Genomic DNA, 1012039 nt, shown 5'->3' on the forward strand with positions numbered 1-1012039 from the left:
GGGAAGGTAATGAATGTTGTAGACATAGTTTAGGGAGCCCTGCAGATACCACCAGACAATTCATTTTGGACCCATCTTGTTGATGCAATGGCTGTTGTTCTCACCCCTTCCAACAGAAAAGGGCAATTTCACTTGCACACTTCATATGTAGTGATAGGATTTTCTATTTATTCCCCATGACACTTCAGCATGTAATTTAGTTATCAGATATATGCAGCCAGTGACCAGAAGCGCAAACTAAATTTTATCCAAATGAGAGTGAGAGATAATGATAATACTGGACTGACATCTTTTGTGTGTGTCTGTGTGTGTGTGTGTGTGCATGTGTGGGCTTGCATGTGTGTACACACACATATGTATCTGCAATTGTTAGCATAATTCAGGAAAAATGAATATTTTTGAGTTGCTTGTATAATAATGCAAAATATAAAAGAATGTAAAACAAAGGCTCTTTTTGAAGTATGCAAATCTGCTCCTGTCACCAGGTCCTACTGAAATGGTCTAGTGACTTCCCATTGCTCCTAGACCAGAATCCTTGGCTGTCCAAGAGGCCTGCCTCGTTTGGCCTGTGTTCACCGTGCCAGCCTCACTCACCCCACACTCCTCCTCATTCTGGGCAAGCCAGCTCCCCTGGCCTTCTATCAGGACTTCAAAGGCGTCCTGTTTTTCTTGCCACTGGGCCTTTGCACATGCTGTCCCACCTTTTATTTACTTATTCATTCTTTAGCTTTCTACTCAAATCCCACTTTGTGGAAGAAACTTTCTTTAATCTTCCAGGCCATATGATTTGCATTATATTTTGCTCTGACAAAATCACATTTCTTTTTTAGAAGTGTTTATTTCAGAATGTAATTTGCTACTCATTCCAAATAATTAATATAGTCCTCCCCTAGTAGACAGTGAGCTCCACAACAGGAGGGACTGAGTATGAGTTTTTCCAAGATGATATCCCCAAGACTTAGCATAGGACAGAGCACAATAAATATTTGTGATCTGACACACACAAAAAAAAAAAAAAAAAAAAGGAAAATACACATAGATGGGCTCCTTTCGTAAAGGGTTAACTGGAAAGAACACCTCTCTCTCCTGGATATTATAATAATCTCTTCTGTTTTCTGTTCGAGTAGAATAATAGGGGAAAGTCTTTAACAAGGGTCTTGTTGACAGAGGTGTAAAAACATGAGGCAGCTAAAACTCGAATTGTTGAATTCTACATTTGCACATTATACTTACCTCTGATGTGTCCCAAAATTTCATTTCATGGTGATAATGAATCTGTGGGAAATTAGCATTCTATCTCTCCTCACATGAGCGCGTTAGAGAAAGTTTTCAAGCTACATATTGTGCGGAAAAGAAAACATTTTTTGATTAACCAACTTTGTAACACGCCCTTACTGCTTCACAGTGGGACCTTTATACTTCAGATGGACTAAACCTAGAATTAGAGAGAGCCATGAAGTTAGAGAACCAGGTTTTATTCTAAGGTCAGTCACTGACGGGGAATTTTTTCCTTTTACAATAATGCTTGGACGTTCAGATTTATTCTTTAATACAAATTTGTAATTTCATAAGTAACCAGATCGCTGTATGCGAGGTTTCAATATAGTCAAGGTCACACAGAAATTAGGGACTCAGTGGTGACTGGAACTCGGGTTTCTGGTTTCAGTCCGTTGTTCCTTCATTAGTTCCCTCATTCACTCAGCAAAACTGAAGGACAGCTGTGAGTCTGGCACGGAGCTAAGCATTGGGGAAACAAAGATGAGGAAGCTGTCCTTGACCTTGTGGAAGAAACCAAGCAAGAAGGAATGATGATAGCACAACTGTGATGAATGCTATTTGCAGCAGCTGTTGGTGGTGCCCCAGACCTTCTCTGACTTCAGCCGCAGCTGTGGGGGACAGTTCCCATGCCTCTTGACAGTTTCCCCTGGCAGCCCAGATTTCCTGTTGTGGAGCTTGCTCAGTCAAGGGTAGGGCAGGCCAGAGGGAGGGGTGTGACTGCCCCTAAGAGTAACCCTCATCCAGAGGGGGATGGGAGTTGGTGGATAAATGTCCCACCCTTCCATTCTTCAGAAGGACAATTCTGAGCAGTATTCTACACAGTTCCTCAGAGTCCCCTTGAGGTTGAACCCCAGGTGCCCACCGCAATAACCAGTTCAATAATGAATCTTTACAGGATTTTTCTCCTTCCCGGACTCACTTTCCTCACCCCTGCTTCCTAAGATCACCTCCCAAATAAACTACCTGTACCCAAGCCCTTGTTTCAGACTCTGCTTTTAGGGGAACTGATACCACTGCACAATATCAGTGGATGAATGAATAAATGAATGAATGCATGAATAAATGAATGAATGAATGCATGCAGAGGACACCTACGGCCAAGGCTGCTGCACTGGAGCATCTGTTGTGGGTGATCCATAGGGCCACTTTCTATAGTGCAATAGTTTGTGTTTTTTGTTGTTTTAACCTACTTGAAGATCATGTTGTTAAATGGTGGGTGTGGGGATGCAAGACTGGAGCATCCAGGTCAGAGCTGAATTGCTTTCCTAAAGAAACAGAGATATATGTGAGAGGAAGGGAAAGATCCAGGCGCAGAGAAGGCTGGGCCGGCAGAAAATAAAAGAATGGAGAGGGAAAATAGTGAGCAGAGGAGAAGGTGGAAAAGATCTCTGTATTGAGAACAGCTTTGGGAAAAAGGAATGTTGGGTTGTGTGATATAAAATCCCCTGAGCTTTTCCCAGGCATAGACTGGGCTACGTGTACCCCCTAAACTCCTGGGACCACGCACACAGAACCATGGTTTTAGAGTCACTTCTGTGACTCCAATCTGAGCTCCTACTCCTGGAAACTGCTGTCATTCACAAAGATCCCTATGAAACCAAGGACATGGAAAGAGAAGTCAAACAGCAAAGGTGGAATAGCATGTCTGGCTAGGGCTAGCATTGCTTAGGCTTTTCTATAAAAACCATTACTTATTAATATTTACAACTGGCACCTTACAATCCAGGAAGAAAGATTTGGAGTAAGGGGAATATTTCCAATCCATACAAATTGGATCTGGTCACTTCCTTTTGATGCTTCTCGTCTTATTGGGTTGATATCTGCATTGGAGCCTCAGCACCCAGCATAGTTAATGCCTGGCACACAATGGTACTTGATACATATTTATGAAAGAAAATTGGGAAAAAAAGGAAGAAGGGAGTGAATGAGGTAGTTAGATAATTGATCAATGTATCATTGATCAAAAGACTTTTAACAAAGGTGTAAAATAAGGACCAATGCACAGAACCCAGTAAATTAAATCTTTATGAGAATGAAGACATAAACAGAATTCAGGATCTCCTTGGATCCTTTGGTTGGGGATGGCAAGGGAGACTGGAGAGTGGGTGGAGAGAACATTATATTCCCATCAAAAAAGTTATTTTTTTGAGAAACAGAAACTCATAGACACAGACAATAGTTTAGTGGTTGCCAGAGGGTAAGGGGGGTGGGAGGTGGGGGGTGGGAAATGAGGGTAAGGGGGATCGAATATATGGTGATGGAAGGAGAACTGACTCTGAATGATGATCACACAATGGGATTTATAGATGATGTAATGCAGAATTGTACACCTGAAATCTATGTAATTTTACTAACAATGGTCACCCCAATAAATTTAATAAAATAAAATTTAAAAAAAAAAAAGTTATTTTTTTCCCTGAGAAAACATCAGTGGGTAAGATGATGCTGTCTTATTGGTAATGAGATATGGGCTTCCTTCCAGAGTGACAAAGATGCTTCTAGCAAATCTTGTGGCCTTTGATGTGAGCACTGCTGAGAAAATACCTTCAACTGAGCAAGTATGGAAGAGAAATTTTAAGAAGGTATTTGATGTGTTCCTCTGTCTTTGATGTACACAAAAGACTTAGTCCTAGAAAATGAAGACTTTACCTATTTTCCTTCTCCCTGAGGAGAGCTTTGTTCCACATTTCCCTGCTAGGACATGATCCTGGTGAGCAGGTGACAGATAATTATAAGCTTTTCTTATTATCCAAGTATTCGTTACCCAAGTCCCCATAGGCAACAAGTTGCATGGAAAAGTAAAAGTCATTATGACAAAAATTTACTAATAAACATGCCATTTATAACATTACTCTTGACTTAAATGTTACTTGCCAATTACAAATATCCATATTAAAGTATGAATTCTAAACAAATCAACTGCTAAGACAAATTGAAAATGTTCTAGAGGATACAGAGTTTCATGAAATCAGTAAAAGTGATCTGGGAGAAGTGCTCCAAGTACAGACAAAGTCTTTATGACAAATCAGCCTAGTTAAACAAGTTAACAGCTTTAAAAAAAAAACGAGGAAGTGGATGAAGGGGGTCAAAAACAAACTTCTAGTTATAAAATAGACAAGTCATGGGGATGTAATGTATAACATGCTGACTATAGTTGCATATTTGAAAAGTTGCTAAAAGAATAGATCTTAAAAGTTCTTATAACAAGAAAAAATTTTTGTAACTATGTAAGGTGACAAATATTAACTAGACAGATGTTAACTAGACTTATTGTGATGATCGTTTTGCAATATATACAAATATCAAATGATTGTTTTGTCCACCTGAGACTAATATAATGTGATATGTCAATTATACCCATAAGGTGGACAACATAATAGTACCTCTAAAAGAAAAATTATCTAAATATCAAAAGAAGTTACCCTTGGGAAAATTGACAAAGACCAAATACTTCCCTCAGAGTGATTTTTATTATGACCTTGCTGCAAAACTTAAACATGAAGTGAAAGGTGTCATTATCACACTACCATAAAATTTGTGTTGAAAAATTATGCCTCCCAAACTCCTGATTCATTCTTCATCCTGAACATTAGTTCATAATTGTGATTATAATTTAAGTAATTGTTTATAATATTAAAATAGGGATTTGAAAACTAATTTCAGTTTAATTTTTCAAGTTAGAATTTCAGTCGTCTTTTTGCCCTCACTATTTACTTTAAAAATTGATCCCTGCACTCAATGGCTTCATTTCAATGACTCTTTCTAGGCATCAATTGTCCTTGAATAGAGAAGACCTCCATTCTTGAATCTATCTCCTTCTCCCACTCCCACTATCACGTCCTTAATCCAGACTGCCATTATTCCTCACGTGGGTTATTACAACCATTTCCTATTGCCCTGCCTGCTGGCTCACCCCTCTCATAATTCCTCCACTTTGTGGACAGATGGAGACTTCCAACACACAAACATGTTGCTCCCTTCAGTGTTCATATGTCTTAGCATATCCTGCAAAGCCCTTCATGATTTAACCCGTTTCTTCTTCTTTCCAGCCTCATCCATCTCTCTCAGACATCTCCAGCCCTTGCTGCTATACAGCTGTGCTTTTCATTCCAGATTCTTATCATCCTCCATTGTGCTGTGTCCCACAGCTCTGGCCATTGTACCAGCCTAATGTCTATTCAGCTTTCAGTTCTCAACTAAAAAATCACTTCCTCCAGGATGTCTTCCCAGATCAGCTGGTTTGGTGTCCCTCCCTTACAGTCCCACAGCATCCTGCACTAACTGACTATAAGGAAGCAGTTATGACACAATATTATAATTATCTGCAAGGGATGAGGACACTGGACCTGACATTTCAAGAGTCTCCAGCACCTTGCTTCGTATCTGGCCCAGAGAAGGTACCTAGTATATGCTTAATAAAGGAATAACTAGATGAATTAATGCAGCACCAAGCAAACCAAAGCAAAATTAATACTGTTATGGGAAGAGTGAAAGCATGCAATTAAGCTGAGACATTTTCGAGTCTGGTAGGTAAAGAATATGAAAGTTAAGACATCAAACTTGTTCCAAGTAGTTATTTCTGGGGAGTTGGATTGAGGAAGTGTGAAAGGGAATTTCATTTTTCACTTTATGCACCGGATTGTTTGACATTTCCGTAAGAATGCATTACCATTATAACAAATTTTTTTTAAAAAAACAATAAATACCCATAAACCAATTATTCACTGTTGGTTTTAAAATAGCCTCTAATCACCTTCATGATTTCAATATTTCTACTTGTTTATTTTTTCCTAAATTGTTTGAAAATAGAAAAACTTTAAAATAAAAGCTAACTTAAAGAAATGAAACGTTCTGGATTTTTTTAGCTTACCTGTTATGTGATGTTTATACAGGATCTCAAGGATTTTTGCCTGTCATGAAAGCTTAGAATGTTCTTAATAATAATATGTCCTGAGAATTTAATGTTGTTTCTTCAGGTGAGTAAGATCGATTGGGGGAGGAGGGAGGAAGAACAGGATACATTTGGAGGGAAGGGACTTCTGTTTTTCACTGCATACCCTTCTGTACTGTTCAAAAACTTTATAAGAAGCTCAGATTACTTTTATAATAAAATCAGAATTGATTACTATTTAAGAAACAAGTACTGGCAAACATTTACGAGGCTTTTAAATAAATATATCGATACTCCTGGCAACTGTGCAAGATAGATATTAACATCATTTTAAAAATTAAGAAACTGAGACTCCAAGAAGTTCTGTGACTTATCCCAAGGCCAAAGGTGACAAGTGGCAGACTGAGGACTCAAACACAAATCTGGTTTTAAGGCCACCGGTATATTAGCTCTTCAAAAATGTAACACAGCATGTTTTCTTGTTTTGTTAAACAAACGAACAGTGGTTTGCTTGGAGAATAACTGTGTCACTTTAGGGATGGAGAAAGATTTATATTTTATAGTTTAGGGCAATAATAAAGCTTAGGGATTCAAAATAAATTCTTTCCTGAACTAAGGTACCCAAAGAGGAATCATATTAGCTGCCAAATTGGAAACAAATTTCCTTCTAACATTATTATTAGTACCTTAAACATTACCATATTTCCTAAATATCCTCTTAGCTTTAGCAACAATAAAGTTTTAGACATAGAGCCTTGACTATAGGAAGCAATCAATATTTATTTTTAAATTTGTTCAAGTGTGAATGGTGTATATTTATGTACATATAAATGTATTTTCATATGAGTGTGTATTATACATTGTAGAAAAATATACACCAAATGTTAACTGTTGTACTTAAATGATGAAATTATAAATAACTTTTAATTTCTCTGGAATTTCCTATACTTTTTCAATTGTCTAAAATGGATATTTATTAATTTTATAAGAAGTGAAAGAGTGGGAAATGTTCCACAAGATAATGAGGTACATTATAAAAGCCTAGTAGTAATGTATATTGGTTCAGGAACAGGCAAACTGACCAATGGAATAGAATAGAGAGCCCAGAAATACATATGGAAATTTGATATATGAAAGCGGGAATATGGCAGCAGTAGGGGATGGAGGAAGAAGGAGATAATTCAATAAATTGAGCTGGAAAAAAACAGTTGCCCATAATAGAAAAATATAATTTGGCTTAAAAGTCGATTACCAATAGAGCAAGAACTTAAATGCCAGGAAGAAATAAAGAACATTGAGAGAAATTCTTAAACAAGATGCAAAGAGCGCTAATCATTAAAGAAAAGATTGATAAATTCAACTCCATTAAGACTAAGAGCTTATGCTAAGAACACCTTAAAGAAAATGAAAAGGCAAGTCATAAGCAGGGAGAAAATATTAGCAATGGAACAGCCATTGTATTAGTCCGGGTTCTCCAATAGGAAGGATTTGTTTGTTTGTGTGTTTGTTTGTTTGTTTGTTTATTATTGGAATTGGCTCACATGGTTATGAAGGCTAAGAAGTCCCACACCCTGCTCTCTGCAAGCTGGACACTTCAGAAAGCTGCTGACGTGATTCAATCTGAGCCTGAAGGCCTGAGAACCAGGAGCACGGGCGTCTGAGGACAGGAAAAGATGGAGGTCTTCGGGATTCCAGTTCAAGATGGTAACCTAGAAAGATTCTAAACCCACTTCCTCCCACAGACACACCCACAGAATCTATAGCTATATGGAACAATTTCTTCTGTAACAAAATTAAAACCTGAAGAAGAGACCCCTTCACACCGCGCAAAGGAGAGGGAAACCACGCAGAAGCTGGTAGGAAATGAATCTGTCATATCACTGCCCCCACCACTACCACCCCCACCTCGTTCGCTCAGTGACCCACAATGGGCAGGGGGGGACTCAAAACCAGAACATCTCCCTCAGGAGTGTTCATATCAACATTGGCACCCCAACGACTGAGACCAGCAGGGCATTGCCTGAAGACCAGAACCTGAGAGACAAGCCACCAAAACATCTGGCTTTGAAGACAACCGGGGCTCACACCCGTGAGACGGGCAAGGCTGTGGTGAACAGAGAAACTGCTTTTCAAAGGGCCTAGGCACACAGCTGCCTACCCCAGGGCCCAGTGCAGACTCAGCCTTTGAAAAGCTCCCAGACTTTATGTGAATGAGACTCATTTCCTAATTTTAAAGCATTGGTTTGAGGGGCCAGGGCCTGCTGGGGCACTCACCGGGGTTGGAGGCTGGTGGGTGCCATCTTCCCTCAGACTCGCTATAACCAGCTGGCAACATCTTTTTTCTTCCTTTCCCGAGAGTGCCATCTTTATGATCCAGCTGACGGATGCCATCTTTCACTCTGCCTTGCTAAAGCTGGCAGGCACCATCCTTTTATTTTTTTTCTTGCCCCCACCCCTTTTCAGTAGGTGCCATTTTTGCATTTCCCCTCTGCTATGCTCCTGAGTCAGTATTTCCCAGAGGGGAGCTTCTCCACATGTTTGATGCCTCGATTTTTTACATCTGGTAATTCAGTTTTTGCAGTTACACCCAGGAGACACCCCTTGATTGCCTGGCTCTGGAGGCCAGGGGTGCTTATGTTCCTGGATCCCATGGGATTGCAACAATCAGAGAGACAATTCTTGGCGGAGTACCCCTCCCAGGTCACTGTAAGAGCCAGTGAAAGACATGAACAGACAATTCACAAAAAAGAAGGCATCTATGGACAATTAATACAAAAAGAGATTATCAACCTCATTAGTAATCAGAGCAATGCAAATCAAGGCCAAAATACCATTTTATACCCATTAGCTTAGGAAAACTAAGAATGCCAAGTTTAAGGGAGAGTGTGGCTCAACAGGAAGGCTTACACATTCTGGTGAGAGTATGCATTATTACACTTTGGAAAATAATTTTGTATTGGCTGGTAAATTTAAACATTCACATATCTGTAACCCAGGAGTTCTAGTTCTGGACATGTAGTCTCAAGAGAAAATCCCATTCATTTGCACACAAAGACATGTTCAAGAAGGTCCATGGGAGCACCCTTCAGAATAGCAAAACAAAAATGGAAATGACTGAATTACCCATTGACAGGAAAATAGATAAAAATGTCTAAGATAGTGCCTGGCACATACCCTGTTTCCCCGAAAATAAGACCTAGCCAGACAATCAGCTCTGATGCGTCTTTTAGAGCAAAAATTAATATAAGACCCAGTTTCATATTATATTATATTATATTATATTATATTATATTATATTATATTATATTATATTATATTATATTAGACCCGGTTTTATATTACAGTAAAATAAGACTGGGTCTTATATTAATATTTACTCCAAAAGTCGCATTAGAGCTGATTGTCCAGCTAGGGCTTATTTTCAGGGAAATACGGTAGTGAACACTCAATAAATGGTAGCCATTATCATTAGCCCTGATTATCAGTGTCTTCATGCATAATATGGCAATAAGAATACCTATTTTATAGGTATGTATAAATAATTAAATGAGAAGCATATGTAAGCCATTGGCAAATAGAAGACATCTGATAAATGTTACTGCCTCCTTACAGATCTGACTGAAGGCTGGAAGTGAGCCATCAGGTGGATAATAGAAGTTTGTATATATATGTACAATGCTGTCAATCAAGGTCAACTCTTAGCAGGCTTCCAAGGCTAGCTGTTTTGTGTGTGTGTGTGTGTGTTTGTTTTGAGTTAACATTTAATGCTTATTCTAAGCCAGGAAAGCACCATATGAGGTGATACTACTATCATCCCCATTTTACACATTTGGAAATCGAGCTTTGAGAGCTGAGCTGACTTGCCCCAGGTTACTCTGCTCAGAAGGAGTAGATTTGGATTTGAGCTTGGGTTGTCTGATCCACGCTGAAAACCAGCACCCTCTACTGCTTTCAAATGCCAACAGAGCTAAACATCAACTCTAAGAGAAAATCAAACAAAATCTCAACTGGCAGAGATTTCAGGATCCTCCTTCTATTCCTTATCCCTAACTGAGGATGTGTGTGTGTGTGTGTGTGTGTGTGTGTGTGTGTGTGTGTGTGTGAGTTGGAGGAGAGAGGGAACCCAGTCTTGACAACCAATGGGAAACCTTAGAACAAATGTCAGCTTGGAGGGGCAGAAGCAACAAATGGTTAATGGCATTATTCCCTGAAGGGCACCAGAAAGTCAAGTAAGAAATTCTTGACCTTTCAAAAGCTATTATGAGAAAAACATAAAGAAACAATTCTGCAGGCTTAATGAAGGAATGCTGTGAAAAGTGTAATGGGCTATTTGTGCACATCTCAAAAGCGTCATATAATTTGGCACAATTGGCAGTCCGTTCTCCAGCATGACCAAGCAGGGTGTTGCTACTTAGGCTCGAAGTGCCTTGGCAAAGCCAGGTCCCCACCGACATCCTTTCTCTAAAACCCAGCGTGTCTATGATTTCATTTCTGAAGCTTAAACATCAGCTACTGAATTGAAATGTGGCACAGGCTCATCCATTTTCACCAAGTGCAAAAATATGTTTTATGCTTCAAACTACGAGCCCATTTTGGTTTTGTTTTTTTCCTGCTACACATACAGTTTTCCTTTAATTACATTTTCAGGCAATTAGTTCATTCCATTGACTCGGCTCTTCATGATTTTGGCGGGGGCTGGTAGAAGAGTGAGGTGGTAGTGTACTTCATTATTTTTAAAAATGGTTATTGGCTATGTTCCGTCCCCATATTTCATTCCCAATTTCACAAGGGCATTTAGTACGCAGAGACTCTGCATAAGATCATCAGCTGCTACATTAGCACGATGGCTCTTTTGGAGCCATAACGGTCTGCCACAGAAATGATCCGTGGGTTTTATAAGTTTATAAGGTCTGATACACTTACAAACAAAGATTTTTTTTCCACTCTTTTCCATTATTTATATCTTATTGGGCTTCCCCTCCTTTTTTCTGCTCTTTAATACAAATGCAAAAATAGTACCCAAAGCCAGGAAGAGACACTCTCAAGTACGGCAGGTCCTTGAATAATGTTATAATGTTGATGGGAAAAAAAAAATGATTCCCGGCTGGGACCACTGTCTGAGTGGAGTTTGCACATTCTCTCCACACTGTGATGGAAGGGCGTCCTCTCCAGGATGGGTCCCACCTTTGCCCTGAGCTGCCAGGATAGGCTCCAGCCATCCACAACCCTGAACTGAAACAAGCAGGTGGGAAAATAATTATCTTCGTTGTTTTAATTCGTCTTTCTTAAATGTATATATAGCTCACATTTATTTCAATAGTTAATATTAGAAGTGTTTGGGGTCTTTATTTAGAAGTTTGGTGACATTTCTGTGACCAGAAAGAAATATGCCGTGAGAACCTAACTCTTGTTTATATCAATTAGCCTATAGTGAATTTGGTTTCATTATATGTCATTTCGCTTGAAGTCAAAGTTTCCAAGAACCTATTGACATGCTAAGTGAGAACTTACTGTATGTGTAACTGAAGCTAAATGAAGGCTGAGGAAATGATTCCACAAAAGCAATGAATTTCAGTAACACTGGGCTTCAGCATACATTGCATTCCTACAGAGTTTCTGTTCACAGTTCATATTCCTCTCAAGTAAAGGAATGAGTGTGTGACTTTGGGGCCAGGGTGTCCTAGCTTTTTGCTGTAGTTCCCAGAGTCTGGAGGTCTGTCGTGCTACTTCCATGCACTGTTGCTATGTGGGCCATGAATCACTGGAGTCTATTTCAGGTTCTTGATTGTTTTAAAACTGAGTGATAAAAGTCAGAAGCAAAACTGGTAACCATGTATTTGGAAAATGGGGGCATTTTTAATCAACTTACTTTAAAGATAGGAACCTTTGTCTTAGGCTGGCAGAAATCAGTAGGCAGAGAGCAAACTAGTAAGTTCAATGGCCTATGTGAGGATTAGAGCCCGTATTTGCTAAAGCCATAAACAAAAGCAGCAACAAAGAAATTTAATGATAACAGAAATATGCCCTGGACAACTGTCACTGCTCTCATATTTGATTTAGATAATTCTTTACCAGCCCTGCCCTTCACTTCTGACACCAGAGAATAGATTGTTTTCTTAGAAATGGAATATTCAAGTGAGAGGTATTTTTAGACATCTGTAGAAATGCATCCACTAAAAACAGAGGGTTGACTATAAGCATTTATCCTCTCTCCCTGTCAAGACCAAATAATTGATAGTAAAAGAATCAACCCATAACCAAGACAAGCACTGAAAGGGGGTCATCAGTGAATAAGGCACCTCGACAAATTTCTGATGGGTGGGTAGAGGGTGGAAGTCTATTGTGGGTGAAGAAGCAGGAGTGAGACAGTAACTGAAGAGTATGTAGGAGGAGACACCATAGGAGGAAAGAGACAAATGGCTTAGGGGAACCCTAAAGAAACTCTGGGCAGAGTTGGCAGAGGCTAGGAATGAAAAAGAGGTTAATTGAAATTATCTTTGAAAGGACTATTTCCATTAGCTCCCCCTCTCACCTTCTCTTTCCCAGTTGTGCTGCAAACAGTGCAGTGCTTGGTTGATGGAATAACCGCTGCTCCCACACTTCCTTCCCAGTTCCCCCATCCCCAAGCAAGCAAAGATAGGTCTTGCTTTACTGCCACCACCATCCAACCCCAGTTGTACCCCTAGGCTGAAAAACCAGATAACTCTGTCTAGAGACACTGGATGACTGCCTGGAGAGAAAGGAATGCTAGAGTGGATGCAGGCTCTGCTACAGTACACACCTCTACCTTCTGGCATTTGGGAGCCCCTGGCTTAGAATCCAACTCTTGTCTGAATCCATTCCCTCCATGAACTGAAATCAATGAAGCAGTAATCCTCACCCTCATATTCAGGCTCCCAGGCAGTCTGCCCTTTCTAAGGCTAAGAGTAAAGAAACCTCCCCAGGACAGAGCCAATTCAATAGTCATCACTGTAATCGTCATTGACATTGTTGCCTTCCTCATCTTATCATCATCATCGCCAAACACTTGCTGAGCACTAGCTGACATCACTTCTCAGATCTCTCAAAGGCATTGCAAACTCTTGCCCCAAACTGGGCTGATTACATTCTCCCCCAACTTCCACCCTCAAACTCCTCCTCTTCCGATGTTTCCTCTTTCAGAGAAAGGACTTACCAACTATCATAATTAACATTTATAGAGCACTTACTCTATGCCAGGCACTGCTCTAAGCACATAACGTATTATAACTCATTTAGACCTCACACAACCCTAAGTGAGAGGGGAAGCCAGGTGGAAACCAACAAGAGCTCCTGTTAGCATTTGCAGATCAACTGGCTAAAGTGGTCTCAGAAGAAAGACGCTTGAATCTCAGGGACTCTGGTTGTTTGCTGTCTTTTTCTCTCTGATTCTAAATACATTTCATATCAGATTTTGTGCGTGTGTGTGTGTGTGTGTGTGTGTGTGTGTGTGTATGTGTGTAGTTTTGTGGTCTATTTATGTTTATATTTAGGCTCCAAATCTTGGATTCATCCCTTAGCCACCTACCTAGAACAAGGATCAGACTTACATGAGCATTTCTCATGGGCAGCACCGATCCTCCAAGTGTACAGCAACACAAACATGTAGAATCATAGTTATAATGGACAGACACTACCTACAGTGCTTCACGTATATTAACTCGTTTAACCTATTTCCCCCATTTTACCGATGAGGGAACCGAGGCACAGGCTCTTTCAGGGACCTGCCCAAGGTCTCAGGTAGCCAGGTTTGATGACTCACCTGTTAACTACTACTGTACAGTCTCTTATAAAGCCTCTGCCATTAAGGAATTATTGTTAAATTTTTAGGTGTAAATTAGCACTGCGGCTGTGTTTTTTAAGATAATATGCTCACCCCCCCAAAAAAATTAGACATAGAATTACCATATGATCCAGCAATTCCATTTATAGGTATATACCCAAAAGAATTGAATGCAGAGACTCAAACAGATACTTGTATGCCCATATTCATTACTCACAATAGTCAAAAGGTAGAAGCAACCCAAGTGTTCATCGAAGGATGAATGGGTAAATAAAATGTGGGATGTACACACAAATACAATATTATTCAGGCTTAAGAAGGAAGGAAATTTTGACACAAGCTATAACTGGATGAAAGTCAAAGACATTGTGCTAAGAAAAACAAGCCAGTCACAATCAGACAAATATTGTATGATTCCACTTATATGAGGTACCTAGAGTATTCAAATTCATACAAAAAGTAGAATGGTGTTTGCCAGGAACTGGGCATTTGGGGGAATCGGAGAGTTATTGTTTAATGGGTACAGGCTTTCAGTTTGGGAAGTTAATGAAGTTCTGGTGATAGATGGTGGTGATGGTGGCACAACAATGTGAATGTACTTAATGCCACTGCATTATTATATACTTAAAATGGTTAGAATGGTAAATTTTGTTATTTTATCACAATATAAACAAATAAACAGGAAACCAACAAAACCATCAAAAATAAATAAATACAGTAATAATTGTTTAAATGGTGCTCATCTGTTAGAAATAAGATCTGAAGGGGTGGCCGGTTAGCTCAGCTGGTTAGAGCATAGTGCTGGTAACACTAAGGTTGCCTGTCGATCTCCACATGGGCCACTGTGAGCTGTGCCCTCCTTAAAAACAATAACAACAACAACAACAACAACAACAAAAACAAAAAACGTAATGTCTAAAGAAAAAAAAAGAAAGGCGATCTGAAGTAATAATAGATGAAAGAATATGCCATCTGAGAGTTACTTTAAAATAATCTGGTGAAGGGAGACTTTGAGGAATGTAAGGGAAAGGGGAGAAGGGGGTTGGAGATGAAACAAGATTACCCGAATGTAAATAGCTGTTAAAGTTGGGTGATGGTATATATGGGTGCATGCTATAAACCTTGCTACTTTGTGTATGCTTGAAGTTTTCCATGAAAGAAAAATTTTTTTTAAATGTCATCCGTGTAGATAATGAGACAGCAACTGCCTCATAATTATTAACGCTTCAGACAGAGACAAGGCCATGGGGAGAATCTGCCTCCTTAGTTCATTCCACAAAGCTCCTGAGAAGACCTCCCCTTTCCACATACCCAACTGCCCACCAACAAGGATTTCACCCTCCTTGTCCCTTAGAGAACTCCCAGAGCCTTTACTCTCAGCAGCTGCCCACCCATGTTGATCTCAAGGGTTAAGAGAAATGAAGAGTAGCTCTCTCTGGACTAGTATATTCAAAACACTGTTCCATCCTGTAATACAAAAAGAAAAAGGCTCCTATCATCAAGAATCTTACCTACAAGCTACATCTTCATTGTGTCATAGGATTTACCGACTCTCCAAAAAAGAAATATGTATTTGAAATTATAAAGTTAACGAATCCATTTTCTCCAGGGCATTGTGAATATTCTTTTTTTCTGAGCTTTTACATAAACGACAACACATACGCGCGGACACACACACACACACACACACACACACACACACACTTCTACCTGGGTCAAGCAACCATAATGAATTACTGGTCACCAGGAGCAAATGGTGAGCACTCTACTCACCACTTCATTTATTCATATTTCAACAAGTATTTACTGAGTACCTACTGTGTATAAGGCATAGTAGTGGATGCTAGTGATGTGGGGACCCATTTGGACCCTCAGAGTCGATATGAAGATTATTTTGAACTGAAAACATTTGAGATTCACCAGATCCAGAATAAAAACTTTTTTGGAGCTTCCATTTTCTGACTAAAGGCAGAAACTTCTGGGAATGAGGCTGACCTTGGGGGCAGCTTCCTCCCAGGAAGGAAACTGAGAGTAAAATTTCCATAACTCTCTTCTCAGGGCATAAAGAAGAAGGAGCAGAGTACTCACACCTGCATAAACAAACATTATCACAAACTTTCTTATCTCCCATTTTGTTCTCCAAAAAACCCATTTGTATTTTCTAAAGAAACCCATTTATTCTTCCCATAAAAGCCTTTTCTTCTCCTTCCCTTTCCCCTTTTTAAGTGAACGTATAAGCCCCTATCTTTGGCTGTTTGTGAGTCACATTTTTCTGTTAACTCTCATGTCCATAAGTGAATAAAAATCTGTCTTTTTTCATGTTAATCTTTGTTAGTTTAATTCACAGGCCCTCAATCACTGAATTTGAGTGTAGAGGAAAAGTTTTTCTTCTTTGACAGTGATAAAGATAGAAAACTTCCTGCTTTCATGGAAACTGCATTCTACCAGGGAATATACACACAAAGAGAAAACGCAAAAACAAATAAATATTTACAGATTGTAATTATTGCTGTGAATCAAGTAATCAGGTGGGTCAGCAAGAGCTGGTACTCACCTGGTTAGCCCCAGTACAAAGATACTATTTGTGAATAGTGGAGCCTGTTCTGATTTGTTGGTACCTATGCCTAAGAATTGTTAAATATGTACAACATCACCTTGGTGGTCTAGGAAGGCCTTTCCAAGGAGAAGACACTTAGACTGAGTCCAAAAGCATGAGAAAGAACCAGTACTGGAAGAAGTTGGGAATAACATTCCAGAAAGAGAGAGGAGTATACACAAATGACCCCTGTCCCTTAGAGCTTAAAATGCTCTAAGTGTGAGTAGAGCAAAAGGAAGAAGGGCAGAAGAGTAGGCAAGGCCACACCACGCAAGATATGGTAATGCTTCTGTTTGTACAGGATTTCAGAATTTGTAAGAATCACCACCAGAATCATCATTCTCCATGGTGGCAGTGGGGCAAGGAACCAGTGCTTACAGAGAAGTAAAGAGAGATTTCAAGATTAAAAAATGACCACGGTTATCTGTGTCAGGAGATCAAATAAGCATTAGACAGCCAATTCTAGAGCCAAGAGCTGGTGGTAGCTTCAGACATCAGTTAGAGAGTAGAGGCTATCTGACCCGTTAGAAACTAGAAGAGGGCGGGCAACTGGGAGAGGGTGAGAAAGAATCCTAATAATTATTTTGGCCACTTCATCTCCCAGGGCTTACCATTTCATCATGCTTGAATACTGGGGAGGCAGTGAAACAGAATCCAGAGGCAGAAAGACAAAGACCAGGTGTATTTATTTATCAACCCATGTTATATGGCTCCCAAACATCTGACCCATTGGGTTTGGGTTTTCTTTTACAGGAAGGGTATACAAAGGCAGGGTCACACATTAATTCTGGACTCAAGAGAAACAATATTAAGAAGGTCTCTTTAGTAAGTAGCTTCATCAAGTAAACAAAGTCCGGAGCTTCCCTGGAGACAGGCCCTAACACCCAGAGACTCCTAGAATGTGGGCAAGGCTGCTCTACGCGGTATTTATATGCAGCGATGAAGAGAAGAGGGCCCAAAATTACTTCAATATCCTTAGAATTCTGTCTGGAGTCTTTTATTGAAGCCCTGGAGTATTTTGTCTCTAAAGGAGAGTGAACGTTATGCCATACTTGGTGAAATGCAATATTTAAAGTTAACCTTATTATAGGAGGAATTCCTGGAAAGATATAATAAAATCCAATAGTTGGTGGATTTAAGCTGGAGGTCATTCTAATTAAGACACTAAAGAATAAATAGAATGCAAATAATCCTATTTCACACTAAACAATTCCAGGAGGGGAATCATTTTAACACAATGACTGAAGGGCAGATTCCGTTCTCCCAGTCCAGGCACAATTCCCACTGACCACCACCAGAGAGGCTGAAGCATGGCTGCAAACAGTTTGGGGTCTAGTGGCTGGTGAAACAAATTGTGTGAATCAATTTAAAATGCAGCCAGATGTTTTTGACTCAGAAAGATGGGGTGGGTGTGGAGGATCCACAGAAGCCCATGTGACAGAAAACTGAAGCGTAGGCAGTTTCTAAAAGTCAGCCATAAATTGGCTAACTTGACCCCTTTACCTATTTTGCTATCTTTTTATTTTATTTAAGGAAGACTGCATACAAATAAATTATTCCATTTGATAAGCATTTCAGAAGTCCGCCTCCTTTTAAAGTGCTCTGAGGAAAATAGAGATGGATTGACCTGCATGCTGATTTCAAGAAGTTCAAACTTTGGTTAATAGGAGAAACGATTTGTGCATGTACAAGATTAAACAAGAGAGACATTCAGGAAATAATCGCAGATGTGTGAAAAAAAGTTGCCTATGGGGATTTCACGGATGCGTTACTGTAGTAAAAATATGTCTTAAATAGAGTGTACTTAAGAATGATAGTTTTTTTTTTTTTTAAGTACCTATTAATACTGATGGAATAGTTTGCAACAATTATAAAGGATGTTGGAAGAAATATTTAAGAACTTGGAAAACTATTGAAATATGAAGTTAAAAAAAATAGCTAACCAAATATTATGTATAATGTGACTCCATGTTTGAAAGTGTAGGAGAGTAAAAATAATTTTCCTCCCACCTTTCTGAACTCTTCTGGCTGAACTAATAATCAAATTAACATGGAAGAGATTAACAGGAGAAAGTACCCAAATGTATTACATGTGTATACACAAGGGTTTCATAAGAAATTATGAAACCCAAGGACAGATCAGGCAGTTAAGGCTAATATGCCTACTTGAGCTAAGGAGACGGGGGCAGAAGTTGTGGTTTGGGATTTCCAAGGGAAAGAAGACAATTCACATGGAGATAGAAAAGCTAGGAAAGCAAATGTTTGGTAAATAAATCTTTGCTGGGCCACCTTTAACAATGGGACACAGAGGATTTTGAGCAAATGGGCCTTCCTAGGTTCCTCCACGTCTGTTGGGCACTCGTTCATGTTAAACTATAGTTATGATGATATTTCCCTTCCTGGAGCAGGTCCTCTATCTAAGTTCCTTTTAGGCAGTTAGGGGGAAGGTCAAAGCTTTCTGAGTCTTTGTTTCCTAAAAATAACCAACTTAAAATAATCAAAAAACAGTTTTTTAAGAGGCAAAAACAGTTTAAAAGAGAACAGAAATGCAACTCAGAGAAATTTAAAAGAGGGAGAGAACAGCCAACTGAGATGCAAAGGGAAATCTGGGGGAAGGGATGTAATTGGAGGTGGTGTCATGGGAGCTGGTCAATGGAGGAGGAAGAGAACTCAACACTCTCACCGTCTTTCCAACAATTCCCTTTTTGTGGCCGTCCTGGAAAGTACAGAGGCCACTGTGCTGCACAAGCTTTAGGGGGTGACGTTTGTGTTGCAGTCCATGTAAAGGATGCCCCTGGGATTGTGCAACCTACTGCCCTGTAGAAAAGTTCTTTTCCTTATAGAACTTACAGCGCTTGCTGAGAGAGAGAGACAGAGAGAGAACGAGAGAGAGCCAAGGAAAATCCAACACCTTTATTGGTCTAGATCACCAGAGGCCTGGGATTTCACCAAGATGCCTCATGGGCATCTGATAGACAGGCTTAATACATGGGATTTTGCGCTCCTCTAGCCTCCTCTCACCCCACTTCTCGGCTAGCTACATAGTTTGCAGGGTTCAGTGCAAAATGAAAATGTGAGGGCCATTGTTCAAAAAGCAGGAAAAACATGCAAGTTATTTGTAGGAACTGAGAATATAGTGTTGTAGCATAAAAATTACTTTGAGCTGAATACATATAAGAATCAACAGATACAGGAAGAAGTTTCGTTTGTGCTCCCCCTTTCTGCCAAAAACAGAGCTTCCAAAAGAACTCAACTGCCATAAATCCCCCACCAAGGGAGGCTTCCCATACCAGGGAAAAGACTGACTCCTGTCACCAGACATGAGAAGTTGGTACAGTGGTGAGAAATTGCATAAACAGGCCTTTACTAAAACAAACCTTACCTTCCATTAGTGTCCCTTATATATTTCTCTGTCCTGCCCACCATTGACTGTCCCTTGCAATCCTTAACCCCTTCCCTTTTAAGGAGGTATATGGCCCCAAGTTCTAGCTACTTCTTAGGTCACAGTATTCTGTGAACTCTCGAATACCCATGTGAATAAAAACCTGTTTTTCTCTTGCTAACCTGACTTTTGTCGGTTTAATCTGCAGGCCTCCAAGCACAGAACCTAACAGCATAGAGGTAAATTTTTCTCCCTAACAGTATTAAAATATAAAAACTCATGTCTTTCTTCCGTGGTTTATCTTTTGACTTCTCATAGTGTTTTTTATTTGATTTTTAGTGTTGTTCTATGTAAAGAAAAAATAAAAATTTAAATTATTAGCATGACTTGTATCATTTGCTTTTATAATGTGCAATTTTTAAGTGCAAATAATAAGAGCACTTGTGCAAAATCATTGAAATTACACAATTTATATTTTGTAGCTCATACATGCATATGTATTTTATTCTTACAAGAACAAAGGAATACCTGCACAAAACGAATTAAACTGGTTTTTATTTTACTTCTTAATTTGCACATGTTCTGCCAATACTATGGGTTGCTTTATTTTTTCCTTTCCTTTTTATCATTATTTTCAGCATAAATGTTTGGCTGATACAGAGAAGTAACAGGAGGCAGAAAGGATATGACAGGGTCCCTTGGTCATTTGTGGTTTTGAGAATTATCTTCTTTCTGTGTTAGAAGCAAGTTCTGGTTTGAACGAAAAATGTGACCTCAGCGCCTATGTACTCAGTCATATATATAACCCATTTACCCTGTAATGGCCTTGAATGTTGCTGAACTCCCACACATCCTGGATCAACTAGAATTTAGTGCTCATGGAGAATCATATGATGTTATATGCAAATGAATGGCAAGAAACTATGTATCTGCCCATCTCATCTGTTCATGTGTATGCTCCACTGTCCCCTCAGACTTCACTTAAAAAACATAAGTTCAAAAATAAAATTATTAAGAATTCTAGGATGGTGACAACAGACTTTTTACCTATGGGGCCCTTCTGAATGCAGTGGCCCTTGTACAACTGCACAGTTCACACACCCAGGAAAATGGCCCTGTTCATTTCCACCAGAGCAGTTCCACGTGGGATTCCACTTAAAATTTCATTTGAAATGGATTTTTATATCGTTTTTAAAATATTAGTCTAGATTAATGGGTAAATTCAAATACCTATGGAGCTAGGAAGGTAATGTAAAGGAGTCATGCAGACTTTCTCAGTCTCTCTTTTCCCCACTATTGAGAGATGGCAGGGGCACAATGTGAGTTCTATTTCCTCTTAACTCTACCTTAAGAAAAACAGCAAAACAAGCACCATGAAAAATAAACCCACAGCTTCAGTGTGAGGAGACACTGGGGATTGTAGGAAAATGATCGACTCCTCTCTCTCTGAAGGAACAGCCATTGCTGGGGGCCAGCTGTAGGTTATCATGGAGCAAAGCAAGCCCAGTGCTGCCAGGCCTTCCAATTTTTCAAGAGAAGCTGGAAATCTAAACTCATATGTGAAACCTCCCAATTTTTCCATATTGTCAACTAATTAAATTGAATTGTGCATAGGGGAACTTAACATACAATAACATCCAACAATGGCAGACACCACAAATCAATGGCAGAAAGATGGACTGCTTAGTGGATGGTGTTGGGAAAACTGGCTTATCACACAGAGAAAAAGAAAACCAAATCCTGGTGTGACACCATATATAAAGGATGTGAAAGGTAACATGTTATAAGTAATAGGAGAAATCATAGGAAAATATTTTTGTGACCTAGACATGGAAGCCTCGTTTAACAAAACTTCAAAATCACCAACCATAGGGCAAAATTGCTGATGAATGTGATTACCACAGAATTAGAAAAGTAATACAAATAGATAATATTAGCTATAATAATGTATTTTGTGTATATCAATCTTTTCTGACACAAATTGTTGTTGAAATAGTATACATTTTTAAACTAAGTCTACAAAATCCCATGTGTATTTTATATTGACAGCATATTTCAATTCAGACTAGCTACATTTCAAGTGCTCAAAAGCCACACGTGACTAGTTGCCATGTTGGACAGCAGGGGTCTAAAATACACAAAGAATTCCTTTAAATCAATAATAACAACTCTTAATGTCAATTCCCATAGGATAATAGGCAAAGGATATGAATACACAATTTACAGTAGAGGAAATACTTCTAAGATACAAAGAGATGCTCAAAATCATTACTAATTATGAAAAAAATCAAATTAAGTCTATGAGCCTGGAAGAAATCATGAAGTTAGATGATGCTAGAGTTGGTGGGGATATAGAGGTAAGGCATCTTCATTTGCCGGAGTCGGGGTGGGGGGGAGGCAGGTGCAGACGTTATGAAGAGTGATTTAGTCAAGTTAAGTAGATGACAGCTATTAATTCTATTCCTAGATATATACAGAGGGAGCCAAAAAAAAATGTATACACACTTTAAGAAAGGAAAAATCTTTATTAAATACTCAATACATACCAATAACAAAAGATGAATACAAGTCCTGTGTATACATTTTTTTGGCACCCCGGTATTGTAAAGAAATCCTTACACAGCATAGACATTTATTTTTTCTGTTGGGTGTCTGTCTTCCCCATTGGACTATAAACAGGGATTTTATTTTGGCCATCTCTGTATCTCCAATGTTGGGATTAAGGCTGGCACATAGTAGGTGCTCAATAAATATTTGTAGAATGAATGAAGGAATGCCACAGTCATCACAGAAACCCCATGAGGTGTGTGTTTTATAGATGAGGAAAATGGAATTCCGAGTGGCCATCCCTCCAACATCACACATCCAGTCACCAGCAGAGATGGTGTTAGCACAAAGTCCAGCTGCCTATGCTGACTCTCAGGAACCAACCATTTGTTCTTTCAACATTTCTTATTGAGCATCTCACAGGGAAAGTCAGCCTATCAGTTACCATTAAGAGCTGCTACATAACCACATTTTCAGGGTTTAAGTTAGAGCATGTCTAAACACAGAGAATGTCTGCTATACAAGGATTCCCTCCAAATGCCTTCATGGGTTCTGGAGTCATGCCTTTTCCAAGAGATGTTACTGTTTTTAAAAAGAAGCAACAAGGAAGAAAGGGAAGTGGAAGGGAAGGAGACTGTCTAATAGATTTAAGGCTTTGGATTTCCTACACACTTTCAACCATTCTGGAACAAAACAGGCAGTCTCAGAGAACCAATTCACAGCTTCATTTTACAGCTTTGACATTAAAAGGGGTTAACATTTACCCACCAGCTTGTATGCTTTTTGGTTTTGCCATTCCCTTTTTCTCTGTAGCTCTGATGAGTTATCTCCAGAAAATAATTTGAGTACTTCCTTCAGCTTTGTCAGTTCTTTTTGGCCATCCATGCCGTGGCAGGTCTCACCTTCTGTGGGTATAAGTACCCACCCGACATCTCCTCACCACCCACTATGTCATAAATCAAGTGTTAACTAATTTTGTAGCAAACAAATCCATCTGGAAATTGGCATTTCTACAATGTGTTCTTAAACCTGCTGTTTATCATTCCCAGCATGTGCGCATGTGTGAAAAACTCAGAATACATTTAAAGGTTGGGCGCACATTGAGAAGCCGAATGCGCGCTACAAGGGATGGCATACTCTGAGAGCTCTGAAGGTTGACTCTCTGAAGGTTGATACCAGCTCTTGCTGGTATCAGGCATGCTAAATATTTGATCATTTTGATTAAACGCTATTATTCTGAACATGTTCCACTTTCTCTGTTTACCAAAAGATTATTTCCCAATTGCAAAAACAGATCACAGTTATACCAAGTCAAAACATATAGCCTTTTTCCTTCATTAGTTAATTTATTTGTACCCAGCCCTGCTTGCGGCAAGAGCATTTAAGGTAACTCAAACACGACTTGACAGACTGCAGCTTTCCTTTCCTATGCTGATTCCTACTTCCAAATGGGTGAGAGTAGTAAAATTAATAACCAAGTAATGATTCGGAGTCACCAACATCCCTCCATGGCCTACCATGGGCCAGACTCTGCCAAGTACTTTATGCACGTTTTTTTCTCATTTAATGCTCACAGCAACCCATGAGTAGATGCTATTTTTGTCCCCATTTCATTGATAAGTAAAATGAGGTTTAGAGAAATGCAGTATACAACAGCATTTAATTAGGAAGGAGTAAAGCTGGGATTGGAATGCAAACCTTTTCCAGAAACTTCCCTCCCTACCAACCTGTATCCACTACATTTCTTGTGGGAGGTGTCTGGGCTGGAGGAAAAGTTCCTAATCAGTCACTTGAGTCCAGGGGACCCTTAATGACTAGTTGGAGGAGACAAATGAGTAAGGCTGGAGGTACAGAGACAAAATGTGTGATTATCTTAAGTTGTTCACATCCAGGGGGAAATATAATATAATGAGTTCCCATAAACTGTTGTGCCCAAGGCACCCCCTGGACTTTAGGGCGCTGACCATGTCTACTATACTAACCAGTCGATCTCCAGTCCCTGGTACCTGGCACTTTTGTGTTCTGTGAATGTTTGTTTAGAATGAATGTACCATTGGATTTACCAACTTAGAAAAGAAAACTTCTTAGGACGTGAGGACAACTGAAGAGCTATTAGCTCAGGAATTAAAGAATGGAGCACGAAGACAAGCGAATTTCCCTGTAGTAGGCAACCTCTAAGATGGCCCCAAAGTTCTCATCGCCTGGTAATCATGCCCTGTGTACTCCCTCCCCAGGATGGTAAGCCACACTTATTGGTTTGCTTTTACTAAAGAATATGGCAGAAGTAATGGGATGTCACTTCCAAGATTAGATTATAAAGACTGTCTTCTGAATTCATCTCTTTCTGCCTTGCTCTCTCTCTCTCACTCTCTCTCACTCTCTCTCATCACCACATTCATGTCACGTGAATACTCAGGCAGCCTATGGAGAGGCCACATGGATAAAAATGGAGGCCTGCCAACAACTGAAAAACGGAACTTAGAAATGGATCTTCAGAGGCCTGCCAACAGCCATAAAAGTGAGCTTGGAAAAGGATTCTCCAGACCCCATTTGAGCCTTGGAATGACTGCAGCCCCAGCAAACAGGTTGATTGCAATCTCTGGAGAGACCTGGGCCAGAAGCACCCAGCTAACATGTGCCTGTATTCCCGATCCACAGAATCTGAAATAATAAACATTTAGTGTTTTCAGTCACTAGGTTTTAGGGTAGTTTGTTATGCAGCAATAAATACCTAATACATTCCCTGATAATTTCCAGTGAAAGCAGAACTATAAAGAAGAATTACAGCTATGTATGAAAATGGTATAAGACCACTGATAACTACCCTGTTTATTACTTCCTGATGGATTTCCCCCTGGTGATTATCTATAAACACCCTTACAGTAGAAAGGGACCATATGCTTATTTTCAGGGGCAGCAAAGGAATGGGGAGGGCTGGAGACCCTTGGTCCCATTCCAGAGCCAGTCATAGGAAGAGAAAACCCTAAGAAACCAAATGTGTAATCATGGCTTTGTAAGGGGAAGGCTGCCAGGCCATGGTAGCGTGTCCAGGAGTGACAGTTAACTCTGTGGAAAATTCATCTTGCTTCCCCAACACTCCTAACACTAAAGTTGGGTGATGTATCAGTTAGGATCAGATTCAGCTACATAAAACAAGAAACCACCAAGTAACACTGGCATAAAGGAAAACAAGCTTATTGCTCATGTGGGAGAATTCTCAGGTAGGAGAAGTCATTTGAGGACTGGTCTGGCAGCCCCATGATGTCATTCAGGACCAGACTTCTCCTATCCATCTTTGCGCAGATGCCTAGAGGCAGCCCCACCTCCCTGCCTGACTTGGCCGTTTGATCTCTGCCAGATATTCTCATTCCAGTAGCAGGATGGCGGAAAGGTCAAGGAGGAGCACACTCATCTTTATAAATAGATTTCCTGGAGTCCCAGGTGACTCTTCTGTGTACATCTCATTGACCAGAACTCCCTCACATGGGCTTGCTTAGCTGCAGAGGACGCTGTGAAACATGCCCAGCTAAACGTCAAGGTTCTGTTACTAAAAGGAGGGGTGAACACATACTGGAAAGGCAAGTAGTAATCTCTGCTACAGGTAACAAGACCGATAGAGGACAAATGGTTTGTTATCCTAAGAGTTCCATGATCTGACTCATCTCCCATTTTTGGCTTTCTCACTCTTCTTTAGTTTCATCAAACAGGACTAGACACCACTCTTCATGCCTTTCCATCCTCATACCTTTGCCTATGCTGATGATGCTGGGGGAGTCCTGGGCCCCACCATCCATACTCATCAGCTCTAATGCCACTTCCTCTGTGATTCTTTTCTCAACCCTCTCCTTCCTCTGAAAACACACAGCACTGATTATTACCTTTCTTTAATTTAATAGAGGAAAAAAATATTATCATGTACTTTTCAACTGCCAGATGTGGCATTAGGAATGCAAATGTGAATAACGACCCAGCCCTCAAAAAACTGTATAATAGTCAATTGATAAATGTTTGTTAAATAATGAATGACTAATCTGCTTCAAAGTCTCATATCAAGCTTTGATTACATATGGTTTGTATAATCACATGCATAACAAAGGGTGGAATGTGGCCCATGTACATCTAATTCAATAAGATTTCTTTAATACCACCTATGTGTCTGGCATCATGTTTTCCACATGGTCCTTCCATCCTTCATTCACACATTTATTTACTATCGACTAAGTATCTGACATTGTGCAAGGCACTGGGTATAAAAAGACCTGATCCTTTCCCTTGGGGTCTTGAGGAAGAGACAGACAAATAAACAGATTATTTGTACTGTGAGATAATAGAAAATACATTTATTGGTCTCTGCCCCTTGTTCCTGGCACAGAGGTTCTGAGACCCTTATAAATTCCTAAGTGATAAGAGCATTAGGAGCATTTTTTGTTTTGATGTTTGTTCTTTGACTCCAGTTCGTGACATAGGGCTCCTTAGAAACCCTTGTGATTTCCTGAGTAATAGGATTGTCATTTGTTCAAATGACGCAACTCTGGGTGGGCTCCTGGGTGGCTCCTGGATAAAGTCTGGTCACCAGAAAGAATAAGCCAGAATTAGGAACTTGGAATTTTAGCTGCATCCCCCATTCCCTTGAGAAGAGAGAAGGGCTGAAAATGGAGTCTGATCCTATCTATGTGAACAAGCCTCCATATAAATCCCAATAACACAAGGTTGGGAGAGCTTCTAGACAGGAGAACATATCCATGCACCAGGAGGGTGACACACACCAACTCCACAGGGACAGAAGCTTCTACACGCAGGACCCTCCTTAACTCTCTCTCTATATCCCTTCACCTGGTAGTTTACCTGTATCCTTTATCACATCCTTTAATAAATAATAAACATAAGTAAGTGTTTCCCTGAGTTCTATGAGCCACTCTAACAAATTAATTAAACCCAAGGAGGAGGTTGTGGAGACCTTTGGTTTGTAGCTAAGTCAGACAGAAGTTGGGGGTAGCCTGGGGCCCTGCTACTTGTGGTTGGCATGGAAGAAGTCTTGTGGGACTGAGCCCTTAACACGTGGGGTTTGATGCTATGTGCAGGTAGATAGTGTCAGAATTGAGTCAAATTGTTTGATACCCAGCTGGTGTCATGGATAATTGCTTGGTGGGGGGATAGTCCCACACATTTGGTGACGAGAAGGGTCAGAGGTGAAGTGTTCTATGTGAAAGTAAAGGAGACACACAAGAGGGAAAAACTGGGTTTTTCCAATACAAGTACATTAAGAACTAGGTTGGAGACACCTATGGAATGACAAAAATACTAAGCCTCACCGAAGGGTTAGAAACCTTCCATGAGCAAGTGTAGTCTGAAAGATAAATAGAAGTTGACCAGGCCCAAGAGAGAATAAATAACATTGCAAGGTTGAGGGGGCATTATCTACAAAGGTTCAGTGGTGAAAAAGAGAATGCTGTGCTTTTACAATACAAGAAATCATACAGCAGGGCCAGAATTTAGGATACAAACTTGAACAGGGTAAGGGATGACATTGGAGGTGCAGCAGGTAAACAGCTGTATCAAACATCAGTAAGGAACTGAATCTGACAGTGAGTAACAGACCCCCAAAAGAATACCTTAAATGAATAATGAGTACCTTAAATGAAGTGTCTGTTTTTCTTTTTGTTTCCTCTATTTTATTTTTATTTATTTTTCAGCTTTATTGAGGTGTAATCGACAAATAAAAATAATTTATATTTAAGGTGTAAAATGTGATGCTTTGACATGTGTATACAAGGTCTGACAAATAAGTTCGTGAACGTGTTGCCACGATGTTGCTAACCTTTTTGATATCAACGGATTATTCATTACGCATTTGTACCAGGTGGACATAACAGTTAACCAAGTTTACCAGTTGGAAGTGCTGAAAAGGCTGCATGAAAAAGTTAGACAACCTGAACTTTTCACCAAAAATTCATGGCTCTTGCATCACGACAATGCACCAGCTCACACAGCACTGTCTGTGAGGGAGTTTTTAGCCAGTAAACAAATAACTGTATTGGAACATCCTCCTCACTCACCTGATCTGGACCCCAATGACTTCTTTCTTTACCTGAAGATAAAGGAAATATTGAAAGGAAGAAAATTTGATGACATTCAGGACATCAAGGGTAATACAACAGCAACTCTGATGGCCATTCCAGAAAAAGTATTCCAAAATTGCTTTGAAGTGTGGGCTAGGTGCTGGCATCGGTGCATAGCTTCCCAAGGGGAGGACTTCAAAAGTGACTGGTGATATTTAGCAATGAGGTATGTAGCACTTATTCTAGGATGAGTTCGCAAACTTAATTATCCGACCTCATGTGTACAAATTGTGAAACGTTTACCACAATCAACTTAATTAACATATCCAGCACCTCACATCGTTACCTTTCTAAAATTGTTTTGGTGAGAACAATTAAGATTGTTTTCTTAATCAATTTCAAATATTCAACACAGTATTATTATCTAGAGTCACGCGGTAGTACATTAGATCCCCAGAACTTATTTATTCTGCATATCTGAAAGGTCATACTCTTTGACCAACATTTAAAAGCTTCTATTTTTCTAATACAACCTCTGCAAATAAAACTGCCCAGGGTAGGCAGTTTCGGGCAGTGCCATGAGGGACTCAGGTCCTCCTATCACTGAGCTCAGCACCCTTAGAGTGTACTTGACTGTGGTCACAGGATAGCTACTTTACCTTCAGCATCTTGTCTGCATTCCAAGAGGGGAAGAAAATGAAGGCAGAAAGCAAACGTTATGTACTAGCCAAATCTACCTATCATTTCCAGAGGTCCCATTTTCTTATTTATTTCTTATTGAGCAGAGCTATGCCACGTCCCAAATACAAGCAACAACTGCTGGGGAGGTTGGTAAAATAGAGTTGGGCTCATTGCTGCCCCAAACCACAGGGCTCTGTTCCTAGGAAGAAGGGGGGAAGGGATGCTGCATAGATAACCATCCATGTGCCCTCCAGCGGGTCATGGAGAGCCTAGATGGCCCCTGTGGTAGCTTAAGGACCATTTCTCTGGCACTGGGGAGGGTGGGTCCAGAAAGAGTTTAAACAGAGGAGCAAGGAACTGAAGAGGTATGCATTTTAGAAAATCCTGAAAATTAAGTAAAGGGTGGGTTGGGGGTAAGGAGAAAACAAAGCTGGGGTCAGGAGGCTGTTGGAGGAAAAGCCAGAACTTAGAACATGATAATGGAATGAAAAGGTTTGATGTAGGTTGAATAGTATTCTCCCCCAGCACCACCCCTCCCCCACACACACACACATACTGCCCCAACTCATCTCCACCCAGAATCTCAAAAAGTGACCTTATTTGTAAATAGGACCTTTGCAGATGCAATCCAGGTAGGGGTCAAGATAAGATCATACTGGCTAAGAGTGGGTCCTGAGTCCAATAAGTGTCCTTATGAGGCAGGAAAGGACACACAGAGACACAGAGAGTAAGGTGATGTGAAGTTGGAAGCCTATGTTGGAGCGATGCACCTGGAAGCCGAAGAATACCAAGGATTTCTGGCAACCTCCAGGCACTAGGAGAGAAGCATGGAGTCTGCTCCATCAGAGCTCCCAGAGGAACCAGCTTTGCTGACACCTTCATTCTGGGTTTCTGTACTCCTGAAATGTGGGAGAATACATGTCTGCTGTTTAAGCCATACAGTTTGTGATCATTTGTCTTGGGGACTCCAGAAAACTAATACAAGTTTCAAAGAAACATTAAAGGAGACCAAATCAACAACACTGAGTGGGCATGAGGGAAGATTCCTTGGTTTCTGGTTTGGCCAACAAGGCAAATAGCGGTGCTTTCACTGAGATGAGGAACACACAAGGAAGGACAGAACGGGGAGAGAAAAAATAAGTTCAGCTGTAGACAAGTTGCTTTGGAGGTGCCTAAGGGACATGGAGGTGACAGGTCCGGGATGGAAACCATACTTGAAATCAGTAGAGGGGATCTTGCTTGCAAGTTGCCTAATATTTATCCAGGGGGATGAGACATTTACATGTGAGACAATTCAGGAACACGCCAAGGAAGTGTGTACTAAACTGCCAAACTGTGCAGCATAATTATTTGAGGAAGCTTGAATTAGGGGAAATTAATGTAAGGTGGAAAAAATGGTCCATGTTTCTGTGATAATGAGAAGGGTTGTTTCATTTTTATTAATTGGCACAAACCTGCATTAGCCTCTGACCAAACAGGCTGTACTAACTCAAAGATTGGTTTTCTTCACACAAGCAGAAGCTCACAGAATATTAGAACCAGGAAAGACAGATCCTGTCCAACCTCCCCCACTTACAGACGGAAGAGCAGAGGCTTTGAGGGAGAAGGATTTGCCCACAGTGAGTAAGAAGACCCCGTGAGATCTCAGCACAGGCTTGGCCTCCACGCTGAAACTCACATACTAAAGGAAATCATGGAAAATCTCATGTGAAGGAAAATGAGGTGTGGTTTGACCAATGAAAGTCGAATGGATGCAAAACATGAGCAGATGAAAATATTGTCAGGCTCCATAGCCAGGAAGACTTGGTTTCAAATCCAAATGTCATCCAGGCATATCACTAAAGATGCTTTTTGTTGAAAGAAAGTAAGAAAGAAAGAAAGAAAGAAAGAAAGAAAGAAAGAAAGAAAGAAAGAAAGGAGGGAGGGAGGGAGGGAAGGAGGGAGGGAGGGAGGGAGGGAGGGAGGGAGGGAGGGAGGGAGGGAGGGAGGGAGGGAGGAAGAAAGGAAATCTCAACATTAAGAAAATTATTGATTGGCATAATTGAAAAAGTCCAGTGGTAGGGAAGGCCTGCATATCCCCTCTCCAAGAAAACGAGGTGTGCTTTGAGCCAGGCTCCAGTTTTGTTTCTGCTGCTGTCTAGATTCTTCTCTGCCTAGCTTCACCCTCAAATTGCTTTCCATAGCAGCTTTAGGTGAGTCCGTCCCACCACCCTAGCACATGGCATCTGTGCAGTGGTGTCCAAGGGTGGGGAGAAGGGAGAAGTCTATCCTGGGCATAAACAATAAGAGGTGCGTAATCTACAGAGAATTTTAAAACAATAATAAGACCGACAAAAGTGGGTCAATTGCTTTCCTCACCATGCCGTGGCAATCGGAAACAAGGTCAGTGATGAAATGCTCCTTCCAGCTAGGCCGACAGCAGCTACATCCAATGCTTGGCACTGAGTGCATCTGTACTCCAGAATTTCCAACAAAAGTTCCGAGAGCCACACTGAGTGGACTAGATTAAGTCAAGTGCCTGCACTTGAACCAATCACGGCCAGCGGCCAGCAGGAGCATGGAATGCGTTGTCTTAGTTTAAGTCAGAGGCTCATTCCAGAGGTGGAATCAACTTTCCCAAACTCTTACAAAGTCTCAATTGAAACCTGAAATGGATGAGATGGGGAAAGACGAGCCGATGCTGATGGAACAATCACTAGATGTTCACCACGCTTGAGACCTTCTGCAAGTTATTTGACCGAAGTCTCAGATACTGTCCTATCCATATTTACATATATGTAAACTCCAACCTCAGTAGGTATCTACTCTGATTATCCCCAGGTATCAATCAGAATCCTAACAGAAAACAAATAGCTACTTACATTAAAGAACTTTGAGCAGGGCTCATTTGCAAAGAGGCTATTTACAAAGATGCAGGTTGGCTGTAGGGAACTATGAGGGAGAGTGCAGGGACCTGAGGTGGGGAGCAGCAGAGCTGTCACCCCCTCTAGGCCTGCAGGGGAAAAGAGAGGGTAGAATTACAGGAAACTGAAAGGGAGAGTGAGTTGTAGAGAGATGGTGATGTTTGGCTAAGGGCAGGGTTAACCCAAGGCAACTTCACAGAAGGAGAACTGGGGAAATAAATACCCCAACCTCACTCTTCTCCCTTCCAGCTGTGGCACGAGCTCCCTACTGGCCAAACTGAACAGGAAGCACAGGGTGCCACAGCCGACTGATGGCATCCAGGCAGCTAGCCTCTAGGAGCAGAAATCAGGGTAGAAAGTGTGGAGAGTAGATTTGGAGAGACAGAAGATTTCCACCACGCTCCATTTTACAGATGAGGAACCTGAAATCTGGAGAGGTTAAGTCACTTGTCTGGTCCAGGGTGAAAACTTTTTCTTCCCCAGCTTTATTGAGGTCCAATTGCCAAATCAGAGCATATACTTTTAATCACTACACCATGCAATCTCTCAGAGCCCGTCAAACACCAGACACAGTGCTGTATGCTATGTAATACATGCCGCTCACATGTTATTTTTCCAGTTCATTGTCGCCTCCTCTGCAGAGAGAAACCACTGATAAAATCAGTGTCCAGGTCTTCCACAGGCAGGGCACTCCCCTCAGCAAATGAACTGCTGCTGCCTCCCAGGGAGTCAGCCAGCATCTCTCAGTACACACAGTTCCCAACACCTGGGAGACCACAATATAAATGTAAAAGACATGCTGCTTTTCCTCTCTGCATTTCTAAACTAACTTGACTCACCAGCTGCACAATGAAAATAAATCAAAATGTGAGAGTCTGTGAACAGTTTCCATTCAAGGTGCAATTGATTTGTTACCCAATGCACGGGGTAACCAGAACCACACAGACTAAGTAAACAGCGAGTGTGACAATAGGCACGTACTAGAGCAAGCAGTGCCTGCACAGCCCCTCGCCAAGAAAATCAAAGCGTTCAACTGGCTTCCTCTTAATCCAATTCATGCTCGCCTCACGCTCGTCAGAAAGGTGGGTGGCAGATATTATTTATCATTCTAGTGTCACTGGTGGGCTCAGAAGGGTGACACGATTTACCTATTGTAAAATGAGTTTTCATAGCAGCCCAAGTCCCTTTGACACATTCCTTTCAGCAAGTCAAATATGCTGTCGGTCCACACCTTAAATGTGTGTCAATAGTTTGTACACAAAACCCATATCCCCATCCTACTGGGTAGCGTTGCTTAGTCACTCGGAATTGGTGCTAGGGAGGCTACTCAGAAAGGAGGAACGCCAGAGAATTAGAGCTCCAGGGGCTTCGCCTCGCATGGACCAGGCTGATCATTAATTACAGTGCTGACGTGCAGGGCAGAGCACTGCTGCTAAGCCCGGTGCTTCCATGATCTCGTTTAATGCTCACCAGCTCCTGATGAGGGAGCATTGCTGTCCTTACCATTTCACAGAGGAGGAACTTGAGTCTGGAGAGATTAAGCCTCTTGAAATGTAGTAACTTTGCCCTGCAAGCCTCTTGATTTGCATTGTGTGCTGGGCTGTGCAAATAATGTAGAACAGGCCCTGCCTAGAGGCATCTAGCCTGCAAATACAGGCATAGTGTGTAGCAGGCACAGGCATAGACAAAGGATGCAACAGTACAAGACAGGCAGGGCATCGCTGCCATGGGGATGGTGTTTTATTAGGGGGAATGAGAGAACACAAGGGGGTAATTAGATTATGATGAAAATGCTATGAAGAAAGTAAATGGGGATGAGGATGAAGTATGAATGATGGGGTGGGAGTGTGGTTTAGGGCGTGGTGCCAGGTCCAAAGTGGTGGTGGAAAGACTCTGCACAGGGTTTGGACTGGAGAGAGGGGCTGAGAGAAGAAGAGTCAAAAGGAGGACAAAGGAGAGGGGGAGCTGAGAGACTGAAACAAAGGAAACTGCTGTGGGGGGAGCTGGAGCTGTGCTGGGAGAAGGAGGGTGCAAGGTGAAGTTGAGTGTCAGTTGAGAACCAGACAGGCACCAGTGGTGAGAGGTGGGTGAGGAGCTTGCATTTGGGGTGCCTGCACTGGGAGGCCGAGGAGCATATTCAGAGGGGGGAGAGAGGATTTGGTGCCCCTGCACTGGTCACTCTGGCTTTCGTGCAGAGCATAGATTAGAGAGGAGCAGGAGCAGTCAAAGCAAATCACAAGGCTTTCGTGCAGAGAACAGATTAGAGGCAGGCACACACCAAAACAGCTCATCACACGCACACCATCAAGCCACGAAGACCAACATTCCATCAAGGCCTCCAATGCATCAAATGCATCTGTGTGTGTGTGTGTGTGTGTGTGTGTGTGTGTGTGTGTGTGTGTGTGTGTACAAGTGTGTATGTGGTGTGTGGTACACCTGATTATAACTTCATATGATTGTATATGTGTGTATAAATATTAAAATGTTGTGTAATAAAATAATAAATATAAATAAATATACAACATAAAATAATATGCATAAATGTATTAATCACATAATTCATTTTAATCTATTTAATTATTTTGTGCAGCCAGATTAATTTTTTTTCATTTCCGCTTATTTGAAGTTAATTGAGATTGCATGATGAGATGATTATCTACCTGATCTTGCATGATGACCATTATAAGGTGCTTCCCACTATTTGTACAAATTATACAAAATTACTGGGATGCTGGGAACAACAGAAAACTATTATCCAACGTCTGCAATTTCATATTTGGTGTATCCCAGTTTGTCACTATCTTTAAACAAAGTTAAATGCTATATATTTAAAGGCATTTGTCTGTTTTGTACTCTTAAGACTGATTTGTCTATTTAATGTTGATTAAGCTGATGGTAATAACAATAAATACTCACACACAAGGCATATCTTTGTCCTAACATCACACACACTCATAATCTTTGTAAAAAAAAGACACACACTCAAAAAACCTTTTCACAAAAGACACAATTAAGCCCCAGATTTTCACAGGTGAAGAAACTAAGCCACAGATAACTTAACTCCGAGGTAATAACTTAGTAACGAGGTCACAATCATCAGTTTATCAAGATAGCTTAGACTAATATCATAAGATGTATATATTTAATATATTATATATAATATTTTATATTATTATTATTTTATATTATAAAATGGGGTCTTAGACACATTTTACATTATAAACTGACTAGGTCTTATTTTCGATTGACGAACACTTAGGTAAAGGGCCAGAATACACCCCAACAGTCCAGATGTAGATCATGCTCCAAACTAGAGCTTGGCAGATTAAAGAGGTAAACTAAAGCTTATGGGACAAATCTGATCCTTGGGTTGGTTAAATAAAAATTAAAATTTTTTTCTACGCCCATTTATTTACATGTTGTGTATGCCTGCTCTCTCTCGCTTGTAGAGCAGTTGAGTAGTTGTGACAGAGATCAGATGGCCAGAAAAGTTGAAAATACCAGGGGTGCCAATAAAAAAATATAACTACCTTGTACTTGTATACATGTATTAGTAGTATATATATTTATATATTTATATTTTAATTTTTCCTTTATTAAAATTTTTTTACTTTTTTAAAATGTGTATACATTTTTTACCTGGTCCTTTTTTTACTACTTGGCTGACCCCAGAACTAAACCACCATCCTATACTGACTCCATCTACTAGTACATACTGTGTGCCAGCCACCACTCTAGGCACTAGCCAGGAGAGTGTGCCAAGGAGCTCGAGCTCTCTGTGCAAAACGTGCTAACGCTAATTATGCTGCTTTGTGTGTGTGTGTGTGTGTGTGTGTGTGTGTGTGTGTGTGTGTGTGTGTGTGTGTGTGTGTGTGTGTGTGTGAAAATGCACTGACACAAAAACTTCCAACCATCCAAATATGACCATCCCTTACATCGATTCCTTTGTTTAAAAAATCCAGCAGCAAAAAGCAGAGTAGCAGCAAGCAGAAATTTGGGTCTAAAAAAATTTTGATTGAAGGAATTCTAGGCTCTTCTGTCACAGTTCAGTTACAACAGTCCAGTTACAAAGGCGTGGCTCTGACCCAGCAGGGTAATTCTCCTGTATAAAATACACCTGCCTATTAGAATAGTACAGCTGGCTTGTTCTTAAAATGCCAGTAAAAAGATAATTAATAGAAACAAACATTGCTACAAATGACAAGCAATTATAATTGCTAAATCTGAGCTTGCTACTGAAAAGGAAACCTGCTTAATTAAAAAGCAATTGAAAAAAAACTCTACCTGTAATATTTATTTTTCTTTTATTCTCAGTAGTCTCTATTAAGAATTTTTGATTGTTAACATTACCATGGCAACCTGTTTGAGAGGGGCTGCAAAAGATGCACGTTGGGGATAGTTGATGGGCACCAATAATGCTCAATTTTGAAAATGCTCAAAAAGCACAAACTCTTGATGTAACAAACTCATTCTATAAAAAATCTGCTTTTTTTTTTTTTTTTTTTTTTATCAGATAATTAATAAGTTCAATGAATTTCTAAATTGAGCTGAATTCTGGAAGGATTTCACATTTGTAATCAAAACAAAAAAAAATCCATCAACAGAGAACAGTTTACTTATCATATTGTCATAATTGAATGATAAGTGACATTAACAATCTAGACACAGATTTTCTCTTCTTTTAAAAATTCAAAAATAATTTCTACTTGTGGCCTTGTGGCCTGATTTTGAAATTTTGAATTTGGAAATTTGGAATCAAATTCAATCATTCAAATTTGAGTTGCTGAGTTGTGCCCAGGTGCCTTCATTTCATTCTTTTCTTTTATTCTCACAACCATCCTTAAAGTAAATATTATCACCCTGTTTTGTAGATGAGTAAACAGAAGCTCAGAGAGGTTAAGCAACTAACCCAAGGTCACTCAATGAGAAAAAGACAAAAGCAAAGTCAAAAACTCAACTGCTTACCGATGGCTAAAGCTAATGTCTACCAGCTAATGTCAATAACTCTATTTCTAAATAGAATGTTGATTAGTTTGGGTTTGGGGAGGGACAGGTATAAAAATAAAGGAGGAAATTATTTTCAAGTTTTCAAGTAGTTTTAAACATCTACAATCAAATTCAAACCCCTAACATGATGACAATTACAAATAGTATTCTAGTAGTAGTAGTCTAGAGATTTAGAGATTTTGGCTTATACTACTTGTCTTATACTTGTTGAAAGAAACTGTGCTGAATAAACTGTATTTGTTATTTCAGACCCAACCTCCATCATCCATCATCCATCATTAATCATATTCAATGCTCTGAACATGCTTTCTTTTCCCTTTGGCTTTGTTGTTGTTGTTGTTGTTTTTGTTTGTTGTTGTTGTAATTGGCAACACCATAGATCAGAGGACAGAGAGAGAAGAGAGAGAAGTTTCCCCTGACTCCCTTCCCACAAGTTCCCAGTGGCTGCATTGGCAGTGGCTATATGAGCTCTTTCCAGGCCACCTCTTTCCAGAGCTGCAGTTCTCACTAGGTTTCAGCTCAATAGGTTCTTTCTTGATCTTCCAGAGCTTGGCCTTTCAGAGGCCTTCAGGGTAGTACTTTCTACCCTACTCCACTTGAGGGACCATCCCATCCTAGTTTCCTTTATGTTAGTTTCCTTTAACACTGCTCTTCACTTCATTTTCAGTCACTCTCCGGAGTAAGAGCTTAGATTACTGATTTGAGACCTTTGAGACCTTTCCTCTTTTCTATTTTCCTCTTTTCTAATATTCTCATTCACACTATCATTTTTCCTCATAAACTTGCTTTCACTGTGTTTAATAAACTTGTTTTGAAGCTTTTGTTTTTCTTTTTTTTGTTTTTTATTTTTCTTAATTTTTTTGGTTTATTTTTTATTATTAAGTATAAGTAAAGTTTCCAAGTATTTTTTTCTGTTAGCTTTCTGATACTCATTTTTTTTTTTTTTTTTTTTTTTTTTTTTTTTTTATTAAATTTATTGGTGTGACAGTTGCTAGTAAAATTACATAGATTTCAGGTGTACAATTCTGTATTACATCATCTATAAATCGTTGTGTGTTCATCACCCCCAGAGTCAGTTCTCCTTCCATCCATATATATTCCCCCCCCCTTACCCACATCCCCCCCCCCACCCCCCCCCCTTACCCTCTGGCAACCACCAAACCATTGTCTGTGTCTATGAGTTTCTGTTTCTCATTTGTTTGTCTTGTTCTTTTGTTGTTTTGGTTTATATACCACATATCAGTGAAATCACATGGTTCTCTGCTTTTTCTGTCTGACTTATTTAGCTCAGCATTACACTCTCAAGATCCATCCATGTTGTCACAAATGTTCCTATATCATCTTTTCTTACTGCGAATAGTATTCCATTGTGTATATATACCACAACTTCTTCATCCATTCATCTATCGAAGGACATTTTGGTTGTTTCCATGTCTTGGCCACTGTAAACAAAGCTGCAATGAACATTGGAGCACACGTGTCTTTATCTCTAAATGTTTTCAGATTTTTTGGGTAGATACCCAGGAGAGGGATTGCTGGGTCATATGGCAATTCTATTCGTAATTTTTTGAGGAACCTCCACACCGCCTTCCATAACGGCTGCACCAGTCTGCATTCCCACCAACAGTGTATGAGGGTTCCTTTTTCTCCACAGCCTCTCCAACATTTGTTACTATTTGTCTTGTTGATGATGGCCATTCTGACTGGGGTGAGGTGATATCTCATTGTGGTTTTGATTTGCATTTCTCTGATGATTAGTGATGTTGAGCATTTTTCATATGTCTATTTGCCATTTGTATGTCCTCTTTGGAGAAATGTCTCTTCAAGTCCTCTGCCCATTTTTCAATTGGGTTGTTTGTTTTTTTGTTGTTCAGTTGCATGAGTTCCTTGTATATTCTGGATACTAGCCCCTTATCGGAGGCACTGTTTGCAAAAATCTTCTCCCATTCAGTTGGTGGCCTCTTTATTTTGTCAATGGTTTCTTTTGCTGTGCAGAAGCTTTTAAGTTTCATATAGTCCCATTTGTTTATTTTAGCTTTTACTTCCATTGCCTTTGGAGTCAAATTCATAAAATGCTCTTTGAACCCAAGGTCCATAAGTTTAGTACCTATGTTTTCTTCTATGCAGTTTATTGTGTCAGGTCTTATGCTTAAGTCTTTGATCCATTTTGAATTAATTTTGGTACATGGTGACAAATAGCAGTCCAGTTTCATTCTTTTGCACGTGGCTATCCAATTCTCCCAGCTCCATTTATTGAAGAGGCTGTCTTTGCTCCATTGTATGTTTTAGCTTCTTTGTCAAAAATTATCTGTCCATATTTATGTGGTTTTATTTCTGGGTTCTCAATTCTATTCCATTGGTCTATATGTCTGTTTTTCTGCCAATACCATGCTGTTTTGATTATTGTGGCCCTGTAGTACAGGCCAAAGTCAGGAAGTGTGATACCTCCATTATAGTTCTTTTTTCTTAAGATTGCTTTGGCTATTCGGGGTCTTTTGTGGTTCCAAACAAATCTGATGATTTTTGTTCTATTTCTTTAAAATATGCCATTGGGATTTTGATGGGGATTGCATTGAATCTGTATATTGCTTTGGGTAATATGGCCATTTTAACTATGTTGATTCTTCCAATCCATGAGCACGGAATGTCTTTCCATTTCTTTGTGTCTTCTTCAATTTCTTTCAGAAAAGTCTTATAGTTTTCAGCATATAGGTCTTTCACATCCTTGGTTAAGTTTATTCCTAGGTATTTTATTCTTTTTGATGCAATTGTAAAAGGAATTGTTTTTGTATTTCTTTTCTGAGATTTCATTGTTGGTATATAGGAAGGCAATGGACTTTTGTGCGTTGATTTTGTAGCCAGCAACTTTACTGTATTCGTTGATTGTTTCTAATAGCTTTTTGGTGGAGTCTTTAGGGTTTTCTATATATAGCATCATGTCATCTGCAAAGAGTGATAATTTAACTTCTTCATTCCCAATTTGGATGCCTTTGATTTCTTTCTCTTGCCTGATTGCTCTGGCAAGGACTTCCAACACGATGTTGAAAAGCAGAGGTGATAGGGGACATCCCTGTCGTGTTCCTGAACGTAGAGCAAAGGGCTTCAGTCTTTCTCCATTAATTATGAGATTAGCAGAGGGCTTGTCATATATGGCTTTTATTATGTTAAGGTATTTTCCTTCTATACCTATTTTATTAAGTGTTTTAATCATAAATGGATGTTGTATCTTGTCAAATGCTTTTCTGCATCAATTGATATAATCATATGATTTTTGTCCTTTATTTTGTTTATATGATGTATCACATTGATGGATTTGCGTATGTTGAACCATCCTTGTGCCCCGGGGATGAACCCCACTTGGTCGTGATGAATAATCTTTTTAATGCATTGTTGTATTCGATTTGCTAGAATTTTATTTAGGATTTTTGCATCGGTATTCATCAGAGATATTGGTCTGTAGTTTTCTTTTTTTGTGCTGTCTTTACCAGGTTTTGGTATCAGGGTAATGTTGGCCTCATAAAATGTGTTGGGGAGTACTGTTTCTTCTTCAATTTTTTGGAAGAGTTTGTGCAGAATTGGTATTAGATCCTCTTTGAAGGTTTGGTAGAATTCACTAGTGAAGCCATCTGGTCCCGGACTTTTGCTTTTGGGAAGGTTTTGGATGACTGATTCAATTTTGTTACTGGTGATCGGTCTGTTTAGATTTTCCAGTTCTTCATGGTTCAGCCTTGGAAGGCTATATGTTTCTAAGAACTTATCCATTTCTTCTAGGTTGTTGAATTTGGTGGCATATAGTCCTTCATAGTATTCTTGGATGATCCTTTGTATTTCTGTGGTGTCCGTGATAACTTCCCCTTTTACGTTTCTGATTTTGTTAATCAGTGTCTTCTCTCTTTTTATCTTAGTAAGTCTAGCCAAGGGTTTGTCAATTTTGTTAATCTTCTCAAAGAACCAGCTCTTTGTCACATTAATTTTTTCTATTGTCTTTCTGTTCTCTATTTCATTTATTTCTGCTCTAATTTTTGTTATTTCCTTTCTTCTGCTGACCTTGGGTTTTACCTGTTCTTCTTTTTCTAGTTCTTTAAGGTGTAACATGAGGTTATTTATTTGGGAATTTTCCTGTTTCTTGAGATAGGCCTGTAATGAGATAAATTTCCCTCTTAAAACTGCTTTCGCTGCATCCCAAAAATTTTGGTAGGATGTATTTTCATTGTCATTTGTTTCTATGTATCTTTTGATCTCTCCTCTAATTTCTTCTTTGACCCAGTCCTTCTTTAAAAGTATGTTGTTTAGTCTCCATGTATTTGTGTTTTTCCGCTTTCTTTTTACAGTTGATATCCAATTTCAAAGCCTTGTGATCAGAGAATATGCATGGTATGATTTCAATCTTTTAAATTTGTTGAGACTGATTTTATGTCCCAATATATGGTCTATCCTTGAGAATGTTCCATGTACACTAGAAAAGAATGTGTAGTCTGATGTTTTAGGATGAAGTGCTCTATAAATGTCAATTATGTCCATTTCATCTAATGTGTCATTTAGGGCTACTATGTCGTTATTTATTTTCTGTTTGGATGATCTATCCATAGCTGTCAATGATGTATTTAAGTCCCCTAGTATAATTGTGTTTTGGTCAATTTCTCCCTTTAGTTCTGTTAGTAGTTGCTTGGTGTATTTCGGTGCTCCCTGACTGGGGGCATAAATATTGATGACTGTTATGTCTTCTTGTTTTACAGTCCCTTTCACCATTATGAAATGTCCATCTTTGTCTCTTGTTATCTTTTTCACCTTGAAGTCTGTTTCATCTGATATCATTATGGCTACACCTGATTTTCTCTGGGCACCATTTGCTTGGAGTGTCAATTTCCACCCTTTCACTTTGAGTCTATGCTTGTCCTTGTAGCTGAGATGTGTCTCTTGGAGACAGCATATGGTTGGGTTTAGTTTTTTGATCCAATCTGCTACTCTGTGCCTTTTTATTGGTGAGTTCAGTCCATTTACATTTAGGGTGATTATTGATATGTGAGAATTTCCTGTCATTCTATCTTTAGTTTTCTGGTAAGGCTGTGTCTCCATTGTTTCTTTGCCTTTTTGTTGTTGTCTATTATTTCTGTGTGGTGGTATTCTATGATGTTTCCCTCTGTTTCTTCTTTTATTACAGTGTATATTTCAGTTTTGGATTTTTTTGAGTGGTTACCCTTAAGTTTATGTAAAAGTAAGTTTGATATTTAGAGTATTCCATTTTCTTCAGCACGCTTACTTTCTCCATTCCCATATTCGGTTCAGGCCTTTATTCTCCCCTTTTTGAGTTTTGGTTGCCACAAATTGTCCCTGTTGATGGTGGTCGAATAGCCTCCTTTAGTATTTCTTGTAGTGCAGGTCGTGTATTAGAAAATTCCTCAGCTTCTGTATGTCTGGAAAGGTCTTTATTCCTCCTTCATATCTAAAGGATATCTTTGCTGGATATATTATTCTTGGCTCATGATTTCTCTCTTTCAATAGTTTGAATATTTGGTTCCACTCCCTCCTGGCTTGTAGAGTTTCTGCTGAAAAATCTGATGATAATCTAATGGGCTTTCCTTTGTAAGTTACCGTCTTCTTTTCCCTGGCTGCCTTGAGGATTCTTTCTTTGTCGTTGATTTTAGACAGCTTCAGTACAATGTGCCTTGGAGAAGGCCTGTTGGGATTGAGGTAACTAGGTGTTCTATTTGCTTCTTGGATTCGAGGGTCCAGTTCTGTCCACAAATTTGGGAAGTTCTCATCGACGATTTGTTTGAATATATTCTCGGATACCTTCTCTCTTTCTTCTCCTTCTGGTATGCCCATTATTCTTATATTGCTCTTTCTGATGGAGTCAGAAAGTTCTTGTAGAGTTCTTTCATTTCTTTTAAGTCTCAAGTCTCTTTCTTCTTCTATCTGTGTCATTTCCAGGTTTCTATCTTCGATGTCACTGATTCTTTCCTCCATCTGGTCAACTCTACTACCTAAGCTGGTTATTTCATTCTTAATTTCTTCTATTGAGTTCTTAATCTCCAGAAATTCTATTTGGTTCTTTTATAAAATTTCAATCTCTTTCGTAAAATGCTCATACTGTTCTTTAATTGAGTTTCTGAGTTCATTTAACTGCCTATCTGTGTTTTCTTGTATCTCGTTGAGTTTTTACAGAACTGCAGCCTTGAATTCTCTGTCATTTAAGTCACATATTTCTGTATATTTAAGTGCCTTTTCTGGAGATTTTTCACTTTCTTTCTGAGCTATCTTGTTGCCTTGGTTACTCATGGCGATTACTGGTTTACTATTTCTCTTCCTAGACATCTACAGGAGTGACTTCTGCAACAAGTTGATAGGAAGAGGTCTTTCTTTGTTCAGCAGTTCTGTTTACTCCTGCAGGGAACCGCCCAGATAGGTGGGGCCAGGGGCGGGGTGAGCTGTGAGAGGTGGCCCAGAGCAATGGCAGCGACCACCACCACAGCCTGTCCTGCTTCCACAGCTCTCTTCCCTTTCCGGAACTAGTTGGGCTGTGGATTTGTGTTTGTGGGCCACAGTTCTCAAATATAGCAAATTTTCTGTTGTTTTGATCTGACACTGCTACTGTTTCGCTTCTAGCACCGGGCAGGTGGGGGCGGGGCGAGCTCTGAGAGGGGGGGGAGGGAGGCGGCTAGTCTCAGTGCCTAAGGCTCCGTTCTCTGCTCGGCAGTGCGGGCTTAAACCACCGTTTTCAGCCTTTTTCCCTCAGTCTTTTCTCCGAGGTCTCTGCCGTGAGCGTTGGGTTCAGCCGTGTTATATGCTGTCCCCTCAGCCCTGTGGAGCCCTGGCGGAGCCCTAGCAGTCCGATCTCCCGCAGCTGCGGTAGTTCCGGGAAGCAGCGAGCTCGGCGCACTGAGCTGGGTCTGAGTCCTGCGCCCGCGCGGCTCCGTCTCCGCGCGCTTCTCCCTTTCCTCCTCCCCCGGCTCGCGCGAATCTCCCACCTGTAGGTGATTTCAGTCGGTAGTGGGCCTCTTCGTCTTGCCTGTCTGCTGTGCAGGGAGTCCTTTGTGGAGTTTTTGTTGTTCGATTCTTTGTAAATTCCAGGGGAGCTTTACAGAGGCTCACCTCACTCCGCCATTTTTCCGGAACCTCCTGATACTCATTTCTAATCTGATTCCTTTGTGATCAAAGAACACATTCTGTATGGTTTCAGTTCTTTTAAATTTTTTAATTTTTTGAAGTTTGTTTTATGTCCCAGTATGTAGTTTATCTTGGTAAATGTACTGTGGGCACTCAAAAAGAATGTGTATTCTGCTCTTATTGGGTGGAGTGTTCTATAAATGTCTAGTAGAGTCTGTTGATTGATAATGTTGAGTTCCTCCATATCCTTGCTGATTTTCTATCTAGCTATTCTATCAATTATGTTTTCAACTATAATTGTGGATTTGTCCATTTCATCTTTTTGCTCTATCATTTTTGTTTCATGTATTTTGTAGCTCTGTTGTTTGGCACCTCAGGTATAGCCTGGCAAGGATGGGGATTGGCTTCCTAATCCATTTTTGCAGGTGGGGATAAGGGTGAGGCAACAATTTATTTCTGTACAACAGTTATTTTCTAAAACTTTTCTGTCTTGCTAGGATGCCACTTTCCTATTCCTTTGATTAAAGATAGCAGGCTTTTGCTTTATCTGCACCCCTTGGTAGGTTAGGGTTGCCAGTTTCATCAGGAGCCAGTCTGAGATATATGAGACAAAAATGAAACCCAGGGGACTCACTGCCATGTAGTTGTTTGGGTCTCAGAGTCCCTAACGAGCCTGCCTTCTCTCCACCTTTCTTATATTTGTTTGATGTATATACTATACTATAATGCTAATTATATATATATATATATAATATAATAATTATAGAATTTGTATTTATTATGTATAATTATTATATTGTATATTATACATACTTATATATTATATTATAATTTATTATATTATTTCCAGGGCTTTTAGTTATACTTAGTGGTAGGAATAGGATGAAGTATGTCTATTGCATCTGTCCAGAAGCAGAAGTCTTCATGTCAGGTAGTTTGAAAAAGAAAACTTAATACAGGGAACTAATTACAAAAGGTTGATGAGCTGAAAAACTAAACAAGGAACAGTAAGGCCACCCCAAAATTTGCAATAGCAGAAAGTGGCTACTACCCTAGTACTGGTAGCATACAGAGAGTAGGGGATGTTACTACAGCACAAAAGCTGGAGCTGCCCGATGAGGGACTGGACCAAAGAGGGAGGGACTGTCCCACAGAGAGGATGCACTGTGAAGGAAAAACAGTCAATGATGGACTGTCACCCTCGGGAAGAAAAAGAGAGAAAAAAAGACATTGGCCTCTCCCCTCTTCTCACTCTACATTCCCCTTCCAGTGCCTCCCAATGGCAAAACCCAGGGAGAAGTCACTTTTCAAGGGAGCCAGGGAAATGTCATTTGCAGGGATCAGCAATCTGGACACTGAAATGAACAAGGGGAGGCAGGGAGCAGGTATAAAGGGAAACAGGCAGATGACTGGCACATGGATGAAAATTATTTTAGAGCTGCCTTGGATTTGGAGTTGAGAATCCCCAATAGAAGTAGGCAATAGTAGCAAGAACATAGTAAATATGTCAGAGGCCACAAGAAAATATCATTATTGGGTGGCCCAGTATGTGCTTGGAGTAGAAAGAAGACCAGCCTGTCACATTGTAAGACACACAGATAATTTTCTTAAACTCCATCCACTTTCCTCTGGCTGTAACCACCCAGCTTGAAAGATAATAAATCACAAATATTTCTTCTTGTGACTGCACTATCTTTAGATTCCAGTGTTCTGATAATTGGGGGGAAAAGAATCGTAAAGTTATCAGGTGTGACTCCCCCTGATTCTTCTTCACTGGGCTAAAGTCCTTGTAATGTGTTTTCTTGTCATTTATCAGTGAAAGTCACTGCCTGTATAGTAGTGTCCATGCACCTAGGCTATCTGAGTAGAAGTTGGCTATGCTTCCCCTTTCAGATGGATCCATGACCTTAAAAAGAGCATCAGCAAACATTCTGTTTGAACAGGGGAAAAGTCAACACGACTACAAACAGGTGTGCCATGCCCAGAAGTCCTGTGAGCACATCGATCCACAGAAAGATCATGAGGCTTCAGATGGCCAGCTGCTACTACATCGATGATGTTAATTTGGTGGCAATCCGTGTAACGTTTCTTGGAAAGGGTCTGGGAGAAAGTTTACGTAGGCAAAAACTATGACGTTAACAATGAAGAATGATGAATGGAAGAACTTATGCCAGGTATTTTAAAGGACACTTTCAAAATACCCATTTTAATGAACAGGTACTGTATTCATAAAAATTCTTATCCTTTGCCATATTTTTGAAACGTATTTCTAAGCCTTGGAGACTAAATCAACAATTCTGTAGAAATATTTTATAACTCAGATTTGTTAGTATAATTCTCTCAATGGTGTGGGGGTTTGTTCTATACTATATGAAGGAATTTATGTACAAGACAAATAAGCTATGTCTATTCTCAAAAGTGAGCAACTGCCTTGATTGACAGTTTTGTCCTAATTAGTATAGCAAACAATAGCAGACTATACTAGTGGTAGAAGCCCAGTACAATAAGTTATTCTTCAGTTGTCATTCAAAACGAAGTTCAAGAAAGAACTAAACATCAGGCAGCAGGTGAGAGAAGCACAGTGTGCATGGTTTATTAATAATATGCAAGGATGGCCAGCACAGAACTTGAATGAGATCGGGGGGTGATAAAAGTCAATTAAAATCTTGAGACAGTTTTTGAGATTTGGAATATTAATTAGAGAAAGCAACTACAGAATAATGGCATACCTGGGCACATATTTGAAATCTTGTGTATAGTTCAAAAAGGCATTTTTAGAGAACACTTGAGAGACTGAAAAGATGCATCCAGAAAAGAAAGCAATTAAAATAATTCAGAGCTGGAAGATATTAGGTCAACTTGGTGTGTATAATAAAAAGGATATGCTGGTCAGAAGGGCACTCTAGGAAAACTACCAGGACAGTTACTTTCATGGGACATTTTAGTGTTTTCATATTTTTCTGGCAAAAGCTAATTTAAAAACATAAATGTGAGAAAGTCTGTTACAAGTACGTAGTGTTGCAAACTATTACAAATTGCCTCATTTAAGCGTAAGTGAAAGAAAGTCCATTTCTGCTCTGGCTAAGCAAATCATGTTTGTCTACAATAGGATTAGAGATGCCTGGGGTAGCTTGGCTCTCTTTCTGTGGCAGGATGTCTACTCTGCAAACATAAAAATAACTAACGTCTTTTGAGAGCCTTCTTGTGTCTGAGCACTGCAGTACGCTTCTAAATGCTTTGTTGCTCCAGAATGTAAGCGACAGGAAGGCAGGGAACATTATTGCATCCCTCATGCCCGGCACATGGTACGTACTCAGTACACATTTTATCAGTGAGTGGTGTTTCTCAATAGTTGAATTTTTATGTACGTATTACATTTGTAATAAGAAAAAATTAAACTGTGGTTTACTGTCTCTTGATAGTCATGACCTTGTGTAAGTGCCTCTCCTTAAATGTGGGCTGGATCTCGTGGCCCACTTCTAATAAATAAGACTACAGTGAAAGTAATGGAATGTCACTTCTGAGATAGGTTACAAAATAACTCAGATGTCGGCCTTGCCCTCTATTGCTCTCTCATTTGCTCGTTGTGATGGAAGCTGGCTGCTATGTTGTGAGCTACCCCCGAAGGGATCCATGTGGCCAGGAACTGAGGGAAGCCTCTGGCCAATAGGCAGTAAAGAACTGAGGCTCTCAGTTCAATAGCCCATGAGGAATTGGATCCTGCCACCAATTTAAGATTAAGCTTGGAAGTAGATTCTCCAACCTGTTGAGTCTAGAGATGAGTGCAGTCCTGGCCATGTAATCTTGTGAAGTCCTGAGCCCGAGTTATCCAGCCAATCCATGCCTGGATTCTTGACACATAGAAACCAAGAGGTAAAAAGTATATGCTGTTTTGAGCTGATGAGTTTGTATAATTTATTACACAGCCATAGATAACTAATGTATCTACAGAAAGTGTTTTTTTTAAGCTGTCAGTTTTTTGTTTGTTTGTTTTTTCCTGATGGCATTGTCATTTTCATCTTTCTGCTTTTCATGGAATGTACTAGTGTCTCTCAAAAATTGAGCTTGCTTTGGCAGTGTGATAACAGCTGTTCCTTCCATGACCAAAGGATAGAGGTAATTTTATAACTGAAAATTTATTTTCCATTCTACTATGGTACCCTAGCATATTGACAAAGGGAGCTAAAAAAAGTTCCTAGAAAATTATAATTAAGTCAAGTTTTGAAAAATACTGTAAAATCTATTAGGTTTATTCAACAAATATCATAATGATACTAAGTGCCAAAAGTGAACTTTAGACTCCTTCCTATTAAAGTTAAAATGGGCTCTCTGTATCTGGTTCCATCTATGGTATAATGACATCCATCTGTGTTCTTTCTAATAGCCAGACCACAGCTGTACAAATGAGTCCTAAGGATCACACCAATTCTCCATTCCATTCCAAGCATAGTTAAGACCCTGTCCTCTGGCTACCAAATCCCAATGATACCTGCCTATTATAGCTTACTTTTGTATTACCAATGTACAAAACCTTAAGTTCTATAAGATACATCTAATACTACAATAGGACCAAAATAATTTAATCTTTGAAATTGGAAGGGTCCTATGACTTGCCATTATGAACAGCAAGTATTATTCTATTTAATTAATATACACCTCTTACCATGTAGCTTTATCACAACCCTTTTACTTCTCTCCCCAGACTGTGGATATTCTGTTTTATCACTGAGGACTAACTAGAATATAGGAAAAATTCAGAAATATATGTCTAATATAATGCATAAATGCCATCCTCATTTATTCATTCAGAGATACTTTAACAAGGTCCTAACTCTCAAGCATTGATGGGGGAGGGGAAGAAATACATAAATAATCATGATGTAAGAGTAATGATAATTTCTTTGAGAAGTATTCAAACTAATATTGAGAATTTATTAAAAATACACAAATCCCTGGGCCCCAGCCTCCTGTTGAATATTTAATTTAGTATGTGAGGAGTGTTGCAGGCAAATTTGTTCTATTAAGGAACAGAGAGTAAATATTTTGGTGTTTGCCAGCCATATATAATTTCTGTTGAAACTATTCAACTCTGTAGTATAAACGCAGCCATAGATAATACATAAATGAAGGGATGTGGCCATGTTCCAATAAAACATTACATATGGACACTGAAATTTGAATTTCATATAATTTTCACGTCATGAAATATTGTTCTTCTTTTTATTTTTTTCAACCATTTAAAATATAATAATGATTCTTAGCTCTTGGACTGTGCTAAAAACAGACAGCTGGCCAAATTTGGCCTGCAGGCTATAGTTTGCTAACCCTTAGCATAGATGAAAGAGCACAAGTTCTGGAATCTTCTTGACCTAAGTTTGTATTCCAGTTCTGCCCTTTACTAGCTGGTGACTTGGGCAGGCTACTTACACCCTTTGAACCTGTTTCTTCACCTGAGAAATGAGCAGCTTTAGTATTACCTACTTTATCCTTGAGATGGCAAGAAATTTGAAGACAACAACAACAAAAAAGAGGCTAAAAGGCCTGTTTGTTAAAACAACAATTGTGCTACTTGAGCTATCATAGTAAACATGTTTTCTTTTAACATGCCAATCAGGGAACTAATTTGGACATGGGATTTAATTAAATTCAGTTGGCTGCATCACTAATCTACTCCTCTCTCTTCATCATGTTCTATTACACAGTAGTCACTTCTTTCTGGCATTTGTTATTGTAATGTGATAAGACCTCACCATAATATGTCATAGAGTGCACGAGGCAGCATCTTTTATTTTTATATGACTAGGTTTTAATGGGATTTTACAATTTAGTTCTAGGACGTCTAGCCTGCCAAATCATTCAGCAAATGCTAAGGAAATTGTCTTAACTAGCTCACTGCAAGTAAATGGTTCAATTTAATACATCGTAAAAATAATAAAAAGAGGAAAATAAAATGGATAGAAAAAATCATTTTGGAGAAAAGCCTAGCTTTCTCCTGAATTAAGATGTTAAGAAACACAGTTTACCTTTTACTTCTTCCTTTTAAAGATGGACAGGCATTATAGCTACTGTGGTCATGATTCCTCAACCCACACCCAAAGGATACATTCTTAGTTTAATCACATTTATTTTACACTGTGTCTGACAAGTGGTCAGTCATCTAGCCTCATTTTAACAATCTGTCCCGGGTAAAGGAGAGTGTTAAAGGATTAATGCTTTAACCCAAGAGAATGAATATCTAAATAATAGAATATTATGCATTAGAATAGAAGCAAGTGGATAGTTGTGGAGTATTGAGGCAGTAGAGTCGCAGATAGAAAACAAGCTCAGCCATGTTATTTGTGGGACCCAGGGAAAGAGTACAAATGGAGACCGCATAGCATGTTGAAATATCTAGAAGTTACAAATCAACCTAACCCCAGTCAGCATCTCACCCAAGCCCTGCAGCCCAGTGCTGAGCAGGACAAGATGGAAACTAGACCTTGGCTCCAACTCAGGACCTATGGGTGGAAACTGGACTTAAAAAACTATTAGAACTCATGATCAGGTTCTGGAAGGTTGCAGGATACAATATTAATATACAATAATCAACTGTATTTCTAGACACTAGCAATGAACAATTCAAAATCAAAATTTTAAAAAATAATTCAATTCACAGTAGCATCAAAACGTACAAAATATTTAGGCATAAACTTAACAAAAGAATTATAAAATGTATACTCCGAAAACTATAAAACATTTTTTAAAGAAATTAAAGAAGACCTAAATAATGGAAAGACATTTCATATTCACGGTTTAGAAGACTTAATGTTGTTAAGATGGCAGTACTTCCTAAATACTTCCAACAGTTTCAATGCAATCCATATCAAAATCTGAGCTGTCTTTTTTGCAGAAATTGACAAGCTGGAAATGCAAGGGATCCAAAGTCAAAATGACTTTGAATAAAGAAGAGCAAAGTTGGAAGACTTATACTTCCCAATTTCAAAACTAACTACAAAGTTACAGTAATCAAGACAGTGTGGTATATGTCTATAAGGATAGACAAAGAAATCAATGAAATAGACTTCAAAATCCAGAAATATAACCTCACATTTATGGTCAATTCATCTTCTACATAGAGTTCCAAGACAATTCAATGGGGGAAGTACAGATCATTTCAACAAATGGTGTGGGGATATTCACAAACAAAAGAATGAGGCGTAATTCCTGCCATATAGAAAATTTGACTAAAAATGGATCATAGGCCTAAATTTAAGAGGCATAACTATAAAAGTCTTAGAAGAAAACATAGGAGTAAATCTTCATCACCTTGGGTTAAACAAAGCCTTCTTAGATTCAACACCATAAGCACAAATGACAAAAGAAAAATAGATAAATTAGATCATCAAAAATTCAGACTTTTGTACTTCAAGAAAGAGAAATTCCATGGAATGGGAGAAAATATTTGCAAACCTTATACCTGATAAGGGACTTGTATCCAGAATATATAAAGACTTACCACTCAATTATAAAAAGACAACCTAATTTTAGTAGACAACTCTACTCCTAGGTAGCCAAGAGACATGGAAATGCATGCTCACACAAAAACTTGTGTGAGGTGCGATCACAAATTATGGTGAATGTTTTTTAAAAAAATGTATTATAGTAAAGGCACATTGCCATTAATCCCCCTCAAAATACTCCCCCTCGCTTCGAACACACTTATCCCATCATTCTTGCTACTTTCTGAAGTGGTTCTGGAAGTCCTCTTCTGCGAGTGTCTTTAGTTGCACTGTCGTGGCTGCCTCGATGTCCTGAATCGATTCAAAACGTTTAGCTTTCATGGTCATTTGACTTTGGGGAAGAGCCAGAAGTGGCACAGTATGAGATACAGTGAATAAGGTGAATGAAGACACATGATAATGTTTTTATTTGACAGAAATTGCCATACCAAAAGTGATGTGTGACATGGAGCATTGTCATGATGGAGGAGGAAGTAAAGACACTCATGAAAAAGGACTTCCAGAACTGCTTCAGAAAGTGGCAAGGTTAATGGGATAAGTGTGTTCAGAGTGAGGAGGAGTACTTTAAGGTCGGTTACTGTAAGAAAAATTTTTAATGTAAACATTCACTGTATTTTTCCATCACACCTCGTACATGAATGTTCATATAGCAACATTATTCTTACTAGCCAAAAAAGTGGAAACATCCCAAATGTTCAATGGGCAATGGAATATTTGACAACAAAAAGGAGTGAAGTACTAATACATGCTATGACACAGATGAGCCTTGAAAACATTACGCTAAGTAAAAGAAGTCAGTCACAAAATACCGCATACTGTATGATTCCATTTGTATGAAATGCCTAGAATAGGCAAAGCTCTAGGAACAGAAATTAGATTAGTGATTGCCTAGGGCTGAGAGGGTTAGGAGGAAATGGGGAGTAACTCCTAATAGTTATGGTTTCTTTTCAGTGTAAAGAAAATATTCTAAAAGTGATTGTGGTGATGGCTGCATAACTGTGAATATACTACAAACCATTGGAATGTACACTTGAAATGAGTGAATTGTATGGTATGTGAATATTTCTCAAAAAAGCTGTTTTTACCAAAAACTATACCATCCAGTTACCTGAGAAACCCCATCTGCTTATGATTACTCAAGGCTGCCAACCTGAAACAAAAGCACAGAGGCTGTGGTTTTTCGCTCCCCATTCCCCACCTCCCACACTTACAAGCCTTCAGTCCTGTATCCTCAGGCTGTGGGGGCCCACATAGGTTCAAATGTCATTCTTCCTTTGTTACTATACAGTCAATTTTTTACTCAACTTTCTTACAAGAGGGAAAAGAAAAACCATCTTAGTGCTTGGATATTTGTCATATGTGGGGTCCTTTAAAATTTGGGTTCTTCCCTGACCTGTGTCTAAGGGAAGAACCAGAAGAAGATTCTGGAAGGCCCACTAACCATATGGGCAAGGCAGAGGGGGCAGCTCCCAGACACTCAGTCATTTCCCTTTGGCACTCAGAGAACGTGAGGGACCTGTCAACGTCCTTCTCCCATTTGAAGGCTAAGCCTCACCAAGAAGATCAGAGCCTGTGACTCCCACGCTATTCACCATTGCACCAGGGTAAAGATTTCAATGTTCTTTAACTTAAACCAAAGACAAACTAAATGGTCTGGGGTAGGAACTGGCAAACTTTTTCTTAAAGAGACAAATGTTACACATTTTAGGCTCGTGGGCCATAGATTTATTATAGTCTATGGTTGCTATGAAGCTACAACACAACTTAGACAAATGCGTGTTGTTGTATTCTAATAAAACTCATTTACAAAACCAAGCGAGGGGCCTGCCAGCCTAATCTGCCAATTCCTGGTTTAAGGGAATCCTGTACTATCTTAAAACCAAGGCTTCTAATGTGACAGGATACACGGGTGAAGAAATAATCTGTCTCTAATTTTCATGGTATTTCTCTCCTCTCTTCCTTAGGGTAAAATCAAGGCTTTGTATCCTGAAGAGCTCAGCTTCTCTTATGCCAGGGTAGAGTTGAAGCCTTTAAAAAAACAAACAAACAAACAAACAAACAAACAAAGAAAACCGCAGCCATTATGGAAGGCAGTATGGAGGTTCCTCAAAAAATTACGAATAGAATTACCATATGACCCAGCTATCCTCACCTGGGTATCTACCCAAAAAATATGAAAACATTTACACATAAAGACACGTGTGCTCCAATGTTCATTGCAGCTTTGTTTACAGTGGCCAAGACATGGAAACAACCAAAATGTCCTTCGATAGATGAATGTATAAAGAAGTTATGGTATCTATACACAACAGAATAATATTCTGCCATAATTAAAGATGAAACAGTACCATTTGCGACAACATGGACGGATCTTGAGATTTTAATGCTAAGTGAAATAAGTCAGACAGAAAAAGCAACGAACCATATGATTTCACTGACATCTGCTATATAAAACTGAAAACAGCAAAAGAACAAGACAAACAAATGAAGAAACAAAAACCCATAGACACAGACTATAGTGTTTACCAGAGGGTAAGGAGGGAGGGGGTCATAGAAGAGAGTAAAAAGGATCCAATATATGGTGATGGAAAGAGAACTGCCCCTGGATGGTGAACACACAATGTGATATATAGATGATGTATTACAGAATTGTACACCTGAAATCTATGTAACTTTACTAACAGTTGTCACCCCAATAAACTTTAATTTAAAAAATAATAATAATAATAGCTAACATTAAGTGAAAGTTTGCTAAGTACCAGGCACAGTGCAAAGCATGCTTTATGACAATTAAGTTATCTCATCCTCACCACACCATATGCAGTAGGGTTTATTATCATTCCCATTAGCTAGGAAACTGAGGCTTAGAGAGCTCCAAGGCATGCATAACTCTGGAAAGCGTAATAATTTTAAGCTGGGCAGAGCCTGCGGTTTCAACTCCTGCATGTATTAGAATGCTAGAACCTGGTTGTAGCACAGATAGAGGTTTTCAAAAATTGAAGGGAAAGAAAATAAGTAGCCTTACACCTTAGAAAGCTGGATTCCCCTAAAACCAAGGAATGGAGGGGCTCGTTGAAGATGAAGACTCATGCCCCACACCCGCACAGAACCCCTGGTTTGGCAAAAGATTGATGAGGTGAGTATGTGGGTTCTGGAAGGACTAGGCACAAGCTTAATGATGTTGAAAGATGGTATGAAGTCCCAGTAGCCAAGTCTGCCATGTAAAAGAGAAAAGAGGGGTGCCCTCAGAACTACCTTCCCTCAAATGAACGCAGGTTAGGGAGCAAGAGAAGAGCCACAGTAACTGGTTTTTCTGGACACTCGTCAGTCCCTGGGACCATTTTCCAGCATTGGGAGGAGTGGTGCCACAAATAACACTGATTATACTCACGCCAACTAGATTGTTGAGGTCTGAGTTGCCTGCAATTAATTTTAGCAAACTAAAGAAATATGTTTCCTTGTGACCAAGAATCACAGGACAAATTCATACTAGAAAATTGGGGGGGTGTGGAAAGGGATGCAAAGAGATGCTATTTAGTGATGGAAATAATTGGAAGTTTATGTTTCTCATGTAAATGAGTAGAGTTGGTCATTGGAGGAACTAGTTTAGAAGAATGAGGCAAGGAGATCATGTAAATAATCTACTTCAATCTTCCTGTATCATAAGCAGGAAGTTACTCAGCACTGTCCTAAGAACCCAGATCCATCTTTCTGTTTCTGTGCTAAACTATACCAGGACCAAACTATAAATAACTCAGGTGCTAGCTCCAGGAAGATAAGACTGTGAACTAACTACACAGCTTTCTTGCCAAGACTAATAGCTTGCTTGCTCATCAACATTTGTTGCAAAATATCATCCTGTGCCCACCAATCCAAAATTAATACCCCAGAAACTCAGTCCAATTCCAATCAGTTTCTGCTTTGCAAGACTTGCCTTAAAATCACCTAAAACTATAAATATCCTGACCTTCCATTTTTGAGACACTGAGATTCTGTCAAGGTGTTCTCCCTATTGCAGTAAATATAATAAACTTAGCTTTGCTTGATCAACAGGTTTTTCTGGTGGTCTATTTGGGGAGTCTGCAGTCAACAATCCAAAGTGGATAAATTGAAAAACCATAGGAAAGGAATATCATTGAGAGATACTGAAGAGATCACCTGAATAAAGAAATAGTTAAAAGAGTCTCCCTCTGGTGGTGGGGAGGGATACAGCAAGGGAGATCACGTTTGATGCTAAGTCAGTAAGAATAGCTCTTTAAACCATGGATATGTTTTACTCTAATAAATAATATATTAAAACACTTTTTAAATATTGGTAACAGTAACACAGTGGCTATCAGACCATTTCCCCAGCTTATGTGTATACCAGGAGATCTGGCCTTCTTTTTCTGTGTTTAGCTCTGAAAACATAACATAATACTGAGCTAACAAAGAAACATTACAAGTTATGTCCATCCCCATTGCACAAACGTAAAAGTCACAGCATAATGGGTATAATTTATGGGCACATAGAGAGGCCAAGAGAATCAAAAATATTGCCAGGGGCCATAAGATCCCCTTCTTTTGAAGCTGTAGGACTTCCTAGGCATTGGTTATATATATGAATTGATCTAAATAAGCTTGGGAATGGGTCCCCTTCCCCTGCCTGCTCCCACTACACACATTCCCAGACAACCTCTACTGTTAATCTTCAATAAGAAAATATCACAAAGGAAAATGTCATTTTTCTTATAGGACAGATCTTTACCTGAGGCTCAATTATTTTTTTAATCTTAAACCTTAGAGAGGAAATTACCTTTTCAGATTAGAAACCGCCATGTCTGCCTAGCTCCAGCTTGAGTTTCCATATGCAGTACTTTACTATGAGAGCATTGTGTTCTGAATAAGTACTGGGAAGGCTAATGGGAGAACTCAGGGGTGTGTATGGAGTCGGTTGAGAGATCTCAGTAGAGCAAATGCAAATACACTGTAGTTCAAAGAATAAATACGTATGTGAAGAACTTTTTTGAAGTACTTTTCTAGTATACACACACACACACACACACACACACACACACTTCATGTGCGAAGAGTCTCTATCCATAATCAAAGACCATAAAACAGGTGGAGTTTGGATTTCACTATGCCTCCTTCCCTTTCTTGGAACAAGAAAAGCTATCCACTGAGTCAAGCCCCCGCACTTCAGAATCCAATCCCAGAACTGACTGAGACATATTCATGGCAGTGAAGTGGCTTATTTTTAAAAAAAACTTTAACCCCTGGTTGGGGTGGGACTAGTAGAAACACTAAGTGTTCGTTCCATAACCATTCATCCAATAATATCTACTGAGCATCTCCACATACCAGGCATAGTTCTAGGCACTAGGGACATGAGTGAACAAGATCATAGTCTCTGCCCACAAAAATTCCTATCTAGTACTTTGCACATAGAGGGCAGATCGTAAATATTTCATGATTAAATGAATCAATCAATCAATAATTAAATCAAAAGATAATAAAATCACACTTGAGTGTCAGACGTTTCTAATTCTCTTCAAATACATTTTTAAATGCCAGTGAAAGGTAACTAAGGTGGGAAAATATTCAATGATAAGAAATATCTATGTTACTACCTTAGAGAGAAAAGACAACACAAACTCTATATATGGTTTTGTTTGTTAACAAGAAAACAATATATATGTGTACATATACATAGGTAGAGAAAAAATCTATATACAATAATTTATAATGTTAACTAGTTTTCTTTAGAGTTAGAATGTATTTGTTTTCATACTTTTACTTTTCCATTTTTTCAATTTTTCTGTACTAAATATACATTCTTTGTATAAAGAGGGAAAACTATTTTTAAAAGAGAAAAAACATTTTCAGTGCAAATTCTGCACTTAACAATGGAAATAAGAGATCTTCAGAAAACATCCTACATTGACAAGCTAACAAGTTCCTATCTTCAATACCACAAGACAACTTTATTTTTCTTGCTCACATCTTACCTGCATGGTGAGGAAAAAGAAGCAGCAACTCTCTTTTTCCAGGAAGAAAGCAGAGACGATATCTCCACTACAGAGAATCGAGGAAACAATGTGGAGCTTGTCCGGGGCAGCATACACCTGACACGGGGGATGCTTTGTCCTTTCACTCTGACATTGTCACATGACTTCTTGTTATTTTTATTTCAGCAGCTCCCTAACTCATGAAATATCTACTTGATATTTTGTTTCTATAATGTGTGTATTTTGCATTTGTTGGATGCAGTATCACACAACACACACACGTATGAAAGTTCATTAATTATATTGCTCCAATATTCTATATCTCTACTAAATTTCTTGTCTGAGAGAGATGCGCTAAAAGTCTCAATATGATGACTATGGATTTGTCTATTTCCCCTTTTATTTATATCTGGTTTTGTTTTTATGCATTTGAGTCCATGTCAGTAGGTGCATAAAATTTAATACATGTCTTCCTGCTGAATTGTCCCTTTGTCCTTCTAAAATGACCCTTTTATCTCTAGTAATAGTTCTTGCATCAAAGTTTATTTAGTCTACTACTGGTATAGATAAACCACCTTTCTATTGGTTAGTGTTTGTATGCCATATCATTTTTCATCTTTCTGATTTCAACTTTTCTGTTACCTTATGTTGAAGGCATGTCTTTTGTAAGCAGCATATATTTGGTTGATTTTTGAATTCAGTGTAATTGAAATGTTTCACCCATTTACATTCAATATAATTACTAATATATTTGAGCTTAAATTGCCACTTTACTATTTGCTCCCTTTTTCTCCTTTCTTGCATTCTTTTCCATTAATCAAGTAATTATTTTTTCATTCCAGTTTCTCCTTTTTATTAGATTATTATTTATACACTTTTGTTTATTTAGTGTTTACTCTAGATATTGAAATGTACCTCCAGGACTTATTAATCTACCTTAAATTAGAAATTGTACCACTTCTCAGATAGTGCGATTATCTCACAATACTAAGTCCAATTACTCCTCTCCTGCCTTTTGTGCAATTGTTGCTGTGTATTTTAATTCTCTATATAGTTTAAACACACTAGAACTTATTATTATTGTTGGAAAGAGTCAACATTTATTTAGGCTTACCCACATATTCATCTTTTCTGCTGCTTTCATTCCTTTCTGCATTTCCACACTTCCATCTAAGGTCATTAACTTTCTGCTAAAGAATTCCTTTTACCGCTTATTTTAGTGTGAGTTTTCTAGCAACAATTTGTCTCCATTTTTATTTGAATTAAAATGTCTTTATTTTACCTTCATTTTTAAAGGATGTTTTCACTGAGCATAGAATTCTTTGGCAGTTATTTTCTTTGAGCAATATATATATATATATATTTCATATATATCAGGGATGCCAAAAAATGTACACACATAAATTGTATTAATCTTTCATTATTGGTATATATTATTAGAATTTTAATACAGTTTTTTTCCTTTCTTAAAATGTGTATACATTTTTTGGCACTATATATACATATCCTAGTACACAAAGATAAAAAGATCTGGGAATCCTTCCATACTGAGATATAAAGGGTAAGATTTGAATATTTGGACATATATATATATCATTTCATTATCTACTAGCTTTTGTTATTTCTTTTGAAAGGTCAACTGTTAGTTTATTGTTGCTTTTTAAAAAGCAACTTGTCCTTTCTCTCTGAATATGATTTAGATTTTCTCATTATGTGTCAACACTCTTAGCTATGATAGTTTGTATTTATTCTGTTGCGGGGTTATAGGGCTTCCTGAACTTGCAGTTTGATATCTTTCATTCGTTTGGAAAATTATTTGGCCAGTGTACCTTCAAACATTTATTCTACTCCATTTCCCCCTTCTTTCCTTCTGGAACTCCAATTAGACATTTTTACCAAGTCTTATATGTGTCCTACCAAGTCTTATATGTGTTCTTTATTTTCATTTAGTTTTCCCTCTCTGCACCTCACACTTAAGATTTTCTACGTACCTACTTTCAGCTCACTAATTCTCTATTTTGCTGTGTCTAATCTGCAAGTAAACTCTTCTTTTGACTTCTTAATTCTTTCTGCTCTAGAATTTCCATTTAGTTATACTTTCATAGATTCTAATTTTGTGGTGACATTCTCTATTGTTTTAATCTGCTTTCTTTAACATATTAATCATATTTATTTTAAAATTACATTTCTGTTAATCCCACTATCTGTATGACCTATAGGCCTAGTTTACTGTCAATTTTTTTTCTTAGCTTTGTCATTTGGTCCTGTTTCCTGGCATAGCTGGTAATTTTGGATTGACTGCTGATATTATATATGATGATTATAGAAACTATGGATGATGTTATGTTTCTCCAGAGAATATTTTCTTTTCCTCTGCCCAACAGGCAAGAAACCTTGATCCAATTAGAGACTGAAATAACTGGAGGCTATTTTTAAGACTTTGTGAGGGCTGATCTATTACTGATTTATCCCTATCATCAGTCGTAACATTTCAGAGGTCTATTTTTAAAAGCCTGGGGAATTTACTGGTATTTCTTCTCCTTTGCAGGTTCTAAATTATAATTTTTGTCTCTGCTTAGTGTGTGAGACTGCCAAAAGCTCTGAGTAGCATTTTAGCCCCTTGGCAACTACTTTTCTCTGGGTTTCTTAGACTCTCACTTCATTCATGCCCAGCTTTGGAATTTGCTAATGCCTTGAAGGACAATTGTAAAGAGAATTCTGGAATCACTTCTCTGAAGTTCCCATTTCTTCAGGATCTTGGTCCTTAAACCTTGTCTATATCAATAGTGCTGAAGTTAAATTTGGGGTTCTCTAGCCTAGTGATATTGGTGCAAGCCCTAGACTTCTGCTTTCTGTTTGCTCTCCGTGACTTGCAAGGCAAATTAGCAAATGTTATATAAGTAAAAGCACCAGTAAATGCAGTTATCACATTATGTTTTTCTCTGCTCTTTGAGATGCTGCCCCTTCAAGTTTTGGGCACTTTGGTTATTGTCTGATGGCTTCAAACAGCTGTTATTTTGTATTTTACTAAGATTTTGTAGTTGTTCTCAGTGGGGAAAGTTAGTCTAATATTAGAAAATTGGGTTTCAATTCTCATTACTACTTGCTCAACCACTAAAGAAATTGAAATCAACCTTTAATTAAAATGATACTGTATCCCAGTTTCCCTGGGATGGTTCTATTTCTTTTATCCTGGAAAAATTATTACTAATGTCCCCTTTAACTGTCAAAAGTGTCCAGTATGTCCAATAAATTATATGATTACCCTCCCTCTAAAGGTGATCTTATCCTTCTTCCTACCTTCATTAAAATAATTATTAATTACTTAGTTTTTAATAAAAATGTCATATGGCTAAACAATAAAAAAGAACCTCTGTTCATATGTATTATTTGTACACATCTTACTTAGAATTAGTATTACTTCTATTTGCTTGCATATCTGACACCATTCTGAATCAAAAAAATGGAGTTTCTATTTTTAAAGATCAAGATTTCCACATTTTCAAGTGGATAATCAATTCCAATGTCTAAAAACTCATAATATTATCATGTAAACATATATATACATATGACTACAACGTGCTCATTTGCAAAAGTCAACTGTTTTTCTACATAATTTTCATAATATCTTAGGACTAAAAGAAACCTTAAGATGATTGAACTCAGCCATACATTCCTTTTACAGTAAAGACACTGAGGTCCTAAAAGTTAGTTTAGGGGGACCTAAATTATTTATCCAACATTACAGGTAGATTCTGAACTCTCTTGACTCTGTCTAATACAGTTCTCTCTACATACTACTACCCAAGCCATTATTTTTCCCGTTAGCAAACTCTTCTGATTCCTACAACAACAAACAACTCTTGCTCCTATATCCTAGTACAGAAGGGTAAAAAGATCTGGGAATCCTTCCATATTGAGATATAAAGGGCAAGATTTGGACATTTCATACTAGGACATAAAGGGTAACATATCTCCTTCCTGTGAATTTCATAAAGTAACCATTTATATTTTTATTCACTAAGCATTTACCAGAATACCTATTGGGTAATCCCTAAGGATATGGAGTTGCAGATGGCACATTAGGATTCTTTTTTGTTTCAAATAGGAGAATTTACAGAGAACATGATTTATTAGGTAGATGCAGCAGACACATCTGGTACCCTGGGTCACATCCATTTAGCCTTATATCTGATTTTAGCTAGGTTGGAATAGATAATTCAATGCAAGCTTAGATTTGCTACCCCTGATAACCCACGCCATAGCCCACACTGAGTATATTTACTTTCTGCCCCATTGCTGTCTTGAATATCAGAAGTTTTCTTGGCCCTTACATATGTTCAGGGAAACATTCCAGGACAATCTTGACCAATGGACAGGAGCTAATGGATAATCACTCCTGCCTCCTAACCATTATGTGGACAATTCTAGAAGGCATTCCATGACCTTCTTAGGACATTTCAGGAGTGTCATGCAGGGTGTCATGCGGGGTCCTGCTCCCCACATAAGAATGCAGGATATGGTGAGGCCAAAAAGGAACACCAATGAAGCCCTAGATAGGGGAATCACACCACTATAATCTCGCTGGCGGCTGGGTTGGAGACATAGGAAGCAGGAGCCACACGATCCGCAATCCGCTGTCCACAACTCTGCCTGCCAACCAACTAACCAACCAACGCAGTCACAGCAGTTATGTCAGTGGCTAATTGGCTAACTGGTTACAGCTGATGGCCAACAGTCACAGCTGATGGCCATCTACTTTCCACATGAGGACAACAGCCGGGAAACTGTTCTCCTAGACTCTGTCCCCACAAGGAGAATTAAGCCCTGTTGTCCATAGCAACAGCCTTGAACCATCACCCTTATGTATATATTTTCTCTCCAACCTCTATCTTCCTTCTCCCTCATTCCTAACCTCAACATCGCATCTCAAATAAACATGTGTATAGTCTTTTTCTCAGGATTTGATTTTGGAGGAACCTGAACCACATAATACTCAAACACTAAGTTCTCCCACTTACAAAAATGTCCTTATTTCTAACCCTGTCAACTTCAGTTTCGCAGAGGAAGGCTACTTTTTAGCTCCTATTTCTATGGCTTGTTTTCCTAGATAGGGAAGAATAACTATAATAAATGTGTTCAATTATAGTGCCATCTAGTGGCAAGGATGAATCAAGGCTTATGGCATCTCAATCACCATACTGTATATATTAAACTTAAATACTGGTAATTTCATATTACATGAGATAGATGTATTCAGGAGCAGGCAATCTTTTCATCACTCCATTGAAGGTCAAAAAGATAAATGTTTGTGACAGGATATTAAAAGGTTGGAATAATTCTATGATATGTAGGTAACACAAGCTAAGACAATGATAAAGATAATCAAATCTCACGCTTGAAAAGGCAAAAGCTAATCACTGACAAGGTCAGGTAGAGCTTTACCCCTGTGTTTTGATTTAGCTGAGCATAAAGCCACATTAAACACACAAAGCTTGTTCACACAGTACAGAAATCTGCCCGAACAGCTAGCAGATTGGAATGCGATAGGAATGAGAAGCAACATGAAATAATAATAATAATAATAATAATAATAATAATAATAATAGCAGTTACAATTTAATGAGTACTTATTATGTCCAGGCTCTGTGCTAAACATTTTATCCATGTGATCTCATTAAATTTTTACAACAACCCTATAAGGTAGGTACTACTGATATCATTATTTTTCAGATAAAGAAGAGGAGGCTTAGAAAAATTACTGAAGTTTTTAAGGTCACATACCCAATAAAGAGTAGAGGAAGGTTCAAATCCTGGTCTGTCTGGCTATAAAGTCTGTTCTATTACCCATTTCACATTTCATGTTGCAGCAGAAATCATGACTAATTTTATGCCAAGTACATTGTTAGTGATCATTATCAATAATGACATCCCCCCTCCATTTTGCAGATAGAATGCTGAAACAGTCATTGTTAAATAGACTGCCTCATGTCACCTAGAAATCAGTGTCCTGCCTGAATTAAGACTCCTTAGTCACTGGACTCTAGTCAAAACATATATACTTTTTCTTGACTGACTTCTGCCAGCAATTAATTTATATCCTTAAGCAAAAGATTTCATTGTCTTATCATAAATTGTGTAACTGAAAATGCTATTATTAGATAAGATATTCTACAGAACTATGAACAAAATCTATTCTACAGAATTTAACTCTGTGCCATCTTATCACAGTGAGTTTCATTGTTTAACCAAGTTTGGGGTGAATCAGAACTCAATGGTCAGGATATATGGTCCTAGCAGTTCATCCCAACACAAGAATCAGGCATGAGATGGATTTACCATCAAAGGGCATATGGAGTTTGATTGTGATTTTAAAAAAAAGAAAGAAAGAAAAGAAAAAAGAATCTTCCAAGTTATAGACATGTCCCTCTAAAGAGAGAGAAAAAAATCTTCTGGATTCTGTTGAACAACCATTAGCACAACCTTGGGTGGAATATTTAACCCTCTGGGCCTTAGTTTTTCATCTTTGATAAAAAGGAAACCAACTTAAGAGTGGTGGTAAGGCTACATATACATGAATAACCAAGAATAAGAGATGATAGCTACAATCTTAAATAAATTTTCTTTTCTTTCATATCCTCTCTTCGTTTTATAAAGAATTTTAAGCTGCATATGAAATAGTATCCAAAAAATATTATTTCTCTTCTTCCTTTCTCTGGTACAAAGAAGAAAAGTTCTTGCAGCAAGTAGAACTCTGTATACGACTTGAGAAATGAACACTTTTGAAATAAGATTTTGAATAAAGATTTTGAAATATCTGGACTTGTCAATGAAGGACAGTTTTAGCAATATCTAACAACTTACAAATGCAAATACTGTTTCATATATCAATTCCACCTGTGGGAGTTAACCCTAGAGATAAATGATGTAGGTACAAGGCTATTCATTGCAGCATTAATTTTAACAGCAAAATATTTTTACAAAGCTTTATTAACAGAAGCTTTGTAAAGCTATCTATTAACAGAATATTGGTCACAAGTTCCGGTCAAAATGGCAGAGTAGGGAAACGCTGAGCTTGCCTTTTGTCATGACAATCTCAAAATTACAACTAAACTACAAAACAACTATCACTAAGAATTGCCTGAAATCTTGGTGAATCAAAGCCCTACAACTAAGGACTTACAGAGGAACCCACCTCGAGACTGGTAGGAGGGGCAGAGACACACAACAGGCTGGTCTCATACTCACATGACCATTAAAAATCAAGAAGAATATCTTGGCTGTGGAGGTTCCCCCCAAAGGAGCAAGAAGTCCCAGTGCTACACCAGGCTCCCCAGCACAGGATTCCAATGCCCAGGAGAGAAGTCTCCACAATTTTCGATTGTGAAAACCAGCGGAGATTGTGGCTAAGTGAGACAAAGGGCAGCTGGAATCCCAGGCTCTTCGTTAAAGGGGCCGCACAAAGACTTACTCACTGATGGAAAACTGACTCTGAGCTCCAGCAATGGGGCAGCAGCTGGAGAGGCGACAAGGACATATGGTGGGAAAATGAGTTTTCTGGCTCCAGGATGAGGGCTGGAGGGGCAGCTTTCTTCAGGACAGAGGAGCTGGTGGAAGCCACTGTTTCTTTGTTGAGCCCTCACCCCTACCGACATGCAGATGCAGGCAGCCACCATATCTGAGTCTCCACCAACCCTGTGAACACCATTTGTTAGCCTTGATTCCCTGAGACTCTGCCCCACCCAACTTTTGAGCACAATCAAGCTGCTTCCAGTGGCTTTTTTCATATAGACTGCCTGCCTTGGCTCATGCTTTACACTTTCCTAAAGACTCTCAAAGGTTCACAAAACCCAAACAAGCAGTATCTGGTTTGAGCATGTCCTGTACCTCTGGCTGAGCAGCACTAAGCTCAGCACTAGTGGTGGCTGGCCTTTGTTTGTGGCTTGGACTCTTGAGGCATTTCCAAGCACAGCATGGATGACAGCCATCTGCAAATTGCTTTGTGGCTCCTGCTGGATGGCCCTGGGTAGGGCATGGGCTGCAGCTGAACTTGACCTACAGTAGATTGCCTTTCAGGTGGACCTGGGGCTGGCATGCCCAGTGGCCAGCTTCAAAATGAGCTGAAGCATCACCCAGCCACCTCCAGGGATGAGATACCCAAGGGGTAGATTGGGCAGGCACCAGAGCCCTGCTGAGGCAGATCCTGCTTTATAGAATCATCTCCTGCTCAACAGCCACCCCCCGCCCCTAGTCACAGCTAGTCCTCACAACCTATAAGCCTGAGAGTCAATCCCTGTCACTGATGTACAAAGAGTAACCAAAGCTCAACTACAACAAAAGAACACACACCACTCACACAAGGGACATGCCTGAAGTGTGCGGCTCAGGTGACAAGGAAAACAGTACCACTGAGCCCAATAGGACACCTACTACATAAGGCCACCCTGCCAAGGTCAGAGACATAGCAGCCCTACCTAATACATAGAAACAAACACAGGGAGGTGGCCAAAATGGGGGGAGAAGAAACATGTCCCAAATAAAAGAACAGAACAAAGATCCAGAAAAAGAACAAAGCTCCAGAAAAAGAACAAAATGGAGACAAGCGATTTACCAAATACTTCAGTTCCAAACACTGGTTATAAGGATGCTCAAGGACCTCAGGGAGAATTTCAGCAAAGAGATGGGAAACATAAAAATGAAAATAGAAAGCATAAAAAAAAACCAGTCAGAAATAAAGAATACAATAATGAAAATGAAGAATACATTATAGGGAATCAACAGTACTGTGTTTCCCCGAAAATAAGACCTAGCCGGACAATTAGCCTTAATGTGTCTTTTGGAGCAAAAATTAATATAAGGTCCGGTATTATATTACATTACATTACATTACATTACATTACATTACATTACATTACATTACATTACATTATAGAACCGGTCTTATATTATAGTAAAATAAGACTGGGTCTTATATTAATTTTTTGCTCGAAAAGATGCATTAGAGCTGATTGTCTGGCTAGATCTTATTTTCGGGGAAACACGGTAGGTTAGATGAAGCAGAGGAGTGAATCAGTGATTTAGAGGATAAGGTAGCAGAAAAACCCCCAATCAGAACAGCAAAAAGAAAAAACAGAAATAAAAGATGTGAGAAGAGTTTAAGGGGTTTCTGGGACAACATCAAGTGTAACAACATTTGCATTATAGGGGTACCAGAAGAGGACAGAAAACAAGGAAGTGAAAACTTATTTGAAGAAATAGTGATGGAAAACTTCCCTAACCTGGTAAAAGAAATAGATATACAAGCCCAGAAAGTGCAGAGTCCAAAACAAGATGAACCCAAAGAGGCCGACACCAAGACACATCGTAATTAAAATGCCAAAGATTAAAGGCAAAGAGAGAATCGTAAAGGCAGCAAGAGAAAAGCAGTTAGTTACCTATAAGGGAGCTCCCATAAGACTCTCAATTGATTTCTCAACAAAAAATTTGCACCAGTACGGATTGGCCTGAAATACTCAACTGATGAAAAGCAAGCACCTACAACAAGATTATTCTACCAGCAAAGCTATCATTTAGAATCGAAGGACAGTTTCCCAGACAAGAAAAAGCTAAAAGACTTCATCACCACCAAACCAGTATTACAAGGAATCCTTAAGATAAAAAAATAAATAAAAATAAAAATAAAAAATATGAATAATAAAATGGCAATAACTATATGCTTATTAAAAATTACTTTCAATGTAAATGGATTCAATGTTCCAATCAAACACTTGGGGGTAGGGCTGAATGAATAAGAAAGCAAGACCCTTACATATGCTGTCTACAAGAGACTCAATTCAGATGGAAAGACATACACAGACTGAAAGTAAAGGGATGGAAAAAGATATTTCATGAAAATGGAAACAAACAAACAAAAAGCTAGAGTAGCAATACTTATACCAGACAAAATAGATTTTAAAACAAAAACTATAACAAGAGACAAACAAGGACCTAGTAAATCCAATTCTGGGTATTTACCGAAGAAACCCAAAATGCTACTTCAAGGTAATATGCTCATCCATATGTTCATTGCAGCATTATTTATAATAGCCAAGATATGAAGTCGACCTAGGTGTCCCTCAATTGATAAAGAGGAGGTGGTACATATATACAATGAAATATTACTCAGCCATAAAAAAGAATGAAATCTTGCCATCTGTGACAACACAGATGGACCTAGAGGGTATTTCTCTGAGTGGAGTAAGTCAGACATCAAAAGACAAATGTCATATGATTTCATTTATAAATGGAATCTAAAGAACAAAATAAACAAATGAAACAGAAACAAACTCATAGATAGAGAACATTTTAATGATTGCCAGATGGGAGGAGGTTGGGGGTGGGTAAAAAAGGGAAAGTGATTAAACAATACAAATTGGTTGCTACACAGCAGTCATGGAGAGGTAGGGTATAACATAAGGAATATAGTCAATAATATTGTAATACCTATGTATGGTATAGGATGGGTACTAGATTTATTGGGGTGATAGATGGGAGGTGTTGGGGGCAGGGTGGAAAGGCGAAGGGATTAAGAAGTACAAATTGGTAGTTGTTAAATACTCATGGGGATGTAAAGTAAAGCATAGGGAATATAATTGATAATATGGTATAACTATGTGTAGTGCCAGGTAGGTACCAGTCAGGGGGGTCACTTCATAAATTATATGACTGTCTAATCACTAGGCTATACACCTGAAATTAATATAAAATAATATTGAATGTCAAAAAAATAGAAACAAATTAATTGTATTCATTCAATATATTATTTTGTAGGTGTAAAATCAATCACTTAGAGAAAGTTAAACAATATTTTCAATATACAAGGGAAACACACTAAATTAGAATAAATGTGCTACACAGCAAAGACCACTTTTTTACAATGCTGGTAATCACTTCCTAAATTGTCTATTTTATCATGTATAAAAAAAGAGATTGGTTGGTTACATAAATTATGGTACATGATACAACTGTACAAGAAACTAATATGCAGCTAGGAAACTAATTCAGTATATATTTCTAAGTGAGAAAGCAAGGTATAAAAGAGTATGCATAATATACTACTGTTGTATACAAAGGTAAGAAAATATATATTAATATTTGCTTTTATGTGCATAAAGAAGCTCTAGAAAGATACAAAAAAATTGTGGTTTCTATTGAACGGGGTAGAGGAAAACCAGATCTATGAATGAAATGGGTGGAAAGGAGATTTTTACTATATTTCACTTTTTTAAAAACCAGTGGCAAAACCTTAAGAAATTAATTGAATTTTTAAAATATATTAACTGGGCTTGTACCCACTTTCAAAAGATAAGATCATGAAGTCTATCATCTTGTCTCACATAGCTTCTAACAGACAAGAAGATGAACTGAGCCATAAACTACTAGATTTTTCCATGTAAACCTCATCACATCCTGGAATATAGAACTACTCAATCTATGACTATTTCCACTATTTCTATTTTGGTGACTATTTTGTTTTTCTTGTGCTCTTCCAATAACAGAACCACATGGTAGCCATTCATAGGTGGAGCACAGTTTTACTACTGTCCTTTCACATAACTGATAGCAAGTGCCACAGACCCTTTATTTCTTTTTCAAGCGAACTTATGACACTTAAGTGGACTGTGAATTACATTGCTAATTTTTGAAACTCTCAAAATTTTGCACTCATAATCAAACATAAGTCAGAGAACCACATGATGAATTCTTTTCTGATGAGGTTATATTTATTGAGCACTCCCTTATTCGAATTCTTATTTTTCTACTTCATATGTGTACTCCAGCACACAGAAAATTAGAATAATAAATTTCTTTTAGGATGTCAGAGGGTCATTCCCTGACTTTCATAATACACATTCAACAAAATGATTGAAGTGTCCAAAACCAACTCTGTGATTTCTCATACTAAACATGCTACTATGCAAGAATTCCCCATCACAGTACCATTCACCTTGGTGATGAGGCCAAAGCCCTTAGAGTGAACCTCAATTACCACTTTCTTTCATATTCAATATCCAATTTATCAGTAAATCTTGCTAACTCTACAATAAAGTATACAGAAAAGAGCAAAGATTTGTAAACGAAACAATATACCTTTAAGTAACCCATGGATCAAAGAAGATGCCTCAAGGGAAATCAGAAAATATTTCAAATCAAGACACAATTAAAACATATGAAAAGTTGTTGGATGCAACTAAAGTTTCTGAGAGGCAAATTTATAGTAGCTTTAAATGATGTTATTAGTAAAGAAAAAAGGTCTAAAATCAAAGATTTAAATTCTCATCTTCAGCATGTGAAGAGCAAATTAAATCAAAGTCAACAGAAGAAACAAAGCAATGAGAAGAAATTAGTGACATAGTAAACACAAAAATAATAGAAAAAAAAGTTAACCAAAAAAAGTTGGTTCTTTGGAGAGATTGACCAAATTTATGCACCCCTCACAAGACTGACCAAAAAAAAAGAATAAAGCCCAGAAGTTGTCAACATCAGGAATGAAAGAAAGGATATCACTACAAATTCTAAAGATATTAAGAGGATTATAAGAATATATTACTGGGGTGGATGAGTGGCTCAGTTGGTTAGAGCACGGGCTCTGGGCAACGGGGCTGCTGGTTCGATTCCCACATGTGCCAGCGAGCTGTGCCCTCCACAACTAGATTGAAGACAACGAGCTGCTGCTGAGCTCCTGGGTGGCCAGATGGCTCAACTGGTTGGAGCGCGGGCTCTCAACCACAAGGTTACCGGTTCAACTCCTCAACTCCCGCAAGGGATTGTGGGCTCTGCCCTCCACAACTAAGACTGAACACAGTACCTTGAGCTGAGCTGCCACTGAGCTCCCGGATGGCTCAGTTGGTTGGAGCACCTCCTCTCAACTACAAGGTTGCCGGTTTAACTCCCCCAAGGGATGGTGGCCTGCGCCCCCTGCAACTAACAGTGCAACTGGATCTGGAGCTGAGCTGCGTCCTCCACAGCTAAGACTGAAAGGACAACAACTTGACTTGGAAAAAGTCCCAGAAGTACACACTGTTCCCCAATAAAGTCCTGTTCCCCTTCCTCAATAAAATCTTAAAAAAAAAAAAAAAAAAGAATATGTTACTAACAATTTTATGTCATTAAAATTGATGTTATATTAAGTGAACAATTTTCGTTAAGAATAGTTCTTATAAAAATTGATAGAGAAAAAATATAAATATTGGAATAGCACAATAAGTAAGCACCAAAGTAAAGCACACAAGGAAAACAGTATTTATTTACAGATAACTTGATTGTCTACATAGAAAATAAAAAACAATATATTTTTTAAAAACTATTAGAACTAATAAGTGAAATTAGCAAGATTATAGGATATAAGGTCAATACACAAAATGAATTGCATTTCTCTATATTAGCAATAATCAGAGAATTTAATTTTAAAATACCATTTATAATAACATAAAAACATAAATACTTAGAAATGATTTTAAGTATTTAAGAAATATATATTGTAAAATAAAAAAAATGAAACTCAACCTCTACCTTACACTATACACAAAAATTTAGAAATGAAACATAGACCTAAACATAAAACTAAATTATGATACTTCTAGAAGAAAATGTAGGATACCTTCAGAAGGTTTTTGAGGCAGGCAGAGATTTCTTAGACAATATCAAAATCAAAAAAGCACTAATCATAAGGAAAAAATTAGTAAACGGGGCTACGACAAAATTGTTTTGTATTAACTACACTGCTATCTGTCACCATGTACCAAATTAATTAAAAATGGATCAAAGACCTAAATATAAGACCTGAAACAATAAACTGCATAGAACAAAACATACGTACTAAACTTACGGACCTTGGGTTCAAAGAGCATTTTATGAATTTGACCTCAAAGGCAAGGGAAGTAAACGCTAAAATAAATGAATGGGACTATATCAGACTAAAAAGCTTCTGCACAGCAAAAGAAACCATCAACAAAACAAAGAGGCAACCAACTGAATGGGAGAAGATATTTGCAAACCACGCCTCTGATAAGGGGATAATATACAAAATATATAAAGAACTTGTACAATTCAACACCAAAAAAACAAACAATCCAATTAAAAAAGGGGTAGAGGACCTGAACAGACACTTCTCCCAAGAAGACAAACGTCCAACAGATATATGAAAAAATGCTCAACTTCACTAGCTACTAGGGAAATGCAAATCAAAACCACAATGAGATACCACCTCACATGTGTTAGAATGGCTATCATCAACAAAACAAATAATAACAAGTGTTGGAGAGACTGTGGAGAAAAACGAACCCTCATCCATTGTTGGTGAGAATGTAAATTAGTACAGCCATTGTGGAAAACAGTATGGAGAGTCCTCAAAAAAAATTAAGAATAGAATTACCATATGACCCAGCAATCCTTCAATTCGGTATCTACCCAAAAAATCTGAAAACATGTATCCATAAAGATATATGTACTCTGATGTTCATTGCAGCATTATTCACGATGGCGAAGACATGGAAACAACCAAAGTATCCTTCGATAGATGATTGGATAAGAAGATGTGGTATATATACACAATGAAATACTACTCTGCAATAAGAAAAGATGAAATACTGCCATTTGTAACAACATGGATGGGTCTTGAGATTATTATGCTAAGTGAAATGGGTCAGACAGAAAATGTCAAGAACCGTATGACTTTACTCAAATGTGGGATATAAAACTGAAAGCAACCACAGATACAAATAAAGAAACAAAAACTCATAGACACAGACAATCGTTTCATGGTTACCAGAGGGTAAGGGGGTAGGAGGGATGGTAGAAGAGGGTAAAGGGAGTCAAATATGTGGTGATGGAAGAACTGACTCCGGGTGTTGCGCACACAATGTGGTATGTAGGTGATATATTACAGAATTGTATGCTTAAAACCTATGTAATTTTACTAACCATTGTCACCCCAATAAATTTATTTTTTTAATTGTTTTCTATTAAGCATAGACATTAAAGATATTTGTCAAAATAAAAAATAATATAACTCTTTGTCAGTTTTATTGTTTTGGAAAATGTAATTATTTTCACCAAAATGTTATTTATTTAACAGGTGATGGGTTTAGTATTTTATTTTTAAATGTTTTAATTTCTCAATCTTAATTTTTAAATCAGTAAATATAGATAAATATAATTCACATAAACAAAAGCTCTTTGGGGTCCTAACAACTTTTTCTTAATTGTGGTAAAATATACATAACATAAAATTTACCTTTTTAATCACTTTTCGGTGTACAATTCAGTGGCAATGAGTGTGTTCACAAAGTTGTACCATCAGCACCACTATTCATTTCAAGAATGTTTTCATCAACCTAAACATCTCTGTACTCATTAAACAATAATTCTGTATTCCTCCCTGCTCTCTAACCCCTGGTCACCTCTATTTGCTGTCTCTATGAATTGGCCTATTCTAGGTACCCAATATAAGTAAAATCATATAACATTTGTCCTTTTGTGTCTGGCTTATTTCACTTAGCATAACATTTTCAAGGTTCAGCCATGTTGTTGCATGTATAGAATTTCATTCCTTTTTAAGGCTGAATAATAGTCTATCGTGGGGCCGACCCGGTGGCTCAGGCGGTTAGAGCTCCATGCTCCTAACTCCGAAGGCTGCCGGTTCGATTCCCACCTGGGCCAGTGGGCTCTCAACCACAAGGTTGCCAGTTCAACTCCTGCAAGGGATGGTGGGCTCCGCCCCGCCCCTGCAACTAAGATTGAACATGGCACCTTGAGTTGAGCTGCCGCTGAGCTCCTGAATAGCTCAGTTGGTTGGAGTGCGTCCTCTCAACCACAAGGTTGCCAGTTCAACTCCTGCAAGGGATGGTGGGCTGCACCCCCTGCAACTAGAAAACAGCAACTGGACCTGGAGCAAGCTGTGCCCTCCACAACTAAGACTGAAAGGACAACAAGTTGAAGCTGAACCAGCATCCTCCACAGCTAAGATTGAAAGGACAACACTTGACTTGGAAAAAAGGCCTGGAAGTACACACTGTTCCCCAATAAAGTCCTGTTCCCTTTCCCCAATAAAATCTTCAAAAAAAAAACATAGTCTATCGTATGCACATACATACCATGTTTCCCAGAAAATAAGACCTAACTGGACCATCAGCTCTAATGCATCTTTTGGAGCAAAAATTAATACAAGACCCAGTCTTATTTTCTTATAATGTAAGACCAGGTATAATATGATATAATATAATATAATATAATATAATGTAATGTAATGTAATGTAATGTAATGTAATGTAATGTAATATAATATAATATTGGGTCTTGTATTAATTTTTGCTCCAAAAGACTCTTTAGAGCTGACCATCTGGCTAGGTCTTATTTTTGGGGAAGCACGGTACCACATTTTGCTTATCCATTCATTTGCTGATGGACATTTTCATGAATAATGTTGCTATGAACATTGGTATACAAGTATCTGTTTGAGACTGTATTCTCAATTCTTTTGAGTATATATCTGGAAGTAGAATTGCTACATCATATAGTAATTCTAAATTTCACTTTTTGAGGAATCCTTAACAACTTTCAAGAGTGTAAAGGGATCTGAGACAAAAAGGGTTGAGGAGTACTGTCCAGAATATCCCAGCTTTGCCTGGATAACTCCTGTTTGTTCATGAAGACAAAGGCAGGCATCATCTCCTAAGAAAAATGTCAAGTACTAAGCATAAGACCTGACAAAATAAACTGCATAGAAGAAAACATAGGTACTAAACTTATGGACCTTGGGTTCAAAGAGCATTTTATGAATTTGACTCCAAAGGCAATGGAAGTAAAAGCTAAAATAAACAAATGGGACTATATGAAACTTAAAAGCTTCTGCACAGCAAAAGAAACCATTGACAAAATAAAGAGGCCACCAACTGAATGGGAGAAGATTTTTGCAAACAGTGCCTCCGATAAGGGGCTAGTATCCAGAATATACAAGGAACTCATGCAACTCAGCAATAAAAAAAAAAAACAACCCAATTGAAAAATGGGCAGAGGACTTGAAGAGACATTTCTCCAAAGAGGACATACCAATGGCAAATAGACATATGAAAAAATGCTCAACATCACTAATCATCAGAGAAATGCAAATCAAAACCACAATGAGATATCACCTCACCCCAGTCAGAATGGCTATCATCAACAAGACAAATAGTAACAAATGTTGGAGAGGCTGTGGAGAAAAAGGAACCCTCATACACTGTTGGTGGGAATGCAGACTGGTGCAGCCGTTATGGAAGGCAGTGTGGAGGTTCCTCAAAAAATTACGAATAGAATTGCCATATGACCCAGCAATCCCTCTCCTGGGTATCTACCCAAAAAATCTAAAAACATTTAGAGATAAAGACACGTGTGCTCCAATGTTCATTGCAGCTTTGTTTACGGTGGCCAAGACATGGAAACAACCAAAATGTCCTTCGATAGATGAATGGATAAAGAAGTTGTGGTATATATACACAATGGAATACTATTCGGCGGTAAGAAAAGATGATATAGAAACATTTGTGACAACATGGATGGATCTTGAGAGTGTAATGCTGAGCGAAATAAGTCAGACAGAAAAAGCAGAGAACCATGTGATTTCACTGATATGTGGTATATAAACCAAAAGCAACAAAAGAACAAGACAAACAAATGAGAAACAGAAACTCATAGACACAGATAATAGTTTAGTGGTTACCCCCAACAAATTTAATAAAATAAAATTTAAAAAAAAAAAATGTCAAGTCCAACCCCAGGTTATGTTATGAGGCCATCCTATATGTCACCTCTGTGTACCTCCATTTTGGCTCTTACTCCACAGCATTTTAATCACCTGCTAACTTCACTTCCCCCTCTCTAAACTACGAGTATAAGCTCTTTTAGGGCAAGACTGAGAGCTCTTTATTTGTGTATATGCCCAATGTCTGGATATAATTGTGTACAAGAAATATTTGTGACATATTTTTTAAGGAAATTAAAGATGATTATTTGAAATGCTCTGTAGGGGATTGATAAAGTTTTCACTCATATGTCACCTCCAGTTATCTAGTAATGATTGCCTGGAGGTCTGTGTTGAGACGATTCTGAGGCCATCCAAAGGTTTGGCAGAAAGGAATGCAGGGACTAATAAGTAATGTAAGTGGGATATAGAAAGATCTATACCTAAAGTAGATGCTAAGTCTCTTTTAGTTTTAACATTCCATGCAGGGAAATGCAATTATTTTTGTCTTCAAATCTGATCCTTATTTTAGTCTAAAAATCTAATACCTTTTTATCAGCAAATGAAATGTGATTACTTATGTTGCAAAATCCACTGGATAAAAAAACACAAATATTCCCCTTCAGTCTGTATTTCTACCCCTGGATCCTGCCAGGATCAAAAGTTCCTTATAGAATTCTTCGTGGATTTTTACAAATGCATCAATGCAATTTTTTGATAATACGAGGTTGTTAGATTTGAAATGACTCACATTGCTTTCATCTGGAGACTCATTCCTTACTTGAGTAGCATTCAGAGACAAATGTATACAGCTCACATGTTCATTTTATTTCCAGTTTCATGTCTTTGGTTTTATTTATAAAAAGCTACACATTGTTAGAAAATAAAAACCATTCAAATATGTATTATTACATTATTTCTCCAATTTCTCCTTTTATGAATGGACAGCTATTTGAGTTAAAGCAATTACTGGCAAGGCTAAAGAAAAAAAAATAGTAATGATGCCTTAGAAGAAAGACTAACACGATATATTTGAATAGGGAGCCTGAAATGGTTATGGCCTCCATTTCAGAAAAAAAAAAGAGACATCTATAAATTAACTGTGGGTATGTTATTATCCATGTGGGTGACATAATATGTTGGTATATCACAGTATTAATTTATCAACAGATTGATCCATAAATGTTCAAATTGGACTGGAGATGTTACTCCCAGAGAGATCCTTTCATTTGTGCTGTTTAGATTTGGTCAAAAATTACTAGGCCTCAGAGAATGAACTATATACTTATCTTAAACTCACCCTGGGCAATATAAAAACAATAAATGAGGAACTGAGAATTTCATGAAAATCTGAGTGATACTATCTTCATAAAGGAACAGAAAAAATTTTTCTAATATTTTTGAGGCTAGAGAAAGAGTATGAATGCATTTTTCATAGGTATATACATGGAGAAGAGCTGATAAACAATGCATATGATAGAAAACAATTTTACACACAAGGCACAAAAGAATACTTCCTTGAATTTTGTAACACTTTTTGCTGTTTAAAAACACAGTCACATCCATTATTTCATTTTATCCTTCCAAGAAACCTGAGGTAGGTAAGTCAGGATTCATTATCTCCAATATTTATCTAACACTCTTGCCACTACTATTTTATGATAAGGTTCATGGATCTAGAGAGAAGTGTACCTTGTATTATGGCCATATATGGTGACTCCCAAGAATTGGAAAAATGAATTAACAAGTATGTATTACAAACGACAGGGACACTCTTTCTTAACTTGGGAACTGGCTTTACCTTATAACTATTCTACCAGCAAAAGTAGCAATAAACACATTTGCCCTGCTGTACTGAAGTGGAGCTTTCCAGACAAACTACTTTTGACTTGTCAGCACAGGGAATTACTATAAAGGGCAGATCCCAACATGTATGTGCAACAAAAGCACAGGCTTATCATTTCTTACCCTGTCCTTAACTCTTTCTCTCATTTACCGTATTTCTGGCCTTTAGAAGATCAAAAATCAAGAGGAAGCGTTAGGAACATTTTGGGTGAGACAATACAATAAATAGAAATTGCCCTGTGTAGACAGAGCCCTTGTTTCTATTTACTTTACAACTAATATATCTATTGTTTATTCCACGTTTTATCAGAAACATAAATGAATAATGTTTATTGAATGCTAACAATAGACCAGACAGAGTAGAAACATTTTATAAAAATTTCTTTTAAAAAATTTATTATAAAAATGTTGTTTATAAAAACACTACCTCAATCTCAAAGTATGCTTCTACTACAGTGAACAGAAGCATTTCTTTAGGAGTGGAGGTGAAAGAGCTGCCGCTCAGCTGTATTGACCAGTGTTGCCCTTCACTTGTCATTCCTAACATTCTTCTGACTGTCTGATGACTAATACCTGTTAAACATCTCATATACCATCTCTGACATAAATGTTTGCTATTTTATTCTCTTTACTTTTGTGTATGCTTGAAATCACACAAATACATATTATATGTATGTATGTATACAGATATACATACTTTTTTGTATTATTATCTATATTTTTCTTTCCAAAATAAACAAACTTTAATACAAAGTAGATGGGAACTGATATTCTAGTACTCTGTAAATTCTTTCCTAGAAATAGTAAAAGATACTAAGTAACATACCCTTCATTATTTGACTTTGTAAAAGAACTTAATACAGGTAGACATAAATTTACAAAATCCCCTAATGATTAATAGAAAAAAGAAAATACTCATATTCTTAATTAATTTAGAATTTACATCTTTGCATATTTTTATATTTTTTTAAATTAAACCTTATTGGGGTGACAATGGTTAGTAAAATTACATAGGTTTCAAGTGTACAATTCTGTATTACATCATTTATATCTCACACTGTGTGTTCACCACCCAGAGTCAGTTCTTCTTTCATCACCATATATTTGATTCCATTTACCCTCATCTACCACCTCCCTCCCCACTTACCCTCTGGTAACCACTAAACTGTTGTCTGTGTCTATGAGTTTTTGTTTCCTTATTTGTATGTCTTGTTCCTTTGCTGCTTTCAGTTTTATATTCCACATATCTACGGTTCTCGACTTTTACTGTCTGACTTATTTCACTTAGCATAATAATCTCAAGATCCATGCATGTTATGGCAAATGGCACTATTTCATCATTTTTATGGCAGAATAGAATTCCATTGAGTATATATTTATGTATATTATACATATTTTTAAAAGAAAAACAGCCAACTAGAAAGCATCTCACCTTGGATTGTAAAGTGGAGGGGACCACTGCATCAGGGAGCCACTGCTCCAGGGCCCACTAGGTTCTGACCTCCATAACCCCTTTCACCAAGTTCACATCTTAGACTAACGGGGCTAAAGGTCTGTCCTCTATACTGAGTCTTAGAACCAAGCTCAGTTCTTCTGCCAATGGGTTACATTTTTCAGAGGCAATGAAAATAGTATTATATAGTAAGATAGAAATTTAAATTTGACACTATTCCAGAAGGCTCTACTAACTGTTGTTTCACCTGCAGCTGAACAAACCTGGCTCAAATGTGTTGCTCCCACATAATCCCTGTCTGTTCAGTCTGGTTGGACAATGCTGCTCGGGGGACACAGTGCAGCTAGAACTTGCTTATAGTTATCAAAAATTCACCATTAAATGATGAGAGGGGAGCGCCCTTTCCTCTCCCTTCTCCATCCATTATGTTTTATTGACTAGTGGCTAAAGTATGGGTTCTGGAGTCACATGAGCCCGGAATTTGTATTCCAGCACCTCTCCTTTCTAACTGAGTGACCTGAGAAACAATAATTTATTGACCTTAGTTTTCTGATTTGCAAAGCGACGATACTGAAAGGACCTACCTCATAGGGAGTTGTAAGAATTAGATGAGGTAATGCTTTGGACACAGTGCCCAGAATGTAATCCGTGCTCAATGTTAGGAGGATCTATTTATATAATTATAAAGCACGATTCTTGACCGTGACAGCAGGCAATTTTTGAGAGGTGAAATACACAAGTCTAAAAGTCTTATTGTCTAACACCTTTTCAGACAGAGCCCAAGGTGAGTGCATACCTGTATTGACTTCTGAAGCCATGCTAAAATATAACATTGCCTTTTATACCTTTTATAATTAATTATTTCCGATCTCAATTCTATTGTACCTCACACTCACCTACATATCATTTTGTATGATTATTTGTCCCGCCCATTATTTTGTCCTGTCTCAGAGAATGGGCACCTGGACAACAGGGATCTTTGGCTTAACATTAGCCTCTGTTACTCTAACGGCCCTTAAATGTTCCTACACCAATTGCCTCAGACTTCCACAGTACCGATCACCAGAATATTTTTTCAGTTCTGATTCTCTATCGGATCCAGTTGATGACTGAGGTCTTCTTGGAACTTTCCCTTCCCAAGATGCTAAGTCTCCTCCTAACTACCTCTCCTTTCTCCTTCTCCTTCTTTTTCCTTCTCTTTCTTTGCCCCACCACCAACATTGGTATTTTCACTAGGCAGTGGCTTAAAAGAAAGAGGCAGTTCTATACGTATTGATGTTGACAGATTTCCAAAATATCCATTGAAATGAAAAATATAAAGTGTTTCATTTGTAAATTGCTGTTTCACTATCTTTATTTTTAAATATTCTAACCATGGATATATGCCTAAATTTCCTAGGGCTACTGTAACAAATGATCATAAACTGGGTGGCTTAAACAATAAAAATGTATTTCCTCACAATTCTGCAGGCTATTAGTCCAAAACCAAGGTGTCAGCAGGGTTGTTTCTTTTTTGGACACTCTGAGAGAGAATCTGTTCCTTGCCCTCTTCCTAGCTCCCGGCCTTTGCTGGCTATGCTTGGCATTCTTTGACTTGTTAACTCATCACTCCAATCTCTGTCTCTGTTGTCACATGGCACTCTCCTTGTGTGTCTCTGTCTTCACATGGCCTTCCCCTGTCTGTATCTGTGTCCAAATTTCCCCTATTTTATAAAGACACCAGTCATTGGATTAGCACCCATCCTCCCTAAGCTTGTGTAACCTTGTTAACATTTAAAAATAATTAAAAGTACAGCATGTTGTTATGGGTTGAATTGTGTCCCTCAGAGAAATATGTTGAAGTCCTAACCCCCAGAACCCATGAACTTATTTAGAGATAGGGTCTTTGCAGATGTCAAGTTAAGAAGAGGTTACACACTCCGGAGACACCCAGGCTGGAAACCTGGGACTCCTCTCTGAGTGCCCCTTCTCCCTCAGCCCTCCCATCCAATCAATCACCACTCTGCTGATTCTGTCTCATTAATATATCTCCATTCAAGTCCTGCTCTCCAGCCTATTGTCACTGCTTAAGTCCAAGTACCCGTTATACTTTTTCTGGATGATTGCAACAGCTTACTCATTGGTCTTCCTGGATCTAATCTTGACCCCTTAAAATCATCACTTCCAGGATAGCTAGAAGTACGCATATAAAATTTAAATTAGATTACATTGTTCTGATACGTAAATCTCAGCCCTGCTTTCCGTTCCCTCTAGTTCCTCAAGCTGCACACAAGAACCTCCATCCCCCACCTCACGCACCCTTTCAGCCATATCTCTGGTCTCCCTTTACTTTCAGTGCTACACAGCTGACGTCAAACAGCTTGCAGATCTGCTTCACCCTTCCCCTCCTCTGCTGTGCTAGCCCCTCTGCCGGGAATGTCCTTTCTTCCTCTTCCTAACTTGGATCACCCTCAGGATACACTCAGCTGTATCATGTCTTCACTGAAGATTCTTCGCATCCCAGGTGAGGCATCTGATTCTCTGACTATAAGCACTTGAATGATGACCACCGTGTATTGTAAACCATGTGATGCAGTGCCCAGGCCAGGCCCTGGCATGGAGTAGGAGGTAAAGACATGCTCTAGCTGAGCGAACAAAGGAAGACATGTTTTATTATTCAAGAATTTCCACAAGCTGGTCATTAACAAAGGAATAAAGCACCATTTTGTTTTATTTTAATAACACCTCAAAACACTAATTTTACATAGACCAGATTTTCTCAACCTTGGCATTACTGCCATTTGGGCTTGATAATCCTTTGTTGCAGGAGCTGACCTGACCTGAGCATCTCAGGCCATTTAGCAGCGTCATTGGCCTCTACCCACTAGATACCACTAGCTCCCCAAACCTCAGTTGTGACAACCAAAACAGTTTCCAAACATTGCCAAATACCCCTGGCGGCGAAGGGGGGACAAAATCACTGCCAGTTTAGAAGAACTGGTGTAGACCGATGTTCAATATAGATTTTGAATTTCATAACACCTATGAAGGCAGGAATTTCCATAACATTTCATTTGGTCCCTCAGGATATCAATTAGTCTTTGTTAAAGGAAATCTGCCATAGTTTATCATCTGTTTTTAAAGGCATTTAAATCAACTGTATATAAAACTTTTAAGAGATTTTCTAATATAATTACCTTGTAAAAAGATGAGATCATGTCATTTATTATTCTATAAAACTGTAGTGTTGGTATTTTTTTTAAATATATATATATATATATATATATACACACACACACACACACACACACACACACACACACATCTGCTAATTCTCATTTGGAAAGGAACGAGGTCTATAATTTAACATGAAAGATGTTTTCCTCTGGTTATGAGAGAAGCAGAGAGGGAAAGAGGGGGAAAGGGAGAGAATTGTTTTAATATAAACCTGGGGGGGTGCTTTTTATGTTAATTCCTCATTTCCTTTGCTCTCTGCATGATTCTAACTCACCGTTATTGACCAGTGTGGTCAACATTAAACAAAGAACAGTGAACTCGATTACACAGCCTGGTCAGACAAAGGTCAATCCAATATTGCAGTTGACAGAGTTTCCAATATTCAAAGAATTCTACTATTCATAAACATACCAAACATGAAAAATATACTAAAATCTTTTAGAAATTCTTTGAGGCAAACGGAGCACCTCCTATGGGCCAGGAATCATGAATTTTTTTTTTAAATGAGCCACACAGAAATGATCCCTGTTCTCTGAAAGTTTATGATCCAGTCGGTGCATATAAAAATTAATGAGATAGTCACATTGACGAGGGTATAATTAGAAATTGAATAAATGCTACAAAGGAAAGTAATTAAGGAACATGATCTAAACTTGAGCTAGTGATACTTGAGTTGAGATCTGAAGAAGGAATCTCAGGAATTTATTTAAGACAGAAGAAGAGCAGCCGAAGGTGGAGGGAACAGCATGAGGATATGCCATCGGCTGGAGGGAGCATGTCAGGGACTTAATAAAGAGAGAAGAGCCTGATGGAGCTGGGAAGGTAGGCCAGGGCAGCCAGGCAGTGCCTTGGGGCTTGCTGAGGGCAGATAGAAGGAATATCAGCTGATGTAGTTGTGAGAAAACATTCTGGCTGTAGCGTGGAGACTGGATTGGTGAATCAGAACGTCGGGGGTGCAGGGAGACTAGCATCTTACCTATATCAAGATCCTCACTGTTCTTTGAAAGCTCAGGCAAAAGATTTCCTGTTCTACAACATGGATGAAACTTGGAAACACTATGCTAAGTGAAAGAAGCCAGTAATAAAAGGCCACATGTTGTATGATTCAATTTATATGAAATGTCCAGAATAGGTAAATCCATAGAGATAGAAAGTAGATTAGTGATTGCCAGAGGCTGGGGTGAGAGGAAAATGGGGGTGACTGATAATGAGTACTGGATTTCTTTATGGGGAGATGAAAATGTTTTAGAATTAGATAGTGGTTATTATCGTACAACTTTGCTAATATACTGAAAAATCAATGAATTTAATACTTTATAAGGGTGACATTTATGGCATGGGAATTCTATTTTAATAAAGCAGTTACAAAAAAAAAAAAAACCTCTTGTCATGTGAGAAAACAAGTTCTAAATTCCTAAGTAAAAACAACTTTAAGAGCTGACTTTTTAAATTCTTAATTTGAAGTCACGTTCTTTAAACTGCTCCTTCCATTCTAACATTCAATTAGCTGAAATTTAAGAATTATATTGAAATGGAGGCATTTGAACCAGAACAGCTGATCAATGATTTAAAGAGAGTCTCCTAATTCCCAAATCATAGTTTTTGTTAAGAAAAATTATAAAAGCACCAGACACTGGGAATGAAATCAACTGGAATTTTACTATTTTGTCAATTCAGTCAAATAGTGGATTTTAACTTTCAGCACGATTTTCATTTTCTACCCAGACAGCCACTTAGCAAATATGTGATATCAATCTTGATTTCCAACCTCAGCTTTCTGTATGAATTTAATAGGGGGAGTAATTGTGCAAGAATGTGTTTTAAAACACAAATCTCTACTACCCTATTATTACATTTACAGCTGATTACCATTTTATGCTATGCTGGCACATCACTAACACTGCTGTTTGAAGGAATATAGTATAAAGCACAGGATATATAGAACAGCCTCTAATGATGATACTGGCTAATGTTTATATTCAAGTCCAGGTTTACATTAAAGTTATTATATAGAAAAAAGGAACTAAAGTGTGGGGTCATTTTCTACATCAGGACTCTTTGGTGAAAATCCAATCTATAACAACGTAAGTGAAAATATCATTTTCTGGCTTTTTTAACTGCAAAGTTGAATGATGGTACTACCTTCAGGCACATCTGGATTCAGGGTTCTCAGGCTAGTTTTCTGCCAGATTGGTTTCATTTTCAAATTCAAAGTTGTCTCCTGATGGCAAGATGGGAGTAACCGCTCCTCCCATCTCTCTCTTGAAATTCTTAGCAAAAGACTCATTGTGGTTCTCACATTCTAACTGAGTCATGTTCTCAGTCCTGGACCAACCAAAACAGCCAGCAGGACCAGGCATGTTGATTAATTTGGGCCTCGGTCACATACTCACCCTTGCAGGACAGAATCCCACTCCAATCATATAAGACCAACAGAAAAAGGAAGGATGAATCTTTAAAAGAAAAAGCTGATATCGTTGCTAGAAAAAAAGACAATGGAGGCTGGCAGGGGAAATAACATGTCTACTGAAATTTCCAGTTAAAAGATGGGCCAAGAGATAGGGCAGTGAGTGGGCAAACTGATAGTGAGCTGGGAATAGAGTGGACCCTTTGGGGGTATCTTCCCAGCTGATTACCCATCTCTCAGAATTCCTCCTTTGCCTTGTGTGTTGAGCCAGATAACTTCCACTTGCCCCTCTAGAGCCACTCTGCACCCTTCTAATCCTGCTTTCTGTCCAAGAAGGCTGAATTGAACGGACAAGACTCATAGACACTAACTTTCGCATGGGTTTGGTGGGTGGGGAACACCAGCAGGAGAGCTAAGGGAGGGAGGAAGGGGTCCTTTCGGTCTAGTTATATCCCTCAGCCAACCATCACAACCTCCTTCACACCCCCCACCCAGTTTTGTGGAGATATAATTGACAGGTAATACTGTGTAAGTTTAATGTGTACAAAATGATGATTTGACATACGTATATATTGTGAAATTTATTAGTATGATAAGGTTAGTTAACACATCTTTTGCCTCACACAATTACTATTGGTGTGGTGATGATGGTGAGAACATTTAAGATCTGCTCACTTAGCAACTTCCAAGTATACAATACAGTATTGCTAACTACTGCTACCATGCTGTATATTACATCCCCTTTTATGACTGTCCTCTCTACTCAAACTTTCCTCCTGGCTCTGGTAACCACCCTCCTGCTCATCCTGTTAGGTGCAGAGATGATATGGACTTCTGGGGTACGACATTACTTTTTGTGAGTTTCCATAAACCTTGCTAATAACTTTAAAAATTGTCCCATAATTAAACTCTTCTTGAATTATCATGATTTGAATGTATAATCTGTTCCCTGCTGGGACCCTGACAGATGTATGTAATGAACATGGCAGCTATGTATTTACAGCATGATCTCACTTTATCGATAATTCCCAATCCTCACATTTATTCTATGAAATAGGTATGCTTCATCCCTATTTGATAGATGACAGAGAGGTTAAGTAACTTGACCAAGATCCCACAGCTAGTAATGGACCCAGCTGACACTGGTCTAATTTCCCATTCTGTATACCCAAGTTGCAACATCTCTGGCCATAACTTGCATTCTTGCCTTCTAATAGTTTTTCTTTACACAGCAGCCAAATATCATGTTCTATAGATATGCCAATGTTGTTATGAGGAATTGATGGAATAACAACTTAGTCAAATGCCTTACAAACATAACTTAGCTCAGTGAATATACAAGATGAGATCGAAAAATATGGTGAATATATTAAAACAAATTTATTACAGTAAAAGACATAGTGCCATTAATCCCCCTCAAAATACTCTCCCTCACTTCGTACATACTTATCCCATCATTCTTGCCACTTTCTGAAGCAGTTCAGGAAGTTCTCTTTCATGAGTGTCTTTAGCTGCATTGCCGTGGCTGTCTCAATGTCCTGAACCGATTCAAAACGTTTACCTTTCATGGTCACTTTTACTTTGGGGAAGAGCCAGAAGTCGCACAGTGTCAGATCCAGTGAATAAGGTAGATGAGGACACACCATATTTTCATTTGACAGAAATTGCCGTACCAGAAGCGATGTGTGACACAGAGCGTTGTCATGATGGAAGATGAAGTAAAGACACGAAAGAGGACTTCCGGAACTGCTTCAGAAAGTGGCAAGAATGATGGGATAAGTGTGTTCAAATTGAGGAGGGAGTATTATGAGGGGGATTAATGGCAATGTGTCTTTTACTGTAATACATTTTTTAAAATGTAAACATTCACTGTATTTTTCAATCACACCTCATATATGTAGATCCTCTGGTCGCTTTCAGAATGAGATTCCTCGAAGTTGGAAGATACAGACAAGAAATTGGTGAAACTAAATCTAGGGGAAACTGAATCTAGGGATCCAATTTCTCTGGACTCAGCTCACCCATCATCTTCTCCAGGAAGTCTTTCTGATACTCAACAATAGGCGAGATGCCCACTCTATGCTCGCATAGTACGGAGGGTGCCAAAAAAATGTGTACAGATCTGAAGAAAGGAAGATTGTATTAAAATGATAATACTTAATATACACCCATAAAAAATATAAATACAAGTCACATTTGACTTCTGCAATTACAAGAGGTGTCCAAAGTAGTTACCATCAGTATCCAGACACTTCTGATTATAGCAAACTACTGCTTGAGCAACGTTGACCAAAGAGTCCACTTGTATACATGTTTTGGGCACTCCCGGTATTTATCCTACCATGGTGCCCATCCCATGTATTGTAATTATCATTTACTTTCTTTTTTCTATTCATACTCGACTCCATTATAATTGTCTATGTAGTTCTCTGTCTCTTTCTAGACAAGTTTCTAGAAGGCAAGAGTCATATCTACTATTTGTGTATCTCTTGTGTCTACACGCAGTTTTAGATAGGTACTAAATACATATCTGTTGAATGAACAACAACATAGTTCTGAATGAAAAACCATGCCAAGACCTCCCCAAGAATGGCTGTCAGAGACGATATTGAGGGGATTCCCTCAAGAGGAGGAAGATAAACTATGACGGCTAAGGTTAAAATCAAACTCTAAAAATCTGTGATTCTGGGTAATAGAGCTATAATTTAGTCAGGAAATGTGTTAATAATTTTAAAACCACCTTATGTAGTTTCTAACATTGGTCAAATAATTAAATATCTTGTAAACAATAAGACCCAGGTTTTTCACTGTTGGAGAAAAGGCTTTAGCGGAAGCCCTAATGGAATTCAAACAAGGTCTTCAATGTAGTGAATAGTGTCATATCAATGTTAATTTCCTGTTCTGATCATTGCATATGGTTGTGTAAGACATAAACATTAGGAATAGCTGGGAGAGGAAAAATGAAATTTTTTGGACTGGTTTTAAAACTTTTCTGTAAGTCTAAAATTAGTTCAAACTGTCCTATGGCACATTCTTTGAAAGCCATACTCTCAGAAACTAATAAGGTGATAACATTTCACCAAGAAGTTCACTGGGGATGTAACATATTAATAGCTTGCTGTGTTACCCAGAATCACAGAATTTTACAGTTTGGATGTAATCTTGACAGTGACAGTCCATTCTTCTACCCTTGAGGGAATCCCCTTAGTTTTGTCCCTGACAGCCTGAAGCCTTTGCTGGGATGTCTCCAGGGACAACACTGCCCTAAAAATGAATTGCTGGAAGAGCTTGAATTGCTAGAAACATATACTCCTGCTCTCCATCAAGCTGAAACCAGCCTCTTGCTGCTTCTCTGGACCCACATGGTGACCTTTCAGATACATGAAAAGTCAGCATCATCCCTCCTGTGATGTTTGTCTTCAAGCAGTGCATCTTCAATCCCTGTCCGGATGATAGAGTGATGTCTTTGTATGGAGCTCTGATGCTTTGATGCATCATTTTTGAACTGATTCTTTAGTCACAGAACCCCTCATCAAAAAAGTTCTTATGTGGACGTGAGTATGTAAATAGATATAACTAAACCTCCTCAGCTGGAGGTGGTGGGTGAGGGGCCCATAGACCATCTGATCCCCAACCACCCTTTCCTTCCTTAGTGGTTGAAATACATCCTTGGAACCCTTAAAACTTCCAGAAAATGTAGCAAAATCTTCCTGAAACCAAAGGTTTGAAGGGAGAAAAAGAGGGAAGAGAAAGGAAGAAAGAAGAGAGGGAGAGAAGAAAGGGAGAAAAGAAAGGAAGTCAAGTGAAGCAGAGACCAAGAATGGCTGTGCATGCTGACAGTAGAGCTCTAGGGAATGGCCTCTGTGGGCGCCCATGGAGGAGGCCTCAAGGTAACCAGATCCCAAGGCAGGTTTGTGGGGGAGATGTTTTGAGTACATGCTTTCTACTGCCCCCAAATTATATCACGTGGCGAGGAGGGGAGAAATGAAAACTAAAACAAACACCAAAAAGAAACTAAAAAAACTAAACTCAAGTTTATGGGGCTGTTGTGAGGCAAACCAAATACCTGGCATTCCTTTCGGTTGTTTGGAAGCTGTTTTTACTAACTTGAGAATATTGTAGGGATACATGCGGCAGTGAGGGAGAGAGGAATCTCAGAAAGAACAGTAGATTGATTGCTGGTCCTCATGGGAACTGAACTGTGGCTTCTTCAGGATCCGAGGCACTTAGCCATCTGGTTACCTTGTGGCCTCCTCCATGGGAGCCCGCAGAGGCCATTCCCTGGAGCTCTACTCTCAGCATGCCACAGCCATTCTTGGTCTCTGCTTCTCTTGACTTCTTTCCTTCCTTCTCTTCTTCCTCCCTTCCTTCCTTCTTCCTTTCCTTCCTTCCTTCCACCCTCCCTCCCTTCCTCCCTTCCTTCTTTCTTTCCCTCTCTTCTTTCTCTCCCCTTTCTTCCTTTCTCTTCCCTCTCTTTTTCCCTCCGTCCCTCCTTTTCTTTCTTCTTTCTTTTCAGAGGTATATTGACACATTTATAATTCAGTTTGGTAAGTTTTACATATGTACACACCTGTGAATCCGTCACCACAATCAAGAGGAAACTTATCTGTCACCCCAAAGTTTCCTACACCCCTTTTTAATCCTCTCCTCTGCCCCTCCCCACTCCCACTTCCTATCCCTAGGCAATTGCTCATATACTTTCTGTCACTATAGATGAGGTTGTATTTCCAAACATTTTTGTGAATGGAATCACATCATACTCATATATATCCCTGTTGTCTGGTTTATTTTACTTAGCATACTTATTTCAAGATTCATTCATGACACTCTGTGTATCAACAGTCCATTCCTTTTTTTACTGCTAAGCAGTATTCCACTGTAGCTATATACCATAATTTGTTTATCTATTTACCTGTTGATGGTTATTTGGATTGTTTACAGTTTTTGACTATTATGAATAAAGCTGATATGAACATCTGTGGACAAGTTTCTGTACAGATGTGTGCTTTCATTACAGTTGGGTAAATACCCAGGAGTGGAATGGCTGTGTCTCCTAGTAAGTGGATATTTAAATTTGTAAGAAACCACCAAACTGTTTTCCAAAGTGGTTGCACTATTATACATTCCCACCAGCAGTGCAGGAGAATTCCAGTTGTTCTACATCCCCACTGATACTTAGTGTGTCCATCTTTTTAACGTCAGCCATTCTAATAGGAGTGATTGTATTTACTTGTGGTTTTAATGTGCATTTCTCTGATGAATAACAATGTGTAATGAATAATAAGCATCTTTTCATCTGCTTCTTGGCCATCCATACATTTTCTTTTGTGAAGTTTTCTGTTCAAATCTTCTGCCCATTTTTTTATCCGGTTGTTTTTCTCATGATACTTCAAGAATTCTTTATGTATGTGATATAAAAATTCTTTCTCATATATGTGATTTGCAAATATCTTCTCCTAGTCTGTGGTTTATCTTACCCTTCTCTTAACTGTTTGCTTTAAATAGAAGGAATTTTTAATTTTTATAAAGTGCCATTTATTTGTTGAAAAAATATTCTTTCTCCATTTAATTGTCTTTTGAATGGCCTTTGTCAAAATATATTGATTAGATTATGTGTGGATCAATTTCTACACTCTCTATTCTGTCCCACTGACATATTTGTCTATCTTGACACTAATACCATGTCTTGATTACTATAACTTTATAGTAAGTCTTGAAATCAGGTAGTGGTAGTTATCCAACTCTCTTCCTTTTTTTTCAAAGTTTTGTTTTGATTTGCCTCTTAAGCAAACAGTCTGTTGGAATTTTGATTGGGATTACATGCACTCTACAGTTTAATTTGGGGAGACTCTAATGAGTTTTTTAATCCATGAATATCTTCCTATTTATTTATAACATCTTTAGTTTCTCCCAGGAATGTTATATAGTTTTCAGTGTATAGGTCTTGAACATCTTTCATGAATTTTACCCCTAAGTATTTCATTTTTCTGATACTGTTGTAAATAGCACTATTTTTATCAGTTTAATTCCTTATTGCTTGTTGCTAGTGGAGTTTATTTTTGCTTCTTTTGTTTCATTTCTACTTAGGACAAATCTTATAAAGCCAGGCTATCTCCTAAGGTATTGGTCTGAGTGGTTGTCCTAGGTGAGGAGTCAGCCCAGTGTATCAGCTGTAGCTAAGAGTCTAGTCATATAGTAGAGATCATGCCCCTTGCCCGCATTAAGGCTTAGCCAAGGTCACTGACTCTCAGCAGGAATAGCCCTTGATGAACCAATTCCATACACAAGATGAACTTATCACTAACAAATCAGTAAACTGATTTGAACCAAATGCTTATTTTATGCTTTTACATTTTGCTCAAGAAACTTCTCTATGGCTCTGGGGGAGGAGCAGCAAAAAAGAATCTTGCACTGAAGTCAAGTATTTCTTTTTGCTGGCACTTCTAAATATAACCATATGGTCCTAGAGGCCAGAGGGTTACAAATTCCACCTACTACAGAAAGATCTCAATTCCTAGGAGACCATATGTCTAATGATGTATCCCAGCCCTTTAATTTAAACTTTGGCTGTCAACAACTCTGCTTTTAACTAGTTTGTTGAGCGTAGAAGGCAGTATTGTCCAGAGGATGCTCAGAGTAAATAATAGGTATCTGTGGTGAACTCCTATCTTCCAGAGAACTTAGAAATCTGTACTAGGCCACTGCCCACCAACAAAAGATACCTGGAGCCCAAAGCAATTTTAAAGGAAGGCACTTTTAAATCCAGTTTACTTCCAATTATAATGTTTTTCAGCACAACTCCTTGTGCCTTGGTTTTATATTTTATTTTCATTCGTTCACTCATTCATTCATTCATTCATTCATTTATCCATTCAGCAGATATCCATGAGACACTATTTTGAGTCTCAATGCTAGAGTGGTAGAAGTTATGACAAAACCCACCACGATTCATAATACAAAATTCCTGTGTATACGTAGGGGAAATACACACACTAATACAATACGATGACTATAGAAAGTGGAATATTTGGCACCATGATTTGTAAAATATAAGACACTATTTCAACTTTTGTTATTTTATAGCTCAGGAGCAGTGACAACGCTATGGAGAGTTGAAGAAGGCCTCACAGAGGATGGACGAGGATTTGATCTGCTTGTACAGCAAACAGGCATTCCTTCACTAGGTGAAAGGACGCATGCAGAAAGGAGTCTCTTTTTGTCTATCCACTTCTCCAAAGAGTTTAGTGTATTATGTTGGAGGGAAACTAAAGGAAAAGATCTGATGGAACGACATGGTAGATCGCATTTTCCAAAGATGGTCACATCTCTCATCAAGAGATGGAGTTTAATTCTCTCCTCTTGAAGCTGAACTGGCTTTTGTGACTGTTTCAACCAATAGAGTATAGCAGACACAATGCTACCTGCAAGATTAGGTCATACATTTTCATTTCTGCCCTTTTCACCTGAACACTCCTGCTAGAGCCCTGAGCTGTGACATTAGCCATCCCATTGCCCTGAGGGTGCCATGCAGTGACGAAGGCCAACCTAGCCAGGGCAAAGACTGCTTAGAGAAGCCCTGAGACTACATCAAGAGAGAGAAATGCCTGGCTGGCCCCCAGCTGCTCCAGCTCCAGCCACTTTCTGACTTCAACTGCATGAGACACCAAAACCAGGACTGCCCCTCTGAGCCCTTCCCAAATTACTGACCCACAGAAACCATGGAAGATAAGGAAATATTATTGTTGTTTTAAGTCACTAAGTTTCAGGGTGATTGGTTACACAGCAATAGATAACCAGAACAAGGAGATAAGAAGTGACTTGGCTATTTTCTTTTTTCTCATTTCATGTCCGGTTTGGGTTTGGTGCAACCAGCCAGACAGGAGCTGACTGGGACCTGGGGAGGAGGCTGACCTCAGAGTGCAAAAGAGATAGTCAGGTTAAACCAGAGAGTAGGAGTAGAATCTAGAAAACTGGTCAAGGAGATAGCAGAGGACCAAGCTCTACAAAGCCTGGGGACAAGACAGAAACACCATTGACCCAGCGCTGCTAAACTGAGAACAAAAGCAGGGGTGAAAGGCAGGGGCCTGCTATTCCAATCGTTGACAAGATCACATGAAAATAAGAAGTGAAGCTTGAAGATGAATGACAAGTGTGACTCACATTGAGCTGTGAAGCTTTGGCTATGTATGGTGTTTCTTCCAACTAGGGAATCTAGAATGTTCTCAGAACCTGGAATGAGGTGGAGCCTATGATCCCACCTGTGCAAATTAGATGGAGGCAGGATCAGGGGATGGGTGCCAGTCAGGTTATTTTGTTCCCAGCCAGCCCTGATAACTGCCTTCCCCCTCCACCTACCCTCCAGCAAAAGGAAAACAAAAAAGGAGGACGAGGGAGGGAGAGGGGGAGAATGGGGGGAGAGAAGGAGGAGGGAAACTAAAGAAATCTAAAAGAAAAGAAATTCAAAGGGAGAAATGGAAGGAATTATGTAGTGTTCTGGAATAGTTGGCATCCACTGAAAAATCAAATTAGGTACCCGCCCCGAACATGCATCAAAACATTCCTGAAAATAGTTTTTAAAGACAGAGCAGCAGGCAAACAATGAATAACATAGAAGAATGATTGCTCTGACAATGTTACACTAGCTATATCCACACCTAAAAGGGGAGCATCCAGCAATCTAATTGTCCAACAGATTAGCCGAATTTCAGGATACTACAGAGCATGTTTTTAAAAATGATATTTGATAACATGAAGAAATAGTCCCAAGATACTGTTTAGTTTTTTTTTTAAAGGTACTGCAAAGCAGGTTCTAGGACTCTGTGTCTTTAAACTTTGTAACGATTCCTTGTACCAGCAGGTCCTCGAGAAATGTAGGTTCAATAAATGAATTCTATAGCTAATTTTCAGTGAGCACCTACTCTGTGTGTCCAAGCACGGTTTGAAATTCCTTCCCCATATAAAACTATTTTGCCTCCACATAGCCCTACGAGGTAGATACTATTACCATCCCTACTCTGAACAGGTGAAAACATAGGCAGAGAGGTTAAGAAATTTGCCCAGAACGTGCTAGCACCGGGACAGGCAGGGACAGGTAGTCTGGCTCCGTGATACTGGATTGTCTCTTGAGCCAGACTCCTAAAACAAGTGATCTGAAAAAAATGTCAAAAAACTGAAATTTAATTTTGTCCTTACCCCCAAATCATCAGGAGAAAATATTTATTAGGCCTCATGATCATTGGTAACAAATCTTCCAGAACGAAGGGCAAGGAGAATGGTAGCAGAGACCCAGAATTAAGGGGGAGGAGGGGAGATCCTAGGAATATTCTTTATTTACATTATTCATTGTTTTCACTGGCCAGGAAAAATAGAGAAAGCGGGGAGGAGGGGCACACATTTGTTGTTAGGTAATTTGGAATTATTACACAGGAAAGAAAGATGCCAGTAAAAATACTTTAAATGCATTATTCTGGGGTCTTCTACTTCCGGATCCATTTTCTCTCCCTACTTATCTGTATGCCTTTGTTTCAGCGCCTATTACAGGCATAATCTGTCATAAATTAATTTAGTTCTGCTCATAAAATTTGAAGACTCTTACCATCAAGAATTAAGAGAAATGAGAAGGGAGAAACAGCTGAGCACCCCCTCCTCAAGAGACTCTGTCCCATGCTGTTTCGCAGTTGTTTCTAGCATCCGGTTAAGACCCCCAGCTCAGAAACAGGATTAATGCTACATGTACATTTGCCACTTGAAATGGGGACTGCGCCAGCAAGTCGTTATTTGCCTCCCACACCTCCCCGTTTCAGCAATAGGGATTCGGACTGATCCAAAGTGTGGGTGGTGGAAGAGTGGGAGGTGTTAACCAAAATTCCCACCCCCATCTCCTGCATCGCGTGGGCGCATATGCTCAGCCACCCTGCTGTTCTCCATACTGTCCAGGAGAGTGAGAGCATATGGAGCTTTGTGATGTGTTTTAATTCATCTCTCCCTTTATTCTCACACTCAGAAGGAAACGGGAAAGGTTAGATAAAATTGCTACTTAATAAGGGGTTACTGAGTGTGTAATTGCTCCCAGAGTGTTTTTAGAGTGATAGTCCGCTGGTGGGAGCCAAGCTTGCTATAAAGAATCTCGCTAAACGGCCCAAAGACTGCAGTTCCATTCATTTGTAGTTATTTGAGTAACACGCCAAAGATTAAGGAGCATCATTTACTAAAAGCCATTTCGTGCCGCCTCATCTCAAACACTTGAGCAAATTCAGAAGTTCAAGGTTTCAATCCTTGAATTGTAGAGTGAACAGGTCCTGAGGTGACTCCAGAAACTTCTTTCCCACAGCTGACTTTACTAGCAGGTAGATGGGTTGAAGGCAGATTGACTGCATGATACAATTTTTAGAGCTTCAGAGACCGTAGGGATTATGACTGCACCCACGTGCCCTATTTCCCACAGCAGGTCATTAGCTGGTAGTGGAGGTTAGTTCTGCTGGGTGCTAACCTGCTGCTCTACCTGTTTCCTCCCCGGACACAGGCGTGGCATAACCAGAACAAAGAGGGTGGTGGCCCAAGAGGGATGGGCACAGTCTGCTTGGCAGGTGAGCTTCTGCCCAAATTGACACTTGGTATTAGTGTTGCTCCTGATGAAAACTATGCCAGTTTTCCATTGTCCCAGAACTGGTGAGGTTCCCCCACACAAACTTGCAGCTTTCAAGGCTTTCCCTTCAAGGCTATGGCCTGAGGATACCAGGTAGAGACCGTCCGAACCTCCCCATTTTCCATGGGTGCCCATGGAGGTGGTGTAGGGCTGCCATAAGAATCCCTGAGCTGTACGCTCCTCACTGATGTGGTTAAATTACCTGAACCCACTTCACAGTATCCACTGGAGGAGCGTCACCCACCTAGGAAGTGGGTGCACTCAGACTTCCGGGTGTTTCCTCATATCCAGCCATGGGACTTTCACTTCTTTTTTTTGTTTTTTCCCCCTTCTTCCACCTCCCCTGCCCCCATTCCAGTTCAAGCCGTTTTTTCTCAGTCTAGTTGTGTAGGACACAGCTGCCTGGCCCATACTGGTATTATGAGACTTGTGCCCCCCCCACCCCCCTGCTGAGGCAGTTGGTCACCAGTCGTTGTTTAGCCACTCACAGCAGCTCACTGGCAGTTCACACCCACCTCTGGCTGCTCACTGCAGCCCAGCTCCAGAGAGAGCTGTTGTTCACAATCTCAGCTGTAGAGGGCACAGATCACTGGCCCATGTAGGAATTGAACTGGCTACTCAACGGCATTAGGAACACCGCCCTCCAACCACCTGAGCCACCAGGCCATCCCGACTTTCACTTCTTAAGGGAGGCAATCCAGTCAGTCACATCCAATTCACCTGTTTTCCCAGGGCCATCTCCAAAGCGCATTAGTCAGGAGAGCAACAAAAAGACCTCTTGGGGTGCCTCTGTCACCAGGGTCGGGTGTCCGTGAGAATTCTCAGATTTTGAGGTATCTCTAGTCAATTTCTGTGGAGTCAGGCAGGATCTTTCCTGTCCTCCATCTTTCCAATCACTCTGGAATCTTGGAGGGTTTCGGTTTTTTTGCTTGTTTGGGATTTTTTTGTTTTTGTTTTTCTTTTGCATTTGGGTTTTGTTTTTTTCTCTCTCCTCTGAGGCCACCATTCTGGGGTTGTTATTACCTTCACTTAAGCTCCTCTGTTTCTTTGCTTGCTATAGGTGAATTACTTTTGTTAATTTTTATCATAATTTATTCCTCAGGCCTCATGGAAGGGATTGGGGGCAGGTTAGCTCTCAGGCAGCCATTTAACTGTGGCACCATTCCCAAGGGAAATAATGCCATCATGTACCTGATAAGCACAATAATATCATCCCCTTTCTTGTATCCATTTTGTGAACTATCCACATACATTTTTAATCCCTTTGTGTTACTGGATGTGACTCTAGTCTGCCATCCAAGGGAAAGATCACTGAGGGCCAGGACCTCCTATTCATCTCAGCTTTCCAGTTATAGACAGTGCCTGGGCTAGATAGGCAGTCACCAATGTTTCCTGAATAAATAATGATGTATTCAGTGACTACCACTAATTATTTTTTAATCATTACAAAGTACAGTCTGAAATTTGAGAGGAGGAGGAAATCTGGTGATTTGGCTTATACATTTCACTGTTTACCTTTACTAATATGGATAATTAAACATTACCTGTATATCCATAATCAGAAAGAAAAAAGTGATACATAATGATCAGTTGGAAGGGCCTGTTTACAAGGACCTGCGAATAAGGATGCCCACAAAATGATCATGAGTTAGCATTATAGCTGTTCTCAAAGAAGAGAATATAATTGATTATATAATCAGGAGAAACCTACTCAGTAGCTCAAGTGAAAATGGGAGGTGGGGGTTAATTGTACTGCGACCTCATAGAGTCCAAGAGGAAATGAAATCTAGCTGGATATTATGCAAACCAGAGCATGGAGAAGACAACCAAGATTTCGCTATTTTGTTTTTCTCATGTGTGCAGCTCAGAATCAACTCTTTCCTCTTCCTCTTGTGTGGCTTCCTCTGCCTACTCATCTTAAGCACACTCAAGCAGTGATATCCTCAGACCCCAGATGACATGACTTGCCTATATGATTGCCCACCTTCTATGACAACCTCTCTGAGAGAGTAGCTGGGCAGCCAAAATCATCTGACTTTTGGCCGTGTCTTCGAAGTCACAGATACGTGGCCAACAGAGTGGCCACCTTTGAGTCGAGTGTTTATCTCTAGTCCAACCCATAGTGTCTGAGGGCAAGGAAGGAAGAGGGTATATTACCTAGAAAGCTTCAAGGGTGGGGCAGACAATTAAATATTTCTAGTACTTTTGTACTTCTAGTCTATGAACTTCTTATTGTTAGAGATGTTTCTCTATTCTTTGCACACTTGGCACCTAGGATAGGGGCTGGTACATAGTTGATATTCCTCAATTATGAATGATTGAATAATGCATGGATGAGAATGAATGCCCATTAAACTCTATGACATACCACATCACACACAAGGTTATCTATAATCAAAAAGACACACCAAATTCTGTACCACCTGGAATTAAACCAACTCATTTGAAACATGCACACATACACACACACACACACACACACACACACACACACACAATAACAAGTGTTGACAAGGATGTAGAGAAACTGGAACTCTCATACACTGCTAGTGAGAAGATAAAATAGTGCATCTTCTCTCAAACACAGTTTAGAAGGTTTTTCTTTTTAATATTAAATATAAATTTACCATACAACACAGCAAAATGACTTCTAGGTATCTAACCAGAAGAACTGAAAGCATATAATGGCTTGTACTCAAATATTCACAATAGCATCATTCATGACAGCAAAAATATGGGAAGAATCCATATGTCTATCAACTGGCGAGGGAATAAACAAAATGTGGTGGTATATTCAAAAAAAATGTGATATATTCATACAATAGAATACTATAAAATGAACTAAATATTGATAAATGCTACAATGTGGATGAACCCACAAAATATTATGCTGAGTGAAAAAAGCCAAATACAAAAGACCACATATTGTATGATTTTATTTATGTGAAATATTCAGAAATAGCAAACCTACGGAAACAGAAAGTGGATTATTGGTTGCCTGAGGATAGTGTAGGAAATAGGAAATGACTGTAAGTGGACATATATTTTGGGAGTGATTAAAATCTTCAAAAATTAGATTGTCGTGATGGTCACACACCTGTAAATTTACTATAGAATCATTGAATTATATACTTGCAATAAATGAATTTCATGGTTTATAAATTATACCTCACTATTGCTGTTTTTAAAAAACTGTGAGACTGAAAATGGTCATATAGATTATCTTCAGTAACCAAAATCCTTTGTCTAATCTTTAATTTTATCTTCCTCTGTTTTCTGAACAGATTTGCCTGCAATCCACTTTTAGTTTCACATCCTCCTTGCAATTTAGCTAGTGCAAAAATGATCCTAGCAAAATCAGAGTGGTCAACCCAGTCATTTGGGGCTGTAAAGAGTAACAGAATGTGTCCAGATAACATCACCAGCCAAAGCTAAGGTAGCGTTGATTGTGATAGCCTCTTCCTCATCTTCACAACCTGCAAGACCACTAAAACCATTCCCCACAATATTGATAATTTACTCATCTGGTGAGGCATTACACACTGTCATTATGTTGAGTGTTTGCTCCAGAAAATAGAGCCAGCTGGTCATTTCAGGTATCCATAAAAAGTGTCATGCAATTGCTTAATATAGAATGCAACATCACTGTGTGGAGAGTGCTTGATGTTACATTCTCCACCAGTACACTGTGTGATGCTTCTATAATCTCTTTCACATAAATAATCTTTCCATGTGGAAAGGATTAAGGCTGGAAATGACAAAAAGATACAGAAATACTTCCAATATTTCTCAGCCACCAGTATCCTCCTCTCTCCTGAGTAGTAAGGGGAGGATGATGTTGAGTAAATAATTTTTAAAATAACAATATCACAGCTACATACTTTATACTTTTCTAACTCAATAAAAAAAATTATGCATTTAAGTGACCATAATTCCATCCTTGCCATTCACATGATACTTGAATATATGATTTGAAATAAGGAATCACCCAACTGGTCTACCCTTTCTACCCTTTTTCAAAAAAACTTGTACTCTTAAAAAAAAAAATGTTATGCCTTTGCCCAGTCTCTTCGATGGCTCATGAATTATACCAGGTATGGTTTAAAGAAAACTGACTTTGTTTTTTTAAATACACTGTAGATTCCCTAGACAAGCTGATCAGTTAGTGAATACATATATAGATATAGATATAGATATAGATATAGATATAGATATAGATATAGATATAGATATAGATATAGATATCGATATATATATATATATATGCATTAAATATATATGTGAATTTTTACATTTTCTTTATACAACTGCTCCAGATGGTGTGATATGGGTTCCTCTAAGATTTTTTTCTCTGATGATCATATTGAGCCAATAAATATTTGATTAATCCCTCTAGTGGACCCTAGCACCAAAAAGTGCAGTCATAGACAGGAAACATAGTGATAGGAGCCACTAGTTAAGGGGAATTTTTTTAAAGACAATAGAACAGGGCCTAGAGTCCTGCTCTAGGCAGAAAAGATTTAGCACCAAAAGAGGATGTAAACCCAAAAGTACTGGCCATAGTCTCTAGAAATGCACAGCAAAAAGAAAAAATGAATTAATGATTCATAAATGCAAAGTCAATGATAAAATGCTTCCTAATTAATCAGAGTACCATATAGGTATTGATTATAACTTAGGAAAATAATAAACTTGTGCATCATAAATCAAGCAGAATATGTTCTTTAAGGCATGATGGATGGAAAACAGTGGATTGAACTTATTAAAGTTCATTGCAAACCTAAAAGGATTCGATGGTAAACTGTTTATACTTCCTGTTTATCATATGATCTTCCTAAATGAAATAGATCTTGAAACACATTTTTCAGAAACTGAGATACTGATCTTCCTGCAATAATAGAAAGAAAGAAAAAAAGGAAACAAAGGAGAAAAAAAACATCAATCAGGCCAAAACATTACATGACTCAATGTCTTAGGGACATAATGGGATTATAAATAATGAGAATTTGATACCAATTTTTTTCCTTTGGCTGTAAATAGAATAAAGTTTGAAATTGAGGTGTCTGTCTTTAAGCATTTATATGCAAGATATTTATCTTTATTTTGGTCCATTTAAAAGATACCTGAGCTTAAAACAGAAGAACTGAAAATAGTCACATTTTTGAAAAATTGAAATAAGAAAACAGCTTTTAAATAGTGTGGGAACGGAAGAATAATTATTCAAGAGTGTGTATATTGTAAAATGGCACTAATTTGGATTAATGAGGATAAGGCCAATCTAAATTAGTAAAATATAAACAGGAAAATATTTGAAAAATAAAATAAATGTTGTTTTTCTAGTACTTGCCCCTGAAATGAAAAAGAATAGCTAACAAGGTACTGGACCTGATGTTAGGGCTAGTTTTAATTGGTATATGACTCATTTGCAAATGTGCATTAATTGTGTCTTTTCACCTGTATTAATCAGCAAGTATTTACTGAGCTCCTTATTTCATGCCACCTATGTGCAAAATGCGGGGGAGGACACCAAAGAAATACAGGAGGATTTCATAAATCTGGCTTTCTTAGAAGATCAATTAATTTATCGAGCAGCCTATCCAATTAATAGAGGGCCAAATACTTCTAAAATACTCAGAGACCCCTCCAACATTATAAAATAACATAGTTTATAAGGAGTCATTATTTAGGGCATTTATTGTTGGCCTGTACTACCACTCAATGATACTCTCAGGAACTGCCAAGGAACAGGCAATCCTTGAAGTATTCTCAGTCACTCTTACTCCAAGTCTCCTACAGTGGCTGCTGGTAGGCCTTCTGTAGCAACCCTGGCCCCTTCTGTTTTCCTGTTTATCCTCTCTATTGTAAGAGGAAATTGGATCATTTCCCTCTTTTCATTTTCATTTTAATCATTTTCGTGATTTTAACCAAATCATGATTCCATTTTAATTTATTTTCATTTTAATAATTTCCCAAGAAATAATTATAACAATAACAAACATTCCTATATGTCAGCCTCTGTGTTAACCCGCTCTTGTAGACCCCTGATATTTGCCTACTGGCACCCATTCCTCTTTCTTTTGGAAACAGCATTCAGATTTTACTTGGAGGCATTCCTTCCATTGACCCTACCTACCTACCTACCTACACACACACACACACAAACACACATACACACACACACACACATTTGTAGTCCATTTGGTTTAGGTGAGTAGACATGTGACCCAGACTAACCTTCTCAAAATATTTCATCTCCTTGACTATGGTCATTGGTCAGGGATGACCCAAATTGATCCAATGAGAATTGGTCCCAGTTTTGTTGGAGCTATTGGGAGGCAGATGATCTCTCTCTGCTGTGGTGATTAGCTATAAAAATAATAACAGAAAACTGGAGAGGCCTCTTGGGAATGAAACCAACACACCAGAAAGCAAAATCCAGAGATGGAAAAGGAGGCTAAATCTTGACAACATTAAGTCCCCTGGATTCAACTATACCTGAAATCCACTCCTAGACTTTCCAGTTACATGAGCCATTATAGCCTTTTTTTTCTTATGAGATTTGGGGTTCTGTTTCTGACCCTTGCAACTAGAAATATCTGCTTAATAGACATATTCTATTTCATTTGATTTCTATAACAGTCCTCTGGGGGAAGATATTGCAGTTCTCTATATTTTATGCATTAGGAACCTGAGGCTCATGGAGATTAAGAACAGTGACACAGCCACTCAGTGATACAGATAGACTCAAATCCAAGTTCATCTAACATTGGTGTCCATGCTCTTACTCTTGCAGTCATCTGCCTCCATGCTTCATTTTTCTCTGTCTCCAACATTTAACATAGGCTCTCACACTAAGTGGGTGCTCTGTCAATAGTCTGAATTAGTTTTCATTAGAGGAGAGAGGAACAGGCTTTCCTACTTAATAGACAAAAGTATATAATAAAATAGCGTGGAAGAAAATTAATTGGGGAGTCAGGGGGTTGTGGGGATGGGGGAGAGGAATGAGACAGATTTGACCAGAAAAAAGCATTTGGGAGAATTCTTAGGACTTGGTTCAGTTAATTTCTTAAAAAAACAACTGATTCTCAATAATGAGTTAAACATTTACCTGAACTATCTTATTATGTTATTCATTTACTTTATAACCTCATACTTCATAGCTAGTGCAAAGGTAAGCTTCGGAATAGTTAAATTTGCCCAAATTCCTAATGAGTAAAGGCAAATCAATGTATTCTTCTTCATATTTAACTCATGTTCCAAAGTCTGTGATGCTTATCTAAGGACCCACCTCTTGCAGAGTTCAAAGAGAACTCTGCCCTCAGATATGCTGTGTGAAATTGTGTAACAAGACAAGAAATAGCCTCTTAAATGGCATGGAGACACATCTGTCCTAATTAAATAATATCCCACATAGCCTCTTGCTCAACCATATCACAAAGCACACCCCAAATATCATTAGCCCTACAATGTACACATAGACATGAGGACCAGCACCGCAGTGGGAGGCAAAAACGTGCAGTATGAAAATGGCTGCTAAATTATACCTATGTCATGGATCTCTGCCAAGGATGGCTGACAAGCCTCACCTGTCTGAGTCATTCATCCTTGGCAGGTCTGAGTTCATTAGGCAGATGATGGGGAAGTGAGGCTAAAACAAACTGAATATATTAAGGCTCCTAACGTCCATGCAAATGGATTACTGCACAGAGATACCACCCCCAAGTGATAGCCCAGGAAGCAAAGAACTCATTGAAAAACTCCATAAATTGTCCTTATTATTCAGCATATGTAAAATAGCTTTAACTCACTAAAGGCTTGCTGTAGTCCAGGCACTTCGCTAAGCATCCTCCATTCTGTATCTCATCCTCAAACCCATCCATGCAGTTGCTGCTGTTCTCAATCATGCCGACTTCTGAGCTAGGGAAAGTGAGACACAGTGAATTAAGTAACCTGTCCCAAGTCACACCACTTGTAAGTGATGAGGCTGAGGCTCACTCTTACGGCAGCTGGCTGGCTGTCTCTGGAATGAAGGTACTTATTCACCATGTTATGCCACTACTATGATGGACTACACTGAACATTAAAGACTCCTCTGGAATGCAGTTTGGTTCAACTGCATTCTTTTAATTTTTTTATTGTGGTAAAATATACCTAACACAAAATTTACCATTATAATCATTTTAAGTGTATAATTCAGTGGCATTAAGTACATTCATATTTGCAATTTTGTGCAAACATCATCACTCTCCATCGCTGGAAATTTCTCATCCTCCCATCCCTGAAACTCCAGACCCATTTAGCAATGGCTCCCTATCCCTCCTCCCATTAGGTCCTAATAGCCTCTATTCAACTTTCTGTCTCTACGAATTTGATTACCCTATGTACCTCATATAAGTGGAAACATACAATAGTTATCCTTTTGTGTTTGTATTATTTATTTAGCATAATATCTTTGAGGTTCATTCATTTTGCACCATGTATCAGAATTTCATTCCCTTTTTAAGGCTGAATGATATTTGACAGTATGTATACAAGTATACCACATTTTGTTTATCCATGCATCTGTTGATGGACATTTAGGTTGTTTCTACGATTTGACTATTGTAAATTATGCTGCTATGAACATCCAGGTGTAAATATTTGTCCAAATCCCTGCTTTCAATTCTTCTGGGTATACACCCAGAACTGAACTTGCTGGATCATATGGTAGTATTGTTTAATTTTTTGAGGAACCACCATACTGTTTGCTATTTTACATTCTCACCAGCAGTTCATAAGGGTTCCAATTTTTCACATCCTCATCAACACTTGTTATTTTCTTAGGTGGGGGTGGGGGGCGGTTGGTGGCTATTTTTTTGTTTTTTGTTTAGCCATCCTAATGAGTGTGAAGTGGTAGCTTATTGTGGTTTTAATTTGCATTCCCTTAATGGTTAGTGATGTAGAGCATCTTTTCATTGCTTATTCACTCTCTATATATAGCATCTATATATCTATTCAATGTCTATTCAAGTTTATTGTTCAATTTTGAGTTGGGTTTTTCATTTTGTTGTTGTTCAGTTGCAGGAGTTTGTTATATATTCTGGATATTAATCCCTTATCAGATATATGATTTGCAAATATTTTCTCCTTCTGTGGGTTGCCTTTTTAAACTGTTGATAGCAAAACAGTTGTATCTGTGAGAGTGTTTCTGGAAAAGATTAGCATTCGAATCAATAAACTGAGTAAAGAAGGTATGGATGCAGGTGACCACCATATCTGAGTCGCCATCAACCTGGCTAACACCTTGTATTTGCCCCACCCTGGTGATTCCTTGAGACTCTGCTCCAACCAACTTTGGGGACACCCAAGCACATTCCAGTGGGTTTTCCATATCAGTGGTTTGTCTTGGCTCATGTTGCACACTATCCTGAAATATCTCAAAGGTTTTCAAAACCCAAAAAAGTAGCATCAGGCTTCAGCATCTCTGTTACTTCTGGCTGAGCAGCCCTAAGTCTGGCACTTGCAACACCTGGCCTCAGTTCATGGCTTGGCCTCTGAAGGCACCTCAAGCCTAGCACAAGTAGTGGGAATCTGTGGATTGCTCTGTGGCTTATGCCAGGTACCCCCAGGCAGGGCACAGGCTGCAGCTGAGCTTGGCCAGTGGTGAAGGCCCTCCCGGGAGGCCCCAAGGCTGGCACACCTGGTGGCCAGCTTCAAACTCAGCTGGAGTATAACCAAGACACCTCCAAGCATGACACATGCAAAGGGCAGACTGGGCAGGCACTTGAGTCCTGCTAAAGCAAATTGTGTTCCATAGGATCAGCCTTTGCCCAACAATTCCTCCACTATAGTCATTTTTAGAAGTAGAAGAAGAATTCAAAAAAATAAGAATAGTTTAAGGGGCCTCGGGGACAATATCAAGTGTACCAACATTCATATCATAGAGGTACCAGAAGGAGAAAACAGAAAACAAGGAATTGAAAACCTTTTTGAAGAAATAATGATGCAGAACTTCCCTAACCTGGCAAAGGAAATAAACATACAAGCCCAAGAAGCACAGAGTGGCTCAAACAATATGAACCCAGAGACACACACCATAAATATCATAATTAAAATAGCAAAGGTTAAAGACAATGAAAGAACCTTAAAAGCAGCAAAAGAAAAGCAGTTAGTTACCTACAAGTTACCTACCATAAGACTATCAGCTGATTTCTTAACTGAAACTTTGCAGGCTAGAAGGGATTGGCACGAAACATATGAAATGATGAAAACCAAGGACCTACAACCAAGATTACTCTACCCAGCAAAGCTATCATTTAGAATTGAAGGACAGATAAAGAGCTTCCCAGAAAAGGAAAGCCTAAAGGAGTTCATCACCACCAAACCAGTATTACAAGAAATCTTAGAGGGACTTCTTTAAGATGAAAAAAATTAAAAGATCAAAAACATGAATAATAAAATGGCAATAGTTACATATCTATCAATAACTACTTTCAATGTAAATCAATTAAATGCTCTAATCAAAAGACATAGGGTGGCTGAATAGATAAGAAAACAAGACCTTTACATATGCTGCCTACAAGAGACTCACTTCAGATTGAAAGACATGCACAGACTGAAATAAAGGGAAGGAGAAAGACATTTCATGAGAATGGAAACAAACAAACAAAAAAGCTCTGGTAGCAATTCTTATACCAATACCAAATGAAACAGACTTTTAAACAAAGTCTTTAACAAGAGACAAATAAGGACTCAGTAATCTCACTTCTGGGAACTCACTACTTCAAAGGGACAGGTGCATCCATATGTTCATTGCAGCATTGTTTACAATGGCCAAGATGTGGAGACAGCCTGGGTGTCCGTCGATGGAAGAATGGATATAGAAGAGGTGGTACATATAGTATACAATGGAATATTGCTTGGCCATGAAAGGGAATGGGTCTTGCCATCTGTGGCAACATGGATGGACCTAAAGGGTATTGTGCTGAGTGAAGTATGTCAGACAGAGAAAGACAGTGCCAGATGAGGGGGGTTTGGGAGTGAGTGAGAAAGCAGAAGGGATTAAGAAGTACAAATTAGTTGTTACAAAGTAGTTATGGGGATGTAAAGTAAAGCACAGAGAATATAGTCAATGATATGGTAATAACTATGGATAGTGCCAGGTGGGTACTAGGCTAGTCAGGGGGATCACTTCTTAAATATATAAATGTCTAGCCACTATGCTATACATCTGAAATTAACATAAAATAATATTGAATGCCAAGTGTAATAGAAAAAAAAATAAACATTATTTTACAAATAAATTGAGTAAAGAAGATCCACTCTCACCAATGTAGATGGGCAACATCCAATCAGTTGATGACCCAAATAGAACAAAGAGCAAATTCTCTCTCTTTCTCTTCTTAAACTTTCTCACCTTCCCCTGCTCTTGGATATCAGAGCTCCTGGTTTGTGGGCCTCCGTCAGGGGTTGCACCATCAGTTCCCCTGCTTGTCAGACCTCTGCCTTGGACTAAATTATACCACCAGCTTTCCTGGTTCTCCACCCTGTAAATGACATATTACGGGCCTCCTTATCCTCCATAATCACGTGAGCCAATTCCCATAACAAATCTGTTCTTACGTATTTATACAGATCCTGTTGGTTCTGTTTCTATGGAGAACCCTGACTAATACAATTATTTGTTTAACAAATTCTCTATTGTTGGACATTGCGGTTGTTTCGGATTTTAGCTGTTCAAAACAGCCCTGCAATGAACATCCTTATGTCTATATTGATGAGTACACCTGTGTTTCTTTCTTTTTTTAATTGCATATTAAAGGCAAAAAAGAAATGATCCTTAATCGCTATGATTGTACAGCTTTTCGTTTCCATAACACTATTGACAAGGGAGTTTGGGTGAAAGTATACATATAATTTCAGACAGTTGCACAGCACAGTGCATACACATAGTATTGCTCAACAAATGATGGCTATTAATAGCTCCAAGAGAGTGTAGCCTCCATGACCTCAAATTCAAAAAGCAGTGTTCCTGAGCTGCCATTTCTAAACTTTGATATAGCCTCTTTAAACAATTTAAATATTTGTGTTATACCATCCCTCAGAAAATGGGTTCCGCTAGTTTAGTACTCATGTAAAAAAAAAATACATATGTTTTTGTCCCACTTATAGTTCAGTGAACCCCCATTCTAATATTTTATGATTAGACAAATCCATTCTTAAATAACTCAAACTACACAAAAAACTTAACAAACTTAGAGGGACATCCTCTATGCAAAACAGATTTCACTATTTTTTTAAATAGATTATGATACTTTTGGAGGCAAAGATCCAATCACATCAATAGAAATTAATAAATGGGACAAAGGATTTTCACTGCTTATGAAAATACATCTAAAATATTTTTTTATAACTGGCAAGTCATTTTAATTTTTAAAAATAGGTTAAATAGTATTAGTAACAGAGCAAATTTCCTTCCATACTTGGTTCAATATCCTACAAGGAAATGTGTCTTTTGGGCTTTCCTGTCAGCAAGCTTCCAACATGGCAAATCTTCATTTAGACATCAGCTGAGAATTCCTGTATATTACAGATTTTCAATACATGCCTAAAATAATCATCACTTTAGGCACATTAAGGATTACCTGGGAGACTTGTATAGCTTAGCACTCAGGCCCTGGTATATAGGTAACAATTAAAATTTTATTAATAAAAAGCATGAATGAATCAATGTCACTAGATATTGCCTTTGACCATCAACAACTAGGACAACTTTTATTTCTTTATTTATAATCACCATTGATTAATAACTTCTCTTGGCTCCATCATCTGCAAAATGGGAAGAGCAACAGTGCTTCGTACAATTGTTGTGAGGAACATTATATATGTAAAGAACCTGGCATCAAGCATGGCACTTTATAAGCCCTCAACAAATATTAGCTGTTCCCATTAACAGCAATATAATCACTACCATTGTCATCACCATCATCATCATCATCATCATCATTATCATTCTGGGATGCAAATGCCATCTGTCCTGCTCTCTTTGTAAGCTGGCATGAGCCTTATTTTCTCCTTGAGAAAAAGGTTGTTCTACAATTGAGTTTCCAATACATTCACCACCTGAGGGTACAATGTAGAAGGGACTTAGAGAGTGAGAGTTGGAAGAGAAAGGGAGCCCGTTAATATGGGGAAAGCAACATGTTCCAGAAAACCTTGGCCTAGTGTATGAGAAAAATGGACTTGGCAATTACAACTGTTATGAAACAGTGTTTTCTGAAGCCAGAGGCTGGAACTGTACAACAAAACAACTCCGAAATATCAAAAGCCCACTTTGGGTGGCCTGCCAGTGGATTATAGACATGACTTTTGTATTGAGAGAAGTTATCTGGCATTGAATCAGTGGAACTACATGGTTTGAGCAGCAGGATATCAGTAGCTAGTTTGGGTTTCAAAAAAAAAAAAATCAAAAGTGGCAGATCAGTACAGCATAAGCAAAACCTAAGAGATTTGTTATGTGCAGCATAAAAGAAGAGGGAGTTCTGTAAACATCCAACTATGGAGGAATATGCTGCAGATTTTTCTTTAAACCATTTCTCTCAATGCACTGAAACTTTTCAAGGACTTAATTGATTTTTAGGAAGACATTTAACATTGCAATCTGTATGGGAACATTCTTTGAGTTAATTTAAGAGCAAATTTATCATAGCTCATTTTTCTAATTATTGAGGGTAGAGTAAAAATGATTACAGGTTGGAAAGAGACATGGCAGAGCCTGGGAGTGGGGATGGGCAAAATCTCTCCAATTTCCTAACACAAAAAAAGAAGTGCATTTATTCTATTCTTTAGATTCCACATATAAGTGAGAAACAGTCTCAGAGACATAAAGGAAAAACTAAGGGTTGCTAGATGGGAGTGGGGTGAGGATGAGGGGGAAGGTGAAGGGATTAGAAAGCACAATCGGTAACCACAAGATTGCCATGGGGATACGAAAGACAATTTGGGGAATATAGTCAATAATGTTGTAAAGATTTTATAGGGTATCCGATGGACACTCGTCTTATTAGGGAGACCACTTCAGGGACGGTGCAGATGCCTGATCACTGCACTGTACACCTGAAGCTGAAGCTGAATAATAATGAATGTCAACTATAATTTTATATATATATATATATAGTCAGGATGTGGAGTACAGCATAAGGAATAGAGTAAGTAGAACTGTAACAGCTATATATGATGTCAGAGGGGTAGTAGATTGAGGGAGGGAAGTTATCACTTTGTGAGGGGTGTAAATGTCTAACTATTACATTGTTTTATACCCCTGAAACTAATAATTTTTTTAAAAAGTGCATAAATTGCCTTTTGTTGAAAACCACACCTGCAAAGCTAATGAGAGCGTGGCATGGCTATGTCTGTCAACTACTGATGGTAGATAAGCAGCTAGTCTTATAAATGGTACTAGTTCAAAATGGAAACACCAGCATGCACAAGTTTTAGCCCATAATTAGTCAGAAACACTACTGTTTGCTTCCAGAACTTGGCAGCTTGCTGCTCCCCCTCTTTAAGACAGATTACTGATCCACGTAACATTCAAGTTCTAAATTCATGTTTGCAGCACCCATGGCCATTTCTCATCTACTAGAATGCAACATATACAAAATGTACAAGGTGGCAAAATGGAGTTATGTCCTAGGATGCTTAGGAGCCAAGTGTTCTGTGAAAGCAGGTAAATTATGAAATAGAAGAGGGTACCAGTGCCAAAACTGAACACAAACAATCCATCACTTCTCCCTAGAAACTTCCAAAAGAATATTGCCAATGAGTTACTCCATTCTAACAAAGAGGAGACTTCTGGGCATTGTAAATGATGTTGCCATACCTGCAGAAAGCCATCTTCAAGAAATGGATTTTTATAATGTTAACACGTTTGAAATGTTTATGATTGGAGTCTGGTGCACCTAGGAGGTGAAAAATAAAAGGCTTCTTTACATTACAATCTTCTACGGTGCAATATCTTACAACAAAACCTGTTTGACAGGAGATCTGGCCGTTGGCCTCCCAGTCTTTCTAGAGAGAACGTCTGAATGGCTCCCTGATTTCAGCTAATTATCTGAGTTCCAGTGTGTGTGTGTGTGTGTGTGTGTGTGTGTGTGTGTGTGTGTGTGTGTGTACACTTTTGTATTGGTGTTGGGGAAAATTAGAATTTTCTTTCTGAACTCTGACTAATCTTGCTGTCATCAACCTTACCTCCTTGGATCAATCCTCCACAGTGCCATCAGAAATACATTTGTAAAATCTGATATTGTCAAGAACCTGTTTTAAAAATTTTCAATGGCAAATTGCTTTCCTACTGGACTAAGTCCAAAATCCTCAAAATAACCATTAAGAAAACCTAAATGGGTGGGAGATGAGGGTAAGGGGGATCAAATATATGGTGATGGAAGGAGAACTGACTCTGGGTGGTGAACACACAATGGGATTTATAGATGATGTAATACAGAATTGTACACCTGAAATTTATGTAATGTTACTAACAATTGTCACCCCAATAAATTTAAAATAAATAAATAAATAAATAAATAAATAAATAAATAAATAAATAAATAAAATTTAGAAAAAAGAAAACCTAAATGCTGGGCATTTTGTAAACATTTCATTTAAAAACATAATAATTATGATGTTTTACAAATTATTAAACAAATGTTTTTAAAAATTTCTCTTAAATGATGTACCCTTTGGCTTTTACCTATTGAGTAAATGGCTTCCATTTTTCTTGAATAGAGCAGATACACAGTAGAGCAACGGTTTCCACCCAGGGACAATTTGTCCCCCAGGGGACATTTGGCAATGTCCAGAGACACTTTTGATGGTCACAACTGGGAAGGGATGACTGGTATCTAGAGGATAGAGGCCAAGGATGCTGCTCAACATCGTATAGGGCATAGGAAGATCTCCCACGTCAAAGAATTATCCATCCCAAAATGTGAATAGTGCTGAGGTTGAGAAAACTTGTGCTAAAACAATAAAAAATATTGCTCAGTTATGACCATTAAATCTGCGTTTGGAGTCCATGCCACAGGAGTGGACCTCAGAAGCTGATGGATAGGTCCCTCAGGGAATTGATCTTTACTTCACACAGGGTTACAGTGAACACTAAGGAAGGAGTTGGGACTCTATTGCACAAAACAAGGTGTGATTAAAAAAAATACAGTGAATGTTTAAAGAAAATAATTATTACAGTAAAAGACACATTGCCATTAATCATCCTCAAAATATGCCCCCTTCACTTCGAACACACTTCTCCCATCGTTCTTGCCACTTTCTGAAGTGGTTCTGAAAGTCCTCTTTCAAGAGTATCTTTAGTTGCACTGTCGTAGCTGCCTTGATGTCCTGAAGCAACTCAAAATATTTTCCTTTCACAGTCATTTTGACTTTGGGGAAGAGCCAGAAGTCACATGGTACCAGATCTGGTGAATAAGGTGGATGAGGACACACCATAATGTTTTTATTTGACAGAAAAAGACACCACCAGTGTAACATGGAGCATTGTCATGATGGAGGATGATTTACAGTACACTTTAAAACACACCTTCTGTCAACCATAGCTCACACCCGACTGACTGCACCAAACAAGTTGAAACTTGTCACACATTGTTACTAAGGTTTGATGCTCTGCTTCCCATATTGTAGATCCCTGCCTTTCCATTGGATGGCACTTGGCAGCAGCATTCACCATATTTTGCAATCACATTGGAAAGGCTCCGTGTCACACATCGCTTCTGGTACAGCAGTTTCTGTCAAATGAAAACATTACAGTGTGTCCTCATTCACCTTATTCACCGGATCTGGCATCGTGTGACTCCTAGCTCTTCCCCAAAGTCAAAATGACCATGAGACGTAAACATTTTGAATCAGTTCAGGACATCGAGGCAGCCATGACAGGACAACTAAAGACACTCACGGAAGAGGACTTCCAGAACTGCTTCAGAAAGTGGCAAGAATGATGGGATAAGTGTGTTTGAAGCAAAGAGGTATATTTTGAGGGGGATTAATGGCCATGTGTCTTTAACTGTAATACTTTCTTTTTATGTATTTAAACATTCACCGTATGGTTTGATCTCACCTCATATGTAGGGCACACTGGGAAGGCCAGAGTCTCCAGAAAAGTCAGACAGGAAAAATGTTCAGAGGTGTTTGAAAAAAAAAAAAAGAATGGCAAAGGAGCATCTCATAACTGGCAGACTCCTCACTCAGCACAGGTAATATCATTCATAGCTATAGGTCCTTATGAAGACTTTGAGGGACCTGAGAAGCCATGCCTCTGAGAGTGTGCGGGAACAAATTCTGCTCTAACAGTCTATTTCTGTAACACTTGCCATTTAAGATTCAAATATCCCCCAACTTCATCTGTTGGTGTTTCCATTAATCACCATCTCTTTAGGACAATGACAACACCAGTGAAACAGTGATTTTGGAAGTTAGACTGAGTTAAGAAAGAAAAAGCAATTCTAAAATCACCCTTGAACAATCCAAAAGTAAAGCTGTAAAAGATCTGAATGTACCTTTTTTACCACAAGCTAAAGGAGCCTAGAAATCAGGATATGACATAAGGAAATTTCCCAGCTGCCCAGACAGAAAGTGAAGAGTATTTCCATGGCAAGGGAGTCTGGGGGCAAAGTGGAGGAAAAGAAAGCCAGGAGTCAGGCACAAGGGTACTAATTTCCCTTCAGAGTCAAGGGCTTGGGTGGAGCTGAGTGAAAGGCACTAAAATTACCAGATAGCATCAGGGGCGACCTGAAAACCTCAGGGATTTGGGACCTACTTTCCACTTGAATTCTGGAAGGAGACTAATTTTAGGGCCCCTCCGACAAATCTGTAACAGTGGAGGAAAAGGAAGCATGGCATGTTTTGGGCAGAGACGGCATGGAAGGAACCCAGGTGTTTCCCATACACCCGGTGAGGAATACAAAACTATTAGGGTGAGAGTCAGCAGTCCATGGAGAGGTGACTATATAGCAGAGGCTAGGGGCGAACAACCAGAGTGTGGGCTCAGACGCAGGATATTACTGAGATGCAGGGAATCTGCAGCAGCAAGCCCCACATCAGCACGCGAAGGAAGGAAAACACACCAAAGAAAATTAACCAAGAAAATAAGACAAAAGTTTTACCATCTCTAAATTTCAGGGGGCAATTACCAAGTAGGACCAAGGACATCTTCCTGAGGCCAGCAGAGACCTGGAGGGACCAGCCTGTGGAGCAGCAGTCAGGCTCTAGTCCATAACAATATGTGTAATTTGTGTACACAGGCACCAGTTTAGGAGGAAGAAGAGGAAAGGCGAGCCTTTGAGAGAACTGAACTGAAGATCTGTCCAAATGTTTAAGCAAGGTTAAGGGAATGGGCACACAAGACGTTTAGATAAGTTACAGGAAATAAACGAGCTATAATTTTTGGCATATCTAAATTGCAGTATTTAAAATGTTGATACTCATTTCAGTAGGAAATTCCTACTTACAGGGTTTAATTATGAGGAAACTGAAGCTCAAAAAAAGTAGCTTAAGTCACCCAAGTTCACAGAGCCAGTACATCAGAGACCTCTAGCTCCAAATACCAGGGTCTCTCCACTGTGCCTTGGTGTCACAGCATTCCAGTGAACCCTTGGCACTCGGGCCCATCCTAAATTATCAACCTCATTTACCACTACGTTCCTCAAATTCTTTTTGTTTCAGTCACAGAATTATTTCCATGCATGCCATGGATTTCCCTCCTTCATTCTTTTGAACAAGGTTTTCCTGCTGCTTCGATGCACATCCAAGCCACCTTTTTCTCTTCCACCCAACATAACATCGTTAGGTAGCCTGGAACGCTCTTTGTTGAGAGCAAAAGGTGGGAAGTACTGAGAAACAAGCTGACAAAACTTGGTTACCCAAGCCAATTCCCAGTGAAAGAGTGCTACTGTCTCACCCAGCCCAGTGTCCAGGCCAAGAGGCAGGATCGGATGGGTTTACAACTGCCTACTTGGATTTTGCTGGCTGCAACCATGTCAGCAGACTCACAGTGGGTCTGCAATGCCCAGTAAGCTCTCAAGCTCAGAAGCTGTGTTCAACGATTCTATTTACAGCCTCACTGTCCCTTTGACATTTCATCCTTGTTCCTCTGGCACACAGCCCTACCCAATTTCAACTCAACTTTCCACCACAATGAAACCAGCCAGACCACCCACAATTCCCAGTCTTTGAAATGTGGCTGGTGTTCCTGAAGAATTGATGTTTTTAAATTTTGTTTAATTTTAATTAATTTAAATGCAAATAGCTATATGTGACTGGTGACTACCATACTGGACACAGGATTAGAACATTCTACTTTGACTAGAATATTCCCCAGCATATATTCAAAGCATACATGATATAGTTATATACCCACAAACCAAATACATACTGGTTTACATACTTAATTTAAAATATTCCTCCAATATGGTTGACTTCCCATTTCTTCAATAATAGCTACCAGCCATTATAATCAAGCCAAAAATTATCCCCTTGGCAAAGCTTTACCTGTCACCTCTATAGATGCAATCACCACTCCTTTTCCTAAACTCATACATCATTTTATACATAGGTCAGACCATTGAGTTCGAGAACTTTCCATCATGAGCTAACACAATGAAAAGTTCACTAACTTAATTGTCCTACCTGCATATATGCGTATATCTATCATAGAACGCATCACAATGTATTAGTTCATTGTTGACATTTTGATCTTCCCTCCTGTTAGAATGTGCTCTCTGTGAAGGAGGAAAGAGACTCTTTGATTCATATTTGGTTCACCAACACCCAGAGCCAGAGTGGACATAGTAAGCATAAAATCTGTTGGATGAGTAAATGAGTGAAAAATAACTGAATGGAAGACTGGTAGAAATATTACAGCTACTTTTATAAAAAGGAATGTGGAAAGGATAAAATCTTGCAGGGGCAGAGATAATTAAAGTATCATCTGTTTTAGGTCTTTTTCTTTCACATTTCTTTTTATGGAAGTTACTGAGATCTATTTGAGAGATGATGTAGAATTCTAATTGCTAATGAGGACTCTGTGGAAGCCAACATTAAACAGTATTTGAGTTGTCAGTTATCAGATGTTGGTAATAGATGGGAGACAACATGCCTGGTGGAATAGTTCTCACCACAGTTGTCATCTGCTACACACACCAATCCAAGATATGTCTCTGTAGACTTGAGTCACAGTTAATACACTGGAGTGCTGCCATCACTCCATCCCCCGCCAGTCCCTGTTCCAAACCACCACTTCAGTAGTCTTTTTTTAATTTTTAGTTTTTAATTACAGTTAACATTCAATATCATATTAGTTTCAGGTGTACAGTACAGGAGTTAGACACTTCTACAACTTATAAAGTGATCCCCCCATAAGTCTAATACCCACCTGGCACCATACATAGTTATTACAATATTATTGACTATATTCCCTATGCTGTACTTTACATCCCCATGACTATTTTGTAACTGCCAATTTGTACTCCTTAATCCCTTCACCTTTTTCACCCAGCCCCCCATTCTCTTCCCAGCTGGCAATCCTCAGTTTGTTCTCTGTAACTATGAGTCTGTTTCTATTTTGTTTGTTCATTTATTTTGTTTTTTACATACCAGTGATAGATATAAGTGAGATCATATAGTATTTGTCTTTTTCTGTCTGACTTATTTTATTTAGCATAACAGCCTCTAGGTCCATCCAGGTTGTTGCAGGTGGAAAGATTTCATTCTTTTTCATGGCAGAGTAATATTTTATTGTATATATATACAAGATCTTCTTTACCCAATCGTCTGTTGATGGACAGACACTTAGGTTGCTTCCATATCTTGGCTATGGTAAATAATGCTGCAATGAACATAGGGGTGCATATACATTTTCGAATTAGTGTTTTGAATTTAAGTAGTCTTGTTAAAATACAAATATTATGGGGCCATGTCCATGATTAAAATCTATTGCTGACCAAACTTTTTTTGATACGCTATATTTTTATTATCTTTTAATTCAAAATATTTTCTAATTTTTTTAAATTAAATTTATTGGGGTGGCATTGGTTAATAAAATTGTATGTGTTTCAAGTATACATTCCTATAATACATCATCTACATATTGCATTGTGTTCACCACCCAGTCAGTTCTTCTCCTATCACCATATATTTGACCCCCTTTACCTTCGTCTACCTCCTCCCCTCTGGTAACCACTAAACTGTTGTCTGTGTCTATGAGTCTTTGTTTGTTTGTCTTATTCCTTTGTTGCTTTCAGTTTTCTATCCCACATATGACTGAAATCACATGGTTCTCCACATTTTCTGTCTGACTCATTTTGCTTAGCATGATAATCTCAAGACCCACCTATGCTGTCACAATTGGCAGTATTTCATCTTTTCTTATGGCTGAGTAGTATTCCATTGTATATATACCACATCTTCTTTAAGCAATTATCTATCAAAGGACACTTCGGTTGTTTCCATGTCTTGACCACTGTGAAAAATGCCGCAATGAACATAGGGGTACATATATCTTTACAGATAAATGTTTTCAGATTTTGGGGGCTAGATACCCAGAAAAGGGATTGTTGGGTAATACTATTCTTAATTTTTTGAGGAATCTTGATACTGTTTTCCATAGTGGCTTAGTGGCTGTACCCATTTACATTCTCATGAGCAGTGTATGAGGGTTCCTTTTTTCTCCACAACCTCTCCAACACTTGTTATTACTTGTCTTATTGATAATAGCCATTCTAACAGATGGTATGTCATTGTGGCTTTGATTTCCATTTCCCTAATAGCTAGTGAAGTTGAGCATCTTTTCATATAACTGTTGGCCATTTGTATGTCTTCTTAGGAGAAGTGTCTGTTCAGGTCCTCTGTCCATTTTTGAATTGGATTGTTGTTGTTGTTGAGTTGTATGAGTTCTTTACATATTTTAAATATTAGCCCCTTCTCAGAGGTGTTGTTTGCAAATATCTTTTCCCATTTGGTTGGTTGCCTCTTTGTTTTGTTGATGGTATCTTTGGCTGTGCAGATGCTTTTAAGTTTGATATAGTCCCATTCATTTATTTTTGCTGTTACTTCCTTTGCCTTTGAGGTCAAATTCATGAAAACTAAGGCCAAAGTCCATAAGTTTAGTACCTATGTTCTTGTCAATGTAATTTATTATTTTACGTCTTATATTTAGGTGTTTGATCCATTCTGAGTTAATTTTGATGTATGGCGACAGATAAGAGCCTAGTTTCACTCTTTTGCAGATGGCTTTCAAATTTTTCCAGCACCATTTATTGAAGAGGCTTTCTTTTTACCATTGTATGTTTTTGGCTCATCTGTCAAAAATTATTTGCTCAGATATATGTGGGTGTATTGATTTCTGTGTTCTCAATTCTGATTCATTGGTCTGTGTGTCTGTTTTTCTGTCAATATGATTCTGTTTTGATTATTGTCACTTTGTAGTATAATTTGAAGTCAGGAAGTGTAATACCAAAACCTGGTAAGGATAACACAAAAAAAGAAAACTACAGACTAATATCTCTGATGAATACAGATACAAAAATCCTAAACAAATTACTAGCAAATCGAATACAATATCATATTAAAAATATTATACATCATGATCAAGTGGGGTTCCTTCCAGGGGCACAAGGCTTGTTCAACATATACCTTGTTCTTTTTTCCCAGGATTGCTTTGACTATTGGGGTCTTTTGTGATTCCATACAAATCTGATGATTTTTTTGTTTTATTTCTTTTAAAAATGCCATTGGGATTTTGATACAGATTGCATTAAATCTGTATGTTGCTTTGGATAACATGGCCATTTTAACTATGTTGATTCCTTGCTGTTGGTTGTTCTGTGTAGATTTGCCATTTTTTCATGATTCAGTCTGGAATGGTTATATATCTCCAAGAACTTGTCCATTTCTTCCAGGTTATTGAATTTGGTGACATATAGTCTTTCATAGTATTCTTCTTTGATCCTTGTATTTCTGTTGACCAAACTCTTTAACATGACCTGCAAGAACCTATGCAAATTGACACCCAATCCAATTCTCCAGCCACAATCTAAAATGTGCTCCCCAATTCCCCTGCTCCAGCCACACTGGCTTTTCCTAGCCAGTCTCCACCAAGTCCCTTCTAGCCTCAGAGCGTGTGCACTTTCAGCTCGTGCTCCCTGGAACTCTCTTTCCTCTCTTTTTTGCTTAGTTAATGCAAACTCATCCATCAACTCTCAGCTCAGGCATCACTTAGTAGGGGAAGATTTTCCTGATGTCCATACAAGGCTGGATCCTTTTTATAGACAACACATATCTCTCATTGTTACACTTATCACAGATGGTTTTACATGTATGTGTGAGTATTTGATACATGCCAGTCTCTTTCCCTAAATGCTTAGTTCCACGTGAAACTGAATACGTTGACTTTTGTTCATCATGTAACTCTCTGGCCCCTAGCACTGTCCATAGCACAAAGTGGACACTCAATAAAATCTGTTGGATGAGTGAAGAATGAATAAGTGATTGGTATAAAAAAAACTCTCCCTGAAGAGTGTAAAGCCAACGATTGAATATTAAGCATCAAAACTGAAGAAACTAAAGATCACAAGGATTAAGTCCGTGATAAAGAATAAACACGTCAGCGATGTCCTGACTTCTTTGTAGTGAAAACAATCATAGTAATGACTCTCAAATAAAGGCTAAGGCACTAAGATCTCTTAACATATTCCATCTCGTTCTAGGATGTAACCCACTCAGAGGTCACCAAATCAGCACAGCACATCACATGTGAACAACAGATGCTTCCAGGAAAAATTAGAAGCATTGACGTTAAAATATCCAGAGATTATCATTGTGGAATTTACTTCAAGGGTCAAAGATACAGACCTTTTAGCTTAAATGTTTTCTGATCTTAAACCAAACCAGGAGAAATGGTAAGTTTCACTTTTCACATTTTGTGTCTGGTTTTGGATATACTACATAATTTATAAAAATACAATCAGACACATTAATTACATAGTGATATTCATTTATTTATTCATTCAGCAACTATCTAGTGACTCACTAGTATTGCCCGGCAGTGGTAGACAAACATAGACATAATATCTGGCCTCATGGAGACTCCACTCCAGTGGATGGTAACAACCAGTTTATACTGAGTATCTGTCTACTCTTATTCCAAGCACTGTGCTAAGAGCTTGACATCCAGTATCTCATTTTAATACTAATAAAAATCATGTATGTTAGTACAATGGGCATTTTTTGTTTGGGGACTCCCCAGAATCCACAATTCTTAACAGTCACTCTTTCCCTAGAGAAACTGTTTTTCCCAAGAGATACTCTCTATTTGGGACTGATAGATACAGGCCCCACCCTCCCACCAAGTGTCAAGGTGTAACCCAGGCTTCCAGGCCTCGCAAGTGCTCCCTCCCTAAAATCTGAGCATTGGGCAGAGAGAATGAGACTGGAAGGCACTGCATTCAGAGCAGTCTCCTCTGACCAGGAGACCATTTGGGGCTTCCTTCTTCCTAACATCCCATGCATGCTGTCTTCAAATCCACAAGTCCCTGACATCCTACTAATAAATGACTTTTTGCTTAAGTTAGAGTCAGTTTCTGGTGCTTACAACTTAAGAATACTAATTAGCATTGAAAAGATGACAAAGTGGGTTGAGAAATGTATCCAAGGTCACATAGCTAAAAAATGGTAGAGTTAGTATTAGAACCCATGCAGTCTGATTCTAGAGTTGTCCTTACTACTGAAAGAGAAGATGATGTGTCCAGGGGTGCCGTGGCTCACAGGGTAAATTCCGGCAGGTTCTATGGCTGTCCCAGCTTGATCAAGGCTTTCCCAATGTACCCACCACCACCAACCCATACTGGGTCTAAGTCTCACACTCCTTATTTGAAGTGCTTGAAGGGCCTCGTAGAGCAGAAACATGGAAGTTGCCTCAAAGCAGTAGTTGGTGATATGTGAGTATAACCAGTCAGAGTCACCAGAACACCCACCACTATCACTTTAAGCTGGACACAGTGTCAGATGGGCCGGCGCCTGGCAGTTAGCGGTTTCTCCTGGATGGCCTCCAAACTGACCTTGGAACAGAGTCAGCTTCCAGTCTGAATGGGGCCCCAACTCCTCTCCCCTATTCCCTAGCCAGAGACTTATCAAGTTCAGGGAAATAGAAAAACTCACCCCCAAAACATGCATCGAAAATCTTTGGGCCGGAAGCCTCTTTCTCTGAGTATGAAAGTCTTTGTTTCAGCTTCCAAAGTGAATGAGTCAAATCTGGGGGAAGCAAACAGCCTTCAGAGAACAAGAAAGAAAGCACAGGGGGGGGGACACCACCAAACTGGGGTTCTAATTCTGCCCCACGACCTTTCCCTAAAGGAGTATAGTGATAAATGATCCTTGTAAAGTCATGAGATAATGAAATGTATGTAAATGCATTGTTGGAGTCCAGTGAAGAGTCCATGTGCATTTGACTGTGTTGGTTGTGGATTTCTCACACATACAATAACAAGTTTCTGGCTTCCCTGGCACATATGCTTGAGCAATGTGTTGCTATATTTCTGACAGTTGGTGACATTTCCTTTGCAGTCAGCAAGATTCATACAGAGGCTGTGTGTCCAATGAAGAAATTAACATCCTGAGTCCCTATGTTTGCTATTAGTCATCATTTGTGCCTTCATCCAAAAGCACTCATTGAATACCCACTGTGTGCTCGGCCCTAGGGGCCACAAACCAAGTCTGAAGCAGTTACTGTTCCCTTAAGGAGAAGACACGAAGACACATGTACTTAGAAAACTGTATTGCCCAGTGATGTTATTAACTAGAACAATTGCAATTAACATTTGTTTGAGGACTTACAGTGTGCTAGGAACTGTTATAAAATATTTTGCCTGTAATATCTCCTCTAACCCTCATAGTAGCTCTGTTATTATGCCCATATTATAGACGATAAGAATGGGGGCAAACTACTTCTGGATTCCAGGAAAGGGATGTTAGTACACAGAAGAGTACCAGGAAGGTTTCATAGTGGAGAATGTGCGAGCTGGTCCAGCTACTTCATAGTCTATTAAGGTGATGTTAAGGAAATGTGACCATATTTCTCTTATGTTTGTCACCCTCAAGGGATATGTCATTATTAACACATAACCCTCATCTGAGAGTTGCTTATGAAGCTGCAGGTACTGATAACAGACTTAACATGAAGACTTTAGGCTTATAGCGATCTCTTTTCAAACTTGAAAAAAATTCATTCTATTGGCCCGCTGTGTTTTAAAATCTGAGAATTCAGTAAATTGATTAAAAAATTAACACAGAGTTAGAAGATCAATTGAAGAAACTGATACCTATTGGCCAAAAGGCCGTTTAACAACCACAATTTTCAAGAGGGTGAGACCTTAGACATAAACTGATCTATTATTTTCAATTTTTAAATGAAAGGATGAAGACACACAGGAGTAAAAAATAAACTTGTCCTAGGGCTTTGTATAGGAGCCAGGACTGACACCCTTGCCTCCCGATTTCTAATCCAATGTCATTTTTTAATTAAAACAACAACTTTATTGAGGTATAATTGAAATACGCTAAATCACATCTTTAAACTGTACTATTTGATCCATTTTGACAAATGCATTCACCTGTGAAACCATCACTGCAATAAACCTAAATATTTCCATTGCCCTCAAAGTTTCCTTATGCTTCTTTATCCCTCCTTATACCTTCATTCTTAGACAACCACTGATCTAGCTTTCTATCACTACAAGTTTGTATGTTCACAATTTTATATAAATGGAATTATACAGTATGTACTCTTTTGGGCTGACTTCTTTCACTCACAGAATTATTTTGAGACTGATCCGTATTGTGTGTATCCACAGTTCACTCTTTTTTACTGCTTAATAGTATTTTATTGTGTGGGTATAACATATTTTGTTTAGCCATTCATCTGTTAATGGACACTTGGGTTGTTTCCATGTTTCCAGTTTTGAGCTATTATAAATAAATCCACAATAAACATTCCTGCATGGGGTGTCCAGTTAGCCCAGTTGGTTAGAGCGTGATGCTGCTAGCACCAAGCTTGTCGGTTCGATCCCCGCATGGGCCATTGTGAGCTATGCCCTCCTTAAAAAGAAAAAAAAAAATCCTGCACAAGTGTTTGTGTGGACATATACTTTTATTCTCTAAACTAAATACCTAGGTGAAGACTGGCTGGGTCTTATGGTAGGTCTAAGTTTATCATTTAAAGAAACTACCAAACTATTTTCCAAAATAGTTGTACCATCTTATATTCCTCACCAGCAGTGCTTCTGAGTTCTAGTTATTCCACGTCCTGTCCAACATTTATTATCAATTGTCTCTTCAGTCTTATTTTTATCAGCTACTAACGATTTTCATCACAACTAACTAGTAAATACCTTAATGCTGCCCTGGTAGAGAAAGGCCTTTCAAGTGTCCGAGGCCGGATGTGATGTTCTTACCCTCACCCCCATCATTTTCTTTTCTCTCTTTGTCAGTTTTGTGGGATAGAGTCTTGGAGAAACTGTAGACATTTTTAGAGGTAATGTCAATATGAAAAACAGAAAGGTTTCAGTTTCTCATAGGTGCTCCCCTTGTGACTATGAAGGAAGAGAAAGCGCCCTCACTCAGAGCACTGAAAGGACATGTCATTACCACTAGGCTAAGGAGGGGCAGCGTGGAGAAACTCAAGAACTTGATGCCGGGACCCTGAAGGGTCCAGTGAAGAGCAAGGAGAAGGAGGGATACCTTTCTGGTGGGCTCTTTACAGACCACAAAATGACTATTTTTCCTTCCCTTGAGAGTAAACACCTTCTCTTGATCACCCCTGTAAGAAATCCATAAATACCTGGTATTAGTTATTAATTATAATAGCTACTACTAAATTAGCAGAGACCTTGTATCTGGAACTATGCTAAAAATTTCACATCTGTTTTTTTTCATTTTAATTCTCAGAACAACCATGTGAGGTTGGTATTACTAATCTTATCTTATATTTGAGGAAAATGAAACACTGAGATGTAAGGTAACTTGTCCATGACCACTGAACCAGTAAGTGGCAGAGCAGAATTTGAACCCAGTTCTGTCTGATTTCAATCCCAAGCTCTTAACCACCGAACTCTACTGCCAATTAAATGACTGAATATGGATATTGCAAATGTAAGTGAATAGTAAATGAGTATGAAACTCCTTCTAAGGCTAACCCTCAATGAATCTATTCTGTAATATCATGGATTGATTGCAGGCATTGCATGCCAAATACTCAAGGAATTCTTGCAATTCTTAAATGTTTGCCAAGAGTAGGTCCTTCGTGCTCCCTAGTAAATTTGGAAGAAAAAGGGACTCAATATTTAGAACTTTGATTACTAACTGCACTAGTCTTTTTTTTCTGCCCACCCATTCAAGCTGATGTTTCAGCAACCACTAATGTTTTTTTCAGATGTGTGTACACGTACATATCCCTCCCCACCATGTCCAGTGGTTTCCACATTTTGTGTATGTAATTCTCACCTGGGGAGCGTGTTAAAAATAGAAATACCAGGGCTTCACATTATGAGATTCTGATTCAATAAGATTGGTTTTAAACCCAGCATCTGTATTTTCAACAAGCTTCCTAGGTAGAGAGAAAATTGTTATTTTGCAACTGTCTATCATTCATTCCCTGACCTAAAATCAACCTAATTTCATTTGGGGGGATTGCCTGTCCCCTGCTGAGTTTGGTCCTGCTGGGAGGGCAATTACAGGCAATCACCTGCATAGAAGACAAACCCCCTTTCCCATCGATTGGTTTAGCAAAGGAATTGGCATGTATGATATCCATGATATTACATAACTGAGCGTATGCCCTCTCCCAACACTTTGAAATACGAGTGAAGGAAGAAATGGACATGATGAAGTTGAACAACGATGCCCCATTCCAGCCATCGGGCAATTGTTTATTTATTGCTTCTTGGCCGCAGAGTTTCCTTGGTTCCTACCTTGTCTCTCAATTCTATGAATCCCAATTCTATTTGTTCAAATATCTTTTCAACAAATACCTTTTGACTCAAATTAGCTGGTTAGATTCCCAAGTTTGCAACAAAAGAGATATTCCATGAATACCTCAGGCAATTCTGATGAAAGAGATCTAAGTGCCAACCTTTGAAAAACACTGCCCTTAATTTTCAGTACTTCCCTACTTGACCATTTGGGGAAAGGACATGTTACCTCTATTAGCTACCTCCAGCCGTCATTCCTGCATGAGGAAACTTGTCAAATCTTTTCAGAAGCATAAGGAGACCCTGTTTTCACAATACTTAATTATTCTTCTTTTGCATCCGATGCTTGTAGTCTCTGCAAATAATAAGGATCTTTTTTGTCACTATTAAAATAGAGCTCAAAAATGCTGTTCTTATGCTGGAAAACTCAGAATTATCCTCACTAGCTTTTCTTCGTTTGTGTACCTCAGGAGCCTCTGTTAGCCTAAAAGCAGAGGAAGAGTTGGTAGAACCAAGTGAACATCTGACAAGCCACTAATTAGCTGCCTGATAGTGTGTTGATGTGGGCCATGACCTCAGGGAACTGATGGGATGTGAAAAATCCATAGGAAAGCATGGAAAACCAAAAGAGCGCCTTTATTAGCAACTCCTGATGAAATGATGACATTCCAATGACAAATAGATGCTAATTGTTCCCTTATTTCTATAGTAATAAGCCTTTGGTCACAGATTTCTGGCTGAAGAGTTCGTCATTGCAGAACAAATTACAGCAGAACAGAATAAGGGCTGTGACCCTTTTCCCCAGCTAAGACAATCTTATGTACTTTGGTGTTATGCAATATTGTTAACGAACTAGTTTTAGATGCTACAAATATCTTGATCTTCAGAAGAAGGGACTTCCAGTGGGGAGTGGAGCTCTGAGACTTTTGATTGGCCAGTGTCATTATTGTTCCCCTTTTCTGAGGATGGCATTCCAGTATGTCTCTGGGAGACCTCGGTTTCCCAATTGTATTCTGTGCAGTTTCAGCAGGGTTGACACCACCTCCTTAGCTCCAGGAGTAGTCAGGGAACCCAGGCCTGGCTAGTCAAGGCATTCAATCTTCCTGGCTACCGTGATGAACTCGAGATGGACATGTGCCACAAGCCAGACCAGTGAGACTCAGACCTAGGCTTCTGCAGGAGCCCTGGGGAAGAAGGTGCTTCCTGCTGAGTTTGTTAAGCTAGCAGATCCAGGCCATTATTGGCACCATTAGGAGAGAGCCGATTTAAGAATTAAGGCAACTAGGAGGAAAGCAGAGTCAAGAGACTACAGAAGACAGATTTCTGATGTCCCTCTGCAAGCCTTTAAATCCAGCCATGACTGAAGTGGCACTACTCACTGGGGTTTTCAATCACACCAGTCAATAAAGCTCTTTTGGTTTTGCTTAAGTTATTTTTGAATTGGGTTTCTGTCACTTGCAACCACAAAAATGTTGAGCAATACACATGGGAAGCAATAGATTGACCTCCACAAAGATTATCTGATGAGGTTGTAAATCCATCCATCTGGAACTACTCTTTGTGTTCTAGGAGGGAAAGGGATACAGCGTTAAAGACAGACAGGAAGCTCTTAAAATTGGTCCTCCTGTTACAAACACTTTCCCACACATTTCCTAAGCTATGCAGCAAAATCTTATTTCTTTGCCTTCCTTCTGCACAATGTTTTCAAATTCAGAACATATGCTGAAACATTCCAAATGAACTTGACTTCTGCTGTTCCTCAGTCTTCAGGAAACCATTTCATTTTGTGTGGCCTCCCTTATTACCTTGCTGCCTTTCCTTCAGTCGTGATTTCTTTAAGAAGCAAGAACACCTTCCTACCAGGCCAAGGTCATAGCCCTAGCACCACCGTCCAATACTTCAAGCAAATTCTCCCTCAGAATGAATCACTGAGAGACGACAGGTCAGAGTTGCCTCCTTGAACTTATCCTGGTGTGCACACTCTGCTTCTTAATGCCTCCCACCCCAGTGAGGGACTCTGGTCCACTAATATTTCCTTCCTTTCTGATGTGACGGGATAGAACCGTGAGTATCCCAACATGTCTCACTAGTATGAAGTTACAAAGTCAATTTGCAGCTTATCACCATCCTTGGCTCCTCACAAGTAATTTATTGCCAAACCCTGTGATCTCTGTCCTCACAGAGCTTAAAAATAAAACTCAGATTGCTTCAAAGGTAACACACAGGAGTTTTCAACACTGCTAGACCAGGGTGTGGGTAACCCAAAGAGCCTCTGCTTTAGATACAAGACAAAAATCAAGTCTAAAACCTTGCAGGGATTGAGGAAATGTGAAGGGGGAAAAAATGGTAAAATCTAGCAAAAACTGGACTTGTGAATACAAAGAAAAAGACAAGTTTTAAATTGTGCTAGAGTTTCTTGCTTAGGAAGTTAGACATAAATGAGAAAATAGCCATGGATTAGAGCTGGTAAATTTAAAACTATTACCTTTTTTTTTTTTTTTTTTACAAAAATTATACTGGTTTATTGTAAAATTAGAAATCACCTGTAATCACACTTCACAAGGATAAATACAATTAAAAGTTTGAAGTGTTACTTTTATGCTTATACATACACACTGATGTAGAAAGTTGGGATTCTATTGGTATTATTTATTAAAATCTGTTTGTTTAAATGTAATATTTTATTATTCTTCCACATCTTTAAACATTCTAAACATAATTTTTAATTTATTTTTTCAGTTAATTATTCAATATTTCAGAGGTATAAGGAATACATAAAGAGGGATAAGGAATAATATCATGAATACCCTGTACCCACCACCCAGCCTAAGAAATAAATCATCACAAACACAACTGACACTTTTTGATATACCTCTGGAGTAACATTCTTCCCTTCTCCCTACTTGCCTGTTAAGTGTAATTTTTTTTCCCAGCTGCATAATGTTCCCTCATAGAAATGTATTATAATCTATTTAATTCTTTGCTGTTAGGCATTTAGACTATTGCCAGTTTTTCATTATTATAAATAACACTGCAATTAATATCATTATATGCAAATTGTTGCACACACATCTATGATTATTTCCTTAAGACAAATTCCTAGAAGTAAAATTGCTGTTGCCCAAAGGTAAAAATATTTTGCTATATATTGCCAAGTTTCCTTCCAAAAAGTTCTAATCAAGTACGCCCATCCCACTCCCCAGCATTGTATGAAAGCGTTTACAAAACAGCTGTGCATGGAGCATCATAAAGTTTATTTCGAGCCCATCATGTCAGCTAGTTAACAGGTGTCTGCTCCTGCGCGCAGGCTCTGTGCTGGGCCCTGAGGATACACAGGTGAGCAAAGCCCAGTCCATCTAGCAGAGAAGAATAATGCTGAGATGGGAGACGGAAGATGGCAGTGCTGGAGCAGCAGCCCAGCAGAGTGCTTAGAGCACTGCTGTGGGAGACAGACTTCTCCCTTGGGCAAGTTATTTCACTTCTCTGTGTCCCGGTTTCCTTATCTATAAAACAGAGGTAATCAAACTTGCTCAGCATAATGCATAAGTCTACGGCAAAAAAAGACAAGATGCACTGTGCCCCTCAGTTGGAATGCGGTGTTACTATAATAACTTGCCCACATGTACTGCATTTCAGGAAAAAGCAAGGGAGAGAAAGGGAGGGCAGAGTAGCAAGTCAGAAAATAGAAATGAGAAGAGAAGCTGAGCAGGATGGAGAGCAACGAGGTGTGTACTTCTAGCAAAAAAACACAGCTAGCCTCCTAATATGGCCCAGGAAATGCTCCATGCTGGTTTTCCCGTCTCCCTGCCCGTGTGTCACCCCTAAATCAGATTAATGAAAGACTTCGTGACTGTGATCCACTGTGTTAGCCTGAAGTTACGTTTGAGTCATGCAAGGCAAGTTACTACAAGGGCCTTGGCTCCCGCGCAAAGGGGTGTGTTTTCTGTTGCCAGGAAAGAAGGAAAACGCGCTTTCTCATTGCATGTATAATACAATCCAGTATATTGATGTACCTCATATATCACTATGTAGAAAAAAGCACACGCAGACAGTATGTTGCATAAGACCCCACTTTATATATACATATAACTATAATTCATTCAGTCATATAGTAGTTCATTAAAAAGTATTTACTGAGGGCTTACTATGTGCCTGCCTTGTATTATTACATGCTGAGGATATAAGGAGGATATGGTCACTATTTTCTGGAGTTTCCATTCCAGTAGCAGAGACTGACAGTTGTACCTTACACACTTATATATTGTTTGATTTTTTTAAAAAATAATCATTAAGTATTACCGGACTAATACAAAAAACTAACTTTTTTATTTTTAGAATAACAAATGATCTGCAACAACTCTAAGACAGAAACAGATAACTAAATGAAAACACAAAACAAAGTGAGTAAAAATAAACCAGGTCAAAGAAAGCTGAGAAAGAACCAGGATAAAAAGGGAAGTGCAGACACATCAGGAAGGGCAGGAGACTAAAATGAATCTGCAGGTCTTAAGAATCTCCTTTAATAATCTATTCGGGAACAGGGGATAGTAAACTTTCTGTAGAGGACCTGACAGTAAATATTTCAGGCTTTTCGGTTCACACGGTCCCTGCCACAAATACACTGCAGTGTAAAAGCAAAAGGAAACAATACATTGATGAATTGGCATGGCTGTATTAAAAATGTATTTTTATTTATGGACATGGGAATTTGAATTTCATGGTTTTCACGTGTCGTAGAGTGTTATTCTTCTTTTAACTTGTTTAATCATTTAAAACTATAAAAATCATTCCTAACTCGTGGGGCTGTTTGGGCTCGTGAGTCATAGATTGCCAACCCCTGATTTAAACAACTGCATAATAGTCTATTCCATGGATATTCCAAAATATTTTTAATGAATCCCCAATTGGTGACATTTACATCATTTCCGGTGTTTCCCTGTTACACACGTTGCTGTGATGAACATCCTTGTACGTGTGACTTTGAATGTGTAAATGACTGCCTCCCACCTATTTCTGAATCCACACTCATGTCGCCAGCAGGAGCCCATTTGCAAAAATTATATGGGAGGGATTCTTGAGACAGTCCTGCTGAGCTCCCAATGCAGAGGCTCACAATGCGTCTTTTATTCGCCGACCTATTAATTCTATTTTTTAAAGGACTGTCAAATTACACGACATGAGTAATTCTGGACAAACCCTACTGCTTGTTTCCAGCAATTCATAGTCCTCAGAAGAATTCTCAAGATGGTCTTCACAGTTTCCTCCAGGAGGCTGTCAGAAACATTTGACAGCCATTTGCCAGGCCACCCCACCTCTCTGAGAGACCCCTACGACCAGTGCCTCTCTCCAGGATTCTCACCCTGTCTCTGTGTTTTAAACATTTGGTCAAGTTGATATAAAAGTTCCTTCCTACCTCCCCTGGAACTCAAATACTTGGTATATTTGTAGACTTTTTTTCCCTAAGAATAATAATTCCTCTTACCTCAGCTAGAAAACATCTCAGCATGTTTTCTTCACACCGTACCTGACCATAATAAGTGCTCAAGAAACAATAGCTGTGTTAGTATTACTAACAGCTTTGCACGATCACTCCTCCCTACAAATTTTTAACTCCTCTCAATAATTTTTTAACATATATAATTTTTAACATAAATGGCATCAGTCTATGCATAAGCTTTAGTCATTTTTAAGTCACTTAATTTATCTGGAACATGTATCTTATTATTTCTAATGACTTTATAGAATTATAATGCATCAGTATGCCATTATTTGTTTAATCATTCTACTATCGATGGTCATTTAGATTTTCAAAGCTGGAAAGAAAATCCTTGAACATACAGGTTTGGGTATTTATGGGAGTATCTTCTTAAAATGAATTCCCAAAAATGGAATTGCTGTGTCAATAGGTGTAGACATTTTTTATTTTAATAGTTATGGGCCAAAGCAGTCATCTGTTCAGCTCCCAAAATATTTTCAGCTTTCTGTCTCATAGGGCTGCATCTACTGGTCACCTTGCCTGTATTGGGCCATGTGACTTGGCCAATAAATTGTGAGTACAAGAGACATATGTCATCGCCATTTTATTGCCAATTTGAAGCCTTCCAGAGCGTTCTTTATCTTCTGCCACAGGTACCAGCAATATTCCAGGTAGTGGCTGTTCCACCAGCCTGATTCTTGTAGGGAGGTCCATGTGGAACAGCGCTCACTGACCCACCACAAACACACAGCGTGAATGAGAAATAAACATGTATTGTTTTACGTTGCCATCATTTGGGGGTCATTAGTTACTGTAGTACAACCTGACTGATAAACTGCCAAATTTCTCTACAAATAAGTTTTTGCCAATTTACACTCCTACAAAAAGTAAGAGAAAGAGCCTGCTTTACTACATACCCCTTTTGCAATTTTTCTTAATTTTACAGATTTCTCCTTGCCATTAGTCTAATTAGACATGAACAGAAAGAAAGGTGGGTAATGGTTCCACCACTTACCAAAGCTTTATTTATTTCATGCTCCTCCTCATTTATTGGCAAATCCCATTTTCTCAAAAATACCCCCATGCTAATACGCAACTAAAATACCTTCTCATTCCTTTTCTCCTCAACATTAGCTAATTCCGTTTTTGCTGGCCTCATCTTATGTTCACGAGCCTTAACAAGTGCATTGTAATCTCATCCATATTTCTCCCCACCATCTTGATTTTCACAATTTTTTCCTTGATAGAGTAATGAGCAGCCATTTATTTTGTATGTGACTGTACCAAATGGTCCTTTTGGAAAAAAATCACATTAATAACTTCACATATTTTACCTTTATATTTTTATAAAGGGGAAGAATTTGTAGGTGTGTATCCAAGCTCTATGCACCCTTTAAGAACCAGCTCAAAATTAACTTACATCATGAAGCAGTTTCGCATCATCCTCAGCTCAAGGTAATGACCTCTCCTCCACGTATTTTTCTATATCTTTTTTCACAACACTTTTTGTTGAATGCAATCAGAAGAGACTGTTTTATGAACTGAACCTTCCTGTGTGCCTTTTGCAATCACATCATTCATTTATTTGCAACATATTTTGCTATCACGGCATTACAAAGTTATATCACTGGGTGGCTGCTCTCATTGGGAGAGAGGAAAGGCATGTGATCAGAACACCAGTGTGAAAGCAAGACATTCCCAAGAAGTGTTTGAAACAGCCTAGACACCTTAAAAATCTGAATGCTTAAATTCTCGAACTTCGGAGCAGCTGGATGGCTCAGTTCGTTACAGCAAAAGCTCTCAACAACAAGGTTGCCAGTTCAATTCCCGCATGGGGTGGTGGACTGTGCCCCCTGCAATTAAAAATTGAAAATTGTGACTGGACTTTGAGCTGAGCTGCACCCTCCACAACTAGATTGAAGGACAATGACTTGGAGCAGATGGGCCCTGGAGAAACACACTATTCCCCAATATTCTCCAATAAAATTTTTAAAAAATATTCTCAAACCTCAAGTGCATTGTTGTATTTTTTTTCTACAAGATAAATGATTCTTCTGATAAAATCCGTGAAGAATGGAAACAGAGTCTGTATTTTAAGATCACTGTTGGCATCTGCACAAACTCTCTGCTAAGATGTAGCTATCTCTGTCTTGGAAGGATGCTGTAGGACAGTGTGAACTGGCTTAGCCCAGTTTGGTTAAGTATAAACTAGTGCTTTTTGCTTGTTTGTTTTTGTTGAATATAAGTTCCAAGATACATCATTATTGTTCAGTAATCAATTGTTCAATATGGAGTTAGAGATAAGTCAATGTAAACTACCTCCCCTAAACCATGCTGCAATAAAAGTGAATCTAATACCAAATTATATCACACAAACATTTATTAGATAAACATTTATCAGCAAGCAGAACCCAAACTCCTCAACCACCAAGCTTGATTACATCCCAGCTCTCTGTCATTCTGTGTGTTCCAGCCATTCTTCGCATGACAAATTCCCTTGAGATCCATACAGCAATATTGCTGAGACAGGATTCCATTCGCTCCTAGAAGCATCAGGTGAGCAGAATCACCTAACTCAGAGGAGGGAGGCGGGGCCATATTAGAAACAAACTATAGACACCATTCTGACAGTTGAAGAATAACAGGCTCACTTGAACGTAACGTCCTATTCACGTGAGATTTGGAAGTTCTCTAAAATATTTTAGCCAATCTACATATCTTGAACACCAGTCATTCCACTAATGAAAACCCACTTCTAATATTTATTATGCTAATTAACAAGACCTTTGGTATCTGCCAAGGATAAATTTAGAAAGCACTTGCGGTTAAATTCATCTGCAGTGTGGTCTTATGAATAAATGCAAAATGGCCATCTCTGGAGCATATTTCCAATCAGAGAGACTAACTGCCCCTAGAATGTAGCATAAAACTAATCAACCACATATTTAGATCATACTATCTCTGCTGGCATAATTTAAAATCAATTACAGACATCAAAACACAAGAAGTCACTCATAAGATTCTAAAGCACAAAAATTATGGCATTTAAACCAGTGCTTGAAATCTGGGGTGGAGGCGAATGATAGCCTCAGTAGGCACCTTTCCATGTCATATTATTCTTACGTAAGAAAAAGGAGAATTTTATTCACCAGGATGACATTTCTCTTGGTAGATTGCCTGTTTATAATGGGAAGAACTGTGAGGCTTAGCTCTTCAAATTTGTCAGGAAGACTCTACTCTCCCCTACCCCCATCTCATCACAAGCTTTAGAAGACTTCAAACACACAACTCTAAAATTGGGCATTAAGAAAAGTAGATGCCAATAAGGGGATCCAGTCAAGGTGGCAGGGGAGATAAATGCTGTGCTCACCTCCTCCCATGATCACATCAATTACAACAAAATTATAGAACAATCAACATGGAGAACCATCTGAAAACTAGCTGAACAGAATTCCTGTAACTAAGGATATAAACAAGAAGCCACATCAAGACTGATAGGAGAGGCAGAGATGCTAAACGGGCTGGCCCCACACCTGTGTGTGGCAGTTGAGAATCAGGAGGGATATGTCAGCTGTAGAAGACCCCACTGAGGAGTGAGGGGAACAAACCCCACACCAAGCTCCCCAGCCCAGAGCATCAGTATCAGGAAGAAGAATCCCCACAATATCTGACTGTGAAAATCAGTCCATCTGGATGAGATGGAGGGCTGCAAGAAACCCAGATCCCACTTAAAGGGCTTGCACACAGACTAACTCTCTCATAGGTACTCACTGTGGGCTCCAGGGAAGAGAGAGCAGCTTGGGAGGCACCAGAAACATACAAGGAGAAACTGAATTGTGTGACGTCACAGTGAGGGCTAGGTGGACAACTGCCATTGTCCCTGTGTTGAGCCTTCCCCACACATAGCCAAATCTAAATCTCCATTAGCCTGGTGAACATCACTTGCCCCACTTGGTAACTCCATGAGACCCTACCTCACCCAAATCATGTACCACCTGAGGTCCTTTCAGCAGCTAAGCCTTACAAGAAAAGGGCAGGTGGCAGCAGGCCTTGGGGTGCCCTGGGCTTTTGCCAAGAATGGTACCAGTGGCAGTCAGCATCAATTTTTATCATGGCCTCTCCCACTCATCTCCAGGTCAATCACAGGCAATGACCCATCACAGATCATTGTATGGCTCTTACCAGGTAGCTCTGAGCTAGTCACAAGCAGCAGATGACTTTGGCTTGCCCTGGAGCCCCTCGAAAGAGGCCCCAGAATCAACATACCTGGTGGCCATCTTCAGACCACAACAGAGCACCACCCAATTAGCTCCAGAAGTGGCACACCCAAAGAGTGATCTCAGCAGACATCAGACCCTTCTGGGGAAAATCCCACTCCAAGGGGTCACTTATTCCACATATGTTGTGTTTGTGGCCAATCCTCACAGCTAGTCAATCCCACCCACTGACATGTCAACAGCAATCAAGGTTCAATTACAATAGGAGGGTACACACAACCCACACAAGGGACACACCTGGAGCACCCAGCTGAAGAGATCAGGGAGACCATGCCACTGGTCCCACAGGACACTTATTATATAAAGCCACTCTGCCAAGCCTGGGAGACCTAGAAACTCTACCTAATAATAGAAAGAAACACAGACAGGCAGCCAAAATGAAGAAACAAAGAAAAATGTCCCAAATTAATGAACAGGAGAAAACTCCAAAAAAAGAACTAAATGAAATGGAGGCAAGGAGACAACTAGATGCAGAGTTCAAAGCACTGGTGATAAGGATACTCATGAAACTTAGTGAGAACTTCAACAAAGAGACAGTAAGCAAAAAAAAGGACATAGAAACCATAAAAACGAACTGGTCAGAAATGAAGAATACAATAACTAAAATAAAGAATACACTAAAAGGAATAACCAGCAGATTAGATGAGGCAGAAAATCAAGTTAGCAATTTGGAATAAAAGGTAGCAAAAAACACCCAATCAGAACAGCAGAAAGAAAAAAAATAAGGATCGTTTAAGGTACCTCTGGGACAACATCAAGCATCGTAAGTGAACCAGATGAGAAGAGAAAGGGATGGAAAACCTATTGAAGAAATAATGACTGAAAACTTCCCTAACCTGGTGAAGGAAATAGACATACAAGTCCAGAAAGCGGAGAGGCTCAAACAACATGAACCTAAACAGGCCCACACCAAGACATATCATAACTAAAATGCCAAAGTTTACAGACAATGAGAGAATCCTAAAAGAAGCAAGAGAAAAGCTGTTACCTACAAGGGAGCTCTCATAAGACTGTCAGCTCATTTCTCAACAGAAACTTCGCAGACCAGAAGGGATTGGCATAAAATATTCAAAGTGATGACAAGCAAGGACCTACAATCAAGACTACTCTACCCAGCAAGGCTATCATTTAAAACTGAAGGAGGGATAAAGAGTTTCCCAGACAAGAAAAAAGCTAAAGGAGTTCATAACCACAAAAACACAATTACAAGAAATATTAAAGGGACTTCCTTAAGAAGAAAAAGGGGAGGGGGAGAGAACATAAAATAAATTATAAAATGGCAATAACTACATATTTGTCAACAATTACTTTAAATGTAAATCAATTAAATGCTACAATAAAAAAACATAGGGTGGTTGAATGGATAAGAAAACAAGACCCTTACATATACTGCCTACAAAAACTCACTTCAGATTGAAAGACATATGCAGACTGAAAGTAAAGGGATGGAAAAAGATTTTCATACAAATGGAAATGAAAATAAAAACTGGGGTAGCAATACTTATATCAGACAAAACGGACTTCAAAACAAAGCCTATAATAAGAAACAAAGAAGGACATTTCATAGTGTTAAAGGGATCAATCCAACAAGAGGATATAACCCTTATAAACTTTTATGCACCCAATATGGGAGCATCTAAATATATAAAGCAAATATTGATGGACATAGGGCCAGCCCAGTGGCTCAGGCATTTAGAGCTCCATGCTCCTAACTCCGAAGGCTGCTGGTTCGATTTCCAAATGGGCCAGGGGGCTCTCAACCACAAGCTTGCTGGTTCAACTCCTCAAGTCCCACAAGGGATGGTGGGCAGCGCCCCCTGCAACTAAGATTGAACACAGCACCTTGAGCTGAGCTGCCACTGAACTCCCAGATGGCTCAATTGGTTGGAGCACATCCTCTCAACCACAAGGTTGCCAGTTCAATTCCTCGAGTCCCGCAAGGGATGGTGGACTGTGCCCCCAGCAACTAGAAACAGCAACTGGATCTGGAGCTGAGCTGCGCCCTCCACAACTAAGACTGAAAGGACAACAACTTGAAGCTGAACGGCACCCTCCACAACTAAGATTGAAAGGACAACAACTTGACTTGGAAAAAAGGCCTGAAAGTACACACTGTTCCCCAACAAAGTTCTGTTCCCCTTCCCCAATAAAATCTTTAAAAAAAAAAAAAATTGATGGACATAAAGGGAGAGATAGACAGTAATAGTCAAAGTAGGGGACTTTTCACCCCATTGACATCAAAGGATAGATCTTCCAGACAGAAAATCAACAGGGAAACAGCAGCCTTAAATAACACATTAAACCAGGTGGATTTAATTGATATTTTTAGAGCATGTCATCCCAAAGCAGCAGAATATATGTTCTTTTCAAGTGCACATGGTATATTTTCCAGGATAGACCACATGTTAGGCCACGAAGCAAGTCTCGATAAATTTAACTAGATTGCAACCATATCGAGCATCTTCTCTGACCACAACTTAACACACAAAAAAAACAAAACAAAAAAAATCCAATTAAAAGATGAGAATATGATCTGAATAGACATTTCTCTAAAGAGGACATACACATGGCCAAAAGACTTATGAAAAGATGCCCAGCATCACTAATCATCAAAGAAATGCAAGTTAAAACCACAATGAGATATCACCTCACACCTGCCAGAATGGCCATCACCAATAAATCAACAACAAGTGTTGCCAAGGATGTGGAGAAATGGGAACCCTCGTGCACTGTTGATGGGATTGCAAATTGGTGCAATCACCAAGGAAAACAGTACGGATGTTCCTCAAAAAATTAAAGATAGAACTACCTTATGACCCAGCAATTCCACTTCTGGGTATTTATCCAAAGAAATCAAAAACACTAATTCAAAAAGATATATGAATCCCTATGTTCACTGCCACCTTATTTACAACAGCCAAGATATGGAAGTAACCTAAGTGTCCACTGATATATAAATGGATAAAGAAATTGTGGTAATATATACAATGGAATATTACTCAGCCACAAAAAAAGAATGAACTCTTACCATTTGAACAACATGGTTGCACCTACAGAATATGATGCTAAGTGAAATAAGTTAGACAGAAAAGGACAAATACCATATGATCTCACTTATGGTGGAATCTAAAGGACAAAATAAACAAACAAACAAAACAGAATCAAAATCATAGATACAGAGAACAAACTGAGGGTTGATAGATGGGAGAAGGGTTGGGGGACAGGGTGCAAAAGATGAAGGGATTAAGAAGTACAAATAGGTAGTTACAAAATAGTCATGGGGATGTAAAGCACAGCATAGGGAATATAGTCAATAATATTGTAATAACTATGTATGGTGTCAGGTGGGTATTAGACTTATGGGGGGAGCACTTCATAAGTTGTAGAAATGTCTAACCACTGTCCTATACACCTGAAACAAATATGACATTGAATGTTAACTGTAATTGAAAAATTAGAATTAAAAAAAGACTACTGAAGTGGTGTTTTAGAACAGGGACTGGCAAGGGATGGAGTGATTGGCACAACAACATTCACATAACAGGGGTACCAGAAAGAGAAGAGAGAAAGGAATTGAAAACCTATTTGAAGAAATAATGACTGAAAACTTCTGTAACCTAGTGAAGGAAATAGACATACAAGTCCAGGAAGCACAGAGATTCCAGAACAGGATGAACCCAAACAGGCCCATTCCAAGACACATCATAATTAAAATGCCAAAGGTTAAAGACAAAGAAAGAATCTTAAAAGCAGCAAGAGAAAAGCAGTTAGTTACCTACAAGGGAGTTCCCATAAGACTATCAGCTGATTTCTCAACAGAAACTTTTCAGGCCAGAAGGGATTGGCACAAAATGTTCAAAGTGATGAAAAGCAAGGACGTACAACCAAGATTACTCTACCCAGCAAGGATATCATTTAGAATCGAAGGACAAATAAAGAGCTTCCCAGACAAAAAAAGCTAAGGGAATTCATCACCACCAAACCAGTATTACAAGGAATCTAAGAGGGACTTCTTCAAGATGGAAATAAAAAAATGAAAAACTCACAATTATGAAGAATGAAATGGCAATAGCTACATATCTATCAATAATTACTTTAAATCTAAATGGATTAAATGTTCCAATCAAAAAACATAGGGTGGCTGAATGGGTAAGAAAACAAGATCTATACATATGTTGCATATAACAGACCCACTTCAGATGGAATGACACACACAGACAGAAAGTAAAGGGATGGAAAAAGATATTTCATGAAAATTGAAGCAACAACAAAAAAAGCTGGGGTAACAATACTTATACCAGACAATATGGACTTTAAAACAAAGGCTATAAGTTCCACTTCAGGATATTTATCCAAAGAAACTCAAAACACTACTTCAAGGGGACGTGTGCATCCGTATGTTCATTCCAGTGTTGTTTACAATGGCCAGATGTGGAGGCAGCTTAAGTGTCCATTGATGGAAGAATGGATAAAGAGGAGGTGGTACATATATACAATGGATTATTGCTTGACCAGGGAAGGGATGGGTTCTTGCCATCTGCAGCAGCATGGATGGACCCAGAGGGTATTTGCTGAATGGAGTATGTCAGACAGAGAAAGACAGATGCAATGTGATTTCCCTTATACGTGGAATCTAAAGAACAAAATGAATAAATAAAACAGAAACAAACTCAGAAATACAGAAAACATTTTGATGATTGCCAGATGAGAGAGGGTTGGGGGTGTGGTTGAAAAAAGGGGAAGGGATTAAGAAATACAAATTGGTAGTTAGTCATGGGGATGTAAAGTAAAGCACAGAGAATATAGTCAATGACATGGTAATTATGTGTAGTGTTAGGTGGGTACTAGACTAGTCAGGGGGATCACTTCTTAAATTATAGAGAAATGTCTAACCATTACGCTGTATACCTGAAATATAAAATAATATTGAATGTCAAGTATAATTGAAAATTTTTAAAAAACGGAGGAAAGATGAAGTGGAATAACAAGTCCAATTTCCAGGTATAAAACATGTAAGTCACGGGATGTAATGTACAGTGTAGGGAATATAGTCAATAATATTGTGATAGCGTGGTAAAGTGTCAGATGGTTGCTGGACTTATTACGGTGATCACTTCTTTAGGTATATAAATGTTGAATAACTACAGTGTACCCCTAAAACTAATACAATCTTGTACGTTAGCTATATTTTTAATAAAAATCTTTTTTAAAAAAATAAGTTATGATTTTAATCAGATTTATCCATCTTGCAATTATTTAACATCTGCCTTTCAAAATAGAAAATAAGATCCATAAGGGTAGGAGCTTTGTTCCTTTTGTTTTCCATGGCATTGTCAACAACGTTTGTTGTAGAATTGGTGCTCAATACGTATTTTTGGACTTGTGAAGAACAGAAATAAGTCTTTTATGAATTGTGTCACTCTGATTAAAATTTTTGTTGCATATTCTCTCTCTTAAAAGTTCACTTGACATATTTATTTCTACTATCTTTCTATTCTCCTTAATACCCAACTTTAATCACCCATCTGTGTCTTCGTGGGCAAAAACTGTACAAGATATATGGCAGTAGGATAAGGGAGCTCACTGAAAACTTAGAATTTGACTTAAGTAAGGAAATGTATGGTCCTCTCCCAATCTGAGGTTTTAGGACTCTAATAAATATTCAGTCCTTGTTTTAATGTAATCTAGTGTAATAAAGGCCCAGCTCTGGGGAGTCAGGCAGATCTAGATATATATCCTGGCTTCACCACTTGGACGTGTTCCTTAACCCCCCTAAGCCACAATTTCTTCATCTAAAGAATGGGAAGATTAACAGTATCCAGCTTATAGAGCTGCTGAGCTGATTAAATCCAATAATGTATGACATGGTAAACATGGAGATGGGCCACCCACAGACCCTTCAAGGAAGAACTAAGTGTCCAACTGCAGGAAGTGCAGGCAGCGGGCACGCCAGCTGTCAGTTGTCTCGGAGTCGGCGTCAGCTGTAGAGAGCGCCTCAGTCAAGGACATACGCTTCCTGGGGCGGCCTGCACCCTGTCGCTGAGTGAGACATGAGTATAAAGGCTTGGCTATTCCAGCCTTACTAAGGATACCATGATGGTCTTCTTCCTCTGCCCCATCCTGCTTCCTCCTCCTTCCTTTCACAGTGTTGAACCCTAATAAGCATCTTGTACCCCAACTCCATTTTAGCATCTGCTTCTGGAGAACCCAACCTGAGACATATGTCAAGTGCTCACCGCAGTTCCTAGCACATGGATCATAAGCATTCAAAAAGATTATTATTAATGGTCTTAATGAAGACAAGAGAAAAACTGCTTTCTTGAACTCAATATGACCTTCTGCAATGGTACGGCGATTAAACATTTTGGTGGAGTTGCCAGGACTTTTAAACCTAATTCTCTCTTTCTTTCTTCTCTCTTTCTTCTCTCTCTCTCTCTCTCTCTCTCTCTCTCTCTCTCTCTCTCTCTCCTCCCCCACCCCTTTCCTCTCCCTCTCTCCCCACATGTGGACTCATTCATTTATTCTAAATTGTGAGGGACTTCTGTGGGCCAGGCTCTGAGCTATATACTGGGAATGAGAATAATACAGCCAGCTGAGGATGGGACGTACAGCCTGCAGTAATGTATGTGTAAATGTGTAACTGTTTATGCCCGATGCAGGAGCCCAGATAAGAAGTGGGATGGAGGAGACAGTAAATTACTCTGCCTGTGTTGGCAGAAAGGGAAAAGTTATAGTCAGCCAAGACAGGTGCATCTTTACACCATGTCCATCAGTTTCCTCTCAAGCTAATGCATTGATAATAGGGGAAACACATAGCTCCCTTAGTAGATGGGAATTCTGGCTCCAACTGAGGCCAAAATTAATGAAGAGTAAATTGGAAATAGTCGAGAATATATAAAACATGATGGAGCAACAGAAACACTTCTAAGGCAACCAGTGATTTAATTCCATCATTTTCTGAGCAAGCTGGATGCTGGGAGTAAGGGACACAGAATAAGTACGCCAGTTTCCAGCCTCGAGACACTAAAGGCCTTGAGGGGAGACTAAGACTCTACAGACTAACTGTACAGAAAGTAGAGAAGTCTAATAGGTGTCTGTGTAAGAACACCACAAATGCATGAATATAAGGTCAGTTTTTATTTTCTCAAACATTTATCCAACAGAAAGAAGAGATGTGCCTTGTATTTGAGTCCTTACCAAATCTCTCATTACGGGATATGGGCTCAATTATTTTAATTTGAAGAATGAATTACTGAACCAGAACCGACTTCAACAAGGCTGGTGTGGAATGGTTGTGGAGGTCACCTGAAATTGTTTTAAAAAAATAAATAAAAAGACAGAGAGATTTAAGACAGATTAGTAAGTGTTCCTAAATGTATAATCTCACAAATCCAAGTCATGTTATTTGTCAACAAATCTTTGAAAGACCATTTTAGAAAGCAATTTGGCACTTTCACATAGCAGGGCAGACACTAGATAAACAACATTGCTGAATGAAAGAAGTGAAAGCTGGATTAAAAATATAAAAATGTCTGTTTAAGTCCTTTTCTGGTCTGAGACGAAAAGGATTCTCCACAGGACAGGAACCAAAGAGCAGGGATCCTGGGAGACATTATTCTGAGACTAGAGACCTTGAATTTTGGCATTGACAGCTGCTTAGAGTGGATGACTGAGGGGTGGGTTTGGGGGTACAGGGGTACCTATTTGGTATTCCCACGTAAAGTAGAGACCCAAACAGGCTGCTAGGAGCAAGGAGAAATAAACCTCGTGTTCTGAAAGGAACCAAAAGAAAGCAGCTCTGAGAGAAGAAAAATGGACTCCCCTGAGAATCTGTAACTATAAGCCAGGCTTCACCCAGGTTTGCAGTCTGAATTCTACCTGTGTGATCCCACAACACTTCCAGAATAAAATAGGACAGGGTAATTTAAAGATTGTGTCTTGCCATCCATAGAATTACAAAAATATTTTAAAACGGTCATTTCTTTGTTACACAGGGATACTTAAGTATTAGATATGAAAAAAACAGAAAAGAAAAAAACAAAAAGAAAAAATATACGAACAATTTTCAACAAACTCTATGTATGCATGTGAATGAATAAAAATATCAGCGATTTTTAAGGACAACAACCAAAGATACCTATAGTAACAAAAATACTAGTAAGTAGCTTATTGGAAAGAATGACTTGTTTTAACTATTTGCTTATCTCCTTTTTTTCACTTTTTTTTTTTTTTTTTTTTTTTTTGGTTTTCTTCATGTGAGAAAAATGAGATAAAGCTTTTGGAGATATTTTGGAACAAAGTGATATGATGTTCCTTGCTAATTTACTAAATTAATGACAGCCAATAGTTTTATTCAATTCTATCAATACTCAAGTTCACCAGGAAAGGTATTAGACTTCCGCTGGACTCCATGGGAAGTCAAGCATTTAATACTGAGAAGATTTCAAAAGCCTTTAAAAGACAAATGGGGAAGAGGAAACGATGTTAGATCCTAGTAAGTATTCAGATCACCAGGGAAAAGTCGTGTAAAGGGAACAATTACCTTGATATATTAATGTTTTTCTCTGGTAATCACTCTTCCCAGATGTTCAAATTTGCTTTATTTGTTCAAAGAGAACCAATGAAGGCCATAAAGTACACCATTTAAATAGTCAGCCTCCAAATTTCATCTAACTTGGTTTTTTCCCCTCTGTTACACAATTTGCCCACCCTTCAACATTCCTTTTTACAGACATCCCTACTATATGTAATTTCAAGTAATTCAGGCATTACCATAAATTTAGCTGTTGACAGACAATGAGAAGAGGCTAAAGCTCACCAATGCCTAAATAATTAGTAGCTCTATTGTGGGAACAGGGCTCAGTAGTCAGTCTGGAACTATTTTAAATCCAAAATCAAGATGTCTCAGCATGATTCCCTTCAAACTATGAAAACAGGTCTGCAGAGTAAGTCATTAAACATAAAGGTGCTTCTTTAACACCGTGTTTCCCGAAAATAAGACCTAGCTGGACAATCATCTCTAATGTGTCATTTGGAGCAAAAATTAATATAAGACCAGGTCTCATTTTACTATAAGACCCGGTCTATATAATATAATATAATATAATATAATATAATATAATATAATATAATATAATATAATATAATACAATACAATACAATACAATACAATACAATACAATACAATACAATACAATATAATATAATACAATATAATATAATACTGGGTCTTATATTAATTTTTGCTCCAAAAGACGCATTACAGCTGATTGTCCGGCTAGGTCTTGTTTTCAGGGAAACACGGTAAATCAAAACTAATCTCATCTTTCTGATAGATGTCTTCAATAGGAAAAACTAGAGCCCACCCTCTTAATTTATTTCTTAGGCAGTCTATAATAAGTAGGCGAATGATTGTTCTCTAATTAGAGTCAGTCATCTAACCACACTCACCAAATATTGGCAAAAAGATTACATTGCATTGTAATTTTCGGAAAAACATAAAATGAGTGTACCTTGAAATAAAAAACATTCTGGAGTGAGCATTTGTTGGTTGCCTCCCCCCACATACCTGCTAGACTTCTCCCTTTTTAATAGGACTTCAGACTTCTGTCGTAAGCTTTAGCTAGCATTGAGCTCTCCCCAGAAGCCAAGGAGAGGCCCTGACTGGCTTGTGTCCTTCCAGTCAGAGTGAATGACTTTTTGGAAGAATTTTAAGATAGAAGGGTCCTCTCTTTTCTGTGGAAGCCACCAAAAGAAACTTTCTCCTCTCTGCTAAAACAGGTAAGTGTGGCTTCTATTCCTGCTGCCAGGCTTTCGTGGCCATAAAAAAAAAAAAAAAAAATGTCCATCTTTAGATGAAACTGATAGTGGAGAAGACAATATGGAAAAACAAACAGAAACTGGGGCCCTAGTGATAGGATTGAGCCATTGAATCAATCTATACCTTGAAGCCTGCCCACCACTGGTCTGTTCAGTAAAATAAGCTGATAAATTCCCCTTCCTGTAAGGGTCTTTAGGTTGGGTTTTCTGTTACTTATAACCAAATGATTGTAAATAAAAGATACTTGCAACCTAGGTGATTATTAATAGAGGCTGAAATTAGATTAGAAAACCAGACTTGAATAAAATTACCCAAATATCTTAGCGTGTCACAGCTTAGACAGTATAGGGCATCTTACTCGACAAGAAAATGTAGCCTGGTGTTTAGTAAAGTCGATCCATTACAATGAAAAGATTTTAACGTTAACATGTGGAGAAGTCTATTATTGCTGATAGAGTGACAGATTTTGTTAAAACACACCAGTTTACTATGGAAAAAAGAGCTGAGGCTATTACCTAAGTCCATCCCTGTGCATATTCTGTGAACGAGATAAGAACAAGTGTATCATTTTCTCCATGATCTCCCTGGCAATTTGCGAAGTCTCCATCATGACATGTTTTGTCCAAGAACATTATTGTTTTGATTTTGTTTTTGAGAAGAAAGATGAGAATTCACAGAGATATTCTTTGTATATCCAAAATAAAGCAAAAACTGGTTCTTATTTTTTCCCTTTTTAATTTTTTCCTTTTCTTGTTGAACACCACCTAGAAGTTGCACATTTAGAGGTTTCCTTGGTATACTGTACACTTCTCAGTTTATCTGGGCAGTGTCCATGACCTGTCCCCCTTCCTTCTGTCCACATGGATACAACATTGGGTTCTTGGCTGCCATGATTAGTCAATAGGTCGCTGCCTACTGGATTCAGTTTATTGGATCAAAGATGGATGTCTCTTTCACAAAGCGAAGCAATCTCTTCTCTAGAAATTTGGATTTGGAACCAAGAGAATGTCAGGTTAATTTGTTCACTGTGGCTGGACCAAGGACATAAAATCAGTAGGACTGAGTGGTCATACTTCACCATGTGGACTGGAAAGTTAAAAAAATCAAGTGTGGTGACGTGTAGTAATAATAATAAGAATTCAAAGAACTAGCAGTTATTGAATGCTTACTAAATAGCAGGCCCTGGGATCAGTTTCTTACACGCCTTGCTCCTTAATGCTCAGAATCATCTGTGAGGAGGCTACTGCTATTATACCCATTTAATAGATGAGCACACCAAGTAGTTAAGTGAATTGCCCAAGATCAGAGGGCTCATGTCAGAGCAAAGAGTCAAACTCGGACAATGTGTCTTCAGAGCATTTCCAATAAACCATCAAATCCCATCCCTGGTGCCATTTTGTGCCTAAAGTTAAGACAGATCATCATGCTCTTTGAATCCTATAAAATCGCCCAGTATTTTTGTTGTAAAGTTTCCCTTTCTCCTTAGTTTAAGTTGGTTTCCGTCTCTTGCGAGCAAAAAAGTGTTAAGGAGCATATTAGTGACAATCAGGGATCAACACATTATATAATCCCAGGAACTCAATAAACAGTGACTAAATGAATAGATGAACAAATGAATGTCTTGTTATCACAAAGCCTCCTCTGCATTGGGCTACTGGGAGTCTTAATTCGTGACAACTTCAGACTCAGATTCTCTGAACAACGCCTCTGATTTGTGCCCTGTACACAGCAGATGCTCCATCTCTGGGCATTTTTGTAGTAGGTGGATAATTTCCTGGAAATGGAGTGAGTTATTCATGTTCCTAAGATGTAGCACAGACAATCTCCTCCTCTGCAGTCTTGGCATTTTGGAAGATAGATGTAGGACTCAGTCACTAATAGAATCCAGAGGAGAAATGGATTTAGGTTGAATTTTTGAAAAATAAAACCATCCTACTTATGGCAAGATTAACTCAAGGCTGAGAATTGAGCTTTGGAGTCAAGCAAATCTGAATTTTAACCCCCGCCAGCTCCACCCCTAGCAGCCTTGTGACATTGGGCAACGTTTTAATGTGCCTCAAAATTTTACGAATTTTCAAAATATTTCTTTTTGGAATTCAAAAAGTACCCCAAATAAGTACCAGGAAAGAAGTAACAATTAACCAGATTTACCCCAGAATTAATTGCCATTACATCGTGGCTTGCCTCTATATACTATGTTTGCTTGTTTAAGAAAAATCACACGACGATGTTCATAGACGTGATATGCATTCAATATAAAGAATCCAAACAATATAGAAAAGTAATAGGAAGTTTATTTAAATCACCTCAAATTCTACCATCCAGAAATTACTATTATTTATATCTGGTGAACATTATTATGGAAAAATTTCCATGTTTGTACAGATAGAAGGTTGACTACATAGATAAACAAATTGTTTGATAAATAGATTAGATAGAAATATTTTATTAAAACTAAACAATTTATATGGCTTTTAACTAAAATATTAAATTTAATTTTATTTGACTTTAATAGAAAAAATAAATTGAAGGGACAATAAGAGCATTATTCCTGAAATTTTTAACTTCTCATATTCTTAGCTTAAGACCCAAGTTCTACCTGATGCTTATGCAAATATTCCCATACTGCCTCATATCCATGTGTCCTACATTTCAGAAGAAAGATCTTCTGAGCAGCTATGGTTCTTTTTTTTTTATTGTGGTAAAATAAAGGTCACCATTTTAAAGTATACAATTCAGTGGCATTTAGTATATTCCCAATGGTGTACAACCACCATTTCTGTCTGGATCCAGAATATTTTCATCACCTCCAAAAGAAATTCTATACCCACTAAGCATTTACTCCTCCCACACTCACCGCTCCAGCCTTTGGCAACCACTAATCTGCTTTCTGCCTCTATGGATTAGCCTGTTATGGACATTTCATATAAATGGAATCACATAATATGTGGCAATTGGTATCTAGCTTCATTCATTTAGCATAATGTTTATGAGGTCCATCCATGTTGTAGCGTGTATCAGTACTTCATTCTTTTTTATGGCTGAATAATATCCACTGCATGAATATACCACACTTTGTTTATCTATTCATCAGTTGATGGGCATTGTTTATCTGTTCATCACCTTTTGGCTATTGAGAATAGTGCTGCTATGTATGTTCATACACACATTTTTGTTGGGAGATCTGTTTTTAGTTCTTTTGGGTAAATACCTAGGAGTGGAATTGCTGGGTTACATGGTAATGTGATGTTTAACTTATTGAGAAACCACCAAACTATTTTCTACATCAGCTGCACCATTTTACATCCCCTGTTTTTACTTTCATCACTAACTCCACATCTTCAAAGGCTTCCTTTTGAGAGGTTAAAAAAGCATAAGGCCAGTTTCAATACCTTTTTAATCATATTCAGCCTATTGTTCGCTTTTACTTCAATGATTCAGTCAGTCATTTAGACAGTTCTTAAGCAAAGGAATAACTCTTTATCTCAGAATTCCCAACTTAGTACCAGTCAATCAAAGAGGAAACATAGAAATTAAACCTTTTGTCCCCTTGCCTTAAGCCTCTTTTCATCCCTTTTTTGCTGAGAGGTTCTTGAGAGCTTGGAAAATCCTACCCATTTCCTTGGAGTCTCTGAGGGCTACTTGTTTTTAAGACCCAGATCAGACCTCATTTTCCATGGGGTACTCTGAGTCCCCTACCATAAACTCCCAGAGCTGCCGTATTGTCTCTGCCACATAGTTTGTGCCAATTTTGTGTCACTTAATAATATAGCTTTTGTTTATATGCGTACTCTGTCCACAACTTGTGTGCCCCTTGAGGATAGTGAGTGGGAAGCAAACACACGGAGTGGACAGAAAGTAGGTCATATAAGTCAGACAAAGCAGGCCTGAGTTCACACTTCATTTAGCTGTGAGCGCCCAGAACTTCTTCCATTTCCTCTCCTATGTAAAGGGGGGAAATGCTGACACTGCAGGTCATTATCATGATTAGAGATAATGCCTATAAAGCACCTAGGGGGTGACTAGTAAATTGCAAAGATACAGAGCAAAAGGGTCTACATTTTCTCATGTATCTTGTATCTCCCAAGTGTCCCTGACAAGCACTGCACAAAATAAGAGCTCAGAAAATATTAGGGATTGTTCTATTCATTCCACCTTTACCCATCAGCCTTGGGTTAAGTGTGAGAAGAGGACAGAGTATCTTCCTATGTTGTATTTGTTAGTATTTTGTGCATATTCATTTTATCTATTTGCACTTAACCAGTTTCCCACAAGTTGAGGAGACACAAATATTATCCTGAATAAATAGGCTCTTCCCTCAAAAAAAATCTCCTAAAAACACAGTGGTACCTTGGTTTTCAAACTTCTCCGTTGATGAACATTTCAGTTTATGAATGCCATAAACCCAGAAGTAAATGCTTCAGTTTTCGAACACACCTCAGAAGTCAAACATGTCACGTGGCTTCCACTGAGTTCAAGATTCTGAGGCCTAGTTGTCGGCTGTTTTCAAACATTTCAGAACTCAAACGGTCTTCCGGAATGGATTACGTTCGAAAACCGAGGTACCACTATACTCATGGGCACAGGAAATACCAGAAGGCCTGTTTGACCACCCTATTGGCTAATAGGTGTTCATTCAATCGGACTAATATTAGCTCCCAAGTACTGAGTGGTCACTGTGTGCCAGGTACTGACTCAGCATTTCACATGGTTCTCTTTGAATCCGCACAATAAACCTATGATTCAAAAGCACTGTTATCATTCCTTGCAGGTAAGGAAACTGAGGCTCAAGGCAGGCCCACTTTTCAGCGCATGGCAGAGGTGGAATTTGAAACCCCATCTGTCTGGCTGCCGAGTCCATGCTCTTAACTCATATGCTTTACTACCCCTCCAGCCCATGACAGAACTTCTAGAAGGAGCAAGTACTGAAGCACATGGGATTCCACTTTTTCAAGCACAACACAAAAGTGATTAAAGAAAAGACACCTCAGAGAAACTGGTTTGAGCATATTAACAAGGAAGAGGCATCAACACAAACACATCTAACTCATGAACTTCACTGATAGTTAGGTGGTGCAGGTCAAACCCCAGTGCCCCCTAATATACAACTGACGGAACGGCTTTCAGTCCCATCTGCTGCCAACATATTTCAACATTAATAAAACCTGATATGACTCTGTGGTCTTTTGATCATTGAAACACCATTCATGGAGCACTGATATGTGCTGAGAGCTATGCTGGGCATGCGACACTTTTGAATCTGTTGCAAGAGGATTTATGCCACATATTTAATCATTAGATGTGTGATATGTTTTAGGAAGACCATTGGATATGTTGTAACCATTGCTTTGTTCTTGTGGATGACCTGGTCCACAAGCTAACTGCTACTAGAAATGAGGTTAAAGAGGAACTTGAGCTTGTATTTGAAACTTTGTGGTATCTCCATCAACATTGCTATAATTCAATTAATCTCCATCGCTTTTCTAATGTGAAAATTAGATGTCAGCTAAGCCTGAGAATCTCACATTTTAAAAAAATCATGTCAAAATTGAATAATTCAAGCATGTTATCAGAATAAGATCTCACATACTGCATGTTCTTATACCCTTGCTGTGGGAGGCAGAATAATGGCTCCCCAAATTCCACATCCGAATCTCCAGAACCTGTGAACATGTTACCTTACCTGGCAAAGGGAACTTTGCAGATGTGCTTAAGTATCTTGCAATGGAGAGATTGTCCTGGATTAAACAGGTGGGCACAAAGTAATCACAAGCGTCCTTAGTACGAGGGAGAGAGGCAGGCAGGTCAAAGACAGAAGTAGACAGGATGAAAGAAACAGATTCAAGTGAGGCAGAGCCATGAGTCAAGGATGTACGCAGCCTCTAATAGCTGGAAAAGGCATGGAAATAGTCCCCAGAAGGAATGAATCCCTGCTGACGCCCTGATTTTTATCCACGGAGACTGATTTCGGATGTCCTGAACTATAGGATAATAATTTTCTATTATTTTAAGCCAGTAAATTTGTGGTAATTTGTTACAAAAGCAATAAGAAACTTACACACAGACTTTTCTGAATCACAATAGTCAGATATTAAATTACTCTGATTGAAAGCTATGATATCACTTCAAAAGAAAAAAAGGAAGTGTCTTTTCATACTAGTCTTTTTTAAAGCTTGAGAAAACTAAACATGGTCCCTTTAGTGAAGGCAAAAGGAAGAGGTAGAATGGTACAATGTGCAATCTGACCTCTTGGAGAGGTCAGGGCATCATCTATAAAAATAGGGATAATGTGAATTTGAAAGACTGTTATGAATGGAATCCATATAAGGTCTATGCAAACTACTACCATGTTCCAGTTGCAACACAGAATCACATTCAAAGAAACAAAACCAGATAGAAAACCACAATTCAGAGCAACTCAAAATTTTATTCAAACTTTCAAGAAAATGATAAAGGGAGAAATTCACTTTTAATAGATAACTTCTTAAAAATCCTTTGGGGGCTTCACTCATTCTCTATCTGTAGGAGTAACTCAAACAAATTCTCCTTTCTCTCTCCCCCCCCACCCCAAATTTGTCCTTTACAACCGGTTCTGTCACCTCTCTAGTCTAGCTTGCCTCCCCCCTCCAAGCCTCAATCTTTTAAACATGTATATCTGTGATTCTCAAGTGGGGGGCCAGGGATGCTATAAACATCCTACAATGCACAGGCCAGGCCCCCAAATAAAGGATTATTTGGCACACAATAGTAAGATGCCAAGGATGTAGATAAACTGAGTCACTTCATCGCTTGATTTTCTTTTCATTTATGAACACCTGGATCCTACCAACAAAGGTAGCTCCTTAACGAATGCAACAGCAAGACTCCTTCCCCTTAGAAATGAAGGGAGGAAAATGCTTGCAGTCTCTTAAATTCAATATATTTTCTTTCATCTTTGTCCCATACGAATTAAATGCAATAACACATACAAAGTGCCTAGCATGGTTGCTCAAACCATGGATGCTAATGGATGCTCAAAAAAGTATTAGTCCCTATTTCTTTTTCCAGAGGGGAATGAAGAATTCAATTTACTTTTAATATGGTGTCCCTAAGATAACAGCAGCTCTCCCTACTATATCCTCCCTCCCCAAAGCGGCCTCAAATTTTTAAATATTTAAATTATAAAAACTGTTCACCTGCTATAAGGGAGTAATACATTCCCCAGGAGAATTAGGTTTTAGAAATAAGAACATTAGAAAAACAGCAGAGAAGAGGAGTATTGAAACCCAGCATTCCACTACTGAATTCTGAAAGTTCCAATTAATGTTTCAATATTTAAAATAAACAAAAATTTTATTAAGTAGTATTCACAGTGTGTAACAAAGGAAACGACTTCTGTTTTCAAAAATACCTCATTTTTACTGTGATGACCGGGACACCCTTTGCATTTGGTTGAGTACACAAATTCCTATTTCTCTCTATATATGCATTTTAATTGTGATAAAATATACATATCATAAAATTTATCTTTTTAAATGTACAATTCAGTGGCACTAAGTACATTCACATTTTTGTGCAGCCATTACTGTCATCCATCTCCAGAACTTTTTTCATCTTGCAGAACTGAAAGTCTGTAACCAGGAAACAGTACTCATCCCCTCACCCTCCAGCCCCGGGCAACCGCCATTCTACTTACTGTCTCTGAAATTGTCTACTCTAGGCACCTCATGTAAATTGAATAATACAGTGTTTGTCCGGTTATAACTGGCTTATTTCACGTAGCATGATATCCTCAAGGTTCATCCTTGTTGTAGCATGTGACAGGATTTTCTTTCTTTTTTAGACTGAATAATATTCCGTTGTTTTGTACCTCATTTTGCTTATCCATTCATTTGTCAATGTACACTTGGGTTCCTCATTTTGGTTATTGTGAATAATGCTGCTATGAACATGAGTATAGCATATATGTTTTTTAAATGTTCAAGTCATGGTGATTGAAGAGCTCATCCATGTTTACTTTAGATTTATGCATATTTAACATGGAATTCAAATTTTATTTTTACTGGCCTATGAAATACTGCAACAGGTTAAGTTTTTCAAAACAAAATTAAGCAACAACAAATGATGACATACTAAAGTCAAGATTATCAATACAGTATTATATGGGTTAAAATCATGGTGCTCTTTAATCAGCTTGGCAACTCGGCGCAAGTAACTTCATCTTTCAATAATAGTTTTTATCATTTATTGGGTACTAACTAAACATCAGATATTGAGGTGGGCATTTCACATGTATTAACTCATGAAAAGATCATAATAACACATTGAGAGATATGCCATTATTATTCCCCCTGTACTTAGCCTTGCAGTAGATAGTATGTACTGGAGCCACATTCCCGAGGTTCAAATCCTAGCTCCTCCACCTACTATCTATGGGACCTTGGTCATATTAATTAACTGTGCATTAATTTCCTCACATGTAAAATTGAAATAATAGTATCTACTTCAGAGTGTTGTTATAAGGATTGAGATGATATATGTGAACTCTTATCGCAGGACCTTGCATATAGTTAGTAGTCAATAAATATTACATGTTAATATTTGCATCTACTTTTCATTCAATAAATCTTGGTACCTTTCTTCCCCATCTTTAATGCACATATCCAAAGAGTGAGTACAGAATTTACAAAGTAATATTAATATTAGCATAAGCCAAACATAATTTAAAAAGTCACCGTACTGGGGCCGGCCTGGTGGCTCAGTCAGTTAGAGCTCCGTGCTCCTAACGCCAAAGGCTGCCGGTTCAATTCCCACATGGGCCAGTGGGCTCTCCACCACAAGGTTGCCAGTTCGACTCCTTGACTCCCGCAAGGGATGGTAGGCTCTGCCCCCTGCAACTAAAACTGAACACGGCACCTTGAGTTGAGTTGCCACTGAGCTCCTGGATGGCTCAGTAGGTTGGAGCACGTCTTCTCAAACACAAGGTTGCCGGTTTGACTCTGTGCAAGGGATGGTGGGCTGTGCCCCCTGCAACTAGCAACGGGCAACTGGACCTGGAGCTGAGCTGCACCCTCCACAACTAAGACTGAAAGGACAACTTGACTCGGGAAAAAAAAAATCCTGGAAGTACACACTGTTCCCCAATAAAGTCCTGTTCCCCTTCCCCAGTAAAATCTTTAAAAAATAAAATAAAATAAATGGAAATGATTCCAAAACCCATACACATTAAATCACAAAAGCATTAAACAAAAAAAATCTTTAAAAAAAAAGTCACCTTACTTTCTAAATTATATAAAAATAATATAAAGGTGATATAAAAATTATGTATCACATTCTAAGTTCAAGTAAAATGACTTGAGGCTACCCATGGCATTCTTCTCTTTCCTACTATGGATAATGACTAAATTGAAATTTGAGATATTTCTATTTGAAATTATGCCCCAACCTTGTGGAGCATTCTTGGACAAATCACTTGAGCACACTAGGCTTATTTTCTCCAGAACAGAGTGCAGATACATGACTCAACAGTGACTAAGATTTCCTCCAATTCTAGAATGTTGTGATTCTCAAGGTTGATATTTGTATCAAACACCAATCATCAAAGTTGTATCAACCTCATTTCTTGGAAAGCTCTTTACCTTTGGGTCCAACCTAACTAGACCCTGCTTAAATCAGAGCAGGATCATGCTCTAATTCCCTCAATCCTCTTCAACAGAGAGAAAATGTATGCCCAGTATTTGTGTGCAAGGCAAAATCTTTACATATGGATTGGATTCTACTCAGCAAGTAAGCTATTCTTTGAAAAACAATATATATTCCTTAAAACTAGAAATCCCTAGATGGCTTTTGTACAGAGGTGACTCTTGGTCAAACCAATCAGCTGCTTCCTATCTCTGCATTATGAATAAAACAGCTGGCATGTTGAAGTTTTGATGACAAGAAGACCATTCACATAATCCACGACAGATGGATTTGACCCCTTTCTGACTTCCAAGACTTTTAATACGTTCTTTCTAGGCCAGTGCATGTGCTATTTCATCCAACTGGCACACCCTTCCTTCCCTATGTAACTATTATTCATCCTTCAAGACTCAGTTCAAATACCATGTTCCTGCATGAAACCTTCTACAGTCTAGCCAGTTGTTAGGTTCTTTCCCTCTTCAGATCTAAGAGCATTAATTCAGACCCCTCTTTTGATCTTTATCATATATTTCTTTGTTTGATTGGCATATATACATCCAGGAACCTTATCTTTTTCATCTCTGAAGTCTTCATAGCACTTAACGTGGCATGTTACAAATGCTCAACAAACATTGACGAGTTGGATGCTGCCTATAGACCACAGCATCTACCTATAGATGTTATCTGTGAGATTGAATCTGATCATTTAATGCATGTACCTTGTTTGTGTCCCCCACAACTACCCTCAGAGTAGACAGTGTTGGATTGATTTATCTGAACAGATTATATGTTTTGCATTTCCTTGACGCTGTTTAAATCTCCTTGGTCAAGACATGGGAGAGTGAGAAATCCAGAAAATCAAATAGGAGCATCTTTGTTTATTATAGATAGAAAAAGCTTCTTATATTTGATTTGGTGCAGTCCCTAATGTCCTAATGGAAGGAACAATAGGCTTTGACTGGGATGACTTTAGTACTGTGCTATGAAGTTTCCTGAACATAAGCAATAAAAAAAACAGATGATTTCAAAAGCCATTGTCGATCATCTCAATGGACACTAAACTGGACCAAATCTCATTGCAAATAAACAACTTTGGGTAGGCAGAATGGTTGGAAATACTCAAACATTGACTCATGCCAATTTGCAACTTCTGTGAAGAGACAGTGAATGGCCTTTTGAATTTATCAAAGCTATTAATAAAAGTCCCCAGGGCAGTGGATTACAATAAAGTATTTGAGAATTGGCAAGATATAAAATCCATTGGCTGATGTCACCTAGAACGAAGGAGTTCACCTTAAATGTTGAAAGGAGTCTGTCGCTTTCACCTTGAAGAATTGAGTGATGATAATGTTAAAGAAAGAGAAGCCACATGCAATCAAATATCAGAATCGTTGGATTCAATATATACAAAGATGTCAATACTTGCAATGAATAATTAAACCTAGAATTGACTGAAGCCAGACTCCAAATAATTCTTTGATGTAAAACCAAACTCACTGAGTAACCTCCAGGGAAGTTCCCCATGTGTTAAATGGAAATTAGAGTCCCAAGATTCTGGATCATGCTCTTGGAAAGAGAGAAGGCTGGCTACATTTCTGATATTATCACCACAGAGTTTTGCTCACATATTCAATGACTTAGATACCCAATCTTTCTTTTTTCTCAAATTAAAATCATATAAATAAAAAAAGTTCATTATCTTTTAACCAGTTCAGCACATTTTACTAAAAACATTTGTGCATGTGTTAAGATAAGAGATGATTAAGACAAATGATTACGACATGGTCCCTGTCCTCAAGGAGCACACATTATAGTAACAATAATTACAGTAAAGCCTGATGAATACAATAATCAAAATAGCATAGAATCTCTCTTATCCAATGAAGAGTGAGGCTTCCAACCTTGTTGTTCTTTTAGTGTTTTGGCAATTCTAGGTTATTTGCATCTACATTTCACTTTAAAAGATGTTTTCTCAATTTCTATAAAAAAGAGATGACTGAAATTTAGATTGGGATTGTGTTAAATCTGTGGATCAGCTTGGAATGAACTAACTTCTTAATATTTAGATCCATTCTGGTCAAGATGGCAGAGTAGGTAAACACTGCGCTTACCTCCTCTCAGGACCACATCAAAATCACAATTAAACTACAGAACAACCATTTGAGAATCACCTGAAGTCTAGCTGAACCGAAGCCCTACAACAAATGACATACAGAAGAAGCCACCTCAAGACTGGTAGGAGGGGCAGAGATGTGGAGCAGGCTGGCCTCACATCATGTGTGACTATTAAAAACTGGGAGTGATAGCTCAGCTGAAGAGGTCTCCCTGGCAGGAGTGATGGGTCTTAGCTCTGCAACAGGGTCCCCAGCCCAGAGTTCCAGTGCCAGGGAGAGAAGTGCCCATAATTTATGGTTGTGAAAACCAGCAGAGATTGTGGCTGAGTGAGATGGAGTGTGGTTGGAACGCCAGGTACTCCTCTTAAAAGGACAACACATGGACTTACTTACTGATGGACTCAGTCACTCTGAGCTCCAGAGCTGCGGCATCAGCTTGAAGGGCAAAAGGGACATATGGGGAGGAATTGAGTGGACTGGCTTCAGGATGAGGGCTGGAGGGATAGCTTTTTCCCAGATAAAGGAGCTGGCAGAAACCATTGTTTCTTTGTTGAGCCCTCCCATTCTCAACATGCAGACACAGGCAGCTGCCATCTCTGAGTCTCCAATAACCTGGCTAACATCATTGGCTCCACCCTGATGATTCTGAGACCAGGCCCCACCCAATTTTCAGGCAGACCCAAGCCACTTCCAGTGGCTTTATCATACAAACCGCCTACCTTGGCTCATGCTGCAGACTTTCCTAAAGTCTCTCAAAAGTTCACAAAACTCAAACAAGCAGCATCTGGCTTCAGCTTATCCCATACTTCTGGCTGAGCAGCCCTAAGCCTATGCCTGGTACTTGGAGCAATTAGCCTTGGTTTGCAGCTTGGCCTCTCAAGTCACCTCCAAGCACAGTGCTGTGGTAGCCAACTGCAGATTGGTTTGTGGCTCATGCCAGGTGGATCCAGGCAGGGCACAGGCTGTAGTTGAACTTGGCCTGCAGTGAGCTCCCTCCCAGGTGGTCAGCTTCAAAACAAGCTTCACCTGGCTGCCTCCAATGACAACACACTTAAAGGGCACTCTGGGCAGGTACCAGAGCCCTGCTAAGGCAAATCCTGTCCCATAGGGTTAGCCACTCCACAACTTTTCCTTCACTGTATTCACAGCCAGTACTCACAACAAATCAGCACAAGAGTCAATCCCTCCCATTGATGTGCAAATAGCAACCAAGGCTCAACTACAACAGGAGCATACACACAACCCACACAAGGGACACACCTGGAGCATCTGGCTCTAGTGCCCAGGAAGTCTGTACCACTGGGCCATACAGGACAGCTATTACATAAAGCCACTCTACTAAGAATGAGAGACATTGCAGCCCTACTTAATACACAGAAACAAACACAGGAAGGCAGCTAAAATGAGGAGACAAAGAAACATGTCCCAAATAAAAGAACAGAAAAAGTTCCAAAATATGAACTAAACAAAATAGATACAAACAAACTATCAGATGTAGAGTTCAAAATACTAGTTATAAGGATTCTCAGTGATCTCAGGGAAAACTTCAACAAAGAGATAGGAAATATAAAAATGGAAATAGAAAACATAAAAAAGAACTAGACAGGAATAAAGACTACAATAACTGAAAGGAAGAATACATTAGAGGGAATCAACGCTAGCTTAGATGAAGCAGACGACTGAATCAGCAATTTGGAAGATAAGGTAGGAGAAAGCATCCAATCAGAACAGCAAAAAGAAAACAAAATTCAAATCTATCAATTCTTGTGATGGGGTATTAAAATCTAGCACTACAATTGCAGAATTGTCCTTCTCCTTTGAATTCTGTCATTTTTCCCTCATGTATTTTATTTTGAAACTGAGAAGTGGAAAGCAGCAGGATATAGTTAGGAAACTCACACTCAAAGCTGTGTAAGGCTGGGCATGAAGTACTATTGGAGCTATTAATTTTCATCTATATTAAGTAATGATTGCATGGGTAGTAATAACATTATCATGCTGTTCCCAGCTCACGCTCTAAGACTTTATTACAATAAAAATAGTTTTATCAGGAAAATCTGCAGGCATTTCCAGAACAAAATATCATTAGAGTTTAAATGAGATCCTTTATAGAAAATTATCTTAAAATGTATAAACACAAGTAGGAGTTATCATAATCATCATCATTATAAAATCATAGAATCCTCTTCTACCCAATTCCATGCTAGAGAAGATTGTATTCTATGAAGATGTTAGTATTCATAAGTTTATTAGAGCTGTTTTAAAAACTCTTTAAAGAATCATTATAGTGTTAGTTAAGGGGAGCTTTTTACCATGAAAAAAGGAGCAGCATGAGATAAAAATGGTCTGACAACTGCAAAAGGTACATTATACGAAATATAATATGATAAAAATACCAAATAAATATATATAAGCATAAGAAAAGTTGACTGGGGTGTGTGTACATGACTCACCTTGTCTGCACATATAAGATTACAGTCCTTTCTTATTCCCAAATAAATTTTTTCTGATGAAAAAAAAAAGTTGACTAGGATATACTGTTAAATGAAAAAGGACAGTTGTACAACAATATGCAATGTGGTTTTTTAAAAAGCGCACAAGTCTATAGATGCATATTTGTATAGGCCTAGACCAAGAACAAAATTAACTATGGACAATTGTGGGGAGGGGTGTTTCAGGGTAGGGAATTGGCTGAGGGCAGGAGGGGTCAAGAGAGAGGCACTTTCTCTTTTTACTTTCTGTAGTTTTATATGATTTGTATCTTCTTTTACAACAGCATGCATTGTTAAACAATAACTATTTTTTAAAAGCTCAAGCAAAGAAACAACAGATCAAGAAAGTGGGAAATATGCAAACAGGAAAAAAGCTAAACTTTCTAATATTGGGTCAGAGCAGAACCATGAAATATGACAAAGAGGAACTTCTCAGTGAATTTACCTCTAAATGCAAGGCTAGATAAAAATATTGGAGTATTTCTTTTCATAAGTGCATGAAAATAACTGCTCTGATATTAGTGATAATTATACACTGTAACCTGTTTGTTTTATTGGATTTTTAATCAAACTTAAAAAAACAATAAGCAAACACAAAGCTACCTCCTGAGCATTGAGGGACAATAGCAGTCTTCTCCTATGTTGTCCTTTATCAGATGAATTGAATTAAATTGGCTCTTAGGGGATAACAAACTCTATAGAAGCCTAAAGGCAGAAGACATACAGGGCTCCCTAGCCACAGCGACATTCAATCAGGACTCCATTTTTTGGGGGGTCAATGAGAGGCACAAGAACTTGTTTCAAGACAGTAGCATCTGGGGGCCAGGACCAGCCCTGTGGCTCAGGCGGTTAGAGCTCCATGCTCCTAACTCCGAAGGCTGCCGGTTCGATTCTCACATGGGCCAGTGGACTCTCAACCACAAGGTTGCCAGTTCAATTCCTCAAGTCCCGCAAGGGATGGTGGACTCCACCCCCTGCAACTAAGATTGAACACGGCACCTTGAGCTGAGCTGCCGCTAAGCTCCTGGATGGCTCAGTTGGTTGGAGCGCATCCTCTCAACCACAAGGTTGCCGGTTTGACATCCCCAAGGGATGGTGGGCTGCGCCCCCTGCAACTAGCAACTAGCAACTAACAATGGCAACTGGACCTGGAGCTGAGCTGCACCCTCCTCAACTAAGACTGAAAGGACAAAAACTTGACTCGGAAAAAAGTCCTGGAAGTACACACTGTTCCCCAATAAAGTCCTGTTCCCCTTCCCCAATAAAATCTTTAAAAAAAGAGAAAAAAGACAAAAAAAGACAGTAGCGTCTTTAAACAAATCCATTTTGTACCAACAAGATATGCCAGGCGGCTCAGATGTGGTGATGCAGAATGTAAAGCAATCATATAATAGAAAGTGGTATTGTGTAGCAGACACTCTTAGTTGCCAACCTAACAGTCATTTCCTATCCTTCTTTCTTGTCAGCAGAGCCTTCCTCGTGTTCCAAGGGAAGCTGAAAATCCAAATACTCCATTTCTGAGCTTCCTTGAAGTTAGGACGTAGACCCAGTCCAATGGGATTTGAGGGGGAAATTTCCTGTGATAAAGAGAGAAATGAACAAGAGAAATCTCGTTCTCTCTCCATGCCTGCTTTTGGACATTGTTGCTTTCTGCTGCTGTGGCAGCCATCTTGCAACCTTGAAGGAACACATGTTGCTGACACGCTGTGGGTGGCAGAACAGAAAAAAGAAAGATTCTGAGCCCACCAATCAGCTGGGATCCCCACCTTAAAATCACGTACTTCTGTCCTTCTATCTTCTTTGCCTCAGTACATGGAAGGGTTGAACAGAAGTCGTGGGCAAAGAGAAGGGGTCAGGTGTTAACCACGTCTTTGGCATAGTTAAGAGGAGGACCACAGTGTTGCAGTAGAGGAATTAGGCATGGAAACAAGAGAAGCTTGTGAGTCAACCATTGTGGTCTGGGAGGATATTGGAGCCATGGCAGCTGGAAATGGAGGAAGAAATTCCCCTGGGAGTCCTGTTGCCCCTCCCCCACACAAAGCCACATTTGTAGGAAGAATTGCATCTGCCAGGCCAATCAGCAGTGAGCTAGAGCCTACCTATCTGATTGTTTAAAGCAGATGCCCAATCCATCCAATCTACCTCCTGTGCAAGTTATCACTTGTGCAAAATTTCTCACTATTGGCATCAAGACCACATATTCTCTGTGGTTCCTCCAACAACCCTTCTTCAGAGACTTCCTCCTCTAGGGCCCTGAAGACTTCTGTGACTCCCTGTTACTGCAACTGAGGGCTCAAGCTCCTGGGCAATAATAATAATATAATAATGAAATACCTAACATTTAAGGAGCACTCATTCTATGCAAGGAACCATTTTAAGTGCTGTCATGTTAACTCACATGAATTAACTCACAATAATTCTACAAAGAAGATAATATAATTTCCCCCACTTTACAGGTAAGCAAATTGAGGTGCTAAGTAATTTTCCCAGAATCTCTTATCTAGTAGGTAGTGGAGCTGGACTACAATCCCCGGAAATTTGATTCCAAAGTCTGTGTGCCCCATCCCTACACAAAACTGCCTCTTAGAAATAAGCTTCCTTCAGGGTGGTGGGATGGCTCAGTTGGTTACAGCGTGAGCTGTGAGCATCAGGGTTGCCGGTTTGATTACCACATGGCCAGTGAGCTGCACCCTCCACAACTAGATTGAAGGACAACAACTTCACTTGGAGCTGATGGGTCCTGAGAAAAACACACTGTTCTCCTCCCCCAATAAAATCTAAGATAGAAAGAAAGAGAGAAAGAAAGAAAGAGAGGAAGAGAGGAAGAGAGGAAGAGAGGAAGAGAGGAAGAGAGGAAGGAAGGGAGGAAGGAAGGAAGGAAGGAAGGAAGGAAGGAAGGAAGGAAGGAAGGAAGGAAAATAGGCTTCCTTCAAAGTCTAAGGGATGATTCAGAAAAGAGGAATTAACCTGAACAATAGATACGTAGGAAGAGAGAAGCCGCAAAAAGAAGAAGGAACACTGGAAAAATGATTAACAATGTGAGACACTTCCCTGTGTTGCCATATCACTCCAAGACCAATACACCTGTATTTCCATCTTTTTTTCAGCAAAAGCACAGAAGCATCACCACCGTAGTACAAATATTTCCCTTGCTAGTCTGCCCAAGTTATCAACCTCTTCTCCCAAAGCTCCTACTTGTACTGTATCCATTCCTTCATTACTTTTTGTTTAATGACATACGATGTTTGACAATTAAGTTCACGAACTTGTTGCAATGCTGTTGCTAACCTTTTTTATATCAGAGGGATTATTCATTATGAATTTGTACCAACTGGACAGTTAACCAAATTTACTATTTGCAAGTGCTGAAAAGGCTGCATGAAAAAGTTACACAACCTGAACTTTTCACCAACAATTCATGGCTCTTGCATCACGACAATGCACCAGCTCACATGGCACTGTCTGTGAGGGAGTTTTTAGCCAGGAAACAAATAATTGTATTGGAACACCCTCCCTACTCACTGCATCTGGCCCCCAGTGACTTCTTTCTTTACCCGAAGATAAAGGAAATATTGAAAGGAAGATATTTGGATGACATTCAGGACATCAAGGGTAATACAACAGCTCTGATGGCCACTCCAGAAAAAGAGTTCCAAAATTGCTTTGAAGGGTGGACTAGGTGCTGGCATCAATGCATAGCTTCCCAAGGGGAGTACTTCGAAGGTGACATAATGATATTCAGCAATGAGGTGTGTAGCACTTTTTCTAGGATGAGTTCACGACCCTAACTGTCAGAACTCTTTATCTGATAGAGGTTTATTTAATATACGAAATATATTTAAAAATTCATACAACTCCATATCAAAAAGACAAACAACTCAATTCAAAAATGGGCAAAGATGTGCTGGCCAGTGAGCTCAGTTGGGTAGAGTGTGGTGCTAATAACACCAAGGTTGCCGGTTCGATCCTCTATGAGCTCTGCCCTCCTTAAAAAAAAAAAAAAAAAAAAAAAAAAGGGCAAAAGACTTAAGATATTTCTCCAAAGAAGATATACAAATGGTCAACAAGCACATAAAAAGATGTTCAATGTCATTAGGGAAATGTAAATCAAAACCACAATGAGATCATACCCACCAGGTTGGCCATAACCCTAAAAAATGGGAAATAAGTGTTAACGAGAATTAAAGAAATTGAAACACTTGTCTGTCGTTGTTGGGAATTTAAAAGGTGTAGCTGTTGTAGAAACCAGTTTGGCACTTCCTCAAAAAGTTAAACATAAAATTACTACATAACCCAGCAATTTCACTGCTAGGTATATACCCAAAGGAGTGGAAAATTGTTATTCAAACAAATACTTATATGAGAATGGTCATGGTATCAACTGTTCACAGTAGCTAAAAGGTGGAAACAATCCAAATGTCTGTCAACAAATAAATGGACAAACAAAAGTGGTATATGCATACAGTGGAATATTACTCAGCCATAAAAAGGAATGAAGTATTGACACATGTTACAACATCGATGAACATTATGCTAAATGAAAGAAGCCAGATATAAAAGGCCTCATATTGTATAATTCCATTTACATGAAACATCCAGAATAAGCAATTTTATAAAGACTGAGAGCAGATTAGTGGTTGCCAGGAGCTAGGAATACAGTGGAATGGAGAGTAACTGCTTAATGGGTACAAAGTTTCCTTTTTGGTTGATTAATGTTTTAGAAATACAGGTGATGGTTGCACAACATCCTGAAGATACTAAATGCCACTAAATTGAACACTTTAAAATAGTGAATGGTTAATTTTATGTTATGTGAACTTTACCTCAATTTTTTTAAAGAATTGATTAATTTCCAATATGATCATAAATTGCAACCTTTATGGTTATCTGCTCTACCTGATAGAATTGAATTTCATCTATCTAAACCCTATCAGACAAAAATTCATAAGTTAGCCTCTGCATTTTAATAGTTATAAAATGGCTCTGACAATATAAAGGCAACTCAGCACTGCACTGAAGAACACCAGCAAGCTCTTCCCTATTTCTGAATTTTTGATATTTCTTCTGACATCATCTAGAATCCAAGTTACCGATTCAAACTTCACCTTTACTGAGAGTTACTTTCACCTTTGAAGAGGGCTGCCATTTTTTTTTCAGTCAGCTGACCTCACTAAGTGTCTCCCCACTCCATTAGAAAAGGAAAATATACGGGCCTAGATTTCTTTTCTCCCTTTCTATTTCTTAACTCCTATGTAAATTTACGCACCTCTTCTCAGCAATCAACAAGCCATCAGTATGCGGGTCTGTCTATGTATTTATCTGTAGGGTGTAATTATCTGTGTCACCAATGGGTAAGATGTAAGACTAGTATCCTTTCCTCTGCCTACAGAGCTGGATTTTCAGCCCTTTGCAAGTAAAGCAAACAGAAAGCCCTATCAAATCCTTTTGCCAAAAGATTAGAGAGACAGAGACAGAGAACTTTTGTATAGCTCTTCAATTTTTACTAAACATTCTGGGGGTGACAGAACCCTTTGAAAATTTTAAACAAAGCTGAAGACTTCTTCAGGAAAACACACATGGATACAAACACAAAATTTTGCTGATGATTTCTAAATTCCTGACGGTTTTGTTTCCCAGAAAGTTTTCCAGGTGAGGAATTTTTACTCTGGGTACCCCAAACCATCTGAAATAGCCAAAGTAAGCCATTTTAAAATGTGATGTGTGATCTGACTAACCCTTCTGTGGACAAAGCCTCCAGTCAGTATCTTTCACCTTTTTAAAAAGAACAACAGAATATATGAAATTGCTTCCTTTACTTGTCGGTTCTACAAGTAAGTGAGGAACTAAAATGGTGAGTAGGGGGGAAAGCATCAAAGAGGAAAACTTCTTCATAGGCTTGCTTTTTAGAGTTGTTCAGTTATTCTAACTAATTAGCCTACTGCTGTTAAAAGACACTTATTTTGAAAAACTTATTTATTTTGCTCCTCCACATTTATTTGCTCAGTGTCACTCTTATGTACATAGATTACTGGTTAATGAAGTCTGGAATGGCCTTATTCAGCATGCATTTCAGTTTTAGCCTGAAAATGCAATGAGCTCTCTGTATCAACTTCTAAGTGAATTAATCTCCTTCACTTTTTCCTCAGCTTGAGTACTTTTTATAGGTCTTTCTGCCCCTCTTACTCACAAACTTATTATTTTAATCAGCTAATTTACTTATTAATTACTTATTTCTACCATACTATACAATTATATTCAATGGTTCTTGACTTAGTAAGTCTTGGACTATCTCAGAGGGGAATAAAGTCAGAATGGTATATTCTTTTTGGGTCTCAAGTAAAAAATAAGATTTGCTTTGCATGCACCATTAAAGGTGATAAATCTTCCAGCTTCAGTTAAGAACATAACAGCATCAAATGTCATAGAAATTCCTTTTTTATTTCATTTATTTCATTATGAAATTTAAAACAGAATTTAAAGTATTTTTTTAAAATGTCATAAAGTTGATGAACACTGCTTCTGGAAAGATGAGGAAGGAGCTATAGAACCAGAGCTGCTAATCAGTGGCCTTTGGGCCAGTACCTCGCGCGATACCATCCAGCATCCCTTTTCTTGGAGCGAGTGCTCATTCTAAATGATCAGACATCCCTGTTTGCATGGACACCCCTAGGTTTAGCACTGAAGTCCAGCATCCTGGAAGGAAACCTTTTCAGTTCTGGGAAAACTGGGACAGCCAGTCACTCTAATGACCCCTTTCAGCAAAACCCAATATTATCCATTTAAAAGCACCTCAAGTCCACAATGTATAAACAATTGACCCTCTTCAGGTTTGTAATACACCCCAGAGATTTAAAAAAAAAAAAAAAAAAAAAAAAACCACTCAACTTAAAATATATTTAAGACCAGAATGAAAATTTTGTGAGTATCATGTTAGAGAGGCCTGGTACCAGAAAGTCTAATTTGCATTGGCATTTATAATGAAGAGAATTTACATATTACTTGTGAAATTAAAGATAAAGATTTTTTTAAAAGAGACAGATTTCGGAATATGCCTAAAAGATGTTAATCTAAGAAGAGTATAAAATTTCTTCTGCAGCTGAGATTTGTTATTGTTTTAAAATTTGAATTGTATTGATTGGAATAGTACAAAAAGGAACAAAAAGTGTACATACAATGACGCATGTCCCTCCCACTCCTGTCTCCCAGCTATTCAACTGCCCAAACAAGTGTTATTAATGTCTAGTATATAGTCCAGAGATATTTTGTGCAAATATAAATGAATAGAATTTTTAGAGAGTAAAATGATAATTTCTGAAGATCAGATCAGAGAGGTGCAGAGACATACAAGTGTGCTCCAAGGGGACATATCCTGGTGCAGGGGTCAGAAAAAGCCTCCCTGCAGGCTGACTTTGGAGTTGAAGTGTAGGAGTTAATCAAACCCAAAAGGCAAAGCAAAGGAACAGCTTGGGTAAAGGCACTGAGTGTGGAGTAACTTAGAGCATTCAGGGAACTGCAAGCAGATCAGGTCAGAGCTAAGGGTACAAAAACAGTGGTGGCAGTGAGAGATAAATCTGGAGAGACAGGCAGGCCCGAACAAGTTTTGTTTTAAATGCGTGTGAGCCACAGAAAAGCAGATTAATTTCCATGGAGGATCGGGGGCGGGGGGTACAATCAAAGGTCTTGATAGGCAGTTCCCTTAATGCCAAGCACAGTTGGGACCAATCTGTGGGTAATGTTTTAGATGACATAGTATTTAGGGGGTGGAAGGAGGAAGATATCTATATTCAAGACCAAAGTGAGTTTTTTCCAAGACTGATGTCCATCTCTGTTAAGTGAACCATAAGCAAGGCTTTGACAAAGGTAGACATTAGGGGAAATTATTTCAGCAGTGGCTCCTACTTCCACCTAGACTGCCTTGACAAGCTCTATGTGTCTTTAGATTGTTGGAAAGTACTGCTTTAAACAGCTCTCACCAGGCCTGCCTCCTACAATTTTAGTTCAACAGATGCCATACCTGTGATCTCTTAGAAGGCATTCTCTGTAGCTGAAACTCTCTCTTGGACAAGCTTAAGGAACACTGTCCTCCCCTGAGCATTCCCTCTGCATGTCAATAGACTTCTGGCAACTGTAAACCTCTTCCTAATTGCTGAGCCAATAAATAGGGACACTCCTGTTCCAGAGAGAATTACTTGCACCACTGCATAGTAATTTCTAAGAAACAAAAGAGAGAATTTTCCAAACAGTGCAAGACAAGACTGGAGGAGTTCCCTACCTAACCTAGCTCTTGAGAATTAAAAAAAAAAAAAAAAAAAAAAAGATTAGGGCACCAACCTTATTAGGTCAGAATGGGGAGGAGTAATATAAGACTATCTTTTTTAAAAAAGCTCCCCAGAGCTTATAATGAACAACCAGATTTGGGAGATTCCATCTGCTAATCCAGAATGGGACAGATTCCTCAACAATCTTTTGTAATTAGACTCATTTCAAATGAGCCTGATTGCACTGAGGGTGTTGAAAGATTTCTAATCACTTAGGTTAAGAGACTCTAACTCCCTGGCAATTTTAGTCTCCGTAGCAGAGGAAATGGCCAGTGGAGAAGAAAAGTCTTTATAGAAACCCATTGGTGATGGGTCATTTAACTGTATTGGTATACCTTAACGCAGTAGATGTGTTCCAGAAAAAAGAGTGAATAAATCAAATTTTTATAAATGGAATTTTTGTAAGTGTACTAAGAGACCTAGAAATTTAAAGAAATATTGTGGGGCATTTTTCAAATCAGTATTTTATTTTAAATGCTATAAGTAATACATGCTCATGGTTTTCTTTAAAAAAAAACACACACACATAGTAAAGAGGAAAATATGAAAGGTAAAGGTCACTCCTCTCCTTTCCTACTACTCCCAAATAATCAATTTTAATCTTCTCTCGTCTCCCAGCCAATTTTACTGCATATTCCAGTGTGATTTTATAAAATGTGCCTTTCTTTTTGCACTCATCAATACATGATGGTCTCCACTTCATGTTAGGAGATATCGAGTCCCTCTCTTTCTTGTAATTGCTGAATGGATATACCAATATCTATGATCTATGTAACTATTCCACTACTCATGGAAATTCAGATGATTTCCTCTCTCTCTCTCTGTCTCTCTCTCTGTCTCTCTCTCTCTCTCTCTCTCTCTCTCTCACACACACACACACACACACACACACACACACACACCACACAACAATGCTCCAATGAACAACTTTGCACATAAATGCAAGTGTATCTACAGGGTAAATTCCAAGTGAAATGGCTGGGTGTGAGAGTATGTGCATCTTAAATTTGGTAAATATTCTCAAAATGTATTCCCAAAAAAGTACACAAACTTCCACTCCCAACAGCAGTACATGACAGTCCCTATGTTCCCACCTCCTCACCTCCTCTCCATATCATCAAACTGCTTCATCTAGGTCACTCTCATTGGTGAAAAATGGTATCTCAGTCTTTCTTCAGTATTTGTTTTATTATAAAGGAGGCTGAGTATATTTACCTGTGTTGACTGACCACTTCGATTTTTTTCCCAGTCTATTAAGAATTCTTTTGCAAAGCAGAGGATCATTTTTCAAAGTGATTCTTCAGCTGCCATGATTTATCCCTTTCTAAATCAGCCTGAAGAAGGCATTTCCAGTGGATAACCATACACAGGTCACCCTTATTTTGAAAAAGCCATTACTTGATCCTGCTTGCATCTCATTTCTCTCCTTTGCTGCCAAGAGGTTGATTCTTGTTTCCTCTCTATCCATACCTTCCTCAGTTCCCAAGGTCTGATGTCTTTCCCCACCACTCTAATGAATGTGCTTGCTGTAAGGTCACCAAGGACCTCCTTATTGCTAAACCCACAACCTCTGCTCTGTAATCATTCTCCTCAATTTGTGGAGGCGTTTAAGTTGTCCTCTGTTCTCTAACCTCTCTGGGCCTCCGATTCCTCAGAAGATACTAATAAGAATACCCTTTCTGAGAGACAGATCCAAGAAGGTGGAGTAGATAAACACTGTGCCTGTGTCCTTCCTTCAGCACTTTAAAATTACAACTAAATTAAAGAACAATCAACATGGAGGACCATCTGAAGTCTAGCCAAACAAAAGTCCTATGACTGGGGCCGGCCCGGTGGCTTAGGCAGTTAGAGCTCCGTGCTCCTAACTCCAAAGGCCGCCAGTTCGATTCCCACATGGGCCAGCAGGCTCTCAACCACACAGTTGCCAGTTCAACTCCTCGAGTCCCGCAAGGGATGGTGGGCTCCACCCCCTGCAACTAGCAATGGCAACTGAACCTGGAGCTGAACTGCACCTGAAAGGACAACAAATTGACTTGGAAAAAAGTCCTGGAAGTACACACTGTTCCCCAATAAAATACTGCTCCCCTTCCCCAATAAAATCTTTAAGAAAAAAGAAAAAAAGTCCCCCGGATGGCTCAGTTGGTTGGAGTGCGGGCTCTCAACCACAAGGTTGCTGGTTCAACTCCTCGACTCCCGCAAGGGATGGTGGGCTGTGCCCCCTGCAACTAGCAATGGCAACTGAACCTGGAGCTGAACTGCACCTGAAAGGACAACAAATTGACTTGGAAAAAAGTCCTGGAAGTACACACTGTTCCCCAATAAAATACTGCTCCCCTTCCCCAATAAAATCTTTAAGAAAAAAGAAAAAAAGTCCTATGACTGAAAATATAAAGAAGCCACGTCACTGAAACCGGTAGGAGGGGTACAGATGCGGAATGGGCCCCAAATCTGCATGTGGAGGTTGAGAATCAGGAAGGATATCTTGGCTGCCTTGGTTCCTCCTGGAGGAGCAAGGGACCCCAGTCCCACACACTAGTCTCCCAACCCAGAGTACTGGTGCCAGGAAGAGGAGCCCCCACAACATATGGCTGTGAAAAACAGTGGGAATTCCAGCTATTCGGGTGGGATGGAAGGCTGCAGGAAACCCACACGTCCACTTAAAGGGCCCATGTACAGACTAGCTTGCAGTCACTCACCTTGGGCTCAGATGGAGGGACGGTGACTCGGGGAGTGACGGAGGCATATGGGGAGGAGAAGACTGAGGTATGTGGCCTCAGACGGAGGACTGGAGGACAGTCGGCATTTTCCTTGTGTGAAATCTTTCTCCCACACCGGCAGCAAGCGGGCGCCATCTTTTCTGTGTTGAGCCTGCCCCCACCACTGCCAAATCTGAATCTGATTGGCCTGGTGAACTCCACTGCTCCAACCTGCTGACTCACTGGGACTCTGCCCCAACCAAGGCACTTTCTCTGGGAGGAGCCAGGCCCACCTGCATTATACTCCTCCTTGGAAAACTATAGGAGTCTGGCAGTCCCCCGGCAGCAACCGGCCTCTGTGTGCTCTGAGACTTTTGCTGAGTAGCTCCAGGCTCAGTAGTGGCACCAAACCAGAATTTACATTAACCTGGTGACCACAATTCTTCCCACTCTAGTGACTCCCTGAGACCCTGCTGCACCCAATCTGCATGCCACACGAGGCTCTATCAGTGGCTAAACCTTAGGGAGCCGGCAGGTGGCAGCAGGCCTTGGGGTGTCCTGGCATTTTGCAGAGCCACCAGACCCAGTACTGGTGGCAGACATCCTCAGTTTGCAATGTAGCCTCTCCCAAGTGCCTCCAGGTTTAGCACAGGCAGTGAACAACCATGGATCACTTTGCAGTTCCTATCAGGTAATCCACGAACAGTCACAGGCAGTGGCGGACCTGGGCCGGCACTAGAATCATTCCCAAGAAGCCCCAGAACCAACATACTTGGAGTTTGGCTTCAGACCACAGCAGAACACTTCCCAATTAGCCCCATAGGTGGTACGCCCAAAGGGTAGTCCCAGCAGGCACAAGAGCCCACTGGGTCAAATCCCACTCAGTGGGTAAGCACCCACACACAGCAGCCCATAAGCTGTGGACGTGGCCAAACCCCACAGCCAGTCAGCCTGAGGGTCGATAACACCCACTGACGTACCAAGAGCAATCAAGGCTCAGCTATAACAGGAAGGCACATACAACCAACAAGTGACACTCCTGGAGCACCTGAAGCAGGTGACCAGGGAGACTGTGACAGGGGGTTCTGGGTGTGGGTAAAAAAATGGGAAGGGATTAGAAGTACAAATTTGTTGTTACAAAGTTGTAATGGGGATGTAGGGTATAGCCTAAGGAATACAGTGAATAATATTGTCATAACTATTTATGGTGTCAGATGGGTACTAGAATTGTTGGGATGATAGTTGGGAGGGGGTTGGGAGGTGGGTGAAAAAGGTGAAGGGATTAAGAAGTACAAATTGGTAGTTACAAACTAGTCATGGAGATGTAAAGTGAAGCATAGGGAATATAGTCAATGATATGATAATAACTATGTATAATATCAAGTGGGTACTAAACTAGTCAGGGGGATCACTTCTTAAGTTATATAAATGTCTGACCACTATGCTGTACACCTGAAATTAATATAAAATAATATTGAATGTCAACTGTAATTGAAAAATTTTAAAGGGTGATGTAAAGGTGAAGGGGAATGAGAGGACTAAATTTCCAGGTATAAAACAAATAAGTCATGGGGCTATAATGTACAGCATAGGGAACATAGTCAATAATATTATGATAGTGTGGTATGGTGTCAGATGGTTGCTGGATTTATTATGGTGATCACCTCATTCGGTATAAAAATGTTGAATAACTATAGTGTATCCCTAAAACTAATATAATATTGTATGCTAGCTATATTTTTAATAAATATCTTTAAAAAATAAACCAAAAATAAATAAATAAAGAGAATGTGGTAGATCTATATGTGCCGAAAAGAAGACATTTTCTAAGGCATGGTGAAAAGTTTGTTACAAAGAATATTCACAGTATATGTCAATGTATGCAAAATATAACTATGTATGTAATCCTATGTTATATAAATATACAAAAGTAAGGGAAATGTTTGGAAGGCTTCATTAAAAAAAAAGAAAGAACGCTAAAAAAAAATCCCTATTTAAAAAGAAAAAGAATATCCTTTTTACCTTGGGTTTGTTGGGAGGTATAAAGGAAAATATATGAATGTGCTTTGTAAGCTATAAAATACTATATAAATACAAAGTGTTATTATTGTTCACCTGGGCCTCTGCAGTTCCCAGCACAGGCTTAAAGCTTAGGAGGAGATACTTCATTCTTACCAATCAACTGATGTGTTGCCTGCCTTCGTGTTCTCTCTCTCTCTCTCTCTCTCTCTCTCTCTCTCTCTCTCTCTCTCTCTCAGAAATTGACTTTTATTAAGCACCTATGTGCCAAGGAGCATTCGGGGTGCTGAAGAAACCGTGGTAACAACCACTTTTGGGGAACTTGCATTGAGGGCCGACAATGTGCCAGCATGGTGCTTAGAAGACCACAGGAATAATGACGCTTAATCCTCATATCAATTCTCAGAGACAAGTATTATTTTTACCTCTGTTTTAAAGATAGGAATCTGAGACCCAGAGAGGTTAAGAATTTTACCCAAAGCTGCACAGCTAGTAAGTGGGAAAGCTGGGATTTGGACCCAGATTTCTACAATTGCTCCATATAATGCTCATTACAATGCATCCTGTCATATGGCTATTGAGAGAGTTACGTGAGATTATATAGTTGCTCAATGAGATGATATAGATTAGGATGAGATAGGTAGGTACTTAGTAAAGGTAAACTCTTACTAACTGCAGGACCAAGAATATCAACATGGTTAACTCGAGGAAGAGCAGAATCCAGACAGGATTTACAGAAACTAGCACACGGGCCTACGGGCACTTTGATTTTCCAGGTGAGTACAACAGAGGTACTGCAGGACAATCAGTCTGTGCCACCACCAATTACCTATTTCCTCTTTCACCACAGGGGTCCATAACAACTGGGTCTTATTCACTGGTTTACTGGCCTCTCGCTGGAGGGAACAATATGGGATCAGATGTTGTGCTACCTTCCTGAGTTCCAGGAAAGACTTTTGAATCAGGTCTCTGAAGGCAGAGAGTGCAGTCTGCTTTCTTGGGAAAGTAACTTAAGCATGTCAGTGCGTGGATAGTGTTCTCTTGAAGCAGGCATCCAGAATTAGGGCTTCTGGGTCATTTTGCAGACTTCTTCGATAGGTCAAAGACAGACAAAGGTAATTAGCCAGGCATCATCCAAAAACTGAAAAAAATACCTACACATTTCTTAGTTGTTCCATCAGAGAATACATATGGCTCCTGGTACAATAACGCAAGCACGATTCTGACAATGATGGCTGCTGTGATTTGTCACCCAACCTAAAACATCAGTTGTAGAATATGCCACTTTTTAATGTGCCACCACGAAAAAGTGCTGCCATTTAAACCATGACGTGCCACAAATTGTAAGATAGCCTCATTTCTGAAGAGGTTAAAAATGTGAAAAACTATGTGCATCTAAGAATTGCTAAAATTGGTAATAGCAAGAACAACTAAAATTTTATTATTTTCCACCAGCAGGGCAGTCTCCTAGGTGCTCTGCGTACCTTACCTTATTCAGTCTTCAGAACCCTGTAAGGGAAGCCCTCCCCTCCTTCTTTCACAGGTAAGGACAGTGTGAAGTTTGGAAACATCCAAGCCACACACAAAAGATCACGGAAGTGCCTCTGGAACCTGGATCAATCCACGTCCAAGTGCTCTTTCTGTCGCCACCCTCCGTCAGTTTGGAAAAGGTCAGCGTGTCCTTCTTAATGCCCAGCATGCAATGTGGAGTCTCTGAGACCAAGTTCAAGAATGAGTGACAGTGGGAACGGTGCCCAGAGCTTCTACTTGCCAAATGAGCCTGGGACATGCCGCAGAAGACATGTGTGGCTCCCTAAATAGTTTCACCAAGGTCATCTAACATCAAAGAACACAAGAAAAATTCAAGACAAGTTCTGGAATGTAGTTTGCCAACAGGCCATTATTAATCTCAAGCAGTGAGCTGACATAGTAAGAGTGGCAGCAAACACAGTGGGTGGAAAGGTCTCACTCAGCCCATCCTAACTTCACTTACTGTAGGTTAATTCTGGAATACTAGGAGCATCTGCAGACAAGCCTGGCTGGCCAAATCAGAAATGGAAGGCAGCGCTCCTTTTGAACATATTCTCTGAGAAACCAGCAATGAACACTCGAAAAACACTTATTATAATCCTATACGCTTCTGTTATTAAATGCCCAGTCTTAGCTGGACCTCCTCACCTATTGCATGAGGTCATTTTACCCTCATTTCACAGCTGAGGAAATGACAAGAAGGAGGTCACCCCAGCAGGGGGTCACAGTCAAATAAAAGTCAGCCCCCTTGGCTGCCCATTCCCATTCAAACCAGTTTGTCTTGGGAGAAGAAGACAGCAGATATTTTTACCAGGGAAATCAGTTCTGAGATTAGTAAAGACAGTGAAGCCCTCAGGCCACACTAGCAACCTGACCTCATCTTAGGGCTCCCGTGGGGAATCGCGTCTAAAATTCTGATGCCTGCACCCTCTCCTCCCAGACAGACTAAATTGGATTGTCTAAAAATAGATCTAAAATTTGTATTTTTTTAAAAAAGTGCCCTAGGTGATTCTTCTGAGCCCCATACTTTGGAAAATCCTGCCCTGAGGGCAGTTCTTGTTCTAAAGGTTGGAGAGCCATTAAAATAGGTGTTACCTGGGTGGGCAAATTGCTGGAATGCATATGATCCCTCGAGACAAATGGATAATTGAAAGGTATTGGTTCTTAGCTGTTATTTTTTTCTGTATTAAAAAAAAAATTGAATCTTCCAGCCAATTGCCTAGACATTGATGAGGATGAGTTGCACCCTTAGTGGCTACAGCATAAGAAGGAAATTCAAGACTGTGGACCAGGGACTATATTTTAGTTGTTATTGTTAATCTTCATAAAAACAGTGGTTGGTATGCTCTGCTATTATTCCCGTTTTACAGATGAGGATTTCAACGCCCAAATAGGTGAGTAACTTGGTGAAGAGTCAAGTATGAATGAAGCAAATGGGAGCTGAAGAGATAGGAAGGAATCTAAGCTTGAAATTGGCATTTAAGTAAACCCAAACTCAATTTGAAAACGTTATCTCAGGCCTTTAAAAAATCATTAGGTTTTGTGCTAAGAGGAGAAAATCCTATTCTAAATGAAATTAGCTTCCAAGTTTTTCTTTCATTTAAACTCAACCAAAAAGAGTTACCAAAGCTCAAATATACCCAAACATCCTAAATATTCCACAGGTGTCACCTGATGAGTTGTTTTTTTTTTTTAATTCATCCAGTGTCTTATCAACCTTATTAACAAGGATGGAAAAATATTCATTGCACTTCAGCTATACCCACTGTGGTTCTAATTGCAAGTTTATAAGAAAGGGCTTTACCTTCTACACAAATCCAAACAAGACTACTCTGTCCTTGTGAGTATTGTTAAAATAATTCCATAATTCTGTTGATCATAATTCAGTGCACATATCCTTTTGTACGCTTATTAAAAATGCAGATTCCTTGACCCCCAGCCCCTGAGATTTTAATTCAATAGGTTAGGTCTGGGGCGAAGCCAGAAAAGTGCAGAATAAAGTGCTCAGTTGCATATCATAATGAGAACCCATTTATGAAATTCCGTATTAATAAAACTTCTTTGTAACTGCTTTCCACTTTTACTGTTCTCTTTCACTCCAAGGGAGCCTGTTTTTATATTCATTTCAGAATTGTCAGAGGTGGTTGAAACAGCTCCAGGTTTCAAGAAAAACAGGTGAATTACCAGCAGAGTGATTTATGGAGTGAAATAATTCACTCAGTTGGGCAAATCGGCTCCCCCTTGTGGAATGTCTTCTATGGCAGGTATGGTCTCATAAGCGAACTGTAGGTCTTGGTGCTGAACTGATTGACACAACTCAACCAAGAATGTTCTTGCCAGAGCTGGAATTCTGGGAAAGCCATTTGGTTTCCTGCATCCTGCTTCACTTGATTCTTGAATCTGATCAAATGCTTGGCGTTCCTGTTGCACTGATGACATGAATAGAAATTAATTGAATTAGCCAATCTCCCATTTTCATTTGCACAAACCCACTTAGAATTTAATTCTGCAATCTCTGCTTTTCTCAGAACCCTCTCTTTTTAGAGGGAAAATCTCTAGATAAACAAACCACCAACATAAAGGTTTTCCCCTTGGCTATCTCCAAAGATAGATAAGCTAAGTGAATTTTGTATAATAGGTTTTATCATCATTTCTAAAAACAGTATTTTTTTTTTGAAATCTCTTAATTTTGTGTGATAGTCTCTTGCACTGTGTGTTAGCTATGCTATTTAAGATTATTCAGTTCTGCAAGGAAAATAAGAGAAGCAAATAGATGAGACTAAACATAGAAACAAGTAACTTATGAGATACATTAGACATAGATAAACTAAGTAGAGGAATACATGTGCCAAACATAGATAGGAAGGATTGAAAACCAAGAGGCACAGATAATCCAGTTATACATCTTAAGAACAAGATTTTTTTTTTAAAGGATGTTGTGTAGGAAATTACACTAATACAATGGTTGCTTCCGAGTACATGAACAATGCAATATTCAATCTCTGGAGTCTTAAATTGGCTCCTATTGGTGACATTCATCCCGGTTCCAGGGTTTCTGCCCAAGGAACACCAATGGCTATTCATCTGGCTTTTTGGCAAGCTACAGATGTTGGCCAGCAGTACCTGCAGGTGTCTCAGATAGAGCGTGTGTTTTCACACATACCTTTCATCTTTGTATACCTTACTCAAATCTCATTTCTGGTCCTCATAAACACATCATCAACAAGAAGACTGATGGGGGAATGTGGGGGTGAGAGAGAGAGAGAGAAGATCCCCAGAATTCAGATAGTGTGGGCCTTTCATCCATTGGTACCCTATGTTAGGTGTGTTAACGAATCCCACCTCTTCCCCCTGGCTTTGCAATGTGTACTTTAAGTTGCTACAATAAACCATATGATTTGAATATCCTATTTGGTTTGTGAACTTTTCAGTTTAGTAACCTCTGAGTTAGTTTGCCTGGTAGTTTATTTGGAGGCTATCATTGCATCAAAGTAATTTCCCTCACGTCTCTGTTTTTCTATTGCTTATAACTTGTTTCAAAATACATCGGTAGAGACATTAAGATACACGTGTTATCTACACGCACCACACTCGGTGTGGTGAACTCACTAAGAATCCACATTCAGCCAGCATCTGAAGGATCTTTATCAGGAATCAACACACCAGAGAAGCCCTTTCCCCAAGAGCTTTAAATATCCCTATCTGAATCCACACCAGAAGTTTTATTAATTAGCATAAGAGATGTTAAAATAATTTTTCATGTGTGAAATGATGTGAAGTTGGCAGGAAATTGTGTATAGGCATCTTCATTCTGGCATGGATGAGGTATAATTATCTGGTGAGCCCAGAAGCCTAACATCTCCTGAGTGACACCTAAGGTTTACAACTCAGTTCTGTGTCATCCTGACTTACTTACTGGAGGATTCTTTCATCTGATTCAACCATTGCAACATGGTCACATGTGTCCTCAAATAAACCTTTCATGCAAAATGCTATCAAGGGGCCTAAAATGACAAAGAATAGGGACTTTACTGAGCTCACAAAACTGGATGTGTGATCGTTTTATGTTTGCATGGCAGAATTAGATCTGAGGCTTGCCTTTGTTTCTTCATTTAGTTATATTGGCAGGAAGAACCAGAGTCCTCACCTACCCTCATCATCCGAGATAATCAATATCCATCAAAAAGAACACACGAATTATCATCAACCAAATTTACTTTGGTTAATTTGAGAAACGTGTTAGTTACCTATTGCTGCCTAACCAAGTGGCTTAAGAAAATAAGCAATTATTATCTTACTGTTTCTGTGGGTCAGGAATTTACAAGAGGCTTAGCTGGGTGGCAGCTCTGGCCCAGGGCCTCTTATAAGGTCACTATCAAGCTGTCAGTCCAAGCTGCAGTCACCCAAAGGCTTGACTGGGGCTGGTGGGCCCACTTCCAAGGTGGCCCACTCACATACCTGGCAGGATGGTGCTGGCTGGTGACAGGCGGCCTCGGTTCATTACCATGTGACTCTCTCCGTAGGACTGCTTGAGCATCCTCAGAATATTGAGGCTGGCTTCCCATAAGAATGAGTGATCCAAAAGCCAGCAAGGTGAACGTGGCAATACCTTTTACAACGCAGGCTCATGAATCACACATACGATCACAGCCACATCCTGTTCATTAGCAATGAGTGATTAAGTCTGTCCCACATGCAAGGGAAGGGGAATTTGTCTCTACCTTTTATAGGGAGAAGTACCAAACAATTTGTGGACATATTTTAACACTTTCACAAGGCAATTCCTTGATCCTCATGTTTGCAAGTCAAACGGAATTTATTCTATCCTCTCCATATTCTCACAATAAGTATTTATCAGGCACTACTACGTGTCAGGCATTGCTATAGATGTTATAAATAAAACTCTGAACTAAACAAATGAGGTGATGGGTGACACAGGCTGGAGGAGACAACCAGTCAACAAACCCAAGTGCAACTGAGGGAATAGCCAGATGTGAGACACGGGATAGTGGGGACTCCCCACTTACTCTGTCAAAAGGAGCCATTCACCACCAAGTTATGTGGGGGAATATGGGCTCAGTATATCCAGATCTTCTGATTTTTCAAGAGAAGGTGGAAATATGTATACGTGTGTGAAACTTCCAGAATTTTAATGTTATTAACTAGTTCAAATGGTAACAAAACACTACAAGGAAAAAAAGTCAGTGGGCCTAATTCAACCAAAGTAGACCATTTTACAATATTTAAGCTTTTAATAAAAAACAAAACCTGATGATTTCAGGATGATGTGAGCAAAAGTAAGGAAGAGATAAGCAAGATCTAAATGATAAAGTAACTCTTTAGCTAAGGGTTGAAAGATGAGACCTTCATATATAAATATCAAATACACAAAAACATTCAAAGAAAGTTCTGCTATTATCTTAGTGTTGCTACTAAAAGCATGCATACTAATAGATATGTATATTTTTAAATGATGTTAGTAATTTTTTAAGGCGTAAAAAGAAATCTCTGAGAAATCGAGTAGAAAAAAATTGTACAATGGAAGAAATTGGGATTGTCTGAATTTAAATGTGTTTAAAATCAAGTACACAATATCCTGGATAACATTTTGCTCTTTCATCTTACTGAAAATGAAGCAATTATGGTATTTAAAAAAATAGATAGATGGACAGAGAGATAGAAATAGAAATATGGAGATATGGATATGCACTAAACTCAGCTTGTTGCTTTCGGTGATTTAAAAATAAGAGCCATCAATCCTCTTAATTAATCAATGCCCTTGTCATTCATTTTATCTCCAAACTGTTTATTCTGTTCTAAGATGCAGTTTACAACTGAGAAATAGAAAGAATGATATAGCATGTCCTGTTTTAATAAACTTTTAAAATCAGTAAGATTTAGTCTACCAGGCTTTCAAACTTAAATCAGAAATCATTGACTGACATTCTGTAAATGAAGCAGAGTGTGTGTGGATATTTAGTTTAAGAAGGTGAATGACTTCTGCACATTTAATTACAGGGTTAACATCAGAGAGGTATTGGTTAGAACTTGAGTTTTTAGCTTCAGATTCTTGGTTTACATTTTAACCTTTGACCTTAGACAAGTTATTATCTCTCTCTAAGGTTTTTATTTTTTCATTTGTAAAATGGAAATAATAAGATACACATCTCAACATATTGGAGAGATAATAAAATTATGCAAGTAAACTCCTGTGCATATTTCAGTGTTCAAGAAACGTCAGCTATTGTTATCATTGGGCCACTTGCCTTCCATATGGCTGCCTCCAGGGAGAGAAGCCACTCACCTCGTATAGATGTTCCTTACCCTTAAAATCCACGGTGCTCTAAATGTAAATGGACTGAACTCACCAATAAAAAGGCACAGAGTAGCAGATTGGATAAAAAACTAAACCCAACCATATGCCATCTCCAATAGACACATCTCAGCTACAAGAACAAGCATAGACTCAAAATGAAAGGGTGGAAACTGACACTCCAAGCAAATGGTATCCAGAGAAAATAGGGTGTAGCCATACTGATATCAGATCAAACAGACTTCAGGGTGAAAAAGGTAACAAGAGACAAAGATGGACATTTCATAATGGTAAAGGGGACTATACAACAAGAAGACATAACAGTCATCAATATTTATGCCCCCAATCAGGGAGCACCAAAAATATACCAAGCAACTACTAACAGAACTAAAGGGAGAAATTGACCAAAACACAATTATACTAGGGGACTTAAATACATCATTGACAGCTATGGATAGATCATCCAAACAGAAAATAAATAACGAAATAGCAGCCCTAAATGACACATTAGATGAAATGGACATAATTGACATATATAGAGCACTTCATCCTAAAACATCAGACTATACATTCTTTTCTAGTGTACATGGAACATTCTCAAGGATAGACCATATATTGGGACATAAAATCAGCCTCAGCAAATTTAAGAAGATTGAAATCATACCAAGCATATTCTCTGATCACAAGGCTTTGAAATTGGATATCAACTGCAAAAAGAAAGCAGGAAAAAACACAAATACATGGAGATTAAACAACATACTTTTAAAGAAAGACTGGGTCAAAGAAGAACTTAGAGGAGAGATACAAAGATACACAGAAACAAAAGAGAATGAAAATATATCCTACCACATTTTTGGGATGCAGTAAAAGCAGTTTTAAGAGGGAAATTTATATAATTACAGGCCTATCTCAAGAAACAAGAAAATCCCAAATAAATAACCTCATGTTACACCTTAAAGAACTAGAAATGAAGAACAAATGAAACCCAAGGTCAGCAGAAGAAAGGAAATAACAAAAATCAGAGCAGAACTAAATGAAATAGAGAACAAAAAGACAATAGAAAAAAATTAATGTGACAAAGAGCTGGTTCTTTGAAAAGATTAACAAAATTGACAAACCCTTGGCTAGACTCACTAAGATAAAAAGAGAGAAGACACTAATTAACAAAATCAGAAACGAAAAAGGGGAAGTTATCACGGACACCACAGAAATACAAAGGATCATCCAAGAATACTATGAAGGACTATGTGCCACCAAATTCAATAACCTAGAAGAAATGGACAAGTTCTTAGAAACATATAGCCTGCCAAGGCTGAACCATGAAGAACTGGAAAATCTAAACAGACCCATCACCAGTAATGAAATTGAATCAGTCGTCCAAAACCTTCCCAAAAGCAAAAGTCCGGGACCAGATGGCTTCACTAGTGAATTCTACCAAACCTTCAAAGAGGATCTAATACCAATCCTGCTCAAACTCTTCCAAAAAATTGAAGAAGAGACAGTACTCCCTAACTCATTTTATGAGGCCAACATTACCCTGATACCAAAACCTGGTAAGGACAGCACAAAAAAAGAAAACTACAGACTAATATCTCTGATGAATACAGATGCAAAAATCCTAAACAAAATTCTAGCAAATCAAATACAACAATGCATTAAAAAGATTATTCATCACGACCAAGTGGTGTTCATCCCCGGGGCACAAGGATGGTTCAACATCTGCAAATCCATCAATGTTATACATCACATAAACAAAATAAAGGACAAAAATCATATGATTATATCAATTGATGCAGAAAAAGCATTTGACAAGATACAACATCCATTAATGATTAAAACACTTAATAAAATAAAAGGAAAATACCTTAATATAAAAAAGGCCATATATGACAAGCCCTCAGCTAATCTCATAATTAATGGTGAAAAACTGAAGCCCTTTGCTCTACGTTCAGGAACACGACAGGGCTGTCCCCTATCACCTCTGCTTTTCAACATAGTGTTGGAAGTCCTTGCCAGAGCAATCAGGCAAGAGAAAGAAATAAAAGGCATCCAAATTGGGAATGAAGAAGTTAAATTATCACTCTTTGCAGATGACATGATGCTATATATAGAAAACCCTAAAGACACCACCAAAAAGCTATTAGAAACAATCAATGAATACAGTAAAGTTGCTGGCTACAAAATCAACGTACAAAAGTCCATTGCATTCCTATATACTAACAATGAAATCTCAGAAAAGAAATAAAAACAATTCCTTTTGCAATTGCAGCAAAAAGAATAAAATACCTAGGAATAAACTTAACCAAGGATGTGAAAGACCTATATGCTGAAAACTATAAGACATTTTTGAAAGAAATTGAAGAAGACACAAAGAAATGGAAAGACATTCCGTGCTCATGGATTGGAAGAATCAACATAGTTAAAATGGCCATATTACCCAAAGCAATATACAGATTTAATGCAATCCCCATCAAAATCCCAATGGCATTTTTAAAGAAATAGAACAAAAAATCATCAGATTTGTTTGGAACCACAAAAGACCCCGAATAGCCAAAGCAATCTTAAGAAAAAAAGAACAATACTGGAGGTATCACACTCCCTGACTTTAGCTTGTACTACAGGGCTACAATAATCAAAACAGCATGGTACTGGCAGGAAAACAGACACATAGACCAATGGAATAGAATTGAGAACCCAGAAATAAAGCCACATAACTATGGACAGATAATTTTTGACAAAAAAGCAAAAAACATACAATGGAGAAAAGACAGACTCTTCAATAAATGGTGCTGGGAGAATTGGATAGCCACGTGCAAAAGAATGAAACTGGACTGCTATCTGTCACCATGTACCAAAATTAATTCAAAATGGATCAAAGACTTAAGCATAAGACCTGACACAATAAACTGCATAGAAGAAAACATAGGTACTAAACTTATGGACCTTGAGTTCAAAGAGCATTTTATGAATTTGACTCCAAAGGCAATGGAAGTAAAAGCTAAAATAAACTAATGGGACTATATGAAACTTAAAAGCTTCTGCACAGCGAAAGAAACCGTCGACAAAATAAAGAGGCAACCAACTGAATGGGAGAAGATTTTTGCAAACAGTGCCTCCGATAAGGGACTACTATCCAAAATATACAAAGAACCTGTGAAACTCAACAACAAATAAACAAACCCAATTGAAAAATTGGCAGAGGACCTGAAGAGACATTTCTCCAAAGAGGACATACAAATGGCAAATAGACATATGAAAAAATGCTCAACATCACTAATCATCAGAGAAATGCAAATCAAAACCACAATGAGATATCACCTCACCCCAGTCAGAATGGCTATCATCAACAAGACAAATAGTAACAAATGTTGGAGAGGCTGTGGAGAAAAAGGAACCCTCATACACTGCTGGTGGGAATGCAGACTGGTGCAGCCGCTATGGAAGGCAGTGTGGAGGTTCCTCAAAAAATTACGAATAGAATTACCATATGACCCAGCAATCCCTCTCCTGGGTATCTACCCAAAAAATCTGAAAACATTTATACATAAAGACACGTGTGCTCCAATGTTCATTGCAGCTTTGTTTATGGGGGCCAAGACATGGAAACAACCAAAATGTCCTTCGATAGATGAATGGATAAAGAAGTTGTGGTATATATACGCCATGGAATACTATTCGGCGGTAAGAAAAGATGATATAGGAACATTTGTGACAACATGGATGGATCTTGAGAGTATGATGCTAAGTGAAATAAGTCAGACAGAAAAGTAGAGAACCATATGATTTCACTGATATGTGGTATATAAACCAAAAACAACAAAAGAATAAGACAAACAAATGAGAAACAAAAACTCATAGACACCGACAATAGTTTAGTGGTTACCAGAGGGTAAGGGGGGTGGAGGGGTGGGAGATGAGGGTAAGGGGATCAAGTCTATGGTGATGGAAGGAGAACTGACTCTGGGTGGTGAACACACAATGGGATTTATAGATGATGTAATACAGAATTGTACACCTGAAATCTATGTAATTTTACTAACGATTGTCACCCCAATAAATAAATTTTAAAAACATCCACGGTGCTCCTTGTAGACCTCAATTTTGGCCAATAACTGCTTTCTTCACAGTAGTTTAACATCACCAGGTGGTTATTTGTTAAGTCTTTGAAAAATTGCCTTAATGGTCTTTGTACAGGTTCAAATCCTGGAATTCTGTCTGTGACCTCCTCTCTCCGAAAGGGTAAATCACTTAAACTCTCAGTTTGTTTGTCTGGAGAAAAGAATAAAAGTCACTTTCCCAACTGTGATATTAATTAGTAAAAGTAAAGTGTCTTAGAAATGCAAAATATGGTTAATTTTTAAAGGGTAAAATATAAATGTTAAGTGCAATAGAATCATCACACTGTGGAGGGAATGTAACTGATTTAGCATGTTTTTTACAGGATAATGTTAGATGGTGGTGATAAGCTTAGCTTTCAGAGGCCTGGGTTCATTTTGAGCAGAACTAAGAAGAGCCTTGGGAGAAAAGGCAAGTTTTTAAAAACTGGAGGGGAAAAAAGGCACTAGGAATTTTATAGGATTGCTTTCTCCGTGAGATCCCTTTAGTAAAAATGAATTTGTTTCCAGTTTTCAGAGATTTGCACTACCGAATATCTGTAGCTTTAATATGGGCATAATAACACTTAAATTTCCTCTTTGTCATGAAGGGTCTCTCTGTTGAGTATTAAATTGCTCATTTTACTTATGGAAGTGAGGGTCCCCGAGTCACCAAATCAATATAAATGGATTTTATGAGCTCGTTTATATCAGTGAGGTGTTCTAGAATAACGACTTGCTTAAAGAACTATTTAGCTTTTCAAAATGAAGGTACTATCTTACCAATAAAATACACATAGAAATTCCAAAATGGGGGATAATTGTCATGACCCACGTTGAAATAAATGTTGCTCCTGAACAAAGAAACTCGTTTGTTTTCAGTTTTTTTACAGTGCCCATTTTATTTTATTTATTTATTTATTTATGTATTTATTTATTTATTTATTTATTTATTTTTAAGTCCCCTGTGGGGTAGAAGGGTAACATCGTCCCCATTGACTGGAGGAAATTGGGGCAGTTAGATTTGGTGACTTTTCCTGAGTTTGCGATGAAAGCTAATCAAAGAGCCAAAATTAGAATCACTAAGTTCCTGCATACTCTCTTTGCTCCACTGAACCTGCTCCATTACAGGCAAAAGCACTTACTTCACTTTACTCTTTCCTGTTTGGTCTCAGAGGAGTTCAGCCCCTCCCTATTCTTTTTTTCTTTTGTCTGACCTTCCAAAGACGGGAACATTTATCAAAGCCTTCTCTCCAAATGATCTACCTGGCACTAGCCATTTTCAGATTTACCATAAAGAACAGGTTGGTGACACTTCAGCATTTAGTGAATTTGTTGGAGGGGGACAGTGTGCCCCTGAAAAGGGGCTGGCCACGATCGGAAGGGCTGAGAAATGGGTCCTAAGAGACAAAGATGGAATTAGCTGAGGAAAGGAAATAAAATCTAAAGGTCTGGGAGAGGAAGTATTAAGGAAAAGGGGGGTGGGGAATAAAGTAACTGGCATTCTACAGTAATTGAGAACAGAGCTGGATATTAAAAGATTTAAATTGCAGGAAAGAGGTTAAAAGAGGAGGAAATTTTCTGTTTCCTGGCTCTGCACAAAAAGGTGGATAAGTTGATGATGATGATGGTGACGACGGTGCACATACTTAAGAGAATCTGAATGCAATGCTTCCTGGGGCAGGGGAATGGACTAAAGGAATCTGCGGAGCCTCTTTGAGACACAGGGTTTCAGACAGTGCAAAAATTAAAGGACGAAAGCCTAAGAGGCAGGCAGAGGCACAGGATCTTGGTCAAAAGCAGAGTCTGACTCAGTCCTCCTGGGGGGGCTCAACTCTACATTTCTAACGAATTCCCAGAGGACATTGTTACTGCTGGTCAGTGGACTACATTCTGAAGAGCAAAGCTCTAGAGTTATGCTGTTAAATAGAAATATAATGAGCCAGATATGTAATTTAAATGTTTTAAATTTTCCAGCAGCTATCTTACATAAAAGAAACAGGAACTCAATTTTAATAGGTATTATTTAACCCAATATATCTAAAATATTATATTTTACCATGTAATCAGTGTAAAAATTATTGATGAGATATTTTACCTTTTTCCCCCCTGTACTAAGTCTTTGAAATCTGGTGTATATTTTACACCTACAGAACATTTCAATTTGGACCAACCACATATGGCTGGTGGCTTCTGTAATGGGTAGTGCAGATCTAGACAATCCCAGAAAAAATGTAGCAGTCCCAGAGCTAATGGCAAACTGAAAAGAATTGTGCTTTTAGTCCCGGAACACAATTGAGTGGAAACTGAGAAAGCCCAGGGGCATAAAGAATTTCCTGCTCCAGAACAGGAGTCCTCAAAGTTTAATTATGCACCAGGATCTCCTGAAGACAGGGTTAAAATGCAGATTCCTGGGCTTCACCCCCAAAGATTTTTTTAAAACTTATTATTAAAAAGAATGTGGACATCTGTACCCAAAAGAGAGAAAGTACAATATTGGATGTCTTCCCCCTTTTTTAATACCACTGATGTTTTTGTTAGAGAAATTGGGTTGTCACTCCTTCTTGATTTGGCTGATTGCTTCCCCATGGTGTTATTTCACTTGTTCTTCTATTCCTCATATTTCCTGCAACTGGCATTTATTGCTGGAGATTTGGTGAGATTCAGGTCCCAGAGATTCTAATTGGAGCAGGAGTTTTCAACCCTGGCTGCACATGGAAACACCTGGGAGCATTAAAATTTAGCTCATCCCCAGAGCTTTTGATTTAGTTAGTATGGAGCCTGGTCTGCACATCAGAATTTTTTTAAAGCTTCTGCGTGGTGTTTGTATGTAGCAAAGGTGGAAAACCACTGGATTAGACAATCTCTGGTTTGAAAAAAGGCAAATCGTCCACAAAAGCTAAACAGCCTAGTAACGGAGCCTCAGAGGCTAAGAAGTAGAGTTATCTCAGTGCTGAAAATACTACCAATGTCTGGACTCCACCCCCAGAGAATCTGATATCATTGTTCTCCTGTGAGCCCTGATATTTTTGCTTTTAAAATGTCCCTGCTGGTGATCCAAATGTATAGCAAGGATTAAGATTGCTATAGCAATAGACTGAGGTAGCAAGGATTCGCAGTGCTTGTCAACTTTCCGTGAGCATATAAATCATCTGAGGATCTTTTTAAAATGATTCTGATTTTGCAGGTCTGGGTTGAATTCCAGGTTCTTCACTCCTACAGAACCCGCAAGTAACAGTGCTGCTGTGGGTTTGAGTAGCAAGAGTGTAGACCGACAATATGCAATATAAAGCTAGAAAGAACTGCTTTTGGATTCTGCTTTTGCAAATTACTTCCTAGCTTGTGTGGCTTTCAGCAAGTCACTTCACCTCTCTGAAACTTTTCCTCACCCACAAAATAGGAATAATAATGTCCACCTTTAGCCCATCAGTACCAACTGCTTAGTAAGTGGGGCCCTATTATTAGCTGCTATGAACAGTACAGGAAACGTAGTTGGATAATGAGTCTGTCTGAGATTTTTCCCCGCTGATGCCAGATCATTTCCAGGGATGTGTGTTTGGCCTTCTCGCCGATCCTTTGTTAAAAACGGACAGATCGGAGCATTAAAATAAGAATTCTGAGGCCAGCATTCATACTCCTCTGCTCCGTGCCAGACGTTCTGCTTGACAAAGCAGAATTTGAGGTTGTCCATGACCTGTCCTCCTCCCTTCTTGTCCTCGTTACCTCTCATGGTTTCCCTCCCACTCTGCTTCTCCAGCTACTGGATTAATTGTCTTTAGGTTGTTGTAAATCACAGCACCACGTGTTTCTATGACTGTTGAAATAAAAACCCTTTTTTCTCAGCATCTGCCTGGCTTGCCCCCTCGTCTGAGTCTCAGCGGGTTCTCCATGCCCTGCCTTTCAGCGCTCAGAACACACGCCACGAGGAATGCATCTACCCCGAGGCTGAGAAAAGAAACTCTCCTGTTAACATAACTTATGAACTTCAAGTTCAAATCCTCTATTTTTAGCTACATGGAACAATTTGGAAGTCTATAAATCACATAACTGTGTAAGCTAAACCCAAACCACCTCTTTTACACTTTTTTTTTAAAAAGCTTATATTTATTCTGTTTTCTGAAGTTGACAGACAAGAAACAAAACAAAACAAAAAACCACACAATGTTTGCTGTGGCTTCCTGACTTCACAAATGTGCCTTCCAGGTGCTTTCAGCATTGTTCTGAGTGTTAACAGTTCACAGTGGAAACTGATTAACACCATGACTAGTTTTCCAGTTCAACAGCCCTCTTCTATTTGAATTACTTTTAATATTTGTCTGTTTCTTCCCATATGCTCCTCATTCAGGCACCTGACTTCTCAATTTCAAGCACCCCATATGTCTTTTGAGGGATAGAATAAATTTAAAGACTTTTTGTTTCCCAGTAGAGATGTCCTTATGCTAACTAAAGAGACTGAAAATGTGTTTTCTGTTCAGGTTAGGGCGTAGGGGGAAGATACTATCCTTATCAGTAGTATTTTAAAAGCAAACTATTCACTGATTCAAAAAGTAATTATTGGGTGTTTGCTATGTTAAAAACACCACCCGAATGCTGGGGAGGGCACCTACAGAGATGAAAATAACGAAAATAAAAAGCCTCTGTCCATGGGGTGGCCAGATGGCTCAGTTGGTTAGAGCACGAGCTCTTAACAACAGGGTTGCCGGTTCAATTCCCACATGGGATGGTGGGCTGTGTCCCCTGCAATTAAGATGTAAACAGTGACTGGACTTGGAGCTGAGCTGCACCCTCCACAACTAGATTGAAGGACAATGACTTGGAGCTGATGGGTCCTGGAAAGACACACTGTTCCCCAATATTCCCCAATTAAAAAAAAAAAAAAGTCTCTGTCTTGAAGGACCTGAAAATCTGAAAATCTAGAAATGTACATCTATGAGCACCTATAATATGATATAATGTGAAAGATGTTTCACAAAGCTTTTTCCGGTCCACTGAGATTTTCCTTGTACACTTCATTCACAATGCAAATATTATGCACTGTGTTATAATCTGTCTCCTCGGGAGGGCCATAAGGCCTCTGAGATCAGATAGAGGGGTCTGGTACACAAAAGGCCCAGATGAATGGATGAAAGGGAAGAGGAGGAAGAGAGAAAGAGAATGAGAGAGAGACAAAGAGAGCTAACTTGGAAGTGAGTAGACCTTAAGGACAGGAAATGGTGCCTGTGCTACAGACATTCAGCGCCTATAGCTAGAGGTGAAATTTAAGTCAGGTCTTCAAACCTGGTAAGAACGGCATCAGGTAAAAATGAGGCAAAAGACATTCAGACTTGAGAAATGACATGAGGAGGGGAGTGGAGGCAAGAAAGGCAGGGCCAGTCTGAGGAATAATTCCTATTTGCTGTTCCTACAAAGTCCAAGATAGAGACGACTAAGAAATTTTAAGAGAGAAAGATGTAGAGAGCCTCTGTAGTGGAAAATGCCAATGACCGAGCTGGAGAAAGTCCTGGTTGCAAACCATGCCTCTTTTGTTCATGAACCCAACATATTTAACTATGTATTGAGCCCTAAATATGTGCATATTCTATTCGAAGTTTGGGGACCCTAGTGAGCAACGCAGATATGTGCCCTTCCTGTCTGTGTGAGACTCATACTCCACTGGAGGAGAAAGCAAAGTGTAAGTAAACCAAAAGGACCATATACATTCTTTGTGTGATCGCGTACTGTGATGGAGAGTGTGTGCCTTGCTAGAAAGTGACCAGTCGGATAGGGTGATCAGGGAGAGCCTCTCAGAAGCTGAGCTTGGAATGAGGAAAATGGAACAGCTATGCCAAGACTTGAAGGAAATAACTCCAGCAAGGTCTGTGATCTCAACTGGGGGTGGTTTTCCCCTCCTCCAGTGGGACATTTGACAAAGTCTTAAGACATTTTTGGTGGTTGCATCTCATCTGGGGGGCTGAGGGAATGTTATTGGTATCTAGTGGATAGAGGCCTGGGAAATAACTAAACATCCTACAATGCACAGGACAGCCCCCCTCACAATAAGGGATGCTCCAGCCCAAAATGTCAATAGTGCCCAGGTTAAGAAACCCTGAGCCAGAGGATGGGCAATTACAAAGACCCCAAAATGGGAATTAAGTGTTAAGCCTGAGAAATAGACAAAAAGCAGGTGTGGATGGAATAATGTGAGGACTGGGGGAATGGAGAGTAATAAGGGAAATGGAGACATGAGGGCCAAATGATGTGGGGCCTGTGGCTGTGGCACTGAGTACACCTAAATTGTGGTATGTTAGAGCAATTAACCTGGACCCCATAGCTGCTACAAGTTATGATTTTAGGTGGATAAAATATTTCCTTTAATAACTTCAAAATAAAGAAGTCATTGTTTTGGGTTGCTTTTCCCAGCTCTCTGCTATTCCAATAACACAGCAAAAAAATGATTTCAGTACAATTTTCTTCTGAGAGCTTGAAGAAAAAACCTCCAAACAATTGGCCCCTTCATTCTGAGGATCAACAAAATTCCTGCAGCAAAAAGGGACCCAGAAAATGGAATCTTGTTTAACCTTGTTTAATCCAATTCTTCAGTCTTCTGTCATACATCTTTATGGCTCTTTTGCCCACCCAAATTGCTAATGTGGAAAAAAAGACACCTTCATTACTGAGAACTCAGACATGATGGATGATGATGTAATGATTGATTTGCCGTTGTTGGAAAACTGAGCTACACAAGTTAAAACCTCAGTGAAGAGAAGCAAAATTGAATAGGAACGTGGCTATTAATGTGGTTTCAGAGAAACATGAAATAATGTGCCTTTAGAGGTTTTGATGTATACACAAATGTATAGTTTTATAGACATACTCATAAATGCTTAGTTATCATTTATTCTATCATTTGTGCACAGTGCTAATACTCTTCTCTCCTACTATGTGGAAGAAAATATGTGGTGTTGGAAGCTAAAAAGCAAAATAAGGTAGAATCCTTAGTTTCAAGGAATTTATTGTTTATAGGTAAGATAGCACATAGTCAACAGAGTATAATATAATCCAGAATTTCAAAAATGCCACGTGGAAGCCACAGACATCTATAGTCTCTGCCTGTCTAGCACATATTGTCTTTATTCTAGTAACAGCAACTTTATTTTTCTTCAGGGAACAACATCTCCCAGATTTTGAGTTTGATCATCAGGCTACCAGGGCTGGGCACATAACCCAGGCCCAGCCCATCAGCATATTCCCCTCCTCTGGCCACAGGAGGGCACTGTCCATTATTCCAGAATGGACACATGACCCACGTTGGTCCAACGCGAGTCAGTCTCATCAAAGAGAAGGCCAGGGTTAGAATAAACACAGCGTAGAGTAAGAGAGACAGGAATTAGAGAAAGACTAACTCTTTTTTATATATATAGATAATAATGCCTACGGAGAGGAGGATTTTTTTGGTTTGTTTTGTTTTTAAAGATTTTATTGAGGAAAGGGGAACAGGACTTTATTGGGGAACAATGTGTACTTCCAGGACTTTTTCCAAGTCAAGTTGTTGTCCTTTCAATCTTAGTTGTGGAGGGCACAGCTCAGCTCCAGGTCCAGTTGCCATTGTTAGTTGCAGGGGGCACAACACAGCCCACCATCCCTTGCGGAGTCGGGAGTCAAGGAGACAAACTGGCAACCTTGTGGTTGAGAGGATGCGCTCCAACCAACTGAGCCATCCGGGAGCTCAGTGGCAGCTCAGCTCAAGGTGCCGTGTTCAATCTTAGTTGCAGGGGTGGAGCCCACCATCCCTTGTGGGACTCAAGGAATTGAACTGGCAACCTTGTGGTTGAGAGCCCACTGGCCAAGGTGGGAATCCAACCAGCAGCCTTCGGTGTTAGGAGCATGGAGCTCCAACCGCCTGAGCCACTGGGTTGGCCCCGAGAAAGACTAACTATTGTTAACATTGTTTAGGCCACTGATTCCTGAAGCCTGTGTTCCCTGAACCACAATTTTTAAAAATTATTTTTTAAAAGTATATATAATAAAATGGACTTATTTTTGGTGCATAGCTCTATAAGTTTTAAAACATGTATATGAATATGTATACCTACAGTCTCAATCATGATACAAATAATTTCATCACCCAAAAAAAACTCCCTCCCTCATGCTGCCCCTTTAGAGTCAAGCCCTCTCTATACCCCTAAAACCTGTCAAATACTGATCTGTTCTCTATCGTTATAGTTTTATCCTTTCCAGAATGTTACTTAAATGGAACCATACAAATGTAACTTTTTGAGATTGGTTTCTTTCACTCAGGATAATTCTTTGAAATTCATCCAAATTGTAGCATGTATTAATAGTTCTTACCTTTATATTGTAGCATTCCATTGCTTAGATGTACCATAATTTGTTTATACATTCCCCCATTAAAGAGCATTTGGATTGTTTCCAGTTTTTGGTGATTATGAATACAACTGTTATAACATTCACATATAAAGTTTTGTGCAAAGATAAGTTTCATTTCACTTAGGTAAATACCTGAAGTGAAATTGTTGGGTCATATGAGAAGTATGTGTTTAACTTTATAACATTTTCCATAGTAGCTATACTATTTTATATACCAACCAGCAATGAGTTTCATTTGCCAGGCCTCCCACTCAGCACTTGGTATTGTCAGCCTTTTTTAAAAAGCCATTCTAATAGGTGTGTAGTGATATCTTATTGTGATTTAATTTGTATTTCCATAATGAATTACAATGTTGCACAACTTTTCAGGTATTAATTTGTCATTCATATATACTCTTTGGTGAAGTATCTGTTCATATTTTTTTGCCTATTTTTGCTTGTTTTCTTATCATTGAGTTTTGAGTTCTTTAAATATTCTAGATACAAATCCTTTTTTGGATATGTGATTTGCAAATATTTTATCAGAAACTGTAGTTTGCCTTGTCATTCTCTTAACAGTATCTTTTGCAGAGCAAAAGTTTTTATTTTGATGAAGTCGTATTTATCAATATTCTTTTATGGATTGTGCTTTTGGTGTCTTATTGAAGAATTTTGTCTCACTCAAGATCAGAAAGATTTTCTTCTATGCCTTATTCTAAATTTTTAAATTGTTTTATGTTTTACATTTATATTTATGATCTGTATGGTGTTAATTTTTGGAAAAGATGTGAGGGATAGGCTGAGCATTCTTCTTTTATTTATTTATTTTTTTTTTGCATATGGATGTCTAATTGTTCCAATGCCATTTGTTGAAAAGAATCTTATCCTTATTATATTAAATTGCCTTTGCAACTTTATAAAAATTGGCCATATTTATGTGGATCAATTTCTGGGATTTCTATTATATTTCATTGTTCTTTGTGTCTATATCTTCACTAATAAAATATTGACTTGATTAATGTAGCTTTATAGCATGTCTTACAATCAAGCAATGTGGGAGACTTCCAAATTTATGCTTGTTTTTCCTAATTACTTGGCTATTTAGTTCCTTTTCTTTTCCATAAATTTAGAATCAGTTTGTCAGTATCTAGAAAAATTACTGTTGAGATTTTGATCAGAAATTCATTAGGCCTATTGATTTATAGAAAATTGACATCTTAACCATCATGAGTCTTCCAATCCATGAACATGGTCTAGCTTTCATCTACAGTGGTACCTGGGTTTTCGAACCTCTCCATTGACGAACATTTTGGTTTATGAATGCCGTAAATGCTATGGATCAATGGTATCATTAGATAGTAAAATTCATGCTAAATATGCAGTTTTAGGGGTTGATTTTAAAGGTCTGGAACGGGTTAATCCGTTTTGCATTACTTTCTATGGGGAAACCGTGCCTGTTTTTGAACGTTTCAGAACTCGACAGTCTTCTAGAACGAATTATGTTCGAAAACCGAGGTACCACTGTATTTAGCTCTACTTTGATTTCTTTCATCAGCATATCATAATTCTCAGTATGCTGATCAGCATGTGTTTTATTAGATTTATAACAAAGTATTTCATTTTTTGGAAATATTGTAAATTAGTTTTTGAATTTGGTTTTTCCACTATTCACTATTATATGTAGACATACAAGTTACTTTTGTAGGTTGAACTTATGTCCTAGAACCTTGCTAAAATCACTTATTAGAACTAGGAATATTTTGGAGACTCGTTGGGATTCTCTATACAGACAATCACGTCCCCTGGACAGTTTGATTTCTTGCTTACTAGTATATATACCTTTTTTGGTTGCTTTTAATTCACTGACTAGGACTTCCAGAATCATGTTGAATAAGAGTGATAAGAGTGGATATTCTTTTTTCTGTTGCCAGTCTTGGGGACAAAGAATTCAGTCTTCTACAAGTAAGTATGAGATCAACGGTGGATTTTTGGTAGATACCCTTTATCATGATAAGGAACTTCTATTCCTAGTTGGGTGAGAGTTTTTATCATGAATGGATGTTAAATTTTGTCAAATGGTTTTTCCGCTTTAATTGTTATGTTCATGTAGTTTTCTTTAGTTTGTTAATATGATGGAATATACTGAGTAATTTTTAATTTTTAATGATGGAATATACTGAGCCAGCCTTGTATTTCATGGATAAACCATACTTGCTTATAGTGTATTACTCTTGTTATATATTGTTGGGTTCAACTTGCCAGTATTTTGTTGAAGATTTAAAAGTTCCATTTTTTGCTTAAGCCAGTTTGAGCTGGATTTTTGTCATAACTACAAGAGTCCTAACTAGATTTATAGGTGAGTTACACAAAAAGATTTACAATAAAAATGAAATATATAAATTAAATATAAAAATAAATATTATGTATATATTGTACAAAATAAGTATGTGAAACCTCATTTGTTCAAAATTAAAAAATAGAAGTTATATAATAAAATTTAATTACTACATAGGTTCCTGTATTTGTTTTAGTAAATACTCCCAGACTTACATTAAAACAGTAGATTGTTTTTAAAGTTGAAATAGCTTTATTTTTTGAGATTGTACATGTAATATGTACAAGTTGTAAGAAATTTAAATAACTACAAAATGTAAAAAATTTATAAATATAAATTACTGGTAATATCATTAGAAATAATGACATTACACTATCATACAACCATATTAATAAAATTGTATATGTATCATTTATCAAACTTTGCTACAAATTAGAATCACCTAGGAAGCTTTGAAAATATTGATATCTGTGTTCTACCTAGAAATATCATGCTTAATCAAAGGCGAAGAATCAACCTGATTTAAAAGTGAGGAGAGGATATAAGTAGATATTTTCCCAAAGAAGAAATACCTTTCCCAAAGGTACATGAAAAGATGTCCAACGTCACTAATCATCAGAGAAATGCAAATAAAAGGTCCTATGAAATATCACCTCACACCTGTTAGGATGGCTATTATCAAAAGACAAGAAATAAGAAGTGTTGGTAAGGATGGGGAGAAAAGGGAACTCTGGTGCACTGTTGGTAGGAACATCAATTGGTAGAGCCACTATAGAAAACAATATGGAGATTCTTCAAAAAATCAAAAGTAGAACTGCTATATGCTCCAGCTATTCCACTTCTGGGTGTTTATCCAAAGGAAACAAAACACTAACTAGAAAAGATATATGTAACCCCATGCTCATTACAGCATTATTTTCAATGGTCAAGGACATGGAAGCAATCTAGGTGTCCATCAATGGTTGAATGAATAAAGAAGATGTGAGATATATATATATATATACATACATATATATATATATATATATATATATATATATATATATATATACAATGAAATATTCTTTATCCATGAAAAAAGGCAATCTTGCCATTTGGACAACATGGATGGTGCTTGAGGTTATTTTGCTAAGTGTGATAAGTCTGACAAAAAAAGACAAATATTGTATAAACTCGCTTATATGTGCAAACAGACAAAAAAAAAAGAGAGAAGAAAACGAAACAAAGCAAAAAACTGAAGTGACATACAGAGAACAGACTGGTGGTTGCCAGAGGCAGGAGGTGGGGTTGGGCTAAGTGGGTGGAAGGGGTTAAAAGGTACATCTTGCCAGCTATAAAATAAATAAATCCTGGGATTATAATTTACAGCATGGTGATTATAGTTAATAATACTATGCTGTATATTTGAAAGTTCCTAAGAGTAAATCTTAAAAGTTCTCATCACAAGAAAAAAAAATTATAACTATGAGTATGTGTGGTGGTAGTTGTTAACTAGACTTACTGTGGTCATTTTGCAATATATACATATCATGAATCTAATGTGTTAGAAACTAATATGTTATATGTCTGTTATATCTCCACTTTTTAGACAGATCATGTTTAATCAACATGAGCCGTGGCTTTTCAGTGATTCTAATATGCAGCCAACTTTGACCAACACTGTTCTAGAGCTTAGTTTCCATGTACCCAGGAACATATACATTTGCTTGTTATTTTATTAAAATCAAATAAATTAGATAGTGATGATAAGCAAAATGTGGTACATCCATTCAATGGAATGTTATTCAGCCATGAAAAGAAATGAAGTACTGATACATGCCACAATGCAGATGAACCTTAACATTATGCTAAGTAAAAGAAGCCAGACGCAAATGTCACATATTGTATGATTCCATTTATATAAAATATTCAGAATAGGCAAATCTGTAGAACAGAAAGCAGATTGGGGGTTGCCAGGGATAGGATGATAGGGAATGGGGAGTGAGTGCTTAATAGCTCCAGGATTTCTTTTGGGGGTGACAAAAATCTGGAATTAGATCATGGTGATTGTAAAACTTTGTGAATATACTGAAAGCCACTGAAAGTGATTTGTACATTTTTAATTTTTAATTTTATGATTTGTGAATTATATCTCAATAAAACTGTTGTTAAAGAAAAGAAAAGAAATAATACAGAGACATCCCAGAAACGCTTTACCCCATTTCTTCCAAAGATAACATCTCAAAAAACGTATAATACAATCTCACAACTAGTATATTGACAGTGATATAGTCAAGATAGAGAAAAATTTCATTTGTTATCTATACATTCTCTTGAGCAAAATGTCTTTTTATTTCTTTGGCTCATTTTCTAATTTATTTATTACTGTTAAGTTTTGAGAAGTCTTTACATATTTTAAATACTAGTCCTTTGTTGGATATGTGGTATGCAAATATTTTATCCCACTCTGTATCTTATCTTTTCAACTTCTTCATATGAGTTTTCACAGATTAAAAATTTTAGATTTTTTTATAGGGTCAATTTTTTTCCTTTTCTTGAATTTTGTTTATTGGGTTAATTATAAAAACTCTTTGCCTAGCCCTAGATTCTGATGATTTTCTCATTTTCGCCAAAAATATTTATACTTTTATATTTTACATTTAAGTCTATGATCCATTTCAGTTAACTTTGTATGTAAAGTTTAAGTGTAGGTTCATTCTTTTATTTTTTAATAATATCAAAGTATCAATATTTGTTATGGAACAAAATATAGAATTTTAATACATTTTTAAAATAAAAAGAAAACTTCAACCAATTTCAATTTTGATGTAGACTTATTCTAATTGTGCCTCACATATCTCAGATAATAATTTTCTTTTGCAAAACTATAAGGATGTTTTAGTAACAATAATTGGAGGAAAATGAGATGGACTGGATCCATGGTTCCTAAACCTGGCTAATCAGGAAGCCTTTCCAACATAAATGTCTTGGACTTTACACCTGAAAATTCTTAATCTCCAGGAGCTCAGGAATCTGTATTTTATAAAACATTTTCATCTGGGTTTGGTGATTCACAAAATGTGGGACTCAATGAATGAGGATTCATTTGTTTTTCTAATGGTGTAGTCAGGGTAGTCAGTACTAGCTGCTGCAACATATAACCCCACAATCAAGGAGCTTAACACGCTAAGGGTTTATGTCTTACTCTCAATCGAGTGTGAGTCAACAGAGTCAGGAGAGATGGGAATCTCTGCTCCATGTGGCCAATCAGGGATCCAAGTTCCCTCAAATGATTCTGTGGAATCCCAAACTTTAACCGAATCCTATGCATTTGATCCTGGAAACAGGAAAGAATGAGAGTAGGGAGTTTCACATGGAAGACGATAGCAGTGATGTGCCAGAGGTGGTCATCCTGACTTGTGAGAGCTAATTGTTAAATTTTAAGGAATTTTGTAAGTTGTTTTTTAAATACAACCATTATGAAAAATTAATTATATAAACTTACAATTAAGTCAATTAAATTAAAAATAAAATGTGATTTCCTAATTATATTACTATACTTTACTATTATCTATGCTATTTTAAAATTTTTTTGATTTGCATTTCTCTGATGATTAGTGATGTTGAGCATTTTTTCATATGTCTATTTGCCATTTGTATGTCCTCTTTGGAGAAATGTCTCTTCAAGTCCTCTGCCCATTTTTCAATTGGGTTGTTTGTTTTTTTGTTGTTGAGTTGCATGAGTTTCTTGTATATTCTGGATACTAGCCCCTTATCGGAGGCACTGTTTGCAAAAATCTTCTCCCATTCAGTTGGTGGCCTCTTTATTTTGTCAATGGTTTCTTTTGCTGTGCAGAAGCTTTTAAGTTTCATACAGTCCCATTCGTTTATTTTAGCTTTTACTTCCATTGCCTTTGGAGTCAAATTCATAAAATGCTCTTTGAACCCAAGGTCCATAAGTTTAGTACCTATGTTTTCTTCTATGCAGTTTATTGTGTCAGGTCTTATGCTTAAGTCTTTGATCCATTTTGAATTAACTTTGGTACATGGTGACAAATAGCAGTCCAGTTTCATTCTTTTGCACGTGGCTATCCAATTCTCCCAGCACCATTTATTGAAGAGGCTGTCTTTTCTCCATTGTATGTTTTTAGCTTGTCAAAAATTATCTGTCCATATTTATGTGGTTTTATTTCTGGGTTCTCAATTCTATTCCATTGGTCTATGTGTCTGTTTTTCTGCCAATACCATGCTGTTTTGATTATTGTGGCCCTGTAGTACAAGCTAAAGTCAGGAAGTGTGATACCTCCATTATTGTTCTTTTTTCTTAAGGTATATATACACAATGGAATACTATTCGGCGGTAAGAAAAGATGATATAGGAACATTTGTGACAACATGGATGGATCTTGAGAGTGTAATGCTGAGTGAAATAAGTCAGACAGAAAAAGCAGAGAACCATGTGATTTCACTGATATGTGGTATATAAACCAAAAGCAACAAAAGAACAAGACAAACAAATGAGAAACAGAAACTCATAGACACAGACAATGGTTTGGTGGTTGCCAGAGGGTAAGGGGGGTGGGGGGTGGGGGGTGGGAGATGAGGGTAAGGGGGATCGAATATATGATGATGGAAGGAGAACTGACTCTGGGTGATGAACACACAATGGGATTTATAGATGATGTAATACAGAATTGTACACCTGAAATCTATGTAATTTTACTAACAATTGTCACCCCAATAAATTTAATAAAATAAAATTAAAAAAAATTTTTTTACTTGTTTTTAAATAATCTTTTTCAATTAGAGTTGACATACAATATTATATTAGTTTTAGGTGTACAACATAGTGAGTAGACATTTATATAACTGACAAAGTGATCACCCCAATAAATCTAGTACCCATCAGTCACCATATATAGTTATTACAATATTACTGACTATACTTCTTATGCTATACTTAACATCCTCATGACAATTTTGCAACTACCAATTTGTAAGACTTAATCCGTTCCCCTTTTTCCCCCTTCCCCCCACCCCTCTCCCATCTGGCAACCATCAAAATGTTCTCTGATTCTATGAATTTGTTTCTGTTTTATTTGTTCGTATATTTTGTTCTTTAGAGTCTACATATAAATGAAAGAATATGACATTTGTCTTTCTCTGACTTACTCCACTCAGCACAAGAAACTCTAGGACCATCCATGATCTTGCAGATGTCTAGATGCCATTCCTTTTTATGGCTGAGTAATATTTCATTGCATATATGTACCACCTCTTCTTTATCCATTCATCCATTCATGGCTATTGTAAATAATGCTGCAATGAACATAAGGATGTACATCTCCCTTTAATGTAGTGTTTTGGATTTCTTTGGATAAATACCCTGAAGTGGGATTATTGGGTCTTTCTTTGTCTCTTGTCATAGACATTGTTTTAAAGTCTATTTTGTCTAGTGTAAGTATTGCTACCCCAGCTTTTTTGTTTGTTTGTTTCCATTCGCAAAAAATATCTTTTCCTATCCCTTTACTTTCAGTCTGTGTGTGTCTTTCAATCTGAAATGAGTCTCTTGTGGGCAGCATAGGTAAGGGTCTTGTTTTCTTATCCATTCACCCTCCCTATGTCCTTTGATTGAAGTGTTTCATCCATTTACATTTAAAGAAATTATTGATAGGTATGTAGTTATTGACATTTTATTATCCATATTTTTTATCCCTTTTTTGTTGTTGTTGTTGTTCTTCTTCTTCTTAAAGGAGTCTCTTTAACATTTCTTATAATACTGGTTTGGTGGTGATGAACTCCTTTAGCTTTTTCTTTGCTGGGAAGCTCTTTATCTGCCCTTCGATTCTCAATGATAACTTTCCTGGGTAGAGTAATCGTGGTTGTAGGTCCTTGCTTTTCATCACTTTCAATATTTGCTGCCAATCCCTTCTGGCCTACAAAGTTTCCATTGAGAAATCAATTGACAGTCTTATGGGAGCTCCCATGTAAGTAACTAACTGCTTTTCTCTTGCTGCTTTTAAGATTCTCTGTCTTTAAATTTTGGCATTTTAATTATGATGTATCTTGGTGTGGGCCTGTTCGGTTCATCTCATCTAGGACTCTATGTGCTTCCTAGGCTTGTATGTTTATTTGTCAGGGTAGGGAAGTTTTCTGTCACTATTTCTTTGAATAGGTTTTCAATTCCTTGCTCTCTTTCTTTTCCTTCTGGTACTCTTATGATGAGAATATTGGTATGCTTAATGTTGTCCTAGAGGCCCCTTAAACTATCCTAATTTTTGTGGATTCTTTTTTCTTTTCGCTGTTTTGTTTGGGTGTTTTCTGTCAGTTTAGCCTCTAAATCACTGATTTGATCCTCTGCTTCATCTAATCTACTGTTGTTTCCCTCCAATATATTCTTTATTTCAGTTATTGTATTCTTCATTTCTGACTGGTTCTCTTTTTAACTTTTCTATCTCTATTTTTATGTTTCCTATCTCTGTGTTAAAAGTTCTCCCTGTAACCAGTGTTTTGAACTCTGCATCAGCAGGTTGTTGTCTACATTTTGTTTAGTTCTTTTCTGGAGCTTTGTTCTGTTCTTTTATTCGGGGCACATTTCTTTATCTCCCCATTTTGGCTGCCTCCTTGTATTTGTTTCTATGTAATAGGTAGGGCTGCTATGTCTTCCGGTCTTAGTAGAGTGGCCTTACGTAGTTGGTGTGCTGCAGGGCTCAGTGACACAGTCTACCTTGTCACGGATCTGGGTGTTCCATGTGTGTGCCTTGTGTGGGTTGTTTGTGTGCCCTCCTGTTGCATTTGAGCCTTGGTTGCTGTTTGCATGTCAATGGGAAGGATTGAACCTTGGGCTTATTATTTAAGAGGTCTGGCTGTGACTACAGTGGAGGAGCTGTGGTGCAGGGGCTGACCCTTCAGAGCAGGATTCACTTTAGCAGGGCTCTGATGCTTGTCCCATCTGCCCTTTGGTTGTGTTGGCCTTGAAGGTGGCCAGGTGATACTTTGGTTGGGTCCAAAGCTGGCCACTGAGTATGCTGGCCCCAGACCCTCCTGGGAGGAGACTTACCGAAGGACAAGTTCAGCTACCACCTGTGCCCTACCTGGGGCCACCTAGCCTGAGCCACAAAGCAATCCACAGATGGTCACCACTCCTGCTGGGCTTGGAGGTGCCTCAAGAAGTCAAGCCATGAACTGAGGCCAGCTGTCATTAGTGCAGGGGCTTACAGCTGCTTAGCTAGAAGTACAGGATATGATAAAGCCAGATGCTGCTTTTTAGGGTGTGTGAGCCTTTGAGGGATTTTAGGAAAGTTTGCAGCATGAGCCAAGATAGGCTGCTTATATGGAAAAGCCACTTGAAGTCACTTGTGTATTCCCGAAAGTTGGGTGGAGCAGAGTCTCAGGGAATCAGAGCAAACAAATGGTGTTAGCAAGGTTGATGAAGACTCAGATATGGTGACTGCCTGTGTCTGCATGCCAGGAGGGGTGAGAGTTCAACAAAGAAACAATGGATTCCGCCAGCTCCTCCACCCAGGAGAAAGCTGCCCCTCCAGCTCTTGCCTTGAAGCCAGACAACTCAGTTCCTCCCCTTATGTCCCTGGCACCTTTTGATCTGCTGCCCCAGTACTGGAGCTCAGAGCAAGTGAGTCCATCAGCAAGTAAATTCACGCATGAGCCCTTAAAGAGGAGAGCCTGGGACTGCAGCTGCCCTTGTCTCACTCAGCCACAATCTTTTCTGGTTTTCACAGCCAGAAGTTATGGAGACTTCTCTCCCTGGCACTGTAACCCTGGGCTTGGAAGCCTGGTGTGAGCTGGACCCCTCGCTCCTCTGAGGAGAGACCTCTGCAGCCATGACATGATAATTAAACAGCCACTGATGTTTAATTATCACAATGCAGATTTGGGACCAACGCTGTGTCTCTGCCACTCCTTGAGGTGGGTGCTTCTGTATGTCCTTAGTTGTAGGGCTTTGGTTCAGCTAGACTTCAGGTGATTCTCAATGATGGTTGCTCTGTAGTTTAGGTGTAATTTTGATTTTGTCGTGAGAGGAGGGAAGCACAGCGTTTACATACTCTGCCATCATGACCTGATCTCTGTTGTGGAAAATTTCAGACATACATCAAAGTAGATAATATGTGTTATGAGCTCCATATACCTATAAAATAGCTTCAGCAATGATTAACTAATAGCCAAACCTGTTTCATCTATATCCCTGCCTACTTCTCCCACTCAAAGATATTTTGAAGCAAGTCAGTTATAATTATTATTTCATTTACAGACATTTTAGCATCTATAACTAAAAGAAAGATTACTTTATTTAGACATAAATACAATACTGTTTATGCCTAAAATTTTTAATATCATCAAATATCTGATATTTTCATAAATGTCACTCTTTTCAGATAATTTATTTGAATCAGTATTCCTTGCAAATGATTGCTATGGCTCTTAAATCTTTTTTTAAATCTATAGATTATGCCCTTTTTTTATTTGCAATGCATTTGTTCAAGAAATAAGCCTGTTTGTCCTGTGGTTTCTCATGGTCTGCGTTTTCGCTGACTTCATTCCTGTGATGTCTTTTAACATATTCCCTTTTCTTCTGCATTTGCTATAAATTGATAGTTGGATCTGGAAGCTTGATAAAATTCACAGATTTCACATTCAACTTTATTGGCAAGATTACTTTAAAGGTGGTGATGTAGTCTCATCAGGCGGCAGATATCTGGTATCCCCTTTAAAAGTAAGCTTTCCCAGAGCATTTAGTCTCCCCCTTCCCTGCCAAGCAGTCTTCTGCTTCAGTCTTCTTGTCAGAACTGGAATATATGACTATCTGTAGTTGCAAAGGAGGATGGGAAATCAAATATCTGACAAAGTGAGCAGCAACATTGGGGCTGGGTCTATTACCATTTCAAACTAAATCTGGGTTCTCTTGGCAAGGAAAAAGGAGCAACAGGTATGGTATAGGCAGGAACACACTGAGCATGAGGTTTAATAAAAATCCATGATTAATGCATGTGATGAGTGTTCTTTATAAAGCATTGTGATATAAATAACATTTATAGATGAGTATTTATTAAATATGAACAAGGAAAGAATGATTAAGGTTAATGATCAATTGTCATACTACTCTTTGTATTTGTTGTTTCACATACAAATACAATGTGTGATCTGTAGTAAGGAAAATACAAAATGGCACATTTCAGATAATTTTTTTTAAAATAACATGATCTTCTAAAATGATCCCTTGGCTTCGTAGTATGCTCCTATTTGATATTGCTGAAAGGAGTATGTTTCCAGGGTTTTTGAGAATCCTTTAACGAGTACAGACTGAGCAACACAGCCCATATTTTCACATAAAAATAAAAATTAAACGGATTTATTGTTAAGTTGAAGACGCTGTAGATTGAAATTCTGACTAAATCTCCTCTTCTAATTAATTTAATGGCATTTTATTAAGACAAGAAGCCTTTTTTACTTTTTCAAAACATAAATATTTCCTTCCCCCCATCTTTATTGAGATATAATTGACATACAACATGTGTAAGTTTAAGGTGTAAAATGTAGTGATTTGATTCACTTATATATTGCAAAATTACCACATAACACCTCCATCACATCACATAATTACCTTTGTGTGTGTGTGGTTAGAATATTTAAGATTTACTTTCTTAGCAACTTTCAAGGTGCAATACAATATTATTAACTATAATCACATTGCTATACATTAGATCCTTGTAACTTATTGATCTTAGAAGTGGAGATCAACCTTTGACCAACATCTGCCCCATTTCTCTTACCACCACCCCAGCACATGGTAATCACCATTCTATTCTCTGTTTCTATGAGTTCGGTTTTTCTAGATTCCAAATGTAAGTTAAATCATACAGTATTTCTTTCTCTGTCTGACTTATCTCACTTAACACAATGCCCTCAAGGGCCATCCATGTTTTCACAAAAGGTAGGTTTTCTTTCTTTCTTGTGGCTGAATAATATTCCAGTCTCTCTCTCTCTCTCTCTCTCTCTCTCTCTCTCTCTCTCTGTCTGTCTCTCTCATCTCCTTTATCCATTCATCCATCGATGGACACTTATGTTGTTTCTATATCTTGGTTATTATTAATGATGCTTCAATGAATATGGGAGTACAGATATGTCTTTGAGATCATATTTTCAATTCCTTTGGACATATACCCAGAAGTGGGATTGATGATAATATGACAGCTCTATTTTTATTCTTTTCTGGTACTTCCATACTGTTTTCTACAGTAGCTGTACCAACTTACATTCCCACCAACAGTGCACAAGGGTTCCATTTTCTCCACATGCCGGCCAACACTTGCTACTGCTTGTATTTTAATGATAGGCATTCCAACAGGTGTGAGGTGATATTTCATTTTGATTTTGACTTGCATTTTCCAAACATTTTTTTTCATGTACCTGTTGGTCATTTGTATGTCTTCTTTGGAAAATGTCTATTTAGTTCCTCTGCCCATTTTCAATTTGATTATTTTGTTGTTGTTATTGAGTTGTAGGAGTTCTTTATATGTTTGGATATTAATCCCTTATCCAATATATGGTTCGCAAATATTTTCTCCCATTTCTTAGGTAGCCTTTTCATTTTGTTTCTTTTACTGTGCAGAAGCTTTTTATTTTGATGTAGTACCACATAAATTTTTGCTTTTGTTGCTTTTGCTTTTCGTGACATATCCAAAAAATATTGCCAAGACTAATATATCAAGAAGCTAATTTCTCTATGTTTTCTTCTAGGAGTTTTATGATTTCAGATCTTATATTTAAGTATTTAATCCGTTTTGCGTTAAGTTTATGAGTAGTGTAAAATAGGGGTCCAATTTTATTCTTCTGCATGTAGTTATCCAGTTTTCTTAACACAATTTATTGAAGAGACTGTCCTTTCCTATTGAGTATTCTTGGGTCTATAGTCAAATATTAGCTGACCAAATAATAGACATATTAGTCTATGTGTCTATTTTTATGGTAGTACCATAATATTTGACTACTATAGTTTTGTAATTAAGTTTGAAATCAGGTAGGTTGATGCCTCTATCTTTGTTCTCCTTTCTTAGATTGCAGTGGCTTTCAGGGTCTTTTGTGTTTCCATACGAATTTTAGGATTTGTTTTCTATTTCTGTGAAAATGTCACTGGAATTTTGATAGAGATTGCATTAAATCTCTAGATGGCTTTGGGTAACACGGACATTTTAACAATATTAATCCTTCCAATCCATGAACATGGGATATCATTACATTTGTTTGTATCTTCTTTAATTTCTTTCATCAAAGTCTTGTAGTTTTCATGTACAGATCTTTCACCTACTTGGTTGAATTTATCTGTAAGTATTTTATTGTTTTTGATGCTATTTTACATGGGATTTTTTCTTTATTTCTTTTTCGGATATTTCATTGTTAGTGTATAGAAACACAACTGACTACTGTATGTTGAATTTGAAACCTGCAACTTAACTGAATTAGTTGATCAGTTCTCAGTTTTTGGGTGTAGTCTTTAAGATTTTCTCTATATAAGATCATATCCTCTGCAAACAAAGACAATTTTACTTTTTACTTTTTAATTTGGATGCCTTTTATTTCTTTTTCTTGCCAGATTGTGCTGGCTAGGACTTCCAGTACCATGTTGAATAGGAGTGGTGAGGATGGGCACTTTTGTCGTGCTCCTGACCTTAGGAGAAAAGCTTTCAACCTTCCACAGTTGAGTATAATGTTGTCCTTATCTGGCTTTGGTATCACAGTAATGTTGCCCTCACAAAATGAGTTAGGTTTGTGCTCAATTTGGCGGCACATATACCAAGAATGAGTTAGGGAGTTTTCCAACCTCTTCTTTTTTTTTTTTGGAAGTGTTTGGAAGGATTTGTGTTAATGCTTCTTTAAATGTTTGATACAATTCATCAAAGAAAGCATCTGGTCTTGGGTTTTTCTTTGTTGGGAAGTTTTTAACTACTGATATCACTCTCCTTACTCATTATTAGTCTGTTAATATTTTCTAATTTTTTCATGATTCAGTCTTAGTAGGTTGTGTGTTTATAAACTGTATCCATTTCTTCTACATTATTTGTCAGCATGCTATTATACATAGTAATTTCTTATGTAGTTTATATATTTGTAGTATCAGCCCTAATGTCTCCTGTTTCATGACTGATATTATTTGTTTGAGTCTTGCCTCTTTTTTCTTAGTCTAGGTAAAAGTCTGACAATTTTGTTTATCTTTCCAAAATAAATATCTCTTATTTTTGTTGATCTTTTTAATTTTTTTTCTGCTCTTTATTTCATTTATTTCTACTTTGATATTTGTTATTTCCTCTCTTCTGCTAACTTTGGGTTTAGTTTGGGCCTCTTTTTCTAGTTTCTTGACATGTAAGTTTGTTTATTTCAGATCTTTCTTTTTTCTTAATGTATTTATTATGGTAAACTTCCCTCTTAAAATGTTTTTGCAGCATCCTGCAGGTTTTGATATGTTGTGTTTCCATTTTTGTTTTTCTCAAGATTTTTTTTATTTCCCTTTTGTATTTGTTTTATTAATTTCCACATATTTGTGAATATTCCAGCTTTCCTCCTGTTACTGATTTCTTGTTTTATACCATTGTGATCAGAAAAGATACTTGGTATGATTTCAGTCTTCCAAAATTTGCCAAAACTTATTTTTTGGCTTATCACGTGTCTATCTTGGAGATGTGCAATTTGCACTTGAGAAAAATGTGTATTCTACAGATGTTTGATCGTATGTTCTATATGTGTTTCTTAGGTTTAAAGTATCATTCAATTCCAATATTTCTTTGTTGATTTTCTGTCTGGATGTTCTATCCATTGTTGAAATTGGGTTATTGAAGTCCCCTATTATTATTGTATAGTTGTCTATTTCTTCCTTCAGAACTATTATTAATTGATTAAATATTTAGGTGCTCTGATGTTGGGTGCATATATATTTATGATTGCTATATCTTCTTAATGAGTTGATCCTTTTATCATTATATAATGATCTTCTTTGTTCTTTGCCACCATTTTTGGCTTAATGTCTACTTTGTTTGATATATGTATAGCTATCCCTCATCTCTTTTGGTTTCCACTTAGGGAATATTTCTACCCATTCACTTGGAACCTACATGTGTCCTTAAAACTGAAGTGACTCTTTTGTAGGCAGCATGTAGTTGTGTCTTTTTCTTTTTTTTTTTAAATCCATCCAGCCACCCTATGTCTTTTGATTGAAGAATTCAATCCACTTACATTTAGGATAATTATTGATTGGTAAGGATTTACTAAGGCCATCTTATTGTTTTCTGCCTGTTTTATACTTCTCTTGTTCCTTTCTTCCTGTCTTGATGCTTTCTTTTGAGATTTGATGATTTTCTGTGATTATATGATTTGATTCCCATCTTGTTGTCTTTTGTGACTCTACTGTATGTTTTTGCTTTGTATTTACCATGCAGCTTATATAAAACATCTTATAGCTATAATATTGATTTCATTCTGATAACAACTTAAATTCAATCACATACTAAAATTCTACCCTTTCATGTTTTTTATTTAAATTATGAAGTTATCTCTTTTACGTCTGCAAATGATTGTAACTATGGTTATTTTTAGTATTCTTGTCCTTTAACCTTTATACTGGACTTAAATGGTTAATACTCCACAAAATTACAGTGTTATAGTATTCTGAATTTGACTATAAACTTACTTTTACCAGTGTCTTATGTATTTTCATATATTTTCATGTTACTAATTAGCATCCTTTCATGTCAGCTTGACGAACTCCTTTCAACATTTCTTGTAAGGCAATTCTAGTGGTGGTAAATTTCCTCAGCTTTTGTTTGTCAGGGAAAGTCTTAATCTCTTATTTGTGAAGAACAGCTTTTCCATATAAAGCGCTCTTGGTTGGCAGTTTTTTCTTTCATCAGTTCAAATACATCATCCTACTCTGTCCTGGCCTGTAAGGTTTCTACTGAGAAATCTGCTGATAACCTTTTGGTAGTTCCCTTGTAAGTTATGAACTTTATTTCTCTTGCTGCTTTTTAAAATTCTCTATTTGTCTTTGATCCTTAACATTCTTACTATACTTCATCTTTAAGAATACCTCTTAAAGTTGATTTTGTTTGGTGACTTATGAACTTCATGAACTTGGATAGCTAAACCCATCTCCAGATTTGGAAAGTTCTCTGACATTATTTCTTTAAATAATCTTTCTTGCTGTTTTCCCTCTCTTTTCCTTCTGAAACTTCAATAATTTGCAGTTTTGTTCTTTTGTTGGCATCTCATAGATCATGTAAACATTCTTCACTCTTTTTCATTCTTTTTCCTTTGTACTCCTATGACTGGATAATGCCAAAGTTTCTGTCTTCTATCTCACAGATTATCTCTTCTGCTTGATCCATTCTGATATTGACATTCTCTATCACATTATTATTTTTTTTTTTTGGTCATTCATTGTTTTCTTTAGCTCCAGAAATTCTTTTTGGTTCACTGTCACGATTTCTATCTTTTTCTTAAAGTTCTCACTTTATTAGTTATTGTTTTCCTGATTTTGTTGAATTGTCTTTCTGTGTTTTCTTGTAGCTCATAGTTTCAATAAAATAGCTATTTTGTATTCTTTATCTGATAAATTGCAGATCTCTATGTGTATGGGTTTGATTACGAGAAGATTATGATGATCCTTTGGTGGTATCATGTCACATTGATTATTCCTGTTCCTTGAAGTTTTGTTACTATCTTTACATTTAAAGTAGGAATCACCACCTCCAGTCTTTAGTTTCTCCCCATTCTAATGTGTCCAAACTAATTTTTCCCCCAGTGGTGTGCTGGAACTTCTCCTCTGGAAACCTGGACTTCCACAAAGGCTATCTCACCTATGAGTGATTGTCTAAGACAGTATTTGACAGGGGCTCTCAGACCGATCCTAAGAGGGCCTGGAACCAGTTCACAGGCCACTATAGTCTCCATAGCCAGGAATGAGGTTTGTCTGCGTTTATCTGATACCTGGGTGGGAAGATTCCTTCCAGGTTACTTGGTGTATAGCGTTGGATCCCAAACTTCCTCAAACACATTTTTGTGGATGGATGCCAAATTTTTGTTGTTAGGACGGTGGTAAAAAACAAGGGACCTCTTATGCTACCATGATGCTGATGTCTCCATAAGTGTTTTTTCTTTTTAATTTATTTTAAATGTATTTTCTTTTTAAAACTTCTTTCTACAATTAACTTATTTTTAAAAACAAATGCTTATGGGGCGGCTGGATGGCTCAGTGGGTTGGAGCATGTGCTCTGAACGTCAGGGTTGCCGGCTCGATTCCCAGATGGGCCAGTGAGCTGCACCCTCCACAACTAGATTGAAGACAACGAGCTGCCGCCTAGCTGCTGCTGAGCTTCTGGGGGGCGGCCGGATGGCTCAGTTGGTTGGCAATGCAAGCTCTTAACAACAAGGTTACCCAGTTCAATTCCCACATGAGATGGTGGACTGCGCACCCTGCAACTAAGATTGAAAATGGTGACTGGGCTTGGAGCTGAGCGGTGCCCTCCACAACTAGATTGAAGGATGACTTGAGTTGGAGCTGATGGGCCCTGGAAAAACACACTGTTCCCCAACATTCCCCAATAAAAAAACAAACAAACAAACAAACAAACAAACAAAAACTTATGGAGACATCAGCATCATGGTAGCATAAGAGGTCCCTTGTTTTTTTACCACCATCCTAACAACAAAAATTTGGCTACTAAACATAAAACCTAAATTCATTGCTTTCACACATTTCATATTTATTTGAAGTCCTCTTGTTTTCTGCAAATGTGGAAAACCTTATGGCTGCATAAAAATGGTTTTAAGTTTTAACAAGTCCAATTTTAAAAAGATCATTGTGAATAGCATAATATTCCACTGAATGGCTATATAATTACTTAGTTGATCCCCTATAGTTGAACATTTAATTCTCTCCCACTTTTTATTTGGAAATACTGTGATGAAGATTCTTGTTCATAAATTATTGTCACCATCTGATTACCATGGACTCACAATATGTGTGTTATGTTATTGTGATGATCTGACTTTAGCATGTACGTCTTGTAACTAGACTTCAAGACTTACTTCTGAGCCTCGTTACTTCATCAACTGAACTCCCGCCTTATTCCCAAGTCTTTGGTAGCTTCATTCAAATTACCTAAACTCACAAAGCCTTAGTTTTCACTTCTTTAAAATGGGTAATAATAATTATCTCTGAAGACTATTGTCAAAGATTAAATGAGATTCTCGCTACTTTTTACCTGCCTATCCTTCTCCTTTTCCATGTTCTTCTAATTTGCTGAAAATCAGGAGTGAGCCCTGCCTCCATCACCAGGTAGGTCAAGTCCAGTACCCTGGTCCAGGCACAGAAATAGGACCCAAGCAAGGGCAATCAAAATCCATTTTGGGGAATCAAATATGGACACTGGGAAACGTATCCTTTTGAGAACAGGAGTCACCAAGAGCCAGACAAGGAAGTCAAAGGGGAGAAAAGAAAAGCCATGGGATCTCGAGAGTGAATTTGGAGTCCCTGGATCCAGTCTTACTCAAAGACTTAAACTTCCAGCAGGGAAGTGAATCATTGACTTCCTCTCTTTGTCCCAGTTGGTTTGTTCTGAGCTTCTGTTACTTGTAACCAAAAGAGCCTCACCAGGTATATTTGCTATTAGTAGTTAATCCTACTTTTTAAAAAGTATATTCAACTAGCACCACTTCTTGTTCATTTAGGCCACTGGACATAGGGCTTCATGTCATGGCAAATGCCATTATATTTAGAGGACTTGGAGGTTTTTTTTTGTTACTTTTTCTTCAGAATGAACATGTTTTGCTAAGTCTTACTTTCTTTTATCCTAACATAAACATTGCCCCTAAATTTAAAGTCAGAATGACCAGAATAGCCTTTCTGTTATTATTGTTTTGCAAGCATTCACTTGTGAGGTTGAAAACAGTCACAAGTGTGGTTTGTCTACACATGAAAACCATCTAGGGGAAAAGGTTAATGAGCTCTGTCTTAAGTTTCCTAGAACTGCTATAACAACGTATCACAAAGTGCATGGCTTAAAACAATAGAAATTTATTGTCTCAGAGTTCTGGAGGCTAGAAGTAAAAATTCAAAGTGTCGGCAGGGTCAGACTCCCTCTGAAACTTGGAGGGAACGACTTCTTTGCCTCTTCCTAACTTCTGGCGTGTGCCATCAATCTCTGGGCTTCCTTGGCTTGTAGATGCATCACTCCGGTCACATGGGCTTGCACAACATCTTCCCTTTGTGCTTGTCTGTATCCATGTCCAAATTTCCCCTTTATAAGGACACCAATCGTATTGGATTACGGCCCACCCTAATAAACTCATTTTAATGTGGTTATATCTGTAAAGACCCTACTTCCAAGTAAGGTCACTTTCTGAGGTACCACGGATTAGAACTTCAACATATCTTTTCTGGGGGACACAATTCAACCCATCAGGCACCATGTAATTTTAATAGTAGATGAAGTAAATTGTTTGCAAAGGTAACAATTTCTCCCACCCTTGTTTTCATGCCCCTGTGCAATGCTATTTTGCTGCTCCTCTCCTCAAGAACTAGAGACTATTTCACCCTTCCATTGAATCTGGGCTTTTAGACTTGCTTTGACCCATCAAATGCAGTGGAAGTGATGTTTTACCACTTAGTTTTAGATCTCAAGATGCCTCACAGCTTGCACTCTCACTCTCCTGTTGGCCTGAGACCTCTTGGTGAATAAGTCTGAGATGGGCCGCTGGAGAGGCAGTGGATGAGAACTGAGGTGCCCCAGCCAACAGCTAGCACTAATTACCGGGCATGTGGGTAAGACCACCTAGGACTGTGCAATCCCAGTTGAGCCTTGGGAAGCTGTTACTGCAGCTGCGTGAATGACATCATGCCAGACTAGCAAAGGAACTGCCTAGCTGAGCTCAGTCCAGATTGCTGGCCTACAGAATCAAGAACAAATGAAATGGTTCTTGTTTCAAGGTACTAAGTTTTGGAATGATTCGTAACATCACAATAAATGATTGATAACAGTGGATCTGGTGTCAGAAGTTTGAAACTTCTGTTGCTTACTATGTCAGCCACCTCAGCCAAATCACTTAATTCAAAGAGCTCCTGCTTTTTTCTTTGTAAAATGTGGATATTTTACTTATCTTTTACCATCAGTTCCAGGTTTCAAGTTTTCAGTTTCAACTTAATAAAAACCCAATTCCAAGATGCAAAAGGCATAAAAGGAATTTGTCAGCTTAAGTAATTGAAAAGTCCAGGATCTGATCTGGCTTCAAGTCTGACTCAATCCAAGGACTCAAGGGATGATATCAGAGGTTTGTTGCCTCCACCTCTCCCCTCTGCTTTCCTCTGCGTCTCAGCTTCATTTTCAAGCAGGCTCTTCCCAAGTGGAACCCTTTTTGTTTCTCAAGGCTTAAGTTCATCCAGCAGAGCTAACCCAGGAGGAAGTGTGACTTTCATTGGATAGAGTGGAAGTATGTAACCACCCTGAAGTCAATCAGGGCAGAAAGCTGAGATGCTCCAAACAGACAAGGCTGGAACATATGTCCTTGCAAAGCCATGGAAGTGAAGACGCCGAGGCAGAGTGTAGTGATGGAAGGAAAAGGGGTCAGCCTCATCAAGACTGTCTGGGGAGATTAGTACAAAAGAAAAGTGGAGTGCTATTACTAGAAGAAAAGAAATAGAAGCTGAGCAGGTAGAAAATAACAGATGTTCATTTCCTATTGCATAAGCTTGTTGAGCAGATGACAGTAATAGCTTATGTTTATTAAATGTTTATTAGATGCCTGCCTGGCACTGCTCTAAGAACTTCACTCTTTTTAACTTCTCAATTTAAGAGTAGGTGCAGTTACTTTTCCCTCTTTATAAATGAGGAAACTGAGGCACAATTGAGCAGGTATAAGTAACATCAGAACCCAACAACTGCCAGCTTAATAGCTTTCGCCTTTAACCACTTGTCTATACTCAAAAAGACTACCAGCACTATGGTAGGCAGAATTCTAAGATGGTCCCCAAGATTCCTACTTCCGGTGTATAATCCCCTCTTCTGAGAGTGGGTAAGGATATGTGAATGTGACGGGATAGTCAATTCCTTTCTTAGGTTAAATTATATGGCAAAAGGGATGAGATGGTCACTCCCAAGACTCCTTCATAGCTGACTATAGAGAGAGTCTCCTGTTGGCTTTGAAGAGATAAGTTGTCATGTCGTGAGGGGGCCATGTGGCCTAGACTTGAGGGAGGCCTCTAGCTGAGATCCACCCCTGGCCCACAGCCAGCAGGAGAATAGGGATCTCTGTCTGACAGCTACAAAGCCCTGAATTCTGCCAATAATCTGAAGGAGCTTTGAGGAGGGCTCTAAACTCCAGATGAGAGTGCCTGGCCAACACTTTGATTTCAGTTTAGGGAGGTGCTGAGCAGAGGAAGCAGATACACCATGCCAAACTTCTGACCCACAGAACTGTGAGATAATAAATGTGTATTGTTTTAAGCTGCTGAGTTTGGGGTAATTTATTACCGGTACCAGCGCCTTCTCTTTGTAGTTTTCTTGTCTTTGCATCAGAGTAGACCCTCTCTCCTTTGGCACCCCCAGGCCCCTCACACCCTCTCCTGGGGTGCTCACTGTGTTGTGGAGCCTCTACATCCCCTGGGGGATGGCGGGGGTTGGAAACACCAAGTGGGAGCATGGCAGGTACACTGGGGGGGGGGGGTGTCATTTTGTGCAGCAAAGACTTGATACAGTGTGTAGTGTGTATGAGTTGTCCTGTTAACTGGTTGTAGAATGAATAAGAAGGCATCTTGTGTGGCATGCCTGTAAAATTCTATTTTGTTATGGAAACTGGTGGGGCCTGGGTTGTAAGAGTGCTTCCAAGAGCAATTTGCGTAAACTTCAGCCTTGGGTCCTAGGACAGTCACCAGGCCAGACCTAATTTGATGTTAATTTTTAGCGTGATCTCCTATTAGTACAGTAGTAGTAATTCACTCTCCAAACCCATGTGAAGTTTCCCCACTCCTAAGCCATTTTTTTCCCATCCCACATTTCAGTGTTTTCTCAAATCATCATTTCTTTTCCCTTTCACATCTGTGGAGGTAGACAGGCCTCAGAATCCCAGCTGGCTACTCACTAGCTAGGGATCCATTATTTTGTTCCTTTGAGCAGGTTTCCTTGTCTATAAAATGGGGGAAATAATTCTTAATGCTGGCAGAACTGTTGCAAGAACTCTGTGACACTATGTATTCTGTACTTTGAAAGGTAAGCTGCACAAAGGTCACAGGCCTTGTCCTTTTTGTTTATGGCTGTGTTCCTAGTATGCCCCCCACACAGTAAGTGCTCAATAAATTTGCTGAATGAAGTTTATGGAAAGAATTCAGCACAGTGCCTGGTAGATAGTATTCCACAAATGGCAGTTTTTATGACATCCACTTTGCAAAGGAGGAAATTCACCTGGAGCTCCGTTCTAATTCAAAGTCCACGGATTTCCCCATTTTATCACCCAATTTTAATACGGTAGTCAAACACACGAGGGTCATACTCACCTCGCTCAAAGCACCCACTGATGACCGACATCCCTTAAATACAACACTCCCAAAAAAACTGACCCTCGGAGGTATTTATGCGGGAGTAAGGATTTTAACAAAACCAGGAAGGGCCAAATTCCAAAGCAAACAAAGTCGACTCATTCCCCGCCCTGGGGGAGGATGTTCACTCCCGTTCTGCTAAAGATAGAGCGCGGGCCCTCCCCGGGAACTTCCTGGCTTTTATTAGTCCGTAATCTCAAAGGTAACTTTTCAAAGGTTTTTGTTTTGGAAGTGTGGGTGTGAAACTGCTTCCTTAATCACAATTTGCGGTAGCATCTGTGTATTATTTGAAAACTTAGTATCCGGTTGGGATGTTTGGGTGGGTGGGGGACCCTGCATGGTGGGATGTAACAGCGGGGCCCGTTAAAAAACTTGTCAAGATGATTTTTAAACAGGAGGCAGAAAAATTAGGCAAAAATTACAAATGGCTAATTACCTAGGCTCAGTTACGTTTAATCAAAAGCCCGCCTTCCCCACTTTTAGTGCCAGATTAAGAGAGAAAAGTAGGGCGCTTAGAAGTCTAAACGATAAGGATCTTCTCACCGAGAGTAAAGGGACAAAACTCATTACAGATAAGGCCAGTCCTCCCATTTCTCCCCCGATTGCTAAAGCAGCAGCGGTTCCCGGGGTAGGTGCAAAGAAATAGGTCCAGACCCGCGGGCTCCTTTCACCGGGCGGGGGCGAGCCCGCCCCCCCACCCCCCGAGTAGGGGTAAGAGGCGCATTTCCTGCGCCCACCCTGCCACCAGGCCCGAGTGAGGGAACCTTTGCTCCTTTCGTGGAGCTACGAGTCGGGAAAACTCCGCCACGGATTCGTCGTGGCGCGACGAAATGGGGTGTGGGGTTCGGGAGGACTGGATTTTGCCAGTCAAGGATCGATGTTCTTCCCCTCCCCCAGCCTCCTCAGCCTCTGACTCGGCCAATGGCAGCCCGAAAAAACAAACAAACAAACAAACAAACAAAAAAACATATCGACGCCGCCGGAGGGCAAAGGCTGCTCGGCTTTGTTTCCAGGCGGGGGAATGCGCTGGGCTGGGGGCGCCAACAGCGGGTGAGCAGGGCGCGCCCCGCCGCGGTGCTGCCAGGGCGATGAAAACCAACGGGATACCCCGGCCCCTAAAAAGGCAACCGGCCGCCCCGCTCCTCTCCTCAGTTCCGAGTTAGCTCCCCCACCCCCCAAGTCCCGGATCCCGGAGTAACGCGGACGTGAGGAGACCTTGCCAAGCCCGCGCAAAGCGCGGTGTCTTTAAGAGCTCGCAGGACGGGAATCTGGCAAAGACTTGCAGGTCCCGGAAGGCAGCCGCTCTCCTCTTTCCCTCCAAGACTCGGCCAGAGTCTTCCCCAGGCCCCAGATTGCCCCAGGCAAGCCCGCAGATCCCGGGGCCGCAGGCGGTGAGAACCGGACCGTGCGACCCTGTGGAGAGGGTGGTAGCCGAGCGTGGCTGCTTTAAGAGCGCGGAGCGCGCGCGCCCGCCGGCAGCCGCCTCTGCTGCGCGTCGCCGCGATCGCCGCGCGCCCCTGCTCGCGCGTCCCCGCTGCCGCCGCCGCCGCCGCGCGCCGCCTGCTCGCTCGCCGGCTTTAAAGTCTCTGCCAGGATCCATGCTCACATGTTACTTCCTGTATGGAGGCATGGCCAGTTTCCAGCCCCGCGCTCCCCGTTCCTCCCCAGCCTGCGCCAGAGCCACAACTTTCAGGAGCATGGACTGAAGGCGCCCTGGCCCCAGCACCCCTCTGAGATCCTTTGTGTTTTTCTCCGTTTCCTCCGGCCGTTTCTATTTTGGGGGGGGCTCTTCGCTTCCCCCGCCTCTCCCCTCCCCTTCCCCGCTCGCAAACATGCCTCCTTCCTTCCCGGGGCCCTGAAAGAGCTGCCTGCCTGAAGCCCGGAGACGCCGCGCCGCGCTCAGCCCCGCGGCCGCCCGCCGGCTCTCGGGCTGCGCTGCGCTGCCGACTCAAGTTGGGGATCCTCGGCTGCTCGCCGCCGCCGCCTGCGGACCTGCCTGCCCCGGGCCCCGGGCATCGCCGCCTCCCTCCGACTCCTCGCGTTTCTCACTCGGCTTGCTCCTTTTTGAACGGAAAGCAGTCCTTCTCGGCCGAGGATCGTCCCCAGCGTGGCTCCGCGTTCCCGGTCACTTTTTGAGGTTTCTCGGGGACACTCGGCGGCTTCCCGGATTCCAGGGGCGATCGGACCTCTGAACACTGGGGGCCAGTAGAACGGTTGACCAGGGAAAGAGCACGGGCTTAGCGGAGGCTCACACGGAGGCAAGAACTTATTCAACAAGTTTACCCCCTGCCTTTCTCTTTTCGATGTGCGTTTTCGGACATGCGGAGGTTACTGGAACCGTGTTGGTGGATTTTGTTCCTGAAAATCACCACTTCAGTGCTCCATTATGTCGTGTGCTTCCCCGGTGAGTGCCGGCCGCCGAGGAGACGCGGCCCTGGCCGGCGCGCGCGGGGGATGTGGAGTTGTCGCCCGGGCACGAAGCTCGGGCGCGGGTCCGAGGGACCCCGGAGAGGGTGGAGGGGGGCCCGACGCCCGTGGAGGAGAGAGGGATCTGCTCTGCTGGCTTTGGTGGCATTTAGGGAGGCTCGTGGTTGGGGAGGATGGAAGAAGGGGCTGGCCAGGGAAGGGTTCAGGGGCCTCAGGGGGTCTGTTCTCGCTCGGGTTTGGGGAGGGTCTGGGGGAGCCGGAGTCGGGAGAAAAGGGGACTCTCTCTGCTGAGCCTACGCCGTTTGCGAGAACTAGAGTTCTGGGGCGGTTGGGGAGACTGTGACCAAGGGAAGACGCTTCTGTGGGTTTGAGGGGCCCAGGGTGCGCCCCTCGCTCAGGCGGTTGATTAAAGGAGCTCAGAATTAGTGACTTGCTTTGCTGCTCCGCGACCCTTTGGAGAGGGTAGTTTTCGGCGGAGGGTATCTGGAGGTTGACCGTGGAGGATTGAGGATATTGGGAACAGTCTGCGTTCTGGTCTCGGGGGCCAGGGGACCCCCCGGTCGGGGCTGGAGCGCGGGGCTGCGCTTCGGTGCTCGTGCGAGGCGGCCATCCCGGGAGCGGGGGCCTGGGGCGGTGGGAGTGCAAGGAGCAGGCGGTTTAGGGAGGTCTGCAGCCCCTTTACCCCGAAACTCTGGTCGGCTGGGCTGGTCGGGTCGGGGCGCCGGGGACGCGTCGGCGGCTGGATTGCTGTTCGCGCCCGGGCGGATTTTTCCGTCTCTCGCGCTCCTGCCTACCTTCATCTCTGCCCTTTTGCAGGCTGTTCGCGGCTGGCAGATCCACACTCGCTCCTTTTTGGCCAGGTTAAGACAGGGACAGTATTTGCAATTGATGACGATAATAAGTGATCGCACGTAGCGGTGTGCGGCTCGGCGACCCTCCACTTCCAGCCCTCCACCAGCTGACCCCCCCCTTCCTCTCTCCCCTCCTGGAGGGCAGAGGCCAGCCGCCTCCCTCTACCGTTTTGCAGGCTCCCCGGGCTACAGCCCCAAGCTCCCGCGAATCCGTCCGGCCCCCTCCCCAGGGGTGGAGGCCACATTCTGTGCCCTGACTGGGGAAGGGGTAAGTAGAAGGGGGCGATTCGTTTTTCATCCCTCGCTCTCTTAAGGACAGAGAACCCCCAGCTTTTCTGCCTTCTCATCCACCAGCTCCTGGATACCCGGAGGTGGGTGTTATCTGTACCAAACAAAAAAGGGAACGTGCCCCGGTGTTTCTCCTCTCCCTGGTGACAGCTGCCTGTCTCCGGGCGGCCGGGTTTTGGTGCAGCGGTTCCCTCAGCTCCGTCGTGCGCCCTAGAGCAGGGCGCGGGCACTCTTACTGCCCTCGGGGACTGGTAGCGAGTGTTCCCTTTGTAGGCATGGGGGTGGCCTCGAGGGGCGGAGGCAAAACACTTGTCTTCGGCACCCCCTTTTCCCTCTGTGCTTTCTCCTGCCCGTGGAATCATCTCTCGGAGCTTCTGCCACAGCCCAGAAACCTAGCTTGATGCCGAGCGAGGGCATGCATCCACACTCTCCCATAGGTTTGGGGTTTGCCCACCAGAGGCCAGCCTTCTTGGGGCTGTAAGGCGGTGTGGGCATTTCCTCTTAAAAATGCACTCTCTCCCTTAAAACATCACTGCTCGGTATTGGTGTTAGTCGTCTGCTCCTTCTAGACTTTCGTCTTTGCTGTGGACTCCGGCAGAGTGGACTCAGGTGTACACTGGGCTCGAGTTCTGTACGGGTCACGCTTTACTGGGGGTAGTGGGAGGCAGCAGGATAGCCTTGCGAAACAAGGAATTTCTAATTCCATTCTGGCCTTCTCCTTACGCTCGGGCATGCAGTCAGTGGGCTGGTCGTGATTTTCTTTTTCCTGGTGTGAGGAAGCTTGAAATCCAAAATGGGACCGCCAGTGGTCCCGCCTTGGTGGGGCTTGGACAATTTTAATCTTCCATATTTTGTTTTAGTGCCCCCTCTGCGAGGTAAATAGCGCATTCCCTGGTCCGAGAGCCGAAGGGTGTCAGAAAGGGAAGGGGCAGTGGTTTGGAGCACGGGGAAGAGGAGATGTGGTTTGGGAAAGTGCCGCCGGAGAGGGTGCAGCAGCGCTTGGAACCAGGCAAAGTTAAAATGTCAGAGAGCCGTGGGAGACGCCGGCTTTCGGGTTTCCGAAGGTGCCGTGACAACGCTGGACCTCAGGAGGCGCTCTCGAGCCACTCGGCCGGGCTCCTGCCACCTCCGCTGGTAATGCTCGGCCACCTCCGTGCCCTGAGGCCTTGGTGGGAGCCGGGATGGGGTCCGCGCGGTCGGGGTCCCAGGCTTGGGGGCTGCGGATGCGCCTCTGCGGAGCAGACGACCTCAGCTACGCGCTGCTGCTCCTGGCCGGCTCTGAACCCCATGGAACCTTGAGTTCGCTTTGGGATCCCCCTTGCCTTTCATAACCTTGGAAGCGTTTAATCTGCTTGACAGGAAAGATGCAAATGCTTCTGGTATTTGATTAGGGTCCTTTTTTGTGAAGTTTTAACCAAAATTCCTTGTTGTTTTGTTTGTTTCCTCTCAGAATTAAACCAACTTTTCAGTTGCATTTGAGTTCTCAAGCATCTGTAAGGATACAGCGGAGCTGTAATTTGGAAGGGTTTTGGAAACAGCCAGGGCAGGGCATGGGTCTTGCCCCAGCCGATGTGAAACAATGCCTTTTAGTCTCTCAAAAAAAGTATGGCGTTGCTGTTAGTGTTTCAAGTGATATTTCCACTCTCTAGAGCAGAAGGGTGATCAGACATGATACAGTGCATACATAGCACGTTCTTTTCTTTACATGTCGTAAAAATATTATGGAAAAACTTGTGAAAATGGAAAAATGTAATGGACTCTGGTCTTCCCACTCAGCTACAATTACCAACTCAGTCTTCCTCCTTCCACACCCCCCATCCTCCCCAACACCTCTTTATTTTACTCCTCGTTCATTTAATAAGCCTTTGGTATATATCACTATCACTGAGATTGTAAGTGACTCCAACTGGATATAAAACATGTTGCTTGAGAGGGGTAACGTTTTATGCATTTTTCATTCTTAAGCTATTCAAAAGAAACTTAAAAGAGAATTTATTTTTTTATTGATTTTTTTCTCTCCATCCTCAGAGTGAAACCTCTTTGATTCTGATATGTTTTGTACCCTAATTAGATTACATCCAGAGGCTGACGTTGGAAATACTTCAGATGGATAAGCTCTGCGGCATATTTTGGAGGTGTCAGAATCTGAGGATCCATGATTGATGTCCCGTGCATCTCCCTCTAAGCTGTCTCGGTGTATTTGCCTGTACATGTTTTAGTCCTGATGGACGTCCTTTATGGCCTTAAAAAAATGCAAAAGTGATATTTTTAAGTCAGCTACCTTGCTCTGAGGGATGGGGTGAGAAATCATGCAGTCTCGTCCCCACACTCCCCCTTCAAGTGTCTTATTTGAAAATGAAGAATCTTTATCCAGTCTTGGTTCCTCCGACACAGTTATGGAATGAAATCTTTGATGTTTCCTTCTAAACAGTATTCACATTACAGAGTTGATGAAGTTAGCACATTAATACAAATTGACATAACAGGACTTTTTGGAAATAAGAGAAGTTGCTGTTGATGGTGGCAGAAAGGTTATAGGAAAGGTTGGCTGAAATGAGAAAAAGTACTAGCCAATAAGTGAAACTGAGCATCTCCCCTTAATTATGGACTTGTTTTCACTGAATAAAAGATTATGTTGTTTATATGAAGTAGTACAGGGAATGCTGATGATTTTATGCAGCAAAACAAAACAAAACAAAGCCCCTCTCAGATTCATGCTTCTATTTTGAAAAACTCCCAAGTTAATGTAGTATAATCAGTTGTCTCTCAGTGCACCGATTGGAATGAACTCTCTTGCCATTCATGTAAGATCGTTTCAGATGCCCCAGAGCAATTGTTATTAAGGGGCCCCCTCCTGCATCCTTACCCCTTCCCCATTTTTTGGAAACTTCTTGACCCAAAGGACAGTATGGACACTTTCATTAGTCTTACCTACATGAAGAATGCAAATTAAGTATTGCTAATGCTTGTTGCTTTAACTCTTCCCTTTTATGGTGAAAGGTTTTTGTTTACTTTTTAAATTCGAATTTCCATTCAGCATTTTAAGAGCACGAAGCACAATGCAACGTCATTTCTAAGCAGGATGCAGACTATACTGAGGATGTGCATTCTGAATTGCAAGAGTGAAAACTTTGTGATTAACACTTTCATTCTGTGGCACATCCATCATGTCATCACATTTCAGAATTCAGGGTTTATGGGAGAAATTCAGGATATCTAAAGTGACCTCCAAAGTGCTTGATGTGCCCCCAAATAAATCCTTGGTGTGCTTCGGTTACGGGTTGCCCACTATCAGATGACAGGTGGTAATCACTGAAACTGCATTTTTGGCTGTGTCTGTGTAGAGAATAAAAGCTCTGTGTATCAAACAATATAAAGGAAGCCAGGGAAGTGTGCCCTGCCCGCCTTGTAGTTCTCCACCTGAGTTTGATCTAGGCAAAGCTAGTGGCTACTGAGGTACTCAAGGAAGTGAGAAATGGTCTTCCGAGAAGAGCCTGCCCCCAGCGGGCACTGAGAGCTTTTGTGGAATTCTGCAGCAGTAACAGTTTGTTTCGGAATGAGGTTGCTTGGGCCTGGGCACACATTAGGCCCTCAGTAAATATTTGGAAATGATTAAAAGATCTGATATCTGGGTTTCTCTGTCTGACAAATGGGAGTGACCAGCTTGCTAAGAACCAAACCCAGGACTACGGCAGTGTTCTGTGCACTTAAAGATCAAATGCACATCTGTAAAAAAGCCATCTGATTTGACTTTTTTTGATACTGTGTTTATGTGGTGGTGGAACAACAACAACAAAAATCCAAAAAAAATGTTTTGAAAACTCTTGTTTATTTCTCCCTGCTTTGTCCTACAATTCCTCTTTGTCTCAAATTTCCAAGATCATAGAATTGACTCTTTAAAAACATAGATCTAGAAGTAATGTTAGTGAATTTCATTTTCAGAAAAGTCTCTGATGATGGAAATACATAATGTCAATTTGTGGTTTGCTCCTCTTAGGAAAAGGATTGTGAGGTTTATAGTGACGGCTGTGCAAGATTGCCTGAAGTAGCTAGAGGGCTCTGTGTGCTCCTGTCTCCTCCTGGCAGGAAACATGTAATTGGAGGGGCCACTTCACCTGGCATCATCTACAGCAAAATGTTTGGTGTTTTGACTGGCAGAAAAAATACCCATGTGAGATGCTTGCCAGGCCTATGCAGGCTCAAAGTTTGTATGACCATGACACTTGATATGACGTTTAAAAAAACATAGAAAGTACTGGAGGAATGACAGCAGACCAGGTTCCAAATGTGCTGGTTTTGAACACCCCTCTCTCCCCTCCAACTGAATTGGGTGATGCTACTGATATAATTTGGGTGGGGGGGGTGTGAGAGAACTTTGGTGTCTGTCAACCAGTTTATGATTATCATTGTGTACTGTTTCATCAGCATATAGCAAGGAGAAGTCTTAGGAACCTAGAACCTGCAATGCTTTTTGTTTTCTTTCAAAACCAGGTAGCTGTGGCAAGTTGTATGGAGTATATCAAAGTACGCTTAAGAATATGGTCTCTGGAGCCAGCTGGCCTCTGCTATTACTAGTTGTGGGGCCTTAGACAAGTTACTTAACCTCTCTGCCTCTCTTTTATTTTTTCCTCTGTGAAATGACATAGTGATTGTACCCTGACTCCTAAAGTCTTTATGAGGCTTGAATGAGAATGCTTGCTAAAGGACTTAGCCCTGTGTGTGGTGAATAGTAAGTGCTCAATAAATTAACTGTTTTTATTTCATGTGTACTGAAGAGATGAGGAGTATGTGGGAAGAGGAAAATAAAAAGGACAACTGCATGCAAAAACAAGAGCATTTTAGAAATTAAAACTCACATGCTGTTTTTTTGTACTTGAGGGCAAGAAGGACTAAGGACTGGCCCAAGGGCATCCCATGTAAAATTAGTAAAATGGTTACGATTCGAGGTGTAAGATGAGAAAGCCTCAGTGAAGCCTGAGATACCTCCTTACTCACATGGCAAAGGAGGTCTCCACTTTCCCACCTAAAAAAGGGAAAGATGTTCTCTGCAGGCTTAAACTCTGCCGTGTGAGTGTCCCAAATTCCCTTCCGTGGTGTTATCCTTCCTGGAAAGAGTTGCTCGGTCCTGCACACTGGAATACCCATTCTTCTAAGACCTTCTGGACTGTAAGGTAACCAAGGAGAATGGGTCTCTGCTACTCTCCTTTCTGGGCTTTAATCTTGTGCCACTACTGAGAAGCAAGCAGTTGTATTTGGGTGTTGCTTTTATGTTGTACTTGTGTGACCATTGCTCACGCTAATATCTTGGTCTCCACGTCTGCGTAGATTCAGACCTGCAGAGCCTGAGAGAACCGTGCACTGTGCTTCGTGCCTGCCTTCTAATCAGTTCTTTGCAAACTGAAATCAGCATGATGGTTTTCTGGCCAAACAACAAAGTGTGATTTTTAAACTACTCAACTTAGCTATTTTTGGGTTGTAGCAAAGTGACACAGTTGGCTACTGAAATCTAGCAACTAAAAAAGAAGAAACGAAAGCATAGTTCATGGAATATGTTAACACTCCCATGTCAGAAAATAGGACAACTGGTCTTATTTTTGGGTCTGTGATACTATTTTTCTCAAGAGAAGACTGAAGCAGGTTGTCGATTGATATTGCAGAGGGAATACTTTTGAGGAATTCATACCAGTTACTATATGAAGCCAGGAGGTATTTTGAGGTTTTACACCATTGCAGCCTCATTAAGTTCCACAGTGCACTGATATCAGATAAACTCATCAATTTGGAATGATTTGGATAGGAAACACAGCCATAAGCAATTTACCAAATACCAAAGCATAGTTCAGATTAGTGAGGGAATGTAATTGACTTTCCAAGAGTCCAGTTCGTCATGAATCTCAAAAAGATTTATTTACAAAGCAGTGGTTATTTACAAAAGAGTTCTTATTTATAAGAGAGTTCTAGTCATTTAAAAAAAAATACCACTTTTCTGAAGTGTTTGGATTCAGTGAGTGTGGAGGCTAAGAATCCACCGATGGCTTGGCTCTGTCACTGGGTAGCTGGGCTGCCTTGGCCAAATTACCCAGCATCTTGTGGAAGTGGCGTTTGGTGATGTTGGGAGACTTGGAGTCCCAGATATATACATCTGTTATTTAGGAACCACACTGGGATCCCAGAGGGCCAGACTGAAATTTTTTTTTTTTCTTTTTTCTTTTTTAATGTCAGACGGGTAATGTGCCAATGTCGTAACAAGGTTTGTGGGAGGCACATCTCACGCAAAAGCGTGACCACCCAATCATCACACTTATGAACTACAAAAGGATCAGACTGAAATTCTTGATGTGTTGTAGCAGTGTTACCTTGGGCCAATAACAGTGCTTACAATAGCCCACACTCACCTAGCTCTTGGCTTGATCTACTTGCTGTGCCTGAGTTTTTTATATGCTGCTTGAATCCTCTCTGGACGTGGAAACCATGAATATCCCCACTTTAGGATGAGAAAACTAAAGCTGAAGGAGGTTGCCACTTGTCCAAGGTCACCCTTGTAGTAAGTGGGGGTGGCTATAATATGTCTCTCTAATCATCTCAGGATTATTTTGAATTTCAAACTGGTTGTTGCTCTTTGGAAGCTGTTTTTCGTACTTGCACAGGAAGGCCAATTACAAGACAGACCCAGCCTGTGGTTTCACCCTAGTGCTTTTCCCATATAAAAGCAAGTACCATAAACACTGGGTGAAATAAAGGTGTCTTCCTGTATTTGCTACAATTAAATAAGGAAGTAATGCAATTAGTGTAGGATTTTATTTGGTTACATGGAAGAGATGACCTTTCAGCAAATTACGTTAGCTTCTGAATAAGCTGATAATAACTGGATAGAGTGAATTTGTTAGTTTTTTTGACTCTTCAAAATGATCTACGTCGATTTAGTTTGTAGTTTGAGAACTTTTTTGGGGGGCATTGAATAGGGTTACTTTTAATAATGTGATACTATTATGCTTTATATCATTTAAGGGTGTGCTGTAGGTTCTGAATCACAACTTCAGAAAAGGTCTGCGGGAGTTGTACTTGGCAAGAGTGGTTTGGGTTCTGGGTTTTCCTCTGGCGTTTAGAACTAGCCATGGGAGCCAGCCGAGTCAGCTGTGGGATCTGGGCAAGACTCTCAGTTCCTTTGGGGTTGTTTTCCTTACCCTTAACGAAATGGCTTCTAAAATTATTCTGGAATTTTAGGGATTGGTGATTCCAGCCTAGGCACTTTGGAAGGGTTGTGGTCCTTCTGCAAGATGCAAGTCCAGTGACCACTGCATATTATATTGTGATTTGTGCGGTGGACTTCTTGTTAACTTTCCACTGAAAGTTTGCTTCCTAAGGCCCTAAGAACCCGCTGATTATCTTGCTGACCTTGCTACAGAGTATCCCCAGGGAGTAGCAGATAAGGTGGTGAGTGGATCTTGGTTAATGGAATGCCTATAAGCTATTTTCCTTTTTTAACATTAAACCTTATTTCTCCTGGAGTGCAGGTCAAAAAAACGGAGGCTTGCTCATGCCAGCGGAGGTATGTGTGACCTTAAAAGTATTTAATGTGATTTATGATGGGAATAGTGGTGGCAGTATTCTTTGTCTAAAAAGAGAACCAAGAGGCTAATTTCGGATCTTTTGTCTTACTCTGGACAAGAGAAATGGAGAAAGAGTCATTTGTGTTATCTGGAGTTCTGCAGGTGGCATCCGACATGTTCTTTGGTCATACTGTGTTGAAAAAAGAAAACAGTTGAGTTAAAAATTAGGGTGTTTCACATTTGTACTATCAACAAGTATAACTTGTGTACCCATAGTGTGCCAGGCACTGTTCCAGGCATGGGGAGGGAGGCAGTGATGACCAAAACAGATGGAAACCACTGCCCTTGCGGGGGGCGGGGGGCTTCCCACAGAAGTCGAGGTTACTCCTGAAAAAAAAGAATGAGGTGTGTGGACGGCCTGTGTTCTTGGTTGCCAACAACAGTAAGCTGGAACTAAATAGTGGCTGTCCCCTTGAGATGGAGCCTGGCCCGCAGCGGTTATTTACAATACTCAGCTGGTCCCTGGAGGTGTTTGGCACCTGCGTGTAGGTGAATTCTAGATTTCTACCTGAGGGACAGATTCTTTGTTGTTGCTTGTTTGGGGTGTTGTATTACCTGGATTGGTTGTGTGTAAGTGTGTGTGCGCGTGCATCGTTGGCTGATGAAGTGACCATTCCCATCAGTCTACAGCTTAGCTCTCCTGGCTCTGTCCTTTTCTGGCTCTGCAAATAGCATGCTGCTTGGACAGCGCACGGTAATGTGGCGATTCCTATTGCTGCTGGCTTGTTCTGTTGAAAAAAGCTGTGTTTTGAAAAATCTCCCATTTGACTTGAAGAAATAGCCCCTTTGGTCACTTTCTTGTTGTCAGACTACTCGAGGAAGGCACGATGTGGGGACATAAGAGAGAAGGACATTGACCCATAGAGTAGGATCTACGTAAGTTATTATTAGAGGTGTAATATTAGCGGATCCCTTGCCAAAGATCATAATTTTTCCACATAACATCCCTGACCCGCTAATTTTTTGCACATGAAATCCATTTCTAATAGATGATGGAAATAATCACGTATCTTAATTTTTCAAAAAATGACAGATGAAAACCTGAACTTTGAATCGGTAGAGTGGCAAGTTTTTGGCATGGACAGGTCAAAGATTTGAGGGGGTGATTCCTTCACCCTAATTCCAGCATATCTTTTTTATCTGGTTTTTATAATATACAGTATGTTCACATGAATTTCTCACATGACTCATAGCCTAAGTAGGCGATACGTTCTTTGACGGCAGGACCTCATTCCTCCTTCCACCTGTTGTATTTTCAGTATCTAGTGGGAGTGGGCATATTTGAGGATTGATGGAAGGAACAGATAGTGCTCTCTAAAACAATTACAGGACATTTTACAAGACGTTGGTGCCAGTGTATGTGGTTTCCAGAAATCCCACATTTGTATATTTCATCCTCTTAAGAGAAATATTCAAGGTTAACATCTTCCTGAAGAGAATTCAGAATGTGTATATTGTCATGGTGTTTCAAGTCCCTCTTTAAAAAGGGAGAAGCTAAATTTGTATCTCCTGTTGCTGGCCACCAAGGTATCTATTGCTGAAAACAAAACATATTCTAATTAGAGGTCAGATGTCTTGTGGGGCAGTAGGGTTATGCTTTCATGGTCCCAAACCTTTTTTTTTCTCTTGTGGAATAATTTAGGCTACGTTTTGGGACTCTAGTATCCATTGCATCAGAAGTGGCCTTAGCTTTAGGTCGATCTAGAAGTAGACATCTTCACTTCTGCTTTGGTTGTTCTAGAAATAGTGACATGAGGTGTGTAGAGGTCAGTAGAGCTTGCTTGTGCTAATTATAAAGCGTGAGATGAATAGTGACCTGTTGACTAGCAATGGCTTTGGGCAGGTTGGGCCAGGAGAAGGGCTTGGCCTGCCTGAACTGACAACTTTTTGTTGCTTGACAGGTATTGGTTTGACCACCTTATTTAATGCCCTCAGTTAGACAGATATTGGCTGGTACATCATGGAGCAAAATTTTCTAGAACACATTGTTAGTCACTGCCTGCCCTATTTTATTTCTCTCCTATCCAGTTGTTTTCTCTTCTAAACTAGCCATTTTCTCTACATCTATGTGTGTAAATCACTTGACAATTTTAGGCATCAGCCCCTCATTTTCTCAATTGGTCATTTGGGACAGAAGCTGCTGAAATAATTTCATGTGATAGAGGGTGGGTAACTCCGGCATTAGACTTCTTTCTGGACATTTTTTTAGAGTATGATTTTTAAAAGAAAAACTCTGTGATTGAAGCATCGTAACTGATACAAGTGAGTTACTTTGCTGGTTCTTGAGGTTTTTGCCTTCACTGGTTATATTAAGTGGAAGGAAAATTGATTTCTGGAGAATCTGGGTGAAATGTAAGCACTCTGACCAGATAAAGGAGTTTGTGCAAATAACTCTTTTATGCCTTGGGACCTTTAGTAGGGTTTTGAGGAAATGAGACTTGAGACAAGTGGATTCTGATGAAAGAGGCCCTGCCAAATGCAAGTGTTTTGAATTGCACAGATCTGTCAGTCAAGTTAAGTAACTGGCCCCAGTCAGTGAATTCTAGCTTTGTCCTTTACCAACTTGGGCTATTTACTTAACTGTGTTGGTTTTCTCATCTGTAAAATGGAGGAGTTTGAACCTCCTAGAGTCCTTTGGAAGATTAAATGAGATATCGTGTGCAAAGCATCAGAATAGCATTAGATACGCAGGATGTTACAAATGACACCTGCTTTTAATAGCTGTTGCTTACGGTTTATGAAACGAATGCTTGCATAAGTATGCTCTCAGTTACTGCCATGCAACCCTATGAAGAGATGGGAGAACTGGAACTGAGGGAAAGCAGCAATCCTACGTTGAATGAAGTGGAGGAATCGAAATTTGAACTTGGCTTTTCTGGATGCTGTCATGTGTCTCAGCTAGCAGAGAAAATGATGGATAAATTTAATGTGCACATGGCTACTCAGGAACAATTTTTGTTGACAGAGATTTACTAACGATGGCTATTGGATTTTTAATTTGCTCTGTATGCCCCCAGCTTGGAACAGGTTCAGAGCTACTTTTGGTTTTCTTATTACTGAAATTGTCTGTGTGGATATAATGTAAATGCCTTGCTTTGTATTTATTTCTGTGCTAACATGGGACCCTGGGTGCATATGGATGGAGACTTGTGGTGGAAGTCTGCAGCGCATATTTTGTCTTCTTGCCATTGTGTTATTTTACAGTTTTTCTACACAGGGATTGGAGATCAATATTTGAAATGAAGGTTCCCATGCCCATAGCTGTGGCAGATATTGCTAATCAATCATGGAGCTCTTTCCTGCAAATGCCTGGTGTCTTAGAATGAATGCTTCGCAAGGGTTGGCTTGGAGAAGACTTTTGTGCCATTCCTGAGCTATGCTGAGACACAGCCAACCTTTGAAAATATAAGGAAAAGCTATCTACGGGCTTTCATATCCTTGCAAATAGGTTTACTGCTACATGGACAATCTTTAAGTCATAGAGCTGTCTCGAAATTGACTTGAAAGAGCAGGTATCAATAGCAAGTATCCTGATCCATGAAACTGCTTTACGCTCATGTTTGACTCACTTTCATTCATTCAGGAGAAAAAAAAGAAATCTAACCTCTTGATGGTGATTACATCATATTCTAATTGGTGAGCCCTGCTAATGGAGGTTTAGGGACCTAAAATTAGTGACTTTTTCCCTTTCTTTAAAGCCCAGAGGTTTTGCATCAGATTATGGCTGTTGTAGGACTGTTTATATTCCAAAGTGACACCTTTCTGAATTCTTAGCTATTTAAGTAAGTGTGTGGGCTTGGTGACCGCAGTTATTAAAACTGTGACTGACGGAATGGATCCTTTCCCCATGTTGTTTATACCTGGTACAGTATCTTGTGTTTACTTTGAATAAATTCATTGTTACTGTTAGGGTGGCTAACTTGTTTCTCAAAATTTGAGTGGTCCTCTGACTCGTGTTATTTTTATTAAGGAAATTACAGAGTAGGGATAAAAGGTGAAAGGATTTCCTTTGAGAAGTTGACATCAGATAAATTTGTGGTGTTTGGTTAATATACCAAGTACTTGGATGACATCAAGTAATCCCGTATTTGTTTCCTGGATATTAATTTTTTTCCCCCTAAGGGTCCCTCTGATGTTGAGCCTTAGCTTTGAAATGTCTGTAGAGCTACACTGTCCCGCATGGAAGCTACTAGCCACATGTGGCTAATGGGCAGTGAAATGTGGCCCGTCTGAATGCAGATATGCTTTAAATGTAAAATACACACTGGATTTCAAAGACATATGAAAAATTATGTAAAATATCTCATTAAATTTTTACATTGATTATCTATTGAAATGATAATTTAGATATATTGGGTTAAGTGACATACATTATTAAAATTAATATTACCTGTTTTTACTGTTTCCTGTGACTATCATAAAATTTACAATTACATACATGGCTTGCATTCGTGGCTTGCATTGTATTTTTATTGCCCTTTGCTCCCTCACTTCACCTTCCAGAAGAACCGTTCTCAGCTATCACACCGTCTGTGACATTGATCACCTCTTCTCTCTTTCCTGCCCCTTCAAAACACAGTGTCAAGAGAGGCTCTGGTCACGGATGCAGAGGGTTGGTTGCCTTCTGGAAGGCACTGTTACTAGGAAGCACTGGAGTCTGGGTATCAGGACAGAGAGTGGGGTCATTGAGCTTTATGGGTTTGTTTGCTTATCTGTGCAGTGGGGTAACAGTCCTTGCTCCGTGAGTTTGTTTATGGAGTAAATGAAGTAAGCCATGTAAGGCTTTTGGCACAGTCCTGGCAAATAGTAAGCACCTGAAAATAATAGCCATTATTGTTATTTTACTGGCTCCCGAGTGGGCATTTAGCTGAATTCCTGGCTTTGATTTCTCCCTCTTCAGCTTCTAGGTGGTGAAACATGTGGGACTCGTGGAGGGTTGCAAAAGAGACCTGCATACTTTTAAAATGCCAGCAGCCTCTGCTGCCTAGGAAATCAAGGACAGCTTAGAAAATACCTTGAGAGTTCTGTTTGAGCTCATGCTCAGCAACATGAAAGGTAGAAGGGACCTTGGCATCTTTAGAGATTGCAAACGGTCTGCAGAAGCTCTTTGACAGGAGTGCCAGTCCGTGACAGTGCTCATTCCCTCCTGCCTGGAGTAGGAGACTATAGAATCCTTCCTCACAGCATCCTGGGCCCTTGCGTGTGCTCTCCTGGGTATTTTGCTTTATTCAGGCACATCTTCCCATTTCTAGTTAGTAGCCAAGCTCATACCAGATCCAACTGCTGGACTCCAGATTATTACTAGTGGTTCAGGCTTTAATACACCTGTGGATATGGAGGTGGATTGAGGTGTAGTCTCTGTATCCACGTAGTATAGAGAAGTCCAAACACACCTCTGAGGATTTTTGGCTCCTTTCTCCAGGACACTGTTAAAATGGGTGGCTTTTCTAGGTGGAGTAAATATTCTGCACTCACCACCTCGCTACTTAATTTGGAAATGGAAGTTAGGGAAAATGTGAGAGACGGACAAAATACACTTTTATTGGAAAGCTCAGGTCTGCCTAGGAGGGCTTCTAGCATGAGGTCCTGTGTGTCAGTTTGCACTTGCAAGGTTAAGAACTAGGGCAGGGGTGACTGATGCTGGGGAGGGAAGCAGTGGGACGGCTGGGAAAAGCCATCCCTTTTAATTGTTTTTCAGGTTCTGGATGGGAAGGCTTCCTTCCCTGAGAATGTTTGGCAGGCTGGACACATGCCCTTTGTTTGGTGCAGGTGATAAGAATCTGGGTTTCAGTTATAAATTCTTTTGTGAAGGATAAACAAGGATGTTGAAGTCTTCAAGTCAGAGTGTTGAAAGAGCCTGTGGGTCCTCACGCCTCATCGTAAGCCTGCCTTGGAAACCCTGGGGAGGGGTGATGAGAGCTGCTGTGCAGGTGCATGTGGGAAGGGGAAGAAAGGGAGTTCTCCGAGGACTTCCTCCGACTCTTCAGCAGAGCCAGATTTCAGAGTGACTCTTAAGGGGAAATAGTCCTCCAGACCTAGACTCGTATGTGCGTGCAGAGCCGTCGTGCTCCCCTGGCCACTAGGGGTCAAGGCAAACCCCTTTTTAGTGATGGTCGGATCACCTGCATCTGCTACTGACAGCTGCCTCCTCCGCTGTCTTTTCAGTGGATCTGGGAGTTTACTCCTGTGTCCTGTTTTCTGATGGAAGCCCTGATTTCTAGGAAGAACACCTCCCTCCCCAGCCAGTCTTGCAGGGGTGAGGCCAGGTATCTGGAAATTCTACTGTTACTGCCACAGGTGTTTTTACAATGTGGCACGGCTAACACAAACCACCATTTATTGGGTGTCTGCTACGAGCATGGTGGGCCTCATGCTAGCGGCTGGACACACCTTATCTGAAATTCATCCTTGTATTTCCTAGGTGTGCAAATAGAAGTTTTGCTTAGTTAAAAAACTTACCCAGTTGGGATAGCTTTGAAAGTTATGGATCTAGGATTCTGACTCCAAAGCCAGTGATCTTTTCCCTAACAATGTGAATTGCACTTAGTGGATTGAACTCGGGGTGCTTTAAGCCTGATAGCTGAATTCTGGCAAGTGGAAAGGCCAGGTAAGTGAGGCCTGAAAACTAACTTGGAGAAATCTTGATTTTTCCCACTTGGCCACTATAGGGATACACAGAATAGGGTTAGTTCTTTGTATGTATTCAGACATAGGGTTGATGAAATGCTACAATGCATTTTCAACCCAGTAAATGAAATGTACATAAAGGTAAGAAGGAAAAAATAAAAGCCTTACTGGGTAAGTGTTTTATTCCTATGGCCAAGAAGAAAGTAAAAGGACTTCAAGATTATTACAGTAGTCCTTTATCCGTGGTTTCACTTTCTGCGCTTTTAGTTACCTGTGGTCAACCGCTGTCCAAAAATATTAAATTGGAAATTCCAGAAAGAAACTTTTCATAAGTTTTAAATTGCATGCCGCTCTGAGTAGCGTGATGAAATTTCCAGTCATCTTGGGTGAACCATCCTTTTGTCCTGCGTCCCCATGCTGTATGTCCTCCCTGACCATTAGTCACTTAGTAGCCATATCAATTTTCAGATTAGATCTCAGATATTTTGAGAGAGAGACCACATTCACATAACTTTTATTATTGTACCTTGTTATAATTGTTCTATTTTATTTTTGGCTATTGTTAATCTCTTACTGTGCCTAATTTATAATTTATTGTAGGAATATATAGGAAAAAGCATACATAATACAGGGTTCAGTACTATCCACGGTTTCAGGCATCCACTGGGGATCTTGGAACATATTTCTTGTGGCTCTGGGGGAACCACTGTATTTTCTTCTGGCTGCAGAAACCTTTCAGGAGCTCTTCATAAGTTACCTTGGGTAGGTAACAGGATATAATAATACCTTTCATCTGCAGAGAGCACATTTTCAAGGTACTGTGATTTCTGCTGGTTCCTGGAGGTTCCAACTAGTTACAGAAAAGTAATGTCTGTGAAGTAGGGAAAGCATTTGTGTTTCCTTTGTTGCTGTCTTAGTCCCAGAGCACAGCAAACACACATTCTCGCCCTCTGACTTGTTCAAGGCTTTGGGGTTTGGTCCACTTGTGTTTTTGTCGATATTTTGGGTACCATCTATAGCCAAGGAGGAAACCAGGTATCTGGGGATGAATTTGATTAAAATTTTCTTTCTCGGTGGTGGATACTTCCCAAGGCTGAATAGGTGGGCACTCTTTGTGAATAATGAACCCACCTCACGAGCTCTTAGTGAGTTGTATCCTAGAGGAGCTATTGTAAACCTAGATAGAGTCAGTTCCCTGAAAGGAAGTTGCCAACGTTTGTTTTCTTCTTTCTTTTTTGCCACATCTGTTAATTTTTTCCAGACACTAGTTAATCAGACGGCAAGTGCAAAAGCTCAACGGTGAGAAGGAAGGTCAAATTGGTTGTTTTTCTCCATAGAGCCAAAGCCCCAGTTTTAAAGATAAAGAATGGATTCCAGTCGAATACTAGTGGAAACGTCACGTGTTTAGCCCTTTGCGTGGTGTATAGGGGTTCTAAAATGTATGTGAATTGGGGAAATAAGATAAAGGCCCCTAAAACAGTTTGCCTAGCTGTGAAAGGCTGGACACATAATAAAATGCTGAAATACTGGTTCAGTTCCTAAGTTCAGGAGCAATAGAGTATTGAGAATGACATTCCTGGGAGTGGCGGCTCTATAAACCTTCGAAAGCCTGGCTGGTATTTTATATGTGCACATGGAAGAGGGGGCACTAGTAAGCAGAGGCAGTAACGAGCCTTCATGTTAAGCTGACTGGCCGGTGGGTGAATGGGCTTATTTCAAGGGCGATATCTTGCAGTTGTGTGACTTGGACCCATGTCTGCTTTGTATCTTGGCTGCTTCCTCATGGCATAAAGCCTTATTGACTGTCAGCTTGCAGATGGACACTGCCGAGCTTTGAGAGGCGTGGAAGCCAAAGTTGGATGCATTGACTGGCCCTTGAATGCCAGGCTGAGGCATTTGGACTTGATTTTGTTGTCCGTGGAGACTGCGAGATAGCACAGGGAAAGGCTGCATGACTTTTTCACAGAGGTCTTGTACACTGAGACTGTAGTGTCTGCTTGCTTTGTCATGGACCTACTTTGTGACCTAGTCCCCAATTTCCCCCTCCATAAGATGGGGCAATGGTCACTATCTCACAGAATTGAGGTAAAAATTAAATTCTAATGTAAGTAAGGCACTGGTCCCCAGCAAGCACACGGCTGGAGGTACTGTTGTTACTATATCTCTGTTGTACACGCCCGGCATCCCTTTACCATGTTTTGCCAATAGCATCCTTGCTGCTCTTTGGGTGGTCATTTCTCAACTCTCGATGGAGTTGATGGGGCCTTCTGCTAATCAGTGGACTCTGTCCACCCCTGTTTGAGGTACAAAAACTAGGCTAGGCCCACCTTTTCTCCCTGGAATTGGATGCTTGAATCAAGACACGAAGATTGACATCTCTCTCAATTCCTGCTGCCTCAATCCCCAGAGCAGTTCTGATCCGTGCCCTTTCAGAAGCTGGATTGTTGGGCTGTTGATTGGGTTCTTTGAAATGTCCGAGGTCCTTTCAATATATATATTTTTTCTGCCTGTATTAACCAAGGGTTGATTTCGGTCATTTTCAATCACAGGGCACCAGAATCAGACGTAAGTACATATCAGGGCAGGTAACTAGGTGTGTTGGGAAGGACAGGAACCGTCTCTCCTGCCTGCCAAAAATAGTCATTTAATAATGGTTTCCTTCCCTGTTTGATTTTTCAAGTTCATTGATTTTGAGCTTTTTATCTCCAGGAATTTCAGGACTTTTATTTTGTTCGGTGCTGGGGACGGCCTCTCTAGAGGAGACATGCTGGTAATACTTCGCCTTAACTGCTTCTCTTGATTTTATTTGTAAATGAGAATCCTAAGGATCTGTAAGGAAACGAGTAAAACTTAATTGAACAACATTTAGAGCTGGAATTAAAAAAAAATAATAAAAAGAGTCCATAATGGTAAGAGGCCCTGGAGGATGAGATTAATGCAAAGCTGTGAATCTGGGCATATATTTTGCCCACACCTAATCCTGTCTGTTCTGTTTTAATTACTGCTGAGACTGGACGCAGAGAGACTGCCTGATGGCCTCGGGAGATTGTCTCTCTTATCATATCTTGTCCCCACTCATGGTTTCCTCTGCGGGCGTTATTGGATGGCAAGTGTTCCGACCTAAATTAAAATCAATAAGAAGCAATTTCATTTGTTTTTAACTATGAAGACAAGTGCTTCCAGCAGAGCACTATGCTTTCAAGTAAAGTTCCGTTTTGTTTCGTTTTGTTTTTCCCTTTTTCTGTCAGGGGCCCAGAAAGCATTAATTTTTCAGTGTAAGATTTTTCTGATGGTGGTACCCTGCTTTGATTTAAGGGCTTGTTACCATCATCATCGCTTTAAAACTGGGATTATTGGCACTTGGATTACTTCTGTGTTTTATAGATCATTGGCAATCAAAACGCCATTGAATTTGTCCAGCTATCACTTGGGAGCTTGTTAGAAATGCGGGATCTCAGCCTTACCCCAGACTCATGGAACCTAGAGTTTTCTTTCCCACAGGACCCCCAGGTGATTTGGAGCACCTTGGAGTTTGAAGACTGCTCTCTGTGTTTGAATGGGACTGCTATTTTAATCTTGCTTTCATGATTTTTTTCTATTGAAGTGTAGCAAATGTTTGTTGTAGAAAATAGGGAGGTCATAAATGTACATAGAGGAAAATAAAATCTAACCTCAACACCCAGTCATAACTAATGACTTAACCATGTTCGTCTGTAGCTTTTTGGTGCATTGTTGGAATATTGAAAAAACAAACTATTAGAATCATATTGTGAAAGATACTAAAGCATCTTTTATTCAGCATAAAGCTTAGTTCTCAGGAGAGGAAAGATGAAGATCCAAGTTCTCCTTTGGTCAATGACAGAAGATTCTTGAAGAAGAGACCTTCCTTTCTCCCAAACTTGTATAATTTGTTAGGGTACTACTATGTGCCAGGTACTGCTGTCTTTCTGTGGGACCCTCAAGTTGGTAATCACAGAAGATGATGAAAATCAGGGCATTGGGCTTTTGAATCCTAACATGCATTTTTCTGGATAGTTGAGACAAAGGGAATTATTAACGTGGCTTGCTTTTTGCTTAATTTTCCCCCTTTTTATTTTTCACCTTGCTTAGCTAATACGAGTTTTGAATAATTGCTACTTTAATTGCTTTCATTAGGTGATAGATTCCTCTGATTGAGCAGACCTTTCCGTCCGAAAATATCTAGGATTTGAAACTTAAGGGCAAGAAGGACAACTTCTTCAGCAGGGGAAATAAAGGTGGTTGTCTTGGCAGCGGAAGCTTGCTAATTACACTGCCAGTTGTAGGATCTATTTGCGATGGAGGCACTGGGGACCCAATTAGCAGGTCATTTTCATGTCAGGGTGTGGGATTGGACTCTGGTGTGTGAAGATGATACGGCAACCAGCAAGCACCTTCTCAGTGCAGGGGAATTGGGGATGCTTTTAGATGTGGTCGTCTTGGATTGCCACAGATACTAAACCTCTCCTGTTACTAAAGTTCTGCTGTTCCTTCTGTTCATTTGAACTAACAGTTTCTAAAGTTATCTTGTCTGCAGGGAGAATACTACTAAAAAGTTGGTACTGTCTCAAGAGGATGGCTTCCCAGGAAGGAACTGGCCACGGTGATAGTCACAAACTGGAAGAACAGGGATGGAAGAGGCATGGGACCATCCCTTTGGTCTGGATGTCCCATCTGTCTTGGGGGCGTCTCCCTTCCCTGGAAAGACCTACTTGGATTCTTTCACTAGCATTGATGAGGACATGGTAGGACATCAAGAAACAGACTGAGTAACCTTTTACTGTCTGTTTTTTCTTACCGTTTGTAGGGCTGAAGTATCAGCCCCATATGTCTGTACCCAGGTATGTCTGTGCCCAGGTATGTCTGCCTGCTTCCAGTTCTGATGTAGAGGGAATGTGCTTCACGTCTTAGGCGCCAAGGGCAGGGTGATTGCCTGTAATTGGTCCACTGATGGGGCCTCTGTTATGGGGGAGGGAGAAGTGTTTTGCTTCCTCCCACAAGGTGCTGTGGTGACATAGACACAATCTTGATTGTAGATTATTTGAAGCACTAATGGCAAATATCACCTTACATTATTTTGTAAAATAGAAACAAAGCAAATGGGCATGCTTTCTGTATAAGAGCTTTAACGCAGGACTTGTAGCTATCATTTATCCGTGGTCCTTAAATGTTTAAATTTTGAAATACTTGCAGATTTCCTGAGAAGTTACAAGATTAGTACAAAGAATTTCTGTATCCCCTTGCCCAGATTCCCCAAATATTGTTATATTGTTTATCACATCTGCATTCTTTTTCTCTCCCTTCACACACACACATTCCCTCTCTGTCTCTCTCTCTCTTTCTCTCTCTCTCTTTCTCTCTCTCTCTCTCTCTCTCCTTCTCTCTCGACAGTTTGAAAGAAAGTTGCAGACGTGATGCTTCTTTATCTTTAGTTACTTCAAGGTGTATTTTCTCAAAACAAGGATGTTCTCTTACATAAGCATAATATAATCATCAACAGAAAATCAACATGGATACAGCTCTATTATTTATAGGGCTTATTCAAATTTAGTCAGTTATCCCACTGATGTCGTTTATAGGAAAACAAAAGATTTTAAGTATTTTAAAAAGTTTTTCCTGGTTTAGGGTCCAAATACATGATGACATGTTGCGTAGGGTCATCCTGCCACTGTAGTCTTCGTAAATCTGGAACTTCCTTTGTCTTTCATGAACTTGGCCTTTGAACAGTATAGGCCACTTACTTTGTAAAATGTCCCTCACGTTGGCTATGTGTGATGCTTTCTCATGATGAAATCCAGGTTATCCTTTGTTCTTTATTGCAGTGTCCTGTTACTGAGAAGGAGCCATGTGGAACTTGCCTCAAGTCCTTTTCTTCCCTTCAACTTTGTGCCTCAACTCTTTGATTTGATACTCTTACTGGGGGGAGAAAGTTTTGAACATAACACGCCTAGTGTGCATATTTTTCTACATTATAGATTATATTAGTGAACACTTCCTGCTTTAACAAATTGCCCATACACTGGGTGGCTTAAACAGCACAAGTTTTATTTCTCACAGTCTGGGTGATGGAAGTGCAAGATCAAGGTGCTGTCCAGTTTGGTTCCTGATGAGCACTCTTCCTAGCTGGCAGGTGGTTGTCGTCTTTCTATGTCCTCCCAAGGCAGTGAGAGAGACAGAGAGCAATCTCATGTCTCTTCTCTAAGGGCACTAATCCCTTCATAAACTTATTGCTTACCAAAGGTCTCACTTCCAAATACCATCACAGTGGGGGTTAGGCCTTCAACACACGAATTTTTGGGAAATAGAATTCATTACATAGCATAGTTATACTATTATACTGATGCTATGTATATCATCAAACACTCCCAAAATACAAAGAGGGAGAAATGAATTATTTATATAACTATTCATATATAAACATACATACATGCACATACATACGTGTGTGTAAGTGCATAGGTGTTCTGTTGCTTTTCCCCAACTAACCCAGTGCTGACAACTCCTGCAACAAACAGCATTACAGTCAGCTATCTGCAGGGAGGAATAATTTGTTTCATGAAAGGTTGGGATTTCTTGGACTCGCTCTAGGAGTAGGATTTCCTCTACCCAGGGATCAGTAAACTGTAGCCTGGGACCACATCTGACTTGCTGCCTTTTTTTGTACAGCCAGTGAGCTAAGAATATTTTTGTTTTCTTTTGTTTTGCTTTTACATTTTAAAAGTGTTCAAAAGATTTAAAAAATAATTTCAGACATGAAAATGGCATTTCATTCAAATTTCAGGTCCATAAATTAAGTTTTATTGGAACACAGCCACACACCTTTGTAAGCAGTAGAGTACCATATCACCTGCAGGCCTAAACTTTACCATGTGGCCTGTTACAGAAAATATAATATAATATTATTAATAAATATAATATATAATATAACATATATTATAAAGATAATGAATATAATATTCATTAATGCAATACAATTAATTAATATAATTAATATATTAATATAATATAATGATTTAATATAATTATTATTAATGAAACCACCACTTGCTGAGTGACATGTTCTAGGTCCTGAATTTAGAACTATGCATATATTAATTTAATCCTCACCACAACCCCATGAAGCAGGGGTCTCCGAAGACAATCTTCTAAGAGATTGTTGCCATCCAAAAATGAGAAACTTTGAAGCTCACAGAGAGAAAAATTTTCCCCCAATTACATAGCTAGCTGGTAAATGAAGGGATGGGTTTGAAAGTAGCTTTTTTTGGTGGCTCCAGGTTCTTGGTTCCGTGTCATTCTGGACTTTCAGAATTCAGATGCTTTGTGGGGATGTTTGCAGTCAGTGGGGGTACCCCAGATCACTACTGGTCTGTGCAGTCAGGATAGCCTTGTCCACTGCTGTGTCCAGCATGCTGGGTGCCTGGTTGCTGCCTAGAAAAGTGTTGAAGGATCGATGGATGATGCCTAAACCTGGCATGGAAAACAAGTGGAATGTGGTCAGGGTCAGTTATTAGATTAGATTTATGAAAACTGTCGGGCTAGAGCATGTCCCACAGCTTTAGGGAATCTGAGGCAAGTAGTTCAGGAGTGAGGGTTCAGAGGCTGGAAGCCCTGAGGGCATGAGACCTCAGGTTTCCCAGCTATTCTGGTGAGTGGTCACTGGGTACGGCACAGACGTTTGGAAATGCCCAGGCTTTGTCTCCATGTCCTATGGGCATGTGCTTTCTCAGGATGTTGTCACCTGCTTCTGATAGAGATGGTGGAGTAAGGAAGTACCTACTGTTGGGGCAGGCACCACTGGCATTTATTTATTTTTCTTTAAGTAAAAAATATTGCATATAATATATGAATATGTTCTTCCGTAGAACATTTCAGCTAAAGCTTAAATCTCTTCATCTTCCCTCCCCAGAATATGAAGCTATTTTAATAGGTTTATATATATTTTTATACAAATATAATACATAGATTATTGTTATAGGAACAATGTTCTGTGTCATTCTGCTTTTTCGTTCAAGAATGGTTTTTAAAAATATTGTCAAAACCGAATACGTATTATAGTACTTTTAGTTGCAATATAGTATTTCATTGTTAATATCGTGCAGAGGTAGTAACTAGCTGTTTTCCTCCTGATGGTTGTTAAAGTCACTTCACAGAGAGCAATCTTTCTATATATGCACTTCCTATGCACATTTGCCAGTATTTGTTTAGGGTTGATAACAGAGAATTGGAACTGCTGGGTGATAGGAAAATAGAAATGGGGTTCTTGACTAGCCTGTGCCTCCCTCTGCCTGGACACCCAAGGGCAGGGGTGTCCAAACTGCGGCCCGCAGGCCAACTGCGGCCCATGATCCATTGTTAATTGGCCCGCAGCAAATTCCAAAAATATATTTAGTTTACTTAAATAAACCAGGTGAGGCAATACGTACTTCACCTCGAGTGAGTGGCCCGTCTGTTTGTGTATTTTACCGCATATGGCCCTGGGTGAAAAACGTTGAAAAAAGTTTGGACACCCCTGCCCTAGGGTGTGATTCTGTTTTCTCCAGCTGGTCTGCTTAGCCTTGCCTCTTGTCTTTATTGTCACTTTTCTTTCTTTTGGGAGGTTGAGAGGGCAGGGAGGATGAGCTTGTTATGATATTTGCAGGCCAAGTGTACAGATGGTATCTGTCTTCTGATGGTTTGGCTTAACGATAATTTGACTTAGGATTTTTCGACCTTACAACAGTGAGAAAGCAACATGCATTCAGTAGTAACCATACTTAGAATTTTGAATTTTGATCTTTCTCCAGGCTAGTGACATTTCATACGATACTCTGTGAGGCTGGGCAGTGACAACGGGATGGTTTTGCCCAACTGTAGGCTAAATGTAAGTGTTCTGAGCATGTTTAAGGTAGGCTAGGCTAAGCTATGATGTTTGGTAGGTTAGGAGTATGAAATGCATTTTTAAAAAAGATTTTAATTAGAAGTATAGTTAGCATACAATATTTTATTAGTTTCAGATGTACACAATAGTTATTCAACATTTATATACCCAAAGAAGTGATCACCATGGTAAGTCCAGCAACCATCTGGCACTGTACCATGCTATCACAATGTTATTGACTATATTACTATACTGTACATTACATCCCCAATAACTTATTTATTTTATACCTGGAAATTTGGACCACTTATTGCCCTTCACACCCCTGCCCCTTTAATTTTTCAGTTACATTTGACATTCAATATTATTTTATATTAATTTCAGGTGTACAACATAGTGGTTAGACATTTATATAATTTAAGAAGTGATCCCCCTGACTCGTCTAGTACACATCTGGCACCATACATAGTTATTACCATCTTATTGACTATATTCCCTATGCTTTACTTTATATCCCTGTGATTATTTTGTAACTACCAATTTGTTCTTCTTAATCCCTTCACTGTTTCCACCCTGCCCCCCAACCCCCCTCTTATCTATCCCCTGATATAGTATCTACTTGACACCATACATAGTTATTACAATATTATTAACTATAATCCTTATGCTATACCCTACATCCCCATGACTGCTTTATAACAACAAATTTGTATTTCTTAATACCTTCCCCTTTTTCACCCACCCCCAACCTCCTCCTATCTGGCAACCATCAAAATGTTCTTTGTATCTGTGAGTCTGTTTCTGTTTTGTTTATTTATTTTGTTCTTAGATACCACAGACAAGCGAAATCACATTGCACCTGTCTTTTACTGTCTGACATACTACATTCAGAACAATGTCCTCCAGGTCCATTTATGTCGCCGCAGGTAACAAGAACCCATTCCCTTCCATGGCCAAACAATTTCCCATATGTGCCACCTCCTCTTTATCCATTTATCTATTGAGGGACACCCAGGCTGCCTGCATATCTTGGCCATTGTAAACAATACTGCAATGAACATAAGGGTGCACACGTCCCCTAGAAGTAGTGTTTTGGGTTTCTTCAGATAAATACCAGGAAGTGGGATCACTGGATCAGTTTTTGTCTCTTGTAGACTTTGTTGTAAAGACGGTTTGGTCTGGTATGAGTATTGCTACTCCAGATTTTTTGTTTTGTTCCATATTCATGTGTAACTTTTTCCATCCCTTTGCTTTCAGTCTGTGTGTATCTTTCAATCTGAAGTGAGTCCCTTATAGGCAGCATATGCTTTGTTTTCTCATCCATTCAGTCACCCTGTATTTTTGATTGGAGCATTTAATCCACATTGAAAGCAATTGTTAATGGATATGTAGTTATTGCTATTTTATTCATAATTTTTAATCTTTTTTTTTCTTTCATCTTTAAGAAGTCCCTCTAACATTACTTGTAATACTGGTTTGGTGGGTTGTACTCCTTTAGCTTTTTCTTGTCTGGGAAGCTCTTTATCTGTCCTTCCATTCTAAATGATAGCTTTGCTGGGTAGAGTAATCTTGGTTGTAAATCCCTGTTTTTCATCATTTTGAATATTTCGTGCAGGTCCCTTCTGGCCTGCAAAGTTTCAGTTGAGAAATCAGCTGACAGTCTTATGGGATCTCCCATGTAGATAGCTAACTGCCTTTCTCTTGTTGCTTTTAGGATTTTTTCTTTGTCTTTAACCTTTAGCATTTTATTTGTGATGTGTCTTGGTGTAGGCCTGTTTGGGTTCATCTTTTTTGGGACACTTGCATTTTTTGGGCTTGTATGTCTATTTCCTTCTACAGGTTAGGGAAGTTTTCTGATATTATTTCTTCAAATAGATTCTCAATCCCTTGCTTTCTCTCTTCTCCTGGTACCCCTATGATGCGAGTGTTGTTATGCTTGATGTTGTCCCAGACGTCTCTTAAACTGCTCTCCTTTTTTTGGATTCTTTTTTCTTTTTGCTGTTCTGATGGGTGTTTTCTGCTACCCTGTCTTCCAAATTGCTTCACTTTTGACTGGGTCTTTTTTATGGCTTCTATGTCCTTTTCATTGCTTGCTATCTCTTTGTTGAAGTTCTCACTAAGATCTTTGAGCATCCACATAACCATTGTTTTGAACTCTACGTCTCTGGTAGGTTACCTGCCTCCATTTCATTTGGTTCTTTTTCTGGAGTTTTTTCCTGTACTTTCATTTGGGACCTATTTCTTTGTTTCCTCATTTTGGCTGCCTCTTTATGTTTGTTTCTATGTATTAGGTAGGGCTGCTATGTCTCCCAGTTTTGTCTGGTGACCTTATATAGTAGGTGTCCTGTGGGCCCCTGGCACAATCTCCCTGGTCACCTGCTCTGGGTGCTCCAAGAGTGTCCCTTGTGTGGGTTGTGTGTGCTCTCCTGTTATAGTTGAGCCTTGATTGCTGTTGGCATGTCAGTAGGTGGTATTGACTCTCAGGCTGACTGGCTGTGGGGTTTGGCCACGTCCACAGCTTATTGGCTGCTGTGCAGGGGGGCATACCACAAGGAGTAGGATTCCCCTTTTCAGGCTCTGGTGCATGTTGAGACTGTCCTTTGTGTGTGCTGCTTATGGGGCTAATTGGGTGGTGCTCTGCTGTGGTCTGAAGCCAATCTCCAAATATGTTGGTTCTGGGGCCTCTTGGGAGGGGCTCCAGTGCAGGCCTTGGTCAGCCACTGCTTGTGAGTGGCCAGGGAGTACCTGGTAGGAGGTACAAAGGGATCCGCATTTGTTTGCTGCCTGTGCTGGAGTGGGAGGCATGTGGGAGAGGCCATGCTGCAAACCAAGGCCGTCTACCACCAGTACCAGGTCTGGGGTAGCTCCGCAAAAAGCCAGGACTCTCTGAGGTCTGTTGCCATCTGCCAGCTTCCATAAGGTTCACCTGCTGATAAAGCCTCCAGCTGCATGCAGTTTGGGTGAGGCAGGGTCTCAGTGAGTCAGCAAGGTGGAACAGCAGAGCTCTCCAGGCCAATTAGATTTAGATTTGGCCTGTAGGGGGTGGTCTTAACACAGAAAAGGAGGCACCTGCCTGCTGGCTGCTTGGGAGGAGGGCCTCACACAGAGAAGAGGAAGACTTGTCCCTCCAGTTTTCACAGCGAATTTATAAAACTCAGTCTCTCCATATATGTCTCTGGCGGATGTCTGGGCATCCCCCAGAGTCACCGTCCCTCTGCTGGAGGCCAGGGTGAATGCCTGTGCAGGCCCTTTAGGAGGATGCCTGGGTCTCCTGCCATCTTTCCTCCCACTCAGATGGTTGGAATCTCCAGTTTTTTACAGCCAGAAATTGTGGCGCCTCCTCTTCCTGGCATCAGTACTCCAGGTTGGGGAACCTGGTTGGGGATTTGGAGTCCCTCTCCTCTTTGTGGGGAACTCTGTGGCAGATATCTCCCAATTTTTAGCCGTCACAGGTGGGTGTGGGTCCAGCCCATTTTGAGTCTCTGCCCCTTCTACCAGCGTTGACGTGGCTTCTTTATATCCTTACTTATAAAACTTCTGTTCAGCTATACTGCAGATGGTTTTCCAGGTTGATTGTTCTATAATTTAGTTGTAATTTTGATGTATTTATGGATTAAGGCTAGCACAGCAATTATCTACTCCACCATCTTGGATCTCCCATGAAATGTATTTTTGACTTAACGGTATTTTCAACTTAGATATTTTCTACTTTACAATGATTTTATGAGGATGTAACCCCATGGTATGTAGAGGAGCATCTGTACATTAATCCAAGGATGTCCCACATATTTTTCTCCCTTGGTTTGTTGTGGAGTGACAGAAATGAAGAAGTGTCAAAATGTCCAGGGTGTCTCTGCCTTAATGCCAAGCTGTCATAACAGCAGGGGTTAGTGACATCTACCTCCAGACCCGTCGCGTGGAAACTATTTGGAGAGGAAATAGGAAGAGGGGAGGGCAATGAAGTGTGTAGACGAGCTAGAGAGAACCTGTGGATGACAGGTTTTGAACTTGACAGTGAACATGTGATATGTTCCTGTTTAGCAATATTTACTGAAGCACGATGATATAGTCGTGTGTGTGGGGGGCGGGGGGGGGGGAGGGATAGGTTTTGGAACTGGGTAGCCAGATTTGGTTCAAATCTTGTTTCTAGGCTTAGCCAGCTAGGTTACTCATCCTGTTGTGAACCTGGCTTTCTGTGAGGATCCTTGAGAATCATTCCTCAAAGATGATATTCAAAAAGATAATGGAGGTAAAGAGCCACATACGGTGTCTGACACTTACTAGGCACTAATTGTACATTTTCTACTGTGTCCCAGTTACTGAGTTTGGTGCTGAGACTAGAAAAGATAGCTGTCAGAGCACTCACAGACTAGAAACTGACATGCAAATAAAGGAGCATAAACAAAATGTTCAGTGAGCCCCAAGGAGTCCGGAGAAACTGTTTCTCAGAGAGAGGCACTGGAGGAAAAAAGGAAACATACTGAATCTTCTCTTTCGCTGGATCTTAAACTGTGCTAGAGCAAGCAGATACTGCAGCATACCATTTTTTATTTTTATATAAATTTTATATGTAACTAAAATGATTTCAAATTGTTTTCTTACTAATAGTTGTAAAAACTACTCGTTTTATGGGAAAGGTAGATCTGCCCGTCTTGTGATACTCAACAGTCTTTGAAAATCATGTATCTTTGTCAATTATACCCCAATAAAGCTGGGGTTATAAAAAGGAAAAATGTCACACCCCCTGAGCTCCCTGATGTCTGGTTGGTTCTCTGCAGCTCCACAGTGGACGCCGGGTTGGCAAAAACACAGGTTCTGAATAGGTATTTGTCCTAGGATAGTCCATATTTTACTATTCAGAATGTCATCTTCTGATCTGCAGCATCTGCATTGCCTGGGAATTTGTTAGAAATGCAGAATCTTAGATCGCAGACGCCACTCTGGATCTGTACTTAGAAGATTCTCCAAGTGATTCTTATGTACGTAGAAATTTGAGAAGCAATGGGCTCGGACAAATCCAGGCAACTTGACCCATATCTCTATATCCCCTCTTTGCAGCATTTGTCCACATACACCCCGTGTACCTCGGTCCCTCCATCAGGACAGACACCTTTGGAACCCTAAAACAGTATATGTCAAGAAAGGCCCCCCGGTAATGACTTGCTTTTTGGGAGCCCTCTTCTTTCAGCCCAGGAATCAGCATTACCTTTCTTAACTAAGTGAAAATAATAGGATTAAAAAGAAAGGAAGAAGGTGGTCCAAATTTTCCTTACAGTCAAAACAGATGTGGTTACATGGGTGGGAATTTTACCACTTAAGATGTAGAGCCTGTTCCTTATTAAAAGTAAGCTGTGTATACAGCTCTCCTTTTCTTAGCTAAACAAAATGAGATGGGTTTTGAAAATTGGAGATAGATGAAGGAGGTTTTTATAATCATCACTTGCTTTTACTCATCAGCTCTTGTTCTTGTTCTTTTCATTTCCTTTCAGATCGAGGCATTTTTAATGAGAAGAATTAGAAAAGGGGGTCAGAGAAACCAAAACAGAAAGAAAAATTCTGCTGAGCTCTGTAGCTTTTCTCAGTTCTTTAAAGTGCTTGAAAAGTAATATTTTGTTGCTACTAAATCTAATTAATAGCTAGCTGGTACTCATCAAAACCTCATTTCTTTCAACCTTGAAGGCAGTTGGAAAGATACACAGATCTGTGTATTATCACAGCAAACGCAGTCTCTTTTTTCCTTAATCACTTAGAGCTTTATCAGCAATGTAAGCCGTCGATGGACAGCTGTGTTTAAAAAATAAAATGCATCTCAGGGTGTTCACTGTGGCATGTAATGAATGTGTATTGATTGATAGAATTACTTTAAAAAAATAAAATTTTAAAACCAGAGTCAAAACTGTGTAGTAGGCATGGTTCTTAGCTGAGTATCCAGACTGTTCCTGAGTATTTGGATGGAATCGACAAGTCTTTGCAAGCCTGTTCTCTGCCCAGTACAGACTAATCAGAATGCTGTGGACCAAATAGATTTAAACACAAAGAGAGGATGAAAGTACTCATCCGGAGGATTACAGTACAGAGCCCTGCATCTCGGCCTATGCAGGGTGCAGCTGTGGGCTGGGAGTTACATGGACATTTCTTCCCTCCTGAGCAGACCAAGTATGAATTGACATGGTGGCTAAAGTGCTGATGGGCTCAAGTAAAGTAGGTCAGGCCTTCATTATAGCTATCAGACATTGGGAGTCCTAGTTGAAGAGAGGCAGTGATTGCAAATGCTGCTTATTTGGAGGACAAGAGCCGTTTCCGAGGGCTGCCTGAGCAATCCCTTTCCACACCCTCCCGGGGTCCAAATCAATTATTTCTGTTGAAGCACACCCAGGACTTGATGATACTTTGTGTTTCTTAGGTAGAGTGTTACTCAGTTTGGCAAATATTATTAAGTACCTGCTTTGTTCCAGGTTCTTGGTACAGCAGTTTAAGTCTCAAATCAGCCGTTTGGTTGGTTTTGCCAATGGAGCCAACATCCTTCAGTACTTTGCATGTCTGTAACTTATACTATGCTAATAATCTGGCAGCCCTGCTTGCAGGCCTGACTCTTATCAATAAAGCATGACAGAAATCTGCACAGTGTGTTTGGGGAAATAGCTTACAGGAAGAAACACGATGTTACAATAAAATTGGCCTGATCTGTGCATAGCTAAAGTCTGAGATCACAGGGGATTGTTACAATTAATGCACTTTTTTTCCCTTTAACCATTCTTAATCTGTTGTGGGAAAATGAAGGAGGTTTTCTTAATCCAGGTGAAAAGTTTGAAAGCCTGTCTGTTCACAGATGTTTGTCATTTAGTCAGAACACACAGATGACGGTCTACGTTTTTTGGTTTCCATCTGGACGTGCTGCTGGTGGCTGAGCTGTGATAATCTCCCACCTCCCTGGACAGAATCATTTCCTTTGTGCCCTGAATGTAGCAGTTTTGCTGGCAGTCTGTTAGCTGATGAACCGTTTGTTTGCACCATAGGTAGATGGTGCACAGTCCTAGTCACATTTTAGGAAATTATTTATTAAATTGTACTTCTTTCTTTTGCAGATAGAGATAAAAGTCTGATTATATAGTGTCACTCCGCTGTTCAAAGAAGTTAACTGAAGTAAAACTATGTGAACTCCAAGGTATCTTTTCTTACATCTGGGAATGTGCCCTCAAGGTTTGGGTGTTCTCCAAGATGTGTCAGCAGTGTTGCAGTTCCAGGAAAGGGACTAGATGTCAGAATTTGGGTAAAGGGGTATGGCTCTACTTCAGAGAAGGTGTAAGAGAATTTAATTTATGATTAGGTAGTTTGGCCCTAGGCCTTGACCCTTCTACTAAATGAAATAATTAACGTCCTATTCATGAGCTAGTAAGTGGAATACCATTTATATACACACAGCAGCTGTTAAACTCTACGTGGAACTGTGTCTAAGATTTCTATCTGTGAACGAATTTGGGTCTTACAGTCTGTTGATTTTGAAGGTTTGGGTAACTGGTTCATATAATGGGCAAGAAGTCTAGCTGATTTTCACGGTAAAAGGTAAAAGATTAGAAAAGCTACATGTTGTATTTTTATACTTGTTTCTTTAAACAAAGTGGAGGCAGCTGCAGATTGAAATGATCGCAGTATCATATTTCTCTATATGTATATGTGTATATATATGTGTATGTTTTTGGCCATGAGACATTTATTTTTAACAACAAAGGATAGACAATCCATTCTGATTCCCTCTGCATTTCAATAGACTGATTTATGGAAAAGCTTCCTGACAAGCAGTTCCATCTGGGCTGTTTCTGTCCCCAGGCAGGACGGTAACCGACAGCACAGGTGTGTGTGGTGTTGACTCGAGAGCTCCTGCCATTGCTCACTTTGCTTATTTAGAAATGGAAAAAAGAAGTCGGATTTCAAATGTTGAAAACGGCTGATCTGGTCGGCACAGGGCAGATTCCAGGCTTTTCTCTCTGGCTGCAGCCACACGTGACCTGACGTCTGATAAGCGATCCAGCGTGGGACCGTTTACAACACGAGTTCAGGTCAGCCTGTTTTTCAGAGGGCGAGTGAAAAGGTGGCTAAAAGGAAACGGAAGACACCAGAGGGGCTTCGGGGCTCTGGGGTCCCCGTGTGGCGACAGTAGCAGGATAGGCCTGCCCTCCTCGCTCTCCTCCTCCTCTGTAACGTGAGCCGTGCTCTCCTCCGGTTCCAATGCAGACACTAGTGGCTCACAGGGTGTCAGACGCAGATGGAGGGGAGTGGGCAGCAAGAGGAAGTGATGCTGATGGTGTCTCCTTGGCGGATTTCCTGCCTCTTGTCAACTTAAGGACACCCAGCTGGTGTTCCTTGCCTCCAGTGACAGCTACATGTTCAGCTCATTCCCTGTGGGGACCGCAGTGGGTTGGAATGACGGCGAGTGGGGGCGGGTGGGCAAGATCGCGGAAGCCCTGCCTGCGGTGCATACACTTTGCTCCGGGTTGGGGGGCAGCCGATCACATTGTTGCCATGCAACGGGGTGATGAGGTGCCAGTCCATGTAGACGTCCACGTTGGATAGGTACGAGGAGGGGCCGCTCCATCATCACCTCGTTCAAGAGCTGGCACTGTATGACCTCCGTGATGTCCGTGTCCAGGACTGCAGCCAGCACCCTGTTCTCACCGATTCCGGTGGGGGTGGGTACAGCCATCGCCTTCCCTCTGAGATCCTTCAGCCGGCCCCGAAGAACAACACCTGCGTCCCCCTGTGTCACACTTGAGTAACTTGGGAGTGAACGTTTAGAAGTTGAAGGCTCAGGAAGCCCAGGTGGAACGCCATGACTGGAGCCACGCTGCTCTTGACAAGCCAGGAGGCCTAACGCAGTGTTCTCTCTTCTCCCAAGCACGAGAGGAAATCGATCTGATTGGAAATGTCATCATAATCTCTGAAGGGGCAGAACCTCCTTTAAACTGGTCCAAAGTTGTCATCACTCACTATAGTTCTTGAGAACTTTCTTCTCCACACGCACAATCATGCTGTTCTCCATGGTGTACTCCTCCTTGAAGGCCTGGAGTAGGCTGGTGTCTGGCTCTTCCCGATGACAAGAGAACACTTTGGGGAGCTTATTCCACGCCAGCCGCTAGTTGGCAGGCGCTGGACGTGTGTGGTGGTCTGGGGGTTCTACATCATGCAGGCCTTTGGCCCCAAAGTGGCCATCGGGCAGGGCCCGTGTAGAGAATGGGTCCTCCTGAGCTCCTCGGTGCTCCCCAGGGCTGGCAAGGCAGGGGAGCTGTCCTTGGCGGGCTTGGAAGGGCTGGCTGAGCCCTCAGCGCTAGTCTGCGCTCAGCTCCTATTCATGTTGACTTTTTCTGTTCCATTTCCATAGTAAACGAGGGCTTAGATCAGAAAATCACAATGCTCTACACTGCTGCAGGGGTCTTTAGGGCCATCTCTTCGTCCTGTCCCTGGGCTCTGCTGCCACCCCCAGTCACTAGCCTGCCCCTGGCCCTGTGGCCACGGTGCTGGACCCCACTGAACAGCAGTCACAGTGCTATTCTTTAGCACAACTTGAAAATATTTTAAACCCCCCCCCCCATTTAACTTATACATAGCCCATCTTTAAAAGGCAAACCCTGTTTAGGTAGGAGGTCAGTTTTGAAAACAAATTTGAACAATCTCAACTTGTATTTGGTTTCAGCAGCATGGAAAATGTATGCTTTTCAGATCCGTTTTCAGTACTTTTGGCCAAAAGGTGTCTTAAGACAAAGTATTTTTCAAAAGTTGCGTATTTTGAAATGCTTAGATTAAGACAAAAACTGTATTTTTGTCACCTCATTGTTGAACCTCCTGAAATTAGTCTCAACTTTGTTTTTCCTTTGTACATGAAAATACTGGATATCCACATTTAGCTTACAAATAAGTGCAATTTTGCTTTATGGTCACGTCATGTTTCTTGTGAGTGTGAAACAACATAGATATTCGTTTCTACAAGTAATAGGATTGCTTTGAAAAACAAAACAGAAGACCAAATTTCATTAGTGATTTTCAAACCGCTTTAAAACAATCCTTTTTTCAGAATGTGAAACACACAAGACTGCCTCATTTATTTGACAAATGATTGGGGTGGGGGGGTGCATGAGTCCCTTGCATGAGGCTTTAAAACACACGGGTTTTTTTGTTGTTGGGTTGTGATGTCATCCAGCCTTTCGCTCTCATTCCTGATGAGTATACTGAGGTCTGGGGCATCTGAGACCCATTCAAGGTCACAGTGGGTTAGTGGTAGAAGTGGGTTTCAAACCTACTTCTCTCAGTTGCTAGTGATTTTCTTCTTTGACAGATAGAAATGATAAACAAAACTGATAATTGCGTGCATATGAGTTTGGAATGGCAACTGCTTTTCAGAATTGGACAATTTTCTCAAGGCTTTTATGCCATTTAACCCAACGTTTAGTAACTGTATAGATGATTAGAGTAAAGGGCCTAGAACACTTAATGTCAAATTTCACTTTCCCTGGTCTGTTGGCTCTAGGATACCGCCTACTGCCCACCACATTGTCAAAGCGGCCAAGTTCATTTTTTAAAGGGTCTGATTTAATCTTTTTACCATATTGAGTTTGGTGTTACGTCACTGACCTCAATACATTTGTTTTAATATCCTATGTGTTGTTTGCTTATATCATGTTTAATTTAACCAATAAAATGGATAATTTTACAAGGCACTGAAGATCCTGTATGTCTTTGATGGGCTTTGTGAGTGGTTTTATTTTTGCCACGTATTGATATTTATATGAAACGGGTAGAGTGGTTTGTGTTAGCTGTAATTAGAGTCATTTTACTAATATGAAATTTATCCCCTTAAAGCATTTGGAACCATTATCTTGGAGTATAAAACAAAACAAAACATTACTCTAGCATGAAAAATCCACTTAAAGGGCACAGTTGTTGCCACAGTTTGTTTTTCTTTACCAACTAAGATAGAGCTTTGAAATCAAGGAATGTTGGCTTCAGGAAGGAGCTATTGGCATGGAATGGATCGGAGTTTTGCACATGCTTGTTTTGAAACTCGGCTACTTCTGTTTTGGTTGACTGGTCTCAGTGGTAACGAGCTTAAAATGAAATAATGCCTTTTTGCCAACACCATCTCGATTCTTCTTGTATGGACTGCTTGAGCCAATGTAACACATAATGTAGAGCAAAACAAGGAATCGATAAAACCATTAAGCAGCTCACTGTCTGGCTAGGAATGTTGATGAATAAGTCCGCATTTCCTCTTGGGTGTTTTTATTCACCAGGGGAAGAAAAGGAGAGGGCCAACCCAGTAGAGAGGTGGAGAATGGCTTTTCTTGCTGGAGCGAGGCAGTGCAGCTAGCCTCTCTGTCTTTTTGCGGAGGAGGCTTCTTATCTGTGGACCAGGACGTGTGGTTGGTCATCCTATGCTGCCCCATTTCCTATCTCTCATGTTAGGGTTTATTAGTTACTGATAGAGTGGAGAGACATCAGACACTCACTAAACTCAGGAATCAGTCAGGTTGTAACTCCTCTTAGAGCCGGGAGACCAGTGTCTAAGCTTGGATGCAGTGGCCGATAGTGGGGCCACAGGAAAACGTGAACTTGGATGTTGTGGTAGTTTGCTAGGTCTGCTGTAACAAGGTACCACAGTCTGGGTAACTTAAACAACAGAAATTTGTCTCACAATTCTGCAGGCTAGAAGTCCTGTGGGCAGGATTGTTTCTTTTCGAGAGCTGAGAGGGAGACTCTGTTCCATGCCTCCATCCCAGCTTCTGGTGGTTTGCTGCCAATCTTTGGCGTTCCTCGTCTTGTGGAAGCATCACCTTGATCCCTGCCTTCATCTGCACAGCACGTTCTCCCAGTGTGCGTGTCTGTGTGCAAATTTCCCCTTTTTATAAGGACATTTGTCTCATTGGATTAAAGTCCATCCACTCTAATGACTTCATCTTCACTAATTCTGCAATGACCCTGTTTCTAATTAAGGTCACATTGGGAGGTACTGGGGGTTAGTGGGGTTAGGATATATGACTTTGAGGGGGACGCAAATCAACTCATAACAGATGGATAAGATAGCTGGTTTTGTGTCTCTAAAAATCTCAAGAATGGTTTCAATCAAGCCACCTACAGATTCAAAATTAGTAAACATATGTGTTTTACAGTTTTTTTCTAGGTGCTTTCACATATCCTGTGTTGCTTACCACAGCAAACAATGTATTGATGTTTATGAAGGTTATAGGGACTTTATAATGGAATAAAACAGAGTAAACAGGCTAGAATCTCCTACTCATCTTCTGTTTTCCTCTGGGTATCGAAAAGCATAATAATTCTAATCCCCACTCACTTGCATGAAGACTTGGATTTACTTTAATCAAGCGCAGTGGATGGCAGATGTTGCCATTACACAATACATGTATCATGACATAAAAACATGTTCTGTATTTTTTTATTGATTACAGAGATTTGTCTAGGGTAATTTTGACTCTTGCTAAAACCTTGTACACTGACTTTTCAACTTAAACTCCTCACTACCCCAAATGGTAATCTCCTTTCATTAAATGAAAGTTTGGTCTGACTTTTTTTTTTTTTTTTTTTTTTTTTATATGTCTTAAGGTTGGGTGTTTCAAGTCTGCCTTTAGCAGTGGAAACTATTTTGCAAATAAAATCTCACTTGATGAGAACTTTTAGATTTATTCTCCTAGCAATCTTCAAATTTACAATACAGCATTATTAACTATAGTTGTCACGCTGTATATTACATCCCCATGACTTGTTTATTTTATAACTGTAAGTTTGTATCTTTTGATTCCCTTCACCCATTTTGCCGACCTCTTCCCTCTGCCTCTGGCAACTACCAATCTGTTCAATCTGTATCTATGAACTTGGTTTTTATTTTTAGATTCCACATATAAGTACGCCAGTTATATCTCAATTAAAAAAGCACGTAGAAAAAAAAAGTTTTCCCATACCAAAAAAAAAAAAAAACCCACAGAAAGAAAAACCTCACTCGAAATCTCAGTATATAAAATAGATTTTTTAAAAAATTTCTTATTGAATCAGGGTAGAGGCTTCTGGTCACCCTCCCCCACCTCTTTCTTGCTTGAATTCTCTCAACCAGAACATAGTTGGAAAAGACATTGAGACACCATAGTATATGAGCGTGCTTGCCATATGATGAGAGGTTTTTTTCATCCAGAGGGAAATGGGAACAAGTAAGGATATTATTATATGCTTTGAGTAATCTTGGTATTTGTGGGCTCAAATCAGTGTTCAATTCTTTTGTTCATTTATTCAATGATTGAGAATGATCTGTGTAAAATGTTGGGAGATTCAAAGATCAATGAGATATAGACACTTCTGTAAGAGTTTCGTCTCCATCCATGCATCCCTCATGTTTATTGAGTTCCTCCTATTTGCTATATACCCTGTTTATTTTAAGCTATTTGAAAAAGTGACAAAACTAACAAATGATGATACCTGCCTTTTGGGGGCTTGTGTTTTAGTAGTGGTGGGGGGCAACTGACATGTTAGAAAGTGATGAATATCAGGAAAAGAAATAAGGTTAAGGGAACTTGGGAGTCGATGGAGGTGAGGAGTTAGATAGGATCCACCTATTTTAAATACTCCTCATTGGAAAAAGCTGCCATTGAGTAAAGGTGTAAAGGAGGTAAAGTCAAATGTGGTAGAGGGGACAGAGGGCACAGCCAACTCACTCTTACACAATCTCATTTGAACCCCATAGTAACCCTATAAAAGCAGGTATTGTTATGATCGACTTTAAGTGAAGGCTAAAGTGGTCCAGGATCAACTGTCTAGACAGTAGTGGGAGAATTGCAGCCTTCGAGTGCGAGATGCAGCTGGCTAATTGGACAAATGTGTCTCTGTACTGCGCTTATGGGAACCTTGTTAGGCTTCTGTTTCAGGCCCTCGTAGCCTCTGCCCATCTCTGTGTGTGCAAGAAGGGCTGAGGCTGTATCTGTCACTGGGCTCTCCAGAGCACCTAGCTCATAGCTCATTATACATGTGTTGATTGAATAAGGAGGATAAAATACGGTCCCTATGCCCCTGTAATTAAGAGAGGGTCAAATACCCACGCCAGTGCTGATGACAGTTCAGAGGGGAATAAGACCAGCTTCCTCATGGGGGTACCAGTGAAGCATCAGAGGTGGGTTGGAGGTGTAGCGCTTGCTGCAGCTGGGGCTCCAGGTAGCTGCCTCACGTACGCGGCTTCTAATTTTCTCTGTGGGCCACACTAAATAGTCCATTGTTCATCAAAGAGAGGGGAAATTGATTTCAAATTACTCCTGTATTGCTTGAAAACCAAACTGCCATGAATGCTTTATGGGATCAGGGAGAAGATAGGGCCAGGGTTTTAGCTGCACTAAAACCTGCTTAATTAACCGAGCACTGTCTGTTTCCGTTTGGCAGCAGATGTGACCCCTCTTCTGCAGAGGGGCTCAGTTTTGAAGACCATACTCCCAGGGCCAGGAGTAGTTTAGACATGTGAGGGAGGAGGATTTATGCTTTGTGTGCTTCTCTTCTGCTCTGTGTACCTTTTCCTGGGTCAGGGAGCTGCGTGTGCACGCTTGTGGGAATTGATTGTTGCATTTTCAGGAATTTTGTGAGCTGATTATTAAACACAATCTTTTAAAGAACAAAATTATGTAAATTTACAATTATATTTAAGAAGTAGTAAATACTCTAAAGTCATCACTCATCTTTATTTTAATACATTTTACTGTTATTTATGCTCTTGAGCCTTGTCTGTTGTATCTGTATGGTAGAACTACTGTTGTATGATGATGTGCTACTTATACGACTCTTTCCTACTTGACAGTTAGTGATGGCATTTTGGTAGTTTGAAGTTAACTGTGGTGGGACTATTTACACCATGGTCAACAGCAAATGCTGCAATCCAACCCCTTCCCAGAGCTGGATGGTAAGTAAACATTTACAAATACACCACTAACTGGAGCCAACCTCCATGTTTGTTTGCTAGGACTGCCATAACAAAGTTCCACAAACTAGGTGGTTTAAAACAACAGAAATTTATTGTCTCTTAGTTCTGCAGTCTAGAAGTCCAAGATCAAGGTGTTGGCAGAGTTGGTTCCATTTTGGAGGCTCTGAGGGAGAATGTGTTCCTTACCACTTCCTGGTTTCTGGCCTGCGGTCAAACCTTACCATGCTTTGGCCAGTAGGTACATCACTGCGATCTCTCCCTTCATCTTCACGTGACGTTCTCTCTGTTTCTATGTCTTCACAGGGCCATCTTCCTTCTGTGTCTTTTGTCCCTTATTATAAGGACACCAATCATACTTCAGTATGACTTTATCTTAACTAATTACATCTGCAATGACCCTATTTCCAAATAAGGTCATATTCTGAGGTACTGGGGGTTAAGACTTTAACATATCTTTTTGTGGGGACACAATTCAACTCCTAACGTCCTCCAGTCGCCTTACATTGCCTATTGGGACACCTTGCTCTTGCCAGCTCAAATAATAGAAATAAATCCAAGAGCCCTTACGTATAATAACTTTAATGGCTTATTATGTACTACGTTTTTTCTTTCGTGTGTTCTCATTGAACTCCCTCGACTACCCTGTAATGTAAGTATCATTATTCCCATTTAACAAATGAGGAATTGGGCTTTGAGCAAATTGGAACAATAGCCCTGGCTAGCATATTAGGTATTTGAATCCAGATGCTGCTGCCTCTTGTCAACTTGCTTGTCGTGAGTTTTATTGCTTCAGAACCCCGTTAGCTGTGCCAAATCCACGTGGAGGGTTAATTGTAGCACAGTAGTAGAGAAGAAGGAAGAGCTAATTTTTGTAAAACTTGTAGGGACCAAGCCTGGTACCCTTAGATATGTATTACCTTATTTATCCTCGTGACCACTTTTTGAGTTGTTCCCATCTGTGCAGATGAGAAGATGGAACTGTAGGTAAACTTCACAGAGCTGATAGAAGGGACAGGTAAGAGAGGAGCCCAGGTCTATCTGGAGGCAAAGACCCTTCTTGTGGTGCTACCACATTGTTCTTCAGGAAATCCCACAGCTGAGAAATGGGCACCTTCCCTCCCGTTCCTGATGCTTCTTGTTGGGCGAGGTGTTAGTCATGCGTATGTTTATTTTCTCATTCAGTTAGTGTGTAGTGAGAGCCCTGGTAAGTGCCAAGGACTGTGCTAAAGGATGGCAACTAGGTCTCAGAACTGGAAGGATTTATAGTCCTCCGCAGCTATGTTTCCTTAAAAGGTCATGAGGTCCTACCTCTCTGCCATTTTCCTAGTTGGTGACAATCTTCATCCATCTGGTGTCTTTTTATTCTTTTTTTTTTCTCTATTGCTGTGTAGCAAATCACCACAAACTCAATGACTTAAAACAACACATTTGTTATAGTTTCCATGGGTCTTGGGAATTAGACGAGTCCACTGCTCAGGCTGAAATCAATGAGTGAACCAGGGCTGTGATCTCATCTGAGGCTCAGTGTCCTCTTCCAAGTTTGCTGACAGGTTGGCAGAGTTCAGTTCTTGGTGGTTGTGGGAAAATTTTCAGTTGAAGGGTAGAGAAATCAACACAAAGTACCTCAAGCAGACAGAAGAATTTACTGGTGTTATCTAATACATGGGTGTAGACATACCTATATCCAGGTCCTAAAACCATGTATTAGGGCTTTTGGTTCCCCTCCCCCCTCCCCTTTCTACCTTTTTCTGGCAACTCTTGTGATGGCCAGCCTCACTCCCCTAACACCTGCAGACTTATGTGATATACAGACCTCCTTATTTCTTAGGACAGAAACTCTTCCTGAGTCTCAATATTACCCCTTACTCTTAATTATCAAGGCTGGGGTCACATTTGGATAGACCAAGAACTGCACAGGCTCAACTGTCCCCACCTCTGTCATTGATGTAGGAGCGAAAGCCCCTATATTAGCCTCTTGGAATGGCATTTTTCTTTAGGAACAAAGGATCTTTGCCAAGAGCATTATGGGCAGGTGAAAATAACATATACCCACTTTGGAACCTGGAGAGACAGACACATCCTAAACAGGTCATCTTGGTATAACTTCAGGAGTCTAGAATTAGCATTCCTGATCCCTCCTTCCTCAGCACCGTAGCTGGTGAAACAGATGTGGTGTAGACAGCCACCTGTGAAATAAAAGTTTCGGGTAAATGGAAGTCCCTGGTAGGTTTTCATTTTAGTGTAAATCCTCTATCTTCTTAGTGAGGGTCTCCTTAAAAACTTAGGAATACTGTCTTGAGAGGATGCTGCATGAATTCAAGAGTCGGATCAAACTCTATACTTGCGGATTCATTAAAACTGAAATGCCTGGAGCCAGAAGCTTGCCAGAAGCATCACACGCCGCCCTGAACCCGAGGCTGCACCGAGCTGGATCTCTGATGCTTTCATTCGACAGGTTTTTCTTCACAGAAAAGCAGCTCCACAAACTCTAAATCTTACATGGCTTTTTTTTGGTGGGGGAGGGAGAACAGTCTGAGAATGTAGCTAGGAATTTCTGATTATTAACCTGACTTCCCTCCTGTTTCTCCCTGGAACTAAATTCTCTGAAAAAAGCCGAGGTTTTCCCAGTTCGAGAGCCCACTTTCTCCACCTGGATTTGGATGATGGCCAGTCCTGAGGCTGTACATGCCGTCTAGGCTCAGGCAGTTGAAGGGAAGGAATGAGGTAGGAGAGCCACAGGGAGTGGGCAGACTGGAGAACTGGACACAACATGCCTGTTCTCCAAGGCCAGCTCTGTTTGGCCTGGGCTGATGGTTGCCCTGAGGGAATTTGAGTCAGTGTTAGATCATTCCAATATTTCAAGAGAAAATAGAGGTCTTAAATTTCACTTAATTACTTCCAATTTTAAAATTTTGCTAATGACTTCAGCTTTTATTACACTGTGAAGACTCAAGTCTTTTGGCTAGGCTTGTCCTCTGGGTGTCCAATTGTGATCTCCGGTCTGCGTCTTGCTGAAGCCGGAAGGCCTATTGAGAATGGTGTTTGATGCCTATGCAGCATCCTTCTCCTCCCTAATAGAGCCTCAGTTTTACATAGGTGCCCACCCTCTATGAAGCAGGGGAGAAGCCAAACCCTTGCTGCAGGGTTGGGTTTATTTGGTTTCCATCCCTTATTAGAGGTTGGTTCAGTCCTGGCCATGTGATCTGACTGTCCAATGGAAGGAGAAGATGTGTCTGCGTGGGGGCCCTCTTGTGGAAAGCTGCATCTTTCCTTGAAGCCAGGGAAACTGGTTGTCTTTCTACTTGCTCTGGGTACTGTCAGTGTGTGACACCCCCAGCTTTGCTGCCAGCCTGAGGATAAAGTCAGATCTGAGGATTTCTGGCCTGGAAAGGAAGGGAAGAATCTGGATTCCTGTTGATATCCTTGTGCCGCTGAGTCAACCAGCCCTGAAGCCTGCCTTGCTACTGGATGTCCTTTTGTGTGAGATGATGATAAATTCTTTATTGGTTAAGACAATCATGAGTCGGCATAAGAAGCAGACTAGGGGAGAAACCCCAGTACAATTCTAGACCCCATGAACTACTGGTGATAAAGAAGGTGTTCACTGATTTAGAGTTAGGCAGTGGAAGGGTTTCATCTTAATGGCTTTACTGTGAATTCTTGCTATAGGTCCCTGGGAGTATTTATTATCCAAGACAATACTCCATCTTTCTGTTGAGAAGGATGGGCTCCTTGGGGAAGAGGGATATCATGACACCTGCCATGGGCTCAGTGTGAATGGCGAGGGTACCGCGTGTTTGCCATCAATGGTTTGTGGTCAGATTCAGCCTGAACATGTACCGAGAGCCCTCTGGTGTCTGTCGAGGGTTAGTTATGGATTAATAAGAATTAAACGATTAAAACACTTCTGAAAATCATTCTTCAGGTTGATAGGTTGATAAGCCTTCATTATGGAAAGAGCCTCACCTTTCAAGGAAGGGCTGAGTTGTGTTTAGTATAATCCAAACAGTTTCAGGCCCTGAGAAGAATATAGAACAGAAAGGGGTCACTGCCTGACCTTTGCTGTGAAGGTAAAATCAACTTTGAAGCACCTCACTCTTTCTAAATGTTCCAGACATTTTTTTTTTTTTAAAGTAAGAAATAACATTGCGTTTTAAGAAAATGTTTTCTTAACCTGCACAAATATTCCCAACCTTTTTTCAATTGTAAAAATTAAACACTGCCCTTTACTATTAATAACAGATAATCTTGGTCTCGCACAATTGGTTTTCACATGTAAGTGTTTTTATTTGAACTCGTATGGAGAGGCAGTGAGGTATGTGGTAAGGAGTGTGAATTCCGATGCCACACTGCCTGGGTTTGAATCCCAGCTCTGCCACCTACTGGCAATGAGACCTTAGCAAATCGTTTCGTTTCTTTGTTCCTCAAGTTTCTGATCTGTACAATAAAAGTAATTATAGTGCTGACCTTGTGGGATGTGAGGATTAACAGTTAAATACATGAGTCCATTTAAAGTGCTTGGAACAGTGCCTGGCACAGTAAGTGCTGTGTGAGTTCACTACTAGGCATCATCACAATCATGGTAATAAAATCTGCAGTGCCACTACTATCGGTGGCATCAGGCTTTGTTAAGAGATTTTGGAAGACCTGAATCATTTGGTAGACGTAGTGTCACTGTCTCTGAGATTACAAGTGATTTATTGCTGGATATAGAAAATTACCCTTGCGAGGTAAGCATGGGGGAAGGAGGCTCCATGGGGCAAGGATGCTGGGCTGAAGCCAGCCATCTTCACAGCAGATGGATGAAGAGATTATATAGCATGTTTGCCTAGATGGGTTTGGCCGTACTCAGGGTGATAGTGAGTACAGGAACTGATTGTTACTTAAGAGCTCAACACTGAAGCATGCAGCATTTGATATGACAAACGTTTATTTGTTCAATGGTCATCCTTTTCAAAGGTAGGTCTCATGTCCTTCACTTACTGTCTCATTCTCTTTTTCTGAATGGCAAGAGCGCTGTGAGTTTTTGAACAGAAGTCCTAATCATCTTGTAATAGTTAGAAGCTGGGGTTTGAGCGAATGAAACGTAGGCTCAAGCTCTGAAGGTGCCATGTACTGCCGTGACCTTGTGAAGACATTCAACAACCTTTCTAGGGCTCAGTCTCCTCATCTGTAACATGGGGATAACCATTCCTCAGGACCTTTTTGTGCACCTCAAATGGAATCATGGAGGTAGAGTGATCAGCACAGGCCTTCCTCATCATTTTGTATTTTCATCAGTTTCCTGCTTTAGTTTTAACCACCATCTTGGCTACAGAGGTGACACACTTGAAAGCTTTTTGGGGAGGACTTAATATATGTTGGGCCATTTCTGCTGAGCTTTTTGAGAAAGGAGTCTATTTAGAAGTTACGTAAGGAACAGTTTTTTTCTCTCAGTGGCTACATTTTTCTAGTGGGCTTTTACCTTATTTGGAGCTGTTTTCCTGAAATTTGTGGGGGAATTAAGACAGGAATTGGCTAACTTTTTGTGTAAAGACCAGATAGTAGACCTTCTTGGCTTTGCAGCTGTACCTACTTGTTGTGTTACAGCTTGAAAATAGCCATAGACAATACGTCAGCAAACAGGCATGGCTGTGTTCCTCGAGTGAGACTCTGTTTCTGGATACTGAAGTTTTAATTTCACGTATTTCTCATGTGTTTGTCTATTCTTCTTTCCATTTTTTCCCTAACCATTTAAAAGTGTAAAAGCCATTTTTAGCTTGCAGACTGTATAAGACGAGACAGTGGATTGGAGTTTGCACAACCTAGCATTAAGGTTTTGATAAACCATATTGCTAGTAATCCACATAGCAGAGAAGGCTTTCATTCACAGAGCTTGTCTAACTCAGGTCTTAGGATCTGAAGCATCTTTCCCTAACATTTGTAGTGACTCCACAATTTGATCAGGTCTAGACAGAATGTTTCCTTGGATGGCCTTTGCCCAAAGTGAGGTACATAGGTGCCTCAGGCTCAACGTAGCATGTGACCTATTTCCAGTTAGAAATGTTAACTGGAAAGCCCAGGTAGCTGCTGCGCATGAGTTGCATGATTGCCTCCCTGAAAAGCTGTTAACTTCTCCAGTGCTTTTGAAAGGAACTTCAGCTTTATGCATTCTGCAGTCTATTTTGTTCCTTGGGGTCCCCCTCCCCCCGTCTTCTCAGCATTAAAGGTGCATTAGTGTATTCTCAGTGCAATACTTTAGAGTTCTTGGAATGGGCAGAGAGCAGTTATATCCCATAATACCAGAGTAATCAATGGAAAGAGATAGATTGCCAGGTTGTAAATCATGTGAGAGAATTTGATGATATCAGCGTCGGGGGAATGGGATCCTATTACTCCCATTCTGAATTCTCTGGTTCTGGAATTAATTTTTTTTTTTTTTTTGTACTTGTATTCATTTGATGGAATATCCTTTGCGATGAATGAGAGGATGACAAAGAACAGGTCAGCTGTGTCCCGCACACTCCCTCCATCCCTTGTTGGCCGTGCTCATCCTTGTATCGCTTCAGACCTGCCGTGTGGAACGCTTTCTATAGCCATAGTCAGCACTGGAGAGTGAAATACACTTAGACTGTCAGAGAACTGAAAGAATATTTATTCCTCCATATTCAAAAGTGGATAAAATCACACCCTTTAGACGAGGACACTCAAACATAGCAGCATTCTTAGCAAATGCAGTTACTGGCAATAGAAAGCAAAGGGCTTTTTTAGAGAGAAATAAGCTGTGCCTTTTACTTTCTGACTTAATGCAGAGAGATGAAAATATGCTAAAGACATGTTTGGGTTTTTTTTGTTGTTGTTGTTGTTAAAGGCGTAGACCAGAGACATTTTGGAACCTTTTCATCTAGCAAATCCAGCTTCCCTTTAAGCAAAGCGTCAGGATTGCTTCAATATTTAGGTATTAATAGTCCCTTGTGGCTCAGTCAGCTCTTTGAAAATGAAATTCTCGGCACTGCTGTCACAATTAAAGAAAGACATGCTGAGGTGAAAGGGAATTTGTGTGTTTCTTAGATTGGAAGGATATGTTGAGTCAAATGAACATCCTCTCAAGGTGAAATTATCTATTTAAAACCCTCCCAATTATAGTGCCAGGTACAATCTTTGATGAGATTCAGGGAGAACAAGTGACTTAATCGGTGGGGGAGAGCTTGTCTGTATGGAGGAAAGCTATGAAATCAAAATGTACTGAACCTTGTTTATCATCGTGGGAAAATGATTATGTATATTGAACATGGTATAGTTGCACTAAAACGTGAGCTATTAGTGGGTTACTGAAAGCCTTGGAAAGAAGAAGGTAGGGTCGGGTTCTTTGCTCCTCTTTTTTTTTTAAAGGCATCGTGAGGCGACCAGAACTGAAAACCACCAGCAATACACGATGACCTCTCTGTATGTAGTCTGATGCAAGGAATTTGGATGGTGTATATAGTTTTACATAAACGGTGGTTTTATGGCCTGGCATTCTAGAACAATCACCCAAGTCCTGTTTGCTTTATCTCCAAAATAAATCTTGAATCTCTGGCCAGTGCTGTCCATCTCTTCTGCTCCTGACTTGGTCTAGGCCACCATCCTGATTTAAAATATGGTGACAGCCTTCTCAGTAGTCTCCCTGCTTTTAGATACATCTTCCCATTACGCATGAAAATATCCAGACTCTCAGCAATGGATCTGCCTCTACTTCACACGTCTTCCACCATTCCCCACTCACTTGCGCCAGTCTTTGTGGCTAGGATGGTCCAATAGTCCTGGCTCCATCCTGCGTCAGTATCACATACAGTTCGTTGCCTGAGGTTGCCTTAATGTTGTGGCAGAGGAGAGTAGTTAAATACAGACCTTGGAGCCAGACCGCCGGTAGGTTCAAATCATAGCTGTGGTACTAGCCAACCTCATGACCTGGGTCAGCTATTGAAATTTTTCTGTGTCTCAGTTTCTTCATCTTTAAGTTGGGTGTAATATAATTCTACTTGATAATACTTAAATAATCCTATGTAAGGTGGTTATGAGGAATAAAGAAGTTAAAATATGGCAAGGACTTAGAACATTGCTTAGTACTCAATAAACATTATATAAAAGTTAGAAGATGGTGCTGTTTTGTTTTAAAATCAGCATCATAATTATCTCTACTCCTTGGATTTTCACATGGCTGCTCCATCTCTTGAACAGCTTAGCTCAAGTGTCTTTTTGGAGTGACCTTCCCCATCCACCTTCTAAAAGGACCTACATACCTCTTCCATAGCCATCCTGCACTGTACCCATTATAGGTTAAAACTTTATTTTTTTAAAACATTGTAACAACAAATAAAAGAATTCTTCCCCTACCCCCCACTCCCGCCAACCCAAACCAGTTTGGATTTATCGCCATGCTGGTGCTCTATCATCTCTGGATACTTGTAGTGCATTTCCTACAAAAAAGGACATTCTCCTATAACATCACAATACATACATCAAAATCGGGAAATTAACTTTGATACAACACTACTGTCTAATCCTCAGAGCCCATTTAAATTTGCCCCGATTATCCGAGTCCCAGTAAAAAAGGAACCATTTGGGATCATGTGCTGTTTGTTAGTCTTTTGTTTCTGTTGCTTAAACTTTCCTGGACATTTATGACCTTGATAATTTTGAAGATAAAAACCAATTATTTTTTAGATTGTCCATCAGTTTGAGTTTGTCTGAGGCTTCCTCATGGTTTGATTCAGGTTATGCATCAGGGCAGAAACACGTATCGTGGAAGTGATTCTCTGTTCCTTTCATTGCATCTTATCAGGTGGCACGTGATTTCTGTATGTCCATTGCTGGTGATGTTAACTTTGATCACTTGACAAAGGCAGCATCTGCCAGGCTTCTCCACTTTAAATGACTTTGCCCTCCACCCCCATTGTAGTAAATATTTTGTGGATAGGTACTTGAAGACCATTCTCCTTAAACTTTCAACTTATTTATTTATTACATCAGTTTGGACTGATGGATTTCTATTTTATTTCATGGGTTATAATCTGTTACTACATTATTTTGATGCTCAGATTTCCCCCATATTTAGATTGTGGGAGTTCCTTCCAGCTGGTTCCCATGTCCTTTTTTTTAAGCTAATAAGGTTTACAAATTTATTTTCACATTTGACAGTATAAATGAAAATTGTTTGTTTTTTGTCCCACTACTCCCCTCCAGAACTACTCTCTTTTTGATAGGAAGGAGGAGTCTTTTTGTCATGTTGTTAGAAAACACCCAGAATCACAACACCATGATGTGGTAAAGTAGAACAAGTAATATAAAGCCGGAAGAAAGAGGCTCCCCTCTCCTCATCTGTGTGGTTGAGTGGGTATCAATATGGGATGGGTCTGAGGTCTCATCATTGGGAGGCCTGCCATCATTGGCATGTGGCCTCCCATAGGCAGCCTCCTTCCAGAAGCAGGTCCCACAGGCATCATCCCAGGAAAAAGAGCAATCGCTGGCATCATGGGAGGGCCCACCATATAGTATGATGGCATTGTACCAGGGCAAGGAAGACCTGAGAGGTTGGGGGGAAGGTGGGATCATTGCCCTTGTTGGAGGGGGAGCAGAGAATCTAATAGGAGGTACCTTTCCTTATTGAAATGCGGCAGTGGTTTTGTCCATCAGGCTCTGAGCCTGCCCTTCCATCCATGTCTGATAATAATTTTCACATTCTGTCTTGTGTTTCCTACCACCGCAGTGTGTCTTTTTCACAGATAAGAGTCATGGTGAGGTGTATATCCCAGTAGTCACAAGAAAACTTGGCATGTTGCTCTGTTGGCCATTGGCCACGCTGTTCCTCCGGTTTCTATGTCCTTTTGACATATGACACCATTATTACAAGCACTTCCTTACTTTCTGGAAAAAGAAGTTCTTGGTTCATCTTGTACTTTGCTGACCCGAGCACTGGATTCAGCCAAGGAGCTGAGGAGCCTTGGACCGCTGATTCCTTTTAGACGAGAATGATACTTAGGAACCAAGATCTGGGGATTAGGTGCGTTTATTGCTTGTGAGATGTTACAGCAACCAGAGTCTTTTAGTGGAAACATCAAGGGATGATTGTGTGTGTGTGTGTGTGTGTGTGTGTGTGTGTGTGTGTATGTGTGTATGGATATGGATATACACATATTTATATCTACTTATTTTTTTGTTTTTATGTATTAAAAATGAGTTCACTACCTCTAATTTCAAACATTTCAACACCACATGGTTCAGTTTAGTTTTCTCCTTTCTGTATTTTTTAACTCCCTTCTCTGACAGTGAGTAATTTGGCTCCCATTGCTTGAATACACTTACTTATTCAATCAGTCCCACACTCTGTTGGGCCACTATTCCATGTAGACGCCCCCCTTCAGGTCTCTGAGATGTCAACATTCCATGTCCAGCCCTTCTCCCTGCTAGGCGCAGAAGCCCTCCTCATCATATTTTGGGGCCCCTTCTAGACAGATGGTGCCTTCGTGCAAAGAAAATGGTACCCCTTCCTCCTGTCAGAAAGCAGCTCCATGCCAAGGGACTCAGCTTGTCAGGAGTAGTGTATGGGCTGGGTTTTACTTGAGCTGATTGACGTATGTGCTGTGCATTAAGTAACCAACTTGATGTGACAGCCCTGCTGACCCAACCCTGACCACACTGGATTGGTTGGATTGGTTCATGGTGGGCTCTCTCTTTTTAAAATAATTTTTTGTGTTTCAATTACAGTTGACATACACTATTATATTAGTTTCAGGTGTACAACATAGTGGTTAGACATTTATATAACTTACAAAGTGATCAGCCTGATAAATCTAATAGTCATCTGACATCATACATAAATATTACTGTATCATTGACTGTAGTTTCTATGCTGTGCTTTACATCCCCATGACTATTTTGTAACAAACCAATTTGTACCTTTAATCCCTTCCACCCTTCTACCTGCAACTTCACTCCCATCTGGCATCCATCAAAATGTTTTCTGTATGAGTTTGTTTCTGTTTTGTTTGTTTGTTGATTTTGTACTTTAGATTCCACTTATAAGTGAAATCATGGTAATTGTCTTTCTCTGTCTGACTTTTTCACTGGGCATAATACTTTCTATCTAGGTCCATCGATGTTGCAGATGGCAAGATTTCATTCTTTTTTATGGCTAAGTAATCTTCCATTTTATATATTTACCACTTATTTATCCATTCACCTATTATGGACGTTTAGGTTGCTCCCATATCTTGGCTATTGTAAATAATGCTGTAGTGAACATATAGACGCGTATGTCTTTTCAAATTAGTATTTTGGGTTTCTTCGGATAAATAACCAGAAGTGGAATTACTGGGTCCTTCTTAGTTTCTTGTTATGGCCTTTGCTTTAAAGTCTGTATTGTCTGGTATAAGTATTGCTACCCCACGTTTTTGTTGTTGTTGTTGTTGTTTGTTTGTTTCTAATTTCATGAAATAAATTCCATCCGTTTCAGTCTATGTGTTTTGATCTGACATTAGTCTCTTGTAGGCAGCATATGTAAGGGTCTTGTTTTCTTATCCATTCAGCTACCCTATGTCTTTTGATTGGAGCATTTAAACCATTTATATTTAAAGTAATTGTTGCTAGATCTGTAGTTATTGCCATTTTATTATTCATTTTTTATCTCTTTTTCTTTTCGAAGTCCCCATAACATTTCTTGTAATACTGGTTTGGTGTTGATGAACTCCTGTAGCTTTTTCTTGCCCGGGAAGCTCTTTATCTGCCCTTCGATTCTAAATTATAGCTTTGCTGGGTAGAGTAACCTTGGTTGTAGGTCCTTGGTTTTCATCACTTGGAATGTTTCGTGCCAATTCCTTCTGGCTTGCAAAGTTTCTGTTGAGAAATCAGCTGACAGTCTTATGGGGGCTCCCATGTAGGTAACTGACTGCTTTTTCTCTTGCTGCTTTTAAGATTCTCTCTTTGTCTTTAACCTTTGGTATTTTAATTATGTTGTGCCATGGTGTGGGCCTCTTTGGGTTCATCTTGTTTGGTACTCAGTGCTTCCTGGGCTTCTACATCTATTTCCTTTGCCTGGTTAGGGAAATTTTCTGTCATTATTTCTTCAAGTAGGTTCTCAATTCCTTGCTCTCTCTGTTATTCCTCTGGTATCCCTATGATGCGAATGTTGCTATGCTTGATGTCCCAGAAGCCCCTTAAACTATCCTCATTTTTGTGGATTTTTTCATTTTGCTCTTCTGATTGGGAATTTTCTGCTACCTTATTTTCTAAATTGCTAATTTGAACCTCTACTTCATCTAATCTGTTGATTCCTTCTAGTGTATTCTTCATTTCAGTTACTGTATTCTTTATTTCTGACAGGTTCTTTTATGTTTTCTGTCTCCATTTTTATGTTTCCTATCTCTCTGTTGAAGTTCTCCCTGAGATCATTGAGCATCCTTATAACCAGTGTTTTGAACTCTGCATCTGATAGATTGCGTGTCTCCATTTTGGTTATTTTTGTTTTGTTTCTGGAGCTATGTTCTGATCTTTCATTTGGGACATGTTTCTTTGTCTCCCCATTTTGGCTGCTTCCCCGTGTTTGTTTTTATGTATTAGGTAGGGCTGCTATGTATCCTGGTCTTAGTACAGTGGCCTTATGTAGTAGTATCCTGTGGGGCCCAGTGGCACGGTCTCTGTGGTCACCTGAAGTGGTTGCTCCAGGTGTGTCCCTTGTGTGGGTTGTGTGTGCCCTCCTGTTATAGTTGAGCCTTGATTGCTGTTTGCACATCAGTGAGAGGGATTGACCCTTAGGTTAACTGGTTGTGAGGACTGGTGTGACGACAGTGGAGGAGATGTTGTGTAGGGGCTGACCCTATGGAACAGGATTCACTTTAGCAGGGCTCTGGTGCCTGCCCCCGTCTGCCTTTTGGGCGTGTCTTTTGTGGAGGTGGTTGGGTGATGTTCTGGTATGGTCTGAAGCTGGACACTGGGTGTGTTTGTTCTGAGGCCACTTGGTTGGGGGGTGGGGTTGAGGGGGACGCTGTGGTGTGGGCCAAGGTCAGCTGCTGCTTGTGCCCTGCCCAGACCACTTGGTATCAGCTACAAAGTGAGATGCAGATAGTGTGATTTGTGCTGGGCTTGGAGTTGTCTGGGATAGGCTAAGCTGGGAATTGAGGCCAACTGTTGTTAATGTCAGGCTTGGGGCTGCTTAGCAAGAGGCATGTGCACATTGAGGCCAGATGTTGCTTGTTTGGGGTTGTAAACCTTTGAGACATTTTAGGAAAGTCTGCAGCATGAGCAAGAAAGGCTGTTTGTATGGATAAGCGATTGGAAGTTGCATAGGTAGGTTGGCAAGTTGGGTGGGGTGGGGTCTCAGGGAATCACGAGGTCAGGGTGAATGGTGTTAGCTGGGTTGATAGTGATATGGTGAGTGGAGGGCTCAGCAAAGGAGCAGTGGCTTCTGCCAGCACTTCTATCTGGGAGAAAGCTGCTCCTCCAGCCCTTGCTCTTAAGTCAGACATTTCCATTCCTCTCCATATGACCCTGGCACATTTTGAGCTGTTGGAACTCAGAGCAAGTGAGTCTGTCAGCAATAAAGTCCAATTAAGTCCCTTTAAGAGGAACACTTGGGCCTTCAGCAGCCCTATGTCTCACTCAGTCACAATCTTTGTTGGTTTTCACAGCCAGAAGTTTTGTGTACTTCTCCCCCCAGCACTGGAACCTTGGGCTTGGGAACCTGGTGTTGGGCTGGGACCCTTTGCTCCTCTGGGGTCTGTCCATAGCTGAGACATATCTCCCGCCACAGGTCGGTGTGGGATTAGCCTGTTACATGTCTCCACCCCTCCTTCCAGTCTGGAGGTGGCTTCTTAGTGATAGGACTTCTGTTCAGCTAGACTTCCAGTGATTCTTAATGATGGTTATTCTGTAGTTTAGTTGTAATTTTGAAGTGGTCGAGGTGAGTACAGGGTTTACCTACTCTGCCATCTTGCTAGGAAGCTGTTGGTGGGCTCTTAATTCCCCTAACCCACTGTGGGACTGAAGAGTTGTTGCTTCTTCTGCAGGTATACTGCTTTGTTGAAGGAAAGAGAATTGAAGTTAAGCTACCAAATTAACAAGTCACATGGCCAAGCTCCAAGGCAAGAAGAGACAGAGGAGCACACTGTGGGAGGAATTGCAAGTTGATTGGCAAAGGACCTGGGTACAGGGCCAATGATCCAGTCTACTTTGGAAAGGTCAAAGTTTTTGCCAAAGACTAACCCGTTAATAAGTGGCAGAGCTAGGAATCCCATGAAGTCTGTCCAATTAGGGCATCGGCATTTAATCACGCTTCTATTTCTTTGTATAAAATAGGGACTTGATCTGCATGTGGATTTATCAGGGTTTACGTGCAATTCAAAAGGCTGTTCTTCTCTTACTGCTTTTTCCTGCTGCCTTGTGCATAAGTTTACTTTCAAGAAGATAGTGTTGATCAGATAAAGAACTTATTCAAAGAACCAGATGGCCTTCATTTCTTTCTTCCTGATTAGCTAAATAAAGCTAATAGTCCAACTGAGAGAGACTTAATTTTACAGGCTTCCATGGGAGGCACGCTTATTGTTCACAGCTTCCACCCCCCCTCTTGCCTTCCTTGCTAGAGGCTCTGCTCCAGCAGCAAAACCTGAATCTAACATGAATTTTGCAATAAGTTGGATTTTTACAAGGAGTCACCACATAATGGGTAGATAGGAGAACACTTCTCTTTAACCCTGTAGGTTAAAGGTGTGATTGTATTGTTTTTAGGTTCTCCATTCTATGTCTTCTTTGTATTTGTCTTGTTTTAAATGGCTTTGACCAACAGCAGGAGTTTGTGCAGTTGTTTTCAGATAATGTCTGCATTAATGTTCCATTGGCAAAGGGCTGATTGTACTGGAGACCATATTCGGGAATTGTAATGTAAAAATTACACTGAATTATAAACAGGCAGGGACACATTATGATAACTAATTATTAAGCTTACAAAGAGGCCAAGTGGTACTTGGTAAATCTTATTATTTAGTGTGGTGGAAAAACTACTTTGCGTCAATGGAAATACTGCACTGAAGCATTGTGCTTCTTATGCAGAGTGAAGATAATAGTGGCTGGAATACAGGATCAGGCATGTGTTATGTGAAAGGGGAGAGGCTGAAAAAAATCCATTTGTATTTTTGGCATATTGTTTTAACATAATCCACATGCCTTCCTAATTTAAAATGTGAAAGGTAAACAAAGTTTATACTGCAGTTATATCTATGGAGAACTGGTTAAGTCTCCTGAGCCTAGACTCCAGTGTTAGGGAGGGAGGATGTGTGTGTGTGTGTGTGTGTGTGTGTGTGTGTGTGTGTGTGTGTCCTGCTCACATTTGAATTGTGCATTCACATTGCATTCTTTTGCAAGGATGTGCCATTTTTAATTAAGACTAAAACATAGTGGGGTATTCTAAATTAGGCCTGATTATAATTGCAGATGGCAATTGAGCTTTTGGAAGCTAGTTTCTTTAACTGTTAAATAAAAATTGTCTTTTTTAGCATTGGCTTTTCAGAAGCTCAGTGGTGGTTGTTTAGGGGAAAAAAAAACCCTTTCACCTCTTTATTTCTATTGAACTAAATATCATAGCATATCCATTTTCTATTAAGGGTGTTTGAAGAAATTTTTCTTAAGGTTTTCTTGACGATTGATTAAATGAAAAATTTTAGCCCATGAAACTAAAGGTCCTGTAGGATTTCTGTTGATGAATATGGAAAACCTACGCCAGATATTTCCCAGGTGGTCTCCGGATTGTTATTGAGTCAGAGCAATGATAAAGTAGCAGTTTTTTTTTTTTTTAATTTTACAAAGGACCTTTGATCAGGAGCCTTCTACTGTTGGTAGGCAAACTTGACTTTGTTCAATGTCCCGTAAAAGTTTATGGGCATGCTCGACTATTGCCTGGGTGGGCAATGGATGTATGCATGTTGTTCCCATCTTATACAAACCATATACATAAAACTTTTGCCTGCTGGAGGGTATGTAGACCCACTAGACTAGTGGTTCGCAACCAGGGGTTCACAATCCCCCCTCCTTTACCCCCTTGGATATTTGGCCATGTCTGGAAACACTTGATTGTCAGTATTGGGAGGTGATACTACTGTCATTTGATAGGTAGAGTCCAGGGACGCTGCTAAAACATCATACAGTGCACAGGACAGTTCCCCACAGGAAAGAACAGGTCTAAAATGTCAAAAGGGAGGCTGTTGAGAAATCCAGCACTAAACATTGACCTCGTCGTGCCCTCCTTTGTCTCCCAATGTAAAAACAGGCACAGATTCACCATGGACCTAGTGCATTTTATTCTCCCATTACAGTAACAATGGCTAGTAGATTAAATTAAACTTGGAAGAATCCAGCAAGTTAGTGGAAGGTGAGTGATGGACCAGCAGTATGTCATGTAGGTAAGTGATATCTTTGACAGAGCCAGAAGTTTGCAACAGACCGGGTAGTGGATTTGCATATGGGCTTTGGGGAAATTGAATTGCTTTATCCCCCTGGGAAGTCTATCTTTGTTAGTTAGAGTAGATGTCCTTAAATGTTAGCTCTAGTAAGTGATGGATTCATAAAAAGTTGGTGATGAAAACATCTTAATAAACAAAATCATGCAGTTGTGTTTTACTCCTTCACATTGAATTCTACCTAATGAAGATCGACTGTGTACAGCCATCGCTGCTGAATTTTGTTGCATTTTGTGTATATAGATTGGAAAATTAGGAGACCAGGGAACTAGTACTGAGTTGAATAACAAAAGGACTTTCTTGAATGGCGCCACTATTGAGTTCTTTTTTTTCTGCCTTTTGTGACTGGTGGAATAAGGGAGGAGGGTGTCCTGGGGTTTATAAACAGCTGATAACAACAGGCTTCATTTACATTTTGTAGCTTGTGTAGCTCCTGACACCCTCCCCCTTCAAACACATATGTAGGGAATTGAAATTGCGGTTTGCCTATTATGTATTGGCAGTAATCTTTAAAAAAAAATTTTATGTTTCAAAATCAGGCAGCCAACAGCAGTAGCCAGTGATATATGGTGCTATTGATGTGAATTGAATTTGCAGAGGGAAAATGGGATTTGGTTGCAGTATGAACTTGTAATGAGGTGGCCCCACAGATTTGTAATGGTCAACCATTGTTTGTGCCCAGAATCAGCTAGGAATCAAATACCTTTCAAAGAGAGACTGAAATGAAACTTGAGTTTTTTAAAATTTTTTTTCTCTAGCTGATGGAGTGGTTCCCAAGTGATGTCATTTAGTTTGGCTATTGAAGGTACTGGAAGTTTACAGTCTACTCTTTTAATAAGTGTGTGGATCAGTGGTCTTCATTCATCTGAATTCATTGTCTTATCAGTAAAAAAAAAAAAATTGACCCATGGCCCCAATATATGTATATTTATTATTATTGTATATGTGGTCTTATACTAAATATTATGTAAATTATAAAACATAAAACTGTAAAGCATGAAGTAACCACTATTATGATAGAAGGTAAAATACTCTTATCCCTGGAGCACACCTGGGTGCTCAGTGCTGGAACTGTAGGTGCTAGTATTGCCTTAGGTGACAGTGTCAGGTAATGGGCATTGTCAAGTCATGGAGAATATTGGGTATCTTTCCTTCCATATTACAGGCATTAAAATTAAAATAAGTTTTAATTTTGAACCTTTCCTATGTGTTGTGTCAGTTGCAGATGGGATGGGATTAATACTAAACATTCAGAAGTGGTTCTCTGTCCAAGATGTAAAGTGTAGGATAGAAATAGAGTAAGTCAACTACAGCTGACATCTCATGTTTTATCTGGATGCTGTGCCTTAGAGGTTTACTTCCTGGTTTACCTAAGTAATTTTCCTTCTTTGTGTCCCTCCCTCCCTCCTTTCTTTCCTTTTTTTGTGCCTGGGAAGCATGTGCCATGGGAAACTGGGACACAGTGTTTTCCATATATGTTTCTTCTCTGAGGTCTTTTTCTCTGAATGGGGTTTGAAGTTAGAATAATTATAGTCCTTGAATGAATGAAGGAAGGAATCAATAGATTTATCCCTTATTCTAAACTGTACTGATTCCGTGATCTTGGTGGGCAAGCTGGTAAATTTCTCTGGTTCTCTGTTTTCTTATCCGTGAAAGGATATCATTGCTAACCCATGTAGTTCTCTGCAGGGTTAGGTGGGGTGCATGTGAAGGAACCAGCTCAAGGCCTGGCATCAGGTAAATGCCCATTTAATTATGGTGTAATTATTCCCTCAGCCGTCCTTGTCTTTCTTGGAATTCTTGAAAGTATTTCTCGAAAGCCTTCACTCACTCTGGCCAACAGGGATTTCTCCAACCTCAGAGCTCTTAGAAATCAAAATGGCAAGTGGTATACAGTATTTGCTGGGCACAGTTATATAATTATTTGCTTTCCCCCAGTCAGTTTGGTTTCTGGAGGGTGGAAACCAAGTCTTTGTTGTGTGGTTGGTTGCTTTATCTTGCCTGTCTCCTAAGCACCATGCTGAGTGTGTGTGTGTAATCAAAGAACTAATTCTTAGTTGTTAGGTTAAAAGACATTTTTCTGTCTTCACATGAGAAGACTTAAGGTTTTGGTTGAATCAGAGGACTTACTTTGGAATTAGAGAAGGTGAATGAGGAAGGGGGAGCTGGAAGGATTTCAGAAAGGAGATTTTGCTAATTGTAATTAGTGCTGAACAGAAGTTGGTACACTTCTGTAGTTTTCCATTGTCAGTCACGTTGGATGATAATTTTTTTTTTTTGCTATTATTAAATGACAGATTGCAGCACATATTTTAAGAACTGCCACCCATTTTGATTTGAAAGATTATGTTGTCAGAATTGTAGACATTGCAGGTAAAGATCTAATTTTACTAAATAACAGGGACTTATGAATCTTGTAAATTACTTTCCTTTTGCAACTGCAAGTGTTTGTCTCTGATTTATTATGCAAATAATTGTAAATCCTATAACTTAGCAAAGTGCAACTTTTCCTGTGTTTTAGAATCTGTTTTCTGGTTTTGCTCATTTTGTAACAGGCTTACCTTAATAGGCAAGTATCAATTGTGTGACTAACTGAGCATAGATGAAGGGCAATGGATTGTGGTTATTTCCAGTTAGCAAATTGCCTCTTAATGAATCAGATTAAGTGCCTCAAGTCATTTCCTTTTTTGCACGTTGTCTTTAGGAAGGCACATTTGCATCCTAAGTACAATAAAGAGAGGTTATTATTTTGCTACTTTTACTAAAAGTAATAATGTCCTTTTTTTCCTGTTCTGTAATTTCAGGCATCACCCCAAGACTGAAGGAGAGACTAATTTTGCACTGTGTCGTAACAGGAAAATATCTCACATGTGTATCAAACTGATGCAAGAGGATTTCCTTGTTAGCAATGGGATGGAATTTGACTTAAATCAAAACGTGGCTTTGGAAGAGTACTATGTATTTATTCTTAGGGAGAAGGAAAACTAGGATAAGCAGCTTGGCTAGATTAGGAATTTGGACAGTGGGAGGTCATGGCCAAGTGGTGTTGGAATGAGTTGGCCCCTGCCGTGTCTTGTTCTTAGGAATGACACCACTCAAGAACCAGATCCGTCTCTGGCAGAGATTCTGGTTGACTTGGCTGGGGAGAAATGGACATCTGCATGGATAAAGCAGAGGAAAATTGGTGGTTTGCAACCTGGAGAAGTGGGGAGAAGGTACCAACCATGAGGTAACTGCAGCCAGAGATATCTTTCTCTTAAGGTTATCTGCCACATGGCTTCAGTGGGTTACCAAATGCTGAAGCAGGAAGAGGCTCTGAGGTCTTCAAGAAAGCCCTGGGGAGTGAGTGACTTGTTGAGGGGTGCTACAACTGTGGGTGTTTAGGCTAGTTTTCCTTACCTTTGCATCTGGCTAGAGAATTGGTTTCTGAATGATGCTATCTAACATTGGGAAAGAAAATCTCTTTCAATTAGCTGAGACTGTATAGACAGTGAAGTAGAGCGGATGCCTATAAATATAGGCTTTCTATAATTGGGAAGGAGCATTTAAAGGAGATGTGAAGAAAACTTCAGTTGCTGTTTGTAGAAGCCAAGTAAAGGACTATCTGTCCAAGCTGCTTATCCTATTTATCTGTGAAAGGCTTCACCTGTTTGAGAACTACAACTATGACGTGAACAGACACCTGGGGGAGAGTAGCAGGAAAGATAAGGTGATTCCTAAATTTTATTGCCAAGCACCAATGCAGCCTCAATTATTTATTGAGAAAGTGCTGTTGTTTGTGGTGTATCAGAGGCTCTGCAGGCCTTACTGCATCTGTGGATGTTTAGAGGTTCTCAGTTTACTTTCAAACCAAAAGGAGAGGCTGCTATACTCAGGAATAGCTCCTTGTAGGTTCAGCCCTGTCCTACTTTTTTTCGGTTAGGACCACACCCCTTCACCAGGCTTTGGGCTTGCCAAGGGTACACTATAGCATGGGGATTCCAGGGATGGGTTTGAGCTTAAGATGAGGCTTGTGTATGAATCCTGAGTCTCCCACTTAATAGCTGAGAACTTGAGCAAGTTTTAAACCTCTTTGGGCCTTTGGTAGATTTGTTTAATCAAGATCCGCTCCCTCCTTTCTTCTAACTGAATCTTTACCTTAATGGGATATCAGTGAAACTGACTAAAAAATATCCTCATTTCCTAACTTCCCATGTAGATAGGATGGTTGATGAGTTACAAGCTGATGCTGTCGTTTGGGGCTTCCAGGAAGGCTGTTCTGAATAGATTCATTCAGGTTGGAATTGGGCTGTTTGTAATTTTTCACATTTTGCATTTTAGATGTAAAATACAGATGTGATGGCTTGGGCCTATAGCAGCCATTTTGAGACCATGAGGAAAAGGCCAAGGGCATGGCAGAGATGGGTGTCTTTGAGCTGCTTAGTGTCTACTTGCAGCCACCTACCTCCAGACTTCTTGTTATTTGAAAGAAACCAACCCTTATTTGTTTAAGCCTTTGTAACGGGTCTCTGACAGGATCCTGATGCCAAACCTCAGATTCCCCATCTGTAGAATGAGGACAAAGTATTACACTTACGCTGTGGGGTCATTCTAAGGATTTAATGATAGTATGTGCAAAGTGCTTACCAACCTGACTGACAGCTGCTACTTTTGTTTTGAAATTACTGTTACCGTTATCACATATTACGTACATATTATATATGGATAAATGTTTTAGTTCTCAAGGATTGCTTGTGGTAACAAAGTGCCACAAAGTAGGTGGATCAAACAGCAGAAATTTACTGCCTCACAGTTCTGGAGGCCAGAAGTTTTAGATGAAGGTATCAGCAGGGTTGGTTTCTTCTGAGGGCTGTGAGGGAAGGACCTTCCAGACCTCTCTTCTTGGCTTCTGTCTGTGTCTTCTCATCATCTTCCCTTTATGCATGTCTGTGTGTCCAAGTTTCCGCTTTTTATAAGGACACCAATCATACTGGATTAGGGCCCACCCTAATGAGCTCGTTGGAACTTGATTATCTCTGTAAAGACTCTTATCTCCAAAAAAGGTCACATTCTGAGGTACTGGGAATTAGGACTTCAATATATCCTTTTCTTGCGGGATACAGTTCAACCCAGAACAGTACATGTGTAACATATTATCTGTGAAATTTTAGTCTCTTACCCTTTTTTTGGTGACAAAAAAAATCTTCACAAAAGAATCAAATACTTCTTTATGAAAAATTGTCTTCCCTCCCAAAAAAGGGTTTCTGTTTTGCAAATGGCTTTTAACTTACACTTCTAGATTCTAAACATCAATAAGGGCGTGTCAAAGGGCCATTTGTTGTAGTTTTATGGCAATGACTATCAGTTTTTACGGCACTTCTGGATTTCAGTATTTACATGGGTGAGTTTCAAGACCATGACTAAGAAATACAAGCAACTACTGTCATTCCACGTTCTTTGAAATTCTTTAGAATAAAGTGTCAGTGTGGTCACAGCCTTACATATTGTGGGCCATTGGTGTTCTTGGTGAAGTCACGTGACAGTGATGCCCTGGAGTGTCACCCTAACAGTGTGCCCAGGATGTGCTACCTCAGGCTATTTACAGTGCGCCATAACAATACTCCTGAACATCTCAGCCTCCAATGGAAGTTCAGTTGGGTGGGACTGGCTTAAATCACATTCCAAGTATAAAAATGTAAAAATGCTGACATTTCCACCGTTGTAAAGTTTCTAATACTCTTTTGAAATCTGGAAAAAATTGTTAACCCCATGTTCGTACACCTGCTTTCTTTTTCTTTGCAAATAATTCAAGCATTGAGACCGTTACCTCTGGAATAAAGCAGAGTAGTTTATGCATTAAATAAATAACTTTCCTGTCCCGACAGGGTTTTTTTTGATGATCACTTGTAGGTGACATTATGTGTTTGTAGGGGCCTGTCTTCAAATAAAAGGCGTAATTGAAATACAGCTGAATAGGAATCAAGAGTGTGATTTGAGTGTAAGGTAAAATTGATGACATCCTTTATTGCTTTATAGATGAATTACTTTATGGCGGCCTATTTCCCGATAAAGCTTTTTTAAAAACTAAAAAATGCATTTCCCTACACGCTAATCGTCCATCCTGACAACAGCAAAAAAGAAAGGCTGTTTCCCCCCTCCCTTAGCAGTGATAATAGAAATTGCTTATTGCTTGAAAATCTATATTTGCCTGCTGGTGTGCCATTAAAAAGGGATTTTGTAGCCTGAATTCCATTTTTTATTTAACGTAAGACATCAGGGGTTACATTTTCCATATTGGCAGATTGTGGAATGGGTAGGCGACTTGATCGTGATCTTTTTTATTTAGAGCGTTACCGTTTGAAACCTATGTATGCCAAGGAATTGAGAATATTTACATGTGAGACCAAAAAAGACAATATTAGGCTTAGTTCTCTGCATCCACTAAATTATTAACTGTCTCAGAGTCAGGAGCTCAGCCAGGAAGGGAAGATCACCGCTCTTTCACTGGTGGGTCTGTATCCTGCAGCTGGGTGCCAGCCTCTTGCAGGGTCAGGAGTAAACACTTGGTGGAGGAGGAAGTCTGGTTGGCTGGTCGTTAAAATATCATCCCATTTAATTTACATGGCCCATCTCACCACCTATGATGTATTCTTGGAAAAAAGAACAATAATTAGATCAAGACTCTCGATCAAATGCTGGGGACAGAGTATAATGTGAAATGACACAATTGGAATGCAATCAGCAAAACCCAGAATGACTGGAATTTTATTTTTACCTCAAATGACTGTTTATTCAACAAATATATTAAACAGTTTAAAGAGACAGAGGAGAACTTTTGGATTAAAAGAGATTAAAGAGACATATCAACCAAATGCAATGTGTGGGCTTTGGATCCTGATTTGATCAAATCAGTGTTGTTGTTTTTTTTTTTTGAGATGGGGAAATTTGCCTACTGGATGTTATCTAATTTACGGCATTATTGTTCCTTTTTAGGTGTAGACAAGATAATAGTGTTAGAATTATATTTTAAAAAGTGCCCTTATCTTTTAGTGATAGATCCTGAATTAGTTATGGTGGAAATTACGTCTGGGACTACCTTTAAGTTAATCCAGTTGGAGTAGAGGGTGGATCAAGGGATAAAGAAATAGATTTTCCATATATGTAATTGTTGAAGATAGGATATAGGTGTGTGGGGACTCTTCTATTTTTGAATGTTTGAAAATTTCATAACAAAAATTTAAAAATAATCATGACTTACTTGTGTTCCATTCTTCATGTTGACTACTGACTTTACAAGACCTACTTTTTTTTCAGTATTGGGTAATAAATATTTTAATATACTGTATAACCTTTTCCCTCAAAGTAGGCTAAATGTGAATATGATCACTAACTGCAGCAACCAAGCCTCTAAGAATTGGCAGGTTTTATTTAATGACCCATTTTCCTTTATTTGAACTCAGCCCTCTGGAGTAAGACTTTTTTTCATCAGACATCACCCTCCCCCCACCCCCTGAATGTCTTCGTAGGAATTAGGTGTTTAATTATCAATGGGAGGATTCTTTATTTGCTGAATGCAGTAGAAGTTCATTAAAAGTAGTTCAAGATATGAAAGATTCAAATGGGAGAACTTGGGGGAAATGAGTAAATCTGGTCTCTTGTATCCTGGGTTTATTAAGGTCAAATGAGGTGTGGTTTAACATTCTGCAGCTTTTAAATCTAGCCAAAGGAAAATCTTCCTGTGCCTTGGTCGAACATTCCTGTGTGAAGAGAACAACAGCTACAGTAGGACACTGCCAGAGTTTTTTGAGGTCATACCTGAGAGCTTAAGTTTAGATAGCTGGGATAAGCCAGGATTTACGGAGCGATCTATCCCCAGTCTCCGTGTTGTGCCATTACTTCCATTTTTGTATTTTCTTCATGCTTCAAGTAGGTTTTTGGAGTGCCTGCTGTGTATTCAGCTCTGTGCTAGGCACTGAGAACAAAGGCAAACAGGCATTACGTTCTTTTTGCTCTTTTGTCTAACTTTGCCTAACTTGAACATGAACTGTTTCCTGTTCCCTCTCGTGATTCTCCCTCATTTTCTTGTCTTCGTTATCTGTCTCTTTTTCTAGCAACATTGCCCTATCAGCTTCTAATGATGTAATACCCACGGTGAGGGTAAATTATTTGGAGCTAGGAAAAAGGTGTGATTAAGTTGAAACAGTTTGGAGGTGAGGGAGGGAAGGTGGGGTGAAGAGGTATTATTTATCTGCATTAAGAAACATCTAACTTTCTCCATCTAAAAATCATGCAAGGTGAAAATCACTCCCATTTTACAAGGAAGGAAAGGAAGCTCAGAGAGCTTAAGTAACTTGATCAGGATCTCATGGCTCTTAAGCATCTTTGTTGATAAACGCACCCCAGTCTTTAGAAAGTCGAGGTTGTAACTAACCCGCCATATTCACTCTCTAGGGTGTGGGCAGTTTTTCAATGAAACGTTGGCCATCTATTTTCACCATGATGTTGCTTCATATTGATTCCATCTGGGAAGTTGAGGGGCAGGCACTTGGGAGTTAGGCATTTGTGCTTTTAAGCAGTTTACTTTGGGTACCTGCACCGACTTCAAGGTTGTGTAAATTAGATCTATAGCTCAAATATTTTCTGGATAAAATAGGGGCACAGGAAGGACTGACAAACATTGGTAGGTTTGGTTACTCTGAAATGGCTTTGCTGGCTCTTTGTCTGCATTGCTGCTTTGTTTGAACCTTGAAGTTGAAAAGGTCTCCTTGATGATATATAGAGATCTTTGTGAACAAAGCTGCTTACGAGCCTTGTGGTAGGTAGGAAAGCAGTATCTTCAGAAAGCTTGCAACTGATACTACTTTTGGGGTCTCAGGTAAGAAGGACATAAAAAGGGTAAAGGCTTACTGTAGATTCTTTTGAAGACTCATGGAGTTTGTGAGGTAATAAGTGGTGGATTCCAGTTGATCTCTTAGAGGCTCTCTGGGTTATAAGTGTGCCCATGTTCAGCTTTGGGTTCTTTTTCTGTCAAGGGCTCTTCTGTCAGGCTAGTGAGGACTACCATGCCAGAAATGGAGTCTGGTGTTGGAGCAAATATTTGAAAACAGTTAGAAGGTGGATGGAGAACAGCTTTTCAAGTAATGGACAGTAAATCATGGAATTGGAGAAGTTACTGCGGTCATGTGCCCAAAGACACTGAGCATGGGCTAATGACAGAGGTGTGCATTCAAGTGCTGTTTCTGGGCCATGGGGCGGTAGGAATTGGTCAGCTGGATGTATGCTTTAGATGGATGATCTTATTGGTAGGAAATGAAGTGATGGGGGAGAGAACTGTATGCTTGTTTCCTGGACCTTATTCCAGATCTGTTTTTATGGAGTTGTTGGCCAGAGCAGATTTGAGATAAGCATTCAATAAAAGGTTGTCATGAACTTTATTCTGAAGTAGTTTACTTGAGCCAATTCACTTAATGAACCAGTTCCACTATTTTGGCTTTCCACCTTCCTATCTGAATACGAAAGCCACATAGAAATAAAACATGAAGTTTTCTTTAGTGTTTTAGATACTACACTTGTTAATACTTTAGTATTCTATGCTTTCTTATTATAGCGACTTTTTTCCAAGTCGAAGATGTTTTGCTCTGTTGTCCACCTCCAATCAGAAAAAAGTTACTGTCTTTATGGATAGCTCATGGGGGATCTTTGTAAAAATGGGCTCAGCCAAAGGAATTTTCCAGTTCAGTTGACATTTTTTGCAATGTGTTTGTGGTTTGGCATGGCTCAAAATATTTATCATCTGAAGTTTCTTTATCAACAAGGGTAGTAAGAAATATTAGTGTAATTTCTCCAAAATGCTATAGTAATTGTCAGCTTAGAACATGTATCTTTAATGAGAAAGGAGGACATCTTGTCATTTGCAGCAACGTGGATGGACATTGAGCACATTATGCTAAGTGAGATAAATCGGACAGAGAAAGACAGGTACTGTATGATATCACTTAGATGTGGAATCTTAGAAAGCCAAACTCTTTGTTTCAGTTAGTCATCCCAATAAGCAATAGGCCCATGGTGTAGGTAGTATTATCACTACTTACATGTCAGAAAACTACATCATAGAAATGAAGCAACTTGTCTTTGGAAACAAAAGTATTATCTAACCCCAAGTATTAAGAATAAGAACCAAAATTAGCATTGTGCCAGTTCTTTCTCTGACTCAAACCTTTAACCACTCTCTTATACTGCTCTCCTTTAGATGGTGGCTTCCTGGCTTTGTTCTCTGTATAGTCCCAAGTGTATTCTTCAGACGAGATTGGGACTTAACTGTGATGTTCTGAAAACCAGGTTAAGAACAAAGGATTCTATAGATGATTTAAAACACCAAGAACCATGAAACCTTTGCCTGATTAAGGGCTAGATTTGAATCTTCTCATTCTAGTTCTATCTAGAATGCCTGTTTCACGTGTGTGTGTGTGTGTGTGTGTGAAAAATCTTTCTTTCTCAAGTTATAATTGAAGTGTAGGCTCCTCCTCTTTGAAGCCTTTCCTGATCTCTTGAGAAAAACAGGTTCTTTTTTCCCCGACTATGACCCTTATATCTTGCACTTGGCTCCACTGAAATTAAATGTTTTCACCATTATTTTACTTAAAGTCTATAAATTCTGTGGAGTGTGAGAAGCCATTTATTATTATTTTTAACTGCATAGCACGGTGGTTCTCAAACTTTAGCATTCAGTAGGTTTGGAGTGGAATCCACGAATTTGCATTTCTAACGCCATCATGGTTGATTTTAATACTGCTGGCCTGGACCACAGTTTGAGAACCACTTATGTATCAGTGGACACATAAAAATGTGTTAAATGGACACCTTACTCTAGACGGCTATTTATTCCTGAGAACAAGCTGCTCATAAGTTTTCAGTATGAAGAGTGATAAACCAGTGACCACCAGGTATTAAACTGAGTTCCACACAGAAAGAATGGAGTATCAAAAGAGATTACAGAAATATAACCAGATTGTCCTGCTCTCCAGAATTGAGAGTATGCAGCAGAATAACTATGAAAGAAAAAAAAAGGAATTTCCAATTTCTGTATCTTCTGCTTTGAGTCTTTAGTTACTTTGGTGTGTTTATCAAAAATACGAAAACCAAATTGAGTATGCATTTTTCAACGGGGTAGATAACACACAATAGGAATTACACTTGTATTTGAAGCATTTCATGGAAATCATCAGATTTAAAACAGTTGTCTGGACCTATGTGAAATCAAATTAATTAATCAGTGTTCTTCAATAAAATAATTTCACATTGTATTATTAAAGTAAACAAATAATTAAGACAAACTCATAAAAGCAGAGTAAAATGATGGTTACCCGGGGGTGAGGGGTGGGGGTTGGGGAATAGGACAGCTCTTGTTTAAGGGTACAGATTTACAAGTACTAAGTAAACCCTAGAGATCCTAATGTACAGTATAGTGAATACAGACCATGTTGTATTATAATTAACAAACTTGCTAAGAGACTAGAACTTAATTATTCCAACCACTAAAAAGATAATTACGTAATGTGAGAGAGGTGCTAATTAGTGCCACAATGGCAATCACATTACAATATGTAAATATAACTAACATGTTATACACTTTAAATTTACACAGTGTTATATGTCAGATATATTTCAATAATAAAAGGAAATTGTATCTTTAAGATGAACTAAAATTCAAATCTTGAGACTATTTGGGGATAGGAACTGTTTTTGGGATTGCGGAATCAAAGCTAATGGTTGTAGTTTTCCTACCCTGAAATTGTAGTGAGAATAAAAAAGACTAGCGATTTTTTGCCGGATATATCCTCCCAGATTTGTTAAATGAGTATCATTTCCTAAAATTTACATTTGTTATATACAAACACATGTTGCCAAAATTTTTAAGCCCTTTGTTTTTGTAAATAGTTTGAATACTATCAAAGTATTTATTCTACTCACGTTAAGACCCTTTCTTGATCAGTAGAGAAAAGGGAAATTGCAAACATATGCAAAGCTTACCCTTTAGTGATGTAGGCACTGGAGGTAAGACCTGTGACCAGACATGGAAATTCCTTTCCAGGAATTTACAATCTAGGGACAAAGATGGACATATAATCAATTGTAATAAAATGATGTAGTTGCTTTGATGGCAATCTGGTGTGTGCGTGTGTGGGAGGCAGTGTAAACCAGTAATAGGAAGTATCAGTTCTGCAGAGGTGAGATTTGAGTCTAGAAGTGAGAAGGTACATAGATAATGCTTATAATACTGGATTGAAAGCGATAAGTATTAATGGAGGTAGACAGATAAAGTGCTCTTTGTTTCTAGAGAAAGAAATTACTTGTTTTAGGAGATGAGGGAAGGCCTTGGTGAGGATGATGACCATTTTGCTGTGCATTCAGCAGCGAATTGCAGTTTGCAAAAAGCTTTTAAGCATATCATGTGTTAGTCCCATAGAAAATCTGGGACGCAGTTGAGCTACATTAGGTATTGGCTCAGAGAGGTAGGGCAACATACCTAGGATCACACAGCGAGGGATTGATTACACCACATGTGTTTGAATTCAGCATTAATGACTATATTCCACAAAGGACCAGAGTGATCATATCATATCACTCCCCTTCATTCTCCCCTCCTCTCCCCTCCCTGCCTGTGGCTTCTCATTACATATTGGGGTAAAGCTTTCACTCTAGACCGTGGTCTGCAAGGCCCCACACGATCTGTCTTCCCCCCAGGACTAGCCTTGGACAAGCCCCCTTGCATACCCTATTGCTGGCTGTTTCACGAACACACGAAGCTTGTTTCCACTCTATGGTTCTTAAGCTCCACTTGCATAGGAAGCCACCCCGCAACCATCCCAACCCCTGTTTTGATTTGGTTTATTGTATAATAGAATCTCACCTTGGGAAGTCTTCCCTGACCCCTGTATCTGAAGCATCAACCTCCATCAACCTCCATCTCTCTTCTCTGTGTTAATTTTTGTTATGACACTTAGCACTATTAGAAGTTAGAATTTTTTGTTCATCTGTTTGTTGTCTTGTTTTCCCAACTAGGAGTTTCATGATGGGGCGTGGCAGGGATTTTTTTGTTCACTGTCACCCTAGTGCCTGGAATATAGCAAGCACTTGATAAATTTTTATTAAATGAACAAATGAACATTTAATTGCTTAAGGTATGATTTTTAAGAGCCCGAAATGAGAGTCATTGGAATGACTTTGTAATTTCTAACTTATAGATCGAAAATCTGGAATTTATTTGGGACAAGCCCGATGTGAAACACAAACTTTAAAAACATTTCTTTTTATTATAGGTGGCATACAATATTATATTAGTTTCAGGTGTACTGCATAATGATTCAATATTTATATACCTTAAGATGATGAAATAAACTTTTAACTTCACTTTTGGATTGTTCATTGCTATTGTGTAGAAACATAGTTGACTTTTGTATACAGAGGGTGCCAAAAAAAGTATACATATTTTAAGAAAGGAAAAAACTATTAAAATTATAATACTCAGTATCACATGTACCGACAAGAAAAGATGAATACAAGTCACGTTTGACTTCTGTAGTTGCAAGAAGTCCTCAAAGTGGTTACCATCAGTGTAAAGTGTTCACTTGCATCGCTGCGCATGCTGTTTCAATTTTTTCACTAAGTACCGCCAGTGTAGCCTGTTTTCTATGATACAGCACATCTTTTAAGGTCCCCCCATAGGTAGAAGTCAAGGGGTGTTAAGTCAGGAGAATGTGGGGAAACTCAACCACCCCCTTTGTCCTATCCATTGTTCTGGCAAATTCTCATTGAGGTCAGCTCTCCCATCTCAGTGGAAGTGCGAACGACAACAGTTCTTTCGCCGTTTTCTTTGACTGTCCTGCCTGTCGCATGATGACGTGAGAATTCAATTGATTAACGCCATTTTTTGAGCGAATGTCATACTATACATTGGTACCATAATTCATTTCAACATTGAAAAGTAATACATTGATAGCATCTCTTAAAATGTGTATACATTTTTTGGCACCCCCGGTAGTCAACCTTGCTGAATTCCTTTATTAGCTCTGATAGGTTCGTGTGTATGTGTGTGTGTATTCGTTAGAATTTTCTATATACCAGATCATGACATCTGCAAATAGAGAGTTTTACTTCTTTCTTTCAAAGCTGGATGTCTTTTATTTCCTTTTCTTACCAAATTGCCCTGGCTAGGACCTCCAGTGAATAGACGTGCCTCCAGAATAGAAGCCGTAAGAGTAGACACCTTATCTTGTTCTTGATCTCAGTGGAAAGCATACAATCTTTTACAATTGAGGATGATATTTAGCTGTGTGTTTTTCATAGATGCCCTTTAGCAGGCTGAAGACGTTCCCTTTTATTCCTAGTTTGTTGAGTGTTACTGTAAAAGGATGTTGGATTTTGTCAAATGGCTTTTCTGTGGAAACTAAACTTTTAGACCAGAATTCTTTTTAAAGCACGGATTGTAAGACAAAACTTTCCTTCCTGACCCTCACTGAGCAGAGGCTTGGGAGTGTCCCCCTATCCTTCTGCGAGCTCCCTAACTACATGGGGCAGTGTCTGTGGCAGGGAGACCTGTCTGAGGAGATGCTTGTCTTCTGGGAACAGCTCTAATGATGGACATTCCCTGTAAGTCTCAGAAATAAACTGCTGGAATGTGGTGCCATATCTAATGTGCACCCCGTTGGCATGTTTGTTTTGCGGGTGTAGTACTGTCAAAGCACTGTTGAATGAACTGATTGTGAGCTGTTGATATAGTTCAGACCTTGGCAGTTCTCTAATCTCCTTGAAGCTTTAGTGTTTGATTGCATTTGTTTGCCCTGCAAATAGTCACCTGTGTAAGTGATCTCAAAGTGAGAATATATCTAAAGCTGGTATTTATAATAGACAAGGTTCCAAAGAGAGCTGCGACCTTGTAAAATACACATATGGACTTCCTGAGTGTATAATAAAGACTTCCACTCTCTGGGGCCTGTCAGACAACTGTATTACAGGTGTGATTTGGTTGCATGGGACTTCTATTTTTTATGTTAAAATAGTATCCAGTAAAATGAGTTAGTGTAAAAACAGGCTGTCAAGCATGATGAGAATGAAGGAAAAGGTAGGATACTCCAATGTTGTATTGTGTTAATTTAGTAAGTTCAATAGTTTGAGGCTTTTTTTTTTTTTTTTTTTTTTTTGTGGGATGGGGAGAGTTCTACTGTCCAATGTTATAGTATGCCTTCATTAAGGTATTAAAATAGCACTAATATTTCTTAAAACTTCTGCATATTTATTGGAAAACAACACACACATTGGGCTTTCTGTTTAGGAGAGGGTCCTGCCCCTTTTAATCTAACTGAGTGCTACTGGATGGTGTTTTAGTTTTAGTTAGAAATGTTTATATTATAGTTCATCTAGTGTTAACTAAAAATGTTGAGGTGCTATCACTATGGCTCATGTGGTTAAAAATCCAGTGAGATGCTATGAGAAGGCCCTCATCAGCATGTTGTTTAATTCTTACTAATTAGCCTATAAAGAATTGATTTGTTATTATTATTATTATTATTATTATTATTGACTCCATTTTACAAAAGACTGAGTCTTGGGCAAATTGCTTCCCTAAGGCCATACTATTAAATGGTGGAGTATGGATTTGATTTCAGCAGCGTATCTGCACATTTTATAATCCTAAACATACCCTAATTCAATTAATTTTTCAGTCACTTAAGTGTCATCCATGACAAATATTAGAATTTTAGTATCTTAGGGATGGTTTCTTCCAGCTTTCAGCCCACAATTAAAATAGATCCTTTTGGTTGTATTCTTGACCAGAAATCAGGTAGTCTCTGCTTGAATGCTTCCAGTACTGAAGAGCTCACTCGTTCATGTTGGCAATCTTTTTTGTTTTGGGTAGGTTCTTCCTGATTTTGAGCCTGTCTGAATTAGCTTTCCCAGCAATTATAGTATACTGCTGTCTGTATTTAACCATACAAGCAACTAAATGCTCCAGATTTTTTTGGTGACAGTTTTATTGAGACAGAATTCATACAGCATACAATTCACTCATCTAAAGTGTCTTTCTTCTGATCATAGAGTTGTGCAACCATCACAACAATCAATTTTAGAACATTTTCATCACCCTCCAAAGAAATCCCATACCCTTTAGCAGTCACCTCCCCATTTCCCCTCAACACCTCCTAGCCCAGGTAACTACTAATCTACTTTTTCTTTTTATGAATTTTCCTGTTTCAGATACAGAAATGAAATGTTACAATATGGGGCCTTTTGTGACTGGCTTCTTTCACTTAGCATAATGCTTTCAAGGTTCATCCATGTTGTTGCATGTATCAGAACTTCAGTCCTTTTTATGGACAAATAATGGTCCTTTTATGAATATACTGCATTATGTTTATCCATTAATTGCTTAATGGAAATTTGAGTAGTTTCTACTTCTTGGCTATTATGGATAATGCTGTTATAAGTATTTGTCCCAAATGCTCTGTTGACTGAACAGTGTGGTCTTCTTGCTCCTGTACTGTGTTTACTTATTGGTTAATATGAATATAATATTTTATATGGTAAAATCTTATGTGGTTGGTTTTAGTCTGGTTCTACCTTGCTGGATGTTTGAAGTTTTGGCTCTTCGATGGATTGTGTGATCTGTTCATTCCAACCTTGTATACTATGCCAATTGGTTAAATTTCCATTCTCTGTCTTCATATATAGCATAGATCAAAATACTGTGCAGGTTGGGGGTGGCTTCTCTACTATGTGACTTGTTACTGTGGAAGAGGCAGTGTCACCTCATCCTAGCCACTGGTCTGTAGAATTAGGGGACTAACCCATTTTTATGTTAATACAAAGTATTACTGGTTATAAAAACATCCTTTTATTTCCCCCAGCACCAAGATATTCTGGTATTACAAGATTATCTATGCAAATTTCTCATCTCTAGTTAGGTTAGTTAGTTGTTTCATGTTCCAGCCCAGACCAGAATATGAATTTTGGCTCTTGCAGCACTTATTATCAGTATGACCATGGACAAGTTAGTTGATGCTTAACTTGGTTAATTTTTTCATCTGGGAAATGAGGATAATAATAGCACACACTTTACAATGTTATTGGGAGGATTGAATGAAGGAATCCATATAAAGTACTCAACGTTTGCAGGGCACATTGTTAGGGGCTGTGTTACGTGCAAGAATATGTAGACTAGAGAATTTTGTGTGACTTTCTCGGTGACAGCTGGAGCTACACAGATCAAACAGAAAACACCTCCTGTTCCTTTGGAGCCTTGTTCCCTTAAGGTTTCAGTTTCAGAAGGAAGTGAAGCTGTTTATGATTCTGGAGCACACGTCGGTGAAACTTGAGATTTCTTAGGAGTTGACCAGGTTCCACACTGCCCTTCTTCAGCAGTGTTCTTCGATATTTCCGCGTGTGTGCTCTTCATTGTTGGCCATACACCGTAAAGAAAGATGTCAGTCACCTCTGAAACTCTGCTGGTCACCACAGAGAGAAACTTCCTACACATGAACATAGCCCAGCCCTTTGAGGATCTGCCTAACTAGTGATGGTGATAAATTAGGATAGCCATCTTATTCAAGTCTGTGAATTATTATTTATTCAGATTGGAATAATCTCGTTAAGAGAACTGTGTAATCTCCATACCATCATCAGATTTCAGTTATCACTTGGAGCTATGAATCAATCTTGTGGAATTTTAAGGACACAATTTAAAGAAAACATTCCTGGTGGCCTTTTAAATGGGGGCTTGTTGTCATTAGATTTGTCAAATCTTTAGCCACTATTTTTAAAGTTGTGGTACAAAGTTATTATTTGAAGATAGTCACACAGCGTGACCCTTTGAGGCCTTAGGAAAACTAAAAAGGCTTAGGGAAGACAGACATCTTATTGCTGATTCTCTTTGGATGCTGTCATGGAAATCATCCTGGTGTTTTTCTTTTCAAGATTAAGGATACTTAAGTTAATATTTGTATGTAGTGTTTTTTTTTTTTTTTCTGTTAGGTTTAACAAATTGTCAGGACTATACCATAGAGAGAGATTTCTCAAATTTATATACAGACCCCTTATCAAAGGAGGAACTATCCTGCAAGAACTCTGTGAATTTGTCCAACCCCCACAAACATACTTAAGTTTTAGTGCATGAAGGTGTCTTTTGACTACCAATTATCAGGGTTGTTACTTGGTTTGCTGTTCATAAGTGAGAATATTTTTAGTTTACCATAGATATAAAAACCTTGAACTTGTTGACTCTGGAGAATACCCTTGTAGTCTTTCAATCCCATTTTGAGAAACCTTGACCCAGAGGTGAGCCAATTGGTAGGAAGTGAGGGCTCTGTATCCAGAAGGTTTCAGGTTTCATATTCATGAAGCCCGAGGTCAGGCTATAAGATGCGATCCTTTCTTCCAAGATTTCGTTTGGTTGCAAATTTGCAGGTAATTTTATTAAAAAATTATGTGTGCATATGTATATGTATGTATAACTTAAGTATATATTGGATTGTCAACTTCAAGTATCAGGCGATCTTTTTTACAGCTGATACCCACATTTTCCTTAAATACCTGGTCATTGTGCTACACTATCCCTGCATTCTTGCCTTGCTCCAACTGCCTTGAGCTGCACTCTTGGGTAGTTAGTTTCTTACATGGCTTTTTACTTGGTACCTGCCAGTTTCTATTTGTGGCTCTTGGACTACTTAAGAAGGTGACGATGACTCAACTCGGTTACCTAGGTGTGGACTTGTGAGTGAGGAAACTGTATTAGTTTCTTAGGGCTGCCACAGCAAAATGTAAAACTACAGACATTTGTTCTTTTACAGCTCTGGAAACCAAAAGTCAGAAATCAGCCAGAGCCATGCTCTTCTCTGAAGGCTCTAAAGGAGACTGTTCTTCCTTCGCCTCTTCTGGTTTCTGGTGGCTGTTGGCATACCACGACTGTGGCCCCATCTCTGTCTCTGGTCCCACTGCCTCCTCTTCTGCCTGTCAAATCGCCCTTCGCCTCACTCATATCGCTCTTCTAAAGATGCTTGTCATTGGATTTAGGATCCACCTGGATAAGTTTGCAGAAACACCTCCTCTCAAAATGCTTAACTTAATCATATCTTTTGCCATGTAAAGCTAACATTTACTCTTTGACCATATACGGTGATATTCACAAGTTCCGGTTACTAGGATATAGACTTATCTTTCTGGGGGGGTCGGAGGGGCACTCTTCAGTCCCCTACTGTAACCTAAAGATCTCGATTACTTCTAGCTGACAAAAGCACAAGTTCAAAATTCTGGATGCTTACTAGAAGTATATCGCTAACTCTCAAGAGCTGGTACTTTTCCATCCAGGGAACTAGGTGATGTGTTGCATCATTCTCTGTTTTTTATTAAAAAAAAAAACACGTAGCACATACTAGGCACAGGATAGGGGTGGGGAGACATCCTTCAAAGAGTTATAGTTACTTGGCTGACTTTAACTGGGTTTGCATTCTGCTGGAGATGCGGTGCGTTGCCTCCTACTTTGAACTTTTACTGCCCACGAGTCATCCAGACATTTCCCTCACTCTGCCCTCTCAGAGATTCCTGTCCCCAGTCCACGATGGACAGCTTAGTTTCCTGGTTGAGTGCTTGATGTGAACATGAAAATGTATAGTGGCCTTAAGGGAGGAAATGAGCTCATGTGGTTGGTGGGCGAGGGACAGCCATCTTTGTCTTCTCTTTCCTCAAAATGAAAGCTGCCCTCTGGAGAAATCAGAGTAGGACGTGATGTGTAGACCCTGGCTGTTTCCAACAGTGAAATGGGCTTTCTCTCCAGGGTGTGATAGGTGTTGATCATCATCATCTTCATCTTCATTATTCTTTCTCCTCATGTATGAAACTTGTTAAGCATATACAGAGGGTTAGCCCCTGTGCCAAGTACTTTCTGCACCTTACCATATTTATTCTCATACAATCCCCAAAGGGAGCTAGCTACATACTATTATCGTCCCATTTAACAGGCAAACACTTCTCAGAGGAAAGAAGTTACCTGTTTAAATTCCTGTGGCTAGCATGTGTCTGAGCTGTCTGATCCAGAGTCTGAATTTTATTGTTAAATCATCCTGCCCCATTATTCGTCTTGTAAAATGGGCTCTCAGGAAATGAAGTCTGTCACAAACTGCAGTTATTTTAAAGGTAGTACAGTGATTTATTCAAGGTCCACTTGCTTTTGGATATTTCATGGCTCTTCTGGTTTCTTCTTTGTTCACTATCAGAATGGAACGAATCTGGAATGAACAGAGGGCCCTCTTCTATTGAGTATCTTTTCTCTTTTGTCAGTGCTTGATTGGGAAGGTATTTGCCCTCCAGAGCAGAGGGTGATGGATCGATGGTGTTCCTCAGCCTTTGGGAGGTCTCTGAAGAACTCAGCCTAGAGATGTGGAGGGGGTGGGGTACCAGGGAAAGCTCTGCCAGCGTTGGCCACAGGAGATCTAGGCGGGTTGTTTTCTGATTGTGTGAAATTAGAGGCATATTTACAGAGAAGAATCTGAGGCTTTATTTACTTTTTGGTCCTTTCCTTTGAGTGTCCCTGTTAGCTCCGAGGTAGCACTTAGGTTCTAATGAAATGAGTAAATTCCTTTCTCCTTTGTTCCTTTCAGCCTAAGTCCTCCTCTCCCTTCCTCAAATATATATAGAACATTCACCATAAAACATTCTTGATGTGGGCATTTATATGAGTGGGACAAAATGAAAACCTCAGGAAAGCAAGAAGCCATAGCACATGGTTATCCTGTGGCTACAGTTACATTGTGGTAGTTTGTTAGCCAATAATTATTTTTATTAATGGGGGGGGGGGGAGAGAAATGTTGCAAATGTTTATTTCTCCTTGCTTTCTTCTGTGCCAACCATTTTATTAAAGTATTTTTAGAGGAAAATTACTGAGTTAGTTGGGACTCTCATTTAGATAATGGTTCCAATTCATTTAAGGCTTATCAGCTTTTGTGTTTCGTCCCACTGCAGACCGGCTGTGGTTGTTTAAAAAATGGGCCATTAGTACTTACATAGAAAATCCAGGTTTAGGAGTGTTAACAGATACCTCATGAACTCTGACAGCAATTAAGAAAAAAGCCAATTTCTTTGTTTGGTTTGGGAGGAGTGGGGCCCAAATCTAGAAGTATAGTCATGGGATGTAATTTCAGTTCTTACGCCTTTTAGAAAAATTAAAAGCAGGAAGTAAACCTTGCCTGCTGCAAAGATCTGAAATTTAGGATGGATGGGTCTAATTTGGTTTTGCATTTATATTTAATGACCCAGGTCTCTTTCCTGTGGGCTGGTGCCCATTTAGCTAATGAATGCCTTCTGAGGTGACTTTGTTGGCCATAAGCAGGTCACGCCCTGCTTCTCCAGCTGGAAGCCCCGGAGGGAAATATGGCGCTGTCACCAGCGGGGTTATGGCAGGGTTTACCTGCAGAGCTGTTTTCGCGCTCCCCACCTGCCTGGATTGTTAGTTTATAAAAATCAAAGGACCAACGCAGAAGTCCAAGTGCCGACCCTGAGTTATTAAATCGGCCCCCTCGGCCATTTTTCACAGCCTCTAGCCGCGCACCAGCCAGACCCTGACCTCGTACTGTGGTGCGCGCCTTTCTCCGCCTCGGGCCCAGCCGCCTTCCAATTTGTAAAGCCATCGTTAAATTGAGTTCTGACTGTTGATTCCATTTTTCTCGTGTACAGCTTGTCAGTTCTCTCTGCTTTGCTGCCCTCGTGCGAGGACCTTTCTTGGCTGGCCTTGAGGGAGCTTCTGTTGGGTTCACAGATGCCTGCTTCGGGTTAGGTGGGTAGCCCGGGGACCTCTGACGATTCTGGCAAAGCGACCGATGAGTGAGTGGTCTGAATCCAAGAGCCGGTGGCCAGCTTGTGGCCCGCCACCCCCTGAACAGGTCTGCATTGTGCCGCAGGGCATTGCGGAGCGAGAGCCATTCTGGGTTCTCTGCGGACCCCACGTGTCTTGTTTTCGCTGTGCTTTGTGTTGAGTGGAAGGAAACTAAACTCCAGTGCGTCCATCCTGACCTCTTGGAGAGCTCCTTGAATTCCAGATTTGACTTGACAATAATGAGGCTTTTGGTTGTGGTTCTGTGATTCTATATGTGGTGGACGGTTAGATGTCTAAGTATTATTTATGTATTTTAAAAATTAATAATAGCTTTCAGTACTGAGTAACCTAGTAGTAGAGGAGGGGAGTTTTTTCCTCAAAGAAACTGTAGCTGAAAATGAAGACTCAGTGATGGAAATAGAGGATCGTCATGTTTTACCCCACTAATAGGGATCTAGGCATGGGAGGGACATCAACACTCAGTATCACAAAAGGGGACAGCCAGATTTAAAAAAAAAAAAAGAAAGAAAGAAAAGAAAAAAACACCCGACTGTGTTTAAGTGTCCCAAGTACCATTTTTCAGGAATTACAGAGGAGTGGAAAATATGGTAAATAGCACCATAAGATTATTATAGGCCAAATTACAGACTGGCCAAGGATCTGGAGGTTTTAATGAAAAAATTGCAAGTGGGAATGGAGAGGAAAACCTATAAATTAAAAAGATTTTAAAAGACATGCCAACCAATCTCTGTGGACCTTGTTTGGATCCTGATTCAAATGCATTAGCTAGTTAAACAATAGGCATTTGGAAAATTTGAACCCTGATTGGAAATGGGATCGTATTAGGCAAGTATTTAACATTTTTTTAGGAGTGATAATGATTTTATGGATTACAAAATGAGCCCTATATTTTCAAATATTTGTAGATGAAATGATATAATTGAGATTGGTTTCAAACAATATGCAAGGAGGGAAGTTGGGTGGGTATTGTGAAGTAAGATTGGTTGTGGGTTCATAATCTTGTGAAGCTGGGCCGTGAGTAGGTGAGGTGGGGCTTCTGTTTATTCTACGGTTTGTTGGAAATTTTCCTTAATTAGAAATAAAAAAGGAAGATATGGTAAGGTATATTAGGAAAAAGCTTTTCCTGGTGTAAAAGCCACATGGGTTCAATGTGATAAACACAGATAAAATAAAAAAGACAGATAAGATAAAATAAAATAAACACAGATAAAATGAGGTAGTTACCTTGAATACTTCAGTTTATTTGTGTGTACATGTATATGTCTCTCAGATTTGTTTTATTTGGATGAAAAGGAATACAATTGTACTCTGCTCTTTTCATGCAACTGTTTATTTTGCTGTTGTCCCAGGCCATTAAATACTCCTCTAAAACCTTTAGAATTGACTTGATTTAATGCTTGTACTGTGATTTTATTAAATTATTTCCTTATTGTTAAATAAATGGGTGCTTATAATTTTGGATCTTATAATGAGTGCTATGATGGAAATCTTTTAAACTAAATCTTAGCACATATCCTTCTTTCAGAAAATTCTTGGAAATGCTAAGGCAATATTCATCCCCAGTATTTTGCGTAGCTTTTGCTTATAGATATATTAAACAGATATATTAAAGATGCCATCTTTATAACTTAGGTGTGGCCATGTTGCGTCTGTAAAATGCAGTGAGTATCTAACATTTTCATCAAGCTAAAAACAATGATCCCACCCTAGTCTTTGACATTTATTAGTCTGAAGGATAAAATTTCCTTGTAAGCGAGGAGCACTGAAAATGCAATAGAAGGTGACCCTGTGTGTTCATATTCCATGCAAGTTTGGAAAAAGAACTTCATACTGCCCTCACCAGTGTTTTGAAATAATTGGGTTGGGTGTGTTGGGTACGGTCAGCTGCTCGGGTTGTTTAGAGACCTCATAGAAACATATATTTTGTGATCAGAGGGCCCTCTGATGTGGAATTTTGTACAAGGCCTTAGAGGAAAGTGGTTAATTTCAGCATAGTGGTTAAAGGCAAAGGCTGTAGTGTGGACAAAACAGAGTTTGAAAACTACTGTGCTCCACGTAGTTTTGTGATCGTTGGCAAATGACATGAACTTTTACCTCAGTTTCCCCACTTGTAAAATGGTGGCCAATAATTAGAGCTACCTTATAGGGTGGCTGTGAGGAGTAAATGAAATAATCGGTGAAGTAATACATGTGTTTAAAGTGATTAAAGCGGTGCCTGGTGTGTAACAATGGCTTTATGAATACTAATTATTGATATTCTAACCTTCTTAGAAGCATTTTAAGGCATTAAATGGTTACATATAGTAGGCAGTCAGCAAATGCTTGTTACATGGGCAGTTTGATTGTGTCTTATAATAGTTAAGTTTAATTTAACTTCCAGATCACCTAGGATAACCTTTTTTCTCAGTTGACCATTTACACCCTGTAGAAAGGAACAAATTAGGCTTCTGATCCTCCCCCTGCCCCCTTTGGACTCTGTGGAATCAAATCCTTTGTGTATCGCACCTGTGCTAACAGAGGTGATCACAATCACATTTAAATTGTCGCGCCCACCTACAGAGTTTCAGCAGATGTGTGAATATTAAGTTATTAATAACTAATTGGGTGCTAATTACGTGCCCTGGAGATCTCAGAAATGATAAAGAGGTGTCACCTACTGTGTCAGGCCTCTGTTCAGCTCTGGAAAATCATTTTTGTCAGATGTGTTGAAGTTAACTTTGAGCTTTAGGCTTCAAACATTGTCTCCCACAAGCCTCGGTTTTATTTTTGTGCGTTGTGAAACCTTTCTGTGAAACTAACGTGACTTACCTTAAGTCGGAATTCCATATATCATTTCCAAAGAAGGGGATGGCCGATATATGTGACCATAGATTTTCATCTCTGAGGGGATAGAACTAAGGGAACTATGTAATCCCAGAGAAGAACTAAAAGCAGCTGAAGATAATTCAATAGTGGTTGTAAAGCCAGTGGATTTTTCGTGTATTTTGGGAGATGACTGTTTATGATAGGTCCTGAACTTAGATCTTGCAAGATTTAGCTTCAGTACTAAGTATATGGGTTCCCCACTCCCCCACCCCCATCAGTGGTTTGTCTTCCATCCCAGTTTATGATAGTTTGGCTTTCTTTAACTGTAAGAACCTTTGAGTTAGAAGTCCTGGCTGCAAATGGGCATGCTAGGAATATGATCTATAAGTATGATATCCAAGATTTATGAAACTGTATAAAGTTAAAAGATGTTTTGAATGAGATAATGATTGAAAATACCATCCTTTCGCTCTTTTTATCTGTTACTTGCAAGCTTTATATTGCTGGAACTTTTTGCCTCCTGCTTTGAACAGGCAAGATACTCATTTGTCTTAAAGTCAATCCAACGAGAGAAGAGGTGTTGCTTTATGGTTGACAGAACCCATTTACTGCTACGAAGATGTTAGAACATTAGGGCTGCCTGGTTTACTTTGTCTTTTAAAATTAGCTTCATAAATGCACACAGTTGAAGAGGCTCCTGAGCTTGGGTGTTGCCTTTCCTCCTGCCAAACTAAGAGCATGTAAAAAAAATTTAAGCATTTCCAGACCAGGGATAAAAATACAGTCTAAAAGATATAAGGGAAAACTCAAGATGAAAGTAAACAAATAGAAGGCCAGACTTAGCAAATATTGACAACGGTTAACACCTCTTATTGGGCAAGTTGGCATAAAACCCAGTGTTTGGGTTGAACCACAGAATATAAAAACTACCCAGTTGGGTTGTGGTTGATGGCTTTGTCCACACTCCACATATCCCTTCTATGCTGTTTTTCTGGGTTTGGGCTTTCCTGCTGTATGAGTCCTGATGGAGGCAGTCTCTCTGATGTTCAGGTTTTCAGCCTCCCTTGCAGCTAGTGTGGGGACATGTGACCTGGATTCTACCAATCACATACATCTGCCCCAGACGTTGGATCTGTTGCTAGGGTTTTGCAAAGACACAGGGGCAGAGTAAAAGCCATTTTGGCAGTGGCTATAACGTACTGTTGATAAGCTCAGTGGCAGCCGAGAGACCTCATTGCCTTAACTGGCCTGGTTCTTGAACTTGGTTATCTATCTAGGGGCTGGCAAATTTTTTCAGTAAAGGGCCCGATAGTAAATATCACAGGCTCTGTGGAACATACGATTTCTTTTGGAATTGCTCAACTCTTGCAGTTACAGTCTGAAAGGAGCCATAGACAATATGTGGATTTAGCTAGAGTTCGTCAATCCCTGATCTATCCCACCTAGTGATTCTGGGAGCTAAGCTACCTAATACTTTCAATAAATTATTTTTCTTAAATCAGACTTAGTAGGTTTATTGTCCTTGCCTCTAGAATATTCATCCTCTTCATTCAAAACCCTTAGAGTTAGTTACACATCCAAAAATAACTTCAGTTTGAAACATTTCCCCCCACAGTACTGCTCTGTACTCCTTACCCAGTTTCCCCCAATGGTACACTCTGTAGGGCCATATCAAAACCAGGAAATTTACATTGTCACATTCATAGATTTTATTCAGATTTCACCAGTTTTACACATATTCAATTGTGTATGTTGTGTGTGTATGTGTGTGTGTGTGTGTGTGTGTAGTTCTGTGCGTTTTTATCATGTGTAGATTCATGTAACCGCCACCATAGTCAAGATACAGGACTGTTCCATCACCACAAAATCTCATTTGCTGTCCCTTTATATCCACATCTGAGCCTCTGCCCCCATCCCTAGCCCCTGGCTATGACTACTCCATTGTCATTTCAAGAATGTCATATGAATGCAGTTGCATGGTATGTAACCTTTGGGATTGGCTGTCTGTACTCAGCATACTTTCCTGGACTCATCCAAATTATTGACCCCTTTTCTCTGCTGAATAGTATGTTGTTAGATGGATATACATCCATCTATCTGTTGAAGGACATTTTCCCAGTCTTGGGCCAATACAAATACAGCTTCTACGAACGTTTGTGTACAGGCTTTTAAGTGAACCTAAATTTTTGTTTCTCTGAGATAAATGCCCAAGAGGGCAATTGATGAGTCATGTGGCCAATACATGTTTAGTTTTATAGGAATCAGCCAAACGAGTTTTCTCAGCCAGACATACAACTTAGATTGGCAGTTTTTGAACAGTTCTCTCTGTCTTTCATTTTGCTCTCATTCAAACCGTTATTGGGCTTAATGTTCCCCAAACAGTAATTATACTATCTAATTTAATCTTCATAACAACTCTCCAAAGGAGGGTTGATAATATTGTTTCTCTAGAGGGGGAAACTTGGTTCAAGTTCATCCAGGACTTTACCTGGCAGATACAGCAATTCAAACTCTGTCTTTGGAGCTAGAGCTGTTAACTGCCTTCCTAGATGGCCTTTTAAAGCAGCACTGAATATTTGATGCTCTCCATGCTTTGAGAGTTCCCTTATACAGTGTCCTGATTCTGATTATGCCTTTTTTTTTGAGGCCCATTAATTGGGGCCTTAAAGTTTGACTAAACTGATCCTGTGCAAGGCTACCTGAGAATATTCCAACAGTGGAAGTAGTCAACTACTGTAGGGTGTAGTGAACCACACTGAGATGAAAATACGCCCAACACATGCATGTAGCTGTAGGTTCGTTACCCACGCAGCCCTTGTTCCGTGGCCAAGCCCTCCTAACTGAGTCTTAGCTGGACTCAATAGCACCTAACCACAGTGGATTCCCTGGTATACCCATGGAACGCAGCCCTCCCGTCCTTGAATGCCTTCATGTGTTCCAGGCACAGTCCTAGGCTTCAAGGATCCAGCTATAAGACACTTTGCCTGCCCCTCTCAGAGTACACATTTTCCCCACAAGAAGGAGGAATGAAAACTGGGCAGCAAAAAAGAGTATCCAGGGACAGAATGAAATACTCCCAACTTCCTGTGGTACGAGAGAAATTTTCTTCTGGAATATACATCTTGAATTCTCTGTCCTGAGACAAAAAGCATTTCATTTTGTGCCAACAGCCAAATCCAGGGTGTTTGATTGGGGTGAGCCCAGATTAATGTACCAAGAGAATGCCTACACCTCCCAGGCTTTCTGCTGCCGAACACACACGTCTGACACACTCATTTGGCTGCCATCTGGAATCCACTTCCTCCAAAGAGAGGGGATGGGAAATGTTCTATTAGGTTCTATTACCCTCTGTTGGAAGAAAAATGGCATATTGCTTGAATGTTTCCCAAGAGAATACTTTTCATGTGCTCCTTGCGTATTTCAAACTCCAGTTGAGAAGAAGAATAATGGTTGGCGGTTGGGTTGGGGATGGAATTGGGTAGTGAATCTCCACTTTAAAGATTGTGATCTTTGCTGAAGCAATTATTTATTTACATGAAAAAGTAAAGCAGGTCTTCTCATGGAACTGCCTCAGCAAACACACAAGCTAAGAAAAGCATACAGGTTTACTATAGTACAGTGATAGGAAGAAGCAGTCAGGTGTGAGTATACTACCAAGGTTAAACACCCAGTGGCAGATTTGGACTCAATCCGAATAATAACTAGGGTCTGTTTTGCTAAGTGTGATGCGAGGTTCTTTGCTTGTATCTTCACTCCTCTCTGAAGTAGATTGTCCTATTTTATAGGTGAGCAAAGTGATACTTAAGAAAGTTTTAATTTTTCACTCAAGGTCATATGGCTGTTGACAGGGCTTGTAATGGGTGAAGCCTCAGTTTGGGGATTGGACCCTGCTTTTTTATGTCCCTAAACCTCCTGTTTCAGCCAGTGTCCTATGTTCTGGCTCATTAGAAGCAGCCAATGAGGAAAGAACATCCTTTACCAACAGTAGCCTGAAGGTCCTAGTAAACAGGGCCGTGGGTTTTACTACTAAACTTATTAAGGGGTGTCTCTTGGTTTCTCCCTGTCCTAAATTCTCCTCTTTTCTTCCCAAAAGGAAAAATAAAACCTATAAGCACCAGGGATTTGAATGCCTGGTAATTTTTTTTTTCCCCTGTAGAAATGCAGTGATACATAATGAAAGTAGGAAAAGCAGAGCTCTGTGATGCTGTTGAGAAATAGATCTCTTGATGAATGAGTTAACAAAACTGAATCAAGGCAGCTAAGGGTGGGGGCTGCATATACTGTAATCCTAAAATCATTGAATGCCAGCGGAGTCTTACGGAAATGGCCATTGCCACACACCCAGGAACATTAGCGGGAATGTGTAATACAAGATTTTTGTGGAATGAGACTCATGTTTAAAGAGCAGAGTGGAGAGTTCTGCACAAAACGGTTGAGAAGCAGCCAAAAAAGAGCTGAGGAATGATTGAGCCCTGGCCAGGGGAAAGGAAAGTTGGCACCTGACCTAACAGGAAACAATAGTTATCCATCCATTGGATGCATCTGCAGTTCTCACGAGGAAGACCTTGAACCTCAGGCTGATGACTGAGTGAGGAAGACGTTTCCTGTTGGAGGCCATGTGTTTCTAACAGCAGTGTTCTTTCCTGTGGAATAAATGTTTCTGAGTACTAGTGTGAACATACAATCAAATTAAATAAACATTTCATCGAATGCACAGTCAAGTTTTATTTTGAAATTTATTAATGCATTGGTTTTCAACGGCTTTGTGTTTTTAACTCTTGATTTGCAAATGAACGTCTTTGTCAGATGTGAGCATTTGGAAGGGGTTTTCACCACTGGCTTTATGGCTTGCTTTTCTTGTTTACTTTATGTTGTAAACTAATTTTAACTACCAATAAAAGTTTTAGGAATCCTATTTACATCTAAACAATGATTCAGCAACCCAAACCTATATTTTTGGCTGTGGAGCTGTCTAGTAAAAAGTTTATATGATTTTGCTGGCTCTAATGGCTCAGATAAATTATACATTTATCTGTGTGAATGTTTATATTTCTTTCTTCATTGCCTAACACTTTCAGAAGCCTATTCATCAACCTCAATTACACTGGTGTATTTGTACACTCGCTCATTTTTTTTAAAGGCAAAACATAATTTCTGTATGCTACCAGATGGGTGTGTTGGCTATAAGATAAAAATCCCAACATATTTAACACACCATCTGGTGTCTTGGTAGGGTTTAGTTGACTAAGTTCTTGCATACCGATTTCCAGTCTCAGCAGAGGTAATCTTTACCCCCTTAGGACTTATACTTACAAAAACAAAACAAAACCCCAAAATCCGAAAACTGTTTATACTTTGTTCTGTTGTTACTCTTCTTTTAGAACTTTCACAAAAAATGTTGGTGGTAGATGGTACCAGCTATTTATTTATGTGCTCATGCAGTTATTGGTTGACTGGTGATAGGACGTCCTGGACCGGCTTACTGAGGCTGGAGGATTAGGCCAAGTTCATGGGACAAAGCTTTCTCCAGGAGCTGGTAACTGGTCCATATGGGAAATTGACCTTCACTGGATTCATTGGCAGTGAGCTTGAAGCTAAGCAGTTTCCATGCACCCACACGTCGGGAGGCTGGTGGGTGTGTGCATTGTGCTTCGCAGGTCATCTGTTAAGACTGTGGCTCTTGTGTATCTTGGACAGTGTTACACATGGACCCTGTCCTGTGTAAATCATATAATAATTGAATATATAGCACTGTAATCTTCATTTTGCAGATGCAGAGTGTGTTAGCTATTGGCAGAGCTGATTTTCAAGTCTCTCTGTGCCTGACTCTCCAGTTGGACTCTCCTCCATGGTGCAGTCTGCGTTCCCTGGTGCACGGGACACTTGTTAAGCTCTGGCTGTGTGCCATGGACAGTGCTAGGGTGAGGGGATCTTCAGAAGAACCAATATGCCCCATCTCTGTGCTTCTGAAAACTTTCTCCTCTGGTAACAAAACATTTTAAGTACTGTTAATAATAATTTTTCTTCTCCTCTTACTTAGGGTAGGCTTGGTAGGCTTTCAGGTTCCCTACAGTGCAATTGCCATCATCATACTTTAAAGCAGGGTTTCTCAACCTCAGCAAAATTGATGTTTTGAGGCCAGATAATTCTGTGCTGTGGGTGCTGTCCTGTACATTGCAGGATGGTTAGCAGCATGCCTGGCCTCTATTCAGTAAATTCAACTACCTCAGTTGTGGAATTTACCCCACCCCCACCTCAGTTGGGACAACCCCAAGTATCTCCAGACATTGCCAATTGTCTCCTGGGGAACAATCCACCCCAACCCCTTGTTGAACCACTCTTCTAAAGTAACAGGTAGCTATTTGTCCCTGGGTAACGGGTCAGAAATCTGTTTGGGCAGCTGCAGAATCTCCTTGACAAAGGAGGGGAGATTTACCATATAACCACTGGATCTTATGGAGGTAGAAATTACATCAACCTACAAATGTGTATTAATTGTAGAACATTTTATGAATACATGTAAGATAGAGAAAAGACGGTTTTTTTAAAGTACTTATAAGTTGTATAATGTTATATACCTGAAACATAATAATAAAAAAGGTACTTGTAAACAAAACATTAAAAAGTCATCTCATAAGCTAGAGATAACCGTGACTTGACGTTTTGGTCTTCATCCTTGTCATTCTATCTGTACATAGTAGGCAAGACAAGGTAGACATACAAGGATAGAAAGGATATACTGTCTGTGATGTTTCACAGCCTGCTTTTTCACTTTGTATTATGGATGTTTCCCATTTCTTTTAAGTCCCTTTCCCCAGCACGGTTCATAATGGACATTACCTCTTTTGTCTGTTATTCCTCATAATTTTTAACAGCTGCAACAATAGTAATCCTCAATTAATGGACCAGCGTCTATTTTTCTATTATTTTGATGTTGGACATTTAATTTTTCTTCGTTTTTTTCTTTAATGCTTCTCTGTTCCAGGTTTCCAGGATGGAACAAGTGAACAAAACAGACCCCTGCCCTCATGGATCTCACAGACTAGCTCCATACTTGTAGCTAAGTCATTGCATATAGCTTTGATTTTGTTGTTGTTGGGATTCTTTGTGCCCTGCTATTTTCTCATAAGTGTTGTCTCTCACTCTTCCACATTTCTTTGCTCATCCAGGCAACCTCTCCCTCGTGTAAGGGGCCCAGCCTCTATGTAAGGGAAGCTCTAGAATCTGCTTGCCTGTGAAATTAGAATTAACTTTGGCTCAGACTGCTTCCAGTTTTCTAGTGAAACCAGCATGACCCAGAATCTAGTAGAAACAGCATGTGTGTGCTTTGTTAACTGGGGGAACTGTCAAGGAACATGTAAGGCTAATTAAGGAATTGAATCTGTTACACAGAGAGTTGACAGAATGGTGTCTCTCTCATCCAGTTTTTCATGGCTGGCCTCGGGAAACCTGGTGGAGCACAACTGAGGTATAAAAGGGATGTGGGATTGCGTGCCTTTCCTGAGTCTTTGACCTTGGTGAATTACTAATATCTTTGGACCTCAGTTTACTGTTGTGCCTCATAGAGTTGTGAGAAATGGATCCAATAATTGAACAGCATTTGGCGTAGGCACTGGGAAGTAAGTGGTGGTCACTCAAGAAGTGGCGCTCTTGTTCCCACCCCACCTTTGGGCAGCCTTTTGAACCACTCTGAGTACCTGCTACGAGGTGTGATCAAACAATACGGTGAATGTTTAAATACAAAAATTTTTTACAATAAAAGACACATTGCCATTAATCCCTCTCAGGAACCCCACCCCCCTACTTTGAACACACTTATCCAATCGTTCTTTTTCTTGTTTTTAAAGCTAATCTAATTGTCTTAGGTAGTTTTGGTTTTCTGGCTTTTGTATACTTTTTTTAATTTAAATTTTTATTTAGTGTGTTTTTGTAGGACCCATCAGCTCTAAGTCAAGAGGTTGTTTCAATCTACCGTGTTTCCCCAAAAATAAGACCGGGTCTTATATTAATTTTTGCTCCAAAAGACACATTAGGGCTTATGTTCAGGGGATGTCATCCTGAAAAATCATGCTAGGGCTTATTTTCCAGTTAGGTCTTATTTTCGGGGAAACATGGTAGTTGTGGAGGGCACAGCTCACAGCGGCCCATGTGGGGATCAAACCGACAACCTTGTTGTTAAGAGCACCGCGCCTCGCTCTAACCAACTGAGCTAACTGGCTGCTCCCTGTCTCATCGTTCTTGCCACTTCCTGAAGCAGTTCTGGAAGTCTTCTTTCGTGAGTGTCTGTAGTTGCACTGTCGTGGCTGCCTCGATGTCCTGAAAAATTTTGACTTTGGGGCAGAGCCAGGAGTCACACAGTGCCAGATTTGGTGAATGAGGTGGATGAGGACACACTGTAATGTTTTTATTTGACAGAAATTGCTGTATCAGAAGTGATGTGTGACATGAACCATTGTCATGGTGGAAGACAATTTACAGCACACTTTAAAACACACCTTCTCTCAACCATAGCTCATACCCGACTGCACTGAACAGGTTGAAACTTGTCACACACTGCTACTAAGGTTTGATGCACCGCTTCCCATATTGAGGATCCCTCCCTTTCCATTGGGTGGCACTCAGCTGCAGCAGTCACCGTATTTTGTGATTGCAACAGAAAGGCTCCGTGTCGCTTCTGGTACAGTAATTTCTGTCAAATAAAAACATTACAGTGTATCCTCATCCACCTTATTCACTGGATCTGGCACCATGCAACTTCTGGCTCGTCCCAAAAGTCAAAATGATGATGAAAGGTAAACGTTTTGAATCAATGCAGGACATCGAGGCAGCCACAACAGCGCAAATAAAGACATTCGCGAAACAGGACTTCCGAACTGCTTCAGAAAGTGGCAAGAACAATGGGATAAGTGTGTTCGAAGCGAGGGGGAGTGTTTTGAGGGGGATTAATGGCAATGTGTCTTTTACTGTACTACCTTTTTAAAAAAATTTAAACTTTCACCATATTGTTTGATCACACTCTATATGCCAGATACTTGACATACATTCTCAAGTCTTTTTTTTTTTTTTTTTTTTAGATTTTATTGGGGAAGGGGAACAGGACTTTATTGGGGAACAATGGTCAAATTGTTGTCCTTTCAATCTTAGTTGTGGAGGGTTCTGTTCAGCTTCAAGTTGTTGTCCTTTCAATCTTAGTTGTGGAGGGCGCAGCTCAGCTCCAAGTCCAGTTGCTGTTGCTAGTTGCAGGGGGCACAGCCCACCATCCCTTGCGGGAGTCGAACCGGCAACCTTGTGGTTGAGAGGACACGCTCCAACCAACTGAGCCATCTGGGAGCTCAGCGGCAGCTCAGCTCAAGGTGCCGTGTTCAATTTTAGTCGCAGGGGGCGCTGCCCACCATCCCTTGCGGGACTCGAGGAATTGAACTGGCAACCTTGTGGTTGAGAGCCCACTGGCCCATGTGGGAATCGAACCGGCAGCCTTCGGAGTTAGGAGCACGGAGCTCTAACCGCCTGAGCCACCGGGCCGGCCCCATTCTCAAGTCTTCATAGCGCACTTAGGAGATAGATGTAGTTTGAATTTTGTCAATTTTTGCTTCATATATTTTGAGACTTGGCTGTTAGATGAATATATACTTATAACATATTTCTGGTCTGTTGACTATTCTGTTCTGCGGACTTGCTTGCAGCCCAAGGCTTACATGGTTTCACAGAGGAGGGTTCTTCCATGCTTTCTTAATCAGCTTATCAATATGTAGAGCAGAAGGGACGCTGGTCACTCACTGAGTCATCCTGCAGGTGGGCTGGTTGAGTATCTGAGTCCCATGCCAGGTCCATTCAGAGTTGGACATGGGTACAGCGCTGCCTTCCAAATGACAGGAAATAGGTATTATCTTTCCCTCCCCTATTTCTACTTATTTCATCTGATGCAAAAGTTGAGGTGACACAGAAGTGGCCTTAGCAAATACAGAATTGCAATGCTTCCACAGCCCCCAATTTACATGTGAATAACCAAAAGCTTACTGTTCCACAAAATAGGGGGTGGGTTGGCTGGATTGTATCTAAAATTCATGAATATTGAAGATATTTTCTTTAGTTTCTTTTTTATTTCCATCCCCCCATATCTCTCCCCTTTAGCAGCCGTCGCTTATTCTCTGTTCTATTGGTCTATTTCTGCTTTGTTTTGTGTCTTCATTTGTTTTGTTATTTTTAGATTCCACATCAGTGGTATTTGTCTTTCTCAGTCTGACTTATTTCACTTAGCATAGTATCGTCTCTAGGTCCATCCATGTTGTCACAAATGGCAAGATTGGCAAGTATATGAATAATACTGCATATACCACCTCTTCTTTATCCATTTATCTATTGATGGACATCATAGCTTGACTATTACTAGTAATGCTGCGGTGAACATAGGGGTGCATATATCTTTTGAATTAGTGTTTTTATTTTCTTTGGATAAATACCCAGAAGTGGAATTGCTGGGTTGTATGGCAGCTGTATTTTTTTTTTTTTTTTTTTTTTGAGGGATTTCTATCCTGTTTTTCCTTAGTTTCTTGATCTCTAGTCTCATAGCTTTCCATTTGTTTCCAATTTTTTTGCTATTGTAAGTAATGATTTTATTCATTGTCCAGATATTATTTATAACTTATTACATGCCAGCCACCCCTGTTTCAGGCACCAAAGATAGAACAGTGAACAAAACAGATCCCTGTGTTCATGTAGCTTGCATTCCAGTACATGCTTGCAGCTAAATCATTGCATATATTTTTGATTTCGTGGGGATTCATTGTACTGTAGTGTTTCTTTATGTGCTGTCCCCCATCCCCCCAATTTTCTCAGCTCAACATGATATCAGTTGAATAAAGATGAAACGAACACAGGAGGCTTTAAAGCAGTTATTCACAAGGAGCATTTGGAGTTTCCTTTTCAAAGAGTGCAGTTCACATGCCTGAGAGTGCTGTGCCGTCTTCTTTGTCTTGAAGTTGATTGATAACAGACATCCACGGGGAATATGCCTGTGCTTTGCTTATTGAAAGTGGGCTGCTGAGCAGCTGGGGTCCACTTGGCCCGGCTTTGCTGCTGTTAGTGATGTGAGTGTGCATTTCCACAGCGATTCCTGTACTGTCCTGGGCACGCACCCTGTGGACAGACAGCTCCATGGAGATGTTTGGGAAATATAAGAGTTCCGGGCCCTGGGATGGGATAGAAACAGGACCTAACTTTCAGGGGCTGCAAAACTCCCAGAATCGGAATGTTCCAGACTGGACCAAGCAGGTACCAATGCTGTGTATTCAGAGCTGGTCACATTGCTGCTGGACATTGTGAATCCTGATGTCCCTGGAAGATAGTGTCCCAGGGTAGTGACTAGATGAGGACTGAGGTGCAGGCACAGGGTTAGAGGAGGCAGTTTGCCATCATGCTCAAGAGCTTGGATCGGTCCTGCAGCCAGGTACCTATGGTTCAGATACCAGCTCTGACATTAACTATCTTGTATGATGTTGGCAAAGGTAATGACAGTTTTAATTCACTTCTCCATTTCTAAAATGGGTCAAATAGGGGGAGGTTCCCCCCACCTCCCCCGTTTCTATTCTTCCTATCCCATCACACTAGTGCTTTCAAATTTTGTTTTCCTTCTATCACTTATTGCTAAGTGTTTGTTTTACTTTCATTTCCCAAACTAGAATACTAATTCTTTGAGAGTCAGGGATTTGAGTCTTTTTTTTTTCTCACTGCTCTATAGCCTAGCACCCAGCACCTAACAGATTAAATATTTGCAGAATGAAAGAATGAGCTTGCCTAGAGCCTTGTGGTCGTTATTTTGTGCTCCCTGGCCTGTATTTCTTTGCTGCTTCCAGGAAAATGTCGTCTCCGAGTAGGAACCCAGTAGATGGGTGTTTTAGATTTAGACATCTTGGATTCTGCCTGTCATGCCCTTGGCACTTAACTTCTGAATCTATTTTTCAGACCAGGAATGAAACACTGTTTCTGTGGCTGGCTTTGGAGGACGTCTTTGGGAATTGCTCAGGAATATGAGTTCTGCTGTGTTTTCTCCTGCCACGGTCCTGTTCCCTGCTCCCTTTTCTTTGACAGTGCCTGATGCTGGGCAGGGACACCCCGGGGCGCCTGCAGCCTGAAGGACTTGCTGATCTCTGCTCTTTAGGGTCTTGAGCGATGGCCTGGTGAATACCAAAAACAGGATGCTGGCGGTTTAATTTTTTTAGTTCCACACCTGTCAGGTTGATTAGATGTTCTCAGGGCTTCGTATAGGCATATAAAATGTATGTTTCTTTCATCAACAAAGGCTATGATTGTGCAAGTCCAAATAATGCTGCTCAGTTGAGTATTTTCTAGTTCAATTTTCCGTAGCTTTTGACCAACTGCATTCTGCTTCATTGGAGAGGAAGATGGTTTGATGGTGCTGTGATGCTTCTTAAAGTGACAAAGACTTTGTAGATAGTTTCTCCAGGCAGTGGGAGGTAGGTGGCAGGAAGGAGAGTCAGGAAATGGAAGCCTGGGTCCTGAGTTTGAGCATTCTCTACCCCAAAAAGCTTAGGCAGATGCACATTTTTAAGAAACCTCTAAGTGTCAAGTTCCTTCTCTATTCAAAGAATAGAGTAGATTATATGCGGTCTGGCTAGTAGATATCATTTTGAGTGTCACTGGTGATTAACAGGGAGAGACTGCTTAGACCATGTGTTGAGATGGATACTGAAGGTCATATCTGGGTCCAGTGGGATAGTGTCATGATCGACTTAGTATTTTTGATAATCTGTTTACCCAAACCAAATGATACTAATTTTTCTTTCCTGGATGTAATATATAGTTTCCTTTAAAAACAAGTTCTTTAAACTGAAAGGACTGAGCTGATTTTTAAAATAAAGAGTCAATTAGTGTATAGTTGGCATGGGGATATGGCAGAAACCATGAACATAGTATGAGAGGAATGAAATTTTTGGAAACATTAAGTAGATGAATGTCAGTTAACCTGCCTGACAGGATTGTTTTGGGGTTTTTAATGCAGCTGGACGCTTGTGATTTCTGAAGATAGTGGAGAGGTATTACCTTAGGTTTCTTTTTTTGACCAGGAGGTAGATCTAAACCCAAAGCCTTCCAAGCACTCTCTTGAGAGAGGCCTTATGTACAGGGTGTCAGCAGCAGTATAAAATAGTGGTCAAGAGCATGGGCTCTGAAGCTGGATTGCCGAATGTTCACGTAACTAGTGAGTGGTAACGTGACTTAACTTCCCCCAGCCTCAGTTCCCTCCTCGTTAATATAAGGGTAATAGTCATTCCTGCCTCATGTTGTTGAAACGAGGCTTAATGGGGTGGATGCAGAGGGTATCTCCAGAGCAGCATCTAGTCCAGTGTAACAGTATCCATGTGTTGACAATAATGGTGATTATTGGACATAGGATACCTCAAAGAATTCATTAAACAGGTTTCTACTATTTCTCCCTTCATTTTAAAAAAGAGGTGGCTGGTCTTACTGATGGCTGAGATTATTCTGAAGTTTGTTTATTATTTTTTTTAATGAAAGTTGCCTTTCTTTTTTAAAAGAGAAGATATTTCTGGATGGAGGAATAGCAGATTTTGACTTTGGTGAATACGTTTTTTTCGCCCCAAGTTTCTGTATGTTCTTTTTTGTGCTTGTTTATATCTTATTGGTCTGGCTGCCTGGGGCAGTTTAAAACATGTAAGCATTTATGAAACTAAATGTTTCTTAGAATTATGGCATCTTTGGTGAATAACTTTCTAGCCTGAGACATTTTATCTTGCTATAAATATCAGAAACACTAGAAATTAAAAAATAAGTTTGTTATTTTTGTTTATAAAGTCTACCCTTTTTATTTTGCAGTGGATAAAGGACTATGTTTATTAGTTTGTAAATAATCTAGTTTTTTTTTCCTTTCTATACAGTGAGTAAAGGGTACATATTCATTTCTGCATAGATCTAACATTCTTATATAAAGAATGCAGCCTTAGATGCATAAAAACCCAGCACTTATGAGATAGTTTTGAAATGCAATTGTGGAAAAGAAAATAATGATTTAGGAACACGGGTGCATCAGAAACCCCAGTCTCTTACACTTTTCTTTCAAATTTTGATAATTTAATTTAAAAAAAAAATGATCTATGTCAATAAGCCTGATGTATTTTTTTTTTTAATTGGGGAAGGGGAACAGGACTTTATTGGGGAACAGTGTTGTTGTGCCGGAGACCCTGCTCGCTGTGTCATTTGTCATGCAGGGTGCCAAGTGGGGTCTCTGCTCCTGCTCCCCACATAAGAATGCAGGACATGGTGAGGCCAAAAAGGAACACCCACGGAGCCATAGGTAGGGGAGTCATATCACTATATTCTCACTGGCGGCATCCGCTCTTGCTAGCTCAGCCACCATCTTCTTGCTGGCCCCCATCTTTCTGCTAGCATAGCCACAGCAGTTATATTAGTGGCCAATGGCTCACTGGTTACAGCTGACGGCCAACTAGCCACAGCTGATGGCCATCCAATCACAGTTGATGGCCATTTACTACCTGAGCCAGCACCTGTCTATGTGAGGCCAAGAGCCTGGAAACTGCTTTCTGGGGCTCTGTCCCCACAAGTGTGTACTTCCAGGACTTTTTTCCAAGTCAAGTTGTTGTCCTTTCAATCTTAGTTGTGGAGGGTGCCGTTCAGCTTCAAGTTGTTGTCCTTTCAGTCTTAGTTGTGGAGGGCGCCGCTTGCTCCAGGTCCAGTTGCCATTACGAGTTGCAGGGGGCACAGCCCACCATCCCTTGCCGGAGTCGAACCGGCAACCTTGTGGTTGAGAGGACGCGCTCCAACCAACTGAGCCATCCAGGAGCTCAGTGGCAGCTCAGCTCAAGGTGTTCAATTTTAGTTGCAGGGGGCGCTGCCCACCATCCCTTGAGGGACTCGAGGAATTGAACTGGTAACCTTGTGGTTGAGAGCCCACTGGCCCATGTGGGAATTGAACCGGCAGCCTTCGGAGTTAGGAGCATGGAGCTTTAACTGCCTGAGCCACCGGGCCGGCCCGATAATTTAATTTTTAATAAGTACTAGGCCGAATGCCTCATCAAGTATGATTTTCCTACTTTGGTGTACAGCTGACCTGTTGACTAGATCTGGTTAGCAGACCAAGCAACAGAAACCAACTGTGAACTTGTCTTCTATTCTAGGTCTAGATTTGTGGTTAGTAAACCTGGGTTCTCCTGAAGATCTGATTTCTTCTCAGCTTAGAGGGAGGTTGTCGTGCGGGAGACCCTGCTCGCTGCGCCATTTGTCGTGCGCGGAAGGCCTGCTCGCCGCGCCATTTTTCAGGCGGGGCGGCCTGTGGGGTCTCTGCTCCCGCTCCCCACACAAGAATGCAGGATATGGTGAGGCCAAAAAGGAACACCCACGGAGCCATAGGTAGGGGAGTCATATCACTATATTCTCACTGGCGGCATCCGCTCTTGCTAGCTCAGCCACCATCTTCTTGCTGGCCCCCATCTTTCTGCTAGCATAGCCACAGCAGTTATATTAGTGGCCAATGGCTCACTGGTTACAGCTGACGGCCAACTAGCCACAGCTGATGGCCATCCAATCACAGTTGATGGCCATTTACTACCTGAGCCAGCACCTGTCTATGTGAGGCCAAGAGCCTGGAAACTGCTTTCTGGGGCTCTGTCCCCACAAGTGTGTACTTCCAGGACTTTTCCAAGTCAAGTTGTTGTCCTTTCAATCTTAGTTGTGGAGGGTGCCGTTCAGCTTCAAGTTGTTGTCCTTTCAGTCTTAGTTGTGGAGGGCGCCGCTTGCTCCAGGTCCAGTTGCCATTACGAGTTGCAGGGGGCACAGCCCACCATCCCTTGCCGGAGTCGAACCGGCAACCTTGTGGTTGAGAGGACGCGCTCCAACCAACTGAGCCATCCAGGAGCTCAGTGGCAGCTCAGCTCAAGGTGTTCAATTTTAGTTGCAGGGGGCGCTGCCCACCATCCCTTGCGGGACTCGAGGAATTGAACTGGTAACCTTGTGGTTGAGAGCCCACTGGCCCATGTGGGAATTGAACCGGCAGCCTTCGGAGTTAGGAGCATGGAGCTTTAACTGCCTGAGCCACCGGGCCGGCCCGATAATTTAATTTTTAATAAGTACTAGGCCGAATGCCTCATCAAGTATGATTTTCCTACTTTGGTGTACAGCTGACCTGTTGACTAGATCTGGTTAGCAGACCAAGCAACAGAAACCAACTGTGAACTTGTCTTCTATTCTAGGTCTAGATTTGTGGTTAGTAAACCTGGGTTCTCCTGAAGATCTGATTTCTTCTCAGCTTAGAGGGAGGTTGTCGTGCGGGAGACCCTGCTCGCTGCGCCATTTGTCGTGCGCGGAAGGCCTGCTCGCCGTGCCATTTTTCAGGCGGGGCGGCCTGTGGGGTCTCTGCTCCCGCTCCCCACACAAGAATGCAGGATATGGTGAGGCCAAAAAGGAACACCCACGGAGCCATAGGTAGGGGAGTCATACCACTATGGTCTCACTGGAGGCTGGGCCCACTGGACGCGCGACCTGCCGTCCGCCTTTCCGCCGACCGACCGACGACTCTCCTCCACTCTCTCGATCCTGTTCCTCTCCTCTCTTCCGCTCTCCTCGGCTCTGCTTGGCTCCTAGGCAATCCTCGGCTCTCCTCCGTAGCCGCAGCAGTTATACCAGCGGCCAATCGGCTAACCGGCCACAGCCGACAGCCAATCAGCCACAGCCGAGCCAGCACCTTTCCACGTGAGGCTGAGAGCCTGTACACTACTCTCTGGGGCTCTGTCCCCACAGGGGTTATAAGGTCTTATAGTCAGCTTAAAATGTGTCCCTGAATCCTTTGTCACTCCTCTTCTGAGGAGCTGGAGCTTAATTCTCCTTCCACTGCGTATGGGCTGGACTTAAGGTAGAAGTGATAGTGACTGTGGGGACAGAGCCAGGAGTGCAGTTTCCAGGCTCTCGGCCTCACGTGGAAAGGTGCTGGCTCAGCTAGTAAATGGCCATCAACTGTTATTGAATGGCCATCAGCTGTGGCTAGTTGGCTGTCAGCTGTAGACGGTTAGTGAATTGGCCACTAATATAAGTGCTGCGGCTGCTTTGGGGAGTTGAGTCGAGTTGAGGGGAGTTGGTCGGTTGGCAGAAAAGCAGACAGCAGGTCGCACGTCGTGTGACTCCAGCCTCCAGTGAGACCATAGTGGTATGACTCCCCTACCTATGGCTCCGTGGGTGTTCCTTTTTGGTCTCACCATGTCCCGTGTTCTTATGTGGGGAGCAGGAGCTGAGACCCCACCTGACACCCTGCATGACAGTGACTCTAGAGACTGGGTCTCTAAAGAGACTTGCTCTCCTGGATCATTCACTCTGGGGGAAGTCACCTGCCCTGATGTGGGGACACTGAAGCAGCCCTGTGGAGGGGAACAGGGCATTAGATGCCATGTGAGTGAGCTTGGAAGTGCACCCTCCATCCAAAGTCACAGGCTTGGGTGACTACAGTCCAGCTGACACCTTGATGTAACCTCACGAGAGACCCTGAGCCAGAACCACCCAACTAAACTCCTCTGAAGTCCCTGACCCACGGAAACTGTGAGATAGTAAATGTTTGCTATTAGAAGCCACTATGTTGTGGGGTTGTTTGTTACACAGTAATAGATAACTAATACAGGTTATTGGTGGGGGCCAGATAGATTGGAGTAACCTGAAGCCATAAGCAGCTTCCTGTCCTTGGCATACCTTTTGAATGGGGACCAACAATGGTGGGGACCAACAATGGTGGGGACCCCGGGAAAGGCCTTTCTTAAGATAGAGAGGGGAATGTTTTGGGGTCACATTGGGTGCTTTGCATGCACAAGGAAGATATGTTTCAATAGCAGTTTTTAAAGACCTCGCATCTGAGTGACTGATGCGGACTCGGCACACGTGGCTCAGTCTCCAGGAGTGCAGGTGGATAAGGGCGGGCAGAGCAGGTGCTGTCGATGTCCGCGTGGAATACAGAAATTGGCTTCTGATTCATCTCCAAGGCGAGTAGCTTTTCATGTGACTCATTGACGTAGTTTTCAAAACCATTGAAAGAGCAAAGAGCATTGGCGTTCCATTCAGGTTTGGGTTTGAAATCCGGTTTTGCCGCTTAGAAGATTGTAATCTCCACAAAGGCCAAGATGTGTCAGTGACATTCACTTCTGAGTGCCTGGAGTCGCGGAACATGGGAGGTTCTCAGTAGGTATTTTTGAGTGATCGAATGGACATCACCATGTGATTTTGAGCCTGAGTATCCTGCGCTGTACAATGGGGATAAATAATCCCGGTCTTAAATGGTTACTGGAAGGCCTGGGATTCTCCGCTAAATCATACTGCTGCTATTAACAGGACCCCTCTTTGAATGGGGCCGTCACAGGGAGTTCATACTTAGTGTCAGATTTTGTTCTGTTCTGTTTTTGTATTGCTGTACTATTGTCGGGGGGTGGAATTCTGAAGAAGGGAAATAAATGTTGTGTAGGAGGTAGGGGTAATCCTGGCTGCGTGAGCTCCTACCTTTCTATTATTCAAAACCTGAGACCTGGAAGAAATAAGAAATGTATTGCTTGGCCTTCTGCAATATGTGCTTGTGTGTGTGTGTGTGTGTGTGTGTGTGTGTGTGTGTGTGTGTGGTGAGAGAGAGAGAGAAACCCTTTATTTTTCTAACAATGAAATGTGCAGATGAAGCTCTTTTAGTGGGAATTTTGTATGTGAATTTGAAAAGTCCTGAAAATGAAGTAAAATAAGATTATATTTGAAAGGAGTAGAAGTCAAGCCTTACTTTTTTTTTTTTTTTTTTTTGTCAAAGAAAATGGCTAATGACACTGGGAACCAGAGACAGGTGGCTGTGTATGTGACTTGGTAAATAAAGAATGATGTTAACTTCTGCAGAATGGTGGTGACCATTGAGTTTGGGCAGAAAATCCTATAAAGGTGAAAGAGCTGCAGAGTGTAATAAACTCCCAGGTGCTCCATAAAACCCCTGTTCCTCTTATGCTGGCTGGTCAAGATCAAGGGCGCGCTGCCCAGCTGCAGAACGCTTCTTCCTGGTGTGAAGGTGATGAGATTTCTCCTCTCCTGCTATCTGTCTGAATTACTTCTGGGCCTGGCGGAGATGAGGCTTCTCTTTTGATAGCAGCTCAGAGACTTTGGATATCTTATTTTCTTTAAGCTAAACCTACCAGTCTTCATTTGCCAAACAATTTCCACTTCTGGGAAGTGTGTGTAGTAAACTCAACAAGACTGTGTGTAGTTCTTTGAGGCCTTGAGGCCCGGAGCAGGCAGCCAGACCTCTGGGCCATCTTTTCCTTCGTCTGTCAGTGGGCAAAAGAAAAACCAGCTCTGTAGAGTGGTTATAAAGGTGGAATGAAATGATAAATATGTACCAGCCAGTGATTTTACTGTTGCTCACTTTTTCTAAGTCCAAGGCAGGGTTTCTCCATCTCAGCACTATTGCTGTTTGGGGCCGGGTGTTTCTTTGTTGTGGGGGAATGTCCTGTGCATTGTAGGATGTTTAGCAACATTGCTGATCTCTATCCACTAGATGCCAGTAGCTCCCCCCCTCCCCTACTTGTGATACCAATGATGTCTCCAGACCGATTGGCTCTTGACCACTGGAGGTAGAGAGGTATTTAACGAAGCCCAATGTCAGGTTTTTCCTTTTATCAGAAATGGTGTGGAACAGCACTTAATGAACAAGTGACTTCAATTTAATATTATCTCTTGTCCTTAATAAAGAAGTTATATAACGTTAGTGACTTTCCCTCCATTTTGTTACTCATTCACTGAATTGATGATGATTTAGGCCCAGCTGTCTGCTCCTTCCTGTTGCTTTAAACCAGCATTTAATCACTTTAGGATGGACTTTGAAAAACAATAGCAGAAATGGTGTTCTGTGACCCCAAATCATAACAGAACTCAGATTCTAAGAGAACCACAAAAAACTTATGAATAAGCTAAAAACTTAAATGCATTCCCAAGAAGCTAAATTTGAATTGCACAGGTTATGTATCTGAGTTGACATTTTAACGTCTATAAATCTCTAAAAATTTCTGTCTATGATGCATAGAAGACATTGACATAAAGATGGAGAGAAAATTTCTTTCTAACTTTTCCTAGAATGTCTGGCATCTTTCAGATAGCATACTAGAAATAAAAATGTCTGTTGGTACTGGTTCTGGGATAATGATATTAGTCATATTAAAAATAATACGTATAACAAATTTGATGGTACTTAATATGTGCCGGCTGCCTATATTAATTCACTTGCCTCTCAGAACAAGCCTGTGTGATAGGTTTGGTCATACCAACATCTTCCTCTGCATTATAGACAAGCACACTGAAGCAAAGTAAAGTTAAATGACTTGCCCAGAATTACCCAGCTCATAAGTGGAGCCTGGTCTACTACTGGTCTCTAACGTCATTTCTGCAGATTCTAAGACGTGATCCTCAAGACCAGGGGTGGAAGCCAGATCCCACAGGCAAACATCTGGCCCACTGCCTATTTTTGTAAATCAAGTTTTATTGGACCACAGCCATGATGTTTGTTGACTTATTGTCTATGGCTGTATTCTTGCTATACTGGCAGAGTTGAATGGTTGCTGGCCAAGCCTAAAATATTTACTACCTGGCTCTTTACAGAAAAAGTCTGTCACCCCTGCCCAAGACCATTCTCATCCACATGTGTGGTCCAGAAAGGTAGGAAAATAAAAAGAATCATAATTTCATAAGCTTTCAAATATGATTCCGTTAACATTCATCTAATACATTGAGGCTCCAAGTATTCAGCTCATTCTCAGTGTTATGGTTGATATTAAAACATTTATAGGACACACCTCTCCCTCGGGGCATTTCAAGCAATTCTTTGTGGGAGAGGGGAAAGGAGCAGATAGAGTTAAACACATGAAAATTTGGAGACAGCATGGCAAGACAGATTGAGGAGCACTTGTCAGTGAGTGTGCAATTAAGATGCTGCAGAGTTGGAAAATGAGTATCAACAGTATTACTCTACAAAGTAGGGTTCAATTCTATGCGAAATTTGAAAATAGCTCTCAGAGTTTCCTTCTTCCTGCTTTTCTGCAACAACTTTAGGATAGAAACCATGGGCCCATTTTTGTAGAAAGGGAATGGTAACATGTGGGGTGGCTCCTTGATGAATGGCACAACAATGAATGGGGGGGGCGGGATAAGAAATGAGTTTCTTTTGTCAAATCAGAAATTATGCAAACTTTACAGAAAGTGTTAGAAGAAATGTGTAAGGCTTTTAATTGGTTTTATGGTTTTATTACTTTAAAAGGTTACTTGGTGAGCATTACCCCCTGCTGAACAGTGTAGACACTTTCTGAAGTTTAATGAGCTCTTGGAGTAAAACCACAACAGTTGTGACTCTTGGATATTTTCAAGAGATGGTGTTATTTTTAGGTAAAAGTATGTTTTATTTATTAGGAGGATTCACTCTACCACACAGTCTCCTTTTTATCTGAAATTAGTATGAGCTGCTGTACAAAGCTCTTTGCTCACACCTAACTCACAGAATACTTATTTATTATATATTAAGTCAACAGTGGCCTAGTGTTTTAGGCTCTCTTACTACGCCGAACTTTAGTTAATGTAGAAGTGCTTTATAATTATAATTTTGTCATTGGGTACAACTAATACTGTGCATTGCATTTTTATTATTGCTACCTCCTTGGAGGTACTTGTGGCTGCTCTCTAGGATCGGTTATTTAAAATTTTGATTTTAGGTTGAGAGTAGACTGAGCTTATGTCAATCAAAACAAAAAGTATTAGGTTGGTGCAACGGTAATTGCGGTTTTTGCAATTATTTTTTTCACCTTTTAAACTGCAATTACCTTGCACCAACCTACAGCAGAAGTCTTTGGTGCAGGCAGAGATTTTTCGGTGTCTCATTTCCTGTGGGGCTGATGGATGATTTTTGTGGCTTAGAGCTTGAGATGTTATGAGTTACTCGCTGAGACCCATCATTGGGTCAGTAGGACCAATTCCAAACAGCATGGAGTGCTGGTCTCTGTACGGAGGCCGGAAGGGACACTGCGCATGCTCACGGTGATGACGGTGGTGACAACCTGCTGCGTGCCCATGGCTTCCAGTGTCTGTAGGAGCAGCACTCCTGTCCGGCCTCCTGTCTGCTCTTCACAGACGTATCAGCACCGTTCATTACAGTTCTACTGCGATTTCAGATGGAGTGTTGTTAGTCTATTTAAGTTTACTATGGTGCCTACAGTATATTGTTATACGAATGAATGTCTTGCCTTTTCCTTCTCCTTTGAAGCAGGGACTTCCTGCTTGGAACGGCATTGCACAGGTTTATCTTAATGGTCTGTAGGACACACATTACTTTTTGAGGTGTGTGTCTTCCATGGCCACAAAAATCAGTTGTACTCGAGACAGACTGGCACAGATTGAGACGGATTGTGGCATATCCTGACATTGTGGACAGCTGGTTGGGAACAGGGAGTGTGTGTGGCAGGTGGGCCTGCGAGATCCCATAGGCCAGGAAGTGTGCTCTCCCTGAGTACAGTAGGTGGGGTGGCTTATCTCGGGGAAGAGGCAGCTTGATAGGGTGGTTAAAAGTCTCCATTCTGGAGTCCAGCGGACCTAGACTTCTGTGCAAATCCCGATTCACTGGCTGTTTGACCTTGGACAACTTTATTCACTCCTTTGAGCATTCATCTCTGTGCTAGTCCTTTTAGGATGCTACTAACAATATCATAAACTAGGTGGCTTACAAATAAATTTATTACTCACAGGTCTGGAAGCTAGGAAGTCCAAGTTCAATGTTACGGCAGATTCGGTGTCAGGGGAGGGCCACTTTCTGGTTCAAAGATGGTGCCTTCGCGTTGTGTTCTCCTACGGTGGAAGGGACTGGTTAGCTCTGTGGGGTCTCTCTTATAAGGGCACTAATCCCAATCTTGAGGGCTCCACTCTTATGTCCTATTCACCACCCAAGACCCACTCTGCCTCCTAACACCATCACCTTAGGGTTTAGGATTTCAACATAAGAATTTTGGGGGACACGAAACATTTAGACCACAGTAATCTCCTTGTCTTTTCAATGGAGATAAACACCTGCTTCATACATAATAGCCTCTTGGGAAGCTCAACACTGAGCCTGGTATGCAGTAAATTCTAATTGTTAGCTTTTTGTTGTTGTTGAATCGGAATGGATTGAGTTGCATTGGAACTCTGTCTGTAAGTCAGTGGCTAATGTTAAAAAACTCAGGAGGACCCAGGAGAGGGTTGACTTATTCTGAAATTCAGTTCTTTTTGAAAATTTGCTAATTCTTTTAGGCCAGCAAGGTGTCATCTAAAGATGTCAGAGAATGAACTAGTTCCCCAGGCTCCCAATATGTCACTTGGCTCTCAGAGAAAACCTGTTATTCTTAAGAGCGCCTTGCCCAATAGGAGTCCGTTTGTCATATTTGTTTAAATGATGTTACAGAGCTTTGCAGACTTGTAATCTGTGTTCAGAATGGCATTATCTGCACCCATATTGATCAGCCTCACACCTTTTTACTTATCTCTGTTTCCCATATGATAAAATCCCAAAGTTAGACCTAGAGGAAACCCACTAATTCATTAACCTTTGCAACATGAAATGGAAACCTTCCAGAAGGGGACTTGCTATGGGAGGCTTTCCTGAGTCCTGCTCAGAGGCATTCATTTGCCCTCATGCAAGTTTTCATAATGTACAGGAATTGGTCAGGATCCAGTTTGTGCTGTCGTTTGAAAATTATTACTTAGTACTTTGAGAAATAATTAAGTAGAGCTGCAGAAAAGACCTCCTCACTGGCAGTCTTTGTTCGCTTTGTGGTCACTGAAATCCCAGACCTCTACAGAATGAGCTTGCTGTAACGTGGGGGAGGTATAAAGTAGAAACATGGTAAAGCCGGAAGAATCAGGCCAGGTAAGGCAATTGGTTTAGTTGGTTTCAGTTGAGAACATGATTCAGTGGAGAACATGTTGGTCCTCAGGCTGAAATTGGGTGCAGGAGAGACTGGTGGGAAAAGAAAATCTGTCTATGGGAAAAGACTTCCCCGTGTGGCTTAATTATTGTGTTTGAGGTCTTAGAATTTCCCCCAAAAGTGTTGTGAATGCTTTGCAGAGAAAACTTTCTTAGAGTCACTCATGTTTTGGAGTCTAGTAAGTTAAATTTGGCCTTTCATGTAAAACAAATGTCCCTGCATGTAAAGCCAGTTATTTGTGCTTTCTGAAAGTAATTGAAAGTTCCGTGGATTAACAGGTTGGCCAAGGTTCTTTCTAAAACTTTGGCTTAGAGTTCTTTGGTAAATAACCAAGAACCTGAATGGTCCCGTGGGATAAAATACCAGATTGAGATGTTACAATATTGGGCTCATATTATGATATTCCAGTCTGCAAAGTGAGGACTCTACATTATAAATGTTACTGAATTCAGCACTGTTAGTGAATGCAAACTTGGCATTAGGGGTCAGACTGAGTAGAACGTATATCCCTCCATGTTCCTCTTTTTAACTATGGAACTCTGAACAACACTTGATTGGATGGGTGAGTTGGAGTAAGGATGCAGAATGTAAATTCCTTATGTTAAGCTGCTGTAATACAATATATTAAAGAAAAACAAAACTGGACTCATATAGAGAACAGAGGCCAGGGGTCAGGTGGTGGGCAAAACTGGTGAAGGTGGTCGAAAGGTACAAACTAACAGTTATAAAATAAGTGGGTCTTAGGGATGTAATGTACAGCATGGGGACTATAGTTATCAGGTTGGTGCAAAAGTAATTGCAGTTTTTGCAATTATTTTTAACCTTTTAAACCGCAATTACTTTTGCACCAACCTAATAATATTGTGTTGGATATGTTAAATTTGCTTAAGAGAGTAGATCTTAAAAGTTCTCATTACAAGAAAAATAGTTGTAACTGTGTGGTGATGGATGTCAACTAGCCATATTGCAGAGATCATTTTGCAGTGTGTGTGTGTGTGTGTGTGTGTGTGTATATATATATATGTATATATATATATATATATACACACATACATATATATAATCATTATGCTGTACACCTGACTATGTTAATGTGATATAATGTTATTATGTCAATTATACCTCAGTTATAGGAAAAAGAAGCATGTCGTTGTGCATGAGAAGAACCTATAGCGCATCTCTTACGAGAGGCTTAAATGTTGACTTGACTGAGTAGAAAGATCTGGACACTGATTTCCATCTTATCTCTCTCTAATTTTTGGAATTTAGTATTACCTGAAATATTTAAAGCCCTAACAGAACTCTGTAAATACCCTAGTTTTTTGAAAATTGGGGGAAGGGTTAGCAGGAGAAGACTCCTTAATTCTCCAAAACGTTATTGATGTGCTTGCTGGATTCTGTTAGATCTAGCAGATATTATTGAGCACCTGTTTGAATTGTTTCAGAATGAATTTAAAGTAATTTTATCCTGACCTTTCCTTATTGCAATTTTTATATCACCTTATGAGGTAGCTGGAGAATTCCTAGACTATCTCTTAAACTCTGGGTGGGAATTATTGTTTATAAGTTGTCAGATAGACTCACTAGGTGATAATTCCCCTCTGTGTGAATGTCATGGTTACAGCCTGGTTTTTTGCCTCTAAAAGTACAATTATATTCAAGAAATTTCCTAGTGAATTTAAAAACAGCTGGGTGAAAGTCATTTTAAATCCCCAAATCTAACACATTAGTTCTTTTATGCATTTAATTAAGCAGAAGTTAAAATAAATTACAACAGAAGACATTCAGTGCTGATTGTTGAATCAACAAAGCAAGAAACAGCCTAGCATTACCCTACCACAGATGTCTGTCACTCAGCACTGTTGCCCTATAAATTTGCATCAACTCTTAACATTTTTTGAATAATAATTTCTAGTAAAAACTGGCACATGATGGATATTAAGCAGTGTTCTTTATACAAACGTATGTGTGTGTGCGTAATTTTTTTCTCATACTTTTACATTGCTGGCTTGGATCATTTTTGGGGGGTCACTAATCAAGAATGGTAATGTTTAGGAAAATATTAAAAAATAAGATTTAACAGTAAATTTGCATATTCGTGAAAATGAGTGGAGAGTTTCATTTTTGGTACTAAAGTATTCTGAAGGACAGGGTGAGTTTGAGTTTAATTTATCTTTTTTTTTTTTAGAATTTTCCCTAAAAGCTATTTCTTTTAAAAAAAAATTAAATTTATTGGGGCAACATTTGTTAAAAATATACAAATTTCAGGTGTACCCATTATAATTCGACATATGTATACTCTATTGCATGCTTACCACCCAAAGTCTAGTTTCCTTACGTTACCATATATTTGACCGCCCTTTACTTACTTTGCCCTCCCTTACACCTTGATTTGTCTTTATAATGCAGGTAATGTGTGGTTGGTTCATTGTAGAGATAGTTGATTAAAAACAGTAGCTGGAAATGTACCCCAGTATTCTCATCACCAATAGAGATCACTGTTACCTTTTGGGAATATAGACTTTTTCCTAGTACGTATATACTTTTGGCTTTTCAAAAAAACAGGATTATGCTTTACAGGCAGTCTTATATTGTCTTTTTTCCCGTTGGACCATAGAATATCATGATTGATATGTGTCTGCTATTGGCTTCCAAACAATTGAGGGGAGAGTTGAGGGTGTGCTTATGTTTCAGGTTCAAGAAGATTTTAGCCTTAAATTTTGGATAGTTTTTGCTGGGTAATGGGTACATGAGAGTTCACTATACTCTTGCAATTGAATTTTGAATTTTCCTTAATAAAAATTTTATATGTGTGTCACTTAGTCATAAACATCTTCTAGGTTCTACAGATTAACACCATTGTCATCATTCTTAGCAGTCACTTGTCATACCATTGTAGCATGGACCATAATTTGTGGCATGGCCATAATTTGTAGCATCGCCATAGTTTAACCAAGACCCTATTATTGTACACCTCCGCTCTCAGTATTTTAGACCATTCTTGTAAATGGATGCAAACTTGTTTAGTCCTCTTCCATTTTGTTGATTAAATTTTTATTTGTTTTCATGGTTCAACAAGTAGTTTTGAATTATGATAACTGAAGAGATGGGAAACAGAAATCTTCAATTAGAAAAGTTATTATTAAAGTCTGTGAAATCAGTGTATTCTCTGAATGCTGAGTTGTAATTCAAATGAGTCTTAGTTTCAAACACACACACACACACACCACCACCAAATTTTTTTTATTGTCACATGTCTTAGTGCCTTGATAATAGTTCACCATGTGACACAGTTGTATTTGACTCTTCTGGAGATACTGTGGTGTACATGGAGACTGGATATTTCATGTGTGGTCTGGCATTGTGTTGTTTATTCATCACAAGCTGCTGATTCCCATTTCTCACCTGAGGGCTCTCCTAGGCCTTTCCTTGCCAGGCGGCAGTGGCGCCACACAGACTAGAGACAGGACAACTGTGTGAAAACGGACCGGCAATTTTTTATCTGTATCCACAGTTCGTTCGATTGGGAATCCTTAGTGATGAATATCACGTATTTCGTGAGCCTCAAGTTAATTTGGGTAAGAAGAATACATTTAATGTGGGTCACTACCTGGGTTGTAAGAATACATTTTAATGCTAATCGCAGCCTCTTACAAGTATGGGACTGGTTCTGTATTATACCTGGTACCTACTTTACCTGACTGAATCTTTACAGAAGCCTTCAGAGGCAGATTCTATGATTCTTTCCATTTTACAAGTGAGGAAATGAGGCCAAGAGAGATAAAGTAACTTGTTCAGCGAAAGTCACACTGCTAGCTTTAGATTTTTGGTTGGCCACAGTCACCCCATTGAGTAGCTTGGATCAAGATCCCAATGGATCAGTGGTGAATTTTTGGTAGATGGGTGTTAACTTATTAATGATAACTATGCAAATGGGAAGCCTACATAGAGGCCGGTGATTAAAATCTGCCCATTGCTACGTGTCTAAAAATTTCTTTCTTATCTACCCATGCCTCTGGCGAAATTTTACTGAGTTTCCATTTTCAGTCCCTCTTAATTTGATTTGGAATAAACCAAATTTCTATTGTGTAGGGTCCCAGAGCGGTAGAGTGGCTTGCTTATTTGACATATTTTTTAAATTAGCAGTTTTTGAAAACTGTCAGCCCCGTTGCTGTGGAACACCCAGAGCAGGAGTGAGTTACACAGACTACTCGGGGTTACTGGGCCGGGACTGCGGGGAAGAGAAGTGCTTGGTAGAGTTGCTGCACTACCTTATGAATTAAAATTTGTGAAAGCTCTTTGGGAAATTCGGTACCCAGAGGTACATACACCTCGTTTGGAAACGACATGCTGTGCGCAGAGCCTGAGCAGAGTCTCCTTGCTGAGTCGAAGGGGGTGCTTTATCATCATTAGACAGGCCGTAAGAAGGGCGGTGAAATGCGGGCTCATCTCCAGCAGCGTCCAGCTGCAGTCTCACATCGCGTCAAAGACCTGGATGCGAATGCCCTCTCCAAGCCAAAGGAACATGGATGATAAATGTAAAACGATTGCCCATTTTGACCTCCGATGTGCTCTTTCAGACTGCATCTCCACCCCTAAAGTTTTGGATGATGCTGAATGCTCTCCTAACCCCGCAATTAAGGATCTCTGTATTAGACACTTTTTGTCCTCTTTCTTCCTCTTAAACTTTTCTGGAGTAGTGGTTTTTAGCTTTTAGTTTTCTTAAGTGAATACAGTCATTCCTTACTTAAGTTTATTTGACTAAGAGGAGAGAATATTCACAAGGACACCAGCCTGATGGGATTGGAGAGACTGATAGAAACCCTGCAACACTGTGCCGTAGTCCAATTGGATAGTTTGGAAAGCTTGCTACCTCAGGTGTGGATGTATATACAAAGTCCCAAATGGTACATTAATTGATTCTGATTATATGACTCCAAAGCTTGAGCATTTCAAACAGTTTTCCGAGTAATGGCTGCCACATTTGGCAAGGAGCCCAACTGCACATGGGGTTCATTTTAAAAGGAGATCTTGACAGCTCATCAGGAGGAGAGAATGCATGCTAGCTGGGTTTTTGAGTAGTTGCTCAGTTTCAGAGGAGGTTGTATTGCGTTTACTTAAAAGGTACCAGAGATTTAGCACCCCTACCACCACCCATGCCAGAGTGACTCTGGTAATCACTTGAAAACCCTTCACAGTACGGTCTCAAGGTCTCTTCCTTAGATTCCAACTAATAAAACCTCCAATGATGGGAGGGTTCACAAGGCTTAATGAAAGTCGATGGGAAGTTAAGGGTGATCCCAAGGAGAAGTAAAATCCCTGACACCTTGCTCCCTTCTGTTTGTCCTACTTTTTCTCAACTGCCCCACTACTTGAACATTTTCTCTATCTCAGTTTGAATTGTCCCCTTAAGCAATTTACTAATTAGACATGAAAATTTCCCAGTCTCTCAATCCCAAGGCAAAACTGATGAACACAGCAAACCGAAGCAGTCGGGCTAGAAAAGAACAGAGATGTACCTGCAGAGATTTGAAGCTGGAGCCAACACTGGTAACCCGAGGAGGGTGACCTTAAGTCCGTTAATGCCAGTTTGTCCTAGTGTCGTTATTAACAGTGCCCCCCCTTCACTCTCTGGAGCATCCTGTTTTAGACAGTTAATTATGAGGACACCAGAGAAACGAGTGAGTGAAGCAGGGTAGGTGGGGATGTAGTGGTGGGCCCTCATCTGGGATGGTTGGCTCTGATCCACCAACAGTGCCTTGGATGAATGTGCACCCACTATTGCCATAATTGAGTCTCAGGGAAGCCAGAAATACCGGTGTTTAGGTGAATGTCCCAATTTAAAAATGTTGGCAATTATTCAGCTTTATAATGAAAATTGTGGGGGCAGGCAGAATATGTGGTGATGTAAACTGCTTTTGAAGGGATTTTTCTATTCTTTAAAAAAAGAGACATAGGTGATAAAGGGTGGGGGGAGGAACATGGAGATATCAGCCTCTAGCATGGGCTGTGGGGATACACTGGTAAGCAGATCTTTCCTGTGGCTCTTGCTGATCATAAGGTTCCAGTACAGATTGCTGGGTGGGGATGACCAGGGGTAGAGGATGCACTAGAATAATTATTGGTACCTGGTTGGTGTTTGGTGTCTATACTATAGTTTGCTGGGTGATGGAAATCTGTGCATGACATATGTCAGGTGCACCATGGGATGTGTTTAATGGGAAACGAGTGGTATAGAAATTATTTTCACATGTGGTCATGGCTTTTAGGTCATGAATTTCTGTTCCTTTCCATAACCAGTTTAGATGAATAGCTTTGGTTCTGAGTCAGGTTGAGTTAATCTTCTGTCTTTATGTTCTCCTAAAAAAATGTAATAATGTCCTATCTTCCCTTGGAGCCATTTCTGTCTCTGTGAAATAGGCGATTTAAGGTCCATCCCATCCTAAAAGCTTTTAGCCTGTGAAAAGCTGCTTTTCTTGCTTTTAAAACCTTCATCCTCTGTTTAGAATAAATGGCATTCCTGGATCTATTAAATAGGCAGTTAATAAGGCCACAGAAGCTGCCCACTATACAACCAACCATAAAACTTGCTCAGAGGACAAGACATGTATTGGAATATTCTGTAATGATCAAATGCCGAAACATTATCATCAGCTGTGACCCTGTAATCCGCATTCATAATTGCAGTCTTCATTTACAGGGGAATATCGATCTGCTTTCAGTTTGTCCTGAAGGTTGACTGGGTCTCAGGAATCTACTCATGTCAGATTGCCTGCTAGGTAGGACCAGCTTGAATGCAGCTCTTTACAGGAAACATTGTCATTGGAGAGGTCTAGGATGTGTGTTTCACCTTGATGTAATTTCCAATATGTGCTTCCTTTTCTGGGGATAGTTTTTCATTCCTTTTGTAAAATATAGGTTATAATATAGGGACTCACACCCTATGGAGTTTTTATGAGGTTTAAATGAGATAATTCATGTAAAATGCCTGTTGAGGACATAATAAGCACCAAATAAATGGTAGATGTTATGATTTTTCTTACTCTGTATTTAAATTGTTAAAAATCTTGAATTTTGGATTAGTAATCTTGTTGACCATTGAAGAGAGTTGCAAAAAAAATGTTGGCTTCATTTTCTTGATTATTGTAAAGTGAGCTAGTAAGGAAAACAAATAACAAAGAAAATTTTGGGATAATTTGTGAAATTCGAATATGGACTGTAAATTAGACCATATTGCAGCAATGTTAAATTTCCTGAATTTGATAATTGTGTTATAGTTACGCTAGAGAATGTCCTGTTCTTCAGTTCGCTGAGGTATTTGGGGCTGAAGGGGCATAATGCCTGCAAATGACTCTCAAATGGTCGAGGAAAATTATGTGCATAGAGAGTTATAAAGCAAATGAAGCCAAACATTGATGATGAAGGGTCTGCCTGAAGGATACATAGGCATTTTTGGTACTGTTCAACATACATTGTTTTTTAAAAAGCCGACTAGTGAAAAAAACATGTAGCTGGTAAATGTTCTGTATTTATTCACCAGGTAGAACCACTGGTCCAGTTCTCTTAGCACTGCTCATCGAAAGGTGAATTTCTCTCGTTAGAGCTATGCGACATCCCACTCTGCTTTCCCACCCGACAATTCTTGATTGCTGGGTATGGTTATTTGAAAAGAAGAACTTCTTTGCCCAGCAGTTTAGTGCTCCTGCTGTTTCATTTCCAACTCCAAGTCATAATCCTTTGTTCATGACATTATAATCATCACCACAAGTGGCTAATTGTGATGTCACAAACGGAGGATTATGACTCAAATGAGGAATAAACAGCAGGGGTGGATTAATTCCTAAGCAACACAGAAGATTTCGTTTGGTGCAAATGCCCCAGGGTAATAAAATTTAAAACCCGAAAAAGGCCAGAGCAAGACAAAGCTGAACATATGTGATCCATTAGCCAAATTGTCTTTAAGTGGAAAGCTTTTTTTTTTTTTCCCCCTTCTCCCTCTCTCCTCCTTACTTAATTTTCCATGTGGCATGAATAGCTCCTCTATGGCAGATAAATGGATTTGTTTTTAGTTCTAACAAAGCTCAAGGTGTCTTGCTGACTAATTACAGGGATGTCACACCTGGGCTGAAGAGTGAGTCATTATTGAGCCACCGCGGTGGTTTTATTTTCTCTCAAGTTGAATTGCTCTTTGCAGTCAGCGTTGCAAAAGTCAGGCTGTAAAGATCAGCACGATGGCTGCAGACAGCTGGGCTGACAAGGGACAGCAGCCCACCCTGGAAAGCCTGGGGAGGGTCCTCGCAGAAGGAGAATGGCAGCCGTTGCTCAGGCCCAGGACGGTTTTCTGAATGGGTTACAGGGAAGTAAAGGAGTGGTAACAGCTGTTGCTCTGGATTGGCCTAGAATTAGTCAATTCTCTGTGGAACTGTATTTTCAATTCCAAGTCAAGGATATATTTTGTTCCCTTTTAGGAAATGTGTGGTTCCCATACTATCTGGTTAACCAAATATCCGAACTCGCCCCTGCAAATGACACTTAACAGCTCCTTTATCCTTGAGGTTATTTGGCTGTCTCAGGAGTACTTTTGAATCTGGGGCCTTTTCCAAAACCATGGTTTCAGTAGCCAAACTAAACTGGAAATCCCTTTGAATTGTTTTCCTCTTCATAGGACATCGTGTTCCCTTCTCCCATCTGTTATATTTAGTTCTTTCATGTACTGCTGTTGGAGCCTTCTCTGGACTTTGAACTTAGCCCTCACTTCAGTTTTGGAAGCCTTCTTGAAAAACATCGGTGGAAGACTTGAGGCTACAGTTTGGCATTAGGCACAGAGCAAATAAAGCCACATTGAAGAAACACGGTCACTTGAGTTATAAAGGAAACTTCCCTTTTGAGTTTAGGCATTTAATAATAGCCTTCAGGCACAAAGTAAAATTATGTGATTATTATCTTGGGGCTGTGATCAGAATGTGTTGCTCTGTTGGTAACGTTTAGACATGTGCCTCTTTATTTATGGTCCAGATAAAGCATCTCCGTGGAACCAGCAGGCAGGATATAACATGGCCTTGTAGTCACCCACTAGTTTGGCGTTCTCTGGAGACAAAACAGCTCTGAGAAAGTCGTACCTCCATTTGCCACTATTTTCTCCTTTGTTTCCTGAAGTGACCAGAGGTGTTTTCTGTGTTTTTAAGAGTAGCTCAAACAGAAGTGTTTGAGCCTTCTGGGTTTTGAGGCAATCACAGGTCTCCCGTTTCACACCTGCGTATATGTGTGTGGTGGCAGCGGGGGTGTTTTTCCTGCTGTTCTCCATGTTTGTACACTGTGGCTAGCTCTTCTGCAGGATGAGTTGTTTGGTGGCAGGTAGGTGACTCCGTGTGTTCTTTCATGAGTGGTCAGCTGTTCTTTAAAGGGAGTGTATGCTTAGTTTTTCCTTTTTTGAGTGTCTTGTTCAGAACATTTAAGGCCCTTCAGAAATGCAGTCATTGCAATGTGGGTTGTCTCTGAGCCAGGATTTGTGCCACTCCAGTAGTACTGGGAGAAACACAGGAAACAGGCCTGAGGGGCCCTCTCAGCATGGGACAGGCGCTCCCAAACCTGCTGTGGTTGTTAGTGTGGCCAGTCTCACCCCAAGTGCTGTGGGAAATACTCAAAGTTGTAAAATTAGTGGCATTTGATCCTGGGGAATTTACAGCTTCGTTTGGAAGCCAAATTTGGGCCATGTGAAATCACTTAGCACAGTTTCAAAACCAAGAGTCAACAAATGTGAATTAATAGATTAAAGCTTGCCTGTAAGATTCCAAGGAACTAGGAGATTTAAGTTCTATAATTTATTGGAGAAGGCTTTCTGCAGTAGAGTTTGGGATCCAGGTTTCAAAAGAATCAATACAGGGTGGTGAACATGATCTCTGATAACAGAGGTAACTGCATATTAATTCCCTTCCCTGCCGTTGACTGACCCTCGGACCAATTATTTAGCCTAAGTCTAGTATCTTGAAGATGACCTCCCTGCCTCCCTTTTCCTGTCCCTTAAATGTAAGAGCACCTACCTACCCCATAAGGTAACGGTTGTGAAGACTAAAGGGGACAGTGCCTGTAGAGACAGGGCCAGGAGAACAGCTTCCAGGCTCTCGGCTTCATGTGGAAAGGTGCTGGCTCGGTTACTAGATGGCCATCAGCTGTAACCAGTTAGCCACTATTATTTTGTATACAACTGCCCTTGCACGCTAGCAAATGCAGATTGCGGATGGTGCGGATCGTGTGGATCCTACTTCCTGTGTCTCGCCAGCGAGCCGAGCCGGGTGCAGGAAGACCCCTTGTTGGGGTACTGTCGGATGTTTGCTTCTTGTGACTCTACCAGCTGCCATCGAGAATAAAGTGCTATGAACCCCCTACCTGTGGTTCCGTTGTTCCTTTTCTGCCTCCTCATATCCTGCGTTCACCTGCCGGCAGCGGGAGCTGAGGCCCTGCATTAACAGTGCCTGTGAAGATTTGGGCAAAGTGCCTGCACTTATTAATTGAGAATTGGGAATTATCAATGGAGGCAGAAAGCATGCAAGAGAGGGAAGCTGGCAGGTGCACATAGGAGCGCTGAGGGAGAAGGGTTACGCTAAGCCCTATTGTGGAGGGCGGGTTAGCTTGTTTAGAAAGGAAGGACTGATGAGGGAGTGACCAGGGTTTGGTTAAGGGTAGGAGTGTCCTTGATGGACCCCACTGGCGTACCCTGTTGGTGTCAGTTCAGGGACGTAGATGTTGAGTTAGTGATACAAGGAGGTTGTTGGGGGTTAATGTGACAGGTAAAGGGGGAGGAAGCAGAATTGGAGAGGAGGGACCTCAGAACACTCTCCGGATCTGACAGTCTCAGCGAAGCCAGCGGGAAGCTTTGGAGCAAAGGTTGCCTGTGATATAAGCAGTAAATTCTTGATAGGAGATCTGAGTGATGAACCAACCTGTAGCCTGCCACACACCATCCCTCAGCCAGGCTGCTCCACCATTTAAACTGGGCCCGGTCTTTTTCTTATTTTCCATCTTGTTTATTTCCTTCACAGCGTTTTATCATCAACGGTAATAAAAACTGTATACACCATATCTCTGCCACCATGGTGCGGCCCTTGCCATCTAATTGGCTGCCAGCACACAGCAGGCCAGAGGAGGGCGTTCCGTGGCAGCCCGGCATGCAAAGGGCCATCTCTCTTGTTGCCATGACCTGTCATTTGGCCGTGGAAAGATCACTTACCTCTTGTTGGATTGTGAGCGGGAATGCAGTCATTGTGGAATTTGCTAAATGCTCACACGGGGCCATACATTGTGGTTATTTCAGTTAATCTTTGCTGCATTTCAGTAGTGGGGAGGGACTGGTTTGTAATCGGTTTGCAACTAGTTTGTAACTAGTTTAGTAGTAAGAGAATGCATGCATGCAGTCCACTTTATGGATGAGGAAACTGAGCTTTAGAGAACTTAGATGTTAAGACTCTTCAGGGTCACTCAACTCTGGAGTGGCAGAGGGTGGGATTTCAGCTCTTCTGCCCACCAAGCCTGTGGCCTTAACTGCTCTGCTGCCATGGGGCAGACCCAGGGGAGCTGGGGGAACCAGTGGAAGGAGGTTTGGCCCACACCAACCCTGTTACCTCTCATTGTTCAAGGTGCCAGTATTAATGACCTTTTAGGATTGGCCTGATGCTGTAATAGTTGGTGAGGTGGTGGGGAATTGGTAATGTTAGACATCACCCTTGGGACTTGAAACTGGTATGACTTCCAAATTTGGGCTCCGTCTGTCACAATTATACATGCGCATACCCTTTGATCCTGCAACTCTGCTTCCATCTTACAGATGAACCTCCACAAGTACAAAATGACTATGTCAGGGTTTTTCATTACAGCAGTGTTTGGATTTGGGAAAGATTGGAAACAACCTGATGGCCCATTAAGAGGGTTGTTTTACTAAATTAGTATGATAATAATGGCACTATTACCTATGTTGCTCCAGTGAAGCAATTGTGTATGAACTGATGATACATATGTTTATCTATCTATGATTTCTCTATCTGTACCTGTATTTTCCTGGATATCTTGTTAATTCGGGGGAAACAGCAAGGTGCACCACAATATCTACAGTGGGCTCCTTTTATCGGGGATGCATGTGGGAGTATAACCAGCGCCGTGGTAATAGGTGCTGTCCGGGGAGGAGGCGGGTTCAGGAGGAGGTGAGGGAAGATACGGTTTTCACTGTCCACGCTTTTGTACTTTTGACTTTGACTGTTATAATATATGCGAATGTATTATCAATTCAGAATAGTCAGTAAAGAAATCTCCCCAAACCAACTGTCCCAAAATGAATTGCATTGGCCATCAGGAGCAGGAAAAATAGATCATATAAACTCTACCAGTTAGATAATACCTACACTGAAATAAAATAAAATACCTGTTTATTTCCTGTGGAGAGGAAAACACCAAGGAGATATTCACCAATTTGGAGGAAATGTTGGGAATAGTTGGACTTGAAAATTTTATTATCTGGTTTATCTTGAATTTGCTTTATGGGGCCTTCAATGATGCCCCAAATTGGCATGTAGCTACACTCCAGGGTACCCCCAACCCAGATTTGCGGTGCAGGGCACATGTGCTGTCTGTGTTAGCTCTGTTCAGGGTGACAGCCAACGTTTATTCATGTAATGACGATTAATGATTCTTGTGGGTGGTTCGGGGGTGGGGGTCCACCATCTGATGTATTTCTCAGGGCTATAAATGGATTCTGTGGCTGGACATTAGGGGACCTGGCATGACCTGAGTAAGTAAGTGTGGCTTGGGGGCCCTTTTGGAAGTTACTGGTTGATGTTCCTTTTTTTTTTCACTCCAGCAAAGTGATTGCAATGAAAAGAAGAGGAAACCGTTAACTTCCATATTTATACGAATGCAAGAAAAGGAGTGAGAAGTTAGGAAAGCGTGCATTATTTCTTAAGTAGGACTTTGTGGCTTCGTTGGTCATAGAAATCTTTTTATTAACACCTTAGACAAATTCTTTAGAGGCCAATTTGCATTCACTTAGAGACACATTTGTGGGGGTGGTGTGTAATGTGCGACAATACCTGCTCCTTTTCGGGAAATCAGTTTGTTAAGTAGCCCTCAAAATATGACAGCTTTATGGTAGGATTATGACTTTTTTTTTTGTTCCTATGTCTGCTAAAGGCCAACAGAATGAGACAGGTTAAATGACACGCCATTATGTTGATAGGGGTGTGGGAAGCTCAGATGAGCTTCCAGAAGTGGAATTGGATACCAGGCTTTTGCAAGCAGCTACTTAGCAGAAATCTTAAGTACACCTCCTCGGTAATTACATGGTTTAGAGATGTGCCCCCTGAGTCTCTTCTTCTCACGGTGTCTGACCTTCCTGAGCACTGGCAGAGATCCCCTTCTCTACCCCAGCCCACTGAGGTGGTTGTCAGGGAGGTATGTTGCCAGGTAGAGATGTGGTCTCCAGAGAGAAGCATCCTCTGGAGAAATCCATGTTTCCAGCTAGATTTGTATTATTTACAGGAGTTTAAGCAGGGCCAGGATTTAGACCAGTGTTGCCCTGGAAAATTGTTTTCTGTCCTCAATCATTGAGACACAGAATTTAAAGTGCTGCCAAAAAAAGGGCCGTATGCTGATCAACCTCGGGAGCAGCTTCCCAAGTGGCAGCCTTGAGTCTGTATCCAGACATTTGTCATCCCAGCTGGGGATCTTTGAGGAATCAGAGCTAGATTCCACATGAGCTCATCATAGGCCTGCTTTCCTGGCTGCCACCATCTTTCCAGAGACTTCAGAGGCCACCAGCTGTGGAAGCGGGTCTTGAGCTTTGTCAGTGATTAGCTGCACGGCGGGAAAGACTCTTAGCATTTCCCTGGTCCTGCAGCTCTTTGGTGGATTGGAGCAATCTCATCTGGCTCCTTACTGCGGGGGATGTGGCAACTCCAATAAGTGAAAGGAGCCTGTGTCCCAACCTCTGCCCTGCATTTTCCATACCAAAGGATTTCACGCTTATGTTTGTAAAATTCAATTGTTAGTGCCCTTGTGAGCTGCTACTTTAAATTCTGTGTCCTTTTCCTGTTTCTGGGTCATTGCCTGGTAAATGGTAAACACTGCCACATCCAGCTTTCTGTTTCTAGGTTATCTTGTGGGAGGCTTGTCAGTAACAGGATCTTAGATAGCATGGGTTGACCTTGACTTGCCTGCTGAATTTGTGGACTGTCCTACCTCTCTTCTCAGTGCATCAGGGGAACTATCCCGCCTTGTTTGGTGTAACCTTTGACTTTACAGAGAGGGTCAGAGGTTGAGGTTTGGTAACAGACCTGCGATTTTAGGTTAAGGAACCCAGTGCTAGAGAATCAGACCTTACTTAGCACAGGCATCCTGACTTCTGTCTTAGGACTCCTTTTACCATAACAACCTTTCACTCTGGGTTTTATTTCTAGGAATGAAAATTATATTTCCCATTTAGCCTAAGGAGAATATTTTGCAATTCATATTTGGAACTGCTGTAACAAAGATCCCTAACACCAGCCAGAAGTGATTTGGTGATTGGAATGACTTATTTGGGACAATGATTCAAATAACTGCTCCCTTACTGTCATCTATAATAAAGAGTTGAAACTATGTATACATTCACAGGTGTACACACACGATAATATGTTTACTGGATTTACAAAGACTCTAGGATTTTCAGTCAGACTAGAGGCATATTTTTGATGGTCTGACTTGAAATGTAGACTGTATGGCATATATGAAATTCATTTGGAGGGGGTCCTCGGGAGAGCACCTCCAATAAATAAATAAATAGGCAATCATTGTCTTCCAGGGCAGCTGAAACTAAGTTAGACACAGCGAGAGGCTGATGTGGCTGCCCAGTTGGGAAGACTGAATCTATTCCAGGATGCCAAGCACTGGGGTCCCCTTGGAAATTTAGGTGCAAAGCTGAAGTGGCAAGGACAGATGTGAATTGCAGGCACTGGTTTGCATCAGATCTGCTGCTCTCAGGGGCACGTCTGTGTAGTGCAGTTGAAAGTAGCATCAGAAATTCTAGTCTTTCTATTTATTGATAGTGAGTAATTTTCTCAAGAAATGGCAGAGAACAAACTGGTATGACAATCATAATGATGACAACATAGATATCCGCCCATTTTAGAGTGTGCTTATTCCATCCCTGAAGTAAGTTGATCCGAGAAATTGAGAATTTAACCGGCTTCGCTTTATTTTATACTGGAAGCATTTGGGAGTCTCAGTTTGCATTCTGAAAATTCTCCAGCTACGAAGCTTTCAGTAAGGTTTGAACGAGTGTGCAAGTGCTTTGGAGTGAAAGCCCATCAGTGGAAGGAGTCAGTCAGGCAAAGGGGCAAAGCTTCTAGCAAGTCTCCTTGTTCTTCCCACACAATTGTTCTACCTCTGTTTTTTCCCTTCCTCTGGGCACTGTCCAAGACCTCCCATGGGTGAGGTGATGGGGGAGAGCTTTGCCAGGCTATTCTGGCATTAGCTCCAACCAGGCAGTGGACCTGACTTGATGTGACAACTTCTCCAGCTTTCCTTGTGCAGAGCAGATGGCTTCGAATGCAAACACGGTGATTCCCAGGGGTTGCTATCACTTTTAAGTGCAGGGACTTCGTGTAAGGCCACTGAACCCCAGAAGGGATAGTGTGAGATGGCAGAGACCTACTAAGCATCAGAATCAGGTCCCTTTCTGAGCATTTGTTTCAGGGTGACCTGTTAACCCATTCTCTCCAGGACAAATGCTTACTTGTCCCCATGTTCGATAGGGACATGTGTTAAATACAACACCTGTTTCAGGTCCCTGCTTGCCTTGTTTTGCATCTCTTTGACATCTGATACATGCAAAGTGGAGGAAATGTGCAAAAGAGTCAGACAAGTGGAACAAACATGAACAAAATCAGGGAATGCCTGGGACCCTAAAACACTAAATATATTTTTACTGTAAAGGTCCACGAAGGGATCAATTCATCCTCCTTCCCCATCATCATCATACACTGTGACATTTATAAATTCCACATCCTAAGAGAAAACCATTCACTCACATGATTTCTGGTAGTTGACCCCTGTTTTCTTTGAAATGCCCTTTTAACTATTTGACCAGAGCAAAGCTCTTTGAGTGACAGCAGCCCTCTGTTGGCTTTTGAGTTTGTGTCAGGCTTTTGCTAGAATGTTATTTTTTTTAAAGGAAATTAATACAATGATACACTCAGTGCCAGGCAGTTTTAGATCTCAGCAATTGTCTTTCTCAAAAGGCACATTAGAGTTTTTTAAATCTCTCAGATGAAACTGCTTAGAAAATGATTGATTTTTGGAGAGAATGGCTGTATTTTTATGTAGGCAAAATAAAATCACATTATCTGTCAATAGAAGAATGGTGAAATAAAATACAGCACAGCAAAAATGTGGAATATTAGGCCTTCTCAAATATCTTTGTATGCTTTGTCAGTATACAAAGTCTACGTATACTGACATGGAAAAATGTTTAATATATTGTTGGGTGATAAAAACAAGTTGCTAAACAATATGGAGTGTGATCCTTTATTTTTTAAAGGAACGGAAAGACCAGCCTGTTCTGTATGTCTTATCTCTGGGACTGAACACATATTCACTTAGAAAAATGACCAAAAAATCTATAAACAAAACTATGTTCCCTCAGGGGCATGAAGCAGTATTGGGTGGAAGGAGATAAAAGGTGACCATTGTGTTTCGTTTGGACCTATATGTGTCCTAATCTTGTGCAATGATAATATGTCTGTACAATATGTATATACAAATTCTGGAAAATATTCCAACAAGATCAGTGCAGACAATACGTTAGCTGAGGTCACTATTGGGATCCCACCAAGACTGGAGAGAGCATCGAGTGTTTCAGTAAAATTTTAATACCAGAAAGGGCAGCTGGGGCTTTCATAAAGGCTGGTAGGTACAGTAGTGGAATCACGTTAAGTAAAGAGGACTTAGGTTTGAACCCTGAATCATAAAGAACTTATTGGTGGGGGCATGAACAGAGGGTGTTACATCACATACAGGTTTGAAGATAAAATACGTTTTTAAGTTATGGAGAGCACATAAGGTAAATAGGATGAAGAATGAGCATTTCATACTTTCTTTACTTTTATGCTTAATTTTGTACATTCTAGTGCTAAACTGTGAATAATATATGATAAATAATGAATTTTCTTCTACTATATATCCTCCCTGCTTTAAAGACTTAGCTGTTTTTTAGTAAGTGGGGTGCCAGTTAATGGTTTGATGAAGAGTTTTGTGTTGTATGTAAGTTGTAAATAACATTTAAAAAATTTTAAACATAAACATTGGCGATTTATAATACACAGAATACAGATGTACATAGTGAAAAAAGCCTGCCTATGGAATTGGACAATCCAGTGTTCAAGTTTCCATTGTACAACTTGGTAGTAATACATCCTCGTATTATGCTTTCAGTTGGGGGTTTTCAGCTATTCAGCCATAAAGTGTGAATAACAAAGTTCCTTGATGCCATAAAGTTGATGTATTAAGTGATATACTATGTAAAAATAACCTAAATACAGCTTGTGACACACGGTGTTTGATAGCTATTACTTGCTGTTACTACATGTTATACTGTGGAAATGGGCAGAAGTAAAAAATTCATGGCAAAAGTTAGCTACTTCTATATAAGCACATGTAAAAGTTTTTAGTATGCTGTACATTTTATTCAATATCTTCCCAGCCCTTTCATTAACAGTTGTCTTTATAGCAATTGGATATGATGTGAGACTAAGAATTTTTATTAATTGGTTGCTATTCCTTGGAATAAAAATGAAAAAAAGATGAACAGTGGAAGAATATTAAAAACTCAATTTGCCCATTCATTACATCAGATAATTCAGTTTTATGGAGAGGTAGGCATAATATTAACATCCAACTATTTAGCAAGATGTATAAATGATTAATATATGAGAAATTTTTAATTTAATACCTCTCCAAAACTTGTTAGAATAAATGATTTTTATGTTTCCATGAGGTTTTGTGATGGGAAATAATATATTTTATGTAAAGGAATATTCAAATGCTTCTACGTATTACCCATGAGATATTCTTAAGTTTAAAGAGACACATGTGATTTTGCTAATGTATTCTGAACTCTTATGGTTAAATACCCAGGTAATGTGCTATAACTGAATATATACTCATGTTAGTATTATCTGTCAGGATCCAGTAGATTCATAAGACATTCACTGCCCATTACGTGACTGGACTTAGTGCTAATGAGCACTGAAAGATAGTTGAGTCCTTGTTTTAGAAATGTATGCTCTAATAGTCCAACAAAAGAGACAAAACTATGATTTGCTACAGAACAAGGATATTAAAAGCTATGTGTGTTGTGGGATGGGGAGGGAGAAGAGGCAATGAAATCTGTCTCTAAGTGGTATTTGAGTTGAGTAGGGAGTGTGACATGTTTGGCTTGAAGGTCAACCATGGGCATTTCAGAGGGAAGGAACAGCATTTTAGGCAGAGAGAAGAGCATGTATTCAGATGTGTGGGCACAAAAATACCAATTCTTTAAGCAGTGGCTGAGGATGTAAGAGACACGAAACTGAAATAAGGTAGGCAAAAGGCCAATTCATGAAGGGCTTTGTAAGTCTTTTAAAGGCATTAACATTATAGCTAGTAAATAGGGAGAAATTGGTAAAAGGGTACAAATTTTCAGCTACATGATGAATAAGATGTGAGAGTCTAATATAAAACATGGTGACTGTAGTTGATAACACTGCATTGTATAATTGAAATTGTCTAAAAGAGTAGAACTTACTGTGTTATCAAAAAAGAAAAAAGATAAATATGTGAGGTGATGAATGTGGTAATTAACTGGGGTGATAGTCACTCTCTTACATATATCAAAACATCGTGATGCAAAGTTTAAACATCTTATAATTTTATATGTCAATTATATCTCAAGAAAGCTTAAATAAAAAAATAAGAACTGCTAAATAATTTCCCATGTTCCTTACTCTAATGTTTCCCAATATGGTAGACTGTTTTCCTGCAGTTTCTCCCTATCCAAACTTGTTACTGAAAGGGAATGTAAGATTTTTCTTCCTTTCTATAATACTAAAGTTGAATTATACCATACTGTTTAACATATTATTGTAACTTTTAATTCAATCTAATCACATATATATTGCTTTCAATAATTAAAAATGTGAACACTTTTTAGAACATGTTTAAAGCCTGGAGAGGAGAGCAAAATGAAGTTGTAAGAAGGTAGGATGTTTATACTTTAAGCCAACTATCAATTCAGTGATCAATTTTACACACATATACACACACACGAACACGCCCATGCACTTGCCTACACCCCTACCTACATACATTTATCTGCGTCTTGTTGATGACTAGTTACACTCGTTTTTTCCAACTCCACTTTCTGTGACTTCACTTTTTCTCATCTTTTCTGATCCAAAATTTACCAGTGAGCTAAGAAACCCAAGATACCAAATGCACCAGGGGTTTCTTTGCAATGTAGTAAATATTCCAGATGTTTGGTTAGTAAAAAAGGCCCAAACTGCTTAACATGATCTTTTCTTACTCCCTTGGTCTTTAAGACTTAAAAAAAAAAAAAAAAGAAAGAAAGAAAGAAAGAAAGAAAAGATTATAACTAGTAAGGGGCCATTATAGCAATAGGTTTTTTAGAAAGTTTCTTACATATTAAAACCATAGTGAAACAACGTTATTTTATATTGATTGGCAAAGATCAGAATGTTTGATATTAGTAAGGGTATGGATAAAAGTACTCTACTATCTACCTACTAGACTGCACCATGTCAATGGGAATGTATATTTGGTTCAGAACTCTTTGTAGGCGACCTGTACGAGGTGTGATCAAACAATACGGTGAATGTTTAAGTAAAAAAAATTATTATAGTGAAAGATATATTACCATTAATTCCCCCTCAAAATACTCCCCCCACATTTTGAACACACTTATCCCATTGTTGTTGACATTTTCTGGAGCAGTTCTGGAAGTCCTCTTTCGTGTGTGTCTTTAATTGCGCTGTCATGGCTGCCTCGATGTCCTGAATCATTTGACTTCAGGGAAGAACCGGAAGTCACACGGGGCCAGATCCTGTGAATATGGTGAATGAGGACACACTAATGTATTTATTGACAGAAATTGCCATAACAGAAACGATGTGTGACATAGAGCGTTGTCATGATGGAGGATGATTTACAGCATACTTTAAAACACACCTTCTCTCAACCGTAGCTCACACCCGACTGACTGCACCAAACAAGTTGAAACTTGTCACACACTGCTACTAAGGTTCGACATGCTGCTTACCATATTGAAGATCTCTGCCTTTCTGTTGGATGGCACTTGGCAGCAGCATTCACCATATATTGTGATCACAATGAAAGGCTCTGCATCGCACATCACTTCTGGCATGGCAATTTCTGTCAAAAACATTATGGTGTGTCCTCATCTACCTTATTCATTGGATCTGGCACTGTGCAACTTCTGGCTCTTCCCCAAAGTCAAAATGACCATGAAAGGTAAACGTTTTGAGTTGATTCTGGACATCGAGGCAGCCACAACAGTGTAACTAAAGACATTCACGAAAGAGGACTTCCAGAACTGCTTCAGAAAGTGGCAAAAACATGGGATAAGTGTCTTTGAAGCGAGGGAGAGTATTTTGAGGGGGATTAATGGCAATGTGTCTTTTACTGAAATAAGTTTTTTTATTGAAACATTCACCGTATTGTTTGATCATAACTCGTAGGTTTCCATAGAGAGTAAAATAATATGCATACCTTTGACTCTGAGTTGCCACTTAATTAGAGTTTAACCTGTGGAGAAACTTATAAATCTGTACCAAGGTTTATGTATATGAATAATAAATGAAGCAACTATTGGGATAGCATGAAACTTGAAACAACCGAAATATCCAAAATTAGAATTCTTGTGATGTATTTGCTTACTATGTAGCCATTTATATGTTGATACAAAACGATTTCTGATCTAGATTCTGAGTGAAAAAAGGCTACATGAAAAACGTGTATGGTAGTCTATTTGATTTTTCCCCAGTGAGGTGTGGAAGAGAGGAAGATTCTCTCTTTCTCTCTGTCTTACGCATTCACACATGCAGGTGTACTCTCACACACATAGTCTTTGAAAGGATGTGGAAGAACTATTGCCAAAGGTTACTTCTACAGAGTGGGCTAGTTTTTTCACTCTGGATTTTTGTTACATAGTCTCAAATTTTTTCAAAATTTAAAAATAGAAAATTCCAGCATTGGCATTAGACTTCAGGTTGTGGTGTACCTCAGGAACTGCCTTTGTATTTGTTTTAGCTAAGTACAACAATAATTGTGACCAAAGATGCTGTTGATTATATGATATTCAGAGCCAATCACTTTTGAGATGAAAACACTACTATATTAAATATACACTAATTTTTAATAAACAGCCCTAGTTCACAAATGCTAGACTGAGTGAATAACTATGTATTTGAGTAAGGGGGTTGGTACATGGATATTTAAGGAAGTATTTTAATAACATTCTATGGCACCGTTAATATGAAGTTGAACTTGATTGGATTATAGCTGCAAGTTCTTAAAACTTAAATTTTGACGATGTTGCCCTGGTTCTTCCTACCATGTGGTACCCATAAATTCCCCCTAATGCTTACATGGTTGTGCTTAGTACAGTGTTTTCCTGAAAATAAGACCTAGCCAGACCATCAGCTCTAATGCATCTTTTGGAGCAAAAATTGATATAAGACTTGCTCTTATTTTAATATAAGACTTGAAATAATATAATTATAATATAATATATAATACCGGGTATAATCTAATATAATACTGGGTATAATATAATATAGTATAACATAATATAGTATGATATAATATAACTATAGGACCGAGACTTATGTAATACAATACCATACCATACCAGGTCTTATATAATATAATATAAGACCAGGTATAACATCACATCACAACATAACATAACACCGGTCTTATATAAGACCTGCCCGGTCTTATATAATCTAAGACCAGGTCTTATATTAATTTTTGCTCCCAAAGACGCATTAGAGCTGATGGTCCAGCTAGGTCTTATTTTCAGGGAAACATGGTGTTTGTTGTTGTTATTGTAAAGTACCACAAATTAATATCTGAAGTGTATAACCATTTACAAAATTTTAACCTCATGCTCATTTCTTTTTTATCTTTTATTTTTTGGAGTAGAAGGAAATTTTGTTAATTTGATAAATAATACCTACCGAAAAAATGTATAGCAAACGTCATAGTCAATGGCCATTGTTTTCCCCTGAGATAAGGAAGGATAAAAAGATTTCCATTATCATTACTTACTGTTTTTCTTTTTTTTTTACAGCTTTGTTAAGGTGTAATTGACATACAAAAAGGACGTGCCCATTGCTAGGGTTTCTGGAATTCCCGCCCGTTCTCATGAAATTTTCTCACTTTCCCTCTCCCGAATCCCAAGAAAAGTTGGTCAGGAAATCGGGAAAATCGGCTCCTTGAACCCAGGTGTCGGTAGTATCAGCTGTCACTTTGTGGAAATGATTCATCATGGAGAACAGAAAACAGTTTATATCTTGGGATTCAGGAACAGGAAAGTGAAAAAAAATTCCTGAGGACAGGTGGGAATTCCCTCCTGGAAACCCTACCCATTGCCAATATGAGCCCATCCTGGGTTTTACAAGTCTTTCTTGGTGATGGGCTGCGTGAAGACACTTGTGTGTCTACACTAACTAGCCACTTTGGTGGGTTAGGTACATGGATGAGTAAGAAACTAACCGGAGAACTAGTCTGTGGTGGAAATAACTGGCGTCCTATGCTTTCTTCAATGGAGAAATATTTTTTCTGGCTTTGTCAGTGTAGGGCAGCCAGCAATAAGATTTTTGTCTTTTTTCCTGGAAGTCGTTTGAAAAGGTAGTGTTTTTTTAACGCTTCAGTCGGATAGTGGTTGATCCTGTAGTCAGACCTGGCTTTGAATGCTGCCTGATGGACTGAGACAGCCTTGTCACCTGCAAGTCCCTTACCCTTTGAGCTTTAAAAGTTCGCTCTGTATAGTGGGGGTGGTGGCAGGGTCGCCCTCATGGAATTACTGAGAAGATTAATTTTGTCCGTGTAAAGTGCTTATGGCACAGTGTCTTGCTCATGGGAGGTGGTCAGGTAAGATTGATCGTAATCATCATCATTCTCTTTTTCTCTAAAGAAGATAGTGAATATTTTAGGCTTTGCAAATCCTACTGTTGCTGCTACAACTTACTGAACTCTGCCCTTAGGTAGCAGGAAAGCAGCAGTAGATGGTAGATGATAGTAAATGAATGGGTGTGACTGTGTCCTAGTAAAATTTTATCAATAAAAACATTTGTGAAAGCAGGCTGGATTTGCCTCATACACAACATGTAAACAAATGTAGTTTGGTGCCAATAAAAGTTTACTTACAAAACCAGGCAGGTTGGATTTGGCACATGGGATGTAGTCTGCTGATCTCTTTTCTATAGTTGTGGTTCTCAAATCTTTTAATCTCAGGTCTCCTTTATGCTTTTAAAAATTATGGAGGACCGCTAAAAGCTTTTGTTTATGTGGGTTATATCTGTTGGTATTTATTGTATTAAAATTTTAAACTGAGATATTTAAAAACTATTAGTTAATTAAAAACAATCCTAATAAAACGATAGCATGGAACATAATATTTTAATGAAAAGTAACTTTAAAAACACACACGTTAGTCAGAAGAGTGGCTTGCTTTACATTTCTGCAAATCTCTTTAATGTCCGGTTCAACAGAGAGCAACTATATTTTCATTACTGCTTTTCATTCAGTCTGTTGTGATGTTCCAAGTCAGACAGTCTTTGGGAAACTCACACTCACTCTCCTGAAAGTATTTTGGGGAAGCGCAGGTCTGTCTGGACCATACTTTGAGAATTGCTGCTCTGTAGACATCATTAAGGGAAATTAGGTTATGTATCACTTTATAAATGCCAGCTGATTTTACCTACTATTCCCAAGTTCCCTTGTCATCTTATTCTGAGCTAAACGTGAGGGTCACCATGTTTTCCTTCCCCGCTGCTGCAGGAGGCATATTTAGTTGCGTAGTAGGGGTTTATGAAGGTAGGTTTGCTTCATTTTCTGAAATGATTGTCACCTTAGCTTAAATTCTCTGCCACTATATCACAGTACTTTTACTACTGTAGAGAAATAAAAGCCAGAAGATAGTCTGAATTCATTGGAGTAAAGGGGAACAAAAGAAAGGAACTTCAGAACAGGAAAATGCCTCTGATGACAGAGAAGCCTAAAAGAATGATTTGCATAAAGCTGAAACATTTGAAAAGCTCCAAGAAAATAAGGTTAAATATAAAAAGTGTCTCAACCTTAGTGTGGCTAATTTTGAAAGAGCTTTTCAGGATTTTCCAGAACACATGTTTCATACTTCAGTGTTAATGACAAAGATACCTGGAACTCTGGATTCTTTTGGGGGGTGGTTGTGTTTCTGTGGTCCTCTTGGAATTGATCTTTATTTCATGAACAGGTGGCTCTGGAAACCTTGGGAATTTTCATACCCAAGGTGTCCTTATTCCTTGGTGTACCCCCTACCCCCCAAGGATTTCCATATGCTTCGAAAGCTTGACTTTTCAACCAAGAAATAAATTAGTCACACATTGCTAAAACCATACTGTGAGATCCTAATAAAAACCCACATATATGGGGTTGTCCTCATACAGAAAGGCAAAAGCACTTTATCCAGATCTGTTTTCTTCATAGGTGCCCGCGAGTAAATAGATTGGGGGATAAAAAACTTCAAATAAGCTGAGAATGTTCCATAGGAAGATTTCTTGTCGCCCCAGCTAGATAGGAATGAATATTAAAGTAATTCAACACAGTGCTAAAAGCATATACCTAATTGCCTTTTCTTTATATTTAGCTTAACTTTAAGGGAAATTTATAACTAAATTGGGCTCAATGAATTCCCCGGTTGCCTACTTTTATTACCTATTATAACACATTTCTGTTTAATTTACCTCTTATAGCGGTGATAACTTTGGTGAGGATGTATTTGAAAGATAGTAAAGTGAACTTGACTGCCTTTGGAGGTTGAACACTAGGGCTCCTCAAAAAAAGAAAAAAAGGCAACGAAACAGTCTTACCTTGTTCCAGAACGTTCACATTTTGGGTTTTCTCTTCTGAGTGTGGAAGGATAAATATTTCCATTTCCTCAGATTCATATTCAGCTGTGTCACTTTCACTCTGTGTGTACTCCCCTTCCCCAGTGATTACATCTGCTACTTGTCTTTCCTGTTGCTTCTGTGAATCTGAAGTGGCATGTGTCTGTACTGCACAGGGAATGCATGTAAAACATCCTAACAACTGGGATAGAAACAAACGTGTCCCTATCATTAAAACAAATCTGTAAACTTTGCCTCTGTCCAGGTCAAAAGGCCTTGCCATGTCAGGAGCCCCAGCATTTAGCAACCAAGTAAAAACAGTCTGGGAGGATAGGGCTCCTGATTTTCTGAAAACAAGTGTAGTAGTTACTGTTCCCCCCCACCCTGCCCTCTTGCTTGACCCTCTCTGTTCTGTTTACTGCTGGTTACATATTTCTTCTTGTGTGTTCAGGGAGCACTCTACCATCACACCATGTGGGCTTTTTCCTCTGGTGATTAATCAGGAAGCATGCTGGGCTCTCTGATTCTCTGGAGACTGTTTCCTCTTGGTCTTGTCAGGAGATGCAGAATAGCAGTGTGACACGTCTCAAGTTGGAACCCCTGCTCACGAGGTGCTTGCTGACTCCTGAGTTGCCCCTTGGATGCAGGATGCAGCTGACGAGTGCTGTTCTGTTTTCACATCTCTGGCAGGTCTGAGTGTGAAGAAGCCCAGGTCACATTTTCTTATTTATGTTGCGTCCCCAGTTGCATGTTATTATCATAACACTACATTTATCCTATTCTTTTCATGGGGGTTTGGTGGGCTAAAAGGTGGGGGTGGAAACAACCAACGCCCGCAATCCAGTGGCTAGTTCTTACCTTTATATGAATGAAGAGAAAGCAGGGCAAAAATGTCTTTAGGAATTGTTATAATGATGCTGACAGAAGTTATAGCAGCCTGTGTGTTTTGAAGCATCCTGTTCTTACCTGGTTTACTATTCACCACAACTTGATGAGAATAGGGGTTCTTTTATCTCCATTTTAGAGAAGAATAATTTGAGATCCAGGAAGTTATGTAGCTGGCCATCAGTACCTCAGCTAATAAGTGGCAGAATTGGGTGTTTTCCTTTACTTATCTTTAAACAACCGTTCTTTGGTAATTGAGTTAGGAACATACTATATAAATTAGATTATATATTAACTAACATGTAATATTAATACTAACCATAATATTTACTATATTAAGATATACATAGATGTAAAGCGTATTATAAATATCTAGTGTATTATGAATATATAATATAAATAAAATATGTAAATATGAATTGTAATATTTAATATATGTGCACAAATCTTAAGTGTATGGCTGGATCCGTTTATATAGGTGTGTTACTGTTTTTATCTGAGCGATCGCCTTCCAGATCAAGATACAGACCATTTCCAGCATCCCAGCCACCCCGTCATTTCTCTCCACTCCCAACAAGATAACCACTATTGTGATTTCACTCACTGTGGATAGTTTTGCCTAGTTTAGAACTTCAAGCAAATGGAACCATACAGTTCTGTGCTCTATTGCGTCTGACTTCTTTTGCTGAACGTGAAGTCTATGAAGTTCATTCGTGTTGTTGCAAGGGGTTCTTGTTCTTCAGTATTACTGATTGCACGAAACATAACGGGTAGTTTACCCCCTTTCCTTTGGTAGACCTTAGAGTCCCTTCCAGTTTTAGGCTTGTAGGAATAAACTGTCAAGAACATTCTTGTATATGCCTGTTGGCACACATTTGCAGGCAGTTCCCTGGAGTCCCAACCATAAGGGAATCATAAGGTGGGCGCAGAGCTTGGATTGGAACCTTGGTTCTTTATCCTCTGTTAAACCTAAAAATCTAGGAGGTAGTCATGGAGCAAAAAGCATTTATTTGGCACCAAAGTGACGGCAGTTTAGGGAGTCGTGATGCAGGCAGAAGCCCAGATAGGGTCCCTGCAGTGATGTCTCAGGGTTTTTATGGGAAAAAGGGAGGAAGGTGAGGTAAGTTGTATTAAAGAAGAGTTCATTGGTGCTAGATGAGATAAAGTTAGATCTGTACTTCATAGATTTTTGACCTCAGATTAAAAAGGCTGGGTTTGTACTTCATTCATTGTTAGTGAGTCAGTCATCAGCAAAGTCCACTTTTATCAGTCCATACAGGATATTCTCGTTCTTACTAATTTCTTGGACTCTTCGTGGTTTGGTCCATTTAGGAAGCTAAAGAAAACAAGACATACACAGCAGTTCCTCTGAAATGGCTACTCTGGCTCTTTTTTAATATGGCTCCTCTCATGTCATCTTTCCCATCTCAGAACTTGGTACTTTACCACTACCCTTTGTTGCTGTCTATAGTTTAAAAATCTCAGGAGACGAAGTTGCAGGTTTTTGTGGAAGTTCAATGGACTGGTACTTTGACTTGCGAAAAGAGAAAAAAACTGTTTCCTTCTCTAATTTCAGCTACTACCACCCTCTTACAGCTCTGTGACACCAGATATGTGGATTTCCCCACTTCAAGCAATTCTCCGGGTCCCTGCGCACACTAACTGGGTATCCTACAATTTAACTCAGATCCCACAGGTTAAGGGCTTAGTATTACAAGACTCCTTGATACCCTCCCTTACCCCCCCCCCCCCCACGCACACACACACACTTCAGATGACAGTTGCATGGTGGGTCCCCAGGTTTCCCCAGAACTTCTGTCCGTTTTGGTCACAACACCTTTCTCAGATTCAATCATTTGCCAGAATGGCTCACAGAACTTGGGGGAAAAACAGTTTACTTCCCAGATACTGGCTTATTACAGAGGTTATATTAAGGATTTAAATGAACAGCCAGATGAAGAGAGACATAGGATGACGTCTGGAAGGGTCCCGAGCACAGGGACTTCAGTCCCTGTTGGTGCTTTGGGGGTGTTCTGCTTCACCAACTCAAAAGCTCTGTGATCCCCATACTTTTGGGATTTTTACTGAGGCTTTCCAAAAGTCACCTTGTTGACTCAGGTGTGGTTGAAAGGGGCTAGTTATGAATAACATAAGATACTCCTTTGGTTTTAGGAGCTCACTGTCTGGAACTGGGACAAACACCCAACACAAATTTCTTATTACAGGTCCCGCTATCACAAGGTGTTTCTTGGCAACTTGTGTTTTCCCCACTTACACAGGTGCCAGACCATTAAACTGCCCGTCATTTTCAGTTTGTTTTCAGACTGATGCCTTTTGTAAAATGAGGAACAGAAGAAGAATGCATCTTAAAAGTTGTGAAGATGTTTCTGTTACAGTGATGTTAGATTCCACGAGATTGGGTGGAGGGGAACTATGTTTAACCTGGCTGGCGCTTTTTCTAATTTGGTTTCATATTGTGTAATATTAGGCTTTGGTACTGAAGGTCCAGTGATCCAAATTCAGGAACCGGAAATATGTGCTAAGCCATAGGTTGTGCAGTTGACATCATCTTTCCTTTGCTTCCTTTGTGCTAATTGGTCATATGGCCCTGGCACAGCTGCTTTCTCAGGCCTTAGTTTGTTCCGTTTCAAAAGGGGTGTATGTAGGGCTGCATCGAAGGTGCTTTCCATGGTTTTTCGATCCGTTTGGTAATCTGAAGGGTGCTCTCTCCTTTGAAAAACAAATACAAATTTGTGTCAAATTTCATATGGGCTTGTTCATACATAATTGCTCAGGATTCCTTGATTAGAAGGATATTTCCAATTCTAATGTTAGACAAATGTTCACCTCTCTGCATTTTCGAGGAGACATCTTTTATTGTATCTGGATGCCGGTATACACTGTCATAACGAAAGGGAAAATGACATTCCACGGTCACCCTGTAACCAAAGTTAGCTGGATGCACAGTTGGTCACATTTAAAGTAACATCTTTGTGGGCTGCCACTGAGGCAGCATTGTGCTGTGAGGGTAGAGAAGTGAATACGCCAGGCTCAGCCCTGCCCTCCTAGGATTTATAGCGAGGGGACAGAACATGACTCGGTGAATAGCTGCTGGAGAGGAGAGGCAAAAACAGGTTGTGTGGGAGGCCAGGTAAGTGGAACGGTGAAGAGGGCGGGTTCTGGAGGTGGACAGGCAGATTGGATTGGAGTCTCAGGTCTATAGGGACCAGTTTTTAACCCACTCTGTGCCTCAGTGTGTCCATCTACAAAAAGCACATGGTAACTGAGGATTCCCAGCACTGAGGACTGTGGAGGCTTTCAATGAGTTAGTGCGAGGTTCCTCAGCCTTGGCGCTATGTGACACTGTGGAACGATCATTGTTTTGAGATGACTGTCCTGTGCATCGTAGGATGTTCAGCAGCAGCCTTGTCCTCTGCTCACTAGAGTTTTCCAATTGCAGCGACCAACAATGTGTCCAGGCATTGCCAAATGTCTCATGGAGGAGGCAGAATTTCCCCCCACCCCCACCCCCATCGCTCTTATATTAAATTTGATTTTCTAAATTCTCTGGAAAAACTCTTGGTGACTGTTGTCTTAAAGAAAAACTCCTGTGAATAAACCATAATTACCTGATGCCCTTTTGATGGAAACAAAACCAAAAAGCTAACAAAGCCCCAGTAACAAACGTCGGTTTGTTCCTTGCTTGCTGAATTATTGATGCATCCTTTGAAATGAACTGCATTCATTCCGGTGGGGTTAATACCCACCTGCTTCTTGAAGAACAGTCGCCATGGCCCGGCCCCTGTGATGTGAAGGTTTCTGCTTCCTGCCCATTTGCAGCACAGCTTCCCCAGCATCCTGCAAACAGGCCCCATTCTTACCTTCCTCGTGTGGTCCTTGTTCAGAGCAGACCTGTTAAATCATGATAAAGCTAGCCAGCCCTGCTGAGAGCGTGAGCCTGCTGGGAGGTGTGGGCACAGGTGCCAGGCAGTGGGTGAGCTTAGCTGCAGGAAGGGCTTTGGGAGACATAAGAGCCTGGAATTATCTCCTCACCTGTTAATGACCACACACCCAGAGGTGTTTTGAGCACCTGAGGTTTGGAGTTGAGTTGGGGAGAATGCCTGTGATGGGTGTGAAGAATAGGTGGAAATAACAGTGTTGAAAAAGCACTTGGAAACTGGGGAGTGAAGTAGCAGTATTTGATGGGTTTTGATTGTTGGGGAGAGGGAGTTGGAGGTTGGAAAAGGGGTAGATAGATTGATTATTCCTTTACTCTCCGTTTCTTGGTTCAAGGATATCATTTGGTTTCTAGCTTTGGATGATATGGACCAGTTGAAAAGAAAATGGGAGGGTTGATCTAAATTAACTACTTTTAAGATTGTTCAATAGGATGCATAAAGAAAAAAAAATGATGCCATTTATTGTCACTATCATTGCATAAAAGAATTTTGTCACCAAAGTAGGAGGGAGGAACATAACCATGGAAAAAAGGGGAGTTTTCTATGTTGAATAAATTTGGGGTTATGGAAGGTTGCCAGTCGTCCTTACGTGTTCTTCTTTCACCAGAGCCAGGTACGGATGTCCTCATGGGCTGCTGCTTTTGTTTTACTGCGTGTGGCAGGGACATCATGCAGGTTGTTGAATGATGCCTGAGTGAATGAGCAGTGGTATTTCCTCCCCAGTCGTGATGAGGGTGGGAATAGACCCAAGGCCTGGTGCCGCCCGTGTGTTTGAGGTGTCCTGGTCAGGGAGGTAATCCTGTTTTTTCTGCCCTCCCGTCACCCTTGTCCTTTGACCTTTCACTAAGTGCTGGCAAGAGTGTAGCAACACACAAGTGTATTCCCACTTTAAGGTGTTGCATCTCTCATTCTGATTTCTTTTTTAACTTTAAAAAACTAATGGACTTTGTTTTAAAAGCAATTTTAGATTTACAAAAAAGGAGTGGAAAGGATGGTGAGTTCCATATATGCCCTCTCCCGCCCTACCAGTTTCCTCAATTATTAGCATATTAGTGAGGTACATTTGTTGTAATTGATGAGCTAACATTGATAATTATTATTAACTAAAATTATTATTAACTAAAATAACTAATGTAAAATAGTTTACATTAGAGGTCACTCTTTTTGTTGTACGTTCTATGGATTTTGACAAATGTCTAATGATATATACCTGCACTGAGAGTATCATATACAGTAGTTTTTGCTGACCTAAAAATCCCGTGTTCCACCCATTCATCCTTTCTTCCCTCCCCGTGGACCCCTGGCAACCTATCTGTAACTTTTTTTTTTTTACATTTTTATTATTAGTTTGAGGTGTACAAAATAACTATGATTAGACATTTACACCTCTCAAAGTGATAACCTCACTAAGTCTGCTACCCATCTGACACTGTACATAGCTGTTACCACTGACCATTCCCTGTGCTGTGCTTCACATTCTCTCTCTCTCTCTCTCTCTCTCTCTCTATCTCTATCTCTATATAGATAGATAGATAGATAGATAGATAGTAGATAGATAGATATCTATATAATTATACTTGACAGTTAATATTTATATTAGTATCAGGTGTGGAGTGCAATAGTTAGGCATTTGCATAATCTATGAAGTGATCCCCCTGACTACTCTAGTACCATCCGACACTCTACTTAGTCTTCACAAGATTATTCACTACATTCCCCATACTGTACCTGTCATCCCTGTGACTGTTTTGTGGCTACCAATTTGTACTTCCCAATCGCTTCACCTCTCTCACCCAACCGCTAAACCCCTCCCGTCTAACAACCATCAGTTTGTTCTTTTTATCTGAGTCTATTTCTGTCCCGTTTGCTCCTTTATTCTGTTCTTTAGATTCCACATGTAAGCAAGATCATATGGTATTTGTCTTAGTCTGACTTATTTCACTTAGCATAATGTTCTCTAGGTCTATCCACGTTGTTGCAAATGGTAAGATTGCATTCTTTTTTATGGCAGAGTAATATTCCATTGTATAAATGTACCTCAATTTCTTTATCCAATCGTCTATTGATGGTGCATTTCGGTTCTTTCCATATCTTGGCTATTGTGAATAGTGCTGAAATAAACATAGGGGCGCACATATTTTTTTGAATCAGTGTTTTGGATTTCTTTGGATAAATGGCCAGGAGTGGGATTGCTGGGTCATAAGGTAGTTCTAGTATTAATTTTTTGAGGCGCCTCTATACTGTTTTCCATAGTGGCTGCGCCACTTTGCAATCCCACCAACAGTGCAGCACGAGGGTTCCCTTCTTTCTACATCCTCGACAGCACTTGTTTTTGTTGCCTTGTTGTTTTTATTTGCATTTCTCTGATGATTAGTGATGGTGAGCATCCTTTATATGTCCATTGACCATCTGTATGTTCTCTTGGAAGAAATGTCTATTCAGGTCTTCCGCCCATTTTTTAATTTGATCCTTATTTTGGTGTTGAGTTGTATGAGTTTTTTTTATATATATATAAATTTTGAATATTAACTCCTTATCAGATGTATCTTTGGCAAATATCTTCTCCCATTCAGTAGGATGTCCTTTTGTTTTGTTATGGTTTCCTTCGTTGTGAAAAACCTTTTTAGTTTGATGTTGATGTAGTGCCATTGTTTAGTTTTTCTTTTGTTTCCCTTGCCTGAGGAGATATATCGGTAAAAATGTTACCAAGCGTAATGTCTGAGAGTTTATTTCCTACATTTCCTTCTACGAATTTTATGGTTTTGTGTCTTACATTTAAGTCTTTAATACACTTTGAGTTTATTCTTGTACATGGTGTAAGAAGGTGGTCCATTTTCATTGTTTTGCATGCATCTGTCCAGTTTTCCCAGCACCATTTATTAAATAGAGTATATTTACTACAATTTAAGTTTTTCCTTCCTTTGTCATGGATTAAATGACCATATAGGCTTGTGTTTATTTCTGGGCTTTCTATTCTGCTCCATTGATCTATGTGTCCATTTTTATGTCAGTATCATGCTGTTTTGATTGCTATGGTCTTGTAGTACAATTTGTTATCAGGTAGCGTAATAGCTCCAGCTTTGTTCTTATTCCTTAGAATTGCTGTGGCTACTTGGGGTCTTTTATGGTTCCATATAAATTTTAGGATTATTTATTTTAGTTCTGTGAAAATGCCATTGGTATTTTGATAGGGACTGCATTGAGTCTGTGTATTGCTTTGGGTAATATGGACATTTTAATGATATTAAATCTTCCTATCCATGAGCATGCTATAGGTTTCCCTTTATTTGTAGCTTCTTTAATTTCTTTCAATGTCTTCTAATTTTCTGAGTACAAGTCTTTTTTGCTTTGTTGGTTAATTTCGATGTAATTGTAAATGGGATTGTTTTCTTAATTTCAATTTCTGATAGTTCCTTATTCGTGTATAAAATGCGATTGATTTCTGAATATTAATTTTGTATTCTGTGACTTTACTAAATTTATTTATCAGTTCTAATAGTTTTTTGGTGGACTCTTTGGTGTTGTCTATATATAATAATCATGTCATCTGCAAATAATGACAGTTTTACGTCTTCTTTTCCTATTTGGATGCCTTTTATTTCTTGTCTGATTGTTGTGGCTAGGACTTCCAGAACTGTGTTGAATAAAAGTAGTAATAGTGGGAATCCTTGTTCCTGATTTTAAGGAGAATGCTTTTAGCTTTTCCCGATTGTGTATGTTATTATCAGCTGTGGGTTTGTCACATATGGGCTTTATTAAAGTTGAGGTATGTTCCCCCTATTCCTACTTTGCTGAGAGTTTTTTTTATTATAAATACATGCTGGATTTTGTCAAATACTTTTTCTGCATCTATTGAGATGACCATGATTTTTATTTTTCATTTTGTTTATGTCGTGTCTCACTTTAATTGATTTGTGAATATTGAACTAACCTTGCATATTGGGAATGAATTCCACTTGATTGCGGTATATGATCTTTTTAATGTATTGCTGAATTTGGTTTGCTAATATTTTGTTGAAGATTTTTGCATGTATGTTCATGAGGGATATCAGCATATATATACTACATATATATATATATTTTTATTTATTTATTTATTTATTTATTTATTTATTTATTTATTTATTTATTTATTTTCCCCATAGTATCTTTGTCTGGTTTTGGAATCGGTAAATGGTGGCCTTGTAAAATGACCTTGGGACTCTTCCCTCCTCTTGGATTACTTGGAACAGTTTGAGGAGAATAGGTCTTAATTCTTTTTTAAATGTTTGTAAAATTCACCTGTGAAGCCACTGGTCCAGGTCTTTTGTTTTTGGGAATTTGTTGATTACTGATTCTGTTTTGGTAGTAATCAGTCTGTTCAGATTTTCTATTTCTTCTTGATGCAGCTTTGGAAGATTGTATGCTTCTAGGAATTTACCCATTTCTTCCAGATGGTCCAATTTATTGGCATATAGTTTTGCTAATAGTATTTTCTTAAACTTTGTGCATTTCTGTGGTGTCGGTTGTCACTTCTCTTTCGATTCTGATTTTATTTGGATCCTCTCTTTTTTTCTTGATGAATCTGGTTAAAGTTTTTTTCATTTTTATTTATCTTTTCAAAATCTAGCTCTTGATTTCATTGATCTTTTGTACTGTGTTTTCAGGCTCTTGATTTTGTTTATTTCTGCTCTGATCTTTATTATTTCCTTCCTTGTTATCACTTTGGGATTTGTTTGCTGTTCTTTTTCCAGTTCTCTTATGTATAATGATAGACTGAGAATTTGATATTTTTCTTGTTTCTTTAGGTAGGCTTGCATTGCTATAAATTTCCTTCTTAAGACTGCTTTCGCTGTGTCGCATAGATTTTGGGTCATTGTGTTTTCATCTTCATTTGTCTCAAGGTACATTTTGATTTCTTCCTTGATCTCATTGTTGATCCATTCATTATTTAGTAGCATGTTATTTAGTCTCTTTAGCTCTCCTTCAATTTTAAATGATCACCTTGCTGGTTAGAGTAGTCTTAGTTGTAGCCCTTGTTTTTCATCACTTTCAATATTTTGTGTCAATTCTTTTGGCCTGCAAAGTTTCTGTTGAGAAATCAGATGATAATGAGAGTACCCTTGTAAGTAACTAGTTGTCTTTCTTTTGCTGCTTTTAAGATCCTCTCTTTGTCTTTAGCCTTTGCCATTTTAATTATGGTGTGTCTTGATATCAGGCCTGTGTGGGTTTATCTTGTTTGGGACTTTGGACTTTCTGGGCTTGTATGTTTATTTCCTTCATCAGGTTGGGGAAGTTTTCTGCCATTATTTCTTCAAATAGGTTCACAGCCCCTTGCTTTCTCTCTTCTCCTTCTGGTACTTCTATGATGTGATTGTTTTTGCACTTGGTGTTGTCCCGCAGGCCTCTTAAACAATCTTCATGTTTTTCATTCTTTTTTATTTTCTTTCTGTTTTTCCGATTGGGTGTTTTCTGTTACTTTGTTTTCTAAATTGCAGATTTGGTCCTCTGCTTCATCTATATGTTGATTCCTTCTAGTATATTCTTCATTTCAGTTATTGTATTTTTTTTTTTAATTGGAATGAGAATTGTTAGTAAAATTACATAGATTTCAGGTGTACAATTCTGTATTACATCATCTATAAATCCCATTGTGTGTTTACCACCCAGAGTCAGTTCTCCTTCCATCACCATATGTTTGATCCCCCTTACCCTCATCTCCCACCCCCTACCCCCCTTACCCTCTGGTAACCACTAAACTATTGTCTGTGTCTATGAGTTTCTGTTTCTCATTTGTTTGACTTATTCTTTTGTTGTTTTTGGTTTATATACCACATATCAGTGAAATCATATGGTTCTCTGCTTTTTCTGTCTGACTTATTTCACTTAGCATCATACTCTCAAGATCCATCCATGTTGTCACAAATGTTCCTATATCATCTTTTCTTACCGCCGAATAGTATTCCATTGTGTATATACACCACAACTTCTTTATCCATTCATCTATCGAAGGACATTTTGGTTGTTTCCGTGTCTTGGCCATCGTAAACAAAACTGCAATGAACATTGGAGCACACGTGTCTTTATGTATAAATATTTTCAGATTTTTTGGGTAGATACCCAGGAGAGGGATTGCTGGGTCATATGGTAATTCTATTTGTAATTTTTTGAGGAACCTCCACACTGCCTTCCATAACGGCTGCACCAGTCTGCATTCCCACCAGCAGTATAGGAGGGTTCCTTATTCTCCACAGCCTCTCCAACACTTGTTATTATTTGTCTTGTTGATGATAGCCATTCTGACTGGGATGAGGTGATATCTCATTGTGGTTTTAATTTGCATTTCTCTGATGATTAGTGATGTTGAGCATTTTTTCATATGTCTACCGTTTTCAGCATTCTTCCCTCAGTCTTTTCTCTGAGGTCTCTGCCATGAGTGTTGGGTTCAGCCGTGTTATATGCTGCCCCCTCAGCCCTGTGGGCCATAAGCGGAGCCCTAGCAGTCGGAGTTCTTACCTCTCCCGCAGCTGTGGTAGTTCCGGGATGCAGCGAGCTCGGAGCACTGAGCTAGGTCTGAGTCCTGCGCCCGCCCGGCTCCGTCTCCGCACTTCTCCCTTCCCTCCAACCCCATTCACGCAATTCGCCCACCTTTAGGTGAATGCAGTAGTGGGCCTCTTTGTCTTGCCTGTCTGCTGTGCAGGGAGTCCTTTGTGGAGTTATTGTTGTTTGATTAGTTGTAAATTCCAGGGGAGCTTTACAGAGGCTCACCTCACGCCGCCATTTTGAACAGTTATTGTATTCTTTGTTTCTGTTTTTTTTTTTAATGGTTTCTATGTCCTTTATGCTTGCTATCTCTTTGTTGAAATTCTCACTAAGTTCCTTAAGCATTCTTACAATCAGTGTTTTAAACTGTCTCTCTGATAGGTTGTTTGCCTCCATTTCATTTAGTTCTATTTCTGGAGGTTTCACCTGTTTTATTTGGGACATGTTTCTTTGTTTCCTCATTCTGGCTGCCACTCTGTGTTTGCTTCTATGTATTAAGTAGGTCTCTTATGTCTCTCAGTCTTTGCTGGGTGGCCTAATGTTTGGTCCAGTGGCACAGTCTCCCTGATCTCCTGTGCTTGTGTTACAGGAGTGTCCCTTGAGTGTGTTATGTGTGTTCTGTTGTAGTTGAGCCTTGATTCATTTTGATGCCTCAGTGGGTGGGATTGACTCCCAGGCTGACTGACTGTGAGCACTGGCTGTGCCCACAGTGTATAAACTAGTGTGTGGGGGCTGATCCCTGAGAGGAGGATTTGCTCCCATGGGCTCTTGTGCCTTTTCAGACCCTCCTCACCCCCTTTGGGTTTTCTGCTTGTGGAGTTAACCAGGTAGTGCTCTGGTGTAGTCTGAGGCTGGCCTCTGGATGTGTTGTTTCTGGTGTCTCTTGGGAGGAGCTCCCATGAGGCCAATTTCAGCCTTGCCTGTTACTGGCCTGCAGCTACCTGGTAGGAGCCATAAAGCTATATGTGGTTGGCTGCTAACTGTTGTGATCCGAGGCTGGCTGCCACCAGTGGTGGGCCTGAGGCAGCTTAGCAAAAGGCCCAAGGTCCCCAAAGGCCTATTGCTACCTGATGCCTGCCCTACCCGTAAGGCCCAGCTATGTAAAGAGTCTCCTTAGGTGCATGGATCGGGCTGGTTGACCGGTGTTGAGAGTGCCCTCGGTGATGTAACACTAGCTGGGCGGGGTGGAGTTTAAGTGATTCACAAGATGTGGCTACTGGTTTTCACAAAGTTAATGCAGATTTCGTTCTTACACCTATGCCCGGCCTGTGAACAGATCGCACAGTGCCTGGAGAACACCGCAGTCAGGCCCTGCTTGCCTCAGGCTTGAAAATTTCTGAGAGCTGCCCAAGAGGGCTGCGTGCAGGTTTTGTGTCACTGTCCACTGCCATAATCTGTCCAGTGCTGTAAAAGGCCTCTGCAGCTTGTGGGGAGGGGCTGGCCACCCTATGCCCAGAGTGCCCCTGGCATTGCAGCTCTAGGTGGGCAGGGTTGTTTGCAGGGAGCTAAGCATTGTGGTCGGTGTTTTCTAAAAAGTCGATGCAGTCTCAGCTTCTGCACCAGTGCTGGGCCCATGACCACCCCACAAAAACACCGCGAGAACATCGCATCCAGCCACTGCCCGGCTGAGGCCTGCAGGTTCTGGAGAGCTGCCCAAGAGATGCTGAGAGGCAGGTCTTGGGTCACTGGCTACTAGCAAACATTTCCTGGGTCACTGAGGGCCCACAGCTGGGGCCAAAAGGCTTCTGGGTTGGGCCCAGCAGCCCAGCAGTTAAGAGTGTCCTGGGTGATGTAGTGTCAGCTGTGCAGGGTGTGGGGACCTGGGGCATCACCATGGCGGTGTATTCAACCAGACCAGTGTGGTTCCAGACTTGACCCTTTGTGGGATGGCTTAACATTGGAAAGATGGCACTCTCTTGCAGGCCACACGTGTCAAGCCCCATACAGGTACAACTGTGGCTCATGTCCCCCCAGCTTTCTCTTGAAAGCCACACAACTCAGTACTTCCCCACACATCCTTGGGCCTCCCAAGCTGCTGTCCTTCCACCAGAGACCAGGTGAGTTTTTCAAGTGAGTGAGTCTTTGTGTGGGCTGTGTAAGAGGGCGCCTGGGTGTCCAGCCACTTTCCACCCCACCAGGACGGGCAGATAGAGTCCTTGCTGATTTTCACTGCTAAATACCATGGGAATTCCTCTTCTAGGCACAGGACACCTGAGCTGGGACCCCTCCCTCTTCAGGGGTACCTCTGCCACAGAGATGTCCTTCCTGGCATTCAGCCCGTGGGCCTGGGGTCAGCTTGCTTCGGGTCTCTCCCCCTCCTACCAGTCTCAATGTGGCCTTTTCTCTATAGACTTATTTATAGGGGTTCTGTTCAGCTAGTCTTCAGATGATCCCTGAGGTTGATTGTTCTATAATTTATTTGTAATTTTGGTGTGATCCTTGTATGCAGTAGGGTTAGCATTTACCTAACCCACCATCTTGGCCCTCTCTGTCACTTGGATTTTTGGTTCATATTGTTTGTATGTGTCCTAAGGGACAGTTACATTGTAAAAGCACGACGCCCCAGGTGACCTCCCTATCCCACCTCTGAAGAGGGATGGCTGTTTGACAGTGTGGAATGTGATCCCTGCTCATGCAGAGAAGATTAAATGCTTGCAATCTATTGACTTTCTGAAATGCATTGGGCACTAAGGTTTAAAGAGAACTTTTAAAACTGGGGACTACCTTTCATTAATTAAAAAAAAAAAAAATCTTTGTAAACACCAAAAAACAAAAAAACCTGGGAGAATGCATAGGATGCAGCTGGGAGCTATTCCATTGAATGAATGCTCTATATGAGCTCCATCTTTAATCTAAATCAAGTCCCTGGCCTGTTTTTGTTGTAATAATTGGACAATATATAGTGATGCAGTATCTGTAAAGCTAGCAGAGAAGGGAGACCCTAATTTCTTGCTTTTGAGAATGAATATAAAAACGACATTAACTCGGTTTCTTTCTCTGATTTTTATCTTATTCTGCCAGTATGTTAGTAATTTTGTTTGATTTTTGTTGTTGTTGAAAAAGCAATGTATGAATTCCAGACCTCTCTAAAAGATAAATGTTGTAAGTTTTGTGCATTTACTGTTCCTTTGAATATGGAAAATACCGAATTGTCATGTTACATAGAAGGTGTATGTGTCTTGTTAGACAAGATAGTTTTTTTCCAACATACTTTTTTGATGTGCCTTGGAGATCTGCACAGGTCATTCTATAAATAATATTTTCATCATTGTTAACTGCTGCGTAGTATTCCATAGTATAGCTATTCAGTTTATATGCTATTCCCAATAATGCTGTAGTGAAAAGAAAACAAAACAAAACTTAGCATGTGCATCTTTACCATGTGCATTTTTATCTTATTAAATACACAGAAGATTAATTGGTATTAAAAGGTATTTTTAATTTTAATGCATCCAGTGTCTCCACAATATACTATGTCACTTTGTGTTACTCCCATCAACAAATAATGAAAAGGTTGCCCTCCTTTTCTGCATATCCCAGACAATTGGTGATTTAAGTCCATTAAAAAATACTGAATCACTCCAATGGGGCGACCTAAATATCATCTGTTGTCTGTCCAAGTGAAGGGAGCATTGTGGTTTAATGTCATCACTTGAGCAGCATCTTGCCTCTAGGAGCCAAGGGACACCGGATGCCTTTTGTACCCCAAGTACATCATTAGCTCACCAAAACCTTGGCTTGTCAGATCTTTTCTAATGAGCTGGCTCTTAACTAAATTGAGCAGTGTATAAAAATTTAATTCTGAATGGACAGTACTGGTCTGGGTTTCTTAAAGTGTTTTGGAAATGTATTATTTTTTTATGTGGCTACTCACTCTGCCTTTGAGGGGACTTGCCCTAAGAACACAAATCAAACAGGATCATTTAAAAAAGCGTCGTGATACCTGCCAAGTTTGGATTCTAAGTCTGTCAGAAGTAAATAGTAGTAAGACCACAGTGAACACAAGTTAATCAGCAGCAGGTGGGTTACTTCTGCACCGTGTAGGGCTGGGACTTTTTGTGCTTTAACTCCATTGCAAATTAAGCTCCTTCCATAGCCCCCCGGTATCAAAGCTGTTGTTATCTCCATTTTGCAGATGAGTCCATTGAGGTAGAGGGAAGATGCCTGCATGTTGGGGATACAGCTAATGAGAGGGTAAGCCAGACAATACATGTGTGTCATGCAGGGTGTCATGCGGGGTCTCAGGTCCCGCTCCCCACATAAGAATGCAGGACTTGGTGAGGCCAAAAAGGAACCCCCACGGAGCCATTGATAGGAGAGTCATACCACTATAGTCTCACTGGCTGCTGGGTTGGAGACACAGGAAAACAGGATCCACACCATCCGCAATCTGCTGTCCACTTCTCTGCCAACCCATCTCACTTGCTAGCTGCAATCTGCACCTCTCTGCAATCCGCAGTCCGCAATCCCCTCTTGCTAGCGTAGACATGGCAGTTAGCCATCAGTGGCTAATGGCTAACTAGTAACTGCTGATGGCCAGCTAGTCACAGCTGATGACCATCTACTGCCCGAGCCAGCACCTTTCCATGTGAGGTCGAGAGCCTGGAAACTGCTCTCTGGGACTCTGTCCCCACAATGTTATATAAGTTGGTGGACCCTAACCTCTTGACTGCAGCTCAACAAGTGTGGCCAGCCACCTACTTTTGTATTGCCTGTCAGCCAGGAATGGGTTTTACACTTTTAAATCATTGCATTTTAAATAGTTACATAAATATCTACATAATCTTTATTTTTTATTTTTGGTCTGCAAAGCTGAAGGTGTTTACTACTTAGCCTTCTGTAGAAAAATGTTTTGCAGTCTCTACTCTTGACTATTTTATTACTCCTTGTGGGGACAGAACCAGGAGTTCAGTTTCCAGGCTCTTGGCCTCAGGTGGAAAGGTGATCACTCGGGTAGTAAATGGCCATCAACTGTGATTAGATGGCATCATCTGTGGCTAGTTGGCCATCAGCTGTAATCAGTGAGCCATTGGCCACTAATATAACTGCCGTGGCTACGCTAGCAGCAAATGGGGGCTGGCAAGAAGATGGTGGATGAGCTAGCAAGCGCCGATTGCAGTTAGCACGGTGGATTGCAGTTAGCAAGGTCGGTTGGTTGGCAGGCAGTGAAATGGACAGGAGGTTGCAGGTCATGTGGATCCAGACTCCAGTGAGACTATAGTGGTATGTCTCCCCTCTCTATGGCTCCGTGGGTGTTCCTTTTTGGCCTCACTATGTCCTGTGTTCTTATGTGGGGAGCGGGACTAGAGACCCTGCATGCTACCCTGCAGGACATAATGGTGCAGCGAGCAGGGTACGGTGCTGGCCAAAGCTCCCCGAAGGGTGGTGGAGCAGTTTGTGCATATGAACACTCAGTCTCAGGAAGACCAGGAGGAGCAGCTGCCAGAGAGCTGGACCCACATGGAGGGGTGGGAAGACATGGACCGTTACCCAACCAGCACAGGCCGGAGAAAGCGAAGGCTGTTGTGGCCCTGTGGGCTGGGAAGTGCTTGCTAAGGCCGCCTGGATGCAGGACTTGTACTCCCAGGAGGAAACGCTTGCCGAGTCCTCCGTGGGAGATAGGGTGAGGTCAAGGTCGTCCCTCGCCCCCAGGACAGCCCTGGCGAATGACTATGGACTATGAGGAGTTGCCTTCCATCCCTAATTTAATGGACCGCTTGACTGTTTGCTTGGGAACATACCACCATGTAGTGGAACTGGTGGATGTTTGCTTTTGTGTCTTGACTGGCCGCCATCGAGAATATGTAAACACCTTGACTGTGAGTCGCTGTTGTTCCAGCATGGTACCCTGAGAGGCCCAGAGAGAGTGGCAGTGCCCTGAGAAACCCTGGCTGAGTCCCGGAATTCTGGCTGTTCCCAGAGAGAGTAGCAGTGCCCTGAGAGCCCTGGCTGAGTCCAGGAAGTCTGGCTGTGCCCAGAGAGAGTGCCAGTGCCCTGAGAGGCCCTGGCTGTATCCCGGAAGTCTGGCTGTGCCCAGAAGGACTGGTGGTGCCCTGAGAGCCCTGGCTGTGTACGGGGAGACTGGTGGTACCCTAAGAAGCCCAGGAAGTCTGGCTGTGCCCAGAAATACTGGTGGTGCCCTGAGAAACCCTGGCTGTGCCCAGAGAGCCTGGCTGTGTCCAGGATATTGCATTCACCTCCAGGCTCCTCGTATAGGGCCCCTCGCGGAAGACGCTTGTCACGTAGATTGTGAGGCGAGACCCTATAGGGGTGGAGTGTGGGGACAGAGCCAGGAGTACAGTTTCCAGGCTCTCGGCCTCACGTGGAAAGGTGCTCACTCGAGTAGTAAATGGTCATCAACTGTGATTGGATGGCCATCAGCTGTGGCTAGTTGGCTGTCAGCTGTTACCAGTGAGCCATTGGACACTAATATAACTGCCGTGGCTACGCTAGCAGCAAATGGGTGCTAGCAGGAAGATGGTGGCTGAGCTAGCAAGCGCCGATTGCAGTTAGCAGGGCGGATTGCAGCTAGCAAGTGGGTTTTGGTTGGTTGGCAGAGTAGCGGACAGCAGGTTGCAGATCGTGTGTCTCCTGCTTCCTGTGTTTCCAACCCAGCTGCCAGCGAGACTTTAGTGGTATGACTCCCCTATCTGTGGCTCTGTTGGGGTTCCTTTTTGGCCTCACTATATCCTGCATTATTGTTTGAGGAGCAGGATCAGAGACCCCGCATGACACCCTACATGGCATTCCTAAGACTGAAAAACCATCCTTGCTCAAATGGGAAAGATAGGCCAGTGGTTCTCAAGCGTTAGCCTGGGTCAGAGTCTCATGGAGTGCTTGTTCCAGCACAGAGAGCTGGGCCTCCTTCCCAGGGTCTGGAGTGGGACCAGAGAAGTGGCATTTCTAACAGCCTCCAGGGGTCTGATGCTGCTGTTTCTGGGTCCACATTAGGGGAAGAACTGAGCCCTGGAAATGAGGCAGGAGTTAGGGATGCAGGCCAAAGAACAGCGAGTGTCTCTCACTCCCATTATTGGCAGTAGCAGCAGCCCCTCCAAGTTTGAGCCGTAGGTTTGTAGAATGACACAATTGTGCGTAAAGTAAAGAAGCCACTTGTGTTGACAGTGAAGAAATTTAAGATATGATGACAAGTTTGTCTATGAAAAGGAAGATGGTTGATACTTAAGAACTTCAGCTTTTTCCACTTAAATGTTTTCCTTGTCAATGTGGTTGAATATAGTTGAACCTCTTCCTTGTTTAAATGATAGTGATTGGTATCGATGATTGATAGTTTACTGTGTGCCAAGTGCTGTGCTGAACTCTTAATACCATGAGATTAGATGATAGTATCTCCATTTTAAAAGTAAGAATCAGAGATGTAAGAAGAGATAAAAGATACCACAAGGAACTTCCTGTCCCAGTCACCTGGCTAGGAAGTGGCTCCACTTCCTCAGACCCTTGTGTTTAATACGGTTTTCTCTTTACTCTCTTAGCATCCTGCCTTCACTACCACATGTGAATCATGTTTGTCCCTTTAAACTTAGAAAAATGTTAGTCTGGGGAAAAAATGGCCCATTTGGTAAAATGTTGTTAATGCCACTATTTTCTTAACAAAATCTTTTGCTTGTAGTTTAACTGTCATAATTATTGTTGAAAATTTTAACTGTAGGAAATTTTTACATAGAGAAAATACACCAGGCACCCACACTTAATAAATACTACTATGCTGTCACAGTTGCTTAAGAGGTTTTTATTTTAAATGAGACAACTCTAGAAAATTGCTAAGTCCCTACACATCTATACCCTTTCCGTTCCTACTCAAAGTAATGCCTTGTTTTGTGTATGCATACTTAATGTAGCAAAAATACAAAAACATGCACAGGAATCACACAGAGCAGCTTCAGCAATTATAATCAATTGTGTGTTGACCATTTATTGACTAAGTGCTCTGTGGGAAATAAGATGAATAAGAATGATGTTCTTTGCTATTCCTAGGATTTGTGTATGCAGTGTATTAACAACATTTTACCAACTTCAGGAATTCCTATCTAGTACCTCAAGTCTTCCCTTTCATCATCTGGGTATTTGTTTGTTTCGATTCGATTTTCCAATGTCTTGCAAATTCCTGGAATGCATGTATTTGGCTCTTGAGGTTCCTATCAGAGTTTTGACAGAGTCTTTGTAGCAGCAAATATTTTTTAAGCCCCTGTATGTACCAGGTTATTTTGCTAGGCCAGGGGGATACAGCAGAGAACTAGAGATAAAGAACCCTTCCCCTTTGAGCTTATATTTAGGTTATTCTAATTCTCATCCTCCCTTTCATTCAGTATATTGTAATCTTGCTAAAAGTTAGTAATATTTGTAGTTAAATAGAGTCCAAGATTTTACGTGCTGGCCTCACTATTCAGCTGTGGTTACCGTCATTCCTGTGTGTGGCAGGCAGTGTGCCCCAGTTTTTGGTTTGTAGAAGGTGGTCACCTTATCTATTATGTGGCAATGAGGCATCCACAGTCTCATTAAATGGCCTGCAAAAGTTATGTGCCCATTTCCATTTGTTATTAGACATTGTGCTAATTGCACGGATGATTTAAGTGTTAAAAAGGCATTAAAGCATTCGTTGTAATAATTAACAAAGGACTGGTAGGTTACAAATGAATGATAATGCCATATTTTTAAAATATAGCGTTATATACCTGTGCAAAGTGGTATATGTTATGAAACATTAATATTCAAATGAGAGATTTGAACTGAATGATCTCTAAAATCCTTTCTAGTAAGTTCTTTCTGATTTTTCTAAAGTATGAGCTCTACAACCATTAATATATTTTTTGAGACTTCAGCTCTATCAGTTCTGAAGACCCCAAGGAGAGGCCACAGCCTACCTTTTGTTGTATACCATAGTATGAATGGAACCTTGGATCATGGCCTAGAGATTACTGATTTTCTTCTTTTCTCTGTAGTAGAAGCTCCATTTTTCTGGATAGACGCAAAGCTGCATGGAATAAAGACCAGCCTTCAGGCTCTGGAGTTTGGTGTGATTTAAATTTTGGCTGATGATCCGGATATAAGTGGAAATGGTGTGCAATTTCTAGGAAGTTTCCTTAAAGGGAGAGAGGCATGTCCTTAATCTCATCTTCCTTGCCATCAGCTGGAACATGGACATGATGGCTGAATGTGAGCCGTTGGTATTACATGCAGAAGATGGTAGAGCCACAAGATGGAAGCAGTCTGGGCAACAAGATGCGTATAGGTATGCAGATTATTTCTTGCAGAAGGACCTCTGGCTGAGAGTTTCAGGGGCAGAAATTCAATCCAGACTCTGCTTCCCAAGTTGTGTACCTGGAGAAACGTTGGCCTTTTACTTTCCACAAAGGGATCCTGTGCTACTAAACCATGTCCCTGCAAGGCTGCTTTTACCTGCGGCGGTAGCTTTTCTTAATGTATTCAAAGGTGCTACATGAGCCCTGTTATTATGGAGTGCTTCACCATTCCCAGACCTCCCTACCTCTGAACTTCATTAATGGTAGAGAGAAGTAACTGTTAGTCTTGTTTTAGCCACTGTTGTTTTGGCATTTTCTATTACTGGTGCCTGGACCTAATAACCTGATAAATATATCACCGTATTTTTCTGTGCAAGGGTTACTTTGGATTTTTTGTTTTGTTTGTTTGCACAGCAGGTCCTTATCGACTGCCTGCTGTGTATAGGTTACTGTGCTAGATTTAAGAGGGATGTAATGACACAAGAGAGGGAGAGGGTCCTCCCTGTGGTGACGTAGACCAGAATATCTCTGGTTCCTTTCTGTGTAATGGCCTTCAGAATCACAGGGAAGCGGCAGAAATGGCTTTGCAGTCCTAGCTTCAGCGTCACCTGCCACTCCGCTTTCTTCTGTGACTCTTTAGGGAACGGTTTATTTGCTTTTTCCTCAGAAATGGGGCTTATGTCTCGAATCTTAGGATCTAACGTCATTTTGAACCCTGCAGAAGTATGTTTCTGCCTCTGAAGTGCTACTTTGTGGTAATTTCTTGGTTTTTCTCTATGAATAATTTATCTGTAGGGCTGTAATATCTTTATAAGACAGGAAATTTTGGTATTTATCAAGGATATATCTCAACTGGAAGCGATAAATCAATTTCTGATAAGCAAAGCAAAACATGAGATCATTTACCCTAAGGGAAAGCAGTAAATTTTATAAGCATTTTAGATTATTATTATTTGAGTCAGAAACCTACGGATATATAAACAAATTATTGTCCCTTCTCATAAAGAATATGGTATATCTATTTCTGTCTTTATGTGTTTCCTCACCATTTTCTATTGTTGGGTTATGAAATGTCCTATATTCACAGTATTTTAAGGCTAAAACACAAAACAATTTGTAAAAATTGCACTTTAACAATATTGTAAAAATATTTGCCTAATCTTTTTACAAAAATTCCCAGGGACTTTGACTCCATATTCTATATTGGTGGCTTATTTCTTTGCCTTAAGCTCTTCTGGACCTTATTGCAAGAGATACATTGATGCTCTTGTCCAATTTTCATAAATGTTTCTTGGAATCGCACATTATAAATAGTTTTTGTGTCTCTTCAGTTGAACAGTCCATGCTAACTGTTTCCATGCTTCCTGTGATTAATCTCTGAATGCCCATAGGAAAGTAGAATAGTAGTAATAATACTAATGGTTACAATTTGTTAAGTGCTTTCTAAATGCAATGCATAATTATGACCACAACCCAATGCGATGTATACTGTTAATTATTCCCACTTTACAGATGAAGAAATTAAGACCCAAATTCTCAGGGCCTAAAGCAGCAGACCCAGAACTTGAGGGAGAGAGCTGCCTCAAAATTTCATTGTATGGGAAAACAAAATCACTTGTGTTTTTTCAAAAACAGTAAATTGATATATATTTTTGGGCTTGAAGGAGAAACCGTAGGTGTAATTGTAAGGAATGGTTTGTGTTTTATTATAGGTATTAGAATATATTAAGCCCATGTTTTGCCTAAATACAGCTTATAAAAACTAAGACTCTGAGAACATAACAGATTTAGAAACTCCAACTCCCTTCTCCTACTGTTGACCTGTTACTGTCAGGGAAGAATTTGTTAGATTAATGACATCAATTATTTCATTAAAAGATTCCTTCCATATTTGTAGCTTCTTTTCACTCTGTCCTACTGTAATGGGATGTGGAAGTGAGTTGAAACATGCCAGGTAAAAAAAAAAAAAAGACAGAAGAAAGAAAAATGCCAGGTAGATTCGTGTTGCATGCTGCAAAAGGCTGGATCCACATGACACAGCCATTTTAATGCATTTTTGGCTTTAGTGAGTTATGGTGTTTTGATACTGTCCTTTAGTTTTAAAATCCCGGACTGTTTTGTATATGTTATTGGGGTTGAGGGGAAAGCAGGAAGATGGACATTTTGCCAGTATCTCTGTTGCTTTGAAACACATCAAGGAAATTCGGTGTGTCGGGAACAGCAGCTTGGGTGTTACATTTTGTGCTTTGGTGAGTTAGAGGTTTTTCCTTGGCAATTAGAAACGAGGGCCTTCAGATAGCAGAAGGGACCCGGAGGCTCATTGAACATGTTAATGAGCTCGCCGCTGAGAGCTGGATTTTGCAGCAAGATTGTCTTTTGGCCCGGTGTCCTGTCCCCTCTCCTTTTCCGTTTGTAACAGAGGCATGGAATTCAGTGCTACTGACTGAGCAGTCATTGAATTGTGATGCGCACAGTGGATTTGAAATTTTGGTCTTAAGTTGAAAGGGGATCAACGATCTACATTGAATTCTTACCTGTTATGTATAGCTTTCTTGGCGTCGTAAATTGTCCCCAGCGATCCCTCAAAAGTGGTATAGATAACAACCATCACCTGGCTTAGAAAAAGCCATAGAAATCCCCAAACCTCATTTTCGGCAAGGATTCCATATATGAAACACTGTTAATTTGCTTGCTACTGAATTGTAGACATCTTTGGGAAAGAATTTGTTGACTTGTGCTGTACATGACAATGTAATCAAGGAATTGCCCTGGGATCAATTTCTTTAATAAAGCAACGGACTCCAAATGTTCTGTAGCACTCATCAAGGGCCCTTGACTTGAGAGTTGAGGGGATGACAGATGTGTGGAGACTTTTCCTACAGAAGCGTCTGGGGAGTGGCATTCTTAGAGCGTGTGCCCCCTCCTCTCTGTTTGTCATCATTGCTGTAGGCTCTTCTGGGTCTCCATGCCTCCATGCCTCCTCTGTGATGCAGCCCGAGGTAGGGTCTTTGGTGGCACTACTAGCAACGAAAGGGAACCTGGATGAAGTAGAATCAACCTGTGCAGTGGCCCACCCTTGCCCATTTTGATTCCTTACCTTTTCCCCTCCTCTCAGCCCCTCATCCCATTTCTTCCTTATAGGAATTACCTCTTCATCAGCTCAAATCTGAAGTCTTGTCTCTCAGTTGAGTCTGTGTGTATAAGGCTTGGGAAAACGGGGGCTAACAGTTGGGTCGAATTTCTCTGATCATCCCATTTATGGTTCTTTATTGAATGACACAGAAGTGTCATGCGTCGGGAGGAGCAGTGAGTTCTCTCCATTCTTACTTCTGCTCTCCCTAGTATTCCTTCAGAAACTCCAAAAGGGCTGTGGTTTCCTCTCTGTTGCAGTGTTTCTTAACTGGGGGGCGATTTTGCTACTCTGGACATTTGGCAATGTCTAGAGACATTTTGGGTTGTCACATCTTTGGGGGAGGGTCTTGCTAATGGCATCTAGTAGGTGGAGACCGGCACAGCTGCTGGACATCCAATAATGCACACAACAGCCCCCAGTGTAATGATTCTCCTGCTCTGGATGCCAATAGTGCTGAGGTTGAAAAACCCTCCTCTACTGAAACACCTCCCTGGCCACCATAGGAGCCTGTCTTGTCTGGCACATACAAATGTGTCTGTCTGAAGGGTACCAACTGAGTTTCCTAAACCAGTAAATCATTTTCCTTTTAATTTGTATTGCAAACTTGGTCTAGACAAGGCCCAACTAATTGCTGCCCCAAAGGAGCACACGTTCCAAAGCAGTGGAATCAGAATTAGAGATTTTATTCCTTGGGAGTAATGCCAACTATACATCATGCGAGGAAGATGTTTGAATAATCCACAGTGTATTTTGCTAGCAGGGCTGGTGAGTAAGAGCAGGGATTTTGAAGTTACATGGTGGCCCAGCTAATAGCTGTGATCACTTATGTTGATCAGTTATTTTGTGCCAAACCTGGTGCTGCGTTATCTTTCTGGTCTCTCGTACATCATCCTGTCCTGCGGACCTCCCTTGGCTGTCATTTCTTTCAGGAAACCTTCCTTCATGCCTCAAGCTCAGAGTCAGTCACATGGCCCTCCAGTGTACCTGTCCCTCTGCTAACATTAACTCTGAACTCCTTGAATCACAGTGACTTGTTGACTTTGAGGGCCAGCCCCTCCCTTCTAATAATTCACTTCTGGACACATAGTAGGGCCTCTGTAAATACCTGTGAAACTACTAAATCAAGGAAAACTGAAAGTCAGCATTTTGCTTAATTATAAAAGGAATTATAGTGGAAAAAAATAGAAACTCTTGAGTCAGCAAACATGTTTTGGTGTTGGTTCTCTGACTCTCATTTATCAAATAAGTGGATAAATAACTGGGTTGAATGAAAGGATTCTAAATGGGGAGCCTCTGTCGTTCGTAAGCACCCTCAGGAGTGTACAGTGATATCACTATGAAAGTTGATCTGCATTATTTAAAAAAACGGATTTCTGTGAATCTGGAACCAGTAGCAGTTCGAGTATTGTTAAAATGTTAACTCAGATCTCGCTGCTCCTCTGATTGACACCCCCTTCGCCTCAAGTGAGGATTCTCAGTGGGCCAGCACCTATATGACATCTGATCCCTGTCCCTCTGGCTCCTCCAATTCCGTACCCCTCACTCGCTCTGCTCCAGCCACACTGACCTTCTGGCTGTTCCTCACGTTTTCCCAGGCACCCTCCCACTTCAGCATTTTGTAGATGCTTTTCCCTTTGTTGGGAATATTCTTTTCCCAGATACCTCCATGGCTTGTTCTTCTGTGGGTTTCCACTCATGTCAGATGTTTGTAAGGCCTTTTCTGCCCACTTGATCTCAGATTACAGCCCACTCCTGACTTGTACCATCTCCTCTCCTTGATTTATGGTTTTGTCCTGAGCACCATTTAGCATTCTATATATTTTACTTTATCTTGCTTATAATCTCTTATCCCTACCCCCGCCCCATTTGATGATAAGCATCATGATGGCAGAGGGATTTTTTGTTCATTTTTACTGCATGGCAAACTGCATGTGGACAAACACACACATTATAGTGCACAGCTGGATGAATGTTCACAGGCTGAACACACCCATATAAGCAAACAGCCCGCAGAGCAAGAAACAGAATGTCCCTAGCCCTTCAGAAGGCCCCTTCGTGTCCCCTTTTAGTCACTTTTTCCCACTTTAAGGGCCACTACCATCCTGGGTTCTGACATCACGGTAGAGGTTTGGATGGTAAGGACTTTTGTCCATTTCTTTCACTGCTCTAGCCAGAGCTCATGCTAGGCACCACGTAAGCACTGGTTGAGTGAATTAAGACAATATTGGAAGTGAAACCTGTATATCTGATGTAGCTAAATTTCTAAAGCTCATCTCCTTTTGTGAATTAATCCCAGTCATTGCAAAATGCAATTAGAGGCTTTTGAAGCATTCCGTTGCAAGACACTGGCCACTATAACTTAGCCAATTAGGTTTGTCACTTGTTTCTGCTGTGTTGGCCTTGATTATTTAAGTATTTTACCTGTGATCTCTTAAAGTCCATTCTTCTCGCTTGTAATTTTAATTCATTGTCTATTCTGTTTGCTAGCACTTAACCAGACATCTTTCTGGTGATATCTTACAGGGTTATTTAACTTCTTCTTGCCTTTCAACTCCATTGTAAATTTGCACCAGATTTGACCTTTCAGTCTTGATTTTTTTCCTCGCTGGGATTATTGTACATTTCTGTTCTTGGTCACTGGCCACCATCTGGGACTGCGCGCACATTGGGTACGGTTCCAGTTGGATGCCTACATTAGACTTGCAACCAGAATTGTTTTAGTGCTTTAAGTAATAGAGTGCCATCAGATTGGATTGTACTGCTAACCATTTGAGATTTGATGAGATGAAGGATGATGCAGTGGCTTCCTAGAAGTTTCAGTTGGAGCTGTCTCCAGCTGTAGAGATGTCTACAAACAAGGATGTGCGTTCACTGCAGAGGTTCTGTGTAACTGATGAGTAAAGATGTTTGGCCTTTATCCTGGCAAATGGCCAAGAAGTATTCAGAGGAAGAGGTACCTTTTCTTACACAAAGTTACCATATCAGCTGACAATAGGTCTGGAGTCTGTCTTATGATGGAATATTATACAGTCCTTAAAAATCAAGAAGATGAGCATTATATTTTAGGACAATTGCGTGTTCTATTTTTCATATTTAACTCCATGCCCTGTATATTTTCCTAAGTCAGGAAATGCTTGGAGGACTTGATTCTCTTAAAAACTGCAGGTACCACCCTAGGTGGGGCTGCCATGTAAGCAAGATTCATGTATCACTTAGGCTGCTCTCGGCTGCAAGTGAGGCGAGTTTCAACTCTGAGCAATGAGGAAAAAGCAGTGTTATCCTTGGTACTAGAGATCCAGGGATAGTGGATTTCCAGGTAAACAGTGGCCAACTGACCTCATTAGGAACCCAGATTGTTTCCAATGTTCTATGTATCAGATTTGTCCTCAGTTGTTCTCCATAAGGTGGCAAAATGGTGCTACCTATAGTGTGTCACATCCAGGCCAGCAGAAAGAGGGTTAGACCAATTTGGACCACCTAACCGGTGTTGTGAATTGAGACAGCCTATTTGAGGCTCACAGCTGAGTGGTGGAGGGGGAATTAGGACTGAGTATGGGGGTTCTGAGCTGGAAGAGGAAGCAGGGTGGGTAAGGGTGGGAAATAGGTACGATGGGCAGCCTGTCCACTTGCTGGAATTCCAACAGGCCTTTGGAGATCTGTTTGTGCAGCAGTCTGCCTTGCAAGTTTCAAATTCTAAGCAACTAGTCGAAATATGAAAGTCAGTATCAAATTTATAGTCCCGTTTTCCCATAATTTTATTACAACTTCAGAGTGAAACTGTTAGTATGAATGGGGAATTAATGATGGTGAATTTTTTTAATGTTGTCTGTTTATTTTGGTTAAAATTTTAAACTTAAACAGATTTGTTCTTTTTTTAAAAATGATTTACTATGTCTGGCAGACAGATGCTTAATACACAGTTATTGGATCGTGAGTATATGAATAAATGTTTTACTTTCTGCTCTTAAGAACAGTATAGAGGTGCCAGCCCACATTTTGAAGTTATGACAGTAACGTTATTTTAATTTGAATGATTTGAGAGAGAGAGAAATTGAACTTAAAGGATTGTTTGGGGAGTGGTTTTGTGGGGTTGCGTTATTTTAATTTGAATGATTTGAGAGAGAGAGAAATTGAACTTAAAGGATTGTTTGGGGAGTGGTTTTGTGGGGTTGGGCAGATGTGGGTGAATAATTTAAAGGAGTTGGTTTTATAATTTGTCCCTGGGTTAGAACTATTCAGTATTCAACCGAGGCCAAATATTTAGGATTATGCTTACGTCCTTTCTCCTTTCTTTTCAGGAAATGTCTTTAGAAATGATATAATCCATCTCTTAATTGGTACATTTTCTAAAGGCCTGGTAATGTGTGTTAACAGACTCTTGTTTTATTTCCTAGTATTTTATTTGATGATTGACAGGAAATTATAAAGTTAAAATAAAGGTGGCTTTTCTACTTTTTTCCCTTAATACAACCTTAATTTTCAGGATCAGATTATTTGTGGGGGTATCTTTCCAAAAAGTTGCGAAGTGTCATCTATTGTGCTGTCTCCCACCCCTCATATTACTAAATGGGATATGTGTGTAAATTTTGGGGACAACAAAGGAAAACTCTTAAAGTTTTATTATCTTTAAACACACATTTTTTTCCTGGTATGATTTCCTTATGTCCATGTGGAGTTATCAAAATGAATTGGCTAGAAAGCAAAAACGTTGGCCATTGTTAGTGTCTAAAGGTATTCTTTTTTTTATTAACTTTCAATTTTGTCATAATTGTAGATTTGCACAAAGGTACAAAAGCAGTAGAAAAGGTCCCATGTAACTTTTGGCCAGTTCTCTCTATTAGTTTCATCTTGCATAATTATAGTTCAGTATCAAAACCAGGAGTTTGATATTGGTGCAGTGTGTGTGTGTGTGTGCATGTAGTTCTATGCTATTTTATCATGTATGTAGATTGGTACAACCACCACGGAAATCAAAATACAGAATGATTTTATCACCACAAAGATTTCCCTCATTTTACCACTTTACAACCACACATTCCTCCACCCACTGATCCCCGGTTCTTGGCATCCACTAATCCGTTTTGAATCCGTATAATTTTGTGATTTTTGAGAATGTTATATACGTGGAATCACACAGTACGTGACCTTTTGAGATGGGCTTTTTTCACTCAGCGTATGTCCCCGATCTCCCCAGGTTACTGTGTGCGCCAGTAGTTCATGTAACCTTATTGTAGAGTAGTGTTTTATGATATGGGTGCACCATAGTTTGTTTAACCATTCACCTGTTGAGGGAGGTTTCATTTTTATCCAGTTCCTGGTTGCCTCAGAACAAAAGTCAATTATTAATAGTTGTATACAGGTTTTTGTGTGGACATCAGTTTTCACTTTTCTGGGACAAATACCTAGGAGTAAAATTGCTGTATCATAGGGTAAATGTATGCTTTGTTTTACTTAAGAAACTGCCAAACGATTTTCCAGAATACCTGTAGCATTCCACATTCCCACCCACAGTGCATGATGCATGAGAGATTGAGCTTTTCTGCATTCCCACGAGATTGTCACTGTTTTATATTTTAGTTAATCTGATAGGTGTGCAGTGATATCTCCTTGTGGTCATAATTCGCATTCCCCTAATGGCTAGTGATGTTGAATATCCGTTCAAGTCCTCATTTGCTGTCCTCTCTGGTAAAATGTGTCTTCTTGTCCCTTGCTCACTTTCTATTTGGATTGTTTTTTTACTGTTGAGTTTTGAGAGTTCTCCGTATAACCTAGATAGCAGTTCCCTGTTGGATATGTGGTTTACTCATTCTGTAGCCTGTCCTCTCTTCGTTTCAACAAGGCCCATTTCAGAACCAAAGTTCTTAACTTTGATGAAGACTAATTTATTCATTTCTTCTCCCTTGGATCATGCTTTTGGTGTCATATCTAAGAACTCTTCACCAAGCCCCAAGTCCAGAAGATTTTCTCCTATTCCCTAAAAGTTTTAGAGCTTTACATTGAAATTTATGGTCCATTTTGAGTTAATATTTATGTAAGGTATAAGGTTTAGGTCAAAATTTTTTTCCTTTTCTTTTTTTGCCAATGGATAATCCAATTGCTCTATAGAGCACCGTAATCTTTGAAAAGATTATCCTTCCATTGAATTACTTCTACACCTTTGTCAAAAATCAGTTGGCTGTACTCTTTTTGGGTTCTCTCTTCTATTCAATTCATCTGTGTTTCTATCTGTCTGCTATTACCACACGCTCTTGATTTTTGTAGCTTTGTAACAAGTCTTAAAATTGGGCAGAGGGATTCCTCATTCTGTTCTTCCTTTTTGACGGTATTCTCTTTTGGGACTTGATTCTCCCTCACACCCTCCCTCCCTCCCTCCTTCCGTCTTTCCCTCCCTCCTTTTTTCCTTACCTCCCTTCCTTGTTATTAAGAATGATCACTGTGTTCTTTCAGTACAAATGACCTCAGTGCCCCTTGAGAAGTCTTCACTTTAATTTGGCACATTTTATCCTGAGGATCAATTCCAACACATTGGTGATGTCTCCTTGCAATCTGTTTTATTTTATTCTCTTTCTGGCATCCAATTTTGATCAGGATTGAGAGGACAAAGCCTGGCTCAGCATGAGCGTGCTGTGAAATTTGAGTGTTACCTGCCGTAGGTTTAGGATAGGCACATGGTGGCAACTCGCTGAGTGTTTTCCTTATTGGTATCAAATAAGGCACTGTTGAGTTTATGATTGTGGCTGGGATGGGTGTTGGGGGACAGACTTTCCCCACACATTTAATTTAACTTCTCTAGTTTAAATATTTCCTATGAATCATCATGCTCTATGACCTTATAACATAAATCTGAGAGGAGCTGCAGTTCCTATCTCCAACCTTACACTGAGTTTCATTACTGTGGTTTATGTGTAGCGGCATTGTCTTTTGAGCTTCTGGATATTCTTTTTTCTACTGTTTACTATCCCCTTCAATTGAAAGAATCTCTTAATTTATGACTTGGTAGGATTTTTTTCCACCATGGATAGAGATGTGTATGAATTAATGGTTGAAACATACAGGATTTGGTTTTTAGAGTATATCTAGAGAAAACTGGATAAAGAATGTTTGGGGAATATACAAGCTCAGACAATTAAGTTCGAGAACTCATCCTAGAAAAACTGATACATACCTCATTGCTGAATATCACTATGGTCACCTTCGAAGTCCTCCCCTTGGGAAGCTATGCACTGACGCCAGCGCCTAGTCCACCCTTCAAAGCAATTTTGGAACTCTTTTCCTGGAATGGCTGTCAGAGCTGTTGTTGTATTACCCTTGATGTCCTGAATGTCATCAAAATGTCTTCCTTTCAATATTTCCTTTATCTTCGGATAAAGGAAAGAAAGAAGTCATTGGGGGCCAGATTAGGTGAGTCGGGAGGGTGTTCCAATACAATTATTTGTTGACTGGCTAAAAACTCCCTCACAGACAGTGTCATGTGAGCTGGTGCATTGTTGTGATGCAAGAGCCATGAATTGTTGGCGAAAAGTTCAGCTCGTCTAACTTTTTCATACAGCCTTTTCAGCACTTCCAAGTAGTAAACTTGATTAACTGTTTGTTCAGGTGGTAGAAATTCATAATGAATAATCCCTCTGATATCAAAAAAGGTTAGCAACATTGTTGCAACACGTTCACGAACTTAATTGTCAGGCCTTGTATTATCAAATCTCACTATATTAAGGATTTTTATAATAGAAATATACTGTCATTAAATGGAAAATACCAAAATAATTGTAAGCAGATCCTTTCCTACCTAGGACATACAGCTGCCTGTATGACCATTTTATAATCCGTTAAAGACTGGTGGTTGAATTATATCTCCTCCAATGCCTGCCTTCTAAATTACGTTTAGATGCCTGAAGTTTCAGCACTAAGGATTGCTATTATTATATATTTGTACTCCCAGAAATCTTCTATATTAGATTGTTCCCTTGAGTTTGTGATGTCTTCAGTTGTTCTTGTTAAGATTGAGCTATAGAATTTAATTTTGATTTCCCGTGGCATGTTTCTGAATGCAGCAGTTTGAAAACGGAAGACAGAGCGCTAGGCCTGAACTGTTCAGGAGAGCGCTTTAAGTCATTGCAGTCAAATCATGATTTTCACAAAGTTTGTGACTCTTATGCAAACAGAATTCATAGATAGCCAATTCAAACCATTAATGAAACAAACAGGAATATGGTAAAGCTGGTTGGAAGGGCATTTGGAGGAATTGGGCGTTTTTTTAGGTAATAAGGAATGCCTGAATATGATTGTAAGTTAGATCCAACACTGGTTATATCCTACAGTTATAAAACTGTAGCCTATTTTTTTTTTTTTAAACTGGATATAGATCTACAGGTTAATGTGTAACTTCACCAAGTCTTGCCTTTAATCACAATGAGAATAGCAAGTCAAACGATGGGACATTCCCCTCTGTAAATAATTTTTGGGTAAGTTTGTTAAATTCAGCCCCAATGTGACATTGAAACAACATATGCTGCATTCTCTTAACTTCATTTCCGTGGTTTGGATTGTTTTTCTCATCAGCAGTTTGTGAAACTTCGTGGAGACTGACCATGGCTGAATTTTATCTACTTTACCGTTTTTGCTTTTGGCTATTGTTGATAGCTGATCTACCTGTCTCCGTGGTGAATCAGTTCACAAGTTTGCGGTTGAACTATTTGATATTTTCATTGCTTTTCTCCTCTGTTGACATTTGGACCTTTCAGTCCCGTCTCCATCCTTACTCCTTTTTTTCATCCTGCATTCATGTCTCTCATATTTACTTAGCTGGCAAAGAAGGATGGATGATTTGTGAAGAGTGAATTACATACAGAGTCCTGAAATATTTACTGATTTTGCTGTTCTGGGCTTGGACATGACCCTGCCACATGCTATTTATGTGACCTTGAGCAAATCAGTTATCCTCTAAACCTTGATTTTAGTCACCTAAAATGGGTTGAACAATGGTGCTTATTTTGTAGGGATATTCAGAATTAAAAGATTAAATTAAAGGATTAAAATGGTGATTAGCCATAGTAAGTTTTCAATTACCATTATCTCTAATGTGTATGTGTATAATATCTTGTAATTTTTCATACTAGATGTTTTCTAGGGTTTAAACCCACTTGTTTAAAAGGACCAGGGAGGCACACCATAAATAACTGAAGCATCTTATAAAATTAAGCACAGGAGCAGGGACGACTGGCAGCGAATCCCTGGCATCTCAGCTGGGGTCAGATTAGCGATTGGTGGGGATGGTGGTAAAGTTTATACTGAGTCAAGGTGACCCACAATGGTGCATCTGCAGCCAATTATTGCCATATGGTTTAGTAGGACTTGGTGTTAAAATGTTGAAAGAGAACACGATAGCTGGATTGTCAGGTGTCCTTTCCCCTTTGTAAATGTCGGTGAGTGACGGACATGAAATGCTGTGTTCATGGGCTTCTGGTAGGGGCCACCAGTTGGCTATGTTTGGTCTTGGTTGATTTGGATTATTCAACAAGAGTCATACAGTTGTTCACATTAGACAATGCCAGAACTTGAAGTGACCATCACAGTCCTTTCTCCAATCCTGTGCTTTACAGACAAAATAACTGGGTTTGGGTAAAGTCACATGGACTGTTAGTGGTGGTACTTTTAACTTTTATGGAAATAAGCTTTAGTTTTACACGTTTTTCCACTTTGGGAGTTGATGAGGTTTAACACCGACTCATTTTTGAAAGCTTCACCATGCCTTAAAAAAATGACCCTATTGATTATTGAAACGGGGGACATACACCCACATTTTAACAGTGGTTATGGTTATTTTTATTTTCTGTTTTGTGCTTTTTATGTTCTCTCTTGTCCATTTAATGTACTCTGCTCATTAATGGACTTCACCTAATGTGCTTCTACAACAAATATTTATTGCTCGTATAATCATAAAAAGCAACACATGCTATTAAAAAAAGAATTTATTGCGGAAATGCCTAGATGTGTGATAATATGATTATTGATCAGTTTCATGGCCCCAGACTGTTGCCAGAAAGGGAATGATTCATTATTTCTTTGGTTCCAGGAAAGTGATGGAGCATCTTATTGTGCTATTTAGGTTTGTGTAGATGGCTGTTCTTTAGGTCTGCAGTGACTCCTTTGATGGAATGAGGTTTGTGACTATGGCAGGGCATGTAAAGTTGCGGTCTCACCCCTGGGCAGCTGGCCTGCAAGGGACATCGTCTGTTTTGGCAGAGCCAGGGGCTTGTCCTGTTGGGGTGGAGCCCACCAACTGTTGCAGCCACAGCACCTCAGCTGTTGTGCTTTTTCACTGAAAATTATTAGCCATGCAGACAGACCTTTATGGTTCAAACCAGGCCACATCTGTTGTGAGTCCCGTGACCTTCAAAACCCAGAGCAGAAAGAAATGCAAAACGCACTTTTTATCTCCAGGCTTTCTGCAGACACATCAGTTTAGAGGGCTTAATTAAAAATACTTTTCTAAACTTAACTTTATAAAAGATTTTCATTTTCCTTGTTTTCTGTTAGCAGTGGATTCACCTTGTTGATGATTTGAGCAAATTAGTGTTGCTCGGAATGTGGTCTGTGGACCACCTGCGTCTGATCCCAGAAGGGGTTTGTAACGTTTTTCCTGGAGCCTCACTGTAGAACAGAACATCATGATCCTAGGGGTGTATTCCTGCACCAGCACTTTAAAGCAGTGGTTTGTGCATTTGGGCCTGTGCCCTCCAAAGCATGTCCTGTCCTCTTTCAGAGAAGTAGGCCAGGAGTTAGAAAGCTGACAGTAAGCAGAGTGGGATTTGGGAAAGGTCCTGGAAATGTTCATGGTCATTATGAGAAGGGAAACTGTATTTCCCGGTTGAACATAGTGATTCGTTTGGTTCTGTTTTCAAGGATAGTCGTGTCTAATCTAAAATGAAATTGTTCTCTTTTCTGTATAGGCTGTATGTCCCCTTACCTTAGTTGTCTCTGAAAAATAGCCCGCCCTGAATGAGGAACACTGATGTTCCTGTATTCTTCAATGTCAAGCCATCAGGCCTCCTGTTGATTTACGAGCCTTGCATTTCCATCACTAAAGCAATGAAGAGACCAGCGGACCATACGCCTCTCTAAAAACACCCCTTCCCTCCCCATTGAGTTAGCAGCCTCTTGATGAATAGAAGAGGGAAAACAAAAGAAGTTGAGTTCCCCTAATTTGTGGGAATGGGGTAGATAGAAGGAAGAGAGGGTTTTACTAAAGAATGCTAGGTCACATTTTGTACGTGGGGCAGGAGTAATATTAGTAGGAAGTATGTCACAAAAGGGACAAAGAAGCTGATTTCCATGTGCTATGTAACATGTTCCAGATATTTTAGATGGAGATTGATGTTTTGAATTAATCCAATATACCAAAATATCATTTGAATATGTAATCAAAATGAGAAATATTAATGAGCCATTTCACAATCCTTTCTCTTGCTAAGGATTTGAAATTCTGTGTATATTTTACACTACAACACAGTGCAGGGTAGGCCCATGTGGCTGGAGACCACTGTGTCGCACATGGCAATTCTAAAGGCTTCTTCTAACCCCTACTTCTCAGTTATGGTATGAACATATGCCTGTGTGAAACATTCTCTTGCTGTGTTTTACAGAAAGTGAGTTGTTTTCTCAGCAGTTAGTTGGTGTTAAGCGTAATGCCTTCCTGTGTAGGCTGTAGTGTTAGAATTCTCTTTGCAAGCCTTATAATAATTTTCAGGAATTATCACTTTTATTATAATATTTTTAGTTGTAACTAGAGAGTTTTTAGAGTGGAGATTGTTTCAGTGTGAAAGCTCTTAAAGTAACCATTGAAAACACATTGTGTTTCTTCTGTGACACAGGATTGGACCTTGAGACAGAATAGGTAAAATTAGAATTCTCCAGGGGAATCTTAACTAGTTCAAAGGTCATCTGGAATCAGTGCAAATATATCCTGTGGTGACATTTTATATTTGGGTCCATATATATATATATATATATATATATATATATATATATACCTAAGTATGCACCATCCGTTTCCATATTTCAGTCCCTCAGACTTTCTGGGGAAGTGTCAGTGGAACGTCATTTCCCTTCCTCTGCCTGTTTAGAGTGTCTGAATTTGAATTCCTTTCTCTGTCATGTACAATGTAATGTGACTTTGACCAAGGTGCTTAAGTAACTATTCTGTGCCCCAGGAAATGGGATGCGGAGAGGATTTATTTACCCCTCAAAGTTCTGGTGAGGATTGAAGGAGATCAGCTGAAGAGCTCTGTGCAGTGTCTCACTGTATGTAGCAAGTGCTAAAGAAATAGTAGCCATCTTCTGCATCTTTATTAACTATGCTTGTTAATTGTAGAAACTAAAGCAGGGCAGGAAGAATTTTAGGAGTGAATTTATTTCTCTGACATTTTGAGATAGAGGTTAAAAATAACTCTTACTTCTTTCTGAAACATATGTTAAAAATCTTTGGTTCTGCCACAATATCTTGAGCCCTATTTCTTCATTTTATCCACTGTTTTGTCCTGGTTTTGAGCATGTCTTCACTTTGAGTAACATTACCTTAATAAAGACCTTTCTGTTCATACGATCTGTATCCCCACTACTGCAGAGTGAAGGGAAAGCTCGAGATTCATTTCACAGAGTGCTTTTTCAAACACCTGAAATCTGCAGTTGGCTCCATTGTGTTAAATATAGAAGAATGGATAAGCCTGAACATGAGCTGGCCCAAAAGAAAAGCTTGAGGTTTCCACAGCTTCTAATGCCATCCATTCTTCTCACCTTTTCATTTAATACTCACTCACTGATTATGCAGAGTTGATATTTAAGAGCAAATATGTTTAATAAACCTTTGTAAGTGATATTTAAAGAAATGTTTATTTTTCAGATTTCACTCAGGATTTCTGTGATCTGCGGTCCTGTAATTTCGGTACATGCATGGTACCAATTTGTTCCAGAATATTTCACTGCATATACCATGTCTTTCTCATCTGCTGTCTAAAAATCAAAGGAACAAGTTACTTCATTCAATTTTGCCTGATAGGGAAACTTCTAAAGATAAAACAAAATCTCCTTTCAGCATCATTATATTAATAAAAATAAGTAAAGGAAACTGTCTTTTTATCCCCCCTCTGACCTCCAGTTTGACTGATACTGCAGAGTCATGAAAGGACTTAAATTCAGAAGTGAAAAGTCTCCTTGCAATTGATTTCATTCAGCTTCTTGTATACACATAAAACTGAAACTTTGAACGGAAGTTTCAGTTTTGGATTTGAGCATTCCAAAGTCATAAAACTGTTATTTCTATTTGACTTCTTCAAATGGATTTTGTAGTGTAATTGGTCAGAGTCAGAGAACGTTTTAAAAAAGCACAACCAGGAAAGAAAAAAAGCAAACTCTGCTTATTTAATAGCTTCCATTTCTTCATCTGAAAAGGACTTTTGGTTAAATAACAGCTCTTTTTCCAAAAATGGAGAAACAATCTCCCCCCCCCCCATATGTATAATTAGTTTAAGAAACTGCTTTTAGAGCTAGTTAAAGCCGACTTACAGATAAATCTTGATGTGATCTGGTGAACATTTTTATGGGGTTAGAATTTGTCATTAAATCATTTTATCCAGGATTGTAATAGCCCTTTAGGTTATTTTAGTTGAGACTTGCATTGAGTTATTTCAAGTTAAGAACTCTTCTTCAAGCAAAGCAGAATGCAAGATATTTCTCCTGATGTTTTCTTATTGCAATTGAAGAGAACAAAGCAAACCTCATGCTAGCTGGAAAGGAAGTGAAACTAACACCTACTGAAAATGGAGGTATCAAAAATGAACTAGTAGCCGGAGATAGTCTGACCAGCAGCATTAAGTGGTTGCCTGGGCGATACTACCCAATTTTTGGGGGTATTTCTTTTTTTTTTTTTAAATTCCAGGGACAGATCTTCATTGATTGAATCAAACAAAGCCTATGGGGGAGGCCTGTATCAGTTTTTCAGGAGGGAGAAATGGTCCTATGGACTTCAAATTACTGAGAGAGGGGTATATTTGGTAATTTATCTCCCTGCCAGCCACAAAGCATATTTACCCCTGAATACATTTTCATGATTATAGATAGTCCTGAACAGTTAGTTGTTAATGATAAAATCTTTGTCATCATGCAGAGCTGAGTTTCTGTAGACTTAATTTATTAATTATTCTTAGGAGGCTGCTTACCCTTCTGCTCACATTTGCTTGTGGAAGAGAGAGGTTTTTTTAAAATCAGTTTGGGGAGGCAGAGAGAAATGAAGGTGGGTTTAAAGCCATGTCCATGTCCATGTTTAAACAGTGATGACATTGTTGGTTAAAAACATCACCCCCCTAAGCTTCCTCTGACATTCATAGTAGGGGGCTCTGTTCCCCTACGGGTATCATACAGGCAGGTGTGGGGGCTGAAAAATAATACTTTCCCTTCTACCTTTTAAGGTTTTCTAGCTCAGCTAATAATCAAATGAACAAAGACAGATTAACAGGAGAAAATCAAAATTTAATACACGTGCATGGGGAACTTGCAGAAGCATGGAAATTCCAGAGAATGAGGCAACATTGGGTATATAGGCATTCTGGACAAAGGAGGACGGGATGGGAGGGGCATTGGATTTCAGAAGTGAGAATGGGCGATTTACAGGGAGTTGCAGAGAGGAACACACATGAGAGGAAAATGCTTGCTGAGCCACTCAGTGGGAATCAGAGGGTATCTAGCTAAGGAGTCTTCCTGAGCAATGCGAGGGTGAAGAGTCTTTAGATAATTAAGCCCAGGCTTCCTTCCCAAAAAGCAGGTTTCTGTCTGAATCTCTTGGGCAGGAAAGTGGGGAGGCTCAAAGGTGCTTTCTGAGTTTTGTTTCTTAATAAACAAATTAAGGTCAATATCCCAAAAGGCAGCTTCAGGGTGGCAAATTTTTGGTTCCCTTCAGTCCCACCTTTGAAACTTTGAATAAGTGGGTAGGTGCTCCATATTTCACTGATCCATCCAGTTATTCAGTCCTGAGGATAAGTTCAGTTAAACATTTCAGGAGGTTGTGATGCAGATGGGCCCCCAAAGTGAGGCCTAGATTGTGTAAGCAGTCAGGTATTTAGTAAGACATATGTCTATGAAAACAAAGAAAAACAAAGGTTAATGATCAGAGCAAATTACACACCATTTCAGAGCCTGTAAGGCTGTCAGTCAACAAGATTTCTAGTTGTAAGGCTCCAAGCCTCTTTCGCTGGAATGAAGGCAGGCAGTGAATATCGGATAGATTTTCAAGGTCTGCAGTTTGAATATTTCTGATGATGTCATCAGGTTCTCAGGTAAACTCCGCATGGATTAAGCAGCGCCAGTCACTGAGATTGGTTAAGCATGAGCTGTGATGATTTCCCTGAAGTTTATATCATGTCATCTAGCTGCAGTTTGTAGTTGCAAGGCTCAGGAAAAAAAGTTTATACTTCTCAATAATTTCAAGTCAAAGGATGGGAGAAAAATGAAATATTAGTTCGGAGAGTTGCAGCCAAATATTTAGGAAACTAGAAAAATTCAGAATCCACTCCAGTTTATAGGTGAAAAGGAAAACCTTAAAGAAAATTAACTGGAATCTAATATCTACAACTGTGTATTTAGTTTTTATTGAAACATAATTTTCCTTTCTAAAACCACCCTAATTTTTATCAAAGAGTGCCAATTCTAGACTACTGCGTAAGTCTGGTTTCAATAAATTTGGCCTGCTATTTGCATATGTACAACAAGAATAGCAATTCATTATATACGCTCTTTTAAAAATGTGTTGCTGGAATTTTCGTAAGGGATTACCAGATTGAATTTAATGAGCCTCTCAAGGCTAAGAAGCCAAGCCACAAAGTTGCTATCAGACCTTGCGTGCAATACCTATAGATTTGGGTGAATTCCTCAGGTTCTTGAGGTCCTCAAAATATATCGAGGTTTTTTTCTTTGTATCTCCCAGGAAAGCAACCTTTTTTCCTTACCTGAAAAGACTGCTGTGAACCATGTAAGCAAGGTACCAGGCTGATTTTCCACGGGGCTTTTACTGGCTTTCAGTGTCAACTCCTTCAAGCTTTCTGGTGACAGCCAGAGTCTGTGCATGTCTCTCTGATATTCTAGTCAAAGTCGTGGTGAATACAACCAGTTTTCAATTTTGTCCTGTTATAAAAAAGAACAGGTTCTTATTGAATTTATGCAAACCACCGTACTGCCATGAAAACAATAATACTCATTAAGTGTTTCCAAATTCTGGAGGGATCAGGTAGGGAGAAAAATATACATATTTCACTACTGCTTGCAACAGTATAATTTACTAAATTGATCTAGAACAAGTTTCTTTATATCTGGAAAACAAAAAGTTTTAAAAATCAGCAGTATATCAAACAAAAAAATTAGAAAAATTATAACTATTCAGAGTTCATTCAGTCCCATGTAATTTTTGTTCTAATCATTTGCCAGTATTTCCATGATTCCAGTTATTCCTTAGAGTTCTAGAAATCTTTCTCCACCTTAAAGTACGATCTGAAAATTTATTCTCAGAAACTTGTATTTTAGAATAAGTCAGTCCTTTCCTGGGATCTTCCTGAAGATGAAACATATTTGCAAAAACATCAGAGTCAAACTGTCATGACTATCTGTAAATGACAGTAAACATAAAATGACATGGTTATAGATCTGATTGTAACCTTGATAAAGAAATTTGCTTTTCTGTAACATAACATTTTAAGATAACAATTTGAGTTACAAATGAAAATGTATCAGAACTTTGTAGACTTTTGGAGATTTTTATAACCTATAACATCCATTTTAGTATTAATATAGCCATACAAATACAACGTAATTATTATTTATTTATTTGACTAAGCTTTCCATGTAATTTTAGTAGACCAGACAGTGCTAATGTGTTTAAAATTTCTCTTTTTATAAGGAGAGAGAACAAATCTTTGAAGTATTCAGGGGCCCATTGGGATAGCCCAAAGCCATTTCCACATTAAGAAAAAGTTTCCTTTTAAAATTTGAATCCTGGGAAGGTTGTCAAATACACTTGATCAAAAACATCATATATAATTATGAAACAATTTAAATTATCTATTTACCCAAAGTGACAATAAAAAAATCAAATACAGGTTAGCAAAACTTTAGTTCCTAACATTGAGGAGATTCTTAAGTAATCAAAGACCTGATTAAGATGAGAAAATACAGAAAACTATAATAAAACAGAATCTTTGCGTTTTCAGCAGAAAGCTTTTCATAGTATCTTATATAGTCCAGAACATAAATACAGGGAAATCTTTTTCTTTTTAACAGAGTGATAAAGACCCAAACTCTAATTCTGTATTAGCTTTCTTTTGATATTTGAATTCATTTACTTAAGGATATTTATTCCAATCTTATTCAGCTCAACGATGTATAACATTTCATCTCTTAGGGATTGTCTTCACAAACCTTCTACAACTTTCCTTGTCCCTTTTAGTTTGCCTCTTTCTCACTCAGAAATAATTAGTTTAAGGATAAACTACTTTCTTTTAATTTCCTTAAAAAATGTATCTACATACCTTATACCTTCTGTTACCAAAAACATAATTTCTTTCCATCTTAATTGGAATTCTTAACCTTAGAAACCTCAATTTCTAGTGATTACTAAAAAGTAAGCAATTAGTATTCTTTAAATTCGCAAATTTATGAGTATATTTCATAACTTTTAGAAACTGAAGCTTTTGTTGACAAATATTTGCAATATTTTTAAGAAACATGTTTTTAAATAAAGTACAAGTCATGTTCATTAACAGATCCAAATTTATCTTTTACTTTCTCTGTGTAATTAGTCAAAACATGTTAGATTAATCTATTAATGTTTCAGAATTTCATGTTATTTTGAAATATCTAGATATTCAATAATTTTTTTTATTTAACTTAGTAAAACTCTAAAGTTTCAAGTCACCAAAAGATTTTGGAAAACTGTTTATGCATACACACACACACACACACACACACACACTCTTATATATCAAATAACAATTATTACTGAAAAGTTTCATCAGAAACATTTCAGTTTAGTTACATCTATTAATTAGTTCTTAATAACTCTGAGATTTCAAAGTTAATTATTACCCAAGCTATTTTCTTGACAAATTTTGTGACAGAGATAACAAGCTTATTTCTGTACATCTAGGTAAAACAAAAGTACCATGATGTTCAATGTTAACTCTAAAAGACATATCTATTTAATCAATCCAAGCCGAGACCAGCTTTAATAGAAAATATTTTCCCAGATCATGTGATCTTGAAAAGCATCTGGGTTAATTTCTATTTCCTAATTTATATAAGCACTTAATTCCTTTAATCAAATATTATAAACTAGTCATACCATCTGAAGGTAGTACCTTACATATAAAAGCACAGAGAAACACAGATATCACAGCAAACCTAGACATAAACAGAATTGCTAATAATTGTAGAGAAGACAAGATTTTTCATTTGCCCTTGACTGAAGGTAAATAGGAAGGGGTCCAGGTGGACTTTGATTTCTAATTTTTATCGTTCCATCTTATTAGGGTGTCTTAATAGCTAGTTAATCATACCAATATGAGAGCGCTCTAAAAATTTTCCAGTTTTGGAGTTTTTCTAATTCAAAGCATCCATCTTCTGGCACTTGACGATACGATTTATAGCAACTCAAACCAATAAGCTTTTTCTGGGAAACTAGGAAGCAAAAGACTTCTGTAAAGAGCACAAAGGATGCAGCCCTCATAGATCAACAGTTCATTCCCAGAGGTAGCCTAAGAAAGATGGGGAGCCCTGTCTTTCAACAGCTGCCCCAACACACAGGGGATCATGAGCTTTACCCTCCTTGAACACAATAAGGTTTAGGATTCCCTAAGCTTGGATGCACAGCCTTATTTGGCTGCCCAGCAGATGCATATGTGTCATCCATCTGGCAGAGATAATAGACCATCTCTGGAGGGATCAATAGAAAACAAGAGACTAAAAACAAGTCATTTATCAGAGTTACATTTGCCCAAGAAACTAGTTTCAGAAACATTTTTCTCCTGCCAATCTAAATTGAGAAGAGAGAAAAAGATTCTCACCACTTCCAACTTCCATGGAACCCTGCAGATAAGCCATCAGAGAAGCTGACAGAGGAAAATTCTTACCACCTCTGCCCGCTAATGTCAGAGGTCCATGACCTCATGGTTGCAGCAGTCCAAGGAGCTAGCAGTGTCTGAGCCATTAATTCTCCTGCCTCGCTTGCCAAACTGTGAGGGCTAAACAAAAATTAATATTTTTCCTCCCACCTTCTAAGTTATCTAGCTGGGCTGATAATCAAACCAACAGAGACAGATGAACAGGAGAAAACTAAAGCTCAGTACACGGGCATGGAGAACCCACAAAGCCATGAAAATCCTGAAGACAGCAGGCAACATTGGGTATATAAGCCATTTTGGACAAAGGAAAAAGGGAGGGATAGAAGAAGCATTAGATTTCAGAAGTGAGAACGGGTGGTTTATAGGTAGAGAGGAAGAAATGAACATACATGAGAAGAAAATTCTTGCTAGGCAACTAAGAAACAGTCGGACACAGGGTATCTAGCTAACAGGCTTAGAGTCTTCCTGAGTAATGCTAGGTGAAGATTTTTAAGGTGATTAAGCCCACGCTCCCTACCTAAAAAGCAGGTTTCTATCTGAATCTTGAGCAGAAAAGGGGGGAGGCTCAAAAGTGCTTTCTGTGTCTGTTGCTTAATAAACAGCTGCAAGTCAATATCCCAAATACAGCTTCAGGGCTGCAAAATTTGGGTTCCCTTCACAGGTAACTTTTTTTCTTATATAATATTGAGTGTATAGTTCTATGCACATAAAGCTCTAAGAGAAAATACAGTGCAAATCCTAATTTAGGTGAAAAGGAGCAAAGCCCTTTCAAGTCCTGTAGGATACCGCCCTTGTTTCTCCTCAGCTTCCTTCTGGGGCGGGGGTGGGGGGGTGGAGGGGTAGGGGAGCTTCGCCAGAGTGGCCTCCTTATGCCACATTCTTTCCTGCCTGGTGGTCCTCATGTGCTGTTCTTTCATCCTGAACTTTGTCCTTCCATCTTGCCAATGCGGTCAACTCGAATGGTATCTCCTTCCCCGACTACTCCAAGTACATTTCTTCCCTACCTGTTTTCTCTATGGCTCTGCCATGTTTGTCTCATTTAATTCTCATGTTTTTTCACCATGTATACAAAATATAATTTCTGTACTCATTGACTGACACCTACCCTCGTGGGCTGAAGCTCTGAGAGGGCACGAGAAATGTGGGGTAAGCACTGTCGAATGCCTCAGGCAGTCCATGAATACTGGCTTACATCTTACCAGACTCCCCAGAAATTCTCTTTTTGGCCAAAAGGAGTTAGGAACCACTTAAACATAGTAAATGTGGAGGTGGAGGAGATACTTGGCTGACCAGAAGTGCAAATCTCCAGGGAATAAACAGACAGCTACAGGCTGCTGGCTTCCCAGGATTTAAGAGATGTGAACCTAAATATATAGGTGGCAATAACTGAACAAAAAATGTTTATTTGGGATGAAAGGAATTGCAATTTAGGGAGTACAGATCCAGCGAGAATCCCAAATAATGCCCTCCATCACACCCCCCCGCAGGAGAGGGATTCAGGGTTTTTATGGGAAAAGGGCAGGAAGATGAGGTAAGTTGTATTAAAGAAGAGTTCATTGGTGCTACATGAAGTAAGGTTAGATCTGTACTTCATAGATTGGCTTGAGATTCAAAAGGCTTGGTTTGTATTTCATTGATTAGTCATCAGCAAAGTTTAGTTTTTTAAAAATATAAATTTTATAAATTTTATTGAGGAATATTGGGGAACAGTGTGTTTCTCCAGGGCTCATCAGCTCCTATCTAGTGTGGAGGGTGCAGCTGAGCTCCGAGTCCCATTGCCGTTTTCAGTCTTTAGTTGCAGGGGGCATAGCCCACCATCCCATGCGGGAATTGAACTGACAACCTTGTTGTTGAGAGCTCCGGCTCTAACCGACTGAGCCATCCCGATGCCCCTCTGGAAGTTCAGCTGCACCTCATTGTCCTCAATCTAGTTGTGGAGAGTGCAGCTCACTGGCCCATGTGGGAATCGAACTGGCAACCCTGTTGTTCAGCGCTCATGCTCTAACCAATTGAACCACCTGGCCACCCCAGCAAAGTTCAATTTTATCAGTCCATACAAACAGGATATTCTCATTTTTACTGACTTCCATGAATATTGGTGGTTTGGTTCAGTTAGAAAGATAAAACAAAGTGTGCAGGGAAGTTGCCCTGAAATGGCTATTTCAGCTCTATTGTAATGTGGCTCCACTTAAGTCGTGTCTTTCACAGTGGCAGCTCTGATCTTGCCCTTGAGGGCACAGATTTCTGGGTTTACTAAGCTACTCAGGCTTATCCACAGCTTTGCTTGGTATCTTGAGTAAAAGTATGTCATAGTTGGAGTGCCCTCTGTATTTGATCCCAAAACTCAGAACTTAGGACTTGTGCCTACAATGTGTTTTCTCCCATCTTCTATGGTTTGGGTATTATCTTGGAGGGTATTTTTGTCACCATGAAGCTCACTACATCCAAGTTCTGGAAATGTGATTCATGTGCTCAGTTCTGGCACATTTTGCTATGGTTGGTAGATGTGCCATGATTATGAAATGGGCACCTAACAACATTTATGTAGGGTGGTTTTTTGTGTGTGTTTTTTTTGTCTATTTCCTTTCATTCCTTAAAAAAAAATTTATTTAATAGTTTTCATTCAATATTTCACAGGGACTATGTGTATAAAAATGACTCAACTGTATAAGAAGCCCAAGTTATGTTGCTTAGCCTTTATTTCTCAGGGATAAAAAATTATTAGACAGTCCCAATTATAAATTTTAAAAAAATGAATAAAGAGAATTTATTAATATATCACTTTGCTTCTCTAACTCAAGCTGTGACTTTTTATTTCTGCTTGAATAGAAGTGACTTTCTTTTTTATAGACAATAATCAATGTTTGTATAATTGTAATTGGGTATACTCCATATCATGTTAGAAAAATCACTATTTTTGTTAGTACTACTCTCCGAACATGATTTTATCTTAGACAATTGCTAATAGTGGCTGGAAGAATAGACAACTACTTTCTTTTGAAATTGTTGTGTTTTCAGTTTTCTGAGGCCCATGTACAAACCTTTTCATTTGGGATGTTTGTTTATTTTTGAGCAGGTGGAGTAGCTCTTAATTCACAGATAGTTTTATAATTTCTAAAATTTGATTTTGTGAAGAATAGTTGTTCAGTATAGGTTTGAGAGTAATGTCTGGTTCAAGGCTGTGTGTTCTTGGGCAGGTTACATACTGTTTTTGACTAATTGCACCTAAGCCGCAAGATTATTGGAAGAATTACATGAACCACTGTATTGATAGTACTTTTAATAGTGCCTGCCTCTTAGGCAATAATTGAGTTAGTACATAACTTATTATTGGGCCCGGCCATGGATGGCAAACTCAGATGGCCATAAGAATTAGAAAGGAAATATAAATGATCCAGTGTGATTGGTTGGGGTCATGATTCTTCTCTAAAAAGCTAGTTGATATTCACATGGCATAGTGTTGCTATTTGGGAACAAAGGAGAGCTCTTGCATTACAAAAATACAGATATTGGGGCTCTCTCCTGGATTGTCCCATGTTGGCAATTAATTAAATACATACACACACATGCATACACATACAGTAGGTGAAACACAACATCTGGATTGATGGCTGTGTTTAGTATGGTGGCCTTCAGTATGAAGCCTCTGCTCTGTACTTGCCAGTTCTGTTCATCATTATGGATTCAAAGAGATGGCACAATTTGTAAAATTTAAAGTACAGATTTGTGGCAAGTTATATTACTACAACACTATGCATGACGAATCCTCATTTCCCCAGTAATCTTTTTAAATTAAGGGACTTGATTCTTTGAGAACCAAACAGTATTAAAATGAATTGGAAGAGTTCATTGATTTATTTCTATCTGATGTTATAAAATATTTGAAGCCAGAGCCTTACTGCTTTTTTAGGAGGGAGCCTTTGTGGAAGGGTGAACCGCAGTGTTTGTTTTAGATCTTCATTACAAATGTATAAGGATCTCCTGTATATCAGTTTCCGAAGTGGACTTTTTCTTGGACCTGTTGGGAAGCATGTATTTTTATTTCTGAAGTTTTAAAATTATGATGTAGCTCATAGCAGAGGCATGGCTCTTAATTTTTGTGCATTTTAGTCCTGTGTGATTAAAAAAAAAAGATTCTGCCTTTTGGAATCAGTGTTAGAGTAAAAAGATGAAGAGAGTTCAGTGTTTTGTTTCTTTCCTTGACTTAAGTCATTTTTACACGCCTTTTTTCTGTTCTCTTTTTTCCTCTTGGGTACTACAACGCTGTGTGATCCTTCCTTCCTTTGAAATGCCTATAAGTTTCAGTAATCTATTTTACTTAAAAAAACAAAGTCATGGCTCTATATTAGGTCTGTTCATCACTGTTCAGATGATGAAAAATATATTTTTTTGTAGTTGGAACAATAAGTACATTTGAATATGATAGAATAGGTAATTTACTGTAATATAATCATTATGTGTGAGGTTAGCTCAGTATCAAACAACGGGAGGGAGCGTTTGTAATGAAGTAGTTACGTAGGAATGTACTTCTTGATTCTACTTTTTGGGACACTCACTAAGTACATTTTACTACAATTAATTGAAATACAGGCACAAAGGACATGAGAGGCTGGTTGGAATATTTAATTACTTTAACTAGAATTTGATAGTTTTGCCCATTGTAGGCACAAGAAAGATAAAGATTTATTCATTTTAGACTATTGTGTGGGTTTTAATGCTCTTAAGTGTTCTTTAAAACTTAGAGAAAATTATGCTTGATAACGATTTTGCCATCCTTGAGGGATCTTTAATTAGTTTGTTGTATGAGAAGTTATAATAGATATAAACAGCCTATTTAACTGCTTGTCTGCCATTCTGGGAGAAATATGCATCCTGGATTTGAAAACATGAATACCTATTATTTATTTTTATTGGGCTTATTTTTGGCATTAACTTGGGCAGAGAACTAGGACTCTTTATAGGCGGGCTCATTCATCCATCATCTTAAGTAATTTTTATTCTGGCACTATGGAAACAGAATTTCTTTGTCCTGATGTTTTGTTTTCCATTTTGTGTGGAAGCTGACCAATTCTCCCAGGCTTGTAAGTCCCTTGGAATGACCTAGTATTGGACATACAGTTAGAATCAGAAATGCCCTCAAGTGTCACTACACTATTTTGCTGTGAGTACAAGATGTCCTACCATGTCATAGACAGAAGTTTGGGCTGGTTTCATAAATTTCCTGGTTTCACCTCCACATAACCTCTGCCATTTAACCACTTTCTCTATAGGAGACCATGACATAGCTGGGAGCAGTGGCCATTGTTGGTTCAGCATGGTAAGATGAAACTGAAATGTGGAAGGATGTTGTAGTTATTTTGAAATGCTTTTAGAGACTCCCTGTCTTCCTTTCTTGGTGGGTACCTCAGACTTCCATTTGATATACAAATGCATATGTAAATGCACCACCTTTGTTAAAAACAGCAAGACATTAGTTGTGTACGCTGTAATTTCAGTTCTGGTGTTTGCAATTATGGAAAAAAAAGATGGGCTATCAATAGGTAACTGCGTTTATTTTTATCCCATGCAGATTCAGTAACCCTTCTCTCTGACTGTAAAACCAAAGAAAAGACATCTATGTCAAGATGTTATTTAATGTAATGTTTAGAGGAGCTGGTCTCTTTGTATGAAAAATGTTCAGCCTACAAATTAACACAGAAGAGTTAACACAGCTTAAAACTCTATTTTTGCCCCCAAGTCAAAATTTCTATGAAATCCTGAGAGTAAGGATTACATAGAAACTTCCTGAAGATTATAGTTAAGGCTGATGGGATACACATCTGCTTTTATATTCCCAGAATAAAACCATTTCTTGTTACAAACTACCGTGTTTCTCCGAAAATAAGACCTAGCTGGACCATCAGCTCTAATGCGTCTTTTGGAGCAAAAATTAATATAATACCCGGTCTTATTTTACTATAAGACCGAGTATAATATATTATAGTATATACTGAGTCTTAAATTAATTTTTGCTCTAAAAGACACATGAGAGCTGATTGTCTGGCTAGTTCTTACTTTTGGGGAAACACGGTATGTCCGGTGGCTCTGGGAAATGAAATTATGTACATAGGAAACAGTTGTGTTTATATCTCCAGTGGTAGATAACTCTTAGGATATTTTTATAGGAGAGGATTGGGCCTTTGGGTCTGGAAACATTTTTATCTTTTTCACTTTAGGCTGGAAATGAGGTATGCTTGGTAGAAGTTCTGAGAGGTGATAGAGTTTATGAAAACTTCCTGATGAAAATACCTGTCACTCATTTAGTTCTCTGCTTAGCAACCAGATTCCTGCTGCTGAGTGAGACCTAAGCATAGCTGGCTAGTTAATGCTGCTATTGGTTTTGAAATCTGCTTTCAGTGTGTCAAAATTGAGAAACTCAAATTGTCCTGGATGATGGGAGTAGTTGGGTTTTTCCTTTCCAAACTCATTTCGTGATTACAGTATCCAGATCCTTGAAGGTGCCTGAGTTTGGTATTCCTCGTGCTCAGGTTTGTTCGCGCTCATGCGTGTGTGGGTGTGTGCCTATGTGTGTTGGTCAAACTTGCACTAGAGACAACCTCTTTGACTAGCATTGGGTACCAGTGGACACTACTACGTTATCCTTTGTGTCTTCTACACTTGTTCCATCACTGCGGTCACAGTTCCTTGGAGCACTGTAACACCACTAAAAACCCTGCTGACAGACACCTTCAGCTCCATAAACCATAGTGGGCTTGGTGCTGTAGAACTTGGTAGAATATATGTTTGCAGAACACCAACTCCTCCCTCTTGTGAGTCACATGATAAGTATAGGCAGACTTACACTTATTGTCTATTCTGAAGAGTGAGACTACATATTTTCATAAGCATGCTCCATTTTTAATTGTGTAGTTAAGTTGCTGACATAAGCAAGTATGCAATTTCACATTAAGGTAAGGATCCGTAAAGGCATGCATTTGCATAATTTAATTTTCTGCACAGAAGATATTGAAAATCAATAGCATGATTCATGGCCTCACCATGTCATTGCCATGCCGCTCTTGGTTGGCTGTATGAGTTTAGAAGAATACACACAATATTAAAATTGATTGAATTTCACGGGCTGATTCTGTATCTTTACCACACATTTTTAATATACTCGATACACCTTTTTGACTGCTGCTCAAATAATAATGTTTAAAAGTTATTTTTTAAAAAAACTTGTCTATGATTAAAATACATTTTGGACTTAAGATTTTTTTTTTTTAAATGTGCAAGTGCCAGTGGTACATGATTATGTTCTTATTCAGGGAAAAATCACATTACTTGACATTGATGAATTAAAAGGGAAAACCAAGTATAGTAATCTTTAATGAATAGTTTATGTGTTAAATAGAAATCTGGTGCTAGAGTGATAAAATCCTTTACTACCCTGTTCGTTTCTGAGTTGCCTCTCTTAGGGGTGGCTTATGAGGTCCTTGTGGTCATTCCTTCCAGGTTCATGTGGTAGGTGTTTGTTGTTTGTAACAGGTGGGCAGTGCCTAGAAAGTGAGACAGTAGAGGAGAAAGTAGTGTTTTTGCTTGTGGCTTATTATATAAACACAGACATGCACACACACACACACACACACACACACACACACACACTTACCCCAACACAGACACCATCAACCTTTCTATTTCTTGTTTATAGATTTAGTCATTCAATCACTCACTCACTAATTATTGATCACATACCATATGCCAGGCTCCATCCAGGGTGGTAGGTGAGAGTTCTTGTCTTCATGGAGTATGGAACCCTTCATAGGCTATGCAGCATACCCTTCAAAAACAGGTTTTCCTGCCCATTCTTACCTTGCCGTGTCCAACCCACATTGTACTTCAGTATTCCGGGGGGTGAAATGAAGACAGGATTAAGCCACCTTCCGTGGGATGGCCCTGTCCCCTATGTTACTTCTTGCAAGTAGGTCTGTATACAGCAAGATCACACCTCTTACCTTTGTCCCACGTTGAGCCACCTTTAAGACAGGTAGTTCTAGCGCTCAGCTCAGATTCCTTACACCACGGTGTGATCTATGTGGATGGCTGGGAAGGTATTTGCTCTCTGGGGTAGAGGTTCTACTACTTTGTAGTGTTGGGAGGACCTTCTGATAATGGACCTCGCTAGCTTCTTGAATTCAATATATCTTTACATTGAATTCGCTTTTTCACTAATTGTTTAGTGGGCTCAGGGAGCTGGCAGGTGTGGGACCCCAAGGCCTATGGCCTATATCCAGTCTAGTTAAAGACTTGGCATTATGGTCTACTTCAAGTACTTGGAAGCTCTCAGAGTTCCCCGATGAAGCTCTGGACTCAGTCGCTTTGCTTTCCTGACAGGATGGGTAATTTGCGGAAGCCACTCCAATGAGAGACACTGCTGGCAGACTTTGTCCCCCTTTGCCCCACCCTGATGTTCTCAAAGGTTTTGGGAAATGGAAAGCACCCCCTTTTCAGGGAGAAAAAAAAGGTGGAGAACCGGTAGAGGAGATTGTGATACTAGGTAACATCTAATGTGAAAGGTATAGGAATTAATACCCTTAACCTCATCGCTTCTTTACTTTGATACCCACCTGGTTCGTTTGTTTCTCAGTTTTCTGGCTAGACCTCTGGCTCAGTTCAAATCTGTGTGTCTATATTCTGAGGTTGACGCCACAGCGGGGTGGTTTCTGCAGTAGGCTGTTCGTTTCTGCACAGCCAGCTCTTCACTAGTGTTAGACCTTAGCCTGTCAAGTTATAGGCAGGAGGGGAGGAATCCAGCATGTCAGAGCTGAAGGGGACCCTAGGTCTAGCTCATCTGGGAGGTTTGTGCTTATCTCGGGCTTCAAAAGGGAACCACCTAGAGAATGTTTTTTAAGTGCTGACATCTGAGTCCCACCCTAGACCAATTAAACACCAGTCTCTGGAGGGTGAGAGTCCAAGCTGTAAAACTGGCCTTTTATGGATGGAGAACTTTGTGACCAGGAGTTGAAGAGACTTATTTGAAGGTTACTAAGATCACAGTGTGGGGACAGAGCCAGGAGAGCACTTTCCAGGCTCTCGGCCTCATGTGGAAAGGTACTGGCTTGGGTAGTAGATGGCCATCAGCTGTGATCAGATGGCCATCAGCTGTTACCAGTTAGCTATTAGCCACTAATATAACTGCCGTCGCTACGCTAGGGGGTTTAGTTGGTTGTCAGAGAAGCAGATGGTGGATAGCGGAGGGCGGCTAGCAAGTGGGGTTAGCAAGCTTGGATGGTGGATTGCGGATTGTGTGGATCCTACTTCCTGTGTCTCGCCTGCCGCCAGCAAGACTGGGGTGCAGGAAGACCCCTTGTTGGGGATATTTGCTTTAGTGTCTCGACTAGCCGCCAGCCAGAATATAGTGGTGTGACTCCTCTATCCATGGCTCCATTGGTGTTCCTTTTTGGCCTCACCATGTCCTGCGTTCTTGTGCGGGGAGTGGGACCACAGTTCCTGCATTACACACAGTTAGTGTCATTTGGGGATCTTCTGCATACAAGAGACAGAAAAGTAAGCTTTGGAAGGTAATTGGTTCATGTAAATACAGAGGGTGCCAAAAAATGCATATACATGACTTGTATTCATCTTTTGTTATCGGTGTATATTACAATTTTAATAAGATTTTTCCTTTCTTAAAAGTACATGCATTTTTTTAGGCACCCCCAATATAAAGCACCCATGGGTTTGGTTTTAAATTAGCTTTGTCTCTGGCTTAAATTTTGTCAACAGAAGTCATCTATAGATTTTCTTGCTTTGTTACATTTTTGTGGGCCTCTGCTGATCCCCTACTTGACCCTCACTCACCCCCTTGAGGCTTCAGGCTCATGTCATAATACCTTCGGGAAGAGAGAAGACTGTCTCCAATTGGCCAGTGTCTCCCCAAACATACCGCTGGGTGGGGTCAGGGCATAATTTACAGTAATTGACAGGCTTAAGCCAAACCTGGTCCACCCCTGGAGCTTCAGGGATGCAGGCAAGAGATCGTGGCTCTCCAGTCTGTGACTCCTGGCTGAGATAGTGGGGTATGACGATGACAAAAACAGTGTCTGCAGCAGGTTTTCAGGTGTTGAGAAGCACTACATGCCCTGTGCTGAGTTAGGTGCTCTGCTCACAGTAACTTGTGTTGTCTTCGTAACTATCCTATGGGGTTGGTACTTTGAGCTCTATTTTACAGACAACGAAACTGAGGCTCAACCACATACCCTAATGGAAACCACATGGATTACTCCCAAGGAAGGTCAAGACACTCTTTTACTCATTGTCCTGATACAGAAAGGAAGACTTATTTGGGAATAATTGTTTAAAGTGAACTAGCTCTAAGCTGCATAGTAGACAGATACATAAAAAAGTTTCCCATATGCATAGAAGATAAAGAAGCCTAACAGTTATTTATTTGGTGTGCTCTAGTGTATGAAATAAAAATAGATTAAGAGACTAGGAGATGGAGAATTTAATTTTTCAGTGCTAGAGGTTTAGAATTGTCAGCTTCCTGGTCTTTGAATAGCTCATCTGTAAAACTGTAGAATGGATTGGGAGGTAGGTACCTAAACCTTCATCATACTTTAAAATTGGGTTGTAACTCAGATTTTGACTTTGTCATTTAGGACCAGTGAGCATGCGTGACACCAGGTTTACTTTATAGATGTGTTTTAGGATTTTAGAGGATTCCCACCTCCCTCTGAAGGCTTCATCTGTGTGGAGCATCTTCGTTGTTTGTTCAGGCATTACTTCTCTTAAAACCAGTCTTTGCATTGACATGTAAGCATAAAGTACATGTTCCCTAATTTTCTTCGTGACTGTCAAATTGTCAACAAAGCTAATAATGCCTTCATGGTGAGATTATTATTATGATGATGATGATCAGTTTGACTAATTTGGAATAGAATATGTATTGTGTTTTCTTGGTGCCATCTTAATCTTTAATTGGATATACAGTTCCCCTAACCGTTTTCTTTGCTTTTTGAAAGCACATTTGATTTTGTTTGGGTGCATTTAAATGTGGACATAGACAGCTGGGATGTATTGTTTGAAGTGTAATTCCATTTCATTTTAGATTCTGGGCACCTGTGATATTTGTCTTTTTACACATCAGTGCATTCAGGTGTGGGCTCACAAAAGAAATTTGCATCCAAGATGGGATGGGAGGGGAGGGCTTCGAACACTGTAGCTAGCATTGAAGCTGGGATTCATTGAAGCTGGGATTCATTGGGCAGAAGATTGGATTCATTTTAAGTTTTTTAAAAAAATACATCATTAAGCGGTGTTTTCTGAGCATGTTGGCCTGGGAGAGTTTCAAATTTCATGTCCTCAAGTACAACAGGTGACTATTTGGAGTCCAAAGGATGTGGAGGCCTGATACTCCCCATGGGGAGTCTCCAGGGACTCAGACTGTGCTGTATGTGGAGGGTAGAGGGCCTGGCTTTGATGCAGGCATGCTGATGTTGGGTTCCCTACCTGCTGCATATTCGCCTGCGTGACTTGGGACCAGTAACTTAGTGTCTCTGAGCCTGAATACCTCCGTCTGCAAAAGAGATGGAGAGGATCAAATGAGGCTAGAGGCTATTAGCACTTAGGCCGTAGTTGGAACCAAAACCACAGGTTCAAGGTCAAGTTGTATGATGTTGGGCAAATTCAAGTTACTTAACTTCTCTAAGCTTCAGTTTGCATATCTATGGAATGGCCCTGTCATGCAGGGTGTCATGCAGGGTCTCTGGTCCCGCTCCCCACATAAGAACGCAGGATATGGTGAGGCCAAAAAGGAACACCCACGGAGCCATAGATAGGGGAGTCATACCACTATGGTCTCGCTGGTGGCTGGGTTGGAGACACAGGAAGCAGGAACCACAGGATCCGCAACCTGCCATCTGCTTTTCTGCCAACCAACCAACCAACCCCACTTGCTAGCTGCAGTCCACCGTGCTAACTGCAACCTGCTCTTGCTAGCTCAGCCCCCATTTTCTTGCTAGCCCCCATTTTGCTGCTAGCGTAGCCACAGCAGTTATATTAGTGGCCAATGGCTCACTGGTTACAGCTGATGGCCAACTAGCCACAGCTGATGGTCTTCCAATCACAGTTGATGGCCATTTACTACCTGAGCCAACACCTTTCCATGTGAGATCGAGAGCCTGGAAACTGCACTCCTGGCTCTGTCCCCACAGGTCCCATTATTGGAATAATTGTGTCTTCTACCTGGTTGTCTTTTTTCGATTAAATAAGATACTGCATATAAAGGGCTTAGTGTATTGTGCTTCTTGGCACAAAGTCAAGACTTATTGTAAGCTGTGATTAATACTAATAGTAACCGTGGTAATTTTTGTAGGGTCTCCTATAGTTGTTTTTCTGTATAACCAGGGGATTCTATTCAATTATTCCAAGGTCTGTGCTTCTAGGAAGTCACCCAGTTGTGTGCACTTGAAACCTTCCTGTGTCTACTGGGGGCGATGACTGTCTCATGTGGCTCTCCCTGTCTTCCAGCGCTGACAGAAGGCTACGTTGGGGCTCTGCAGGAGAACAGACACGGCAGCTCAGCGCAGATCCGCAGGCGCAAGGCTTCCGGGGACCCTTACTGGGCCTACTCTGGTAAGTTGACTTGGTCTGACCAGGGTCAGCAGGCCAGTTCACATCCCATTCAACTCACTCAAAAGCACACTCTGAATCACTTTTCATGCCTGACTTCTGTTTGCTCAAACCTTTTGTAGTTTCCTAAAAGCTGAAATCTTCAAGACTGTTTTTCCTCAAGGTTATATTAAGTACTTTATCTCTCCCACCTGTTTTCTCAACCTGCTTTTTCCCCTCAATTTATTTTCTGAACTTGTTAATGGGTTAGTGTACCAAACTTGTAATTTTCCAAAAGACACAGCCTTTTCTGTCTTTTCAGTGACCGTGATTTCAGAGAGCAGAAAATACAAGGCTAGTCTTGAGTTGCTAAATATCTGCTAAATATTATAAAGCATCCCCTATCAAAGTAATCTATTATGGTTCAATCTAAAAAAGTGCAACTTTATTTTCAAATCAGATCTTCTTAGTTGAATATACTTCAGCCTTCTACTTGATGGTGTTCTGCAGTTCTTTTCATTTTTATTTTGACTTTCAGCCTTTGAGCCAGTGAAGAGAGAGAAAGAGCAGTATTATAACCATGTTGACTATTACATTGTAAATAACTTTCTTACATTTTAAGGGGGAAAAAAGTGGAAACCTACAAAAATACACAGAGCTTTCTAAAGTATGCCTCCAACAACTAGCAAATACATGATAGGTGGATTACTGTTTCTAAAAAAGATTTTGATGTTCAAAAATATACGGAAAATGTATTGCAGCCAATTAAGGAGGAATGCTTGAAGAAGATAGACCACTTTGGAAATTACGTTGGCACTGAATAATTCAAGTTCTTTGTATGAGAGGGCTTGGAGGCATGGAACATTAGTCTTAATAACAAATCTATATATTATGCAGTGTTGTTGCATACAGAACGCAAAGGTAAGGTATTATTTTCATAATGATACTCAGGTTCCAAATGCAGAAATTCTTCCTGCATATCCTCTTAAATTTATGTCAGTGTAAAATGAATAGGCCTGATCTTTAATTACACCTTATCTATTAGCTTTTTGCATCCTTTTGTCTATTGATAAATCTCCTGCCCCTACAGGGAGAATAGCCTATCTGTTTTGTTTTGCAAAGAACAGATAGTGATTCTGAAGTCTTCCATCACACCGGGTTCCTTGTGATTAGAATGATCTAATTAGAGCCTTTTTGTCAACATTTTTGATAAATGAAGGAAATAGGGAGATGAAAGCCAAACTTACGGGTGTGTATACATACATACATATACACATACTTATGCGTATCTATATCTTCTTGCCAAGAAATCCAAAGAAAATTTATCTTTTTGTACTCTATGGCTCCAATATCAGTTAGGAAGAGGCATAAAGTGGCCACTACTTATATTCATCAATTTAGAATAATAATGCTGTTAGTCAGGAAATTGGGAGTTACAGCCCATCAGCATCTCCAATTGAAAATGTCAGTGAAGGAATGAATGAAAGGCTTACACTTTTCCTATTACTTAGTTAAGAATGGACATAAGTGGCGTGGTTTTTGAGATGGAGCAGTTGTTTATATCATTAATTCTGGTGTATTTAATGAGTCTCCATTTTGTATTTCTGGAAAGCAATGTGTCTGCGCTTGGAAACTTCTGTCGGTGGACGGGCTGATAGTTCAACTTCAGGAGTTTGGCATACTTTTCTGTAAAGATGCATATATGCTTAGGCTTTGCAGGGCTTATGGTCTGTGTTGCAACTACACAGCTACCATTGTCGTGCAAAAGCAGCCATAGATAATACTGGACAAACTCACAGTGTTCTGATAAAATTTTTTTTATCAACATTGAAATTTGAATTTCATGTGTCAGTAAATATTATACTTCTTATTGATATTTGTTTCCCCTCAACCATTTAAAAGTATGGAAACCATTTATTTTTTTGCACCCCACAGTAAAATAGGTGGCCAGTTGAATAGGATCCATAGGCTATAGTTTGTGAACCCTGTTCTAATTTCTTCTGTGAAATTGGGTTAGGACTGTCGTATGAGAAATCCCCCAGAAAGATATGGACCGGTTTGGAAGAACCAGTGAAGTCACTTGCTGGGCATAATGCAGGAAATAAAGGAGAAGAAAAGAATGAGAGAAGTTTCCAATTGATGATACTGATAAAAGTGAACTGGCATCTTAAAATGATTAACCATAGAGCTGGGAGGACTATGGGCAGAGCTGGGCCCCTTGTTAACTCTCTAGTCCTGACTTCCTGTTGAAACTTTGTGGTAACTTCTGGGGGAGGGATCCATATATACATATATGTATATAATATATACAGAGGCCACCTGGGGAAGGGGCTCTATTTTTTTGCCCGTGGGCTGCTGGTTGGGAGGCCCGCCAGAGGAGTGCTTTCTCATACTGCTGTGGTGGTTTGTTTCTTTTTCTTTTTTGAATAAACCACCCTTTTGGTGGATTGTCTGGAAGTTATTTTGACCAGTTGACAATACAGAGTCCTCATGCTTTAAATTTTCTGAAAATTCCACCATATCAGTGGTTGCTTCACACCTGTGGGGGAGGAAAAATAAAATTTCTTCCTATCCTTAGAAGGTTCTTCTGGCTGAACTACTAATCCAAATGACAAGGCAGATTAACAGGAGAAAATCAAATTTTAATAAGTGTGCAAGGGGAATTCACATAAGCGTAAAAATTCCAAAGATAATAAGGCAAAATGAGGTATGCATGTCATTCTAGACAAAGGAAGGGTGTGGGAATTGGTGGTCTAGGACTTTGGAGGGCAGTAAGGCAATTTACAAGGCGGTGGAAAGAGTTTAATGTTTCATAAACAAATGTTTGTTGGGCCATCTTGAAACAATGGGACACAGAGGACTTTAATCAGAGGGGCCTTGCTGGGTTCTGTCACACACTAGTTCATATTAAACTGTAGTTATTGGTGATGGTAGCTCCCTTCCTGGAGCAGGTCCTCTCTCTCAGTTCTTTTACACAGTTAGGGGGAAGGCCAAAGTTTCTTTCTGAGTCTTCTGTTTCTTTTAAAAACCAACTTCATATAACCGATATCCCAAAAGGCATATTTTGAGGTAGCAAATTCAGCTTCCACTCTCACGAAGTGGTGAATATCGGTTCTCAGGTCAAGAAGACTTGGGGTCCATCAGAGACATTCCTTAGCATTTGGCAAATAGATAAAGAAAGGGCAGGAAGGAATAAGATTTGTTGCCTGTTCCTTTTGGCGCTTCAAACCAGAGCCTTAAAAGCACACTAAACCAGATGTCGGACTATTAGCTGCAGGTATATATTCCTTTAGCTGTTAAGTGTTGCCTGAAGAGTGGGGCTGCCAAACGAGAGCCTTGTTGTTTGTAGAGGGCAACGTTTTTTTAAATGTAGCAAAAGCAAAGCAGGACACTTCTGAAAGATTGGTTTAATAGTCCAGGTTTCAATCTCATGCCTCTAATTCACAGATTTGTCTTTGATCCTCCTAAGATAATGCCACTGATGCTTGGGGGTTTTATGGTGTGTGAAAGTATGAATTTTGAACTCATATAGACTACATTTCAAATCTAGGTTTTATCTCTTAATATCTTTATGAGGTTGGGAGGGTTATTTAATTGTCGGGAGCCTCAGTTTCCCCACCTTTGAAATAGGAATAATTACTACCACTTCCTTCATAGAGTTGTTATAGGGATGAAATGATATGATATGTATGAAAATTGAACAAATCCCTGTCGTAAAGTACCTAATATTACTTCTTGCTCTTTTTGACACTATTACTACTTTTGCTGCGATTGATGTTGTTGTTATTGGAATTCTCAGTAGGCAGCTATGATTGTCAGTGGGTGATTACTAGGTGATACTGACAGCTAAGCAAGTTGAATTATATCATTTATAATTCACAAGAATTACCCATTTGTGATATGGGAATGAGGGTTAAGCAAACTATCCTTAAGTTCAGAGGTTGGTTGGCAAACTACAAACCCCCTCCTGTTTTTCTGAGTAACATTTTATTGGAACACAGCCATGCCTATTCCGTTAGGTACTGTCTTCGGCTGGTTTCATGCTACAGCTGAGGAGTTGAGTAGTTGCCACATAGGCCTTTCACCAAAAAGTCTAGAATGTTATTATCTGGTCCTTTACAGAAAAGGTTTGCCAACTTCTGATCGCACTGATACAGCCTGGGTTTTTGAGCAGATGTTAGCCTGACTCAAACAGAAGTGTTCAGAGATTTGGAACATGTTTTTTTTTTTAAGCCCCTGGCCTTGCTCTTCCTTTGAGCTGTAATATCTGCAGCGAGTATTGTAGTTAGCATTCCTAGTGAGTCTGGTCCTGCTTTTGGAGAGGACTTGCAAGGAACAAAGATGTGCTGTGGGAGACGGATGAGGGAGATGGGTGGGTGCTGGCAGTTCTCGGGCCCCCTGGGTTACTGTGTCTTGCTCATTCATTAGGTTGCCTTTGTGTGGGTGGGTTTTGGGGAATGATACTGATCTGGTTACTCCAGTGGCATCCCACCCCAGTCACTTGAGGAGAGTTGCATTTCAGCTGTAGATAGCTTGTTTTTAGGATATTGTCACAATAGTAATTCACTAATAGTATTAGTGTAACTTTGCACTTTAGGACTAGCCAAGTTGCATTACCTTGGATAATACATACATCCTATTTATATTTGAAATGCCAAAAACTTGACGTCTGTAGGCTTATCAGACAATTCCATTGTGACCATCTACGGCTTTAGCATAGAGAACTGGAGGAGCCTGGAGATAATGTGTTCTGGACCCATTGTGATCATCTGAAGATTGGTTACCTCTCAGCTTCTTAATTTTGTCTGCTGTAAAAAGGTGGGTCGTAATATCTGAGTTCAATGAGAAAATATCATGAATAAGATATATGAAACAGCACATAAATGTAAGATATTACTGTTAACTGTTAATAATAGCAATGTAATTTCAAGATGGCTTTATATCTTTGGATTTATTTTCCTTATACCAAGATAGGGGAAAAGGTGGAAAGACCTTTTTAGGTATTTCATGCAGAATTACGCTGACAAAAAAAAAAAGGCAATAGTTCAAATTAGAGTGTTTCATTGGAAGTATTAAACCAATTTCTTTTCTGTTAATTTCACTTGACTAAGGTACAGATATTTTTCTGTGTTACTTGAGGTGATGACAGCTCATGAATTTTGGAGTTTGCCCAGAACTTCTGTAATTACTACACAAAAAATAACACATGCTAGGTAGGTCATCTTTGCCGGAAAGGGAAATGAGAGACAAATCTGGAACAAGTTCAACTGGAAATTTGAGACATTTTTATAAAGCTGTCTGTTTTCTCTCTTCCCCCTCAGAGACTTGGAGAAAAACAGGCTGCGGTTTCTCCTCCTACCCCATTTTAACTTATCCTATTTGTTTTTCTGCATTTTTAATACTCTGTATTTCATGTTCCTTCTGTGTAGATAGATTCTACGAATCAGAAGAAGGGGAACATTTCTCCTCTTTAGAGAAATCCAAAAGCGAGACATGCAATGACCAAAATTTCTTGCAAGAGGTATCTGGTGTTGTGGTAGGTGAAGGTCAGGCAGGATTATCCTAAGAGGCATTTGTGCCATGTCCAGGAAATTGTGGGAGGAGATATGCAAGGTCCTTCTGATTGTCCCCAGGGTTTGCTGCCTGGCTCAGCTGTAAAATGGAGATAAAAGCACACACCTTGCAGGATGGCTTTGAGGATTAGAGGTGATATTTGTAATAACCTGGTATAATTCTTGGCTTCTGTTCTGGAATGGAATAGGTATTACCTGTTTGGCTCTTAGTTATATGCCACCCCACTACACTTTTCATATAAGCATCTTGTTTTATTACACACACACAGGTATGCGTCTCATTTCCCCAGTTGAATGTAGAATCCTTGAAGACAAGGATTAGTATAGCTTATGCTTCCTTGTTTTTCCTGCTGTGTGTAAGAGTATTTCATTTTGTGCATGTTGGGTGCATATTTTTCAAGTGGGTGGATGGATGAATGGATGGATGGATAAATGAGCTCATGCCAGAGTCTGTGGTTCAGAACTCACTAACGGGATCCTGCCATGGAATTCAGATAAATTACTGGGTGATTTACAAAAGTTTTCGCTGTTGGATCCTTTTTAAGTAATGAGCTCCCCTGGTGAACTTAAGATATAATTAAATTCCTAAAATAACATTTCTATGCCTATTTTTAATAATGTTTATACAGGGTAAAGCAAAATATACATGCCTGCCGAAGTCTGCTTTTGTCATTAGAAGAATGGAAGGCACTATAGCACCTCAAAGTTCAATGTTAATGTTGTTATATTATTTGCCCCTCTCCTAAAGCCTCCTATGACGTCTCTTAAGTGAATCATTTCCCCAGACACTTCCTTTGCATTAGAGACCTTCTGATCTAATGGAACTACACTGTTGGGGAGGAATCAGCCTTAAGATCCATCTTCCCAGGTCCCAGCTCAAAAGTACCTCCACCTTGATGCTTAGCTTGACCCCTCTCTCTCTTACTCATCAGTCTCCCCTCTGTTTTTTACAATTAAAGTTTATCTTCTCTACAGTTCCCTATTAATCTATTTATAGTATGTCAGCAGAAGTTATTTATTCATTCAGTATACTTATTGATTGCTTATTGCATGTCAGGTGTTGTGCCCTATTGGGAGGGGCCATAGGAGCTCCTCAGCATTGCTGCTGCCAGATCCCAGACATTAAAGATGGGCAGGTGTTTGCCAGGCATGCAAAGGCCTTGGGGCGTGAAATGATCTGGCAGTGACTGGGGCACCGGAGGCAGCTCAGTCCGTCTAGAGCATACGGTCGGCTGGAGAGAGTTAAGGGACTAACGCAGAGTATTGGAGTTGTACCAGGGACAGTCCTTATGTTATCCTACTTGTGACTTAGGATGATAGGGAGTCGTTAAGGATTTCATGGTGGAAATGGATTTTACGTTTGAATAAGACCCCTGGTCGGAGGGTTAAGGATTGGTTATTGAGGAAGAGGGCAGGATGGAAAATGATGGGTTGTATCATCAGGGATTTGATAGGTAAAAGGAAAGGGCCCTTGGGAATTCATTACCATTAGCACATGGAAGAGAAAGCAAAGTGAAGTGTTCAGGATGATCCCCAGGAAGATTGAAGGTGACATTACATTTAGTTCAAAATGAGTAAATGAGGAATGGTGGTGAGTTGGTTATAAAGATTTAAACAAATTCGGACCTGTTGAGATGTGGTGGAGTGTTTATTCATCTTTTGTTCATTTCTTATTCATATGGTTCTATTCATATTTCTTACACCCTTTAAACTTTATACTCTTTGGGCAGAACCTGTCTGTAATTAATCTTTGTATTTCTCTGTTCCTACTTAAATGTGGAAGAGGAGGGCCTCAAGGTGGGAACACATTGTGAAACAAACCGTTTTTTCCTATAGGTACTCTTTTCTCTTTTACACTTGATCTGTGATTACAAAGATAGATAGGGTGAGAAAAAACACAGATGGTCACACACTAATCAGGACTTTATGTATAAAAGAAAAATGTGTTGCCATCTGCTTAGGATACCTTGAGCATTTTTCAGTACTTGGCTGGGTTTGGTTTTTTTCCTCTTCACTATTTGAAAGAAATTGTTCCTGCATCTTAGAGATTTCTTTTTTTGTTCTTTTAGAAAAAAACACTTTATTCTAGTCCTTGCCACCTGAGTTCTGACGTTTCTTGGAATCTTTTCTCTTGAGATGGTTTCACAATTGTGTGTAGAGTTAATTGATGCTATTGTATGTTATAAGAAGACGTCAATAAATTTCTTAGTGTCCTTGTGACCCTTGCAAAGCATATTAGGATGATGAAATACTGTTCAGTGCTGAGTTGATACCAAGTGATATGTGTCAGTGATAACAATTTCAATGGTTGCTATGATGGGACATTTAAAACGTGTAAATGGAAAGCTGAGAGTTTAGTTTTTAAATTGGCTGTGATGGTAGTGGATTGATGGAGCCTTTAAAAAATTATTTATTTATTTAAGTGTGTTCCTCCAGGACCCATCAGCTCCAAGTCAAGCAGTCGCCCCAGTTTAGTTGTGGAGGGCGCAGCTCACAGCGGCCCATGTGGGGATCCGACCGGCAAAGCTAGTGTTAAGAGCACTGTGCTCTAACTAACTGAGCCAACCGGCCACCCCTGGGATGGAGCCTTTTTGAACTGTTTAAAAACATATTTTTAAATTACAGTTGACATACAACATTATATTAATTTCAGGTGAACGACATATACCTTACGAAGTGATCCCCGTGATAAGTCTAGTACCCGCTTGGCACCGGACATAGTTCTTACGACATTATTGACTATATTCTCATCCTGTACGTTACATCTCCATGACTGATTTGATAACTGACAGTCTGTGCTTAATTCCCTTCACCTTTTTTTCCCTTTTCCCACAGCTCCCTATCTGGCTACCATCAGTTTGTTTTATATATGGGTTTGTTTCTGTCTTGTTTATTTATTATGTTTTTTAGATTCCACATATAGTGGAAATACGGTATTTGTCTCTTTGATTTATTTCACTTAGCATAATACCCTGTAGGTCCATCCAAGTTGTCGCAAATGGCAAGATTTCATTCTTTTTTATATCAGAGTAATAATCCATTGTATGTATGTACCACCTCTTCTTTATTGATGGAGACTTTTTGGAGGGCTTCTTTGCAATATTTGTGAAAATGTTAAATATTGATAGTCTTTGATCTAGCACTTGTAGGAATTGTCTTTCAGAAACACTGGGCATATCATATCCCCACAGTGGCATTGTGTTTAACAGCCTAAATAACCATCAGTAGGGACTTGGGTAATTATTGTACAACCTTATGATGGAATACTAACTAAACATCTACAAAATGAAATAGGTCGAGCTAGAAGATACATTAAAATAATAGGGTCAATAAGGTCCCATTAATGAACAGAGATCAAAAGTCTGGAGGTTACACACAAAAGTTAATTTTAGTTATCATTGAGAAATGAGGGATATTGCCTTTTTACATTTATGTTTCTCTAATATTGTAATATCATATAGACTTATATCTAGAATATTTAATTCCTTATACCACTACATTCATAGTGTTTTTTAAAATAATCCTTTTATTTTAGAATAGATGGCTGAATTATATGGAATTCAGGCAGTTTTCTTTGTAACAGTTTTGAGTGGAGAGAAAGCCAGAAGGAAAGCAAAAGTCTTTTTGTGTTCTCAATTGGCTGTATTTAAAATTTTTAGGTAGACATTTTCACTGGCATTTCAAATTTTATAAAATGCTGATATGAACCATGCAGAAATTAATGAACTGATAGTAACTCAGTTTGAACATCAAGATTTATTGAACAAAGCAGTAGATATTGACCCAGGCAGAGATGAAGTCAATATTTCCTTTGATATAACATAAATCCTAATATTCAGTAACTTATATATAAATTTAGTGGGTCTACAGAAGGCATATAGAGAGTTATCTATAAGTGTGTATTTTTTGTATCTGTGATGGATCTAAGTCACACATCTTTTTTCTAGTCATAAATTTCAAAGGATGATGTTCTCTCCTTTGCAATTATTTTCTTGGGGCCAGGACTGGGGTGCAGAGTGGAGGGACATAACTAATTTAAAGGTTCAAGGGGAAAATATACCTAGTCTCATACATGCCTAATAATGGGAAAGCAATTATTTGGCTGTGTGATTTACTTAAGGCTATTTGTCTTCCTTTCTAACTTAACAAAATATACTCATTTATTATATCTCATTTGGTCCATAAAACCCACTCTCTGACTACATAAAACGGGAATATTCAATCTTTCCCTTTGGATATTGTTAAGGTGTGATTTTTTTTGGGGGGGTAAATAAAATACTGATAATATATCATGCCGAATAACGCCAGATTGGCCCTTCTTTTGCTGAAATTATTAAGTTGAACTACACTCTTACTTCTTACCTTGTCTTGTCTCTTGGTGGGGTGAGCCCGCTGGCAATATAAAGTTAAGGGAGAGCTATTTCGGTGGACTGTGAACTTTCAATATTGCTAATACATAGCTGGAATAAGTGTCTAATGTGTACTAAAAGATTAAATTTTCTCTCTGTTTAAATGCAGAGGGGAACTCAGTTCACAAGGTTAAGTGTAATCTTGTACCTGAGCAAAAATGATGTGTTTTATATGGTCCTCTTGTGGTCAGTTCACCTGGAGGGTTCTTCCAGTCTGATGACAGTGTAAAATGCTGATGTTAGTCTTCAGTGGTTTCTTAAGTGATCCTGAAATTAACCTCATCTCCATCCCCAGCTGGTAATGTCTCATGACCCTATTTGAGATGAGTAGCATTAAGGTAATGTATCTTCTTGGTTGTCTCTGTTACTATTAAAATTTATCCTGTCCTCTTTTTTATATCAAACCCCATTTTTAAAATCATGTAACTAAGACCTTGTTGAGATTAAAAAACAAATCATGGGGTGGCCGGTTAGCTCAGTTGGTTAGAGCGTGGTGCTGGTAGCACCAAGGTGCTGGTTCGATCTCCGCATGGGCCACTGTGAGCTGGGCCCTCCTTTAAAACAAAACAAAACAAAAAAAAACAGAAATAAAAAATCTAAGTATTTATATAACTTAGAACCATCCCTTCTTTAGAGATGGTTTCTAGTGATATTACTTTTCTTTAATAATACTGTATAATGTATAATAACTAATGTTTTCCCTGAGTGTGTTATTGAATGAAATTTTATGTCATATGAAAACTGACTCTACTCTGATTTAAGGACTTGACCTTAACGCAATGAAGTCATTTTTTTATTGAGTTCTTTATCAAGGAGAAACTCAGAATTTGTTGCTAATAGGTCTAGAACACTTCTGTCCCTTGCGTACATATTAACAGAAACAGGTCTTCTCTCCCAGAGACTTCCGCTGTTAGAATATTTTAGAACTTAATCTTGTGATTTTCATTATTTCCTGGGACGCTTTATATGTGGCAGGACATGCTAATTTTCCATTTTGGTGTATTCAGTTTTTCGTTAATTATATATTTAAGATTTTATAACAAGTGAGCCAGTTTAAAGAAAGATTTTAACTTAGCAGTTGTACAGCTGGTATTCTAATATGGCAAAATAAGTCTTTTTCTCTAGGAGACATAATCACCATCTTAGAAGAATTGGAAACCTCTTACATGCCATACAGTCATCCTACATCCGTGATGTGAAAAATCACAAAGGGTATAAAGTTTCCTAGAATTGTGTTAAAAATTAAGGAAAATATTTAGTGCCCTAATTTTAAAAAGTATGGCCCATTGTATGTCCTGATTCTGGTACAGCCATATAAATTATTAAAAATCTTAAACTACCTCCTGGCCCAAGACCCCTGAATTTCCTCTCTCTCACCTACTTGGCCACTCCTCCCATTTGGGGACCTCCTCAGGATTAAGCAGTGGACCTCTAACCCATCCTCCACCATCCATTGTTAGGGGTTATTGCCTCTGATTTGTCAAATGATTTAAATATTTTCCCTGCTTATCACGATAGAGGCAATTTCAGAGAGTGAAAAGCTGGACTGTGGCAGTATTTTAGGGCATGTATTATGCTCTGCAGCCCACTGAGTGAATTTCGTTGACCATGACATCTTCCTTGGGCTTGGGAAGCCACTTGATCCAGATTTCCTGTTTATGTTGATCCATATTCTCGTAGTTTGAAGGCCATTCCCCGCGAGGAAAACAAGCTCCTTCTTGAAGCTGCATGGAAATTGGCTGCTTCCAAAGGTATCATTTAGTTTCTCTGTCCCAATTATTGTTGGCCTCTTTCCCTCCTGGAACCCATTTTTCTCTGTCCCACCCTTCCCCCCAGGTCTAGCTCTTAGGACAATGTTCTTCCTTTTAGCTGGGTGTGTATGCCATGAGTACATTTGGTATTGATTTGTCATTTTGAGAAATTTTAGCAGAAAAATGAAATATGAACCTCTACAAGGTTGTTTGACTAGTGTCTGTAAAGATGAGAGAAGCCATTTACAGTGTGTTTCTGCTTCTAGGACTCACTGTGATAATGAGGGGTATTTTCTTCTCGCTGTTCCAAGTACATAGTCCACACTCTCCTCTTGGGGGGTGATTTTGACACTTTTTGAAGGTCCTGTGGCTTTTACATTCTTCTACCACTTCCTAATGAGCTATCTTACAACATCCTTCTCGTGTAAAAATTGCCCTTTCTCTCACCATCCACTGGGGTGTGAAAAGGTACTTTTAACACTCATGGCCAATTGGACCAAGTACCTGCTGTGCCAGAAGGAACTAGTCACGATTTGCTTTCCTTTGTCATAGAAGTCCTCCCGGTTGGCAGTATTGCAAGGATTTTTCTCCCATATTCATCCGAAGTCATTTCCAGGAGCATATAAGTTATAAGGATTTGTTTTCATATGATACACCACCATGTTTTAGCTTCTGGAAGAGACCTCCAGATTCTCCTGGCTTAATAATGAGGGCAGTTTTCTGTTTCTCCTGTAGACAGATGCAGGGCACATCTAGACAGCAGCATCTTTGTACCTCCGCTATCTTTAAGGTACACTCCCGGTCCTTGCTCCTTTACCATCCTTAGGCAGTAGGGTTGGTCCTTAATATCACTTTCCTCAAGGCTGCACTATGTATGACTCGAGCAGTTCCAGCAGTCCAGTGCTGAGGTATAAAGTCCAGAGAAAGAAGAGAAAGCATCCCTTTCTTTTGTCTCTAAGAATAGCTAAAATACTCCTCAAAGCAACCAACCCCTGGCTAATCAATCCTTCAGTCTCATTGGTCAGAACTGGATCTCATGTGCACACTTAATCCAATCACTGGCAAGAGAAATGGGATTAGCGTGATTGGCCAAGACCAATCAGGATTTACCCAGAAGTAGCAGGGAGAATGGCTTTTGGACAAGTAGCCTATGGCACCTGCTGTCCTTTTTATCTTTTCCAGGTAGTAAAAGCTTAAGCAACTCTATGGTATGTAACAATGCAAGAAGTTATAGGAAAGAAATGTCTTTTGAAAGGAAAATTTAATTTCAGAAGCCTGATGTGGTACAAATAAAATAATAAAGCTTCATGAATTTGGGATCCTTTACAGTATTTGGAGTTGCACTGTCCAGTTCTGTCACTGCTGGTCATACGTGGTTATAAAATAAATAAAAAGTAATAAAAATTATATTAGCCAAATTTCATATTTTTAGTAGCCACAGATGGCTAGTGGCTACCATTTTACACAGCATAAGTATAGAACTCCATCTTTTGCAGAAAGCTCTATTGGACAGTACTGTTCAGAGGATTTAGACATTATAGAGAAGCCCGCAGGTAATGTTTATTGAGAGGTAGTGGGCTAGTTGCCTTGCCTGGCTTAATTGGTTTTCACACCAGCCCTCCAAGATATGCAGAAAGGGAAACCTTCTGTGTGGGGAAGTGGCTCCCTGGGGAGCAAGTCAGAGACCTGTCCAGAGCGCTGACACCTCTCTGCTGGCCCTGCCCTCCCAGCCACCGGAGCTGTTTGGAAGTGGAGCAACCTGATCCTTCCAAACATTCTTTTACGGGGAAAGCATTAGATGCAGATGTTGATTTGAGATCTTTTTGAAGAACTTGTACAAGCTCCAAGTGTACAAGCTTCTCAAATTCAGGAAGACCCCAGGCTTCTCAAATACAGAGCAGGCTGTGTGGTGCAGGATGGCTAAGCTATTACAGAATCAAGTGAAGGGTGTGGTGTTCAGTTTTCTTTGGAGATTGGAGAGGAGAAGTGGAAAACTTGGCAACTTGACCATTCCAGGAGTCTATACATGAAATCATTAAGAAATGAATCACAGCTCTGGTCGTGCTGAAAAGCCCACCTGTCACGTTGTGTTAAGGTGATGAATGATAGATAGCCACACGCAGTAAAGAGGTGGTGAGATTGCTTTTATTATTATTATTTTTGAGGTCCCTGGTGACTATTCTTTGTGTCAACCCTTTGATCTAAGAGGCTGGTATGAAATAATATTTGTCTCAGTGTTGTTAACCACGCAGGACCCCCGCAGAATAACTGATCAAGCCTCTGCAGCACCATGAGAAAATTGACAGTTACCCGGTATAAACCCTGATGAGTCACTTCAAAGCTGGGCATGTCTAACTATTACATTGTTTTGTATACCTGAAATTAATAAAACAACAAAGTAAAATAGATGAAGCACCCAAATAAATAAATAAATAAATAAATACAGACAGACAGAGAGTTGCATTAGATGATCAAAAAAAAGCAAGGCAGGGCATAACACACTTTCTTCAGTGATCACTTTTAACGAAGGGAGTGGAAAGGAAAATTGAGCTATGAATGGTGACTGACAGGTCATTTAGATCCAGCGTTTTGTCAGGTGTCCACAGCTTAATATTTGCTAGGAGTTATGTAAATGTTACAATAATGGCCACAGTTTCCTCCCAGAATGGATTTTTCACCATCTTTGTAGGTTTTAAACAAAAATTACATTGTGTGTGGGTGTAGAAATGTGTGTATATTTATCTACACATGTCACGGTGACTTTTTAACTTCTGCAGAGCAGATGGTTATTACGTGCTTGCTCAGTCTCACGCCCTCTTGTGCTTGTTTAGATATAAAGAAGGGTTCATGTGGTCCCTGCCCCCAGGGAGTTCAAAGTCGCTTTTCCTCTTTCTCTTTTGAAAACAAAATTTCATCATCAGTGACAGTCATTGACTTTAAAGGTTAAATATACCAAGATCTAATATATTTATCCTGTTACTCTTATTGTAGATCTACTGAGAGTTTGAAAAGGTGTCAGATCATTCATAGGACAGGCTGGCCCAGAAATATTCTTTCTTTAAATTGGAAGGGTAACATCTCACCAAAGTATTGACATATCCACTTAAATTGTGTTTGGATGTGGGTTGTCCAGCTCGCTTGGTCCCTGAAATTTGGAGCTCAAGTCTAGATGCCTATTGATGGCAAAAGTCACATGAGACGCACTTTTTTCCCCAAAGGGCTGGATGTTGGAATTATTGTAGCATGTTTTTATTACTCCGGATTTTTTCTCTCATTCTAGACTAATTCCAAAAGACTTTCTTCAGTCTTTGGTGTTGACAAGAGACTTTATTTTTGGAGTATTTTTTCTTTTAAGTCTTTTCTCTTAGATTTTGAGTCTAACCTGGCTGATTGATACCACATTTGCAGGTTCCCATCTATAGACGAATGGAGTAGATTGGAGATTTCAGATCTCTCTGGAAATACACACTGCATTACAAAAAGGAAAGTATGTTCCTATCACAAATGTATTATTTAACACCATTATTATATTAAAATAGGTTTTCCTCATTAAAAATGCTTGTTGTAAAACAGGTATTCATTATTAAAATATGTTACTTAGAACAGGAGGATTGCCACACTCCAGTTTTTTAGTAAGTGATTTTTTTAGTGGTGAGAAAGGTACACCATGCTCTTTATTTTCTTTCAGCTTATTCAGATACATAATGATTTCACTGTAGTAAATACTTTTTCCTAATTTTCCCTATGTAGACAACTCCAAAATTATTCTGAGTAATTTGTCTAAAAGGTAGCTCCAGTGAATTCAGCCCTTTGTAGAATACATTTTGCAGGATATTAAGAGCATTTCAATATTTTTTCAGGTTAATTGCTTAGCATTTAAGATGTTTTAAGTTATTTTAATAAATTAGGTACAGCTGTAATATAAAAGGTAGACTGAATATGCATTCAGAATTCAAAGGCACGTCAGTGGATCACAGAATTCTTAAAATACAAGTTCAGATGAATATTTGATACTAGATTTTGAGTTCTCATTACAGAACAGAATAGATTTATGCATTGAGAGGACATGAAATACACAGAAGGTGCCAAAAGTGCGAAAAAAGTGTATACACGTTTTAAGAAAGGAAAAGAAAATGTATTAAATTACGCTGATGGTAACCTCTTTGAGCACCTCTTGTAATTGCAGAAGTCCAAAGTGACTCGTATTCATCTTTTGTTGTTGGTATATATTATTAAAATTTTAATACAGTTTTTTTTTCTTTTCTTAAAATGTGTATGCATTTTTTGGCACCCTCTGTGATAATTAAAAATACTGATTTAAGATTCTTGTCTATAAAATACCAGCAATAAAAACCATTGTTAGAATCCATGTCTATGGTCTTAGAATTCGATTAAAAGACAGAGTTATTCATCAGAAAAGCCACCAGTCCCTCCCTTTATTATAACGAATCATGAATTTATGTCTCTGTAACTTCAGGTATGATGTACGTCCTTTTTTTGGTAGGTACATTTACTACTGGAATGAATTTTAGACATTGGGAGACTTTTACAGTTAGTTTAAATGTTAGTTATCTAAAGATTTAAATAATTTTACTGATATCTTGTTAGCCTCTGGAAGTAGAGTTTCTATGAAAACAAATATATGATCCGTCCAGAATTGTTCAAAAATCTCTGGGTTTACCTCCACTGAATCTCAGTGTAAGCTGTCTTTGGCAAGGAGCCCAGTAAAGGTGGTTGCTCAGTGTTGTCCCAAAGTCTGTACCTGGATCACTAGTTAATAGGCTTTTTATGGCAGGAGGGTCCCGTGGCCAAGGAAGATTGGGACTTGCTGAGAGGAACATAATAATTCAGGTTTCTTTACTGCAGGACTTCTCAGAGCCTTTAATATTCCACTCTTAATATTGAACTGGACACTTCACCTTTACTCTGCACTCACACACTGCATTAGGCAGGGAGGGGAAAGACGCAGAGGGCTGTTTGTGGGAGAGTATGGGTAGGAGATGGGTTCTCAGGAGCTGCATCAGTCTTCTGTCATCATTATTTCCTAACAGCCTAAGAGGGCTTTGCTGGTGTTACAGAGTATGGGTACAGGGGAATTTCAGTCTGCAATGATGAGTTTCACATGATTCACATCAACTCTGAAGTAAAATACAGTGATATGCTTGGTTAAAGGAAAAGCCATGCCAGTGTACATCACATATATTTTCCTCTTTCTTCCTTACTTATTGGAAATGGAGCATTTGTGTATGAAAGAATTCCTTGGGGGATGAAATGCCATTTAGTTTAATGTGATGAAAATATGTATTCAAGTTGCCATAGATGGAAATATTTACTAGAAATGACTACATTTAAATATATGGACATGTGTTTTGTATAATACCCTCCTTAAAAGGGTCATGATGTATGGGAATGTGGGATGGTTTTATGTCATATTGAATTTGGGAAGTAATAGAATTGTCACCAACCAATGGTTCGATGAAAGGAATAAACCCCCTGAGAACTTAATTTGTTATAAAAAGGAAGATTTTAATTAAGTCATTCTGCACGTGGTTGGGCCTCAGCAGTGAGGGTACCTGGAAACGTTAAGTTTGGAAATCGAATTTCTAGAAAGAAGAGGGAATTACTGTGATTGGAGAGTATGGAGAAAGAAAAATGATGACGTGAGTCTCTCATTTTGTTCTTCCTGGGGAAGCAGGGCAAAATCACTCTTGGTTGAAAATCACTGCTTTAGCGCATGTAAGACATATAATAATAGATAGTAGCAGTATATAATAGTGTAGAAATATTAGATAGAAAGAAAAGTTTACCATGGTATTTGACCTACAAGTTTATTTAGGTAATTGTGAAAGGTTCCTTATTGCAGGTGGGCGAGTTTTAAGTGTTATTTATTTATTTTTATTTTAACCATTTGTTACTATAAATACAGTGGCATAGAATTTATTTGCCTTTGGTTTGTGCCATATCAGCTCTGGAAAGCCTGGATGAACTTGATTGTAGCTCAGACTGAAGATGAAGAGCAATAAAGATTTGCCTAGTTAATGGGATATATATTTGCACCTGGGCTGTACAATTCACGTTTAAGGTTAATATTTAGCAATGAACGATTGGGTGTGTTTTTAGACTTTGTCTACCTTAGATGGATTATAGCCATAGTGCTTCATCTCACGTTTGCTTATGTGAAGAATTAACGATGCTGCCTGAATTAAATCAAAACCGTATATAAGGTCATCATGTTAATTCTCTGAATATGTTAGCCTACAGAATGTGCATCCATTCATCCATACATACATGTATTTTTTTTATGTATGGGGGAATGGGACTAATTCTTTGAATGCTTTTCTTTGCATGTCCTTCCCTGGCCCCCGCCCTTTCACCCATCCCCCCAAATTTAATTTTTGTTTCATTCAGATAATCTCTAGTTTTTGTGGAAATGGATTCATAAAGAATTTAAAATGAGCTGTAGTTTGAGACCTTCTTTTAGAAAAATGGAAATTACGTTAATATGGGTTAGAATTTTACCTAGAATTATAGCTTAGTAACTCTTAATATTATTTTCAGATTTGTATTTTAATGCGATTAAAAGTTGCCTTTTTCAATTTTGGAGCAGAATGAAACCGTTTTTTTACTTGTCTTGTACCTGCCAAGCAATATTTTTTCTTTGGCATGGACACCGGTGCCCTTTGTGACACCTCTTTTTACTTTCTACCTTTGTGCCGTGGGCTTTTAACTTCAGTTTGGCACCACTTTCTCCCTTCCCTCTTTACCTCCCAATGGATCTAGAGAAGGTGCCCCTTTCTCTGGCTCTTGTATCTCTCCAGGGACAGCTGCAGCTCACCATTTGCAATGGCCTCCTTTATTTTTCCTTCTATTTGTCTTTCATATTTGGGGAGGTTGGTGAGGTGGGAGGTGTCATGTTCAATAAAAAGAAAGTGGACTCTTATCTCTTTTACACTGTACGGTGCCTTTTTAAAAAATCAGAAGAAAGAGAAAATAAGATGCATTATGATGAAACTTTGACACTTGACCATAATGAAGCTTTTAATTTCCATAATGTTGAGTAGAGACTGGAAAATGTGCCAAATCTTTTACTCTGTGTTCAACTCAGGTTTACTCTGGCACCTAAAATGGGAGAAGAAAAGGGTTGTTGAAACTTCAGGGCTTTTTGTCTTTTTAAAAACTTTCTATGTATGTTAAAAGGCACATTAATTTTGTATCCTGGTAGTTATTTGAGTTTAATTTATACTATAAGAGCTGACCTTTACAGGTGACTTCTGTCTACGCATTCACTCACACTTAAAGATCATTAAGATGCTGGGGTTATTAATTGAATCTTTTGGCTTTCCTCATAACTTATTTTGTTTTGCATACTAATTACAGTGGAGATCAGATATAAATCCTAAAACACCAAAAATAATTATTTATGCCTACACAATTCGTATTTTCCACCTTGGCTTAATGTGTTCCCTATTTTAGTGAACTGTCTTTGGAATAATGTTAAAGTGATATCCCTTCTCCCCCGTCCCCCTCTCTTTTCTTTCTTGAACCACAGTAGTGTTGGGGTAGCTTGAATTGAGCGCAAAACTGTGGTAACTATTCTAACATTTAGTCACGTGCGTGTGTGCGTGCGAATACACACATACAAAACACTTTCATAGCATTCTCTTTTTAACCATTTTATTTTTGGTAACATTCTTTTTACAGTGTTGAGTAGTTATTCATGTGAGTCAATAAATACAGCATGTTTTTTAAAAATAACTGCATCTCGTTCTATAGTGTACATAATCCTTAAGTTATTCAAACATTTCCTTATTGATGGACATTTGCATTATATCCAGCTTTTGACACTATTAGAGTGCTTCAGTATTTGTTCTTATGTTCCGGTGCTTTTATTTTTGTAGAAGATAGTGTCAAAAATGGGACTGCTAGATCAAAGAATATGATGTTTCTTTTTTCCATGCCCTTTAGTACAAGGCTGTTCAGATTTGATTATTTCTGTATCCCAAGTAATGGGAGAAATGTCAGGAATAATTCCATAATATAGAGATGGAAAATAAGTGAATCTTTCAACCACGAAGGAATTGCTTTTATAGGCAGACAACATTTAAAATATCAGATGTTGGTTTGCTGAGTTTAATATCAAAACATGCAGGTGCATGTCTGAATAAATATGAGTTTGGGGGCTGGTGTAGTGGTAGGTTTGTGTTTGGTGAAATTGAATCTAATAAAATCTTGGGAAGGTTTTCTGGTGAAATGTAGTCAGGTAGAAATTATTCAGGAAAAAAGTGACAAAGGCCATCCAATAACAATTACTTATTAATTAGAGACTTAGGAGATGCAATTTTGCCTCATAGAATATTTGAGAAATGGATGTCATCTAGTGGTTTGCTTATGTTGTTATATATATTGTTGATAGGTTTCAAATCTATTATTTACTTGAGCAGAAGAGAGGAGAGAGCAAGAGGAAAGATTTATACCTAATTATTGATGAGTGATGGCAAAATAATAAAGGACTCCAGTTTGGTGGAAAATAATGGAAGAAAGTTCCAGGGATGCTGTAGATTTGGAAGTTTGATACATGTGGCCAAAATGAGAGACGTCGGATTGAAGGTGGTTATTGAATAAGTAATAATTTGTTGGCCATTTCCTTTGTGTAAAGATGTTTTAGGAAAATAATGTCTTTTAATTTTTACCATCAATCCGAAGAGTTGGGTACAGTTATTATTGTTATTTATAAGTGTGACAATCAAGGAACGTAATTAAATAACTTGCCTTTCGCTCACTGTTGTTTCCTGAGATCCTAAAAAAGGGCATAGCACATATTATGTGCTTAGTAAAAATTTGTTCATGAGTTAAAAAGTTGTGCCTCTCATCTTGATCATCCATTTCAGGCTTTGAGAGCATCTAAGAAATTGCAATCCTTCCTGAAAGTTTACCGCACAGAACACAGCAAAACATGACATCAAAGGAAGATTTTTTTCCTAAAATCTAGTTAATTCACACGGGCAAAGTCCAAATGAGTTTATTGACCGAGGGGTCTCCATGTGTAAGACATTCATGCTAGTGTGGCCAGTACACTGGGAAAGTGTGTCTGGGTCAAGACTGCATAGTTATTCATTTATATGCTTCAACTATTCATTTTTGCAGAAAGATAGTATGGACATAACTAGTACGCCATTTGGAGTTTGTTTCCTGGCACTTGAAAATGTGGCTTTTTATGTAAGTAATGTGAGCATGGGTATTGGAGTTGTGTTGCATAAGAGTAGCACCAGAGGACGTTGGGGCACACAGATTCTGGCAGCCTCAGTTTGATGCAAATCCCCAATCTGTTTCAGTTTGTTTCTGTTCATAAGGCGGAATGTGTCTTGACCACTCTCTTGGGAGATTTCAAAGTTAAATCATTTTATAATCAGCATCAGTATAATCAACACAGGAGAAATGAATAGAATTGTGCATGCAGACAGCAGAATGTACAGGGTATTTGCCTGCTACTCTCTCTGCTCCACCCCCATGCACATGTCGCTGTTGAGCAGCTTCTCAGACTATTACCATGTTTCCCCGAAAATAAGACCTAGCCAGACCATCAGCTCGAATGCATCTTTTGGAGCAAAAATTAATATAAGACCGGGTCTAATATAATTATAACATAATATATAATACTGGGTCTTATTTTCATATAAGACTGGGTATAATACAATACAATACAATACAGTACAGTACAGTACAGTATACAATGTAAGTAATATAATATAGTATAATACCGGGTCTTATATTAACTTTTGCTTCAAAAGACACATTAGAGCTGATGGTCCGGCCAGGTCTTCTTTTCGGGGAAACACGGTAGGAAAGCACAACCCTAAAAAGGTTATTGTTTAGACAAGATGCCAAGTAGCCCAGGTAGTGGGCTGTGTCTGACTTGTCCCCCAGCTGTAGTGTATTCCTACATAACACCTACTCCATCCAGTTCCTTGTGTAGTTCTCAGTTCCCAGGAGCAGTCCTGTCCCCTGACGCCCCACTTAATAGTTTTAACCAGCTTGTGATTGGGTGTCACATTTTGTCCTTTAAAGAAAATTCTTTCAGTATTTGAAACTTGCAAGACTATGGGGAATCTTACAAAGCAACATGGCCTTCCCTATTTCCTGAATGTGTTCATATCTTTTTTAATAGTATTTAAATAATGTTGCAAGAAAAATGCTTGCCTTATACAGGAAATCTTCCTTTCAATAATTTAATTGATAAAAAGATAAACTGAGTCTTTATCAAATGCTCAACATTCAAAAATACCTTCATATAAGTATCTCATTCCTATGTAGAGCAAACACTAAAGCTCTTGGCTGAGAGTTGAAGCTTCTGATATCAGGGGATGAGGTTAGTGTGACAATTCCACATTTCCCGATTTTTATCTTTGTCACGGGGACTGATTTGGGGGCCAAGGGGTACTCTTTGCTGAGGGAATGGAATTGCTGTCCAATCCAAAAGGGTTTTGCTTGTTTTCACTTGGGATGAATAAAAGCCATGAAGTTGAATTACTTCCTTAAAAGGTGAGATGCTTTTGGGGGGACCCCAACTTCCCATTATTACTGGAATTTTAGTTTTATTGAACAGGTGGACCTAAACACGGGTGCTTCCCCCTTTGCCAAACATGAGTAGAAACCCCAGATATTACTTGATGGTTATGGAAAGAACCAGTTTGTGTCTATTAATTATTTTCTCTTGATCAGAGTAGTTTCTCAGTCTCAAAAAACTTCGGAGAAGCTACCATCATTAGTAAGCCAGAAAGGTGCCATCTACCCTCAGGCCTTCCTAGGGTGGCTCCTTATTTCTACACAAGAAATTCCATCCCTTGAACTGGAGGCTGCAGGTTCTTGATGTTCTCTGGTCGCGGTGATCTGTAGCCTTATATTTTGCCATTTTCTCCCTTATACTTCATACTTTTCCTGCAGTTGGATCCAAATTTACACAGATTTTGAATCTGGGGTAGCCTCTTGCTGTCTGTTAAAATCCTCCCTGTCTTCAAAATGTATGTCAAAAACCACTTCTTTGCCTAAACATTGCCAGATTTTAAATTTTGCTCCACCTCCCAGTTTGAATTAATGATTGCATGCCTCTGTAACTTTATTATTATTTTTGCACTGAATTTTAGCTAATTATTGACTGGTCTGCTTTGCTTTCCATGGTGGTTTGTGAAATTTTTGAGGGGCAAGCTTTAAGCGTCATTCCTCTTTGAATCTCTGCTGGGCCTAACCTGGTGCCATACACAGAGAAGTTCCTACATAAATATTTGATGTATTTTATTGAATTACATGTCTCTGTGGAACACAGAAATAACATTTCTTCCAGTCAATACATAATAAAATGTGTACTTTATAGCTTTATTTTGTAAAGATCCATACCAGCACTGTCCGAAAGAGTTCTTTACGATGATGGAAATGTTCTGTGCTAGCTAATACAGTAGCCATTAAGCTACATGTGCCCACTGAGCACTTGAAACATGGCTAGTGCAGCCGAGGAACTGAATTTTAAATTTTATGTCATTTTAATTAGTTTAAACTTAAATAACCACCCATGACTAGTGACCACTGTATTATACAGCACAGGCAGAGAAAGAAGCTGTTTGAAGCTGGATTTTGTTCCTCTTTAAGTTCAGAATTCTTTATTAAGCACCTGTTAGGTGATAATACGTTTCCTAGGCCCTGGGGCTACCAAGAAGCATTTGTTAATTTCAGGACTTGGGCAGCTTTCCCAGTGTTGCAGAGAGATCGATAAGATCCCACCACTCATTAATACAGGACAGTAAGTGTGATGCTGCCAGGGTAATCAGAGAATTGGGGACACACAGAAAAGGGTGGTAGAAAGCCAAGGACTGTTTGTAGCCAAAACCATGGACTTCAGGGCAAGACTGGAGAGGTCAAGGAGGATATGACAGGATGGTCACGTGAGGTGAACACATGCGTATTTTATGGCACATGGTCAGAGGGCATTAGGAGTAGATATGTTTCTAGATACGTGAAACATGGTCGATGGTAATCGAGTAATGTGTTAACCATATCTAAGGGAGCCTCCCATAAAGTACAGCATTCTGAAGTTCTGTTACTTTGTCCATTCCTTTAACTCTCAACCCTGACACTTAAATTGCCAGGGTTTTAGGTACCAGGCATATTTAGCTTATAGGTGAATACCTGTCATGTGGAAGATGCACAGGAAACTTACATTCGTTCATTCATTGGCTAATTCCTACAGCAAACATTTGATGGCCTGCTCCATGCCAGGCATTGTGGCTGTCCTAAGGATTGTGACCCTTTTGGTCACTACTCTCATGAGACCCATCTATGGGGCAGTCAGGCAAGAAGCTAGTGAACACATCAGTTTCTATAACTCACCTATTGTAGCCATGAAGGAAATGAATGGGCCTGTGATAGATAACAGCAGTCAGGATCCATTTTAGGTGGATGATAAGTGAAGGTCTCCCACTCGTGTGATGTACCGGAGAGGGAGGGCGTGGGGCGGGGGGACAATTTCCAGGCGAAGGAGTAGCGAGTACGACAAAGGACATGGGATGGGGAAAGCCATTGGCTGATGCTGGCATCTGTCTGGAGGCCATGGAGGTCTGAGTGAAGTGGGAGAGATGGGAGTCATGTGAGCTGAGGTCCCAGAGGCAGGGGAGGAGGAAAGCAGGTATGTACTAGATAGCGTCTGCAGAATTGTATGGGATGTATCAGAGATCCGAAGGGGCATGAGCAATCATGAAAGGTGAGCAATATTTACATTTATTTCAAGATTTACTTATGCTTGCGCGTGCACACACACACTCACACACATCCACACTCATTCTCCAAGGAGGGGAAATTTGTAAAGGTTTAGTCTATCTTAGATGTTATTGAACACTTCTTATAGTCGGTCATACTGCTATTTTGAGATACACTCCTGTTGGCCATAGATTAAAATCCATTAAGAAACTGCACAGAGTTCTACACTCTCGTGGGAGTGCTTAGGGCTAAGTAAACTGGGGGAACATCTGATGAATCCTCGGAGAGACAAAAGTGGAGGACGTAATGCTGTGCAAGTAGGTTTCAAGTCCAGGCTTAGTTCTGAGAGGGAGCCCGCTGTGAGAGGCAGTAATTGGCCAGAAGAGTGTGATTGCTCCTAATTGCCTTCCTAATTACACATGCTGGTGTTGGGGGCTGCCGGCCTGGTGCTTGGCACTGTACCTCACCGATGACTTCTCCCTGGAGGGAAGAGACTAAAATAGCTCCCAAGGATGAGCTTTTGTTTTTTCATTGCCCTCTAGACAATGAGATGCAGATAGGAGAGGCTGAGGGATGTAGGTTATGTGAAGGGTCTGTTGAAAGTAGATGGGCATGAGCCAGCCCAGAGTCAAACCCTCCCATCAAACCTTACCTTCTAAATGTAGGAGGATCGATTTCTTAACTTTCCATGTGTAAGCCTTTGCTCATTAGGAGGGTATGCCAAGAAGTTGGGGTAGCATGGATGCTGTTAATACTCTGCTCATATTTCTTCTTCTCGTTTACAAGGACTTCTTTTCCCTTTCCCCACAGTGGCCTGCTGTCTACCTGCTGGCACTTATGAGTATTTGCTTGAAGGCTCTTTGAGCCACACAAACTTGTACTTGGTAGTTGGGAAGGGGTGGACAAGTCCATGCCACTAAGCCAGCAGCTTGCAGCCACTGACTGACTGGAGTTGGATAATACTTCCCTGTCTCAGTTCCCCTCCCTTATTGTTCCCTGGGTCCCCTCCTAAGTAAAGTACTGGTACAATTGACCCTTTAACAATGCAGGATTTAGGGGCACCAACCCTTCACATAGTCGAAAAATCCTCCTATAACTTTTGACTCCACAAAAACTTAACTACTAATAGCCTCTTGTTGACCAGAAGCCTTACTGATAACATAGTCAATACCTGTTTTGTATGTTATATGTACTGTATTCTTACAAAAAAGTAAGCTAGAGAAAATAAAATATTAAGAAAATCATAAGGAATAGAAAGTACATTTACAGTGTTTATTGAAATTAATCTGCATATAAGTAGACCCAGTTCAAGCCTGTGTTATTCAAGGGTCAACTTGAATTGACCCTTGACTCTTCACCTCAGGATCTATTTCTGCGGAACCTCAAAACTAAGACACTCTACCTTAAAAGTTGACACAACAGCTTGATGTCCACAAAACTTCATTATCAGACACGGAAGTCACATATGAAACCTAGAGTGTGTTTCTCAGACTAAGACAAAGTCAGGGTTATTATACGAAGTAGAATCAAATGATGACAAGTTACTTGAAATGAATCATTTAATCAGCAGCTCTGGGTAATGACAATCCGACTTTGTTGTTTTGTGGGATGGACCATTATATAAAGTTGGAAAATATCAGAATCTTGATTAGGGGACAGGCAGATACTTAGGCCTTCAGTAAAAATTTTGGGAATGCTTAATGAAACTATAGTGTGTTTCCTGCGTGTGATTAAATCAGGGGCAAACTAGATTCGTGTCTGATTTGGTCTGTGTTTGGTCTACAAATATTTTGTTTGTTTACATGGTATTTGTAACAGCTTTGAATTCGTTTCCAACATTTCAAACTTGAGGATTTTAATTTGAAATATCACTATTAATCTCTTCCTTGAATTAAGAGCACAATGCATACATTCTTAATCAAACTATAAAATCAGGCAATACGGCCGCACTGAGCCTGAACTCCTTCATGACTACAGTTCTTCCTTCTAGTCAGTCCCTGCTGCTCAGTAATTTCTTGCCCTCTGCCATTTATATTATTTGCCTCATCCCCCCCCAACCCTGAGACTCTTGAATTTGCATCCATGATCTGAGAATTTGTTTTCAGTTCATGAACTATTTGAAAAACTTAATTCCTAGGCCCTCCTGCCAATTAGCTTCCAATATGAAGATAAAAGGTCTATGAAATGAAAATGTGTGCCTATGTCCTTCTTCTTTGTTTTAGAGAGTGATTTACTTGATGCTGTGATATTGTAAGTTAATGGGATTTTGTTAACAAAAACATCGATTAGCTCAGAGGTCTCCCAGAATGTGCCTCCAGAGGGAAGGGGAGGGATTTTTGTAATTATGCAGCTCTTAGAGTATCTGACTTGGGTCTCTTCAGTTATGTTAACTAATTTCAGATGACTTCAGAGTGTCTGCCAAAAAGGTGAGGGAACAGGGGGATATTAAAAGGATTTGGGTCGGAATGGCTCAGTGATGACCTCTGTAGGAGGGAGGATGCCCTGTGGCTGTATCTACAGGGAAATCAATCATTATTGATTCCCTCCTTCCACCTACATTTAAAAAGTTCATAAACCTTTAGGAGTAGAAGAACCAGTGAAATGGAATTTACAAAGTGGTTCCTGTAAAATAGGTTTCCTTGTGTGTGCTTTTCAGATAAAACTTTGAAGGATATATGAGCATTCAGTCTGTTTTTATAGGAATAAATGATAGGAAATACGGTAACTTCAGTCTGATGACTGTCTTTTGAACAATCATTATTTCAAATCTATTTTTGATTTCTCTTTTTGAAACTAGTAAAGAATACTCTTGTGTGGAACACAACCTAAACTTGGGATCCATGCCATCTCTTCCTGCATTCTGCCCCCCCTCTCTGCCCCCACTGAAGACCGTTTTGTCCATGACCATAGTAGGGTTTTTATCAGCACAGTTACACCATCCAGTTTTAAATATAGATAAACATTTGATTTTCAGTTGACTTATGAGAATGTTGATTATTTAAAGTAACTGAATTTATTAAATAATTATTAGTCTTCCCATTTTTATTAATGTGATTTAAAGCGTCAGAGTTTCTGCTCAGCACAGGTTGACAAGTGCTACCTCACTGGATGGATATAATTACAGTCGTAAGCAGACATTCAGTAGGTAGTTATTTTGTGTACAATTTTTGTAATTTTGGGAAATAGCAGTTTCACTATGACTGTCAGTCTTACAAGGCCAAAGAGCAAGGTATGTCATGTTTCCATCCTCCTTTGACTTTCATTAAAACTTGTTTTAAATGAAACACATGTACCTGTCTCACTTATCATCTCCTCAATGTCAGATGTTGTTTATTTTTCAAAATATTGCTGGGCTTATTTGACAGACCAATCACTGCTAATTTAGTAATAGATGAGGACAGTGCTTTATTCATCAGTTGAGTCATGTGTTAAATCAGTCAAGAAATTGAATGTGAACCGTCCGACAGGCTGGTTAACCATGCCTTCACACTTAGTTAGTATGAAAGACAGACATGAGACAAATAATTTCACCAGTCATTGATTTAAAAGTATGACGTATGCAAAGAAGTTTAGTGTGCAGTTGAGCAAGAGTGTTGGGTGAGCCAGAAGCTGTGAAGTTTTAAGGAGGGGAGTAATTGATGGTGTTAACTGAGGCAGAGACAAGGGCAGAAGAAAGATAAGAGGAATTTATCATCTGGTTGCCCTGGGGCATCACTGACTCTTCCCTTGCTAATGGGATAGTTCAGTTGAGGGTTATTTGCTCTTTCTTTCAAGATAATAATTACATAAGTGTCATTTATTTAATTTCGTAATTCACTTTTGAAGGTATGTTTATTGACAATCCACTTTGTGCTAAGCACTGCCCTAGGTACTAAAGAATTTAAATGGTGTTCACTGTAGTTAGGATGGAGAGACCCAGATGACAATTCACATAATAACTGTCATGTGAGAACTACAGTCATAGGGGAGTGTATATGCAGTTGTGGGACTTAGCTTTAATCTATCCTAAGGTGGGGTTAGGTGGGCAGGAAAGTGTTTTTGGGGTGATGCTGGTCATACTTGTGCTGAATCATAAAGCATAAATAGAAGCCATCTGGGTGCTGAAGGTTAGACGGGTGTGTATTGAGGGTAGAGATTGAAATTGTTTGGGGTGGGGTGGGGGTGGTTGCAGCATATCTGACACTGTGGACAAAGCATGAGCAAAGTGTGGAGATTAGAATTGACCTAGCTCCTTTTGGGGAGCCACAGGCAGATGCCCAACCCTGGAAGAAATTTGAGGGCAGGCAGTAGAGACCATGTGTGGATTGCCAAATAGGGGCCTCAATGTTGAGAGTCTCTGTGCCATGGTTTGGACTTCAAAGTGGAGAGCTGTGGACGGGATCTGTGCAGGGGATTGATTGAGTTAATCTGAGGTGCTAACCGGATGTCCTGTTGGAAAAGTCCTGTGGTCATTGACTTTTTGAGTCTGAAGTTTGGAGTGGAATGAAGATTTGGGATTAATTGAGATGAATTTATAGAGCAACGTCACCTTGAGAAACACCAGTTTTTCAAGAGCTGGTAAGAGAAGGCTAGGAACGGAGAAACGTGTGCAGTGAAACTCTTGAGCCAGAAACTGCTTCAAAAGTTTTGAGGAGGAGAGTAATCAATGGTGTCAATAGAGCCTTACTTATGGGAGCCTGTCATCCTGTTCTTAGCAGCTCAGCTGAACAGACAGCCATGCTGGTGGTGACGGTGGTGGTGATGGGGTGAGTGTGGTGGGGTGAGGTTTGACTAGGCAAGAAGCAACTATCCTTCATCTAATGGTCTTATGAATGTGTACTATAATATAGAAATACTTTTGAGTCTGCAAGGACATATTTGTAACCTCCGAAGTGTGTGTGTGTGTGTGTGTGTGTGTGTGTGTGTGTGTGTGTGTAAAAGGAATCATAATTTATTCCTGGGAAGGGTACTGTGAATGGGATAATTGAAGCTGAATTAGAAGCTGACATCTATGCTTTGCTCTCATCTTCTATGAAGCACAAACTAGATCTAGATAGTTGATCTTCTGGGTAGTTAATCTTTTTGAAGTTTCTTGTACATTGTACTGGGAAATTAGGAGCGTGATCATTTCTTTCAGTGATCATGCTCTGTTTCTTCTGCCTTTCCATTTTTTACATGTAGAAGCAAATATCGTTAACAAGCAGAATTACCCATTTGCTCTTATTATGAGATACAGTTCTTCTAAAGAATTTAGTATGCATGTCCTTGACCTTTTTTTGGAATTAAAAATTATCTTGAAAATTTACCTCTACATCTGTAATTGCTGTGGTGTGCTCAAGAACAGCTTAATAGTCTGAAAATGGATGAATTTAAATTTAGAGAGTTGAAGGTCATAACCCAGCAGTGATCACTCAGCTAATGAAATATTCATTTCCAACTACGAAGTGGCACTGTATATCAATATGTTGTCACTGTCTGTCATTGTTACGTAGAGCACAGGTATATTTATGCATTTGTAAATAGTTGAGGGAAAAAAAGGCTAATTACTTGTGGAAATGCACACATTTTCATGGCTGTGCTTCTAACAGGCAACTGCTAACCATTTTTCCAAGCCACGTTTGTGACTTAAGTATAGGTTATACATATTAATCTCCATATTTGTTTTTTAGAATGATCCAGTTCGGGGAAAGACAATTCAGAGATGTATTGCTTTTTTTAGGTCATGTCCACAGCAGGGGTTTGTTTATAGAAATATAAAATTAAGTGCAGAATTTATTACTTAGAAAAGTGAAATGAAAAACCCTTTTGTTTGAAAAATCTAGAAAATTGTAGAAGAGATTGTAGAAAATTGTAGAAGAGATATATATTTATATAATTAGCTTTACCAGTTAAGAATGCATTTACTTTAGCACAAATCAATGTAATTACCCAGATAATTCAAGCTAATTAAAGTCTTTCCCAAGTCCTTAGGTCTTTATTAGCTGCATGTTTCTGGTAAAAACAGATTTTTTGGTGTTAAATTAGCTTTATAATTTGTGTCGGTCTTGCTCTCTTTTGCTGGTATAGACCTGGCTTCAATTAATAGCGTCTACTTCATAAACAGATATCCTTCAGGGAGAAAATAAAACAAGAAATATAAAACATTGCACATCAAATTGAAAGCATACTGGCACAGATAGTGACACATCTTGGAATACAGCATCTTTATACTCAGAAATACATAGACAACAGTAGAGAATTCATTAGAAATCATGTAAACAGGGTTGAACATATATGTAGGGTCATGATAATGACACCCTAGTGTACAGCCTAACACACACACACACACACACACACACACACACACACAACACTTTCCTTCCTTTGATTGTCATACTTCTCTTGGCCTGTGAGGAACCATTTCTCTCACCATTCCTGCTATTTATTATCCCTGTTCTTCACCCCTCTCTCAACTAGAGCTGACAACCTGCAATTAGATTTATAAATAAAATGCCACCCTAAGTCAACGACATACAGGTGTAGGTACCCTCCCCAAATCATAGGTGCCTCTTGTCTTTTTTCCCATTCACTGTGAAATTTAAAAAACATATTTTCCCTTGTTATCTGAGAGGGGTGGAGTAGGTGGTGTCAGATGCATGCATCAAAGTGGTTGTTCAGAAATTAAAAGAGGAAGATTTGCCTCGGGCATTTAGTGCTTTATTTTAGCTTCTGATAATTTCAGTTTGTTCTTTCTCTTCTTCCGTGATTTTTTGTAGCTTTTAATGTGAGAGAAGAATGCAAACTATAGTTTAGGCTTACCTCACGATTAGGAAGATGATATAATAAAATCTTATTTCAGTCTAGTTTTGGCTTTGGGTTGACTTGATAGCTAAGCCTTATGAGACATTTCATTATCAGTTGGTCACAAGTTTATGTTCCTTTATCCTCTGATAAGTTTAAGAAAACATTTAAAATGACTGGGCTAGTTGTCATAATTGTTGTGGGGATTCAGGGTTGGTTGGAGAGTCAAGGTAGGGAAGATGTGGAAAGGCAGGAAAAAACCCATCCCGAAGATGGGTATACTCATTGGTCGTGTTAGGAATAGGCAGGCGTGTTATTTTGGGGACAAAGGCCTGCTTTTACCTTTATGGCCCTTCTATTTTTAGATTTATGTCTAATGATCTTTTTCAAACATCAGAGGTGACATATGCCTATCACGTTTTGAAACTAATATATTTTTAAATGATTGTTCTCTGTCTGATTAGATCATGTAGATTTAGAATATGCTAAATCTGAGGAAAATTAGCTTGGTGTCTTTGAAATATCCCAGTGGGAATAGAAGCATTACACACTTAACTGTGCTGAAACAACAGAGGGAAAATAGATATGTTCTGAATTCTTTCTGGATTAAACAGTGGGATATGGTCTTCATGTCCCACTGTTTGTTTTTCTAAACAAAGCACAGTTTTCAGTTTTTAACTTGTTTCCCAAAAGGGAAAATAGTAGGTGAATAATGTATTTCTTCAAAAGTGTTTTATGACATTGGCTAAAGGAGTCTCTATATGGAAAAGGCCAAAGGGGGGGGGGAAACTTCTTTAACCTGAGAAACAAGTTGCTTGTTGAATTGAACTTCTCCCCACCCTTCACCTCCAATAAGATGATTGTTAAAGAAGGAATCACAGTGACAAATAATTCTTAGTGGCTGTTCATTGTTCATTTATATTTCCTATTGATGATTAAAGTTAAGGAAAATTTCTTTGGAAAGAATCCAGAAACAAGAAAACCTTCCTACAAGGAATTATTTAATTTATACTGTTACTCCATTTTCTGCCTTGTTCCTGTTGGACCGGAGGTGGCATTGATAGCATCATTTTGTCTTTGTTTGAAAAAACTTGCCTGTGTTTAGTTTCAGTGGATGCGTTATCTCATTGGAGTTGGAAACTGGAAAGATTCCGAGTGGTATCATTCATTACTTACTGTTTTGGTTTTCAGTGAGCTGTGAAGTAAAAGGTCCCTACGTAATGCAGGACGATACAGGCAATAACTGGATTACTGTGGTCTAATTTATCAGGCCTTTCTGGGGACACGTAAATGCTTCCTCACTGACCCCCTGGACCATAAATGTCTCCCTTTGCCTGTTCTGGACCTTAATGTTCATTGCTTACTGGAAGCCTTTAATTTGGTGGGATAGACACGATTATATCACAGTGGTTTCTTTGGAGTTGTTAAAGTCAATTTGTTCTTAGAAACTTCTTAAAAGGTCGATTTATTGACTTGATGGGCTGTGAAGCTATTTCTGCTTATTCGGACAATTACCTTTTTTGGTAGGCATTCATGCCCACGATGGTTGTAGTAATACCCCTTGTTACCCAATGGAGTTCTGTTAAAAGTCTTGAAATTAGGCCATTTTTTCCTCAAGGATACTGTCTTCACTGTTGTGGTTGTTTCTTAAAGATGGCGCGGGATATAGGGTTGGCTACCAATGTGTGAGTTTGTCTGAGAAAAATAAAGGCTCTGTAGCAACAGCCACAGTATCCAAAGTTGGTAGCTCCTAGTTTCAGAGCCTTCTACTGCTGGCTTCTTCCTCTGTCCTCAAATCGGCATATTGGTCCACTTCTTTCCCTTTCCCACTTTAATACTGATTTATTCACATGGTTCAGAGTTATTTTCAGTTCTGGGCATTCTGTGTAGGGCCATCTTAAGTATCAAGGGTGAGGGTCACATTTTGTGCCTAGGACTACTATATTTAGAATCGATATTTTAAACTATAAATCATAGTACATAGGATTATAGAGGGAACTAACTAATGAGATATCAAAATATTACAATGTGTGATATGCAACAAATGAACATTTTATTAACATTGCATAATAAGATCTAGTAGCAGGTCAAACAACCATTGTAATATTGAAGTTGTCATGAATGTGTATGACATTTGTTTAGTGGTGTATGGTACGTCTGGTTTCTTACACTATAAGTATGATTGACATATATTTTCTGTCCTTACAGAACCTCATACTAGTTGGGGAGACCTACACATAAATGGGTAACTTTAAATATAATGTTGTGATTGCTACCATAGTTTAGCATCAAATGTTACTGGATCCATGAAGAGGACAAAAATAATACCATATTGCCCCTTCGGAAGACCTCTCAGTGTGCTTTGTACTCAGTCCTTTCTATAGATGTTTTTTATTTCTTTTCATGACCTGATATATCTGAATTTATAGTTAAATAAGTGTCAATATTTAAATCTTTTATTTGAAAAGCACAGAGTTCAGAAATCATTCAAGTGTTTAGATTGTGACAATGAAAGTTTTTTTCAGATAGTGATAAGATATTACTTTGGATGTACTTTATTTCAAAAGACTGGTTTTTATTTTAGGCTTCTAAATGTGAATATATATTTCATTAAAATTATAATAATAAATTCATTGCATGTTAACATAAATGTTTACCACAAAAAATAGTGAGAAGAGTGGCATTATATTACATTTTTGCAAATCTCTTCAGTGTTCGTCTTAGGAGAAAACAGCTGGATTCTCATATTCTGCATTCCGTCTGTTGCAACATGCCTTCTTTTATTGAGGTGACACTGGTTATCAACATTATGTCAGTTTCAAATTACACCATTGTAATTCAATATCTGTATATACTATGGTGTGCTCACCACCAAAAGTTTAGTTTCATCTCTTACCACATAATTGACCCCCTTTAAAAGAGGCTTCCATTTTAAGTGAGGTGAGGTTAATATAATGCTTAAAATGTAGTCCTCAAAACTGGAACAGTGAATTTTGCACACGAAGAGAGTTTCCACAACTGGCTTATGCTACCTTTGTTGAGATTCTGTACAGCAAATTATGTAGGACTTCACTTTCTGCACCTTTTTCCTGGTACCCATCAGTGTCAGCTTGGCCAGTGGGTTTTAATTTGCTGTGTTTACTTCCAATGGATGGTGTCCACCTGGTTTGAAGAGCTCACAGGTTGCACCTGAGCTCAGTGGAGTGGCGTGGGGTGATGATACCCCTTGCTGTCTAGTCTGTGGGCAGTGGAAGACCGAGGATGATTGCCCTCTCTCCATCTCACTCCTGCACTGGTCGAAACCTGAGGACCAATTGTTTTTCTATTCATTTAGAAAGCCCTTATCCCCTGAAGTTGCTGGACTTGCTGCTGGGTGGGGGACCATTAGGGTTTGTTGACTCCTCCCCTGCATCCTGCTTGTCTCCTCCTCAAGTTCGGGGTACATGTCAGAGCCATCTTGTCTTCACAGGTATCCTAAGAGCCTATTTATTATGATCTTGCAGTTGAATGAAAAGTGTTTTAGTCCAGTGACTTGGTTTAAAATCAGACTTGATGGCAAAACTCAGAACAGATGCTGTTTTACTGAAAACATCAGTGTAGAGTTTATTTCAGCTTTTACAGCTAGAATGAGAACTATCATGGAAAACCGAATTGCTGCTGAGGTGTTACTGACCTTCATGGATAAAATATTTTGTAAGATTATGAATATATACTTTTCCTGCCTGGACTAAATACTGGAGCAGAACCTTTGTAGCTATGGATTTGGCCATTGGTTTGACAGTTAGCTTCACAGAGACAACTTCTGAGGCTCAGAACCCCTTCCATTTCTAAAATTCTTTGTCTTCTCTGACTTTCTTTTTTTGGTAATTTCTTTCCTGAAATTCAGTTATTCATGTTGTGGTTTAATTATTTGATCTAGGTAAGTATGTCTGAATAAGTCATTCATCTCTGCTGTAAGTAGGTACAATGATTGATTTGTTAAGGCTTTGTGTATCAATAAGAAAGTATATGTAAAATCTGATCTTTTGGTGTTGTGTATCACCAAAGGAATTCTTGGTTGAAACGGATTATAAATCAACATCTCTTTTTTCCTTTTATTGTGTTAAGATGAGACAGGGGTCATCAGTTTAAAACAACAAAAATGCAACCCGTTGTTGCCATGTTGCTAAATTATTCATGAAAACAGGGGAAGCAGTCTGATGTAATTTTTATGTGACTTTACTTCCCCACATATCTTTATATATAATTAATCCTGAGCTATTAGATATGAAGCTTTGAGGATAGGTCTGGGAAGCCAGAAAAAATCATTTCTCAGGGCAGGACAAACAGAGTTGGCATTTACCTAGGATACTTGTCTTATTTCTTAGATTTGTAATTCAGGCTTGCTCCCACAGAGGCTGGGAAATTATTTCCTATTGCAAAGATGAGTTCCTTGAGACATGTTGTTCCGCCTTTGATTTATCATTACCAAGTAACTTGAGGAACTAAAACGATCCTATTATGTAGATAATCTCCTTGAGGCAGAGATTGGACAGGTATTTGTAACAGTTTCAGGTGCCCAAGACTGCTATGTACAATAAATTGGTTTGTAATCCTTATTCAGTGATTATTCTATAAACTACAAATCTCTGTTCCAGTTGGAACATTGTTTAAGGTGGTCTTTGGTATTCAGGATATTATTTATTAATGAATTTATTTGAATCTTTTCTCACTTTTTGGATTTTGTTAGTGATTTGCAAAGCTTTAAGAGAAGAAGAAAGCAGAAAGCTACATATTTAATGCATTTTCATGAATAATAAGTAGGATCCTGATTTCTAGAGGCTGGAATACCTGTTATTAGACCTCATCTTTCTGCTGGGGTTGCTGTGACCTCAGAGAACAGTGCTTTTTTTTGGGGGGAGGGGGAATTGGCAGAGTTTGAAAGAATCTGTAGCCTTACAGTTGCTGCAGTGTCACCAAAGGGGGCTCTGGCAAGCACTTGGATGCTGAGCCCCTCCCCTTCTTCCACACACAAGTCTTTATGGCTTCACTTTGCCCTGGAGCCTGCCTTTCATGGCTTCATCTTGGCACATGCCGCATATCTCTCAGTTCTTGGCCCCTTCCCACCCGTGAATTCTGGAATTTCAGTTCAAATCTTAATTGTGATTTTCACATTTCCCTTAACCTTTTTTTTCCCCGTGGGATGTTTTCTTTTCTTTTCTTCTCCCAGCCCACAGCTTACCATTCATTTATTAAATAGAAAACTGAAAGAGAGGTGATGAGGGTGGCACAAGAAATATGAACAATTGGAGCCAAGGTCTCTGAGAATGAGCGGTCGTAAGTATTGGAGGCATCTCCAGATTTGTCTCTCTGGTCCAGCCATCCTCCCCCAGATCCCCTCTCCTTCCCCACTGTACACGGTTCTACTAGGGCTGGTCATGGCAGTGATTAGAACAGGCGTGGGCCAACTCACTTAGCCTGGTCTCTTTCACATGGATAGGTGTGTCACCCAAGCTTGTTCCAGTACCTAGCCATAGTAGTGGTTTCAAGACTGGTCACATGTCCCAAGCAACATCCGTGAGTGGCTTCCATCTTACAGATGGACCCCTCACCAACAGAGTTTGTCTTCTTTTAGATGTGTTTCGCATCCACAGGTAAGTGTGTTGCAGTTTTGGCCTTGTGAGCGCAACTTATTGGCCTGAAAATTAGAAGGAGAACAGAGATGTGATGATACCTCTGCAGCCCCTGGAACTAGCAGAACCTGAAGCCTCATGCCTTAAACTTTCTATTTGTCATTTAATTCTTTTTCCTCTTCTTTATTAATTTAGATTGATGCCCCTTTCAATGAAAAGATACCCAAGTCATATACTAGGGGGAGGGGCACAAAAAGTCGCTGATTTAAAAACACACACAAAAAACAAGCTACTATTATCAGCACAGGTCCTTAACGTGCAAATTGACAGGTGTTCAGGCACCGTATTCTAGATGCTGTCTGCTTGTCTTCACTCTGGGTACCCCACTTCACCCATTTCCTTTTAGCTGAAAGGATGGAAATTAAGTCCATGTTTGGCTAGGTTGTGAAAAAGAAACTGCAAATTATCAGCTCTCTGTTTCTTCCTGCTATAGAGACATAAACATCTTTTTTATTATTCACTTATAGCAAAGCTGATGTTTTCCATGGCATGTTGAAGTTGTTTTCACCAGATATCTTGTTGGAGTAAACTGATTTCCACGGAGGAGGTCACATTTCCAAAAGTGGATAGCAATGCGGTTTTGGTCTATCTGTTTGCTTTGTGCTGAAAATCCTATCTTATCCACTACTTTCTCCTGCTTTCTACCTCCACCCCATTTTACTTTTTTAATTAGAATAAAATGTATTATGATTCATTAGTATGGACTTGTGTTTGGGATATCTTTTCTTTTTTTAAAGAATGTGTTAGAATTATTATTATTTTTTAAATTCTCCTTGTCTTTATTCTCCTGTTGCCATCTGTTCATTTAAATTTTCTCAGATGGTTTATGGTTTCAGTTTTCCCTCCATACATTTTCTGGCATTTGGCTCTCCTTTTCTGACACAATAGGTCAGGCTTTCAAAAACTTGGCCCCTATGCAATGTGACTTTTCCCGTAGTCAATATACCGCCTATGCCTTTCCTTTTTTAGGTCTTTGAGCAGATGTTAACTGTTTAAATATTTTGTTGTTTGGGTGTAAAGAAAATTGAAATGTAACATGTCAGTGATAGCATGCTTTACTAATATCAGAGCAGATTGCTGCCTGCAAATTGAATATGTAAAAGTCTTTGAAACATGGATATTTCCATTATGCATTTTAACCATAATCTACAGGTTGTGTACTCTGAAAAATGAGTTGAATTCATCCGGTTATAATGAAGATTTTTGTGGCATCTGGAGCGTATCTAAAAAGTGGTGTTTTTATTCTCTGAATTGGTTTACGACAATGGGACCTTCCAGGCTTCCCCATGGGAATGAGAAATGGATTGGGTGTGTTGTGTACTCTATGATTTCTGGTTCATGTTGTATTATGATGGTATTTGGATTCATTTTGGTAATGATATGCGAGGCTAAAATAAATAAAAAATCAATAGGAAGTTGTTGATGTTGTAAAGTCAACCAGGAATGTGACATCACTCTAAGTAGTAGTAGTACCTTGAGTAATACCAGGGACCAACATTCACTGTGTGCCTAATACATATATTCCAGACACCATGCCCCGTGTCTTGTTCCGTCCTTCAACCAACTCTATATGTTGATCCCTATGATAGCCCCATTTTACAGATGAGGGAAGTGAGGCTGAGAATGGTTAACTAGCTTTCCTGGGTTGTACAACTAATAGTGGAGCTGAGATTTCAGCCCCGATGGTCTGTGTCCATTGCTTACGATTTATCTTCTGAAATACATTTCTTTGTGGAGTAGGCCTTGAGAGCACAGGCTGTGAAGGTCAAAAAGTTGTAACATCACTAAATCTTCATTTTTTCATTTGTAAAAAGTAGATGAGAACAGTATCTCCATTTGAAATGTTGAGAGGTTAAATGACAAGTACAGATGTGTGGCTGATAAGTGCTCAGTAAAAACCAACTATTGTTATTAAGGCTATTGATTATGTTATACTGTAGAATTTTATACACACTTCCTGCATCTTCCCCAGAACCCCCCACCATGATGAAGAGGGTTCTGGATAGTAAAAGTTCATTGTGGCTTTGGGTAGATAAATGCATCACTACTTCTGTCTTAAATGATATATTAAAAAATTGAACAGCAGCAGATTTCCCCTTAACTTTATTCAGATTTCGTCCTTGGCCCGCTCCTCACCAGCCAAAGTAAGGAGAAATTTGTAGCTGAGACCCTCAAGTTGAAAGTGGGCATTAATATTAGCAAATTCACTTTAATAATCATCACAATAAATTTGATGACCAGGTGGGATGTCCCCATAGCTTATAACTGAAAAGAATGTCTCTGGGAGACAAAGGAGTGTTTCCCAAATGTTAACCATTGAGCAAGATTAAAGAGACGGACGACCCGGGAGGCCGATGGTCGGTGTTATTAATCTGATAGTCTACACTCAGGTAACTAGCGTTACGTTTCCTGAGCATCTGTGGCCCTTTAATCTTAGCTGTAGAAATAGAAGATTGTAGAAAACTGTCCTGAAGCAAAGATTATTGATGCTTTTCCCTCTTTTGCGACTCAAAAACAAAGACAGTACTAAATAATAGCTCTCACTCTAGGGGTTATTGAAGAGGTGTTATTAAATCCAGTCAGGAGAGCAGGTGGTTGTCAGTTGAGGAGCCTGACTGGGCAGAATATGGTTCCTTGGGGAAAATGAAGGTGTGTAGGGATGAATGCCTGTGTAACCCCTGTGTGTAGGATGGACATTTTGGCAAAAGTCAGAGGGGAGCATGGGGGCTGTGCCTTCATGCTTCATGACCACACCTTTGGACCCTTGGATACATGGTTCCAAGTATCCGCTTGTCTTAGTATTTTCATGGCTGAATCCTCTAGATCACAGGTTAAAAATTGGTTCTTAAGTGTAGCCCCTCCAGAACACGCCTACCTTATTAATATATCACGTTATTTGTGTTCTTCCTGTGAACGTGTTTATTGTTTTCGTCTCTCTTACTGGACACCAAGGCCATGATTTTGTTTCTCCACGATCTGCTCAGGCTTAAGAGGGCCGGTGGCACGTACTAAGTAAGCACTGAAAAGTCTTTAGAGCACGAATGTCAATGTTGGTTTATTCCTGTGGGGAGCCATGGTTACAGGAAACTCTGAGCTTTACAGAATGGCTCGGTTTATGCTCCCTGTTTCCTCCCCCTGAGGCAATTGTTTCTGCCTGCACCTGGGGGGAGCTTAAGCTTGTAAGCTGCTCAGGTATGTGGTGGGAAGGCCAGTTCCCGGACACAGAAGCTGATGCCTATCAGGGCAATTGATAAGATAATTACTTTTGGGAGTTTCAGTGAATTTTGTGTCTCCTATGTAAAAGTTAAAGAATTTACAGTTGCTAAGATAATGCATACTTTCGTTGCTAAGTTGCACGTACTCAAACTGCATATATAGGTGCAGTAAAATAAACTTAGTGTCTCCAGCATCACTGGGGTCCGCGATCGCCATCATATGTGAGTGTCTTTTATTCATTCCCACTCCCCCATTCAGGAACCGATCGACTTGTGGAGGCTGGCCCGTCACATATTCCATATATTTTTATGTAACCGCTGTTTTCTCCCAGGTGAAGGGCTAGTTTTTGGATCCACCTTGGTATGTGTGGAAATAAGAAATCAAGTGAAGGACTGTAGGAAAAGGTAGAAAGCATGTCTCTGATCTGTCAGGTTATTAAAGGCCGGGGATCTTGTGAATGTTCCATCCCAGGGGCTAAGACGTCCATCATTGACTCTGAGTGTGGTTTCCATTTTGTTTGGGAAACACAGAGATGATGCTTACCGCGTTGTAGGCTTCCCCTAAAGATTAAATGACACAGATTTCATTGATGCTGAGATTTTTTTCTTCAAATTTTAACGTCTCTGAAATCAGGATGTAATTTTCATTTCGTAGTGTTTGAAAAATGACGGGTTTTCTTGTGTGTTTTTTTTTTTTCACATTTGAACATCACTGAAATTGGGATGCGTCTTGTAATCAGTGATGTCTTCTTCAACTTCATGAAATAAGGTAATTATAGGAAGTGTTAGGTGTATAATAAATGTTGATTTCCTTATCTTTCCTCAGCATTGGTACAAACATCACTATGAGAAAGGCACCCACCTGTGGAAGGACAAGCCCAGGTCTGGGAACTGGGAGGTTAGTTTCTTTTAGTTCTAGTGTTATTGACCAGTAGTCATTTTACCTCCCTATACTCTCCTTCATAAATCAGGGTTTTTAGTTGTTTGTATTGGAAAATAGGTTTCCTCTCTAGTGCCATCGATTGCCAGTGGCTCCTTGGAGCTCTGTGTTCAGAGTCGTGAAGACAAACTCTGGGTCTTCAGCAGGTGTCATAATCGTTTAGTGCTGACTGCTGTGGAGAAGGGGTCTTGTATTTCCATTCCTGGGTTCCCTGATCTTCAGCTCTTATTTTCAATATCAGAGAGAAAGAGAGGGAGGACCAGTACGTGGGGGCGGAGGGTGGGGTGGGGCCAAGGAAGAAGAGAAGAGAAGGGAACAGAAAAAGGAAAGGACAAAGAGTTTATAGAATTTTCTTCCCTCCATAAAATAAGTGTCTGCTGAATCTAAGCATATCCCAGTAGTAATCCTGTTAGATAGTATGGAGGCATACTGTTGTCTTTCTTCCTCAAGTATTCGTCTGCATTCTAACACAGATGATTGCATGAATTATTTCTTATAGGAATAAACTTTTCCCACAAAGATTCACCCTGCCCAGCACAGCACAGGGCTTTCAAAGTGTTTATTGGCTGTGAGATAGGAAAGAAACACTTCAGATGAGTGCGGGACATAGTGGACACAACTGTAACTGGAGGTTCTAGCTCCACATTTTAGGTACCCCCCCCCCCCATAAAAGTTCCCACTAAAATACTGTATATGACAGTAGATGACAAGGAATTCTTTTGGTAAGTGGAGTTGAAAAATTTGTCAGCCCTGAAATTGCTTCACCAGGGTAATGCTGGTTAAAACTCTGCAGTATCCGGCTTTTCTTCCTAGACTGTGTACAAAACTTTTCCCAGAAAGGCATAAAATATTTTCAGTCACTTTGCGTTTTAAAAAGTCTGTTCTTTACCACTCTCCTAAGGCATTCAAAGTGTTGTTGATGCTATTTTGTTTTGTTGTTGTTGTGTGTTTTTTTTTAAACCAATGGCTGGCAAATTCTAATTCTCTAATAAGTAATTGTTGTGATTATGTGAACAAAGTAGTTTGTGTGTATGTGTGTATGTGTAGGGCAGGCTATTGATTTTATATTTACTTGACGTATTTTTTTCATAGATCCAGTTTTGTAGAAAGGTGGTAGGGTTTCTAGGTGAGTTGAAGACAGGTGACATGATGCTACAGCAGCAATTTCAAAAATAAGAACAAACAAGAAACCGCATGGTTTACAAAATCCATGAGCCCCGGTCGAGGATAAAGAGTTTTTATTATCCAGGGAGTAGGTGGCGAGACTGTGGAGATAGAGTCTCAGGAAGGCATCTCAGCATCTTCGCGGCCTTGGAGTTGCTCCTTCTGAGTGATGTCCAGGTTGTGTCTGAAGCTTAGAGTTCTCTGTGAGGCTCTCACAGGGCTGGTGTTTCAAGCTGAATGACAAGGTAACATTTTCCTGAGGTGACAGCAGTGGAGAAAGGAGAGTGAGTGACCCGTGTTGTGGTCCTAGCTCTGTGCAGTCCTTGAAGGAAGAAGGAAGCAGAAATGTGTTAAAAGCTTTCTTTGCAGTGTCCCTCCAGCGGAGCCCCTGACCCACACGGCCAGGGTCAGAGTCCCTCTAGGAAAGGACTTCCTGGGGAGGTGAGAAAGTGTGGAACCAGCTGCTTCTACAGAACAGATGCACTGGCAGCTCATGGGAGTGCTTTGTGAAGTGGGAAATGGCTTCTGACTGCTTAATTTAACTTCAAAAGCACACATATTTTCCTGATTCCTCCCTAGTGGTCTGTACCTGGAGGGTGTGTGTGTGTGTGTGTGTGTGTGTGTGTACACACCACAGATACATGCCACTGTGAGGAGGGAAGTAATATCTATCTATCTATATATATGTCTGCTGTGTGTAGTGTTTTTTTTTTTACACAGAGAAGAGGGTTGGAGGAGGTGGGGGGTGAGGTAGGGGAACGGGATGGTTATATGAATAACCATGTTAGGTGCAAGTGACAGAAACTCAAGTTGGTTTTGACAGAAAAGGCGAAGAATAAAGTCTGTGTTGTCCTCAGCTTTTGTTTGGGCCAGACACTGTTTGTGTGTCTGGGCTCTGCCACCCCCAGTGTCAGCATTATCCTCACACTGACTTCCCATCACAATGGCGCTGTCAGCTCACTGTCCACAGCAAGGAGGCAGGAAGGGTTCTTTGGGAGGAAGCCCTTTCTCCAAACGCCCCATCGTTCAGTGTTTCAAGCTGTGTCCGGTGCACCCTAGTTCCGGTATTGGTATAGTTAGTTATCTTAAGCTAACGGAGGGCCATGCTGCCACCCTGAAGTTCGGGTGTAACCTTAAAATATCGTTTTTATAAACTATGGAAGTAATCAGTAATCCACAAAAGTAGGGAGTAGTGTCATAAGCCCCCATGTACTCATTCCCCAGCCTGGGTGGAATGCTTTTTAATCATTAGTTCCTGACTTGGATAGGGAAGGTGTGACGACCCAGATGAAAACCGCAGGATTGTTACCCAGAGATGCTGATGCAGAGTGTGGGAAGGTGACCAGAGAGCAGATGAAGCCCAGCACAGTGTGCATTCCACAGACACTAGGGGAGGCCGACCCTGTTAGCTGTGTTAGGTAGGGTTCATTTAACGCAATGTACTTTGGAGGAAGAGGCACTGCTGTTCCCATCCTTGTGTGTGTCTGCATTTGGGATAAAGATGACCAGTGTTTTAATTGTAGGCCTACCTTCCTTTATCAGTAGGATAACTGTATGCATTCTGGTGTAAGCCTGTTATCCAGATGTAATCATTAATTACATCCCCTTTCATTCTCAGAATTGGCCTGGTTTGGATGGTAAATTATATGGTCAGCTAACTTAGCCCCTGATTGGAACTCCCATTATCTGGTTCCATTTCTGTCTGGCTCTTTGCAAGACCTGTTTATATGACACCGGTTTTCCAGAAGGAGTGCTAACTGCATGTGGCCATTGCCCGAGGAAGGACGGATAGACTCAGGAGTGGACGGGGTGACTGTGGGAACTGGATCACCCACGCCCGGTCTAAGGCGTTCAAGTTCAGATTTGCCCAAAACGCACGCTGGATACAAGAACACATCTGCAGGCTGAATTCATATCAGGGGCCCCTGGTATATTTTATCTTCCTCTTTATAGGGGACTGTTAATGATCTAGACCAGAGAAGGCAAACTCGGGCTCCCAGGGCAAATTCATCTGCCTGTTTTGTAAATAAAATCTTATGGGAACACAGCCCCACCCATTTGTTGATCTATTGTCCATATTATGTCTGCTTTCACACCATGAACAGAGAAGGAGCCTACAATATGGACTGTCAGGCGTTGGCAAAAAGTTGGCTGACTCCTCTTCTAGAACATGACTGCCTTTTAGAAATGTCATGTGAATCATACATGTCATTCACATATGTCATTGAAATTTTTCTAGTGGCCACATTAAAAAAGTAAAAAAGAAACAGATGAAATTAAATTTGAGTCTATTTTATTCCATATCTCTAAAATATTTCAAGATCGAATCAATAAAAAAATCATTAGTGAGACATTTTACATTGTCTTGTCCTGCTAAGTCTTTGAAATCCAGTGTGTATTATACACGGCAAGCACATGTCAATTCTGACTAAGTTGCATTTCACTTGCCTGAATGGCCGTGCGTGCCTATTAACCACAGTACTGGACAATGTGGTTCTAGAAGGTATGCCTGAAGCATTTCTTGGAGAATACTGCACCTCTCACACAGAACAATACCATTTCAACTTACGTTCATGGTTTATCGCACACCTGATGAGTATGTTTTTGCCCCAACAATTTTCTACATTGTTTCCTGAATATTGCTCTTGTACCAGGAACAGTGTTGGGATGTGAACATGTGGTGGTCAGCTCGGCTCTCTCCCTCCACACCCTCGCTTCCGGGTGCTCGCACATGTCTCCTCCTCAAGAGACTTAAAAACATCTCTTTGTCGTGGATCTTCTGGGTCTGTTAGAAGAATCGCCAGCATTTGGAAAGTTCAAAGTCGCAATGCCTAGGTCTTTTGTACTTCCTCTAGGACACAGCTGTCAGGTATGAAAAATCTACTGTGACTGAATCCATTTGTGGTATTAATCACTACCTTTCCCTTAGAGTTGATTTACGGTTCACTGGGAAATTCTGGAAAATGCTTGGTGCGAACATGACCACGTTTATTCATGGAGAAAGATTGGCATGCAGGTTTGAAGTACAGACAAATGACAGTTTCCAAGGCCCCTGGGAAGAAGTTTGGTCCCTTAAATTCCCATGAACTTCCTGTAAATAACATCAACCTGCTGTTCTGTGTACTGGACTTCTAGATATCTTATTACGTATCAGAACAGCGAAGGAGTGTTAATTACCATTGGCCAACCCACATTGCAAAGTAGTTTTGGAGTAGTCCCATGTTTCCATTGTTGCTTTAGATTTAAGAACAAAGACTTAACTGCTGAGCCTGCCTTTCTCCTCCCAGAAGACAGTTGCTAACTTTGTGGGGCATTTGGGGTTAGTGGTTAGAACTATATTAGCACCCTCTTTACTGAGGTGTGAATAACCCAATTTCTTGGGCAAGGAATGTAATCTCAGGTTTTAGCTTCCATGCTGCCAGACTTGATTTTGCTTTTATAGACCCAAATGACATCGTAACCTTTATCCCAAAGGAACCTTGTGATAAACTGTTTTTGGACATGTCCTCTGCCAAGGGGTTAAAATAAATCCATCTCATCAGTGTCTTTTTGTTTAAGGGTAGCTTAAAACTGCTGATGGGTAGCTTTGCTTCTTCATATGATCATTCTTTATTTTTACTGCACGAGTTACTGACTTTTCTGTCTCTCCAAAAAAAAAAAAAAAAAATCTTCATTGATATGTCAAAAAGATGAAAAGATGTTATAAACATACTTTGACTTTTCTGTTTCTTTGCTTTCTCCCCTCCGACTTTTAAAAATAGGTCTCGTAGCATCAGGCATTTGCCAAAGCAGCAATTTTGACGCCTAGGATTTTTCCCTTTCCTGATGTACGAAGGCTACCTCTCCTCCCTCCTTTGCAGACACAGGCATTTTTCCCTTCTGGGTTTCAGTTTTATGATAGCACATTATGAAGGACTTGACAGGTCCCTGAAGATAAAGGTCTGCTGATACATTTGCTAGTGATCTTGGCTCCCAGCTTCATTGGAGATGGGCGCTGGAAACCCAGGGAGTTGGACAGACCTACAGCACTCCTGCACTAGCAGTGCCGAGACTGACCTCAGTAATTTGAAAGGGGCTGTCTCTCTTCCTCTAACTGGGGGTAGTTGTATCTCCAAGGGGACATTTGGCAATGCCTGGAGATATTTGTGGTTGTTAACAATAGGGCCGGAGCTACCAGCATCTAAAGGATTGAGGCCAGAGGTGCAGCTAAACATCCTACAATGTACAGCGTAGCCCCCATAACAAAGAATTATCTGGTTCAAATAATCACTAGCGTTGAGAAACTTTGCTGTAAGGGACGCTTTCTAGCATCGAGCCATGGTCTGTGTGTTGGTCTCCTATTTCTTCTTAAAAAAGTGCACCAACAAGTGAAAAGCCACCAACTATATTCATAATAAATTGCCTGTTAAAGAAAATCCTAGGTCGACTCCTCCTGTAAAAAGGAAAGAAAGAAAAAAATCAAAGTGGTCCCATGGTGTATGTTACCCACTGATGATATTTCCCTCTGAGGACTGTTTTCTGGGTTACGGTAATTAACAGAGCCCAGGAGGTTGTGAAGTTTTAAGGAGAAGGGTGTAATAGATTCAGTCCCCAGATCGGCCATCTCGCTGGGATGCATGAAAACATAAACTATTAAATCTTGTAGTGTATTTACTTTGTAATAAGAAGAAAATAAAGGAGTGCTCTTTAGTTATTCTTTACCAGAGGTATACTCGTATTTTTCATTTTGATGTGATTGTGTATGAAGGGTAGATTTTGGATAATGAAAAGGGGGTAAGCGAATTTACAAATCTTGCACTTTGCAAAGTTTGACATGACCTTTTGTTTTTATATTATGTATTGTGTTTTCTATTAAGCCGTTCATCATATTCCCTCTTTGCCATTTAAGAAAAAGAAAACAGACCTTTTTATGGATTTTACTACATGGTGATAAAATTTGGTGGGATGATTGTTAAAGTCCTGGGATAGGCCTTTGGAGCTAAGTTCTTTTGAATCGACAAGTATCAAATGTACTGAATACAATTTTATGTGCCTAGGTTTCTGCTAGAGCTTGCATACCATTTTAGCCGGAGCTTATGGGGCAGGGATAACCGAAATAATATTTCAGCATTATCATTTTGGTCTTTCAGAGTGAAGGGAGAGAGAGGGAGAGAATCCGATTATAGCAAGCATACTTGATTGAATAATCTTAGAAAGGACTTTGTGGGCAATTATGGTGTTGGTCAGAAACAAAGTTGGGTTTCAAAAGTCAGCCTATACATCTGTCGGCACAGGGCATCTAGGCGATGCCTCCCCATAATAATTCAAAGGGCATTGCAAAGGATGGGTTTAAGACTTTGTTTTATCACCCTTCTCATCCAAGTTCTAAATACATATGCCTTGTCTGCTCTGTGACGTATTTTAGATGCAATGAGTGGAAAATTGAATTTAATGATTAAGTCCCTTTGAATTCTGCATCTTGGACGTTTGTGTGCTTCTGGATTTACAGTGCATCTTAATGAATATCGTTTTTCCCTCTGAAATTATCTTAAAAAATGTGATAGAGGAATTAGCAAGTTGTGTTGGCAACATCTGTTGGGATATTGGGAAAGGAGGTGACGAAATAGGGAAAGGAGATGACAAAGTAGATTCCAGCAGGCCCTGGGTGAACCACAGAGTGGTAATGATTCTTTAAATACTAAAAGAGGGTTTTACCTATTAGAAGCCCCATGAAACCAGCATCCACCATCTATCTGATTTTTCTGTTGATGTAATTTTAGGAAATCAAATGAACCAAGATGGAAATTAGGTTTCATTCGCGGTGGCTTGTGTACCCTGTAAGTTGTATTAGATTTAATAGGAGTTTTGCAGGTGGAAACACAGCAGGACTGCAGCTTTTATCACTTCAGAGAGCAGGCCCTTCATAAACAGAATACAAAATCATGCCTTTTCTCTTGCCATTTAAAAATTCTTCCTTTTCTGTGCCCAAGTTATTTATCACATGCACAGAGAGGACAATTCGTGATATTGTACTTCGAAAAAGGGAAAGAGAAGCCATTCAAACTCCTATTAAAATGTATTGCATGAGCTGTACATCACTTTCTAATTTCTGAGACTACTTGTAAATCATAGGGAAAGAGGGCATTCTACCATTGGTCAGGGGAAAAATGGGAAATTTAATAGTTTGTCAAAGATTAATAAAGAAAGGATTATTGCTTGGAAAGACCCTGACTTGGTGAGCAAGTACGATTTGAAGTTCATCAGACTTATAAGCAGATGGGGAGTTTAATTAAACTTACTTGTCATTACTCATGTCTGCTTCCACTCTGTCCTGGGGACAGAAGTGTATGTTATGCCAGTGACATTGTCAGAACTTAGATTTGACCTTGAGAACTGTGCGTTTTTCTTTCATCCTCTCCCCTTTTCTCTTTCATCATTTAGTAGCTGATAAATGTCTTAATTGTGGTCAGTGCAGTGTTGCATATCTTGATCAGTGTAAGTCCCGGTGGTTAATTTTATTTGATTTATTTATTTTTTTATGTTTTTATTAATTTTTTAGCTGATACGGATTCAAGCTGAAATAGTCTAAGACTTCCAGGAAATATGTATGTGTATGTGGAGTGTGTGTGTGTGTGTGTGTGTGTGTGTGTGTGTGAGTGAGTGATGTGTAAACCCTATAAACACACACATTTACATGTAAATATATTCATAACAGGATCAAATATGTATGTACACATATACATGTGAATGTGCCTACATCACATATGTATGTATATAGACATATATATTATTGAATGCTATCGGGCTGTTTACCCTTTCAAATGCTGAACTACATATTGGGACTGCATCATCCTTATAAGGAAAGCTCTTTCTTTCTCTCCTATTCCATTGGGAAGCTCAGAGAATGACTTTATCTGGGAGGCTGCATTTTTGATCTTGTGTAGAGCTAGGAACACTTGGACATATGGTTCAACAAAGGCGTGCAGGCTTTGGCGTCCAGCACTTGTGGTGCTTCTGTTAACGCCTGTTTATCAGATTATTGAAAGGCAAGCTGCTTTCCTCAGAATGTGCTTCCCACTCCCTGGTTAATGTAATCCTACCCGGACACCATCCTGATAGCATTACACAAACAGAACTCTCAACAGGCACCACTGAAACGCAGAGAATGAGCTCTTTAGAATCAGGCCTTTTATGTGGATGTAACCAAATGTGGGGAAACTTAATAATCACAGTCTGGAGCGCTTCAAAATTGCAGTTGTTGGAGACTAAGGCCAAAAAAATGATGAGAAAACTCACTGATTTTGTTTGGTAATTTTTAAACTGCTAAGTTACAAAAGTGTTAGCACTTGAGGTGTGGGCTGGACTAGAATCCAGTGGTTCTCAAAGTTTGCAGCTCATCGGAACCCCTGGGGACCCTTCTAAGTAGCACACATCCCTATTCCATGACTGTGAAATCTGTATATTCTTTTAAGCACTTCTGCAAGTGGTCCCTTGGTCCACTTTGGAAACTCCTAAAATAGGTTATCAGTTTCATCATAACCTTCCCAAGCAGGAATTGATTTCTTTGAATGTAAGTCATTTAAATTCCATAATGTGATATTGGATCTTAAAACAGATTCAATTATGTAAGACACAGCATCCTTTTCAAAAAAAACTCACACAGATTTCAAGTTAGGCCTAAAGCCTTTGGAACATACAGTACATTGGGCACGGATCCCTTCGCCTAAATAATACTGAATTAAACTCCTCCCTTTCCTGCCCTCCCACATAGAAATGGGCCAGGGTATACAGTGAAGGCTCTTCTCAAAATCAAGTCTGTTGTTCAAATCTGGCAGTAAAAAGGGCTTTTAAACTTGGGTCCACTTCTGATGGAGCCTTTTGATCCAAGTGCTTTATAGTTAGACCTTTTGTGTTTTAGTTGATGAAAACTGAGGTGCCCCATAACATAACATTAAAATTGTGTTTGTTATTTCTTACTGAATCTCTTGGATTTGAATCTGTTCTTGCTACCTATTAGGTGTGACCTTAGCCAGCTGACTCGCTCTTACCATACATTGTTTCCTATCCTGTAAACAAGGGTAATAAAATTCATAAAGTTATATTGCAGGAATAAATAAAAGAATATGTGGAATGTTAGCTTACTGTTTCCACGTAGTAGAGATTCCATAACTGTTCTCTGTTATTATTACCATGGGGTGGGGTGGGAAAGTTAGATATGAATGAGCAGCAGATCGTACCTTCGTCAAGACCTTGCAGCCTCAAATTTGGTGGAAGGTGTAATTCAGTTAACATAGTATAGTTGGGAGGACTGGAGGCCATGAGGAAAGAAGAGAAAAATGCACCTTTTTCCGAGGAGATGTGATTGCTTATGGCTTTTTGCTGCCATATTTGAGAGGAAGCTTAGAAGAACGACCTGGAAGAGGAAATGATATGGTGGAATAAATAGTGTCTGGCACACAGAGGTACCCAAGAAATACTGGTTGAAAAAGGATGTGGTCTTACGGAGAGAAACTTGCATGTGAGTTCTGGTCTTTTTACCTTTGGTAAAATGGACGTGGTAACACTGACCACCCAGGATTGTATGGATTAAGTGCATACTATGTGTAATGTGCTTAGGAATATATTTGGCACATTATAAGCTCCCAAGACCCGTGGCGAGTCATATAATCATTCTCTGTTGGAATGAAGGGGAGTGGAAAGACATCGTCTGGTGATATGTGTAAGACTGAGCTAAGGAGTGTAGGCTCTATTCACTTGACACTTGGGAACCCTGGAAGCTTTTTGATTAGGTGCACAGACTGAAGCTCCGTCCTCTCGTGATTTCAGTCCCATGCCTGGGCGAATAGCAGAAAAGAACAGTTTCTCTCCGTACCGCTCTTTCTGTCAGAATCAGACATTTCCCAGAAGCCCTACTGCATACTTTACCTTGGGACAAGAACCTAATGGAATGATTTCTTTTTAGGGGGCCTGTCATAGGCAGTGCCAGTGTCAAAGGGACGTCTTATTTAACATACTTTAAAATGACTCCCTTCAGTAATCTCCGTTAGCTCCTGTCTCCTCTAAGGCATATGACCTTATAAAAACAGCAGTGTATCTGTTACACAACACCAGGTGGAAATGAGCCCCCAGGTCTGACTCTGCACCCCCACTCGCACCTCTTCTGGACAAATTTCTGCTCTCAGTTCTCTCTGTATAAAAATTCAGTTGTCTCCACTGTGGCCATTCGATTGGCAAGTGACAGAGACCCACTTGAACTAAAAAGACTGAACAGGCACTTATAATAATGTATTATAAGGAATTCAAGGACAAATGGAGAAATCTCATCCCCAAGAAGGGCTTTACACAGGGCTGCTGAAATTGCTTTTATGGGCCTTTAGTGTTCCACTGTCAAGGTGATGCTGCAGAGAGAGAGAATGAGTATCTGACTGGTCACCTGCTCATCTATGAATGATCTTCCCTGCATCCAAAGCCCTTCCTTAGCCGATTTCCATGTCCCTGTGGTGGGGAATGAGAGGCTGTCAGCAGGAGGGCAAGTTAGGGTGAACTTGACATTCATGTGTGGTGGACTTGATTATTGTACAGATTTGATATTGTCTCCCTATAATAGCCATGCAGGCCCTTTGGTGTGTGACTCTCTTGTGCCCCCAGGTGGGTGGGTACCTTGCTGCCCCGCTGACTTTGGGCTGGGCCCTGTGATTCTTTTTGGTCAGTGGAAGCACATGAGTAGAGGGCTTCAATGTGCTTTACTTGGCCTCTCTGCTCTGCCACCTGCCATAAGAAGAGCATATCCCCCGTTCCCAGGTTGCTGCTGGTCCCAGGATGAGAGATGTGTGGAAGGTCCTGGCCCCCACCTGCAGCTTAAGGCTGTCATCCAGCGTACCTGAGCAAGAAATAAGCCCTATTGTTGTCCACCACCGAAAGTCTTTTCTTTTTTTCTGGTCACATAATATTATTGTAGCAGAAATCTGACCTATACAGCAGCCAAGTTGACTAATGTATCCGTTCATCGTCCAGAAAACTGAGGAAGGAGCCAGAGTGATCAGCAATGTGGGAAATAAATCAATCTCTCTTAGGGTCATGTAACCCGCCCTCTGTTTTGACCAAAGCTGAATTCCACTGAAGTGCCCTATTCAATCATGCCTGAGTCTAGTACTGTAAAATGCTCTGCTTTTTCAAAAAACACAACTGTAGCTTTCATATTCTGACTAACAAAAGCAATGCACATTATTAAACTTAATTTAAAGGTGTAATGGCTGTGTCAGTCAGATAAGGAAAAAATAGTACAGTGGACCTTGTCCAAATTCCCACAGGCTTAGGATATAAAACCTTTCTCAAGAGTGCTGACAGCACACCTTGCCTGTTATTACAGCTCAGCTTTTGTTTTGTTCCTCTGCCAGTTCCAGAATGTCATTAGGTTACAAATCAGATCTAATGGTTTAGATTATTGTTCATCTTGAGCTCTGCACTTTTTCTCCATTAGTTATGGCATAACAGAAATAATTTAATTTATTAGTGGGCCCATCTTCAGAAGGAGCTTTTATTTCAGAATGTGCTTGAGGACACAGTGGGGAGAACCACGAATCTCTCCTTAGTCTCGGGTGGTAAAACTGCTGGGATGTAACAGGTTTAGAGATGCATGTGGTTTTGCAGGATGACGAGGTGGTTGTCCCCTGATACAGCACATCCTCGCTGCAAAGAACAGATTCTCAGGCAACTTCTTTCTGGTAGTTTTATTTTTTATTTTCTTTTTAGGATGTCGTAGCCATGATTTCAGATTTACCTTCTGAAAGGTAATTGAGCAACAGTATTGACATTCATTTCTTTATTCACTTTGTCAATCCATCTGTCAGCCATTCAACAAATTTATTCTCTACCTTCTTCTTAGGGCATGATCAATTTTTCTTTTGTACATCATAATCTTTCATACGAGGTTGAAGATCATTGAAAATGGATCTGTAATTTTACAATACAATGAAAACTCATAATTTTAAACCCAGATTTGTTACCCAATTTCCTAAGTTTCCACATAATGCCTCAGTTAGTGGCTTTCCACAGTATAGGTTGAGAATTGTTCTAAACAGACATGTACAGCTTTACTCACCAACTTAAAGTCAGGTTCACCATTAAATTTCCTAGGATTCCAGGTAGCTCCTCAATTAGCTGGTTTCCATAGGACAGATTCTTAAGGGGCAGCAAACAGTATCAGAAGAATGGTTCTGGGTCTTTAAAGATCTACTACGCACACTTACTAGTCCTGCCTATGTTGGTCCAGCCCTGAGTTAAATCCGGTGATGCCCATAGGAGTGGGGGAAGTATCTGAGGGCACTGAGAGAGATACAAATGCTGAGAACAACTCTTTTGCTGGCTTGAGGAATATTTAATGTATACGTACTGGTTCAGGATGCTGGGTTCATTTAAATGTGCATCCCTGTCTTAGGGTCTTAGATGCTCCGCGCTTTATGGAGACATTTAAATTTCAAATCCTATGATCAGAATTGTTACATGCAATGAATAATTGCTTAGATTATGTTAAACAGATTTCCCATCCATTATTTAGCAAAGACCAGGGTCTTGAGATGCTAGGGCAGGTTAGTTAGGTCGATCATAGTAAAAATCTCTAGCATGAGGTATCACGTGGGGCTGAACTTGATGGCTGAGGACGGGGTCCAAGGCTTTAGAGAGAGTGATGAATATAAGAACTAAAATCTGCTTTTGTGTGTGTGTGCGCATGTGCACGTGTGTGTGTAATTGTACTGGTTTATTTTTTAGCCATTACAGCTTGAAGAGTTCTGGATGCCTTTACTATAATAGTGTTAGTTGCAGTTATGGTATTAATAGTCATTTATTGAACACATACTGTATTCCTGGCCCAGTGCTATATTCTTTGTATAGAACATCTGTTCAGTTTATCCCAGCAATCTTGTGATGAAGGGGCTGTTAACATTTTTATATGACTAAAGAAGCAAAGTGGTTTCTTTATGTCCCAAACATGTATGTAGTGTTTTTATATGTACCAAGCATTCTTCTAAGTGCCTTTTAGCTATTACATTAATCCTTAAAAATAATATCTTATGAGATATTTCTATAGATGCGGAAATTAAAGTGGAGAAAGTTAAGGCACCTTCCCAACGTCACAATTAGTAAGTGGTAGATGAGGATTTGAACTTGGGTCTTGTAGCTCCTCCAGGGGGCTCCTTAACTGTGCCCAGTGCTACCCAGCCTGCTGGTGACCCTGGGATGCGCTCTTGAATCATCTCACTTATGAGCTTGCGTTCAGTAGCCATGACATCATTCCACCTCTTACATAAAAGAACAGAGTCAAGGACAGGCTTTGCTTTTTCTTAACAGAGAGCAGCTCTGAAATCCTCCAGGAGAACTATGTCTGGACGTAACTTGCTTTGTTGAGATTTGACTTGCTATATAGTTCACCCTCTGCCTGGTCGCCCCAAATGTTTTCCACTTGTTGTTTGTTTATAATTTAAGGAATGCTCATAAAGTCTTCTCAGTCCTCAGGGAACTGTGAGTTATATGGAAGGCTGTTTAAATTGTATAAATTTAGGATTAGCTACCTAGGGTGTCTAGTCTTTATTTAATGTGTAAGTAAAAGGAGAAAGAAAGAACATATGTAAAAAATTGGGTGCCTTTACAGACTATCTCTCCTCTCTCCTCTCTCTCTCTCTCTCTCTCTCTCTCTCTCTCTCTGTCTGTCTCTGTCTCAAAATTGATCTGGGATGACTGGGCAGGGTTCTGGAGAATAAATTTGACTGCATTTCTGCTTTGTGCCAAGTACTTGGAGAATGCTATGCACACCTGGTCTCATTTACCCCGGCGAAGCACCTCCATCACAACTACAGTTTTGGCCCCATATTGCACTACTGAAGATGCTGAGGCTTAGGGTGGCCAGTGGTAGAGAGAGGATTCACATTCACATGTGCCGAGCCCTGAGTCTAGTCCATTTCCCCTCTGCGCAGAAGGGCTGCCTCAGATTCAGGTTCTGTGTAACCTGCCTGCTAGTTTGGTTGTTAATGGTTCTGCTTTCTCAGATTTAGTTTTGTTAATTATTAAAAGAAATCCCATCTTGCCAGCTATACTCCTGTTTCCAATGCTGCCTAGAGATGGAATACATTATAATGGCGATAACCATTTTCCAGTGTCATCTCTTATTTGAACCAATGGAGAATATGAGCTTATATATTGGCAAGATTGTAGGGACCCAGATGATGGGCTTCAGTTGTTTTACTGAGCAAAAGTAGTTTATCCCTTCTTTATTGCCAGTGTTGCTGTATGGTCTCAGTCATTACCAAGCAAAATGAAAGGTACAGTGGTTCTTCCTAAGGTTAAGGGAGGCCCATGCGTCCATCCAACAAATACTTACAAGCCCCATTACATGCTGGGCACTGTGATAGGCATTGGAGATAGAGGTGAACAAAGCAGACCCGGTTCCCAATTTGCCCTGGAAACATAACTAGTGTTTAGAAGTCCTAAAATGGACTTCTCACTATTTTCATTTTTATTTAATAGTAGGCTGTATTATTTCGTAAAAATCATTGGTTACTGGCCATTGTTAACCCCTGAAAATATCACTGCAAATGAAGATTTTTCGGTAGCAGACCTAATACCTTTAGTTTGCTGGGTATTCCTTGCTTGCTGTCGAATAACTCTTTTAACTTTGTTATGAAATATGGAAGGTGACTGAAAGATCACCTAGTCAAACTCTGACATTTATTAGATGAGGTGCAGTTCAAATAGCAAGGCACCTTAGTTCGGAGTAGGACTTGAGACCTGCCGCCATTTGTGTCTTTGCGTTCCTGAACAAAATTCTTAAACCCAGAAAAAATGGTGGACTGTTGACTGTATCCATGTAGCTACTAGACAGTTGTAGCCCTACTGGTTCTTAAGGTTTTGGAGGCCAAGGGCTCTTTGGGGACCTTCTCCCCAGAAGAGTAACCGTAGCCACATGTATTCAAATTGTTGATGCATTATTTGAAAATGGATTGAAGAGTGGCATCAGTGGCTGTTTTTGCAGTGGTCTTGGTGACACAACGAAAGTTTCATTGAGGGTGATAATGGGGGAGATACAGAGAAGTAACCAGATTTGAAGGTTTTTGGTGAGACAGAATTGACAGAATGGTATCTTTTGTGAATTCACATGCAAATGGAGTGTTTGGGGAGAGATAATTTATTGATAATATTAATTTAAATTTAATGCTGTGATACTTGTCGGTAGATACATGAGGGTTTCATTATTGAATCTTTTTCTGTATGTATTTTATGATACCTATACAAAGAGTTAATGTTAATCTAAGAAAAGATAATTCTAAACCCTTTTCATTTAAATCATGAAAATTATGTCATGAGAAATTTTAAAAGTGATTGAAAAATTTCATAGATTTTCATTGGTAGATTGGTATTTGATTTGAGGGACAGTTGAAATATTTTTTGCTTATTAATATTTACAAGAAATACAAAAGAATTGATTCTTTTGACTTTAGAATTATTATAATTTCAGTTTGCTATGAACTCTGGGCAGAGAACACCAGTGGTGACAGATTTTAAATCTCAAATTTTTCCATGAAAAAAATAGAGGAAGTAGGGAAACTAAACTACAAAACCACAACCAGTATCTGCAATAAAACTAGGTTATAAGGTATCTGTATCCATCTCAGAATATGTGTGTCTGAGACAAACCATTGAACAGCTAAGACCTGTGTGGAATTGACCCTAGAGGAAAGAAAACAAGGGAATGTCTTCATCTCCCAAATTAGCCCCAGATACCCATAGGAAAATGTGCTGGGCCCACGTGGAATGTGCATCCATAGCTAAGAGCGGTTCCACAGGATATCTTTCTTGTTCCTGAGTGAGGACAAGGAGACGGCCATGGAGGAAGGTCTGGTGATGTCTGGGCTCTATCATTTTCTAAACTAACCAACTGAATGTCCCTTCTATGGTAGAACTCAGCATCCAGGAGGAAGTGCTGGGAGTAGAACCCAGCTTGAGCAAGATGGGGCAGTGAGGGTCAAGAAAAGAGAAGGCTCAGATACACGTGTGGGAGCTGAACACACAGATCTGTGAGCACATGGTCAGTTCTTTTGTGAGGTCAATAAAAGCAGCAGATCTAGACCTTTGAATGAGAGACTCTCAACTACAAATTCCCTTCCCCCAATGTTTGGGAGTATTTATTTTACATAAAAAATGAGCAATAGGATTTATAGTTGAACTCCATGCAAAGTTATTATAGTTAAAGAGAAAATAAGGAACACTACTAACGCTAATTGAAAGCTATATACCTAGTATTTTTCAAAAAACAAAAATATTAAGAACATAATAGGAGGTATGGAAAAGCATTATACAAAAAAAAGAAAAAAGAAAAGCATTATACATCTGCATTAGAGAAACTCAGAAATGAAGATTTGAAAAGAAAGATGGCAGAATTCAGGAAAAGAAGTAGAAATAAAACAATGATTTTAGAAATTAGAAGTAAACTAGAACAACATGTAGTAGCAAGTAAACACAATTGTTAATACTTTGATAAAGTAGAAGAGGTGGAGATGGAACATTTTAATAATAAAAAAAAAATGTAGAAACGAAAAAATATTTCAGGAAAAGTTGTCTACAAACTATCTGAAAGTGAACCAAATATATATAATAATCCTACAAGAAGAAATGGAAATTAAACAGAACAACAACAAGAAAAAAACAATATGAAAGAACCATAAAAATTTACTGAAATAAGAGTCCTTGAAGCTACATAATTGGAAGAGCCACTTTGTTCCTCATAAAATCATCTCAAATCATCACTGAGACATAGTATAGTCAAAGTATGGTCTTTAATGAAAGGAAAAAGAAATCTTTGAGTGTCCAGGAAAAATGACTTTACCAGTACATAAGGGAAAGAAAATTAGATTCTCATGAAACTTTTCTTGACAGCAATGCTTTATGCCAAAAAACCAAAAGAAAACAAACAATGGAGTATCACATTTAAGATAATCATGGAAAGAAAATTTGAGCCATGAAAGTTATAGCCAGCCAAACTGATATTCAAGTATCAACCAGCAGGCAAGTTATTGTTAATGTGCCAGAAATCAGGGAATATTATTCCTGTGAGCTCTTCCTGAAGAATTTAGTAGAGAATAAGATTCAGACAACCTTAAAACTTGTTAAAACTTTGACCGTCTTAAGAACAGGCAGGTAACTAAATGGTTGATGAAGCATCTTAATAGAAATATTTCAGCTAATAAAGCCACAGTTTTGTCTTTGAGATCGTCATACTTGTAGTTTTTGGTGGATTCAGGGAAGATAATACCAGTGGTGATCCCGATTTGCCACCCCAAATAGATTCACGGATCTAGGCAATAATCATCGAAGGCCACTCACATGACAAGGGAGACACCTAGACATGATGTACTTCATAGAGGTACACAACACTACGTATGAACTAGTCTTGCCAGAAATATATGGAACTATAGTCTGATCAAGCTTCTAGACCTAGATCCATTTATAGAAAATAAATAGGGTAACATGTTAAAAGATACCATGGGGATATAATTAGCAAAATTGGCAAAATCTAGACCAATGGGAACATGACAATATAAAAGATTTAGTTTTTAAACAAAGGGGTAAAGGAGATGCTAGGGGAACCAGTCATTTAAAAGATTTACATAGGAGTACATCACTTTATGCTATTAATGTGTGGATCTTTTTTGGATCTTGAATCAATGAAATTGTAAAATAGAAAAAATTATAATGCAATTGGGAAGCTGTGCATATTGGATGTTTAGGAATTGGTAAGTCATATTTTTGAGTGTTTTATGATATTTTGGGTTTTATTAATAACAATGAAAAAGAATAAATTAAGGGGAAAAAAGGTTTGGCCAATGAACTAAGAGAACAAGGGACGCTGAATAACTCACTTGAAATTTTAGAATATTATTAGAGTTCACCAGAGAAACAGAACCAGTAGGATATATGGAGATATATATATCAAAATAAAGCGAACCAAGCCAATCCAAGTAAGACATTTGTTATATGGAATTGGCTTAGGTGATTATAGAGCTGAAAATCCCGCGAGACCCAGAAGAGCCAGTGGTGTAAGTTCCACCTGAGTCCGAAGGCCTAAGACCCTTGTCTCAGCCCAGCAGTCAGAGGTTGACTTTATTCCTTTGCCCTTTTTGTTCTATTTAGGCTGTTAACAGATTGCTTGATACTCACTCACATCGGGGAGGGCTATTTGCTTTTCTCAGCCTATCCATTTAAATGCTAATTTCATCTAGAAACACCTTAACAGTCACACCTTGAAATAATGTTTCACCAAAATCTAAATAGTCAACTTCACACATAAAATTAATCATCACCATGGAAAGCACATTTTTTATTTCTCATTCCTGTGTTTCTTTTGTCTTCTTGGCTGTCGGTGATCAAACTAGTAATTCTTTGGTGTTGAATCACTGTGGTCATACAGATGGAAAAAGCAGGTTTTGCTGTGCAGTAAATTGAGGCTCCTGGTTGCTGGGGATTGTTAAACTAACAGCTGCAGCATTCATCTTCAGGGGGTTCCTTTTTTTGCACTTTCTCAGTTAGAGTAGTGGGAGATTGTATGTGAGTGTGATTTCCTAAGGTTCCGGGGCCCCTTGAAGAACTTCATTACTTACTCCTCTAACACCTTTACAAGACATGTTTTTGTTTTTTTGATTCATCATAAACATTTATGGACTTACTTCTTTTTGTATACCAAGCATTTCCAATACTGCTTTCCTTAGTCAGAATTTTTTAATGCTGTGTCTCTTAATGGATTTTGTCTACACTTTATAGTATTCATCTCATTGTAGATTTGCTCTGTTGATAGCTATCCTTAGCCTTAACTTTTTCAGTAATATTAACAATGATAACAACAAAAATCATCCTTGGTTTGTTCTCGTTGGTTTTCAGTCAGTCCTCATTTGTATGTTCTTCTCAGGTTGACGGAAACCTGCAGAAGATTTACATTCTTTGCATTGTTTAATTTTTTGTGGCAATTCCTATTTCTTTTATTTTGAATGCCAGAAAACTGAGGCTTAAATGATAAGTGACTTTTTATGAAAAAGGAAAGATAGGATGACCCTAAGGGTACAAGAAAGAGACATAAGAAGAGGGAGAGACAACGAAGGTTATCAAGTTAAAAACTGGAGGGAAGAATAAGATGTGATGTAAATATGTGACGAACAATAGGAGTGATGAGGGTACTGATGATGATGCAAATAGAGGACATTCTCCCTTGCACCACTGGATTTCCCCGGCACCATTATGTCCATTTTACAGATGAGTAAACAAAGCTCCTAGGGCATTGTGTAACTTGCACTGGGCAGGTTTACCTAAACCAGTGCGGGACCATGACCCAGTAATTTAACTGCCTCTCACCCATCATAGTAATGTGCCTTACTCCTTCTCCCAGGGGTTAGGGAACTGCACCCCAGGCAGGTTAAGTAACTGCCTGAAGCACTTATGTTTCAATGGCAGAGCCAAGAAAACAATCTCTGTTTTCTGACTGGGAAGCACTGTGAGTTTGTTCAGTTTGTTTTTGGAATAGCTCCTCTAAGGCAAACATTCTTGTCCTTTCACTCTTGTTTCTTTGACTTCCTTGCCTGTTACTTATTGTTCACCTCTTCACTTTCCATCCACATTCCCGAGTATGAAGTAAGTAATGGTTGGGTTTCACATTATAATTGGAGACGATAAAAGGCAGCCTGAAAATAATCTGGCCTGTTGGGAATCTTGGCTTGATGTTTAGAGACTTTCTTTGTTTTGTCCCTGACTTTAGACTTAACTTTTCCGTTAATGAAGTGTAACACGTTTATGTTGTCCCTGAACTTTATTCACTAATAATTCACCAATGGAAGCACTCACAGCCAGCTCTGGTAATGAATGCAGAACAGCGACCTTCTGGAGAAAAGCAAAGAGAGAAAATCTTTTTCTGTTCTCACAGGGATCCTTACTGTTTGGAAAAATCAAATAGACAAGAAAAATAAAACAGGCACTTGAAAGAAAGGAGCTACATCCTTGAGAATGTTATATTTGTAAAAATTCTAATAGTCCACAGATTTATTAATACTTTTCAATTTAAACAATGAGGAATTTTCCAATGTGGGATTATTTTTCACATGGCCACTCAGAGGGTAGTTTTGGTGCCGAAATAGTTGGTGATGCTTGGGGTAGCAATCTTTATTCTGCCAGCCATACATAGTAGCAGAATTTCATCTCTACCTGTGTCCTTAGACCGTCCTCCCCAAAAAGAACACACAGAAAAGGCAACGCTTGCTTTAGACAGATCCTGTACATGGCTGAGGATGTTTGAGAACACCTTCTCTGTGTTTGTCTTCAAAGGAAAGAGAAGAACAAGGGCTCTGTGGCAGTTGAGGGTCAACATCCCTAAGATATTTTTTGTGTTGTATTTCCTCGTCAGGAGTTATTGAGGCATTTGATTACCCTAGGTTGAATGTTTTCCACCATTCACCCCATCCCATTTCATGCACTTTGCACCTGAATGTTTGGTTACATTGGGAGATTGATGGAGCTGGAGTTAATGAAGCAGTTGCACAGGGGTTATTAATTAGTGAGATCATATTACTCAGTGCAGAGGAATAAGTAGAGCTTAACTGTGGTATGCATATTTGGTGTAAGAAATCTGTGTAATTAAAATGGAATAGATTTTAACTTAGCAGACGTGATGGAAAGGAAAAACTATTGTGGTCATTTATGTTATTTTTATTTTGTAGGCTAGATATTAGGTGAAACAAAACAAAAGAAAATAAAACAGAAACCTCCCACCAAAAAACCGTTCCTCATGGACATGAAATTCACATGGATTCACAATGCAAGTAGAAATTGATAAAATAGAGCAACAGGACGTCAGTTGTTGAATTTGTATGTCCAACAAATTGACTGATATATATTAGTTCTTTTAAATTTTATTCTTTTATTTTCAGCTTTATTGAAGTATAATTGGTAAATAAAATTGTAAGATATTTAAAATATGCATCGTGGTGTTTTGGTAATATATGTATCAATGTTTTAGTGATTCTGAAAAATTTGTTGACACTCGTGAGATTTGGGTCAGAGACCGTGAGTAGTTAGTTACCCAAACCAGACTAAAATATTCCTGTTGAGTTATTATAAAATATTTTCTAGACTTTTCCATCAAAAATAATTGTCATATTTATAGATGAATGTGTTCATTCTGCCTGGGAAGCCAGGTAGAATTTGTATTCGTTTGCTGGTAAGGTTGTACTTCATAAAATAGTAAGCAGCTTTCTCTCCCAAACAGTAGAGCAATGGTACCAGGTTGCTCAGGTAGGATAGTATATGACTATAGAGTATGGAAGCAAACCGGCATGTACGTTGAAAATGGCTTCTGTTGCAGCCAGGAAAACATAGCTGCAAGTTCATTTTCACTTTCTGTGGGATGTTTTAGTGACACTGAGATTTTCTTGATTTATACAGTCTCATGTTTATAAGGTCCAACTGGCTTCCTTAGATTTCATGACCCTCGTAAGAGAGAGCCCAGGACAGTTGGGGAAATGTGCTTGATGTCCCATCATCCAATTGATTTATCAGGTATGGCTCAGAGCCCTACCTCTTCTCATGAGAATTGGGTAGCGACAGAATGGCAAGCTGAAGGAGACATTCCAGAGTAGAGAGAAGGGATTGTCTTCTCACCCTGGCTCCTGTGTCTGCTCTGCGGGGGAATTTGTGAGAAGGGTCAGTGCACTGAAATGCCCCAGAAAACTTAACCACTGTTGCTTATATGGTCCGGAGAGATTTTCTGGGTTATTGGTAAGAACTTGATCATATCATGCATCCATGTGTCTCAGCACACAGCTAATTCAGAGAAACCCAATGGGCTTACTGTCCTCTCAGGTTTTAGTTTGAAGCCCAGTGAAATAAATGCTTCAAGTAGAAGACTGGTCATACTGAACACAGATTAAATAGAGCAAGTACAAAAGTATGCAAGTAAGTACTTGTGGTCATTTAAGAGATGAGTTTGCTTTTGGTCACGACCCATGGGAACAATAAGGACCAGAATATACAACGGGAAATGTGGACATTTAAATATTCCATACCTATCGATTAGGTGATTTTATAATGTCTATTGTAATCAATTCTTTTTAAATAGAAGATAATATTATGTGATAGCTAAATTTTACAAAATTGGAATAAGACCAAGATTTGATCACAGTTCTGTTATTGCAAATTTCATGTTCTTCTTAAGAAAGTGAAGATGACAATTTCATAAGATTCATAGAAATAATCCATATAAAAAACAGTGAGCATGGCACATTGAGAGTGCTCAAAATTTCTTGTCCACCATTATCATTAAGAACAGTCTGTATAGTTTTGAGAGGATGAAATAGATTTCTGAAAATTAAAAAAAATTTTTTAAATTATTGATGAGTGTGGTTTTTGGATGGTGTGGTCTGGAGAAGCCTCTTCATTTGTTTCTCCCTCATCCGTTTTCTGTCAAAGAGACCTACTCTCCCCCACGGTGTGTTGCATATGGTGGGTATCACGGCAAATACATTAAAATCATGGAGGTACCAGGAGACTAACCTGCAGTGATGCTAAGTGGATCCAACATACCAATGACATGGAGGTTGTTGGTGATTAATACATGTCACTGGGGATCCCTGGGAAATGGCATTTGTCCTTGCACTTGGCTGTCCCACCTCCACAAAAGTTTTTGACAGTAATCTTGGTTTCACCTCATCTAGTTCTCTACATCTTCCAGAACTTAAAATTCTAATGTCTGTACTGTTTTGCCCTTTTTACTTTTGGTGGCTGCTAAGTTGTTAAAAAGCGTAAGAATAGTTAGATGTTTAGTGTGTATGTTGGTGGGAGCCTAGAATTAAGTGTTTTGTGTGTTTTTTTATGGTGATAAAAATACTTGCTTCTTACCCTGCCTCTTGTTTATTCCGAGACCCTGTAGAACCTTTTTTCTAAGCAAAGATAAGTGACCCCCCCTGTTCTCTGTATTTTAAGTACTATAGGACTAAAGTCTCTTAGACACAATGCTGAAACATAACATTTTCTGAAAATGGCAGTTTTTTTTTTTTTAATTGGTCATATGGTGGCAAAACTTAACCTGTCCTGAAGTCATTTGGTGACTGAAGTGGTAATTACTGTTTCAAGAAATATTTTTAGCTTTACACCTCTAGGCAGACGTAGCATTAACATTCCCTGCCCTCTTCTGAGTTGGGTATGGCCCTTTGATTCGGAGCAGGCAGCTGGAATGTGAGTGGGTGTGTGTAGTGCCACCTTTAGGTGGAAGCTTCAAGAGTGGGTTCTGGCTGTGCTGTGTACCCCTTTTCAATCCTCTGCGATTAGGGACATGTGAAGGTAGAGCTCCTCTCAGCTGAGCACCTGAGTGAGGGAGATGTGGAACCTAGTCTCCTAGACTGTACAGGTGCAGCATGAGCGAGCAAACACCTTGTTTTCTTGTTTTGGAGGACTGTTTCTGCAGAGGACTGTTTCTGCAGTATAACATACCGTGCTTCCCTGAAAATAAGACCTCGCTGGACCATCAGTTCTAATGCGTCTTTTGGAGCAAAAATTAATATAAGACCCGGTCTTATTTTACTATGATATAAGACCGGGCCTAATAATGTAATATAATATATAATATAATATAATTATAATGCCAGGTTTTATATTAATTTTTGCTCCAAAAGATGCATTAGAGCTGATGGTCTGGCTAGGTCTTATTTTCGGGGAAATGGTATATAGCATCTAGTTCTCTAGCTATCTCCTTCCCAGTATTAGATTGTACAATTATAATTAGATATAAAATGAGATAAATATTAATATCAAGTTGGAAAAATACAAGGATTTTCACTGATAGTCTTTTTTTATATAGGTAGCTTAGCAATCTAAGAAAATATTATGTACTTTGTAGAATTACATGAAGAATAGAGTATGTACTGTCCTCATTAGTACCCTAAAAATGTTTATATTAAGATATCATAAAATGGCACATTACCTCATGTGTAGTTCTTGAAGAGAGATACTTAGTGTTATTTTATTTATTTGGACATATTAGGTACTGGTCTTACTATTAAAATATATATATACATATATATGTATATATATATTTTCCTTAAATCAACTCATAATTATTAGATCAAGGCAATTATGCATTATTGGCTTTTGTTCCCTGTACAATACTTAGTTTTTGTTTAGCTGTTAGTACTGACTCATTGCTACATTTTATGGTAAGTATGTGATTTTCCTCTTCTACATGCCATTTTTTTTTTTTTAGTGTATCAAGTCAGGTTATATGAATTTTACATTACAAGCATTGCAACAAAATAATTATTCACATTTTAAAGGTTTAAAATCCTAGGCTGGTGGAGGGGTAAATCACTCTTCCATATGCAATAATCTAACCTGGGTGACAGTAAGAAAGATATTTCATATCTTTTTATACATGTGTAGGTCCTTTCATAGAATCCTATAGCAACACACGTGTTGTGCAACTGCAATGTACCAGGCGTGGTCGGTAGTGTCCGGGAATCCACAGAAGTTATAAGTCCTCCCTCCCCCGGGCGGAGAATGCCACTAGACTGGAAGAAGGTAGACATGGTTTGTTTTTACACATGGCCTGACCTCCTCTTCTCTATTTGCACAGTTCCTGGCATGTGGGTAACACCAAATAGTGAGTGAATGCATGGACCTGTAACAAGTGCTGGGCACCCCAAAAGGTGATTATGTAGGCTCTCAAGGAGACACTGTGCAAACCCTGGCACCCCCTGAAGGGGGTGACACAGTGTGCATGGCTGGGGTGGGATGTGTTGGAAAGGCTATTGGACTTAAGTCATTGGGAATTGGCTTGGTGAAGCCATGTGGGGAGAGATGACAAGTCTTACCTGCAGTGACACCAGCTTGTGTGAAGGCACAGTGGTAAGGATTATGTAAAAAAAAGGTGAGCTGTGGTTTTCTTTTCCCTGAGGAACCTCTTTATTTGGGCCCATATCTTATGTATTTTCTTCTATTCCTTTGACCATGGGTGTAATTTACTTACCTATGTAATGGACTCTCTGCTCAGAAGAGGACAAAGCCCAGCACAGACTATTTCTCCAGTATTTTCAGTGTTATGTTTTGTTAGTATCTGCTTGCATTGATACAGATATACATCCTTTGCACATAGAATGTATGTGTGTGCGTATGCGTGTATATATGTGAGAGAGGAGGAAGATTTGATGTGCAATATGAGAAAAGAAGGTATTCCATATTTGTTCAGACACATGCATCCCAACAAAGGAGAAGTGAATGTGTCTGGTATCCCACATAAAACACGAAGCACTAAATCATATGGAGAGAACCTCGCTGAGCCCTCCACACATAGTACATTAATGTCAAGGAAGTGTTGAGGAATTCCCAGAGAGCATTGTAGTTCAATAATGACCGTTATTTATCACAAACGTGCACTGTTTGTTCACATTTGGTAATGAATGACCTTTCTGTTTCCGTGGCCAGGGCCAAACGGGCCTGTGTCGCCTCTGGTGCAGGCTGGGGGCCATTCATCACGCCTTACTTAGCTGATCACGGCCTTAAAGGACACCACCAGGGAAATAAGCCAGCTTAAAGATCAGTCCAAAAGAAATGCCTCCGTGGGTTAACTGCCGCAAAAGCAAATGCTGCCTGATCCTCTCTGGACTGCCTCTGCACACCCCCCGCCCCCTCCGGCATTTGACTCTACTAGAGTTGAAATCAAATCACTTGACAGTGTTGTCAGGGAGCGCGTATTAATTCACAAGAAAAGTATATTTCCAACACTGATGACGCTGGCAGGGTTTTATGTGTTTTTGTATGGCTCAGCTACTTTTTTTTTGCATTGAAAATTTCTATCAACCCTCAAGAGGCCTGCAGTCCAGAAAATTACCTGGTAATTTTAGTTAGCTGGTCTATCGTGGTCCTGAACTTGGAGTAAAAGGTTGTTTTGCTTTGTGATCTGTTTGGCACTGTTGGTGTAGCATGGAAATAAGGAAGACCATTTCATCCATTTCAGTTTTGGTAATACCATGAGGTTCTTGCACCCTCCAGAGGGTGCACATATCGTACAGAAAGAAGACAAAAACTTTAGGATGGTATATTACAATGCTGCAGTGTGAAGATAACACATTTTTTTATACACAGTAACTGTCTCTGAAAGTTAGATGTACATCAAAGGCAGGTAAAATATATTCACTTAAAAATGTATTTAAAATCCGGCTATGAGAAATGCTGTGATGTCATCTGGCATAACCCTGGGAATACTGCCAGTTCTGAAAAGCTGTGTAGCAAATCGGAATTGCCATATTTTTGGAAACTTCACCGTGTGAATTTTGCTATGCTTTGGAATTATACAGCGTGAGCTGTCTTACTCTCTTGTAATGAAGGATGCTTTCGTCTTTCAGGTTGATCATGTTTAATTTAGTTGTGTGATTGTAGTTCAACCACAAAGCAGAAATCTTCTGTGTGTGTGTGTGTGTGTGTGTGTGTGTGTGTGTATACACACACAAATATACATATATGAAACTTGTGGACACATGTATATACATACATATATATTAATTTTGAATTGGAGGCAGGTTTTCTCTAGGTTTGCTGATCCTTGGCAGAGTTGTTAATGATTTTCTCTCCATCTTTGATTGTGCTGATTAAAACTGGTGATGGTTCTCCTCATGAGAAGCAACAGCAAATCATGATGTTTGGAGCCAAAGTGAAATTTGTGTTTTGTTATTGCATGGTAGCTTTTGTTCATTTTTAAGAACTAATGAGAATGTTTAAATAACAAACACTCAGGTTCAATATTTGAAGTCTTAACTCGCGCAGTCTGGTATTTTCAAGTTTTTGAGACATATTAGAAGAGTAATAGGCATTTATCTGTGAAGTGTGTTCATTTACTGAGCTGTATACTTAAAGCTGAGGTAATGCCATATCTGTATCTAACATATTTTTATGGAAGGATCAAATTCAGTCATAGCTCAGAATACTTCTAGCTGATGTTGCAGACTATTTCACTGAACTATATTAATACTGTGTGTAAACATCTGTCTCACGAACTTGGTGAGAGAACACAATATCCATTTATGGTGAAGAGAAGGAAGAAGATATTAAAAAAATACAGCAGTTAAGCGAACAATTTTAAATCATAATTTGCATAAAGTCATCGGGTGATTTTTGCCTGTTTGTATCACAACTACAATAAACTTTTGGTTCCGTGTTTTTCTTTTTTTATTCAGGTGACACCTGTTTTTTACCCTATATCACTTCCTTGGCTTGATGCTTCACCCAGGTGACAGTGAAGTTAGACTCACTGCCACCATTCATTCTTCTTTCCTGGCTCTTCATTTTTCTTTCATGGATTCCATTGTTATCTTTTTACTGTGTTAATCTAATTGCTCCATCTACAAGACTTTCCCTTATTAATGACTCAGGAATTTCAGGAATGGATGAGTTGAGATGATGCCAGTAACCATTAAAACACAGAAAGGACTACTAAATGCTGGGGTTTTTTTTTTTAGGTTTTTTTTAAAGATTTTATTGGGGAAGGGGAACAGGATTTTATTGGGGAACAGTGTGTACTTCCAGGCCCTTTTTCCAAGTCAAGTTGTTGTCCTTTCAGTCTTAGTTGTGGAGGGCGCAGCTCAGCTCCAGGTCCAGTTGCCGTTGCCAGTTGCAGGGGGCACAGCCCACCATCCCTTGCGGGAGTCGAATTGGCAACCTTGTGGTTGAGAGGACGCGCTCCAACCAACTGAATGCTGGGTGTTTTTGACTTCTCTCTCTCATGGGATATTTTTGATATGTTTTCTCCTCTGAAAAAAGGAGATAGAATTTTAATACGAATTGTTCTAACTGTGTGTGTGTGTGTGTGTGTGTTTGTATGTGTGTGTGTCTGTGTGTGTGTGTAGTGCATAGTTATTGCGGTAAAATTTTTTAATTGCCTCTTGAGAAGACTAAAAAATTACTTATTAGAAGAGAAAAGAGGATAAACTCACATCTTAATTGTTTATAGCTATTCTAGGTGGAATTTTTTTTTCTTCAAAAAATATTTAAGAAAACATTTCCAGATGAAGAAAGAAATTTATTTATACATTGATTTATACATTTGTATCTTATAAAATATCCGAGAAAGAGTCAGTCAAGAAATTATATCTGCCAAAATAAGTGTAATCATGTTGTTCAGCCTAACAAGAAGGAGGAGGTGCTTTGCATACACAATTCCATGCAGATGAGTTCACATTTCCATCTAGCTGTAGCAGGCATGTTCCTCTCCACAGCTGTGCTTTTAGTTTTGACATGGTGATGGAGGCTCTACTTTAAAAATTATTGGATTTGGAAATAGGGTTTGGAATACTGAATTTGCTGACGAAAAAAAATACTCCCCTCTCTTTTTTAATATTTCTGCATGCCAGGCATTGCTCAGAACCCTTTGCCTGTGCTAACTCATTTAATGCTTATAACAACCCTATGAGATAAATGCTGGTACAGTCTCATTTTTGATGGAACTCTTAAGGCACAGAGAGGGTAAGCCTTTGGTCCAGAGTCACACAGCTTATAAGAGATTGGCTTGGACTTGAACCCAGGTGTTCTGGCTTCCGCGCTCACATTGTTCACCACTGTTGTATGCTGCCTTCAGGCATTCAGGCTCTTATTTCACACTGTCTCACCTACTTCTCCCCGTGTTCCTACATGGTAGGTTTTGTTATCTTCATTTTACAGCTGAGAAAACTGGGACTTGGAATAATTTCCTGGGACTAGAGAGTTGATTCTTAATCCTCTGTTTTCCTGCTTCTTCCTCTTGGACAGATGGAGAAGAATTGGTCTGATGTGTAGGTGAAGTCTCTTGATTGACAGTTTTTAAAAGAATTCTACACAAGTTCCTAAATATTCTATAGGGCATGTACTTTGATACTTTCAATTTTGCAGGGAGTTTGCTACATCTATCAAAGTTTGGCATGCAGACTTTCGATTTAGCCAACCTTTTTAGAAACTCACAGAAGAAATCACAAGAGCTTTTACTGGTTTAATCTGGTTTATTTCATAAATTTAGATTTTATGCCTGGGGTTGGGGTTGTATTGGCGGTTATCCTACAGCTAATAGAGAAACCTGCACGCTTATACCCAGTATGTGTACCCATTCCCAGATACGTTCTTCTTCCCCTACCCCTTCTCATGCATTTCTGCATATTTCGTGCCTTTTGTGTTGGAGTATTTTCCTTGCAAGCTCATCTATAAAAGGAGATCTCTGTTTCAGTGTTAGGTATTCTTATACACAAGGTTAGGAGTTTTCTTTATTTCTTATCTACATTACTTCTTCAATTAGTCCCAGCATAGTAACTTAATATGATTAATGAAGGTCAGTGTTAGGACTTCAGAAGGTATTGTTCTTGGGCAAGTAAACATTTCAGATAGCCTACTCTCATATCCTTTCTTTTAGCTTATTTGTGAAAAAAGACATTGGCCTTGAAAGGAAATTTATTTATTATAGCATCTTCTTTTGACATGTTGCCTCTCTCAAGTCATTTCTTCACAAAAAAAATCTGCAGTTACAATTGTTGGAATGGACTTTGATAAAAACTGGCCTTAGAATCAATCATCTGGAAGATTTTTATTGTCAAGTTTTTTTCATAGATTGCCTTCTTGGCCTTAAGATAATTTTTTTCTCTCAAAAATATTCTCCCTGGTAGGCGGGCAATTTAGAGTACAAAACTTCCTTTCCTGTTGAGCTTAATTTATTTAGAAATCTGGTTCTGATGTGTGATTCTCATTTTGGTTTCTCATCCGGAAAATTCTTTAAAGTGGACATATCAGGAATGCGGGGCTCCAGGCTTAGGCAGTTGGAGTTTATTTCAGCCAGATTGCCATTCCAAGCCAATGAAGCCTTCGTTTGTAGGCTGATTTATTTACATTTTGGGCTCTGTTTCATAGTGAAACTCCCTTTGACTTTGCTTTCCATCTTTAAATACAGAAATATACCTATGGTCTCACATCTTAAATGTCAGGTCAGCTGAAAGATTATTTACATTTATATTCAGAAATATGCTGTCAGGTTTGGTAGTTTCCGGGTCTTTCGCCCATTGGGTGAGATGCAATCTGTCTTGCCTTTGGTGGCTGTATTACTGGGACCCTTCCTCCAGGTTTTCTTCAAAGTAAAGGGCTTAGGTTATTGCATCAGCTACAGTCAGCCCTTCCTGCATCTAGTGTTCTACGCTGGAGTCAGTTTTCTTCCTTAGTCGCTTCATGACATTGCCGCCATGCTAGTCGTTGATGGTCTGGACTTGTTTGCAGTCTTGTTGGCAACCATCGGTGCTTCTGAAACCTGATTTCCATCAGCATTACTTTGAACATTTGTTAAAAATACAGATATCTGGGTCCCACTGCAAGTGAATGACCCTTTGGGTGTTTTCAGGCCTTGTTCTTTGAGCTGTGACTGGGAACCACAGGTGTCTTGAATTTCCCGGTCTCTTCTTTCCAAACCCTTATTCTCTGTGTGTGACTCTTTCACAGCATGTACCTCTTCTTATCTGTCTCATCTACTAGCCTGTGATCTCTCTCACCTTCCACCTTGTTTTCTGAGTGTGTAGTAAGTGCTTGGAAATAAATGGCTGAAGTGAATGCATTGGGATGGTAATATTTTGGGGTCTGGTGTTAGTGTACAAGGATGGTAGGCTCAATTCCAGAACAAGCCACTAGGTTTTCATCTCCTGCCTTTACTTGGTGTGCTTAGTGGTACCAAATACAGCAGCTACTACTTACTATGCCCTTACTGTCTTCCAGACACCTTGCTTCATGCCTTTTTCAGTTTCAACTGTGAGGTGCTTTCAGTGTTCAATTTTGAGGAATCATCCAAAAATAGGTGAAGGAACTGTAGCCGGTATATTAGTCCTCCAGGACTGCTGTAACAAAACACTGCCAACTGGGGGGCTTAAACAACAGATTTTTGTTTTCTCGTCGGTTGGGAAGCTGGATGTCCCCAAATCAATGTGTAGGCAGGTTTGGTTTCTCCTGCATGAGGCCTCTCTCCTTGGCTTGCAGACTGCCACCTGCTAGCTGTGTCCTCATCTAGTCTGTCCTCTATGTGTCTTCCTCTTCTTGTGGGGACACCAGTCTTGTTGAATTAGAGGTGCACCCTCTGACCTCATCTATCTTAATTACCTCTTTAAAGCCCCTATCTCCAAATGCTATCACATTGTGTATTAGGGCTTCAACATAGGAATTTTCGGGGGACACATTTTAGTCCATAACACCAAGGGAGGTTAAATGACTGACCTGAGATTCCAGATTGGGTGAGTGGAAGGGAACCAAAGCAAGAATCTATAAATCTACAAAAGAAGGCCCTGGGATCATAGTCTTGAACTTAGTATACGAGGGGCAGTTCACTTGGGAAGGTGGTGCTGTTGGGTGACTTACCTCAGATCAATTGAAGAGGTTGGTCCTGATGGTAAACTGAGGCCACCAAAACTACACAGGTATGTATACTATTTTTTCATTGAAAGAACCGTTTTGGATTTAATTATAAAATGTTTGCCAGATTTAACCTCTTAGTAAGTTTTAGTATGCCCTTGACTTTTCCATATTCTTTACGCAGTTTGCCTGCCTCTGTAAGCCTTGCCTCCTCTACTGACCCTCACGGATACATACCAAGCTTTCCTTCCCCTTATAAATCCATTTAGCAGCTTAGGGCTGTGACACCCTTAAGATGATTCATTAAGTAAGTGATGACTTAAATTTGCTTGTGTGGACCAGACCTTTTGAATCAAATACCAAGTTAGAAAATCTTTTTAAAAAGTTGAGTAAGTTTTATTTTCATAATACTATAATATTTTATATCAAACAACTGGTCAAAATGAGAAATTGAGTATTCTTACGATTCTTTCTAAGCTGTTTTTCTTCATTTGCTTTATCCTGCTCAAACTGTCATTTGGAATTAGTTCTTGTCTTGTGTTTCTGTAAATAAAATTGATAGCATGTTATTAGTGTCTTTGTTTCCAGAATTCTGAGAGATTGCATTTAAAAAGGAGCTCTATAAAATCTAAGCTTTTCATGTTTAATGGGCTAGTCTTTAAGTGAACAATAGTATGAAGTTAGCACATATTAATTAAAATGTCTGGAAAACTAGTGCTTTTGAATTCAGTGAGGAGTGAGAGAAGTGCGCAGGTTTCTGATTTCTATGTTATTATCAGAGAATTTTTAATATAAGCAAATCTAAAACCAACAAGGTATATCTCCTGTAAGGTAATAAATAACTTTGATTTGTGGGTTCTAAAATGCTGAATTGTAATAAGAAACATCACTGAAAAAAGAAATAAAGATTTTTGTTTCACAGGAAATTATCATTTTTATTGGTCAAGAAAAGCTTATTTGATGTATTAAACATATATATGTTATCTTGAGTTGATTATACCTGAAAAATGTTTGTTGTTAGATAAATCTAAGATTGGCCTCTGTAGAATGAAAGACTATTCTTTCACATGCACAGAAAGTGGTGGACACAAGAGAATGTTCTAGGATACTGTTTTGTTTCTTTAAAAATATGTCCAGCTGCTCCTAGATACCCCAGACCAGCAAGGAAGATAAATGCACAAACAACTAAAGTAAAACGCTAAATATTCTCCAGCTGCCACAAGAGTGGAATTTCTAGGATGGGCCAGCTCCAGAAGCTTTGGCTTGAAATGTTTCAAACTGCGCTTGACAGAATTGAGACTTGAACTGAAAGGATAGGAATTGACCTCATACAACTTATATAGCAACATTACTTGCTTGTTTGTAAAAAACACTTTAAGATGTTTTTGATGAAGTTGAAGATTATAGAGGCAATGTATGCTCAATGTAGAGAAGTTGGAAAATGAAGAAACACATGTAGAGAAATAAAAATAAGAATTAAGGAAAAAGAATTGCTTTTTGACATTTTGTGGATTTTATTCCAGAACTGTTCTTCCATGTGGTATTGTATCAGCTCTCACCCATGTACCCTCACCTACACAGCATTGTCTTCATTATAAAACTCAACGTTCTCACACATTTGAGTTATTTTGTAGTTCTAATGCATCTTAGCGTTGTGTTTTTTATGTGGTGCTATTTCTTTGACTTCCCCAAAGGTGTTATTAAAATGACTGTGTATTTCAGAATTCACGGAGTCTTAGAATTTGGGTAATACAGAACACATTTATTAATGTATACATTTGTAATTTATATGCACAGATATATTTAGATGTGTGCCTGCATTTTCTCCTGGTATTGTATCATAAGCATTTCCTGGTACTTATAATGGCTAAATCACAATACTTTGTACGATTGCACCTTAATTGATAATACTTTGCTATTGTTTAGGTTGCCTTTCATTCTTTTTACTAAATATAATTAACTTTCTCAAGAACGTTCTTTGTTAATTCTCTGTCCAATATCCAGGACCCATTTTGATCCGTATTCTTCCAGTTATTAATTAAATCTTTAAAGTTTAAGGTATTGTTGGTTGTAATATTATCTACATTATCTAAAAGTGAATGTCTTACATACTGAATTATGATTTGGGCAAATGAATGTTATTGTTCTAAGGCAACAAAAAATTAGGCTTTCGTTTTTTAAACTAAGTAATTTAATAAGCAGTTAATAAGTATGTGATGAGGATGATTTGGGTTTTATGATAAATGATATAAGAGTGTGACTTGTGTAACTGTTTTACTTTGGTCATGATGATTTGAGTATGGGCTTTAATAACCCTTTCACTCATCAAAGAATCACTGTGCCTCCCTTGGCCCGGCACATTCTGGGTGTGGGTGAATGGGACAGAAAATGTGTTTTGTTTTCTGGAGTTTGCTTTGGAGGCAGGAGGGATGTGTTGAGACAGACAATATATAAGTAAACAAATAATAAAATAGGTAATTTCAGATAGATATCTCTGATGTTTCTATAATACCTTTAATACATCCATTATTTGCACCAAGTATAACAAAGAGAAAAACTAAAAAAGCATCAACTCATACGTTGTGACTGTTACAGAATTTAAAACAAGAAATTGTAAAGAGGTGTTTTATGTGTATTTAAGACAGCATTTATAGTGAGCTGGGAAAAACGTTTCATTTGTTTTTCCAAGTCAGATACTTGTTGAAAAGACATGAATTCAAGTGATCTTCAGTGCATACTCTAGGACAGGGGTGTCCAAACTGCAGCCCGCAGGCCAACTGTGGCCCGCAATCCATTGTTAATTGGCCCGCAGCAAATTCCAAAAATATATTCAGTTTACTTAAATAAACCAGGTGAGGCAATATGTACTTCACCTCGAGTGAGTGGCCCAGCTGTTTGTGTATTTTACCGCATATGGGCCTTGGTGAAAACCATTGAAAAAAGTTTGGACCCCCCTGCTCTAGGAGAAATTAAGCACCATTTGCTCTTTTTACAGTGACTTTAGTTTTGTGAGGTTTTCTTTTTTTCTTTTTTCTTTTCTGTTAAAGAAAAAGAAAAAAAAAATCTTTGTCCTACAGGTATAAAGTCATTACTCCGACTAATGGGGCATTGAATTAACCAGAGGTACAAAAAGGTGGACTCTGTAAACCTTTTTTATTGAATCCTTTTGACTGTTGGGTCAAAGGAGATGTGGTTAAATTCAACCCACCTGCCTACATGCAAGAAATGTTTTCATGCTTAACAAATGACACCAGATAACCCCCTAATGATGTGGTTCTATCCACTGGCAATTTACTAAATGAAATTAACTAAACGGTAATGAATGGTAAAGTTGCTTGGGTACAGGTAAGTGCCTAAGCAAAGGACCGTAAATGGATGTGCCACGTGGTGAAGGGAGCTCTGTGTGGTGGGATCTTGCAGTCGGCCCCACCACCTCAGTGTGAGATTGATGTAGGAGTCATGATCTCCCTGAGAAGCTACTCTGAGGTGCTGGAGGCAGAGCAAGCCAGAGCCCAAGAGAGTTTCCTGAGGCACAGTTGGAGTGAATCAAGTAATTCTGTGCAACCCAGGAGGGAATGTAGGCTGCCTAGGGCAGTGTTTGTAGGGAGGTACAGGAGTCCTATGGAGAGTAGGAGCAACGGTGGGAACCGGAAGAGAAGGTTTTATCCTTCTGGGATGCTCAGAGCTATTCCTACTACATGCCAGCATGGTGGTTTAGGAGCCCTGTCTAAATTGCAGTGTCAGGGTGGGCAGAGGTGTGAGATGGAAAACAAGTTAGACTGGAACCCCACATACTCATATTGGAATCTGTTAAAATTAGAGTGAGAAATTGGTGTATGGATTTTAGGCCAATCAAAATACAACCATTCCTCTTTATCGAAATTGGCAACCCGATTCTAAAATTTATTAGAAATTACACAGGATCTAGAATAGCCAAAGAAATTCCAAAGAGTTAGAGGATAGAACTGACCTGATTTCAAGACTTACTGTAAAACTACAGTGATCACAATAAGGCCCACAAAAATCTTATACATGAGTATTCATAATTGTCAACAGCTGGAAACAAGTATCTATCAACTGGTGCTACATTCATTGTTACGGCGAAATTCAAATCAGCAGTACACAGAAACGTACTACAAATACATGCAACAACTTGGATGAATATCAAAAACATTATGTTAAGTGAAAGAAGCCAGACATAAAAGATGATGTAATGTATGATTCCAGTTTTGCAAAATTCTGGAAAAGATAAAACTATAATGATGAAAATCAGTTGGGTAGTCTACAGACACCAGGGAGGAAAATTGACTAAAAGGGGCTTGAGGGAACATGTTGAGGTTATGTAAATGTTGCAGAACTTGATTGTGGTGCCAGTTATCTTTTATGAAATAACCAAATCATACACTTAAAACGAGTGGATTTTATTTTATGTAAATTGTACCTTAATTAAGTTGATTGAAAATGAACATGAGAAGCTCTTCGATCTCCTACCTTTCTCTTTGAAGTTATGCGTGAAAGGAGGGTTTGGAAAGGGATTCCTTTCAGTAGTTGTAGAATTTGAATTTCCTAAGATATCCATGGCATGAACATAGACTACAGTGTTATCTTACTTTGCCTGCGTTTTCCAGCATTTTAAGTGCAAGGAATTGATAACTTGGAGAACTGTATTCTTCTTAAAGAGACATTCAATTTTGAAGAGACTTTCTGCCAGAGGACCTTGGGAATCAGATGTTGGCATCAACTAATAATATATTTCTCTTTAGCTTTATTAGAGGAGGATTTCAGCGTTGTAAAGGAAAAGTATTTTCTGGTCAATGGAATTCTGCCAATAAAATGAATATTTTTGGTATGGTGATAGAAAAGAGAGGAAAATTGCCTCAGGAATATACCTCTTGGATTTGGGAAAGACTGAAGAATTTGGGAACTGCCACCGTTATTAAAATATCTTACATATAAGCTCAGTTAGCATTTTAGCTTCTTCACTAAAACATTTCAATTAATTTTCCCTGCTATGCATTGTCTCAAAATACTTCCTGAAGGCAGGTGCTATCTTACATTCATTTATTTCTCTCTTATTAATAGTTTCTGTTTGTACGTGGGTCTGTTTCTGGGCCCCATATATATATTTTATTTATCTATATCTATTGTTTTTGCTGTACCACAATGTAGGGTGTGCTTTTTCTTGTAATGAAAACCCTTGGTATTTATTTTTCTTCTTTCAAATACTGTCTGGTGCTTCTTGTTCCAGAGGAACTGTAGACGTAACTTAGCCACTTGCAAATATGCTGGTAATGTAGCTTCTGAAAGTTTAAATAGACATACTCTGCAAAAGTGGATTTTCTTTGCTGAATGAGTCAATGTGAAACTGAGATAAAAGATTTTTCTCTAAAGTAGGGAAGTGTTATAATCAAGCTGGAGCAACAGACACATTTGTAGAGTGAGTTCATTAAATTTCATTTCATTAAATGCAATTTGGATTTCCATTTGCATTGCAATGACTTGGGCATATATTAATAATACTGGTGAATCTAAGAGGTTCTCAGATCTCGTTGGCTCAACATAATAAAACGGTTTTCTTTCAATTCCTGCAAAGTTAGTAATTCCCATCTAGGTTGTCATTCATGGACCCAGGCTCCTTCTTTCTTGTAGCTCTGCATCCCCATCTAGCTTGGGTCCGGCCTAGAAGTGGCGCACATCACTTCTGCCACATTCCATTGACCTACATGGTTTCTGTTGAGCGTTCCTGCACTGGACTGAGGGACTTTGGGAAATTTACTATATTTGTGTCAGCAGGAAGAAAAACAAGTTTTATTGAAGCAGTATATATCTTTACTGTAGCCTGTCAATAAGCACCTTGCACATTCCAAATATAAATTGGGTTGCTTTAATGTGCACCCTTAGAATATTGTCTCTTTGGCCATGGAATACAAGTGACACATGTATGGAAGGGAGATTTGGGCCATCCTACCTTGGAAACATTCTGGTGCTGACTAAGGTCAAGATTCAAGCAATCCTTGAGTCAAGGATTGCTGCTCACCAGGCTGGTGTCTGCTCATCAGAATGTGTGTTTGTGTTTATGTGTGCATGTATGTGTCATAGTGACTCTGCCACCTTTTAAGTGTGTGGTATTCTCGCTAGAAACAAGAAATTTTACTGCTGCTGAGTGATGAATGCACACAGCATTGATAGATGTTTGGAGGGGCAGGTTGCTAACCTTGACTTTTTTGGATTAAATGTGGTGTAGGGTGTGAGAGCGTATTCAAAGACAGGCTAATTTATCTCTTGCCCTGTTCAACACTGTATTGTTTCCGGTAACTATATTTATCAAACAAATCCAGAAACCACAATCTCATAACAAAATTTTAGTTAAACCTTCCAGTTTTGTTCACCCAATTTAAATTGAAAACAATTGGGGGGGGGGCAGGGGAAAATATTAGTATTAAAAATAATAAAAATGACAATCGTAAAACAGGTAGCTTGCCACTTATACCACACGATATGCCTTCGTGTAAGGTATAATCTTTCCAGTTGCGATGAGTTGCCATTTACAACTCTCCTGGAATTGCACGATGATCCAGGTTCTCTTGTTTCTCGCTTCTTACACTTAAACATGAGGATTGTTGTGTTTTAATTGGCCTGAAGTTATTTAACTGTTAGAGTTCTGGTACAAAAATCTCTATTTCATATTTGTTTTGCCAGAGTATACGCTATGTTTGCCAGATAAAATATAAGACATACTTCTACTAAAAAAGTATTTGTTTATCTGGAGTTCAAATTTAACTGGTTTGTATTTTATTTGCTAACTCTGGCAATCCTAGTTTCTGGAACTGTATTGTTATGTAACTCAAAAAAGGATATTAAGTGGTTTCATAGTTTGGGGTTGAATACCTTGCGTATTACAATACTGAAAGATTTTTAAGTCTATACATACTGGGTAAGGCCATATCTGACTTATTTGTTGCTCTTTTCCTAGTCTCATTACAGTGCTTGTCACCTACGACGTGCCCAATATCCATTTCTTACTTGACTGTTTATCAATAAAGGGAAATTTGATTCATTCATTCTGTTTCCTTGAGGTTTGTCCCATTTTTTCCCCTAGCAGCCGGTTTGAAGCATCTTGTTTTAAGCATTTTGTCGGTGGAGACTGTTTCATATTGTTCTTTTGTGTTTTTGAAGTGTTAGAACTGGTTTGAAAGGCACCTTTTAGGTATCTGGTAGGGGCTCTGAATGAACAGTTACAAATCAAGGGTTTGTAGTGGGTGCAAAACACCGAGGGAGGGCGATTATTTGGGAGAGCAGCTTGTGGGTACCGTGTTGAAATTAAACAGAATGGATTTTAGACTACAGAGGAGGATGAACGAAGCCTCACGGTGAGGATGATTGAATTGAGGAGTGGCCTCTTGAGGTGAACTGCAGAGACGTTTGCTTTAGTCAGTCCAAAAGCAAGTGCCTCCACTGGGAATTGTCTATTGATCTTATTATCTGGGGATTTGAAAGAACATTTCCATTTTCCTGGTGAAAAGCCATGATATTGTTTTTTAAAATCACATACTTTATCCTTAAATTCTCATGTAAACCCATTACTTGAGTTAAACCGTTCTCACCAGAAATATCTTCAAGGAACACACTCCACGTAAGGGTGTATAGTATTATGGAGGATTAGAAAAGAATGTCTCTGGGTTGTCTGTGTTACATCGCAGTGGGATCTTTGCATGGTGAACCCTTTGGAGGCTGTGAAAACCTTCCTATCAGATAACATAGCATTTTCCATTATTTCATTGGTACCTAAGCATATGTATTAATAAGTTTTGTGAAATCATATGACAGAGTGGTTCAGGTAGCGTTTGGGAACCCTGGCAAATGTGAGTTAAGGACCATTCATTTGCTCTGTTACCTGAAGCAAATCTCTTAACCTTTTAAAGCCTCAGTTTGCTCATCTATTAAATAGGGATAGTGATAGTAATTCATGTCAGGATTGAAGGATATCTGTATAAAGCACTCACTTCAGTGTCTAACATCTGATAAATGCTGTAAAGATTTGAATTGCTACATTTTATTGTTTGTACATGTACTGTTTAAGAGATAATTGCTACCTGATTAAGAGCCAATGGTACAGTAACCAGTAATTAATCCCTATACTAGCAATTAATATCTGAGTGATGAATTGTCTTCCCGTAAGCGGCAGGTAGGAATGTTGTCATCCATGGGACCCTTGCCTGTCCCAGGACGGACTCAGAAGTTACACTGTAATGGAAGCGGCTGCTGGATCAGCTCAAGGCGTGGGCTTTGGCTGTTTGAAAAACTCCACGTACTCATTCATGCCCTGACTTAGAGGCTGTTGGATATTGAACAGAGTACAAGTACTTTCTCTCTCTGAACTTAGGGTTCCTCCTTGGATAACTGGCGGTAAGTACCTTCCGTGCATAGAGCTTCACGCGATGCCTGGGACGCAGTAAGCCCTTGGTGAATGAGTACAGGGAGAGAAAACTATTTGGGGGCCTATGCTGTCCGGTACAGTAGCTGCTAGCCATTAGTGGCCATTTAGATTCATTTGAATGAAATAAAATTGAAAGTAAGTTCCTCAGTCTTTTGGTTTGAATCATGGTCCCTCAAAATTCATGGTTGTTCAGAATGTAATCTTACTTGGAGATAGGATCATTGCAGACGCAAGTAGCTGCAATGAGACCATACTGGATGGAGTAGGATGAGCCCCTCATTTAGTTTCACTAGTGTTCTTATAAAAGGAGAAAATTCGGACACAGATAGACACACAATTTGAACGTGAAGGGGGGACTAGTGTGATGCTTCTCCAAGCAAAGGAATGCCAATAATTGCTTACAAACCACCAGCAACTAGGAGAGAGGCACGGAACAGACTTTCCTCCTAGTCCTCAGAGGAACCAACCTACTCACACCTTGACCTGGGATTTCTAGCTTCCAGAATTGCGAGACAGCAAATTTCAGGTTTTTTTTTGTTTTTGTTTTTTTTTTAATAACAACTTTTTCAGGTTTGTTTGTTTGTTTGTTTGTTTCTTTCTTTTTTTTTTTTTTTAGATTTTGTTGGGGAAGGGGAACAGGACTTTATTGGGGAACAGTGTGTATTTCTAGGACTTTTTTTTTTTTTCCAAGTCAAGTTGTTGTTCTTTCAATCTTAGTTGTGGAGGGCTTAGCTCAGTTCCAGGTCCAGTTGCCATTGCTAGTTGCAGGGGGCAGCCCACCATCCCTTGCGGGAGTCGAGGAATCGAACTGGCAACCTTGTGGTTGAGAGGACACACTCCAACCAACTGAGCCATTTGGGAGCTCAGCTGCAGCTCAGCTCAAGGGGCCGTGTTCAATCTTAGTTGCGGGGGCGCTGCCCACCATCCCTTGTGGGACTCGAGGAATCGAACTGGCAACCTTGTGCTTGAGAGCCCACACTCCAACCAACAACTGAGCCATCCGGGAGGCAGCTCAGCTCAAGGTGCCCTGTTCAATCTTAGTTGCAGGGGGCGGAGCCCACCGTCCCTAGTGGGACTCCAGGAATTGAACTGGCAACCTTGTGGTTAAGAGCCCACTGGCCTATGTGGGAATCGAACTGGCAGCCTTCGGAGTTAGGAACATGGAGCTCTAACCGCCTGCGCCACAGGGCCGGCCCCAAATTTCAGTTTTTTTAAGCCACCTACTTTGTGATACTTTTCCTATGTAGCCCCAGCAAACTAAACACACAGCCTGCCAGCCATGTTTCAAAGTACTAAGTAGCCCCCTGTGGCCTGTGGCTACTGTATTGGATGGTGAACATACTGAGTATGCTCTTATTGCAGAAAGTTCTATTGGGGTAATACGTTTGGGGGGATTTGAGGCTGCTCGTAGCTTCTACGACTTAAGTTTAAAAAAGTACAGAAGGTTGAAAGAGTTATATGAAGTATGTTATTTGTCCTGAAATCCAAGGGCAAAACACACAAATGCTTTAAAGGGGAAAAAACAAAAAGCTTTGTCTTAAAACTGAGCTAGCGGTCAGACAGCCAAAAATTGCCGGGGACTTTTTGTTCTGGAAGAGCTGGAGAAACTGGCCAAGCAGCCTTCTCTTCTGTGCAGGATGAAGTTCCGATTCTGCCTCCGTGGCTAAACTCTTACATAATTGCATTCTATATATAGAGCTTGCTTTTGGATCCAGCTCTGCCCTTTCCCTGGTTTTCTTCTTGAGACTGTATACAAGTATTTTCAAGGACTCCTAGCCCCACACCGTGAGCTGTAAATAGATGGGATGAGGAGGGTTCGCTGCTCTGGTTTTCCAATTGCTTCACAATGTGGAAGGGTTGCAAAGCCTTTCCTAATTCCCAGCCACGGCTGAGGGCACATTACAAACCTCTTCTGTACCCTTTCGTTTGGCTAGATGTCCTTTGGAGCAGATGTCAGAGAACCTGGCCCAGAGTGGCTCAGGACACAGGGCTGGCAGGGAGTAGCATCTCAGGCCTGAAGTAGAGGTGAACACCTCCCTTTGGGGGCTGCCTCTCCTCCTGGATGGGGATTGGAACGTGCTGGTCGTGGTTGTGAGCTTTGGGGGCCAGGGAAGGGGGGCGGCGGGTGGGGATGAGTTACCGTCCTTTCTGCAGTTTTTGCCTTCTTTCCAAGAGGCTGTACCTTAGATGCTAGGCTGGTTCTTACAGTTGTTGGTCAAGAGCAAACTGTGCGCCTGACCTCTGAGCCACACTCCCCTGGGCCCTGAAATGCCTCTGCTGGCCTACTTGGCCATCAGTGAGTCTGAATGAAAGGGAAAATGCTGAAGGGATGTTTGGATTTTTTATCTTTTCAAGTTAAGGATGTTATTATAAAAGGGTTATACTTTAGAGCGTCTTTAATGTATATACCTCTTACAGCAACAAATACGATTGAAAAATTATTAATCTTTTCATATTAGAATTGTTATTTTAGACTTTTACTCATTAAGCACTTTGTTAAGCTGAAGTCATTGCTGTAATGAATATGGAACATAAAGAGCTGCCCTTCCCTAAGTAGTTCAGTATACTACATCGTTTTTTCTTTTCAATTGCAGTTGACATTCAGTATGACTTTATATTAGTTTCAGGTGTACAGCATAGTGGTTAGACATTTATATAATTTACAAAATGATTTGCCCGATTCGTCTAGTGCCCACCTGGCACTATATGTAGTTATTACAATATTACTGATTACATTTCCTATGCTGTACTTGATATCCGTGAGTGTTTTGTAACTACCATTTTGTAATTTTTTATATTATATCTTGAGTTGTTTAATACTTCATTTATACTCCATTTATGAAACAAACTGTGTGTGTGTGTGTGTGTGATAAAACTGTTGTTGTACCCTACTGTGTGCCAGGCATTCTGCTAAGCACAATGCATTCATTTTAATCCTCGCAATGAATCTTATGAAGAGGCAGGTATAATCCCCATCTTGTAACAAAGATGAAGAATCTGAGGCTTAAGAAAGTCTCATAATAGGTGGATTGGCTGGAGAAGAGCATGAAGCTTACCTGACATCACAGCACAGTTCCCCTTGCGAGAGAGCCTGTGATAGAGTGATTTCATTAAACATTATTAAAGCCAAAATTGTGTTTGTTCTTGCAAGTCTTTGGAGCACATGGGGACGTTATGCAGTCTGAACGATCCCATTTCCTTTCTCAGTGGGAAACACTCCCAAGTATTCCTCTTGAAACAAAACGCCAAGGATTATTTTTGCAGACTTCTGTGGAGTCGGTTTTTTTTGGACAGCACCCTGGAACAGGAAACCAAAGTTTCTCCTAAATGTGTACAGGATGGAAATAGATAACATTCTTCATAAAACCACTGCCACAATTAGTGCTTTCAGATCAGCACAGTGGTGGATGGTTCAGTCTGTCCAGTTCTTACCTGAATAAATTATTGGAACCTATTATATAGGAAGTTCATGAATAATTTTATACGACTTTATTTTATAAACTGGAAATGTAGTGAAAAGATACATGTAGTTGAGGGAATATAGCACTATATGATTTAAACTATTTGAAAGCGTTCCCTGGAAAATGGATTTGAAATGAGACAAGGTACTTCACCGTGAGTGACGAGAGCCCAGTTTACTATGTCTATCTGCTAATTGTTGTTGGAGAATATATGATGAACTTAATGAAACAGGGGACGATGATATGTGAGGAAAGTCTGCATAGTAATCAAAAAGTGACTACATCGAATATGTCCTTATTAATATATTAATATTACATGCACCCTCGTCCTGCATTAATATGTCCTACGGAGAGTAGCCAGAATTATAGAACAAGTCCCAGGTAAACCCATGGCAGATTCAGAAGGACGAGGGTGCTGAACTAGTTTGTTAACCCCAGTCTTTGTGTCTGGAATCATCTTGCCATAACAGTTGAAACTCCTTTTGTATTTTCGTTCTGTTTCTGAGAAGTTGGAATAGCTGAATTGACTTAAGCTGAATTGCAAATTTCCAGGCTATAATATTTTTATGATTAATTTATAATTGTCGCGTCCCGCGCAACAAAAGTTGTGAGAAGCTAGAAGGGCGATGCAGGGTTAAGAAATACAGCAGCCAAGAATAGAGTGCAAGCAGGGCCAAGGGACTCCAGCTCAAGGACCGAGCACTGAATCAGGCCAACACATAGCTTTTATTAGTTAGGTGAGGAGGAAGTAAAGGAGATAAAGCTTGTAAATCTCATGATCTGAATCCCATACATTATAATAGGAAACTGATTCAAGCCAATCACCCTTGCCTGCAGGCAGCAGAACTGTCCGTCTCAGGATGTATGTACCTCCCCAAGGGACAAAACCTTTATGCATATGACTAGATGGAGAGTCACTTCCCCTGCAGGTTGTGGGAAGGAATGCAGCCGCAGAGGCAGAGGCTCTCCTTAGCCGGGGGAAGATGGGGGGCTGTGCCCACCTCTGTTGACCCCACGAGTTCCTCAGATGGTCCCCATGCGGCTGTGTCTGGCTTGGGTTGTCCCCCCCTCCACCCCCTCCAATTGAGAATCTTACCTGTCATTGACTACCCAGCCGTCTTTTGGGGCCAAACAGGGAAACATAAGGTGCAAGCACAAAGGTGAAGCAAAGTCCCTGAAAGGATCCGTCTCATAGACTCTCCTTTCTTTAGGGACAGGTACAAGGAGACAGATGGGTAGGCTGCTGCATGGCAACATATAATTATTGTAAGAAAAATACATGGTTATATTCTCCTCGTAAAAAATTAAAATGTTCTCTACAAACGTCTTTCCCAGCTTGCTCCTTTATCCCCGGTCTTTCTACTTCTTTCTCTCAAATAAAAGCTTTCACTGGTTTTGTGACTATACTACTAGTTCGCTTTTAATGTGTATATAGAGTATCTTTATATCCCCTTGAGAAACATTTGACATCCTTGTTTTATTTTTGTATAATATGTTAGTGTGTGTACATATGTGTATAAGTATACTAAATATAAATAAAATTGGCTGTCTGCCCTATTTGTGTGTCAACATGTTGTCCACAATACTTCCTACATAGTTGTTTCATGTGTTAAAGTGATGTGTAGTATTTTCCTACTGGGGCTATTCTATGGTTGTTTATTTGCTTCTTCATTACTGGATGTTTAGATTGTTTATATTTTATAGACATTAAGATTGATACTTGACTGAACACCTGTCTTCGTGCCTCCTTGTACAGTTACAATTTTAATAGATACTGCAAGAATGACAACACCTTCTTTAAGCAAAATTTTAGGGACCCTTTTTGCAAAGCAAGACATGCCGCTCTATGAAGTAGTACATAAGTAAAAGCAGATCTCAGTTTTTCTTCCCCATGATGTGTCTGATAAAAGAAAGCTTCTGCTGCTAGGTGTTTTAGAGCATACAGCCGCAATGAGCTTGATGCCATGTGAGGCGGGATTCTCAGAATGGTAACAACTGCCCTCTGTCTGCGTGCTCACGGATGGCAGAGTGCCCTGGCTGGTGAACACCTGCTCTGTGGCACTCTCACTGTGTCCACACATAACACAACGTTAGTAACTTAGTGCTGCATCTGTCGTGTCCGTTGGTGTTGCAAACCACAGAAGGCTCTCTGGCTAAGCTGAAGCAAAGATGGACTTTGGCACAGGAACATAGGAGAGTTGGGAAAATCTCTGCGAATGCTGAAAATCCCAATTCAGCAGGGGTTAGATTCAGGGATGGATCTGTTCAGACCCTGTCTTCACTGTTGGCATTTGAAAGTCTCTTGGTTATACAATGGCCCAAGTCTAGGGGAAGGTGAATACCTTGCTTGAATGGTCCATCGAAAGACCTAGTCTGGAAGACGTAGTAACACAAAAGGAGATTCAGCTGCTTTTAGCAGAAGGAGGAATACCGTTGCTGGGTGGCCAGAAAACCCACAATATCTGCTGCCACTGAATAAATTTACTAATAGATCTCATAGCTTCATTTATCAATACCTATCATCTTCAGAATTTGGTTTTCACATCTAATACATGTTTACTCACATGGCAGAGAACTGGTTGTTTGAATTAAGTATCTGTTTTCAAAAAATTAGACTAAGGTGAAGTAAAATGAGAATTGACGTAATAAAGAGGCCTGGAATTATTAGACTATTCTTGATGGCTTCATGGTTATTTATTTACAATGCTAGGAAAGTATTCTGATTGGAGTTCTTGTATGGCTAGTACAGTCAGTTTGTTATTTTCTCTTTGGCCTTTGATAGCATCATTTTGAAAGTACAAAATCGAAAGGGATGTGGTTAAGAAATTGGCATCTTAAATTGGGGCCGTATAATATTCTAATGTTTTATCCTTATAGTTATCTGGATTGGCTGACCCTCAGAAACTGGGATGTAATAGGTATTAGTGGTTTCAAGTCACTAAATTTTGAGGTGATTTGTTGTGCAATAATTGATAACAAATACAGTATTGATGCAATTGGGCTATATTTTTGGTCGATGGGAAAAGATTTCTGATGATTTTGTGTCTAGATTTTAGAGAAGTTAACAAAACTGTCTGTTAACAAACTTCTTTCTCACATGTTTAAAGACAATCCTAGATACTGTTTTTTTTTTTATCTCTGCTTCTAGCCTTCCTTAAACAAAATCTTTGAAAAGGAGGCATTTTGTTTCTTCACTGTTTTTCCAGGTGGTCTGGCTTTCTCTTTTTCTGGTCAGTTCTAAAATTGTAATGAGGCTCATGTTGACCTTTTGTGAGAATTTGTCACGGTGGATTGTATTTCAAGCACTTTTTACACTGATTATAAGATGGGCCCTGTACCTGGGATAAGAATTTAAAAACTGAATGTGACACTAAGATTCAGGTCTATGTTTAGATACAGCCACTTGTGCAATTCTGATTTTCTTATGTGAACAATTTTTTAAAACCGTAGTCATATACTGTCACCTCTAGCTTCAGTGATGTTATAATTGAGCCGAGTTCTTAGGTATAAATATGTTGCTCCTTATATGCGCTGACAGCTGAGTCCCAGAGAGGTGAGGAGATGAACCTGCAGTTCATGCTGTTAGAAGTCACAGACTGTCATCTGCCATATTCTATTGATCACACAAACCAGCTCTGATTCCCTGTGGGAAAGGACGAGAATACCAGAAAGAGAGGAACATGGCAGGTGTTTTAAGGCTGGCGCACACCTTTATCTAACACTTCAGTTTTCTCATACTTCTGCTTTAATTTTTTCTCCTTCAGACTCATCACTATTTAAATTATTTTATTCATTCATCTTATTCATGGTCTATTTCCCACAGTAGAATGTGAGCTCTACAAGGATAGGACTTTTTCGTATGTGTTGTTCACTGTTCTGTCCCTTCTAAGACCAGGCCTTGAAGGCACCCTGGCTTCTGCCTTGGGCTCACAGATTGTTTCCTTTGGAACAAGCTGACCACCATGTCATGGGACACGGGGGAAGAAGCGAGGCCCCCGCCAACGGCCAGCACTGTTTTGCCAGCAATGTGAGTGAACCACTTTGGAAGTGGATTGTCCAGTCCAAGTTAAGCCTCAGGTGGCTGCAGGCCAGGCTGACATCTTGACTGCAGCCTCTTTGGAAACCCCAAGCCAGAACCAGCCAGCTAAACTGTTGCTGAATACTGACCTTATGGAGACTGTGACAGATAATAAATGTTTATTGATGTCTTAAGCTACTGAGTTTTGGCAGATTTTGTTACACAGCAATTGATAACTAATGTAGGGTGCCAGGAAAGCCCTTACCTAAGACGGCTGTCGGGGAGAAAACTGTGCCCTCCTCCCTTTTCTCCTCTAAGTTGATGAGCTGCCCTCCCACCCCCCCACCCCCGCCGGGGCTCTAGGAATGGGTGTGTGACTCAGGCCTGGGCATTCAGGGTCTTATCTTTCTTTTGACTGGATCAGAGGTGGATGTGTGGCCCAGGCCCCTCTCAGGAGACTCCGTTCTATAGTTTTCTTCCAACTGCCATGAACAGAGAAGGCCTTTCTGTGTTGCAGTTTCTGTGCTTATTAGGAATGGAAGGTAGGAGTTACTGGTAGCTTATCAGGAGAGGGAGGCCTGCTTGAAAAGGAAACTGGCCTTGGGACGCAGAACTGAGTTGGCATGAGAGAGAGCGTTGAGCTGAGACTTTGAGCTGTCGTTAGTCGTAGGACATACAGATGCACCAGGTGACCCTGACGTTTCTGTTAGGTGGGCCAGTAAGCCCCTTCGCCCCCTCACTTTGTCTTCTTTAAGCCACTTTGAGGTGGGTTGGTTTCATTTTGGTTTTCTAATCTATACAATGGGTCTGATTTCACCTACTTCAGTCCATCTGTTGTGAGAAGTTAATGAGGGAAGGTGTATAAAGACATTCATTTATTCCCTCTATTAACCCATTTAACCTTCCCCCAACCCTGCACGCCATTTCAAAACACTGAGATTTTTTTCTCTTAAGGTCTGTGCCTCTTGAGTGTGTGTGTGTGTGTGTGTGTGTACAAACTTTTTTTTTAACTTGCCCTATTAGGAAAACTGTACTAGTGAACTGTTTTTACACACACACGCAGACAGACAAACACAGCAGGGTTGCCAAAAATGTATACAGTGGACACTTTGGTCAACGTTGCTCAAGCAGTAGTTCGCAGTGATCAGAAGTGGCTGGACGCTGATTGTAACCACTTTGAGCACCTCTCTTAATTGCAGAAGTCAAACCTGACTTGTATTCATCTTTTGTTATCAGTATATATTGAGTATTACAATTGTAATACAGTTTTCCTTTCTTAAAATGTGTGTACATTTTTTTGGCACCCTCTGTATGTATGTATATGTATATGTATAGCATTAGCAATTTGCAGGCTTGTTAAGAGTTGTGCTATTGGACTGACATTGATAAGACACAGAACAGGTCTTTTCCTGTAATGTGAGCAGTCTGAGTGAGCAATACTGACCTGAGATTTAAAGCAGATCTCAGGTGACAGTATCACTCTTTGGAGAACCAGGCATCCTAACAAATCCATGATACAGGCTGTGTAGAGGAAGAGAATGCTGACAATGCAGTAGAGAGGGATATTTTGTTTTTTTGGTTTACCAAAAAGGCTGTAGCTGTGTCTGCATGTTACACTTTTGAGTTTAAGATTCAAAATCCCATCTGTTTTAGTTTTCTTTTTTCCCTGACTGAATTAAATATTTGCATTAATTTCTCTAGTAAAAGTGGGGAGCTGCTAGTTCATAGAGGTATAAAGTGTTTTTGGCTGTGATTTTGTCTTTTTCTTATTTTCATTGCACTAGGAGGAGAGCATAGTTACTGTATGATTCTGATGTTTGACAACAAGCATTTTCTTGTCTGTTTTGTGCCCAGACCCATGTTCAGGGCTCTAAAAAGATGGCTAAACTCTGTGTCATTGCTGCTGGTTTTGTTAATACATGAGCACCGAGGGGGTGACAGAAGTAGGACATAAAGATTTCAGAGCTGGACAATTGGACTCTTCTCGTAGTTCATTGTGGTCCCCCCCCCCCCCCACTTTCCTGTTGGAATTTTCCCAAGTGGTTCTCTGAGAACCACAGGTCTTGTGATCATCTTGTTGCAACTTACACCGTCAGTTTTTGTAATGAACCCCCTCTATGTTGTCACGGTATAGCTAGAGATTCTCTCATACCGCTTCTAACACAGCTGGATTCTCGCCCAAGTCTGGTGGTTTTCAAAGTGTATTCTAAAATTCTGTGGTTCCATAGAGTCTCACAAAATTTTACTTTCTATATTTTGGTCTTCCACGTAAAACGTCAAAATTCAGTTTGAAGAAAGACTTGAAATAGCTTTACAAAGTTTATGTCAAGTAGTCTTTATAGTTCTGTAATGTTTTATATGGGGATATAAAATAATAAGGTAGACCTTTTAAAAGAGCATGTATGTAATTATCATAATTTCTTACTTTTATTTCCCATGTTTCTGGGTTGCCTAGCGCTTCAGGCCTCATGATAGGAAGCTTGTGGAGGTTGAAAGCTTCCGGTTGTGTGAATACTGTCTAGCTGATGTTCTGGGGACCTTAGGGGACTGATGTTCTGGGGACCTTAGGGGACCGATAGTCATGAAACCAAGGAAGCTGAGGGAGAGACAACTGCTGATGTCAAGTTGTTGTGGAGCCTGGGGTTGGATTTCCCTTGAGTTACGGGGGAGCAAATGTCTACACACCCCTCTGGGCACACCTCAGTTTTCTCCTCTTTCTACACCTAGAAGAGCTCTCAAAGAGTTCGTTTCTTTTCCTGCCATCACTGTTTCCTTCATTGCTCTGATATCTACTGGGGGAGGTGCTAGTGAGCATGGCAACCGCGATGACCTCAACCTCTCTACCTACTAGAAGCCAATACCCCCACACCTCAGTCTTGACAACTGTGATTTCTGCAGGTATTGCCAAATGCAAAACGACCCTTGTGTGATAGCGACTGGGTTAAAATGATGCATGCTTTAAAAAGGTTGTAATACATTTTTTAAAGGTTGTTTTCTGTGTGGTCCATTTGTATTTTAGTTATCAGAAGTGACAAAAAGCATGAAGGAAAATAAACACTTATTATCTTTATAAAGACAGTCGAACGCTTTGCTTCCCGGTAGTACAGAATAGGAAAACCACATGTGCAGAAGCTCATTTTGCACAACAGGTGGCACTACTATTAGAAGTACGCCAGAAAGTTGATGGAGATCGTTTTCTCAGTGAATGTATTTGAGTCTATTTTTATTAACAATATTACCAACTCCATTTATTTCTTTTAAAAGGACATTCTACTTTAACAGTACTTCTAAAGCCAATTTTATTCTTAGAAACGAGTACAAATTTGCCACTTAGTATAAAAACACAAACCTATAATCAATACAGTGTTCATAATAGAATGATAATATCTTCATGGTACTAAACCAAATAACTTTAATGTGTTAATTATTTTCTCAGTGCAGCACAGAAAAAGACATTTTTTACCTTTCTAGAATATTAGGTGTCCCATGTGTATTTTTTTGAAGAGGTAAATGAATTTTTACTCTTTATTAGTACTTTAGTTAAGAAATTCACTCATTGTTATTATAAGTGGCTTCTGTTGAAAATAGGTCATGAGATGCTAATTGAGGGGAGCTAAAATTATGGCAGCTCAGTGCCTACTTTACTAGTAAAAGTAAAATATCCTGCACTTTTAGTTATGATGCTTTTGTGTGCAGTTGGAGAAGACTATAAATTGAATTTTAAAGATTATAGCCACAAAGTTTATCTCTAGCATTATAGAGTAGTTCATTACAAACTCCGTTTAATATACTGCCCACTAATAAATTTAAAAATACACACCGTCCTTTGCTTTTCCTGTTTTAGTAAATACCACTTCCAATGATTTGCATAGGCAGGTTGTGATGAGAAAATTAGAAGATGGGGTCAAAAAATTTCCTGGATGGATATTTATATTTTTATGGGTGTGTCTATGAATTGGTTAGGGTTGTTTTAAAAAACTTTAACTGGAATGGAGGTTAATCTAGCGAAGAACAGAGAGTGATAATCTACTTTTCAAAATAATTCTATTTTAAATATATTTTAATAGTAATGTTTTAAAATATTTAAAGATGTCTGGCTTCTTTATCATCACAATACTATTGACCATTTATTATATACCTCCTATGTGCCAGGCATTGTTTCAGACCGTAAGGACATTTTCTCACTGTAATCCATATAATTTTGTGAGAGTGACGAAACTGAGCCCCAGGGAGGACTATTAAGTAGCTCTTTCACAGTGTTACTAAATCACGGAGCTGAGATTCAAACGAAGGTTTGATTTTAAATTACTCTTTGTCTAAAATCATAGAATGTCACAGCAAGGAACAATCAGAGCCTTCTTGAAGTAAAGTCTTATTTATTCCCATGCCCGTTACCCTTTACGTGCTTTCTTTAGATATGGAAAACTTTGTTCAAGCAAAATCTTATGGGAACCCCGTGTAGAACCGACACAAGCAGAGCTTGCTAGAGGCGGTAGTAGGCTGCCCATGGTTATGGCTGCTAGTCAAGTACTGAACTGGTCAAGATTCTTGATTTGTTTCTTATTTTTTTTCATAAGCAAGAAAATTGAAGAATGGAAAAGCTGATAGAGGTCGAGCATATCAAATAGTTGTAGAACGAATGGCCTGAGTCCAATGACTGCTTGTCTTATGTCCTCAATTTTGATCAATAGAACACATGTTTGTTAACTATCATTTGCTATGAAAATTTAGTAAACTCTGGAAAAACACTGAGGGCTTCCTGTTCGTACATCAGTGGATTTAATCTTGTGTAATTGTTTTGTCGTGTTACCAAAGATGTTGAGATACAGAGGAGGAAACATTCTATGTACATTTCAGAATGAAAAGTTCTGCCTCAAGGTAGGAAGTGAAATTGAGACAGCTAATAAGAGTGCTGGATTGAGAAGGAAATAAATCCTTTCTCTAAATTTTAATATGTCCCCCAATCATCATATTCCATCTTGTTGACAATTGGGCTTTTCCTTCCAGCTGTCATAGACTCGTAGATAATTCCTTCCCTGCCATCAGGTTGAAAAAAAGGATTTTTTTCCCTCCAGGGCATAGACGGGTAGCTGATTTTTTTTAAATTAAAACTTTTGAGATAACTGATGTTTTATAGGTAGTTGTACACTTTTCCTAGTTAACTGGGAAACTCCTCCAGTGGTAACATTGTGCAGAACTATAGTGGAATATCACAACCAGGATATTGATATCAATACAACCCACCTAGCTTACTGTTTCAGATCTCCCCAGTTTTCTTACACATTTGGCTGTGTGTGTGCGTGCACATGTGCATATGTGTATGTAGTAAGTTCCGTCCAGTTTCATCACTTGTGGAGGTTCAGGTCTCCACCACTGCAGTCAAGGTACCGAACAGTTCCGATGCCACAAGGATCCCTGGTGTTGCCCCTTGATAACCACACCCTTCTTCCTCCCATCCTCCGACTCCGATCCCTGGCAACCACTAACCTACCGTGTTTCCCCAGAAATAAGACCAGGTCTTATACCGTATTTCCGTGAAAATAAGACTGGGTCTTATATCAGTTTTTGCTCCAAAAGACGCATTAGGGCTCATTTTCAGGGGATGTCTTATTTTTTCATGTACAACTTGCATTTGTTCAAATACAGTTATGTCATCTTTTTCTGGAACATTGTCATAACGTACTAAATGTGTCCGTCTGGCTGACGACCTTAACTGGGGTTTATTTTTGGGGTAGATCTTATTTTTTGGGGAAACACGGTGTCTTCCGTTCCTACAATTTTGTCATTTCAAAATGTTATATGAATGCAATGATACAGTAAGTAATCTGAGATTAGCTTTTTTCATTGAGTCTGACTTTTTTCTGGTGAATCATCCAAATTGTCGAGTGTATCAATAAGTGTTTATTTTTTTTTTAATTGCCAATTTAAAGAAATACGCACTGTTATGTGAAGAGATCCTTTAGTCATCCAGCTTTTATTATGGTATTTTCAATGACATAAGGTGTCAAAGGCAGATTGTTATAATTGTTGTTCACCAGAGTTTCCACCTAGTAGCTTTTTTCTAGTCAAAAAGAATTGTCATAGATGGGGCTCCTTGAAGCTTTTGTGAAACTGGGGCCTGAAAACAAAATACCACAAAGACTTTGATCAAAGACATCATTGTTGAAAAAGGTCCTTGAGGGCAGAAAATGCTGTCTTCCTTTCACTGTCTTATAGTTGTCTGTTAGTGGAGTCCTGTCCTTTGTCTTCAAAGCTTCGGAGAAATGCTGGACATAAAGGAAAACGACAAGGGGTCACCAAAGAGGCTGTCCTTGTTATTGTTTATGTGGAAAATAGTAGTCTCTGCTATTGGCAAAGTAATTTTCAGCTCCAGGGGAACCCAGATCAGTCACAGTGGTTTTCACAAGCCTTATAGGGAGGCCTAGAGTGGTGTTAATTAGAGATGGGCGAGGGAGGGCATGTGTTGGCATACTCAGTCTGTTTGGAGTTCCTTCAGTTGCTGGAGCACTCCTCCACCGTCATTGCTACAGGAGGGCAGTGCGGGTACCTGTAGGTTTATTGCACTATTGAAATTTTCTGTCATGTATGGTAGGGGTGCACTGCTGTTTGAGACATGCATTGTGAGTTGTGAAATTAGATTGAAAAAATCTTATGGGGGCAGAAATATGAAATGACACAAGCAGAGACTTGAAGGGGTTCTTAGACTTTGAAATTGTATCATTGTGTAATACACATATTGGAACTTTTTGATAATTGTCACCTAGAATAATGAGCTCCCTGAAACTTGAACCAAGGAACCATAATTAGTGATATGGGTTACTGGTAACGTGGGTGTTTTCCAGGCTTAAAGAGTGGCGGAATACAGTTACCTTTTATTTGTCTGGACTTTGTTTACTAGTTCTGCTTGTCAAAATCTATTGCAAGGGATTCCCCTCCTGTTTTCTTAGTTTCTGTCTGGCATCAGCTAAAACAGTCTGTCTGTGAAGACTCAAGGCGGTTAATGGGAAGGTTCTAAGTTCCCTCCTAATTTGTGACCCTGGGCATAACATTTAACCTCTTGGGGTCTTACTTGCCTCAGGTGTAAAATGAAAGATTTCACTAGGTGACCCCAAACTCCCAAGTTTTAGCAGTCAATAAAATCTGTGGGTATAAAGTAGAGGAACTGGCCCCTTTTTCTGAAGCAAGATTGATGGGTTAGCGCGGTGGCCTGGAATTTCTTGTATAGACCCAGGAGCTGCCTGTCCAATGAAATGAGCCAATCTCACTGGGTTGCCAGTTCTCAGGGACAGGCACGGTGAGGACTTCACACTCTGAGGAAGGGGCTGACAATGGACTGGTACTGTGGCGTCGCCTTTCTTCACGCCTCTCTTTTAGTGAGGACAGGTTGCAGCTGCCTCACCTATATGCCTGCCTTGGGAATGTCAATGAAAGCATTTAGGTGGTGGGCATATACGGAGGGTGCCAAAAAAATGTGTGCACATTTTAGAAAGGAAAACTGTATTAAAATTGTATTACTCAATGAATACCGATTAAAAAAAGATGAATACAAGTCACGTTTGACTTCTGCGATTACAAGAGGTGCTCAAAGTGGTTACTATCAGCGTCCAGACACTTTTAATAACGGAGAATACTGTTTCAGCAATGTTGACCAAAAGTGTCCACTTGTATATGGTTTTTTTTTTGGCACCCCCGGTATATGTTGACTGTAAAATTCTTTCAACGTTGTTGCACGTTTGAACATTTTCGTGATAATATATAGGGGGAAAAATCTAGTTGGGAATTTAATCGCTTAAACCAGGGGTGTCCAAACTGCGGCCCACGGGCCAACTGCGGCCCGCAATCCATTTTTAATTGGCCCGCAGCAAATTCCAAAAGTATATTTATTTACTTAAATAAACCAGGTGAGGCAATACGTACTTCACCTCGAGTGAGTGGCCCGGCTGTTTGTGTATTTTACCACATATGGCCCTTGAAAAAAACGTTGAAAAAAGTTTGGACACCCCTGGCTTAAACCTTGGGAGCAAATCAGTGTGTGTGTTTAGTTCCCACTAGCATATACTTAATTTCTGGCCTTCTTGGGCTTTTCAGGGCATTCTTCTGGAACAAGAAGGGTCTGCAGGGCAGGAATTTGTAATGGGTACAGGATACCTCTGTGTTCCCTTTACCTGCTCTGCTTATTTACTGTGTAAGGCACTTTCTCCCAGCTTTTCATTGTGGGGCCCAGGAGCCCCCACATGACCTTGGACAAACATGACTCGGGGTTTCTAAGGCAGGGCTCTGCTTCCTCCTGCTCTTTGCATGCCTTAGATGAGCACGATTTTTTTTCCTAGGTTTTCATAAAATTCTGAACATGTCATTTAAACTGATACAAGGAAAAGCCAGCTTTGCACGTGTAATTAATATGCAACTTTCACTAGAAAAGAGGCAGTTCAGCAGATGAAGAGAATTTCCTGAAACGAATGTCAGAGTTTTCATACGTGTTCAACAGAACTAACTTATCCGTACCGACTCTGAAGAACATGAACAGGGTTAGGTGCCTGCTGGTTAAGGACAATGGCTGGGGAACCAGAGCGCTGGGTTCAAGTCCTAGATCTTACCCTCTCCTAAGTTGTGGAACTTGAGGCCAATCATGTAACTTCTTTGAGTCCCCATTCCTTCTCATTTGTAAAATGGGGAAATAATACCACATGGGAATTATGAGAACAAAATCAAACAATCCCTGTGCATCTGTCATTGCTGTTGCTTCGTAGATGTTACCTGGGGTGATAGAATTCTTCCTGCTACCTAATTAAAACATAGTCTTAATTTCAGCCCTTTATTTATTCACTCAGGGTTTTATTCAGTACCCCAGGAGACAGAGGTGTTCGGTTCTCAAAGCAACATAGGGACTTTGCCTTGTGACACCGATCTCTAGATATGCATCTCTGTTTGATACATAGGGAAGTGGATCGTGCTTCTTCTCACCCCTGGTCACTGGGTGTGGAGGTTCCGAACCTTCTAATGTTGCCCACTGATAAGCAGAACAGCTGAGCTGAGCATCTCAAGGATTCTGGGAGAACTATGGCAAATCCCAGGGTGATGAGGAAACCAGAGTCATTTGCTTGTCACTTGATCTTTCTCTAATGAACTATCAAGTTCAGCTTTGCATGGTGAACTGAATTTGTTTTCACTCTTAATTTTTCACCTTGTAGCTATAATCCTTTGGCAGCCATTGCTGTCTGTAAATCTGGTTCACCAGCCACGCAGAACATTCAATAACCCAGGCATTTTAAGATTTTTCCCTTCAACATCTGTGCTCTGGAAATTGAAAGGAGGCCACAGTTTCGGAATAGACCGAGAAGGCAGGAGAGACCACAGGATCCATCTCGTCATAATGTGTAGTGTCTGTTTTCTCATTCTTTCCAGATTGTTTCACAGTGTTTCTCTGTACCCTGCTATTTAAATGGTTCTGTGGAAGCTCTGTCGTGAGATTTAGGTGTCTTAGAAGGATGCTTAGTGTCAGCTTGCCACTATCACATGGGCACATTCAGTCATTCCCTCCTTCACTTACTCTGAGACTGTTTTCTGCTTTGTTCCCCCAGTGTGGCGTGGTCAGGCACATTTGCCTGTCCAGACCGAGGACCATTTATTTTTTGTTGATCAGTGGGGATGTCCAGAGGCAAACTGGGGAGTTGCTTTGTGTATATGGCCAGGGTATTTGTGGGGTCAGAAAAGTATCAATTAGAATGCTGTCATTCAGTGTCTAGTCTCAAACTCTTCCCATGTGTGCCACCACAACAGTGACAGGACCAGTGATGATAATAGCAGCTACCAGTTAGAGAGCTTCATTGTGCGATCATCTGATTTAATTCTCTAAAAAGTCTCTTAGGAAAGTACTGTGATTTTTCCCATTTTCTAGGTGAGAAACCTGAGTGCTCAGTCCGAAGCAATGTCTAGTACGTGGTGAAGTCAAGATTCAAACTCAGGCACTCTGGACTTGGTACCTGAGTCTATACTCTCTGTGTGTTGTTCCCTGGCTATTCTCAGCTGTGGAGGAGGTGGCGGGAGGGGCGCTGTTCTAATACGGATGGTCTCATACCCACACGATCGTAATAAAATCATCCTGTTTTGGACTTGCTGACAGGGAAGGTGGCCGCAAGCTGCTTCCATGACAGGACATGGCAGACTCCGTTTGCCTTCTCCCGGACTAAGTTCTCCTTCCTTTTCTGCGTGTGAATCTTTTGCCAGTGTAGCCAGATTTCTGAGCCCCCTGCCTCAAGGATAACATGTATTTCCTCTGGTGGCCGTGTAGCCAGAGCAGCCACAGGAGGCCTGGGGTGTCACACTGCTCAGCTGCATCTGTGCTCTTCTAGGCAATGCCGAGGTTCAGCGGTTGTTCCACAGTCACTGACATCTAATTAGCATCCCGTAGGCTGTTGCCATAATAAGGCTGCACTTAAGTAAGTGCCGATACAGGCTTTCTTTGCCAAACAGAGGGGCTCTGGTTTGCTTACAGGTATAATCTTTCACCCCTTTCATGGACCAACGTAAGGATATCGGGAAGGCTCCTGTGGGATAGTTTTAGAAAAGAACCCGGGGACTCCTCTGTGCCTACTTACACGTGGTCTGGAGCATTCATGCAGACACCATTCCCCCAGCATCCTGGAATGGGCTGACTTGGACCTGTCCACTAGTTAGGGACATTGCCTCCAGTTACTGTGACTGGATATCACTTTGTTTATTCTACACTGTCTATTAAACAGCAATGCTTCCCCTTTCCCAGTCTTCACGTGCACAGAGAAAAGCTCTTCATGTTACACACAGTAACACACACTTCTGTCTGCACTGGGCCACGATCATTTCCCTTCCCTGTAGCCTTATAATCGACCGGAAGGTGATGTTGGTCAGGAGCTGGGAGGATTCTGAGACACTGCCCAGTGGTGTGAGATGGTGACTATGGCTGAAGACGAGCAGGGAAAGGGGGACCATGTCCCCACTGTAGGCTCGGAGGTGGGGGCGAGATGTGCGCGGAGCTCCTTTCTATGCAGTGTACATTACACAGAATTTTCCCCTTTCGAACTGGTTGCTCTTTTATCCTATGGAAGAGAGACGTGGGAGTGAAAGGGCCCAAGTTCAGAGAAGAGTTTGACTGGAGACTGGGTCAGAACATCAACCTTCAAGCCAGGACTGGAAAGGGAAAAGTACCAGATGGCCTCCTGGCTCCACAAGTTCCTTCTGGAGAAGAGCAGGGTTTTCTTGTCACTGCGATTCAGCAGCAGCAGGCGTTGATGGTGCCCCTACTGAGGGCCTGGCATGGCCTTTGTACCCCCTGCTTCCCACAGCCTGCAGCTGTCCTCCACGGCCCATGAGTGGCTGCATGTGGAGACACACCAGCTGCCCCATTGAGCTACCTTTGTTGCCCGAAGTAAGGATGGTTAAATGGGTAATTGATGGACGCAAACAGCCAAGAGAATGGGCTCCCTCCAGGCAGCTGGCGAGTTCAGAGGCTGTGCATATATGGTGGGGCTGAAGTGGGTGACCTTTCCACAACCAGAAGTTTGTGAGTCTTTCCCCTTCTCTTTTTACTCCCCTTTCTGTTTTATAATAACTTGCATAATTCATTGCTTTTATGAGCCATTTACTAAGACCTTTCCATTCGTTATTCACTTGATCCTTTCATGACTCTTATTAAAATTAGGGGAATTGCATATTAAAATTAGGGGAATTGAGGCCCAGAGAGGTACAATGAAGCCCTCCATTTTGGTAAATGGCAGAAGCAGGGCCTCGGGGCAGCTCCAGCTCTTTAACAACCCGGGCTCTCCACCCTGTACTTCACCATCTCTCTCTGCGTCTCTCTCTCTCACCCTTCCTTAGGGATTCCTTAAGCACCTATCCTGTGCGAGGTTGGGGATAAGTTCCAGAGATGGAGGATATAGGCCTTCCTTTAATGGACCTGAAATTGAGTTGTTGGGGATAAACAAATGCTTCTGACCCTTTGTAAGGTCCAGGAAGCCCAGAGGTGCTTCGAGTTCCTGCCTGAGCCTGGGGCCTGGTGATGGTTTGTCAGGAGTGAGCTCTTGGGGCCGTGCTGGGCTCAGCCCCTCTCTCCAGGCACCCCAGAGCACCAGAAGCTTGGGTGGTTCCCTTCCTCTGTGGCTGTCCTGTAGCTGTGGTTTAACAAGCTGGACCTGTGTTTAAGGTCTACTGTTTACTTACCTCCCAAATTCTCCCTTAGCCAAGTGAAGAAATGCAAAGGAGAACAGAGGGAACATGTCTTGCGACCTGCTTTTGTGCCAGTCTCTCGACTGGGCATTTCAAATGTTAGTTATCTCATGTCACCCTTATAAAACTTCTGTGCAGTGGATTGTGTTGTGTCTAATCTCATGGTGGAAGAGCCATAAGATCAGAGAGTGTGAAGTGTGTTTTAGGTCACTTCTCTGCTTAATGCCCCTCCCGTGATTCCTTGCTTCTCTCAAAATTGATTCCCAAATCTCTTAAGTTCTAGAAGAAAGGACTTGCGGGTTTTGCCCCTGGTTATCTTATTGACTTCACTTCCTACCCCTCTGCTCCAGCACCCTGGCCTCTCTGCTGTTCATTGATAAGCTGTGGACATCCCACCTGGGGCCCTTTGCTCTCAGTGCCCTCTCTCCCCACTTCCATTCTTTCTCCTTCTGTTATACTTTTGTCGCGTGAGTTTGATTTTAAAGATTTCGACGAGCAACGTGAATACATTTGACTTATAGAATTACCCCGAGATTAATTTGTAACAGAAAATTGTTTGTAAAGGGTTTTTGTTGTTATTGTTGTTTGTTTGAGTAAGCACAAAGCAAGGCAAACACCTCAGGGTCAAGTTCAAATACGATTTTTTATCGTTTATGAGGTTTCTAGGGGCCGGTTCTCTAGAGCTCTTGTTATTTTGAATTCCTTTGGGAATTTGTACCTGAAATAGCCTCATATTTAATTCAACATGCACATTTATAACAAGGTCTTATTTGATGACTTGCTCAGAAATTTTTCTTAGATTTCAGCAGAATTATGTGATCTTTGGCTTTTGGCTTGGTCACCTCTAAGAACTTTTTTGGTAAAACTAACCTGGCTCCATCTGTGGCCTGCTGCCCTGCTTTGTAGACTGTAGGAGGATGGATTTTCACTTGCTCGTCCCTATGGCCTTTCCTGCCACTGGTTTTCCTTTTGCTCTGAAATACCTGCCATCAGCCCATTCACCATCGCTGTGTATCGGTGATGCTGTCTGTGACGGCTGGGGTACACAGGATGAGTAGTGTACCACGATTTCTCTGTACAGCCACTTCTCTGAAGCGTCTCCAAGGAATTCAGAACTTATTTTCTATTTCGACTTATGGGTGTCCTTGACGTACCCTTGGGTCCTCTTTTGCAAGAACAAAAAGAACATCTTGAGATCAGGCTGTGGGCAGATCTTTGTGACAAATTAAATCAAGTTTCCGTATTTTGGCTGCATGACTGAAAAAATGTCAAAGCCCAGAATGAATATTTGCTTTTTAGTCAGGTGACTGCACACTTTCAGGTTATGCCAGTATATTCTTGAGCGTGATTATCTGTGAACATCCCAAAGCTGACGGTGGTAGGAAGCCCTGCGGACCATTCTCAACAGTGTGATTCTCCCCTCCTACTCCACCCTTCCTGCCACTGGGACCCCTACCCTCCTGCTCCCCTGCTTCACCAGTGCCCAGTGAGCTTTACCAGGCATAGGCCCTCTGCGTAAACACCTTTCTCAGTAGCTCCCTAGATGTGCTCCATGAATTTTAGAGCAGGGGTTGGTAAACCTTCCCTGGAAAGGGCCAGATGGCAAATATTTCAGGCTTTGTGGGCCCCTGGTTTTGTTTGTAGCTACTCTGCTGCTGTATCACACAAAAGTAGCCATGAGTCAAAACAAAAATGGGTGAGTGGGGATGTATTTGGGTTGTGGGCTGTATAGTTTGCTGACCTCTGGCTTGGAGAAGTAACTTACCCAAGACTAGGTAGCTAGTAAGTGCCAGGTGTAAGATTTGTACCCCGCTCTCCAATTCTGAAGGCTCCGTGTTGAACCTCTGTGCATTTCACAAGAGGCCTATTGGACTCATTTGAGACCTAACTCACTTATGTTAAGAAAATGTAGCTCATAATATATTTCTAGGGTTATTGTAAGACTCAAATAGCATACCCTGTTTCCTCAAAAATAAGACCTAGCCGGGCAATCAGCTCTAATGTGTCTTTTGGAGCAAAAATTAATATAAGACCTGGTATTATATTATGTTATGTTATACCCGGTATTATATTATATTATACTATGTTATATTACATTACATTACATTACATTACATTATATAAGATCTGGTCTTATATTATAGTACAATAAGACCGGGTCTTATATTAATTTTTGCTCCAAAAGATGCATTAGAGCTGATTGTCCGGATAGGTCTTACTTTCGGGGAAACATGGTAGTATAGGAAAGGCTCTGTTAAGTGAATGAATACTATTACATAGAAACTAAAATAGCATTTTAATAGATCAATTACTATTAAGTAAAACTTTTATTCTTCCTTTTCTTTTGACTTCTAATTATTGAAATGCTAATAAGTCGATAGAATATCACTTATTTATATTATCAAATAAAATCACAGATGTATCTATTTATTAGCCTTTGTATATACACCGAGGAGTATGTTGATCAGAGATGTTTTAACTATTTACAGAGATCTTTGTAGCTTTTCAGGGTGTATCCCTTCACTGAGCACAAACTTGTCACCCTGTCCCTTGTCTGAGGAAGCAGTTAGATAATGCAGTAATAATATGCCACTTACTGCATACTTATGCGAATGAGTTTTATTATTATTATTATTTTTATGAAAGAGTACATATGTGCACACAGTGCACACACCTTCACTGGTCAACCCAATGGTGTACGTGCTCATATCCACGTAAGCACCACTGTGCAGGATGCAGGGAATGTTTCCAGCGCCTCATAAATGGTCCCTTGCACACCTTCCTCATCTATCAGCCGCCCTCTCCTGGAAGCAACCGCTGTTCTAATTTCTGTGACCTCCGTGAAGTTTGGTCTGTTCTCAGTCTTCCTATGCCTGGACTAATATATGTACTTTATTGAGCCAGAACTTTTCTCTCAGCACATCTGTGAGATTTGTCTATGTAATTGCAGGTACCTGTAGTTTGTTCTTGCTTTTTGCTGTGTCCTAGTTCACCGTGTGTTGGTACCAGAATTTATTTATCTCTTCTCCTGTTGGTGGGCATTTGGGTTGCTTCTGTTTTGAGGCTAGAATAAATAAAGCTGCTGTGAGCTTAAATGTAAGTGTTATTTTGTAGATCTATATTTTATTTCTCTTCGATATGGAAATTAGTATTTCTAGTAGAAGAGATTGGGATATTTGTTTTGGGGGAGTGTGTAAGAGCAGTTGTAAGTTAAATTTTAGATATGTACATGTTAGGGCTTTAAAGATAAAAAACACTTAAATATGTAACTCTGAAAACATTTCAAGTATCTTTTTAAATGAGGGAGTAAACAATGATGATGCATATTGTTTTAGTTAATTAAAATATAATACTATGATTTAAAATCATCCAAGTAAGAATACATGTGAAGTAAAAACATCCAGCATTATTGTTCTCATCATTTTAGGAAAAAAGTACATATATATATATATATGCGCTATTGTGTAAGTATCATTGTTTTCTTGCCTTCTGTTGGGAGTACATGTAAATAGTTTTTATGTGCAATACACTTTGCTGATGCTACATTTTCCATTGTAAAGTGGGAAGAATGATTCTTACCTCCCAGTTTTGAGCATCAGATGATTATATAAAAATATGTGAAAGTGCTGTATGAACCGTGAAGTCCTATTGAAATGTGGGTTAAAGTAGTAGCAATCATAATAATAATAGCTGGGTTTTATTAGAATTCTATTTGTGAAATAAATGAGGTCATTTACCAAAAACTCAATTAATGAATATGACTAAGAAAGTTTTTCTAAAAAAAACAACAAAAAACCACTGTTTAAGAATAAGCAGTGGATTAGAGTTACAGATGAAATTTCAAATTGGGTTTTAGGAAAAATTGAGAATACTTTTGTTTCGTTTTGTTTTTTTAGATTGTCAGTCTCTCTGTGCTTCAGTTTTCTTGTTTTCAAAATGAAGGGGCCATAAATAGAGCATCTTGAAGGTTACTTCCAACACTCCACTTTTCTCACATTCCCTTTTACTGTTAAAAAGCGTAAAAATGCTGCCTATCCACTAGAAATTTGATTCTAGTAGAAAAATTTCATCCTCTGGGCCCAAATGGATCGTAGGATGTATTGTTTTACAGAATCTGTGGTAACTTCCATGAAGAGGAGGAATGTGTTAAAATTTTTGTTAATGTGTTAAATTTTTTTTATTTGGCCTCTTCTGCCAGGACCTCACTATTCTGTTCGGTTCCAGATGAGCTACCTTGAAAGTGACAAGTTTGCACAGGGGAAAAGGAGAAAGACTTGTTTCTCTCTGGCCTTATCTTGTGTCCCACTTCCCATTGATTCTGGGGGTGGTAGCTTCGGTAGTCAGGGCAGCGGTTCTGGAAATCGCCGAGGCTTTTGGAACTGCAGCTACCAAGCAGTGCGGTCTGCTTGCCTTCCCTTTGGAGGGAGGTAAATGGCTCTCCCTTTCTCTCTTTTTCTTTCTGTTGGTCTAAGCAAGGCTGTTTAAACTTTAAAGTCCGTTAGGCAGTAAGGAACCAGGGTTCTGTATTTCAAAGCTGAGTGTTGTTCTTGCCCAGCATTTCAGAAGCCATGCTCAGAGCTCTCAGCAGCTGAAAATACCTTTTCACTTATTCAGCCAACATGGAAGCAGTTGATTCTAGGATAAAGGAGCTTTTCTCATATACTGCCCTTACTGTTGAAACCTCAGTAAGGGAAACACTTTTCAAAATGTCTTGTTATGGAGAGGATTGGTCCAAATAAATATATTTCCTGTGGAAAAGAATGTGCACTTGTAGTCAAGGGCAGTCTCTGTAGTGCAGCTGGTGTTTGAAATACCTAATAAGAATGTTGGTTCTGGAGAAAGAACGAATTGCTTTTCTGGGTTTGGCGCTGAGGCTCACTAGCTTGGTGCTCTTGGGCAAGTTACTGATTCTCTCTGAGCCCGTTTCCCTACGTATAAAATGGGGTCACACTTAGTCTTGAGGGTGGCTTAGTGATGGCAGGCAGTTCTTGCCTCGCCTGGCACAAAAGTGCTCACTCAGCAGTAGTTACAATTCTTTTTCTTGACCATCCGTGAGGTGTATCAACGCATCCACACACTCACACACTCACAGAGGCACAGTAATTTCTCCTGTGGAGTTTTTCAATTTGTCTGCCTCAGTGAGCTGCATAGTGCTTTTCTTGAGAGGTGAGCACTCTCTGGCTGGTTTGTATTTGAAACTTCCGAATGTCCAATCCAGGTGTCCCCAGAAAAATCCAGAAGTAAAGGACCCAGCCTGGTAAAAACTATGACTTTGGAAAAGAAGATGCTTTCCTGGAAATTTCATTTCTCATGTGAGATCTATCCTTATCAAATCTGAGATGTTGGTTTGGAACCAAACCCATCCATCACTGAAATGGTGAGGAGTCACAAAGTGAAATTATTGAGTTGAAAAATGTGATTTTTTTTTTCCCGTTTAGCAGAGCCATTGAGTGGGTGTAAATTGATATAACCATTGGGGGGGGGGGGGGCTGTTTAGTCATGCAGTAAAGTTTAACATTTTTATGCTTTATGACCAGGTAATTCCATCTGTAGTTTAGAGAAAACTCTTGATACATGTAGCCTGGGTGACATGTGCAAGAATGTTCATAACAGTTTGTGATGGGGAAAAATGTCTACAACCTGAAAGACTTTCACCGGGCAATAGGTAAATATATATGGTGCATCCATCCCTTGGGGGACCATGCCGCTTCTACGACAGATCAAGGTGGATACATTTTTAGCCTATAACATTCCATATCTTCAATATTAAAACATCTCAAGCAAGCAGCAAACATTAGATCTTGTTAAATAATGGTACTGGCTATATGGCTGTCAGTTATATTATTTCTGGGCATTTGAAACATTTCTTAATTTGAGGTAGCTGGTAGAAAAAAATAGGATGGGTTCTGGCTTGCATTTGGCATTTATTTTTATGTTATCAAGTATTATTTCCTTGAGGAAAATAAATTGGTATTGCGTGGCACATGAAGTGTTTTGTGTGATTGTGGGTATTATTTTGTGGGAGTGGGAAGGTAGTTTTTCCCATCCCATTGTCTGCTTACCGTGAAGACATTTTTTCACACATTAGCTTTCTAATGTGAGAAAAAATGAGCGACAGCTGAGAAGGCAGTGTAGATGAGTAGCAATGGCAGGATGCTGAGTCAGCCTTTCTGGATTTGTGGCTGGAAGCCCCACTCTTAATGACTGCAGAGTATGAGGCAAGAGACTCAGCCTTCTTCTGCCCTGTTGCTTTTTTGTTGAACAGTGTCCACAGGGTAGTAAGCAGAGAATGGGATTATTTCTGTTGATTCAAATACCAGACAGTGTTTGACACAGAATAAACATTAGCGCTTTTCCTTGCTATAGATCACTGTAGGAAAAGCAACTTGAAACGCAGTTACAGGACCCCAGCCCTAGAAGCTCTGAGTCACCCTCTTTCACAGCCACGAGAATCCAGAGCCTATAGCACTGAGCATGCGCTATTTCCTCAGTACTCAGCTCATCTCTGCAATCGAAGCTCTCCCTGGGCCATACAGGAAGTAGGTGCTGCTACCCTGTTTTCTCTCTGTTCCGTGCGTTGAGATTTGGGGTTGGCCTAGCAGGCATTGCTGGATTCCCTCAACCAACTGTGGGAAGCTCATGCTCTCAAGTTTGAAGGTTGTTGTATGCACTGTAAAATAAGAGTCCACTAGGTATTCCGTCACCAAAAAAAGTTGTTTTGGGGGGAAGAAAGGATTGCAATCTTGTCTGTACAGTTGTGGCATGCCACTTGGAGCTTCTGCGCTTAGGTGAGGCTCAACTCACGACTCAGGCATCACTCACACATGTATTGCTGTGTTAGCTCCGTGCACACTGCACCCACAGATTCTCCTCCAGGGCTCTAGCTCCTCCCTCCCAATTTCCATCCAGGTTAAGGTGGTGTCATAAATGTTAGCCGTTTCATCAAATGTACTTCTCTGCAGGGTTTAATCTGGCTTATGCAAATATGTTTTCAGTGTTGCTGATGGATTGGGTATTTAAAGGCACCAGGATAATTTCAAATGTATGGGGAATTCTGGGATGGGGTGCATTTCGAATCAAGTAAAGGACATAAATGTCCACAATACTTTTCCCCTTCTTGTTTTTCTTTTTCCTCACACACTCACTTTCAATTTGTAGGACTTGGTCTAGGACAGTGGGGGGTTCTCAACCAGGGGTGGTTATGCTCCCGAGGAGACATTTGGCAATAGCTGAAGACAGTTTCAATTGGTAGCACTTGAAGCCGAGGAGTGTGCTAGTGGCATCTAGTGGGTAGAGGCGAGGGATATTGTTAACACCCTGCAATGCAGAGGGCATTCCTCTACAACAAAGAATTACTTAGCCCGAAGTGTCAATAGTGCTGAGGTTGAGAAATCCTGGCCTGGACTGGTCCGAGAGTTGTATAGGCTGAGGCCCATGACTGGACTTCCAAAGGCCTCATCATGTTGGTGTTATTTCAGTGTACAATAAACCTGCATCAAAGACGTACTCTTATGTAGAGCTGAAAGACAAAGCAGGTCAGGAGTGGCATGAACCTGTTCAGTCACCCATATCCTAGGACTCTATCTGGTGTATAGGATAAGCAAGAACAGGAAATTGTTACCTTTAGAAATTCTCCCTCCTTTCCCTCTGCCAAGTGCCCTTATCTAAAGAGGGAAAATCAGAGTGGATAAAGATCTGAGGGAATCAGTTGCTTTGGCTGTTGATCCCTCTTCTCATTTTCTTCTTCCTTTTTCAGTGTGTTGAAATCATATGTCACAGCACAGACCTGCTTAGAATATCAAGTGTTAATAAAGGCTGAAGTCTTCTTTCTGCTGCATTCTGCTTCAGCAACTGACACTTGAGGTGTTTCCTATTGATACCGTTCAGGGAGCCATTTCAGAAGGGCTCTGGGCGTCAGAGACACTTGAATTCCATCTGCAAAGCAAAAGGCTTTGAGAGAAAGGGGTCCTCTTTTTAAAAGACTCATAATGTTTTTAATGTTAGTTATACAGACTACTTGATTAATCAGTAAACTTCCATTTTATATATAAAGGGAACTGGGAAGTGTTTCAAAATGAAGGTACCTAGTAGTGGCTTGAAAGAGCTGTTTGCTCTGTTTTCATATTTTGGGACTTGGATAGCTGGCAGTTCAGACATCTGTCAAATGAAGGGCTGTGTGCTTAGAGTTGTGGTTCAGATACACACACACACACACACACACACTTTTTATGGACTGGCTTTAAGAAGCCTTTGCCAAGGTTCTTCTATTCTTTTTCATCATTCCTTGCAGAGGTGTAACTGGACAATAAAGCTTGCAGAGCTTGTTGAATGTTTTTTCACTCCTACCCTCTTGAAGCCAAGAATCGAGATGAAGTATAGGCCAGATTCCATTTCATTCTTTGATAAGAACCTAAGGTGTGGGGACACAATTGGTAGAGGGGGAAACCTTGTAATTGAAATCCAATTCCTACTTTTTCAGTCTTAATCATGATTGACTAAAAGCAGTTTTCCTTAAAAGAAAAAAAAAGTTTTGTATTTTACAGCCCAATGTCATGAAAGGAATTTTGACCATTAAAAACAATAATTAGAAGGGACGTAACATCACTTCTCTGGTTTTCTTGCCCAAAGTGCAAAACTTCATTCCAATCCTGGGGTGACATCAAGACACCCCGAATTGAGGGACATTCCACAGTAACTGGTCAGGACTCTTTTGTCAATATCATGAAAGACCAGGAAAGTCTGTGAAACTGTTAACTGACTGCGGGGGGCTAAGAAGAAATCACTCAGTGCATCATAGCTTCCTGGGATTGGAAAAGGACAGGAAGAGAAAACCTGGTGCAATTCAAATAAGGCCTGTCTTTGGTTCAGCAGTGTCACACAATGCAAATTTCTGTTTTGATAATTGTACTGTGGTTGTGTAAGGTGACAGCATTCAGGGAAGCTGGGTAAAGGATATACAGAAACTAAACAGTTTTACAGTTTTTCGGTAAATCTAAAATTTGTTGGACACAAATTTGTTGTTTTTAAAAAGCAGTACGTAATATGTATAACAAAACAAACAGTTTCTGTTGTTTTCTCATCCAGATAGCAATTTCAGTAGCATTTCACATAAATAGTTCACAAATGTGTTAGTTTTATGAATTATTAAAACCATGAAAGTGTTGGTTCCAAAGATTAAATGGAAAATTAATTTATTAAATTGAGGGAGTTTACATTAGGAAGCTTTTGAGGTTAGTGTTTGGCATTTAAAAAAAAATATTATAAAAGTAATAGGCTTATGATAAAAGTAATAGTACAGAATTAAATAATATAAAGTAGAAACGATTAATTTCCTTCTACTCAGTTCCTATCTCCACTCCCTCTCACATTATCACTGTACCACCCCCTACTGTTAGAAGTTGGGTTCAAATCCAGAATTTCAAGTTCACAAACGCATGTCTAGGTAATACCTTTTAAACAGAATGTGACTATCCTGTGTAAGCCTTTCTGTTAAGTTGGTGCACAAGTAATTGCGGTTTTTGCAATTTTTTAACCTTTTAAACCACAGTTACTTGTGTACAAACCTAATATCACTTGCCTCCTTCCTCCTCACCTAACTAATTCATGGCTTTCTTCAGTACATGCATTTCTACCTTATGCTAATTATCTGCTGTAAAATATTACATTTTTTTAGTCTCATAATGTATTTACTTATTTATGGATATAGTTATGGAAATTTCAGCTGTCCCCCAAATTTCATTTATAAAGTCTTGAACGTCTCTCTCTGCATTCCTTTATTGTTATTAAGAGATACATCTTTTAATTCAGGCCTACATTTTTGTATCAGAAAGAGACTATGGAGTCTTTACCTTGTGCAATATTTGTTTTGTATCTAATTTTGTATCTAAAGTGTAACTTCCTAGACATCAAATGTCTGGGTTCAAATATAAGAACATTTTACATTTCATGTGCAAAGAAGAAGAGTCATATTTAAATTCTGCAATTTCCAGCTCTTACTTAATTTTTGGACCAGTGTGCCTTGGTGTTTGGATGTTTCTTCCCTGAGTATTGAGAATGTAAGTGTTCTGTAGCAGTTGAGAGGTGCCTGAGAATGCTGGCCCAGCTCTCACAAGTTAATTTTGTGTGTTTAAACTTTGGTACAAATGCTTACGCCACTCAGCAGGGGATTAATAAGTAAACCACAGAGAAGCCACATAGGTGCCTAGTTTTGGTTGCTTTGTAGTTTATCATTAGACCAGGAAAAGGGTGGGGGGGGGAACTGACCAAACACTTTGCAGAAATTTATCATATTTAAGTGGTTAATAAAAATATACTAAACAGAATAAACTTCAGTGGTTGTGTGTAGGCCTTGGTAGAAAAACCAGTAACATGCAACTATAATTGCACATCAGAAACAAGCTCTTGGGATGCTAACATGTTTATGTATAGAAATGTCTGATGCAATGGGACTGAAATAATGAACATGATAATAATAAGAAAATATAAAGTTAATGCTGGCTGCTGAATTAAAGTATTTCTTTAGTGCCAAGATATTTAAACTCCCAACAAGCGGTTTGTGTTGTGCAGTTTATTGGGTTAGTGGTAACAGCTTTCAAAATTAGGAATAACAAGCTGTATTCTTGAATATAGCAGGATGGCATAATTACTGAAAGTACAGTAAATGTCCCCATCATTCTTTGGGTTTAATCTTAATTAGCTCCATACACAATAGAGTATTTAATTTGAAATTCGGCCAAGACTTATTAAGTGAGTGAAGTACTTCCTGAGATCTCTGTTGTTAAATTTGGGACTTTCTGTATAAGATAATTTTCACTGGAAATGTCAGGGTATCAGAATTGTTGCTCATATTCTGGCATTTATCACTAAAACTCACCGAAACACTTAACATTTTCACTTTTATTGATGGGGCCTTTTATGAATATTAAAGAATTAACTGCGTCGCATGGAAAGAAATTAATTGTGGGAGACCTGACAAGTCTTCTGAATGATAGATCCATTTGCTCTGCAGAGCCTTCCTTCTTCAGAGAATAGTAAATGGGAGCCATTAGGATTTAATTCTTTTATCTCTTCTTTTGGTTTTTCTATAATTGTTGATTGCTGAGCAGGCTAGGAAATATAAAGTGTGAACACCAGGTGCTTTTGGCTTACATTGCTGTTTTGGTTATGACTTGACATTTCCCCGGGTTTGAAAACCACAATGGAATCCTACAAGTTTTTGAGTTGGAGGGCAGGATATTTTCATATGCTTTGACCATTTGCAGAGCAATCAAATGACATGGGTTAACCAGTAATGCATGTTATTCTATAAGATCACTACCCTGTGTATACTTGGATTCTGGGTCTTTTCAGCTCTTTCCATATAGTAATAGAAAACCTCACTGAGGGAATAAAAAACGGAAAAGTGGTCATTATTAAGAATCAACATAAGTTCACCAGGAATAAATCCTGTGGATTTTACCTCATTTCCTTTTTTGATAAGACATAAACCAAAATTCTAAAAATTCCTCACAAAAGTGATTGGGAAGCGTGAGTACAGGGCTACAAGGCTGTACTTTACATGATCAAACCTGTTGATTAATAGTAAGGCAGTGAAAACCTAGAGGGACAGCTTTTTTTGTCAGCTTCTAGGCTGTTTCTGTCTGTGTCACTCAGGATCATTTCAGCTGGGAATACTACCGTGTTTTCCCGAAAATAAGACCTAGCAGGACCATCTGCTCTAATGCATCTTTTGGAGCAAAACTTAATATAAGACCCAGTCATATTTTACTATAATATAAGACCCGTTATGATATGATATATGATATGATATAACCAATACCAGGTCTTATTAATTTTTGCTCCAAAAGACGCATAAGAGCTGATGGTCCGGCTAGATCTTATTTTCGGGGAAACACGGTAGAACAATTTTAAGTCTTCTGATATATGAACATGGAATGTCTTTCCATTCATTTAGATCTTTAATATCCTTCCATGATAGCTGGTAGTTTTAGACATTCATTTAAATGGAGTTGTTTTCTTAATTTCATTTTTAGATTTTTCACTGCTAGTGTATAGAAAAACCTCTGAGTTTTGTATTTTCACCTGGTATCCTCCAAACTTGCTGAATTTGTTCTTTAGCCCTATTGGGGTTTCAGTAGTTTTCTGTAAGATTTTCTGTACATAAGAGCACATCATCTGCACGTGTAGATAGTTTTACATCTTCATAGCCAATCTGGATGCCTTTTGTCTCTTCTTCTTGCCTAATTGCCCCAGTTAGAATCTCTAGTAAAGTGCTGAAAAGTGCGACGAGACATCCGTGGCTTCTTATTGTCCTTTAGGGTATATGATCTTCTTCTTGGGCTATGTAGATAATCTCACATGATGCTGCTACACGTCTTTACGGTATAATGAAGCAAACTGAAATTCATTTTGTAGTTGAGCATGTGACAGACTGCACTAGAGGTGGTTCCCACTGCAGCACGTTGACCTTTTCCTGGACTTGGCTTGTTATGTGTTTACAGGAAGATTGACCCCAGTGATGGTTCAGGTGACAGTTTCTCTTCTGTGCATATTCACTGCATTGCAGTGTAAAAAGGAGCTTCACATTCTCCGGCTCTATGAATAGAATGGTCACATCAGCCGAAGTCATGAGGATATTTTAATTCATTTGTTCACCAAATATGTATTGAGTGCTCACCAAGTATCAGGCATCATTGATGTTCTGGACAAAACTAGCCCTTCATAAGAAATTTAGACTCATTGCTAGAGGCAGGCAAATTCACAATTAATAAATGCAGAACAGTTTTAGCCTTTTATCTGCTCCCCACCACCTCTGCAAGAATTCTTATTTTAAAATGCATTCAGGAGCAAACTTAAGGCTGGGTGAAAATGCCTGAAGCCGTGTAATTGGAGGATGAGCTAACGGAGTCAGTGCATAACGTTTAGCCAAAAAGGGAAGTTACATGATAGTGATTGCAAACACTTGTCCTCTGGACACAGCAGCACGGTGATTAGCATTCAGACTGGTGGCCAATAGGTGGAAGCTGGACTGAGAGAGATTTTAGTCTCAATACCAAGAATTCCCAGTGTTTCTTTCACTGGAGCAGGTTAGCCTGGGTAGCCGCTGACCTCTTCAGACAGAGCATGCTGTCTTCCTTGCCACGTTCCCTACCATTCCCTCTCGTTTCCGTTTGGCGTCTCTCACTGGTTTGCTACCTTCTTGACATCGTTTTCATATCATTTGTGTTCTTGTCTTACATTGGACAGGAGGAGTTTTCTAGCTATTTGAGTTTTCTACGAGCCGAATAGGAAGGAAGTTAGTGATAGTAAAAGTGATAGCTTCTTTCTTCAAAGGAACGTTGTGGTTGCCATTTATTTCCTTGAAAATATAGAGTTGACCTGATTGATGATTTCTGGTTACAGAACATTTCACTCAAATACTTTGACACAACACTCCTCTTCCCCTGTCCCACCTGCAATATTACAAAAGTGAAGAGAGAATAGTAGTCCACGTCCCTAGCCTGCTGCCTTCCGTTTCACTGGCTTAGCTCCTGAAGGACCTCTTAAAGACCATGGACACAGTTGGAAAATCACTAGCTCTGATCATCTGGGAGCTCTGCTTTCCTCTTCAGGTGTGTTTCTCTACCTCGGCACTGTTGACTTTTTGGGCCATATAATTCATTTATGTGTGGCACTGCCCTGTGTATTTTGGGATGTTTAGCAGCCATTATCATTGCCCTCCCCAAGTTGTGACAATCAGAAATGTTTCTGGATATTGCAGATGTCTCTAGGGGTGTTGGTGGGCGTGGGAGTGTACATGTCACAATTGGCCCTGGTTGAGAACCACTGGCTCTGCATTAGTTTGGTTATGTCTTTTCGGTCTTAAGTACACATCTAAGAATATTTACAGGTTTTTAGTGATAAAGCATCAACTTTAGAGACAGATGTATTAGAGTCCTCTATTGTATGTTTGTATAATGGGTTTTATTAACCTTTGTCATAGTACTCATGAAAGTAATCATAGACAAAGCATGTACTGGTGTTGAATTTGGAATTGGAATATGAACACTGCAATAGATTCGATTGTCATTGTGTTTATTTCTGAATTTTTTTGTAGAGGCTATTTCTGAACATGCGTGTAACTCCTTTGAAATAAATGTTTATTTCAGAGTTTTAATCATCTTTCGTGGCACCCACTTCTATGAAGTATATTCTTACAATCCTCTATAATCACCACACATAGTAACACACACATATAACAGAACTACTGCTTTCCCCTTGATGTCTCCTGTTGGGGGTAAGAGCTTTGTGGGATGGGAATTCTACGTTTGATTAACTCCCAGTTACATGGTATTACTACTGACAATGCCCCTCCTTCTCAATAAAGTACATGCCAAATCTTTCATTTCCTGAGAACATAAGCTGGGAACAATTTTCCAAATGGAAAAATCATTTGGCATTTTGAAATATAATTAAAGAGCATCTGGGTAACTCGTAAACTGTGGTTTAGTCAACTGCCTGCACTTTTTACACAATGCCAGTGACTAGTTGGAAAGCTGTTTTTTTCCAAACGGGATGGCTTACTCAGATATATTTACTTTCTGAAAGACTAGGTTTGTTAAAATAGGTTTATACCCTCTGGGAAGCCAAAGTGTCTTGGAAACCATGCTGCTCTGACAGGACATACTTTGAAGTTATATTAATGCACTTACTATGGAGTCATTCCTGATTGCGTTAGATAGGTGAGTCATTGATCCTGGAGGTGATTCAGCGTGGTCCAAGTTTGGTGACATGGTGAGTATGAGGTACTATAGGTTTTTAAGCTCGGTGTCATTTCACTTATCTGTATTTTTCCAGAAAAGTTTAGAAGTCCCACACACTCCCATGAATGTCAAAATTTTTAAGTCGTAGAATTATGCATGTAAATGGCTATACCTCATGCCATTGATATCTTCATTTTTAGAGTGTTGCTCTCTGAACTCAGTGTGTTCTGGGTTTACTCTGTCAGAATCCCTGTTACACTGTGTTGTCTGTCTGTCCTGCTATACTGGGTAATCCTAAGCACTTGTTTTTGTCTATTTCTATCTCAGGCATGTCCCTAAAGAAAGGAGACACACAGACCTTTGCAGATTATATGAGAGGCCCAGTCTCTTCTTGTTCTTCCTTCAAAACCTCTCTCAAAACTTGCCCGCAGTTTTCCCTTTCCCCAGCTGCCATCTTGGGTCTCTGCCATCTTGATTGGGCATTTCTAGTAGGTGCTTGATGTTACCCTAATGCCTGTCTTCCTCTTAGTAGACAGAGCTCACCTTATAACCTTCAACTCCGGTGCTCTCAATTTCTCGTCAAGGCTGCCGACATCCACTGTTGAATGCCTTGGCAGTTCATATGGACAGAGGTTTTGAGGCTGGGCCACCAAGTTGTATATCCTTTTTGGGATTAAAAAAAGGAATTTTAATTATCACTGTAAAGGTAATAAAACCTTGAAGAAAAATTATATAAAACTTATATGTTCAACTACCTATCCTGTCATCTAACCAAACCACCCCTCAACTTTTTTCTGTTCACAATATACGAGGTGCTTTACCACTTGTGCACTGGTGGGGGTCCTCATGGTCCCTCTCCCTTTGTGTCCTTCTCTGTGGTTCTATCTGGGGAGCAATGGCCCATTCCACAAGTCCTGCGAAGTACAAACGTCCTATCACCTGGGAATCTTTTTATGATTTCTCCAGGCAGAATAATCTCTCCTGCTAGGGTGTCCTTTAAAAATACCTCTAAAAGAACATTCCTTCTCATTTAGTAACTCAAAAGTCATGCTGTTCCAGAAAAGGAATTAAGGTAACTTACAGGGATATGTAAAAGTCAATAAAAATTCCACTCTAGAGAGTTAGGATCTAAAACACAGCCAGAAAGGAGGTTAATATACAAATGCATGTCATAAAGTTTGAAATAACTTTTATGGGTTAAAGTATTTACCTTGTTGTATTCTTTTTTTTTTTCCTGCTTCAGTATTTATTTAATTTGTCCAGTTTTATTGAGATATAAATGACAAAGAGCACTATAGCTCTACAGCATAATGATTTGACTTCCATATATCATACAATAAATTAACCACAATAAAGTAACACCCGCCATCTCATATATAGACAAGAAATACTTTTTCCCTGTGATGAGAACTCTTCAGCTCTACTCTCTCAACACCTTTCCTACATATCATACAGCAGTGTTAACTACAGTCATCATTTTGTGCATTACATCCCTAGTAGTTATTTATCTTACAGCTGGAAGTTTGTGCCTCTGGACCACCTTCATCCACCTTAGTATATCTTTGTTGTCTTCACTTACAAGCTTTTGGTGATTAAAATGGCAGACAACAATAAAAAATGTATGACATCTTTGGGACATTTGTGGCCCTTTCTCTCCTCTCGCCTCTGTTAAATTGTTTTGGGATTTTCACATTTTTCTCTCCTGCCTTCCCCTTTACCTCCCTTTGAAATTTACCTGTATGGTTGCTAAATTGATTTTTATGTTCCTGCAATCAAATGCTGTAGGAGAAGAATATGGATTTAGAAATTGAACTAGAGTTGGTGTCAGTCACTTACATGGTGTGCCAGTGAGCTGTAATGAGCATAACAATTACATGAGAAGATGTTGAGTCTGCCCTTAGGGAGCTTAGATTTGAGTCTAGTGGGGGGATTGCAAAAGGTAAGAAACATATGCAATAAATGGTTAGAAGTTGTGTTAAGCCCTATGCAGGAAGGAAAGTTCTGAGACAGTTGATCTGCCGTGAATAGAGGTTGCAGAGGATCTATTTAGGAATGCTTTTAAGCTGCACCATGAAAAAGTAAGACGGTTCGAGGTTTTTTCTTGGTTAATGAGGTGGGATGTTGTCTCTGGCCCAGGGAACAGTTTATCCGTTGACCTCAGGGTTGGCAATGCCTTGATATGTTTGAAGAAGTGAGGAATAGCTATGTATTTTGAACAAAGACATGATTTTTTTTTTTTTTTTTTTTGGTAATGGTGCGGTTCTCTTTAAAGGCGTGAACTTTTTATTTTTAAAAGTCCTCATCTCTTTTTTATTTGAAAAAACAGGAGTTTATACAAGCCGACGTGGTGCTTCAGTGTTTCCACATGCCACTTCTAAACTCTTAGGGAGTGATCTTCACATTTGATTCTTGACAGATTTGAAAATGCCCCTAGCAAATGAAAACCGCAGAGGAAAAACATGGTTAAAGCTTGGGAAAGTAGGATGTTTCAGGTGTAATCCGAATACCTGTTCTTATGCCCAGAGCTGCTTATAGATCCGTCCCGCATTTGTAGTTGGTAAATAATCTTGACATGTAGTGTTTGCTTTCATTGTTGGCTGGAGCAAAATGTCATTTGTTTAACTCTGCCAATTTGAAAACTATGTTCTTTTATGAAAATACAAGTAGATGAGGTGTAGAGGTGGGATTTTTTGCTGTCTTTTCAACCAATTTGTAAATTTCAAAGATCATGCAACAGGGTAAACTGTGACAGTTTTGCTTAGAACCAGACACTGGGCAAAATTTGTTCTCAGTTTTGTCTGTAAATCTCTGCTCTGCTGTTCTGTTCCCAAAAACACCTGTGCGGATTTCTTTTAATACTGTAGGATATTTGGAAAATACACTAAAGCCTAAAGAAGCAAAAATGATTACCCATTCTTTTACCACCAAGAGCTAGCCACTATTAATTAGAGTATTATTTTCTAGTTTCTTTTTTTAATGTGCACATTCACGTTAATTTATGCAGGAACTCATGTGTGTGAAGTCTTATTATTCTACTTTGTTGTTATCCTCTCACCCTTCCCCCGATGAGTCTCCACAATTGAGATGAAGACCAGGTGTCAGATCAAACTAACCATTTCATCCATGGTAATGCTGAATTGAGCAGCACCACTTGGATCATCAGTCATAGTGAAGCATCTTTACAGCTTTCCCTCGGGTCTGAATCTTGGGACCCATCCATGGGCAGAGAACTTATCATGAACAAGCTATTCCTTAAGTTAGAGAACCTGTGAGATACTTCACTATACTTGCTAGGCCTCTCCTTCCAGTTACAAATCAGAAAAGCCGTCTCTTTCTTCAGGAGAGAAGGAGGTGAGAGGATTGACATGGAGAAATTATTACTCTCCTCTTATAGGGGATGGAATATAAAACCATTTCTTTCTATGGTCATTTGAGAATACACAGAGAAGTAAGCATTTCCTCTTTGAATGTTCAGATCTTAATGTCATATTTAATGGCTACCTAATAGTTCATTTATTTATCTATATTTGTTGTGTCTTTTTGTGGGGAATGGTATTTTTGTTTGTTGGATATTTTGTTTGGAGATCACAAGGAAACCATTGCCAAGATGGATGACCGGGCGTAAGTAGGATAGTGTTCAAGGTCATTGATAGCTGTCCTTGGTTGTTCTACATCTTATCCTATGTTCTGCTGGAGTCCACCTATAGCTGTTAGGACCCACAGAAGTCAAAGAGGGAAAGGTAGACCTTTTGAATCAAGTAATAGGGAAGCTGAAGGGAGGGGTTATTTGACACAAGACCTGTTGCTGGAGAAACACTTCCTACTTACTTATGACCCAAGACCATTTTGAGCTACATTAACTAGCCCTTCCATTTTCTATTTCTTTTCAGATTTGTGTTTTATAGATAGTCTTCTTCCAAATAGAAGGGTTTTATTTTCTGCTTAATTGAGTGTAAACAATTGATTATATGTTTGCTTCATAGACTCTGAGTGTTGGGGCATTTTTCTGCTGTTGGAGAATTGGTCAACAAAAGGACTGGACTTCCCCCGCCCCTTTTTTTTAGGTGAAGTTTTGATGAGGGATAAAATCAAACAGTGCTCAGTGTTCATGGATGATCAAGCAAAGCAGTGAAGCGTCTTTTGTGCTTTTCTAATAAGAGGAAAAAACTCTCTGGTTCCAATTTTCTGATTGTCTTCCACTTTAACATTATCTAAAAATGCTGTTTTTAAAGTATAAATAACTATAACATCTTATTTTTAAGTGCCTTCATTAAATACTCATTCAGCTGGGTAAAACAAATTCAGCCCTTTGCGTGGAGAGGAAGGAAAGCTGAAAACAAATTTACAGGATGAGACTGCTGTGATTTCTAAACCCCTGGCAGTCGTTTCTTCTCCCTAACCAAGAGCCATTAAACCAATTTTGACAAGACCCTTAGACACAGTGAAAAAACATATGTGAAGAATAAAGAGTCCAACAAAACTTTGAAGATTTTCTCACTTAGAGATTTCCCAGTGCACTATTTACAAACATGTCCCCAGTCTTGAAGCATATTTAGATTTCTTAAGGATAGTGCAAAATAAAAACATAACCAGAAGGGAAATTTATTTACCTTAGTAATTAGTGAAATTCTTGGGATTCTGAATGTGAGCTGCTATTGAATCTTTTGTTTGCTGTGCGGTGGCTTTGAGCAGTAATCATATTATACGAGTATGATTGGATTACTGGTGTTTTGCAAAAAAAAAAAAAAAAAGCCATATATTACCAAGCTTTAATTATAGATGATAGCTTTCAGTAGGACACAAAGAGGGAACAAATTGCTGACAGTTAAATCATCCATATTTATTTAGGGCAAAAAAGAGGGCCTCAGAGTATCTTTGCATATATTCTTTACTCTTAAACAAAAATTAATAAACCACTTACCTAAATATTGCTGAGATCACATTTCTGGAAATGCAAAGATATTAGTGTAAGATTACTCAAAATCTAATTTTTCATAGGGACAATGTTATAGATTCAATCAGAGAGTACTGGAAAATACTAAAACGGATTAAGGTAATATCAAATAAGGGAGATGTGTTAAAAAAAAAGTGTGAGAGAGATAAAAAGTACTTGAATATGTTTTTCATGACCGAGTAAATTATTCACGTATTTCTCTACACTCTTAAGAATATTTTTGGGTATCTTTGTATTTTTATATAATTTCAAACTTCAAAAAAGTTGAAAGAACAGTACAAAAGCATCTGTGTATCTTTGATTCCAATTCACCAATTTTGTAATAATTTTTTTCAATTGGTGTATATTTATTTTATAAAGTTTCAAGCATTATGCCCCATGACTTGTATATCCTAGGAAAAGGTATTTCTCATGTATCTAAATCAGGAAGTTCAATGTTGATATGATACAATTATCTGAATCCTCATTCCATATTCATATTCCATTTGCCTCTATTCTGTCCCTTTTGGCGGTTTCCTCTCCAATCCAGGATCACACATTGCATTGAGTTCTCAGGTCCTCTTAGTCTCCTTTGATCTGGAGCAGTTCCTTAGCATTTCTTTTCATGTTTATGAAATTGACATCTTGAGTGTAGGCTAGTTCTTTGTTTGTTTTCTGCAGAATGTCCCTCAAATTAGGTATCTCTGATATTTCCTTATGATTTGATTTAGGTCATGCATTGTGGCTGGAATACCATTGGTGATGTCGTGTTCTTCTCAGTGCATCATATCAGGAAGGCTTGGGTGTCAGGTGAAATCCACCAGATTTCTCAACTGTAAAGCTACTATTTTCCTGAGTTGTTATTAATAAGTGATTTATTGGATGATACTTTGCCTCTATGTGAATAGGCTCTTTTTCATCAAACTTTTACCCACTCGTTTTAACATCCTTTGATAAATTGTTGATGTTGTTAATGACGGTTGCTGAATGGTGACGTTCTGACTGTGACCCCTCTACAGTTACTTCTCTGCATTAGTTGGCATTCTGCTGGAAGGAAGTACTTTCTTTTCTCTCCCAATTACAAACTTATCCACTCATTGATGTTTATCATTAGGACTCATGTAGTCTTGCTCTGTTCAGTGGGTTATAATCTATTACTATCATTATTTTGGTTTTCAAATTGATTGCCTCAGATTTGGCTAGTGGAATTTTTTCCAGCTCATTCCATTTGCACATGTCCCTATTATATCTAACTTGATTAGGAAAGTTAAATTTTAACACAATCATGTAATATTGATACAGTCCAAGATGCAAAAATTTACTGATTGCATTGCTCCCTCTATCAGTATTTTCACGTTGCTCGTACAAAAAGCTGTTGTTATTATTTCTGGTGTGTATGTTTGAATTGTTAGCTAGTCTTGGCATTATAGTTAATTAATATTGTCTTAACCTGGAATCTTCCAATAAGTAGATGATTCTTAGGGGCATGGCTTCACGCTCTACCCCAGAAATCAGTCGTGCCCTGCTAAACTATTCCCATAATGAGCTGCAGATGTGATTTAGTGTGTATTTCCTTCTTCTTATTCTAATATTTAGCTTATTTCCCTTGTCACTTCTGCAGCAGGCCCATATTCATAATCTGGATTTAATTAAAAACACAATACAGAGCTATACCTGCGAACAAGTCAAGAATCAATGTCAGAGAAACTGAGGATGGGGAAGATTCTCTGAGAGAAACACATGGAATCATTTTAGCAAGTGTTCTGTCAAGGGGCTGCCAAATCATGAGATTTTACACATAACTATTCTCATAGTTTTTGAAGAAACATACTTTCAGTTTTTTCCCTCTCAAGCCTTTCTGCAGGGTATCTGGGGACAGCTATTGCATTCTTTTTAGTAGCAGAGTATGATTCACTTGGCATTCTGAAGGTCAGACTTGAAACTCAATTATTATTCTTAAGGTATTTATTGGATGGAAAATAATGCATAGCTTGATATTTAAGGTTAACTGCATTGCCAAATTTACAGCGACAATTTAGCAAAGGTTGTTGTCATTTCTATTCTTTGATCCTCCTTGTCTCCCTTCCCTGTGAACCTCTCTGAGTCTTTTGGATTAGCCAAGCCCAGCAGTTTCCCATCCAGGTGATGGGTGATTTGAAATATTTGTGAGTTTTTTGTTTTGTCTTTATTCTTTGTTTTGTGGCCTTTTCATACTCCGGTTTTGTCAATTTTCTTTGCAGGTCCTAACTCAATAGCTCTGTAGTTTTTGAGCTAAGACATCTGGCAGCTTTTGCAACAATCAAATTACAGGCATTCCTTGAAATAGCTGTTATTTAGGGTCCATCACTTTTTGTTCTAAATGTGCAGAGGGTGAAATCAAGTCTACTTCTTGAACTCCTGAATTTGAAAAAGGGTATTTGGTATAAAAATTGGCTTTTTAAATCCAAACCCAACTTCAGCCCTATTTCAGCCATTGAGTTTCTGACAGAAGACATTGCCTATATCAGTGTGAGAGAAAATGAGGAATGTTCTGCAAATACTGTTGAAACTGTTAAGTCAGTATGAAAAGACAGCTCTTTGTTTTATAATTAGTAATGTACTTTCACAAACTTTGACCAGTTTAACATCATTACATTGGTTCTTGAAAATTCGGTGTTTCTATGGAAAGGAACTGTTGGTTCAGGTGTCAGTTTTATCTGTTTAAAAATTAAAAAATTTAATATCACAGTGACCTTTCTCATCCTCCATTCTATCCTGCATTTGATATCAGCTGACTCAGATCCAGGCCCTGAGAGACCTTTTTCTGAATCCTCGGAATGGTACAAGGCTACATGGAAGTTCTATGTGCAAACCGTTTAATTTTGTCTCATAGAAGAAACACAGCTCTGCAGACTTAAAAGAATCCTTTCAGTCTTGTCCATTTTTCGGTGAGTCAACCTGGTGATTTCCTAATGATTTTGAATAGATACATGATTCAGAGAATTCAGTTCTAGATACAGAATTTTTTTTTTTTTTTTTTAAGATGCTAATCTTCGGGAAAGCACACGGGGTGACTGTGATTTTAAGCCATTCTACATCAGGCACTTACTGATACTTTTCTGACCCTTGAACTTGTTATGGGAAGATGTTCAGTATCTCACTGTAAAGAAGATAGTTAATATAAGATGTTTGCACACACAAGGTTCAGTCCTGAAGTTAGCGCTTTTCAAAGGACAGTTGTGAGATTTCACTAAATTTTCAACACAAACTGATTATTCCTTTTCAGTATAAATGAATTTGGCTGATTTTAAAAATAACTTAAAAATTGCTGTCACTATGAAAATAATAGCTCAGTTTTACTGAGTGCTGATAACATGCTAGGCATTATGCTATTTTTAAGAAAGCTTTTCATTCAATCTTCTCAACAGCTTTGTGAAGTACTTGGTATCATCTGCATTTTATAGATGAGAACGTTTATCTCCGCGTAAGGAACATTCTCCAGTCCATCCAGCTATAGTTAACGTAGTAGATCTAGGTTTCAAGCCCCACTGTATGATTGTAACATTGAGGTAGGTACCTGGACCCCTCTAGTTGATTATCAATATCTACATATATTAACTAACGAAGTAATAAATTAGGGACACTGTTCAGTTTTTAATTACAGGGTCGTAAAGGTCGAGGCTGGCTAATCACTAAGGAGAAGGTATACTAGGGGAAAAGAATCAAACTTGATATGTTCAGAGCCTCCATTCTCAGTTTCTAACACAGGGATGGAACAGATGTTACTACCTTGAGTGGTGGTACGTCATTATCCTACCTGCTGATGAGTGCAGATGAATACTGCTGGGAGCCATGTGTGATGGGGTGGGCGTTCTGATTGGAATGCTCTGAGAGCGGAAAATTTAAGAATTTATCAATGTTTTGGGAAAGCACGAGTGCCTGCAAGCTGCTGAAAGATGTTATGGTAGACACGTTGAAGAATCAAGAACTATAAGATTCAAGGTTGTAAAACTCAAATTCCTTTGGTAATCAGGATAATCATAGCATTAGTACTTGAGCACCAGGTACTCTCCAGCTGCATTGTCTAAAACAACTCATTTAATCTTCATAAGAACACCACGGGGTGGGTACTGCTTTATCTCTCTTATTAACATCCCGAGCAAATAAGACCCAGCGTGGATAGGTTATATTGGTTGTAGGCAGAAGAGCCATTCAGTGTTTTAGTTCTTAATCACTATAGTTGAGCTGCCTCTGTGGTTTGAAGCCTCCTGCAAAGACCCATTTGAAGACTGGATACTATTTCCTTTAACTGAAAGATTTTCCTTTATCTAATTAGTTTCCATGGTGCATTCTGGACTCTTTAGACACAAACATTTCCTTCCACATGAGGGAAGGAGCCATGCCTGTGTGTTCACCGCCCAGGCTCTCAGTGGTGTGCAACAAATATTTGTTGACCAGACTTAGATTCCTGAGCTGTGGCATCTAGTTTGTGTGGTTTTGGACCAAAAGAAACATTTTGTTTCTACAAACAACTCCTAAGGAATATACTGGGGGTACCAAAAAAATGTATATACATTTTAAGAGACCTTAACACTTTGGTCAGCGTTGCTGTAGCAGTAGTTCTCCATAATCAGAAGTGTCTGGATGCTGATGGTAACCACTTTGAGCACCTCTTTTAATTGCAGAAGTCAAACGTGACTTGTATTCATCCTTTGAGCATTACAATTTTAATACAGTTTTTTCCTCTCTGAAAATGTATATACATTTTTTTGGCATCCTCTGTATCTGCCAAACTTTTCTTTGTTGTCAGTCTTGTGATGAATTGCTTAAATAATAGGGAAGGAGGTTGGTTTCCTCATAATGAAGGTTATCCCTTGTATGAGAGTACTAGTGAAGTGAATTAAATGGCAGCTAAATATGCTGATTGGATCATCCACAGAGATAGCAACTGGAACTAAGTTTATAGACCAATTAGAAATGGCCAGCTTTTTTCTAGCACTGCAGGAGAGGAACATAGTTAAAAGAGTAACAAACTTTAACCTGAGAAAGATGTAGGTAGAATCAGAAGTGGTTCACTTCACTGGCAGTTGAGAAATAAAAAGTTGAGGGTGAGAAAGGGTGAGAATCATTAACAATCATAAAATGCATTTATTGTCTGAGATCTATGCTGAATCTCTGAGAGCCATATTTTACTTATTTTCATTTTCCTAACAGCTCTTAAAGGGAAGAACAGTTATGGAGTTCCCTTTTAGATTATAAACTGAGACTCACCAAAGGTAATTACCTACTTTAATGTCACCCAGATGTTAAGTAGCAAAACTGGGATTCTGACTTGGATTTTGTGGCTCTATCATTGATGCTCTTGAAGCATAACCATCACAAAGAGTCTTACCTTCCTTGGGATGAATCAGACTTAAGAGGGTGAAGGGACTAAGAACTACCTGTACCCTTGGAAGTCACCTTCACTTAGTAGTTGTAAGTTACTAAGTTGGTTGCATGTTTTTTTTATAGTATGTGAGTATTCTCTTGTTAAACCCAGTGCAACTATCCTCTATGTCACGGAGTTTGGACCTCAGCACAACTATCAATTTGGGCCCTGTAATTTTTTGCTGTGGGGGCTGTCCTGTGTATTGTAGGATGGTTAGCAGCATCTCTGGTCTCTACCCACTAGAGGCCAATAGCACAGCCACCCTCACTACACTCCTTAGTGTAACAATCAAAATGTTTCCAGACTACTCTGTATGATGAAGATAGCAATGAATTATTAGCATGAAATTATTTTAACAGGGATCCTGAAACTTCCTGTGTATAAAATTACTTGTACCTGGTTCACAGTGGTTCTGTTTTAGCATTATTCTGACCTGGTAGGTCTGGGCAGGAGCCAAGGAATTCTGCAAAATGATTCACCTGGGTTAGTGCTTGGACCATCCTTTTAGAGGAAGTGACCACAAAGAGATGACGCTCACATCCTTCCCATAAGCCAACTATGCTTCCTACTTAGCAACAGAGTGTGCACCTTTGTGGGTGTTTAAATGCTTTTCTCCCTGTCCTTTTAATCTTCCTTTGGTCTGCTGGCCTATCTTGCCAGTGATTAAGTTTACAGTTCAGCTAATGATTGCTCCAGATTTCCCAGCTTGTAAAATTGTGTGTCGTGCATATAAATGTGTAGGATTTTGACCTTATAAACTGAGGAGCAATTATCCGCATATCTTAAGACAGAGGAGGCCACCTTTTGACTTTGAAAATATCACAAGGAAGGCATTTTATTTTAGGAAGTCAAGTTTTGTGTTCCTAAATATTTGTTTATTGGGCTTTGTGGTAGCAATTTCAGGCAAAGTTTTATTATGAATAGAGGCTGAAGCAATTGATAAAAATGAAGTTTGGGATTTAATGGTATGATTTCGTTTTTATGTGGTACTTTTCTCCTGTTGGTGCAGATAAGCAAGAGTTGGTTCTTTGGATGTATTCTATCAAAATCCCAATTGAGAAGGCCTTGTATTGGAAAGTCCTTCATCTTAAAAAGGCATCCGTTGCATTTCAAAACACTGCTTTGGGCTTGCCTTTGAGAAATTTAAAAGAGATACCATTTATATTGCAGGGTCCCCACCATTCAAAATTTTCTCTGTCATTGTCAGCCACCTACATTTTTTTTTAATTAAAATTTTAATTGAGATTTTAGATTCACATGCCTGTGTACAAAATAATACAGAGTGATCTCTTATATACTTTGCCCAGTTCTTCTCATGGTAACATTTAATGAAACTAGTATATTGTAGGATATATAATGTATATGACATATATTCCTTAATATCATCCGCTGATCTTATTTAGCTTTCCTGAGGTTAATTTATATGTGTGTGTGTGTGTGTGTGTGTGCGCGCACCCATGCACACGTGTATTAAGTTCTGTATAGTTTTATCACCTGAGTTGGTTCCTGTATCCACTAGCACAGTAAAGATACTGAGCAGTTCCAACACCATAAAGATCTCTCATGATTCTCTTTTACAACCACACCCACCTCTCTCTTACCTCCATCCCCAACTCCTGGAAACTCCTATTCTGCCCTCCATATCTAACAATGTTGTCACTTCAAAAATTGGGATTGGATTCTTTCATCAAACTAATATGGGCGGATTCATCTAAGTTGTTGCATGTTATCAGTAGTCTGTGTCATTTTACTGCTGAGTAATATTCCAAGGGATGGATGTGCCACAGCTTTTACCTGTTGAGGGACCTCTGGGTTGACTGCAGTTTTTGGCTGTTACAAACACAGATGCTGCTAATATTTGTGTACAGGTTTTTGTGTGACCCTCAGTTTTTAGTTCTCTGGGATAAATGTCCAAGATTACGATTGCTGGGTTGTATGGTAGTTGCATGTTTACTTTTATAAGAAACTGGCAAATGGTTTTCCAGGGTGGCCGAACCGTTTTACATCTGCAGCACTGAATAAGTGATCGAGTTTCTCTGCATCCTTGCCAGTTCTTCTTTTGTCGCTGTATTTTATTTTACCCATTCTGATAGGTATGTAGTGCTTATCTCAGTGTGGCTTACATTTGTATTTCCCTGATGTTCATCCCTTTTCATGTCCCTAATGATGTTCCCTAATGATGTTCATCACCTCTTCATGTCCTTATTTTCCATCTTTATATTCTTTTTAGTGCAATGTGTTTTCATGTCTTCTGTCCATTTTCTCTTATAATTGGATTTTTTTTTTTACATTTGAATTTTCAGAGTTCTTTATATATAGTAAATACTAGTGCTTTGTCAGGTTTTAGGTTTGCACATGTATTTATCAGTCTGTAACTTGTCTTCCTATTCTTTTCATATGGGCTTTTCGCAGAGCAGAGATTTTTAATTTTGAGTCGCTCCAATTTATTAGCTTTTCCTTTACAGATCATGCCATTGGTGTCAAATCCAAGAACTCTTTTAGTCCTTGGTCCCAAGGATTTTCTCCTGTGTTTTTGTTGACAAGTTTTAGAGTTGCACCTTTAAGTCCATGATTGATTTGGAGTTAATATTTGGGTAAGCTCGATGTTCTTTTCCCCACCCGTGGGTGTCTGGTTATTCCAGCACTATCTGTTGAAAAGGCTATCTTTCTGTCGTTAATTTTAAATCTTCATTAAAAAGAGCATGTTTGTGCCGTCTATTTTTGGGTTCTCTCCTCGGTCCCATTGATGTGTGTTTCTATCCCTCCACCAACACTGCACTCACTCTCTTTATTACTGTGACTATATAGTGAGTCTTAATATCAAGCAGAATGATTCTTCCCTCTTGATTCTTCTTTGTCAAGATTGTTTTAGCTATACTAGGGCTGTTCCTTTCCATATAAATTTTATAATAAGCTTGTTTATGTCTACAAAAACGGCGGGGATTTTTATGGGAATTTCATTAACACTATAGATCAGTTTGTGGAGAATTAACGTTTTTACTATGTTGTGTCACACAGTCCAGGAGCACAGTGTGTCTTCATTTATTTGGGTCCTCTTTATTTCCTTTCGACATCATTGGAATTTTCAGCCATACAGATGCTGTACAAGTTTTGTTGAAGGGACACCTAAGTATTTCATTTTCTTTGGAGTAAGTATAAATGATGCCATTTTTGTTTCTGTTTCCTTCTCCTTCATTGTTAGTATATAAGCATGTGATTGTGTGTGTGTGTTGATCTTTTATACTGCCACCTTCTGAACTCACTCATTATTTCTAGAAAGTTTTCTTTTGCAGATTCCTTGGGGTTTTCTGTGTGGACAATCATGTCTGCAAATAGAGATAGTTTTATTTCATCTTTTTCTTTCTGTATGTCTTTACTTCTTTTTTATTCCTTCTTTTAGTGGCTAGAACTTCTCGTACTGGGTTGAATAAGTGACAAGAGCAGACATCCTTTCCTTGCTACTACCTATTTTCATGGTAACGCATTCAGTCCTCCATGACGTATAATGTTAAATGTAGGTTTGTTTGTTTGTTTGTTTGTTTGTTTGTTTGTTTAAATAAATGCTTGTTTATCACATTGAGGTAATTCTTTTTTATTTCTGAGTTCCTCAGAGTTTTATCATGAACGAATTTTGGATTTTGTCAAATGCTTTTTCTATGACAATTGATACGAACATATGATTTTTCTTATTTAGGTTGTTGTGTAGAGGATTGAATAGCTTACATCTTTTTTTCTTTTTTAATCCTTCAATTTCTCATTTTATTTTCATGATACTGGGTTTGGGGAAGGAAAGGAGTCATGAAGCCTACAGCTCTTAAAACATCGCACACAGGTGCCCTTACTTGTTTGCCCTCATGCCTCTTCTATTTTTCTCTCCATCTTGGGTGACTTAGTCTTTCTTTCTCATTGTATCTCTTCAGATAGTTATGCTTCAGATAGTCCGGGCCACTACTGTTGGAGGAGATACTGTTATTTGATACGTCCGAATCATCTGACTTCCTTTTAACACCTACCGTGTTTCCCCGAAAATAAAACCTTCCCCGAAAATAAGCCCCAGTTAAGATTGTCAGCCAGATGGACGCATTTAGTACATTATGACAATGTTCCAGAAGAAGATGACATGACTGTATTTGAATAAATATAGATTGTTGTACATGAAAAAATAAGACATCCCCTGAAAATATACCCTAATGCGTCTTTTGGAGCAAAAATTAATATACGATCCGGTCTTATTTTCGGGAAAATACGGTATAAGACCTTGTCTTATTTTCAGGGAAACACAGTAGCTTTTCTGAATTGTCCATGGGATTAGGTGCTACATGTTATGTTGCATTGTTTTCCCCAGGCATTGCCCTCCTCACTATATGATTTTGCGATGGATTCTCTTTTATCATTGGCCAAAGCATATGGGGAAGGACCTTAAATACCAAGAGGGCTGTTTGTTGATGGTTCACTTGCCACAAAGTGATAAAATACAGGGGACTAAAGAGCCAAAAGAGAATTTAAAAAACAGCAACAAAATTAAAAAAAAAAGAGAAAATGATTCTATTGATTATGGGGTTAGATTAATCATGCTTGAACCTGGGTTCTGGGAATTAGTATTACTGTATACCTGGGCAACTGGTTCAATCCCTCAAAAAATTTTTAAATCTGAAATGGGGACATCTCTCTCAGCGTGGATTAAGTGAAATAATCCAAGTCACCCACTCTGTCTAGTGCCTGGGAACCTCGTGTGCTCTCCGAAGGCGTTCTGGTCGTGGGGTGCTGGCTGCACATGGGACGGCTGCATGATATCAGCAGGCAACAAGGTGGCAAGTAGCAGGTGGTTGTGGAATGAATGTGGAAATGGAATTGCTACAGAGAGATGCCACTTTCTGCCTTGGTGAGGTCTTAGCAGTGTCTTTAAAACTGCCTGTGCAAGAGTAGGGGGAACCTTCCAGAAGACCCACCATAGTGAGTCCCAAACTAAAGTGCCCAGCAGATTCATGTGGGGAATTTATGAATAGGTTTTTAGGAGCTGTTTCCCGGACCTAAATCAGTAGGTTTGGACGCGGTCCCAGGAATCTGTGTATATTCATTGAGACAAAGATCCCAGGAAATTCTGAAACGGAGCTGGAAGAAGAATGAGGACCACTGGGAAGAAGTCACCATCTGAGGTTTCACAGAAGCATTTTACGTTCTGCCAGCAACGTTGTGTACAACCCCAGGAAAATCACTTAACCTTTTTGTACCTTCTTTGACTCAGCTTTTTGAAAGAGGGAGGCATAAGGGATAAAACCTCTGACCTACTTTACATGGTTGTTGTGAAGAATTACTTCAAAAAAACAAACAAACGAAAAACTGGAAAGCACTTTGCAAATAGGAATTGCTCCATAAATGCCTTTTTAAAGAAATGTAATTTTCTGACACAGTTTTAGACACAAATAGTCTTGTTGAGTGCATCGGCTCAAATTATAAGTATCAGATGACATGGTATCATGATGGCCAGAACCCAAAGTTGGAAGCAATAAGGAAACAACACAAGGTTGTAATGTCTTTTATCTGTATCATCGTTAAAAAAAAATAATGCTGATGCTAACCTCTAAAATCCACATTTTCCCATTTGGTTTGTTTTGTATTTTTTAATAGGTTACTCCCACCAATTTGAGAATTTAATTAGAAAAATAAATGACTTCTACCATTGCTGCTGTGATGTTCATCCTCCCTCCCCCAATCTCTCAATTAAAGGCCTGCTCCTTCTGTCACAGACACATCTGTGGATCTGTTAGAAGTCCGTAAATTGATGCATCCCTGCAGAGTTGGCGAGGACACTGTAAGTCCCATCCCCTGATGCAAGGTGGGTTCTCCTGGCATTCATCCATCCCAGCAGGAATGCCTGAGCGTGCTCCCCTCCAAATAGACTGCAGTTTGGTTCCAACGCTGCCTTTCTCCAATGCTAAGACGAGTGTAGTTCCATGAATGCAGAGGTACATGCGTTAAATTTGGGATTTACAGCTTATAAACCCATTTTCCACCTCAAAAATTGGAGGCAGGATTGTTGAGGTAGTAATAACTATCAGACAGGTTAGAGGGGAGTGTCCATGGGAATTCAGAACACAGTATTTTAGGCAATTGCCACTATATTCTTGTCCTGTAGTTTAACAAAAATGAAGGTGGCAGTATAGAATAATTGTTCTGGAGTTGGACTGGCCAGATACAGGTCCAGGATCCATTGTGGCCCCAGGCAAGGGGTCTAACTTCACCAAATCTCACCTTATCTTTAATTTGGGGATGCTAATAGTAATTTTCTCATATAGGTGCTGTGAAGGTCAATGCAAATAAGCATGGAAAATTCTTAGTTGGGGGCTTGGCACATATTAAATGCTCCGCATAGCTGAGCAGTGTTATCTGCTGATAAAGACAGTGGTGCCCTGTGGAAACAGAAAGCAAAACAGGTGAATGAATGTGGATCTCAGAGGGTATAGTAGTCTGCATATAAATATTGTTAAACCCAGAAACCAATAAATTTATCTGTCTGTATTGCTTATATTTTGTGGGACTTTCTCTTAAATTATGTTTTGCTACCATGTCGGTAGATGTTTATAGTTTTTGGTACAGATAAAACCACACAGTGATGATGGTAGGTGATTTTTCACAATGTGTTTTTTTGGTTTTTGTTTTTTAATTTTTATTGGGGAATATTGGGAAACAGTGTGTTTTTTCCAGGGCCCATCAGCTCCAAGTTGTTGTCCTTCAATCTAGTTGTGGAGGGCGCAGCTCAGCTCCAAGTCCAGTCACTGTTTTCAATCTTTAGTTGCAGGGGGTGCAGCCCACCATCCCATGCGGGAATTGAACCTACAACCTTGTTGTTGAGAGCTCACACTCTAACCAACTGGGCCATCCTGCTGCCCCTCCGGAAGCTCAGCGGCAGCTAGTTGTTTTCAATCTAGTTGTGGAGGGCGAAGCTCACTGGGCCATGTGGGAATCAAACCGGGATTGTTGTTCAGAGCTCGTGCTCTAACCAACTGAGCTATCTGGCTGCCCTACAATGTGTTTTTATAAGACAGTGAGTTTGAAGGTTGGATTGGTGGGTGGTGAGCTGCATCTTTTTGAGTTTCTATGTGCACGAAGTTATCATGGCTTTCTACTCTTAATCAGTGGATGTCTCTATTGACTGCTGATGATGGGAAAAGGGTATCGATTGTTCACTCTGGGAGATAAACACTGACGTCAGGTATAGTTGAAAAGAAATAAGAAAAACTCAAAGTAGTGTTTTAGCTCCATTGGAAGTAGTAAGTCAGGAGGTAAAGCTGCATTACATGTGCACAGTTTATACCCTCCCCATTTTCACCTGGAGATCCCCCAACCCTCAGAGAAGTGGTCTCCTTTTGTACTGTCCGTTGAAACTGGAATGGGTGTTAATAGCATCCCAGAGTCTTCAGGAAGCGCAGAGCTCTTCACACTGTCTCTGAGATAAGCCAATTTGCCAACTGCTCTCCTAGCGTGACCACCTGTTCCTGGGGTCTGAGCCATCCTATTTTAGACACATTCAGGACCCACTTTTTGTAGAATGCCTTTTCTTTTACTTTTTAATGTTGATATTATCACCAGATAGTTGCACCATTAAAAAAAAAAGAATCTATTTAATAAACATGACATTTTAAAATAATATTACCTGATAGGTATGAGTGCCTATTTTTTACACCCTTTTTCTTCTCAGTGAAGATTTTTACCTTGTAATGAAACATGGCAGAAAAGATCAGATTGGATGAGAAGGTACTGTATTTCCTACCGGCTTGGTATGGAGAGATTGGAATATTAAGTACCCACGGATGGTTGGTCATGATGCAGTGTGGGGTGTCCCTGTCTCCCCCTGCATGCGGTGTTCCACATGCAGACCAGTTAACCTGCTCTGGAGGCTTGGAGACAGCCACTCTCTTCTGTCCCCAGGCTGACCGGGGTCAAAGAGGGGTGACATGGCTGCCAGGATGGCCTCAGAGAGCTTTTTGGCCCACTTGCGAGGGCAGGGTTAGGTGGGAGAACATCCAGAGTGCAGCTGTCCGTGGCTGGGCTGTTCATACTTCGGGCCATGGGAGCACGGGCTTGGAGATGGGAGCATCCAGGCCCAAGGAGCAAATGGAAATTCATGGAGCCTAGTTTCCGTCACCTGGACTTTGAGATTCCCAGTCTTTTTATTTAATCAAGTGGATTTTAAATTTTATTTTATTTCACAGTAGTTTGTAAACTTAGCACTCTTTTATGTACCACTAAGGAAGAAATTGCATGTATTGCTAAAAATAACATCAATTACAAAATCTGTCCTGATTTCAGAGAGAGAAAGATATGAGTTATAAAATATGGAAGCAATCACATCATACATTTCTAAGGGCCACAATAACTCATACCTGTAAAATCTGAGCTGTGTCTTAGCACATAGTGAGTACTTGGTAGCCATGAACTTTCTTCCTGTCCACTCTCTCCCAATGGTGTTTTCTTCCTAATCAATCGATAAAACCTTTTATTGAGCAGATAGTACATACCTGGCATTATTCTATGTATCAGTGAACAGAAACATGAACTCTAGTTCTGGTGCAGGTTGCACTCTACCCTGTGGACATGATAAAGGACTCACCACCTAAGTGATGAGCAGAACTGCGCCTTTGCTCAGCTCTCCTTTCCTACCATGAAGAGCTGCTTTTCCTGGATATGTCATTGGGGTTGAATGTGTGTGTGAGGAGCATATACACGTACAAGACCTGCCCAACTTCTTATAGTTCATAACCCTCCCGCATTTTCTATGTACCTTGCACTCTGGTTAAGCCGATGGCTTATCCCAGATCCTTCAAACAAACCATGCCATGCCCCACCTCCCTACTTCTTCCCATGTTTTTCTTTCCACGCGGTATTTCCTGCCCTCAGCCATGAACATGTAACTTCCCCAAGCAATCCCAGAAGCTACTTCCTTCTGATGCTTTTCCTAGTCCTTCCATCCGAATAGAATTTATCTCCTTAGGCTTTCCCTGCTGTGCTCAGATGGTACTTTGAGAACACCATACTGTAGTGGAGACAGGCACCTTAAGGGAAATCCAGTTAATAATTACAGGCCAAAGGTCCTATGTTACTAATGAATACCAGCATCACATTGAATTATACAAATGTATATTCTCTATTTTAAACAAATTACAACTAGTCTTCCAGTTGGGTCATATGGCAGTCCTGTACTTACTCAATTATTTCTGTATTTTATCAACAGGAAACATGTCATTAAAATCTAAAGGCTCTCCCCACCCCTTTCCTTTTTATATGTGTCTGTTCTATCTTCTCACATGTCTGGATCCACTTTAATTTGTCAGCCAGAAAGATGGATGTCATTCAGGTATTGGAAGGAAGAGATGCTTCTGTAAATAGCCTTTTTCATCTGGGTGTTCAGTTTCTCCAGCTAGGGCTGAGGGAATCTGATGAGGTTTGTGCATTTTTTTTCCGTACCCAAGACAGACCCAGTCTGTGCTTCTCTTTGGCTCAGCTCTGGCATAACCTCATCCCGTTCTTCCTCGTTTTCAACACCCAAGTGCAGCTGTGGGGCCTTCATCCGCTTCAGACTTGCCAGAACCCACCACTTGAAGCTGGGCCCTGCTGTGATTCTAGGTCTCCATCCAGAAGGAGCTGGGTTTTTTCTCAGGATTCAAGAGACTGTGAAAGATTCATGAAAAGGAAAACTCCTTTGCCAAGAGAAAGGGATGCAAACACCCTCTGTTTTCTGCTTCTAAAAGCAGGGCCAGTGGTTTCCACTGCTGTGTTTTTGTTTTTAATGTCATTTGAATAACCATCTCCCTACAGGCCCTAGCAACTGTGGGTAGTGCTGAACTGGCCTTCTAGGGTCCTTTGAGAGTGACCGTGTTACAGTATTGTACTGTTTGCAGCATGGCTGTAGACCGCCTCTTTTATAGGATTTAAAACCTTCCTGTCAGATGCCCACAGGCTTCCAGCTTTGTGGTCACCTTTCTAACTCTTACGTAATCTGCAAGCATATAGCTGGATTTTTCACTGCATTTAAATGGTTACTCAAAATTTAATGTAGTCGTTTTAAAAAGCCATCCCCTAGGTGGTTTAAAAAGGTATAAATCCAGTGTGTAAAAGCCACAAAGGGGGCATATACATACACATACACGCAGTTGGGGGCGCGTGCGTGCGTGTGTAGGCGTTTCACATACATAGTTTTTCCAGTTCACAAAAATCAGTGCAGTACTTTTACACTGGGTCTTCACCCCAGGAAAGTAAATTGTTAAATGTTTCCAAAGGATCAAGTGATCTTGCATTTTAATCGGAAAGACTTTCTTTTTGATGCTCAAGAGCAAAGTTGTAAATGAGTAGAAAATTTTACATTTGGTTCCCGCTGTCTGCCTTTTCCCACACTTTGATTAAGGAAGAGCTTTTATCAACCCATAGAAAACCTCAAAGGAGCTGCCTTTTTTTTAAAAGGACAAGCTTCTCCCGGCTCTATATTGCTGCACTATAGATAATTGATAACGAGGTTATCTGATAACCTGACTGCACTGACCGATGTAGTTTATATTACACTCACATATGTGTTACTCATGAGAGCCAGGCAAGCTGCATATACTTCAGTGGAGGTAAACTGAGGTTAGGTAGGAGGAGGCTTGCTCGTGAACTTATTTCCAGTATGTAGTGAACCTCGGCCTCCAAGATTCATCTCCCTCCTTTAGATGGTCTTGTCATGCAACTTCCAGGAGTCATATTAGAATCTGCTGGCCAAGACCAGATTCAGTGGCTGAGTAATTCTTTCAGGATCACTTTTCCTTCCGTCTTTTGACACTTGATCCAACCCTCTGGGTCATTGGCCTTCCAAACTTCATTTCCTGGATTGAATTTACATCTTTTCAGAGTGTAGGTGGTCTTTTAACAGTTCTTGGCATAATTTACTAGTTTGTCCATTTGTTGTACTCTTAACACAAATCCCCAGGACTTAAAAGTGTCTTAAATTCATCTCCCAGCAGGTCCTCAGAGTTGCTTCTACGTGAATGAAAGATCTATACATTCAAGAGAGAGCTGAAATCAAACCAAGCAGGTTCAGATATTTGCCCAACTTTGTTGATTTTCAGGGTGGAATAAACAGTGGTAATATTAGAAGTCTTTCAACTAAATCAATAAAAATTCAAGCAAAGGCCAAAGTTTCTTCACTCTTTATCTCTGTACCTTTGACTTTCCAAATACTTCTTGTCTGGAAGAAATGAAGCATATTTAATATTTTAACACTCATTGTGTTTCCAGGAAGAAGGTCCTTTGTGCTTTGGAGAAAATATGCTCTTCAGAAAGAATTATGTAAATATTAATTTTTTCATTAATGTGTTTAATTTTAGACAGCCATGAATATATTTAGCCTTATTTTCAGATTTTCATTTAGCTCCAGAGTTGCATGTATAGTCATTAAAGTTGGACAGATTCTCTTTGGCCATGGAGAAAGTGAAGTTGTATTTGAAGAAAACATTTTAAAACCTGGGATTTAAAAACTGTGGGATTGTATTTCTATTGTAGAAATCTAACATATTTGAGTTATGTTTTAAAAATTGTATCTGACTACTATTGCTCTCAGCTAAAACATTTAGAAAAATGCCCGGTTTTCTCTATGGGAAAGGTCTATTTTTCTTCCTTAATAGAAAATGGAATTAATTGAACCATTAAATGAAATCATTGCACTTTTGATTTGGACAACCTAACACATACAAAGTTTGAAATTATAAAGCATTTTCTTAAGCAGTTGTTTTTGGGATAACAGTTCCTGTTACAGTGAGCTACCAGTCCGCCCTCCTTCACAGTTCCCCTCCTTTTCCTTTTTCACATTAATGGTGTTTCATTGTAAATATTTGTTTTACAATATACCTTGTTTGTAGTGTTACTACGAAAAGCTTAAGGGTGACTCTCAAATGTAAATTATTTTAAAAACCGGACAATTAGAGCGCCTTAACTCTAGATCACAGGTACTTCATCTCTCTCCATGCTCATGGAAGACATCACTAATCGATCAGTCTTCCTTGCTGAGCACAGATGTGCCCTCTTGCTTGTTTGCACCACTGCTCTGCCAGCTGCCTCCATCAGTCATATGAAGATGAAATTTGTTTGTCATCTTTGAATGAGAGTATTTATGGAAGGTCCTTTTATGAGCAACACCCTGTGCTGAAGGGAAGTACAGAAGAAATGTTTTATTCTAGGAATTTATATTTCTGGTTTGGAAGGTTATTCCAACACCAGGTAGAACGGTAAGCAAAGTGCAGATAAAAGTTTCTGTAATTAAGAGGACACAGATGATCACTTTCCATGCAGGAAAATCTTGAGTTGCTCTGATTTTATCTGAAATCGGACAGTCAGAGGAACCTCTTTCTCAATTGTGGTAAAGCTTGAAAAACCTGTTTCCTTTGTAAATTTTAAGCAAGAACCAAGATACAGGTTTCAACCAACATTTAAAATCAGTATTTTAGAAAATATTTAGAAATGGAAATCTATATCTATATCCATATAGCTAGATTCTCCACTTTATATATATATATATATATATATATATATATATATATATATATATATATATATATATATTTATTTATGGAGGTCATCAGCTGTGTTTGGCCCCTGGTATACATGTTCATTTTGGTTCGACTTCTGAGTAATTTAGGATCAACAGTTCAATCCTGCATAATTTAGTGACTCAGCACAGTAATAAAACCTGGAACCTTCTGCTTCTTTGTTTCTTTTCTGCAGGAATTAAGGGCAGATAGGAAGAAAGCAAACATGAATTAATTTGATTTTATGTGCTTAAGCAGACATAATGAGAATCTGTTGGTGTGGCAGAAGTTACCACGAATCTACATAAAAATGAATAATACTGACTTAAAAGAAAGAGCATTAGTTATGTTGCAGTGATGGCAGACTTAAATCACTTCTCAGGCTATGTATGCTTATACATAAGGGTCTCAAGTGCCTGAATTTGTTGGACAGTCCATGGAAGCTGATGTGCTGGCGGGGTCTCAAGCAGGGCCCGCCTATTCCAAGTGCAATTTCCTGGTGTTCCTTTCATTTTCTTGCCCTTGCACTAACTAATGCCTTATTTTTCTCAGAAAGACTAAAAAGGTTTTTCCAAAGAGAAGAAATGAAATGGGTTTCCCCACCCTTTTTGGTAACCAGGTACTTTTAATAGCGAGGCTATTTTTGGCTTCTTTCCTTGGCCAATATTGTGATACTTTTTTGAGCACACTGGGGCCCACAGGCTCAGTGGCAGCTCTTGAGTCGAAAATGCAGAGATCAGTTACCAAGAATCCCAGATTTCCTGTTACAAGAGGTCAAGCAAATGGTACAAGTTGCATTAAGTATTTCTTGGAGATAAAGAAGCTGTTCTCTCAGCTAAGTGTACCCTTTCCAGCTAGCTAATATGAATCTCTGTCAATTCAGGGTTTAATCTTTAGGACTGTGCAGTTTACATGTGAAAGGTAGCGAAATTATTTTTTAAAAACAAGCTACAATTGATAAGATTTGTTGGAAAAATATAATTGCTAATATTGCTGCCATGATATGATAAAATATCAAGTGAGGTTTTCATCACTGATAAAGATTAAAGTTTGTTTCAAAATCATTTAGAAACTTTATTATCAAAATTGGGGCATAGGGATCAGAGAGTATCGTATACTCCCTGGTATATTATCATTCTTGAACAGGCCCTTGTGGATTGTTTTATCTTTATTTTTCTGAACTCTGATTCATTCTTTTTCTCCAAAGATCCTCACTAGTAATGGTTTTAATTCATCTGAAGGTTTTTATGCTATAGATCTCATTCTGTTATGCATTTTTAATTAATGCCATCTTTGAAAATCTATCTACATTGTTTTATGAACATCTTGTTAATTGCTTTCAATAGCTATGTAGAATCCATTGATCCCATTCCATTTATTGTCTCAGAAAGGACCTGGCTTGTCTATAACCTGTTGCCTTAAGAACCTTTATATACAAAGATGTGTGTATATGGGTATGTATCCATCTATATAAAAATGGGTTTCTTGAATTTTTGGTGAACTGTGCAAAATAACTAATTTGTTTATTAATGAATTTCACCCAAATCATCTCTTTCACTTGCTAGAATGACTGTACCATTCTATACCACCATTGTTTGTATATGGATTCACATTAGCTTACCAATAATTTAACTCTTTTAATTTTGCCTTCTCTTGTTACTAGTGAGGTTAATATATATCATTTTATATCTTTAACCATTAGATTTCCCCCTCCTGGAATTTGCCTATTCAAATCTGTTTCTGTTTTAAAAATTGAATTTTCCTAACTTTTCTAGCAGTGGTCGCTGCATTTTTGTTAACTCTGTTTAAGTTTACCATGAAGTTGTTTTTCGCAGCGCTTGGAGCAGACTTGATGCCTGTGAAGCACCCCCTGAGCTCACTCCTTGCATTTCTTTTGGCCTTTTAACAACCTAAAATGTTGCTTGCACTTGTGTAGTTGTTCCCTCATTAGCTCCAGTCTCCCTGCAGTGCAGCCAAGAAAACATGAGCAAACCCTGTTGAGTTACTGCTTTGCTTAAAACCTTTAGTGGCTTTCGTTGACCTTCAGGAGAAAGGCCTGAGTCTTTGCTGGGTCTTGAGGACACTCCCCCAACCCCCTCCACCCCGGTGATTTAATCACTGACTCAGGTCCTCCCCTGGGCTCTGGCTCTGTGTTCCTGCCACAGATAACTTCTTCTTTACCTTTCCTGTGCCTTCTCCAGCCTAGCACGTGCTCTTCCCTCTGCTCCTGTTGCCTTCCTCTGCCTGGAAAGTATCTACTCTTCAAGTTTCTCATAACATCTTCAGGAAAGCAGGACCCCCCACCCCCCAAAACCATCTTCACACTAGGTTAGATTTCTCTGTTTTCCATGGCAACTTTGCTTCCTTCTTTGAAACTCTTTCTACACTTCCAATATTTAATAAACTTTTTGTTTTAAAGACAAAAAGGGGAGCAGAGGCATTGGGAACTCAATGAGGTCTGTACCTGCGTCTTATTTCTCTCTACTGGATCCCAAGCGTCTAGCTTAGCACGTGACACACAGCAGTGCAATTAATTGATGTTGACAGAGGGATGAAAGTGTGTGCATATTAAATACTAATTCCATGACTTTGGCTTTGTGCCTCATTTTTACTGAACATTTAGATCATTAGTTCATTGGGGCCTCCTTTTGATTTTGTGTTCTGCATTTACTATATAAGTATATTTAATTGCATTTTTCTTGCTGATCAAATAAATATACTTAAATACATTCCTCTCTGTTAACACTGTCTACAGGTTTATTTTTAATAGGGATGTGCATGTGTGTGTATATTACTAGCTTAAATATCATTATATACTGTACGGCTATGTCATGGTTTGTATAATTGTTCCCTTATTTTGAAGCATTAGGTTGTTTTCAATTTCATCACTTTGTAATGAAATACAGTATTTCTTGATATAAATTAATTTCTTTTTTTCCCCACGTTATTTCTTCAGAATTACTGCTTTTGAACAGCTCTTATTTGGTTTCATTGCTAAGCAGTATGTACGTGTTTATCGAGAGCTCCACCAAAATTAAGTTTAATAATTTTTTTGTGTTTTACTGTCTCTGAAGTATAACGTTAAAGTTGTTTCCATTTGCATTTCTTTCCCTTCTGGTAAATCTGTAAATTTTTCACCAGGATGATTTCCGCCTTCAATTTCCTGTATTTAAATTGTCAGTGTGCATCCTTTGATGTCCTCCTAACATAATCAAATCTTTCCATTCTGTGAGTGGCATAAGGAGCAAGCAGTCAGGATCTTATCTTCCAACTTACTACTTTTTTGAGTTTTTTGGAACCTCACAGGATTTGCTTCTAATAACATTCTTTGATATTCTTAGAAAATATGCAATAATATAGAGTCAGCTTTAGAAATAACTCCTTTATAAATAATTCCATTTAAATGTAGTTATGGCCCCTTAGCACTGCTAAAACCAAACCAAAATAGTAACACTTTTCTTCATTGGGGTGAGACATATTCCACTGAAAAGATAGAAATTCACATAATAGAGAGTGTGTTTTCCTGGTTCTATTTTAAATTTAAAAGTTGTTTATGGATTTGCATTCCATAGTGTCGCAGCATCATTTAGAATTAGGCTTTGCTTACTGAACTCAAACTGCAAAACTTCACTTAAGCGTGACTCAATTACCCTTTAATGTACAAAAAAACCCCATAAAAAGCAAGGAAAAAATCCATTGGAATTTGTCATTATGATTGATTCTTGTGCACAGAAGACTGGCAATCTTTCCCAAAACTTTCATGGCTGTTTTTTTGATCTTTTGGCTTTTTGTTTGATATACTTGAATAATCTACATAGTTTTGATATTTAATTCCCCTTATTCTTGTCAATTGGGAGCTAGGATTGGAAGGTTGGCATTTCTTTATTCTCCATGCAGTTAGGGGTTTCTTCTAAAGCATTTAAATTATGCAGAGCCTAGAATTATTTCAAGAGTGGTTTGATAAGGGTATTTGGATTTATTGGGGAGACAGAACTGCATGGATTTGAAGCAAGTCATAACGATGGTTAGGTTTTATTTATTTATTTATTTATTTATTTTTACACCAGTTAAGAATATTTCTTTTTCTCCCCAATTTCTCTTCTCTTTATTGGTTTTTCTCATGCTGAACATAGGATGAACTTTTACATGGGAAGGGCTGTAATGGACAGTTGGGCAAAATGTTCACCATACAAGAGCACTGGGCAAGGAGAAATGGTGGGTGCATTCCCATGCAATGGGCGCCTTTTTCCCTCATTCCAGTCCACTAATGAGGTGGATTGATATGTGGTTTTGTGATGTGGGACTTGAATAGTTGCTAAGAATTTTCTAGGTTTTGTATTTCCATGTGGATTTCTTTTCTTTTTTTGTGAATGGTATTTTATTGGGTCTTTTTTATTTATTTTTTTTACAACTGGAACTCTGGGAATTCAGAATTAACATCCTTGCTCGTGAGCTTACAGACACCAGAACAAGTTTCACCCTTGTGTTCCACGTTGTTCCGCTGGGCTTGGTCCACGTGGACCTTTATGAGCCGGCTGCCGTCCAGTTCCACGCGCATTCTCTCGCTCACAATCTCCCTTGGGAAAACCAAATCCTCCAGGATCGCATCGTGCGCGGCTGTCAGTGCAGCTCCTGGGACGCTTTTGCTTATTTTTTGTGTGGCTTTCTCGAGTTGGCTGCGGCAGAATTCTCCTCTGAGCGCTAAAGACAACGTGCGGCCCACTGAACTTTTTCTCCCAAGTCGCGTACCAGCCGGCCTTGGATTTTCTGGAAAGATTTCAGTTGAGGAGCAGGAACAAAGATTATCATAGCTCTCCGATCGGCACCAACCTCAGTTTCCTTGGCTACTGTTTTATTCAGCTCCCGAAGCTGGGCCTTGAGGTCCGAGCGCCTGGGAGACGCAGGACTTGAACTCGTCCCGCTTGTCTCCACTTGGGCTCACGATCTTCGCGCTCAAACTGAGCGTGGGCTTCTCCTTGGTGATCGCCGGCCTGGGATGAGTCTATGTGGGTTTCTTTTGCCTTTTTATAGTCTTTCTTTTGTGATCCTCCTGAAGAGCTATCCAGTTGAATGGGCCTTTTTATTTCTGTTTATAGCATATTCCTCAATAACTCGGCCTCCTTGGCTGGATCATTGTTACCCTGTTCGTTTCATCTCAAGTGGAGTGCCCTCCCTTATATTGGGAACCTCTGAGGGAATATCCCCAGCGTTTACGTATGTTGCTGCTTTCTACTCACCGGTGGGAATGTCTGATTTTTCAAAAGCCACGTAAACTGAGAGGCATGGTCTGAGGAAGAACTCAGCTCTCAGAGATTAGTGCAGATTTTCTAAGGAGGTTTTCTTTTGTGTCCCTGCTATAACAAAAGGAAAACTACCCCCCACCTGTTTTTCAGTCTAATTGATTGTATTTCACTGTGGGATCACTGTGAATAACACTCTGGTTTATTTCCCGTCCAAATGGAGTTGCTTTTCTTCTCATGGAAGCTTGAGTGGAACAGAATTCTGGCAGATGGTCCTATAATTGACATCACGATCAGAAATCAGATGAAGGTCAAGATAAAGATTCTACTGGTCTCCTCTGTCTCTTTGACTTCCTTGACCCACTTTTCCTATGTTGGAAAGCGGTAATTTTACTTGACGTAATATTTCTCTGTGATTCCATGCTGGCTCTTGGCATAAGATGTAAAGTTCACTGATGTTCTTGGAGACAGGCCTTTTACTTTAAGTCAAATCAATGCCCTCTGGGGACTTGAGCTTTCTGCCGCCTGCTCAATTTTAAGAAATGTGCTGGGGACTCCACCGCATTTGGCAGCTCCCTGCCATCTGGTAGTCATCACTGTCTTACGTTTCTTTCATGCTATGAAGACAGCGGTGTGGGAGCGGGTGTTTGCCCATCCCCTGGTTTTCCTGTTCCAGGTTTAAGCATCTGAAAGTTTTCTTCATATGTAAGTCAGAACCGTCTTTGTCTTTATGAATGAAGATACTGTTCTGAAGTGACATTAGGTTTTCCTTTTTAGAGTGACATATCTGCCTAGTTTCATTAGCTCAATTTTCTTCCTAGCTTATTACTAAGGAAGTAAAAGGTTGACCCTAAAGAGAACGTTTGATTAGCTAGTTATAAGTCAGTTATATAGAAAGAGAACTGGAAAGATACACATACACCTAATAAATCATAACCTCTCCTTTGAAGAGGAGGAGAAAATGGGCAGGGAACATACGGGTTTTGTAAGGGATGTATTTTGTTTCACCAAACACTGTATTTTTGACTCTTTTAAAATGAGAATTTGTTTAAGTTACAAAATAATTTTTTAAGTGGCCTAATTTTAAAAATCATTTTCAGATAAATGTCTCTATTAGTAATCCTGCATTCCTTTTCCCTCTGGCATGTTCTAAGCAAGGCAATCTTTCTCAGCCACTTTGCCTGTTCTGTGTTTCTCAATATTCCAGGACACCTCTCACTTCCCTCCTGTTGGCTTGAGTATGGTAGGGTTGAGGGATGCACTGGTGAGGTGGGGGGGTGGGGAGGTTGGGTGTTGTGCCGAAATCCTGATTAATGTGGAAGTATTCATGTTTCTTTACTGCTTTATAGCAAGTGAAGGCTGCAAGCTGCAGGAAGGCGTTGTTCAGCAAATAGAGCCGTGGAACATACCTTATTGGTCATCATCTTATTATTCCTTAGCCTGTTTCTGGAGATCAGTGCGATCAAGTTTGTGAATCCTTCTTCAGAAGCTGTAGTTTGAGGCTTTGCTGAGTGAGGCCTTATAGAAGGAACTTGTGTGTTCCTGTCTCTCCACGCCCCTCCCTCCATCCCCCTAAGTTCAGGAAGTGTTTGTGTCTGATTATTTTTCAGATATTCTGTGTTAATTGAAATTAAGTTTTCAACAAGAGCACTAAATCTTACTGGGTATTATTAGAGTACAAAGCATCATATTATTGCTTGATTTAAAGTCAAATACTTGACCCAAATAACACAGGAAATCCCAAATAGTGACACTGCCAGTAGACAGCTTGGGTTGCATTTGTAACTCTTAGCTGAACAGCAGAAACAATTACAGCTCATTTGTGAATTAATGTGTCTGGACATATGAGTTAAAAGTCGTCAAGTAAACTATTCAACTGTTGAATAGAATATATACAGAGCACTGTTAAATCAGACATGAATATTATCGCACTTTAATCCCCCAGCCCAAAGGGAGTAAGCTGTATTTGACAGGAGGGAAATCTTAATTTACCTTTTAGTCAGGACGCTGAAGAAACATTCTCTTTGTAAGCCATTAAAATTTGGCTCTATATTTTTCTTTGTTGGCATTTGTAAATTGAGGTTATCGTAGCATTCTAGCCACTTTTACTTTATACACAGAACTATAAGGTCTAATGAAAATAAAGTTTGATTTAGAAATAGGGCAGTGTTGAAAATTATTTTAGTAACAAGATTATCATAGTTCTAAATTAATTTTGAAAATTCTAATTTTAGTGCTAGATGGCATCCAAGAGACTGTCTATTTTGACCCCCCTCTATATTTTACAAGTGATTGAAGTGAAGCCATGGCAGAACAGTGCTGTGAATAAAATCTCAACTTTCAAATCAGGCACCTTTTTATATGTACTCTAATATGAGGCAGTGATAATTTGGGTTACACATGGAATTCCGTAGATGCCTGTTGAATTATTCCTGTTTTGGAAGAAAAGTTAAAAGTATATGAACCGTGTTTCCCCGAAAATAAGACCTAGCCGCACCATCAGCTCTAATGCATTTTTGGAGCAAAAATTAATATAAGACCCGGTCTTATTTTACTAGGGTTAGACCAGGTCTTATATTAATTTTTGCTCCAAAAATGCATTAGAGCTGATGGTGCGGCTAGGCCTTATTTTCGGGGAAACACGGTATTGTTGTTATTATGTTTATCTATATACATTGTAGTCATTATATATTTTTAGTCACCAACTTGTATTGGGCTTTATATATGTCTAAAATCCACCCCCCACACACACATATTCAATTCTCATAATAGTCATGGGACATATAAGCACTATTATCACGCCTATTTTAAAATGAAGAAACTGAGGTATAGGAATATTAAATAACTTGCGTTGGGGTCAGTTAACTTTGGTCAAATGTGGTAAATCCATTTCCATTCCAGATCTCAAGCTTTTCATCACTATATATGAAAGTCTAGTCTCTAACAGTGTCTTTATAAGTTTAAAAATTACATTCTGAAAATGTCAAAATAATGGAACCAAAGTGATGATGAATGATGTCCATTCTTGTGGATAATTTTTCCTTGTGTTCTGAGCTGTCCTCCTGTTAAGCCTTTGACATGTCTTTGTCCCAGTGATGTGGGGGCTGGAATGCCTTAGTATCAGTACTGGCTGGCTGATGGCAGATGCATTTTGGTCAAGGTGGCAGCCGGTGCTTTTTGGCAGCTGTTGAGTCAGTGTGAATGTGTGCGGTGCAGGTCTTCCAGCCTAGACTCCTGGCTCCTCATTATGCCTCAGGAACCCACACTTTCCACAAACCTTCTGCCCTACAGTGGCTCACATCAGTGCATTGCTATGTCAGGCTGAATAATTTGCAGCATTTAGCACTTAAATTGGCTCATTGCAGACAATCCAATTAGAATAAAGTCTATTATCGTTTTGGTACCTTAGAATGAAATGGAGTGTTTAAGCGATGAACATGCCAAGTTGCCTGGCAGTTGCTCTGCGTCTAACTCATCTTCGTCTTGCAGGTTCTTTGCATCTTGCTAAAATGACACCCTGTCTTGGTGTGAGCCATGTATGAAGTTTGGTGACACGCCTTTCTTATACAAGCTTTCTTGTGATGTCTCAGTATCTGTAGGCTTCTGAGAGCTCAGCAAACACCTCTCAAAATCTCGGTTCCGGGTCTGGCTAACAAGGAACATTCAGTGAAAGTTTCTTTTCACATTGAGTCAATAACCCAAACAGGCACTGATAAAGGATGTGGCCACATCCTGCAACAAAGACACCATGCAGCTTAGAGATCAGTAAAATAGAAGTTTAAAGTGGGAAGCAGTTGATAGAACTCTTAAATGAGAACAGAGGAGGAAGTGGGGTGAGAGGCAGTGTGGCGGAAAAATGATCCGAGAAAGATGCTAAACAAAACGTCCTTGCCTTGAGCCTGGGATGGATTGATGGTTTCTAGATGTGGTGTTATAGGTTTATGAGCAGAAATTTTGATATCTGTGTGAAAGTGAGTCACTCTCAACTCAGAAAGAAACAGCTGTTCTTATGTCATAAGGACACAGATACATTTGGACTCATCAGGCCATAAATAAGAAAGAAATCAATTATTAACTGGAGATACATATTTTTATTTATTTGTTTTTAATCACCCTCAGATGCTACATGGTAGTCTGGTGAAACCAGTGGATTCCAGACCTGGATTTGATACTCAGCTTCATCGTTTTCTGGTTATGGGACACACTAACTAGAGAGAGGCATGGCAGTTAATCTCTCCGAGCTTCATCTAAAAATGAGCATAGCATCTCCCTGTACAAATAATAGAGAGTATAGGAAATAGTATGTAAATGCCAGTTGCAGTTAGTAAATCTATCAGTGTTGTCTGTTTGTTTTAGCTGTAAGCTCAGAAATCACACAGACAAGAAAGGTGCCTGGAATGGTTTCCTATAACCTTTTAAGGTTTTGAAAGGGGCTGTATTTGAATTAGACACCATGGATGTAGTGGGGGGGCCGGGGGTGGGGAATGCCCTTGCCATTCACTGAATATGGCAGTGATTTAAACCATCTCTCTACCTCCTTTTCCTTTTTGTTTAATGTACGTTTTGTATAGCTGGCCAACTGGTCCTCATTGATTTCTTTTGCACTGTGAGTCAAAAAGTCTACCTCACTTCCTGGGGAAAGCCTGGTTCTGTAAATGTCCTATTATCCCTCTGTAAATGCTGTTAATGGCTTCTTGAGGAGCGTCCAGTGGTTGTGATTGTGGGGCTGGGAAATCTCAGCACTCTGCTCCCACACTGCAGTGGGTGAGTTGGTTTTTAACTTGGTTCCCAGTCGTGGAAATGCTCCCAAGAGGTCAACACATTGGTGCTTGTCATTCCTGTGATCCCTGCCTGTGAAGGCGGAGACCTGAACTCCAGGAGACTGGTACTGTCCTTGGGAAGCACAGCTTTCGAACTGCACTGGGAGTGTCGTTTTTACGTGGCATCCAACCATCAGACAATCGCTTGTCCGTTGCTTCCTTCCAGGTGCTGCGTGGAGGGTTGGACGTGCAGATGTGGTTGGTGGTCCGTGATCGAATAGGGGAGTGTTGGGGCTTTTCCAAAGGATGTGACAGGGATAGCAGGACAACTAGAGAATGGTTAAGTGGTTACTCTGTATTTTATGCTGCAACAAAGAGAAAGCAAATAAAAAGCCAGACAATATCTAGATTCATTTGTTGATAGACCTACTTATCCACTAATATACTGTTATAATTAATTAAACAAGGAGGCCATTAGACTGAAATGGCAGCCTATGTACCAAACCAAAATCTAAGCCTGTAAATGCTTCAAGGTTATGAAATCAAATCCTAAGGTCAACCCATCACAAACATCCAACTAGGCTTTAAGCCATAGCCAATCAGTAGTTTCCTTACTTTGCTTCCACCTTTTCTCCATAAAAGTCTCTCCCCACCTTCTGTTAGTGGATTGCTCTACCCACTTCTGGTTTGGTGCTGCCCCATTGTAATAAACTTTTGCTCAAATCAACTCTTTACATTTTTTAATCCGTTTTAGTTTATCTTTGAGCACTATATATCCACCTAGTATGAGAAAGCAGCATTTTGAAAACAAAAATGCTTCAGAAATTGGATAAAAATTTGCTACCCATGCTTTCCTCCACCCATCCCTCTTCAGCTCTTTAGCCTGTCCTTAGGACGGGGACACAGAAAGAAATCTTTCTTCCCTCGGCCTGCCTTAAGAGCAGCCACCAATAGCCACTGCCTGTTAATTCTGTTAGTTACCCATGAGAAGAAGAAGAAGAAATTATCACATGGTGGTGCTGGGATCCCAGGTACCAGTTAGAGAATTCTTTTGATTCTCGCCCATAACAGGAAGTGTTGTAAGTGTGAAACCCGACTGGTCCCGCTGCAGAGGTAATCTCAGAAGTGTGATGAGCTGTAGTGTGGGGGAGGGAGGAGGGCGTCCCCACATGAGGAGAGGTTTTCCTGGTAAGGAGCTAAGGCATGCCCGTACTTGTCGCCACAGCTCAGTTCTGGAACAAACCCATCCTCACTTGTCAAATGCACTTTCCAAAGTTTTTCCAACTCTGTGCCTCTGGGACAACATGTCCAGAAATCATTGCTATCCTTCCTCATTTGCAAGCTCCTCCCAAATGTGCGAATGCCATTGTACACAGATGAGGTTTTTCTGAGTTTTTAAAAATTTTTTTAAAAATATTATCTTTAGAGAAATTTTAGGCTCACAGCAAAATTGAGAGGAAGGTACATTTTTCAAATACCACCTGTTCCCACACAGGTGTAGCCTCCCTCAGGATCAGCATCCCCGCCAGGTGGCTCCTGTTGTAAATGATGCACCTGCATTGACGTCATCATCATCCCAAGCCATCGGGTTCCCGCTCAGTGCTCTCCATTCTGCAGATTTGGACAGACTTATGATGACGTCTGTTCACCATGATAGTGTCCTACAGAGTAGTTTCACTGCCTTAAGTCCTCCGTGCTTTTCCTAGTCATCCCTCCTTTCCCCCAAGCCCTGGCGACCACTGATCTTTTTTACTATCTCTGTAGCTTTGCCTTTTCCAGAATGTCATATATGTTGGACTTGTATAGTATATAGGCTTCTCAGATTGGCTTCTTTGCATTTAGTACCATGCATTTACGGTTCCTCCATGTCTTGTCTTGGCTTGATAGTATCTTTTTAGTGCTGAATATTATTCCATTGTCTGAGTGTATCACCATTTATTTATCCATTGACCTGCTGAAGGACATCTTGGTTATTTCCAGGTTTTGTCAGTCATGAATAAAGTTGCTATACAGGTTTTTATGTGGACATGAGTTTTCAAGTCCTTTGGGTCAAGTATCAGTGAGAGTGATTGCTGGATCTTACGGTAAGAGTATGGTTAGTTGTGTAAGAAACCGCCCAAATGTCTTCCAAACAGGCTGTACTGCTTTGCATCCCCACCAACAACGTATGAGGGTTCCTGTCCCTCCATGTCCTTGTCAGCCTTTGTTGTTATCAGTGCTTCCATTTTGGCCATTTTAATAGGTGTTTGCTGAGTGTTTTGATAGAAGTACATCTCCATTTTAAGTTAAACATACTAAGACAAAGAAGACATTTTAAGATAGAAATAGTGAGAGATTGATAAAGGGTACAAACTTTCAGCTATAAGTTAAATAAGGCCTGAGGTTCTAACGTAAAACAAAATGACTGTAGTTGATAACACTGAAAAAATAAGATGGACATTTTTATATTTTTGAAATAAGTGCGTTTTTTAAACATTGGTATGCTATTCGTTAAAGAATTCGTAATACTTTAAAAATTGTAATGATATAATTTAATAAAGGTAAATTTTGAATGGATGCTATCTTAGATTTGGGGAATTCTGATGTTTTCTTTTGGTCTCTCCTGTTCAATTGTAAACTTACAAACAAACAAACAAACAAACAAACGTCTTTCAACAAGCATCATAAATTTTGGCTTATAGTAGGTAACTTTATGTTGCAGCAAACTGAGAGGGTGTTGTTCTAATAAAATTATTAAGAGTTGATTTCCTTTACCCCCTCCTTTCTCCTCTGTCCCCCTCTTCTACCTTCACTCTCCCCCTCCTTTCCTTCCAGTTAACAACTACTGAGAACAGCTAAGGGAAACAGGATTGGGCATGCTACTCATTTGGCTTCAGTAAAGTTTCATTTTCTTTGATTTTCATTTAACCATCAGGATACTGGTATATATAAATCTGGATAAAAATAAAATGATGGAGGAACGAGAAGGTTTGTAAGGTTTTAATGGAGGACAGTAGAAGCAGATCTGAAATGGAAAATGACACATTGGAATGTAATACCCCTTGCTGAGGGATGTTACTGGATTCTGTAGTTATAGGTCAGAAAATTGGTTTCCTTCCATTAAGTCTTTATAGAAAACAAAAAGCAGCACGCATGCATATTTAGCTTAGTTAAACCATACCTTAACATCCTTATGTGTCACTTGAGATTCTATAGCCTTTATGTTTAACATAAATGAAGCATTTAGACCTGTTTGTAATTGTTTCAAACATGAATCTAGATTTAGTATAAAGGAAACTTTTTCTAAAATGCAAATTCTACTTAATCAGACAGCATATTTCAGTTTGCTGAAATTTGTGCAAGGATGGGCGGCTGGTGAGCCACATACTTACTTCCAAGTACACCGGAACTGCCATTAGGATGCTTTTCCTCAGCAACGTGCCCTTTCCCCTCAGCCACAGTCCTGTTGTCACCTTATTGGACTTATTCTGGGCGAAAATTTAATGTACCAATAGTGTTGGAAAACATACCTCTCCTGGATCACCTGTGTATTCATCTAGAAAATTTGCTTCATGATTCAGCAAACATTTCATGAATGTTTGTGCTAAAATGCTGGGCAAACAGGTTTTGTGCTTTATGTGGGTACATGGTCAGGAGTGGGAGATGGATTAGAAAGCTAGCAACAGTAGAGGGATTCACAGGGAGGAAACAACAGGGCACCAAGGGGCACATACTCCCGTAGTGAATGAGTGAGTGAGTGTGTATGTGTGTGTGTGTGAGAGAGAGAGAGCTTGAGTGAGACTGAAAGCATGCGTGCATATGAGAGAGAGAGAGAGAGAGAGAGATTGTTGTGGGACCCAAGGAAGGTCCTCCTGTGGAACAGGCTCAGGGCCTTGCACTTACTGTTTCCTGTCTGGAACATGCTTTGCTCTGTACCTCCATCACCCACCCCACCCTCAAGGCATATATCTTGCTCCTTCACTCCATGCTGATGTGTGTTCAAATTTCACCTTCCCATGGAGACATACCATACCAATAAGCCCTTTAAAAATAGTACTTCTGACACGCTCTCTTCCTTTCTCCCCACTTCCTTTAATCCTTTTCTGAAAAGCTGTCCCACTAGCCATTGTTATGTTCTTCCATTAGAATTGAACCCTTTGAACCCTGTTGTTTTCCCAGTGCCTACAGCTTAATAGGAACTGACTAAAATTTATTAAGTTAATTAGTGCTGACATGATATATCAGCTCAGTCTTCTTTATAAATTTGAGCCCTTTAACTAGTTGTGTGTGTTTGCCCCAAACATCACGAAACTAAGCTCTGTTTTGCATGTGTGTAGGTAGGGGCCCTGCACTGTGTAATGACAAATAATAGCTTTAGAATAGTGCTAAGAGTGGATTTAAACATACATGATATTTGCTATTCCCGGGTATATTTTTACTTGCTGAGTGAAGTCGTCTGTTTTTTCCCTAAAAACAAAGGCCTCATATTAAATATCTCTGTTTGTGATTCATATTTCCTTGAGGAGGAATATTCAGACATAGCCTATAATAGATTATTAATGATCAGCTACAGGTAAATAATATGGGATGGGTGTTTGCAATACAGAAAATAAAGGGTTTCATGTCACAATAGTTTGAGGGGAAAAGCAGTTAAATTTTAAAAAGGATCAAGGTTTTTAGGTAATGTATTTGAATGACTTTCTACATTTTTGCTTTAAAAATGAAACAGCAACATTTTTTTTTGTTTTTAACATCCAGTAAGTATTCATCTCACATATACATAGGAAAGGTATTAGTATTATACCTATTTTATGGCTTAGAAAACCGAGGCTCGGAAAGGTAAAATGATGTTCCCAGGTCCCTAAGCAGGAGCTCCATCCAGGCTCTGACTCCACAGCCCATGTTTATTATTTTATCATTGTGCCATTATGCTTTAAAATATAGTAGAAGGAATGTATCAACTGCTAATTTTATCAAGAGAACTGTTCATCTTTGAAATAACTCGTGAAGCATCCATTTCCATCATACTACTTGGTGACAAGACAATTTCATAAAAACTTTAAATGTCTCTTTAAGATATCCTGCAGTAGCTCTTATGCTGCAGGAACTTGGGGTTTTTATTATCCTTGGATCTCCTGCTTCTGTTTCCTTTTCTTTTTTCATTCAAAATTTGTTTCCTCTTGGGCTCACCAAAGGTTGCCGGCTATTGTGTGTTCTGTCTGGTGTGGACTCCAGTTGGTTGGAACATGGACCATCCATCCTGCTGTTTGCCAGGGGTCTACTGGTCACGCAAATTCTGACCTGGACTCCCAAGGCTCAGGGTCTCCCGCTTCTGGATATGGCAATTCCAGATTTGGAAACGTCATTCTGTCCTGCCTGGAAGTGGTCTAAGAGGAAGGAAACGGAGTTTGTGGAGGCTCAAAGGCAGGTTATTGTTATTAATAGGCGGCTATATTAGGAACTGTCATTTTTAGTATATTCTAAATGCCTTATATTGGAGAGCCAAAGAAGGAAACGGACGTTTCAAAAACATCTTGATTAAAAGATATGTGCTGAATTACAATTTGTTCAACTTATTGGGCATTGGGCATCTCCCATGTGCCTAGTACTGTACAAGGTAGCTAAAGTGTGTACTATCTGATGGGGAAGACAACTATCGAAGAAGTAATCCCTTATGCTGGAAGTGCTACAAAGGTGAAATGGAAGAAGGAATAAAGCATATGGATAGGTGATTTAATGATCTTGGCCAGTGGTCAGCAAAGTTCTGAAAAGGGCCAGATAGTAAATATTTTAGGCTTTAAGAGCCATATGGTCTCTGCTGAAGCTACTCATTTTTGCCGCTGTAGCATAAAAACAACCATAAATAGTCAGTGAACAAATGGATGTGGCTTGGCTCCAATAGAACATTATTTACAAAAACAGATTGTAATCTTCATTTGGCCTGTGGGTCATAGCTTGCTGACCCCCCTGCTCTTGCCTTTTTTTTTTTTCCCACTGTCTCCTTTGTGTGGTGCCCTTTCACTGTCATCCTTGTCACCTTGTGGTTACAAGATGGCTCCCTCGGCTTTCTGTAGCCCAGCCTCACATGGTAGAGACCAAAGCAGGAGCTAAGGAAGCCAGAAAAACTACTTTTTCATCACAGGAAGTCCAGCAGACTTCCTGTTACAAATCATTTGCCAAAGCTGGAGCAGCGAGGACTGGATTCACAGGACTGGCTTGTCTCCAGCATGAATCATCCTTTGGGTTGAGTACGTTGCTCTCCAATGAATTCAAGGATCTTTGATCGAGAAGAAAGAAGGTTGTTGTCTCGGAAGCCATAGTGTTTCCATAGGAATCAGCTCCTGGCTGCTCTCAGCTTGATCCTCTGACCAGGGGTATCACCTTACCTAGAAGCTTGTTAGACGTACACAACGTCACAGCCCACCGTGAACTTTTGAATCAGAACCCAGCCTGCATGTTAACGAAATTTCAGGTGATTTGCAGACACATTGCGGTCTGAGAAGTGCTGGTCTACAGGACCATGGCAGGCCATTTTAAGGATGCTTAAACCGAGACTTGGAGAAGGAGTGGATTGAGTGGTTGGTAGCCCCGTTGGTATAATGCCATTATAAATTCCAGTTTGTCATGATATTTCACATTTAAAATCATAGTGCATTTGGTGTTCAGTGTTCATAGTGGACAACAGTTAGTTAGAGGATCATCCCATTGCTTTTTTTCTCCCTCAAATTCTAGCAGTGCTCATGGTGTTATGGGGTTTGGGGGGAGGGGGAAGTCTAGACGAATAAGGCAAAATCTGTAAACGTTTTTTCTTTATTCATATTTTAGCAGGTACAGGTGACACGGCATTTCTTGTCTTTATTTCAACACCATTCGCCATCACTCATTACAGGCAACTGCATGAGTACAGATGACTGTCAAATGTCTGGCTTCTATTTTTGACTACAGGAAACTCCACAGTTAAGCAACCAAATTCCATTTCAGAATTCTGTTTCTATTTTTTGTTTGGTTCACTTGATCTTTTCCATCGGTAGACACATTCGCTTCCAAAGCACGCAGGGTTTTTTTTTCTTTCAGATGTATTCTGTTCAAAATGCTGAGGGCTTCCCCAGGAACTAAAAGCCTAGCTGACAGGAAATGGGGTTGGTCTCACGGTACATCTTTAGGTCCCAGACATCAGGTCTTTTCTTGCAGTCATCTTTTCAAGACTTGCTACACATTGTAAGGCAGAGCTCTCAACTGTCCCTTGGAATGTCATTAACTGGTGTGCTGTTGTTAGCGCCGTATGAGGAGAGGCCTATATGAAGTCTGCTTGCCAGCTGGACAGCTCTCCCACTTGGCTGTTTTGAGAATGGTTATATCCTGTACTGTTGAAACAGGATGAACTTGGCCATGAGTGTTGGCCAGAAACCCTCTATCCCATTTATGTGGCTGTGCTGGCTGGGTTCTGAGAAGTGCATGATTTCATTTGGGAACTTGCTGGTTTGCTGCTATTCTTCTGAGTCTGCAAAATGATTCCTTTTAAGCATGACCGAGACAAAATAACCCTGGGGCTGTATTTGGTGTGGTTTGTCTATAAGGTTGAAAAGCTCGCTGTAGGATTTTCTTGCTTTGTAAAATTGAGGGCTTTTTTAAAGCTGTGTAATTTCTATGGTTTATAAATCAGATTATCTTCTTCTTGTAACAATTTTACTATTTAGTAGAAACTGAGATAAGATTCCTCTGTAAAGATTTCATAATTGTTTGTTTGGTGATGTTGGATGTTTTCCCCTCTCCAAGTAAAGTAGATTTGTATTCAAAGATGGTGGGGTGTGGGGGGCATGGGGTGGGAAAGGGGTTGTCAGGAAGCTGTAACTTGTTTTTTTTTGGCGGCTACTTATCTGAATCTGGAGAGTATTCCGTGAAGTTGTGGAGGAAGATAAATTAGCCAGATGATGGATTATCCGCCATCCTTCTTCTGCTATAAGGAATATGAGGAGAGAGGTTAAGTGACTGACACACGATCACTTCATTTGTCACTGGGAGGACAAAGCAGGGTTGCATGGCCCATTGAGCTCCCTCTGGTTCCCCACACGCAGCTGCTTACATTGCCCCTGATGGTTCTCTCTCCTTCTTTCGGCCTGGGGACTTGCCTGAGAAACTTGGACAGTATGATAGCACAGCATGCCGAGTCTCCCCCTCCCGAATAAGGGAGCCCCACCTCGAGATCCCACGAAACACTGAGGTAACTCAGATGTGTTTTAACCACACAGAATGTGATGCTTTCTGGTCTCAAGTGGATGTGGAATGAAACCCAATCACATTATCAAATCAAATTTGTTATTTTGCCTCCCTGTTCATTTTTTTATTCCTTACTTTCTATTGGGAAGATTAAATTACATGAATTTACTGAAAGAAAAATAATAGCAATTGTCGGACTGCATGAGGAGGGGATTTATTTATCTTTTATGGATGGGACCAATATTTCCTAGAGTAAATTGCTGATGTTTAGTAGCTTTGAAATTACCGGACCTTGTTTGGGAGTCTCCATAAAACTAAAGCTTTTATAGCCCTGATGATATGACTCTGAGAAGACTGAGGCACTGCCAGTGTCATTTTTTTTTCACTTTAGTTTTTTTTATTTTAGAAGTTTTAGGTTCATTTTCAAAATTACAGAAATGTTGGCAATAGGAGGTTGAAAATGTGATTTCTCTTCAAATTTGACATGTTTATGTAAAGGTGGCACCTATGTCGTGACAGTGTGTAGCTGTGTGGGTTCTCAACTGAAGGTGATTTTGTGTGTCCCCTTCCCTGGACACTTGGCAGTGTCTGGAGGCTTTCGTGCTTGTCACAACAGGGAGAAATGTTGCTGCTGGCCTCTAAGTGGGCAGAGAGAGGCCCGGGATGCTTACCCACATCACACAATGCTCAGGGGCGTCCCCCATGTCAATGAATTACGTCGCCCACAATCTCAGTACTGCTGCCGCCGAATCCCGGAGTGGTATAACCAAAACCAAATGTTCTGCCTCAGAGCTTTTTGTTATTTAATGTGACACTTAAGGCATTACCCAAAACTTGTATAAATTGTAGCAAACATTTATCTTTGTAAAAAAGCATTATTTTTAAAAAATAACAAATGGGAACCTTCTGAGCTAAACGTTTTTTCCTAGTGGTTGTTCTGTCCTTGGGAATGAAGACGGAGGTGCTATTTCACGTTATAAAATTCTAGTTTATTGAAAATTAATGTTTAAGTTTTGAAATCTTTCATTGCTTTACAAGATTGACTATTCCTTTAACACTGTTCTCTTTTAATTCAGTGATTTTTAAATGATCGCGTATTTAGTTCTAAGGTGTCTTTCCTAGATTGGGACTCAACATTGAACTGTAAAATGAATAAATAGTCCTTTTGGCTTCCATATGGTTTTCATTGTGCGCTTCCTTTGAGAAAAGCCCATTAATTGAGCCAAATTGTCCTTTGGATGTGAGTTTTTTATTGTGGATCACTGCCCAAAAGGTGATGAATTAAACTGTTCAACTCATTTTAGTTGTGACCTGAGATGAACAGAAATGCATTTGGAAAGTGAAGCACAGGTTGTTTACCAGCCTTGGTGTGAGCGCCACCCTGCAAACTCCATGCAGACACCCCCTGTGTGCTCTGTCCCTGCGGCCATCACCCATCCATGGGTGCTTTGCAAAATGACATCCTGTGACCTTGAACTGCATTCAAGTTTCCCTGTGTATGGTTTCAGGTTCTTGATTTTTATTTTCTTTCGGTGAATATCATATGCATACAGATTCATGTATACCAATTTCTACTACATAAAAGGTCTTGAATTATCTGTCAGTAATGAAATCTCAGGTTTTTTGTTTTTTTTTAAGATTTTTTTTATTGGGGAAGGGGAACAAGACTTTATTGGGGAACAGTGTGTACTTCCAGGACTTTTTTCCAAGTCAAGTTGTTGTCCTTTCAATCTTAGTTGTGGGGGGCGCAGCTCAGCTCCAGGTCCAGTTGCCAGTTGCTAGTTGCAGGGGGCACAGCCCTCCATCCCTTGCGGTAGTCGAACCAGCAACGTTGTGGTTGAGAGGACGCATTCCAACCAACTGAGCCATCCGGGAGCTCAGTGGCAGCTCAGCTCAAGGTGCCTGGTGTTCAATCTTAGTTGCAGGGGGCGCTGCCCACCATCCCTTGCGGGAGTCGAGGAATCGAACTGGCAACCTTGTGGTTGAGAGCCCACTGGCCCATGTGGGAATCGAACAGGCAGCCTTCGGAGTTAGGAACATGGAACTCAAACCGCCTGAGCCACCGGGCCGGCCCCTGAAATCTCAGATTTTAAAGTTGTTAGCAATGCCCTTTCTTTCCCTGGGTAGTTGGATATTGTGTGCATACTCAATGACAGAGCAATGGAGAATGTGGTCTTTTTTGACTTTTACCGATTGCTTTTAATTCTCCATGATCAGGTTGACAAATTGCCAGTGTACATATTTATTGAGAAAAATAAAGATGGGGCTACCTACATTATCTATAAATACAGCCGTATGTACAAAATATGATGGTGAGAGCCCTCTTGACTATATCAGTTATGCATGTCTTTAGGAAGATTTGAATATAGAAGGTTTGTAGCTATATCAGTTGGGGTTTGTACTTTGTGTGGCTTTTTATTTTCTAGGATGACTTTGAAAGAAATTTTGACCCAAACACACCAGACAATTAGTCCCAACAAATTTCCTCTGGAAGAATAGCGTGTTGGTGATTTTCTGAAGGTCAGAGTTGTGACATGTTCAGCCCCTACTTCTCTCCCTCTCCCTCCCACTTCCTTCCCCCCTCCCCCCCTCCGTCCCCACCCCCTAGTTGTGTGATGAGGAGTTCACAGCATAAGGATGATCCATCACATCAGTTCATTTTGGAGTGGAGGACTGGATTTTACATCATTACCTCTTACTTTTTACTTACTAGTAACAACGATTTTCCTCATCAGTCAGTTAGTGACAAATTACAAGCGGGGAAAGGAGAGAGCATAGTACTGAAAGCTCTTTGAAAAACAAAAGACCTCAAAACTCTGAATGTCCCGTAGACTGTGGTTGTTGTTGGTGAGCTAGCCGTCTTCCAGGGCATCATCTCTGGGTGTTTCAAAATTAAAATAAAATAAGGGAAGAAATCATACTGGTAGTAGTGCTATTGATCCACTACAAAGGGGAAAACGGCAGTGCAGCCTTCATTCATTACTTAGGAAGCGCCAAAGCCTGTGGATATCAGTGGCTCTTGAGGTCTGGCTGCAGCTGGCCTCCCTGACTAGGTCTTCAGCTGCCCGGTCTGTCTCTTCCTCCAGATACCTCAGTACACGCACCGCTGCTTCAGGTTGCAGTGTCTCATCTGCCTTTTCTCTCTGTTCCTTGTGTCTGGGAGGCTCTGCGCCTGGCTTATTCTCCCCATCAGCGTCTCTGCTTAAAGGTTCATTCCTTTTCTGACTCCTTCCAAGTTACCTTGTGGACTTCTTAGTTGCTTTAGAATTGTTTTATAGTTCCACCTCAGAAATGTAAACCCCATCAGGGAGAGAGCTTGTCTCTACCCACTCCCTCAGGCACTACCCCTGCCCTCCCCATGGAGTGAGCACTCAGGGAATAGTTGTTGAATGGACGAATTTTTACTCCCCCCCCCCCCAATAATGTAAATCATTGTGATTTTAATGTTTAAAGGAACAGACATCCATTTTTCTAGAATTCTGCTTGACAGTGTTTAATACATAGGACTATTGTTCAGCACAAATAGCTTTTCCATTCCATCCTATCCTGCGAGGTGATAGCATGTCCACAGTCATTAGATTCCCTCCTTACTAGGATGTGACCACTCTGCCTTCCATGCTACTTTGGGAGTTAAGCTAAACTCACTGGATCTTCTGGAAAGGCGCACTGTGTGTGCCTGGTCCCAGCTGGGTTCCTGCTCAAAGCATAAGCCTTCTCTCTCCTGACGGCTGCCTTCCCAGCCACCTCCAACCATGCTGCGTCTTCAGCCCAGGGGGCATATTAGCTAAATCTGTGGTCTACCCTGATTACGTTTTTGAGGAGAGCCAAACTAGGAATGGAGTCAGGTCTGTGTGCTTGTGGTAGTTTAAGTAAAAAATAGAGTGTACCCTCTTTAAAAAATAAATAGTGTACCCTAAATAGAAAAACAAAAAATAAAAACAATGACAAAAACTGTCCATAGATTGTTCAAAAGCAATGCTCCTGGTAACGTTTTTTGATGTTTAGTCCTTGTTTGTTGTTGAATGGACGACATCACAAACTCTCATCTTTATTAACAGCATGCGGTTCCTGTGCTTAGCTCCAAAGCGAGACCTTTGGTTTTGTTGTTGTTGTTGACGATTATGCTTGAAACATACTGTTCTACATTGTCTTCCTTTCTTATCAACTAGCAGCACTTTATTTTATCCTAAATGTGGCAGTTAATCTGCATTTGTATTTTTATTTTTCTCACTTTTTTTTGTTTTATTATTTGAAACTTATTATCTGTGAAGACTATTTCCCCTGGCAAATCTGTTTGCTTTTTAAAAATGGTTATGATCAGATTTACCCTCTAGGTCAGTTACCTAGCTGCTTGTCAAGTGCTAGTTGTAAGATGAGGTCTACAGGTGTAGGGCTGGCTGGCTCCTCTCTGAAGCCACTAGTTTGGTAAAGCTTTGCTGGCCTGGGAGCTGCATCTGTGGATTGGATATTACATAAATTCTTGTTACACAGCGCTGCGTGGAATTATCCCAGTGTGGGCACAGCAGACCATAAAATTCCATTTTGTTTCTGTTGCATAAACATAGGCTCACAAATAGTGTGATTATTTCTGGCTGTCTCCAGCATCTTAGCTAGGAGAAAGATGTAGAAAACTGTGAGTGCTGAAATGTATTATGAGCTTCCCAGCGTGAGCTGACCAAGTGCATTTGGCACTAGCCTTGAAAAGGGTCAAATATAACAACATCTAATTCCGTCATTTGCTGAGTTCTGACCGTGGGCAAGGCACTGTTCTTGTGGTTTCATTTGCCTCATCACAGCTAGCCTTCAGCATTGTAGTGTTTTATAGTCTCATTTTACAACGTTGGAATGGAGGTCCAGAGAGGTCATGAGACTTGGCACAGTTGCAAAGGAAGAGAAAGATGGTGGCATTTGAACCTGTATCCTTTGACCCCAAAACTTGTAACTACCATCACGACAGAAATCTTGGTCACATAGTCCGAAACAATTCACTTGTCTCACCATTTCTTTGATCTTTATTGGTGATCCCTTGTAGGTTTTCAGGGATAATGTGCCATGCTCTCTTCCTTGTTTCATTCTGTTGAGAGGCATGAGGAAGGCTAATCTTGACTAAGATTAGAGCTAGAAGAAACCAGTGAAACCCCCCACTTGCTGCTTTAATCTAAAGTCTGGAGAGGGGACTGCCAATTAGGAAACTGATGTGAATTTGTGGTCAGACAAGCAAAACTGTTGGAGAAAAAACTTTCTTTTTCTCCCTCTCCAAAGCACTATCTGCAGGAATGAAGTCACGGGTTATAAACACATAAAACAGGGGAGGTAAAAGGTAGTAGGAAATGGTACAGCCTGAGCCTCTCTGCTCCCTGCATATATTTGCCATTCTGTGCCACACAGAATGAAGCAGTCAGGAGTTTAGAGAAGACAGGGTGTCCATCAAAGCCTCATGCTCCCTTCCATTTCAAGTTAAGAGAGTAACAATAATAAAATCTTAAAAACTTGGTGGCCAGTCAGAGTGTTGCTGGGATATGTATGACCTTGTGCCCTCTGCGTTATAATATCCGTCTGTGAAGGCGGAGACCTTGTCTTTTTTTGATCTTCTTTGCCCTCTATTAGTACTTGTGTGTGGTACTCTATAGACACTCATTAAATGTTTTGCATCAATTGTAAGCCTCAGTTTTCTCATCTGTAAAATGGTCATAATAACAGTTCACAGCTCAGCGTTTTTGAGGGAATAAAATAAGATTCTCAAAGTTACTCTGCTTATAGCATCTGGTGAAGTACAGTGATAACTAAAATGTTGGCTGTTAATAGTTTCCACTCATTGATTAATTGATTCCTACCATGTAACTCTTTGCTAACTTGGTAGCAATAAACTTTTGGAAACGATCATCTAAGATCTTTTCACATTAACAGGGGTGACTGTCAGCCATCTTCTGCTCCGCTTTTTAGTCCCATTGTTTCCCTACATTTTCTAGAGTGTTTTTCAAACTCTGTGTCTCAGCAGTAGCAGTGAGATAATGTAATAGATTTCCCCCTTGTCTCCTCAATGATACCAGTCTTTTCTTTCTTTGGCATGTATACCAAACAAGTAATCAGTAGATCAGCTGGTTTGAAAATAGTATCCACTGTAGAAATTTACCCCATTAGGTGTCTGTGCCATCAAGCCCAGGGAAAACAAATTTTCTCTCTGCAAGTGAGCCACACGTGGATCAGTTTGGGGTCCCAGCTTTCACTCCTGCACCTGTGTTTTGGTGCCTGAATATTTCATGGACTCAAAGATGCAGTTATAATTACCTCACTTTGTGAGAACAATTAGCTTGTTCTACTGGGTGTTTTCATTCTCAGTGATAGGGGGAGTGTATCCAAGTTTCATATCCTAGTTAGAGTAAGAAGAAAGCTGTCCATCTTAAACACAGCTCTCATCACATTAAGTTCTGTATATGGAGATACATATGTATATGTTATTTTATATGAATTAGAATTAGGATCACTGACAGTGCGTATTTTGATGAATGTCCGAGTACCCCTGGAGATGCATGCTTCAGTGATACAGTGAATTATGTCCTTGCATTTGCTCTGGGACCTGGATCTTCTCACCTGATCTGCCATTCAGAAAATCAAAGTGTCTTTTTTAGGCATGTATATTTGCAGTCTTGTTCATCTGCTAAAACAATATTGCCCAAGTCACAGTGGCTTAAACAACCTGGTGAATTTCATTCCCATGTCATAGTCTGCAGCTAAGCAGTTGAACGCTGATGGGGTGACAGGGTTGGAGACCTAGGTGCCTTCTGTCTTCTTATTCTGCCATCATGTCAGCCCTCCGGTCAGCTGGAAGGTACGAAGGGGAAGTGGAGGGTAGGTCCCATTCCGTATGTGCACAAACCCTGAGCTGTATATGCTACTTCCACCCTTGTCATAGTGATCAGACTTTACCCACATAAGTATATGTAGCTGCCAGGGAAGGTGGGAAAGGTGGTCAATTGGGTGGCCATTTGCCCAGATAAAACTTAAGGGTTCTATTACTCATTTCCTTCCGTTGAATTGACGTGGTTTGTAATTCTTTCACCACGAGGAGTCTGTGTGTTCTGTTAAATGCCGTGTCTCAGGCATTCAGACCCGTAGTTGGCACATCACTGATGCATATGATGTATTGCTTGAATGAGTGAATGGATAAAATGGAGCCCATCTCATCTTTGGAACTTCCTGAGGGTGGAATTCTACACAAACCTCTTTTACCCCCCTCTCATTGCTCTTCCTTCTATTCCAAGGGTTTGCAGATCGAACCCCATCCCAAGTACGTGCCTTTACTTAGTTCGAAGTCAGTCAGGTGCTAGGTGCAGCGCTCCCCGTGTTCCCCCCACCCAGCACGCACATTACTTTCAGCTGTCGCACGTTTTCAAAAGCTGAGGTCCTTCCCTATACTTGTCTCTCACCTCCAAACACATTTCAGTTTTGCTCATTTCTCATTTAAAAGTGTGATCTACAGAATGGAACATAGCTTCTCAGTTTTTCAAGTAACAGATGGAAAGCAAGCAGTCTACTTCATGAGCTTTTGATGAGCACCTTGTCTTCTCCACATTCTTGACTGCAGCTCCTTTCTGTGCGGCACAGAGAGGCTGAGATACACATGCGCATACACACCCACCCACATAGGCTGCCCCACCAAAAATGCACATAAATAATCTTCACTGCAAGTAGAAGGCATGAACTTTCCTGACCCTCCTCTAGAAGATGGGAGACGTAGGGCAGAGAGTCTAGGCATATGGAGTAGCTGGGTCAGTGATGCTTTGGGGGCCGCTGTTAGTGCAGTGGCAGCCATGTAGGGATTCACTTTGGCCAGTGGCTTTACTGTTGATTTTTCTTTTTGCCTAGCCTCAGTTTCAGGTGCCCTCACTCCCTTTTTAAAACAATGTTATATTTTCTACGTATTTGCAAGATGTCTCAAATCCAATTGATTATATTAAGTATGTATATCTTAAAATTATATTAGTAATAGCCACCCTTGCCTAAGCCTTGTTCTGACCTGGGCAGGGGTCTAAACACTTCATTTAGAATATTTAATAACCCTTCATAATAGGTACCATTTCCATCCTCTTCAAGAAAGTTGAGGTCAAGCAAGGCAAGTAACTTGCTCCGTTTTCCTACTCAGAAATGAGACTCCGTACCAGAAGGTCTCATTCCAGACCTCATGCTCTTGAGCAGTCATTAAACTCTATCCGCTGTGACTTGGAAGCTCGGCTTTTACCAGGACAACCCACGGCTGTCACACTTTAGTGTGCACTAAAGAAATGATTAGTGAAAGCCAGAAACTAGACGCAAGCAGCCCACCCCTGGCAGTCACACAGCAGTATATATGCGTGCACACACCAGTCGAAGCAGAACTGTGCCCAATCTGCTGGAGGAACAAACGAGGGCCAGAGGGGAGAGCTGTGTGTTGAAAAGGCCTCATTTCCATTGCAGCTACATTGCTCAAATGATGCCTTTCTCCTTTTCCTTAATGTGTCTGCTGTGAAATGGGGGTAAATCACTTTCAAGTTCTTCCTAACACTGTGAGCGCTCTGGGTTATATCTCAGACCTTTAAGGATGTGGAAATTGTGTGTTATTTATAACTGACATGTGAAGAGAATGACCAGATGTGATAATAGGGAAGGAATACCTTCTGTGGTTTAACTTTATAACAAAACAACCATTGAAAACATCCCCTTGCAAAAGCTATACGAAGGAAAAGGATGTTTGTCTTAGAAGCAAAACTCGATTCTCGAAGAAATTCAGAAAAGTGAGGTACACTTAAGAAATTCCTGCTTTTAAGCCTCACAGGTATCTGGTGCCCAGGCAGACTGGGGCTTTCTTTTTAGACATCCCTCAGCATGTTCTGAACTAAAATAGGAAACGTCTCTAAATAGTGCATCATTGCCCCCTGTCACTTAGCTGAGATACAGAGTCCAAAGAAAGCACTCAGGATATATCAGTTGCAAGTGTTTTCCCTTGAAAGATCTCAGTCTTGGAGGAGACCTAAACTGTGAGAGTCAGCAAGTAGTGAGATTGAATGTGCCCATCAGACCTGGCTTCATCACTGTGGCAAACTGTTCTTTGGAATCCCGAGGGAGCTTACGCAAGCCTCGCTACATTCTTATGTCATGGACTTGATGAGCTGCAGTCCCTGTAAACTAAACCCAGATTCTGGGCCAGTCCATCCTTAGATACTGGTTCTCAGACCCAGAGACTTAGAAGCCATTAGAAATCCCCTTATCCTCACTGAGAATTTGGAGTTGATCATATATCTGTTACTCCCAGCAAACACTTAAAAATGTAAAACCAACTTGCCTTTGATGAAGACAGCTGAAGAAATCTCCTTTTATGAGTTCTCTCTTCTTTTTGAGACCTGGCAACGTAGAAGCATTTTCACAGCTTCTTGCTTATTTTAGGCAGGAAACATGCAGCCAGAGTGATCATATTTTTAGATTTATAATAGGTGACGGCAAAAGGAGGACATTGTGCCCATCTAACTGCTGGTGCCACTTCCAACTATTAGCTCCAGTATATTTATTAACATCTTTTGAGTAAAGTCTTAAAATTATCTATTAAGCATAATTTTTTACCCTTTCTGACAGATTACTGGTATTGCCAAGAAGCTTTTAAGCTGTAAATGAAAAGGAAAAACAACCCTGCATTTGATCTTGGGTTTTTTTGTTGTTGTTGTTTTCTTCCTGTGAATTCTCTTAGAATAGAATTTTGCCCTGGGTGCCTTTATTGGGATTTAAAACTATAACACCACCTTTTCCTTCTGTCTGGACTTAAGATTTCCTGCTGTTCTAAGACTGTGTTTGAAGTTATCTATGTTATCTTAGTAAAGGTTTTAAAAATACTCTTCCTTTTAATCTAACTTTCTTTTCTCTGTAGTTAACCAAATCTGAATGGCTCATTTTTAACAAAGCTTTAATTTTTTTTTTTTTTTTTCCCCTGGATGGCTTTTTCCTCTTCCCTTGCACAGTCTTTTTTCTTTTATTTTTTACTTTTAAATTTTTTTCCAGATTTGGTTGGATAACCACATGGTATGGGTTTATAAACTTTTTTGTATGGCCATAAACTTTGAAAATGGGTTTTAAGAGAGTATTTTCACCATATTATTCTGCAAATTAGAGATTTTCTGATCTGGAAAAAGACTTTTGGTATGGCTCATATATTTCCCTGGAGTTTTATGTAAATTGAAATTTATTATGAATCAAGTTCTATTTTAGGTGTTCTTAAGGAATCTGTAAATGCCAGTAGAGAAGGGAAATTGATTTAGCATTCAGCACTCTATAATGGATATCGTGTTTGAAATGCATAAGTACCCCACTTATATTAGTTATATTTTCCCAATAACCTTTCAGAAGGGCCTGCTAATGAAAGCTGTCACCAGTTTCTCATTTAGGGTGTGGTCCATTGACATAGTTGCTGTTGCGCTATATTTTATACAAAACTTGAGTTTAAAGTGGAAAATGACAATTATTAAAATTATTTCCTAGAAGAAATGAGCAGGTAGATCTTCTGGAATGAGAAGAGGTATTAGTATTGGTTAACTGTTCATGATTCAATATCCAGGAGTTGTTGATGGTGACCAGATTTTTGCATTGGCTTTTCAATCCCATAGTAATTAATGTAAAAACTGCTCCTTCTTGTATGAATGGAAACTAAATTCAGACATTAATAATGACGTGATATAGCCTGCTGAAGTTGACTGTAAATGTGTCATTTCAGTCATTCTATGTTACTGAAGCTCCTGGGTAACCAGAAATTGGTACAGCCACAAGGTCCACACTCCTGGTTTAGACAGTTGTTTGGACGCTGTGCAGATCAGGCCAAACTGGTAGTCCCTCTTGTAATGTGTTGGGAGCATTTGCACAACTTCAGGAAACGTTTAAAAATAAAACATGGTTTTCTGATGCAAAACAGCTCTATACTTATTCACAGTAGGACTGCAAATCGCAATGGAATAACTTGACATCATGTGCTGCTACGCAGACCTCAAACAAGCGCCTGACCTCCAGTGAGTTTCAAAACAGGATGCTTGCATAGCGGAGCTGAGTGAATACCTGTAGAGCTCCTAAAAAGTTGTAAGTGATGGAGCCTAAAGGAAAGCCAATGCTTAATGAAATTGCAGTGTCTTCACATATGGCTAAATCTCTCACCGTAGCAAAATGCTAAGCAAATATGGAGAAATTGCCTAAGACTTTCTAAGATTTTTATTTTGAGGTATGGGCGTGTGAAAGAAGTGAGGTGCTGCATTTTGGAGAATGTAATCCATACTCTATTTCTGAAACCATGAGCTTCCGTTTTTATTAATAGTAAATGAAAAGTTTGACAGATGTGTTTAACTTTATTCTCCTGCTTTGATCCAAGGGTCCAAATAATGCTGACTTTTGCTATTTCAAAAATAATAATGATCTATTTTGGAAAGCGGAATAGAACATTCTAGCTTGCCCTTTTATAAAGAGATGGAGTTGCTGTACCTAGAACTTAACGTGTCCATGTTAGGTGGAGAGACAGCAAAATCAAATGCTGGAGACCTTTCGAGTTGAGTCGAAGGAAGTCTGGCTGGGTTCAAGTCTCTTCATCACTACCGTTTCTTTTTTAATGGAATGCTTCATGAATATGGGTGTCATCCTGGCACAGGGCCATGCTAATCTCTGTATCATTTCCATTTTTAGTATAAGTGTTGCCAAAGTGGGCACATCACTACCTGTTTCTGACGTTGTTGCATGACTTATATCTTCTGTATCTTCTTTAATGTTAAAAAAAAAAAAAAGTCATTTTATAGGGCAATACGGAGTCAATCATTCGGGTGACAAACTGGTATGGCACGAATTGCAAAGATCACGCGTGAAGGAATGAAATCTGAGTGGTAATGGACTTTAGAACTTCTTATTCAAAATGGTGAGAAAATTCTGAAAGCGGTTTTGAGATTTATTTTTCACTTGCTGGCTTCTGTTCTAATTGTTTCTGCATCTGATTCGCCATATGCTCATATATGTCTTGTGATTATTTCCAGGAGGATTATGTATTTTACTCAGGAAGAGACCAAATTCTATTCTGTTTTGTATTGAGTCCTATGGATTCAATCGATGCTTAGTACATGGTGGTGAAACAGATGTGGCCCGGTGGAAGTAATTCTGTCCTTGAAGTTGGACTGATTGGCATTCTGATCCTAACACATTGGTTCCTCTTGGGCAAATTGACTGATGGCATTGTATATTCTTCATGTGTTACATGGGAAGGAAAAGTCCTATCTCCCAAACTTGGATGGATCAAAGATGGCAATGAATTATTACTCTCTAGGAACCACTGTCCTGTTGTCTCCAAATATGTTTCATCCAGGTAAAGACCTTAGCGCAGTGCCTGAGATACATGAGTCTCTACAAGGGCTTTCTCATAGGGGGAAAGGATCAGTGGGAGGCCAATGATTTGGGGGTCCTAAAATATGAATGTGTGCTGAATTGACCTCTTGAATTTGGCCAGTTAAACATCCCCTTGCTTTTTTTGCCTTTTTTTTTTTTTTTTTTTTTTTGGCCTTTTAGAGCAGTTCTTAAATTGGCCGTCTGGCTGTAGATGGTCTTGAACAGTTTGGCTCACACCCTGTCGGTTTACATTTCATTTTTAAAGAAATGTTTGATGTGCTATCTAACATGTAAAAACATAGATTTATTTTTCTTGAAACATCAGATACTTTGCATTCATGACAAAAATTAGCCAGAGCCAAGCTGGCGCTGCTCCCCTTATCTGGATGGGTGCTCTTGCCTTAGCCGTGGTCCACATTTGTCCCTACTGCCTTCTAACTCAGAGGCCACATGTTAGTTGCTATTTGTCACCACATATTTGCTGTTGTCTTCCAAGTAGCAGATCTAAGAAGTGAAATACCCATTTTCTTTATCTACTTATTAAATAAGGGAAAATAAATTAGGCCAAGTTCATCCAGTGTTTCCTTGACCCTGTTACTGCCTGGCCCCTTTGGTCATTTATAGTTTGGCACACTTTATTAGTGGAGGTCCAGTCAGGCCCAACAAGTATTTATTGTCCACTTTATGCTAAGTCCTGTGCTAGGTTCATTCATATTCTTCATTTCATTCTCCCAACCTGTCTTAGAGATAGATAATGATTATCATTTTTCTTTTCTCTTCTTCTTTTTTTTTTTTTTTTTAGAGGGATGAAGAAATTGAGGCTGAGAGAAGTTTTTGAATTAGCCTCAGATTCCACAGCTGTTAACTAGAAGCTCTAGGCACGTCACCCAGCCGTGGGCTGTTCTTGGTTATTTTTATCTCTGCTCCACTGTAGAAACCCTGCTCTAAATCTTGAAACAAAGATATGGTCAGTTTTCATTTTAATGTTGAAAATAATCAAGAATGGATTATATCTCCATTAAGTACCTTTGTTTTTGTCCCAGGGTATAGAAAAATGTGATTTTAAAAAAAGAAAAAAAAGGACTTAGGCTAAGCCTTCTTCCCAAAGATAAATTATGATGCAAAGTAAAGAGTAGCTTCTCCTTCAAGTAGACACTTCAGACTTCCAGAATATTGTTTACAATCAGGAGACAGGCATCATTTATAGTTAGAGTGGGGAGACCCGTGTCCACAGATATTTGTCATGTGTCTGGAAGCAGATGTGTTCTCCAGATACAGACAGTTACTTTGCTTTGCAGCATAGAATACTCCAGTAATGCCAACAAGTCACTGCAACATTCACGTGATTTGTGTATCCGTCGTTGTGTTTTCATTACAAGTTTTATTCCTGATGTTTGGGCACAAACATTCAGATGCAGAAAAATCTCCATGTCAAAAACAGATCCGTGTACATTTAAAATGATGATTTGTAGTATAAAGAGAATTGAATTAGGGGGCAGAATTTTGGTGTTTTCGGCTTACCCCTAGTCTTTTCTAGGACTTTGGGCCTATTGTTTCGTTGTTCTGAGCCTACTTTCTAAAAATGTGGATATATAAATGCTAATAAAACCACATGTAGTAGTTCTTACCTTGTAGGATTACACTTGTGCAATACTGAAGAACACAGAGCAATTAATAGATTTTTAAAGAAAGAGTGGCTTTCACAATGTCATTGATTTACCAGCATCCTCATCATGCCGTAAAGTGCTTCATTCTCTTGATGGGATCCTTGGAAAATGTTCATACCCGTCACTTAGTGGGGGTCTCTTTGAACAAAGCGTGAATGGAAGAGAGGACTTGTGCTGTCGTTGGACTGGGTGGCTGACGTTTAACACATGCCTGGAGATCATCACCAGGCCCGAGTCTGGAGAAGAGAGCGAACTGAGCAGCAAGGGTTTTGGTGGTAGTGTCACCTGGGGCTATCTCTATACTTCCTTTAGCTCAGTTACACTGAAAGTAATTGCATTTTTAAAATGGAATATATGTTGAGCAAGACCTATATGCCGGGGTTACAGCAGCAAACAAAATAACCACAATTCATCAGTTTCTCAACCTCAGCACTATTGGCATCTTGTGGGGAAGTCCTGTGCATTGTAGGAGGTTTAACAGTGTCCTCGGCCTCTACCCACTAGATGCCAGGGGTAGTGCCTCCCAGTGTGACCATCTCTCTAGAGGTCATCCCGATATCCCCTGGGGAACAAAATCGCCCTGGGTTGAGAGCCGCTGAGTTTTATGATGCGCGGTTTTCATGTATTAGCGTCCCTATCATTGGGTTGCTTCTTACGACTGATGACCTCTCATAATTAGGATTGGCAAGGGCGATGTCCTTCTGATGCGTGGGTGACGTTGTATGGTAGATGAACACAGCACGTCAGGCATTGTCATCGTTTCCTCCTGCTCCGCTCTCAGCTCACAGTTGCCTGGCTGCAGTGAGAGTCCGCAGCCTAAATTAAGATGAATTCAAGTCCCTGTCAGTTTGACTTTATGACAGGCTGAATCTCCCTTTTCCAAAGGGCCAGACAACCTCATGCTCCACTATAATCAAATTGTCTGTGGTTTCAAGCCTTTTGAATTCTTGAGGGGATGGCTACAGTAGTTGTCAGGCTTTGCCTTGCCCAAGTATAATCTTGAAACAGTTTTGTTTTTCAATTTTAATCTGTACTCTTTTCCTCTGAGATATATTACTACCCGTGATAGATGGACTGTTTTTTGTTTGTTTGTTTGTTTGTAATTAATTGCATGGTCTAGCATTTATCTGTATGATTTTAAAACTTCTGCATCAAAACCTTTTGAAACCCAGACAAGGTGGAGTCTTTGGCCAGCTGGCTCCGCCCCCCGCCCCGCCCCTTACTGAAATTCCCCGTGGTGTCAAAGATAGTATTTTGTAAAGTTCTCCCTGAGATCTGCCCTACAGACTGCAGTGGTTTTGCTGAGAAAGAATGGAATGACAGTTAAGTCACAATGTATCTCAAGAAGACCTCCATTGAATGGATATGTTTCTCTTTCTTTCCTTCACCTGGTTGTACTGTGAGATATGTCTGCATGGAATAGCACAGAGGCACATCTGAATTCGTGACTATTAAACAGGAGATCAGTATGTGTTTTGAGTCCTGGCCAACACATTATAAACCAAATATCAGAAACGTCTTAATCTAGTAGGAAATTTTGTATACTTTGACAGACATCTGGTGAAACGTCTGATCCAGCTGACACTGAAAGTCCTTGAAGACAAACTTAAAATCGAGGCCCATCTGGGAGATTGCGTGAACTCACCTGAACCGCAAAGGATCCATCTACAGCTGTGTCTGGTAGACCGTGCCTACATACTGTGAAGATATACTAGTTTTGTCTATTCAAATTAACAAGGGCTACCCTTTTGTTGAGCACTTACTGTGTATCCAAGCACTGTCCTGAGGACTCTGAATATAGAATCAAAGCTGATGTAGACCATGAGGGTCAGGCCCAGTAGCAGATGTTACTGTTCCTATCCCATAGGTGAGAGAAATAAAGCACAGAAACGTGAAGTGGCTTGCCTAAGCTAGATGGTTATTAAACATCACTGTTGAAATGAGCTTTCCTCTGCCTTGCCAAGTTTTTTGATTGATGGACTCATTCTTTCATTCAAGGTATTTTCACTCTTGTTTCTTCTTTGTATCAAACTATAAAGTGTTATTTAGAATACTGGACTTGTGATTTAGTTTTTAAATATTTAGACAGCACAAAATTAAACACTGATTTTGCTGGCAGGTCCGCAAGGTGCTTCTGGGGATTAGTATTTTGTGTCTTCCTCATCTAATCCCCAAATCAGCTCCACCCTCTCTAGCAATAAATGAAATCACACAGGATGATAAGTTTCAAGTTTTCTGTCTACCAGATCTATAATCAAAGCTGTGCTCTGAGAGGAACTCTACTATTGGCAGAAGCTGAGGAACAAAACACACTTTTTAATTCAATAAATAAAAACGTTAATTCCTGGTATGTTTGAGAGGTTTGGAACGGGGTACAGAAAAGGCTTTAATTTAGGGAGCAGAGAAGATTTATTTAGAAGTGATTTTCTAAAGACTTAGGTTATAATTAAGAAGAATGAAGGAAGAGCATCAGGATCCCCCCATCACTCCTCGCCCCCCCCCTGCCCACACACTGTTCTGTGGGACCATTTAGTAGTGAGTCTGTGGCTGCCTTCAGAAGTGTTCTTTCTGTGGCAGGAATTGCTGTGTGCAGATTTTATTCCCAGTGGGATGCTTATCCACAGGTAAGCCGAGCACACATAGGTTGCATTGCCAAGGATTTAGCTCTGTCTTGATTGTAAATGAGAGGCCAAAAATACCTGTGCTCAGTAATTAGTACGGCTTATTACATCAGTGTGCCATTTTGGCACTGCTGTCTTCTGTTGCAGAAATTTGAAGACATCTGTTTACTTTCAACTCTGAAAGACCTTTTCCAGCGCAGTAAATCAGTAGGACACGAGCAGGTTCTTCCATTAGATTTCCTCTTGGTATCTTATCTCTTCTAGAACATTTTTACCAAATGATTGCAAATTAGTGAAAACATTTGAACAAATTTAGACATGGTATGATGAGAAGTGACAGCTCCTTTATAAAGGAACTAGCGTTCTGTTAAAATCCGTTCTTGGGGAATGTGTGCTCTGGTTAAGTCAGGAAGAGGTTCTGAGGTTTCCAGCAGAGATTCATTCCTTTATAGAAAGGCCCAGGTTTCTTTTTAAAATCACCAAAGTGGACTGACCAAGATGACAGTGCTTTCTTTCTGCAGTGATAATTAGTCCAGCATAAATATATCAGCATTTGGGCTTTTGATCCCATGCTAATTGGTGGGCCTGCAGAGGTTGATAAACTTTTATGGACTGAAGGTCAGTTTTGTGGTTGGCCTGTATAATGAGTATCTTTTCAATGTATATAGAATTATTGTTTAAAAATGCACAACCAAAAAAGAGAATTCACAACAATTTATGAAACTACCTTACGATGGAATGGACAATGATTGATTTGTACCTGAGGAATTTATACATATAAAACACATGGGGGCGGGGGGGGGGGTGTCGGCCTGGTGTCTCAGGGGGTTAGAGCTCCATGCTCCTAACTCCGAAGGCTGCCGGTTCGATTCCCACATGGGCCAGTGGGCTCTCAACCACAAGGTTGCCAGGTTCGATTTCCCTCAAGGGATGGTGGGCAGCGCCCCCTGCAACTAATGATTGAACATGGCACCTTGAGCTGAGCTGCCACTGAGCTCCCGGATGGCTCAGTTGGTTGGAGTGCGTCCTCTCAACCACAAGGTTGCTGGTTCGACTCCCGCAAGGGATGGTGGGCTGTGCCCCCTGCAACTAGCAACTGGACCTGGAGCTGAGCTGTGCCCGCCACAACTAAGACTGAAAGAACAACAACTTGGAAAAAATCCTGGAAAAATACACACTGTTCCCCAATAAAGTCCTGTTCCCCTTCCCCAATAAAATCTTTAAAAAAAAAACAAAACACATGGGGTGAATGAATTTCTGCAGTGATGGTTCTGACCAGTGCCTGGGCAACATGGGAATGGCAGCTGGAGACAAAGTGCACAGAGGTACTCAGTGAAGGGATAAAAATTGGAATTTACGGACTGAAGTAATTGAAAAGTCCTGGGCTGGTTCTGGGTCTCCGCTTGACTACGTCTTGTGTGCCTCTGCCTGTTTTGGCTTCCCTTCTAGGTGGGTCCTTTCCTTGTTATGATTTTCAGCATTTCTGGGCTTAAGTCAATCACCCTTGTGGCTTGCAATACCAATGGAACAAGGGCTTTTTTTCCCCCTAACATTTCCTGCAAAGGTCTGATAGTTAGAGCAGTCTCTCTCTTTCTCTCTGCATCCAGAGGGATGCGTCTGTCTAATTGTTAGGTCTGGATTTCTGCCTGTCTCTTTTTTTGGAGGAGGTCCTGGCACCTTACTTGCCTTTTTCAGAAAGACTGAGTATGGACTGAGGTGATAGTTACCCAAAAGGAAATACATGTGTGTCATCATAAGGAGAGGAGTCAAAGCTGGCTAGGCAAGAACAGCACCTGTTTTATAAGGAATTAGGAAGGAAACTGTGGTCTGTTCATTCATTCATTCATTCATTCATTCATTCATTCATCTTTTCAGCAAAGAATTATTGGGCTTATACTATATCTAGGCATCATTCTAGGTGCTGGGAGTTCGATAGTGCACAGAACACCCCCAAATCCCTTTCTTCATTGAGCTTATTGTATTTTCACGCTGTTGGTGTAGGGGTCAAAAATGGGTGGGGTATGTTCTCCAAATATTGTATAGATACAATAAAGGGCAGAGGTATCGACTGGTTCTGCAGTGGCAAAAATAATCAAGGGAGTAAGAGATGGGGCATCTTAGAAAAGGAGAGAGAAAGGATGTAGAAATGTTTGACCATCTCTGAAGAGGAGGCTGACAGTGGATACCTGGAGTATTTTATAAAGCACACAGGGATTTAGCTTATGTGTGTAAAGAGCCTTCTTGTTAATTGGGAGTGAGAATTAATGTATTTACCTTTGAGGATGCAGTCATGATACTGTGTTATTTTAGATTCTTTGCCTTCCTTGGAAGAACCACTGAGTCGATGATCTAATAGCTTGTTACCACTCTTAATGTCTATGATTATCTTTGTCACAGTGGGAATATAGCTGTCAGGAAAAGAACAAAGCATTTCTTTTTCACTTTCAGTAACAGAGCTCAACTTGCTAACACTCCAGAGAGTCAAAGGCACTTAACGAAATATATAAAGAAAATAATGCCATGGGACCTTAACATGTCATGGTTTTTAATGGGAATGCTCAAATGGTCTGACCAAAGGCCTGATTTTTTTTCTTTTTAATTCCCCCTAAGGTCTTTTCTTGTTTAGCGTGTGACCCGCTGACTTTAAAAACAACGAAAATGGGTATAAAAGGGCTTTTTGTCTCTGAGGAAAAAGTGGGATTTAAATGAGGTGGAAAATTATAATACAGCTTTTCTTATTGATGGTAACAGAATGATGATTCTGTGGCAGTTTATTTTTTGAGGGTTACAAATATGTAGGAAAGGATCTGATACAGGCTGTCTGATTAAGGAGAGTAGCTTCAGAAATTGAGTATGGGAGCAGAATCAGGGTCTGGGCATTGGAGGGGGGAGAATCCATGATCCAGGTGAGGTTTCGTGCAGCCTTTACCCCGTGATGCCAGCTGCACAAGGGCCTAATGTAGTTTATCTTTTGTACTGCTCACCCTGCTTGGGAACCAGTATTATCCTAATTTTACAGGTGAGGAGTTTGACAGAGAGAGGTTAAGAAACTAAGTTCCCACAGTTGCCAAATGGCAGCTCAGGCATTGAAACCCAGGACATTTCTCCTTCCTAAGCCTTTGCTTTTTAACCACCGCCTGGACTATCTCAGATCATCTGGTAAACTTTGAAAAGGTGATCAGGACCCTGCCTCCAAGATCCCCTGAGTGGTTTTGCATGACCAGTTAAGATAAAGTCTTAACTACTTTGCATGGACTGCAAAGTTCTTTCTGAACCTGCTCCTGAGTTGTGCAATCTTTCCTGATACTCGTTTTGCACCCACCTCTCTCCCCTCTTTGAATTGCCACCATCTTGTTTCCTGTTGTACCTATGCAGTTTTGCTTACACCTCTATTATGAATTAATGCCTCCTATTGTATTTTTCTGTTGCTTGGCTGTGGGAACTTCTGCGAGTTCCAGTCTTGCAAAAGTTTTATATTGTTATTATTTTTGTTACAGAGTAGGTATTCGATGAAGTAAATGCTGAAAGAAAAAGTGTAAATGGTACCTTTGAAAAGACTAGTAATTCTTGGTATTTCTTTTGGGATTTAAGCCTCAAGTAGAACTTAAGGAGCAGCAATGATGTCGTAAATGGTTTTTATTAATATCTTGAAAAATCCTCTATTACAAGTTTTTCTTCGTGTGGTTGTGTTAGGGAGAGATTGCATTTGCTTTCTTGCACCTCTGGTGTGGTAGCCCCCACTATCCGTGGTTTCCTAATCTGTAGTTTCCATTACTTGTGGTCAACTGTGGTCCGAAAATATTAAACAGAAAATTCCAGAAATAAACAGTTCATACGTTTTAAATTATGCACCATTTTTAGTAGCATGATAAAAATCTTGTGCTTTCCCTCTGTTCCACCTGTAACGTGAATCGTCTCTTTGTCCAGCGTTATCCATACTGTATAGGCTTCGAGCCTGTTAGTGTCTTGGTAGCTGTTAGGTTCTCAACTCTTTTATCACAGTATCATGTGTTTATGTTCAAGTAACCCTTATTTTACTTAATAATGGCTCCAAAGTGCAAGAGTAGTGATGCCGGCAATTCGGACACGCAAAAAAGAAGCCTTCAAGTGCTTCCTTTCAAGTGAAAGAAAAGTTCTTGACTTAATAAGGATATCATATGTTGAGGTTGCTAAGATCTACAGTAAGAACAAATCTTCTATCCATGAAATTACCTAATGTATAAATTAAACTTTATCATAGGTATGTATGTATAGGAAAATAGCATAGCATATATCGGCTTTGGTACTACCTGACAGTTTTAGGCATCCACTGGGGATCCTGGAATGTGTTCCATATGGGGAGACTGCCGTAATTAGGTGAAAAAGTCGTCATTCACTTAGGAAATCTTGATTCATACCTCATCTGGCTGATTCAACCCTCGTAATTATTTTGCCATATTTTTGCCTGCTACAGGAAATGTGCAGTTGGGTATTTTTAGATCCTTAGGTTTAAATTATTAATAGAATCAAAACTGGAAAGAGAGCTCAGGTACTATTACATGGCAGGCTGTATTCATAAACATTCTCATGTTGAAGAATAGAATGGCCTGGGATAAATCACGGAGGCTTTGCAGTAATCCTTTGATTCTGGATGTGGAGACAAGCACTTCCTGTATAAATGAACCCAGGAGACTCCAAACCATCCCGTCTTTCCCTTTCAGGTCACTGTCTTTGCAGAACTTGCATCGAGGGAACTTGGAACTGGATAAAAATATAATTTTCCTAAGTAGTGTAAGAGACAGTGGATTGTCCATTAGCTCTGAGAGACTAACCACTGTCAGATGTGATAATGCATACCCAAGCAGAAAGTAGGAATGCTTCAGTCTATTTCACCTTCTTCTGATCTTATCTTTTTTATTGGAAAAGAGTCTTCTCCCCTCCCAATTGAACTCTTTCTCCTAGTTACTAGAATTGGAAGTGACAATCACTTCTAGTCTAGTCTGTCCGGTGTTTTCTATGAGGCCTCTTCTACAACTGTATAGCAAGTGTGATGTCCTTTCTTATTGGTTTCTTACTGGTCTCCTCAAACTATAGCTTTTAGTATTCTAGGTTTCATAGTAATTCATAGTAAAATTTCATAAAATTCAAAATTTTCTCAGAATTCTTGTTTCTTTAACCTCTATAGACTGTATCTTTATGTTATTTTGGAAATATATCCTTTCACTTAGTACTGTACTTATCACATCATGCCTATATATTTTCTTCAGGCAGCCTTTTCAGAAACATTCTTCATCTTTGTGTGGTGGTAGGAATTCTTGACGTGTTTAGATCTGGATCAATTAGCAGCAGGGTGCAGCCCAATGTGTCCTCTGTCCTTGGTCTTCCTGTGGACAGAGGACTCGCTCCATGTTCCTGTGTATCTCCAGTGCCCATTTTCGGGCCTGGCTCTGAGCAGTCTACAGAAAATGTTTGTGGGAGAATGTGCAAGGATTTCTCCTTGGCAACAGCTTACTAAATACTGATTGCTTACCAAGTATAGAAAGTGTGTGCTCTGTTTGTTGCCCATGGAATTGTTTGTTGCTGTAAAGTCCTCTCTGTGTAACTGGTATCAACAAATAACTCAAACCCAAATCAAAAATTGTAGATTCAGAATCTCACTATTTCTCAGATCTGAGAAGGACAGGCAGCTTATTTTTAGCTGTTTTTGGAAGGACTGCAAGCCTGTCCCGCCCACCCCCCAAAACCACCACTGACCTCATAGGATAACCTGAGTACCTGGCTTATCAGTCAGGATTTTAAAGTTTTTGTGGGTAATTTTGCTTTGAGCAGTGAAGGAGAATTCTTTGCTGTTTTGTGGTCAGGCCATCATGTTAACCACATCAAGGGTCTGAATGATAAAAGGGTCGAACCATTGTCATTCATTAAATCCCTGTAACTGTTGGAATTCCTCTAAGGACCTATCTGGAGGTTCCTTCTGGGCTCACTGTGCACACTGTCTCCCCAGGCAACCTCATAATGGCTTAAATTACCATCTATCGCAGGAGCGCTCTCCAGTTGATATTTCTGGCCGAGATCTCCCTTTTGATCCTAAAGGCCGTGTAGCCTCCTTCTTCCTTGACACCTCGTGTTCCTCAGGGCACCTTAAAACCAAGCTCAGTATTCAACACCCCCTCATTCGACTTTTTTTTTACACCTCCAACCTGTTTCCTTTAAGTCCTTCCTGTCCCAATGAATGGAAGAACCATAAGTCAATTCGCATTAGCTCCAAACCTGGCATTATTTTCTCCCTCCATGTTCATCATTAGCCAGCTTATGTCAGTTTTACCTCTGAATGTCTCTGGAATCCATTTTGCTCCCCATACTCACTGCCACCACTCTAATCATCTCTTGCATAGGTGACTATGGAAACCTTGGGAAATCTCTCCAAGTTTGCTTTCTTGTGACCCCACTCTTGCATGGAAGCCTGCAACATCTTCTAAAGATGGAAATATGACTGTCACTCCTTTGTTGACAACCTTTCAGTGGCTTTGCATCGGTCTGAGGATACATTCCAGAATCTACGATGACTTTTCTTTGTGATCTCTCCCTGCGTACCTCCCTTGCCCCACATCAAGTCCACAATTTCCCTGCAATCCCTTTATCTACAGCTATAACCATGTCTACTCGGCAATCTTCCGCAGCTCCCAGCCTTGCTTTTCACTGACACCTGGGTAGAGTCTAACTCATGCAGCAGGGCTCAGCTTAAATCACTTCCTTCAGAAGGCTTCTCTCACTCCCGGTTATGTCAGAGCCCCACTCACTCTCCCAGCACCCAGCATCACCTTTATTCTGCTGCTGAAGGTTAAGGATTACTTCAGAGGAGCAAAAATAGAGCAGAGGTACTGGTGTAGGCTTTCAGACAAAGGGAATGGTTAGAAAAGGAATTGTTGACTTTCTGTTGTTGACTTTGTCTTTTGGTACTCAGACACCTGGACATAACCTGACATGGCTACATACTCTATGAGTCCACCTACATGACATTCTGGAAAAGGCAAAGCGATTAGAGGCAGTAAGAAGGTAAATTAGATGAGTTGTTGACCGGAGTTGGCGGGTGGGGAAGGGATAATAGGCAGAGCACAGAGGAGGTTTATGGTAGTGAAAACACTCTGTATGATACCGTAATGATGGCTACCTGTTATTCCACCTGGGCCAACCCATAGAATGTGCAACACCAGGCGTGAACCCTGAGGTAAACTATGGATTTGGGGTGATCATGATGAGTCCGTGTAGGTTCATCAGTTATAACAAATTCACCACTGTGGTTGGGGATGTTGATATTGGGAGAGGCTGTGCATGTGTGGGGACAGGGTATATAGGAAATCTCTGTACCTTTCTCTCAGTTTTGCTACGCACCCGAAACTTCTCTAAAGCCACCCCCCCAAAAAACAAACAAAACAAAACAAACTGGGGAGAATCTCTTGTCTCACTGCCTCTGTAGGAATGTGAACACTCCTGGATACCAAGCAGCACTTCTAAGGGTCTGCCTGAGATCTCCCTAGTAAATCAGTGCTGGGTATTGCAATGGCAATTAAGCAGTGTAATAAACAAGGCTGTTGTATTGTCCTATGGGGCAGGGGCTCTTCTTCCCACAGGCTGGGGCTGTGCCCTGCTGCTCTTCTAATTAACATAATTTCTAGCCCCAAGGCTCACTGCTGTACTTTCTCCCCCACTGTAGAAGGACTGTGGAGATGTACCTTACACTGTTTTAACTCGTCACATTCAACTGCACTCTGAGAGTGAGGGGAAACGAAACAAAGGCCCTTCAGTGTATACAGGGCATGCAGCTCTCCTGATCACTCAGAGCAAACATGAGGGGTGCTGTAGGAATCTGCTGCTCTCAGATATTGCACTCTGTTCATAGAGTGACTGTCTCCCATGATTCTGAATTTAAAGGGACGTCTATTTCCCACACAAGGCCAGCTTATAAGCCAACTTGTATTTAGTGTCCCTGGGCAAAGAGGAATGGATTGGGTCGCTGGAGAAAGCAGAGCTTGTAGAGCTTTTCTGTTCAATGAAGTAAGCAGTAGGGACGCGCACAGGCTCATGGGGGAGATGATTCCTACAACCCTGAAAAATGGCACAGGTGAGATTGGAGAGGGGAGACTGGACTCAGGAGATGCAAGGGGGGAATTTAAGGCGAAGATTTTTCAGTTACCTACACTCGTAAGATATTTCCCTTTATCCTTTACAAAATCCCAAACTACATCCATTTTTCTTTCCTGCGCTAAGTTATAGCAGAAATCTGCTGGAAGTATCTCGTGGTGAAATTATGGGAATTCTGCAGCATAAAGTACCAGAAAGATCAGGAGGAGATGTAAAGGAGAGAACATCTCATTGAGATTTGGAGCGGAGGGCTTTAACAAATCAGAAGGAAAAGGAGACAGTTGAAGAGAAAACAGTTCATGTAAAAGGGATGCCTGTGTTGGAGTTTAAACAACAAAAACATGTCCTGGGAAACTTCTAATGGTCTGATCGAACCAACTTGTGATGATACACTGTTATAATCATGGTATTATTTCAATTTAATGACCTTACATAATGGCATCGTCCATCAATTAATCTAACATCAACCCCCTCCTTAGTTCTTGAATATAAACTATGGTTTAGGCTGAAAACATGATGGGTAAGAATTACTGATTGCTCTAGACCTGTGTGCTTACTATATATATCATATCCTTGAGCTTCATTTCTTTTCTACTTCATGTTTTTTTCAGACCTTTATCTTCTTTATTATTTGACCCAGTAGGATGTTAGATGTTTTTAACTGGAAAATGTTAATGACCATTTTTTTGTATGAGAAGTAAATGTTTAGTATAAATTGAATTTTAATGCTTTTGTCCCAGAAGAAGATAAAAACCATTAGCTAATGATGTTAATGTTCAAATTATTTTTAATTTTAAAATTATATTTAAAACACAATACTATGCTTTTGCATTTTGGACTTAGGAAAAATTTGTGAACATCTACATTAAATGTATGTGAATTAGGCACCAGGAATAAAATGGCTTTAAAATACAACTATGGCTTAAATGTATTTATGTGTATGTTTAGAATCTGAGCAGCATAGATATCTGACTAGAAATCTGCCTGCTGAATTATAACTAAATGTCAAATTTTCCTACAGTTTCCCATTATTAAAAATATCCTTGTCTTAAATTTACTTTGGCAGGGGAATGTGCTTGGTGATTATCATACCGTGTTACTCTGGGGAGTGAAAATTTATATTGTGTTTCAGTTCCACTGAAATAATAGCATTCCCAGGCACACATATCTATGTGTATATACAAATGTACTTGAGAAAGTACTTCTTTAACAAGAGATGATTTTAATATTGTCTGGAATAAAAATGTTTTGTTTCATATCACTGGAGTGTCACAGAATTCTTATTTTTTTCTTCATTCCTAAAGTAGGTAACACAACATAATATGTTATGCTCATTAAAGAAAATAATTTCAGTTTCAGAGATGGAGTTACCAAGTTCATTGCTTCTGGGGAAAAGAACAAATACCAACCCATTATTTTAACCTGAAAATGTAAAAGCATAAACGAGTAAACTAATGAAATGTATTTATTAAAATATGGACTTCTCTGTCCTAGAGTTGTATTGCATGTATTTATTTCCAACAGACATGTGATTCCCATCGTCCAAACAGTGCCAGGAGGAATTATTTTCAATTTTTGTTTCCTTTATTATTTATATTGCATATATCACCATAGCACCCAGCCCTCATATACATACACGTATGCTCACTGTATACTCACACATTTATTCTGCAGAGAAGGAAAGTAATGGAAGAAGAAACAATTACTGATACGAATGTTCATTCTATATGCAGAATCATCTCAGAACATTTCTACTGAAACTTTTGGTCAGAACTTAATAGCATTGCCCCGCAGCGTCACTATTCATTGATAAAATTATCAGCGAGGATCAGTGAGGATCTAATAGTTCACAGTCTGGTTTGTTTGGAGAGATCTAGGATCATTTACCAATCCCTGTTCTGAAAATTAGTTCAACATCCAACTCAGTTGATGTACCAGACGCTAAATCGTGAGGTCGAGTCTAGGGAAATTGAAAGCTAATAACCTCAGGAAGATGGAGCAGAGCAAAATGGATTGTTACTGATAAGTTAAAATGATAGAATATACTAAAACTTCAGCATACCCGTATGCTGACATTTTTCTTGTTAGCGATGGAAGAGCATAATAGCATAACTTTATTTTCAGAGCCATTTTAGGATGTAGTGACATTTCTGATTGGACTGGTTATGTCACACCAGGAGGGGTTTTTATTTATTGGCTATGTATCTCTCTTTGTACTGGACTAGTACCTCAGTGTGTCTCACTCCTTTTAAGCATTCATTAATGAAATTGCTTTGTGTCATACCCAGCCCTATGATGTGCTTCTTTTACTCTGTTGACTTGTTTAACGTAGGTAGGAAGTTGGGTTGAAAACTTGTTAGTATTCCACATTAATACGAATTTGAAGTCTCTCCACTGTATCAGTAAATCATTACAAAAAAAACTGGCCCTGTGATGCGTATTGCTTGTCTGTAAATATCACCTGAAACAGAGCAAATAAAGCCATATCTGTTTAACTGAGAAGAGTTGAGAATTAATGCTAAATTAAAATATTGTCACACGACTTAGTAGAGGCACACTCAGAGTCAGTCTGTCGGTCTCCGATGCCTTTCTCTTTCCTCTGAACACTGAATAAGAATTATTGTATGAAGGTAGCGCATTGTAAATATTTATAAACAGAAATGTAAAACAGTGAGGCCACAGTGAATAAATTATTTTGAAATATATTAAAATCCAGTTTTGATAGGCTTTTTAGTAAAAATTATTCATGGCGATCAATATTTCTCGCTTACCATCTGCTCTGCTTCTATGGCTGTGTGGTTCTAGGTGAATGATGCACTGTGCTGTATAATGCACTCCACAAATTTATTGACTTGGAGGCAGCATTTTTATGGAGAGCATGCAAACATGTAATCACTAAACACTGGATCTGCTGGTGTCGGTAATTGCCACTTCTTTCCCATCCCTGCTAACAATTAGGTAATCATTAATCTTGCAACATGATGCCTTGTGTCCTCCAGTTAGTAGTTTGTAGGTGTCATTCTATAGTTTGTCTGTGAGAAAGTGGAAGAAATGTATTCCCCATATTCCTGAAGTGACTGGTCAAAAGAATTACATCTTGCCTCTTGCAGGCAGTTTCTGTATTTTTTCCTTTGCATCTGTTGGTGAAGAGCCCCTGTTTTCATGCAATTCCATTTTAATGGACTTGGAGCAGCCAGTTTTGCACTATTGAATCAGCCCACCTGAAAGCCTCAGCTAGAGTCTTTGGGCTGAAACAATGGCACTTAGGCGGTGAGGGGACCCCTTTCTTAATCTGAAAGCAGATGTCTGTAGCCAGTTAATAATCTGTGACTCGTGTGTTTTGCTTTCCTTATCTGGCTTGGAGGATTTGCCTTAATGAGGTTTATGTGTTTTGCTGGTCTGTTGGATCCACTTTCTGTTCCCCCAAGCAAACCATGGTAGACATTATTATTTTATTTTTGCATGTCGTTGGGCTGGTTACAAATATTCAAGGAATTTTCTTGAATCAGGTAAAAAAAAAAGCAATGTAGTGATGTTGCCTCTATTTGAGGACAGATGAGCATCAAGAGTTCTTATTGCTGCCTCTCCTATGAAGCCATCTTTGACCCCTTCATTTAAACTAATCACCCTCTTTTGCATGCTTCCATAATTATGGGTTTTTCATTTGTTGTTTTCTTTTATGAGCCTGCCATGCACAAGTTGCCTTTATGATTATCTCTCTCCTGGATGGCGAAGTCTTCAGAGACAGGAACTGAGTCGTGCTCATCTTTGCTCTGCAGAACACAGACTATGTACTTGGTAATTACTTGTTAAATTGGAGATAGTCAAATTTTCTAGAGTAAAGACCCTCTGAACCCTCATTATATCAGTCAAGGACCATTGGGTGGAAAGAATGGAAACCCACATAAACTTTCTTCAGGCAAAGGGGGGAATTTATGTGAAGAGTACAGGTGTGTCTCTATGACCCAAGGCTCAGAAGTACATCCAGCCAGTACTCGGGGCGAGAAAGGGGCCATTTATGGGGATGTCCTGGGAGCCCCGCTCTGCTACCTTACTGTCTCTCTCTTGGCTTGATGGTGCTGCTGTGACATGGCCTCAGCATCTGTCAGTCAGTCTCTGTCTGTAGGTCTTTTTCTCTTCTGGACCCGTAGAGCTCAGAATGACCATGTTCTTTATACTTGTAGAGAATTATTCATTCCGTTCATTTTACATCTGCTTGGGCTGAGCCCTGCCCCGCTCCCCAGCTTTCTGTGCTACTCTTGCCCTTGTCTTCCCTGTTCCAGCTTGTGTTCGTGCTGTTCCACGTGCCAGGAATGCCTCTCCCTCATCTTTATCTATTCATCAGGGCTCAGCTTCAATGTCACCTCCTTAAGATTCCCTGTATTATATAGAGTTCCTCTGACTGTTTCACTCCACCTTCAGTTGTTTCATATTCTTTTTCACAGGGTGAAGTTGTATATGTTTGTTCTTGTTTACTTGTGAATGCCTTTCTCTCCCACTAGAATGCAAGCTCCTAAGGTTTAAGCCCTCTTCTCTTTGTTCACCTTGGTTGCTAGTGCTTGGTATACAGTTGGAGTCTCATAAATGTCTCTTTAAAATGCAGTTGTCTGGTTGTCATACATCTCCTAGAGGTGTGACATAGCCTCTTCTTGAGCACTTGAAATTGAACCCTGCCCTCCGTATCAGGGTGATAAGTTGTGCGGTTAGCTGCCCTGTCACGAACATAACACTCTACAATGTCCATAATATAATTTCGCTTTGGGGGTTGTTTTTCTGTATCATTTGGTCAAGTCATACACTTAAGTCAACCCTAGAGACTAAGTAAAACAGATCAATGGAATCTGTGTCAGGAAAAAGAAACGTAATATACTCTGCTTAACAGCCAATGAGAGTCACTGTTTTCTCTTCCCAAATGCAGGGCTAATCATCTAGATAAGACAAGTTTTATTGGATGAACATGGTAGGCAGTTTTACCCCCTTTGCTTCTGGATCAGAGGACAAGCCGGGGTTTGGCCTGTTACTTTTGGTAGTAAGAAGCTACAGCTTTGTATTGAGACTAGTGTATCCCATACTCAGGTACTCCAGCTTCTTACATTTTTACAGTTAATGGTGTGGGTAAAAGCTTGCACACTAGAGACTGGGTTTAAATCCCAGCCCCAATTCACTGAGATATTGTGTGTTCAGTTGCAGACCACCGCAGTAAAGTGAGTTGCAGTCTTTTTGCTGGTCGAGGGTCTTGTCTTCAATTTGTAATAAATGCGTCATCTGTGAAGCTAAGCACAACAAAACGAGGCATGCCTGTATTATCTTGGGCAAGTTATTTGATACATTAGCTCTATTTTTCATTTATGTAATAGGACTAATACTAGTATTGTCTGAGCAGGGATCTGGTAAGGATTCATTAAGATGATATGTGTTCTCTACACAAAGCCAGCCAGTTAAGTATTGTATAAACTTCGCCATTACCATCTTCTTCGTCATGTTAATCTTGCCAGGAGACCCTTACAGGGGCCACAGATGTTACCTGGAAGGCGGCCAGCAAGGGGGAAGGTAGAGCTTACACATAAACATTACCTTAGGCAAGGTGAACATCTGTGAATATATATTCATTCATTATTTATTGCTTTGAATTTATCTTTCCTTATTGTTTTCGAAGGACATTTTTGGGGCTGAGTGAGGGGACCCACATATGCAGAATTTTTCCTTGGCAGTGGGGGGTGGATATCTTACAATTCTAAAATTTGCTTGACTAAGGAAAGTGAAAACAAACCATTTGACTTCCCTTTATTGCCCAGGTCCGATTGGATTCTGATTTTGGGGATTAAAATGTGGCTTCATGCTTTGCTTCGGCCTCTGAATAATAAAGTTGAGGCAAATCTGCGTTCAAGCATGGCACACTCGTGTCTTGAAGTTTTGTTCTGTTTGATCCATGTACTACTTTTAACATAAAGATAGAATGAGAAAACTCAGCTTCGTTGAAAACTGTCAAGGTTTCCCTGGGTCTCCATGTCTCAGTTTCAGCAGTGGGCTGGAGCTGAGTGGGAGTTGCTGTCTCTAGACCAGTGGCTCTCAAAGTGTGGTCCCTGACCAGTGGCACCCTCATTACCTGGCAGCTGGTGAGAAATGCCCATTTCCAGATTCTAAATTAGAAACTCCGAGGTGACTGCAGAGACCTTTATCAGTCCCTTCTCACGTAGCTAGAACCTGAGGAACCTGACAAACATGGGCTCATTTATTATTTATTGCTTTGAATTTAGCTTTGAATTTCTTCATAGTCCCTGGCCATCCGTGTTACCGTATATCTAGTTCTACTCACTAGTGAAGGCACCTCCTTGGTATCTAGAGACCTTTTTTTATGTAGGGACTCGTGTGGTTTTTAGGGCTGGGTTGTATGTGTGTTGATTTGTGTTTTCTCTGAAATAGATCTGACGCCTTAAGCTTTTCAGTCCCCTAAGCTTCTCTAAGCCTGAGTAAGAAACACACGTGGAGAGGGATGTGTCTCTAAGAGTCTGTTTAACATTGTGGACGACTGTTGACAGCTGTGTTGACACTGAAGACTAGAGCTGGATAGTAGACTGCCTAAAAGGAATGTATTATTTTATTCCTTAAGATATAAGAAAATCAGCTCTAAGTGCACTAGAAAACGAGGGTTTAAAATCAGGTGTACCTGGTGGCCAAATGTCAGCTTTGCTCCTGAAACTACGTGGCTTGAATGAACGTCTTGAACTTCTCTGAATACAGTTTTCCTCATCTGTGAAATGCATATAACACAACTCATCTCAAAGAGAAATGGTGAGAGTTAAGTGGTATGCATATCGGAAACTTGTTTGTAACTTCAAGAGTCATTTTTTGTACTCATAATCAAATTTATCAAGCTTTTCTGAAGAATGAGTACAGACTTTGGGAAATACAGTCAAAACTGGTGAACTCATTTGTTAGTCAATAAGTCATATTTAACCAAATGTTAATCATTTCTGTGAATATAATAAATCATACCAAAGATTATAAATCATCAAATCATAATAAATGATACATAACTCATTTTTAGTCAGTAGTTTTGGAGTGCTTAATATGTATCAGGCACTATTCTGCTAATATTGGCAGGATGGCTTTATAACATAAACCATGACTTAGAGAGGATAAAGTTAATCAGCAGTCCTCCCTGAGGTATCAAGTAGTGAATGAGGTGGGAAATGTCATGGAAAGATCCTTTCTTGTACATTTGTGCAATGTGTTGGATGGTTCCCCCCATGGTGTCCATTCCTGGGCAGCGTTGTACCTGTATTTATTTATTGTGGGGTTATGAGTTCATCATCCATCTCCATCACCTCTACCAGAGCAAAACGTTAGTTAAAGGTCAAAACCCCATGTCCAGCGTTGTTGAATTCCAAGTCGTTAAACTGCCCTTCACCCAAGAGAAAGTTACACAACCTGCTCTGGGTTTCTCCAAGCGCCTATAGAGCCAGTAATTCTCCATTCATGTGAATCTCCTCTTGACTTTATTACGTCAGCCCCTTTTTTCCACTCTTTATTATAGTTCCTTTGTCTGTCCTTGTTTTGTCACAGCTTTATGTGTGTGGCTCAGCCTGAGCTTGAGGCTTTGCTCTTTTAAAGCCTTTTTGATGAGTCACTGGGTATTTCCAACCCACTATTTTCATTTGATCGCATATCCTCTCATTGACCTGGAATTTTAGAAGAAAATTCAGTCTAGATTAGTGTCTCTCTGAAATATTCAGCCTTCTTTTTTTTAAAAGAAAGCCTACAAAAATGAAATAATTGTGTAGTTAGTAAAGAACCCAGAATAAGTACAATGCTAAGTTAAATTGCTTAAGAAGTACCCATATTCATGAGTAGAGGATGTATAAGTTGTTCGTAAGTGAGTTTTAGATATCATCAGTCAGTATTAGGTAATAATAATGCTTGGAGTATTAATAGCTAATATTTAATATGTAGGATTCTCACTATTTGCTAGGTACCATTTTAAGCACTTTACTTCATTATAGTATTATGTGTTAGGTACTGTTATTATCCTCATTGTACAAATGAAGAAAGTGGGGTGCAGAGAGTTTAGGTAAGTTGTCGGGTTACTTACCTACAAAGTGGCAAAGGTGCGATTCAGTGGTCAGGTTCTAGAATTCATGGTTTTAATCACTAGGCTATGTATACATGATGTCTTTCGTTATTGAGCGTGTCGTGTAGCCGAGCCTGATCCATACAGCTTTATGTCAGGACTCTCCAAGCAAGCCCATTTCCGTAGCAAACAGCAAGCCTTTATTCTCGCTCTGTTTGCATTGCCATAGCATCTGAATTAATGGAGTTCAAAGGAGTGAGATTTAACCATAGTCATCATGCCTCCTCACCGGACATGTGACTTACATGCCCACAAGGTCTTCATAGGGACTGACACTTAACATGTGATATTTGATTATCGAGTTTAATTCGGAAGAGACTTGCGTGCCTAACTGTCTGCTGGTGAGTTTTTCGATGCCGTGGAATGTGTGCGAGCCAGTGAAGCATTGCAAGTTAATTGCTTGTATGCACAGCAGGCAGTGCTGCAAACAGGCAGCCACCAGCAGTCAGAGGATGAGACATTACCTGAGACACCTGAGATTGGGCTGTTAATGAGTCATCCTGGTGAGCAGGGAGTGGGGGTGTCAAGAAGGCCAGCATGGCTTTGTTCCGATGGGATGTGTAGCCTGCTTAGCCTGTATAGCAAACCATTGTTTTAGGTAGGTGTGCTGATACGAGGTTGGCTTGTGGTGGCACTGGTGGGGTTCTGGGACAGAGACTCAGAATTTATAATGCCACATCAGTTCCTTATGAACGACATTCTTTCAGATGACTACAGTCGCTGGTAGAACTTTATTTCATGCCATTCACTTATTAGTTTGTTCCTCACTTTACTCACTCAAGTGTCTGGGTGCTGATGCTTTTGCTGTACTCTGTGGGAACAATGGAGAGCAAAATGGACAGGTGGGCTCTAACATTTCTATATGAGAGTCAGTCACTACAGGTGGAAGTTGGAGCTAGTGGGATTTGCCTTGCATTAATGTTGGGGAAACAAGCACTTCATTGTTACTTAGCTTGTATGTTTATTTAGGCGACTTTGGGGAGGTCCATGGCCCGAGTTCTCTCCTACTCTGTTTCCCCAAAAATAAGACCTAGCCGGGCCATCAGCTCTCATGCGTCTTTTGGAGCAAAAATTAATATAAGACCCAGTATCAGTCTTATATTAATTTTTGCTCCAAAAGACGCATGAGAGTTGATGGTCTAGCTAGATCTTATTTTCGGGAAAACATGGTAGCTATTTGTTGGCACTGCCATGAAATTTATTCTTGGGCTGGTGGAAAATAGGCTCAAATCTTTCAAGCAAATGAATGAAAAACTAAAGATTAGTGCCCCCAAAGGAAAGCAATGTGAATATATGACACAGAGCCCAGGCCGGACCTGGGCCATCACGCACCGGACACAGGCCTGCCATGAGTGTCACAGACCTGGCCTATACCCATATTCCTGGTGGGGAATGGGCCTGTCAGTGGGGATTCTGATCATCTGTGATTGGAACTCTCACACTGAATTGTAAAGTCTTTTTAACTAGGCAGAATGGAGTGTTAAAAACCACCATTAGAAAAATTTTATTATTACATGTTTTATCAGCAAGATAATTCATCTCTGCTTTTTTCAACGCCCCACTCTCCACTCTACTTGTCAGAGATAGTAAGAAGTCTTAGCACAACCTAGGAATGGTCTCAAACCTTATTCCAAATGTTAGTAATGCACCAAACCGTTGGCCTTACATTAGCTGCATTTTTAGATGTCTCAATTCATTCTCTTACTGGGAAGAAAAGGTGTATAGTGAAAAGCGGAGCAGAACCAATGGCATAATGATCAGAAATGAGTGACATTCTCCCAGATACAGAACACACGACTGCCCCTGAACACTGATTATTAATTTACTAATTTAAACAAATGCTTTCCATGTCAGTTAAGATAGCTGTCTGTCTGTCTCTGACTATTGCTGTAAGAAAGCATTCTTTGAATTATAATTTCTCGGTCAAATTGAATGGATATTTTTAAAAATTATATACAAACAAAACGTATTTTGTGACTACATATGTATTTTACACACACACACACACATGGCTTTTCAGTTTTCTTTGGTGAGCATATAAGACATATTTTAAGTAATAATAAAAATGGTGTGTGAGCACTACCCTCTTCCTTTACTAAACTGGGTTTCCTTAGGTTTTTCGATTCCCCCATGTAGCATGACTGGGTTTTAATGTGAAAACTGTTAACACATTAATACATATTTGGCATTGTCTGAAAATATTTCTGCCCTTGTACTCTGATCCTTAGTAGTTTCTTGTGTGGAAAGATCTGTTTGATACAGAGTGTGAACATGGTAAAACCAAAGTGCTGCCATTTTTGAATTGTCTTTGAGCCATTCATTTCAGACCTCTCTGCTTGACTTTCTTCACCTACCTGTTAAATGGGAGGTGGGTGGGGGCAGGGTGAAGGATGATGGTTGTGGTGGTGTTTCCTGGGATTGATGATGCCATTTTAGGGGATTATACAAAGAAAATGTATGTTAACACAGCTGGTCCAGCTTGAAGAACATTTGTTGGGTAATTGTTCTCATAGCTCACTTTTATTTAAACCCTTAAGTTCTTCTGAGACATGGTGTCTGTTCTCTGTACATTTTCTTGAAATGTTGATGTCATGTGTGATTAAGACTAAGAGTACAAATGAGTCTGAGATTCACCAGAGTCTGTATTCCAGGTCCATGTGACTTAACTCCTTCATGGATTAGTTTCCACATCTATATAACGGGAACGTCATACTATATTTGACATAGGACGGGATGAGGAGTAAAATGAAGTATTACAGGCCATTTGGCTGGTTCAATAAATGGTTCATTAATGGTAGGTACCTGCCACTACAGCGAGAGTGGCAGTAGTTGTGTGCCCAAGAAGGTGTTCTCCGCTGGGGAAGAGAACCTTGTCCCTCAGTGGTGTTTCGATGTACACTGGATGGAGAGCTCAGTAAAAATGAGCCCTAAATAAAAACCTTGTACAAATATTTGCATCAAGGAATGTGTAATAGGAGTAGTAAAGGTTATCAATATGTTGTGAATGAATGACTTGTTCTTGGGTAATATTAATTAAGTACATGAAATAAAAAATAACTGTTGGGCACATAATAGCCTGAGTCTGAATTGTATGATGCAAATGATCTTTCTCAGAAAATGGGGAAGGTTTCACTGAGCGGGGCAGGATGTGGGCAGGTTGGTTAGTGGAGGGTTTTCAGGGAATAAAGTGAGGAGGTGAGGTGAAGCTGGGCTTTCCAAAGCACACTTTTTAGAAAGGTTTTCCCGCAGTATGCTGCAGCCTTAGAGCCCTTCCTTCCCTCCATCTTGCATGTGCCTTGTGGACATGGTGAGCACATCTGAGCATTCAGGACTAAAACATGTGGCATCTTCCATCTGCACATAGCCATCCTGGGTAGCAAACCATCTGGCCCCGCATGCCTCATGGCTGTGATGGGTGAGGAGAGATGCAGGGATAACGTTTTTCCCCCCTTGGAAAGCTGCAATGGGGAGATAGAACACGCCCATGTGCTTTCTCAGTCATATCTGTGAGATAGATTTATTTACATGGGTGTGCAAATTAATATGAAACCAATGAGGCTGTTTTTAAGATCACATTTCAAAATAAGTTTGAGATAAATTTTAAGGCAGATCTGTCTCCAGCAATAGATAGATTCCTGTTATTTCTTTTTAGCATGGATAATCGTTCATTTCACTTCAATCATAAATATTCTTAAGCAATTTAATGAAATGCCACATTTTTGAACCATGTGAAGTGTCGCTTCTGGTTGTTTATGTTAATAATGTCAGTTCAAGTCAATTTGTTTCACCAGCGTAGGGTACCTGGGTGACTTGTGGGTGGTGTTGAGAAACTCCATCTCTCATGAGGAAAAGGGAAAAATGATTTTAACTCCTTTGTTGTCTCCTGACTGTGGTGTAGTGTCTGGAAGAAAATTATACTTAAGGAATTTTTCTTTCTTCCTTGTTTTTAAAAATTACCATATAAAGTACAGAAAATAGAAACATGTAATGAGGCCTAAAGAAAACATAGTTGCCCCATTTTCAATTTTGGTATTAGTGTGTGGTGCTTTTGGAAGCTAATTTAATAGCTTTGTCTGCAAATCATAAGTAATATTTGAAGGCCTGCTACCCAATGTGTGTTTTGCTTTGATATGATAGTTCTTAATGTGTAAGAAGTTATCCACAAATATGCAAGGGACAAAATAAACCACCTTTGGGATTAGAAGGAGTTGTTTCACATAATTAATAGTAAAGGTAGATTAGTAGTGGTATCTTAATTTTGATGTTTAAGGTGGGTGTTCAGAGTTTATTTGGAACTCTCCATGAAAATCCTAGGATCTGGATCTGAATTTTCAAATCATATTGAATTCTTGACTTTGAAACTGGTAGGCATGCAATGGCAAGTTAGGAACGAACCACCCAATTAAGGAATTTGAGCCAAGTTAGCTCTTACATGGGAAATTATACCTGCCACTTACTTATTCTAAATTTCTTGAATCCTTCTAAAATCAAAGGTTAATGGTGTGAGGTTGGTTAACTTTTTGCTTATTCTCTGTCCTGCCATTAGTTATTTAATGTCCCTGGGTGGTTTGAATATTAGTGAATAGTAATTTGAAGGAGCACTTAATTTCTAAAAGTTCAGGTTGCTAATTGTAGGCTTGCCATCAAGGAAAGACATAGCTGGGCATATCTGAGCGAGGAATCTCGTCCCATTGGAACTGTAGCAACCCATTCAGTGCAGAACATCTTTTCCCCATTTGGTAGAGGTAGTGCTAGAAATCAATATTTGTGTGTTGATTTCCTGTATATGATACCCGAAGTGTCTGGTAAAAGAACAGAATTCAGATTCCATTTATGTTATTTCCATTGCTCTCACAGGACTGAGTACTGTGTATGAACTAAAAATAGTTTTGTGTCTTGAAACCAAAGGAAATCATATGTTGATGGCTAATAGTGGTCTAGGAGCAAGGCCTTCAGAAACTTCTAGCAGTTTCTAGGAAGTTTTCATTGTGTAATGAGAAGAGATGTAATGTAGGTACATTTCCAGTTAAAAATTCTTCTCTAGACCATTTGGTGTATTGGAAGTGTTTTGACACTGGATTGTCACGATGGTTATACAACTCTATAAATTTACTAAAAATTATTGAATTGTACACCAGAAAGGGTTGAACCTACACAAAGTTGTTAAAACCCTCTCTGTTTTGCACAGAGACTCCCTTGTTTGTGAGAATGTTTACTGACCTGAGTGTATGCAGCAGTGCACATAAGAGGTGTATCCCTGTCCTTACAGAGTTCTCATGCCAGGGGGTGCCATGAATAAACAACAGGTAATATACAAAACAAATGAGTATGTAAAGTATTAGAAGGTGAGTGCTATATAGAGTGAGAAACAAAAAGGGGAAGAAAGCACATTGGATGAGGGATGCAGTTTGAGTGGCAGAGCAGGTCTCATTGAAAAGTGACATATGATTGACAGTCTCAAGGAGGTGAGGGGTTACTTGTTACCCTAAGTAGGACAGCAGGAAAATGCTTCACGTGTTCAAGGCACAGCAAGGTGGCCTGTTTGGCTCTTACAGAGAGATCAATACGGAAAGAAGTGGGAGCTGCGATCAGGGAGGTAATCGGGGGCAGGGAGCGGATGTGGTCAGACTTGTAGACCATTTTGCAGGTCTTTGGCTTTGCTTCTGAATGACGAAGGCTACCGTGGAGGGTTTTAAGCAGGTGAGTGACATGACCTGACTTACGTTTTAACAAAATCACTGGCTGCTGTGCTGGTAATAGTCAGGAGGAGGGGAAGGTGGGTCAGGACTCTGGGTAGGAGACAGTCGCAGTAATCCCTAGGAGAGAAGAGGCGGCGTGTCCTGAGGGCTCAGAATCAGGACCCCTTTCAGAATTGCAGGCTTCCAGGCTTGCAGGGCAGTGTTAGCTGACGGTACCAGTGATTCCTCCAGTCTCAGAAGGGGCATGCATGTCCATGGGGCTCAGGACTTTTTGGACAAATGAGGAGTGGAGGGCAAGAGCAATGTGGGTATTAAGTTTTACTCACTATTAGCTTTGATAGAGTATGAACAGGCCATGGAGGAGTTTGATTTCTCTGGTGTCCTGCAGTTTGCTTCCCTCTCTGGGATCTTATCCAAAGAGAGGGGGACAGCCCTAGTTTGACCTATTACAAAGCAGATTGAGAATGAAATAGGCAGTAAAGTACTTTAAGTGATGCCTAGAACCACGGTGGTGTCAGAGGTCTGTTCACGTGACTCAGTAAGCATGGTTAACAGCCTGCTGCTTAAAGAAATGTCTGTTCTTTATCAAATGTGTTTTTTTGTTTTGTTTTGTTTTGGTTTTTTTCCCCCTGAGTTAGGTGGTTTTGGAGGGAGTTGGGGAGAAAATTGAATGCCAATAAATGAAAGCAACCTCTTCTAACTGGAAAGGGCTAAATTCCCCTTCAACAGTGGTCCCCCAGTTGAGTACAAAGGCTGCAAAGAGAATGAAAGCTGATGACAGCACATTTTCTTGTCTTTGTCCAGCATCTTCTGAAAATGATTATTTTATATTGAGGCTTTGTCTGCATTAGCAGTTTTATCTGCAAGGAAGGGACTTCTAATTTGCTAATTAAAGGGCTTGTTTTTCACAACCAGGATCCTACTGTTTTGGAAATCACTAAACATTTTCTGTGGGATGTGAGCTCCTGAACTGAAAAATTCCAACTAAGTTCATCAATATGGTGAACAGGAATTGACATATGCTTGCATCATTCAGGGTGGTAGTTCTAGAATCCAGAAGGAAAAGTATATGTCCTGCCTCCTGCTCAGTCACAAGCTATGGATCCTAACTTCAGTTTCTTATTAATTCTGGTTTTTATGCATCTTGCCAAATAGGATTCTTCATTGTATTGTCAAAAAATAGGATTAGTTTCTTTTCCTTTTTTTTTTGGTGTGGGGGGGAATCCCAGACTTATAGGAGTCCCTCATTTAACTGTCAAATTGTGCTCTGTCTTCTTAATAATGTACCTCAAATGTGGTGGAATATTTTTTTCCGGTGGTTTTTCATGATACTGAATCACCTTGTCGAAGAATTACTGAACCAGCACCACACAGCCACACCTTAAACCAAACCTTCTTTTTTTCTTTGAGTGTTTACTGTAGATATCTGTTGCCTCACCACAGTTTTCTTTAGAGTGCGTTGTTGTTTGTCAATTCTTAAAAATCTTTTGTTACAGTGATTAGGACAGACCCTCTTAGAACAGAAAGATGTGTGATTTTAATTAGGTAAACATGTAATTTTTCCATCAGTTTTTCCTTCCATCTTAGTTTTGTATTGTTTCTGGCATTAGTCTTCTCAAATTTAGTATGGTAATTATGGGGGATTCTGTCTTTCTGTGAAGAGCTGTCTTTAAACAACCAAAGCAGTTGGTTACTCACCTCATTTTCCTTTATCGTTCTGCTTAGCTTTGCGCCTCACCTACAAACACATGGCTTTGTTTAAAATGTTAGTACTTTGATAATATTTTCTCTGCTGATTAGTAGGAACCAAGGTCAAAGCTACCAGTAGGCTATTTTCCCCAGCCAATTGCCTGGGCTGAGAGATTCAGTTATTTGTGGAGCAGGCTTTGGGACCTAGGCATGCAATCCAAGTTGAAATTGATCTCCAGATTTGGTTAATATGAGAACTGTCAAGAAGTATGCACCCATGTAGATATTACCATTGCAGGATATTTTAACGGGGGTCTCTGGAAGCAACTATGTGAGTTTGACTTTTGGCTCCACTACTTGCTTAGTGGTGTGATGTAAATACCAAATAAATTAACCTTTCTAGGCTGTAGTATCTTCTTCCATGAAATAGGGTTGGTATTGTCAGGAGCAAATAAGTTAATCCATGGACATTGGTCCATTGCCAGTGGCCTGTAAATGTTAGCTGTATATAACACATGGGTGTGAGTGGGGGTGGGGTGTTAAAAGCTGCTTACTAGGATTGTGATCTGGGACAGGTTACTCTCTGACCTTCACATGCCTCATCTACGTAACAGGGATAATAATAGTGAATGAAGTTCATAGCTTCCGGTTGACTTGAGAATTCTGTGAGATGATTCCTGTAAAGTATTTAGTGCAATGTCTGGTAACAATTAGTATTCAGTGTCAGCTCTTAGTACTATTCATGGCTATTTTCATTGTTCTCAAAGCACAGTTTTCTTGACCCCACTCTTGGAGATTCTGATATAGGCTCAGGAATGTGGGTTTTATTTTTAATGACATCCTCCGCTGCATAAAGCCCAGCTCTGGCTCTGGTCTTTGGTTCAGCATTTGGGAGCCACTGTTTTCATTTTCCATGGCCCTATCTTGCCACTTAAATTCTGAAATGAAAGTGTATTTCACTCACAAATTACATTCCTGGGTTTTTTGTTGTTGTTGTTGTTTATGGTGACCACTTTCTTTGTTGTCAGCATAAATAGACCCCATCTGTAACTCGCACAGTGGAATTTGTTTCTTCTCCATCATTGATCAATTTAGTCCCTAAAAATATAAAACTGACCCTTAAGGTTTGTGAAGATTTTCATCAACCATTTTATTTTGACTACAACTTTTTGACAGAATGAAAAAAAGAGGAAAGCCGGCCATTTTTGTGTTTTCACAGTCGTTATTTTTTATATTTCCCTTGCATGCCTCATTTATTTGGTGCAGCCCTAATTTATCCCATGCCTGCCCTGGCAGGTGTGGGTAACAGGGGTGAGGAAATTAAAGTGTGTCTTGCCCTCGAAGCACTGTGTGCTGGTATTCTTCGAGGAGGTCCCTCGTTTACCCCCGTTTTAGAATCCTGCCATGTATTGAAAACATTACAAGATTTTTAAATGCAGCCAACACGGGTATTTGGATTTCTGAGAGAGCCTTGACAGACTCTCTCTTGATAATACGCTCAGAGTTGAAATGGAGAAATGAGGATTTGTAGTAGATTGGAAAACTCTTCCCAGGGAATTCTGGATAATGCACCCCTGTAATGATGGAGAGTTCTATCTTTGGCCCTGGAGCATTTTTATCAACAACTTGACAAAGGAGATGGATTTATTAAATTTGTGAATGGCATGTTGCCGGGAGGCAGAGGTCTCAAACTTGATGACAGAATAAGGATCTCCCACTTCCTGAGAGGCATGAATGATGGGTGAAAATTAAATATGATTTAGTAGAGGAGCAACAGATGGTACAGCCAAATGGAAGAGCTGTACCGACTAGTTCAAATCACAGCTTCAGTGCTTGCACAGCTAGTAAGTTGAGTCTCAGTTCTCCATTTGTAATTACTTACAGGGTATATTATTAATTTACAGGGTTTTCATATGGGATTAAAATGTAAAATTACAGTGAGGAACATAATGGCTTCTCAGTAGTACTGGCTTTAAAAAATAATTGTCTCATTTTAAGGTTGAAATAGAATTTCTGATTTAATATGGATATGACTTACCATCACATGAAAAAGACCTGTGGATCTTTTTTGCTCACCCAATTCCCTAATCCCTTTTTCTCAACCTTGTTGTCTTTTGTTGCCCCCTCCCTCGAGGAGCCTTTTTAGACATTTTTGCCTTAATCACCCCCAGCCTATGAAATTTTAATACCGTAGTTAGACTGTATATCTGATTATGTACTCTGTCTATCTGTGCTTTAAAGATAAAAAGTAACAAATTTTGCCCCCAAGAATAAACTTTCACTGTACTGGGGGAATGTTACCCCTGTTGAGAGAGCATGCCATAATGTATTAAGACCTCAGAAAGTCCAGATTCCATCAAGAATGTTACCAGGTCAAGGTCTTGAAGTGTATGTGTCCAATTTTTTAAAGTAAGTTTTTGTTGTTGTTAATTACGGAAGTACTACATGTATGTGTTCTCAAAATAAATAGCTTCCTATATCGTACTAACATCTTTGGAACTCCCATCACAGGGGTAACTACCATTAATGGTTTAGCAAATTTCCTCTTAATCTTTGTGTATTTTTCATCACTGGTGTTAGTTCATATTTAGTTTTTGTCTTTACATCATAGGATGTAATTCCATCATGATGGCTCTGCAATTAGCTTTCTCCCCACTGAATGGTGTCAGGTACTCCTTCCTCCTTTGTAAATTTCTGTGAGTTTTTAAAATTTAACTTTTAAATAAGTAATATATTAATATGGTTTAAAGTTCAAAGAGTAAAAAGAAGTGAGTAGTGAAAAATCTCTCATCTCTATTTCCTCATCATCTAATGTTACAGTTCTTAAATATACTTTCAGAAGCATTTTATGTACATACAATAAATATTTGTAGGTGGTCATTTATTTTGTTATTTTTAAACAAATGGTATAGTGTATTACAATGTATATTGTTTTTTACACTGAAAACTATAACTTGTAAGTTTTACCATTTTAGCTTAGGTTTCTTTTTCTTGTTCTACACTGTTCTGTTGCACTGGTTCTACACTATTATTGCACTGGTTTGCCATAGTTTAGTTAACTAGCCCTTTGGTGATGGATTTTATCTTGTTTCCAATTTTGGATATTACCAACAATGCTGCCACAAATAATCTTAACCTTGTATTAAATGCAAGCATATTTGTTTAATTAATACCAGGGTCAAAGGAGTGCACTATGTAAGTTTAATAGTTACTGTCAAATTTTCTTCTGTAAAGATTGTGTCACTCTGTCAGTAGCCATAAGTGCAAATGCTTATTTGAAAATATCCTTGCTCACAGTGTGTATCTTGATGTTTGCAAATTATAATTTTAATTTGCGTTTCTCATTATTAGTGAGGCACAGCAACTTTTCCTATATTAAGGGGCCATTTGTATTGCCTTTGTTTGAACCGTTGGTTCATATCTTTTGCTCATTTTTATACAGGATTTTGGGTTTATTTCTAGAATCTCTTGATATACTAAAGAACTTTCCATTTTGTGGTATGAATTGCAAATATTTTGCTCATTATTTGTTTGATTTTTTTTTTATGGTGCTTTCTGGAATCAGAAAATTAAATATTTTTTACTATATTTGACTTGGTCAGTTTTTGTCTGACTTTGCAGTTTTTTCCTTTTTACATGACATGTAAAAATGCTTTCCCTACTGCAAATTTTCCCACAACTGCTTTTTCTACTTTTATGTATTTATTTTAAATATTTTAATCTTGGACCCATTTGGAATTTATCTTAAAGTAGGATTATCTACGTTTGAACCACTGTATAGTATTAAGTAATGAATGTAGTTTGTTTAGCAAGTTCCTACTGATGAATATTTACATTGATGCCAGTTCCTTCATATTATAAACAAAAGGCCAGATGGTAAATATTTTAGGTTTTGTTGTGTCTATCACAGCTGTTCAAGGCTGGTGTTATAGCACAAAAGCAGCCGTTGCTATACATAAATGAATGGATGTGGCTGTGTTCCAATAAAACTTTATTTATAGAAACAGGTGGTGGGCCTGATTTGGCCCACATGTCACAGCTTGCAAACCCCTGTTTTAGAGTATGCGTTAGTTTCCTGAGTCTGGAATTGACACCTTGATCTGTCATTTACTATCTGAGGGCAAGTTTTGTAGTTTCTGAACCTCAGTTTTGTTACATGTGAAGTGGGGCAACTACTACATACTTGACAGAAGTTGTTGAAAGAATCAAAGTAGATTAAATGTAGAAAGGTTTCATCACCTTGCCTGGCACATAGTGAATATTCTCCAAGTGGATGATACCTTATTGATGTCATTTTATTGCTGTGTACTATTAAATGTCACTCAGTAGTTTATAGTAGGGCTGGGATGAGGGTGTCAAAAAACTCATCAATCAAGATGAATTATATTTTAGTGGAATATTTTTGATTACTGATTTTTCCTTTTGCCTCAGACTCCAATATGACTTTGTAGAGCACTGTTACTGATCATATTCTTATTTACAGTTTTTATATTTTGTTCATCATGGAATTTTTGCATTCATTTTAAACTATAAAATACTGCATTAAAATATTATTGATCTTGAGAACTGAATTTTTGGTGAATGCCTCATCCTACTTCCTAACCCTTTTGCACAGCATTTATTTATTATGTTCTGTGTGCTGTGTGAACAAAATAGGCACGTACTGACGTCATGGATCTTATTTTCTCATGGACCATATAATAGGAAGAGAAATGACCAAGGATAAGGAAAGAGCGTCGTTGGGGTGTTACTTTAGACAGCTAGGTTAGCCAAGGCTCCTCTGATTAGTTGAATGAAGGGAGTTGTTAGTGTTCTTGTCACTGTTCCTTCTGCTAAATCTCTCTGATTTTCTTTCTAGTTCCTCTTTATTGGAAGTTATTTACACTATAAATGTATTGTAAGAGAGAAAAGTCCAAGTTAAAGTGAACTATTCACAGTGTGACAGAGAGACACAGAATCCATCATGTTGTTTTGACTTCACCTCATAAATGTGGCGCTTTATGTCTAGACATTTCCCCAGATAGTGTTTAATAGTTAATACCTTTGGGAGCATACATTCCTCCTTTTATAGTTGTCATAGGAAGGGTATTCACCATCCTGTCTGCACCCTCTGAAGTGTGTTCCTGTCCCATACACCCCCACACACCAGTCCCTCAGCTGTTAAGTGAGTGCCTCATAAAACTGTTTTCACTTTCCTGTTCTTTTCCCTCAGCCCTTTTGTCGGTAGGTTAGAATATATATATAGACGGTTATCCTTCCCAAACACCAAACTCCCAAATTCTGTCTCTGGAAATTTTCCTTTTCCTACTTGTGATTGGAATTTCTCATGAGCTGGAGCAGTTTATATTTGACAACACATTGTGGGGCAAGATGCTGACAATAGAGAGTAATGGGGTGAAAAGGCCTTAAAAGGCCTTCCATCCGGAGAAAGGAAATCCCAGCCTTAAATGTCAGTTTTGTTTCCCTCCCTGGGGGGCAGCTTTGACCTTTGGGAATAATATGTGGTCCCCTCCACAAGTCTTCCGTGCATAATAACTCAGGCTGTGGCTCCTCTCTAAGGCTGAAGACTTTGGTGAGAGGCAACTGTTGCTATTAAGACTTTCCGGGATTCTTACCCTGTGACTCCGGTGTTACAAGAGTAAGAATTTACAGCAGGGAACTTCAGAGCTTTTTCCCTCTCTTTTTGCCTAATTGAGATCTTTAAACACTTACCCAAGTTTATTCCTCTTCTGCGGGGAAAGAGGGTAGGAAGAAAGAGACAGAGGAAAGAAGAGGAATCAGGAAATATCCTTATATACAACATCCAGCATGCGTGATTTTTATCTTTATAATTTGACATTTTCGTCTTAGTGATGAATGTAGAAAGGATTAAATAATTCAACTGTGGGTCTTTTTCAACCAACATGCTGATTATATTTTATATTTTCTACAAATAATAGAAAGCTTACTCAAGCTATTTTAAATACAAAGACACTTAAAATTGAAAAGTCCAGAGATAACATTTAAATTTCAGGAATAGTTTTGATCAGATCCTACCTCTATTTTTTTTATTTTTATTTTTTTTGGACTGTTGCCTGCCTGTTTACCTGTCAGCTGTGGTCTCTAGCTGATTCTTTCTTGGTTTCTAGTCAGTCTGCTCTTCTACCTCCTCTTCATTCACTTTCTGGAAGGAAGGTAGGTTCTTCCCTCAGGCTCTGAACTAGAGTCTTCAGCCTTGTTTTGCTTAGTACCAAACTGAGCCATTCCCTCAGACAGGAAATCCCGTGCACTAATTGGCTTAATCCTGGGTTAACATCCCTTCCTGAGTCAATCTCTTTATTAAGGAGCAGGGGATTAAACTCATTGCCAAATACCAATCAGGACCTACGTATTTCTGTAGCCAGGAGGAGTCATGCCATCACATTTGTTGAACACTCAGTATGTGCCATGTACTGGACATGCTCTGTATATAATAATTTATTTAACCTCATCACATCCCTGTGGTTACTTTTAGGAATGTGTCCAGTAGGGTTGAGTGTTTGCTAGAGTGTCAACAAATGTTTTCTGTGCCGGTTTGATTCTTCCAGGTGTTGCAAAAAGTGTTTTATAAAATTTAGAACTCTTACGAGTTTTAGAAATGATATGATATAATCTTGTAATTTGTATGTAAGGAAATGGAATCATTGTAAAACTTTATCACTGTCTCATTCAACTGCACTTTCCAGAGTTGAAACTGAAATGGAAAGAGCAAATGTGACATGGCTGTCACCACTTGGTCCTCTGGTACCCTTGACAGACATTGCTAATTAATCTTGTCTTTATTGATAAGTGATCATACATTTATTTGGCACTAACATGTGAGTTAAAGCTGATTTACCATCTTTGAACTAGAATTCAAGTTGCTAGTCTTCTTACCCAGTGTTTTTTACACTATGCCATGTGACCTTTTCAGTCCTTGGATGCTTGTTTATGTTAAGTTTTACGGGGACAGTCACAATTCTGAAAGAACAGATCCTTGTCATGTGAGAGTGTTGATTGCTTGAAGACAAACACAACTTGAAATCTTCAGGTCTGGAACAAACTTACCTACAGTTTATAAACACTTCACATGTTTGGCATTGGACAGTAAGAATTGTGACTTGTTTGTTTATAGATCAGATGCTTTTTGTAACTAATTCTATGTTGTATGTACAAGAAACAAAAATAAAGTTGGCCCAACTTTAAACAGCATTAGTTAGATTTTGAGTGAATAAACCATTCCAGTTAGTAGTAGAAATTTTGATTGCATGTTTGGATGTGGATAGATTCAACTTGAGAGATATAACTTTTTAATCCCGGGTACAGACTTTGTCTTTGAAGGACCTATAGGATTCTCCAGTCTGGGAGTTGCGTGCTCACGGTGCATGCGTTACTACTGCCGTAAGTGCTCATGCAGACATCACTAATCAATCAGCCTGCAAGTCTGTGGCTCAGAACTCCTGTGTACCCACTATTGGCATCTTCACTCTTTGTAATACTCTCATTTCCTTTTTTAGAACAGTCAGTTAGGCTCCAGGCAGATCTTCAGCATCAGGGTTAGAATCTGAAACTCCCAATTTAAAAATGTGTGCTGTGTTTCATTTGACCTGAAATTAGTTTTAGTACTCAGTCTTAAAACAGAGATCCTGGGAAATAATAGTTGGTATTAAAAAAAATGAATAAAGTAATTCCATTTCTGATGTTATTGTCTGATATATTTCTAGTATTATGGTTAGTTATTGATAATTACCTTAAAACACACCATTGATGTGAAATGGAGGAGGAATGAAGTTTTTATACCTAAAATTTAAAACTGAAAAATTTGCCAAAGTATTTTATTGTTTGGAAGGTAAATTTACCTTCTTAACTGGCTTAAAAAATTAGAGTATTCCTATCAACAATGTTGAACAACTTCATAATTATACATGAATAAAATGAAAACAGTAGAGCAATATGAATGCTTTTTTAGCACTTTTTTTTTTAGCTATAAAACAATTGATGCACAACAGGTAATTAAATTACCAGTCGTGGAGAATGCAAACGAATCATAAACTAAGTCCCATAAAGCTTTTTAATTAAAAAATGGAATAGTTTAAAGATGTGTTTTAGATTTGGGAGAAAAAGCATTAATTATACTATTAAGTAACAAAATGAATACACGTATTTTTGGATTGTTGCTGTTGGTTAAAAGTATACAGGAAGATGCAGGTAATACTTTTAATATAAATTCCTTGAGGAAGGCATTAATAAGCATATTTGACTAGAAACAGCATATAACATATATATTAGTTTTGTTTTTAATTAGATTTGGACAGAATTCATTATTTTTAATGGCTTTTCATTAGTGAGTAGAAACCATTATTTGAATATATTATGGTAAAATAAATTCAAGGTGTATGCTTATTTTCTGCAAAGAACCTCTTATGTATTTAAAGAAACCATTGTTTGGGATACAAATCATAGATATTGAAGTTCCCTGCTTTTAGACAAAAGTGAGATTTAGATGTTCTATAAGTATCTTTTATCTCTTTTTCTTAGGTCAGGTATTAATAGCAAACTATATTGAAGTGAGACAGTTAAATTGTAAAGAAGTCTTTTGCCAGCTAGTTATATTTATTCATGTTTGGACTTCTCAAGTAATATTGTTGGAGGTGGTAGACAAAATAAGATGTTTCTCTCAGATTTTTATTTGATTTTTCTCTTTGAACAAAATAACTAGGTTAGCTCAAAATGTATGCATGTCACCCAAGTTCTTGGGGTTAAATCTTCCTTAAGGAAACACTGGACAACATCAAGTGGGATCTCAGACGTTATCCCAGATTTACAGTATTTGCCTTGATTTTCACGTGGGGAATTCTGTCTGCCTTAAGCAGTCCAGTTAGAATTATTCTCCAATTGTTAATTTGTTCCACTGTAGAAATATGTCTTCCTGATGCTGGTCTGCTGAATTGTAGCATCTCAAAATGAGAAAAATACAGTGACTTTTTGGTGGTACACCAAGGAGGTAGAATTGGGTTCTTTTAATGTACAAATGAGTCATAAGTTAAGGTACTAATGCTGCTCCTTAACCATAATTTTAAAGGTGAATTGGTCCAACTTCATAAAGTTTTTATATAATCTTAAATAATGAAATATCAGCCATAAGCTTGCTGTGTTTTCTCCAGGCCAGCCTCTTTTATCCTTGGGCTTTGCGCCATGCAAATTCCTTTCATGCAATGAAGATCTGACAATAATCCCGGCATTATGTGCCCACCTTCCTTCATCTGTTAGATCTCAGACCTGCCCCGAAATATATAACAGTAAATCCAGTAAAATCTGGATATTAAAATGTAACCCAATTAACAAAACTTAGGTTTTATTTGGCTTCTGTGCAGTTGCATAAACAGTTTTCATCTTGTTGTCAGAGTAACTACAAAAAAATGACCCTATGACAAGCATTAATGAGGAAACAAACATTGGTATGTTACTACTAACAGAACTCCAAACTTTATTCAGAGCGCATGAGTTTTCCTGCTGATTTCCATGTTTGGACCCGCCGCTCTAGAATACCACATTGCATTTTTTTGTCATGATTCCTTAGTCTTCTTTGGTCTGTGACAGTTTCTTTTAGTCTTGTTTTCCACGGCCTTGGGTTTTTTGAGGAGTATTGGCCAAGTATTTTGTAGAATGTTCCTCAGTTTGGGTTTGTCTGATGTTTTCGTCATGAGCAGACTGGGGTTACAGATTTTCAGAAAGTATCCCACAAAGTCTATGTGCTCTTCTTATCACATCTTATGAGGATATGCATGATAATCCACGATATTGTGAGGAATGTTAACCCTTGGCTAAGGTGGTACTTACTTACCAGGCTTCCCCAACAGAAGTTGCCATTTTTCTGTTTCCCTGCTTTGTGCTTTGGAAGCTAGTCGCTCAATCCAGCCCGTGCTGGGATTAAGCTTCACCTCACGGAGGGGTCAACTCTACTTTTGATTCTCGCTCTCTGCTCACGTGGGAGGGCCAAGGACCTACTGAACCTCAGGTAGTGAGTCCCCTCAAGGGTCACCTCCTCTTGAAGCCCTGTCCTGAGGGAGGCCCTGCTCTCTCTGTGTGCCGTACAATGCCTGCCTCCACCTGCCTTAGCCCTTGGTTGGATGGCATGTTGGTTTCTGCCATTATGTAGTCAGGCTCTCGAAGGCTTGCTGCACGTTTCATAACACAATAAGAATGGCAATAATTGCAGCATGCAACCACTTACTGAGTTTTATTGTTTGGTACTGTTAGAAGTACTTGTACATGGATTATCTCCTCTAATTTTCACAACCACCATTTCACGTGGACACTGTGAATTTTCCCCAGCATACAGGAGAGAAGACTGAACCGCAGGCAGCCCAAGGGACCTGGGGCAGCCCTGCTCGCTGGCACCCATTTCTCAGCACTGTGGTACTGAGCAGGTGTCAAATTAATATTTAAAAAAAAAAATACAGTGATGAATTGATTAACAAGACTAATTTTCCTCCTTGATTGACCTGCTTTGATTAGAGAACTCTGTTAGAACAAAATAAGAGAACACTAAAAATAATCATGCTTCACAAAAGGCATTGAAAGCAAAGTTATGTCACGTTCCTTTCTTTTTAAAAAACCACACTTGCCTTTGGTGGGCTTGTGAAATTTGCACATAGATTCCATATACTTGCAGCTTATTGTACCTTATCACCATTCAGACTAATTTTATATATTAATGACTAGAGAAAGAAATGAATTTTACATCCGACTCTACAGGTGAAGAGAGTGAGGGAGAGTTAATAAGAAGTCAGCAAATAGAAGTATAAAATTAAAACCAAAATAATGCACAGAGAACATGCTGTCCGTATCATTAGAGGGCAGAACTATGCAACCCTTTAACCGCATCTTCCAATTCATTTACTTGTGCCCCAGAAAGTAGGTATTATGGACTTACTGTATATGGGACCCTGTGCTAGGCTTTGGAATGAAGTTGAACAAGACGCAGAAGGAACCTGCTCTCATAGAGTGAACCACCTAGTGGTGAAGGCAGACATCAAGGGATACAAAATACATGACAATAGTAAATACGTGTCTGAAGGAAACCGAGAACCTATCGCCAGGAGGGTGCAGTGCACGGAAGCCTCTCCGGCAAGGAGATATTTACACTGAGATCAAACATGTAGCCAGAGGTTTCAGAGACATTCCTTTTCATTCATTAAAAAGAAAATATTTCTCATTATAGTTGAGTGAGAAACTCAATCTAAACTGATAGACTTTTTAGTACTGATATGTTGGCAGTATGTCTTCATCAAGATTTCATTCCTACAAGATTCTGAACATGGGAAATTACTTCTGGCAGCTCCAGCTGCCCTGTGGTTTCTTCGGTGTGCCTCACCCCTCCCCTTTTGAGAAGATAGCCTTGAATATTAGGTGGCCATGTCAGAGTTGCTGAGCTGTTCGAAAAGGGTCCAGCTGCCAAAATGTAAATATCCTGCTCATCCAGGCAAGTCAGTAAGGGTAAACTAATGTGGAAGTGACTTTTCCTTCTTGTTTTAGATGGGCAGTGTCATATCTGAGAGAGGAAGGCTTCTTGCTGATGTTTTTTTGCTTCCCCAAACGAGGTTTAAGTTAACCACAGTCTTTATTTAGTGTCATGTTTCTTACTTAAAAGCATTTATTTAAAGTTCTGAAAAACAAAGCATTCAGTACTGAGAGACTTGTGCAACTACAAATGATTAATGATGTAATTCTCAGTCCTTTATAAAGTGTCTTAAGACTGAAGAGATTTATACAGGGTGGAGTGGCAGTGGTGCTTCGATGTGAGAATAGGTAATCAATACCCGCAAGCCTGGAAAAAGTGTTCTGTTTCCTCCACTAATGACATAGGGGTTTCTGTAAGGCAAGGGTGTCTGGAGCATGAAGCCCTCCAAAGAAGAATTAATTTAAAATCTGAAGTGGAAGATCCGTTTCAATTAACATTTCACTTGAACGTATATTGGGTGGAAGTGTGAAAGCAAGCATGTAGTCGGCTTAAATCTTCAGATTGTTACCAGTGAGTAAATGAACCCCACGGTAGGAACCCCAATTATATTTTCAGAGTGCTAAATTATATTTCACCCATGTGTGGAAGGTTATCAGAAGTAATATGAACTGCAAGTACTTTCAGAGGTTGCAGAGAACCTTTTTTTATTAGTTTGTTAATTATCAGGTGTCTATATGTTTTTGCAGGTGATGGCTTATATTTGTATGTCTTTGGGGTCATACGTGTTTGGATTTATTTTACGGTGCATTTATTTTTCCACTGAGTAATTTGTACTGGTGTGTTTCTAAAAATCATTGTGCACACAAGTGTGTGTGCACACACACAATATTAAAATATTAGTTTCCATAATTTGAACATACGGGCCCAATTGTAGCTAAACAGAATTTACACTTGGTCAACCATCAAATGTATCAACAATCACTTCATTCAATTTTTTTAACAGAATTTTTTGGTACCTGGAAGAAAACTTAAAGAGTGGACAGGATAATTGGGTCCACTCATTATGTCCTCTTTCATCTCCTTTTTTTCTTCAAATATATTGATGCAACATCAAAATAAAGTTTGACTAGAATATATGCAAATGCACTCTGTTCCTTTATGAATCATCACAAATGCATCGTTAGCGAATTCGACCAAGAGGCAAAATAACATGAGTGAAAAGACCTCGGCCATTCTGAATTTAGTTGGAGTCTTACAGCAAAAAAAATGGTGATGTTAACTTTTTCTAGGAAGTACTTGTAAAAGAATTTGAAAAGTGCCCCAAGGTTGCTAAATCTTTGCCAATCAGTGAACATTTGTGTTTTTGTTTTGTTTTTTAGATAGTATCTTTTACTGTTTGGGATGAAGATTAGGGGAAATGACCCTGGCATAGAATGAGGCCAAGTTATTTGCCAGATAACAAAATGAGAATCATTTTTAGGTTGCTGTGTCAATTGTTCTTGCAGTCACGAACCTTGCATTACCATGACTGAAAAGATTTTCTGTGTTTTTCCCTTTTCTCATGGTACCATTGTTTATATCAGTGAGCGCTATCAGACTTAGGGGAATGGGGAAGCCCATGCCAATAAGTGTGTGGTGGGGAGTTGGCCACAGGTGTGGGCTCTTATTTAGTAGCAGGGAGACTTACGTTCAGGTGTCTTTGTGTCCTGCATCATACAAGACTAGCTATAGAGCAAAATATGTGTTGTTGGGCGAGTTGGTCTCCTAAAATCACTTTGGCCGTTCATCTTCTTCTATTTGATATGTGAAAAAATGTAAGACTAAAAAGCCTCGGAACACATGTGTATGTATATGTACGTATATACACAAACTATGCTTTATTGATTGGCTAGCCTAAATTCCATCTTCTAAAACTTGTAAAGTTTAGACTTACTCTATACTGAATTCTCAAAAAGAGATTTATCTTAGTCTTTCTCGCAAAGGATCTTTTTTCCCCAACAAGCTTCTCCTGCTTTGTCACGTTAAGAAAGTTAAAGATAGGGGCAGAAATATCTCAGTTACTTATCAACTTAGGAGACATCACCCCGGATTATTTCCAAATAGGACAGAGAAACAGACACAGTGTGTTTTCTCTGACTCTGCTTGATTGGTACTCATTAGGAGTATGCATTCTCTAACTTTGTTCTGTGGCATATGTGCCCCCCAAATCTTTATTTATGTGAGTGTTGAATCCAGCCTGAAGGAAACCTTATATCTGCATCTCTTAGGACAGAGAGGTGAGTGCCTTAATTCACAAGTGTACAAACTCTGGCCATATTAAAAAATCTTTCACAATTAGCCAAAGGAAAACTCTGTCTCATTGCCTAGATTGTTTGTAATGACACTTGTCCAGTGTTGTGTTGCTTTCATTTTTTATTTTTTCCTTTTCTGGTTCACTGACTCCTAGGAAATAAGAAAGTTGTGATTAGTATGCTCTTCATAATAGCAAAGCATGCTAAATTGTTTAAGGCATTTTCTGGTGAATATATGCTTTGCTTATTTCAGAAACTTGTTTAAAATGTTTAAAAAATGTGAACAACTCTGACCTGCTCAACTCCCCTAATCTGATTACAGATAAAGTTAGCAAATGTTTGTTACAAATCAAGAAGCAAAACTATCTTAAGCAACATTTCTTTTCTTACATCTTCTAGCCCTATCAAGCAAATGGCGTGGATCCCTAGTTTTCAATGCACTGACTTCTTTGGAGTGGGGACGAGTAGGAAAATGTACCGTGGGAGATGCAGTGCTTGACGTCCTACTTCTTATTTGTTCCATTCCTGACCCTTAAGCCACGAGGATTGAAGTATTGTTTTCTTTTAACAGGTGCCTATGGGCCTGAGCACTGGGTGACATCTAGTGTCAGCTGCGGGGGCCGTCACCAGTCTCCTATAGACATTTTAGACCAGCACGCCCGTATTGGGGAAGAGTACCAGGAGCTGCAACTCGATGGCTTCGACAATGAGTCTTCTAACAAAACCTGGATGAAAAACACAGGGAAAACAGGTAGACGATGTCTTCTTTACCTGTCCACAAAGCAACATGAACTAGTTCTGGATGTCTCTGGCATTTACCTTAACCACGACTTGCTCCTTAAGTGGTGAACATAGCTATGGAGAACGTATAGCTCAGTGAGAGCTTGGGACTCCGCCCTGAGTTTGAGAACCAGCGTCTTGCTTTACTAGCTATGTGATTTTGGGCAAAATCCTTAACCACTCTGTGCCTCATATTTCAAAAAAGTATGATAACGTGGATAATAAAATTGTATCAACCTAATAGGGTTGTAAGGATTAAATGAGTCAACATACATAAAGTATATAGGATGGACTTCAAGAATCTGTTCTGTCCAGTATGGGCCAGTGGCCACATATGGCTATTTAAATTTAAATTTATTTTATTAATAAAATGAAGTAAGATTAAAATTCACTTCCTCAGTTCTGCTAGCCACATTTCGTCTACTCCCTCCTGTCCCTTTGTTAAATTGTTTATCTACTGTGTTTGAAATCAGAGAAGATACACATTCAGGGCTTCATGGGTTGTTTGGGGGTGGGGATGGGGGGGTCACTTGACTTGTTTATTTTCCAGGTTTATTGAGAAATCGTTGACATGTGACAGTATGCCTTTTTATTTTGTTCATCGTTCCTTTTGCTTTTTGGATGTAGTCTTCTTTATTTTTGCTTTTGTTGCTTGTACTTTTGGTGTCATTCAAATTACCATTACCAAGACTAATGTCAAGGAGAGTTTTCCCTATGTTTTCTTCTGAGTTTTACTGTTTCAGGTCTTAGATTTAAGGCTTCTGTCCCTTTGAAGTTAATTTTTGTGAGTGGTAAAAGGTAAGGGTCCAGTTTCATTCTTTGTATGTGAATATCCCATTTTTCCAGCATCAGTTGTTGAAGGGACTATTCTTTCCCCATTGAGTATTTTTGCCTCCTTTGTCAAATATTAGTTGACTATATATGCGTGGATTTATTTCTGGGCTCTTGATTCTGTTCATTTGGTCTGTGTGTCTGTTTTTATGCCAATATCATAGTTTTTTGATTGTTACAGCTTTATAGTATAGTTTGAAATCAGGAAGTATAATACCTCCAGCCTTGTTCTTTTTTGTCAGGATTGCTTTGGCTGTTGAGGATTGTTTGTGGTTCTGTGGGAATTTTAGGACCATTTCTACTACTTCTGTGAAAAATGCCATTAGAATATTGATAGGGATTGCATTGAGTCTATATATCGCTTTGAGTGATACTGTACTAGCCGTGTTTCACGTGCCACATTTCAGTAGCCACATACGGTTGCAGCCACGATATCAGGCAGCACAGGTAGAGAACATTCTGTCATTGCAGCAAGTTCTCTTGGACAGTGGAAATGAAATTCTTATCTTCCATGAGATTTTGCTTTCTTAATATTTCTTACTGTGTTAAAATGCAGATGAACGTTTACTCATCCCTTTGTGTATCAGACCAGCAATTTGATCCTCCTGTGAATTGGGCTTTGGGATCTATGAATATGAAACATTACGTTTTCACCATTGCTGATGCAAAGAGCCGCCTCCCTCTTCATGGCTATTGTGCAGCTGTCAGTTATAGATTGTCCGTGGAAGTACCAGAGAATGTCTTCCTATGCCCCACTGTCTGCTGTGAAAATAAACATCAGAGTGTTAGTGATACATCTTTGACTAGTGCTATCTGGTATTCTGTTGGTGCTAAAGATATTTTTCATATCTTATTTTTGGAATCTTATAACCCTAACCCATTAAAACAAGCTCTCTCTCTCTCTCCCCCTTTGTAATGGAGGATGTCACTACTAACCACTCTCAGTAATCCTTTTAGGAGCCTTGGCTGCCTGAAGCCCTCATGCTAGGCTAAAATGACTTCACCATCAGCCCTTTGGTCCCAGTCATGGCGTGAGTCACAGTTGCCTTTTCTTGTAGTCTAACTGGCTGCACGTGCAGCTTTGGGGATCCATTTTCTTTCTCCAAACCAGCATTTGTCTGGGATTATTCATGGTTGATTGCTTTGGGTTGGCCTGATATGTTCATAGAATTGCTCCCTACTCAACTCAGCACAATGATTCCTGGCTTTGGGCTCTTTTTCATAATATCCTCATAAACAATTCTCATTCTGGCTTTATAGCAGGCTACTCTCTGCTGTACCTTGACTCAACCATTTCAGCTCAGGAAAGACATGTTGTACCGTCATGTTATTTGTACACAAGTTTTCACCACCCTCCTCGACTCTCCCCATGTAGATGGATGCTTATTGCTACAATTCGGACTTTCTGTACCAGTGGTCCTGTTTTATATTTCCAATATTAGTGGCCTTTGGAGAACTGTGATGGGAATTTTGCTGCTCAGATTGTGGTGGAGGGGAGCTTTGCCACGCTGGGTGTCATCAGATCTTGGAGTTGAGTGCCACATTCCAGAAGCCTGCCAAAGGCAATCCGCTGGGCTCTCTGATAAGGTTTTCTACTTGACTTGCAATGCTTGACAGCCTTCTGCAAAGATAACACATTTCAGTGACAGCTTTCAGCTTGATATCGCCAATGACAGGTTTTAGAGGAGTGTAGGGTTCAGTCCATGGAAGTTGATTCATTACCTTTGTCTTCCAGAAGCTGATTATCAATCTCTGTCACTCTGCTAACTTCCCAGAGTGACCCACAACTTGTTGCACATCCGCAAGTGCATGCGTTTGGTTTTAGACACAGCCATCCAAACAGAAACACAGCTGTCTCTGGAATTTCAGTAGAAGCACCGCCTCTGAGACGTAGAAATAAATCCTCGTTACTTCCCAGACTGTACTTATTCCTATGCAATTCATGACATCATACTTGATAGGATAATATCTCATAAATAGCCTAAGATGATTCTATAGGAGTGGTGTTCTAAAACTGGTGACCATTTATAGGGAATTTTAAAGAAGGACGCGGAATTGTTTTTCTGGGGGGATTTTTTGCTTCTTTTTTGAAGACTTCAGTCTCTCAGTTTAGAAACTTAGGTTCAGAAATCAACCTGTGTTGTTCTTTGTAGTTTTATTTATTGGATAAGCAGAAACCTAGAAACTTCTTTCATCCTATGATCCTTAAAGTGCAAGTGAGTTCATAAATTTTCCAGTGTTTTAGAGAAATGAAGATTGAGTTGCCCTGTCTGTTTTGCACGGATCATAGAAATGCAATTGAACAATACACATACGGGTCAGGGTGCTGTGTGTCAAAATTAGAAGTGGGGGTTGGTGATATCCACAGTCAGTAGTGTGGATAGGCAACCTGGATAACACCAGTTTAAAAAACACACCTGTCATTGTACTGCGTAATGATACATGGTATCATTTTACCATTTGGGGAAACTAGATAAAGGGGCACAGGTGCTCTGTATTATTTTCTACAACTGCATGTGAATTTACAATTATCAGAATAAAGAAAACTTTAATTAGCAAAAACTGCATGTCACGAGCCACATGGTCTGTCTTTGTTAGGATCACTCACTATAACTTGCCTGGCTAGATGAAAAAACTTCTTTAATCATTAATTTTTAAGCAACACGTGTTTTACTTCTCCAAAAGTCTTTTCTTGAACCTTGTACTTTTAGAAATAAGTTCAGGAAGAAGTATTTATTTTTGTGTGTGTGTGTAAATTTACAGACCACTTATCTGTAAAATAGACTGTCGTCTGGATATTGAAATATGAATAAAGAAAGTTAATATTTAAAGCAGCTTAGTACAGACAGTAACTTTCCCATAAAACAGTTTTAATGCTGAGAGTGTTATATATCCAATCCAGCATCATCAATAGAGGAAGTGGTTGTACGGAGCCCGCTTCTCAAAAGTTGTCTAAAATATCTTTACAAGACAGATAGCATCTCTCTATTTCTTCCCGAGGAGCCATAACTGTCTTTTGTGCCAGTTCTCATTTGATTCCATCTGAAGTTATTTCCCTTTCTTTCATTTTTGTAGAATCAAAAGGTAATGCATTCATCAAGAACATTTCAAGATAATCTTGCTGTTTCTAACATTAGCTTCTAGTTAAATGATCAGAATTTAATACTTAGATGGAACCTCTGATGTATGTTAATAAGTCATGGTCTCCAATGAATTTTAACCATTTGGAGGGCTTTGTTGTTGTTGCTTGTTTTTCCCACTATTTTTATTTCACCCTACACCATGATGCATTCATCATAATGCATCTTACTTCTATTTGTCCACTTTATATTTGTTTACTATGTATATTTTTTCGTTGCCTACATTCTCGCCTATTTATCTGCACATACCACAGTGTCTGGCTTAGATGGTTTTAAGAAATAGTTGTGAGTTAACCGAGACCCAGGATAATCCTGTGATGTGACACTTCTTGGATATCTGAGGTTGCTCCAACTTGACATGTCCAGTTTCACTTTTCTAGATGACTGCAGTAACGTCCTAACTTTTATTCCTACTGAGGACTGTTGCTTTTCCTCCCAAGCCTTCTCCTTTTAGTAGCTAGAACAATCTTATTGTTCTTATCTGATTGTGTCTGTCTGTCTCTCCGTCTTGTTTTCTTGTACTCTCTCTTGCTCTACTATATGAAGTTTGGTGTGTGTGTGTGTGTGTGTGTGTGTGTGTGTGTTTTTCCCTCTCTCAACCATTTCTCTTGGGGATAAAGACCGACTGCTCACTGTCCCTGCCTCATTCTCTAGTTCACACTCTCCTCTCTGAGTGCCATTCACCCTGGCTTCCTACTCATTCTCCCTGCCTCAGGGCCTTTGCATGAGCTTTCCCCCTGCTGTGTTCCCCTCCTGTCAGCACTTCCCCACTTCCCCAGGATGGCTCCTTGAACTCTCACCTTAGGTGATTCTATCATTCGCTGATGATACCCCCTCCCCTCTCCTGTCTGTGGTTGGATGCTCACCTGTTCCCACTCGTTCCACTTGCAGGTTTGCTTTTGTTGTTGGTTTAGTTACTGTGGCCTATCTTTCCCACTGACCGTATACTGCATGAGGGCAGGTGCTGTGTCTGATTTACTTAGCTTTTCTTCCCCAGTAATTACTTGGTAAATACTTGAAAACATAAATGCCGGTCCCTCTAGGACAATTAGTAGGAGGCTGGAACTAGAACTCGTGTATCTTGACCTCCAGACCAGAGTGTTTCCCTCTTCACCAGGGACCCAAAAGGATCCCCCTGATGGACACTAGGTTTGCAGGTGGTCTGGGGGACCCACCATTAAGATCCAATAACGCTAGTCTCTTCCCATCTTACAGTGTTAAAAATTGGCCAGGGTGGGGGGCAGTGGAGGTAAGACATTAAGCAGCTCATTTTCTCTTCTGTCAATTTTTATTTAACTTTTGGCACCTGGTGCTGTTTACTCAGATTTTGGTGCGAACATTTGTGTAGCCCAGCATTATATACACATGTTGGGTTTACTTTGTAAACAGTTGGTGGGTTTCCTGCAAAGAATGCCAGGAGTGGGTCATCCCTTCAAACTCAGGAGAAAAGGCGTTCCTTACCCTGGTGTGACTCCTACCTGCCCTTGCGCCTTTTTACATGATGGGGTGCCCCAGACACAGGGGGGATCTGAACGCTGTGGCTCCTCTCCCCCTAGGATAACAACCTTTATAAACAACACTCATACAGTGCGGTCTTTGTGCTGTCATGTCCTATATGAATTACTCTTTTGACCATTCTTCGTATGTCAGCCCTTGTGATCTCATAACAAACCTGTGAAGTTGCTGTTGTCTTATTTCAATTTTATAGAACAGGACCTGAGGCACCGAGGACAGCAATAACGTTCCACAAATGGACAGTGGCCAGTCTCGACTGAAATTCAGACTCAGTGGGTCTAGGGTCCAGATATATATACCCATTCTCAGAATGTATCAGGAGGGTGCAGACCCCAGGGGCCATGGGTGGCTATTGCTGTGGATTTTCGTCTCTTGGTTAAGAAACCCTAAATTGAAGCCCCCAGTTCTTTCCACTCAGTCCATCATTCTGCTTTGCTTTAATCACAATTCATGTTAGCAGTTCAGTAGCCAGAGGGCCTAGTTCTGGAAAGTCCACTCCCACACATACCTTTCCTGCCTTCCCCTGCTGTTCCGTCATTCTCCAATACTTGGCTGTTGCTTATTACCTTCCCAATTGTCACTTTATCCAAATTCAACTCTACTGCTGTTTTAAAATTAAAATTTATTTATTGTTATGATATTGTTTACTTACTGTTTTCTTTCAATTGACTCACTTTATTTTAAATAAACAAATTGATTTTAAAAGAACTTTTTACACCATAATGGAAAAATCTGTGCTATTTGACATGGATAGACTTATGTTAAACAAAAAAGAAGTCTATAATCTATGAAAATAAATCAAAGTTACCAAAATTATTAAATTCTAGCATAATACTTACTCTTGGGTAAAAGGGGGAAATGAGTATCAAGCTAGTGAGGAGGGCGTATTAGCACCAAATTGAGATTTTATTGTCCGTGATGTGACCAAAGGATAGATACAGTCAAGAAAAGGACAGTCACCTTTCTCTGTGTTTTAGTGAACTCACAGCACGTACTCAACACTTAAGATCTCCCAAGTGTTTGAGTCACACCTACTCTGGCTGTTATCCCTGCCCAATACACTTTTTATTTTATGGGAAAGTCAGCATTGCTTTAAAATTGAACTCTGTCTGAAAATGGAGCGCTCGTCTCTGCTGCACTTGAGCTCCATCCATGTTTCTAGAAATGAGTTTGACAATAACCGACAGTGAGTGTGCACATGCAGAGTTTCTGGCAGTGTGTTAATTGCTTTTTTTTTTCAGCAATGTGTGTGATTTCCCTTAGGTGTCAAAGCAGCCTTGCCAGGCTGCCACCTTTTGAACAGTAGTGGAAACTGAGGCACAGAGAAATTGAGTAACTTGCCCAAGGTCACCCCAGTGTTACGTGACAGAATGGGATTCCAACCCAGGTCTATCTATTTCCTGAGCTCATGGCCCTTAATGCATTCTGTATTCTGCAGTGACTACCGTTGGTGCCTTTTGTTTTGAAACAGAGCAGTGTTATCAGTGGTCATCAGAAAATTGTTCCATGATAGCTGGGAAAGTTCTCTCCTCCCAGTTTTATGTGTAAACAAAAATATAAGCCACTTTCGGAAGGGAGGCGCATGCATGTAACATGCTGTGTGCTCTAGTGAGAAATACTGTAAAATGAAAAATGAGATTAATGTTTCAGATTGTACAGTTTCCTAATTATGCTTTTAATTATTCATATAAAACAAGTAAAATGACCCCTGACAGAGAAATAAATGATGTAGGTAAAATCAAATATTTATAAGATGCTGGAAGTCCCTGGGTGTGTTGTAACAGATGCACTCAAAATGCTTTGCTTTCATTCTTTTAATGTAAAATATGTATAGAATTTATAATAGGCTGAGCGTAATCAATAGTATTTAAGATGCTACTGCACTAATTCATAGGTGTTTTGGTTTTGGAACTGAAGGTATATGATTGGTTTAGTATAATATTTTATCTTCTAAATATCATATTGTATTTTAGAGATCGCCAAATGACAACCCCACCACTTTGACTCAACATTTTTTAGTGGTTAAAAAAAAAAATCAAAAGGGGAATAATATTCCATGACACGTGAGAATTATATTTAAATTTCAGTGTGGATAAATAAAGTTTTATACAACATAGCCTGACCCACTCACTTACGTATTGTGCTTCGCTGCTTCTGTGTCCCAGAGACTAACCAGGTTGAGTAGTTGCATCTGGACCATAGGCCCCACAAAGCCTTAACCATCTACTGCCTTCTCACCCTTTACAGAAAAAGTTTTCCAACCCTTGTTCTAAATCTTGCCTAGCACACAGTAAAGGTGGGAGAATGCCATAGCTAGCATGTTTAATCAACATAAGAAGCACTTGCTTTTACTTTGTTTTATCCTTTAATTTGCTGTCCCACTAATTGAACATTTATTATTTATTTTTCAGAATTTCAAGGAAAAACTGCCTTTTGAGTGCAATAAAAAGGGATTATTTATATGTACAGGGTTCCTTTACTTGTTTTTAATCCTTCCTTTATATAGAGAAGTGTTGGAGATAATTGCATTGTCTTAGAAATAGGTTATTAGTCTAGCCCCTATTTTTAATGGAGACCTAATTTTTCTGCAGGATTTTTTTCTAAAGCTTGAACTGGAATTTCTTTAGGAAGAGACAGGATAGAAGAGCTTTTCCTTGGTGTCAGTAAGCTTGGCTTTTGATCAGAAATCATTCAGTGTATTCATTGGCATCTTACATTTATTTAGCAACCAATAAGTGTTTGTTGAATGAATGAATTCACCTTAGAAAGCAAAAAGGGGGGGATGTATCACTTAAATAAAATCTGTTTTTTAGGCATTTGGATATTACATTCCTTTTGGAAAAACTAATTTTCTGTTAGTATAAGTCAAGTTATTTGTTCTTGGTTTCTCATTCCCGTGTTTTAAGGTAGAGGGGTGTGTTCTTGATATTTAGGGTTTGAATTGATTTAGGTTCCCTATGGACCTCATAGACATTCTTACATGTTCTTTTAGACAGGCCAAGGGAATTTTCTTATACTTGGAATGAATAGAAACAGTAAAGTAAATCTAGTTGTCTGCAGTTATTTGAGTGAGTTAATGAGTAGAATTTTCACTGCCCTTTCCTGGGCACCATTATCAAATACAATGAAGGCAATATCCAATCCCTGCTACCTTCTCACTATTTTTGCCTTAATAGTGGAAGAACCGCACATTTTCTGATATCTTGCCTCAGTTTTTTGATTAAAGAAATATGCCTTTCACACCTGTCTTACCTAATATATTTCTCATCTTATTCCAGACCTTGAATCTTGGGGGTAAGGCCCAGTTATGTCGTTCTCCGGTATCTCTGATTATCAAAAAGATTTAGGAGACCCTGATTCAGAGTGACTTACTCTGTCATCGTTTTCCAGTGTTTTCCATCTGTTAAATGGATAGGAAATTCTGAGACCATTCCCTGGGAATTTTCATGCTTTGGAATCAACTGGTGCTTGAGAACATTCTGCAACTAGAATGTGCTAATTTATTCAGACTAGTTGTTTTTGACTTGTTTTTTAACAGGTACGTGAGGAAATAATTCACATCAAACAATCATGAACTAATATTATTTGAAGGCACATAAATCTTTCAAGTTTGGTTTTGAAACTCACTTTGTGTCTCTCCCCTTCCATTTTATACAGTTGCCATCCTTCTGAAGGACGACTATTTTGTCAGCGGCGCTGGCCTCCCTGGCAGATTCAAGGCCGAGAAGGTAGAATTTCACTGGGGCCATAGCAACGGCTCCGCGGGCTCTGAACACAGCATCAACGGCAGGCGGTTTCCTGTTGAGGTGAGAGAAACTTGAGATGTCAAACTGTAGCTATGCATCAGGTCTTTACATTAATGAGATGCTTTGTCTTTACCACCAGTCATTTTGTAAATCAAACTTGTACCGTCCCTACCTTTGCCTCTGGAAATCTTTTATGTACATACAGCATGACAGGTGAATATCCATCCTCAAGTGTCTCATTTTTGTTTATCTGGAGAAGCATGTAGACATCATGGTTTTAGTAGGTTCACCTCTGGTCACTGAGGTATTTGTTTCATTTGATGCGGTTTCTTTTCCCTGTGGATTTCTAAAACCCTGCTTTTTAAAGGTGAAATTCTGTATGAAACTCAGGTGACTTCATTTTTACCCTTTAGAAAAGAGAAAAGTTAGTTGATACAGGGAGAACAGTCTCAGAACATTCTCTCATAGGGAAGCTGTTTTAAGGTTTGTTTGCTCCTGTCAGCTGTTGAAAAAGAGTACTCGGCCGTTGATGGTGTGATTCTGTGTTAACTTTGCTGAGATTGAGGGTGACATTTTGCCTCCCCTGTGTCGGTTTTCAGAAAGATCTATGCTGCTCTATAGAAGAAAGGGGTGGGTGTAGTAGGTCATGTGTTTCTTTTTGGTGTAGGAGGGACAGGGGAAGAGCAAGTCTCCGGACTCCTTTGTCAGTGTAGGACGGCGACAGAACACCCCTTCCATGGCTAACCTTATTTTTACCTTTAATCGTGATCGGGATGTGAATATTCTTTTGTTGGAACACCCTTGTTTGCTGATTGTTTGGTTCCTCATGTGGTAAGATTTACAAGTTTATGGAAGAACAGAATGGGTGTACATTCAAGCCTGTGGTTGGACTTGAATATGGGATGACAGCTCTTAGTGTTTTATAACTTCTATTAAATCATGACTTACTTTGATAAGCTGATGAATACTTGACACTCCCATCCTTAGAGAAAATGCTTGTATGGACGCACAGATTTGCACATCACGTATAGGCTATCCTCCCTCACCATAGCTCCGCAAGCCCATTCACGGGCTCTTTAGGCTTCCTTGAACCTTAGCAGAAGATCCCTACAAGATGAGAAAATCAGTAATATTCGTTTGTTTATAGATACCCGAATTCATGGATAGATTTGTTTCTTCTCTGTAATTTCTGGAGAAACCAGAGATAACTGAGAAAATGCTTCATATTTTTTCTTGTGTAGCTGAGAAATTCTCAGTAAGAAAAGTTCTTCCTGTATGAGGATTCATCTATCTGTGGGACTTCCTGTCCTACTCGCAGTAATTATAAGTCTCATGAGTAGGGTTTTTCTAAATGGTCTCTTCTCCTCCCTTTAAATGGAATGAATGGATCATTTCTTAGAAGTTTTAGCTCTATTTGTACTTGGAAAACTTGATTCCTAGAAGCAAGATTACATCATATTTTTAAGTTTGGGCTTTCCCTTCTGTTCTTACTGACGGGTTCCCCTGGGCAGTGTGAGCGGAAGGGATGGTTTGTATCCAGCTAGCTTTGCTCTAAAGCCTCTTTATCTTAGAATTGGGTTCCTATTTGTTCAGTTAGTGTTGTTCTGGACAAAAGACTTGAGCTTGAAAGTTTGAAAACTTATTTTGGCAGCCACCTTGGAAAAGAACTCTGGAGCTGGGCGCTAGGGACTTCCACCTCATTCGTAATCACACTCCCTCATGCCAAAACGGGCCTGTCTCCTCCTCCCATTGGATTCTGGAAATATATGTAGACTAGATGCATATTCTTTAACTTATTACTTTAAGTGAATGTTAAGTCATCTACGGGCATGGTCAAAGCGGCCAGGAGCCAAGTCAGACCTCTCTGCCAAGTCAGACCCCTCCTCACATGACAGAAACTGGGGCCCCTGGCGTTTCCCCGAAAAGGCAGCAGACCGCTGGTGCGATAAACAACTCCTGGATGCAGCTGCCCGTGCCCGATCTGCGCTGGGGGTCCTGCTCAACTGCCACCTCACTCAGCCAACCCCCACCCCAAAAATCGCATATATGCCTCCCTCGCTCTTCCCTGGGCGCGACTTTACCGGCCCCTTCTGGGGACCCGTGAACCTTGCCCGGGGGCGCAGAATAAAGCACTCACCTTTCTCAACCCGCCTGACTCTCTTAGCCTCATTATCTCGCCGCAAGCCTTACAGTGAATATTTCAGTTTTCTTTTATTCAAAGAGTGCCATGAAATTCAGAAGCTAATGAGAAACGGCAGCTACAATGCCCAGACTTATGGTTTGACCAAGTTATTTGAATTTATTTCTTTTAAGTAATGTCAGATGGTAAGGCTGCCTATATTAATTGGGTTTCTCATCCAAGCCCATCTGGTTCATAGCTTTTCTTTTTCCTTTCTTTTTTAATGTGATAAACATGTTACTTAGTGGATATACTTAGAGGCACTTGAATTTCAGAGATCAAAGGTAACAGGATCAAACTTAACTTTAAAATATGAACATAAAAGTTGCTCACTTTTGCCCAAAACACGTCTGGAATATTTTATGTTAAATTGCTTTATTTGAGCTCTTTATCAATACCAGCACTTCCTGAGATTTTTGCACTATTTGAACATATCAGACTTGGTTTATTTCTTTCCATATAATTACATTGTTTTCCGAGAAATTAAAATTATGGTAAGATAATGCATCAAGTAGTGATTTATCAGCGTTCCAGATATTGTGTGTTTGTCTTGTATACTGCATCAGAGAAGAGTCCTTGTCGAAGATTGCACTAGGATTGTTCTCAACTGGAGACAGTGTCTCCCCCCCCCCCCCCTCCGGGGACATTCTGCATTGTCTGGGGACATCTTTGGTTGTCACTGTTGTGGGCAGTGGTTCGGTACTAGCATCTAGTGGATAGAGGCTAGGGATGTTGCTAAACATCCCAATTCATAGGACAGCCCCCATGACAAAGAATTCTCCTGCCCAAAATGTTACTGTTGTGAGACTCTTGGGTAGAAAAGCATTGTGTTTAGTGGCATGGAGCCTTCCTTTATTTGTGTGGCATTGTTTTAAGTAATTTGAATAATTGAATAATGAGGACTGATTGCTTGAGGAGTTGTTCCATCCTCTTGTGGTTTTGAGGGAGGAAATGTACCTTGCCTTCTGGGTAAGAGCATTGCTAGTTCTGGTTGCTTTAGATTCCCCTTAAGATAAAGTCAAGCTATTTGGTATTTCAGCAGCTGCCTCAGTGCATCAGCTCTGCAGGTGGAATTTTAAACATATGCCCCACAAGAATCTGGATCTGCCCCCTGAGGGTAAATTGCAACAAACCCAATTTCGTAGGTTTTGCTGCTTCCCAGGAATTCATTGAGGTCATCTACAGCTCTACACATCCAGAAATTAGACCTCTCCACATTTTCCTGGCTGCAATCCTAGACTTGGTCTTGTAGTTCCTACACTTAAAAACATCCAGTCTAATAGAAAAATAAATGTCCTTGTCAAAACCAAACCAAAGCCCTTCAATCGCCAGCCAGCATTGTTTACAGCTCAGTTAGGAAAGAAAGTTGGAATCAGGTTACAATGCCATGCCTGTGGGAGACTAGACGCAATCTGGATCCTTAGATATCCTCACCTCCTATTATTCAGGTTTATTTCTTGCCCAGCACCAATGTCTTCTTGAGTGCCTTTTGTCAGTGTAGGTGCTGGGTTACAGGGTAAACCAGAAGGTTAGAGTCCCTACCCTTGATCTAGTCATGACACAGAAACTGAACAAGCAGTCACATAAATAGCTGTGTGGTATCAGTTGTGATAAGGTCTGTGGGGACAGAACCCCAAAAAGCAGTTTCCAGGCTCTCGGCCTCACATAGACAGGTGCTGGCTCAGGTAGTAAATGGCCATCAACTGTGATTGCATGGCCATCAGCTGTGGCTAGTTGGCCGTCAGCTGTAACCAGTGAGCCATTGGCCACTAATATAACTGCTGTGGCTATTCTAGGAGAAAGAGGAGAAAGGATGGGGGCTAGCAAGAAGATGGCGGCTGGGCTGGCAAGCGTGGATGGTGGTTTGCGGACAGTGTGGATCCAGCCTCCAATGAGAGTATAGTGCCGCCAGAGAGAATATAGTGGTATGACTCCCCTACCTATGGCTCCGTGGGTGTTCCTTTTTGGCCTCACCATATCCTGCATTTTTATGGGGGGAGCGGGAGCTGAGAGCCTGCAGGTCTCCCACATGACAAGGTCTCTAAAGGAGAGCTGGAAAATCTCTATGGAGACATGTTTATTAAGATACAATATATTTATCAAGCAGTATTTACTAAAATGGAAGAGCTGGATTGGACCCTGCTTGTAGAACAGGGATATGCAAAGGCCCCGAGGCAGGTGATTCTTAGTTTAAGGAGTAAAGAGAGACCAGTGGAGGTTTTGGTAGGCAGGGTAATGCCCTCACTCCCAAGTCCACTTTACATGACAAAAGGGACTTTGCAGATATGATTCAGTGTCTTTAAAGTCAGAAGGCTCAGGATATTCTAGTAATTAAAACACTGGAATCAGACTGTCCTGTTCTGATTCTTCCATCGCTACTCAACTTTGTGTTTTCTGTCTCATCACAGTTCGGACAGGTTCTGTCCTATCCTAAATTTTCTCCCTGTCCCATACTCATTCCCTGTTCTGTGATTGGTAACTTAAGTGAATGTTCCTGTAACACTGATAGGGATTGAATCATTCAGTGTTTCCACTATAACTGAAGGTGGAGTTAAGGTAAAGAGAAATCTCCAGATAAAACCTCTGAGAGCTCCACTAAAGTGCAGGTTCCTTGCATGCTTATTGTCTGAGGTAATTAAAATCTTGTTTATTACAATTAGAGATTGCAGGAGTTGTTGATTCAGACTTATTGGTGCTTCATGAGTTGAAGTCTTCAGTAAGCTTAAATGATCCAAATTGATTGTGTGTGCCCTTTCCAGTGAAACCCACAGCTGGTTCATTTCAGCTCCGTCTAGAGCATCTTAGCAAGTGAATAGAGGCAAAGACATTTTCCCTAATATATACCAAGCTCACATAACCATATGGTGCAGGTCTGCAGTCTCTTAACGGAAACCCTTGAGGCCAGATGTTTTAGAATTTGGAATCTCCTTTTTAGAAAGGTATTATGTGCATATGCCGTTTTATTCCAGAGGACATGTAGGATCTGAGACTATACGTACCCCTGGACTCCATTGATATTTCTGCAACATGCAGATGAATATTCACACTAAGGAAATATCAATATTCTAAATTGTGTTACATCTCTTCACGTCAAGTTTTCCCACCGAATTACTTTTTGCCCCCAAATCATAAATAACAGCAATAACAAACCACCTCTGGTCTGAGACGCTTTTGAGATTTCATGATCACTGATGAAGGACTGATGGACTTGGGTTTGAAAATCTGGTTCCATAGCATGGCCCTGGTGTTTTATGCCCCAAAGAGCATGCGTTAGTTACAACCATGACAAAAGCACATGGACTCATTTGTTTACCTGGTAGGCTACATGTGTTAAGGTGCTGCTCTCATCTTCCTCCCTGCTCTGTTGTGATAGTGTACAAAAGTCTTAGTCAAACTTAAGGTTTGTCCAGGAGCAAAAAGCTGCTAGTCTTTGGCTGACCTTGTTCTGTGATTCATTTCCAGTTGAGCATTCTGTTTGGGTCTGCAGTTGTATTCTTTGTGAAAGGGATCGTGGGTCTTCCGATGCTTCTGTTATATTCTGGTTAGACTGTTATCTTGCATTGGCTTTCTGGGTTTTGTCCCAAGGGGACTGCCTCTGCCTGCCTTCTCCCAGGTGAGCTCATGCACTCGTGACACACACAAAGGCATCACACAGTATCACCCTCTCTACACTCATGCACGTGTGGCAGGCTGCTACCGAACTCACATGTGGACCAGTTCAGCCAGAGGTTGAGCTCCCGCATTGATCCCTGGTTCCAGTAACCTGGTGTTCTGGAGCACTCAGTTGGGCTAGCACTCTTTTATGTATCGCTTTTTTGCTGCTGGAAGTGAATTTAGATGTACGAAGTGCCTTCTTGAAGATTCATTTTGTACATTGGCGTATTAAAGTCTTTGAAGAATCTACCATTGAAGAAATGTGTTTATCTTTGACTCAGAGTTTTTCCAAACTGATATGACCACTGTCCCTCTCCTTTATTCATGTAAGTTAGTAATACCAGTCTTTTGGAAATGAGGCTTAGATCGTTCTCCTCTGCTTCTTTAGCCCGCATTCATTGTAAGAAATAAGAAATGGAGTCCTGTTCAAATAAATGTTTTCAGGGGACACCAGTGATGATTTGGGTTTTAAATATCTTGAAAATTATAAAACCAGTTCGCTTGTACACAAAACAGTTATTTATTGTCTTTGTTAATTTGATACTATCTTGATTTGTCTTTAGAGAGAACTGCCATTAACGAGGACTGTCATTAAAGGGAAATTGAGCATTTTCTACTAAAAGTAACTTTTGCAACATCACACATTTTCTTCCCTCGTCCTTTACTTACATGCTTGGAATCGTTGCAGGTTCTCTGAAACATTGCTTTGTTCCTAGAGAGTCCTGTGTTGATGGCGCTCAAGACAGTGTTGGTTTTTCTTGTTCTGCCCCCTCTTGGAGCATGGGCAATGTTAGAGATGGTTCTGCGGTTATCTGTTGTTTGCTGTTCTGTGGTGGAGTTAATTGTGTTTACCTCTGTAGTGACTGCCATCAAATTGCAAGGGAATTGGTTGAGAATTAATTAATGACTTTATTGAAATAAAGATTCCATTTCAGAGCAGAATGTTTCATCCTTTACTAGTGAAATATTTAATCTCCATCTGGCTGATCTTTTATGTGTGTGTCCTGTATTAATTAAGAGGAACGTTTGAGGAGGCCCCAGTACTTAGAGCACGCTCGGTAGGGAAGTGAATTCTGGTTGTACACAGCCAGAGAACAGGTTTTGTGAGGTAAAAGCAACCCTGGTCCCTGGTGTGGTAAATCTCTGTGAAGTCTGACAATCCTCGTCATGCACAATCGTCCTCCCATGTGAACTTGGCTCAGGGCTGTTTGCTGGTTTGTCACTGACATGTGGCGTGCTGAGAACTGACTGAATCACACTGAGAATCACAGACAAGCAGACAACACTCTCTAAAATGAAAACCTGGTGAAACTGGAGATAGTCTCCATATAGAAACTTGATGACTCGAGGGGGCCCTCAGACAACCAGAGAGAAGGCTTAGGGTGGCAGCGATAGTGCTGGAGTTGTGGTTCTGGTGGTTGTAACTGTAATGATAATACTGTAGATACCATTTAATAGGCATTATCTCTGTCAGTTACCTCATTTAATTTTCCCATCAGCCTTATGAGTGAAGAGCTCTTACCATACCCATCTTAAAGATGGGACAACTGAGCCTTTGGGAAGATAACGGACTCTGCTGAGGTTTACTGCAAGTACTCCGGAATCCTTGCTCCAGTGTCTCCAAAATCTGAACCAGCATTCTTTTTGTTTAATAAGTCATTTTGGTTTTTTTCTTGTCATTTTTTGTTTTGTTTTTTTGTTATCTTCAAATTGTTCTTAGAATCACCAATGCAGTGGAAATAATTATGTGGGAATTTTAACTGCTGTTTATTGTATAACAGGAAAGAAAAAAAATCAGAGGGCTTCAATTGATCAATGATGGTTGAACCAATAGTAAAACATACAGAGAGGAGAGGGGAAGGGACCAGAAAACGAGATCAGCTCTTTGCTGACAGATATCTGTAGAAAACACTACACATTTATCTGGATTGACAACTTAAGTTTATTTTTAATCACATAGAGCAACACCATCTGATAGAAAATATAATGTGAGCATAGAAAATATAATGTGAGCCATACATTGTAATTTAAAATTTTTGGTAGCCACATTAAAAGAGGTAAAAAGAAACAAGTGATTTTGTTTAATTTTAATAATTTATTTAATTTTATATAATTTATATAATTGTTATAAAATCAATTAAAAACTGTAATATATTTTTATAATCTATTTTAACCCTCATACGTTGAAATATTACTGTTTCAACATGGAATCAGTATAAAATTTATTACTGAGATATTTCACATTCTATTTTTTGTAGTATCTTTGAAATCTGGTGTGTATTTTGTACTTACAGCATATCTTGATGCGGACTGGCCACATTTCAAACGCCTAATACCCAGGCAGCCAGTGGCTACTGTACTGAAATATGCAGACTTATGGGCTCCAGCTCACACTAAGGGAATTTAGAGCATAAACTTGCCAAAAGACTGAAAATTCTTTAGGAGGAATTTTTATACTGTGGTAATTATTGCACTTTTTCTCTTCCAACGAAGAAATATATAGAGTAGTTCAGTTTTGCACTGGGATCTGACATGGTTGTTGAAAAGCCTTCACCTAGAGGTGGTACAGGCTTTATTCTTTCTAAGCTTTAAGTTTTTCCTTGTCTGTCTGTCTGTCTATCTATCTATCTGTCTCTGTATCTATGTCTTTACAACATTTGTTCCTGGGGCTTTGAACACTATTGTGAGAATCTACTTCCAAGGTAGGGAACTCAAGCTGGCTGGGAGCCCTTTGTGCACTAAAGGTACCTCGGGCGGCCAGGTCAGGTGTGTTTACTGTAAGTTCAGATCAAGGAGATTTATGGGCTTATGGCTCAGAAATGCCCTCCCTCTTAAAATTTTTTTTTTTTTTTTGGTCCCGTCAACATTTGAGCAGGAAGGTTTGAAGCCATCTTAAATCTAAAGGCTTTAGCAAGTTCTTTAGTGTCACCATCACTCAGAAAGGACAGTCAGAAAGATTTATAAGGAATAGAAAGAAGTCAAGATTGAAAGAAAGTCTATTTCCGCCCTCCCCTTTCGATCCCCAGCATAGAATGTCACAGTGCCTGCCTTTAATGGAATAGGGAGGAGATTCCTGAAGCTTCCCTCTGGATTGCATGGCCTGGCACTGTGTTGAGCACAGATATTGCTCTGGGTACATTTACTGCGATATATGGAGACCAGCTGGGCAAATTCACCAAAACCCTATTTTATTTAAAGATATAAATTTCATCTCTTGAATGTTTGAGGATGTCTTAGAAGACAGGGCTTTACAACTTTGGTTTATACATGGAAGATATTTGGGTTAATAATAAAATAAGCTCTAAATCCCAGCTCTTACTATGCAGGTAGACCTTTGATTTCTGAATCTTCCTATTTAAACCTTTACTGCACTGGTTTGTAAAGTTCAGTATTTCAAGGAATCTGAGTTCATGCCTCAGTGTTCACCCCAAAGCTTGGGGTGAAAGAAAATTTATCCCACAATCTGACGTTTCTCAGCCTGCTTCTGCCTTTGAATTTTGCTCCCCTCTCCCTCCCTCTTTCTCTTTTTTCACCACTTAATTTATATGTAGCTATTGTTAGGGTAAGTGTGGGCTGAAATACCCTAACCATACATATGTGCTCTCAGTATATTTTCTGGATTCTTGTTAGCCCGTCTAAATGCTCTATGTAAAAAGTGATGTGTGGTCAGATATACCTGTTTAGGAAACGCTGCATAATATGTCTCCCTCTCATCGCTTGTTAACGGGCTAACAGTAAAATTATTGAGAAATATTCCAGTAGAGGAACATGCTTACTTTTCCTTTTACCAGGAATCTCCCAAACTTCGTTGGCTGTGGAACTCTTTTTATTTGTATATCCTGAGAGACTAATTATGAGGAGAATACACAGGGGAAATGCTGCCCCAAGCAGTTCAGTAGAGAGCCCCTTTCCATGCCCTGATGCTATGTAATATATTTAAATTACTTCCTTACAATGGTCTTGGTTTCTAAATGATCAGCAATGTTTGTTCATTCAGTGGATTAACAGCATCTTCCCTGTGTGGGACACCAAGTGCCCCGGCCTCAGGGGACTTTGATTTCAGCAGCTGTTAAGTCCCTGAGGCAGAGCCCCCCTGGCCTAGTAGAGCGAGCAAGAGGCCGAGTGATAGGAACGCAGTCAGCAGAAGGGGTCAGGTTCTGATGACAGGAGGCCTTGTGGAGTGTGGGAAGCTCCGCAGCTTTTACTCCGGGACAGAAGGGAAGCGCTTGGAATATTCTCAGCAAAGGAGCGACGTTATCTGTCTTCTATTTTAGAAGGATCCCTCTGGCTGCACTTGAAAGTAGGAAACACCTGTGGACACGGAAGTCAGAAGATGATTATAATATTTCAAGATGATTATAATATTTGATGGTAGCTGAGGCCAGAGATGGGTGCAGTGGGAAGAGGTTGAATTCTGATTGTTTTGAGGGAAGAACATGCTAATCAAGGGAGATAGGATAGTGATGTTACCTCAGGTGATAATTTCTTCATAAAACAAGCAAATCGAGGAGAGAAAGTCATTGATAACTGACCGGTCTGTAAAATATAGCATTGCATTTGGTTTTTAATATTTCTTTTAAATATTTGATTATATACTATTGAAATTTTATTTGTGTAAAGTATATTACATACCAATTTTATTGCATAATATGTGAGACACTAAAGAAGACTATAACATAGCAAAGTGATTAAACATAATGATAATACAACAAACTCCCCTCTTGGAGGCTTAATTGGGGTTAAGAGATGTCGAGTGCTTGGAGCAGGACATGGCGTGTTCTAAGAGTTTGTCAGTGTTAGCTGTGAGCGTCGTGTCACGTCAGACTGCAGATCCTCAGTCCATCCGTTTCTTTTCTCTGCCACTCTTTGCACTTTGGTTCAAGCCATCACCATCACCGTAGACTCCTAAAACATTTCTCTTGCCTCCCACAATCCACTTCATATACAGGAACCCAAGTTTACTTTTAAAAATGTGAATTGCATTACATTTTCTTTTTACTGTTAAAATCTTCCCATGGTTTCCTATCTGCTGTTGAATAAATCCAAAGATCCTACCTACTTGATCTGGCTACTCATTCATTCTAGTACCCATGCTCCCCATCTTGTTTTCAGTGGCTGTTTCCTCGGTCCAGAATATTCTCTCCCTGGTTATTCTTCTTGTGGCTCTTTCCATTCCAAGTCCTACCCATTGTAACATTGCATGCTCTCCCTCTTTCCAACTCAGTCACTTTCCTTTCTATTACCCAGTTTCATTTTCTTAGCACCCATCACTTTTTGAAATTACTTATTGATTTGTTTACTTGTTTATTAACTCACCTCCTTCTCTCTCTCTCTCTTTGTTTCTCTCTCTCTCTCTCTTCATGTAAGCTTCCGGAGGATAGAGGAGTCTGTCCATCTTGATGAATTTTGGCGCTGATGGGTACAGTCCCATAAAAGGGTTAGCGATAACATGTGTTAAGAAACCAACATTCTCGTATCCTATCTTGATCTTGTCTCAGTGGTTTAAAAGACAAGGAACTCTAATCCCTGAGAATGAAAAGTTGTAATTCACTCATAAGAGGGATGTTTAAAGAAGCAGGTCCTCCCCCAAAACTACCACTTGTATTAAGGACGTGAAAGACCCAACTAAATTAGTTACTCCCAAATAAACCCATTCATCCTGTTGCCTCATGCTGCTAGGCTGAGGATTCGTTGTGCAGCTCACAAAGTGATCTCTTTAAGGTCTCTTCTTCTACAGTGCAGCTTATATTCACAACTATTCTATCTTCATATTGAGGCAGAATGTTCCAATTAGTCGGTGAGGTCCAGGTTTTTGGGAGCTGTTCATCCGTACACGAGCAGTGACTGTAGCAGAGTTCAAAGGCACGCCTTTGGGGATTTTAGGTTCAGATTATCAGTTTCATTCATGAGCTCAGGGAGGAGCCCTGCAAATTGTGTGCTGCATTTTTCTGCAGGTTCATTCACTAGAACATTCTCCAGTTCCCGTACACAAAGAGTAATGAAGTTGCCAGGTTCTTCCCTGTGCTCCACCCTCACCCCATCCCAGACAGTGCCTTCCTCTGTATTCACTGAGAACTAGGATTGTGGTAAGCATTTGGGAATTTCATAGTGAACAAGACAAATAAAGCCCTTGACTTCATGGCCCCCAAGAGGCCAAGCAGAGTGAATCTTAACTGGAATTTACATCAAAATCAAATGGGCTTTTCTTTCTTTTTTTTTCCCCCCAAAACTAAATTCAAGTCATTTTCACTCATTCCATATTACTGGTGAAAGAACACGACAGAACAAAAACTCTGAATTGACAGTCTGTTTTCCACATTCAAATAAAATGTTTTGTATCCTTAACGTGGACACCAATGCCTCTCCACTCTACTCAGTCTCACTGTTTCCTTTCCATCGTTTACTAGAATCCCATGATGTAGGCAGGAACTGGATTTGGAGTCAAATTTAATAGATGATTTGTAGACTCTGGGGGTGTTGTCCCTGCTTTCCAGTGGGCCAGTATCTCATAATCGTTGACTGAGGGCTACTATCGTGTCAATCTCAAAAGTGCCTGATTCCACCATTTGAATTAAGGTGTTGCTACTTCTTCAAATGCTAATGGTAAGGGGAAGAACAAAATATGAGATTTCTCTCTACTGAACACATTAATAAAACTCAACAGATCCTGCTCGAGTGGTAACTAGTAAAGAGCAAGGCATCACTTGGAATGAGATGCCTAAGGTAAAATGAGAGGACACAGGGAGGACAGGGCCAGCTGAGCTGCTTCCCAGGGCAGAAGGAGGCCCGATCCCACCGGTGTGAGGCGGATAAGGACTGGCAAGAGGAAGCGTTCTGTCTAGAAGGCACACCGGTTTTGTCGCTGGCCTGGCCATAGGCGAGTCTGCCTCACCTGGAGAGCAGCTGCTGGCGTGAACAGTGGTGTGTGGACAGAGTGTGATGGTGGCTCTGGGTATTTTGGAAGGGAATCAGCTTCGATGTTGGGGGCCCAGAATGGAGCCAGGACCAACAAAAACAGGATCTAGTAAATAAAGAAACTGATTACTACTGGGGCAAAGCCCCCAGGCCAGCCTCAGATGCTTATCAGGGTTCCTGTCACATAAATCAGGAGAGTTTTCAAAATCTCATTCCCTCAGCCCTTCTGGGGACCTCCTGAAATCAGGTGTTGAGGAGTAAATGATACTCCCCCATAGTTCTATCAGAACAACTCCTGGGACAATAATAATAATTATCTTTTCAAAAACTACTTACTATGTGAACTTAGAGCTCTCTACATGTATGAGTATTGTATCATTTAATCGTCACTTAATTAAAAACATCTTTTCATGCAAACAGTAGTTAATAACCAGTGTCTCTGTTTTTCTAAGAGTCATCCTGATAGAAATCTCTGTGGAGCCTAAAGTTGTCTTGATAGAAATCACTTAAGGAACCTGGGTGGAGTCTGAGCTTTGGCGCCACTTTTTACTAATCACAGATGATCTCCGTTATCATTTTCATCTACTTTTTTTCCAGTGTTTGGCAGGGGGTTGTGGGGGAGAGATAAAAGTATAGTCAGTGTCAAAGTGAATATGATCATAGCTAGCTTTGTCACTTCACATGTTATGAGTATTTTCCATATTTTAAAATATTCTTCACTTCTTCAGAAATGAATTTTCTTACTTGTACCTTGCTGCATTCTACAAATTTTTCACAAATAGCTCATTTTACTTTAAGATTAGGTAAGAGCTAATGGAACAATGGGTCTAATTTAATGGCATTTCTGAGACCTTATTTTTTCTAAGCAGAAACAAGTACAAAGGTAGTATATGAAAGCATAAATTTTTTTTCTCAAAATGCAAATAAATGGTTTTATAGTCTTTTGATTATCAAAGTAATGTATGTTCATTATAAAATAGTTCAAACAATATATGTATGAGTTAAGAAAGTATGTGTTTTTCCTGCAAACACATAACACTCTTTAAAAATGCCAGTTTGCTGCAGTTTTATAGGCTCATTTCTACTTGCTGGAGAATGGAAGTCTTTTATTATCAGTAAGTAGTTATCTGCATAGCTTAGGCTCTGAGATTACTGGGGTTTGAATTTCATTATTAGCTAGAAGACTTTGGGAATCTCTTTAACCTCTTCCTTTATCTGTAAACTGGTATTTAATACTAATTTCCACCTGATGAGAGTTTTTGGAGGAATTAAAAGTATGCAATTTATAAAGCGCCTAGTTTAGTGTCACATAGTAGATAATCAATACATTTTTGCTTCAATAAATTTTGATCAATAAATTTGTGTGGATGTGACAATTTATTTTAGCTGTGCCTTGTTGATGACCATTTTGGCTGTTCCCATTTTTCCGCTGTTAGAAACATCATAGTACTATGTTGGGCGGTTTGGTTTGTTCACATTTGGGAATAGAAGCCAACATTAGTCAGAACTTCTGGCATTTTCTGTAAAGAAGCTGGAAATCTGTTTGAAAAAGCAAAAAAATCTCTGTATTTTTATGTGTATTACATTCTTTGTGTAAAATATACTTCCTTGACCATCACAACTTATTGTTGAGCTAGAACTGGTGATCAGTTAGCCAAGATGTTTAATCTCAAAGCGCACTGTCTGCCTTTGCCTTCATGAGTTAAGAATGTTCGGGATGCTATATGAAGTTAATTAGTTTGGTATTATATGAGAATATAATTTTTGTGGTTTTATATATAAATTCTGAAACTGTTTATAATAATAATAATTAACTTTCCCTCACCAGGATGCAAAGTTCCTAATATGGGTCTAATAAACCTCCTGAAATTATATGTGAAATTTTGTATGTTTAGATGTCTTCTCTTTTTTATTTATTTTTTTTATTTAATGCTCATTCATACTCTAGTATGGTTTTCTGAGACTCCTCTCTCCACCCCTCCAAAAAAGGCAAAGAATCTGGAGAGAAAGGAACAGATTCTTTTTCTATAGGACTAATTTGTTTTTTACCTCCGCATGTACGGAATATATAAAATTTACATAAAATTTTCTTCATAACCTCATTACTAGTCTCCTGAATTTTCTAGAGTTCTGCAAGCTGTAAGTAAACTGGCTATTCTACCAGCACTAGTGGGCAGGGACTAGAGCTGCCCTCTTGTTAACTTCTGTACCCTCAGCGTCAAGCACAAAGCTTGTAGGTTATAGGTGACCTATTTAAATTTTTTGCAGAATAAAAGAATGAAATCCACTGGTCTTTACTTAATTAATTTAGACATAGAAGGAGTCTGCCAGCTCAGGTTCACAAGAAGGAGCTTACAAAATGTCTCTATCTTTTAGTCACATCTAGTTCTAGTGCCAGCATGTGGCATACCAGAATCAGTATTGATGGGCATTTTGTTTTGACATACCGACTGGCAGGCACAATGCTTGTCACCTTCCTTTGGCTCAGGAGAGGGTGGAAAGTTCAGCAGGTTTTACCCAACAGGCTTTGTTCAATTTAAGTAGATTATAGTGTGAATGATGGAGGTGGAGATCAGAACTGGCAGGGAGCTGGGATTTGAATAGTACCTTCAATTTATTTGACATGTCTAATGTTCTTATGAATGAGGATAGAACCCTGGTTTTTGGTGATAGGTAGAAAGATTGACTCTAGGATTGATAGAGTCTTGGGTGGATTAGTAAATCGATTTGCTAAGAGCTAGAATGATGCACCTTTTGGGTCTGAAATTCATCCAGCAACAGTTTAAGATTAAAAAAAAAACAAAAAACCCAAAAACTTAGTAGCACTAGTGTTTGAAAGGTATTTTGCATGTAAGGTATACTTGGCTTTTCTCTAGAACTATTATTTCTACAGAAACAAAAACTATTACTTTAGTTAATAAAAATGGATAATTAATTGCTTGGTGATATATTGTTTACTTGAAGCCCTTTTCTGCCTGTTCTTTTTAAAAAATGTGTTCTTCAACCTTCTTATTGCATGTTGAAATAATATAAACAAATTCAAACAAAGCACTCATTACTTAGGAAGATACTTCACTAATTAATTAAATTTAACCTCAAAAGGCTACAGTTTAATTCTGTTGCTACATACATTGTGATTAAATTACCTGTTCTAAATAGTTTAATAAAACAGAAAAAACCAGTAGCAACAATGCCTATTATCTGTTCAGTAAATTATACTTCTGTGTTATACTCATACCTCCCCCTGACTAAACCTCAGATGTATAAATATATTAATAAGAAGATATTGAGGTTTTTATCTTTATAGTCTAGACAGAAACATTGGGAAATCAGAACTCTTTTGGCTAAAGATGGAATTGATCAAAAACATTATGATGAAATTTATCTCAACCTGTCCATCAGCACTACGGATACAAATGTATATTTTTGGGGGGTACAGTCCTTTGGACATTTCGGCCAAAGACTCCTGTCCCTTCCAGTTGTCTTTACATCTTCTTGCTAGGATTTCTCCAGCCATTTTTCTTCTAAAATTACTTGTAAATGTTCCCTCTGCTTTGGAAAATGTTTATTGCCATGCATTTCTCCCAAGTATTATTTTTGAATATGTATTTCTGCTCTCTCTTCATCATCTTTGCTTATTTCCATGTATACGTAAACACACAAACAAAAATAATTTGCAGACGTAGTTACCAGAAGTGATTAAACTTTCTGAAATTTAGAGGTATCCAAAATCTGCCCCTTTTTTTTTCTGCTATGGAAACCGAGGGAGATGCATTGTTCTGAGATCCCACAGCCAACACTGGCAATGCTAAGTCTTGAATATGGAGAGGTTAAAATCTACTTTCCTCATCTGTGGTAAACGTTAGAGAAGATACTGGTTGTTATAGTGTTTTAGAACATTGTAAACCCTGGATAAATGTAAGGTTTATCAAAAACACTAATAAGTCTACAAGATACTGTGCAATAATCCTTCAGTAATAGTGCTATTAACCCCATTTCTGTTGGGAAATAATTATGTCTTCAATGAATGTCTTATCTTAGGACACATAGTTGTTTTCTCAGACATCAAGAGGTTTAAAGAAGTCTAACTTTGGTCATTATTGGAAGGACAATTGAAATAAGTGTGTTTTGAGAATATCTATTAAGTGGTTACCAACTCACTTTCATCCTTTTCCAAGTCTTTTTTGCTTTAATTCAGTTTAGTTTAACTCAACCTGGTAGTAGTAACAAATGAATTTCTCTATCAAGACGCTGTTACTGATTCCTCACTTTTTTATGATGTAATTTATTTGGCAATAGCTATAATGAAAGTTCACTACTTGATCTTTTTGGTATTTTTGCTAGAAAAAAATACATGTGCTTTTTTAATGCCAGGCAACTTCAAAAGAATGTTTGGCTGTGTTACTATAATTGACCGTTTTTGATTTTCCATTCCATCAAACTTAGATAGCCTGCACTACCTGTGTTTAAGCAGAGATGGAATGGATGGTAAACTCCAAGTAGTGTTGATCTGAATTTTCATTAGCTGTGTGTGGATTTTCCAGTTTATTCACTTTTCTGTGAAATTTTTTGGCCATTTCACCACTTGTTACCCTTTCTGTCAGGTGGGTATCTAAAGAATGAGAGTAAAAATTTTGGGACATAAGTCTTCCTTCTCTAATCCTTAACACGTTTTCTAATAGATAAGATTGATCAATTCATGAATGAATTTAAACTCAGTAGATCTGATAAATGCTTTAGAGTTAAATTCATATTCCTGGATTTAGGATCATGAATTGGGCTTTGTTTTTTGACATGAGACTTTCCAATTTCCTAGTATCTGATAATGGGAAGTTATTCCACATTTTCAGTAATCATCTGTATTTTAACAGTAAATCGTTACCTCTGTCATTTTGACCTAACTGCAGCAATTTCTTGTTGTTTATTAACATGAGAGTTATCTTCCTGGAGTGTGAAACTCGTGCTTATGAGCCCAGTTAGAAGGAAGATGTTTAGTAATAGGCTGGGAGTTAGACCAGAAGGTTTCCATATATGGGCAGTGAAGTCAGAGTCAGACACTAATGGGGAGTGGACGAAGTACAAAAATGTCTCATATGTGGTGTCTGAGCTGTCACTGCTCTTTGCTTAAGAGCAGAACTTACGGTAAAAATATTATAGGTCTGAATGCATATATATAGCAACAAACATACAGATGTAGCAATGTTGCTATGAGGAACTTTGCTTTACGTTTTTGCTTCGGTATTTGAGTACTTAGTTTTACACCTTGGCAGAGGACCAGGAGGGCTCTTGAGAATGTTTGCTGTTTGTATTCCTCTATCTACAAGTTGTAGGAATTCTCAATTCAATACTACATAAAACTATTTTTCTAGTTATTTTGATATTATTTTTCCTTTATCACAATAACCAAATTTTCATCTATTTTTTTGAATTCACATGACCTGGTTTTAATTTATTAGGACTTCAAAGAGGATCCAAGATTTTGTTTTGTTGACAAATGTAAAATGTAGCCATTCTGGAGTAATTTTTTTCCCTTTGAATTTTTTTCATATGACTTCAATGGTTCTAATGGTTTATCCCTTTAATTTCTACCTAGTCTTAAAACCTAGCAATGTTTTAGCATAAAAAATAAAAGCAAATCGATTGGAAAAGGTTGTTGGGACAGTTTATGTAGAGTCTTCCATGATAACCTTGCCAGTTTTTATCAGAGTTAACGAGAAAACCTCAAGCAGTGTCTTCTTCAAGTATTGGCTTTTAGAAGGCAAAACTATTTTTATATTCTTTTTCATGTTTTACCGACATAGTTCTAATCACAAGTTGTTCAAAAGGTTAATAGAAATTGCAGTACTTTATTATAATGATGTTTAAACGATTTCTTTTTCAGTAAAGGCTATGCTATTACAGACAAAAATGATTTTGCAACCCATGCATTAAACTTTGTGATGCCATCTGTCTTAAGACTTGGTAATCAATGGTGTGCGTTAGGCTAGTTTATTTCTCCTAGTTACTAGCATCACTGAATAAATAGCCATAATGGAATTGATCTCTTGGGCTGAAGCAGCTTTTATCACATACAAGGGTTTGATGATGACTGTATTAATCATTGGGCTTTGATTAGTCTTAGCTGTTCTTGGATACAGAGGTTTCTGTAACTTCATGCTTAAAAATTGAAAATGATTTTTCCTAGTCAAATGGCAGAGTAGGTAAACGCTATGCTTGCTTCCTCTCGTGACCACATCAAAATTACAACTAAACTATAGAACACAAATCATTGAGAATTGCTTGAAGTCTAGCCAAGTCACAGCCCTACAACTAAAGATATACAGAAGGAGCCACTGTGTGACTGGAAGGAGGGACAGAGACACAGAATGGGCTGTTCCCACACCCACATGTGACCATTAGTATTGGGAGTTTCCACTGCGGAGGTTGCCCCTGGGGGAGTGAGGGGTGCCAGCCCCACATTGGGCTCCCCAGCCTAGAGTTCCAGTGCCCGGGAGAGAAGTTCCCATAACTTCTGGCTGTGAAAACCAGTGGAGATTGTGGCTGAGGGAGACTAAGGTGGCTGTAGTTCCGGGCCCTCCTTTTAAAGGGTCCCTGCTCAGACTTAATCGCTGATGGACTCTGTAGCTCTGAGCTCCAGCACTGGGGCAGCAGCTTGGAGGACATCAGGGACATTAGGGGAGGAATTGAATTGTCTAGCTTTAAGGTGAGGGTTAGAAGGGCAGCTTTCTCCCAGAAAGAGGTCTGGTGGAGACCCTTGTTTCTTTGTTGAGTCCTCCTCCTCCTAGGGTCCAAATGCAGGCAGCCTCTATATCTGAGTTTCCATCAACTTTGCTAACTCCGTTTGCCCTGCCCTGGTGATTCCCTGAGACCATGCCCCACCCAACTTGCAGACCCACCCAAACCGTTACAAATGGCTTATCTTGGTTCATGTTGTAGATTTTTGTGAAATCTCCCAAAGGTTTACAAAATCTAAACAAGCATCATCTGGCCTTAGCATGTCCCGTACCTCTTGCTGAGCAGCTGTAAGCCTGGCAATAGCCACAGCTGGGCTCGTTCGTGACGGTCTCTGAAGGCACCTCCAAGTCCAGCATGGGTGGTGACCATCTGTGGATTGTTTTGTGGCTCATGCAAGGTAGCCCCGGGCAGGCAAGGCTGCAGCTGAACTTGGCCTGTGGCAGGGCCCCTCTTACAAAGCCCAAAGGATAACACACCCAGTGTCCAGACTGAGCTAGAACACCCCCTTCTGCCTTGGGTGGATGGCACACCCAAAGAGCAGGCTGGGCAGGCACCAGAGTCCTGCCAATGTGAAACCTTCTCCATAGGTTCAGCCACTGCATCACAGCTCCTCCATTGTACTCACGGCCCAATCCTTACAACCAATCAACCTGCAGGTCAGCCCCTCCCATTGATGTGTCAACAGCATCCAAGGCTCAACTACAACAAGAGGGCACACACAACCCACACGGGACACACCTGGAGCACCCAGTTCAGGTGACCACGGAGACTGTGCCACTGGGCCACACAGGACACTTATTACATAAGGCCATTCTATCCTGTTTCCCCAAAAATAAGATCAGCTCTAATGCATCTTTTGGAGCAAAAATTAATATAAGACCTGGTATTATATTATATTATATTATATTGCATTGCATTACATTACATTACATTACATTACATTAAAGACCTGGTCTTATATTATAGTAAAATAAGGCCAGGTCTTATATTAATTTTTGCTCCAAAAGACACATTAGAGCTGATTGTCCGGCTAGGTCTCATTTTCGAGGAAACAGGGTACTAAGACTGTGAGACATAGCAACTCTATCTAATACATAGAAACAAACACAGGGAGGCAGCCAAAATGAGAAGACAAAGAAACATGTGCCAAATAAAAGAACAGAACAAAGCTCCAGAAAAAGAATGAAACAAAATGCAGACAGGCAATCTACTAGGTGCAGACTTCAAAAGAGTGGTTATAAGAATGCTCAATGATCTCAGGGAGAACTTCAACAAAGAGATAGAAAACATATAAATGGAGATTGATAATAAAAAAGAACTAGTCAGGGGCTGGGCCGGTGGCTCAGGTGGTTGGAGCTCCGTGCTCCTAACTCTGAAGGCTGCCAGTTCGATTCCCACATGGGTCAGTGGGCTCTCAACCACAAGATTGCTGATTCGATTCCTCGAGTCCCACAAGGGATGGTGGGCAGCGCCCCCTGCAACTAAAGATTGAACATGGCACCTAGAGCTGAGCTGCCACTGAGCTCTCAGATGGCTCAGTTGGTTGGAGCGTGTCCTCTCAACCACAAGGTTGTCAGTTCGACTCCTGCAAGGGATGGTGGGCTGCACCCCCTGCAACTAGCAACGGCAACTGGACCTGGAGCTGAGCTGCGCCCTCCACAACTAAGACTGAAAAGACAACAACTTGAAGCTGAATGGCGCCCTCCACAACTAAGATTGAAAGAACAACAACTTGACTTGGAAAAAAGTCCTGGACGTACACACTGTTCCCCAATAAAGTCCTGTTCCCTTCTCCCCTCCCCCCAAAAAAAAGACTAATCAGAAATGAAAACTACACTAACTGAAATGAAGAATGCATTAGAGGGAATTGACAATAGATTAGATGAAGCAGAGGATTTAATCAGTAATTTAGAATATAAGGTAGAAAAAACATGCAAACAGAACAACAAAAAGAAAAAAGAATCCAAAAAAAGGAGGGCCTCTGGGACAACATCAAGATTTCCATCATTTGCATCATTAGGGGTACCAGAAGGAGAATAGAGAGATTGAGAAATTTAAAATCTGTTTGAAGAAATAATGACAGAAACTTCCCTAATCTGGCGAAGAAAATAGATGTAGGAGCCCAGGAAGTGCAGAGTCCCAAACAAGATGAACCCAAAGAAACCCACAGCAAGACACATTATAATTAAAGTGCCAAAGGTTAAAGACAAAGAGAAAATCTTAAAAGCAATTAGTTACCTACAAGGAAGCTCCCATAAGACTGTCAGCTGATTGAGTAACAGAAACTTTGCAGTCCAGAAGGGATAGGCTGGAAATATTCCAAGTGATGAAAAGCAAGGACCTACAACCAAAGATTACTCTGCCCAGCAAAGCTGTCATTTAGAATTGATGGTCCTATAAGAGCTTCCCAGACAAGAGAAAGCTAAAGGAGTTTATCACCACCAAACCAGTATTACAAAGAATCTTAGAGGGACTTCTTTAAGATGGAAAAATAAAAAAATAAAAAATATGAATAATAAAGTGGCAATAACTACATACCTATCAACAGTTACTATAAATGAAATAGATGAAATGCTCCAACAAAAGACATAGGGGTAACTGAATGGATAAGAAAACAAGACCCCTAATATATGCTGTCTACAAGAGACTCACTTCAGATTGAAAGATACACACTGACTGAAAGTAAAGGGATGGGAAGAAGATATTTCATGAAAATAGAAACAAACATAAAAAGCTGGGGTAACAATACTTATACCAGACAAAATAGATTTTAAAAGAAAGTCTATAACAAGCTTCAAAGAAGGATGCAGTAATCCCACTTTTGTGTATTTATCTGAATAAACCCAAAACACGGCTTCCAGGGGATATGTGCATCCATATGTTCATTGCAGCATTATTTACAATGGCCAAGATGTGGAGGCAGCCTGGGTGTTCACTGATGGGTGAATGAATAAAGAGGAGGTGGTACATATATACAATGGAATATTGCTTGGTCGGAGAAGGGAATGGGTTCTTGCCATCTGCAAGATGGCATGGATGGACCTAAAGGGTATTGTGCTAAGTGGAGTGTCAGAGAGACAGATGCAATGTGATTTTCACCTATAACAAAACAGAAACAAACTCATAGGTACAGAGAACATTTTGATGGTTGCCAGATGGGAGTGGATTTGTGGGGTGGGTGAAAAAGGAAGGACAGACTGGTTGTTACATAGCTGTCATGGGGATGTAGGGTATAGCATAAGGAATATAGTCAGTAATATTGTAGTAACTATGTATGGTGTCTGATGGTACTAGATTTGTTGGGGTGATAGATGGGAGGGGGTTAGGGGCAGGGTGAAAAAGGTGACGGGATTAAGAAGTACAAATTGGTAGTTACAAAATAGTCATGGGGATATAAAGTAAAGCATAGGGAATATGCTTTAGCAATAATATGGTAACAACTAAGTATAGTGCCAGGTGGGTATTATACTAGTCGGGGAATTACTTCTTAAATTATGTAAATGTCTAACCCCTATGCTATACACCTGAAAGTAATATAAAATAATGCTGAATGTCAACTGTAATTAAAAAATGAAAATGGGGGGTGGCGGAAAAGTTAAGTGGAATAAGAGGGAGAAATTTCTAGGTATAAAACAAATAAGTCATGGGGATGTAATGTCAGATGGTTGCTGGATTTATGGTGATCACTTCTTTAGGTACATCAATGTTGAATAACTATGGTGTATACCTGAAACTAATATAATATTGTATGTTAACTATATTTTAATAAAAATCTTAAAAAATAGAAAAAATGATAATGCAATATTTTTGCCTTTAAATTTGTTTTACATTATTTCTCCATGTTTTATAATTCCTAGAGAAGTCCTTACATTGCATATATCTTGACTTTTCCATAGCTCATTAAAGTATTATGGTTACTATGGGCGCCCACTCTGTGCTTTCCTTAGAAGCACAAAGAGTAATGTGGGGAGTTAGTGTGTAAGATTTGAACTCAAACATGTATTCCTGGGTTTGCATGCCAGCCCTTTCACTCCCACCTGCATGAATTGCTCACATAACTTCAGTTCTGCAGGCCTCAGTTTTCTCATCTTAAAAATTGGAAAAAACGAAACAAATATGTGTTGATGATATTTGGCAGGGTGCCTAATACATGGTCAAATAAATTGTAACAATTATTATGATTATATCTGCTCTTATTATTGTTACTACTATTGAGTCAAAACTGGACTCATTCACAATAACCATTTAGAGTAAGCTTAGATAGTGTATTGTCTTGAGGAAAAGGGCCCTTTACTGTTTGAATTTTATTTTGTTTCTTTTTCCTTTTTCATAGTGTTTTTCCCCCAGTGGCTCTTTAATAGGGTAATTGGGTAATGAACCTCGTTACATTCATTCAAAATTATTTTTCTGCAGAAGATTACAAAATTGCTAATTAATAGGGCAGAGAAGACCTACCTCCTGGGCCTGAACGTTGTAAGGGCAAGGAAGTCTGTGTTCCCTTTAGCGCCCTGGCTGTGTCCACATAGTCTGCCATAAACTGGTTCCACTGCCTGTAGGGCTGGCATTCTAAGTCATGTCATAGAATGTGACTGGCTGCTCCACTTCTACTTCCAAACCACAGCATTCTTATACCGCCCCCACCCCCCTGGAAAATGCAGCTTCCACCCAATGGACTTGTGTCAGAGTAAATCACCTCCTCCTTCGCCATTCAGCAGCCAGAGTCTTACATGTTCAGTATCCTGGCTGAAAGCAAGTGTGTGCTTCAAAGGAATTTGTCCCTTACCTGAAAAAGCCTCTGTGCCATGTTAATTCTAATTTCTCCAAATATTTTCGAGTGCCAACTCATATTTTAAGCCAAGCAGCTGACAAAAATTTACCTGTAGGCTAGCTTAATCAGATCTTAACCTGTTCTGAGGCCGCACCAAAGAAATAAACTTACTTCATGAGCACGGATTTCCAAATCCATCAAAAAATGTGCCCCAGAGCCAGAGTGATTTTTTAAAAAAGGATTTGCTAAATGATCATCCAGGAAATGTGTGTTTTTGTCTGTAGGACAATGCCAGGGGTTAGAAGAGAGGCACATTTTTGTGTTTTTCAGTAAGTAATTTTCCTTGTTATAATAAAAAATCACATCCCTTGTTGGAAATCTTGTTGGTGCCCAAACGCTCGGGGTAAGTGTTTGCAACTCGAGATTATTTATTCTCCAGATCTTTTTAGATGTGCTATGTGTGAATCAGCCCAGCCTGTGTTTAAGACTTGAAAAATGTTCTGTAGGATTCCTTGGTATCAAAGCATCCATTAATTACGGAGAGGATAAGACAGTGGTTTACTGGAAGTCAGAATCTGCATGGCTCTTTGTTCTAAAGGGGAGAAAAGGCGTCCTCTATAGAAGAGATAAACACTTTTAAAGGTACCCTTTTACTATCCTGTTGAAAAATATGCATTATATTTTTAAAATTATAAAGCATTTGTTCAAAATGATCTTTCTTTGGTGACATCCACATTATACTGGAAAATATTCTTGTGTTTCTGGCAACGATACACTAATTACAGCCTATACATTTTTAATAGTTTAATCTGTCATATTTTAGGAGAGAAGTGATTCGGTTTCAAAACAGAACTGAAGTGCATGACCAAACACATTATGAAATATGTGGTTTCATTAAATCCTGGTGTTAATTCCGTCAGAAGAAAATTGTTTAGTTCAAATGGAGGAACAGGAGTTCTGAGGTATTATGATTGCATTTCCAAATATGCACATACCTTACTATTCGTAGTCAAGCCTTGCCACCATATTATGTTGCCTGGTAGCCATCATGAAAGGAAGTCATATCACAATTTGAAAACAGAATGTTGTTATATGCTGTAGCTTTTTTCTTTTGTTTTTAAATTTTATTAGTTTCAGGTGTACAAAGCAACATAATAGACATTTACATCCTTCACAAAGCGATAACCCCCCACCCCAAGCTACTGCCCCTCTGACATCGTATATACCTGTTACAATACCATTGACTGTCTTCCTTATGCTGTACTCCTCCTCCCGTGACTACATACGAGATCTGACAATTAAATTAGTGAACTAATTGCAACAATGTTACTAACATTTTTTGATATCAGAGGGATTATGATGAATTTGATGAATTCATCATAATCAGCTTCATGATGAATTTGTATCAACTGGACAAACAGTTAACCAAAAGTTAGATGACCTGGCCTTTTCGCCAACAATTCATGGCTCTTGCATCACGACAATGCATCAGCTCACACGGCACTATCTGTGAGGGAGTTTTTAGCCAGTAAACAAATAACTGTATTGGAACACCCTCCCTACTCACCCAATATGGCCCCCAGTGACTTCTTTCTTTACCCGAAGATAAAGGAAATATTGAAAGGAAGACATTTTGATGACATTCAGGACATCAAGGGTAATACAACAACAGCTCTGATGGCCATTCCAGAAAAAGAGCCCCCAAACTGCTCTGAAGGGTGGACTAGGTGCTGGCGTCAGTGCATAGCTTCCCAAGGGGAGCACTTCAAAGGTGACCATAGTGATATTCAGCAATGAGGTATGTAGCACTTTTTCTAGGGTGAGTTCTCAAACTTAATTGTCAGATACACACACACATATATTTTACATACAATATTATTCTACTTCAGCTTCAGGTGTACAGCGCATTGATCAGGCATCTACACAGTCTATGAAGTGATCCCCTTGATAAGTCCAGTGTCCATCTGGCACCTTACATAATCCTTACAACATTGATGGTTATATTTTTCATACTGTATTTCGTATCCCCATGACTACATTGTGTCTACTATTTGCTGTTTCTAATCCCTTCACCTTCTCCCTCATCCCCTCTCACCTCCCATCTAGCAACCAACAGGTTTTTTTTCTATATCTCTGAGTCTATTTCTGTTTTGTTTGCTCATTCTGTTCTTTAGATTCCACATATAAGTGAGGTCATTTAGTTTTGTCTTTCTTAGTGTGACTTATTTCACTTGGCATAATATTCTCAGGGTCCATCCATGTTGTTGCAAAAGTGAGATTTCGTTCTTTTTTATAGCCAAGTAATATTCCATTGTATAAATGTACCACAGTTTCTTCATCCAATTGTCTATTGATGGGCATTTCGGTTGTTTCCATATCTTGGTCATTGTGAATAGCACTGCAATGAACATAGGGGTGCATATATTTTTTGAATTAGTGTTTAGGATTTCTTTGAATAGATACCCAGGAGTGGAATTGCTGGGTCATAAAGGTAGTTCCAGTTTCAATTTTTTGAGGTAATTCCATTCTGTTTTTTATAGTGGCTGCATCAATCTGCAATCCCACCAACAGTGTACAAGGGTTCCCTTTTCTACACATCCTCACCAACACTTGTTGTTTGTTGATTTGTTGATGGTAGCCATTTTGATAGGAGTGAGGTGTTATCTCATTGTGGTTTTTATTTGCATTTCTCTAATGATTAATGACATTAAACATTTTTTCATGTCTGTTTGCCATCTGTACATCCTCTTTAGAAAAATGTCATTATACTGTAGCTTTGTTGTTACTCACGGGTTGCATGGAACAGAAACCAACTCAAGTCAGCTTAAACCTAAAAGGATAGTTTCTTATAAAGATGCAGGAGTGTCTCATGGAACTCACAGGCACAAATGTGGCTAGAAAGAGGCTAGAAAGTGGACAGAAATCTGTTTCTACATCTTCAGTTTCTGTTTGTGTCTTCATGCTTTCTTTTGTATCTTCTGCTAAACAGATTCTCAAAGTTCGTGTGATGCATTTTGGTTCCTGATAGTTGTTGAGATTTTAGACTAGGGGTTGATATCAGCAGCCCTTTGGACCTAATGCCAAAGACCCAGGAAAGAAAGGTGCCTGACCAGTCCAGTTGGGTCACATGGTCCATACCTGATCCAGTTGGCCGTGGCCATGGTGTGCAGAACACCCATGGCAGACCTGGGCCTACCTCTACGACCCTCTGTGTGGGTGTTTACAGAGCAGAGGAGGCTGGATGAGTCCCTAAAATGTTCCTTCTCTCTCACACTAAGAACTTGTTCATTTTTAGCTCTGAAGGACTATGTGCATGTGGGCCAGCATCAAATTTTAGGAGTGGTGGTCTTTCAAGTTGCTGTGTATCATCTAGGCATGGGTTAGCAAGCATGACGACACAGATGTTTCTTAGAGTCCACTCGGAGACACTGCTTGTTACTTCATTCTCAAAGATCAGCTTCCATCTTCAGAGTTTCGGATTTGCCTCCTAGAACACAGGAGAAAGATGTTATTTAAAAATGGGCCCATTATCAAAAGGTGAACAGAGTAGTTCCAGCTACAATTCATATTCCTAGCACACCCTTAAAAATGGCTAAAACACTAGGTATTATTTATGAACAAGTCAAAATAGCAGCATGTCCTCTGAAGGGATGCCTGAGTTATTTACTTATTAATTTATCCATCTCTGTTGGAAAACTTACCATCTGGATGCTGTCCACATTTTAAAAACAAATAAATTAAATTCCAAGGCAAATTGACTACAACATGAGTGACCTTCAAACTCCCTCTTTATCCCAGACAGCCAGTTCCTATTCTGATTGTTCTGAAAGGAAGGATGAAAAAGGGGAAATGCATACACACAGATATATCTCCTCCTGTTTATTTGGTGAGATCAGATCTTCCTTCATAAGACCTTGCATTTACTTTAAACATTATTATAGGTGATGATGAAACGTCAATTATGAATACCATGCAAGAGTAATGTTCCTAAAGTAACACAGGGCATTTCCTCTTGCCTGGCTACTTTCCACCTGTCACAAGGCATTGTCCAATCTGATTTTTCTAACTTGCATTTTCTGGCTCTGGTTGAATGGCTTTATAAATTGCTTTCGTGATTATCCTTACGTTACTATTAAAGGCTATTAGTTTGTTGAGCAAATATATTATTTACAATTTGTCTCTATCATTTGTGTATTCTGAGTGACTCAGGTTTTAAATTGCATGAAGCTTTTAGTGAAATCATGTGTATCCAAACACAGGTTTACTTTTATGCAGATATGTATTCTACATATACACACAGTTCTAAAAGGATGGGAATTTTTTCCCTTGTGATTTTTTAACTTAAGTCACTTCTTACACTTACCTAAGTGCATTATGACACATCACCAAGGCAAGTTGATTAAAATTTTGTTGTTATTGATATTTATATGGTAACCTAATATCAACCTGTCAAAATCCTCATAAATTAGTTACTTGTAAAAACACTCTAATTGAAATATTGCTTTAGGGAATTATTAGAGGTAGGTAGGAGGACAAAATATACATAAGATTAATTAGTATTTTTAATAAGTGATACAACATTTATATAAAGTAAGACTTTCAGTCTCAGGATTTATTATAGAATTGTGGTTAAATGGATATTAGTCAGCTTGAGCATGTTTCATAATTACGGGTAAAGGTTTTTAGGCTTTTACTGGAAATGCCATCATTGGTCAATCAGTTGACTTTCAAATGAGTATTGAGGAGGCGTAGGTCTTGGAATGGTGGGGGATTCATAAATTATAAAATCCAGTTTGGAATGTAAGGCAGCCATGAGCAGTTAAAGAACAGCAAACAGTGTGAAATGAAGAAGGGTGAGTTGCAGACAAATCCAAGGGTATGACATGAGTGTCTGTGCACAAGTGTGAACAAGACAAGGAATTGCCATTGTCTTCTATTTTGATGAAGGCTGATTCACCTCTGGAACGGGGCAGGAATTTAGACTGACCCCCCACAAAGGGGTATGGAGCGCTGACTGTATACCAGTCTCTGACAGGTGCACAAAGTAGAACTATACCTTAATTGCAGTTACAGGATGATAGGTGACCTACACGCTACATTGGAAGAACATAAAATTAGTAATTTAGCTAATCGAGAAGCTCAAGGACTGCTTCCTGAGAGGAGTTACATATTACCTGAAACCTAAAGAATATAGAAGAGTTGGATAGTGGGACCTGGGAAAGGTGGGTTTCAGGAATAGGGAAAAGCTTGTGAAGACCCAGAGTTTAGGGAGCGAATAGCACATTTGAGGGAAAAGTTCAGCGTAGCTAATGGACAGAGTAAAAGCAGAGTAAAAGCACGGTAATAAAGGAGACTACAGGTGTTGACAGGGGATATGGCAATAATGAGTTTGGAATCTATCGTAAGCGAAATACGAATCCTTTAAATTGTTTTGAAGAAGAAGAGTGATGTCATCAGAGTAATGCCAGGTGGTGCCTGGGACTGTGGAGTGGACGGGGGAATGCATTGAAGACGCCGATAGTCTGAACCTTGGGCGGTCCCTGAATTAATACAGGTAAATGATGATCGTTACTTGTCTAATAAATCTGACTGGAGGCAGGGGCCAGGGAAAGAAGTAGACAGATGTGAGGGATATTTGGGAAAGGAGGTCGACCGGTCTTAGTGCTGGATGTGGAGAGAAGATGGAGAGATGATGTACAGGTTTTTGGTTTGCACAGCTGGGTCCGCGGTGGTGCTCCCTTGCGTCAGTGAGCCCAGTGGATGGGGCAGGATGCATCCTGCAATTAGATATACAAGGGTATGCCCAACTGGCAGTGTCTAAGAAACCAGTTGGTTAGATGGATCGGCCACTCGAGAGACAAGTCAGAACTGGAAATACCAATTTGAGAGGGGGTAGCATGCCTACGGAAGTTATCCTGTTCATGCTGATGAAAAGTGGCTGAGACACCTGGGTTGAGTGAGAACTGGTCGTCCTGAGCCGGGAGTCCCACCAGCCTTTAGGAGACAACTAGGGGAAGAGAGGTGTGTAGTGAAGACTGAGGTGGAATAGCCAGAGAAGGCAAAGGAAACCTTGTGTGTACACAAGGTAAGGGACACATTTGTTTTGAGAAATACTGGAGCAGTCAACAGTATCACGTGTTCCCTCTAAATCACATGGGGAAAAGGACTGTGAGGGAATTCAACTACAAGAAAGCTTATTGGTGACCTTTCCCCAGTCAGTTGCTTTACATCAGGGGTGTCCAAACTTTTTTCAACGGTTTTCACCAAGGGCCATATGCGGTAAAATACACAAACAGCCGGGCCACTCACTCGAGGTGAAGTACGTATTGCCTCACCTGGTTTATTTAAGTAAACTAAATATATTTTTGGAATTTGCTGCAGGCCAATTAACAATGGATTGTGAGCCACAGTTGGCCCAAAGGCCGCAGTTTGGACACCCCTGCTTTAGCTGTAATAACAAAAGATTTAAGTAGAAGTATCCAACACTGCCTTTGCTGACCAAACCTGAATCCAGGTTATACTATTACAGGAAATTCTGAAATTTCCAGTGGTGAAATTGGCAACACCAATAGACCTTTTGTGGCCCAGGAAGGAATTAAACCCCTGGATTGTATGAAGAGCATTCCAATTTTACAGAAGTATTGAAGGAAGGAGGGAAGCAACAAATCTGATTTAGTGAAGACATTTCCCTTGACAGCAAGATTTACTCCTGGGTTATAAATTCGCCATGATCGAGACTAAAATGCAGTGAAAGTTAAATTTCACCTATATCTCATTCAACGCCTAACATGATTTAAATGACAAGATTTCAGAAGTGACATGTAGCCTTGGATCTAAATATATTTTTTACGGCTGGAAATTTTGATTTCAGATCAGTGAAAAATCATGACGCCTCTTCATGTGTAAGAGACTTAAAGAGTGGAGTGTTAGGCCGGGGCAGATGGTTTTGTCAGGCAGAACTATTAATGCTAAGGGGAATCAGACGGCAGAATTTGCACAGGCTTATCTATAAATTCGCTCCTGCAAGATAATATTGAAATGGTTGAATGACCGACCTAGTTCTAAGATAGAGACAGGATGAGTTCATCTTGTTTTAATCTCACATTGGATGTTCAATTTGCCTGTGACAGGCCGACACAGGCATCCTATAAAAGTATTACATGTACATGACCCCCCGCCTGCCTCCCACCCCAGCTGCATCTGGAAATACTCTTTCCCTTATTCTCTCCACTCCACTTTCAGTCACAATTTTCTTTCAAATGGCCTTGCCTCTTCCTGCCCCAGGACCTTTGGACCTGCTCTCCTGACCTGTCCTGCCTCAGAGCTGAGACTCCCCTTTTTCAAAGTCTCAGTTCACAAGTCACTTTTGCAGGAAGTTTTTTCTCTTTCTTCCTTGCTGAGATCTAGCTAGTCTCCCTGTTATTTACTCTCATTGTCCCCTGTCCTTTTTCAGTAAATGCAAGTTAGGGAGGGAGGGAAAAAGGGCGAGAATTTGGTAACAACCCCCTTGACTACTCGAGGTTTCCAGGGACATTACTTGGTAACTGATGATTTTTATGGAGAAAATGAGAATATAAGTTAGTGTTTACTGAGTGTTCATGATGTGCTGGGCGTATGGATTATTTTTATTCTCAGAGGAACCCTATGATAACAGTATTATCTCCTCATTATATGAGGAAACTGCCGTACAAAGAGGTTAAAGTCACGAGCCCCGGGTCACCCAGCTAGGAAGTGCACTGAGAAGTGTCACCGCAGTTCAGACCCTGGAGTGGCTGCCTCTGTGAGGTCTTTTTGAAAGGTCACTGCTCCAAGCTGTGTGCTGGGTCAATTGGTAGGATGTTTTTCAAGCCGCTCTCTTCTAGTCACCCTAGTTTGTCAGAGTCATACTCAGCTGTAGATGTCCATCGAGATTCTCAACAGCTGGTGTAGACTTGTCTGTTGTGAGGGTCACTACATGGCTAGTCAGCGATTGAGAGGAAGGAATTACAGCAGTACCCTCAGCACTCCCGCCCTTAAAAGAAAGTTAGAAAATAGCCATGCCAGCAGAAGAAAACTATGAATGATGTTGCAATAAATATAATCAGTGCTGTGGCTTTGCTGGGTTTTGTGGTGATTGTCTGTAGTGGACTTGGCCTCCACTCCAGAGCAGCTAGTCTCTGGAGGTGCCGGTTCAATAACTATAATGGGAGCGATCTCACTCTGTTCCTCTTAAATTAACTTAGTCTGTGTGGCTGTCCTCATCCATGGCTCCTTCTTTGGCAGCAGGACTGTACCATCCTGATCCAGGCGATGGGTGAGAATATTAAACGTTGGGAGAGCCCCGCATTCACCGTGCGCTCCACAGGCAGGCCCCTGGCCTCTGGGTAACTTAGCGCCACTGGATCGGAACAGCAAAGCCCTGGGGTACATTTCAAGTTGAAATCTGAACATCAAGGCTCTGCTTGGAGCTTGAAAATGGCACTGTTTTCAGACTCTGCATTTGAAGACTTGTTTTCTCCAAGTACAAGTCAAAGCTAGAGGAGAGTGACAAGAATTCCTGGTCACCAGGCAAGCCTGATATTTCAGAAACCTTAGTAGCACCTGGAAACAGGGAAGCAGATCCTTCAAACAAACATAAAGCCCGTCGGAAAGGTTGCAGTTCAGCTTTCATGTCCTGAGAAATGGACAAGGGTAGGATGGGGTGAGAAGGTGTAAAGATTCTTCTCGGACATTTGGGAGTAATTGTAACAATAATGCATTAAAGTGTCAGTAGGGGAAATGATTAATTGAATCCCCCTTCATTTTTCTCATGTATTTGCTTTTTTTCTGGTCTTCACTATCCTCTATTAAAAAAAAAAAAAAGAATACAAGTAGTCCTGCTTTGCCCAGTCCCCGGCACTTTCTCCGAACTCCTTTATTATTGCAAAGTGACATATGTGAAACCTTGCCACTGACATTCATAGACTTATAATCCTACTCCTTCAATTGCTTTATTAATGCTTTGGCTTTCAGCATAAAAGCCAGCACATTGAAAACCATGGAAATTTTCTGATTATGACAATGACATTCATCATTCTCTAATGGAGGAGCTGCAGCTCCTAGATGGAAAGTTGGCGGTGCATCCAATGCGAAATTCCTCATTTTAGATGCAGTCCTTGCTGAGAGTAGCTGTTCTCTCAGGCACTGGGTAATATTTAAGCCTCACACAGCTGTAGGTGCATGTCCAGCACTGTTAATAATTTTTACCTATAGATTTCATGGGTAAAGGATTGATGTCATGTCAATGCAGTGATGTAGTCAACATACTATCGAGTGCTTTCTGTATGCCAGACACTGTTCTGTGCACTTGGGAGGATATATCAGTGAGCAGGTAAAATTTCTTGTCATCATGGAACTTACGTTCTGGCAAGGGATAGGCAGACCACAAAACATTGTCCATAATCATATGATAAAAAGGTGAAAAGTGCTTGTGAAAAACAGAGTAGATGAAGGCAAATAACTGGGCCGGGGGTTACAGCTTTAAGAGGCCTCATTAAGAATGGTGTGAAGCAAAGCCTTGAAGGAGGGGAGTCTGATCTGGAATATCTCAGAACTCTGAGGGAATTGCAGATTAGGTAGGACCAAAAATCCATATTGGGGAATAATAGATCCTGGGTTATTAGAAACTAAACGTGCTTTTCTTTTTTTTTTTTTTTTCCCCCAACTTCCAAATCATCTTTCCTTCTGTCCACACTCTGGCATTATTTGGGGGCCGTGGCCAGCCCTCCTGCCACTCCTCACTCTACTGGGAATTGGATTGAATAGGGAGCATGGAGAATGTGACATGTGTATGTGATTTGTACAGTTTGTCCTGAAATCCATTCAAGAGTTAAACAAATGGAGGGTATTGGCTTCAGGCATACTTTCGCCTACCTTTTATGGGTGTTCAGTGTGATACACTGACTTGATTCAGATCTAATGGTTCACTTATATATGCAACTTTTTGGGAAGGAAAGAGATAAAAATGTCCCCAGAGCAGTTTTACTGAGATTTGGGTCCAAAAAGAAACAGTGTAAATAAACATCAAGAACAGCAGTAGCTAAGGCAATGTGCTACGGAACAAGCCAGAAGACAAATGCTGGGTAATTTGTACCATCCTTTGATTAAATGGCCATGAGCAAATCACGGCCTCCAGGGCCCGCTCCATTCCTCTATGTTGCAGCTGTGGGATGACACAGGCGCATGCAGAGCTCTGCACTCACATAACTCAGGCTTAATTTGCTACTACTTCCCTCCACCCCCTGTAGTGCACTCCTGGTGTTCCCTAGTGTACAGAAACCAGTCATGGTCATTATTTAATGATGGTAATCTTTGAGTGCATTATCTAATCTCAAAATAACCTTATTAGAGACATGCTTTTTTATCTTCAGTTAACAGATACGGAAACTGAGGCCACAAGTGTTTACCTTAGTGATGCTTAGCTCACACAGCTAGTTAAGTGATGGCATGGGGGCGGGGGGAAACCCAGGCCGTCTGGCTGCAGAGGGCATGCCAGAATGTATTCAATTGTATGCAGATTAGTCCTTCGTATCGGTATGATGCACAATTATTATTGGGTCAGTGGAATTTCTTTTTTTTGTTTTTTTATAATAATGCTGTATGTCTGAAAGTTTTTATTTCACTATTTTTTTTTCTTTTAAGATTTTATTGGGGAAGGTGAACAGGATTTTATTGGGGAACAGTGTGCACTTCCAGGCCTTTTTTTCCAAGTCAAGTTGTTGTCCTTTCAATCTTAGTTGTGGAGGGTGCCGTTCAGCTTCAAGTTGTCCTTTCAGTCTTAGTTGTGGAGGGCGCAGCTCAGCTCCAGGTACAGTTGCCGTTTCTAGTTGCAGGGGGCGCAGCCCACCATCCCTCGAGGGAGTCGAACCGGCAACCTTGTGGTTGAGAGGATGCGCACTCCAACCAACTGAGCCATCCAGGAGCTCAGTGGCAGCTCAGCTCAAGGTGCCGTGTTCAATTTTAGTTGCAGGGGACGCTGCCCACCATCCCTTGCAGGACTCGAGGAGTTGAACCGGCAACCTTGTGGTTGAGAGCCTGCTGGCACATGTGGGAATCGAACCAGCAGCCTTCAGAGTTAGGAGCATGGAGCTCTAACCGCCTGAGCCACCAGGCCGGCCCCTGGAATTTATTCCTTGATGTTCTAGTTGACACCTCGAATCCTTGCCTCTTAACTTTCCTTGCCTATGTGCCTTCTCTACTTGGATGTCTGCATTCTCTAAAAACCTGGAGAAGTTATACCTGTTTACAGAGTAGGTCACTCCTGCCTGCCAGACCTTACTCATAGTGTTTCTGGGAAACTTATTTCCTTTTGCTGAATAGAAGCCCACCTGGAGAAGGACCAGAACCTGTTTTTCCTTTGTAGACACTGGCAGTGTCTGGCAGAGCAGGTGCTCAGTAAGTACCTGTTGAATTCATCCAGATATTTACTCAACAGTGATTACTCAGGACCTGCTGTATGCCAGGCGTTGCTCCAGAGCAGGTATTCTCAAACGTGGCAACACTGACATTTTGGGCTGGGTGCAGTCCTGTGATCGTAACATGTTTAGTAGCATCCCTGGCCTCTGCTCACTAAATGCCAGTAGCACCACCCTCTGAGTTTTGACAATCAGAAATGTCTCCAGCATTGCTAAATGTCCTTTGGGAGGAAATCGCCCCTATTTGAGAACCTCTGGTTGAGATGCTCAGGCTACACAGGTCGGCTCTCAGATGCCCAAGTCAAACTCTTCATCGCCAGTCAAATTTCTAATCCATCTAGGAACTGTGCAGCTGTGACCGAATATATTAGTCGGCTTGGGCTGCCATAACAAAACACCTGAGACCAGATGGTTTCAACAACAGAAATTTATTTCTCACAGTTCTGGAGGCTCGAAGTCCAAGACCAAGGTGCTGTCAGGGTGAGTTTTCTTCTGAGGCCTTTGCTCCTGGCTCCTGGTAGCAGCCTTTTCGCTGTTCGCTCACATGCCCTCTTTGTGCACTCGGATGGAGAGAGCAAGCTCGCGCTCGCAAAGAGCACTGAAAGCCCCACTTTCATGACATTGTCTATTCGTAATCACCTCTCAAAGGCCCCGTCTCCAAATGCCATCTCACTGGCGGTTAGAGCTTCAAGTTTTGAATTTGGGGGGACATGAACATGCAGTCCGTAATACTGAGCCTTGATATGTTAGAAAGTTAAAAAGCACGGAGTCAAACAGGTAGCACTCGTGTTCCAGCTTCTTATTTCTTTCTCAGCCTAATTCCTGGCCTGCTAAATGGGCGTAGTACTGTTTGCCTCATGGGTTTGGTTTGAAGATTAAATGGAAACAATGTATGTTAAGATGTGTCATCTTTAAAAAGAAGGGGATTTTTGTTTCTCATTTCTCTCCAAAAGTCTCTCCATACATACCCTCAGGTGGGTGATGCAGACCTTCCTTCAAACTTAGAAACTAACACTAAATTTGTAGCACTTGATGTAGTCTTTGCAGAACATTTGATTCAATGTATTATAATTTATCTAGTGAATAATTATGCTTTATTTCTTAGTCAACAAAATTGCCACAATTGAAATGAGGCAGAATTGTGTGTGTGATGGGGTAGGAGGGAGAGAACAAGTGGATGTGTTTATATATACTATTTAAGTTAAAAAAAAAAAGAAGAAGCTTCTGGAAAGTTTCTTACCATATCTGGTAAGAATCAGTTTTTCATGCTGTGGGGGGAAAAATCTCCTTTCCTCTAATAAAATTGTGGAAACAAGATGAGTAACAGCAACATGAAACCATAGAATGTTTTCCAAAGACTTGGGTGTTTGTCCCACATTTTCCTTCACTTAAAGCAAATCATGGTTTCGTACACAAATTTGAACTTCCATTTTTTTTGTTGGTCATATCTGAAGAGAGTCTATGTACACAACTGTTGTTATCTGCCATCCTCATGAATTTATTTCATAGATGATGGTTAAATGTGACCGTGCGTTAAATTGATTTCAGGATACGTTTGGGGTAATGAGCCACGTAGGTACTCCTCCAGCGGGTGACCCTTAAATACGCTTTGTCAATCAATACTCCTTGTAAGGACGCTGGTCTGCTCCAGCACAGCTGAAAACACTTGGTGCCTTCGCTTTCTGATAGTTACGGCAGGGCCTTTTCCCCCAGCGCTGGAACTGCGCTAATCATTAAGTATGTTTAATAAAAAATAACTGCTCAGCCGCCGAGTGATTCTATGTGTTAAATATTTTAAAAAGTTATTCTACTCAGTGAGACACTCTTGACATTAAATAGATTAAATAAGAAATTGTTGGTTTCTGATGGTTTTCAGTGTTAAGTATTTTTATAGGTAGTTACTTTTCCAGCTGACAACCAGCGCCAAGTCTTTAATATTTAAAAAGTTGCTTTTATAGCTGCTTGGTGCTTCTGTGTATAAAGCATAATACAAGGATTGTCTCTAAATTTTGAAAGACTCCTCCTAATGAACATAAGAAGAAAGTGTTTTCATTTCTAAGCATATTTATATTTCATACACCAAAGTGGATTCCAAGTTTCTCACATTGCAGACAGCTTCCCCCAAGATCTCAGTTTTAATGTCTTGGAAGATGCCAGACACAAAGGCACACTTGAAGAAATACATTTATGTAGCACTGGGCACCTATGGGGAATATACTGTGGGTAATGATTCAGACATACAATTTCATTTCCCGTGGAAGCTCTCTGAGACATAACTGATAAGTCCGTCCATCTTCACACAGTTTATTCGAATGGTTCTCATGAACAGAGTTTTAAAGCTGAATGAACATAGGGTAGTGAAGTACAAGGATTGAGACCTTGCTCGGTGACGGCAGGGTAAGCTGGGGCCACACCTTGATTTCTGTTTTGAGGGAGCTTCATCCTAGGCCTCTGAGGGTACGGCTCTTAAAACTAGGGGGAAGCTGTGCTCTGCACATGTAGCACTTTCAATAATTTTGCTGACTTTGATTGGGTGGCTTACTTAGGCCAAGTGCTGGTGTCGCCAGGCTGCAGGAGGCATCGCAGAGACTGGGCACAGATGATGCTGTTGGACAGACCAACCTCTCAGGTCTGGCTCTGCCCGCTTTGCTGAGTGAATCTGAGTGAAGACACATGACCTCGCAAGTATTTCAGTCTCTCCCTCTGTGAACTGTGGATGATGATATCTGATTCTTGTGGTAGTGATGAGAATTAAATGAGCTCATGCATAGTGGATCTTTCTGTTCAACGCGCACAAGGTATTAAGGAGTCCTTAAATAGTTACTGTTTTTGGTTTTAATTTTTTTGGTACAAATGAGTAGCAGAAGTAATTCTTTGCAGCAGTGCTTCAGAGAACGATTGACTTGGAGGCTTAAAGCCTCTTTGGATGGCAAATTTGATAAATTCAGAACACAGAATGTTTATTTCTTCGCTTGAGAACTTGAAGAACACCAGCATATTTTCCCATGGGTGAGCAGATTGGTGTCAGAAGGTTGAGATACCATTTGTGAATTCTAGAAACATATTGGACTCTCAGCCTGACATTAGCAAGGCGCTGAGGATGTCCTTGGGTTTCTTCCCCTTTGTAATGCAGGGAAATTCTCCTAAATCCCTCCCTTAAGGTAAAACTACTCCCCCTTTCTTGGAATATTCAGATGTTTTTCTACTGTACTTAGAAATCACCTTTTGGCCTTTATTGCTCCCTGCCCTGTTTGAAATTCTGGGAGACTCTCGTGGATTAAAGTGGTGAGCTAAAAGGAACTTGTCATTGCGGCCTGCAAAATCCTGCACTAGACCTTTCTGCTCAGATATATGGGGTGGTGACAGTTGTGATGGTGATGGTTGTGACTATGGTGACCGATACCGTGGTGATGATGCGGGTAGTAGTGATGGTGGTGGTGAGAAGGATTTTGATGATGACGGTGCTGGGGTGATGGTGGTTTGGGTGGTGCTGGTGAGTCTGAGGATAGTATTGCCTTGTGTTGACTTATTGCCACGTGATTGCCCAGTGCTAAGTACTTTGCGTCATCTCATTTAACCCTCATAGCCTCTTCTTGATTCTGTGTCATCGTCATCCCTCTTCAGTGGACAGGGTTTAGTTTACCCAAGGGTTTACCCCAGGAAATGGGGAGCTGAGGTCAGAACCCAGACCTGTCTTAGCTCTTGTCTGCTTTGTGTGCTGCCTCTGAGAGGTCACTGAAAATCTGATGTGGTTGGCACGCCAGTTACTTCTGGAGCTCTTAGAATTTGGGATGAACTCAGAGAGGCACAGTTTTGGTCAAGAGCTTCGTCTCTGGTTGTGGAGGCAGAGATGTGAAGAGTGTTTCCAGCCCTAACACAGCCTGTCCTAAAGCCATGCCCAGGGATGTGTGTGCAGTAAACCTGGGCTTTGAAGGCGGGATCCAATGACCATGTGCTGTCAGAACAAGTCACAGGGTGGTTCACTGTCCATGTTTTAAAGACATGATTTCTACAGCATGTCTTTCTTTTGCTAAAACCCTTTCTATATTTAGCCTTCTCGGCCATCGGACAGTTATTCTAGGCCTCATGCTCTCTTTCTATATTATTGGTCCATCAGCATCTTGTTTCTCTGCCTGAAACTTTCTTCCTACTGCTCCCCCACCCCACATGGCCAGTCTTGATTGTTAATTATCCTCTGGGTTTCTTCTTAATTGTTTTGTTCTAGAAGCCTTTAGGACTCCAACTTCCTCCTTTGGTGCCTCTCCTACGTGCTTCTCCTTTCATAGTTTCTGTCACATTATGCTGGAAGGGCTTGTTTTCTCCTCGTCTTTCTCGTGTGACCGTGAGCTTCCTAAAGATGCTACCTCTTCCTGTATGTGCACCCCTGTGTGTTCAGGGATTAGTACATGCGTTGGCATAAGGTAGGTGCTCCATAAATATTGGTTGCCTACTTAAGTGAATTCATGTCATGTTTGCATATCAAGGAGCCCAGGATAAGGAGTTAGGGCTGTGACCTTTTATCTTTTGACCCACATGGTAAAGGGTCAAACCTTGACTTACATATAATTAACCACACTGTAGTAAAAACAAATTTCTCATTGGAAAATACTCTTCAGGGTACATTTTGTTGTTGTTGAGTAGTGTGTGTCAAGGAGGTTATTATGCTAGGTGGCGGTAATCAGTTCATCAGTTTGAAATTTTCATTTTTAACAGACAGCAGGCATAAGGAAAGGCAAAACTCATTTTCCTGTTCTGTTTAATTTGATCTTATAAAAACATATCAACAAATACAAGGAAGCCCAATATGTTTTTTCATTAGGCTTCTATGTTTATTTTGTAGAGTCAACTCTATAGATATACCTCCAGCATTTTGTCTTCCAAAATGCAATATTGTTTATTTTCATATTCTCTTTTCTCTCTCCAGCAGCACACATCAAGACTTTTTAAATCAACATTCAATTATCACCAAATGACTTTTCTGCCTATTTCAGAATGATTTTAATGTGGCGGTGTTTATTTTATTAAAGAATTTTATATCTGCCTTGGGATAATGCAATTAGATTTTTCCCCTTATGCAATCACTTAGAACCCTGTATGAGAGAGTAACGAAGGACAACAGAGAAGGAAAAGTGGTTTTGTTTTATTTTTGAAGGGCAGATAAGATACTGTCCTCTGTTTTAAAAGGTATTTTTTGGCCTTGTGTTTAAAATTTGGTAAATCGGGACTGTATTATGTGCTTAGAATTTAAAGCATCTTGACTGAGGTATAGGAAAACAAGGTTTAGTGATGGCTCATTTGTTTTTTCTAAAGTCCTGCCAGTTTTATTATTGGGATCATGATAGCTTCTGTGGGTTTCATAAAACTGAAAGACCCAACCCCTCCCCAAGGGGTGGTGTAATTTAGTTAGAAAATACATGAAAGAGAAAACAAAACTGTCAGTGAAATGAAGTTTTGAAATCTCTGTCAGAGGCTATTAGAGAACAGGGCAGCTTTTTCAAAACTCAGAGTGGCTCTGTGCAGATGGTTAATGTGTACAAGGAGCTAGAAGCAAGATGGAAGATTAAGGTGGAAATTTTCAGTTTTCTTGGGTGAGGCATTTGGAAGATAATTTCTTCCCATTGATAATGGAACCAACACCCTCTACCTGGCCGTGACCCCCTTCTTACTTCTCTTTGCCTCTCTCTTTGGAACCTTTTCTGCTCTACTGCCACATTTCAAATGCTGGCCATTTTCAGAGGCAGGATTGCCAGAATCTGATTATGAATGTGGATTCGCAGCTTGGCTCCTGACCAGCTGTGCAGTACTGAGCACATCTCTGTGCTCTTTTCCCCCCGTCTTTACAGTTGAGTTAACAATGATGCCAACCTCTTGAGGTTATTGTAATGATCTGTTGCATGTAAAGCAGTTAATTCATGGAGGTCACACAGTAAATACTTCTGAAATCTTAGCTGTGCCTATTATAAAAAAGAAAAATAATCAATAACATATACTGGGCAGCCATATTGTCATTATTGTTAATATCCTTCTAATCTCAGATATGTCATTGCTCAGCCTAAATGCCAGCTCTTCCATTAAGTGTTCCCTCTTCACCCATTGGAATTAATTACTCTTATGTATTCTTATTTACTTTTTCCTGTATGTTTATTAGAGCCCTTGATACATAATGCATTCTATCATGTATGTCCTGGAGACTTGGCACCATTTCTTACCTACCCTTTTCATCAAGCCTGAGCATAATAATTATTTTAAATTAAACAGTACTGTGGAAGAGGAGAGGATAAAGGAGTGTGACCAGGATGAGTGTTTTAATTTGCTTTCATTGGAAGAATGGGAATGACGGTGTCACGGGGTGAGGGCAGCCATTTTGTGAAACTCAAAAGAGTTGTCCCCGAATGCCACCTCAAGTCTTAGCTGTGTGTTGGGATGTTAGCTTAGTTTCAGTTATTGCTTTTCAAATGATGCAAACGCTGTTTTTGTTTTTTTGTTTTTATTTTATTGGGGAATATTGGGGAACAGTGTGTTTCTCCAGGGCCCATCAGTGTCAAGTAGTTGTCCTTCATTCTAGTTGTGGAGGGCGCAGCTCAGCTCCAAGTCCAGTCGCGGTTTTCCTATCTTTAGATGCAGAGGATGCAGCCCACCATCCCATGCGGGAGTTGAACCGGCAAATTGTTGTCGAGAGCTTGCGCTCTAACCAACAGAGCCATCCAGCCGCCCCTGCAAACTCTGTTTTAAGTCGAATATTCGTAATCCAATTCAGGAAGAAGTTCCCCAGATGGAAAGCCCTGAATTATTTATGCAGTGTTTATCTCTGAGTTTACTTCCCATCACAACCAATTAAGGCTATTTGGTTTCATTAAAAATTGCATTTTCTCATTTGGTAAAACATTTATCTGAAGGAAATTTAAATTTACCCACGTGGAGGCTCCAAAGCTGATGTTGAGTTAGCAGTACAGCCTTTAACCAAGAAATGGGAAAGGAAACTGATGCATTTTTTTCTCTCACTGGACTTTTTCTTTTCTTTTTAATTCTTCAAAAGACATGAATTATGTAAAATGCAACCTCATTTTGTCCAGCTTTTAGATTTAAATCTCTACGAATCAGAAAGCATATACATGGCATGTGTTAAGTAGATTGCATCGCCCTGAAAGCTGATTTCTATACCACGTCAAGTGCCCCTGGTAATGAGTTACAGTACTTAAATAGATGTAGAGTGAAAGCAGTCACTCAGCACTTACCATCATTCACCAGTCGTTAACTTGAATAAGATATGTTAGTTCTTCTCTTAGCAGGTCATAACCTGTATAACGCATGGTTCTGAGCTCCTCCCTCCCCACTCCCCGACCTAGTGATATTCCATTGAAAACTATGCTCAAGCTTTCCCTTTTATAATGCAAGCTTTGCATTAATTCATAGATACCGTTTTTGAAATAAGACTGAGTTACACTTTGGATGGGCAAAGTGAGACAATGCAATAGGGCCAAAGACAGTGACTGTTCAGCTAGGGCATCTCAAGGACAGTGTTCAGTTGGGCCAGCACAGTCTTGGATTCTTCATGGGAAAGTGGATGACTCCCCAGGACCTGCTGTGCGCCCCCACATCCCCCACATGAGATTGTTGCATAAAGAGCAATTAGCTCTTCAGTTGTTATTGAAGGCCGTGTCTGTCAACTATGGGATGCTCCGTTCCCTGACCAGGGCACCCTCTCCCCACTATAAACCGTCTGCAGAAGGCCAGCTAGGTAAGAATGGAATTGGAGCACGACTTATATTGGATGAGGTTGATGGTTGATGATACCAGGCTCTCTCCTCCAAAGGATATCCTTGTGTACTCTCATTCACTCTGCCCTGTCTGTGTTTTGATGGTGCATATGGGAATGAACCCTGTGGGATTTCTTCTGTTTTTCTCCCATGTGACTGTCCACCTTCCACTGGCCTCTTCTTTCTTTAGGAAGAATAACAGCAGTATGTAATAAAGGAATAATGAATACCTTATGTGTATACTTCCCGAGCCCATGCTAGACTATTCTGCTTGATCATAGAATCCTTTCCCCTGAGTCTGACAGGATTTCCTAATCCGTCTTGAAGATTGGAACCAAGCAGCCACCACTAATTAGTGAGCGTTTGCATGCTAGATTAAACCTATCTGCTACCTTCCATTTAAGTCCAAGTCTTTCTCCCCTATGTTCAGCCTGGGGAACTTTCTGTCTCTTACCCATTATGTGCTGATTTTTTTAAAATCAAATTTTCAGAATTCATGTATCACCTACAATCTGAATCACCTACAGTCACATTTTCCCTGCCAAAATCTTGGTACCATTTCATTCCAAGGAAGAATTTTTTTTTTAAAGAAATCTTTTGGGAAGATTATCCTTAAGTTTAGTGGTAGGTATTTGTTATTTACCTGGATTGTTTTAACCCTTCCTTAAAGGATGTTCCAGACCTGCCATACGCAGCAGAAAAAATAAGCTAATGATAACCACTACTGTGTATTGGGCATTTAACTATGTGCTGAGTTAATTATGAACATTATGTCACTCAATTCTCACAAATGTGCTAAGTAGATAATATTACCATCCCGTATGATGTATGATGTAAGTGGGACACGGTGTGGGTTATTTGCATGTGTATAAGTGCCAGAGCCACAAATAGGGCTCAGAATTAGAACCCCTATCTGCTGGATTTGCACGTTTCATCTCAAATTTAAATCCTAGGCTTTCTGTTTAAAACATGCTATCTGACACGACCCCATGTACTTCTACATAATTAGCCCTATGCTTACTTGAAAGTAGCTTCTAGAATGCAGGGACTGTTTGGATTCCTTGGTTCAAGTGCCCAACTTCCTGTGATTTAAATAGTCTCCCCACAGTTTCAGACTTGCATGAAGTTCAAGTTTTATATAAGACTTTTTTACCCCATTCAGCTGTCACTTTCTGTAATATGTGTTTCCTCCTCTTTAATGCCAGTGGCAGTGCTGAGGTCCTGGGCGATGGTATACACCTCAGGATGGCTGGCCACTGCGTCCCAGATAGAAATCATTCTAGCAGAGGCCTTTGAATTCATGAATGCAGTAGGCTTTTCTCTTTCCCCATCCTTATCAATCCTCCCCCCACCTTTTACAGCCAGATTTCAGGTTTAGATTTACACCAACTCAAAAAAGCCAGCACAGTTTAGCTCCAGTCTGTAGTTAAAACAGTGGGATGCATAGCTAATTTTACTTGTAGTTTTTTTTTTATGTGCATTACTAATCTGACACTCCATTAATTACTGTATTTCATATTGGGAAGCTAAACTTGCTTTTCTTAGAAGCCTGCTGAAAGTAAGACAATTACCTCTGCAAGCCACCTCTGAGTGTTTCATATTTAAATAACATGTTAACATAATAATGATGTTTTATGGAGAAAGAGGGTGCATTTGTATACTGATGATAAAAAGCCTGCTTTTATTATTTTTAAAAAAAAGAAAGAAAAGAAGTTGGCAATGAATGTTGCTCTTTCCTAGAATTAGAGAAAACATACCCAGGGGAGAGTGTCTACACAAGCCAAAATATCTAATCGGGTTCAGGTGGGTACTGGGTGTTGAAACCTGCTTCTTTGGCAATTTATACCTTGTCTGCTACCTGCCTTTGATTCTTCGGGGAATAAACAGTCTAGCATGTATTCTTATTTCTCCCTAAATACATATTTTGTGACTGCTAAGTGTAGACAAGAAAGATAGAAAGGAAATCCTTCCGTCCATTAGAAAATGATAGCTATTAATCACCTCTTGTAAGTCAAGATGTAGGGAAATATTGCAATGTTATCAACAGGAAGGACAATCTTTTATATAAACTTATGTCTTCTTGCCGCCTTTTAAACTTACTAACGTGCAGTCTGTTTTAGTGCCTGGGAGCTCCTGGAACACTTGTAGACTGAAATTGAAGGAAAATGTTGTGGTCCTTAATTCTCCATCTAGAATCATGCACGTTACCTGCATTATGTAATTGCTGTGTCATCACATTTCATTTGATCTGTAAAGGTGAATGTGTTCCTTTTCCCCTCCTGCAAGGAACAAAGCTGGAGAATATGTATAATTCAAAAATTGGTCCAGTGAAGGCACATAACTTTCATTTAATTAAAGGCTCTGAGCAAAAGAAGTTTGAGATAAGCTTGAACAAATGGCCTGCTGCCTGTTTCTCTCTGGCCTTTTCAAAGGGGATATAATGTATAGCTGAATATTTTGTGAACCGAATGAGGAAATATCAAAAAGAAGAAATGACTTTGACACAAATTTGAAGTTGATAACCTTGAAACAGAATGAGTAGGTGAAGACTCTAAAAAGTTAGTTCTTTAAAAACAGAATCTGGAAAAAGAAAAACTCTTCCAACTGCCTTTGTATCCTTCAGCTAACTCAATACTCAAGCTATTTCCTGTCCATTTGAGATCTATGTAACATGAGCCTCATGTGTGCTGTTTTAAGGTTTTACCCCAGATTATGCAATCCTCTTTTCTTTTGAAAATGAGTCTTGGTTTATAGAATTTCTCCATTTCCAAATAACTTAATGAGGTGTTTAACCATTTGGTAAAAGGATTTGTTCAGAAGTAATTTTGAAAGTCCCAGTCTGATAAAAATGTCTTTACCATTTGATATATTTACATGGTAATGCATGTATAAATAAAGAAAAGTTTACTTTGAAGGTGATTGTTGTTTCATGTAATCAAATGCATCTTTACTCAGTAACTTTCCAAGTGATATGTAGGATTTTCGTTGTCTGGTGCCCATTACAATTATCAACTGGAGTGAAATGTCTAGATTATTCACAGAGATACTGAGAGGTAATTTGTTTTTGAACTTACATAGGTTTGGAATATTATGTATCACATGTTGATGGGAAAACTTCTGAGGAAAAATGACACGTGGAACATTTTGTGAGTTCTGTATTCCCCAATGTGCTTGATAAGTCAAAGGGAATTCAGAGCAGCGAAGAAAAATATTTCTGAGCTGTTCAGATAAATTCTGAGGAAAGCTAAAATTTGTTGGTTGAAGCAAAGTGATATTAGGAAGTAATTTCTGTGTGGCTTTATATAGATTGTTTCTCCTGCACCCTGAAAGCCATCAAAAAATAGTGTTAAATTGGGGAAATACTAGAAAAATGGATTATGTGCTTCAAATGACATCAAGGAGTTTCTTAAAGCTGCCGAAGGATTGAAAAATTAAGCTTGTTGAGTGTTTTAGTGGATGTCGACACTATCAGAAGAAAGGATAATATCTAAATAGGGACATTGTTAAAGGAGGTACAATGGGGAAAACACCATAAATCTATTCTCGTATATGAAAACAAAACAGGAGACAGAGACTCCTCACTTTTGTAGAAAATAACAGAAGTACAGACTTGACACGCTTGAGAGACAGCCCTGTGTCCTTGTTTTTTACAGAAGGAAAGTGGGGAACCAGGATATTGAGTGGGTGGCACAGGTGTGTGAGTGTTGTTTGGATTGGGAACTACAAAATCCATCTCAATCTCAGATAAGAAAAGTGTGCAAATTTAGTGGTTCAGATATTTGGAAAGGCCAGGGGTAGGATTGATTTATGATAATCAACACCAGTTACCAGCAATCTCTCTCTCTGGCCTGGCTCTTCTTCTGAAGCAGGCTGTCTTCTTGGGGTTGCCTTCCACAGCACCAGCTTCCATCCTCCTAGGTTCAAATCCAATGGAAAAGAAAATACTTCTCTGACTATAAAAATCCCACTTTATTTCTGCTGTGTCTGAATGGATCACACATCCACCCCTGGAGCCTAAAGTGCCATAGGAAGCTTTTCTTCGAAGGGTGGGGAGTGAATTGTGATCCAAACAAAACCAGAACTTGGTTACGAGAGGTGGTGTTTAAACCTACAGGTGTCCCGTAGGCAGCACGTAAAGCTACTTAGCAGCAGAACGGAGGCTCACCTCCAGGTTTCCTTACTCTACAACATCAGGCTGCCATTCTTTCCTCTTTCCATTGGGACCATTAATCCAACAAGTATTTTTTGAGTGTCATCCATGAAGAAGATATAGAGAGTCGCAAGAGTCTCACTGTCAAATTGATTCCAGTTTGGATTGAAGAGGCACTAGGATACTAGGTACTACTGGCTGCCACAGGATTTGTTTGGCATGGCTGCTCTGGACCTATGTCATCAGGATGTCTAGCTTGGGAGCCCAGAAATGTGCTTTTTCAACAAGCCTCCTGATGACCCCGATGTGCAGCCAAGGTGAGGAACTACTGTGCTAGGAAGGATACTCTAAATGTGATTGAATGTCTTCTGGATAATTATTTGCAGAGGGTTTCTGCCGTACTTGCAAACCAAGTTGGAATTTCTCAAAGCTAGGGGCACAGAGTACCTCATTTGGGATTATCATGTTAAACTCTTCGGATTCTAGGGGCCCACTCTGGACCTCTTGGAATTTTGGATCTTGAGCTTAGGAATCTGTATTTACTTTAAACTACCCAGGGGATTTCTGATACATGAAAAAATTATCTTCCAGGATGGATGCATGACATTGTATCACTGGGGTCTGCCAAGAGTGTTTGTTACAATGCTATTTTTATGTTTTATCAATTAAAAGAAAGCTTTATTAATACTTGATATATACATGGCAGCTGGCACCGTCATGTGGTCTGTGTGTCAGGTGGTCACATGTCTTTCAAGTATGTGGCAGGTATCCATTGGAAAGTATGGGAATGCCAAAACGTGTGAGCATTCAATTGCTTTCAACATATTGCAATCAATTGCAGTTTTTGTGTGCCTATATAAATGAAGGTAGGTGTCAATATTGTTTTAACTAAAGCACCACTCCCAGAACATACTAATGGCTTAATCAACCTGCTCTCTGTTAGCCATCTTACAGGTAAAAATTAATGAGGATCTAATCAGATCTGTCATGAAAATTATAAATGATCAAGAAAATTTGACATGTTTTTATGTCCCTTGTCATTAACCATCAACTTCACCTGAAAAACGTTTTGTGAATTATTACCAAGTGGTAAAGATAGCATGATATTTTGGAATAATGTATATTTTACCCTTATTGTATCCATTTTGTATTTTTACTTTTGTATGTTTTAGAATGAATGTATTGTGTTATATAGTACAATAATCTAAGTATATAATTTACCAGTTAACAAAAATAGTGGGAATGCATGTACAAAAAATATTTGTACCATGGGTTAGATGCATGATTTTTAAAAAATAGAGACCACTTTTCTCTAAAAAAAGAAATGGCCAGGCTTTGGCGCTCTGGCCCCTATGTGATGGCCCATTTGGTTAGCCTTTCATTTCCTTATTGCGTGAGTTTGATAGGACAGAAGAGAAGAAGAATAAATAAACTGCCGTTTAGTGTTAGATTTAAGCTGTAAGGAAAATACCTCATCTGTATTTACATGTTCATAAATTGCCTACCCTCTGTTTGTCGGATTTGCATATTGCTTTGTTGACAGAATAGAGGGAGATACCCAGTGTGGCCAGGAAGCTCAGCTCAGACCAACACATTAACTTTAAACTATTCTTTAGATCAGAATCTCTTAAATCCATTTGCTTTTCCAGTTTCAATACCATTCGAGAAAGCGATGTGTTAGTGTGCATTCTCCAACTTCGAAAAAATGTTTTTCTGAGGGTACATCAAACTCTTGACAGATATTTGAGTGTCATTTTTCTTGGTTTAATATAGACTGTATTCATATTTATAAATGTAATTGCTCTCCAAAGGAAATCAGTAATTTGTAAGCGATTATCTGTATTTTGAACTCCACTGCCTTGCTTTTATATATTTGAAACTCCTCTAGCTGGTGCTTAATATTCTGAAGGCATGAATTTGTTTGCTCTAAGAAAGATAAACACAACATCTGGTCCACACCTGTGGTGCTGGGAATCAAAGGTATGCAGCAAGTTATACTCGGGGCCTGTTGCTGTGTCCTCAGGGAATGGTCTAAGATTTCTTCTCCAAATGGAAACTAAAGTATGGACACTCCCCATATTCCCCCTCACCCTCAGGGCTTTTAAAGGGTCAGAGGGCTCCAACTGGTGGTTAGATAATTTGTCTTCCTAGCTCGGCCAAGCCAGCTGTTCATGCAGCCCTGAATTTTTAAAACTTTGCGTTGAGGTATATATAACATGCCTATAATAAAGTTTTCAAGTAGGAAGTGTACAGCTTGATGGATTTTACACATGTACACCCACATAACCGCCATCCAGATAAAATACGAGATGAGACATTTCCATCACCCTTGATGTCTGCCTCTGTGCGCTTTCCCAGTCAGGGACCTCATGTTCACCCCAAAGCTGTCGCTGTGCTGACTTTGGTCCTCCTCTGTCCCCTGTAGTCTGTTCATGACCAAAGTTAATTGCTGCTGATATCCTAGTTTGACTGTGTTAGAATATTATTCTTGGGATACTCAAACTTCAATAGCTTCTATAGCTCTGAGCCAGGGAGAAGTCCTGTCTGTCTCCGGAATCTTCTGGAAGGTCTTCAGTAGTATTCGAGGTGTCCATTATTAGTTAGCTACTATTTTGGATTATGGTTTGATCCCTCTATTTGGTCTTCTCTCTCTCCACTTGGTCTTTAATGTACAATGTATAATGTTCGGAGGGGCTTGTTAAGATGTTGGTGTTGACAGACCCATTTGTGAGGATCTGTTGATCTGCTGAGCTTGTTGTTTCTTAACAGTAGTGGGGCCTCCAGGGAGAGAGACGTGGGCCAGGCACTTTGATGAAGAGAAAAGAGTCAGGAGAGTCCTGCTTCTTCTGGATGTCCCTTGACTTCACCTGGTCTCCTGGGAAGACTGTCAGGAGGAAGAGGCAATGTTAACAGATGAGGTCAGGCTGCCTAATCACCATCTCTTTGGGACATTTGAATTCATTTTTTACAGAAATGGAAACAACAGCGGAAATTCCTGTTATACGTGTACCTTTTTAAAATCATACTTAGCAGTGTTAACAGAACTGCATTATTTCTTCATTTATTAGGCATGCGGCAGCATGTGACAGGGCTTTCAAAGATGATAAAGATGTGCTTTCTGACTACACAGTGCTTACACGGGAGAGGCAGGTATGTCGCCAAAGAGGTTTAGAGATGAGTTATAAAGGCTGAATTACAACCTGTCTTCGGAGTAAAAAGCAGTCCCTGCCTCGGGGTCTGTGAGGGGCAGGTCGTGACAGTGATTGTTCATTGGTCAGGAAATGCTTCACCTAGCCGGTAACACTTCATGTGAGTCTTCAAAGACGAGGAGCAGTTTTCCAGGTAGAATTACATCTTAAGCTTTTCTGCTTCTGGTTGTTCTGAATTAATATACTCACATCATAAATTGCTATTGTGGCTAATATTGTAATTAAGGCCCAATTATGTTTCAAGTATTAGTGGGATCGAGTCCACGCTTCTGCTGCCTTGCAAAATTTAAAGCAGTAATTAATACAGGACTATTATTATAGCATTACACTCATTTTAAAGATGACACCGTACTTACAGTATTACATGTTGGATTAGAATTGCAAAATGTGTTAGAAAAAAGGGTGAAGGTGCACCAGAAGTAGAGCTGAAAGGGTTCAAATCATTGAGTCCGGGCATGCGAATGCGAGGACAGCTACCTGCTTGTTGAACATCTAACACGGGCTCGTCACTGCATCACTTTATCACAATTGCTTTTCACAGCAGCCGTCAGAATTAGATATTGTTATCTTTAATCCCATTTAATAGATACAGAAAATTCAGGCATACATAAACTTTCCTGTATTAGTTTTCTAGGGCTGCTATAACAAAGTGCCATCAAGCAGCGAGCTTAACACAACAGAAATTGATTGTTTCTCAGTTCTGGAGGCTAGACGTTCAAGGACCAGATGTCAGCACGCTTGGTTCCTTCTGAGGGCTGTGCAAGAGAGTCTATTCTGTGCTTTTCTCTCTTCGCTTCTGTTGATTTGCTGCAAATCCTCGGCATGGTCTGGCCTGTAGATACATCACCTGCCTTCATCGTCACATAATGTTCTCCCGGTGTCTTTCTGTCCAAATTTCTTTTTTTTATAAGGACACAGTCACATTGGATTAGAGCCCATTCTAATGGCCTCATCTCAACTTGATCACCTGCAAAGACCCTATTTCCAAATTAGGTCACACTCACAGGTTCTGGTATTCAGGACCACAGCATCTTTTTTAGGGGACATGATTCAAACCATAGCATTGCATAAGCTCACCCACCTACTTAGCAGTAGAGACAGAATTCAGTCTCAACTCCCTGTGACTCCATAGCCCGAGGCTCTAACAGCTGTGCCCTCACACATTAGGGCAAAGGGTCCATATCCAAGTATATCATGCAAACATCATGAGCTGAACATTTTGGCCAGATAGGATCGACTTGGGAATATGCCTTGGTGAGAAGTGTTAGTCCAGTTGTCATGAAACTGGAGGTTTTGAATCTCCATTGAGATACAAGTTACGTGCCCTCTATTGTGTGCAAGAAGCATGCGGTGTCGTCTGTGTCGTCTAAATAGAACAGGGTCTCTTACCTTGGCACTCACATTCTGGGCTGGATGATTCTTTATTGTGTCACGTGCACTGTAGGATGTTTAACTATCATCCTTCGCCTCTCCCTGTTACATGCCACAACCCAAAATGTCTCCAAACATTACCACATATCCCGGGGGGCCGGAGGGGGGAGGGGGACAGCATTAGGCAGCCACTGGTTAGAAAGGGAGGGCTGGCACTTGCTGAGTTTTGCTTAGACGTCGTGTTTATGTGGAGCGGTGCTGGTGATGAGGGCGAGGAAGACAGGCCGTCCTTGTTGAACTTGCTTGGGGCTCTGTGGCATCTGTGGACATGAGAAGGAGGAAAAGAGAAAGCAGAGCTAAAGACCCAAAGCATGTTATGCATACTCTCTGGACAGTTGGAGGTGTTTCAAAGCAAAATAGTAGTTTTGGAATAAATTTGAGATAATAAAGATCTTTGTGGGGACAGAGCCCCAGAAAGCAGTTTCCAGGCTCTCGGCCTCACATAGACAGGTGCTGGCTCAGGTAGTAAATGGCCATCAACGGTGATTGGATGGCCATCAGCTGTGGCTAGTTGGCCGTCAGCTGTAACCAGTGAGCCATTGGCCACTAATATAACTGCTGTGGCTACACTAGCAGCAAATGGGGGCTAGCAAGAAGATGGTGCCTGAGCTAGCAAGTGGCGGAGTGTGGATTGCAGATTGCAGAGAAGCGGATTGCTAGTAAGTGAGATTGTTTGGCAGAGACAAATGGATGGCGCGTTGCGGATAGTGTGGCTCCTGCTTCCTGTTTCTCCAACCCAGCTGCCAGCGAGAATATAGTGGTATGACTCCCCTACCTATGGCTCCATGGGTGCGTCTTTTTGGCCTCACCATATCCTGTGTTCTCTTGTGGGGAGCAGGAGCTGAGACCCCGCCGGACGCCCTGCAGGACAATCTTTCATTGGAACAACAAGGGGTTAATCCATGTTTCAGAAAAAAAAAAAGCAAATGATCCTGATGGCAGACCAGAAGTTAAGGTTTTACTTACTGTTTGGGGAGATAGTTGCAAAGAAGATCAGAGTTTTAATGGGCCTTCCTACTTTGGGAGAAGGGGCGGTAAACCCTGCTTACACCTGCAGGACACCTTGTGATGTTTTTACCTTGTTCTTTATGGTGAGAAGCCATAGCCACTCTCAGCCAGACATGGCAGAACTGTCCAGAAATTCTGGTTTAAAGCTCACCCTCACCCTCCATCCTCCAGTTCACACTGTTTTCTTTTCTACTGCTCAGGAAGATGGAGCTTTTTTTTTTCTTCTTCTTCTTTTTGTAAAAATGCTTCTTTGTGGGTTGATTTGCCAGGGCACCCAAGGGACGTTATTTCCTGTGTTGGGGTATCTATACCCCAGGACATCCTTATGCCCCCCCATCAGTCAGTGCATTTTTCTCTTGTCATGGTTGTAGACACTGGTAACAGCCCAAAAAACTGGAAAATGAACTCAGAGCTTGACTGCAGGGAATGTCAACTAACAAAGATAACTCTGCCAAAGCAGTGTCTGTACAGGTTCACGGCTCCAAGAGCCAGTGTTGACGGCCTGGAAGCCCAAGAGAATGGCTTTGAAAAGGAAAGACATCCACCTGCTGTGCAGTTAACCCCAAAAAGGTAATGTCTGAGGACTCCAGATGGGTCCTAATGTGCTTTTGAAGACTCAGGAAACTCAGAGAGCTGTATGATCTGTACAAGCCTCTGCTTGCTGGCTGGGAACAAAAAAACAAGGTATCTCCGTGCAGCACAAATGGATAATCATGTGGAGGGACCCGTTGGTAGGAATTATTGAGCCCGCGTGTTAAAGGAGCTCAAGGTGGAGGCAGTTGAAGAAATAATAATACAGCTCAGTGCTCTAACCTTCAGAACAGGACAACAGGCTCTCTTAAGGTGGAATAGAATGCCCTGAATAAAAATAAAACCCCACCAGCAACCCCTTTGAAAATACAACAATGCATGTGCAGATGAATTTTCCGTAGCATGCAAATCCCCGTGAAGCCAGCCATTCTCTAAGCAATTCAGAAAGCAGGATGGAAAAGTGTGTTTACCTGGCCATAGTTCTTCACATAAGCTCTGTGTCTTTATTGTGCAGTGTCAGGTGCAACCCCGTTCCTAACCTCTTCTTGGTAACTGGGAGTGAGCATACGTTGCCTTTTGGTGGGGGGGGAGCTTGACAGTGTGATGACATTGAGATGTTCGGTTTAAATGTGTCTGTTCTTTCATTCAAAACCTGCCCTCTTCCCATTTGTTAGTATCCAGGTAGAATCTCCTGTGGATCGTGCCAGCCTTTGTTCTCGCCCTGTGTTTATGGCTCTGGGGAGTTTGTGTACCAGGGATGTGGGCATTGGTCTGTGCTGGGCTGTAGGACATGCTTGGGTGCTGCTCAGGGTGACTCTAGTAGGGCGTAGGGACCAGGTTGAATTCAGAGTCGCTAACAGCATGTAGCAGCTGGGACAGAGCCTGAAGTTGGAGCAAAGCAGGTGTGAGACAAACCAGGTGCAGGCTCCCCATGGAAAGAAAACAGCGCCCCGGTGACCAGAACCCACTGATGCTGACCTCTGATCCCCAGGCGAGGTCTCTGTCCTGCCCTGCCCCGCGTTATGGTGTCTGCTGGGCGTCCTGCCCATTGGGGACTCCACAGCAGCATGCAGTTCTTGACGGGCAGAAGTGAATCACGGGCATGTAACCAGCCCGAAGGGGCGCTCCCCAGGTGTCTGATCTGTGGCGGAGTAGCAGGTCTGGGTCCCGGACTGCTCACCAGCTGCTCGTGAAGCAGTTCCTACACTTTCCTAAGCCTCCCTTTCCGAGTCTGGAAAAGGAGGCTAACAACAGTGCCCCCGTCTTAGACTGGTCCTGAACATAGAACTTCCTGGTCTCTGTAACGTGCATGTCATAAGTGGAGCTCACAAAGTGTAGATTGTGATTTTTGCACTTGGACTCTTTCAAATTCTGGTTCCTCAGGACCCCATTCCACCTACCTTACTAGCAATCACCTTGAAACGAGTTCTGTAGGTTGCCCTCTAAAGACTGATACCACTCCTACAAGCCATCATCCATAAATAAACCAGGGAACAAGCAATAGCATCCTACAGCTGGCAACCTTGGAAGACTGTGGACTGAGGCCTGGTATGAAAAGACAGGTTTCTTGGAAGCATCGTCGAATCTCATGTTTGGAATGAGCATAAAAGCCTTCTGGTCAGGAGCATGAATGTGGGCTGTTAGGACTCAGGAGGTGGTTACTCTTGGTTGAGGACTGTGACCAGATGGAAGCAGGTGGGGCTCCTGCAGTGAGAGTGTTACATGGGTGAGCTCACCCTGAAATGTCAAGGTCACTCACGAATGCACTTACAACGTGCACTATTCTGGATGTCTGTCAGTGCTTACATAAAGTTTGGTAACAAATCTTGTCATCTCACGTGCAGTTTGGTCCCAGTGTAGTCTGCGTTTGTGGTTGCTCTTTTATTTATTATTTTAAATATTTACAGTAGAAATTCTTCTCATTGAAAGATCTTTAAACAGTACTGATCGTATGAAGTAAAAATTAAAGCCATTGCTTCATGCCTCTCTTTTCATTTTCAGTTCTCAGAGGTAACCACAGTTAAATTTTTGGTAGATTGTTCCAGGGTTTTTTTTCCTCCTTGTGTGTATTTCTGTATTATTTTTCCTTTACTTGAAAAATGAGGTGATCATGTACATCATGTTTTATAACTTGCCTTTTTAAAAAATTCAATAATATATTGGGGGCATCCTTGCATATCAGACATAGAATTGATACCATTTTTTCTTAAGAGCTGCATGATATCCCACAGTATGGATGCACCACAGTTGTTTAGTCCTCCTCCTATTGATTGACAGTGAACTTGTCTACAGCATTTTGCTATTATAAATAATGCTTTTTGAACTCCATGAATCTCCATAGTAACATCTGTGACACCGCTCAAATCCCAATTAAGGCAGCCAGTTTTAATCTTTTGATTTAAAATACCTTCTTCATTAAGATTTTGGACTGGAGTTTTGTTGGGATGACTCTCTATGGTGGCTGAATCTCAAGTTTAGAGATAGTGAACCAGGCTTGGCTTCCTGGGTAGACATCTGGGTGTGTTCAGTATTACATTATGTATTATGTAGGTTTAAGACAAGTAAAACATACAAGTGTTTGAGCACAATTGTATTTAATGTATAGTCTCTCTGAATGTGTTCAAGTATTAGCTAACAGGACGAGATATGAATGGAGCCAATTAATAACATGATTATTGGCTGACACTGTCTCCTGTAGATACTTGGCTTCATAAAGCTTTATGATAGTTTGTTGTTTTTATCCCCTCCCTTAAACTCTGTCTTTATTCCAAATTATTAATAGTTCCCTGCCAAGATGTAGCTATCAGAATCTCAAGATGTTCTCATTAATAGAGTTATTAACCCCCTTGCAAACCAGCAAGGCCTTCTCTGGCTTGGGCCCAAAGCTTGGAAAGCATTGCTTGGCTTTCTCTTAACGCTGAGGTTACTAGTTTGACAATGTCTGGCTCTCAGTGCCAGTGCCAGTGCGTTTTTTTTTTTTTCTTTAAAGCTCAGTATCTGAATAAATGGATGGGTAAAGAAATGGACTGTTGTTTGAGAAAAACAAGTGTATTAGATGGTTAATGGTAGAATCTAGGTGGTGCTATGAAGGTGTTCCAGTAATATCCTTTGATTTCATGTTAAAACTTTTTCATAGTGAATGTTGGGAGTGGGGAGAATATGAAGCCAAATGAGAAATGGGAAAATCTAACTCACAAAGGACTTGATCTAAAGTCGTAACAATCGATGAAGTTGGTACCAAGTAACGAGTTGAACAGACACTTACTTTTTATAAAGAAGTTTTATATCATATAATAGTTATAGTAATAATGAGGAAAAAGATAATATTGATAACATCCCATAGGTTTTGTGGCATTCTTATTTTCCCTGTGGTATTATATCCTAATACCAAGCCTATAAGGTTATATTTGATCATGAAACATTTTTTAAGTTATCTAATAACATCGTCTGAATTTCCCATGTTTGGAAACAGGGACCCAGAAATATTAAGTGATTTGCCCATGCTTTTGTTACCAGATGAGGCAGATCTTGAACTTGAATTTACATTTTCTAATCATACCTTTGCTATTCCACCATGTGTTCACTCTGCTTATAAGATTCTGAAATCCAAAATCGTACTCTGGGGAATTCATGCGAAGGAGGATCTTTCAGTCAAGAGAATTTTGAGCTCTGATCAAAGCAATGATGGTGGCAAAGCTCTGTCCGCCAGCGTTAGTGGTGACCAGAAGGCCTTCAGCCGCTTCCTAAAAACTTCTCCCGAAGTCACCCCTTTCAGGTCGTACCCAGGATGTCAGCAAAGCTGGCGCTTTGCCCAGCTTTGGGCAGCCTTGTTTTGCTCCCTAATTCGCTGGTGTTTTGCTGACCAAAGATTAGAATTAGTACTAATTCTGGGAGAATTAGTACTTTGTGTTTACTAGGTGTGCACACCGTAATTTTATGGCTAGGTAAGTGGGAAAGTATTATTAGTCTAAATGAATATGCTTTTCAACAGAGCAGTTGTGTTAAATGAATTGAATAGTGTGTGTAGATCAGAAACAGTGGCTCAGTCTTTCCTTTTTTTTCCCTCCCTCCTTTGGATTGTTAGTGAGCTTGAGTAGCTGTGTGTTTCATTGCAGCAGAAATTAATGAAGAGTGAATTGTGTCAAGGTGACATCAGGCATAAAGGAGGACCATCTCCTGTGTGCTGCTGGGCTGTTTGTTGTTAGGAGTTGGTCAATTCATTCCTCTGGAGCACTTTGCTGATGAGGCTGGTCTTCTGAGTGGCTCCCTAACCAGATCCACCTCTGTAGCAGTGCTGGGGATTTGGGTTTTGTTCTTTTCTTTTTCAGTTGTTCTTTTCTTTTTTTCTCATTTTAAAGGAGATCCCCTCCCACCATAAGTTATTATTTAGAGCCAGCAAATATTTTAGACAGTTGGGCTAAAACAAACCACATTTCTTGCCCCCAAACCAGGTCCCCTCCCTAGAGAAAACCACTCTTATTAGTTTGCGTTATTTTCCAGCCTTTCCTTTCCTTTCCTTAGTTCTGTGCATCTGCAGCTGCATACACAACTCATACAGTATTTTGTTGTTCGGGTTTTTCTAAGGCAAATGTGTTTTTATTTTCATCTTGACATTCTCCATTAGCAATATATCTTTGAGAACTTCCAATGTCAGTGCCTATTTGTCAATTTCTTTTCTCCCTTCCATAGATTATTTTACCAATTCTCCTATTTACTGTATATGTCAAATTTTTTTCCTGATACCAAGGATGGTGGGGCCAATGTACTTGTGTATTTGTCTTTGTATTTGCAACACTTGTGGCAAAGTCTTAATTTTCTGAATAAAGAGCATCTTTGAATTATAAAAAGGAAAAATCATTTTCAAAATGAATAAAGATCCACATTCTTTATTGGTTATTCTGAAAATTAAAAATGAGAACCTAAGTATCCTTCCAATGAGTAAAAAACAAGAAGGATCCATAAATCCACTGGTAGCGATGGGGTAGGAAGATTGGTATTCTCATACATTTCCTAGAATACCAGAGGTTTGTACCCTTTTCAGGGGCGGTTTGATCTATATCTAGGTATCTTAGAGAAAGGATTTGTGTTCATAGAGACATGATTATATATATATATATATATATATATATATATATATATATATATATATATAATGTATATTATATATATAAAATCATATATTATGTATATATGTATATTATATGATTATATATATATATATTATATTACATATATATATATATATGATTCTTAACCTTTCTGGCTTGCCAGAACCCTTGAAGATTTTGATGACATGAGATCAGGGCTGAAAATGTCGTGAAGAATTATCAGTACGTGGTAATGGATGAGACCATAATAGTTCATCTGACAAAAAGTGATAGACGCTGTCCAGTGCACACATGTAAGACCTTTGGCAGTATTACAGATATGCAGCTCTTCCGGAGGCCAGATCCGTGGCTCTATAAGTTTATTTCCCCCCACTCCACCAGTCATCTCCCCAAAGCTGCTGTCTGTAAGGGAGACTTAATAATGAAAGAGATTCTGAATAGAGTGATGATGCAACACATTTTCTCCCGTGGGAGAAATAACTTCCAGTCATTTAGTGAGTGCCTGATCCTGGGGCTAGCACCACCGTGGAAGAGCATACTGTATGTGGAAGAGTCTATCGTAAGGGAACCTGCACCAGAATGTAACAGATGACCTGAGGAGCAGTGGCCGGGTTTAAAGAACAGATATTCTAGTTCGGTTGGCGCAGCTCATTTCAAAAAGGCTTCACTGTAGAGATTGTCCTGAGAACACTGGAGGGTGTGGTTTTGATTTATAGAACTCAGAAGCATTTGGGAAGGCTCCAGGTTGTCTTGCATAGGTGTTCTCAGAAATGTTTCGCATAAACCTTTTTCTTATGGAGACATTGATTTGGCAGCAGCTGCATAGGGCACAAAGCAGTGTTCTGGATAAAACCACATAACTTTGTGCACAAGCTTTCTTGTAGGCTCCTGGCCGGGAGAAAGGGAGGAATACAACCGACTGTATCCTGGGTTAATTTTATCTACTTAATTGCAAGCTCTTGGCATCGTCATTTCCCAAAAACCTATTATGGGGTAGAAAATACAATATCAGAAGTGAGGAAAGAACTCTAATGGGAACTTTGGGTGAGTAAGTAACAAATAAACTACATTTTAGGTTTCTTATATTTTAAAACAGGAGACATATTGCTGATTCCTAGTTGGGTTTGAATGATTTATAACCTTTTATTTGTGGTTGAGTGTTGCAATCTATGTTGTCATGGAAATTCTATTGAATTTATAGGTCCATTTATCCAAAATGATTTTCCAGACTTCATTTCATGGTGAATCATATGGCTGTTACTCCCAAGTACAAAGCAATTTCTAAAAAGTTTCATATTACAAAGAGCACAAACACTGCGGTGGTTATTTTCGTGTTTTTGAAATACAAATGAGTTCCAGATGCACCTATGGACCCCCTCCCGCTCCACTGTGTCCAAGGTGTTAAGCTCCACAGCATTTCAGAACCAACTTTATGTATAAAATAGCGATGGAAGCAAGGAAAGGTTGTTTTAATAGAAAGGTACTACAGGAACTCTCGTATGAATAGGTAAAAAATGGTCTTGAAATTACTGGTTTTTGGGTGGGGGCAAGACTGCTCTCTCAGTCTTTGAGCCCCATTGCAGCAGACATGTGCCTCCCACCCCCTTAAAGTTCAGTCGTAGTGGGAAAGGGAAAGAAAATCAAAATGCGTTGCCATATCCATTGACTCGATTTCATGTGACAGTGGGTGTAGACAGTTGAGCAGCCTTCCTGGCCTCTACCCACTAGATGCCAATAGCATCTTCTGCCCACTTGTGATGACCAAAAATGTCCGTAGATCTTGACAAATGTCCCCTGGTATCCAGAATCACCCCTGGTTGAGAACCACTGCTCTGGAAGCTTTATGTTAGGATCCTAGAAGTAGCTAATGGGTAGTTCTCATTGCTAATGAGAATTCTGGTCAGGTTGTTGCACAGAGAGGATTTTAAATATGTGGGCGGTGCAATCAAATGCCTGGGTTTGAGTCCCAGTTTTATTACTTCTTAGACAAAATTTAGTATTCAGCCTTAATTTCCTTTTGTATAGCCATAGACTGGAGAAAAGAATAGTACTTAACCCCAAAGATGATGGGAAGGATTAAAGGAGTTAATTCATTCATGTAAAATATTGTGAACTTTGGATACATTTCTTTCTTTTTTAAAATAATTTTTAATTTTTCAGTTACAGTTGATATATGATATTATATTAATTTCAGGTATACAACACAGTGATTAGACATTTATATAACTTACAATGTGATCGCCCCAATAAGTCTAGTACCCATCTGACACCATACATAGTTATTGCAATATTATTGACTATATTCCCTATGCTGTACTTTACATCCCCATGACTTGTTTTTATAACTGTCAGTTTGCATATCTTAATCCTTTCCCCTTTTCCTTACCTCCCATCTGACAACCATCAAAATGTTCTCTGTGTCTATGAATGTGTTTCTGTTTGTTTGTTTTTATTTATTTTGTTTTATAGATTCCACATATAAGGAAAATCACACAGTGTTTGTCTTTCTCTGTCTGACTTATTTCACTTAGGGTAATACCCTCTAGCTTCATCCATGTCACATGTCTCTTTGAAGTAGTGTTTTGGGTGTCTTCAGTTAAATACCCAGAAGTGGAATTACTGGGTCCTTCTTTGTCTCTTTTTATAACCTTAGCTTTAGAGTCTATTTTGTCTGATACAAGTATTGCTACCCCAGCTTTTTTTATTTTTTTTTTCCATTTTCATGACATATCTTTTTCCATCTCTTTTCTTTCAGTCTGCATGTATCTTTTGATCTAAAGGGAGTCTCTTGTACTCGCAGGCAGCATATGTAAGGGTCTTGTTTTCTTATCCATTCAGCCTTCCTGTGCTTTTGATTGGAGCACTTAATCTATTTACATAGGTCTGTAGTTATTGCCATTTTAATATTCTTATTTTTTTATTCTTCTTCTTAAAGACGCCGCTTTAACATTTCTTGTGATACTGGTTTGGTGGTGATGAACTCTTTTAGCTTTTTCGTGTCTGGAAAAGATTTGGATGCATTTAAGCAGCCCTCGTGGAATGTTTTATGGAGGAGGCTGTCTCTTGGACTCATTTGCAGTGTCTGCCTGAAGGGAAACAGTGGGAAGAAGCAGGGCTTGGTCAGCGTAATTATTGTTTGGTCCTAGGCTGGCATGGTTCTACAAACCAGAGACAGTCACCTTAATTTGCTCTATCAGACAGGTAATTTCTCTCTGGCCTTACCCTGTGGTTTAGAGTAGCCTCTGTCGAATCAAATGGGTTTAGGGCAGAGAACCAAACTAGGCCCTGCTCTATTATTGGGTGACATTATACTTTTGGTTATCCCAGTTTTAAAAGTGCACCTATTTTGCTAATATTATTTGTTTCTTTTTAAAGTCTAATATACAAAGGGAAAATTCACAAATATTAAGTGTACAACTGAGCAAAATTTTATACTCTTGCAATCAGGCCCAAGATCAAGAATGGACACTTACTGGCACCCCCACAACCCTGCTTCCAGTTGCTGCCCCCCAGGGGTAACCATTGTGCAGTTTCTAACTGCATGGGTTCTCCCTGATTTTGCACTTTATTCCAATGGACTCACATGGTATATCCTTTAAAATATATATATAGATAACTAGATATGTCTTATTTGGCTCAGCATTGTGAGATTCGTCTATATTGTTACCGGTAGTTGTAGTTCATTCCATTAGATATTCCATTGTGTGACTATGTCACAATTTTTTTATCCATTCCATTATTGATTAGCATTTGGGCAGGTTCCAATTTGCTATAGCCCTTTCACTAATTTATTTGTATTTTCCCCCTTTAACTAGTTTTTAAATACATGTGAATCAATTGGAGGCCTACAGTGTGCCAGGTGCTTTTCCTGTCATTTTATTTAGTCCCCACTGTGATTCAGTGATGTATTTCTTTTCCTAATTTACCCATGAGAATATTGAGATTCAGAGAGGGTGACTAACTTCACCTGGGTCACACAGCTACTGCTTACTGCCCCTTTACCTGAGTATATTAAGGGTACCTGGCTAACATACCGCCAGATGCTGAACATACCTCATTTGTGTTCAAGCTATGCTGAAATGTACAAAATAACTCATGAATCATGCGCAGTAAATTCCTGAAAGACTCAACTAACTGTTATAAGCAACAGCCTGAACTCTTCCCTACCAAGGGAAAATTCCAAAGATTAAATATTTATTTGACTAATCAGATGCATCACAGAGACAGAAATTCCAAAAATCAGCTAATAAATAGACTTATAATGGCATAAACAAGTTACACACCGAGACTTTTAAAAGGGATCCCAAAATCATCCTGACACTTGATTGTATATGAGTTACAGGTCTGGTGTGCAATTTGGGTTCTTCTCCAAAATTTTGGATTCCTGCTGTAAAGTAGATGAAGACAATTTCATGTTATAGGTCAAGTGTGAAAAGGAAATAATTAGGATTAGTGCACTCTGTGATTAATGATATTGTATAAAGCAAGCATTTGAGAATGTTTATCTAAATGCTACCTTGCCTGCAAAGAGGCTGAATACCTGCTATTCTTGGGAGCCTAGTTCTTCTAAAAATATTCTTCCCGTGAAGGCTATGTGAAGCCCACAAGTAAATTTCTCTACTACCCCTTGTGGTATGACTCATTGGGATGTTGGCTGGCCTGTGGAAACAATTTGTTTTCCTCTTAATTTACATATCTCTTCTGGTCATAAAGGAAGTAATAAAGATACGTAATGATAAAAAGTGAGAGCTATTTGGTTTGTTCTTACTTTTCCAAAGCATGTGAGTAGTGAATCTATTACAATGATCCTATGAGGTAAGTATTACCTCTATTTGACAGAAGGAGTCACTGAACCTTAGAGATCTCCAATGTCTTCAGGATACAAATCAGATCTAATGCTGTAGCCCGTGTTCCTTGATCTTCACTTAATATCACCCAGTCGTTTTGGCTGCCAACTTCATGTACATTTTTCTGTAAGTCACAAGAGAGTGAGCTGAGTTGCAACACAGGCTACATACATTCTCTAGGAGAGAAGCCTGTTAGAAGAGGTGAATGGGGAGGACAGGGCTCAGAGCTCGGAGAAGCTCTGAAAGTAACTGGATTGCAGAATGGTTTTACAATGTGATACACAGACACATAAACATACATATGGGTGTGTTGGCTTCAAATCCATAGTGACTTTGGGGGGTGTATTAGTCAGGGTTCTCCAGAGAAACAGAACCAATAGGGGAGATAATAGATATAGGAGGGAGGGTCAGAGAGATGTACCTCTCTTTTATGTGTGTGTGCATGTGTATATGTGTGTGTGTGCGCACGCACGCATGTATATGTGGGGGGGCGGTGGCAGAGAGAGAGAGAGACTGAGTTCGTAAGGGATTGGCTTACTCCGTTCTGGAGGTTGGCAAATCTGAAATTTGCAGAACAGGCTGGAAATTCTAGCAAGAGTTGCAGTCTTAAGTCCAAAGTCTGGAAACTTAGGTAGAATTTCTTCATTGCAGTTTGGATGCAGAATTTCTTTTACTTAGGGAGACCTCAGGCTTTCAACTGGTTGGATGAGTCCCCCCCACGTCATGAAAGGTAGTCTGCTTTACTCAGAGTCTGCTGATTTAAATATTAATCACATCTAAAAAATACCTTCACAGTAACATCTATAATAATGTTTGACCCAACAACTGGGCACCATAGCCCAATCAAGTTTACGCACAAAATTAACCATCGCAGGGGATAAAAATATAATAATGACTCTGTAAAAAGGTAACTGGGAGTAAAAACTGTTCGTTGATATAAAATACCCATATCGTAGTTCTGAATTCAGAGTGTTTGTGTTATACATTTTTATATGATATGTATAGTATGTATTTGTCATTTTTCTCCATGATTTAAATGAATAGATTTTCTTTTGTTGGAGTATTAAAATTTCAGGCAGTTGCTTGGGTAGGAAATTGCTTGAATTTCTTGTAGATAAAAGAGAAAATAATATAATCTGTGTTTAGCAGAACCATACCTGGGGCCACTTAGCCATTTCACAGTGATTTTTGGCATATATTTGCATTTTCTTCAGTGTTTTCTCCTTCAGTGTAAATCCATTTGTTCTCTTACTATTCTCATCTCTCCTTGCTACTCATTTTCTTACTGATTCCTTGAGATAGCAAGAACCTCATTATTGTGTTTGCGGCTTTATCATTGGGCAATCTTTGCTGCCTCTCAGAGTCCCTCCTCATTCACTCCACAAATAAATCACTGGTACTTAGAATGAGCAGCACTGTTCAAGACCAGCCTTGCATTAGGCAAATAGAGTCCTGCCTGCATAGATCTTCCTGTCTGATGACAATGGCAGAATCAAGAATTAGAGCATGTTGTGTTGAGTGTGTGTGATCTGGCTTAATGGTAGTTAGGGTACAGCATAATCTAAAAATCAGATAATATCAAGAACCTGTATATGAAAACCTCAATTCTGGCATCATCCTATGCAAATCTTCTAATACGTGGAACCAGCAGTTCATTACCTGTGTTTGGATTTCTACTGTGCCTTCACTACACATTTTTTTATTCTTAGGCAACAGTTTCCTGTCCACCACCATGTTCTCAGCCGGCTTAACTAATTACTTGGTTAGCACCGAGTGTGCTAAAAAATACATCTCACCTCTTCTGTTCTGTTACCTCCTGCCTCCTCTGTGATTTTTAATTCTTGCTGTTGCCTTTTCGGTCGCCATCTTTATCTCATCCTTTTTACATCTCACCTATTATTTTCCTGTATCTTTTCTTGGGGGTTCTTCCACTCTACTGAAGATGCCCAACAGTATTCTGGAAATGTCTACCAAATGGTCAGTGGATTGCTTTTCCTCTGAGCTATCTAAATGCTCTTTCCCTCCTTAATTCATCATGAAATTTTCTTGGGCCATGTATGTGTGTATTGAAGAAATGTAAGTTTTTTGAGAGGAAAGTAAAATACAGTGCTTTCTAACTCACCAAAGAAGGTACTGTTGGATTTTTCACTCTTGTGTTAGGATTATATCCTCTTGCCACCATTAGGATGGAGATGTGAGAGCTGACTAACATCAGAGAATAGAAAGTCCACCTTCAAGAAAATGTCTCACCCATTGCCTGTATTATTTTAGTGTTCTTTTAATATATACCTCACTTGACCATGAGCCATTTAATTGCCTTATGCTTTTTTTGTGGTACATTTACCTGTGACTCAAGTTTCACATTCAAAACAAAAGTTAACTTATCTCTTTATTGATAGTTTAGTCTTCCCAAGTATAAGTTGTGTCTTCATCTGTCATAATGCCTTATATTTTATAGGTATTAAGCAAAAAATTATGCCTATTGAAAGGAAGCACAGTGATTAAGACCTTCAGTAGGATTGGAAAGATGAGGTGTCTATCCCAACCCTACCCTCCTTCCTTAAGAGCTTTGTAAATTTAGAAATCTTTGCTTTCTTTGGCTGTAAAATCAGGATCATGGTGGTAGCTACCTGAGTGAGTGTGAAAGAATGATGGTAGTACAGTTCCTGGCACACAGTAGGCATTCACTACATGTTGGAAAAGCAACATTAATAAAAATATAGAAGGCTTTAATTTTCAGATCTGTCGCTTTTTTTTTTTTTTTTTTTACATTTTTAAATGACTTCATTTATATGACATTCTGGGAAAGGCCATACTTAAGGATAGAGAGCAAATTAGTGGTTTCCAGAGATTACATGTGAGGGAATTTGGAATGATGGAATTGTTCTGCATCCTGATTGTTGTGGGGTCACATTTATCTATACATGTTGTAAGAATAAAGGGAAACTTCATTTAAAATGGAGTAGGGTGGCCAGAAGAGGGAGCCCCCATGCACTACAACTGGACATCAATCACAAGAAAAATAACCAATTGCTGACCTCAGCAGGAGACTGCCTACCTTGCAAGCCAATACTACTTTACTGCTTCAGTAGGAGGGAAGAATTCCTTATTTGCCCAGTAACAGCTCAGCCAATGAGAGACTGTCACCACCCTGAATTCTCACTTTCCTCCAATGGCCTTTCAGATCTGTTGCTTTCTATTCATTCAGCTTAACACACAGAGTGATACAAATAGGAAACCAGGCATATAGGTAGTTTTTACATCAAATTGCAACTATAGTCATTTTAAATGCAAAGCAGGAGAAAGGGAACCTAAGTGTTCGTATTATTGTGACTGTGTACTTCATGTTAACACCCAACAACAGTAGAGCACCCACTGCTGTCAACCCTGTGCTCACAGTACCGATTTCATCTTTCCCATCGCCTGGCAATGTTGCCATTCATTCAGGCATTTTCCACATCTATCTTTTAGCACATGCTTCCTGGTCGGTGCTGGGGCTTTTCCCCCCCTGTAAAGTTCTATTTTCCAAATATCAGGTTATGCGTTATTATGTTTTATAGTATCTACCACCCTGATCTGGCTAGAGACATGCCTGGGGGTTTGTCCATTCCAGCCATTTCACAGGTAGAATTCGATGAGTCATCCTGCCTTCTGATTCTTGCTCATGAGTATGAAAGATTTTTCAGAACTGTTCCCTGATTGCACCCTGGTGCTCAACAGTCTACCAGTGGCTTTTTAGTTGAGCTTCATGTGGTTTGTTTTTGTTGTTGGGAAGACTTACATGTCTCATGGCACTCTGCATGGTGGAGGGACATCCATTTATACAAAGTTGATCCAGCTTTCCTTGCCTTGCAAAGAGGGTCTGGTTGAAATAGACAAATATAGGCTTCAGCTGTGTAATTTTGTTGAAGAACCAAAGTGTTCTAATCTCAAACATATTTAGAAAACACTAAGAGTTAACATTATTAGGTCTTAAATACTATTCCTCACTAAAAGGAACCAGGCTCACTCAAGAAATGACCAGTTTTAGGACTGGAGCAGAGCATCTGTGCCAGCTAATAATAAGGTGTTAAAAAATAAAAAAAAGTGGGAACGTGGCAGAATGACAGAGGAATCTGAAGAGTCTGCTAGTGAGCAAATCTAAGACAGTTTGAGCTTAAAAATAAATACTGGTAGTAATGGATTATAACTCACTGAATAAAATAGAAACAAAAACAAATGAGTTTCTGTTGATATCAATGAGTGAATGAATGAATGAACGAACGAACGAACTGTGGAGAGGAAAGGCTATTTCTTACATTAGAATGCTATTAATGAATATTGAAAGCTGGTAGAGTTAAAAAATAATCAATGGATACTAAAACTAGTGGGTGAAAGTCAGACGAGGAACAGGATATTTATGTAATCTCAAAATATCTCCCTACAAAGTACGTTTTAGTTACAAAAGGAAAATTAATAACTTTAAAGTAGAGAGGCCTAGCAGGCATCACCTTAACCATGTGATCACGTTAAACACCCCTCTTGTTAGAATAAACACACTTAATGTGCTTCCTGATATGGTACACTGTGAAGACAACAATATTAATTCTGGGGTAACCTGTCCAAAATGCACCACCTAAATCTAATCATGAAAAACCATGAGACAGACCCCGCCTGTCCATTTCACATTGCCAAAGTAAAGAAAGAAAGGCTGAGGAACTGTTCCAGATGAAAGTTGGGGTGGGAGAGTGGTCTGTATAGAGACATGATAACTACATGTAAAATTTGATTGTATATTGTATTCCTGGACTGAGAACCAAAATAATGATCTAGAATGAACTTATTTGGACACTTGCCAAAATTTGAAAACGCACTGTATATAGTATTGTATCAAAGTGAAATTTGCAAATTTTAATAATTATACTGTGGTTAAATAAGAGAATTATACTCATTCTTAGAAATTATGTGCTTAGGTATTTATAGGTAAAGGGGCATATTTTCTCCTATTTCCTGCCAAATGATTCAGGGAAAAAAAATTGCATGTGAGGAAAGAAGATGTAAGTGGGGCAAAATATAAATAATTGGTGGCAGTGGGTGCAGGTCGTGGGTGAGGGAACAGTGAAAGATCTCTTTCTTGCTGGATTTTTGAGATCTTTTCTTCAGCTTAGTTCTCCACGTTTCTTCCGGAGGATTGCTATACAGTAAGCGTCACTTAGATTCACATTATTCAAAAGAACACGCTTTGGGGAATGCTGAAAGGAAGGCTCTGAGTATAGTTCTTGACAGCAGGTACAGAAAGTTGATGGCTGCTCAAGATATTTAATAGCCACCACAACACCTTCCAAAGATGTTTCTGGAAAATAGATTTCCAGCCTCTGCCCAAATTTGTCTCATCAACAATAACACTAAAACAACTTAAAAGTCCAATTTACTCAGCAAAACTCCATGTACTTATTGACTCTCACATTTAAGATAGCTTCAGAAGTTCACATAATTCAGTAGACGACAACTTGAGAGAAACAGCAAGGAAAATTGATATTTCAGACTTATGCTACTGTTCTCTCCATGAGACATTTTATTATCCTGATGGGTGGAGCCATGACTCAAAGACGTTTTCTAAAAATGAATTTTCTCATCCAGTTGTAAATGAAAATGCCCTTGAAGAGGCCTTAAAGTATTTTGTATCACACGTTATTCAGGTGATACATTAAACAATGCCACCCTTACCCATGCACTGAAGAATAAGAAAACACTCTGGGAACTTACTTAATTTGAGGGCCTGAGTTTTAAAAGGAAAGTGAAGTGTAATTTTCTGAATATGCTTGTATCAATTTTCTTTCTTGGGCTAGTGGCAATGTATCCAAAGAAATTCATTCAGTATTAAACTGTTTTAATCTGTACCTCATTGAATGGATTTTTCTCATTGTGAATTCATGATGTCTACAGCTGTCCAAACCTAAAGGCAACACATTTGTAAGAAGCTGCCAGATTCAGCTGGAATTTACAGTCTGAGAAAAAAACAATTCGCTTTGAGAAAGAAAATCCTAGACAAAAATCTACCGATCTTTCTCCTAGCCACTTGGGTACTTGAGTTTTCCTAGAAAGTGTCCTGATTGGGTAACCTGATTTCACCCTTCAGAAAAGAAATATCACCTTGCTCTTAACACCTTGGTTAATTCAGTCAGCAGGACTCTGTTTACCTTTGAGCTATTCCCTCAGCTAATCTCTGCAACTTCACTTTCCCCTCTGGGAATTTATCATTCAGTATCAAATCTCCAAACTCTACTTGGGGTGTGGTTGTTCCATCTATTACAGAAAATAGCGTCATATCATTTGGAAAAGTGAGGAAGCAGAGGTCATAGAAGAGAGCTAATGATACAGGAGATTTGATTTTCTGTAAGGAGTAGATTCAGTCTAGAAGAGTCAGTGGAATTAGACATTTTCAGGTCTCTATCAAATGTTAGCTTTACAATATGGCGGCGATGGTGGTGAGTTGTTGAGACTGGTGGGGTCTAATGTGGTGCTGTATACTATACACTACACTCACTCATCTGCTCCCCATATCCACCCACCAAGGGCAAGTACTTGATTCTGTACATGAGGAAGCCCGTGCTCAGAAATTAGCTTGCTTGCCTGAGGTCTCACAGGCAAGTGAAAGAGGGAGCTGGAATAGGAGCCCACATCTGTTATTTTTATCATAAATGTGGGCTCAGGAGACTACTCTGTGGTCCATTTTTCTTCTCTGAATTGTATGAAATATCAAGGAGTGTTCAAGCATTAAAATTGTATAATGAATTTAAGTTGATTTATCGGTGTTCTGCTTTTTGAATGAGAAATTTTAGCCAAATGGAAGAGAAGGTCTTTAAGGTTGGGAGGAGAGCACCTGAATTTTATACTCTTTCTCATGTTTAATCTTAGCCATGTTAACATCAGCTTTCTGAAGTACCATTTCCTCATCTATAACTGAGTGTAGTAATTTTTGCCCTGTCTTCACAGGGGTTGTTAGATGGATTAAGTGAAATAATGTATGTGATGACTTTTTGCAAACTGTAAAGTGTAAGGCATTGTTACTAACATTACCGTTATGTTTCTTTGTGGATTCAAACAAATATTCCATTTAGACTACTTCTCAAGGCTACTGAGAGGACCCTTCACATTTATTAGAATGGCCAGTGTTTATAAAGATGCACCCATTTGAGCCTTTATCATTTTAACACGTGGACTGAATCTCACAGGCTTTGTTCACTTTCTACTTCAAGATGTTTAACTCCATTAAAATTTTGCTTCTTAATAGGGAACTTTCATGACATGAGTACTATGTAATAGGAAGGTGTCAGTATTGTTTATTTGGGGGGCTCCAAGAAGGCATCATTGTTATGTGAGAAGATGTGTGTTTTAGCAATACCTGGTGAAGGTAAGTGGAGGTAAAATGGTACGATGATGATATGATGCCTGGGGTTTGCTCTCAAATACTTTAGCAAAGAAAAAAATACAGATAGATGAATACATTTGACAAAATTATAGTAAGTGGGGGAATCTGGGCTCATTGTATTATTCTCTCTACTTCCATGTAGGTGTCAAAATTTTTCATAATACATTTTTAATTGTTCTTTTACAGATGCAGATTTTCTTTTACAATCCAGACGACTTTGACAGCTTTCAAACTGCAATTTCTGAAAACAGAATAATCGGAGCCATGGCCATATTTTTTCAGGTAAGTTAACAGTGGCCCAAGTACTTCACCTAGAGAGTTTTCAGAGTAGTTTTTCTTAATTCACCAAATTGTTCTATGTTTAATGAACGCATCTGTTTTCTCGTTCACACCTGTCTAAATGAAAGATACTTCATATTGTCTGTTGTGTGATTTAAAATGTAAATAAGTATGTTTAGAAACATAATGAAAATTTTTGCATGAATTATTCTGATTTTATTGCTACTTGACTGGTGCACAGATTGAAGAACACATTTATCATCTAAGTTACTTCACTGCTGAAGCGTTCTGAACAGGTTCCTTCAGCATATTAAGAGGCTGATACAAAAAAAAAAGGTGGTTTTCTTTGGAGCAACTTTAAAATTTGACATTACTTGGAAGTAGATTAATAAATAGCATCAGTCACTTCTCTAAAGAGATCCCTTTTCTTTCCCTCCCAGAAATCCCTATGGCAACTCAAGTTTTATTGAGACCATTTCCACGTTAGTACTTTTATGATTTCCCATCCTTTCTCTCTTTTAATGTGTTTGCATTTATGAGAGTTCTTGGCTCATGTATTGATTCTATACCTAAAAGCCAAACCTTGCATCCTTCCACAGATAATGCTGTCCAGACTTTTTAATAAGTCAAATCAGATTAAAGTAGTGTTGATCATTGGGTGTCTTGACAAGTAGCCTAGAGGAGATCTGGTGCTTTTTTGTGTGGAAGGTAACCTGAGTTGTGGGTATGTGACTTGTCTTTCAGTTTCAAAATTTGCCTGAAGACTACATAGAGGTGCCCTTTTTACCAGAGTCATTGTGGGAAAATGATGTCTTTCTGACAACTAAAGACATCAGAACCTTTTCCATTATGGGCCTTTACCCTCTGTCTTTTGGGGCAAGCACCTTTGTCATTGAGCTGGAGCCATTTTTATTTGGAGTATGTTAATTTCACTGCCTTTTTGAGTGTGTGACACATGATAGATGATTCTCTCCACTGCTCATCTCTCCCTCTTAGCTACCCTCTCGCTCTCCCTTACCTTTTTTGGGATAAAGGCTCAAATGGGAGATTATATGTCAAAAATTGAAAAGGCTAATATTCTACCCAAACATCAAAAGCAATAGGGTGGTGGTCATCGGCATTGGTTATGGCATTTGTTTTCAAACTGTGGGTTCTGACCTACTAGTAGGCTATGAAATCATATCTGTGAGTCCTGACCAGCATTTTAAAAATAATGAATAGAATGTGAAAAACAAAACAAAACAAAAAAAACAGAAAATATCAGTGTATCACAATAATTTGTACAACTTTTATTTAGTTATTTACACACAGAGAGACATACTGTGTATGTACTGGGTCATGTTATAAAATGTATTTCTTTTTGTGGATCATGGTCCGGTATTTTGGAAGCCATCTGTTTATGCTCTGTATTGGGCAGATCTCCCCATTGTTCTCACTGTCCCCCCACCCATCTCTTTTCCCTGATTACTTTCATGAACCACAGTAGAGTAGTGTTTTAAGAGCTATTCACTGCCGTGGAAAATATTTGCTTTTGAATCCCATCTCTTGTACTTAACATAATGGTGACGTAGTTCTTTAAACTTTCCAACCTCAGTATCCATATCTGTGAAATGGGGGTACCAACTTTACATTATCAAGTTCGTAGTAGTCATTAAATGAAATCTGTAGCATTGGTCCTGGCACAGAGCAGACACTTGGTAAATGCCAAATTCTGTGTATCCATATCCATCTATCTCTGTTGCTCTGAGACCCCATGGGGTATGTGTCGTCTGCGCATGAATAGAAGTCTTTCCTTGGCATTGTCCTGTGGGCAGCTTGCTTGGGTTCTGCCTGAAGCCCTCTGCTTCTAAAACATGATCAGTCTGTCTTTGGCAATACTGGGTCACTTGAACCATTCTTAACCAATGCCCACTTACATGGTTAATCCCTTGTTTTCTGTTATTGTCCTCTTGGCATGCTGCTTTTCATGTAGCTGGACCTCTATTCCTACAGCCCTGTCATTAAATCTAAGCCCTGCCTCCTTCTCTGTCATGCCCACCACGCCTGCTCCAACCAGGTCCTAATCTATAGGTCACCTTTATTATAGGAAAATAAAATTTAAAAATGTTTTTATGAGTACTGGAAGGACGCATTCACAGCATGCTCTACCCCAATGCTTTCTATTTTCTCAGCTCTATAAACGCTTGTTAAATATAAGAGCAATTAGACTCTTAGGTAGGCAAGGCACATTAGTGTACAAACCAGCAAAACACCTCACTGTGAAATCTAGGTTTTGACTTTTTAAAGGATTTGTGGGACACGACTACTAGCTCACATACAAAGAAATTTAATGTGTATTTCATCTGGTATGTTCTTATCTAAATTTTGGCTTGCTGTCCTCCAGACACAAAATAGAGGGCATATAATATAAAAGAGAACAGAATTTTTTTTAGGTAGTGTCGGTGCTGAGCTTCTTCCTTTGTTTTCCACGTATGCATTTATGCATCTGAGCTCCCACTGTGACATGCAATGGAAATCTGTTTTATTGTTATTTTAATTTGGCAGTCTAGTTAGAGCCTATATTTTGAGATCTTCATATTTTGAATCTTCCTATAGGAATGTTAAATTTGGGAGTTTGGTATTTCTCCTACAGTAGTCAGTTACAATCGTGATATACACTTCCAGGTTCAAACCTGGCATCTTACATTTCAGTTGTGAGAAAATATTTATCATCCTTTCAGCACTGATTCCGTGCCAGGAATGCTACCAGTTAGTTGCTCCATTAAATACAATAAATGCAATCAGCTCCTGTCCACTGGGACCCACCACAGTCCCGTGTGATTATGACTAGAAAGGGGAGTGGAGAAGCTCCTCCCCTTGGCCAGTGGCTGTGCTGACTCAGTGCTCAGAAACCCACATATTCATTATCCAGAGGGACACGAGGTGAGTGCCACGAGCCCATGTCTAGGCAGGGCTAAGCCCCACATACGTGTTGTTTGTAGCCTTGATGCTGACTTACTCCGTACACTAGAATAATTTTTTTACACTGAAATTTTCATTACCTTTGTTTCTTTTTTGCCTCCTCACCATATGCCTATTATCCAGGCAATTTCGGCTCTCTCACTGCCTTTGCTGTGATTGGATATGATGACATTCGTGTTTCCAAAACACCGAAACAAGCACAAACCTGGGGGGCACGTGGTTGACCAAGGAACCATCTATTGGCCTAGACTAGGGTTGCTTGCAGATGGTCCTGTTGTGGCTCACAACATGCTTGTTGGACTTGCAGAGTTCACAAGTCTTTTCTTTAGTTAAATATGGAAGATTTTATGTAAGATGTCCAGATGATGTAACTAATCAAGATCTGAGTAGTGGCCCACTGGCTATCTACTTTGGAGGGGGTTTGCATTCCCATTACAGCGTGGTCTCGGGCAGTGTTCTTCGTGCTTTCATGTCAACATGATCTTAAGATCATGACCCCAGCCGTTACCCTAATCCCTTTGGTTACAGCCAGAGTTGAAGGTCAGTGTCAGGGCTGAAAGTTGGTCAGCTGGATCTCTCCTGAGTGTTTTGCGTGAACACCAGTGAAGGAAGGAAGGACCGCCTCCATGTATGGAAGATAGCAAACCATGGTAGCGTGTCCAGTTGTGTGCATTTGGGCCCACACAACCTCTAGAAGGTGGATTCTCTTCATAGCCACTGCTGAGTGGAATCTATATTACAATTTTCCAACACGTGTTAGTAATGTGTCTGGAGGAACAAGCACCTGTTTGATAGTTCACACACATCTTTGGACCAACATAAGGGAAAGGAAGGGTGAAGTTTGACTTTAAAGGCTTTATAAATAAATTAAGATAAGAAATTGGCAAGGGATAGAGATATTTGTTGTTAAACCACTAAAGAAATAATTAAATGCTTATTTAGCTAATTTATGTAAGTACAAAAATTCAAATGATTGTTTTCTGTTTGTTAAAGTGGAACCTCTGTCATTCTTTACTGCTAGCCTGATTTGAATTCCTGTAAAAATGTAAAATACCAAGTCATTAAAATGCTCTTTTAAAATAGTCTATTATTCTGATAATACTCGACATGGGTTATCTGTCTGTTTAAAGAAATAAAAATATGAAAACCTGTGTTTATAAGAAAGTTGAAATGACAGTGGAATGATTAGGTAATTTGTAGAAGGATACTTTGCTTTGAGGGGAAAAAAAGATTTAATGAGTTCTGATTTAAGTTTATAAAGAGTACCCAATACTCAGAAAGACTTTACCTCTAACTAGGCCTATATTTTTTTAGACCTAGAATCTTCTATCATCACCCTCTGAATTGGGTTCTGATTTGGTTTTTCTTTTTTCCAATCTTTTCTTCCCCATTCTTCATGAACACTTCCCTCTCTCCATTTTCCCACCAGATTGAAAGGCCTTCTAACCGTGTAATCATCTTAATGGATTTCAGTCTGATGCTCATAGAAATGTGATAATCCCAAGCTTTTTTTAGTTTTGATTATTGTGGTTTTCTAGCTTTGATTATTGTGTTTTTTCCAAGGAGCACATGATTATCATTGAATTTATGATCTGGAGGGGAAACATCTCTTTGATTTTACGACTCAGTTGCCATTGTTATTTAAATGCGTGAAGTTTTATTTATATTTCCTGATTCCATTGAACTTTGGAATTATACATGCATGATTCTTGAAGAGCATCTATAATACATTTAGAAACTTTTGTTGTGTGTGATATTCTTTCTAGCTTCCTTGTTAGACCTCTTTGGGTGTAGTCTGAATATTTGCATCAGACACAAAGATATAAAATTTTTATCATGTCTGCATCCAGAGGCCCAGTCAATGGCATATTTCTTGTACATTTAAGAAATAAATAAATTGCGTCCTGATTTATTTATAGGTTGTCTTAAAGTATTTCTTTGTTACAGCCTATGTTCAAGAACTCTATTGAGGTTTCTTCATTTAATGTTTGCAGTTTTTACTTCTGCTGGGAGAGTTGAGCCCCTTTGCACCAGTATTTTTTTTCTTAATTTCTATTTAAATTTCTACCTAGAATCTGACTGCAGTCATTTGGATTTCCCTAAGGTCTATGCAGCTCACTTTCCCCCTCTTCATTTCTGCCCTTTTTTCATCGTTGGAAGCAAACTTAAAAACTGAAATGTTTCGCAAGTTGCTACCCCATTCTTTAGATCATGTCGGTGGTACAGACTGCTTAATTATTTTTCTCCATCTGGAGAGGCTTAGTAATTAAATGAAATGGCAGCACCTGGGATTATTTATAGACACGGAGAAGGCAGGAGGGGTTCTGGATGACTCATCCATCCAGGGCTGGCTAGGATGTCTTTCTCTCCACTTCCATGCATTTCACCTCCCCTTCCCCCTGCCCCCAGAGATAGGTGTGATTTGTCCTTCTTTTAACCCCGTGTTTCCTTAGCCTTCCATCTTGCGTTGAAGCTATAATTGTACTTACCTTCTCCTGCCTTCGTACTGTGAGATCATTGAGGACTGGGGGTCTTAACTTACTCATTGCTGCACCTCTTGCAAATGGCTAACTCTGGGACTTGGTTGTGCAAATACTTAGCTGAATTCAGTAGAAACATCCTTGATTGGCAAGGAACAACCTGATAGCCTATCAGCCTAAGGGTATTATAAACAGGTAATAGGTTGTATAGACCTGAGAAATACTAAGATATAAATTCTTCAGGGTCAAGGTCCATGTCTTCTTGTTCCTCTTCTCTTTGTATCGCACTACCAACCATTCCCTAAACCTCACATAATGTCTTAAGATGAATTACGGTGCAGGGCAGGAAGTATGTACTGAGTACGACTGAGTTTTAGGAACCTTCTCAGGGTGCTTACCACTATATTGGAAAAGCATATATCTAGGTGGCTAAGTAAGCTTCACCTAAGAAAGATGATGGTGATATCAGAAATGCAAGACTCTTGAGATGGTCAAGGAAGGACCTTAAACTGAAGGTTGTGAGTCGGCTGATTCATTGAGGATGGCGACTCTAACTGGGGCTCCACTGGGTCTGACATGATGTTAAAGGGATGCATCTCTGTTTAGGCCTGTAGTTGTGAAAAAGCAACAGGGCTTTAAAAATCTTAAAAGTAGAAGTGCGTTCAGAGACCTTAAAGAAGTGTTTCATTGCTAAGAATATGTGGATGTATCTGTGTCTGCGAATGTTTTAATAAAGTTTGCCACCAAAATGCTTTTATCTCAGTAGATGGTGGGTGGAGAAACTTTTTTTTATTATTATTATTTTGCTCTTTTTCTTTGTGGCTTGCTTCTGTCTCTCCTATTTCTTTCCTAGGGTCTCTCTGTGATAATTGATGGATCAGTTTCTGTGTGTTTCAGCACACCTGTATGTATGATTCTTGCTTTTTCTTGCTCTTGCCAGGTCTTTACATGTCTATGTTTGTCTCGTTCTCCCTTTTCTCCTTCAGATTCTGTAAGTGAACAAAATGTTTCCGCATTCATTCATGCTCTCATTTGCTAACTCATTGGCTCATTCTACAGTATTTATTAAGCACTTTCTCTGTGTCATTCTCCATGAACATGGCAAATGTATCCTCAGAAGTGTAGCCTGCCCTCAAAGTTGTTGGGGAACTGTAAGTTTTGAAAAGGGTTGGCCTTTGAATTCTTCACTAGTAGCAGTATTTTGTCATCGGGAAATAGAAGATGGAGCAGGTTAGGCAGATGAAATATCGAGAAACGAATACAGGAATTATATTTTGTGTGTAATTCCAAAATAATGAGTATTTCATTTTCAGTTTATGAAGTTCCTGTTTGTGAATTTTAGAACTTGACTCTTTCCATTTTTCTTCTTTCTTCCATTTTTCTACATAGCGAAGCACCACTGTTAAAGTATAAATCACTCCTTTTATTCATGGTGACATAAATTGGTCTTGTTACATTTTTACCATACTGAGGAATGTTTTTCTTTTTTAAATGAAGAATACATTTTCTATCATTGCTATAGGTCTTTTTTTTTTTTTTTTTTTTTTTTACTTTTAACTGGTCCTGTTGGTGATGTGAAACAAGGACCCCCACTCCATAAGAAGGGAAAGAGGGAGACAGGGAAGTAAAAGAGAGGGGAAAGAAGAGAGGGAAGGGGAGAAAGAGAGATAAGAAGGAAGGGGGAGAAGGAAGGAAGGGAAGCAAGGAGGGAGGGAGGGAAGAAAAAAATGGTAATTACACCCATCTATCAAACACTCACAAAACAAACAAACAAAAACAACAACAAAACCCAGCAACTGTTTTTGAGTTAGAGAACATATGAGTTTGTTCCAGGGAATGGTGGTAGGTTGTTAAAACTTTTTACACTGCTTTTCAGGATAATTGCAGTAAACTAATATGATTCTTAATTTATTCCTTTCCAGTTGCTGCTGTTTGAATATCATCCCTCTCACATTTTCCACATCCTTGCTTTCATCCAGTTATAAGTTCAATTCTTTCACTACATTACCTAGAAGTATAATTTCCAAATGTTTTGGGTTGACTGAGAAGACTTTTTTATACACACACAAAAATTAAAATACATATGTTCCAATTAAACTATTTTAACAGCTAATTGATTTCATAGGACTTGCCGTTAAGTGAAGGCCAGAGTCATTTTTAATGTTCAGATGCAATTTTGGAACAGATTTGTGGATGTACAACATTGAATTTATAGTCTATCAGGTGTTTTCAGTACATCTCATGTCTGCAAATGGCCTGTAATTCAAATTTCCTCTTAGTGGACATTACAGAGGACTATTTAATAATTGGCGAAGCATTACGTAATTAAGAGACTTTGAGGTCTTTGAATGTGACCCTATGAAAATCTTCTTTAATTAAATCATTGCAGTTCAAGGACAATTACCAAGTACTTTACTTTCCCCATCACTAAATGAAAGTTTAGAATCTTATCATTTAGTTTAGAATTTAGTTGTTTTAGACATTAGTTCTAATATGTCAGAAAATTTAATTGCCGTAGTCTCAGAGAACATATTACCAAGTCTGTAGTGATCGCCCTAAAGTGACGGATGAGAGACCTGGCTCTCCGACAGGTTCAGCGATCATGATCCGTCGCATAGCTCTTTGGAACCTACCAAGGCAAGAATTTTAATTCCATGCCACCCAGTCCAGCTGTCTCATTTTTCCTAGCTGTGGCCTCCCTGGAGTGTCATCTACTAAATGCTTTAGCTGATTAGACCTCTTGGGAGAAGTCTACACATAGGGCACTTTGCATCCCAAGATTAGAAGCAACTGGCAACTCTCCTCTCCCCACTCTCACTCCCTCAGATAAACTAGTTGGCAAGATGCTTCCAAATAGAACGCAAACATTGCTAATAAAAGTTAACATTTCTCGGGGACTTAATTTAATTTATGTAAAACTAAAACGCTAAAATGAGGTCTCTACATTAAGTATTATCTTGTTTAATCTTCAGTGGGACCCCCTGAAGGTATTACATCCATTTTACAGGTGCAGAAGCTAAGGCATAGAGTTTATTTCAATATAAATTCCTCAAGATTACACAGGCCTGTAGACGTTGGAGCCAGTATTGCAGCAGCAACAGTATATCTCCAGGGTCTGTGCTCTTAGTGCAGTACTGAATCGGAAAATGTGGGTATTCCGTTGAAGAAGATACAGAGCAAACTCTATCACCAGCTCCGGTTATTATCATGTGTCTATAAATGCTGTCGGGGCTTTGCCAATTATGCAGGTATCGGAAGAGTTATTTTTTTATAACTTAAAATTGTGTTCTTATTCTTTTTGCCCATAATTAAATTCTTTGATCCTATTCTAAATTGTCTTGGGCTCTGCATCTGTAATTATTTTAAAGATTTAAAGACAGTTTTTTATTCGCTTTCTCTTTTTTATGAAAAGACTATAAAGGGTACTGAATGGATGGTGTAGTTAGATAAGGATAGTGAGCAAAGGTCAGATAAGAATGGAGTAAAGATTCAGTCATGTATTAGCATTTTTAATGGCAGTTCTTAGGGACAAGGAGTAGAGGGGACAGAGGATTTTGCCCCCCCGGAGGACATGTGGCCATGTCTGAAGACACTTCGGTGCTACTGTCATCGAGTGGATAGAGACTAGGAATGCTGCTCAACATCCTGCAATGTGCAAGACAGCTCCCCACAACAGAATATTATCTGGCCCCAAATGTCAGTGCTGAGGTATAGAAACCCTGCTTTACGGTTATCAACTGTTTGAAGACACCAGAATGTTTTCATCTCAGTAAGTGGAGGGCAGGGAGTGAGGGCTATTTGAGGTATTCAGTGGCTGATAGGAATAACTACTAATAATAACTCACAGCCCCATGCTTGAGAAACCCCCTGGTCCCTGGCCAACCAAGGTTTAGTCAGCCGGATTCTAAGATAAGGCATAAAGATTTACACGCAATTTAAACGGACGTCTCCAACAGTTCTGTGGAGGATAATTTGAAAGAAGGGAAAAAAGAGGGGTGGTGATGGAAGAAAGACCCTGAGCCAAAAAACCATTTAGGATTCTGGTTCAGCATCCTAACAAAAAGAGGTAGGTTAGCGCAATAACAGATTCAAACATATTTTGCAAATAAAATCAGCAGGATTTGGTGACTGATTGAATATGGGATGTAAGAGAACAAAAAGAAGGAGCTGGGAGAGACTGAGTGGATGTGAGCAATGACAGGAAGACCACAGGGGCTGGAGCTACTCTGGAGGTCGTGAGTCTGATATGCTGGTGAAACGTCTAGATACAGATGTTCTGTGGATATTTGGAGCTGTGGATGTGAATCTCAGGGGAGAAGTCTGGGCTGGAAAAAAATATGTAGGGAGATCAGGAGACTTTTTGAGACCAAGCAAGAAAGGTACTTAAAGCAAGAAAGGTACTTAGGTTGAGGAGAGAAAAGGCTCAAGTCTGGAACATTCTGGAACAGCAGTATTAAGGGACAGAATTCAGTGGTGTAGTGTAGAGCTCATGATAACTCATTGTTAAATTCTCAGGAAATTTTGCTCGCCTGTTGTTAAATGCAACCATTATCAAAACTTAAATTGTATAAACTTAAAATTATAACTAACTTTAAAAAAGATAATAAATATGAAAAACATTAAAAAAAGATTTATGTGTTAAAATACTGACATCGTCCCTTTTTCTAGGTCAGCTACATCTTGCCCCCCTTAAAGAGCCCATACGGGTATTTGTTTGCAGGCACTGCAATGATTTGTGAAACACACCAATTTAGTAGAACTTTCACTCAGACATAAAAATGTAAACAAAGGTAAGAGTTTGTGCAAACGCCTTTGAACCCGAAATCAGTGGGAGCTGGTTGTAAAAAACTCAAAGATGAATGAAAACTCCTTTTGACAGTTACAGGAAAATTTGCCCCCCAAATCTACCTCTACGCTGTTCCCATGGCATTGCAGAAGTAATTTCCTAGGGCAGGATTTTAAAGCTATTAAGCTAGTTTTATTTCAGATGTTTGTTATTGTCTCTTTTCCAAACCTTTTTTCTCTCTGGCTATCTAGGAATTGTCTCAGGGAATGAGTAGCCACCTTTAACTGTATGAATCCCTATGCTGCTCGCTTGGGGTGCTGCGACATGGAGTTGTCCATACAACAAGAAGCTTGCAATTATCTTTCATGTTTAGGGTTTACACTAAAAGTACTGTTCGTTTTCTCTGCCGATGGCATCTTCCTGTATATGGTGTGTCTGTACCATCTGAAGCCCCGAGCTTTTGTTTTCTCAGTTTGTTCTGGATGATGCCTGCGTGTCTCTTGAGTGTGCCTGACCTATACACCCAAAGCACATGTCCTGTACACCACATGGCATAAATAGTATAAACACAGACCTGTTTGCACAGATCTTTCCTATTTGGAAATCCAGTCAGTTATTTTTACATGATGTGACAGCAAACTAGGAAGAAACACATTTACTTATCTATGTGAAACTTTTCTGATTTATCCAGTACCCCCTTTTTCTCTAACACCTAGTTCTTGGTAAGACGTTTGGCCAACTGGGGAATTTTTTAGGAGCTCAACTCCTGTGTTTGTGAGGGATTAGGACACAGAGAAGATGGGCGAAATTCCATAATAGAAATATTTTATTTTGCTGTCTTTTAACTTGCAACAGGTAAGCATCAAAGTCACATCATTTCTTTAGTATGCCTGCCCAGGTCTTCTGAGAAAATTATTAGCATAGGATTTTCCTGTTTGGGGTTTTGTGAGAGCTGTGAAATGGACCTATGCATTGACTCGCCTGGGCACATTTGTACAGCAGATTCTGTGTTTCTCAGCCCTTTGTGTTCTCTGAATATGTGTTAAGTTATATGAATTTGGTCTGTGTGCAGATTCGTAGGTAGCTGTGTATAAAATGCTAAGTAGAGCTAATTCATTTTAGATCTTGAATTTGGGTTTGTCCAAAATTGAAGTAAGCCAGGACTTATTTTACTTCAGAAAGCTCATCAGTGCTTTCTAAATTAGTGCTTTCTAATTAGCACATCAGTACTACAGATCACGATGCAATGAGAAGGATTTGCTTCATTTGTGTGTTTCAATTGGGTATTATCAACTGATTTTATATAGTGTTCACTTGATATTAGCCCTTTGGCTGTAACAGAACTCGTATATGTCGTATAAATGGGTGTGGTGAGGGGCACTCCTAAAATCACACTACTAGTGTGAACCACATGTAATGAAATAAAGTGATATCTCTGAATAACCAGTTCCGACTCTTTGACAATTCAATTCCTGGGATTTCTCAATCCACATTACTCGGGTCTTACTCAACCTTTTACAGTGTTTTCCCTGGTAGGTAGCTTTGCATCCTTGAACACCATTCTACTGAGGTTTCAATGAATTGTTTTTATTTTTCGGCACTCTCCAGAGATGACTGCCAGATACTAGTTCTATTTGTATTTTAACCAAACTGAGTAAGGCACACCTCATTTTACTGCGTTTCGCAATACCACATTTTCATCAGTGTCGAGGGAAGACGCACTACCAGCAGGAAGATTATGACTCGCTGAGGGCCCAGATGATCATTAGCGTTTTTTAGCAAGACAGTGTTTTTAAATTAAGGCATATACATTGTGTTTTTAGACATAATGCCAATTGCACACTTAATAGACTATAGTGTAAACATAACTTTAATATACACTGCGAAAGCAAAATATTAATGGGATTTGCTTTATTATGATGGTGTGGAACCAAATTCGCAGTATCTCTGAGGTATGTCTGTATAGGGGTTAGCCCCAGATTGCTTAGAAAAGCAAGCAGCTAGCTAATACAAAACCAATTTCTAAATCTTTCAACAAAGGAAATGAATGTGTAGGGGGTCACTTCTGAACTTGGTAGCTTGGCTACTCTCTCTTTTTTTTTTTTTTCCTCTTTCTTTTTAATGTAAATAGGCTAAAGCTTGGCTTCCTCTGTATTTTGTATTGTACGGGTGAAAGATGTCCTCATCCCACTAAACAGTTATGACAGGTGAAAAAATCCCAAGTGTTCTAAAAAGAGAGTTTCAGCTTCTGATTCTCTTTGAATATAAATAATAATAAAACAATAGGTGATAGTTATGGATGTTGGTCATATATCAAGCTCACTGCCAATTCTGCCATGTGTTCTACATACATTATCCTATTTAATGCTCGTAACAGTTCTCTGAGAAGGAGCTTCTGACTCCAGAACCTTCCTCAGATGCTTAGATTCCCTTTGATTGTGAAGTTCATGTCTAGGAAAGCCATTGGAAAGGGTTGGGTTTTTGGAGTGGAAAGTTCTATACTAAAATTCTGAGTTGCCACTTACTGGCTTGTTCCTTTGGACAAATGTATTTATTCCCTCTCTGCCTTCATTCCTTTGTCCATCAAATGGAAATACTGATACCTGGTTCACTTGCTGTGAACTTCAGGTGAGAACGTGTATATGAAAGCACTATGGAGCAGACTTTGAAGCCCTCTATAAAATTTGTTAAAATAATAGTAGTTTTGATGGTGATGATAATGACTAACAACTAGAGTTGAAATGCTGAAATGAAAGGGAATATTTTGAACGATTACTTTCCCACATCCTGAAGCCTGGCCCAGAATAGACACATTAAATTAAATATACTGCTTTGGGTGCATCAAATACATGCATCGTCCCCGTCCTCTTGCATTTTGGTGGAGGGTGCTTCAGCTCTCTGATGGCCTTGGCTGTGGGATGAGGTTCTGGAGTCCAAGTGTTGCCATTGGTGCTGTAACTCAGTAATGCAGAAGGACATAGCCACATTCAGATTTCCTCAAGGAGCATCTACATGTCTCTCCGACTACTTTGAAGAGGAGCTCAAGTGATTAGTCATCACAGCTTGGATGGTGACATAAATACTTACTTAATTAGAGGAGTTCGTCAGCTGGGCGAGAGAAAAGTAACACACTGATGTGGCTGAGATACCTGCACATGGTGGGGACACCATTTGGAAGTAAAAAGTCCCTATCAACGTCTTTTCTGGCCCCCAAAGGACTGCTTAATTCCTGGTGGTTAGTTCCTTTCCAGTGTTAACGGCGTAAACCAGGCAGCGTTTTTGTGGCCGTATTTGTTCTGGAAATGTATCCTCTTTTATGAGCTCCCCTGTTAGTGTCTGCTTGGTTGGACGCACTGCCCGCAATAACGATGTGATCATGCGAGTTTTAAGGACTATGGCATGGGAGTTACTGCTTCTTTGGCAATTCGTTTCATTCGTCCCCATGTTGGATGTGGTCCCAAGGCTGGGGCTGTAAGTGGGAGAGGCGTTCCCTTCTGCCTTTTGGCAGTTGTGATTCTGTGTTCATGTAAAGAGATGAGATCGCCCGTACACATACCCCGCCCTCCTCTCTGGAGGCCCTTCCCTTGCCTTCTGTGCTCTTGCCCTTTGCAGTCCTGGAGTCACCGTGGCGTCCCATGCACAGTGGTCAGGACAATGTCCAGAGAATAAATAATAAGTAAAGCACAGTCCCTGTCATCAAGGAGGTTACTCCATGTGTGCGCGCGCGCACACACACACACACACACACACACCCTGCAAGTTCCTTAAGACAAGGACCTGTGCTTGTTTGGTGTTATCACCTCAATGCTTACCACAGAGATGCTGCATGAAAGCAAAAGAGATTACACGAGAGTCTGCTTGATGAAGAAAGGAGACTCTAGATCCAGATTATTTGATTAAATCCCAGTTTTGCCTATTAGTAGTAGTAGACTTCAGTCAGATTTGCTTAACCTTTCCTTCCCTCGGTTTTCTCATCTGTGAAATGGAGACAATCATAAGAGACCAACTTTGGAGGGTTGTTGTGAGGCTTGATATTAGTTAATAGAGGTGAAATGAACATGTGCTTTGTACCTTATAAGTCCTCAATAAATGTTAGCACTCGTTATAATTTAAGCACTAGTAGGTATTGTCAGTTGTGCAGTGGTGAACATCAGTTATCAAGTGCAGCAGTTAGCAATGTGAAAGGAGGAGCGATTAGCCTGCCCTGTGTGAGAAGAAAGGTGTTCTCACCTGAATGGGGCTGTGTCATTTTACCTATGGTGTTTTTTCTCTCTTCCTCTGTAAACTCAGTGGGCTGAGAGAGCCTAGAATAGTTGTCCTCATCAGCGGCTGCACGTTGGTATCATTGAGCAAGCTTTGAATAATACTGGTGCTTGGGTTCCACTCCCAGGATGTAGATGCCGTTCGTCTGGGAGGTGGCCTGAGCATCAGTATTTTCAACAGCTCCTCGTGTAATTCTTAAGTGCAGCCCAGGTTGAGATCTGCTAGTGTGTCCACTGCCTGGCTCCCAGGGCTCCCTGGGCTCCGAAATTGTCCTCTGCTCCCACCCCTACCTGCCAACTGTCTGCCTGGCTGGGCAGTTGGTGATTCCTGTTGGCCTTACTCTGTGGCGTTCTAGTTCTCTTGAGAGCGTGTTCTCCACTGCTGAGATCCTGATGACCCTCCTTCCCTCCACAGTTCTGTGTTCCACCATTCCCACTGGGATTCTGTTCTCATTTTGTGGTGAACAGTTTCCAGAAGCGCTGTTGTCTGTTGGTGACTCCCCCTTGTTGTATTATCCGAGATAGTAATACACTTACAAGTGTCAGGGAGACTACTCGTCATCCCCCCTCCTTGTTTGAGCCACAAGAAAGTCAAGGATGAGATTTGTTAGTGATAAGGTGGATTGAAGAGGACAGCTAGGACCAGGGGCTCACGTGAGTCTCTATGTTTCTTCCCCTGCAGAGGATGAACAGGCCGAGTAGGGCAAGCCAGCTCATTAACCCCAAGATGAGGGGCGAGCTCAGGGTCTGCTTGATGCTGGCAGCCGGAAGCAAGGGCATCCCGTCCGTCCGGCGAGGCTGCATCTGGGGACCTGGGAAGGCAGCTCCAGAGGAGAGGCCTGGGCTGGCTTGCCTGAGTACCCCAGGATTAAGGGGGACTACCCCTGCCTGGGGGGGGCATGGGAGGGGAACTGGGAGCAAGGAATTGCAGGGAGGGGAAACAGCTTCTTCCTAAGCGCTTCTGACTAATTTCGTGTCGGCACAAATTCCTGCTGCTGGTGAGCCTTAGTGGGAATGTGGGAGAGGGGGAGCAAGTTTGTATCCCCTCTTCATGCCCCGGCTCCTTCTGTTACTCCTATTATATATGAGAGATGAGTCTAAGTTCTGTGGGCCAGTTTGTCCCCATTATGTCCTTTGGCACCTCACACTCGTGCAGCAGGAACTCCTGTCCCTAACTGACCACTGAGGAAGCCGAGAACCAGACATACTCAAATTGCCCAAAGTCACTCGACTAGAAAACGGTAGGTTTTTGAATCCATGCCTTTCGTACTCTGGTGACGCTTCCCTTCTTCTCAACCTCAGTATTATGTTGCTTCTTCCATCCCGTAAGCTCCATGGCTCCCCTTTTTCTTCCCAGGAGTGCGGCTTTAGGGTGGGTGCCCTGGTGACAGTACTTGGGACCTAAGGCAATTAGGACTTCAAAGAAGAGTCTTTATTGGGGAAAGTTATGTTTTTGAACCACTTTTCCTGCCAGCAGCTCTCTTAGAAGTTGGATGATGCAAGGCTGTGGGAGCTTTCATGTTTTCCCTAGCCGGCCTGCAGACGCATCATATTTAGTGGTTGCCTATGGAACCTCACGTCAGGCCCATCGGATTGGGGTTATGGTTGTTGCCATGCAGCTCCCCCAGTCCCGCGGACTCAGTCAGAGATTGGGGATGTTCTGTGCTAGAATGTTCTAAGCCCTGGCGGCACCTACTGGAGGTCTGCGTGGCCCAGCCCCATGTCCCTGCTGAGGCCATCCAAGGGCCATTGGCTGCAGGACGCCTCGGCTGCCGCTGAGACTTTCTGGAAGCTCAGAAGCAGTTCTGCTCACATCTGGCTGTCTTCTGCCAGGAGGCATTTTTTGATGTTCCCAGATCAGGAAGGCTGTGACCTGCCGCACAGGGGCACTTCTGTTCACGGGCTGACTTTGCTGAGCAGAATGATAATCTACCTTCCGTGCGTGGATCTGCCAGAGCCCCGATGTAATAATCTCCTTCTCTCCGGCTTTATAAATGATGAAATGGTCCACAGCATTTTTCTGTCGGGCAAATGTGTAAAATCAGCCTGGGTGCCTGGCAAGTACCATGCCTTCAATTACATCCTTGTTATAAAAGCTTCATTTAAAAATTCTTGGGCCATAAAGCAGAGTGAGAGCAGTGTTTACCATCACAAGTTGTTAAGCAGACAGTCTTGGTGTCAGAGGGGACTCTGCTAGGCAGTGATGCTGCCAGTGAGTGAGAATGTCAAAACTACCTCCCCTGTGGCCTTCTGCGAGGCAAAGGAAGGAAGGGCATCTAAAAGGAAACATTGTGACTTGGGTTGGGCATGAGCTAATTGGGGACTTCCAAGGCTCTTTGGGATACAGATGACAATAGTTGGACATTACAGCAGTATAGTGGATCATGGACCATCCTGCCTTCTCAGTGAAAGAAGAGTGTTACTATCTAGACCTTTCCAGTTTATGTGTAGAGAATAATCTGGCCTCTCAGTATCCATTCACCAAATACTTCTTGTAGCCGAGTGTGTGCCAGGCACTCTGCTAGGCATTGGGGCTGCCCTGGTAAGAACATCACCATGCATTCTTGGTCCTTTGGGAATCACGATCTGTTAGGGGAATAGATCTTAACCATATAAATGTGCCGATGGATGCATGATTAAACGTGTGTTCTGTCTAGTGAAAGAAAGAGGCATTCGGTGCTTTGATAGCATATGATGGGGATCAGGCTCAGTTTGGGGGTCAGGAAAGGCTATGAGAAGATGTGATTGAGCAGAGGTTCGCTGGGTCAAGAAGTTCTCAGCTCCAAGGGAATAAACAGCATGTGACCTGGCCCCAAGGCAGGAGAACCGAGTGTTCATGGACCTGAAAGGAAGCCATAGGCTATAGCTGGACCCCACAGAGCCTTGAAGGCCAGCAACTCGGGGCTTTTATCGGGAAGCCATTGCAAAACTGGCTGGGCATGGGACTAACTTGGTTGGCATTTTGGAGCAGGTCAGAAGGATGAGGTGAGAAGACTGAGCTGGAGAGAAGCCCAGAAGGATGCACTGTCGTCCGTTTGGCATAAAGCGAAGAGATGGTGGTAGCTGAGACCTGGGGAAAAATGATCTCTTTCTATTATCAAGATGGTAGGAATTTTATGTTCTTACGTAGGAGGAAGAAAATTAGTTTCAGGATCTGGAAGCATACATTGGAAGCAACTTGGTGACTCATGAAAATAACACTTCTGGGGTAAGAAAGCAGGTCAGACGGGTCTTTATAATAAATGCTGTTCATGATCAAGTTTATAGAAACATCCTCATTTTTGTCTTGATACTGGCAATTTTTCTGTGATCACTTCCTGCGGCTTTTCATATCTGATGTTTTCTCCTGCTGTGTTTATTTCTTTATGTGTTCTTTTGTGCTCTGTACGAGTGTATTGAATGGGACTTCGGTCTTCTTCTGGTTCCATTTTAATTTTGGAGAGCTGGACAGGAGCGTGATTATGGTTATCAATTCATGTGTGCATTTGGCCGTGTGTCGTCTCTGCAAATACAATTGACTGCTTTCCATTGCACAAGTTAATTTTGCTGCTGTATTGTGAAATCTGTGAACCCATGTAGGTTGAACTTCTTGGGGATTTCCTTTGTGTGTTTCTACAAATAGTCCTTAGATGTCTGATATATGAAAATCACAGTCATCATTCATAGTATCACATTATGTCTCTACTCTCTTGTGTTTCACAACAGATTGGTGATCAGGCTGAAGCCTTATTATAATGGTCACAATAAAAGAACAAATTAAGTGGATGGTCCCTAGCTGAAGTACCCGATCGCATTTTATACTCTATTGCAATTCACAGTTCCAAAGACCTTTCATTTAGGCTTCATTTATAGCACAGAAAGATTTTTAAACATACACAGTTTACCAGCTCATCTTAAAAGCACAAAGCAAAAAGCCATTCATCTTGAGGGAAATTAGGAGGCCATGCTAGCTTAACATGAGACCATTAGGTTCGCACTGTCAGAAACACAAAGAAACCCCCAGCTAGCAGTTACATTATTGTGCACTTAAGCAAAAGGCGAGCTCAGATTCTCTTTGTTACTGATGGCCTGTTCCACTTAGTACTGTAAAGGAGATATTGGTTGTAAAACCTAATGGTATAAAATAGACTTGGGAAAGGGTAGCCTTCCCAGTTCCTTTAGATCTTGCTCATGTGATCTTCCAGCTGAGGAGTGAGACTGCGACTCCCATAAAGTACGGGTCAGGATGTTCTGCCAAAGGTGATACTACTCCAGACCTGTAACTGTTCCAGAAAATGAAAACCTAAATGAACCCCACAACAGAACCCAGTGTTCTAACACTCATGAGTAATGGTACAGTTTTTACATACTCATGTTACTGGTATATAAATGTGAATGGGGGAGGTGTGCACACCTCTTGTAGGGGCAAAAGCTGACTCCTCTACACCCCTTCATCTAATTAGAAAATACCATAGCATAGTAGGGGATCTGTTTAGAAAACAAATTTCTGGACGGTATCCCTTGTGTGAATTACACGAAATAAACTTCACTTATTAGTCTTTTGTACTGTCTGTATCTAGAATGCCCAGAAAAAGAATTTCCAAGAACCCCAATAGTCCAATAGTTAACTTCACTGCATTATGTGTATTAAATAATAATGAAAATAATATTGAATTATATATTTCATAAATAATAGATACGGAATTATAAGTCAGAAAATACCTAAAAACTAGAAATTCATTTTCCCAAAGAATCTCATGTATGGAATTTTCATTCTAGTGTAGTCTTTCTATTGTGAAATTTGGGTTAAATTAAATCATGCATTTTTAATACAGCGATATGGTGTTGATTTTTCTCTTCAGTCCTTTTTTCTGTTTTATGAGGTACACAAAGTGTGTTATTTATGTTTTTAGAAATATTTTAGTGGGATGACAAGCATGGCCAAACATCGTTATCTCACAAAGCACTCTCCAGAAGAGGAGGCATTTGGGATCCTCAAAAGTACTTTCAGTAAAAAATTTTCAAATCCAAAATATAATGCTAGGAAATTAACCATCATTAAAACAGGCAATAGATATCTCAGAGTAATGATAACTGCCATCATACTTTCCCAGCTTTGAATGGTTACTATCTTGGAGATTTACTAATCCTAATTAGAGATTATTTTTATTATGGATACTAAACTTTTGAGAGATTACATGACTCACTGATAAAACAACTAGAACAAGTATTTTAATATCCATTTACTTTTCTACAGGGATTGGCAATTGATCTTGTGCCTTTACTTGCATTGTTTGAACCTTAAGACAAGTAGAAAAATAAGGCATTATGGATTTCATTCCACCCTCCACCCTGGCCCCAGGTTTTTTTCCTAGTCACTTTTCTTAACAGACTTGGGGAAAAGAAAGAGCAGAGGTTAAGTGACTTGCCCAAGGTCACAGAGCTGGAACTAGCATCCAGACCTTTAGCTTTTATAAAGCTTGTCTTCTCTACTGCCTTCCAGGAAAGCTGATGTATCTGTATCTGTCGGCCTTCTCTTAGGTTTCACGTGTGGACAGGTCAAGTGAATGTTCTGGAAGTCATGCTAAATATTTTTATGTTTACTCTCAGAATGATAGCCAAGTTTGATAGTTCCTAACCTTTGATGCTTATAGCTCATTATTAATAGATGGTAGATCTGAATTGGATCCATGAACTTGAAAGGTTACCACCACAATGTATTCTGACTGTAAGGATGGAAGAGGTAAAACACAGGATGTCTTAGAAACAAAAGTGTGTGTCTCAGTGTCACTGGACAAACTCTGAGATGATGAATTTTTTAATCCAAATTTAGTTGTTTGAGACATGAAGTACCTCTGATGGCCACCAGCCTACACATATATTGTGTTTTCTGATTTATTTTTAAAATTCCCACACTTGGAAATTCTCGTAATTGGTGCTAGAATTAGGGCCTTTGCCTGGGATTTGACTGTATAAGGAGGATATGGTTGCTCTTGTGACTAGAATTCAAAGTTGGATTAGTTCAGAATTTTCATAAACATCTTTCTTCTTTCACCACAAATTCTGGTTTAACAAACCCTTAATGTGGAATCTAATTTTTCAATTCCTTGTTGTCCATCACTACTTAGACTAGTCTTTCAAAATTATATGTTAGCCCTGAAAAGCAATCCTAAGAAAACAATTCAAATGTTGGAAAAGTTTTGGGCACAAAAGTGTTGATTAACTATTATTTATCGTAGTACAATTGGTGGAACAAACCCAAATGCCCAGTATTTTGGAAAGGATTAAGCGAATTTGGCCCATCCTGAAATTGGATATTATGTAGCCATTAAAAATTATGATTTATAGAGACTTTTAATGATATAAAGCACATTATTAATTAATATTGTTGAAAAAATGTTAATACCATAGGCGAACAAAGCAATTAGGAATAGGAAACACATATATAATACCTATTACCAAGCACTCATGTGAGCACTTTGCATATATTAGGTCACTTTGAGGTAAGTATTCATAGTATTTATGAGAAAAATAGTTTTTTGGTAACTTCATTTTTAAATGCAGAATGTGGAGTCCAGATATTAGGTCACACACCTCATAAGTAGAGAAATCAGTATTTAAACCCCTGAATTTAGCCACTATTGTTGTTCTGCCCTATGCGGTGTTCATAACAAATGTTCTCATCCATGCTGCAAAATGTGTTCGTGTGTGTATGTAAAATTTGGAAGGGCATATGACCCAATTTCCAGTACTAGTGACCTATGTCCTAGTCTTTTCTGTATCTTATAAAGAGTGTGTGATGTTTTTGTTATTAGAACTTGAGGCAGGTTTAAATAAATTAATAAGATGAAGCCTTCTGTGTACCTCCCAGAATTGAAAACCTGCCCTTTCCCTGTCATTGCCATATCTTCCATCTTCTGTGCAGTCAAACCACAGTGACCAGGCTTCCTCTACCCCTAATTTGGCATCACTTTAGTCAGAAAGTGTGTGCATCTGGACAAATACCAAATCTGCCTGGATACTTTTCTCCTTTCCAATCACATGCAAAAATCCAAGAAGCACATGGGAGTATGTGATCTGAATTCATGATTCCCTCGGTTCTCATCTCATAATTTTTTAGCTGAGTTGGCTAAATGCTTGGGCATTTTAGCCATGGGATAAGTACTAGTAAAAACTTTATGGAATAAATAATGGGAAGCATTTTCAAATGGTGCAGTCTCTCCATTGTGCTGTGGACAGATGGGTTGTTTATGCTATTTCAAATATAGACTTTTCTTTTTTTTTTTTTTTGTCTTTTGCTGGTGAAAAGTAGAAGCAGGATTCTTTTGGGTTTTGTTTTTTCATTTTTTTCCTACCTCTGAGCTAAACCATATTTAAATGTTTGCCTCCATAAACTATAATTTGCAATGCTAAAGTAGTACCCCAAAGTCTAAAGGAATCTGTTTAAAAACATTTGAAAGAGCTCCTTTAAAAAATATATATATATATGAAAATGCCAATAAAATATGACTGAGGATTTACTTCATTATAATTGGAGGAGTGTGGAGACATAGAGGGAAGAAGATTGGTCATGAAGCTGAGGGATGGGTACATAGGAGCTCATTGGACTACTCTTTCTACTTTTGTTTATGTTGAAAAATTACCATAAAAAAGTGAAGACCACACCCACCTTGGGATGAGTCATGTGTCAGCCAAAGATGGCTGCGTCCGCCCGGGAGAGTTGTACAGAGGTTGCAGCGAGCCTTAGGGGCTGAGGAAGACTGGGGGAAGCACCACCTTTGGGGAGGGGATCATAAGGCTCAAGATGGAAAATCATGAGCCAGATGATACTGTTCAGGAAAACCAAATTTTTGATATCATAACCAGAAAAATTAACCAAGTTCCAGAAATAGAAAGGGATCTACTTGATCATGGATCAACATATATTGGACTTAAAGCTGTTCCCTGTGGCCTAATAGCAGTCTTTGTCTACACGTCGTAAATGTGACACAGGCATGTATAGCTGCAGTCTTACCAATGGCAGTGACCCCATTTTTGACAGGAAACATATCTTACAAAGGTTTTGTAAGTTTACTGTTGAACACAGGTGATTTGAATTGCGAAACCTGTGCCATAACACGGGGGGATTAGTTGGTCTTGTTTTGGTGGCCTGTACCCTGTTTTCTTGGCTTTCCCTGTGAATGGTAGCCTAACAGCCAGGTATGCCTATACCCTGCTACCAGAGAAAGGAAACATCTTAACCTACTAGATCAGAAAACTACAAAGGCTCTTCCGTTGCCTGAACCTGGCCTAGGAATTCAGTGATTGTGAAGCAAATGGGTGCACAAAAGTAAAACTGTTTAAAAAAAGAAAAATGAAGCATACACTTAACTGCTATCTCAGCGATTCTATTGCATCATGAGACAAAACAAGTTTAGTTTGAAAGGGAAATTTTCAGGGAAATTACGTAGAACTTTAGTCTATAAAATGCCAAAACAAGCAATTGAAATGTGAAGAATTACGACAGTCTATCACATTGTTTGCACACAGGATTTAAAGTGTGCCAAAGAATAATTTGTGTTTTTTTTCAACTCAACTAATCTTAAAATAATGATATTAATGGGTTTGACATGTATAAGACTGGCTTTTGAGTTGTAAGCTTTTTATAAACCCTTATTCACTTACCCTTGAACTTTTGTAAAGTATCTGAAATGTTCTCTTTGATTTCAGACTCACAGCCTTCCCAGGCCATTCTACATGGTCCCTTGAAACTAGTAACACTTTGTTTTTATCATTATGCTTGTCTAGAACTTGGCAGTGAATTTCTAGTTACCTGTGAATAAAATCCAGATGTTTTAGTGTGGCCCAAACCTACCCCTGCAGATTGATTTCTTCTACTACAAACCATTTCCTAGAGATGGAACCAAAAGAGCTTGACTATTTAAAAATTCTTGATTCTTACTTCCAGTCTTCTGAAGGAGTTATGCCAATTTGTACTCCCACCAAATGTATAACAGTGCCCATTTCACCATAAACAGGTAGTGGACATTATTATTTTTCAAAATCTCTCCTGGTCTAATAGGCCCAAAAAAAAAGACTTTTTTTATTATTATTTAAATAATCACTGAGGATGGACATGTTTCAAATTTTCATTGACAGTCATTGTTTCCCATTTAAAATATATTTGTTCATATCTTTTCCTGTTTTATTATTATCATGTTCTATATTGTTTTACAGCAGGGTACAGCTTCGTCCTTCATTCTTAAATGTAAACTTCCTAGTGGGGTGGGGGGGTCCTGTTATCTGACCCATTTTTGCCTCCTTGGTACCTGGACTAGTGCCTAATTCAGGGTAAGTTATTAAATACCTGTTATCACGTTTTAAAACCTTACTTTTAAAATAGAAAGAAAAGAATGGTGTTTATTGTGAGTAGGAATTTCTATAATACTTGTTGTTAGGAGATCTTTTTTTAAAATTACGATTTCTACTCCTGAGAGGTGAACCCTGGAGAGGTCTGAGAGGACAGGGCAATCAATCGCTAAGACTCAGGAATAAGCCTCTGATTTGTGAGCTCACTCCCCATCCCACAAGGAAGAGTATTGGGCTGAAATTGCAACATTGGCCATACTGTGTGGCACTTAACAGGAATTTCTCTTGCACTTATGCCATTATCTAAAGTCAAGGTTTAGTGTGATTAACAAGTTTTGAGATGTTTTTAGCTTGTTGCTCTAGATAATTTCCGTGACATTATGTTTTCCATTTATTAATCTTGTTATTGAAAGTTAAGACTTAAACTTCAAGCCTTTTTGTTGCATCCTGACCATCTTTTGTGGTATTCTGCTTCCCTTTTTTCCTCCATGATTTTCAGTCCTATAAAATCAGGTTTTGAAATAGACTTTTTCTCATAACTTCTGTTTTTCTGTTATTTTTCTCATCAAATTTTCTTTATTTTGTATTTCTAGCTATCGAATACTTAACCTAAAGACTGTCGTTTTTCTGAGGCATGTTTGGCTTCTCTCACAACACAAGGAAGACAAACTTTTGCATTCTGACTGTTCTGGGTATATGTCCATTAAATCAAACTCTTTTTTTTTTTTTAACATATATATTTTTTTAATTTGGGGAAGAGGAACAGGACTTTTTATTGGGGAACAGTGTGCACTTCCAGGATTTCTTCCAAGTAAGGTTGTTGTCCTTTCAATCTTAGTTGTGGAGGGCGCAGGTCCAGTTGCCGTTGCTACTTGCAGGGGGCACAGCCCACCATCCCTTGTGGGAGTCGAACCAGCAACTTGTGGTTGAGAGGACGCGCTCCAACCAACTGAGCCATCTGGGAGGCATCTCAGCTCAAGGTGCCGTGTTCAATCTTTGTTGCAGGGGGCAGAGCCCACCATCCCTTGTGGGATTCAAGAGTCCAACCGGCAGCCTTGTGGTTGAGAGCCCACTTGCCCATGTGGAAATTGAACCGGCAGCCTTCGGCGTTAGGAGCACGGAGCTCAAACCGCCTGAGCCACTGGGCCAGCCGTTAAGTCAAACTCTTAATGAGATTTTGTAGCACTCAACTCTCACCAATTCACCACCAGTTACAGTGTTAAGTGGGATTTTGCCTCCTCTCCCCACACATTCTACATTTAATTCTTCTAAAGGAGTAAAATAAGAATGATACATGCACTTCAAATGCTTGAGATTTTTATAGCTATAAAAAAAATCTTTCCTGTTTCCATAGTCTGAGATATACCTAGAAAGGCCAGCAGGATTATTTAATTATCCCTAGTTTATTCCATCTCCTTAGTTCCCATGAAGAAATTCAAGCCTGTGATGCTTTCTCCTTCTATTCATTCTGCTATCATTTTGTGACAGATGGGGAATAAAAGCAGCAAGCCCAGGCCAGGTGGCATAGTATCTGTCTGCATTTTGATGACACCTGTCACTGGAGAATCTAGGCACACAGACTGAGACAGTGCCCAGGGACACGGTGGAGGAAGTGGGCAGCCTGGCGACCCCGCCCACTTTGGAGGAGTATTGGGGTCTCAACAGCTTACGTGGTTTGGATGTGATTTTTCAGTCAGACCCAAATTTTGAAACAACCTGCATATTTTGTAAGAGTTGTGCATAATTTGAGTCATGTTTTCTCTCTCTTGACATCCTCACCATCAGGTGCAGGATCCTGTTGCAATAAAATCATCAATAAAATTAAAGTGCAGTCAGCATTATGCCATCCCTCTAATTAACCAGTGTTGTTAGCTCAGGTTCTAGAATGTTTGCTATATTTTTGATTCTCCAGCATAGCTGCTCAGAACTATGCTTTGCTGAAGAGTACGTTGGAATTTTACTCCTAGATATATCTGTTATCAAATCCACATGTCATTATCAAATCAGTTGGACTGTGCAACCGAAAATGATCTACCAGCAAAGTTCTGCCCCTGACTTGTTGCCAAGCTAACATTCTGGAGGGGAGTGCAAAAATAGAAGAGCTGATAATTTTGAACTTTTGACATTATAGGCTTTTCTGACACAAGGCACAGAAAGGAAGAGTATGCTTAAATTTTCTCTGTAATCGGCTATGTCTTCCTGTTGACCTCCGAGTACTCTAGTATTCCCAGTCTCTCTCTCTCACTCATATTTATATGCTTATGTAATTTTTGCTGCTTAAAATCTCTTGAATCACCAATAGTCCGTTCTAACATTCTCAAATTATAGCAAAGCTCTTCCAGTTCCAGCTGGTAAAACTGATTCAGCATGGCTGCTGTACTCTGACCACATGGGCAGAGAGTAAGCCTTGCCTGGTTTTGACTATGAAGGAAGCCATGTGGCATATTTGTCTCACTCAGGTTATCATTTGTATGGTGCCCCCTGCTTCAGGGCACACACCATGCAGCAGCCTACACTTTCTGCTACATTGCCTTCCTACAAGAACACAAAATGCACTTTATGGCAACACTAGTTTGGAATCTTGCAGGGATTTTTTTTATTATTATTATAAATGACAGAAAGATGTTGTTATGGTGCCGTTTCAGCCAACTCATGGACTCAGGTGCAGTGTCACGGTGGAATTACAGTGTATGAGTGCTGTTCTTTCATTCTGTACTGTGTTGTTTTGAGAGCCAAATGTGAGAATCCCTCGCTAATGGCCAAGATTAAGTTGCAACTCTATATCACCCTGAAAAGTCTGACCTAAAGGGCTTTCAGTCCTGTGCCTTGTTATCTGGAAATTGTCTTTCTCTTAGTAATTATCTTGGCTTTCTTCAGTTGTTGATTCAGTCGTTCACTTAGTGAATGATGATACAATACCTGGTATACACCAGGCACGGGTAGGCTATTTCACAGCAGTTTCAGTATCTGGTGGAGAAGTGTAGAATGGTGTGTGTGTTTATGGCATCAAGGACCATTTGAAATAGCGGGCTTGAGCGCATTCTCTGATACTTCATTAGGCTTGATAGTGGTGAGGAACTGAAGTCACGTGAACACTTCATGGGGAAAAGGCCCTCCTGTACATTGTCTATGGAGTCAAGTCTGGAACAGACAGTTGGCAATGCAGCCAATGGGTGACCATGAGTCCAAAATGGTAGAACTTTCCAGATTTTTTTTTAATCTGAAAAATCTACCCTAGAAGTTTATCCTAAGGAAGTGAACATGGATATGCACATAGCGGTAAAAATGTTCCTTCAAACTGAAAATTAATAATAGTGAACATTTTAAAATGATCTATGTGTTCCAATAGTGGGATGGGCTGCATACATTATGGTCTGTCTGTGTAGTAGCATCTTAAGCAGCTACTAACAGTGATGTTGAATATTTAATAGCCTGGAAAAATGAAACTATTTTTGTGCATATACTTGCCATACACTTGGGAAGCAGCATAATGTAAGGGGTACCTGGGTGGACTTCTCTGTTGACCGTTGGCAAGCCTTAACATCTATAAGCCTGAATTTCCTTCTCTGTGAAATGGTAATACTTTATCAGTTGCATAAGGTCATTGTAAAAATTAATGAGATAATTCACATAAAGAGCTTAGCACAGTATTTGTCACATAATGATTGCATATTGCATTGAATAGAGTGGAAGTCTATATAGCAAAATATTAATGTTGCTTACATCTAGATAATAAGATAAACTTTGTGACTTTTTTTCAGTTTGCCTATATTTTCTAAATTTCTTACAATTAGCATCTTTTAATTAATGATGAATGTAATAAATAAATTATTTTAACTATAGTTGAGGGGGAAAACACTTCAATTAAAGAAGTGTGGTCATTGTGGAGTTATGAGTACCTATTTTTTAAAATAAATGTAGGAAGTTTGTTGTTATAGTGAAATTGCCATGGAAATTTATTGCTAGAGTTGCACTAAGCCAAATAACATGCCTTAGTCATTGTCAGTGGAAAAATTCATTGTATTTCTAGGGCATCTGTATTAGCAGTGTGGCCGAATACCTATATTAATGTTCTGGTGTGTGATTTGGGTTAATTACTGTCATAGGTTTATTGGGTTTTGACATGACTTTATTTTTCCTCCAGCAAATAAAACTTGAAGAAATTAAAAATCTTATTAACTATCTTGCTGCAAATGAATTTCTAATATGGACGATAAAACCAACAACTATAAAACTACACTGTCAATAGGAGAGTGAAGATTTATAAATACAGAAGCAGCATAGAAAGCCTCTTTGATTTTGACTTTGCTTTGGAAATGTGTTAGTTCATTTGCCCAGAGTCATTTAAGACCTGAAAGTTCTGGGAAGACTTTCCGGAAAAGGGGCCTGTGGATAAGAAACTAGCTTAAGGGAGCATATAGTAGAGACTCAATTTGGGTGGATTCAACGTTTCAGTTTGGGCAGGTGAGGGTCTATAAGTCATAAATCCTACAACTTCTAGAGATAACATGGAACCCTTGGCATGTAATTTGGGTCATCAGAGACTACTCACTTACCTAGTAACAAGTTGTCCATCATCACACATCAACTTGGATCTTGGTCTCTCCTCAAGTATATTAATTCGTTCATTTAATGAGTGTTCAGTGAACACTGCAGTATGTGCTTCGTATACAGCAATGAGCATGATAGATGCAATTCCTGCTTCACTGTGAAGATTTCTGGTACAATTATTTTCTGGCGTAATAGTCACAGACTTAGGGATTATTGCTCCTTATAGATGGCAAGACTATATCACAATAACTGATCTTTATCATCTATCTTTATCATGATCTTTATCGTGTATCTAAAGTATAATTCCAAAATTTTATTGTCGTGGTAACCATTCAAATATAACTATATTTTTATACATAAGTTTATGTATATTTTACCCAGGTAAAATTAGTTCTCGCTACCAAAACAGAAAGGGAGGTGATGATATAGGCAGAGTTTCTACTACTTCCATGGTTTTATCATCATGGACACAGAAATGGAATCTAGAGAGGGGCAGCGACGGGCTCAGGGTGGGTAAAACTTTTTTTTTTTTTTTTTTAAGTGTTCGATGGACTGTAGCATCAGAGTTAGTTAGCCAATTCTTGGACCATTCGGCCGATATCACGCACTAAACAGAGAAGTACTGCAAGCCCTAACTCAGGCAGGAAAGTGAAATCAAAGAGGGAAGGACTCCATTAGGTATCTAATGACTGAATGTTGTCTCACTTGGGGTGTCAATATGTTATTCTCTCCCAGTCCTCGGCCTGATTTTATTTGGTTCCCTGCAACCTCCTAATGACCTCATAATGTGTTTAGTAAAACTGCTTTCTACTAGAAACAGATACTGATGTGTTTCGTGTAGCATGGCTCTTTGTGATGTAGCTGTTTCATGTAGAAAACATCTTTTTAATTTTAATCTGTTCTTGTAGTGCTGAATTTGGGACGGGGGAGGGATACAACTTATGCCCAGTCTGCTTTCTAAGGGTTCATATGGTTTTATGAAAAGAATATAATTAATTGATAATATAAGAGCGTTATTGAAAAGAAAAAAGGTAGCTGTCTCTTTCCTTGGAAGTCTTCACTAGAAATATCAATGTCAGGCGACTGTCAGCATTAAGAACTTGATTTCCTATGTGGTATTGAACCATGATCTCTCTCACCTGTAAATTAGAGGTGTTCAAGGTGTTCTAGTTAATTTTGAGGACAAGAGAAATGTGGAATAGCTAGTTATAGAAATAGAAATGATAGACATATGGTTGGTTATATCTCACTTTTCACAATGGACGTGCCTGTGATGGATTATGTCTCAATACAATTTTTGTCAATAGAACTAAATTTTTAGGTACATCAAGGGAGCCTGCTGCTGTTCCAGCGATTGGTCTGGTAAATCATTTATACAATGAAGTATATGTCTGTAAAATGATTAATCACTTCCAAATTCCAGTTGAGATTTTGCTGTCCCCTTGTTTTCATAAAAAGGAGGCTTCTGGGCCGTTAAAAGTATAATGATATGCCTGGACCATAAAGACATGTACGAAAAACTGTTATAACAGATATTAATGATAAAGACAGCTTTTTATAATTCAACTAAGGGTTCTAAATCCTAAGCAATTACCTAGTAACTTGAAGAAATATTTATTTTGGCTATATATACCATTGTATAAAATGGATTACAATTTCTCTGGAGATTTTTTTCTATGTGAATTGAATTTGAATAATATATGTTACATATTATAGTGAAGGTTTTCTTAACTGATCTTGCAACAAAGAAAATGCATAAAATACATTTACTGGGTCTGAATACTGATATTCCCTCCAGAATCTGGAAAACTAACCAGAGTCATGGTCAAAGATACAACACTAAAATTACTTATTTGTTTATTCATTCATTTATTACATATTTATTGAGCACCTACTTGTGTCAGGCATTGTACTAAGTATTTACTATTTCCTAATTCTCCTGTTACAGAGGAAAAAACTTTCAACCTGTGCCTTATAGAACTTTTGGCTTCAATTGATGATGAATCAATGGAAATCTCTACCTTCTCACTCAAACTCTCTAATGAAAACGGTGCCAGGTAGCCATTTATTGCTTCTCAGTTTCAAGTCCACCTTTCTTTGCCCATTGTTGCCATACTTGAGCTGAACTCTGTAAACATGTCTCCTTTGTAACTAAGCTTTGTCAGTAGAGGGTGCTGGGGGACGCTGCGAAGGGTGAGGCTTCTGCTTCTGTGCCCCATGGGCATGGTAGGCAGCTGATGAGCAACAGGGAGGCTCCGTGGCAGCTCTCACACAGGTACAGCCACACACTCCAGCAGGTTTCCTCACCACGGGGTCAGCTGCTCCTTCAGCCCAACTCTAGCCCAACTCCATTCTTAGCCGTTCAGCTGTTCTCTGCCTGTGCCTCCTGGTCAATTTCTCCACCACCCAACCAGTGACTCTTCCGGATATGATCTGGCCAGCTCTCACTCTCCAGCATGTTTCTCTGCTACCTAGGGGGCCAGTCCTCTGGCTCATTGTCAGCCCACGCCCTCGGGCAAGGTTCCTTGCCCTGGTTTGTATGCTCCTGTAACATCCACACCCTCCCTGAAGAGGCCTGAACATCAGCCTTGGGGGACCGCCTACTTCTGCGTTCTTAATTTCTTCCTTGCTCCCTCCCTCTCAGTTCTTGAGGTAGTAGCCACTTTCTGCCTTTCCTTCTCCTGTTTCTCTTACAGCTCTCTTTCTTCCCTTGCTTTGGTAGCTGACCACCTTTTACTTGCTAACAATTCTTTATATTCGAATTTGTGATGTGGTTTCTGTCTCCTGGCTAGACTCTGATTGAAAGAGAAGAGTCAGGAAAAAAGCCACTTGCAGAAAGAATTAATTGCTACTGAACTGCCAGCTCATGACCAACACCCTGTTTTCTTCGACATGCTCACTAACTGATTTGATTTCCGTATGGATTACATCAGACAGTCCATAATGAGGTGCTGAATATTCCCACCAGCCTTACTGCCTTGAGTACAAAATAAGTCAATACCCTTTTATGCCTCCATAATATGAAGGCATTTATTCACTTGGCAGAGATTTATGCAGTAACATCAGCGTGCTAGGCGCTGGAGGAGGTGCTAAAAAAGGAATGCTACGCAGGCCCTGCCTTGCAAGTTTGCCAGGGAGGTGGGACCTGGGTGTGTAAAAAGTTAACCAACATCGGATACCCTACAAAATCTTTACAACATTATTGATTACATTCCCCAAATTGATTTTCGTAACCCCATGGCCATCTTGTGGTTACTGAGTGTGCTTTCTAATCCCCTCACCTTCCCCCTTATCCCCACCCCCATTCCCATCTGTCAGAGGGATAGTGGATGGGGTGAAGGGGGTTGTCACTGCCTGAGGGATATAAATGATAAATGTCTAACTAGTACATTGTTTTGTGCACCTGAAACTAATAATAATAATAATAATAATAATAATAATATATATATGAAAAAAAAAGTTAACCAACAATGCAGTAGAGTTTGCAAGGCAGCCGACAGTCCCATTTGCATTTGCATTGCTGTGTATTACTAGACTAAGTAATGTTGCAGGACATGGGTATTCTGTCTATACAATCTGTTCACCTTTCTAAGTGCCTGGGCATTCATTTGTCTTTCCAAATGTTTCCCATTTTCTTTACATACTCAGTACTTGCTGGTAGGAATTTCAAGGGCTGCAAATTGGTAGGTCCTCTGTAATCAATGGAAATGGTTTATGACACTAGATCTTTGAAATTGTGTCTGAATATGTACACTTTGGGACTTTAGGAGGCATGTCTTTTACTGTATAAATTACTGGAAACCAGCTGTGAGGGATGAAGCAGTAAGGCTTTCTGCAATGTCATTAGTTTGGAGATTGTAAGGCTCAGTGTCAAGAGATTTTGGTTTTGGAAGCTTTCCACAGGCACCTTCATGGAGCCAGATTGAGATACTGGTGTCCTTTATACATGTATCCTATACAGAATAATACTGGGGGTGCCAAAAAATGTGTACAACTGGACACTTTGCTCAAGCAGAGTTTGCTGTAATCAGAAGTGTCTAGACACTGATGGTAGCCACTTTGAGCACCTCTTGTAATTGCAGAAGTCAAACGTGACTTGTATTTATCTTTTGTTATCGGTATGTATTGAGTATTACAATTTTAATACAGTGTGGTTTTTTTTTCTTAAAATGTGTATACATGTTTTTGGCTCCCTCTGTATTTAAGATGCTGTCCTTCCAGACTTGTTTCAGTGAGTCCCCTGAGTGGAATTGTGTGCCCTTTTCTGTGCTCTGTGTCATTCTTGCAGGGACATTTAATCACATTGACAAGCGTTGCCTTCACCTGTTGGAGCTCGGAACCATGGCTGAAGGTGATGCTCTGGAATTCTCTAGATCAGCCTTTCCCAGCACATTCTTTGAGGAGCACTGGTCCAGCAAGATGCTTGACCTCGATGGAGTCCTGAGAAATGCTTTCTATTACAGTATCCTCCTCCTCTTAAAGACTGACAGTGCAATGTAGCATGACAAAGGCTCTCTGATACGTCCTGAAATAAAAGGAACCTATTATTTTTCAACATGGTATTCCTGAAATACCATTCAACCTGGATCCATTTTTCCCTTGAACATCAATTGTCTCACCAAAATACTGTTCCCTATGCTAATTAGGGCATCTGTTGTTTATACATATCTGTCTATAAAGCCTTCATCCGTGTGTGTGTGAACCTGTACAGCTTTCTAAAGGATATTTGGTGGCCCCTGCCATCCTTAAGCATTAGAAGGATTGGATGACTGATCGGGAGTCCTGGAAGGGGAGCCATGCATGTGGGGTACCAGCATGATGATGATGATGTAGGCCACGACTTAGCTTGTACCCAAAAACCATGGCCTCAGGTGAGACCTACACTGTCAGTTTCTGGCTGTGACTTTTGGCAAACCATTTGTTCTCACAAACCCTTACTTGCCAGATATGTTATATGAGAATGATTACTTGTTCTTACCTCATAGGGTTGTTGCAAGCAAAGTGATATAATGAATGGAAAGCACGTGGTGTGGTATATGGCACATAAAACCCTCCCAGTAGATACGAACGGATACCAACTGCTATTATTTTGACAGAGAACAGACTGCGGCCAGCCTGTGGGGTAGTCCTCCGCAGATCCTACCTGGGCATTATACAGGCAGTGCCTGAAGTCATTTTTAAGTGTTTTTTTTCTCAGATTCATTGAGATATAATTGAGATACAGCATTCTGTAATATTTAGGTATACAATGTGATGATTTCTACATGTTACAAGTGTTTTCTTTCTTTTTAAAATTTTTTTTTCAGTTACAGTTGACATTCAGTATTATTTTATATTTCAGATGTACAGCATAGTGGGTAGACATTTATATACATATGAAGTGATTCCCCTCGATAAACCTAGTGCCCACCTGGCACTATACACAGTTGTTGCAACATTCCCTATGCTACACTTTGCATCCTCATGACTATTCTGTACTACCAATTTGTACTTCTTAATCCCATCCCCTTTTTCACCCAGCTCCCCAACCTCCCTCCCCTCTAGGAACCATCAGTTTGTTCTCAGTATCTATGAGTCTGTTTCTCTGTTGTTTGTTCTGTTCTATAGATTCCACATATAAGTGAGGTCCCATGATATTTGTCTTTCTCAGACTGACTTATTTCACTTATGAAAATCTTGTCACAAATGGTAACATTTCATTCATTTGTATGGTCGAATAATATTCCATTGTGTGTATGTATCAAATCTTCTTTATCCAATTGTCTGTTAAAGAGCACTTGGGTTGCTTCCATATCTTGTCTATTGTAAATGGGACTGCAATGAACGTAGGGTGCAGGTATCTTTTCGAATTAGTATTTTGGATTTCTTTGGGTGAATACTCAGAAGTGGAATTACTGGGTCATAAGGTAGTTCTATTTTTAATTTTTTCAAGTACCTCCAAACCGTTTTCCATAGTGGCTGAAGTAATTTGCAATCCCACCATCAGTGCATTAGGATTTCCTTTTCCCCATATTGTCGCCAACACTTGTTTGTTGATTTGTTGATGATAGCCATTCTGACAGCAGTGAGTTAATACCTGCATGATGATGATGTAGGCCATCATTTAACTTGCATTTCTCTGGTGATTAGTGACTTTGGGCATCTTTTTATATCTATTGGCCATCTGTATGTCCTCTTTGGAGAAATGTCTATTCAGGTCCTGTGTTCATTTTTTAATTGGATTGTTTGTTTTCTTGGTGTTGAATTGTGTAAGTTCTTTATAAATTTTGGATATTAACGCCTTATCAGATGTATGAACTCAGATAATTAAGTTTGTGAATTCATCCTAGAAAAAGTGCTACATACCTCATTGCTGAATATCACTATGGTCACCTTTGAAGTACTTCCCTTGGGAAGCTATGCACCGAGGTCAGTGCCTAGTCCACCCTTCAAAGCAATTTTGGAGCTCTTTCTAGAATGGCCATCACAGTTGTCATTGTATTACCCTTGATGTCCTGAATGTCATCAGAATGTCTTCCTTTCAATAGTTCCTTTATCTTTGGATAAAGAAAGAAGTCACTGGGGGCCAGATCAGGTGAGTAGGGAGGGTGTTCCAATACAGTTATTTGTTTACTGGCTAAAAACTCCTTCAGAGACAGTGCCATATGAACTGGTGCATTGCCGTGATGCAAAAGCTGTGAATTGTTGGCAAAAAGTTCAGGTCGTCCAACTTTTTATGCAGCCTTTTCAGAACTTCCAAATAGTAAACTTGATTAACTGCTTGTCCAGTTGGTACAAATTCATAATGAATAATCCTTCTGATATCAAAAAAAGGTTAGCAACATTGTTGCAACAAGTCCGTGAGTTTAGTTGCCAGACCTCGTTTCACTGGCGAGTATCTTCTCCCATTCAGTATGTTGTCTTTTGGTTTTGTTGATTGTTTCCTTTGCTGTGCAAAAATTTTTAGTTTGATGTTGTCCAATTTTTTTATTTTTTTATTTTGTTTCCCTTGCCTGAGAAGATGGATCAGAAAAAATATCACTAAGAGCAATGTCAGAGAGTTTACTGTCTATATTTTCTTCTAGGAGTTTTATGGTTTTGTGTCTTACATTTAAATATTTAATGCATTTGAGTTTATTCTTGTATATGGTGTTAAGTATGTGGTCCAGTTTCTTTTTCTTTCTTTCTTTCTTTCTTTCTTTTTTTTTTTGCACGTATCTGTCCAGATTTCCCATCACTATTTATTCAATAGACTGTCTTTATCCCCCTGTATGTTCTTGCCTCCTTTGCCATAGATTAAATGGTTGTAGATACATGGATTTCTTTCTGGGCTCTCTGTTGTATTCCATTGATCTGTGTGTCTGTACCATGCTGTTTTGATTACTATAGCCTTATAGTTTGATATCAGGTAGCAGGATACCTCCTTTTTCCCCCCGTCGAGTTTGCTGTGGCTATTTGGGGCCTTTTGTGGTACATTTTACAAATTATTTGTTCTACGCTTGTAAAAAATGCCATTGGTATTTTGATAGGGATTTCACTGAATCTGTAGATTGCTTTGGGCAGTATGGACATTTTAACGATGCAAATTCTTCTTATCCATGAGCATAGTATATGCTATCTTTTTTTTTTATCTTCTTCACTTTCTTCTGTGTCATACAGTTTTCTGAGTATAGGTCTTTTACCTCCTTGGTTAAATATATTCCTTAGTATTCTAACTTATTTGATTGAATTTTTTTCCCATTTACTCCAGTTTTTTAAAAGATTTTTATCAAACTATAGCTAACATACAATATTATGAAGTTTCAGGTATATACCATAATTATTCAACATTTTTATACCTAAAGAAGTGATCACCATGATAAGTTCAGCAACCATCTGACACCGTACCACACTATTACAATATTATTGACTATATTTCCTGTGCTGTATATTATATCAGGTTTACAGCATAGTGGTTAGACATTTATATAATTTAACAAGTGATCCTTCTAACTAGTCTGCTATCCACCTAGCACTATACATAGTAATTACCATATTATTGATTATGTTTCCTATTCTTTACATCCTATTAACTGTTTTGTAACTTTCAATTTGTATTTCTTAATCCCTTCACTTTTTTTACCCTGCCTTCAAGCACCTTCTATCTATCACCCCGATAAATCTAGTCCCTATCTGACACCATATATAGTTATTACATTATTGTTGACTGTATTCCTTGTGCTATACCCTACATCGCCATTACTACTTTGTAATAACCAATTTGTGCTTCTTAATCCCTGTCCCTTTTTCCACCATCCCTCTAACACCTCTCCCATTTGGCAACCATCAAAAAGTTCTCTGTATCTCTGAGTGTTTCTGTATCATTTGTTTGTTTATTTTGTTCTTTAGATTCCACTTAGAAGTGAAATCATAATGACATTTGTCTATTGCTGTCTTGACTCCACTCAGCACAATACACTCTAGGCCATCTGTGTTGGAGCAGATGGCAAGATTTCATTCTCTCTAATAGCTGAGTAATATTCCATTCTACATATGTTCCACCTCTTCTTTATCCATTTACCCATTCAGGGACACCCAGGCTTCCTTCATATCTTGGCCATTGTAAATAATGCAGCAATGAATATATTGATGAACACATCCCCTTGAAGTAGCATTTTGGGTTTCTTTGGATAAATATCCTGAAGTGGGATTACTGGATTCTTCTTTTTCTCTTCTAAAAGCCTTGTTGTAAAGTCTATTTTGTCTGATATAAGTATTGCTACTCAGCTTTTTGGGGAGAGCTGTTCCATTTTCATGAAATAACTTTTTCTATCCCTTTACTTTCAGTCTGTGTGTGTCTTTTGATCTGAAGTTAGTCTCTTGTAGGCAGCAGATGTAAGGGTCTTGTTTTCTTATCCATTCAGCCACTCTATGTCTTTTGATTGGAGCATTTAATACGTTTACATTTAAAGTAATAGGTATGTAGTTATTGCCATTTTATTATTCATATTTTTTATCTTTTTTCTTCCCCCATCTTAAAGAAGTCCCTCTAAGATTTCTTGTAATACTGGTTTGGTGGTGATGAACTCCTTTAGCTTTTTCTTGTCTAGGAAGCTCTTTATCTGTTCTTCTATTCTAAACGATAGCTTTGCTGAGTAGAGTAATCTTGGTTGTAGGTCCTTGCTTTTCATCACTTTCAATATTTTGTGTCAGACCCCTCTCGCCTGCTAATTTTCTGTTGAGAAGTCAGCTGGCAGTCTTATGGGAGCTTCCTTGTAGGTAACTAACTGCTTTTCTCTTGCTGCTTTTAAGATTTTTTTTATTCTTTTTATTTTTTTTTGGCTTTAATCTTTGGTATTTTAATTATGCTGTGTCTTGGTGTGGCTTCTTTGGGTTCATTTTTTGGGAACTTCCTGCACTTCCTGGGTTTCAGGATCCATTTCCTATACTAGGTTAGGGAAGTTTTCAGTCATTATTTCTTCAAATAGGTTTTCAATTCCTTGCTGTCTCTTTTCCTTCTGGTACCCCAATGATGCAAATATTGGTATGCTTGATGTTGTCCCAGGAGGCTTCTTAAACACTCTTCCTTTTCTTGGATTCTTTTTTCTTTGTGCTGTTCTTCAATGTCTCACAATTTTCTGAATTCAATTTTTTTTTACTTCCTTGGTTAAATTTATTCTTAAATTTATTTTTTTTTGATGCAGTTGTAAATGGGATTGTTCTATTAATTTCTCTTTCTGATTGTTTATAAAACTGCAGCTGATTTCTGAATATTAGTTTCATGTCCTGTTACTTTCCTAAATTCATTTATCAGTTCTAATAGGTTTTTGGTGGAATCTTTCAGGATCACTATATGTAGTATCATGTCATCTGTAAATAATGACAGTTTTACTTCTTCCTTTCCCATTTGGATGCCTTTTATTTCTGTTTCTTATCTGATTGCTATGGCTAGAACTTCCAGCACTATGTGGAACAAAACTGGTGGAAGTGGGCATCCTTGCCTTGTTCCTGATCTTAAGGGGGATGCTTTTAGCTTTTCCCCACTCAGTATGATGTTCACTGTGGTTGTGTCATATATGGCCTTTATTATGTTGAGATATGTTCCCTCTTTACCCACTTTTCTGAGAATTAGACTGTTTATTTGAGGTTTTTCTTGTTTCTTGAGGTAGGCCTCTATTGCCAAGAATTTCTCTATTATGACTAGTTTCATTGTGTCCCATAGAGTTGGATTTGTTGTTTTTTCATATTCATTTGTCTCAAGGTAGGTTTTGATTTCTTCCTCGATCTTGTCGTTCATTATTTGGTAGCATGATATTTAGCTTCCATGTGTTGGTGTGTTTTTGAGTGTTTTTTCCTTGTAATTGATTCTTAGTTTCATACCTTTGTTGTCAGAGAAGATGCTGGTTATTGATTTCAGTCTTTTTATGTTTATTGAGACTTGTTTTGTGGCCTAACATGTGGTCTATCTTGGAAAATGTTCCATGTTCACTTTTAAAAAAAATGTATATTTGGGTGCTTTGGGGTGAAATGCTCTAAAAATATCAATTATATCCATCTGGTCTAGTGTGTCATTTAAGACTGCTTTTTCCTTGTAAATTTTCTGTCTGGTAGATCTATCCATTGGTGACAATGGGGTGTTCAAGTCCCCTACTATGATTATATCACTGTTGATCTCTCCCTTTATGTCGGTCAATATTTACTTTATATATTCAGGTGCTCCTATTCTGGGTGCATAATAAAGGTGATACCGTCTTGTTTATATAAAGGTGACATCCTCTTGTTGATTGATCCCTTTATCGTTGTGTAACATCCCTCTTTGTCTGTCATTATAGCCTTTGTTTTACAGTTTTTCGATTTTTTGTTATCCCAGATGTTTTTCATTACTATTCGCATAAAATAATCTTTTTCCATCCCTTTCACTCTGTGTGTCTTTCAATCTGAAGTGGGTATCTGGTAGACAGCATATATATGAGTCTTGTTTTCTTATCCATTCAGCTATCCAGTGTCATTTGATTGGAGCATTTAATCCTTTTACATTACAAGTGATTATTGATAGATAAATAGTTATTGCCATTTTATTACTCATTTTTCTTTTTTTCTTTTATTCTTAAAGGTCACTTTAATATTTCTTGTGATCCTCGTTCAGTGGTGATAAACTTCTTTAGTTTTTTCTTTTCTGGGAAGCTCTTTATCTATCCTTACGTTTTAAAAAATAGCCTTGCTGAGTAGAATAGTCTTGGTTGTATATCCTTACTTTTGATTATTTTGAATATTTCGTGCCAATCCTTTTATTGCCTGCAAAGTTTCTGTTGAGAAATCAGCTGACAATCTTATGGAAGCTCCCTTATAAGTTACTATTTGCCAGAGCCTGCTGGTACCTATTGAGACCACCCTTTGGGTGTGCCACTTCTGGGGCTAATTGAGTGGTGCTCTGCTGTGATCTAAAGCTGACCTCCATGTATGTTGGGTTTGGGGCCTCTTGGGAGGGGCTCTGGTGCAGGCCCAGGTCAACCACTTCCTGTGGCTGGCTGGGGACTATGTCGTAGGAGCTACAAAGCGTCTCTGTAGTTGATTGCTTCCTGTGTTAGACCACGAGGCCCATGGGAGAGGCCATGCTGCAAACCAAGAATGGCTGCCACCAATACCAAGCCTGGGGTAGCTCTGCAAAAGCCCACAACATTCCAAGGCCTTCTGCTGCCTGGTAGCTCTCATAATTCTCAGCTGCTGATACAGCCTCATGTAGTATGTAAGTTGGGTGTGGTGGGATCTTAAATCACCAGGGTGAGACAAGTGATGTTCGTTAGGTTAGATTCTGGTTAGGTGCCAGTGCTGAGCTAGGAACTACTCAGCAAAAGTCTCAAAGCACACTGAAGCCAGCTACTGCCTGCCTTGGGCCCTTGGACCTCCGAGAGTTGTCTAAGAAAGAGTGCAATGTGGGTGGTACTGGGTACTGCTGGGAAATTCCCTCTGGCATTGTGTGAGTTGGTGGAGCAGGGTCCTAGGGAGTCACAGGATGGAAGGAGTGGAGCTTATCTGGCTAATTCAAAATCACATTTGACCCTGTGGAGGAGGGCTTAACACAGGAAAGATGGTCCCCACCTGCCTGTTGTAAGGTTGAAGGATTCTATAGATGGAAAATGGTGACAGCCCCTGCAGTCCTTGCCTTGAAGCCACACAACTTGGTCTCTTACTTTTGACATCTTGTAAGTCACTGTCCCTCTTCTGGAGCTCAGAGTGAGTGCCTGTGAGCTAGTGATTCTGTGAGCAGGCCCTTTAAGGTACATCTGGTTTTCCTGCAGCCTTCCATCCCATCGGGATGGTCGGAATCCCCACTGTTTTGCACAGCCAGATGATTTGGGGGTTCCTCTTCTTGGCACCTTACTTCAAGCTGAGGAGTCTGTTGTGGAATTGCGGCCCTCACTCCTGGCCAGGGGAAACTCCATGGCTGAGATATCCCTCCTGATTCTCAACCGCTACACACAAGTGTAAGGCCAACCCATTCTGCCTCTCCACCCCTCCTACTGGTCTCAACATGGCTACTTCTTTATATCCTTAGTTATAAAACTTCTGTTCAGCTATACTTCAGATGGTTCTCCAGGTTGATTGTTCTACAATTTAGTTGTAATTTTAACATGGTCACTGGAGCAGGCAAGCACAGCATTTATCTACTCCGACATCTTGGATCTTCCCCCGCTCTCCTCCCCTGATTGAAATCATTTTGAGCTATGTTTGCACAGGTACTGCTAGTGAAATAGAAGAGGTTGTAACTACTACTAAGTTAAGCCAGAACCATTACTATGTCCCTAAGATGTGTGTGTGCAAGTCTGTGACGATGGGTCCATGAAGAATGGGAAAGAAAAACAGCAAGGTAGCTCCTGTAGTTTGGTGTCACATGTCAACTCTTCACTGTAACTATTCTCCCAGTAGTCACTTTGGAGTGTGTTTCTTCTCCCAGTAGTCACTTTGGAGTGTGTTTCTTCAGATTTTATCTGCCTTTCAGTGTGGATGGACTATGTCATTTTAAACCCTATTCCGGTATAAGCAATCATATGCCTTACTATTTCATAGAATAAAAGTAGTGATTGTTGTCTGAGAGTTGATTTCACTCTGGGGCTGTTTGGAAAAATTGTTTTATGCTTAGCAAAACGTTTCCTTATTTTCCTTGACCAGGTCAAAGTGAGGTTGGATTCCCTAAAGTCTACAGAGATATTCCATATCGGCATTTTCTGTCCCCATCCAGGTCCACATGGGAGGAGAAGGGATTAAAGATTAGTGATGTGGGAGTGTGGCCTAGTATGGTACCCACTGAGAAGTGATGCTCTTGTTTGACAGCCTCTGGCAGTGTGTCAGACAGACAGCACCGCATTGCCTCCACTTATTCTGGGTTGTCTTTGCCAAAACGCTTGCTGTAATACAGGCATATCTGAATTAATTCCTTTCTCATTTGTATATTTGTACACAATCGAAATCACAACATACACATAATTTTGATGTAGATATAAATATTATCAAAATTGATATATACAAATATATCAACATTTGAGTATAATGTTTTCTCAAAATGCTACTAAACTTTTTTTCTGGTTCTACAAATAATCATATTGTACAGCCTGAAGGTCCATTAGGAAGAAGAAGGTGGTATGTCCTTGATCCCATCCTCCCAAGGGAACCACTGATATTTGCTCTGTGTGGTGTCCGAAGTTTTAAAAGCATTTATAAATATGTGTCATCTAAATAGGATGAAATTAGTATAAAGTGGTTTTGACCCTAGTAATATGTCATAGTCATGTCTTGATGTTGGCAGATACGGATTTTTCTTATCTTTTTAAACCACTTTGTAGTGTTACACTGAACAGGTTATAACCACAATTTATTTAACTTCTTAGCTATTAGTGGTGGTTTTCTTAGTTGTTTCCAATTTTTTCCTATAATGAATAACAACAAAGTGTTGTATTCACATGTTTGTGCCCTTATCTACTTATCCAAATTTTTTTCTTTACATAAATTCTTTGACAATTTTCTGGGTCAGTGAGTATGCCCAGTATTTATTAAAAGGCTATCCCAGATTAATACAACTCTACACAAGAATGCCTGTATTTGTTTGACAGGTTTCTCATCAACATAGGGCGTTTTTGATTTGAAGGTCATTTTTGAACTCACAAAGTTCTTGTGCTATTATTGAATCTCCTTCTTCCTCCTTTCTATTTGCAGTAGCCTAGTGATTTCTGTACTTCAACTGTTTAAGTTATATAAGAAAGTTAATAGGAAACAAACTAACAAGAATGATAACCTCTAAAGATACTAAGTTAATCTAAAAAGTAACTGTTCTTTAAACCAAAAGTAAATTTGGCAATTTATACATTTGGGTTAGCATTAATGAACATGACCTTGCTGAAATGGCATTTAAGGGAATGCTTCAATTGTACACAGGCTCTTTCAAAGCTTGTAGATTTTTAGACTATCACGAAAAAGATTTTGAGGCCACCATCACATTTGTCTCTTATTGTCCTACCTCCTTATTATTCTATACCCCACTGGGCTGACTTCCAATCTGACAGGATTTTAATCTTCTCTGGTTTCATGGGAGATGGTATACAGAGTATCTAAAATTCATAGATAAACCTCCTATTGGTTGATCTTCTCAACACTAATGCAAATGACTTCAAATCACAAACAAAAAAATTTCCCTTTCCATCAAGATATTAAAAAGAATGTTTATCTTGGGCACAAATTCCCAGCTAAATTTTGCTCTGTAGTTTTGAGTAATATCAGTAGATTTTCAAGGAGCTGGGAATATAAGCAAGTGGGTTACTCCTCTGTGAAAAGTGATTGATAATGGAGGAAAGACTGTTAAACTCATGTTTGCTCTTGACTGACAGCTAAGCCCAAAGAAGAGAATTAATGTCACTTATACATGTGCTTGAAGTCAGTAGTATTAATTTCTCTTTATTATGTAAGAATTTCAATTTAAATTATAGAGTGTAACTGTACCTGGCACAGGATTGATTGATTCAGGGTACATTCTAACAGTGGGGGAGGATATAAGTAGGAGGGTTGTTAACAAACAAGCTTACTATGTTTTTAATGAGGCAATCATGGTTTGCATGTATTGAAAGCACTTTTCCAAGTATATTGCATATATTGTAGTATTATAATATAGTAATAACCAGTATTTTGCATGTGCTTATTCAATGAATGGATTATTTAGGTATAAGAAGTTATGGAGGATAGCTTTATTTCAAAGTTGAGGGAATTTAATCTCAAGGAGGTAAGTGACTTGCCAAGAGGCAGGCAGGTAGCTAGGACTCACCCTGAAGATCTTAAACTTGTCTGACTCCTGTTTTAAAGTTTTCGCACTTGACCAAAATACTCTGTTGACTCCCGTGGTCATGGGGCAGATTTAGAATCTAGCGTAGTATTGGCCATTCCTTTTGGTACCATTTGAATAAAGTTCAAATTCGCTATCTTTTCTGTGTTCCCTGTGTTCCTGAAACATTGCAGCCCTCTCTGATGTACAAGTACATTATTGGCTAAAAAGCTTTCCATAAACTGCAACAAATTGGTGATGGTTTCTATGACAGAAAGAGAAATAATTTTCCACTAAGACAGCAAGTTGTTGGATAAACAAATTGTGGTATTTTCATATAATGGGATTCTCTACCATAATAAAAAAAAGAACAAACTTCTATTACCTGGAACATGGAAACTCTCACAGATACAGTGATAAGTGAAAACAAACAAAATAAGAGACTGGTGCATGATTCCATTAATTGTATGTGGTGATACTAACTGGGGGCTGGACAGGTCATAAGGGAGGCTTCTGGGTACTGGAAATATTTGTCTGTGTCTGGTCTGAGGTTGCATCTGTGAAAGTTCTTATAGCTATACACTTAAGGTTTGTGTACTTCACTATTTTCTATTAAACCTGAATTAACAATGAACATAAAAAATAAATCATAACACACATTTTATCCAGGGTCTCAGTGTCTATGGGAGGGTCCTTTTAATTTAAGGACCTCTGCATCTTAGAGTTGATGCTTAATGCAACGTCTTATTGGCACCCAACTTACTTGTGGGCCAGTTACCTGACAACCTTGAGGAGTAATACACAGGCAGTAATTTAAAAGTAATTTTGAAGGTTCAGAGGAACTAATTTATATGTCAGTGCATCCATGTACTGGTGCACACACACCACACTCTCCAGTGATCTACCTTCTAGTGATGCTTAGCATGGGGGGCATACACCCTGAGACTTAGGCTTTATTGGAAACTGGTCACCCAGGTATAGTTAAGAAGGCTGATGGCTGGAGACCGACTGGCTCAGCCAGATAGAGTGCAATGCTCATAATACCAACATGGGCCAGTGAGCTGCGTCCTCCACAACTAGACTGAGAACAATGGCTTGACTCAGAGTTGGTGGGAGGAGGGGGGAGGGGAAAAAAAAGAAGGACCAGAGTTAGTCATTTACTGAGGCTTAGATTATGTTTAAGAAGGCAATAAAGCACACAATACATTTTATAAAGGTTGTATCTGAGATTTAAGAACGTTTGAGAACTTAAAAGGGTCCTCTCCAAGCAGGCTCACAAACTACTTTACGTGACTTGTTCTCCATAGCGTTCTACCAACAGAATTACTGTACTGCATCTCATATCAGTGTTGAACTCTGCAGATTTAACATTCTACAGCAACTCTCAGTTTCCCAGTACACTCAGCCATCGTGTATTACTTTTGTAGTGATACCAAGATCTGAGTAATGCACCACCTGTAAAAAACTGTTTCTAGATTTTGGGTGATTTTCATGTGATATTTGCAGACAAACAGATCATTTGCTATGCCATGGGCGGTTCCTCTGCCATCATTGGAAGCCTCGCTACTTGGTGGTTGGACCCTTTGTAACAGCCATCAATCAATCAGCTATTCCCCGACAATTTTTTCAAGGCTTATTGTGGGAGAGGCACTAGGCTTCCTGTCACATTTCCTCTGCAAACAAAACAAAACCCAAAGTCTGGTTGACATTGTATTAATACTGTGTCTACTAATACTTATGTCACTATTATTGAGCACATTGTGGACAGAAAATTTTCATTTTCTTTTTTTATTTTGGCTTTTGTTCATGTAATAGAAATATCTGCAGTAAAATATATCCTTGTTCAATCGTTGGCACTTATTAGGTGCTTAGTAACTATTTGTTGAATGTGTGAGTTAGTGAGTGAATTAATGAATGAAAGGTTGGATGGATGAACAGATGAAGTTTTACATTGATAATTTTAACAAAAATGTTTAATCAATATTTATTGAGTTTGTCATATTTGCCTGGCACTCTGCTAAGTATTTTATGTGAATTATCTCATTTGACTTTCTCAGTCAGCAACTCAGGGAAATACCATTAGTACCTCCATTTTATAGATTGAGGAAATTGAGATTTAGGGATGTTATGTAATTTGTTTGCTTAGAACCGTGATTGGCAAAAACTTTCTCTGTAAAGGGCCAGATAGTAAATATTTATGGCTTTGCAGGCCCTGGGTTTTGTGTCCCAACATCTCTGTCATTAATAGTGCAAAAGCAGCTACAGACAATATGTAAAGTAATGGGCATTGCTGTGTTCTAATAAAACTTTATTTACAGGAACAGTCATTGTGGGTGGGATTATCCCAATAGCCATGGTTTCCAGACCCCTATCACACGTCATCAGTGATAGAACTTTTGTTTGAAGCAAAGCAACATGACTTTGAAGACCGTGTGTTTAATTAAGAACAAAAGGCAAGAAACTTGCTTTAGTAGTCTTCATTAATACATTAGTATTTATTTTTTCCTTTTGCCTTTCCCTGCAAAGTCTTCCTTTATTATATCCATACTGTCGCCAGAGGCTCACGGAGATGTCCAAGAGAGAACTCAAACCGGAGCAGCAGTGATTGGGTTCTTGTCCCTGCGCAGGAAAGAATTCCCGGCAAGACAGATGCCGGGAAGGACAGAAAGTTTATTGAAATGAAAGTATACACTTAAGAGGGAAGTGTGGGCCAACTCAGAAAATGAGTTGCTCTGAGGGAATCACGATCAGGGGTTTTTATCCCTCCGGGGCAGGAATTGGTGACATCTCATTGACATGGTTCATTCATCTCCTCCCCTGGGCAGGACCCTCTGTTTCCCGATTCTTCTTACTTATTTGGTTCCTCCAGAAGTGTCATGGTGTCAGATGCATGATGGGAGTCTAGTAACCACAATGCAAATGTCATTAAAATTAGCTAAAGGTCCTGTCCTGGATTAACATAACTGGACGAAACTGGTTCTTGTTTTTCTCCAGCTACAGGTGCTGGATACAGTCACTTGTTACTTGTGTATCCAGTGAGGCACCTCATATTGTACCCTGGAGTGTGTTGTCAATTTCTTAGGCTGTCTATCCTGCCTCAGTACCACTTGTCAGTTGTGAATTGAAAGAAAATAAAACTAAAGCTCCCCTCAGTGCAGTAATCCCCGGGTATGTACGCTGTGGAATGTAATGCCTGTTGTCACACACGTCCCTTCATTTTACCCCTCCAGGTCCAGCCCTGGAGTTAGGCATCATCATACAGTTGCCCAGAATGATTAAGGCACTTAACTCAGGTCACACAGCCAATACACAGCCAGGAATTGAATCAAATTCTTTGTACATAAAACCCCCAAATTCTTTCAATTCTCTACATCCTCTGGCTAAAGTGTTCTTCTATCTTTTTCTCCCTTACTGCTTTCCTCTTTTTACCTCTTTAATAGCTTTCCAGAAAACAAACATTTGTTAGGATCTGCTCTATGCTGGCACTAAAGTAGAGCTGAAATATCAAATCAAATAAAAGTATGAGCCCTGCTTTCAGGGAGCTCAGCCCGGTCAGAGAGGCAGATGTGGAAGCAGGTCATTAAAGTGTGGTAAGTGCTATGAGAGGGGATGTGTTATGGGCGGTACCCTGGTGACATTGGAGGGTCCTCCAGCCTGGGTTTCCTTCCAGGGCACTGACCACCTGGGCTGTAGACTGAGCTTTAGGTATTGACAGGCAGAGATTAGGGCTGGGAGGCAACTAAAGAGTGATGAGCTAGCAAATATTTAGGGTGGTCCACTTTGGAGGTGATCAGGCAAGCCTTCCTGATGGAGTCACATTGAGCTGAGGTCCGAAAAGTGAGAATCTGCCCTGCGCAGAGCATTCTAGGCAGAGGGGACAGCTGGGCATAGGCCTGGAGGTGGAAATGCTCAGAATACTTGTGAAAGAAGGTGGAGGCCAGGGGAGCTGGACTGTAATGAGCCATGGGAATCATGGCAAGAAGAAGAATTTGCAGGTTGCCTGGGCCCAGATCCTGGAGAGTTTGTGTGGAATTTAATTTTTGAAAAATCATTCTGAGTGGTTCTCACTCTCAGAAATCACCTAGAGAGCTTTTAAAGCTCAGGTCAAACAAAACAGTGTTTTGTCGTTGTCTGCTTTTGGTCTTTTAAAGCACACTAAAGGTGATTCCAGTGGATAGCCAGAAGAATCACTGGTGCAATGTCTGTAGAAAAGAAAATAAGGGGTGGTATGAGAAAGCAGGGAAAACAGGTAAGGCTGTTGGACATTTTTCAGGTTCAAGGTGGTGGTGGGCTAGGCTAGACAGAGTTGGTATGGAGGAGCTGGAGAAAGGTTGTGGACAGATTTGAGTTATGTTTAGAAGGTAGAATCTTCTGGACTTTCTGTTACCGTATTTCCCCGAAAATAAGACCTCACCGGAAAATAAGCCCTAGCATGATTTTTCAGGATGACATCCCCTGAACAGAAGGCCTAATATGTCTTTTGGAGCAAAAGTTAATATAAGACCCGGTCCTATTTTCGGGGAAACACTGTACATCATATGTGGGTGTGTCAAGAACAGGAGAAATCAAAATAATTCCTTGGTTTGGGGTTTGGTCTACTGTGTTGAAAGATGGTACCATTTTATTGAAATGAAAGTTTGGGGGGGGTGGAGGGGTCACGACTGACTGAATTTAGCTTGGAACCTCAAAACTATTTGTCTGTAACCAGAAGTAGAGTTATTTTTGTGCCTCTCTCTCTCTCTCTGGGGGGGTGGTGGTGCGGGGGATACCAACACGACATGCCTGCCTCTTTACAAAAAGAGTGGCTATAGCTACATTTTTAAGAATCTCGGGTGTTTAAGGCACTGTGCTAAACATTCATTTAATCCTCTTAGTGACCCTATGAGGTTATTTCCTCATCTGTAAAATAGGGAGTAATCCCTATTTTACAGATGAGGAAGTTGAGGCAGAGTAGGATTGTAATGAACTTCCCCCATGATCACACAGCGGTTACGGGGAAGAGCAAGGTTTTGCACCCAGGTATACCAGCCTGGTTTCAAAAACTGCACCCACTGCACTAGCCTTATATTCTCAAGTTGCTGTTCAAAATGAGCTCATCACAGTGAACTACAGGAGATCAATCTGAATTGTTTTCTAAGGAGTGACTTATTCTCAGTTATTGTCAAAGGCAGTTTTTATAAGATGAGCTTCTTCCTGCTTAAGTGTTACCTACACCTCCCGCACCGGGGCCGTTTTTTCCGTCTGAGCTGCTAGAGGAATTGAAAGATCCTGAGCACAAGTTAGTAGACTACATGCTCTATGAAGAAATCATATTATTTTCTCAAAGGAGAGAAAGTTGGCCCAGTGAGGCAATAATCGCTGGGAACAAACTTTCTGGTTTTCCATTTTGTTCCGCTACAAATGGCTTATTGTATCAATCAAGACCTGCTGGGAAAGATTTTGTCTTTCTTCCTTGCAATTTAATTTTATCCTCTGTTGAACTCAGGTGCATTTTAAATACAAAACCGAACTGTTCAGTTAGCATTAATCTGTGTCTTCCCTGTGATATAGGGCTGGCCTTTGTTTAGACTACCACTTACTTGAAAAGAATTTCCCTAATTTGTGGATTTGAATCCATTTGTCCACTTAAATAACCTTTCTGTATCCCTTACCAAAGGCTCTTGAATCAGGTACTCTGACAGCTTTAACAATGTCTAGTGAAAACAACTTTCAGTGGTTTGTTGGTGGGTAAAGTGAGATGTTCAGACGAGTTCACAGGTTGATTTCAGAGGACAGTAATAGGGAGAAGAGGCCCCCTTATCATGTTGGGCACCAAGCCCTCACGTGAGTGCGTGGTCTGGCATAGGGAATGCCCTGGGAGGTGTTGCCTAGGACAGTGGTTTGATACTTAATCAGCCTGCAGAGATGACACTGTGGGAGCAATCATTCAGTGCTCCACAGAAAGCATGGGATAGAAATACCTGCTCCAATAAGCACTGGGGGGTGTGATTAGCTTGCACTTAGCGTGGCTGCCCACACTAGTCCATGTCGCTGGGTGTGTTGCCCAGAGATATCTTTCATGAAGAAGGCCTTAGGTTTGATGCTGCAATTCATTGGTTTTCTATCTTTGTTTAAACATAAAAGCTGCTGAAAACTCTTTGTCCCAGAATTATCAATGTTTGTTTGCATCATTTGGGGTTTGCTCATGATTTTTGCCACGTTTTCCTGGTTGGCACTTAGATTCTAAACATACTGGTTCCTCTGAAACTCTAGAAGCTGTGATGTAACATAGCGGCTCAGGTCTGTGACAGGTTAAGAGTTTATTCAGAAGGTGGGAACTGGCTTTTAGTAGCTAATGTACCCGTGAGAGGAAGATGGTGATGGGTGGACTCAATGGAAACCAGGGCTTTCCTGCTTCTGTGGGAGGTAAACCTAGATGCTAAGCTCTGTAGAGAGGAGTGGTGTGATTTGTTCAATATCATATCCTGGTACCCAGTTCTTGGCATGTGGTTATCTATTGCTGTGTAACAAATTATGACAAGCCTAACAATTAGAACAGCACACATTCACCATCTCACACTTTCTGTGCACCCTCAGCTTCATGGTTTCTCACAAGGTTGCAATCAAGGTGTCAGCAGGGGCTAGGGTCTCATCTGAAAGTTCAGGTGGGGACGGATCCACTTCCATGCTCACTCAGGTTGTTGGCAGAATTCAGTTCTCAGGACCTCAGTTTCCCTTGAGTTTCTCACCCTATGGACTTCTCTAGCATGGCCATGTGCTTCATCGAGGTGTGCACGCTGAGTAGGCAGAGAGAGTCTGCTGACAGGATGGAGGGTATGGTCTCTCGTAACCTAATCACAGACATGATTTCCCTTTGCCTTTCCCACACTCTACTGGCTGAAAGTAAGCTACTAGATCAGCCTACCCTCCAAGGTAGGAGGTTACACAGGGGCTTGAATACCTGAAGTCAGGGTCCGGGGGAGCCTTCTTAGAGTCAGCCTGCCACAGCGCACAGTAAGCAGTTGGTGCATATCCGTTGAGTGAATGAGCGTGAAGGCTAGGCTCTTGTGATTTGGACTAAGGACACCATACCATTTACCCCTGTCACCTCTTTATACAGCTGTAAGATGAACAAGGTCATTTGAATATTTTATATATGATACCTACATGATACTTACATAGTCTTCCCCCATCCCGTCTAAATGCCATCTGGATGCTTAATTACTGAACCTCCGATTCTCCAAAGTGATGACCCTACCTACTACTAAGAAAAAAAATTTCAACAGAAGGCTCATTCTGGCGACCACTTTGATCCTCTATGCCTCGTCTCTTATATTTTTCTTGCTGCATACATGGTGGAGATTTAAAGCAGTCTCCACACAGGGCTTTTTGGGTTCCGAGTCTTTTGTAAATGGAGTGCCCTGAGCAGCTTTTTGCTTCAGGGGAATGAAAAGGCAAGGGTGAGAGTTCACATCTAATGTGTTTTCAGTTGAAGTCACTTGCTACGTATGGTAACAGTCAGCTCTCCTTTCTCCCCTAAGCCTTTGATATTATTGGGGCTTTTCAGTGCACGGCCAGATTATTAACAAGAGAAAGTCAAAGTTGTCAGCATTGCCACAGTGAATCCAACGTAACTTGCAGGCTAGTCACTGAACCCGAAATAAGCTTCTCTTGCCCCAGGCTTCCCCAGATCGCATACTTTTTTTTTTTAATTCAAAGGTCATGACAATATCTGTGTGAAATGTTTTGACTGTAGCTTAAGACTCTAGGTTGTTCTTTGCTAGGTTGGAATTTCTTTTTTGCCTCTTTTCAGTTCAAGAACAACCTTCACTTTGAGCAGACTGGCAGGGGTGGGACGGGTGGGCTCCGGGACTCTGTCTTTAAGTGCTGTGAAGGCTTCCTCCACTGCCTTCTGGGCTCTGAAACACAAGGCATTCAAAAGGCAAAGAAGGACAAAAATCACCATGTGGGCCCCTATGAAAGTTTCATTTGCCACAAGCCCCAGCCTGCACACTTCCGCTCTCTCTCTCTTTTGCTTTGTCTTTGAAATTGAGTGTTGAGTGAATCCCAAACCAGAGGAAATGGCACCGGAAACTCAGCCTGGGACAGTTTGATCCTGGTGAAAATGAGAAATCGCCTGTACTGACAATAGGCAAGCCAGCTGCTGGCAGGCTCTGCAGTTGTGCAGATTTGTTGCTGGGCCTCTCGGTCACCCTGCTGCGTTGGTTTTTTTTTTCAGTAATAGGCTCCTCCAAGCCAAGTGTGACAATTAAATAATAAATACTCTGGTGGGCTGGAGAGGTGGGAGCAGAGGACAGAGAATGGCAGTTTAAATAGAGCAAGACCATTCAACTCGCTTCCTCTGGGGCCTTCTCTGACCATGAATCTCAGTTCTCCTGAGATGAATAACTGGTGAATTGACTGGTTTCCGCTTATATTATGAATTAACATTAAGTAAGCGTGTCAGTGCTTGAGCTCCATTTGAAGGGGGGAGGATGGGTCCTATTAGCATTTTTAATTGTGTTGCCTTGTCGTATTAATCCCATCCCATGGCTGAGGAATTTGGAGCTTTCTGATCTGTAGATGGAAACCATCCCCAGGAGTTTGTGCTGTCAAGTGCTGGAAAATGGATGGTGATAGGGAAGCCATACCCTGCCCCTCCGACTGGAGATCTTCCTTCTCCTGTGAGATGCCTCTGTCTGTTTTGCATTTCTCAGATTCAGCTAAATGTACGATGCTGGAAATTTATTATTCAAAGTTAAACCAAGCCTCCTGGCCAGGAGTGTCCACTCTTGCTTACTTGCCTTTAGCTGATTGGGAGACTGAAATCCTTCATTTCATGGAAAGTCCTGCAGCTTTGCAGAGTCCCTTTTTCTTCGGTTCTGCCAAACTCTGGATTGTAGCTCTGCTTCCCTCTCTGACCTTATTCCAGGCCGTTTGGGATGCTTCCTGCCCCTTTGATTCTGCTTTTTGTCATCTCATTGCAGCAGGGATAGTCGGGAGAGACTAGAAAGTGTTGGGACAGCAACAAAGAAGAAGTAAATTTGTACATTAGAAACAATGAGACAATAGGCTTCTGTACAACCAGAAGTCATATTTGTGAGTATTAAAAAGGACATTTGGGAGAAGAATGGTGTTTTCAACATAGATCAGTGGTTAGTGGTTTGAAGCTATTATTGTCTTCGTGTACATTTCCTAAATTATTGACAAATATTTAATTTATTAATAAAGAAATCTGGTCTGTGCTCTGTCTCCTGGGAAGGCCTAACTGAAATACAATTGAGTGAAAAATAGCCAAGTTATAAATGGTTTGTGCTGGGAAGTTCTTGACAGCAACTTGAACCAACATCTGGCGACTGGTAGCCAAGGTGTTGACATCCGAAAGAAAGAAGCTACAGCATCCTCACTACATGGCTCTTTAGGTAAGAGCCATGGAAGGAGAGGAGAATCAGACCTGAAACCAGATCTGATGAGAAGTACTTACCGCTGTCCTGATAAGACGCTGTCACTTCTGAATACACAGTTACCTGCCAGTCATCAGCAACGATAGCTCATCGTCTCTGCCATTCTAAAGGCTGTGCAGAGTCTCTGGTCCTGCTGTTTGTCGCTTTGCTCTGCATCCATGGGTAGTGGTGGAGCCGCTCACCCTCCAGCAGGAATAAATCCTTTTTCCCACAAGAGGATATTGGCTGGATGTGATGTTTATAGGACTAGAGGAGCAGCTGGCGACGTCGGATTCAAGGCAAGTAGGTTGTCTTGGCCATCCTATAAGCAGATGGCCAGGGCTTGATAGATTGAAGATTATTAAGATCCAAGTCAAGGGCCAAATGGCAGTGTGGACAGGAAAAGTAAATGGCAGCGCGTATCCGAACGCAGGCACATGCGGTCTGCCGGGACCGCTCTGTCTCCATTTCATTTTGCTTCAAGCCTGAAGAAACACAGACCTTCCAGTAGAGCCTGGATTATAGAAACATCGCTGGACATTATTGATCACTTGGTTATGAATTTGATAGTTGGTTGAATCCTTATGGTAGACTGTTATTTGGAAAGAAAGCTGTATGAAGTTTCGATTTCATCAGCATTGATATAAATGTGGCCTTTTGCCCAAACCTACATATCATGGTTTCCTATATTGCTAATGTCTATATGTATTTTGGTTATATCTAAAGACACTTAAAAGCTTGAACCAGAGCCTTATGTCACATTCGTATGCCCTCTTTTTGAGGATGACAAATCCCTTGAAAGTTCAAAAATGGAAGTGCCCAGAAGCGAAGTTCTGCAATGATAGCACAAACTCTGCAGGGAAAGGGGGTGCCTATTTCTTCTCGTCCATTTCAAGCTCATTTGTGCAATTGCTACCTTCTCAGTGTTACGGCATAACTCCTTTGATCTTCAAGTTATGAAGGAAGAAAATTTCAAGAGCCAGGAACACTCCTCATATGCTTTGAAAAGGAGTGACATATTATGAAATTGAGCAGATGTCACATAAAACATAAATTTGGATTTTTTTGAAATTTGAACTGAAGCATTACTTTTAGAGCTAAGCACATTGAGACGTTCAGGGATAAATTTCCTGTTTGACATTGACCTAAATTTCAGTGTTTGGGTCAAATTGTTGCCGAGTTGTGTCCACCCCTGTAGAATGTTGCATTTGTACTCAGCATTATGCTCTGAGCATTACACCTCTAATCCTCATAACACATTATGAGATTGTATCCCCATTTTACAGATGGGGACTCTGAAGGGTTCATCTCTGGCTCAGACTTCTATATTTTCCCTATCCCTTGGCCTCCTCAACCCTGGATGGAGACCAGAATTTGTAAACACAGGTTGCTAAAACAACCTTCTTTATTGTAGGCATAATTCAAAACTGACCAAATTGCTTAACTTATGTCCTTGAATTTTTTTGAAGTGGCAAATTGGTTAAAACTGAGTGGAAGGGACTATTTCAGTTAGGGTTGTGCCTTACTGGAACAAACCCACTTATTAGTGTGCTATTTGGATCCCCACCCTGAATTTTAGAACCAAGATATCAGCTGGAGAACGAGCTCAGTATTATTACTAAGTTACTTTGACCAGCCAATCATCTCCATTTTTCTCGTCCTTTCTCCTCACCCAGCTTCTCAGCCCCAGCTATATATACCAGCAGTGGAGGCTGTGGAGGTGAACAGGCGTTATAGAAGGCTTTTCATTTGTGGGCTTGATTAGACTCTGGGGTCAGGCCCTTGAGCTCCAGTAAGGTCACGCCTGAGTGATTAGACACAGGGATGCTCTAGTCAGAAGGACGAGAAATTGAAATTGGATTAGGTTGTCTGGTTATTTCCATCTTACATGAGCTAAAAATGTTATCAGTGGGTATAAGTCATGAAGGATTAGGAACACTTTTCTTTGAGTTTTCACATCATCAAATCAAACTAAATGCATTGAAGGGTCTACCTGACTACAACACATGCCCCTGCACATAGGATCAAAAATCAGAGAATCTGAAATGTTGCCATGGTAGAGAAAGGGTAACACGTTTTTGGGGAAGTACATGAGTTGATCAGGTTGACAGCAAGTGCTGTGTCTTCTGACATAGAATCTCACTGAGAAACCTGTAAGACAAACCATAAGGAAAGTGTATTGGTTAAGAAAATTATTGATATCATAGCTTGTCACCCACCCTCCATCTCTACTCACTCGTAGAAACTCTAACAGCTAAATTTTTCTCTGTAACAAATGATCCCAATTAGTTAAAACAATAATTATTTAATGACTTTATGATTCGATAGGTTGGCTGGTCTGTGCAGACTACACAGGGTGCATCTGAGGCTAGATGGTCTCGAATGGACCCATTCTCCTGTCTGGTAGTTGGCAGGCTGATGGGTCTAGAACCACCTCAGCTGGGATTGCCTGTGTCTGCTCTATGTGCTCTCTCATCCTCCAGTAGGCTAGCCTGGGATTGTTCACCTGGTGGTCTCAGGATTTCAAAGAGTCGCAAGCGAGTGTAAAGCCCTGCATTCAAGTCCTATGGAAGCCCCGCCCCGCATCGTGTGGTTATTGTCACATTGACCAAAGCAAGTCACGTGGTATCCAGTTTCAAAGGGTAGAAAAGTTGACGTGCATTCTTGATGGAAGGAGTCCCAGAGTTAACTTTAAACATGCCTGTGACAGGGATGGCAGGAAGTTTGTGGTCATTTTGCCATTTCCCACAAGTATTAGAGTAACTACAGGTAGTTGAATTGGCAATAACATCTCTACCAGACTCAATCTGCAGAAGAGAGAGGGAGACCATCTTTTTGTCTATAACTTCAGTTTGATATGGGATATTTCTCTGGTCTCCTGTTTTGTGCTGTCACTTTTGAAAATTGGCCACATTTACTGGTAAACTTTCTTACCTTGTGTTTTTGAGTTGTGGTTTCATTTTGACCACGTTTTAAAATTCTTGATCAATCATTTGCTATGGTGCAAATACAATTTTTTTCATTTTTGTCATATTCTGTGGATGTTTGCCTTTGGAGAATGTTTCTGTGCTTCAACCATTGTGTTAAAGCTCTGGCTTGAACTTCCTGTTTGGCAATTTGGAAGTACACTTACGCCAACTCCCAGAATTCCACTTTTGTGATCTCATACACTGGGCCTTTTTTGTTTGTTTCCATACCTACAGTGTTTACGATATAGGACCAAATCTCAAATAATTTTATTAGTCCATAAACATATTAGGTTGGTGCAAAAGTAATTGCAGTTTTTGCAATTATTTTTAACCTTTTAAACCACAATTATTTTTGCACCAACCTAATAATACCATATAATGATACCTATGTTTCAATTTAGTTATCACTCAGGGATCTAGACAATATGCAATCACTGTTTACTCACAGATCACATGACCTGGGGTTCTCCACCTCAGCTTCTCCACCATTATCTTGAACCAGATAATGCTTGGCCAGGGATGGGGTGGAGGGGCTGTTCTGAACACTGTGGGATATTTAGCAGCAGCCGTACCTCTACCCACTTGATACTGGTAACCCTCCTCCTCCACCCCTGCTTGTGCCAACCAACAGTGTCTGCGGACGTGACCAAATGTCCCCCACAGGGGTGTGAGGTGGGGAGTGGGAGACAGATAAACATGCCTCCAGCTGAGAACTACTGCTCTAACCTGGAGACGCTGAGGTAGAAGAGAGGAAGAAAAGTATGAGGTGCGGGTTATTATCAAAGAGCAAAGTGGGAACAGCAACCCAACAGGGAGAGTCTGTAAAGAGGGAAGGAGTGTGGAAAGTTTTCAGTTACCTTAAAATTTAACCAAAGATGGCCCTGGATCCCTCTGGATTCATTAGGAAATATAAGTTGGGTCTTGCTATACATTGAAAGTTCACTGATATCTCAACTTCATTATGTTAAAAGTGGGTTAAACGTAAATACCGTCCCTGAAAAAAATTCAGGAGCTGTGCTGACCACAGATGATGGATTTTGAAAAACTCTTTATTTGGGAAAAGTTAAACATACACAAAAGTAGAGAAAATTGTATCATGACTTATCCAGTACTCATCACCCAAGGTCATTAATGATTGATTAATGGACAATCCTGTTATATTTATATCCTGCTGTCTTCCTGTGCTACTCACTCCTGGATTATTTGGAAGCAAATTTCAATCATCATTTCTATTTCATTTGTAAATATTTCAGTATGTGTCTAAAAGAAAGTACCTGCAAACCAAAATTATAATATACTGGTGGAATTTTAATCTTCTAGAAAGGGCAAGAATGAGAACATATGCTGAGCAGTATCAGAACGTTAAGGGAAAGAATGGGTGAGGGTCAAGATCAAAGAGGCTTGACTAATGGGGAGATTTAAAATCCTAGAAGGAAATGAAAGTGGGAGACACTGTCTCTTGAAGCTCTTCTCCTCTCCTCTTCTCTCTCCTGCTTTTGAGTGACTCTTAGAAATGCTCTTATAAATATGTGACAAGGCACAGAACACTGAGGTCCTTAGAATGAGAGTAGGCTTGCAAGGAACAGATACATTTTCTAAAAACGAGAAATAAACATGATCACAATAAGAGGTTGAAACATTCAGTCAATGATGGATTGCTGTTGCTCTGTGATGACTTTCTATGATTTTTTAGCTGATCAGGGTCCACTTTTAATAAAACAAAGCAAGAGGAAAGTCTTGCCGTTGCTTTTCAAAATGTTGCTGGGACTGTGGTGTTGCTTTTATGTTCTCGTGTATTCTAAGTTTCTTTCTTTTGATTTAGACTTCCTCACTTGATATTATTATGTCATAGATCTCCTATGTTTGGTGAGAACCATGTTCTATGTGAGACCTAAGCAGCGTGCTAGATCACATCTATTTTTTCCTCCTTCTCCTTAGAAGATTAAACTGAAACTGTTGTGCCTGATGCCAGAATAGATTTAACCAATCATGTTTCCTTTACATGTAGGTCAGTCCAAGGGACAATTCTGCACTGGATCCTATTATCCATGGGTTGAAGGGCGTCGTACATCACGGTAAGTAAGCCCCGTACACTTCCTTTTTCTGGGATGTGAAGGGCCAAGATCTCTTCCTAAAGAAATGGGGTTATGTTGCAGAGGACAGAGGGTGACACTCATTCCTCATTCACTGATGTTGAAGGGCATTAGAGCCATTATTTGATGGGTAAAGAGCACACCCATTTGTTACCTACAAATGGATCTGGGTTAACAGTAAGCAATTTATTTCTTTTCAGGTACCAGTTTGAATGTCTATGTTATAAATCAAAGTGCCCTAAGATGTGCCATTCATGTCCGTTAAACCTGCCACTTGTCTCATATTGCTTCAAAATAAATATTATTCTGTCAATTATCTTTTAATTCATAAATGCCTTGATTTGCTGCTCAGATTTTTAAAAAACAATTGTTTTATGTTTCAATTGCAGTTGACATACGATATTATATTGGTTTCAGGTGTACCACATAGTAATTAGACATTTATGTAACTTACTAAGTAATCAGCCTGATAAATCTAGTACCCACCTGACACCATACACAGTTATTATATTCCTGATGCCTCTCAGATTTAGGGAAAAAATTTAAGTAGCTGTGACAAGTCATTAAACTTTGTCGCATGTGAGCAAGCATCATCAGCTACTCTGATGGTAAAAGCTGGGCCATTGTTCTGCGCAGCAGACATCTTTTCCTCAGGCATAAAACTGAGGGAGAAAGTAAGATAAATGGATTCTGTCTTTCCCAACTGGTTTTTATTGGAGAAAATTTTCCTGCAACTTTATTATCAGTAATACATCATTACCTATGACATCAGGGTCCTCTAATTTCAAAAGTACCCTTGTCACAGGGGAGGGGTGGATTCTAGATGTAATATAATGATTTGCAAAGTTTTAATACTCTAATTAGAATTCCAAAGACATTGGCAGAAGTAGCATTAGTAACCATAATAAATCTCCCTTCATCTCCACAGCTGTGATAAAACGCCTTCACACCTTTCTGGGAGGACTGTCTTTTGACATTAGCCAACTCTGCAGAGCTTAACAAACATCGCCTCCCCCCCCCCCCCCTTCTCTCAGGGAAACTAAAACCAGTTGTCAGTGTTCAGTTGAAGCAAATGGGATTTTGGATTAATTGTTCTGCTCGCATAGCCGTTCAATCATGCAGCAAGTAACAATAATAAACTAAGTGAACGCAGAAAAAGAAGGGTGACTGGAAACACCCTGTACAGGTTTACATGTAAAACATTTCCTTCACTTTTTCTCAACTTCAGTTTGTGTCTCTGAAGCAAACCTCTCACAGAGCGGGGAAGTAGGTCATATGACAGTTCCCCCAGGGAACAAGACACTTTTGCCTGAACTGATTCTGTCTGCACATTTGTGTTTTGATGTTGATAGTGGGCTTTGGAAGGATAGGGGAGTTTGCCTTGTACGCTGGGCAGCTTCAAAAGTGCAGAGAGAGCTCGTGTCGTGGGCAGCGTGTTGTGTATTCTACCTCCTTTCCCAAAAGGTACCCGTAACACTCAATTGATCAAATTCCTTCTTGAAATTCTAGTCCGTAGTGTAGATAATGAGTTTTGGAGTTTGAAATATAGTAAATGATTGATAGATCTCCCTTCCGCCAGACTATTCTTTGTGTTTTAAAACAAACACACCATAAAGAATTCTAGAATCTTCAAAATAGGTACCACTCTTCAGCCGGAGAGGAAGCACTCCACCAGCTATGGTGTTTGAGTAGATCTGTGTGTTCTTATTTGCACAGTGATAATTGAAGGAGGTTCCATGTTTAAAAATAAGCAGTTGGGCTTCCTTTAGCCCTCAGAGCCCCAAGTCTCAGTAAGCTCACTCATAGTCATCATTTGGTTCAGGAGCTGTGCGCTGCTGGCATAACCGTGTTATCCTTACTCATTATCCAGTTACCCTCTAAGAGACTGTAATATGTAGGGAGGCTTTGCCAGGCATGGGAGGGTGGCAGAGATGCCTGGGATGTGGTTTCAACCCAGTCTTCTAATTGAGAGAGGAGACCTGCAAAAAGAAATGACCTGTAAAGGAAGTTCACTGACGCAGTCAGCAAATGTGTTTTGTGTCCACCCTGTGTGGTCACAGGGTTGTCGTGCTGACTAAGACAGATGGAGGCCAGCCCTCGAGGACCTAGAGGAAGGTGAGGGGCTGCCTTTCTCCCCATGCAGACTGCCCAGTGTGTTTCTCCTTCCAGCCTTTCATTGGCTGTTTCCGTTTCCTGTCAGGAAGGTCATCCCTTCACTCATAGTAAAGGTGTCTCCCTCTTACTATTTCAGTTCCCAGTTCTCAGTTCAGACCTTGCCTCCTCAGAAAGTTCTTCCTGAATCATCAGCTCACATTACCCACCCTCTCCCTACTCCCATCAGTCTCTGTCATATCAGCCTAAGTTTCTTCGGAGCACATGAAAGTATCTGAAATTACTTTGTCCACTTATTTATTCATACATTATCTACTGAAGTGTAAGCTTCATGAGGGCAAGAACCCCTGCATGTGGTGTGTGTGTGTGTGGGTGTGGGTGTGGGTGTGTGTCAAATAGTAGATGCTCAATAAATAGTAACCAAATGAATGAATCAAGTAAGCATACAAATAAGTGAAAATATCAAAATACAAAACTGGAAGAGGGGGAGGAGACACTAAAGGCCACTCAGGTTTTTGCTTGGATTGGGAAGACAAAGGAGTAGGGTCAGGTGTTGGAAACATAATTTTGCTTTCTGTTCTTGGGCTGTTGTTAACGTCCATTTTGATAACCCTCATCACCTCTCTCATTCTTCCAAAAGAGAGTGAACACTTGAGATAGCTGAATAAAAAACTTTTGTTGGAACTAGAAACATTTTCAGTTGAAGGTCCTGTGAGGGATTTGAATGACCTGTTAATTTGATGGGACATAAATAATTGTGCCCCTCACAGAATCTCTGGCTTGGGAATGATGGTAGTGGTGTGTAAAGAGAAAAAATCAATATCGATTTTTGTTACAGTCCAGAATTAGCTTTTATTTCTTCAGCTCTGGGAGTCATATCTTAGAATATTAATTTCTCATTAAGTGAATGTTTTATTAATAGGAAGACTCATATGTTCCTTCAGCTGGAGTGGGAATGAATAATCTGGTCACACCAGCCAGCCATACTTGGCATTTGGTCATTAAGGTCTCTGTGAAGCAGACACCAAAATGCAATTGTAAGTGCAGTAGAGTTGTTTTGGCCAGGAATGACTGCCTGTGAAGGACGAAGAGAAGAGGAAGCAGGAGTATGTGTGTGGAGAGGAGCGGGGCAAGTGTTGGGACCACGGCACAGATCTGACACTGCTGAGGGGAGACAGGGAAGCCAGGAGGACTGGCTGAAGGCAACACTAAGAACGTCTTGGCCAGGCCGTCGGACAACCGCAGAGCCAAGACTGCCTGTGAGAGGCCTGGCCCAGCCCTGGATTCCCCACCATGTTTGCTCACTGGCTGGAGCACCCCAGTGAGAGTGGCGTCCATGTGAACACCGGGTGGATCCAAAAGGTACAGCAGCTCCAAGCTGTTAGCTGAGGAGTCTCCCCACAGCACTTTATCTCTGCAAGGAAGGTCTTAGGGGTGCACTTCCATGGTTGGCACAGAGCTTCACATTCTTCCAATGACATTTCCCAAATCATATTTTGGTTCTCTCGTCTTTAAAATGCTCAGAGGTTCTTACAGCAGTGCTCGTTGCTTTTGTGCACAGGTATTAAGTGCCTAATCTAAGCATACCACGAAGTTAGGCATAGAAAGCACAGCAGACATGGACCAGCCCTCACTGAGTGTATAAGCTCTTGGCAGACTCATGTGGTTAAGCATATAATTACATTGAAGAATAGGGAGCAGCAAATTTTAACTCAGACTTGCGGGGAGGTTAGAGAAAGTATCTCAGTGACCATTAAGAACTAAAGAATGCTTAGAGGTTGTCCAGGCAGAGAAGAGGGCGTAGGGTTTCAAGTAGGAACAGTATACATGAAGGTGTCTGGTAGTGAGAGATGTAGCATGTTTGAGGCTCTGAGCTCGGTGACATTGCTTCTCTAATGTTGGGGGGAGGTAAACCTAGAAACCTCTTGGCAAAATAGAGTGCTGTTTCGTATGTGTTCATTTTTCTAAGTAAACTGTGATTTTTACAAACTTGAGCGCCATGAAGAAATATCAATAGAATGGAAAGAGGTGATTTACTATTGACTCTGGTCCTGTCTATCCATTCAGCAATAGATGGAAGCACTGAAATGTATCTAATCAGGTATTTTATTTGCACTACCACCAGTATCCCCTGGAGAAGAAAGATTTAGGGAGAAATTGTGACTCCTGTTCGTGGCATGGAGTCAGTCACTTATAGTGCTTCTTATATACAAGAACCAGCCCTTGGGAGTACCCACACCTAATAAAAATATTGGTTCCAAAGAACTTAGTATAGTTCTAATTTTTTCATTAGTTTCAGGTACACAAAGCAACATAATGATTAGACATTTATACCCCTCACAAAGTGATAACCCCAACAAGTCTACTACCCCTCTGACATTGTACGTAGCTAGTCCAATATCTCTGACTATATTCCTTATGCTGTACTTTACATGCCGTGAGCATATATACACAGATACATATATTTTTAAATTACAGTTGATAATTCAATATTATTTTATATTACCTTCAGTGTACAGCACAGTGGTTAGGCGTTTATATAATTTGTGAAGTGGTTCCCCCCGATAAGTCTGGTGCCCATCTAATACCATACATAGTTTTTACCACATACTGACTACATTCTCCATACTGTACTTCACATCCCTGTGACTATATTGTAACTACCCATTTGTACTTCCTAATCCCTTCACCTTTCTCACCCATCCCCTTAACCCCCCTCCCATCTAGCAACCATCAGTTTATTCTCTGTATCTGAGTCTATTTCTGTTTTGTTTGCTTATTTATTCTGTTCTTTAGATTCCACATATAAGTGAGATCATACAGTATTTGTCTTCCTCAGGCTGACTTATTTCACTTAGCAAATACCTTCTAAGTCCATCCATGTTACTGCAAATGGTAGGATTTTATTCTTTTTTATGGCAGAGTAATACTCCGTTGTATAAATGTACCACAATTTCTTTATCTAATTGTCTATTGATGGGCATTTCAGTTGTTTCCATATCTTGGCTATTGTGAGTAGCGCTGCAGTAAATATAGGGGTGCATATATTTTTTCAAATTAGTGTGTGTTTTTTTATTTCTTTGGATAAATACCCAGGAGTGAAATTGCTAGGTCATAAGGTAGTTCTATTTTTAATTTTTTGAGGAACCTCCACACTGCCTTCCATAGTGGCTGCACCAATCTGCATTCCCACCAACAGTGTATGAGGGTTCCTTTTTCTCCACAGCCTCTCCAGCACTTGTTACTATTTGTCTTGTTCATGATAGCCATTCTAACAGGAATGAGGCAAACAGTGCCTCCGATAAGGGGCTAATATCCAAAATATACAAGGAACTTATACAACTCAACAACAAAAAAGCAAACAACCCAATTGAAAAATGGGCAGAGGACCTGAAGAGACATGTCTCCAAAGAGGACATACAAATGGCAAATAGACGTATGAAAAAGTGCTCAACATCACTAATCATCAGAGAAATGCAAATAAAAACCACAATGAGATATCATTTATCAGTTCTAATAGTTTTTGGTGGAATCTTTTGGGTTTTCTTTCTATAGCATCATGTCATCTGCAAATAATGACACTTTTAGTTCTTCCTTTCCTATTTGGATGCCTTTTATTTCTTTTTCTTATCTGATTGCTGTGGCTAGGACTCGCAGTACTATGTGGAATAAAAGTGGTAGAGGTGGGCATCCTTGCCTTGTTCCTGATCTAAAGTGGAATGCTTTGAGTTTTTCCCCATTGAGTATGGGTTTATCATATATGGCCTTTATTATGTTGAGATATGTTCCCTCTATTCCCATTTTGCTGAGAGTTTTTGTCATAAATGGATGCTGGATTTTGTCAAACATTTTTTCTGCATCTATTGCTATGACCATATGATTTTGATTTTGATTTTGTTTATATGATGTGTCATATTAATTGGTTTGCAGTTATTGAACCAACCTTACATACCAAGAATGAATCCCACTTGATCTTTTTAATGTATTATTCAGTTTGCTCGTATTTTGGTACGGATTCTTGCATCTATGTTCATTAGGAATATAGACCTATCCTTTCTTTTTTTGTAATGTCTTAGTCTGATTTTGGGGTCAGGATAATGGTGGCCTCGTAAAAATAGGTTGGGAGGCTTCCCTTCTCTTGGAATTTTTTGGAATAGTTTGAGTAAAATAGGTGTTAATTCTTTTTTGAATGTTTGGTAAAATTCACCTGTGAAACCATCTGGTCCAGGATTTTTGTTTGCTGGGAGCTTGTTGATTACTGATTCAATTTAGTTGGTAGTAATTCGTCTGTTCAGATTTTCTGTTTCTTATTTATTCAGCCTTGGAAGACAGATTGTATGCTTCTAGAAATTTATCCATTTCTTCCATATTGTTCAATTTCTTGGTATATAGTTGCTTGTAGTATTTTCTTAAAATTGTTTGTATATCTGTGGTGTCTGTTGTCACTTTTCCACTTTCATTTCTGATTTTATTTATTTGGGTCCTCTCTTTTTTTGTTAATGAGTCTGATTAAAGGTTTGTGAATTTTGTCTTTTAAAAAAAACAGCTATTTGTTTCATTCATCCTTTGTACTGTTTTTCAGTCTCTATTTTGTTTATTTCTGCTCTGATCTTTATTATTTGCTTTCTTGTGTTCACACTGGGCTTTGTTTCCTATTCTTTTTCCAGTTCCCTTAGGTATAAAGTTAGACTGTTTATTTGAGATTTTTCTTGTTTCTTGAGGTAGGTCTGCATTGCTATGAATTTCCCTCTTAGGACTGCTTTTGTTGTGTCCCATAGATTTTGGGTCATTGTGTTTTCATTTTCATTTGTCTCAAGGTATATTTTATTTCTTCCTTGATCTCATTGTTGACCCTTTCATTATTTAGTAGCATGTTATTTAACCTCCCTGTATTTGTGTATTTTTCAGTTTTTTGGGGGTGGGGTGGGGGGTTGTTTTCTAGTTTTATACCATTGTGGTCAGAGACGATGCTTGATGATTTGAGTCTTCTTAAATTTAATAAGACTTATTTTGTGGTCTAATATGTGGTCTGTCTTGGAAAATGTTCCATGTGCACTTGAAAAGAATGAATATTCTACTGCTTTGGGGTGAAATTCTCTAAAAACATCAATTAAATCCATCTGGTCTCGGGTGTCAGTTAAGGCTGCTCACTCTATGTTGATTTTCTGTCTGGAAGATCTGTCCATTGGTGTCAGTGGAGTGTTAAAGTCCCCTTTTATGATTGAGTTACTATTAACCTCTGCCTTTATGTTGGTCAATATTGGCTTTATATATTTAGGTGCTCCTATGTTGGGTGCATAAATGTTCACTAGGTTGATGTTCTCTGTTGGATTGATCCCTTTGCTATTGTGTAATGTCCCCCTTTGTTTCTTGGTATAGTCTTCATTATAAAGTCTATTTTGTCTGATACAAGCATTGCTACCCCAGTTTGTTTTCATTTCCATTCACATGAAATGTCTTTTTCCACCCTTTTACTTTCGGTCTATGTGTGTCTTTTGATCTGAAGTAGCATATGTATGAGTCTTGTTTTCTTATCCATCCATCTATCCTGTGTCTTTTGATTGGAGCATTTAATGCTAGTTCCAGTTTTTTTAAATTTGATTTACATGTAATCCCTGTATAACATGGCATTTCTATAACACGGTTTCACTCTAACACGGTTTGAGAATTAGAGAAATCCCTGAACAACACAGAGTGTAATAAGAGCGTTTAAGAGCAAAAATATCTCATTCAAAATTAGGGAAATCCCCAAACAACACAGAATGTAATAAGAGCTTTTAAAAGTAAAAGATATCTCATTCGAAATTAGGGAAATCCCCAAACAAAATGGAACGTAATAAAAGCTTAGTAGTGACGAAGAAAACATTATTTAATACATTTTAATATGTTACACTTTTTGGTGGAAATCACTTTAATAAAGATATTTCTCTTAATTATAAAAATATAATAGTATGCTTTTTTAATTTTTGGAACCTAACACCCTTTCTTGTACTAGTTCTTTATTTCGTGTAACATGGCATTTTTAAGGAACCCAATAACCGTGCTATATGGGAATTACTTGTATCCCCAGTCTGCATCCACAAACTTGAATAGAAATGTGGCATTCCCTTAGCTTTACCCATTTGACCAATGCTAAGAAATATACGTTATATCCTATGTGAATTACAAAGTATTTTTTCAAGTTTTTGGATTACCTGCTTTCTATTCTTTTTCATAGTAGCCACCCAAAGAAAACCCAGCAGGCTGTTAGTGTACATATTCTAGAATACTGCCAGAAGGCGTTGAAACACTAACCATTCATTCACTCATGTTAATTATCTAAGAAAGACCAATGTTTTGTTTTTGAAAGGAAGCTTGCTTGAGTGACTGTCTGATTGTTGGGCTTTGACTCTCTGTCGCTCTTTGCCTGTCCCCCTCCTCGCTATCACTCACCTCTTCTGCTGAATGTACTACTTTAGTGAGTGGAATGTGAGGGGACAGTTAGAAATTGCCTCGCCCGCCAGTCAGAGTGAGGTGACTCCGCTGCCTATCTTTCCTCCCCAGGCTCTTCCGAGAAAGCTATCAGTGAAAGTACAAATAAATTGTCACCTGAGAACACCTTTCTGTTAATGTCACAAAACGAGGCTTTTACAAGCTTTTGTTAACACTCAGCAATGAGATTTGGGGCTATGAGAAGATCAAAAGTTTCCTTGAGGAGTAGATTCCCTACCTAACTGGTTTATTCACTGGGTTCACTTTTGCTTGCTATGTATTCCACCCATTTTTCCTCGGCCCTGAGATACTCATCATCAACTCCCCAAATCTATGGATGAAGCCATAGAACAGCTAGAACTAATCCAGGCACCTAGCAGAAAGGGAAGAAATATGATCAATTTGCAAAGTGATTATCCAGTCAAGCGTTTTCATGTGATGGAACGAGCTGGTACCTCCTCATCTGTCTTTTTTTCCATATCCCACCTGCTAGAATTGAAGTTTCTATGATTAAGAATAACCTAGAAGAGACACTGGACCTGGAACTATCTGAATTCCTTTTAAAGCAGTGGGTAGGCTTTATCTTATCCAACTGGCCTTGCATCACTGGCCACAAATACGCTTTGTAAAAAGAAACCAGCCCCAGGGTGTGGCACTCCTGGCACTCCGTGACAAGTGCTGTGGAGATGCAGATGGTGCACCCTTTCTGAAAGCCATGTGGCCGTTTCTGCCAAAGTTACACATATGCCTTGCCCTCCGAGCCAGCAATTAGACATGTAGGTAGATATCCAAAGGATGTGTCCCCAAGAAGTCTTGTATGCGGGCGCTTTGTTTATAATACCCCCAAAGTGGAAACAGCCTACACGTCTGCCGATGGGCGCCTAGATAGATAAAGCTGTGGTATATTCATACCGTGTTATAGTACCCAGCAATTAAAAATAATGAACTACTTGATTTACACAGAAACAAAAGAGCACATACTGCATGGTTCCATTTATATACAGTTCAGGAACAGGTGACAGTAATCTATGGTGATAAAAGTCAGAATAGTGGGGTGGAGGGTATATTGAATGAGAAAGGATATGAGAGAATTTTCTTGGGTGATAAAAATATTATGTACCTTGACCTGCAGGATGACTAATAGGTATAATATAAAAATTTACCACCTTGTCCCCTTAGACTTGTGCATTTGACTATTTGTAAATCAGTTAAAGAATACACCACATATTTAATACATTAATTCCTCAAAGATGTTATATTCACAAATCTCAAAAATAATCTAGCAGCACGCACCAGATAGTCAAATAGTCAAACTCCTGACAGTGTCAAGCGTTGGCAAGGCTAGGAATGCTGGGAACTGTAATGCTTGGCTGGGAACTTGGCGGTATCTCGTCAAGTGGATTCAGTTGTCTCACTACTGTGTGTGTCCTCTAGAGAAACTCAGATGTAACATATCATGAGAAGTGGACAAAAATGTCTGTGGCATCGATTTTCTAACTGTCCAAACCTACAAAGGCCTCAAATGCCTTTTGTTAGCAAGCTGGATAAATACAGCATAGTGTGCCACACAATAGAACATTTCTCCTCCATGGAAACGAGTAGAATCTGTGCCTCCAACAGCACGGGCTCCTCTCAGCACCATGATAAAGCAAGAGTCTGAAGAGTGCATAGAGCCTTCCTCAGCCTAAAATTAAAAAACCGAGGAAACCTTACCTGTATGGTTTAGGGTTGCACATGCAGGTGGTTAAACTAAAAGGGGAAAAAACTAATGGTTATTTTAAGAAGAGGATGGTGGTGACTCTTTGGGGAAAAGTGATGAGGAACTGGCTCAGGGAGGGTGGCAAGGGCACCTCCTGTTCTGAGTGGTGGTCCCACCAAGGTTTGCCTTGGGATCATTTGTCTGCAGTACATTTGTGTTTTGTGCACCTTTCTGCTCATATGTTAAATTTCACAATCAAAGAAGACAGTGATTAGCATTACAAAGTAAGATCCAGACAGTGCTTTCCTCTGGGACCCATCAAGCACCAAGTGGCTTCACAACAAGCAAAGAGAGGAGTGGCAGCTCTTTTTTATAAACTTTTTACCATAAGTAGCCCTGGCAAGCTGTTTGTTCTCTCTACAAATTGATCAGAGGCCAGAGAAAGAACTGCCTTGGGATTATATCATTAAGAGATAAATTGGGAAGCCAGTACCTCCTTTTGGAATTTAGAAAAAGGAAATAAGAAATCAAGGGGCTGGGGTGTCAGGTGACGAAGAAAAACAAAGGCCCCTCACTGCTACTGTGCTGGTGCACTGGGCTCTGCACCAGCCCAGGGTCCAATCAGCATGACAAGAGTCCTCCAGAAACCCTCTTGCAATACAGCTGTCATAGCCCCCAGTACAGACAGCAACAAGGAAAGCGGTCTGGCTGCGTGGCTTGGATGAGGCCCCCGTGACTCCACACTGACTCCCGGTGCTCCCAGGCCGTCTCCCCCTCTGTTCTCAGCCAGGTCACCACCTGCTTCTTTCAGTCTGGATTGAGGTCCATCATATAGACTGTTGAAGGGGCCAGTGAAGACACACTTAACAGGACCGTATTCTGTCACTGTCACTCCGGCACCATTGTGATTATATCCCTGAGGTCAAAGATCTTGACGTAAACTTTCTGACAGAGGCTAAGTGGCTGACGTTTTATGAAAAATATCTTGTATGGACTTTGGAAGAAGAGAACAAGTCCTAGAACAAGGGATTTTTTTGGGGGGAATCATCTATTAGGCAGAAATAGTAGTCTGTCATTATAATCCCACAGCAAGAAGATGGAGCAGAGGTGAGTTAATGTGGTTTGAGGGGCTTTGGCCTGTTTTGTGTTTGTGAATTTGAAGTTCTTTTAATCATAGTGTCTCTTCATCCTCCCACCCACCGAGTGCCTAAAAAGTGCTACTCAATGTTTGAGGGTAAGATGAGGAACAAAATTTTCCCTCCCTTTGGGAAAATTTTAATCTCAAGAGGAAATTTTTTTTTTTTTGGCTTTGCCGTTCTTGGTCAGAAAGACTAATGTTAATTGCCTGCAAAATAATCTCGTGTGTTCACAGGAATAAGCAGTTGGAACTTTGGAGTAAGTTTTTATAAAAAATCTGCATTATGGAGTACTTTTAAAGAAATGGAATTTTGTTATTTTTCACTGAAATTTGACTCTCAGGAGTACAACCAAGCAAGAAATCTGGAACAATGTTTCAGAGTTCAGGCTGTGTTGGATCTGAATTCTAGCTCTTCAACTTGGTGAGCTGTGTGATCCTGTACAAATTGATGCATCTCTCTGTCCCTGAGGTTCCACCATGTAAAATGGGGATAATGAAAGTATCTCCCTCTTGGGCATTGCTACTAAATGCTTTAAGGCAAGGAAAGTATTGAGAAGGTAGGGTGCCTGGCATGTGTTTACTGTCCTCTAAATCAGAAGTCAGCAAGTTCAATCAGTGAGCCAAATCTGGCCTGCTGCCTGGTTTTGTAAATAAAGTTTTATTGGAACACAGCCACACTTGTTCATTTGCATATTGTCTATAGTTGCTTTTATACCACAACGGCAGAGTAGTTGTGTAGACACTACCTGCCCTGCAAAGCTTAAATACTCTCTGGCGCTTTCCATGAAAGCTTGTCAACTCTGCCTTATCTACCCTGTAGCTATTACAGTAGCTCTGCTAAGACTGTTGTCTTTACACAATGTTTGGTTTATGTTGGGACAATGTACACACCCACTCAGGTCATCCCTTACCATTTGATAGACTTTACAGAGATGGTGATTTGATTTTTGCCCAAACTACCATAAAATCGAAATGTGTATCAACGGAATTAAAGAGGTGTCTGTTTTAGTGTTTACCTTATAGAAAGAAACCATTCACATTATTGTCTCCCACTTGAATGGAAGAGCCAATGCTATATTACCTATAGCCCACTGGTAATTTTGAACATCTTAACATGCGACAGAATTTCCCGTTTGAAGTTTATGTTTCTAGCGTTTAATTACATGGGACTTTCCTGAAAGTGTGCTATAAATATGCAGCACCCTGGGCTTGACTAATTGGCTCATGTCTTTTATGGATCCAGGAAGGGCAGGTGCTTATCTGAATACTTTTGATCTCAAAATCTTCTAGAAACAGGCGCACTTAAGCCATTTCCATAGTTTCCTTCATTTTGATGTGTCAAACCCCCCACCTTAGATGTTAGCTATTTCTGTTTCTTTTCTTAGCTAAACCCAGGAAATGGGATGCTGTGTGGCTTCTATTTTATCACTAATAGTGTCCTTAACAATAATGTTAAGACAGAAAAAGACTTCAAAAGTGATTCCTTTTAGGTTAGATTTGAATTTGAGGCTGGTTCTCATTTGGCTAGCCTTCTTGATATTATTGTCACTTTATTATTTTGTCGCTATATGACTGTATCATTCAGTGGCTCGAATACAGGAATCTGATTAATCAGGTGACTTCTCTCCCTCTCTAGGCACCCTTGCCCAGACCCTGTAATGATACTAGATATTGATGCAGTAATATGGGCCTGTAGGATTTTCTCTGGACTGTGCCTATAGGGAAGGCCGAGGGGTATGCATTTAATCTCCTGCACACTGGTGGAGAATGTTTCTGCATCGGGAGGTCCAAGTTCACTCTCCACCTCACTAAGTAATCTTGGTTCAGTCACTCGCCTTCCCTGGACCTCATTTTCCTCATTTGTAAGATGAAATAGAACTAGCACCCTTTAAAACTCTTTGGAATCCCACAGTTCTCCGTGGTTCTTGGGAGACTTCCCCAGGATCTTGTCACGGCAGGCTAGTGCTTATTCCTTAAAATCATCTAGCACGAAGCCTTGTAGATAGCTACACCTTGAAAACGGGCCAGCCCATTTCATTGCCCTGTCTTTCCCATTTCATTCTCCTTATTGATGACAGAGAGATGACATGCCTGATAGTCAACATCTGGTTATATACAACAAGCATCGTTGCTCGTATTTATATCATAAAATTAACTCGTCTGGGAGGCATCTGCCGCCGTCTTCATTAAAACCTAATGCTTTCTGACCTTCCTGATGACTTCTAGGTGCCACGCTCCCAACGCTCCCAAAATCCCTGGATCTGGCCCTCAGGCTCTTTCTTTCCATCTTGACCTCCCATTTCTGGCTTCTGTGCTGTGTCACCAACCCGTCAGACCCTTTGCTCCTCCCAGATCACACAGTCCAGTCATGGCTGGTCCAGACTTAACCCAGAACTGCTGACTCTGTGTCTAGTGTTTTGTCTGCTTCCCAATTTTTCATCAAATTCCAGCTTGTACTTAACCAGCAGCTGACTTTTCCTCCTAGAGCCTGTCATATTTTGAGCTCTTGAACTTTTTCTTCTACTTTTCCTCTTGCTCATTTCACTCCAGCCACACCCCAGGCAGAATCCCTTTGCACACTGGCTTTTGGCTTTTCTCTCTGCCAGGACCCCCAGGTAGCCACATAGTTCACTTCTGCCTTCAGGTTTTTAATCAAATGATTCTTTCTCAGTGAGCCTGCCCTTAAGATTGCCATGTTCTAGACAGTAGTCAGGAGAAACCTCATCGAGAAATGCATCATTCAAATATGACTAAGTTGTTAGCAGCTGAAAGGCATTTGATCCCAAACCAGCCATGAGTAGAGAGCAGTGAAGAAATGTTCCAGGCAGAGGGAAGAGCCAGTGCAAAGGTCCTGGGGTAGTGTGACCTAGAACAGCAAAGAGGCCATTGTGGCTCTACCTAAGGGTCAGAAAGTAGCAATGGATGAGGCTACAGAGGATATAGGGACACATGGGTACAGTGCTTGTGGAAACTGGATGCTGGAGTATGGTCAGCATTATTAAAAATGTGGAATCTCAGCACCACCCCACATGTACTCGATCATAATCTACAGTTTAGCAAGCTCCCCAGGTGATTTGCATGCATACTAACTCTGAGCAGCACTGTCATAAATCTTCTTCCCCCATTTAGAGTGACCTAATACCCACTTTTTTCCACCATCATTCCCCCTGTTCTCCCTAACACGAAGCAGAAGGCTAGCCCTACCACAGCGATTTTAAGTATTTAAGAAAAAAGTAGTAGCTTTTCCTTTTAAAAAGTTTTGGAAACCCTGAAAAAAACTAAACAATCATTGATCTAAACATAGAAGCTTGGGCTTTCGATTGTTAGTTTAATCTTACACACTTCCCTAAAATTGGTTGATTCCCTGTTTTGGGGTGGTACCAGTCTTCCTACCCCTAGAGATCACCACATACTGTCCGTACAACTTCCAGTGTAATACTTTGTTCATTGGTGTGTGTGTGTGTGTGTGTGTGTGTGTGTGTGTGTGTGTGTGGCGTACGCGCGCGCTCAATGCAATTCCATAATTCTTGGTTACTGCATAGGTCTCCTATATGTTGATTGTTCATCGTATCTTATAAAGGGCTTTCTTTTTTCCTATATAACTAAAGCATTGAAAATACTAGGTTATTAACACACTGAAAAAATGTAATCAATCAGATGATTATCATCTAATGTTTTAATGATCACATTTTTAATCCAATTATGCATGTTTGGATCTTTCAAATTTTCTTTAATTAAAGATTGCCTCCTGGCACTGCTATCAGAAATAAGAAATTACACAGAATCGAGCCAGATATAATTTAGTGTTGAAAGGAAACTGCGAGGATAACTGGGCCGTGCTGGGTTTAATGGTTCACCATGACTTGAAAGTCCTCCTACAAAATTTTCTAATTGATAAGAAAAATGTAATCATCTTCAGATATACTCCGTTTGCATTCAAATAAGGTATTTCTTTTTCTAAATAAACCTCCCCTAACTGATTATTCATATTGTCGGTCAAAATGTGTAAAAATGAAAGACAGAGTGGGTGAAATGTAGACTACTTAATACAGTGTGTATTTAATATAAAAGTCATACATTATTCATTTTTGCAATTTGAATAACTTTGAATTTAGCATCCCTGTTCCTCATCTTTTTCTTTGATGAACAATTAATTATTAAAATATAATATTGTCTGCATACAGCACTGGGATCCTTGAAATTGGAATATGAGATTCATTTATTTTCGATTCTTTTATCAAGTAATGCACAGTGCCTGCTTATTATGGTATAATGGAATGAGTGCTAGGATAAGTAGAGTATTTCAAATATTTTTCTCAACTAGTTAAGTGGCTGGAAAAGGAATGTTTTTCATTCAAATTACTAATTAGGATAAAAGTTGGAGACAGAATGCTCTGATCAGGTTGGGTTTGGAGTCAAACTGCCCTTTTATGAGAAGATTCATTTAACAAGCACGTAATGTGCTCATTCTGTGCCAGACACACTCCTAAGCCATAACTAGTGTTAATTCATTTAATACTCAGAATCGCCTTATGAGGTCGATACTATTATAATCCCATTTTACAGATGAGGAAACTGTTACAAAGAGGTTAAATAACTTGTCTCAGACCTTTAAAGAGATGAGTTAGGATTCAAATCTAGGGGGCCTGGCTGTAGCACTTCTCTCTACTTTACAATGTCTACATGTATTAAGATTTTCTTAGTGGAAGAGTTTGAGTTTTCAGCTAAAAAGTATATTCTTCCTTCTTCTAGCTGGCTATATTCAGTCTTAGGTCGAGCCAGTTAAGCGTGGCTTATGTAGGCTTTGTGGGAAGTGCTGGAAATACAGGGCTGCCATTTCTAAAATTGTTTCTGACTTAGAATTAAGCATCATGAGCACCCCATTTGTCAGTGGATCACTGCCCGTGGGACTGAACAGGAAATGGTATTTTTAGGAAGATAGTAAAAACTGATGTTAAGTTTGAACTTAGAAAACTCAAGAGGAAAACAAAACAACTCAGGAGTTTAATTCTGTAATGTATGTTCACAAAAGAAATCATCATTAGTGATGGAGGCACCAGAACCTGTAGCACGCACCAGCGGCCCTGCACCGCCCCCTCCATTTCTGGTATGAATAGCAAGGTGACTTTCTAACAGTCCCCAACCCCCAACACTTGGCTTAAAATAGGGGAGGTAAAATGTGGCCTGAGGGCCAAATCAATTCTACTGCCTATTTTTGTATGGCCCCTAAGCTAAGAATGGCTCTTACATTTGAACCCTAATTAAGTGAAATGGCAATTTCTCCCAAAAAGAATTCCGTTCTTATTATAGAAGACCTATATTTTAAAAATTGTCCTCAGTTATTATTAGCATTTGAATGATGTTAATAAGGTTGTGGAAATTTATATAACATCTTCGATTTTGCCTCTTGGCCTACAAAACCCAAAATATTTATTACCTGGTGCTTTACAGAAAACATTTGCTAATCCCTGATTTCAAACATTATGTGAGCCAGCCTGCTCTGAACCAAGTGCTGGCCTTGATAAATAAGGGTTTACAAGGTACTGTGCTAACTAAGCCCCTTACCTTTATTAGCTTTCTTAATGGTCACAGAAACCCTGAGGAGTAAACGTTCTCATCATTCCCATTTTACAGATAAGGGAAATACCTCAGAGAGGTTAAGACCTTTCCCTAAGGTCACACAGCTGTTAAATGTCAGTTGGTTCCAAAACCATGCTAGATGTTTGGCAAAGAACTCAAAAATTCTCATCTATACTGCTCAGGTTGATGAAGGAAATGTCAGACATGACGTGCCTTTAAGGCACTAGTAATCCAGTTGGAAAAAACAAAGACACACACACAAACACTTAAAAGAAATACATGGTTATGTAAGATGTACATGGCTAGGCCTTGGTAGTTTAGAGGCATAATAATAACAGTAATAGCAAAATGAATGATTAGAATAATATTTATTGTTTCTGAGATGTTTACTGTGTTCCAAGCTCTTTCTGAACCCCTTTCTTGTACTGATTCATTTAATCTTCAGAACAACCTGGGAGCGTTTAGAAACTGAGATCACACAGCTCACAGGTGGAGGACTCGGGATTTGAACCAGCAGACTGAGTATCTGTTCCCTTCACCAATCCCTGTAGGGATGGAGAAAAGAGGTGCTGAGGAGAGGGCAGCATTTCGATTTGGGTTTTCAGCACTAGGTGATTTTTCCTGCTTCCAGGCTTACTGCTCCAGATCCGAGGGCATTTCCTTGAAGAAAGAACCCTATCCAAGAGCCTGTAGTCTTCTCCAGGTTTTCACCTTGGCTCCATTACTTCAACCTGGTCTTCCATTTCCTCAGCCGTAAAATTAAAGAATTGAACTAAAGCAGTGGTTTTCACTGTCCCTGGGTTCCCAGCTCAGCTTCCTCCGTGGTGCCTACACGCTCAGCTGTTTGAGTCGCCCAGCTCCTACCTAAGATTTTTGTTTGAAGAAAGGGTTCTTTCACTTGAGGCCACTGAACTAGGGCTGTCTCAGGACCTTCCAGGTCTCAGAGCTCTACGTCCAATGGCAATGGTGGTGGTGGTAGAATGAACCAGCAGGGAAGCCACCTTCTCTGTCCCCCTCATCAGGTCTGCCCGCCCCACCATCCATCTAGTCAATTAAAGCCAGAACCTGCCTCAGAAGCCCTTGTCAAAGACAGAGAAGCCCTCTGCATTTGTAGCAGTGGTCATGCCTGCAATTTCCACGAGTCCCTGCCGAATTCACGAGGCCATAGAACTTATTTAAGAGTCCTGATCCTGCTGAAGCAGTGTTCCATTTTGAAATCTGGTCTCAGATTGGTAGCGCAGCTGTTTCTGCTGTATCTTTTATGTTCTTTAAAGCCCCAGCCTTTTCCTCAAAGGCTGGTACTTCATGTGGGCTTTGCCTCCTCAAGGCTTACAGTGATTGTTTTGCCTCTTCCTTCTGCCTACAGCATTCTTAACTGTGATCCTAATATTGGGTCAGGCCCCTAAGGAAAAAACTTTCATTCAGTCTGGAGCCCCTGATCCTAAGGCAGGTTGTAGGCTGTGGTGCGAGGCCGAGTTCACCTACAATATGAGGGAGAAATGAAGGTGGTGGTTTCCTGGTTTGTGATGCCAAGCCCTATGCACCCTCAATTGCTTCCAGCCTTGTGTTGGCTATTTACACAACCCAGGAAGTGCAAGCAAAGGCCAAAATACTAGCTCCTTCTCCCAGCCAAGCACACTCACAGAGATTCTCCCTATCATTAGGCGGCTGGGAACCAGGCTTAAATTAAAGTCCAGACTTGGCAGTGGGAGCAGGGACAATTCCATTATTTCCAGCCTTTTGTCCAACAGGAACCACTTTTGTCATTTTGATTATAAAACCCTTTGATTTGAAGACTTTTGCATTCATTGTTAATATTTAATTTTTCCTTTTAAGAAATGAATTGAAAAACCTATGTAAGAATCAGCCATGGTTTCTGAGGCTCATGAATAATTGCTGCCATTTCACTGTGCAGTAGTGACCTTGAGCTTAGTTATTTTACCTCTCTCTGCCTTGATTTCCACAGATGTAAAATTGGAGTATTACAGTGATGTACTTCATAGGGTTATGAAGTGACAGCATAATGATGGTTTAATAATAATAAAAGCCTGGATTCTAAACTCACTTCCCTGGTTTTGCATTCCAGCTCTGTCAATTGGTGGTAATAATAGGACCAACGTTACAGCACTATTTTAAGTGTTAAATTAATCTTTATAAAGCTCTCAGGACTTGGCTAGGCACATACAGTAAGTGCTGTTTAAATATTTGCAACATGTAAATACTCAGAATAGTGCCTGACATGCAGTAAAAGCGAAATAAATGTTGTTTTGTTCAACTAATCTCTACTAAGAGGAAATTTTAACTATTCTAAGTGATTTCTGTTGGGGGTTTTACATTATTCCATTACATAGACCTCTTAAGTTAGGGATACACATTCACCCCAATAACTACCCTTTGTTCTGCTTGAAAGAAGAGGGAGGAGGTGTGAGTCTTGGAAAGAATGTTCCTGTAGGCACAGGTGTGTCCATGAAGCAACCTGGATCCCTAACGTGCCTCAGGCATGTGCTGGTTCTCCACCCCCAGCCCCCTGTGGAGGCCATTAAGGAATAAGGCAAGCCATTAGCAGGACTGTAATAGCCTAAAAGGGCTGAGGAAGGAATCCCAGCCTTAAATTCAGGGCTGGACCTTTGGGGACTCAGGTAGATACTAGAACCTCCTTTGATTTGTGAAAGAAGCTGGAGGATCTCCTGAGCCTGACTGGGAGAATTATAACACAGAGCCCTAATCTCTGTTGTGTTATATTTCTTCTTGCCTCAGCACCTTTGCACATGCTGTTCCCAAGGCCTAAAATACTCTTCCTCTTTTGCGCCTACCCTTCAATATTCACATAGTTCATTTCAGCTGAGTCAGACCCTGCAAGCTCTGGGGTCACCATACCTCGGTTCATATGCCAGCTTTGCTATTTAGGAGCTGTGACCTTGGGCAGGTACTAACCCCTTCTGTACCTTGTTTTCTTCATAGATTTATTGTGAGGTATAATTGTTGGGTCTCAGCTTAAATGTATTTACCTCTACTTCGGGAAAGACCCTCCTCTTTTGTAAAAAGAAGAAGCCTATTCTCAGGGCCCCCGTTTTGTAAGTTCAGGGTTGTTCCTTGGTTAGGTTTCATGTTGATTTCCATAGGCCTTGGGGAAATCATCATGAGCCGTAACCAGCTTTGGAGCTGCACTTTACCTGGGCTTACAGTTTTCGTTTCACGCTGGCTCTCTCCTGGGTGTCCCAGAGTTTGTTCCACTGATTATTGCTTCATACGTGTTAGATAGGGAAGTGTTCTGTGGTGAAAGAAGGTTGTGAAGGGCTTGGGTTAAATAAAATCAAGCTCAGTCCTTTTCTGTAAGACTGCTCAGAGTCTCTAGTATGCTAGTGTTTTATCCATTTCCTGGGGGACGAGGGAGGGACCGCATTGTTGCCCAGTGTTGCTCATCATGGAACCTGTTTTTCATGAAATACAGTGCAATGTTGGTGCCTCAGAACACACCCTGGGAAACACGCTTTGTTTTCTGTGGCTCTCCCACCACCAAATGCTAGTGCTTCTAAGGATATAAACAAACATAAGGCTTGTGATGTGGCACCAGCATGCAGAGGGTTTTTGCCTGTGTCTGCAGCACGGTATGACTTACCATTGTGCTTTTCTTTTGCCTCTTCCCCCAAACAGAGAAGGAGACCTTTCTGGATCCTTTCGTCCTCCGGGACCTCCTGCCTGCATCCCTGGGCAGCTATTACCGGTACACAGGTTCTCTGACCACCCCACCGTGTAGTGAAATTGTGGAGTGGATCGTCTTCCGGAAGCCACTCCCCATCTCTTACCATCAGGTACATATTGAGCCCCACATGGGGCTTCTGTGCTGACTCGTTTTGTGTTGACTTACTTATCTAACATTGCTAGAATACACCAGTTAGAATGTTTTATTTTTGGACCCTCTACTTCTCATTGATTTCCTTCATTCTTTCCAACAGGCATGTTTTTGAACCCAAGAATTATAAAATATAAAACACGGTTTTTTGGCTACAAATTAACTAGCTGATGAAAACTACAGGCATGAAATCAGGTTTTGTGGAAGTATTCAATTTTGAGGGGATAACAGCTCTCCTAGATGATGATGATATCTTGTGCCAAGAACTCTTCTAAGCTCCTGACATGTGTTAACACATTTCATCCTTATGAACAATGGTGTTATGACGTAGCTGCTATTTGCACCCACTTCATGCAGGAGAGACACAGAAGTGTAGTGACTTGCCCAAGGTCACGCAACCAATAACCACACCACGGTGTCTGATCACAAAGACCGAGCTCTGGACCACTAAATCTACCCAAAGTTCAGAGAAGAGATTTCCATACCTGAAGAAATAAAAGAAAAAGCACCCTTGACTGAGCTCTTTCCATGTGCCAGTCACTTTGCTAAGCAGTTTATACACAGTCCATTTACATGCAAAACAACATGGAGAGATGGTATTACACTGAGATTGGACACACAAGTACATTGTGGCGTGGAAAGATCGGACAACATGCCAAGGAGTCGTGGTTCACGAATGTCAAAGCCAGAAATCAAGCCTGGGTTTGTCTGATTCTAAAACCCACATTGCTAACCACGGTACTGAACTGCTCCTCTCTGAGTATGCCCTGGGCAGTTTTCATAGGAAGGTGAATTTAGGCTGAAGCAGTTCACTGGTAAGAAGTGATGAAATAGACAAGAGGTGGGGGCCAGTGTCAGAGGAAGGAAGCCACTAGGGGGGTGAGGAGCCTTGAAATCGCCTCAGGGATAATAGATGGAAGGGGGCAGTTCTTAGAGGGGTATGTTAGTTGTCAAAAGTGCAGAATGCACTGAGGTAGCAGTAGATTTCTTCTCCATAATTCTAGAAACTAGAACCAGGAACAGTGAGTGGGATTTGTAAAAAGGGAATTTGAGCCATTGACCAGTAACGTATAAAAATGGAAGCTTCCTCCTATCAGGGCCATTCATAGAAATGCTTCTTCCCCAGAGTTTGACAGCCAGGGCTAGGGATGTTGTACGGGAAGGGGGAGGTTTTGGCATGATGTGATAATATCAGTAATAGGACTGAAGACACGGTCCACAAGGTTATGAACCTGGCTGGCCAGCGGAATGGTCCAAAGATGTTCCTTACAAGGGCAAAGAATACAGAACAGTGAGCAGGGGGAAACAGCGTTGGATGGTGTCCTGGTCAGGTCTGTTTTGGAGATAAGAAACAGAAACCTATATAAGGTAGCTCAAATAGAGGGAGTATCTTCAAGAAACAACAGCAGGGCAGGGGCACCCTGAGATGGAGCCATCGTGACCAGGAATGTAACTAGAAAGTGAGGCATACGCATATATGGCTCTCTTTCCAGGGCCACACAGGCTCTTAAATCTTGGATGTTCTGCCATGGCTTTATTATTCTGTACCTTTGCAAAATTCTGGTCCCTTCTCTCCCCCTGTACATAGGTTTTGTTGTTGTTGTTTGTTTGGGTTGTGTGGCCTAATATGGTTACTCTTGTACCAATTGGCCTTTCAGCTCTAGGACCAGCTACCAGTTGACAGCAATGTGGGTCTTATGTCATAGTATTCAAGAAGATAGATCCAGCAGACATGGGTCAACCAGTGAATTGGCTGGCCCTGGGTCCTCATGGGTCCAGTTTGAATAAATCAGCAGAGTTGCCAGGTAGCATCCTGAGACATCAGGGGTAAATGGAGCAGGCTGTTCAGAAGGAGCTATGTGTAGAAGAGACACCATATCCTATCCCACTAACGCGGGTAGATGGTATAGGGCCAGGCAAAATTGATTATTTGGCCTCACTGTTGTTGGCAGACATTTTACTTTCAGATTTTTTTTCTTTTAATTCCACTCTTATGAAGAAAGGATTAGCAGTTTGGTTTCTGAACAGGATCTGCCAGCCTTAAGGAGATAATGAAATATGAAACAAGTTTTCTTCCTAATGGTGAAGCCAGCATTGTTTTCGTTAAATTAAATAAAATTACAATCCATAGATTTACAGCTTCAGGGTTGGGGAAGGGGCATTGAAAAGGAATCCTTGTCAATTAAGATAAATGCTTTTGTCTTCAGAGCTAGAAGGGCTGGGAATAACATGGTTAAGAAATACAAGTTTGGCCCTGTGAAGGGCACAGAGCTAAAGAGTGGTAGTTAAGTTGGGAAGAAATAAGGTCCATTCACACATACTAGATTTTATTTCAGCTTCAGATATTTAGTGGGTCCAAACAAAAGGCAGAGTTTTAGGCTTGGATGTCTTGTCAAGTGTTTGTCAATTAGAAACATTTGACATTTGGTAAGTGGGCCTTTCTTTGTTAATACCTGTTTACTCTTCCACTTCCCGCCACCTATATGCTCAAAGAGAAGAAATGATGGAAGAGTTTTTCTCTCTGACTTTCAGCATATGACTTCTCTGTAGGTATTAATTATTGTTTCAAGGAAATAGTGAAGAAATTGATCACATTCGTTTCCCAGTTCCTTTACTATAAACCATCTTAAGATAATACTTTACTTTTATCGAGCACAGCTTCATCTATCCCTGTCTGTTTCCCAAAGGAGGAAAACAACTCATTTTTATGTGGCCAAACTGAATTCTTGCTCACTAGCTGCATGGAGGTCACAGCTGTGTCAGCCCTCAGAAAGGAAAGCTTTAGCCATCCAAGTATTATCGCATCAGACCCTCTCACCCTGACCTTGCCAACATTCTTTCTGAAGTTAGCACAGCATGTTCATTTCAGAAAGGCAAATAGCCAATTCAGAAGAGCCAAGCAGACAGAATTCTATGTCTGCTTCTATCAGAAAGAAAATATCCCTGGCCCTTCATCCTTCTCTTTCTTCAAAGGCTCAGTCGCCTCTTCTCTCTTGCATAGTGTGGGTGCCCATAGGCATGAAAATGAGGCATGTTCACCATAAACTAAATGCTGAGCGCAAATGGTGGACTTGTGTGAGGTGGATTTCTTTGTAGCCTTACAGAATAAATATGAGCAACTACTTCTTTTTTCTGTTTTATTCTCTTTGGGGAGTCTACGTGGACATTCAAACCAGCCCTGTAGCCCATGAACTCTTGACTCTGGTTTGTGTGATAATCTAGATCTAAATACGGTGTTGCTAATGAAATCACATGTCGGCTTGGTTGGCCAGCAGTCAGGATAGCTTCTGTGGCTCCATTAAACATCTACTGTTAATATCAGGCAAAAATCGTGCCGTGACTTTGTCACCCGAACAAAATGGCAGCACTCTCCGTCCTGGTATAGGACGTTAGAGGAACAGGCCTGCCACGTTAAGACAGATGCCTGCACTGTTCATGACTAGTTGGAGAACACGACCATCTTGAGTCCAATGTACTAGGATGTGTTTTATCCTAGAGCAGTGGCTCTCAAATGGTGGTGCTTTGGCCATTGGAGACTATCCCAACCTCCCCTTTCCAGGACTGTTTGCTTCCTGTAGTTTAAAATATGACACTGCCTATAATTTCCCTTAGCATGAATTTTATTTCAGTGCTTCTTGGGGACTCAATCAAAAAGGCAGTAAATGTCTGAACATGTCTAGTCTGTTTGCTTTTGGATGTTTTTTTTTTCCTTTCCCCTAACAGTAAGCCAGAGTGGATAGGAAAGGTTTATTTGCATGACTTTTTTTTTTTTTTAAACCAATGTTATCTCTCTAGTAAAGAGGAGAGCAGCTCTTTTGACTTAAGACCATGTTCCATTTGGAGCCAAACAGCCTGCATTCCATCCGTGGCTCCATTCTTCAGCCAGATTACTCAACTACTCTGCTACTCTGTGCTTTGGTTTTCATCTGTGAAATGGAGATGATGAAAATACCTACTTGATGGAGTCCTTACAAAGACTAAATGATAGAATGTGTGTAGAATGCCTGGACTAGTGCCCGGCACCGCAGGAAGCGCTCAAGAGACACTGGGCGGGCTTTTTGTTGCTGTTATTAAATGATCACCAAGGCTGGAGGGCAGCACTCTCCAGTATAAATAAAGCAAACGCCACATACGTCATTTAAAATTTACTAGTAACCACAATGAAAATGTAAAGAGAAACATGTGAAATGAATTTTCCTGTATTTTATTTAGCCCAATTTTTCTAGATTATTACTATTTCAATGTGTAGGGCTAGCCACATTTCTGGTGGAAGAGCTACATATGACTACTGGCTGTTGCAACTTCCATGTTTATCTCAGGACCACAACTACTGATTAATTACTTAATTCAGAAAGTGTGTATTCTAACTACATAATGTGCAGTGCATGTGAATGAAGTTTGCCTCAATGGTGGGGTGAAGGTGTCATTATTAATCCATACCAGATAGCTTTCTTTGTTAATTGTGATTAAATCCTTTTCCTTTCTGTAGAAAACCTTTCTCTAATTGCCTTCATGAAAAGATGTCTGCAGCTACAAGGTGGGGACATGGCCCTGTAGTTAGCTTGTTATTCTTGGGTTTTATTTTTGCAGCCATGTTCCAATAAGTAAAACTTTAGATGCTCCAGGCTATTGAGAATTTAATATTCCACCATTGTTATCTTGTTTAATGATGAGGCAACAAAACAGTACTCCCCTGTCACCTCTTAAATGTATGGTGAAGCTAAAGTGCCTCCTTGACCTTAGGTGTGATATTTCAGTTCCTGATGCTTACCCTGGAGTTTCTTACTATGCTTATAACGGACTCTGGCATTGTTTAATTGCCATTATATACCCATCCCATAAAATATTGTGCACATCGCCCTTTTAATGGTTCATAACAATATTACTTTTGATTTTCTTTCATTTTCCCCCTTCAGCCACAATGGTCCTCTCCCTACGTCCTGTGGACAAGAGCTCTTACTGCACACGAATGGCCTGAATAGATTTCAGCTTTCCTTTGATTTGAGCCAACAGATTAAAAACTAATTATTCTTTGTAATATTTTTATAATAAAAACTAAGTTGAAATGATTTATATACACTTCCAGCTAACACATTTGCAATTCAAGGTTAAAATTGTTCTTGAAACAGCACCAGTTAAAAATGCAATTACAACTCCCCAAGCAGGGATAAAAGAAAAATGTTTTACATGTTGACTTCAAAAGTTAAAAAGTCAATTTAATATTATAGAAATAAAAACTTTCATTTATTTTTACTAATGATAAAGACTTCATTAGTTATTACATATTAAAGTAAAGATAAATTCAAATGGGTTTATTACCTGCTTCTGGAAAGGAATAAGGTAAATTTTTGAAAGTGCAGGCTTTGTGAGGTGGATAGCATTTTCTCTTGGTGCCCACCATCTTGTTCCCAGTTCCCAGTTCTTTCTGTGTTGGTCCATAGGCCGTTCCTTTCCAGAGTGCAGAAAGTGCAAATAGATTTATGGTGCCGATAATGGGTGCCCTGCATGAACGGTCTTTTGGGATTAGCTAAAAGGAATTATTTGGGAACTTCTACTATCACCACGTTCAATTTCTCCACTACAGCACCACTCTTCCAGTGAATAATGCTGTGGGCCTGGTGTGCATTTGGCATGAAGCAGCTGAGCCTGAAAAAGAGAGTCGCGCAGACTTAGATTTCTAATCTTCACTTCACCTCTTGGTTCCTATGTGATCTTGGGACATTATTTAAGATCGCTCAGCCCAGTTTCCTCATCAGTCAAAAATCAGAATAATGATATCCTAATACCATCAACCTTATGGGATTTCTACGAGGACTAAGAGAAAGCACGTAACACCCTGAGCTAGTACAATGCTTTGCATGGAATAAACACTCAGTAAATAGTAGCTGCTAGTGTGAATGACATGCTATTATTAATGTTACTTTAATGTTATCTTAAGCTAAATGTAAGTTAGAAACCAAAATAATGTTTTTAAAGTGCATAACAAAGTACATGGCACATAATGGGTTTGATAAATATACATTATGAGGAGAAAGAGAAGGGAGAAGCAGATAGAGCATCTTATAGTTGTTGGAAGCTTAGAGTACAATCATGGTTACCACATTCCTCATAAAATAATAATAATAGTACTAATAATGATAATAACACTGAGTAGCTACCGCGTGCCAGGAATTATGCCAAACACATATGTGTAGTAACTCATTTAATAGTGACAAAACCCACATGAGATAGCTGAGGGTGTTACCTCCGTTGTACAAGTAAGGAAACTAAAGGTCAGAAACACTGACTACTTTGACCACGGTCACATATTTAGCAAGCAGGGATTAAAAACAGTGTTTGGAGCCTAGGTAGCAAGAGGAAGAGTTTGGAGGTTGGAGAATCAGGCACAGGCCAAATCATTAGTGCCCCACAGTGACAATGGGAGATCGTTGAAGGGTATCGAATGGAGGTATGACATAACCTTATGTACAGTTTAAAAGGATCACTGTGTGGCTGTTAACCAGATCTAGAAGAGTCGGACAGAGTAAGCTGGTCAGATGCCCAGAGAAGCACAGCTGTGTACAGTTTGTTCTACGGCTTCAGCAGAATGTGGGGCTGCCACGTGGCACAGCTTTAGGAGGCACCTTCTCATTGTGGTCTCCGTAAATGACATCCTTTGGAATCAAAAAAGTGGAGGCCCAGATGGTGGTCAGTTTCACCTTTAGTGAGTGTAGTTACATGTCACGGGTAAGGATCAAGGGACAACCTGAATTATCTGTGTAAAGGTATGCAGTCATCTCCCCTTACCTGCGGGGAATCTGTTCCAAGACCCAAAGTGGATGCCTGAAACCGCAGAAAGCACCAAACCCTAGATATACTATGTTTTTTCCTATACATGCATACCTTTTCACTAAAGGAAGCACTTTATGGCTTCTCTTTGGCATATCCGAATTGACATCATCACGACTCATGTGCTTTCGAGCCATTATTAAGTAAAATAAGGGTGATTTGAACACAACTACTGCAATGCCGAGACAGTCGATGTGATAACTGAGACAGCTGCTAAGTGACTAACGGGTAGGGAGCCCATACAGTGTGGAGACACTGGACAAAAGGATGATTGATTGACATTCCAGGTGGGACAGAGCAGGATGGCACAAGGTTTCATTCCGCTACTCAGAATGGTGTTCAATTAAAAACTTACAAATTGTTTATTTGTGGAACTTTTTATTGAGTATTTTCAGACTGCATTTGACCACAGGTAACTAAAACTACAAAAAGCAAAACTGCTGATAAGGGGGGATCTACTGTTTCAGTAGATTTCTGGCCTAGATCATCACTGTTCACCTGCCAAAGTGAAAAGACTCCCCTTGCCAATCCAGGGATCATGGAGGTTTCCACTCAATAGCCAAGCATGCCACTTACCAACAGGAGAGGCCACTGGCAATTTTCATTCTATTTAGAGGAATGACAGGGTTGTAGTGAATGCTGCCAACCTACCGAAGGACAGTTGATGAGTCTGCTAAGCTTGTCCTCCTTTTCGTCTTTTGTGTGACTGTCAAGCAAAGGTATGATCCAGTTGACAATATAATATTGCTCAGGTCATTAGTTCACTTTCAGAACTATCTGATCCGTCCTTTGAAATCTTTGGCAAGTTGAGTTAATGACAAGGAAGTGGCCGGGCTTTTAAGCCGTAGCATGTCATTAAGCTGTAAGAGCAATTTAAGCGAAAGCATTTTTGCATTAAATTGAGAACCTGCCTGTTTTTACAGTTGTATGACTAATTCTTTCCAGAGGCATCAGAAATAAACTTTTTAGACTTAAATGCTATCTTGTGAAAGAAGCAAGTATTCTAGAAAATAAACAAACCTTAGAGTCGTATTGCTGAGACAGTCTCCCAGGCCATCCTTTCCTGGCATCTCACATATTAAACTATTTCACTACAGAAGGCTATCTCTTACAGATAAATCTCGAATCTAACTTGCTATGTATGGTAGCCCAGTCCATTTAAAAAAAAAAAAAGAAAATCACGCAGAATGTTAAGGTATTCCTCTCTTTATTCAACTCACGTCTCTAAGGCTTTAATTTAAACCAATGTCTTCTTATTTGGCCCTCTCTGGACATGGAGAAGAGCTGGTCAGCATCTTCCACTTGCAAGAGCCTTTAATCAAATTACCCTTACTCGCCTATTCTTCAGGCTAAACAATTCCACTTCCTTTAACCTTTGCACACACGATTTATTCTCCATCCCTTTAATCATTTTGGTTGGTCTTTCCTTAGACTGTCTCCAGAGTGTCCTTTCATGTAATTTTAAGTTATTTTCTCTAAGAAAATCAGAAACCTTCTCTGATTTTTGGATGAATTCAGTTTGGATTTTGGTAGTCGTATCAAGTGAGTATACCGGGCTAAGTTGAGGTGATTTTTCTTTTCAGCACCTCCAATTATCTTCACTTGAATGGGTCACATTTAGACAGAGTAAACCATCCAATTTTAGCAATGTTTTCTGCTTTTATTGCCTTTCTCCCTTCACTATATAGAAGGAACATCAGAAGGAAGAAAGATAAAGGGCACGTTCTGAATAGCAACAACATTATGTGAATAGTAGAGAATTAGACTAACACAGGCTACTTTTGGTTTCAAAAGGCTGGTTGAGAGACCATCGAATTCTATGTTGATGAACAATTAGAAAAAATTTCATAGTTTACTATCACTTTACATGTGCAGGAAAATTGGAGGGCAGGTGGATTGATAGGTGAATCCATATACTTAAATGATTTTTCTTGGCTGAATTAATCACTGTGTATTTTATTTATGTATTCATTGCTTTCTAATGCAAAAAAGAGGGAGTTTCAGGACTGGAAACAGGTCATTTTCTGCCTCATTCTCTGAGGCTGTTTGAAAAACACTAGGGTTAGTTCCCGGCTTCAAAATGACCATCCAGACTTACCTCGAATTACCCAGGTGGTAATTCTCTTGTTTCTTTCCTTCAGTGGTGTTAGCCCCTTCTGGTCCTGCAGCCTAGGGAGGCCTCTCAGTGCCTACTGGGGAAGCATCTCTCTACCACCTTTCTTTCCACCTTGTCATTCTCTCCTGCAGTAACCTTCTGATTGGGCGTTCGAGACGCCAGATGGGCCACTAAGAGTTCATTCAGCTTCTCGCTACTTCATTCCATTTTCTTACCCCACATCAAGGAGTTAGTATTTTTGGTGGCTGGGAATTTTAGATTACGGTCTATTTCTTTGGGAACAAGAATAATTTTGTGGTCCACTGAGAACAAACCTCTGCCACCAGCCCCCACTCCTTTCCTCTTCTATTATATAATAGAATGACCTGTTTTCATGATCAGGATGTTGGGGGCCAAGGGGAATCCTTTTTGATAATAAAAATATGACCCTGGCATTTTGAATTTTTTTTCTTTGCTTTTCCCTGAAAGTTTGGTCAGTAGCCTTGTGGAAAATGTTTTTTAATAATAATGATAGCTGCTAATCTTTACTGAGGACTTACTAGATGCTAAGTGACTTATATCAATTTTAAACTTTTCTACACCTGATAAGATTGGTACTAGTATTAAATGCTTCACAGATGAGGAAACTTTAATTATAGAAAGCTTGAGTAGTTTGACTATGATTACCCATCTGGTAAATATTGACCTTGGGCCGTTTAACTTGCAAGCTATGCTTTTAGCAACTTTGCTGAACTGGATCCCTAGTATGTAAGAAGATACTTAGTAGGACTTAAATCACTAATATTTATTGAACTCTTATGAACCAGGAACTGTTTTTTAAGCACTGTACATGGATTATCTCATAAAATGCTGACACAAAGATGCTTTTGAAATGATCGCATTTCAGTGAGGAAATTTCGAGGCTCAGAGAAGTTAGGCAACTTTCTCAGGGTCACAGAGTGGTTGAACCATGGAGCTAGAATTTCACCCAAGCAGTCTGTGGCTCCAGAATCTACTTTCACCATAACTCTGTGTTCCTTCCCATAGTAGTAAAGTAAAGGTCTTGCGGGAAGTGGGTGGAGAGGGCACTGAGGAAAGACTGGACTCTGTCAGAGACTCAAACTAAAAGAGTTCTTTACACCCTCAAGTGAAGTGTTTTCCTGTTTAGTTTGCAGGACTGAAACCTCAGACCGATAAGCCCCATGGTAGTGATGTGTCCTGCCAGGTTTGTCACACCTGGCATTGGCACTTCCTACCATTTGGTCTTCTTGACACCCCCACCCGCTTTGGACCACGTAGCTTTTCTAATTGATGTTCTTTTTTTCTTCCCTCTCATTCTCTGTTCAGCTCGAGGCTTTTTATTCTATCTTCACCACGGAGCAGCAAGACCACGTCAAGTCAGTGGAGTATCTGAGAAATAATTTTCGACCACAGCAGGGTCTGAATGACAGGGTGGTGTCCAAGTCTGCTGTCCGAGACGCCTGGAACCATGACATGACAGACTTCTTAGAAAACCCACTGGGGACGGAAGCCTCTAAAGGTATATGTGGATTAAGTGCCCTTGCCCTGAGGAAGATTCCTTGTCATAAATTAATTTAAAAAGAGTTCGAAACTAGCCAAAAAATTGGAACTCGGTGTCAAGAGCATATGTTTCTCTCCTAAAAGAGATTATTTGGATGATAAGTAGAAGCAGTTGTGGGAATAACTTCAGTTAAACAGATATGTTCAGAATTGCCCTTTTGACTAGTAATATGTCAGTCATTCTCTCTGATTCTTTACCTTGTAACATTAATACTAGTTCGTCCATATTTAAAGAAAGCTCTTGGGTGTCTTACTTTTCAACTGTTTCCCTGTTGAGATCAGGTGTTTGTCTCTGAGCTCTGACATCAAGACCTTGGACTTGCTCCCAAGACTCTAGTCTGCTGCGTTCTTACTAAGATCCACACCCGGCATGGCCTTTTAAAACTATTATTTAATGGTTCAATCCCCTATCTGATAAACATAAATTCAGGCATCTTAATCTTTTCCATTTCTACTTTCTCATGTGAAATGAACGTGAATTTCTCTCCCAGGAAACTAGAAAGTCTGATCCTACCCTGGCACCCCTCGTTTCAAGGTCTGTGATTTGTCATAATTGTGGCTTAGAACTTGGGAAACATTTAGAGGAATGAGACTGATCAAAGTCCTACTACTTGAAGGGAGAGGGACTAAGAAGGCGTTTTCTTAAAGTGTGAAGAGATGGATCTTTTCCATGTCAGTGCTCTCCTTCAAAATTGTGGTCTTGGGTAATATGGGAAGAGCTGTGTCATTTATCAGCACTATATTAACACGTACTCTTTGTAGTGCAGTGAGTTTTATGGGGAGGTTTCATTTCAAGAGTGCCCCCAACCCCAATAAAAGGGACCAGATTACTGGCATGTGACCTTTGTAGGAATGGGGCAATGAGCTTAACAAATAACTGCACTTTTATGATAAGAGTGAGCCCATTTCCCGGGCTCATGTATCTGAAAAAGAACTAAAAGAAGAAGAAGGGAATTTTAAGAATGTGATCATTTCCTTCCTGTCTGTGTGATTTTGTTTGAGGATGGTGAGGAGAAGTTAGCCTGGCCAGGTTCTGTAAAGAACATGTGAGATTCAAGTAATTTGGGGCTGACATTCTGTCCAAGGTATTATTTGTCAGCTTGTAACAGTGGGAGACTTAGGCACACAAACCTCTAAAATAGCTTAGGTTGGGCTGGCAAAGAAAAACTTCACTTGGGCTAATTTTTTTGAAACCAAACTAAAAATAAAACCACAGAGCTCAAAAGCTTTCTCCCAAGAGAACTGGCTGGAGAAAAAGGGGTCTCTTAGGGGTTGACTATTTTATGAGAGGTGAATATAGAGGGTGAGGAAAGTACCTCGCAGATGAGCTAACGATCTGCTCGTTCAGAATTGCTGAGGTTATGACAGAAAGTTCTTTTCCTAAAGAGCAAGCTGAGGATACAGCTTGTAAAGAGAAGGTGTGGCCCTTAATACCCAAGGATGTTAGTGATGATAATGGTTTCCATTGCCTTAAATTGTCAAAAAGAGGGCAAGAGCATCCCCTGAAAGGGCTTTCTCTGAATTTGAGCGAGCCCTGGACCCATCCTTAAATATAAGGAGTCAGTTCTTCATTCTGAAGGTTTGTTGCAATTATCATAGTGTCCGTTGCTGACTCCCAAGGTGTACGAATATTAAAATGTTTTGTGATCTTTCTAGAGGCAGAAACATGTAGGTGCAGTCCTATTTTTTTTTAAACACAGCATTGGAGTATAACATACAGAAAAAGTACATACATAAAATATACACAAATTGAGGAATTTTCACACACCGAATACACACAGTTGACAAACACTCAGATCAAGAAGCTGACATCAGCTTCCCAGGAGCACCTCCATCTCCCCATTTCTAGTCACCATCTGTTCCCAAGGGTAACCATGACCATGAGTTACAAGTTAGCTTTGCCTGCTGGTCAGTTTCATATAAACAGAATCACCCAAGATGTCCTGTTTTTGTATCTTGCTTTTTTTGCTCTCTACTGGTTTTGAGAGTCATCTACGCTGTCACAGGTAGTTGTAGTTTGTGCTTTCTTATTGCTAAATTCATTGTGTGACTGTACCTGAATTTATCCATTTCAATATACATGAATGTATGGATTATTTCCACGTTTTGGTAACTGTGAAAATTCTTTAACATGCCTTTTAATGAGCATATGGACACATGTCTGTAGCCTGTGCTCCCAGGAGTAAAGAGACTAGCCCAGTGTACACGTGCATGTGTCCATTTGGTTAGAAACTGCTAAATAGTCTCCCACACTGATCATTTGTACATACTACTGTACACTTCCGCCAGCAGTGTACGAAAGTTCCTATTTTTTTACACCATATTAAGGCATAATTTACATACCATAAAATTCAGCTATTTTAAGTGTACAATTCAATAATTTTTAATAAATGTATAGTTTTACAACCATCACCACAATCCAGTTTTAGAATATTTTCATCACCCCAGAAAGCTCCTTCATGCCCATTTGCAGCCAGTTCTTTCTCCTATCCTCTACTCCAGGCAACCTGTGATCTATTTTTATCTTTCACTGTGTTAGGACTTTAAGTTTTATCCATATGATTGTATGTATCAGTAGCTCACTCCTTTTCGTTGCTGAATTGTATTTCTATTTTTTTAATAACAGCTTTGTTGAGATTTAATTCACATACCATAAAGTTCCTTCTTTTAAAGTATATACTGCAGTGGCTTTTAGTATAGTCACAAAATTGTGCAGTCCTCACTACCATATACTTTCAAAACATTTTTATCACCCCCCAAAAGAAACACCACACCAGTTAGTAGCCAGGCTCTCCTGTTGTCCTTCCTCTTCTTTCTCCTGCCCCCCAGTTCCCCAGCTGCAGGCAACCATTAGCGTGTTTTCTATCTTTATGGACATGCATATTCTGGATATTTCATACAAATGGAATCATGCAATATATGGCTTTTTGTCTCTGGCTTCTTTCACTTAGCATCACATTTTCAGGGCTCATCCATATTCAAGCATGTATCAGAATTTCATTCCATTTTATGACCAAATAGCATACCATTGTATGGATATACCACATTTTGTTTATCCATTTATCAGTTGCTATACATTTGAGATTTTTCCACTTTTTGCCTGTTATGAATAATGCTGCTATGAACATTCATATTCAAGTTTTTGTGTGAACATAGTGTTTTCAGTTTTCAGTTCTCCTGGATATAAACCTAGGAGCAGAATTGTTGAGTCATATGGTAACTGTGCGTTTACAGTTTTGAAGAACTACCACCTGTTTTCCAAAACAACTGTACCAGTTTACATTCCCATCAGCCATGTGGGAGGGTTCTGACTTCTCCACATCCTCACCAACACGTGTTATACATCTTTTTTATTTTAGCCCTCCTGGTAGATGTGAAGTAGTGTCTCTCAGGGGTTTTGATATGCACGTCCCTGATGACTAATGATGTCCCTGTTTGTTTTCAAATGCACATGCCACGGAACCCATGGTCCCCATGACCAAATGCTCCTTTTTGTCCCCGAGAAAACGCCACTGGTGCTGGCAGTCATCACGCAGCCTGGAGGGCTTAGATTATGTACTTTGCAGATCTAAGTAATAGAGAGCTGATACAGGAAGTGTTCCTTTTTCTTCAGTCTTCTGCAAAAAAAAAAGAAAGAACTGATCCTGTCTGATTGGCATTGTCTCTGATCACGATTGGAAGCTCTCAGGGCTTAGGAGAGCTGTGACATTGAGCATGGAGCTACGCATTCATAGGGCTATTGTCACAGAAGAAAGAAAAATAAATTAATTACTTAAAACAGAAGTCAGTAACCTTCTTTAGTTACCCAATAGTGGGTCATATCGCCTCTGTTGCAACTCTTAGTTCTGCCACGTAGCATTCAGGCAGCCATAGATAATATACAGAGGGTGCCCAAAAATGTGAACCCATTTTAAGAAAGGAAAAAACTATATTAAAATTGTAATAATATATTCCAATAACAAAAGATGAATACAAGTCATGTTTGACTTCTACAATTACACATTGCTACTGTAATTCAACTTCAGAAAGTAATACATAGATACCGTCTCTTAAAATATGTATACAGTTTTTTGGCACCCCCGGTATACATGCCTGGATGTAGAAATAAAAAAACTTAGATTTACAAAAATAGGAGACAGGCTGCCTTTGACCTGAGAACCATAGTTTACTGACCCCTGCTCCAGTGGATGGCTTGAACAAAGATGGAACTTAATCTTAGGTTTGCTTTAAGGTAAATACTTTCTGTCTTAAAGATGGTAGTGGCAGTGACAGTGAAAATGTCTGTTGGATGGTTCTATTCTTCCATTCCACTCCAAGACCCATGGACCAATTAGAGGTTTGGTAACTTGGTAACCAACCACTTACCACTTCACCTTAACACCTGCTCATCTTTTCCACCAGCGTTGTAAGCAGGGCCTCGGTGCACTGCACACAGCACCCTACGTCCCTCACCCCCCCGGCTGCGATCATTAACTAGTGTTCACAGAGCAGCACGGAGGGGGATGCCTGAGTTAATGCGCCCCCATCCTGCCCTCTGTCAGGATGATTGGATGTACTGGAATAGAGAAAACAGAATCAAGCCTTTCAGTGCCAAGAATGAGACGCGTGGCCATGTGAGACACCAAAAAGGGGGGGATGGCATGTTAATATTGCATTGTTGCCGAAGAAGAACTTAGAATGGATGTCATCCATAAAAAGTATAAAGCTTTAGTTCCAGTAAATGGAAACAGTATTTAGGCTTGGTGGATTGTTCAGGGGACATCCAGTTCACCAGTCTGCCCTTTGTCGGTAAATAACTTGGACAGACTTGAGAATTTAATGGGCTGTCATTTCAGTTATTCTGCAACACATCCCGGCAAGGAAGAGCATTTGGCGATTAAGTGCTGAATGCTGTCTATTGTGAAGACTTTTGGAGCAGCGAACGCAGAAAAATAACTTTCCTTCCAACAACATGAAACATATGGTTTATTAATTTAACGAAACCTGTTCAAATCACAGTGGAATCAAAACCACTTGAACTGATAATTTGATTTGATGGCTTAAAGTGACACTGTATAATGTAATGAAAGCAAGGGAAACGGAGAGGACACTGGGCTGTCCCTGTACCCTCCAGTCTCCTCAGCCGGTGCTGTATTTTTTGGAAAATGGCCTTTGCTTCTGCTGATGGAGGGATCCCTTTTTTAGGCACGTTTTCAATTCCTGTTTTGGTTAAAAGCAGTTTTTAAGGACGTGTACCACTGTGTGAGAATGACTAACTAGCCTATTTTAAATCAGCATACATTGAAAAAGAGCATTACATTTTCCACCCAAATTAGCAAACAAAGAAGTAAATCCATGATTGCTTTTTAAGAGTTTGACATTGAAATCTTGGTTTTCTGCTATTTTTGGAGAAAACATTAATGTTGTTCTATTTTCAGTTTAATCATTTCCACTCACCAGATTAATGAGCTTGAGTTATTTTATCTTATTGAAGTAAGCTCTGATATGAGCACTTAATTCTTTTGTAGGCAACTTTCTTCCCAGAAACTCTTCCAGAAAGTTATCTTGTTACTTCCAGAAACTTTTAGCTCAGAAAAGTACTAGAGGAAACACATTTTTAATGCAGCCCCCATGGAGTGTTCTTAACCTCCTTCTTTAAAAAAGAACTATCATTTAGCTATTACTTTTTTAACCTTGGGAGTGAGTAAGAAAGAAGGCAAAAAGTAGGGCTGTTTTAAAACTCTCCAAATTTCTGGGTTCCTCATACTTTTGAAGGTCATGCCAAACATTTTTACATGCTCAGACATCCCATGATTACTATAATTTTATATAAACATATAAAGAATTGGTGTAAGTTGCCTTTGAGTGGCTGGCATACAGTTGATATTTCCTAGACACTTCGTGTAGCATTAACTACATTGGCTTCTATTTTGTAGCCAGTGAATTTCTTTTCATCTGTCAGACAGCTTCATCTGCCATTAAATAATCCCTGACTCTCTAGGAGCTGTGCCTGAAGCACCTATGGTTAAAAAGGTGACGGGAGGGTTTTTGTGTACCAGGTGCTATGCTAGCTGCCTCTGTTCGGTATGTTTTCATTTAATCCTCAAAAACAACCTCTGTCAGGATTCACTTTCCATTTTTCAAATATTTGTTGAGCATCAACTATGAACAAGTTCTGGGCACTAGAGATAAAGGACTGGAACAAAGGAGAAGAATTCCTTATCATGAGCTTACATTTTTGTGGGGAGAAAGATAAACAAGTCAACCAATGACAGAGTTTCAGCATTCTTCAGAGATCAAGTTGGGTAGTGTGCTAAGAGTGGTACCGTAGAAGCAGTGGGGAAGAGATCTGTGCCCTGGATAGATCAGGAGTGGAGATAAGGAGGGAGCCCTGGAAAGTACTTGGAGGAAGAGGTCATTTGTAGAGGCCCTGAGGCATGGAGAGGTGGGTAAGAGTGAAGTCTGGGAAAGACTTTTCTTGTTAAGGAGTTAAGATTGTCATCTTAGAGCAGTGGGAAGACTTGGAAGGGTCTGAAGCAGGGATATAGAATGATCTGAACAGGTTTTAAACCCATCACTGTTACGTGAAAAATATTTGCCGAGGATCTGGGGTGGAATATGCAAGAGCAGCAGGAGGCGGATGGAAATATTCCAGGCAGTAAGCCAGTGGTTGGATGCCTGTGTTCCTGGTGTAGGTAGAAGTGATCCTTAGGGATGGATTTTGGAATAGAGCCTCTGAGATTGACTCACAGTTTGGATGGAGGGTGATGGGGTGTGCAAAGAGAGCAACGCAGTGTTGTTGTTTCCCTTTAACAGATGAGGGTCTGAGACTCAGAGAGAGCAAGTGATCACCCAGAGCCTTCATCCAGGAAGTGATAAAGCTGAGATAGAAACCGAGATCCTCTTATATCCAAATGCAGCATTCTTTCTGTTTTCAAAGGGACTGCCAGCTTCCAATGAATCCACAAGTGTGGTCTCTTTGTTTTAGATGTCATCAGGCCGCTTGAAGAACACAGTTTATTACTCCTTCCCTAAAGGAAGGAGCTTTACAACTAAATACACTTATGGGGATAGGGTAAAGATGGGGGTTTATCTTCTCAGAAGGAATCAGTCTTTATTTGCTTGGCTTGCTCTTACCAGGTTATATTGGGTGCTTGTGGCACAGGCTGCTGAGGCCTTGATCACAGGGTCAGTCCCTGCGAGGCCAGTCCATCCACTTGATCTGGACAGTGGGGTTTTCCAGGCTGAGGATCTTATGCATCCTTGAATCAACAGACCCTAACACAGTACCTAGGACATAGTAGGTGTGCAGTCCTTCTTCATTAAATGAATGAATGAATGAATGAATGAATGAGACAGTATAAGGCACTGAGTAAGAATATAGATTTTGGAGTCAAGCACACCTGGACTCAAATTCCAGGTCGACCATTTATTTACTACTACATTTTCATACTCTAGTTAATAACCTAAGTCTTGCTCTCCTTGTCTGTGAAATGGAAATAATAATTACAGCTCCCTCTTTGGCTTGTGGCCCTTTAGATGAGACAGCAGAGGGGACATACACTGCGAAGCCTGAAACACGGAAAGTACTCTGCACATAAGAGTGCGATGTCCCACCTCTGTGCCTAAGCGACCCCTCCTCAGCCTAAATAGCTCGGCTCTAGGGTCCTTTCCCCAGGGAGATTTCCTGACGGCCTTGGCCCAGCCATTTGGGTCAAAACACCAGTGTTTTTCTCCTGTAGCACAGTTGGAATTGCACATTCATGTGATTTTTCTTCTTCTTCTGATATCTAGCTCTCAAATTAGCTCCATGAGAGGTAAGGCTATCTTCTTTTTCTTTTTTGTTGGAGACGGAGTGCAATGTTCACTGTTAGTTCCTCAGTAAATATTAGACTGGCTGGCTGGACGGACGGATGGACGGACTAAACTGACCCACACATGCCACGTGGCCAGCAGTGAAAAGATCCTTGTCACAAGAGATGACCCAGTTGGGGCATTTATGGTCTAGCCCAGGTTGCGTGCTCTTATGGGCGTAGGAGTAGGACTCTGCGTCACTCTCCGCACCTGAAATCAGAGAGGCTACTAGGATTTGGGACGCCATCCTTCACTTTGACCATAAGCCACTCAGATGGAAGCATTCATCTCAAAAAAACCATGGAGCGAGGGCGTTTCTCTCCAAGCCAGGGAACAACCATTCTAGCACACTTGAAATGGAGGCACTGAAAGTGGCAGGTGGTAGTGTCAGGATGCTCCCAGGAAGAGCTGCTTTATGGCTAGGGAGCGTTCAACTAATATTTTTAGCAGACGCCAAAGACCGTCTACTGTCTTCATAGTATAAATATTCCCTAATTACTCAGTCCTCTCTGTCTCCAGGCAGGTTAGGCAGAGTATGATCTTCAAGGCCGACTTAGCCACCCTCCTAGGGCTTCAGCTTTTCTTTGCTCTCTAGAAAAACCTTCCTTGACATTGCATTTACTTGTGTGGGCACCACGGTGCTTGTGAACAACAATCTGGAAATTAATAAAGGCCAGCAGCATCCTTCTTCCCAGAGCGACACACGTCCCCTTTCTCTCACTAACTAGCATTCACAGCCCATGAAGCATGAGCTTCTGAGATGTGTGCGTACATCTCCTTGGAATCACAGGACGAGTATAGCTGGGAGACGGACTATTCATCTTCCCCATTCTTCCCACTGATTAGTCCGCAAACACACACGTTAGTTAAAGTTGTTTTCTTCAGGTACATGAACTTGGAGAGAACGCTTGGCTTTCCCATAGCATAAGAAACAGCCTCACCTCCTCAGCCCCTGAGGCCTGAGATTCAAAGAGCATCTGTAAAGGCACTGAATTGGGAGCTCGTGTTGAGTCCTCTCGAGTCCTCTTTCCTCTTCTCAGCATAGCTAGTGGTCGTCGTGGTTGCTGGCTTCACTCCTGGGCCCTCTCTGGACTGGTTTTATGATTCCTTTGGGCTTGGACCCAAAGGAGTGTCTTGGCTGCCCTGTTTCAGCTGTCTGCCTGTGTTGAGAAGGTGCTCTCTATGTCTGACACTAAATGCTAACAGGTATTATATATCAAGTGCATGGCGCCCTGTGGCTCCTATGTTCTGACTAGCACCAGCAAAGGCTTCCCAGAAGAAAGGAATCTTCTCAGAGAAGAGTATACTGACCATTTAAAACTGTTGGTTTTCACCAGCCAGCCAGAAGGCCTAGCTCCGCGAGCTCATACCAGAGGCAACACAGAGGCCAAGGTCTCTCAGTCCCTCCCTAGTGCTGCCTAGGTGATTCCCCACTGGGTGCTGCCTTTTCAGAGCCTGGTCTCTCCATGCACGTGGCAGGCCACCTGTTCTCTTGGGTCCTCTTGACCACGCCCAAGAGTTGCTTGAGGCCAGTCCCCAGGTATGGGAGACCCTGGAACCACCCCTAACCAAATGACTGGTTGGTGCAGAGCCACATCTGGGGGTCAAACCAAGGTTGGAATCTAAACAGTGGAGCTCATGCCGAGGTCCCCCGGAACCAGAACTAGTCAGAGAGGTAGGTGCCAAAGCTAGCTAGGTGAATATTGAGCAAGAACCAGGACACCCCTTCTAAATATAGTAGGTACCAAGCCTTAGTGACACCTAATTCTAAGAGAAAAATCATTTTCAGGACCAAACTGAAACAAATGAGGGCACCCTGACCTATTGTATCATAATCATGTAGAGTCAATGATGTAAATTAAACCTGGCTGACCCCATCAGTGTGGGTCACTAGATGATCACGTGACATGGCCATGGGGATTACTTAAGAGACAACATATGGGATCTTAGATCTTGGATGGTGTTTAGATAACAGTCTCAAATTGCTGAGGGCAACTACAGGACTCTAAGTGCCTGCGGAGTTTCTTCATAATAAACAGGGCTGTAAGATCATCTCAGTGGTGGGAAATAGGAGACTCAGCCAAAGGAAACCCAGCTCCGGTACCGGGGTTCTGGGCAATTGCCCACCCTAAACTGCACCCTGGTCTCTGCTACAGACTCTCAGTTGGAACCTAGATTAGAGCAAGGCAGTGGGAGAAGGCAGAAGTTAAGAGGTACCACATGGAAAGGATACTGTGTTCAGTGAAACAGGGAGAGGTCTACTTGGCCCTTTTGGCAGGAAATCACGGCATCTTAAAGTTGAAATAGAGGGAAGGGCCCTAGGGTCCTTGGAATCCAGCCTTCCACCCAGTGTTCAAGAAGTAGCTGTTGTCAAGTGGGGCCAGGAAGATGCATTATTCTGAACTTTGCCACCTCCCTTAGCACTGAGCTGAACAATGCTTTTTCCTGCACAGGACATGGACACCTCCCTTGGCCTTTCTCAGAGGAAGAGGGATATTACGTAGACAAAAAGACTTTAAGGAGGGAGGAGAGGTCAGGAATAGCATAATGTGGGAAAGTCGGAACTGCATGCCTGGAGAACTGGAGAATTGAATTTCCGCCTCTGCCTTCCCAGGCACTAGCTGCTGCTATTGTATTTTGAGTGTGTGGCTCTGTTACATATAGCAACAGAGCTGTTCCTATATGTTACACAGCAGAGAAAGCTCACGGATAAGGAAGTTTTCTAACTTGCTGCTTTCCATGGTAATTGCTACACAGAGCATCTAGTACTCCATTGTTGGCCGAGAAATGGGATTGCACACCAGGCTTGTTCAAGGAATAGAAGGGATGCCACAGGGTAGTGTAGAAAAACTCCACAGGTCTATTAGTTACAGTTCTCCCTCCTGAGTAGGGAAAAACACAGCTGTCCAACTCCTGTGTCTTTCTCCTTTCATGTCGAACACTTAACTTCTGATACTTCTGGTCACAAAATATATATGGGTTTTCCCCCACCAAGCAATTCTCTGCAGCACCAGATGGGTGCCCTACAATTAACTCAGTTCTGATGCTATGTACCTGGAGGTAGTTTCAGATCCCACAGGTTAAGGGCTCAGTCCCACAAGGCTTCTCCCATCCTACATCAGACGCCGATCGCAAGTAGCAGGTCCCCAGGTTACCCACAACTTCTGTCCGAATTGGCTACAAATCAGAGATTCCCACATCGCCCTCCTCGGGTTCGGTTAACTTGTTAGAGTTGCTCATGGAACTCAGGGAAATACTTATGATTACCAGTTTATTAAAGGATGTGAAAAAGAGGAAGACAGATGAACAGCCAGATGGAAAGCTTTCTGAACCCCATACTTTTGGGATTTTTATGGACGCTTCGTCACATAGGCGTGATCAATTATTAACTCCATTTCCAACCCCTCTCCCCTTTCTGGGAAAGGGGGCAGGGGCTGAAAACTCCAAGCTTCTAATCATATCTTGGCCTTTCCAGCGACCAGCCGCCTTCCAGAAGCCATCCAGGACCCCACCCACAGTCAACTCCATAGAACAAAAGATGCTCCTTAGTGCTCTTTATCACTTAGGAATTTACCAGAGATTTAGGAGCTCTGTGTCAGGGACTGGGGACAGAGACCAAATATTAGAATAAGAGAAGACATACAGATGGCCAACAGGTCCATGAAAAGATGCTCAACATCAGTCACCGTCAGGAGAACGCAAATCAAAACCATAATGAGATACCACCTCCAACCTGTTAGGATGGCTGTTATCAAAAAGACAAGAAATAACAAGTGTTGGCGAGGATGTGGAGAAATGGGAACCCTGGTGCACTGTGGATTGGAATGTAAATTGGTGCAGCCACTGTGGAAAACAGTATGGAGTTTCCTCAAAAAAATAACAGTAGAACTACCACATGATCCACAAATCCCACTTCTGGGTATTTATCTGAAGGAAACGAAAACACTGACTCATAAAGATATATGCACCCCATGTCCATTGCAGCATTATTTACAATAGCCAAGTTATAGAAACAACCTACATGTCCATCAGTGGGTGGATGGATAATGAAATTGTGTTATATATGCAATGGAAGATTGTTCAGCCATAAAAAAGATTGAAGTCTTGCTCTTTGCAACATGGATGGTCCTTGAGACCATTATGCTAAGTCAGACAGAGAAAGTCATACTGTATGATTTCTCTTCTACGTGGAATCTTAAAAAAAAAAAAAAAAAAGCTAGATTATAAGTACAGAGAACTGATACTAAGTGGTTGGTGTGTTTCTGCCTCTGGCCCATAATCTCCAGGAGGTCAAGAACCATGTCAACTTGTGTTCACCTTTATCGCTAGCTCCTGGTTAGGGTCCTGGCATAGAGCAGGTTCTCAATAAATATTTAACAAGAGCTACTCCTTATTGCACACTTCCTATACACCAGTCAGCTTGTGCTTGTGCATTTCGTGCATTTATCCAAGAGCACACAGCTGGTATGTCCAGAACTGAAGTAGTCTGACTCCAGAATGAATCAGTGATTGAATGACTGTCTTGGAGCTCAGTCTGTAAAATAGGAAGGCGCCAGCAGCCCCACAGAATGACAGTGAGGTTTGGATGACAAATTTGTGAAATGTGCTAACCGAGCCCAGAGCGAGGCTCATCAGATGGGACTTGTTATTGCTATGTCAGCACAGAACGGCCCAGAGTGAAGGCCTTGGGGGTGGCTCTGGCATCCCCATGATGGCGTGAGGGACCATGAACTTAGTTTGCATTTCTGATGGGGGAGAATGGTGATTGGGCTGTGTCCAGCTTTAGAGGGTCTTGAAGGAGTTGAAGACTGCTCTAGAAGTTGTCAGACCCCACACTGTCACGTGACACTTGAGAACAGAAGGTAGGGAAGGCAGACAGAGGGAGTGGGAAGGAAGCTTTTTGCACAAAGGATAGTTAAGCTGCCAAAGAAGCCACAGACCTAAGGCCGCAGTAGTGATGCATAGCGCCTGCGTGGGACAGTTTTCACCTTGAAGCACTCTGACTAACCCTCCTGACATCTTAGTTACCATCTTGCGATAGGAAACCAGATGCGGAAGGTGTATGTGGATAGCACACGGCTGACCGGCCCATCCCTCTGGTGGAATATGACAGACTGGGTTCCGGTTCTGAACCCTCCTCCCAGTCTGTGTCCGCAGCCCTGCCCAGTGATTTGGTCTCTCTGGACCCCAGTATCCTCACCCATCTTTAATGGGGAGAGGAATCGAACCTGCCTCTTGGGTTCTGTTCTGCCTGCGTGAATCATCTGAGAGAAATACAGGAAGCCTGGTCCGCCGCATGCCCTGGGCAGCTGGCAGCTCTGACTAGATACTCCTGGGATGTTGTAAATCCCCAGAATGCTGGAGTGGGGTCCTGCTTTGATCTTCTTCCTGGTTCCGGCACCTTTTCCGTGCAGTTTCCCTTTCATGAGCTTAGGCAAGGAGGGGGAGGTGACACCTCCGAGTGCCAAGATCCCGGGTTTGAAGTCTTACATAGTCTTCTTTGGGGGATTTTGTGTTTACCTAAACCTCTTCAATACGGCCCTTCAAAAAGAGAAATCCTTCCCCGAGGCCATTTCTTTGGAAATTTTCCCTAAAGGACTCCATATTTAAGGGTTCTTGAGCTGAGCTGCAGCGATAAAGAAATGTCAGGTGTTTAAGCTGTCTGAGGCAAGGCTCATGGCTCCATTCCACGTGACTTGTTCCTTCTGCTGTAAGAGGAGATGGGGCTCCTGCTCTCTCTCTCTGCCCCTGCTAGTTGCTGGCAGGAGGCATCCACTCACTGTCCCTAGGCTGGCTTAGGCCAGGCTGGTCCCTCCTACACCACCGACACCACCGTGTATGGTACATGATGTCACACCCCACCCTCCGTGGGCAGCAGTTCCATTTCTGTTGACAAGCATTGTGAATTGGTGCACTGGCACCAAAGCAGTACCGTCCCTGCCTCCTAACCAATAATGGGCCTGTTGCCTCACGTGTGAAACTTGGAGGAGGCAGGCGCAGGGGAGGGAGGACCTTCAACTCCAAACAGTTTCAGGCACTTGGAAGTTACACCGACTTCCCACAGGACAGATCACTTTAGTTGAGTGTTGACAATGAAGAGGAGTGTGGTAGGGGTGGAGGATTCTACCATTTACTTGTGGAACCGCTGAGAAAATATCCTTGACATTGATATAGAGTCAGAGGACCTTGGGTGCTCTGCTAGAAGCCTCTTCATTATTTAACCAAGTCTGGGATCATAATTAAAGGTGGTTCAGAATAAAGGCAGAAATTCTCAGGGCTGGCATGAACATCATCCGAGACAAAACAATTAGACACCAGAGGGAATGTAATCAGGCCCCGAGAAGGGGAAGGCTGACGTCAGGAGCACCTCACAGGGACATTTGTTTAGAGAACTGGGTGTGGTGCTTCCCACATGGTTAAAAGGCTTCCATTTGTGCAAAAGGATGCGTCAGGATGACTGGCAGACTCCGTGGTAGGTGCGGTTTGCAGTGGGTGTTGGGCGTTGGCAGTGTCCTGTGGCAGGGTTCCCAGTGCCCGTGTAAACCAGTGGACGACTCCCCTGGCCATGGGGACCGGCAGCTGTGGGTGAAGAGAGCTGGGTAGAGGCAATGGGGAGTGGTGGAGACTGAGGCAAATCTGAGCACACACACCCAGTCTGAGCTGCTCCGCTGCTCTGCATAGCTGCTGCCATGTGTGGGTGCAATTTAAAAATCCAGCTTTACATATAAAATACACCAATTTGTAAAACACCATATGGGCCCAACCGCCTGTCCCTGTGTGTGCCATGGCCTCGTGCCTACTGACTGGGGTTTAGCCACAGTGTTCTCTGTGATTCTCAGCCCGCTGTGTGAGGAGACTGTTGCTGGGTACTAGCCACCCATTTTACAGATGAGGAAGAACACAAGGGTCTGTGTGGGTGTGGCTCCAAAGCCCCCCTTGTTTATACCAGCTTTTCCAAACTGTTCCTGTAAAATCTCATAGTGCTGCTTTTGCCTGTTTTATATTTGGAATTTGGGGGGAAGCTATATTTGAAAGGAGGGTTTCCATCACTGAAAAAGCAGGCAGAACTGAGAAGCATGAGGCACACTAGTGTGCTGTCCGCTTATTTTCATGTTCTTGGAAGGGCATCTGCTCCTCTCGCCTCCCCCAGCTGCCGAGCATGCTGGGATTTTTGTCACCTGAGCAGACCAAGTGCTTTTTCTGCTTAGCAGATCTCCCTGTAGTGAAGGTGTGAGTTAAAGGCTGAGGACAGGTTCCTCACATGAGCTTGCGGCTCCTGAAGGTGAGCCCAGGAATGGATTGTGTGGCACCGATTTTGTAGATGGGAGTTTTATCAGGGGTCCTGACTAAAGAGCAAAATACCTTCTGTCATTTCATCAGTGGAATTCGAGGCCTGGTCCTGCCCTGGAGGTCTTACAGCTCAGTCAGAGGGACAGAGACACGGACTGGCGATGTGATTGGCTCTTGGGGCTGGGGAGCACAGTGGCTCTGGGAACAGAGACCTGAGGGGGACCATCGTGATGTTGAAGTCGGTCTTCCTGCAGGCTGGCGTGGGGGCTGCCAGAGACGAGGAACCGAGGAGTAGAGTGGGAAGCTGTGACGTTGGAGACATGGAAGGGGGTCACATCACACAGGACCTGTGGACCAGGATAAAGAAGGAATTTATTCCATGCAACCAGCATGCCCTTCAGCCAATATTTATCGCAAGCCCTGTGTGCGCCAGGTTCTGTTTTAGCACCAAGGATAATGTAACAAACAAGACAGAAAAGGTACCAACCTCGTGGAGCTGACATTTCTAGTGGGGGAATTAGGTCATGTATTAGAGATAGTCAGTGAAATCAATAATGTAATTCCACGTGGCACTACATGCAAGGAAGGATCTCAGCTCTGTGGAGGGGTGGGCCTCTTAGGCTGTCGTAAAGGGCAGAATTCAGTGCAAAGAATACCAGTGCAGTCGGTAAACATGTTTCAGATAACGGTTCACCTCCCCTTTGTCTTCTAGACCTGGGACCAGCAAACCACCAACCCAAACTCACCCACCACCACTTTTTGTACATCCACAAGCTGGGAATGGTTTTTTATATTTTAAACAGTTGAAAAACATCAGAAGCAGTGGAATATTTAATAACACATGAATAGCCTATGAAATTGACAGGTAGGGTCCATGAAGAGTTTTCCTGGAGTACAGCCACAGTCGTCTGCATACATCACCTAGGCTGCTCCTGTGCTTCAAAAGCAGCGTTGTGTATTTGTGACAGAGACTGGCTGGCCCTCAAAACAGAAAAGATGTACTACCTGCCCCTTCACAGAAAGTTTGCCATCTCCTGTAGGTCCTGCTAGTACTCTGCAGATGCCTTCTCCAAATCTGGCCCAGACAGCCCCTCCCTCTCAAGCAGGAGGGAGATGAAGAATAGAAGAGAAATTTCTCTTCTGTCTGCTCATCCCACAGGCCTGGATGCCGCACAGGCCTGGACTTGGCTCCTTAGCCTGCAAACCCCTGGCCTGGAGCTCTGATGTGTAGTATGGGACAAGAGTGGTTCTTTGGAGACACCTTGGTTACTGAATTCCTGTCCTGGTAGGTGGTCCTGTTAGAGGGCGGCCAGACCTGACTCCTATGTGAGCTTATCTCAGTGTTTTCCGGTACACTGGGACAGTGGGATTCTCTACTGTCATTCAAAACAGTGATACCAAGCTCCATTAATTGACAAGGGAATATTTCCATGACTTACTGAGTAAAACATAACAGCAAAAATAAAATGCCAGTTACAGTGCCATAGTGCATCCATCCTATCCATCCCATTTACATCATATTGTATGTATGTGCTTTTACGTGTGTAGGAAGAGATATCTGGATGTTGACTCCCCAGAAAGTAAATAATAGTTATCTCTGGGTACTGGAATTTGGGGTGATTTTTTTTTTAACTTCTTTTTTTGTATTACTTGGGTTTCTTTTTTAAAAACAAAACAAAACATTAACATGAATCATCTTAATCAGCAAAGAAAAATCCAGCTATTTTAATTGCAAAGAATAAATAAGAAGAATGGTTGCTTCCGTGTGTGGGTGATAAGAATTATTTATGTGGTTATGATGTAACTGTTAGAGATACATGCATCCAGCTCACAGAACCATCCATACAGCTCACCACTAATTGGAGCAGGGAAGCGATGGCTTCAGAATAAGGGAGATAAATAAGAATATGGTAGGAGGTGAGAAAATATGTAGAAGTCAGGAAATCTGACATGGTCATCATTGTGAGGGATGGAAGCTTCCCAATATATAAATCTCCTTGGTTCATTATTGGCATTTGGAAAGATGGGGGTGTAGATCTTTTCTGACTTTCCCCCTTCCTGTCTTGAGAAACTGGAAGCCAGTTAAGTTGAGCTATTTTATTAATAAAATGGTATGTTAGCGTCACCTAGTGTGCACACTCTGTCATTTCACCCCCCGCATCTCCCTTCAGACTCTTTGTTTGATGTCCTTGCTCTGGTGGCATGTGTGCGGCAAGCAGCAAGATGCCTCCCGGGGTTCTTCAGGGCAGTGGGAATGCTTCATTAATTTATCCCTTCCTTCCTGTCTCAGTCACACAAAGCAAATCTCTCCGACTGCATCGTGATTTGGCAGTTGAAGAGCAAAAGAATGCCTCCCTGTCAAAACCAATCTCCTCTTTTCTCCAGCCGTCTGCTCCTTAAAGCAGGGAGGCCATCCTGCTCTCTGGGGCTGCCTCGGGCTGCCTCGCGCTTGGGGCTCTGGGGGAGTCTGGCCATGGTGGGCTCCTGGGAGACGCCAACCCAACCAGGGCCCTCTGGCGCAGCTTCTCCAGTGGTGCTCACCTTCTGCACTCAAAACCTGAGTGTGGTCCTCACTGCGTCTCCCTCCCTCAGGCCCCTCCTCGGACAGCACGTCACCAGGCCTCTGGGTTTCACCTCTGGCTACTCCCTCCAGAACCTGCCGTTCTGCACTCTCCCCCTGGTCTGTAGGCAACTGGCCATCGGCAGCACCTCCTCCCGGGCCTCCCTCCTCCACTCCTGGCCCTCTAGGTTCTTCTATGCTCAACTGAAGCACCAGGGATCTTTGTAAAGCACACACCTCTGTGTGTCATGCTCTGGTTCAGATCTTCCCAGTGGCTTCTGAGTGCTCTTACGATAAAGGCCAGGATTTTCATCTGGGCCGATGCAGCCTCCCGCTGCAGCTCTCCCCCTGCACTGCTGGGCCCCGTCCTGTGGTTCTTTGGCCTGCCCTCTCCTTCTTCCCCTGACTCCCACCCAGTTAATCTCCACTCAGCTCTCAAGTGTGCCTTCCTCAGAGAGTCTTCACCGGGCCCCATAGCCTGAGTCAAAGCCTCCTGTGATGTGCTTGGGAACTGTCTCATACCGGTCCTCCCCTCCCTCTGTCCCATCCGGGGTGTAATGTCAGTGCCACGTATGTGACTCTTTGGTGAATCCCCAGCTCCCCATTTAGACCAGTAGTTCTTAACTGGGGATGATTGCCCCCCACCCTGGGACATTTGGCATTATCTGGGGACATTATTGGTTGTTATAATTTGGAGGGAGGTTGCTACTGACATCCAGTGGATGAAGGCCAGGGATGCTGCTGAACACCCTGCAACACACAAGACAGCCCCCAAGAGCAAAGACTAGTCTGGCCCAAGAAGTCAGTAGTAGTGAGGCGGAGAAATGCTGCTTCAAACTCCAAGCCCCATGGAGGCAGGAACCACAGCCACAGAGAAAGAGCACGTTTGGAGGCTAAAATGTCGCTTTAAAGGCCGACGTGATATTCTCAACCCTTTTATACGTGCATAACTACCACGCCCACTTCAAAGCTGCCAGCCACAGGGAATAAATAAAAAGAGGGCTAGCCTGACTTTTCCTTGTGCCCCCCAGCAGGATAACGATCCATGGTCCTTCTGGTCCAGAGGGAAGCATCCTTTTTTTGTGTATGTGCCTTTGCTGTAAACGTATTTAAAGTCTCATTTTAGATTTTATTTGTTTATACTCTGATTTATTTACAATAAAATTTTATCTACAATTTTAGTTTGTTGGGATACCCCACAGGTCAAATGGACTGGCTTCTACAAAAACTTCATCAAGAAAGAAAGGTCAGATGCCTATTCTAGGTTGAAAGAGGACTTATAACAATTAAATGCAACTGCGATAAGGGGGAAAACAGCTATAAACAATCTTTCAGAGACAGTTGGGGAAATTTGATTCTGGACTGTGTATCAGATAGTATTACTGAATTAATGTTTATTTTCTTAGGTGTGGTAACGGTATTAGGGTTATTGTCTTAGCTCAGGCTGTTATAACAAACTACCATAGACTGGGTGGCTTATAAACAACAGAAATTTATTTTTCACAGTCCTGGAGGCTGGGAAGTCCAAGATAAGGGCACTCGCAGATTCACTGTCTGGTGAGCCCACTTCCTGGTTCTTGATGTCACCTCCTCTCTGTCCTCATGTGGCAGAAGGAGCCAGGGAACTCTGTGGAGTCTCTCTTATAAGGGCATTGATCCTGTTCACGAGGGCTCCATCCTCATGATCTAAACCATGACATTCGGGATTAGATTTCCACATAAAAATTTGGGGGGGTGGGAGAGCAAAGCCTTCAGTCTATTGCAATCATATAGGAGAATGTCCTTCTTCTTAGAAGATGCAGGCCAGGGTATTAAGGAGTGATGTGTCAGGATTTCCACAACTTGCTTATGATGATTTAGCAGGGAAACTGCGCGCGTGTGTGTGTAGAAAGACAGAGAAGGGAGAACAGATACAGTACAATGCTAATAGCAGGCAGATTTGGGTGAAGGGAGTATGGTGCCTCCTATACTACTGTGTCACCTTTTCAAGGTTGGACTCCTTCAGCATGCAGGGCAGGGGAGTGAGTGCTATGTGGGGCCGCAAGCCCCCTGAGCATGGCCGTTTGTGTCTTCAGTTTGCAGCTCTCCGCCCATCCACATGAAGGTGCAGCCTCTGAACCAGACGGCGCTGCAAGTGTCCTGGAGCCAGCCCGAGACCATCTACCACCCCCCCATCATGAACTACATGATCTCCTACAGCTGGACGAAGAACGAAGACGAGAAGGAGAAGACGTTTACAAAGGACAGCGACAAAGACCTGGTAAAATCTTTCTGTTCCCTGTCAGGGCCCCTGCTGTCCTTGAGGTTGTGAGAAGGGTCCTGCCACATCTCTGCCTGGCACCACAGGTGGCTTTATCTGTGTCACCCCAGCCTCACGCTGCCTCCTGAGGGCTGGCACTGCCACGGGCTCTGCTGCGGCGTGTCGCTACCATGGTGAGCTGTGGCCAGTGCCTGCCTGGGTGCCATCCCAGCCTCACGTATACCAACCGGCCAGTGCCACAGGAGAAGCTAGTTAATTTCTTTATAATTAGGCCCATCAAAAGTGACTCCTTTTTCTTTCGTTGTTACAAAAACAGAAAGCTTCTGTTGAGCCCTTTTCATCTGATAGGGTCGTTAGAAATAGTAAATGTTCGTGAATGTACCACAGGTCTGACACATGGCCAGCACTATATATAAGTACTAGCTCTCGTGATCACAGTGAATCCTCCTCCCCGTCTTCCTTCCTGCTGTTGTCACCACCACCAGGCAGCTGTGCACAGTCCCCACCGCTCCCTTGTCACATTCAATCTGCCTCACACTTTCCTACCTGCTGGATCCTGTGGCCACGTAGTTTGTAACCACTGTTCTCAGACTCTCAGACACTGCTAATATCTTACCTCACTTTGAGCTATACATGCCCAAGTCCACATCTCATCTTAAAATTTGCATAAATATTTAGTGGCCAATGCCCAACAAAGCCCTTCAGAACAGATGTTTGTAGAAGCCACCTTCTTCCCCTGGAAAAGCGAACCCTCCAACAAGCACTAGCCTTTACGTCCTTGCATAGAAACTCAATGTGACACATTTGGGTTTGAAAGCCCTTGCTTTTATATTTAATCAAAGGAAGGCTTTAGAATAATGAAATCCGTAATTGTATATGCCCATGAAAAGTGCAGTCGCACTGAGTGGGATTCTTAATGACTGTTATCACTTTGTTTTTTCCTCCCAGTACAGAGTCCCCGGAGCCCATTCAATCAGTTACAGAATACTTTTCATATTCCTTTAGATGAAGATTCTTTTACTTCATTTCCATTTATATTTTCAATTTCCCCACTAGACATTGTTATCTGGGTCATTTTAGGGAGTGATGAGCTTCATGAAATCAGAGAGGAATCTATTGAAATAACCCAAGGTGATGATGTATTTTAACCTTTGTGTTGTCGCTACTGGGAGTCCGTAAGGGATTTTTCTCTTTCTGAAGTAAAGATGGCTTGCATTAATCAGCAGAAACTATGTAGGTGCTTAGGCAGTTTCTTGTTCTAAGTGGAAAATAATTAAACATGCAAAGATGAATAGATAGGGGCTTGGAGTGAATTCTAATAAATCCCTGCATAGATGCAGGGAAGATTTTGCTCTGAACAGAAGATGGGGTCAGAGGTGTAGAGAATGAGGCATAAATTAGTTTCAGAGAAAGAGAGAGATGTAGAGAAAAACCTGCTTTGACAGCAAGTTCTTTTTTAATAAGAATTTCTCGGGGTGGGTAGTTTCTTTTGGGACACACAAAATTAATTTTCTTAATTCCTCAAGAAGTCAAGCAGCTGACTTAGTGGCAACAAAGCTGTTCTCTTAACATTGTAGCCCAGAACCGAAAAGTAATAATTTGCGTTGGTGCAGCATTTTCCAATTTACATGCCTGGTCCACATCCTCACTGCAAACCTGTAGGGCAGATGTGACTACTACGTCCTCCAAAAGAGATAAATGAGGCTTTAAGTGAAATAATGTGACCCCAACCTACTGCTCTCTCCAGGAAGCAGTTTTCTAGGCAATGGTGGCAGGTGTGGCCACAATAACATTTTAATGCCTGGTCAGAGGTTTTCAATAGCTGCATTGGGAAAACCCACTCAGCGGTTAAGCTCCCAGAGCTGCTTTTTATACTTGGCCCAGAATACACATTTCTATGACAAGACATTTCATCCATTAGAGAAGTCTTTGAAATCAGTTGCTTTTGTTGCTTGTTTCTTCACAAAGCAAACGTTGTCTGCTTTCTTAGGTAGTTGCTGTTTTCTCATTTTTAAAGGCTCTTGGAATAAAGCTTTGAGGAATAGGGACCTGGATTTGTCAGGTGTCAGATGACTGGGGACTGGCAAATTTTTTCTAGAAAGGACCAGATAGTAAAGATTTTAGGCTTTGTGGGACATGAGTCCTCTGTGGCAACAATTCAGCCCTAACATTGTAGGGTGAACACTGCCATAGACAACATGTAAATGAATGGGCGTGGCTGTGTGCCAATAAAACTTTATTTATAAAAACAGACAGGGGGAGGAGTTGACCTGGGAGCTGGAGCTTGCCGGCCTCTGTGTTAGACCAGGGGCGTTCTTCCTGCTGCATTGTGTGGACTACCGATGAACAAGCTTTGCCTGGTCCATGTTACCTAGCTTTCCCAAGAACCCTGTGAGATAGCTGTTCCTTTCCCCACCTTACTGTTGAAGGTAGCAGAGGACAAAGACATCGAGCAACAGGCTCAGCATCACAGCTGATAAATGGGGTGACAAGGCTAGATCTCACGTTGTCTGACCTCTAGCAAGGTGCCCTTCCTGCATCGTGCCCTGTAATATCCATGGTCTAGATACGAGACCTTTAAACTGCAAGGAAACTGACATGCAGAGATTTTGTTGCTGATGTTATAATCTCTGCCTGGCTCTGGAAATACAGTGCACTTGATAATTCTAGAGGCCATCTAGGGTAAATAATTACAGTTTATAAGGTACAGTAGCTATGAAAGAAGTCCAAACCCTGTGAGTATAGAAAGGGTTGAAGATACAGCCCAAGCCATAGTAAAAACTACGAGTCAAGACTGATTGTTATGTCTTGTATCCTGCACATTTCGGTGTTGAAAACAGATTCCTAAGCAAGGTTCTTTCTGGCCGCTCTTTCCTTTCAAAGCGAGCCTTTGGTCAGTGTGGAAGCATCATGTCTGTCAGGCTGTGACGTAATACAGAGCATTCCTCTAGGTTTGGCGTTAGAGGGTAAGTATGTACAGGCCCTCAGACCAACTCACTGGCCTTCTCTCTCTCTCCACCTACAGAAAGCTACCATTAGCCATGTCTCACCTGATAGCCTTTACCTGTTCCGTGTGCAGGCTGTGTGTCGGAACGACATGCGCAGCGACTTCAGTCAGACGATGCTCTTTCAAGGTGAGGCCCTTTTTCCTTCTCGTCCGGCCTGGAGTGCCCCTGAGCCCCCTCCTTCGTGCGTTGTCTTTTTCTTGTCACGATGCTTGAACAAAAGAAAACAAGCCTGGTCTAAGAATCAGTGTGGGGTTTTAAATCGCACCTGAAAAGCCTCAGGAATTTAGGCCTGTCTTTTAGGTGGGGGTTTTCAGAGGCCAGAAGAGGAAAAGAACAAAGTGTTGATTTTATCATTATTATTGTTATTTTCCATCTGTGGAGAACCAAGTATTTGTCTAATGCCGAGTCCGAGCACAAATCCTAGCTGTGTTGTGGAATGTCCTCTTGTATTTCTAGATGATTCCAGAACGAGAGCCCAAAGAGATACCATTCACTCCCCCAGCTGGCAAGCCATACAGACAACCCCCTGTTCACGGGATCCTTGAACTTCTTGAGAAATAGATATATGTTCCTCCTGATTTGGCGACTAGTAGAAAGTTCTAGGGCCAGAACTAGTGAGGCGAGAGAGGCATTTGTCTTGGTGCAAAATTTAAAGAGGCATCAAAAAAAAACCTCAGTAATTGAGATAAATCATATTTTAATGGAATGTTTTTAGAAGCAAAATCAATTTTAAAAAATCATAAACAAAATATCAGAATTTTAAATAAAGACAGGATCTACTCTGTCCTTCTTGCTCTAGCCCGGCCCTAATCCTAGTTCCAACAAAACTTTATTTGCAAAACTGGGCCACCAGCCTGTGGGCCATAGTTGTAGACTTGGTTTTGTGATGTGTGCAGTCCAGCATGGAGGGTGAGACCAGGGCATCGGGCTTTGCTCTGCCAGTCAGGTCCTCCCCGATGGGTCATCAGTTTCAGAGAAACCGACATACCAGGCCAGTGGTTTCTAGCCTTTTTGAGTCATGTATCTGAGGAAAGCTGTTCCCTAGAAAATGCCAAAATCATGCATACAGTTTCGGGGCACTGTAGAGCCTGTAGGCCTTGGACCAGCAGCAGAAGCATCGTCTGGAAGCCTGTGAGAAATGCACATTCATGGGCCCCTCCCAGATCAATTGCCTCAGAATCTCTGAGGGCGGGGCCCAGGAATCTGAGTTTCAACCAGATGGCCCAGGTGACTGGCATGCACGTTAAAGACTGAGAAGTCCTGGGCTAGAGATTGGGCCCTGGAATTTGGGGTGGGGGTGGGGTCCCAAGTTTGAGTCCTGGTTGCACTTAGTATCTCTGCAGCTCTGAGAATGTTTATTAACTTTTCTAAGCTGCACTTTCACAGTCCAAAATGTGGTCATACTAACAGTAGTGACCTCACAGGGACCTTTAGAATGACATGGGGTGATGCATGTGAAATAATTCACATAGTGTCTGGTACCGACTATAAATAGCCCCTTACTATTAGGTTTGATATAAAAACTAATAAACGATGAACCCAGAGTAAAAAGCCCTCCAGCCTCCAGGGATCCCTTCTGGCTTTACAATTTTGCATTTAAATATTCTTTGCTAATGTTCACATTATCTCATCCTTCCTTTTAAACGAATTGAAATTAGCATGAATGTATCTTTTTCACAAATGAATCACTGCTCGGGTGTCTACTACCTGTGCCCTGAATGTATTGGCCCCTTTGTCTGGGTTGAGGAGGGACTGTGGGCGAGGCCAGGTCTGCAACAGCCCAGGGTAGAGAGAACAGGAGGCCAGAGTAGGTGCTTGCTGAGGCTGGGGCCCTGGAACTTAGGCCACATAAATCATGATTAGGCCTCCCATGTGCTCCAAGAGCCTGGAATCTGCAGAACTGCCTTTCTTGATTAATAGGCTCCCTGAGCTTGCTGGCTTCTGCATGGACTTTGAAAAATTAAATGTTTGTAATGTAATATAATTCAAAAAGGCCTTGTCCGCCATAAATTCTAAGCACAGGATATTTAACATATCTGATCACAGTAACTTGTTGAAAATGGCTGGTGTTTCCTTTGTCCACAGACTTTCTTTGCTTGGGGTGGACATGAGTTTGCTCTTTTTGTATGTCGGCCTTTGTCCCCATGTGTTGACAAAGAGGTGTGGGCCCTTCAGGCCTCCCTACAGTGGCTTTAGCATCTTCCCTGCAGCATCCAGTGGGCAGTGTAAAAACTAAATCTCATTCGAGGTAAGCTAACATACCTGTCTGGTGAGCCACGTAGGAGTTCATGAGCAGTAGAGGCCAGTGTACAAAACGGACCCACTATTGGCCTTAAGTTGTAAAAAGGGAAAGGAGAAAAGCTTACAGAATTTCACGGAAGTCTTATAGGGAATAATTAGGTTTCCCAGTGATAAAGTTTACATCTGGTTTGGGAGCATGAGCAAGTCACATGGAATATTTACCTTATCATTGTAAATATACCAATATTTACGTTCTCTATAACACAGCAATAAATATGTTGCGTTTACCTTACTGTGCTAAATATGGCAGTGATAACGGCAACCAGAATCTATAGGCTGGGTCACAGTTACTGAGCATTTGCCCATAAGTTATTGCATCTGACCTCATGGCAGTTTGTAATATCGGTGTTATCTTAACAGATGGGCAAATGCTCTTCGGGGCACTTGAATAACTTGTTAAAAATCACTTGGCTACTAAGCAGAGTTGGATTTCTTATTCCAAAGCCCAGTCATTTATACACAGCAATGGACCACCTCCAAAGAGTAAATATTACCCACATCCCCCAGTCTTCCACAGAGGGATAAAAATATTCATTACTAAGTGTTCAAAGCCTTTTTGCAACTCTTAACAATCATGGAAAATGGGGGTTCTTGAGCTTTTTCTTTGAGCAACAGCCGTGTTAGGCAGCCTAGTAAAGCTGACGGATCCTCTATCAAAATGTTTTAAAGTAAAAAACAGTGAAATACATAGGACAGGAAACTAGTTATGTTCAAATACAGTTGTCAAAATATTTTAAACAAATAAATTTGGAATGTAGTAATATGTGTGCTTTTTTATTAAAGTATTAAATGACAAGTGGTGGGTCTGTTAGCTATTGTGATTTCTGAGTAATGATGAACAGAAATGATATTCCAAAATAGCTACAACTGAAAGCCAGTCTGAAAAGAACTGATTTCAATCAGAGACAAAGTCCCAGGGCCTATTAATGCAGCTGAAATTGTTACTTGTGTTCATAGTGGATGGAAGGGTTATATCTCAGTGAGAGTTTAGTGACAGACAGTGCGGTGTCATTTTTTCCCTGTCCCTGAATTCCATTCGGCCCACCAACCCAGGTTAAGCACTCCTGACCTGAAAGTTCCTGTAGAAACTTCCTAGTCACCACAGCCAGAACTGACCCTGCTGAAAATTGTTCAAGATTAATGAAAACAGGCATGCTGATGGGAGTGGCTGTTTAGTGTGTTGGTCTTAATTAGAGCCTTTTATTAAAGGGCAGGTAAAGCAGGTCTCCTGGGAACCTTTTTCTCTGCCTTAACAAAGGCATATACCTGTCTGAAGCAGTGCAATTTTAATCCCAGAGCAACTAAATGATGGTAAGAGGTTGTTTTTAGTGCCAGGCAAGAGCTGTTGGCGTCCTAGGCTGCCTCATTTGATCTGATTGTTATTGATTTCTAGATTGGTCTGTTCTCCACATTTGTCTGTCTGCACATTTCAGTTTCCAGCTATGCAAAATGAATCCATGGTTAGGACAAGGGTTCCAAATTCGGGTTCCCCCGAGGCCACGCAGGGAACATGTACAAATGAGGGGAGGCCTGTCGGTGGGCATTGAGATCATGTGCCCACTGAAAAGGGGTAACGGACATTAAGCCCCAGCCAAATGTTTTCCTGCAGGAAGGTGAGCTTGGTCTTGCCAAATATTGTGATTTTTTTTTCAGGATAAGTAGGAAATTGGGATTTTTAGGTAAAAACTATTGTTTATAATGTTTACAAAGCTATCGCTTACAATGGCAGCAAATTGTTTTCAAAATAGCTTGCAGGCCAAACAAAAATTATGTCGGTCACTTGCCACTTCTAGTTTAGATAAAGACAACAGCAGGTACAAATGTTGCTTATTTTGGTATTTAGCATTTTTTGCTCATTTTTCAGTGCCATGTATATACAGGAAGCAAACTCTTATTTTATATTGCACTATTGGTTCTTGAGATAATGACAAAGAAGCACTTTGATATATATATTTTTAAGTTATGCTATTTAGCATTATTCGCAGCGAAAAGGTGGAGGCATCCCAAACATCCATCAATAATGAATGGGTAATGTGGTATACATACAATGGAATATTATTCAGCCTTAAAAAGGAGGGAAATTCTGACACATGCTAGGCATGGTTGAACCTTGAGGACATTATGCTAAGTGAAGTAAGCCAGTTGCAAAAAGACAAATGTACTGGGGGAACCAAAAAAATGTATACACAGTTTAAGATACATTATCTATGTGTTACTTTTCGAAGTTGAATTGAGTTGCGTAGCAATGTGTAGTACCATGTTCACTCAAAAGATGGCGGTAATCAAATGAACGTTGCATCATTCATTGTATTACAATTTTAATACTTTTTTTCCTTTCTTAAAAATGTGTATACATTTTTTTGGCACCCTCTGTATATGATTCCAGTTATATGAGACACCTAGAGTAGTCACTTATCGAAACAGAAAGTACAGTGGTGGTTGTCGGGCTGAGAGGAGGGACAACGAGGACTTGTTTAATGGGTGCAGGTGAAAAAGTTCTAGAGCTTCGTTACACAGTAATGTGAATATACTTAACACTATTGAACTGTATATTGAAAAGTAGTTAAGATTGTAAGTTTTCTGTTACGTGTATTTTACCACAATTAAACATTTTTTTAAAGCTATGTTGTTTAATGACATGGGTGAACAGAACTGCAGGAAGGAACAAGCACCAGGAAGAGTAATGTGTGGTTAATAGAAAAGAATTTGACCATTTAAAGCAACGGTGGGTTTTAAAACTTAAGTAGCAATAAAATATATGACAATACACAAAAGGTGAGGCAGGCAAATAGCGTTACATAATTCTATAATTCTTACATTTTTAGAAAGTGTTAAAAGTATTAATTTAAGGTAAACTGTGACAAGCTTAGGATGTTAATTGTAATCACTGAAAGGATAATGTAAGAAATTAAAACCAAAAAGATAATAGAGAAGAACAATGAAATAACAGGACTCGATGTATATGAAGTTCCAAACTAGGACTCTGAGGGGGGGTATTGAGTGGATGGGGGCGCATGCAAACCTGCGGTGCTGCTGGAAGATGTCTGTATCTCAGTATGGGTGATAGTTACACAGCTGTTTACAGAGGTAAAAATGAATTAGACTTTACAGTTAAGATTTACTTGCCCAAATACATTTTATTGTATTAAGTTTTTCCTCAATAAATCAGAGAACAGTAACAATTTTTAAAAATTTTAAACTATTCGCTTAAGACAAGATTCAGCAAACTGGCCCTCTGCATCTTTTTTAATGACTCACCATCTAAGAAGGGGTTTATATCCTTAAGTGGTTGGAAAAAAAATCTAAAGAGGAATAAAGTTTCATGACATGAAAGTTATATGTGATTCAGATTTATGTATATAAGTACATTTTTGGGGGAACAAAAACAACAAAAAGTTCATATTGTTTACAGTGTAATTTCTTTTGTTTTTTCAGCTAATACCACTCGAATATTCCAAGGGACCAGAATTGTTAAAACAGGAGTGGTAAGTAGAGAATGGTAATTGCTTTGTCATGGATGGTTATTAATTTGCATGCAGTTAAAATTGTCCCCACGAGGTGGCAGTATGATGTTGTTAAACTACTTAATGTGAAGAGGTTAAAATACAGAAAAAATTACAGTCACTCTTTATAATTCAGTACACTATGAAAACAAGCAGTAGTGTTACACAGTATAATTTTTGTCAAGGTGAAAACTCTCCAGATTTTTTATTATTATTTGTAGGATCGTAGGATGTAGGAATGCGAGAAGTCTGCTCCAAGCCCTTCGTTGCACATAATTGTAAAATTCAGAGGTTGTCATTTGCCCAGAGTTACATGGATTTGCAAATATCTGGTACCTCAATAAATACCTATGTTTTCCCATTTCTAGTACAACTAAATATAATGTTAATCACATCATTGGTAATAACAATAATAACCTAAAATTTACTAAGCATTTCCTGGGTTTCGAGCACAGATAATTTCGTTATTTTATTTACCCTTCACCGCATCCCACAGATTGGTGTTACTATTATCCCCATTTTATGGTTAGAGAAACTGAGGCTTATTAATGTAATAGGCCCAGCATCACCCAGAGAACAAGTGAGGCATCGTCGACTCAAGCTTTGGCTTCATTGACTCAAGTGCCTTATCTTATGTGGCTTCTGGTATTTCATTAACCAGCCCCAGAACTCAACATTCACTCACTTGATCGTCCTTAAACTATAACGTTTTCACACCAAAACTTGGTGATAAAGTTATGAAATCTAAGGCGTTCTGGCTATATTGTTTTCAACTATATTACGGACGGGTTGGAATCTGGATTCTGTATACCAGGTTATACGAACTGAAACTCATAACTCAGACCAACACTTCTTGTTTTCCTCAGGTACCGTATGTGAGTACAGACCCACAATCGAGCCCCAATTTAGTTTGGTGGGAAGAATGAGCTGAGGTTTGGACTCAGGCAGCCTTGCCTCTGCCCCTTCATATCTCTGTGCCTCAGTTTCCTCATCTGTAGAACTGGATGATGATTATGTGTGCCCCCCGGGTAGCATGGGAAGTCCCGGCACATCGTTGGCAGTTGTTAAGTGGAACTCTGACTGTGGCATGTACATGGGCAAAGATTTTGCCATGAATAAACCCAGAGACCGCAAGGTGCAGCACCTATCCTGTGCATGACATGGAGATGCAGGGCTGTGAACGAGTTCCCAAGGCCTGCAGTGTCGGGTGTGGTTCCTGCTCCTGACCCTGCCCCTGCAGACCTGGGCTGGCCACTTCCCCTCTCTGTGCATCCACTTCCTCATTATCCGATGGCAGAACCAGATCATGGAGCCTTTCTGGACCTAAGAGCTGTGTGTTCTCCACAAGCTCTAGTAATGGCTAATAAAGCAAGGCCTCCTGCCTCGCCCAGTGTCTGTCACGCAAGAACAGTAGACCTCTGATGTTGCCAGTTCATTGCTCGTTTGATGTTTTCCTTTCAGCCAACTTGAATGCTACTTTTGCCACCCAGCCTCCTCCTGAGCAATGTCAGTGAAATGTTGGGTTTGATGTGCTAGTTAAAAGTAATTGTAACACCGTTAAGACCAGAGATGGTCATCCACGGATCACCTAATGTCAGCTTTGACACCATGCTTTGGGAAACCCCATGAGTAAAGTAAAAAACCAGTAAAACCCTTTGAGGGTCATCACCAGGGCCTCATTCCCATTCCTAATGACTGACACATCTCTGCTTTCTCTTTCTTTGTCCCTTCTCCCAACCTCTCACGTGACCCTTTCAAGCCCACAGCGTCTCCTGCCTCTTCAGCCGACATGGCCCCCATCAGCTCGGGGTCTTCGACCTGGACATCCTCTGGCATCCCCTTCTCATTTGTTTCCATGGCGACTGGGATGGGCCCATCCTCCAGCGGCAGCCAGGCGACAGTGGCCTCGGTGGTCACCAGCACACTCCTGGCTGGCCTGGGGTTCAGCGGCAGTGGCATCTCCTCCTTCCCCAGCACCGTGTGGCCCACGCGTCTCCCCACGGCAGCTTCGGCCAGCAAGCAGGCCGTGAGGCCAGTCCAGGCCACCACAGAGGCCGTGGCTGCTCCAGGCCCGGACGGCGATTCGGCACCGACCAAGGACAATGAGGGTACCGAGCAAGGGGAAAAGGATGAGAAAAGTGAGAGTGAGGATGGGGAGCGGGAGCATGAGGAGGAGGGGGAGAAGGACTCCGAGAAGAAGGAGAAGAGTGGGGTGACCCACGCCGCCCAAGAGCAGAACCAGACCGAGCCCTCCCCCATGCCCTCGTCTCCCAATAGAACTGCCCAGGATGGGGGGCAGCAGACTATACCTGGGCCCGAGCAAGACAGTACTGCCATCCCCACTGACCAGCCCGCTGACACAAGGGACGCCGACCCTGGCCTGGACTCCAATTCTGTCACCTCCACCCAAGTGCCCCCCACAGTCACAGAGGAACATTATGAAGGGAGTGATCCCAAGAGCCCTGCAGTGCCGTCTAAAAAGCCTATGTCCCGAGGGGACCGGCTTTCCGAGGATAGCAGATTTATCACTGTTAATCCAGGTAAGTGGCCTGTCCTCTATTGAGGCTCTATGCTGCTATGATCAGTGTAAGACTGATTACCCTTTAGAAAATAATTGGGGTAGGGTGTGAAGATCCAGAAAATGCTTAATATTCTTAGACTTGTGTATGTCCCTGGCTTAAAGGGTGTGTGTGTGTGTGTGGTCTATATATATATATTATTCTAATAAGAATAACCTACTTTTTTATTGTTGCTGAAATAAGTCTTGCCTTGATATTTGGTTCTCGGTAAAATCTACTTTTCTCAGAATAGCTCCAAGGACTTCAACCACGCAGTGAACTAAATGAATAAAGAAGACATTGCTCTTAAGCAATTTGTTCATTAAGACGTAATTCTTTAGTCACTTGTTCAACACGTGTACTTACAGACTGCCTGTTTGGTGGCAGGCACTGCGCCGGGTGCTAAGCCAGGTGAGCACGGTCCCCGCCTATGGAAGCTCACAAGAAAGAGGCGAAGACAAGTGACAGCAGCTAGCTAGAGCGCACGCCAGGAAGTTAGGAAGCAGGAAGTTTCGAAAGCAAGCAAGCGAGTTAGCTGGCAAGACAGAAACCAGCTACCTAAAGTTGGAGATTGTGAAATGGTAATAGGAAATAAACAGGGTGCTGTCAGAGAGAACAGTGAAAAAGGCAGGGACATCCCTATCTAAGGCCACTCTGGAGAGTGACATTTATCCTGAAACTTAAAGGATGAGAGGCTCCAATGTGTGCAGGGTGGCGGGGGCAGGGGGGTGGACTGTTCCCCACACTGTCCCATCCCAAGAAATGGGGCTCTCTATCCCAGAGCCCCATGTGCTATATGAATTATCCAGTGTGTAGGTAGTGAGACCGGGGCAGGGCTGGTCTGGACTCCTCCGTGAGGATGTGTCCCCATCACCCTGACTGGTGGCAGCTTTGTTGCTCCATTATACGCTCAGATGTTAATGAACCATCCTGATAGTTTCTGCAAGGAAGCCTTGAGCATCAGGGGTTGTTATTGTTGTGAGGGGTTTTCTTAATAAATTCTTCCTTTTGCCAGACTACAAGATGTTTAGCAACAATTTTTGCATCTAAGCTGTTGTGGAGTTATAAAAGTGCAAAAAAAAAAAAGCAACTGGTAAATATTTATTTGCTTTTGCACTTGTAAACATTAAAATTCATCTAAAGCTGAGATCTCGTATGTTAAGATACAACTTAGAATAAATTTTCATGTTTTGAATTATGTTCCTCCTTAACGCCGGTATGGACTCATTTTTTTGAAGTGTGGTCTTCCTCGGGCTGTTGCTCAGTCGTCGTGAGTTTAGGGAAAGGTGCAGAGGAGGCTTCTGCAGAATCGAGGGAAGGCAGTATCAGGCCACTGGTGAAGCTGTCGGATGGCATTCCGACATGAACACTGACATTCCCTCTAGGAATGGCTGTGAAAAAGTCCAATTTCTTATATTTGAAGATGTTAAAGATGTATTGAGTACCCGCTGCTGTGTACCAGGCACTGAAATAGGCATTGGGATCAGAACATAGATCAAGACAGGCCTCTGTTTCCCTGGGGTTTAGGTTCTAGTGGGGGAGCTTGAGAACATTCCAATAAACAAATGTGGTGGTGACTCCCAGAGTTGGGGAGAATGACATTTGAGCAGAGACGCACGTGGTGAGAAGCGGCTAGCCATGCACAGACCTGTAGAAGAGCTGCAGGAAGAGCAGGTCCAGTGTCTGTAACGTGGGATCAACATGGAGCAGGCAAGGAGCCACCAAAAGGCCGTGTGTGTGGACCACAGGGTCAGAAGGACCAGGGATGGGCAGCGCTCAGATCGGCAAGGGGCTCATCAGCCATGCTGAAGATTTGATTCTGACGGCAGCAGAAAAGCAGGGCTGCATTTCAGCAGGAGACATCCTCCTTGGGTTGACTTTTTTGAAAGATTACTCAGGGCTCTATGTGGGGTTATAAAGAGTGCACACAGGAAGCCTATTGGGAGGTGATGGTGATGTGGGCTTGGACCTGTGGGTCTCCCTGGCAACAAGTGGTGGACCTGAAGTTGAGTGGTTCTGCCTCTGGGCTGAAGGCTCTGGCGAAGTAGTATTCTCAGGCGGCTCCTCTCAAACAATTCCTTGCCCACATTCCAGAGAAAGAGGACTGTTAAGAGCTTAGGTGGGGAGTGTTTGTTCACACCTTGAGAAACTGGACAGGAATGGGGACCTGGGCCATGTTCCAGGTATGTGGAAATACGTCATTGCCATTTGAGTCAAATTGCAGATTCCAGGGAAAGGAGAGAAGACACAGTTGGTAAGCCGTGGGGAGTCCCAACGCCAGGCGTGCGGCGGGTGGACGTCCAGCTTCAACTGTCAGGCCTCTGAGTGTCTGCGACCTTGGCAGAGTAGCTTTTGGAGTCAGGTCACGCCGTAGGCTCTGCCCCTTATCCTCTGGGGTCCTAAGGCCGTGTTGGCTCAGCGTCTTCCTCTGTAAAGTGGGGATGGTGACAGCCTTAGTGCAGAAGGAGATGCCGGTAAATGGAGTCAGGCTTGCTGTGGGTGACAAGGCAGGGTGAGCAGTCGGAAGACCACACAGGCACAACGGTGACAGTGAGGAAGCCCCTCGCAGGTCAGGTTTTCGTCCCCCCGGACGTGAAGGAGCATGACGAGACTGGTCCCCAATGAGCTGGCATTAAAAATGACCTCCAGGAACTTTCCTCCAACACTGGTAAAGCAGAGCGTCTCCTCGCCACCTTCATTTCCGTGGGAAGGTTCATTTCTTCCCAAGGCACTAAGGGATCTTTAGACTTTAAGGCAATTCTAATTTGAGAGCGGGGGTGGTGACTGGTTAAAGCCAGATTAGCAAACTTTTTCTTCAAAGAACCAAAGGAGTGATATGTTCAGCTTTGTGGGCCATAGGTCTTTGTTGCAACTAGTCAACCCCGTCACGTGGCACAAAACAACCAAAGACAATACATAAATAAGCGGATGTGACAGTTCCAATAAAACTGTGTTTACAAAATCAGTCAGTAGGCCCGATTTGATCTGTGAGCCCTCATTTGCCAAGCCCTAGTTGAGGCAGAAATATGTCTGTGCCTCTTGGACAATAAGGGATGTGAGTAACTTGAGGGTACTCACTTTCAACCCCCACATCAGCTCACGACCCCCAGGGTGTCTCACCTCACTTCTGTCTGCCTTCTTCAGCTTTGTATTTATTTTTTAAATGAAATTGCCATCGTTTTCATCTTAGTCATGGCATATTTTAAAGACTTTGCATGTACATTTGTTAAAATCTGTCCCACATTTATTTTTTTCTTCATGTTAAGTAAAAACAACTATTTCAATCAATATTTAGTGTCTTTGAAAAAAGCATTAATGTTTAAAGTACAAACTCTTTTTACCAGCATCTCCAAAAGGCTTGTTTAAATTCACTTGACATTTGGTAACATCTTTTCAAGTCCTATGAGTAGTAGCTTTAGTGTATTAATTCACCGGTAAGGAAAAGAGAGGGCATCCTTCTGTAGAACAAATGGCAAACTTAGACACCTACAGAAATCAAACAGGTAATACCAATGAGAGAAGAGAACCAGGTGTTAGATATTAGGGAGAGGTGAGGACAACAGCAAACTAGAGAGCGCACGTCCTTTGTAAAGAGGGCCACCTCACTCTGTTCTCTGTTCCCACCGATGACAGCCAGGGAGAATGCCTAGTGAGCCAGAAACCCAGGCCTTTGTGCAGAATCGCCCAATCTGTGAGTCCAAATTTTAAAAACAATTTCTTCATTTTTTCGGGTTTTCTTTTTTTCCTTCTTCTTCTTCACCTGTGCTACCGTGTTTCCCTGAAAATAAGACCTAGCCGAACAATCAGCTCGAATGCATCATGATATAATATAATATAATATAATTAATATAATATAATATAATATAATATAATATAATATAATATAATATAATATAATAAATATAATTTGTAATATAGTACCGGATCTTATATTAATTTTTGCTCCAAAAGATGCATTAGAGCTGATTGTCCAGCTAGGTCTTATTTGCGGGGAAACACAATACCGGGGAGGAACACTGGTGCTTGGCCTGTACTGTAGAGTTGGTTGCTGTAGTTGGAACTGCCCTAGAAGCTGATCAGAAGGATTGGAGGCCTATGTGCCATCACTCCGTCTCTCACCAAGGCCTTTGCTAGCATGTGTTTCATATGAAGCCCTCAGTGGCATGTGTGCTGCATGGGAAGCTGATGTGATCCTTCCCTCAGGAGCCATAGCCTGAATGTGGTAAAGCCACCCCCAGAAGCCAATTGATGCAAGAAAATGTTCTTGCATCAATTGGGGTCAGTATAGCATGCCCTGGCGTTAGGGTGGGTGTAGTCTACAAACTCATCACCTAGTGCTAGGCTTTTCCTTTTTTGTTTCCTTAAATCAGGGAAACTCCTTTTGCAAACTGTGTCTTTACCAGTGTATAAACAATGGTTCACTGAAAGCTTGCCAGCTACCTCCCCCTGGTCACCCTTGAGCCAGTTGCTAAAGGGATGGTCCAGTTCAGTGGTCAGCAAGCCAGTCTCCAGGCCAAATTATGGTCTAATTTTGTCCTGCCCAGGAGATAAGAACGAACAGACCTGGTCAGAGACCTGTGGCCGCTGTTCTGCTTTGAGCCACAGTGAAAGGTGCTAACCTCCAACCACCCCTCTCCTTTGGGAAAACCCTGAGGTACCTCTTTGCGCTTAAGCTCTAAGGAACCCAGCTTGAAAACCTTTGATTGTAGAAACAATAACATCACCAGTTAACATTAGTTCTGTGCTGGGGTTGCCTGTGCTCACAGCCCAACTGCTGTGTCAGTTATCCTGCAGCACCTCCATGAGGTCTATGCTGCTGTCAGGCCGTGAGGAAACAGAGGCTCGGCTCAGAAGGTTCGGGAAGTGCCCTGGGCATCACAGCACATGGCCAGACAGGGCTCAAACACGGGCCCTGACTCCACGGTTCAGGGGAATCCACCCCACACAGGACCGCCTTCCTCCGTGCTTTGTAACTTGCTTGTTCCCCAAGTGGGCAACAGGATGATTTTAGATGAAATATTAATTATTAAGTATCTGAATGTGTGCTTTAAAAAATACACCAACTTTCTGTTTATGGCAGAGGTTTTCAACCAGATGTAATATTTGTCCTCCTTCTCCCTACGGACATTTGATAATCTCTGGAAACATTTTTTATTGTCATGGCTACGCAGGAGGGCTGCTACTGGCATGTAGTGAGTGGGTAGAAACGAAGGATGCTGCTAACATCCTTCAATGCAAGGGACAGTCCCCACGACAAAAAGGTATCTGGCCAAAATGTCGATGGTGCCGTGGCTGAGAGAACTCTTTATAGTATTAACAGAAAGTTTCCTTCTCAAAGAAGTTGATGTGAAGGAAGAAAGTAGTAGTTCAGGACAAAACTAAGTAGTAATGCAGGGTCATGAAGGCAGGACAGAAACCATGACTGTGAGACACGGCTGGGGGTGATGGAGATGGGAGAGATGCAGCATCCTTTATTTAAAATAAATTACAGCAGCAGGCACTTGTATGACAACCACTTGGAGCTGTTTTCAGCCAGGGCTCATTTCGTTGGTCAGCTTCCTTTTTCGGGAGTTTTCTCCATAATTCTGCTTGCCCCCGCTCTTGCCTATCACGTCGTGGGAATATCAGAAGAAACTAGCTTGCAGTGGCTTGAAGGGGTTATTCTTTGCCAGTGTGGTTTATTTTCCTCCAGAAAGTATCTGGGTCCTTGGAAGTTTCTGTCCCCTACTGAGTGATCTTTGAGCTAGAACAGGTTATATGTCTCTTGGTGTGGGAAACCAGACCCATGGAGAACAAAGAGGTTTTCAGAGAGGTTGGAGTCAGGAATTCAGTTTGTAATGGGTGGTGTATTTGACATACGGTAGTACATACACAGCTTCTGTTCTGACTGATGCCAGAGCCACGGGATGTGGCAATGACGTGTGTGTGGTGGGGGTTTGGCAGGTCAGGACCAAGTGTTGGTGAGAAATTGGAATCCTTGTGCTTTATTGGTGGAAATGTAAAATGGTACAGCTGCTCTGGAAAATAGAATGGTAGTTCCTCAAAAAATAAAAAATAGAACAACCACATGGTCCAGCAATTCCACTGATAGATAGATAATTGATAGATAGATAGATAGATAGATAGATAGATAGATAGATAGATAGAATTAACAGAAGAATTGAAAGCAGGGTCTTGAAGAGATATTTATACACTCACGTTCATGGCAGCATTATTTACAGTAATCAAGGGTTAGAAACAATCCAAATGTCCACTGACAGATGAATGGATACACAAAATGTGGTCGATACATCCAATGGAATATTATTCAGTCTTTAAAAAGGAGATTCTGACACATGCTACAACATGGATGAACCTTGAGGATATTATGCTAAGTGAGATAAGCCAGTCACAAAAAGACAAATATATGTGATTCCGCTTATACAAGGTACCTAACTAATGTAGTCAAAGTCGCAGAGACAGAAAGTAGAATGGTGGTTGCCAGGGTCGGGGGGAGGGGGGAGCAGGATGTTGTTTAATGGGTACAGAGTTTCAGTTTTGCAGATGAAAACAGATTCTGGAGATGGGTTGCACACAGTGTGAATATACTTAACACTATAGTCTTAGAAATGGTTAAGATGGTAAAGTTTATGTTTTTTGCTACATTTTTTTCTTTTTTAAAGCAGCAACCGTAATTCACAGATGTGGGTGGTTTTCAATGAATGGTATTACTCAGAAAAAATGAAAAGCCAGTGGTCACACCAGGCTGTAGATTCAGGAGTGTACAGATTGTCCTTCTTTGATCTTTCTTGAGCAGTGAAAGAATCCTGCTTTCCCCTCTTCCAGGTAGTGGTCTCTCCGATCCAAGCCCATTTTATCTTGACAGCATCGGGGTTCTAGTCCTGGAGCATAAGTTGCGCCCTTACTGTGGGGTAGGAAGCGTTTCAGATGGGTCCATCTGATGCATTACTGCCTGTAGCATTTATAGTACATTGTACTCCGTTTTTATTTGCTTCTACTGGGATGAGAGCCAAGCCAGTAAAAGGCAAACAGCATTAATTCAGTGATGACATATGCCACTGAAAACTGTTTTACTTTTCTTTTTTTAAAAAAAAAAATTTTTTTTTTAAGCAGAATGGAGGCACTTTACTCAGATTCTGCTGGATGCTGAAATAAAACCTGGGAGGAGGAAAGCTAGGGAGGGGGAGCGGAGGTCATTGAACCTTACCTCCCTCCCGCAAATGCTCACATTTGGAAGACTTTTCTGAAGCAGGCTCTTTGAGTCCCGGCTGACCTTGTGTCTTCTGACCCCCTAGCAGCCCTTCATCTGCACATCACATCCACAGTGGGGGAGGGGATGTAAGTTCTTACCCCTTCACATTTCATCCTCTTACACACAGACCAGCAAGGTGCAGCTCTCGAAAGACTATGAATAAAGTCCAAATTTACTGAGGTATATGGCCTACATCATATCAATGGAGCTACAGCATGGTGGTTAATTTCTAAGTGGTTGGAAAATTAAATCTCTGAAAATAAATATTGAATTGGGAAAGCTGCCTTGTATAGAAACAGCCTCTTCTCTTGAGCCAGGTTAGTGATTTCACAATCTGGGTCAGGAGTATATTAAACAATGATTTTTGCTTTTGATTATGAGGCGTTTTTAAAAGACCTAAGTTCGTGTTGTTCTGCTGATTCCTTGGGTGGAGAGCCGTCCCACAGAGTGAAATTAGACTGGTTAGAGTGAGCTGGCAACAGGAGTCAGGGATGAAGACAGCAGGTCTGGTGTGTGACGTTAGGGAGCAGAGAGGACTGTGGCAAACTAGTGAGACCCACACCCTCTCTGAAGAGAGCATGCTGTGTGGTTCCAGCCGATGTTTGTCATGTGGGAATTCATGCCTGTGTTGCCAACCTCGAACATTTCCGGTAGAAGATTCCACTGCTGATTTTTATGTAGACTCGATGGCTTATTAAATGTTAGCAGCCAACTCACAACTTAATAATAATTACAGGGGAGGGCTACCAAGCCAGACACATCTGTAGGCTGCCAGTTTGTACAACCCATGGCAGGCAGCAATCGAAGGGCTAGTCCTGCAGGGAGAACCAAACCATCTGGATAAATCAGAGATGGAGACGAGGAGAAGCTGCGTTAACCCAGAGGTCCTGCACTTATCCTGGTGTCAGGATTTGGGCATCATGGAAGAAAGCAAACCCTCTAGTAACGGGGTAGCCAAGTACTGCTGGACCTTACAGGAGGTGGCGGGTTACAAGTGAAGCTCTGAATACAAGTAAGCTGCGCCTGACAGTTGGGGGCGTCTGATTTTATCCCACTGTCAGCACTGTTGCTTGGTTCCATTGAAAGACAGAAAAGAGAGAACATTCTCAGGACACCTCCACTGAGCCAGGCACTGTGCTTAATGCCTGACCGGTCAGGGTGGCTTCACGGGCACGGAACCTTGTGCTTGTTTTCATGCTCTGCTGTCACCATCTTGGAAGTCTTCGATAATTTTTGCACAAGAGGACCGATGATTTTGCATCTGGCCCTGTAAATTATATAGTCGTAATTTACACAGTCTGCTTCACGTGGATTATCTCATTTAAACCTTGTGAGTCCCCCGAGAGGTGAGCTTATCATCTGTATCCCTTTAATAGAGGAGAGACCAGAGGCTCAGAGACATGCAGTCACTTACCCAAAGTCACACAGCTAGCAAGGCCTGGGCCAGAATGTGTAATCAGGTCTGCCTGACACTGAAGTACAGGATCTTGGTTGCACTGGGAATGGTATAGTATGTTCCAGTCTCTGCAGACCTCAGCATGGGAAAGGTGGTCAGAGGACTGAAGGCACAGGCAGAAAAGTGTATACCCAGCCCAGGTGCCATGTTACGTGTTCCCAGTAGCTTCTAGTAGGTCACTCTCCTATGGCACTTTCCCCTTGGAGGGCCTGCTGGGCCACAGATTGAGTCAGGCAGCAGGGCAGGCGTATCTTCTGAAGGCCGGCAAGCAGTGTGGTGTGGTCTGTCTCAGGGTAAACCTTGGGGTTCTGGCTGTTGGCCGGCAGTCTCCTTACAGGCAGCCCAGTACTCACGCCCAGCGGGTTCTGAGGTCCTGTGCGATGGCTCCGTCTGCATTGGTGCTGTGCTGAGTGTTGGAGTGGATGGTGACAGTGATAATGAGCGACGCTGTGAGTGATGATGGTGATGGTGCGAATCCTGACGGGTAACATTAAGCAGGTGCTTATGGGCCAGACAGCATTCTCAGTGTTTCACATGTTCCCGCTCATTTGATCCTCACGTCCCCACCATATAGTGAGCAATATTATTATTATCTCCATTTCCAGATGAGGAAACTGAGGCACAGAGAGGTTAAGTAACTGGCCTGGCATTGCATAGCTTCTCGGGGACAGAACTTTATTACTGGTCTTCCACATACAGATGAAAATGAGCCCTACCTTGGGAGACCTTACAGTAATAAAGGAGCAGTGACGATTATGATGTGTGCGGAAAGAGAAGAGCAGGATGGCAAGGACGAGGACAATGACAGTGTTTACTGAGCATTTCCTCGGGGCCGGGCACACTTCAAGCATTCTACTCTCATTGAATTTTCCCACCATACCTACAAAGTAGGTTCTTTTGTCCCATTTTATAGATGATGAACTCCAGGCCCAAACTGATTTAAGTTATTGGTTAACAGTCACAAAGTAGAAGTCAGGATTTGAACCTGTACCCTCCAGAGACACCACAGACTGAAGGCTTGGGGAGGCCTCCTGGAGAAGGTGGCACGTGAACCGGATGGAGGGCGCAGTAGGAGTTTCTGATGGCAGGATGGGAAAGGCGTTCCTGCAGTGGGAGTAGCAGGGACAACGGCAGAGAGGTGGCAGAGAGGTGGGACTGGCCAGCACATGCTGGGTGGGTGGGGGTGGTGGGAGCACAGTGGTGGGGAGTGGCAGGGGACGATGGGGTGGGACTCCTGAAGGGCTTGGCTGTCCCTCAGGGCAGGGAGGAATTCCTCAGGAGAGTGACAGGAGCAGGTTTCACATGGTTATGCGGAGATGGAATGTCATGTAGGCTCCTGGAACCATGAAGGCAAAACAATACTGCAAACTTGAAAATGAAATCAACTTTATTATGCCCCACATGGAAATCCAGTAACGCGTGTATTTTTGCTTGGCCGTTATGTAAAAGACCCAGACACATCCAGCTGCCTGCTGTGAGTGAAGGTCATGATCAAGCTGCTGTCAGAATAATTTCCTTAGTTCTCTCTCTCATACTGCAAGTTGTTGCAGACTTGTGATCTCCACAGAAACTGCCATTTGGGGCCTGTCCAGAGTGGGATTTCACATGATGGTCAACCCCTCCCCCCAAAAAAAATTTTCATGTAAGCATGAGGAAGTGTTGGAAAAAGAAATGACTCAGTTGTGAAACCTGAGTTTGAACCTAGCCCTGGCCCCAGGCTAGCTGTGACTTATCGGGACCCTGATCCTCAGCAGACCTTCATTCTTTCCTCTGACAATGAGGAGTCCATATTAATAGTTCACAGTCTTAACTGCTGGAGGTCTCTGAGAATCTGATGAAAATGTTAACCCTCACTCTGTGAGGGAGGAGGGCGGGACAGACATAACAGCCAACACGTGGCATCTCAGGGACAATACAATGTCGTGTGCCAATCACCTCCTGTCATGCAGGGTGTCACGCGGGATCTCAGCTCCCACTCCCCACATCAGAATTCAGGACATGGTCAGGCCAAAAAGGAACACCCATAGAGCCACAGACAGGGGAGTCATACCACTGTGTTCTCAATGGCGGCTGTTCGAGACACAAAAGCAAACATATGCCAGTACCCCAACGCGGGGTCTTCCTGCACCCCGGTCTCGCTGGCTGAGACACAGGAAGTAGGATTTACACAATCCGCAATTCACAATCCATTTGCTAACTGCACTTGCCAGACGCAATCTGCCGGCCGCTTCTCTGCCAACCTACCTCCTAGATCAGCCACGGCAGTTATATCAGTGGCCCATGACTGACCGGTAACAGCTGACGGCCAACTAGTCATGGCTGATGGCCATCTACTACCCCAGCCAGCACCTTTCCACGTGAGGCCGAGAGCCTGGAAACTGCTCTCTGGGACTCTGCCCCACAGGGACCATTTGGCCTAGAGTCCTTTTCAGCGGTTTAGGATGACTAGGACATGGATTTGCCTCCCCCGCCTGCCTTCCACGTAGCAGCCCTTTCCTGTAAGGAGGCAGGGCAAGAATGAGGACGCTGGGAGTCCCTCCAGGACACAAGGGCTTACCAGGGTGGATACTGAGTTCAACCCTCCTGCCATATTCTCCATCAGCAGGAGCTCCACGTCTTTGAGATACACCTCCACCCCCACTAGCCAGGTAACTGCCTAGCGGGGCTGCCTCCTGCAAAGTTATTCTCACTTGTAACTGGTTCCTGGCCGGTCCCGAGCTTTGCTCTTCCAGCTTTATATCAAGGAAGAGAATGTATGTCTCATCCTTGTCTGCCTTAGCTTGCAACCCTGGAGTAGCTTCCACTGCCCTTGGGACTAAACCCAGGTCTTACTTCGGGCTGCAAAGCCCTGGCTGAGGTGGCCTCTGACGCTCCAGCTTGGTCCCGCTTCCCGTCATTCTCATACTCCCACCGCTTTAGTGCCCTGTGTCAGATCCACGTTTCTTCCCCTGCACTTGGCCTGGCTCACTCGCCGTCATCCTCCAGGTGTCCCCCTGATGTCAGAGAGCCCCTCCAGGACCCCTGGGCTAAGACAGCTGTCCACCCAGTCCCTTTGTGTTTCCCCTGGCGTCACATCTGCCTCTCCCCCTTTAAATGCTTCCTACCCCACTAGCATAGAGTCATTCCTGTGTAATGTTCTGATGCCCCCCAGCCCCTAGCACCACGCCTGGCACACACCAGGAGCTTGGTAGATACAGGCAGACCTCATTTTGTGTGATTCGCTTTATTACGCTTCACAGATGTTGTGCTTTTTAACAAATTGAAGGCAAGAGCCTCCAATAGCAAAAAGATTATGACGCACGTTATTCTGCTCCTTGCTTTGTGGCAGTGGTCTGGACCCAAACCCGCACTGTCTCGAGGTATCTAACAAAAAATGGTGGAGCTAGGGGTCGAGAGAAATGGGCTGTCATCATTAGGAAGGAACTTTATAAGCCATGAAGTGCTCCTTTGTGGTTTTCAATCAGGGTGTTCCTCACTTGCCTGCCTCTGTCTTCCTGCCTGTGAGCTGGGCATAAGTCTGGCCTGTTTCACATGGCCTGGCATGAGACAGAGGAGGTGAGCAAGATAAGCTACATTCGAGGAAACCCAGTGAAAGGCACTGCAACACACTTCATCACTCAGGAGCCTTGCCTCTTTAAAAATCTGCTCCCAAGGCTAGTTACCTCTTTCCTGCTCAGCCTACCTTCTCTCACTCGGAAACCCAGCCTGATTTGCCCTGCCTTCAGTCCATCCTGCAGAGGGACACGTAGTGCTGGCTGAACATTGGCCTCGTTTTTGCAGAGAAGGAGGAATCCTTGCTGAGTACAAGTCAGCCTGCTGCCCGCTTTGGATTTTTCTAGGGGATTCTCCCTGCCATCACCATTAACCTTTGCTTTCTCGCCACCTGCCTCCCATGATTGCTTGGTGCCCCTGTGTTCTTTCCAGCCCCACACCACACCTGAGCTTTATTTGGGCCTCCTGGAGATTTCCACACACCTACCTCACGCTACAAGAGAGAACAGGTTCTCCTCAGAGTCTCCTGGGGACTTGTGAAGAGATCGGGGCCTGAGAGAGGCAGAGAAGGGAGCTGCTCGGGTAAGAGGCCTTGGTGAGCCAGAGAGAACCTCGAGCTGTTTCACAAGCTTGCCCTGTTAACCCCTAGCCTGGCTGCTATCTCGAGGCAGATGTGTGCTGGGAGCAGAGTGAGGCATGGCTTCCTACCTTCAGTTGTCTTAGAGCTTTTAGGAGGACGTTGGGGGAGGGTAATGGCATCAAAGGAAAAGCTGTAGACCCAGATTTGAGGAGAAACAGGATCTCTAGGGATCCAGGGATTGGGAACTGATGGGCAGAGCCATCTGGGTGCTGGCTGGCTGAGCCATTGTCCTAACTTGACTCCCACACTTACCTTTGGCTGGGAGACTGCGGAGCTCCACTTCTGGACGATTGTCCCACCATGACTATCTGTTAGGGCGAGGTGGTTTCCCAAAGCAGAACTGGGGTGCAGTTACTCGGGGAAGGGGTGATAGCTGCTAAGCTGGCCAAGAAAATACATAGCCATTATTTTCACAGCCGGTTCTTAGCAAAACCTGTCACGCCATCCCCCCCCCCCCCCCCACCGCCCCGGCGGGCGCGAGTGAATCTAAGGGGCTCTCTGCCCCTTTCCAGAGGCTAGTGTGGTGCTTCTGCAGGCTGGGCACATTTCTGCAGTGTGTCCATGGGCCTCCCTGGGTCGGTCATGTTCTTGCAGTAAGGCTGCATGTCTGTCTTCCGCACAGCTCTCTTTAAAAACGTCTTGAACTTGGGCGAATACAGCCGGCAGGCAGAAAAGGCCCCTTTTGAGTTGGGACTCAGTAGGAAACAGGAGGAAACAGCAGGTTGTCCCTGCTGTCATCGGGCAGCCAGGGCGGGAGCCCAGGTCTCTGAAAGCACCCAAATTGGAACAGAAGCCCGCGCCACACGCTGGCTCCCCGTCTCTGCCAGGCTCTGTCCTCTAACTGGCATGGTTTCTCTTTGCAGCAGAAAAGAACACCTCTGGGATGATAAGCCGCCCTTCTCCAGGGAGGATGGAGTGGATCATCCCTCTGATTGTGGTATCAGCCTTGACCTTCGTGTGCCTCATCCTTCTCATTGCTGTGCTCGTTTACTGGAGGTGAGTGAGCCGGGTGGGTGGCACTTACGGGAGGAGGTGGGGGCAGATTCTGCGGGAAGCACGCTGCCCTGGGAGGGGGCTGGCCTGCGGGGAGGGGAAGCACGCTGCCCTGGGAGGGGACTGGCCTGTGGGGTTTCCCTTCATTCTAAAAGGTAAGGCAGTTGAGTGTTTCTAACGTCACCACCTGGGAGAAATACTTGTGTCTGATGAAGAGCTCCTGGGATTTAGTACCAAAGCTTGTGCTTGGGACTCAGGAAGATCCAGGTTCAAATCCCAGCCCTGCTACTTGCTGGATTCAAATCCCATTTCCACTTTGAGCTTTAGTGTCTACACCTGCAAAATGACTTAATAAGTTTCATAGCATTTCCAGTTTCTTGGAGACCATGCCTTACCTTGTTGTATAAGAACTCCTCTTTACCTTAATTTCTTTCCATAGCCTTTTGCTGAAAATTCGATGATAGGAACACATTTAGCATATTTGGCATTTAACCCATGTAAGATATAATTGGCAGATTATAAGCCATCCTTCTGTTATCACTGTCCTTGAACTGGTTCTCACTGTTTCCCATGGGAAGCCTGCTTGCAGCTTCTGCTTGAAAATTCTGTTTCCTCAGTTACACACTCAGCCAGTGGAGCTGAGTGAGGCAGGCTGGTCCACTGGTTGGCCTGGCTTTCACCTTTCAGACGAATGTAGGACGCTTCTGCCCTTTATCTAACAAGCTTCATCAGTGCTGAACAGGAGTTATATTTGCATCCCTCCCTCCTTTCCAGTCATTCAATCAATTTTGAGCCCTAGTGTATGCCAGACACTCTTCTAGGCACAGGTGATGTAAAAGGGAGCAAACTAGACAAAAATCCCTGCTCTCCTGGAGCTTACGTTTCAGTGACAGAGATAGGCAATAAACAAAGCTAGTAAGTAAACTATGTGATACCTGAGATGGTGTTAAGGACGTAATGGAGAAACTAAATCTGGAAAGGGGGGGCGCACCCTGGGGCCTAGGGGTGAGTGTTCAGAGTTGTTAGCGAAGGCCTAACTGGTAAGTGATGTTTGAGCAAAGGAAGAGGGAGTCAAATGGGGTCCATCTGAGGCAAGTTGCAAGCAGTGGAAATAGCACATGCAAAGGCCTGGAGGCAGGAGCATGGGTGGCATGTCCTCGGGATAGCAAGGGGTGAATGTGGCTGGAGCACATGAGTGGGGGAAAATGGTAGGAGGGGGTGTCAGGAAGAAACAGGGTGGAGTGGAGTGGGGTCGTGTACAGCCTTGTGGGCCATTGTAACCTCGTTGCCTTTTACTCTAAGATAAAGGGGTTTCGTACACGACAGTGTTGTGACCTGACTTCAGGATGACTTGGACGCTGTGTTGCAGAGACTGAAGCGGAGCAAGGGCAGACGTGGAGGGACCAGCAGCTGGGGGACTACTAGTCCACAAAGGAAGTGATGGTGGCTTAGATGAGGGTAGCCGTGAAGTGATGGGAATTGACTGGAGGTCAGCAGAATCTGCTGACAGACTGGTCATGTCTTTGGGTCTACTCTCAATTGGACGGAACAAGGGAATAAAGAAGGGGCCATCTCAGGCTTCCCCCGGTCATCACAGCACTGTTCGTGCGACAGACCAGCCAGATTGTGAATTACACGGTGTGTTGGGGTGAACCTAGGAACACTAGATTCACCTCCATATCATCCCTTCCCCAGAACAAAGTGGTTTATAAACAAGTACTTGTCTGGAGCCCATTGGTAAATTGGAGGCTGCCTAAAATGGGTTCACCTGAGCACGTGGACGTAGCGAAAGGTCTGCTCCTGCGTCACGCGGCTCTGCTCAGGGCTGTGTAGTTTTAGTGTCTGAATCCCTGCACAGGAGCAGAGAGGGCCACAGCTGGGTGACCCTAGCTTAGCAGTCTCAGTGTTAAAAGTTCCTATTCCAAGCAGTTCTAGCAAAAACCCCAGGATTGTTTCTGATAGACCCCCCTTGGGCCTCTGCCCCCCCCCCCCCCAGAACAGCCCAAGCAGACATGGAGACCAGGCTGCCCAAAACGTGTGTGTTGAGTACAGGCTGCTTGTAGGAAAGAGTGTGAAATGTAGTAATGAGAGCTTTAAGAGCCTTCCGTTGATGTATTATTTCCTCTTAGAAAATGGCAATTGTTTATACTTTTGAAAAACTCTGAATAGAAAACCTACATTGAATAATACATTAATATTTCATGTTTAAAATATACTTATTATGTTCATATACACACACACGTGTGTGTGTGTGTGTGTGTGTGTGTGCGTGTGTGTGTGTATTCAAAGCTTGGTTTAAAGTAACCAGAGCTTTAAACATCATCCACTAGACTTGGCCTGTGAGCTTTTACCAAACTCCTAAAGCCATACACAAAAGTGAGTGTGAGGGAGAAGATTCTTCCAGAGCAAGGAAAGCAAAACTGCATTAGCACTAGGACGGATGAGTGCGTAAGCAGAACAGCCTGGAGGGGACAAGGACCTTTTTTCTTTCCAACTTTTTTTCTTCTTATGAATGTGAAAGAAGCATTGGGGAGCTCGCACAGAAAAAGGGTACATGCAGAAGAGACGGGTGTTTCCCATGGGCGACGCAGGGTGGAAGCGAGGACGGAGAGCAGCTCTCTGCCTTTCGAGGCACAGGGAGAGCGGGCGAGTGACAAGTAGACTTGACATAAGTAGAGCACTGAGGCAGATCAAAACCTTCTGGATCGTTTCCTCAGTTGTCAGGCCAGGCACCCAGGGGTTGAAAGCAGCTCACTGTGGTGGCAGCTTCTGCCACCCAGGACTGACCCTTTGCAGCTATTGTTCCGGTTTCTGAGTCTGTTCACTTAGAGCTGTTGACACAGCAATTTCGTGCCTTCATGAAATAGTAGAAAATGAAACCAGATGTCTCTATGAATTCTGTTTGTCCCCTTGTCTCTCACTGTACGATAAGGGTCAGTGCTTGCTCGTGTTCACCGGGTTCTTTTTTAGTACCAGGCACTGTGCCAAGCATTTGGATGGCACCATCTCATGTGATGCTTAAAACACATCCTTATGGTTGGGACTATTACTACTTCCATTTTACAAGAAAGGGACCAAAAGCTCTTGGAGGTCAAGTGACTTGCCCAGGGTCCTGCAGGAAGTGGTACACCCTGGTCCTAAACACAGGACATCTTCACTCTGGAACACAGGAGCTTATTAACCATTAGGATGTAGGCCTCACACCTACATACTGTGAAGGCTCAGCATGACTGAGGTTCAGCTGAGTCTGATGGAGTGGGGACTAGTGGATTAATGGGCAGGAGCCAATGCCGTACAGTTAGATGCACCATCATTTCTTTGACCAGAGAAGGGAAAGAACATTTGTCGAAGGCCGACTGTGGGCTAAGCAGTGTATTCTCATCCAACTATTTTTGTTGCCATTAACAAAAATCTATTTCAAACTGCCTTACACATAAGAAGGGGAAAGGGGTTGGCTCATGGAATTGAAAAGATGAGGAGGCTCAGGCTCAGCTAAATTCAGAAGATGGAGCAAGACCAGCAGGACTCGGCTCATTTTGTGTGTCTCTGTTTTCTCCTTCTCAGTGTCGTGGATCTGTTCTCTGTAGGGTCTTTTCTCTCAGGCAGCCCCTCTGACTGTTCCCACCTGGTGCCGTCGGGCCCGTGTTGGATTTGTATACCCCTATCCCAGTGGAAAGGGAATTTGTCTTCTCTAACAGTTCTAGTTAATTCCAAGATGGTGTCTCTTAGGACTGACTCAAGTCATTTGTCCATCCCCAGAGCCTTCTGGTGGCCAGAGGGATGGAAGACTCTTGTCAGGCCTTGGTCTTATATTTAACTGCAGAGCCCAGAAGTGAAGTCATTTCCATCAAAGCCACACTTGGGGAAGCTGGAAAAGGTGTTTCCCTAAGGACCCTAAGGACCTAAGGACTATCAAGGCCTAGAAAGGGGTACCAGGCAGACAGAAGTGGCCACGGTTGCCTCTAAAAGAAGTTGTGAAATTGGGATCAGGAGAGAAGGGATTTGCACTAAGAAAAGAAGATTCAAACTTGGGTAGCGGGGAAATACCCATGTGAATAGTGGGAAAGACACAAGGGGGCGCATTTGAGCTCAGTGTGGCCAGCCTCAGCTTCTCAGGGCTCTGGTGTGATGCGTGCATGTGCTGAGGACTGGAAACATCAGGGCCCCTTTCAACCCCATCCCAACTGCAGGATCAGAGAGGGCATATAGAAGTTTAAAGTGTTATTAAAGAAATTGCAAAGCCATTTATACTGTTGCATGGGCATCGGCGCCCCTTGCAGCTTCCTACTATTCACGCGGTACTTACGGAATACCTGCCACCACTGTGCTGGGCCCAGTGACTCAGGGACGAGGTCCTTCCCCTCAAGGCCCTTGCCGTCCAATGGCAGAGGCAGATGAGTAAATAGAGCATGGAGAGTGTTTGGAAAGGAGTAAGTCCAAGTTGCTATGGTAGCGTGTCGGTGGGACTTCAGCCAGGTCTGGGAAGGGGAATGGGGTCAGGGAAAGCTCCCCAGAGGGTCTGATACCCAAACCGGGTCTTGAGGCATGAGCAGCTGTAAGCCAGTGAAGAGGGTGGGGGAGCTTGGGGCTGGGGAAAGGGAACCCGGCCTCTTGTAAGCGGATCCATGTGGTCCAGTGTCCTAGGAGCGAAGTATGGGGACAGCAAAAGCCAGGTCATTAAGGCCATAGGTGCCACCTGAAGGGATATGTGCCGTATCCTTAGGGTGACGAAAAGGCATTGAAGGAGCTGACTCTGCAGGAAGGCCAGATGAGAAAGAGGCATGACTGTGGAGTGAGAAGCAGGAGCCTGGGCCCAGTCAGAGCCTGGAGTTGGAGCCAAGCCCCACCACTCACTCTGACTCACGCCTGTGTCACCTTCGAGCATGGATTGTTAACAGGATTGCAGTCGTCCCCAAAGGGGTAAAAATGGGTTCTTAGGAGGTGAAAAAACTGACTCATTTTGTGTATAAAGCACAGGTATATATATAGTACATAATTAGGGGGGAAAAACGTCTAAAGTCCCCTTAAGAAGAGGTGCCAATGGGACGAAAAAAAAACCAGACTAAAACACTGCCTTAGCAAGACTCGCCCACCACCTTCAGTTTCCTCACCTGCAAACAGGGAAGAAATGCACCCTTTGGTTCCCGTGACCGAGGCAGGTGCTCTCCCCTTGCTTAGCTGTGTGGCTATGCAGAGGTCGGTGCTGTGCTGTCCCTGACTTTAGAGAAAAACATAAACATAATTCTGGGTCCTGGTGTGCCTAAAAAGAAGTGGTGGTCCTTTAATAAAGAAAAATCAGATTTACAGATAGTGAATATTGTCCCGTAAATGTAGTCACACGGGAGAGCTGTACACAATTTCTAATCACATATCTGTCGCTTCACACATTGCTTGGAAATAACTTTTGGAATTTCTTTCTAGAGTTCAGTCTTTGAATGGTCTCCGTTGTGCGCAGTATATATCCTAGAAATAGCTAAATAAAAGGTATTTGTTTCGAGCTTAGTGTAGAGGTAGGTGAACCAGCTGAGCAGAACCCCTTTGGGCCAAAGAAGAAAGTTGATGAAATGGGTTTGGGTGATGCTCCCAATGGTGCCAAAGGCAGTTTCAGAGGAGCAAACCCCAAGTCACCAGGTTAAAGATATGACCCATAACTCCCCCCCCAAACAACTTTGATGCCCGTGGTCGACCTCATTCGGTCAGCGTTGGGTGTATCAGAGTAAGCGTCATTGCCACTTCAGCAGACACTCCAACACCCCAGGGGCCTCACAGCTCAAAGGTTTTCTCCCATGTGACGTCTGATGGGGTTGGGCAGCCCTCCTTCAGTGTGGCTCCTCTTTCTGGAACACACGTCTCCCACGTTGCGCAGCAGGGATGGGAAAAGCGAGGAGACACTCAGCTCTCGATGGCATGGCCCAGACGTGGCATCCTTCAATCCCATTTGCTGCGAGTCACACAGCCCAGAGGACACAGATAAGATACGGAAGCACATGGGAATTCAGTGAACACTGCCACAAGAATCGGGAGTATTTAGGCCCATGCGTGTCATTGGGTTAAGAGTATGTTCCCCAAAAGGGACAATTTTGGAGGACAATCATTAGTCTCATTACTTCCCATTTGGCCCAAACTAAAAAACATAGGGAGAGAGCCCAGATCTTTTTTTGTCAACTGAAAGATATGCAGAGGCCCATTAGGGACCATTTGAGTAGTATTTTTACAGGCAGCAACATGGATTTGTGGGAGAAGTTTATTTTAAAACATTCTTAGCTGAGGTGTTGTTATAGATAGGATGGTGTAATTCTCTCTTGAGTGCTCTGCCTTAAAGAGATGTAGGAACCCAAATCCATGACAATGCAGAGTCGCGATGAAGCTGGGAAGAAATGTACGCCAAGGGTTTTGGGGCAAGAGTCAGGTCAGGGTTGGGGGGCAGCTGCCGAAGACAAAATCAACACAAATCCACTTAACAATTACAGCTTGCTTCCTTTTGTAAACGATGCCCTGTGTATGCCTTTTAAATATTGCAATCTGTGTCAGAGCTGTAGTACTTACTCTCGAAATGAGGGAGAAGAAATCAACATGATAGTTGTTGAAGTGAGTCATGTTGGCCTCACTGCTCAAGATGGTAGTAAAACACGTTTTAAATGACTACAGTCAGAAAGTGCTTTCCTACAGCTCTGGGTCCCCTGCCTTACCGACCACAAGCTGTTTGTACGCACCAGTGACCTCACATTCCTGAAGAGACTTGGATGGAGCAGCAGAGCTGCTGCCACTCTAAAAGAACAGGACATTTTGGGGAAGGTTTCTTTCTGCTTTGCCTAACTTGAGATAGATGCTGGGAGAAGAGCTATGCTCAGGGTGTCAGATCAGCATGCAGCTTGTTTATTAACTTGTTCTGTACAATAGCTTAGCCACTGTGAGCAAGACGTTGGTGTCCACTTAAAACGATGAGTGTTGGCGAAGGCTTTTTTTAGTTTATAGGGTGTTTTTTTTTCTGTAATCTTGAGGGAAATTGCTTTGAATGTAGCTCTTCTCTCTCTGATCAGCAAAGTCTCACCCCTGAAATGGCTTTATATATCAGAAGGCCCACAGAGCCAAGCATCTTTTATTGAATATTCATCATACCAGAAATATGATCAACATTTAAACCCTAGGAATTATTACATCCATTTCGAAGATCAGAAAATTAGAAAACTGAGGCTTGGTAAGATCATCGGATGGCATGCCCAGGTCACATTGTTAATTTTTGGAGGATCCTGGATTTGAACCCAGCGAGCATGACTGTATAGCCCACTGTCTTACCTAGGCAAAACGAGGTCATGACTGAGGAGTGGCATACCGGGAAGCACTGACTTCCTTCCAGAGCCTGTTTTTATAGCGCACATTTGTGTGTTGAAAAGATTCTATGATTTGGATTTGCCACGGTCAGTGTGGAAGAAAACTTAAGTGGACCAACTGTATACCCAGGTGTTCTAGAAGCGGAATAGATTTTTATGTGGAATAATATAACCTCTTTGTTCTGTCTTAGTTTCGGCTGATCAGTCCTGTATTACCTTGTTAAGAACTTGTGCATCTTATTGACCATAATTCGACCTCAGAAAAGAACTTTCCAGAAAGGTAGAGCAGCTTAACTGCTCAGATTCCGTTAGGACTGAGCTAATTACAGACTCTGGATCAGAAAACGAGACTCTGAAGTGGGAATTGTAACATCTGACACAGGTTTGTTAAAGTTTGGTATTAGAAGGATTTCACGCTCTGACTGAGAAATGCAAGCCCCTCCTCAGCACATGACCGAGCCATCTGTGAATCCTGTGGTAAATCAGTCAATACCAATTTAGCTTCAGAGGCAGACAGAAAAAGGTCTCTCTTTTCCTCCCATCTTTAGACTTTCAGAAATTTTGCCCTGTGTTGGTGCCTCCTCATTAAGAAAGCTGTTCATGAAAACACTGTGAGTTTTGTTGACATCGCAATTTTTTCTTCCCTGGATGTTCACTGGGAGATAGTGTAATAAATATGAAGCGATGCAAACCGCAAATGTGTGTGGGGTTTGTGTTAGCACAATGGAGGCTCCGGCAAACAAACAGATGCGTGCGAAAGTCAATTGAGGGCTGAGGTAGCGCCCCTCTGTCGCTTGTGGAATGACTGACCACGTGTGCCCCAGTGGAACTCAGATCCCGCTCGTGTTCCCCCAGGAGCAACAGTGACACTCAGAGCTGTGGGGCGGGCGCACACTGTCCGCCCATCTGCTCTGGCAGCTGACACTTGCAGGTTTACTCACTGAGGACTGGGTCTGGGTGAGGCATGTGGTCCTCTCCGACCCCAGCAAAGCCACAGAGGAGCCAGGCGCAGCAGGCATTTCTCCCATGCATGTGACTGGACGTCGCTAACCACAACAATACTGGTTGAATTAATACAAAGCACCCATTCCATTATTTAATCCTCATAGCAGACAGATGTGGGAGCCAAGGTGGCCAGGACGGCATCACATTCTTCCCAAGGGAGGAAGTTTCCAGAGGGAAATGACTTGCCCAGGATCATACCGCAAGTATGGTTTGAAGGTTCTCACACCTAGGGTTTTGTTTTATTGGCCTAAGAGCTTTTATGGCTGGCCCATGTATTATTTCCTTTGTTCAGTCATTCAGAAAATTTTTTAACCATCTAGTTTGTGGCAGGCACCGGGGGGATTCAGTGAGGAGATGGAGTCAATTTCTTCCAGAAGCTTGTCGGTTAATGCAAGAGATGAGCTGGTAAACAAAGGTTATCCCAAGTAGAGGTCAAAAACCATGGGCTTCCAACTCTGTTTTATTTAGTTGACGTTGTTTTCAAAATTCAGGATTATTTTGACAATAGGGAGATTTTACTAAAACCCCAACTGTCTGGGTTCACGTGATAAATTGGGAGAGCCGCAGCATTGTTCTCACATCCGTGTGGCACTGGTGGGCTGGACGGAGCTCGCCAGGACGGCCCCTCTTTGAAGGGCACCCTCTCGACAGTCTGCCTGTCTCTGCCCTCCCCGAAGTCCTTTGCCCGGCCTGTGCCAGCAGTTGAGTTCCCCTGAATTGCAGTGGTGGGTGGTGACAAACAGAGAGACTGTGTGTTCTGGGAAGGACTCTGACCCCCACCAGGGTGGGGTGGGAGGGAGATGGAGCCAGGAAAGGCTTCGTGGAGGAGAGAATGTTCAGCTGTGATTTTTACAGAGCAGAGAAAAGCGACTAATGCCCCGGGCAGACGAACCTGTTGTCAGAGCTGTCCAAGAGGCACTCAATTGTGGCGTGTTCAGTATTGCCAAAGAGAAAGTGCCCTCAACCTGCCCTTCCTCTCTGCAGAAGAAAGTCCATTTTTATGGGTGGGATCAGACTCTTTTCCAGGGGATTCTGCATGTGCAAAGGCACTGGGTCAGTCTCAGCTGCTCTTGTGTGGCTCCTTCGAGGGAGCGAATAAGAATCGAAAGGTAGGTTTATATACAACTTTTCTCAAGTCTAGAAAAATCCGAGCTTTCAAAAGCTACCTTTTGGTGGCTTTGTGTGATCCCTATTGTCTTTTCTGCAAACAAATCTTTCATGGGACCACAGATATTCTGGGCATGATTTTTTTCTTTTAATAGTGGTGAGTGCCGTGTCTTTTTGGAACCTGCATCTGTGGCTGAATTTCAATATTTTTTTAATCATTAGGAGTAATTTTTACAATTCAGCTCTTCAAAGCCTGACAATGTGGGAGAGCTGAGGCTCATTCCCTGGTGCCAAAATATGACTTGTGTCAGAGGGTTGGGGTTCAGAATGACCCTGGCGTTAAACTTTCTTGCTCTGAGACACTAAAAGACATGGCGGCGGGGAGCATTTTCATTATCCCAGCTGTTCCTGGAGGGGGGCACCTTTGTTTTCTTTCTCCACGTAGCCGTGTGCGGGGACCTGAGTCATGTGCCAGCCAAAGCTGCGGATCCCAGGCAACTTTTTGCTCAGTAACTTTCCCAAATGGCTACTCTGGGGCCTTTCAGAATTCAAGAGAACTGTCAGTTGTTATAGTAACCGGCCCCCTGCTGTCGAGTTGGCCCAGAGATACCAGTCCAAGCTCTTGGAACAGGCTAACACGTAGTCATTAGACAAAAGCAGGGAGAGATTCACTACTAAAGGTTGCCATGTAAACATACTCTATGACACTTAAAGATGAACTGATTCTGGTAAGGAAGGAGTGGATGGATACATTTTAACATCAAGCTCACTTTTCAGGAAAGGGAAACTGTGTTCGGTCGATTCTACATCACCAACACCTTTCTCTGGATTTCTTAGAATTGACTGTCCTCTCTCCCAGGATTAATTGTGTCTGTTCTGTTGGTTTGCTCAGCTAGACCCCTCGGTTATTTGAGATATTAGTTATTGGTTTTATGGCATTTGCTTCTCAGGAAAATGTTGTCAGTTTACGAATGGTAGTTCTAAGCGCCTGTGATTGTGTGTGAGGAAAAACTGCGGAGATAGCCGGCTCTGCTCCAAAATTCCCACAAGAGTGAATCTGGCAGAATTCAGAGTAGGGCTAAGGGTTGAGAAGAAGTCTAAATATTTTACGAAGCTGCAAATTTCAAGTTTCTATGAAAATTTGCTAAAACACTGCAACACACTCGTGATTTCTTCAGATTAATGTTTGTAGCCGCACTGAATGTTCCCGGCGTTTTGAGGACAGTTGTTGTAGTTCCAGAATGTACTCAATAGAGGGAGACAAGAAGTTCTGAATGACAGCACACTCACTCCCACCCACCCACCCACCCCCTTTACATCATATTCCCACGTTTTGATTTTTCCTCAGTTTGGTTCCTGTTCCAAGCGCTCTTGCCCAATATGGAACCTAATAATAATCGAAATAAATGAAAGTTTGCATGAAGGGAGAAGAAAAACTTAACACTTGAAAATTAGAGGATGTTCCTTGCTAAAGTAAAAGCCACTAAGTCTATCAGAAGGTAACAAATGTGCTTTGGAATTACATACCTGAATTCAGAGTTCTGGAGGGGATTCGACAGAGCTCCCCAAAGAGAACCTCCACGCAGTTGGGTTCTATGAACCGAGTTTGTAAACAATAGCAGTCATGTCAGTGAGAAATCCCAGAGCCCAGGTGGTTAAGGGAGTAAATCAAATTAAATAAACACTTTCCGGTGTTCTTATAGTATGACAAAAGTACATCTTTCAAATGTTAGAGCCAAGTCTCATCTGCTCCGGTTAGTTGAGTTTTATGGGGAAGCTAAATACCCCCTCAGTGTATAGTAATAACTTGACAACTGTCTTCTCTGAGGTTGCCTCTCACGGCTTCCACAATCTGTACTGTGAATCAGGAAAGTGTTTGTCCAGCAATGAGAGAAATGCATGGGGAAAATACAGCAAATTCAGAGAGATTTGTGGTGGAAGGGAGGTTGAAAGTGTATCCCCTAGATGCCTGCTGAACTCTGTTCATTCCAACAGTATTTTATTTTAAGCCATCCTGTTTGCCAGGACAACATGTCAAAGGTGGAAAGATAGGCATATGGATGAGAAAAGTCATTGGGTTGGTGATAATCTAACCTTCTCTTAATACTAGGGTGGTACAGGTTTCTATGTAAAAACAGCTTTTTAAGAACAAAATTGCCATTTCATATTTCTTGCCTCAGCATTTAAAAAAAAATTAATAAAACCAGTCACCTTTGTGTGTAAGCTTTCTTTTGAAAATGTCCCAAAGGAGTCCCAATGATGGGGATGGGAGGGAGGGCATTTGTGTGGAACTCTTGGTGGCCAATTGAAAGTACTGTCTTCTACACCTGTTCTCTTTTGTTTTTTGTCCATTTAGAGGGTGTAACAAAATAAAGTCGAAGGGCTTTCCCAGACGTTTCCATGAAGTGCCTTCTTCTGGGGAGAGAGGAGAGAAGGGGAGCAGGTGAGGGGCGGTCAAGCTTAAGGGGGGTGTCTCTTTGGCTGGGACTGGCTTGCCGGATTTTTGTTTTGTTGCCATGGGGATTAAAGTCCTCTAGACAGCACATGCTGAAACTCACCTGTTTCTACCCCACCCATCTCCCAAAAGTAAGATTTGCAAATACCAATGCAGCTTGTGGGTAGCTGGTACCAATTAAAGTATGTCCTGTGTGTGCTTGCTTTGCTTCATTTTGCGGTTTTGGGGGTGTTTTTTTTCCTAGGATGGTACATACTGGGGTGTTCTATGTTTGTGGGTCTGTATGTCTGTTGCATCCATTTTCTTTCCTAAATTTCAGATGTTCGCATGTTTGAGAGTTTATTAAAAAACATTATGCATGAATTTAGCTGTACGAGTAAAAAAATATTATTTAGAAACCTAAATTTATAGAAAAGTTTGCAAAGAAGAGCAGGAAGGGAAGAAAGAAGTGAGCAAAGGGGGATATGTCATGTGTTTTTCATAAGAAGGATGAAATTTAAAAAAAAAAATAAAAGCACATGCATTCTAGATAGCCTGAATACTTGGAAAAATTGTCCTGGAAAGATTTATAATAAACCTTTAGAAGTTATGATTATGCAATCTTAATCACCACACATGAGCCACTTGGTAATATTTCTATAAGGCTTATCTAGGCAAACTCCACTTAATATTAATACGGTAATTAATATTTTAATATTAAATTGCCAATTAGGATAATTCACTAGTCAATATTGTGAGTAGTCCCTTATTACTTTCAATGAACCAATTTTGTAGAATTTATATTAGGGTTTTTACAAGGAATGATTTGTTTCCATTGGTTGGAGGTAAATCAGATTATTGAGATGAAATTTTCAATATCCATTCACTATAATCAGGTGTACCTATGAGATCTGAGAAGGTATAGCACAAGAATTATGAAAGATTAATGAGAAACTCTATGATCTACCTTCTTTTGAGCTGTACAATGCAATTTTGGTCTTGTAGGGAAAGGCAATAACGGCTGATACTGGTAATACAATTATTCTTTCTCTGATCTCTTTTTACTTATTGAAGTTTTCAATGTCTAATCCATTTTCAAAGCTCCAGGGTAAACCTGAAATAGAAACCCCCCTGTATAGATTCAAAGATCTAATCTTGAGAGAGAGAGAACAAACCTTGGACAACATATCAATGCCTAGTCCATTGTAAATATAATGGGGTTTTGACTAACTCTTTAAAAAGCCAGTATCACCTCATGGACAGCACAAAGGTAAATGCACACCCAATTTCTAAGTCCTCTCCCAAAATGATACCTTAGCCATGGACTGTATTAACTCTAATTCATATTGGCCCCCATTGTGGGAGTGGCCTTGTTACAGATGTACGAGCTGTGATCAAACAGTTTTATGGTGAATGTTTACATTTAAAAAATTTATTACAGTAAAAGACACTTGGGCATTAATCCCCCTGAATATTCCCTCTTACTTCAAACACACTTATCCCATCGTTCTTGCCACTTTCTGAAGCAGTTCTGGAAGTCCTCTTTGGTGAGTGTCTTTAGTTGCGCATACTGCTTACCAAGATAGAGGAAATCCCTCCTTTCATGCGGCTTACATTCCTTCCAGCAACCAATAGGCACGCATCAATATCTCTGTAAACCAGAAATGGGGCGTGGAAAATTGGCACGGTCCAAGATTCTCAAAGAGGGCAGAGCCGGAGGGAAAAAGTAAAACAACCCACAGCAAACAAACAAACAAACAAACCAACAAATAAAAACATACCCAAAGAACTCCCTGAGGGCGAAGTTAAAAAATTGAAAAAATAAATAAAATTAAAAAATAAAATAAATATACTCACGAAAGAGGATTTCCAGAACAGCTTCGGAAAGTGGCAAGAATGATGGGATAAGGTGTGTTCGAAGTAAGGGGGAGTACTTTGAGAGAGATTAATGGCAATGTGTCTTTTACTGTAATCATTTTTTTAAAATTTAAACATTCACCATATTTTTTTATCACACCTCATATTTTAAATCCTAAGAGGCTGTATTTTGTTACACAATACTCAATACCCTCTGGTATCTTCCCTACTTCTAAGTGTCAGAAGCTTGGAGGAAGCACAGTTTCATGTAGGTCTAGAAGTTGAGAACCATCTTGGAAACTGCAAGCATTTATGGAATCCACCTAATTGTGAATCATATATTTTACTTTTTAAATAATATAGTAGCTAAGAAAGACAGACTTTAGCTCAGGAAGAGGTGGGTTCTAGCTGCATTTCTACCTCTTCCTGGCTCTGTGACCTTGAGAAACTTACCAAAGCCTTCTGAGTTTCAATTTCCTCATTATTAGGTTGGTGCAAAAGTAATTGCAATTTTTCCAATTATTAACCTTTTAAACCGCAATTACTTTTACACCAACCGAATTAAAAAAATGGGTCTAATGATAGTTCCTTTTCATGGGGTTGTTGTGAAGATAAAATGAGGTAACTTATGTAAAATACTTTGTGTGTGAAAGATAGTACCTCATTGAGAAGGTGAGGAAACTGAGGCTCTGAGAAGTTCCTCGGCTGGGCCACCTGCTTAGGTGGCTGAGTTGAGACTGCCACCCTGGTGGTCTGTGACCGGAGCAATGCCCCTTGTCCTCAGTACTCCGTGGTAACCAGATGGGCCAGACCTAGATCCAGTCCTCCAGGGGCTCAAAGTCCCTGTTCTTCCTCATGCTGGCTACCCTTCCCTACTCTGTTCCTTCAGAGCCTACAGTTCCTGATTCCTCCTGAGGGTTTTATGCACTGAAAACCGCCAGCCCATTGCCCCCTTACGTCCCCCTACTCCATCCCAGCAGCCTTTGCGGCAGCCTCCGGACTCACTTCCATCCTCCACTGCTCTACAAAAAGCCTTCCCGAGGACAGGCGGCGCCTCCCTCCTCCACCAGGCTGCTTGGGGAGGCTGGAGTGCATGAGGGAAAATCAGCCTCTCATCTCCCACCTTTGCCTCTTTCTGTCCATTTTCCTTTTCTCTCCTCTCGTGGCCTGCATCTCCATCCAAAATGTGGCAGGGAATCAAGAGAAAAGCCCCAAAAGCTGCCTAAATAGCACCCCTCCAAACATTAAAAACAGCTGTTGCAAAGCCTATGCACGGGCATTTACAGACCGTGTCTCATTTGCCGCTTTGTCTAACCTCACTTCTCTGAAACAGCCCTCTCCCACCACGGGAGGGGGTCTGTGCAGAATCGCTAAAAGCAAGATGATGGCTGCAAAAAGTTGTAGTTGATTATCCCCCCAGAAAAGACAAGAAAAAAACAGTTAAAATCAAACCCACATATTTAATTTTGCAAAAAAGTTGTTGATTTAAGTTTTGAATAGGTAATACTTGACACGGCTCAAAAATTGAAAAGTTTCAAATTATGTATATCCGTAGATCTCCATTCCATCACCCACCCACCCTGCTCCCTACCTCCTGGCAAATAGGTAACCACCACAACTAGTTTGCTCTGTGTTCTTCCAGACATTGTTATGTGTGTACACGTGCAAATACGAGTCTGTGTCCCCTTACCTCCCTTTACACAGTACAATGCTGTATACACTATCAGAAACCTTGCTTTTTTCACTTAACATGATTTTTCTCTATGCATACGTAATTTCCTCATTCTTTCTTACAGCAGCATGGTATTCCTCTGTATAGATGTGTTGTTATTTACTTAACCAGCCCCCTGTGGCTTTCATTTTGGTTGTTCCCAGTCTTTCGTTATTATAAACTATACAGTGGTGAATACCTTTATGTGTCATTTTCAAGTAGATAAGTCTGTCTGTAGGATAAATTCAAGAAATGGGTGGTATCACAAGCTCCACGCATTTTAATTTTGATTGATGGTGCCACATTGCCCTCCCCAGTGGGTTTCTATCAGCTATGCAGGAGCATGGTTTATTTCCCTATAGCTTCCCCAGCACACTGTGTTGTCAAATTTCGGTGTTTTTGCTAACCTCAGGTGAATTAAAATGGTGTCTTAGTGTAGTTTTAATGTGTTTGCTCTTACAAGTACAGTAGAGCATCTCTGATGTGTTTGTCATTTGTATTTTGCTGTAAACTGTTCAGATCTTTTGTTCGTTCTTCCCTTTGCATTGTTGGTCTTTTTGTAATCAACAGAGACATCCCTTGTCAACAACATAGATTCCAAAAATTTGTTGCTAATCTATGATTTGCCTTTTACATATGTTTATGCTGCTGCTTTTATAGAAGCAAACTTACCCATAAATTTCTTTTCTGGTTTCTGGATTTTGAATCATCATTAGAAAGTCTTTCTCTGTTCTGAGGTTACTCTTTCTTTTATGGTTTCAAATTTTATTATTAATGTCTTAAATCATTTGGAATTTCACCTGGTTGATAGAGTGATGTCTGAATTAACTCTCCCCCACCCCCCATGTCCCAAGTATTTAAAAAGTACTACAATCTGGGGCTATGTAGTGAAGAGGCACTTAATACCTCACTAGAGCCTTAAAATAACATTCAAGGCAAAAGTCGGACTTATTTAAGTCTGTATGTTAATGAAATAAGTAGGTGCCTGTCGTGCGGTCGACCCTGCTCACTGTGCGAGGCGGCCTGCATGGTCTCTGGTCCCGCTCTCCACATAAGAACGCAGGATATGGCTAGGCCAAAGAGGAACACCCTCAGAGCCATAGATAGGGGAATCATACCACTATGGTCTCACTGGAGGCTGGATCCACACGACCTGCAACCTGCTGTCCGCTTCTCTGCCAACCAACTGAATGACCAACCAGCACAGCCGCGGCAGTTATGTCAGGGGCTAATTGGCTAACTGGTTACAGCTGACGGCCAACTAGCCACAGCTGGCGGCCATCTACTACCCAAGTCAGCACCTTTCCACGTGAGGCCGAGAGCCTGGAAACTGCTCTCTGGGACTCTGTCCCCACATTGCCAAAAGCTTTTTACCAGACCATTTTACGATAAGGTACTCAGTCATATGTGCTATAAATAAAATGTGAGTTTCCATTTCCTATCTCCTGCCCAAAACGAGTGGGACCATTGTGTCCCCATTTATCTCTCCAATCAGCGGGGGATTGTGTCAGTGCCCTCAAACAGAGGCAAGATGAGCTGGAGAGGCCCTCAAGCCTTGGTGCAGAAATTCAGAACATTCCAGGCCAGCATCTTCACTAAGTGTGAAACAGCCACCTCAAAGCCCTGACTTCAAGCCACCTTTCCTGGGTAACAGCTGGGAGCATTGGGAGGTGCTGCTCCGAGCTCACTTCTTAAAGCCAGCTGTCACCTAAAAATTGCCCTGTTCAGGTTCTTGGTCTTGTTAAAATGTGGTTCATGAAATGAACTTTGCTCTCCTAGCTCCTAGAAATTACTGCGAGCATTTCAGTTCTTTGTAGGTGCCTGCAAGGATTTCTTGGCAAACTTAATGCTTAGCAAGAGCGTATGCTGCCTTGAGACAACTTTTGTGTATATAATTTGTTAATTTTCTCCCACTTTCCTAAGATGTGAATTGCAGGCAGTTTATATCCTCCAGTAAAATTTTCATTGCAGACATCAGATTTTTGTCAGTTCCAGCTGTAACAAGAGTTGAATAGGACATCGCTCCTACTCATGTGAGATCCAAAATATTTTGAAATGTTTTCTCCTGGTTTAATATCTATATTCTCTCTCACACTGCATACATCTCCAATGTAATTTTGTTTGCTCTTTCTTCCCTTCTTCCCTTCATCCCCTCACATCCGACAAGCCCAATGATCCAAGGTATGACAACCATATGTCCCAGGATTTCCAGAATCGCCCTCCAAATAGCCATTTGATTATCCCCAAAAGTACATTCACATCTGTCAGATCACATGTCTTTTTTATGTTTGGGTAATATGTAAATGAGAGGCTCGAATCTGGATTTTTCTTTCTAGATGAACCCTTCCTGAAAAGATGCTGTGAGTACAATCTGAGTTTTACAAATAGAATCACTTAACCAACAGCAAAGGAAACTTGACAGCGAGTGGTTGCACATAAAAAAACTCAATTCAGAACTTACAGTGGGCTCTTTTCCAAGGGGGACCCCTCAGTTATTTCACACAGACACTCCTCTTTGAGGGAAAGCCCGACAACACCCACAGCCTTTTCCTCCTATTGTTGTCTTTGCCACTTCAATTTCTCAAAACATTTTGCCCTAATAAATCAATCTCCACATTCTTTTTAACACCACTCTCAATCATCTTCCTTGAAGGCATGTGAATGTTTCCAACTTCTATTTATAAGTGGCTCTTATTCATACATGGTTTACTACAACAGCTCCATTTACAAAAGTAAATATTAATGTGATTTCTATACTTGACAGCAGGAGAATAAGTGGGATTTATTAGCAGGCGTGCCACTGTAAATTTCAATGAGGGCAGTATATAAATCAGTTAAGATTGCTTAATTAATATTCAACAGCAGCTCAGCCAACTGCCCTGTTCTAGTCTGCAATTAGCAATTGAAACTGCACACTGCTGACAAACTCCTTGTCACTCTAATGTGATTATAAAACCATTGAGCTTAATTTGAAGACAGTGACTTGGTTTCTAATCCCTATATATCAACACTTGATTGTTTTATAATCACAGGTTTTCACAGGAGTCTAGACATTGTGCTGTGGCCCTGCCCCCGCCCTTGCCCCAGCGGTCATAGACACTGAAGGTGGTGGTGTTGTTGTAAGCCGAGGACCCTGGGTGAGGACAGTGTGACAGCTCAAGCTTGTCAAAGGGATGTACATTCTGACCCCGATATCTGTTGACCTGACACATCTCTCCTGTAATCGGGACTGGATGCTGCCTTTGAGGGGCTTTTTTGATACACAGCAATGCTGAGTAGAATTCTGGACATTCCCAGTATTCAGTCTTTCGAGGCTCAAAAACAGTACTTTGCTTTTGAAAAGTATCAGTCACCTAAATTATTCCCAGATTCTTGTCAGAGGGGAGGAAGAAGTAGAAGGAAGAAAGTTGTTAGGACATGTCGGAAGTGAGCTAAGCAGGTTCCTGGAAAAACTGGAGCAGCGTGAGGAAAACCCTTCTGCAGAAGTTTGGTCATTCTGGGGGCTCTGCCTTAGGAGTGTGTCAGATTCCTGGAAGGAAAAGAGGAGTGGAGATGGAGAATCGAGAGATTCCTGCTTATCTTTTTCATTTGCTATATTTTGTTTGACTATTAAGCCTCTGTAACTTGAGTATTTACTAATACTTAGAAAGCACTGTCAGAGCAGCTGCAGAGGTTGTGTGCGTGTGTGTGTGTGTGTGTGTTTCATTAGTCAAGAGGGCCAGTTACACACACCAAGCCTGTCATGTGCTGGCAGTGTGTGTGTTTCAGTGCGGAGCTCAGGGAATTGACGTTGGTGGCTTTACTAATGCTGGTCAATGTTTACTGCATCCCCGACTAGAAGATGTAGTCTGTCTGGCATGTGCTATGCTTTCTCAAGTGTAGAATTTTTGATTTTTCAAAAAGTCTCTCTCGTCAAAATATCTCCCTTATCTGAAAGAAAGAAAAGTTATTTTTAGAAATTTCAGTCCAAGACCAAATCTTCGTGATTGTAAGTATAAAGTGTCCATGGGCTTTTCAGAAGCCAGACTGATCCATCCACGCCCATTCCTACCACAAGCCCTCCAGCACCATCCAGGCCTGGGCCATGGGCCATGAGGTGCAGACTTGAGACCACAGAGCTAGTACCACAACCCACATTAATTTGATCAGCTATTGGACAGGATATCACACCTGACCCTCTTGACTTCCAATCAAATCTTTCTTAGAAATCTTAAAATACTGAGTCCATGGTGGTTTTCTAAAAAGGGATGGATGAATGGAGAGTAACATAGAAAGCTTGTTTAAATTTTTGCTTAGAGCTTCCCGTGAGATGCACATAGATTTATTAGGTTGGTGCAAAAGTAATTGTGGTTTAAAAGATTAAAAACAATTGCAAAAACCGCAGTTACTTTTGCACCAACCTAATAATGTGTTGGCCATCTTTGGTCAAGCACCAGGAGCATTTGGCTTGACCAAAGATGGCCAACACATTATTAGGTTAGGGGCTGGGTTGTATGGAAAAAAAAAAAAGCATATGTTTATTAAACAGTCAGCTCACATTTAGAACAGCGAGATGCTTACTTACTGCTTACTCTGTGACAGGCATGTATATGAGAGTTGCTACCAAGTCAGGAACTAACAGATTCACATCTGCCATTTCATTCTGGCCCATATACCCACTGAGTCTGAATTGAGGAAAAATTCTCGTGCAAACTGGGCTGTGTCTTTTTTGGTTCCGTCTGGGAGTGTTCAATGAATTTAATGTAGGTCTGTCTTGGTACTTCGTGGGGTAGTCTTTTGCCGTCTAACTCATGGGTTTTCAAATGTGTTCAAGTGGCAGGACCCTTGGAGTTAAGGACATCAGAACATCATGAACTACTTAATAGTGAAGTAAATATGACAAATTCAATTCCTTCATAGAGACAAAAATTTATTTCACTGGCAGACACGTAGAGCAGTCCACAAAGGTGGTTTAAAGGGTAGCTTTGGATGTGAGGGCGATCTGGCTGCGACATCTGTCACCCCATTGATCACCAGGGTTGATTCGGCTGATCTGGCTGGCTAGGTGGGTGTCCCCTTCCTCCCTCACCGATCCATGTGCGTCCCTCCCGAAGCTGCGCGCTCGGTCGAAGAGGACGACCTTCCCCGATAGAGGAGAGGACCGTCTTCTCGGTCAAGGGTATACGAGTAGCTGCGCTCCCCTGCTAGAACCTCCAAACAAGCTCTCAAGGGTAGCTTTAAGAGGAAAATCTTTCATTTGAGAAATCTAAATTTTTTCTGTGATCTGAGAAAAAACTTTTATTCAATATGGGTGGCAGAACACTGCTCCATTTGAGAGAATTCCATCCTATTTCCGATAATCGAGGTTGTAACAGAAATGGAACAGAAAACTGTTCAAAGTATGTGCAGTACAGTTTTTTCTTTCCCTTTTTGAGATGATTATGGTAACATCCTTGAATACGTACTTGCCACTGATTCCTATCGCATGTGGGCCCTATAAATTCTGGAGTCTTAATTTTATGGTCATTTTATGGTACCTGCCGTTCAAGATTCTTTTTTTCTTCTTTAGTGGCTTCCCTAGTGAAAAGTACTGTAGACTCTCAGGGACCATTTCTCTTGTATCACAGTGCTCCTTAATCAGGACAGTCCACACCACAATCCTCAGGGGAGATTTTCTAGAATACACAGGCCTGTGACAACCCTTACCCACCCACCACCCACCCCAGGACCTGGTCAGATAGAATCACCAGGAATGGGGCTCATGCAGCATGAGTATTTTAAAAGTTCTCCAATCCAAAGAGATATACACTGCTGGTTAATAACCACTGCTTGACTGAAATTTACTGGGGTGTGTGTGTGTGCATTTGTGTGTGTGTATGGGGGGGGGGAGAGAGAGAGAGAGAGAGAGAGAGAGAGAGAGAAAACGAACATAAGCACCATGAGGCAGGGACCTTGTCTGTCTTATTTATCAGTCTGGTCCCAGCCCCTCATCATCAGCGATCCAGGAACAGTGAATGAGGAAAAGCATGACAGAAAACATCCCAAAATGTTAATGATCACTATGAAGAGGATTTGGGGTAATTTTAGTGGATTTTTTTTCTTATTGTTAATTTGTACTTCTTAATTTTTCTGCAGAGATCGTGTATTATGTAGGTAATTCTTTCTAAATTACTGGAATGCTTAAGCCAGCCTTACGGAATGGTTTTAAGACTTCTGGGCGATTGTAGAGAATGTGTTGAATGTGTTATCTGCACACCCCCTGCTGTGCAGTGGGTGCTGAACAAATGTGTGCTGAGTCCACTGAAACCTTTATTCTTAGGGAAGACATTTCCCCCAAAGGTCTTCTGTAGCTAGTTGCCCTCCCCGGCCCTTGTGTGTGTGAAGGGCAGCTAGATGCAGCTGTGGGGAGCCTCTCCCAGCTGTGGGGCCTGCCCTCCAGGCCCAGGGCAGTGCTCTTCTCTGGCAATCAGAGCTGTTTTGCTCCAGGGAAAATCCATTGTAAGGAGAAGCACATGGGGCACTGGAGTGTGATTTGCTTTGATCCACACTGCTTTTTTCCAAGAGAATGTGGAGTCTTTCCCTCCACATGTAACTGAGAGACTGGTGAGCTATGTGCTTGTCTTCTTCCAGAAAAGGGAGCTACAGTATAGTTTATCCTTTCCAAATCACTTGACAGTAACAGTACCTTGGCCAGTGACTATTCTTTTTTACTAATTGCTTTATGTTTTAGAAATGTGATAGGCACAGTAATTTTTGTCTTGAAATAGACTTATTTCTTTGTGGGTTTTTTTCCATGGGTTTTGTTTTGTTTTCTGGTTAAAGTCTGACCTTGTAAGGAGTGCTCACGTTTGTTTCAATGTTGTAGAGTTCTTCTTTGAGCTACTAAATACTTGAATGGTCCAATATCTCAACAAAAACAAGTTTTTCTTAGCTATGACACTGGGCAGTTAAAGTTCTAGCTCATCTGTGAAGTCTATAACCTATGTTTTAACTTAAAGGTTGCATTCTGGAAATCCGTGCAAGTTGGGGGGGGGGGCGGGAGGAACGGACAAATGGAGGAATTCAAGAGTAGAAAACTTGATGACCAATTTAGAAACAGAAGCTATTACCTCAAACATCAAAGTCACATTTTTTTCATGTGGATTTCCATCATTTGACATTCAGGAGAAGGTTGGTTACCCCCAGAACCCTAGGGCATTTTGTGCATTTCATATCCTTACAGCTTACGTCAGACTGGTGTTCTTTCCAAATTTAGTAAAAGGCAGCTAAACAACAAGTGATGACAACTTATTTCATTATCTATATTACAAATGCCAAGCAATTCCTAGAAAAAAATCATTGTTCAGTGCTCGGCAAGGGCCGTCCCGCGCGCCATGTGCCGAGAGTGGCAGTGATTTATGTTCGGATCCCATAATGGTATGGAGCCGCAATCCAGATCTTCTAGAGCGGTGCCCACATGTACAATTGGTTAGAGCTTCTTTCCATCTGAAAATAGGCACTGCTTAAAGAAAAATGCCTCACACTGTGACATGCGACCATTTCTAATTGTGTGCGGTTATAATAGCTCCATACAAAGCTAAGGTAGAATAATCTGTAGGACTTGGAGGTCTCCCCACTCCTGCTGAGATCCCCTTTGCTTTAGAGAGTTGTTTTATCCAGCCCTCCCACCCCCCCACCCCACCCCCCCCCCGGCCCCTTTCTTCGGCTTCACAGAAACCTAGTCTGCCCAACAGAATCATCCCAGGACACTTTTGATTAGATGAGCAAAGACAACATTGAAGAAAAGTTGACTTACTCCAGTGGTTGGAGTACAGAAAAGGCAAAGCTGGGCTGTTGTATCAATGGGGCTTGGTGGGAGACGCCAGAGAAGGATGGATCCCAGTCACAGAGCACCAGAAGGATGCCGCCTGCTTGGCTAAAAGACCCAGCAGTAGGGCCAGCTATTGTGAAGCCCCTCTGCCAGATGAACAGGGACCCGGCTCTGGTCACAATAGCCATTCACGCTGAGCAGCCTCATTAAATATTCAGCCTGTGCTTCCGGCAGCTCATTAGGGCCGCAATGAGCAGTGACGTGCGTGCTGGAAAGCCCAGGGCCAGCCAGCATCAGTAGGCAGAGGCTGAGTGAGCTGCCGATGGCTTTTCTGTTCACTGCCTATCCTATGATGACCAGTGTCTGCTCCCTGCTTTGCCTGAAGTCCAGGTAAAAACAGAACCAAACCAAACCAAGCAGATGACACTTGAGGGACTCGGGTCCTTATCTCTGATTTTGTCCAGCAAGGGCCTCTGATTTTGAGTGCTTGCCCCCTTGAAGCCCTCTGACCCCCTTAAAAAGCTGTGTGCAGCTTTGAGGGCCTTTGCAAAGCACTAAGACTGTGGTGCTATTGTGTCCTTGGGCCGTTTGATGACTCCATTTGGGAGGGTTCGAGGTGTGGTTTTGAACTTGGTGCTGAGGGTTTAGAATAGTAAACTCTTCCTTTGTAACGTCAAATTTAGAAATATTAAAGGGGGTAAATCCTAGCAGTTTGTGCAGCAAGTTTACTCTGTCCGTGCCAAATTTTCATGTATTTGAGTGGTTCATTACTGAGCCTTTCCCATTTGACTATCACGATAGGTGTGGTATAATAAATAAAATAAAAACGGGTCTTCTTCAGCTATGTGGGGTTCTTGGTATAGGCTGAATGTTGTCCTTGTATCTTGTTACTTTGTTACTCAGTGCTGTGTGATATTTAAAGCTGGGGAAATCTGTGAAGGAAGAATTGAAAAATGATGAACTCAAACAAAGTGTGTTTCTGTGGTCTCACTGTTTGCATGTTTTCTCTTTCCTACACAGAAAATGTTTTCAGACAGCTCATTTCTATGTGGAAGATAGCAGTTCACCTCGGGTGGTCCCCAATGAAAGTATTCCTATTATTCCTATTCCGGGTAAGTTAAGACGCTCCTCTTATTTCTCCAGTGGACTAATTGTTTTTCTCTTTTGTTCTCAGTTGTATGTGACAGCCATGACAAAATATTTGTATAGCCTTTTAAAGCTTGCTCAGTTTAAGAGATCCTTAGCTAAGGGTAATTTAATTAAATCTTTGCTCCTTTACATATCTGCAAAGTAATGAAATCCTCTTTAAGAGGAACAAATAACTGACTTAATCCATGCAAGGGAGGGAAGTAACAGTAAAAGAAAAAGGGAGAACACATGCTTACATATTTGCAGTCTACTTAGACTAAATTCCATTTTGATAGGCAATTTGTGCTTGCTTTTTTTAAAAAATCACAATTTGCAGCACATCTTTTTAAAGTGAGTTCTCTCCTATGATTCCTTACTCTGAAAATAATTCATGTTAGAGTTGGAAGTTCTGGTTCCTATGATGTCTGTGTGGATGTCTAGGGATATGTTCTTGGTTTAGTGTATATTTCATTTGTCGTTTAATAAGAAAGTAGAACAGTCGGTTAACGGTAGGAGTAAGGATTGGTGGGATGCACTGCAGTAAATCCCAGCAAATGCCGTAGCCACTTAGAAGTTCAGCAGCAGCTTAGTTGTGACAGATAGGCTGTGGGGTTTGAAGGTGGCCCCCACCATGTTTATTTGGTGTCCCTCCCTTTTTGCCCAATTTGAATTTCTTCCTCTGCGTTTCATTATGTGCTTGTAAGTACCTATCTTTAAATATCTTATATCTCCACCCTCTTGACATTAATTATTATTTTGTAAACAGAGGTTCTACTTTTACTGTAGGGCCATCCCACTGGTCAGCCTCATTCTCCAGAACAGTTTTCACTGTCTTATATACCGTATATTATACTTGTTTGTTTGTGGTGTCTACACACTAGAACGAGAGTTTCATAAAGGAAAAGGGGTGTCTCCTTAGTTCTAGAATAATACCTGGCACATAGCAGGTATTCTTTAACTTGGTAAAAGATGGGGGGTGGGGGGATGGGGTAGAGAGAGGGACAGGGAGAGAGAGAGACAGAGAGAGAGAGAGAGAGAGAGAGAGAGAGAGAGAGAATATGAATGAATGTCAGAAAACCTTCCTGAAAGTTCCTAAAAGGCCATGGCTGTGAAGCTCAGCAGTACAGTCATTCTCTGAGGACCGGAGGGAATGCTTCTGTTGTTTGCAAATCACTAGGTGCATTTTCATTGGGGTCTTCTTTGGCCCTTTATGTGTCTGTACCTGTTAAGTCATTAGGTGTTGCTGGAATTGGCCTTGTTTTCCCCATCTGGTTAGCTTCTCTTAGGAATGCTTGTCACACAGAAACAAAAGGGTTACAGAAAAGTCTTCGATTTAGTTCTCATTGGATTATTTTGTGACCACTAAATGATTCCCATACAGACAGAACAGGTGTGTTACTGTGTCCTTTCTACTAACCGTTTCCCTTAATTCGTGGTAGAGGAAACTGCACTCTTGCCTTTGAGAGGAGAAGAAGCAGAAAAGGAATCATCAGTCTTCCATCCTCATAGAATAAGCAGTTTTGTCGAATGTACTAGATTTGTGCAATACCACATGTGTAATCATTTTCCTCTTGCATCACCTAGAATCTTTGTTGACCTCTGGGAAATGCCTGGGAGCCCCTCTCTCTGAACTAATTCATCTGACAAACAAAGCAGATTGGGTAGCTGGGCAGTTGAAATCCATTTTAAAAGGTTAAATGGTGAGATACTCTTTCGCTGGTCTCAGTTTTTATTTTATTTTCCTACTGGATTAGGAGTCAGAAAACCTAGGATCTCGCCCTGTATTTACCATGAAACCTTTGGTCAATGACTTGGCCTCTCTAAGCCTTATTTTCAGAATCTGTAAAGGGGCAGGATGTCTGCCCGAGTTGCACGTGAGGCAGCTTTAGAAATCACGTGGCATGATGTGTGTGAAAGCACTTTGGAAACCATAACGTAAGCCAGCAGTGTCAGCTGTTGAAGCTTGCCTTCCCAAATCACAGTACTGTTCATATTGTTCATCCTGCAGCCCTGGAAACAAGCATGGCAGGGTCCTCAGGTTAAGACTATCCCTAACCCTGAACCACATCTACTGGATGTGCCTGGCTGGGTGGGCCACTCTCTTTGACCTGGGCTCTAGGACTCGCCATTCACCAGAACTCTCAGAAAATGCCAGCGATCGTACCTGCCTTGCCACACCTGTGAGTAGGAAGCTTAGACCAGAAATGCTTTTCGATGTTAAATGAAATACTCAGCAACCCGAAGGCCTTTCTTTTAATGTGACTTTCTCCTAATTCTTGCTCACTGGTACATGCAATGAAAATGTCTTCAAATTCTCCACTGACTAAGAAATCCATGGTACGCAGTTGTGCCTCACTTGGCATAGTAGATGCATCCTTGACAAGTAGTTTAGCCTTATCTGACTATGAAGAGATGCCTAGATAAACTTATTTCACCCTTAACTGGGAAGGAGATACCCTACATGACCTTTAAAGAATTTTCAACATGATGACAATTTCTTATTTTTCTTAAAACTCCACCATCCTGTTTAATAGTTACATTTATAAAATACTGTCATTTATGAAGCACTTTAACAATCTATTATTCTCTTTATTATTATGGTCTCTTCTAGTTATTACAGTACAAGCTGTGCCTTGTGTAAGAAAATTCATTATAAGAAAAACAATTTTTAATAGATTTGTTCTTTTCACTCTGTTAAAACTTAACACAAAATTTTTTTAGTGGACACCTCCTTGGGATCATTTCAAATGATTTACCTTAGGAATTAACTAATTGTTCTTATTTCTAAAACGAACAGGATATTTATCCAGCTCATACGGAATACTTATTCTGCCCATTGGATTTTAGTTATATATTATCGTTGTTCAAAACCTAATAATAAGACTACTGGGTCCCAGATTAATCAACTTATTTTATCACTTAAGCTCATTTTCTATAATAGATTAAAAAAAAGATATCTCCAGACAACTACTAATAAACTGAAGCATTATACTGGTTAAAAATGTGTGCAACAGGGTGAGGTGGAAAATTCAGGTACCAAACTGTTGTTAAACAGAGCTCCTGGGTCAGCATTGTAAAATGTATAATATATTCCGTTCCTAGAACTTCCTTTACAATGAAATTTTTTTAAAAAACCATCATCATCACCATCTACTGAGCATTTACCAACGACAATTTTATAGAGACTGGTGCGATTGACCTTTCCATTTTACAGATGAAGAAACTGAGGCTCAGAACCATTATGTAACTTGCCTGAGGTTGCATAGATAAATGGTGAAGCGAGCATTGGAATTCTGTGTGTGACTTCAAAGCGCAGATGCTTAGAAATGGCTCTGCCACCTCTTGGCATGCTGCTCTGACAGTTCTCAAAGCTCGTCTTCAGGCTCTTCATTTGGGTATTGCTTCATTAAATCAGGCAATTTGAATTCAAATTCAAAATGTGAATATTCTCTTCAGTTTTTTTCTGAGTTGCTCTTTATCATTACTGTCTTCTTTCACTAGCACTGACCATTTGCTTCTGCATTAAATTCTCCTTCATCTTCCTAGAGAGTGTTTCATCATTTTTCTGTTGAAGTTTCCTCCGTATCAAAAAAATCTCTTACCTTTGTTTTCTAGTCATTTTTTTTCTCTTCCTGCCTAAGGAAAAGACTCAGTCTACCAATACTCCTATTCCCTATGCAAAAATAAGCCTGTGTGATTTAACTGTCTTAAGGAGCAATTCACAAACACGTTGAATAAATTTAGACACTAAATCAGCAACTTTTGGATGATTCTGCTGTGGTTAAAATTCATAAATAAATAGCTCAGGTCTTTAAATCCCAAAGCATAAGTAGAATCAGTAAGTTATGCTGACTTTAGAAAAGTAATACAAAACAGGCAAATCGTTAAGAAAAGCTTTCCTAACCTTTTGATAGTCAGCATTTGGAGACAGTAGTTTATAGGTATTTTTGAGGAATCTTGAGTTAATCAATTTTACTAATTTTAACAAATTTAGGAATTTAGACTCTTCAGTGTGTTCTTCTGATTCACTATAGGAACACAGTCTTGTAAGAATAAAGACTTTTTTCTCTGGTGTCACCCGCACTTATGTAAAATGTGGAAATGCTCAAGATGGAATATGGTGGCTGAGGTTAATTAGCCACATTAGAAAACTCATAATGCAAGAGTATTTATCCAACATGAAAGAAATGCTTTTGAGGTTAGGGTCCAATCTCTGTAGAAGGGACATCACAAAAAGTTTGAACTACAGTGCCAGCTCTCTGTACAATATATGAGGAAAGAGTTCTGCCCCCCTTGCCAGCCCCCCAGATAAGTTAAACTGTGATTTCTGTAGGAGAATGAAAGGGGCTTTGGCTCTTTCATTTTTCATTAACGGTTTTTCACAATCAAATGTTCCATGGTTACTGGTTTCTCATTTTTAGTGTGTGAGGCTAGAACATATCTGAATGTAATAATCTAGCTGGCAGTCCCCTCATAAGCATCCCATCTTCTAAGATACTGAAGTGGTCACAAATTTCTGTCCTTTGACATCCATATTATTCTGAACATCTGCAAGTACTCTTAAAATCTAGTGTTTGCAACCTCGGGATATTCTTGTGAAACAACAAACTTGAATATTTTCATTGCAGTTATTAATGAAGCTTTATGTACCTATGTCACCTACAAAGTATATTCACTGTATTATGTTATTCTTTTAGACTTTCATTATATATAGCTTTTTAAAATCAGAACTTAGCTGATGAAATTAACCTGTTTATAGAGAATGTTGAAAGGGCTTTTCCAAGTGTACACATTGTTAAACACAGATGTTCTTATAAATGCTTTTCTCTGGAAATTAGAAAATATAATTTTCTAATAAGAGCATTACAAAACAAAATGTTGCTGCTAACCAGTAGCTTAGAAATCCAGAAATGATTCATGCCTTCCCAGCAGTTAAAATACATCTTAATAATTGGAAGGTCACTGGCTTCAGCAGGGTGCCAGCATATAAAAGGGTTTTAAACATGCAGTTTAAAACCCTTGGGATTAAACCAACCTTGTTGGCATATTTTATTTATACAGAGATTATCTCCAAAGGAGATTCATTGGTCTTTTGACTATAATGAAGCCCTTTCTTTATTGACTTCATTGTGTCATAAATGAAAAGATATTTCTTTTTATGGCAGGAAATAAAATGTTCCAATCTCCACAACACTGCTTGCATCCTAAGAGTCTGGACAAAAATCTATTTGTTGTGTCCTAACTCAGGAGCTAACACGTCGATAATGTTCTTTTAGTTCATATTTGCTTTATCTTCCTAAGTTGCCACAGAGGTATTACCAAGCATGGAGAGAGGCCTGAGCTTGTCCTTGGAGGCTGAGAAGGCAGACAAGAAGGGGACTGAGTTCCTAAAATCGAGGTCTGTCCACTAGAGGAGTGGTTATCAGTATCTGATAACCACAGCCCAGTCATGGCTATGGTTGTGGGAGAAGGTCTGAGCAGGATTGACTTCTGCCAAGTATTGTACTGTGACTTTGTGTGTTCTCCTTGATCATGGACAGATTTGGTTGGAATTTAGAATATGGTTGAGGTAATTGCTATGGGTTAAATGAAATTTAGAGATTGGTCACAGAGTGAGTGATTTAAGGCCCTCTGGAATCGTAATGGTAATTATATGTGTACCCACACACTGCCAGAGTAAGCAAGCAGGGGTATTTTTTAAACAGACCTTAAGCCAGTCAACGCAGGCCACTAAGCATCCTGGTAGGAAGGTAAATACTAGAATACTTTTTATCTGGCATCGTCAAGGTGACCAGAATGCCAGTGTGAGTTTTCCAGGTAACTGGGTATCTGACGCTTACCCTTAAAGCCAAAGTGATTCATTTCAGCCCTTCCTGTTGGAAAGGTTCTTTAAAATGTATTACATGGTTCTCTGCCCTCTCTAACCATGAATGTTCAATTTAAGGTCTAGAGAGGTCACATAAGGTGGAAGAAGCCAGCTCTGGAGTCAGCCTAGCCCCACTTGATAATGACAGTGGACCTTGCCAAGTTACGTGGTCTCTCTTAGCCAGTTTTCCCATCTATGAAATGGAGGTAATGACAACCCCTAGGTCATAGGGTCATACATGTAAAGCAGTTAGCACCTAATGGTAAGCACAGTTATTACACATTTACTAAATGTCAGGCACTCTTATAAGTATTCATGTTACCTAGTTTACTTTCCATAACACTTCGTGAATCAGGCACTGCTACTATTCCTGTTTTACAGATGAGGAGTCACAGAGAGGTGAAGTCACATCGCCAGGCAGTCTAGCGCTGGCTTTTCCATTCACACCTTTGCCTCTGGTGCCTAAGACACAGGAAGAGCCTCATCACCGGAGGCTGGTAGAGTAACAGCTACACAATTTTACTGAGTACAGGCCAGAACCTACCGTAGAGCAATGTCCTGGGCTGGACCCTGGGCTGGGCCCTCGGCAGTGCCTCCCTGTGGTGCTTTTCAGGGGCAGCCTCGGCTGTTGATTTTTCCTTTCGAATATCAAAACCCAAAATTGCAGACAAGAAAGCTAAGTTTTTCCATTTTTGTTTATCTGTTATTCCTTAAGATGAAGAGATAGCAAGTTTAGTACATGCAAGTAGGTTAGAAGCATAGACAAAGTATGGGAGATTTCCCTCCAATGGTGGGAAATGCAAGTACAAACACACATAACCACAGAGTTTGTTCAAATGCATTTTTATGTTCAAATGCATTTTTCCTTATTTCCTGCAGTGTTGCAGTTGCGGTCTACATTATTCAGCTCTTTTTCTTTGCTCCTTAGACTCTCTCAGCTTTGATACTTTCTTCTCAGTGGACGTTCACCGCCCTCCTCTCCCCCCCTTCCCCCCCCACTTCTAATGTTCTGCTTTGGGAACCTACAAACCAGAGACTAATTTTAGGCTTCATCAGAAGTGGTACATAAGGACGTTTTGTTGCAGATGGGCCAAAATAAAAATCCTTTGACCTACGGAACTGAATTCCAACCACAAAAGGCTACCATCTTGGAATAGAATATAAATAATATTATTTAATAACAAGCCCACTTTTCAAGAGCTGATTCACACAGCTAAGGCAAACATTTTAATGGGGTGATTTAGTGCTAACAGCAGTGGTCCCACTTTTGCCTAATTTAAACCTTTGTTATGGGAAAATTCTTTTAAGTAACATTTTTGGCACAAAATTATAAAGTAACATTTCATTAAATTAACTGCGATCCTCAGAATGCTTGCTTTTCCTTGAGAATGAAGACAGCTTCCCACCAACGACGGTGCACAGGCTGTGGGTTCAGAACACCAGGATTCAGACCTCAGCTCTGCCACTTCGTGATTGGGTTGCATTGGACAAGTTCCCTCAGTTTCCTTATGTGTAATATGAGGGTGGCAATGGCTGCTTTATCTAGTTCTTGTGAAGATAAATGTATGAAAAGTATTTAACACAGTCCCAGGCAACCAGTAAGGGCTTAATAAACGGTAGCTCTCTTCTCATTATACCAACTCGATCACCACACCGTTTCCGTCATACCATAACAATCTCCCATCTAACCTGCAGTTAGTGAAAACATCTTCACTTGGATTCCAGCACACCTTTTATCTGTATATTTCTCCCCCATCACTATTACATGAGTGACATTTAGTCTCAACCTAAGTCATCAAATCTGTCCCTTTTATGGCCTGTGTAGTCTTCAACGTGTAATTACGTACTTTCCTGGCACTCACCTTCTTATGTCCATCACTGCTCCGACCCAAATGTTAAGGGCAGAGACGATGTCCCTAATAGCTGGCTGAGTCCTAGGGCCTCAGTAAATGCCTCGTCCAGTGGTTTCCCAGTCACTGTGCCCAGACGATATCCATTCTCTTCGAGTCAGAGCACTGTTTACCTTGGGTCTGTGGCCAGCTTTCACTGCCATACTCCAGCCTTCAGTTAATCTTTCTGATTTTGTTTTCTTAACTGTAAGATGAGGATGAAAATAATACATGTTAATAATGTACATAAAAGGGCATAGAAAGTGCCTGGTCCACAGTTACGCTGCTAATATTCTCTGCATTCATTAATGAAACTCAGATGTTTAGGTACAAATAACATCTTACAGATAGATATCTTCCTATAACACAGGGTCTTTCCACATAAAAATGGAGCAGCTCAGGTCTATGAGGATGTCCTAATTGCTTGGCCCTCTGCGAGACACAGCAATTTTATAATTATCTGGCTCATGTTGAAAGAAATTTAATAGAAAAACTATATGAGGAAAACTATTAGGACTTGTAATTAGTCATAGCCTTATATTCATCTTAATATTGAGGAAAAAAAGATTTATGACCCCTTAGTTTCATTTGTCTTGATTAAAAGACAAATAATGTGTTATCTGGGTAGCTGATGGTGGTCAGTACAGTGTGTGTGTGTGTGTGTGTGTGTGTGTGTGTGTCTGTGTCTGTGTGTGTGTCTGGCTGGCAGTTTTATGATGTTACTGGTGGTGCCTGGAAACCTGGAGGGGTACAGTTAGACTTCTTTGGATAAAGAAGCAAACTGGAGAGCCTCGTGAGTCAGTTATTGCCATGATTATCACACTGAGCTCTGTTGGATTTTTTGCTGCTTCTGGCCACGGGGTAGCAGGCAGACTGGTTTGTGGGCACGTATGGCATTAGCTGGGGTATTATAGTTGAGCACTGTGCAGGAAAAAATAATAAGTTGTTAACATAAAAGCATTTTTTAAATGACTTTAGGTAGACCGTTTAAAATGCTGTGGTTTGTACCTTGTAGAGTAAATTAGCTCTAAAGCTGACAGGTTTTTTGTTACTTTGAACTAGAGTTTGTCTGCTTAATCATGGCTGCGTAACTATTAAGAATCTACAATTCTAGACTGTCACTGTGGAATGTTGTCCTCAAACTGTGAACACTGGTAATGATGTCACTCTGCCCTTGGAAACAATGTTGAGTCTTTCAAAATAAATAGGAGAGAAATGCTGCAGTCTATATACTGGAGTGTTTGTGGGGCTAGGTTCTGTCCCATCTCACTGATTTTGCCTCTGTCTGAAGATGTGTTTATTCTTGGGTTAATATTTTAGAGACTCTCCAACATTGCACATGTTACCCCTTTCCTCAGCTTAAAATAATTTCTTTGCCACTTGATAATTATTTTAGAATTTGCTTACTTATGAACATTTTAAGTGAACTAATCAGATAATTTTGGAAATTTTTCTTGAACTGTGCATTCTGCTAAATATTCTGGGGAAACATTTTGGCTCTGCTTACTTTGTTAATGCTGGTTACATCATTATGGAGCTATAGATTTCTTGGGCGTGCAAAATGATTGCATATTCATGAATATCTTCAACCCTGAAATATTTGTAAATAACTTGGCAATTTTTTTTCATAAGGTGGCCTATTAAAATGATTAGGTCTTTAATTGTTCACACAGAAAGAATTTGTGCTTACAGAGCACCACTTATTTGATAAGTAACATTTCTATGCTAAGCAGCTAGGATTATGAACATATAAATCACCTTCCTTAAACAAAGTATAAGAGATGCTATTTTCCGCTTAAGAATGATTCAAGTTTGAAATGTCAATAGATGCAAAAAGCCACCCTAGAGCTTTGCTCTCTCGAAAGAAAGTAGAGAAGGAATGACATAGTCAATGTTAACTGTCACCAGATGAAGAGAAATCAGATTGTCAGGCCTGGATCTATACCATTCTTGCCAAAGTAGGACCTCATTTACACATACAGATCTTCATACCCTTTGCTAAGAAAAGCATCTGTGGCAGTTTAGATGTTTGTGCGTTTGCCAAAGATCTTTCACTCTGAATAAAGTAAATGTCATGTCTGTTGTTTATCTCAAATTCAGCGGAGTATTTTTAAAAGGAAATATTTGTGGGGGAGGGTCGGGGGAAGAAGAGAGGGAAGAGCTTGGGGAGCTCCCGTTAGTGGGGTGTGGCAGTTTTACAGCACTATTCAAGTTTCAGATTGGATCTGGGTAAATCAGCTTAAAACATACTGAGGGCTCATGAACTGAAAACATACTTGTTAAGTGACCCTACAGTAAATGGGAATGTGGAATCTTCCTGAATCTATACCTATTCTGTCAACACACACACAAAAAAAATCCAGTTAATTCAGCCAAACTGATTATTTGGCATCGTGTACACACAGCTGTCTTGAACTCAGATTTTGAACAGTTAAACATAGATGGCATTGTACCCAAAGTCAGCTTCTACAATGGCATCTATCTTTAATTGTGTATAAAAATTGCATAGATTTCAAAGATTGGAGATAGAACTTAATTGCTCCAACTTCAAGCTAGACCCCACTGAATAGCAATTTAAAATAAAGAAACCCTAGGTTGTGATAAAATTTCTTGACAAATAGGTACCCTTGATAAAATCAGACTTTTAGTTGAGTGTGATTAATTTAAATATGTAAACTGCCTTGAATATTAAAAAAGGTAATTCTTTGCAAAGTGCCTTTTTTAAAAACTGTATTTAACCTAGCTTATAGGTATTCAAAATCATAATTGAGATCCTCATGTAAAATAAATCCTGATAATTTTCTTGACGACATCTATTTCAGGTGATACAATTATAACGACTCCTTCCAAAAATCAAATATTTGTCTTCAGTAATCCCTTGTCTGTGTTACTTGTTCTGTGGAAGTATTCTGTGTGACTCTGAATACCATTTTATTCCCACAGATGACATGGAAGCCATTCCTGTCAAACAGTTTGTGAAACACATTGGTGAGCTCTATTCTAATAACCAGCATGGGTTCTCCGAGGATTTTGAGGTATGTTTCAATATGAAATTAATTTCCAGAAACCTAATTCTTATTTTACAGAGATTTTTGTAAACTTGACATGAATGTACTCCAAGCACAACAATGAGGAAAGCGGAGATATTTTTCTTTTCCTTACTTATTACACTTACAATTTTCACAGGCATTCTTTGCCCAATAAAAATTAGGTGAAAGGGAGGGAGTTGGTTACCTATGCAAGTCTGTGAAAGAACAGTGGCTTAGTGGTAAAAAAAAAAAAAGAGGCAAACTCAGGTTTTCTCTTCATTTTAATTCTGACCTGGGCAACAGCCCTAATACAAAGGATAAGGCTCCTAATTTCCTGTCATTTCCAGGATGCATAAGGGGTAGGGGACACAGCAGATTTGAACTCTGAGACATGAGACACGCCATGCTGGCCCCACCAGTAGTGAGCTTCGTTATCCTCGGGCCAGTCTGATCCCTCGTTTCCTCGTTGCTAAAAATGGTGCTAATGTCACCTCCATCCTAAAGTTGCTGGGAAAAGTAAATGATTAACATCTTTGAAAGGGCTGGCTTAACGGTGCAAAGGTGGTTGTTATTGTCCTGATTATTAATCCTTGGAGAGAAGACATGGGTTAACACAGCCTTTGGATTTTCAGAACTGGTGTGTAGGAAGCAAGGTAGAGAGCAGCTTGCACCCCCTGCCAACTCTAGGTTCCCTGCCAGTTCAGCAGTGACAGGGTGTCGATGAGGAGCTATTAAACAGACTGCCCTTTTCTTCACTGAGGCGCTTAACTAAGGCACATCTCTGGCAGCAAGAGTTGTGCCGAGGAGGCCAAGTTTTCATGGCAGCTCAGCTGTCTCCTAGCTTTCTGGGTAAGTCGGTTCCTTTCTCTGTCTCATTTCTACTTTAAAATGGAAATGATGATCATGACTAACCTGCCCAGCTCTTTTCACAAAACTGGTTACGAGCTTCCAAGGAAGTAATGGAAGGTAAGCACTTTGAGACTGTCAGGAGCCATACAGCTGGGAGGCGCAATTACTTTGCATGGAGGATGAGAAATAGAAAGAGAGCTAACAGCTCCTTTCTGTCTCTGTGCAAATTCGGAGTCCCCAAAGGCCATTGAGAGCATCTATACTGACAACTCTTTTTAAATAAAGTCTTTCCCTTCGTTTTTTGTTTTTGTTTTGTTTTTTGAGCAGAATCAAAGCGAAAGTGGTAGAGAGGAACCTTCTGATTTACTTTGCAAAGTCATATGTTTCATGAAACAAACAAAACATGTCAGGTATTTAATGCGGCTATTAGATGCTTACCAAAAAGGTGCCTATTCAACTACAAAGAACACGGTTTAAAGTCAAACATTTTGTATTCATGAGGACAGCAAATGTGTGTGGTGCTAAAGTGATTTAGTTCAATTGACTGTTGGCTGGATGACTGAGCAAGAATATTGAGGCATTTAACAATGTTGATGGTATTCAGGACAAACATTTATCCTCTAGAGGACAGAATTTGATGAGGACGATCAAATGCAACTCCAGTTTCTCAATTATTTATGATTTGAGACCCCAGCGCTATTCATCACAGCTGGTTTTGACACCATTTAATTATTCAAACTAATCAGCTACACCTCTGTAAACTTGATCTGACTTAAAATGGGCTTTGCTGCATCAAAATCATGCCTGTTAACAAATCCTGGGCATCTGCACCCTATTTCTATCAAAAAAAAAAAAAAATTACTGTGGCTAGGTTTTGTAAGCTATATTAAGCTGTATGTCTTAAATATTATTAGCTGGTATTTATAAGAAGGGAGTGGGGAGGGCAGGGAGGAGGGAGGCATTGTCTTACTGTTGTCATTTCAAAATCTTTCCTGGTTTGAAAGATCTAAAATCAGAGCTATTCAGAATAGGAAGAATATCCTTTCTTTAAAGAACAGTGAGGTAGCAACATAAGGGGGGGGGGCTGGGAGGGGGCGGGGAGACACAGTATAAAAAGTTACTAATATATGGTCATCTTCTAATTTAGGGAAAATTTGAAGTATTTAAAACCAGTAGCATTATTCTTTTTTGGTGGCTCTGCTAAAAAGCAAAACTGACAACAGGATCTATAAGATAGTATTAACAGCTGTTTTATCCACAAGAGATAGGAATAAGCTCTAAAACAAAGGTCAGGAAAAGAGATCTTGTGTGACTTTTAAAACCACAAAACAAAACCTTTATGGAAAGAGAGTAGTAACCTCAACCCCAGATTTCCAGATCTCTTTATGTGGAATGATGATGGCTGGCATTTCCTTAGCTCCTCAGTGTCATCCCATGAAGTGGGTGCTGTTCTATTGTCCCCATTTTACAGATGAGGAAACTTGACCCCTGAGAACACTGAGGCTTTGGGTGACTCTGTTTGAAATGGCAGAAGTACGTATTAAGACCAGGGCTTTCTGAAGGGAGTCTACATGTTTAACTTTGACACCCTCCAGACTTTCATTACAGTGTCTTGTAATGAGCTGAAGTCAGAAGAAGAAAAAAACCAAGATTACCAGTGATTGTCCAAAACTGATCATGTCGCTGACGGGCCAACACTTACCTTGGCAGAAAAGCAGGTGGGGGAGCAGCCAAAATAAGGAGCCCCCACTAAGACTGCTGGGAGCCCCATTACATGATCTTTTTGGTCTAGATCCTTCCCAGATCACTGATAATCTGACTTATAAAAATCTTAAAATTAGTCAACGAATCATAAGATGATAGAGAAATACCACATGATAGTTGATATTTGGCCCTTAATAGGAAATAAAGCAACTCATCTAACAGTTATGAGTACCTGTTATTCTCTGGACACCATGTAGTACACAAAGATGAATTCGAGATACTGCACTCAAGTTCAGTCTGGTGGAGGTGGAGGCCAGAGTGTACGCAGCTGAAGTAGGCGGAGGGCAAAGCAAATTAAGTGGAGGAGCGCAAAGGAGAAGGGCTCCTATGAATTTTGACTGGGTATTTGACCAAAAGTTCTATTTGCCTCATCTTGTTTAAAAATCATGGATGGAAGTGGTGGGGGAAGATGGCGAATAGCTGTCATATTTTCAGAACTTTACTGCTTGGAGGGAAATGAGAAAAATGATTAAGTGGTAATATTGAGTCTTTGTGTAAAGGTGATGCTGAAAGCAAGCTTTTTGATCTTGTCAGATAAATGTTGGAGACTGTGAAAAGCTGGCGACATTCTACCTTTAGCAGATTTTGCAGTCACTGGAAATAACATCAATCCTTGTGTCAGGATAGTGTTTGATGGCTCTGTTCCCTTGGCTACCTGAGCTGACTGCAACCTCAGTCTTCCCTGGCCTCCACAGTCATAATCCAGGAGGCTTCCAAAGGCGCGATGGTAGTATAATCTTTCCAAAGGAGGGAGCTCCAAAGCTCTAGGGGGCGGCAGAATTAATAGGCAGGGCTCCGGAGCCTCATTAGTTTAAAGGCTGAGCACAGCGATCAGACCAGAGGCCCAATCCCCCATGACGAGATCCTTCGGGGCATCACCTCCATTACAGTCAACTCCAGCTGAGCTAAATTTGGGCCGGTTGCTCATTTTAAATCAAGAGAACAAAGCTTTGTCCACCTGAGCCCATGTGCTGAGGGACCAGTGGCCACAGTCACTTTCTGTCCAGTGCAGACGTCTAGTGTTGCCCGTGACATAATCAGGAACAGAGGTGTAAGGCTGCCTTCAAGATGGCAGAAAGCGACCCTGTAAAGCTTCCTGAGCTTCAGTGACAAAATGCCTAGGTTAGGTCTTAAATGTCTTGAAGAAAAACATTTTTTAAACCCTTATTATGAAGAAAATCATGGTTGGTTAAGCTGAGCTTCTTACCAAGAGTAGGGGGAAAGTGAGTTTGCTGAATTTCACACATTGTATAGAAAAACATTATTTTATAGACCTGCTATAGTGTGATAGGCATTGAGATGTACTCTCCAAAGATAGGCTGGTTTTCTGGGGCAGTAAGGCAGTGGTTTTAGAGAAAGCCATCTGGATATGGCTAGGGGAAGAGAAGGACAGGCATTCCTAGCAAGGTAAATGGCACTGAAGGAAAGATGGGGAAACCTTCTGGTCATTTCAGAGGCACAAAGTTAAAACTGTCTGGATTTGGGCAGGGAGTTGGTGAAAGACAGGATGGAAACTTGAAAACCTGGTCAAGCAATGTGGAATCTATCCAGAGGTTTCGGAGTAAGAGCATAAAGTCAAAGCAATATTTGAAGAAAATCAGTGTGGCAGCCGTTTGGAGCCTGAGCAGAGGAGAGGAGGCAGAAAGATGTATCGTGACCAATACCTGCACCCAACCCTGAAGCACGGGGCTGTAATCATGACCTACATTCATCAGTCTTCTGTGGGACAGTACTCTTAACACAACTGTGGGCTGCCTGAACTCAGACTCTACATATTGGGTCACCAAGTCCAAAATATTGTCTTCTCTGCTTCTTTGTGAAGCTGAGTAATCTGAAAGATTTCTCGGTGTGTCTTCGTTCAATTATTTTTTCGAATTGAGCCACAGAGTGGTAGAACAGTACGTCTCCACATTCCCTTTCAACAACCTCTCATATCAACTCCAGGCAGAAATGATGTAGCCTGTTTCATCTCCCAAGAATTCTGAGTATATCAACTTTAGTGGTTGGTTGCTTGGTTTTTTGTTTTACTTTATTTTAAATCTTCTGTTTCCAGTTGGCTGTCTTCTGTGATTGTGTGCCTGTTAATACTCAGAATATTCATTTTGAGAATTCCAGCTTTGTTATGTAGACAAATTACATACAAGCTTAAATCTTAAACTGTTTGTCAGTGCTGAATGAGGTAACTGTCCTGTACACACTCCATCGGCCAGTGTCACTTCAAAGGATTTTAACACCAATTAAAATCACATTTACTTTGAAATGCCAGTTCTGATGGAGAAAAGCCACTCCAGGATCAGATGATATTATCAGCATCTAAATGAGCCAAGTGGTACTGCAAGGAATTACAGATGGCATTATCATCCAGACAAAATCAGAAAGCCTTAGGCAAACCCCTTGGGTTCTAATAAAATCAGATTTAACATTATTTATGACTATTCTTTGTTTTCTGTGATTCACATAATTGGAAAAGTGAAATAGAGGCAACGGATCAGACCAAGGGTTTTAGATAACAAAGAGTTTGATTGGCCATATTGAATGACTGCTTTAAACAGTGCAGACAGCTGCTCCCAAGCAGCCTTGGTCAATTGCATTATATCATAATAGAGGCTCAACCTTAGTCCATAGCTGGGGTGGTCAGATTTACACAGTGGGGAAAATAAATATCAATAAACAAAGCAAATCTCGAACAAAAGCACTAAAAGCTGAAATCTCTCAGCAGAAGATATCTCAGCAACGCAACCCTGAAGAGGTACACGCTGGAAGTTTGACCTTCAAAACGCAGAAACAAAAGGAAGTCAACTTATTTCAGGGGTTTGTGTATAGACTGAATTAGTGTCTTCCAGAATACAAATCTATTTCCAAAGGTTTTCTGCCCCTGAGTATAGCTCAGGCTTTCAAGGCAATTCTCAGAGGCCAGCTCCCCAAGTATGCTGAACGTGGCTCGCGTCGCTGTGTTCTTGTAGATGTGAAGATACCAGACTCATTACTTTGTGCCAAACACTTTATCTTATTTCAGAGAAAAGAGCCATAGGCAGCCTTACGCCCCTTTAAACCAGCATTTGCCAAACCATGGGTTATAATCCATTGTAGAATAGAAAATACCAGAGTTTATCACATTTAGTAAGACTAAGAAAAGAGTAAGAGTTGTCATGATACACACTTTCCCCAGAGAGCTGTGTTGAATTAATACGTGTGGGGCTTTTTGTTTTCTTTTTTCAATGGACAACAGGGAAGGGCTACTGTTATGAAAAATTCAATATACAGCAACCAAGAAGAAGGAGTCCGTGCATACGGTGTCTTGGATCAATAGTGGCCCCTATGTTTTTATACCTTAAGTTCCTTGAGAAAAGTGAGTTCCTCCATGGAGAGAAGAGAGGGGCTCCTCACCGAGAAGTAGTCTGTGCATAAAAAAGACAGCCAGTTCCTTGTTTTCATTATGCCTAATGTAAATACTGTAGGAAACATCCGTAATTGCCATGTGGCTCCTTTGTGAGAAAAAGTCTGCATGCTCCTAAACTCTGTTACATCTGCTACGTGTAAAACATTTCTCCTGATAATTTTGTGTCACTTTGCTCCTGCTCTTTGCGGCAGCTGTGCACTGCTAATGACTTGCCTTATTAGTTAGCTCCCGTACTTTCTTGGGTTTGAAGCACACAGGGGAGAAAAAAATTGACTTTTCAGCAACCTTGTTTTAGGCTAATGGATGATGTTTCTGTCCATGGCAAAGAGAGTTGCTTCTTCCACTGCTGTTTTTCTAAAGAAGGGTAATTTAAATAAAATTAGAGTTCCCAAATAATTCATCAGAGACATATATTTGAGCCAGATATGACAACTGATTGGGCTGTATATTAGTGTCATTTCAGGACTGAGTCTTTATAGTCAATTTGCAGTCTGACAGTTATAAAATGAGGCTCTGTGACCTGTAAACATACTGCAAATCATGGTGGAGATGATACATCTGACTGGAAAATTCTTGCTCATCCTTTAGGACTCGGAAATTACCTCCTGTCTCCCATCTTCCTCCATGCTCCTATCTTAGTTTCTTCAGGCCTCTTTTCTGTTAATCACATTTGACTTTCATTATCTCTTTGCATGTTTTTCTCACGCATCAGACTTTGACATATCCAAAAAGCGATACTGTTTCGTAATTCCCCTGCCTACGTCAGAATCTGTAATAAAGTGGGTGATTGATGAATTAGTAAAGAATGAAATCCTTTTATCTTCACATCCTTCACAGGTTTGTTATGAATATGTCAGTAGTAATTATTTCTGAAGTTGAGTTTGGGGAGGTAACACTGGCAGTGGCTTGGGAGGAGTAAATTATGCTTTTGGGTGTAAATAGTTACTCTCTTTCTACAACCTTGTTGTTCAACGTCTAAAGTGTGTCTAAAATCTTTGAAATCTTGCTGTTTTCTTCCCTAGGAAGTCCAGCGCTGTACGGCTGATATGAACATCACTGCAGAACATTCCAATCATCCAGATAACAAGCACAAAAACAGATACATCAACATTTTAGCATGTGAGTACTGAACTTTGAAACTCTCTTCAACTACGAGGAAATGAAATCTTCATGCTGGGTATAAGCCGAAAGCCAAACAGTCAGAATCAGGGTGCCAAGAGAGAACTATACTTGCAAGTTAACCTCCCATTAGCCCGTCTTCAACAGTGTATAGGAAGAAGTGGGGGCATTGCTTAGTCTTTCATGAAGCTGTCAGATCTCTTTCATTAAGCTTAATAATAAGATGATTGAAAGAAGGTATCTGAGCTTCACGGTTTTCACATGAAGTGATTCTATATCCAGTGCTGGGAACCAAAATTTTAATGTCGTGGTTATCTCGACATGGCTTTTAACCAATGACAGCTAAGTCTTTTAATACACACAGTAGAAATTCTGAGAATTGAATCAAGTAAGTTGGATTTCAAACCCACCTTTCTAAGACTAGGGAATTGGTCTGTACCTTCAGTTACAAACCTCGAGTCCCTGTGGCCCCCGTGTTTTGTTCTGTCCCGCATATTTCCAGGGTCAAGAGCATCCAGGAGGTTCAGGACTCAAGTAGATTCTTACGGCACCTCAAGGAATCCCTCAGAGCACCGGCTACTTCTGTGGCCTGAATACCACTTTTCCTAGACACTGGGGCTTGGGTCACTGGCAGATAATGTTGTTCGTTGACATTAAGGGCAGGAGCGCAAATGTTTACGGTTAACATTCATGGTATTAAGGAACACACTACACAGAATTTTATGTAACAGTGCATTTAAATTGCACCATTTAACTTTGAACACTACTGTAGATAGTTTTTAACACTGCAGCGAGGTAATAATTCACATCCCATATAAAATTCACTCATTTAAAGTTGACTTAAATTTAAAGTAAATTTCAGTGATTTTTCAGTATAGTCACAGATTTTTTTGTGTAACTGTCACCACCAATTTTAAAACATTCTCACCATCCCAACAATAAACCCCTTTACCCATTAGCAGTCACTCCCAATCCCTCCCTTTCCACAGTCCCTAGAAACCACTTATCTACGTTCTGTAATGTGCCTATTCTGACATTTTATGTAAATGGAATCATCTAATATGTGGCTTTTTGTGGCTGACTTCTACTTAGTATGATGTTTTCGAGATTTATCCATGTTATAGCTTGTGTCAGTATTTAATTCCTTTTTATGGCTGAATAATACTCCATGGTGTAATACCACATTTTGTTTACTCATGTATCATTTGATGGACATTTGAGTTGTTTCACATTTTTTATTATTATGAATAATGCCCCTAAGAACATTTGTATACATGGTTTTGTGCAGACATATATTTTTAATTCTCTTGGCATTATACTTAAAAATGGAGTAGCTAGGTCATATGGTAAGTTTATGTTTAACATTTCAAAGAACTGCCAAACTGTTTTCCAAAGTGGCTGCTGCACCATTTTACTTTCCCACCAGCAATATATAAGGGCTCCAATGTCTCCACATCCTCGTCAACACTTGTGACTTTACTTATTTATTTATCTTATTTTGGTAAGAGCCACCCTAACGGCTGGGAAGTGGTATCTCACTGTGGTGTTGATTTGCATTTCCCTAGTGATTAGTGATGCTGTGCATCTTTCCTGTGCTTATTGGCCATTTGTATATCTTCTTTGGAAAAAATCTCTATTTGGATTCTTTGCCCATTTTTTCTTTTCTGAAGACATTTTTTTTTTTATTAGTTTCAGGTGCACAAAACAATGTAATAGTTAGACGTTTATCATTCATACCCCTCACACAGTGACAACCCCCCTCCCCCCATCCACTATCCCTCTGACATCGCACAGAGCCATTATTTTTCCACTGTCTCTATTCCTAATGCTGCACTCCGCTTCTTGTAACCATATATATATACAAGTTTATGTATATATATAAAAACTTGTAGTTGACATTCATTATTGTTCAGCTTCAGCTTCAGGTGTACAGTGCAGTGATCCGGCATCTACATCATCCCTGAGGTGGTCTCCCTAATGAGACAAGTGTCCATCGGATACCCTACAAAATCTTTGCAACATTATTGATTACATTCCCCAAATTGACTTTTGTAACCCCGTGGCCATCTTGTGGTTACTGTTTTCTAATCCCCTCACCTTCCCTCTTATCCCCACCCCTCCTCCCATCTAGCAACCCTCAGTTTTTTCTCTATGTCTCTGAGATTGTTTCTGATTAGTTCGTTCATTTATTCTTTTCTTTAGATTCCACATATAAGTGAGATCATATGGTATTTGTCTTTCTTTGTCTGATTTATTTCACTTAACATAATGTTCTCTAGTTCCATCCATATTGTTGCAAATGGTAAGATTTCATTCTGCTTTATGTCTTTGCCCATTTTTTAATTGGATTACTTGTCTTTTTTTTAGTTGTAAAGTTCTTTATATATTCTGGATACAAATCCCTTATCAGATAGATAGTTTGCAAATATTTTCTCTCATTCTGTGCTTGTCTTTTCATTTTCTTGATGGTGTCCTTTGAAGCACATATTTTTTAAATTTTGGTAAAATCCAGTTTATCTATTTTTTTCTCTCGTTGCCTATGCTTTTGGTGTCATATCTTAGATACCATTGTCTAATCCAAGATCATGGATATTTACACCTATGTTTTTGTCAAAGAGTTTCATGGTTTTAGCTTTTATATTTAAGTCTTTGATTCATTTTGAGTTAATTTTTATAAATGGTGTGAGGTAGGGGTCAACTTCATTCTTTGCATGTTGATATCCAGTTGTCCGAGCACCATCTGTTAAAAAGACTCTACTTTCCCCCACCAAATTGTCTTAGCACCCTTATTGAAAATTAACTCACCATGAATGTAAGGGTTTACTTTTGCACTCTCAATTCTGTTCCATTAATGTGTATCCTTATGTCAATACTGCACTGTCTTGATTATTGATGATAGGTTTGTAATAAGTTTTGAAATTGGAACCATGAGTCCTCAAACTTTCTTCTTTTCCAAAAATTTTTTGAGTAGTCTGGGTCCCTTGTGTTTCCATATGAATTTTAGTATCAACTTATTTCTAAAAAAAATGTTGTTGGGATTTTGATACAGATTGCATCGAATGTGTAGATTACTTTGGGGAGCATTGCTATCTTAACAATATTAAGTCCTCCAATTCATGAAGATGGGATGTCTTTCCATTTATTTAGGTCATATTTTATTTCTTCCAACAATGTTTCATAGTCTGCATTTTATAAGCACTGCACTTTTGTTAAATTTATTTCTAAGTATTTCATTCTTTTAAATGCTATTGTAAATGGAATTGTCTAATTCTGTGTTCAGATTGTTTATTGCTAATGTGTAGAAATACAGTTGATTTTTATATATTGACCTTGTGTCTTATAGCCTTGGCTGAACACATTGATTAGTTCTAATAGTTATATTTTGTGGATTCCTTAAGATTTCTAAATACAAGAGCGTGTCATCCAAGAATATAGTTTTACTTCTTCTCATAAATAAAGTTTTAGAAAAACCACAAGTCATTTTTTAAAAAGAGTATTTATTTCTTTCAGTTGTCTAAGAGAATGAGGAGGTAAAAGACAGAACAAGTAAGAAGAATCAAATTTTTCTTTTCTGTCCAAGTCTTTAAATGAATTGACTCTGGCAATATTTGTTGTCCAGTGCAGTCAAGGCGTTGCTGAGGTTGTGAGGACTTGGCCATGTATAGAACTCATTTCTATCCATGTACGTCAGGCAGGGTTATGTACACATATGTGCCTTGAATATAGCCACACGCATCATTCTGTCCACCGGAGCAACCTTTACTTCTAGTGACTCCACTGCCTTGGCTAAGAAGAGGGAGGAAATCAAAGCAACTTCTTCTGTGTGATGTGACCAAGTGTCATGGTATTCTGCTGGAAAACCACCATCTCCGGTCAGGTGTGGTTGTGCTTTTATAAGTTCATTTCTGGTTTTACTTTCACAAATTGAATTCCATGTGGTTTTATTTTCATAAGTTCAGAGTTGGGTTTTGGTGTTTTCTTGGCCACTTGGTCAGATTCTGGGCATATCATCTGTCACATTGGTCTACCCCTATATTAATGCAAAGAGTAGCATGGAAATGTCATGGAACAAGTAAAATTAGTCCATGGATATACCAGAAAAATAATGTAGGAAAAGCCTTCTCTTACAGAGCCATCACAGCTTTCAAGGTACAGGTGGATGCCACCACGCCACCTCCTATATTGATCTATTTAGCCATTCTACTGCCTCATTAATTATGAATTTTGCAACTTGAAGAATATGTGTTTTTACTGGTCAGTCTGAGCAGTAACAATATACAGTATAATGCTGCTAAGGCAGAGCAGTTTGTTTCCAGGTGCCTTAGGAGAAATTTTTCATTTGGGGCATCCCTGTTCATATCAGCTGTAGTCTGAGAGTTTGTCAGAACTATAAAAACAATTCACAGTTCCAAGAATGTAAAGAGTATATCAAAAAGTGCTTGATATATTCTGTCATTCATGGCTAGGCTAATCGATTTATTGGACTTCTTTTTGAACTAGCCTTTTTTTTCATAATTTTTTATTTTTCAATTACAGTTGATATACAATATTATATTAGTTTCAGGTGTACAACATAGTATTATATTAGACATTTATATAACTTACGAAGTGATCACCTCAATAAATCTAGTACCCACCTGAAACCATATTTACTTATTGCAGTATTATTGACTATGTTCCTTATGCTATACTTTACATCCCCATCACTATTTTGTAACTACCAATTCGTACTTCTTAATCCTTTTTGCTTTTCAACCCTCCTCCCATCTCATAACCATCAAAATGTATGTGAGTTTGTTTCTGTTTTGTTTGTCTATTTTGTTCTAGTTTCCACATGTAAGTGAAATTATATGGCATTTGTCTTTTTCTGTCTAACTTACTGCACGTCCATCCATGTTGTTACAGATGGCAAGATTTCATTCTTTTTTTGACTGAGTTATATTCCATTGGGTATACTATGTACCACCTCTTCTTTATGCATTCATCCATTGATGAACACCCAGGTTGCCTCTGTATCTTGGCCATTGTAAACAGTGCTGCAATGGAACATAATGGATATATATGTCCCTTTGAAGTAGTATTTCGGGTTTCTTTGGATAAATACCCTGAAGTGGGATTACTGGGTCCTTCTTTGTCTCTTGTTATAGCCTTTGTTTTACATTCTGTTTTGTCAGCTATAAGTATTGCTACCCCAGATTTTATTTTTGTTTCCATTTGCATGAAATATCTTTTTCTATCCCCTTACTTTCAGTCTGTGTGTGTCTTTCCATCTGAAGTAGGTCTCTTGTAGACAGCATACATAAGGGTCTTGTTTTCTTAACGATTCCGCCACCCTATATCTTTTGATTGGAGCATTTAATGCATTTAAACATTTAAAGTGATTATTGACAGATACACAGTTATTGCCATTTTATTGCTGATATTCTTTATTTTTTGTTTGTTTCCCCACTTCTTAAAGAAATCCCTTTAGCACTTAATACTGGCTTGGTGGTGATGAGCTCCTTAGCTTTTTCTTGTCTGGGAAGCTCTTTATCTCTCCTTCGATTTTAAGTGATAGCTTTGCTGGGTAGAGTAATCTTGCTTATAGGTCCATGATTTTTCATCACTTTGAATATTTTGTGCCAATCCCTTCTGGCCTGCAAAGTTTCTGTTGATAAATCAGCTGACAGTGACATGGAAGCTCCCTTGTAGGTAACTACCTGCTTTTCTCTTGCTGCTTTTAGGATTCTCTCATTACCCTTTGAAATTTTAAAAATGATGTGTCTTGGTGTGGGCCTGTTTCGGTTCATCTTGTTTGGGGCTCTCTGCACTTCCTGGACTTACATATCTATTTCCATCACTAAGTTAGGGAAATTTTCTGTCATTATTTCTTCAAATAGGTTTTCAATTCCTCAGTCTCTCTCTTCTCTTTCTAGTTCCCTATGATGCAAATATTAGTGCGCTTGATGTTGTTCTAGAGGGTCCTTACAAAATCCTCATTTTTTTTTTTTTTTGGATTCTTTTTTTCTTTTTGCTGTTCTGATTGAGTGTTTTCTGTTAACTTCTCTTCCAAATCACTTTTTCAGTCCTCTGCTTCATCTAATCTGTTGATTCCCTCTAATGTTATTCTTCATTTCAGTTATTGTAGACTTTATTTCTGACTGGGTATTTTTTATGTTTTCTATCTCCATTTTTATGTTTCCTATCTCTTTATTGAAGTTCTCCCTGAGATTATTAAGCATCCTTATAACCAGTGTCTTGAACTCTGTATCTGGAAGATTGCTTGCCTCCATTTTGTTTAGTTCTTTTTCTGGAGCTTTGTTCTGTTCTTTTATTTGGGACATGTTTCTTTGTCTCCCCATTTTAGCTGCCTCCCTGTGTTGATTTCTATGTATTAGGTAGGGCTGCTGTGTCTCCCGGTCTTAGTAGAGTGGCCTTACTTAGTAAGTGTCCTTACTAAGGGGCCCAGGGGCACAGTCTCCCTGGTCACCTCTGTCAGGTGCTCCAGATGTGTCCCTTGTGTGGGTAATGTATGCCCTCCTGTTGTAGTTGAGCCTTGGTTGCTGTTTGTACATCTGTGGGAGAGAATGACCCTCAGGCTGATTGGTTGTGAGGACTCGCCATAGCTACAGGGGAGGCGCTATGGTGCAGAGGCCAACTGTACGGAGCAGGATTCGCTTTAGGAGGGCTCTGGTGCCTACCCAGAGTGTGTCATTGTGCCCTTCCAGTGTGTCATCCCTGGAGGTGGCCAGGTGATGCTCCTGCTTGGTCTGAAGCTGGCCACTGGCCATGCCAGCCCTGGAACCCCCTGAGAGGGGGGTCCACCACAGGCCAAGGTCAGTTGAAACCTGTGCCCCGCCCAGGGCCACCTGGCATGAACCACAGAGCAATCTGCAGATGGCTGCCACCACGCTGAACTTGGAGGTACCTCGTGAGGCCAAGCTGCAAACCGAGGTCGGCTATCACTAGTGCTGGGCTTGGGCCTGCTCAGCAATTGGTACAGGACATGCCAAAGCCAAATGCTACTTGTTTGGGGTTTGTGAGCCTTTGAGAGATTTTCAGGAAAGTCTGCAGCAAGTCAAGGCAGGCCATTTGTGTGGAAAAGCCACTGGAAGCAGAGTGGGTGGGCCCTAAAGTTAGTTAAGGGGACGGTCTCAGGGAGTCACCATGGAGGGGTTGATGAATGTTGCTGGCCAGGTTGTTGGAGACTTAGATATGGCAGCCACCTGTGTCTGCATGCCAGCAGGGGGTAGGGATCAACAAAGGAACAGTGTCTTCTGCAGCACTTCTCTCTGGCAGAAAGCTGCCTCTCCAGCCCTTTCTCTGAAGCCCTACAATTCAGTTCCTCCATTTATGTCCCTGGCATCTTTTGAGCCACTGCCCCAGCACTGGAGCTCAGCAGCAAGTGAGTCTGTCAGTGAATAAGTCTCTGCACTGTCCCTTTAAGAGGGGTGCCTGGGATTCCAGCTGCCCTCTATCTCAGCCACAATCTCTGCTGGTTTTCACAGCCAGAAGTTATGGGGACTTCTCTCCTGGGCACTGGAACCCTGGGCTGGAGAGCCTGGTATGGTGCTGGGTCCCCTCGCTCCTCTGGGGGGGACCTCCACAGCCAGATATCCCTCCCAACTTTTAATTTACACACGGGTGTGGGATCAGCCCATTCCATCTCTCTGCCCCTCCTAGAGTCTTCAAGTGGCTTCTTCTTTATGTCCTTAGAGGTAGGTCTTTGGTTCAGCTAGGCTTTGGACGATTCTCAAAGTTTCGTAGTTTAGTTGTAATTTCGTGTGGTCATGAGAGGAGGCAAGCCCAGCCTTTACCTACTTTGCCATCTTGACTTGAAATCCTCTGAACTAGCCTTTCATGATCATGAGTATAAACAAATGTAAATTGGCTTTTGCCCTTTTCTAGGTAAGGAAAAATAAAATTGTGATCTCAGCTTTTTTTTATTCAATTTGTTATCCTAAAGTTACAAGCTCAGTTGGGCAACTAGAGGCACATAGCATCACATCCGTTTTGTTCATAAGTTAAAGTTAAGTGGATCCAAAAACCTGTTCATTGACTCAGATTCCTGCAATGACACTACTCTTAGAAGCAGTTGTAGTTCCCTCAATTAGGTTCTGTTGGAGTCATGGGGAGTCCAACTGAATTTAGCAATGGAATCTTCTGAAAATAGAAGTTGTCAACTTGGTATAATAATCAGGCTTTATGTTTGTATTAATGGGGGGGTGTGGGGGTATGGGTAATCAAAGGCCTTGTAAATTGGTTTTAAAACATAGGACAAGAACATTTTGGAGGGGTGCAATTTGCATGAACTAATAATGACCTCAGCATTCCTTTTTTGGGCACTCACAGGTCAGAGCCTGAGGCAGAAGTGTCCCTATATTTGTGCAGTTAGTTTGAATGCTGTATCTTTTAATTTTTAGTTGTTGTTCTGGCAAAAGATTTCTCAGGGAGCTTCTGGGAGACGCCACATTACCTGTTTGCTTTATTGTGTGCTTCAGAATGCTGCTAGTTTTTGAATTATACATTATGGTTTTTCTTTTTCTTTTTTTTTTCTTATCCTCTGTAGATGATCACAGTAGAGTGAAGTTAAGACCTTTACCAGGAAAAGACTCTAAGCACAGCGACTACATTAATGCAAACTATGTCGATGTAAGTCAAAAATGTTTTTATAAACCTGTTCGATAATTGAAGAGTGCCTCAGAGACTGTTGAATGTGTTTTAATGATGCACAGAGCTTACACTAAAAACACAGCTTATTCAATATGGATGGCACTTGAATTATTAACTGGTCTGTGATACTGCTTTCATCGTACTTTGTGCTGTGTCACCTTTGAAGGGTTACAACAAAGCAAAAGCCTACATTGCCACCCAGGGACCTTTAAAGTCTACATTTGAAGATTTCTGGAGAATGATTTGGGAACAAAACACTGGAATCATTATCATGATTACGAATCTTGTGGAAAAAGGAAGAGTAAGCACCTTTTGGCTTAATATGTTAATCGTGTATCCTTGTTCAAAAAATATTTATGGAGTACCTGTTATAGGTAGGAACTTGACCAGGTATAAAGAGTTACAGAAATGAAAAGTGCCCTCTCTGCCCTTACCTTGCTTGTGGTCTAGGGGGAAAGAGAACTACCCACTTACAAGAATGGATTAAATGTGATAATAGAGATGAATAAGGTATTATGTGAATGTTAGAAAAATGCATGAATGTATCTTCTAGTACAGATATTTTGTAAAGAAACTATATGAGGTGAGATTTGAACGATGTTAAGAGGAGGCTGAAAAGAGAAGGCAGGGCATTCCATGTATGGTGATAGAGCAAAAGCAGGGAAGTTGGAAGAAATATAGTTTAGTCAGAGAACTACTAACAGTTCAGACTGGGGGAATTAAATGGACTTTAAACACCTTGACCATCATTAAGAGAACCTTTTTTAAAGACAATATTTTAGACTTTGTTAGAAAATGAACTTTTAATACATGGTGCTAATTTAGGCTGGAATAAGGGCTAAGTTCCAGGTTTAGTACTCAGAATCACTACAGCTTCGCTCTGACTATGGAGTGCCTCTTTGCCTCAGTGACCCAAGCTGTAACACGAATATTCTCAGTTACTGGTAACCGAATGTGGCCCAGCCTCACTTCAACTCCCTTTATAACATGTCCTACCCACATTTCTTAAAGGTCAAGCATACAGGTTTCTCTCTTAGGCTCTCTTTAAAGTGTATCATGTGTTGAAAGATGATCATGAATAGTAGGCCTATTTCTCAAATGATCTTGGGCCAAACTTGTCCCAAGATTAACCTCTTCAGAGGTAATACCTGCCTGTAAGAAGTTCAGCCCCTGTGTTCCTTTTTCTGTCAACTACATGGTGATATTACCGGTGTCTTAACTCTGTCACTTGAAATTACATTATCAACAGTACAATTACGGCAGTTGGAATTTATAATGTTTTTCTTTTTGCAGCGAAAATGTGATCAGTACTGGCCCACAGAGAATAGTGAGGAGTATGGAAACATTATAGTCACGCTGAAGAGCACAAAAGTACACGCCTGCTATACTGTTCGTCGTTTTTCAGTCAGAAATACAAAAGTGAAAAAGGTACGAAAGGAATTGGGTGGGCTGCCAAGGCCTCTCTTTTTAAAACTTGTATGAAAATTACTGTACAACCAAGGCCAATTCTCAGAACCAACTTGGTTTTAAAAAAGTATCTTAAAGCATTTTTTCACAACTCTTTTGATTGACATCAATGCATTGTGTGAAAGATATTGGCAAAGCACATAATAGAATTTAACTGGCCTGATTGAGTTCTTTAATCTCTTCATGAAGAAGGCTTCATATTTAAAAAAAAAAAAAGGTCCTCTTAGGTTTTGATAACCAGTAAATATGGAAATATGGCAGCATCTGTTGATTTAGCTTTTTAATTCCAATTTTCTGAGAGCTTTAAAGCATTGTTTCCCAAAGTGTGTTCTAAGGAATGGAAAATGCTTGCAAAATCAGATTTTGGTACTTAATGAGGTATGGAAAATGAATGCTGTGTAACATACATCCCCACCCTTAGAAGTGTACAATGAATATAGGTGACCAGAGTGTTAGAGTTAAGAAATCTATTTAACTTTGTTTTACCTGGTGTTTCCTAATGTGACTTAACAATAAAACCCCTTTCTATTGAACTGTTAACATCCTGAGAATCACATCTGGTGGAAATGTTGCTTTCAAGTTACCTCAGTTTCTCTTGTTCAAACTCCATTGTCCTATGAAGACTTGCATATCATGATGGCAGTGCTGCAAGCTCGAGATGGTCATGAAGAAAATGGAGTTACTCTGCAGAGACTTGGGAATGATGGCAGCTGTTTGTAGCATCGGGTCTTAATTTTTTTCTGAGTCTTGCACATCTTTGAGAATGTGGTAAAACTGTACCCTCCTTGCCCCAGAAGAAGTCACATTTACTCACATTATTATGTACTATTTCAGTGACTCTGAAGCCCATCTCTGGTCCAAGGTTAAGAGTCCTTTCTATGTATAGCTTTTTTCTGAGAACGGCAGAAGTATCTGTGTAGTTATCTGTGTTCTCTGTAATAGAACTGTTAGCTGGCTCAAGCTAAGCAATAACCAGTTTATATGTAAAAAACCCAATACTCAGGGAAATCTTTCACATACTTAAACATGGCCCACGGACTCTCATTTTAGAAACAGCTTATGTCAGGGGAAGAAGTCAAATAGGAACTTTACATATTTGCACACTGACGAGAGGATAAAATAATAACTGCAAGTAAGAAACAGGAAAATGAGAGTTAACAGAAGAATTAAGAAATCAAAGCCATCCAGGGCCTTTGTAGCACCAGGCCAAACACCGTACAAGCTTCAGTGTTGATTTATTCATGACCCTAAGTCATCAAAAATTGTTTTTAGTTTTAGAGTTATTGGTAATAAGGAAAGACGTATCACGGCAAGTGATCTATTGAGAAATTTTTCATCCAGAGTAGTTCAAATGTAAAAAGTTCAGCCACTTAAAGGAAAACCACTCTGAAAAATTCATTTATGAAGGTGACAGATAAATTTATTTTTGCCTTTGACTCTAGAAATTGAGACTCCATAGTAACTTAGGACGTTCCCCACACTTCCGCGGCCTGCACAGCGGCAGCCAGCAATTGGGTTCCTGACAGTTCAGCCTGGACAGTGGGACAAGCAGGGAGCCGTGGCCCACAGGCGGATGAGAGCAAAGCAGTAGGGCCTTTGGAGCTAGGGCAAGAAGTCAGGAAATTCTAAAGTGCTCTAGATGGTTCCAAATCCAAAGGACTGATATTAAGCATTCATTCTTGGTACAGTCTTAAACCATTTTCTCTTCTAAGAGATGTCTGATACTTCCCATCCAGCCAGGAAATGTCTCCATTTATGGCATGAGATGGCCACAAAGAGGAAATCACGTGGCCCAGGAATGGTAATAAGGGCGAATGAGATCAGAGGTCCTGTTTCCTTAACATGCTTACGTTATTTTTATCCAGAATGCCCACACTCAGCTTCAAGACGTCTTTTTCTCACCTTTCTCACAGGGTCAGAAGGGAAATCCCAAAGGGCGTCAGAACGAAAGGGTGGTGATCCAGTATCACTACACGCAGTGGCCCGACATGGGAGTTCCCGAGTACGCCCTCCCGGTCCTGACTTTCGTGAGGAGATCCTCAGCAGCACGCACGCCGGAGATGGGCCCTGTGTTGGTGCACTGCAGGTAGGGCTGGCGTCTTGCCCTTCTGCCTGGATTCGGCACCGCAAGTGGGCGGGGCCGTGGAAGTGGGCCTGCTACTGTCTTGTTTGATTTAGAGACCGAGTCTTCCACTGAAAACTGGGACCAATAAGACCTGTTAGGATTATGTAAAGTAACTGTATTCCCATGACATGAAGAAGTCATCTGCTGCTTCTGGGGTTACAACAAAAGCTAGTCTTTGGCAATGAATCTCTAGTTTTTATATCATCTTATTATTAATAAAACCTCCATTGTTTGTACAGGACTTGTAGGCTGCTCCTAATATATAAAAACCTGACCTTAAACACAAGTTGAGAGCTTTCCACACTAGAGATTTTGAGTTTTTGTATACAGCTTTTCTGTAGGGTTCCTCTAAATAATAATTATAAAATGTATGAAAGGACTTTTAGTTTTTTAGTTTACACATGCTATATAAAATACCTTTAAAAAGCACTGGGAAAGCCTTCCATAAAGCCTATTTTCTGTCTACCTTAAACAACCTTAGCTGGTTATTTAAAAATGCTTTCATTGTGTTGCATCTGTAATTGCATTTTTAACTTTTTTTTTTTCATTTGGTATTCAAATGAGTATTGTTTAGTGTGTGATTTATGTTGCATAGCTACACAGCCTGTGCTATGCACTTTTTTGGGGTGTTCTTATACTACTGCAAGGTCCTTTCCAGAAATCGAACCGCCTTTTGTTTCAAATCCCATGCGTACTCTACATTTTTGCCAACCCATTTAGGAATCATTAAAATAGACATAAATGTATATCAAAGAGCTTAGGTATCAACTGAGTTGTGTGAGGTGAAGACAGGGAGGATTCTGCCTAAAGAAGCTTCCTATTCTGTACGACAGAACGTAGATCTTCCTGAGTATTTTCGTTTAATAGCAAAAATGTGAATAAGAGGCCATATTTTCCAGATGTTGTATTCTTACTCTATACCTGGATTACTAAAAGAAAGTGCCCCTTTAAATAGGAACTTTCTAATACTGAGCAGGCTGGGGGAGTTGGGCAGAATGGGAGTTTATTGAAAGGCTAATGGGCATTTCCAGAATCACAGGGAGAGGTGGAGACCAAGGTGCATGCCCAAACAGCACGTGAAAACTCCTTACACATTTGCCTCAGCAGATGTGGTCCTTGGGTAGAGATGGCTGCTGCCAAGAAAGACACCTAGCGGTCCCTTGCATCCCTGAGTTGCATCCTTTGCTTGAGCTGCAAGGGAGGCTGAGAAAGCAAGTGTGTGGCCTTTTTCTGCAGCTCTTATGATAAAAAGGTAGTCTTTGATCCCCATCAAGACTGATGAGATAGGAAATGCACTAATAACTTATAGAAACAACAGGGTTATTTCTATGCTCTTTAGAGATTTGGATTGTAATTTTTCCAATCCGCGTTCACAATGTGACAAAGCAGAAGGTACTAGTTGAGTGTCCTCATGTCTTCCAGCGCTGGTGTGGGCAGGACAGGCACCTATATTGTAATAGACAGCATGCTGCAACAGATCAAAGACAAAAGCACAGTTAATGTCCTGGGATTCCTGAAGCATATCAGGACACAGCGTAACTACCTCGTCCAGACTGAGGTAAGGAGTAGCTGCCGGTGCTCTCATGAGACTCTAGCACATTCTTGAAATGAAAGTGGAACGATATTGAGGAGACAGATTCATTCTCTTAGAGCTTAAAGGAATTTACAGGTTTGTATTAGAAGATAGCCTGGCCTTGATACTGTCCTGTGGTTCATCGTTTTCCATTTCTGTGTGGATCTTAAATTTGGATTTCTCAACAACTACATGAGCACTTTTGTAGCAAATACGGTTGTATGTAGGGCTGTGTTCAATGCTATGAAGAGTTAAACATGCCGTTTGACCTGAGAAATACATGTGAGAGTTACTCTAAAGGCCTTCACTGAACACACATTTCTCCATTGTGTGCTGCATTGAACCTACTGTGTTAGGCATGTATGGAAATACAGAACTAAACATAGTCTCTACCCCAAAACAAGTAATGGTGGGTCAGCAAGTAAGTATCGGGGCAAATGCTTAAGGATTCACTGGGTGGTGCCTGTTAGCGGAAGAGCTCATCAAAGGTAGGTTCTGTGAATGGGATAGAGGTGACTGCCCCTTAGCAGCTCTCCCCAGTGACCGCCATGCATTGGACCCTTTCAGGAGCAATACATCTTCATCCATGATGCCTTGCTGGAAGCCATTCTTGGGAAGGAGACGGAAGTATCTTCAAATCAACTGCATAGCTACGTTAACAGCATCCTCATACCAGGAGTAGGAGGAAAGACACGACTGGAAAAACAATTCAAGGTAGGCCATCGCATACATTTCTTTGGTGAGATAGCAAGAAAGTAAAGAAATGCCTTGAGTTGGGGGGGGGTGTCATTTTTTGTGTGTATGTATAGACTGAAATGGATTAATATTTGTACTCCTCACGTAACACAAAGGAAAATAAAGTTCCATCTATGTATGCACTGTTGGTATCCAAGTAGAACTGCTCTTGTGAGCAGTTCGACTTTTTATGACTTTATCTGAACATAAACCTCAGCCCCTGACCACAGTGGCATAAGCTTTGACTCAGTCGTTTCAGTACAAAAACTAGCCCCGGCATTTTTTCTGAGCTAATCTACCTTACCCTTAATAAGAGCGGTTATTATTGACATACTGTCTAAAAAATAAAGCTATTTGAAAGACTGTCTTAGCAGATAATTTAGAAACTAGTAGAAAAGAGTTACTAAAGAATATTAGAGAAAGGTTAACTTTCCCTAAATGGTTGTTCTTTTTCTTTGACCGGGACATGCACGAGTTGAAAGGCATCTAAGGTTTATATGGCACTGACTTCAAGTAAAGGTGAAAAGAGAGACTATAAGGACTATTAAAGTAATTAAGATCAGAAAACTGAATTATCTCAAAGGATTTATGATAACTTTCAACTGTCTGTCTCTCTAATCACTAATTCGTCTTTCAGTCTTTTAAATTCTGTGGTTTTTTGCACCTTGTTCTATATGTAACTTCTCATTTTGTGTCAAGATGGAAAGGAGATGAATCTGTACAGTTTCAGTTTTCATGGTAAAACTTTCTCATAGACTTTGAAACCTTCATTTAAATCTCAGCTGAACAAGTGAGATTGCCAAGCAAATAAGTGATATGAAATGAAACATAGATCTAATTTCACTGAGAGTTCAGTCATAACAGTTTCAAATTTCTAGCTCTCCTTTTATAACCTCCCAACTACTTTTCTAAAAGTCATTTGAGGCAATTCATAGTGGGGCCGTAGTGTCTCCTTTTAAATGTTTCAAATGAATTCTTAAGTACCAGCATCTCTTAAATTCTGCCTTTCTTTATCATCTCTGCAATATATGTTCACACATCCTTTAAAAAAACAAAAATTCATCAAAGAAATCAGTTTATTCCATTGGGAATCAGGTAATTGCTTCTTTTCCAGACACTAACCACTTTAGAACTTAAGTAGAAGGAAAGAAACAAGAATCAGAAACTTGAAAACTACATCCCAGGCCCTTGACAGTATTACTAAAGCATTTGGAAGAGACCGTTCCCGTAAACTCGATGATGGACCAAAATATGGACAAAATGCTTCAAACAATTTATATCAATGAAAGAATAACCAAACTACTGGGCTAACTATTTATAACAGCTTTAGAACAATGTCAGTTCTAAGAAATTTAGTGAGAACTTCTTAATCTTTAAGAAATGTGATTGGCTCTTATTCCCGTGAAGCAGTCTTTTCTAGCATAGACCCACCTGAGCTCATGGGCCTATGAGGAATTACACAAACAAAATTTACAGAAGCAATGACATCCACAGAAAAATCCACACTGAGTAAATATCTATTACTTCCGTAGTACCTGTCATCAAGAAGCCTAGTACCTGATAGCAGAAATACAACAAGCATACGAACAACCAAGATCATTGCGAGAAGTGCCACTAGTGAAATACCAAAAGTGTTCTTTGGGATTTAAACATGTTTTTGTTCCTTAGTAATCTGATTACTGGTATTTTTTGCCAGATCGTCAAATGCTATCAGTTATACCTTTTGTTTGTTTGTTTTGTTGTTTTTCCACCTTTATTGATATATAATTGATAGGTAACACTTTATAAGTTCAAGGCATACAAAGTAATGATTTGTCATCTGTATATATTGTGAAATGATTATCATAGTTATGTTAGTGAACATGTCTACAACTATACCTTTGAATGAAAACTAAAATGTTGCTTTCCTTGCAGCTGGTTACACAATGTAATGCAAAATACGTGGAATGCTTTAGTGCTCAGAAAGAGTGTAACAAAGAAAAGAACAGAAACTCTTCAGTCGTGCCATGTAAGATCTCAAAATCAGTTTTACTTGGTTAAGTGTGCCAGTGTTTTTTGCCATTGGATATTTATACATTATGTAAAGAAAAAGGCAGCTACTACCAAGGGGAATGGTCATGTGCAGGACAACTGAGGCAGTGTGATGACGCTGGGAGGGCTGGCTGCCAGTGCCAGCAAGTCTCTGCATCGTGTGACATGAAATCTAGCTTCAGTTCAGTTCACCTCACAATTCACCAATTACGTTACTTCTACCCTGTCTTAATTTAAAACAGGAAAGTGTTGCCACTGTGGCATTAACACTCCTTTAAAACTTCGAGTCCTGCGTTAACCTGTACAAGGAGAGCTACACCACTAAAGTATCGTGGCTATTGAGATCAAAGCACTGTCGATAGGTGGTGACCTTTGTGTAACTAACTCGGGACCCCGCAGAGGATGCTGTGTGCTCCTTACACAGGCATGAGCACTGGAGAGAGTACCTACTGGAAACGCCACTGCCTTGTATGCCCTTTGTGGGGAGAAAGATATGGATAGAGGGCTGGCAGAAGAGCCAAGTAAAATACACTGGTACAATTGTAGGAATAGCAAAGCAGAGAAAAATGGTATCTGAAACCCTCTGTCGCCTCTGCACAGGGCATTAGTGATCTGCTGTGAAAACCTCTCCCACAGTAAAATTTTATTCCTGTAATGCCTATGTCCTTCTGGAAATGTGTGGCAAAATGTCATTCTACCTTAGCCGATAACACTTGAGCTTGGTTAAAAATATAGTGAAGTCTTAAAAGAAAGGAGAACCAGGGGGGTATATTACTCGCCAAGTGTATCTGAGAAAGTGCCGTTGGTTCTATGTGTATAATAAGGCAACGTGGTGTTTTTGTGTTTTTCCATTTGATAGCTGAGCGTGCTCGGGTGGGTCTTGCACCATTGCCTGGAATGAAAGGAACAGATTACATTAATGCTTCGTATATCATGGTGAGAGTCAACAGTTAATTATAAATAAAGTCAATTAAACTGCAAGGTGCTAAAGAGCAGATACCACTTATGTGACTGATTTCACTTTTCAAATAATTTCTCAATGTGTAATATCAAAATTATAGAGATTTCTGTATCTTGAAATTGCTAACAAAAGACATCTAAAACAGTGGGGGGTAGAAAAATGCTTGTTAAGGAATTAATTTTATTGTTAATTTCACCCATCTAATCTTTGAATAAATGTTGAAATTACTGTTAAGTAAAAACAGCAGGGGTAACTGGAAGTGAATTGCATGTAGAGAGAAAATTGTCTACACTTGTTAGCAGACCTACATCTAAAAATTAGCCAAATGCACTGACTGCCTTTTTCAATTATTTTAGTACCGTCAAAACAATGCTGTCTTAATTCATGAATATATTTTACTACTGCAAAGTTAGAATAAAACACTCATAATCACTGATTTGTCGTCTCCCTCACTGAAGGGCTATTATAGGAGCAATGAATTTATTATAACCCAGCATCCCCTGCCACATACTACGAAAGATTTCTGGCGGATGATTTGGGATCATAATGCACAGATCATTGTCATGCTGCCAGACAACCAGAGCTTGGTAAGTAAAGCACATCTGCTATATATTAATGAGCCTGTGGGGCCATGAGCATAAATTACTTTGATACCTTGCCACAGGGCGATAGTGTCTGTGTATGTTCGGGAGGGAATTTCAACCTCTCCTCTTTAAGTCCGTACAGATCCCTTCTGTAGTCTCACAGTTACCATCCCTATGGGTTCTAGTACTGGATTCTCTAATGCTGGTTATCTCTCCTCAATTGTACAGTACATGGCAGTGTGATAAAAGGTTTTGAAAAGTCCCTTTTAACTAACCTCATTAATATATGACCTTAACCCAACCTCTTAGTTGCTATGTCACTTTTGAAAAATATAAATCATAGCAGCTAACACTGGAGTATGTAACTGTGCTTAGGACTCTACATGTAGTAACTAACTCATTCAGTCCCCTCTGCAATTGTATAACACGATACTATTGTCATCTCATTTAATAGCTGAGAAAACTGAGGGAAATAACTTGCCCAAGAGCACATACAAATAATTGGAGTCAGGATTTGAACCCGAGTCACCGTCTCGAGAGCTATTGCTTTTAATCTTTTGCTCTAGTGTATGTCCCACCCTCATCATAAAAATGTTTCCCACCCTCACCCCCTGAATTGTATCAAAAGTAATAAGAACGTATCATGCCTTTCCCTCCATGCCATAGGTAAGCCAGCTCTGTTACAGGAAGGAGATAAGGAAAGGCTATTTCGTTCCAGCTTAAAGGTGGTTTTTAAGAACTTTAGTCCTTCCCTATGGAGATCTCTAAACTCTATAGGAGAAGGGTCAGCACGTTTATAAAAATGAGCTTAAATGTTTGTGCTTAGATCTCTAAGTTTGAATTAGTTGGGTTCAAAAGTTACTGTAAGGACATGTAAGCCCATGGAGTAAAAACAAAAACAAAAACCACTGAGGATCTGCCTCCATGAGTGTCAGATCAGTGAGTTTTTTAATCAAGAAAGAACAGCCTGTGATTGAACCCCTAGTCTGGATGACATGCATTTGACTGTGTGCCAGTCAGTAGGAACTTCTTCACTTTGTCGCATTTTGCTCCAGCTTCCGAATACCAAGGCTGCTTCTGCATGATAGAATGGCAACAAAGTTGAGAATCTGAAGCTAAAAACTGGAGTGTAAATTTTCAAATTAGCTGGCAGTAGGGGTCTATTCTGTTTGGCATGTGGCAATTGGAGGCATTTAGGGTTGTTAAAATGTTCGTTCATTTGTTGGATGAGTCAGTATTTTCTTATTGTCACTTAACAGAGGGCAGTCACCAAAAGCATCTACCCCCAAGCACATTTGCATGGGGAGGCTAGGGGAAGACTGGAGGAAATAAGTGGATAGGTGTTCTGCAAACAGTGGGTACAGGAACTGCCCTGGAACGGGTAGTCTCAGCGTCTCTGAGGCCTAAGGGGGCCAGTCTGGAGTCATGCATGTCTGCATTCTCAGCTCCAGGATCCAAAGGCAGATTTATTGCAGTTTTCCTAAAGATAATGTCTCTAGATTCCTACGTTTGCTTTATTGCTACTTAATACTGTAACTTTACAAGACCACAATTCTGTGACTAGCCCAGAGTCCCGGTACCTACCTCAGAAAGCACCGTTCGTTACAGATGCCGAAGCATCTTTGACCTACATAAATATATTTGTAAGCAAAATAACCGCGAGACCAGATGCCTACTGAATTAAGAAGTAGCATTTATGTTTCTCAGTCTTTCAAGATGATCTATTATCCCCTAGTTTATTACTTCTATCCGAAAGTTTTTCTCTGCTTTTCTTCTATCATAACTAAAATCCCTTTGGCAGTCTTTAGACCAGTCACATTATTTACTTACTATTCATGGTAGTATCATAAAAAGTCTTTGAGGTAGGTAGTTTCATTATTCCCACTTTTCAGATGTGGAATTCAAGGCTAGGATAGATTAATTTATTTAGGATCACATCCAATCCTAAATCCTATGCTTATTCTGAATATATTGGTTAAATTTAGAGGCCCTACCCATCATACCTTCTGTTTTTAGTATCTGTTAAAAGGGCCCTAATTCCATTTCATCTTGGATAAAATGTATTAAAACACATGACAGTTACAGACTTCTTTTGTATAGACTAAACCCAATTGCTAATCTGTTTCCCCTTATGCTGAGCTTTAAAAATAAAAATGTACTTGGCAATAACCTGTATTGAAACTTGAAAGGGTGATAAGTCTTATTGGACTGTTGGCTCATTTCTGATGCAACAATGTAAGAGTAAACAAAACCTTCTTTGTTTTGAACACTATTCAGAGTTATTTCTGACTTCACTAGTCGTATCTAGCATTTTCAAGAAAATGCCCATAGAAATCTATATATTATATGCAGACTACAGTTTGCTGTTTGAACTGATTAGAAAAGGGGGAAGGGAGCTTACTGTCAAAATCACTGTATTCCTCCAACCTATGCAACAATTAACTTTTTTGGAGCCTCTGTAATTTTCAGGAAGAGAATACAAGTGCCAAGCCTGAATATTTACTTTTAAAATAGATGAACATTTAAGAAAGCTACCCTCATTCAAGGTTGAAAGACTTTCTGTGTTACTCCCTTTTGAAACCTAACGTGAACATACTAACTTTTAAAGAACACCTGGTACTTACCAGCCAACATGCTTCTGCGTGTACAACCTATTTCCATAAAGGTTCTCTCCCTTACCATTTATTAGTAGTGTGACCTTAGACAACACATGGACTTCTTTGAGCCCTGGAGTCCTCATCTGTAAAGGCACATGATAAAAATCCCTTACCTCACTAGTATGTTGTAAAAATTACATAATGTTTATGAAAGTCCTTTGCAGGATGCTAATCCCCTGTAGAACTGTTATTAACATAATCCATAGGAAATAACAATTAGCATGTCTTAGTTGCTTAAGCAATTGTGAATAATAGGTTACAATTAATTGACCTAAATCCCGGCTCCTTTTTCATTATGACAATTATATTGCAAAGCACTTCTCAACTGGGGCTAGGACATCCCCTATAGATGCATTTTGATTGTTACCATGACAGGTGAGAAGTGCTAGAAAATAGTTACCATCACATACATTTTAAAATAGGATACAATAACCATTGACATCAGAACGATTAGACGGGGATATAATTCTATGAACCAAATTTCAAAGATGACGTGAGAGATACGGCAAACATAATGAATCATTTTGCAAGAAAATTCACAAACCGATGTCTGGCAGCACTGCAGAGGACGTTTTGTTGTTGTTCCCACAGGCAGAGGACGAGTTTGTGTACTGGCCAAGTAGAGAAGAATCCATGAACTGCGAGGCCTTCACCGTCACCCTCATCAGCAAAGACAGGCTGTGCCTGTCTAATGAAGAACAAATTATCATCCATGACTTCATCCTTGAAGCTACACAGGTAACCTAAACCTCACTTCCTTAGTAACAGCCTTTCTTGGCCCTGGGTCATCCTTCTAAGGAATACTGAAGTAATTTACCACCCCCGAGGCTGCCAGACATTGGAGTATGGCTTAATCTTAAATATATACACTTCCCCTTTTTTTTTTTCTTCCTTCAAATATTTGCTTTCCCAGCTGGATAGGTGAAGTGTAACTAGGTCCTCTGACTGAGCACACATCCAAATAGCTCTGTTGATCTAATTATAAAAACAATATACTAAAGCTCAATATTGTCTGCCATCAGAAATGTAAACCTGGCAATGTGTTACGGCGATGGTAAGACTTTTTGTTACACATGTTGTGATGTGTAATAACTGCCTTCTTAGGGGGCAGGGAAGAGAGAAGCTGTCTTATATTAGTAATTTAAATGATGATCTCCTAACCCCTTCCTTTTTTCCTTTGATTTTAAAGATAAGAAGAATTGTCACTTGAAATTTTAGCCTGAATACAGTAGGATTCTGTAATCCTACTCTAATATTTCACTATCGTGACCTGCTCATTTTTTAATAGCAGGCAGACCTCCCTCGAGTTTTCCTTCTTACCAGGTCCATGTCAGTTAATCTGGCATTCTTCAGTCAGCTGTGATACGTGCTTTCTCAGGAGCGAGTTCTAGTGATTCGACTGTAGAGAGAATGAAATAAATGCTTGTTGTATTGGTTGTAGGATGACTACGTCCTAGAAGTCCGGCACTTCCAGTGCCCCAAATGGCCTAACCCAGATGCCCCCATAAGCAGTACCTTTGAACTTATCAACGTCATCAAGGAAGAGGCCTTAACCAGGGATGGCCCCACCATTGTTCATGATGAGTATGGATCTGTCTTGTAATTTTAAAGCATACATTTTTGTTGTTGTTGCATTGCTCTAGTAGTGGAAAGAGAAGATGGATTTTCAAACCTTAACTCCCACCTTACTTCTCATGTGTGTCTGCGCAAGGTGATCTGGTTCTCTTTGCATTTTAATTTGTCAAACCTTCCAAGTCTTCAGGTTCTCCTAGAGGGTAGGTTCTAGAAAGGTGGAAGCACTGCATCTCAGCCTACAGCAGTAGATTTATGTGCTTTCTGAGGTTTCAACAACATATTCAAACCGTTACATTATTTACATTCATTAAATAGTTACATTTATTGTAACATTCCTGCACTGACTCTTAGCAAACATTTATTAGGGAAGAAATTTTTTTTAAAATATGGTTTAGTTGATTAGTAATAAATAAATTAAACTATTTAAGTTTACAATGTGTTTTGAAGTTTATAGTACGTCTTTGGGATTTAAAGGTAAAAAATATGAATCTCAAAGAGAACAAGTTGCTCCTGGTGCAGAGATTCTAAGGTACCAGTGGTGTTCAGATCCAGCCCCCTTTCACCTTGGTAAGAGGGAAAGGGCCCGACATGTAACTTAGGGTAGATGCGTATTTGGAGTCAGACTTCATAGCTGGACCCAACCTGCAGTTGACATAACCCCAGGTTGTTAAGAACCTCACAGACCTTTCTAGCTCTTTTGGTCAGCAAATTCTCAGTACGTTCATCATGTTTGTTAAACTACCAACTACTTCAATAGCATAGGTATTAATAACTTTGAGAGTAAAGCTTATTGTTTTCCTTGAACTAACGATATAACAGGAAGTGCACAAAGATTTTTGGCCGAGGCCAGCACCTCACCTCAATCTGTATTTGTCTCCTACTTGAAGTGACTGGCTGCTTCGAAAGGGTTCTGTGGTCTTTCTTAAGAAGTAGCGACTACTTCAGAATGTTGGCTCGACTTAATTAGATTCAGAATTAAGATGAGAAGAGCAGTATAATCAAAGCTTTAGTTCAATAGCACACTAAGTAAGGTCCCTGGAAATGTGACAACCACCGGCAGTGTTTAGATAGCACACAGACAGCCTCAAAATAACGGGGTAGTTGCTACTGGCTATGAAACTTTAGGGGAGGCAGTTATAACATAAAGGTAGGGCTATTTCTAGAAGTTTTTCCCCAGTAAACTGAATCAGATTTTTAAATGACATCTGAGTTTTACCGTGTCCTATCCATTCAGACCAAATCCTAATGTTGCTGCCCCAGTTCTATGACTAATTTGGCTGTTATACTAGTGCTCCAAGGAATTCAGCCCTCACGTCAGTAGTGCAGCTAACCTCCTGTTTCATGGTGTGGGAAGAGGGAAAGAAAAAACACCATCGCCCAGTTAGACCATTTCAATAGAGTTGTTTCATTCATTTATCTCTATTCAGCTTTTGGGTGTGTTTGTCTTATTCAGTGACTTTTATTTTATGCCACATGCTGAATAGATCACCTCTGGAATTAATTGAAGGTAGCTGCCCTTGGGCCTACATTAGAAAAGAAAAAATTAATCCTAAACTAGTAGATCTACAAATACCAGACAGGTGAGCTGGATTAAAACCACCTAAAGAAATGTGTTCAGGTCTCCATTCGTCATCTTTAGGAGCTAAGTGATTCCATAGAAATTATTTTTCCACATTACTCAAGAACAACTTTAAAATTTCTACCCTGGAGGAATACCAGCCGCCTTTCAGTTTCCTCTTACATGCTTTTTGCACCTCTACGTTATCCTTCCCGGTGGCGTGCAAACACCTCCTATGTGGCCCGTCTAAAACCAAGCTCATCGTCTTCCAGCCTGCCCCCGCCCACCAGCTCTTGTTGATGGTACCCATTCTTTCAGTTCACTTTTCAAATTCTTTTACAGTCTGGCCCACGTTACTTTTCCAGCTACCACCCAGTCCTCCACTGAAGTGCTTTCCTACAGACCACCTTTCCCCTGCAAATACTGTTTCCTCTGAGTGCCCTTTCGTTCAACACAAGTTCAAAGTCACTGTCTCTGAAACTGTCTCCAACTCATTTCAGAGGTGATCATCAAAATCATTCGTAAACGTCACATCCTTCCCAGTGCCCTTCCTGTTTGTCATATATTGTAACGACTTGTCCACAGGCCCGTCGCTCCCACATCACTGAGACCAGCAGTGGTAACTCTCTATTCCAGTCTCCACTGGGTGGAGCCCAGTGCCTAGCATATAGTGGGTGCTAGACAGATATCGGCATGAAGGGGTACTGTGCTTTAAATTGTGAGGACCTACAAGGTTTTAAGGCTGTGTACCCCTGTATGAGCTCTCCCCAGAGTGCCTTGCACCTTGCTTTTTGTTTTGTCAATTTGCCTGCTTACATTCCACTGTGAACTGTTAGGTTGGTGCAAAAGTACTTGCGGTTTTTGCAGTTCTTTTTTTAACCTTTTAAACTGCAATTACTTTCGCACCAACCTCATATAAAGCCAATTTACAAAGCTTTTTAAGCTCAAAAGTAGAAGGGAACAAATTTGGAAAGGAGACCTGAGTGCTTCTGCTGTAACTCAAAGATACTAGCTGTTAGTGCTCCACCTTCGTGGTATCTATTTGGTCTCCATAGAGATCGTTCTAACACCTACTTTCAGGCTCCTCCTGAATGGTACAGGGTCCTCGTGGCTGTGTATCACGTGCATGGTTTCTAGATACATGACCTAAGGACACAATTCCTCACCAAAAAGTAAACTGATTCTATTTGAGAAGAGCAAACTGCTTTACAGCTTAAAAGCAAACTGCTTTATTCACTGCATCCTGTATTCACCTGTTTAAGACAATTCTGTTCAGAGGCTGAGCTGTACCATTGCTGTCATTTTAAAAACAGAGCCTAGTTTTTACAGAAGTTTTAAAGACAGACATGGTTCTTATACAGTCTTAGGAGATAATAGTACATTAGACCTTCACTCACTCAGAGAATAGCTTTCCTGTGCAAATATTTAAAGTTAATCCACTCTGCAGATACATCTGTCACCCTGTTGGATCTCACAGTAGGCTATTTGGGGATATCATAGTGGGCTAATTTCGTTTAACAGTTTTCAAAGTGTGATCTAAGAGCTCCTGGTTGGGGCAGTGGTCTTTAAGCCCCTTCCAGGAGATCCAAGAGGTCAAAACTATTTTCATAATAATGCAGAGATACTGTTTGCCTTGTTCACTCTCATTCTGTCATGAATGTACAGTACAGTTTTCCAGAGCTTCATGCTATGCAATGATCCTCACTCTGACGGCTAATGGAATGTGGGCTTGCATAGTTTTGTGTTTTAACATTTTCCTGGTTCTAATTTCTGATACAGTAAATATTTGACAAATATAGCCCAAGTAAGCAAAAGCTCTTCGGAATTTTTCAATAACTTTTTATTTTAATGTGGTCCTGAGATATTTTATAGCAGATGCAAAAATCTATGGACTGCCATCTCCAGCAACTGCTGCAAAGAAACCTCGCAAATCATAACTGATTCATTAAATCCTCAAATTTACCCCACCAGGAGGGACATTTTTAGGATCTCAGCTTCACCTGGGAGAAGATAGTCACAGCGAAGCTAAGTAATACGGACTGTGTACACATATCATTGGTTAAGTGTCAGAGCCAGGACCAGCCACGGAATTGGTGGGGTCTAGTGTAAAACGAAAACGCAGGAACCCTTATCCAAAAATTATTAAGAAACAAGAATTTCCAAATGGCAACAGCAGAGCAGTCAACTTAAGTGCACAACCCTTCTGAGTAGGGGAACCGATCAAAGCAGGGTCCCTACACACCTGCACAGGTGGCACGTCTGGCAGCTGGCCCTGCCATAGTCAGATGCAGATCTGTGTAATCCTGCTGGTTAACACTGCCTCCCGTTGGTTTTCACATAAGCGGGTTTTCACATAAACGCTCCTGCAACCATGTCTCCAATTTCCTCACACTGGGGTTTTTTCCTACTTTGTTTCCTACTTTAAATCCAGTTACAAAGTTTTAATTTCTTAAAGTCCTATGCAAGGCTTTTGTATTGCTAGTTTTTCCCCAGGATTGTTACAGATCCAAGCTTTAACTCTGTTTTCCTTGTTGCCCTAAAGATTTCTAAGGGAAGCTTCACTTGACAGTGAGAGGGTTATAACTGGATTGCATTCTTGGTTCTCATTTAAAAAACAAGTTCTTAAAAGCAAAACTATAATAATTGTGAGTAATATGAAATAGTAAAAAATATGAATAAAACACTTAAAAACATGACTGTGTATTGAGAACTTAAAGTACTTGCATTTCTTTTATGATTTCTTTGGAGCACAGAGAGGGAAAGATGAAAATAGGTTTTTTCCCCATAACAGCACTAGTTAAACAAGCATTACTTTTGAGGAAATGGCAACCAAACTGCCAAAGCCAGTGAATTTATATACTAGTCTTACTTTATGTAGCTTATAAATCGCTTGTTCCACTTTTTGACCAAGTCCCTGTAGTTTTAAGTGCAAATCTTTGAAACTTGACAAACATCCTTTAATTCTACTTAATTCCTAAACAGCTAAAAGAAAATGGCCTGTATTTTTTCAGTCTCTATTGTTCCATATTAAGGCTTGGTTTGTAGAAGATACTTAAAAGTATCTGTGTGCTTGATTGATTTGACCTAGTTTCTAGCCATGTTTCAAGTCTCCTCGTGTAGGCACTTCCTTTTAATGTAGGTTCTTCTGTAAAAGTGGCTACACATAGGAAAGGCAGTCCAAGGAAAGGCCAGAGTGATCCCACGTGGAGTGCACACTGCATAATAAAATACCTAATACCTGACTTTTCTATCTGAATGGCTACGCATAGCTTTAAGACAGAGGTCAGGGGAAAAAAGACCCTGAGTGTAACGGTTTCACTGGAACAGATAAAGCAAAGGTGAAATTCTTCCCTTCCTGAAAAGCATCAGTACCATGCTGGAATGCAGTGGTAAACTCAGTGCAATATAGAATCTGAAGAAAGACAACATGATGGATGAGAAAGAGAAAACAAACAGTACGTCAGTTAATAGAGCGATCATAATAGGATTTTAAAGTATGCTCAGAGATTCAAAGGAAGACTGTATGAAATGAATTCAAAACATGTATTTTGAAACAGGGACAAAGTAGAGCCTAAGAAATGGAAAAAAATAAGAGATATGCTAGCAGTAGAATGGACAAACCTAAAATCAAACTAGGATATGGGAGCTAGATGTAGATGTTGTAACATGTCTACGAGGTGATCCCATGGAGAGATGAGAGAGAGATCAAAGAGGAAGAACTAATGGCTGAGATTTTCTAACTGAATAAAGATGTAAGTTTTTAAATTGAATGATCAGAATACATTTAAACAGTGACATTCAGAGAGATTTGAATACCACAGTTAACAAGGCTGATGTAATAGTGATATATGAAAGTCTGCACCTAAGATTGTATTGAGAGACCATATAGTCTCTTCAAAGGCAAATGGTTTACTTAGATAAATGGACCATAAATGGAATTTTGATACATTTCAAAATGATACAAGGCCACATTCATTGATTACAGTGCATTAATATTAAAAACCAACAATGAAATGAGACCCCAAATCCTTATACCTAGACACTGAAGTCCTTATATCTAGAATTACTTATAGATAATTCATGGGCTAAAGAGGTATTGAAAATACTTAAAATTAAATGAAGACGAAGGCAGTGCAGTTCAAAACGTGGTATGATGTACCAGGAGAACTACACTGGGAGAAAAGAAATTAGAGCCTAAGCTGCGTATATTGGAGAAAAGATTAAAAATAAACTAAGGTTTCAACTCAAGAAGCCAGAAAAAGAACCAGCTAAATCCACAAAAAGTGCAAGGAATTAAAAGATAAAAGCAATTGGGAGCCGGGAGGAGATAGTAAAATTTAAGCAATAAAGTCTAATAAAAGATACCACTTTGGAAAATAGAAAAGAAAAAACCATTTATCTGTAGTTAATCGAAATATTTAAGAATTGTTAATATGCTTAGGTGTGATGTTTATCTTTTTCAAATCCTTTTAGAGTTTTATACTAAACTATTAATGAACAAAATATTTGGAATTTGCTTCAAAATATCTGAGGGAAGAAGTTGAGATGAGACAGGATTGCCCTTGAGCTGTTGACGGTAATTGTTGTAACTTAGTGATGGCTAAGTGAGGATTGCTGTACTTTGTGAGTTTGAGCTTTTCTATAACAAAAGTTAAAAATATAAATATTTTAAGGAATATAAAATAAACATGTGAAACTATTTATAACTCTGTACTAGTAAATTTTTAGCCCTAGCTCACAAGCAGCGCAAATGATACTGTTTAGACATACTGTAGATGGGCAGGTCTCTGTTCTGAGCCATTTACATGTATCAGCTCAAATAAAAGCTCTGAGATTTTGGCCAGTTACTTCACCTGAATGTGGCTTGTTTCTTCCACCTCACAATGAGGGGATAATAATACCTACATACACAGGATTATTGTGAAGCTCAAGTTGGTGCATATCAAATACCTAAGAGCGAGCCTGGCAGTAGTGAGAGCACAGCACACGTTAGTGATGACTAAGAACTGAGTAAAAGGATGGGTTCTCAAAGCGGTTAAGTCCCACTAAGTCTTGACAGGCTGCATTTGAACAGTAACACCCAGAGAGCAGATTTAATGTTAGCTTGATTTAAAGGGAAACAAAAAAGGCCAGCAGCACAATAGAAAAGTATAGGTCAATCTTATTAGAATATGGAAGCAAAAATCTAAATAAATACCGTCCAGTAAAACCCAGTGTGTTAGATTTATACATCATAAAAAAAGAAGATTTATCCTGGGAATATAGAGCTGGTTAAATGTTACCAAAAATCTCTCAGTGAATTCAGGACATTATTACAGGTATTTCTTTAAAAATTCATAGATGTTGAAAAGCATACAATAAAGCAATACCCATTCACAATCTCCGCCCCCCCAAAGAAAACACTCTCAGCAGACAAAATGTACAGCATCCTCTTTAACTTGATCAATGTTATTTATCAGAAGCCTATAATAAACATTTTTATTTAGTATTAAAAACATGAGACGTTTTACCATTGAAGAATAGAACGTGATACATCCTTGCAGTGATAGAATACAAAACTATTGAGTTCCTAACCAACACAGCGAAAGCAAAAGATATAAGAAGTGAAAAAGTTGGAAAGAGGCACAACTGGAATTATTGGCAGGCAAAGATGTAGCCAACTTCCTGGAGAAACCACAAATTATTAGAACCTAAAGAGAGTTCTGCTGTGCAGTGCATACAAGTTCACCATGTGAAAATCTACTTTTCTGTAGTACATCAACTGAAACCAAACAGAAAATGTCATAAGAGTCTATTCTTTGAAGTGAACTCAAAAGTACCTAGGAATTAACCTAAAATGAAATTAGCAAAGACTGTGAAGAAAACTATAAAATCTAATTGAAAGCCATAAGAGATCTGAATAAATAAAGACTTCATGTTCATGAACAGAAAGAACTCAAAAAGATGTTAATTTCCTCAGACCGATGTACATTCAATGCCACCTGAACAAAATCGCAAAAAAAAAATTTATATTCTTAACAATCCCATTTCAAAATTAATGTGACATGGGATGGAATGGAAGGGTAGACGTATTTGGAAATGAGTGTACAAGTGAAAAATGAAAAATAATATGTTTGAAGCACTAAAAACAATATGAAACAATAAATGTAGAGATAGCCAAAACTATTGTGGAATCTTGCTTTATCAGATATCAAGACTTATTAAAAACCTATATGAAATAAAACAAATGTGGCAAAATGAAAAAATAGACAAACTGATTGATGGGCAAAAACAGAGAGTTCAGAAACAGGCCTGCATATATGAGAATTTATTATATGTTTGAAAGGCTGCTCTAGTCAATGAGACAAGATGAGACTATTCAATAAAAAATGCTGGGGCAATTGGTTATCCAATGGAAAACTAACTAATATCAGAACCTACTTTACATCAAAACAAAAGTAAGATTCAGGTGAATTCATTAAATGTAAAAAATAAAAGTAGAACAATGTAAAACTCTAGGCTAGAGAAAGCATTCTCAAACAAGATTCCAAAAATTCCAAAAATGAAAGATTGATAAACTTGATTACATCTAAACTATACTTCAGTATAACACAAACAAGGTTAAGAGAAACTAGAGATTGGAAAAAATATACTTGCAACATGTATCATAGATAATATAACCTCTATGAGTCCATTAAAAGATACAAACCCAATAGAAAAATGGCCCAAGTATATTAATAGGCAGTTTCAGAAGAGGAAACACAGATGGTCAGTGAATAAAAAGCCAACTTCCCTGGTAATCAATAAATGCAAATTAAAACAACAGTAACATACAATGTTGTACCCACCAGATTAGCAAAAGCACGTAACTTTAAAATGATGAGAAGAAACAAATATTCTTACACTGGGAGGAGTATAAACATTTAACAACCACTTGGGAGAGAAATCGGACAATATCTTTAAAACGGACAATGGGCACACCTGTGGCCTAGCTCTAATATGCTGGCACCCCTTCTAATGTGCACAACATATGTAAGCAACCTACACGCCCATCCTTAGGGAAATGAGTAAGCCCAGTCTGCATGCCACAGCTGAAATAACAAGCTGGACTGAAATGTACTGATACACCTAAATCTGGAAAGCTGCGTCTCAAAGTATAACAGTTTTCACCTCCAGAGAGTTTGAAGTTGGGCGGTGGTTAGGGGGACACTGGTATTATTTGGATTAGAGATGTAAAACATCTGCAATGTTTTAATTTCATGTAAGAATAATTCAGAAACTACATCTTTAATAGTTTTTAACAGAACAGTGGTCACAGGGCATCTAAGATCTAGTTTCATTTCTACTACCGTGTTTCCCCGAAAATAAGACCTAGCCGGACCATCAGCTCTAATGTGTCTTTTGGAGCAAAAATTAATATGAGACCCAGTCTTATTTTACTATAAGACCGGGTCTTTAATATAATATAATATAATATAATATAATACAGGATCTTATATTAATTTTTGCTCCAAAAGACGCATTAGAGCTGATGGTCCGGCTAGGTCTTATTTTCGGGGAAACACGGTAGAAACACCACCTTGAACAATTTTATTTAATCCTTCTGTTTTCTCATCACTAATATGGAAACTATGTGCCATCACAGGTTCCTGTAAAAAATGGTAGTTGCCATCTTTGCCTGATAAAAAAGGTGTTTTCTTCTAAGCTTGTGTGTGTGTGTGAAGCAAAGAACCATATTTTTCCAAGAATTTTATAGAAGATGCCTTCATTTGGAAAGTTCCACTTCATGGCCAAAAATAATTACTTAATATGGAACTTATTTTGAGAATACTTGACTGCATTTGAGCAATACATTTCCATTTTTATTCATATTTTATAAGTTCAATTTAGCTGATTGGGATTGTCTGAAAAAAAATTTTTCAGTCTTTCACCTTTCCACTTGTTCAAAAGCCTATAATTAAGGTTCTCTTTTACCTATTATATCACCTAACTCGTCCCCAATATCAAATCTTCTATAACTCTCCCAAGTTTAATACTGAACCTCTCGTTTCATATTAAATATCAATCTAAGTATCTGATAAACCAGTTTAGGAGATCTCACATTCATAAACAGATGTCATCTTTATCTAAAGATTTAGCCTCGAAATCTCACTCCCTGTCCAGAATTTCATTCATTTCTGTATCCTAGAATAAGTGTCACTACAGTCCACTTAGCTTCTAAGAAAATATGTGATGGTAATTTCATCCCAACGTACTCAATCCCTTAGTAAGTCTGAAGTAGCTTTTTTTTTCTTCCCCCAGATATGGAGCAGTTTCAGCAGGAATGTTGTGTGCCCTTACCACCCTGTCCCAGCAACTAGAGAATGAAAATGCTGTGGATGTTTTCCAGGTTGCAAAAATGATCAATCTTATGAGACCTGGTGTATTCACAGACATTGTAAGTACTTTGCTTATTTAGGAACTCTGTACAACATCAGCTGAAATTTAGGCTCACACTTTAGAGCAGTGGTTCTTAACTGGGAGTGATTTTGCCCCACCCCTCACCCCGCCCCCCAGGGGATGTTGGCAATGTCTGGGGACTTATTTTGGTTGTCCCAACAGGAGCTGGAGAGAAGTACTCTGGAGTCTAGTGGGCAGAGCCCAGGGAACTGCTCAACATCCTGCAGTGCATAAGACAGCTCCACAACAAAGAATTATCTGGCCCAAAATCAGTAGTGCAGACATTGAGAAACTCTGCTTTCTAGAGTATAGTATTCTCTAGTTACAAGGCACGGATATTCTGTTACCATAATGTACTGCCCACATTGAGAATGAGTCCCAAGCTAGCAGAGATCTAAAGGACATGAAGAAGGCATAGGTCTTGGTTACAAAGATTCAGAATATGTTTTAAGTTTCCTAGACAGCATCAACTGTGTATTCTGGTTTCTCTAGTATGTTTTTCACACTTACATTTTGAATGGGTATTTCTACGTTAGCTGTTCTTTGGCTCAAAGGGTCTTCCTCTTGTTTTTCAGGAACAATACCAGTTTGTCTATAAAGCAATGCTCAGCTTGGTCAGCACTAAAGAAAATGGAAACGGTCCCATGACAGTGGACAAAAATGGTGCTGTTCTAATCGCCGATGAATCCGATCCTGCCGAGAGCATGGAATCTCTAGTGTGATTGGAATCCCGAACGGGCACTTAATTTGTATAACTTCTGAAGATCAAGAACTTTTTTGAGGCCTTTTTTGCCAGACTCTAGGTTATACAATAACCCAGTTACTTTTTTACACTGATAAAAGTTTTGATATTTATTTTTTGCCATTTTATGTCTTAATGGTATTCTACTGAGCATTTGCACCTCTGTTCATTTCACCCAGTGAAACGCAATTTCACCTAGTTTGCACTATCTGATCAGTGTTACTGCCTATAATCTAATCCTAAAACCCTGATGTGACATTCCATAACAACATACATGCTACTTTTTAGTTCAGTACAGTGACGGTCTTTCTTAATGACAGTGAATCTTGATTTTATTATTATTATTATTATTATTATTGCTAAAGCAGTTGCATTCTACTAGCAGGCAATGCTGTATTTTTCCTCAGTCCTCCTCTCCTATTTTGTTTTAGACATTATTCAATACCGTATTCCTTCTATATTTTAATGGAGTGGGTGAACTTTTGTTTTCTCTTAAAGAACAGAAGGTTATTGGGAGCTATTAAGAAGGTTTGTCATCCTCATGGCCTTGAAACAGTTCCATTTATGATGGTGAAGATACCAATTAAGAAATTAGAAGGTTTAAGATTTGCTTCATGTGAACATCACTTATTAGTTACAAATTTATATTCATACATTAAAAAAATGCCCAATTGTGTCAAAATAAAGGATATCTCTGTATTACAGTTTTCACAGTAGCTATGTGAATAGTGTGTGTTATTTACATTTTGACTCTGAAATAGCTACACCCTAAAATCAGGGCTATCTTTTACAATAGAGAGATGGCAGTATTTTACACAACTGAGTTATGAAACCCTTTAGTGACTCTCCATTAATGGTTCTTGGTTTATAATAGTGTACCTCACAGCAGGTGGAATAATGAAAATTTTACAGGTGTGTAATTTTGAAACTAGTCCTCTAAAATCCCTATGACTCATACAGCAATGTAATAAAAGCTACCTATATAGTTAACATTCTTTCCTTTTTGCCACATGTTTCATGATAAATCTCATAATTACATAGATTCTTCTACTTAGGATTACATTGAAAATACTGTATTAGCAAAAGTCTTAGGACTATCTAAACTCCCACACGTGGATAAAGCTGATTTGGAGAGAGAAAATTAGAATCTTGAATAAAAGGTGATAGCTACATTTTCAAATAATTTTTAAAAGAGAGAGATGGCTTTGTGTGCTTTTGTGTAATTTAGCCTCAAGAACAGACGCACTCCAGTAAAAGAGGTTGACGCTCATGACACAGCCCAAGGAGGTGATTCGGTCTAGCGTCTGGAGCCATAGTCACCCTAGTACCTAACGGCAAAATTAGGAGCATTAATTAGGAATTTCAGTTCCATTAGTTAGAAAAAGAAGCTACTTAGATCTGTTTCTTCCACTGCTTGTTTGCTTTTGTGGGACATCTTCTGTCAGCAGTGAAATCACCACCAGAACTGGGCCTGTTAGGCATAAAAGGGTTTCGGTTATACTTTTATGACAATAAACTTCAAATCCACACTGGCTATTACACTATACAGGTCGGCATTAGGACATTAATGATAATCAGCACTGAGGTTCTGGGTATCTTGAGTTGGCTTCCTGTGAAATTTGTCAGAATGGTGTGGAAGGAACAAAGCTGCTAAGGAGAGAGAGGCGACAGGCCAAAACCAGGAGTTCCAATGCACAGGCCAAGTCAAGGGCATTTTCATGAACTGCATACCTTGCCAGGGTTAGGCTAATCTGAACAGTCCACTGCTGACAAACTGTGTTGACTTGAGAGAACATGTGCAAGCAGCAAAGTTTGCTACACTGTATGTGCTAGATAACAAAGACACCTTTGAACCCCTCTGTTCCCATTAGAAGCTCTACCTAACACTTCAGAAAAAGCTTGAACGTAGGACACTACAACTGCCAGAAGGCTAAAGGGAATCGGGAAGGGAACGGTTTCAGATCATGGCAAGAGCTAGATCAGCTTAGTCAATTAAGTAGGTTACTTTGGTTGTAGAGAGTATTAATATGAGCTAACTCTTTCCAGTAGTTGGCACAGTAGACTTGACTTTTAGAAGTAATGTTCCAGTTGGGGTTCATGGTCCTTCAGTAATTTTTTTCGTAATGTAAACATTGGTTTGAAGACACATAGCAAGTATTCCCTTCTGTGCTATTTACAGAGGGCTCGATTCATGGAAATGCACACCCTCCAACACAAATTCTGAGACAATCTCTTACATGGACATCAGAATCATGACAAAAGAAAGAGACCACTTTTAAACAGAATAGAAACGTTACGGGATGGTTTAGAAGTTCTCTGAGCCAACTGTGTGTCTAGAGCAGGCCTGAACCACTGTACAAATCCTGACCCACTAAACTGTGAGCAATCGCTATTTGCCCATCTTGCCAAAGTGACCCAAACACACTTCCCGGAGGAGAGTTCTATACAGCAGTTCCTCCCTTTCACCAGAGAGTGTGTCCTCGCTACTATTCTTCATTTATTATTGGCAAAACATCATTGCATCTTTCCAGAGGCAGAGTTTCAAAGATGGTGTTTTCTTTGAGACATGAGCACATTGCTTAACTACATAACAAGGTGATTACCACTTGCACTCAGGGGGAAAGGAAATAGCAAATTAACGTGTGCTATTTTATAAGATAAGCTTCTTGGGTGTATGAATTCAGCTCTAGGTAAACAGAATGCACACATCATTCAAAAGGGACCTGCAGTGATCAGACCAAGTGGCCGTGCTGGACATCAGAGAAACGACACCTCACTTCCGTCAGGAGAACGTTTTCTTGCATCCAAAAACTACATTTTTTTTTATATATATATATAAAAAGTTAACTTCTGAATTTCAAGAAGAGTAAGCTTAGTAATTGGTTTTCCTAATTTTTATGCCTTGGAGCTTTTAAAGTCTATTTCAAGTTGAAGGGTCCAACAAGGTCAGAGAAGGGTACGGTGTTCAAGGTCTGGCTGTTGGAGTTTTTAGCCCAGAGTGACATGTTTAAATCAACAGATACCCTTAATTATTTTTTAATGACACAGCACAACTGCCTTGTTATGAATTTTTCTTAAATGCATATAGACTGTATTTAAAAATTAAAATATAGATACCAATTTACCAAAGATACATATTACTAATTCTAAGCAAAAAATATGAAAAAGAAATTCAAACTCATCATTATTTAAGAAATAATAATCAAAATGTAGTTTGTCTTAAGAATTTAGCAGTTATACTGGAAAATGCATTTCAACTCCGAAAGTTTATGTTCAAATGGTGCCAGTGACTTTTTATATGAAGGGAAAATGCCTGCTTTTTGTTGTTTTTTTTAAAAAACTGTAATTTCACTTAACCCTTTGCGCTTTCCCTTAATTGCCATTTAACATACAATACTGGCTTTACTTATCTCTAGAAAGAAGGCATGATACAAATAAGAAGGGATTGTAATAATGATATTTGGCCTGTACTTTGTCTTAGCTGTTAAACTGTTTTTAGTATTTTTGTTAAATATTTGCAAAGGGAAGCATTTTCTACAGAGGATAATTAATTTCAAGAAAAATATCTTGAGTTTTAAGAAATAAAAATCTCCAGAAAAGGAGACAGCCAATTTTATAAAATGTCACAACTCTCCAACATTTGGGGTAGTGACTCCTTTTTTGTTAGGACATTTGAAACTAGCAAGCAGCCATTGTTTCTTAAAAAAACACACAAAAAACTCAACCTTCATGTTGATTCCTCTTTCTTTCACTTCATTTTGAAATAGCTAAAATCATTAAAACTGTAAATATTTTGTTGCTTGGATAAGCATCTTCTGGGAACTTTGTATCTATGGTATATAATCATAGAATTTTATATTTTCATATAAAGCTAATTTTTTTCTAGTTTCAACTCCGTCATAGTTTTTTGTTTTGTTTTGTTTCTTTTGTGTTTTGTTTTTTTTTTTGTGGTGGATATGTGAATTCGACTTTCCGTGTATTGAAGTAGCAACAACCATCTTTGCATTCCAAGAGAATCCAATGTGTTATTTCTTTGAGGCAGTGATTGTGAAAGTTGGCATTTGTTTTTTAATTCCACAGACCATTTGTGCAATAGGAATTAGACATAGTCACTGAATACATCCATTGCATTGACCCATTTGGAAAAAGTGGTTGTTTTTTTTTAATATGTTCAGGGGGGAGGGGTTTTGTAACCTGAAATTTTTCCCTTTTTCTTCTGTTTAAAACTATATCAAATCATTCTATTATAGTGTTATTTAATATGTAAATTGTATTGCTATACATAAAATAAAGTATGGTTTTTGATGTATTCATTAGTGCCGAGCATTTCTATGACAATATATCCAATAAAACCATCAGTCTCCCTTAACAGATCGCATTTATATCCACTAATGCTTCATCCTAGTTTCCATGGTAGTAAAATGAATATTAGGAGAAAACCAAAAGGAAGTATCTTTTCTGAGTTCTTCCTCCTTTAAACAGTAAACAATGACAAAGTTTTACCTACATACTAAATCAAACTTTATTCAGAGTCTGCTGTTAAGAATTAATATTTTCCCCAGTGTATCAACTAGATTTGTAGCAACTTCTTCCTGTTAATATTTACTATGGAGGATAAAGGATACATCCTGGAAAGACTTCTGGAGCATCTGTGAATAGGATCACTACAATTGCTTCTCCTTAGAAGGAATTCTGACATTTCCAAACAGGGGTCCCGAAATTGGCAGCTTTGGTTCCACCATGCTCTTTGAACTTTCAGTGGCCTCACATTCAGGAATTCAACTCATTACTATCAGAGCTCCAATTTTTCTTTCCATGGAGATTAAGAATTGATATTTCATTCTCCCTAAGAAACTGGAAATTTAAGAAATGACGTACTAGCCTTTTCCAGTGGTATCTGGGAGAGAGACCAATTTCAGCACAAATTACTGATGATACAACCATAGTCCTCCTCAAATTACACCCATGGGAACTCAATACATACTGAGTATACCAGAGGTCACAAACTGACGGCCTGTAGATTGTATTCAGGCCACAGATGTATTTTATTTGGCCCATGATTGTTAAAATTCATATTACTAGTATCCGACATCTGAAAAAGGAAAACTTTTACATTAAGATTCAGATTTCAAGCTCCTTTCACAAACTTGGTTGGTGTTACAATACCAGGCCGATGTTCTCACGTGGCACTAATAAGCTGGAAAGGAGTAGCAGTTGGTTGCCCCTTTTGGGTGAGGCATGTAGTCTCCAGTTCACCAGAGTCTACATCTCTTCTATCAGCTTCTGTCTGCCATTCGTCAGCCATTTAAGTAACCTGCCTGGATCCTAAGAGCACAAGCACTTTGAGACCATCTTCCATCTCAGGCTGCAGCAGAGGTATTCACATGGGTATTCCATCGTTACAATCCTAGGAAGCCAGCATGGGACAAAGGGGGTTCCTACATTCCTAACTACTTCCAAGTCCACCAAAGGTGGTTCCATACAGCAGCAGCTTTGACTGTTCAAAATAATTAACAAACTGTCCAGAGTCTACCTAGACAAGGACGCTTCATTTCTGCCACCAAGAATGGGGCAAAGAAATGAGAACAAAAGCTACTGACCCCAAAATCCATTTTCGAACAGTTAATTCACACTGTTGAGGACCTTAAGATTTAGAAACAAGTCACTACTAACCATGTCTGGATTCAGAGACAGGAGTAAAGACATTGGTTTTATTTCTCCCTGTGTTGGTAAAATAACAGAAGGCATTAGAAGGTAGGGGCAAAAAGTTGGGAACCAGCAAGGCATACAATTGGCTTTGTGATTATGAAGTTTGGCAGAGAGATAAGTAGACAAGCAGGTTATCTGAACCTAATAATCATGTGTTGCTTAAAAACTGAAAAATAGGAAATTATCTGATTTATGGCAATGTGAAATAATTCGACTTCTATAGTTACTGGCCTATGACCTTATTATCCTCCCTACCCCACACCCTCCAGTACTTCTGCAGGGTGTAAAGTCAGGCTTGGTGGAAATAGCCAATGGGCCTTGCACAGCTTAGGAGAACATTCTAAATAGTAGATATCTTCAGCTTTCCATTAGAATTCATTCCATAAGCACTTGCTAAATGCCTACCACAGGCCACATGTTAGTTCTACTCTGTACAGAATGTAAAGTTGTTGGCAGGCATTTCAAGTCAGATGATGAGGCAAAGATTATAATTTAGTCTTAAAAATTAGTTCTCCAATTTATGCAAAAATACTTAATTTGGCACAACAGTAGAGATGATTTTAGGGAAAGAGTGAAAAAGATGGTTGTTCATCAGTGTGAACAAACAAGTAAAACTTGTAACAATTGATGTTCCCTAACGTATAGACTGCTCACAAAATTCTGTTTATTCTGCATTAAATTTGTTCCTGGAACTTAGAAAAGTATTTTTCCATAGTGAAAAAAAAAGTTAAAGAATGAGAACTATGGAGTCAAACAGCCAAGGGTTCCAAGCAGTTCTGCCACTTTACTGGACAGAATTGCCCAGTAATTTACTGGGTGATTTGGGGCAAGTTACTTCACTTTTCTATGCCATTTTCCTCATGTGTAAGATAGAGAAACAAATGTTTACTTCATTGGACTGCTCTGAGGAGTGAATAAAATGATTCATGCAAAGCTCTTAGGAGAGTCAATTAATATTAGCCATTATAACTATCCTATAATCTTTTTTGCTTTAATTGCTTAGCAGACCTCTTATCAATCATGAAACAAAAAGTCAATGACCTTAGCTTGCCCAATTAAGTAGTAATACTGAGATATTTCCTTCACTAATGAGGAGTCTCACGGCATCAAATCAGACCCAAGGGAGGTGATGGGGATGAAGACAGACAATGAGAGCAATCCATATATGTTACTGTCCAGAAACGAACTGCAGAAGCACGGAAAGGACAAACATACACAATGCCCCAAAGCTGGAATATTTCTCTAATGGTTTAAATCTCTCAGTGCATTCAAAGAAAGTTTATTTTAAAGGAAAAGCTTCATAATTTTAGAAAAGTGAAACAGAAGGCTTCATAATATTTGCCAATGTCAAACGCCAAATGCAGAATACTGTGTACATATGAAAAAGATGGATGTGGTTTCTCTCACTAGCTACAGTGCCCTAGCTCAACCCCCAAACCTTATAAACGAATACAAACAGTAGATATATATAAACGAATATAAACGAAGATAACTCCTTTGTCCTCAATTTTTATCTTCTATACCATGTCCACTACTTTCAATATATCACTGTAATTATCAGCTATCATCTTCCCTATCCTAGGCGTAACTTGGCCTCTTTAGCTGTTCACTATCATACTATGAAGAAGTGGCCATAAATGAGAGACATTTCCTGTTCTTAAAGCCTATAAAGCACATTATTTCAGAGTATCTCACTACATAAATGAGATCATCTGTTTCCTCTGCCAAAGCTTTATTAATTGTTGAAGGAAGAATTAATTAGCATAAATAAGTTAAGGTTATTTATCTTACAATTTGTTCTTTTAATAATTAAAATATATATTCCAATATTTAACATATTCATGACTCATGAATCCTGTAAATGTTTCAAAATTGACCATTTAAAAAAATAATATGCATTGAGCTATTACAAAAAGATACTAGATATAAAAAATAACTTTTCATGGAAAGATGCACAATAACTATGTGAACTTAAACTGAACATATCATTAATACTATTTATTAAGACACTTTAGTTAGGACAAAATTCTCACATTGCTTAAGAATATTTGAACATCCCAGCAGGTTGCATAGGATTCTTTACCTTTAAGCTTTCACTGTACCAGTAATCAGCTATTCTCTACTAGACAAAGCATTTCATATTTCCCCCTTCATCTTAAATGCCTCATGTGAGTGTGTGCATGTGAGCACCCAGAATGTATAGTTACAGAACCATCCTTTGGCTTTTAAAAATGATCCCTGGCTTTTAAAAAAATGATAAAGGAGTCCTCGCTATTCTCAAAAGGATTTAGGCCTAACTATCCCCTCAAGTTCTCAACAGCACTGAGGAAAACTTATAAAATGCTGCAGCAGCTAACCCCATCCTCATCTCCCTCAATAGCCCCCCTTTGTTCAGTGTTATAAAAATTTTCTGGGTTAGATTCAGAAGTAACCCATGTCTCTAAAGAAGGGAGTGCACCCGGCAAGCGCGTCCTGGCCACTCAGCTGGCAGTAACTGTGGTCTATTGTTAGCATCCCCGTCATATTCTCTATTTCTAAAACATAAACCCCAAACGGAAGACATGGCTTTGTACACTGCAAAACCACTCCAAATGGTAATACGGACAGTCTCCAGAACTTTATGGTTTACTATGACACCTCCACTAACAACTGGGTAAGGTTTTTACATAAGAAAATGTAAAGGATTTGGGGTCGCCTTATCTCAATAATTCAGGCAAAAGTCAACTACAAATCTTGTCAACTTCCCTGCATCTGAAACTCATAGCATTCTTCTCCCCTTTGGTGACAACAGAAGTGTCCTTGCTCCTATGTAAGGCCAACCCTCTACCTTCCATTGCTTGTAGGTGGTCCATGCCGTCTTGTCCTCCCAAGGACTTCATTTGTATAATTAGCCCTCTTCTCACTTGAATCAGATACTTTTCTTTCTCTACTGAATCATTCATTTTGGTATATGAATATGCTCTATTATCACCAACTTAAAAAACCTCTTAATGCCAAGACTCCTTTGACTGGCATCTCGTTTTGATGTTTCACTCTGACTATAAAGCTTCTTGAGAGAGTTGTCTATAGTCATGAGATTTTTCCTTTCTTCCATTCTCTCAACATGTTTAAGTTGGGGTTCCTTTATCATCATCCCACAGTTCTTATCAAGTTCTCCATATACTTTGTTCTTTACCCTCAACTCCACTAATCTGTCAGCAATTGACCCCACCACTTTCTTCTTTAAACACTCAATAAATATTTACACACCAACCACTATGGACTAGGGGGTGTTCTGGGCGCTAGAGATAAATAAAGTAGTTCACAAAATAGAGTCCTTGACTTTATGGAACTTACAGTTGACAGACAACAAATACATAAATAATATTTAACATAATGTCAAGTAAAAGGGCGAAGAAGAAAACTAAATCAGAGAGGGAACAGCAGTAATGGGGATAACAGATAAAGTGGTCAGACCCATCTACTGAACAAAAACACCACAAATAAAGTTTAGAAATTCAAAAATCTCTTCATTTCTGTCACGCAGGGATGTCATGTGGGGTCTCAGCTCCCCTCCCCACATAAGAACACAGTATATGGTGAGGCCAAAAAGGAACACCCACAGAGCCCTGGATAGGGGGGTCACACCACTATAGTCTCACTGGCGGCTGGGTTGGAGACACAGGAAGTAGGAGCCACTCTATCCGCTACCTGCCGTCCACTTCTCTCTGCCAACCAACCAACCTCACTTGCTAGCTGCAATCCGCCATGCTAACTACAATTCACTCTTGCTAGCTCAGCCACCATCTTCTTGCTAGCCCCCATTCTCTACTAGCGTAGCCACAGCAGTTATATTAGTGGCCAATGGCTCACTGGTTACAGCTGACGGCCAACTAGCCACAGCTGATGGCCATCCAATGACAGTTGATGGCCATTTACTACCTGAGCCAGCACCTTTCCACGTGAAGCTGAGAGCCTGGAAACTGCACTCCTGGCTCTGTCCCCACAATTTCTGTAATTTGTCTTGTGATTTTTTTTACTGGTAAAGAAGGTTCTGAGAACTATCTCAGGTCTGAGAAATGTGGCTCCCTTAGGTACTTCTGGAGAGTGAAAACTACTTAGGGTTTGAAGGTAGCATTTTTCTCCTACCTCAATATCTGCTATTTCTCAAGCCTCCATTGTTGGATTCGTTCATATCTACAACTTCTAAATGCTGGCATGCCCTAGGCTTCTGTTAAAATAACTCCTTTTCTCTCTATTTACAGCCTCCGTCATTCCATCCAATCCCATGGAATTAAATATTTTCATATGCCAATAAGTACCAATGTATATCTCTAGTTCCAACCTATACTTTGAACTCTAAATTAATATCCAGTTGAATATTTAACATCTCCATTTGTAAGTCTAATAAGGATCCCAAACTTACCTGACAAAAGCACAACTCTGATTTATTCCCCCAGATCTACTCTTTCCCCAGTCTTCTACCATCTAAGTAAACAACAGTAGCACATACTCAGCTGGTCAAGCTAAAAATGTAGCTATCTTAATTTCAGTTTATTTCCTTCCATTGAATAATAAGAAACAATCCAATTTTAAACATAGGCAAAATAGATGAACAGATACTTCATCAAAGAAGATACACAGATGGCAAGTAAATACATAAAAAGATGTTGGTATTATTAGCCATTATGTAAATGACAAATAAAACCACAATGAATATATTTATTATAATTAGAAAACTTTAAGATAAGTTAATAGATGGGACCCAAAATGAAATGCAGAGAAAGAGAGCAAACAAAAACATTACAACAGAGTCTAAGTGCTGTGGGCAATATCAAATAATGTAACAGATACATAATTAGAATCCTAGAAAGAGAAGAAAGAAAGGCAGAAAAAATATATTTCAGGAAATAATTGTCAAGATTTTCCACTATTAGTGACACCAAACCACAGATCCTAATGGCTTAGAGAACACCAAGAAGGATGGGGGGGAAAATCATGACACCTCGGCATATCCTTTTCAAATTGCTGAAAACCAAAGTTAAGAAAAAACACAACACACACATTACTTAAAAGGGAGGAACATAAGAATTACAGCTGACTTCTGGTCAAAAACCATATGAGCCATACAGAGCGACAACAGAGTGACATATGTAGTGTTGTAAGAAGAAACCTGACAACCCAGAACTCAATATCTAGTAAATAGGTTATTCTTCCACAATGATTTATGTAAATAGATGAAACATATTTTCTATTTAGAGCTATACTCTTACAAGCTATTTTTATTTTCCAAATTTTCAAAAGTCAATATTTGGTGTAGCTATGTTTTCCTGGTGACATTCCACAAATATGTTTTAATGATAGCCCAATTAGGAGTTATTAATGTATTTTGTTTATGGAAAAGCTTAGGAGATTAGTACAACCCCTATGTTAAATTACTGAGTAAAAACTGAGTTAAAATTAGCAGAGGGAATGTTATTATATTGTCATACTTATCTTTTGCTATTAAGATTATGTTGCTTTGTTAGAGTCCAATAGACCACAGAAAACTACACTCAGATTCATATCTACAATATTCAGCAAGAGAAGTAGAAATCAAAAAGGAAAGATTAGGAAGGTCATATGGATCAGTTGGTTAGAGCACAAGCTCTGAGCAACAGGGCTGCCGGTTCGATTCCCACATGGTCCAGTGAGCTGCGCCCTCTACAACTAGATTGAAAGACAATGACTTGATGCTGATGGGCCCTGGAGAAACACACTGTTCCCTAATATTCCCTCCTCCAAAAAAATTTTTTTTAAAAAAAGGAAAGATTAAATCTGTTATTGGAGAATAACCAGTATGTCTTCAATACATAAATAAATAAATAACACACTGGCATAGTGTCCAAAGAAAACAAAGTACTAGATATTGTTGAGTTTGCATCATGCAGGCTATGTGCAAGCCACATGTTATATGGAGTACAAGGGATAGAAAAGAATATTTTTAACAAGTATGTTCAAAAAACATTTTTAGAGAGGTAAAGTGGCAGAGGAGGTAAACACTGAGCTTGTCACTGCCTATAATCACATTAAAATTACAACTAAATTACAGAATAATCAACCTGGAGAACCATCTAAAGACTAGTGAAACAGAACTCCTATAATTAAGGATATAAAGAAGAAGCCACTTGAGATTGGTACGTAGGAGGGGAGAGATGCGAAACACGCTGGCCTCACACCCATGTGTGGTGGTTCAGCATGCAGTGAAGGGGAATATGTTGGTGGCCTTTGTACCCTCGGAGGAGAGAGGGGCCCCAACCTCACTGGGCTCCCAAGCCCAGGGTTCCAGTGCTGGGAAGAGAAATCCCCACAACATGTGACTGTGAAAAACCAGTGGGGATTTCATCCATCTGGGCAAGACTAAATGTTAATGGAAACCCAGGTGTGCTCTTAAAGTGCCAGACTCTTGCTCACAGGCACTCACCCTAAACTCCAGCAGAGGGAGGGAGACTTGGGAAGCGTCAGAGACAAACAGGGAAAGACTGAATTATGTGGCCTCAGGGCAAGGGCTAGAGGTACAGCCACCATAATGCTGACGTCCTCCCATGTAACCTACAGGTGGGTGCCATCTTGTGTTTGTTGAGCCCTCCACCCCACAGCCAAACCTAAAACTGCATTGGCCTGGTGAACTCTGCTTATTCCACCACGGTGACTCCCTGGGACCCCACCTTGCCCAACTCACACACTGTGGGAGGCACTTTTGGCACTGAGGTAACCGCCCCACCCCATGCACTGCAGGAGGCTATTGTAGCAACAAAGAGACGGCCTCAGCTTGCCTGCCACCTGAGTACTTTCGGTGGTAGGCAACCAGCCCTAACCCTTGCTTCAGTTTTTCTTAGACAACTCTTGGGCATCTGCAACCCTGAGGAGAGCGGCGGCTGGCCTCGGTGTGCTCTGGGCATTTTGCAGAGTAGCCCCAGGTTCAGCACTGGCACCAAACCTGAATCTGCATTAATCTGGTAAAAACTACTCACCCCACCCTGGTGACTTCCTGGCACCCTGCACCACCCAACTCAAGTACTGCCTGAGGCTCTTTCAGAACCTGAGCCTTATGGGAGGCTGGCAGATGGAATCAGGCCTTGGGTTGCCCTGGGCCCTGGGCTGAGCTGTCCCTGGCCCAGTACTTGTGGCATTTGGCCTAAGTTCGCAGTGTGGCAGCTCCCACAAGCCTCCAGTTCCAGCACAGGCAGCGACCAATCACAGATCACTTTGTAGCTCCCACCAGGTAGCTCCAGGCCAGTCACAGGCAGTAGCCTGCATGGATGCCCTTCCCTAGAGGACCTAGAACCAACACACCCATAGGTCAGCTTCAGACCACAAGAGACCACTACCTGATAAGCTCCACAAGTGGCACTCACAAAGGGTGGTTTCAATAGGCACACAAGCCCACAAGGGCAAATCCCACTTTGTGGGGTCAGCCCCACACAGCAGCTCTTATGCTATGGGCATGGCCAATCCTCACAACCAAACCACCTGAGAGTCAATCCCACCCACCACTCGCCAACAGCAATCAAGGCTCAACTAAAACAGGAGGGCACACACAACACACAAAAAGGACACTCGCAGAGCAATGGTGCAAGTGATCAGGAAGACTGTGCCACCAGGCCATACAGGACACCTACTAAATAAGGCCACCCAGTGCAAACTGGGAGACATAGGAGATCTACCTAATACCTAAAAATGAATACAGAGAAACAGCCAAAATGAGAAAACAAAGAAACAACAGGATACACTGATGGCCAATAGACTTATGAAAAGATGTTCAGCATCACTAATCACCAGAGAAATGCAAATAAAAACCACAATGAGCTATCACTTCACACCTGTCAGAATGGCCATCATCAATAAATCAAAAAACAAGTGCTGGTAAGGATGTGGAGCAAAGGGAACCCTCATGCACTGCTGGTGGGATTGCAAATTGATGCAGCCACTATGAAAAGTGGTTTGGGGGTTCCTCAAAAAATTAAAGATAGTACTACCTTATGACCCAGTAATTCCATTCTGGGTATTTATCTGAAGAAATATAAAAAAAATAATGAAAAAAGATATATGCACCCCTGTGTTCACTGCAGCACTATTCACAACAGCCAAGCTATGGAAGCAACCTAAGCACCCAACAATAGACAATCAGATAAAGAGATGCAATACATGTATACAATGGAATATTATTCAGCCATAAAACAGAATGAAATCTTGCAAAAACATGGATGAACCTAGAGGGTATTATGCTAAGTGAAATAAGCCAGACAAAGAAAGACAAATACTATATGATCTCACTTATATGTGGAATCTAAAGAACAAAATAAACAAAAAGTACAAAACAGAAACATACTCATAGATACAGAGAACAAACCGATGGTTTAGAGGGGGTGTTGGGAGGCTGGGTGAAAAAGGTGAAGGGATTAAGAAGTACAAATTGGTAGTAACAAAATAGTCATGCGATGTAAAGTACAGCATAGAGAACAGAGTCAATAATGTAATAACTATGTATAATGTCAGGTGGGTACCAGACTAATTGGGGTGGGAGATCACTTCATAAATTATATAAATTTCTAACCACAATGTTGTTGTAGGGTAGATGTTGAGGAAAAGTTGCCTTCATTGGTTGATGTGAGCTTTTGTCTGTTTGTTTTTTTCCCTCACATGAGAAACTGCATGTGAGGTGATGGTTACCTTTCTTTGCTTTTTGTTCCCTTGGTTTGCTTTTTGTTCCCTCACATGAGAGACTCCTTATGAGGTGATGGTTAGCTTTTTGTAAATTATTCATATCATTTACAGTTTTATCAAGTGTACTGGGATACTACTCAAATACGAGTGACAATGATGACTTATTACCAATGAATACAAATTTTGAGGCTGAATTGTAGGGTAGATGTTGAGGAAAATTTGCCTTCATTGGTTGATGTGAGCTTTTGTCTATTAGCTTTCATCTGTTCCTGCATGTGAGGTGATTTCCGTGCTGTGATCAGGGGTTGACTAAATTCCCACTTTGGTCTCATTCTCCCGAGCAGGGGAGACATGAGATGAGGTTGCTTTTCTCTCCCACTTTGGTCTCATTCTCCTGAGTAGGGGAGATGTGAGACGAAGCTACTGCTCTGTCTGTGCTGGGAGGTGATAGTTAGCTTAGGGTTAAAAAAATTCTGTGATCAGGAGTTGAGAGAATTCCCGCTTTAGTCTCATCCTCCCGAGTAGGAGAGATATGAGATAATGTTACTTTCTGTTTTGCCCGCATCAGCAAATGAAGCAAAAAAATAGCTAAGTTATATCAGGATGAAGAGACAGGCACATCGCCAGGCCTTGTTGCTTATCCGGATGAACTGGCCCTTCGGCCGGATGGACAGCATTCATATCAGTAACTGCCCTCCCGGAACTGGCCATTCCTTGAGAGGGGGGGCAGAAACACAAAACTTGGCTCTGGGGTGCATCTAAAGAGATATATAAGACAGACCTCAGGTAGCATATTGATATTGACTGATTGCTGTTCCAAGACATTGCTATTCAGAAGATCTACTGTTTCGGGACTGCTTTTCAGGATTAGATTGTTTCAGAGTAAGAGATCAGAACTTGCCTCAATGGACAGTAGAGACTTCTTTTGTTGGTGAATTGTCATCATTCTAGCATCTTTGGGAACTTGTATGCAGCTTGCAGCTTGCAGTATCAGAAGCCTTGCTAACTTCCAACAACTGCAACAATAACAACAACAACAGCGGTAACAGCAGCAGCATTCTTGGGAACTAGCAAACAGTGGTGTGGGGGACGCCTGAGTTTCTCTCAGCTACACACCTGGCAATGTTTTGATTTATGACTTTTCTAGTACTGTTCTCCCCCAGTTTGGTGAGCTTTTGGTATCTATTGTAATAGTTACTATCCTATAAAGCTTACTACTGCTTTTAGATACTCCTTACTGATGTTATTTGTATATTTAGCCAAGTGATTTTTGATCAATACTAAACGTGTTGGGATCTCTTAAACTTGTATGTATGTATACTCCTTTGACATGACATTGTTATCAATGTACATATTTTACTCTTAACCACCTTTGCTTTCTGTAATTAGCACATTCTATTAATTGCATCTGTCTTTTGCTATTGGATATTGCTAACTAAATTGATTAGATATTGCTAAATAAATAAATTCATTAGCCCCATTCCAGCCTGTGTCCCTCCTTCTTTTCCCCCCGCTCATCATTACCTGAAACTAATATAATATTGAATGTCAACTGTAATTGAAATATAAAAAAATAAATTTAAAAACATTTTTGGAGAATGCAAGTACAAAGCTCTGTTAATTAATTGCTCTTAAATTTCAACCAAGTCCTCCTTAGAACATTTAATAGTTCTCCTTCTGAATCATGTCAAATGTCAACTCTTGGTTTAAAGATATCATCATTCCTCGCTTTACTATTATTTATCTAACCTCATATTTCTTCTCAACTCACACCTTTGCTCTAGGCAAGTCCAATCTGTTCAGTCACTAATCCATCAGCTCACTGTTCCATTCCTACTCTGAGTCATTTACTGCTGTCACTCCCTCACTTGGAATGCCCTTTCCTTCACTCCCACCCAGTGCTCAGATGATGACTTTCTCTTGTTTCTGACTAGTTAACCTGTAACTTTTAATAGTAAGATGAACCAATTTGTTCTTACACTCTTAATATAACAATTTATCCTAATCTGGTATCTTGTAAAGCAGGCATTGTTCCTGAGAAGATAAAGGTGGTGGGTGAAGAATGAGAACATGAGATAATGAGGACATGAGATAGGTGTTACCTTATAAGGAGAAACCAGCACTAAAAGATAAAAATGGCCAGCACCCCCAAAAAGCCTTGGATTGAGTGGTTTTCCTTTAACATAGTAAGTTGACAGGTAGATAACCTCTCAACTATGACCATGTGAGGAGGGAGTTTTAGTAACTGAGACCTGTATAAAGATTGTTCGTTTCCTAATCGATCTTTTAACACTTTTTTTTGCCAGAGTTTTTTTTTAAATGAGAGTCTATGCTCTAGTTTCTAGGAGTTGATTCAGGGTCAGTCCATCTTTAAATGTGAAGTCAGACTTCCAACCAAGAACTATACTACTGGAGAAAGTAACTATCATAACAATTTTAACATTGATTGGATGTATTTTACGAGGTCTGACAATTTCACGAACTCATCCTAGAAAAAGTGTTACATACCTCATTGCTGAATATCACTACGGTCACATTTGAAGTACTCCCCTTGGGAAGCTATGCACTGACGCCAGTGCCTAGTCCACCATTCAAAGTAATTTTGGAACTTTTTCTGGAATGGCCATCAGACCTGTCGTCATATTACCCTTGATGTCCTGAATGTCATAATGTCATCAAAATGTCTTCCTTTCAATATTTCCATTACCTTCAGGTAAAGAAAGAAGTTAGGTGAGTAGGGAGGGTGCTCCAATACAGTTATTTGTTATGTATGGCTAAAAACTCCCTCACAGACAGTGCCATGTGAGCTGGTGCATTGTCGGGATGCAAGGGCCACAAATTGTTGGTGAAAAGTTAAGGTAGTTTTCGTCTAACTTTTCACTCAGCCTTTTCAGCACTTCCAAATAGTAAACTTGGTTAACTGTCTGTCAGTTAGTATAAATTCGTAATGAATAATCTCTCTGACATAAAAAAGGTTAGCAACATTGTTCTGATTCTTGATTTGGACTAATGGAACCATTTTGGTTGTGAAGAATTGGCTGACTTCCATTGTGCACTTTGACACTTTGTTTCAGGGTCATATTGGTACATCCATGTTTCATCACCAGTGATAACACGGCCCAAAACATCATCTTGCCTCTCCAAAAGGTCTTGGCAAACTTCATCTCTCCTTTGCTTTTGTTCATCAGTGAGCTCCTTTGGGACCATTTTTGCACACACCTTTCTCCTGCCAAGATTTTTCAGTTAAGATTTTCCTAACTGTGTCTCTATCGATGTTTACTTGGTCTGCTATGCTTCTCACAGTCAGCCTATGGTTTTGACACACGATTCAATGAATTCTTGTAATGTTTTCGTGAGTTCTGCTCGTTACTGGCCACCCTGACCTCTCTTCATCAGTGGCGAATTCTCTTCCCTCAGAAAAATGTTTAATCCGTTTGTACACTGTTGTATTCTTAATGGCATTATCCCATTAAACTTGGACTAACATGTCCCTAATTTCACTTCCTCTTGCCAAGTTTAACAAGAAATGTAATGTTTGTTTGTTGCTCTAATTTAAGCTCAGGCATTCTCGTGATGGCACACAACAACAACAATAATGAATGCCACTCAGCAAGACACCGCCACACATTGACATGAGCACAGCTGTGAGACACTGATATACCAAGGTTATGAAACCTTACCGAGCTGTTTATATAGAGCTGACAATGAAAGCACACGGTGGTAGGTTCACGAACTTAATTGTCACACCTCGTATATGCCTATCTATATAGTCTAAGGCCTGTAGAAGATAGAAATAATGTAAAATAATTATAGTCTTTTCAATACACACATAAACATACATACTCATGTACAAAGAACATTTACAGACCTGAACATTTATGTAACAATACATGACAGCTTATCTTTAGGTTTCAAATAGATTAGTATCATTAACATAAATAAGTGCCACAGGAGTTCAGAGGAAAAGTTCAAGAAGGAAAGGATACTTTAGTTGAACCTTAAGAGATCAATCAATTCTGAGTGTCAAATTAGGTAATAAAGGCCATTTTGTTCATGTGGATGATGGGGAAAATCCTGAATAAACAAAGTTTTCATCTTAAAAAATTAGATGAACTTGAAAATTAGGACGAGATCTATACCATGGAAGACCTTAAATATCAAGCTAAAAAGTTTGGTCTTTACTTTTGCTATTGAAGATATAGGTATATTAATAATGTTACTGCAAAAAAAAAAAAAAAGACTACAAAACAGACTGTCTGAGATAGTTCAGTTTTCTCAATTATTTTCCTGAAAATATATCTTTTTTCAAAGATAGATCAGAATTTTCTTGTATAGTTTTAGATAAAGGTCACTCTTACTTAAAAATTCCCTAGGAATAATTGCAGAATTTAAATACAAGTAGTATAGTTCTCTTCTAAACAGTAAGTCAGAAATAACTGAATCTTTTTCATACATCTGGGGATTCAATAGAATTACTCGCATAATTTTGTGTTTCCCAAAAATATCTCAAAGTCCAATAGATTTGATAATTCTACTCTCTTGGGAAACTTTACTCTGTGGGTTTAAAAACATTTTTAAATTAACTTTAGATAATTTACTTATCAGTGAAGTTTGAGAATTAATTTTTGTAAGTTTCAGGATGAACAATGAAGACTCAGTTCTTTTGAGTCTAAAAAGCATGGGAAAATTAATTCACAAAGTCTAATAAAATATGTAAACCTAAGGATACAATTCCAAGATTTACTGTAAAAAGTTTACCTTTATTTGCATCTTACATAAATGTATAAATACCTTTATTCACATGCTAAATAAATTTAGAGTTTATCAGTCTTTTCAGCTCATGTTATTTCAGAGATGAGAGAAAATATTATCTTTGAAAAGATATGAGCTGGAAATTCATAGAATAAGTTAGAACTAAAATACTCCTGAGCCTGAAATGCAGAGCTAGAATCCATGCGTTCTAATTTGGCAATATCACCATTTCACCACACTGCCTCTCTAACTATTATCAGTCCAAGATTCCAGTGTATTTCAGTTGTAAAGGTTTGAAGTTGTAAAGGTAAGAACTCTGCTTCTTAGGTTGATTCACAGCATAAACTACATTAAAATTGCTATTATATCTGGGATAGCAAGGTGAGTTTATCACTTTTATATTTTTTTATACATTCTAGGTTTAAAGGTGGTCTACTCTTAATCAAGGTGGAAAGTTTTTATGGATATATTTATGTATAGCAAAGTTGGCAGAGAAATATATTTAGATAAAGTGAAGTGTTTTTTCACAGAGCTATCCATAAAGTCACATAAGTACTCTCAACAGACTATACACTATCAATGGAAACAAAACAGTGATCCTAAAAGGAATTTAAAAGCACTCAACAGCTGTCAGTTCATTTGAACCATAAAATTGTACAGCTTTGGAAAATAAATAAGATAATGTTCCACTGTTGTACTACTAAATCTTTTTTAGAATATTTGTCTTACATAGATAGATAAAAAAGGACTCTCATGCCAAACAAAATTATAAAAACAAACTACTCAGATTTTTTGGGTAGATACCGAAGAGAGGGACTGCTGGGTCATATGGTAATTCTAGTCTTAATTTTTTGAGGAACTTCCATTCTGCCTTCCATAGCAGCTGCACCAGTCTGCATTCCCACCAACAGTGTATCTGAAAACATTTATCCATAAAGATATTTGTGGTCCAATGTTCACTGCAGCTTTATTTACAGTGGCCAGACATGGAAACAACCGAAGTGTCCTTCAATAAATGATTGGATAAAGATGTGGTATATATACACAATGGAATACTATTTTGCCATAAGAAAAGATGAAATAGTACCATTTGCAACTACATGGATGGATCTTGAGATTATTAAGCTAAGCAAGATAAGTCAGGCAGAAAAAGTCGAGAACTATATGATTTCACTGATATGTGGCATATAAAACTGAAAACAACAAAGGAACATGACAAACAAATGAAGACACAAAAACTCATAGACACAGACAATAGTTTAGTGGTTACCAGAGGTTAAGGGGGGAGGGGTGGTAGATGAGGGTAAACGGGATCAAATACATGGTGATGGAAGGAGAACTGACTCTGGGTGGTGAGCACACAATGTGATATACAGATGATGTAATACAGAATTGTACACATGAAACCTATGCAATTTTACTAACTATTGTCACCCCAATAAACTTTAATTAACAAAAACCTACTCAAGAAAATCTTGATTTTAATAATGCTGAAATATTTTAACAAGTTAATATATTTTCTATGTTGTCTCTGTGACTTACTTCTCTACCAAAAACTTACAAAAATTAAGAATATGCAAAACAAAAAAATACCCTATAGGTAATTAATTTTATTTCTCTGAATCCTTAGTTAGCTGATAGCAATTCAAAATATTATTATAAAACACATACCCAGGATTTTATTGTGAACTTCAAATGTTAACATTGCAGTGTAGATTCAGAAGGATAACTTCCCAACAGGTTTTATATTATTAGAGTAGTCTGCATGCAAAACCATGCCATGAATTTAGTAAGTTATTTATATGAATGTAGCTCTACAAAGCATGTTTAACATACCAATTTTAATTTTGTTATACAACACAGAAAATGAAATTTCTAAAAATGAAAAAACGTGACTGGAGTCATGGGCTTCAATGATGGGCAAATATATCAAATGCATAGCACTGAGGTTCCTGAGTCATAACTTCCTACCTTGGCCTTTGCAGCCCTTTCTAAACTTTAGACCTCTCTTCCACCACTCAATACTTACTACAGTGGCTACCTAGATCTTATTCATTCATTTATTTTACAATTCTGTTATGCAGAATAGGGTTAGGTGCTATTCTAGGTATTAAGGATACAGCAGTCAGCAAGATAATGTTCCTCCTCATGAAATTTATATTCTAGTAGGAGAGAAAGACTAAACAAGGGAACAGTATATCAGATATATGTATATGTATAGGTGTATACACACATACACATAAATATATATATATCAGGTAGAGGTAAACACTATTAAAAAATTATAAAGCAAGGTAAAAGGACAGAAAGTGATGGTGAAAGGCATTATTTTTTTACAAAGTGGGCAAGAAAGGACTCTAAGAATGACCTGTTGAAGAGTAGATAAAGCTCTGTGGATGATGTTTCAGGCATTGGGAACAGCAAGTACGAAAGTTCTTGAGACTGAGCTTGGTGTGAATCAGTGAGATCAGAGTGAATGAGGGGGAACCTGGTAAGAGATGAGTTGGTAAGAGAGGGAAGCAGTGCCTGATCTAGCCTGATATGGGTCATGTGAAGGAGTGTGGATTTTACTCTAAGAGAAGTCGAAAGCCACTACAGGTCTTAAGGGGTGGGGGGTAGTTACAAGTTCTGATTTATGTTTTGGAAAAAAAAAAGTCACTCCAACTGTAGAGAAGATTGTAGAAAGGAAAAAAGTAGAAGAAAAATTAATGAAGAGGCTATCATACATTTCTTTAGTACTTGCATTTTGAGACTCAAAGTTAAGTGAGTGGCACATGGTAACTATAGCAAGTTACTCCCAAAACTTAATTTAAGGTTATTCTTTGAGAATGAAATTTGGAGGGATCAAAATACAAAGGACAGAAGTAGGTATCTGTAGATATTACTCGAGACTCACAGTGGATATGAAATTGAAGACTTTTAGAAAGACCTCAAAATCTAATTTCAACATAACTAAAGTGCAACCTCAAAAAAGTATGACTGGACAGCAACTATAACTAAAAGATTTAAATTAATCAAATTTATAGCATGCGGCAGACATCATCAAAATGGCGGCATGAGGTGATCCTCTGGAAATCTCCCCTGGAATTTACAACAAATTGAACAACTATAACTCCACAAAGGACTCCCTGCACAGCAGACAGGCAAGACCAAGAGAAGAGGCCCACTACTGAATTCACCTAAAGGTGGGCGAATTGTGCGAGTGGGGGAGAAGGTGAGGGAGAAGTGCGGAGATGGAGCCGCGTGGATGCAGGACGCAGACCAAGCTCAGTGCTCCAAGCTCGCTGCATCCTGGAACTACCACAGCTGCGGAAGAGGGAAGAACTCGGACTGCTAGGGCTCCGCTTATGGCCCACAGGGCTGAGGGGGCAGCATATAACATGGCTGAAACCAATGCTCTCGGCAGAGACCTCGGAGAAAACACTGAGGGAAGAAGGCTGAAAACAGTGGTTTAAACCCTCACTGCCGAGCAGAGGATGGAAGCCTTAGGCACTGAGACTAGCCGCCCCCTCCCTACCCTCCCAGAGCTTGCCCTGCCCCCACCTGCCCAGTGCTAGAAGCGGAACAGTAGCAGTGTCAGATCAAAAGAACAGAATATTTGCTGTTCTGAGAACTGTGGACCGCAGACACAGATTCGCAGCCCAACTAGTTCCGGCAAAGGAGAGGGAGCTATGGAAGAAGGACCGGCTGTGGTGATGGTTGCCTGCCATTGCTCTGGGCCAATTCTCACAACTCACCCCGCCCCTGTCCCCACCTATCTGGGTGGATCCTTGCAGGAGTAAACAGAACTGCTGAAACACACGGGCTCTGAATCCAGTGCAGGAAGAGCTTTGGAACTTCAAAAGCTCTCTGCATCCCCATAGGGACGTGGTGCCCTATGACCCAGGTGAACTGTTAACAGAGGAGAAGCCCACATTCCATGGAATCCCCCCATTGTGTGAGAAGCTGGAATACTGCAGAAAACAACACTGCAGTGTGAGAGAGAAAAAAAGGCTGCAGTCGGAGAGAAAATAAAACATTCTACAAACACGTACTGGAAAACAAAAGAAAGATCTCTTCCTATCAACCTGTTGCAGAACCCACTCCTGTAGATGTCTAGGAAGAGAAATAATAAATCATTAATTGCCATGAATAACCAATGCAACAAGACAGCTCAGAAAGAAAGTGAAAAGTCTCCAGAAAAGGAACTTAAAGATATGGAAATATGTGACTTAAGTGACAGAGAATTCAAGATTGCAGTTCTGAAAAAACTCAATGAGATGCAAGAAAACACAGAAAGGCAGTTTAATGAACTCAGAAACACAATCAAAGAACAACATGAGCATTTTACGAAAGAGATTGAAATTTTAAAAAAGAACTAAATAGAATTTCTGGAGATTAAGAACTCAATAGAAGAAATTAAGAATGAAATAGCCAGCTTAGGTAGTAGAGTTGACCAGATGGAGGAAAGAATCAGCGACATCGAAGATAGAAACCTGGAATTACACGGATGGAAGAAGAAAGAGACTTGAAACTTAAAAGCAATGAAAGAACTCTACAAGAACTTTCTGACTCCATCAGAAAGAGCAATATAAAAATAATGGGCATACGAGAAGGAGAAGAAAGAGAGAAGGGAACAGAGAATATATTCAAACAGATGGTCGATGAGAACTTCCCAAACTTGTGGACAGAACTGGATCATCAAATCCAAGAACCAAATAGAACACCTACAGGCCTTCTCCAAGGCACATTGTATTGAAGCTGTCTAAAATCAACGACAGAGAAAGAATCCTCAAGGCAGCCAGGGAAAAGAAGACGGTAACCTACAAAGGAAAGCCCATTAGAGTATCATCAGATTTTTCAGCAGAAACTCTACAAGCCAGGAGGGAGTGGAACCAAATATTCCAACTATTGAAAGAGAGAAATTATGAGCCAAGAATAATATATCCAGCAAAGATATCCTTTAGCTATGAAGGAGGAATAGGAACCTTTCCAGACATACAGAAGGTGAGGGAATTTTCTAATACACCACCTGCACTATAAGAAATACTAAAGGAGGCTATTCGACCACCATCAACAGGGACAATTTGTGGCAACGAAAACTCAAAAAGGGGGAGAGTAAAGGCCTGAACCGGAATATGGGAATGGAGAAAGTAAGCGTGCTGAAGAAAATGGAATACTCTAAATATCAAACTTTCTTTTACATAAATTTAAGGGTAACCACTCAAAAAAAAATCCAGAATTGAAATATATACTGTAATAAAACAAGAAACAGAGGGAAACATCATAGAATACCACCACACAGAAATAATAGACAACAACAAAAAGGCAAAGAAACAATGGAGACACAGCCTTACCAGAAAACTAAAGATAGAATGACAGGAAATGCTCACATATCAATAATCACCCTAAATGTAAATGGACTGAACTCACAAATAAAAAGGTACAGAGAAGCAGATTGGATCAAAAACTAAACCCAGGGGGCGGCCCGGTGGCTCAGGCGGTTGGAGTTCCATGCTCCTAACTCCGAAGGCTGCCAGTTCGATTCCCACATGGGCGAGTGGGCTCTCAACCACAAGGCTGATAGTTCAATTCCTCGAGTCCTGCAAGGGATGGTGGGTTCCGCCCCCTGCAACTAAGATTGAACACGACACCTTGACCTGAGCTGCCGCTGAGCTCCTGGATGGCTCAGTTGGTTGGAGCGCATCCTCTCAATCACAGGTTGCCAGTTCAACTCCTACAAGGGATGGTGGGGTGTGCCCCTTGCACCTAGCAACAGCAACGGGACCTGGAGCTGAGCTGCGCCCTCCACAACTAAGACTGAAAGGACAACAACTTGACTTGGAAAACAAAAGTCCTGGAATTACACACTGTTCCCCAATAAATTCCTGTCCCCCTTCCCCAATAAAATCTTTTAAAAAAGAAAAGAAAAAAAACTAAACCCAACCATATGCTGTCTCCAACAGACACATCTCAGCTAAAAGGACAAGCATAGACAAAAAGTGAAAGGGTGGAAATTGACACTCCAAGCAAATGGTATCCAGAGAAAATCAGGTGTAACCATACTGATATCAGATGAAACAGACTTCAGGGTGATAAAGGTAACAAGAGACAAAGATGCACATTTCATAATGGTAAAGGGGACTATACAACAAGAAGACATAACAGTCATCAATATTTATGCCCCCAATCAGGGAGCACCGAAATATACCAAGCAACTACTAACAGAACTAAAGGGAGAAATTGACCAAAACACAATTATACTAGGGGACCTAAATACATCATTGACAGCTATGGATAGATCATCCAAACAGAAAATAAATAATGAAATAGCAGCCCTAAATGACACATTAGATGAAATGGACATAATTGACATTTATAGAGCACTTCATCCTAAAACATCAGACTACACATTTTTTTCTAGTGTACATGGAACATTGTCAAGAATAGACCATATGTTGGGACATAAAACTAACCTCAGCAAATTTAAGAAGATTGAAATCATACCAAGCATATTCTCTGATCACAAGGCTTTGAAATCGGATATCAACTGCAAAAAGAAAGCAGGAAAAACCAAAAATACATGGAGATTAAACAATATACTTTTAAAGAACAACTGGGCCAAAGAAGAAATTAGGGAAGAGATCAAAAGATACATAGAAAAAAATGACAATAGAAATACATCCTACCAAAATTATTGGGATGCAGCGAAAGCAGTTTTAAGAGGGAAATTTATATCGTTACAGGCCTATCTCAAGAAACAAGAAAAATCCCAAATAAATAACCTCACGTTACACCTTAAAGAACTAGAAAAAGAAGAACAAATGAGACCCAAGGTCAGCAGAAGAAAGGACATAATAAAAATCAGAGCAAAACTAAATGAAATAGAGAACAAAAAGACAATAGAAAAAATTAATGTGACAAAGAACTGGTTCTTTGAAAAGATTAACAAAATTGACAAACCCTTGGCTAGGCTCACTAAGATAAAAAGAGAGAAGACACTAATAAACAAAATCAGAAATGAAAAAGGGGAAGTTATCACAGACACCACAGAAATACAAAGGATCATCCAAGAATACTATGAAGGAATATATGCCACCAAATTCAATAACCTAGAAGAAATGGACAAGTTCTTAGAAACATATAGCCTTCCCAGGCTGAACCATGAAGAATTGGAAAATCTAAACAAACCAATCAACAGTAACAAAATTGAATCAGTCATCCAAAACCTTCCCAAAAGCAGAAGTCCGGGACCACATGGCTTCAATAGTGAATTCTACCAAACCTTCAAAGAGGATCTAATACCAATCCTGCTCAAACTCTTCCAAAAAATTGAAGAAGAGACAGTACTCCCTAACTCATTTTATGAGGCCAACATTACCCTGATACCAAAACCTGGTAAGGACAACGCAAAAAACCTACAGACCAATATCTCTGATGAATACAGATGCAAAAATCCTAAACAAAATTCTAGCAAATCGAATGCAACAATACATTAAAAAGATTATTCATCACGACCAAATGGGGTTCATCCCAGGGGCACAAGGATGGTTCAACACACCCAAATTCATCAATGTGATACATCACATAAACAAAATAAAGGACAAAAATCACATGATTATATCAATTGATGTAGAAAAAGCATTTGGCAAGATACAACATCCATTTATGATTAAAACATTTAATAAAATAGGAATAGAAGGAAAATACCTTAACATAATAAAGGCCATATATGACAAACCCTCAGCTAATCTCATAATTAATGGTGAAAAACTGAAGCCCTTTTTTCTACATTCAGGAACACAACAGGGCTGTCCCCTATCACCTCTGCTTTTCAACATAGTGTTGGAAGTCCTCACCAGAGCAATCAGGCAAGAGAAAGAAATAAAAGGCATCCAAATTGGGAATGAAGAAGTTAAACTGTCACTCTTTGCAGATGACATGATGCTATATATAGAAAACCCTAAAGACTCCACCAAAAAGCTATTAGAAACAATCAACGAATACAGTAAAGTTGCCGGCTACAAAATCAATGTACAAAAGTCCATTGCATTCCTATATACTAACAATGAAATCTCAGAAAAAGAAAAAAAAAATTCCTTTTGCAATTGCAGCAAAAAGAATAAAATACCTAGGAATGAACTTAACCAAGGATGTGAAAGACCTATATGCTGAAAACTACAAGACATTTTTAAATTGAAGACATTAAAAATTGATATTTTTAAAAGAAATTGAAGAAGACACAAAGAAATGGAAAGACATTCCGTGCTCATGGATTGGAAGAATCAACATAGTTAAAATGGCCATATTACCCAAAGCAATATACAGATTTAATGCAATCCCCATCAAAATTCCAATGGCACTCTTTAAAGAAATAGAACAAAAAATCATCAGATTTGTTTGGAACCACCAAAGACCCTGAATAGCCAAAGCAATCGTAAGAAAAAAGAACAATACTGGAGGTATCACACTCCCTGACTTTAGCTTGTACTACAGTGCAACAATAATCAAAACAGCATGGTTTTGGCAGAAAAACAGACACATAGACCAATGGAATAGAATTGAGAACTCAGAAATAAAACCACATAAATATGGTCAGATAATTTTTAACAAAGAAGCCAAAAACATACAATGGAGAAAAGACAGCCTCTTCAATAAATGGTGCTGGGAAAATTGGAAAGCCATGTGCAAAAGAATGAAACTGGACTGCTATCTGTCACCTTGTACCAAAATTAATTCAAAATGGATTAAACACTTAAGTATAAAACCTGAAACAATAAACTGCATAGAAGAAAACATAGGTACTAAACTTATGGATCTTGGATTCAAAGAGCGTTTTATGAATTTGGCTCCAAAGGCAAGGGAAGTAAAAGCTAAAATAAATGAATGGGACTATATCAAACTTAAAAGCTTCTGCACAGCAAAAGAAACCATCAACAAAATAAAGAGGCAACCAACTGAATGGGAGAAGATTTTTGCAAACAGTGCCTCCGATAAGGGGCTAATATCCAAAATATACAAGGAACTCATGCAACTCAACAACAAAAAAACAAACAATCCAATTGAAAAATAGGCAGAGGACCTGAAGAGATATTTCTCCAAAGAGGACATACAAATGGCAAATAGACATATGAAAAAATGCTCAACATCACTAATCATCAGAGAAATGCAAATAAAAGCCACAATGAGATATCACCTCACCCCAGTTAGAATGGCTATCATGAACAAGACAAATAGTAACAAGTGTTGGAGAGGCTGTGGAGAAAAAGGAACCCTCCTACACTGTTGGTGGGAATGCAGACTGGTGCAGCCGCTATGGAAGGCAGTGTGGAGGTTCCTCAAAAAATTATGAATAGAATTACCCAGCAATCCCTCTCCTGGGTATCTACCCAAAAAATCTGAAAACATTTATACATAAAGACACGTGTGCTCCAATGTTCATTGCAGCTTTGTTTACGGTGGCCAAGACATGGAAACAACCAAAATGTCCTTTGATAGATGAATGGATAAAGAAGTTGTGGTATATATACACAATGGAATACTATTCGGCAGTAAGAAAAGATGAAATGGGACCATTTGTGACAACATGGATGGATCTTGAGATTATAATGCTAAGCGAAATAAGTCAGACAGAAAAAGCAGAGAACCATGTGATTTCACTGATATGTGGTATATAAACCAAAAACAACAAAAGAACAAGACAAACAAATGAGAAACAAAAACTTATGGACACAGACAATAGTTCAGTGGTTAACGGAGGGTAAAGGGAGAGGGGTAGTAGATGAGGGTACAGGGGGGCAAATATATGGTGATGGAAGGAGAACTGACTCTGGATGGTGAACACAATGGGATTTATAGATGATGTAATACAGAATTGTACACCTGAAATCTATGTAACTTTACTAACAATTGTCACCCCAATAAACTTTAATTTTAAAAAATTTATAGCATGCTATAAAAAATAATAAGCTAAAAAAATGAGAGTGGTACACATTGATGGTTGCAAACCAGCCGTCTGCTGGCATGTATATTTTTTTGCTTTGTTGTTTTTCATTTGAATTAGTTGCCAACACTGAAAAAATCAGATTTCAAGTGAAAATCCAAATTTCTGTCTTCACTTGAAAAATCAGAAGCTCTGGCACCTTTGTATTCAAGCAAGGCAACAATCTGTTAGAGATGAGCAGCAAGTGCATTAATCATTATAAAATTCTAGTAGGAACTTCTCTAAAATAAATGGATAAGTTCTTTTACTTCAGTTTTTGAGTAACATGGGACTGTTTTTATGATGCTTGGGGAAAAAAAGAAAGAAACAAAGCATTTATCCTCTTGCCAACTTATATTCAACAAGCATTAATCAAGAACCTATTACAAACCAACACTTGCTATTAGGAGTTCGGAGTCTAGGGAATAACTCCAAGGGCACAGAAACTCTCAAAGATGTAATTCAATCTCTTGGAGAGCCTACTGAACATTTATTCTACCAAAAGGTAAATGCTTATTCCAGAATCAGAGGTGTTCAAAGTCTAGCTTGCAGTAGGCTGCCCTGACTGAACTCCCCAGCTTTGTGGCTGAGAGGTAAACTTCACTGTGCAAGGCCTACAAGGTTTTGGAACGACAGTTGGCTCTCTGTATCCATGGGTTTCGCATCTCAGTACCCTACCAACCACAGATAGAAAACAGTATTTTCAATCCATGGTTGGGAATCTAAGGATGCAGACAGCCGACTATATGCATTGTTCTATGTCATTTTATATAAGGGACTTGAGCATCTTCAGTTTTGGTACCTGCGGGGGTCCTGGAACCAGCTCCATGTAGAAACCAAGGAACAATTATAAACAGCCTGGTGCACACATTTGCCCTGGGCATCAGCTGCTGCCTATTCAATAATCCACTGTTTGGAAATTGACTCAGGGCATAAGTTATTACACACAAGAAACAAAAGTCAATCAAATAAGTCCTCTCAAAAGGATTTAGTTATTTCATATAGAATCTGCAATTAAAAAACATTTTTTTAAATATCGCATCCTTCCCTTTTCTAAGCCCCCAGACAAGTCGAACAAGACTAACCAGGTACACAGTAAGTCCTGTTTGTGCTGTTTGCTAACCACCATATCAATGTACAGCAATCACAAACAAGGGATAGTTGCCCTTTACAAGTCTATAGAAAGACAGTTTATTTAAACAGCTGAAACCATGAGATGAGAACATAGCATGATCTGACAAGCTTTTCCTTTCCCTTATAAATATTATCAGAAACATAATTTTAGTACCCTAAAAAGTAACAGCAAACATAGTGAATTAAATGCTTACATGTAAAAATATATTTTTAAATGCACAGCAAAGTAAAAGCAATCTCAAATGTACATGCATGGATATCTATCCCAGATTTTGGAGTGGATTTTTATAGAACACATTTCTTCGTGAAAATAGGCTTTGCTTATATTTCAAATTTCAAGACATTAAATATGTAATAGTTTTCCCAATGGCATATGGCTTGAATTGATATTGGTAAATAATTGTACATAAAATGAAACTACACTAGATTAAATGTTAGTAAAAATGACAAAATAAAATACAAGCAATATAAAGCATTGCACAGGTGTAGGCCATATTACCAGCTGAAAAAATCTTGCAATTACAGGCCTACACTATTTATTCCACTTGTGTGTAATTACATTTTATATATGTTTGTTTAGTAATATCAATCCAAGACATCACTTTGAGAATATAATTAACTAGATGGTAGAACAGAATGTGTGTGTGTTTTACTATTTTTGTGTTTCTGTATTTCAAAGAAGTTGGTCTTTGTTAGCTGTGTTTAACTGCCATCTAGAGTTAAAATGAATCCATTTCTTTTCCCCTCCACTATTCTTCTTCAAAGTTTGAGGCATATAAGCCAACATGTTTAACCCCTATTTCATATCAAACAAATATTCTTCAGGCAACAAAATTGTAAAATAATAGCTTTATCCAATTTTTCAAAGAACATTTCCACTGGCTGCAAGTATTTTAGGTTGACCAAAAGGTTAGGCTCACATTTAACCTAATTAAAACATTACTTTTGAATGTATAAACAAGCCAATAAGCAACTGACTACACATTTGGACTTGGTGAAATGCATTCAAAACTTAAATAAAATTAATTTGCTGTCTACTTCTATGTCCTTTTATTTGCATTTTTTTCAGAGCTTAAGAAAAGCAGACCCATATATAAAGACATTTAAGAATTCATGTTTTACCTCTAAAAGCATGATTATAAAAATTAGCCAAATCCCAAGTGTATATTTAACTAAAGTTTTTAATATTCTTAAGTTAAAAGTGACATGTGTATCCAAATTTGAGGACATTTATCAGAATATTTCATCAGTGCAATTGCTCAGATTTCAATTTTAAAAAGTCGTTACTGAAAAGCAATACAAAAAGGATACTTAGAGAAAAATAAAATCCAATTTGAAAATAAGACCTGATGTGCTAACAAAAGAAGAAATGTATTCTCATGAATGTTAAAAAAGGTGAGGTAAGACATTTTCTCATGCTGTTCTTATATAAATGAAGGATATGGATTTTTTAAAAATTATTTGTCCCAAACGCGTTAAACCACAACAGCCTTTTTGAACAATACTTTTACATACTATTAGATCCTGAAACAAGGAAGTTGCAATGCACTAAAACGGCAACTCTTGTTCTTTCAAAGAAAATCATATAAAAGTTTTCAAGTGCATGGATATAGCAAACAATAATGATGATAAAATGGCTGGTGCAAAGAGACTTGAAATATTTTCAATAAACACAGTTGCAGAGCATTACAAAAAGATGAGAATGGCAGAATACAATGCTTACCAAGTAAAGTATGCATTTAAGAAGGTTTTTAATTGCTTATGCAATAGTGGACTAATGATAAAGTTGTTACAGGACTGTAAGAGCAAAAGAAAAAAACAACATGAAGAAAATAAAGAATCAGGCAGGAAGGCTACGAAAGAGAAAATTCCAACTTGAAGAAAAGTCTGGGGCGGCTGGATAACTCAGTTGGTTAGAGCACGAGCTCTGAACAACAGGGTTTCCAGTTCGATTCCCACATGGGTCAGTGAGCTGCGCTCTCCATAACTAGATTGAAGGACAATGAGGCCCTGGAGAAACACATTGTTCACCAACATTTTCCAATTAAAAAAAAAAAAATGCCAGTATCAAAAAAAAAAGAAGTAGAAGAAAGTCTTTGGCAGAGAAGACGGGAGCCAAGATACCTATTTAAAAAAAAAAAAAAAAAGCCTGACTCAAAGAGTTATCGAGAGACTAGCGAATGCAATTAAAGCTACTAGGAAATCAAAGAGATGACTTGCAAAAAAATAAAACATTAAAAAAAACTTTATAAATTATACACAGCTGGAAAGCTGTCATTATAAGACAAAAGGATGTGTGAGCTTTAAATTACTGATATTTGGAAAGTAAAAAAGTATACATATTTACTTTGTACACAGTTGCTGAGAATTATCATGTGTGAGTTCAATTTTTAAATGCTAATGCTTTCTCAAGTGACTTTTAGAACTAGTGAGGTTTAATTTGCTCTCTCAAGAAGGAAAAGGCATATGCAAATTCTCACTGGAAATCTCTAGGGTTGAGCATAGTTTTATCAGCATGGCCTGTTCTCTCAGCCAAGAATATAGCTACCAGCTGTGATAATGATTGCTCTATTGCAGAGTTTTATCTGATTGGACCTTGATTGATAGCTGATTCATTGACAAAAGATCCTAAAGAGGTTTCTGGTTGTAAATTTTCTCTGGTCAAAACCCATCAAGGGCCAATTTAAAGCATTTCAGATACATTTTGAGTGTGGAATATTTTTCAATAACAAAATGGACAGTCCATAACTATAGAAAAATGTAAAATTCTAATGATTTATTTATTTATTTCTCAATTACAATTTGATATTATTTTATATTAGTTTCAGGTATACAGCATAGTGGTTCAACATTTGTATAATTGAGGAGGTAACTACCACTCCCCCCACCCCAGATTAGTCTAGTACCCACCTGGCACTGCCAATGATTTTATTTCAAAGTGAAGAAATGCAGTACAGCCATTACAGCCAATTTGACCCACTTTACCAAATTTCATCTGGGATTTCCTGCAACAGGAAGATAAACGAACTCCATTTCAGGCAAGAGTTCTTTATATTCTTTGTAATTGTATACCCAGAGTAAACCCAAAGGAGGTCTAAAAAGACTGTATAAAAAAGCTATCAATAGAATTTGCTGTTACGTAGTAATTTGGAATCTTTGAAATTGTCAAAGATTCTACAATTCTTTTAATTATTTCTTACTCTATAAAGCTTGTTCTTCCTTTTTCACCCTCAAGCCTTCCTCCTCTGTCCTTATTTCTATTCTCTACTTACCAGTCTCACCTTCTCCAAGAACTCCTCCTTATTACTGTCAAACCTCTATTTAAAAATCCTCTGACACCAGAAATGAAACCTTCAAAATTGGCAGAAATGAGGCGAAAGCATTCTTCTCCACGCGTCCTTTCCACTGGCCCTCATCCCAGATGTTTTCTCATGACACACACTTCTGTGCATGCCATCTCCTTCACTTGGAAGACGTTCCACTCTCCTGCCACCTGATACACCCAATTACAAAACCAGACCTCCAAATTCCACTGTTTTCAAAATCTACCTCAGTCTTCCAAAATGCTCTTTCTTCTCTAGCACCCTTATAATCTGCATAATACTTTTTAATTGCACATTCTTAATATAATATACATAATTACTTAAGACTATTAACATCAAACAAGCTGAAATTCCTTTACTAGCAGTGTGATCTTGAATCTTTTCTCTAAGCCTCAGTTTTCTCAGCTATAAAATGGGGATAGAAAGAGTTCATTCAGCATCCTTGCTCATAGGGTTGTTATGAGGATGAGGTAAGGCAATTCATGCAAAATGCCTGGTAAAGAATGAGCACGTAATAAATATTAAGTTATTTTTATGTTGTCAGCTGTTATCCTCTAGCTTTTTTTGTATACCTTAAGAATCCATCCAGCTAGGTTCTAGGGTCTTGAGGGCGAAGACTACATCTTACAGATTTTTAATAAATATATCTTTATAGAATTTATGACTAAATGGCACAGTACTTTCTAAATAATGAGGCTGGTGCACAGAACTAGTCCAAGGTTAGGAAATACTAACTTCACTACACACTGACAGAATGCCCCCTTATGGGGGCCAGGTGTTACTTAGGTTAATTTGCATAGCTTATGAATATCTCACTACAGATAGTACCCAAATTTGCATAATAAACACAGAAGCTGTATACTAGTAGTCTGCAATTGCCAGAGAGTCTTTGTCCCCAACACCGTCTCACAGAAAGGCTCAATTGTGAGCTAAGTCATGAGGAAGGGAGCTATCATAGCAGACCTTTAAGTAGAGAGTAAGTGTTATACTTTTCTGGGATGCTATAAATTATCACTGTCTGTGCAGATAAACTCTAAGTGTCTGTGAGGTATTCCTGATTACTGTTCTACTAAAACTTGCATGCAAATTTCCAAAGTATTCCTTGGTTCACTGCTAAGGCAGACAATGACCTCCAAAAGCTGGGCTCAAAATTGAAAGAGCTGGATTTGTCCCAACTGTGTCACTAGGCAAACTTATACAAAACAGGGAAGTGAGTAAAGTTTGTTTCGAGCAACCTACAAATGCTTTAATGTGCACTCTGTTCTCTAGTTCATGCAACCCATTACCAACTTAAGAAAAACATCCTTATTTGTGAAAAAAAAATAAATCCTTTTATGTAAAAAAGATAAACAAGAGTGCCATGTAACCATGCAAAAGCTCTATTGCATTCCCAGAACACAGAAGCAATCAAGGGTTAATTTTTCTTTCATCTTTACTAAGTAAGGCTGTGGAACAGCTAAGTCTAAGATCCTATCAACTGAAGACAGACCTCTTACCTATGATGAAATTTTAGTCGGGGAATCACTTTGTCCATTCATTGAAAATATTTAATGAGCACTTGTATGTCAGGCAGTCCTAGTTGCTGAGGACACAGCAGCAAATACAAGAGAACAAAAAATACCTGTTCTAAGGTCATTCAGATTTTAGTAGGGAGTGTAATTGGTAAATAATGACCAAGTGATTATAAGTGGAATGATGCTATTGTGGACAAAAATAAAGCAGGAGAAGGAGGAGAGAGAGAAGAAGTAGAGTTGCAACCTTATGCTGGAGGTTCAGGGACTGCTCTGAGGAAATAACACTGAAAGATGAGGAACTGAATCTGGGGAAGGGGCTGGATTTCCAAGAAAAGGAAACATGAAGTGTCCTAGTCCCGAAGCAGGAGCTAAATTTTCTGTCGATAATTTGGAAAGAAAAAAATAAAAGACACCCTGGATTGGAGTCCTATCTCTTTTGCCCTTCACTAACTCAGTAACCTTTAGGAAGAAAAGAGTTTTACCTCTTGAACCTCAGTTTCTTCCTCTATAATTAAGGAGAGTACCACGTACCTCACAAAATTATTTAAAGGGGGGGGGAGGCAAAAGGATGTTTAAGAATGCGCTTTACATCAGTAAGGGATGTGTCCTGAGGGCTGTGGGAAACGTAATAAAGGCTCTGCTGGCTTCAAGCTATGACCTAAATAAATGAATGGCCAAACTTGTTTCCTCTCTGTCAAATGAGGACAATGGTACTGTACCCATTTCACCAGGTGTTCTGGGGAGTCCATGAATGAGCAAATCCACATAAATACAGCTACTGACACACAAACTCCAAAACGTGGGTGCGAACTACAAGCCGGCAGGGCCTTCGCTCCTGTGCTCAGCACGGGCGCCCAGGGTGAAGTTCATCACACAGTGCTTTTAGTGGCTGTCAAGTCCATTCATACTTTGACGTTTTTCCTCATGTCCACCTTCCACTGTGACATTCTAGCTTGTAAGAAATCAGCTTTACTCTCTGAAGACTTTTGAACATAATCCGCTCCCACGTTAAAAGGCTCTGAAATTGAGCTACCGCCGACAAATGGAACTTCCCCAGGGTCCCTAACGGCCGCCTGCGGGAGCTCTCCCCTCCGAGCAGCGCCACCTAACCTTGCGCTCCAGAGGCCCGCCCTTTATGCTGTGATGGCAACTCTTGCTGCGCGTGCGCAACGATGGTGGCGTGGCCACGCCCAGGCCTGCGCGGCGACCCAGCCTCTGCACAGATACCGGCGCCTTTCGGTAAGAGGTCGGCGTGGGTCTGGGTGAGTGAAGGTAGTGAAGCATCACCGCGCGCGTGGGCGCTCTGATCGTCCGAGGCGGCACCGGTGCCTGCAGGGCCGGTGGGGTGGATGTTGCTCAAGGGGAAGAGCTGGGGTGATGAGGCCAGTGTGTGAGTCCTTTGGGTGTAAGCGGGAGTTCCGGTGGTGGGAGGGCTGCTGACTCTGAGACCGTGCGGATCCTCGGTTCAAAAGGCAGAATTTGTTGTGAGGTTTGTGTGAAGTGCTGATGGCAGGCGTAACGAAAAGAAGTTACCAGGGACTAACTTTCTGGGACTTCCTTGGCGCTGCAATGGAAACTGGGAGGAAGGAAGCCAGGATTGGCCTGCAGTGATTTTAGAGGAAAACATTAATACCTGTAACTCGACACTCTCTGGGGACCCTGTGAGCAATTGCTGTCCGTGGTTCTGAAGATGAGACCCCAATGCCTTGAGAAAAAGCCGACGAGGGCAGGGGGGCGTTTCCAATTCCCTACTCTCAATACATGTGTGCTGAAGGAAGAGCTCAATCTTTCCATCAGCGCTGGACACTCAGGCGGTAGCAGTCAGTGTTTAATTTCATAAAATTTAGGAAAGCCAATGCTTCATTCCAGGAAGGAATTTTATTTCTGTCTTATTTTCCCTTACAGCAGCACCTTCAACTTTTGCACCCAAGCGGATGATTTGCCTACAGGCTCCAAGCAGTTCACTAGACCTCTGTCTCTTCAGCCAAGGTGAGCTTGCTCACGTGCCGTGAAAATGGGCTCTCCTAAACTTTCCAAATGAGAGTCCTGAGCAGCCAGGGTCAGGTGAAGGGACCAATTGTGCTTTTCCCCACAATGACACATGAAAAAATACTTTCCTATTTGGAAAAGAGATGGTAGGACTGGGCAATCTTCCAATAAAGGAAAGACCATGAATTTCCAGTTGGTTCTCATACTTGTTTGCCTGCCTGTCTATGTGTGTGTGCACACGTGTGAGAGATGGTGTTCGTGTGCTGAATTTTACAGAGTGGATTTTTTTTTCTGTTGATTCAATAAAATGTTTACTAGTCTTAGTACCAGCTGCTTGTTTGTTTTGAATTCTGAATAAGGTTAAAATGTGGGGAAAAAAGAAGGGAAAATGTGAAACATGTTGAGTTTACCTGACTCATGCTATTCTTGGATGCATCTGGCCTAAGAAGAACTATGCCTCACAAATAAAAATGTTTTTAAATGCATTTTAAATTCATTTTATACCTTATTACATCTCAAGTTTTATTTTTCTCTTCTAAGAGAACCAATAGACTGAGGTACTAAAATGATCAAATATTGCAAAGCTGAAGACATGTGGTGTAAGTAACTTTAAATGTTTTTATTACTTAGCAGAAAGCTTATAAGGCAGCTTTAACTAAAGATGACTTCCTTGTTTGCTCAAGAAATTCGCCTTTCTAAAAGACATGAAGAAATGTAAGTTTTTTTAAAAGGCTAATCTAAGTGTATAAATTATACTGGTTTTATTAATGAAACATTATGTGCACAGAGAGACTTAAAAATCCGAAAGTTTGTCATTTAAATTTTCTGACATTTGCAAGATCTTGGTGTTAGAGAATGTCACTGTCTCTTAAGAATAACAAAGATTAAAAGGTATAATTATGTTCTATATCTTTTTACTTTTTGTTACTAATATCTAGATAAATTCACCCTTCCTCTCACCTTTTCTAGGCTACACACTAATATTTAATGGACTCCTCTAAGCCTCCTACCCAGCGCTAGATCTCTGCACCCATAGGCCCTGCACTTGGTTCAATGCTCTAATATTGCAGTCTTGAAATTCCTAATAATTTTTAACAAGGGGCCCCACATTTTTGTTTTGTATTGGGCCTTGCAAAGTATATAGCCAGTCTTGCCCTTAAATTTAGTATTAACCCGTTTCCATCTCTGTCTGTGGACTCCCATGTTTTCCTTTTCTCTAATTTACTAGGCCCTCTTCCTTGGCCTTCTAAGATAATTTCTTTACAAAAAAAGACTGTTCAAAGACCACAATTTTAGTTCTACTTTCAATAACAGCCCTATGAGACAGTGTTTCTTGAACATCTCCACAACTATTTGGGAAATGGTTAGACTGTCATATATACCACTTACATCTTTTTTTTTTTTAAATCATTGAACCTATTATATTTACTTATTAAACATTTAAGGGGACCGAAAACTTGTAAAATGAGCATTTGACCACTGAGAGACTTTGAAAGTATACTATATATAATAAAGTAGTTTGAGAATTTACTCATAACTTTTTACATCTTTCTTCAATTACTGTTTTACCTTGTTGTGAGTATGCATGCATATACACAGCCTCTCACTCAAATAGGGAACCATCATCTTTCTTTGGGAAAAAAAGGAGGAAAAAAATATTTTTATTGCTTCTTCAAACATATGGAAGTTTAGCACAATTCTAAATGTGTAACATGAGATTCAGGGGTATCGAAGTGTTAAGCAGAAGGTTTCGTATAGCAAGTTATATCGATGTATGTGTGTGCGGAGGTATATATAAGTATGTGTACAAAGGGATATGTATTACAGTTTGCATTTTCACCAAAAATTAAAACATATTTTCAACACTCTAAAATAATTTCAGAAGACCAGAGAGGCTAAAGACAGAAGCATATACTTACAGTATATATGTTAATGAAAATAAAAATAATTTTATCCAGACTTAAGACTTAAAACTACCTAAGTCTTTCCCTGTCTTATTAATAGACATAGTAATTGGCTTTCAAAATAGGTTGAACTTAAAGTAAAATACAATTAAGAAATGAACGTTTTATATTGGTCAAGCAATGTTTCCTTTTTTAAAAAAAAACTTTATACAGTAATTTTCATTTTTTTCTAGAGTATCACAAAGATTAATGTTACTTCAACAAATGAAGAATAAATTTGGAGAGCAAAACAAGGAAAAGGCATCTCAGATTCAAGCAGCTGAGACTGCTTTTAAAAGGAACCTTAGTCTTTTAAAGGTAAATTTCCATGACTTGAGTATAGAGATTTTTCCCACCTTTGCAAAATGGGTTTAAGTGAATTTCATAATTGTGATTTATGTAATGCCTTTGTTATGAGTAATAAATAGAATTAATGAAGCACCATCTATTTTTCAGACCCATAAAATAATTAGCATATGGATTCTCATTTTTGATAATGAAAAAAATTGAAGTTTGCTTAAGCTAAATGTTTTCAATCAACCAGAAAATCCATGACTACAGAAGGAACTTTAAGGTCATCTTTTGTGCAACAAGTAATAATTACAAGATGTAACTTTCCATCTTTCATCTTCTATTAGGTTGGTGCAAAAGTAATTGCGTTTTTTGCAATGATTTTTCACCTTTTGAACTGCAATTACTTTTGCATCAACTTAATATTTGCACGGAGATCCTGAAATACCATAGAGTACTTATAGTGTCGTTAGATCCAACTCAAAACTATTTCACATCACAAAAATAAGAACGATTTGATTTTGCCCTACTGGAGCCATAGTCAACACACAGAATTCCTATCTAAGATAACAGATTTCCAAGATGTCTTTTGATGGTGATGGAGGGGGTGGTCAAAGTGTGATTACGCAGGGCCTCACCATTTGGCCAATGTGCCCACTTGGAGTAAAATCATATGTGTGACATTTCTGGCTGCTTGCTATACTTTGCTTCCAAAATTGTATGGCTTCATCCATAATTAAAACCCTAAAAGTTTGCCTCCAGTCAAGCTTCCAAGAGATCCTATGACTAAAACATTTGGAAGTAAGGCTATATTATTTAAGTTATAAAGCAGTGTTTTCAGTTTTTTATTGTTAAATATTTTCATCGATAGGCATAATATAGTTATCTTCTGTCCTCACTAGATAAAGGAAGAGGAAAATTCAGTTATCTTCTCAGCTTCTGGCAGTTTGATCCACAGTAATTTAAGTCACAGCCATAGTGCTACCAAAGCATTCTATATTGCCATATGTCTTACTTGCCCAATGGTGTTTGCAATATTTATTTTTAAATGGAAATCTATAGGATAATTTGGAATTTGCTGTGAAAAGTCAGAAAAACTAAGTTAGAAGGCTTAAAGGCTTGGTTACTACTTACCTGCAGCAAGTGCAGGTAATAATGTTTAGTTTTCAAGCATCCTCCTTTTAATGAGCAAGTATTTGATGAGTGCCCTGAGGAGCCTTTCTGTTGAGCTATTCCTGGTTAGAAAGTGGGAACAAAATAAGTATAAATCAGAGTTCTTTATATCAAATAGCTAGCAGGCTTAGTTGATGACATAAGGTTGTCAAACAAAATATGAGACTATATGATCAAACACTAAGTTATGTGGAATACTCAGCACTCCTAGTATAGGAGGAAATGTAAAAAAAAAATCTGAGAGCTAGAATATTCTAAGAAGTCTCAGAGAGGAACTAAACTGGAGTTGTGTTTGAATAGGCAGAAGGCAAGGCTGGATTCTTACAGAGGAGCCAACAGGAAAAGACTAAGTGGCCCTATGAATGTTCATGGGACTGTGAGAGAAGTAGTTTGGAAAGTCAGAGGAAACAAGGTTGAATATGTATTGTGAGACCAAATGAGTAAGTTAAGACTTGCTATGTAGAGATTATGTAGTACTGGAAATGTGTGAGCAAAAGAAAAAGAGAGACTTATATAAGAAACATAGGAGTGGGTATTTAAGAAGGATTCATTTGTTATTTAGATGCAAAGTGATTTCAAGAATGGAGATATTGGATATAATAGTAGCTGTGAAATCACTGTCACATCTAGAAGGAAGAAAATGAACCTAGTTTCATAGTCATGAGAAAACAGTGTGATACGGTTTTTTCCCGATTATCAAAGTAATATAGTTTCACTGTAAAAAACTGCAAAGAGCAAATAAGATGAAATAATATCCATGTCATCCTGCCTATCTAGAAATTAATATATTTTTGTATATTTCTTTACAGTTTTTAATAAACATTTATTGAGCACCTATTACATCCCAGTACTTGCTGTCACAGACTTGCTGTCTCTTCCCTGACTTTTTTTTTTACATATTTTGAATAACTGTATATGCAATTTTTTATCCTTTTTTTCATACTATGTTGTGTTTTTTTTAACTTTGGAAATAATTTTAATGGCTCTACCATAGAAGTTATTATGAAAGTAAAATAAATAGGACTTGATTACAGAATTCTGAATTGGGAGAGACTTTAAAAAGCGTACAGATTATATCAGATTGTCATCCAAAGGTTTTTAATTTGTTTAGCATAAAAGCTCTTTATAGAGATGTAAAATAGATCAAAGTGGATCTGCTTTGGCCCAAAACCCCACCATTCAGCCCTTCCTTGCCTGCCCTGCTATGGCTCTAAGGAACTGAAAAACACTGATCTGCCCTAATCCCTTAGTTTAGAGATATGGACACCATAATAACTACTCCTAATACCCCTTGTTGAGAACAGGTTAAGTTACATTAGGATATGTACGTATGTACAGGACACGCTTCAAAAATGGTGCCATTAAAACTTGGAAGCATTCCTATAAAGATAGTAACAAAATAAGGACGATCTCTATCACCCATCCATTTTGAACCTTATTTAGATGTTCTGACCAATATAATAAACATTAAAAGGGAATAAGCTTTAACTTTTGGAAAGGAAGACGCAAAACTAGCATTTTAAAATGGTATGGTTACATACTTAAAAAAGTCAAAATTGTTTTAAAAGCTAATATGAGTTGACTAAAATTAAGGGGTAAAAGGTAAGCATATAAAAATCAATAGTAATCCTATACATACAGCTGGAAAATATGAGAGTTCACATTAGAAAAATTATAAAATACGTGGGAATGCCCTTGACATAGTATATGCACGAATGGTATAAAGAGAATTATTACACTTCAGTGGGAGATTTAAGAGAAAACATAAGTGGAGATACATGCCTTAATCCTGATTGGGGAGACTATTACTTTTTTAAAGTCAGTTATCACAAACTTATTTTTAGGTTTAATAAAATCCCAACAAAATGTGCATCAAACCCAGTAAAGTTTCTATAAATGCATTTGGGAAAATAAATTAGCAAGAATATCAAAAGGTGTTTTTAAAAGAATAGCAATAAGGAAGACACTAATCCCATCAAAGATGCAAACATATTAGTAAAAGAATGAATATGAAATGTAAGTAGTGAAGAAAACTCAGTGAGGGTTTAAATCGGTAAGTATCCTAACAGATAGTGGACTTTGAAAACAGGCTGGGTGATTTTTTTCCTGCCTTTTAAAAACATAAAATTGCTATGGATTTGTAAGAGAAAGAGAGGATTTTGTTTCTATATTTGCAGAATATGAACTGCCATCTCTCCCACCTTTCTCCCCACAAAACTTAGTTTTACCCAAATGGGCAATTTTGTGGTAACAAATGTCATCTTGTGAGGAAGACGATCAACTCCAGAGGTGAGAATGAATGGGAGGAGAGCTACAGAACATTTGATACACTGACAGCTTCCCTCAGGCATGTCCTGGAAGCCTTCATGGGACAGGCTAGTGTCCCATGGTAGTTAGAGCCTTCAACCAACTAACTGCCACCCAGGATGGCCAGTGACTTACAGGTCCACATCTCTCCTTTTCCTTTCTCGCATTTCTCACTTCCTCCAATTCAATGAAGAATAAGTGTAATGAATGCTTAAATGTTCTTGTCCCACTGATCCTGTTTCTCATGCCTTAGTGTTGTTTTTTTTCTATCCTAGAAATTGCCCCTCCAGCAGATTAGAAGATTAAACCCAGCCCCGCCTTAGCTGGGTTCACTATATATATATGTATATGTATATGTATATGTATATGTATATGTATATGTATATGTATATACACACATATATATATATATATATATATATATATATATATATATATATATATATATGCTGTGTTGGGAGGGAGGGTCGAGTGTGGGGAGGAAGAAAGAGACCTCAGTACAAGAATGTGCTCATAGTTTACCTTTCCTAGTCTTGAGTCAACTCATTTATATAGGCTGCTGAATCCTGCCATGCAGTAACATTTAGGCCATCATCCACACTGGAAACTTGTTTTTTAATTAAATTATGAAAAATTTCCAATCTATGAGTACGTAGGAGAGGGAATATAGAAGAATGTACTCCCATGTGCTTAGCACCTACATTCAATAATTATCAAAACCCAGCCAGTCTTGTTCCATCTACATTCCTCTCCTCCAACCCAGCCCCTCAGATTATTCAAAGCTAATCTTCAGACATCGCATGGTTTCATCTATAAATAGACCAGTATATAGCTCTCTATATTTCAGAGTTTATCACTAAAAGGACTATTTCAAGAAAAATCCCAATACTATGAAGCAATTTACAATAATTCCTTAAATATCCAATTAGGATTCAAATTTCCTTGATTAATTTATAAACATGTTTTTACAATTGTCTGAATCGGATCCAAAAAAATCCAATTTGTGATTGATAGATATTCTAAATCTCTAAAAGTCCTTCCCCGCCCCGGCCCTTTTTTCCCTCTTTTAATTTAGTTTTGAAGGAATTGGATCATTTTGTCCTATAGAGTTTCTAAGAGTCTGGATGTTGCTAATTACATTGCTGAGGTATCGTTTAGTAGGTTCCTCTGATCCCTGGGATTCCTATAAATTGAAAAATCTAAGCTGTGCAACAGAAATATAATATGAGCCACATATGCAATTTAAAATATTCTAGTAACCACTTTCAATAAAATCAAAAGAGATTCAATAAAATGTTACTAAAATGAATTTCGTCCCACAGAAAATATTACTTCAAATGTAATTGCTATTAAAAGTAAATATTTTATATTTCCTTTTCTTACTAAGCCTTCAAAGTTCAGTGTGTATTTTACGCTTACAGCACATCTTAATTTGGACACATGTCAAGTGCTCAGCTAATGAGGCTGATGGATACTGAATGACCAGTTCAGATCTAGAGGCCTGATCAGATTCAGGTTCAATGTTGTATGTTGTGGGGAAGAAAACTTTCATAATGCCCGGCTGTCTCTCTTTTGGGAGAGTTAGCAGTCAAAGATGATAATTGCCTAGATGTACTCATTAGGGGTTGCAAAAAATGATATTCAAATTCTTTTATTCCTTCTTTTTCACTTGCTGATTATCTATATGAAGAGACACTTCTCCTCGTCAATTGTTTGGTTATACTGAAATACACTTCATATAGGAAAAGGCATGATGAGTGTTTGATTCTTTCTCTGTAATCAGTTTTCAAAATGATAGTTTAGTTCTCTAGTATCCTCCAAAAGTGACCAATTACAAGTTGTTCTTTTTTTAAAAAATATATCTGGGATTTGAAATGTTTCAATCCATTTCAATTTTTCCTCCTTTGATGCTCAACTTATCCTGTTTTTACTAAAGGGAGCCTCTTCGAGTTATCCCCAAACGGCCTTTGACATGATCTAAACAGTTTGCCTTTCTCTCCAGTATGATGGAATCTTCCAGGCTCACTGGCTGCCCAGACTTGGCACTGACCATTGCTCCAAGGAGCCCTGGATCCTTCTGGCAGGAAATATGTTTAAAGCTCTTGACATGGGCACTCGGGGTGTTTATTGCAACTTTCCTTTAAATATAAACTACATCAAGAGCTCATATCAATAACTCCAGTTCGATTAAAAGATTGCAAGACTTTGAACTTGAAACCACCAATCTTTGACCTCTCACTTTTTTTCCTCAAACCAAAAAATCTCAGTTCCCAAAGAATTTTCCAAGAACAACATAGCTACTTACTTACTTTATCCTGCGATACAAATAGTTCTACCACCCACAATATGATCACTGAGAATGATGTTCAGTTAGATACTTTTCACAATTCTTTTTTGTCCTAGGGTGTATCCCACTAGGGATGCTCCATCTAAACACTGTGTTCTAGCACCACTTGATATATTTCTGTGTGGTTATGCCACCCACTAGATAGCAGTTAAATTTGTCTCATTTTGTTTTCAATTTTTAGAGATCGCTTTTTCATTTGTTCTAAAACTGTATAAATTTTAAATGGTCTAGTGGCAAATCTAGAAAACCAGATAACAAGGTATAGTCAGGTAAGGCTAGCCTCTCTCCTCTTCTCGTTTTCCTCCTCCTACCCTCCTGGGTACCTTTCTATTTCTACATTTGTGGTTTCTGCTCAGGACTCTTTGATACCTTAGTCATTTCGTCATGTAATGAATATTTAAGTGTCAAGTACATACCCTGAACTTTGTTAGATTCTTGGATGCTCTCAAGTTCTATGCGGTATAGTCCTTTCCTTCTGGCAGCATATAGTCAAAGAAATTTTTCAGTCATGCTAAAGAATTCATACTTCATCCTCTGTGTAGTGGGTATCAATTTTTTTCAGTCCAAGTAGGGACATATTTAAAGTATTTTTTAGCAAAACTAATCAATTCTGTGTTAGGTATGGATTAAAGTAGAATGAGATATAGTCTAGGCGTAAGTCCAAGTAAGTATTCGGTAAATACTTATTGAATGAATAAGTATAATTATAAGGCCATAGCATTGGGAATGACATGGAAGGGCTACAAGGAGACATCCTGAAGCTTTGGATTTTTAAATGATAGGGAATAAGAAGAGTTAACGATAGAGGATATAGGATATAGCTGCGTGAGTAGACTCCCCACTGTTTACATTCAGTATATCCAGCAAGAAGAAGATGAGTTTAGTTTTATTAGGTTGGGGAATAAGGGCTTGGAAGAAAAGTTATCCATCCCTCTACATGAATGGTTGAAGCTAGATAAGAGACAATTTTGGAGGGAGAAAAAGTAAAAAGATGAAGACAGATGTCACAAATCTTAAGAAAGACCACACAGCATGAAGGACTGAAAAAGGAGCCAGCTAAGGAGAAAGAGAAGAGTGAGAGATGTAAGCAAAACGTCTAAGAAAGTGAAATCTCACTTCAGGAAGAAGTTCTCTGGAGGGTGATAATCTCTTGTGGAAATGCTGCAGAGACAACAGTCATGCTTTACCAGGCCACGTGTCCCTACTCGTTCTCTCGTTTGCAGATCTGATCTTCTATTAAGAGACATTCAGTATCCTTATTGTCTGGTCTTTAAGAAAAATGTTTATAATCTTATCTACAGGTACTGGTGACACCTAGATCTACCATTAACAACTTTATAACTTCTTAGAATCATGGTATAATTGGGGATGTGATTTTACTCTATTAGTTTTAGAAAAGTAAAAAATAATTTTTCCAGGACCTTGCCAAAATCTGAATGTAATCACAGAAGAATTAGTCTTCTCTGCTGTAGCATCATGCTCTGCTGTACCAACAAGCTCTTTATCATGTGGCTTAGACGTAAACTTCTAGTATGGGAGAGACATGGTAATAGATGGGCATTTTATCCCGAAATTGATGTTTTTCCCCTTCAAATCACCTTCCTCTAGACAGCAGGTGCATTAATGGTTGTGCAACTTTGGGGAGTCCCTTTAGGGAATTTCCTGTTTTTCCCTTTTCCATTTCACACCCATTCCTCGCTCCCGCCGCTACCATCTGCTATCTCTTTTCTCCTCTTCAGCGCTGGCTTCTTCACACCCCACTCCCACGCCCTTTTCCATCTCTCTCCGTCTGTCCAACAGCCCTGTACTTAGATTGCTCCAATGCATCAGAGGACTTTCTCTTTTCTATGAACTCACTAAGCTCAAATGAGAGACCAAATTCACACGGCCTTCACTCAGGGCCTCTGTGAACCTGACAAACATAGCAAGCAAATGACAACATGCTGATTTGGGGAGCATTCATTAACAGGACTGAAATGTTTCAGGAACACCTTGCAGAGTCCTACATATCTGGGCTTATGCTTCACATGTGTATCAAGGTAACATCTTTACCTTGTATGAATTAAGGTATGAATTAAGTTTAATTACCCTTGTGTTTCTACAACCATAAGAGAAAAGACCCACATCTATAAGTTAAGCTTCAAATTAAAGCACAGGGCTTGAACACCATCAGCTGAATGATATACTACTTATCAATAAAACTTGCCATTGAGATTACCTTAGAAATCTAGTACTAAAAACTTAGATAGTATAGTGAAAAGTTTCTTGTTGAAAAGTACTACAGTATCTTACTGACCTTTTAAATATGTGGGGTATTTGCGCAAGTACAAAATTTAACAGTGGAACACTGAACAAATGAAACGTCAATCATTAATGTGTCATGCACATGATCTGGAGAGACTAGATCTCTGCACTTTGAAGGTCGGCGCAATGTGGGTCTGGGTATCTGACTGCTTTTAGTGTCTATTTTATCCATCTGGGTGCTGTTAATGATTTTAGAGCTAAGTTAGTGCTCGGAGCAGTTTTAGAGGAAGTTCTTTTTACAAGAATTATTGGCACTCACTATTTAAAATGAAAAGACAGTACTTGGAAGAACCACTCCTTTTATTTTAAAGAAACCCTGAATTCTCTATTTGAAAATTAAGCGATGATCAGTTTTCCTGCCTCAGTGTCCCTCCGTGAGTTTCAAACTATCCAGAGAAGAGTTGACGTGAGAGAGCTAGGATATAGGCAATGCTATTACAGGTGACGGTTGTGTGTGCTATGTAAATACATTGTTTTTTAAATGCTGATGTTCATTACAGGATATAGAAGCAGCAGAAAAGTCTCTACAGACCCGACTTCACCTACCTGCACCGCCTGAGCTCGTTTCTCTTGAGGTGAGAACCCTAAGGAACAAAGGGTAAAAGACGAGCCCCTATTCTGGTAGTAGTGTGTTGTGAATCAGCCGGTGGCTCTATGTGTGTCATTTCCCACATTTATTTGTTCAGTAAAATAAACAGGTGCCATGCTTTGTACATAGCAGGTAACTGATAAACATCTTAATTTAAAACAATTTTATCAAGTGCGAGTTTTATAAAGATTCTGTGTCTTGTCACCTGGTTACTTAGCAACAACTATCCTGTTAAACCGTAACAGCCAGTATGCACTACATTTTAAGAGGACAGCAAGCCTAACCAAAGCTTCTCCTGTTGGCTGATGTTAGAAGTAGCAGTTTAGTCCCCATACCAAAAACTGAACCAATGGTATTTAAATATGTGGTATGTGGTACAGTGTGGCTTTTGTCTGTTTTATTTTGCTCAGTTCAAGAACAGATTGGGAAGATGGCTGGCAAAATAAAACCATATTTGGCATATAAACGAATTTTTGATGAAAGGGAATTTACTACCTATAGAATAGTTTGATTTTATATTTTTAGTGACCTTTTTCAAATACAGTTTTGCTTGCTGCCTAACCAGGGATGTGAATAGACTCCAGATTAAAGGCTGAGAATTTGCCCTGCAATTTTCTGTGTCATCTAGAGTAATAAGAAAAGCCAGGGATCAAAGATAGAAAAAACTCGGGTACAAAGTTGTGCCTTGGGCACGTCTTTTTCTTTGTTGAGTTCTCCAATACCTTACTCTAGCCTGTACAGGGCGTTCACAATAGGGGTTAATCCAGCCGTGAATGGTAGAGAAACTCCCAACCACAGGCCTCGGTTGGTATTTTTCTTCTCTAGTCTTGCACAGCAGGATGACCTTTATTTTAAGTATGTCAGGCTGTTTCTCAGACCACATGCATAGATGTATACATGTGTAGAATCCCTCACCATTTTCAACTTTCAGAACCTCTGTACCTTCTTAATGCTCAGAGTGAATCATTATGTGTTCTTACTGCTAGCTAACTCTTTGGTCGACGTCCCAAAATGAGATTGATAATGATGATCTAATATAAAATGCCCTCCTAAGACACAGAGCGTTAAGCATTTACTTTTTCTTTGGCCTCCTTAGTGCAGTCACCCAAGAAATCATTAAAGCTCGTAGACGTGATACGGTGAGGTTGTACATGTTTCTGTAACTTATAGACTGCTGCAGTCAGGCCAATAATACAGTAGCTCAGTTTCCAAGTTATTTGAATTAAAAGTGGTTAGATAATCTTGATATTATTTTCTCAATGTACAAAAAAAATTGGGAAGAAATTAGAATTTGTCATATCAAGTGCTCCTCTGAAAGATACAGTGGATACATTTTTAAATGTTTTCCCCATACAATTCAATTCAAGAGGTCAATTCAACTATACCACACTAATTATAGTTCAGTTCCTGATCTCATCCCAGGTCAGATCTTGTTATGTTAGGTTTTAAGCAGTTGTTCGTGTTAAACATTTGATAATAATAACTTAAGTATGGGTAATCATTTCGTATGGGATCTGGAACATTAAACAAAAAGTTACAAATGATAATAGTGATAATAATGGCCACAAGAGGGCGTATAAAGTCACAATAAAATTCTAAAACCTGTAATTCTGCCAGCCTTGGGTTTTACTGAGAAATTTGAAAATTAACACTAGTAAGTAGCCAGATTTTTTTCTAAAATTAACATAAAATATTCTGTAGAGGAAGTGCATTCTACATATATGTGTGTGTGTGTGCGTGTGTGTGTGTGTACACGCACACACACACTTAAGTGAATAAACATTTAGACTATTATGAAGAGCCAAGTTCAATTGCTTGATATGCTTTTTTACTTTTGGATGTTGTTTTTTTTTTTCCAGACTCTTTACTGGGCATCAGTAGAAGAATATATTCCCAAATGGGAACAGTTTCTTTTAGGAAGAGTATCATATCCTATTGGTGTTGAAAATCAAAATGAAGCAGAAAATACCATTCGAAACAAGGCACAGCAATAACTTCTTCACATACTATTTAAAAAAATCTGTTTAGTAAAGCTGAATTTTAAAGTATATGCAGGTCATTGCAGGAATTCTAGGAATCAAATATATTCATACTGTCCCATCACCTCCTCAATGACAGTGAAGCTATGAGAATCTAATGGCCAGTCTCAGGTTATCACTTAGAGACCTACTACTATTTCAAGGTCACAAATTTGCTTTCTAACAAACTAATGGAAGTGTTAAAAACTATTATTGAAAGGTGGACTGTTTATTAAATAAATTGCTAAATGAGTGCTGTATGTGTTGTTTAAAAAAATCACTTAAATAGTGAATACCCATTGCTAGCTCTGATTTTACATTTTCTAGAATCTTTACTTTTCAGATATTTTATTATGGGGACAAATCACAGGATCAACGTGGTTGTTTTCTCGCTATTATAGTTTTTTTTTTTTTTTTTTTATCAAATGAAAAGACAGTGACACTTAACTGCTTTAGCATAGTAATACTTATCAGAAAATAGATTCATAGTATTTTGTCCATCATAGATAATCAAACCTCTAAATGTTCTGCAGGGAAAAACTTCCCTAACTATAAAGTGTGTTATACGTAGCAAGTTTCAGCAGGGCTCAGCCTTGGTTCTGAAAAAGGATACCTATTAGAGCTAGGAACGGTTATTGGATTTTGACTTGGTTATTTAAGGATTGCCAATCCTGTGAGTGCAAATAACGCCTCTCTCATCTTTTCATCTTTAAACTTGCCCTTCCCTCTCCCTTCTATTTTCATTATCTCTGAAACAACTGCCAGTCAGAAAGCTTTGGGTCACAACCCTAAATAGCTTTAAGATTCCTCAGTCCACTGCTGCTGGAGCACTCGAAAAAATTTATAATTTTCCTAACTATGGAGGCAGCTCCTGCTAGTAAAGGGAGTCTATACTATGTTACGATGAAAGATTTTATATTTCAAACTGGTTTGTGTTTTTAAAAGAAGACAATAGGACAAGCTAAAAAAAAAACACCCAAACTATACTGAAACATCCATTGTACTGATAAGTTCCTTTAAACTATCATCTTGGAAATATCCTGTTGAGTGGGTGTTGGTGTGGGTAACAATAACGTTGTTTTCATAATATGCACTGGCAGATTAGCACACTTCTCTACAGTGTTAACAGTTGTAATTAAGGAATAAACAGCACAGAGTGTCAGTCCGATGACAATTTCATCTATAGTGTCACAATACAAAATGTCACAAAATATTAGAACTGTTATATAACTACAAAGAATATCAGCTTAAACGCTGAAAGCCTTTAAAAAAGGAAGACAGAGAAAGGAAGAAAAAAGAAAACTGGCAAAAAGACCAGAAAATTTTTATACCTTCTCAAGAATGTTCTGTCACGAAAATAAATTGATAATTTTTTTCCCTGTTACATTACAGTTTGGTTTCTAGCCATCCAGTTGATTTAGCAGGAGAATGCAGGGCTTTTTAGCAGCTTTGAATTGGTAAACAGATTTAGATATAGTAGAAAGGAACATGAGGAAGTTTTTTTTTTTTTAACATCCAATCTTTCCCAGCATATGCACATAAGAAGGTGAATGAAGCAATGTGAAACTTATTTCTCTTTAGTCAAGTGAAAAAAAGGCTAAACATTTGTTGAGATGGTAAAATATTGTGTCAAGCAAGTAGGCACATTCCAAAATTAAACAGTGGTTGATACGTTAACGTCCTCAAATATTTGAGTGTACACACTTCCTTTGAGTTCTGTAAATTAAATCACCAGTAGGTTAGATTAAAATACAAAATAAACAGCAATGTAACCATCCCAAAGAAGGTTCAGGTTTTTTCTCCCCTAAACTGACTAACTTGCTAAATAGTTTTTAAAGAAAGCATAAGTTTACTATACCCTGAGTTATGATTTAGGGCAAAGGGTAAGGTATTTCTAGGTCACAGCTATACCATTTCTCCAATTCTAGTTAATACGTCAAAAACTCTCTGAGATGACTTTACTCTTGGGCCCCACAGAGCTCTCTCCACCCTTCTCCTCCTTGTACACTGCAACAGATTGCACCACATGCTATATGTTTAAAAGGAAAAACAAATCCCATCGGGACCTGGATACCCTATTAAAAGCCTTTCTATTCCTCATGGCAAATTAGCTTTACATAGGAATTTCCAAATATTGTTTTATTAAGGAAGGGAGAAATACCATATCTAATGTGTATTTTTGTACACAATTAGTAGGAATCAGACAAGGAAAAAGAAATGTCATCTACTCCTACCTTCCCCACCCCAATTTAGTCCCTTTTCCATACGCTACATTATACCTACTATTTGTTCTTCATGAAAACTATGAATTTGTAATTTAAAATAAAGCCTTTTCAAAATAAAGGTCATTTCAAGCATTTGTTTCCACAGCCTTTCTTGGATTGTTGCAAATGCATAAATATTCAAAGGTCATTTTCTGCTGAAACACTAATATATGAAATTATTAAATTGTAAAATGCTAAGGATCAGAAGGAGCTGCAGTTTTTCTACAAAGTTCAAAAAATAAATTTTACTAAATACTAAGGAAAAAGCCTAATACTCTGGAAACCAGACGTCTGGCCTTTCCCATGCACAGGGAGCAATATGTATGAAAGAGAAGTCAGACACTGTTCTTCTCTGCATTATATACAAGGTGTTTTAACTTGTCAATGTAAAACTTAGATGAGAATACTCATCTTTCACTTGTTTTTTTTCACAATTTTGTCTTCTCTGCCTCATTCTCCCTTTCTAGCCAACAACAACAACAAAATAATAATAGTAATAAGGTGGATATATAGGTATATTTTTAAATCAAAATTAAACTTATTTGGAGATTATTTTGTCACTTCTGACATGATTGGAGATGGGCTGAGGGTGAGGTGGGGATGTCGTATGTGAGAAACCAGGGTTTGCAATCAGCCAGTTGAGACAACAGGAAGACATTAAACTTTAAAACCATTGTCAGGTGGATTTTAATGTGTAAAATTTGGTGCACAAGGCCATGAATTTGGCTTATCTACAAAATATATTCTTTTCCTTCTTAGTCTACTAATTTGTCTTTTTACTCTAAGCCAATTCACATCTTTTTATTTTATTTTTAAGTCTTTTATGTGAAACAAAATAGTTTTAAAGCTCTCTAAAGAGTTTCTTCCCCCTTTTTAAGAATTGCCCAAATATAATAGCTACATGGCTTAAAACATGCTTCATTTCAATAGTCTATTTTGACCTCTTCCACTTTAATTAGGTTGCTGACCAAAAACTACTTCAGAGAAGGCAATAACTAGACTGTGAGTTCAAACAGGAAAACACAAATCTGTGGAAAATAAGCAGAAGAGAAAGAAAAGAGAAATTTTAGAAAGGTTCAGGTTGAAATAAGGGGGTCTCTCTATCTCTCTTTCTCTCTCTCTCTCTCTGGTGGTGTTTTTGTTTGTTTCTCTTATAATTTAGAAGTTAATTTGTCTACATAGGAAATTTAATTCTATTGCTAATAAAAGAACATTTCGAGTTTTCTTGGGCAAACAGGGGGATTTGTCAAACTCCAGCAATTAAGGAGACGATTGCTTTGTGGATTTGACACCTGGCATTGTGATCGCCCTTTCTATCTGGAACTGAGATTATATCCGTACTAACATCGCAGACAAGGTAAATGACTCCAACAAAGACAGAAGCTAAAAAATGCTTCCGGACATCGTCTTACCTCTCAGAGTCAAGTTTCCTTGCTTACAAGAAAAAGCACCAGGTCCTCTACCTTATAGTAATGTTTTAAAGTTCTCACTATTTTAAACACTCTAATTTGTGTCTCAAAGAGACTGAGATTCTGCTAAAGTAGTGTCTTGGGTGACTGCAATACAAATCAATAAATAGTTGCATTGAGTGGAAACAGTGAAATGTTCTTAATTTAGAAAGTGATGATTTAGTTCCTTTCTATCTTTTTGATGATAATGGCGTCATTTACTCTCCACTGTTAAGGTCAAAGGATTCTTTATTATTCCTTCCTAAATCCAAGTTATCAATGTAGAAGTATTTTTGATGTTTTACACAATACCATTTTCGGGACAATACAATCAAATTAAAGGGAGACAAAATTCCATTTATATATTTTCTCTAGTCCATCTCTATCTTCTTTGATCTCCTAATACAACATAATTAATTTTCATACCTTGTCTCCAACTATTTATAAGATCTATAACACTTATAAACATATCCTTGGAGTAGAATGTCGGAAAACAAATACTGAAAAGTTCAAAATAAGCTAAATACAGAGCTTTTAAAAATGATATCCATTAAACATAGAGATGGATAACATTCAAGCACCATTCATTCATTCAACAGATCTTACTGACTGCCTACTATGTAGCAAGCACAGTTCTAAGCACCAAGAATATAGCAGTTAACAAAACAACTCAACAAACTCCAAGTCCTCATAGAATTTACATTCTGGAGGGGTTAGCGAGTAGAGAGGGTTGAAGGTAGTGATAAAAACAAAAATACTTGATAATATTAAATGGTGATAAGGTCTAATATAGTATAAATCTCTAGAATATCTTCTCAATGCAAGAAAACAAAGCAGTTTCATAGTTTCTCAGAAAATATAACTAGAACAGAGAGACTTTTTCCCCCATTCAAATATCTTGAGTGGGGATTTTCCAGTGAAGTAACATTTCCACTGCTACTAATTTGAACATTGTGTAAGCTTAATGAATAGGTTTATGATAAAGAATGAAAAAAAAATCCTCACTACTTCAACAGATATTTGTACATCAACATTCATAGCAGTATTAATCACAATAGTCCAAAGGTGGAAATAACCCAAATATCCACTGTTGGTTGAATGAATAAACAAAATGTGGTATATGAAAAAAGTGAGGATAGCTATACTTCTATCAGCCAAAATAGACTCTAAGCAAAAAAACAGTAGAAATAGACAAAAAAGGACATTACAATGAAAAAGGGGTCAATTCATCACGAAGATACAACAATCAGAAATATATATATATATATACCCAACATCAGAGCACCTAAATATATTACGAAAATACTAACAGATGTGAAAGGAGAAATAGAAAGCAATACAATAATAGTATGGGACTTCAATAACTCACTTTCAGCAATGAATCCAGGCAGACAATTAGTAAGCAAACATTGGACTTGAGTCACATATTAGACAGAATGGACCTAACAGATATTTAAAGAACATTTCATCCAACATCAGCAGAATTCACATTCTTCTCAAGTGGACACAAAACTTTATTCAGGATAGATCATATGATAAGCCACAAAACAAATCTTAACAAATTTAAGATTGAAATCATACCAAAATCTTTTCCCACCATAATAGAATGAAATTAGAAATCAACAAAAGAAAAGCTAGAAAATTTACAAATATGTGGAAACTGAACACACTCCTGAAGAAGCAATGGATCAAAGAAGAAATCTAAGGTGAAATCAAAAAATATCTTGGAGAAAAAAAGAAAATAGACACACATACCCAAAACTATGAGATGCTGTGAAAACAGTTCTTAGAGAGAAATTTACAGGTTTCCCCCACTATCCAAAATTAGAGCGTTCCTATGAAACCTTTTGTATGCCGGAATGACTTAAAGCAAAGAATATCCCCTGCTTTCCAAAAGTTTGAATTATGTCATTTTGCTTTTACAGAAGACTTACATTAATACCTGTTTTCACTAACTGAAAGAACTCCAAGGAGATTTTTGCTTTTACAAAAAAAGTCATTATTGTATCAATGTAGGTCTTTCATAAAAGTAAGTGGTGCAATGCAAATTTTTGAAAAGAGGAATTCCTAGACAGTAATAAACACATATATTAAGAAAACAGAAATCTCAAATAAACAAACCTAACTTTATACCTTAAGGAACTGAAAGACAAGAAAAAACAAGCCAAAAGTTAGCAGAAGGAAGGAAATAACGAAGATCAGAACAAAAATAAATGAAATGGAGACCAGAAAAACAATAGGAAAGATCAACAAAGGTAATGCTGGTTTTATCATAAGATAAAATTGACAAACTGTTAGCTAGACTAAGAAAAAAAGAGAAGACTCAAATAAAATCAGAAATGAAAGAAGACATTACAACTGATACTACAAAAATACATAGAATCATAAGAGATTACTATGAACAATTATAACCAACAAACTAGATAACCTAGAAGAAATGGATAAATTCCTAGAAACACACAACCAACCAAGACTGAATCACAAAGAAATAGAAAATCTGAACATACCAGTAATCAGTAAAGAAACTGAATCAGTAACCAAAAACCTTCCAACACAAAAATCCTAGGACCAGATGGCTTCACTGGTGAATTTTACCACACGTTGAAAGACTAATTAACATCAATCCTTCTCAAACTCTTTTCAAAAATCTAAAAGGAGGGAATATTCCCAAACTCATTTTATGAGGCCGGTATTACCCTGACACCAAAGCCAGATAAGGACACTAAAAGAAAACTATAGACCATTATCTCTGATAAATATAGATGAAAAAATTCTCAGTAAAATATTAGCAAACTGAATTCAACAGCACATTAAAAGAATCATACACCATGACCAAGTGGGTTTTATCCCTGGAATGCAAGGATGATTCAACATACACAAATCAATAACTGTGATATGCATTAATAGAATGAAAGATTAAAAAAAACATTATCATCTCAATAGATTCAGGAAAAGCATTTTACAAAATACATCTTTTCATGATAAAAACCCTCAACAAGTTGGGTATGGAAGGAATATACCTCAACATAATGAAGGCCATATATGACAAGGCCACAGCTAACATCACACTCAATGGTGAAAAATTGAAAGCTTTTCCTCTAAGATCAAGAACAAGATAAGGATGTCCACTCTCGTTTCTCTTATTCAACTGGAAGTCCTAGCTGGAGCAAGTTGGCAAAACAAAGAAATAAAAGGCATTGAAATTGGAAAGGGAGAAGCTGTTATTATTTGTAGATGGTATGATCTTATATAGAGAAAATCCTAAAGAAAATTTTGAAAACTGTTGGAATAGAATTCAGTAAAGTTGCAGGATATAAAAATCAACATTCAGAAATCAGGTGCATTTCTATATACTAAAAATGAAATATCTGAAAAAGAAGTAAAGAAAACTATTGCATTCACAGTAGCATAAAAAACAATAAAATAGGAAAAAATTTAACCAAGGAATTAAAAGATCTATACAATGAAAACTACAAGACTTTGCTGAAAGAAATTGAAGATATGAACAAATGGAAAGATATCTCATATTCATGATCAGAATAATTAACATTGTTAAAATATCCATAATACCCAAAGCCATCTACAGATTCAATGCAATCCCTATCAAAATGCAAATGGTATTTTTCACAGAAATAGAAAAAAACAAACCTAAACCTTGTATGGAACCACAAAAGACCCCAAATAGCCAAAGTAATCCTGAGAAAGAAGAACACAGTTGAAGGCATCACATTTTCTTGATTTCAAAATATACTAAAAATCTATAAGAATAAAAACAGTATGGTATTGACATAAAAATAGACACATAAACCCCTGCATATTGTTAACTAATATTTGACAAGTGAGCCAAGAACACTCAATAGGGAAAGGACAGTCTTTTCAACAAATGGTGCTGGGAAAACTGGATACCCACATGTAGGAAAATGAAATTGTAGCCCAATCTGAAAGCATTCACAAAAATTAACTCAAAATTAATTAAAGACTTACACAAAGACCTGACATGGTAAAATTTCTAGAAGAAAACATAGGGGAAAAGTTCCTTGCATTGGTCTTAGTAATGATTTTTTGGATATAACACAAAAAGCAGAAGAAGCAAAAGCAAAAATCAACAAGTGGTATTACATAAAACTAAAAAGTGTCTGCACCGCAAAAGAAAAAAAATCAATCAAATGAACACACAGAATGGGAAAAAATACTTGCAAACCATATATCAGGTAATGGGCTAATATCCAAAATACATAAAGAACAGAAGTCACTGACAACAACAAAAATAATCCTGTTTAAAAATGGGCAGAGGAATTGAACAGACGTTTTCCCAAAGAAGACATCCATATGGCCAACAGGTACATCAAAAGGTGCTTAACATCACTAATGAACAGGGAAATGCATATCAGAACCACAAGAAAATATCACCTCACACCTGTTAGAATGGGTATCATCAAGAAGAGACAATAAATGTTGGGGAGGATGTGGAGTAAAGGAAACTGTTGTACACTGTTGAAAGGAATGTAAGGTATTAATTCCTCCTAGAAAACTTCTCTGTCAGCAGCTAAACAGTGCATGGCTCAATGTGCTGAAATTCATTTGACCACCTGTCTTCTGAAAGGTTAGTGTTCTGGGTGGGTTTTAAATGTCTATGAAACTCTTTCCAAAGAAGGTTCTAGCTCCAGATCTGCTATTCGAGTTTCCTCAGTGCGTTACACCTGCGTTACACAACAGAACTTTCCATGTGGCTACTGAGCACTTCAATGGAGCTAGTGTAACTGGGAAACTTAATGTTTATTTAATTTCAATTATTTTTATTTAATTTCAATTATTGGAAAAAATTTAAGAATGTTTGGAACAGCTTGGGTATGTGAATCTACTCTTTCAATGGTAAGTTTTATGAAATATAAATAGATATCAAGTATTTCCAATGAAAATTTAGCATCCAAGCGGAAATATGCTGTAAGTGTAAAATACGCATTGGATTTTAAAGACAGTATGAACAAAAGAATGTAGCTTGTTAATTTTTGTATTGATCACATATGGAAATATTTTCAATATATTGGGTTAAATATATCATTAAAATTAATTTCACTTGTTTCTGTTTACTTTTTCTAAAGTAGCTACTAGAAAATTCAAAATTACATTTGGGACGTGCATTACATTTTACTGAAGAACATTAAACTAGAGAATCCTAAGAGCTCTTGCAATGCCCTGAATCAGTAACTTCATAAGCACTTTTTAAAATCCACTCTAATATTTAACAATGAAGACTATAATTACTGAATTTTGGGGAAAAACTTAAGGTTAAATAGTTAATTGACATTTTCATATTCACTTTCTCTTTTTTTAAAAATTTTTTATTGGGGAACAGTGTGTTTCTCCAGGACCCATCAGCTCCAAGTCATTGTCCTTCAATCTAGTTGTGGAGGGCGCAGCTCAGCTCCAAGTCCAGTCGATGTTTTCAATCTTTAGTTGCAGGGGATGCAGTCCATTATCCCATGCGGGAATTGAACCCGCAACCCTGTTGTTAAGAGCTAGGGCTCTAACCAACTGAGCCATCCAGTGCCCCTCATATTCACTTTCAACAAAATACCTCAGAAGGTAAATGAAAGTTTATAAGAGCAGAGTAGAATATTGTTTTGACCTCAGAGTTGTATTTAGATGTGTGTTCATTTTTAGAATCCCAAGTCCAAGTCCAATGCCTAGGAGATAATAAATGTTCAACAAATACTTTTGAATGAATATTAAAACTAGGATTTGCATTCTCACCAGACTCTTAATTAAAAGTACATTTGATGAGAACATTTACTAAAGATGAAACAGCATGAGTCCGCAAGCCAGATCAAATAATTTGGTATTGGTTTTCTTACGGTATAAGATAAAAAGAAGCTGAATACTGAAATCAGAGGTTTGCTTTTCCTCAGAGGACTTTGTTAATCATTGGAAGCAATATTAATACTGATAACAAAGCATCTTGTATAGGAAAAGCACATTACAAACACTATCATCAAATTATAGATGGCGAAATGGAAGCAATGTGACATTAAGTGACTGTCGAAGTCACACCGGGGGTTCCCCTCTTATACCTGGGGTTTCAGTATTCCTACTTTCTGCTTCTCCCCTGTTCCCACTACCACACCAACACGTTCTCCAGAGGAACCCTAGAGAAGCAATTACCAGTTATAATTCCATTGAAAGGAAACACTGCCTCTGTAAAGCATGTTTTAACTTCATAAGAGTTCAAGATGGAATTAACATCATTGTCATTCACTCATGAAAGGCTATGAGCAAAGACCCTTGTGCAAACCTTCATTTAAAATTAACTTCGTTTTTTTAACAGATACACCAGGTTCTTGAAATGCTCTGCTCTGCCGTCATTGCCAATACCAGTGTCAAGAGAAGTGGTGCTGTTTTTGCATCAATCACATAGTTGGTTGCTCATCTAATAGAACACGTTTTCTTTATTTACTTCCCTACATGCTCATCAAATTCACTGTCCTCTGACTAGAACACAGCTTCCTTGTAGCTCGTCCTCCCTTTTGAAACGGAATCAGAAGTGAAGTTCAAGTCAACAAATATTTATTACTGAGACACAGAATAGACTAGGAATTATGGGAGGAAATAAACAATGTGGCTGCCTCAGAGCCTCTTGTCTGTTACGGAGTCAGCAGTGTATACAGATAAAGTAGAGTGTTATAAAAAGACTAAGGTAGGACTTTTAACAGCCTGGGGAATGGGGCTGATGAGCATACAAAGGTAAGGAAGCTGGGAGAGAGAAAGAAACAGTGCTACATTGTGAAAGAGGAGAATTTAGCCAAGAGACTTCTAACTTCAAGATAGCAGAAAAGCAGGGGTGGCCAAATGGCTCAGTTGGTTAGAGCGTGAGCTCTGAAGAACAGGGTTGCCAGTTCAATTCCCACATGGGTCAGTGAGCTGCGCCCTCCACAACTAGACTGAAGACAACAAGTTGCTGCTGAACTGCCAAAGGGGGGGCGGCTGGATGGCTCAGTTGGTTAGAGCACAAGCTCTTAACAACAAGGTTGCAGGTTCAATTCCTGCATGGGATGGTGGGCTGTGCCCCCTGCAACTAAAGATTGAAAATGGCAATTGGACTAGTTGCTGAGCTGTGCCCTCTATAACTAGACTGAAGGACAACGATTTGGAGCTGATGGGCCCTGGAGAAACACACTGTTCCCCAATAAAAATTTAAAAAAAGAGCAGAAAAGCAATACTGACAGCTTTCTCATTGAACCCAACCCAACCCCCTTATAAATGAGGGGCATCTCTACTTCCTCACCTCTTATTTTCTTCTCAACTCTCTCCACTGAGACTACTCACGCTGAGGTCACCCGTGCCTTCTACCTTACTAAGTCCAATGTTTGTCCCAAGCATGCACCCTTCTCAATCTTTTGGCAGCATTTGGCACAGTTAGTCACTCCCTCGTTCTTGAAATGCTTCTGTACTTGATTTCCAGAGCCTTGACAACCGCTGTCTACTGACTTCGCTTCCTAGTCCCTGACTCCTAGATATTATTGTGGCCCTTGGCCCAGTCTTTGACCCTATTTCCCTCTCTAGCTATTCCCTCAGTGATACCATCCAGTCCATGGTGTTAAATGTGATCCCCTAAGAGGACAACTGCCAGATACATATTCTCAGTTCTGATTTTTCCCTTGAGCTGAATGCCCACTCAATACTTGCATATCTAATAAGCATCTCAAATTTAACATGTCCAAAACAGAGCTCTAGATTTCTCCCCTCAAACCTACTCCCCTCCCACAGTCTTCTCCACCTTTGTAAGTGCCATCACTGCCCCTCCAGTACCTCAGGTCAAAATCTTAGAGTCACCACCAACTCTTTCCCCCCTCCCACTATACACATAATCCATCAGCAAGTCATGCTGCCTCCACCTTCAAAATGAGTCCCTTATCTGACTATTCCTCACCACCCCGTGCGCCGCCATAGTCCTGGACACCATTGTCCAGACTACTGTTGGGTCACCTGACTACTCTCCACACTTCCTCACTTGTCCTCTTTTCACCACAGAGCACAAGAGTCATCTGAATGACACTCTATCGGCCCAAACCTCCAAGGCTTCCCATTACCCTTGAAATAAAGAATATCATGGCCTTCAAAGTTCTTCATGATCTGGATCCTGGCTACCTTTTCAACATCATTTCCTACATTTTCCCTACACTTCGCCCCTTGACCTCTAACTCCAGCCACACCGACTTTCTTCCCATTCCTCACTTTTGCCTCAGTGCCTTTGCACTTGCTAATCCACCTCCTCAGAAGATTCTTCTCTCCCTCACTTCTTTCCAGTCTCTGCTCAAATCTTACCTCTTAGAAAAGGCCTTGGTAAAATAAGACACTGCCTCCCTTATGCCCAGAACCTCTATCATCTTACCTGCTTTATCTTTGTAGTACATGACACTATATTATGTAGTCCTCATTGGTATGTTGTCTGTTTTCCCACTGAAATTCAGCTCCATGATGTAGAGACACTGTCTTGTCACCATCATATCGTCAACCCCTCTCACAGTGCCTGGCATTTAACAGGCACTTGATGAATATACTTTGAATAAATTAAAAGAGAAAGAAGTTAATACCTACATAGCCCTGCTCAAAAGTAAGAGGAAAAACCAGCAAGGAGCCAAAAACAGTGAGACCAGACAAGCCGAGCAGCCAGAACAGTGAACCAGGGCCCAAACAAGAAAGAAGTCAGCAGAGAGGGCAGCCAGAAGTGAGAGTTTCACAGAAAGGGAAATAGCTACAATCACCCAAGGAAAAATACTAGAGCTTAACAATAATCAGGGAAATGTGAATTAAACCAAGATACCATTTATCACCCATCAGATTTGAAAAATCAACAAAGTTTGATATCATTAAGTGTTGGTAAAGATATGGAGAAATGCCCTCACATATGCTGCTGGTATGAGTGAAAGCAGGTACAGCTACTTAGCAGGGTAATCTGCAGTTTCTATAAAACCCCGAAATTCACACACCCTGTGACCCAACAGTTCCATTTATATTCTAGAGAAACATTCACACAGTTGGACAATGAGACATATACAAACATGCTTACTGAAGCTTGACTTGTAGGATTAAAAAATTAGAAACAACTTGGATATCCTTCGAGGAGAACTGGATTAAAAACCTCATTATCTGTTCATACAATGGAATAATACTCAATAGTTAAAAGGCGTGAGACCCATCTATATGTGATAATATGGAAACCTCTCTGAGACACACTTTTAAGTGAAAAAGGAAGTATGCAGAATTATTCAATACATTTCTATTAAAAATGTGTACACACAGTATTACTAGATGTCTCACAAGGAGAAAATGTCCATTTGTATGTGGAAGGCACAGCAGCAAGTGAATTGTCAAAGAAGACCTCATCTTTATATGTAACACTTTAATATTACACAGATAATTTATGGAAAATGTGTACATATTTTAAAGTACAAGGAATGTAGCTGAGAGAATTGGGATAGGGTCCGTATTCAGAACAGAGCTAGGGGCAAGAAAGCATATTTAAAGGTCTACATTATTGGAGCATTAAGGCTAAAGCAAGAAGTGACAGAAATTGAGAATAGAGAGGCCAAACTGTGGACAGCTTGTGTGCCAGGCTGCGTCTCAGGGACTTCATCCAATCATTCCACACCATTCACCCATGTGTCTAATATAAGTGATGGCTTTGCAAACTGGTGAAAATGTCTCAGTGACTAGAACTGACCTTACATATTTCTTAATGTATCTTAAATCACTACGTTCTCTTGTAACCTTATCCAAACAGTCATTATCTATAAGTCATTATCTATAAACCCCTTTCACAATTTATAAAAGTGGCCCTGCTAAAATCATTGCATTATTTTAAACATGAAAAACAACAGAGACCAACCATGGCACCTAATAAATTACCCATCCATCCTTCTTTGAAAGTCCAGAAAAAACTTAAGTCAAAAGAAAAATGAGGGTGCTTAATTATAAAGATGTTTTCAGCATGCATATTTCATTTCTCTATGGGTGACAGCATTCAGTCCAGTAGTCAGCACTTAAACTTGTTAAATTCATCAAATATTTCTTGAGTTCAACTGTTATAACGTGCAGAGGCTACAACAATGAGCAAGGACAGTCTCCACTCTCATGGAGCTTACAGACTAGGCAGACAAAGAGATATTAGATGAATTACCACAACAGAGAAATGTAAAACTGCAATACTAGTAAGTTCTACAAAGGAGTGGTCCATGAGGCACAGTAGGGGAATACGACTTAGGGAGGTCAGGGAAGGCTTTGCTAGGAAAGGGGAGATTGAGATTTAAAGGAAGAAAAGAAAAAGGCTACGAGAAGAAACAGTGAATGAGGAAGTTAATTCTTCTTGGCCAATGGACCAGCATACGCAAAGGCCCAGTGGCTGGAAAGGCAAGACGATGATATTGAAAAATAGACTTTGGAAAACACAGTCGCTGAAAAAAAAGGTTGTTTCTTGCTGTTCCCTAATTTGTTGACCTGGAGAACATGGAAAGAGTATAAATATATCATGTAACTAACTAAACACTTGACCTTGCCATCTTGCCCCACAAAATGCTTTGTGTAACAGCAAACAAGACTCTGAATCCACTATCGATGTGAGAATGAGACTCTGACTCTGAAACCTGAGGCTGCCTCTCCTCTAGTCTAGTTACTTAATCAAGTACCACAGACAGTCAAATCCATAGCCTCTCAGAATGAATGACTTATGTACTCATAAAATACGAAAATTCTGATACTGCCGTTGGAAGAAAAAAAGTCAAAGCATTTCCGTAGCTCCACATAGAAGAAACAAGCAGTTGACTGCTGAAATTTTTTACTTTATGATATTGTTTGCCCTCTGTAGAAACTGCCTGTCCTTAAGAAGAAAAATTTGCTCCCAAGTCCCCAACAAAAACTTGCCAATTGTGGCGGCGGGTTAGCTCATTTGGTCAGAGCATGGTGCTCTTAACAACAAGGTTGCCGGTTCATTCCCACATGGGCCACTGTGAGCGGCGCCCTCCACAACTAGATTGAAACAACTACTTGACTTGGAGCTGATGGGTCCTGAAAAAACACACTTAAAATAAAGTTAAAAAAAAAAAACACAAAAAAGCCTTGTCAATGCACTCAGCAATGACTTTCCAGAATGTTTTTTACTGCAACCCACATTAAGAAATTTATTTTACATTGTGATTTACCACAGATGTATGACACATAAACAAAAGTTTTGTTTTAAATAAATCAACTGTAAAAAGATTTATTTTTTAAAGAGTCCATTGGGGAAATTGGAATATTTAGATATTTTGAAGATTGCATATTACAGGATATCAAATAATTGTTAATTTTATTAGGAATGATAATTATTACATTATGGTTATGTAAGAAAATGTTTATACTTTAAAAAATACATACTGAATATATGGGAGTGAAATGAAATAATATCTGTCATCTGCTTTAAAATATATCAACAAGAAAAAAAAGATGAAGCTGGTATGGAACAAATCTAGATAATTGTTGGGTCTGGGTGATGAGTACAGGTTGGTCATGACACCATTCTTTCTACTTGTGTATACGCTTGAAATTTTTCATAACACAAAAATTAAGTTCAAATGAAATGAACCTACTCTTACCCTTATTATACATAATGCTCTTTGATATTTGGGTTTTTTTTAAACTAAATACTAGAAAGAAGAAAGAACACTGGTGATGACCCCCTAAGTTGAGTTCAAAATGCACTAAAGGCTTGTGATGTATGGTTTGAGATTATCAGCTACTTTGGTCTTTGCTCTACTCATATGGAATCATTCTAACATGAAAGACACTTTTGGTCACTTGAATGCAAATGAAAAACAAAAACCCTAATTCTCCTCAATGTTTCCAAGTTCCAAAAACGTAATGCTTCTTGACATTTCCATAGTTGCCTCCTTAAGTTCAATGTAAATAACTGCTGCTACTTTGGGAGTGCCTGATAATGTCTATCACAGTACAAGGATGTATGTCTCCCTGGTGACATCTAAATGCTGATCTTGTAAATTCTGCAGCAACACATAATGTAGTACAAAGATATGCCAAGGAGCATCGAAAACATTTTTTTTCAAATCTGGGTTTAATATAAATGTCAAATCAAATTTAGAGGAAAACAAATTATAAAGTACATTCAGATGACTTCAGCTAATTCTCTTCATTGATAATTTCAACTTTGGACATAGAGGTTATTAAATGCTTTATTTCTGTTGTAACTTACAGCTGCTAATTTATAAAGCAAGTTAACTATATAAGCTCCTAAATTCAAAAAAGAAGACAAATTCTATTTTTGTACTAAGGGGGCATTCCTAACATTAAATAAATCTATCTATACTCAGTGTTTTTATTGTGCTGAGGTGTGGATTAAAAAAAACAAACCTATGATCCAAAACATAAACATATCAGTCTCTACCTACCTTATGCAAACCTGGGGGAAAGCATCCTTTAGTTCTAAAATGCCATTCTGACTTTGTGAATACCTTTCTTGCCTTCTTTTCCACAATCATATATAGCAGTCACTACACTATGGCTGGCGACCTAGCATTTATATTGCTGCTTCGTCCACACCCTTAACTGCAACTTGATTTTATTCAGGTATCACCTTTCTTTGAGCCTTGAGCACTTCAGGGAAGCTGCCCCACCCCAACTGGTAGTTCCAGGGGATATCCTCCAGTTTATCTAAGCCAGCCATGCCAATCCCCTTCTCCTTGCCATTGATTGGTTTAGGAACGAATATGTGATAAAATTCTGGCCAATGAGACAGTAGAGCAAGTCAGCCAGGAGGGTCTCTGGAAAAGGTTCTCCTGCTCTCAAGAGACAGAAGATTGTTCATTTGGACATTGTCAGAGCCACACAGGAGGCTGGAACTCCTCAGCATCTTGCTATCAGCCTCAAGGAAAACTTCACATAGAGGTGGGCCAATCTAAAGAATCACAGAGAAACAGACCTTGCTCCTCCTCCTGAACTGCTGATAACGTGAACTGATCGATTTCCTTAGCCTTTAAGCCACTTGCATGTTACTTGCAGCTAAGAGCTCTACATGGTACAGTAGCTTTTCAGAATTTCAGGCAAAACTTCATATCCATTATTTGTTAAACAATCTGGGAGCTTAAACTTAGAGTGGATCTGTGTGACTCCAAAACAGCTGGTCATTTCAGCTCAAAAACAAAAACTAAGTGTAAGAGCTGGTATGGTATTAAGGAAAAACCCTAACCGTAATTTTCTGAGAAGTTCAGGGGTTCTCTAGCAAATGGGTGAAGGTGAATAGAGCGAGCAAAAAGGTAGACAAGAAAACTGCTACCCAGGTTAACCTTATTAGAACAAGAGGGATGGGGGGGTGGGGAAACCTCACACATCATGACATAAGGTGTCTGCAGCTACCGACAAAGATCTTACTTAGCGTTCTGGCCAATGACGAGACAAGCTGTGCACTTAAAAGGATATGCACATGACCAAAGCTCTGAACACAGGCACAAGATGAGCTGACCTATTTTATTACATGCACAATATATATAAGCAGGTGATTTTCAAGGTTAAGTATCAGCAGAGAAAGAGATGCTGATCTAATCTAATGCCTGGGGAAAGAGAGAGGGAAAAAAAGAGAGAAGATTGACTAAATTTTGATAACAGACATTTTTGTGGAGAAGGGGAGTCTAGCCCACCTCACTTTGCAATTGATGCGAGATTACGGGGCAAGGAACTGGCGGAATTGCTGTATCATTCTGTCCACCAAGGAGTATATAATTACTCCTTCCCTTTTTTAGAAAGGCATGCCTTTTGTAACGAAAGATAGGTAGGACTTGGTTTCCATTAAGTTCCAGAGTGTAATGTGAAGGTAATTGTTTTGGCTCTAAACATCTTGAGCTCCTTAAAGGAAAGGAACTATGTAATTTCAAAATGAAAATAATTATGAATTTTATGTAAAGCAGTTATATGTTTGGCGTATGATATTTAAAGCAAATAATCAAAAATATGTTTATTTTCTATTATTTGATAAGTGCTATTGGATTTTAGAACATGGCCTATCACATAGTAGGCACGCAGACACTGGCTGAAGGAATATTTGTTGACTAATTGCTAGAGAGAAATTTTAAAAGGATGAACATCTATTGTTTATTCAACTGTGCAGGGGGAGAAAACTTTTTCACTTCTAATAAGTTTAAAGACATTTTTACATGATATCTTCAGAATAAATTATTTCTATTATTACCTTTGGGTTGTTTTTTTTAAAGCTCACAATTTTTTAAACTAGCAAATATATTTTTAAACAGTTTCTAAAACTAAATAAATCTTGATAATTAGCTGTAAATTGAGATGTGAGTGGCAATTCTATTTAAACACTTTAAAATCTAGTCTATACTTGTGAGTATTCTTAATAAAACATTAGAATTTTAGAAGAATTTAAATGGAGCTAATGTGTAGGATATCTGCCTGCTACAGACGCTTCCATGGATTTATTTCATGTATGTTTTTGTTTTATTTTTTAAAATTCCATAAAATCAGTCTGATGATTCAACAGGATTTTTATTAATAGGGGCAGGAAATTATAAACTACATTTGAAAAGTATACAAAGTACATTTAATTCTAATCTGACCCACACATGTACTATTTCTTAGAAGCTTATCAAATCCAAGCCTTTGAAAATGCATACACTGTAACAGATTTTTCAAAAACATGATGAAAAATATATACCACCCAGCTAAACACTCTCTTGATTTAGAATCGAGGCCTATATGTTTCTATTTCCATAGTGACTATTGCTGTGGAATCGACATGTTTTAATTTAGATTTGAGATTATAAACATCATTTGGAGACAGAATTTATTTTCTCTCCTACGACTTCTGAAAACTGGTCTAAGTGCTTCAGAACAGAAGAAAATTCTGGAGCAGGATGTAGAAATTATTTGGCTTAAAGGATATCTGTGGCTAACAAAAGGTGAGTTTTTACAGAAATTCATGGCTTTTTAAACCTTGAAAATTTTCTGTGGATTTTCATATTTTATAAAATAAGCTAGAGAAGGGATTTTTAATTAGGCCTCCCTCAGAAGTATTTAAATTGTGCTAACATGTAATTGTTTTTTAAAAAATCAGGGTGAATAGTTGAGTACGCAAATATTTTTGCCTACATTTCCTAAAAAGTTGAAATAAGACAGTTCATCTTCCTCAACTGTCCTAAGAAAAGTAGTTAGGGGGTGACTCACTTTTAGGTCAAATAAAAGTTAGCAAACCCAATCTCTAATGAAAGGGAAAAAGGAGAACAAATTATATTCATTTCTTACTTTTTCAATGAATTTTTGGGGGAACTCCTACTCTCCCTGTGCCCACGAAGCTTGTAAATGAGGGTGGGCAGAGAGGAAGAAACTGACAAGCGAGGCAGACAGAGGCTGATGAGTGTGTGCTATGGTGGAAAGCTGCTCACAGGATTGGCTGAGCAGAAAAGACTGCAGTGGGTGGCCGCAAAGTGCCCTGCGATCTAGGCCAAAGGAAACTGTTTTCTACATGAAAAGGAAGGGCTGCTTCTTAAAACAAACAAAAACAGAAAACTCAAGACGACTCTAACATGGTGGAATCCCACAGCTCCGCTGGCACAGAAGCAGGTGCCATCCCACACCTTGTGACCTGCAGTTATTAAAAAGCCACACTAATTACGGTAACCCCTGACCTGCGGCATTTAGCTTTGGATGAATAAGGGTGAAAAACGCTTCATAAATCCAACCTCTTCATTTTTTTCTGTTTGCTTTTTTCTCTGTTGATTGTAGAGCTAAACCAAAAGTATATACACCCCAAGCATCACTACAATTGCCGGTCCTTTAGAAGACTGGTCCCTCACCTAGGGAAGGTCTACAATGAAAAGAAACTGAGTCTGCAGAGGGAAGCCATCAGAGATGTCAGCAGTGAGAAGGGAAAAAAACACAGCAAAACATTATTTTCTTTCATTAATGATTAGCCAGACTAACCAATGAGAGCAGAAAGCAAAAAGCTTTGCAGTATTATTTCAGTATAATTTTCCCCAAAATTCTGCAAGTGTTTGCTGAAGATCTGACGTTTATTTAAATGTGTCTGGTATATTCTTTGAAGGGACCATATTTAGCACCTAGTGACAGAGTCATTCATTCTTTGAAGTAATATTCAGTGAAGGTTTGCTGGATCTCTTGAAGAACAATGGGGCAGATCAGAAGGGGCAAGACAGCCATTCATTCCATATGTACTAAACACCTACTATGTGTTAGGTGCTATTCTGGGAGCCAGGGAATGCAGCAGTGAAGAAATATATAAAGACCCCTTCCCTAATGGAGCTTACACTCTAGTAGGGGGAAGAAAGACAATAAATAAAGCAGGGACCTGGGAGAAGGAATGTATGGGAGTGAGTGTGAGCATGGGTATGTGTCTGCGGCTGTGTAAGAAAAAGTTCATTTCAAAATGATTGGTAGGGAAAGGCCTCCATCGGAGCACAAAATCTGAGCAAAGACCTGAAGGGAGAGAGCAGTTAGGGTGACAAAAGGGTTCCAGAAGAAGTCACAGCAAATGCAGGTCCTGAGGCAGAAAGGACCTCAGGACCTCAAAGGTCATGAGGCAGAAACGTTCTTGGCGTGTAGGAGAAACATCAAGCACGCCAGTGGAGCTGCAGCAGCGTGAGTGAGAGGAAGAAGGTAGATGAGCTCAGAGATGTCAGTTCTACGGGACGGGGTGAAGGCCTTGTAAGTCACAGTGAGACTTTTACTCTGAGTTGTAAATGGTAAGGCATTAGAGGATTTTGAGCAAAGGAGTGACACAATCCAATGTTTTTCAACAAATAATTTGCTGAGTACCTACTGTGGGCCAAACACTGCACTGCACTAGGCTACATACTTGGGTGCTGGGGACATACTAATGCACATGACAGATATGGTCCCCACCTCCCCACCTCCCCCACGGAGCTCATGCCCAGGTGGGAAAGAAAGGAAAGCCAGTAAACTGGCACACAAAAATAATTGCTAGTAGTGATAATGCTGAAAATAAAATCAAGGACATTGCATAATGATAGATATGGTGAGGGGAATGCACAGAGAAGCTTAGGTCAGGGTATCAAGGAAGACTCAGAAAAACACGAAGATTCTCGTGATCCGTACGCAACGTGTTAAAGGAGGCAGAGAAGCAAGCTAAATACAACACTGGGGAAAAGAGTACATGAGGCAGAGGGAACTACTTCTTCAAGGGCCCAAGAAATGAAATGATGTGGTTTGTTGCAGGGACAGAAAGAAACCAGCATAGCTAGTTCCCAAAGCAGGCAGGGGAGAGAGAGACACAGGATGAGACTGTAGCAGGAGGCTGGAGCCAAACCTGGCTGGATGAGGAAGCCCTGGTAAAGGGACCTGAATAAGAAATTGGTGACTGAGGTAGAAAAATCTCAGACATCATACGAGAGCTATAGATACAAAGCTGCACGAGTTTCAAAGAAAGACAACTCACGTAGGGCCTTTGGAGGAAGGAAGTAGTGTTGAACTGAGCTTTGAAGGTATTAGCCATTTAGCCATGTTCAGAAGGGGAGAAGACATCCTGGGAAGGTGGAAAGGGCATAGACAGGGAGTCAGATGCGGCTTCAAAGGCCTCCTCAGCCAGTACCAGCTGGGCCAAGCTGGAGCCTTTGGGAGCCTTCTTTTCCTCCAAATAAAATGACATGTGCCTTGCAGGTTTGAGAGAATTAAAAATAGTGTTCATAAAATTCCCTGTGTATAGTAAATGCCAAATAAACGCTAGTTCTCATCACAGCATATACATTCTGTTGATGTGAGTTTCTGCTCCCCAGTTTAAGAGCAAAGAACCAGCAACAATCTAAATCTTGCGTATTATTTTCAATACACAAATTTTTCAGGAGGAAGTACATGACCTCATTCATGCCATCACATGATGAGTGCCTACTATGTGCCAGGCACGGAACTGGGCACTGGGCACACACTGGTGACCACATAACCCTACACGGGGGTACTTCCAGTGTACGTGGGGCACAGACAAGAAAGGAACAAGTAAATATGACTTGTGGTAAGTACTATGAAGGAAAAGAAGGGAAGAAATGTGGAGTGAATGTGAGGGAGAACAGCAGAATAACATTTAGGATAAAGTAGAGGGAGTGGAGGTAAAGGCTCTAAGGATAAGCCTCTTTGCAGGCCAAACCTATGTAGTAATGTGTGTTATTTAACTCTGCTTTCCAACAAAGACTTTTCCAAAGTAATCTATATTCAGAGGATGAGAAGGACGTAGCCATAAGAAGAGAGAGGTGGAGGGGGCAGAAAGATGCCACTCCATGGATAAAATCTCCCAGATCTCTCTCTAGCAGATGCTTTGCCCTTTCTTTTCCCAGAGGATGGAATGTATAACACTGACTTCCAAAGCTACTGATTTCCCACTATCTACCCAGAAGTGATGTGATGAGTACTTTAAGCTTAGAGCAGCCACTTGTGAGTTCTACAAAGCACCCCTCGAGGGATGCAATGGCAAACACCAGTACATTCTTTTTCTAACAAAATATTCCTCTGAGGTAGTCAATGGTCTTATGTCAATTTTATACATTTGCAAGAAAACCATAGAGACCCCATGCATCTTCTTCAAATTAATCTTGGACCTACAGTTTAAATCCCACGTTTACTCTGGCTCACTTAAGACATCCAAATCGCTCCCAAATCTGCTTGGAGAAAACCTGCAAATTTGATTACAGATGTGTAAATATGAGAAATTTCTATGAGAGAAAATTCCAGCCAGGAGGACAATTTACAAAAAGCCATGCATTTTCATGAATCAGCCACCATAGTCGGGGCTTTGGTTTCCTCTATTTCTTTTTCCAGGAATGCTGTGCCATGACTGAAGTTGGCTGGTACCTTCTAGCTATTACCACACAACCCAACGGGTGCTAACCTATAAGAACCTGATCAACATGCAGGCCTACGAGTACATACTTCACAATATTCAAGACTGAAGAGATAACTTGAAAGGAAAGCTACAAGAAAATCTGATCAAGGAAGCTGTTCTATTTGCTTTCTGGTGTCTCTTGAAGAATATTCATATAATTCCGTGTTTCCCTGAAAATAAGACCTAGCTGGACAATCAGCTCTAATGCGTCTGTTAGAGCAAAAATATTATATTACATTATATTATGTTATGTTAAGACCCGGTCTTAAATTATAGTAAAATAAGACCGGGTCTTATATTAATTTTTGCTCCAAAAGACAGATTAGAGCTGATGGTTCGGCTAGGTCTCATTGTCCCTCCCCTTTTGCCGTGGTACCAGGAGATTCAATGTTTGTCAAATCAGTCCTCTCTCAGTAATCCTTGCAGCTAGCATATTTTTCTCCCATTCGTTATCTTCATTTTCTGTTTATACTGACTATATGAGGTTTTGGGTTAAATTATATTAATTCATTTTTGGAAAGGGACAAATGATAAATATGCTTCTTGCCCCAAATGTGCACCAGGTTTTAGGATGTGTGTTCTTCAATAAACAAAGCACAGACTTCTAGGCTGAGGCCCCAGGAATGAAAGCCAGCCTTCTTCCCATCTCCCCGATTGATCCTAGCCAACTCTCTTCCTAAAGTTTATACTGAGATGTCCTCTTTAATAGACTACACTTAACAAGTTGTTCCTACATCATGGGAGCACTGGAAAAAAATAATCAGATTATATATATATCCTGAGAGCTCTTTTTGGGGGGCATGGGGGTGGGGGGAGAGGAATTATTTTATTTGTGCTTTGTTTTTGTTTTCCCCCCCAATTTTATTGATATATAATTGACATACAACATTATATAAGTTTAAGGTGCATGGCGACGTGTTGACTGGATATATACTTACACAGTGTAATATGATGACCGTGGTAGCATCAGCTGACACCTCCATCATATCACATAATTACCAGTTCTTTTTTGTGGTGAAAACATTTAAGGTCTACTCTTGTGGCAACATTCAAACAATGGTGTTAACTATATTCACAATGCTGTGTTACTAGCTCCCTAGAGCTTAATCATCTTCTAACTGGAAGCTTGTACCATTGATAAACATTTCCCCATTCCTCCCTCCACCTCCAGCCAGAGCTCTTTCTAAGCAAAATAACCCTAAATTTCATCATTGTTGTGCTGTATTTTAAACTTCCCTCTTCCCTGAGTTGCTTGCCTTAACCCCACCTCAACATGAAGACATTTTAATTCAGAATATAAAAGTGGGATGTGATAGGGTCATAGGGTTTTCTTCCTCCAAATTTTTTTCATGTAGCAAAGTAGTCCATCTCTACTTGAAAATTCTCAGAACTAAAAGAAAGGACTCAGATAGACAAGAAAAATGCTGGGCGGGAAAATCCAATTTTGGTCTTCAAATGTTCTGTTTCTAAGGACTAGAAGGAGAAGGTAGGTCATGGGTTGGAAAATTACTGTACTAGTCAGCATCTTTGGTTGTAAGCCACAGAAAACAACTTTAGCCAATTTATGTGAAAAATTAACTCACTGGAATGTTATGGGGGAGCTAATAGAACAAAGGGAAGGTTGTAATACCAGGTTTAGAAAGGCAGGGATTAGGGCAACTCAGGATACGTAAGTAACAGGCTGATTCACAGTCTCCTTGGAATAAATGAGCATCAGTTATGTGTAGTCTTATCCCTCTGTTCAAGGGTCAAATTCCAAAGAAAGCATCTGTATGACCTAACTTATGCCCATGTCTGTCCGGTAGCCCGTGCACATGTCATGGGGGGCCTACTTCACAATTCCAGTGGTCTGTGCTCAGTGGAGAAGGGCAGTTTTCTCAAAGCAAAATCAGAACGCGGATAACCAGGCAAAAACAAACACCTGAACCATCCTTACGCTTATGAACTGTTCATTAGTGACAGTCATCGGCACTGAGACTTCCTACAAACCTCTTCATTCTATGAGCTGTGCAACCGCGTCTCCTGACACTACAGCTAGGTCTCTGACCTCTGTGACTTCAGCAAGTGTGAGAGAGTGGTATCCTGGAAAGCTCTTACCCAAAAGTCTGTTAAAGAGTCTCAAGTTCCTAAGACAAGCAACCACCTCCCTGTGGAAAAATATGGCCTACCCAATATAACTGTTAAACAGTCACATTTAAGTCAAGGACGTGCTGCTTCGGTGATTCCATCTGGAGACTTGGCTGGGAAATGCATGCTTTAAAAACATGGCAGCACTATCTCTTTCTATAAATTTTTTACTTTGATCAACTACCATGCCATTCAGTGGGAAAATGGTATGTGGGTCAGTGGCCTTGAGCACACACAGCCCAGGGGGCGCTGTTTTCTGTAGCATACCTTGGAAAACCCTTTTTCTGAGTCCCAAGCCGATTTGAGCTGGACCAGCCAATGGGCAAGTGCAAGCTGTGGGGAAAGAGAGGCTTTCTGCTGAAGTCCAAGTGGATTGATTCCAGGGGCCGATTTGAGTTGTTAATTCTTTTAGTTTCTGGGTGTAACAGGGGCTTCAACTGCACCAACACTGGTAGTGGCCATCTATTTCAAGTAGCCTTCACCTACATATAGCCTAAGAGGTCACTCTCTCTTATTTCCTTCCTGCTGCTTACCATAATCCTGAATTATTTCCTATTTCTTGACTGGTAAAGAGAAAAACCACAGGCCCCAAATGGCATCACTTGTGCTTTAACATGATGATGTAGTCCATGATACAAACCAAGATTTCATACCTGACCTAATTGCTGTTTCAACCTTTCCAAGAAATAATCTTAACCAGTCTGGAATCTTCTGGTCAAGCAATAGTAAGGTAATTTGTCACATGGGCCCTCTCCATTTCCCTACCACCACCACCATAGAAAGAAGAGGCAATTTGCATGATAAAAACCCTTGCAGTTCTCTTTCCCCAAAAGAAGTTGTTTTGGTCTAAAAAGTAATTCTTTCTTTTGTTAATAGCTCCTCTTCCTATAAAAACCTTCCATTTTGTACAACCCTTTAGTGTTCCCTTCTTTTCTAGACGGCATGCTGCCCAATTCATGAATCATTTAATAAAGCCAATAAGATCTTCAAATTTACTCAGTTGAATTGTTTTTTAATGGATTGTTCTTCATCTGTCTTCCACCTTTAGGATATAAGAGCCACATGGTCAAAGTCTGTCTTGTTCAGTTATATATATCCCAACCACAATGCCTGACACACAGACCTTCCAATAGGTATTTGTTTTATGACTGAATTGCTACATGATGAGAGTGCAAGTGGCTGCCCAGAAGATTGAGCAGTGTAACCTTTTGCAAATGGAGAGTAGAAGCTGATATCTGCCTCTTAATTTTAGTGTACCTACTATGCGCCAAGCACTGGGCACACAGCAATGAACAAAGCAGAGAATCCCTGTCCTCGTAGTGCTTACAGCACTTTATTTGCTAAAAAACCAGTGAGTCCTGCTTGCTCTGCTAAGGCTCTCAAAATTATTTGAATGCTAATAATCGTAGTAGTAGTAATCAGTAGTAAGAGTAAATAGCTATACTTTAACATTTACTATGTGCCATGCACTTTGCACATATTATCTAATTTAAATCCTTCTAACACCCTTGTGAATGTTAAAGATTTAAAAGATGAAGCAATTAGGTCTCAGAATGTTAAGAGGAAGGACCCACAGTCACACTGTGGTGACTGTTGAATCAGCTGATCCATGTGACTGTCAAGTCTATAATATTTCACCTACACTTCCTGCTTCACTCAGAAACAAGCAGGCTTCAGGAGCTGGACAGATGTTCATAGGGTACTAGGGTACTTATCTCTTCCCTAAGACATCTCTGGCTTCAGTAGACCACTGCATGGGACTATGGAGGAAATTTAGAATGCTGACCAGTCATTCACTCCCTCTTAAGATGCCTCATCTTCAGGTGATAATAATTGCGATCATTTACCTGAATGCCTTCAATGAATCAGGTGTTTGACGTGCCTCATTGCATTGAATCACAACAGCCCCTAGAGCGGATGTTATTTTTGGTGTCCATTTAGCAGAGGGGAAATCTGAGGCTTAGCCTCTAGCCCCAAGTCCTACAACTGCTCAGAGCAGCAGTAAGTTTCAAAGTCACACCTATTGATATTAAACCCAGCCAGCCATACCAAACCCCTTGTAAGTTGCATCAACTCACCTTCTTTCACCTCGGGGCTTTCACATAGGTTGCTTAAGAGAGCCCTTCCTCCATTTCTCTATAGCTAACACCTCCTGCTCTTTGAAGACTCAACTCAGGCATCACTTCCTCCCGAGAGGCATCTCAGACTTCTTTTCTTCTGCCCAGTATCAGTCAGGAGTCTTAGGGCAAGAGCAGACAGACTCCATTTAGAGCAAATAGCTGTGAAGTCAAGGGTGCATAAGGCTTCGATCACACCTCGGCCAATGAGGCCTTTAGGGCCAACTCTCTATTCCTTCCCCTTTCCACCTCTAATATTATCAGCACAGAAAGTTCTTCCCTACCATTGTAACAAATATCCCTACACCAGGACCCCAGACTAACATCCAATCCACTTATTAACCACAGAAGAAAGGCTTCTGCTCTAGCAGAAAGCCAGGGTAGGGCTTTTATTGGCCCCATTTGGGTCAGGTGCACAGTCCCCAGTCATTCATGTGGCCAGGAAGATGCTGTGCTCTGATTGGCCAGGCCTGGGTCACATGCACACGCAGGGAAGGAATAGCCCCCACCTTAACCATATGGACTCAGAGTGGGGGAGGGGTGACATCTCCAAAGGAAATGTTAGATGTTGTTACCAGACGGGAGAAGGATGATGAGCAGGCAGAAATAACAGATGTCCACTACACACACCAACCCAGACTGATTAAATGCCCAATTTCATCTTCATAACCAAGTATCATATGGGGAGTTTTGTTGTATGTGATTTTCTTCCCTGCTAATCTATAAACTCTAAGCAGATGCTATGTCCTTCTCTTCCTTGTAACTTCAGCGCCCAGCACAGTGTCTGACACATTAGAGGTGTTCACATCATGTTTGTTGAATGAATGATCAAGCTTATTAATTTATGAAGAGCTGATGATGTTATTTTATCTTTCAAAGGCAGTATCATGGTGAGATGGAAAGAACGCAGATGCTAATCAGTGTTTCTCAAAGTGTAGTCTGGGGAGCCAACTTCTCCAGGTTAAAATGCAGATTCCCGGGCCACAGAGTAAACTATTGACTCAGCATGTCAGTAAATGGGATTCGGGTATACCTTTAGCAAAACCTTTATGTGATCCTTATGTACATTCCTGTGAGAACCGTGGTCCCATCGTCAGACAGAATCATCTGAGTCCCCACCCATCGCGTTCCAGTTGAGTGAACAAAGGACTCATGCTATCTTCGACTCAGTTTGCTCCTCTTTAAAATGGGGCGAAGAAAGCCTCCATATCAATGTGTAATGAAAACTCAAAAAAATAAGAAAGGTAATGTTTCTTTACATAGTTTGGTATTAAAGTTTTACTACCTGAGTTTTTCTGATAATGATTGCTAACTTCTGATATGTGTACTATGTATGTGCCAGGTGCTGCTCTAAGTTCTGATTATATGTGTTAACTCATGGAAGCCTTAAAACAACCCTCTGAGACAGGTACTCTTGCTATGTCCATTTTGCAGGTAAGGAAACAGTTTTCCCTGATAAGTGGCTGAGAGAGGATATGAACTCAGCTGTTCAGCCAGGCTCCTAACCACTCAGATAATACGTCATCCTTTCCTACACAATTCACTCTCACCCACTTTCGGGGTCAAAATGAAGACACTGAAACTGTTTGAGGAAAAAAAAGCTCTAAATATGACCTACGACTAAAAACACTGAAGAAAGGAGAGAAACAATGATGACAGTGTATTAGTGCACGTAGCCTTGACAGGATGACTTGGTGAAGAACTATTTATATCAGACTCCGGTTTGTCTGCAGTAGTAAAGTCTCATTCCCCACCCCTTTTCCCTGAAATGCACCTTTCTAGATTTTATAACACCTCCGTGCTTTGAAAACCAGCACTAGTCTTTAATCTTAGATGGCTGTTTTTATTTTGAATTGGTATACTACTTCTCCATTCTTTACTTCTAGACACCAATATAGTTTTTTTTCCATGAAGCATGAGCAAAGCCTGAAGTGCAAGCCAAGGCTTCAGAAATGTGATAGCTGTTAGGATCTGAGAGTAAGAATACAAAACCTAGAATCAAGATTTAAAATGCTGCACTCTAGTATCTGAGATGGCACTGGTCCCACGTCAAAGATGGAAGAAATAAAGCATTAAGGAAGCACAGAATTTGTTCTGGGTTCCTTAGCTGGTGGACTCAGTTGAAAACCCCACCCCAGTTGCTGGATTATGTTCATCTGGCTCTACTGGACATTGAATGTAAAATAACCTCCAAAACACTTCTGCTGTTGGGGTGCCTGGACGTTTATGTTTAATTAAGATGTACTACATGTCTCAAATCGATATATACCATTGACCTACTTTATTCCAAAAAAGGAAATGTTAAAATGAGGTGGTTCCTTAAAGCCAGATGAACAACTATGAGAAATAATTTAAATACTTCGTGACCTGTGCCACAAAGCCATGTGTGATCAGTTTTCATTTCCTTGCTACCTCTGCAGAATTAGGAAGGCGGTCACCTGGGGTGAGGGTTTTGAATGGTCACTAGGAGGAGGAGTAGAAGAATTGAATGTGAACTGGTGATATATGGTGCCCCTGGGGGATGGGGCCTATGGCCCTAAAAGAGAGAGGAATAGTTTGGTGAATGCCAGGAGTTAATGACCAGATCACCAGAACTTTTAGGAAACCCTCAAAGGCTAGTCTGATACATTTTTCACTCATGAACGGTACACCCGGAGGGTAGGGGTGGGGGGACCAACAGCTTCAAATCAGCACCTCCAAAGACCTGGGGCTGGTGGTTGGAGTTTCCTCTATGATGGAGAGCCCACTTTTCTGCCGATTTCCTAGCTCATGGCCTGTTGAGTTCTGTCTCTGACTGTCTAGTGTCCACCCAGGAGCCTTGCCGTGGCTTCCTTTTCTTGGGCTATGTGCTTTCAACCAGTTTTGAGCAGCCCCATTTCAGATTGGCCTTTTTATGTTTGATATAAAGAATAGTTGTTGGCCAATTTCATCTTTTCATCGCTGTTCTCTAGGCCTGAATCCAAGCAGTTTGTCAGATGCTCATTAACTCCCCCTTTGGCTCTTTCTAGTGTGTCTCCTAAGCTCATTGTGCCAAGAACTAACGCTTTCTTTTACACGATTCTCTTTCTCTGCTCCATCAGGGAGACAAATTACTTTCCAAAAGGGATCGCCAGGGATGGTTTAATGAGAATTTCTTTGGGGCTAGGCATGGAACGCAATGTAGTTAACATTCGGTGGACTTAATTGGACTTTTCTTTTCTGCCTCTTTTTTAAAAAATCTGAAGCTATCCTGTTAATCTCTCATTTGTAATCAATTGTGTTGACTAAACAAAAGTCTAGGTCGTCTTTTCTTCCTGTCCCAGACAATCCTTTGTTGCCTCTAAATGCCTCATTCTTGAGTGATCCTGGTCTCGTAGATGGGCCCGATTGTTGACAGTTCATTATTGCGCTTTTGTCCATTTAATCTTTCTTGCTGTGTTTTGCATGTGCATGCCTTAATGAGCTCCGTTGGCAATTAACATGTTTCTAGGAGCAAACTGGTTGCTCAGACGTTTGAGAGGGAAGTGCAGGGAAAAGGGCAACGCAGCTGCCTTGAGGTTGTTTATTTCCCAGCGTTTTCTCAAGACTCCTGTCCTCTCTTTGGCAGCCCCCACCCTCACTCTTACTCCTCCCCTTCCCTCCCCCAGCCCATTCAGCACCAGCACACCTGGATGCCTGGTTGCTCTAACTCTTGGGCCTGGCTCAGGCAGCCCCCTAGCCTCCTGTGAGCCAAATAGGAAAATGGGGACCTTATAGACCCACTTCTGCAGCCAAGGCAAGAAGGAGCACAGTGCTCCCCCAAATATGTCTGGATGCTGGCAACTTCTGTGTCGTTCTTTGCAGAGAGGAACCTCTAACCCGCCTAAGGCAATAGGACTGTACAATCTGTTATGTACAAGGCTGTGGCTTTGGAAGAAGGAGAGGTTTTTTTTTTTTTTTTTTTTTTTTTTTTGAGTCTTGCTGGCAAGATTGCTGAAGTGTGAGCAGTCATGGACAGAACAAACATCTTGTAGGGGAAAAGATAATTGGAGCCTTTTTTTGTGTCTGTGACAGGATTCCCCTCCCCCGCAATTTTATTTTTTCAAATATTTTTAAGGGTGGCCTCTTCAATTTAATCAAGGTTAAAATATTAATATGCAGCTGATGACTACCTTGTTTAAGTCACTTATTAATATTGCAAACTACAAGTCATGCAAACAGTTTAACATTAAGAGGGAAAAAAGTCAGAAAACAAAGACTTTTCACTCATCAATTCCCATGCATGGTGAGTAACTAAAAAGGATCCCTAGTAAGATGGTTACTAAAAGCACTTAGCGTTGACTTCAGAACTTGCACTCTGAAAGGTGTTTAGTAATTCAGGCAAAAGTTTTCTTTTCTCTTCGCACTACTTTTCAGGTGGAGGAATCCTTTCTTGAAGCCCATGCCTGAAGGAAGCAGATATCTTAAACCTGGAGGAGTGACTTCAAACCTGTGGAAAGCAGAGCTAAGCACTACAGATACAGATGAACTCTTTATCTACAATTACCACCAGATGTGAAATGACACCTTCTCAGGTGAGAGCGATTGACAGGAGCTGGTGTGAAGGTTAAGTAACTATCAGGTTAAGAGGAAACAACCTCAAGGAAGTTAGAGTAAGCAAGAAATTCTGCTCAGGTTTGCCCTACAGCCACAATTACTGCAGAGATGAGCAGTCCAAAAGAGACGCCTCCTGTTCCCCGCCCCCCATTAGCTTTATTTCATTTGCTATCTAGTTTGCAAGCATGCTGTCTTCACTCCTCTTCAGAACTGTCACCTGGAAACAAATTTCTCCAGTTTTATGAGATGGGCCACACTTTTAGTCTTTTTTATTGCAGAAGAATTTCTCAAAGTTCTCTCACTTGATAGAAACTTATTTCACTGGATGGGGGTGCCCCATTTTTTTTTAATGTATATTTTCTTCTTAAAGGGAAAGAGGAGGACTTGATCACAATTTCCACATGCAGGCCAACTTTTTAACCAAATTCTCTAATAAGATGCTTTTGCACTAAATTTTGTGTGGTGTCTGCCCCTTGCCCAAAGTTCTAGAACTATTTATAAAGAGGGGGGCATTGTCCTGACCATTGTCTAGTCTCCAAGAAGCACATCTGCAAAGGATCCTTTCAGGAGTGCAAGAAGGAAAGGATTTTGGTTGAGACGACAGTCATGGCGCACCCAAGATCTCCCAGAAATGCTCCCGAAGGGGTCTGTATATGAGGCGGGGCTAATAAAACCTATTCTGAGAACAAGGAAAGGCGCTCACTACTCAAACCAGCCCGAGCCCGCAACTCCGGTGGGGATGGATGCCTGGGAAAAGCAAGGCGATATTTCCATATCCTTAGCGGCCAAGTCCTCTTCGCCCATCGTGGGGTTTCCTGGGTTTTGTGGCATCTACCAAGATTTCGGAGTTAAATCTGCATATCCCTCCGGGTCCCAATCTCCCTTTAGTGAACTGCAGCCAGAACAAACTAACATTTAAATTCCTCCTCGCTTCCTAGTCCCCCCTCCCCTGGCTGCGTCTTCCCAGACTTGGGGCGGGGGGGGCGGGGGGGCGGTACGCGGGAGGGGGGAGAGGAGGATACAAAAAAAAAAAAAAAAAACGAGGACGCTCTCCTTTCAGGAAATGGAATTCTAATGTACACGTTCCTATTTCTGAATCGGAGGTACTAAAAATACCCCCGCGACAGCCTGAGGAAGCTGTCGCCGTCCTCTGTGCAAACAAAATCGACAATTCTTCCCCGCGCAATGGGTCTGCGAATTGGACCGGGGCCGGGGACCTTCGTGACCAGGGCAAAGCTTCTACTCAGCAGTCGAATGTCTTTCCTCGGGTCCCAACCTGGAGATTCCTCTTCCACCGACAAGAACTGAAAGCAGTTTAGATTCCCCACTAGCCTGGAGTTCGAATGCAGACCCTACCTAGTCCTGTGTCCCTGGGCATGACATTTAACTTATATGTCTGCCTCAATTTCTTCGTCCGTAAACTGGGAATAATTATCCCCATCTTACGGGTTGTTGGGAACATTCGAAAGAATGAATATGTGTCGAGTACCTGATTGTGGAAGCCCCTGGCGCGAGAAGCCCTGAATGCCTACTGTATACCGGGCGTTGGCATAACCAGCACTCAAGTCACGCTCAGAGTTACTTTGGGGGTTTCCTTTCTCATTAACCATCTTTCCCTCCAAATAACCTCCACCTGCGGAGGAAATCCGCGTCCGATCAGCGCCCAGTCTTTGCCATTCTAGTTCTTGCAATGACAAGGCTCTATGGAAGCGTACTCCCCAGCCCCGCGCCGCATTTCTCCCTGCGCTGAGGAACATTGTTCCAGAAGACGTGGGCTGAATCGCCGCGCGAATATTAAGAGTGTGTGTGGGGGGGTGGGGGGTGGGGGGGTGTCCGGCGCGCCGAGCCAGTAATCCGAGCTCTTGATTATCCAGATTCGGATCAAACGGGGCAGCGGCGGCCGGCCCCCTCCTGAGAATGATTAGATGATTAATGTAATGCTGTTTGAAGGGTCTCTGTTTTCTCTCTTAATTTGGGTCATTACTTAGGAAGCAAGCGTGAGATCATTTCATCAGCGAGTTCGGCGGCGGAGATAGCTATTCAGGAAATGGGCTAACCGCGCGGTAATCAGGAAGCGGGAGGCGGCGGCTAAGAGCTCCCAGAGCCCGGGTGCGCCCTCCCGTGGCAGGGCGCACAGCACCCGGAGTCCAGTCCCAGATCAGTGGCTCGGGCCAGGGAGCCCCAGAGCTCTGGCGGGGCTGCAGGCCCTTGGCCTACAATTCTCGCCCCCAGGAAAAATAGGGAGAAAGAATTGCTCCCTTTAAGTCGCCTGGAAAAGGGGACATACCCACAAGCGCCCCGGCTGGGCAGTGCCTCCGCAGCTAATCCCCCTGCGGCGCGGCGCTTTGCTCCAGGACACACCCCAAACCTGCTCGCCAACAACCCGCCACTTTTAACCCCTTTAAAAATTTTTTTCTCACCCAAATAAGGCAACACCCAGAATTCCAAGCGTCGGAACAGTCACCAAATAGAAACTTGGCATCACATGTAGGCCTTTGTACCCTGGTTGGGGGGGGTGGGGACAAAGGGGTGGGGTCTTAACGCACCAGCGCCGCAGGAACACCGCTTTGGCCTCACACTGGCCCCAGCGCCCCAAAAGAAGTCGCATTGGGGCAGGGAAATTCTATAAACGCCTGTTTCCTTCTCATTCTTTGGAGTTGCTGAGTTGACCTCGCGGCAAGGGGAAAGGGGGGAAAGAAAACGCGCACTAATGATTCTGTTTATTGAGTGATATATGTATATATTCCGTGTTCGCTTGTACAGGAGGATTTACATTGCTGTAGAAAGATGGCTGGGGGCGCCGAGTTCTTCCCGGGTGTTCACGTGACAGGCTGGGGTTAAAACCCACCGCCCGAAGGAGAAGCCGAGGCCTGGAATTAAATACGTTTCGGCGCACAGGGTTTAAATAAGTTTCCTGCATATACAAAGGTGGGAGCCACTCGTTTGCTTCCAGTCATCGAGGAAACGTTTAGCTTTCCAAAAATATGCTGGTTTCGATAAATAGATTTTAGCCTCTGCTATAGTTTTTTTTCCCTCTTAATTTTAGAAATAAGTTTATACGTGTGATCTGTTTGGGGGTTGGATGGGGCCAGAAGGGAGGGCGAGGCAGTAGCTCTCAGCTCTGCACTGTCCGAGTCAGGTCCTTTGTGGAGGGGGCGGCGGGGCCCACGCTGTCGTGGAGTTTGCGCACGTGCTTCTTTAAGTCAAAGTTTCTGCAAAACCCTTTACCGCAAGTGGCGCACGTGAAAGGCTTCTTGTCGTTGTGGGTGTGCATGTGGAAAGTCAGGTTGTAGACCTGGTGGAAGGCCTTGTTGCAGATGGTGCATTTGTACTGCTTCTCGCCGCTGTGGGTCAGCTTGTGGTTCTTGTAGTTCCCTACAGGAGACCAAAAACAAAAAAGTGGGGGGATGAAGTGGAATGAGGGGGGATGTCTGGGCGTCCCAGGGTTGGCTTAGGTTCCCGCGCAGAGAAGGCGACGCTTGGCTAGGCGGGCGCGACCTCTCCGAGTGAAGAAGTTGTCAAACTTCGTATGCGTCAAGCCCCGGGCTCTCACGACAAGGCTGGAAGGCCGAGTCCCGCGTAGCCGCCCCGAGCCCCTACCCCGCCCGGTCTCGTCGCCCCCTCCGCGTCCCTCCCGCTGTGCTCGACCCGCCAGGAAACTTTTGCGCAGCCCAGAGACACATCGGGTCTTGCTCCCGGCTGCAGCTTGGCTCCAAGAAATCAGCACGAACCCTGGCTTCTTCCCTTATTATTACTTTTTTTCTCATTAAAAAAAATTACTCCCTCTAGTCCCCAAACTACGACCTGGAGATCTGACAGTGCTTTGGAAAATCCACGCCGGGCGCCGGGCTGCAGGATAAGGGACAGTAGCGGTTTCCCTGAGTTTTAAGTTATTCCCAGGAGGTGGATTTTGCCTCGAATTTTTTTTTCTTTTTTTCATTTGAAAGGGGAATCCCGGCTACAAAGGGAAGCTTTTTCCACAGGGCAATACCCTCTTTTTCTCCTACTTTCTTTCCCTCTTTTCTACCTCCCAAATTCGGAGTTTCTCTGTGCAAACAGCCGGAATCCAGAGAGGTCTACTAACCCCGCGGGGAGTGGTTCCACCCGAATCCGACACAACCCGATTCCAAAGAAATGCTGCGTGCGAGCCTGCAGCTCTCACGCTCCCTCTCTCCGGATCCTTTCATGCTTTCCCGCTAGCGGTGACCCGCGGAGTCCCGAGGTGAGATGAGGAGAGGGCCTCGCCCCGCACGTTACCTTTTTGGTGAAAGCCTTTGCCGCAAAATTCGCAGACGAAGGGCTTGTAGCCCGCGTGGATGCGGATGTGAGTGTTGAGCGTGGAGCTGCGGTTGAAGGCTTTGCCGCACTGGTTGCATTTATGAGGCTTTTCCTGCGGAGAGGGGCGCGCGCACAGTGAGGTTGAGTGCCAAGCAGGGAGAGGCCACCTCGGGGGCACCTTGAAGGGGCACCTTAAAGGGACACGGCCCCACGGGAGGGGTAAGGGAAACCCTTGGCTATCCTCTCCCCAACGGCGCGGGGTGTTGCGAGCTGGCCGGGCTGGACCCGGGGCCACGTACCTGGGTGTGGATAATTTTGTGTCTGCACAGCGTACTGGCCTGGCGGAAGCCTTTGCCGCAGACTTTGCACACGAACGGTCTGGCTCCGGTGTGGACCGGCATGTGGCGGGTGAGGTTATAGTGAGCGTTAAACACCTATGGAAGGATACGAGGGGGCCTTGTGTGTGTCTGTCGGAGAGTTTAGCATCAGCCTGCGGAGGCCACAGCTTTCCTTGCCCAACCAACACCCCACTTCAGAAAACAGAACCCTTTTCATTTTGCAAAGGGCTTTCCAACCCACAGCTCATCCAGTCCTGTGTGGCCACTGACAACGGCATCCCCATTTTACAGAACAGGAAACTGAGGCCCCGGATTTGAGTAAACAGCTACTGGGGAGCTTCTAAACTTGAGAAAGGGGAATGCCAGGATGCCTTCAGGGAAGCAGTTACTGCTGCTTACCCCTCCCAGCTCCCACGGACCCCAGGCCTCACCTTGCCGCACACCTCGCAGGTGAAGTTTTTGGGCTTGCCATCCGCGGAGGCCCCGGGTAGCTTGCCGTGGCCCTTGACGCCACCGCGCTCGGCGGTCAGGGCCGAGTTCTCTTTCAGCACCTGCTCCAGAGGCGCCGGCAAGCGCTCTTTATGGGCATAGGGGGCCGGATGGGGGAACTTGTCCGCGGCCAGGCCGGCCAACTTGGCGTTCTCCAGCAAAAAGAGCTTGGGGTGCGCAGCCAGGGCGGCGGGGGTCTGTGCGTTGAGGAGGCCAGACGGGAAGAGGTGGCCGCCGAGGAGCTCAGATGGAGGGTACGCCGCAGAGTCCAGGTAGTTGAAGTAGTAGAGCGAGCCGCTGGCCGGCAGCCCCACCGCGTGGTTGATGACCTGCGGCTTTATGACCCTGCCCGCGGGCAGCGCAGACGGCGCCAGGCCCAGCTCGGCCTTGCAGCACACGCCACAGTTGGTTTTGCACAAGCCGCTGGCGCCGCACACCGGGCCCCCCCCGCCGCCGCCGCCGCCGCCGCCGCCGCCTCCTCCACTGCTGCCCGCCCGGAGGCTGCTTTTCCAGAGCTCGGAGTAACTGAGCAGCGTCTTGGACGGCAAGTCATAGCTCAGGGGCTGGAGGGGGATCATGCAGGGCAGCGGCGAGCAGAGGTTGAGCAATTTCTTGCCCTGGCTGCCGTCCGCCTCCAGCGCCCCTGGCCGGGGCTCAAAGGGCGCACGGGGCTCCGACGTCTTAGCCATGATGCGCTCGATGGAGAAGGCCAGCGTCTTGGAAGTGGCCGGCGATGCTCCAGCGCGCGGACAGGCCGGGGGCACCATGGTCTCCAGGGAAGCCGAGCTTGCCATGGCGCGCCGAGCCGAGCCGTGCCGGTCTGGGCCAGGGTGCAGCCACTCTTCTCTAAGTCTGCATTCCGGAAAAGGCAGGGAGGGAAACCGCAATTTAATAAGCACCTTGTCAGGTCCAGGTCATCCATTTGCATTCAAATGAACAGGGACAGAACAAAGTGCACCCAAGGGTACCAAATTACCGCCCATTAACCCGGCGCGCAAAGGAACCCACCAGCCCCTGCCCTGGGACTTTGAAAAGGGGAGAAGGGGGAGGGTTTACAAAGGAAAAGAAGAGAGAGGGGTAAAAAGAGAGCGAGAGAAAGAAGAGTCTCAAATTAACCCCCCTGAGACGTTCCCTGGACCCCGGCCTCCTCCACGCGTGCTGGGAGGTGGACAGTGAAGGGGCAAAGTTACAGAGGGCCAGGAGAACCACCTTACATTTACCTCTTTCCCCCACCGCCAAGGAGATGCGTTCCGAGCCATGCAGCGTGTTTCCTCTGTCACATTTTGATGGCAAACATCTTCCCCTCCGCGTGAGATCACTGTCTTTTACATTCAGCTGACATCACATGAAGTCACTTCTAGTGGAATGACTTGGGCGGCGGCGCAGTTCCAGTAGCGGCCCCTGTGTCCCCCTGCGCCTGCCGGCCGCCACCGCCCCTCAAACTTTAAAAGGAGGCAACTGGCGCCCGCGCTCCCCTTGGGAAAGTGCGAGCGGTTCGCGAATCGGGAAGGAGGGAAGAGAAGGAAGGGGGAGGGGGAGGAATCGTGATGGTTTTGCCGGTGGAAAAAAGGGGGGGGGGAGCCCAAACCCAGGCAGAGTTCCGTGCGTGATTCACAACTTTGGGGGCCTACAGGTTTGGGGGACGCAGGGAGGGCAGAGGATCTTGGACTCGCCTTCCCAAAGGGCCCCTGGGTGTCCGTCTAGTTGCCGAAGTATCCCTTAGCCCTCTGCACCCGAATTGGGCATCGCGCTAATAAACTGCCATTTACCCACGGAGCCGGCGCCAGCCCCGAACACGCGCAAATGATAATTACCTCATTAGGATGTGGCGCATGGACGCGGGCGCCGCGTTTAGAGGGGGGAACTTGTTAATGGGGAAATATTAATTTATGCAAAAACAACGAGCTCGCCTTGGCTGGCGTCGGAGGTCGGGAGAGAGTTTCGGCTGCCTAAGGACGACCCCGAAGCGAGGGGAAGAGCAAGGCCCGGAGCCCAGATCCTGGAACCTCGGCGCCCAGCGGGTGCGCCTCCCCCTCTCTGGCCAGCTCCCCGCCTGCGGCTGCGGGAGACAGCACCGCAAGCTGGAGAACTGTTTGAGATCCTAATCGATCAGAATCGCTGATTTGTGATCGGGTGTCTGAGGCAAAGCCCGGCTCTGCTGCTGGTTTAGGGCTACGTGCGGGGAGGATTCGGAGGGCAGCTCTCCCCGCTGATGGGTACTTGCTGTTTGCATAATTGGGAAGGTCCAATCTCCACCTGTTTAAGGAGCAGATTGAAACAGCAGAATCTCCCCTGGATCCTATTAAAACGTTTTTCCTCCTAAGGCCATTCAGTCGAACCAATTTTCCGAAGTGATTCATAGAGCTGAATTCTGCCAAGGCAGCTCTTTCACTTTTAGCCACTAAAGCACCGCGTGGAACCGGGTTTTGTGTTTTTCTAAAATAAAGAGAAGGATTATCAGAAGGGAGAGAGAGGGGGCCTAAAGGGGGACGGGAGAGACTTAGTGTGGCCAGAGGTACAAGCAGAAGGAAGAAAAGGGCCTTTTCTAGACAGGCCCCAACTAAGTTCGGAGGAATTCAGCGTTTTGTGCCTGGCGCACAAAAGCAGCGCGCTCCGCGCTCGGTTTGGAGGGGCTGAATTCATCTGTTTGCAGACCATTCCACCTGCGTATCACAACAAACTGCTCAAAGACGCTCCAGCACTTTCAACAGGCCCGGTGCTCTTGGCGATAACAAAAGTGGTCGAAGCTGAGGGTTCTTATAGGGAGGGGGATGGCTAGCAAGACAGCGAGGGAGAGAATTAGGTTTAGGAAAGGAGGAGGGGGTGCATGGTTAAAAAAATACTTTTGGATGGTTTTGTTTGCGGGACAATTATATCTTGCCAGCCGGCTTTTGCAAGACCACGAGCTTTGTAGCCGCAACCACAGTTTAAGAGGATTATGGTGGGTATAATATGAGCAAACAAGGTTGAGAGTTTGATAGTAAATTCCATCTCCAAAGACACACGATCTTGTGGAGCCCAAGGAAGTGCTGGTGGACGCTAACCCTCTCCTTTTTCACTCTGGAGGGGCTGAGCATTCCACCGCGGCCTCTCTGCTGCAAAACATCCCCGGAAAATCATCAGGAAAAAAAGGGACAAGAGAAGGTCTAGTTTTAACTTCAGGCAAATCACTCCTTTTTTTTCCCTTCAGAACTTCTCTCTACTCACTCACCCTCTGAGTGCAATTTCCAACAGGATATTGACATGGCAGGTAAGAGAATGGAAAAGTGTACTTGGAAAGCAAGGAGAGGGAACAAAGAAAAGTCTCTGAGGGAAAGTGGCCTGGAAGGTGACTGCCGAAGGTTAATTTTTTCAGCCTGTCAAGCTCAGAAACTGCCCCTAAATTCAGCGGTGGTGAGTCTGTTCCCCACCCCCCACACCCAACTTCCAGATTTTGAAGCTAGAAAGGGCTTGCTTGTCTGGAGGACAATTTCCATACAGCCCATTTCATTTAGATGTTAGAGAGGCACAATTCCAGACCAATATACCCCCATCTCTATGTTAATGTGAAAACAAAAACACAGATGAACCCCACACATACACACCACCACCACCACCAAACATGAAACAAACCAACAACTCACCCCGACATTGAAACAGACCCCACAGGATCTCAAAACCTGAATTTCTATCCAGACTTCCCAGTGAAGCCCGTTTAGCCATCAGCACTGTACCCCAACCCCTTTTCCAAACTGGGTAATTGTTGATCTCAGCCGCAGCTCGAATGATATGCTGGTTTGAAAGCTCCATCAGGCTGAAAGGCTCCCAAAGTCTTCCTGCGAACCTGCCTTGCCATCCTTAGCTCTTTTCGTAGCCGCATAAGCCATCTCTCCCGGCATCACAAAGGAGTGCTACCTCCACAGAAAGAAAACGTTTGGGTAAAAACAAGTTGCCCCTAATGCGCCTTTCTTTCCAAATGTTGGGTGAATACACTGGCTTTTATGAAAGTATTTAATTAGCTTCCACAAACTTCTTCCCTCGCCTGCAGATTATATTGAAGTGGAGGGTTGGAAACTATTTTACACCTTGCCACTCACATGTTAATTAATCTCTATCTAACCCTAATTGCAGTTTATTCAAGCACCGCTCAACAGCTCACCCACACAATAAACACTGATCCTACTTTTATACATATTACTTCACGTTAACACATTGAGTAATTAACTCCAGTACCAACTAATAGTGCAAACAAATATTTTCTGTAAACGAGATGATTTCAGGCAGAATAATAGAGTCCTAGGGAAACATGGCGCTTGGTGGAGGGAGTGCTGAGATTTCAATTCGCAGCCCCCCAATCCTCCAAATTCATTCTCAATTGCATTATCTTTTTTCTTTTTCTGTCTTTCTTTCTTTTGAGGCTGAAATGCTTTTTTTTTTTTTTTTTTTTTTTTTTTTTTTTTTTAAGAGGGATAACCATAGGAATTGAAATTTGACAATTTTAAAGACTTGTTGGAGGGGTCCTGAGAGAGAACAGTTAACCTTTTTCTACCTACACATTTTCAGTGAGGAGAAAAGAATCCAAAATAACTCGACATGAAGGGCAAGAGGAAGCTCCAGGGATAAGCAGATGTGTCAAGGGTGTGGATCCATTCGTGGAAAATAAAGTTTTCCGAAACCTCCCGCTCCAAGAAGTCCTCTCCTTTTACACGATGGTTTTCCGATACCAAGTGAACCGAGACCGTGGTGACAAACTGAATGAAAGTCCCGGTCTCTCTCCCAACGCAGACTGGTATACAAACTCCACGTTGGAGGTTCGGGTGCGTTCGGGCGGACAGCTGGACCAAGCGAGCCACTTGATTTGGGGGCACGCGGTCGAGGCCCCAGCAAGGCCCACTAGGCCTCAGCGCGCTCTGCGCCCCAGATGCCGGATTCCCACGCTGCGCTCCCGCAATCCCGGGAAGCTCAGGTCGGCGGCGGCCAGCCTCACTGGACGGCGCGGGCTGCAGCCCATCGCTCTTGGCCTGCCAGGTCTGGGCCCACTGTGCGGTCTTCCTCCATTCTGAGGCCTCAGCTACGTGCCCATCTCATTCCTGCGCTTCAGCGGAAAGCCAGACGCTTTCGCCTCAGCCCATCTGGCCCAAGCTCGGGCCTCAACACGTCGGCTGCGGTGGGGAAACACTGCCAGAGTAAGGCCTGACGCCCCTCCACGGCCTGTGCTCTTCCCACGTTGCAGAGCAGGGTGCCAAGCACCGGCGGCGGCTGCGGCTCCGCTGGGCCTGGCCCATACCGCGCGACCTCGGGCATCTGGGGGCTGTGGGACGCCGCACCCCGGCCAAGCCACTGTCACAGCACTGGTTGGGGATCCAGGCTCAACCCCAATGGAGCTCAATGTTTTAATTGAAATCGCAGTTTAAGCACAGCTGGCTGCTGTCTATTGATTTTTCAGGGGCTTCTCTTGTAGGAAGCATATTAAATATGACTGGCGCGGATAGAGCCTCTCCTCCTGCCCCCTCCCAGTAGCCTTTTTATGGTCACTAACCCGAACACTGTAATGATGACTTTTGTTTAAAAAAAAATTTAATGCCTGAAATAGCCCTCACTTTAGGACAAATGACTTAGCAAATGCCTTCCACTATGTAGACAATCTCAGAGGAAAACCCCTTTCTTGAGCGAACGTTTTGCATCACTTCTGGGATCACAGAGGGGAAAAGCAAGCGTCTTACTCCAAAAAGGGGTTGTAATTCCAGCCCTGGCAGCTTGTATCTCTGGGCTCTAGATGCCAAGAGACACTATTATTTAAAATACTATTATTTTCTCTCCTGATTATTAGGCTGCAATACATAATGCATTGTCCTGTACCATCTTCCCAGGAATTGAACAGCTTGGGGGCAGACAATATGCTTAAGGCGGCTGAGTTTGGGGAAACACCCACTGTGTAGATTTGATGTTCTTTCTCCCCGCTCCTCTGTAACTTGTTTTTTTTGGGGGGGCGGGAACCAAGCTAAACAAACTTTAAGGTTTAAGGAGTCTCCCTCTTTTCCTTACTTCTTTCTAAAGGGACATTTGGGATCTGATTTACATGGTGCTGCGCTTAACCGCTGAAAATAGATTAACTCCTAAAGAGAAATTCTTCTGTGACCCCCTTCCCCCCCGCCCCCAAGCATTTTATTGAAAACATTCGAACCGGCTTGCCAGTGGCGGGCTCATTCAAGGCTCAGGGGCCTCTGCCTTCGTGCGCGCGGTTTGCAGGATTAGTGGGGCCGGGAGACAAAGAGTCCCAGACACACCGGCCAGGCGAGGCCAGTCGCGCCTGGAGAGCTCCTGGGCTCCGGGTGCCCGCACAGAGCGCGCCAGCACAGTCTCAGACCAGGCCTCCAGGGACAGATGGGCCAGAGCCGTCTGCATCTGCCCGCGTCCTCGGGGAGGCTGCGACGCCCACAGCCGAGGTGGCCGAGCGCCCGTCCCACTGCATCGGGCGGCTGTTTTGCAAGAACCCGTTGTATTCGGGGACTGGTTTGTAAATCTCAATGCACCCACAGACTCGTTCTCACCCAGGAAAAGGAGAGGCACCTACAAGCCAAGGGCAGCCGGTTTTGTAGCCAGTGGGGGATGGGGGTGGTGGTGCAAACCTGTCATGATTTCCAGAATCCTCCCAACCCATTCCGTGATCACCTCAGAGGACATTCGCTGCGTCTTCGGAAATCTGGGCAGTGCGCGCGCTTCTAGGCCAAAGGGATTCTCCCAAAAGAGCAGATCTGCAATCTTTACCCTGCAAGTTAGATGTGCTCTCCTCTCTGCCTTGGAGGCAAATATAATCACACACATATTTAAAATATATCATATATATGCATATGTATGCATATTGTGTATATATGTGTGGATCTATATATACTGCTATCGACAACCCTTCACTTAGAAATGCCACTTAATTAGGAATTTGATCCAATACCCGCGCCCCCAAATTTGCCAGCGGACGTGTCATTTTGGGAGGCGCAGTGCGGAACACAGTCGCCTCGCGCAAACGCATTTTCCTTTTGCCACGCTATTTTGATGTGCAACCCAAAGGAAACAATCGTTTTTAAAGAACAACTGGGATATATTAAATACATATTATATACACATATACATATATGAGTGTGTATAATGCATATTTTAAAAACACATATGAAATAAAAAGGCATTTGCGTGAGTACCAGGCCCTGCCTAGTTCCGGTGATGCCGAATTCTGACTCCCTGGGAAGACCGCTTAGGAGCCTCCGCTTTATTTAACTTGGCAGCTAGTTAAACTGCACGGTGGAGCCTGCCCAAAGGTGTTAGCGTTAAGTGCCGAGAACACGAGTGAAGCCGGCAGGGTAAAGGAGGGGCTGAAGGGGCAATGGGGTGACAGGAACTGATTTCAGTTTCGTCCAAACTTCTGGAAGTTTGCAGGACTGCGTAGGTCTGACCTGGATGGTCCATTGGATAAGAGCCTGAAACGCTGGGATCCCTTCGCAAGCGAATCTATCTCTCGGTTGTATTTTGTTTGGTTTGGTTTGGTTTGGTTTGTTTTGGTTTGAAACTTTCCAGGTGTGCATGCAAATGAAAAAATTCTTCCCTGCTCTGGTTTCTTGAGCTTTTACATGTTCAGCCGAATTCCATCTTCTGTTCACCTGGGTAAATATTTCTGTCTGCACGCTTCACCCAAGGAGTTTGTAGTCTAACTTAGGTAAAGACAAAATGGGAACTGCAAAAATGCTGAATAGAGCTCCACCAAGAATGAATCAATCTTGCTGCCTCTATCACTGTCTCCCTCACACACACAGACCCTCCCTCTTTGTGGATTAAGCCACTTAGACATTAGTGGATGGTTACTTACTACTGAGGGCCTATTACAGGCCAGACACAGTACTAAGCTAAATACCCACTCTAGTTAGTTCTCACTTCACCCTATGAAATCAGTGTATGTAATCAATATGCCCATTATACAGATTTGAAAACTGAGGCTCTCGTAAGCTAGATAACACGTCCAAGGTCACATAACTGGTAAGAGGTCGTTTTGGGAAGCTGTGCTCCTAACCACCATACTAGAAAACCAGAGCTAAACAACTAGTCTAAACTGTTGGCAGAGTGTAAATTGGGACAAACACTTTGAAAACTGGTTGGCAGCATCTATTAAAGTTGAACATTTGCATTCCTTATGACTCAGCAATTTCACACCTAACTAGTACATACCCAATAGAAATGTGTGCTTATGTTCATCAAAAGACATGTGCTAGAATGTTCATAGAAGCACTATTTGTCATAGTCCTAAATTGGAAATTGTCTGAATAACTATCATAAATAACCATCATAAATACATAGTGGTATGTTCACAAAATTAAATACTATACATCAATAAGAACCAACAAATCACTACTATGCTAAACAGCATCAGTGAGTCTCACAAACATAATATTGAACAAAAGCAGCTAGATATAAAGGCTATATATTGCATTACTCCATTTAAGTAAAGTTAAAAAAAATAGGCAAAATTTGGGGGCATTAAAGGAGGCTTCTGGGGTACTGGTAAGGCTCTATTTTCTGATCAGGGTTTTGGTTTATGAATATTGTTGAGCCGTATACATTTACTATTTGAATATTTTCTATATATTTGTTATACTTCTGTATGTCTGTCAAATACATTTATTTGTTTACATTTCTATATATCTATTATAATGTCTCTATATTTGTTAAAGAAGTGAATAATCAGTGTGAATTTATCTGACCTGCCTCCCTCACACATTTCCCCAAAGAGTATGCTCCTCACCTGCTTCTTGAGTAATGCACCTTGAATTTCTTCCTCTGGACCAGAAAACCACATCAATTAATTGGCCTCTTGTATGGATTTTTTAAAACAAGCTGCATCCAAACTTCTAACACAACTGTCATAGGAGCCTGGACAGTTGATCCAACTTCCCTGGGCTCAAGAATGTTTAATCAGGGGAGCTCATTTGAAGCATTCTTTTCACCTAAGACCTCAGCAGTGGGGCAGCAGCTTTGAACTTGGACATGTACTCTTTGCCCAGGTCTCCAGGTGAAGAACCTCAGGCCAGGAACTGCTTTAGACTTTCCAGAGACACAGTCTGGCAGGTTGCCTTGAGAAGTAGAGGATCTGTTTGAAGACTGGAGGATGGGGTATGGGACGTTTGTAGGAACTGGCATTAATAGAAAGCGTTGGCAAGTCTTTAGAGCTCCACTCACTGGGTCTTGGCCCTAGACAAGACCAGGGGGAAAAAAGACAGAATTTTGGCTCTCTGGCAAGTGACCCAGTTAGCAGAACTAGCAGTTTTGCTCTGGGAGAGGGTGGGGAAGTTTATTTTAGCAGGAAAAAGCCTTGTGACACAGAAACCAAACCTAATCAGTCCCTTTGTGCAAATCCATGTTGAATTCTGCCAGTCGCACTGGTGGCAAATCTGAACTCAGCACTTTAAGAAAGATAACAAGAACTTACAACTAAAGCAATTTTGGTGGTGGTGAGGAGGTAAGAGCTGGAGCTCTAATTTAGATAGACTAAGAAGATAGAAATTCTCTTATCCTGAAAGAGTGAGAGGATTATCTCACAAGATGATATAATTCATTCATTGGTTAGCCAGTACAACTATTTTGAGACTTTCTATATTGGGCACCACCTACATGCCAGGTACATAGTGCTTACCAAGATAGAGGAAATCCCTCCTTTCATGCGGCTTACATTCCTTCCAGCAACCAATAGGCATGCATCAATATCTTCTGTAAACCAGAAATGGGGCGTGGAAAATGGGCACGGTCCAAGATTCTCAAAGAGGGCAGAGCCGGAGGGAAAAAGTAAAAAAAACCCACAGCAAACAAACAAACAAACAAATAAAAACATACCCAAAGAACTCCCTGAGGGCGAAGTTAAAAAATTTAAGAGGGGTGGCTGGTGGCTCACTTGTTTAGAGCCCGAGCTCTGAACAACAGGGCTGCCAGTTGAATTCCCACATGGGCCAGTGAGCTGCGCCCTCCACAACTAGACTGAAGACAAGGAGCTGCCGCTGAGCTTCCGAAGGGGTGGCCAGATGGCTCAGTTGGTTAGAGGGCGAGCTCTCAACAACAAGGTTGCCGGTTCAATTCCCACATAGGATGGTGGGCTGTGCCCCCTGCAACTAAAGATTGAAAATAGTGACTGGATGTGGAGCTGAGCTGCGCCCTCCACAACTAGATGAAGGACAACGACTTGGAGCTGATGGGCCCTGGAGAAACACACTGTTCCCCATTATTCCCCAATAAACATTTTTTAAAAAATTAAGAAACTTTCACTCCAACGGAGGTCACACCCTGAACTAATAAATAGTGGGTTTCTGGAGTTATTTCTGTGATGGGTGGGTAGACATCCCCTTTGGCGGCTCATTGCCAGGTGCCTTTTCTGACACTTGAGTTCTGGTCCAGGTAGTGTGGGTCTCTCTGGAGCATGGCATTTCTTAAGATGTTATAACACAACATGAAACTCCTTTCTGGGCTTTGTAGGGCTGAGTGTCTTTGAGGCAGAGTGGGTTCTGGAATCAGATCAAGTTAGAAGCCTGGCTCCTCCCTTAGCTATGTCCAGAGGCAGGTCACTAAAGCCCTCTGCAAGCCCGACTTGCCCCTTGTTGAAAGGAGAGGAACATGTACTTTGTCACAGGGTGGTGAGAGCTAACAGAGAAAATGCACAGAAAGAACTCAGCAGTGGTGACTGGCCGAAGGAAAGCTCCTCGAGGACGCTTGCTATCATTATTACAATAGTATTACAATAACCATTGTTATTTGTAACTATGGTTCTTCAGTCTGATGGGGGAGAAAGGGAAGAAGAGGGCAACTAACTTTCTTTTTCTGCTCTTTACTTGCTTTTGTAAATAAAGTGAGGTGTTTTTTTTTTTTCTGATTTAAAAAGTAATCAGTGGAGACATTTTGGGAGAAGCAGAGAATTACAAAGAACACGATTAAAACTGTGCAAATCCTACTACCCAGAAATCACAGACAAGGCTTTGGCATATGTGCTTTCTATGTATGTACAAGGTTGACATCGTATACCTACTACTTTATAATCTGCTTTTCCATTTGATATAGCATGAATATTTTCCCATGCTTTAAGTATGCAGCTAAGATATGACTTCAATGTCTCTGTAGTACTCCACAATATAGTTTACCATGAGTTAAACAGTCCTTTGTCATTAGATATTTAGGTTGTTCACAATTTTTTGCAATAGTTCTATCAGTAACATTCTCATACATAAATTTTGTGCATAACTAATTCCCCTAGAACAAATTCCCAGAAGTAGTATTACTATGGCAAAAGATAGGGACTTTTTTAAAGCTTTAGATACCAACTGGCAAACTGCCCTTCGGAAAGGGAGAATGAGGTCTGACAATTAAGTTCACGATCTCATTTTAGAAAAATGGCTACATACCTCACTGCTGAATATCATTCTCTTTACCTTTGAAGTACTCCCCTTGGGAAGCTATGCACTGACGCCAGCGCCTTGTCCACCCTTCTAAGCAATTTTGGAACTCTTTTTCTGGAATGGCCATCAGAGCTGTCATCGTATTACCCCTGATGTCCTGAGTGTCATCAAAATGTCTTCCTTTCAATATTTCCTTTATCTTTGGGTAAAGAAAGAAGTCATTGGGGGCCAGATCAGGTGAGTAGGGAGGATGTTCCAATACAGTTATTTGTTTACTGGCTAAAAACTCCCTCCTCACAGACAGTGCTGTGTGAGCTGGTGCATGGTCGTGATGCAAGAGCCTTGAATTGGTGGTGAAAAGTTCAGGTCATCTAAACTTTTCATGCAGCCTTTCATCCCTTCCAAATAATAAACTTGGTTAACTGTTTGTCCAGTTGGTACAAATTCATAATGAATAATCCCTCTGATAACAAAAAAGGTTAGCAACATTGTTGCAACAAGTTTGCGAACTTAAATGTCAGACCTTGTACAATGCCTCTTTCCCATCACCTTCACTAATGATGGGCATTATCATTTAAAAAACCCCTACCAATTTGATAAGTCCCAAATGGTATCACGTTGCTATTCCTGCCCCTATGTTCTTGTCCAGGGCAGGCTCAGGTACCAAATTATGAAGAATTTGGAACATGGAAATGATGGTACACAACTGGGTGACAGAATAGAGAAAGAAACATGGGAAAAGGATGTCCCAGAAAGAGAGAGAACTGTCCAGAGAAAGGGGAGGCCAGTGTCACATACTTTGGGGCATCCAGATGGTTCCAGATTGCTTTAGATTTTGAAGATTTCCTTGAGAAACCTCCTCACTCCACTGCTCTTCAGAAGCTCCCAGTCAGAAAGAGAGCTGCTGCCCCTTCTATGCCTTGTAGACCTTTGTCTCCTCCTGGGCCAGCTCACTCCTAGGTCCCGCATGGGGTGCTGACCTGGAGCTGTGAGTGAGAGCCTCAGGCTGATGAGGCCAAAGAGGTCTATGTCTGTCCCAAAGGGCTCCCAAGGGAACTTGGTCTGGCCTTGGTCAGACGTTCTGCAAGTGCATGCTGGTGGGCCAGGACCGGAGCACTCCTGAGAACAACGGGACCAGTTCAAATCTCTCACCATGCCTAGAAAAAAATCAGAAGCTCCAGGTGAAGGAAGTACTAGAAATGAAAAGAGGGTCCTGTCAATAGACACAAATAGGAGAGAAGGTGCAAAGAGGAGGGTTATTTACTCAACATGGGCTAGATTTTCATGCTGGATTTGAGCTTCTCTCCAGTCAGGGAACTGCGAACTTTTCATTACCTCTCTGATTTCTACTGATCACTCCTGGTGATTTAAAAAAATAACCAAGCCGTATTATGAGGCATTTTGAACATATGCAGAGTACAGAATAATATAATGAACCCATGTATCAACACCTAGCCCCAACAAAATCAATCCATGGCCAATTCTGATTCATCTGCATCCCCATTTACTCCCCCCTCATATTATTCTAAAGCAAGTCACAGACATAATATTTTGTTATCTATAAATAACTTAAGTACCATCACCTAAAATATTAATACTAATACATTAACATTATCAAATACCCAGCGTTCACATTTCCAATTGTCTTATATCAATTTAAATTTAAAATAATTCTTTGTTTCAATCATGATCCCAAAAAGGTCCATACATTATAATTGTTTGTTATGCCTTTTAAATCTCTTTTAATTTATAGGTTTCTCTCCATCTCTTTCTTGTTTCCCTTGTAATTTCTTGGGGAAAAAAATTGTGGTTTTTTTTGTTGTTGTTGTTGTTTGTTTTTTGTTCTGTGGAATTTTCCACAGTCTGCGTTTTGCTGACAGCATCCCCGTGGTGTTGGCAATTTTAAAAACTCACTTCTTAAGATGCTGCCCTTCTTTCTGCCACTCCTTCTTGAACATTCCTTTGAGAGTAAATCTTTGCTGTCTAAGCCCCCTGGCCTGTGAAGTCCTGGGCGTCAGGGGCCTCTCTTGTCCAGCTTTGGTCCCTGCTGTCACACCCACCCCTTGGACACCAAGCACACTCGGTTTGTTGGATGAATCCAACAACTGAAAGAATCATGCTTTCTTTTCTTTATATTTCTGCCATGTATACCTTTGAACTCAGCTTTACAGCATTGCATTTTTGCACTACATCTTCCCCCCCCCCTCCACATATTGTTAGTGTCTAAAGACAGGGTAGGTCTCATGTTGGTTTAAGGACACAGTCCTTTGCCCACCCCCACCCCCAATCTCCCCATCCTGTAATGCTGCTCAGCACAAGTGAAGATTCTTAGTTACTGACTGTAGTTAGCAGGCAAACTCACTTTTTATTTTCTGGTTCTGGAATGCATGCTGGTGCTTTCATTCTCCTTATTCATATTTTAAAAGGTACCTAGTTTTTATCTGAAGAGAAGGAAGCCATCCCAGACTTTTCCTTGGATTTTGAGAAGATATTATTTTAATTCCAGAATAACGATTTCCTTCAGAGCTTCTTTCTCCCACCTACATCTCCGTAGGTTCCTCGGGGATGGAAGCAGAAGTGGTACAAAGTAATATACAGGACAAACTTACTATTCCATACATAAAAGCTTGCTTGGGGAATGAAATAAGAGCCATAGTAAGTAAGTCTCTATCCCTGTTGTTGAATAAACTTGGAGTATATGCTTATTTAGCATAGTTACGTGTGGAAAGTATTCTCCTTTGAATTATGTGTGCCGTTTAGATTAATTTCTCACCTAAAGAGTATGCAGAAGTAAGTAAATTGATTTCTTTTTAAAGATTTTATTGGGGAAGGGGAACAGGACTTTATTGGGGAACAGTGTGTACTTCGGGACTTTTCCAAGTCAAGTTGTCCTTTCAGTCTTAGTTGTGGAGGGCGCAACTCAGCTCCAGATCCAGTTGGCGTTGTTAGTTGCAGGGGGCACAGCCCACCATCCCTTGCCGAAGTCGAACCAGCAACCTTGTGGTTGAGAGGATGTGCTCCAAGCAACTGAGCCATCTGGCACTGGCCCGTGTGGGAATCGAACTGCAGCCTTCAGTGTTAGGAGCATAGAGCTCCAACTGTCTGAGCCACAGGGCCGGCCCAATAAATTGATATTGATCAGTTAGGAGGTTATTAGTAAATCAGAGTTTTGAGTTTCCTGACTCAAGGACCTTTTGGTTGTAACAATAATTGCTGACACTTATTGAGTTCAAGCAACATATTACAATATGCAGTGAAAATCAAGTCTTCCTTCCATCCTAAATCTCTAGTCTCTTTCCCCAGAGGCAACTGCCGTTACTGGTTTCTTACTATGTGCCAGGCCCTGTGAGATTAGTAATTATTAGCAATTATTGTTAGTATTGCATTAACCATGTGACCCTAGAGAGCAGGTGGAACAGTTATCCCTATCATCAGATGGAGTAAACGAGGCTTGGCGGGTATAGTGACTAGTGGAAGTCCCCATGTTTAAGTGAGTGGCAGAGCCAAGACTCAAAGCTAACCAGCATAGGACCCTGCACCTATTGCTCTCAACTATTATCTGATCCTATCTAGAAATACAAAAACATGACCTACTAATAATATCCCTAAACAGTAAACGATAGACTATCATTTGTCATACTATTTTGGCCAGTTTGATGGTTTGATTTCTTTCAGCAAATTAAAAGGGTATAGCTCACATGGTTTGTATAAAAAGGGAAAATGCATTGTGCCCATTTTATAGGTAAGGAAATTAGGAAGAGAGACAATGGAGAAAGGAAGGAGTAGGATGAGGAAGGGAAAGATGAAGAGCTTTGGAAGAGGTTATCAGCCTTTCCCTGTGTGTGTGTGTGTGTGTGTGTGTGTGTGTGTGTGTGTGTACCTCTTTGACAGTCTGGTAAGACTGTGGAGCCCTTCTCCAAGTAATGCTTTTGAATGCATAAGATAAAATGTGTACAATTCCAAAAGAGACCAATTATATTGATATACAGTTATTAAAATCTTAAAAAAATAAATATGTGATACAGTGATATATATGCTTCTTTCTGGTGGCAGGTCTAATAACTAAGGTAATTTTGAAGTACTGATGGTATAAATGATAATTTGGGATATTGCAAGAACTGTAATGTAATGTGAAATTACCTATGATTTCTCTTGGTGAAAAAGTCACAGATGCTGTAAATGTTACTGTGATTTGCTGCCTCCTTTCATCGCCCTCCTATTCAAGCTCATGGACCTCTTGAATTCTAGCTACACCCTCCAGATTAAGAATCTCTTTTTGATGAGAGGTTAGAGGGCAATATTTAACCTTCCATCCTGCACCCACTACTAGTACTGTAATTAAATTCCACATTTTTCTAGTCCAGAGGCTGCTCTGTCAGGACACTTTACAAAGTAAATTTATTTAAATTATACTGCTTTAAAATACTTTGAATTTGAAAAAGTAATAAATGCACATGGCTAAAGTAATCAAACAACATAAAACAATATGAGCTGAAAAATATTAGGTTGCTGCAAAAGTAATTGCGGTTTTTGCAATTATTTTTAACCTGGTAAATCGCAATTACTTTTGCACCAACCTAATACATCTTTCCATGCAAAGTCTGCGGTTCCCTTTCCCAGAGGTAAACACTGTTACCAGCTTCTGAATCCCTCCTATATTGCTCAGTGCTCTTAGTTTTCAACAACAGAAATTGACAGCAGAACAAGAGTTTATGAAGTGGCTCCTAGACTCTGTTGAAGGCTGGGGAAACACGCCTGGTCAGGTACCAAAAGACGTGAGTTGAGGCATACCATAAAGAGCCACGGGGCCAGCTCTGTTGTCCTGTCACCAGAGGCCCCTGGAATGTCCTCTAATGCTGCCTTGCTTTCAGGTCTGTCTCGTAAGAGTCAAAGTTCTGAGCTAGAGCATCTGTTCATTGGCCACATTCTAGCTGTCGGGGGCAGGAAGAAGAAACCTCCGTTTCTCTTCTATTTCCATGGATTTTGGATTACGATTCTGGGAAGCCAAAATGACAAATGTCTATTTAATCTCTTGAAAAGGTGTGTGTGTGTGTGTGTGTGTGTGTGTGTGTGTGTATATATATATACACACACACACACACACACATGCATGCAGATAGATTGATTTATTACTTTTTAATTCTTTTAAATGCTGGTTTGCCCTTGATTGTTTTTAAAAGGACTCAACAATGTATCTTGGATATTTTTCAGTACCAGCACATAAAAATCTACTGTACTTCTTTTTCTGGTTCCATTGTATTCCACTGTAGTGAAGGTTGGAATTTATTTCACTACTCTTTGGAGGCTTTCAAGCCTAGCCTGGTGAGGCAACGTTTCTGGCCTAAGAAATGCTGTTTCCATCTTGCTGTCCTCAGGCCAACATGGACCACCGTCTCTGCCCTGGGTTGTAGGAAGGCAATTATAATGGATGCTGTTGGTGCCGGACCCACTCCCTGGTCCTTACCACTTCACTGCAACTGGCCCTGATTTTCCCACTGCTGTTCTTGTATTTATTTGCCAGAGGGCTCTGTGTGATGACCAGAGTTTTCTTTGTCCGCCTGTCCTGTAGGCTTGAAGTGACGGAGAATTCATTACCTTCCCTGCCCTTACCTTTCAGCCACCCTCAACCAACGATGAGAAGGATTTGGGGTATAAATACCCCAGCTCTCTCACCTTTAGGAGGGATAACTCCAAAATATATGTTTGTTCTACCCTGGCTCCTCTTTCTCTAGAGTGATCAAACTGTAGCTACCCCAGTGGCTGCCTTCCCTTCCCAGTCTCCCTTCCCCATTCCTCTATTGGTGTGTCCTGGGGACACCTCCCAAGTAAGCTATTTGCATTAGAATCCTTGTTTCAGGGTCTGTGTCCAGGGAACCCACATTAAAGCAGTGATTGATAAAGAAGGGGAGACATGGAAAGAAATGTATTGATTCATTGATTCATTCCTTCAGCAATTATTTACTGAGATCCACAGTCAAAGGAAAGAAAAGGAGAGTGCAAATAAACATAGACAAGGGGGACAAATGCTGCTTTTCCAAGGTACAAAAGCAATGGTAAAAAAAGAATGGGTATCAACAATACCTTGCTCAACACATTTCTGCCCAGGGTACAGCTGGTCATGAGTCATGTACTGGGAAGAGGTGGAGTAGGGACAGTGAGTGGCAGAACCCAACTTCTAAAGGGTAGTGACTAGCCATACCCGTGATCTGTTCAGAGCCTGTAACATGGGGCAGGCTCTAAGAGCTTAAGAAATTAACATTAAAATATTAGCTAACATTTACTGAGTACCTAGTAGGTATTTTTTGTCTGTTTGGTTTTGTTTTTTTTTGCAGCTTACATGTATTAACACATTTTATGTTGGTGGTAACCCAATGAGCTTCTAACAATAGGTAATGCTTAAGGTATTATTCTGGACATTTCTATTCTACAGATGAGAAGACTGAGGCCTAGGAAAATTAAGTAATTTGGCCAAGGTCAGATGGCTAGATGGCCACTGATTGTCTGAAGTCTGGACCAAGGTCAGCCTGACTCTAGAACCTGTGCTCTTCATCTCTACCTTCTACCTCCTCCTGCTACCCCTGTCACCCAATGGTCTACACTCCTGTGACCCTACTTTCCCCTTTACTTTAACATTTAACTACAGTGTTTGGAGTCCCCATTCTTTATAATAACAGGATCTAGGTCACCTTTTTCAAGAATCATCTTTCTCCAATATATCGGGGACAGGGGCACCTATTTCCTGTCCATCCTGAGTCAGTTCCTAGTTCTGCCTCTGCCCCCAGATCAGTGTGTGGAAGACTCTTCCCTGGGACAGATACCCCATTCTCCTTGCATTCTCCAAAGGATGATTAACCTAAGCTTGTGTGCATAGCGTCCTTGTTACGTAGGTATGGTAGTGGCAGAGGGTAGACACAATGTGAGTTTCTTTCCCTACATTGGAAGGAATCCCAATTTTAGAGAGATGTTAAAAGAGAAAAAAAGTTTTGTTTTAGACTCAATGAAATATAAACGTTCTGACTAAAACTTGTAAAAGATAAATCAGGGGTGGTTTTTCTTGTTATCAGTGCAGAAAGAAACCCATTTCCATGATTCAGAGATCATTACACACCGTTAATCTCCAGAATTATGTTATCAGAACTATTCTGAGTTTGGGAGAGAAAGTCATCTCCTCGTCCTGCCAAAGATCATTTCATAGGACTTCAGCTTTCAAAATATAACAAAACTAGAGGTGGTCGTTTAGTTAAAGTGTTCTCTAAAGAGTTCAACTTTCCAAAACTGAGGTTGCTAGATGGGAGGGGGTGGGGATAAGAGGGAAGGTGAGGGGATTAGAAAGCACAGTCAGTAACCACAAGATGGCCACAGGGTTACGAAAGTTAATTTGGGGAATGTAATCAATAATGTTGTAAAGATTTTGTAGGGTATCCAATGGATACTTGTCTCATTAGGGAGACCACCTAAGGGATGATGTAGATGCCTGATCACTGCACTGTACACCTGAAGCTGAAGCTGAATGATAATGAATGTCAACTACAATTTTATATATTTATATATATATTTACAAGAAGCAGAGTACAACATTAGGAATAGAGACAGTGGAAACATAATTGCTGTGTGCGATGTCAGAGGGGTAGTGAATGGGGGGAGGGGGTTGTCACTGTTTGAGTGATATAAATGATAAATGTCTAACTATTTCACTGTTTTGTACACCTGAAACTAAAAAAAAAAAAAAAAAAAAAAAATGAGTTCAACTTTCCAAATCATGGCAATATCGACCTTCTTCAAATGCTCTGGAATTTTTAGTCTATAATCGTGACTTTTGATTTTTTTGAAGGGTACTTTTAATTCAAAATGAAAGTAATTGCACCAAAGAATAGTGTGGAGGAATTTATTGTGCTCAAACCCCTGTTCAGAAGGTGTTTGAGGAGATGGAGTGAAGTGCATATTTCAGTAGTCATAGTTACAATAACATAGTGACGTTGGAACTTGAATTTAGTCATAGCTTCCACATAAATTGTACTTTTCTTTGTACCAAATATCACCACTATTTGTCTTCTTATGTTGCCTTTGATTTTAAGTACATTCCAACATTTCCAACACTTTCTCTGAAATTTGTCCTGTCTTCAATTATGTTTTCTGCTTGGAGATTTAAGCAAATCCTTGTTTATTCTTCTCCATTGTATTCACCACCTAGGAAACAAGCCAACTTGTTTCTGATGGACAGAGGGAAATATGCCAACTTAACTATGTTTACGGTTGCTTTTTGCCATTGCACCATCAATTCTTAGGAAATAAAAAGAAATTTTATTTGTGTACTTTTGGCTTATTGTTGCGTTGGCATTCCTCTTATCTTATAGTTATGTGTATTAATTGTGATCATTTCATCCCTTTGTTAGCTGGTGGCTGTGATTAATTTGTTGTGCAGTGTTTTTCTTTGACCTTTAACATCTTGTCAGAGTAGAGAACTCTGCTGGCAGATCGCACCATCACTGGTCTTTTTCTCATGTTTTGCTTAGTTACAATGAATGCAGATTTACAGCTTTAGATGAAATGCACGGTTTCATAAGAAGGAAAACAGATGATAATTTTAGTATTTAGATGAAGAAGCAAAACAATCTTGAATAAAAGATGAATATTGATTTTTAAAAATTTGTTTACCAAGAATCGCAGAATTGTGCATAATTTGATTTCATTTCAGATTTGTTAATCATGTGATGGAAACTGGCCACAAAGAACACATGCACTTATTTGGGAGATTAAAATTTAAATAAAATGACCTAATTAAATTTATGCTAAAACAACAATGATACCACCCTTGTTGGTTGGTTGATTTTGTAAGATTATTATAGAAACCCACATTAATGACAGCATGTCTGTTCGTGCCTCCACTGGAAATTCAGGTCATGTTAGTAGTGAGGTGGATAGTTTTTCTAAAGCTGTTGAGATGCTTCACCTTATTTAGCAATTCTTTCTTTATTGACAGAGTGCACTGCAATAGGTTTAGTTTGTTTTCTTGCTCATGAGCATCCTCAGGTGTGACCATAATGCGCACCCATTCAATCCACCCAATCCTTAGGGTACCTACCAGACCCCAGGCACCAGCCTGGCATACACAAACAATCCCTGACCCCAAGAAGCTGGCCGTCTAGTGGGAAGCAGATACAGAAACATAATTAGAATAAAGTCTAGTTAGACTGGGATTGGATTGGGAGGGTTTCAGAAATTCTTTAGTCACACATTTCAAACAGTCTCTTGGGTTACTTCCACAGATGGCTCATTTCCTCCATTGTGTTTTAATCCATCCTAAATTTCATCCTGGATTTTCAGTTATCTTACTTTGCTCTTGTTTCTTCTTTGACCAGAAAATCTTAAATATAGCACAACCATTAAAAATAATATGGAAAATCTATATGTGCAGACATGGAAATGATCCTATATTGGAATATATATATATATATATATATATATATATATATATATATATATATATATCCAATATACTTACTTGTATATGATTTGAACATATTTGGAAGAATATGTGCCCATCTGTTAGCAATGGCTACTTTGGGGAAATGAGTTGGGGAAGGAAGAGGCATCATATAACTCTGCTCTATTTGATTTTTTTTAACTTAAAAATTTTCTTTAAATATTTTGAGAAAATAAAAATACTGGTTAGCGCTGTGTTATGCAGACCAAGAAACCCAAACTAAATGAAACTACTGTTGTCCTTTGAAACCTTAATCCGCCCTTCCCATCTTAATCTCTCCCAACCCCTTACATAAATCTTTCCATGAAGCCAGGTTTTCCTAACACCCTGAGCATATTCATGAATGTCTTAAGTCAACAAGTATTTGTTGAGTGTTTACAAGGTGCACTGGGAATCCATCAGAGAAGAAAACGGCTTCAGCCAAGTGGCACATCCCCTCACCTACCACTTCTTTGGGTCATTTCCTTTCCTGTCCTCTCTGTGTGCTCTTTAAGACCCACCTCCTCCAGAAAGCCTTCCTCCCCTTCATTCTTCTCTGAATCTTATAATATTTAATCTATATGGGTCTTCTGAAGATTTATACAACCCCAACTAAAGATTCTAAGAGAATAGCAATCAAATCATCTACATTTTTGTACTTTTATCTTTTGTTTATTAATTATATATTTAGTGAATAAAGATAGAGTAGGGAAGCTGGTGCAGACCACACTCTCCTGAATTGGAGAAATGCTACATGAAACACGTAATGAGGCAAATCACCCATTCACGAATAGTGTGATGAATAGTGATAAAAGAGAAGTTGAGAGTGTTATGAGGATATATATCAGGGAAATAAATGCTGACTTGAGGGTGGGATTGGAAAGGCCTCCCTGGGGAGTGAAATTTAGCTGGAGTTTGAAGAATGAGGTGAGGTACTTAGGAGGAGGGTCCCAGGTGGGAGGAACCATGGTGCACAGGAGGAAGTGAACGATGGTGGCAGATGCTGAAACCTAGAGAGCAAGAGGAGCA

General features: G+C 40.2%; 3 protein-coding genes, 2 non-coding genes and 2 pseudogenes across 15 annotated transcripts; 2 read left to right on the forward strand and 5 right to left on the reverse strand.

The window, feature by feature from the left end:
- The first annotated feature begins 215329 nt into the window (after positions 1–215329).
- PTPRG (protein tyrosine phosphatase receptor type G) lies at positions 215330–907902 on the forward strand. Of its 3 annotated transcripts, none has more exons than XM_019728372.2 (30): positions 215330–216531; positions 401492–401596; positions 612764–612943; positions 622116–622264; positions 693526–693621; positions 751650–751716; positions 772389–772546; positions 782858–783050; positions 802850–803034; positions 806060–806168; positions 811779–811828; positions 813606–814386; positions 828108–828240; positions 840037–840123; positions 852492–852583; positions 863298–863389; positions 870419–870515; positions 879064–879146; positions 879334–879468; positions 880461–880595; positions 882548–882720; positions 884182–884317; positions 884900–885046; positions 886982–887075; positions 887958–888034; positions 888518–888646; positions 891892–892038; positions 892742–892884; positions 902714–902849; positions 903427–907902. In XM_019728372.2, exons 1-30 carry the CDS (start codon positions 216447–216449, stop codon positions 903571–903573), a joined length of 4341 nt encoding a protein of 1446 aa, XP_019583931.2. In that variant the 5' UTR covers positions 215330–216446; the 3' UTR covers positions 903574–907902. The 3 variants fall into 3 exon arrangements, with proteins under 3 accessions (XP_019583931.2, XP_019583932.2, XP_019583933.2); XM_019728373.2 differs by having other exon boundaries at positions 828111–828240; XM_019728374.2 differs by lacking the exon at positions 840037–840123 and having other exon boundaries at positions 215331–216531.
- LOC141567374 (small nucleolar RNA U13) lies at positions 223910–224013 on the reverse strand. Its single transcript, XR_012489969.1, has one exon. It is a non-coding gene; the product is annotated as a small nucleolar RNA U13 (small nucleolar RNA).
- LOC109445754 (NAD kinase) lies at positions 248859–293877 on the reverse strand (annotated as a pseudogene).
- Positions 544350–545839, reverse strand: LOC109445750 (small ribosomal subunit protein eS7; annotated as a pseudogene).
- Positions 569746–569849, reverse strand: LOC141567421 (U6 spliceosomal RNA). The gene has a single exon (XR_012490003.1). It is a non-coding gene; the product is annotated as a U6 spliceosomal RNA (small nuclear RNA).
- Positions 907903–939823: 31921 nt separating the features above from the next.
- On the forward strand, positions 939824–955989 carry CEP15 (centrosomal protein 15). 8 transcript variants are annotated; one of them, XM_019728368.2, is made up of 6 exons: positions 939824–939910; positions 940577–940660; positions 941291–941374; positions 942798–942921; positions 951526–951600; positions 953474–955989. In XM_019728368.2, exons 3-6 carry the CDS (start codon positions 941322–941324, stop codon positions 953606–953608), a joined length of 387 nt encoding a protein of 128 aa, XP_019583927.1. In that variant the 5' UTR covers positions 939824–939910; positions 940577–940660; positions 941291–941321; the 3' UTR covers positions 953609–955989. The 8 variants fall into 8 exon arrangements, with proteins under 8 accessions (XP_019583927.1, XP_019583926.1, XP_019583928.1 ...); XM_019728367.2 differs by having other exon boundaries at positions 941294–941374; XM_019728369.2 differs by having other exon boundaries at positions 939874–939933; positions 941294–941374.
- Positions 955990–987751: 31762 nt separating this feature from the next.
- On the reverse strand, positions 987752–994523 carry FEZF2 (FEZ family zinc finger 2). Of its 2 annotated transcripts, XM_074313206.1 has the most exons (6): positions 993775–994523; positions 991372–992587; positions 990094–991003; positions 989624–989758; positions 989304–989436; positions 987752–988421 (listed from the first exon to the last, which is right to left on the reverse strand). In XM_074313206.1, exons 3-6 carry the CDS (start codon positions 990943–990945, stop codon positions 988162–988164), a joined length of 1380 nt encoding a protein of 459 aa, XP_074169307.1. In that variant the 5' UTR covers positions 990946–991003; positions 991372–992587; positions 993775–994523; the 3' UTR covers positions 987752–988161. The 2 variants fall into 2 exon arrangements, with proteins under 2 accessions (XP_074169307.1, XP_019583925.1); XM_019728366.2 differs by lacking the exon at positions 993775–994523 and having other exon boundaries at positions 991372–993566.
- Between the last annotated feature and the right edge of the window lie 17516 nt (positions 994524–1012039).

The sequence above is a fragment of the Rhinolophus sinicus genome, linkage group LG10 (genome assembly GCF_036562045.2).
Source record: "Rhinolophus sinicus isolate RSC01 linkage group LG10, ASM3656204v1, whole genome shotgun sequence".
In the NCBI taxonomy this organism is placed as follows: Eukaryota; Metazoa; Chordata; class Mammalia; order Chiroptera; family Rhinolophidae; genus Rhinolophus; species Rhinolophus sinicus.

Bases quoted from the DNA above. Each gene is read 5' to 3' on its own strand.
- CEP15 (XM_019728368.2), top strand. From the start codon at position 941,322: ATGACTTCCTTGTTTGCTCAAGAAATTCGCCTTTCTAAAAGACATGAA. The intron at 941,375-942,797 runs GTAAGTTTTTTT...ATTTTTTTCTAG, and splicing joins TCTAAAAGACATGAAGAAAT to AGTATCACAAAGATTAATGT. The intron at 942,922-951,525 runs GTAAATTTCCAT...TGTTCATTACAG, and splicing joins GGAACCTTAGTCTTTTAAAG to GATATAGAAGCAGCAGAAAA.
- PTPRG (XM_019728372.2), top strand. From the start codon at position 216,447: ATGCGGAGGTTACTGGAACCGTGTTGGTGGATTTTGTTCCTGAAAATC. The intron at 870,516-879,063 runs GTGAGTACTGAA...TATCCTCTGTAG, and splicing joins ATACATCAACATTTTAGCAT to ATGATCACAGTAGAGTGAAG. The intron at 892,039-892,741 runs GTAACCTAAACC...TATTGGTTGTAG, and splicing joins TCATCCTTGAAGCTACACAG to GATGACTACGTCCTAGAAGT.
- FEZF2 (XM_074313206.1), bottom strand. From the start codon at position 990,945: ATGGCAAGCTCGGCTTCCCTGGAGACCATGGTGCCCCCGGCCTGTCCG. The intron at 989,759-990,093 runs GTGAGGCCTGGG...ATCCTTCCATAG, and splicing joins CCTGCGAGGTGTGCGGCAAG to GTGTTTAACGCTCACTATAA. The intron at 989,437-989,623 runs GTACGTGGCCCC...CCCTCTCCGCAG, and splicing joins ACAAAATTATCCACACCCAG to GAAAAGCCTCATAAATGCAA.